The sequence below is a fragment of the Heterodontus francisci genome, chromosome 23, assembly GCF_036365525.1.
Source record: "Heterodontus francisci isolate sHetFra1 chromosome 23, sHetFra1.hap1, whole genome shotgun sequence".
Classification (NCBI taxonomy): domain Eukaryota; kingdom Metazoa; phylum Chordata; class Chondrichthyes; order Heterodontiformes; family Heterodontidae; genus Heterodontus; species Heterodontus francisci.
The window spans coordinates 43,506,932-44,660,364 of record NC_090393.1 but is presented as its reverse complement, the minus strand read 5'-3'; the positions used below and the strand labels follow the sequence as shown (position 1 = coordinate 44,660,364).

The 1,153,433-nt window shown below is 42.8% G+C and overlaps 7 protein-coding genes and 1 pseudogene across 16 annotated transcripts; 2 read left to right on the top strand and 6 right to left on the bottom strand.

Moving 5' to 3' along the window:
- The first annotated feature begins 24,836 nt into the window (after positions 1 to 24,836).
- On the top strand, positions 24,837 to 24,959 carry LOC137383072 (U2 spliceosomal RNA; annotated as a pseudogene).
- A 2,130-nt stretch (positions 24,960 to 27,089) lies between these two features.
- On the bottom strand, positions 27,090 to 32,107 carry pebp1 (phosphatidylethanolamine binding protein 1). The gene is made up of 4 exons (XM_068055183.1): positions 31,932 to 32,107; positions 30,799 to 30,908; positions 29,267 to 29,367; positions 27,090 to 27,487 (listed from the first exon to the last, which is right to left on the bottom strand). The coding sequence occupies exons 1-4, from the start codon at positions 32,076 to 32,078 to the stop codon at positions 27,270 to 27,272; spliced, it is 576 nt and encodes a 191-aa protein (XP_067911284.1). The 5' UTR covers positions 32,079 to 32,107; the 3' UTR covers positions 27,090 to 27,269.
- Positions 32,108 to 34,305: 2,198 nt separating this feature from the next.
- On the bottom strand, positions 34,306 to 179,056 carry nos1 (nitric oxide synthase 1 (neuronal)). 3 transcript variants are annotated; one of them, XM_068055179.1, is made up of 30 exons: positions 178,704 to 179,056; positions 175,703 to 175,767; positions 138,298 to 139,177; positions 121,845 to 121,965; positions 118,820 to 118,963; positions 118,563 to 118,708; positions 113,430 to 113,592; positions 110,384 to 110,475; positions 106,797 to 106,938; positions 106,540 to 106,679; positions 105,732 to 105,906; positions 90,340 to 90,441; positions 90,051 to 90,245; positions 72,985 to 73,070; positions 71,386 to 71,530; positions 69,819 to 69,923; positions 66,783 to 66,841; positions 66,507 to 66,623; positions 65,841 to 66,015; positions 64,601 to 64,739; positions 64,434 to 64,512; positions 60,617 to 60,810; positions 57,134 to 57,303; positions 53,351 to 53,561; positions 51,922 to 52,009; positions 49,821 to 49,942; positions 46,295 to 46,443; positions 43,305 to 43,499; positions 39,961 to 40,079; positions 34,306 to 38,944 (listed from the first exon to the last, which is right to left on the bottom strand). In XM_068055179.1, the coding sequence occupies exons 3-30, from the start codon at positions 138,999 to 139,001 to the stop codon at positions 38,929 to 38,931; spliced, it is 4,293 nt and encodes a 1,430-aa protein (XP_067911280.1). In that variant the 5' UTR covers positions 139,002 to 139,177; positions 175,703 to 175,767; positions 178,704 to 179,056; the 3' UTR covers positions 34,306 to 38,928. The 3 variants fall into 3 exon arrangements, with proteins under 3 accessions (XP_067911280.1, XP_067911281.1, XP_067911282.1); XM_068055180.1 differs by having other exon boundaries at positions 118,826 to 118,963; XM_068055181.1 differs by lacking the exons at positions 118,563 to 118,708; positions 118,820 to 118,963; positions 121,845 to 121,965; positions 178,704 to 179,056 and adding an exon at positions 177,443 to 177,602 and having other exon boundaries at positions 139,141 to 139,177.
- A 73,839-nt stretch (positions 179,057 to 252,895) lies between these two features.
- On the bottom strand, positions 252,896 to 743,531 carry ksr2 (kinase suppressor of ras 2). Of its 2 annotated transcripts, XR_010977280.1 has the most exons (21): positions 743,118 to 743,531; positions 620,746 to 620,886; positions 608,281 to 608,431; positions 566,904 to 567,408; positions 491,360 to 491,541; positions 442,816 to 442,885; positions 436,773 to 436,856; positions 433,639 to 433,706; positions 426,849 to 426,967; positions 414,709 to 414,877; positions 408,657 to 408,737; positions 396,159 to 396,200; positions 395,682 to 395,748; positions 387,957 to 388,008; positions 383,789 to 384,165; positions 324,123 to 324,219; positions 323,734 to 323,867; positions 272,234 to 272,365; positions 266,871 to 267,000; positions 264,735 to 265,039; positions 252,896 to 253,112 (listed from the first exon to the last, which is right to left on the bottom strand). XR_010977280.1 is itself a non-coding variant. In XM_068055178.1 (20 exons), the coding sequence occupies exons 1-20, from the start codon at positions 743,292 to 743,294 to the stop codon at positions 264,878 to 264,880; spliced, it is 2,940 nt and encodes a 979-aa protein (XP_067911279.1). In that variant the 5' UTR covers positions 743,295 to 743,531; the 3' UTR covers positions 263,457 to 264,877. The 2 variants fall into 2 exon arrangements, 1 of the variants encoding a protein (XP_067911279.1); XM_068055178.1 differs by lacking the exon at positions 252,896 to 253,112 and having other exon boundaries at positions 263,457 to 265,039.
- A 58,592-nt stretch (positions 743,532 to 802,123) lies between these two features.
- On the top strand, positions 802,124 to 855,547 carry rfc5 (replication factor C (activator 1) 5). Of its 2 annotated transcripts, none has more exons than XM_068055176.1 (11): positions 802,124 to 802,240; positions 806,123 to 806,187; positions 829,031 to 829,167; positions 832,220 to 832,299; positions 834,491 to 834,564; positions 835,499 to 835,658; positions 844,033 to 844,114; positions 844,208 to 844,337; positions 848,588 to 848,665; positions 853,265 to 853,319; positions 855,383 to 855,547. In XM_068055176.1, the coding sequence occupies exons 1-11, from the start codon at positions 802,200 to 802,202 to the stop codon at positions 855,477 to 855,479; spliced, it is 999 nt and encodes a 332-aa protein (XP_067911277.1). In that variant the 5' UTR covers positions 802,124 to 802,199; the 3' UTR covers positions 855,480 to 855,547. The 2 variants fall into 2 exon arrangements, with proteins under 2 accessions (XP_067911277.1, XP_067911278.1); XM_068055177.1 differs by lacking the exon at positions 802,124 to 802,240 and adding an exon at positions 824,765 to 824,840.
- Positions 855,548 to 864,953: 9,406 nt separating this feature from the next.
- wsb2 (WD repeat and SOCS box containing 2) lies at positions 864,954 to 899,665 on the bottom strand. Of its 3 annotated transcripts, none has more exons than XM_068055173.1 (9): positions 899,368 to 899,665; positions 897,405 to 897,579; positions 888,630 to 888,862; positions 882,272 to 882,403; positions 877,515 to 877,615; positions 874,388 to 874,560; positions 867,876 to 867,986; positions 866,947 to 867,054; positions 864,956 to 866,564 (listed from the first exon to the last, which is right to left on the bottom strand). In XM_068055173.1, the coding sequence occupies exons 1-9, from the start codon at positions 899,402 to 899,404 to the stop codon at positions 866,402 to 866,404; spliced, it is 1,233 nt and encodes a 410-aa protein (XP_067911274.1). In that variant the 5' UTR covers positions 899,405 to 899,665; the 3' UTR covers positions 864,956 to 866,401. The 3 variants fall into 3 exon arrangements, with proteins under 3 accessions (XP_067911276.1, XP_067911274.1, XP_067911275.1); XM_068055174.1 differs by having other exon boundaries at positions 897,405 to 897,576; XM_068055175.1 differs by lacking the exon at positions 897,405 to 897,579 and having other exon boundaries at positions 864,954 to 866,564; positions 899,368 to 899,528.
- Positions 899,666 to 911,502: 11,837 nt separating this feature from the next.
- vsig10 (V-set and immunoglobulin domain containing 10) lies at positions 911,503 to 947,136 on the bottom strand. Of its 3 annotated transcripts, XM_068055171.1 has the most exons (9): positions 947,009 to 947,135; positions 937,315 to 937,599; positions 932,775 to 933,056; positions 930,465 to 930,749; positions 930,173 to 930,280; positions 921,294 to 921,306; positions 918,870 to 919,006; positions 916,408 to 916,483; positions 911,503 to 912,165 (listed from the first exon to the last, which is right to left on the bottom strand). In XM_068055171.1, the coding sequence occupies exons 1-8, from the start codon at positions 947,076 to 947,078 to the stop codon at positions 916,410 to 916,412; spliced, it is 1,254 nt and encodes a 417-aa protein (XP_067911272.1). In that variant the 5' UTR covers positions 947,079 to 947,135; the 3' UTR covers positions 911,503 to 912,165; positions 916,408 to 916,409. The 3 variants fall into 3 exon arrangements, 2 of the variants coding, with proteins under 2 accessions (XP_067911272.1, XP_067911273.1); XR_010977279.1 differs by lacking the exons at positions 911,503 to 912,165; positions 921,294 to 921,306; XM_068055172.1 differs by lacking the exons at positions 911,503 to 912,165; positions 916,408 to 916,483; positions 918,870 to 919,006; positions 921,294 to 921,306 and adding an exon at positions 922,198 to 922,215 and having other exon boundaries at positions 947,009 to 947,136.
- Positions 947,137 to 969,279: 22,143 nt separating this feature from the next.
- On the bottom strand, positions 969,280 to 1,153,213 carry fbxw8 (F-box and WD repeat domain containing 8). Of its 2 annotated transcripts, XM_068055169.1 has the most exons (13): positions 1,152,635 to 1,153,213; positions 1,146,640 to 1,146,744; positions 1,144,612 to 1,144,776; positions 1,142,857 to 1,142,957; positions 1,134,893 to 1,135,052; positions 1,124,655 to 1,124,743; positions 1,088,475 to 1,088,632; positions 1,039,110 to 1,039,306; positions 1,032,115 to 1,032,333; positions 988,700 to 988,827; positions 974,653 to 974,826; positions 973,212 to 973,328; positions 969,280 to 971,762 (listed from the first exon to the last, which is right to left on the bottom strand). In XM_068055169.1, the coding sequence occupies exons 1-13, from the start codon at positions 1,153,106 to 1,153,108 to the stop codon at positions 971,621 to 971,623; spliced, it is 2,229 nt and encodes a 742-aa protein (XP_067911270.1). In that variant the 5' UTR covers positions 1,153,109 to 1,153,213; the 3' UTR covers positions 969,280 to 971,620. The 2 variants fall into 2 exon arrangements, with proteins under 2 accessions (XP_067911270.1, XP_067911269.1); XM_068055168.1 differs by lacking the exons at positions 1,134,893 to 1,135,052; positions 1,142,857 to 1,142,957 and having other exon boundaries at positions 969,283 to 971,762; positions 1,152,635 to 1,153,192.
- Positions 1,153,214 to 1,153,433: the final 220 nt, after the last annotated feature.

Here is a 1,153,433-nt window from a genome sequence, read left to right as displayed (position 1 = left end):
CTTGTACATCTCAGCTAAAGTTATATTTTAAAAGGCCAGGACTAGTGCAATATGGACTGCAGCAGTTCAAGAAGGCAGCTCACCACCACCTTCTCAAGGGCAATTAGGGATGGGCAATAAATGCTGGCATAGCCAGTGACGCCCACATCCCATGAATGAAGAATAAAAAAAAAAATCTATGATTATATTGTGGCTTACTCTGAAAAGTACTTCGATGGCTTTTCCTGAAATAAACCTGCTTAACTTCTGCAGTTTTAGTGGGTGTGACTCAGTCTCAATCTGGTTTCTGCTGGATGTACAGAATTCTTCTAAACTTGGCAAGTCTCACTTTATGATGGTTTTGTGGGGGAAATCAAAGTAGAATTTTTGAAGCTCTTTGGATTGTATTGAATTTATAATACTTAGCTTGGAGGTACTTTCTCCTGTTGAGAAGAGAAACATTATTTCCTAGCACAGTCCTCCTTCACTTTTAATGAGCAGAAATATTTCTCTTCCTTTCCTCCCCAATTCCAATCAAAGGGAACAATATTATTGTAAGTTTGAGTCCACGTTTGGGACCTTCAGTTCTTACTAGTCACTGACCACTCTGGGTGCGAGGCATTTGGTATAAGCAGTGGTAAGTTTATTAAGTGGAAGCACAAGTAGTCACACTCTGTTCTTACGAACACCGGCTCCGGACTCTCCAGTTGATGGGGGTGCTGTCTCCTGCTCTGTTCTCGATGCTGCGGCGTTCTTGTTGACCATAATCTGTTTCCTTTCTCTTGGTTGTTTTTTTTAAGGGTCACAAGACGACTCCTCTTGTACCCTTTTTGAGTTCAGCCTTGTGCTGTTAGGTGACTAATTAGTTTACCCTTGAGTAGGGTGAAAGCTCATCTTAACCAATCTGATTAGTTTGCTATCATTTTATTATTGTCCATTACTATATACATGTCCCTCATGCACGGCATTTTTGTTTACTAAGTAGGAGACCCTTTAGCTGACATAACATAGTTCTTTAACTTTGCTGTTATCGTCTTATAGAGCTCGGCAGACGAAAATGCTTATCCAGGCGTTCAAGCAGCCACAAAGGTCAGAAGACTTCCTGGACTAAGCTTTTATAACAGCTTGATATTTCTTTCCACTATCCTCCATACATCGGAATCTTACATTATTTAAAAATGTTGCCTCACTTGGCATTTTCTGAATTCATACTTCCATATTAACCTACATATTCCCCAGCTTGAGGGTGAAACGAAGCTAATCCCTCAAAATTACTGTATATAATGACAGTACACTCGATTCATGTAATTACATTATTCTACGAACACGTGTGGCAAATATTTATTTTATTTTATTTTTATTTATTTAGAGATACAGCACTGAAACTGGCCCTTCAGCCCACCGAGTCTGTGCTGACCATCAACCACCCATTTTATACTAATCCTACATTAATCCCATATTCCCTACCACATCCCCACAATTCTCCGACCACCTACCTACACTAGGGGCAATTTACAATGGCCAATTTACCTATCAACCTGCAAGTCTTTGGCTGTGGGAGGAAACCGGAGCGCCCAGCGGAAACCCATGCGGTCACAGGGAGAACTTACAAACTCCACACAGGCAGTACCCAGAATCGAACCCGGGTCACTGGAGCTGTGAGGCTGCGGTGCACGCCACTGTGCCGCTTTAAGCTCCGATGTTCGGGCATCTAGTTCCATCTTCCTTGGCTTGTGTTACTCTGGGTTCATCTGTGAAGAACGTATCCTCAGCTTTCGTCCAATTGAAGTGTGTTCCTGCATGATCTCAAAGGAATGCATAGCTCTCTGCTCTGAATATTTGTTGGCCCGAGATTGCGTTTATACAGCATCTTCATGTTCATTCGTACAAGATAAGAGATCACGTTTAGCATTCTTTCTTTCTGGTTTTTAACTGATTTATGTGGAACCATTTCAGCTTTGGTTCCCCTTTTCGTCCATAAGGAATTTGCAGCAAATACACAGCAGGATTTAATTTGTCCAGGATGTTATACAGTCCTGACCATCTGATATCAAATGAATGTTCCTTTGACATGAAATTCTGTAGCATCATCTGATCTCCTACCTCATACACAAATGCGTTGACCCTTTTATCAAAATGTTTCTTAGTTTGGTTTCGGGATTTCCTGATATTTCTGGCCACAAACTTATTAACTTCCATCACATGATCAATTAATTCCTGCAGCCATTTTTGACAACATGGTTGTGGGGGAAGGGGTGTTTTCCCTCCCAAAGTCAAATGTCCTGGTATCCTCATCTGGCTCCTAGTCATTGTGTTGTATGGACTTACCCCTGTGGTCCTGTGGGGTGTTGATCTTATCGCCATTAAACACAGGGGAAGCAAGCTTGCCCACTCGGGCGATCTGTATACAGCTTGGTTAGCATCTTCAAGGTTCGATTACTCTTTTCCGCATCTCCTGACTGTTGTGGGTGATGTGTAATATGTAGTTTGTGTTGAATTTGCAACAATTGTTGTAGGGCAGAGAAAATATCCCCTGTAAATTGTGGTCCTTGGTCAGTATCCACCAGTGCTGGTGTTCCCCACCTACAGCACACCTCACTCAATAGCCAGGAGGTGCCTTATTATCTCTTGTAAGGAATACTTCAATCCATTTTGTAAATTGATGTTGATGTTGAGAGATACAGCACTGAAACAGGCCCTTCGGCCCATCGTGTCTATGCCGACCATCAACCACCCATTTATACTAATCCTACACATGTGAGCCGCATGGAAGATGGCAGGATCCCCAAAGACACATTGTACAGCGAGCTCGCCACTGGTATCAGACCCACCGGCCGTCCATGTCTCCGCTATAAAGACGTCTGCAAACGCGACATGAAATCGTGTGACATTGATCACAAGTCGTGGGAGTCAGTTGCCAGCATTCGCCAGAGCTGGCGGGCAGCCATAAAGACAGGGCTAAATTGTGGCGAGTCGAAGAGACTTAGTAGTTGGCAGGAAAAAAGACAGAGGCGCAAGGGGAGAGCCAACTGTGCAACAGCCCCAACAAACAAATTTCTCTGCAGCACCTGTGGAAGAGCCTGTCACTCCAGAATTGGCCTTTATAGCCACTCCAGGCGCTGCTTCACAAACCACTGACCACCTCCAGGCGCGTATCCATTGTCTCTCGAGATAAGGAGGCCCAAAAGAACACTAATCCCATATTCCTACCACATCCCCTCCTGTCCCTATATTTCCCTACCACGTATCTATACTAGGGGCAATTGCTAATGGCCAATTTACCTATCAACCTGCAAGTCTTTGGCATGTGGGAGAAAACCGGAGCACCCGGAGGAAACCCACGCAAACACAGGGAGAACTTGCAAACTCCACACAGGCAGTACCCAGAATTGAACCCGGGTCACTGGAGCTGTGAGGCTGCGGTGCTAACCACTGCGAAAGACAACCAGTGCATATTCATAGTTGCCCTGTACTTTTGTGAGAGGCCCAATGAAATCAATCTGCAAATGTGTTCAGGGTCTATCTAGCGGGGGTTGAGATTTCAGAAGAGCCTTGTTGTAGTTGGTGGTGGATTGGTCTGTAAACAGAGCAAACACCTGTTCAGGTATTGTTCCACATACTCTTCCATTCCAGGCCACCAACATACTCTAGCTAGTTTCTGCAATGTAGCTGGCACAAAGTAATGACCAGCAGTGGGGTGCAAATGAAATAATGCTAACACATCTTCCCGCAGTACAGAAAGGACGCAAACGATTGGGGTGCATTTCCTGTTTAACTTTATCAATAATGCTTTGTCCTCCATGGCTGATGTATTGTAGTTGAATGGGCCCATGCCCTACAGCAAAAACTCGAGCTGCATCTCTGAAAGGTCTACAGTCTTGATCTTGGTAGTCGCTGCTACGGATTGGGAGGGAGCAGCAAAGATCCGTTCTAGGAGGGGCGGTCCGTCGAGGGTGGTCCTTTTTGCACTGATGTCCGCCAGGGTGTTTCCTTGAGTATGAGGTGAGGAGTCTTGTCTGCGGGCCATTACTTTTCCAATGGGGCAAGGGTCTGTCCTTTTCTTCAGTACATCCCACAACATGGCCAGTAGGGTTGAGTGGGCTAAAGGTTTTCCATCTAATGAGTAGAAACCATTCTTATGGTACAAGGGCAGAGCGAAAATGGCATTACACGCACATCCACTATCGGTCCAAACATTGCTTGGTTCAGCTCTGGTGTGGTAGGCAGCAAGGCTGACTGCTATTAGCTCTGCTTGCTGGGACGAATGCACTGGGTCCTGAAATCCCATTGCCCTTTCCTTATTTTGAGGATTGACGATTACGCACACAGTTTTAGCCACTGCACCCACGTGGTACAAGGAACCATCAACATGGATGTTCTGTGCCTCGGGTAAAGGCTGTGGAGAAGTGGGATTCTGGTCCAACTGCAGGTCGGGGAGGGGACGCTGGTGGGGACTGCCTTCGTAAGCTAACATCAAGGGCAGCAACGTGACTTGTTTGGGAGTGATGGCCAGATCTCATTGCAGAAGTTCCAATGCCCATTTGCTAATTTTCTTGGATGCCACTTTGGTATCACTCGGCTTCATCAAAAAGTTGAGAGGTATGAGGTGAATGCAAGATAATCTTCTGTAGCCCTGTCACATATGTAAAGTGGTTGACTACCCAGAAGCTAGCCAGTATCTGACGCTCACAGGCCGAATACACAGTCTCAGCTCCTCGTAGGATTCTTGATGCGTAAGCGATTGGGCGAACAGATCCCTGTCACTCCTGACTTAAAACGGCAGTGAGACTCAGCGCAGTGGCCCCCGCCTTTAGATGAAAGGGTCGTTCTGGGTCCAGTGGTATCAACATTGTAGCCAGCATAGTCGCCTTCTTCATGTTCTCTGCTGCCTGGGTGCAGGTGTCGTTCCAGGCTGATTGGATATCCTCCTCCTGCTTTTTCTGCTGTAACTCGTGACGGTTTCACCATTTCTGCAAAATGGGGGATAAAGTTCCTTTGGTACCCAACTAAGCCTAAAAATGATCGTAAAGCCATCTTAGAGACTGGCAGTTGAAGCCGCTGCGCATTTACAACCTTATGCCGGTCAGGACTCAATCGCGTGGCGCATATTTCAATGCCTAAAGAGTTAACTCTATCCTTGACCAGCTGTGCCTGCTTCGGGTTGATCAGCAGCCTGCTTCATTGAACAATTTCAAGAGCTCATCCAACGAAGTCAAATGCTCTCCCACTGTGTCTGTGGCGAACAACAGGTCATCTACATACTGTAAAATGGCAGTTGGCTTAGCGAAGGCTTTAATGGCTTGTTTCATATACTGATGGAATATCGATGGGGAGTTATGGAAGCCTTGTGGAAGGCAAGTTCAGGTGTATCCTTGACCTGTACACATGAACGCAAACTTATATTGACCATCTTTGGCTACAGGGATGCACCAAAACCCATTGGCTATGGTGAGGGTCGAGGAGACAGAGGTAGTAGAATTGTAGATAGGAGAGATAGTGCCTTACTCATAGTAGTAGCCTGCTTGGGGGTAACCTTATTCAAAGCTTGGCAATCGATGGTTAACCGCCATGAGCCATCAGGCTTCCTGACTGGCCATATAGGGGAATTGGTAGTGAAAGACCCCTTTCGGAGAACCCCTTGGTCCATCAGGAAGGCAATGACGGTATTCAGACATGGAATGCTTTCTCGCAAAATTGGGTAGTGTTTACAAGGCTTATGGGGAAACCTATTAATCTGAATCTCCATACTCTTACGTCCACAGTCATGTTTAGACCTCCGAATGTTGACGTAGGAGTACCTCAAACGCAGGGAAGGGGAGTTCGGGCATTGTGAGAATTTTGGCCTATTTATTTGTAAAAACGGAATGCGCGTATGACACCTTCAGTTTCCCATAATGCATCCCGATCCAAAAATAATTGTTATAATCGATGCCCGCACCTTCCAAATATAAGGTATCACTGCCAAAAAGCCTTTTTCCATCTGTTATCATTATATATAGGGGTTGTTATACCCAGACCCGGCTGTTCCCTAATTTAAGGTGCATATCAGGCCCTGGGTGCTCAACTGCCTCCGGTCCCGTGACTCCCTTGATAGCTTGTGAGCTATGTCCTGCTCCCAAATATTGTTTCAGATGCAGGGTGTGTATGATGGTGACAGGAGAACCAGTATCGATCAACATAGTTTGTTATTGGCTCCCAGGCAGCAAGGCTGTAATTCCTGGTCTGCCATGCCAGTCACGCCTGAACCCCACTCCAGACCGACCGGATGGGGCCAAGCCCAGTCAGCAATCATGCTGGCCATCCTGGGACCCCACCCCCACCCCACCCCCCCGGGGCGATGAAGTGACTGATGTCCTTGGTCTTACTGAGTTACTGGGCATACAGAATTCAGGCCTGTCCTTGTTGCCAAATTCGGTCCCTGGGTCAAGACCAGGGTCTGAAACATGGCTGTAAGCTTCCCTATATCTTTAGTTAAACCATCCAACTGTCTTTGTATCATATCGGGAGGTGTGGGGCTGTATTGGGGAGGTTCATCCCTAGGTGGAGGAGGCACTGTACGAGCAGGAGGAAGTTGAGGAGGTCTTCTCGGCACACCATTCCTCACACCATCTTCCTGCCTTCACTGGGGCCTGGCACACACTAGCCAGATGCCCTAGTTTTCCACAATTATTGCATTTTAGTGGAGGAGCCAATGGTGAAATTCTCAGTCCTTCCACTGCCTGGACAGGGTATTTGGGGCTAGCCTGGAATTTTCCCTAACTCCTGATGTATTCCTGGGCATTCCTAGCCTCCTTCCATATTATTGCCCATGGGATCCTGTAGTTAGCAGTGTAACCTAGGGCATTCCTAAGATCTGGGTGTAGTCTTTATAGAAACAATTTTTTAAAGGGTTCAGAGATCATACAGGTTATTCCTTCACTAGGTTCAGCCTGCATCATGTTAAATACCGCATATAGCCATTCCGCAAAGACTGTTGAGGTCATGTGTGCAGTTTGTCTGGTGTTGTTTAACACCTCCGTGAGGTCTATGTGGTCCAGCCCCAAGGCATTCTGAATTCCCTGTTTGAAATCTCGCCAAATAGCTCCACTTATTAAGATCTCTAGGGGAAGGTTATCTTGGCAAATCCTTGGTACATACTAACAGCACTATCCGTTTCATATTCTCATCCCCTAACTTAGTTACACTGTCAAAAGGCCATGAGCCTCTAGGCCAACTCCAGAGGGCAGGTTTTGTGACTTACGGGACCTAACTGTTCTAGTGCTTTGAGTTCTGTGAAACTTAAAGGGGTAAATGTTTCTGTCAAACTTTTGATGGTGGTGCTCTCCTGGGTCCCTTTGTCCTTTTCTTTCTCATCCCCAGATGTCCCCTCCTTCTTTTCAAGCTTTGCTGGTGGCTTGGTGTCCTCACAATGATACTCAGTCTCTTTGATCAATTCGCTAGACTCAATCTGTCATGGTTACTGCAGCTACCACTGCTTGCTGCTTTCCCAAATGCAGCCTCAACTGCTGGATCATTCTTTTACATGGTTTATGATCAGTTTCTCGAATGGGTTGCTCGAGAGCTTCTCTCAATGCTCCCTGGGCATCTTCTAACTTTTGTTTCAGCTGTGCATTGTCCTGAATCAAGACAGCAATTTATTTCTCTGCCATCTGCAGCTTATGCTGAGCTGAGCCTGCTGATACAGCATTCAAGGCTTGCTGCTGCAATATGGCTGTAGAAGAGGCCAATTGATTTTGTACTATAGCTAACTGTGCCTGCTGCTGTCGGCACTTTTCGATGCAAATATAAACCTGGTCCTCACTCTTTAGCGCGCAATATATTGTGGCGTGGGCAATTCATTTCAGTGCTTTGTCTGCTTTCCACCTTTTCGCAGCTACCTGGTCCCCTATAAACTTTGCCACATCCTCCAAGGTGACCCGGTCTCCCTCCTGCAGGCACTCAGTCATCAGGACCTGAACCATCTTGGTGTTGCACTTGGCAACCACCCAAGCCTGGAATTCCTACCACAGGGTCCCTCTTTAGAGCTGTCTTTACGGACATCTCGGACATTCAAGAGACACTCCTGGAACAGTAAAAACTGGCCATGGCCAACTCCCAATGTCAATGAGTGGTTTAAGTACAAATGTAAGTTCAAGTCAACGTTTGGGACCGTTAGTTCAGACTATTCTCTGACCACTCTGGGTACAAGGCATTTGGTATAAGCGGTAGTAAGTTTATTAAGTGGAAGCATAAGTGGTATAACAAAATGGTATTCAGCAAGACAGGAGTCATACTGTGTTCTTACAAACACCGGCTCCGGACTTTCCATTTGATTGGGGTGCTGTCTCCTGCTCTGTTCTTGTTGCTGCTGCGCTCTTGTCGACAATAGTCTGTCTCCTTTTCTCTTGGTTGTTCTTTTAGGGTCACAAGACTCATACACTTTTTGAATCCAGCCTTGTGCCATATTAAGTTACTAGTTTACCCTTGAGTTGGGTGAAACCTCATCTTAACCAACCCTATTAGTTTACTATGACTTTATTATTGTCCATTACTGTATTGTAAACTTGCATGTCCCTCATGCATGGTGTTATTGTTTACTAAGCAGGAGACCCTTTAGCTAACATAGTTCTTTATCTTTGTTATTGTCTTATTATAGAATTCGGCAGACAAAAATGCTTATCCAAGCTTCTAAGCAGCCAAAAGTCAGAATACTTCCTGACCTAAGGTTTTATAACAGCTCGACATTTCTTTCCACTGTCCTCCATACATTGGAATTTACATTATTTAAAAATTATGCCTTGCTTTCTGCATTTTGTGAATTAATATTTCCGTACTAACCTACATATAAGTCTTTATTAAAAATGTTCATTTAACTGGGGTTTCTATAGACTTCCAGAAAACTGTAATTATCAAACAAAAGTACATCATGAAAATGTTCGTAATCTGCAAATAAAATGCTCAGTTCCCTGGACTGGAAACTGACGATACAATTTAAAACAAAGTTGGAGAACTGTACCGTACAAGCCACCTTAGTTGTTTCAGCTGGCATCATAAATTAATTCATGCTTTTCTTAACCCATTACTGACATAAAACAGCCCAGATCATGTATAAGCATGGATTAAGTTTAGAATAAATGCCCATTGACTGCATTCTGACATACTTGAACTCCAAACTTTATGGCTGGAGTTATACCAAATTCAGTGCAAACTCAAACTGCTGTAAGGTAGCTTCTTGGGATCTCACACCTCGAGGCATAAACATGTTAGTTTTCTGAGTTATACAGACACTTTGGTGTTCATGCATATCCAGAACCACTTTAGATGTGAAAGTGATTATATGACTGCGCAGTAAGATAACATAACATTGGCTTATAGAACTTTCCACATGAGCCATCCTTGTGACCTCTAACTTGGCACTTATTGCCAAATTGGGAACTACATTGAGATGAGCTATTATCATTTTATTTTGGACCCTTTAGCTAGCAAGGAGAGATCCTATTGGATCAGAGGTGATAAAGGTGTTCTAACTCACTGTACCATTCAGTGCTCAGAAACAGTATCTTTACTGTGAATGCTTTTTGTGGCCTCCACAGTGAGGGTTATACAATTTGGTCCAGAATTTTTATCATTGGTCACACTAAAGACTATTAAAATATTCTTCTCATGAACCAAATTATTTATTTTTATTTCCTTCCCAAGTTCAAGACGATTACTCAAACATAATTCAATTTACCTACCCTGCCTGCCTTCCTATTTCTTTTCTCACTGCCCAAAAGATATATTTTAATTGTCTGCATGATGGGGACCCAGGAACCCATAATTTGATCGGGAGAGTACCTAACTCCAAACTTCTTGGTTGAGAATTACAGTAAGTGCACTGATTCTGTGGCTAACTGGATCATGAACACATTTTTCCTAAACTTCTCTGTTCATTTGGATTTGACTTTATCTTTTCGGGCTGCTTATTTGAATGAGTTTACACTCTCAAACCTTTTGAGTTTTGACTGTTATGATCCCCATAGAGACCACCAACAAACCAAAAAAAAATGTAATCCATCAACTGACCCCAATTTAGGAAACGCAAACTAAACTGACAAGATTTCACTTCTTTAAATTTTACTTTAACACTCAAACCAATAACGACATAAATTAATCATGAACTGACAGTTTAATCACAATCGTTGTATGAATATCTTAAAGGTTACTCATTAACTATCAGATCCTATAAGGATGTATCTCGAGTCCTTTGGCAGGATGATGCCAAACCATCACAAAGTCCTTCAGATTTTCGCAACTTTTTCGGGAGATCTCCCAATTCCTATCTCAAGTTGCAAACACTGGCAGTTTCTCTGCAATCCAAAGTCCACCAAATCTGCACCCATCTAGAACTTCCCAGAAAATGGGTTCAGTTCAGCAGCTCTGGGAAAGTTTTTAAAACACCCAGCTTTGCAACTTTTGCAGTCTCTTTAAATAACGAATCACCAAAGCCATCTTGTGAAACTGAAACCTAAGCTCCAATCAGATGCTTCTGGTTTTCAAAAAAGAACTGCTTGTTTGTTTAACCTGATTCAGACCTCCCAGAACAGTGAAGCCTTTTAGTTTCAGTTTCAAATCAGAGCTTCATTTAAAAAATGATGATGCCTGCCAAAGCAGTCGGCCGGGGAGTCATCAGACAGCGCCAAGCTTGCATATGCGCAAACGGGGAGAGTGTGGGGTGGGGGAGGGGTAGCGGGGAGAGAGCGGGGGGAGGGGGGAGCAAGGAGAGAGCACCCCCGGCCACTGAATGCAGGCCGCTCTTTCCCTGCTTTCCCCCCGCCCAACCGCTTCCCCCCGCCCACGCTCTCCCCGCTTCCCCCGCCCGCTCTCTCCCCGTTTCCCCCCGCCCGCTCTCTCCCCGTTTCCCCCCGCCCGGTCTCTCCCTGCATCCCCCCGCCCGCTTTCTCTCTGCTTTCCCCCGCCCGCTGACTCCCCACTTCCCTTGCCCCTGCTCTCCAGCCATTGTGTGCTGCCATGGATTTACATTGCCTTGCTGTGATTATTTGAGCAGCGCCATCTTTAGTCCAGGCAGCTGCCTGACCGTCGCAGACTTTGACGTTATAGTGGAACAGGCTACATTTGCGCGTGTGCCAGTACAGCGCTACCTAGTGGTTGCGTTGTCAGCAAATGCAGTCAAAAAAAACCCTTGGAATCCAAAGTTAAAGCACCCAACAAGTCAGCACATTGTTACGGACAGGTGAGAGATAATAGGGTTAGTTCCCCATTTCCAGTTCTCGACTGACCAAAGATATAATTTTTTTGTTTGTTTTTGTTTAACCCGAATACTTTAATTATCAAGAACAGGCAAATGGCAGGTTTTCGTGTAAGTTTAAAAGAAAGATAGATGTTTATGATGCAGCACCCAAAATACATGCAACAGGACTCACTTCCTCATTCAGACAAATATATACACACACACATACACACACACACACACACACAAAAGAAAAGATAGCGATTATAAAGATAACATGCATTAGGTTGATGATTTAACAGTTCTCTGTAAAACTTGCTTTTTCCCGGGGTGAAGACTTTAAACAGTGCAAGCCTGTAATCTTTTCCCTTATTCATTAAAGAAAGGCTTGGGAAGTTCAGAAAGACGGATGCGCTGTTGCAGATGGCTCTTGTTATATTCCAGCTAACGGTCAATGACGAAGGCCTGGTACGATTTCTCAGGTAGGAAGTTCAAGGCCAAACTCTAATCGCTGCCTACATGCAGTTCAAATCTTAGGCAGGGTCCTTTCTCTTCGATGGCGTAGATGGATCTCCTTTGCCCAGAATATACCTTTATTAAAGCTCCTCCTCATACATCTAGTTTGTCATGTGACCATAGTTTCTCTTTCCATTTTCCTTATAAATGGTTTCTGATGGTGAGGTTATTACTGAAGACAATGGAGAAACTAGGTGGTGTTCATCCTCATCTCACTTTGATAAAGTAGGGCTTTTCACACCCATTCTTTGGAATTTGAGTTTGGAGTCCAAAGATCTGCAACAGTATTGTCAACCCAATCAGTTGGAGAGAAGCAGCCATTACCACAGAAAGGGCGTTTGCATTTTAATAACTTCTTCAAGACTTGTCCAGACATGAAAAATAGCTCAGGGTTCTTGTAGTTTTGTGTATTGGCAGGAAAGAAAGGGTCACATGACTGCTTACTCCAAGAACTGTTTACAAGAACTGAGCATTTTGGGTTTATTTCATAAATGTGGATTGTGTGGGCATGACACCTCTCTGCAAAAAGGAAAAATTCCTTGATATTTCATTTTTTTGTAAAGAAAGTAAAGTAAAACACAAGATATAAACATTCACATGCATTCGTTCACATGCATTCCTCAGTCACTGTCGCTAGTCTTCCACAGCTTGCTCGTGGCACGCGGTCTGTTTAAATTCTGGCGTGTCCGCAGTGACATTTTTTCCAGCTGTGTGTGATTTTTAAGTTGAACGGCTGTAGGAGTAAACTCCATCTGAACAGCCTGGCGTTGTTGACTTTGAATTTCTCTGAGAAAGTTAGTGAATTGTGGTCAGTGTATATTAATATTTCCCTGTGTCCATTATTGATGTAAACCTCAAAATGTTGAACAGCAAACAGAAACCCCAAACCCTCCTTTTCTATGGTGGAATATTTCTGCTGATGTTTATTTAATTTTTTAGAAAAATAGCCAGTTGGTCTTTTGATACCTGAGTCACCGTCCTGGAATACAACAGCTCCTACTCCCACATCGTTCACGTCAATGGCCACCTTGAATGATTTGTTAAAGTTGGGGCTGCTAACATGGGTTCATTTGTTAGAGTGACCTTCAATTTCTCGAAAGCCATGTGGCACAGTTCTGACCACACGATCTTAACATTTTTCTTCAATAAATCAGCAGCTAGGGTGCTGAAATTAGAGACAGATTTTCTATAGAGATCACACATCCCCAGAAATTGTTTTATCTCTCTCCTGGTCTTGGGAATGAGGAAACCTTAACAGGGCTTGTACTTTTGCTGCCCTTGGCAACACCTGACTTTGACCTACAACAATGTCCCAAGTAGGTCACTTTGGCCTCAGCAAATTCGCTTTTGGCTGAATTTTTCACTGGGTTAGCGCTTTGCAGACCTTCGAATAACACCCTTAAATGATTTAGTTAGTCTTTCCAGGTGTCGTTATAGACCAGCAGATCATCAAGGTATACGACACAATTGCTTAGGCCAGCCACCACTTGATTCATCAGTCTTTGAAAGGTTGCTGGGATGTCCTTTAAGCTGAATAGCATGTCTTTGCATTGGAATAGGCCATTTGGTGTTACAAAAGCAGAGATTTCTATAACTTGGCTGGTCATGGGGACTTGCCAGTAACCTTTCAATAAATCAATTTTGCTGATGCAAGCAGAGTTACCTACCCAATCAATAAAATCTTCAATGCGAGGAATTGGATATGAATTGGTTCAAGTCAATGCACAGTCGCTTTGAACCATCTGGTTTAGGAACCAGTACAATAGGGGAACATCAGCTGCTTTGACTAGCCTCGATTAAGTCATTGGCTTGAATCCCTCCTCAGACTTGAGCCAATTTAATGGGGCTTAGTTGGTATGGGTTCTGTTTAATAGGTGGGGTCTCCCCTAATTCCACATCATGAGTGGTCAAAGAACTGCGACCCGGTTTGTCCCTATAAACATCCCTAAGCTCTCTTAGCAATGTTGCTATGCCTTTCCTCTGTGCGTCATTTAAATAATCAAGTGCTGTGTCTAGCCTCTCTTAAGGATTCTGTGTTAGCTAGTTTCACAATAGGGGGTTCAATCTGACAATTTTCCTGGTTCCCTTCTTCCCCTAGCTGCTCCTCACTATTGCTTCCATCCTCAACTGCCCTTACTACCTGGCAGACATTCACCAATTTGTCTTTCCTGATTATAATAGTTCTTTAACATGTTTATGTGGCACAGTTGTTGTTTCTTTCTCCGGTTGGAGCTGTTGATTAGGTATTTGACCTCACTGATCTTTTTCCACACGCAGTATGGACCACTAAACCCGACTTTCAGGGGTTCACCCGCTAACGGCAACAACACCAGGACCTGATCCCCTGGATTGAATGTCTGAGCCTCAGCATGTCTGTCTGCCTGCCTTTTCATGATTTGCTGGGAGGCTTTAAGGTGTTCCTTAGACACAGCCTTTGCTTTGAAGAGTTGCTTGCGGAAGGCTGATACATTTTTTTTATTCATTCATGGGATGTGGGCGTCGCTGGCCAGGCCAGCATTTATTGCCCATCCCTAATAATGCAGCAACAAGGTTTCCTCCCTTTGATCTAGAAACTTTTCTTTGATCGGGTTAAGGCGGCCTCCTACTTCATGTTCGTAAACCAGTTTGAATGGACTGAAACCCGTCGATTCATTGGGTGAATCCCTAGTGGCGGACAGCAGGAAAGCTAACCCCTTGTCCCAATTGTGGGGTATTAACAGCAGTATATGTCATTGTTTTCAGGGTTTGGTGAAACCGTTCCTGATCCCCCTGTGTCTGTGGGTGGTATGCTGAGGATTGTCGCTGTTCGATGCTGAGGTTATGCATAACCTCTTGGAATACCCGGGATAAAACATTTGATCCTTGATCTGACTGGATCTCTTCAGGCAGTCCGTAGTGGGTGAAAAATTGGGTCAGCCCCTCGACCATGGCTTTTGCTGTGATTTCTTTTAAGGATATGGCCTCTGGGAATCGGGTGGCCAAGTCTACTTTAGTTAAAATATATTGAAAATCCTGTTCTAGGCTCTAGTTCTACCAGAACTCTGCTTAAGGGTTCATCAAAAGCAGGTATAGGTTTTTTTTAATTTCCAAAATATACTTTATTCATAAAAATCTGTGAAAAATACATTACCAAACAGTTTCAAACAGCACCAAGTCAAAAAATACAAACAGTGCAAAGGAGATCAGTTTCCTTCAATACAATCATGAGTTGCCTCACAACCCTTCCATTTCATTTGTCATGCCATATACATTTTTACATTTTACAGCAAACGAAAATTTTCCCGATACAGTTCGAGGATCCACCGTCTCCTTTTCCCGCAGGGCCTTGAGGAGATTCCGTGCAGACCACTGCCTGATGGATCGCTGGTCAAAGGTTTTTTTCCACAGAAACTACATCATGAAGGATAGGTGGTACGGCACAGTCCAACTGGATGGAGCGTTCCGCGGCAATGTGACCAGGCCCATCCTTCGCAACACCGGGGACCGATAGAACCTCAGCACGTAGTGACACTTGGAGTTTGCGTACTGGAGGTCGACACACGGCCTGATGCAGCCGCATATGAAGGTAGTCATCAGGATGAGGGCGACGTTGGGTACATTTTTCCTGCCCTTATCCAGAGGTTTGAACATCGTGTCCCTCCGGACCCGGTCCATTTTGGATCCCCAGATGAAGCGGAAAATGGCTCGGGTGACCGTCACAGCACAGGAGTGGGGTATGGGCCAGACCTCCGCCATGTACAGCAACAACGTGAGCGCCTCGCACCTGATGACCAGGTTCTTACCCATAATGGAGAGAGATCGCTGTCCCACATGCTCAGCTTGTGTTGTACTTTGGCTACTCGCTCCTCCCAGGTTTTGGTGCATGCCCCGGCCCTTCCGAACCATATCCCCAGCACCTTCAGGTAGTCTGACCTGATGGTGAAGGGGACAAAGGATCAGTCAGCCCAGTTCCCAAAGAACATGGCCTCGCTCTTGCCGTGGTTAACTTTGGCTCCCGAGGCCAGTTCGAAATGGTCGCAGATGCTCATCAGTCTGCGCACAGACAGCGGATCCGAGCAGAAGACGGTGACGTCATCCATGTACAGGGAGGTTTTAACCCGAGTGCCTTCACTGCCTAGGATTGTCACCCCTCCTATGCTCGCATCCTTCCTAATAGACACAGCAAAGGGTTCAATACAGCAAACAAACAAGACAGGAGAGAGAGGACAGCCCTGTCTGACTCCAGATTGGATCGGGAAACTATCTGATTCCCACCCATTGATTGAGATGCGCTAGAGCAGTTTGATGCAATTGCAGATTCCCTCCACAAACCCCATTTTGGAAAGCACGTCCATCATGTGGGTGTGCGATATCCTGTCAAAAGCCTTCTCCTGGTCCAGGCTGATGAGGCCTCCTGTCCCGTACATAGGCGATCATATCCCTGAGTAGCGCGAGACTATCAGAGATCTTCCTGCCGGATACAGTACAGGTCTGATCAGGGTGAATCACCAACTCCAGAGCAGACTTGACTGGTTATGACTTTGGACAGAATCTTGTAGTCAACATTAAGCAGTGAGATGGGCCGCCAATTTCTGATTTCTGCCCTCTCCCCCTTCCGTTTGTTAATGAGGGTGCTGATGCCTTTCCTCATGGATTCTGACATGCTGCCGGCCAGAAGCATACTCTCGTATAGTTCCAGCAGGTCCGGGCCGACCCAGTCCCACAGGGCCGAATACAACTCAACCGCTAAGCCATCGCTTCCGGGAGTTTTACTCGTCTCGAAGGACACAACGGCCTTTGTCAGCTCGTCCAGAATTAGCGGCTTGTCCAGTCTCTCCCTCGTGCTGTCATCTAAGATCTCTGTGATAGATGACAGGAAGGACTGGGAGGCTCTGCTGTCTGTGGGCTTCGCATCATACAGCCCAGCATAAAGGGATTTGCTGATTCTTAGTATGTCGGACTGCGAAGACGTTACCGAGCCATCCTCTTCTTCAGGCTGCTGATCAGAGCTCTCTCTGTGTACCTTTTGGAAGAAGTAACGCGAGCACGTCGCATCCTGCTCAATGGAGCGGACTCTGGACCAGAAGATGACCTTGGAGGCCTCCGTGGCAAGTAGCGAGGCCTGCTGGCTCTTCATCTCTTGGAGATCCTCCTTGACCTCGACCCCCATCGACTGCAGCCGGAGCAGATTTTGCATACTTTTCTGGAGTCGGGACATTTCCCTCTGTCTCTCTCTCGCCCTCTGAACACCTTTGAGGATAAAGAACCTCTTGATGTTCTCCTTGATCGCTTCCCACCCGTGAACTGGAGACTCAAAGAGGGGTTTCATGGTCCTCCAACCTTTGTAATCCCTTTTGAGTTCCTCAATGTTCTCTGGGGTTAGCAGTGTAGCACTGAGTTTCCACATCCCCCTGCCAACCCGCTAGTCGTCCTGTAAGTGACAGTCGGACAGTAAGAGGCAGTGGTCGGAGAAGAAGCTTGACGTCGGTGGATCCGACCGTGACAGCACGGGACACAAACAGGAAGTCAATCCTCGAACGGGCAGACCCGTCCGATCTTGACCATGTGTATCTACGCTGTGCTCCGTCTGCAGGTTTGCTGAAGACGTCGTGCAGTTTGGCATCTTTAACTGTTTCTATTAGGAATCTGGACGTAGCGTCCAGTTTGCTGTCGTCTTTGCCGGATCGTCCAGCTGCCTCGTTGATGCAGTTGAAGTCACCGCCTAGGATGACCGGCCTGGACGTTGCCAGCAGCAGTGGGAGCTGCTGGAAGATGGTCAGCCGCTAGCTGCATTGAACCGGGGCGTACACGTTGATCAACCGGAGCGCAGCGTTGTTGTACATTACATCTGCTACGAGGAGACGACCGCCCACCACCTCCTTAACTTTAGAGATGGTGAAGTTACCTCTCCGCAGCAGAATACCCAGGCTGGAGGAACGGCAATCATTACCCCCTGACCAGATCAATGGCCCGTGGGACCACCATCGCAACCCCTGCCTGTAGGTGCTGAGGTGTGGTATTCCACACTTCTGCAGAAACAGTAGGTCGGCTTTGACCTTGGCGAGGTAATCCAAGGTTGAAACACATCGCGTAGTGGATTTAATGCTACGCACGTTAATGGAAGCAATTCTTATACCCATTTTTTAAAAGTTAGTTGTTGCTTCCCATACCATTTGTCCTTGCTAGTCCCAGTCCTTCGGGATGTTCCTGCATACCAGTGTGCGCAAGCTGTTTCACGTTCGTTGGGCTCAGAAACCCCTCCTGGTTTTTCATGCAGGGTTTGTTCCGCTGGGGTGACATCAGGGGGTCTTGTAGGCAGCAAGGATTGGGTTGTCCTCTGCTGTTCCCCTTTGTTCCTCCTCGAAAACATCACTGCTCCCGGCTTCCCGGAGCTGAGGTGCGCCAGACGTGTCTTTGCTCTCGGTGTCCTGGAGCTGGGATGCGCTGGCCGTGTCGTTAAGTGTGGCACTTTGGGATTGGGGCACACCGGGCCCAACACAGCTTCCAATGCCCGGGGGCTGGGGGGCTTTATCTTCCAGCTCCTTGGAGTTCTGCCGCCTCTTTTGAAGGGGCCGTCGTTCCAGCACTTCCTCATCCAGTGAAGAGGAGCTGCTGTAGTCTGTCTCAGACGGCAACCTCCTCTTGCCACTGGTTTGGGTATTGGCCTGTTCCGCTTTTGGAGGTCTTTTCTTTGTGGTTCTCCTTTGTACCACTTGCCACTGAACTGTTTGTCCATCTGCTGCCTCCTCCTCCATTGATTCTGTCTGTGGAGGAGGGGTTTCCGGGCGCAGGGTAGGTGCTGGGTCGCTGGTTTCAGCTGCCTCCCCTTCTCCTTCTCAGGTATACTTTCCTCGCTGCGGAGAAAGTTGCTTGTCTCCTTTCCAGCACCGGACGCCTTCGTCGTACCTTCTCCCGGCCTTTCCTTGGACCTTGCCGCCTGAGCATAACTGATGCAACGTTTGGGGCAGGTTTTGTAGAGATGGCCTGCCGCACCGCACCGCACCGCACAAGTTGCAACACTTAGTCTGCTTACAGTCCTTGGTCTGATGGCCTTCCTCCTTGCAGTTCTTGCAGACAACTGTGCTGCAGTTAGCTGCCACGTGACCAGATTTGCCACAGGTGCGACAAACTCTGGGCTGCCCAGCATAGACCAAGAAGCCTCGACTTCCCCTGATAGCGAAGCTGGAGGCAGGGTGGATAATGGCTCCGCTGGCATCGACCTTCAAGGTCACCTTGACCTGCCGCTTGCTGGTCCAAATCCCAAAGGGGTCCTTGACGTCAGTGCTGCTGCTGGCCACCTCGACGTACCTGGCGAGAAAGGTGAGCACATCCACCACTGGAACATGGGGGTTGTAGAGGTGAATTGTTACCACCCGGTCGCGTGAAGAGCGGCTCCGCTGTGAGAATCGACAGTGGTGCCCGGTCCCCTTTCTCCTTGAACGCCTTCAGGAATTTGATGCATCCCGCCACATTCTTGAACGTCACGTCGAAATATTCACTGCAGAATTTAACCACATCTTGGTGGAGGTGAGGCCAATAAAAGTGTTGGCTTATCCAGGCCTGGGTCTTTCAGATACCCACATGGCCAGCCATTGGGATTTCATGGGCAATCCTCAAAATTTCCCTACACTAGTTAGGGGTAGCTAAAATTTGGTAGATCACTGTCCACTCCTCTGCAGGTGGCTGAGGAAGTCTCCACTTTCTCATCACTACCCTGTTTTTTAAGCAATAGCATTTGGTACCCCTTCTGCCTCTGCCTTTTTAAGTTGGGGTCTGCCTGGTGAGTCTCAATCAAGGAGGATCTGATGAACACCTTCTTTCCTAAATCCCCCAAAAAGCTTCGGCCAGCCCGAACTCTGGGTTATCCGTCCGAGTTACTGGCGCAACTAAGCGGAGTTTGCTTAGCCATGGACCTGGTTACTACACAGTCAGGAAATATTCCAGGGACTTTCTCCTGTAAGTGCTCCGTCTCCCTGACTTCATTTGGCTTGTCTAAAATGACCGGGGAGGCTAACACTCTACCCCAGCCAAATAATTACCAACAGCAAATCTATTCCAGCCACAGGCAAACTAGGGACAATCCCTACCATAACCAGGCCAGAGACTAGGTCACACTGTAAGTGGACCCGATATAGAGGGTACAAGCAGGTACCCGCCTTCAATGCCTTTTACTAGAAACTTTGCATTCATCGAACTCTCTGGTGGGAAGGTCATGCCTTTACCCAGCATTAATGACTGGGTGGATCCTGTATCCCTGAGCAGGACAATTGACATGCCTCATTGAGGGAAGCGAGAGAGGAAATAGCTGAGGCCTTAACAGATATCTTTGCAGCATCCTTAAACACGGGTGAGGTCCCGGAGGACTGGAGAATTGCTAATGTTGTCCCCTTGTTTAAGAAGGGTAGCAGGGATAATCCAGGTAATTATAGACCGGTGAGCCTGACGTCAGTGGTAGGGAAGCTGCTGGAGAAGATACTGAGGGATAGGATCTATTCCCATTTGGAAGAAAATGGGCTTATCAGTGATAGGCAAAATGGTTTTGTGCAGGGAAGGTCATGTCTTACCAACTTAATAGAATTCTTTGAGGAAGTGACAAAGTTGATTGATGAGGGAAGGGCTGTAGATGTCATATACATGGACTTCAGTAAGGCGTTTGATAAGGTTCCCCATGGTAGGCTGATGGAGAAACTGAAGGTGCATGGGGTCCAGGGTGTACTAGCTAGATGGATAAAGAACTGGCTGGGCAACAGGAGACAGAGAGTAGCAGTGGAAGGGAGTTTCTCAAAATGGAGACGTGTGACCAGTGGTGTTCCACAGGGATCCGTGCTGGGACCACTGTTGTTTGTGATATACATAAATGATTTGGAGGAAAGTATAGGTGGTCTGATTAGCAAGTTTGCAGACGACACTAAGATTGGTGGAGTAGCAGATAATGAAGGGGACTGTCAGAGAATACAGCAGAATATAAATAGATTGAAGAGTTGGGCAGAAAAATGGCAGATGGAGTTCAATCAGGGTAAATGCGAGGTGATGCATTTTGGAAGATCCAATTCAAGAGTGAATTATACAATAAATGGAAAAGTCCTGGGGAAAATTGATGTCCAGAGAGATTTGGGTGTTCAGGTCCATTGTTCCCTGAAGGTGGCATCGCAGGTCAATAGAGTGGTCAAGAAGGCATACGGCATGCTTTCCTTCATCGGATGGGGTATTGAGTACAAGAGTTGGCAGGTCATGTTACAGTTGTATAGGACTTTGGTTCGGCCACATTTGGAATACTGCGTGCAGTTCTGGTCGCCACATTACCAAAAGGATGTAGATGCTTTGGAGAGGGTGTAGAGGAGGTTCACCAGGATGTTGCCTGGTATGGAGGGCGCTAGCTATGAAGAGAGGTTGAGCAGATTAGGATTATTTTCATTAGAAAGACGGAGGTTGAGGGGGGACCTGATTGAGGTGTACAGAATCATGAGAGGTATAGACAGGGTGGATAGCAAGAAGCTTTTTCCCAGAGTGGGGGATTCAATTACTAGGGGTCACGAGTTCAAAGTGAGAGGGGAAAAGTTTAGGGGGGATATGCGTGGAAAGTTCTTTACGCAGAGGGTGGTGGGTGCCTAGAACGCGTTGCCAGCGGAGGTGGTAGACGCGGGCACGATAGCGTCTTTTAAGATGTATCTAGACAGATACATGAATGGGCAGGAAGCAAAGAGATACAGACCCTTAGAAAATAGGCGACATGTTTAGATAGAGGATCTGGATCGGCGCAGGCTTGGAGGGCCGAAGGGCCTGTTCCTGTGCTGTAATTTTCTTTGTTCTTTGTTCATTAGAGGGATACCGGGACAACTTTCCCTTGAAGACAAAGCCCTGGTAAGCCTTGGGGATTTTCTCTGTTTTTACCACACACATGGTGATATTCCTAGAGAGGTCACTCACAGTGGTTAGGGCCATGGACTTGTCCGCAGGGCCGCCTGTAATGGCACCCTTTCCTGGACAGGCCTTCTGAACTCCAACAAAAACCACAGGCTTCCTTTTCAATTTTCAGCAGTCGGCTTTCACATGCACAGCTTACTACATTGGGAACACACAGGTCTTCAGGAATCATTACTACCCTCTGCATTGTCCTTCCTGACTTGTAGAGGGCCCCCCTGCCTTCTCACTTCTGTTCTCCCTTTCACTACCACCCCATCGCCTGTCGTTCTCCCACTTTCTGCCCTTCCTGGACCTCTGGGGATTGTTCGGGAAGGGGTTCCCCTGATTCAAGAGTTTGCACATGTGTTCGTAATCATCCACCATTGCAGCAGCATCACCTTTTGGACCCTTTGTTCCTCAATATGGGACTTGCTTTTAATTGGGATACTATTTTTGAATTCCTCTAATAGGATCACTTCTCGTAGATTCTCATACAAGGGTTCTAGCTTCAAAGATCTCATCCAGCGATCAAAAGCCATGTGTTTAACTCGCTCAAATTTAATGAAGGTTTGGGCAGGCCTTTTTAGAGTATTCCTGAATTTTTGTCTCTGTGCTTCAAGGACTAACTCATAGACATTTAAAATAGCAGCTTTGGCTTGCTCATAATCTAAAGAGCTTTCTTCTGTTAGCATGGAGTAAACTTCACGGGCTTATCCCACTAATTCACCTTGTAAAAGGACGGTCCAAGACTCTTTTGGCCACTTTAACCTGTGAGCAATTTTCTCAAAGGAGATAAAGCGTGATTTGACCTCATCCTCATTAAATTTTGGTACTAATCGTGAGTGTCTCAGGAGATCAAAGCTTTACTCCGAATCAGGGTCAGTATTTGGATTGCTGGCAGTACCCTCACTTTGCAATTTCAGTCTTCCCCTAACTCAAACTGCCTTGCCTCTCTCTGCCTTTGCATCTCTCTCTCCTGTTGCTCTTTTTCCCTTTGAATCTCTCTCCTGTTGCTCCTCTTCCCGTTGAAACTCTAATTCCAATTTTCGCATGGCAAGTTCTTTTTCCATTTGAATTCTAGCTAGTGCAATTTTGTCAGTTTCAAGTTCCATGCCTGTTTCTGAGTAAATGTTAAAATAATTAGCTAGAGTTTTAAGGATCTCAAGCGTTCTTGCTTTCAGCCTTAAAGTTACTCCCACTTGGTTAGCTACAGCTTTTAGTTCCTCAACATTCGATGGATTTAATGCACCCCCAGAAAACTCTTCCTGTTCTACAAGTGCTATGGCATCAAACATTGCCATGTCTTAAGTTTATCAGAGTAAAAATACAAGAAACACTGCAGATTTTTTTTTTAACAATTTTAGCAATCAATTTACCTCCCATATTCAATTCAGATATTTAACGTTACAGGTCCCATGTGAGCCCCCAGTCTCACAGACAGGCGAGAGGTGACAGGAATGGTCCCCCACTTTTCAACCTCTTAACTGACCAGAGAGCCTTTTTTTTTAACCCGAGTGCTTTAATTATCAAGAACAGACAAATGACAGGTTTTCTCATAAGTTTAAAAGAAAGATGTGTTTATTATACAACACCCAAAATATACACAACACCAACTCTCACACTCATACAGATACACACATATACAAGAAAAGATAGCGATTATAAAGATCAAGGACAATTAGGGATGGGCAATAAATGCTGGTTTAGCCAGCGACGCCCACATCCCATGAATGAATTTTAAAAAACATGCATTAGGGTTAATGATTTTAAAGAGTTCTCGGTAATCTTAGGCAGGGTCTTTTCTCTTCGCTGGCATAGATGGATCTCCTTTGTCTGCCCAGAAAACACCTTTATTAAATAAAAACAAGAAATGCTGGAACCGCTCAGCAGGTCTGGCAACATCTGTGGAAAGAGAAGCAGTTAACGTTTCGGGTCACCTTTATTAGAGCTCCTTCGCAGAAACCTAGTTTGTCATGTGACCATAGTTTCTCTTTCCATTATCCTCATAAATGCTTTCTAATGGTAAGGCCATTGTTAAAGGCAATGGAGTCTGGCTGTCATTCATCCTCATCTCACCTTGATATTGTACACTTTTCACACCCATTCTTTGGAATTTGAGATTGGAGTCAAAAAGTCTGCGACTGTATTGTCAACCCAGTTGAAGAGAAGCAACCATTGCCACAGAAAGGGTTGGGGTTGGGTTGCATTTTAACGACTTCTCCAAGACTTGTCCAGACATGAAAGTTAGCTCAGGGTTCCTGTAGTTCAATGTGTATTGGCAGGAAAGGTCACCTGACCTGTTACTCCATTTTGTTTACAAAAATAAATGTCCATTTCAGATTTACTTAACTTCGGAAAGCATGGGCATGGTGAGGACTCCATCACAACTGAAAATCCATTAAAATCATACGGCAGTGTGAACATAACCTCAAATATATAAATAGTTGACATTTCAGGCGGGAATTCAACCCTATTGAAATCTTTTAAGAAGATGTAGACGTAATATATTTGGATTTTCAAAAAGGTCTTTAACATACCTGACATTAGACGCATGTAGAGAAGACAATAGAAAGCAAGCGAGCTTCAAAACAGAAAACCAGATTAGAAGTTAATAGTAGTTAATTAGACTGGTAAAATGTGGGAAGTGGTATTCCACAAGGATCAGTGTGTTCATTTATGTAAATGACTTGAACTTGGAATTGCAAGCACAACTCCAAACTTTGCAGATAACACCAAATTGGAGGATATAGATAATATTGAGGAAGAGTGCAAAAGAATACAAGACATTAATAAACTTGTAGAATGGATATGTAGTTGGCAGATAAATTTCAATATAGCTAAGCGTGAAGTGGTGCAATTTGGTAGAAAGAATGAGGAAGCCACATACACCTTGAAAAGTAAAAGTCTGAATAGGGTAGGGGAGCATTGGAATCGAGGAGTACAGTTTTCCGTGGGCGCTACGCTGCCCCCTGTTGGATTGCCCCGCAGTTGCAGGCTGCTCTTTGCTGCCTCGCGCGCGTACGTGTCTTTTTTCCTGCGCAATGCCTCGCGCAGAAGCGCAAGGAATGGCTGCGCGTGGCATGCACGCGTGCTTTCCTTTCTGCTTGCAAGGCCCGGCAACAAAAGGAGCTCTGGCTCAAAGACCGCCCGCCGTCGCATCTTTCGCCCTAGGCTCGCCCACCCGGCGGCTACTTTGACGTAGAGGCCGCACGCCGGGCCTGACGCGCGCAGCAAACGCAGTTTTACGGCCATCGCTTCTCGGCCTTTTGGCTAAGATCAAGTGTAGTATCTGTTCTTATCAGTGTTAAAGACGCCCTTTGGTCTGCCCGAAACTTGCTGGTCTTCCAGCGCAAAGAGTTGTCCACCACCGAATGTTGCAGACTGGCACATTCCAAGGTCCAGGACTACGTGCTGAGGGACGCACTAAAGCTTGGGGCAGCCGCAGCAAAGGCTCAATGGGGAAAGACCACAGTGTAAGGTTCCCCCACCAAGCTGGACTGAGGGGCTGGAACCATGGGAAACCCCTCGAACTGTATCGTTAATATTCTCAATTGCTGTAAATGTAAAACTGTAATTGACATGACAATCGTGAAACAGAAGGGTTGGGAAGAAACTCATGACATTATTGAAAGAAACTGATCTCCTTTGCAATGTTTGTATTTTTTGGTGCTGTTTGGAAACTGTTTGGCAATGTAATTTTTACAGATTTTTATGAATAAAGTATATTTTGGAAATAAAAAAAAAATCGAGGAGTACAGAAGCAAAAATCACAAATGATACAGGTTAATAAGGCCATTTTTTAAAAAAAGCAAAACTAAGCATGGGGGCTTATCTTCAGAGGGATAGAATTGATAAGCAGCAAAGTTATGTTAAACTTGCATGGAGCCGTTGTCAGACTACACAGAATGGTGTGCACAGTTCAGGTCTCTATTATAAATAGGGTATAGAGACAGTGGAAGAAGTGCAAAAAAAAATTTACAAGAATGGGGCCTTATTCTCTGGAAAAGAGAATACTGAGGATTGACCCAAGATTATGAAAGTTTGATAGATAGAGATGTTCCTACTTGTGGGGGAGACGAAAACGCAACCAAAACAAGATAGTGACTAATAAATCCAATGGTGAATGCAGGAGAAACTTCAACCATGAGTAGTAGTTGAGGTGAGAAGCATGATGCATTTAAGGAGAGGCCGGATAAAAACATGCGGTGGAAAGGAATAGGTTATGTTGTTAGATAAAGACAGGTGGGAAGAAGCTCGTGTGGAGCATTAACTGACATGGGCCAGTTGGCTGAATAGCCTGTTTCTGTGCTGTACATTATGCAAGTCAATTAAGTAACTTTCTTAAACTAATGTATGATCTATTTTGAGCTTTGGAGCCCCCTCTATACCAGATATATTGGAGTGCTAAACCATCAACCCAAAACTCTTGAAACTACTACCTTATAGTCATCTAGTCAGACCTTTGCTTTCTTCTAAAACAGGTGTAGGGTTTCTGCTTTGAGTACAACTGGCAATCTGTAAATTGCACTTGAAATTGCATTGGTTTTCTGATTAAGTTATGGTTCAAATTATTGCTGACTCATTTTGTATCATACAAATCCTCCATGAAGCAGCCCAATCAGGCAGTGTAATAGAACAATTTCTTCCCTTACATCAAAAAAAATTCAGCAATGTATTTACAATTGGTAACCTGGTGCAGTTTATTAATGAAGCTGAAAATGGATTCATCACGTCAGAATTTTTAATGAGGGTCTAGACCACCACCTGTGAGTAACACTATCTTAAATCACTGAAAATGACAAAACTGAACCATTTATTGGCTTCATTGGTGTACACTAATCAGTTTTAGCTAGTTAAATATTTTAAAACTTATTGCGTTTGTGCCAACAAGCTTAATTTGAAGAGTCTTACATGGGCACAGTTGTTGGAAACTTGCCACAATTTCAGTCTAGGAATGTGGCTAGTTTTATGGGTGTGACCAGCTTTCAGCACAAGGTTTTTTTGAACCAGTCTTAAAGATCTTGGAAACTTAATTTGCACTGGATGTAAATTCTATTTTAAATTCCACAATCCTTTATGCTGACTTGGCTGCTTTCAGGTGAATTCTGCTGGTAAAACCAATGCAAGCTAGTGGCAACTCCAGGCCTAGATATTTACAGGCATAGTTTTTAGTAGTAGGTGTAAGAATAATCTTCTGGAACAGCTCATTTATTTATTGCACTACTGGATCAAAGAAAAACATTACTAGTTACTATTAAGTACATAATTCAAACAAAATTATCTGGGCCCTGCCCACAAGTCAGGTTTTATGTCTGGTAAATCTGTTTCTTCAAAACAGAATTGTAATTATAAATATCTCATCACTTCCTTTGATTGAATCCAACAGAAATAAGGACACATTTCAGAACCATATTTTCCATGCCTAGGTTAATTTGTTGCAAATTTAAAATCAAATTACCACCTGTACTTTGCACCTGAACTGAAATACAAGGAACACAAAAACTCAACTTTGAAACTGACTTTTATTTAGGGGTACAGAACCAAAAGTCACTGTGCGTCGATAACATTAGTTTAGTATACAGAGCCTGAAACATTGCTGCAGTGAAATTAGCTACAAGAAAATGCACATTTTCTTTGTAAAGAAAAAAAAAAAGTCAAATCATTGTTAGGAATTTGCAATTAATTACTTTCCAGATAACTGCTCATACAGTTTGGGGACGTAGTTATCCCATTCAGCCTGGTAGCACGTCCCAGCCACTGGTGCACCCAAGTGGTACTTTTTGCGGAATGCTGCAGTTTTGAACGTTCCACGCTTATCACCCGAACGGTTGGTCAAGCACTGTTCATCACATTTCAGTGGCTGAGATTGTTCATAAACCAGCCACACATAGCGGTGAAGGCCTGAAGGAGATTTTTTAAAGAGGTATTTAATGCATCACAGAAACCTGTAACAAATGTTTTATTGCACAAAGAGCAACTAGCAGAAAACAAATAGTGGAACCATAATTAACTACAATTATCTGCAAGAATTTTCACTGAACAGTAATGAAACACTAAAAGTCTTGGCTGCCATTAATTATTCTTCTCAACTCTTGTATGCTCTGCAATAGTTAATGTCAGCTCAAAAGTCCCACATACACCTAACCACCTACAACTCCCGATTGTTTGATCAGTGACTTGCCTGCCTAGAAATGCTCTCCTGGCACTGTCAGATACAACAGTAATTCAATCAGCAGCTTGTGCAGCACTTGTGAGTGAAGCTTTTGACTTTATAGGTCAATACAGAGCCTGCCTGCTTAAAGCTTCCTCAAAGAACATTGAATGGAATACCAGGTGTTGCATTTTAAAACACAATGCTCATTGACATAGCACATTTAAACAGGAAACCTTGAATTGATTTGAGTCAATTCGGCGTCCAAAGAACTGCTAGAAGTGAACAGCTACGTTTTGGCTGTCACCTGTTTATTTGGGGGGGGGGGGGGTGGAATTAATGACTGTCCCTGTGGTCTATTGGGGATCTGTTGGCTGGAGTAATGAGTGGGCACATGATGGAAGGGAACATTACAGCAGAAAGGCATGTAAGAGACAGCAACATAATCAAAATTCAAAGTAGTCAGAAGTGGATTTGGGGACTGTCCAATTACCATTAACTCCTCCCCTGGTACAGCAACTTCAAGCAAGGGGGTTAAACGTGATATGCAAGTTGTGCCATTACCTTTGCAAATACTGCAACTCATTCTCTGCCTCACCATTGAAAATGTATTGAATCACATTAAGTAGTTGTATTTGTGCAGTAGATTTATAACAAACATTATAATAACAGGTCTAATTAATTAGCAGATGCCATGCCACTGCCAATTATGATCCATACTGTCTCAATCTAGTTCCAAGAGGGCTGGAGTCTGCACATAAAATCACCTACTGAATAGCAACAAGTTGGTTGAAGGATGCTGGTATAGGAATGACAGTCATACAAGTACAATCAGGATTGCTCAAGGTTTAGAATTCTAACACGTTAATTTAAAGTACAATAGACAGCTTTATCCTGGATCCAACAAGCACTATAACCCAACCTCATTCATTTAGTATATATGATAACCCTTTAAAATCAATCTACACAAATGTAGAGAATGGAACTATGAATTTTGAGACAAAAAACACAGAATTGTTTATGTAGCATTTACATTTCCTTGATTCTGCTGAATATTTTGTACTTATTGAAAGGGTCAATATCAAATACTCTCAGTCAGATAAAGCAGATTCCTCAGTCAGCATAGATAGAATGAATATTCTCCATTAATCCGAGCTGGCTTTAGAGTCAGAGTTACACAGCACAGAAACAGGCCCTTCGACCCACCGTATCTACGCCGGCCGTCAAGCCCATCTATTCTAATCCCATTTTCCAGCACTTGGCCCATTGCCTTGTATGCTCTGGTTCCAAAGCAGTGTGCCAAGGCTCTACCACCAGTCTCCAAATACTATGCGTGTGTTTACTTTGTCACATCTTTCAAACGGTTACAGTGCAATGGACACATTGAAAACATACCCCTAAAAGATTGATAATATCTGGATATTTGCCACAAAACACAAACTTAAAAGGATTGATAGTCAATAACTAAAATTAATCTGGCTCATTAACCATGAGCATATGTAATTTATATTGCTAAATTACCGACTCACCAGTTCCTTTCGGAGGACCTGAGCCAACATAGTCAGACTGAATCGTTCCACTTTTAATGTTATTTCCTTTCATGTTGATTACAATAAAGTGATGCCATTCTCTAATAAGCAAAGAACAAGATCAATAGTTGGGTAAGGTGCTGCAATAGAGAATTTTGGCAATTAACTAAAAACAAGAGATATTTAAAATAGAAATAAAGTTTAAAAACTATGAATGCAACTTTCACTAGTATGGTTCAGAGACTTGGACAGTGAAGGTTAGTGAGCAGAAAGTGAAAAAGTCATGGAATCTAGTGCTCCTTCAAATAACCCTATTCCATTCTTCAAACATTGGGTGTGAAGATGGAGTTAATTGGCCGGGGGGGGGGGGGGGGGGGAAGTCAATGTAAATATGTCTTATTTCACCCATGCAGTATGTAGCAGCAGTAGACTGCATGCATCATTTTCAATGGACAATTCAATGGCAAGATCTATGCCTAGTGTGCAGAATTCACCAATGGAAACAGTCAATTTTCCTATTTCTGAACTATTAGATCACACAGACAGAGCAAATACAGGAAATGGGTGTGGAGAGGAGCACCTAACCCAATAAATGGATCAGGCCAGCTGTTACCCTAATCCAATAACCCCAATACAGGACAGATAACACTGTTCCCTAAAATATCCCACTGCTACTTTTCAAATGTTAAAAACTCTTTGATATCACACTGTAGAAGTCTGCATAATGTGTTTTTAGTAGGTATTTATTTTTATATTTATGTTTCATTTATATATTCAAATCCTTACATGTAAGTACAGCTAACATGACAAGTGGAAAAATTCCCAAGATGAATATGGAGGGATACAAGATATCAGATGGAATAGAAAAAGATTAACCCTGCATATTTTCACCTGTATGAAGAGGGGAAAAAGAACAAAGTGATTAAAAGCAAGGTCAGAACTGATGTCAGCAAGCACATTTTCATACAAAGTGGTAGAATAGTGGAGACTAAAACCCAAATCATTCATGACCAAATTAGATGCTGTGATAAGGGGGCAGTCAGGAGAAAAAGGATTATAGGTTTTAATGGAAGAACGAGCCTGGGTTGAGTAAACGGTAGTCCGCATCAGTATTTATGTTTGTGGTGATGTTAAAGCACATTGTTAGGACAGAGCTTGCGGCGGGCCGAAGTAAATCTAACGAGGAATTTGCCCATTTTCATCATTAAAAAAATTATAAATAACTACCCCACAGGTTTTTAAACCTACGCAGGATTCGACATCAGCGTATATCCATAAAACAATTAACACTTTTTTTGAAAAGTAATTTCCCAAAAGAGTTTGTTAATTTTTAATCTGTGACTGGATAGTTTGCAGCCGGCAGTGAGGGCAGGATCATGTAGAAGGAGCAGACATGGTGGCATTTTAAAATTTGACTTATCTGGGAACTTATTATCCTCTTGTCAGTTAAGAGGTAAATTATGAGAATGTTCCACCCTCAGCCCTTTCACTATAGGCAAAGAATAATGATCAATAGCCTTTTCAACACTTACCTAAACTTTGGTGCTTTCCTGCTTGGAGCATCTGGATCAGTTAGAATCAGAGTGTAGAGCTTGTCTGGATCACATCCAGGCCAATTTATGCTGACTGGACGGTTCTGCACCTGCAAGCACAAATTAAATGCATTTACGATCAGCCTTGAAAGGCAGCATCTAGATGGTAACAGACATATGAGATAGTTAAGGACGTGAAAAAAGTAAATTACTTTAAATTGCAAGAATAGGTTTTGGCCTCAAGCTACTTAAAGGAAAACTTGCAGCTCACATTGAAAAGTCCTTCACATAAAAGTGACAACACATGAAAATGATTCAAATCATTTAAGAAATCGTGGAAAAGTGTAATTTGGGGGGCGGGAGGGGGAGGGGGAACTGTCAGGATGATTGAAGGTGGCCTAAAATTACCATTAATTTGTAGGAAGGCCCGAGCACCACATCTTGTTAGCACTAAATCAGTTTAGTCAGACTTTGTAAACCCTGGTTCCATGGGATTCAATAGACAGACTGCAGAACAACTCTGGTTCACTAGAACCGGGAAACGTCTGAGCTTGCGGCGGGCCGAAGAAAATCTAAAGAGGAATTTGCCCATTTTCATCATTAAAAAAATGATAACTATCCCACAAAGAGCCGCAGGTTTCTAAACCTACACAGGACTCGACATTAGCGGATATCCATAAAGCAATTAACACTTTTTTAAAAAAAAAAGTAATTTCCCAAAGGAGTTTGTTAATTTTTAATCTGTGACTGGATAGTTTGCAGCCCGCAGTGAGTGCAGGATCATGTCGGAGGAGCAGACATGGTGTCAGATGGCAGCCAGCAAAATAAACGCAGCTTGTACTGCAGCCAATTTTACAGAAATATTTATTCAGTTTGCTTTCCAATAATGATAAAAATTGAAATCCAGTTTTAACAGCAGCTGAAAGCAATACAGCAGCCACCCCCAGAGTGTTAAAGTCAGCGTGGCAGTGGTCTCAGTAACTTCCAGAGGCTGCACTGACTGAATCTGTTGTCAAGAGCCCAATGGCCTGTGTGGGAATCATTCTTCAGCCTTTCCTTCTGCCTCTTGCCAGCGGGGGCAGGCTCGGTAACGGTCGCTGTGTGCTGAGCTCTCAGCTGCCCTGAGTCAGTACCTGGGTCGGGGTCAGCACCTTGCCCAGTGCATCTATCTCCACCGCGCCATAATTGACGTGCAGAGGCTGCGCCGGCTTCTCCTCCACCTCGTCCAGGGCCAGAGCCCCCGACCACTCATGCAAATCCACAGGCATCTCACTGCTCATGTAACCGCGCCTGCGTCTTGCTGCCCACCCCGCCCCCTGGAGAAATCGCGGCGCCTCCCCGCCCTCAATTCCTATTGGCTGCACTCAGCCTTGCCGCGTGATTCCGCCACGAGCCAGCACGACTGCGCGGTGCGCATGCGCGCGTATTTTCCTCCTTATTGGAGCGCCTGCGCACCCGATGTTGCGCCCGCGCGCTTGCGCGGAGCCGCACTCTCTATCACGTTTTTTTCCCCTCAAAGCGTAAGCGAAATTCTGCAGTTGCTGGAAATACTCAGCAGGTCAGGTAGCATCAGTGGAGAGAAACAGTGTTGTCGTTTCAGGTCGATGACCTTCGGTCACAACTGTTCCCATTAAAGATCATTGGCCTGAAACCTTAACTGTTTCTCTGCACAGATGCTGCCAGATCTGCTGATTATTTCCAGCACTTTCTGTTTTTATTTCAGGTTCTCTCCCTGTTGCCAGATGCTTTTTGCCTGATGGTCGAAGCAGAGAGAAAGTTCAGGGCTTGGGGACGGAGGAGGGAAACAGGAAGCAAATAGTGGGAAGGGGATAAGAACATGATCCAGGTCTAAAGGTGGGTAGTATCAGAGAAAGAATGTGATCCAGATGGGAAGCCAGATCGTGTTGTCTCCCTCCCCCAGACCTGGATCACACTCTTGATCATGAGCAGCAGTGCACTGATTTCCCGAAAAGTCTGCCACATCTCAAGCAAATGGCATCATTGGACTGGAGGAAATCTGGAAGTCATGACCCTGTCTGTATTCACTTCATAATGTAAAAGGTGATCTATCCTGCCATCGGCCCCACACTTTCTACCCAATAAACCTGTTAATATATAATCCCCACACAATGTCCCATCAGTCACCACAACTCTCACCCAGACTGCTTAGTTTGACAGAGTGATTAGTGATAGATGGCATACTGAAGATTTTGATGGACCCATGATGTTACTCTGAACATGAACCGCACCACTCGATAATGACATTCTCACTGCATACTGAAGATCTGCAACTCAGCTAGTGGTGTCACATGCAATGATATTGTCCTCACTTGTTCTCATTGAATGGAATGCGCCTCACTGAACCAAGCTTGCCACTCAAATTATGTAACATAGTAAATGCTGCTGAATTGTCAAATTCAGCCTCAGAGAAACTGCTACAACACCCAGTAGGAACATAGGAGCAGGAGTAGGCAATCAGCCCATCGAGCCTGCTCCGCCATTCAATACAATCATGGCTGATCATCCACTTCAATGCCCTTTTCCCACACTATCCCCATTTCCCTTTATGTCATTGGTATGTAGAAATCTGTCAATCTCTACTTTAAACATACTCAATGACTGAACTTCCACAGCTCTCTGGGGTAGAGAATTCCAAAGATTTACAACCCTCTGAGTAAAGAAATTTCTTCTCATCTCTGTCCTAAGTGGCTTCCCCCTTATTTTGAAATTGTGTCCCCTGGTTCTAGACTTCCCAACCAGAGGAAACATCTTGCCTACATCTACCCTGTCTATCCCTTTAAGCATTTTGTAGGCTTCAATAAGATCACCTCTCATTCTTCAAAACTCAAATCTCCCTTCATAGGACAGTCCCGCCATCACAGGAACAAATCTGGTGAACCTTCGTTGCATTCCCTCTATGACAATAATATCCTTCCTGACATAAGGGGACCAAAACTGCACACATTACTCTAGGTCTGGTCTAACCAAGGGTCGAAACAATCAAAGCAAGACTTCACTCCTCCTGTACTCAAAACCTCTGGTGATAAAGGCTAACATACCGTTAGCCTTCCTAATTGCTTGCTGCACCTACATGTTAGCTTTCAGTTACTTATTGACAAAGACACCCATGTCCCTTTGTACATCTACACTTTCTAATCTCTTATCATTTAAGAAATACTCTGCACATCTATTCTTCCTATTAAAATGGATAACCTCACATTTTTCCACATTATATTCCATCTGCCACATTCTTGCCCACTCACAGTGGGCGACACAGTGGCGCAGTGGTTAGCACTGCAGCCTCACAGCTCCAGGGACCCGGGTTCAATTCCGGGTACTGCCTGTGTGGAGTTTGTAAGCTCTCCCTGTGTCTGTGTGGGTTTTCTCTGGGTGCTCCGGTTTCCTCCCACAAGCCATCTCCGTTCAGTCTGCAAGCACGACCCCATGCTTCCTGTTGCTTGTCAGTTCAATTCCTGGGAGCTGCTTAAAGAAAGAACCAATCGGGTATAATTTTGCATGAACAATGTTTATTGGTTATATAAAGTATATCATAGACCATGTTTGTGAAGTTATTCACAAAAGTTCCTGCATTGGCGGGTTACAGATCAAACCATGTTCAATCAGAAAACTTACTTTCTCAATGACACAATGTCAATAAAGCATAACTCTATCCTTTACAATGACTTTAGATATCGATTTTTGTTATTTGTTGAGCTGTGTACACTGAGTGTAAATGTCATAGCGTCATACAGTACAGAAACAGGGAACAGGCCCTTCAGTCCATCGTGTCTGTACTGGCCATCAAGCACCTATCTCTTCTAATCCCATTTTCCATCACTTGGCCAGTAGCCTTGTATGCTATGGCTTTTCAAGTGCTCATCTAAATACTTCTTAAATGTTGTGAGGGTTCCTGTTTCTACCACCCCTTGTTTGTTCCAGATTCCAACCACCCTATGGGTGAAATTTTTTTCCCTCAAATCCCCTCTAAACCTCCTGCCCCTTACCTTAAATCTGTGCCCCCTGGTTATTGGCCCCTCCGTTAAGGGAAAAAAAATCTTTCCATCTACCCTATCTATGCCCCTCATAATTTTGTATACCTCAGTCAGGGTCCCCTCAGCCTTCTCTGCTCTAAAGAAAACTACCCTAGCCTATCCAGTCTCTCTTCATAGCTGAAATGCTCCAGCCAGGCAACATGCTAGTGAATCTCCTCTGCACCCTCTCCTCCTTCCCATTGTGTGGCGACCAGAACTGTACACAGTACTCCAGCTGTGACCTAACTCGCGTTTTATACAGCTCCATAATAACCTCCCAGCTCTTATATTCTATGCCTCGGCTAATAAAGGCAAGTATCCCATATGTCTTCCTAACCACCTTATCTGCCTGTGCTGCTGCCTTCAGTGATCTATGGACAAGTACACCAAGGTCCCTCTGACCCTCTGTACTTCCTAGGATCCTACCATCCATTGTATATTCCCTTGCCTTGTTAGTCCTCCCAAAATGCATCATCTCAAACTTCTCAGGATTAAATTCCATTTGCCACTGCTCTGCGCATCTTACCAGCCCATCTATATTGTAATCTAACGCTTTCCACCTCACTATCTACGACACCACCAATTTTCGTGTCATTTCTGAACTGACTGATAATACCTCCTATAGTCACGTCTAAATCATTAATGTACACTATAAACAGCAAGGTACACCACTGGTCACAGGCTTCCAATCGCAAAAACAACCCTCAACCATCACCCTCTGCCTCCTGCCACTAAGCCAACTGTGGATCCATTTTGCCAAATTGCTCTGGATCCCATGGGCTCTTACCTTCTTGACCAATCTCCCATGCAGGACCTTATCAAAAGCCTTACTGAAGTCCAGGTAGACTACATCAACTGCTTTACCCTCATCTACACACCCAGTCACCTCCTCGAAAAATTCAATCAAATTTGTTATAATGTAATATAATATAATGTATTATATATAATGCAAAATTGATTATGCAGAAAAAGGTACATTCACAAAGTGCAGTTTTTGTGATCAGAAACAATACAAGATTCAGAATCACTTTCAAATATTTTAAACTACAAAAAAAAATGAACATCTCGGTCACACTGGCACGACAAAAACATTTCAGAAAGTTACAGAAAAGCAATTTTTAAACATTTTTCTGAAGCACTAATGCCATGAAGCCCATTACAATATCATATTATATAGTTACATTAATGTCATTTAATATAGCTCAACTGAGCACAGTATACACTTTAACATGCAATGCCATTCTTAGTTATAGTTCAATATTCAGCTTAAAGTGCTCTAATTCCCCATTTCTCCTAGAAGTACATTATTTGGTGCTAATTCAGAAAAGTAGCAGTTTTTTCTTGAAAACGGTGCCCTTTTAAAACTACTGCACTACAGAACCTGCCACATTACCCAACAGAAAACAAACTACGAAGGAAGATTAGAGAATGTTAAGCTTTACAGTTTAGAAAGAAAGCAGTTAAGGGAGGGCCTCATCAAAGCATTTTATATTAAATGATACATCAGTAAAGTAGGACCAGAGGGAATTTCCTAAATGGAAATTGATAGAAACTATATTTAAAACAGATATCAGAAGAACTTCTTTGCGAAAAAATGCCAACTTTTGGAACAATCTTCCAGAGAGGGTATCAAAAACAAAAACATTGGGTTCATTCAAAACATAGCTGAGAAATTTAAGGTACGAGAAGATGTATTATAATGGGCTGAATGGCCCTTTTTCAAACCCTGACATTTTTAAAAATGTTTTTCTAGAATTGTTTCTTGTCTTTATTTTCATCACAAAACATCACTGAAAAATCTTTACATCAAACATTACAGATCCCATGACAATGGAAAGGAAACCACCTTAAAGAACAGTCTTTTTCTAGCGCATTACAATTGATAAACCAGTGCCTCAAATGAAATGAAGACAGTTATCAGGTCTCAGGTTTCATATAAAATATTGAGGTCGCTCAAGATACAATTGCATGTGAGGATGGGAGAGGTAATACAGTAGGTTTCAGGTGATTGATTCATTGACCACTTGTGAGTTATGTTCTCACCTGAAACCTTGATTAAGTACCCGGTCTGTGTAATTCCCATAGATTATTCTGTATGTATCTCCATGACAGGTCTGTGTTATGCTGTGCTTTTGGGACATACATTCCCATATCACTCTTTGCAAATGTAATTAGATCACAGGCGATTGCTGTTCATTGTCAGCTGACAAAAGCAGGGACATTGAAATTGCAAATAAATTGTGTCGAAAAATATTGTGGATTGGAGATAATAAACCAATTTTACTTGTGTGGTTTGTGATGTCACCGGGGCCTCTTGATATGTTATTATCTGGCAACATCCTGCAGACTATATGTTATCCGATAAATGGCAGGTTGCTTAAAGCAATCATTTTCAAGTTTCTTGTCAGAAACAATTTCACTACAAGTTATTATCTATTTGCTTCAATTCAACTACTATTGTTTAAATTAAGTCATTTAATACATGCAATCGTGCTTTGTCTAAAGTAAACCTAGCAAAGCAGTCTACAGGTAAATGTAAAATAATGAGAAAAGGACAGAAAGCTTGAATTTGTGCTTACTCTGGCTGGTTATTGATAAAATCATGTCAAACAGAAACCTTAATTTCTTGATGACAGTGTCAATACCCTACTATTTCCTTTTTCACTAAACCCTTTTGGGACAATACTTAATTATGGACTAATTAATCTAAGATAACTCACTTTGATTTGGAAAAAGCTACCACATATTTCTTCAATTTAGCATGCACTTGGTTCTAAGTTTCATTTCTACCCTAAATGTAGGTTTGAAATCATATCCTGTACCCCTTCAAACATCTTATTCCTTTTAGCTTCGCTGTCCCTAGTTTTGTGCCTAGGTAACTGAGAGGAATTGAGAATGAGCGCTATTTGAGTCATCCTCCCATATTTTACATCGCATTCCCCCTAGCTCCTGGCAGTATCTTGCCTTCATTTGCTATATCCGAGCACGTCTGGCTGAGATTGTAATCTCTCTACCAATGGAACTGCTGGTGGAACCCACCATGGCACAGAACATAACACACCATTATGTTGCACCGGCAGTCCCCTTGGTACTTTGCCCTCAGGAATAAGTTATAGCATATTGCTACATTCTTTGAGATCTCATTTAAACATCTTCTGCTTGCCACATAAACGGAGAATAATCACATTTGATATCTTCAAAGCATGCAAACAACAGGACTGCACTTCCACAAACAGGAAACACATAATTGTTTCTGTTATGCCTTTTGCTAATTTGTAAGAGACAAGCAAAGCAATTTAGTGGCCTGCATTTGTCATTCATTCTTCAAAAAATCCAGTAGGTAACTCCTGTATATCTTTAAAATATACATTTACTCAAAGAATGTATTGGTGTGTTACATTGAAACCTGTGTATGCTGAATTCTTAATATTTTATAAAAGAAGTGATAAGGTTATTTATTTTTTTAGAGATACAGCACTGAAACAGGCCCTTCGGCCCACCGAGTCTGTGCCAACCAACAACCACCTATTTATACTAACCCTACAGTAATCCCATATTCCCTATCACCTCCCTACACTAGGGGCAATTTACAACAGCCAATTTACCTATCACCTGCAAGTCTTTGGATGTGGGAGGAAACCGGAGAACCCGGCAAAAACCCACACAGACACAGGGAGAACTTGAAAGTTCTGCACAGGCAGTACCCAGAATCGAACCTGGGTCCCTGGAGCTGTAAGGCTGCGGTGCTAACCACTGCGCCACTGTGTCACCCATACTTTCACTTCATGCAATAACTTTTTTGTCATTGAACAGCTGAAAAAAAGTTTTTCATTTGCTTGTATCAGATGTTGCAATTACTTAAAAGCAGCACGTTGGCAAAAAATTAACACAATATCTATGCTATGTAACAAATTACACTGTCATGTAAAAATATTGAAAGCTATGTTTCAACTATATAAAAGATTAAGTAGGCTTTCTCTGTCACTCTGTCAGCATTTGCACTTGTGTAGACTTTGATTCTCAATGAGGTCTTCCGCATTGAATGAAACTTCTTTCAAAGACCGTAATCAAGGGTTTCATTGTCATGTGAACTTCCCAATCAAGCACAAAATACTCTGCATAATACAAAAGGAACAAAAGGAAATTGTAGCATTAGTAAAACTACATAGAGGGATAACTTTGCAGATTCAATTTAACTACAAGATGTTTAGTGCCTCCTTTAGTGTAAGAGATTGTCATATTACATACTTAACACAGCACTCACTGAACCTTTCAGCATTGACTTTGCTGAATAACAACTCAATTTTCTGTGAGTATCAAGTGACAAACATTATAAAGTAGGAGACACATTTGAGAATATTCTACATCTGATAAGCTACTAGGAATTTAATGTATTACTTTTGGTCTTGGCTTTGAAATGCTATCACAGTCCTCTATGCCCTTTACACAAAGAATGATAAGAGTGAATATGAGGTTGATTATATCTCGCAGGTTTAACACTTTGGAACAGGTTTTTAACTTGCCAACGAGAACACAAAACTGCTACGGTGGATCAGACAGCAGCATGTTACAGAAACCGCCCAATTCAGAATCTACCCCTCGTCTCTCTTCACACACCTCTGCACCTGCAGCCAAGCAATGATTTCATTCCTTGAGCACACAAGTACGAATATGAGGTTTGAAACTAGAAAAAAGCAATTCTGACTTTAGTGCCTGATGGATTTGAAACTGTCTGCAGCATTAGTCCATCTGTTACTAACTTTGAATGCATTGTTTTTTCAAACTCAACCACCATCAATCAGTACTTTGCTTTTGGTCTAAACTTCTACCCCGTACTATACTTTCCTGCCTTAGGAATCTATCAAATTCCTAAATCTTATTCTCACAAGTGTTTTTAACTGATCTAATTCAAATAATTTGCTAGTTCCCACATTGTACATTCTCCATTTCTGTATTTTAATAATCTGGATCTTATTTCCTTTCAAAGGATGATGAATTAAATATTTGATCTAAAACCACTGCCTGGATATTTAAAACTAATATGCCAGATGTTACAAGAGATGCTATGAACAATTCAACTTACTTCTCCTCTAATTTCAGCAATTTCTCATTTTTTTATCCACATACTTACTCGTCTGAGTCTTTCTTACTTTCTTCAATAAAAGCAATGGATTCTGATCGAAGGCGGTTTGTAACTTCATACGTACGGAGAGTAACACCAAATATGTCTTCATGATAACGGTTTTCATCCTGCAGTATTAAAGAAGACATAGGTAAGCTATACAGCCAGCCAGAGGTCTGACTAATGTCAGGGAAAAAATCATCATTGCATTAATACTTTGCATTATTTGAAAATATTTTTCATTGTCAATATGATTTAATTCTGAGGAAACTAGAATATAAAGCAAAAATTGCATTTTGTTAATGAAAACTCTTACATGATTATTTTGTTATTTTGGACTACATTTTGGCCCATGATATCAAAAGAAGGTAGTTATCATGCACTCCATGTTCTAAGTTTTGAATTATACATCTGTCTTAACATGTAAGACCAGATGATGCCTTTTGTGATTATAATGAAGAAAATCTAACAGTCTTCTAAATGTTGAAGCACTAATAATAAGCATTTCTTTTGGGCCTCCTTATCTCGAGAGACAATGGATACGCGCCTGGAGGTGGTCAGTGGTTTGTGAAGCAGCGCCTGGAGTGGCTATAAAGGCCAATTCTGGAGTGACAGGCTCTTCCACAGGTGCTGCAGAGAAATTTGTTTGTTGGGGCTGTTGCACAGTTGGCTCTCCCCTTGCGCCTCTGTCTTTTTTCCTGCCAACTACTAAGTCTCTTCGACTCGCCACAATTTAGCCCTGTCTTTATGGCTGCCCGCCAGCTCTGGCGAATGCTGGCAACTGACTCCCACGACTTGTGATCAATGTCACACGATTTCATGTCGCGTTTGCAGACGTCTTTATAACGAAGACATGGACGGCCGGTGGGTCTGATACCAGTGGCGAGCTCGCTGTACAATGTGTCTTTGGGGATCCTGCCATCTTCCATGCGGCTCACATGGCCAAGCCATCTCAAGCGCCGCTGACTCAGTAGTGTGTATAAGCTGGGGGTGTTGGCCGCTTCAAGGACTTCTGTGTTGGAGATATAGTCCTGCCACCTGATGCCAAGTATTCTCCGAAGGCAGCGAAGATGGAATGAATTGAGACGTTGCTCTTGGCTGGCATACGTTGTCCAGGCCTCGCTGCCGTAGAGCAAGGTACTGAGGACACAGGCCTGATACACTCGGACTTTTGTGTTCCGTGTCAGTGCGCCATTTTCCCACACTCTCTTGGCCAGTCTGGACATAGCAGTGGAAGCCTTACCCATGCGCTTGTTGATTTCTGCATCTAGAGACAGGTTACTGGTGATAGTTGAGCCTAGGTAGGTGAACTCTTGAACCACTTCCAGAGCGTGGTCGCCAATATTGATGGATGGAGCATTTCTGACATCCTGCCCCATGATGTTCGTTTTCTTGAGGCTGATGGTTAGGCCAAATTCATTGCAGGCAGACGCAAACCTGTCGATGAGACTCTGCAGGCATTCTTCAGTGTGAGATGTTAAAGCAGCATCGTCAGCAAAGAGGAGTTCTCTGATGAGGACTTTCCGTACTTTGGACTTCGCTCTTAGACGGGCAAGGTTGAACAACCTGCCCCCTGATCTTGTGTGGAGGAAAATTCCTTCTTCAGAGGATTTGAACGCATGTGAAAGCAGCAGGGAGAAGAAAATCCCAAAAAGTGTGGGTGCGAGAACACAGCCCTGTTTCACACCACTCAGGATAGGAAAGGGCTCTGATGAGGAGCCACCATGTTGAATTGTGCCTTTCATATTGTCATGGAATGAGGTGATGATACTTAGTAGCTTTGGTGGACATCTGATCTTTTCTAGTAGTCTGAAGAGACCACGTCTGCTGACGAGGTCAAAGGCTTTGGTGAGATCAATGAAAGCAATGTAGAGGGGCATCTGTTGTTCACGGCATTTCTCCTGTATCTGACGAAGGGAGAACAGCATGTCAATAGTCGATCTCTCTGCACGAAAGCCACACTGTGCCTCAGGGTAGACGCGCTCGGCCAGCTTCTGGAGCCTGTTCAGAGCGACTCGAGCAAAGACTTTCCCCACTATGCTGAGCATATGGGTAAGAGAATTAATTAGTTTGTATAAATCTATCTAAAATGTCAGGTGTGTCAGTTATAGATTCCTGAGTTGGATTAAGATTCTATGCTATAGTCTTTGTCTACCATTGTTGTTTAAGACTCATTTTGATCAATAGTCAGTTTGGATCAAAAACAGCAGAGTAGATCAGAATGGATGGTATTGTAATTGACAACAGCCCAGACATTGCTGGAAATGTAAAGTTAAAAAAAACTATTTACAATTTACTACCTGTTGGAGTGAGACGCCATAGTTTTAATTCTTTCCTTTCTGGGCTGGAGAGCTTGAGTTTCATGCCTGGACCATAATTTAAGTTATTAACAGAGTCCTAACCACAGGAAATGCCAGCCCTAAATGGGTGTGATGAAATCTATTCATACTTACAGAGTAAATCCAGATATTTCTTGCGACTCATGGGGAGGTTGATGTTGCGATCCCATTTTTACAAAGCTAATCTTCCAGCAATTTGTGGTGATTCACAACTCATGGGCATATCTCTTCCTCACCACAACTTTGTGATTTTTATGCATTAATAATGGCGTACATTTTAAACTCACCACAATTTTCCCAGCAATTTCTGGGCCATTGTACTGAAGGTGGCAGCAACAAGACGATATGTTCTTTTGCATCACTTTTCGAGAGCACCACCCCATTTCTGCCAGGTGGTAGGACTCAAAATTTAGCCCTATATGCCCAAAAGTCAGTCAAATACATCCTACTGAAATATACTTATTGTATGTTCTAAAACATTAGTTTCTCCGGTAAAGTGCTTTGGATTAATTTTGCTTCTCAAGCTTTCCGATCCTGAGTTCTCCATCCCGGCAGTTCTGCATCATTTGTCATGAACCTCATAATGTTGCATCTACACCTGAAACTGGGCTAGAAACACAAACTGGGCTTTATTATAATCTCAAGTAAAAGAAATGCATTTCAGGCCAGTCAACATCAGAAAGAGAAACATGTGATACTGAGGAAGTATTGTACGGTCGGAAGTGCTGTCTTTTGGCAGTTTAAATTGAGGCTCTGTTTGCCCTCAGGTGGATATAAAAGATCCCATGGTGCTATTCAGAGAAGAGCAGGGCATGTCCTGGCCAACATTTATCCTTCACTCAACATGACCAAAAAACAGTCATTTATCTCACTATTGCTTAGGGCAACTCGTATGTAAATTGACTGTTGTGTTTATCTATATAACAAAAGTGACTGCATTTTAAAAGTAATTCATTAGATGTAAAACATTTTAAGCTTTCCTGAGTATGTCAATGGTACTATATAAATGCTTACTCTTAGCTTGCTGATGAAGACCCCGGCATCTTCTAATGATAACTTCCCATGCTGCTTCACGATGTGCTGAATTGTCTTCAGGACATCACCTGCCATAGTAACATCTCCACAAACATATATGTGTCCACTTTGCTCTTGTAGCTGTTTGAATATTTGGTCAGAAAGCTGTTCACGTAAGACGTCTTGCACGTATTTCTGAAACCAGACAGATACTTCAGTGTAATAAAAGCAAAATACTGCGGATGCTGGAAATCTGAAATAAAAACAAGAAATGCTGGAACCACTCCGAAGTGGTTCCGAAGAAGGGTCATTGACCCAAAACGTTAACTCTGCTTCTCTTTCCACATATGCTGCCAGACCTGCTGAGATACTTCAGTGTGTTTACTCCCAATAAATACTAGTTTGAAATTTCTAATTTGGAACAGCATTAAATGGACCTTGAAGTGTTTGGAAAAGCTTGCCAATGCTGGTTGCACACATACAATGGATGGGATTTTATCTGGACAATGGGGGTTTCAATCACTGGCTAAAGCACTAGCAAGAGCCCCACGTCACCTCCTCTGGGGAAGGCCTGCCAAATCAAGTGCCAATTCTGCATTTAAGTGGACAGCGGCAGGCCTTCCCCAGATCAAAGACCCTGGCGACAGAAGTCCTGCCCTCTAAGAGCTGTGGTCGCTTCCTATTAGCAGATGTAATGTACAACAATGCTCCACTCTGGTTAATCAACGTGTACGCCCCGGTCCAATACAGCGAGCAGCTGACCGTTCACCAGCAGCTCCCACTGCTGCTGGCGATGTCCAGGCCGGACATTCAGAGTGGTGACTTCAACTGCATCATTGATGCAGCTGGACGATCCAGCAGTGATGACAGGAACTGGACACTATGTCCAGATTCCTAATGGAAACAGTAAAAGATGCCAGGCTGCACGACATCTTCAGTAACCCTGAAGACGGAGCACAGCGTAGATACACCTGGTCAAGACTGGATGGGTCTGCCCTTTCCAGGATTGACTTCCTGTTTGTGTCGCGTGCATTCACGGTCAGATCCACGAGGTCAAGCCGGTGTTCTTCTCTAACCACTGCCTCCTACTGGCCAACTGTCACCTACAGGACAACCAGCGAGTTGGCAGGGGAACATGGTAGCTGAATGATCAGAGGCCTTTTTTTTCCAAAAATATACTTAATTCATAAAAAATACATTACAACACAATTCAAAACAGCACTAAGTTGACATTCCAGAAAATGCAAAGGAAATCAATTTTCTTCAATACAGGAGTGAGTTGCCTCACAACCCTTCCATTCCATTCCATTTTATATGCCATGTACATTTTACAGCAAACCCATATTTGGTGTATACAGCCTGAGGGGTTTTCCATGGATCCAGCCCCTCAGTTCACTATGGCGGGAGGACCTTACAGTTGTCATTCCCCACTGAGCCCTTGTGGCAGCTGACCCAAGCTTTAGTGCATCTCTCAGCACGTAGTACTGGACCTTGGAATGTGCCAGTCTGCAACACTCGGTTGTGAACAACTCTTTGTGCTGGCAGACCAGCAAGTTTCGGGCAGACCAAAGAGGGTCTTTCACCGAATTCATGGTCCTCCAGCAGCAGTTGATGTTTATCTCGGTGTGCGTCCCTGGGAACAGCCCGTAGATCAGACTCCTGTGTTACAGAGCTGCTCGGGATGAACCGTGACAAAAACCACTGCATCTCTTTCCACACCTGCTTTGCAAAGGCACATTCCAGAAGGAGGTGGTTAACAGTCTCTTCCCCACCACAGCCACCTCGAGGGCAGCATGCGGAGGGGGTGAGACTCTGGGTGTGCAGAATCTGACGGGGAGGGCCCTTCTCACCACCAGCCAAGCCACGTCCTGGTGCTTGTTTGAAAGTTCTGGTGTTGAGGCATTCTGCCAAATAACTTTGGCAGTCTGCTTGGGGATGCACCATCTCCTTTTCCCGTGGAGCCTTAAGGACATTCCATGCAGAGGCTTGCAGCTCTTTAACTGAGCAGCGCCACCACAGAGGTGGTGGTTGCTATTAGTACTGGACTCACTGGAGGTTCTGAACCCAGGCCACAGGTAAGTCAAGGCAGGAGGGGTTTTGCAGGGTGGGGCTGGCAGGGAAGGGGAGTGTAGGGGGTGTCTGCATGCCATGTCCTTCGTTCAGGCACTAAGTGCCTCTTAACAAGGGACCCTACCGCACTCCGGAGCCAGCAAGCAACTTGCATGGGTTTGCTTGGTGTGCTCCCCGTGCTGCAGCAGGCCTACCCGCCGCTGGCTAATTCCGACAGCGGTGGGATGAGGTCCTTAATTGGGCATTAATTGCCCAGTTAAAGTCCTCAATTGGTGGCGGGGTGAGAAGGCTGTTCACAGGCCTCCCCGTCCCGGAATTAATTTGGGTGGAGGCGGGAAGGTGGCTGGGACTTCCCCGCCACCATCCCACCTGATTATATGCTCTTCCCGCCTCCAAAGTCACCACGGAGGAGAGCATAAAATTTCCCCAAATTTCCTTTGCTTGACTGGTTGCATCAGAGTGAAAGAGTATATTTCTAAAGTATATTTCAAATGCCCTAAAATAAACTTCATTGCCCAGCGCTTGTAAAGCAGCAGATATTGCATTTGCTGAATCACAAGCATTCCCAATGGCTAATGTGCACCCACCATGGAGTCTTTGGAGATCCCGTCTGTTCCACAAACTGAACCTACGTACCAGAAATCCCCTGGACATGGTGATACTTCTTTTAAAAAAAAGCTGTATTTTGGAAGACAAATAGACTGGGTATTTTGATTAACAAGGATTTGCTATTTATATGGACCTAAAGTATTAAAAACTCCCAATGTCTCAGAAGCCTATTTACACCCTTTAAATGTCTGATATATATAATTTATTTAAGAAAATTTAAAATAACAAAGCTGCAACTAAATAAAATACAGTCGCCTAAAGAAAATACAGAAAACCTGGCACAAAGACTAAATCATAAACTGTCTAAATACCTTTGGTTTTGCAGGTTCACGGGAATAAGCTGTATAGAGTTCCTGAAAGACACCTTTGCTTTTTACTTGAATAGTCTCCTCTCGATAGATGTGGTCGATTTTTGATTGACGACAGCCAAACACAAGTGTCATGGGACACACTTTTACACCTAAAATATAGAAGTGATATCACAAACTTTCATATTAAAGTGATTATAAGACACAAGGGGGCAGATCTCCTGCAGCACTTGACTTCAATAGAAAATACATTTGGGCGAGGTGTGATTTGCTATCCCTCATTTTGCGCTACGGTTCTTCATCCACAAAGGTGTTCAGAAGGCGAGAGAGAGACAGAGGGAACTGTCCCGACTCCAGAAAATTATGCAAAATCTACTCCGGTTGCAGTCAATGGGGGTTGAGGTCAAGGAGGACCTCCAAGAGGTGAAGAGCCAGCAGGCCTCGCTCTTTGCCAAGGAGGCCTCCAAGATCATCTTCCGGTCCAGAGTCCGCTCCATCGAGCAGGATGAGACGTGCTCGCGTTACTTCTTCCAAAAGGTACACAGAGAGAGCTCTGTTATCAGCAGCCTGAAGGAAGAAGATGGCTCGGTAACGTCTTCGCAGTCCGACATACTAAGGATCAGCAAATCCTTTTATGCTGGGCTGTATGACGCGAAGCCCACAGACAGCAGAGCCTCCCAGTCCTTCCTGTCATCTATCACAGAGGTCTTAGATGACAGCAGGAGGGAGAGACTGGACAAGCCGCTAACTCTGGACGAGCTGACAAAGGCCGTCGAGTCTTTCGAGACGAGTAAAACTCCCGGGAGCGACGGCTTACCGGTCGAGTTGTACTCGGCCCTGTGGGACTGGGTCGGCCCGGACCTGCTGGAAGTATACGAGAGTAGGCTCCTGGCCGGCAGCATGTCAGAATCCATGAGAAAAGGCATCATCACCCTCATTTACAAGCAGAAGGGGGAGAGGGCAGAAATCAGAAATTGGCGGCCCATCTCACTGCTTAATGTTGATTACAAGATTCTGTCCAAAGTCATAGCCAGTCGAGTCAAGTCTGCTCTGGAGTTGGTGATTCACCCCGATCAGACCTGTACTGTACCCGGCAGGAAGATCTCTGATAGTCTCGCGCTACTCAGGGATACGATCGCCTACGTACGGGACAGGAGGGTGGACACCTGCCACATCAGCCTGGACCAGGAGAAGGCTTTTGACAGGATATCGCACACCTACATGATGGACGTGCTTTCCAAAATGGGGTTTGGGGAGGGAATCTGCAATTGGATCCAACTGCTCTACACAAACATCAGTAGCGCAGTCTCAATCAACGGGTGGGAATCTGAAAGTTTCCCGATCAAATATGGAGTCAGACAGGGCTGCCCTCTGTCCCCGGTCTTGTTTGTTTGCTGTATTGAACCCTTTGCTGAGTCTATTAGGAAGGATGCGAGCATAAGAGGGGTGACAATCCCAGGCAGCGGAGGCACTCAGGTCAAAACCTCCCTGTACATGGATGACGTCGCCGTTTTCTGCTCGGATCCGCTGTCCGTGCGCAGACTGATGAGCATCTGCGACCAGTTCGAACTGGCCTCGGGAGCCAAAGTTAACCACGGCAAGAGCGAGGCCATGTTCTTTGGCAACTGGGCTGACCGATACTTTGTCCCCTTCACCATCAGGTCAGACTACCTGAAGGTGCTGGGGATATGGTTCGGAAGGGCCGGGGCGTGCACCAAAACATGGGAGGAGCGAGTAGCCAAGGTACGACAAAAGTTGGGCATGTGGGGGCAGCGATCTCTCTCCATTGTAGGTAAGAACCTGGTCATCAGGTGCGAGGCGCTCACGTTGTTGCTCTACGTGGCGCAGCTCTGGCCCATACCCCACTCCTGCGCCGTGGCAGTCACCCGAGCCATTTTCCGCTTCGTCTGGGGATCTAAAATGGACCGGGTCCGGAGGGACACGATGTTCAAATCTCTGGACAAGGGCGGGAAAAATGTACCCAACGCGGCCCTCATCCTGATGACCACCTTCGTGTGCGGCTGCATCAAGCTGTGTGTAGACCTCCAGTACGCAAACTCCAAGTGTCACTACGTGCTGAAGTTCTATCTGTCCCCGGTGTTGCGAAGGATGGGCCTGGTCACATTGCCACGGAACGCTCCGTGCAGTTGGGCGGTGCCGTACCACCTATCCTTCGTGGAGCAGTTTCTGCGGGAAAACACCTTGCACCACCGGTCCATCAGGCAGTGGTCTGCACGGAATGTCCTCAAGGCCCTGCGGGAAAAGGAAACGGTGGATCATGTCGGATGGTTCCCCGAGCAGACCGTCAAAGTCATTTGGCGGAATGCCTCATCACCAGAACTTTCAAACAAGCACCAAGACGTAGCTTGGCTGGTGGTGAGAAGGGCCCTCCCCGTCAGAACCTTCATGCACACCCGAAGTCTCGCCCCCTCCGCTCAGTGCCCCCGCGTTGGCTGTGGTGGGGAAGAGACGGTCGCACACCTCCTCCTGGAATGTGCCTTTGCAAAGCAGGTGTGGAAAGAGATGCAGTGGTTTTTGTCAAGGTTCATCCCAAGCAGCTCTGTAACACAGGAGTCTGTGCTCTACGGGCTGTTCCCAGGGACGCACACCGAGACAAACATCAACTGCTGCTGGAGGACTATCAATTCGGTGAAAGACGCCCGTTGGTCTGCCCGAAACTTGCTGGTCTTCCAGCGCAACGAGTTGTCCACCACCGAATGTTGCAGACTGGCACATTCCAAGGTCCAGGACTACGTGCTGAGGGACGCACTAAAGCTTGGGGCAGCCGCAGCAAAGGCTCAATGGGGAAAGACCACAGTGTAAGGTTCCCCCACCAAGCTGGACTGAGGGGCTGGATCCATGGAAAACCCCTTGAACTGTGTCGTTAATATTCTCAATTGCTGTAAATGTAAAACTGTAATTGACATGACAATTGTGAAACGGAAGGGTTGGGAAGAAACTCATGACAGTATTGAAGGAAACTGATCTCCCTTGCAATGTTTGTATTTTTTGGTGCTGTTTGGAAACTGTTTGGCAATGTAATTTTTACAGATTTTTATGAATAAAGTATATTTTGGAAAAAAAAAAATCCCTCATTTTGCGCTACTGTCCAATTTCATCCTCTGAGCTTCTGAATAATTGAAAGAAAATATTTTCATTGACATTGAAGTTCATGGAGGTGATTTAGCAACTGCACAGAATGAAGAAAAAGGTTGTGAACACTGAAGACATAGCATCTGAAAGAAGTTGATTAATATCGAGTCAAATTAGCAACAAAGAATGGACTGAATTGAATGATGATTGGAGGAGATAATCGACATGAAGAGGAAAGAAGGATTCCTCAGCCCTCTGTTCTTTCTCATACTCTTTTCCTACCTCATATCAATAACCTCACCAGTTAGGCAGTCCTAAGCAATATACGTCTTTTTAAACAAACGTAACATTCATGCTTAGTCCTATAGGAGGAAATACTTAACAGGTCTGGTATGCTTTAAGCTCCTCTCTTTATTGTCTTATTTTGATGACCTACCTTTGTGCTCAATATCGTGCAGCCGCTGCTGCCAGAAGCTTCTGAAGGGAGCGATTCCAGTTCCTGGTCCAATTAATATGCAAGGAACCATTTGATCTATTGGCAATCTGAAAGAAGGTGCTCTGCATCCAAATACATAAAATATATTAATACAGGCCTCTGTCATTGTTTACTATGATTGCTATTCTATGATAACTGAATGAATCTTTTGATAAATGATTTGAGATTTGTGACTGTATTTCCATATTTTTGGTCATTTCAACATTAGTCCTCTGTAAAGCTAACAGTCCAGATGACAGGCTAGAGCTACATGACTTTCTTTTATAAAACAATTGCTGCTCCCTTCTCATCAAATTCTTGAAGTCTTAGTAATTGAAAAAATGCTCCTGTTGTGTCTCGGACAGTTACAATGAGAGAAAATCAAATTAAGAGCCATAACTGAGTCTCCTAGCAGCCAGCATGGGTAGAGTACTGGGAGTGAGTTGCTTGTTTGCCCTCAGTCCCAAGAGGCACATGGCCCAGTGAGACCAGACTTGGCAAACTGCAGGGGTACAACCAAAATAGGAACATAGGACTGAGGAGCAGGAGTAGGCCATTCGGCTCTTCGAGCCTGCTCCGCCATTCGATAAGATCATGACTGATCTGTTTGTGGTCTCAACTCCACTTTCCTGTCTACACCCCATAATCCTTGACTCCATTGTCGATCAAAAATCTATCCAACTCAACCTTGAACGAATTCAAGTGAGAAATTTTGATTCTCTTAAAGTCTTTGGTGAAAGAATAACCATAAATCTTGCAATTAAAGAAGAGTTGTTGCAATAAAGTTACTAATTTCACCGCAAATGTTTTACAGGTCTCTGCTATGGTACAAATGCAGACAGGTGGGGAATGCGGAGGACTGGAGTGCATGACGCACATGCGGCTGCCAAACTGTTGGTGGTGGCAGTGACGACAAATCTGTGGAAGGTAAGGGTGTGACATGAGATACTTCATAGTATTCTATTATGCAGAATATAATTGGTATCTGGTTGTATTACCTCAGTAAACCAATTTAAAATACTGAAATCAATGCAATCTTGCAGATAGTGCACGGAACCCAAAATGTTTCAATACTGTGAGTCTTACACCACTTTAAATGATTATCACCCTACTTATATAATCAGTGAGAAATCTATAACCATCCATCTTTCACCAGTTTCTCCAGACTTAACCCAGTCTTGGAAGGACAAAATCTGTAATTGTGCCACCAACTTTCACTATTCAAGTCAATAAATGTTTACACATCCATTGTCAGGTTATGTTGGGATCCCAGTGACAACCATTTGTATCATAACAGATCCTCCAAAATGTATAAAACAATAATTTCCTTTAGCATTAAGTGCAGATTCTGTGGAAATGGAAAAAATGGCAGGCTTTGGTGTATGTCTGCATAAAGATGAACTAGCTTCATGATGAAATGAGAGTCTCAGTCATGTCCTCAAGAAGTCATTAAATGGCCATTTTTTGTCTTTATAAAAGCCTCACACAAGCCTTGCAACTGGAGTGGTGCTGTATTATGTTTTAAATTCGTGTGCCTATCTCCTGGATCTGCGTGCTTTACCTCACTTACAGGTTAAACTTTAAAGCTGCTACATGAAATTCTGTTCGGAGTAATAGACGTAAATGATGTGTGAAATATCTGATCTGAGTGTGAGGTTGTAACACCAGTGGCCTCTTCACTCTTTTGTTGCTCCATCCATGATCAGTTTAAGCTCTGACTGTAACATATCCTATGTACATTGAATCCAAAATAGACATAGTTGCAGGCACTAGCATGCACTTTACAATATACACTTTACTTGCACAGTGCTTTGGAGAAAGGGAAATTTATTACTTTTTTCTCCTTATTAACTAGGAATGCTCAGATTGCCTGGGTGCAGTTCACCACGGGGAATTTCAGTGGGAGAATTTCCCATTACACCCTGGCACAGGAAAGTCTGAACTATCTTTCTTAAAAGTGCTTTTAAAATTCAAGGATCTATATTTGTGTAAAGATTTGCAGAATGGATTTATACAGACCAGACTGCTGTTAAACTTCATACTTTCATGAAAAACTGATTACCCTCTGACAAAGCAAGGCACCGTTTCATCTCGGTCTATCCTGTTAAGCCAGGAAGAGCAGACTCCATGGTGCAGTGATCCTTCACCATCTGTAAACATAAAGACATAAGCTCATTATCAAAGATAATCACACTATATTTCACTTAAATTGTTGGTTATTCTCCATTCTCTTTTACTCTCTTCACCCTCGTCATGCAGCATCCCAACACCCAAGCTAAGCTTCGCAGCCTCTGTAACCAGTCACTAGAATGAGACAGGATGTGGTCTTCACTAGTGAAGTTATCCTTTGCAATATCCTATGGAAGTATGCAATGGACCATGTCCTACCATTGTTTAGGATGGTGCATTGCTGCCATTGTATAGAATGGTGCTTTGTTACTAAACCGCAACATGTAACACCTTTTAACAGAACAAAATAAAAATATCTTGCCATCTAAAACTTAACGTAAAACAAATACCAAGCAACAAGTACCAAAATTAGTTGGCAGCCTTTGAGATAAGAATAATAATCTTCCATTTACTCTTGTCTTGTTAAGACCTGACTCCAGTACATGACCAGTAGATTCCAACCAAACCCAAACTTGGCACCATCCAATCCTTAATACTTGATTTACTTTGTCAGCTCTCCTGCTCTTTTCAACATCCATAGTGCCATGCACAATGGATCTCGGACCTGTTTCTGGCGGGGGCAGCTATCACCTTTTCCAAACGGTAGGCACTGCATAGCATTATTAGGGCTTCTTCCAGAGTGATCTTCTGGATTAGTTTGAATTGCCGAAGTGGGCCAGAGAGGAATTTCCCTGACTTTTGTTCCTCCCAAATTGGCCTGGGCTTTTCTCTTTTATCACCTTTCTCAGGAGATCACACGGATTTGGGTGCAGTGCGGATTCTTTATATTGTGATGCACAGGGAGCCACAATTATGTGGGACAGGCCAGACGGACCACAGGGTTTTCTCCTGTTCATCATTGTTCATGGGTTCATCTGTGTTTCATAATGGACAAATGCGTGAGGTGAAGCTCGTGTCACCTAACAGCTGTCATGATATGTTTAGTTTAGTTTAGAGATACAGCACTGAAACAGGCCCTTCGGCCCACCGAGTCTGTGCCGACCATCAACCACCCATTTATACTAATCTGACACTAATTCCATAATCCTACCACATCCCCACCTGTCCCTATATTTCCCTACCACCTACCTATACTAGGGGCAATTTATAATGGCCAATTAACCTATCAACCTATAGGCTTGGACCCGCATGCCAGATATTATCCCAATATCACCATTGTACATATCTTCAATTTTTCATCCTTACACTTGGGGATAACTTTACTGTCGCTACTATATATTGGAAATCCTCCTAAAAAATATCTATTCTAAGCACAACAATATAGCAGCAATGAGCAAATCTCATACTTCTGATGCGTGTACCTCTTGTGCGATATGAAACCACAGCCACTGTAAGGTGAATCTCGTCTGGGTACATGTCAGGAGATGAGCTGATAGAGTAATATCGAGGCTGCAGCAGAGGAAGCTGGGTAAGTAGGAGGGTTGCTGGCACCTGAATGGAAGGAAACTCCTCCAGCACTTCCACCACGGTCGGGTTATTGTACCACTTCCATTCCTCATACTCCTGTAATCCCTAGCAATGGAATGCATGGTCCTTATTAAACCACTGCTGCAGGCATAGCATATTACAGTTAGGATTATTGTATGCATCAAGGGTGAACATCTTTCTCACACTAGAGAGAACTGTTGTAAACCAAAAGTTGCTGGTGTTGGGAGAGAAATATAAGGATGGGTTTAGCTGGATCTGACAAGAATCTGTATTATTTGTATTAGCAAAAGGAGCAATAACACACACTCAGATATTACTGCTTCGGGGTGTACTGATCGCTACTTGGAATCTATGAGCTGAATGTTTAAGCTGATAGCCAAGTTCTGCCTCTGGGGCTGAAACCGGGGGATGACATTGCTCTGGCAGTCGGTGGACTCTGGGGCGACATTTTGCCAGTGGTGGCCAATTAAAAGGTTGTCACCGGTGCCACCGTCCTATTGAGGAGGACAGCCCACCCCCAAGAGCTGCTGGCTAAATCAGAGGGCCAGCAGCTTGGCAACCTCAACAGTGCCAGCACTAGCAGTAGCCATTGCTCAGGCTACATCACCAAGGAGAGGGTGTCTAAATGGAGAAGCACACTCAAAGAGTGGTGAGTTTGGTTGGGGGAAGCTGGGGCTGTAATGAGTTCTTTATGTTGTCTGGTGCAATATAAATGAGATGCGTGGAGTCCAGTTGGTTGAAGATCTCAAACAGGTTTATTTTAGCTAAGCTTTTATATACAGTACAGAGCAAACTATTTACAGAACCTTCCTCTAGGTGTTACAGTTTTAGAGTGACTCTGGCTTTGAGTCACATGACCACATCTTGGTGCTTACCTCATTAGCACACTAAGATCTTCAGGGGATATCACTCTTCAAGGTAATCTAACAACGTGCCAGGCAGGCAGGGCTCAGTGATTGGTGGTGGGGCGAGTTGGGGTGGGGGGGGCGGTGGGTGTCGTGGTGCACTGGCGACGCAGTTGCGTGCGGGCGGCCATTACAGCTGAGAGGCCCCTCTGTGAGACATGAAGCGTCCATAAAAGAGCCCCCCTTGACCCCGTTGGGAGGCCACCAGGGTTTAACTGGTAGTCTCCCCACATGGCAGGCGGCCCTCCAAAAAGGGCAAAATGCCCAAAGGGGAGGAAGTGGCCCTTAATTGCTGACTTAAGTGGTTCAATTGGCTGCCCGTTGGATAGCCACGCCACCAAGGTTTCCACCACTGGCAATATGCCATGGCAGTGGGAAGATGCCAGGCTCCCCACCTGACGCCTTCTCTCGCCTGTTATCCGCCCTCCAGTCTCATCTATATCTGGCTCTTCCTTGACATAGTCTGATTTTACAAGTTGCTGACTAAACTACCACCATCTCATGTAGAGCTGTGGTAAGGACTGGCCCTACAATTTACAGCTCCAGCCCTGATGCTAGTATCTGGGAACTTAAACATAAAAGATCATCCGAAGAAGCTATGGAGAAATCCCACGAACAGTTTCAAACAGCATTTGAGGTCAAGTACTGGGCCAATCAAGGATAGTAGTGGGAAGTTGTGTGTGGAATCGGAGGAGATAGGGGAAGTGTTAAATGAATATTTTTCATCAGTATTTACAGTGGAGAAAGAAAATGTTGTCGAGGAGAATACTGACATACAGACTACTAGGCTAGATGGGATTGAGGTTCACAAGGAGGAGGTGTTAGCAATTTTGGAAAGTGTGAAAATAGATAAGTCCCCTGGGCCAGATGGGATTTATCCTAGGATTCTCTGGGAAGCCAGGGAGGAGATTGCAGAACCTTTGTCCTTGATTTTTATGTCGTCATTGTCGACAGGAATAGTGCCGGAAGACTGGAGGATAGCAAATGTTGTACCCTTGTTCAAGAAGGGGAGTAGAGACAGCCCTGGTAATTATAGACCTGTGAGCCTTACTTCGGTTGTGGGAAAAATGTTGGAAAAGGTTATAAGAGATAGGATTTATAATCATCTTGAAAAGAATAAGTTCATTAGAGATAGTCAGCACGGTTTTGTGAAGGGTAGGTCGTGCCTCACAAACCTTATTGATTTTTTTGACAAGGTGACCAAACAAGTGGATGAGGGTAAAGCCGTGGATGTGGTCTATATGGATTTCAGTAAGGCGTTTGATAAAGTTCCCCACGGTAGGCTATTGCAGAAAATACAGAAGTATGGGATTGAAGGTGAATTAGTGCTTTGGATCAGAAATTGGCTAGCTGAAAGAAGACAGAGGGTGGTGGTTGATGGTAAATGTTCATCCTGGAGTTTAGTTTCTAGTGGTGTACCGCAAGGATCTGTTTTGGGGCCACTGCTGTTTGTCATTTTTATAAATGACCTGGATGAGGGTGTAGAAGGGTGGGTTAGTAAATTTGCGGATGACACGAAGGTCGGTGGAGTTGTGGATAGTGCCGAAGGATGTTGTAGGTTACAGAGGGACATAGATAGGCTGCAGAGCTGGGCTGAGAGATGGCAAATGGAGTTTAATGCGGAAAAGTGTGAGGTGATTCACTTCGGAAGGAGTAACAGGATTGTAGAATACTGGGCTAATGGGAAGATTCTTGGTAGTGTAGATGAGCAGAGAGATCTTGGTGTCCAGGTACATAAATCCCTGAAAGTTGCCACCCAGGTTAATAGAGCTGTTAAGAAGGCATATGGTGTGTTAGCTTTTATTAGTAGGGGGATCGAGTTTAGGAGCCACGAGGTCATGCTGCAGCTGTACAGAACTCTGGTGCGGCCGCACCTGGAGTATTGCGTGCAGTTCTGGTCACCGCATTATAGGAAGGATGTGGAAGCTTTGGAAAAGGTGCAGAGGAGATTTACTAGGATGTTGCCTGGTATGGAGGGAAGGTCTTACGAGGAAAGGCTGAGGGACTTGAGGTTGTTTTCGTTAGAGAGAAGGAGGAGAAGAGGTGACTTAATAGAGACATATAAGATAATCAGAGGGTTAGATAGGGTGGATAGTGAGAGCCTTTTTCCTCGGATGGTGATGGCAAACACGAGGGGACATAGCTTTAAGTTGAGGGTTGATAGATATAGGACAGATGTCAGAGGTAGTTTCTTTACTCAGAGAGTAGTAGGGGCGTGGACCGCCCTGCCTGCAACAGTAGTAGACTCGCCAACTTTAAGGGCATTTAAGCGGTCATTGGATAGACATATGGATGAAAATGGAATAGTGTAGGTCAGATGGTTTCACAGGTCGGCGCAACATCGAGGGCTGAAGGGCCTGTACTGCGCTGTAATGTTCTATGTTCTATGTTCTATATGTGCAGAATTACAGGCAATTCCTTCAATGTATGTTTCAACATGTTCAATAGGTAAGTATTTTGTAAATGTAAAAGGTTTTAACATTGATTCAGTCGTGCAAAATATATATGTTTTCTTGCCTGTGAGAGTTTAAAAGTGTGGTGGGTTGAAGGGAGCCAGCGGTTCATTGGGTTAGAGTTGGTATCAATGTTAGGCGTATTTTGAATGTGGATGCATGGAATGCTTTAAGGGAAGGGGATCTTTGAGTGGATATAGAAGCAGGCAGGAGGCTCACCATCTTGCTTTTCAAAACACAAACCTGGTTAAAATAGTTTCATGAGTTAAAACAAACTATGAAGTAACAAGAGACTTACCTTGCTGAGAACTTCAAGCCTTTTCTTTTGCTGCTCATTTTTTGCCAAGAGAGCAAACTGTTGCAGTAAGAGTGGGCTTGGAGCAGTTGTGATGTCCAGATAGTACTTAAAAACTTGAAAGATGGTGCAAGGCGGAATGCGGTTCTCATCACTCCAGTTGCTAATAACGCCTGTGTGGATAAAAGAGATTGCACTAGCTGCAGCCAAGAACTTTGTGTGATGAATAAAGAACATTTCGGGGCTGATTTGCTTCTTTTTTTATTCCTTTATGGGATATGGACGTCGCTGGCCAGGCCAGCATTTATTGCCCATCCCTAATTGCCCATGAGAAGATGGTGGCAAGCTGCCTTCTTGAGCCGCTGCAGTCCACGTATGTAAGGGGATCTGCCCAGTTTTCCTGGCAGAGCCTAGCATTGGGATTGGAGTGGGGATGGGGAATGGAAAACTGGAGCATAGCTGCATGGCTGAGTGGCTGTGTGCCTGGCTACCAACTTTGAGGCCTTCTGTTTGTCACTGAAGTTCATGCTAATGGAGATGGGGGAAGAATTGATTTTCTAAACTTTCCTATCCTTCATATTTGGGGTTGTCCTGTGACCCCGTTCTGTGGAGTGTTCCAGAGAAAGCCTCACCGTCAGTGTTTTTAGCCTGAGACAAGAGAGCTGAGAATTGTACCTCCCACCTCATCTGCGTTGTTACACTGGGCCTGCATCTACTCCAGGAATTTAGAAACTCCTGCAAATCTCAGGGGTGGAGAACTAATGTAAAGTATTTGCACCGCTGTCTCCTCTTCACTATACATGGAAACTGAGCATTCCTCAGCGGCAACCAAAAGAAAATCTCTTCTTTAATGTTTAAAGTAGACTTTAACTCATTTGTTTTAAATGGCATACAAAGAAACTCGACTAATATCTACAACAATAGTTCCTGGACCTTAGTATTCCTAAAACAGAGCTTCTCCTGCTGAGAGCTCACGTCAGGAGTTTAGACACATGCTCCCACAATTGTCCATCAACTTCTAATCAATATCTACAGAATAGACAGAAAACTCTGCTGTAATTCTCAACGGGAGAATTCCCAAACGAGCAATATGTGCGCTTGGCAACAAAGCTCTGCCCACAGAGTGCTGGAGATGAATATTTACCCCTAAGTGAAGACAGGAGAAGTAATTTTTTTATTTCACAGTCCCAGCAAAGAGCCTTGTCCACTGAGAACATCCATCAGAAATTCCAAAGATAGACTGTGCCCAAATTGTCAACCAGTTAACGTTATTGGAGTGCCTTTGTGCAGTACCATGGACTAGGCTACAGGATTTGATCTCTCACTCACTCTGTTGAATTTCTGGTTTCAACCCCATTGTTGCAAAATGTTGAGCCCATTGAATGGGAGATTGTGCCCTGACCCTTCAGCTTCTAACTTACTACACATATAATGCTGAGTGGAGAGATGATCAGAGGGTTAAGTTTCCCAAACAACCATACGAATTAGGAGCAGAAGTAGGTCATTCAGCCTGTCGAGCCTGCTCTGCCATTTAATAAGATCATGGCTGATCTGTTTCTGTCTCGAATTCCACACTCCCATCTACCCTGATAATCTTTGATTCCCTTACCTAAAAAGAATCTGTCTATCTCCGCCTTCAAAATATTCAATGACCCCGCCTCCACCACCTTCTGAGGCAGAGAATTCCAAAGTCGCACAATCCTCAGAGAAAAAAAATTTCTCCTCATCTCTGTCCTAAAAGGGCGACCCCTAATTTTCAAACAGTGCCCCCTAGTTCTGGACTCACCCACAAGAGGAAATATCCCCTCCACATTCACCCTGTCAAGACCGTTCAGGATCTTATATACTTCAATCAAGTCTCCCCTCACTCTTCTGAACTCCAGTGAAAACAAACCCAGTCTGTCTAACCTTTCCTCCTAAGACAACCTGCTCATTCCAGGTATCAATCTAGTAAACCTCTTCTGAACCACCTCCAATACGTTCACATTCACATCCTTCCTTAAATAAGGAGACCACTATTCAGGACGTGGTCTCCCCAATGCCCTGTAAAACTGAAGCATAACATCCTTACTTTTATTTTCAATTCCTCTCGTAATAAAGGATAGCATTCCATTAACCTTCTTTATTACTTGCTGTACCTTTTGTGACATAAGCACTAGAACACCTAGATCCCTCTGCATCTTGGAATTCTGCAGTAGTTCCCCATTTAAGAAATACTCTGCTTTTTTATTCTTCCTGCCAAAGTGAACAACTTCACATTTTCCCACATTATACTCCATCTGCCAGATTTTTGCCCACTCACACAACCTATCTAAATTGATCTGCAACTTCCTTACATCCTCTTCACAACATACTTTCCTGCCTATCTTTGTGTCATTTGCAAATTTAGCTACCATGCCATCACTCCCCTCATCTAAGTCATTGATATAAATTGTAAATGTTGAGGCCCCAGCATAGACCCCTACAGGACTCCACTCATCACATCCTGCCAATCAGAAAAGGACCCATTTATGCATACTCTGTTTTCTGCCAGCCAGCCAATCTTCTATACATATTAATATGTTACCCCATACACCATGAGCTCCTACTTTGCACAATAACCTTTTATGTGGCACCTTGTCAAATGCCTTCTGGAAATCCAATTACAGTATGTCAACGGGCTCCCCTTTATCCACAGCGTATGTTACTCCTTCAAAGAACTCCAATAAATTGGTTAAACATGATTTCCCTTTCACAAAACCATGCTGACTATTCTTGATTATTTCGAAGTGCCCAGCTATAGCCTCCTTAATGATCAATTCTAATACCTTCCCCATGACAGACATCAAGCTAACTGGCCTATAGTTACCTGTTTTCTGCCTCCCTCCCTTCTTGAATAGAGGGGTGATATTTGCAACTTTCCAGTCTGATGGAACCTTTCCAGAATCTAGTGAATTTTGAAAAATTAACACCAACACATCTACTACCTCATTAACCACCTCTTTTAAGTCCCTAGGATGAAGCCCATCCCAAGTTGATCCTTTGTGCCTACTGGAAGCCTGTTGAGATCAGCATTGATGGGTGTGTTATTTGGATGTGCTCCTCCCTGCTTGACATTTCCTGTATTTGTTGTGCCCAGACAATTCATAGTCACAGGTACAGGAACAGGCTCATCTTCCTCACTACCTCCTAGCTTCTGCCAGTGAAGTCAATGCTTTTGGTTCTTTCAGGGGGGAATGGAGGAGTCAGCTTCTCTCATTCAGCATGGTGATAACAATCAGAGTATTATATTCGTAAAATATAAATCTAAATAGTAGTGGTTATTAAGACAATTAGATGGTATTAGATATCTGCAATCTCTAATTTTGCATTGAATAAATTTCAAATGACTCTATACCCTACATGTGAGTAGAGCAGTATCAGTTTGCCTGATAGCTTCACAAGGTTTTGTGTCCAGGTATGCAGGTATTTATTTTTGAAAATCCCAGGTTTATGTTCTATAGTTACCTAAAGCAGTGCTTCTCTCCTCCAAAAACTCAACTTTTATGATCTGATTTACAGGAGGTGCATCTTCTAACCGGTCAATCAAGGCATTGACCAAATCTTCATGGTTACCAGGAAAGACCCCAAGATGGTCACCAGGCTGGTACTGTAACTCTTCCTGCTTGTCTGTGTGTATCCGTAGTAAAATTGTGGAACGGCTAAATGGAAACACAGAATGATGTTTCAAATAATCAGTTAAAGATGTCACAAAATCTACGTTTCTTTTTGTTCATTGTACTTTGCCCTCAAATCATTTTCCGTTCTCTCCTGATGATTGTGACTCTTGGTGGGACATGATTCCACAGACCCACCCAAGCAATGCCTCTTCATGTATTAACTGCAGAAGGTGATTATCAGTGGGTTATTTGACCACAAAGAGCAACACGGCAGAGTTCAATCTTGCCCTTACTGATATCTGTCTATGTATATTTTCCAACCAGCATCATCCCATAGCGACCAGGAGCTGGAATTCTGATGGATTCCTCCCAGTTTCCTTAGTCTAAGGCCTCTAAACATTGGTACCCCAGATGAGATCAGCTAATTCAGCACAATATAGGGATCAAATCTAGGACTTCCTGATCCATTTGTCTCCGTACCACAGCAGACAGTGCATTCACACATCGAGCCAAGAAAGGAGCTGCAAAACCAAGTAATCCAAGCGAGGACTGTCATTGTATCACAGAATGGTAACAAGGAATAAAGACCTAGTGCGACAACTGGAGAACTTAGCACCAGGTCACATAATGACTTGAGGAAAAAGAAATTAAACTTGCTCTCCTCTATTCTTCTGAACAGACAGAGTCTAATCAGAAAATAGTAGTGATATATGCATATTATTTAAAAAGTGTGATTCATTAAAATAAATTCTTTCCTACCAGTGTATCATTTAATTTCTGACCAGCGGTTCCTTTATTGAAACCTTTGCTCCAAGCAATGAACTTACATCTTAACTTGGCCGTAATTCTAAGACCCCCTGGGAGCGGGCTGGTGGTGGTGAGGAAGGCATAAAATTGAGTGGGAGGCAGGGAGTGCCATTCCCGTCACCCACCTGCTGTCATTTTACCAGCAGCAGGGGAGGTTGAAAACGGCCTGCCCACCTGTCATTTAATTGCCACTTAAGGGTTTCCTCCTGCCTCTGCCGCTCGTACTTTACCCTGTGCCCCACAGAGGGTCACTCCAGCAGCACATGCCGCCCCTGATGGAGTACCTCCTCCCCGCCCTCCTGAACGATCTCCACCCCTCTCGCTGGGGCCCAGCGGATTGTCCCTGGCGAGGCCGAAAGCCCACTCACCTTCATGGAGGCTGACGTCCATAGTCCTTTTCTTGCTGGGTGCAGTCCCAGCAGTGGCTACCACTCCAGGTGGCACTGCTGGGACTGAGGAGCTGCCGGCTACTGACTAGCTGGCAGCACCTGGAAGCAGGAAATCCTGGCTCTGAGGGGGGGAAGTTCCACCTGAGGCTAGTTAAAGGCCTGGGCCATGCAAAATTGCTTTGTGGCTTCCAGGCCCGGCAATGGTGGGCTTGCCCCTGACTTTTAAGCCGGTGGGCGGGACCTTCGCTGCTACATAAAATTCTGGCCCTTGTTATCAAAATTACAACTTTGCCTCCTTTCATAAGGACACAGCATCACAGGAACATAGGATCAGGAGTAGGCCATTCAGCCCATTGAGTGTGTTCTGCCATGGATCATGGCTGTTTAAATAAAAATTCCCACTGAATGGTAGCTGAAGTTCAACCCTGGATATCAGTAAAATGCTCAATTTCAGTTGGTCTTTTCCTCATTTTCTTATTTTGGAATGTAACATAAATCTGACAATATAGTCAAAGGTATACATTCAGAAACTTAAACATAATAGGATAGAACTTCTGCAGGGGATTTTCCCATACCTCTGAATTTATGGTGGATGATCAGGAGATTGCAACACATGTGAATTACTGGGATAGCTTATTTGTTAGAATTGGGAAACTTCCCCATCACATGTTGCGTAAAGGTATTGCAGTTACCTGGAAGTGGACTAATGTGCAACCAATTGGATCACAGTAACCTTAGAAACTGACGATTAACTGATGTTCAAAGGAGAAGCTTACTGGTTGCTGTTTGCTCTGATGTTTTTGTATCAGGCCGATTAGTTATTTATTTTCCAAAAACAGGAGAGACTATAATTGCCTTGTCCAGACTTAAGGACACCAGACCGCCCCCTGACCCAGCCCCTTTTCTCCTTCAATCATGACGCTTTGCTGGGGTAAGGTTCTGTGGGCACCAGCCACCCAAGTGGCCATTCTCCATACATGAGCCTAGACTGTGAGCAAACTATTCAGTCATGGAGGGCATCACAGCTGTGCCAAACCCACCCTCAGCCATTGTTCATGGAAACCCAATTTGCAACAAAGGTTGACGAATTACCAAAGAGAGAGGGAACAGTGGTTGTTCCCTACCATCCAGCTTGGAAAGAGTGAAGAAAAGTGAACCATCTCATATCAGCTAAGTTAAGTTATTTCATCAGAGATTAACCTGGTACATTCTAGGTCTGAATGACAGAGTTCCACACTGGACAGTATGTTAAACAGTGGAACTCTAAATCTACAGAAATGCAATGACTCTTCTAAAGAAACTACCTGACTCTGGTTGTGGACAGATCCCTTCTTCATCTTTGCTTTTGGCATGTCTATGTTAGTCTTGGCTCAATGGTAACACTCTCACCTGAGTCAGAAAGTTGTGGGATACAAGAACACAAGAAATAGGAGCAGGAGTAGACCATATGGCCCACTGAGCCTGCTCCGCCATTCAAAACGATCATGGCTGATCTTAGGATTCAACTCCACTTTCCCGCCCACTTGCCATATCCCTGAATTCCCTGAGAGACCAAAAATCTATCTATCCCAGCCTTAAATGTATTCAGTGATGGAGCATCCACAACCCTCTGGGGTAGAGAATTCCAAAAATTCACAACCGTTTGAGTGAAGTAATTTCTCCTCATCTCAGTCCTAAATGATTGACCTCTTATCCTGAGACTGTGCCCCCGTGTTTTAAATTCCCCAACCAGCAGAAATAATCTCTCAGTGTCTACCCTATCCATCCCTTTAGAATCTTATATGTTTCAATGAGATCAGTTCTCATTCTTCTAAACTCCAGAGAATACAGCCCCTATTTACTAAGCCTCTCATCATAGGACAACCCCCTCATCCCAGGGACCCATCTAGTGAACCTTCACTGTACTACCTCCAATGCAAGTATATCCATTCCAAGGACTTAAGCACATAACTTAGGCTGACACTCCAGTGCAGGACTGAGGAAGCACTGCATTGTCAGAGGTACTGTCTTTTCGATGAGATGTTAAACTAAGACCCGTCTATCCTCTCAGGTGGATGTGGATCCCATGGCACAATTTGAAGGAGAGCTGCAGAGTTTTTCTCAGTGCCTGGCCAATATTTACTTCTCGATCAACACCACAAAATCTGATGGTCTGGCTATTATCTCATTGTTGATTGTGGAACTTTGCTGTGTGCAGATTGGCGACCAAATTTCCTGCATTACAGTGGTGACTACACTTCAAAAGCTGTAAAGCGCTTGGAGAAATCCTGAGGTCATGAAAGGCGCTATACAAATGCCAAGCTCTTTCTTTTTTCATTTTATACTGGTAATTTTGTAGCTAGGTTAAAATCCCATAGGCTCAGTGAGACAACAAGGCAACAATTACTAACATTTTAATGTGAAGTATATGATTCCACTTAAAATTTTCTTCCTTCTAAAGTTATATTAATGATGCAAAAAGTGTTCTACCTGGATTTTGGATTTTGCAGGTTGTGCCGAGATAACAGTCTTGCAGCATAAACTTTCTTTTTGTGAATGCTGTAGAGAGCTTTGCCAGAAGGAAAAATGAAAAAGATTACTTATAATAATCAAAAACTTTTATTCAACAAGCTCAAGTTATTTATAATAACACGCACCTTCCGTGAGGTCAGGTGCCGTAGCATGGTAGCTCAAGCGAAATTTTGCTCTCTTCCAGCTGCGATCATTACTTATTAAGGAGTTGTTGGCTTTTTCAATGTTGACATCATCTCCCACACAGAATACATCACACGCTGCCTAAAAACAATGCAGTTCTATGTTAGGACACTAATATGTGCAACTGATTGGCTCACAGCAACCCTAGGAACTGCTGATTCACTGGTGTTTTAGGGAGGTGTTTGCTGGTTGCTGCTTGCCTTCCTAAACCTCTCCACCTCTCTAGCCCTCTTTCCTCCTTTAAAACGCTCTTTGAAACCTATCTCTTTGACCAAACTTTTGGCACCCCTCCTAATATCTTGTTCTGTGCCTTGGTGTCAAATTTTTACTTGATACTGCGCCTGTGAAGCACCTTTTACTATGCTGAAGACATTATATCAGTGTAAGTTGTGTGTGTTTAGTCTGACATGGAAAGGCTGGCCTGACTTCAGAATTTAATTGGGATAACTCTTACTCTTGGGTTTGTGCCAATCCTTCAGCTCAACTGCAATCCTTTTTTTTTTACAGGTTATTCTATATTTTGACAAGGTTTAAGGGAGTATATGTGTTTTTCTGGATAACTTGCCTTCTGATTTTTCCCTTTCTCACGGTTGATAGCACCTGACACTTAAAAGGCTGAGGGCTGAAACTTATACTCCTGCTGCCGAAATTGGTGGTGTGTTGGAGGAATCACAAAAGGGATCATCTATCCTGCCACACACTGCTGTCACTGGTGTAACTCAAATGTACCTCCACCACTGCTGTGCTTCCCATTCTTTGACAGCGCCTTCTTTGTCACTGCCCATACTTACAACATTTATATATTAATGCTTTCCTCTGCTCTCTTAATACTTTCCAATACTTTTGTTACTTTTATATGTCCCGCTATTAATTTCTGTTTCTGTATCCACTGCTAATACTTCAACATACGTTGGTAACACAGTGATCAATACTTTGACAAAATACCACAACTTCATAAGTATTCCTGAAAAAGAAACAATGAGGCTAATTTTGACTTTGGCTGATAGTTTGAAGTAGGTTCTATCAATTCATTATATCTCTCTCCTGATTTTCATTTCTATTGGAACCTGATGTTGCCCAAAATTGACCGAACAGAAAATTACCTCCAAGGAATCTGAGAGGTTGCAACACAGGTCCTGGTTTATGCTGAAAATTAGAAGTAATTTCCTAAAGGTCAATAACCTTAAAAACTTTCTTAGCCCAAGTCCTGAATGATTCCTCTTGCCCACAGAGTTCATCTCCCTCTCCCATCTTCATAATCCGTTCTCCTCCAAGTTCTTCGAGTAGAGTGTCAACAGCTCGAGCAAAAGCACAGAAATGTGGATAGGCTCGAGAGCCAAGGCCAAAGGCAGAAAATCTGCAAAATAATGTATTCAAACTTAATATTCACAGCGCATCAGTGATCACTTTCATTATACTTATAGTTCACCACTACTTCAGGCAATAACCACTTTAACCAACTTGATGGGATTTCCTTAGGGGGCTATTTTTAAAAATGACATTTCTGGCAGTTTTTATAACCCAGGTTGACATGTGCTATTAAAACACCTTGGGATTTGACTTTCTTTGCTCTATTTCTAGTGTATTGATTAATACAATTGTTAACTGTTATATTTTATGAGCTAACAACCAGGGTCACAGTATAATCCAGTATAATCAGTGGTGGTCATTGTGTTTGCCAGCAGTGGCACACTGTCTCCAATGCCAGGGGATGAGCCATCTTGACATTTGGGCATCTTTGCCACTGGAGTCGCCAGTACTGCTTTACTTATTTTGCAGGGTTGAAACATAAATGCAACTTGAATGAGTCTTCTGCTATTTCAGAAAGACTATTCAGAAAGCACTTACCTAACATTAGCTAAAGGCCCAGTACTCTCAAAGTTATCTTTGTGTTCTGGTTCATCACTTGAAGATTTCTGGGCATCTGAGTATGAGGATACACTGTTAAAGCGAACCTTGTAGCTCCTGGACAGAGAGGAGATACAAGACATTTGTTTTATGTGTAATAAAAACAAGCTCAGTAATGGCACAGGAATTGTGTTTTCTGCTGATAGGCGAGAGATTGTCTCAGCTTGGCATTGTATAAACAGTAATTATTAGCAATGGTGCTTCAATCTCACTCACTTCCTTTCTGCTGAATTTGAATTAGGATGTCTCATTTCCATCAGGGAAGATCCAAATTTCTAGAATAATGAGGTGAGAAAGTTATACTTTTGTTCTGAATAATCATTTGACAAACTTGCATTTATTTACAATGACACAATGCAATAATTGCATCAAAGTGCCTCATTACATCACTTATGCTATTAAGAAGGGAATGATCCCAAGCTCTCCTCCCTTTTAAAAACACAAAAAAACCTTTCATTAAAACAGTGCTGCTTTAAGTAAAAAGGGGTTGTATAAGCAATATTTGTATTATTGGGAAACCTAGTTGAAGAGGAATAGTCTATAATGCAGAACACTTGAAGGAAAAATGCCCTGAGAATTGTTATAAATCTTCAAAATGGAGTCAGTAGTCAGAATGCATGATAGGAAAGAAAAGGGATTATACTAATTAAACCATGAGGCTTATACGAATAAAACATTCCTTACTAATGATATAAGACAAGTTATCAAGACCTCATGCTCAGGAAGAGCTTCTGAAGCAGGATATAAGGGTGTCCTGTCTTATCTACACCTGTGTGTGACCCTGTGTGAGCAAAACCCTAAGGAGCTAGGGAATAAACATGTAGCCTAGCATGTCTAGGTACCAGTGCCTCATGATTTGGAGGTCATTTGGGGCTACCAACATGGCTGCATGAGGCGATTGACACTAAAGAACTGATTTCTCCTAACGCACATGCCCCCTCAGAATGATCAATAGAATTGAGGAGATGTTTTTGGAAATGGAGGTTATATAAGATGGTGGTTTTGACACGAAAGTCCTGAGTTCTCAGTCCTTAGTTATTTTAGTAGTTCTTGTAATAGTCTTTGTCGTTGAAGGTATAGGACTTCAGTGTTGACTGGAAGGGTGTTGCTGTAAAATTGGTAAGTGCATCTCCAACAGAGAGACAGAAAGTTTCAAGAAGTTACGATTGTACAGCTTTACCAGCCAGATACAGGCAGATATAGCTGTACAAGTTTCCCTGAGATCAAGAAAGGTAACATTTAAGACTAGTCCAGATACAGCTGCCAGCACAAACCGTGAATTTACTGAGAAGCAGAGGATTCAGGTGGAACAGATAGCACCTCTACACATGGAGATTCACCACGATGACACCTCAGAGGCTAACACCATCTTCCCAAGCAAGCAAAGCAACTGGTTCACCCACGCTAGCTCTTAATGATGAGCCAAATAAGCTCTGGAAATAATGCACACTGCCTGAAGGGGTGGTAGAGGCAGGAACCCTCACAACATTTAAGAAGTATTTAGATGAGCACTTGAAATGCCATAGCATACAAAGCTATGGGCTAAGTGTTGGAAAATGGGATTAGAACAGATAGGTGATTGATGGCAGGCATGGACACAATGGGCCAAAGGGCCTGTTTCTGTGCTATATAACTATGACTCTAACTGCAAGTCTTAATCTATTCAGCAGACTGGGTATCTAATCCTGTTAATATGTCAGCTATCTAAGGAGTCTAATTTTAGGCCCATAGAATGAGTGCAACGATGTTCATTTTAGACCTCTAAGTCAAATGGGAGTGGTTTGCTTTAAAAAGCCAGCAGAGTATGAGAGGAAATCAGTGCTATGCAGAATAATGGAACTCCATATCTGATATTTAACTCTGAATTTTTAAAACTGTTTTTTCTAGTGATTGCAAATTTAGAAGACTTAAAGCATAACAGGACCCTTTTTATTCTTTATAATTTCACAATAACACCAATTTGCTCTGACATTATTATAAAAAATCTTTTAACATGAACGAATTCTTGATGGGTAAGCTGTGGTACATTTTGGGAAATGGGAAAGAATTTGCACTCTTGGCAACAGAACAGCTATTTTCATTGTTCCTAACTTGGTTCATTGATGCAATGAAAGAGGGGGACAAGGAGCATTTATATGCTTTTGTAAGAAACCTCAATACAAATAAATTAGTACCTAAAGGGAGAAAATCTTCTTTATGCTATTTATTCCTCCATGTGGAAAATGGCTTTATCACCAACAGTGAGCAATCCATCATGCTTGCAGTAAAATTGAGCACAGAGGTTGCACCTATGTGCAGTAACATCCCATTGAGTTGTGCCATGCATAGGTTTTATGCTGTCCCCCGTGGCAGGTTTGGAGGTGGGGAGAATATAAAATCAGCTCGGCCAAAATTTAGTCAGCGACGGGAAGGCCTGTGAACGGCCTTCTCAACCCGCTGCCAATTGAGGCCCTTAACTAGGCAATTAACCCCAAATTTAGGGCCTTTTCCTGCCATAGCCACAATTAGCTGTGCGGCGGGTGGCCCTGGGACCACACGGGAAGCACGGCACAGAAAACTGTGCAGGCTGCTTTCCAGCTCCAGGGGATGGGGGACCCTTCTTTAAAGGCACTTAGTGCCTGAACGAGGGACCCGACATCAGGAAGGGGGGGGGACCTGCTGAGAGCCACCCTGTCCTCTTGCTGCCGACCCCTCTCCCCTCCACCATGACCCCCACCCTGTGAGATCCCTCCCGCCCTGACCTACCTCAGCCCCTAGTAGTTGCTCCACTTGCAGCAGCCACAGCCTACTCGGTGGCATTGCAGCTGCCAACTTCTGATTGGCAAGCAGCTCTCCATGGGCAGGACTTCCAGCGACGGGGTCCTTGATCATATGGAAGGCCCACCACTTAAGTCCATTTAAATGCCTGATTGGCACTAGAGTCGGCAGGCCTTCTGGAGAAGAGGCCACATGGGGATCTCGGCATCGTCTTTTCTGGATGTTGAGACCCCCGCCGCCAGAATAAAATTCCCTCCTAGAAAACCCACATGAAGGCATGACCTGTATGTTGGATATTTTGATACTTATTTACATACAAAATTTTAAAAATGGTGTTATCTGACACAAAGGCAGTATTGGCTGGTACTCAGATAGCATCGGCGTTCAAGAAACTATAACCAGCATCAATTTGCACATTTTGAACTCTTATGATTTAAAATTTTACTGGCTTGTCTTTTGGAAATACTCTCAAGTAACTTTTATTTATTCTCATACTTCTCCATTCTCAGGTGGGTCACCATTGCCGAAAGTGCTTGTAACTACCAGCACCAACGCTTCATGCTCTAGATGCACAATGTCATATTCATCCATGGACATCACCTGCAGAAGAAGTGGAATTCAGGCAGTCACACCAAACTTCAACTCCATCCTTTTTCAGGTTGAACTATATTAACTCATCATTACAACCATAAATCTATACCTCATTTATAAAATGCAATAGCCATTAACAGTCATTTGTCAAAAGTTGAAACTAATTAATAACACTGCAGATTCTCATTGCTACCTCTTCTATTGTGCTTGAAATAAACAATTTGTAAATTAAATATATAGATAGCATCACAGCAATAGACATACGTTATGGATCTTTCATGAAGAAAAGTGCATCTGAATCCAATATAAGATGTGTTATACAACTTAAGGAATTCCTATAATATACGATCGAACATCTAAATTCCTGACAATGCTGGGTGATGTGCATCACTGAGTACTAGCTAGTTTCCGCTAGTTTGTATTTTTATTTTCACCATAGTTAATTATCATATTCTTATGCTAAGGAATTCTCAATAATTAAACATTTACATTACACCCTTTGGGGGTAACTTGGGCTTTGTGTGATAATGTAAAATGTGTGATAGCAAGTTGACAGCCTGTTTTACATCTCTGCTGCTTTTTAGTTCCATTGACTTCAATGAATATTAAAATTGGGAGAGATGTAAAGCAGATTGTTGACTCGCTATCGTTCATTTTACATTATCAGCCAAAGCCAAAATTGTACCCTCACCTCACCCCCTACTCTTTGTGCTTCTGCGAAGTGGTTTCTGCTTCTCAGTAATGTGGGAATGGCAGTGTAACTGCAGCCACACCACTTCAGTATTGAGAACATAGACAGTACTTCCATAGCCCTGTATTGGTCAAAGTATAACAGCATCTGGTGACTTTATACATTAAGCTTAAAAGAGCCCTAGTTATACCCTGTTCCAGGTTTTAATTTGCAATGTGAGGCAAGGGTCAAATGTCCCATGGAGCTTTCTCTGACATTACAAGTGTCACTGGCAATAAGATGTTGGTAAGTAGAGCCCTGTGCACATATTTAAATGAGCAACATTCACCAGACACTGCTTTCCCCTGGGTAGAGAATGGTGCAAGGGGACCAGTTAGAATTTGGTGTTGTCCACTTGTACTACTCAAAAACAAGTACTATTCTTGCATGGTATTTGCATCCTGTGAAGTAAACAGAGGTGTGTGTATATATTTATCATTCTTAGAGGGGAGATGATACTAGGCTCATTGGATTGGATGTTGAGAATAATGGAAAATTGGGCAGTTCGGAGCACAGGCCAGTGAAGGATCCTCCTGATTTTCCTTCCATCCATTTAAATGGAGACAAATCAGGCAGATTCCTTTGTGATTCGGCCAGTCCAATTTTTTGATATTTGCTGCACCGGTGAAACCGAGCATGGAGCCAAGAAAATCTCCCCTATAGCGTGAGTCACACAATTATTGTAACGTAGCATTGTGAAGTAACTTAAAGGAGTACTATTAAAACAAATTTGCTTCTCACCTTTGCATCAAAGGCATGCTTGAAAATTTCACATAATGTTTTTGCATAGACTTGGGACTTCCCAGTTTCTGTAGCATACAAGATAGTGGCTTTTACTCTTTTGGCCATTGCTTGTCCCATCAACTTTGTAGAGAATTTCACTGCCCTTTTCAAATGAAAATGAAAGAGTATTAGGACTGGATATCTTCATGGTGTAGATAATGACAGGATATGACAACAGTTCTTTTGGAGGTGTGTCCTCAGGAGCCTGGACCCACCCATTTCTTTCAGCTATGGATTGAGACTGCATCCTGGAAAGTCCTGTACCACATGAGTTCTATTCTCTGTCAAGTATCATGATGCCAGTTGACATTGCTTAACTATTTCCAACTGTTGCTCTATGTGACTGTGCTTCTGAAAGGACGAGTCTGGTTTAATCTCGTCCAAACATCTGGTGAGCCAGCAATGCCTGGCCTAAGTGGTTTGTTTTCCCAAAAGTGATGGGGTTATTAATGGTGTAACTTGTTTAAAGTAGTGGAGAAAAGCCATACTCAGTAAAGTACAGGCCATATTTTATGAAACTTGAAAGGGTGATGTGCACAAAGAAGCTGGATTATATTTTTTAGGTAGGATTATAACGTTTTCATATTCCCATGCAAAGTATATAAACATACTACGAGAGGTCTTTAAATATGGTAATACCACTTTCTGCATTTTTCACTTTCGATTACTTTGGCTGTCATCTTAGATTACACTCATGGGTCAATCCATTCTCTCCATACCTTCAATTGAGACGATTCTAGTCTTAAGATCTAGGTAAGACTTCGCTAATGCACCAAGGATACAGAAAACCTGTCAGGTAATTATTTCGAGCTACTGAACTTATAGGATCTCTCTCAAAGCTTAATGAATGAATAAAACTTCAGACCTTGTTTTAAGTTTAAAATCACTAAACAAACTTATTTAATAAAAGGCAATCAAGCATGTAACAGTTATAGATTACAACTAGCCCATCAAGTGGAAAAACAATAAAGGGTTGGGAACAAAAAATACTAAACTACCCTTTGTAAACAATTTATCAATGTTTCTTCTTAAATTTCTCACCAGTTGCAAAAGAGTTATCATAAACTCTGTCTTGCACATTTCAAACCAATTCCTTCTTTTTCTGAGAAGTTTCAAAGCGAATGCTTCCTTCTCAGATATGTTCAAATGAACTCTCTGATTCAAAGAGCTCATTAAAATCCCAGAAAGAGTTCCCAGGACTTCCTGGATTTTGAATAATTGCCCACTCAAATTTAAAAAGGAACTGTCAGTCACATAGCGTTATTTAAGTTTGAATTATTCCTCTCTCAAAGCTGTAGCCAATGAAACTTGTAATATTGTAGTGATTCAAGCTTGGGACAAGACTCTGGCTGTCACTGGCCCAAACTGCTTATGACTGGATTTAAAGGAACAACCATCAAACAAAAACTAGACAAAGGTATTTTTGACACAGTCACAAGTAGGTAGTGTGTACTGAAATATACCTGCTGAATCAAACTGAACTGCTGAGCAACATATTTTAACATTTACAGTATATGGCTCCTCTCAACTGTAGTGCGTTGAATATCATAAACTTACTTTGCTAGCTTTTTAAATCCAATGGCTCTCTTTCTGGTGGGAGTTCCATTGTCTCCTTTCCACACATGAGTGAACCAGGGATCGGACTGCATGAGAAAAAGCAGTTAACACAATTAACCTCTGAACATGCAATGATGCATAAGAAATGGGATTTTGATTCTGAGATTCTGAGGCTAGAACTCAGTTTTAAGCAACAAGTTTTAAGTTCTTTTCACTCAGACAGCATTACAAATCTACGAGCATCGCTCATCGGTAACTTCTAGTCCTGGAGTGTTCAGTCAGGTCACTGTGGAAAGGTTACCTTTGAGATGGCAATTATACATCATGTAGGTCTGGAACAACATTTAAGACAGTGCCTTTTGCTCTTTTGTTAGAGTTCTTGCATGATACATAATGCTACCAAACCTACTCAAAACTTCACCAGAACATGTTAGGCATTACTAAGGCATCATATTCAGATGTGGAGTGTTACCTAACTTAATTAATGTTTTAACCAACGTACATTTTTCTAGATCACCATCAATATCTTCAATAATTTGAACCATGTGTGCTTTGTGAGGTGGTGAGTTGGTGGTGATAAAAGAAACCCGACTTACCACAGGGGATAAAGGGCCCTTTGGCAGCATGCGCATAAATTAAAGCACAGAAAGCATTGAATGATGCCAAAATACAGATGTCCTCATGTGGATTCGGTAAATATTTAATAACTTACTGCTAATTTATTAGAAAGTCAGAATTGCTTCTTAAGGGAATACAGTTGGCTGCAAACTGTTGGGGTAACAAATCATCAGGAAAACCAAGTTTAAAGAAACAAGAAACACAAATATTAAGAATCTCTGCTTATCTCTTATGTTATAATGAAATGTTTTCTATAGTTTTTGCATTCTCACTCTTAAACGTAAAGGAATTTTTAATTTAAAATTAAGTTACTATCCATTTTCACATTGTTTCAGATTTTGCTTCTCAGTTTCTTTCATTTGATATGGTCATTCCCTGTCACTTGTTGGCCCAAATCTGGATGTGATCCAAGTTAGGAACATAGGAAATAGGAGCAGGAGTAGGCCATTCAACTAGATCATGGCTGATCTTCTGCCTCAGTGCCTTTTTCCCGCATTATTCCCATATTGCTTGATGCCTTTAATATCTAGAAATCTATTGATCTCTGTCTTGAACATACTCAAAGACTGAGCCTCCACTGCCCTCTGGGGTAGAGAATTCCAAAGATTCACCACCCTCTGAGTGAAAAAATTCTCATTTCAGTCCAATATGGCCTACCCATTATTCTGAGACTGTGTCCCCTGGTTCTAGACTCCTCCCCCCACGCCCACCACCACCAGCTAGGAGAAACATCCCTCTTGCATATACCCTGTCGAGCCCTGTAGGAATTTTGTAAGTTTCAATGAGATCACCTCTCACTCTTCTAAACTTTAGAGAACATAGGCCCAGCCTACTCAATCTCTCCTCATAGGACAATCCCGCCATCCAAGAAATTAGTCTGGTGAACCTTCGCTGCACTCCCTCAGTGGTACGTATATCCTCCCTTAGGTAAGGAGACCAAAACTGTACACAATACTCCAGGTGCGATTTCACCAAGGCACTATGCAACCGCTGGAGAATCTATAGAATTTTGGAAAATGATCACCAATGAATCCACTAAGTCCATAGCTACCTCTTTCAACATTCCGGGATGTAAAATATCAGGGTCTGGGGACATGTCAACCTTCAGCCCCATTAATTTAGAGTCATAGAGAGATACAGCACTGAAGCTGGCCCTTTGGCTCACCGAGTCTGTGCCGATCATCAACCACCCATTTATACTAATCCTACATTAATCCCATATTCCCACCTTCCCTGATTTCTCCTACCACCTAACTACACTGGGGGCAATTTACAATGACCAATTTACCTATCAACCTGCAAGTCTTTGGCTGTGGGAGGAAACCAGAGCACCCGACAGAAACCCATGCAGTCACAGGGAGAACTTGCAAACTCTGCACAGGAAGTACCCAGAACCAAACCCGGGTCGCTGGAGCTGTGAGGCTGCGGTGCTAACCATAGCTCACCAATATAACCTTCTAATATTACTAATTTCCTTCAATTCCTCATTCCCCCTAATCCCTTGGATCTCTAATTCTGGGAGATTTATTGTATCTTCCTCAGTGAAGACAGACACAAAGTAATCATTTAGCTTCTCTACCATTTTTCTAATCCCCATTATAAATTCTCCTGACTCTGCCCACATCTGTCTTAGCCAAACATTTCCTTTTTATGTACCTATAGAAGCTTTTACAGTCCATTTTTATATTTTTTGCTTGCTGACATTCATATTCTATTCTTCCCTTCTTTATCATTGGTCCTCCTTTGCTGTATTCTAAAATCCTCCCAATCCTCAGGTTTCTACTATTTCTGGCAACTTTATGGGCCTTTTCTTTTAATCTTATACAATCCTTAACTTCCTTTGTTATCCATGCTTGACTGCCTTTACTTTTGGGGTTTTTGTGCCTTGAAGGAATGTATAGTTGCTGTAAACTATGTAATATGTCTTTAAAGACTATCCATTGCTTATGTGCTGTCATACCTTTTAATGTATTTTCCCAATCTACCTCAACCAATTTGCCTCTCATACCTTCATAATTTACTTTGTTCAAATTTAACACCCTGGCTTCATATTGAACTACCTCACTTTCAAACATAATGTAAAATTCTATCATATTATGGTCACTCATCCCTAAAGGTTCTTTTACAAGAAGATTATTAATTCGCCCTTTCTCATTACATAATATTAGATCTAAAATAACATGTTCTCTAGTCGGTTCCTCAACATACTGCTGTAGAAAACCATCCCTAACACATTCCAGAAACTCGTCCTTCACAGCATTAGTGCTCATTAGGTTTACCCAGTCTATATGCAGATTGAAGTCACCCAGGATTACTGTATTACCCACGCTACATGCTTCTCGAATCTCCTGATTAATGCCATACTCCACACTACCACTACTGTTTGGTGGCCTATAAACAACTCCTACTAATGTTTGCTGCCCCTTGCTCTTTCCTAGCCCCACCCAAACAGATTCCACATTTTGTTCTTCCGATCTAAGATCCTCCCTTATTAATGTACTGATCCCATCCCTTATTATCAGCGCAACACCACCTCCTTTTCCTTTTTGCCTGTCCTTCCTAAATGTTAAATATCCTTGAATATTCTGTTCCCAGTCTTGGTCACACTGTAATCATGTCGGTTATGGCATTTAGATCATATCCATTTACCTCTATTTGGGCCTTTAAGTCATCTACCTTGTTGCAAATGCTGCGTGCATTCAGGTAGACTGCCCTTAACCTGGTCTTCTTGACATTCTCCATTCTGCATTGGGTGGGACTTCCACCTCCTTGAGGCAGGAATTCCCACCTAATGAAGCTGCTGGCCAATCAGCGGGCCAGCAGCTCTTAGTCCCAGCAATGCCACTGGGTGCGGTGGCCACTGCTGGGAGTACACTCAGCCATCGGAGGCAACAGGAAGGATGGCCCCGGAACTCAGGTAAGTTTTTAGGGCCTTGCCAGGGACAATCGGCTGGGCCCAAGCAAGGCAAGGGGGAGTCGGTCAGTGGCGGGTGGTAGTGTTGTGTGTTGGGGGCGGTTGGGGCTTCGGAGGTGGCCCTCCGTAGGGCACAAGGTGCCCAATCAGGAGGGCTGCCCCCACCCCACCCCCAGTCCGCAGAAGACAGCCTGGTTTTACCAGGCAGGGTTCTTGGGTCTTTGCTGTCCAGCTGCTGAGGGTAACATTCCTGCGGCAGTGGGAGGAGGCCCTTAATTGGCAGTTAATTGGCCACTTAAGAGCCTTTGTTGGCCTGGGGCGCTCACTGGGGCTGTAAAATTCTGGCCTTTGTTTCTGTCCTCAAGGCAGAAGATACAAAAACCTCCCAGAAATACTGGAGAACCAAGAGACTAACGAGAATAGGGACCTGAAAGAAATTAGTATCAAGAAATAAGTAGCACTGGAGAAATTAATGGGACTGAAAGTTGATAAATAACCTGGACCTGATGATCTATGTCCCAGAGTGTTGAAAGAGATGGCTGTAGAGAGAGTGGATGCATTGGTGGTCATCTTCCAAATTCTATAGATTCTGGAACAATTCCTGTAGATTGGAAGGTCGCAAATGTAACCCCACTATTTAACAAAGGAGGGAAAGAGAAAACAGGGATTTACACCTGTCAGTCTTACCTCAGTCATTGGGAAAATGCCAGAATCTATTCTGAAGGATGTGATAAATGGACACTTGGATAATAATGATCTGATTGGGCAGCGTCAACATGGATTAATGAATGGGAAATCATGTTTGACGAATCTGTTGGGAGTTTTTTGAGGATGTTACTAACAGAATTGATAAAGGGGAGTCGGTGGACATGGTATACTTGGATTTTCAAAAGGCCTTTGATAAAGTCCCCCACAGGAAGTTGGTTAGCAAAATTAAAGCACATGGGATAGGAGGTAATATACTGGTATGGATTAAGGATTTTTAAGGCGAGGCCTCCCACCCACGTAAAACTCCAGCCAAAGTATTTTAGTTTCTCTGCCATTTCCTTGTTCCCCATTATAAATTCTCTTGTCTCTGCCTGTAATGGGCCCACATTTGTCTTTGCTAATCTTTTCCTTTTTACATACCTATAGAAAATTTTACAGTTCATTTTTATGTTTCTCACTAGTTTACTTTCATATTTGTGGTCTGATTAGCAAGTTTGCAGACGACACTAAGATTGGTGGAGTAGCAGATAGTGAAGGGGACTATCAGAGAAAACAGCAGAATATAGATAGATTGGAGAGTTGGGCAGAGAAATGGCAGATGGAGTTCAATCCGGGCAAATGCAAGGTGATGCATTTTGGAAGATCCAATTCAAGAGTGAACTGTACAATAAATGGAAAAGTCTTGGGGAAAATTGATGTACAGAGAGATTTGGGTGTTCAAGTCCATTGTTCCCTGAAGGTGGCAACGCAGGTCAATAGAGTGGTCAAGAAGGCATACGGCATGCTTTCCTTCATCGGACGGGGTATTGAGTACAAGAGTTGGCAGGTCATGTTACAGTTGTATAAGACTTTGGTTCGGCCACATTTGGAATACTGCGTGCAGTTCTGGTCGCCACATTACCAAAAGGATGTAGATGCTTTGGAGAGGGTGCAGAGGAGGTTCACCAGGATGTTGCCTGGTATGGAGGGCGCTAGCTATGAAGAGAGGTTGAGTAGATTAGGATTATTTTCATTAGAAAGACGGAGGTTGAGGGGGGACCTGATTGAGGTGTACAAAATCATGAGAGGTATAGACAGGGTGGAGAGCAAGAAGCTTTTTCCCAGAGTGGGGGATTCAATTACTAGGGGTCATGAGTTCAAAGTGAGAGGGGAAAAGTTTAGGGGGGATATGCGTGGAAAGTTCTTTACGCAGAGGGTGGTGGGTGCCTGGAACGCGTTGCCAGCGGAGGTGGTAGACGCGGGCACGATAGCGTCTTTTAAGATGTATCTAGACAGATACATGAATGGGCAGGAAGCAAAGAGATACAGACCCTTAGAAAATAGGCGACATGTTTAGATAGAGGATCTGGATCGGCGCAGGCTTGGAGGGCCGAAGGGCCTGTTCCTGTGCTGTAATTTTCTTTGTTCTTTGTTCTTTATATTCTAGTTTCCCTTTCTTTATCAGTTTCTTGGTTCTCCTTTGCGGAATCCTAAAATGCTCCCAATCCTCAGGCTTACTGTTTTTTGGGCAATTTTATAACCCTCTTCCTTTGATCTGATACAATCTTTAATTTCTCTTGTTAGCCACAGTTGGATCACTTTTCCAGTTGGGCTTTTGTGCTTCAAAGGAATGTATATTTTTTGTAAACCATGTATTAATTCTTTAAATATTAGCCATTGCCTGTCTACCGTCACCCCTTTTTAATGTAGTTTCCCAATCTAGCACAGCCAACTTGCCCTCATATCTTCATAGTTTCCTTTGTTTAGATTTAAGACCCTAGTTTTGGATTGAACTACATCACTTCCAAACTTAATGTAAAATTCTACCATATTATTGTTACGCTTCCCAAAATGTTCCTTTACAACAAAATTATTAATTAACCCTTTCTCATTGCGCAATACTAGATCTAAAGTAGCCTGTTCTCTAGTTGGTTCCTCAACATACTGATCTAGAAAACCATCTCATATACACTGCAGGAATTCGTCCTCCACAGCTTTAGTGATAATTAGGTTTACCCAGTCTATAAGTAGATTGGAATCGCCCACGATTACTGTATTACCCTTGTTACAAGCACCTCTAATTTCTTGATTTATACCGTGCCCTACATTATCACTTCTGTTTGGTGACCTATAAACAACTCCAACCAATGTTTGCTGCCCCTTGCTGTTTCTTAGCTTCACCTAAATTGATTCTACATCCTGATCTTGTGATCTAAGATCCTCTCTCACTAATGTACTGATCTCATCCTTTATTCACAGCACTACCCCAGCTCCTTTTCCTTTTTGCCTATCCTTCCTAATTGCCGAATACACTTGGATATTCAGGTCCCAGCTTTGGTCATCCTGTAGCCACGTCTCCGTAATGGCAATTATATCATATCTGTTTACTTCTATTTGTGCGTCAATTTATCTACCTTGTTGTGAGTGCTGCATGCATTCAGATAGAGTACCATTAATTTTGCCATTTTTACATTTTTCCCTTCTGCTAAAGGTTTGCATAAACTGCTTCATTATCAGGTTATTGGGGATGGGGAGAAGGAACCAGCCATGGTTAAATCTTGATCATTATCTCGTGTCCACCTCCCCATTCATTTTCCTTCTCATCTGCTTATGTTCCTTTTTTGGTGACTCTGGTTCTCTCTCTTATTTATTTCTACTGCTTCTCATTTATTTCTTCATCTATTTCATTTTTGCTTCCCTTAGCCCACCCTCCACACCATAACCTTTACTCTCTTTCATTCTCCAAGGCCCTGGTACCTGAAATAACCACTGAGACTTTCTTCTACAGGCTTACCTTTCATCTAAATCTCCCTCTGTACCTGTTTAAAGTATCTACTTATATTTTAAATTGAAACTGCTATGGTATTCCTTTCGAAACCAATTTTCCTTCCTATCTTTGGAGATGAACTTGGAAGGTGATGAGGCAGGAAAATGCACTGCTTTGTGATTATGATTTGTTTCATTTTGACTCCTAGACGTTGTATTTGAGGTCAAACCCGTATGAAATATCTTACAACAAAGGTAGTACAATAACTGACATCCTTATTTTTTTGAACAGAATTGCTGATTTTAGAGCTAAAAGAAAAATCATCCTTGGTTCATGGTAGCATTTTCAGTCTCACTCCAGAGACTTGAGCACATAATCTGAGCTCAGACTCCAGGACAGTATTGAGGTAGTGCTGCACTGTCGAGGTGCTATCTTTTGGATTAGACGTTAAACCAAGGTCCTGTCTGCTTCTCAAGTGGTTACAAAAGATCCCATGACACACGCTCAATCTCGGCAGCAAGCTTCCAAGATGGTGGTCCGCATGCGTGGGCTTTACTCAGTGAAGCCGCTGCGATATTTAGCGTGGTGGCTCACATACATGGCTGGGGCGGACCGCAACCCCCCCCCCCCCCCTCCACCACCGTGATGACATGGGAGGGGGCGGGCGCTCCGGTAATGGCGTCCGGTGCCACCGCACATGTGCTGGTGCCATTTTTAGTCTGTTTAATTAGTCTGGAACATTTGTTACAATTCAGTTTTGAACTGGCTTTTTTTCGGGAATGCAGGGCTACAGGGATCGAGCAGGGGAGAGGGACTGACAGCATAGCTCCATGGAGAGTGGGCATGGACTCGATGAGCCGAATTACCTCCTTCAGTGCCGCAAATGACTCTCTGACTCTAAATAACTGAATCTTGCACATCTCTGTTACCATACTGTCATGGTCCTGTAGTTTTTTTCGGGAATATGCAGTTTGCCTTTAAGGCTTGCTTTATTGCTTTAAGAACCAGCAAGCCTCAGGAGTTATAGGAAGGTGCATTTTTGTTGCCTTAGATACAGCCATTTGATGACTGTGATTCAAAGAGTGCATTCTCGTTACCATAGATACAGCGACTGCGAGTGAGTCTCATGCGATACATTTGTTACAATTCAGTTTTGAACTGGCTTTTAGTTGAAGACAGTTTGTTCTAACATAGACAGAGGACACAGACAGCTGTGACGATAGCACCTGGAAAAAGAGCTTTCAACCATTTAAACTGAAGAAAGAGAAAATTAGTCTGTTGAATTATTATCTCTCAAAATTCTAAAAAAAAAGTCAAGCCAAAATGGAGATCTCTGATAATTTAAACTGAAGGAAGGGAAGTTAGACTGTGACAATCTTTTATCTCTCAAAAACTCTAAAATCAGATTGATTCTATAGAAAGTGTTCGCAAGTTGTTAATTGTTCAAATTCATCACTGAGGAAGGAAGCATCATCTACTGCTGAAGTTAGGCTACGGACTGTTCTACGTGGAAGAACCTATTCCCCCATCAGACAGCTATGAAGACTTCAAGCAAAATTCTGTGAGGACTTCAAGAAACATTGGACTGTAACTTTGCAAGGACTCTTTTGTTTCTATTTTAAATGTTGTTTATATCTTCATAGTGTTTAAGAATTTTGTTCTTCTAATTAAAGAGTTAATTTGTTGATTTAAAGACACCTGGTTTGGTTCGCCTCATTCGGGGGGTGGGGGGCGGGGTTAACAGATGGTACAGTTTGGCTGGGTCTTTCATTTGGAAAGTTTTAAATGATATGTTAGGTGATCAATGGAGCAATGGGATAGAATTATCAGTGCATTTCTCCCACCACAATCAGAATCATATATTTTGATTGGGGGCTTTGACAGGAGTAGTCGGTCACAACAAATGAAGAGTCGGCATGGACTCGATGAGCCGAATGACCTCCTTCTGTGCCGCAAATGACTCTGACTCTAAATGACTCAGATTCTTGCACATCTCTGTTACCATACTCATTGGAACTGTTGGAGCCCAGCCATGATAGCTTCATATTTCCTTCCATCATTGAGTAGTGCATCTATGGCGTGCCCTTTCTTCTTTTCTAGCAGGTCATTTTGAAAGGTCTCTAGTGGGTTTAGACACAATTACTAGCTCTAAAATCCATTCTGACAATTCAATATCTGCGAAGTCGCATTCTTGAGCTTTGTCCCGGCAGGTTGCAACAAACTGGTCAATGTACTCATCTTGCCTTTGCCGGTGGCTCATAAGCTCAAGCCATACCTTACTAGAGTCCTTCTGATCCTCAGCTACAATCCTAATGTGTTGATCCTTTGCAGGCCCTCATTGCCCAGTGTGATCTTGATTTTCACAGCTTGTTTCTCTGGTTCACTCACTTCTTGATCCAGGAAACACAGTTCTGGTCATTGTTGAAACAATTGCGATGTCAATATCTTCCAATCCATGATTGGATACCTGAAATCCATTTTCTGGATGATCCTGATTTTTTATAGATGTAGGACTTTTTACAGGGTTTCTTTTTCACAGGCACATTACTTTTTCAGGCTTTCTGTCTCACAGGTATAGCTTTCGGTTTTCTTTTTTAGACAGTTTCATTTTTTGCAGGCCTGCCCATTTTAAGAGTGACAGACTAAAGCTGCATTTGTTTCCACAGCTCAGTTTTTTTAAACAAAGAGAACAGTCCTTCATTTACATAGTTGGTTCAATTTTCTTTAAATGCAGACAGCAGTTTTTTTTGCAGACGGATGCAGTTTGCAGTACTGGCAGCTGCCATAGCCAGCCTTTTACTTTGTGCTGGACCTCCAGTGGTGCTGTTGAGCTCGCTCACTCTTTTCAGCTTAGGCCCTGCCCAGGAAGTAAAAAAAATGGGAAAACTAAAGTAGTTAAGGCTGTACTATTTCTTTTCAAATTTTTCAACCCACTGCCAGATGAGTTGAAAACTCCAATCTCCTGGCAATTGCATACTGTACTCAGAGTTTCAACGCCTCCTGGGGTCCTGTCTGCAGGTTAGCATGCTGCACTGTTGTGGTGTCTCCTGCCAACTGCTCTTCACCTGAATCCTCAGCCACTCCAGGTAAGCAATCAGCTGTTCTTTGTTCTCACTTGGTGTGTTCTTCGTAAAAATTCAAACATTGCCACAATCTAATATTTGGTGGTCTTCAGAAAAATATATCCCAAACATTGCCACCATGTAATATTCCTTGTTCCTTTGGTATGTGAACTATTGTAAGATTCACAGGACTTCAAGTAATATCCAAAAAAAATTTGGGTTTTTATTATACTTAACTAGAACATATATTTACATAGCTACTGCAGGAGCCACACCAGCACACATCTTATTCGGTTGGGCAACACCCACAACCCCCTCGTCATGTATGATGTGACCTCATTTCCTCCAGTGACCTACACTTACAGTTTCCTAAGGTGGTCCTCGTAAAGTCATCCCACAAGAGTGTGGAATAAGGCTGATTAATAGAATGACAATAGATAAGGATATATACTAATTCAATTTCACAATGATGCTCCCAGTTTTTCCCATAAGTACCAACCACAACTGCCCAAATTAAAAAGGCAAAATGTAGCATAGGTTTTTTTTGGCAAAATATTCAAGAAATTGCTCTTTTATTATTAAATAGAAATCTTCTTGTTTTCTTTATATTTCTGAGAAGATGTTGTCTCACATGTTGCATGAGAAAGCCATCATTGACTGCCTCAGTGAGACTGTCTGTATACTCATTCTTCCAATCAAGTAATCCCTGATCTTTCCATCCACTTTTGGGATGTGAAGATCCCTATGATCAGTGTATCCCTAAATTCTTCATCTTCCTGTCTGCCTACACACTGAGCTAATGATCTACAGCAGTTGCCAACTGATAGTTTGCCAAGGTTATTACTCATACTGTTTTGTTAAATTGTGCAAGGATAAGATTGTATCATGATTTCATGCTGTAATTTCCCAATTTAGATTATACCTTAGCGTTCTGGAGTTTTTCCAGTCTCTTCAACCAACACTACCAAAACAGATTAACTGGTCATTTAATACATCCATGTTTGTAGGACCTCACGATTCATTATGGTCATTACATTTACCTACAAAATGACGGTGACTACATTTAACAAAAAAAACACCATTGGCATTTTAGCACACCCTGGGTCCATGAATCGTACAATATAAAATCTTATTTGTTTCTCAAATTATCCCATTAAAAAGAAAATCTAACCAATAAATTACTAACAAGTTTTAAAAGAAGTATCATTCAACTATAGGTGCAACTTTGTAATTGTACAATCATGCTTGTTTAGTTCCTGTCTTGGATGAAGTCATCTGGAACATGTAGCCTTGCTGTTAACTGATTTATGCGATTGCAAACCCATCAAACCACTTAAATTCAACGGTAGGAGTTATTGAAGTACATTGTAGCATGTGTCTCTTCAGCATGAATCGCAGTATACAAATTACAAAATGCGCTATCAAGAGGATGCAGCTTTTAAGCAACAATTAACTGTAAACTAGCCCAACAGCTCCACTAACATGAACTCTACCCATTGCACTTCTCCTCCTAATGTGTCAATCTTCCATGTTTTTTCTATGTGATCTAACAATGGTAACTGAAAACCTTCTAGCAAGTTCCACTCACTGTGGTTAGTACTTTCAAGTCCAACAATTTTTGGGTTTTCTCCGGGTGCTCCGGTTTCCTCCCACAAGCCAAAAGACTTGCAGGTTGGTAGGTAAATTGGCCATTATAAATTGTCACTAGTATAGGTAGGTGGTAGGGAAATACAGGGACAGGTGGGGATGTTTGGTAGGAATATGGGATTAGTGTAGGATTAGTATAAATGGGTGGTTGATGGTCGGCACAGACTCGGTGGGCCGAAGGGCCTGTTTCAGTGCTGTATCTCTAATCTAATCTAAAAAATTCTTTGTCAATTCCTTAAACTTATACAGAGCTTATCCCTTGAATCACATCTCCACAACGAAATACCAAATGTCTCCTTAATTCTAATGCACTAGATTTGCATTACTTACCCTGAGAATTGAGGATGGAAAGCAGCTGCATTTAGAACAAAGAACAAAGAACAGTACAGCACAGGAACAGGCCATTCAGCCCTCCAAGCCTGTGCCGATCTTGATGCCTGCCTAAACAAAAACCTTCTGCACTTCCGGGGACCGTATCCCTCTATTCCCATCCTATTCATGTATTTGTCAAGATGCCTCTGAAACATAGCTATCGTACCTGCTTCCACCACCTCCCTGGGCAACATGTTCCAGGCACTCACCATCGTCTGTGTAAAGAACTTGCCTCGCACATCCCCTCTAAACTTTGCCCCTCTCACATTGAACCTATGTCCCCTAGTAACTGACTCTTCCACCCTGGGAAAAAGCTTCTGACTATCCACTCTGTCCATGCCGCTCATAACTTTGTAAACCGCCATCATGTCGCCCCTCCACCTCCATCGTTCCAGTGAAAACAATCCGAGTTTATCCAACCTCTCCTCATAGCTAATGCCCTCCAGACCAGGCAACATCCTCCACGTCCTTCTGGTAGTGTGGCGACCAGAATTGCATGCAATATTCTGTGTGGCCTAACTAAGGTTCTGTACAGCTGCAGCATGACTTGCCAATTTTTATACTCTATGCTCCGACCGATGAAGGTAAGCATGCTGTATGCCTTCTTGACTACCTTATCCAGCTGCGTTGCCACTTTCAGTGACCTGTGGAACCGTACGCCCAGATCTCTCTGCCTGTCAATACTCCTAAGTGTTCTGCCATTTACTGTATACTTCCCACCTGTATTAGACCTTCCAAAATGCATTACCTCACATTTGTCCAGATTAAACTCCATCTGCCATTTCTCCGCCCAAGTCTCCAACCGATCTATATCCTGCTGTATCCTCTGACAATCCTCATCACTATCCGCAACTCCTCCAACCTTTGTGTCGTCCGCAAACTTACTAATCAAACCAGCTACATTTTCCTCCAAATCATTTATATATACTACAAACAGCAAAGGTCCCAGCACTGATCCCTGTGGAACACCACTAGTCACATCCCTCCATTCAGAAAAGCACCCTTCCACTGATACCCTCTGTCTTCTATGACAGAGCCAGTTCTGTATCCATCTTGCCAGCTCACCTCTGATCCTGTGTTACATCACCTTTTTTACCAGTCTGCCATGAGGGACCCTTGTCAAAGGCTTTACTGAAGTCCATATAGATAACATCCACTGCCCTTCCTTCATCAATCATCTTCGTCACTTCCTCAAAAAACTCAAATTAGTGAGACACGACCTCCCCTTCACAAAACCAAGCTGCCTCTTGCTAATAAGTTCGTTTGTTTCCAAATGGGAATAAATCCTGTCCCGAAGAATCCTCTCTAATAATTTCCCTACCACTGATGTAAGGCTCACCGGCCTATAATTTCCTGGATTATCCTTGCTACCCTTCTGAAACAAAAGAACTACATTGGCTATTCTCCAGTCCTCTGGGACCTCACCTGCAGCCAATGAGGATGCAAAGATTTCTGTCAAGGCCCCAGCAATTTCTTCCCTTGCCTCCCTCAGTAATCTGGGGTAGATCCCATCAGGCCCTGGGGACCTATCTACCGTAATGCTTTGCAAGATACCCAACACCTCCTCCTTTTTGATAATGAGATGACTGAGACTATCTACACTGCCTTCCCTAGGCTCATCATCCACCAAGTCCTTCTCTTTGGTGAATACTGATGCAAAGTACTCATTTAGTACCTCGCCCATTTCCTCTGGCTCCACACATAGATTCCCTTCTCTGTCCTTGAGTGGGCTAACCCTTTCCCTAGTTACCCTCTTGCTCTTTATATACGTATAAAAAGCCTTGGGATTTTCCTTAATCCTGTTTGCCAATGACTTTTCATGACCCCTTTTAGCCCTCCTAACTCCTTGCTTAAGTTCCTTCCTACTGTCTTTATATTCCTCAAGGGATTCGTCTGTTCCTAGCCTTCCAGCCCTTACGAATGCTTCCTTTTTCTTTTTGACTAAGCTCACAATATCCCGCGTTATCCAAGGTTCCCGAAACTTGCCAAACTTATTCCTCTTCCTCACAAGAACATGCCGATCCTGGATTCTAATCAACTGACGTTTGAAAGACTCCCACATGTCAGATGTTGATTTACCCTCAAACAGCCGCCCCCAATCTAAATTCTTCAGTTCCTGCCTAATATTGTTATAATTAGCGTTCCCCCAATTTAGCACCTTCACCCGGGGACTACTCTTATCCTTATCCACAAGTACCTTAAAACTTATGGAATTATGGTCACTGTTCCCGAAATGCTCCCCTACTGAAACTTCGACCACCTGGCAGGGCTCATTCCCCAATATCAGGTCCAGTATGGCCCCATCCCTAGTTGGACTATCCACATATTGTTTCAAGAAGCCCTCCTGGATGCTCCTGACAAATTCTGCCCCATCCAAGCCCCTAGCACTAAGTGAGTCCCAGTCAATATAGGGGAAGTTAAAATCACCCACCACTACAACTCTGTTACCTTTACATCTTTCCAAATTCTGTCTACATATCTGCTCCACTACCTCCCGCTGGCTGTTGGGAGGCCTGTAGAAACCCCCCAACTGCACCCTTCCTATTCCTGAGCTCCACCCATATCGCCTCGCTGCATGACCCCTCCGAGGTGTCCTCCCGCAGTACAGCTGTGATATTCTCCTTAACCAGTAATGCAACTCCACCCACCCCTTTTACATCCCCCACTGTCCCGCCTGAAGCTTCTAAATCCTGGAACATTTAGCTGCCAATCCTGTCCTTCCCTCAACCAAGTCTCTGTAATAGCAACAACATCATAGTTCCAAGTACTAATCCAAGCTCTAAGTTCATCTGCGTTACCTGTTATACTTCTCGCATTGAAACAAATGCACTTCAGACCACCAGTCCCGCTGTTCTCAGCAACATCTCCCTGCCTGCTCTTCCTCTTCGTCTTACTGGCCTTATTTACTAGTTCCCCCTCATTTATTTCACTTGCTGTTCTCCTGGTCTGGTTCCCACCCCCCTGCCACATTAGTTTAAACCCTCCCGAGTGATGCTAGCAAACCTCGCAGCCAGGATATTTGTGCCCCTCCAATTTAGATGCAACCTGTCCTTCTTGTATAAGTCTCACCTGTCCCTGAAGAGATCCCAATGGTCCAGATATCTGAAACCCTCCCTTCTACACCAGCTGTTCAGCCACGTGTTTATCTGCACTAACTTCCTATTTCTAGCCTCACTGGCACATGGCACAGGGAGTAATCCCGAGATTACAACCCTCGATGTCCTGTCTTTTAACTTTCTACTTAACTCCCTAAACTCCCCCTGCAGGACCTTGTCACTCTTCCTGCCTATGTCGTTGGTACCGATGTGTACTACAACCTCTGGCTGTTCGCCCTCCCCCTTCAGAATGCCCCCTGTCCGTTCAGAGACATCCTTGACCCTGGCACTGGGGAGGAAACATACCATCCTGGAGTCTTTCACGTCCACAGAAGCACCTATCTGTGCCCCTGACTATAGAGTCCCCTATAACTATTGCTCTTCTGCTCTTTGTCCCTCCCTGCTGAACAACAGTGCCAGCCGTGGTGCCACTGCCCTGGCTGCTGCTGTTTTCCCCTGATAGGCCATCCCCCCAACAGTATCCAAAACGGTATACTTGTTAGAGAGGGGGATAGCCACAGGGGATTCCTGCACTGACTGCCTGTCCCTTCTAGCGGTCACACATCTATCTGCCTGCACCTTGGGTGTAACCACTTCTCTAAAACTCCTGTCTATGACGCTTTCTGCCACCTGCATGCTCCTAAGTGCATCCAGTTGCCGCTCCAACCGATCCATGCAGTCTGTGAGGAGCTGCAATTGGGTACACTTCCTGCAGATGTAGTCATCCAGAATGCTGGAAGCGTCACGGACATCCCACATCTCACAGGTGAAGCACTTCACCCCTCTAACTGACATTTCTAGCACTAATTAATAAATTAATTTAAAATAAATAAATACTTATTAAATCCTTACTAAATTGTTATAATTAACTATATGGTCCCTAGTACTAGATTCCTACTATAAATATTAAATGCTAACTAAATACAGTAATCTCCTCCCTCTGGTTTAGTTACTCTACTTATTAATTAGTTAATTAGGGTTTTAATCAATTTTTATCCATGTTTTATTTTCAAATTCAGTAAAAATTCCCTACCAGCCAATCAGGTCACAGCTTTCCTGTGACGTCACTTTCTGTTTTTTTACCAGAGCTAAGTTTTTTATACTTACCGGTCTGGAACTCCGCCCTCCAAGTCTTCTCCTTGGATGCAGGCCACAAAACCCTGAGGTAAGTTTTTTATACTTACCGGTCCGGAACTCCGCCCTCCGAGGCTTCTCCCAGTCAGCTGTGCTCTTTGGAAGCTCTCGGCTCCCCTCACTCTGAGGACAGGTAGGAAATGAAAGGAGCTCCTCACTCCCTCCTCACCGAACTTCCTCAGTTACCAAACTTCCACTATAGCACTCTAATGCAACCCAAGTCAGCACTCTAGTGCAAACAACGTAAGCACTGTAGGATGGCTCACTTTTATACTGACTGACTCTAGCCCCTGAAAATTGGTTTAAGCCAATTCTCTAATTAACATGGTGCAGCTGCAAGCAGAGCCTGAGTGAACCCTGATAAAAGCTGGTCTAAAACTCACTTTCTCCAACCCTAACAACAACTGTTAAGTTAATCTGCTAAATAAAAGACAGATTAGATTTAAGATAAAATTAACCCTTAATTATCCTCAGTTACCAAACTTCCACTATAGCACTCTAATGCAACCCAAGTCAGCAAAATTTAGTATGAGTATGTTGCACATTTGGGGCTTACCTATCTCAACAGTAGTAAAATGACTCCCCGTTGGCTTCCATGTCTCATCAATATATGTGAGTAATGCAATCTTAAATAATATATATTCTAAAGTATAAAACATCAAGAATTATTGATAAAGAACGAGGATAATAAAAAGTAAGTTTAATCGATTGGTTAGAAACTAAGCTAGAAAAGACAGGCAAAGGAAACTATATTGTTCTCGATGGCTTACCTGATATTCAAACGATGGGCTTAACTGATAGTTCAGCATCTCTTGATGGAACACAGGTGTGATGCTTCCCGACATCGGGGGAACAATCCACACCCAGTCTGCAGGACACCCTCCTCGACATCTATATTCATTTTCCATATGTTTCATGAAGGACTCCGTAGCAGAATGGTGATCCACAATTGTCACTTTATCAGACTAAATAGGGAGAAAACACTTTCAATGAGCACGTAATTTATTGTAAGTTGTATTTATTGAATTTATTGGGAAAATTGGGCAAGTTTGTACTTACCTGAAAGCTGTAGAGGACAGCAATATTTATTTCAACTAATGCTTGATCTTTCCAAAGGGAAGATGTCTTTCTAGTGTCAAGCCCCATTTGCTTTGCTACATTCTACAAGAAGATCACATACAAATAATTTAACAATAATAAAATCTATAAAATAACCCCTTCCTGTTTACATCAAATAAAATACTAGCAATTGGAGGGAAGTGTATGAGGTTTCACTGTCTAATGGATGAGGTAAACATTACTGAGTCAGATGGTCTTTTTTCACCTCTCTGTGAGTTTATAAGCAACCATTCAATGAAATTATTTGAAAGGCTTCGTCCAATATTAGTCCAAAGTAAACCCCCAGCTAACGTGGTTATGATGTTCCACACAAGCAAGTTCAAATCCACATGTGGGCATGATTTCCCATACAGACCACAGATTTTAATCATGGTCAGACTTCCATTATGGGTGCTAAGATTCTCTGAAATTTTCTGAAAATATCTAAGGTAGAATTCTTGAAAAACCTTGGGCATTTGTCGCAAATTGCACAGGATAGAGCTTGGTGTCCAGTCATGGAGAAACACTTGAGTAGTGAGACACGGAGAAACAGAAGAGAAGCAAAACAAAGCAAAGGAAACTCAGACAACAGAGAAATTAAGAGAAATCAGAAGCATCAGTCAAGATGAAGAGCAAAAAGGAGTAAATCTGAGAAACTGAGAGAACAAACAAGGGCTAATAGCAGGAAATAGGTACAGTAAATTATTTCTGATTTATGATAACTGTGGATGAATTTTTCCTGTATATATGAGTGAGAGAGCTTGGAGAACGTTTCAATGTTTCCATTTTCTTCCTTTATTTGTTCACACTGTATACAGAGAAAAAGTGTGTAATTTCCTGATGGCTCAGTTGTTAAGAACACCGGCTGGTGTGAAATTCCACCATATGGACTAGAAAAGTCTCAGTTCAGTCTGTGCGAGGTTCATTGAATTCAAGCAGGACAACAGTAAGAATGCCATAATTAGTCTGTCTCCTGGACCTGGGGGAGGGATAGGAATATAGGAAGATAGGAACGGGAGTAGGCCTGTCCCGCCATTCAATGAGATCATGGCTGATCCACGGCCTAACTCCATATACCTGCCTTTGGCCCATAAAATCTGTCCCAGATTAAAATTAACAACTGTTCTAGCTTCAACTGCTGTTTGTGGGAGAGAGTTCCAAACCTCTACTACCCTTTGCGTGAAGAAGTGCTTCCTAACATCTCTCCTGAACGGTCTGGTCCTAATTTTTAGACTATTCCCCCTAGTTTTAGAATCTCCAACCAGTGGAAATAGTTTATCTTTATCTAGCCTTTCTTTTCCTGTTAATATCTTGAAGACTTCAATCAGATCACCCCTTAACCTTCTAAATTCGAGCGAAAATAGGCCTAATTTGTGTAATCTCTCCTCGTAACTTAACTCCTATCGTCCAGGTATCATTCTTGTAAACCTGCATTGCACTCCCTCCAGGCCAATATATCCTTCCTAAGGTGTGGTGTCCAGAACTGCTCACAGTACTCCAAGTGGGGTCTAACCAGGGTTTTGTACAGCTGCAGCATAACCTCTGTGTCTTTATACTCCAATCCTCTAGATATAAAGGCTAGCATTCCATTAGCCTTTTTGATTATTTTCTGTACTTGCTCATGGCATTTTAAAGATCTATGCACCTGAACCCCCAAGTCTCTTTGGACATCCACTGTACTTAACCTCTTCCCATTTAGAAAGTACCCTGCTCTAGCCTTTCTTGGTCCAAAATGGATAATCTCACACTTGGTTGCCTTGAAATCCGTCTGCCACAGTTTTGCCCACTCGCCTAGTCTGTCAATATCTCTTTGCAATTTTATGCTATCATCTAGACTGTCTACAATGCCGCCTAACTTTGTATCATCAGCAAATTTGGATATATGCCTTACTATGCCATCATCCAAGTCGTTAATGAATAATGTGAATAATTGAGGCCCCAACACAGATCCCTGCAGGACACCACTAGTTACATCCTGCCAATCGGAGTACTTACCCATTATCCCCACTCTCTGTCGCCTACCACTCAACCAACTTCCTAACCATGTCAATAATATGCCCTCAACTCCATGGTCTTCTACCTTAGTTAACAGTCTCTTATGTGGGACTTTATCAAATGCCTTCCGGAAGTCCATATAAATAACATCCGTAGACATTCCCTTGTCCACTACTGTAGTCACCTCTTCAAAAAATTCGATGAGATTTGTCAGGCATGGCCTTCCCGTCATGAATCCATGCTGGCTGTCTCTGATTAACTGAAATTTTTCTAGGTGTTCAGTCACCCTATCCTTGATTATAGACTCCAACAACTTGCCCATCACAGATGTCAGGCTAACTGGTCTGTAATTTCCTTGGTTCCCCCTTTCACCCTTCTTAAAAAGTGGAGTGACATGTGCAACTTTCCAATCCAGAGGGACCACTCCTGAATCTAGGGAACTCTGAAAGACTATAATTAGAGCATCTACAATGCCCTCCCCTACTTCCTTTAATACCCTCGGATGGAAACCATCAGGTCCTGGAGATTTCTCACTCTTTAGTTCCATTAATTTCCTTGGTACTGATGTTTTACGTACGTTAATTGTATTAAGTCCCTGTCCCTTATCACTATTCATTTTTTTGGGACTTGCAGCAAGTTATTCTCCTTTTCAACTGTAAATACTGAGGCAAAGTAATTGTTCAACATGTCTGCCATTTCCCCATTATCAATGACAATATCTCCAGTTTCAGCTTTTAGTGGGCCTGCATTGCTCTTGACCACCCACTTTCCCTTTATTTAGTTTAGTTTAGTTTAGTTTAGAGATACAGCACTGAAACAGGCCCTTCGGCCCACCGAGTCTGTGCCGACCATCAACCACCCATTTATTCTAATCCTACACTAATCCCATATTCCTACCACATCCCCACCTGTCTCTATATTTCCCTACCACCTACCTATACTAGGGGCAATTTATAATGGCCAATTTACCTATCAACCTGCAAGTCTTTTGGCTGTGGGAGGAAACCAGAGCACCTAGCGAAAACCCGCGCAGACACAGGGAGAACTTGCAAACTCCGCACAGGCAGTACCCAGAATTGAACCCGGCTCGCTGGAGCTGTGAGGCTGCGGTGCTAACCACTGCGCCACTTTGCCGCCCTTTATGTAACTATAAAATTTCTTCTTATTGATTTTGATGTCCCTTGCAAGTTTCCTTTCATAATCTCTTTTATAGCTGCTTTGTGACCCTTTGCTGGTCTTTGTACCGATCCCATTCAGCCAGATCTGTGTTGCGTTTTGCATTTTTGTAAGCCCTTTCTTTATGTTTTATGCTATCCCCCAATCTCTTTAGTGGTCCATGGCTGTTTTTTCTGTGAAGTGGAGCTTTTTCCTCTCAGGGGTATATACTCGCTCTGTATTTCGTTAAATGTTTCTTTAAATATTCTCCACTGTTCTTCAGTCGTTTGACCCATTAACAGATCTTCCCAGTTTACTGTGGACAGTCTCTATCTCATCCCGGTCAAGTCAGCCTTACCCAAGTCTAAAATTCTAGTAGCTGATTCGTGCTTTTCACTTTCAAACGCTATCTTGAATTTGATCATGTTGTGATCACTATTTGATAAATGTTCACGCACAGTTAGGCTACTAATTAAATTTGGCTCATTACTGATAACTAAATCTAATATTGCCAGTCCCCTTGTTACATCTAGGACATATTGCTGTAGGAAACTATCCCGGACACATTCCAGAAATTCACTACCTTTCTGACAGGTGCTAGTCAGCCTCTCCCAATCTATGTGTATGTTAAAATCCCCCATTAATACTACTCTGCCTTTGTTACACACTTGCCGAATTTGTGCATTTATACAATCTAACACCTCAGAACTGCTACCAGGGGGTCTATACACAACACTTATTACAGTTTTAGAACCTTTTCTGTTCCTCAATTCCACCCATAAGGTCTCCACTGTATGCTTTCCCCTCATTATATCCTCCCTCACCAATGAGATGATATTATTTCTAATCAGTAAGGCTACTCCACCCCCTCTGCCATTTTCCCCGTCCCTCCTGTAAACTTTATAACCAGGTATACTCAGTTCCCAGTCCTGACCATCCTGCCGCCACATCTCCGCAATGGCCACCACATCATAATCTTCCATTTGAATTTGCGCCTGCAGCTCATCAAGTTTATTCCTTACACTCCATGCATTTGTGTAAAGAACTCTTATTTGGGCTATACCCCCTAACCTGTCCCTCAGCACTGATGCTTTATTCGCCTGTTTATTATTTCTCTCTTCTGGTTTAACCAGTATACCTCTTGCAATTTGGTAACAATCAACCTCACCACTAAGCTGCACTCCTACCTTCTCCTTTAACTTCCTGTTTTTCCATGCAACTGAACCATCCCCCCCACTATTTAGTTTAAAGTCCTATCTACAGCCCTAGTTATGCAATTTGCCAGGACTCTGGTCCCAGCATGATTCAGGTGGAGCCCGTCCCATCGGAACAGCTCCCTCCTTCCCCAGTACTGGTGCCAATGTCCCACGAATTTGAACCCATTTCTCCCACACCAATCTTTGAGCCACGCATTTACCTCTTTAATCTTATTGACCCTTTGCCAATTTGCTCGTGGCTCAGGTAGTAATCCGGAGATTATTACCTTTTTCATTTTGCTTTTTAATTTAGCCCCTAGCTGCTCATATTCCCTCAGCAGAACCTCTAACCTCACTCTACCTATATCATTGGCGCCTACATGGACCAAACAACAACTGGATCTTTCCCCTCCCACTCCAAGTTCCTCTGCAGCCCAGATGAGATATCCCAAACTCTGGCACCAGGTAGGGACTCTCAATCTTGGCCACAGAGAACAGTGTCTATGCCCCTAACTATACTATCCCCGATTACGACTACATTTCTCTTTTCTCCCCCCACTTGAATGGCTCCCTGTACCACGGTGCTGTGGTCAGTTTGCTCATCCTCCCTACAGTCCCTGCTCTCATCCACACAAGGAGCTAGAATCTCGAACCTGTTGGACAATGGCTGAAGCTCCTGCAGCACTACCTCCTGGAACCCTCTACCTGCCTCACTCATAGTCACACCAAAATCAATCTTGATTCTGGTCCCAATTGCCATCTGAAGTTTCTGCTGAGAGTGTGCTTATGCAGACTTTGGGTGAGGACGGGATTGTGTTTGGTTTTGATGCCTCCTCAGCTGAACCAATAACAAGTCTTCACTAACTTGGTTTAGTGATGAAGATTTGCTACTTGAATAAGGAGGATGGTTTATGCCGTAGAGCTAAATGCCAGTATGAGGCAGAACTTCAAGAGAGAAGGGAAGAGAATAAAATTGGAAAAGATCAAAAGATTTTAGTTTTTCGAAGTCTATTCATGATTGGGGCACTGCAATTTCAACAGAATTTTACATCCAGCATAATTTAGTGGCATATCAAGCACTATCCTATAAACAGAATGAAAGCTTCTACAATGCATAATCAGCTATTAGCAAGCCTTATGAACATGCTGTCAGCATTCCAATTTTAACGACACATTTTTGTGAATGCCCATTTCTAATGTTCTCCCGGCCAGTCTTCCCATGTTCCACCCTCCATTCACTTGAGTTCATCCAAAACTCTGCTACCCATATCCTTATCCTAACTCAGCTGAAGGGGAACATTGCAGAATGCAAAAGCAAAATACTGCAGATGCTGGAAATCTGAAGTAAAAACAGAAAATACTGGAAATACTCAACAGATCTGGCAGTATCTGTGGAGAGAGAAACAGAGTTAACCTTTCAGGTCCATGACATATCATCAGAACTGGGAAGAGTTAGCGATCTAACAGGCTTTAAGCAAGTGAAAGGGGAGAGGGTGGGAAAAAGAACAAAAGGCAAGGTCTGTGATAGGGTGGAAGGCAGCAAAGATTAAATGACAAAAGGGTTCATGGTGCAAGGCCAAAGGGAGTGGTAATGGGCTAAACAAACGCTCCGTCTAGAGGAGGACAGAATCATGAACATCTGCCATCTGAAAACAAAACAAGAAAAAATAAGAGAGAAAAACCAAAACCAGCAAAGAAAAAGGAAACGATATAGGGGAGAGGTTATGATCTGAAATTGTTGATCTCAGTGTTGAGTCCAGAAGGCTGTAAAGTGCCTCATTGAAAGATGAGGTGCTGTTCTTCAAGCTTGCATTGAGCTTCATTGAAATACTGCAGGAGGCTGAGGAGAGAGAGTTCAGAGTGGGAGCAAAATGGAAAATTAAAATCACAGGCAACTGGAAGCTCAGGATTCTGCTTGTGGACTGAACAGAGGTGTTTTGCAATGTGATCATCCAATCTGCATTTGATCTGCCCAATGTAAAGGAGACCACATCATGAGCAGCGATTACTATATGCTAACTTGAAAGAAGTACAAGTAAAGGAGTATTTGGGGCCTTGGTCGGTGAGGAGAGAAGAGATATAAGGGCAGGTGCTTTATCTCCTGCATTGTATGGAAAGGTGCCATGGGAAGGGGAGGTGTGAATGGGAAGTGGATCAGAATGTTGTGGAGGGAAGAGTCCTTTCAGAATGCTGAGGGGAGGGAAGGGAAGATGTGTTTGGTGGTGGCATCATGCTGGAGGTGGCAGAAATGGCAGAGGATGATCCATTGTATATGGAGACTGGTGGAGTGGAGGATGAGGACAAGCAGAACCCTATCATGGTTTTGGGAGGGAGGTGAAATAGTTGAGAGCAGAAGTGCATGAAATGGAACGGGCACGCTCGAGAGCCCTGCCAACCATGTTGGGGGTGGGGCAAGAGGGCGGGGGGAATGAGTTTCCCCCCTTCTGAGTGGACTTCTGGCATTTCTACAGTGGAACACACCAGCTAGCCCACCCCTGTTAGTGGCCGTGGGAGACCTAGTTCATTTTGGGGCCTCATTTGTAATAGAACAGCAAGGGGTGGCTGGAGTTTGAGCCCAACCCCTCCCCGGGTCAACCTTCACCAACAAACCCCCACCCCCCAGCTCCCACTTTGAGTCCTACATTCCTAGACCAAAATTACCAGTTGATTAGCATCCTTCCATCTACAAAAGATGATGGATATGCAGCAAACAATGCATTTAAGTGGGGTGTCTTCTCTTGGTGCACCTTTGCTGAAGGCTGTGAAGGCCAATCCTTGAGAGGTAGGTTCTGCCACAAGTGAAGATGATTCACAGCCATGCAGCAAGGTGCTGAGAACACAGGCTTTATAAACCATCAGCTTAGTCCAAAGGGTCAGCTTGGTGTTATCCCATGCGCGTTTCACAAGTCGGCCAAAGGTGGTAGCTGCTTTCCCTATGCGTGTATCAAGCTCTGCATCAAGGGACAGATTGTCATAGTGGACCTAAGATAACAGAATTTGCTAACCACTTCCAGTGGGGGGTTATTTAGTGTGATCAGAGGCAGAGATGCAACACCTTGTTCCATGAACACGATTTTCTTGACGCTTATAGTCAAGGAGAACAAGTTACAGGCATGAGAGACAATCCATGAGTCTTTGTAGCTGAGTTTCCATGTGAGCGACTAGCACAGCATCATCAGTGTAAAGGAGTTCTCTGATCAGGGTGCGATGTGTTTTTGTCTTTGATTTCAGCCCTGATAGATTGTAAGGCTTGCTGTCTGACCTAGTGTGCAGGTAGACTCCTTTCATATCTGTAGGGAAGGTGAAGGTCAGGAGCATGGAGAAGAAGATGCCAAACAGAGTGGGGGCTAGGACACAACCCTGTTCCACTCCATTCTTCACTCTGAAACTGTCGGAAATGGAGCCATCAAACTGTTCAGTGCAGTGCATGTTATCATGGAAGGAGTGGATGAAACTGAGGAGCTTTGGTGGACAGCTAATTTTCCCCAAAATCTTGTAGAGCCCTGCTCTGCTGACGGTGTCGAATGCCTTAGTGAGATCCATGATAGTATGGCAAAGGGGTATATTCTGTTCCCTACACTTCTTTTGTAGCTGGCGTATGGAAAAGATCACATCCACAGTAGATCTGCTAGCATGGAACTGCACAGTGCTTCTGGTTACACTCAATCTGCAAGTAAACAGTCTTTTAAGTATGACCCCAGCAAAGGCCTTCCCCATGATGTTAAGGAGTGCGGTACCTCGGTAGTTGTTGCAGACTCCTCTGTCGCTTTTGTTTTTGTATAGTATGATGATTTTGACATCACACATCTCCTGTGGAACAGAGCCTACTTTCCAGCAGAGAAGGAGAAGGTCATAAAGGTGTGGCAATAGATGGGACTTCCCATGCTTGAGCAGTTCAGCTGGGATTCCGTCCTTTCTGGGTGTCCTTCTGTTCGCTAGATAGTCTATGACCTACTCGAGCTCCAGTAATGAGGGTTCTTCATCTAACTCATCCCCGACAACCAGTATCTCCAATGTTTAATAGTAAAGATGCTGATTCATTTTGGAAATAAATCCAGCACATAGCATTACATTTTATCATTCCATGTCACTTTTAAAGAATCCACAATGGCCACAGGAGGTTGTGCTTCTGTCGTACTAATAGTTTCTCACTACATTCACATGACTCCCATTTGAAATGCAGCATGAAAATCTCCCTATGCAGCTACTAATTCCACATTGTCTCAAGCTGCAACTTCAATCTAGATTTGCTTGAAACGTTTGTGTGGCTGTGGAGCAGCTCTGTGGCAATGTTACTACAACATTGGTGTAAAATGGGCCAAGGCAGAAAACTGGCAGTAGTGGATTGGTCGCAATGGAAAAGAAAATTAGGCAGGATGTATAAACGACAACCAATCTGCTAATACCTGCTTCACCCCAGTCTCTGAAGTGAAAAGCTCTACCCAATTCTCCAGAATCCATTGCCTGCTCCAGTCTGCATTGACTTCATTTGTTTATATTCGCCTAGCAGTGTATATCTGACTGTAGTGTTCTCGTTTACCAAAAGCGTACTACCGGAGGCACATTATCAAGAAACTCTGAGAGCACAATGAGCACTTCTCCATTCATTGGCTTTAATGGACAGGAGTCACAGTTACATCTATGCTGCTTCCTGGTAAGTGCACCCAGTGGGTATGACTCTATCCCACAAGCATTACTGCTACTGACTTCCATCCATCAGCTCAGCAGTGATGCCGGGGCCAAATGAATTGACTTCACTGTTGTTGGTTATGAACAGCCTGGCCTCTTCAGTCGTCTGAATCCCTGACTGTGCCAAGTCACTCTTGAAGCACCCCCCCAAGCCACGCATCATCCTGACTTGGAACTATATCGTCGTTCCTTCACTGTCACTGGGTCAAAATCCTGGAACTCCCTCCCTTACAGCACTGTGGGTATAGCAGCACCACAAGGAATGCAGCGGTTCAAGAAGACAGCTCACCACCACCACCATCTCAAGGGCAATTAGAGATGGGCAATAAATGCCGGCCTGGCCAGCGCCGCTCACATCCCATGAACAAATAAAAAACATTGTCTATCCAGCACTTTCTTGGTCTTCTGCAGCTTCTTGTTCTATGTACCTCTGGCCGTGGGCCATCAAATGTGTTCCAGCTGGTTGTGTCTTGAAATGTGCCCAAACCAACACAGTTTTACTCATGTTCCATTCACACCTTATCAGTTCGTCCCTGCAAATCTGTTTTCAATGTTACTGTAAAGTCAATGTCATCAGCAAATCTGGGATTGTTTAAAATATTGCAACATAAGAAGGTTCCTCCAATATCATCTGTTAGTGCAAGATTCAGTACTATTTACAGTATTAGATTAAATAAATCAGGTGATGATGTGCATTCTTGTCTCACCCCAGTTGGCAATCTGAAGCATTCTGTCTATCTGCTTTAACCGCACTCAAGGACTTGTTGTACAGGTTTTGTATCGGTTGAATAAGATTCTCAGGAATATAATACAACCTCAATAACAAAAATCTGCAAAAAAGGTAGACAAGGGCAATTGCAGCAATTACAGAGAAATCAGCTTACTGAGTATACCGGGTAATGTATCTTAGTTAGACACCACAGAGGAGAATGAAAATATATGTAGAACTGATGCTGCACGTGGAACAGGTTGATTTTGGAGCAGGATGATGTAAGTTAACTCAACTGTTTGTGATGAGACAGATTGTAGAAAGATTAAGAGAATGCAACATCCATTGTTACAACAGCTTCACTGATTTTAAGCAGGCCTTTGGCAGTGAATGGCGAATAGGGATATGGCACTTCAAGCATTCGAGCAGACAATTTGTGTTTGTGGGACAACAGATGATACACAAACTGGTAGGTGTCCCTTCCAGATACACCAGCTCTCTGCGTTTTAAGCTGACAGTCAACATTCCAACTCATATACCAGCTTGTTAGTGTTTTCTAAGAACCATCAGCTATCTTCAGCACGATTGAAGTTTGTCTGTATTGGCTTGTTATATCAGTTGAAAGATGGAACTGTATGCTGTCAGACGCAATCAGATCAGTTGGATGGTGGAACTGGAGCTGTCAGAATCAATTAGACATTGGATTCTCCCACTGTTGCTTTCACACAAACATGAGGAAGTAATGTTTTAAGACGTGAAGATTTTTGAGACTTGCAGTTACAGGCATGCTGATCCAGTGTTTATCCCAAAATAATTTGCATAAAATAAATCAGCTGCTTAAGTGCAGTCTTTAAAGTGATTTCATTTTCAAAAATAAGGAGGATGTATTATGAGTGAATTATCCTGCTTTATTTCAGCATTGCTATCACTGCACTTACAGAATTACCAGTGTTTGGTAATAAAATAAGGAGCAATGTTGGAGCAGTGGTAAGTTTTACTAAATTTTAAAAATTCTGCTAAGATTCCCGTGTTTAGGATCCTGTGCCTTTTATTCCATGACATCTCTATGATTTAATCTCTCCTGCCCTCCGTCCTGTCACACACCTTCCCTTTTGTTCTTCTTCCCCCCCTCCCCCCTTTCACTTGCTCAAAGCCTGTAACATTTCTAACTTTTGCCAGTTCTGATGAAACGTCACAGACCTGAAATGTTAACTGTTTCTCTCTCCACAGATGCTGACAGACCTGCTGAGTATTTCGAGCACTTTCTGCTTTTATTTCTTGCCTTTATATAGCACCTTTCTTGACCTCGGGCAGTCCCAAAACGCTTTATAGCAATGAAGTTGTTTTGAACTGTAATCACTGTAGCAATGTTAGAAAGTCTACAAAGATGATGCACTTATACTTTTTACTTTGTATCATTACGTGAAAATAGGTTGTACTGATTGAACTAAGGGATTTGATAATAGGTGCTCCTCTCTATGCTCACTCACTGGAAAAGAAAATAGTTTAATGGTTTGTAATAAGCCTTGCCTCACCAAGTGTTTAGCGAAGTACACGTGCAAAGGATAGAGTTATCTGCTCAAGGTTACAGAGGTTATTATTCTGACCCCCTTGAGTTATGCTGTTACACAAGCAGACAGAGCAGTGAGGCATCTCCCAGAAAAGTTGTTCAGACCATTTACAAGAATAACTGACACCACTGAACCCAAGAAAATACCTATGGCACATTTGTACCTCTACCCATATGCAATGATTTTTATATTTAATGCCCTACCAAATTCACTGCCGTGAAAAATGCACCACGGACCTTGAGATCTCGGGTCCTTCGTGAAATCGGCCATTTTGCAAACTTTGTGTGTTTTACTGACTGACACAAAGCTCAACTTGGTGATTGGTAGATAAGGGAGAGTTTCTGGTGCAGTTTTGAGAGAAACAGTCTCAAGTGTTAGCAAACAAATGAAAATGCCAGAATGAGCAAATCAAAAACGACCACAACCATGACTGCAGCACATCCACTGAAAGAATTTGGAAGCCAAATTCTGCATGCCAATGGTGGAATACTGTTTTGCACAGGCTGCAATGTTTCTTTGAATCACACACAGCGGGCAATGATTCAGAGCCACTTAGAGTCCGAAAGCCATCGCAGCAGAAAGAGAACATCCGACCCCTCACCGTTGGAAAACAAACACGCAAAAAAAAAGCAACCATTTCATTTCTTTTTGAGAAGTCAACAGAGAGCTCAGAAAATTGTCATTTGGTGACCATGGAACTTGTGGATGCTTTTGCAAGTGCCAACATACCATTGGAAAAACCCAAAGCTTAAGGCATTCATTCAATGTAATGTGCAATATGGTGGTTACTTGCCAAGTGCAAATAAACTGCGACAGGATTACCTGCCAAAGGATTTTGCTACACATTGAGAGGAGATGACCTCTGTGGAATGCAGAATCCCCCAACTTGCAAGGTGCTATCTGACAATTCCAACAAACTCTGTGGACGCGGTGAGAGCTGTGTCTAAACATAGACAGATTTTCGCAGCGCAGAGACAGTGAGTAATTGGCAACTTAAGGGACTCAATTTGCCTGGGGATGGAGGGCCGTCATTGGCTTTCCCCGCCCAGGACAAAATGGCAGGAGCCCCAGGCAATGTCAGGAATGGCACCCCCTGCCATTTTGTTTGCCCTCCTGCCTCTGTGCCCATCTCCAAGGGTAGAACGAAATTCAGCCCTATATCTTTGAGAGGTTCTAAGCAAGCATGATATCCACAAGGAATCAATTAATCTCTGGTTTCTTAAGACAATTAGATGATGGAGTGATGCACATTATAATTACTTGTTCCAGAGTAAGTGAAAGACTTGGCCTAAGATTGTTTTTTATTTGTTCATAGGATACGGGTGTCGCTGGCTAAGCCAGCATTTATTACCCTTCCCTAATTGCTCTTGAGAAGCTGGTGGTGAGCTGCCTTCTCGAACCGCAGCAGTCCTTGGGGTGTTAGGAAGGGAGTTCTAGGGTTTTGACCCAGCGACATATAGTTCCAGTCAGGATTGTGTGTGGCTTGGAGGGGAACTTGCACGTGGTGGTGTTCCCATGCATTTGCTGCCGTTGTCCTTCTAGGTGGCAGAAATTGCAGGTTAGGAAGGTGCTGTAGAAGGAGTCTTGGTGCCCTGCTGCAGTGCATCTTGTAGATGGTACACACTGCTGCCACTGTATGTTGGTGGTGGAGGGAGTGAATGTTTGTGTATGGGGTGCCAATCAAGAGGGCTGCTTTGTCCTGGATGGTGTCGAGCTTCTTGAGTGCTGTTGCAGCTGCACCCATCCAGGCAAGTGGAGAGTATTCCATCACATTCCTGACTTGTGCCTTGTAGATGGTGGACAGGCTTTGGGGAGTCAGGAGGTGAGTTAATCACCGCAGGATTCCTAGCTTCTGACCTGGTGTTGTCGCCTCAGTATGTATGAGGCTACTCCAGTTCTGGTTTTGGACAATGGTGACCCCCAGGATGTTGATAGTCGGGGATTCAGCGATTGTAATGCCACTGAATTTCAAGGGGAGATGGTTAGATTCTCTCTTGTTAGAGATAGCCATCGCCTGGTATCACGCGGATTGAATCAGATTGGCTAAAGACTCGCAACTGTGATGCTGGGGATCTCAGGAGGAGGCCGAGATGGATCATCCACTCGGCACTTCTGGCTGAAGATTGTTGCAAATGCTTCAGCCTTATCTTTTGCACTGATGTGCTGGGCTCCCCCATCATTGAGGATGGGGATAATTGTGGAGCCACCTACTCCAGTTAGTTGTTTAATTGTCCACCAACATTCACAACTGGATGAGGCAGGACTGCAGAGCTTAGATTTAATCCGTTGGTTATGGGATCGCTTAGCTCTGTCTATTACGCTGCTTGGTACGCAAGTAGTCCTGGGTTGTAGCTTCACCAGGTTGACACCTCATTTTGAGGTATGCCTGGTACTGCTCCTGGCATGCCCTCCTGCACTCTTCATTGAACCAGGCTTGATGGTAATGGTAGAGTGGGGTATATGCTGGGCCATGAGGTTACAGATTGTGGTTCAGTACAATTCTGCTGCTGCTACTGGCCCACAGCACCTCATGGATGCCCAGCTTTGCATTGCTAGAACAGTTCGAAATCTATCCCATTTAGCAATGCCACACAACACGATAGAAGGTATCCTCAATGCGAAGGCGGGACTTCGTCTCCACAAGGATTGTGCGGTGGTCACTCCTACCAAAACTGTCATTGGCAGATGCATCTGCGACAGGCAGATTGGTGAGAATGAGGTCAAGTATGTTTCTCCCTCACCACCTGCCACAGACCCAGTCCAGCAGCTATGTCCTTTAAGACACGGCCAGCTCAGTCAATAATGGTGCTACCAAGCCGAGCCACTCTTGGTGATGAACATTGCAGTCCCCCGCCCAGAGTACATTCTGCGTCCTTGCCACCCTCAGTGCTTCCTCCAAGTGGTGTTCAACATGGAGGAGCACTGATTCATCGGCAGGAGGTCTCCTTGCCCATGTTTGAACTGATTCCATGGGACGTCATGGAGTCTGGAGGCGATGTTGAGGATTCCCAGGGCAACTCCCTCCTGATTGTATACCACTGTGCTGCCACCTCTGCAGGGTCTGTCCTGCGAGTGGGACAGGACATACTCAGGGATGATAATGGTGGTGTTTGGGCCATAGCGGTAAGGTATGATTCTGTGATTGTGACTATGACAAATTGCTGCTTGACTAGTCTGGGGGACTGCTCTCCCAACTTTGGCACAAGCCCCCAGATGTTAGTAAGGAGGACTTTGCAAGGTCGACAGGGCTGGGTCTGCCTTGGTCGTTTCCAGTGCCGAGGTTGATGCCGGGTGGTTCATCCGGTTTCATTCCTTATTGACTGTGTAGCAGTTTGATACCACTGAATGGCTTGCTCGGCAATTTCAGAGGACATTTAAGAGTCAACCACATTGCTGTGGGTTTGGAGTCACATGTAGGCCGGACCAGGTAAGAACAGCAGATTTCCTTCCCTAAAGGACATTAGTGAACCAGATGGGTTTTTACGACAATCAACAATGGTTTCATGGTCATCATTAGGTGACAAGCTTTTAATTCCAGATTTATTAATTGAATTCAAATTCCACCCTCTTCCATGGTGGGATTCAAACCCATGTCCCCAGAGCAATACCTTGGATCTCTGGGTTACTAGTCTAGTGGCAATACCACTACACCAACGCCGCCCCGTGTATAAATGATTTATATAGTCTTGAATTAAAATGAATTCTCCTTTCATATTTATAATTATAACTCACTGTAAATAATGCTGCAAAGTGCAATGTTAATGTCGACTACATTTTATAGTGTGTGCAAAGCAATGGCAGGACTGCATTTCCTATTTTTCAGCAGTGACTGCACTTCAAAAGTACTTGATTAGCTGTAAAGTGTTTTGGAATGTCCTGAGGTCATGAAAGGTGCTAGATAAATGCAAGGTCTATCTTCTTTTATCTGTTGTTGTTGTTGTATACTTTATTTTAAAAAGTCATTCATTTTGCCCTATGATAAATGTAAAGATCAATAGAAACATTTCTATGTTATGTTAAAAAGGAAATAGAATTTACCTCGAGTACATCATATCGGGAGGCATCGCAGAAGTCTCGGACTCCAATTTCTGTTCCCATATACCACCCACTGAAAGGACAGGCTGTAAACTCAAGGCCTCCAATATCTAGAAGCATGTTTGAAACAGCTGGCAGGCCATACCACTTCAAGTTCAGCTCTTTAAACCATTCGAACCTAAAGGTAACAGGAATGCGAACATCAACATAAAATGCAAGACTTCTTTTTAAGTGTTGTATTATGATTCCAGTTTATTATTTTATTTGAGTATTTTTGCATGTTTCAACCCCTATCTTCACCCACTGTCTTGATGCTTGTATCAAGGGACAGGAATGTCACTTGCTCTCAGACAGCTACAAATGGCCCTTGTAGCGAGATGCTCGGAGCCACCAGAGACTACTGACTCTACTCATTACTTTTCCCTTCCACTTGCTGGGAGGCACAGCAATCAACACCACATTTTATGCCCCGTTCCACATGGCAACTGCACTTTATTTGGGTTTCCATCCAGTAAAAGTAAGTAGAATGGCGGAAGAGTGAAAAAAATCAATGCAGTCCAGCTAAACGCACAAAAGTAGCTACTTTTGAAAATGAATTGGAGAGAAATCAATATTCCTGGCAAGCAAACTGCATCTAACAGGAATTAACAGTAATATTCATCAAAAATATTCATTTGGAGGATTTACCAAAACATATTTGAAACTCAGATGAATTTTATATCTAATAATGGGAATCAAAACAATATTTAAATTGCAAATGATCAAATGATAACATTTTACAAATAACTGTTCTCAACAAAGCTGTATGTACCTGGGGTGCCTGAGAGGTACTTCCAGGATTAGTTCTGGTGGAATCTCAAATAGTTCAGGGTCATTTCCATTGGCTTGAAGCAAAAGGGGGAGGACATCAAAGTGACCTTTAAGTCCTTTCCAACCTTGTTGCATACAAACCTACATTAATAATAATCCACAAAGAAAATATAACATTCAGATAAACAAATGAAGAAACATCCATAGATAAGACTGAATTCTGCAGGTTGAAACAAGCTGTTATTTGATATACCAGACCTCAGTTAGCTCCACAGAGGCAGGATCTCCAATGATTGAGCCATCAGGCTGTTTGTACCCAGCATATCGTATCAACTGGCTGTTCCAGATTCTGAAATCATGTTTGCCGTCTGTTCGTTGTGGGAATATTGTGATAGCAGACCTGTAAAATCATCAATCTGTTGAATGATGTTACACTGACATCTATTGATGTTAATTTAAAACAATGCTTTTTTTTAAAAGGAAAATTAACTTTTGAGTTCTTAATTGAATCTGTTGATTTTCACTGAAAATAAATTATAACAACAACTTGTACTTAAGTAGCACCTTTAACATCATAAACATCCCAAGGTGTTTCACAGAGGCATTACAAAACAAAATATGACACTGAGCCAAATAAGGAGATATTCAGACAGATGACCAAATGCTCGGTCAAATGGTCAGTTTTAAGGAGTGTCTTACAGGAGGAAAGTGAGGCAAAGAGGTGGAGAGGTTTAGGGAGGGAAGGCCAGAGCTTAGGGCCCAGGCAGCTGAAGGCAGGACCACCAATAATGGAGCAATTAAAACTGAGGATGTTCAAGAGGCCAGAATTGGAGGAGTGCAGATATTTTGGAGGATTATGGGGCTGGAGGAGATTACAGAGATAGGGAGGGGTGAGGCTGCGGGGTGGGGCTGGGGGGGGGGGGGGGGTGGGGGGGTGGGGTGGAGGATTTGCAACCAAGGATGAGAATTTTAAAATCCAGGCACTGCTTAACTGGGAGCCAGTGTAGGTCAGTGAGCACAGGGGCAATGGGTGAACAGAATACAGTGCAAGTTCGGACATGGGCAGCAGAGATTGGGATGACCTCAAGCTCAAGGAGGGTAGAATGTGGGAGGCCAGCCAGGTGTGTATTAGATTAGTCAAGTCGAGAGGTAACTTTGACATGAATGAGAGTTTCAGCAGTAGATGCGCTGAGGTAGGGGTGGAGTTGTACAATGTTATGGAGGTGGAAATAGAGGGTCTTAGTGATAGCTCAGAAGCTCATCTTGGGGTCAAATATGACACCAAGGTTGTGAACAGTTTGATTCAGTCTCAAACAATTGCCAGGGAGTGGGATGGATCTGGTGGCTCAGGAGTGGAGTTTGTGGTGGGGATCAAAGATAATGGCCGGAATTTTACTGGCTCCCGGGTGGCGGGCTAGGAGGTGGACATGGCTGATAAAATGCTGGGATGCGGTATTGGGAAGGCTCCTCAATGCAGTCCCACCCCCGGGCCATTTTCCCCAGCGATGGGAACTGCAGCAGCTCGGCCACCTGCTGACTGGAGGCGGGCAGCCCATTTAAATAATTAAACAGCCAAGTGACTGTCATTTTCCTGGGCTGCCGGCATATTGCCATTGGCGGACTGATTCCCCCACTGCCTGGGGAGGTTACCAGCTGCATGGAAGCAGCCTCCCAGTGGCTTCCAGGGAGAGTGGGGGGGGCGCATGCAGGCCTTCATTTTCAGAGGCTCCGTGGCCCAAGGAGGGTTCCCTGATGGGAATGGCTGACCCGCAACCCCGACACTGCTGCTGGAGGGGTTTTCCCTCCAATCACCAGGGCCTGGATGCCTGGCCCCAGCATAGGAGCAAATTTTTTACCTCCCCTTCAAAAGTGCCTCAAAATGGTCTCTCCTCGGTGGTACAGCAAAGGCTACAGAGTTGCCGACTCTCTGATTATGCCGGCAGTATGGACAGCCAGCCTGCCATCTTCATTGGCAGCCACCAGGAAGGTTGCTGACTCGGTTCCACTGTCCGCTTGCGCCAGCTGGGGACTGGTATATGGCCCTGATGTCAGGACTCACACTCACCCCGTATCGAGAAAATTCCAGCCATTGGTTTAAATCTTCCCAATATTTAATTGGAGGAAATTTCTGCTCATCCAGTGCGGAATGCGTTCAAGTTTCTGACAATTTAGAGACAGTGGAACAGTCCCGAGAGGTGTAATTGAGGTAGAGCTGGGTGTTGTCGGTGTAAATGTGGAATCTGATGTTGTGTTTTCAGATGATGTCACCGAGGGGCAGCATGTAGATGAGAAATAGGAGGGGGCCAAGGATAGATCCTTGAGGGATGCCAGAGGTAACTGTGCAGGAGCAGGAAGAGATACCTTTGCAGCTGATTCTCAGGCTGTGATTAGATAGATAAGACTGGAACCAGGTGAGAGCATTCCCACCCAGCTGGACAACAGTGGAGAGGCATTGGAGGAGGATGGTGTGATTAACTGTGTCAAAGGCTGCAGACAGATCGAGAAGGATGAGGAAGGAAAGTTCAGCTTTGTTACAGTCACAGAGGTTGTCATTTACGACTTTGATAAGAGCTGTTTCAGTACTGTGGCAGGTCTGGAAACCTAGTTGGAGGGATTCAAGCATGCAGATCCAAGAAAGATGGGCACACATTTGGGAATAGACAATATGTTCAAGGACTTTGGAGAGGAAAGAGAGTTTGGCGATGAGGTGGTGGATGGGTGATGAAGGAGTGAAATTTTTTTTTGGGAGATGGGTGATGATAACAGATTTGAAGGCGAGAGGGACAGAACCTAAGGGGAGAGAACCATGAACAATATCAACTAACTTGGGAACCAGGAAGGAAAGTATTATTAAGTAACTATACAAAAATATTTAAAGGTCATGTTCTTGTGTAATATATTTAATGAAAGCTAATGTGTTCTCATAGTTACTAACGTAGGACTGAGGTATGTAAAAAGATTTTTTTTAAATCCAAGCTTAGGGTTTTCTATCAATTTGGATTTCACGAGGAAATTAGCAAAATGTAGATAGATAGATTCTAAAAATGAATATTTGTCTCAATTGAAGAATAAGGTAAAACGTCTGTAAAACTAACAGCTCAGTTGGTTGAGTGCTGGACTAGAAGACACAGGGTCCTGAATGAAAATCACATAAGAATCATTCAGCTTTTGATCATTCTGAGATAGAGAAAATGAATACCATCTTAGGATGTAGGAGAGATTAGGGGTCTGCAAAAACTATACACAGTGCTTGACTGCTATACACACTGTAACTGTTCTTGGACCATCCTTGCCATATGCAATAGGAATGGAGTTCAGAATACTGACATGCTACTAAAATGGCTAAAGTAATGGGGAAATCTAATTATAATGGTACATAATGTATACATGGAAATGCTCAAACAATTCCTATTTTTCCATTTATTGTCTAATTACAAAGCATAGTGTGAAACTGAGTCATGCAGAGCAGGAAGATCTTGAGTTCAATTCCGTGGTCAATGGTCTAGGCTCACACATGAGGTACTACACTGAAGAATGAGATACTGTTCCAAAGCGTGAAATATTCCACTGCAGTATGACTTGATATCTTCAGGAAATCAAGACAGTAAATTGGAGGGTTAAAAAGATCCTCAGCCACAAATAATATTATTTATTTTAAAATGGTGACAGCCTCTGTTAAACTGTCGGCAAAGTAATACTGTATCACACAAACATGTAATATTTGTACTGTGGTATTGTTGACATTATAATTTCTATTCCAATAATTATGATTGTGACTAATTTTCTATTTATGTATGGGCCACCAGAGAAAGTTGATTAATAAAATGAACTTCCCTGCCACCAACCTGAGATTCCCCTTGTTGGTTGCATATTTGATGTGATTACAAATATAGTTGAACATTCCATGAGTACTGGAACAGTCACGTGCATCAAAAACCTGCAAACATTACAGCAATTAACAAACTCTTAAAATGCAATTTATCAGATATTTTTGTTATATTTTTAAGTTTTATGCTCTACGAACCCGAGACCCCCAAAACATGTGTGATCAAATTAGTACCTTTATTGCAACAGAACTTCTTTAAATACAGGATTTCTAGTTATTCTTTCACCAAAGATTTTAACAGAATCAAAACTTCTCAATGTGGGAAAAGCTACATCAGTCTGTCCATGTGTAAAAACAGGCTAGAAATATAAATACTAATTTTGTCTGGCCTTGTGACTTGTTTATAGTCATAGAATATGAAAGTCTAATTGGGAACTGTTTTCTCTTGAGTTGAAAAGGTGGGCTGAATTTTACAAGCCCCCCCAAGGTTGGGGGTCATGGCAGGGGGGACTGGAAAATCCTTCCGGGAGAGCCTGCGCAGTGGCTCCGGACGCTATTGCCGGGGATGGTGTGCCCACCCCCTCTATGTCAGCGGGGGTGGGAGGTCTGCCTCCTCCATGCAAATGAGCCGCCACACGAAATATCGCGGCAGCTCCATGGCGTACGTCTCACGCATGCGCCGCTCACTTTTTCAAGCTTGCCTTTAGCCCAGCAGGTTTACATCTGGTGGGCTCAATATTATTTGAAGAGTGAACACTTTATTTCTTTGAAATCTGTCTGTCATAATTTCAGCATCAATCATTGAAGAAAAGGATTCAAGTTTCATAGCAGCATTATAACTGCTCCTTCCTTGAGTCTAAGTTGGTGTGGTGGTATGCCAATTGGAGTTAGACTATGTTGAAACTTTGGAGGGTATAGACTGTTATCATCTTCTTCGATAACAGGATCCACACTGTTGTCATAAAGTCTTTGGCTGTGGGAGGAAACCGGAGCACCCCGCGGAAACTCACGCGGTCACAGGGAGAACTTACAAACTCCAAACAGGCAGTACCCAGAACTGAACGTGGGTCGCTGGAGCTGTGAGGATGTATTCTTTGAATTCACCTGACAGCTTTTCTAAAACTTTTTCACTAAAATCTAGTGAATCTTCATTTTTAGCGCAAAGAATAACTTCCAAATAATACGTTTCGTCATATAATTATCTGTGCCATTTTCCCACACTTAACCAATTCCATCATTTCATCTACTGCCCCCATGCCACGCCTCTCATGCCATCCCCCTCTCCCATTCCATCGCCATCCCATGCCATTCCATCCTTCCCATGCCATCCCTCCCCTGCCATCCCCTTCCTGCTCTTAAATAGAAACAGAAAGTGCTGGAAATACTCAGCAGATCTGGCAGCATCTGTGGAGAAACAGAGTTAACGTTTCAGGTCTGTGACCTTTCACCCATCCCCATTCCCCATCCCGCTCTTGCCATCCTCATCCCTCCCATCAATCCCATCCCGTTCCTCACAGAAACAACCTCTCCAGCCAGGGTAACTTTGTTGTTCAGCTCCCATTACCTTCCACTGTTTTTGTTCTCCACCAAACCCCAACCCTGCCACTGCCACCACCAACTGTTGGCAACCGCAAGTGTGTCATGCGTTCCATTCCTCTGTGTGCCCCACATGCCTCCGTGTGCAGCAGGCTCTGCCCACCAAATCAATCCACCAACATATGCCCCCTCCTTAAACTGACTAATCAAAACAGTCCGAGCAGACAAAAAAATGACATTATTATTATAGACTGTTTCATAATTAGTCTTTTTTCTTCTATAATATTAGCTCTACGCTACTGCACCAACATAATATCTGGAACACAGCACACAGTACTATAAAAACACATAGCTACAGGATGCTTCTGTATGATGGAGAAATCCCACCAATGACTTCTGGTGCAATTTCAGAATTGTGCTGTAACATCAGTAAAATTCTGCACTGCATGTAAGGACAAGATTATAGGCTCTGGAGTCACCCATTTCTACCTAAGGAATAGATTTCTGAAATAACATCTAATGGATTATTAGCATCAGTCAGAGAAAGTGTGATTAATATCTTTGATGGGGACCTTAACCAGAACTATTAAAGAATTTCACATAAAAATCTTTCTCTTTAAGATGCTGGCCATTCTGCTGTACATTTCCAGCATTGCGTTTTTTAAGTTAAAATTTCTAGCACTCACACATTTTCTCTGCATCTCGACAGGAATTTTATTCTCCCGCTACCAAGAGCGGCAGTGGGCAAAAAAAATGGCAGCCCGTGCATGTGGGCCGCGGGCCACCGCAATCTAGCGCTTGGCAGCTCATTTCCATACGCAGGGAGGGGAGTTGTGCCCCCCCCGCCCCCAATCATATGGCAGGGTCGGGCTCTGCGACACTAAACTATACATAAATGTGTGACTCTTACCCCCCCCCCACCCACCCAATATACGAAAATAAATGGTAGCTCTGTTCCCCCCCACCCACCACACCACCCCCCCCCCCCCCCGCCTGCGGCCATGGATCCCGATGTCAGCAGCTCAACAAAATTCAGCCCATTGTTTTAGTTTTCTTCTTCGTAATTGACATTTACTTATCAGTCAGTGGAAACTTATCAGGACCAATCTTGACTTCATGCGATTATATAAAATGGGTGATCGCAAATATGGCAGCCAGTTCAATGGAAATAATAACCAATAAAGATGTAAAACAGGCTGCTACTTCACTATCATCCATTACATACTGTTAAAAATCTCCTCTGATCATTTTAATCTCTGTTATTACAAACATTCATTCACAGCAATCTATTTGCACTCCAGACCTCATCTCAGGAATAGATGAGTGGATTTCAAGCACCATTTCTATATGTAACCATAAAAACATATCAATACAAATACATTGGAATTGTGATTAATTAGAAAACATTAAAAAGAAAGTCTTAAAATATTTAAGGGGCAGCTGTGTTTGAATCAGGTTAGAGTTGCAGTGATCATATGTGATAGCAGCATTTAAAATACATTTTAACACAATCCCTGGTAAATCCCAACCTGTAACTTAGACCACTGAATCCTCCCAATGCAGCGGGTAGCATTTCTCCAGGCATGTTTGGCCCCATAAATTAACTCGGTGTCTTTAAGTTGGTACATGCCAGTTGTTTCAATCTCCTTTGTCACCTCCTCGATCCTTTGAATGTGGGCCTTGGACACATACCTATAGTCCAAAACAAAGACCTTAATGCTTGTAATAAATAACACCCGATGTAAGTGAATGTTTAGTTGGGAGGCAAAAGTTCCAATTCCAAATACAAATATAACATCTGAAAGCACCTGTGTTAATTCCTGATACTGGAATTTGACAGGTTGTGATTTTGGTATTGAAAGGTGGGATACTAGATGTAGAAACCGTTTGTACCCCAGGAAGTATCACAAAGCAAAATGTCAACACTTGGTTTTATTCTTTGACATTAATTTTGTCAAGGTGAGGCATATCAGTGTTGGAGAATTGAAGGTTTCTCAGCACCAAACAATCTGAAATTAGTTAAGTCAGATAACTCATTATTCAAACTTCAAAAGGCCCCTCACCCATCCCCCTTTAATGAGTAATAAGCTAGATTTAGTTAATACTCTGACAATGTGTGGTCATTTATATAATCTTCTTCTTCTTTGGCCTCCTTGTCTCGAGAGACAATGGGTAAGTGCCTAGAGGTGGTCAGTGGTTTGTGGAGCAGTGCCTGGAGTGGCTATAAAGGCCAATTTTAGAGTGACAGACTCTTCCACAGGCGCTGCAGATAAAATTGGTTGTCGGGGCCATTACACAGTTGGCTCTCTCCTTGCACTTCTGTCTTTTTTCCTGCCAACTGCTAAGTCTCTTCGACTCGCCACTCTTTAGCCCCGCCTTTATGGCTGTCTGCCAGCTCTGGCGATAACTGGCAACTGACTCCCACGACTTGTGATCAATGTCACAGGACTTCTTGTCGCGTTTGCAGACGTCTTTAAAGCGAAGACATGGACAGCCGCTGGGTCTGATACCAGTGACGAGCTCACTGTACAATGTGTCCTTGGGGATCCTGCCATCTTCCATGCGGCTCACATGGCCAAGCCATCTCAAGTGCCGTTGGCTCAGTAGGGTGTATATGCTGGGGATGTTGGCTGCCTCGAGGACTTCTGCGTTGGAGATACGATCCTGCCACCTGATGCCAAGGATTCTCTGGAGGCAGCGAAGATGAAATGAGTTGAGACGTCACTCTTGGCTGACATACGTTGTCCAGGCCTCGCTGCCGTAGAGCAAGGTACTGAGGACACAGGCTTGATACACTCAGACTTTTGTGTTCCGTGTCAGTGCGCCATTTTCCCACACTCTATTGGCCAATCTGGACATAGCAGCAGACGCCTTTCCCATGCGCTTGTTGATTTCTGCATCAAGAGATAGGTTACTGGTGATAGTTGAGCCTAGGTAGGTGAACTCTTGAACCACTTCCAGAGCGTGGTTGCCGATATTGATGGATGGAGCATTTATGACGTCCTGTCCCATGATGTTCGTTTTCTTGAGGCTGGTGGTTAGGCCAAGTTTGTTGCAGGCAGCCACAAACCTGTCGATGAGACTCTGCAGATACTCTTCTCTGTGGCATGCTAATGCAGCATCGTCAGCAAAGAGGAATTCCCTGATGAGGACTTTCCTTACTTTGGTTTTCGCTCTAAGATGGGTAAGGTTGAACAACCTGCCATCTGATCTTGTGTGAAGGAAAATTCCTTCTTCGGAAGACTTGAACACATGTGAGAGCAGCAGTGAGAAGAAGATCTCAAACAGTGTAGCTGCGAGAACACAGTCCTGTTTCCTGATGATATTGGCATCGTGCATGTCCAGTGGTACTGCTCCCTCGTCCCAGCACAGGCAAAGCAGTTCATGGAGTGCTCAGAGTAGAGCAGGCTTGGCACTCTTGATTATTTCAGGGGTAATGCCATCCTTTCCAGGGGCTTTTCCACTGGCTAGAGAATCAATGGCATCACTGAGTTCCGATTTTGTTGGCTGTTCGTCCAACTCATCCATGACTGTCAGAGTCTGGGCTGCATTGAGGGCGGTCTCAGTGACAACATTCTCCCTGGAGTACAGTTCTAGGTAGTGCTCCACCCAGTGGTCCATTTGCTTGCGTTGGTCAGTGATCGTGTCCCCTGATTTAGACTTGAGGGGGGGGCGATCTTCTTGATGGTTGGCCCAAAAGCTCTCTTAATGCCGTCATACATTCCTCTGATGTTTCTGGTGTCAGAGGCCAGCTGAATACGACTGCATAGGTGTTGCCAGTAGTCATTTACACAGCACCTGGCTGTTCTTTGTGCAGTGCTTCTGGCTACTTTAAGTGCTACGGATGTTAACTCGCTGGGGGCTTTCTTGTAGTCCAACAGTGCAGTGCGGTTAGCTGCTATGACAGGTTGCAGCTCTTCAAAGTGAGATTGAAATCAGTCTGCATTCTGCTTCTCACGTTTGCCAAAGGTGGTCATTGCTGATTCATAGATGGTGTCTCTGATGTGGGCCCACTTCGTCTCTGCATCCCCTGTAGGAGTGTTTTGAAGGACTTTTTCAAGTGAATTTAGAAACTTATGTAACAGCTGTGGACAAGAAATTCTGTTATTGTTGATGCGTGGGCGGCCCTTCTGCTTGGATTGATGTAGCTTCTTTGATTTGAGTCTAACTTTGCTACACACCAGGGAATGGTTGGTGTCGCAGTCCGCACTGTGGAAGCTGCGTGTGATTTGGACACTGTTTATAGAGGTTCACCTTGTGATGATGTCCAGCTGGTGCCAACAATGTGATCTTGGGTGCCTCCAGGAAACCTGGTGACAGGGTTTAGTATGAAAGAACGAGTTGGTGATTCAGAGGTTGTGATAGATACGCAACTCAAGCAGTCCCTGTCCATCCTCATTCATCCTTCCAATGCCCTAGCACCCAAGGCAGGAGGGCTATGAGTAATGTTCGGCCCCAACCCTGACATTTATATAATGGCAATCACAATATGATCAAGATCAACATAGTGTTTGAAAGGCAGAATCATGAAATAGCTACTAAGATTCAAGATTCGGGTAAGGCTGACTTCAACGGGATAAGACAGAGACTGTCCACAGTAAACTGGGCAAATCTGTTAATGGGTAAAATGACAGAAGATTAGTAGGAGGTATTCAAAAATGAATTTAATGTGCTGCAGAACCCGAAAGGGAAAGAGCATAACTTGCCATAAAAAAGCCATAGGCAACTAAATAGCTAAGAGACAACATAAAATTAAAAGAAAAAGCATACAAAAATGCAAAGAAAAGCACAGCTCCTAGCAAATGGAAGAGAGACAAAGAATAACAAAGGATGCCAAAACAGATAGTAGGAGGGACATATTGGGCATATGAAAAAAAACTTGCAAGGGATATCAAAATCAACACAAAAAACATTTACAATTATATTCAGAAAAAAAGAGTGGTTAAGTAATTTGGGCCGCTTGAAAACTGATAATGATGATATTGTAAGTGAAAGTAAGGAAATTGTGGCCATGTTAAATAATTACTTTGCATCATTATTTATATGCCGGTCATCCAAAGTCTATCATAAGAGACTGTTAGTTAAAATTAAAGTTGCTCTCATGGAATTGAGGGCAAATTATTGACCTGGTTAGGAAATTAGCTGAGTCGCAGGAGACAGAGAGTAGGGATAATGGGCAGGTACTCTAATGGGCATCCAATAAAGATATGTGCTGGGGACTCAAGTATTCACTATATTCATAACGACTTGGATAAAGGGATAGACAGCCACTATCCAAGTTTGTCAAAGACCATAAGGCTAGGCATCATTGTAAGCAGTGTTGATGGAAGCATAAAATCACAAAGAGGTATTGATAGATTAAGTAAATGGGCAAAAATGCGACAAATGGATTTCAATATAAGCAAGTATGAGGCCATCCATTTTGGACCTAAAAAAAGATAGATCTGAGTACTTTCCAAATGGAAAAGCTAGAAGCACTGGAGGTTCAAAGAGACTTAGGGGTCCATGCACACATTATTAAAATGCCATGGACAATTACCAAAAAAAAACAAAAAGGTGCATGGAATCCTGGCCTTTATATCTGGAGCACTATAATACAAGGGGGTAGAAGTCATGGATCAGCTATGCAAAGCCCTGTTTAGACCACACCTGGAGTAATGCAAGCAGTTCTGGGCATTACAGCTTAGGAACGAAATATTGGCTTTGGAGGGATCGCAATTACACAAACCATGGTGTAGTCCCGGAAATTTAGAAAATTAAGGTCTGATTTGATCAAAGTTTTGAAGATATTGAGGAGAACTGATAGGGTCAATAGAGAAAAACTGTTTCTGCTGGTTGGGGAATCAAGACTAGGCAGCTTACTCTAAATATTAGAGCCAAACCTTTTAGGAGTGAAATTAGGAAATACTTCTACACACAAATGGTGGTAGAAATTTGGAACTCTCTTCCACAAATGGCAATCAATTATTAATTTCAAAACTGAGATTGATAACCAAAGGTATTAAGGGTTATGGGAAAAGGGATATGAAGTTCAGTCGCAGATCAGCCATGATCTCATTGAATGGTAGAACAGGCTTGAGGGGCTACATGGCCTGCTCCTGTTCCGATGTTCCCCCACACACATTCTACACCAGTCTGACATTTCTAGTTCCCGCACAATCTAACCCAGTGGACTATGAGCAAAAGTATGAAAAATCAGCAGTTTTGTGCTGTCGACAGCAAGGAACTGGGTTAATAAAGCGCAAATTCATTTCACTGAGGTCCCTTGCAGTCATTGGGAAGTGAGGAGACGTTCACCTCATCCGTCTGGTTTGGATTCAACCTGGAGTCCCAGATACACAAGAATAATTCTAGCCCACTTCTCTGTCAATCCTCTAAAAGCTTCCTGCAGCATTTTAGTCCAATTTTTTTAATGGCCATTTAATGAGTCAAATTTCTCTTGAAGCTTTGTAGAACAAAATTGCACAGCACAAACCTGCCACAGTGATGTAGTACATGAAGGAGATGCAATAGACTCAACTGAGGAGTTACTCAGAGTTTACCAGCATATGGCTTAGAGCTTCTCAAGAGGATTTTACTTAATAATAATCGAAGTACTGAAAGTTGAATCAGATAAGACATAGCAGCTCCTCATTTTAAATAGGTGTAAATTAAATAATTGCCTTCTGATGGATGTATAATACTGGTTAAGAAAGTCTGCTGCCAGGGGAAGTAGCTTCTCTTTTGTTCGGGCTTCATTTGGTTTTCTTATTTTCTGGCTTGGCATCATAACTGATCCCATACATATCTGCTCTGTACACCCAGCTGCCTGTAAGCACAAAACATGTTGAACATTTTCTAGATTGGAATGAACTGTTTTGCACTAAAATGTTCAAAGATTTCCAGTGAAGACCACAATTTGAAAATCTGAAAAGCTGACCTTTACCCTTCCAGAGTTCAGATGCAATGTATCGTTTAAAACGACGCCTGTTTCCCAGTTCTTTATCTTAATAAAACGGGGACATTTGGATGGGCTGCCGTTTGATAAACTCTTCATAGGTGACACTTCCTCGGATGGGATTTGCTGAAATAAATTAACCATTCAACTTAGTTTAAAAAAACTTGTTGAAATCAGTACAAATAATTGTAAAGCAGAGTTACTAAATAACATGAACATTAAAAAGAAATCATTGTTTTCACAATATGGTACCGATGCAGACACATGGATAAAATTTGGAGGTCTGGATAGCTCAGTAAAATTGGTCAGAACTTTCCACTGTAGGAATGCAGTTCAAATCTGGGTTAGATGGGTGAAATAAAAGTTTTATTTCTGGTGTATGGAAGTGATTAAAGTCCAGGAAATCAATGGATTGAATGTTGTTCAGAAGACGGGGGTCCAAGTAGCGGGCCGGAAGGTAGGGGAAGACCCTGTCTTGGCCCTCTCTCAGACTCCCATTCCAATTCCACGGCGGGCAGCCAATTAACTGCCTGCCGTCAGGCACTCAGTTCCTTTAAGGGACAAGCTGCCGCCGGCAAGAGCTGCTGGCCAATTGGAAGGCTGGCAGCTCTGCAGTACTGTCAGTACCACTGGGAGCAGTGGTGACTGCCAGTACTGCAGGAGATCCTGCAGTACCAAAGAGAAGAGAAGACCCTGGGAGAGGTAAGTGGGGTTGAGGTTGTCAAGACCATTCAAGTAGGCCCCAGCAACAGTTGGGGAGTGCGATTAGTGAGATTAGTTGGGGGTGGGGAGGCGATCGCTGCCATGGGGGACCTCCGGGGACCCTGGATTTCTCCCATAGGAGGGATTACCCCGACCCCACGAGGAGACCATCAGGCCACTCTGCCTTCAAATAAATTGAGGTAGAGGCGGGATGAGGCCATTTAAGGCCCTCAATTGGCCTCATGCGGTCTGGCCGTCCTTGGCCTTTCCCGCTCCAGACTAAATTGGAAGGCGTTGGGAAGGTGACTGGCACTCCACTTCTGTTCCCGTCCCGAGGCAGCCCAACGTTTCAAGCCTTACATGAGTTGTCAAAACTAAAGAATGTTTCTTTTTGTATTTGTACTGCACTTATTATCTGCCAACCTGATTATCTGCTGGAATGTTTCCAGGACAAAACCTTGCATGAGATGTCAAATCTAAATAATGTTTTTTTCTTATTTGTACTATACTTGTCTTTATCTCTGTACCTTCAATTTCTATTATCCACCAGACTTCTCCATAATGGTGGATGATGAGGTCCCACTGTAAATGCTAACTTCAGAAAGAACTCTCCCACACTGTGACTAACCTAAATATTCTTATTAAATTATGAATACTTCTTCCAATTTGCAACACTGTTTTGATCTTATGACTCATGTATGCTTGACACATAATCTTAGCAGATAATTTAAATGTAAATAGGAACTGTACTGTATTTACTTTGTTATGTTACATGTGTATTCAGAACTGGATGAAAATGAAAGCCAAAAGTTCTGAATTAACTCTCTTTAAGCAGGGGTAATGAGCAACACTTTACATTGAAGCTGATTTAAAACTTTGAACTTGTACAATTTTTGCGAAGAATTAGTCGTAATGTGAAACTAAAATTAAGTTAAATAATACAATTTGCTATTTTGAAGAGACTGATTATATTGACAATGGGATATTCAGCTGAAGGGTACTATCCTTGGGTATGTATCGAAGAAACAGCTGGAACAGCACGGCTGTAGCCAATTGTTAATATCAAAGGTTGTCAAAAATGTGTTTGTATATTTTGTCTAGCAGTTTAAGGCACTCAGAAAGACAACTTCTTGTGCATAAGGCCTCTTGCACATCCCCGATTTTCATTGCTCCACCAGTGGTGTCCGTGTTTTCAGCTGCCTAGCCTTTAAGCTCTGGAATTCCCTCCGAGAAACCTCTCTGCCTCTCGACCTCTCTCTCCTCCAATTAAACCTACCTCTTTGTCCAAGCTGGCCACCGATCCTAATAACATTTTATGGGGCTTGGTGTCACATTTTATCTGATAATACGACTGAGAAGTATCTTAGGATTTTTTCATTTGATACTGCCAATCCAACTGAATCTCAGGAATGTTTGTAGAGATAATAGTCTGGTGGAGAAAGGGCAGACAATGACTGCACCACTGACATTACCAGCTGCATAGCACCAATAGCACCAATCTCCATAACATCTTCACAGATCAGATCAGTTCAGATTTTAGAGGGAACCTCATTAACAGCAGCACAACCAACCAATGAGCATTCAAATAAAGCAATCCTCCAAGTTCTCATTACATCCTTACCCAGGATAAAATGCTTCAACTTAGTTTTTCAAAGTTTCTATTTGGGGTTGAGTTGACAATGAGTTAAGATACATGCTTTTTTTTCCAATTTTTACTTTTTCTCCCATCTCCTGAAGACATTGCTGAGATATGGTTCAATCAATGCTGACTACACTTTGCTATCTCATCCGAAAGCCCATTTTAACTTTGTGAGTTGAGTCACCAAATAACAATAAGCTACCCCACCCTGAGACATGTAGGAGCTGAATCCAATCCTAACCTCATGCAATATATGCACATGTGCACTTTCAACCATGGCCATTGGATAGTGATCAGAACCAAGGGCTCTGATTGATCTTATTCTCACCTATGGCCACCAGAAGGAATTATAATAACCTTTGGTTGAGATCAGCTGATTCAGCATGTGTAACTCATTGCACTTAACGACTAAATGAATGGGGAGTTAAAATATTTTTCCTGCATTCATCTTATTTCCATACTGCAAACAATTGGATCAAATACTTTCTAACTGATGTTTCCAATTTTGAAATTACATGTTTTTAAAATGTATCAATAAAATGGTAATTGATAATTAATCAGCGATAATCCAAGCACTTAATTCCATTTATGTTACCAGTCACTTATTTGTTGTTTGATGTTAATGTATCTGTGATGTCAGCCAGTGTTGGCAGTAAGTTCTCTTACCTGTTCTGAATAAGGATTAGGAAGAACTGTCGGCATATATTCCTTTCTCCACAAATCATCAAACACTCTGTCATTCTTGGCTGGAAGATGCAAACTCTGCTGGCTTTTGTCTACCTCACCCCTGGATGTGAATATTATTTTTATTACTACATTGATAATAAAACAGTCTTATACCCCTCTTCTGTTTCATCAATGCTTTATGAGAGAATTCAAATTTAAAATTATACTCCAGTACAGTTTCTTTTAACAAATGTATTTTTTATTATTTATTTATATGTATATATGTATATAAAATATGCCATATATACCATTTATACCATCTCTCTTGGGTTTTTATAGCTCTTGTCCCAAAGAGATCAGGAGAATCCTCATGAAAATTCGATCCCTTTTATTCTCTTTTTCTTTTCAGGCCTCTTGCAGGAGATTGTGTGGTTATTGAATAGTAAATGGTTGATGTGGTTGTACTGTCTCAATGAAGTGTGCTTGATTGCTCTGATGGGTTTTTTCCAATATAGTGACAGAGAGAGAGACTGAGAGAGAGAGACTGAGGGAGAGGGAGGAACTGAGGGAGACAGAGAGAGATAGAGAAAAAGTGACACAATATAAAATAAAGAAGACAAATAAATGTTCGGTCATATGCGGATCCAGATGAAGCGAGATAGCACCCAGAGCACAGTTATATTTACCACATTATTTCAATTTATACAATAGGTATAGTCCCTAACAAGTGATTTATGTCAGTATTTTATACTTCCATGTGATCACTATGTAATGCATTCACACCATGCAATCATGTATGAGACTGCCAAATAAATCACTAGCGATATGATAAATGTTACAAAGTCGAGAGCATATATTTGCCATCCCACCTACCTGAAGGAATAATCCTCTACTGAAAACTCCATTATCACAGAAAAAATCCTTTCTGTTTTCTCTTTAGAATGTGTTTATTAATGAGTGTGGATCTTTAATTAGACTTAAAATCAGTTCTTCCTCACAGCAAGTCGTGCCTCACCCTTTGAGTTGCTGTCAGATGTTGTTGGATTAGACTGAGAAAAGCTGGCTGTGGTAAGTATAAATGTGCATTGAGTGCTGACCTCTTGTTATAAGTGCCATTGGCCATGGGGCTGATCATAAATGATGGGCCAGAATTACTGTGACAATAATGGCTAATTTTCCAGTTAAAGTACAAGGTCACACCTAGGTAGGTAATATGCTAACATCCCTAACAATTTAACTGTCCATTTAATATGCTAATTTTCCTAAATAGGCCTCACATGCAATGTGTCTTGTGATCGGCATTATTTTCTTTGATCAGCTACTTTAGACTGCGCCAGTGATATTTGTGAAAATCATTAACATAAGATGGAAATGTTCATTTGAGAACGAGGAAAATGAAGAATATGCAATGAAGAGTTGGTTCGTGACAGACAGAGATTATCAAGGATTTTCTGCAACTAGTTATAAGGAATGATCTCGTATCAAAGGACTGAGTTATGAAGCAAGACTGTCAGAAAACATGAAAGGAAGCAACAGACATGGGGATCTTATAAAAGAATACAAAACAATAAATAGCATAGTTGAAGTTAATCCAGAGAACTACTTCAAGGTGTTTAGTTTAGTTTAGTTTAGTTTAGAGATACAGCACTGAAACAGGCCCTTCAGCCCACCGAGTTTGTGCCGACCATCAACCACCCATTTATACTAATCCTACACTAATTCCATCTTCCTACCACATCCCCACCTGTCCCTATATTTCCCTACCACCTACCTATACTCGCGGCAATTTATAATGGCCAATTTACCTACCAACCTGCAAGTCTTTGGCATGTGGGAGGAAACCGGAGCACCCGGAGGAAACCCACGCAGACACAGGGAGAACTTGCAAACTCCACACAGGCAGTACCCAGAATTGAACCCGGGTCGCTGGAGCTGTGAGGCTGCAGTGCTAACCACTGCGCCACTGTGCCGCCCCGCCCCTGCCACTCCAGGTGCTGGAGTATTGTGTACAATGCTGGGCACCACACTTTAGGAAGGATGTCAAGGCCCTGGAAAGGATACAGAGGAGGTTTACCAGGATGATACCAGGGATGCAGGAGTTCAGTATATGGAGATACTGGAGAATCTGGGATTGTTCTCCTTTGAGCAGAAAAGGTCAAGGGTAGATCTAATCAAAATAATGAGGAGTTTTGATTAAGCAAGTAGGGAGGAACTGTGTCCTCTGGCATGTGGGTTGGTAACCAGAGGTTATAGATGTAAAACAAGTGGCAAATGAACACAAGGGGAATTTTTTTTATGCGGAGGGTTTTTATGATCTGGAACAAACTACCTGAAAGGGTGGTGGAATCAGATTCCATAGGAACTTTCAAAAGGCAATTGGACATGTACTTGAAGAGGACTAATTTGCAAGGCTAGGGTGAAAAAACCAGGAGATGGGACTCATTTGAACAGCTCGTTTTAAAGGTTTTCACAGACACGATGGTCTGACCAGCCTCTTTCTGTGCTCTAAGATTCTATGATTTTAATAATGTATTTCAGGATACCAGGACAGGGGGCAACAGGTTAAAACTGGTGAAAGGATTATAGATGTTCCTGGAGGGTGTCACTAGATCCCAATGCCTCCAGACCGCGATGTAATTTTTAAAGGGTGGAGTGGGGTGAACAGGGAATCCACTCACCTCCAACGAACGCCCTATTAATCAAGGGACAGGAGGCAATTTTCAAAGTGGGAGTTGCCAAACCCGCACAGTCTGGTGCAGGTTCTGAATCCCGATTTGAAAATCCAGCCTCAAGTCACGAACATTTGAAATGATGACTCGATGGGTGGTGGAATCAAAAACACCACATTCATCCAGGAGTGTGTTTGATGATGTGATTGGAGGTGGTGGTGGGGGATGTGGGAGATTGTGGAGATGAGGGGCTGGTCTTTCATTCTGGACAGCCAAACTAAAATAAACCTCAGCGGTATCTATCTTGTAATCTTGAGAGTAAGCTGTTTGGGTCAGAGGCAAAAGTCTAACTACACACAACAAAAATTGCTGGTAAAATTACTCGCTAAGCCCTAAAGATTACCACAGAATGCTGTAGAATGATTCTATGACATGGTGTGGTTATCTTCTCCAAAATACAATAGTTTTTCAATGTGATAGTTTTCCAATCTGAAGATGAATAAGTCAAACAGAAAAAATACTAACAGGACAAATACTAAAGGATGACATTTCATAAGCAAGACACCAAACAAATAACAGGATGCAGTCCACAGTCAGTAATCTTGCGACAAAAGCTTTGTGCCATGCAATTTGATAAGGCCTGAAAATGGTCACAAGGATCACAATGCACGATTAACCCCGACCCGTTTCTTCTGCTGCAGGCAAATTTTGTGCTGCATGTTCATTACCATGATTGTAATATCCAGCCAGCACGATGCGCGCTGCTGAAAGGCTGCATGCCTCAACATGGGGCACAAAATCATGAGAGGCTAGCACCACTGAAAATTAGCCTACACTACTGAAAGCCAGCCTGCACTTCTGAAAGGGCAAGTGCATTTTGACTGGAGGAGGTGCTGGAATTGGCTGTAGAAGAGTGTTTGAGCAGGAAGAACACTTGAATAATGGCGCAACAGGGCAGACAGCACGCTTCAAGGCTCTCCGACACAGCACTAGAGGGTTTGGTGGAGGAGGTGGACAGGAGGAGAGATGTGCTATATCCACAGGGGGCCAGGAGGCCCTCCAGACACACATTGTGAAGGCAGTGGGAGAAGATAGGCATCGCGATCAATCCCAGCAGTGCCACAAGAAGTTGAAAGACCTCGGGTCGCACTTCCGGGTCTGGCATCCGGGCTTGGGCTGGATCGGACATGCTCTGTCACCACCTCAGTTAAGTGACTCCAATGTTAATTTACTTTTCAGACTTTAAAGATGGTTTTGTTGCAGTTATTTTAAGCTTGTGCAGGTAAAGAACAAAGTAAAAAACAGAAGGTAAGTTAACTGATGGTCAGGTGGGGTCGGGCACGGGAAAAACTGGAAGGACTCGAGCCGTGTCAGGCTTGGGCTCGGATGGGGTTCTGTTGGGCTCGATTTGGGTCTCATTTGCAGACCTGAGCAGGCCTTTAGTCTGGCCTGTATGTGACTCCAGACCCACAGCAATGTGGTTGACTTTTAACTGCACTCTGAAACGGCCTAGCAAGCCATTCAGTTGTCAAGGGTAATTAGGGATAGGCAACAAATGCTGGCCTTGCCAGCGATGCCCACATCCTATGGAATAGAATTTTTAAAAAAACTCTCAGCATCTGCTGGAAATACGCAGCAGGTCAGACAGTATCTGTGGAGAGAAAAACAGAGTTAACATTTCAGGCCAATGACCTTTCATCAGAACTGGCAAAGGTTAGAAAAGTATTAGGTTCTGATCAATTGAAAGGGAAGAGAGAAGAACAAAAGTGAAGTGTGTGTTCGGGTAGAGGGCAGGAGACATTAAATGACAAAAGGTTTCATGATGTAAAGCCAAGTAAAGAAACAAAAGATGTGCCTGGATGAACCTCTGCCCCCATTTTTTTTCTTTTTCTTGTGTTTTATTTTGTTGGAGCCCCCCCTTTTCTTAATCCCTTTACTTTGTGTTTCAACGGCTGCTATGCTGCAGTCTACACCTAATCCAGACACATCTTTTGTCTCACCAAAGCCCTGTACAATTGCAGCAAGACTTTCTTATTCTTGTACTCCAAACCTCTTGCAATAAAGGCCAACATGCCTTCCTAATTGTTCTTTGTACCTAATCAAAGATGGTGTGCTCATATCTAATCCATCTTTGCACATCCCACTTACCCCTCGACCCACAATCTCGACTCACAATTGTACAGGGCTTTGGTGAGACCACACCTGGAGTACTGTGCACAACTTTGGTCTCCATATTTGAGAAAAGATTTACTTGCATTGGAGGCTGTACAGCGAAAGTTTACTAGATTGGTCCCTGGGATGAGAGGGTTGTCCTATGATGAGAGGCTGAGTAAATTGGGTCCATATTCTCTGGAATTTAGAAGAATGAGAGGTGATCTCATTGAAACATACAAGATTCTGAAGGGGCTTGACAGGGTATACATTGAGAGATTGTTTACCCTGGCTGGGGAATCTAGAACACGGGAGCACAGTCTCAGGATAAGGAGCAGATCATATAGGACTGACATGAAGAGAAATTTCTTTTCTCAGAGGATTGTGAATCTTTGGAATTCTCTACCCCAGAGGCTTGAGGATGCTGATTCGTTGAATATATTTAAGGTTGAGATAGACAAATCTTTGTTCTCTCAGGGAATCAAGGTATATGAGGACAGGCAGGAAAGTGGAGTTGAAGCTGAACATCAACCATGATTATATTGACTGGCGGAGCAGGCTCGACGGGCTGTACAGTCTACTCTTGCTCCTATTTCTTATATTCTTATAACTTACAAGCTGCAGATGGTCTAAGCATGCATCTCTTGCTTTCACCCTCCTCATCTCACTGCAACCCTACCCTTGTGCCTTCCTCCTTTAAGAAATTCAGGAATTGCAACCTGGCCAGGCAGTGATGCAGGCGCAAGAAGTGGAAAAGGAAGAAGAGACTGATGATGAAGAAACACCATCACTCACACTCACACTCGCAGCCACCAGCTCAGATACTGACATTGTGTGTGCTTTAGAGGGTAGCTTAGAGACAGAATTTGCAGGTTACGAAAAATGAGGAATGTGTGGTCTGCAGGCAGGGCAGGGGGAAAGGGTAGCACAGGTTCCAGCTTGCAGGGGAAGGTTGCGCACAGGTCCTGCTGCAGAGGATGAGGACTTCAATGGGGCAGCCTACAGGAAATCACTGATGGGTATGCACAATGAAATGCTTGGTGCCTGTCAGAAAGACTGCGATCACAACCAAAGAGCTTGGACCAATCTGGAACCAACTTGGCACAGGGTTTGCGCAGAGCTTGCAGTCCAATCTTTCCGGCATGGAAGTGGTGACTGTAGTGTTCAATGGGTTAATTGATCTGGGTTTGATTATATTAGTCTGTCCACTGATCAGTGATCACTGTGCTTGATTGCTTAACCTAGTTTTAAAACTGAAATTAAAAAGAGGCTGGAAGGATCTATTAACACAAGAGTGTTCTGAAAGACATCATACTGAAATCTTCTAAGTGCTGAGATATTTTAAAGTACAGTAAATAAACCTGTTGTTGATTTAGAACTAGTGTCATATCTGCGTTGTTCTGAGACAAATCAGATATATAAAATATCCAGCAAACCAGTGAAAACATAAGAGTGACCATCTCCATTAGCACAGTAGAGGACCCAACCATGATGCAGCATTTGATGGCCGATGTCTCAACTTCCATTGCAGCACAAGCAGAAACCACCCAACATCTAGATGCTGCAGTGGAAGCTCAGACTGAAGTCAAGCAAGCTCAGTTTGCTGCCACGCCACTCAGACTGCTGCCATCATAGATGCAGATTCCAGTGTTTAAAAGGGCTTGCAGGGTCCTGCAGGAGTTCAGCAATTTGTCCTCCAACACATTGCTAGGATTGGTGAGCCATCGCTCCAGGGGAGTGGCAGTGACTCTGTGGAGCTCGAACCTGCTGTCCACTCTCAGGATGACAGCATTCATTCTCCCAATCTGCCTGTGCCGTTGCTGTTACCTGTCAGCCAGCCAGCCCAGACTGCTGATGACCATGCTGAGGTGATGCAGCCCAAAGCTGGGCTTTCTAGGGTTAGAGTTGCTTGAGTTCATCCTGCAAAGCCATCTGTAGTCTCCCCTACTGGAAGTCAGCAGCCTTCCACCAACCATGCTGGGATAACACTGCGTAGGGGCACTAAGACAGGCAAAGGCACATGTAAGACAGGCACTAAGGGAATGCACAAGGGTGATTAGTTGAATTTTGCATGCATAAATTTATTGATAATGTTTGTTTGGAATCTTTGTTTTGTGGTGGCTTTTATTTCAGCATTGTGCTCAAGAGAATGCTGTGATGGTTAGTAACAGAGGGAAGGTAAGATGTGGGACTGCTATTGAATGGAAAATCAGGATTGTGTCAATGGTACAACAGTAAAATGAGCCGATCATGGACAGCCCGGCTGCAAAGGTGATGTGTTGGCTGCCTCCTCCCTTCCTTCTCCTCCCCCTCCTCTTACTCCTCCTCAGCTGCTCGCTGTATACTTGGTGTCAAGGGATGTTCTCTCAGGCAAGATTGTGAAGGATGCAGCAAACCACATTGAATCGGGACACATTTTATGGAGAGCACAGCAGGGCTTCTCCAGGGCTGTCCAGGCAGCAGAAGCATTGCTAAATCACCCCAACGGTCTGCTTGATGATATTTTGTGTGACAACATGGCTCTTGTTAGATACTTGCTGTCAAAATTTGCATGGGCTGCACACCAGGGTTCTGAGCCAGGTGGTCAGTGGATAGCCCTTGATGCCCGGTAGCTACCTTTGGTTTCTCATGGAGGTTAAAATGCTGATGGTACAGCAGACTGGCACAAGATAAAAGCATCATGACTGCTGTCAAAATGGCAGGCATTGACCTGCCCGTGGCGTTGAGCATGGTTGCACACCAGCTGCACATTGAGAGAGTGGAAGCCTTTGCAGTACATCTCTGAACTTACATGCGGTGACTACAAGGTGATGTGTGCAGCCAATGGCACCCTGCACCATGGAGAAGGCTACTATCCTAGCGAAGGTGCATGCTTACTCCAACTACCTTTCTCTGGAAGAGATAATACAATGTATTTCCTTCTCTTTGCATACGGAGATTCAGTGACCTCCCTTACACAACAGTGGATGGCAAACTGCAAGAAGTTAGAAATGTTGCCTGCTCCAGCCTGGAAGAAGCCTGACATGAAAAAGTTTAAGGCCACGGTCACCTTTACAGCCATTGAAGTTGAGATAAGAGAACTGATCCCTGAAGACCCTACTTGGATACAGCTTCTTGCTGACAGCCCTTCTCTCACCTCTTCATTCTCCTCCCTTTTTGAGTAGCTCGTTCTCCTCTGTGTCTCCTCTGTGTCTCCTCTGCTTATTCTCTCTGTCATGTTGCAAACCAAGGTGCATAGAAATTGCAGCACCCATGACTGGGAGCAAGCAGGCTAAGTAGAACCTTTGAAGTCAAGACAAAGTCCTTCAGCATCACTCCCTGTAGACTTCAGCAACTTTCAGTAGCAGAACAAAACTCCAAACACTTCTACTAACACAGTAAAAACCAATAGAAATCAATCAACAACTAACCTGAAAGTGGTTGATGATCACTTTAAATAGTGCTGGTGTGGGTGTGGGTGTGGGTGAGGGTAGGGGTCCTTGCTGGTGCTGAATGCATGTTGAACTGTGCAAGGTTAAGAGAGGGCATTAGCTGGCGCATCGAGGTCAAAAATGGCACCACTAGAGTCAAATCAACATTACACGTTGACTGACATCACGATCTGCCTATGTACATACTTCTGCTACACGCCCCAACTGCACATGCTAATGATCTACTCAAAATGGAGTCTGGTGCAGCCCCCACCAGAAGTATTTTGGACCCAAAATGGTATCCGTACCACCAAAAAGCAAGCGCTACCCAACCATAACAAAACTTTACCATATCTTAACTGCCTCACCTCTCATATTTTAAGTATTTTCTTTTATTAGCCATGAAGGGAACCAATGTATTCATGAGAGAGAAGATGCAACTTTGTTTATTTCTCCTTGCTTTAGCTGACACCTAAATCATGTACATACAATGGTGTGAGCTGACAGCCTCTTCACAGGCCATTGTCACTGATATCTTTAGTCACTTGAAGCTAATCCAAAGGCTGAATTGGCAAAGGCAAAAGCTTACCGAGTCGTACAAATCAGAATTGATTTCCAGACTTTACTGAGTTATTTTATTTTACCGGGTTAACAGTTGGGAAGAAATAATTGGCTCCTGGACTTGGAAGGAGAAAGTCAGTAAAGGTTCCCTTTTCCTGGTCGCCATCAATATCTCTTACTGGAAAATGTACATGCGCATGGACATTGCAGAGGTCAGTCCTTGACTGTGATGCCTCTATGGTTCAACAGTCTTCCTGCACTAACTGTCGCAGTTCATACAAGAGGAATGATCATTTGGATGAAGAGTAGAAGGACAATCAACCATGTAGCAGTGTACCTCAGCAAGAAGCAAAGCCTACAGCAGCGGGGAGAAAATGACCAACAAAAAAATTGAAGTAATTGTGACAATTAACTGGTTTTCCACTATGAGGGGAAAGGGGCCTCAATATATGAGGAAATGCAAGTGACAACCTGTATCTTACGCTGTCATGATAGGAACATAGGAACATAAGAGCAGGAGTAGGCCATTCAGCCCATTGAGCCTGCCCTGCCATTCAATATGATCATGGCTAATCTTCCACTTCAATGCCTTTTTCTCACACTATCCTCATATCCCCTTATATCATTTGTATTTAAAAATCTGTTAATCTCTGCTCTAAACATCCTCAATGACAGAGCTTCCATAGCCCTCTGAGGTAGAGAATTCCAAAGATTCACAACCCTCTCAGTAAAGAAATTTCTCCTCATCTCTGTCCTAAGTGGCTTCCCCCTTATTTTGAAATTGTGTCTCCTGGTTCTAGACTCCCCAACCAGGGGAAACATCTTAGCTGCATCTACCCTGTCTATCTCTTTAAGTATTTTGTAAGTTTCAATGAGATCACCTCTCATTCTTCGAAAGTCTAGCGAACACAGGCCCAGTTTCCCCAATCCCTCTTCACAGGACATTCCCGCCATCCGGGGAACAAGTCTGGTGACCCTTCATTGCACTCCCTCTATGGCAATAATATCCTTCCTAAGGTAAGGGGAAAAAAACTTCACACAGTATTCCAAGTGCGGTCTAACCAAGGTGCTATACAATTGAAACAAGACTGCACTACTCCTGTACTCAAATCCTCTTGTGATAAAGGCGAACATACCATTAGCCTCCTTAATTGTTTGCTACACCTGCATGTTAGCTTTCAATGACTTACTGACAAGGACACCCAGGTCCCTTTGTACGTCTACATTTTCTAATCTCTTACCATTTAAGAAATATTCTGCACATCTGTTTCTCCTACCAAAGTGGATAACCTCACATTTTTCCACATTATATTCCATCTGCCACATTCTTGCCCACTCACTAAGTCTGTCCAAACCCCCTTGAAGCCACTTTGTATCTTCCTCACAAAACACATTCCCACCTAGTTTTGTGTCATTCGCGAACTTGGAAATAATACATTTGCTCCCCACATCCAAATCATTGATATATATTGTGAACAACTGGGGCCCAAGCACTGATCTCTGTGGTACCGCACTAGTCACAGCCTGCCAACGCGAGAATGACCCATTTATTCCTACGCTCTGCTTTCTGCCTGTTAACCAATCCTTACTCCATGCCAGTATGTAGCATGTGCGAATTATTACCCAATATTTTAGGAATAAAACACACGGTCAAAGTTCCACAAGACAATTCGTGCTTTGTTCTTTTCTCCCCTCCCTGTCAGAAAACTGTCCATCTCTTCTCTTTCAGTTTAGATATTCACTGTATGTACTAACACTTTTTTAATCTGCTCCCAAATTTTCATCCTCACCACTTCATGATGTGACTTAAATGGGGATGAAGTTTATGGGTCCCGTAGGGACAGGAACAGAGGTGAGGGCCCATAAAATTGTGTGGGAAGGCCAGGGCGGGGTTGTGGGGGGGGGTGGTGGGGGGCGGTGGGTGGTGGTGGAGTGTCTTTTTTTTATTCTTTCATGAGATGCGGGCATCACTGGCAAGCCCAGCATTTGTTGCCCATCCCTAATTGCCGTTGAGTATGTGGTGGCCAGCTGCCTTCTTGAACCGTTCCAGTACATCTTTCCGACACCTTCCAATTTAGTCCAGGGTGGGGGAGGCTGAGGATGGCCTTCCTGCCCCAGGCCAATTGAGGCCCTTAAATGGTCAATTAATATCCACTTAATGGCCTCTTCCCACTTCTACCTCAGAGGGGTCTGCTGCCCGGGGAGCCACTGCCAGGTAAATCCAGGCGTCCTCCGAGTGGAGTTGGGGGGGGGGGGTGGTGCCTCCTTTAGGGGAAATCCAGAGACCCAGAGGGCCCCCCACAACAAATGCTGTGCCCCTGGGAAGATGACCAACTCCACCCTCACCAACTACCCCCCTCCACTCCATCGCCTAGGCCTGCCTGAATGGCCCTGGTGGCCCTGACCCGATGTACCCCTCCCGGGGTCTCTTCTCTTCGGCACTGCAAGATCTTGGCCCTTAAAGGAACAATGTCCCTGACAGCGGGCAGCTTATTGCCTGCACGCCGTGAAATTGCAATGGAGGGCCAAGGTGGTATCTCCCCACCACCTTCTGACCCTGGGACCCCATCACCAGAATAAAATTCAGCCCATATTGTGACACTGTTCTGCAAATGTAAATCTCCCTCCATGTATCTCGCCCAAATGGCCATTCTGTACCTATGAGCCCAGCAGTGAATATTAGCAAGCCATTCTACTCGAAGGGTCTCAAAGCCACAACCTTACTTGAACATATCTAATGGGCACATTTTTCAGCAGGACACACTAGACAGTGTTCAGAGCGGGGACGTTGGATGATTTTTTTTCTCTTTTCCTTAACTTTAAGCCCTGGCTGAGATCAGCTACCTCAGCGCAGAACAAGGATCAAACCTGCAATGTTGTTTAAAAGATGTTCACTTATATAGTTGAATCCTGATAGATGGAGAACTAATCAATAAAGACATGCTATGTTTATGTCAGAATTTCTATGACAAATTTACCAGTCATCCTATATAATAATTAATTATGCAATTCAACCTAAGGATGAACTGCTGAGCACACTCTACAAAAAACTACATTTTCGACAAAAATGATTAGAATTTTCAAATATTTGGCTGTTTCTGGTTGAAATTTGCCACTGGATGAGGTATTTGGGGCCACCACATATGTATAGTAAATCTATATGGGTTCCTTAGAATTCTCCAATGAAGCATCCAGGATCTTTCCCCACTGTAGCATTGCTGACAATGCAACAATCTTCAATTCTCCAAAGTAATTAATGGGTTGAATTTATTTGTCTAACTGTATGAATAACTTTCTACTTCCGTAGTGATCTCTAATGTTAAAGTGCCCACAGTTTTCCAGGATCAAAGTTTCCTTTTTTAATCAGACTATCCTAGAATTGTAACAACCTCAGTAAAACTGGGGCCATGTGTAACAATGGTGGCACAAGCTTGGTCATTGTCTTTGAATGCCAAATCCCAGATCTGTTACATCCAAATCAAGGTTACATACTAAGATTCGTGATTCTAAAGCGTCCATCTCTTAGAATTGATTGTTTTTCTTTTTTCCTGGAATTGCACTAGTTAATTAGTCTTTGATCTGTGACTTCAGTCCTCTCTCTCTCTCTTTTGCTTTCTAAAGGTTACAGAACACAAAACAAACACTACAATTGTGTACTCAGAATATTCTCGTTTTCTCTCTCACACAGAAAGAGAACTTCTGATTTAAAAATAAACCATATGAATATGTCTTCAAGCTTTTTTTGAACATAAATTATAAGAAGCTCAAGAGAAAATATTTCTTAGTATAACAGACTGAACAGTACTGATGCATCCTGAAAAATTAGGTACAGTGCACATGTTCAGATATTATAGTTAGAATTCAAAAGACCATTTCACAGCTTTGGCCATAAATATCAAGCCCAAGCCCCAGCTTTTGGGAGATGCTGAGGTCTTGAAGTAAAAACTTTAAAAGACACAAAAGACAATTCAACAATTCAAGATAAATGTAATCATATTATTTGTGAAAATGTGTATTTGATTATTTTTATTTTGTTCAACCCTTATTTTAGACATTAGAAATTTCAATTCCTGAAAAACAGATGATAGTTGATTTTTTTTGTGTTTCAAAAAGCATTTTGATAAATTTATGCAAACCCATTGGCCAGATTGTTCAACCTGGTGTCCAGAGTGTGCAGAGTGATAAGTTTACATATGCATTTTTCATTATTAATATGCACATAGAGATTGATGGAGGAAAAGGTTGACGCAAAAGTGTGACAAAAATATGATAACAGGAAGTCAAATTACACGATAGGAAGTGTATGTTGATATAAGATTTCAGTCCACTCTATACTAGCACCCAAACTCCAGAGATGAAAGGCCAATTGTCCAATTCAATAAATCGGCAACTGAAAGCAACTGAATAAATAACAAATGTGTTACGCTAAAATACCTCAGCTAGTTATTTTTTTTAAAAGATGCATGTTCCTGTATACTACAATCAGAAAACACATAAGCAGAGTGAGGATGTTCCATAGCAAAAGTAAAATTCTTTTTGGATGTATTTCATAATTTTATTCCTTCTCCTAGGTAATTAACAGAGCACATTCAGCAATGAAAGAAAAGGTTGTGATACCATATACTTTATCAACATTTTTGCTGTCTCATGCTCTATTACTAGTTATAATTTCTCATATCGATGGCATGTATCAACAGCTGCAGTAATTTTTTTTTGTATATGATGCATTAGTCAGCTCTTTTCAGTTGCCAGCCATCTTTTTCCAGTGTAAGAAAAACAGCCTGGAAACTATACCTCACCTATTATTGTACAAAGCTTAATAGCTTAGTAGTCAGATGCAAAAAAACTAAAAAGGCTAATGGAATGCTAGCTTTTATAATTCAAGGTCCAGAATATAATAGGGTGGAAGGTTTGCTACAGCTATACAAAGTCCTGGTTAGACCACATCTGGAGTACTGTGTACAGTTCTGGATATCTTAGAAATTGGAAGGAATGCACAGCATGTTCACCAGAATGTTACCAGGGCTCCAGGGTTAGATTATGAGAAGAGATTACATAAACTAGGTTTGTATTCCCTGGAATATCGAAGATTGATTTGATTGATGTTCAACAGATTTTGAAAAGAATTGATTGGTTAGAAAGAGTAACCTCTCCTGGTAGGAGAATCGAGGACATGGTGACATGGAATCATAGAATGGCTGCAGTTCAGAAGGAGACCATTCGGTCTCTCATGTCTGTGCTAGTTCTCAGCAACAGCAATTTAGCTAGTCCCAATCCCCTGCCCATCTCATGTGGTCCTGCAAATTTTGATCTTCAGGTGCTTATCTAATTCCCTTTTGAAAGTCACAACTGAATCTGCCTCCACCACACTCTCAGGCAGTGCATTCCAAATCCTAACCACATTGCATAAAAAGGTTTCTCCTCATGTCGCCGCTGGTTCTTTTGCCAATCACGTTAAATTGGTGACCTCTGATTCGAGACCCTTCCACCAATGTTTGGAACCCTCATGATTTTGAACACCTCTAACAAATCTATTCTCAACATTCTCTTCTTTAAGGAGAACAACCCCAGCTTCTCCAGTCTATCGACATAACTGAAGTCCCTCAACCCTGGAACCATTCTTGTAAATCTCTTCTGCACCCTATCAAAAGCCTTCGCCTCTTTCCTAAAATGTGGTGCCCAGAACTGGACACAGTACTCCAGTTGAGGCCGAACCAGTATTTTATAAAAAATCATTATAACTTCCTTGCTTTTGTACTCTATGCCTCTATTTATAAAGACCAGGATCCCATACGTATGCCTTATTAACCAATTTCTCAACCTGCCTTGTCAACTTCAATGATTTGTGCATATATATCCCCAGGTATCTATGTTGCTGCACCCTTTTTAGAATTGTACCCTTTCCGCTCCTCGTCCTTCCTACCAAAATGTATCACTTCACAGTTATCAAAATTAAATTTAATCTGCCATGTGTCAGCCCATTCCACCATGCTGGTTATTTAGATTTAGATTTAGAGATACAGCACTGAAACAGGCCCTTCGGCCCACCGAGTCTGTGCCGAACATCAACCACCCATTTATACTAATCCTACACTAATCCCATATTCCTACCAAACATTCCCACCTGTCCCTATATTTCCCTACCACCTACCTACACTTTCTTTCTTTCTTTTCTTTCTTTCTTTTGGGCCTCCTTATCTCGAGAGACAATGGATACGCGCCTGGAGGTGGTCAGTGGTTTGTGAAGCAGCGCCTGGAGTGGCTATAAAGGCCAATTCTGGAGTGACAGGCTCTTCCACAGGTGCTGCAGAGAAATTTGTTTGTTGGGGCTGTTGCCTACACTAGTGTTACCTACACTAGTGACAATTTATAATGGCCAATTTACCTATCAACCTGCAAGTCTTTTTGGCTTGTGGGAGGAAACCGGAGCACCCGGAGGAAACCCACGCAGACACAGGGAGAACTTGCAAACTCCACACAGGCAGTACCCGGAATCGAACCCGGGTCCCTGGAGCTGTGAGGCTGCAGTGCTAACCACTGCGCCACTGTGCCGCCCTTATGTCCTCTCACAGTCTATCACTAGCCTCAACCTTTCACAAAACTTCCAAGTTTTGTATTATCTGCAAATTTTGAAATTGTGTCCTGTACACCCAAGTCTCGGTCATTCATATATATCAAAAAAAGCAGTGGTCCTAGTACCGACCCCTGGGAACCCCAGTCTAAAGCTTTGTCCAGTCTGAGAAACAACCATTCACCACTACTCTGTGTTTCCTGTCACTCAGCCAACATCACAGCTGTTCTGCCACTGCCCCTTTTATTCCATGGGCTTCAACTTTGCTGACAAGCCTATTATGTGGCACTTTATCAAATGCCTTTTGGAAGTGCATATACACCACATCAACCATTTTACCCTCGTCAATGCTCTCTGTTACCTCATCAAAAATCTCGACCAAGTTAGTTGAACACAATTTGCCTTTAACAAATCCATGCTGGCTTTCCTTATTTGTCCAAGTTTCTAAAAGCTTTTCCACCACTGAGGACCACCCCTGTATCTAAGGAGGATTGGAAGACTATGACAGTGCCTCAGCAATTTCCACAGAAAATTAAAATCAGAACCAAGTCATTCAAGAGAGAAGTTAGGAAACATTACTTCACAGAAAGTGTGGAAGAAGTATGGAACTCTCTTCCACAAAAATCAATGGATGTTAGCTCAATTAATAATTTTAAATTTGAGTTTGATAGATTTTTGCTAGCCAAGGATACAGAGGGATATGGAGCCAAGATGAGTGGATGGTGTTAGGATACAGATTAGCCTTGATTTCATTGAACAGCAGAACAGGCTTGAGGTGCTGAATGGCCTACTCCTGTTCCTACGTTCTGCAGAAAAACTCTTTCATGGACTTGTTGGGACCGACTTGGAGAAATTTCCTTCACTGCACTAAGTGTAGGAAAATCATAAATATGTTCTTTCTAAAGATGTTTGTGATTGTCACATTCCTACCTCCGCTACATCCCCCCACTGCCACCCCCACCCCCCAGCCCCCCGATCCTCATAAGCATAACGGAACATTGTTTTTACTGTTCCTTCCCATTTTCATACCAGTCCTCCAGAATAAACAAAAAGTGGGAACATAATTGGGCCAAGCTGTGATGCTTGCCTACCTTTTCACTTGGACTTCAACATCACATTTCTCTGTCTTCTGACTGTTCTTCAGTAGATTTAGTACAGGTTCAATTTCTTTAAGAATATCATCGTTCTCAGCTCTTCCATTTATTATCAAGTTGTTTGTGTTGAAAGGACAGGCATCTGATCCTTCCAAAGAGTTTTCATTGATCTGAATTAGGGGATTGGGCTCCTGTGGGATCTCACTGCCCCATATATCTGATGCTGGGTTACAAATGTCCCTCATTCTTTTATCTTCAATTTTGAGTTGGTCTTTGCTTTGAATTCCTTGAATGGGAGAATCACTTGGTTTGGTAACTGGAATCAAAGGCTTGGTAACACGCACTGTTTTTGGTGTCCCATCACCAGTGAAGGTGGTCTCCAGGTGAGTGGAGAATCCTTCCGGACCCCTCAAAATTAATACCACAAAAGCCTCTGGGGTAATGTTCTTCAGCATCTCCAAAGCATGCTCATAAGTAACATCTACCAGAGGCTTGTCATTGGCAGCCACAATGATATCTCCAACCTGCACCAAACCGCTCTCCTCTGCTGTCCCACCACGAATTATATCAGAGATGATCACAGGGGGATTGCACACACGCTGCTTCACTAAAAATCCAAGACCACCCACCTTACGTTTGAATAGTCGGACAGATATGATGTTTGGTTGCAATTGCTGGACATGGAACTCATTCTCCTCCATGATTCAGGGGTTTTTCGGTGGATAAGGCACTATTTGACTTTACTGGATCTGCACGTACCAAGAGCTTTCATCCAACATAATTAACTATGATCACACCAGTCTTCGGAAAGCTTCTCGTTCACTTAAAGAAACACATTACCGTTTTAGTTGAGGGATGCCAGTCGGAATCGTTCTCCCTGTAATAAAAAGAGAAGATTTTCATTCATTAACAGCTGTTTTAAGAAACTGCTTGTTGAACACATCCATAAAATAACTTCAAAAGTAAGATTTTTGCATCCCAGTTATATTTGTGCAAAATTACAATGGTTATCACTAGAGAATAGAACTATTTGTTCACATCCTTGAAGTTTCTTGAGACTGAGAAATGCCTTGGTACTTACTTGGTATCACTTTACAGTTAAATCCACCCAGCCAATAGTATGTTTGCAGACTAAGCAATGCAGTGGAGATTGAAAACTGTGGTATTCATATCAAACTGATCCCCAAACAAAGTCATAGCACTAACAACATGGAATGGGTGGTTGGCCTTTCATTTTGTGGAACTGACACAAAACGTACAAGGTAAAAAGGGATGCTGCAAGTAATTAATGATGAAAAACAAAATTCCTGGCTGTCATGGCCTTCCGACCAAGAAAGTGTTGAATGTAACATTTGTTACTCTTCTGTCTCAGAGCTATTGTGCTGGTCAAAATAAATTTACAATTTTCCTTTTTCAATGATGCAGTCTACAGGATGCGTCTGCCCCTTTAATGACCCCTGCAGCCTTTGCTGGTGTCACAAGTGTTTCAAGTGTACCCCGTCAAGATTCTCCCCTCTTTGCACTGTTACTATTATCGAGTCATAGAGTTATACAGCACAGAAACAGGCCCTTTGGCTCATCGTGTCTTTGCCGGCCATCAAGCACCTAACTATTCGAATCCAATTTTCCAGCATTTGGCACATAGCCTTGTATGCTATGGCGTTACAAGTGCTCATCTAAATACTTCTTAAATGTTGTGAGGGTTCTTGCCTCTACCACCACTTCAGGCAGCGCGTTCCAGATTCCAACCACCCTCTGAGTGAATTTATTTTTTCCTCAAATCCCCTCTAAAGCTCCTGCCCCTTGCCTTAAATCTATGCCCCCAGGTTATTGATCCCTCCGCTAAGGGAAAAAGTTTCTTCCTATCTGACCTATCAATGCCCCTCATAATTTTGTATATCTCAATCATGTCCCCCCTCAGCCTTCTCTGCTTAAAGCAAAAAAACCCTAGCTTTTTCAGTCTCTCTTCATAGCTGAAATGCTCCAGCCCAGGCAACATCCTGGTGAACCTCCTCTGCACCCTCTCCTGTGCAATCACATCCTTCCTATAGTGTGGCAATCAGAACTGTACATAGTTAACTCTATGACTATAACTATTCCCTCTGGATGCTGAGAAGTCCTCTGTGTGCCCAAATGATCTCTAACCCAGGAAGATCATCAGGACCGTGGTGGATTTCGAGTGGTGGAAGGAAGTCTCAACCTGCCAGAACTCTGACCCAAAAGAGCAAAATACTGCCCCCTATGTTCCCAACCATGCTCTGTCACTTAATAACAGTAACCAGCAACTGTAGGTGTCATTACAGTACTCAAATACCCTACTTGCAATTTTACTTCAATTTTATTATGCAATACATTATGCTAAGCCCTTATGATAAGTTTTATAAATTGTTCCCTCCTTTCAGAGAAAATAAAGTCAGTTTAGAAACCCTGTGACACATCAGAGAACAAGGTCATAGTGGATTAAATATGCAAACCATTTGAAGTGTTAAACTTTGCAGGATGGTCCCCATGATTTTGAATTTACTTTGGCACCATTGAACCTAATTCGTATTTATATCTATTAGAATAATCATGAATTACTAACGGGTGCATTCAGGTGGAGAGGTGAATTTGCTTCTTACCCATGCTGCAGTTATAGTATACATATAGCCTAATATCAGAATCAGCCTGATCTGACACCAGAGCCAAGGGAAGTGGACTTTGTTACGACTAGGTGAGCAATGCGTTTAGGGGTCTGTTACTATCTTCACTTGGTCTTAGCACAGGCTTTCTCAGGTTTAAAGAAGATGAAATTTTATTAAAACTTAAACTCTAATACGGTTCATGCCTATGGATATACAATGCACCCACACTAGCATGCACACGCAATATCACATGCAGATAGGGGATACAGAAGATACGTCCAGCTACAGAAGAGGAAAATATAGTAGAGAGGGGTTTTGAGGCAATATTTTGTTACAGTGCATAAAACTCTCTGTTGTCCTTTTGTAAGTAGTCCTGCTTTTCGTTGGAGCCCAGTAGTCCTCTAAAAACTTTGTTCACGTCGGAAACATTTCTCTCTTTGAGTTTCACGTGTTTTCACAAGATTCAGTTCCCTGGGAAGGAGATGGGACAGGCAGACATGAGAGGAGGTAATTCTTGCTTCAGTTCCAGGAGAAATCTTCACTCCATGAGCACCACGGCTTTGTCTCAGGTCAAATCCTGTTTTCTCTAATTTAAAGCTCTCAGTTTAAAACTCAGCAACATGTGACTAAAACTGGTCTGACCACTTCTGTATATTGAGCAAGCAACTGCTGGGTCCCCATTGTCTTGTTCATGTGGCAAAATACTGTGTGCCTCAGGCTTGGCAGGTGGGGGTGGGTGGGGCGGGGGGGGGGGGGGGGGGAGTGGTCGTTGCTGACACGTCCACACCAAGGGGAATGAAATGTGATTTGAAGAAAAACAGAGCATTTCATTACAGAGTTTGAGAGAAATGTAAGATACAGAAAGAAAATCATGCATTTCTCTCACTCATTTCCACTCATTTAGCCATCTTAAATCCGATTAAAAATGGTCTTTCTGGGTGCCAGGGCTGCTTTAATTTTCTCTCTTGTTTTCCTCAGAGAGTTAGTGGGGCGAGGGGGAGGGCGGGCCTAGCCTGAACTCCCTGCTTCATGCAAAGAATTTTGGCTTCAGAGGATGGGTGGTTCCCTTTTCCTCTGACTGTGGGGTAGGAGTCTTTGTTACTCCCACCTTTGTTCTCTGGGACTTTCCTCTCTGCAGGTATTTGTGCAGACTTAACTGCATTCTCCTGTCACACTTCAACTAGGTGAGGCATCACCCTCACGGTTTCTCTGCCCCCTAGAGGTCTCTCTTTGTCTCTGCAGGTTCCTGTAAATGCTGCTAGCAACTATGGTGGGGTGCTACTAGAGTCTGCATTCATATAGGAGGATGTGGGGTCTAACATTTCATATCTGTCAGGGTTGGTTGACCAGACAGTAGGGGTTTTCATCCGGGATTCTTCATGGACTTCCTTTAACCTGCCCTCTTGGTCACTTTTTCCCCTTCTCTTTCTAAACCTTTGCCAACCATGTGCCTATCTGACCCCTTTTGTTCTCAGTGGGGGGTCCCTCACAGTTCACCAGCCCTCTGCTGGAGGGTCCCCCCAACAGGACCTAGGGGTGTAGGTTGGGGTTTCCTCAAAACCTGGCATATGTGGCAACTCCTGCAGTACTCCACCGCATCCTTATGGAGTTTTGGCCAGTCAAACTGCTGTCTTATGCAGGCTTTGGTCTTTCGTATACCGGCATGTACAGCTACTATAGTTTTGTGGGTTCTTCTTAATATTTCTCCCTGGTACCTCTGTGGCACCACTAACTGGTGAACTACTGTCCACTCCTTGCCCCCAGGTCTGTGAGGAGAACTCCATTTCCTCATCAATACCTCACTCTTTAAATAGTAGCAATCAGGGACTCCCTCTGCTTCACTTTCAGTCTGAGCAGCCTTTGCCAACTTCTGCAATACTGGGTCGGCTCGCTGAGCCTCAGCATGGGAAAATTCATTTAATTAATTCCCTGAGTTGCCCAACCTTCCAAAGAATGTCTCAGACAGGCAGACCTCATGGTCATTTGTCTGCAGTGCCAATGCAGTCTCCTCCAGTTTGATCATGGCCTGACCCGCTACACATTTAGTGGAACTGCAGGAGACCATCTCCTGCCTCTCACTGACCTCCTGCGGTCTTTCTTTCACTACTTATCAGCGGGGGGTGGTGCAGGGGGAGGGGGGCTACCACCTTCACCCCTGCCAGATCATTATCTAGGAGCTGGCCAACCCTGTCCACAGGCAAACTAGGGACAATCCCGACAGTCACCGGTCCTGAAACTAGGTCGCACTCCAGGTGCACCCGATGTACAGATACAGACATACACTGCCCTCCAATACCATTCACCACCATCTTGGTGTTCATTGCACTCTGTGGGGGAAAGGTCAGGCCTTTTCCTAGTAAAAGGGATCTGGTGGTCCCTGTGTCCCTCAGAATCACTATTGGATTGCCTGCTCCACCTAAGGGATATGGGGTACTTTCCCTTCAAATAGAAAACCCTGATAATCTTCAGGAATCCTATTAACTTTTCCTGCACTGGCCGTAGTAAGCTTCCTGGATTGCACTCTTACTGCAGTTAAAGCCACAGCTTGCTCTTTGTTTTCCATCAGGGTCCCTTCTGCACTGAGTGGGTGTTCCCCGATTAACCCTACGGGTTTCCCCTTTAGTTTCTAGCAGTCAGCTTTTATTTATTTATTATTTATTTATTTAGAGATACAGCACTGAAACAGGCCCTTTGGCCACCGAGTCTGTGCCAACCAACAACCACCCATTTATACTAATCCTACATTAATCCCATATTCCCTACCACAGCCCCACAATTCTCCTACCACCTACCTACACGAGGGGCAATTTACAATGGCCAATTTACCTATCAACCTGCAAGACTTTGGCTGTGGGAGGAAACCAGAGCACCCGGCAGAAACCCATGCAATCACAGGGAGAACTTGCAAACTTTTAAATGCCCTGCTTTATTACAATGGAAGCACACAGGTCTCCGGGTCTCACTCTTGCTCACAGCACCTTCTTTTTGGCTGGTGGATGGCCCCCTGTGTCTCCTGCTTTCCTCTCTCTTCCAGGACTGCCTGGGCTTCCCATCCTTTGTTCTTTTCTGATTTGTGGGGGTGATTAGGAAAGGTTCTCCCCTGGGAAACCGACTTATAAATTAAAGCAAATTCATCGGCCAGGACTGCTGCTTGCCGGTCTCCCTTGTAGCCGGATGGCTAACAGCTAAGCATCTGCAAAGCATGAAGGGAAAAATAGACAGCTTTAAACAAGGATAAGGACTGTGAAACAGCTGCAGTTGCAGTTTAACGAACCCAGCCTGCTGAATAGGCAGTGTGTGATAAGATGTGTGAGACTGCTGCAGTTGCGAAGGTTGCTAGACAATGATAGATAAGAAGAACAAGGCCAGCAGATGTATTTTGTCTTGCAACTAGTAGCTAAGCAAACAGATGACTCCACATCATGGGTGTACATAACGAAGGATATTCTCGTTCCTGGGAGCAACTGGATAAAAAGGGGAGGCTAGGAGCCTCCGCAGTGAAGACCTGCAGGAACAACCATCGTGGAAGGGAACCCTGAGTCCGGGATGCGGTGACGAGAACCCTCTTCGCAACAGGTAGTATTTAAGTCCAAGCTGTGAGTCTTGTGATTTATTGTAACAAGTAGCAAGTAGTTTAACAAGTGAAATAACGAGTAGCTTAATACGTGATTTAAGTATCAATAAGTTTATGCCACTCTGCCATAAACTTAGTCAATTTGCTCCTCTTGAGTTCCGCTTTTAACCTAACAATTTCCATTTCCTTTTCACACAATTCCCTCATACAACTGACTATTGCTGTAGCCTTACTAAGCTTAGAGGCGCGTTTCGCTTGTTCTTTCCTAGCCTCTTCCCAGTGTTTCTGTCCAATGGGTCCCAGACCCTCAAAAACTTTATCAGTATATTCGACCCACTTGGGACATTTATGCTTTAGGTACTCCCAGAGTATCTCGTGTAGGTGTCTTTTGTCCACCACGTCAGTTGACACTCTAGTTTGGGGGTCAATATTTTGGCATCCTTGGGTGGGCACGGTTAAGTGATCGCCTTAATGACAGACCGTGTCCGACCCATAGATGTGCCAGACAAACAGCAGAATGATCAATACCTGTCCAGATTAGGAGGAGATGCTCTGGGAGTACCTAAAGCATAAATGTCCCAAGTGGGTCGAATATACTGATAAAGTTTTTGAGGGTCTGGGACCCATTGGACAGAAACACTGGGAAGAGGCTAGGAAAGAACAAGCGAAACGCGCCTCTAAGCTTAGTAAGGCTACAGCAATAGTCAGTTGTATGAGGGAATTGTGTGAAAAGGAAATGGAAATTGTTAGGTTAAAAGCGGAACTCAAGGGGAGCAAATTGACTAAGTTTATGGCAGAGTGGCATAAAAAGGCTATGTTTTAGTAAAATTTCAAGTGAGTTAAAACACGTTACTGTGTCTTTTGATTCAAATGTGTGAATGTTGGAAGCTCCCACGAATGAAATGAATGTCCTTGGGATGTGCAGCTTGTGTTCTGTAGAACTGACAGTTGTTAACTCTTTGTTGGCTGGCCTTAATGTTGAAAGCATGAGTCTGTTACTTGTTTCACATGTGTCTATTTTATGGGAACCTTGAGTCATGTTTTGGTTGTGAACTAGTTGAACCTGTGTGTTCCTTTGCATCAGGACAGGGAATTTGACACAGATTTTGGTGCTTAGAATTCATAACCCATTACAGGAATCAATTTTCTAAGTTGTCTGGAATTGAATGAGTGTGAAAAGTAATTGTTAAGTGTATTCATTTCAATTTCAGATTGTGCACCCAGGAATTGAATATAACATTGAATTATATTTAAGGTAAAGTTTTGTTTTTATTTTAAAAGTTGGTTTTGCAACTGTGAAAAGGCAATGAATAATTTTCTAAGAAACAAGCTTCAGCCTTGAAGATCTGAAGATATTTGGCAGAAATCCAATTTGAAATTTAAAACACTGCTTTAATTGGAGTTCCAGTTTAAAATCTGTTCTGTTTTTTGCGGTTTAAATTAAAGACATGTTTTACTGACTGTTTTAGAGTCATAGACATAGAGTCATACAGCACAGAAACAGGCCCTTCGGCCCATCATGTCTGTGCCAGCCATCAAGCACCTACCTATTCTAATTCCATTTTCCAGCACTTGGCCCGTAGCCTTGTATGCTATGGCGTTTCATGTGCTCATCTAAATACTTCTTAAATGTTGTGATAGTTTCTGCCTCTACCATCTCTTCAGGCAGTGCGTTCCAGATTCCAACCACCCTCTGGGTGAAATGTTTTTTCCTCAAATCCCCTCTAAACCTCCTGCCCCTTACCTTAAATCTATGCCCCCTGGTTATTGACTCCTCTGCTAAGGGAAAAAGTTTCTTCCTATCTGATCTATCAATGCCCCTCATAATTTTGTATACCTCAATCATGTCCCCCCTCAGCCTTCTCTACTCCAAGGAAAACAATCCTAGCCTTTTCAGTCTCTCTTCATAGCTGAAACGCTCCAGCCCAGGCAATATCCTGGTGAATGTCCTCTGCACCTTCTCCAGTGCAGTCACATCCTTCCTATAGTGTGGTGCCCAGAACTATACACAGTACTCCGGCTGTGGCCTAACTAGCATTTTATACAGCTCCATCATAACCTCCCTGCTCTAATATTCAATGCCTTGGTTAATAAAGGCAAATATCCCATATGCCTTCCTAACCACCTTATCTGCCTGTGCTGCTGCCTTCAGTGATCTATGGACAAGTACACCAAGATCCCTCTGACCTTCTGTACTTCCTAGGATCCTACCATCCATTGTATATTCCCTTGCCTTGTTAGTCCTCCCAAAATGCATCACCTCACACTTCTCAGGATTAAATTCCGTTTGCCACTGCTCCGCCATCTTACCAGCCCATCTATAGTTTAGTTTAGTTTAGAGATACAGCACTGAAACAGGCCCTTCGGCCCACCGAGTCTGTGCCGACCATCAACCACCCATTTATACTAATCCTACACTAATCCCATATTCCTACCGCATCCCCACCTGTCCCTATATTTCCCTACCACCTACCTATACTAGGGGCAATTTATAATAGCCAATTAACCTATCAACCTGCAAGTCTTTTGGCATGTGGGAGGAAACCGGAGCACCCGGAGGAAACCCACGCAGACACAGGGAGAACTTGCAAACTCCACACAGGCAGTACCCAGAATTGAACCCGGGTCGCTGGAGCTGTGAGGCTGCGGTGCTAACCACTGCGCCACGGTGCCGCCCTGGTAGCGTCCTGTCATCTAAGGCTTTCCTCCTCATTATTTACGACACCACCAATTTTCATGTCAGTCGCAAACTTACTGACCATACCTCCTATATTTACATCTAAATCATTAATGTACGCTACAAACAGCAAGGGTCCCAGCACCAATCCCTGTGGTACACCACTGGTCACAGGCTTCTACTCGCCGAAACAACCCTCAACCATCACCCTCTGCCTCCTGCCACCAAGCCAATTTTGGATTCTATTTGCCAAATTGCCCTGGATCCCATGGACTCTTACCTTTTTAATCAATCTCCCATGCGGGACCTTATCAAAAGCCTTACTGAAGTCCATGTAAACTACATCAACTGCTTTACCCTCATCTACACATCTAGTCACCGCCTTGAAAAATTGAGTAGCAAATGTCAGAAATTGGATATTGGTTTAAGGGAGAGAAGGATAAACAAAGGAAATATGGGAAAGAATCTGTCTGTTTAAAGTTTGTTTAAGAAGCTGGTGTTAAATCTTTTGTTTTAAGAATGTTAAATAACTTTTTTTTTAGTTTTTGGTTTTGTTACAGTCATTTGAAAAGGCGCCTGAAGAAAGAACAAGAAAAATGACGTAATTTACCTATATTTTTTAAAAAGCACATGTTATTCTGTTCTGTATGTAGTTAATAAGTCTGAATTAAGTTTATACTATAAAGGTTAACTGACCAGTTAAGTTGAGAAACTTGGAAATTTCATTTGTGGCCACAATGAACTCCCAAGTTTATTATGTCAAGTTTTGGGGGAGTCTTTAATTCCGGATATAAGACTCGCTCATCTAACATTGGCAGTTTTGATTTTTAAATGTTTATTGCCGTAAATTGGAATTTGGAATCATCTTTGTTGTATTAAAAAAAAATCCCTGGATTAGAAAACTCTTGCAAAAGATGCTAAAAGTTTGGAAACAATTGGAGTTTCATATAAAATGCTGTCTTTTCTGATGGAGATGCTTTCCTTTGAAGTTGATAATGTTACAAATGATATTGTTGATTTTAAACCTTAAGGATACCAAAAGAATTGAAAAAAAAAGTTGAAAATGGAGAGTAGTTCTTTTCGATTGGAAAAAAAAGGTTTTGCAAAGTGACGCAGCTTTAGAATGTTTTGCTCCACTCACTTGGAGACAAGCAAAAATTAACCCCGCTGTAGCTATTGTTTTTCCATTTATTCCACCATACAATTTTTGCATTGCTGAGAGTAAAATTTATATAGATTGGACATAATTAAATCTTAAATTTCTAAATTGACAGATATAATTGGACAAATTTACCCATTGGGCTCAGGGGCAGAGCCTCAATGGATTCTTTCTGTTTTTTTAAGCAGGTGACGGTAGGTTCCAAGGCCACATGAGAATTGATGCCACAGCAAGAGATCCGGCAGCTTTAAGAACTTAAGAACTTAATTGCAGACATCAAATGTCACAGCATCTTTATCCATAAGACAAAGTGCTTGAGAAGGAGAGATAGTTTCAATCATTTCTTTAATGTAAAAAAAAATACAATACCACCAAGTCTGGGCGTAAGAAATTGGAATCGATAAACACGATTTAATTGATATGAGAGGTTATTTAAAGCAATCAAAGGGAAATTTATCTGACATTTAAGAGGACAATCAAAGTTTTAGAAAACAAAAAAAAAACTAAAACAGTCTTAGTGATTTACTGTGTTGGACATTAGCAATGGGTTCTGGTCCATACTGCTGGCACAAGAGTGTCAATATAAATTTGCGCTTACGTTCCAGGGACAACAATACACCTGGACGTGTCTCTCCCAGGGATTTCATAATCGACCGTCGATATTCCACCAGTGGTTAGCACAGAGTAAGGAGGAGCACTTATAGTTCCTTTGACTCCTCTGAAAGGTCAGAGTGAAATTTAACCCTAAAAAGGCACAGATAATGAAAGAAAAGGTCTTCTATTTGGGAATAGTAATAACACAGGGAAAGTACGAGATAGAGCAGATGTGAGAATAGACAATCCTCAAATTCCCCCTACCACAAGATATTAAGGCTCTGAGATCATGTTTGGGCCTCGTTGGGTATGCAGGAACCATATTGATGGATTTGCCTTAAAGGCAGAACCTTTATATGATCTCCTAACAAAAAACTACTACGTGCCTGGCGGACAATTTAATCTACCAGGGCAAACCCCATAAGTGTCAAGGGACCTTTTGTGTCAAAATCATTGGGGGGTGTACAAGGGAAGGAGCCAGCAATCAAAATTTTTTGTTGACTGTTCCTCTACAGTGGAGGATGGGATTAGGCAGACAGGGTGTGGATTGCATGTACAGGAAGATGGAAGTCCCAGACTCAGGGACAAATTGCGATGGATCTTTCTTGCAAACGTTAATATCGGACACGCGATATGTGTCAAATGCCCAAAAAGGACCATCTTCTGGGACCAACAAGGGGGCCCTGAGTTCCCTGTATGGCAGTGCGATGATAAAGACTGTAGAAACCAATCAATATGTGTGAAACCACACAACGATAGGGGCTATTGGTTCTATTGTGTTGGGAAAAATAAAAAAAGGACAGTTCCTATTCCAGGTCGTGAGATTAAATGGGCAAGAAGCACCAACCACCAAGGTTACCCTCACATCCAAATTACCAACGAGTAGGGTTACGACCCAGCAGCCACAAGTGACTGATCGCCCTTGCCCTGCCTTAACTGCAGGACCAGAAAATGGACTTGCGATAATAAAAACGAATAAAATTGTATATGATAATATACAGCATGAGTTGGTACCAGTAACATTGAATATCTCAGATATCCAGCTACCTGACTGGTACCTTGAGAAGACCCGAGAGTTATACAAGGTACTACTACAACAATTGCTGGGACAAGAATTCGGTGTTGAGGGAGTAATAAAGGGAAAGAGACGTAAACGTAGTTTAGTGAATGACGCAGCCACGGTCTTTAATACAGGAACTTCAATTGTCAATATTATAATTTGGAAAATGTGGACCAGAAGGTTAAAACTCTCAGTCAGCTAGTAAAGGATATTTTGAAAAATGAACAAAAGTGGTGTAGCTAAAGTAGGACAGGATTTGACGAACACAGTGACAGGACTGGTGAGAGTACTGGAAGGTCATGCTCATACTATTAATGATATAATAGAAAAGGTAAAGGAGGTCCATGACATTTCAAATAATGAAAGTGTTTGTAGTACATATGGGTCGTGGATGTTAGAACAAACTAGGGAAAATTTAAGGCAAATTGATGCGGGACAGGTGCCAGTTTGGATAAATGACACCCAGTTGGAGGACTTAGCTAGCCACATAAATGATAAAATTACCAGGTGCCAACTCAGAAAACTTGTTACGGTATGGAAAGGTCAGGAGTGTGTAAATACGAGATCTACGAGTATTGGAGTTGTATTGAGAATACCTGTAATTCCAAGAGATAAGTTAGGGATGCAATTATATGAAGTAGAAAATATAGGGGTGATGAGGGGAAGAGATTACATAAAATACTATGATATATTACCCTATGTTGTGGAAATTGGAAAAGAGATAGTTGGAACAACATAGTCTGAGTGTAGTCTGGAAAACCAGGTGGTCATACGTCCTTAGCCTATATGTAAAACAGCAGAGTCAAAATATGGATTTAATGCCACTGTGAATTGCACCATTGAAACTAGGAAAGCATTGTCAGGGCTAACCCATGTGGCCTATATGGGAAAGGGGAGATATTGCTTAACCACCACGGCAAAGGAGTACCAGTATGGACATAACCGGGCTTGTCCAGCGAGCAACAGTACGTTCTGTTTCAACCCACAAATACCAACCACAGTAAGAAAGATGGAGTTGGTAGACATACATAAATGAAGATTGAAACAATTACAGTAACCAACTGATGGGATAATATTTTGAATTGGGATACCAACATCCGTGCATAAGAATTGTTTCACACAGTGTCATTATTGGTATGATTGTGATTTTTATGTATCAAATGTATACTATGATTATGCTTGAAAGTTGGAAATGGACTGGTATGTGCGAAAATCCAAACAAATGATAGATATAACTAAATGTAACACGGCATGGAAATGAATATCTGCTGTCGTGAGGTGGGGTATGATCAGGGTTCCTTTATGATCCAATTCGCTAACGCTTACTGGATCAAAGTGGGGACTGTAGCCGGATTGCTAACAGCTAAGCATCTGCAAAGCATGAAGGGAAAAATAGCCAGCTTTACACAAGGACAAGGACTGTGAAACAGCTGCAGTTGCAGTTTAACGAACTCAGCCTATGGAATAGGCAGTGTGCGATAGGATGTGTGATACTGTCACGGTTGTGAAGGTTGCTAGACAGGGATAGATAAGAAGAGCAAGGCCAGCAGATGTATTTTGTCTTGCAACTAGTAGCTAAGCAAACAGATGACTCCAAGTCATGGGCGTACGTGACTAAGGACATTCTCGATGCTGGGAGCAACTAGATAAAAAGGGGAGGCTAGGAGCCTCCGCAGCGAAGACCTGCAGGAACAACCATCACAGAAGGGAACCGTGAGTCCAGGATTCAGAGAAGACAACCCATTGGGAGGGAGACTGATCACCTCGCCTCGCAACTGGTAGTATTTAAGTCCAAGCTGTGAGTCTTGTGATTTATTGTAACAAGTAGCAAGTAGTTTAACAAGTGAAGTAATGAATAGCTTAATACGTGATTTAAGTATCAATAAAAGTGTTTATACAAAGTATATCGTGCAGGTGTCTTTTGTCTGCCACGTCAGTTGACACCCTAATTTGAGGGTCAACATCCTGAACCCGCTGTTCCTCTACATGGGCTTTTATTGAGAGTGGAAGAGAGTTTTTAAATTCCTCTAACAGGACTACTTCTCTGACAGTCTCAGAGCTGGGCTGTATTTTTAAAGCCCTCAGCCACTGGTCAAAAACCAGCTGCTTGCTTCTTTCAAACTCCAGGTAAGTTTGATTGGCTTGCTTTTTTGAGGGTTCTAAACTTCTGGCGGTAGGCTTCGGGCACTAATTCATATGCCCGAGGATAGCATTTTTGGTCAGTTCATAATTTGATGAACTCTGATCTGGCAACACGGAATAAACTTCATGGGCTTTACCAGTTAGTTTGCTTTGCAGTAAAAGAGACCAGGTCTCAGCTAGCCATTTTAGCTGCCTTGCCAGTTTCTTGAAGGGCACAAAAAACACTTCCACATCTTCTTCAGTGAATTTTGGAATTAGTTGGGCGAGTTTTAGCAATCTTGTACCTAGTCCTGAATTGTGTTCCTCCATATTGGCCATGCTTTCACTAGATTTACTCAGTCGCTCCCTCACTAACTCAAGCCACTTCAACTCTCGTTCTTCACATTCTTTCTGGAATATTCGTTCACTCTCGCTCTCTCCTGCCTTTCATTTTCTTCCTCTTCCTTTTGGAAAGCCCTCTCTTTCTCTTTCCGTTTCTTCTGGAAGGCTCTCTCTTCCTCCCTCTCCCTTTCCTCAAATTCAAGTTTCCTCTGTTCCAATTGTATCTTCGCTAACAATACCCTGTCGGATTCTATTTCTATTACTGCTTCTGCTTCCATGTTTGGCCACTAGCCTTATGAGTTCAGACTTCCTAGCCTTGCCACGTACAATGATTCCACAGTGCTCAGCCATTTTTCTCAACTCCTCCATTGACAGTGCTTTTAACTTATTCCAAGTTACTTCACCCTGGCTTGGAGAGCTACTCACTTCAGTTGCAGACATGTTAGTATTCAATCACACACAACCACAAGAAAACCTGTATAGATTTGATCTTTTTGATTGGGAACAATTTGGCTTCCCACATCCAACTAACACATTCATCTCTGGGTAAAATCCCGGACACCAGCAGCCAATTTCTGTATCGAGCAGGTGAGCAATGTGTCTAGGGGTCTGTTACTATCTTCAACTGGTCTTATTGTAACAGGGTATAATTTTAAACACACTCTGTTTTGAGCTCCCCTTTTTGTGAATCCTTGTTCACAGTTTTCCAATTATAAGACAAAGAAACCAATTCACAGAGGCTTTCTCAGGTTTAAAGAAGAAAGATGAAATTTTATTATAACTTAAAACTCGAACACCAGTACAGTTCACACCTACGGATATATGACGTGCCCATGCGAGCATGCACACGCAATATCACATGCAAATAGGGGCAGAAAAGAGAAGAGAAAAATATAGTAGAAAGGGGTTTTGAGGCAATATTTTGTTGCGGTGCTTCGAACTCACTGTAGTCCTTTTGTTGCGTGTCTTGCTTTTCATTGGGGCCCAGTAGTCTTCTAAAAACCTTGTTCACGTAGGAAACTTTTCTCTATTTGAGTTTCACGTGCTTTCACAGTTTTCAGTTCCCTGGGAAAGAGATGGGACAGGCAGACAGGAGAGGAGGTAATTCTTGCTTCAGCTCCTGGAGAGGTCTTCACTCCATGAGCACAAGGCTTTGTCTCAGTTCAGATCCTGTTTTCTCCAATTTAAAACTCTCAGTTCAAAACTCAGCAACAGCCAGTTAGTCATGTGACTAAAACTGGTCTGACCACTTTATGGTATTGAGGAAACAACTGCTGGGTCCCCATTGTTTCAACTTTGTCTGGTACTACGCAAATGCCCTTCCAGTTAGGGCTTGCAATTTTAAGTTTTTGTTCATGTAGCGAAATAATGTGTGCCTCAGTCTTGGCAGGTGGGGGTTTGTCTGACAAATTATTGAAGAAAGGAGTCTCAGTCTGCTTCACTTCAGAATCAGTTTGGGCCTTGACACTTGACTAATATTCAACAAGCTTAGCATCAGTACCAAACTGAAATCTCTTCACACCAATGCAAAACTTGTAGTGTGAGGTCAGTTACTTCCTATCCCAGCTTTCAATCCACAATGTAGGTCTCTCAATATGGAAAGCACTGATATGCAACTAGTTTCAAGTGTAGCCTGGTTGTCACATTAGTACAAGCTCATCCAACAAAAGTAATGGTGGACCTTTATTTGTTTTGGGTCTTCATGGTTTTATTTTTCTTTGTTTAGAAAGTTTAGCAGAAGGTGAAGTTGCCAGTAAAAGAAGAAATTCTAAAATGTATGATAGGGACAAATAGCTACTTTCCTTCACTATTAAGTAAGCCAAACGCCCTAAAATACCAGCATTGTATTCTGAAATACTCATTGCTCTTTCTACACTTGAGAGTCTCTTATTGCAGAAAGAAGCCTGGAAAACTTGAGAAATCAGGGGTAATCCTTTGAAATTGTTCTATTTTAAATAACAGCATGATTTCAAATAGCTTTCTTAGTGAATTACACCCTCCTTTTTGACTGCGAATTGATTGGACATTTTATCATCTAATTTGCTTTTCAAGCTTATATTATAGAAAGTCACTGCTTTCATTTTACTTTTAGGTTGAACATCATGGCTTGGATTTTGTGAAAAGAACAAGTTAGGCTATCTGAGCTCACCGACATTACAGAATAAATCAGACAGCAATTTCCAGCATCCATCCATGCGCAGTTAAATGTGGAAATCAGGATGTTGCTGTCCAAGTTGCCCCGCTCCTCCACAAGTTTCACTACAATGGTACCTCGTCGAGAGACACAGCATTAAAACGCATTAAGGGCATTAGATATCCACTAAACACACCCAAAAATGTCAGGGTTTGTCCATTCAAGGTAGGTGAATTTTTAACAGTGTGGTAAGTCTTAATTATTGCCAAGCCACTTCTCTGGCACTGAAAATTAACTTTTACAAGTGTGGAGTCTCATGCCTCCAGATTATAATTATTAGAATTAGAATTAGAATTAGAATTAGAATTAGAATTAGAACATTACAGCGCAGTACAGGCCCTTCGGCCCTCGATGTTGTGCCGACCTGTGAAACCATCTGACCTACACTATTCCATTTTCATCCATATGTCTATCCAATGACCACTTAAATGCCCTTAAAGTTGGCGAATCTACTACTGCTGCAGGCAGGGCGTTCCACGCCCCTACTACTCTCTGAGTAAAGAAACTACCTTTCACATCTGTCCTATATCTATCACCCTTCAACTTGAAGCTATGTCCCCTCGTGTTTGCCATCACCATCCGAGGAAAAAGACGCTCACTATCCACCCTATCTAACCCTCTGATTATCTTATATGTCTCTATTAAGTCACCTCTCCTCCTCCTTCTCTCCAACGAAAACAACCTCAAGTCCCTCAGCCTTTCCTCGTAAGACCTTCCCTCCATACCAGGCAACATCCGAGTAAATCTCCTCTGCACCCTTTCCATAGCTTCCACATCCTTCCTATAATGCGGTGACCAGAACTGCACGCAATACTCCAGGTGCGGTCTCACCAGAGTTTTGTACAGCTGCAGCATGACCTTGTGGCTCCGAAACTCGATCCCCCTACTAATAAAAGCTAACACACCATATGCCTTCTTAACAGCCCTATTAACCTGGGTAGCAACCTTCAGGGATTTATGCACCTGGACACCAAGATCTCTCTGTTCATCTACACTACCAAGAATCTTCCCATTAGCCCAGTACTCTGCATTCCTGTTACTCCTTCCAAAGTGAATCACCTCACACTTTTCCGCATTAAACTCCATTTGCCATCTCTCAGCCCAGCTCTGCAGCCTATCTATGTCTCTCTGTACCCTACAACATCCTTCGGCACTATCCACAACTCCATCGACCTTAGTGTCATCTGCAAATTTACTAACCCACCCTTCTACACCCTCTTCCAGGTCATTTATAAAAATGACAAACAGCAGTGGCCCCAAAACAGATCCTTGCGGTACACCACTAGTAACTAAACTCCAGGATGAACATTTGCCATCAACCACCACCCTCTGTCTTCTTTCAGTTAGCCAATTTCTGATCCAAAGCTCTAAATCACCTTCAACCCCATACTTCCGTATTTTCTGCAATAGCCTACCGTGGGGAACCTTATCAAACGCCTTACTGAAATCCATATACACCACATCCACTGCTTTACCCTCATCCACCTGTTTGGTCACCTTCTCGAAAAACTCAATAAGGTTTGTGAGGCACGACCTACCCGTCACAAAACCGTGCTGACTATCTCTAATGAACTTATTCTTTTCAAGATGATTATAAATCCTGTCTCTTATAACCTTTTCCAACATTTTACCCACAACCAAAGTAAGGCTCACAGGTCTATAATTACCAGGGCTGTCTCTACTCCCCTTCTTGAACAAGGAGACAACATTTGCTATCCTCCAGTCTTCCGGCACTATTCCTGTCGACAATGACGACATAAAGATCAAGGTCAAAGGCTCTGCAATCTCCTCCCTAGCTTCCCAGAGAATCCTAGGATAAATCCCATCTGGCCCAGGGGACTTATCTATTTTCACACTTTCCAAAATTGCTAACACCTTCTCCTTGTGAACCTCAATCCCATCTAGCCTAGTAGCCTGAATCTCAGTATTCTCAACAAATTTTTCTTTCTCTACTGTAAATACTGACGCAAAATATTCATTTAACACTTCCCCTATCTCCTCTGATTCCACACACAACTTCCCACTACTATCCTTGATTGGCCCTAATCTAACTCTAGTCATTCTTTTATTCCTGATATACCTATAGAAAGCCTTAGGGTTTTCCCTGATCCTATCCACCAATGACTTCTCGTGTCCTCTCCTTGCTCTTCTTAGCTCTCCCTTTAGATCCTTCCTGGCTAGCTTGCAGCTCTCAAGCGCCCTAACTGAGCCTTCACGTCTCATCCTAACATAAGCCTTCTTCTTCCTCTTGACAAGCGCTTCAACTTCTTTAGTAAACCACGGCTCCCTTGCTCGACAACTTCCTCCCTGCCTCACAGGGACATACTTATCAAGGACACACAGTAGCTGCTCCTTGAATAAGCTCCACATTTCGATTGTTCCCATCCCCTGCAGTTTCCTTCCCCATCCTACGCATCCTAAATCTTGCCTAATCGCATCTTAATTTCCTTTCCCCCAGCTCTAATTCTTGCCCTGCGGTATATACCTGTCCCTGCCCATCGCTAAGGTAAACCTAACCGAATTGTGATCACTATCACCAAAGTGCTCACCTACATCTAAATCTAACACCTGGCCGGGTTCATTTCCCAGTACCAAATCCAATGTGGCATCGCCCCTGATTGGCCTGTCTACATACTGTGTCAGAAAACCCTCCTGCACACACTGGACAAAAACTGACCCATCTAAAGTACTCGAACTATAGTATTTCCAGTCGATATTTGGAAAGTTAAAGTCCCCCATAACAACTACCCTGTTACTCTCGCCCCTGTCGAGAATCATCTTCGCTATCCTTTCCTCTACATCTCTGGAACTATTCGGAGGTCTATAAAAGACTCCCAACAGGATGACCTCACCTCTCCTGTTTCTAACCTCGGCCCATACTACCTCAGTGGACGAGTCCTCAAACGTCCTTTCTGTCGCTGTAATACTCTCCTTGATTAACAATGCCACACCCCCCCCTCTTTTACCATCTTCTCTGTTCTTACTGAAACATCTAAATCCCGGAACCTGCAACATCCATTCCTGCCCCTGCTCTACCCATGTCTCCGAAATGGCCACTACATCGAGATCCCAGGTACCAACCCATGCTGCAAGCTCACCCACCTTATTCCGGATGCTCCTGGCGTTGAAGTAGACACACTTTAAACCAGGTTCTTTCTTGCCAGTGCCCTCTTGCGTCCTTGTAACCATATCCCTGACCTCACTACTCTCAACATCCTGTACACTGGCACTACAATTTAGGTTCCCATTCCCCTGCTGAATTAGTTTAAACCCCCCCGAAGAGCACTAGCAAATCTCCTCCCCAGGATATTGGTACCCCTCTGGTTCAGGTGAAGACCATCCTGTTTGTAGAGGTCCCACCTACCCCAGAAAGAGCCCCAATTATCCAGGAAACCAAAACCCTCCCTCCTGCACCATCCCTGCAGCCACGTGTTCAACTCCTCTCTCTCCCTGTTCCTCGCTTCGCTATCACGTGGCACGGGCAACAACCCAGAGATAACAACTCTGTTTGTTCTCGCTCTAAGCTTCCACCCTAGCTCCCTGAATTTCTGTCTTAAATCCTCATCTCTCTTCCTACCTATGTCGTTGGTGCCTATGTGGACCACGACTTGGGGCTGCTCCCCCTCCCCCTTAAGGATCCCAAAAACACGATCCGAGACATCACGAACCCTGGCACCTGGGAGGCAACATACCAACCGTGAGTCTCTCTCGTTCCCACAGAACCTCCTATCTGTTCCCCTAACTATGGAGTCCCCAATGACTAATGTTCTGCTCCTCTTCCCCCTTCCCTTCTGAGCAACAGGGACAGACTCTGTGCCAGATACCTGTACCCCATTGCTTATCCCTGGTAAGTCGTCCCCCGCAACAGTATCCAAAACGGTATACCTGTTGAGGGAAACAGCCACAGGGGATCCCTGCACTGCCTGCTGGTTCCCTCTCCTTCCCCTGACGGTAACCCATCTACCTACTTCTTTTACCTGAGGTGTGACTACCTCCCCATAACTCCTCTCAATAACCTCCTCCGCCTCCCGAATGATCCGAAGTTCATCCAGCACCAGTTCCCTAACGCGGTTCTCGAGGAGCTGGAGTTGGGTGCACTTCCCACAGATGCAGTCAGCAGGGACACTCTTGGCGACCCTTACCTCCCACATTCTGCAGGAGGAACATACAACTGCCTTAACCTCCATTCCCACTATTCCAAATTCCCAACAAATCTACTGAAAAAACAAAAACAAAAAGTCAAAACTTGTTAGGTTAGCAATCCAACGGACAGAACTTCTTAAATAAAAAGCTTACCTTATCAACACACCTTATCAAATCTGGTGATTTAAAAAAAAAGTAAAATTAAAACAGTTTTATTACTTTTTCTTTCTGTCTTTTTTATAGCTCTCTCTTAATCCCAGCTCACTTTCTCTCTATTTTGCTTTCTGCACATGATTTTACATGGAGTTAAATATTCTAGCTTATACTTCTTGGTTTAGACTCTCAGGGCTGCATTTCTAGTGGGTGTCAAGATCTCGACATCAGGTCCATACGGGCCTCCTGAGCCTGCCCATATCTTCTGCTCACCTGCTGACACAACCTTCCGGGAGGCAGCCTACTAACTGGCTGCCTCCTCGCTCATCATCCCATTACGGATGGCAGGTGGGATCCCAAGGTTCAAGACCTAGCCAGAGGGCCCGAAGTGATGTCAGGCCACAGCCCTCTCCCCTGGGTCAGGTGGGCACTGTCAAGGCAGACAGGCAAGCGCAAGGGCATCTCAATATGCAGGCCTATTCATGGATGGGGCTGAGGCCTTTCATTCCTGTGCCCATCATTGGTGCACAGAGCCTCTGGCTCTGATGGCCCGTTGCCTGCCAAAGGGAATCTTCCTCAATTGAGCTGTCGATCTCTGCACACTGTGGGTGTCCACTCCAAAGTTGGTGAAATACCAGCCCCAGTGCAAAATGACCTCTATGTGGGCCTTAATTGGACTAAAGTAAAAGTAAAATACTGCAGATATTGGAAATCTGAAATAAAAACAGAAAGTGCTGGAAATAATCAGCAGGTCAGGCAGCATCTGTGGAGAGAGTTCATGTTTCAGGTCTGTAACCTTTCATCAGAACTGGCAAAGGTAAGAAAAGTATTAGGTTTTAAGCAAGTGAAGGGGGGTTGCGGTTGGCAGTGGAGGTGAGGAAGGGAACAAAAAGGAAGGTGTGTGATAAGGCAGAGGGTAGGAGAGATTAAATAACAAAGATGTCATGGGACAAAGGCAAAAGAGCATGTCAATGGTGGGTGAAAGACAAAGCATTAGTCCAGAGAGAATGTTAACGGCAGAATAATGAGCAGTTCTGTCCAAAAGCACAACATGAAAAATAGGCACATGGTTAAAAATAAAATAAAATAATTTAAAAAGAAATAAAAACATTTAAAAAATTTTAATATATATATAAAAAAGGCCAGTCATGCTCTGAAATTGTTGAACTCAATGTTGAGTCTGCAAGGCGGCAGAGTACCTAATTGAAAGATCAGATGCTGCTCCTCGAGCTTGCACTGTTGTTCACTGGAACACTGCAGCAGGCCAAGGACAGAAATGTGGACATTAGAACAGGGTGGTGTGTTGAATGGTAAGCAACCGAAAGCTCAGGGTCATGCTTTTGGACTGAGTGGAGGTGTTCCTCAAAGTGGTCACCCAATCTACGTTTGGTCTTCCCAATGTAGAGGCAACAGCATTGTGAGCAGCAAATACAGTCTACTAAATTGAAGGAAGTACAAGTAAATTGCTGCTTCACCCGGAAGGAGTGTTTGGGGCCTTGGATGGTGAGGAGAGAGGAGATAAAAAGGCAGGTATTACACCTCATGCAATTGCATGGGAAGTTGCCGTGGGAACGGGATGAGATGTTGGGGGCATGGAGGAGTGGACCAGGGTGTCGTAGAGTGAACAATCCTTTTGGAATGCTGACAGGGGAAGGGAAGGGAAGATGTGTTTGGTGGTGGCATCACACTGGAGGTGGCGGAAGTGGAGGATGATCCTTTGGATGTGGAGGCTGGTGGGATGGAAAGTGAGGACAAAGGGAACCCTGTCGAGGTTTTGGGAGGGAGGGGAAGGGGTGAGGGCAGAAGTGCAGGAAATGGGTCAGACACGGTTGAGGGCCCTCTCAACCACAATGGGGGGGAGAGGGAATCCTCAATTGAGAAAAAAGGAAGACATGTCAGAAGCGCTGTTGTGGAAGGTTACATCATCAGGGTAGGTACATCAGAGATGGAGAAGCTGGGAGAATGGGATTGAGGCATTACAGGAATCAGAGCATGAGGAAGTGTAATCAAGGTAGCCGTGGGAGTCGGTGGGCTTATCATGAATATTAGTGGACAGCCTATCCCCAGAGATGGAGACAGAGATGTCCAGGAAGGGAAGGGAAGTGTCAGAGGTAGACCATGTAAAGGTGAGAGAAGGGTGGAAATTGGAAGCAAAGTTGATGAGGTTTTCCAGTTTGGGACGAGAGCAGGAACGGCACCAATACAGTCATCAATGGACTGGAAAAAGAGGTAAGGGAGGGGACGGAGTAGGACTGGAACAAGAAATGTTTGACATATCCCGCAAAAGACAGGCATAACTAGGACCCATGCAGGTACCCGTAGCAACATCTTTTATTTGAAGGAAGTGAGTGAAGGTGAAGGGGAAGTTGTTCAATGTGAGAACAAGTTCAGCCAGGCAGAGGAGGGTGGTGATGGATGGGGAGTGGTTGGGCCTCTGTTCAATGCAGAAGCGGAGATCCCTCAGACCATCCCGGCTGGGGATGGAGGAGTAGAGAATTGGACCTCTATAGTGATGAGGAGGCAGTTAGGGCCAGGAAACTGGAAATTGTCACGGATGTAGGTGGGAAGAGACTGAACCAGGGGAGAAAAGATAGAATCAAGTCGAAAGAAATAAGTTCAGTAGGGCAGGAACAGCCTGAAACGATGGGTCTACCAGGACAGTCCTGTTTGTGGATTTTGGGAAGGAAGTACAAGTGGGCTGTCCGGTATTGCAGGACCATAAGTTTGGAAGCTGTAGAGGGATGATCTCGGAGGAGATGAGATCAGTGACAGTCTTGGAGACAGTGGCTTTATGTTCAGTAGTGGGGTCAGGGTCCTGGGAGAGGTAGGAAGAAGTGACTGAGAGTTCGCACTTAGCCTCTGCAAGGTAGAGGTCAGTAGGCCAGACAACAACAGCACCACCCTTGTCAGCAGGTTTGATCACAATGTTGCTGTTAGACCTGAGAGAATGGATTGCAGCAAGTTCAGAGGGAGACAGGTATGAGTGAGAGAAGTGGAGAAATTGAGATGGCCGATGTCATGCTGACAGTTCTCAATGAAAAGAACAAGAGCGGGTAAGAGGCCTGATGGAGGGGTGCAAGTGGAGGGAGAGTACTGGAGGTGGGTGAATGGGTCCGCTGGTTGGGGGGATGACTCCTGGCCAAAGAAGTGTGCCCGGAGGCGAAGACGACAGAAGAAGAGCTCAACGTCATGCCGAGTGCGAAATTCATTGAAAAGTATTATGTTTTGAGCAAGTTGGAGGGGGGGGGGGGTGCGGTTGCTGCTGGTGGTTGGTGGTGGGGAAGAGAACAAAAGGGAAGTTGTGAATACTTTTCTTACCTTTGTCAGTTTTGATTAAAGATAACAGTCCTGAAATGTTAACTCTGCTTCTCTCTCCACAGATGCTGCCAGACCTGCTGAGTATTTCCAGCACTTTCTATTTTTATTTCAGATTTCCAGCATCCATAGTATTTTGCTTTTATTTTAGTCTTTAATTCATTGCCACTTCTCTTCCAGGAATGCCTACTTTGTAGAAGTTCTGCTCTTCTCTCCAACGGGATTTCCGTTTGTCTCTTTTACCTTGTTCACCTTCATTGCTTTCTATTTCGCTCCTTGTGTTTGATGAGGTGTCCACAAAAACCCGTTTTCACAGCCACATCTCCTTCCTCAGCGACTGTCTCTGGCTCTGACATTTTCCATGTGGATTCCAACTAAAATTCCATCCTTCATGTTTTGAATCCACCCAGGATTACAGGTATCTCCGAGACATTCAACATTCCTCAGACTGCTACTCTCGCCGCATCCTGAGATCCACACAGTGCCATGCACTGTCACATGTACACACTTGAACTCTCTCGCCAGAAGCACCAACTCACCTTATCTCAAAGCTGTTCTGCTCCACAGTTTGATTTCATCCTTCATCTTATCTGATGCATTAACAAAAAACTTTTTCTCTTTCTTTCAGGTGTTAAGGAACACAACCTCCAGCAACTCATGGGTACCAACAACCCTCCAGATCCTTCTTCCCCTTCATTTTCCTCTGACCCCATCCCTTCTCCTAATCTGACCCCTTGCCATGTATTCACAATACCCTCTGACCTTCCCATTTCTAACGCTGAATGATCTGTAATTGACAATGGATTCAGTTTTATCCCCTTACGCCCCCATCTCAATGAATTTCATGCTCGGCATGACGTTAAGCTCTTCTTCCATCGTCTTCGCCCCGGGCTCACTTCTTTGACCAGGAGTCCTCCCCACGAACAGCGAACCCATTCACCCACCTCCAGAACTCTCCCTCCACCTGCACCCCTCCCTCTAGCCTGTTAGCCACTCTTGATCTTTTCATTGAGAACTGTCAGCGTGCCATTGACCATCTCAATTTCTCTGTCTCCCACACTCACTCTAACCTGTCTCCCTCTGAACTTGCTGCACTCTGTTCTCTCAGGTCTAACCCCAAAATTGCAATCAAACCTACTGACAAGGGTGGTGCTGTTGTCTGGCGCACCAACCTCTATCTTGCAGAGGCTGAGCGCCAACACTACCTCCTACCTCACCCTGGACCATGACCCCCACCACTGAACATCAAGCTACTGTCCACAGGACTGTCACTGACCTCATCTCCTCTGGAGATCTTCCCTCTACAGCTTCCAGACTCATAGTCCCACAGCCCCAACAGCCCGCTTCTACCTCCTTCCCAAAATCCACAAACAGGACTGTCCTGGTAGACCCATTGTTTCAGGCTGTTCCTGCCTCACTGAACTTATTTCTTCCTATCTTGATTCTATCTTTTCTCCCCTGGTCCAGTCTCTTCCCACCTACATCCGTGACTTTTCTGATGAGCTATGTCATTTTGACAATTTCCAGTTTCCTGACCCAAACCGCCTCCTCTTCACTATGGACGTCCAATCCCTCTACTCCTCCATCCCCCACCAGGATGGTCTGAGGGCTCTCCGCTTCTTCCTTGAACTAAGGCTCAATTAGTCCCCATCCACCACCACCCTCCTCTGCCTGGCTGAACTTGTTCTCACATTGAACAACTTCTCCTTCACCTTCACTCACTTCCTTCAAATAAAAGGTGTTGCTACGGGTACCCGCATGGGTCCTAGTTACGCCTGTCGTTTTGTGGGACATGTCAAACATTTCTTGTTCCAGTTCTACTCAGGTCCCCTCCCACACATCTTTTTCCAGTACATTGATGACTGTATCGGTGCTGCTTCCTGCTCTCGCCCCAAACTTCATCAACTTTGCTTCCAATTTCCATCCTTCTTTCACCTTTACATGGTCTATATTTGACACTTCCTTTCCCTTCCTGGATCTCTCTCTCTCCATCTCTAGGGATAGGTTGTCCACTAATATTCATGATAAGCCCACCGACTCCCATGGCTACCTTGACTACATGTACTCACGCTTTGATTCCTGTAATGCCTCAATCCCAATCTCCCAGCTTCTCCATCTCTGATATACCTATTCTGATGAGGTAACCTTCCACAACAGCGTTTCTGACATGCCTTCCATTTCCTCAAACAAAGATTCGCCCCCAAATGTTGTTGACAGGGCCCTCAACAGTATCCAACCCATTTTCCACACATCTGCCCTCACCCCTTCCCCTCCCTCCCAGAACCCTTGTCATTATTTTCCACCCCACTAGCCTCCACATCCAAAGGATCATGCTCCGCGATTTCCGCCAGCTCGAGTGTGTTGCCACCACCAAACACATCTTCCCTTCCCCTCCCCTGTCAGCATTCTGAAGAGATCATTCCCTCTACAACACCCTGGCCCGCTCCTCCATCACCCCTGACACATCATGGCAATTTTCCATGCAATCGCAGGAGGTGTAATTTTTGCCCTTTTACCTCCTCTCTCCTCACTATCCAATGCCCCAAACACTCCTTCCAGGTGAAGCAGTGATTTACTTGTACTTCCTTCAATTTATTAGACTGTATTCGCTGCTCACAATGCTGTTGCCTCTACATTGGAGAGACCAAACGTAGATTTGGTGACCGCGTTGTGGAACACCTCCACTCAGTCCGAAAACATGACCCCGAGCTTCCGGGTGCTTGCCATTTCAACTCACCCCCCCTGCTCTCATGCCCGCATTTCTGTCCTTGGCCGGTTGCAGTGTTCCAGTGAACATCAACGCGAGCTTGAGAAGCTGCAGCTGATCTTTCGGTTAGGCACACTACAGCCTTGCAGACTCAACATTAAGTTCAACAATTTCAGAGCATGACTGGCCTTTTATTGTATTTATTTATTTACTATTTCTTTTTTATTTCTTTTATTTTATTTTTAACTAACTGCCTGCTTTTCATGTTGTGCTTTTGAACAGAACTGCTCATTATTCTGCCATTAACACTCTCTCTGGACTAATGCTTTGTCTTTCAGTCACTGTTAATACACTCTTTGCCTTTGTCCCATGACATCTTTGTTATTTAATCTCTCTTGCCCTCTGCCTTATCACACACCTTCCCTTTTGTTCTCTTCCTCTACCGCCCCGTCCCCTCCACCACCTGACTAAAACCTAATACTTTTTTTACCTTTGCCAGTTCTGATGAAAGTCACTGACCTGAAACATTAACTCTGCTTCTCTTTCCACAGATGCTGCCAGACCTGCTGAGTATTTCCAGCACTTTCTGTTTTTATTCCTTAATTGGACTAGTTGGCTACCCGCCTCCTGCTCCACATGGCTCTCCCCTATTTTCCTGGCCCCCTCCTCACCTGCCTCCAACCCTGTCTCCATGCGGCTGGGAAAATTCAGCCCTCAATGTCTCTGTAAGGACACCCAAAGATAGATGCAAACCTTTCCAAGGGCTATCCACTCTACAGATGGCTGATGACCTCTGACCTCCACCACTTGATCACATGAGCACATCGAGTATATAATGAAAGCTAACCAGCCAGCAGATACACCCTGGTTCAGCCCATTGGTGTTCTGCAGTAATGGTTCTGCTGCTTGGACCGCTCTGGTTGTAGGGTGGATAGGGGTTTGGGTGGGGGTTTGGGTGGGGGGTAGGTGGCGGGCAGCCCTACAATATTTTCCGGAGCGTGTTTCCAAGTTTGTGGTCGTCTGCTGCCGCCACCACAACCTCACAATCATGAGGCCACTGCCATTGCCACCAGGCATCTGGAGGCTACCTTGGGGGCTGTGGGGGAGAGGAGGAAGATAAGGAGGCAGATAGGATGCAGCCGGAATCCCTCCTGCCAGACGGGCTGTCCAAGATAACCTGCTCAGGCTCCGCTTCCCTTAGATAAACATCACATCACCACCATTACCCACCTTACCATCCATATGGGACACCTTCTCACAGCATCCCCTTGGTCAAGATCCTGCAATACAAGCCACCAATAATAACCTTTCCGTAACATCATTAGCCAAAAGCACATCCACTTATACAAACAAAAAATAAACTATTCACCCTTGTGCATTCCCTTAGTGTCTGTCTTGTGGGTGTCTTTGCCTGTCCTGGTGCTCCTACACAGTGCCACCCCAGTGACTGCAGCATGGCTGGTGGATGGCTGCTTTCACTGGGGGAGACTGCAGCTGACCTTGCAGGACACGCACAAGCACCGCTGGAGCTCGAAGGCCCAGCTTCCCACTGCACTGTCTTGGCATGGACAGCTGCAGTCTGGCAGGCTGGTTGAGAGGCAAAAGGGCACTGTCAGAGGTAGTGGTGGGAGTATAAATGCCGTCATTCTGAGAGAGGACAGCAGGTTCATGCTCAACAGTGTCACTGCTACTCCCACGGATTGGCACTTCACCAATCCAAGTAATCTGTTGCAGGACAGATTCTTGGACTACATGAGAGCCTGCAAGCCCCTTTGAGCTCTGAGATCTGCAGTCATGATGGCAACATTTTGAACCTTCATGGCACCAAGCATAGAACTCATGACTTCCACCTAGGCTTCTACTGCAGCACTGAAACATTGGGTAGCTTCCAACTGTGCTGCGGTGGGAGCTGAGACACCAGACACCAGACGCTGCATCATGTTGGGCCCACAAGTGCTGTCATGAATTTGGCCACCATTTCCATGGTGAAAAATATGGGCTCCAAGCTCTGTGTGATTCCCTGTGCCATGTTGAAGCCAGACTCTTCCATACTCCTCGACAGTGAAGGGGCTGTCTGGTAGGTCTGCCAATACACCAAGTATTTAGCTGTGCAAGTTTATCAGCATTCTCCTCGAGGCTTCCCCATTGAAGTCCTCATTTGAGTCCCTGGCTGCAGAACATGTGTGTGACCTTGCCCTCCGGTGAGCTGGAGCTTCATTTTACCCCTGTCATGCTTACAGCTTGCCAATGCCTGGTGACTCATCGTGTGCACATCTCAACTCTACACTACCCTCCAAAGCTGGCACAAAGCCAGCATCTGAGCTACGAGTGCCAGATCAAGTGACATTGCTTCTTCATCAATGCTGTGGTATTGCTCTCACCCTTCCTCCTATGGTTGCCATGGGTGACCAGACAGCAGTTCCTGGGTATCTGAAAGCAGAAAATCAGGGGAGGGGTGAAGAGGGTTGAAGGTGGTGTGGTGGAAAGCAAGAGGTTCATGGTCACACCATCAGCAGCTTGTGCTTCATGCCAGATAGCAGGAGGAGGGTGAAATTGGATTTGAGAAGAGGCATAAGGTTGGAACACACCATCATCCTCAATGTTCTTGACAACACAGATGCAACAGGCTCTGTTGCCTCCTGTTGCATGATGTGGAGCACCATCTGCTCCATAGGTGACACAGGCGTGCCTGTCCCCTGCTGGTTCTGCTTTGCTCACTTCTATTGTGTGCCACCTTGCCTGCAAGAGAGAGGGAAGAATGTCAGTGAGTGTGTTGCACTGTGTTTGCATCATATATCTGCCATAGCTGAATAGCTGGAGTTATGTGGAGGCTGCAAGAGGTGGGTGTGAGACTGAAATCATCAGAAGGTGTGTCAGGGGGAGCATCTGAATGTTCAGCCTGAGTCCTGATTGCTAGGGACTGCTAATGGGTGAATGATGGGGGTGTGGTGCATTGAGAAGCGTGAGAGGTTGGTTGTGTGGTGGGTCGGAGATGTCATGTAAGAATGCATTCACTGACCTTGACCACCTGGGTGAGGTCATTGCACGTTTTCTGGCACTGCTGCCATGTCCTTGTGGCCAGACTCCTTGCATTGACATGCTGGCCACCTACTCCATCCCTTTCAGTGGATGTTCCTTGAGGGCTTTCTGCCTCCACCCCACTCCCCCTCCTCCCCATGAAAGCATGGCCTCTCTCCTCCCATTGTCCTCCATCACTAAGGCCTCCAGCACCGCATCAGTGAACCTGGGAGCCCTCTCTCTAGCCTGTTGCTCCATTTGCTTTTTTCTTGCAGCCAATTGCAGAACTGACATTCGGCAGCAGCTTCCTTTCAGTCATTGCAGCTCTCCTTTAAGAGGGGCACACTGCCTTTACGAGCTGGAGGCTAGCTGTAGCACATGCTGGCCTCAGATGCTGGTAGCTTCCCTGTAAAGCATGCAGCTGGCTAACAGCATGGATTGCTCTCAACTGCACACTACAATCTACAAATGAGGATGAGCATCAAGTTTGCATGCTGCCTGCCTCAACAGAACCGAGTGCAGGCAGATTTGCAATTGCAATCCTCACGCCCAAAACCATGTCCAGATCAATTTTTAGCTCTATATTTTTTCTCTATTCCTTTTCAAATTTAATCATTTATTGTAGATGTCCTCTCCTTGTTCCTCCTACCAAAAGTTTTCCTGAATGAAAAGATTTCACAGAAATGTTTGGTTACATTTTGCACTATCTGTGGATTGCTCTATGTGGCTGTTCCTTCTGCAATGTTTCTCCTAGCTCCTACAAAATCAGGCACTGAAACATAGAAAAGTCAATCAAGTATCCAACATTTGCCAGGATTACTTTCCTACCTGAGAGAAATGCACTTAAAACATTATTTCCTGTCATGTCTATTTAAGAAATAATTGTTATGTATACTACTTTAGAACAAATACAGAGAACGAATTAGAGCAAATAGAAAGAATCACATGAGCATTTCGGAAATACAAAACAACGGTTTTTTAAAGACAGGATTTTCTATAAAATTACATAAGAAAGACAACATGCAGTGTATTTTCAAGTAGTGTCAAGACTCTGTTAGTCCTCCAAATCTCACAGCAGTGTAATAAATGATTTGCTGAACCTTTATTATCCCACTCCTCTCCTCTCCCACATAGCCTGTTGTCTTTGATATTCTTTCCTGCACCTCATAGTTTGAATCAATCTAGTTTACCTCTGTGATTTTATACCTTTTCAAAATAATTTAAAAAGACTTCTTGCTGTCAAGAAGGAAATTGGCCTCCCCCAAAAAATCTTTGTTTGGTTGTCATTATATTAATCATTAAATACCACAGAGACTTTTTGAATGTTTGTGTTTGTAACTTTATGGCATGGCAGCACTCACGTACTCATCTCGAAAAGGTCATTCAGGTAATCTGAAAGACATACTTTCCGGATGATCATCTGCCTTTATAGCAAGTTGTACACTTGCCTGACAATCTAACAATGACACAAAATCAAAAGACCACAGATGCTGGAAATCTGAAATAAAAGGGGGAAATGGTCAGGCAGCATCTGTGGAAAGAGAAGCACAGTTAATGCTTTAGGTCAGTGATCTTTCTTTGTCAGAACATCTGACAATTAACTTGTTTTCTGGTTTTTATTCTCCTCTTCCGCTCTTATTCACAACAGTTGAGATCAGTGTTACATTTTTTATTAACGTATCCCAATTAGAATTAGAACATTACAGCGCAGTACAGGCCCTTCGGCCCTCGATGTTGCGCCGACCTGTGAAACCATCTGACCTACACTATTCCATTTTCATCCATATGTCTATCCAATGACCACTTAAATTCCCTTAAAGTTGGCGAGTCTACTACTGTTGCAGGCAGGGCGTTCCACGCCCCTACTACTCTCTGAGTAAAGAAACTACCTCTGACATCTGTCCTATATCTATCACCCCTCAACTTAAAGCTATGTCCCCTCGTGTTTGCCATCACCATCCGAGGAAAAAGACTCTCACTATCCACCCTATCTAACCCTCTGATTATCTTATATGTCTCTATTAAGTCACCTCTCCTCCTTCTCTCTAACGAAAAGTCCCTCAGCCTTTCCTCGTAAGACCTTCCCTCCATACCAGGCAACATCCTAGTAAATCTCCTCTGCACCCTTCCCATAGCTTCCACATCCTTCCTATAATGTGGTGACCAGAACTGCACGCAATACTCCAGGTGCAGTCTCACCAGAGTTTTGTACAGCTGCAGCATGTCCTCGTGGCTCCGAAACTCGATCCCCCTACTAATAAAGGCTAACACACCATATGCTTTCTTAACAGCCCTATTAACCTGGGTAGCAACTTTCAGGGATTTATGCACCTGGACACCAAGATCTCGCTGTTCATCTACACTACCAAGAATCTTCCCATTAGCCCAGAACTCTGCATTCCTGCTACTCCTTCCAAAGTGAATCACCTCGCACTTTTCCGCATTAAACTCCATTTGCCATCTCTCAGCCCAGCTCTGCAGCCTATCCATGTCCCTCTGAACCCGACAACATCCTTCGGAACTATCCACAACTCCACCGACCTTAGTGTCATCCGCAAATTTACTAACCCACCCTTCTACACCCTCTTCCAGGTCATTTATAAAAATGACAAACAGCAGTGGCCCCAAAACAGATCCTTGCGGTACACCACTAGTAACTAAACTCCAGGATGAACATTTACCATCAACCACCACCCTCTGTCTTCTTTCAGCTAGCCAATTTCTGATCCAAAGCTCTAAATCACCTTCAACCCCATACTTCCGTATTTTCTGCAATAGCCTACCATGGGGAACCTTATCAAACGCCTTACTGAAATCCATATACACCACATCCACTGCTTTACCCTCATCCACCTGTTTGGTCACCTTCTCGAAAAACTCAATAAGGTTTGTGAGGCACGACCTACCCGTCACAAAACCATGCTGACTATCGATAATGAACTTATTCTTTTCAAGATGATTATAAATCCTGTCTCTTATAACCTTTTCCAACATTTTACCCACAACAGAAGTAAGGCTCACAGGTCTATAATTACCAGGGCTGTCTCTACTCCCCTTCTTGAACAAGGGGACAACATTTGCTATCCTCCAGTCTTCCGGCACTATTCCTGTCGACAATGACGACATGAAGATCAAGGACAAAGGCTCTGCAATCTCCTCCCTCGCTTCCCAGAGAATCCTAGGATAAATCCCATCTGGCCCAGGGGACTTATCTATTTTCACACTTTCCAAAGTTGATAACACCTCCTCCTTGTGAACCTCAATCCCATCTAGCCTAGTAGCCTGAATCTCAGTATTCTCCTCGACAACATTTTCTTTCTCTACTGTAAATACTGACGCAAAATATTCATTTAACACTTCCCCTACCTCCTCTGATTCCACACACAACTTCCCACTACTATCCTTGATTGGCCCTAATCTAACTCGAGTCATTCTTTTATTCCTGATATACCTATAGAAAGCCTTAGGGTTTTCCCTGATCCTATCCGCCAATGACTTCTCGTGTCCTCTCCTTGCTCTTCTTAGCTCTCCCTTTAGATCCTTCCTGGTTAGCTTGTAACTCTCAAGCGCCCTAACTGAGCCTTCACGTCTCATCCTAACATAAGCCTTCTTCTTTCTCTTGACAAGCGCTTCAACTTCTTTAGTAAACCACGGCTCCCTCGCTCGACAACTTCCTCCCTGCCTCACAGGTACATACTTATCAAGGACATGCAGTAGCTGCTCCTTGAATAAGCTTCACATTTCGATTGTTCCCATCCCCTGCAGTTTCCTTCCCCATCCTACGCATCCTAAATCTTGCCTAATCGCATCATAATTTCCTTTCCCCCAGCTATAATTTTTGCCCTGCGGTATATACCTGTCCCTGCCCATCGCTAAGGTAAACCTAACCGAATTGTGATCACTATCACCAAAGTGCTCACCTACATCTAAATCTAACACCTGGCCGGGTTCATTACCCAGTACCAAATCCAATGTGGCATCGCCCCTGATTGGCCTGTCTACATACTGTGTCAGAAAACCCTCCTGCACACACTGGACAAAAACTGACCCATCTAAAGTACTCGAACTATAGTATTTCCAGTCGATATTTGGAAAGTTAAAGTCCCCCATAACAACTACCCTGTTACTCTCGCCCCTGTCGAGAATCATCTTCGCTATCCTTTCCTCTACATCTCTGGAACTATTTGGAGGTCTATAAAAGACTCCCAACAGGATGACCTCACCTCTCCTGTTTCTAACCTCGGCCCATACTACCTCAGTAGACGAGTCCTCAAACGTCCTTTCTGTCGCTGTAATACTCTCCTTGATTAACAATGCCACACCCCCCCCTCTTTTACCATCTTCTCTGTTCTTACTGAAACATCTAAATCCCGGAACCTGCAACATCCATTCCTGCCCCTGCTCTACCCATGTCTCCGAAATGGCCACTACATCGAGATCCCAGGTACCAACCCATGCTGCAAGCTCACCCACCTTATTCCGGATGCTCCTGGCGTTGAAGTAGACACACTTTAAACCAGGTTCTTGCTTGCCAGTGCCCTCTTGCGTCCTTGTAACCTTATCCCTGACCTCACTACTCTCAACATCCTGTACACTGGCACTACATTTTAGGTTCCCATTCCCCTGCTGAATTAGTTTAAACCCCCCCGAAGAGCACTAGCAAATCTCCCCCCCAGGATATTGGTACCCCTCTGGTTCAGGTGAAGACCATCCTGTTTGTAGAGGTCTCACCTACCCCAGAAAGAGCCCCAATTATCCAGGAAACCAAAACCCTCCCTCCTGCACCATCCCTGCAGCCACGTGTTCAACTCCTCTCTCTCCCTATTCCTCGCTTCGCTATCACGTGGCACGGGCAACAACCCAGAGATAACAACTCTGTTTGTTCTCGCTCTAAGCTTCCACCCTAGCTCCCTGAATTTCTGTCTTAAATCCCCATCTCTCTTCCTACCTATGTCGTTGGTGCCTATGTGGACCACGACTTGGGGCTGCTCCCCCTCCCCCTTAAGGATCCCAAAAACACGATCCGAGACATCACGAACCCTGGCACCTGGGAGGCAACATACCAACCGTGAGTCTCTCTCGTTCCCACAGAACCTCCTATCTGTTCCCTTAACTATTGAGTCCCCAATGACTAATGCTCTGCTCCTCTTCCCCCTTCCCTGCTGAGCAACAGGGACAGACTCTGTACCAGATACCTGTACCCTATTGCTTACCCCTGGAAAGTCGTCCCCCGCAACAGTATCCAAAACGGTATACCTGTTGTTGAGGGAAACGGCCACAGGGGATCCCTGCACTGCCTGCTGGTTCCCTCTCCTTCCCCTGACGGTAACCCATCTACCTACTTCTTTTACCTGAGGTGTGACTACCTCCCCATAACTCCTCTCAATAACCCCCTCCGCCTCCCGAATGATCCGAAAAAAAACAACTGTTACAAGAATAGCCTGAATCTTTTTTTTAAGCAGACCAACATTGAAGTGCTTAGGACAGCAATTTCTATGGGATGTAATTTATATTACTGGTTAAACATGTTGACTTTCATGTTAGTTTCCAATAGATTTCACACAGCTCTTTTCAGAGAAGTATATAACCGAGTCATGCAAATCAATTAACGAACACTGCAAAAGTTAGCTTGTTGCAAAGAATAAATACAAATTGTCTTCAATAAAAATCTGTTACTCTGATTTGTGGCCTAAGAATTGTTTACCACATCTATTGTGGTACTGCACAGGAGTGTAGCATAGGTGGCCCACAGCTTAACCAATTAACACCTAGCCACCCCTTCTTCACCCAAGTCTGAGCATGTGAGAATGCAGCAGCAGAGAAACATGGGATAGATTGCCCTAAGTTATCAGTTGGACACAAGTACAGCAGTGAAGCCCATCTTCAACACAAATCCTCGGAGGAAGATTGGCCACCAGAAGTGGCCAGTGAAAGATAAATAACATGAGCAGATATGGGATTAACATCTGAAAGTATTGACTTCGTAACTGTCTCCAAAATCTTTCAACATTGCTTCTGTTACGGTGAGTGTGAGGGAGCAGCGCTTAAACTAAAGAAGTGACGACTTCAATGCAGTACTGAGAAATTGTTGCACTGTCAGAGGGGCTGTCTTTCAGATGAGAAGTTAAATCGAGGCCTGGTCTTCCCTCTCAAGTGGACATAAAATATTTCATGACACAATTCAAAGAAGAGCAGGCAATTACCAACCCATGACGACAGTCATGTCAAAGTATCTGGAGGGGGGAAAAATTCAGTGCTACTTAGATATACAAGGATGAAATTGGACATAGGTGGTGACGCAAAACAGCCAGAATTGCTTTGGATGCCAGGTACAGCCCTGTGCGATATTCAGTTCCATTGACTTCAACAGTACCCGAACATCAGGCATGTTGTATATCAGTCGATAAATGCAATTCCTCCCACTTGACGCTCCCGCTCTTGTCCAATTTTACTCCCACAGCGTATGTCAGCTCCTTACTCCATGTTTTCCAGCCAAAATTTCTTTCTGGAGGTTTCATATTAACTGACTGCTCAAGGGGATGTTTCACTATTAGTTTTCCCTTGAAAGATTAAACTGTAGTTACATCCAATTTATGTCATGGAAACAAGCCATTCGTCCCAACAGGACAATGCTGGTGTTTGTGCTATGAGTCCCCTTCTATCTTATTTCATCTAATTCTATTAACATATCATTTTATTCCTTTCTCCCTCGTGCTTATCTGACGTCTCCTTAAAAACACCTATGCTATTCATCTCAACCACTCCATGTGATAGTGAGTTCCACATTACAGAATCACGGAGTCTTACAGCACAGAAGGAGGCCAACTGGCCCATCGTGCCTCTGCCATCTCTTTGAAAGAGCTATCCAATTAGTCCCACTCCCTTGCTCTTTCCCTATAGCCCTGTAACTTTGTCGCCTTGATTCCATTCCCTTTTGTAAGGTGCTATTGAATCTTCTTCCACAACCCTTTCAGGCATTAGCCTCGATCATAATAACACGCTGCCTAACATAATCTCCTCATGTCAGCTTTGGCTTTTTAGCCAATTACCTTATATTTGTGTCCTCTAGTTACAGACCATCCTGCCAGTGGAAACACTTTATCCTTAATTACTCTATCAAAACCCTTCATGATTTTGAATGCTTCTATTAAATCTCCCCTTCATCTTTCAGTTGAACAATGCCAGTTTCTCTAGTCTCTCCACATAACTCGAAAGAAGGTTCTCTTGGTTTTCTTATTGGATTTATTAGTGGCTATTTTATATTTATGGCCCATAGTTATGTAGTCCTCCACTAGTGGAAAAATATTCTCTATGTCTACCCTATCCAGCCCCTTCATAATTTTAAAGACCTCTACCAGGTCACCACTCAGTCTCACTCTTCCAGAAATAAAACCTAGCCTGTTAAGTGTTTCTTCTTAATCCCTTTGTTTCAAGTGATTTTTACCATGAGTGAATTATATCACTGTGGAAGCACCTACACTGATATTAAGTCAAATCTTTCCCCACTCCTGGTCTCATCAATTATTCCCTCATGTTCCCATCACGCACTATCCAGGCAGTTTTACTTTGCATCAACTTATTGCAAACTTTAAACTGGAGTAAAAGACTGCAAATAAACATACCCTAAAAGGAGGAACACTAACATTAATTCCAACTTTGCAACTCTGTTAAAGGGGACGGACCGAGAGACAGCTTTGAAAATGTTAAGAATGTTCACTTACCACATGACAGCAATGACAGTAAATTTAAAATACGCTCCTTTCCATCTAACAGCATCGGTTGCAACCTTTAGCACACAAATGAAAATAGTTGCACAATTTTTAAAACTTTCGAAAGCAAGACGCCTCGGTTTACCAAACATCCTACATCCTGTTGATAGCTCTCCATCCCTCTCACTCTCGAAGTAGCTTGTGAAATAGCCCTGCGGATTTCCTGATCTTTCTCTCGCCACAAGGGCGCGCTATTATAGAAGAGATAACTTTTGCATAGGATGTAGTAACATTACATAAACTGTGTATTTCTTAACTTTGGAAAAACATCTATAATTTGTTCTTTACGCGACATGGAATGTAATCAAATAAAGGTGAAGAATGCAGAATCTTTAACTTGACCGGCGGTTTGTTGTTGAACATTAAACCTTACTTGGTAAATAATGCATCGCCGGAATTCGCTGGGGGGACAGATTGAAATCTTTTGTTGCTCTTCTAACTACTGTTGCAATGCGGGTACAGGCAAGAAGGAACCCCGCTCTCTCACCTGTAAATGCCAACAATTTTGACCAGTTTGATGCAAACTTTATACGGTGATATAGCACCAATATTAACTCGACCAAGCTGTGCAACAGGTATAAACATTTTCACCGGTTGCTCCTGGAACCTCGTGGGTTTCTTGCAAGAGCAACAATTCGGTCTACCATTCGAGCTATATATCACATTGAATTACAATTTTATTCAGTATTGGAGTATTCAGAAATCGGCTTGTATTTTTAACCGCTGACCTTCAAAAATAATATGCAAACCTTTACATTTACTAAGGGAAATTCTCATGTTTCTTCCCGAATGCCAACCACGTGCAGTTGCATTTGACATTAAACATGGTACAGGTTTGGTAGTGTCTGTGGACGAGTAAAATGTGACACAAAAAAATTGCAAATGCTAGAAAATCTGAACGCAATTAGAGTGAATATTGGAAATAGACAGCAATTCGGGTTAATTTATCAGAATAAGCGAAGTCTCTGTCCCGAACATTAATTGGTCTTTTCTCTTCAGAAGTGCAGGTGACTTATTTCTACTGACATGTTGAGCGAGTGTCTGATGAGCTCTGTGTTCTTCAGTCTTTATTCAGCCTTTGAGTTGCAGAACTGCGAATTTGCACCTTGCATTTGGAACTTAAATTAGGTGTGCCTAAACCAACTTTCCTCGCTTCACGCAACAACCTAACACGATCCGACTATAAATGTATCCACACACTGACATTCAGTCCATACCCCGTCACTACAGAGACACAATTAGCCTCTGGGTAAAAACCAGTCCAGTGTAGGGATTTGTTTTTTGCAGGATAATCAATGGTACCAGGAATAAATGATTAAAAATCACTTGCAGGGAAGGGGAAGATGATCCAATAAATCACACCAAGTCCCGTTCGCATATCACCCCTGTGTTCGCTGGCCTATCTTGCCTCACCGACTTGAATTTAAAATTTTCATCCTCATTCCGATCCCTTCATTCCCCACCCCCCCCTCACGCCTCCCTATCTCTGTAACCTCCAGCAGCTCCACAACCTTCGGAGATCTCCGTAAATCTGCCTCCCTTTCAGTCTAGTCTCTATGTATTCCCCACTCCCTTCTCCTCAACACTAGCGGTGCCTTCTGCTGTCTGGAAACTTTGAATTTGCTCTTTAAGCCTTCTCCATAAATTCTCCTCCCAATTCTTTCCTCATTTAAAACACTCCTTAAAGCCTACCTCATTGACCAGGCTTTTGCTGACCTGTCCTGATGTCTCCTTATTTGGCTTGGTGTCCAGTTTGTCTGATAATGCTCCTGTGAAACTCCTTTGGACGTTTCATCTTAAGGGGGCTACATAAATGCAACTTTTTGACAACTAGAAAGTGATCTCTTCTGGGGTTACGTTGAAACGGGTTCCGCATATTCACTAAACACTATGCAAAATAAATATTACGGTCGTCATTTTAGACCCGCAACCAGGAAGTACCGGCAGTTTCAGAAAGTTTGGACTATATATAACAAATTGATCTAATTAAGACTCGTGTCATTTCCAAACTGTCATTGGTTGTAAAGTAGCCGGAGACACTAAGAATGACGCTGCTAGCAAATCAGCTTCACGTTTCTCCTTGATACAAGATTCATCTGTTTATGAAGATGAATCCCCCCAGGCAGTGAAAGTCATCTTCACTCACCCAGTGGTATCTGAAGGGACAAATTAGCTGACATCCCATAGGAAGGAGAATTCCCAGCTACTGATGCCAATAGGAGAGGCAACATCTCACTGCAGGTTCAAATTAAACCCTCAGTCTATATGTAGCATCTCCTCAAGATTAGGTGCCGGAGCAGAATAGGCATTTACTAAAGATAATCAGGTTCCCTTGTTTCAAGAGCTATTAGGTGAAAGTCTAATATTACAGAATACAGCGGACAAACATGGATAAAATGCTTCCACAACCTTTCAATACATAGGTTCAACACCCAGAGTATTCTACTTTACTCTTTGAAAATGTAACTTTTCACAAGGAGCCTCTAAAATCTCCGCGTCACATTCCCCTACACTATAACCACTTTAAATAAGAGCAAAAAAAAAAAATCCTTTTAGGTTCTGGGGCATTCAGCTGCAAAGACAACGCTGTGGCTGTGTAATGTAACAGTGCTTACCGCTTCCTTCCTGGTGATTTAAATAGGACTAACTGAACAGGGTAACTAATGCACCAACTTTATCCCGTCCCTTAAACAGAACAACTGATCCCGTTTCTAATTCGCTCAAATGATTGGAGTCCGAATTTGCCAAACCTTCCATTGCCCAATTAAACCACACATTGACCACAGAAACCGCCGTGGTTTATTGCGGTGAAACCTGGCTTTTCGGTATCGCCCTCTGCACATTCTCCTCGCCGTCTAGTGCGGGGTCTAAATGCTGGGAATAAAACACAATACTGTCGTTGCCTGTCTTTTTTAAAAAAAAACACAGTTGCAGATGTGCAATAGCTTCCTACCTGGTTGCACGATTAGATTCTCTGATGTCCAGCTGACTCTTTCGTCTTCCTTGTCCAGTCAGTGTCCTCTGTCTGCTCCAGTCTGGAGCAGATGGACTGTGTCTGTCCTTTTGCTCTGATCCACTCTGTTGACACTCACCAAGCTCTCTCCCTCTCTGTTTCTCTCTATCTACTCTGAGATCTTGGAAGCAGCATAAATATGCAGCAATTCTATCCTCTGCCGAGGGTCGTGAGGAAGCATCAGTGCCTCTCTACCTCTGTCATCACTCAACGAATTAACTTTGACGTCCAACCAGTTTCTTTTATGGGCTGATGTGGAATAATATAACCCTCATTAAGAAAGCAGCGCGGTCAGAAAGTCACGGATCGTTGACAACGAAGGACGTTATAAATAATACAGCATTACATCAACACGTTGCCTTTTCGCTATAGAAAAAAACAATTGGCTGAAAACGAGAGAATATGCTCGTATAGAACAGGATGCTTTGTGTCGGACACACATCAGGTTCTAAGACAGAGGCAAAACCCAATGGTGCCTTTAAATTTCAGATTGCCAAACGCCATAACCTTCGGGATTCAGTATTTGCTGCCCAGTCATAACATGACTTCGCCGTGTTTTAAAAAGAAATGTGAGGATTATTGCTCCTTATTACAACAATAGACTACTAAAAAGTCTTTGAGTAAGTTCCAACTAGTTGAAACACCCTATTTCCATAATGAATATTGTCTTTTCATCCTTTCTTTTACTACCTGGTGTAGATATCAAACCTGCAGCTGCAGATCTGCCTCTACTGACTTTGCCATCCAGCTGTAGCTATAAGGATGCCAGGCATCTGCAAGGGAATATAGACAGGTTAAGCAAATGAGCAAGAAAGTGACCACTGGATTATAATGTGAGGAAGTGCGAGATTATTCACTTCGGTGGGAATAATAGGAAATCAGAAGTTTTTAAAAGGGTGACAAACTTTTAAATATTGGTGTTCAGAAGGATTTAGCTGTCCTTGTACACAAAAAACTGAAAGTTAACATGCCGGTACAGCAAGAAATTAAGGAAGGCAAATGGTATGTTGACCTTTATTGCAAGGCGGTTGGAGTACAAGAGTAAGGAAACCTTGCTGGGCTTTGGTGAGACTGCACTTGGAATACTGTACACAGTTTTGGGCTCTGTACCTAAAGAAGGGGTGCAATGAAGGTTCACTAGATTGATTCCTGGGTTGAGAGCGTTGTCCAATGAGAAGAGACTGTGTAGAATGTGTCTATGCTCTCTGGGATTTAGAAGAATGAGAGGTGCCCTCATTGAAACAAAGGATTCTGAAAGGGCTTGACAGGGTAGATGCTGAGTGATTGTTTTCCGTAGCTGGTGAGTCTAGAACAAGGAGGCAGAGTCTCAGCATAAGGGGTCAGCTATATAGGGATGAGATGAGGAGACATTTCACTCAGATGGTTGTGAAGCTTTGGAATTCTCTACGGCACAGGATTGTGGATGCTCAGTTGTTGAGTATATTCAAGACTGAGATCAATAGATTCTTGGAATCTAAAGGCATCAAAGGTTATGGGGATTGGGCGGGAAAATGGAGTTGAGATCGAAGATCAACCATGATCTCATTGAGTGGCAGAGCGGGCTCCAGCGCGCATTTGGTCTACTGCTTCTACTTCTCATGTTCTTACGAAACAATAAACTTGGCGCTCATCGGATCAGCTGTTCGTCACAAGTAACGTTACAAGTTTACCTTAAAACATGCAACATCCCATCACACTCCGAGTATAAATCTTGCAAAGCGTCAGTTTGGACAGGACAACGTCAGCATCGGCCCAGCTCCTGAGAATTCTCTGGGCAAGCTTGAGTTGTGAAATAGACAAGCAAGTCAGTTTCAAAGAGATATGACTACTTTGGCATTTTCAAGAGACTTGGTGTTGAAAAGGGCGGTGCAGTGGCGCAGTGGTTAGCACCGCAGCCTCACAGCTCCAGGGACCTGGGTTCGATTCCGGGTACTGCCTGTGTGGAGTTTGCAAGTTCTCCCTGTGTCTGCGTGGGTTTCCTCCGGGTGCTCCGGTTTCCTCCCACAAGCCAAAAGACTTGCAGGTTGATAGGTAAATTGGCCATTATAAATTGTCACTAATATAGGTAGGTGGTAGGGAAATATAGGGACAGGTGGGGATGTGTGGTAGGAATATGGGATTAGTGTAGGATTGGTATAAATGGGTGGTTGATGTTCGGCACAGACTCGGTGGGCCGAAGGGCCTGTTTCAGTGCTGTATCTCTAATCTAAAAACAAAACAAAACGATGCAATTGTGAATGGAAGTCACTCTCAGTCCGGACTCGATCAAACCTAGACAGCAAATGGGCTGTCAAGTGCAGTTTTGCAGTGGAAAAATTTAATGTGACACTATAGACAGCAACTATATTGTTAGATTTGAAAAAGAGACTACGATCTAACAATACATACATCGCTTATGTGTGAAGTGCTCATTGATCAACTGTCAAACGTAGCAAGCAGCGTCCAGAGTTAGTGCTGAAGTTGCCCTAACAAATCACGCTTGATTATTTTAATTTTGTCCTCAGGGTATGAAGAGGTAACGGTTTAGCTGATGTGTCACATTATCGCAGAGAGACTCCACTTTCATTACTTATGTATCGATTACTAGTTGATCTATGAAGTAGATCTGCTATTGTTATGCCAATATCATTCTACAGGACTCTGTTTTTTGGAAGCCGGCGGTTCATCAAGTTTCGTTTCCATACAATTTGTGATGTACTTTTACAAAGTGAGCAATCGTTAGAATTTCATTATTTAATGAGAAGTTCATACCTATTAAAAGAGTAACGCGTGGTTTCGTGATTCATGTTGTTGGGTTAACTTACTGCGTAAACATAGAAAATTCACGGCACAGAAGGAGGCCATTCAGCCCATTGTGGTTGTGCCAACCGAAAAATAGATCCAGCCTAATCCAACTTTCCAGTTCACATCAACAGAAACTGATCATAACAATATGTTCTGTTTTAAACATCACCTACATAAACTGATAGAGGTCTAATAAATATGAAGGGATTTGAAAGGGTAGAGGTGTTTGTGGAGTTTGCAAGTTCTCCCTGTGTCTGCGTGGGTTTCCGCCAGGTGCTCCGGTTTCCTCCCACCTCCAAAAGACTTGCAGGTTGATAGGTAAATTGGCCATTGTAAATTGCCCCTAGTGTAGGTAAATGGTAGGAGAATGGTGGGGATGTGGTAGAGAATATGGGATTAATGTAGGATTAGTATAAATGGGTGGTTGTTGGTCGGCACAGACTCGGTGGGCCGAAGGGCCTGTTTCAGTGCTGTATCTCCAAATAAAAAGGAAGGAAAACGTTTCCACTTGTGGTGGAGTCCAAAACTAGGGGCCATAAATGTAAGATAGTCACTAATAAATCTTCCTCTTACTCAGGTTGCACATACAAATTCTGAAGTTTTTTAAGCGGTGGGGGTGGGGGGTGGATCTCTCATAGACATTTCGCAAATGTTAGTGCCTTGGATCATGACTGGAGAATAACCCAACGTGTACTACTTTCCAAACTCGACGGGTAGCTTGAAGCCAAACCAGTAGGAAGTACAGGAATATGACAGAATCCTTCAGTTACAATAGATTAGGTTACTGAATGCTAAGATGTTTCTGTTTATAGAACAGACACAGACCAGTTGGGTTTCAAGAAAGCATTGACCTTCATTATGAAATCTATACGAGAAGATCCAGTTTTTCCCCCCTGACATTACGCAATAAGGAAGGCTAGACAGGAAAGCAGGACCAAAACCATGGCTGACACAACAACATTCGACTGCGCATATAGGGACAGACACCCAGGGGCACAGGGGAATATCAACACTAGCTCAGTGCCATTTTAAGTTTAAGTTGTGATGGGCAAGGCGAAACCGTGTGCGAATAAAGCCTGTACATGTAGAAATAAGAAGGAAATGCGTTGGAGTATTAAAATAGAAACAGGAAGGCGAATGAGTAGTTATAGTACTAAGTTGGAAAGGTGAATCATTAGACTTACACGCATATAAACTAAGAATAATGACTGGTGAAAAATAAGGCAGCAGGGCATATAAGAGACACACGATAACCGAAGGGAAAGTAACACAAACAAAACACAGACAGATGGTGGAACTCGGGGAATATGGTGAACAAAGTGCAATATTCCCTTTTCTTTTTGCGACACATTTTCTGGAATCAGTTAGATAGGGTTCATCGTGTTAATTCTTCACCACTGCAGTGATTGCTTACAGTAAACGCGCGATATGTTGGAGGAGTCCCCGTAACGCCCGAAACACTGCCTGAACCTGTAAATGTTCAGTTCCCTTAACAGAACATCGGCTCCACAAAGTTCCACTTGTCAGGCAGGTCAACGGCGATGGAAATGCTGAGAGTGTTGTAAGTAGTGTGTGTGTGTGCAAACACTAACAGAGGCAAACATATATCTCGTTCGGTGCTGAATACAGAATGTGTCCCACATGAGGGATACTGAAGAGCTTTGAGCCTCTTACAATGGTGGTTGCTGTGCGTTGTCTGTAGTAACCAGAGAACAGTTGTTTGGGAAAGAGTTTGTCGATTGAATTTAAGAATCACTGCATGTTTATCGAGGAATTGTGGAGTTTCTTTTTTGTGGAAATGGACAGTGTTGCGCAGCGAATGAAACTGCAAGGGGCTTCTGATGAAGCTTTTGAAGTTGCAGGGACGTGTAGGTAAAGGAGACCCTCCCCCACCGTCTGTACCTGTGATTCTCTGCAAAATATTAACCCTTTCCGGCGCAGAGACGATCTCTTTCTGTGCGTAAACTTTCTATGATTCTGTGAGAGATGAGACCTCAAAGAGTCTGGGAACTTGTTTTGATGCGATTGTTTTGCATAGTGTGGAGGGACTGTTGCAACGTGAAGGATTTTCCTGGTGCAGATATTCTGGACTTATTTGAAACGTGTGCACGAAAGACGGCTAAATTAAAAGCAACACATTGAAAGGTATATCACACACGATGGAAGTACATTCATCGTAGAATTGGAAATCCCATTCAAGACATCTAAAAAAAAACAAACGGTCAATTTATTCGGTCTTCAAATAACAGAAAAACGTCATTCTATAAACGGCAGGACAGAGCCTGAGTGATTTCAAACTAAAGGATCTCAACAATACATAACTATTCTATTCATCTGATCCTAGACTCTGGCGTTTAGTAAAGGCGTTTATTTAGGGTGGGACGTTTAATAAAGTCACTGTAATACTTAGTCAAAATACTTATTTTGTCAGCCTGAGTTCAGGTCTCTTGCCTCTCAGGTAGAAGGTTGTGGGTAGGTCGGCTCCAGGGAGTTGACCAATAATGACATTTCCTTGCAGTACTGAGCAAGTGCTGAGATGTTAAACCAAAGTCCAATATGTCCTCTTCGGTGGATATAATAGCTCTCGTGACACTATATTAAAAGCAACAGAGTTCTCCCGGCATCTTGGTCACTTTTTATCCCTCACCCAACACAATCAAAACAGATTACCCAGTAGTTTATCACATTGCTGTTTGTGGGACCTTGTTATGTGAAAATTGGCTGATGTGTTCCCTACATTACAACACTGACTACACATCAAAAGTACTTCATCGGCTGTGAAGTGCTTTGGGATATCCTGACGTTCGGAGAAAGGTGCTATATTTATACTATCATATGTACAGATATGAGTCTTACACTAAGATGTTGTACAGATGCCATTGATTACTGAAATAATAAAAAAGTGCTGGAAATACTCAGCAGGTCTGGCAGCATCTGTGGAGAGAGAAACTGAGTTAATAGTTCTGGTCTGTGACCTATTATCAGAACTGCACAATGCCTGGACAAGTTCCTTTTGCCTGCAGAGGGCAAGTCCCTGCATATGAATATGCTAGAAGCTTCATATATTCATACGCAGGGACCTGTCCTCTGCGGGCAAAGGGAACATGTCCAGGCATTGTGCCTTTTTAAATTAAACAAAAGCCTGGGGGAATAATAGTTCCCTGGTGAATTCTCCAAGGCAACACCTCAACCAATCAGGGTCGACTTGCCAACCAATCAGACCCTTTTCTCATGCAGTATAAATCGTTGCTCCCTTTGAAATTTGGAATTCTCGCATCTGTCCTGATGAGTGAAAGATGAAAAGTTTCAACTGCATGTTTCTTTATTCAGCAATGCTGAAGGAAAGAACTTACTTTGACCAGAATAGCTATTAACCCAAAAACTACCAGCAGGTCCAAGAGAATTTCAATCTCCTGAGTTAGCCTTAAAAAAGTCACTTCACACAATATGATACGCAAAGAGCTGCCGATGACCGAGTATTGCAGACTGGTACATTTCAAGGTCTAAAACTATGTGCTGAGGGATGCATTAAAGCTTGGGGCAGCCACCTCAAAGGCTCAATGGGGAAAGGCCACAGTCTAAGGCCCTCCTGCCATAGTATACTGATGAGCTGGAACCCATGTAATACCCCCTGGGCTGTATGTACCAGAGAATGTTTGATATGATATGTAAATGTACCATGTAAATATAACCTGTAATAGCAAGTGTAGTGAGGTAGAGGTCTGCTACCTGACCCGAACCTGACGGGACCCAACGACATGTGTCGGGTTCAGGTCAGGTTGGGCCGAGTTCAGGTCGAGTTGGGTCGGGTTGGGCCGGACACACACAGTAAGTGCTCTGCTGGTAAGTATTGAAATTTTAAAAACTTACCTGAGCTGTGAGTCCGCGATGAAACTGAGTCTGCGCAGTGAGTGACTGACGTCACTATGACATCATTGCACATGCACTGCAGCTTCATGGAGCTTCCCAGTCGGAAGGTAAGTAAAGGGTGGTTGGGTCGGGCTCAGGTTGCGTCGACTGGGGTCATGTTCAGGTCGGGTCAGGCTCAGGGCAAAATCGGAGGGACTCGGGCCGGGTCGGGCGTGGGTCCACGGTGGTTCGGTTGGGTCCGGGTCAGGTTCTTTTTTCCCATCCTGAGCAGGCCTCTATTGTGAGGCACCTCACATACTGTAGTGAAAGAAAGTGATCTGTATTGCACTTTATGTAATGTCAAATGTGAACTGTTATGTAATGTATTTTTACCAATTTTATGAATAAAGTATATTTTTGGGAAAAAATTATGATGTCAAAACAACTCTCAATGTTGCAATAATATTGCGATCAAATATCAGAAGTAGATTTATTACTTTAATACTAACTGTATGCACTGAAAGAAATATTTAAAACTGTGTTGACTAAAAAGTAAATACTTTGTCTCTCTTTTCTTCATTCTCTTTCTTCAGTTTTTTATTTATTTTCTCTAACAAAAATTAACCAGTCTTATCTTTTCAATATTATCCATACTACCTTTCTTACAAAATAAGCTTCTTTTAGCATTTCTTCTAAAGCCTCCCTCTTTTCATTGTCTAATTGTGAGAAGTAAAGAAAGAATCAGCTTACATTCATATAGCACCATGTCATGTCTTCAAAAGGTCATGAGGTGCTGTCACTGTTATTATGTGGAAAAATCTAGGAGAATAAAACCAAACAGATTTGTTGGAATCTAGATCAAGGTATAGCCAACTGAGGTCTAAAACTGAAAATTAACAAGTACATTTTTGATATAATTTTATACATTTAGTAGGAGTTCATAGCAGCTGGATCAGTTAAGTTGTCCAGAGTATTAGAAAGCTAACTATGTTTGAATATGATCATTCTTTGACTGGGCTGTGAGGATTTATATTTCCACAATGGAAGCGAACACCTCTGGTGACAATGTTATTTCCCTTGCATATGTATATGTGTATATGTATGTGTAATACTACTACACGCATACATACTAAAGCTTCACATTTAATCAGTGTCCAATTTAGAATGAGTACCAAGAACATTCAAGTCACCCTCACACCCAGCCCTCCCATTAAAACACAAATGTGTCATGAAATGCATGGCAAATAGCTCCCTTAGAATGTTTACACACTGCATTAATAATAAAGCAAATCATATCACAACATACTGCACTTAAATGATAGTATTCCCTTTGGCATGGGCCCCATTGGTCTGTGCATTAAACCGTCCCTGGACCTAATCATGGCTGTTTACCTAACTCTAACCTGCACACCTTAGTGTGAAGGTAAAAGCTGAGATATAACATTTAGTTATCAAACATATAATGAAAGAACAGTGACAGTCCCACAATTCGTTATTTGTATAGTCTCGCCACTCCATGCATCCTTCGCAGCGAAGAAAGAAATTTGTCGGTTGGTTTCACAACAAAGTACAATATATTACAGTGCTGAGTCATGATGCTTCAGTTTATTTATCTGATTATAAAGTCAAAATAATTATATTAATTTTAAACTCAGATTTTAATAGTTATACAGAATAAAAACATGTTACAACAATTTTAATTCCATAAATTAACCAAACTGTGAGAGTAGCATGAATCATTGTAAAATGTTTGATAAGTCAGAACTTGACTGCAGTATGAGCATATCAGCATTCTCCTAAAATGAAGAAAGGAGCAAGGGTATCATGACACTTTACTCCACGAAATAGGGCTGAATTTTACCAGCCTCTCGACGTTGGGGTCGTTAAGGGGGCGGGGGGGCCCACAAAATTCTGCTGGGAGAGGCCCACCTCGACCCCTGACGTCAAGAAGGCCCCGCCGCATATTACTGACGGCAGGGGCACCTCAGTGCGGCCCCCCGCTGCTTGGCGGCAGGACCCCAATTACCATATGTAAAGCGCTACTTACCTCTGATTATGCATCCCGCCGCCTGCCGCACCACACTTCCGCATTTTACGTTGAATGAGCAGCTGTCACGTGCCATCCTGTTCATCAACATAAAAGCTGACGGGACATCAGAAGCAGGAGTACTCGACAGTGATGGTAAGTCCAGATATACAGAGGTCTGAACTCTGCATACATAAAGGGAGGAGGGAAGAGGTCTGGATTACATGAAGGAAAGCTCTGCAGGCATGAAGGGAGCTACTGTGTACTCTCCCTCCGTAAATAGTGTATGCTCTGCGTTTGTTTGTAGTGTGTGAAGGCACAATGGCACTCTAGTCACCCTGTGTGTGCAGAGGGTAGCAGAAAGGGTAGGAGAGTTAAAGTAATATGAATGGTGGTTGCAATTGATGCAGCTGGTAGGATCTTTATGTGGTCATGCTGTGCCACTCTGAGTGTAAGCCAAAATGGGCAATGCCACATAATTGATCCATGAAAAACCTGATGTATCCGTCACCGCCAATCCGTGCCCTGTTAGGTACCTTTGAATAAATGGAGGATACAAAGTTATTTATCAGATAGAAATGGGTATGGCCCATCCTAGATCGTGTGATCTGCTTCTCCTGAGGATCCATATGCACTGGAGGCAAAATCAACAGGCAGGTACGGTCCATGTAGAGGCCTCGGTCATGAGCATCAGCCCCCAAGGGGAGCTCGCCATTACAGTCGCCGCATATCAACAGGCCCCACATGACATGACATCGGATGTCAGAGCACCAGTGTCAGAGGTGATTGCGCATGTAGACAGGGTGGTGACACGTCTCTGTGTCCTGCTGAACGATGGCCTGCAGCCCATGGGCTTCGACGGACATCCTATGCCTGTGGTCCTCATCGTGGCAGCAGCTTGTAAGCTTGATGCCTATGCAGCATTTCAGGGACCCACCGGAGACCTTTGTGGGGTCACACAGTCAGCAGTGCACCGTTGCATCAGGGAGGTCACTGTGGATTTCTGTATTTTAACATATTTTGTATTTTAACATATCGCAATAGATTAACGAACTCTTAAAAGTGCTGGTCATGCTTTTTAAGGAACTAATATAGACTAATATATATATAACAAGAAAAAGAAGCTTGCCTGTCTAGAATGATGAGATAATGCTTAACTAGAACAGTCTGAGGTTAAAGCTGCATCCTGTTATCATGTAAAGAGCAATGGTACTTCTGTTAAAACGTGCTTATGCGACATAAAGAAAGAAACTATGTATTAACCTCGAGTTGTATACATGCAGATTTAAAAAAAGATTACAGACCAACTGATGTCTTAGAATTAAGCAACTACCTCTTTTCTATGTATAAAAGATGTACTAAAATTCTGTTCGGGGAGTCAGTCTGGCCAGGAACCAAGTGTGGTATCCTGAGCAGCCTACTCCCAAGCATGCTTGAATAAAATACTGTTTTGCTTCTAACAATCAGTGTATTTGAGTTATTGATAACGTCGTTAGATTCGACATCACCGGTGCCCTGCACTGGAGGGCCAGTGAGTATGTTCGCTTCAGGACGGACCCTCACATCCAGGCCCAGGGGGTCATCAGTTTCAACACCATTGCCAGATAATCAAAGGTTCATAGGGTTCATACTGCACCCATGTGGCCATCAGGCCTCCCGCCAGGCTATCACCTGCAGACGTCACAATTAACAGAATCCTCTGAATCTAGATGCAGCTAGCATGTGATCACTGGAGATGCTTCATGCAAATTTGTGCCACTTCTCAAGCAGCTGCCATGGCACCTGGGTCCAGCGCCAGTCCCAGCTGCCACTGCTGTTCACTGAACTGGCTCAGATGGAGGGGTGGTTTCTTGGAAACATGGGCTATCCCTTGCAAACATGGCTCCTGACACCAGTGAGAGACGCCACCACTGCTGCAGAGGAGAGATACAATGCCAGCCACTGAGCTACAAGAGCCATCATTGAGCAGGCGGTCAGCCTGCTGAAAACCTGCTTCCAATGCCTGGATAGATAGGGTGATGCCCTGTACCATGGGCTGAAAAGGCCAGTCCTTTCTTCGCTGCTCGCTGTGATCTGCACAATTACGAACCCAATAGGGGCCAGGCCTGGCATGATGAGAAGAGACGTCAACAGGATTACTCCTCAGACTATAAGGATGCTGAGGTCCTACAACAGGAAAGGCGCATGGGAGGTCAAATGGCACCCAAGTTCCGTATGCAGGGCTAGCAGTGAGCTAGAGATGTATGGCAGTGGCTCATCAAACAAAGGCTCTCTACTCCAGAGGAACCGACATGAGCTCTGACAGCCACACATCACCCTCGCTCACCTGCTGTGCACCAGTCCACATCTACAGCATCTCTGTGCAAACTATTAGAGGCAGCAATGTCCATGTCACTGCATCCATGGAGACATGCATGGCAATGATGTTATTGCATACGTTGGCTCTCCTGAAGGGCCAACAGTGCAAAGGGATGTGACATTGGTGCTACATACTGACACACATCATCCACACAGAGAAAAGGACACACACATTGGTGAAGAACATTTAATGAAAGACATATTTACAGTGCTGTGACACCCGTGCATTCCCCTTTGTGTCAGTGTGTTCTCTTTAAACGCTTGTGGGTGCCCCTTCTCGGCGCAACCTCTGCGCTGGCAGACTGACTGGAGGAAGGCTGCTGATCTGATCGCCCTTTGGCTGTGGACGACTTTGGTGGTCGTCTTCTGCGCATTCAAGGCCTGGAGGGCCCCAGCTGGCTGGGGGAGTGCTCGTTCATCCCCATCCTGTATTGGGCCCTTTGATGTCTGATGGCCCCACGGCTACTCACCTCCCCTGCCACCTCCAGCCAGGCTGCCTTGGTCAAGCGGGAGGGCGTCTTCTTACCATCACTGGGGAAAGGGACGTTCCGCCTTGCCTGCACAGCCTGGAGGAGAGTGACCAGAGAAGCATCGCTGGACTGTGGGGCCAGCCTAGAGCACCCCTCTGTCATACTTGGATTTTGGTGTGGTCCTTTAAGTGCAAAGGTAACTCCACAAAAAACTGCTCTAACTTCTGGCTGCAAGGTTTTTATTGCAAATGTTTGAAAACCAACACAGGACTAAAGAGGAAATCTATGTTGTTGTCATGATTGTTCATCTATTACACATCAACATATGTTCACGTACACTTTGCTTTTGCAGCAGTTCATCATAATTATTGATTTAATATTTCTAATTGGCAATGCAGCTTGAATATGAACATATTTTCATGCTTCTTTACAAAGATCATTTAATTGCATTACATGTATTTTCACATAACAGTTAGCAGAGAAATGAATACAGATTCCAAATGCATATTAGTCTGCGGCTTTTCATGGTCAGATGATTAGAAGCCTTTTGTATGTAGATATTCATCAATAATGGTTTTATTTCTTTTGTGTATTTGCCTTTTATGGTACATTTAAGTCTCACGTCCTGGTATGTGCAAAATTAAGATTATTCAACCAGGTGCAGCATGGCTACAAGAAGCAATTTAACACTTGAGTGGAAGAAGAGGATCACAACTTCACAGGACACTGGGACACAGCAGGGTAAGCATGTGGCAGCAAAGTAGAAACTGCTGGGGACCTGAAAGTTAACTCTGCTTCTCTCTCCACAGATGCCCCCTGACCTGCTGAGTTTCTCCAGCACTTTCTGCTTTGCTGCCAGATTGACAGCAGCCCCACTCTTCAACAGTGAGGTAAGTATTTCTTTGGCAGCTGTCAGGAAGCAGGTGCTGGGGCGCTCAAAATAGGGCCCCAGCACCTGCTAACAAAAGGTCCCGCATTGCGCCACATGGGTGCAGTCTATGAACCCTAAAACCTTTGGTTATCTGGCAGTGGTGCCGAAATCGATGGCCCTCTGGGAGGACATACTCGCTGGCCTGAAGCGGACATACTCACTGGCTCTCCAGTGCAGGGCATTGGTGACCTCCCTGATGCAGCGGTGCACTGTTGACTGTGTGATCCCACAAAGGTCTCTGGTGGACCCCTGAAAAGCTGCATTGGCGTTAAGCTTGAGAATCACTGCCACTATGAGGACCGCAGGCATCGGATGCCCATCGAAGTCCATGGGCTGCAGGTCATCTTTGAGCAGGGCACAGCGATGTGTCACCACCTTCTCTACATGCACAATCACCTCTGACACTGGTGCTCTGACATCCGATGTCATGTCATGTGGGGCCTGCAGATGCACAGTGATGGTAATGGTGAGCTCCCCTTGGGGGCTGCTGCTCATGAACGGGGGCCTCTATGTGGATCTCCCCTGCTTGTTGATTTTGGCTCCAGCTCATACAGATCCTCAGGAGCAGAGGATCACACAATGTAGGATAAGCCATACCTATTTCCATGTGATAAATAAAGTTTAACCCTTCATTTATTTGAAGGGTCCTAACAGGGCACTGATTGTTGTTGACGGGTACATCAGGTGCTTTCATGGATCCACTATGTGGCGTGGCATGGTATTGCCCATCTTGGCTAACACTCAGAGTGGCATAGCATGATCACATCAAGATCCTATCAGCTGCATTGATTGCCCCCACTATCCATATAACCTTAACACTCCTGCCCTTTCTGGCACCCTCCCACACACAGGGTGACTAGAGTTCCATTGCTCCTTCACAAACACAAACAAATGCAGAGCGTACACTGTTTACAGAGGGAGGGTACACCATACCTCCCTTCATGCCTGCAGTAATCCCAGACTCCCTCCCTCCTCTCTTTAAGAATGCAGAGCTGAGACTCCTGTGACCCACCCCCACTCCCTTCCAGTATGTAGAGTGAGACCCCTGTAATCCCCCTCCCTCCTCCCTTTAAGAATGCAGAGTGAGACCCCTGAATATCAGAATTTACCTTCCCTAACGAAACCTTCTGCCCCTGATGACCCGCTGGCTTTTCTATTCAGGAACGGGACGACATGTGACGGCCGCCCAGAATCCAGAAGTATGCATCGAGAGGTGGAGGGCTGCATAATCAGCAGAGGTAAGTACCGTTTTGAAAATGGTAATTGGGATGCCACTGCTGAGCAGTGGTGGGGCTGCATCGAGGTCCCCCTGCCACCGGTAATATGCGGTGGGCCAAGGCAGACCTCTACTAGCAGAATTTTACCGTCCCCCATGCCATAACCCGCAGCGTTGAGGGGCCAGTAAAATTCAACCCAGTATCTCCCCTTGGTTCAAAAGCTGCTCTGAAGAAAGGTCAAACCCCTGTTGTTTCCTCAAAACTGCTGGCTTTCCTGTCCTTTTACAAGTTCAACTTCCTTTCAAAATACCCATAAAGTTCAACTCTTGTTCTGAACTTCCTTTCAAAACATTGCAGGAATTCCAATTATTTACAGGTGTCTTCCACCGAGCAAAAAAATCCTTTTCTCAGTTTTTAAAAAATACACAGAATTCTAAGTTTTCTTTTTAAAAACAAAACACTTGTAAAACAGCCAACAATGGAAACCAAAATCAGGCAGTTTCTATAACAGGTAGGCCATCCAAAACAACTGTATTATATTTGGGCAGCAAGTTGAAAATCCATACCTGTTGGTCGTAGCATATGGAAGCTTTGTTACAGTTCTAATGATTGTATTTTAAGTCATTTAGTCCGTTTCAGAAAAAAATCTTTGCCAATGTTGAGTTAATAAAGCATTCAATATTCACGTGTGTGATGTCTCCTAATAAGATAAGCTTCAATAATACTGTGATGCGCTTGAAAATTACATTAATACTTAGTCTGCAGAGTCATTATCCTGTTCGTAATAGTGCCTAGTTCATTGAACTGGTGAATAATGTTAACCTATCGACAGCTGCTTGACCTGTCTGAGCTTCACTGGAAGTCATTGGTTTCATGATGATTCAACCTTCTAAAAGGAAAGGATTTAGAGTTTTGGAAAAGTTTCTGAAAGTGTAACAATTAAGCATCAGAATCAGATCTGTTCAACAAACACATATCGAACCAACAGAATAGTTGGTTGAGCTTTCTTTTATTGGACCTCCTTCAGGTGCATAGCTCATCTCTTGTGCTGCAGTTGCATTGCAGGTTTACTGGTGACAGTTTATACTGCCATCACTGGACCAATCTGTGCTCAGGCAAAGTGGCGTTGTGCATGTGTGTACTTAAATTTATGCCATCTCTACCCATTGGCACCCAAATGCCATAAAATTACTTAAAACCTTTAAAGAGCCAACTGTCTGCCAGCTGCTTACTAACATTGAAAACTTAAAGGTGGGCCAAAGGATGTTCTGGGCCCTTTTGAAAACTTACTTTTAATTTGGCACACATTCTACAGCACAACTGGCTCACCATGCATTCTACTGAATGGCGCTTATTCTATTGAAGAATCTGAGCCAGATGGTGCAGTAGAGGGTGGGATGAAAATGTCCTCTCTACCAGCTGTAAGGATCTGACGTGACATAAGTCAGACACAGGCTCAATGCGGTTCCTAATGGATATAAAATCACAGCACAAAGCCGCCCATAAATTGGCATCAACTGCAACTAAATTGGCAGTATCTCCGAGAAGCCACTAACATGCCTGATGTGGGGTTGACAGAGTATGTTAAGACCTATTTTGGGGGAGCAGATGAGAGTGCCGATCTGTGGTATGCCCATGTATTTCCTGATGCTGTCAGTAGATGGCAGCAGATTTGATTCAGCAGGATAACCTGTCACTGCTTTCCTTTGGCAAAGCACAATCGTAGTCAGATTCAATGGGCTGTTATTTTAAAAAATTACACCATTTATTGTATGAGTCTACTTTGATGGGAGGATGATTTTGATTAATTGCAGCAATACAAAATGTGATTGTGAAAGTGAAGTTGAATCAAGACTGTCCCATGAAGGCTGATGCGATCTTCTTGGAGATTCAAGGATAATGGGTCAATGTAGGTTGGCCTTGGTTCTGCCCAACAAGTCAAGCCTTCTATGGCAGTGTTTTATGACATGTCCATGTGAATACAATATTTACATTTAGATAACGCTTATCATATCAAAGACTCACAGAGTTTTGCACAATTAATTTTCTATTTTTAATTACAATGAATGTTATATAGATAAATAGAGCAGTCATTCTCCATCAGCAATGTCTCACAAACAGCAGCAATAAGATAGGTGAATGATCAGTTCATTTATTTATTGGGGGTTTTAATCGAGAAGAGAATTCTGGCCAGGACTTTTCTGAAAACTCAAGGGATCTTTAACATCTATGTTATGACCAGGTGAGCAAGGGGGTCTCAGGCTCCCCTTTCGCCCCTTCTCGGATTTGATCGCAACAGGTTTGTCTTTTTTGACACAGTGATTTAGCGTACCATGGTCCTCTAATATAATTGCAAATGAACCAATCAGACAGGTTTTCTTGAGTTTAAACAAGAAAACTGCAAGTTTATTAACCTTATCACTCTAACCTGGTTAAAATTCTAAAATACGTGACACATGCATGCTCACATTCACACGAGAGGCACACACACACATAAAAAGAGATTACAGAGGGGAAAAATACAGAGTTTGGAGGTTGAAGTAGATTCCTCAATAAAAATGAAATTTAAATACTGAAGTTTAGTCCTAGAGTCGTTAGTTGAAGTTGTACTCCTGAAGTCCTCGCTGGGCCACACATGGTTCGTGCTTACTTCTCAGATTCCGGAAGGCAGAAGAGGGGTTTTATCCGTGTCCTCAAGTTGCTGGTTGTGCTGGGTTGTAGGTTGGCAGCTGAGGCTTCGCTGGAACTTTGCTGGAGAGAGAGAGAGAGATGCTTTCTTGCTGGGTCTCAGTTACTCACTGCCTTCTGAGGCACAATTCACAAACTCCCAGAGTTACACAAGCAGTCATGTGATATGACCACCTCTTTGTTTGAAACAGAAACTTCCAGAAAAAGATCTTTGAAATTCAAAGCTTTCCTCTCAAGCTGTTCAAACATACTTGGTCGGGGTGTTGGCTCTTTTACAGTCAATGGGTGTCGATAGCTTTTGACGACTGTGTTGATAAACTATTTTAGGTAATTTAATAATTGTTCTGGCTAGACTGGGTAATCACCTTTGTCTCCAGCCGGCCTTTGGCTTCTCATGTGAAAATTGTGTGTGGCCATCTTGGCTGCTCACTGTTCTGTTTTTTTAAAGTTATTTGTAACAATCTCAGTAAAGGTTTCAGGCAAAGTTCCACATGACAAAATTAATATTTTCATTTGGCATGTGGGGTTTCTGTCATATCTACCTGAACTGCCAGATAGGCAGCTGGGACTCAGTTAGATATCCTAACTAGTAAATGCAAGCTCAATAAAATGCCACCCCTTCAACAGTGTACTGGTGTATAAAGCTGGATTATGAGTTCAGAACTTGGCATGGGTTTCAAAACCACAACCATAGGCAAGAGTGATACAAACTGAGCCAAGCTAGCAGAATATTGTATGTGTAGCAGCTAATCTTAATGATGCTATTGCCTGAGATAGGTGTTCGCTATATATGTGCCCAGTGAACAGACTCTTCGCAAGATAACACAGTGGCGCAGTGGTTAGCACCGCAGCCTCACAGCTCCAGCGACCCGGGTTCAATTCTGGGTACTGTCTGTGTGGAGTTTGCAAGTTCTCCCTGTGTCTGCGTGGGTTTCCTCCGGGTGCTCTGGTTTCCTCCCACAAGCCAAAGACTTGCAGGTCGATAGGTAAATTGGCCATTAGCAATTGCCCCTAGTATAGGTAGGTGGTAGGGAAATATAGGGACAGGTGGGGATGTGGTAGGAATATGGAATTAGTGTAGGATTAGTATAAATGGGTGGTTGATGGTCGGCACAGACTCGGAGGGCCGAAGGGCCTGTTTCAGTGCTGTATCTCTAAAACTAAAATAACAGATATTTCAGGCCAGATGACAGATCAAAGTCATTGTATCCACATGCCAATTTGCATCTTTTCTTTGAGGCTTTGTCTTCCAGCCAATCAAAAAAAGTCAATTTGTTCAGCAGCCAAATGGAGGATTCAGTATTTTACTGCATCATGTCCCTGAGCATATTTGTTTACCATTGAGATTTAACAAAGCAAATATCATGGCTCGCACTTCATAGCTTTGAATATTCATATTGAAACATCTGTATTTACATCTACTTTCCTTATGTTTTAGCTAATATTGTCCAAATAGTAATACTAAAATTTGTTCAACTGAATCATTAACAATTAAGTACTCAAGGACTTTTGGGTACAAACTATCTTTTTTTTTTAATAAAGCCCTCCCTTGCAATTACAGTTCCACCTCTTCTTGATCAAAGCCTGCTAATCTGACTTCTACCAGGTCAGCACCACCTGAGACTATCCTGGTCAAATCCAGCAGTCTGATGTAACTGCAACTATCACTTTCCATCCCTCCTCATACTCCTCAACATCTCCTTTGCCTTCAGTGCCATGGACGACTCCACCCTCCTCAAACATCTCTCCTGCACAGTCCTCCTCCGTGGCACTGCTGTCTCATGGCTCCATTTGTACCCAGCGCATCATAAACACTTGGGGTAGATTTTCAACTTGCCACACTGCAGATCAGCTATCTATCTGTAATAGAAACTGCTTGATAAGCATTGGCACAAAAACCAATGGAAATGAAAATCAGTGGTTTCTATAATGGGCCCTGAGCCACATCATCAGTTTTATGCTTTGGCAGCAAGATGAAATCTACCTCTTCATATCCTCCATTATATGCACTTCAATCATCTGTGGCAGCCACCCACACCCACCCCCCCTCCCCCCGTGGGTTCAATCCTAGTCATGTCTTCTGTCATTTACATGCTGCCCCTTGACTGGAAGCATGGACATTGATGACACTCAGCTGCTTCCTCCATCCATCCCAAGGCTGTTGCCACTCTCTGCAACTACCAATCCAGAATTAAGATATAGATCAGTCAAAACATCTTCTAGCTAAATGTTGGCAAAATTCAGGCAATCCTCTTTGGTTTCCACAAACACTTGCACTACTGAGCTTGACTGCAACTGTTTCCCCAGGTTGCCACCTTATGCTAAGCACAGAGGTGTGGAACCTCAGTGCTCTGCTTGTCTCTAACTTCAGCTTCGTTCACATCTAATCCATCACCAAGACCATTTTCACCTCTATAAAATGGCTTTCTTCTGCCTCTACTTGCTATTGAAATCCTAATCTATGCTTTTACCTTGCAGCTGGATTTCTCTGCAGCTTGGCCACCCCATTTCCACCTCCATAAATTACAAATCATCCAGAATGTACAGAAGTAGGGTAGTCTTGCTACAACTGTAGAGGGCATTGGTGAGACCACACTTAGAGTACTGCATGTAGGTTTGGTCTCCTTACTTAAGGAAGGGTATATTTGCATTGGACATAGTTCAGAGAAGGTTCACTAGGCTGACTCTTGGGATGAAGGGGTTGTTTTATGAGGAAAGGTTGAGCAGATGGGCCTACACTCAGAATGAGAGGTGATCTTAGTGAAGCATATAAGATTCTGAGGGGGCTTGTCAGGGTAGATGCTGAGAGGATGTTTCCTCTTGTGGGGGAACCTAAAACTGGGGCACAGTTTCAAAAAACGATGTCTCCCTTTTAAGACGGAGATGAGGAGCAATTTCTTCTCTCAGCAGTTCGTTAATCTTTAGAATTCTCAAAGAACAAAGAACAAAGAACAAAGAAAATTACAACACAGGAACAGGCCCTTCGGCCCTCCAAGCCTGCGCCGATCCAGATCCTCTATCTAAACATGTCGCCTATTTTCTAAGGGTCTGTATCTCTTTGCTTCCTGCCCATTCATGTATCTGTCTAGATACATCTTAAAAGACGCCATCGTGCCCGCATCTACCACCTCCGCTGGCAACGCGTTCCAGGCACCCACCACCCTCTGCGTAAAGAACTTTCCACGCATATCCCCCCTAAACTTTTCCCCTTTCACTTTGAACTCGTGTCCTCTAGTAATTGAATCCCCCACTCTGGGAAAAAGCCTCTTGCTATCCACCCTGTCTATACCTCTCATGATTTTGTACACCTCAATCAGGTCCCCCCTCAACCTCCGTCTTTCTAATGAAAATAATCCTAATCTACTCAACCTCTCTTCATAGCTAGCGCCCTCCATACCAGGCAACATCCTGGTGAACCTTGTCCCCAGAAAGCCGTGCAGGCGGGGTCATTGAATATATTCAAGGCTGAGTTAAACAGATTTTTGATATACAAGGGAGTCTAGGGTTATGGGGGACAGGCAAGAAAAGTAGAGTTAAGGCCACAATCAGATTAGCCATGATCTTGTTCAATAGTGGAGCAGGCTTGAAGGGCAGAATGGCCTATTCCTCCTATTTCTTATGATTTTATTAATGCAGTGTCAACCTCAGGGTTGGGGCTGACGATGACTCATGGCCCTCCTGCCTTGAGCGATATGGCATTGGAAGGATGAATGAGAATGAACAGAGACTGCTTGAGTTGTGTACCTATCACAAACTCTGAATCACCAACTCGTTCTTTCATACTAAACCCTGTCACCAGGTTTCCTGGAGGCACCCAAGATCACGTCATTGACACCAGCTGGACCTCATCGTCACAAGGCGAGCCCCTTTAAACAGCGTTCAAATCACTCGCAGCTTCCACAGTGCAGACTGCGACACCGACCACTCCCTGGTGTGCAGCAAGGTTAGACTCAAACCAAAGAAGCAGCATCACTCCAAGCAGAAGGGCCACCCGCGCATCAACACTAGCAGAATTTCTTATCCACAGCTGTTACATAAGTTTCGAAATTCACTTGAAACAGCCCTTCAAAACACTCAGAGACCAAGTGGGCCCACATCAGAGGCACCATCTATGACTCAGCAATGACCACCTATGGCAAACGTGTGAAGCAGAATGCAGACTGGTTTCAATCTCACTTTGAAGAGCTGGAACCTGTCATAGCCACTAAGCGCATTGCACTGCTGAACTACAAGAAAGCCCCCAGTGAGTTAACATCCGTAGCACTTAAAGCAGCCAGATGCGCTGCACAAAGAACAGCCAGGTGCTGCGCAAATGACTACTGGCAACACCTATGCAGTCATATTCAGCTGGCCTCTGACACCGGAAAGATCGGAGGAATGTATGATGGCATTAAGAGAGCTTTTGGGCCAACCATCAAGAAGATCGCCCCCATCAAATCTAAATCAGGGGACACAATCACTGACCAACGCAAGCAAATGGACCGCTGGGTGGAGCACTACCTAGAACCGTACTCCAGGGAAAATGTTGTCACTGAGACTGCCTTCAATGCAGCCCAGTCTCTGCCAGTCATGGATGAGCTGGACGTACAGACAACAAAATCGGAACTCAGTGATACCATTGATTCTCTAGGCAGCGGAAAAGCCCCTGGGAAGGATGGCATTACCCCTGAAATAATCAAGAGTGCCAAGCCTGCTATACTCTCAGCACTCTACAAACTGCTTTGCCTGTGCTGGGACAGCGAGCAGTACCACAGGACATGCGCGATGCCAATATCATCACCCTCTATAAGAACAAGGGTGACCGTGGTGACTGCAACAACTACCGTGGAATCTCCCTGCTCAGCATAGTGGGGAAAGTCTTCACTCGAGTCGCTTTAAACAGGCTTCAGAAGCTGGCTGAGCGTGTCTACCCTGAGGCACAGTGTGGCTTTCGAGCTGAGAGATCGACCATTGACATGCTGTTCTCCCTTCGCCAGCTACAGGAGAAATGCCGCGAACAACAGATGCCCCTCTACGTTGCTTTCATTGATCTCACCAAAGCCTTTGGCCTCCTCAGCAGACGTGGTCTCTTCAGACTACTAGAAAAGATCGGATGTCCACCAAAGCTACTAAGTATCATTACCTCATTCCATGACAATATGAAAGGCACAAGTCAGCATAGCGGCGCTTCATCAGACCCCTTTCCTATCCTGAGTGGCGTGAAACAGGGCTCTGTTCTCACACCTACACTGTTTGGGATCTTCTTTTTCCTGTTGCTCTCACATGCGTTCAAGTCTTCAGAAGAAGGAATTTTCCTCCACACAAGATTAGGTGGCAGATTGTTCAACCTTGCCCGTCTAAGAGCGAAGACCAAAGTATGGAAAGTCCTCATCAGGGAAGTCCTCTTTGCTGACAATGCTGCATTAACATCTCACACTGAAGAGTGTCTGCAGAGATTCATCGACAGGAATGCGGCTGCCTGCAACAAATTTGGCCTAACCATCAGCCTCAATAAAACGAACATCATGGGACAGGACGTCAGAAATGCTCCATCCATCAATATCGGCGACCACGCTCTGGAAGTGGTTCAAGAGTTCACCTACCTAGGCTCAACTATCAAGAGTACCTGTTTCTAGATTCAGAAATCAACAAGCGCATGGGAAAGGCTTCCACTGCTAGGTCCAGACTGGCCAAGATAGTGTGGGAAAATGGCGCACTGACACGGAACACAAAAGTCCGAATACATCAAGCCTGTGTCCAGAGTACCTTGCTCAATGGCAGCAAGGCCTGGACAACGTATGTCAGCCAAGAGTGACGTCTCAATTCATTCCATCTTCGCTGGCTCCGGAGAATCCTTGGCATCAGGTGGCAGGACCGTATCTCCAACACAGAAGTCCTCGAGGCAGCCAACATCCCCAGTATATACACCCTACTGAGTCAGTGGCGCTTGAGGTGGCTTGGCCATGTGAGCCGCATGGAAGATGGCAGGATCCCAAGGACACATTGTACAGCGAGCTTGTCACTGGTATCAGACCCACCGGCCGTCCATGTCTCCGCTTTAAAGATGTCTGCAAATGCGAGATGAAGTCCTGTGACATTGATCACAAGTCGTGGGAGTCAGTTGCCAGTGATCACCAGAGCTGGCAGGCAGCCATAAAGGTGGGGCTAAAGTGTGGCGAGTCAAAGAGACTTAGCAGTTGGCAGGAAAAAAGACAGAAGCGCAAGGGGAGAGCCAACTGTGTAACAACCCCGACAACCAATTTTATCTGCAGCATCTGTGGAAGAGTCTGTCACTCTAGAATTGGCCTTTATAGCCACTCCAGGCACTGCTTCACAAACCACTGACCACCTCCCGGCGCTTACCCATTGTCTCTTGAGACAAGGAGGCCAAAGAAGAAGAAGAAGAAGGCCTGCATTCTCATCTGCTCTAAAATCCGCATCGCCAAGCTCCATTGAATCCCCATGCCCCTGAGAATCATCTTCAAGATTTTCATCTTCACTTTCAAATTAATCTATAGCTTCACCCTTTGCTTCCTCTGTCATCTGCTTCAGTTGCCCAAGCTCTCCACTCCTCTAATTTCAGCCTATTTCTCATTGCCCAGTATGATGGGATGTGTGGCAATGGTCATGGGAAGTTGTACAATCCAGAGCCTAATTGCCTCTACATCCGTGTAAACATGCTGTCCTTGCTTCACTAATCAAAGAGATAAGAATGCGACTGCAGAAGGCACAGGGTGACATAAACTAAGAGAAATACCAAACCTCAAGGATGGGGAGGAGATGGCAGGGGAATGATTAGTGGGGCAATACAATCCAGTTTATTGATCAAGTTGCAGCTTTAGAATGTGTCGGGGGTAGTGTGGACAAATGAGTAATGGTGATTGTATCCTATATATGTGAGTTTTAAACTCTATTTCGTTGAGAAGCTGTTTGGCTGACCAGAGAGCTTCTCCCTTGCACCGTGCTTGAAATAAACCTTTATATACTTTAATCCTGAGGACTCGAGACAATTTATTTTCTCCACAACAATTTGGCACTGTCGGCAGGATTCTCGAGGCTTGGTCGCCAGTGCCCAGTCGTATGTCAGCATCAGGGAGTGGACGGGTATGTTTGCTTTACCGCCCATTAGATAGGGAGGTCGGTGTTCGGGATGGGAAGCTGGTGAGCCAAGTTGAGGATCTAAACCAAAGGACAGACTAATGGGTGGAGTAACTAAAGGCAGCGCAGCGCCAGAATCATGGTTCCTTGGGTAAACAAGGAGATAATATCGTTCTCGGGGTTAACCAGGTGAAGTAAGAATGATCGGAGAGGAAATGAGAGGTCCATTTCCCATGTAGGAGCGATCGTAGGATAGTGAGAGGCCTGTACCCACACAAATAGTAACAATAGTTAGACTATAAAACATCTACCATGGCAAATAAAGATCCGGAGGGTCACTCATCAAATTTTTGGCAGCCAAAAACTTGAAGAACTTTAGATAAAATGATCAGGAAGGTTGGGATCCCTCAAGAACCCTGGATAAGTATAAAGAATGGTGGAAAGAACAGACAAAAGGGAATAACTGTATTATACAAGTGCTATCTTATCATGTGTTAGTCTGGAAAGTCTGAATTAGCTATGCCAACTCGGGAAAAGACACAGGTGTTCGAAGGGCGAGAGCCGGAGTGGGAAAGTGAGAGATAGCAGGTTGAGATAAGAGGGACAATTTAAACAAGATGCTTTAGTGAAATTTAAAAGTGAGTAAAAACAAGTTACTGTGTCTTTGTTCGAGTCTGTATGAATGTTGGAATCTTCCATGACTCATGTCCTTGTCTATGTAGCTTGTGTGCTATAGAGCTGACAGTCGTTAACCCTTTGTTGTCTGGCTTTAATGTTGAAATTATGAGTCTGTTACATGTTCTCTTGCTCTATTCTTGCATATGTATATTTCTGTGGGACCCTTGAGTCATGTTTTGCGTGTGAACTAGTTGAACTTGTGTATGTTCCTTGGGTTTGGGACTGGGAAATTAATGCAGATTTTTGGTACTTTGAATTCATAAGCCATTACAGGAATCAATATTTCTAAGTTTTATGGAATTAAGGAAGTGTGAATGTGATTGCGGAGCGTGTTCATTTCAATTTAAGATTGTGCACCCAGAAATGAGATATAAAAGCTGAATTATATTTCAAATTAAAAATGGGGGTACAGTGTTTTATTTTTATTTTAAAAGTCGGTTTTGAAACTGTGAAAAGGCAATGCACAATTTTGTAAGAGATACGCTTCAGCCTTGAAGGCTTGGAAATGCCTGGCAGAAATCCAAGTTGACATTTTTAAATGCTTTGCTGTAATTGGACCAAAGTTTAAAATCTACTATTGCTTTTTTTGCAGTTTAAAGACATATCTTTTAAAATTAGTTTAAGAGGCTGGTGTTAAGTCTTTGTTGCAAGAATGTTAAATAACTTTTTCTTTAGTTTTTGGTTTATTACAGTTGTATGAAAAGGGGCAGGAAGAAAGAACATGAAAATGGTATAATTTACCTTTTCTTTTAAAGAGCACGTGCTATTCTGTTCTATGTGTAGTTAATAAGCATTGGTTTGAATTAAATTTAAATTATTAAGGTTAACTGATGTGTTAAGTTGGGAAGACTGGAATTTCATTAGTGACCTTCCAGATATATGTCTCACTCGTATATAACATTGACAGTTTTGACTTTTAAATGTTTAGTGCTGTGAATTGGAATCTTTGTTGTATTAAAAAATCCTTGAGTTAGGAACGTCTTACAAAATGTCAAAAGTTTGGAAAAAATTGGAGTTTAATCTAAAATTCTGTCTTCCCTGACAGAAATGTTTTGAAATTTAAGGGGGACATTTAAATTTAGACAAACTAAAAACAAGCATTCTAGGCGGTTTCTATGAATATAGAGAAATGTTTCTTTTGGGAAGAACTCAATGGAACATTAACAAAACATGTCACCCCTGCAGCACTGTTCTTTGAATTTGGAATAACTTTGAGATGCAAAAAGTCCAGTGTAATTTAGCAAGTTATCTTTCAGAAACTAAAATGTCATCTAAAATAAAGAACAAACAAATAAATGGAGGATAAAACAGAAAAGGGAATTGTAGCTCTGTGTCATGGGCACATAAGCCAAGAGAGTGGGTGCGTGGCGTACAGCAGTCATGAGGAAAGATAAATGACCTAAGAAGGTTGCAGTAAATAATTTTTTTATATCATTTTAGGGAACTGTCCTGAACAGACATAGGAGTCAGAGAAGGGTAAGGAGGGATTAAATTGGAAGCACCACAGTAAATTAAGATGCTGTTGGAAAATATAAAAAAGGAAGAAAACTTGTGTGTGCATAACTTTCTGTTTGTGTATTATATTAGTGTACTGTGATTTCCTTGTCTGTCTGTGTGTGTTAGCTCTGTCCGTGTCACCGAACTAATGGCTTATTAACCTTGAGTGGCCTGGTCCTGCATGATGTTCTAAAGTTTTGATAGCTGTATAAAATGGATGAGAAGCTGTTAAAGTACACACTTTGTTTTGGCAAAAGAGAGAAGGGTTCCTTTAAGGGGGATTTGAGACCATTTATTTTCTCCACAACAGTCCCTTTAAAAATTTCAGACTGAATTAGAGGAAAGGAGGACAGACTGGGTTTATCAAAACATTCTGAAAGGAAGCTGGGAGAAGATAGAATAGGTGCTGGAAAACGTGTGCCAGCAGAAATAAAAAGACAGCAGCCCTGGGATGAAAAAGAAACTGGTGAAACGGTTGTTCGAGCATGTAGCTCACTTCTGTGCGCAGAGTAGTGAGGCCAAAGTGGGCGATCCAATGAGGGAGGAAGAACAGTCTGAGGTGTTCATGAGTCTGATGCAGAAACAGAGATGAAAGCAATGGGATCAGCTTACTCGGAAGCACTTGAAATTTCTGTAGGAATGGGCCATCTCAAAACTGGCAAGACGTTGAATGAAAAGCAAAAATGTGCACCTTGTAAGGATGGTCAAAAAGGATGCGTAATCAGAGTTGGAATGTTGAATCTAAAAGTGAGAGAAGCAATCATATCGGTTCCAAAGTGTGAACAGAGAAAATGACTGGGACTCTCGACCAAATCCTCAGTATTCACTTCCCCCTTTACTCTATACCATTACACCCCTTCCACATTCCAACAGACAAGAGTGATAAGAATTGTAGAGGAGGCAACAGGCTTGGGTGAGGGCACGGACTGTATTGTTCTTGAGACTTTGAATCAGTACAGAATGGGGTTAAGTAGCAAACATCAGAAATTGAATATTGGTTTCAGTGAAAAGGATAAATTAGTCTATGATGAAATATTGAAGGAGAAAGGGGAAGATCCTGTCCCTTTTCTACTGTTTTACAGAAGTTCATTTGCTTTCAGCACACTTTCTCTTTAAAAAGCCTGTGTGAATGTTTCTGTGCCACTGGCTGTGGCTCCACCCTTGTTTTCAAGACGAAGAATGTTACAAATATTTTGTGAAGCTGTGAAGGTTAATTTGTTCATCAGTCATATTCAGTGTTTTATAGTCATGGTAATGTAATTTTCTGGTTATTTGCTGTTCTGTGTTAAGTTTAAGATAGTGCTGAATTACTTTAATTACTGAGGTTAACTAACCTATTAAATTGTACCAACATCTATTGTGGCTATGGTAAAATTCTGGTTATTGTAAATTATGTGGAAAATCTCTAATTCTAGACATGAGATTATAATAAAGAAAATTGAATGTTAAGTCTAATTGTGATTAGAGAACAATGTTTTGTTATCAAAGGTTAATTCAGTACATCTTGTGGATACTGGAATGTGATAGCTGATATCAAACTGACAGCCCCTTTTAACTTGTGATTGACACTGGTCAGATAAAAGTGGGAGTGAATTCTGAGGATCTACCTTATCTCTATGACAACAATATGGAGACACCATGTAGTTGGATTAACCATCTAAGATTTAATAACATTTTGGACACCTCTTAAATAAATGTTAAATGCTTTAACAACATTTGGAGGCTAATCTGAAACATTTGTAGGTAAAACACCAGACACAATCTACATTTTTAAAAATGTAATGAACGAACTAAAATGCTGCCTTCCCCAGCAGGATTGTTTCGCAGGATGATTATTTTCCAGAATGCAGGAAGTTTGAACAGCACAGAGACTTAAAAAAAAGTCATTTTTGCATTGTTGAATGTAAACATATATAGGGCATTATTAAATTTTAAGTTCCCTAATTTGAGTGGATATTTCTCTACAGTGGGAGAAGGAATCTGGAATTGACAACTGTATGTTATTCAATTAACCTATTGGACTTTCAACAAGGGCCACAATGGATTTTCTGTTTTCCTTTCTTTTAAACAGGTCATCATGGTTTTTGGGATCGCATGAGTGTTAATGGTGCAGGATTACCGGGAGTGGCTCTTTGACATAAAAGTGGCTTCACAGATTTACGGAGCAACCTTTGCTGGAAAAGTGTTGGTGCAGGATATGAACCAGTGGTATTAAGAATTTAAGATTTTATCTGCAGACATCAGCAGATAGCAAAAGGCACAGTGTAGTGACAAATCTGACCAAGAGTTTGCCTCTCAAAGGCTTGGCTTTAACATTCAGGGTCATTTGCTATCTTCTGAGACAGATTGTTCAGGAGCGGCATGGAAGATATATGAGAGTTACATGCAAAAGTAATTGCAAGCACTTCTATCTACTTTGTGAAACTACCAAGCCTAGGCATAATTTGTTGTGAAATTGAAATTGGTGAGATAAATTGATCTGAATTGCTGTCCAAGCATTTAAGAAGGGAAGATTTATCTGAAGATTATGGGGATAATAACATCTTATTGTTTAAGAATGAGTCCAGTCTAAGTGGTTTCTGCCCAATACGTGTGTATCAAGGAAGAAAGTTATTTTTGGAAATAAAATTGAACATTGACAAGTCCTGTCAGTTCAACAATACCAGGCCACTTTGAACCTATTCCTAGTGATGAGGAGCTGGGGCAGGGTGGGGTGGGGAGTGGGGAGTTGTTGTGTTCAAGGTAATCCCTCATCTTGGAAAATGGGTGACTCTGGAATTGGGATAATTTTGAAACAACAGAATAGACTTTGAAACCAGTCCAAGATGAAGTTAAGTAAAATAAACAAAAATGTGTTGATAATTTGGACTAAGTTGGGAATTTTCTAGGTGCACCTATAAGGTGTTAAGGTCATAAATTCCTGTTATGTGGAAAAATTGGGATGTTCTCCTTAGAGCAGGGAAGGTTAGGAGATTTGTTAGAGGTGTTCAAAATCATGAATGCTTTTGATAGGGTAAATAAGGAGAAACTGTTTTCAGTGGTAGAAGGGGTGGTAACTAGAGGACAGCAATTTAAGGTGATTGACAAAAGAACCTTTGGTGACATGAGGAAATTTTTTGCGTAGTGAGATTGTGATCTGGAACGCACTGCCTGGAAGAGTGGTGAAAGCAGTGAATTGCATAAATACTTGAAGGAACAAAATTACAGGGCTATAGGGAACAAGCGGGTCAGTGGGATTAATTTGATAGCTCTACCAAAGAGCCGCCACAAGCACGATGGGATGAATGGCCTATTTCTGTGCTGTATCATTCTATGATTTTATGAAAAATTCTCATTTGGTGGTGTGGTTTTTCTGTTTCTGTCACTTCATCCAATTTTATACATCCCATTATATTCCCATTTAATCTCATTCATGAACCCTGAAGGAACTGTACTGTCCAACACCGAACTGAACTCGCTTTCCCTCAAAGAAAGAAATTATCGGAGAATATTACCATCTTTCAGATAGCCTATTTCTAATAAGTGATAGCTAGGTCATAAATGTCCCAGATATTATAAAGGTCTGGGAGACGCTCTTCAATAAATTTCTCCCATTTAAGGAGATACAGAGAGGGGTTTCTCGTAGTTGTACACGGAATTCTACATGAGACAATTTACTAACTGATTTATAAATTTATTAAAGAATTGAACATACAGTACACTTTAATTGGCTAAGTATATCACAACATTAAAGATTACTGAAAGATGGGAAACATAATCTTATTTCTAAAGTAGAATCCAAAAGTTCAACCTTGACAATGTTACAGCAAAATATCTTAGAATATCCATCAACTGTTACCTTAAATTCCCTGAGTATGCCGCCTGCTTAACAAGCCAAAGAACTCTCGGTTAAGAGTAGCATTCTCTTGTCATGCAGTCAGCCTCCTTTACCATGGGTTGAGAAGCATTGTTGAGGAATTCAATACTTCTAATTTTTCAATTCAAAACTCTCACATTTATACTGTTTCTAATCAATTAGCTCATCCTTTGTAAATGTGGTTGCTACCTTTCTGTGAATGTTCCTGTAACTTTCACTATTATTCTCAATTATTTAATTGCTGAGAATTCCCTTATCATGAAGTTGTGAGCTTTTATCTGGTCAACATATTTGTAGTGTATAGTAACACTATGGTCGGAATTTTTTGTTGGGCAGGAGGCCCCACTCGCCAGCCGAAAAGTCGGTGGCAAGCCTGCCTTCGCTGGGCCTGGGGAGCCAGACCAGGATTTTTCACTTCTTGGTCTTGGGCAGGACTTACACCTCCTTGAGGCAGGAAGTCCTGCCTAATCAGCAGGCCGGCAGCTCTTAGCCCCAGCAGCTCCACTGGGAGCGGTGGCCACTGCTGGGATTACACCCAATTTCAGCAGGAAGAGGAAGGATGATCTGGGAAAGGAGGTAAGGCTTTAGTGCCTCACTGGGCACAATCGGTCGGGTCCCAGCAAGGCATGGAGGGTTGGTTAAGGGAGCAGGCGAGTGTTGTGAGTTGGGGCAGTTGGGGCTTCAGGGGTGGCCCTCCGTGGGGCAGAGGGTTTCACCAGGCGGGGTTTTTGAGGCCTTAGTCTCTTGCCAGCCAAGTGGAAAATACCCACAGCGTCGGGTGGAGGCCCTTAAATGCCAGTTAATTGGCCACTTAAGGGCCTTGATTGGCCTGGGGCGGGCGGACTGTTTCCTGCTACCGCCGCCCCGCGTAAAATTGCCATAGGGGCGGGAGAAGATCGGGAACGGCTCCCCCGCCTCCCGCTCAATTTTGCGCCCCCATCCGCCCCCACCAGCACACTCGTTGGGGGGGCATAAAATTTCGGCCTATGACTTTGGTTTATTGATTGTTCAACTTCATAAGCGTGTTTTATTCTGAAAAGCTTTTTAAATGAACATTGTACAGTAACTTTTTTTTCTTTTTGGGTTAACTTAAGGTTACATGGCATCTGTTTTCTGCATGTAATACTCCATTTTATGATTGATCATTCATAATGGTTATATTTTTATATTTTATATTTAGAGATACAGCACTGAAACAGGCCCTTCGGCCCACCGAGTCTGTGCTGACCATCAACCACCCATTTATACTAATCCTACACTAATCCCATATTCCTACCACATCCCCACCTGTCCCTATATTTCCCTACCACCTACCTATACTAGGGGCAATTTATAATAGTCAATTTACTGACCAACCTGCAAGTCTTTCGGCTGTGGGAGGAAACCGGAGCTCCCAGAGAAAACCCACGCAGACACAGGGAGAACTTGCAAACTCCACATAGGCAGTACCCAGAATTGAACCCAGGTCGCTGGAGCTGTGAGGCTGCAGTGCTAACCACTGCGCCACTGTGCCGCCCAGTGCTACCTTGCACCATCTTCTTCAGACAGACCGTCTATATCATTATCAATTAATTAGGATTATAGTTATCAGTGTGTATGATGTACAGTATGTCTCATTTTCTAATTAGTTTATAAATTCCAATGTAGCAGAGACATTAGGATGGATTTTTTAATTTAAAAGGTATTTTTGTTACACATTACAATGTAGCAGAGACGTTGAGACGGAGTTTTTAATTAAAATAGAATCATGAATTTGTAACTCTGCTCTTGAAGGGGAATCTTGAAAACTGACAATTTATTCAATTTTGAATTGTATTAAATGAACCTTTATTTCATCAGTTTACTCAATCGTTAATTATATTAAATGAATCTCGATTCCTAATGTGTAATGTATTATTTATATCTGCATTCTACCTAATTAAGTGTATCCATTAATTATCTATATTCTTTCCTAATTATCCCTATTATACCTATATTTCATCACAACAGAAGTCTCTCATGCCTGGCACCATTCTAGTAAATCTCTTCCGCACTATCTCCAAGGTCTTGACATTCTTCCTAAAGTGTGGTGCCCAGAATTAAACACAGTATTTCAGCTGAGAACCACATGCCCAGCTTTTATTGCCATTGACTGATGACAGCACCAAGTTTGACTGTGCAGACGCACCATTTTACATTCATTTTTATAAAGGTTTAGTATAACGTGCTTTATTCCCCTATTAATAAAGCCAAGGATTCCATATGCTTTTTTAACAGCTTTCTCAACTTGTCCTGCCACCTTCAAAGCTGTACCCACCTAGGGTATTCAAGACACTTCTATCTACATGTCAGCCAGCAGCAGTGTCTGAGGTGGCTCAGATTCACCAAAGAGGTGGTCACTGAACTGTGCCACCTCCTCCTCCAGAACCTGCGGCCACAGAGCAGGGCAAGGATGGCACCCCCAGTGAATGTGTGAACCTCACGTTTTAAAATTTGTTCAAGGGCTTTGAGCATCGCTGGCAAGGCAAGCATTTATTGCACATCCCTAATTGCCCTTGAGAAGATGATGGTGAACTGCCTTCTTGAACTGCTGCCGTATGTGTGGTGTAGGAACAGTGCTGTTAGAGAGGGAGTTCCGGGACTTTGACCCAGCGCTAGTGAAGGGACAATCATATTTTTCAAGTCATGTCAGTGAATGCTCACTATCCTACCACAATGCTTTCATTCTGTGCCAGTTAGCCATTCTCACCATAATTGAGTCACCACGACAAATCAAAGACTAGCTGCTTGGTAACAAAATCTATCGGCTGAATGAATTTTAAAAAATGAGGTTTGGTGCATGGTTGCACATCAACTGCATGCTGAAAAACTGATATAGGAGTTGTGGTACATTTCCCCATAAATATGTGTCGCCCGCGAAGCCACTTTCATGCAGTCAATGGCTCCCTGAACCATTGGAATCCCGCTACACTGGCAAAGCCACATGTCCACTCCTCCTGCTTCTCTCTGGTGAACTGTGATATATTGGCAATGTCATCAGCTCCCACCTGGAAGGATCTACTGGTTTAGAAAATTAGGGCACTGGTGATCTTCAAGGCCACTGGGATCGCCATCCTTGCCCTGCTCTGTGGCTGCAGGTCCTGATCAAGGAAGTGGGACAGTCCAATGATCACCTCCTTGTTGAATCTTAGCCACCACAAACACTGCTGCTGGCTGAGGTGTAGGTAGGAGGAATGCTCCTGAATTCCCTCGGTGGGTATGACCTTCTATTGAGAGCCCTCCTCCTCCCTATGCACACAGCTTCCCTGTAGTATATGGAGTGAGCTGATCATATTGTAATACTGCCCTCTGTTGGGAGGAGTGATGAATGAAAAGGAAGGAGACAACATAGCTGATTAAGTAAAGTCTCTGTGCGAATTATTTCCAGTACAAACACCACATTCCCCCTCTCTGCAGTATTTCAGTGGTAGATCAAGTTAGTGTTGGGGTAGAATATGATGATGCTTTTATTATATGCCATTGGTCATATTAAGGGGAACAAAGTCTCCCTGATGTAAAGGAATTGGCCTAAGAAGATACAGTTAAACTGGGCTGAGTTATTTACAGTAGAGACCAGTACAAGTATGTCTGACAATGAGAAAGTGCTAAAGGAGCACAAAGTTGTTTTTGAGCAAGGAGAACCAAATGATAAAACTATGCATCACAAGGCTGAAGTCAAGATAAAGGACAATGTACAGCTGACATTTTGCAAGGCTAGGCAAATGCCTTAGGCCCAGTTAGAAGCAGTAAGTGAAAAGTTAGATAGATTAGAAAGATCCAGGGCAATTAAGAAGGTGAAGAGCAGTGAATGAGCAGCACCCATTGTGATAGTTAAAAAAGCAGATGCGTCCATTCGGACTTGTGGAGATTACAAACAAATAGTAAAGAAGGTGATTGAAAATGATACTTACCCATGGCCTACCAGTGAAGATTTGTTTGCTCATTTAGCCAATGGGAAAGTGTTCAGTAAGATAGATCTGTCAAATGCATACCTGCAATTAGAATTCACTGACAAGAACAAGGAACTGCTTACCATTCATACACATAAAGGGTTGTATCAGTACAAAAGGTTACCATTTGGGATGTCCACTGCTCCCGTAGTTTTCCAGAGCATCATGGATCAGGTACTAAGTTGAATGAAGAGAGTGTGATGCTTCTTATTCGCATTCTAATTTGTAGTAAGACAGGAAGAGCACATTGTAAGGTTTAATGAAGTCCTGGATCAACTTCAAGAGTATAGCATCAAAGCAAAAAAGCAGAAGTGTTGCATCATGGTGTCAAGAGTAATATACCTGGGTCACCAAATAGATCACAGCATAGAATTACAGTATCACCGCACCGTTACAGTGCAGGAGGCCATTTGACCCATCATGTCTGCACTGGTTCTCTGAAAGAGCAATTGCCTCAGTTCCATTCCCCTGCCTTCCCCTGCATAGCCCTGCAAATTCTTCCTTTTCATATAACTGTCTAGTTCCCTTCTGAATGCCTCAATTGAACCTGCCTCCACCACATTCTCAGGCAGCGCATTCCAAACATTAACCACTCGCTGCGTGAAAAAGCTTTTCCTCATGTCACCTTTGCTTCTCTTGCCAAATACTTTAAATCTGTGCCCTCTCATTCTCGATCCTTTCACGAGTGGGAACAGTTTCTGTCTATCTACTCTGTCCAGACCCCTCATGATGGTGAAGGTATCCACCTAATGCAGAAGAAGGTTGAGGGGATTTTGGAAGCAAAGAGACCAGAGAACAAAAAAGAACTTAGAACATACATAGGGATTACTGTGTATTATTCGAAGTTGATCCCCAACTTAGCTAACACATTCTGTATGAACTGCTCAAAAATGAAATCGCTTTGGGGTGGTCTGTAGAGTGCCAGAAAGCATTTGAAGAAATGAAGAAAGTACTAACTAGTGTTGCTGTTTTGGCCCACTATGATTCCAATAAACAACTGGTTTTAGTGTATGATGTCTCACCACAAGGGTTAGGTGTGATGTAATCTCACATAATGGAAGATGGTGTGAAGAGACCTGTAGCATACGCTTCATGTACATTAATGAAGTCACAGCAAAATTACTCATGTTGAGAAAGAAGTGTTAGCCATCATATATGGTGTTACAAAGTTCCACAAGCACCTGTACAGGAGGAGATTCACTTTGTTAACTCACCACCAAGCCATTATGATCATATTTGGTTCAAAGAAGGGGGTACCATTCCTAGCGGCAGCACTCCTTTAGAGGTGGGTGTTGATTTTGATGGCCCATCATTACGATATTAAATATCTTAAGTCAGCAAATCATGCAAATGTAGAAGTTCTTCCAAGTTTTCCCCTTGAAGACTGATTCATTTTAAGCCACTGAGTTACTTGTGAATTACTTTACATACACAAATGACATGCCAGTGTCTGCCAAAGAAGTTAGTGAAGAAACTCGCAGGGGGATGTGGCGCTCAGTAAAGTGATAGATTATGTCATAAAACAGTGTGGTGATGAGAAATTACCGGCGTATAGCACACGTAGAAATGAACAAAGTGTAGATCAAGGCTGTCTCCTTTGGGGTTTAATAGTCACTATGTCATCAAGATTCAGGGAAAGATTGTTAAAGTACATCAAGAGCGCACAGGGATAGTCTGTATGAAAGCAATACCGAGAAGCTATTTTTCTTATCCAAAGGTAGACAGAGATATTGAAGAATTGGTGAAAAGTTGTGAAGTGAATCTCTGTTATGAAAGTGCTTCTGTTTTTGTTAAATATATTTTTTGAAGAATTCAAAGTCAAAGTGAAGAAATGTTGGACCAGTTTTTTTCAAGAGGGTCATCAAGAGAACATTGAAAGGCCTTGCTTGACAATAACAGTTACTGGTTGTCACATGACACAAGTTAAAAATAGATCAGAAACCCTGGTAACTGGGGAAAATGTGTCCAGAGAAGTGGCAGGTCAAAAGGTGGACTTTCTGTTTCTGGTTGCCCTTTTGAATTGTTTGAAGTTGAGAATCATCTGTTTAAAAGGGGTTGGAGTTTTTAAAAAATAAAACTGAAGGACATAACCTCAGCTCAGCCCAGCTTGTTCCATCTCTTTAGAAAGACTGCAGAAGAAGGACAGAATTCTCAAGAAATGAGAGAAGAGAATTCCCAAGGAAGGAGAGAAGACCACAACCCAGCTCAGCTTTCCAGCATCTCTCTAAAAGACTCTCAGAAGTCAACTGTGTCAACTCATCTCATCCCCTGTCTTTGAAGAAAAGCCTGCGAAATTAATTCTGAACGCCACCTGAAAAGAACTGTTCTAAAAGATCCCAGTGACTTGTCTACATGTACTCGGAGGCCAGAGGCCAGGCTGTATGCCAGTTGGACACAACATATCTCATCTGTTTTTTTCTTCAAGAATGAGTAAGTATTCAGCCTAAATTTTTTTTTGTCTTTTGTTTTGTTACAGAGCTCTAAACAACAATCCCTTTTATTTTTCCGGTTAACCGGTGCATGTGTGTGTGAGTGTGTTACCTCGGGGATTCTCGGAGCAGACTCGGAGGGCGGAGTTCTAGAGCGGTAAGTATAAAAAACTTACCTCAGGGATTCTTGGAGCAGACTCGAAGGGCAGTGTTCCAGAGCGGTAAGTATAAAAAACTTACCTCGGGGATTCTCGGAGCAGACTCGGAGGGCGGAGTTCCAGAGTGGTAAGTTACCTTGGGTGGGAAAAAAAACCTGAAAAAGTGACGTCACAGGAAAGCTGTGACGTGATTGGCTGATAGGGAATCTGTACCGAATTTGAAAATAAAACTGATAAAAATTGATTAAAACACTAATTAACTAATTAATAAGTAGAGTAACTAAACCAGAGGGAGGAGATCACTGTATTTAGTTAGCATTTAATATTGATAGTAGAAATCTAGCACTAGGGACCATATAGTTAATTATAACAATTTAGTAAGGATTTAATAAGTATTTATTTATTTTATATTAATTAACTAATTAGTGCTAGAAATGACAGTTAGAGGGGTGAAGTGCTTCACCTGTGAGATGTGGGAAGTCCGTGACGATTCCAGTGTTCCGGATGACTACATCTGCAGGAAGTGTACCCAGTTGCAGCTCCTCACAGACCGCATGGATCGGTTGGAGCGGCAACTGGATGCAATTAGGAGCATGCAGGTGGCAGAAAGCGTCATAGACAGGAGTTTTAGAGACGTGGTTACACCCAAGGTGCAGGCAGATAGATGGGTGGCCGCTAGAAGGGGCAGGCAGTCAGTGCAGGAATCCCCTGTGGCTATTCCCCTCTCTAACAAGTATACCGTTTTGGATACTGTTGGGGGCGATGGCCTATCAGGGGAAAACAGCAGCAGCCAGAGCAGTGGCACCACGGCTGGCACTGTTTTTCAGCAGGGAGGGACAAAGCGCAGAAGAGCAATAGTTATAGGGGACTCTATAGTCAGGGGCACAGATAGGCGCTTCTGTGGACGTGAAAGAGACTCCCGGATGGTATGTTGCCGCCCTGGTGCCAGGGTCAAGGATGTCTCTGAACAGATAGGGGGCATTCTGAAGGGGGAGGGTGAACAGCCAGAGGTTGTGGTACACATCGGTACCAACGACATAGGCAGGAAGAGTGATGAGGTCCTGCAGGGGGAGTTTAGGGAGTTAGGTAGAAAGTTAAAAAACAGGACATCTAGGGTTGTAATCTCGGGATTACTCCCTGTGCCACGTGCCAGTGAGGCTAGAAATAGGAAGATAGTGCAGATAAACACGTGGCTGAACAGCTGGTGTAGAAGGGAGGGTTTCAGATATCTGGACCATTGGGATCTGTTCAGGGACAGGTGGGACCTGTACAAGAAGGATGGGTTGCATCTAAACTGGAGGGGCACAAATATCCTGGCTGCAAGGTTTGCTAGCGTCACTCGGGAGGGTTTAAACTAGTGTGGCAGGGGGGTGGGAACCAGAGCAGTAGGACAGCAAGTGAAATAAATGAAGGGGAACTAGTAAATAAGGCCAGTAAGACTAAGAGGAAGAGCAGGCAGGGAGATGTTGCGGAGAATAGCGGGACTGGTGGTCTGACGTGCATTTGTTTCAATGCAAGAAGTATAACAGGTAAGGCAGATGAACTTAGAGCTTGGATTAGTACTTGGAACTATGATGTTGTTGCTATTACAGAGACTTGGTTGAGGGAAGGACAGGATTGGCAGCTAAATGTTCCAGGATTTAGAAGCTTCAGGCGGGATAGAGGGGGATGTAAAAGGGGTGGGGGAGCTGCATTCCTGGTGAAGGAGAATATCACAGCTGTACTGCGGGAGGACACCTCGGAGGGGTCATGCAGTGAGGCAATATGGGTGGAGCTCAGGAATAGGAACAGTGCAGTCACGATGTTGGGGGTTTACTACAGGCCTCCCAACAGCCAGCGGGAGGTAGAGGAGCAGATATATAGACAAATTTTGGAAAGATGTAAAGGTAACAGGGTTGCATTGGTGGGTGATTTTAACTTCCCCTATATTGACTGGGACTCACTTAGTGCTAGGGGCTTGGATGGGGCAGAATTTGTAGAAGCATTCAGGAGGGCTTCTTGAAACAGTACGTAGATAGGCCAACTAGGGATGGGGCCGTACTGGACCTGGTATTGGGGAATGAGCCCAGCCAGGTGGTCGAAGTTTCAGTAGGGGAACATTTCGGGAACAGTGACCATAATTCCATAAGTTTTAAGGAACTTTATTTTTTTTTATTTATTTAGAGATACAGCACTGAAACAGACCCTTCGGCCCACTGAGTCTGTGCCGACCAAGAACCACCCATTTATACTAACCCTACAGTAATCCCATATTCCCTACCACCTACCTACACTAGGGGCAATTTACAATGGCCAATTTACCTATCAACCTGCAAGTCTTTGGCGGTGGGAGGAAACCGGAGCACCTGGCGAAAACCCACGCGGTCACAGGGAGAACTTGCAAACTCCACACAGGCAGTACCCAGAATTGAACCCGGGTCCCTGGAGCTGTGAGGCTGCAATGCTAACCACTGCGCCACTGTGCCGCCCACACATTTGTGGATAAGGATAAGAGTAGTCCTCGGGTGAAGGTGCTAAATTGGGGGAAGGCTAATTATAACAATATTAGGCAGGAACTGAAGAATTTAGATTGGGAGCAGCTGTTTAAGGGTAAATCAACATCTGACATGTGGGAGTCTTTCAAATGTCAGTTGATTAGCATCCAGGACCAGCATGTTCCTGTGAGGAAGAAGGATAAGTTTGGCAAGTTTCGGGAACCTTGGATAACGCGGGATATTGTGAGCCTCGTCAAAAAGAAAAAGGAAGCATTCGTAAGAACAGACGAATCCCTTGAGGAATATAAAGACAGTAGGAGGGAACTTAAGCAAGGAGTCAGGAGGGCTAAAAGGGGTTATGAGAAGTCATTGGCAAACAGGATTAAGGAAAATCCCAAGGCTTTTTATACGTATATAAAGAGCAAGAGGGTAACCAGGGAAAGGGTTGGCCCACTCAAGGACAGAGAAGGGAATCTATGTGTGGAGCCAGACGAAATGGGTGAGGTACTAAATGAGTATTTTGCATCAGTATTCACCAAGGAGAAAGACTTGGTGGATGATGAGTATAGGGAAGGGAGTGTCGATAGTCTCAGTCATCTCATTATCAAAAAGGAGGAGGTGTTGGGAGTCTTGCAAAGCATTAAGGTAGATAAGTCCCCAGGGCCTGATGGGATCTACCCCAGAATACTAAGGGAGGCAAGGGAAGAAATTGCTGGGGCCTTGACAGAAATCTTTGCATCCTCATTGGCTACAGGTGAGGTCCCAGAGGACTGGAGAATAGCCAATGTTGTTCCTTTGTTTAAGAAGGGTAGCAAGGATAATCCAGGAAATTATAGGCCAGTGAGCCTTACGTCAGTGGTAGGGAAATTATTAGAGAGGATTCTTCGGGACAGGATTTACTCCCATTTGGAAACAAATGGACTTATTAGCGAGAGGCAGCATGGTTTTGTGAAGGGGAGGTCGTGTCTCACTAATTTGATTGAGCTTTTTGAGGAAGTGACTAAGATGATTGATGAAGGAAGGGCAGTGGATGTTATCTATATGGACTTCAGTAAAGCCTTTGACAAGGTCTCTCATGGCAGACTGGTACAAAAGGTGAAGTCACACGGGATCAGAGGTGAGCTGGCAAGATGGATACAGAACTGGCTCGGTCATAGAAGACAGAGGGTAACAGTGGAAGGGTGCATTTCTGAATGGAGGGATGTGACTAGTGGTGTTCCACAGGGATCAGTGCTGGGACCTTTGCTGTTTGTAGTATATATAAATGATTTGGAGGAAAATGTAGCTGGTCTGATTAGTAAGTTTGCGGACGACACAAAGGTTGGTGGAGTTGTGGATAGTGATGAGGATTGTCAGAGGATACAGCAGGATATAGATCGGTTGGAGACTTGGGCGGAGAAATGGCAGATGGAGTTTAATTCGGACAAATGTGAGGTAATGCATTTTGGAAGGTCTAATGCAGGTGGGAAGTATACAGTAAATGGCAGAACCCCTAGGAGTATTGACAGGCAGAGAGATCTGGGCGTACAGGTCCACAGGTCACTGATAGTGGCAACGCAGGTAGATAAGGTAGTCAAGAAGGCATACGGCATGCTTTCCTTCAGCGGTCAGGGCATAGAGTATAAAAATTGGCAAGTCATGCTGCAGCTTAACAGAACTTTAATTAGGCCACACTTAGAATATTGCGCGCAATTCTGGTCGCCACACTACCAGAAGGAGGTGGAGGCTTTGGATAGGCTACAGAAGAGGTTTACCAGGATGTTGCCTGGTCTGGAGGGCATTAGCTATGAGGAGAGGTTGGATAAACTCGGATTGTTTTCACTGGAACGACAGAGGTGGAGGGGCGACATGATAGAGGTTTACAAAGTTATAAGCGGCATGGACAGAGTGGATCGTCAGAAGCTTTTTCCCAGGGTGGAAGAGTCAGTTACTGGGGGACATAGGTTTAAGGTGAGAGGGGCAAAGTTTAGAGGGGATGTGCAAGGCAAGTTCTTTACACAGAGGGTGGTGAGTGCCTGGAACTTGTTGCCGGGGGAGGTGGTGGAAGCAGGTACCATAGAGATGTTTAAGAGACATCTTGACAAATACATGAATAGGATGGGAATAGAGGGATACGGACCCCAGAAGTGCAGAAGGTTTTAGTTTAGGCAGGCATCAAGATCGGCGCAGGCTTGGAGGGCCGAATGGCCTGTTCCTGGGCTGTACTGTTCTTTGTTCTTTGTTCTTTGAATGTGAGGGGCTAAGGTAAAAATGGAACTTTAATATTTTAATCTGTGTGTTTATGCTTTACTTTATTTCTGGTTATGACTTGTTTTATAATAAACTGATAATTTTATTGTTTATTAAAGAAACCTGGTTGGTGTGTTTTATTCTGGGAAAAATAGAGTATATGATCGTATTGGCAAGTGGGAAAAATTAAATATATGTGGAGACCTGTGGAGAAGTGGGACTAGAATAAACAGTGCACCCCTCCCGCCTTGGTTCTAACAGTCTCAGAATGAGAAACGACCCACCAAAGTTCCTTTCATTTCATGGTCAAATGCTTGGGAACCATAGGAACAAGTAAATGTTGATTTCTTTGAAGTGGAAGGGAAAGAGTGGGCTGAATTTTATCAGCGTGACGTGTTTTGTGGTGACATGCTGTGAGAGCAGCAGCCTTCCGACATTGAAGTGCCACCGCACAGCCCCCTGCGATATTACGCACAGGGGCTGATTTAAATAGAGGAGGGAGAGTGGCTGCCCCCAAAGGCGTGGAGGCAGTGGCAACCACGTCCCCAGCAATGGCATCTGGTGCCATCATGCAGGCTCCAGCGCCATTTTAAAGTGCTTTAAGCTCTTAGCTGAAATTTAAATTTTTAAAGATGTATTATACTTAATTTGTTTTGAATAAATAATTAGGAGATGGAGGCCCTTTCCCAACAACCACCGCACCCCCCCACCACCCCACCAATGGTCTTTCTATTGCCCTATATTCACAGAACTTATTTTATTTCCGACCCAAACCGTCCCCCCCAACCTTCTAACATTTGCCCTTCAACCCCTTCCCACCATCCCCTTAGCCAATAACAAGTGTTTTCCCTGCAACCCCACCCCTCCCGCCGTGAAAATTTTATTCCTCCCCCCTCCCCACCAGTTTCCCGTCTCAGAGGTGAAGGCAACAGAAGAAAAGCTCAACATCATGCTGAGCACGGAATTCATTGAGGTGGGGACATAAGGGTATAAAACTGTGTCCTTTGCTAAGTGCAGATTGTTTATTGTCAGAGATGGGAAGGTCAGAAGCTATAGTGAATCAAAGTGATCCCTGACAACGCTGGCCCCCACTGACGTCATCAGGCTGCGCCGTGGTGTGCACATGCGCAGATGGTCTCCTGCTCTCTGCACATGCGCTGCTCTCCGGCTTGCCAGGACTGGTTAGCGCATGCGCCAATTACGTCATTGCGTGACGTCTGTATCTTCGGGCAACAAGCCTGGTCGGCCTCTGCGCATGCGCTTTATGCAATGCCAACAGGTATTCACACATGCATCAACCTTCGGATATTCACGCATGCTCCAGCGCAAGTTTCTGAAAGTGGAAGGAGGAGAGGTTTTGTCGGGCATTTTATCGCAATTATTTAGTCGTTTTGAAGATTTCAGTCTGCTTCATTTTTATCAGAAAGAGGAGATTGCTCCAAGGTAAGTTGCTCTGAAAACATTTCCATTGTCTGGGGCACTGCATGTGCTCCAGTCCACTGCACTGCACTAAAATCCTTTCCATTGTCTGGGACTGTGTGCAGGCAGTACATGCGCTCCAGTCCCTGTTGTAAGTTGCTCTGTTCCTGCACCCATCAAAGCCGTGCACATGGACATACAGCCACATGTTTCCCCATCCGCCCTTGAAACAACCATGCAGAGCCTTGTGAGACTCCGCAATTGCCAGCTGCTGCCTGTCAAGCAGAGAGGGCATCCAAAGCGGTCAAGTACTTGGGGAACATTCAGCAAGAAGAGACTGAGCACCAAAAGAAACAAGCATGCTGTGTCCAGTGGTAGCACAAATGTGAATGCTCTTGCTGTGTACACAACTGGTGAGGTGGGAGTGCAGCCACACCATTCTCCATCCTTAATGTTGCTTTAAGGCAAAGGTAGATAAGAGCGAAAGAAATGGAAGGTGATGCTGAAAGTAGTAGGCAGGATTAAATGGGAGCGGATGGGAAGGCGCAGGAGTAGCATAGCCACTAGCAGGAAACAGCTGGGCTAAATGGTCTGCTTTATGTTCATAGTCCAAAAGAAATGTGCTTCTTTTTCCAGCACCCTCACATCATTCATGTTTTCCCTGAAAGCAGCGTTGAACCATCACGAGATAGGGGCAGTCACATCATCCTGACTCCTACAGCTGAGGTGGGTACTAAGTGATTCATTGGCAGTGTTATCAGTACATGCCTTTACTGCAGAACATAAAGCATGCGCAACAGTAATTTCATTGGAGGGGGGAAGCTCTGACACTGATGTTCTTTGCTTATTTCTTTTCATGTAAAACATGCCGTCGAGAAAACAATCCTTGAGACTTAAGGTCAGCATTCAGGAGAGGGTGTGTGGGGGTGTCGTGGGAGGGAGTTAAATTCAGAAGTTCCTGAAGAGGGGGATGCAGGGACCAGACAGCTGCAATGCCTGAAGTACAGTTGAGGAGTAGGGGAAAAAGTGACTGGATGGGGATCTGCAGCTGGAGAGAACAGCTGGATGGAGAGGGCCAGAGGGCCGGAAGCGAGAGGCCGTAGAGAGCCGCGGGGAGCGAGCAGCCGAAGACCTTGGTGTCGCCGGGTGTGGATAAGTCCGGTAAGTCTTTTGCCGTTGCAAATTTATGGCGCATGCGCAGAAAAATGTACCCCTCCCCCACGCTGCTGTCTCCGGCTGTTCCGCTCCCCTCCGTCACTGGGCCATTCGCTCACTCACTCACCGGCCGCTCTGCTCCCACCAGCCCCCCGGCCCGTTCCCTCCCCGGCCCACTCCCTCCCCACTCCCCGCTCCGCTCCCCCCCCCCACCTCCCCGGCCCGCTCCCCCTCCACTCCCCGGCCCGCTACCACCCCCCTCCCCGGCCCGCTCCCCGGCCCGCTCCCCCCGCCTCCCCGGCCCGCTCCCTCCCCCCCCCACTCCCTGGCCCGCTCCCTCCCCTCTCCCCATCCCGCTCCCCGGCCCCAGCCCACTCGTTCGCTCTCTCACTCCATCATTGTGTGCTGACATGTGTTTGTTAGGTTGCTTCCGTGTGATTATTTGAGCAGCGCCATCTTTAGTCCTGGCAGCTGCCTAAAGTCGCAGTCTGTGAAGTTTTAGTGGCACAGGCTGCATTTGCGCATGTAGCGTTGTCAGCAAATGCAGCCATAGTGAATACACGGCAATGGGTGAGATTAATAGAAGGGATGGGGTCAGAGGGAAGTGAAGGGGAAGAAACATCTGGAGGGGCATTGGTACCCATGAGTTGCTGAAGCTTATGTTCCTTAACACCTGAAAGGAAGAGAATGATCTGTACTTAGTAAAGGACACAGTTTTACACACCCGCCTCAATGAATTTTGCACTCGGCATGATGTTGAGCTTTTCTTCCATCACCTTCGTCTCTGTATGGAGTTCCTTCGTCTTATCCAAGACATTAACAAAAGGCACGCGAGTTGCGTTCAGTGACTGTAAAATCAGCATGGGACAGCTGCCGCCAGCAGGTAAGTTCATTTGCATCTAATCTTTGCTAATTTAAATATGTAGATGAAGGGGCGGTGGGGGCGGTGGGGCTGCCCCGAGGAGCATGCTGCTTCTCAAGGTAAAGCCCCCTGTGCTGTGACTCCTTGGGCTTTGCAACTCCGCCCTGCGCCAGTTGTCCATCCTCTGAGGGGGACTGGCCACAACTGATTCTGCCTCCCCCGAATCCTCCAACTCTGATGTGAGGCACACTTCACCCTGTGCCACCCTCTCTAATAATACCCAAGAACCAATCAAGGTACATGGGTGCGCAGGAGAGATGTGACATTGCAGGATCCAAGGTGTCGTCCTCCTCTGATTCGTTGAGAATTTGTTGTCTTTGTGTGGCTTCCTGCTGGAAGGCACAAGAGACGATGGTTATGAGAGATCAGGACAATCAACAGACACTCACACTGCTAAAAACAATGAAATGACAGCTTATGTATTGACAGCTCGTTGCACGGGCAGAATTGCCATGCATCCCCTGAACCTGGAGACGTTGAGATGTTTTCACCATGTCTATGGCAGCCCCCCATTTCTCCATCATCAACGCTGTGGCTCGACGCTCTGGCCAATTCAAGGGCAGCTGCCCCAAGTCAGTGACGCTAGCTGTTGCACCATGCCGTCCAAGCGTGCCCTCACAGTCTCCCTGGCTTTCAACTCCTATTTGGCCTGCAAGGTGAAGAAAGATGCAATTTGGACAATGCCTCTCTCAGTCACCACTCGCACCTTTTCATTCGTATAGGCTGCCGCAGTCTGCACTCCAGCCTCATGTCCAATAGCACCAGGGTTCTGACTTTTGCTTATGGGTCATTAAGGCTGCTGGGCACACATCTCCCCTATGGTCAGGAGACCTCTATGCATCCTCAGGATGCCCCTCAATTTTGCACTCTGGTGACTGGTGACCAGGAGGCATACCATCTGGCTCTACCTTTGGCCTCACCTTTCCAGACTTGAGATGGTCACTGAAATGTTTCCTGCACTGAATCCAGTTCCCCCTCACCACTCCTCTACTGCTGACCTTGTGAGCCACCTCCAGCCATGCCTTCTTGGTGAGCCTTGCAAGCATTCTGTTGCCACTGGCAAGGAACAGGATGTTTCTGCACCCAGTCACTGCCTCCAGCAGCACCTCCAGTGAGGTATCTGAAAAATGGGAGGCTGCCTTGGCATGGGGCCCTTCCTTCTCACTGCCCTCTGCTCCGCACTTTCCTCTATCCCATGGGTGAAGGTCAATCACAGTAATGGCTGCCACCTGCCCTGCCCTTTAAATGTGGCTGCCATTCCTTACGTCTCACCTCCTTCATGCGTCTGCTGTCACTAACTGGGCAGCGAACACAAGTCTAGGCTAATTAGTTGCTTTATATGCTAAAATTGCAAAGTGTTGCCGTCGCAGGCCGAGGTTGGGACCTGTAAGTGACCGTGACATTGGGGTCCCAACCCCAGAAAAGAAATCCTCCCCAACGGTTTGGCAAATTGTATTGGAGAAGCGGACAGGTTTTTGCCCAATTTGGTACTAATTTATCTGATGTTAACAATTAGTACAATAATGGAATTAACAGTGTACAGCTCTAGCATAATTAAACATTATGGGGGAAACTGTAAACCCCTCGCCTCAACAACCCACCCCAAGGATTGTGGTTAAAATTTTAAAAATCTGAAACCTGACCCCAAGCCGCCTCAAAGTGCCTACTCCACCCTGTCACTACTCCCTCCCTACCTCTTCCTTAAATATCGGAGCATATGTGCCTCTTAGTCTAGCTTTGTGTGAAAGTGTTTTTCTGCAAATAGCCTTCTTTCTTCTTTGGCCTCCTTGTCTCGGGAGACAATGGGTAAGTGCCTGGAGGTGGTCAGTGGTTTGTGGAGCAGCGCCTGGAGTTCCGATTTTGTTGGCTGTACGTCCTGCTCATCCATGACTGGCATAGGCTGGGCTGCATTGAGGGCAGTCTCAGTGACAACATTCTCCCTGGAGTACAGTTCTAGGTAGTGCTCAACCCAGCGGTCCATTTGCTTGCGTTAGTCGGTGATTGTGTCCCCCGATTTAGATTTGACAGGGGCAATCTTCTTGATGGCATTAAGAGAGCTTTTGGGCCAACCATCATACATTCCTCTGATGTTTCCGGTGTCTGAGGCCAGCTGAATGTGACTGCATAGGTATTGCCAGTAGTCATTTGCGCAGTGCCTGGCTGTTCTTTGTGCATCGCTTCTGGCTGTTCTAAGTGCTACGGATGTTAACTCGCTGGGGGCTTTCTTGTAGTTCAGTAGTGCAATGCGCTTAGCGGCTATGACAGGTTCCAGCTCTTCAAAGTGAGATTGAAACCAGTCTGCATTCTGCTTCACCCGTTTGCCATGGGTGGTCATAGCTGACTCATAGATGGCTTCTCTGATGTAGGCCCACTTGGTCTCTGCATCCCCTGTAGGAGTGTTTTGAAGGGCTTTTTCAAGTGAATTTAGACATTTTTGTAACAGCTGTGGATAAGAAATTCTGCTCGTGTTGATGCGCGGGTGGCCCTTCTGTTTGGAGTGATGCAGCTTCTTTGGTTTGAGTCTAACCTTGCTGCACACCAGGGAGTGGTCGGTGTCGCAGTCCGCACTGTGGAAGCTGCGTGTGGTTTGAACGCTGTTTAAAGAGGCTCACCTTGTGACGATGAGATCCAGCTGGTGCCAACGACATGATCTTGGGTGCCTCCAAGAAACCTGGTGACAGGGTTTAGTATGAAAGAACGAGTTGGTGATGCAGAGGTTATGATAGGTACACAACTCAAGCAGTCTCTGTCCATTCTCATTCATCCAGCTAGTGAGAGGAAAACCCTGCAACCTGAAAATTTGGAAAGCTGCTTTTTACTCCTTCCACACAACCTTTGGTGCAATATCCCTAGGCTATTGAAAAAATATTTATATCTATCATCTGAGACTATCTAACATCAGTTTCAGAGCTTTGTGGAGATTTTCACATCAATTTTAAAATTGCATTCTTAAGGTGGCCCTAAACTCCCAAAGCTACAAAGTAAAAACAAAACAACTGCCAATAATATTTAGAAACACACAATCATTTTTTTGCCAAGAGTAAAATAGCAATATGAAAACTGGGATCAATAAAATCTGGACAAAAAAAAATATTTTGGGATGAATTGTGTTGCTTGTGTGTATTTAACTGCTGATTTGTTAAGTACAGCATTCTCTGTATTGCTTTGTGATGTTTTACCAGTATTGGTACATTCAGATAACAAGATCGTAGGTAATTTCAATCATTATTTGCACTAGTTTAACAAACTGGAATTCACACCCCTAACTTCAAGAAGTTGTTGTGGGGTCAACATTTAACAATTGCAGAAAATGGTTACTCCACTGAAAAGGAGGAAGTTACAATTTTTTACAGAACACCAGAACGATCTTCCTGTGGGTGAAGAGACCTTAAAGAAAATGCCAGCCTTGTTGACAATGGTGTCAACCCCCTTCTCCCTCAAACACCAAGGCATGTCAATGAGTTAGTGGATGGAATCAGCCCCAAAAGAGAAACCTGAGTTTCAAATGATTCAATGATAAATGATAAAGATAATCAAGGCTGATGCGGGGAGAAACTCCCAACCTCAAATAAACTGACAACTACAGAGGAGGGATTGGAGGCGTTGGGGCAATGATGTTAAATGGAGCGCTGATTGGCAGGTATGACTTACACAGAGTACTATCGAGCAGGCTGTAGGACTAGGTAGGTCCAATCTACGATCCCAGGGACAGGAGGGTTCTGTTCCTGGCATGGGGGGAGGGGGTCTGATCCTCAACCTGGGAAGCGGGGTCTGACCCTGATGATGGTCCAGTTCCCTTGCCGGGGTTGGGTGGAGGGGTCGATCCACCTGACCCACAAGCACTGCTGTGAAGGCACATACCTTCACCCCAAATATGTTCTCACCTCACTTCAGCTGTCAGGTTTTCCGAGGCCTGGGAAACCCTGCAGCTTGGATAAAACCTGTATGCCAATTGAGCTGGACTTATAACCGTAACTGCTGCCTTCCGTGTTGTTTTGGTCGCTGTGAGGCGACTATGGAGTGACCTCTCCATGGCGCATGCCTGGGCGAATGTATGGGGGTTGCTAGTTGCCCAAGCGTCAAAACCCCCCTCTCGGCCTTTCTGGTGGGGTCCAAAGGACTGGCTCACATGCGTTCAAGTCTTCAGAAGAAGGAATTTTCCTCCACGCAAGATAAGTTGGCAGGTTGTTCAACCTTGTCCGTCGAAGAACGAAGACCAAAGTACGGAAAGTCTTCATCAGAGAACTTCTCTTTGCTGACGATGCTGCATTAACATCTCACACTGAAGAGTGTCTGCAGAATCTCATCAACAGGTTTGCGGCTGCCTGCAATGAATTTGGCCTAACCATCAGCCTCAAGAAAACGAACATCATGGGACAGGACGTCAGAAATGCTCCATCCATCAATATCGGCAACCACGCTCTGGAAGTGGTTCAAGAGTTCACCTAACTAGGCTCAACTATCACCAGTAACCTGTCTCTCAATGCAGAAATCAACAAGCGCATGGGAAAGGCTTCCACTGCTATGTCCAGACTGGCCAAGAGAGTGTGGGAAAATGGCGCACTGACACGGAACACAAAAGTCCAAGTGTATCAAGCCTGTGTCCTCAGTACCTTGCTCTATGGCAGTGAGGCCTGGACAACGTATGTCAGCCAAGAACGACGTCTCAATTCATTCCATCTTCGCTGCCTCCGGAGAATCCTTGGCATCAGGTGGCAGGACCGTATCTCCAACACAGAAGTCCTCGAGGCGGCCAACATCCCCAGCTTATACACCCTACTGAGCCAGCGGTGCTTGAGATGGCTTGGCCATGTGAGCCGCATGGAAGATGGCAGGATCCCCAAGGACACATTGTACAGCGAGCTTGTCACTGGTATCAGACACACGGGCCATCCATGTCTCCGCTTTAAAGACGTCTGTAAACGCGACATGAAGTCCTGTGACATTGATCACAAGTTGTGGGAGTCAATTGCCAGTGATCGCCAGGGCTGGCAGGCAGCCATAAAGGTGGGGCTAAAGTGTGGCGAGTCAAAGAGACCTATAGACCTGTAGGAAAAAAGACAGAAGCGCAAGGGGAGAGCCAACTGTTTAACAGTCCCGACAACCAATTTTATCTGCAGCACCTGTGGAAGAGTCTGTCACTCTAGTATTGGCCTTTATAGCCACTCCAGGCGCTCTCCACAAACCACTAACCACCTGCAGGCGCTTACCCATTGTGTCCCGAGACAGGGAGGCCAAAGAAGAAGAAGAAGAAGAAGGATAAAACCTGCAAAGCAGGTTACATCGGAGGTTGACCGGCTCATGAAAATAACTAAATTGCCAACTCACCTGCTGGGAGCAGTCTGGCTGCACCCTCCTTGTCCTGCCTCCATAAAACCAAGAAGTGGGTGGGTTAAGGTCAGGGGTCAGATTTTTAACATTTTTAGCCCCACCCCCACCACACCCATTCCCAATCCACCCATTTTCGTGCCCTCCCCGTCAGATCCTTCCTGCATGCCCGAAGCCTCGCCTCCTCCGCGCAATGCCCGCACAGTGGCTGTGGTGGGGAAGAGATGGTTGCCCACCTCCTCCTGGAATGTGTCTTTGCAAAGCAGGTGTGGAAAGAGATGCAGTGGTTTTTGTCGAGGTTCATCCCAAGCAGCTCTGTAACACAGGATTCTGTGCTCTACGGGCTGTTCCCAGGGACGCACACTGAGATAAACATCAACTGCTGCTGGAGGACTATCAATTCGGTGAAAGACGCCCTTTGGTCTGCCCGAAACTTGCTGGTCTTCCAGCGCAAAGAGTTGTCCACGACCAAATGTTGCAGACTGGCACATTCCAAGATCCAGGACTACGTGCTGAGGGACGCACTAAAGCTTGGGGCAGCCGCAGCAAAGGCTCAATGGGGAAAGACCACTGTGTAAGGTCCCCCCACCAAGCTGAACCGAGGGGCTGGATCCATGGGAAACCCCTCGAACTGTATCGGGAAATTTTTCATTTGCTGTAAAATGTAAAAATGTAATTGGCATGACAAATGTGAAATGGAAGGTTTGTGAGGCAACTCATGATTGTAATGAAGCAAACGGACCTCCTTTGCACTGTTTGTATTTTTTGACTTGGTGCTGTTTGAAACTGGTAATGTAATTTTTACAGATTTTTATGAATAAAGTATATTTTGGAAATTTGAAAAAAAGTGTGCTAAAATACCCCCACTGATTTCACAGGAACAGCATTTTAAAAAAAGGATTCATTTTGAATTGAGTGCATTGTATCTTTCCCTCAGGGAATTTAAATAAAGTTCTTTCTTTTTAATGATTTTTCTGACATACTTAATCCAACCCAACTGTTGTTGTCTTCCTCGAAACCAGCCTGAGTGATAGATATTAAAAGCAAAACAAAATATTGCAGATGCTGGAAATCTGAAATAAGAACAGAAAGTACAGGAACACTCAGCAGGTCAGGCAGCGTCTGTCGAGAGAGAGAAACAGAGTTAATACTTCAGATCGATGATCTTTGATCAGGACATTATGACTGATGGACATGATTTCATTGCTGTACTTGTATGGGGCATGGGATGGAAACACTCAACCACAATCCCATCCACATCAGATGCAAAGATGCTCTAAATTAATTAAGAAAATTAAAGTACATTTTAATTGTATATTTTTAATAGGCAGATGGTGGATGATGGAATTCCAATTCTGGTGATCATACTTCAAAAAATATCAGTCAGCCAAACTACTGGACGCTGGTCAGGTGGTACCACTAAACCAGCGGCTCAATTTAAAGCAACATTAATGGCAACCACAGAAATATCCCCGAACTGGATCACCCCATCTGACAACTGAGGAGCACAGAATGGACATTGGGAAAATGACAATATATATTTAAAGAATCCCAAATCAGTCAAATGTATAATCAAAATTGCCTTCCTTTTTGTATAAAGATGCAGATGTGGAGAACCATTTGGTGATGATTTACCGCTTGCAAAGATGATAAATGATGATGGAGGTTTCATATTCAAACCAATTATTTATATTGAGATGCCCAAGTGACAAGCCAAGGCCCATAGTAATAGAGGCCATCACGGTTGAAAAGAGTATCAGGGAAGACAATAGAAATCAAGAAGTAATGTTCAGGTGATGCTCAGCTTGGGTTTTTAAAGCTCAGAGACTGTAAAGAGAGAAGAAAACTGACGGAAGCAAAATAATGGGCTGAATTTTCATCACAGAGCTGGGAAACAGGAGCCGGGTTTGTTTTTTGGTCAGAAACTTGACTCTGGAGGAGGGGATAACTGATTAAAGTTCAGATTTACATGGGGGTGAGCCCTTAATTGATATGGAGATGTGTTTCTTGTCTACTTAGAGCCAGTGGGGGTGGGAATGGAGGTGGGTCAGATGAAGTTGGGGACTCATTTAGACTCCCCATGGCAGCCATCACTGAGGCTGCTGATTGTCCTGAGGGAGAGATCGGCGGTTTATGTCAAAGGCTTCCACTTCAGAGGGAAACGAGATATTACGGGGAAGTCAGAGGCCTGGCACCCAGAGGCAGGGCAGACTCTCGCTTCATCGACGCTGACCTGGATCTAATCCTGGAGGCTGTAAGGGAGAGGAAAGAGGTCATAGAGTCATAGACAGATACAGCACTGAAACAGGCCCTTCGGCCCACGGAGTCCACGCCAACCACCCATTTATACTAATCCTACATTAATCCCATTTTTCCCTCCCACATCCCCACCTTCTCTCAATTCTCCTACCACATACCTACACTAAGGGCAATTTTTTACAATGGCCAATTTACCTATCAACCCGCAAGTCTTTGGCATGTGGGAGGAAGTCGGAGCACCTGGAGGGAACCCAAGCGGTCACAGGGAGAACTTGCAAACTCTGCACAGGCAGTACCCAGAACCGAACCCGGGTCGCTGGAGCTGTGAGGCTGTGGTGCTAACCACTGCGCCACTGTGCCGCCCCTCTTCTCGGAGTGTGGCAGGAGGAGGCCACCTCGTCGTGCAGCAGGGGCATCTCTCTGTCAGTGTCATCTCCTTCCACCTCCTCTTCTTCTTCCTTTCTCATCTCCTCCTCCTGCTCCTTCCTCGATGAGTTGTCTCCTTCCAGGCCCTCACCGTCCTCAAGGTCTACACCTCTCTGGAGGGCCATGATATGGAGAGCGCAGCAGACCACCACAATGACCGAGACTCTTGCAGGAGGGTATTGGAGGGCAGTACCTGACTGGTCCAAGTACTCAAATCGCATTTTCAACAGGTGGAATTGGTTGTATTGCCTCTGAGCCACTGTCTGGGGCTCCGGCAGAGGCCTCAGTAGCCACCTCTTCAAGGGATTTCCCTTCTCCCCTAAGATCCATCCATGTGATTTGGGGGTTGGAGTGAAGATCTGAGGCAGGCAGGACTGGAAGAGGACGAAAGAGTTACGGCAGCTGCCAGGAAAGTGAGCGCACAAATGGAGTAAGCTCTTATTGTGATCTCAGATCGATTGGACATTGAGAAGTGGAAGCCTTTCCTGTTGATGGATCTCACTGATCGGTCGCTGGGTGCCTCGCTGGCCACATGGATGCAACTGATAATGCCCTACACCTGGGGAAATCCAACAACAGAGGTGAAACTCAATGCTCTCTGTCCCTGTGAGGCCATGTCTGTTGTGAAATGAATGTGCTGTCCAGCTCTGGCAAACAGGACATCAGTGACCAGTGAGATGCAGTGGTGTGCAGCAGCCATTTGTGAAATGCCACTAAGGTCTGCAGCTGATCCTTGGAAAGAGCCAGAAGCAAAGAAGTTCAAGGCTATAGTGACTTTGACGGCCACTGGTAGGGCATAGCAACCAGTGCTGTGAGGTACAAGATCTTCGGCGATGAGGGCACAGATATCTGTGACCATTTGCCTGGAGAGTTATAGTCGCCTGCGGCACTGGGTCTTGGTCATCTCCGGGTAGCTCCATCTTTGGTGGTAGATCCTATGTTGAGGGTTTGGCCTCCGTTCCTTCCTGCCCTTCTTTCATCTCCCGTGCCCTTCTGCTGCTTGGTGTTCCACCTTTTTGAAGAGGGTGTTGCACCTCGCCACTGGGCCCAAAATCTAACCATGCCCCCATTGCCAACTAGAGCCTTCCTTATGGGCAAGTGGCCGCCCAATTGTCCTTGACAGCCTTGCCTCCTGCTCTTCTGCCCCTGCAATGCCAGGGGTGGTGCCAACCCCATTCAAATCCCAGGCGCTGAGTACCCACTGTCTCTGCCATCTGTGCATTCCCTTACCAAGTGCCCAGTTTCCCTTTGCCCTATTGACCCTCTTATGCGGCTGGGGTGAAACCCAGGGCAGCCATGATCGGTTCCTGACGCTGTACCCGCCTCCCTTCAGATGACCTGTTTCTGAAGATGCAGTAACCTATCAGACCCTTTAAAAATTATAACTTCAACCCCTTACAAGCTCTTAGTGAGCTTTTAAACTGTCTTAATTGGCTTCAATTGGGAGGAGAGCAGGCTTCCTGTTCCACCCTCTCTCCACATTGGTTATTGTTGCCCTTAAAACTGACATGCCCCCTCCGGTGCTGCTATTTTCGAGGATCCCCCTCCTCCGTTCCTGACTTCGGGGAGCCCCCGAAAATTCAACCCAATATGTTAGTTTTATATAAGGATATTTCTGTCAATGATTTCAATGAGAGAACAAGCAATAAAAAAAACACAATCTACCACAGAACCTTGTGATGCAATGATTTTTAAAATTCTTTATTGGCATAAATAATTTGAACATGATAACCTCACCAAACTTTGCACAAAACACAAATTGATATTTGCAGTTCAAAGAGCTGATATCGAATAGAACAGCTGAAATTATAAATACTTTCGGAAAGTGTAGAAAACTTTATAAACGTTACTGTACAAATGTACACAAGAGACCGACTGTGTCTTTGCACCAGAAACAATTGCTCTTTCAGATGAAGTAGCAAAAAAAATCATTCACGCCCGTTTTGCGACAGGCAACGTCACTAACACTGAAATTACACGGTATTCATTAATTCTGCTTCATACTATACTTGCTCAAGAGTTTAAAAAGGAGAGAGAGAAAAAAAACTAGCTTTGTTTACCAAAGTAGGCTTTTGCATTTTTTATGACAAAGCTGTCGAGGTCACTATTCACAAAAGAACATGCTAAGTACTAACACTCCTGACTTTAAACAGTGACTTGCAAGCAAATTGGAGCTAATAGAACATTTTAGCAATTCCTAACAGACACAGGACAGTTGGCCATGCAGAGTCATGGTTATTGTACAATGTGTCTTATTTGTGATAGTCTCAGAAGAGAATGACCTCTCACTGACCACTGGCGATCATGCTCCGTGCTCTCCTGCTGCTGACTGCTAATTGCCCTCAACTCTTTTTCTTGGACTTTTTAAACATTTTCTTTAAAAAAACAAAAATATTGATTGCTACCATACAGGTGTCGTGTCCTGACAGTAATTTTATACCCTAATGAAAATTATATGTTTCACAGGGAGAGACTGGCAAATGGAATTCCAAAAAGTTCCATTGAGTGTTTGCAGACAATTCTGCTCGGCCTTTACTTTTGATCGAAGTACATTATAAACCCAGACACCACAGCCACCGTCTCCCGAACTCTTAGTCACTGCACAGTGGGAAACAAATAAAATCTCCTGTTTCATTGTTTTCAATTTTCCCCAAGAACATTCTCACTGTCATAGTGTTAAAGGTTAAAAATTGATGTCTGAAGACTTGATTGTAACCATTTCAATTATAATTGACTCTGGTTTTATCGATATTTTTCTGCAGAATGGCAGTGGTACAGTAAATTACTGCATTGTCATTTCACTTGAGCCTGTGTTCAAATTCAGTCCTGACTGATGGGATAAAGGTATTCTGTTGACTTGTACGGATCACTGATTTGTAAGAATCCTACATAAAATTAGTTTGACCAGTCACAATCTAGACTAAACTGCTTATAATTCAGCACTAATTTCTAAGAGGATGTAAGGATGATTGGTGAGTGATGTATTACCTGCGACACGGGTAACAAGATGCTTCCACAAGATTGGAGCTAAGGCACATTGTTAGCATTGAGTAAGAACAGTTTTACTCTGTGTCTAACCAGCAACTAGCTGATCTGAAAGTGGTTGATAGTGACAATGAATACCTCATTTGGAAATGGGTTCCTCACCTCAGAACACCAACATCCTTCAACTTTAAGTGGATAAAAATTCAGCAAAAAATATGAACTGTAGAAATAATCACAGAGGAAAATATGATGAAATACTTGCAGAACACATCAACTGAAGGAAACTAATTCCTATACTACTTGCACTACACAGTAGATGTGTCATTTACTGTCAACCCCTGAAGATTCAACACATGCACACTGTAAGCTATAAACTAGTAACGGCAATGGAGCCTGTATTTCAGAACTGTGCTGGTGGTGCTGAGCATGTGTTTGAGAGTGGGACAGACTGTGCTGGTGATGGGAAAGCCTGTGTTTGAGAGTGGGACAGGCTGTGTTGGTCATGGCAAAGCCTGTGTTTGAGAGTGAGACAGACTGTGCTGGTGGTGGCTGAGCCAGTGTTTGAGAGTGGGACAGACTGTGTTGGTCATGGCAGAGACTATGTTTGAGAGTGGGACAGACCGTGTTGGTGGTGGCAGAGCCTGTGTTTGAGAGTGGGACAGACCGTGTTGGTGGTGGCAGAGCCTGTGTTTGAGAGTGGGACAGACTGTGCTGGTGGTGGCAGAGCCTGTGTTTGAGAGTGGGACAGACTGTGCTGGTGGTGGCAGAGCCTGTGTTTGAGAGTGGGACAGACTGTGTTGGTGGTGGCAGAGCCTGTGTTTGAGTGGGACAGACTGTGTTGGTCATGGCAGAGACTATGTTTGAGAGTGGGACAGACCGTGTTGGTGGTGGCAGAGCCTGTGTTTGAGAGTGGGACAGACTGTGCTGGTGGTGGCAGAGCCTGTGTTTGAGAGTGGGACAGACTGTGCTGGTGGTGGCAGAGCCTGTGTTTGAGAGTGGGACAGACTGTGTTGGTGGTGGCAGAGCCTGTGTTTGAGAGTGGGACAGACTGTGCTGGTGGTGGCAGAGCCTATGTTTGAGAGTGGGACAGACTGTGTTGGTGGTGGCAGAGCCTGTGTTTGAGAGTGGGACAGACTGTGCTGGTGGTGGCTCAGACTGTGTTTGAGAGTGGGACAGACTGTATTGGTGATGGCAGAGCCTGTGTTTGAGAGTGGGACGGACTGTGTTGGAGATTGGGACAGACTGTATTGGTGATGGCAGAGCCTGTGTTTGAAAGTGGGACAGATTGTGTCATAGAGTAATTGATTTCTTAAGGAAATATTGCTCTATAAGTAATAGAGATGTCCAAGTATATTTGTTTAATGTCTCCAGTCATATTTGGAAGGGTGCCATTGTTACCTGTCAAATGCTGAGCTGTGTTATTAGTTCTATGATAAACCTGCTAGGTGCAGAAGGTTCCTCCCAATGAGCTTGTATTTAACTCCTTTGTTCTATTTAAAGGAAGCAGATTTACACACATGGGGCTGAATTTTATGGCGCCCCAGCAGATCAGTAGGTGGCGTGGCGGCGGCATAAAATTGAGCAGCAAGCTCCGGGAGGCCTACCCGCCCCGCTTCCACCTTCGGACAGATTTACGGCTTCAGGAGGGGGGTGGGAAACGACCTGTCCGCCAGAGGCCTATCAAGGCCCTTGTGGCCAATTAACGGCCACTTATGGGTCCTCGCCCGCATCCACGGGTATTTTACCCGTGGCAAGTGGGTGTGCTGGGGACGTGAAAGGCCGCCCAGCGATAGCTGCCGGCTTTTCCGCGCCCCGGGGGGGACATGGCAGACGGGCATGGGGTGCCGGATCGAGGGCCGCCCCCGCCTCCCAACCCTCTCCCGGGACCCAAGACACCCACCCCTCCCCCCAGACTACCACTCCAGCCTCAGCAGGGAAGGACCGATCCCCCTGGTGAGGCAACCCCTACTTACCTTCCCTCCTTGATCCATGGCGTCGGCTGGGCTGCAGTCCTAGCAGTGGCCACCGCTCTTAGAGGCGCTGCTGGGACTAAGAGCTGCCGACCCGCTGATTGGCCGGCAGCTCACTGAGGTGGGACCTCCTCCCTCAAGTGGGTGGAAGTCCTGCCTTGGGACAATTAAAGCCCGGGGACCCGTAAAATGCGGGACGGATCCCCGGGCTAGACGGAAGCGGGTTCATCACCAACTTTCACGTCAGAGTCCGGCTCCTGTCCATCCACCGTAAAATTCCGGCCATACTCAAAACAGTAAAATATTATATTCTGAATCATTCCACGCGTAATCAGTGCTACTAATAGGTTTTCCCATGGGGTTTTATAACCCACTTCTAATTACCATTTCATTAGTCTAAATGGGTGGTTGATGTTCGGCACAGACTTGGTGGGCCGAAGGGCCTGTTTCAGTGCTGTATCTCTAATCTAATCTAATCTAATCATTACATCCATTACACAAGATCTGATGGTGCTGTATGAATAAGCACATTTACAATGAAGTATTCTAACTGCAAGCAAAATTTTATTTATTTTTTTTTATTTAGAGATACAGCACTGAAACAGGCCCTTCGGCCCACCGAGTCTGTGCCGACCATCAACCACCCATTTATACTAATCCCATATTCCTACCACATCCCCACCTGTCCCCATATTCCCCTACCATCTACCTATACTAGGGGCAATTTATAATGGCCAATTTACCTATCAACCTGCAAGTCTTTTGGTGGTGGGAGGAAACCGGAGTACCCGGCGAAAACTCACGCAGACACAGGGAGAACTTGCAAACTCCACACAGGCAGCACCCAGAATTGAACCCGGGTCGCTGGAGCTGTGAGGCTGCGGTGCTAACCACTGCGCCACTGTGCCGCCCATAAATTAAATATTTATAAATTAAATATTAAAATCTGGGTATGTTATGATGTGGTAAGTTCAAAGCTACTAACAAATCTCCATTATAAATGTTAGAGGTAAAGATGAACAAGAGAATTGTATTTTGTATTTATAAATTTCAGTGCCAGTGTGACTGGCAGATCATATCATTCCTTTAGCTCTTCACAATAGGCAGAGTACTGACTGCATGCAACCAGCCTGTATTTGAAAACTCAGAACACATTGTCTAACGTTAGATGTGATTCCACGACTGGACAGCACTTGCCGAACAATCCAGAGTGTGCTTAGAATTACACTAACAACAAACTTAAGATTTTTTGGGGGGCTCGCAATGTGGCTCACTTATACTTGCCAGAAGCTACATATATTCATATGCAGGGACCTGTCCTCTGCAGGCAAAAGGAACATGTACAGGCTTTGTGCCTTTTTTTGAATTAAACAAAATGTGGGGGACAATAGTTCCCTGGTGCATTCTCCATGGCAATGCCTCGACCAGAGTCTACTTGTCAAACAATCAGCACACTTTTCTCATGCAGTATAAATTGTTGCTCCCTTTGAAATTTGGCATTCTTGTGTCTGTCTTGATGAATGCAAGATGAAAAGCTTCGATAGCCTGTCACTTTTTCAGCAATACTCAAGTTCTATACTACCAAGCAACTACTTGTATTTTTATTAGTTTCTAATTACTAATTATTGTAACATTGTAAAGAGTCAGTTTTTATTAAGACACAATGGGACAGTCTTTGACTTTGTGTGATAGTGCAAAATGGTTGCTAGTGAGTAGGCAGCCCCTTTTTAAATTTCTCCTGATTTTTATTTCAACTGAGATTTCTATTTAAATCTACTCCAGTAAGCCATAATTGCAAGTTGTCCAATTGGTCATCTGAAAAAAACCCCCAAGGTTTTCATATTTACTGATAAAGTACACACCTCAAAATATGATGATTTTGCATCTTGTTAGTTTGTGAAATAGAGAATTTCTGAATGCCAGTCTGATATTTTAATGATAAATGAATATAGAGCTACCATTAGACTGGTAGTGTAAATATATTAACAGCTTACACGAAACTGGCACAGATAAAAATAATTGTAATATTAAAAAAATTCTGAGTCCACCACTATAAATAAGATACATTCCACACAGCAGACTGACAAGACACATTATTATTCATCCCTCCTACACAGAAAACTGCATTGCAGCTGCCACAACTTATTTCACTTAGGACACTTTAAGGTCCATCAGAGACAGAAGAGGCTTTTATCCCATCTGCTTTGGAATTGAACCCAAGTTGCAGTGATGAAAACCAATTGCCACCCAGTATCCCCTTTGGCATTTATCAATACATAAATCTAATTATTGCGGAAAATAAAAGCTCAGGGTGTAGGGGGTAACATATTGACATGGATAGAAGATTGGCTAGCTAACAGGAAACAGAGAGTAGGCATAAATGGGTCATTTTCTGGTTGGCAAGATGTAACGAGTGATGTGCTGCAAGGATCTGTGCTGGGGCTTCAACTTTTTACAATTTAAATAAATGACTTGGATGAAGGGACTGAAGGTATGGTTGCTAAATTTGCTGATGACACAAAGATAGGTAGGAAAGTAAGTTGTGAAGAGGACATAAGGACGCTACAGTGTGATATAGATAGGTTAAGTGAGTGGGCAAAGATCTGGCAAATGGACGATAATGTGGGAAAATGTGAAATTGTCCATTTTGATAGGAAGAATAAAGGAGAAGCATATTATCTAAATGGTGAGAGATTGCAGAGCTCTGAGATGCAGAGGGATCTGGGTGTCCCAGTGCATGAATCACAAAAGGTTAGTCATAGTCATAGAGTTATACAGCATAGAAACAGGCCCTTCGGCCCATTGTGTCTGTGCCGGCCATACAGCACCCAAGTATTCTAATCCCATATTCCTGCACTTGGTTAGTATGCAGGTTCAGCAAGTAATTAGGAAAGTGAATAGAATGTTATCGTTTATTGTGAGGGGAATTGAATATAAAAGTAGGAAGATTATGCTTCAGTTATACAGGGCATTGGCAAGATCGCATCAGGAGTACTGTGTACTGTATTGGTCTCCTTATTTAAAGAATGATGTAAATGCATTGGAAGCAGTACAGAGAAGATTTACTAGACTAATACCTGGAATGAGTGGCGCAGTGGTTAGCACCACAGCCTCACAGCTCCAGTGACCCGGGTTCAATTCCGGGTACTGCCTGTGTGGAGTTTGCAAGTTCTCCCTGTGTCTGCGTGGGTTTCCTCCGGGTGCTCCGGTTTCCTCCCACATGCCAAAGACTTGCAGGTTGATAGGTAAATTGGCCATTATAAATTACCCCTAGGATAGGTAGGTGGTAGGGAAATATAGGGACTGGTGGGGATGTGGTAGGAATATCGAATTAGGATAGGATTAGTATAAATGGGTGGTTGATGGTCGGCACAGACTCGGTGGGCCAAAGGGCCTGTTTCAGTGCTGTATCTCGAAAAAAAAAGAAAGGTTGGACAGGCTCGGCTTGTATCCGCTGGAGTTTAGAAGAGTAAGAGGCAACTTGATTGAAACATATAAGATCCTGAGGGGTCTTGACAGGGTGAATGCAGAAAGGATGTTACCCCTTGTGGGAGAATCTAGGACTACAGGCTGCATTTTATCGGCGAGCTTCAAAGATAGCGGCACGCATGTACGGGATTTACTCCGTGGAGCCACTGCGATATTAAACACAGCGGCTCATTTACATGGCCGGGGCGGACTGCCCCTCCCCAATGACATGGAGGGGCCGGATGCTTCATCCCCGGCAACGGTGTCTGATGACATTGTGCAGGTGCCAACGCCATTTTTAAAGGTCTCCAAGCCCTTGCGTGTAATTTGAATTTTTAAAGGAATAGAGAAGTATACTTTATTTGAAAAAAAAAATTAATATAAGTTTCAAGCCCCTCTCCCACCTCCCCCCAGTGGCCAAACAATTCATTCCTTGCCCTCTCCCTCCGCAAATACTTACCTTTTGCACCTGAACTTCTCCCCTTGCAAAGGTCACAAACTTTAATCTTTACCCCTTCCCACCACACTCTAGACCAATTAAAATAGTTTGACTGCGCTCCCCCACCCCCTCCCACAATGAGGAACTTATCTGCTGCCCCCTCCGTACCAATGTTCTACCTTACAACACTGGTGGGAGATTCGATGCCTCAGGATTGCCAGCCACCAACCCAATATTGGAGCGGGATTGCCAGCAGGACCAGATAATTCCTTAATTCGTTTATTTACATTGATTAACGTATGTAAATGGTGGTCCCGTCACCACGCGGTGGTGGGGCTGCCACCAATCCTCGCCGCTGCTAGCAATATGGGGCTGGGCCTTCCCAGCATCGAGGCCCGTGGTGGGCCTCTCCCAGAGGCAATTTCCAGTCCCTGCCGCCACGACCCCCGATGACAGAGGGACGGCTGGGTAGAATTCAGCCCTAGGGGTCACTGTTTGAATGCAAGGGATCGCCCATTTAAGACAGAGATGAGGAGAATTTTTTTCTCAGAGGGTCGTGAGTCTTTGGAACTCTCTTCCTCAAAAGGTAGTGGAAGCAGTGTCTAAATATTTTTAAGGCAGCGGTAGATAGATTCTTGATAAGCAAGGGGGTAAAAGGTTATCAGGGGTAGGCGGGAATATGGAGTCGAGGTTACAATAGATCAGCCATGATCTTATTGAATGGTGGAGCAGGCTCAAGGGGCTGAATGGCCTACTCCTGCTCCTAATTCATATGTTCATGATAAAAACTCAAGCAACACCAGCATCTTTGATGTTTGATTAGTTAATATTCAAGCAATTGTAATTATTTATAATATTTTCTAATTTTGCGCTTTTCTGTAGCAGTGTGTGATGCCACTAACTAAAGGAATGAGATTCGTCATACATCTGTTGCTGAGGCTTGTTCTGCGATTACCCTTAGCAACATTACGCAGCTAAATGCCTAAAATAGCAGACAGCTAACAATTCTATTTTTGCTTATTAATGATGGCATGCTCCACATAATTGCAGATGGGAAGCTCGGGGGCAAGAAAGGAGGGGAAAAGTAGCAAATGATTATTGAATTATAATCTCGTTGCAGTAATCAGGACACAATACTGAACAAAAAACATTGAAGAGGACAGGTGGGTAGTAAATAAATATTTAAATATTAGTATGCTATACAAAACTATTTCAACAAAATGTAACCAGCAAAGACAAAGGCATAACATAAATAACACTGCAGGAATGGGACCACACACCACTGAAACTTTCCTGCACCCTCTTCAATAAACCTTTTAGCTTTAAAGAGGAGGGGAAGTGTACAAAATTAGTATTTTTCCATGCAAATGGACCCTTTTTGTTCATCACGGTGTCTTTAAATCATGAGGGATTTGGGAGAAACCTTTTATTCAGAGAGTATTGAGAATGTCCCCTTATGGGCGGCACAGTGGCGCAGTGGTTAGCACCGCAGCCTCACAGCTCCAGTGACCCGGGTTCAATTCTGGGTACTGCCTGTGCGGAGTTTGCAAGTTCTCCCTGTGTCTGCATGGGTTTCCGCCGGGTGCTCCGGTTTTCTCCCACCACCAACGACTTGCAGGTTGATAGGTAAATTGGCCATTATAAATTGCCCCCTGTATAGGTAGGGGAATATAGGGACAGGTGGGGATATGGTAGGAATATGGGATTAGTGTAGGATTAGTATAAATGGGTGGTTGATGGTCGGCACAGACTCGGTGGGCCGAAGGGCCTGTTTCAGTGCTGTACATCTAAATAAAAAAATGTGGAACTCACAACCACAAGGAGTTGTTGAAGTGACTAGCACAGATGCATTTAAAAGGAGGCTAGATAAGTACATGATACAGGGCATACTAGTAATGGGATTAGAATAGTTAGGTGCTTGATGGCCAGTACAGACACGATGGGCCGAAGGGCCTGTTTCTGTGCTGTATGACTCTATAATGATGGAGAAAGCAATAGAAGGGTATGCTGACAGGGTTAGATGAAGAGAGGTGGGAGGAGACTTGTCTGGAGCATAAATGCAGGCATCGACTTGTTGGGCTGAAAGATTTGCTTTTGTGCTGCACATTCTATGTTATTCTTTAATAAAAGTGCTAAATATTAATAATATATATTAATAAATATCTTGTGTATCAGAAACAGGTCCCTGTGGTGCTGCCACTTCATTTAGTGATGACAAGAAGCCACAGTGATGCTGATGTCTGTTACATTGTGAAGCTTTTGGACAATGTGGGAAAATCGTGTTAACAATCAGCTTTGTTGCTTGTTTTTAAATGGTTCAACAGCCCAATGTCAGTGTGGTTTTATTGTGATAGTTGGCAATGTTTTGCATTCACCATGGTGTCACCAAATCAAATGGCAGCATAGGAGGCCTACACTGACATCAAAAAACTAATTTTTATTGAAGGCAAATATTTATAGCTGTTTCTGTTAAAGTTCAGAGATTTCACAATAAGAATAAATAATAACAGAAAATACTAGAAACACTCAGCAGGCCAGGCAACATCAGTGGATGGAGAAAATCAGGTTTAATGTTTTGGGTCAATGATCTTGTATCAGAACTGCACTCTTCCATCTGCTCTGAATCCAGTGGAGACCTTATGGGTGGAATTGAGGAACAGAAAAGGATCTAAAACTGTAATAGGTGTTGTGTATAGACCCCCTGGTAGCAGTTCTGAGGTGTTAGATTGTATAAATGCACACATTAGGCAAGTGTGTAACAAAGGCAGAGTAGTATTAATGGGGGATTCTAACTTACACATAGATTGGGAGAGGCAAACTAGCAAGGTAGTGAATTTCTGGAATGTGTCCAGGATAGTTTCCTACAGCAATATGTCCTAGATGTAACAAGGGAACAGGCAATATTAGATTTAGTTATGAGTAATGAGCCAAATTTAATTAGTAGCCTAACTGTGCATGAACATTTATCAAATAGTGATCACAACATGATCAAATTCAAGGTAGCGTTTGAAAGTGAAAAGCACGAACCAGCTACTAGAATTTTAGACTTGGATAAGGCTGACTTGACCGGGATGAAACAGAGACTGTCCACCGTAAACTGGGTAGATCTGTTAAGGTCTGAAGAACAGTAGATAATATTTAAAGACACATTTAACGAAATACAGAGCGAGTATATACCCCCGAGATGAAAAAGCTCCACTTCACAGAAAAAACAGCCATGGACAACTAAAGGAATTAGGGATAGCATAAAACAAAAAGAAAGGGCTTACAAAAATGCAAAACGCAGCACAGATCGGCCGAATGGGATCGATACAAAGACCAGCAAAGGGTCACAAAGCAGCTTATAAGAGCTACTAAAAGAGATTATGAAAGGAAACTTGCAAGAGACATCAAAATCAATAAGAAGAAATGTTCTAGTTACATAAAGGGAAAACGAGTGGTCAAGAGCAATGCAGGCCCACTAAAAGCTGAAAATGGAGATATTGTCATTGATAATGGGGAAATGGCAGACATGTTGAACAATTACTTTGCCTCAGTATTTACAGTTAAAAAGGAGGATAACTTGCTGCAAGTTCCGAAAAAATTAATAGCCGATAGGGGATAGGGACTTAATACAATTAACTCAGCAAAACATCAGTAACAAGGAAATTAATGGAACTAAAGAGTGAGAAATCCCCAGGACCTGACGGTTTCCATCCGAGGGTGTTAAAGGAAGTAGGGGAGGGCATTGTAGGTGCCCTAACTGTAGTCTTTCAGAGTTCCCTGGATTCAGGAGTGTCCCTCTGGATTGGAAAGTTGCACATGTCACTCCACTTTTTAAGTAGGGTGAAAGGGGAAACCAAGGAAATTACAGGCCGGTTAGCCTGATATCTGTGGTGGGCACGTTTTTAGTTTTAGAGTTACAGCACTGAAACAGGCCCTTCGGCCCACCGAGTCTGTGCCAACCATCAACCACCCATTTATACTAATCCTACACTATTCCCATATTCCTATCACATCCCCACCTGTCCCTATATATTTCCCTACCACCTACCTATACTAGGGGCAATTTATAATGGCCAATTAACCTATCAACCTGCAAGTCTTTGGCATGTGGGAGGAAACCGGAGCACCCGGAGGAAACCCACGCAGACACAGGGAGAACTTGCAAACTCCGCACAGGCAGTACCCAGAATCGAACCCGGGTCCCTGGAGCTGTGAGGCTGCGGTGCTAACCACTGCGCCACTGTGCCGCCCTGTTGCTGGAGTCTGTAATCAAGGATAGGGTGACTGAACACCTAGAAAAATTTCAGTTAATCAGGGAGAGGCAGCATGGATTCATGATGGGTTGGTCAAGCCTGACAAATCTCACTGAATTTTTTGAAGAGGTGATGAAGGTAGAGGACAGGGGAATGTCTATGGATGTTATTTATATGGACTCCCAGAAGGCATTTGATAACTAAGGTAGAAGCCCATGGAGTTGAGGGCAAATTATTGACATGGTTAGGAAGTTGGTTGAGTGGTAGGCGACAGAGAGTGGGGATAATGGGTAAGTACTCCGATTGGCAGGATGTGACTAGTGGTGTCCCGCAGGGATCTGTGTTGGGGCCTCAATTATTCACATTATTCATTAACGACTTGGATGATGGCATAGTAAGTCATACATCCAAATTTGCTGATGATACAATGTTAGGCAGCATTGTAGACAGACAGTCTAGATGATAGCATAAAATTGCAAAGAGATATTGACAGACTAGGTGAGTGGGCAAAACTGTGGCAGATGGATTTCGATGCGGGCAAGTGTGAGATTATCCATTTTGGACCAAAAAAGGATAGAGCAGGGTACTTTCTAAATGGGAAGAGGTTAAGTACAGTGGATGTCCAAAGAGACTTGGGGGTTCAGGTGCATAGATCTTTAAAATGCCACGAGCAAGTGCAGAAAATAATCAAAAAGGCTAATGGAATGCTAGTCTTTATATCTAGAGGATTGGAGTATAAAGACACAGAGGTTATGCTGCAGCTGTACAAAACCCTGGTTAGACCCCACTTGGAGTACTGTGAGCAGTTCTGGACACCACACCTTAGGAAGGATATATTGGCCTGGAGGGAGTGCAACGTAGGTTTACAAGAATGATACCTGGACTACAGGGGTTAGGTTACGAGGAGAGATTACACAAATTAGGCCTGTTTTCGCTAGAATTTAGAAGGTTAAGGGGTGATCTGATCGAAGTCTTCAAGATATTAACAGGAAAAGACAGGCTAGATAAAGATAAACTATATCCACTGGTTGGAGATTCTCTAACTGGGGGGCATAGTCTAAAAATTAGGACCAGACCATTCAGGAGAGATGTTAGGAAGCACTTCTTCCCAGGGTGGAAGAGTCAGTTACTAGGGGACATAGGTTTAATTTGTGAGGGGCAAAGTTTAGAGGGGATGTGCGAGGCAAGCTCTTTACACAGAGGGTGGTGAGTGCCTGGAACTTGCTGCCGGGGGAGGTGGTGGAAGCAGGTACAATAGCGAAGTTTAAGAGGCATCTTGACAAATACATGAATAGGATGGGAATAGAGGCCGGAAGCACAGAAGGTTTTAGTTTAAGCAGGCATCAAGATCGGTGCAGGCTTGGAGGGCCGAATGGCCTGTTCCTGTGCTGTACTGTTCTTTGTCCTTCACGCAAAAGATGTTAGAGGTTTGGAACTCTCTCCCACAAACAGCAGTTGAAGCTAGAACAGTTGTTAATTTTAAATCTGAGACAGATAGATTTTTGTTAAGCAAAGATATGAAGGGATATGGGCCAAAGGCAGGTATATGGAGTTAGGCCGCGGATCAGCTATGATCTCACTGGATGGCGGGACGAACTCGTGGGGCTGAATGGCCTACTCCTGTTCCTATCTTCCTATGTTCCTATAAATGGTGGAACAGTGTTCAACCCTCAACCAGGCACTCACACATGGGGCATTCAGAAAAGGAAAAGGAGTTTACAAATTTTGGTGGTGGCGGGGGAGGGGGTGTGAGGGGAAGAGGGGGAGGAAGGAACAAGGGTATGCCAATTATGGAAAATCAAACAAAAATGTGTATTTCATGGAATAAGAACCCCAAAGGATCAGATACATTCCAGGCAAGCAAAGTGCTAACCCCCAAATGCTAATGACAGCACCCGCTGTCTACTTCTAGATACTGGATTCCAGTCAGTGGTCTGGAAGGGGTAGGGCTTCATGCAAGAAAGGCACAGTCCTCTCACTCCATCTGTTACATCCTGGAAGAATTTAGAAACAAATACACAGGGAATCAACTAGCATTAAGAACAGGAATAATATAATGGTGAGCTGTATTAACTTCACCATCAAAAATTGTCAGTTGAAATTTATGAGCAAAAATTATGAGTTTGTAATTAGTGAGCCAGTGAGCTCACATATCATTTGACCTGATACATTTTAGACATCAGCAGGCCAGCCAGTCATTTTTATCACATACAAGTGATCAGTGTAGCAAATGTTTTACTCATCTTCGCACTGTTAAACCCAAGAGAAGATGGATTAAGCTGCCTTGTTTTTGACCTGTTAACATCCGTCCACAAGTTTTTAACAATGGTAAAAGTAAACTTCTACCATTGATGAGTTATCTTTCACTGCATGCTAGTCCTACTTACGTGAAACTGATAATGCTGATTTCTTCGTCAGCCAGTTTGAGTCCATTTGACAAAATAAGTCACTCTTTCAGCAGCAGAGGCCTGTTCAGTCCTTACCTCTGGTCCCTCTGCCAATGCTATACCTGATTACTGCCCTGAGATGGAGCAGTAATTCTAGGCTATTATTTATTCAACAAAAGCACCTCATCAAGTAACAGACAGCAACAAAGTCATAGTAAAGACAACTAGCTAGTGAGATCCCTGTCATGATTAATTCAGCCAAAGACAAACATGAGAATAAAGCTGTGTTCTTGACTTGATAAATGCATTTCCTTTTTCACCAGAATAATAGAGGACAAGAATTACATCCCACCGAGCTGATAAATAATACCTTGCAAAGTTTTCTCTCTCAGGCTTTTAAACTATGATCAGTTGGAAGTGATGTTTTTGCTTATGTTCCTGAATGGGGCTGAGGGTGGAAGAAGTCCTGTGGTGTTCAGATCACAGGACAGCCGGGTGTTCTGTATACTAACGTACTATTGCCATAATACCAGTGTAAAAGGTGGTCTGCTTGACTTATGGACACTTTATATATGTGGACAGGACTTTTATTTAATGTTTTAGTAAAAGCAGACACCCTGCTTGTGCTATTGAAACTTTCAAAATTTAGCAGCCATAGCCACAGGAGTGTGATTCGCAGGCTACAGTTTAGCATGAGTGCTGCTGACTGTGAGCAGCTCATAGCTTTTATTTGCCTTAAAGCAGCTGTGCCTTATAATACAGATCAGGTCTTAAGGTCCATGTATAAATACAGATTAAAATAGTGATGCCAAAAATCATATTCAATGGCAAGTATGAAGACCTGAACAATGGAATCAATTGCTATACATGAGTGAGCCGTTGGTGAACATTATTAATAGTACACATTTCCATCTACTACATTAAACATTCAAGTACCGAATGTCCTTTGTACAATACATACGAGGGCCTATTATCAGAGTAGGTACTGCTGGCGAGTGTCCAGAATGTGTTCTCATGACTTGGTGGAGTTGCGGATAGTGATGATGGAGGTTGGTGGAGTTGCGGATAGTGATGAGGATTGTTAGAGGATACAGCAGGATATCGATCGGTTGGAGACTTGGGTGGAGAAATGGCAGATGGAGTTTAATCCGGACAAATGTGAGGTAATGCATTTTGGAAGGTCTAATGTAGGTGGGAAGTATACAGTAAATGGCAGAATCCTTGGGAGTATTGACGGGCAGAGAGATCTGGGCGTACAGGTCCATAGGTCACTGAAAGTGGCAACGCAGGTGGATAAGGTAGTCAAGAAGGCATACGGCATGCTTGCCTTCATTGGTCGGGGCATAGAGTATAAAAATTGGCAAGTCATGCTGCAGCTGTACATAACTTTAGTTAGGCCACACTTAGAATATTGCGTACAATTCTGGTCGCCACACTACCAGAAGGACGTGGAGGCTTTGGAGAGGGTACAGAAGAGGTTTTCCAGGATGTCGCCTGGTCTGGAGGGCATTAGCTATGAGGAGAGGTTGGATAAACTCGGATTGTTTTCACTGGAACGACGGAGGTGGAGGGGCGACATGATAGAGGTTTACAAAGTTATGAGCGGCATGGACAGAGTGGATAGTCAGAAGCTTTTTCCCAGGGTGGAGCAGTCGGTTACTAGGGGACATAGGTTTAAGGTGAGAGGAGCAAAGTTTAGAGGAGATGTGTGAGGCAAGTACTTTACACAGAGGGTGGTGAGTACCTGGAACCTGCTGCCGGAGGTGGTGGTGGAAGCAGGTACAATAGCGAAGTATTTGTCAAGATGCCTCTTAAACATGAATAGGATGGGAATAGAGGGATACGGACCCCAGAAAAGCAGAAGGTTTTAGTTTAGACAGGCATCAAGATCGGCGCAGGCTTGGAGGGCCGAATGGCCTGTTCCTGTGCTGTACTGTTCTTTGTTCTTTGACTTTCTGATTTGCGCACCTGTGGTTCCTCAATGCTAATGCTGATACAGAAAATTACCCTCACTCTAGAATCTATGATGATTTTCTATCAGTTAGTAACGTTAATATTTTTTGAGAAGAATTAACATCTGTTATGAACCAAATGAAACACCTTGGCTAACTGGATAATTTGAATAGACTCTCAGAACTTTAATCCTGTTTATGTATTAATTTATTTGTTTTAGAAACAGAAGTTGTGAAGTTGACTGGGGCCCATCATTCCTCCTTTTGCTCGTCTAAGGTATAAAGAGACTTACCAGAAGACTACCAGAGATGAGGGACTTTGGTTCTGTAGAAAGACTAAAGAAGCTGGGATTGATCTCCATACAGCAGAGAAAGTTAAGGGGAGATTTAATTAGAGGTGTTCAAAATTATCAAGAGTGTTAATAGAAGTAAATAAGGAGAAACTTTCTACTGGCAGGAGAGTTAGTAAACAGAAGACACAATTGTCAAAAGAACCAGGGATTAAATGAGGAGAATTTTATTTTAATGCAGCGAGGTGTTACAATTTGGAATGTACCACCTGGTTTAACAGTAACTTTCAAAGGGAAACTGAATATACACTTGAAAAGAAAAGATTTCCAGGGCTATGGGGAAAGAGCATGGAAGTCCAGACTAACTGGATGGCTCTTTCTAAGAGCTAGCACAGGCATGATGGGCTGAATGCCCTCCTTAAGTGCTGAATATGATTCTTAGAAAAGACGTATAGGCATAAATAAAAAGTGCTGTGATTTTGGGAGTAAGTGCCAATGTGTGATTTGATCTGATGGTGTGGCATTGCTAGATCTAGTTACAAGTAATGGCATAGATCAGCTAGATGAATTAAATGTGAACAAACACCTTGGGGGTAGTGACCAGAATATGATAAGTTTTAAGGTCTAAATAGAAAGGCAAAAACAAGGGCATGTAGTTGGAGTAGACAGATTTTAGAAAGATGAGCAGTGAGCTAGCTGAGGTGAGGTGGAAAGAAAGAATGTTACGCAGGACTCTAGAAATTGCCAGGAATATGTAAGGTCTTCACTTGACTGTTTGTAAAAGAAGATAAGTGGGGAGGAGATAAAGCTTGAGTTGGGTAAAGCGAGATGTGATATAACAAATAAAAGGAATTAGAGAAGTTAGTTAAACCAAAGGAAGTCAAAGGACTGAATTTTATGAACGTGCCGCAAATCGCGGTGGCACGCTTTGATCTCGGAGGTCTGCCCAGGAAGATCCGCTGTCGCTGAGCCCCCGCAATATTTCGGGTGGGGGCTCATTTAAATGCAGGGGTCCGAGAGGCCCCCCCCCCCACCCCGATGACATCTTGCAGGCGCCATTTTTAAAGGGTTGCAAGTCCTTACTGGAAATTCTAATTTTTAAAGGGAGCATTACCTTTAATTTAAATTAAAACAGTAAAGTACACATCAAAGCCCCTCTTCCACCCCAATCAACACCCAATAAATTTATTTCGCTCTCCCCCCCGAAAAACCATTTTTGCCGGTACCAACCTTTCACCCCCAAACTTTATCTTTGCCCTTGAACCCCTTCCCACCATTCCCAGCCAAAGGAATAGGTTTCCTCCATTCCCCCACCCCCCACCTGAAAACTAAACTCCTTCCCACTCCCTACCAGTGTCTCGCCTTGAATCCCCAAATGGGGATCAGAAGGCGCGGGACTTCCGGCTGCAGGTAAGTTAATTAACATGTATTTGCATAAATTTCATTAGGCAAATGATAGCCACACCGAGGCCTCGCTGCCACCAGTTAAATGCGGCGAGGCTCTCTCGGCATTGGGAGTTGTGGCAGATCTCCCCCGGAGAAATTTTCCGGGCCCCCACGCCATTACCCCTGAAGCCGGAGGGCTAGTAAAATTCAGCCCAAAGTGTTGTGGACCTGATGAGATACATCCAAAATCATGAGAGAAGAAATAGCAAAAGCCCTAGGAGTGATCTATTGGGAATGGATGTGTGCTGGAAGAGTGGCCAATGTAGTAACCATTTTTAGAAAGGGAGACAGGGCTAACTTGGGTAATTGCCACCAAGTTGGTTTGTCATCTACAGTAGGCAAAATGTTGGAATTATTAATTAAAGATCAAATCATTAAATATCCAGATAAAGAGAAAATAATTAGAGTCATCCAATAATAGGGGATCAAAGGATGCTACATGGGGATAGCAATGAGGTGATGGGATGAGCAAAAAAGTGGCAGATGGAATTCAATGTTAGTAAGGTGGTATATCTTGGCTATGAAAAGAAAAAAATATATTTTGAATGGGGGAATGTAGTGTGACATAAAGAGTGGAGGGATTTGGGGTTCAGGTTCACAAGGCATTAAAAGCAGCCCCTCAAGTGAATAAGGCCACAAAACGCTAATGGAATGCTGAGTTTTATGGCAATAAACATGGAATATAAAAGTCAAGATGCAATGGTGAATCTATATAAAGCTTATGGTAATATCACAGTTGGAGTACTTTGTGCAATTTTGGGTTCAACACCAAGAGAAAAACGTTGAAGCAATAGAAAGCATACAACACTGGTTCATTGGGATGCTGCCTGGTATAAGGATATGCAAACACCGAGAAAGACGTTAAATATTGGAGCTGTTGTCATTAGAACAGTAAAGATTATAGGCTGATATGATAGAGCTGTTTAAAATTCTGAAGGGATGGAACAGAGTGGATTAGAACAGACTAATAGAAAGATAATGAGAGGAAATAGAATTAAGATTAAATGTAAGAGATTTAGAATCAAGAGCAGGGGAACGTTTTTAAACACAGAGGGCAATGACTCATAACTTGTGAGGCTGTGGAATGCACTAGCAGAATTTATGATGAAGGTAATGGCAACCAACAAAACTGCTCAGCAGGGAGGGGGGAGGGGCGTGGTAGGTAGGATCACAACAGAAGGAAGGAGAATGGGGTATTGATTACTGGCATCAGCTTGATGGCAGACTGCAGTTACTCCCAGATATTGCTCCTGTGTGTATGTCAGTGTTGGTGACTGTGGGTCCTTAGCTATGTAATGTTCTTTGGGTGCACCTGGAAGCCCACTGGGATGTACTTGCTCTGCGAAGGGAGCAGATTGTACATTATGGGGGCAATTTTAACCTAACTCATCTGTTGGGAAACTGATTAGATGGATTGCAATGCTGATTTTACTCACCATTGAAGTCAACCGGCGTTCCAGCGTATCCTGTGGATTTCCCACCTGGTGATTTAGGTTAAAATTGCCCCGTGAGTTTGCATGTATGGGCATGTTAATGCAATAAATGCAAATCATCCGATAGATGATTAATATTGTACATGTTTGTACATCTGCACTGCCCTTCAAGCTCTCTCCAAAACAAAATAGACATTTTTATCTTAATTGAGTGCTGTTAATAGTAGTCGCACAGTTCACAAGCTGTTGACAATATCAACTTCCCATAAGCCAACATCAGTGTTCCCCACTTTTTCACAGGTCTAGCAATATTGATCAGTTAGTTGTCTCCTCTTCCATCTTGTTAAATGCATGGAGTCGTTTCTGTGAAATTGTTCACTACTGCCATGACTAAAGGTGTCATAACAGCAATGCTCAGATACACATAAACATTTCAGCATCAATTCCCAGGTCACATGTGTCATGACAAAAAAAAATGTATCAGGATGTGTGGACGGTACACTCTGTGTATTGAAGAACCAATCTCTGAAAGCCCGGTGAGGAAAATGTATTAAGTATCTTTATCTTTGGCCTCCTTATCTCGAGAGACAATGGGTAAGCGCCTGGAGGTGGTCAGTGGTGTATAGAGGCAGAAAATTGACATAGGTAGGTTATTTTGGTATCCTTTCCTGCAATATGTTCATTCTCTCATTATAACCTTCATTAGGGATGTTATGGGGAACAGCACCATTACTGGGAGTGGGAATATGGGATCTACCTCTTCTGAGGTACCAAACATCCCACTATATGGCTGATCAGTGTGCAGGGCAATGAGAAACTGTGGGCAAAGTTCACTTAGGTGATAACAGCAAAACTTGCAAACCAAGAGCATTAACAGAGGGCCTTCTCATAATGTGACTTGCAGGTAAGTCATTCAGATCTTGGGCCGTTCCCTAATAATGGACTATGCTTCATTAGAAGAACAGTTTTTATTCATCCATCAGCAGTCCCATTCATTAAGGGCCATAAGTCACCAGGGATCATAAAGGGGAAAATAATGTAACGTTGAGGCAGCCAGCAACCTTTTGCCTCTGCTGCCCAATGTACTGTTCACATGCACTGTGGCATTCTCACTGTGTGTCATGCACTATGTGCTGGGTAGTGGTAGTCAGTAAGTTGACCCTGCATTCCATGAAGTTGGTTCCATCCTATGCAGGTGCATAGAGTCGAGGCTTTGGCAGTGCTGTGCCAAGTATATATTATTGATCCAATAATGCAAGTTATATAACCCCAGCTATTTTCACTGTTAAACCATTCCTTGCTACATCCTGATGTATAATTTTCAGCATATTACATTTCACAAACAATTTTAATGACAACACTCCTTCATGTCCACAATTGCTCTGTGCTGCTATTTCAGTCAATATACACTTCTTACCTTTGGACCCTTCTTTAAGTAATACAGCTTCTTCTCGATTTCTTGCTGTGCCCCTTATGTCACTGAGACAGAGTTCATTCTGTCAGTGAAGATAAAAAGAAAAAGAAAACTGGCAATGCTGGAGATCTGAAATATAAACAGAAAATGTTGGAGGCACACACAAGGTCGATTAGCAACTAGAAGGGGAAGAGACAGGCTAACAATTTAGGTGTAGGGCCTTCATTCATCTGGAAGCTGGGAGATAAATCAGGCCCTTTGTAGGACTGAGAGAAACAAACAAGGTAGGGGCAAACAACAAAGCTGAATGATGTTTTCATTAGCTGCTCTTAACAGGAGTGACAGTAGCTACAACGGTGACGATTTGTTTTACCTGTAGTTCATTCCTTCTAGCTTATTGCCCACTCTCCAGTTTTGACCAATAATTAGCCTATTAAAACATTGATGGGCCTCTTGCATTTTTCCAATATTTTCTGTTTTTATTTCACTCTGTCAGTGACACATTGGTACATTTGGTATCTTCTTTGCGTATTGGACGCTGCCTTTCCTCATCAAAACAAAAAAACAGCCCTCTCATTGCTTCATTACAGTGGCTTCCAGCATTGGCAGGACTCAATGTTTAATTGTGTCTTTATGTAAGTCTTTCAAATACTGCGCACTGTACAAATGGATGAAGGAATTTGGACATTGGGTTGAGGGTTTGCTAGTTGCTTGAACAGCATTAAAGGATTTAATGCAAGAGCATTGTAGCTGACTGTTATTTACTTTTTGTTGCTCCTAAAAATAATTGCATTCACAGAAACCAGTGTTTGAAAGCCGAATGTTCCCACAATTTCACTGGGGACTTCTGCTTCATGTAAAAGCAGCGCACTGATCAGAACATTGTGTTTATATGGAAGTAGAATCAGTTTTACCAATTGAAGTAAAATGAAATTCGCTGATAGCCCCAAGAGCAAAGCTGTGTGTGCAGAATCCTTACTGTTAAATTTAGGCTTAAGAAATTGGGTCACTGTTGTGTATAGAGCCATGCCACCTAGTGATTGTAAAGCAGAATAAATATATATATATATATATATATATATATATATATATACAGTAACAGGATGTTCATAGAAAGAGGTAAATCAAATGTCTGTACTTCATCTTTTTGAGCTTTGATCAGTGGAGATGAATTGCAACTCTACTGATGTTCATGATTTTTTTTCTATTTCATCTTAATAAATGCTTTTTATACTAAAAGATCAACAATGTCTTAACTTTTATAACTTGCCATTTTTTTCCAACTGCCCATTACAAAATCTTCTTCCCTGTGCTGTTTTCTTTGTATCTCATGTAAAAACTTAAAGGGAAAACAGAAAGCCAACCCATTTAATCTGTAAGATCCACACAGTCCGTAGAGCAATTTTAATGCTAAATATTTTTTTTAACTGCAAGCCAGAACAATAGGATAATTCATAGAAAATGCACAATTAATAGCCACCTTCCTGATCCTAAAAGACAGCAATAATGAACGCTGACATTAGAAAAGCAGAACCTCTGTCAATTAATTGTGTTTGAATAACATTATCAGCCATTCAAAATAGCAGCCAGCTTTTGCTGTTCTTAACAACATGGTAGAGTGAAAAAAATGTATGAAATAAACTTGGACTGGAATGAAAAGTATTTAAAATAACATCGCAGGAAAAGCAGGAATTCACACACTGGTGTTTAATACGGTTTAACGGACTCTTATGATGCTGTAATAATCACTGATTATCATTTTTAAGTTGATACTGCATCTTTTGTCTGTGCACTCTATTCAGCACAGTCTGTTAGTATGTTGACATTTTTTGGATTTTTACTAACAGGTTCAACTGAGGAGTATGGGATACAATAACCAGCCAGAAATACACTCATCGCCTTTTCAGTGCGGTGGTAGCACAATCTCCCTAAATAATAAAGGCAGGCATAGAATACCAGGAATAAAGTCATGCCCTGTGAATCTGTTGATCTCTATTTTATAATATTCATTTTGAAAGTAATTGGCACTGAACCCAACAGGTTCCAAGCAACAGTAGCTAGGATGTATCGAAGATGGTTAATCAAGAGGCATCTTGAATATCTTGTACAAATTAGGCGAGAGACACAGTATCAACTGGGTAATTACATCTGCATGTTTCTATGGATACTGCACACAAGTATGTTTTTCAAGATGGATCATTAGCTGCATAAGAGGTTACGTGGAGCACCTATGGGCTACCAGCTGCAGAGGATAGTGATAAAGATCGGGATAGGAGAGGCTGAACATTGGGATGACTAAAGCCATTGCCTTTGGCACCCACCACAAATTCCGTTCCCTTGCCATTGATTCCTTACCGCTCTAGTCACTGTCTTCAGGTTGAACCAGACTGTTTGCATCCTCGATCTTCTATCTGATCCTGAGCTGCACTTCTGACCCCATACCCTCTCCATCAGAAAAACTGCCTACTTCTGTAACATTGCCCAACTCTGCCCTTGCTTCAGCTTATCTGCTGCTCAAACACTCATCTATGCTTTTGTTACTACCAGATTTGACTATTTCAATATTCTCCTGGCCAGCCTCCTATTTTTCACTCTCCATAAACTTTAGCTCATCTGAAACCCTGCTGAACATATCCTAATCAATACCAAGTCCCACTCACCTATCACCCCTGTGCTCACTGACTTACAGTGACACACAGATCATCATTGTGTGACTTTTAAAATTTTGGCCACTCCCTTTGCCCCACCATTGGTAACTGTGCCTTAAGACACTTAGCACCTAAGCTCAGGAATTCCCCTCTCTGCCTCACTCTTCTCCTTGAAGACCCTCCTTAAAACCTACTTCTTTAACCAAGGCTTTATTCACCCATCCTAATATCTCCTTCTTCGGTTCAATGGAAGTTTTGTCTGACTATGCTTCTTTGAAATGTCTTAGGACGTTTCCTACATTAAAGACATTACTTCATTGGTATTTCAATACCATTTCATTGGTACTTCAATAATTTTGAATCCAGCCATGGAAATTATAATAGGTATTTTTCAGTAAAACTTTGTTTTTAAAAATAAAAGACTTCAACTGAAACTCAAAATATATAATTCCCATCACATTATTAATAGTAAAGGCTTGAATCACTGCAATCAAAGTATGGAACAGATAATCCACATAATGTCTGGTATAATTAATCTTAGTAACAGGTACTATATGAATGCAAGTTGCTGATGTTGACTAATGAGTCTGACCTAACAGCACTCCAGAGGAAGTCTTGTCTCTGTGATCCTCATCTTCCTTGTGATCTCCCAGTTCTTCTTCCACCTCCTGGTTTTGTTCCCATAAGCTTTAGACCCTGAATCAGTTCACTAACAAATTTCCACTGCTGACACAGTATATTATATATATTTTAATATTTACTCCTAAATTGTAGCATACTAACAGTTATTGATAACCAAGAAAATTTACAAGTATCTGTGCTGAGGTAACTTTTCAAGACAATTTTTGACTCACAACACATAACCCCTGAAAGTATTGCAGCCACAGAAAATGATAAAGATGGACACATGCAACTGAGCTGTAAATCTTTTATGTTCCAACTAAAAAAGAACATCTGATAATACTAACTTACTTATCAAAGGGTAGAAATTCCCGTCAGCGAAGTTCACTTATGAATACTTAATATCCAGAACTACATTCATGTGTGCACTATTTTTCACTGGTGTTAACCCATTTAAAAGATAAAAGGGGGAAAAATTCCTCAAGGCCTGTTTTCAAACAGGGGGGTGATGATGCACAAACACCCTGCGCCTGGTCACGTTGAGGTAAGCGGAGTGCAAATTTCAGTGTGCAACCCAGTACAAAACACACTGCTGACTGGCTGCACACTCAATAGGGGGCCCAGCAGCACACGTGGCTAGCATGTGTTTCATCTAGCCTGTACGCCTTAAAGGTAGCCAACCCCTCTTAAAGGGGAGAGGCACACATTGTACATAAGCTACTGCAGACTGTCTGAGGAAGACTTGGCTAGCGGGAGAAGCACAGCAAATGGAGCAACAGGCAAAAGAGAGAGCTCCCAGGTTTTCTGATGCACCGCTGAAGGCATTAGCCCAGGAGGCAGAAAGGAGGAGAGATGCAATGTTCCTGCAGAGGGCTGGGAGGCCCTCAAGGCACATCCTGAGAACGGAATGGGAGAAGGTGGCCAGGGAGGTCAATTCCCCGAGTCCGGCCCCGAGTACCTGGCAGCAGTGCTGTAAGAAGTTCAATTACCTCACGCAGGTTATCAGTGAATGCATCTTCAAATGGCATCCCCTGCCCACGGCATCACCAACCTCTCATGCTGCTCAATGCACCACATCCCCATCACTCATCCATTAACAATCTCTAGCAATCAGGACACATGCCTAATATTCCACCTTACCCTCACGCTCCTACAATGCTGCAAACCTCACACCTACCTTTACTGCTTCCATATATCTCCAGTTATTCATCTTTGGCAGGCCAAACATCACCCAAACACATTGCACCACACTCACTTCTGTCTCTTTTGCAGGACAAGTTGACCCATAACAGAACAGAGCAGACCAGAGCAGAAGCATGCCTGTACCACCCGAGTCCTCTGGAGGAGACGGGGCTCTGCAACATGGGACCAGCTGTGCCTGAGGCTGTTGTATCCAGCATCGCTAAGAACGTTCAGGATGATAGTATATTCCTGCCTTGTGGTCCTTTTCAAATCCCACCTTGCTCTCATCCTGCTATCTGGCATTAAGTGCAAGCTGTAGATGGTGTGACCATGCGCCTCTTGCTTTCCATCACAACTCTTTTACTTCCCCCCCTCCTAGCCCTCCTGTTCTGCATTTCTGCTTTCAGATACCCAAGAACTGCAGGCTGGCCAGTAACTGCACCTCATGAGGAAGGGCAGCAGTTACACCTGACCTCTGATGAAAAAGCACCATCACTTGCTCAGACAGTCGCAACAACCAACTCAGGTACTGGCACTGTGCGTACCTTAGAGGGTAGTATAGAGTCAGAATCTGCACGTATTGAGTCATTGGGCATGAGTGGTTTGCAGCCAGGCCAGGGAGAAAGGTTGGTTTGTGTGCCAGCTTATCTGAGGGCGAAGTCGCTGACAAGTCCTGCTGCAGAGGACTCAGATGAAGCCTTTGATGGGGCAGCATACAGGAGAACGCTGATGAGCATGTACATCAAGATGCTTGGTACATTGGCAGGCATGTCAGACAGCCCGTTGCCACTGTCAAGGAGCATGGAGGATTCTGGCTCCAACTTTGTGCAGTGATTGAAACCCGTCCTTTTCAGTGTGGAAATGCTGGCCACCTCCAAGACAGCAATTGCAGACCCAGCTATGATGCAGCATCTGGTGGCTGATGTCTCAGTTTCCATTGCAACACAGGCAAAAACTCCCCAAAGTCTCAGTGCTGCAGTGGAAGCTCAGACTGAGGTAATGAGTTTCATGCTTGGTGCCATAAAAACTCAGATTGCTTTCAGCATGACTGTGATTCCAGTGCTCATAGGGGCTTGCAGGGTGTCACATCAGTTCAGCAATTTGTCCTCCAACAGATTACGAGCAGTGCCAGTGGATCCATGGTGCACAAACCTTCTGTCCTCTCCCAGGATGACAGCATTTTTGCTTCCACAACTGCCACTCTGCCAGTGCTCTTGCTGTTGCCTCTCAGCCTGCCAACCCAGACTGCTCCTGCCCATGCCAAGGTGGTGCAGTCCAAAGCTGGGTTGTCAAGGCCCAGAGATGCTGGAGGTCGCCCTGCAAGACCATCTGTAGTCTCTTCCACTGAAAGGGAGCAGCCTTCCACCAGCCATGCTGCAGCCACTGGGGTAGCACTGCGTAGGAATACAAGGTCAGCCAAAGACACCCATTTGAAAGGCACTAAGGGACTGCACAAGGATGAATAGTTCATTTTTGTATGGATTATTGGAAGTGTTGTTAAATAAAGTTGTTATGGAATGATTTTTGCTGGGGGCTTTTATTTCAGGATTTTGGCCAAGAGGATGCTATGATGGTCCGTAGCAGATGAATTGAAAAGTGGGGAATTTTTGAGCCACTGTGATTTGGGGATGACATCCTGGGGAAATCGGTGTCTCAGTATCCTCTCACAGACGGCCCATCCAGAGCGATGGGGTCTCGGATGCCTCCTCTCTGTTTCCTCCTCCTTTTCCTGCTCCTCTCGAGGTGACCTCCGAAAGCCTGGTGGCAAGGGCTGTGCCCTCAAGATAACTAGGTTGTAGAGAATGCAACATACTACAATGAACTTGGACACCTGCTCTGGGGAATACTGGAGAGCGCCACCCTGATCAGTCCAGAGAGCAGAACTGTTGCTTCAGGACAATGATGATTTTCTCCAGGACATTGTTGGTTGCTGCATGCCTCTCATTATAGGCGCACTGCCCTCACACGGTCAGGTGGCAGCGGGGGGAGGGGGGGGTGGGGGTTGGTGGTGTGCTCAAGGGTCAGGTGTAGAGTCTGGCGTTGTCACCCAGCAGCCAGCCTCTGGTTCTTCCTGGTGGCACAAAGATGGCAGGTTTGGCTGACTGCAGCAGCATGAATGTGCTGAGGCTGCTGCCAGGATAGCAGGCATTCAGCAACAGGATCTTCTGGTTATGGTCGCACACCAACTGGACGTTGATAGAGTGATAGGCAGCCCTTCCAGTTACGGAATATCTCCCCATTAACATCTGGGGCCTGTAGAGCCAAATGCATGCAATGGATTGCACCCTGCACCACGGCGATTCCTGTCAGCTTGGCAAAATCAGGTGCTGCCTCCTCCTGCTTCTTGCTGGTCAGCGAGAAGACAATGAGGTCCCCTTGCTCTCTATACAGGGGCTCTGTCACTTTCCTGATGCAGTGAAGGACAGCAAGCTCTGAGACGTTGCTGAAGTCACCTGCTCCTGCCCGGAAGGATCCATTGTCATAGAAATTTAGGACAACAGTGACATTGATAGCCACTGGCAGTGCAGTCCTCACTCTGCTGTGAGGCTGTCGGTCGGGTTGGAGGAGGTGACACAGTTCAGTGACCAACTCCTTGTTGAAATGCAGGCATCTCAGACACTGCTTCTGGCTCAGGTGAAGGTAGAAGTGTTCCTTGGTGATTAAGGCCTTCTATTGAGAGCCCTCCTCCTCCTCCCTCTAAGCTGCCTGTGCTCCATTTCCTAGTCATGCTGCATCCCAAGAGGAATTGCAACTATAGCCCCATTACTGACAGGGCAAACAACTCCTCTCCCCTCCTTGTCAAAATCTAGAACCACTAACTTAAAAAATCCCAAAAGGATAGCACAACTCCTCCAATAACACAACACAGTACTTCTACTAATTCTGCACCAGCAAAGTTAAAGCAAAAGCAGCTCACTGGAAAGTTGAATGATTGGCCCTTTAAATAATGGTAGTGGGAAGTCCCTCGTGCAACTGAGTTCATGTTCAGCTGGGAGCGATTCTGAGAGGGTGCTAATAGGACCTGCGCAGGCCAAAATGGCAGATCAGGCATCAAATCAATGTTAGAGGCTGTTTGACGTCACGATCTGCCCACTCTGGACACTTCCAGTGCATGTATGACACACCCATGCTAGTGCCCTGTTAGTAAGGGTGCATTGCGCACTCAGCACCGGAAGTGGCTTGGAGCATTCCAGCCGAATTTTTTCTGATCAGGGCTTCTATAGTGTCGGCACCAGCAGCGTCACAGAGCCAATTTCATAGCCAAATAGGTAATGCCTGCTTAACAATAGCAGATGCATAAATGCAGTACAAGTGATTGAAGATACAGTGATAAGGGCTTTTGTGAATGCAATCTTTAATAAGATATGTGTTATTAGAGCATGTAAATTCTGCTCTCTCAGTTTTAATCTGCATCAACTCATCAGTCCTTTTTCAACATGGTGAAACCTCCTTTTGCTCTGGCTTATGTATAATAATATAGAATTATAACGTAATATACAAAGACATTACACACTTGTCTTGGCCTTCAATGCATTGTGAATAAACTTACTCATCTGGGCATACTATTCTGGGGGCTGCTGATGAGAATAATTAGTTTCGGCAGTTCTCACCTACTTTGACATGAAAAAATGCATCAATGATTGATTTGATCAAATATACCCAAGCCAATTATTGGATCCTGGACATACAACTCACTGAGGGAAAACCTGAGGATTTAACCAGTGAGAAGGCAGTGTTATTTTTAATCAAAGTTGTTGCTGCTCCTGAAATGGATAGTGGAGGCTGGAGAAACAGTAGGCCAGTTACTTTAAACTTGAAAGAAAGAAAATCAGATTATTGGTATTGATTATATTAGGAAAAATGACAATTAAAATTAAAATGTATAGAGAGGTTGCAAGAAGGGACCACAGAGCAAGTGGGACAACAGATTAAGTGTTTAAGTTTATTTAAGATTATGTTTTTAGTTGGTTATGGTGAATATTGCAGCAGTAAAGATACCTCCAAAGTTTCAGCAATATTAGTGTAATATTAGTTTTTTTTTCAGCATCAAACTGTGTGAGCTGAAACACACAAATCCAGTTGGTCCTAGGAGACAGACATGTTCCTGGACCTGTTGACAGTCTAAAACTTGAAAGTGTACAAACCCATAATGTATTTTTGCTACAAAACATGAAATGTTGAACGAAAATTCAGAAATTTAAATATATTACTTTAAATTATATTCAGAAAAATTCTAATTTAACACCTGAAAATGAATTGCTGTAGCTAATTATTTTTAAATAAATCATGGGATTTGTAGATTTAAACTGAAACTATAATGCTGATGGGTCCATTTCTGACTTTGTTCAATTTCTCCTTAGATATTTCACTTTTTACTATGGACATTTTTACACGGGATGTGTTGTTTTCCTTTAACATAAGTATCTCATGCTAAACGATTGTGTTAGTTACTCCAGATAGCTGCCCTCCATATTTAATATTAAAATATATTAAATATTTAACATCCCTGATGTTCCTATATGTGCCTTAATATAACACTACTTCCAACATTTGAAATGCTTAGCTTATTTAGTTTGGATTGCTTACTTAAACCCTGAAACTAAACCAGATTGAAATTATTACTAATTTCTTGAACACAATATTAGAAAATGTAAAAAGCAAGTTATGAAAGGGGACAAATTAGTTTCATTTGGGTCTTGCGATTGTGTTAAGACTTAAAGCCTTGAAAACCTTTGAATGATTCAAAAACCAAGGCATCAAAACCACCAGGGGTTGAAATGTGATTAAAAATGGAGCCTTGTACCTGTGCTTCAAATTTCTAGCAGATCAGAATAGTCACAACCTACAGCTGCTCCGTTATGTCCTCCATTTGCCAGCTTGTTAAGAATAGTCATTGTTGCAGCTATTGGAAATATGTCAGCATTACACTAAATGACTAAGTGGTATGTTGTTAGGGATGCTTAGCATTTGACTTATATCCCATGAGTCAGCTGAAGATAACTCACTGCTGTGAATAAATTATGATCAATGCTATCAATGGCACAAAAATCATATCCTGCATAACCTCTTAATATGTTTTTATTCCATATATTAAAAATTAAACTTGTAAACAAGTAAAAAGAATATGTTGAATGTGGCACTATATTCCTTTGTACCTAGTTCTAGTGCAATTTAACCGACTATTATGGATGTAGAATATTCAGGCTTTGAACGGTCTCGTCGCAACAAACTTTCAAAGTAAAAAAAAAGATCAGGTACTTAGAATGTGATGATCTAATCTCCATGAACTATGGGAAATACTTCATGGAAACAACATCATCACATGCATGGAATGATTTTCTAAATGCGTGCTGTCAGCTTGGCTCAGTGGTAGCACTCCTGCCTCTCAGTCAAATGGTATTGGGTTCATGCCCACTACAGATTAGAGAACATAATCTAGGCTGACTCTTGAGAGCAGCATTCAGAGAGTGCTGCAATGCTGGAGGGGTTGTCTTTCAGCTGAGATGTTTAACTAAGGTACTATCTGCCTGCACCAATGATTCAACTGGACGTAAAAGATCTCACAGCACCATTCAAAGAAGAGCAGGAAGTGCTCCTGGTGTCCTTGCCGACATCCCTCCCTCAACTAACACCAATGGCCATTCACTGAATTTGCTGTGTTAGTTTGGAACTTGCTGTGTGCTACATTTGTCTACACGACAACTGCGACTCCACTTCAAAAGTAATCCACTGATTATAAAGCACTTTGGGATGTGCTGAGGACATGGCAAGTGCTATATAAATGCAAGGTTTCTCTATCCACAGAAGCTTCATAGTTAGTGTGCATTCAGAAGTTCAACCCTATTGTGGAAAAGAATTGATAAAATTGCAGTGCTTGATAATAACACTTTTTTAGGGAACTATAACTTCATCCATGTGACCATGTTTCACAATACTGGTATCAATCACTTGCAAAGTTAAACTTCAATGATCAAAAGAAAAAATCCATTAAACTACAAAAAAAATCCAAATGCTAAGACGTTTTAATAAAGTTAAACATGTAGGAAAAGTACATAAAAATACCTCAGAAATAATGAAAAACTAGTACTTCTGAAATGCCACGCAGTACAAGAATGTGACTTTGCTGGTATATTGAATGAATTATCACAAGGAACTACCGAACCAAAGTATCTATGGCAGAGATTTATAATTAAAGTACTGACTGAGTATTAGGAATGGGTTGTGTTCTTCATTATGTTTGCATGAAAATAAATGCTGACATTAAAAGACTGCTTATTTCAGGGCAGCAGTTGACACAATCAGGTGGCAGTGAGGGCATGCAGTGCCAGGTAGGACAATAGTTGCTAGGGGGAGCAGCAGGAGATGGGGCATGAACCTGTAGTTAATAGGGCAGTAACAGAATGTGGAGGAAGATATTACTGACTAAGATTAGCTGTTCTTTTGTGGTTTATCTTCCAGAGATTGGCGAAATAAAGATTCAGTACAGCAGATTCCGATTACAGGTGGTAGATCAGAATGGAAACAAAAGTTACTGATAAAAACATAAGTTCATTGAAGGGGTAGGAATGAGAATAGTCCATACAGCCCATCTAGTTTACCTCATCTTTGGATCCATGATCAAGACCTGTAGTGACCTTTTGTAACTCCTGAAGCCCATGTATAACAGGATTGAATATACATACCATCATAGACTAATCAAGGAGCACAATGTGCAATTTGTGGCTGTTCTCTATTATTAGCATGTACCATCAAAATCTGATAAGATTTACACTGTTGATATAAATCACTTTATATCACAACTTACAGGTCCACAGTCACTGTGATATAATAGAGGACAATAATCATAATGGATCACATGTTTGTCTGGGTCACAACAGCACCCTGTTCCAGTGATGTGGTCTTATCAGGTTTCCACAGCCTGTGAATTAGACCACTTTTTCTAATTACTACCCATTTAAGGGACCATCTGAGCAGTTAGAACTTTCCTCATTTGCAGATAGACACAAAGCAGGCACAGGATCATGCAAGTCTTAGTTTTTGGCAACCATGTCACTCAATTTATTCATGAGAATTTTTGTTCTGAACTCAATTGGCCTTTTCTCCAAGAGCGTTTCCTGTGCCTGCCTAGGTACAGAGCTCAAAGTTAGAAGAATCCCATCAACCAAACCAAGTGATATTTCCATGTTCTGCACTCTTCATCCCTGGCACTTGGAGCTGTAGCTACCAAAGGAGCGTGCTAAATTGTGCCTGCTACTGTTGTGGATTTTATTCGGCTAAGACTGAGGTTTAAAACACTCACTTGGAGTTTCAGATTCTGATTCCCAACTTCTGCATCCTTGGAGGATTGATCTGATATGTCCAGCAATCGTTTGAAACACTAAAGCAATGCAATGCATGAAACGCAAGACTGCATCCGAAATCCAACAATATGCATCTGGACTTTCACACGTTGGAGCTAAGGGAAACGTACTCAGCTGACTTCCAGAAATGTCCAGGGTGGGAAAGACGGCGGTTTCGCTTCGGTAGTTTCTCAAGCAGCTCCACGATCTTCGAGAAACTGGGACGCTCTTCCTGCTCATAGGCCCAGCAAAAAAGCAGGATATCCTGGAATCAATCAGAAACAGATAACAGATGCACTGAGGCTAAAAAAAAAATCAATTACAGTACCATGCATTTATTTATTTTCACCAGCTCACAGATCAAAAGCTAACACATCCCTTAACAGGTTTTAAAAATGGAATATAGCTAAATTGGCCACACAAGACAAACTCAAAAGATTTATACTAGGGATCTGTAGTGTGAGACACAGGTGACCTAACATCAATACAAAAATGGTATTGTTGGAAATTCAGCATTATATAATCAACTGGATTTATAAACAACACTATGAAAACAAAATTATATTGTCAAATGGTACAAATGTAATAAAGTCATTATTAGCCATTGGAATCAGCGATATTTAACTATATTTACCAAGTTGTAGAAAACTGAAACTGCATAAAGGGAGATAAAGGCAGTTTGATGTTACCATATCCCTTCCCTGAGAAGGGCCTTTATTGCTGAAAAAGGTAGGTAATGGTTAGCCTTACCAAAAGAATTAAAGGTGCAAAAGTTCATCAATACTGTTCTCAAGGATACAGACTTAGCAAGACAGCCATGCAGATCAAAAGAAATTGTGCATTTCAAGTAAATGTGGTTGTAACCTTTGAACCTCCTGACAGACCCAAGTCATATATGAGCATGTAAACGAGGAGTGAGATAGAAGGGAGGGGTGGGCAGGTGGAGAAAGAGTAAACCTAAGGTCAAGCAGCATCACTTTTACTGCATGCAAGTTCAACTTAAGCACTGACTATTAATCAACCACAAAAAAGGATGTTAGGGATAAAATGTGACCTTTAACCTGATATAGGAATATAATCAGCAAATGCAGAGGAAGAACTGTACTAATACAAAAGTGTGCACTGACTCTTCAGATATACCTGGCTTAGTAACTGTTCGTATTATTCTACAACACCTTTTTATAACATCAATTAGGTCAATCAAAAAAATATAGTATAAAGACTTGCAGACATTTCAAAGGCTTTACAGTCAATGAAGTACTATGTCACTGTTGTAACGTAGGAAACACGGCAGCCAATTTGCACCTAGCAAACTCCCCCAAACAGCAAAGTGATAATGACCAAATAATCTGTTTTTGTGATGTTGATTGAGGGATAAATATTGGCCAGGACACCAGGGATAACTCCCATGCTCTTCTTCAAAATAGTGCCTTGGAATCTTTTACGTCCACCTTAGAGAGCAGACATGGCCTTGGTTTAACATTTCTTCTGAAAGATGGCACCTCCAACAGTGCAGCACTCCCTTAGTACTGCACTGGAGTCTCAGCATGATTTATGCGCTCAAGCCCTGGAGTGGGACTTGAACTCAGAGCCTTATGACTCAGAGGTAAGAGTGCTGCCCACTGAGCCATGCTAATGTGTTAGCAATATTTTCAAATATGAATTACAAGAAGTAATAGTCATTAAATAGAAAAATGTACTGCAGATTGTTTTGCACCCTTGCCCAAATATTTTTAATCTATTTTTGGCTCTCTTGCCATAACCCAAGTAGTAAGGTAGGTGATATATTTCAAAGCTTTGTTGTTGCTGCTTCAAATAAATCACGAGGAGACTGGGATAGTAGAGATACAATTTTGCTTAGCTCCACTCAGCACCTCTCCATGATAGCTTGGCTGCGATTAGAAACTCAGCACGTGGAGAAAATGGAGAGGAAAATCCCATATCTTACCATTGGTGGCATAGTGTATTAATGTATTGGTGCCAGTTTATAAAGGAAAATAGTCTAATTACAAGTAAATTGGAAATATGTTGTAAAATTGCTTTGTAGTACTTTAAGTTTACTGAATAATATTAGCTAACCAATGGCTTCTACATACCGAAATCTCTTTTCCCACGCCAATTTGACTTAGACTAGGCTTCATGCCTCGCCCAGCTTGCCAAATTATCGCATCTGTTGGTTGATTCTTGAAAGGCCACTCACGTGCATGCAACTCGTACCATATGGTTCTGTCATAAAATTTAATAAATGCATTATCAATATGGTGTTTTCAAAACATTTATACACATGTAGGGCTGGATTTAATGGGCTCCCGAAGACGGGCTGGGAGGCGGGGGCCCATAGAATTGCGAAAGGGGGCTGGAGGGGAAGGGCACATTGCCTTCTCGTTGCACTGCCATAAAGTTGGGGGGGAAAGGCCGAAGACGGTCTTCCTGCCCAGAGGCCAATTACTGACCACTTAAGGGCCTCTTCCTGCTGCCACTGGAATTAAGCCATGTGGGGAGGTTGTACAGTGAAACGAAGCAACCTCCCTGTAGATTGGTTGGGGCGGGGGCCTACTCCGTGGACAATCTGTGGCTTATGGAGGGCCCCCTCCGGCAAACATCCCACCTCCTGTTATACTCTGCACCCCCAGCACTTCAATGCCCACCCTGCACACCGCACCGCCCCCCCCCCCCCCCCCCCCAACATCACTGGGGACTGCTGGACTGGCCCTGGCTACCCGGCCTCACTTACTTTTGGTCCCGGACTCCAGCACTGGGTCTGGTCCCAGGCTTCCTGTAGTACCGGCAGTGGCCTCCACTCCTGGTGGTGGTGCCGATAGTACTGAGCTGCCGTCTTTAAAGGGATGGGGATCCCAGCAGCGGGCACTTAAGTGCATGAGCGCCGTTGAATTGAGCTGCGGGTACTCCGAGAGGCTGAGGCGGAGTTCCTACCGCCTTTTCGGCCCAGTGCCGGGGGCCCCATCAGTGCAACTAAATCCAGCCCCTAGAATTGCAACAGGTTTTATTGCATGTCACTCATTCCCACTAGGTAGGAAAAGAAACCCCCAAAATCTCTATTTGAATCTTTGTAATAGGCTACAGCAGGAGAAAGACTAAATTAAAACCCTGTTGCACTTGCAACATCTAAAACTGCTCTGACTATGCAATGTATGGTTTATATATTTGGGATAGTTGCTAATAAAATGCATTCTATGATTTAAATGTGTTGAAAATGTTATGAAGGTGCTCCGCTCTTGAGATGTTTTGAGGACTTACGATAAAGATTGTGGACATTGGCTCATTTGGGAAACTGAAAAGATTCCATGGATGTATTTTTTTTCTACAAGGGTAACTGGGAAGACACGATGTTTTGTTTGAAAACAAACCTTTACTGGATGTCACATGCCTTAAGTTAAATAAACAACAGAAGCCTTGGTGACTTGAGGGAGATGTTTACCGAGAAGGGACATGTCAAGATTTATTGGTGGTCAGGAGGTTTTGACTTTCTGGATGAGGTGTAGACTGTTTTGAATGTCAGTTGAGTTTGTAGCCTGCTTAAAGAAACACCCAGCTCATCTTTCTGCAGCTCTTTGAGAAACACTGCAAAAATTCCAGTGCATGATAGCTAAAACCCCTGATACTGTATTTCTCCTGAGAAGCTACTAGAAAGCCTGCCAGATTAATTCTCGATGCTGGCTGAAAAAAGCTGCTCCAGAAAAGATCCCAGTGACCCACGTACATGTACTCAGACGCCAGACTGTACATCATTTGGGACACAACATATATTATGCTTTTTCTTCAAGAGTTAACAAATATTTGGCCAAAGTATTCTTTTTTGTCTTTTTTTGTAAAAGACCTCTGCAGAGAAATTTTTTTTTATCTAACCGGTTTGTGCGTGCAAGTGTGTTGGGTATCTAGAAGGCAATATCTATTTACATTCATATTTCAAACTGTGCGTTAATGCTTTGCATCTTTACTGGATAAGTCTTGTTTTATAATAAACTGATAATTTTGTTGTTTATTGAAGAAACCTGGTTGGTGTATTTTATTCTGGGATAAAGAGTAGAGTATATAATCGACCATATCGGTAACTGGGTAAACATTTAAATATATGTTGTAACCTGTGGAGAAGTGGAACTAGAGAAAGACTGCACACTGCTCCCCCTTGGTCGTAACAGAAATTAAAAGGAAAACAAGAGGGATCTACAATTCAAATCTTTTCATTTCTATTGCAACTTCCAGCATTTTAATACATTTCACATTATACTGATAAATGTTTCTGTGCTGGTTTCTATTGACCATTTCATTGGTACTTAAATAATTTGGAATTCTGCCATGGAAACTACAATAGGAAATTTTCAGTATTATTTTATATAAAAATAAGAGACTTTAACTGAAACTCAAAATATAAAATTCCCATCACATTATTCATAGAAAATCAACATGAAGACTTGAATCAATAAAGCCAAAGCACAGAATAGACAACCCATATAATATCTGGTTCAATTAACCTTATTAAAATGTACTGATATACTCTTTGTATTTTTTATGGATTAATCACTTGTCATACAAAAGATTTTTTTTTAAAGAGTACAAAATTCACTCTAGTTTCTTACCTGCGCCTTGCATTGAACACTATCTTCAGCCATACGAACATACATAAGAACATATGAATTAGGAGTAGGCCACTCAGCCCCTTGAGCCTGCTCCACTATTCAACAAGATCATGGCTGATCCGATTGTAACCTCAACTCCTCATTCCCGCCTACCCCCGATAACCTTTCACCCCCTTATCATGAATCTATCGACCTCTACCTCTGTCAAAGATTCTGCTTCCACTGCCTTTTGAGGAAGAGAATTCCAAAGACTCATGAACATCTGAGAAAAAAATTCTCCTCATCTTTGTCTTAAATGGGCATTCCCTTATTTTTAAAAAGTGACCCCTAGTTCTAGATTCTCCCACAAGAGGAAACATCCTTTCCACATCCACCCTGCCAAGACCCCTTAGGATCTTTTATAGTTCAATCAAGTCGCCTCTTACTCTTCTAAACACCAGTGGATATAAGCCTAGCCTGTCCAACCTTTCTTCATAAGACAACCCGCCCAGGTATTAGTCTAGTCAACCTTTGAACTGCTTCCAACACATTTACATCCTTCCTTAAATAAGGAGACCAACACTGTACACAGTGCTCCAGATGTGGTCTCATCAATGCCCTGCATAACTGTAGCATAACTCCCTACTTTTGTATTCAATTCCCCTCACAATAAACGATAACAGTCTATATGCTTTTATAATTACTTTCTGTACCTGCATACGAATCTTTTGCGATTCGTGCACTAGGACACCCAGATCTCTCTATATCTCTGAGCTCTGCAATCTCTCACCATTTAGATAATATGCTTTTTTATTCTTCCTGCCAAAATGGACAATTTCACATTTTCACACATTATAGTCCATTTGTTAGATCTTTGCCCACTCACTTAACCTATCTGTACTCCTTTGTAGCCTCCTTATGTCCTCTTCACAACTTACTTTCCTACCTATTTGTGTGTCACCAGCAAATTTAGCAACCGTACCTTCGGTCCCTTCATCTATGTCATTTATATAAATTGTAAAAAGTTGAGGTGCCAGCACTGATCCCTGCGACACACCATTCGTTACATCTTGCCAACCAGAAAATGACCCATTTATGCCTACTCTGTTTTCTGTTAGCTAGCCAATCTTCTATCCATGCCAATATATTATCCCCTGCACCATGAGCTTTTATTTTTCGCATTAACCTTTGAAGTGGCACCTTATCAAGTGCTTTCTGGAAATCTAAGTACAGTACGTCCACTGGTTCCCCTTTATCCACAGCACATGTTACTTCTTCAAAGAACTCCAATAAATTGGTTAAACATGATTTCCCTTTCACAAAACCATGTTGACTCTACCTGATTACCTTGAATTTTTCTAAGTGTCCTGCTATAGCATCTTTAATAATAGCTTCCAACATTTTCCCTATGACATAGGCTAAGCTAATTGGCCTGTATTTTCCTGCTTTCTGTCTCCCTCCCTTTTTGAATAAAGGAGTTATATTCACTATTTTCACATTTACACAATATATGCTTTTGGAAGAAATCACTTGGTAATGTAATATCTTTTACATTTATTTTCAGGGAGATAATACCTGGATTTACACACATCTCTACAGCAGTAATATCTAAAGTGACGAATGCAGTAGTGCCTGACATGGGCTGGTAACATGTGTAACATACTGCAATTCCTTTCGTGTTGTATATATTCATTAAAGTTTTTGTGCTGGATTGTTTGGGTAGGAGGAAAATACTTTCAGCTGTTTTCACAAACTCTAAAGGGTAATTATTGGATAGGCAGTGAACAAAGGTTTCATTTTAATGTATCGAATTCAACCTCATCAAAATAGGTATCAAATTGCTTAAATTGCTCCTGCTATCCAATTGCTTAAAATAACATTTTATAAAAATAATATACTCTGCATTCAGTACTAGGTTCTCATTGCACCTGACTTATTTTATAACAATGCGAATAGTTACATAATTTGCAAAGGTGATGTCACAAAATTTAAGAGAAATTTTATAGGTTGCTGAAGAGCAGCACTTGCATCTGTTGCTGGGATACCTGGGCAGCCAATGCTGGCAGAAAATCTTGTAGATGAACAAATACAAAGGGTTTTAGATAAATTTATCTTCCATGGAACAAGAGATCCATTATGCTTCACAAAAATTCGAACTGATATCTTTCCTGATTTATGTTACTTTTTAAAAACAGACTTCAAGAACTTTGGACAATTATCATTGAAAGGAAACTATGGGGTTAATTTTTATCTTCCCTGCCCATTATAGAATATTATAATAATGGGAATGAAAATTGTATGGTTTCTATAATGTGGGGTTGATCCACAATGCCAGTTTTGAACGGGTTAACCTCCCACCATCAAACCAGTCAATGGGATGGGATCTATGCTAGTGGTTCTCAAACTGGGGTCCACGCACCATTGGAAGTTTGTGGAAACTTTCCAGGAGTCCATGGAATAATGTAAAAGTGCTTATGGGTCCTGAGTGGCTATGTAGTGGCAAAGTGAGAACCAAGCCCTGACAACAGTATCCTTGGCAGTTGCCCACCTTGCCCAACCTTAAAGGCAGCCCTGATCAGTAAATACTTTCACGTTACTTCACAGATCCCCTGGAAAGTCTCTATGGACCCCCAGTGAGACCCCATTTGAGAAACAGTGGCATAGACCATCCCATTGATGAATCTGATGGTGAGAGGTTAATTGGCAATACAGCATGTGTCACATGCAACTGACAAGCTCACAGCATCAACACACAGTTCTGAAGTTAAGGCACGTTCAGAATCTATCCCTATTCCTCTAGTATTGTTTTGTTCAATTTATTAAAATAATGTTTTTAAACCAGCCACCACAGTGCTTGTTTTATGATACAGCAGTGAACTAACCCAAATGCAAATACATCTGATTGCTTGGAGAACGGGAGTTTGTCTTCATCCGTGGAGGGAGAAAGTTGTTGAATAATTTCAGGAGCCAAATGACACAGCCAACCATTAGGGATCCTCATTTCATTCTCTCTCCTACAGAATAAACACATGAAAAATTCATACAATTAGTGGTGCGGGAAAAGAATCATCAGATTTGGCTTTTGTCCTACTGTTTGCATTTGCTAACTGATCACAAATTGTCAGCAAAAAATAGCTGCGCAATTAGGAAGAAGCACGGAAGTAATGATTTTGACAGTTAAGACATAAACTGAGTGGTCGGTAAGTAGATCTGTATTGCAACTTAATATGTTGCTGTAACACACAGGTGCACATGGATCTTATTATTGCTCAATATATTGAAACCGCATCTAGAAATCAAATTAACAAAACCTGTAGACCGACATTTCTGGGAATTATTTTGAAACATTTGTAGATGCAAGAAATTTTGATTTGAGCTGAAAATAGAGACATGTTGTCGAAGCTTTTCACCTTGCACTCATCAGGACAATCGCAAGAATACCAATGTAAGGGAAAACAACTTATACTGCATGAGAAGAGAGTACTGATTGGTTGGCAAGTGAACTTTGATTGGTAGAGGTGTTGCCATGGCGAATGCACTAGTTTACGGTGACTGACAGTTAATTGCCAAGCTTTGTTTAAAATCTAAACCAGGCAGCTTGACTCTTCATTCCCTGAGGAATGAAACAGCGAATGGCTATCACTTATTTGGTTCAGCTGAAACAGGAGCAATGTTTGTACATATTCTTTCTGTCTGCAAAGAACAGGGCCCTGTGTATTAATATATGTAGCTTCCAGTACACGCAAATGTGCCACACTGCGAGCCCGACTGACAATCTTAAACTTTGATTTACTGCTAAATGTTGAATTATGCCCCCATGTTACTGTATCATATAATGGGCACTGATTACCTTGGCACAGAATTTCATGGCATAGACCATCCATTGACTAGTTTGATGGTGGAAGGTTAACTGGCAATACAGCATTTGTTATATGCAGTTGACTAACATCAACGCATTAAAATGCAGTCCTGATGTTCAGGTAACATATCGGCAGAAAGGTTTTTTTTTCCGTGGTTGATATCGATTTGCTTACATCTAATGAATATTGCTATGATTAGGAGTAGATATAAAGGTATCAACATGGAAAGAATCTGCACGAACCAAGACGTTACTTTTCAAGGCAGCGCACACTGTACATTTAAGATGCTCCTTAAACTCTACCTCTTTGGCCAAGCTTTTGGTCACCTATCCTAATATCTCCTCATGTGGCTTCATGTTAAATCTTGTTTGATAATGCTCCCGTGAAGTGTCCTTAGTAATTTTTACTGATTTAAAGACACAATTTAAGGACAAATTGTTGCGGTTGTTTGATTGTGTAACAGAACTATGCTTGTTCATCGCTATGCTAATGCACAGGAGTCTCATCAGCCCGAAAGCTGAAGTTTCTTGGGTGTGACAGAAGTACAATCATCATCAATGTACAATGGGCTACAGATTATATCCATGCAATGGTCAGGGTGATGTTGGCCATGTGCCCACACATTGTATGGTGAGGTGCACCATTTGCCATGCTGCTCGTGAAGAGATCCTAATACATTCTATCTGCTGAGGGCTCAAACTGACACTTGTCAGTTGTCTAATAACCAAGCAATGGCCATTCTGAGGAGATAAGCAGGGCTCCTTTGGGATTGAGATTGATCCAAGACAACACAGCTGGCAATGGAATATCAGAACCAAATCAATCAACAGTGGCGTAGTTGGTAATACAACACCTCAGCTAGCTGGCCTGCAATACTCTAGGACACTTATGATAATTGGCCAGCAAGCCTGACTTATTTATTTTTGGAGGGGTAGACCTCGGATTCTTCCCATTCAGTTCCAGATAAAACTGCAAACAAATACCCTAAGTGGTAGGGGGGCCCAACCAGACAAACAGCAGGAAACTTACCTTTGCTCTGTGGAGGTAGGGTGAATGGTTTTGGTGATCAGGCCATACTTGTCTGTATTTCTCAATACCTTGGTTTGGAGATTATTATACATAATGCTGGGTTTCCATATGCTAGACACCCAGCTGACCAAAAAAGAACACATCATGTTGTTTATTAGATGACACAGCTTAGTGGGAGAAGCTGTGCTACACCCAAATGAATTGTGAAGAAACAGAGTCAACAAGTAGAAGCAATTCATTAGGGCTTGGGGTAGCCTTAGTTTCCTGAGGATTTTTCATCCTGAAATTGTTTTATGCTGTTGTTTCATTTTGTAATGTTGAATAATATTATGCAAATAAAGATATTATTGCTGTTAATAGCTATTAAGTGTCCAAAACATATAGGGTAATAATTTGCTGTGGCAGGGCATCTAATTAATTAAATTAAACTTGCAAGGGCAAGTTTAGGTTTTTAAATTTCTTGCACAGCAAGTTGCTGAAAGTGTGAGCTGATAACATCACAGCGAGGGCAACAGGACATCTGGGACTTGAGCAAAAAGGGATAGCCACTGTACTTCTCCTCAACCAATTAGACTGTGAATGAACAGCTTAAGGACTGAGGCGGAGGTGCAAATTAGAGTGGGTGAATTCAATGCCAAATCAGGTACAGAAAGAAAAATAAGAGAACAGAAAGATTTATACACTTGTTCATTGTCACAAGTGATTACAAAAGTTGAATGGACTAAGACCTATGCTGTCCAAACTAATGGTTGATTAGGTCTGGCTGGGTTTATACATGCATTTTACAATAGTACATGCCTGTGAAAAAATATTAATTTTGAATGATGGAAATACACAGCAGGTCAGTTTGCATTCAAACACTATTATTAATTAAAACCCATTAAAGTGTTATGAAAAAGAAAACAGGTTAACATCTTGGCTAAAAGCAAAATACTGCGGATGCTGGAAATCTGAAACAAAAACAAGAAATGCTGGATTCACTCAGCAGTTCTGGCAGCATCTGTTTTTGTTTAACATCTTGGCTGGGCACTTCATCAAATTGTCTGACGTGCACCTCAATAAAGACAAAATACTGTTAGTGTTATGGTAATGACATTATTGCTAACTACCATCTGACACCCATCAAAGCAATGATCAGTGATGAAATACTATTCAGACAAATGGGTAAAATGATTTTCACGCTATGTCCATCTTTATTCTACTTTTAGTGTTTGAGATAATAAGGGACTCTCAGTTCATACCTTAAAGAGCTATTTCAAAAAACTAAATGGTCCAACTGAAAACTCTTTGATTCTGATGTTCAAAGAACAAATCACTTATCTGTGACAAGCAGCCTGTATAACCCCAAGTTTATACTTTACCCTAAACATAACTATACAATCCTTAAAAATAATTTGGATTTCTCATTCCTTAAGAAAAACCATTGGACAGAAGTTCACTGAATTTGTTTTTTCTTCCATGCTGGAAATCAGCATTGCTACTGGTAAGATACGAACATAGAATTAGGAGCAGAAGTAGGCCACTTGACCCCTCGAGTCTGCTCCGCCATTCAATAGGTTCATGGCTGAACTGATTGCTCCACATTTCCACCTACCCCTGATAACCTTCCACCCCCTTGCTTATCAAGAATTTATCTACCTCTGCCTTAAAAATATTCAAAGACTCTGCTTCCACTGCCTTTTGAGGAAGAAAATTCCAAAGACTCACGACCCTCAGAGAAAAAACTTCTCCTCATCTCTGTCTTCAATGGGCAACACCTTATTTTTAAACAGTGACCCCCAGTCCTAGATTCTCCCACAAGGGGAAACATCCTTTCCACATCCATCCTGTCAAGACCCCTCAGGATCTTATATGTTTCAATCAAGTCGCCTCTTACTCTTCTAAATTCCAGCGGATAGAAGCCTAGCCTGTCCAATCTTTCCTCGTAAGACAGGCCACCCATTCCAGGTATTAGTCTAGTAAACCTTCTCTGTACTGCCTCCAACACATTTACATCCTTCCTTAAATAAGGAGACCAGTACTGTACACTGTACTCCAGATGTGGTCTCACCAATGCCCTGTGTAGCTGAAGCATAACCTCCCTACCTTTGTATTCAATTCCCCTCATGATAAATGATAATATTCTATTAATTTTCCTAATTATATACTGTACCTGCATACTAACCTTTTGCGATTCATGCACCAGGGATAGGCGGTGGCGTAGTGGTATTATCACTGGACTAGTAACCCAGAGACCCAGAGTATTGCTCTGGGGACATGGGTTCGAATCCCACCACAGCAGAAGGTGGAATTTGAATTTAATTAATATATCTGGAACTAAAAGCTAGTCTAATGAAGGCCATGAAACCATTGTCGATTGTTGTAAAAACCCATCTGGTTCACTAATGTCCTTTAGGGAAGGAAATCTGCTGTCCTTACCTGGTCTGGCCTACATGTGACTCCAGACCCACAGCAATATGGTTAACTCTTACATGCCCTCTGAAATGGCCTAGCAAGCCACTCAGTTGTATCTAACCACTACAAAGTCAATAACAAGGAATGAAACAGGACAGACCACCCGGCATCGACCGAGGCACCGGAAACGACAATGGCAAACCCAGCCCGGTCGACCCTGCAAGGTCCTCCTTACTAATATCTGGGGGCTTGTGCCAAAGTTGGGAGAGCTGTCCCACAGACTAGTCAAGCTACAGCCTGACATAGTCATACTCACGGAATCATACCTTACAGACAATGTCCCAGACACTGCCATCACGATCCCCGGGTATATCCTGTCCCACCGGAAGGACAGACCCACCAGAGGTGGTGGCACAGTGGTATACAGTGGGGAGGGAGTTGCCCTGGGAGTCTTCAACATCGAATCCGGACCCCATGAAGTCTCATGTCATCAGGTTAAACATGGACAAGGTAGCCTCCTACTGATTACCACCCTCTCTCAGCTGATGACTCAGTACTCCTCCATGTTGAACACCACTTGGAGGAAGCACTGACGGTGGCAAGGGCACAAAATGTACTCTGGGTGGGGGACTTCAATGTCCATCACTAAGAGTGGCTCGGTAGCACCACTACTGACAGAGCTGGCCGAGTCCTAAAGGACATAACTGCTAGACTGGGTCTGCGGCAGGTGGTGGGGGAACCAACACGGGGGAAAAACATACTTGACCTCGTCCTCACCAATTTGCCTGCCGCAGATGCTTCTGTCCATGACAGCATTGGTAGGAGTGACCATCACACAGTCCTTGTGGAGACGAAGTCCCGCCTTCACATTGAAGATACCATCCATCGTGTTGCGTGGCACTATCACCGCGCTAGATGGGATAGATTTCGAACAGATCTAGCAATGCAAAACTGGGCATCCATGAGGCGCTGTGGGCCATCAGCAGCAGCAGAATTGTACTCAACCACAATCTGTAACACATGGCCCGTCATATCCCCCACTCTACCATTACCATCAAGCCAGGAGACCAACCCTGGTTCAATGAAGAGTGCAGGAGGGCATGCCAGGAGCAGCACCAGGCATACCTCAAAATGAGGTGTCAACCTGGTGAAGCTACAACCCAGGACTACTTGCATGCCAAACTGCATAAGCAGCATGCGATAGACAGAGCTAAGCGATCCCATAACCAACGGATCAGATCTAAGCTCTGCAGACCTGCCACACCCAGCCGTGAATGGTGGTGGACAATTAAACAACTAACTAGAGGAGGTGGCTCCACAAATAACTCCATCCTCAATGATGGGGGAGCCCAGCAAATCAGTGTGAAAAATAAGGCTGAAGCATTTGCAACAATCTTCAGCCAGAAGTGCCGAGTTGCTGATCCATCTCGGCCTCCTCCTGAAGCCGCCAGCATCACAGATGCCAGACTTCAGCCAATTCGATTCACTCCGCATGATATCAAGAAACGACTGAAGGCACTAGATACTGCAAAAGCTATGGGCCCTGACAATGTTCCGGCAATAGTATTGAAGACCTGTGCTCCAGAACTTGCCACGCCCTAGCCAAGCTGTTCCAGTACAGCTACAACACTGGCATCTACCCTGCAATGTGGAAAAAGTGCCCAGGTATGTCCTGTACACAAAAATCAGGACAAGTCCAACCCGGCCAATTACCGCCCCATCAGTCTACTCTCAATCATCAGTAAAGTGATAGAAGGTGTCATCAATAGTGCCATCAAGCAGCACTTGCTTAGCAATAACCTGCTCAGTGACGCTCAGTTTGGGTTCCGCCAGGGCCACTCAGCTCCTGACCTCATTACAGCCTTGGTTCAAATATGGACAAAAGAACTGAACTCAAGAGGTGAGGTGAGAGTGACTGCTCTTGACATCAAGGCCACATTTGACCAAGTATGGCATCAAGGAGCCCTAGCAAAACTGAGGTCAATGGGAATCAGGTGGAAAACCCTCCGCTGGCTAGAGTCATACCTAGCGCAAAGAAGATGGTTGTGGTTGTTGGAAGTCAATCATTTGAGCTCCAGGACATCACTGCAGGAGTTCCTCAGGGTAGTGTCCTAGGCCCAACCATCTTCAGCTGCTTCATCATTGACCTTCCTTCAAACATAAGGTCCGAAGTGGGGATGTTCGCTGATGATTGCACAATGTTCAGCACCATTCGTGACTCCTCAAATACTGAAGCAGTCCGTGTAAAAATGCAGCAAGACCTGGACAATATCCAGGCTTGGGCTGATAAGTGGCAAGTAACATTCGTGCCACACGAGTGCCAGGCAATGACCATCTCCAACAAGAGAGAATCTAACCATCTCCCCTTGACATTCAACAGCATTACCATCGCTGAATCCCCCTCTATCAACATCCTAGGGGCTACCATTGACCAGAAACTGAACTGGAGTAACCATATAAATACCGTGGCTACAAGAGCAGGTCAGAGGCTAGGAATCCTGAGGCGAGTAACTCACTTCCTGACTCCCCAAAGCCTGTCCACCATCTACAAGGCAGAAGTCTGGAGTGTGATGGAATACTCTCCACTTGCCTGGATGGGTGCAGCTCCAACAACACTCAAGAAGCTCGACACCATCCAGGACAAAGCAGCCCGCTTGATTGGCATCCCATCTACAAACATTCACTCCCTCCACCACCGACGCACAGTGGCAGCAGTGTGTACCATCTACAAGATGCACTGCAGCAATGCACCAAGGCTCCTTCGACAGCACCTTGCCAACCCGCGACCTCTCCCAACTAGAAGGACAAGGGCAGCAAATACATGGGAACAACACCACCTGCAAGTTCCCCTCCAAGTCACACACCATCCTGACTTGGAACTATATCACTGTTCCTTCACTGTCGCTGGGTCAAAATCCTGGAAGTCCCTTCCTCACAGCACTGTGGGTATACCTACCCCAAATGGACTGCAGCTGTTCAAGAAGGCAGCTCACCACCACCTTCTCAAGGACAATTAGGGATGGGCAATAAATGCTGGCCTGGCCAGTGACGCCCACATCCCATGAATGAATTTTTTAAAAACTAGCACATCCAGATCCCTCTGCATCTCAGAGCTCTGCAATCTCTCACCATTTAGATAATATGCTTCTTTTTTATTCTTCCTGCCAAAGTGGACAATTTCTCACATTATACTCCATTTGCCAGGTCTTTGCCCACTCACTTACCTATCTATATCCCTTTGTAGCCCTCTTCACAAGTTACCTTCCTACCTATCTTTGTGTCATCCGCAAATTTAGCAACCTTACCTTTGGTCCCTTCATCTAAGTCATTTATACAAATTGTAAAAAGTTGAGGTGCCAGCACAGATCCCTGTGGCACACCACTCGTTACATCTTGCCAACCAGAAAATCACCCATTTATGCCTATTCTCTGTTTCCTGTTAGCTAACCAATCTTCTCTCCATGCCAATATGTTACCCCCTGTACCATGAGCTTTTATTTTCTAAAATAACCTTTGATGTGGCACCTTATCAAATACCTTCTAGAAATCTAAGTACGATGCTGACTTTTTCTCTCTTGCTCCACTTCCAGGTCAAGTTATATATCAAATTCAATAAGAATAGAGTAATAGAGTCATTTAAGGCACAGAAGGAGGTCATTCAGCCTATTGAGTCAATGCTGGCTCTCCACAGAGCTATGCAGTCAGTCCCACTCCCCAGCTCCATCCCCGTAGCCCTGCAAGTCTATTTCTCTCAGGTGTTATCCAACTTCCTCTTGAAGTCATTGATCATCTCTGCTTCCACCAGCCTTGTGGGCAGAGTGTTCCAGGTCATTACCACACACTGCTGCTTCATATTCCCCCTGCATCTCTTGCCCAAAACCTTCAACCTGTGTCTCTAATCCTTGTACTATTTGTTAATGGGAACAGTTTTTCCTCGTCTAACTTACCTAAGCCTGTCATAATCTTGTACACCTCTATTAAATCTCCCCTCAATCGCCCCTGTTCTAAGGAGAACAAACTCAGCTTTTCCAATCTAACCTCGTAACTAAAATCCCCCACCCCTGGAACCATTCTGGTAAATCTCCTCTGCACCCTCTCAAGGACCCTCATATACTTCCTGAAGTGTGGTGATCAGAACTGGAGGCAATACTCCAGTTGGGACCTAATCAGAGCTTTGTAAAGGTTCAGCATAACTTCACTGCTTTTGTACTCAATATCTCTATTTATGAAGCCCAAGATCCCATATACTTTACTAACCACTCTCTCAATATGTCCTGCCATCTTCAAAGTTAATGCACATGCACTCCCTCTATTCCTGCACACTCTTTAGAATATTAAGAATATATTGCCTCTCCTTATTCCTTCTGCCAAAATGTATCACCTCACACTTGTCAGTATTAAAATACAACTGCCACCCCTCTGCCTATTCTGTGAGCCTATCTATGGCCTGTTGCAGGCGGTTCATATCATTCTCACTGTTTGCCACACCTCCAAATTTGATGTCATTGGCAAATTTTGAGGTTCTACTCTGTATTCCAAGATCCAAGTCATTTATATATAGCAAAAAAGCAGTGGTCCCAGCACTGACCCATGGGGAACACCACTGTCTGCCATCCTTCAGTCTGAAAAGCAACCATTTACTACGACTCACTGTTTTCTGTCCTTAAGCAAATTTTTTAGCCAGTTGGACACTGACCCTCCTTATCAAATGCTTTCTTAAAATCCATAGAACCAATATCCGCCACATTCCCTTCATCAACCTTCTCTGTTACTTCATTAAAAAATTCAATTAGATTAGTCAACCATGATCTGCCTTTTACAAATCTATGCTGGGGCTCCTTAATTAACTGGAACATCTCTAAGTGTCAGTTGATATTTTCCCTGATTATTGTTTCTAAAACTTTACCCACCACTGAAGTTAAACTAACTGGCCTGTAGTTGCTAGAACTGTCCTTACGTCCTATCTTGAATAAGGGTGTCACATTTGCCACTCTCCAATCCTTTGGAACCTCCCCCGTATCCAGGGAAGATTGGAAGATTATGGTAAGCCCTTCTGCTATCTCCATCCCCACTTCCTTTAGCATCCTGGGATGCAAGCAATCTGAAGCAGGTGAGTTCTCTACTCTAAGCATAGCCAGCCTTATTAGTACCTCCCCCCTCTCTATTTTTATACTATCCATTGCCTGTACTCATTCTGCTTCTACTGATATTTTGTTAGCCTCCATTTCCTTAGTAAACACTAATACAAAGTACTCATTAAATATATTAGCCTTGCCCTGCGCCTCTAAGCATATATTACCCTCTTTGTCCCTAACAGGCCCCACTCGTCCTCTTTTTACTCACTTATTATTTACAAGGCTGTAGAAGGTCTTTGGGTTCCCTTTTATGTTGACTGCCATTCTATTTTCATATTCTTTCTTTGCCAGTTTTATTTTCCTCTTCACCACCCCTCTGAACTTATTGTACATGGCCTGGTTCTCACTTGAAAAATTCACCTGGCCCCCTTTTCTTGTTTCATCATAATCTCTATCTCCCTCATAAACCAAGGAGCCCTGTTCCTGGCTCCCCTACCTTTCACCCTTGTTGGAATGTTCCTAGCCTGAACCTGAAGTATCTCTTCCTTAAAGATAACGCATTGTTCCGATGCAGCTCATCCTGCCAGTCTTTGGTTCCATTCTACCCTGGCTAGATCCCTTCTCATTGCATTGAAATTAGCCCTCTTACAATCTAGAATTTCGACCTTATTTTGTTCCTTGCTTTTCTGCATTACTAGTCTAAACCTTATGATACGAAAATCAGTCTTACCCAAGTGTTTCCCTATAGACACTTGGTCCACTTGATTCAAACCTCTAATAACGCAGCCCAACTGTCCCATGCTTGGACAATGAAGCTAATGTTGCTGTTCTATCATTTGCCCAAGTACAATTTGTGGACAGTAGCTTCTAGGAAAAAAGCATTTAATGACAGTCCTTTCAAAATTTCCTCAATTAACACCCACAGCCAGCTGGTCCTAGCTTCATTTACAAAGTTCTAACAGGTAATACAACAGGAATTCTCTAAAACCATATTTGATTCTCTTTGCCATTGGTTGATTTCTGATATTTCAAACTTTCTGTTGTTTAATATATAAATTTCTGTACACCCGTTGGGAATAACCATCTTTCAACTGTTAAATTAGTAGAAGTTGTAATTGCAATAGAGGCTTCTAAAGTTCAAAGTAGTTGCTGTCTGAGGTAATCTCATTATCGTTCAATTAAGTATTTTTTTCTGGAACTAAATCTGTTGGCAATTTAACTTCTATTTTAATTTCAATTGCTAACCAAGTGGTGTGATTTGCAAATTTATAAAAGGAGAAACTGCTCAATTTATATTGGTTCAAAAGATTGTCAGTAGAAACATCAAAACTCCAAGGGCTCTCTGAGCTATTATCACCATTCACCCTACCTAGGTGTCAGAGTGGTACCACTCTTGCCTCTGAGTCAGAAGGTTATGGACTCAATTCCCACTCTAGACCTATAAGCATTCCAATGCAGTACTGAGGGAGTGTAGCACTGGCATAGGTGCTGTGTTTTGATGAAATGTTAAACTCAGGCTCCTCCTACCCTCTCAGGTGGATGTAAATGATGCCATGATACGATTCGAAGAAGCGCAAAGCGTTCTCCCCAGTATCCTCACCAATATTTACCTCAAAACCAACACAAGCACTAAAATAGATTATCTGGGCATTTATCTGTATGCAAAATTGGCAACCACGTTTCTTACATTACAATGGCAACTACACTTCAAAAGTACCTAATTGGCTGGAAAGCACTTTGAGACTGGAGATCATGAAAGGCACCATATAAATGCAAGTCTTTCTTTGGTTATGAAGTTTCGGTAACATTTCTGAACCGTAAACTCTGGAATTTCCTCTTGACCTCTCTGCCTCTCCACTGCTCTGTTCTCCTTTAAGAGCCTCTGTAAAACCTGCCTTGTTGACCAAGTTTTAGGTCATCTGTCCTAATATCTCCTTATGTACCTAGGTATCAATTCTTAGCTGACTAACTCTTCTCCTGTGAAGAGTCCTGGGATGTTTTATTATATTAAAGGTACTTTGTAACTGCAAATTGTTACTTCAATGCTACTGGTTAAAGAGAGGTACATTACAGCTATTGCAAAGCATTAAAGACACTGATTAAAATTCAAGCAGGAGCCACTGCCTAATGTATCTGACTTAGCAATCACAACTCAAAAAGCAAAAAATTTGCAGTTATAAACTCTCCAACTCAGATGATTTCATCTATGACAAGGAAAATTTAAAAGAAAGATCAAATTCCACATTTTAATTTTAATATCAGGACTACAGGCTTAGATTTGGATCATAGGACAAAAATTTCAAATTATCTTAAATCTAAATTAGCTTGGATTACCGCGTCTTATTGCATAGGTTTGTATTCCTTTGAATATAGAAGATTAAGTGATGTTCTAATTGAGGCATTTAAGATAATTAAGGGATTTGATAGGGTTGACAGAGAGAAACTATTTCCTCTGGTGGGGGGAGCCCAGAACAAGGGGACATAACCTTAATAAAAGCAAAATACTGTGGATGCTGGAAATCTGAAATAAAAACAAGAAATGCTGGAAATACTCAGCAGGTCTGGCAGCATCTGTGGAGAGAGAAGCAGAGTTAACATTTCAGGTCAGTGACCCTTCTTCAGAGCTGAAGGGTCACTGACCTGAAACGTTAACTCTGCTTCTCTTTCCACAGATGCTGCCAGACCTGCTGAGTATTTCCAGCATTTCTTGTTTTTATTGGGGCAAAACCTTAAAATTGGAGCTAGGCCATTCGCAGGTGGTGTCAGGAAGCATTTCTTCACACAGAGGATGCTGTAAATCTGGAACTCTCTCCCTCAAAAAGCCACTGAGGTTTGGGGTCAGTTGAAAATTTCAAAACTGAGATTGATAGCTTTCTGTTAGGGTATTCAGCGTTATGCAAGCAAGGCAGGTAAATTGAGTTAAGATACAGATTGCCATAATCTAAAAGATGGAACAGGCTCGAGGAGCTAAACAGCCTCTTCTTGTTCCTATGTTCCTAGTGACTTCTGCTTATAATCTCTAGCAGCTATTGATTACAAGTTACAGTAAATGCTCATTCCCAGTTAAGAGATTCAGATCCTAAGTAAGCTCCAGGCAAACTGAATTCAGTGAAATGTCTCTTACATCACTAAAATTGTTTTAATTTAAATCGCTGAATTGCTACTATTATCCAAATAAATGTCACGTTATGTATGTGAATTGGATAATTTATTGCAATTAAAATATCTAACTGTGAAAATAATCCAGTGCCAAGCAATATTTAAAGGTGTTATCATCTCATGTTTTAAGCACTTAATACAATATAGTATAAACTGTATAGCTTAACAAGTGCTAGCTGAAATTATATTGTTCTCGTAGAAGCATGAAATTTATAATTTATAATAATATAATCAAATGGTTCCGTGAGACATTAAGGAACCTATGAACTTAGGAGTGAAATTTAAAAGTGATTCAAAAATGATGTAACAGTAGGTTAAAAAAAATACTCAACGAAATCCAAGTATATCAGCAACCAATACTGCCCAATTCTGATTTAGTACCACTGATTTTTCACATTGTTACCGAGTCCCACTTGACACCAACCTATTGCAGTGAGCATGATGTCACTCTACATATTTAATTGACTAGTGTGTACCGATTAAGCTTCTCATTAGCATTCAAGTAAATTGAATTTCTGGTCACAATGACTCATTTTCTGCAAGATATATATCAATATAAGAAAAAAGCTAATGTTATTCCAGAAACCAGAGGTAGGGGACTGATTGAATAAATTTTAATCAGAAGATCAAGTGTGCAAACTTCTGACAATTGCTAAGTTGATTGGGCACAAAGGAAATCATTCTGGAGGGGAATTCTGCTTTTTTTTCCTTTTCTAGCAAACACAATTTCAGTGAAGCACATGCTTGGTCTATCAAAGAGCCAATAAAAGCACAGAATTTTGATGCATTTTATCACATTCTATTCACTTCGATTTCCTGATCTAGGCAATAAAACTCGTGCTTGGAATCCAAGCGTTTAAAGTTATTTTTGTTTATAGTATTCATCATGGTATGTGTCTTCAGTTCATTGCTTCATTTCACATACAAAATGCTATGTTTCATACAGCAAAAACAAAGCGGGGAATTTTAACTCCCCAAAACAGGTCGTTTGGGTCAGGTGGCATGCAAAAGCATAAAAAATCTGAAACACGCCCTCTTCCAATTTCAATAGAGGCAACCAACCCGCTCACAGGAGGCAGGTCAGTCATTTAAATACTATAATGAGGCTGTGTGCCTCAGAATTAACCACCATTTTAATCCTGGCTGGATGGGATTTCCCAGGCCTTGGGAATCATGCCGGCTAAAGGGAGGAGATGGATCGAGGAGATAAGTAACTTTCCATTTACCTGCTGGATCCAGTTTACCTGGTTGACCCAACTCCTGAGATTGGACTCCACTCCCCCCACCTGACCCTTCCAATCTCTCCCCAATCCTCCACCACTTCTGATTTTCCCAAAGCCTCTACCAACCCTTTCAAACTCCAAACCCCCCTACTGCGAGGCCCTTCTGATCTCCCTTGGAGACTGTCGATCCCACCCTCTCTCTCCTTCATTGCCTGGCTGCGGAATGGTGCCTAAGGCAGACCCACCAGCCTGCCTCTTAATCTGGTTGGCTGTGGCTGGTAAACAGAGTCAAAAAATGTTAAATCAAAACAAAAAATGCTGGAAATATTCAGCAGGTCAGGCAGCATCTGTGGAGACAGAAAAAGAGTTAACTTTTCAGGTCAATGACCTTTCATCAGAAAATTCAAAAAATCTTAATCAGGTCCTGCTGTTAGGTTCGCCAGGCCCTGTGGGTCGACTTTCCTGACCTCAAAACAGATACTCCCGCTTGCTCCCTGCCTCAGGCTAATAGTCCAAAGTTGTCAGATACAGTGCTGAAATGCATTGAAGTAACAAAAATTACAAGAGCATGCATTTATACTGCATCTTTCACCATCTCAGGCTGTCCCAAAGTACTTTAGAAACAATGAAGTACTTTTGAAGTGTAGTCACTGTTGTTATGTAGGAAATGCAGCAGTCAATTTGCACACAATGAGATCCCACAAACAGCAATTAAATAAATGACCAGATAATCTGTTTAAAGTTTAGTTTGAGGGATAAATGCTGGCCAGTCCATTTGGAGAACATACCTACTCTTTGAAATTGTGCCATGGGATCAATTACGTTAACCTGACAGGGCAGTTGGGACCCTCAGTTTAACATCTTATCCAAAAGACAGCACTTCCAGCATTGCAACACTCCCTCAGTGCTGCACAGAAGTGCCAAACTAGATTATGCATTCAAGTTTCTGGAGCAGATCTTGAACCAACAAATTTCTGACTCAGAAATGATGGTGCTACCACTGAGCCGAGGCTGGCACAAGATGATTATGGATCAAGAAGACCATTTGACCAAAATAGTTCATTCAACCAGCATAACTCTAAAGTTGCATCATTGCATTGACTTTTAAATAATTCCAGGGATAACTACTTAGGAGTCCATTCCATGTGTTGATCACTCTTTGAGCGAAGAAAAACTTCCTCACATCAGTCCTAAATTTAACCACTTTAAACCTGTGATCCTTTTTTTTACCATTGCCATTTAACTTAATTTTACAGATTTATCATTTACAATCTTATCTGCCTCTGTAAGATCACCTAAGTTGTTTCTTTTCAAAGCTGAAATTCCCAATTGCTTCAGTTTTTCCTCATAACTAAGACATGTTGCTGTATACTACTGAATAAAAATAACTTCTGCAATGAACGTTGCTAGGTTCCTGAATGAGTCAATTTATGTAGGAGGTCTTGCACAGAAAAGTTTGATAACCATTGGTGCTAGCCAGAAATTGTAGATTCAAATTTTGAATAAAAGATTCATTATTTTTATATTCAGCATCTTCATCTGCAACTAAATTGTCGAAAAAGGTGTGGTATATCATAAAGAATAACTGTTAGTTGCTCCAGGACTGACAATAATCACAGAAGATATGCAGCAGTTGTTTTCTTTGGAAATAGCTGGTTCATACCATTCAGAACAAAATATTACCAGACCGCTAACAACAATAACTTGCACTTATACAGTGACTTCAATGTAGGAAAATGTCCCAAGGTGCTTCACAGGAGTGCAATCAAAGACTGATACCGAGCCAAAAAATGAGATAATAGGAGGGATGACTAAAAGCTTGGTCAAGGAATAGGTTTTAAGGGGAGACTTAAAGGAGGGGAGACAAGTGGGAAGGTGGAAATATTTAAGGAAGGAATTATAGAGTTTATGGCCTAGGCAGCTTAAGGCACTGCCGCCAATGGTGAGTGGCAGGAACTGGAGGTGTGTAAGAGGCCAGAGTTGGAAGAACACAAAGTTCTCCAAGGGTTATAGGGCTGGAGAAGGTTACAGAGATAGGGAGGGGTGAGACTATGGCAAGATTCAGCACCGAGATGAGAGTTTTAAGTTTGAGAAGTTGGTGGACCTGGAACCAATGTAAGTCAGTGAGCACAGTGTTGAGGGGTGAGTAGGATTTGGTGCAAGTTAGCAAACAGGAAGCAGAGCTTTGGATGAGCTTGAGTTCATGGAGAGTGGAAGATGGGAAGCTGGATAGGAAAGCATTGGAACAGTCGAGTTGGAGGAGACAAAACCATTGATGAGGGTTTCAGCAGCAGATGGCTTGTTAGCAAAACTGAAGCCCATGGGATAAAAGGGGCTGTGGAAGCATGGATACAAACGTTGCTAATGGATATAAAACAGAGTTGTGACAAATAGTTGTTTTTCAGACTGGAGAGAGGGACACCAGTCACATTCCCCAAGGTTCAATAATAGGATCACTTCTGTTTTTGATATACGTTACTTGGACATGGGGGTACAGGACACAATTTTGAAATTTGCAGATGGCACAAACTTGGAAGTGTAGCAAACTGTGAAGAAGATGGTAACAGACTTCAAGAGGACATAGACAGACTGGTGGTATGGGTAGACTAATGGCAGATGAAACACAATGCAGAAAAGTGTGAAGTGCTACATTTGGGTAGGGGGAATGAGGAGAGAAAATACATGCTGAATGATACAATACTAAAGGGATCTAAGACACCTGGGATTGTTTGTGCGCAAATCTTTGAAGGTGGCAGGACAGGTTAGAAAGAGCAGTTAATATAGCATATAGGATCCTGGGCTTTGGAAATAGAGGCATACCGTAAAAATGATATGAAGTACAAAAGGCATAAGGTTATGTGCAACCTATATAAAGCAATACTCCAGTTGGTGTTGCATTAGTATGTCCAATTCTGGACACAACTCTTTAGAAAGGACATGGAAGGCCTTGGAGAGGGCATAGAAGAGATTTACTCAATGGTTCCAGAGATAAGGGTTTATAGTTATGTGGATTGACTGGAGAAACTGATGTTGTTCTCCTTAGTGCAGAGAAGGCTAAAAGGAGATTTGATGGAGGTGTTTAAAATTATGAAGGAGTAAATAGAGGGAAACTATTTCCAATTGCTGAAGGGTCGATAAGGGTTGAAGGGGTGGCACAGTGGCGCACTGGTTAGCACCGCAGCCTCACAGCTCCAGCAACCTGGGTTCAGTTCTGGGTACTGCCTGTGTGGAGTTTGCAAGTTCTCCCTGTGACCATGTGGGTTTTCGCCGGGTGCTCCGGTTTCCTCCCACAGCCAAAGACTTGCAGGTTGATAGGTAAATTGGCCATTGTAAATTGCCCCTAGCGTAGGTAGGTGGTAGGAGAATGGTAGGGAATATAGGATTAATGTAGGCTTAGTATAAATGGGTGGTTGTTGGTCAGCAAAGCCTCAGTGGGCTGAAGGGCCTGTTTCAGTGCTGTATCTCTAAATAAAAAAAAAAATAAAATAACCAGAGGGCACATATAAGGTGATTGGCAAAAGAATCAAAGGCGACACGAGGAAAACCTTTTTATGCAGCGAGTGGCTAGGATTTAAAATGCACTGCCTGATAGGGTGGTAGAAACTGATTCAATTGAAGCTTTCAAAAGGCAATTGGATAAATATATGAAATAGAAAAAATTGCAGGGATATGGGAAAGAGTTGGCGAGTGGGATTAACTGGATTGCCCTTCGAAAGAGTCCATGCAAACACAATGGGCCAAATGCCCTCCTTCTGTGCTGTATTATTCTATGGGCTGAAGCAGGGTTGAAGACTGATAGTAACACACAGATGGTCTTTGTAATGGAGAGGATATGGGTACGAAGCTCAGCTCAGGGCCAAATAGGATACTGAGACTGAAACAGTCTGGTGTCAGCCTGAGTCAGTGCCTGGTAAGGGGGTTGGAATTGCTGGTGATAGAACAGAATTTGGGGCAGACACAGAAGACAATGGCTTTAGTTTTTCTAACACCTGATAAATCAACAGAAACAATGGATTCAATTTATCATGTGACAGTGCCAAATGAAATAAATTACTGCCCTTTGGGTTTCTCTTAAAACACACTGTATTTTATATTTTCAATATAACTTATTAGCAATTTTGTGCTTTCTATTTTTCAGAGATAGAATTCCCTCAGACTGAAGTGAACTTGCAGTATCTTTAAATCACTTTATAGTTTAGATGATACTTTGCATTAATCGTAAATATACATATAGTTGAATTGTAGAAATAAACATAGATCAACTACAGGCAATCCCTGCTGTAGCAGTGTATATTTGCAAACAAGCAGCATTGAGCTATTAGGAATTGCTTTTGTGAGGAATTCATCATTTCACTGCTGAATTTGTATGCGACGCATAGGAATAAAATATCTCAGGATGGCAGGCTGTTACTAGTGGGGAATTGCAAGGATCAGTGCTTGGGCCACAGCTGTTCACAATCTATATAAATGATTTAGATGTGGGGACCAAATGTAATATTTCCAAATTTGCTCATGACACAAAACTAGGTGCTAATGTAAGTTGTGAGGAGGACGCATGGAGGCTCCAAGGGGACTTCGACAGGCTAAGTGAATGGGCAAGAACAGGATAGTCCAACATACAGCCCACGGGCCAGGATCTGGCCCGCCAAACGTTTCCATCCGGCCCGTTAATATAAACAGTACCAGGCCATTTCTCATCCTCACAAGGGATCAATGACAGGAGAGGAGATATTTCCCTTTATCGTCTGCTTGCAGACTGGCTTTTTTAAAAAAAAACAGTTTCACAGCTGACAGCTGCTGACATCAGGAACAGCCGTTTCCCAACTTCGGACAGATTCGGGGTTTAGAGAGGTTACGGCATTTCCATATATTTTTGTTAAAACTTGGAATCTATATTTTTAAACTAAAGAGGCTGACCTTTGGGTGTTTTTTTGAAAGGAAGTCCAGCAAATGTTTAACCAGTAAACAAGTTTTTACTGGAAAGCAGGTGATTTCAAGTAAACACCACAGGGGGTTTGACTGAAGAGAACTTCTTTGTTGTGACAAAAGAGAATTTATGACTAGCATGAGACTTGCCTGGAAAAGTTTACTTTCATTTTGAACTGTTAAAACCCAGTGGGTTTGGACTAAGCAGACAATTGGAATTTGATATGGACCTGCCAGGAGTTCAGAAGAAAACTGTTACCTCTCTTTGAAGAATCCCTGCTCTTGAAAAGCAAAAGCTTGCATGAAGTTGTACTGTTGCCTCCTTTATTTTTGAAGACATCTTGAATGCTTGCAGAAACCTTGCATCTTTAAAAAAAACTTTGCATCGAAAATGTGTTAGAACTGACACCTCTGTTGTTACACACTGATGGAAGACCTATGTGAAGTCTTCTGCAGGTGAATTTCTTTGAACGCCTACCCAAAACAGACTGTTCATCAACTTCACCTTGAAAGACTCTCAATGGCTGCCAACTATGTTACTTTGGGACACCTCTCTAAACTAAATGATTTTCTTCCATATCTTTTCAGATGGTTTTTTTTTAATTCCTTTTATTTCTTTGTAACAGCTGTAAACAAAAATCCCTTTTTTCCAGTTAACCAGTTTTTGGATGTATGTGAGTGGGTGTGAGGGCTAGGTTATAAAAAATACAGGGTTTAATATTTCAATTCGAGTATATATTTACTTCATTATTGGTCAAGAACTGGTTTTATAATAAACGGATAATTTTGTTGGTTATTAACAAAACCTGGTTGTTGTGCTTTATTCTGGGGACAGAGTATCTAATTGGCTGGTTCAGTAAGTGGGAAAATTTATTGATATGTTGTGACCTGTGGAGAAGTGGGACTGAATTAACAGTGCACTCCTCCCACCTCAGTCGTAACACAGCGGGTTCTGACTTTTTAAAAAAAAAACTCATTAGAAAACCCCGAATCTGTCCGAAGTTGGGAAATGGCTATTCCCAAGGTCAGCAGCTTTCAGCTGTGAAATTGAATTGCAATTTAAACAAAAACTGACCAACTATCTGCTAAGCATTCCCGCTCTCTGCAACTGTCAGAGAGAGAGAAATGGAGACAGGGAGAGAAAGGGAGACAGAGAGAGAGAGAAAGGGAAAGGGGGACAGAGAGAGAGACAGAAAGGGGGACAAAGAGAGAGAGGGACAGAGAGAGGGGGGGACAGAGAGGGAGGGGGGACAGAGAGATAGAGGGGAACAGAGAGAGGGGGAGACAGAGAGAGAGAGGGGAGGAACAGAGAGAGAGGGGAACAGAGAGAGAGACGGGGGACACAGAGTGTGGAGGACGGGGGGCAGAGAGAGAGGAAGGGACAGAGAAAGAGAGAGTGGGGAAGAGAGAGAGAGAGGGGAGAACAGAGGGAGAGATGAGGGGACAGAGAGGGGGGGACAGAGAAAGAGAGAGGAAGGGACAGAGGGGACACAGAGAGCCAGGACAACACAATGGGGTGGAACAACAAGGGGGGGGGGGGGCGGGGGAACAATACAGAGAGGGGGGACACAGAGAGAGAAAGAGAGAGAGAAAGGAAGAGAAGGAAGAGAGCGTGATCAAGATCACTCCTGACAGATGGACATCTATCCGGAATACTCTGCATTGCTACAAGTATGTGGGCAAACATTGACTACTTGTGCAAACAATAAAATGCCAGGTATTTCACTAAATTAGTGTCCAACATAGTGAAGAGAAAGTATGTCAATACATTAGTCTTCTTATTTAACGTTTCTTCACAAAAATGCACAACTTGTTATTTTGATTAATAGTAAGATAAATTTTAATGCCTTTATCTTTCCGAAATTCTCTCACCGGCCTCCTATGTAAGACAAAAATTGTAATATGGCCCTCCACGTGAAAAGGCTGGACAACCCTGGGCAAGAAAATGGCAGATGGAATATAATGTGACTAATTGTGAAGTGATCCACTTTAGTAGAAAAAACAGAAAGGCAGAGTATTTCTTAAATGGTGAGAAGCTGAGACATGTTGATGTTCAAAGGGACCTGGGTGTCCTTGTGCATGAGTCACTAAAAGCTAGTATGCAGGTGCAGCAAGCAATTAGGAAGGCAAATGGTATGTTGGCCTTCATTGCAAGGGGATTTGAGTATAGGAATAAAGATATCTTGCTGCAATGTATAAAGCCTTGATGAGACTGCATCTGGAGCATTGGGTACAGTTTTGGTCTCCTTATCAATGGAAGGATATATTTGCCATAGAGGGAGTGCAACGGAGGTTCACCAGACTAATCCCTGGGATGGTGGGATTGTTTTATGAGGAGAGATTGCAGAAACTAGGCCTGTATTCTCTAGAGTTTCAAAGAATGAGAGGTAATCTTATTGAAACTTACAAAATTCTTACAGGGCGTGACAGGGTAGATGTGGATAGGATGTTTCCTCTGGCTGGTGAGTCTAGAGCCAGGGGAACACAGTCTCAGAATAAGGGGTAGGCTATTTAAGACTGAGATGAGGAGGAATTTCTTCACACAGAGGGTGGTGAATCTGTGGAATTCTCTACCCCAGAGGGCTGTGGAAGCTCAATCATTGAGCATATTCAAGATAGAAATCGCTAGATTTCTGGATACTAATGACATCAAGGGATATGGGGGTAGATGATCAGACATGATCTGATTGAATGGCGGAGTAGGCTCGATGTGCTGAATGGCCTACTCCTGCTCTTATTTCCTACGATTCCTATGATCTCTAAACCAAATAGTTTGGAGAAAACAGTTTGTATCCACTGCATGAACTGGCTGTTTCATTTAGGAGTCTTCCATACCTAGTTGGGATTAGTGCTACTGTTGTACGGAATTAATAGTATCAGCTGTCCTTTTAAGGTGTAGTGAGTAGGAACCACTGCCCATTCACACTTTTAGGATGACATAATTCTTAGCTTTATGTGCAGAGCACAGATTACCAAACCGTGGCTGCTATATCAGTAATAATAGAGGAAGGTAATGAGCTGGTTAAATCTTCAGTAAAATCTGCCACATTTTATTTTTAATGTTAAAACTGCAACTTATTTTGCAGAGCTTTGTGTTGGCTGCTTTAATGCACTGGCTGATGTACAACCTTCTCAGAATAAGCCCACCTTTTCTAGGTGGTCTCATTAACTGTGCACCATGGTAACATTTGGGTCAGTTTAGCTGCTCACTAGAAGTTAGTGACAACAAAAACAATACAAAGCATATTACTGCAGAGCTTTGGGAATATTCATTTTAACCTAGCCATACTGTTTCTCAGTGAATCCCTAATATGGCTCACTTTAATGAACAAAAATAGTAACTCTCCCCAAAACATTCTAGTTTAAACATATTGGGGGTAATTTTGAATTTAGATAATAGTGTAAAACAGGCAAACTTGGATCAGTTGCCTGTAATTTTTATTCATCGGATGTGACGTCACTGGCAAGGCAAACATTTATTGTCCATCCCTTACTGCCCTTGAGAAGGTGTTGCTGAGTGGCCTTCTTGAACCCCTGCAGTCCATGTGGTGGAGGGAGGGAGTTCCAGGATTTTGACCCAGCGACATTGAAGGAACAGGGATATATTACAAAGTCAGGATGGTGCATGACTTGGAGAGGAACTTGCAGGTGGCGGTGTTACATGCAGCTGCTGCCCTTGTTCTTCTGGGTGGTAGAGGTTAAAGGTTTGGAAGGTGTTGTTGAAAGGAGCCTTGGCGATTTGCTGCAGTACATCTCGTTGCCACTGAGCACTGGTGGTGGAGGAAATTAATGTTTAAGGTGGTGCATGGGGTGCAAATCAAGCTTTGTCTTTGATGGTGTCAAGATCCTTGAGTGTTGTTTGAGCTGCACTCATCCAGGCAAGTGGGGAGTATTCCATAAGACACCTGACTTGTGCCTTGTAGATGGTGGACGGGGCTTTGGGGAGTCAGGAGGGGAGTTACTTGCTGCAGAATTCCCAATCTCTACCTGCTCTTGTAGTCATGTGGTTGCTCAGTTATGTTTCTGGTCAATGGTAACTCCAGGTTGTTGATGGTGGGGGATTCGGTGATGGTAATACCATTGAATGTCAAGGGGAGATGGTTAGATACGGTCTTGTTGAGAGATGGTCATTACCTGGCACTTGTGTGGCATGAATGTTACTTACCACTCATTAGCCCTAGCTTGAATGTTGGCCAGGTCCTGCTGCATGCAGGCACACACTGCTCCAGCGTCTGAGGAGTTGCGAATGGAACTGAACACTTTGCAATCATCAGTGAACATTCCCACTTCTGACCTCATGATGGAAGGAAGGTCATTGATGAAGCAGTTGAGGATGGTTGGGCCTAGGACACGACCCTGGCTGAAGATGGTTGCAAATGTTTCAGCCTTGCCTTTTGCACTGATGTGTTGGGCTCAGCCATCATTCTGGATGGGGATATTTTTGGAGCTTCCTCTTCTAGTTAAGTTATTTAATTACCCACCATCATTCATGACTGGAAATGACAGGGCTGCAGAGTGTTGATCTGATACGTTGGTTGTGGGATTGCTTAGCTCTGTCTACAGCATGCTACTTCCACTGTTTAGATTGCATGTAGTCTTGTGTTGAAACTTCACTAGGCTAGTCCCTCATTTTAAGGAATGTCTGGTGCTGCTCCTGGCATGCTCTCCTACACTCTTCATTGAACCAGGGTTATCAAACAAAAATTGACACCCAGCCTCAGAATAAGATATTAGGGCTGGTGCCCAAAAGCTTGGTCAAAGAGGTAGGTTTAAAGGATTGAAAGAGATGAGAGAGAGAGTTGCAAAGAGGTTTAGGGAGGGAATTCCAGAGTTTGGGTCCCAGGCAGTTGAAGGTACAGTCGCTGTCATGCTAGGGCCCCACCTGCCAAGAATGAGGCACATAAATTTTGTCATGAACATTGATTTTAAACTGTTACTGGAGTGAAGAAAGGACTTGTTAAACAGATCAGCCGTGGCTGGAAAAGACATTTGCATATTAACAGATGGTGATTGGAAGGACAAAGGACCATTCCCTGACACAGTCAACCCACAATGGACCTTGATCACCAGGTATTATGTGTAAGAGGAGTATTCCAGAGACTGCTAAGGTGATACAATCCAAGATGTGGTCAGACCAGTTAGTCACATGACTAACCTGCTTGGCAACCTGGATTCTTTCTGAATTGTACAGAGTTTGAACTGAGAATGTCTGTTTGCCCCTGGACTGAAGATCTCTCCTGTCTGCTCCCATCCCTTTCTCACAAGCCTCTGAATCCACTGAAGACACAGGAACCCCAAGAGAGAAAAGTCTCCTACAGTGAACAGGTTTAAGAAGAATACTGGGCCCAACGAAAAGCAAGATCTACCTACAATCATGGCCTCTACAGTGAGCTCGAAGAACAGTAATAAAAACTTTTCCATTTAATTTTTTTTCTGCTCTTTTCTGCTTCTATTTGCATGTGTATGCATGCTAGCATGGGCGTGTCGTGTATCCGTAGGCATCAACCGAATTAGTGTTTAAGTTTAATAAGTTTAAACTTATCTTCTTTAAACCTAAGAATGCCTGTTTGTGCTAGTTTCTTTGACTTATAATTGGAAAGCAGTGAACAAGGATTCACCAAGGGGGAGCTAAAAACATGGTGTGTTTAAAATTAAACCCTGTTACGGTAAGACCAGGTGAAGGCCGAGAGGGACCCCTAGACACCTTTCTCACCTGGTCATAACAGTCGCCAATGGTGGGCCAATGGAAATTGGGGTAAGAGGCCAGAATTGGAGGAACACAGAGATCTCGGAGGGTTGTACGGCTGGCAGCGGTTGGTGGGGGGAGGTCTGGTTTACAGAGATAGCGAGGGGCAAGATCATGAAGTGATTTGAAAACAAGGATGAGAATTTCAAACACAAGGCTTTAACATCTGCACCATCACCAAGACTGCCAATTTCCACTTCCGTAACATTGCCCAACTCTACCTCTGCCTCTGCTCTTCTGCTGCTGAAATCCGCATTCATGCCTTTGTGACCTCCAGACTTGACTACACTAATGCATTCTGGGTTGGCCTCCCACATTCTACCCTCTGTAAACTTGAGGGCATCTCAAACTTTGCTGCCTGTGTCCTAACTCTCACCTAATCCCGTTCACCGATCACCCCTGTGGTCACTGACCTACAAGCTGTTGTTGTGATGCAAAATCAGAGAGCACAGCTGTGATCGCTTTTCTAACTGATTGATTTGATATCGTCCATTTTATGCTCCTCTTACATGAGCAATTTATGTGGCAGACACCTTCCAACTTACCTCTTTACTCAAAGCCGAAATGGAACATAAAACACTGAACAAATCATGTTCAATTCCACTCTCTTTATCCTTTACTTCCTGACTGTATTGAGTCTCCAATGTAAACAGGTTACATTATCCATATCACTGCCCACTGAAATCACTCAATTCCACTGAACTAGGCAAACCTGACTAATCTGACATTCAATAACACTATAAGGGTGGTAGGTCAGTGATCCATAATGAAATCATTCATTAATCATACTTCAAAATTATCTTATGTAGTAATGTACAAAATAATTATACATACCAATTTGAATTTGAAAAATTTAAAATTCGCCTTGGTTGGCACGTTCCATATGTTTCAAGAAACACACAGCAAATCACAATGTCAGAGGTTCACAGCCCACATCCAATAACAGAGGAAGCGTGCATCCATATTCATACATGGTATCAGTAAAAGAGTTAAGCACTGGTTCAATAACGGATGTTAAGTAATGATGCATTAACATTTCTAAAGTTCATTTGGCCTCTTAGTCATGGTTACCTTTGAGAGAACTGATTGTTGATTTTACTTGGATAATTATTGTGCATTCTCTTTTCACCTGCTGTTTTCTCACATATTTTAAACTGGCTTTGACAATTATTCCAACATACCTAACATCACAGACTTGTGCCAAGGAAAGCAAATATGTTTTTTGGTCCTTAATTTTTTTTCAGCTAAACTATCAAATTATTATAAATTAAATTTGGTAAATTGAGAAAGAGTTTCGCTTAAAACTTTCCAGATAACTGTCTCTCTTGACAAACCTATAATAATTCCTGTAATACCAGTTACAACTGCAGGTGACACAGTGATGGAAGTTTTCAATATCAAATGTCTCAACTCTTGCCTATCACAGACTCATCCAGTGAGACTGCAATCAGTAATACGACCGTTAACCCTTTCTATTCCCCACCCCCGCACTGCAAATTGAATCAGTGAAGTGATTCTGAAAACAAACTCCTCTACCCATCTAGGTAAAGAACACTGAACGGTCAAGGCATTGTGCAATTGGGGCATTGCCCTAACTAAGTATAATTGGAATTGAAGTCTCATGTCATCAGGTTAAGGAAATCTCCTGCTGATTACCACCTACTGCCCTCCCTCAACTGATGAATCAGTAATCCTCCATGTTCAACACCACTTAGAAGAGGCACTGAGGGTAGCAAGAGCACAGAATGTGCTCTGGGTATGGGACTTCAATGTCCATCACCAAAAGTGGCTTGATAGCATGGGTATTGACCAAGCTGGCCGAGTCCTGGAGGCGACAGACTGAATGCACTGAGGTGAGTCTTTATTGAGTTCACGCTGACAGGCCATTATGGTGGCTGGAAGCAGTTAAGTATGAGATTGTCTCTTGCCTCCCTGGCCATCACTCAATGTATCTGGCCTCCGGTGCAAGAGGTTCAAGATTCAGTGCTGCTTTCTCGTTAGCCTCCTCCACATCCTTCCCGTTGGTTGAGGACTGGCTATCAATCATGTCTTCTTCGTACAAGGCCTCCCCCCTCTGCAGTGCTAGATTATGCAGAGTACAACAGACAACCACGATACACAACACCCTCGCTGGGACATACTGCAGGGGCTCCACTGGATTGACTCAGACAACGGAATCTCATCTTCAGCAGCCCAATGGCCTGCTCGATGGTCGCTCAAGTGGAGCCACAGCAAGTGTTGTACCTCTCCTCTGCTGCACTGCAAGGGTTCCTCACAGGCGTCAGTAACCATGTCTTCAATGGGTAGCCCTTGTCCCTGGGAATCCATCCCTGAAGGCGTGTGGGGGGCCTGAAAAGCTGTGACACCTGAAAAGCTGTAGAATATATAAATGATTTGGAAGAAAATGTAGCTGGTCTGATTAGTAAGTAAGCGGACGACACAAAGGTTGGTGGAGTTGCGGACAGTGATGAGGATTGTCAGAGGATACAGCAGGATATAGATCGGTTGGAGACTTGGGCGGAGAAATGGCAGATGGAGTTTAATCCAGACAAATGTGAGGTAATGCATTTTGGAAGATCTAATACAGGTGGGAAGTATACAGTAAATGGCAGAACCCTTAGGAGTATTGACAGGCAGAGAGATCTGGGCGTACAGGTCCACAGGTCACTGAAAGTGGCAACACAGGTGGATAAGGTAGTCAAGAAGGCATACAGCATGCATGCCTTCATCGGTCGGGGCATAGAGTATAAAAATTGGCAAGTCATGCTGCAGCTGTACAGAACCACACTTAGGCCACACTTAGAATATTGTGTGCAATTCTGGTCGCCGCACTACCAGAAGGACATGGAGGCTTTGGAGAGGGTACAGAAGAGGTTTACCAGGATGTTGCCTGGTCTGGAGGGCATTAGCTATGAGGAGAGGTTGTATAAACTCGGATTGTTTTCACTGGAACGACGGAGGTGGAGGGACGACATGATAGAGGTTTACAAAGTTATGAGTGGCATGGACAGAGTGGATAGTCAGAAGCTTTTTCCCAGGGTGGAAGAGTCAGTTACTAAGGGACATAGGTTTAAGGTGCGAGGGGCAAAGTTTAGAGGGGATGTGCGAGGCAAGTTCTTTACACAGAGGGTGGTGAGTGCCTGGAACTTGCTGCCGGGGGAGGTGGTGGAAGCAGGTACGATAGCGACGTTTAAGAGGCATCTTGACAAATACATGAATAGGATGGGAATAGAGGGATACGGTTCCCGGAAGTGCAGAAGGTTTTAGTTTAGAAAGGCATCAAGATCGGCGCAGGCTCGGAGGGTTGAATGGCCTGTTCCTGTGCTGTACTGTTCTTTGTTCTATTGGGACTGTCGAAGTATGTAGGCATCATGACTGCTTCCTGGGAAGCGGACACACATATGCAGGAAATGTTTTCAGTGGTCGCAGACTAGTTAAATGTTAATGGAATGAAAGCCCTTCCTATTGATGAAGGCGGCTGGCCACATGCGTGCAATCTATTACACTTTTCACATGGGGGAATCCAGCGATGGTGCCAAATCCAATGGCCCTCTCTGCCTGACTCAGGGTTGGTCTAGTAGCGGCACAGTGGCGCAGTGGTTAGCACCACAGCCTCACAGCTCCAGCGAGCCGGGTTCAATTCTGGGTACTGCCTGTGTGGAGTTTGCAAGTTCTCCCTGTGTCTGCGTGGGTTTTCTCCGGGTGCTCCGGTTTCCTCCCACAAGCCAAAAGACTTGCAGGTTGGTAGGTAAATTGGCCATTATAAATTGCCCCTAGTATAGGTAGGTGGTAGGGAAATATAGGGACAGGTGGGGATGTGGTAGGAATATGGGATTAGTGTAGGATTAGTATAAATGGGTGGTTGATGGTCGGCACAGACTCGGTGGGCCGAAGGGCCTGTTTCAGTGCTGTATCTCTAAACTAAACTAAACTGAACAGGGCACTGGCCATCTCCTTGATGCAGCGGTGCGTTGCGGCCTGGGAGACCCCACACATGTCCCCACTGGATCCCTGGAAAGATCCAGATGCATAAAAGCTAAGTGCCACTGTGATCTTCAGGACCACGAAATCCATGCCAGACTATCAATAGGTCACCAGAGTGCTATCCTTGCAGAGACAAAATTGTCTTGGCACCTTTGCCTTTGCTACTCCTCTTGGCTTACGCATTAATGGCCCTCAGTGCAAAACCTTGCCAACAGCCAACCATCTCACCTGATAATATGGTCACCTGTGCAGATCACCCAGCAGTTTGGCCACCCGTGCAGATCAAAGAAGACCAAGCCCATCGGTACTGCCTCCCAAGACCAAGCCCACCTGTGCAGCATTTACAGCACTGCAGGCCGATAATGTACTCCGCTTCACCCCCCTTCCCCTATCCAGTGCTCGTCATGGCTGCCTGCACATCATAGAACTGAGGCCTCGACTCGGTGCAGCCACCTTTCAATGGCCGAGATCCGAAGGCACGTGCGGGCTGCCCATTGTCCACTTAATTCCAAACCCTCCACTGAATCACTTTCAGTTGTATGCTAATGTATTATAACTATATGTTCAGCAATTTAAATTGTACTCCTGTCCTGTTAGGGTGGCAACGCCACCTTGGTGCTTTCCTGCCACTGACTATTTGCGGAACTGATGTCACTATGTTGGATTTCCGGGCGGACACATCTGACGCTGTTCTCCAGTCTCCAACCCCTTGATTCTCGCTCCGAACGGTCTCACTAAATCCAGTCCTTAGTGTGCAATGCCACTGAAAATTGACTAATATCAAGAACAGGGCGGCACAGTGGCGCAGTGGTTAGCAGCCTCACAGCACCAGCGAGCCGGGTTCAATTCTGGGTTCTGTCTGTGTGGAGTTTGCAAGTTCTCCCTGTGTTTGCGTGGGTTTCCTCCGGGTGCTCCAGTTTCCTCCCACCACCAAAAGACTTGCAGGTGATAGGTAAATTGGCTGTTATAAATTGCTCCTAGTGTAGGTAGGTGGTAGGGCATATGGGATTACTGTAGGGTTAGTATAAATGGGTGGTTGTTGGTCGGCACAGACACGGTGGGCCGAAGGGCCTGCTTCAGTGCTGTATCTTAAAATAAAATAAAAATATTTCAGCACCTCTGTCCATCATCTTCATGCGCTATTTTTAATGTCACACTTACATCTGATTGGCTCAAATTTTGATTTCATGAAGCAGCAACAAATCACAATGAGCAAAGTAGGGAATGTACAAATTTAATGCAAAGAAGGCAAATACGCCCAGTGGGAGGAGAGGGACATGTGGAATGTGGAAGAAAAACAGAGGAGATGAAGGGGAGAGGAGAACATAGAATGTAGTAACAGGAGTGGATCAATCAGCAAGCCTATTTTGCTGGTGAATGAGATCAAGGCCAATCTGTGTCCTAACGCCATTCACTTGCCTCGGCACAATATCCCTGTATACCCTTGGTTAGCAAAAATTTATCAACCTCAGATTTAAAATTATTAATTAATAAATTTTACACCGAGCCACATAAAGAGATATGAGGGCAGGTGACCAAAACTTGGTGAAAGAGGTAGGTTTTATAGAGCATCTTAAAGGAGAGAGGTAGAGAATCAGAGAGGTTTAAGGAAGGAATTCCAGAGTTTAGATCCTGGGCAGCTGAATGCACGGCCGCAACAGTAGAGCAATTAAAATTGGGGATGTGCAAGAGGCCAGATTTGGAGGAACACCAAGTTCTCGGAAGGTTGTAAGGCTGGAAGAAGTTATAGACATGGGAGGGGCGTGGCCATGGATGGATTTTTACTCATCAACTACAAATTACATTTATAGTGACACAGAACCAAAAGTAAGCCATTCACTCACTCAAGCCTGTTCTGCCATAAATGAGACCATGGCTTATCTGTATCTTAACTCCATTAACCTTTAATGACTTCATATCCTTTCAGACCATTGGCTAGCAAAAATCTATTGATCTCAAATTTAAAATTATTAATTGAGCTAGCATCTACTGGCTTTGTGGAGAGAGATCCACACCTCTGGCACCCTTTGCATGAAGAAGTGTTTCCTAACTTCTCTCCTGAATGGCCTGGCTCTGATTTTAAGGTTATATCACCTTGTCCCAGACTCCCCACCAGCAGAAAAAAAGTTTCTCTCCAGCTACCCTATCAATTCCTTTTAAAATCCTAAAAACAAAACAGTGGCGCAGTGGTTACCACCGCAGCCTCACAGCTCCAGCGACCTGGGTTCAATTCTGGGTACTGCCTGTGTGGAGTTTGCAAGTTCTCCCTGTGTCTGCGTGGGTTTCCTCCGGGTGCTCTGGTTTCCTCCCACAGCCAAAAGACTTGCAGGTTGATAGGTAAATTGGCCATTATAAAATTGCCCCTAGTATAGGTAGGTGGTAGGGAATATAGAAACAGGTGAGGATGTGGTAGGAATATGGGATTAGTGTAGGATTAGTATAAATGGGTGGTTAATGGTCGGCACAGACTCGGTGGGTCGAAGGGCCTGTTTCAGTGCTGTATCTCTAAATCTAAAAAAGAGGTGGAAAGAGGAAAAGGATGGAGATGACAGAGTTGCATAGGGAACAAGCGGGGGGAGGGTTAGAGGGGAGGAGGTAAGAGGAGGAAGGGAGGGGTAGAGGAGAAAGGGGGAAACATTTTCATGATCAGTGATGGAGGGACATCAATTGAAGCTCGCTGGAGGGAGAGATTGTGCTCTAGCGACAATTTCACAGCTCTGCAGATAAGGGGCAAAGTGAGAAATGGAGTGGGAGGGTGGAATTCAGATGAATGGGGATGCTAGCAAGACTCATAACTGCTATTTGGGCAACTTATGAAAAGGATATTGTTAAGTTTAAGAAATGAATTAAAAAAGTGGCAGATGGAATTCAATGACAGCAATTATGAGGTGGTAAATTTTAACTTGTGCACAGAATCTAGGCTGACACTTCAGTGCAATGCTGAGGGGGCGCTGTCTTTCAGATAATTCATAAAACCAAGGCCCCATCTGTCCTCTCAGCTGAACATAAAAGATCCCACTGCACTTTTCAAAAAAGATCAGGGAAATTCTCCCTTGCCCTGGCCACTATTTATCCTCAACCAACACCTAAAACAGATTATCTGGTCATTAAGTTCATTGCTGTTTGTAGGAGCTTGCTGTGTGTAAATTTGCTATATTTGCTACATTACAAAAGTGATTACACTTCAAAAGTACTTCATTGGCTGTAAAGTGCTTTGGGACATCCTAAGGTTGTGAAAGGTGTTATATAAAAATTGACATGAATGGAAGAAAGTTGGGTAATGTGGAAAAGCAGAGTGCATTAGGGGTTCAGGCTGAAAAGACATAGAAAAGCAGCAGCTGAAATGGATAAGCCTAATGGAACATTGAGCTTTATGGCAAGAGATTTAGAATATAAAGGTTGAGATGTAATGGTATATCTATATAAATCCTTTGTAAAGAAAGAACTTGCATTTAGATAGTGTTCTTCACCATTTCAGGATGTCCCAAAGCCAATGAAGCACTTCTGAAGTGGGATCAATGCTGTAATGTGGGGCGATGTAGTAAGACCACAGTTGGAGTACTGAGTGCAGGTTTGGACTCCACGCTGTATGAAGGATTTTGAGACAATAGACAGGTACACGGATTTACAAGGATGTTGCCTGGTATGAGGAAATATAGATACAACGAAAGATGGAGGAGATTACGGTGTGATTTTATAGAGATGTCTAAAATTATGAAGGGATGGGTCAAAGTTAATAGAAACAGACTGTTTTCAGTCGTTGAGGGGGTTTAGAAAAAAAGGACATAGAAATAACTAAAATGTAAGGGATTTAGGACAGAGGGTTGTGAGGCTGTAGAATGGACTGTTGCAAGTAGTAATTGAAGCACTGAACATGTCAATATAGGGTTGGATAGATGACTGAAGAGAAATAGAATAAAAGGCATATAGTAACAGGGCAGACACATGGGATACAGACTATTGCTTGTCTGGAGGATAAACAACACTGGCAGGTTGGGTCAAATGGGCTATTTTCATATTGCACTTCAATAGAGATGAAAGACGATCAGTGGGAAAGGGATGTGGTCAATTGGGGTGGGACATGGACCGAATGCTGCTCAGTGGGAGAGGGGCTGATATGGTGCATGGCAGCTGGTAACAATGATTAAGATGGTGGGGGTATTAATGGTTCTCAGTGACTGGTGGAATGAAAAAGACAAGAGAGTTGACGAGTGAGGATGAGGGACGGTGCAAGAGGAATCTATAATTAAAAGTGAAGGAAATGGAAATTAAGAAATTTCGGTTTTGGGGGTGGGGGGAGTGGTCCACAACTGCAGGAAGGAAGAGACACTGGTAACTGGTATTGGATACTCCATGTCTAGAAAGGGCAAAAGGAGGTAAAGGATGAAAGTGGGAGGTTGAATGGTTAGTGAGGAAATTGGGTAAGCTAGAGGGGCCAGGCAGCCAGCAAGGTGGAAAACCAGGGCAGTTACATTACTGTGTTGTCAGCAAAGGCCAAAAGTGGATGTGGAGTGAGTTTGTACGTGGCCTTTCAATCTGGCAATCCAGGCCTGCAGAAACACTGACCTTGAAAGGCAAGGGATGAAGCTGAGGCTTGAGGGGTCAGTAGTTCCAGCAGGACAATTGCTTTAGTGACTGTTTCTTGCAATGGAGAACAATCAATCAGTTAGTAAGGTAACAAGACGGGAAGTCTGGGAGAGCTTATATAGGTACAATTTTTTTTTAAGGAATTAGGATATAATTATAAAGTAAATTGCTCACCTCCTTTACTTATCAATACTGAAATGGTTGCTGCTTGAGAGACCAGTAGTTCAGAGAAACAGGCTGCACTTTCGTGACACTAGGTGCTAAGAGCCTGCAACTTTATGCATTTAAAAAAAAACAATTAACTCTTCCTATTGACTTCAATGGAAAAGAAAATTAGGCAGGGTATATAATAGACAGTCAATCAGCTACTCCTGTTAAAGCCCTAGATGAAGCTGCAAGTTCGGCCCACTGTTCTAGCAGCTAACATTATGTGATATTTAGCATTTAAACCCCTATCACAGTGCCATCTAAATAAAGGCATGCAGCATTGCCGACAGTGCGCTGCAGATGCTCTCCGAGCCATCTCCCGCGGGCGCTTTGAAGTTGCGGCAGGGGGGGCCGCTCGTGGATGTTTTGGGTGTTCGGGGCACCTTTTCACAGGACTTCTCTCGGGTCCCGCAGCTCCTTCTTCACCTCAATGGACTTACCGCATGCCGTGGCTGCAGACACTCTGGACTGTGAAGACAGCAGGATCGGAGATTAAAGTATCGGCAGCTGTTCTCGTCAGTTTCATCCGGATCAATTTCATTGAGAAAACAAAGAGCAGGTGTGGCTGGGGGAGGGCAGTGGGCCCAGGTAACATACACTAAACTAACTGTTAGACTTTAGATAGGGCTAAAATGAACTGATTTAAAGAGCCAGGGGAATTTAAACAGTTTAAGAGGGCAGATTGGGGGAGAAAACGTTAGGGATGGGAGCAGATGGCCATGGATAGAGTTGAACAGCAAGGGAGCTTCCAGCCCAGGAGCCATCTTGAAAGATGGCTACTACTGCACTGTCGGCAATGCTGCATGCCTTTATTTAAACCACTGCAAAAAAAAAAACCCTTAGCAAATGTAATCACCTCTAAGTCTGCCAAATGATGCTTCACCTCCCGAAGGACGTAGATGAGCTTTCCGGACGTCGATGGTGGGCACTGAGGAAATGGCTTATTACCTGCACCAGATTCCTCCCCCCCCCCCCTTTACCCCCCTTCCACCCCCCCCCCACCCTGCTCCACCCTCTCAGCTCACCCCCTCACAACCCCGTCCCAGCCCGCCCCCCCCCCCCGCACCATCTTCACCCCGCACCCCCTTCCCCTCCTCCCACCGGCACCATCCTACACCTGTGTAGGGGCCCCAACAACCCCACTGCCTTGTGGGCGTCTCGGGAGAGACCAAGGCTAAGGGAGTAAACCCTAACAGAAAATCCGGAGTGGAACCCCGTAGGCGGTCATGTGTCACCTTTGGCATGTTTCCGGCAGTTCCTGCAGCCATACTGGTGCCAAACGTCGTGTCCTGCACTCCTTTGGACCCCACCAGAAAGGCCGAGAGGGGGGTTTTGACAACTGGGCAACTCTCAACCTCCATAAATTTGCCCAGGCATGCGCCATGGAGAGGTCACTCCATAGTTGCCTCACAGCGACTGAAAGAACACGGAAGGCAGCAGTTACGGGTTATAAGTCCAGATAAATTGGCGTAGAAACTGGGCGCCACGGGTTGCCTTTGTCAGTGGGAGAGGTCATTGCACCTCACTGGACAGCTACCGCCCGCCTCAAACCGGGCAGCCCCCGGTCAATAAGGTTCTGTCCCGCCACAGTCTGCCTGCTTCAATGGGTGCTTGGAGCTCAGGGTCATTGCCCGAAAGGTGGACTGATACACCGCACCAAACAACATGAAAAAAGGAAAGAAGGTACCAGCCCTTCGCTTTGCAAGCTGGAACGTCAGAACTATGTGTCCTGGCCTGTCGGAAGACCTTACACAAATCAACGATTCTCGGAAGACCGCCATCATTAACAACGAGCTCAGTAGACTCAATGTGGACATTGCAGCACTTCAGGAGACTCGCCTCCCCGCGAGTGGCTCTCTAGCAGAGCAAGACTACACCTTCTTCTGGCAGGGCAGGGATCCTGAAGAACCAAGACAGCATGGAGTGGGCTTCGCCATCAGAAACTCCTTGCTCAGCATGATAGAGCCTCCCTCAAATGGCTCGGAACGCATACTGTCCATCCGACTGCTCACCACCTCTGGTCCAGTACACCTACTCAGCATCTATGCTCCAACACTCTGTTCCGCACCTGAAGCTAAAGACCAGTTCTATGAACAACTCCATAACATCATTAGCAGCATCCCCAACACCGAACACCTATTCCTGCTGGGGGACTTTAATGCCAGGGTTGGGGCCGACCATGACTCATGGCCCTCCTGCCTTGGGCGCTATGGCGTTGGAAGGATGAATGAGAACGGGCAGAGACTGCTTGAGTTGTGTACCTATCATAACCTCTGCATCACCAACTCGTTCTTTCACACTAAACCCTGTCACCAGGTTTCATGGAGGCACCCAAGATCACGTCGTTGGCACCAGCTAGACCTCATTGTCACAAGGCGAGCCGCCTTAAACAGTGTTCAAATCACACGCAGCTTCCACAGTGCGGACTGCGACACCGACCACTCCCTGGTGTGCAGCAAGGTTAGACTCAGACCAAAGAAGTTGCATCATTCCAAGCAGAAGGGCCACCCGCGCATCAACACGAGCAGAATTTCTCACCCACAGCTGTTACAAAAATTTCTAAATTCACTTGTAACAGCCCTTCAAAACACTCCCACAGGGGATGCTGAGACCAAGTGGGCCCACATCAGAGACGCCATCTATGAGTCAGCTTTGACCACCTACGGCAAAAGTGCGAAGAGAAATGCAGACTGGTTTCAATCTCATAATGAAGAGCTGGAACCTGTCATAGCCGCTAAGCGCATTGCACTTTTGAACTACAAGAAAGCCCCCAGCGATTTAACATCCGCAGCACTTAAAGCAGCCAGAAGTACTGCACAAAGAACAGCTAGGCGTTGCGCAAACGACTACTGGCAACACCTATGCAGCCATATTCAGCTGGCCTCAGACACCGGAAACATCAGAGGAATGTATGATGGCATGAAGAGAGCTCTTGGGCCAACCATCAAGAAGATCACCCCCCTCAAATCTAAATCGGGGGACATAATCACTGACCAACGCAAACAGATGGACCGCTGGGTTGAGCACTACCTAGAACTGTACTCCAGGGAGAATGCTGTCACTGAGACTGCCCTCAATGCAGCCCAGCCTCTACCAGTCATGGATGAGCTGGACATACAGCCAACCAAATCGGAACTCAGTGATGCCATTGATTCCCTAGCCAGCGGAAAAGCCCCTGGGAAGGACAGCATTACCCCTGAAATAATCAAGAGTGCCAAGCCTGCTATACTCTCAGCACTACATGAACTGCTATGCCTGTGCTGGGACGAGGGAGCAGTACCCCAGGACATGCGCGATGCCAACATCATCACCCTCTATAAAAACAAAGGTGACCGCGGTGACTGCAACAACTACCGTGGAATCTCCCTGCTCAGCATAGTGGGGAAAGTCTTTGCTCGAGTCGCTCTGAACAGGCTCCAGAAGCTGGCCGAGCGCGTCTACCCTGAGGCACAGTGTGGCTTTCGTGCAGAGAGATCGACTATTGACATGCTGTTCTCCCTTCGTCAGATACAGGAGAAATGCCGTGAACAACAGATGCCCCTCTACATTGCTTTCATTGATCTCACCAAAGCCTTTGACCTCGTCAGCAGACGTGGTCTCTTCAGACTACTAGAAAAGATCGGATGTCCACCAAAGCTACTAAGTATCATCACCTCATTCCATGACAATATGAAAGGCACAATTCAACATGGTGGCTCCTCATCAGAGCCCTTTCCTATCCTGAGTGGTGTGAAACAGGGCTGTGTTCTCGCACCCACACTTTTTGGGATTTTCTTCTCCCTGCTGCTTTCACATGCGTTCAAATCCTCTGAAGAAGGAATTTTCCTCCACACAAGATCAGGGGGCAGGTTGTTCAACCTTGCCCGTCTAAGAGCGAAGTCCAAAGTACGGAAAGTCCTCATCAGAGAACTCCTCTTTGCTGACGATGCTGCTTTAACATCTCACACTGAAGAATGCCTGCAGAGTCTCATCGACAGGTTTGCGTCTGCCTGCAATGAATTTGGCCTAACCATCAGCCTCAAGAAAACGAACATCATGGGGCAGGATGTCAGAAATGCTCCATCCATCAATATTGGCGACCACGCTCTGGAAGTGGTTCAAGAGTTCACCTACCTAGGCTCAACTATCACCAGTAACCTGTCTCTAGATGCAGAAATCAACAAGCGCATGGGTAAGGCTTCCACTGCTATGTTCAGACTGGCCAAGAGAGTGTGGGAAAATGGCGCACTGACACGGAACACAAAAGTCCGAGTGTATCAGGCCTGTGTCCTCAGTACCTTGCTCTACGGCAGCGAGGCCTGGACAACGTATGCCAGCCAAGAGCGACGTCTCAATTCATTCCATCTTCGCTGCCTTCGGAGAATACTTGGCATCAGGTGGCAGGACTATATCTCCAACACAGAAGTCCTTGAAGCGGCCAACATCCCCAGCTTATACACACTACTGAGTCAGCGGCGCTTGAGATGGCTTGGCCATGTGAGCCGCATGGAAGATGGCAGGATCCCCAAAGACACATTGTACAGCGAGCTCGCCACTGGTATCAGACCCACCGGCCGTCCATGTCTCCGTTATAAAGACGTCTGCAAACGCGACAGGAAATCGTGTGACATTGATCACAAGTCGTGGGAGTCAGTTGCCAGCATTCGCCAGAGCTGGCGGGCAGCCATAAAGACAGGGCTAAATTGTGGCGAGTCGAAGAGACTTAGTAGTTGGCAGGAAAAAAGACAGAGGCGCAAGGGGAGAGCCAACTGTGCAACAGCCCCAACAAACAAATTTCTCTGCAGCACCTGTGGAAGAGCCTGTCACTCCAGAATTGGCCTTTATAGCCACTCCAGGCGCTGCTTCACAAACCACTGACCACCTCCAGGCGCGTATCCATTGTCTCTCGAGATAAGGAGGCCCAAAAGAACAGTGCCATCTACAAATATAACTGATAGTGCATTTTCCCATCAACATAGTATGACATAGGACATTCCAATGTATTGTCAAATGGAACATTGGGACTCACTTATCGATTTTAATATATGATAGATATTTAAAATAAATATCTGTAAAATCTTTGAGCCTCTAGTGCTTAGGATGTTATCCTTTTCTGAAACAATAACAACTTGTATTTATATAATACCTTTAATGCAGTAAAAAGACCCAAGATGCTTCACAGGAGCATTATCAAGCAAAATTTGGTACCTAGCCACATTAAGGAGATGTTTGGACAGATGACCACAAGCTTGATCAAAGAAATAGGTTTTAAAGAGCATCTTAAAGGAGGAAAGCAAGGTAGGGAGGTGAAGAGGTTTACAGAGGGTATTCCAGAACTAAGGGCCTTAGCAGCAGAAGGCATTGTGGCCAATGATGGAATAATTAAAATTGGAAATGTTCAAGAGTTCAATTGGAAAATTGTGTCCTAGCCCACACCATGGTGGGAGTTTTATGGAGGCGATGGGGGTCTCAGCTGCTGGCTGGAGAGCTGGCGAGAGACCCACGGAGAATTGTAGGGCTGGAGGAGAATACAGAGTTCATAGAGATAGGGAGGGCTGAGGCTATGGAGGGATTTGAAAACCAGGATGAGAAGTTTAAAATAACAGTGTTGCTTAACCAGAAGTCAAGGTAGGTCAGCAAGCACAGGGGTGATGGATGAATGGAACATGGGGAGGTATTTTATACTCTCCCCTGTGGCGAGTTTGGAGGCGGCGAGGGTATTTAATTGGGCGGGATGGTGGTGGGTGGGGACCCCACCACCATCCCACCTCCACCCCAATTAAATCCGTGGTGGGAAGACCAGTGGACGGCCTTCCCACCCTGCCCCTAATTGAGGCCCTGATGGAGCAATTAATGCCCAATTAAGGGCCTCTTGCTGCCACGGCTGGTATTAATACAACGGCAGGAGGGCTTGTCGCCATGTGGGCAGTACGACATGTAAACCTGTGCAAGTTGTCTGTGGTCTCCCAGGGTGGGGGCGGGGTGAGGGTGGTCCCCTTGTTCAATGACACAGTGCCGGATTGAGGGACCCGGTCTCAGGAAGGGGAGGGCACATGGAGAGCAACCCCCCCTTGCCCTCGCTACTGACCCCCATACACCCCCTTCCCTGTGACCCCCACCCCGTGAAACCCCTCCAGCCATCACTTACCTCTGGCCTGGTTTGCTGCACAATCCTAGGCCTCCAGTGGGTGTTATTCCGGCAGCAGTAACCGTCTCCCCAGTGGTGATGCTGTGCAAAAGAGCTGCCAGTGCAGGACTTCCCACCCCCAGGGTCCTGATCCTGGGAAAGGCCCCTAACTGGTCTGTTAATTCCATGATTGGCTTGTTAAATGGAGGGTCATCCTCAAAGGAGGCAACGTGGGTCTCTCGCAAGCTCTCCAGCCAGCAGCTGAGACCCCCGTCGCCTCCATAAACCACCCACCTCTCCCACCCCCCCCCCCCCCCCATGGTGTGGGCTAGGACATGGACAGCAGAGTTTTGAATGACCTGAAGCTTACAGAGGGTCGAATGTGGGAGGTTTCCCAGAGGTGCGTTGGAACAGTCATGAGATAATAAAGTATGGATGAGGGTTTCAGCAGCAGATAAGCTGAGGTAGGGGTGGAGCTGGGCGACATTACTGAAGAGGAATTAGATGGCCTTAATGGCTCAGCTATCTGGTGGGAAGCTCATCACGGGGTCAAATATGACACCAACGTTGGTTCAGCCTCAGACAGTTGCCAGGGAGAGGGATGGAGTCAGTGACTAGGGAATGGAGTTTGTGGCGGATACTGAAGACAATGATTTTGGTCTTCCCAATATTTATTTGTAGGAAATTTCTGACCATTCAGTACAAGCCATCTAACAATTCACAGATGAGAGATGGTGGTGAGGGAGAGCTGGGTGCAAAAGGTGCAAAAAAATCTTAAATAAGCGAAAGAAATTTTCAGTCATTTCTTGCTGCTACAAAATAAATCCCTCTCACTGACCTAAGAATGTGCAGTTATACATTTTTAAACCTTGTGGTTTTATAGGAAAAGTCAGTTATACACATAGCTTCAAATTAGCTGCAGAATAAATCAATATGCATGAGATGATATAATGGGGGGAATATTCCAAGGACCGTGGAGACTGGTTTAGAGGTGGAGAGGTGGGGAAAATTTGAAAAAAATGCTGGCAACAGTTACCCCAACGTGTTCCCGTGACCTCTCGCTTTTCCCAGGGACGGGTTGGGTGCACGGTGGGCACTTGCACCGCGGTGGCGGGAAGCCAATTGAACCTGTTAAGGAGCCAATTAGGAGGGATTTCCCCAGTGGAATCCCTATTTCCAGAGGAGCAGTCTCACACTGTGTCCACAACCCGGCAGGCTGGAGAAGCGAGAGCACATTGGAAGGAGCTGCCTCAGTGAAACTGACAAGTCATGAAGGCTTGTATAAGTTGTAGCACTGACTACAGAAAAGGAAAGGCTCAGGAGGCTGCCTTGCACAGCACTGATTCTGCCAGCAAGTGCTATCACTGCTTGGCAAGTAAGTGCCAACTGCCTGGAAGGCACTTAACCTGACCAACAGTTCACCCACCTTCAGATGCACTTCCTGCTGCCAGCCTTCAGAGTGGCACAGGAGCAAGCTTATGCATCTACACAATCCCCAATCCCTGAGGGTCTAGGACAGTGGGCTTTCTACTGCAACATGCTGCATCTGGAACAGTACCAACAGCCTTCTCCGCAACTACACACCCCTCCATAGGGTAAAGGAAATAGGCACCGAGATGCAGGTGGAAGGAGGCCAGCTTCTAACAGAGGGTCTAAAGCCAATGGAGTAGCTACCCAACATGTGTGAGCACCAGTACCTCAGGAGGCTCAAGCTCTGACAGCACGTTGCTACTGCCATCTGCATCCTCATGATTCCAGACCACCTTCTCAGTGGATCAGGTGGGTATGCATTGCCAGTGCCCGATAAAGTGTCTTTCACTGGAGGCCCAGCCCTCTGCCTCCCACAATCCTGCATCCATAAATCTCGCCAAATTGTGTGCTCTCTTCTCCTGTAAGGAGAGAAAGCAGCGAGGTGGTAGTGTTAGGAATGGCTTGTGTTCAGAGGAGTGAAGGACAACATTTGTGTATAGTGACTGTGAGGCATGGGTGTGAGAGTGGAATAGGATGAGGGTGAGTGAGAGTGTTGGCTGCTCGAATGGGGATGTGAGGTGTCAGCAGAGAGGAACCACAGGAGCTGCAAGGTGTATTGGCCTGAGGCATGCTGTGCAGGTGACCAATATGCAAGTCAGGGAGTGGGGATTGGCACTTTACAATGTTATACCACTCACATGTCATGCCCCCCGAATTTCTAGATCTTCATGGTCCACAGTCTCCAGGTTAGAGTGGCCACACTGCTGCTGCTCACTTCCTCGGCCACTTCCATCTATGCCTGCTTGGTTGAAGAGGTTGTCTTCTTTCTCCTGCCCTTAGGATAGCTCACTTCACTGCAGCACCTCTGATCCCTCAGCTGGACCTCCAGAAAAGACTGGGAGACCTGGAGGCCAACCTTTCCAGGTCTCCCACCATTCCAGTGCGAATTGCAGCCAAAAAAATCTAAATCCTGCTGAGCTTCTTTGAAACAGGCTATGGTCCCTTTAGTTAGATCCATAGTGTCATTTATGGCACAGAAGGAGGCCACTCGGCCCATCGAGTCCATGCTGGCTCTCCACAGAGATATCCATTTAGTCCCACACCCCGCTCGATTTCCATAGTCCTACAAATTTATTTCCTTCAAGTGGCCATCCAATTTCCTTTTGAAGTCATGATTGTCTCCGCTTCCAGCACCCTTATGAGCAGCGAGTTCCAGTTCATTACCACCCGCTGTGTAAAAAATTCTTCCTCATATTCCCCCTGCATCTCTTGCCCAAAATGTTTAACCTGTGTCCCTTAGTCCTTGCACCACTAGTTAATGGAACAGTTTTTCCTTGTCCAACTTATCTAAGCCTGTTATAATCTTGTACACCTCTATTAAATCTCCCCTCAATCTCCTTTGCTCTGAGGAGAACAACAGTGGCGCAGTGGTTAGCACCGCAGCCTCACAGCTCCAGCGAGCCGGGTTCAATTCTGGGTACTGCCTGTGTGGAGTTTGCAAGTTCTCCCTGTGTCTGCGTGGGTTTTCTCCGGGTGCTCCGGTTTCCTCCCACAAGCCAAAAGACTTGCAGGTTGATAGGTAAATTGGCCATTATAAATTGTCACTAGTATAGGTAGGTGGTAGGGAAATATAGGGACAGGTGGGGATGTTTGGTAGGAATATGGGATTAGTGTAGGATTAGTATAAATGGGTGGTTGATGTTCGGCACAGACTCGGTGGGTCGAAGGGCCTGTTTCAGTGCTGTATCTCTAATCTAATCTAATCTAATCTAACCCCAGCTTCTCCGATCTAATATTGTAACCAAAATTCCCCATCCCTAGAACCATTCTGGTCAATCTCATCTGCACTCTCTCAAGCATCCTCACATCCTTCCTAAAGTGTGGTGACCAGAACATAACAACAGGTTGACAGGTAAATTGGCCATTATAAATTGTCACCAGTATAGGTAGGTGGTAGGGAAGTATAGGGACAGGTGGGGATGTTTGTTGGGAATGTAGGATTAGTATAAATGGGTGGTTGATGTTCGGCACAGACTCGGTGGGCTGAAGGGCCTGTTTCAGTGCTGTATCTCTAATCTAATCTAATAAGAACTAGGAGCAGGAATAGGCAATTCAGCCCCTCGAGCCTGCTCCGCCATTTAATACGATCATGGCTGATCTCATCTCGGCCTCAACTCCACTTTCCTGCCTGTCCTCCATAACCCTTCAACCCATTACTAATTAAAAATCTGTCTATCCCCTCTTAAATTTACTCAATGTCCCGGCATCCACCGCACTCTGGGGTAGTGAATTCCACAGACTCATGACCCTTTGAGAGAAGTAATTTCTCCTCATCTGTTTTAAATCTGCTATGCCTTATCCTAAAACTATGACCTCTCATTCTAGATTTCCCCACCAGAGGAAACATCCTCTCTAAGTCTACTTTGTCAATCCCCTTAATCATCTAATATACCTCAATTACTCTCTAGAATTTAGAAGAATGAGAGGAGATCTAAAGGCCTAAACTGCTCAACCTCTCTTCATAAGATAAACCCCTTACCTCTGGTAACTCACCTCCTGACTCCCCAAAGCCTGTCCACCATCTACAAGGCACAAGTCAGGAGTGTGATGGAATACTATCCACTTGCCTGGATGGGTGCAGCTCCAACAACACTCAAGAAGCTCAACACCATCCAGGACAAAGCAGCCCGCTTGATTGGCATACCATCCACAAACATTCACTCCCTCCACCACTGAAGCACAGTGGCAGCAGTGTGTACCATCTACAAGATGCACTGCAGCAATGCACCAAGGCTCCTTAGACAGCACCTTCCAAAGCCGCGACCTCTACCACCTCGAAGGTCAAGAGCAGCAGATGCATGGGAATATCACCATCTGCAAGTTCCCGTCCAATTCGTCTTCTTCCAATCCAGACGTTTTACCTTATTTTGTTCCTTGCTTTTCTGCATTACTAGTCTAAACCTTATGATATGATGATCACTCTCACCCAAGTGCTCCCTGACAAGACACTTAGTCTACTTGGTCCACCTCATTTCCCTGCACCAGATCCAACAATGCCTTCTTTCTAGTTGGGCTGAGAACATACTGGTCAAGGAAGTTCTCCTCAACACATTTCAGAAATTCCTCCCCCTCCTTCCCTTTACTCTAAAATTAACCCAATCAGATATTTGAGCAATTAAAGTCCCCCAATATCGTCACTCTATAGTTTGTTACAAAAGTGCCTCTGTGCTTTGTTAAATATATTTTTTGAGGGCGGCACAGTGGCGCAGTGGTTCGCACCGCAGCCTCACAGCTCCAGCGACCCGGGTTCAGTTCTGGCTACTGCCTGTGCGGAGTTTGCAAGTTCTCCCTGTGACCGCGTGGGTTTCTGACGGGTGCTCCGGTTTCCTCCCACAGCCAAAGACTTGCAGGTTGATAGGCAAATTGGCGATTGTAAATTGCCCCTAGTGTAGGTAGGTGGTAGGAGAATGGTGGGGATGTGGTAGAGAATATGGGATTAATGTAAGATTAGTATAAATGGGTGGTTGTTGGTCAGCACAGACTCGGTGGGCCGAAGGGCCTGTTTCAGTGCTGTATCTCAAAACTAAACTAAAATTAATTTTTGAAAAATTGAAGAAATGTTAAACTTTGGTGTTTTCAAAGGGGGTCATGTAAAGGCCACTTGACTTTGAAAAACATTTCCTGGAAATTCTTTTTAAAAAGGGGCACGGAGAGGTCTTGTGAGTAAAACAAGCCTTTCCAGGAAACCACCTGACTTCCAGCAACAACAACACGCCTCTCCGGGCAACCACCTGACTTCCAGCTCAATAAACAACAGAGAACTTTGGACACCTGGAGAAGTTGTTTACAAAGAAGTGAAAGGTCAAGACTGATGGAGGTCAAAAGGTTGATCTCCTGTTGTCGGTCTCACTTTTGAATTGTTTTGAGTTGGGGTTGAACTGTATAAAAATGGAGAAAACTTCCAAGGAGAGAAGAGAACTTCCAAGGAGAGAGGACCACAACCAAGCTCAGCTTTCCAGCATCTCTCCAAAAAACCCTGAGAAGTCCACTGTGTCAACTCATCTCATCCCCTATCTGAAGAAAAGCCTGCTAAATTAATTCTCAATGCTGCCTGAAAAGAGCTGTTCTAAAAGATCCCAGTGACCCGTCTACGTGTACTCGGGGGCCAGAATATATGCCAGTTTTGGAACACAACATACCTCATTTGCTGTTTCTTTAAGAATGAGCAAGTATTTAGCCCAAGTGTTTTTTTTTGTCTGTAATAGAGCTCAAAAACAAAAATCCCTTTATTTTTCTGGTTAACCGGTGTATGTTTGTGAGTGTCAGGGACTAAGGTAAAAAGGGAACTTTAATATTTCAATCTGAGTGTTTGTGCTTTACTTCATTACTGACTTGTTTTATGATAAACTGATAATTTTGTTGTTTATTAAAGAAATCTGGTTGGCGTGTTTTATTCTGGGATAAAACTAGAGTCTATGATTGATCATATCGGTAAGTGGGGAAAAAATGTAAATATACACGGTGGCGCAGTGGTTAGCACCGCAGCCTCACAGCTCCAGCGACCCGGGTTCAGTTCTGGCTACTGCCTGTGTGGAGTTTGCAAGTTCTCCCTGTGTCTGTGTGGGCTTGCGCCGGGTGCTCCGGTTTCCTCCCACCTCCAAAGACTTGCAGGTTGATAGGTAAATTGGCCATTGTAAATTGCCCCTAGTGTAGGTAGGTGGTAGGAGAATGGTGGGGATGTGGTAGAGAATATGGGATTAACATAGGATTAGTATAAATGGGTGGTTGTTGGTCGGCACAGACTCGGTGGGCCGAAGGGCCTGTTTCAGTGCTGTATCTCTAAATAAAGATAAAATAAAATACATTGTGACTCGTGGAGAAGTTCAACTAGAATAAACAGTGCACTCCTCCCACCTCGGTCATAACAAGTTCTTGCACATCTCTGTGATTTCCCTGCTGATTTGCTCTGCTATCTCTCTCTCTATTTGGAGGCCTATAGAATACCCCTAGTAGTGTGACCATACCCTTTTTGCTCCTCAACTCTAACCAAATGGATTCTGTTCTTGCCCCTTCAAGGACATCCTCCCTTTCCAGCACTGCAATGTCTTCCCTAATCAGTACTGCCATCGCACCTCCCCTTTTCTCCTTCTCTATATTTTCTGAACACTTTGTATCCTTGTATATTAAGCGCCCAGTCCTTGCCATTTTTAAGCCACATTTCCATTATTGCTACTACATTATATTCCCACACTGCTATTTGTGCTTGTAGCTCACTAACCTTACTCATCACACTTTCTGCATTTACACACATGCACTGTAAGCTTTCCTTCAACAAATTGGCTGTGACATCCCGCCTGCCCTCCCTAATTGGTCGGGGAGCCTGAAGGCAGGCTTTTAATTGGTTTGCTCTGGGAAAGAGCAACTGGGAGGTCTGCTGCGGGTTTGTGATCCAAAAATAGTCCAATGACCAGAAAAAAAATACAAGATGGAACATTCAGCAGAAGATCCTGTTCCATGTGGAATCCACAGAACACAATGTAATCCCTTTCTCTCCTCAAAGTGCTGAATCCTGCTGGGTTCAGTTTCACTTGCACTGGCCACTCACTGTAACTAGTCTGCTGTGATATTCTTCATATGCCAGCCTAAACTGTAAATCTTGACAAGCTATTAAATCATGGGTTTAAGCGGGGCATATAACTGTTAAGACAATGCTCCGCAAGTAAAAAGATTGGGGTCGTTTCTCAGGAAACTCTTTCATAAGGTTTGCTGTGCTAATTTTCCTTTATATGTTCGAGGCACACAGATTCTTTTAATTATATAAATGCTATAAAAATGAAACCCAGATACAAAATTGCTTCAGAATAGCAACAATTTGTGAAAGCTTCTGTAAACCACTAAATACAGTGTTTGGCTCAGAGGTCCAGATAAAAGTAGTGCATTTCTCTCATCTCATGAGAAATTGTTACATTTTAAAGTCACAATTACCTTAATGTTCAGTCTTTCAGCACAAGTAATTTGTCGTCATTATGTCCCTATGTAAATGTATGCTTTACATTGTACAGGAATAAATAATACATTATATGACACTGAATTATCTAATGAGCACAATTTAATTAAATATGAAGAAGAAAGCAATGCTTTGTTTGACATTTCAGTAGGCTGTAATTTTTAAATTGCATGCTCTATCAAATATCATGGGATATATTTTTCTCCTTTAGAAATAGTAAAGTTCACAGGTTTGAGGTGGAGGCCCTTGTTTTTTTGTCTAATAAGATGTGCACATCTGTTGCTGAAACCCTCATCCATGCATCTGTTGCCTCTAGACTTGACTATTCCAATGCTCCCCTGACTGGCTTCCAACCTCGCACCTTCTGTAAACTTGGTCTCATCCAAAACTCTGCTGCCTGTATCCTAATATGTTCACCCATCACCCCTGTGGTCGCTGATCTACATTGGCTCCCTATCTGGCAGCAGCTTGATTTTAAAATTCTTATAATTGTTTTCAAATCCCTCCATGGCCTCGCCTCTCCCTATCTCTGTAAACACCTCCAGCCCTACAGTCCTCCAAGATCTCTGCATTCCTCCAATTCTGGCCTCCTGCGTATCCCTGATTTTAATTGCTCCACGATTGCCACCGTGCCTTCTGGTGCCTAGGTCCTATGCTCTTGATTTCCCTCTCTAAACCTCTCTGCCTCTTTTCTTGTCTTCCTTTAAGATGCTCCTTTAAACCAACCCCCCTTTGATTTACCCTTTGGTCACCTGTCCAAATATCTCCTAGCTCAGTGGTCAGATTTTGTTTGATAATGGTCCTATAAAGCACCTTGGGATGCTTTACAATGTTAATAGTGTTATATAAATAAAAACTGTTGTTCCTGTGCTTCATAATCTTGCCCAGCAGAAACTGGCCAATATCCCTGCACTAATGGTCACTTTCAGACTTCTCAAACAGCTAATGACTGCTTAATCACCATTTTGCTTTGGCAACTGGCCCATAAATACAGCTGAGCAGGGAGAAAATTCTGCATTGTTTGAAAACAGATTTCTGACTGGTATGTAATTTTCATTTTCACAGGTGACATGAAATGCAGAATTATATTTTTAGGTCTATTTTATGTTGCCTCAATGTTAATAGCTTATTGAATCAACACTAGCTCAAAAACCCCAAAATCACCAGGGGTGGTGGGAGGCGGGGTGGGGGGGAGCAAAGAGGGGAAAGATTAGAAAAAAGATCCACAACTTTACCAAGGTAAAATAAAAGTGGACCATGAAATGCAGTATGTTTTAATATGGATTGTAGTTCCCTACTTGAATCTACCGCCTTAAAGAATTCCAAACATATGCATCAAAAGGCGTTGTTCTTCAATCCTTAATGACACAGGAGTTTGTCTAAAAAAGGGAAGTATCATCATTGTGGATGCCATCACAGTACAGGAAAGCTAATGCAGATTTACACAATCTTTATTTAACTGGCCCTGTCCTATTGATGTTCATCGATATTACTTTTCCAGAAAGTCGGTATTCAATTCAAGTTTCACTGCCAGGACCCCAAGGTAGACTTTGAGCCGTGGCTGAGGGGTTCCTTGATTCAAAGGAACCCCAATATTGAGCATTATGTGATATTGTTTTATCTTTGCAATCTTGCAAAGTCATTAGATAATTCTTCAGGAAAATAAGAACAGAATGTGAAATGGACAGACGAGTGGCAGATGCAATGGATTGTGGGGGGAAAGTACAAGAAATTATAGCCTGATGGAAAGAGACTGAAGAGTTTGGATTAACAGAGAAATTTAGGCAACTGCAGGCAGATAAAGCCATAAAAAGCCACTGCAATTTTGCATTCTATAAATGGGGGCACATAGTGCGAGAGTAATGAAATACTGATGAATTTATAGAAAACTTTAGTTAGGACACAGTTAAGAGTTCTGTCGGAGTTTTGGACTATCTATTATAGAAGGGACATTAAAGCCAAAGAAAGTGTGCACTGTAAATTCATTCGAATGATGCCAGGGGTAGGAAATTATAGTTGTAAAAGACAGGAGATATTGGAACTAATTGCATTGAAATACTAAGAGGAGATTCAATAGAGGTTTGTAAAAATTATTAAGTGTTAATACAGTTATTAAGGAAAGGCTATTTCTTCTGGTTCATGAATCAGTGGCAAGGGATCGTCACCTTAAAATTCTTACGAAGAGGTGAGAGATGTTAGGGGAAATCTATGTATGCAAAGAGTTGTTGGTGCATGACATGCTTTGCCATGTTGAGGCAGAAACCACAAAATCGTTAAAGGGAAAACTCGATAAATATTTGAAGTGGAGGAAAATACAGAGCTACTGGGAGAGCATGGGCTGTTGGGATTAGTTTTGAATTACTCTAGCAAAAAGCCAGCACAGATATGATGGCTCCTTCTGTGTTTTAAACTTTTATGGTTCTAATTCTAATTCCTGCTGATTGAACTTAGATACCTGCACTTGGACACACATCTCCTGACTCCAGGCCTCAGAACTGAAATAAAAAAGTACAGCATGCTCCTCCGGGAAGAGTTGCAAGGGAGCACAGGTGACTTTTTTGGGGGAATAAGAAATGGACACTGAAGGGATCAATATGGCATATGGTGCACATTTGCTCATTCAGTGCCATAAGTGCAACACATGTCAAACTGGCAAAGTAGTCATCATGATGCATTCCTGAAACCAGCACCAGGCCCATTATCTATGCAATTCCAGAACCTAAATCCAATTTTCAGCCTTTTTCCATATCAGATTGTGCTGTGCATGCTGCAGATAGTTTTTCAGGTTTAAAGCAGTCAAACCACTGGTCTTTAAGGCAGCCTTGATCTTCTCATCACATGTAGTCTCAACACACCCAGGGAGATAAGGACATGGTTGAGGAGAGCCTGGTTAGCGATAAGACTTCCTGATTTGCACTGTCCTAAACATCCCACTGCTGTCTCTAAGACCATCAACTGTCACGTCCTACTACTGGAAAAAAGCGACCTCCAAGCTGTCTCTCTAGCACTCTCCTGAACTCTGACATCCTCTGCCTCTGGCTGACCACCTGTTATGACATTCATTTCTCTGTCAAATCCCACCTCCAATTCAATCTTTCTCACATCCTGTAAGGTCTCCTATCTGTTTCAGTCGTTCAGTATAACAGTTACCTCTGCATTCTCAAATCAACAGGCTGAAGCTTGAATGATCCATCTAGCATAGTCAAGCCATCCACTGGCAGCTCCAGCTAGATCACTTCAAGTTTTATAGTTGTCCCCTCCCCCTGGCCAAAGCTATTTACTACTCCAAGATTATCCTGGAAAGTAGAAACAACTCCACTTACCTTTTTCTATTACTAACAGTCTACTGTGACTTCCCTCCACTGCACCTCATACTCTAAATGCAAAGAACTTATGGAGTTTCTTGTGCCCAAAATCTGAGGCACCCATACTGTTACAGATGTATCCTCTGACTGCCTAATCCCTGCAATTCCCACAAGCTCCTAGCTCCAACATCTGCCCTCCAGATAACCGTGCCTTCACCTTCCCCATCCCTTGCAGTTTCTTCCCCATGTCTTCCTCAAATCTAGGCTCACTCATCTTGCCAATGAAGTCCATCAACTACTCCCTCAATTCCTCTCCTGCTGCCTAAACCTTAGTCCACGCCATCGTCACTGATGTATTGACTCCTCTCAAGTCCTTCAACTGGCTTTTTCAGATCAACTTTACAAGCTTGAACAAATTTCTATTGCTGTAGCCTGCATCCTCACCCACACCAAGTCCCACATTCCTATCAACCCATCCTCTCCAAGCCCCTATATCCCAGCGTGTCAATTTCAAAACTTTTGCCTTTGTTTTCAAATCTCTTAAGGTCTTGTGTCATCTGAACTTGCCATTTCCTCTTGCCTTGTAAGGACCCTTCACTGCTCCAACACTGGATTTCTCTTTGCCTCTCACTCTGCTATGATCCTGTTGTCTGGAATTTTCCACCCAGGAATGCCTTGTCTATCTACTCTCTGTTAGAGATGGGTACTTTGTGCAAATGAAGCTCAAGCAAAGAAAACAAATGAAAATATATCTGCTAAAATATATTTTAGAAGATTACACTTCTCCTAAGTTAAAGTGGATGTACTGTTGCTTTCAACTCAGCAGTGGGTTAGTGCACAGTTGCCAAGGTTGAATAAGTACTTCCAAAAGGTAAGCTATACAATCATTTCAATTAGTTCACTGTAACTGCCACATTGCTATTCAATAACTTTAATGAAAAAGCTAAAACAAAGTAAGTTCACTTTGCCACTTGCTTTATCATTTGCCTTACCTAAGTAAGGTTCCTAAACTGTCTCAACAAAAATCTTCCTTGCTTCTTTAAAGCATTAACTACTTGTGAAGTAATAACTGAAACACATTTAAATTTGTACTTTTAACTGAGATAATAAATGTCCATTCAGTCCACAATTCCAATATATTTTCAAGAAAAAGGGCTGCTATTCATAGCATAAAATGGAAAACCATCTTTTGTATTTTGTAGAGAAAATACAAGGAAAACTTATATAAAAGAACTATTAATATATATTACTTAAATTGATTAACTTTTGAAAAGCAATGACTTATATGCACTGCAGTACTGTACCTGCCCTCTTGTAAAGCTCCGGAGATGCTGAAGAGGCCAAAATCAGTAATAATTATCTTTCCATTGTCATAGAATATATTCTTTGACTTCAAATCTTTGTGAAGAATTCCTTTAGCATGTAGGTAGCCCATTCCCTTGAAAATAAAAATTACAAGAATGTTTTAAGCAAGTGCCTCAAAGTAATTACACAGAATGCCACACAACAAGAACATATATTACATTTTCCCAAGGTGAAAGTCTTATGCAAATTAGTCAGTGAAAAAAATGTAAAGTTCTGTTGCACATTTTATTAACACCAGTGGACTGGTGTTAAATGACAGATTTTTTAAAAATAAAAATGCTATATTTTGGTGCATTTATTTTATTTATTTTTGCGTCCCGTTGCACACCTTCACAATCTCCTGAGCAATTTGTCTGGTCTTGTTCACGTCCAGCACCATTTTAGCATCTCTTACGACAGAGTACAGCGTTCTTCCCTTGCAGAGGCTGCAAAAAATAATCAAGCAAATACTAAATGGCTGCAAGCTTAACTGCAAACAGTGGGGAACTGAAATAATTAGCAATACTTATTAACATATATAACCAATTAAAATATACTAAATTCTTGTCTTTTTTACATTAACATGGAAACAAAATATTTTAATAGGTATTGCAATATATTAAAGATTTAAAAATCTGTTAATAGTGAAAATGTAAAATTAGATCAGTAAGCATTTCAAAAAATATGATTATCATGGTTGGGACCTTTCATTATGTTTTCCGATAAAGACTCCTCTTGAAGTACTGTGTATATGGAACAATTTATTAATAAAAATGCAGTTGCTTAGCAAGAAGTAGAAGTGTGACAACAGAGTGATGCAATTCCCTCAAGTACTTCAAAAGATGCCTGTATAAAGTATCTCATCTTTCGCTTTCTCAAGGGCTCAAATGTAGGATCTTTGAAGATTTCCATGTATGATCCCTTTGGACATTGTAGATCTCAATGTGTTTGGCTTCAAACTGTGCCCATCTGTTGTATGTAATGGTACTCGAGGTGTTTACTATCATATCAACAGCAAACTCTTTGAACTTGTTCCTTATTACCTGTGTCTGAAGAGACTCTAGTCTCCCATATACAACTCAGGCAACAGGTTTCAAGTGAATGTTTTGCATTCATTTTGACACTTGAAGAGTCATTGTTAATTTGAGTAATGATTGATTACTTAAAGGATTTTGATTCCTTGAGCATATCACAGCAATGGGCTCGATATACTTAATCTATACCATACAATGTGGTTGTTTTGAATAACAGAATACTTAAACAGCTAAGATAATCTCCACTGTACAGCAAGATTAAATGAGTCCTTAGAATCCATAAAACAAGTGAAGTAAGCTAAGCTATAAATCCCACTTCGAGTTCAGCTTCTAAGTGATCACATTAAGCTTAAGTCAGAGTGGGGTTTCTCACCTATGATCTCACCTTTTCTGCTTTTGAAAAAGACTCGCATTTATACAGTGCTTTTCATGACCACCGGACATCTTTTTTTTTAAAGAGATACAGCACTGAAACAGGCCCTTCGGCCCACCGAGTCTGTGCCGACCAACAACCACCCATTTATACTAACCCTTTCTTTTGGGCCTCCTTATCTCGAGAGACAATGGATACGCGCCTGGAGGTGGTCAGTGGTTTGTGAAGCAGCGCCTGGAGTGGCTATAAAGGCCAATTCTGGAGTGACAGGCTCTTCCACAGGTGCTGCAGAGAAATTTGTTTGTCGGGGCTGTTGCACAGTTGGCTCTCCCCTTGCGCCTCTGTCTTTTTTCCTGCCAACTACTAAGTCTCTTCGACTCGCCACAATTTAGCCCTGTCTTTATGGCTGCCCGCCAGCTCTGGCGAATGCTGGCAACTGACTCCCACGACTTGTGATCAATGTCACACGATTTCATGTCGCGTTTGCAGACGTCTTACAGTAATCCTATATTCCCTATCACCTCCCTACACTAGGGGCAATTTACAACGGCCAATTTACCTATCACCTGCAAGTCTTTGGATGTGGGAGGAAACCGGAGCACCCGGCGAAAACCCACGCAGACACAGGGAGAACTTGCAAACTCCACACAGGCAGTAGACAGAATCGAACCCGGGTCCCTGGAGCTGCGAGGCTGCGGTGCTAACCACTGCGCCGCCCGCATCTCAAAGAGCTTTACAGCCAATGAATTACTTTTGAAGTGTAGTCACTTCTGTAATGTAGGAAATTAAAATTTGAATTTTGGAAAGGTAGAAGAGGATTTGAATCTGACTATTCATCTGTTACCTTCAATCAAGGATTAAAATGACCAACTAACTTTTGTACTGAGTTTTGATGAACTTATGAACTTATGTAGTTTATAGGAAATTGCCATTGGCTAATAATGCCATTCTGATGTGAATCTCCATTGGAGTGCTAGTTGAACTAGCCTTAAGGCGATATGGTTGCCTGCAGGTCAAATTCTCATTTCTTGCCTTGAAAATAATTATACCATATGGTTCTGAATCACAGTGACTACAATATTGCTGTGAAAACTGCAACTGCTACAAGAGTATGATATTGCCAAAATCCCAATATTTCCACTTGAGAAAATCAAAATTTATTTTCTAAAACAGTTATAATGCATGAGAGCATCTCCCATGGATTTGCCAACAGAAAGTTCAATAATTTGTTATTTTACAGGAACAAGCATACTATATCACGTAATGCAGAATTTATTCTCCTGCTATGAGGAGCTGTCCCTGAAGGTTAAAAAGTCTAATTGCAGTAAACAGGCAAGCTGTCCTTTCCCGAGCTACCAACTCCATCCCTATCCCTGGCAACTGTCTGAGGCAGAACCTGACTTTCCTGATAAAAACAGAAAGTTCTGGAAATACTCTGCAGGTCTAGCAGCATCTGTGGAGACAGAAACAGAGTTAACGCTTCAGGTCTGTGACCTTTCATCAGAACCTGTTGCCTGCAGGAAGAATCAATAGGCTGGTCAGGTGGGCAGAAAAGTAGCAAATGGAATACAATCAGGAGCAGGGTGAGGTAATGAAGTTCTGATGAAAGGTCACAGACATGCAAGGTCAACATTGTTTCTCTCTCCACAGATGCTGCCAGACCCGCTGAGTAGTTCCAGAACTTTGTTTTTATTTCCAGCATCTGCAGTATTTTGCTTTTACCTGACATCGTAACCTTGGTGTCATATTTGACACCAAAATGATTTTCTGACCACATATCCGCACCATCACTAATACCACCTATTTCCACCTCGGTCTCACCCACCTCTGCCCCTGCCTCAGCTCATCTGCTGCTAAAACCCTCATCCATGCCTTTATTACCTCTAGACCTGACTATTCCAGCGCACTCCTGGCCAATATCCCACATTCTACCCCTCTGTAAACTTGAGGTCATCCAAAACATTGCCGCCCATGTCTTTATTTGCATCAAGTCCTGTTCACCCATCACCCCTCTGCTCACTGACCTACATTGACTCCCAGTCAAGCAACGTATTGATTTTAAAATTCTCATCCTTGTTTTCAAATCCTTCCGTGGCCTTAGCCCTCCCCATCTCTGTAATCTCCTCCAATCCTACAACCCACTGAGATGGAAACAAAGTGCTGGAAATAGTCAGCAGGTCTGGCAGCATCTATGGAGAGAGAAACAGAGTTAACATTGAGTCAGATATGACTTCTTCAGAACCTTCTGAGATATCTGCACTTATCTAATTCTGTCCTCTTGAACATCCCCGATTTTAATTGGTGACTGTACCTTCAACACTCTAAATCTCTTCGCCTTTCCACCTTGCTTTCTTCCTTTAAGATGTTCTTAAAACATGCCTCTTTGACCGAGCTTTTGACCATCTGTCCTAATGTTGCCTTATGTGACTCAGTATCAAATTTGCTTTATAATGCTCCACTGAAGCGCCTTAGGATGTTTTATAATGTTAAAGGTGCTATTTAAATACAAGTTGTTGTTGAGGTTAAGTATGTGTTAACTGCCATTGCCAGGAGACAGCTGCTCCCCTGGGAAAAGTCCATGTTTTGAAGATCAGAAGAAACCACCACAAAAATGACTGGTGTTCCTTTTTAAAAATACTTTTTGTTAAGTTACTTACTCATTGATAGATTCCCTTTCTGTTTGGCTGTGATTTGTTGCTGTTTTATGAATATGAGTTTATTATATGTAAGTATGACAAATGCACTAGACGCAGGACAGAGTGAGAGAGAACAGGGAGAGAATAAGGGTGGGCGGGGGGGAGAGAGAGAGATAGCTAAATGTTAAGAATCAGCTTAGACTGCTGTTCCTTTTGCGCCCATTGTTATCTTCCACCAGTGTAGGTGCTCAGTAGGTGTCTAAGCATTTTATTTCAGCATAATCAAATGAATCATTCACCTCGTCTGTATTTCAGATGATTCATTAACTTAAATTATACTACAAAACGCTACAAAAAAACAAGCAAAGATAAGATTATCGCTCTTACAGAAAAAATCAACAATTCCTTGATTTTCTTTACTTTCTTTACCAAGGGGGGATATCTTGCTTCATCTAGTGTGGGAACTGTGCAGGGGAAAATCAGGGATAAGTTTTGAATACGCATGAATACCTAATCTAACCCTTTGCTCAATAGCATTCCCCAATTACAAACTTTAATCTTGGTCACAAGCAGTTCACTATGAAATTTTCACTGTGGCAACCGTTAGCATTTACATACTAATGCTTCCATCTAATGGCTGTCACTCTTTACTGTGGTCTTTTTTCAATTTTGAATCAGTTAGCATCTAAAAAAAATGCCGCTCCTGCCTTCCATAAAAAAGTTGGCCTGTTTAAGATAATTAACTTACCCTTGTTATGTTTCAGAGTTGCCCCCTCCCCACCACAGCCAAAGGCTGTGAATATTAGGGCTTCAGGTTCTATTATTTTTCAAGTTACGGTTCTGATCATCAACTAATTGAAAGATCCAATGCCATTTCAGAGTTTCTGTTTTGCAAACAAGAAGAAATAAATAGTAGGTACCTAGAGTGAAATGCGATGTCACTGTGATGTGTTTGTACATTGTCTTAGCCTCTACCTTTACCCCTGAAAAACTCTGATTTTGCTCATTTATGTGACCAAATAGAGTGTGACTATGGGCAAGGATCACTTAGGCTCAATCTTCGACCGTAATACACATGATGCACAATTCTGGTGGGCATTATGACAGACTGGTGCAGGAAGCTCATACTAGAGGCACCAGCTTCCTTCCAACAATGCACGTACATGACACCATTTGGTTGTCTACACTATTTCCCAGCATTTAGCCAAGATATACATTCAATCATCAATCTTCTTCTTCTTTGGCCTCCTTGTCTCGAGAGACAATGGGTAAGCGCCTGGAGGTGGTCAGTGGTTTGTGGAGCAGAGCCTGGAGTGGCTATAAAGACCAATTCTAGAGTGACAGACTCTTCCACAGGTGCTGCAGATAAAATTGGTTGTCAGGGCTGTTACGCAGTTGGTTCTCCTCTTGCGCTTCTGTCTTTTTTTCTGCCAACTGCTAAGTCTCTTCGACTCACCACACTTTAGCCCCGCCTTTATGGCTGCCCGCCAGCTCTGGCGATCACTGGCAACTGAGTCCCACGACTTGTGATCAATGCCACAGGGCTTCATGTCGCGTCTGCAGACGTCTTTAAAGACATCAATCATCAATATGTCATAGTAAAACCTACCTCCACGATTTCCAGGCAGATGCTGGATGCAAAATTGATGATATACAGGTTAGTGTTTTTGCAAGATGCTTTACAAGTGTGTTAAAGCTGGATTTTTTTTGTAATTTTATTATTGCTCACCTTAGTTGGTGAGAAGGACTGATGTGATGAGTATTGGCACTGCCACTGCCATGCCTCAGAAATCAGAAATATGTGCTTCCTTATGTGAATCCTGCTATATTTAACTTCTCTTGCAGAAGAAGAGGGATCCAGGGATGCCAAGCAGGTGATGTAGGAGGACTGTGCACACCTGCCATTTTCCTCCCACCCACGAACATATGCAGGGGTAAATTTACCTGCAACTCTTCCAAGGAACTGTGTGTGTGTATGAATTCTAGTTGCCAAGGAGATGATGACAGAATTGTGCCACTTGTTGCAATCTGATCTGGAACCAAACGCCATCACATGTACAGCACGCCACAGGCTGTGAAGGTCACTTTAGCCCTTATCTTTTAGGCCTCAGGCTCATTCCAGCATACTGGAACAGGATTGCCAGCCCTCTAGGATTGACCTGGAGTCTCCAGGAATTAAAGACTAATCTCCAAGACATTGCAGCGAGCAACCCTGGGGAAAAATCATGGGGACGATAAAAAATTGTGGTTTAAAAAAATTCTTTGAACACTTTTGTTTACTAGTTATTAAAATATTGGACATGGAGAAAAAGGCTGTTTGAATGACAGTCAGGAATCATCCAATCGGTGAATGGAAAATGCAGGAATGCCTACCTTGAAGAAGTTCTGCTCTTCTCTCCGACGGGATTTTTGTTTGTCTCTTTTACCTTGTTCACCTTCATTGCTTTCCAGTTCCCTCCTAGTGTTTAATAAAGTGTCTACCAAAACCTGTTTTCACATCCACATCTCTTTCCTCAGTGACTGTCTCCGGCTCTGACTTATTCCACGTGGATTCCAACTGAAGTTTCATTCTTCATGTTTTGAATCCACCCAGGATTACACCTATCTCCGAGAAATGCAACGTTCCTCGGACTGCTGTTCTTGCCGCATCCTGAGATCCACACTCAGTGTCATGCGTCGCCACATGTATACACTGGACCTCTCTCTCCAGAAGCACCGCCTCATCTCAAAGCTGTTCTACTCTGCAGTTTCATTTCATCCTTTGTCTTATCCGATGCATTACCAAAAAACTTTTCTTCTTCCTTTCAGGTGTTAGGAACACAAGCTCCAAAAGCTGATGGGGACGAATGCCCGTCCAGATCCTTCGTTCACTTCACTTCCCTCTGACCCCACCCCTTCTGATCTGACCTCTTGCCGTGTATTCACTATACCCTCTGGCCTTCCCATCTCTGACGCTGAATATTCTGTACTCAGCAAAGGACTTAGTTTTATCCCTTTACGCCCCCACCTCAATGGATTTCGCGCTCAGCATGACGTTGAGCTCTTCTTCCATCGCCTTTGCCTCCGGGCTTACTTCTTTGAGCAGGAGTCCTCCCCCCAACTTGCAGACCCCTTCACCCGGCTCCAGCATTTTCCCTCCACCTGGACACCTCCCTCTGGCCTCTTACCCGCTCTTGATTTTACATTGAAAACTGTCGGCGAGACATTGGCCATCACAATTTCTCTGCTCCCACCCCTCCTCCCCACTCACTTTAACCTGTTCCCCTCTGAACTTGCTACACTTCGTTCTCTCAGGTCTAACCCCGATATTGTCATCAAGCCTGCAGACAACGGTAATGCTGCTGTTGTCTGGCACACCGACCTCTACTTTGCAGAGGTTCAGCGCCAACTCTCAGACACTTCTTCCTACTTCCCCCGAACCATGACCTCACCACCGAAAGTCAAGCTACTGTCCACAGGACTGTCACTGACCTCATCCCCTTTGGAGATCTTCCCTCTACAGCTTCCAACCTTATAGTCCCACATCCCCAGACAGCCCACTTCTACCTCCTTCCTAAAATCCACAAATAGGAATGTCCTGGCAGCCCTATTGTTTCAGACTGCTCCAGCCCCACTGAACTTATTTCTTCCTATCTTGACTCTATCTTTTCTCCCCTGGTCCAGTCTCTTCCCACCTACATCCGTGACTGTTCTGACGCCTTACATCATTGACAATTTCCAGTTTTCTGGCCCCAACCGCCTCCTCTTCACTATGGATGTCCAATATCTCTACACCTCCATCCCCCACCAGGACGGTTTGAGGGCTCTCCGCTTCTTCCACCCCACCAGCCTCCACATCCAAAGGATCATCCTCCACTATTTCCGCATCGTCCAGCGTGATGCCACTACCAAATGTATCTCTCCTTCCCCTCCCCTGTCAGCATTCCGAAGGGACCATTCCCTCTGCGATACCCTGGTCCACTCCTCCATTACCACCAACACCTTGTCCTCTTCCCATGGCACCTTCCCATGCAATCGCAGGAGTTGTAACACCTGCCCTTTTACCTCCTCTCGCCTCACTATCCAAGGCCCCAAACGCTCCTTTCAGGTGAAGCAGTGATTTACTTGTACTTCTTTCAATTTAATATACTGTATTCACTGCTCACAATGTGGTCTCCTCTACATTAGAGAGACCAAACGCAGATTGGGTGACCACTTTGCGGAACACCTCCGCTCAGTCCAAAAGCATGACTCTGAGCTTTCGGTTGCTTGCCATTTCAACACACCCCCCTGCTCTCATGCCTACATATCTGTCCTAGGATTTCTGCAGTGTTCCACTGAACATCAAAGCAAGCTCGAGGAACAGCATCTCATTTACCGATTAGGCCTGACGGACTGAACATTGAGTTCGATAATCTCAGAACATGACGGGCCCCCTTTTTTATTTTTAGTTATTTTTTCCTTTTATATTATTTATGTTTTTTTTTGTTTATTTTATTTTAGTTTGTTTCATCATTCATTTTTTTTTTAAACCATGTGCCTACCTGCTTTTTTCATGTTTGTGCTTTGGGCCAGGGCTGTTCATTTTTCTGTCAATTAACACCCTCTCTGCACTAACGCTTTGTCTTTCAGCACACCATTAACATACTGTTTGCCTTTGCTCCATGACCTTCTGGTCAGTTATTCTCTGTGACTCTCTGTCCTATCAACACCTTGCCTTTTGTTATCTCTTGCCCCAACCCCGCTTTATTTGCTTAAAACCTATTACATTTCTAACATTTGCCAGTTCTCATGAAGGGTCACTGACCTGAAACATAACTCTGCTTCTCTCTCCACAGATGCTGCCAGACTTGCTGAGTATTTCCAGCATTTCTTGATTTCAGACTTCCAGCATCTGCGGTATTTGGCTTTTATTATAATGGAGAATGCAGTTGCTTTCCAATTGGCATGGGAAAGAGGTACACTGCGAGGGTAGACCTGTTGGGACAGATTTTATTCTGGCAATAGGGGTCTCAGCGGCAGGCTGGAAAGCAGGGGGGTGGGGTGGGGCAGAGACGTGCCTCTGCCCTCCATCGGATCCCAGCTGCTATCTCACAGCAGGCAGCCAATTAACTGCCCGTCATCCAGGATGCCGACCCTTTAAGGGACAAGCTCCCACTTCTACAGCTGCCAGCCTCTCTGCTGTACCGGCAGTGCCACTGAAGAGTGGTGGCCACTGCCGGTACTGCAGGAGGCCCTGCAGTAGAAGGCTGCAGGAGACCCCGAGAGGTGAGTGGGGTTGGGTCGCCAGGTCCATCCAGTGATGGATTGGGGGGAGGGCATGGGGGGGGAGACTGCCACTGGGAGCAGGGGGGGAGGGGGTCCCTCCAGGAGCCCTGGATTGCTCCCAAAGGAGAGACACCCTTAGAGGGCAGCACAGTGGCGCAGTGGTTAGCACCGCAGCCTCACAACTCCAGTGACCCGGGTTCAGTTCTGGGTACTGGCTGTGTGGAGTTTGCAAGTTCTCCCTGTGACTGCGTGGGTTTCCACTGGGTGCTCCGATTTCCTCCCACAGCCAAAGACTTGCAGGTTGATCGATAAATTGGCCATTGTAAATTGCCCCTAGTGTAGGTAGATGGTGGGGATGTGGTAGGGAATATGGGATTAATGTAGGATTAGTATAAATAGCTGGTTATTAGTCAGCACAGACTCGGTGGGCCGAAGGGCATGTTTCAGTGTTGTATCACTCTCTGACCCCTAACCTTGCTAGGAGGCCACCAGGCTTGACCTGGCAGTGGGCCCCTCTGCCTTCAATAAAATTGAAGTGGAGGTGGGAAGAAACCATTAAGTGGGCATTAATTGGCCTGGGGAAGGAAGGCCATCCTCAGCCTTCCCTACCCTGGTTAAAATGGCAGAGGGTCAAGCAATGTCAGGAATGGTGCCCCCTGCCATTTAGTTTGCTCCCCCTCCTCTGTGCCCATCTCCAAGGGCAGCACAAAATCCTGCCTGTTGGGTGATCAATGGCAATTGGATGGGGGTTGGTGGTTGTGAGCAAGAGTTCATGCGATGATATATCCTGGAATATGTCCAACCCGAGTTGGCAACCCTGCACTGCAGTCCTTTGGCTATAGTATCCTCAGGACCAACCAGGGCAACTCTTTTTCCACCCATCTTATGTATCATATAATTATATTTTCCAGCCATGGAACAGGGGCTGCTCCATCACCTACCAGCAGACTCTACTTCATGGCTCCACATTTCATGCCTTTTCACTTGATTTCTGCCTGGCACTTATTTCTCCTCATCCACTTTAGTCTTCTCAAAGGGGACTAATGGGTTGAAATGCCTTCTGAACAGTTCCAAAGAATTTTTGCTCCCATGCATCCACTTATTTTTAACTGATCGCATCTCTTCATTTAATTCAGTCCATCAATTAGGTCACAAGGCCAATGCTACACAAGGAACTATGAAAAATTATGCAATAGAAAATGATGTGCAATCAGTTCACAACACCTCTGGCAAACTTTTCACTAGCATGTAGCCATGCTTGACTTGAATATCTATACTCTCCTGTGTTCCTCAGCTCAGCATCAATCAGGGCATTGATCAGTGCAGAAAGCAGCATAGAGATGGTATCATTAAAGAAACAGCCATGGGCTGTACCAGAGATGGTACAACCACTTCAAATCATCAGCATGATGATGAAGGGCCTTTCATGTCCCTATATTGCCCATGCTGATGACTCAAAGGAACTCGAGCCTGGGAATTACTGTCTTTGGTATTATTATAGAAACAGAAAACACATTTTAATCAAATTCCTGTGTTCACTATTTTAACAAAGGAATTCCTTTTATTTACGTTTATTTTAATCAGATTTAACACCTCCATTAAAATGGCAGAAAAAAAGAATTTGATATGAACACGTCAGATTGTATGATAATATCAGAGAGAGTAATTTCTAGGTTTCTACAAGGCATAATGAAAACTACAATACATGAACAATAAATGGCTTTGCCACATTTTCGGCTGATTTTTACTGGCCCCTCGATGCCGTGGGTCGTGGCGCAGGGGCTGGTAAAACTCTGCAGGGAGAAGTCCGCCTCGACCCGCGAGGTCGAGACGGGTCCACCATATATTACCTGAGTGCAGTGCCCTCCTGCCCCCGGCCACCTGGCGGCAAGCCCTTCATCTCCATATGCAGATTGCCAATAAATGTATGCAAAATAACTTACCTGCTGTCCCACGCCAATTTTAAGGCCTCCGTTCAGCCTTCGCGCACCTTTGGAACTCCGTGTGGCGTTCCGAGGCGAGAACCTGGTTGGGGGGAGAAATACAATTTTCAGGGCGGGAGGGGCGGAGGAGTGGGGAAATCAATTTTTATTGGATGTGGGGATGGTGGGAAGGGGTTGAAGGGCAAAAGATAGAAGGGTGCAGAGGGGCGGGGGGGTGGGGGGAGTGGGTAGTGCGGGTACTTGAAAAATCAATTGATGGTCATTTCAGGCAATGAAATGACATTGAGGGGGTTGGAGAAGGACCTCCAACACTTATTTTTATATTTAATTAAAATCAATTATATTTCCACTTTAAAAATTATAATTATTTGTTACAGCTTAAAGCCCTTTAAAAACGGAGCCAGCGCCTATGCGGTGGCACCGGATGGCGTTGCTGGGGATGCGGCGGCGGCGGCCACACATCATCGCAGACGTGTGCTCCGCCCCACGCTATTTAAATGAGCAAAACATCACTGAGGCTCCTCGGCGGACGCTGAATGCGGGCACGTCGCTGAGTTTAAAGGGCGCCGCCGCGCTGCGCGGTGCCCAAATAAAATTCAGCCCTTCATGAGTAACAAAGACTCAATCGGTTGCTTTATTCGGAGCCACATGATAAAATTGTCTCTCTGCAGAAGCGATGGATGATTTTTCTTCAAAATAAAGCACTCTTGAGGCTTTTCACCACATATTAAAAATATTAACAACAACCCTTAATGAAACAACTACTGAGTTAGAAGATCATGGCAATCACTCAAAAAATTAGTCCAACCGAATATAAAATCAAAGAAATTTACAGCACGAAAGGAGGCCATTCAGCCCATCATGTCCATGCCAGCTGACCAGTCGCCATCCAGCCTAAAGCAATTTTCCAGATCTTGATCGTAGCCTTGTAGGTTATGGCACTTCAAGTGCATATTCAAGTACTTTTTAAATGTTATGAGGGTTTCTGCCTCTACCACCTTTTCAGGGGTTAACTTCCAGATCCCCACCAGCCTCTTGTTGAAAAAATTTCCCCTCGAATTCCATCTAAACCTCGTACCTCTTAGCCTAAATCAATGCCCCCTGGTTATGGAAACCTCAACTAAGGAATGGGGCCTTCCTATCCACTCTATCCAGACCCCTCATAATTTTATGGACTTCAATTAGGTCTCCCCTCAACCTCCTCTGTTCCAAAGAAAACAGCCCTAGCCTGTACAATCTTTCCTCATAACTGGAATTCTCCAGTCCAGGCAGCATCCTCATAAATCTCCTTTGTACCCTCTCTAATGCAATCATATCTTTCCTATAGTTGCGTTGACCAGAACTGCATGCAGTACTCCAAACCTAGGGTTTTATAGAGTTCCAGCATACCCTCCCGGCTTATATTCAATGCCTTGGCTAATAAAGGCAAGTATCCCATATGCCTTCTTAATCACCTTATCTACCTGTCCAGCCACCTTCAGGGATCTGTGGACAGGCACTCCAAGGTCAAAGAACAAAGAGAACAAAGAACAGTACAGCACAGGAACAGGCCATTCGGCCCTCCAAGCCTGTGCCGATCTTGATGCCTGTCTAAACTAAAACCTTCTGCACTTCTGGGGACCGTATCCCTCTATTCCCATCCTATTCATGTATTTGTCAAGATGCCTCTTAAACGTCGCTATCGTACCTGCTTCCACCACCTCCCCCGGCAGCAAGTTCCAGGCACTCACCACCCTCTGTGTAAAGAACTTGCCTCGCACATCCCCTCGAAACATTGCCCCTCGCACCTTAAACCTATGTCCCTTAGTAACTGACTCTTCCACCCTGGGAAAAAGCTTCTGACTATCCACTCTGTCCATGCCACTCATAACTTTGTAAACCTCTATCATGTCGCCCCTCCACCTCCATCGTTCCGGTGAAAACAATCCGGGTTTATCTAACCTCTCCTCATAGCTAATGCCCTCCAGACCAGGCAACATCCTGGTAAACCTCTTCTGTACCCTCTCCAAAGTCTCCACGGCCTTCTGGTAGCGTGGCGACCAGAATTGCGCGCAATATTCTAAGTGTGGCCTAACTAAGGTCCTGTACAGTTGCAGCATGACTTGCCAATTTTTATACTCTATGCTCCGACTGATGAAGGCAAACATGCCGCATGCCTTCTTGACTACCTTATCCACCTGCGTTGCCACTTTCAGTGACCTGTGGAACTGTACGCCCAGATCTCTCTGCCTGTCAATACTCCTAAGGGTTCTGCTATTTACTGTATACTTCCCACCTGTATTAGATCTTCCAAAATGCATTACCTCACATTTGTCCGGATTAAACTCCATCTGCCATTTCTCCGCCCAAGTCTCCAACCGATCTATATCCTGCTGTATCCTCTGACAATCCTCATCACTATCCGCAATTCAACTAAACATTGTGTCGTCCACAAACTTACTAATCAGACCAGCTACATTTTCCTCCAAATCATTTATATATAATACAAACAGCAAAGGTCCCAGCACTGATCCCTGTGGAACACCACTAGTCACAATCCTCCATTCAGAAAAGCACCCTTCCACTGATACCCTCTGTCTTCTATGACCGAGCCAGTTCTGTATCCATCTTGCCAGCTCACCTCTGATCCCGTGTGACTTCACCTTTTGTACCAGTCTGCCATGAGGGACCTTGTCAAAGGCTTTACTGAAGTCCATATAGACAACATCCACTGCCCTTCCTTCATCAATCATCTTCGTCACTTCCTCAAAAAACTCGATCAAGTTAGTGAGACACGATCTCCCCTTCACAAACCATGTTGCCCCTCGCTAATAAGTTCATTTGTTTCCAAATGGGAGTAAATCCTGTCCCGAAGAATCCTCTCTAATAATTTCCCTACCACTGACATAAGGCTCACTGGCCTATAATTTCCTGGATTATCCTTGCTACCCTTCTTAAACAAAGGAACAACATTGGCTATTCTCCAGTCCTCTGGGACCTCACCTGTAGCCAATGAGGATACAAAGATTTCTGGCAAGGCCCAGCAATTTCTTCCCTTGCCTCCCTCAGTATTCTAGGGTAGATTCCATAAGGCCCTGGGGACTTATCTACCTTAATGCTTTGCAAGACGCCCAACACCTCCTCCTTTTTGATGATGACATGACCCAGACTATCTACACTCCCTTCCCTGGACTCATCATCCACCAAGTCCTTCTCTTTGGTGAATACTGATGCAAAGTACTCATTTAGTACCTCGCCCATTTCCTCTGGCTCCACACATAGATTCCCTCCTCTGTTTTCGAGAGGGCCAACCCTTTCCCTGGTGACCCTCTTGCCCTTTATATACGTATAAAAAGCCTTGGGATTCTCCTTAATCCTGTTTGCCAATGACCTTTCATGACCCCTTTAAGCCCTTCTGACTCCTTGCTTAAGTTCCTTCCTACTTTCTTTATATTCAAGGGCTTTGTCTGTTTCCAGCCTTCTAGCCCTTATGAATGCTTCCTTTTTCTTTTTGACTAGGCTCACAATATCCCGCGTTATCCAAGGTTCCCGAAACTTGCCAAACTTATCCTTCTTCCTCACAGCAACAGGCCGGTCCTGGATTCTAATCAACTGACGTTTGAAAGACTCCCTCATGTCAGATGTTGACTTACCCTCAAACAGCCACCCCCAATCTAAATTCTCCAGTTCCTGCCTAATATTGTTATAATTAGCCTTCCCCCAATTTTGCACCTTCACCCGAGGACTACTCTTATCCTTATTCACAAGTACCTTAAAATGTATGAATTATGGTCGCTGTTCCCGAAATGCACCCCGACTGTGACTTTGACCACTTGGCCGGGTTCATTCCCCAATACCAGGTCCAGTACGGCCCCTTCCCTAGTTGGACTATCTACATATTGTTTTAAGAAGCTCTCCTGGATGCTCCTTACAAATTCTGCCCCATCCAAGCCCCTAGCACTTTGAGTCCCAGTCAATATAGGGGAAGTTAAAATCACCCACCACTACAACCCTGTTCCTTTACATCTTTCCAAAATATGACTACATATCTGCTCCTCTACCTCCCGCTGGCTGTTGGGAGGCCTGTAGTAAACCCCCAACATCGTGACTGCACCCTTCCTATTCCTGAGCTGCACCCATATCGCCTCGCTGCATGACCCCTTCGAGGTGTCCTCCCGCAGTACAGCTGTGATATTCTCCTCAACAAGTAATGCAACTCCCCCACCCCTTTTACATCCCCCTCTATCCTGCCTGAAGCTTCTAAATCCTGGAACATTTAGCTGCCAATCCCGTCCTTCCCTCAACCAAGTCTCTGTAATAGCAACAACATCATAGTTCCAAGTACTAATCCAAGCTCTAAGTTCATCTGCCTTACCTGTTATACTTCTTGCATTGAAACAAATGCACTTCAGACCACCAGTCCCGCTGTGCTCAGCAACATCTCCCTGCCTGCTCTTCCTCTTAGTATTACTGGCCTTATTTACTCGTTCCCCCTCATTTATTTCACCTGCTGTCCTACTGCCCTGGTTCCCACTCCCCTGCCACATTAGTTTAAACCCTCCCGAGTGAAACAAGCAAACCTCGCAGCCAGAATAAATGTGCCCCCCCCCCCCCAGTTTAGATGCAACCCGTCCTTCTTGTAAAGGTCCCACCTGTCCCTGAAGAGATCCCAATGATCCAGATATCTGAAACCCTCCCTTCTACACCAGCTGTTCAGCCACGTGTTTAGCTGCACTATCTTCCTATTTCTAGCCTCACCGGCACGTGGCACAGGGAGTAAGCCCGAGATTACAACCCTAGATGTCCTGTATTTTAACTTTCTACCTAACTCCCTAAACTCCCCCTGCAGGAGCTCGTCACTCTTCCTGCCTATGTCGTTGGTACCGATGTGTACCACAACCTCTGGCTGTTCACCCTCCCCCTTCAGAATGCCCCCAGTCCATTCAGAGACATCCTTGACTCTGTCACCAGGGAGGCAACATACCATCCTGGAGTCTCTTTCACGTCCACGGAAGCGCCTATCTGTGCCCCTGACTATAGAGTCCCCTATAACTATTGCTCTTCTGCGCTTTGTCCCTCCCTGCTGAACAACAGAGCCAGCCGTGGTGCCATTGCTCTGGCTGCTGCTGTTGTTTTCCCCTGATAGGCCATCCCCCCCAACAGTATCCAAAACAGTATACTTGTTAGAGAGGGGGATAGCCACAGGGGATTCCTGCACTGACTGCCTGCCCCTTCTAGCGGTCACCCATCTACCTGCCTGCACCTTGGCTGTAACCACTTCTCAAACTCCTGTCGATGACACTTTCTGCCACCTGCATGCTCCTAAGTGCATCCAATTGTTGCTCAAACCGATCCATGCGATCTGTGAGGAGCTGCAACTGGGTACACTTCCTGCAGATGTAGTCGTCCGGGACACTGGAAGCGTCACGGACCTCCCACATCTCACAGGTGCAGCACTTTATCCCTCTAACTAACATTTCTGGCACTAATTAATAAATTAATTTAAAATAAATAAATACTTATTGAATCCTTACAGAATTATGTTACAATTAACTATATGGTCCCTCGTGCTAGATTTCTACTATAAATATTAAATGCTAACTAAATACAATAATCTCCTCCCTCCGGTTTAGTTACTCTACTTATTAATTAATTAGTTAATTAAGGTTTTAATCAATTTTTATCAATGTTTTATTTTCAAATTCAGTACAAATTCCCTAGCCAATCAAGTCACAGCTTTCCTGTGATGTCACTTTTTCAGTTTTTTTTTAAAGTTTTTTTTTTAACCAGAGGTAAGGTTTTTATACTTACCGGTCCGGAACTCCACCCTCCGAGTCTTCTCCCTGGATGTCCCTCTGTTCCTCTGCACTTCTCAGTATCCTACCATTTATTGTGTATTCCCTTGCCTTGTTTACCTTCCCCAAATGCATTACCTCACAATTCTCTGGATTGAGTCATAGAGTCATTTACGGCACAGAAGGAGGCCATTCGGCCCATCAAGTCCAACTGTCCACAGAGTTATGCTGTCAGTCCCACTCCCCGGCTTGATCCCCGTAGCCCTGAAATTCTATTTCTCCTTTGCTGTGTCACTCCATTTGCCATTGTTCTGCCCATCTGACAAGTCCATTGATATCTTCCTGCAGTTTACAGCTTTCTTCATATCAACCACATGGCCAATTTTTGTATCGTCTGCAAACTTCTTAATCATAACCCCTACCTTCAAGTCCAAATCATTGATTATATACCACAAAAAGCAAGGGACCTAGTACTTAGCCCTGTGGAATGCCACTGGAAACAGCCTTCCAGAAACAAAAACACCCTTTGCTTCCTGCCATGAGCCAATTTTGGATCCAACTTGTCACTTTGCCTGGGATCCCATGGGCTTTTACATCTACTTAACGAGCAGCGTTCCTGAGATATGCAAGGAGCACAATATCCTGAAATTGTGGGCTCTGTTCATGCTTTTAATGGTCAGAAAACCACAGGCTGGGGGCATGGCATTTTAACGTGTGCTTTCAGCATGCACAAGCAGGACTGAAGTGGAAACCCCAGTCAGATAGTCCAGAATGTTAAGAATCACTAGAAGTGGACCAGATGGATTTCAGATGAGATGTGAAACCAAGAACCCAATTCCCCTCTCAGGTGGACATTAAAGATCCTATGGCACTATTTTGAAGAAGAGCAGAGGGGTTCTCCCTGGTGTCCTGAGCAATATTTATCTCTCAACCAATAATATTAAAACAGATTATCTGGTTGCTGTTTGTGGGACCTTGCTGTGTGCAAATTGGCTGCTGCATTTCCTACATTACAGCAGTGACTTCAAAAAGTACTTAATTAGCTGTAAAGTGTTTTAAGACAGCCTGAGGTCATGAAAGGTGCTATATAAATGCAATTTTTTTTCTTTCTTTCTGTGTGCTGTGGATGATTATTCAACTTTTACTTTAATGTGCACCTGAACTTCTGAGCACTGCTTCTGGTGGGTGAGGATTCCTTTTGGGTGAACACAAAATGCAGGACAAATCCAACCTGGCCATCTAGAAGGACAAGGGCAGCAAATGCATGGGAACACCACCACCTGCAAGTTCCCCTCCAAGCCACACACCAAGAACTATATTGCTGTTCCTTCACTGTCGCTGGGTCAAAATCCTGGAACTCCCTTCCTAACAGCACTGTTGGTGTACCTACCCCACATAGAGTCATAGAAAGATACAGCACCGAGACAGGCCCTTCGGCCCACCGAGTCCATGCCAACCATCAACCACCCATTTATACTTATCCTATATAAATCCCATTTTCTCTCTCACATCCCCACCTTCCCTCAATTCTCCTACCACCTACCTACACTAGGGGCAATTTTTTACAATGGCCAATTTACCTATCAACCTGCAAGTCTTTGGCATGTGGGAGGAAACCGGAGCACCCGGAGGAAACCCACGCGGTCACAGGGAGAACTTGCAAACTCCGTAAAGGCAGTACCCAAAACCGAAACCGGGTCGCTGGAGCTGTGAGGCTGCGGTGCTAGCCACTGTGCATGGACTGTAGCAGTTCACGAAGGTGGCTTACCACCAGCTTCTCAAGGGCAATTAGGGATGGGCAATAAATGCTGTCCTAGCCAGCGACGCCCACATCCCATGAACGAATAAAAAAAGTCAGAAAATTACTCATCAGGAATCAATCTGCATCCACTTAACTCCAAAGTCTTGATTTTAGGAGTCCAGCAAAATTTGGGCTGTGCACACCTGTGCCTCTAAACCGGGAGCAGGGAGCGATGGCCTTGCTGAAATTTGCAAGGCGAGCACTTCACCTTCAAATGTAAAATGTGTGCAGGGAGGCAGGACAGGAAAACAACTAGTTGGAGGTCTTTCAAAGTTAGGGCAGGCAGTGCATCTCAAAGGGGAAACCATTGTTTGAAAAGGTGAAAAACAGAGAATGTCACGAGAAAGAAATGTGGGCAAAGTTGACTCCTCACTAACCATGCCCTGGAAATCCTATTGCAATTCTTTTTGGCAAGGAATGCTACCCTGCTGTAAAGATGGAGGTCCAAGTTGCATGGTAGGAGATGGAGGCAAAGTGAATGCAACATCCCAGGTATACTAGACCTGGAAAAGGTTCCCATTGATCTGGAGGGGTGGCACAGCAAGTAAACCACAATTACTTGTTCTTCTACCATGTAAAATGTGGTCCCAAAGAATGTGTTTGTGTTCTGCCTCCCTTAGGGAAAGAGCATGATGAGAACATTTTAGCTACTTCACAACACTCTTTCATACTATAGGAGGTGGAGATTTCAATTGCAGTGAGCCACACAGATACCTGGTGCACAGCATTTGAAAGTTCTGTTTGTAATCAGTACTGCTGTCAGAAACACCATGCTAATTAATTTGCAATGTCCTAGCCACAAAAAGGGTGGTGTTTGGGTTTCTAAGAAGGTTCCTATTTAATTTTCTTTCCTGCATTATGATTCAAGCTTGAGTCAGTGCACTGCAGCAGGGGCAGGTGGGCGACTGGTCATCTTGAAACAGCTGACCACACACTGGTAGAGATGCAGTGAGGGTAAATTTGGAGATGTACTATCCTACCTAGTACACATTATAATAATCCTTCATACCCGAACTCCCTTTCTTCATCCTCAGAATAAAGACAGCACAAGGTTAATAGCTGCATAATACATTAAATATGTTATGATACTACATCTCTTTGCAGTGTCTCATCTGTAGGGTCTTCCAAAATGATCTGACAGGACCAAGTGGCAGCATGATTTCCAACACACGAAACCAGCTGGTGACCACCGATTCTAGCAACCACAATAATGTAGTTAGTCAGTTTGAGGAAGACAAAGCTGGTTATTCAGAATTCACATGGCAAGAAGAGCAAGTGAAGGTGGGAGAAGAGAAAGAAGAAAGAACTGGACGAGCTTGTGATGCCACACCACATGTGTCAAGCATATAGACAAGGGCTAGAATTTAATGTCGAGGTGGTGACCCACCCACTGGCTGGAAAGCCAGGGGTGAGCTCGCCTCCGCTGGCCCTGAAAGCCACATTGCTATTTTGCGTAGCTCAGGCCTTTAACTGGCTTCAGTTGGGGCTTTCGCCCCTCTGAGGCAGGGAGTCCTGCCTCCAAGAGTTGTTGGCCAATCAGAGGGCCGGCAGCTCTTCAGTCCCAGCAGCTCCATCGGGAGCAGTGACCACTGCTGGGACTGCACCCAGCAAGAAGAGGAACATGGATATTGGTCTCCGAAAAGGTAAGTGAGGGTCTGACCTCACCAGGGACAATCGGCTAGGCCCCATTCAGGGTTGGTGGGGGGAGGGGGGGTGGGACGTAGTGTAAGGCAGGGAATGTTGTTTTAGCAGGGGTGGCCCATGCTGCTGGGGGTCGCTCCAGGGGGCATTGGGTGCCCGATCAAGAGGGCCCCTCCACAGCTGACAAGGAAGCCACCATGTATTACTAGGTGGCCTCCTCAGCTGCTGAAGTGCCTATCAAAAAGAAAAAGGAAGCATTTGTAAGGGCTGGAAGGCTAGGAACAGATGAAGCACTTGAGGAATATGAAGACAGTAGGAAGGAACTTAAGCAAGGACTTAAGAGGGCTAAAAGGGGTCATGAAAAGTCATTGGCAAACAGGATTAAGGAAAATCCCAAGGCTTTTTATACGTATATAAAGAGCAAGAGGGTAACCAGGGAAAGGGTTGGCCCACTCAAGGACAGAGAAGGGAATCTATGTGTGGAGCCAGAGGAAATGGGCGAGGTGCTAAATGAGTACTTTGCAGCAGTATTCACCAAAGAGAAGGACTTGGTGGATGATGAGCCTAGGGAAGGGAGTGTAGATAGTCTCAGTCATCTCATTATCAAAAAGGAGGAGATGTTGGGTGTCGTGCAAAGCATTAAGATAGATAAGTCCCCAGGGCCTGATGGGATCTACCCCAGAATACTGAGGGAGGCAAGGGAAGAAATTGCTGGGGCCTTGACAGAAATCTTTGCATCCTCATTGGCTACAGGTGAGGTCCCAGAGGACTGGAGAATAGCCGAAGTTGTTCCTTTGTTTAAGAAGGGTGGCAAGGATAATCCAGGAAATTATAGGCCAGTGAGCCTTACGTCAGTGGTAGGGAAATTATTAGAGAGGATTCTTCGGGACAGGATTTATTCCCATTTGGAAACAAACGAACTTATTAGCAAGAGGCAGCTTGGTTTTGTGAAGGGGAGGTCGTGTCTCACTAATTTGAGTTTTTTGAGAAAGTGACGAAGATGATTGATGAAGGAAGGGCAGTGGATGTTATCTATATGGACTTTAGTAAAGCCTTTGACAAGGTCCTGCGTGGCAGACTGGTACAAAAGGTGAAGTCACACGGGATCAGAGGTGAGCTGGCAAGATGGATACAGAACTGGCTCGGTCATAGAAGACAGAGGGTATCAGTGGATGGGTGTTTTTCTGAATGGAGGAATGTGACTAGTGGTGTTCCGCAGGGATCAGTGCTGGGACCTTTGCTGTTTGTAGTATATATAAATGATTTGGAGGAAAATGTAGCTGGTCTGATTAGTAAGTTTGCGGACGACACAAAGGTTGGTGGAGTTGCGGATAATGATGAGGATTGTCAGAGGATACAGCAGGATATAGATCGGTTGGAGACTTGGGCGGAGAAATGACAGATGGAGTTTAATCCAGATAAATGTGAGGTAATGCATTTTGGAAGGTCTGATGCAGGTGGGAGGTATACAGTAAATGGCAGTACCATTCGGAGTATTGGCAGGCAGAGAGATCTGGACGTACAGGTCCACAGGTCACTAAAGTGGCAACGCAGGTGGAGAAGGTAGTCAAGAAGGCAATCGGCATGCTTGCCTTCATCGGTCGGGGCATAGAGTATAAAAATTGGCAAGTCATGTTGCAGCTGTACAGAACCTTAGTTAGGCCACACTTAGAATATTGCGCACAGTGGCGCAGTGGTTAGCACCGCAGCCTCACAGCGCCAGCGACCCGGGTTCAATTCTGGGTACTGCCTGTGTGGAGTTTGCAAGTTCTCCCTGTGTCTGCGTGGGTTTTCTCCGGGTGCTCCGGTTTCCTCCCACAAGCCAAAAGACTTGCAGGTTGGTAGGTAAATTGGCCATTATAAATTGCCACTAGTATAGGTAGGTGGTAGGGAAATATAGGGATAGGTGGGGATGTGGTAGGAATATGGGATTAGTATAAAAAAATGGGTGGTTGATGGTCGGCACAGACTCGGTGGGCCGAAGGGCCTGTTTCAGTGCTGTATCTCTAAAAAAAAAAGGAAGGACGTGGAGGCTTTGGAGAGGGTACAGAGGAGGTTTACCAGGATGTTGCCTGGTCTGGAGGGCATTAGCTATGAGGAGAGGTTGGAAAAACTCTGATTGTTTTCACTGGAACGACGGAGGTGGAGGGGCGACATGATAGAGGTTTACAAAGTTATGAGCGGCATGGACAGAGTGGATAGTCAGAAGCTTTTTCCCAGGGTGGAAGAGTCAGTTACAAGGGGACGTAGGTTTAAGGTGCGAGGGGAAAAGTTTAGAGGGGATGTGCGAGGCAAGTTTTTTTGCACAGAAGGTGGTGAGTGCTTGGAACTTGCTGCCAAGGAGGTGATGGAAGGAGATACGATAGCGACGTTTAAGAGACATCTTGACAAATACATGAATAGGAAGGGAATAGAGGGATATGGGCCCCGGAAGTGCAGAAGGTGTTAGTTTAGGCAGGCATCAAGATCGGCGCAGGCCTGGAGGGCTGAATGGCCTGTTCCTGTGCTGTAGTATTCTTTGTTCTTTTTGTTCTTTGACTGCTTGTAAAATACCAGCAATTAAACGGCCACTTAAGAGCCTCAATTGGCCTAAGGACAGGCGTGCCATTTTCCACCTGGTAAATGGCAGTGGGGGTAGGTAGGTTACAGGCACAGCAACTCCACCACCAGCCCCCCCCCCCCACCTCCCACATGATTTTATGCCACCCCCTGCCTCCTAGCCAGCTCCTGGGGGGGGAAGGGGGGTTAAATTCTGGCCAAGGAATCGATATTTTATCGGGCTTCCTTCAGACAGGAGTTCACGCAGCAGAGAAAGCCTTTTGTAAGATCCTTTGAGTCTGCCATGAGCAGCCTGCCAGAACTCTCTGAGAATGGGCAGCAGTGCACCTCCAACATCACTGCAGAACTACTCGAGGATTTTAGAGCAATTCAGGGTACCATGGATTGAGAGGTATCTTCCTGAATTTCTGCAGGCAAATTTCAAACCAGTGCGGGAACCAACTCAGAACAAATGTCATCAGAACTTTGACTGATGCCATTGAGACAACCCCTGCAGCAGTCTGTCACTGGTGGATCTACCAGAGTCGAATGACCTGTTCCTGTATTGTAAACTCTATGTAAAATACTCTCAGCTGAAAAAGCAACTCTCAACAGCAGGCTAGTTTAACAGTCATGTACCCATTTTATAGGCAAGGTGAATACTGGTGGCACAACCTTGTCCAAAGTTTTGAAATTCTGCATGGGAGCTGATTTAAATAATTGCACCAGTTAGATGAGGTCTGCACAAACCAGTACTGCAGCTTCATCTGGCTCCCTAATTCACAGCTAGAGGAATGTGGTGTGCAACACATCGAATGCTCCCCACCAGTGAGGTTCTGGGCATCACAAAATTCACCCTCAATCATTTTTTTCCTTTACCATAGAGATGAAAACTAAAAAGAAACACCCAGGATTCAGCAGAGCAAAAGATCTGACAAGTAGGTTGACATATAAGAATAACTTATTCTTAAATTACTTAACAATTACTTTGTAATGCATTAACTAGTAGCCCTCCTGTTTGACATTATAATGCCCAGCACAAGTTCTGTTAAGTCATTCTTTTCAAATCTTTTCTTATCTGTTGTTATCCACTTCATCTTTCATATCCACTGTTGAACTAGTTTCCTTGAGGAATTCAACTGAGGTCAATTCACTCTCAGAATCCAGTAGTCTGCTTCATAACATCTCTTATAGGCTTGTAACCAGATTAAGCAGCTCAAGGCTTTCTGTTTTGTAACTAATCTGTTTTATGCTATTGACAATATCATTTCTTACAAACATTTAAAGCCTGTTTTAAACAACTGTTTACTTCCTCACTAATAATGATTCATAGAGGGACATACCATTGATTTGAAGATTCTGGTTTTTGTTTAACTCTTTCACTGTCCCAGATTTCAGATTCTGAAAAACCACTTAGAAAGGCATTGCAGTCTAACTGCAATATTATATCTGCAACTTATAATGGTTTGCTAATTGGCAATAATTATTCAATCTTGCTAAATTTCTTATTAAATTCTGCTCATTTCATAAGGGTTTCATTCACATAAATTCACAAGCGAGTAATACATGATTTAACCAAATCAAGGTTAGCACTGTGTTGAATGCTGTTTGCTCACATTTGCACTTAACTCAGAAAAATGTGATTCAGTAAGAACAGCAGTCAAATGATTAAAGAAGTTTAAAAAAAATTAGGAATTGTTGATTGTTAATGGCAAGTAATTGAACAATTGTCACTTTTGAGTTAAGCACTGTAAAGGTGCCTCCATTCACTCCCATCAATGCATTTTAGACCCAGCCCCAAAAGATGGCTCTTTACTGTACCGGACATCTGTTTGATCACTCTGACTGAGACTATCAATTTAATGACAAATAAGGCAATAAATTAAGTACAGATCCCCAGGATCGATTTCTGCAGCAACCCCAACAAATTGGGCACAATAGGAATGCAGGTTTGGCAGCAAATTTGGTCCAGGGTTTGGGGGCATCTCAATATATTATTTTTTGTTCCATTGCTCATCAAGCTGAAGGAAATTGGGAAATTGAGGACTTTTCAGCTCAGTCATTCAGAAGGCAATTTTAAGCTAACCTGCTCATCAGGAAACTGATGAGATCGGGTGCAATGCTGGTTTTACACCCCGTATGACTTCGATTAAAAAAAAGACTTGCATTTATATAGCGCTTTTCACTACCACCTGACACCTCAAAGTGCTTTACGGCCAATGAAGTACTTTTGAAGCATAATCACTGTTGTAATTTTGGTAAACGCAGCAGCCAATTTGCACAAAGTGAGCTCCCACAAACAGCAATGTGATAATGAGAAGATAATCTGTTTCTGTGTTGCTGATTGAGGGTTAAATATTGGTACAGCACGAGGGAAACCTCCCCTGCTCTTCTCTGAAATAGTGCCATGGGATCTTTTACATCCACCTGAGCAGGCAGATGGGACCTCAGTTTGATATCTCATCCGAAAGATGGCACCTTTGAAAATGCAGCACTCCCTTACTGGAGTGCCAGCCTTGATTGGAGAGAAATATTAAGTGGGTTGTAAAAAGAGTGTTCCATCTGGTCAATGGGTTTCCCTTCTGGCAAGTTAGATTAGTTAAATCAGTGTCAGGATCAAGCAGTTCCAGTTTAGATTTGGCATAATAATATGCCTCAGCCCACTCTTAGAGTAATACTCTCCTCCCCACTGCCCTACATCATAGGAACATACGAATTAGCAGCAGGAGTAGGCCACTCAGCCCTTCAAGCCTGCTCCACCATTCAATAAGATCATGGCCCATTACACCACATTCCCACCTACCCCCGATAACCTTCCCCTCCTTTTCTTATCAAGAATCTATCTACCTCTGCCTTAAAAATATTCAAAGACTCTGCTTCCACCATCTTTTGAGGAAGAGAATTCCAAAAACTCACGACACTCGGAGAAAAAAATTCTCCTCATCTCTGTCTTAAATGGGCGACCCCTTATTTTTAAACAGTGACCCCTAGTTCTAGATTGTCCCACAAGGGGAAACGTCCTTTCCACAACCACCCTGTCAAGACCCCTCAGGATTTTATATGTTTCAATCAAGTTGCCTCTTACTCTGCTAAATTCCAGCAGATACAATCCTTGTCTGTCCAATCTTTCCCCGGAAGACAGCCCACCCTTTCCAGGTATTAGTCTAGTAAACCTTCTCTGTACTGCCTCCAACACATTTACATCCTTCCTTAAAGAAGGAGACCACTACTGTCCACAATAGTCCAGATGTGGTCTCACCAGTGCCCTGTATAGCTGAAGCATAACCTTCCTACTTTTGTATAATAAAAGTAAAATACTGCAGATGCTGGAAATCTGAAATAAAAATAAGAAATGCTGGAAATACTCAGCAGGTCTGGCAGCATCTGTGCAGAGAGAAGCAGAGTTAACGTTTCAGGTCAGAGACCCTTCTTCAGAACTGGAGAACTGAAGAAGGGTCTCTGACCTGAAACATTAACCCTGCTTCTCTCTGCACAAATGCTGCCAGACCTGCTGAGTATTTCCAGCATTCCTTGTTCCTACTTTTGTATTCAATTCCCCTCGTGATAAACGATAACATTCTATTAGCTTTCTTAATTACGTGCTGTACCTGCATACTAACCTTTTGCGATTCATGCACTAGGACACCCAGATCCCTCTGCATCTCAGAGCTCTGCAATCTCTCACCATTTAGATAATATGCTTCTTTTTTATTCTTCCTATCAAAGTGGACAATTTCACACTTTCCTACATTATACTCCATTTGCCAGGTCTTTGCCCACTCACTTAACCTATCTAGATCTCTTTGTAGCCCTCTTATGTCCTCTTCACAGCTTATTTTCCTACCTATCTTTGTGTCATCAACAAATTTAGCATCTTCATCTAAGTCATTTATATAAATTGTAAAAAGTTGAGGCCCCAGCACAGATCCCTGTGGCACACCACTCGTTACATTTTGCCAATCAGAAAATGACCGATTTATGCCTAGTGTCTGTTTCCTTTTAGCTAGCCAATCATCTATCCATGCCAATATGTTACCCCCTACACCATGAGCTTTTATTTTCTAAAATAATCTTTGATGTGGCACCTTATCAAATGCTTTCTGGAAATCTGGGTACAATACATCCACTGGTTCCCCTTTATCCACAGTACATGTAACTCCCTCAAAGAACGCCAATAAATTAGTTAAACACGATTTCCCTTTCAAAAAACCATGTTGACTCTGCCTGATTACCTTGAATTTTTCTAAATGCCCTCCTATACATCTTGAATAATAGCTTCTAACATTTTCCCGAAGACAGATGTTAAGCTAACTGGCCTGTAGTTTCCTGCTTTGTGTCTCCCTCCCGTTTTGAATAAAGGAGTTATATTCGCTATTTTTCAATCTAACAGAACCTTACCCAAATCTAGGGAAGTTTGGAAAATTAAAACTAACACATCAACTATCTCACTAGCCACTTCTTTTAACACCCAACAATTTGTTCAGTACCACTTCCCTGGTGATTGTAATTTTCTTGAGTTCCTCCCTCCCTTCCATTTCCTGACTTACAGCTAATACTGGGATGTTACTTGATCCTCAATAGTGAAGACCGATGCAAAATATCTGTTCAATTCATCTGCCATCTCCTTATTATCCATTATTAATTCCTCAGAGCCACTTTCTATAGGACCATCGTTCACTTTGTTAACTCTTTTCTTTTTTAAATATCTATAGAAACTCTTACTATCTGTCTTTATATTTCTAGATAGCTTTCTCTCGTACTCTAATTTTACCTTCCTTATCAATATTTTAATCATTCTTTACTGTTTTTTATATTCTGTCCAATCTTCTGACCTCCCTCCCATCTTTGCACAATTCTCAGTTTTTTCTTTAAGTTTGATACTATCTTTAACTGTTATTTAACCACAAATGGCGGGTCCCACCCTTGGCATTTTTCTTTCTTGGTTGAAATGTATCTATTCTGTGTATTCTGAAATATCCCCTTAAATACTTGCCACTGCATCTCTATTGACCTATCCCTTAACCTGATTTGCCAGTTCACTTTAGCTAGCTCTGCTTTCATGCCCTCATAATTGCCCTTATTTATGTTTAAAATACTAGTCTTGGACCCACTCTTCTCTCCCTCAAACTGAATGTAAAATTCAATCATATTATGATCTCCGATACCTAGGGCACCTTAACTATGAGGTCATTAATTAATCCTATTTCATTGCACAATACCAGGTCTAGTATAGACTGCTCTCTGGTTGGTTCCAGAACGTTGCGTTCCAAGAAATTATCCCAAAAACATTCTATGTACTCCTCATCTGGCTACCTCTGCCCATCTGATTTTTCCAGTCTATACGTAGGTTAAAATCCCCCATAATTTTCGCTGTACCTTTCTGACAAGCTCCCATTATTTCTTCCTTTATACCCCGTCCTACAGTGTGGTTAATGTTAGCTGGTCTGTACACCACTCCCACAAGTGACTTCTTGCCTTTCTGATTTCTCATCTCTACCCAAACTGCTTTTACATCCTGGCCTTCTGAACTTAGGTCATCCCTCTCTATTGCGCTAATACCATCATTAATTAACAAAGCTACCCCTCCACATTTTCCTAGCTTCCTGTCCTTCCTAAATGCCATATACCCTTCAATATTCAGATCCCAATCTATGTCATTCTACAGCCACGTCTCTGTAATGGTTATCAGATCGTACTTATTTATTTCTATTTGCGCTCTCAGTTCATCTGTTTTGTTTCGAGTGCTACGTGCATTCAGATACAGAGCCTTTAGTTTTGTCCTTTTATTATTTTTGTAACCTCCAGCCTTATCTGTTGATTTACTCTTGATTTGTACGCTCCATCCCTCCTGTCATAATCTGTTTATCATTTCCCATATTAATACCTTTCTCTCTTGCCTTGTCTCTACTCCTTGATTTACCACATGGTACCTACATGGACCACGACAACTGGATCCTCCCCCTCCCACAGTAAGTTCCTCTCCAGCCCTGAGCAGATGTCCTGAACCCTGGCACCGGGCAGGCAACACATCTGTCTGGATTCTCGCTCTTTGCTGGAGAGAACAGTGTCAATCACCCTAATTATACTGTCCCCTACTACCACTACATTCTTTTTTTCTCCATCCACTTGAATGGCTTCCTGTACCATGGTGCCATGGTCAGGTTGCTCATCCACCCTGCAGCCCCCACTTTCATCCAAACAAGCTGAAAGAACCACAAACCTGTTGGACAATCGCAAAGGTTGAGGCTCCTGAACACCTGCCCTCTGGGTCCCCTAACCTGCCTCAGTTGCAGCCACACTCTCCTGTCCCTGACCACTGACCAAATCAGAAGACCCTATCCTAAGGGGTGTGTCCACCTCCTGGTACAAAATGTCCAAGTAACTTTCCTCCTCCCTGATGTGTCTGCACCTCAGACTCTTGTTCAATGACTCTGACCCGAAGTTCTTCAAGCTGCAAACACTTACTGCAGACATGTTTGTCCAGGATCACACTGGCATCCAGGAGCTCCCACATGCTGCAGCCATGACACATCATCTGTCCTGCCATCCTTAATGTGTTTTAATTAACTACTTAATTATTTTATTCAATTTTTAAAAAATATATATTTTATTAAGCTTAGCACTAGTTCCTTTACTATTTTAAATGTTATTTTCAGGTGGGCCGGCGACTATGTGCGCTTCCGCACGGATCTCAACTCACAAGCCGAGAGGGCCATTGGGTTCGGGGCTGTCCCTAGATTGCCCCGGGTGCGGGGTGTCATCAACTGCACACATGTGGCCGTCAAGGCTCCTGAACACCAGCCAGCGACCTTCATCAACAGGAAGGACTTCCACCCCCTCAATGTACAATTGGTCTGCGATCACCATACATGGATCCAGCAGGTCTGTGCATGCTTCCCAGGGAGTTGCCAAGTTGCCTACATTTTGAGGCATTCCCAGGTGCCAGAATTTTTCTGGCCTTCCTCCTACCTTCATGGATCCTTGGAGACAAGGGCTACCCACTGAGGACATGGCTACTGATGCCTCTGAGGAATCCACACACAGATGCAGAGGAGAGTTGCAACGCCTGCCACGGGACAACGTGAGCAACTTCAGAGCAGGCCATTGGTTTGCTCAAGATGAGCTTCAGGTGTTTAGATCAGTCCAGTGGAGCCCTTCAGTATACCACAGCAAGGGCCTCACATATTGTGGTGGTCTGCTTTGTGCAGCGCAACTTGGCACTGCAGAGTGGGGAGCCAATGAGCAACGAGGAAAGTGAGCAGTGGACTGCCTCCTCGGATGATGAGGAAGCAGAGGAGAAGATGGCAAGCCAGGCCAGATGAAGAACCCCAGGGACAACAGAAGAGTGGCCATGTGATATGTGCAAGGGAGGCTCATGATGTCCTTATACATTCGCATTTCCTTCGATCCTTACTTTCAATTGTAGCTTGAACAATAAAGACAGAGCTTGATGCAGTTATGTTGTTGCCTAGCTTCCTTCCTTCAGGATGCACTCGCTCACTGAACATTCACACAACGAAAAGTTGGCCAGGCTCCAGAGTTAACCTCTCGCAGCTTGTTGTTTCACCTCCAGCCTCTTCACAGAGGCTTGGTTGCAGCGAAGGGCCAAAGGCCTGATGGAAGAGAGAGCGAGGTCATCTATTCACATTTATGACAGACCCTGCCCTGTGCATATAAGACACAATCAACCATCAGAACCCCATGATTCTATGTGCACTTCTTTATTTTCTTTCATGAACTCCTACAAGGTGCTCTCCCTGCGCAGTCAGCAAGCTGCTGACCTTGCTGCCCCTTGGCTCGGGATGACCTTGGCGGTCATCCTCTGGATGCCTTAGGCCTGGGGGGCCCCGGCATGCTGAGGGCCTCCTGTAGTACAACCCTCTGTTCGCAGGGATGAAGGAGAATTTGGCGACACTGGCAGAAGGGCACAGGAGCAGTTTCCCACACCAGAAGCACCCCGCGAGGAGTCCCCAGCTGCAGGAAGCAGCCACTTCTCCTTAGCAAGGCAGACTTCTGCCTCCCTGCTGACCTGAGAGTGCAGAGGGCCTGGTGGTGACTCCAGGTCTCCTGTCCCCCTCTCGCCTCGTCACTGCTGCCTTGCGCCCATGGTCAAGTCGAGGGTATGCAGGTCTGCACGAATGTCTTGCAGACACTGAATGCTTTGCTGGATGTAGCTCTACAACAGTGCCACCAATCTCTCAATGGAGGATGCCACTTGTGCACCAGTCAGAGACAATGCCAAGTTCAATGCCTGGATGGCCACTCCATTGTCCTAGCTTGGGCACTCATAGCTTCTGGCATCTCTGCCAGATGTTGCCAGACCTCGCTGCAGCTGCGGCATTTCCTGTGATGCTGCTGACACCACAGGCACATCATGAATCTGAAGCTGAGCCTGAGCCTGGCCTCCTGGCCTCCCACAGTCCTCCGACTGTCAGTGGCCTGGGCTGTCACAGTCTCGGTTAGCTGCTCTGGCTTATCAATGCTGTGCTCACTAGCTTGTGTGCCCAGATATAAACTCGAGTGCAAACCCACTGATGTGCGAGTTACTGCGCTGGTGGAGCGTGCAGGAGTATAAGGTAAGGATGGCTCCTCTGAGGCTCCTTCTCCCGCTCAGAGGTGGCAGGCTCCCCTACAGTCTCGGAGGCTGTCCGAGTGGACACCATTTGACCTGCGTAGGAGAACAGAGACATGTAAGGGTAAAAAGCCTCCCCTCCCGACATGACCCACACCCCCACCTTGCAGACCCCTGTGGGCACTGCAAGCCTGATGATCAGCATGATTCCATCGCTGCAGATGCAGCCTTGTGCCCCCGGGTGACCTTACTCATTGTTTTGGGGAGTTCCCCCTGTCTCTCTGTCTGCAACACTCCAGCCGTCCTGTGGTCTAGCCAACTCCATGGCCTCCTCCTCTATTGGGGTTAGTACACAGAGATTGGGCAGCCAACCACCAGTCTTGTGCTGCTCTCTCCGATTGTGTGCTATCTTCTCCTGCAGACAGTGGGAAGGAAGCTGTTGGTCACCCAGCGAGAACAATCCCAAGACATAAGCTGGTGGTAGTCCAGCTGCCACTGATGGGGGCACACAGATGCCTCCTGCATGCATTCCTTTTCCAGGGACCTCGTGAGGTTCTGCTATGACAAGGGGCCTCCTTTCAGGGCCACCGCCAGGCCGCAGTCAGTTTGCATGCATCTCCTGATCCTTTGCCCATGTATGGGGGGGGTTAATCCCTCTCCTCCCAATTCACCCGCCTACTTCGCCAGACGCAAAGCCCAAAAGATACTCACTTTTGAAGCCTCGATCAGGTCACTGAGCCGCTTATGGCACTGGATCCATGTCCGTGGCATTACAATATGGCTGCTGACTTGCTGTGCTATCTGGAGTCAGGCCTGTTTGGTTAGGCTCCTCGGTCTCCTCCTCCTGTTCCTCTGGAATAGAATGTGCCTCCTCTCCCATGCTGCCTGCAAGAAGCACCTGAAGAGAGACATCAGGGAAGCGTGGGGACACCCGGACTCCACTTTCAGCCATCGCTATGTTTATTCTATCACCTCCTCCTCTCCCAGGGCTACAGAATGCAGAGTTCACTGCAGGGCTGGCAGCCCTTTAAAAATGGTGTCCGCACCTGCCGAGGCATTAGCTGACGCCACATTCCGCGCCTCTGGGTCCGACTCCGACCACGCAAATCGTCAGGTGTCATTGCACCTAATTAGCTTGCTGCCGCTGGCCCCTGCCCCCGAGGTGCCTCACACCTGTTTCCGGATGGCGGGACTGGCAACTTGCCAATAAAATTCGGCCCATTAAATGATTATAAATAAACTCAGAAGGAAAAGAGACTAGGTCTCTATCTCTCTGTCCCGGAGTTAAGTCAAAACCAAATAAATTCCCAGACAAATCTTGTTACTGGCTTGGGCAATATATATAAAATATCCCAGATGGGTTAGTTATACCCAAAAGGTAACTGCATAACAGGACTAAATTCCAGGGCAACATTTACAGCACACTCCGGGTTTTGATTGTGCAAGGTTTTGTCCTGTTGGCACTAGAAACTGTGTTGCGTCTTACCTGGTTCATCTCACATAGGACTTCCAAAATAATAGGAAACTTTATGTCCTGTCAGTGCGCACTTGACTCAAAACTTAACTGTCAAGTAGGATAGAGTGTTGACTCACCAATTTACCCAGCACCCATCCCAAGCAGTTTATTAATTTATCTTAACTTTAAGATTAAGTGGGAAATAGAAATGGGCACGAACACAAGAGAAGACTACTTTACAAATTCTGGACCAAAATGACTGGATATGTAAATCTGAGCATACCCTTCATTTGTTAAGACTGATGTGAAGAATCAGACAGTACCATAGACTGTCTCTCACAAGACCAGAAACCTTCAGATGCATTAAGGACAAAGTAGGTACTTGGGGAAAAAAAATCAAACACATCAGCATATCTGAGAGGAGGTTAGTGAAACAAGCCACAAGTTCAGTAGGGTTCTGTCGCTAGTTTGCACTGCATGAGAATTCCCACCCTCAAGCGGAGTTTGTTACACCTCCCACCACATCCTATCACCTTTAACATTAAGGCACTTTATCAATAGTAGAAATAATCTTGCAGCTTTAAAAGCTCATATTGAAACATCAAAAGTGTTCTACATTTATGACTCTCATGACCTCAGGATGTTCCAAAGTGCTTCACAGTCAATGAAGTACTTTTGAAGTGCAGTCACCTCATCTCATCGTTTAACAATGCCAATTACTTCATGTAAAATGATGTATATTTTCAGATCCATTTGTTCACTTTGCCAATAATTGGAGGAAATAAATGAAAGCCTAAAGAATTAATAAGCAGTCTTTTCAATTTAATGCTGCTTTGCATTTCAGTGTGTGACTGAAAACTAGTTAGTTCCCGACAGTCAGATCACACTACAAATTGGTACAGAGTGATTTTAGTCTCTTAGAACAATTTGGGCCCTAACACCATCCTTTACAATTGGCAACTGTCCTTTGTAGAATAATTAATCATAGTCAATGCTTTTGGCACAGCTTTCCACGTTAAATAGGCTCACAAAATCCCAGGCGCATTTTGTCTTTTCTATTCTGTAATTTATCTTATTGCTGAAAACACAATAGGCCAGATTTTGCAGCCGGAATAATAGTGAGGTTAATGGCACTCACCATTATTTACATGGAAATCAGACAACAAAGTACAGCGACTGCAGACGCACAGTTAAACACGTAAATCAGGAAGTTGCTGTCCAAGATGTTTTGCTCCTCCTAAAGCTTCGCAATATCAAGCGAATTCACAGTTGAAATACATTGAACAGCACGAAGTTGCTGTACTTACCTGATACATACAAACTAAGCATGCTGGAAAAAGTTAGGGTTGGCCCATTCATCTACTAAAAAGCGTTATAAGTCTTAATTAGTGCCAAACAACCTCTCTGGTACTGAAAATTAACTTCTGCAACTATAGAGTCTCATTCCTTCAGGTTTTAATTATTGGAAATTTTAAAAACTTCAATAAATTTACTCTTTTTTGTTCAGTCACTTTTATCACTCTCTTTTAGTCCCATCTTTCTTCCCTCCCTTTATTTCTCTTTCTGCACCTGATTTGACATTGAATTCAAAATTCTGCTACTTCTTGGTTCAGATTGCATTTCTCATTAATGATTCATCAATCTGATTCATTAAGGTGATACACAGTTGCTTGCCTTGTTCACATCGGTCTCAGACTGGACAGAGCGATACACTTTTTTAATATAAGATATAACAATATAAAAGCAAAATACTGCAGATACTGGAAATCTGAAATAAAGACAAAAAGTGCTGGAAATACTCAGCAGGTCCGGCAGCATCTGTGGAGAGAGAAGCAGAGTTAACATTTCAGGTCAGTGACCCTTCATCAGAACTGGCAAATATTAGAAATGTATGAGGTTTTGAGTAAGTAAAGTGGGGCTGGAGCAAGAGACAACCAAAGAGAAGGTATTGATAGGGCAAAGTCACAAAGAATAACTGACTAGTGGATCATACAGCAAAGGCAAACGGTTTGTTAATGGTGTGCTGAAAGACAAAGCGTTAGTGCAGAGAGGGTGTTAATTGACAGAAAAATGAACAGCCTGGCCCCAAGCACAAACATGAAAAAAACAGTGGGTAGGCACTGTCCAAACAAACTAAACAAACTCAAATCAAATAAACAAATAAAAAAGAAAAAATAACTAAAAATAAAAATAAAAAGGGGGGCCCGTCACACACTGAAATGACTGAACTCAGTGTTCAGTCTGGCAGGCTGTAGCATGCCTAATCGGTAAATGAGGTGCTGTTCCTCGAGCTTGCGTTGATGTTCACTGGAACACCGCAGCAATCCCAGGACAGAGATGTGGGCATGAGAGCCGGGGTGTGTGTTGAAATGGCCAGCAACCAGAAGCTTGGGGTCATGCTTTCAGACTGAGTGCAGGTGTTCCATAAAGTAGTCACCCAATCTGCATTTGGTCTCCCTAATGTAGAGGAGACCCCATTGTGAGCAGCAAATGCAGTATACTAAATTGAAAGAAGTACAAGTAAATCGTTGCTTCACTTGAAAGGAGTGTTTGGGGCCTTGGCTAGTGACCCAAGAGGAGGTAAATGGGCAGGCATTACAGCTCCTGCGATTGCAGGGGAAGGTGCCGTGGGAAGGGGACGAGGTGGTGGGGGTAATGGAGGAGTGGACCAGGGTGTCGCGGAGGGAATGATCCCTTCGGAATGCTGACAGAGGAAGGGAGGGGAAGATGCGTTTGGTAGTGGCATCACGCTGGATGTGGCAGAAATGGCAGAGGATGATCCTTTGGATGTGGAGGCTGATGGGGTGGAAAGTGAGGAAAAGGGGAACCTTGTCGCGGTTCTGGAAGGGAGGGGAAGGGGTAAGGGTAGAGGTGCGGGAAATTGCTGGACATGGTTGAGGGCCCTGTCAACCGCAGTGCAGGGAAATCCTCAGTTGAGGAAAAAGGAAGACATATCAGAAGTGCTGTTGTGGAAGGTTGCATCATCAGAGTAGATGCATCAGAGACGGAGAAACTGGGAGAATGGAATGGAGTCCTTACAAGGAGGCAGGGTGTGAAGAAGTGTAGTCGAGGTAGCTGTGGGAATCAGTGGGCTTATAATGAATATTAGTAGACAGCCTATCCCCAGAGATGGAGACAGAGAAGTTGAGGAAGGGAAGGGAAGGGAAGTGTTGTAGATGGACCATGTAAAGGTGAGAGAAGGGTGGAAATTAAAAGCAAAGTTGATAAAGTTTTCCAGTTCTGGGCGGGAGCAGGAAACTGTACTGATACAGTCATCAATGTACCGGAAAAACAGTTGGGGGAGGGGGCCTGTGTAGGACTGGAACCAGGAATGTTCGACATATCCCACAAAAAGACAGGCATAACTAGGGCCAATGTGGATACCATGTGGCTAACAGGAACCTCCACGGCAATGACCCACAAAAAGTCTGTGGGCAAGTTTAAGTGTAACAAATGGGACCACTGACTGCAAAATCTGGCCCAATGCCTTTGACTTAGCTTACAGGTCAAAAATAAAGACACTGTCCTCTCATCTAAAAATACTGCCAATCATAGAATGACAAGTAGATAAGGTGGTTAGGAAGGCATACAGGATACTTGCCTTTATTAGCCGAGGCATAGAATATAAGAGCAGGGAAGTTATGTTAGAGCTGTATAAAATGCTGGTTAGGCCACAGCTGGAGTACTGTGTACAGTTCTAGTCACCACACTATAGGAAGTTTGTGATTAAACTGGAGAGGGTGCAGAGGAGATTCACCAGGATGGTGCCTGGGCTGGAGCATTTCAGTTATGAAGAGAGACTAGATAGGCTGGGGTTGTTTTCCTTGGAGCAGAGAAGGCTGAGGGGGGACCTGGTTGAGGTATACAAAATTATGAGGAGCACGGATAGGATAGGAAGAAACTTTTTCCCTTAGCGGAGGGGTCAATAACCAGGGGCCATAGATTTAAGGTAAGGGGCAGAAGGTTTAGAAGGGAGTTGAGGAAAAAAATTTTCACCCAGAGGGTGGTTGGAATCTGGAACACACTACCTGAAGGGATGGTTGAGGCAGGAACCCTCACAACATTTAAGAAGTATTTAGATGAGGACTTGAAACGCCATAGCATACAAGGCTGTGGGACAGGTGTGGGAAAATGGGATTAGATTGAATGGGTGCTTGATGATCGGTGCAGGCGCATTGGGCCAAAGGGCCTATTTCTGTGCTGTAAAACTCTGACTCTATAGAATAGTATACGACAGAAGGAGACCATTCAACCCATCCAGTCTGTGCTGACTCTTTTGAAGAGCAATCCAATTAGTCCCACACCCCAGTCTCCCCCATATTCCTGCATTTCTTTTCTCCTTCAAGTATTTATCCAATTCCCTTTTGAAAACTACTATTGAATCTGTATCCACCACTCTATCAGGCAGCACATTCCAAATACACTCTGCATTAAAAAGCTTTTCCTTAAACCGTCGCTGGTTCTTTTGCCAATCACTTTAAACCTGGACACTCTAGTTATCGACCAATAGTAATGTTTAAAACTTTACAATACATGAAGTTTTGTAATTTGCCAAATTTAGTAGCCACTCTTTTTCAAATTATTGGAGTTCATATGAATATTGTAGCTATAAAAACAGAAACAAAATTGGTTTTTGATTTTATTCCAGGAACAATATGAAGACAGAAATTCCCTATGGTCTAACAGGGATTAAATTCAACTTGGGTAGGTACATAAAACAGGCTGAACAGCACTGACTGCCTGTTTTCCACCCAATATTCAGTTCCATTGATTTCATGGGTGCATAACAGACGGTTCATGTGATACGGCCCATTTTGTCGTCCTGCCCGAGTTCACTCCGAATATGTTCTGTTCCCAATGTACAATATACAGGGCTGAACTTTATTCGGGCACCGCGCTGTGCCCTTTCAACTCAGCGCGGCACCCGCATTTAGCAGACGCCGCAGAGTCCCCACGATATTACGAGCAGGGGTTCATAAGCATCACTGCGCCACGCCGCACCCCCTGATATTACGTGAGGAGAGGCGGGACATTCGGCGCAGTGAGGAACCCTTTGACAGCTGTGCAGCAGGAGCTGGGGCCCTATTTTAAGCGCCCCAGCACCTGCTTCCCGACAGCTGTCAAAGAATACTTACTTGACTACTGAAGAGTGGGACTGCTGTCAATCTGGCAGCAAAGCTAAGTCCTGCAGAAATCCAGCAGGTCAAGCAGCATCTGTGGAGAGAGAAGCAGAGTTAACTTGTCCAAGTTCACAGACCTGAAAGTTAACTCTGCTTCTCTCTCCACAGATGTTGCCTGACCTGCTGATTGACCCCAACACTTTCCGCTTTGCTGCCACATACATACCCTGCTGTGTCCCAGTGTCCTGTGAAGTTGTGATCCTCTTCTTCCACTCAAGGGTAACATTCCATCTTGTAGGTGTGCTGCACCTGGGTGAATAATCTTAAATTTGCACATTCCAGGACATGAGACTTAAATAGACCATAAAAGGTGTTACAGAGAACACACTGACACAAATGGGAATGCATGGGTGTCACAGCAATGTAAATACGTCTTTCACTAAATGTTCTTCACCAACATGTCTGTCTTTTTCTCCGTAGGAATAATGTGTGCCAGCATGTAGCACCAATGTCACATCCCTTTGCACCGCTGGCCCTTCAGAAGAGCCAACGTATGCAATAACATCATCGCCATGACATCATTACTCACGAGGGTCTCCAGGGATGCAGTGACATGGACATTGGCTCAGTCAGCTGCTGCCTCTAATGGTTTACACAGGGATGCTGCAGATGTGGACTGGTGCACAGCAGATGAGCGAGGGTGATGGGTGAGCTCATGTCGGTTCCTGAGGAGCAGACAGCCTTTCTCTGATAAGTCGCTTCCGTACATCCCTACCTCACTGCTCGCCCTGCGTGCAGAGCCTGGGTGCCCTCTGCCCTCCCTTGCGGCTTTCCTGTTGTAGATCCTCAGCGTCCTCATAGTCTGAGGAGGAATCCTGTTGACGTCTCTCCTCATGCCAGGCCTATTGGGTGCATAGTTGTGGAGAGCAGCAAAGAAAGGAGCTGGCCTTTTCGGCCCATAGTACAGGGCATCACCCTTTCCATACAGGCATTGGAGGTGCTCTTTCAGCATGCTGATGGTGGCTCATGTAGCTCAGTGGCTGGCGTTTTATCTCTCCTCTGCAGCAGTGGTGGAGTCTCTCACCGATTTCGGGAGCCATGTTTGCAAAGGATAGCCCTTATCTCCAAGAAGCCACCCCTCCATCTAAGCAAGCTCAGTGAACAGCAGTGGCAGACGGGACTGGTGTAATAACTAGGTGTCATAGCAGCTGCCTGAGAATCGGTCATGCATTCACTGCAAGCATCTGCTGTGTTCACATACCAGATCCCTCTAGATTGAGAGGGATCCTTTAATGGTGACTTCTGCAGGTGGTAGCCTGGCAGTAGGCCTGGTGACCACATGAGTGCAGTCTATGAACGTTACAACTCATGGTTCTCAGACAATGGTGCCAGAATCAATGGTCCTCTGGGCCTGGCTGTGAGAGTCCGTCCTGAAGCGGACATCCTCACTGGCCCTCCGATGCAGGGCATTGGTGACCTCCCTGATGCAGCGGTGCATTGCTGTCTGTGTGACCCCACAAAGGTCTCTGGTGGGCCCCTAAAAGGCTGCAGAGGCATCAGGCTTGAGAACCGCTGCCACTATGAGGAACAAAGGCATGGGATGTCCACCAGAACCCATGGGCTGCAGGTCATCCTTAAGCAGGGCACAGAGATGTATTACCACCCTCTCTACATGAGCAATCTCCTCTGACACTGGTGATCTGACATCCAATGGCATGTCATGTGGGGCCTGTAGATGCACGGCAACCGTAATGGCAGGCTCTCCTTGGGGGCTGCTGCTCACAACCGGGCGCTTCTACGTGGATCGCAGCTGCCTGTTGGTATTGCCTCTGGCGCATATGGATCCTCACGTGCAGAGGATCACACAATGTAGGATGAGCCATACCTATTTCCATGTGATAAATAAAGTTGAACCCTGCATATATTTGAAGGTTCCTAACAGCATGGAATGGTGTTGACCGGTACATCAGCTGCTTTCCTGGATCAACTATGTGGTGTGACTTGGCATTGCCCATCTTGGCCAACACTCAGAGTGACACAACATGTCCACATCAAGATCCTACTAGCTGAATCAATTGCCCCCACCATCCATAACATCTTAATGCTCCTGCCCTTTCTGGCTCCCTCCCCACACACAGGGTGCCTAGTGTGCCACTACCCCCTCACAAACACCAAGCATACACTTAACGGAGGGATGGGTCACAGCACCTCCCTTCATGCCAGCACAGCTTTCCCTCCAGTAATCCCAGACCCCTTCCCTTCCAGAATGCAGAGTTAGGCCCCTGCATATTCCACCACCCCCCCACCACACTTTCCGTAATGCAGAGTGAGGACCCGCTGGCTTTTCAGATCGTGAATGGGACGGCACGTGACGACCGCCTGTTCAACGAACAATCCGGCAGTGTCGGTGGAGAGGCGGCGGGCTCAATCAAAATCAAAACACAAAAATTAAAATTTTATATCTAACCCTTCAGCTGAATTGGTAAGTTTAAGGTGATGGACTATGAAGTCAACTTTCAGAAAGCAACTCTCCAGCCTGATCGAGCTAGTTCCGATGAAGGATCACATCAGAATTATTCACCTATCTTTCTTTCCAGCTTGTTGTGTATCCTAGTCAGAACTGGGAAGTTAAAAGGCTGGGCTTTCAATTACTTGACTGTTATTTTCTGAATCCAATGAGGGGAACAATTAATGCACCCCAGCTGACTGATTTTGATTGGCTGCTTCTTGAATTGTAGAAGTGTTTGGTGGTTTCCAGAGTTGTTTAAAGTTGGTGATGTCTACAAGGATTGGTGTAGCACGTGCTGGGGGACTTTGTCCTGACTTTAAAGATTCTGCCCAAATCACTTGCTCCCAGACATGGATGCTGTTGTATGCATACCCCTTGGACTATTGCATGACAGGGAGAATGAACAGAGGAAACACAGAACAGGACAAGCGGCTAGAAGAGGGAGAAAGATGAGGGGGAAGAAGGGCTCTCAGCAGGAGACCATGTCCACTCAAGGTGATCAGGGAGCAATTCTCTTACCTGAAGCAAGAAACAATGTGTCAGACAACTCTGCACCATTAAGGACGTACTCACTGAAATCTGCCACCTGCTGCAGCCATAACTGCAACCTGTAAGGTGAGGCATTGACAGTGGCTGTGAAGTTGATTATGACCATGAACTTTTATATACTTTTATATACTTCTAGGCTGCAGCAGACAATATTTACAACATCTCCCAGTCTACAGCCCACTGTTGCACTGAGGCTCTGTATGCTGAGCGAGAAAACGAGGATTGCAGACTTTCCCATCGTGCAGGGTGCCATGGCTGCATGCACATTGCCTTGCCAGCACTGTATGCCAATTCTGAGATGTACCACAACCAAAAGCGATTCCACTCCGTTGGCAAGCAGCTGGTATGCGACCATATGCAGAATTTTTAGCAAGTCAATGTCTGGTATCATGGCAGCAGTTCTGATGCTTTCATTCTGTGGCAGTCGTTGTCCTATCTGAATTTGAGCCACCAGAGCAATCCAAAGGCTGGCTACTGGGTGACAAGGGCTATCCTTGATGTCATGGTTCATGACTCCAGTAAACAACCCACACACATGTGGGCAGCGTGCACATAATGAAAGCCATACTGCCATATGAAATGTGTTAGAGCAGACTACTGAGGTGTTTAAACAACACTTCCACTGCCTGGACCACTCTGGAGGAGCCCTGCAGTACTTGGAAGAGCGTGTGCCAAGACTTGTGAGGTCCTGCTGCATGCTGCACAACCTTGCCATCGTTACGGCACAGGCCTTGTCACTGGCTATACAGTGACCAGCTGAAGAGGAGGAGGACACAACCAAAAAAGCCCCATTCTGGCTGGATTGTCCATGACTCGTTCAACTGCAATATCAGTAAATGTAACCCTAATTCCCCATTCAAAGCATACCTTATTGCCACTCTGTTACTGATCATCACAGTGTCACTTGGTCACAAAACAAAAATAAAAGCCAACATAAAATAAATATTTTAAATCAAATCTATAAATGAAATCATGCCATTTTGCATACAAAAGTCAATACTCACTGTGCATTCCCTTCGTGCCGGTCTTCCATTTACCTTTCTCTGTCCTATTGCTCCTACCCAGTGCTACCCAGCAGCTACAGCAGGGTTGGTAGAAGGCTGCTGACGTTGAGTGGGAGAGACTGCAGATGGCCTTTCAGGGCAACCTTGAACTCTGGACCTTGAAGGCCTGGCTTTAGACTGCCCCATCTCAGTATGGGCAGCAGCTGTCTGGCGTGGATGGCTAACCAGGAACATCAAGGGCACTGGTGGAGTGGCAGGGGTGGGAGGACGAATGATGTCATCCTGAGGGAAGACAGCAGGCTCGTGTGCCACAGTGTCACTGCCACTACCCTGGGGCAGTGCCTCAGTATTCCTGGTAATGTATTGGTGGACAGATTGCTGTGACACCCTGCAAGCCATTTTGAGCACTGGTATCTGTAGCTATGATGGCAGCAGTCTGAACTTGCATTGCAGCATCCAGACATTGGGTGACTTCTGCTTGTGCTGCAATGGAAGCTGAGACTTTGGTTATCAGACGCTGCTTCATGATTGGGTCCACAAGTGTGCTAATGGAGCTGGCCATCACTTCAATGCTGTGAAGGATGGGCTTCAAGCTCTGCGCAAAGCCCTGTGCCACTTTGGTGGCAAACTCCTCCATGCTCCTTGACAGTGGCAGCAAGCTTTCTTGCAGGATTGCTAAGACACCAAGCATTTCACTGTGCTGCCCCATCGAAGTCCTCAACTGAGTCCTCTGCAGCAGAACTTGTGCGTGCCTTCATCCTCCTGTGTGGGGGCACCTATGCTACCTTTGTCCCCTGTTTTCTGCAGGACATTTGCACCTGGTCTCTTGCCACATGCAGGTGCTGCCTTTGAACTGTCCTCCAAAGTACGTGGAGTGCCAGTATTTAAGTTGGAGGCTGTGCGTGTCAGAGTGAGTGATGATGTTTCCACTTCATCCATCTCTTCCTGCTTTTCCACCACTGCCTGTCCAGGTTGCAGTGTTAGGGTATCTGAAAGGAGAAAGGTACAAGGCTAGGAAAACAGTGAAGGGAGAGGGGGGAATGCAAGAGGTGCATGCTTACACATCTGCCGCTTGTAAATCAAAGAGAATGTGGAATGAGGGAGAAGTGGGATATGAGAAGGAGGATTAGGTACGAGGGTGCAGTCATCCTCGATGGTTTCAGCCCCATTGCTAGCCACAGCTCAGCCATGGCCGTTCCAATGATGGCGACCACCATCTCTTCCACTGGGGTAAAGACATACAGCCGTGCCTATCCCGACAGTTAGGTGCTGCTGCCTGCGGTTATGTACCACCTTGTCCTACAAGAGAGAGGGAAGTGTGTCAGTGAGTGCGGTGCAGTGTGTTTGGGTGATGTGGCTGTCATGGTTGAAGTGCTGGCAGTGTGTGAAAGCTGTTAGATGTAGATGTAAGGCTTGCAGCAGTGCTAAGTGTGTGAGGGTGCGGTGAAGCATATGAATATTACGTACATGTCGTGATTGATAGAGATTGTTGGTAGGTGAGTGATGGGAGTGTGGTGCATTGAGCAGTGTGTGAGACTAGTGGTACAATTTGCAGGGTATGGCATTTGAAGATGCATTTATTGACCTTGACCACGCATGTGAGGTCTCTGAATTTCCTGCAACGCTTCATCCATGTCCTTGGGGCTAGATTCCTGGTATTGACAACTGCAGTTAACTGGACCCACTGCCTTTGCAAAGATTTTCTGGAGGGTCTCCTGGCCCCCTGTGCATAGATGTCATCCCTCCTCCTTTCCATCTCCTGCACCAAGGCCTAGTGCAGTGTCGGAATATCTTGGATCCCACTCTCTGCCACGTTGCGCCATTATTGAGTGTTCCCTATGCCAAAATCAGTTTTAGAACAATTTCCAGCACTTGCTCCAGCCACAATGCACTTCCCCTTTAAGAGGTGTTTGCTAGCTTTAAATAGTGCAGGCTAGTTTGAACTCCTGCAAGCCTCGCAAGATTTTGTGCCCCCTATCAGGTGTGCAGCCATTCAACAGCGTGCTTTGCAATGGCCGCATGCTACAGTTATTTAAACTTGCAAGCACTTTCATTGGAAGCAACATGCATGGGATAATCCTGCAGTGCAAGCTTTTCTCGGGCCCTCTTCAATTTCATGGTCTAAATCTCAAGGGAATGGAATTATTGCGCAACTGCAATGCTCTAAGCACTCTGACATTTTCTGCATATTATGTTTGTGGCATCAGACTGTGACAACCTGTTGCCCACTGGTATCCCGTGCAATTATCAGGCTCAATCTCAGCCGTCATCTTTCCAGTTCTGACTAATGATTGCCATCCAAAAATGGGGCGGCACAGTGGCGCAGTGGTTAGCACCGCAGCCTCACAGCTCCAGCGACCCGGGTTCAATTCTGGGTACTGCCTGTGCGGAGTTTGCAAGTTCTCCCTGTGTCTGCGTGGGTTTCCTCCGGGTGCTCCGGTTTCCTCCCACATGCCAAAAGACTTGCAGGTTGATAGGTAAATTGGCCATTATAAATTGTCACTAGTGTAGGTAGGTGGTAGGGAAATATAGGGACAGTTGGGGATGTGGTGGGAATATGGAATTAGTGTTGGATTAGTATAAATGGGTGGTTGTTGGTCGGCACAGACTCGGTGGGCCGAAGGGCCTGTTTCAGTGTTGTATCTCTAAAAAAAAACAAAAAAAAACAAAAAACAAAACGGTCCTATCTCTTCTCCTTCCAGAGAAGGATCTACTAAAAGATGAGCATTTTTGTATTTCTTTTATTTCAGATTTACAACGTTTGCAGATTTTTCCTTTCATCATAGAGTATCTATCTGCTACAGTTGTCTCCCACTGCAGGCTCTGGGTGTGCAATCTATCGTTAACAGAGTTTGAATCCGTATTTAATGCATTTGTGAAGAAGGGGCACAAAGGAACAAAGAACAAATACATATAAATGCTAAATGTAAACACAGGTCCCCTGGTATAAAATAACAATTACTGTGAGGAACAAAAAAAAACTGTCTGAAGTTGTAGTCTGAGAGATAAACATCTATAACTGCCAGAAATACTTAGATGAAGCTCATAGCTCGTATAAACGTGAATACTATACGCGCACACACACACATGTACATATTTGTTAGAAACAGCTGCAGAACCAGTGATTATATCTGTGATAATACTGCTAGAGCTAAGTTCAACAGCATTTTAGAAGAAGAAAGGCAGAGATGTGATTGCCTGACAAATATCATTATCTGCACGTGATGCCGGCATTCAAATTATAAGTTACTAATATGTCTCCTTGCTACTTAACTGAATAGCACAAAAATAGCACATTAGCTGCATACAAGCAGTGTTTTCCAGCTGTAGTTTCACTCAACGATCAAGTTCTATGGTCAGTAGCTGCTGCTTACATTCAGTAGGGGTCATGCAAGCCGCTTTAAAACCATAGGTAAATTGTGAGAGGGAAAACAAATAATTACCCTTCCTAGAAGATTGCAGTTACTGGGAGATGCTAGTATTACCATTCAGCCCACTCAACCAGATTAGCGATGCTAGGCTGGTCCACATAAATGACTATGACAATTGGTGATCTATGCTAAAAGGGAGAGGCAATGTAATTGATAATCTGGATTGTCCTCAGGCAATAACTTGTGGCCACATCTCCCACTTCTATTGTGGAGGTGGGAATTTCAGTTAAGACCAATATGTTGCCTACATCAGTCTTTGCGCCCAAAGACTGCAGTACAATTTTAGGTAAACCTTGACCCTTCCTATCCCTTTGACTGAGTGAATATTTAAATAGAGTAGGGTTCTAAAACAGATAGCTGCAGAGATAGTGGATGCACTGGCTCTGATCTCTCAAACTGTAAAATCCCAGTCGGCCTCCTTTAATTGCCCTTAATGAGCAGTGTTGGCTATCTGCCGCGTGCAGGCAGGTAGCCCTGCTGCCCATGCCCCCCAGTCCTGCCTCTGCTAAAATGGCCTGGAGACAGGATGGAGCCAGGGAACTGCACACCGGCTGTCGGGGCTATTTATAGCTCCCACCCACCTCCGTTCCTGGTCCCAGCGGGAGCTCAAAATCCTGCCCAAGGAGACTGCAAAGGGATATAGACCTGTTAAAAGAGTGAGCAAGATCGTAGTAGTGGAGTATAATGTGGAAAAATGTGAGGTTATTCACATTCGTAGGAAGAATAGAAAAACAGAACACAGAAATGATTAAATGTTGGTGTTCAGAGGAATTTGGGTGTCCTTCTATATAAAAAACAGAAAGTTAATATTCAAGTACAATAAGCAATGAGGAAGGCATGTTGGCCTTTAGTGCTAGGGGGCTGGAGTACAAGAGTAAGGAGTTTTGCTGCAATTGCACAGGGCTCTGATGAAACCACACATGGAGTACTGTGTGCAGTTTTGATCTCTGTACCTAAAGAAGGATATACTTTGAGGGAGGTGCAATGAAGGTTCACTGGATTGATTCTTGGATGAAAGAGTTGTCCGTTGAAGAGGGATTGAGTAAAATGTGTCTATACTCTCTGGATCTCATTGAAACACTTAAGATACCAAGAGGGCTTGACAGGGTGGATGCTGAGAGGCTGTTTCCCCTGGCTAGAGAGTATAGAACAAGGGGACATAGTCTCAGGATAAGGGGTTGTGAATCTTTGTAATTCTCTTCCCAAAGGGGTGTGGATGCTCAGTCATAGAGTACATTCAAGGCTGAGATTGATCAATTTTTGGACAAGGGAATTAAAGGATATGGAGATACTGCGGGCAAGTGGAGCTCAGGTCGAAGATCATTCATGATCTTATGATGGTGGAGCAGGCTCCTATTTCTTCTGTCAGGTCCAATATGTGGAGCAGCCCCTCTCCTATTACCTGGTGACACTGGCAAGCTATTAAGCTAACAGCACTCACTGCAGTCTTTGACTGCCTTTGGGTATGCTAATCCAATGTTTGAAACACAATAATTCCTTTGTTATAGAGCAGACACCAAGACAAGTTGAATGACACATCAAATTATCTTCACAGTTCCACCCAAAAGGCACATTCAGCAAAATGGATCAGTCTTCTTGTGCTAACAGGGGTAAAGTTGTATGAAAACATAGAAGTATACATTCAAACACTTACTTCTACAGATAATAATGCTTCAACAGTTAATGGCTGTGAATAGAGGCAATTCCACCAGATGCTGGCTAGGATTTTGCGGTCAGCGGCGAAGCAACAGTGCTCGCCGTTGACCTTGTAAAAAGATTTAGCAATCTCTGTGGTGTGGTTTTCCCCTTTTCCAATGCAGTTTAAATCTGGCACCAAGTCAAGGGGGTGTCCAGGTGTGTAGCAGCAGTGATGGCAGCAATCAGGGCAAACATCCAATCACACTGAAGTATTCTCACAGATACCAGGTTAAAAGCACTTCAATTTAAATTTTCAGACAGCAAAATAAATGATGATTGGATTTAGATCAAAGCCAAAATTTCAATATAAAGAAACTTTAAAAAATTATTTAAAATGTCAAATGTTTTATCATAATGGAGAAATTTGACATTCCACAAATATAAATTAAGCTTCTCAGGGCCAGTGAGGCCGTTCAGCAGTAATTATCAACTCAGTATGCCATTAAAAACCATGTTAAACCTCATTCAAACAGGGTATAACTTTTACCAGGGTTTTTAGAGTGAGATAAACAGAGTAAAAGTGGAAGTTTTCATGATTGTTTAGGGGTTACATTCTGGGGGACTTCAATAGCACACCCTCTGGAGCAGCATTGAATTACTGACAGCAATCTCTGGATGTCCGCGTTATTCTGCACATGTGCAAACTCCCGAAGTTGCTGTCAGTTTCAGTGGAGTGATTACAGTGAATGCTGACAGTTTCGCTATCATCACCACTGGAAAATCCCGGCCATTATGTCCGTTGCATTATTTTTATGCCACATAATGGATAGGGACTATGGCCTCCAGTCACAGGCCTAATTTTAACTCTGTGTAAGTGAATGGGTTTTGAGTGGATTAAAATCAGGCCCTAAAGGCTGAATATAGTGGAGCTGGATGCCAGGCCAAAAAAGCAAAGAGAAACCCCCTTGGCACTTCAGAACCCCCCTGCGCAATTCAACGTTGCTCGGGCACCTAATTGGCTGGCACCTGTCCCTTTAAGGATGGGGATCCCGCCTCCAAGAGCTGCCGGCTAATCGGCAGCATCATTGGGAGCGGTGGCCCCTGCTGGTACTACAACAGGCCTAGAACCAGTTCCAGCGCTGGAGCCCTGGACCCAAGGTAAGTATGTGGGGGGGGGGTGGCGGGGCGGGGGTTCCTGAGGCCAGTCCAGCAGGGCTAGGCAAGGTGTGGGGTGGGCACTGAGGGTGGGGTGGAAGTAGGCAGAGGGGCAGCCTTTGCTACCAGGGTCCCTCCGTGGGCCACAGATTACCCATGGAGGAGGCTCCTACCCCCAAGCCCGCAGGGAGGCCGCCTTGTTTACTAGGCGACATCCCCACATGACAGAGGCCCCTCCCCCCCGCCACTGGTTTAAGGCCTCTGGGTGGGAAGACCATTTTCTCCCCCATCTTAATTGCAGGGTGACAGGAAGGTGACGAGCCCTCCGTCCCCCGCCTTCCATTGCTATTCTATGGGCCCCCCTGCCTCGCACCCCGTCTCCCGGGGCCCATTAAATTCTGTCCACAGTGTGTGATTGTGCAGAATGAGAGTTCTCACAGTAAATGCCTGTGGGAAAAAAATAATTTTTGGCTTGGTAATTTGTCTTCCCTCCTTACCTGAAGGTATTGACTCCTTCTTGTAGTATGGTTCCATTGACCTCTTACACCATCCAGCACCTCACCCAAGTGGCTATTATCCACATGTAGGTCTTGATAATGCAGAGTATTCCAGCTTGGGGAACATTGCAGCCTATCTTCACCTAACATGCCACATAAGTACATTTGGCAGGAGTCACTGGATAACAATACATGAGGGAACAATGGCTGATTTCCTCTCCCTAATTCAGGGGTCCTGAGCTATTTGTAGCATTTCAACCGTTGCCTGATCAGCTAGCACTGCACAGACCAGGAATCAAACCTGCAGATTTCCTGTTCTGTGCAACTCAGTTACTCACTCACTCAGCATTCTCTGTCCACTCTATTCAGCGGCACAATATTCAACTTTTTTTTTGCAACCAGAAAACTCTTAGATCTGATTTGCTTCATCTTCAAAATTGTCTGAAGCCACAAGACTCATTTCATTTTCTCACAAGAAAATCAAATGCTTTTTCCCTCACTAATTAGACCTTCTGTAGCCAATTCTGGTGAGATTTGAACAGATTTTTCTTATAATTAGGACAATAATATAACAGAACTCACAATGTTTTTCTAACTTATTTTCACCATTTTTCTCTGAAGATCCCTAATAAATTCTTTATTCAAAAAGCCTCCACAATTCTTTGAACATAAAGCAAAAGACCATCAAGTGAAAGGCGTCACAACTGCAATTATGAACTCTAAGTTTGGTTTGGTTGATTGACTTACCCGAGACTTCTAGTATGACTAGAATAAACAAAAGAATTTGGTGCACCACCTTTCACAATGCATGGAATTCACTGCCTTTAAGAGATACATTTCCTTTTCTGTTTATCTGAATGAATTTTCTACTTTAACAAAGTACTTAACATCCTCACTGGCTCTGGAAACTTTTTATTGTCTTTTGTCACTTGTGCTTGCGCAATTGAAGAAGAGAAACTGCCAAAGCTTAAAATGTATGAGCTGTTACATGTATTTACAGTTTATGTGCATATGTTTGAAGGCTAAAGTACTCATGATACTAAGTGGTGATTTTTAAACACTGATAGGCTTCTAAAATGGCACATGTAGGTAGATGAAAAACACACAAAGATTACCTCAATCACTATGTAATGGTGTCATTGCAAATCAAACAGGAAAATTCCTTCAGATTGCTATTTCTCAGGGGAGAAAAGTGGAATATGTTTAAGATTTACTAGAATAGCAAACAGAGGAAATCTTTCCCCATGTTTCATATCAGTAACACACAGCGACCAGATGTAACTGCCAACAGACACCAACTAGGTGCTTATTTTCTCCCTAAATTTATGATATCGCTAACATATAGGAATCACAGGAAATCCTCCCAGAACATTTATAACATTGCCAGCACATACTGAACATAGACAGCTCTTCCACTGGGTTTATGCTATCACTAGCAAATAGCAACCAGCAGAAATATTCCCACATGGTGAGTAAACAATCGTGTGAAGCACATGGCACAACATATGTCAAGTGGGCACACCATAGGACAGAGCATGAGCTAGCACCTAATAGGAAATTAAAGATGTGGTAGGTTGTTATTACAGTTCAATCTGGCCAGAATTAGTTAATTTTTCCCAAGTCCTCTTGTTGGGTTACATACTCAGAAATGAGGCTAGAAATATTCAATTTTCTCAACTTCACTCTATTCTCTTGTAAGACTACCAGAATCAAATTCTCAGTTAATTTTAATATTGTGTTTAATGGGACATTATGGGCTGGATTTTGTTGTCCCATGCAGAAAATGGCAGCTGCCCCGCACGAGGCCCATGTCACCGTGATGATGGCTGGCAGCCACTTAACATATTGACGGCAGCACCCCCCCACCAAATCATGTGGCGGGGCGGCATTGGCGATGCCGTTCATGACGACACCTGATGCAAGAGCAGGTGCTGGTGTCATTTTTAAAAGGCTGCCAACCTTGCAAACAGTTCAACATAATGCAGAGTTGACCCTTTTCCCCCTTCCCCATACAAATCATGCAGAGTTCACCCCTTCCTCACATTGGTGGCACCAGCTTCTCCTGGGCGGGAAAGTGAAGGCATGTCAGTGCCGCACGATGAGCTCAAGATTGGAACTGAAGGTAAGATTGCGGCAAATTAAATTTAAATTTATGCAGAGAGGTATTTTAAATATTTAAAGTAAGGTCCCATCGCAGAGCGGCGGAGGTGCTGCTACAGAACCTCGCCGCCACTGGGAAGATCGGGCCCAGCAATCCTGGCACAGGCTCCGTGGTGGTCAGACTGAGAACAATATCCAGCCCTATGGGTGTTATCTATAACACATGCTTCTTTCAAACACATGAAAGCCTGGGCACCAAAGAAGCTGGAATGCACTAATAAATTTCTTTGTTGGCCTTTCATGCACTATTAATTTTCCTAAATGTTTAGAATGATGCAAAGCACCATTCTCACATAGAATTACATCACACTTACAGGACAGAAACAGGTCATTTGGCCCAACCGGTCTATTCTGGTGTCTATGTTTCACACGAGCCTCCTCCGACTCTATTTACTTCATCTCAACCTATCAACATATCTTTCTTTTATATTTTTCTGTACACCAGCCACTGTATTTGCCACTGCCACGTGGCATAAAGTCAGTGTTGGAAACAGTTAATGCATAATGTAAAAACAACTTATATTTATATAGTGCTTTCACATTCTGAGGACATCCTAAAGCACTTCACAGCCAATGAATTACATATAACATGCAGTCACCGTTGTTCTATAAATAAAAATGGCAACTGACTTGCACATAGCAAAATACCACAAACAGCAATGAGATAAATGATTGGTTGACCAATTTTTGATGGTGTTGATTGAGGGATGAATGTTGAACAAGAGACTAATAGAAATCCCTGTAATCCTTTGTAAAAGTGCAATGGGATCTTTTTCCCCCAAAACAGGGCCTTGTTTAAAGACAATGCAGCACTCCCTCTGTGTGCTGAAGTGTTGGCCCAGATTCAGATGTTTTTATAATTGTAATGCTCCTCCTGGTTCCACAAAAATATTAAAATATTCAAATGCAACACAGGCCTCAAAGTTTGTGGCAGCCTCCATTGTTTGGCTGCACCAAAAATTTAAGTCTACTCAGTGGACTATAAAGGACATCTATAATCCTTACTTTGAGTATTTTACCAGCTGTCATATGAATATGAACAGCAGAACCATACAAAGTGCTACTGTGAGACAAAGCATTTTACAGCAATCTTTCGCTCAACTCTAAACTATTTAATTCAATTTTTTTTTAAGCTAACAACTGATTATTCAATATAATGATAATTTTCTACAATATTAATATATGCCAGGAATTTCCTTGAAGCTTCTCTTAATCAGTCATTGTAAATTGTGCAGAAGATCAGTGGAAACCCAGTTTATGTGTGTATTTGTGTCGATGTTATGTTGAAGTAATGGTGGGGAGAAGACCTGATGAGGTCCCTGTGATAACGTTTTAGTAGCAAAGAGTACTTTGCACTTTGTGGAGCATTTGCAAATAGCATAACACAATTTTGTCAAAATGTATACTTATAAAGGTAATTGGACCATGTACTCAACAAAGTGGAACTTGTTTTATGGTTCGCATACAAGGGGTAATATCTGCTCATCACTTGATATGCAAAAGATATATTTCTTTATAAATGACATTTATTCAGGAAATTGTGGAACATGATTTATCAAACAATTCACTGAACATGCACTTGGCTGCTGCAGGCCTCACTAGTCAGGGCCCTAGCCCCTGCATCAGATGTTCTAGAATGGTAATTAAAATAAAAATGTGTGCCGCCTTGTGAAGCCGACTCAAAATCTTTATCAAATAGTGATAATGAGTAGCTCGTTTGGTCCTGCAGCTTCTCATCAAGGAATATGAGTCACCATCAAACAACTGTTAACAAAAGCCAAGAGAAAATAATGATCAGGGCTGTCAAATTTAATGCAAATTTTTCATTTATGTAAGTTGGCTCATGATGTATGACAACGCTCAAACTGCTAAGAGGATAATTATATTCCTCTGCATTGAAGGTTGGCAGTGATCTGTAATGAAACCTAATATCAATTCATCTTTTGCTTGCATTAAATATATATAATATATATGTGCTGTGCAAAAATTTACTGTCTTTTTTGCCGACATAACAACAATAACTACACTTCTAAAGCTGTAAGTGCTTTGTGATGTCCTCAGGATATGAAAGGCATTAGATAAATGCAAGATCTTTCTTTCTTTTATAAATGGATAAATGAAGAAAGGAAACAACACTACAGATTTTCAGTAGCTACAGGCTGAACTATCATTCCCAAGAAGAAAATAGATAACATAAGAATTCATGTCTGTTGCATTAAACGACAATATAAACCTATACAAGGACATGCGATGCTCACTGTGTGAGAAGTCTACCTGGTCTGTCAAAATCTTTCTCATGGCTTCAGTTGGGCAACTCAGTTGGAACAAGACAGGTTCACAAATACTTTTCAAAATTTTGTAAGGACAAAGAAAAATTAAATGTGTGTCTATTGGGGCATCACAGTGGCGCAGTGGTTAGCACCGCAGCCTCACAGCTCCAACGACCCGGGTTCAATTCTGGGTACTGCCTGTGTGGAGTTTGCAAGTTCTCCCTGTGACTACGTGGGTTTTCGCTGGGTGCTCCGGTTTCCTCCCACAGCCAAAGACTTGCAGGTTGATAGGTAAATTTGCCATTATAAATTGCCCCTAGTATAGGTAGGTGGTAGGGGAATTGAGGGAAGGTGGAGATGTGGGATTAATGTAGGATTAGAATAATGGTTGGCACAGACTCGGTGGGCCAAAGGGCCTGTTTCAGTGCTGTATCTCTAAAATAAAAAAATTAAACTTAAATTTATCACTGAATTGAGTGGTTCGGTCCATCCTTCAGAAAGCTGACCAGACACACTGGGCCTCAAGCTCTGGGTGGTCTGCTCCACCAGACGAATCGTGGCCAACTAGAGCTCCTAGCCACCCATGGTCCCTGCTGTAGACCCTATCCTGAACTGCAGAGACAGTTGGGGCCAGGAGTGGAGGTGGGTAGGAGCTAAAAATAGCCCCACAGGCTGGCGCACTGGTTCCCCAGCTCCATCCTGTCTCTGGGCCATATCTGCTGAGGTGGTATCTGGGGAGCAGCAGCAAGCCTACCCTCCCGCACTTGGCAGGTAGCAGGTTAGATTCATTAAGAGCCATTTGAGGTCAATTAAAGGTGGCGGACTGGAATTTTCCAGTCAGCTCCAGGCTCCCGCATGCAGTGGAGGGCCAGTGTAACTGCTTGGAGACGGCCTCCTGGCAGCAGACCAGGAATCCAGGCCTAAAGGCCCTTCCTGCCTGGGTGCAGGAGCAGCCAAATGGCCACCCTGTAGAGGGGTACCCATTTGCGCCCTCCACCAGTGGCTGCAAAAGCCATTTTTAATATAAGATTTAAAAAAGTTGGAGGGTGTCTCCATTTAGAAACAACCTCTCTCTTTCTTGCCTTTTATTGCACCCTGCTGCTCCTTTCAAGCTGGAAGGCCTCTGATTGGCCCTCCAGTTTCAAGAACACACCTGGCATCCTTAATTGGATGGCGAATCTGTCTCCAGGCCAATAAAGGGGGTGAACCCCACCCACCTAAAAGCACAATAAGTGGCTGTGTCCCTGTCACTTCCAGGGGTGGGTTCAGCACCCAGAAACAGTCCCAACCTCTGTTTCCTGCCTCCAGAAGGAAAATTCAGCCCAGGGTCACTAAACACTTGAGGTGGGCTACTGGCACCTGTAAAGGTGCATCAGCAGCATTTGTTTCAACTGAGGCCCAATTCTGCAGCTGCTAAAAAAATAGTCAATTCCCTCTGTGATTGATTCTTTTCTGTCTTCTGTATTTGTAGCGCCTTTACCATGCCCATAATTGGGGTAGGTTCCATTGAGACTATCAGAAAGCAGACTAGGCAGGAATGTGGTTGATTTAAGTAGTTGAGATGCACATTTTCCCTGCTGCACCTTTCTGCCTTTTGGATATGGATTTGCCAAGTGGACCTGTAACTTCTTACAATTCACTGGCAGCAGAATCAGTTCCACCATCCTACCTGATACTCTTGGGGCCCGATTTCAACTCTGATTAAGTGGATGGGTTTTGAATGAGTTAAAATCTCACTGCTTGGTGTTTGGCATTGCACTCACACCAGTTTTCCAGGTGGTTATGTCCATGTTCTTGAATATCCTGTGCATTCTTGGTGAAGCTCAATTTCAGTATAGTCCTGTCCTTATCAGTGATCTCTTCCCTGACCATGCCTCTCTGGTTACTGTCCATCAAACAATTCAAATGCTGACCATCCTGTTCTTGGAGTACTTCCCTGTAGATTCTTGGAGTCCCTTTCTATAAACAATCAATAAATATGGCAATGCTTCATCCCAGCCCTCAAGGTGCTGCTGCTCAGTGTATGTGCATAGCATAATATAAAAGCAAAATACTGCAAATGCTGGAAATCTGAAATAAAAACAAGAAATGCTGGAAATACTCAGCAGGTCTAGCAGCATCTGTGGAGACAGAAGCAGAGTTAACGTTTCAGGTCAGTGACCCTTCTTCAGAACATGTGCATAGCATGTTAGTGCACCATTAAACGTGTCTAGTTGGCTACTCATCTGAAAATGATACAGGATAAATCAAAGTTGTTTTATTTGGCTCTTCTGGGACCCAGATTAATGCTTCGAACAATGCAACAGCCATATCGTTGTTAATCGATTGCTGCTTGCGAGATATCCTGCACGGAGCCCTCAGCCCCCTTTCATTGGTGTCACATCAGAAGTAGAAGACTTCTCAACACATGGCCTGGCCACTGCCTCTGGAGCTGTGTGGGCTGAGCTTGACACAGCAGTCAATGCTTCCAGTACTCTCGTCTATGCTGGAGATTTAAACAATAATGGAATGATTGCATGGCAGTAATCTTATTGGTGGAGTTCCCTACATTTATGACTGTCGCCTGAAGATTACCATAAATTCATTGCTATATTTTGTTGATGCTCAGCCATACAGCATAAAAAAAACTCCATGCCAACTCAATGTTTTGTCTTTAGGTTAGTTTTAATGTTAAGCCCTTACCTCCAGCATATAGTGGAAGCTGGCACAACATTTCACAGGGTTGCTTTCTTTGTTTTAAAAACAAAATTATCTGACAAAGTTTTCCTTGAATAAGTTGAAGATCCTTCTATCATCTTCATCATAATAGCACAATCTGATGATGAATTTGATGCAATCTAAGCCACTGTGTCAGTTTTGTTTACATGAAGCCAGTGACTCTCTAACATTAACATTGCACTGAACACAAAAAAAATTTGACAAAAGTGCCACGTGCAATAGGCAAATAAGATGCAGTAACATGGACCATTTTTGAAAACTGTTTTTAGTGGGTTTTGTCTAATAAATGCAAACTCACTCATTGTCAATAACAACATATTGTACATAATTCATGAACACATCTGAAAATCTGACAGCTGATAGCGCAGTTGGCCCAAAAACGTGGCCATGCTCCATATGCACCCATGCTAGTACAGTGGCGGCCTGACTATGCCAGAATTCACATGCAGCTGTTGGGGAGTTGGTAGGGGGTCCGGGGGAATGTGGAAACTGGGAGAGCAACTGCTTCCAAAGTCCTGTTACATCCTTAAAAGGAAGGCAGTTTTTCTTTGAACACTGACATATTGTACAGCATGGCTGGAGGAGCTCCCAGAATACCTTCTTCAATTAAGAGAGTCCGGACTTTTCATTGGCGGAGCTGTCTCCGAGGAAAGCAGTAGTTTTTGAGGAAGAGGTAAATCACCCAGTAGAGACACTGTACAAGAAATGTGGCAGAAAGTACCCAGTCATGTCAATAATGCCTCCTCAGTAATATAAAAGCAAAATACTGCGGATGCTGGAAATCTGAAACAAAAACAAGAAATGCTGGATTCACTCAGCAGGTCTGGCAGCATCTGTGGAAAGAGAAGCAGAGTTAACGTTTCGGGTCAGTGACCGAAGAAGGGTCACTGACCCGAAACGTTAACTCTGCTTCTCTTTCCACAGATGCTGCCAGACCTGCTGAGTGAATCCAGCATTTCTTGTTTATGCCTCCTCAGTATATTGGTCATGAAAGCATATTAGATTAAAAAAAAGTCTTTGGATTCAGGAAGAGTAACAACAGTATTGGGTACCAAGTCAAAATAAGCAGATAGCTGTATTATGCTCATGCCAAGCACTCAGTTCCCAGATGCTGCCACATTTTCAGGGCAACCATCAATGCACTAGGCCCACCTCCCACTCCTTCAACCTCCTAAATATCTGAAGCTGCACCTCCATCATAATAGCTTTTAATGTATTAGGCTTCCTTTAACTCATATAATTCTATTTTTTATTTTCCCAGCAAACATACTGTACATTTCTTAGAACTATCAGAGCTTTCTGCTCATCCTGACATATTAGGTGGAAGCTTCAGATTGGAATGCTGCTCTTGTTACTTCCTAATATTCAAAGGGTTCTTTTTTCAAAGAAGGCTGCACATAACTATCAGCACAGAACGGTACTAGTGGCTTGTAATGAGTCAGTAACATAAACGTTCAATGTGGTGGTAAATTTAACCACATCAGGCAAGGTTGTTCCTGTGCTGGATGTCACCCAGAGGTCTGGCTCAGTAAATGACACAATTCGGTGACTGCCTTGTTATTTAAGAATTTTCATTCATTAAAATGAGTGAAAAATCTGCCTCGCTAAACCAGTCACCCACGCCCAAAAAGATAGGCAGACTCCTCAATCAAAGCTATAGTTCCCCATGAACATTAAACAGATAGAAAGTCTCTTGTGCCATCTTGTTGTGGCTTATTCCTTCGGCTTTGTACTTTGCAAAATTAATAGCCAGATTAGCAACTAACACTGAATCAAAACTAATATTTGGAAAGATTTGTTGGAGCAGTGTCATGCCATCTATGAGCCACTCAGCCTAAACTGGGATCAAATCTGTCAAAAGCAGATGACTTGCGCTGCTGCTGCTGAAGGACTGGCCATGGCCAGTAGTGTGATGTGCAGGTAGCAGTTCTGAGTTATATTGCTAGCTGTGGGTCACGCTGAGCACAGCATCAAACAAGGTCTGCATGTCCATACATGCTGCACGTGCAGATGTTCGCTCCTCAGCTGGCAAAATTTAATGTTAAGAGATAACGGGCTGGATTTTACCAGCCTTGTAGAGACGGTTTGGGAGGCAGGGGGTGGCATAAAATGGCGAGGGAAGGAAGGGCATGGTGAGCCTGTTGCCTTCCTGATGCTATGAAATTATACCAGGGCAGGGAAGGTCGAAAATAGCCTTCCTGCCCAGAGGCCAACTGATGCCCTTAAGTCATCAGTTAAGGGCCACTTCAGGGCCTTTTCCCACGCCGCTAGTATTTTACCAATGGCGGGAGGGGGACCCTCCTGATCAGGCACCCTGGAGCCCACAGAGGGCCTTCCGGCAGCATGGGTGGCCTCCGCTGAAAGACTCCAGCTCCACCTTCACTAACGACCACCCCCATCCCTCGCTGAGAGTGCGCGACCCCACTTATCTTAATTCCTGGTCCTCCTCCAAGGCTGCTGCTCCAGGCTTGCTGTAGCATCAGCAGTGGCCACTGCTCCTCGGATTGCTGAGCTCCCGGCCCTCTGATTGGCCAGCAGCCCTTGGGGCGGGACCTTGTCCCTTAAAGGGGACAACACCCCGATGGCGGGCAGTTAATTGCCTGCCCACCGTTGAATTCAGCCGGGCATCCAACAAATAGCTGAGGTGGGAGTCCCCTGTTTTCCGGTCCATTGCCAAGACCCCTGCTGCCGAAATCAAATTCAACCCAACTTGTGGGAGGATGCTTCTCTCAACATTAAATATATCACACCAATTTTTAATGTTCCCAGGAGGTCCAATGCAGTTTTGTTTCAGGTTAGAATTATACACGGCTTATTGAGACCCCCGAGTAGTGCGGACCATCTACCTCCTGGTTTCATGGCACTTAGCAGTCAGATTGCCTCCAGAATCATGTTTAGTACTGCTTCTCTCACAGTGAATACGACACAAAAACTTTAAGAGGCCTTAAAATCAAAATTCCCACAGATTTAGGGCGGCACAGTGGCACAGTGGTTAGCACCGCAGCCTCACAGCTCCAGGGACCCGGGTTCGATTCTGGGTACTGCCTGTGTGGAGTTTGCAAGTTCTCCCTGTGACCGCGTGGGTTTTCGCCGGGTGCTCCGGTTTCCTCCCACAGCCAAAGACTTGCAGGTGATAGGTAAATTGGCCATTGTAAATTGCCCCTAGTGTAGGTAGGTGATAGGGAATATGGGGTTACTGTAGGGTTAGTATAAATGGGTGGCTGTTGGTCAGCACAGACTCGGTGGGCCGAAGGGCCTGTTTCAGTACTGTATCTCTAAATAAATACCCTTAGAGAGTTGCAACTATTAACCACGTTAAGTTTCTATTTATTCAGCAAGTATCATATATGAAATGAGGTCTGGCTGGCTGATTGACGATAACCTGTTCAGAATGACTCCCATTTTTCAGAAGTCATGGTTTGAATGTGGTATGAGGAAGTTATTCCAAGGTCTATGGTACCTATATTGATCTTTAGCCTGAACTTTGACTCTTACAATGTAAACGACAGACTGTTTACATACTTGTGTGACCTCATCTTAATTTTCATTATAGTTGAATGAAATGAAAAGGAAAAAGTTAACCTTTGTTACTTGTCCATCATTCTCATTGAGTCTCATGCTCGACATTGAGACTATGGTAAGGCAAGGCAGAACATAGGATAAACAACACCATAAATTAGTCTGTGAAGCCTCAAACAAGTGAAAGGCAACTTCCAAGTGGAGATATTTATCACATCAAATAGCACTCCATGATATATTTATTAAAACTTCTGTTTCAACCGAAAAGAAAATTGAGACGAGTGCTTTTGAACCCCCAAAAATTAACTGAAGCTGTTTTGTGATTGTATTTTGTTATTGCAATATCACACGTATGGGAACAGGATTTTTAAAAAATCTTGTCTCTTCCTTATCTAAACGACAAAATAAGTTATATTAAACCATCACTTACCTGGTGATAATAGCTAAGTGAGGGGGACTCATACAGGCTCCCATAAACAGTACCACATTCTCATGTCGGGTTTGTCTATATGCCATCACTTCCCTTTTGAAAAGTTTTAGATGGTCCTCATTGTCCCTTTCAATATCAATCAAACGGATTGCCACCTCTCCATGCCAACGACCATGATAGACTTTACCAAAGCGTCCTTTGCCTATGAGTTCTCCAATTTCTAGTTGCTCAAATGGGATGTCCCATTCCTGCAGGAAAATGCTGGTTTGACTTGCTTTTCGTGGAAAATTACGAGCTGACAACAGTGAAAGATTCATCTCCTCAAAATCATCTTCAGAACCATCTGACTTATAAGCCTCATCATTTGCATCTTCATTCTAAGAAAACAAAATGAGTTTCAATCAATTAACTTGCAATGTGTATCTAGCTTCTAACGGTAACATGTAACAACAGAGCTAAGAAGTTTCCAAGTGTGCTTGCTACATTGTACACATGATTACCATTAAAACCAAGTAGTTTCCACATGTATTTTTAATAAGTAAATCCAAAATGTTCCACATAATGACAGCTAGTTCTTCAATTCAAATTGATAAAAGCTTTTGCCTTTTATTACCGTATTTATCAATCCATTTCAGTCTTCGTCTCACTCATGCTTTTTTGAATATCCATAATGAAAATGTGAGTCTAATTTTAAGCAATCAGATGATGTCTTGAAATATAAAAGTAAGGCTTTGGCATTCATTGGAACCTTAATTATGAACAGACATTCATCCTTGTACATATTATTTTATATCATTTTGGTTGTTTCAATGTAGTGGGTTTAATTCTCAGGCATTTTCTGTGCCAACAGCAGCTGTCAGCACAGATGCTGAGCCTTAGTGAATCTCAAGTCCTTGCTGTGAAAGGGTAATGATGTGATAATCACATAAGGACATTACCGACTAGTCCTCTATCTGTTTATTGAGAAATGTTCCACAGTTGATTGTCAAGCTACAAAAGGGGTGGGTAGGTGCACAATTCGACACCATATGTAGTAGTAGAGAAATGTTCATTCTCATAACATGGATACTTCAGGCCAATTTCAGGAATCTTCCTCTTTTGTATTAATCTCCATCTGTAGCCAACACTCAAGAGCATAAAAGATTTGGTGATATCTGTTTTCCTGATAAATATACACCTGAACGATGGAAACTAGAATTCCTATCTCTAACATCTTATTCTTTTTTTCTTTTAGGCTCTGCTTTTGTGCAAATATGACCTTTTGACCACCTCTTTTATGTTCATTTCACTTTTCATTTTGAATTGTGTTGTGTAATGTTAGTAAGGAATACATTAACATGTTAATATGAAATTCCTTTGCTGTTTCAACGAAGATGTTAACTTGTTTATGTTAAAGCAAAATGTGTTTTAAATGGATTAACAACTAGACTTAAAGATCAGATAGAAGAATTTCATCGAAACACGTTAACCTTCCCAGTGTGTATTTACCAACTATGAAAACCAGCACATTCCAAAGCCATCACAAACATATTATATGTGGTCTTTACCTGTTGATTTCTCATCTATTGCGCTTTGCTGCAAATAAGCTCAATTTGGGGATTGTAGCAGTTCTTGTGAAGTTCGTATTGTTTCTGCAGAGAGGACACTGTGTGCTGGCTTGAGTCATCAGCAACTAGTACAATCAATCTGTTAACACGGTGCTGCCTTATTTTACATGCTTGAAAACAGACTTCCTGCACCAATGCTGTGTGCTCATTTTCTTACTGTCACAATCAAGCAGCCATTTTTGGTAATAGGAGATGCCTGATTTTTACAGTATAAAATGATGAACCAGCACATTAATGGAGTTATTCCCATGTTCTAAGCTATTGATTCTCAGGGTGCCTGAAGGCAGGGAGCCAACAATTGTAGCAATTTAATTTAAAACACACTAAGTAGTTTTCTGATATGGCTACAGTTGATTATATAAATAAAAGCAATTTTGTAAATACAAAGCAAGATTTAGATTTGCTGTAAAGCTTCAAAGAAACTAGCAGATGTCCTGTGGTGTTGCTCATTGATAGTCTTGGACCTGGGGCACGGTTGTGATGTTTCGCTGCTCTAATAGGCAAATCCAGGTAATTGTAACCATTTACAATCTGTTAAGGTTAGTAATAGCACCATAGCAACTCCTTGTAAATTTCAGGATACAGCCAATAAATAGCTTTCCGTTTTTAAGATTATTTTACATCTTAACAATATGTTGCACTGCAGATATCACATGTTGGATTTAACAGGCAAGCACAAGACCTTGAAAAATATACTGCAGATGTTCCAAGGCATCGCTGATAGAAAACAGCTGGACCTAAAATTCACTGTCAATAAGTGTGTTCTCAATGAACTGCAATGGGGTAGGTATGACAGAGAGAGTACGACAGGAAATAAGCGTCAACTATAATCAAAATTTTACTCACACATCTAAGGGAGGCCCTGCAGTATTGCTCACAGTGGGTTGTATGATGTTTTATAAGGACAGGAGTGTTTAAAATGATGTGATGCTCAATAAGGCTATAAAAATGAATAGAATTCTAGCTTTTACCTCACCAGGATGCTGCCTGGTATGAGGAAATAAAAATATGAAGAAACACTTGGGAAACTGGGTCCTTTTTTTGTTTGAGCAATGCAGAATATGGAGTGATATAATAGATGGTTCTTAAATTATGAAAGGTTGGGATAGGGCCAATCAAAGAAGAAAGTATCCAGTCACTGAGAGGTTAAAACTGTGGAGCTGTGGGTAAAAGATTATCTGCAAGACATTTAAAAAAGAGGGCAGATGAATTTTTTTCATTCTAAGAGTTGAAAGGCTGTGGAATTCATTTCCAGACTTACTAGTTAAGGCAGTAACTATGTCAATGCTCAAGGTTATTTGGGGAGGTGGATAAAGGAAGAAGGGCTGGAAGAAATGTGTGTCTGAGCCAAAAAAACAGCAAAAAATTTGCCTGGAATAAATTTTTGCTATACTTAATTGTGAAGTGAGACAGGAAATGATGCACATGCTTAATGATGCCAATTAATTTTCCATTTCTTTCTGATAGTGTTGACTTATGCTGAAGTATGCTTCCACAGTGATGGCAGCCCTCCAGTACCTCATTCAGGTGTAATTTTTCATGTGTGAGCACCATAAGTATGAGACAGTGAGTACTAGCAGGGGGTGGGAAGACAGCATTATAGTCAAGCCTGATGGTATTCTCATCCAGTATCAGCACTTTCCAGCAAGATTCAGGGATTTCTGATTTTTGTTTTCCACTGAACTGAATAAAAACTCAGAACATGTAGTTCAGAATAGTTCAAATATATTGCTTTCATCAGAACAATCTGCAATTTGACTTTACGCGCCTATACTTGTGAGTGGCCTACTTAGGCAATCATTCCTTTTCCTAGCCTATCATTGTCAAACTGTTAGTTCTAGCTACAAAACTTGCAATGGTTCAATGCAAATCACCTTACACAGAGGTTAGAACTGGGGTAGAAATTATTCTTTCTTGGTAATACAAAATGTGTGTTATTGCATAGTCTTTAATGGAACTGAATAATCGTGGGTGGGGGGGGGCGGGGGTGGTGGGGGAATAACAGGTGGCCGGTGCATACTGCCTGTTTTGTGCTAAGCCCCAAGGTGGCTTTCTCCCCCACTGAGACTAACTGTAGTTCTCTCATTTTCCATCACAGTTCAGATGAGCTAATGAGCTAACGCAACACAGTCCAAGGATTGAAACTGGGACCTTCCTAGTGAAGTGTATTTTAGTTCCACACTTGATTCATTTATTAGTTAAACCATAGAGGAAGAAGCACAGCTTATATTAACTTAATTTAACAGAGCCACGCGTATTTATACAAGAGCAAAATTTAATTTCTTCTCTATCAACATTCAAACAGTTGAACCTAGATTCTCGACTTGTTTATTTTCAATCATCAGTGTTAAAATAAATAAATTAACATTGAGGTTACAATACTGCCGATCAGAAAATCTCAACTTAGTTTCCTAAATTTATTAATTTTATTGATACTTATTCTCAAATGAAATCTCTGAATACATTGATTATTCTTTAGTTGTCCTGCTGCTTAAATTTCATGGATCAGGACATTAGCTTCAAGAGGTCAGTTAATCTTTTTTTAATCACTTCCAACTTACCTCTGAAATGGGCTCATTCACTTCCACTCTAAGTGGGGGAGGTCCTTCACTTCTGAAAAAACAATTATGTTTTAGTACAGTCTGGTAGTTCGAATAAAGTGCATGCAAACAAAAAAAAATCAAAGTGCAAAACCAATTCTGCACAATAGACACAAATTATGCAGGGGTGGGTTTGACAAATTAGTACTCCTGTAAGAGCTTTACATGCCTCATACAATTTCAATCATTAATTTTAATGAATGGAAAGCTGCCTGGGGCTTCCTATATGAATGCTCAAATTTCTATTATACACTGTCAGTGCATGAAACTCTGTACAAGGATGTCTAATTGATAGTCTACCCCAGTTAATTCCAATACATTTTCATGCAGGAGAGCGGCTGATGTGCAACATATTGACTTAAATGTGCTGTCCCCAAATAAATGAGTTTCCTCTATTGGGCTGAGTTTCCCCAACTAAGTTGTTGTGAAGCAGTGGTGAAGGGGTGGGTGGGGGTGCGTATCTGCTCAATGGTGAGCTGTTAACCCAGAGAGAGAAAGCTAGAGGTGACTTATTCTCTTGCAAACAGAATAAATCTGGCTAATACCCTGTGATTCTGCTATCACACTGCAGAGATTTAATGAATGTACAATGAACATGATATATTGCGAGAAGTTAATATAAATGTTCAATAGGATGGCTGGGCATTTCCAGTTAGAACCCGAGGAATATTTGGAAAGTAAAAAAAAAAAAATCTGTATTGCCATTATAAGAAGGGATATAATGAGCCATTGTAATAGACTTAGCTTGAGTACTATTTAGGCAGCCTACCTCCCACCCCTCACAACACCATTAAGGAGAAAGTAACATATTCTGCAAATTTTGTAGACTGGGTGAAGTGACTCTTGAGAAAATGGTTAACTGAAATGATTAAAATCTGGCAGAACTGTGGAGAATATGATTCCAATTCTGACCTCTTTGGTACCATACAGTACTGCTGCCTGTTGTTTGGTCTGTCCCACTTACTATTGTGGCTCGTGGCTGGCTAATGTTAGATTATCACTGCAAGTACGGCAACATAATTGACTTTCTCAGCTCTCACAACTGGCGACAATAGCTTTAGGCTGAGGAGATCACTGATTCAGTATGCAAACACAACAGTTGTGAAACTCAGCATACAGATACAACAACTGAGTCTCATGGTTGACTATGCTGTCTGCCTGCCTCAGTGATCCCCCTAACCTATTGGCATTTCACTCAACTAGGGTTGTCAACCCTCCAGGATTGTCCTGGAGTCTCCTGGAATTAAAGATTCATTTCCTGGACGCTCCTTCCAGTCACCATGGAGAAAAATCATGAGGGCACTAAAGAAAATGTGTTTTCCCCCATTTCCTTTGAGCACTTTATTCTTCTTTTTTCTTTTCTTTTGGGCCTCCTTATCTCGAGAGACAATGGATATGCGCCTGGAGGTGGTCAGTGGTTTGTGAAGCAGCGCCTGGAGTGGCTATAAAGGCCAATTCTGGAGTGACAGGCTCTTCCACAAGTGCTGCAGAGAAATTTGTTTGTCGGGGCTGTTGCACAGTTGGCTCTCCCCTTGCGCCTCTGTCTTTTTTCCTGCCAACTACTAAGTCTCTTCGACTCGCCACAATTTAGCCCTGTCTTTATGGCTGCCCGCCAGCTCTGGCGAATGCTGGCAACTGACTCCCACGACTTGTGATCAATGTCACACGATTTCATGTCGCGTTTGCAGACGTCTTTATAGCGGAGACATGGACGGCTGGTGGGTCTGATACCAGTGGCGAGCTCACTGTACAATGTGTCTTTGGGGATCCTGCCATCTTCCATGCGGCTCACATGGCCAAGCCATCTCAAGTGCCGCTGACTCAGTAGTGTGTATAAGCTGGGGGTGTTGGCCGCTTCAAGGACTTCTGTGTTGGAGATATAGTCCTGCCACCTGATGCCAAGTATTCTCCGAAGGCAGCGAAGATGGAATGAATTGAGACGTCGCTCTTGGCTGGCATACGTTGTCCAGGCCTCGCTGCCGTAGAGCAAGGTACTGAGGACACAGGCCTGATACACTCGGACTTTTGTGTTCCGTGTCAGTGCGCCATTTTCCCACACTCTCTTGGCCAGTCTGGACATAGCAGTGGAAGCCTTACCCATGTGCTTGTTGATTTCTGCATCTAGAGACAGGTTACTGGTGATAGTTGAGCCTAGGCAGGTGAACTCCTGAACCACTTCCAGAGCGTGGTCGCCAATATTGATGGATGGAGCATTTCTGACGTCCTGCCCCATGATGTTCGTTTTCTTGAGGCTGATGGTTAGGCCAAATTCATTGCAGGCAGACGCAAACCTGTCGATGAGACTCTGCAGGCACTCTTCAGTGTGAGATGTTAAAGCAGCATCATCAGCAAAGAGGAGTTCTCTGATGAGGACTTTCCGTACTTTGGACTTCGCTCTTAGACGGGCAAGGTTGAACAACCTGCCCCCTGATCTTGTGTGGAGGAAACTTCCTTCTTCAGAGGATTTGAACGCATGTGAAAGCAGCAGGGAGAAGAAAATCCCAAAAAGTGTGGGTGCGAGAACACAGCCCTGTTTCACACCACTCAGGATAGGAAAGGGCTCTGATGAGGAGCCACCATGTTGAATTGTGCCTTTCATATTGTCATGGAATGAGGTGATGATACTTAGTAGCTTTGGTGGACATCCGATCTTTTCTAGTAATCTGAAGAGACCACGTCTGCTGACGAGGTCAAAGGCTTTGGTGAGATCAATGAAAGCAATGTAGAGGGGCATCTGTTGTTCACGGCATTTCTCCTGTATCTGACGAAGGGAGAACAGCATGTCAATGGTCGATCTCTCTGCACGAAAGCCACACTGTGCCTCAGGGTAGACGCGCTCGGCCAGCTTCTGGAGCCTGTTCAGAGCGACTCGAGCAAAGACTTTCCCCACTATGCTGAGCAGGGAGATTCCACGGTAGTTGTTGCAGTCACCGCGGTCACCTTTGTTTTTATAGAGGGTGACTTTATTAGTTATAACAATATTAGAGATGCGAGGAAAAAGACTGATTTCTGACAGTAAAGAATTACCCAATTGAGTACTGGAGAGACGGGTCGCTTTCCAATTGGAAGGTGATGTGGATATTTAATTAGAATTACCTAGAGTTCTACAACACAAAAATAGGCATGTGGCATAACAGGTCCATGCCAGTGTTTATCCTCCATACAATACCTCCTCCCACCCCTTACTTTTAGACTCTTCCCAAGTGGAAATATCTTCTCTACATCTACCCTATTAAACCCTTCATGATTTTAATGACCTCTATCAGGTCACCTCTCAGTCTTCTCCTTTCTAGAGAAAAGAATCACAACCTGTTCAGTCTTTCCTAATATGTATAACCTCTTAATTCTGGTATCATCCTTGTAAAGAAATTCAGCCTAGAAAAAACTCTCAGAAGTTCAGAAAAAAATTGCATTCGTCCAAAAAAGCTAAATTTAAGACTAAGGAAATTGCTGATTTTTTTTTTTAAAGCTTTCATGGAATGTGAGCGTTGCCGGCAAGGCCAGCATTTGTTGCCCATCCCTAGTCCTTCTTGAGAAGATGGTGGTGAGCCACCTTCTTAAATCATTGCAGCACATGTGGTGTAGGTACACCCACAGTGCAGTTAGGAAGGAAGTTCCAGGCTTTTGACCCAGTGACAATGAAGGAATGGCGATACATTTCCAGTCAGGATCGTGCATGGCTTGCAGGGGAATTTGCAGGTGGTGGTGTTCTCATGCGTCTGCTGCCCTTGTCCTTCTGGGTGGTAGAAATTGTGAGTTGTGAAGGTGCTGTCGAAGGAGGCTTGGCAGGTTGCTGCAGTGTATCTCGTAGATGGTACACATTGTTGCCACTGTGCGCTGGTGGTGGAGACAGTGAATCTTTAATTTTGTGTACACGGAGCCAATCAAGCGGGCTGCTTTGTCCTGGATTGTGTCAAACTTCTTGAGTGTTGTTGGAGCTGCACTCATCCAGGCAAGTGGAGAGTATTCCATCACACCCCTCACTTGTGCCTTGTAAAGGTCAGACTTTGAAGAGTCAGGAGATGAGTTACTTGCCACAGAATTCCCAGCCTCTGACCTGCTCTTGTGGCCACAGTATTTACATGGCTGGTCCAGTTAAGTTTTTGGTTAATGGTGACCCCCAGGATGTTGATGGTGGGGGAATTCAGCGATGGTAATGCTATTGAATGTCAAAGGGAGATGGTTAGATTTTCTCTTGCTGGAGGTGGTCATTGCTTGGCACATGTGTGGCACGAATGTTACTTCTAGATCTAGTGTAGAATGCGAAGGTATTTGGTATGAACACTGGACTTTGTAACATGATTATGTTTTAGAAACTGTGATTTTCAGAAGTTTAAGATGGAGTCTGACATCCACTCTGCTCAAGGACAAGACAGAAATCTTGGTTACCAGGACAGCAGAGAACACAGATCAAAGACCTTTTTTTGAAAAAAACAAAGACTGCAGGGGTAACACCTAAAGGACAATTGGTTTCATCCTCCCAGACATTCGGATCATAAATAAGAAGGCAGTGACTCTGAGAATGCAAATGTACCAGGCAGCTGTTAACACCTGGAAACCAAGGAAGGCCCAGGTGACTCTGCGAAACCAGACTTCTGGACTTTGCATATTGGAAAAAGACATTTGATTCCAGATAAATTTAACAGATTTTCTGAGGGCAGAGAAGCTGTTAGAAAGGAAACCAGCAGTGGCAGCCTCAGAGCAGGCTGTAATAAAAGAAGACAACCAGTGGTGGCAGGCTAAAGGGAGAGAAAGGGAACACCTGCTCTCAGAGAAGACTGATACGGCAAAAGGCTGCAAAAACCAGAACCTGTTTGGAAAGTTGAAGTTGAAGTAAAAGCCCAACAGGGTCACCAGGAATCACCTTATTCATGGACATCCAGGTTGGAAGTGCTCGGAGAAGTGAGCGAAGAGGACATTTACTTTGAGTAAGGTCTGGGAGATCCAACCCATTGCAACTGGGAGGAGTTTGGGACTTTTAACCGCAATGGATTTCGCCACCAAAAAGGACTGTGTAACGTACAAGTGTGGTGTGAGGTTTTCAAGTATTTGAATAATTAAAGAAAACGCTTTCTCTGTAATTTGGGGTAAAAGCTACTTACGAAGTACTATTTAGTTAACGCGAATTTCTTTTAGTTTAGTTGTTATAATAAACGTCTTAAAACATGAAGTCTTGTCGTGTAATACTTAAAATTGATTTGGGGGTTCATATCTCATATTTTTAACGTTAACAGTCTCCCTGAGGTCGTAGCAGTATTGAAGGCTGTTTTAAAGAATAATGGATGTGAATACTGAAAATCCAAAGACTTGAGAGTCGACTTCCAACAATTCAGTCATTTTCTTTGTGCTAGCGATTGCCTCTTGTTGTATTCTTTATCTTTATATGTGGATGTTATTTTTAATATATGGAGGTCTTCTTCGTAGACAGTCCCTCGGGTTCAAGGATGACTTGCTTCCACTCTGGTTTAATGGGTTCTGAGATGATTGATAAGTCCAATGCGTGATCTGCAGATTCTGCCACGAGGGGCAGGCAGTGTTTGAAGGGTCAGGTAGCTTAGTCCGCCTCACCTTCACACACATTCCAATGATGCCAGCCTCGCATCTAGCTCCCGTTGCTTCCACATACCTCCAACTATTCAGCTGTGCAGGCACATCACCCAAAAATAGTGCTACATAATCACTGGCATTCTGCCCTCTCAAATCCACTGTCACTGAGAACACTGAGGATCATGGGCTTTCTCAACTTCCTGCCCTCATCTTGCTAGCTGGCATGATGAGAAAGCTGTATATGGTGTTACCATAGACCTCCTGCTTTCCTCCTCACCCACCTTCATTCACCCCAAGCTTCCACTTTCCAATTTCCCAGTTTCAGACACTCAGGAACTGTCACCTGTTCAGCCACAGCATAACCAGGAGGAAGTGAGACAGCAATAGCACAGCACTTATGAAGAGGCCCTGTCACTTCATCTGACACTGGCAGCCAGTAGCTCAGATACTGGCACTGCACGTACCTTAGAAGAAACTGTAGTGTCAGGATCTGCATGTAGTGAGTGGGCTGCAGGCAGGCCGGGGGAAAGGATAGTTTATGTGCCAGTTCACCAGAGAATGAGGCTGCAGACAAGTTCTGCTACAGGAAACTGAGATGGTGACCTAGATAGGCAGCATACAGTAGAACGCTGATGAGGATGTACATTGAGATTCTGGGTGCATTGGTTTTCCTACCAGACAGCCTCCTGTCACTGTCAAGGAGCATGGAAGGGTCTAGCTCCAACTTGGCAGAGGGCATCGCACAAAGCTTGCCCACTCTGCAGCTTCTGCTCCATCTCCCTGTCATGTTGTAGACCCAGAGGCACTGCAACTGCAGCCCCACACCTGTTGCAGTTTTTTTGTGGACAGGCCACCAAATCCTCTGCAGCAACACCCTCTGCCAAATCCAGGAACTCACCACAGCACCTCCGAGAACACTCCACAGTACTTCCAGAGACTTTGCAAGAGAAGTTATTCTAAATTATCTCACCTGCAAGTTGGGTGCCTAGCACTTTAAATAAGACTAGTTCTGGAGCCCCCTTGCAGCTGAATGCGTGGCAGAACTTCAAATCAGCTGGTAGGGGTCAGTAACACTGTGACAGCACTAATTCAAGACCAAGACAAGCCTCATTCCAAATCCAGACCCATCTTAGAAAGCACCCAGTTTGCACGAGGACTCTTGACTATGGTGGCAAAGTAGCAACAAGAATGCATTGGCTGGAATTTTGTGGGCCCCCGAGGTGAGGTCGGAGGCAGAGGGGCACATGGAGTATTGTGACGGGTGGCAGAGGGCCCGTCGTTAAGCAATCTTCCCGGGGGTGGGATAGGCCGATGAGAGCCTTTATGCCCAGAGGCCAATTGAGGCCTTAAGTGGCCCATTAATGGCCAACTAAGGGTCTCTTCCTGCCACTGCTGGGATCTTACCAGTGGCAGGGGGTCTCTGCCATGCGGGAAGGTTGCCTTGTAACAGGTGGCGCACTCCCTGCGGGCTTGGGGTAGGGTGAGGGGGGGGGGTCCCTCCTCCAAGGGGAATCTGTGACCAGGGAGGATGCCGCTGGGGACCACTTCAGCCCCCGGGACACCCCTCTCCCTGGACTGCATGACCACCCCCTCGCGCTCCCCTCGCCGGGCCTTCCGTACTGGCCTCTGTGACCCTGCCTTACCTACCTTTGGTCCAGGGTTCCAGCATTGGGCACAGGTCCGAGGCCTCTGCAGTACCGGCAGTGGCCACTGTTCCCGGTGGCGCTGCTCATACTGCTGAGCTGCTGGCCCTCTGATTGGCCCACAGCTCACAGAGGCGGGATCCCAGTCTTTAAAGGGACAGAGATCCCTGCTCATGAAACTTTGATGTAAAAAGACTGGAGGATTGCTCCGGGGTGGGGAAGGGGGCAGGAAAAGGCCGAGATGGGGCTCCCCCCGCCTGTTCAGCCCTGTGCCTTGAGCCCTGCCTCCTACACAAAATCCAGCCCATTGTGTGAGAAATCACTTGTGTTAGTACACCTTCTCTCATTCTGTAGTGCAATAATTCATCGTGGCAAAAGTCACCATAACCATTCTACATGTTGTAATCATTCAATATTCTTGCAGACTGTATACAATGCTTAGTCATAAGGTTTACTGTAATTTTTTTTCAAATTAGCCAGTATTGAAACCTCTTACGTGGGATCAGAGTTGACAGGATGGAGAATAACTTGTGGAGTTCGGCTTTGTATCTCAGGTGTGACGTCTAGGAACAAGACATTGGGTTATAAGACAGGAGAAATTACCACTTGACAATTAGAAAAGTAATCACAAATTCTACATCAAATAAAAAATACCAACTCTCTGAAGGGCCTCAAAGCTAAGACATGGCACATATTAAAAGGAAATACCTTAATCTTGGGGAAATCAAATAGAAACTGTATGAATTTATTCATGCACCCTAGTCAAATATTTATCAAAGGACCTTGCCAGACACGGCAATAACAGACACACGATTTAATTCATTACAGCGTCCCGAATGTCAATAATTAAAGGGAAAAAATGAACCTTAAGAAAATGCAAGTGCTATGACTGTAGTTGAATGATACTCATCAAAAAGTGCTAACTGTGTGGTGCACTACAGAAAGGAATAATGGTCAACTAAAGATTACTTACCTGGAAAAATGAACTGCTGCTTGTACTTGAAATAATGAGAAGCTTGCAACAGAGAAAAGGCAGAACTGTAAGCAAAGCAATCGAGCCCAAGTAAAACACAGGCACAGAGGCATTCTCTTATCTTTATAATAATTATTACATTTGTCAACTTGATTGCTAACAAGGCTATGTTACAAGCAACACTATATATCAGACTATCAGTTTTATAAGCTAAAACAACTGATAACATGAAATACTAAATACTAGAGACATTAACATTTCAGATTAAATTATGCCCATTCTATGAATTTTGCAGAGCTTTGTGTTATTCGGTTTTACAAAAAGGGATTAAGTACATTTTTCCTCCCTCAATTAACAATGTGCTAAGAAAATTATGGGACTATGCAGTTTTCAAACATGCGATTGCTTTGGATGCAAATTTGTTAGCAGGATTGACAAAGCAAAACCAATCATGGTGCATGTGCAACAATGGTTTTTTAAGCACTTCTTAAGCAACTAATGTGCTATTTAATTTACAGTCTAATTGTGTGCACAAAGCTTCTCAAAAATGATCGCATGGCAATTTTTCAAGGCCCATCAGGCCCTACAGCTACTGGTGAACCGTGCAATCGAAAAATCCCACAATCTAGTGTGGGAGGGAGTGCCTTGAAGTACATTACTGGGTCTACAGACATGGATAATGTCAGCTTCATGTTATTAGTGCAAGCACCCGGAAGGGGAGACAGATGGCACGCCACTTAAAGAAGAAACCAACGGTAAGGCAATTATATTGTTGTAACGTTGCAATGGTATTACCACCTGTGCTTAGCAGCTCGCTAGTGCAGTGGCACAGTGGGGGAAGGATGGTAAATGCCTGCTGTTGTGGAATTGCACTGTCAATGCATCATTGCCACATTGGACACACTGAGCTAACTCCAACCTTCTTCTCTGCAGGAGCTGCTCTTACTGATTTAGTCCTATCTCCTCCCTGCAACTCAATGTTGGTGTCAATCCTGATCCCTCAGTAAATAATATCAAAGCCATGACCAAGGGATACATCCTCACTACTTAGCATCCTGTTAGCCTGTCACAGAACAGCAGGGGAAGTGCAGAAGACTTCTGACGTGGAGTAATCTGCTATCTTAGCTGAAGGAGGTTATAAGAGAAACCTTTTCAGATGTGTGATGAGAAAGGAAAAATGGCAGACATTTTAAAAAATATTGCATCATCCCCTTTATTGAGTTGACCCCTTTGTACTAAAGGCTGAAGGGAGCATGCCCGTGTTCTCAATAGGGAGGGTTTGGCCATTTCCACCCCCAAAATGATGGACAGATGAGTGAACAGTCCCACAACCCTCAAAGATGTCTGCGCTCCTCTAATTCTAACCTCTTGAGCATCCCTAATTTTAATCACTCCACCATTGATGGCGGTGCATTCAGCTGCCTAGGCCCTACGCTCTGGAATTCCCTCCCCAAACTTCTCCACCTCTCTGTCTCCCTTTCCTCCTTTAAGACACTCCTCAAAACCTATTGCTTTGACCAAGCTTTTGGCCATCTGCCTTAATATCTCCTTATGTGGCTTGATGTCATATTTTGTTTTATAATGTCCCTGTAACGTGCCTTGGGTCTTTTATTACGTTAAAGGTGCTATGTAAATACAAGTGATTGTTGTTGCTAATTTTCCAGCTGCATGGAACAGGGAGGCGTTGGAGATGTCCCTCTGCAGTGATATGAGCATCTGCTAGCCCCATGCTAATGAGATGTCCTAATGTTTGGGGTCCACGTTGAAGGGCACTGGCTGGTGTAACCACCAGAATTGTTGGTCCATAGGCTTCTGGTGTCCATGTATATGGAATGATGCCCATAATCACTGTCCCCAATCAGAACAACGCTGGGATTGAGATTCCTGGAGTTACTGCAGGGAAGCTCCTGCACAGAATATAAAACAGTGCACGAAAGGGAATTCAATGTCAAAGCTCTAACAAGTATTAATGTCAGTACAGAATGACAGAATATGTTTTGTGGAACCTGCAACTATAATTTTCAGGTGGGGTGGGGAGTGTATATATTTTGATACACAAGGCACTCCAGTTGTGTGAGACAAGCTGGATGAACCAGGGAGTCTTTTTGTATAACATTAACACATGCTAACAGACCTGCTGTGCATTTCCAATATTTTCTGTTACTGCTTTTCTGATGTGTTTTATTGGTGTTATGTCTTGAAAGTGGTTATGCGAGTAAGCCAAGTATTTATTCTTCCCCATTTTGGCCATGATAGGCTGATGATATTTCAGTCATTTGAGGTTTATCTGTTCTTCAAACCAATGGAGCTTATTTTTCTTTGATTTATGGGCCCTTTAACCTCTGTGAAGGTTTTCCTTCGCAGGCTGCAGCCAGGCAATCCTTAAAGCCCATGTGCAATAAGGGTCTGCGCTAGTATTTTTTTATTTGTTCACGGGATACGGGCATCACTGGCTAGGCCAGCATTTATTGCCCATCCCTAATTGCCCTTGAGAAGGTGATGGTGAGCTGCCTTCTTGAACTGCTGCAGTCCTTGGGGTGTAGGTACACCCACAGTGCTCTTCGGAAGGGAGTTTCAGGATTTTGACCCAGCGACAATGAAGGAATGGCAATATAGTTCCAAGTCAGAATGTTCAGTGGCTTGGAGGGGAACTTGCAGGTGGTGGTGTTCCCATGCATCTGCTGCCCTTGTCCTTCTAGGTGGTAGAGGCCATGGGTTTGGAAGGTGCTGTCTAAGGAACCTTGGTGTGTTGCTGCAGTGCAGCTTGTAGATGGTACACACTGCTGCCACTGTGCGTCGGTGATGGAGGAGAGAATGTTTGCGAATGGGGTGCCAATCAAGTGGGCTGCTTTGTCCTGGATGGTGTCAAGCTTCTTGAGTGGTGTTGGAGCTGCACCCATCCAGGCAAGTGTAGAGTATTCCATCACACTCCTGACTTGTGCCTTGTAGATGGTGGACAGGCTTTGGGGAGTCAGGAGGTGAGTTACTTGCCGCAGGATTCCTAGCCTTTGACCTGCTCTTGTAGCCACAGTACTTATATGGCTACTCCAGTTCAGTTTTTGGTCAATGGGAATCCCTGGGAAGTTGATAGTGGGGTATTCAGCAATTGTAATGCCATTGAATGGCAAAGGGAGATGGTTAGATTCTGTCTTGTTTGAGATAGTCATTGCCTGGCACTTGTGTGGCGCGAATGTTACTTGCCACTTATCAGCCTAAGCCTGGAGATTGTCCAGGCCTTATGCATTTCTGCATGGAATGCTTGGGAACAGCAACGCATTGCAACGAATACAACTGATGTGTGTGAAGACTGTAAAAAATGAAGTTGGACCGCAAGGTGCATTAGTGCTTTTGGTATGAAGGGTATACAAGATGGAAGATGAAAATTTCTTCAAAGGAACAACAGTTAGTAATTTTTCCAATTGAATCATGTAATTATGGTCTATAGAGGACATCGAATAACTTGAAGACAGAAAACACTCATTGTATAGTCAGTGTCATCTGCAGCCCTGTGGTCTCTTTTGGGACCTAAGGTCCAATTCCATAATCTCAAACCCTATATTGCTGCCGCTGTCTATCTAGCTGTTGTTCTCCATGATACTGTCCCTAGTTCCTGCCACTATTCTAATGCTCTTACTGATTTAGTCCTATCTCCGCCCTGCAACTCAACGTTAGTCTCTATTCTGACCCCTCAGTAAATAATATGAAAACCATGATCAAGGGATATCTCCTCACTACTCAGCATCTCGCCAAGGCTCTGAAGTGGAACTCTTTCCGAATGAAATGCAATGGGAGTAGGAGTAAATTCTAAAATAATGATAATAAAAATAGAATCTGCTAATCTGTCAGCATCTAGTAACAAAAAAAAAGGTTAATGTTTTGGATGTAGACCCTTAATCATCAAATGTATCCTGTTAGCCTGTCACAGAACAGCAGTGGAAGTGCAGAAGACTTCTGACTTCAAGTAATCTGCTATTCTAGCTGAAGGAGGTTATAACAGAAACTTTGTCAGATGTGAGAGGCAAAGGAAAAATAGCACACTTCGTATTGAGTAAATATTTAACTACAGTTAAAATACTTTTCGGATCCACGTAAGCCCACAGGCCATGAACTATTTTGTTCAAGATTTGAAAGTGTGTTCTATGGTTTCTTTGAATGTTATGATACCTTTTTTATGTCACTGACACGCACTTCTCAGTATGTTAATATACAGAATATTTATTGTTTACAGCTTGTTGAAGGTCTTACATTAGAATTGCAGAATCTTACAGCAGAGAAGGAGGCCATTCAGCCCATTGTGCTTGTGCCGACTCTTTAAAGGAGCCACCCAAATAGAAGCATAGCAACGTAGGAACAGGAGTAGGCCATTTAACCTCTCGAGCCTGTTCCGCCATTCAATGAGATCATGGCTATCTGCAACCTAATTCCTTTGTTTCACATTCCTTAATACCTTTGGCAAATAAAAATCTTTCAATCTAAGTTTTAAATTAACAATTGATCTAGAATCAATTGCCATTTGCAGAAGAGAGTTCCAAACTTCTACCACCCTTTGTGTGAAGAAGTGTTTCCTAATTTCACTCCTGAAAGGTCTTGCTCTAATTTTTAGACTATGTTCCCTGGTCCTAGACTCCCTAACTCACCAATTAGTCCCAATCCCCTGCTTTTTCCCCGTAGCCTTGTACATTTTTGGCTTCAAGTGTTCAGCAAATTCCTTTTTGAAAGTTACGGTTGAATCTCTTCTACCACCCTTTCAGGCAGCGTATTTCCGATCACAACAACTTACCGCGTAAAAAAACAAATTCCTCAGGTCGCCTCTAGCCATTTTGCCTATCCCCTTAAGCCTGTTTCCTCTGGTTACTGATCCCTCTGTCACTGGAAACAGTTTCTCCTTATTTACTCTATTACTTAGATACCCTTCATGATTTTGAATACTATCAAATCTCCACTTTAACCTCTGCTCCAAGGAAAACAACCCCAGCTTTTTCAATCTTTCCATGTAACTGAAGTCCTTCATCCCTGTTACCACTCTAGTAAATCTCTTCTCCATTCTCTCTAAGAGCTTGACATTGTTCCTAAGCTGTGGCACCCAGAATTGAACATAATACTTGAGCTGAGGCCTAACCAGTGTTTTCGAAAGGTTTAGCATACATTCCTGGCTTTTGTACTCTATCCCTGTATTAATAAAACAAAGGCATATAATATGCTTCTTTAACAGCCTTCTCAACTTGCCCTGCCATCTGCTAAAATTTATGTACATACACCCCCAGATCTCTCTGTTCCTGCACCTGCTTTGAAATTGTACCATTTAGTTTATATTGCCTCTCCTCATTCCTCCTGTCAAAATGTACATCTTCACACTTCTTTACGTTAAATTTTATCTGCAATGTGTCTGCCCATTTCTTTATTCTGTTTATGTACTCCTGAAGTCTGTTATTACCCATCTTATTGTTTACTACATTTCTGAGTTTCATCTCATGAGCAAACTTTAAAATTATGCCCAGTATACCCAAGGCCAGGTCAATAATATAAATCTAAAAGAACAAAGATCTCCCTGGGTAACATCACTGTGTACTTCCCTCTGGTCTGAAAAACAATCCTTCGTCATTACTCTCTGTTTTCTGTCTCTTAGTCAATTTCATATCCATGTTGCCTCTGTCCATTTAATCCCATCGGCTTTAGTTTTGCTAACAAGCCTATCATGTGATACATTTTTAAATGGATTTTGGAAGTCCATATACACAACACCAACTGCACCACACTCAAACCTCTCCATTACTTCAACAATGGACTCAATCAAGTTGGTCAAATCCAAATTGTGTTGACTTTCATTTATTAGTCCATCATTTTCAAACATTTTTTCTGGATTATTGCCACTAAAAGTTTCCCAACCACTGCCATTTGGCTGACTAGTCTGTAATTGCTGGGTTTATTCCTCTTCCCGTCTTTAAATAGGGGTGTAATATTTGCACTCCTCCAGTCATCTTGTACCACCCCCATATCTAAGGAGGACTGGAAGATTGTGACCAGAGCCTCTGTAATTTCCACCCTTACATCCCTCAGTAGCCTAGAATGCATTCCCTCTGGGCTGGGTGATCTTTCTACTTTGAGCACTGCCACATTTTAAGTACCTCCCTTCTATATATTTTTATCCTTTCCAATATCACTACCACATCCTCCTTTATTGCTACATTGGCAGCATCCTCTTCTCTAGTGAAAACAGATACAAAGTGCTCATATACTCGCTGTTATGCCCTCTGCCTCCACAAGAATATCTCCTTTTTGGTTCCTAATTGGCTCCTCACTTCCTTTAACTACCTTTTTACTATTTACGTGTTTATAAAAGACTTTAGGGTTCCCTTTTCTGTTAGCCACTAATTTATTTCCATAGTCTTTCTTTGCCCATCTTATTCCCTTTTTTTTTAGCTCTATTCTCTACTTTCTAAATTCAGCAGTATATTACCAACCTTACCTTTGTCAAAATGCTTCTTGTTCTGTTTCAATTTAATCTCTGGGGACTAAAACATTAGCAATTCGTGAGCTGCCCATGCTCATTCAGATCGAACTAGGCAACACACAAACTTGATGCACTCACTTTATCTGCATGATATTAACGTCTGGTCGAGCGGGTGTGGCGTTGCTTCCTTTCTCTTAACATTGCCGGCTTCCTCTGCACTCAGGAGAGCCAAGTAGCATTGTTCACAAACCATGTGCTGCAGACAGCCTGATCTTTTTAAATGCTCACTCCCTATTAAAGGGAGGGTGCACATCTGAGCTAACGGTTGCTGGAAAATCATTTGGGAAGACTGAAGGTAATGGAGAATGGCACACCAGACAAGTGAGAGAGCTCCCAGATTTAGTAGCACTGTCTTGGAGGCTCTGGTGGCCCAGGTAGAGTCCAGGAAGGAGGCAATGTCTCCCGAGGAAGCCTTCACACACCAGCCTCAGAAGGGAGTGGGAGCATTTGCCTGGGAGGTCAATGCCAGAGTCTGACCCCAGGGACATGGCAGCAGTGCTGCAATAAATACAATGAGCTCACACCTGTGGTCAAGGTCAGTGAATACATCCTCATATGACATCTCATACCCACCCATGCCACCATACTCTCATACTGCTCAATGCACCATGTCCTCATAACTCACCCAGCAGCATTCTCTGGCATTTGGGACTCATGCTTAACATTCAGGCATTGCACCTCACGCACACACACTTTCCAATGCTGCCAGCATCACACCCACCTATTGTTCCTCCACAGACCTCCAGCTATCCAGATACAGCAGGCACAACACCCAACCACAGTGCCACACAATCACTAAAAATCTTTCCACTCTCTTGCAGGAGAAAGTCACACACAACACCATGGAGACCCAGTAAACCGAAGATGGAGGCCTCCATGATTGCATCCCCTGGGCCCCCTTGAGGAGATTGTGCTCAAATCATGGGTCAGGAAGCAGCATAGCCCGTAGCATCCACTGCTGCCGAGACTGTCCGGGATGACAGTAAGTGACTGCACTAGGCCCCTTCTCAGCTCACCTCTCACCCTGAGATCTGGCATCAAGTGGAAACTGCAGATGGTGTGACAATGGACCTCCTACTTTCCTCCCCACCTCCCTTCCCTCACTCCAACCCTCCCCTTCTGCTTTTATGCTTTCAGATATCCAAGAACTGCTGCCTGGACATCATCAACACACAGCAGGAAGACAAAAAACAACCCCATGACAGTGATGGAGGCATCGTCACTTGATCTTACAATCCCAGCCAGCAGCTCAGATAGAGACATGCCACAAACTTTAGAGGCTAGTATAGAATGAGGAGTCACCGGGCATGAGTGGTTGCAGCCAGACCAGGAGAAAAGGGTGGCTCGTGTGCTAGCTCCATGGAGAGCAAGGTTGCAAATAAATTCCACTCCAGGAGACTCAGATGTGGACTTTAATGGGACAGCCTGCAGGAGAATGCTGATGACTATACACAATGAAATGCTTGGTGCATTGACAGGCCTGCCAGACAGCCTCCTCTCATGTCAAACAGCATGGAGGAGTCCGGCTCCAACTTGACAGAGGGCTTTGTGCAGAGCATGGAGCCCATCCTTTCCACCATGGAAGTGGTGGCCAACTCCTTGACAGCACTGGTGGCTCGACCCCTGATGTAGTCTTTGGTGTCTGCTGTTTCAGCTTCCATTACAGCGCAGGTGGAATCCTCCCAATATCTCAGTGCTGCTGTGGAAGCTCAGATGGAGGTCATGAAATCCATGGTTGCTACCAGGCAGGCTCAGGCTGCTACTATTGTGGGTGTGGATCTCAATGCTCAAAAGGGGCTTGCAGGTTCTCACAGCAATCTGTGCTCCAGCAGATCACTAGGATTGCTGAGGTGCTGCCCCGTGGCAGTGGCAATGGCACTGTGGAGGACAAATCGGTTGTCCTCTCTCAGGATGACAGCATTCGTACTCCCATCACTGCCACTCTGCCCTTGCTGTTGCCTCTCAGTCAGCCAGCCCAGACTGCTTCCGCCCATGCTTATGTGGTGCATCCCAAAGCTGGGCCCTCAAGGCCCAGAACTGCTGGAGGGGTTCCTGCAAGGCCATCTGCAGTCTCCCCTAGTGAAAGTCAGCAGTCTTCCATCATCAATACTGGGGCAACACTGAGTAGTAACACTAGGACTGACAAGGGCACACAAAAGACATGCACCAAGGGAATGCACAAGGGTGAATAGTTCATTGCTGTTTGTATAGTTGGATGTATTATTGGATAAAAATGTTTTAAGAAAGTTTTTGTTGGTGGTCTTTATTGATTGATATTGACCAAGGGGACATTGTGGTGGGTAGTCTAAAATGGATGTGATGATGGGGAATGGTGGGTCCATGTTGGGTCATAAGCCAGAGAGGTAGTCCTTCTCCCCCAGCAGCTAACCTCTGGTTCTTCTAGGAGGACTGTAGACAGTGGGAAGGAAAGGCAGGCACAGGATGAAGGCACCATGGCTGCTGCCAGGATAGTGGGCATTCACTGAGATGAACTTCTTGGCATGGTTGCGCACCAATTGCACATTTATGGAGTGGTAACCCTTTCACTTTCTGTATCTCTCCCCGTTGACATGAGGGGCTCTCAGAGCCACGTGACTGCAGTCGACAACGCTCTGCACCATCGGGAATTCAGCAATCCTGGTAAAGCCACGTGTCCTGCACTTGACTCCTTCTCCTCTCAGAGCTTTACTTTGCCTCCTCCATTCCATTCCTCCCCTCCCCTGAAGCACCAACCTTCCTATGAGGACATTGGCCCCAGCTCTGTAGAGGTGCAACCCATCCACTTCCTGTCCCAGAACTGATCCCGATGCTCCAAGAATCTGTAGCACTCTTTCCTGCGCCATTTCTCCAGCCACATGTCAACCTGTTTTATCTCACTATTCCTCTGCTCACTAGCATGGAGCACTGGGAGTAATCCAGAGATTCCTACCTTTTGAGGTCCTTTTAACTTCCTCCCTAGCTTCTGAAACTCTAATGGCAGAACCTCAACTCTTTTCCTTCCTATGTCATTGCTTCCGCATAGACCACGACGTCTGGCAGTTTCCTTTCCTCCTGCAAAATGTTCTGTACCCTGGCTGCTCAGTTTACTATTGTGACACTGAGATTCCTAATGAATCATTAAGTTCAGAAATCCTACAACAATAAAAATTCTGTATGTCATCTGTAGAGCACAGCCAAATCACATCAGCTAAAAATAAATAAAACTCTGCACAAATTCACTGCTTTCAATGAAGCAGATTGTACTTGGAACAGAGCCCACCATGTAGCAGTAAGATGTCCTTTCAGGACTTCTCAACCTATCACTACATTCTGCTGTAACAAATGGCCTTGTTAGTAGAGTTAATGAGAAGTCTTTGCTATTCTTTTGATCACCAATGATTATTGAGCAAGTGTAACTACCCCATCCCATATCTGGTCAAGAGACAGAGAACTGGAGTTTCTGCTTAGAGCACAATCAGGGATCCAGGTGCAAATCGTCGTGCTAGTTTCGAGAAATGACTTTTTTGAGTCGGGTTTCCACTCGAATTCATTTGCATATCACTGAATCGAAAATCTTCCATGAATCAGCACAATTGTGCAGCGTTTTAGAAGGTAAATAATTTTTTTTAAATTTGCATTTAAAATATTCCTTGAAATATTTTATTGGTAACTTGATGCAGCTTTATTAATGCAGCTGAAAATGGAATATTCAAAAAAAGCATTTTTAATCAGTCTAATCTACCACCTGTGAGTAACCAGACTTTAACTGAAAATGACATTAAAAACAGAACCATTTACTTTACATTGGTGTACATTAGTCAGTTTTTTTAACAAATTAAAAAAATACATATTTTGAAAGTTTTTTTTAAAAGATATCTATTCAATCCCCCTTTTCAGTTATTTAACAAAAAAGTGGGAGGTGGTGGCGTAGTGGTAATGTCACTGGACTAGTAATCCAGAGGCCCAGGCCAGTGCTCTGAGGACATGAGTTCATATCCCACCATGGCAGATGGTGAAATTTGACTTCAATTAAGAAATCTGGAATTAAAAAAGCTAGTCTAATGATGATGACTGTGAAACCATTGTCAATTGTTGTAAAACCCCATCTGGTTCACTAATGTCCTTTAGGGAAAGAAATCTGCTGTCCTTACCTGGTCTGGCCTACATTTGACTCCAGACCCACAGCAATGTGATTGACTCTTAACTGCCACTCAGTTCAAGGGCAATAAATGCTGGTCTAGCCAGCAACACCCACACCCCATGAACAAATAAAAAGTTTAATTTTAAGAGCCTTCTCGAGCCTTTAAGAGCACGCAAACAAGCACAATTAGCGGAAACTAGTGAAAAAGATCACAGAAACTCAATTTGTACTTATTATGATCTTTTGCGCTGGTTTTGCTGCTTTCAGCCGAATTGCGTTGAAAGAAAAACACAAAACTTAGTGAAAACTCCAGGCCCTAAAGATATTAGATTGAAAAGGAAGGAAAATGCATCCCATTCTTATTAAAAGTTAACTTCCATTGCGGCACAGCAGTACACGCCCTGAACCAAACCTGACATGTAGACAGATTGTAGTGTAGATTTTATGAATTCACCTTCCCAGCCCTGAATACCACTTGCCGGAAATGCTTATCGAGAATTCAGGTGCAGAAGTTAGCAGTCCTTCAGAGTTTTCCATTCATTAAATTCCCAGTACAAAACTCCAAGCCAAGAGTATAAATGCCCAAATATGCAATCAACCAGAGCAACATACAGCAGTACAATCAGCTATAAGATTTCATCAACATATTTTGATTCTTCTGGTTAATTTTCCTTCCTCAACATTTTTGAGATCGTGGGCTGAATTTTACCAGTCCCTCGACGTTGGGGGTTGTGGCGGGGGTGCCCCGTGAAAGACTTGCAGGGAGCGGCCCACCACGACCCACAATGCCGAGAAGGCACCGCCGCATTTTACCAGTGACGACGTGGCGCCCCCACCCCGGCTCGTCAGCGGGGCCTTCATTTACATATTTAAATTAATGAAAACAAATTGCTAATTAACTTACCTGGTCCTGGTGGCCGTCCCATGCCGTTTTACAGATGCCAGCAGAACTCACGTGCCTTCTGAACTCTGTTCGGAGTTTCGAGGCGAGACACTAGTGGGAAGGGGGAGGACTGAAATTATCAGGGCGGGGGGAGCAGGAAAAACAATTCTTATTGGTTGTGGGGATGCTGGGAAGGGGTTGAAGAGCAAATGTGAAAAGGTTGGGGGAAAGTCCAGGTTGGGACTGCACTAGATTTTATTCATATCAGCCAATATAAAAAGCGTTGTGGTGGTTGGGAAAGGGCCTCCAGCTTTTAATATATTTTTTAAAATAAAATGACCAGTGTTAAACCTTTAAAAATTCAAATCTATGATAAAGGCTTGAAGCCCTTTAAAAATGGCACTAGCACCTGCGTGATGTCACCCGACGCCATTGCCGGGCACGGAGTGGCCGCCCACGCTACATCATCAGGGCCAGCTGCTCCGCGCCCTCCATTTAAATGCGCCCCCGTGCAAAATATTGCGGGGGCTCAGCAGCGGCGCTTCTGCGCCTGAAGGCCGCAGAGTTCAAAGCACGCTGTCGCAATGGACGGCGTGCCAATAAAATTCAGCCCCATTTTTCTCACTTTCACTAAATTCTACCGAGTATGTTTCATAGTGATACCATATTAATTAGGATACATTCAAATACAGCACCAAGGATACATTCCACCCTTTTGCTCCTTCTCACGGTGCAAGGGCATATGTTTCCAGCTTCACAGTCACTGCATTTTCCAATTATGATTGTTACAAAGAATAGTTTGTAACACACCAGGCTATCACATAGTTTTCACATAAACACTTAAAACTTTCAGCCTTCAGATTAAGCAATACTTCACATTATGGGATCATCAAGTACCTCAGTGATACAACAGAAAATTGGGCTATAAAATATTTACTAAGTATGTAAATATAGACCAGATGGTATTGTTAAAAATGGAGTTACCTTGTGGTGGGCTTGTGTGACTGTGGCCCTCAAGCAAGTCACTGCTTGTGATTGCCCTCAATCGAATGTTAGTGAGTATACCTGATTTAGAAGAAAAACAAAATTCTAAAACCCATTTAAGATGGATATTGACTGTACTTAAAAGTTGACTACCCTATCCCAAAGGATCAAATTGAAAATTACTATTATTTCAAGTAGAGATTTTTGTGCAGATAAAGAATTTGCTGTCAAATTAACATCACTTTTGTACAATCTCTGATGTTGCTGATATCCTATTCCCCGTTACCATAGAAACTATTTGTGTCCCATCTAATCGCAGGCATTTGTTTGGCAGTTATAGTAACAGCAGCTTCTGGTAGGTTACTCAGAAAAACTACAATGGATACCAACTGAAATGCAATTATGAGCAGAGCTGGGTCTTGTTACGTATTTTCTTTCAAAAGCGACACTTAAAATAAAAATCGGTGAATTTGTAGCCATTATTCCAATTGGATGGCCATCAAAAATAACAACGTCTAACTGAAGAAAGAGCTTTGAAGAAAATGACCAGTTTGAAATTGGAGGGTTTTGATTTTTTTTTTAATCAAAATCTTCCAGAAAGAACCTATTTTACTTTTCCACATTGATTAGAGCTTCTTCAGTCAAACCTTAACTCATCCACTGATATAAATGGAAAGTCCAACTGCGGGCGTGTACCCGGACACCAAAGATACATCAGCTGCTTTAAAAGCCTAACAGCATGACTTTGAAGCTATTATGCATACAGATAAAAAATGTTCAATTAGTAGAATGAGTGAAGTGCCAAAGGAAATTGATCAGCAGCTGATGGCTTAAAGTAATGATTGAAAAATCAAGACAAGCATGTTTTGTCATAAGCTGACTCTGTTAGCGTAGAAGCTCGATCAAGATAAAATTACACTTTACATAGAGTTGTGGAGGTCGGTATTGCATTTAGGAAAACGCAAGCTGTAAGGCGAGCTTCTCAGCAATAATTTACTGTAGAAGAGAGCAAATCACAAGACAGGCAGGGAGACTATTACCAGGAGAGAGCATTAACATTTATTTGAAGATTAGGTCCTTACTGAGACGTCTAGGCTGAATTAGACCATCAGGAACAAACTTCAATGGAGAGCTTCACTGGACCAGAGATCAGATAAAAGTTTAAAACTAGGCTTCTAATGAACATGGACATAACCCTCAATGAACTGCCAGTGATTAGATACATGCCACTCATTTGGTAGTGGCACATGAACAATGGTATAACCCTTAATCTATTTCCCCTTTGCTGGATTTTCAAGGATCTAACATATTCATCATTAATTTAGCACCACCAGACATTGCCCATCTTTACAGGATCACACTAAAATATATCAACAATAAAATGAACTCCAGCACAGATACAATATATTCACCACAGTAACAGTGGGAAACTCAAGGAGCAATACTGAAAAGAGCAATGCACCTGCATGGAGACATTTTCTTCCCCCATGCATTCAATCACTGCCACTTCCCTCCACAGAGCATGCCATTTTGTTGTGGCTTCCTCCCATGGACACCCAGCAGAATCTGCTCCATTCTATCCATTTTTAGGTTATCTCACTGAAACATTATGCTCCTCTTGCATCTGTCAGTTCCCTCCATTTGCCACCATGCATTAACGCTGCCACAAAAACACACACAATCCATCTACTTGGCAGTTATCTTAGTCTGGCAAAGTATCCATTATTTACCGTATGCTGAAATCTGCAGCCATATTAGGCTCTTTCAAGGCCTTGAGCCTGAATTCATCTTCAGCCAGTGCAGTACTCCCATGTTACACAGGATCTGCGCTCAGCCAACAACATTGCCTTTTCAGATGAGCTGACCCCAGTAATTTACGCTGTGCAGGACGAACATGCAACCTGCAGGCTGCAACACTGGCATGAATAGCTCTGTGGATTGCTGGGGCTTGCATATTTGTGAATACAGGGATGGACAGCACTGTAAGAAACTTCAGCAGTCCATCGGAGTCATCACAATGCTCGAAAGATATAGCACATTATTCTCAAACCTCAAAACATAATATAATTTCAAGATGTAAGGAACAAAACACTGGCTTATACTGTCAATTTGCATGTTTCCATTCCTTCATGAATTTCAGGTAGACCATTATGTCGCCAGAGCTGGCGGGCAGCCATAAAGACAGGGCTAAATTGTGGCGAGTCGAAGAGACTTAGTAGTTGGCAGGAAAAAAGACAGAGGCGCAAGGGGAGAGCCAACTGTGCAACAGCCCCAACAAACAAATTTCTCTGCAGCACCTGTGGAAGAGCCTGTCACTCCAGAATTGGCCTTTATAGCCACTCCAGGCGCTGCTTCACAAACCACTGACCACCTCCAGGCGCGTATCCATTGTCTCTCGAGATAAGGAGGCCCAAAAGAATTATGTTTATCTTCTAACGGTACTTGTGTAAACATTTGTGGCTAGAATTTGTTGCTGGTGAGTCAAACTTCCATCTAAAAGTGGGGACACTTTTAGAAATAATTATATGTGGATTTTATAATGGGAAAAAGCCAACATCCAAGCATAAGCTCCCTTTGAGAAATCCGTTGCTAATTACTCTACGAGGGATGAGTGTGATGGGAATTGATGCCACCGCACCTTCTGAGAAGTAACTGAAGTGAATAAGGAATGGTCTGTGTGATGGAAATCCCACATGCCAAATGGAAAATATTAATTTTGTCGTATGGAACGAGCCAGAGACTTTTCACTGGACAAAATTACAAATAACTTTTAAAAAACAGAACATAGCAGTAAAGATGGCCACGCACAATTTGCATATGAGAAGCCAAAGGCCGGCTGAGAGACAGAGGTGTTTACCCAGTCTAGCCAGAACAATGGGGGTGCTCCCTGATTCAATTACCTAGAATGGTTTTGTCGATGTTGGTCATCAAAAGCCATCAACACCCATTGACTTTGAAAGAGCCAAACCCTCCTACCAAGCATGTTTGGACAGCTTGAAAGAAGAACTTTAAATTCAAAAAACTTTCTGGAAACTTCTGTTTCAAACAAAGAGGTGGTCACGTCATGACTACCTGTGTAACTCTGAGAGTGTGAATTGTACCTGAGAAAGCAGACAGTAACTGAAATCCTGGGAAGAAAGCACCTCTCTCTCTCCAGCAAAGTCCCAGGGGAGCCTCAGCTACAGATGAACCTCAAATCTACAGATCTTCAGAGTCAGCAAAAGAGGATGGATAAAGCCTCTCTTCAGCCTTCTGGAACCACAGAAGCAAGCCCGAATTGTGCATGTGGCCCAGCAAGGACTTCAAGACTTCAATTTCAACTAAGGACACTGGGATTACACTTCCATACTTAAACTTCATTTTTAGTAAGGACTCTACTTCAACCTCCCAACTCTGTTTTTTCCCCTCTGTATCTATTTGTGTGTGTGTGCATCTTGTATGAATGTGAGCTTGGATGCGTCGCGTATTTTAGTAATTTTAACCAATTTAGAGTGATAAAGTTAATAAACTTACATCTTTCTTGTTTAAACTCAAGAAAACCTGTCTGATTGTTTCATTTGTAACCACATTAGGGTAAGTGCTCACTGCGGTGGTAGGTTAAATCACTGTGTTAAAAAATTAAACCCTGTTGCAGTCATGCCAGCGAAGGGGCAAAAGGGGAGCCTGAGACCCCTTCCTCACCTGGTTGTAACAGTCCGACATCAAAGCACGTGTCTGTGGTAAAGCAACTTCCAGGTGTGCTCCTGGCTGTGCTTTTGTCCTTCCAATACTCGTGCCTCTGGAGTAGACTTTATGCAACAAGGCCACAGACAAAAGTGGCACCTGAGTCCAAAAAGAGCTAGGATGGGAACTAGGGGAGGGAAGAACCTGAAAAATGTTATTGCTGGAGGAATGAGGACAGAGCTCTTTTATTTTGTTGGGTGAGTCAGGCTGTCCTATTCAACATCTTCACAGTAAATTGTTTTACGATTGTTTTATGATTATTTTATCTTGATTATATCATAAGAAGCACAGCCAAATGGTTATCATGGTAGAGAAAAGAGGGGTTTGTTTCCTCCATGCAGCAAGCAAAAGGAAATTGTAACCATGTATATAAGGAAGAGTTTTGTGGTTTTGCTATATCTTGTGCGCAGAGGAAGTTTCCACCTTTTGTTAGTAAACTCAATCTCAGCAGACCAGCGGAGTGATGTACAGAAACTATGAAACGACACATGCTATGGGGAAAACATTTACACATTATGCGAAAGAAAAATTGGGTTTTAGTGTATCACGGACTTCCAATTTATTGTCACTATTTTGCTTTTCTGCCAAAGACCAATTTCACCCACTTTTTCTTTAACTTTACAGCTAGAGGTAAATATAAATATATATACAGATATAGGGCTGGATTTTTAAAAGGCTGCCTCCTGCAGACACTCGGTGCCATAATTGGGTGCTGAGGTCGCCTTCTGCCCAACTAGGTCATTAACATTTGAAGATTATGTCACATTCGCACGCAGCTCAGGCTTAGGGTCAGGACCGGAACTGTCTGGGCTTTGGGTTCCCGACCCCGCTTTGAAAATTCAGCCCATGCAATCTGCTTTACCATATTGAGTGCAAAGCCGGAATTACTACCTTAAGTTTTAAAACATTCTGTACGCTTTACATGGGCACATTCAATAGATGTCAATCAACTGCAAAGTTAAAATCCAAAATATGTGTGTGAACATTCACATATTATTTATTAATTGAAATATATTTGTTCTATCAAATGATGATTAGTGACACTGTCAGAGCAGAACATATTTGGTAATATTTACATAAAGTCATCATCAGACTGTGTTAATTATTGATTTTCTTTGAGCAGCTAAGTATTGAGAAATTAATCTTTTGATGGGGAAACTCTTATTCCCTCTTTCAGTCATTCCTATAGTCAGTCGCTCTCATTGAACATTAGGGTAAGATAGAACATTACAGAATGGGCACTTTCATGACAGAGAAACGATCATAGCAAAAACTTGTTATAGTCATTAAATTATAACCTGAAACCCCAGTTTTTTTTTGACAGGCGAACAGACACAAAAACAAAAACTGTAGAATGTTAATATTAAACATTTTATGATTTCTATAGTTTTTAGAGATGTGATTATATTATGATGTATACATGCACATTGACAGAAAGAAAAACACATGAAGTTGGTCTGTCTCCTTTGGAATATTTAGAATTATAAAATGTTGAGCGAAAACCTGTCAGGATTCAAACTCAGGAACTTGAGTCTGGTGCTCAACAAACCTGACATTCCAGATGTGCAGAGAAAGCCTGCTCAATGAATGTTTTTAATTTTTCCGATGTCATTTCTTTTCTGTATTAATGTATATAATCAGAATTTTCGTTACTAGTCGCATAAACAAAGTATATTTGTAAATAAACCATGCTCTTGAAATATTTACCCAAATAGTTTGCTCTCGTATATTGTGGACAATCATTAATTGTTTACTGACCTGTTAGAATTTTATTTTGTGGCAATTACCAATCTCAGTTGACAAGTTCTTGATCATTTGACATGAGGGTTAATTGTGTGATACTGCACTTGCAATGGAAAGCTGCACTCCCATGGAATAGGAGAATTGGGAATAAAATGTTCTATCATTAATTTGATCTATCATTAATTCTGAACTATGCTTCCTGAGAGCTTGGCTCGCCCATTGGGTGCGGGAGATTGCAACAATAACCCCTATGATGCAAATAAGAAGAAAACTGACAAATGTTGCAGGACTGAAACAGTACATTTTTTAAACCTGTGGCAAAAACACAAAGAGAAGTTGGCATTCCTGGTGAAGGCCCCTTACTTGAACTAGGCGATACAACACGTTGGGGCTGATTTTCCGCATATGTGCTGCCAGGTGGGGAGCCTTGTCCCGTCAGGATATTGTTGGGGGTGGGGAGAATGGGACACATTGTTGTTGATTCTTCATTTGTAATGGCTTCCCAACAGCAGAACAAACTCGGAAAAAGGACCCCATTACTTTCAACATGTTTCGGCTGAACATATGGAACACTGAGGTGGTGTACCTGACAGGTTGAATTGTTTCTGCTGCCGGGTGCACTGCGGTGAAGGATGAAGGGGTGAAGGAGGTGTCGCGCTGGGAGGTAGAGGCGGTGCTGGAGAGGACGGTGTTGAAGACGTAGTTGATGAAGGATTACTGCTGGAGTCCGGCTGGTAGGGAACAGGTATGTGATCCTGCAGATAAAGACAAAAACGCTTGCATTTATATAAGGCTGCATTTAGTGACACCGCAAGTCCTGGCCAGAATGGAGATGATTGGATAGTTGCCCCATCAATCACATCTGGAGATCCTCCAATTACCGCATTCTGCTGGAGAAGTAATCCTGCTGTACTTAGGAGACGCTGTTTGCTGTAGTTTTTGCTTATGGGTTCACAGACTGTAAATTAAAACCACAAGTCTCTCCCCACCTCCACTCCTTGGCTTACACAGTGGTGTCAATATTCATTCCATTTATAGAATGAAAATATTACATTTATATGACCTTGAGCTTCCGGTTGCTTGCCATTTCAAACCCCTGCCCCTGCCTTCTCTCATGCCCACATTTCTGTCCCTGGCCTGCTGTAGTGTTCCAGTGAACATCAACACAAGCTTGAGGAGCAGCACCTGATCTTTCGATTAGGCACTCTACAGCCTCGTGGACTCAACCTTGAGTGCAACAATTTCAGAGCATGACTGACCCTTTTTTATATTTCTATATGTTTTATTATTTTATTGTTTAACCATGTGCCTGCTCTTTAATGTGGACAGAGTTGCTCATTACTCTGCCATAAACACGCTCTCTGGACTAATGTTTTGTCTGACACCACAAGCATTAATACGCTCTTTGACTTTGTTGCATGACAGCTTTGTTATTTAATCTCTCCAGGCCTCTGCCCTATCTCACACCTTCCCTTTTGTTCTCTTCTCCACCAAACCACCGCCCCCCTCCCCCACCACCTTTCACTTGATTAAAACTTAATTATTTTCGAACCTTTGCCAGTTCTGATGTCAGGTCACAGACCTGAAACATTAACTCTGCTTCTCCCTCCACAGATGCTACTTGACCTGCTGAGTATTTCCAGCACTTCCTATTTTTATTTCAGATTTCCAGCATCTGCAGTATTTTGTTTTTATTACATTTATATAGCACCTTTTCACAACCTCAGGATGCTCCAAAATGCTTCACAGCCAATTAAGTATTTTTGAAGTTAGTCACTGATGTAATTATAGAAATGCAGCATCAAATGCAAGCTTCCATAAACAGCAATGTAATGATGACCCGATCATTTTTTTAAATTATGTTGGTTAATGGATACATATTGGCCAGACCACCAGACAGAACTCCGCTGCTCTTCTTCGAATAGTGCCGTGAGATGTTTAATGTCCAACGGAAAGGGCCAGTGGGGAGCTTGGTTTAACGTCTCATCCAAAGGTCAGATACAATGCCTTTCACAGCCCCGAGGCATCCCAAAATGCTTCACTGACAATTAAGTATTTTTGTAAAATGTTAAAATTTCAATAATTATTCTTTGAAAAACATTAATTTACTTGTGCAATAGGCAGGGTGTGTTATTTTGGGGAAATCTAGTTATAAAAGACAATGGGGCAGATTTTCCTGTTTCTAACTTGGGTTATTATGTTGTCAAACTACAGCAGCAGAGGGAAACTGTGCAGTAAAGGCCTACTAACTGACCCCAACCCGACAGGACCCAATGACATGTGTCGGGTTCGGGTCGGGTTGGGCCCCTCTTTCGGGTCCGGCTTTTGTGCTCTGGTCGGGTTGGGCCGGGCCGGGCACACACGGTAAGTGCTCTGCTGCTAAGTACAGAAATTTAAAAACAAACTTACCTGAGCTGGAAGTCCGGGACGAAACTGAGTCTGCGCAGTGAGTAAGTGACGTCACTATGATGTCATCACACATGCGCTGCAGCTTCCTGCAGGTTCAATGTCAGGAAGGTAAGTAAAGAGATGGTCGGGTTGGGTCGAGTCGGGGTCGGGTTGGGACAAAATCTGAGGGACTCGGGCTGGGTCGGGCTCGGGTCTGCTGTGGTTCGGTCGGGTTCTTTTTCCTGACCTGAGCAGGCCTTTAATGTGCAGGAGGAGCACCTGCCTGTTAGGGAGACTGCCAGATGTTCTATCCAATTCAATGAATGGATTTGAAAAGCAGGCAAATACCCTGAGGTGTCAGTTTTCCTGCCCATTGGATTTTCCTGTAGTGGCTGCATCCAGACAATCCAATTGATGCAGGAACAGGAACATCTGCCCCATTGATATTTTTACCTTTTACAGAAGCAACTGCTGTTGCTCTCATTAGTTTACTTTAATAAATTAATTCAAAAATTAAACTGTAGTATTAATATACCACTCCACTCCATTAGCATAGCTTATGTCGGCCATACAGCCATTGTGCAATCTCTTATATTCTCATTCAGCACACAGGAGATCAGTCTGTCCCAATAATAAATATTGTTAGTCCCAAATATTTTTTGAAAGGTATTTCTCAGCCTGCCTTGTTCAAAATTAATTGTCTGCCTAAATAAATCAGAAGTAGAGAAAGGCCAGAGGGACTTCATGGATTGCCAGCAACAAATTTCTATACTCAGGTTAATAGTCAAGGGGTTTATGTCTGATCTACTTTACACTATGGTCGAATGCAGCAAACATGACTGTTACCATTCTGGCTTCCATGGAAGGAAACTGTAGCTTCTGTAAATCTACAAGTTTTAATAACTTTCATGTTAGCTTTCCAAATTCTAAAGTAGTTCTCTGAAGTATAAAGTTATTATAAATGTTGCGGGGGAATTTTACAAGATGCCAGTACTTAGCCCCCACACTTTGGGACTCTCATCACAAACTTCTTTAACTCGCTTCATCACTCATTGCTTTCAGAAACCTCTTTAAAACATTTGGTCACTTGCCTTAATTCTCTTAGTCCTACTCGGGTCAAAATCAGAACTATGGTAAGCCTTAGGAGGTTTTGTTATTTTAAATGTGCAATATAAATGTAATTTCTCATTCCATTTCAGATACATCCTTGTAGCTTGATGACTTCCAGCTCAGTCTACAAACTCTTAATTTAAAAAAAACAGGTTACATTCCTGATTTTTGTTTTACAACAATATGCTATTGCTGAAAAATATTTGCTATCATTTTGGGAAGATAACTGTTCTAGACTATAACCCCACTCAATAGACAAGTTAAATTTAAGTGTTCCAATTTTTGAAATAAAGCTCTGGAACAAGTTTCTGCTTCCACTACTAGTATCAGCATAATTCAGACAAAATTGGCCGAACCAGTACGAAATTTTAAACATTAGTGAGTTATGCTCAAATATACTCGCACTCGTATTTTCCACAATCTTTTATGTTGGTTCAAATTTCAATTCACCTGAATCAGGCCCTTCCACCAATATAGCCATGCCCCCAGGCCAAAATTGCAAGGTTCTGATGAATACACTAGTTAGGCAAGGCTTCTCAAATTGCTAACTTCTTTAGGCACACAGAAACCAGTAGGCATGTTTTCGAAGTGTTTCCATATCAAAAATATTTAACTTACTAAGAGACTGGCTAATGTACACCTATAAAACTACAAAATGATTCAGTGCAGTCTTTAAAATCATTTTCAGTGATTTTAAATGAGGTTACTCATAGTTGGTGGACTGGATACCCTTATTAAAAATGCTTCTTTTTGTTCATTGTATTACTAAAACTGCAACAGGTTACCACTCTCAAATACATCAAGGAATCTTATGCTGCCCTATTCTGCTGGTTCATGGAAGATTTTACATTTATGTTTCTACAGATGTATTTCAGCAGACTCTTGAACTATAACCTAACCAGTGCATTTTGGGGGCAATTTCCCGATTGTGCCCAAAGCGGAAACTCTACCCCATACATTTTTTTTCTCAGCTTGCATTTGTTGTTATGCTTTTCCAACACTTTAAATGGTGTGAAACTCAAATCTTTTGCATCCTTAAAGATAGGAGGATTGGTGTACTTTAATACAAATTTGTGAACTGTGCTGTAATGAAGCTCTCTCCCTGATAGTACACTAGGCAAGTTTTACAAGGATCCATATTTGATAACAAGCAGGTCATGCCCCTGTATGTTACATTGCTCAAAGGTGAGCATTCAATTGTCAAGGATAGACTCTTTGAATGGATCCACTAACCTATCACCAAATAGTACACAGCAGGCTAGAAAAATAAAGGGTATTGAATTAGGGGAAAGGTAACAATTAGGTTAGAACCATAGAAAAATTATGGCACAGAAGGAGACCATTCAGCCCATCATGTCTGTGCTAGCCGAAAAAACTAGCTGCCCAATCTAATCCCATTTTTCAGCATGTGGTCCATAGCCTTGCAGGTTACAGCACTTCACATGCATGTTCAGGTACCTTTTAAATGAGTTGAGGTTAAACATTGGCTAGGAGGGAGAAAATACAGAACAGGAATTAAGGCAGTTTGTCAGCATAGTTGGAAGCTGGATCCTGCAGGGTTCAGTTTGGGCACCACTTCTGTTCTGTGTTACCAATGAAATAGATATAAAGCTAGAGGCAATGGTTTTCAAGTTTGCAGATGATACTAAAATAAGAGGTTTCATCCATACATTCAGAGGACCAAACAAAGTTACAAGGGGATACTGATGAGAAAGAATGAGAAAAACAGCGACAATGGAATTCAATGGTGGTAAATGCGAGGTGATACATTTTGTCTAAGAAAAAAAAAGTAAATTTTATTTTGAAGGGGGAAAGCTACGTAATGTGGTGGAGCAGAGGTATCTGTGGGTTCAGGTTCAAAAGACATTAAAAACAATACTTCAAGTGGGTAAGGCCATAAAATAAACTAATGGAATACTATGGTTTATGCATATAAAAGTTGAGATGCAATGGTGAATCTATATAGAGCCTCAGTAAGACCACAGTTGGAGCTCTATGTGCTGTATGGGCTCCACACAATTGGAAGGATGTTGAGGCAATAAAGAGAGTGCAGCACAGATTCACTAGGATGCTACCTGCCTCAACGAAATACAGGCTACTTTCAATATAGCAGAAAATATTATGGGATATTGATATAGAGGTCTTTAAAATTATGAAAGGATGGGACAGAATAGACCGTTTCAAGTAGTTGAGGGGGGGTCTAGAACACTAGGAGATACATATTAGACTAAATGAAAGAAATTTAGGATAGAGAGCAAGGGAAATATTTATAAACAGGGGCTGCAAGGTTGCTAATTGAAGCAAAGACGTGTCAATATTTAAGAATAGGTTAGCTAGGTGGCTGATGGAAAAGGGGGATAGAGAGATATGAGGCTGGATTTTAAAGGCTCTCTGACGTCGGGAACGGTGGCAGGGGTGGAATTAAGATAGCAACAGAGGAGGCCCGCCAACGACCCTGACAGGCCCTGTACCGATCTCGGCGGTGGAGGCGAGGCCTTGTAGCGGCCATCCTGCCACTCGGCGACGGGATCACGATTTCCATATTTAAATTAAGTTACCTACCTGATTTAATGAAGGTCGCGTCGCCTCCTTATTTGCCGCACCGATCTTCATTCGGGTGGCCGGCAATGCCATGCCTTCGAATCCCTGTTCAGGGAAATGAGGCGCGACTCCTGTGGGGAGGGGGAGGAGTTACTTTTTTCAGTGTGGGGGGTGGGGGTGTGGTGGTAGCGAGGTCAAACTGCTCAGATTGGTTGGGGGGGGGATGGTGGGAAGGGGTTGAGGGTTAAAGATAACGAACTTTGGGGAGGGGTTGAAGGTCACCTCGTCAAGGTAAGTATTTTGGGGGGTGAGCGGGTAATGAATTTAATGTAATGCTATTGGGGGGGTGGTGTGAGATGGGATGGAAAAAAATTTTCATTAACTTTTATTGAAGTGTAATGTAATGTTGCTTTAAAAATTTAAATGGTAGTTAGGGCTCTAAGCCCTTTGAAAATGGCGCTGGTGCCTGCACATTGGCACCGGGACCCGTTGTCGGGGACGGTTCGCCCGCCCCCTCCACATCATGGGAGTGGGGGAGGGGGGTGGTGGGGCTGTTTCTCTGGACATGGTAATGAGCCACTGCATTTGGAATCGCGGCGGCCCCGTGATATGGGCCCCATGCGGGCCGCAAATCTTTACGCCTGCCTCCTACTTCGGTGGGCTTTTAAAATGCAGCCTATGGAAACAGAGCAGGTACATGGGATTAGACTACAGCTGATGTGGATAATAAACCCAACAGCTTGTTTCTGTGTTGTAATTTAGATGTAATTCTATGTAATCGGCAGGAGTGATTATCTCCAATTACAGGCCAACACTGTGAGACGACCAGGTTACGACCACACACAAGCACTATTTTGCAGCTCCTAGGCAGTCCCTCAAAATATGCAGCCCTTGCTGTCAACATAAATTATATTTCAATCTCTAAGTCATATTTGGAGCCTTTTGGCATTTTCTAAACTCACTGATTGCTTACACTGTTGTGTTCATTTACAAGAATAATGGGTTCCTTTTAAGATCATCACTGAAAAGATTACTTTTCCACTTAAGTTAATTAATTGATCTGTGGTTCCAACAAATACTTTATATTATTGTGGTGACTGAACAGTAATCAGTATTTTACATATCAGGTACTCATAAGTTAAAACAGGAATCAGTCCTAATGAGGCAAGGTTTAAAATAATGATATATTGGGAATGTTTTTATATTCTAATCGTTTCATACCAGTGCTAATACTACATTATTATTTTGCTAAAATTATGCGACAATGACTGCAATTTAAACTAGCCTTCACTTTTCCCCTAATATTCTGAAGATACACACTACTGTAGGGGTATAATTCTAAAGGTGTCAACAACTCTCCTGTACTTAATACAAGTGAATATTTTTCATATGCTTGCATGGACAGTGAGCAAGGAGGAAATTACTGAAACAAGCCTGATGCTGCCTCTCATCTGATTTTCATGCATGTGCACTTTTAGCAGAGGTCAGAAGTGAGATCCCATCCTTAATCCTCAGATCTAAATAGAGTTAGCAGGAAAGTCTTGCTGCAAAGTACATGTGTGCAGAGATCATAGAATCATACAACACAGGAGAAGGCTGTATGGCCCATCGTTTCTGTGCCAGATCTCTGAAAGAGCTATCCAATTAGTCTCATTTCGCTGCTCTTAACCCATAACCCTGCAAATCTTTCTTTTTTAGTATATATCAAATTCCCTGCTGAAAGTTACTATTGAATCTACTTCTGCCATCCTTTCAGGCAGTGCATTGCAGATCATAACAATTCTTTTTATTAATTCATATCCTCACCTCCCATCTGGATTTTTTGCCAATTATTTAAAACTTCTATCCTCTGGTTACTGACCCAGTTGCCAGTAGAGACAGTTCTTCCCCATCTACCCTATCAAAACACCTTATAAACCTGAATAACTCCATTAAATCTCCCCTTAACTGCCTTTGGTCTCAGAAGAACAATCCTAGCTTCTCTAGTGTCTCCACATAACTGAATTTCATAAACCCTGGTATCCTTCTGGTACATGTCCTCTGCACTCTCTCCAAGGCCTTGGGATGAGGACATTATTGGCTAAGCTATGAGATCCCCATGGTTATCCTATCAACAATCACATTTTTAACCCATGCACCAAAAATGATGATTGAGGCAAATGACTGCACCCGAATACAAGATAGTAACTTCAGAGAGAGTGGGAGGACATTTTGTTGGTGGGTGTGGGGCAAGGCAGCTGAAAGATACCATTGAATTGCATGCTAACTGCTAATTATAACACGTTTGACAGATTTCTCTTTTATTCACAAGTTTCCATTGATAAAAAAGATACCAGTGCCTAATTTGCATTAAGCTAACACATTTTTTTTTAGCAATAAAGATGTACAGACTATAAACTGGTACTACCATCTGTGAATTTTATCTTTCACAGATGGTTAAACGGATTAGTGTATGACTGAGGAGCAGCTTCCTGCAAAATATCACCTTTGTAAATTATTCATGTTTCATTACACAGCTTAACCAATTCAGAGTACTAACTAAACATTATCCAAGCTGCAAAGCAAAATAAGCTTTAAGTATGTCTGACAATTTAAATTACACTTGCTATCATGATTCGGTGCTATTCAGTGCGTTGTATAGAAAATTAAACACTGCTAAAATGTTATCATTTCTTCATGCTATCCAGGCTAGTCAACAGTAAAAGCAAAATACTGTGGATGCTGGAAATCTGAAATAAAAACAAGAAATGCTGGAACCACTCAGCAGGTCTGGCAACATCTGTGGAAAGAGAAGCAGAGTCAACATTTCGGGTCAGTGACCCTTCTTCAGAACTGAAGATGACCCTTCCGAAGAAGGGTCACTGACCCGAAACGTTAACTCTGCTTCTCTTTCCACAGATGCTGCCAGACCTGCTGAGTGGTTCCAGCATTTCTTGTTTTTATTAGTCAAAAGTAAGATGAGTTGTGCCAATCTGGATCCAATTTTCAGCAAGAAATAGCTCTAAATTCAGCAATAAATGACAATGTTAAGTGTTTGCCCACTAATATGGCCAACAACAATTTTTGGGCTCATGTAACACAATACAGAAAAACTGAAGTTTTGCTTTTTAAAATGTTGCTCGAGTACAAAGTAATGTTACAGAAATACTGTTAAGTACAATGATGTTTGTGAACAACAGGCTGAGTTTTATACTGTAAAAAATGTAATAATGCTCCAGGATACTAAGCAGATCGTAATAGGGCTCATAAAGTGACCAAGTAGCAAGACAGTTGTCCGATTTTATGAAATGCATGAGTGTAGAATGCCTTACAGCCAAATTATTTGAAAATGTTAAAAAGTTATAAGGTTGTCTTAAGTATTCAACAGTCCTTAGAACAGAGGAAATTCTACTATTTCTCAAATAAACAATGGAATAGCAAACAGCAGATATGATAACAAAAGTAATGATTCATGAGGTACATTAGATATATAAACATATTAGATATCATTACACAGGGCTGGATTTTGTCAGCCCTATGGAGGCATGCTGAGAGATGGAACAGCTGGTAAGATGTTGGGGAGACACGTCAGGCAGGGAGCCAGACATCATCCCGACACCATGGCACATTATCAGTGGCGGGAACCTCAGTGGCGCGGCTGCCCGCCAGGTTGCCAATTGTGGCAATTAAGTGCCTAATTAATGGCCACCTCCCGCTCACCCTGGCATTTTAAAGGCATTGAGAGGATCTTCCGCCATGTCGGGAGAATGCCAGGTAAACCCTGGCGGCCTCCCAGTGGGTGCCCGGGAGGGGGAGGGGGCCTTCCTTTATGGCCGCTCCGTGGCCCATGGAGGGGCTCCCTGGCAGCAATGGCTGTCCCCATGGCTACGGTGCACCACTGGAATGTGCCGCCCCACATCACCTAATCAATAGGGCCTGCCTGCCTGACCCCAGCACAGAACTTACATAAACTTACCTTCTCTTCGATGGTACCTCAACATTGAGGCACCTTCTCCTTCATTCTGCAGCCCCAGCAGTGGCCACCTCTAACAGTGGTGTTGCCGAGCTGGCAGCCCGCTGACTGGACTGGCAGCTCTGCCGTCCTCAATTGGATGGCGGTCCCAAGGTGGCCTCTGAATTGGCCACTGCTGGTAAAATGTCACCCCAGGATCCCGCTGTCTACTGGCACATGGTCGATTCCTGCTTTCAGTCTCAGCAGTGGGCCTTTTACCTGCTCATAAAATTCAGCCCATGAATTCCCTTGAGCATGGGACCTGTCTAACATTCGGAACAACATATCTATTATTAATGCTTTTTAGCATTTTACCATTCTAAACATCACAACAGAGTTAAACAAATCAGTGAAGTTGCAGAGACACAGGCTGGGAATTTGTCCACTTCGGTGTTTGTCAGTGTGATTTTCCTAGTCACTAAAGAAAGCAAATTAAAAGATCCATATAATTTTAGGGTCTTGCCAGAAAGCAGCAGCAGATCATGGGAAACCATTGTCCCTTTGGACTTGACAGTGTTTGACTTATACTGATGGTAGAGACAGCAGTGCAGTGGCACCAAGTTTATGAGATTCTGCCATCGTTTCAGCAGGAAGCCATAGTTTGATCAATAGCCTATGCTTAACAACCCACTCACTTCTAGAAAGCAGGAAGCCAACTTGAACAAGGCCTTATATAATGTTTCCTCTTGTTCATAAGCTAATTGGCATGGCATCAGCAGTTAGTTATAATAGCAGGCACACTGTGATAATGTGTCGCCAGTTTAATGGGCATCAACAAATATTGCATCTATCTTTCCAGTGCATGTAAACTGTAATTTATCCATTAAAAAGGAATGCTGGATAATTGCAAGGACAGAGCAGATTATCAGAATTTATAAAGAAGATACTTGAATGAGTTATGAGCTGACATAGCTTAATGCCCCTTTCAATTCATTTTTGGCAGTTCTTGTTACAAACCTGTTGCAGCCCCTCTCGCCAACATGAGATGTCAGCGCCCAAATAGGTTAACCTAGCATCAGGTGACATCAGGGATGAAGATACCTAGTTTCTCATTGGAAAATGTGTGCGCCTGCTTCCTGAACTCAACAACAGTAGTCACTTTGTGGATTTCAGCAAGGCCAAAGTGCCAAGGGACATAAAATACCATTCAAAAGTTATCACTGTGCCGATGATAACCACATCACTAACTACCCATCTATGTACAATTGCAAGCTTGCTGTACTTTCTGCAAACATTTGATGGGTAATAAAGTGTGGTCATTTTCATGCCACAAATTTTCCATGCTCCCAAAACTGAATCTGTGGAACCATTTCAGGAAAAAGGCATTTCTTACTGAATTGAGCATGAGGTCATTTCACAGGTTAGTTCCACATATAAAATGGTTGGCTCTGGTCAAGCAGCCTTGAATATCAGGCTTGAATATCACATTATTGGATTTTTCTGAACAGACAACTCCTTACAGCATAAATGGGAATGGAAAACGGCAGAGTTAAATTTTATTAGAAAAAGGAAGCACGTAAGTAATCTTATAATAGTTATGTGGAAGGACGTCTACAGTAAATGTACAACTCCTTGAATAGAGAAGGATAAAGAAAAAGATTACAAGTCCAAAAATTAAGCTCATCCTTTGTAAATAACCTGTGAATTTTATTTTCCCGAGAATTTCTTATCACTGTGCAAGCCTAATTAATCTAAACTGTTTCTTGGAAATTCAAACAAAATTTTCTCTTTCAGGAGTTTCAAATCAACAGCTTCTTGGATTTTATAAACATCAGATTTTATATAGAGAACAAGCTGAAATAAAACAGAACATTTAACAGGACTTCCTGAATTTCAAATTTCCCACCACTGAAATTTAATAAGGAATTATCAGTTACATACAAAATTAACCAGTACGGTTAATTATTTTGCTCTTGCAAACAGCTAGCATGGACACGACAGGCCTAATGGCCTCCTTCTATGATCCTACTCTCCCCACATAACCAATCAACTTTCAACACTGTATCAAAATAAATTAATTTATGGTTGGTTTTTAAACTACAATTGCACTATGACTCAGTGTAAATCAAAACTGACCAAAAAGACCCAATTTTTGTCACAAGAAGTTTGGGAGAAGGAAATGGAACTGAAATTCTCATCTTTATTTTTAAATCACACCATGGCGTCACCCCCTTCCTATCTCTGTAATCCCCTTCAGCCCTACAACCCTCTGAGATCTACGTGCTCCTCCAATTCTGGTGGCTGTGCCTTCAGCTTCCTAGGTTGTAAGCTCTGGAATTCCCACCCTAAACCTCTCTGTCTCTCTATCTCTCTCTGCTCCTTTAAGATATATTCCTTAAGACCTATCTCTTTGGCCAAGCTTTTGGTTACCTGTCCTAATAGCTCCTTTGGGGTTGGGTGTCATATTCTGTTTAACACATCTTGGGATGCTTTACTACATTAAGGCTGATACATAAATGCAAGTTGTTGTTCTTGAACAGATAGCACAAATAAAGTTCATTCACCTCTAGGATATCTGCGCATGAACACTCAAGTAGATTTTAAGACTGGGTGCCTGGGCTTAAAACTGGCATCGCTGATCGCCCAAATGATTTTCACTTCCAAAAATATCATGGTTAATGTGTAACATCACAGCAACACCTTCAGGGACATATCTGTCTGTTTTATGTGAGCTGTAAGCAAGTACAATGACTTACCTTATTAATTTTGTTGGTTTTAGGCAGTGTTTGGCTAGAATGCAGATCAGAATACCTGGGTGGCTTCTTAAGTGGATTGTTGATGTCGCATGGCACAGATTCTGTTCGCACAAGTCTTGCTGAAAATCAGAGATGGCTACAAGTGAGGAAAAAGCTATACATATTACCATTATTATGCATGACTTTGTGATTTATTCCATAATTAGTCACTTAGCTGACTAGTAATGACTGTTCTCCATATCAGCACCATCAAATAAAGAACAAGATAGCATTGATTAGAAAATTCATCTCATTATATTTGCGTATCTTAATCCTTTGGGTTATATGCAGTATGATCCTGTGTTCAAAACAGAAATTTCTGGCACAGGGAAAAATATCAATTTCTATATATTCAGAGCCTGGGGCAAGAGGGATTTTTCAAAAATGCTCCCTGAATTAAAAGACAATTTGTCTTTTCAATGTGACTTTTTCTACAAATTGAAAGTGCATTAGTTTCATCATGCCAGTGAAATCTATTAAAATGAACAGGCTAATATTTTAAAGGCTGTCTGTTTCTACTCTGGTTTTTTAAGTAATTTTTAATTAGGAGGCATTAGTGCAATGGTCAAAATTTTCCAACAGCAGGGTCCATTTTTTTTTTAAACTACTAAACAAATTACCTGTTTTTGAAAATAAAAATATAGGTCACTGTTGCAGGTCTAATTGCATGAGAGGATAGTCTTACTGGTTGGAGTCCAAAACGGCAGCTCTTTCATTGTTCAGGAGAGAGTAGGCCCACAAAATTGATTTTTAAATGCATTTTTTATAGCTAGAAGACAATTATAATTTTAGCACAGATTGATCAGGCAATCTTGATCACTTCAGCAGAAGTTTTGTAATTTTGATTAGAGCTGTTAGTTTCCCTGGAGGAGTTCCCTATCATTAATTTCATCAAATAGCATACACTACCCTAGTCAGTGAGAGACTTATAGACATTGGACTGTAATTTATGTTGCCGTAAACAATGGCAGCCAACGCTTGCAGGCTGTACTTCATGGAACCGCCATGATATTAAACGCAGTGGCTCATTTAAATGGCTGGGGCGGACCAGCTCCACCACCAAACCCCCCACCACCAATGATGCGGAGGGGGTGGGCAGTCCATCCCTGGCAACAGCGTCAGGCGCCACTGCGCAGGCACTGTGCCATTTTTAAAGAGCTTCCAGCCCTATCTTACAATTTAAAGTTTTAAAGAGATATTGCATTAAAATGTATGAATAAAATTAAATAAATGCTTCCAGCCCCTCTCCCACTCCCCCCAATCATCATACTGCTCATTTCTTGCCCTCTCCCCCTCCTGAAATACTTAACCTTCGGCTCCCGACCATCCCACCCCCCCCAAAGTTCACCAACTTTCAACTTTACCCCTTCCCACCACTCCCCAGACCAATCAGATACGTTTGACCCCGCTCTCCCCCACCACACAGAATACATACCTGCTCCCCCCTCCCCACCAGTGTTCCGCCTTGGATCCCTGGATGGGGATCCAAAAGCGTGGGAGTGCCAGCCGCCTGCACGAATATCACATCGGGACCGGGTAAGTAATTAATTCATTACTTTTAATAAATTTACATATTTAAATATTGACCCTGCTGCCGAGCGGCAGGGGGGCCACCACGAGGCCTCACTGTTGCCGGCAATATGGGGCTGGGACTTCCCGGCATCGAGGCCCATAGCGGGCCTCCTCCAGCGACATTTTCCGGGCCCCCCTGCCACGAACCCCGACATCGGGGGTGGGGGGGGGGGTCTGTAAAATTCGCCTCATTGGGCTGGATTTTAAGAGCCCATTGCTCTTAGTGGGCGAAAAAATGGCAGCCTGCACACGTGGGCCGCACAACGCAGAGTGGCCGCGATCTCCCACACGGCAGCTCATTTAAGTAGCTGGGGCAGTTCACCCTCCCCTAATCACATGGAGGGGGCAGGCTGTCCAACGCCGGCAATGGCATCAGTTGCCTGTGCATAGGCGTTGGCGCCATTTTTAAAGGGTAGGCAGCCCTGCTGGCAAATTTAAATTTTTACAGATACACCCCCCCCCCCCCCCCCCAACATGTATCAAATAAAATCCTAACGCCCCTTCGCCACCCAATAAAAGTTACATTAAGAATTTGCCATTCCCCCCCCACCCCCGGCAAATCATTTACCTTTGAAATCTGACCTTCCCCAAGACTGTACAAAGTTTAAAGTTCACCCCATCCCACCATCCCTTTCACTCATTACATTTATTTGATCCCGACCCACACCCCCCGCACTAAAAATCTTAATTCTTCCCCCAGCTTTCCCCAGACAGGGAAGCGAAGCCGCGGGAGTGCCATCTGCTTACCTGAAGATCGCGGCAGGCCTGGAAGTTCAAGGTGTGTGTATTTAATTTTATTGATTTACATATTGAAATTCAGGTCCCGTCGCTCAGTGGCGGGAGAGCCGCCAAGGAGCCTCGCTGCCGCTGGAAGGATCAGGCTGAGCCCTCCTGGAATCGAGCTCCGGGGTGGGCCTCTGCCGGAATAATCTTCTGGCCCTCCCCCGCCATGGAGCCCGGTATCAGGAGCCCAGTAAAATCCAACCCATTAAGTGAGATCATCAGTTCTCTCCCAATAGTCCAAGTAACAGAAAGAGTTTGTAATTGGAACACACCTGTGCCATCCCTTAGAATAGGTGAAAAGTATTTTAAAGTAGGGATGCCAAAATTTAATCTTCGTGGACCTTCATTGTACATGCCTTAGTGTTGAGCCAGAAATATATTATAAATCTCCATATATCTCAGGTTGCTCAAACTAATAGCTAATGGTGTTCTAATTTAGGACGATTTACCAAGGAGTCAACAATTCTTTGAGCTGCACTTTCCTAACCTCCATGCCCACAGTGGCGCAGTGGTTAGCACCGCAGCCTCACAGCTCCAGCGACCCGGGTTCAATTCTGGGTACTACCTGTGTGCAAGTTTGCAAGTTCTCCCTGTGTCTGCATGGGTTTCCTCTGGGTGCTCCGGTTTCCTCCCACAAGCCAAAGACTTGCAGGTTGATAGGTAGATTGGCCATTAGCATTGGCCCTAGTATAGGTAGGTGGTAGGGAAATATAGACAGGTGGGGACGTGGTAGGAATAAGTGTAGGATTAGTATAAATGGGTGGTTGATGGTCGGCACAGACTCGGTGGGCCGAAGGGCCTGTTTCAGTGCTGTATATCTAATCTAATCTAAAACTCTAATGGAACAAGAAATAAGACACAAGCACAAACAGTTGCTTGAGTCTCAAGGCAAGATTGCGAGAGCTCAGGGCTGCTTTTACCCAATGGACTGCCGTTTGATCACTGCTACGATAAAGGATTTGTTGCAATTACTGCCTTAGAGAGGTAACAAGTATAAAGAGCATCAGGACTCACTGCAAACTTGCATTTATGGCTTTCAAAATAGATGATGAAAGTCACAGAAGCCAATTTGTAGTACATTTGCCCAAATGGCTTTGTGACAAAGTAGCTCTATTTTTCTTTTTTAACATTTGGTCCTGAGATAAAACAAAATAGAGCCACTTTTATATCGCCATTGTATTAGCCCAGATTCTGGGAGATGGGCATTATACTACATCTGGTTCATTTATGCTGGTAGAATTGTAAATTCAGTATTCTGAGAGTCTACGTATCAATTCCTGGGATAACGAAGCACGACCCTGCTCATGGATGATCCCTGGGAGTCTAATGGCTCAATAGTCACAGTGGCTTGGATTTCATAGTCAGCAGCGAAGTGACAGCACTTGCCGCTTACCTTGAAAAAAAGCTGCCCACAAAGATTTAGCCATCTCTGTGATGTGGATTTCCCCTTTCCCGGCATTAGTTTGAATTTGGCGCCAAGCCAAGGGGATCTCCAGGCATCCTGCAACAGCAATGTCATCAAGCAGGATAAGCAGCCAATCACATTGAAGTATTCTCACAGACAACAAATGAGGAAGTAAAATGCACTGATTACCCTTCACTTTTAATTCAATTTTAGAGATTGCAAAATTAATGATTGGGGCAGATATACACATGGTATTAAGGTAGAAGCTAGCATTTCACAAACAAACTTCAAAAAAATTATTATAAAAATGTGCATTTTATTACCATAATGGATATATTTGACAATCCACAAACATAAAATTAGTTTTTCAAGGCCTTAAAAAGTCTTTCGGCAGTAATTAGTACACATTAAAAACCCAGTTACACCTCATTCAACAAGGTGCAACTTTTACAAAGGTTTTTACAGCGAGACCAATAGTATAAGAGGGCAAGTTCTCAGTAGTTCAGTAATTTAAATGTGACTGTAGTCTGAGGGTCTTCAACAGCATTCCATATGGGGAAGCACAGAATTATTGACAGCAACTTCTGGATTTCTGCACACGAGTGGTCTCTGGAAGTTGTTGTCAGTTTTAGAAGAGTAGTGATAGTGAACACTGACAGTTTCACTGTCATTACTACCGCCGAATCTGGATAAGTTTAACATCGACTATCTCTTTAAAGATGGGAATCCCACATCCCAGAGCTGCCAGCCAATCAGAGGGCCGGCAGCTCAGTAGTATCAGCAGTACCACCAGGTGCTGGAAACCCAGACTAGAGGTAAGCGAGGTGGGGCCATTCCAGCAGGCCCCACGATGGGGGTGGAGGGTGAGCGATGAGCGCGGGTGGGAGCTATTACGGGAGGTGGGTTGTTTGCCACCAGGGGCCCTCCACGGGCTACAGATTGTCCACGGAGGAGACCCCCAAACAAGCCCGCAGGGAGGGCGCTTTGTGTCACTGGGCGATCTCCCTGCATGGCAGAGGTCCACTCTGCCGCTGGCATAATGCTAGTGGCAGTGGGAAGAGGCCCTTTACTGGCTAATAATAGGCTACTTAAGGACCTCAACTGGCCTCAGAGTGGGAAGGCCACCTTCAGCCTTTCCCACCCCCGACTTAATTGTGTTATGTTGGGAAGGCGACGGGCCTGCCAAATGCCGCCTCCTGTCACAATTCTACGGGCCCCTCCCAGTCTCCTAGCCCCTCTATGAGGGGGGGGGGCTCATTAAATTCAGCCCAAAGTATGCATACATCAAAAGCTACCTGAATTGTGCTTAAAGATTTCAAAGCCACTTCTAATATACTCATAGTTATTATTGTTTCATCAACACTGAGGCTCAAAGTATAAGCGCTAGTAAAGCGCTTTACTTTGAGTGCAATTTTATATGCAAGGAATAAGAAATCCTTCTACAGAGGATGATGAAAATAGAGGCTCCCAGTAAATTACAGTGGAAACAAGATTATTACTGAAAAACAGTATTAAAATCTGTAAGACAAATTCCATTAATAATGGCCAGAATTTTGTGTGGCCCTCTAAGTCAGAGTCTGAGGCGGGGGGCCACAGAATATCACAACAGGTGGGGTGGGGGCGGGGCGGGCAGAGGGCCGGTTGCCTCCTTGTCGCAAAACGATCTTCCCATTGGCAGGCTAGGCCGACAGCCTTCCCACCCAGAGGCCAATTAAGACCCTTAAATTGGCCTATTAACAGCCAATTAGGGGTCTCCTCGCCGCCACTGGGATCTTACCAGCAGTGGGGCAGTGGGGGGAGGGCCACCACTGTGTGTGAAGGTCGCCTCGTAAAACAAGGTGCACTCCCTGCGGGCTTGTGGGGGGTGAGGGCTCCTCCTTCGTGGGCAATTTGTGGCCCACAGAGGACTCCCACCAGGAACCACTTTACCGCCCGGGAACCCCTCCCCCCACAGACTGCACGACCACCCCAGCACCCCCTCGCCCCGACCTATCCGGCCTGACCCCGGCAACCCCGCCTCAGTTAACCGAGGTCTGAGCTTCCAGCGCTAGGCCTGGGTCCAATGCCTCTGCAATACCGGCAGTGGCCACCACTCCAGGTGGTGCTGCTGATACTGCCAAGCTGCCAGCACTCTGATTGGCCGGCAGCTCTTGGAGGCATCCCATTCTTTAAAGGGATGGAGATGCTGGTGTTGGAAACTCAGAAGTTAAAAGACCGGAAGATTGCTCCGGCGGGGGAGGCACAAAAAGGCCGAGGTGGGGTTTCCCCTGCCTTTTCGGCCTGGCGCCAGCAACCCGGCTCCAGCACAAAATCCAAACCAATGTCTCAATCTATGGCTCATGGAATCATATTGCAATATTATAATATGAAAGCATATAATATCTATTGAAATAAAAACAAAATACTGTGAATACTAGAAATCTGAAAGATAAACAGAAAATGCTGGAAATGCAGGTCTGGCAGCAGTGTTCTGTCAAAAGACCTGAAACATTAACTCTGTTTTTCTCTCCACAGATGCTGTCTTACCTGTTGAGTATTTCCAGAATTTCCTATCTTATTTCAAAATCTATTGTGAATGCTGTGCCTTGCTAAGTAAAATGTATGCATTTAATATCAGAAAAAATGTACTTACATGTTCACAAAAGTGAAAGAAAGAATAGTCACTTGTTCCAATAAATTTGCTGAAAGACTTAAATGCGAAAGGATCTTTCAATCTAAACAAGAGGTGTCACAAGGTAGTTGCACATGAGCCATGTTATAAAAGGATGCAAGGAAAAGGAACTGGAAAGTGGCCAATGACTCATTGAGAGAGAAGTGGGAAAATACAAAAAAAAACAGCAATCCTTTTTAAACTTGATTGATAAGAATTAAAAGTGGTTTAATCACTTTCTTATTGATCTCCAGCATTGAAAAACAAAGGTACTGAAGGGCAGAACATTTCAGAGTCAAAATACAGATAAGAATTTCAAAATACAAATATTTGAACCTCACCTCCACGATGAATGATGAGTAAATGGCAAGGTGGGGCTTCTTTGGTGCATTTGTTATGGCACTTTAACCTAGTGAATAAAGGAACATTGAAATATTAATACAGAAAAATGCCCTGATATGAGATCAGTATCTATGGCATTTTAAAAATAGGTTTCTCTGTGCCTATTTTCTAAATGTTACTGCTTTTTTTTTTAAGGCTACTTTGGTTTCTTGTGATCTTCGGTAATGCTCAAATAAAGTACCAATCCCCTTGCTGATGGGGCAGGCTGATTGGCCTTTTAGGTCTTTGCCAATGACTCATTTGATTTGATATACAATGGGCTGGGAAGGTAATCAATCCAAAGAATACCAGCCCATGTCTCCTCAAAACCATGCAAAATGTCAGGATGGAAACGAGTGGGCAGATTACCAGGGTAGTCGGGCTCCATCCAGATTTCTGGCTTCTGAATCTGAAATAGGGATTGCTGGGATTCTATTTTAGAACTTAGGGGCAAATGCTTTTATGGGATCTTGTCAAAATATAATTGTGAGTCTGGTTATTATCAGATTCATTCAAGTAAAGGCAGCTGGAAAAGCATATTAGGGGCAATTACTTAACCTGCCTGGTGGGAAACTGAAACCAATGGAAAGTAAATTGGGTGGGATGTTAAACAGGTGATCTCTCCAATCCTGTCACCTTCCAGCCAGCATATTCAACCTGTCAGTTTTTCAAACCACCAAAAAAACCTCAAAGTTTATTTGTTAACTTTGCACTGTGAGTGCTCAGCCATGCCTGCAAGGAATGGTTATCAGAAATTTGGACACATACAACACACACTTTAGTTCAACAAACGTGCCAATGGCCACAGATGGTCCCCTTCGTCCACATGGTAAAATCTTTGTGTACAGTGAAGCTGCTGTGCAACATGCAATGCACTATAATCTTTGACATTTTGGCAGGTGTATACTGCAAAACAACTCCATTGAGCTGAACAAGTATCTGAACCATTGTTTTAACGTGCTGACGGTATGTTCCACAATGAACCTACTGGCTACATGTACCTCATTATATTGCTGTTTGCTGCTTAAACATTAAATAATGAACTAGTACTACAATGGGGTTGGTGTAAGAGCCTGGATAGTCACATACACACTATTTCTAATGCCCTGCACTGTGACAAAATGGAGAACATGCTTTTATACTTTCCACGGAATAAGTGAGGAAACAGATTGCCGAGGTGACAATGCCTCTGTCCCCCTTTGTATGGATTAGTACATTGTTCTTTGATTGATTTGACATATAGCTCCTGAGGTGGCTTGGATTGAGTTTATGGCTGTGGTCACTGTTCATGAAACAGGCTGGAAAGTAATCCACATCATACCATTCACATAGGAATAGGAGTAGGCCATTCAGCCCCTCGAATCTGTTCCACCGTTGAATTAGATCATGGCTGATTTCTATCTTAACTCCATCCACCTGCCTTGGTTCTGTAACTCTTAATATACCTGCATAACAAAAATCTATCTTGTTGAGCACAAGTATAACAAAAAACTGCAGATAAAGAGATAAGATGCTGCATGTAAATTTAGCAGATGTAAAAAAAATATTTGTCACCTGCAGTATGCCTGCAAACTATAAGGCTGATCACCCTTTGGCATCAGCCACTGTGCAGGTATAAACGTCTCCCTCCATTACTGGGAAATGTTGGTGTCATCAGTTGGCATCTAAGCAAAATGGGTGTACCTATAAGGAGTTTTCCCTCAGATATCTATGGGAAAATTGTAAGCATGTGAACAAATGATTTCAGCACAAATTCTTCCCCTCTGCTATATGTTCTGACCTATGTCTAATGCTAGATTGAAACTGTTGCGTCTAAATTGACTTGTGGTCCTTAGTTGTCACAACGTGCTCCCAAAGTTTGAACTTGCAAGGCAAGTTCTGCTACCCATTGATGCGCTGCTGTTGATCCTACCTCCAGCTATCAGCAGATTGGTTTGACATCATTAGGAGATGTATCGCAGTTAGTTATCTAACCAGCAAATGAAAATGTCAAGCCATCAGATCCAACATCTGATAAGCCTACTAATTTCTCACTGAGAGCCAGGGTTTGAAGCACCTGGAGCACAATGACATACATTCCCAGTATAATTTACCAAGACACAAAGGGAAATATTTCACTTTGTAAAATTTTGAGTTAATTTTCTGGGGATATTTTTTGGCTTGACTTCATTTCTAGTTCCTTCCTCGATGTGTCCATTCATCTTTAGCTCAGCTTAGAGTAGGCAATAGGCAAACTACTTGTAGGCCCAGTTAATCCCACACTTGAACCAACCACTAACAGCTGCACAAAAATGATCCAGGGTGAATGACCCTCTGATTTCCCTTCCTCACACCCTATGGAGAAAGATCTTGCTCCTCTTTGGTGCCTCCTCTTGATACAACTAAAACTTGTAATTCATCATTTGGAAAAGCATAGGCATAAATCTGCATTCCACTACTTCCTGAGCTTCAATGTGTCTAATAAAAATTCTTTGCAGTTAGTCAGACACAGGTTAATGCTACTTTTAATCTTGATATGGATTTAGCCAAGAATAGAAGGCTTTTTTAAAAACTTTGCTTCCTAATTTTAGTGAGGTGGTTACTATCCATATGCAAAAGCAGTTTCCACATGCCAGCTGTGGCTCAATGGGTAGCATTCTTGCCTCTAAGGCAGAAGGTTGGGGGTTCTAGTCCCACTCCAAAGAACTGAGCACAACAATCTAGGCTGATGCATCAGTGCAGTACAGAAGGAGTGCAACACTGGGAGGTGCTTTTTTTTGGAATGAGGAGATAATAACCCTGTTTCTCCTCTCAGATGGACGTAAAAGATCCAGTGGCTTTATTTCAAAGGTCAGGGGAGTAATCCCGGATGTTCTGGCCAATACTTATCCCTCAACCCAACATCACTTAAAAAAACCCGATTACAATCACATTGCCATTTGTGGGAGCTTGCTGTGTGCAAATTGGCTGCTGTGTTCCCCACACTAGAACAGTGACCACACATAAAATTACTTCACTGGCTGAAAAGCACAGGTCATTCTTTTTCTTTTACATTTTCACTAAAATTAGTGAACAGAGTTAAATATACTCCAAAGTGTTTTATTTGGTTACATACTTGCAGTTTTTACATTTCAAGCCAAAAAGCATCCCTTTCCCACATACTGTGCAGGTCTGAGACATCCAATACTTGGTGGAAAATCTACAAGAAAAAAAGAGTTAAGATCGATCAATATTATTAATTAGATTTAACCAAAATTATCAAGACCAGAAAGAAGGGGAAAGTAAAATGCACATGATCAAATATTACTTAATTTAATGTAAAGTGTAATACATTATCAACTTATAGTATGGTAACCAAGATACATTTCTTCAGAAGTAACGTGAGCCAGAAAGCATGTTTGTAAATGTTACATTTATTGTAATATGTATTGAAGAAAAAAAGTAAACAGAATATTGTCATGGTTATGCTGAAGCTGGCACAATCCAGCACATCTTTTGCACTTTTCAAAACACACCTCGACTGGCATAGTATGCTACAGGGATGAATTAAAGAAAATACCCAGCTTACCACTGAGATGGAATGAGAACAGCCTTTTTAGGATTCCCCACAAAGACGTCCAAAAATCTCATTCTCCTAACTTCAGTCTGATGCTGCATCCTGTTGTGTTTACGCCTGGTTGTTGGATATATTATGTATATCTGATTTATCTCAGAGCAATGCAGATATTACCTTGTATTAAATCACCAACTGGTTTTATTTACAGCACTTTAAAATATCAGTTCTTACAAGATCTCAGTACAATGAGCGGACTTTTTCCCTCGATGGATGGAAGCTGTCCACCGACTGAAATGTTGGTGGCGAACCCGCCTCCGCCTGGCCTGGGGATCCGGACCGCATTTTATGGTCCCCAGGCATTTAATTGGTCTGAGGTGGAACTTCCACCTCATTGAGGCAGCAAGTCCTGCCGACTGGAGCTGCTGGCCAATCAGAGTCCCGGCAGCTCTCTGTCCCAGCAGCGCCATTGGGAGCGGTGGCCACTTCTGGGACTGCAACCCAGCTGAAGATGGAAGATGTCAGGGAGCCCGGAGAATGGGTAAGTTTTGGGGCCTCGCCAGGGGCAATCAGTCGGACCCCTGTGAGGCAAGGGTGGTCGATTGGGGGGACGGAGGGCATGTTGGGCGTTGGGGATGGTTGGGCATCGAGAGCAGCCCTCCGTCGGGCACAGGGTGCCTGATCAGGAGGAGCCCCCCCCCCTCCCCACCCCAGGCCGTCAGAAAGCCGCCTGCTTTTGTCAGGCAGCTTTTCTTGGGTCTGGAATGCCCACCAGCCAAGGTTAAAATCCCCGTTAACTGGCCACTTAAGGACCGCGATTGGCCAGGGGCAGGTGGGCCGTTTATCGCCACCGCCGCTCTGCATGAAGTGGCGGCGGAGGCGAGAGTGAGTCGGGAAGGGCCCCCCAAGCCTCCTGCTCCATTTTACGCCTCCCCCACCCTGCCACCATCCCGCTCTTTGTGGGGTGGGTGGGGGGGCGGGGGACGTGTAAAATTCTGGCCAATGTCTTCTCAGAGCAATCAGTGTGTTTTCTGTAGAAGATTCTAGTTCTGTCTTTTTGTTTCAGTTTTAACCCTTAAGCTCCACCCATAGGCTTAAGCAATCAAACACAGTGAACACACATCAATGGACAGACTAATACAATCAAACCAAGATCAATCAAACACTACATATCCCACTCAATTGGCCATGGCAGATAGAAACCCTGTGGAAAATGGCTCAATTCCGAATAAATTAGAAAAGCAAAGGATAGAATAGGATGACAATAGGTCCATATGGCCCACCAAGTCCACAAAGCATTTAATGGCTCTCATCAAGGATAAAATTAGGAGATTTTTTTCAAAATATAGTTTCTGTTACATGCTCACCACCAACTGCATCAAGAACAGGCCCACAGCGGAAAATGGTGAGCCTACTGGACCACAGCAACTGACTCTCTGAATAGAGATAACAAGGACTTCACAAGCAGGTGCTTAGTAACTTGTACAATGATAGCTAACACAAGCTGTTTGTGTCCATAGGTCTCATTCATAACTTACCCTCTCTTGGCGGAAACTAAGTAATTGGATGGTTAAAATGGAGTGGGGGACTAACCCATTCCTGATTTGGCTGACTCCAATTTTAAAATGCAGGCGGCAAGAACACCTTTCCCAAGCCAAAATAAAAGAAAAATACTGCAGATGCTGGAAACCTGAAATAAAAACAGAAAGTGCTGGAAATACTCAGCAGGTCCTGATGAAAGGTCACAGACCTGAAACGTTAACTCTGCTTCTCCCTCCACAGATGCTGCCTGACCTGCTGAGTATTTCCAGCATTTTCTGTCTTTATTTCACCTTTCCCAAGCCAGCAGAGTTCTCTTTAACATCATTGTTATGACATCATTAAGGCCCGATTGGCCACTTTAACCCAAGGCCTGAGTGTGGGAGTAGTAGTAGTTTCACTGTCAGACCAAACCTGCTGGGAACAGTAGTTAGGGCGAGAAGAGGCCCTGTGAGGTAAGCTTTTTAGGTTTCTTATGGATCAGAAGGAGCAGGAATGCAGAAGGAAACCCTGGGCTACCCATGCCCCAGCTTCCACCACCTACTGCCCCTACCCCTCTGATGGGGACTTAGCATGCAGAGCCCCCCAATGCCACAAGTCTTGTGCCAGGGACCATTCCTGTGAAACCCTGTTGGCAGTCGCCCAAACTCCCATTCCCAGGGACTCATGCCAAGTTTGGGCGGAGGTCTGATCTTCTGTATGCAAATGAGGAATGGGAGCTAAAATGTCTCTTGGCCTCAGCTTGTGAGCTTGTCGCTAATCCTGCCCACCCATGCACTCATTGCGAGTCAAATTAAAATTGAAATATATACATATATATCTCATCAAAAGAAATATGTGACATGTATGAACAAAGTAAAAGGTCCCCGAGGCTCAGGGGTGCTGTGACATATAGGCCAGGAAGATCCATGCATTAATCCCTGTTCTGTCCTGTGTTAATGTCTCAGCATTTTATTGAGGAGTGGCAGTAAGGTGCTTCAATTCCGGAGTAAGTAAAGGAATAAATTGACCGAGTATGGCATCAAGGAGCCTTAGCAAACTGGAGTCAATGGAAATCAGGTGGAAAATTCTCCGCTGGTTGGAGTCAAACATAGCACAAAGGAAGATGGTTGTGGTTATTGGCAGTAGATTATCTCAGTCCCAGCATATCGCTGCAGGAGTTCCTCAGGCTAGTGTCCTAGGCCCAACCATCTTCAGCTGCTTCATCAAACTTTCCCTACATCATAAGGTCAGAAGTAGGATATTCACTGAGATTGCACAATGTGCAGCACCATTCACAACTTCTCTGATCCTGAAGCAGCCTGTATCCAGATTCAGCAACATCTGGACAACATTCAGGCTTGGGCTGATTTGTGGCAAGTAACATTCATGCCACACAAGTGCGGGCAATGACCATCTCCGACAAGAGAGAATCAATGGCAATGATGTTCAATGATGTTCAATGGCATTACCATCGCTGAATACCCCACTATCAACATCCTGGGGGTTACCGTTGACCAGAAACTGAACTGGACCAGCCACATAAATACTGTGGCTACAAGAGCAGGTCAGAGGCTGGGGGTTCTGTGGTGAGTAATGCCTGTCCACCGTCTACAAGGCACAAGTCAGAAGTGTGATGGAATATTCTCCACTTGCCTGGATGGGTGCAGCTCCAATAACACTCAAGAAGCTCGACACCATCCAGGACAAAGCAGCCCACTTGATTGGCACCCTATCCACCACCTTCAACATTCACGTGCTTCACCACCGATGCACAGTGGCTGCAGCAACTCACCAAGGCTCCTTCGACAGCACCTTCCAAATCCACGACCTCTACCACCTAGAAGGACAAGGGCAGCAGATGCATGGGAACACCACCACTTGCAAGTTCCCCTCGAAGCCTCACACTAGCCTGACGGTAATATATCGCTGTTCCTTTACTGTTGCTGGGTCAAAATCCTGGATCTCTCTTCCTAACAGCACTGTTGGTGTACCTACACCCCAAGGACTACAGCAGTTCAAGAAGACAGCTCACCAACATCTTCTCAAGGGCAATTAGGGATGGGCAATAAATGCTGGCCCAGCCAGCAACACCCACATTCCTGAACAAATAATTAAAAAAAAGACCAAGACTGCATCTCAGGATTATTATCCGTGGACATAGTTTATGTTTATGGGCTTGTGTGGGTTTCCACAGTTAAACAGTCCAACAACACTCACAATCAAGACTCGCACATGAAGAATCACCAAAATACACAGGTATTAGAGGGCCAGTGCTGGCTGTGGAAGTATATCTCAGCAAACATCACGGAGATAATCGGCAATATTAGGAAAACAAACATAAAATGATTTAACACAATGCTCATACAACATGTACTGCATCTCATGCATTGCTGTAAAAATGTAGAAAGCAAAAATAAAAAGAGAAACAAATAAATCAATATAATAACTCAAACTTTTGAAAATGATCTGGATATTCTCATAAAATGAAGCTCAACATATTTACTAAGTCAGTGTGAAACCTTTATTACAGATCTTATCGGTAGTCAGAAGTTAACAGAATGCGATTAATGTTGTCTGGCAGAACTGACTTAACATTAAGACTTTCCACTTATCGTATCGCTAGAATAATGACTTGTTAGTTTAGCATGTTACAACAAATTGCAGTTAAACAACAAATTTACTGACCCATTACGAACCTATAAAGGAGGAGGGTCTGTTTTATTGAAGAAAATAGCTTTTTTTCCAAACAATTTATGAGAAAAAAATTGAAAATTAAGTTTTTTCCAAACAGCGTGGGCAACCTAATCATTTTTATGGCTGATGTTGCACAAGGTCAGCAAAGTCTGGAATAGCTTTATTGAATAAAATGAGAGTATCAAACTTCAGAGGATTGTCATCTGCCCTGGTAAGTGTGCAATAAATGTCAAGGTACATTTCTAGAAAATAAAATTCTGAACTTGAAGTATGTTTCAAAACCCAAACCTTACTTTTCTCCTCGTCAAAGAAGATGAGTCACTAGCTCTAACATCCTGACTATGTTTGAGGTGGATTGATTTGGCAATGGTTGAAGAAGTTCTGAAACATTATGAGACATTTGTTCTTACAAAGGTTTTACTGTCCCTGGTGAGAGAACAGCTTGATCCTGGCTTGCTGGTAAAATCCTTATCACTTCTGCCCCATACTGCAGTAACAACTCATCATATTATTTTGTACTGTAATCTAATTGCTACAGAATTCAAATTAAAAAAATCACATTTTCTCTTAGAGAACTTAGTTCGGTGAATATTTCCATTAGGTTAGGTGAAGAGGCACTAGTTAGAAACATCTCTGAGATATCATAAAGATTGCTGGGGTGTGGGACACAGACATGTCTCAAGAGTGGAATAGGAGGTGTTCTTCTAAGATTGGAGTTAATGTCCATCAAAAAGAGCAGGCACAATGGTCTGTGTTTTGAAATGGAGAGTGAAAGAAAAAAAAAGTCAAGTTGAACATCAAACACTGAAAGAGACAAAGGAAAGTAAAAGCAATGGAGAGGGAGCAAAGCTGAAATGAAGAGAATGGAATCAGAGATACAGGAAGTTCAAAGAAGACAGAATGAGCTTAGCAGAGAGAAATAGAGATCAAAACAAACATGGTGACAGAAAGCGTGAGGTAGAAATAGAGGAAGAAAACTAGACAGAAATTAAGAGGGAGAGAGATAGAAAAGGACTTGCATATTTTTGCTGTCTTTAAATCAAACATAATCTGGTGAGTTTAAAATGCTCCTTTGCTCATGTACAGCTCCTTCATAACTTAACCATGTGTACACAGTTTTATTTTCTCATTTATGAAAGTCCAGCAAATTGGCATCGTCAGTGGGATCTGTCTGGTGCACCAAGTTTTGGTGCCATTCAAAGATTTCTTGAGATTCACAGTCCATTTTCTTTTTGCTGTTAAAAAACTAAGGAACAATTTAAAGCTGCAATGCTTAGTTTTACTAGTTTGCTACTGCAACTATTGCTGCTATGCTTGTGGTTAAGTCTTGTTGATGAGGCTAGCTACTTGGAGTGAATTTTTTATCATATCATTCACTATACCAGTGTACCTGTGTTTTATTGAATTCCCCAGATCTCTGCGAGGAATCTGTGGGGACCATCGAGGCACTGACAACGTATCTAAGGGAGAAGAAGACAAAGACAAATGAGATAATTGGCCAGTGGCTCTAAACTTCTACACAAAACATAGTATCAGTAATATTACAGTTATATTTATTTCAGAATTATATAAATGAAGCATGTGAAGAAGTAGATTTTTAAATTTAATTTGCTTAACAATCTTATATGATAATTAGCACAGAAAATAGTTGTTTAAATCTATATTCTTGATAACATTGCGTAAACCTTCGGATACTCCGTATTAGTGTTTAAATTCCACTTTTGTCAATTATTTTTGTGTTTAAAATAGTTCAAAAATACTACTGACAGTCCACGAGTAGCATTTAAAAAACTCGACCTGCAATACTTATACTGCTGAGTGTCAGCTCAGACGTAACGTACTCTAGTGTGGGTCGAAGAGGTTTTAGTTCTAAAAAGTAGTAATATGAACGTGGTGATACTTCCATCTGTTTTATTAGGGGCAATTACAATATATAATTGGAGCTATTTTCAACCTGACAATAAAAGTCTCACCAAACTTTCAAACATTACTAATATATATTATTTATATGAGAATATGAAGAGGATGATGCTCACTGGGATGTATTTGAAATTCTTCAAGTGAAGTGTTTTGCTGCCTGTAGCACATGTACTTAAGTTTATTATCCTCCAAGTGGAACAAGTACTTCAGTTTTGCTTTTTACATAATTGCTAACAAACCCAAAGCTCAAAGGCTGGAGGAATAAAATTAGCTTCAAGAACCAACTTTGATGATGAAGCAGTGAACAGTAAGAAAGCTTAAAGGGGATAAAAATGTCTTACAACTAAAACTGTTCATAAGTCTAATCAAAATAATTGGATATTCAATGTTCTTCCCCACCACCATCATCATGCTTGACATGGGCTTCACTTCCCTGGTCTGCTGTATCTTGTCAAGGCCTCATTAGCATTCTTTCAAGCAATATCACTGAAAGCATTATACATTATGACTGGAATGCTTCTGATGAACCATCCAACATTAGCTTTGATCAGGTACTCGTGTAGCTTAGTGGTGCCATCTGGACTGCTGTCCAGCTTGCTTTGGGAATAGGAGTTTCCTCATGCAGTAATCCTTTGCTAAAGCAAGTATCTGTCTGTAGATGTGTTTGTGAGGGTACCAATGGTTGGACACAGAATGACTCTAGATCAGCCTGTTCGGCTTGGCATCTCTCCATTGATTAATATTTTCTTCCTCCAAAAAGCTCAAATAAAGGGGATTCCTTTTAAAAAAACATAATGGTGACAAAACAAAATTGCATGAATACCTGAAAGGTATGCCAGGGGTTTAGTGGATAAGTACAACTGCAGCAACATCCAGTAAACACAACGCCAGCCAGAACAATATAGTTCACTTGATCGCTAGCCCATCCACCACCTTAAACATCCATTCCCTCCAACACCACCAGAGCAGGCTCAAAGGGCTGAGCGGCCTACTCCTGCTCCTAATTTGTCTGCTCGCCGCACACCGAGACTGCAGTGTGTCCCATCTACAGCAGGGTTGTCCGACATATGGCCCACGGGCCAGGATATGGCCTGCCAAACGTTTCCATCTGACCCGCGACTATGAAGTGTTCCCAGGGCCGTTCCTCATCCTCACCCTGACTGGAGATGAGAAATTTCCCACTGTCGTCTTCTTACAGAGCAACCTTTATAAAAAGATCGCTGTCAGTTTTACAGCTGATAGCTGCTGACATCGGAAACAGTGGATTCCCAACAGACTTGGGGTTTTCTGCCAGGTTTTGACTTTTTTTTTCAAAAAGCCTGCCGAGAAACCCCGCGTCTGTTGGGAATCTGCTGTTTCCGATGTCAGCAGCTGTTGGCTGTGAAACCGACAGCAATGTTTTTAAAACAACTGGCCAACCATCCACTGAGTGTCTGGGGGTGGGGGGAGGGGGGGGGGGTAGAGAGAGAGAGAGAGAGAGAGGGGCAGAGAGAGAGAGAGGGAGCAGAGAGAGAGGGGGCAGAGTGAAAGAGAAAAAGGGGGCAGACAGAAAGAGAAAAAGGACAGACAGAGAGCAAAAGGGGGAGAGAGGGGGAACAGAGAGAGAAGGGGGACAGCGAGAGAGAACGAGACACACACACACAGAGCATGGGGAGAGAGATCAAGGTCTCTCCTGAAAAGTGACAAACCTGATCTACAGGATGTATTATAGCAACAACTTACCAAACCTTCTTTGACAGTATCTCCCAAACCCGGGACCTCTACCACCGCGAAGGACACGCTGCATGGACAGGAACACCACCACCTCCAAGCTGCACTTGGACTTGGACTACATTGTCAATGGGTCAAAATCCTGGAACTCCCCACCTAACAGTACTGTGGGAGTACCTTCGCCACACAGACTGCAATGATTCAAAAAGAAGTTTCACCATCGCCTTCTCAAGGGCAACTAGGAATAAGACCTAAATGCTGGCCTTGCCAGAGATGCCCATTGCCCAAGAATGAATTTAAAAAAGTAGAAAAAGAGGAAATAAAAAATTGAGCTAATTGGTCAAAAATGTCTTATGAACTCTTAACTGAGATTTATTGCATCCTTTAAATAAACTTGCAGAAATTTACCATTCCCTAATGTTGACAGTGCATGCAGGACACGCAGTCGGGAAGTTTTATTATTCAAAGGGAGTTCCCTCCTGGTTGAGGCAAGCACTTTTCGCATGAGAATTCTCTGCCTCTACAAATGTGCATGTAATGCAAAGCGGGCAGACATCCAGAGTAATGATCTCTTCCTTATCTTTCCAAACTGGTTCACCTGATTTATGTCCCAAAACAGAGCAAATCTGATCAAAACATTTACTCCAATGTCTCATCTTCTCAGGAGAATACTGCCAAACTTGAGTTTGATATTAAATCTATTTATCTATTTATCATAAGGACAACCATAGCATTTTTTTTATCGCATTCAAACTTTAAATTATAATGAATATCATCACTGAGACTGTGATAGAAACTAATATTTTTGCCAAGTACCCAATGCAATTAAGCCTTCATAAAGAATGAGTCACATTAATTTCGCCACATGAATCTTGATTTTTAAACTGCTACTGGAGTAAAGAAACACTTGTTTTTTTTAAAAAAAAAACAGACCCTTGACTGGAAAGACATTTTGCATAGTAACAGACAGTACTTGGAAAGGACAAGGCGGCCACTCCCTGCTCCAATTTAATCCACAGTGGACTTTTGATTACGAGACGTTGAAGGTGGAAAGGCGAGCATTCCAGGTTAACTGCTAAGATGGCCGAATACACAAACAGACGTGGTCAGACCAGTTTAGTCACATGACTAACTGGCTGTTGGAGATTTTGAATTTGAACTTGCCACAGAGAATTTGAACTCAAAGCTCTTTGCTCCTGGACTGAGAACATCTCTCTCCTGTCTGCTCCCATCTCTCTCACGGAACTGAAGACCCATTGAAGACACATGAACCCCAAGAGAGAAACGTCTACTACAGTGAACAAGGTTTAAGAAGAATACTGGGCCCCAACGAAAAGCACGACTACCTACAAAAGGACTACAGTGAGCTCGAAGTACAGTAACAATAAACTCTTCTGATATTGCCTCAAACCTCTCCACTATTTTTCTTCTGCTCTATACTGTCTCTATTTGCATGTGTGTATCGCGTATGCATGCTAGCGTGGGGCGTGGAGTGAATCCGTAGGCTTTAGCCAAATTAGAATTTAGTTTAATACATTTCACATTTCTTCTTTAAACCTAAGAAAGTCTGTTTATGCTCATTTCTTTGCCTTATAATTGGAAAGCAGTGAACAAGGATTCACCAAGGGACAACTCAAAACATAGTGTGTTTAAAAATTAAATCCTGTTACAATAAGACCAGATGAAGACTGAGAAAGACCCTTAGACACCTTTCTCACCTGGTCGTAACATCACACAGACTGTGACAGAAACTAATATTTTTGCCAAGTACCCAGTAGAATAAAGTTAATCTAGTACATTTTTGAAACTTTATACTCCTTGTAGTTTTATGAACTAAACAACAACTAAATCAAGCAGCACCCCACTAAACTGCTTCCTCAGATCATTAGCTTCAATAAAATATTTAATAATTGTCATATGGTGCTACTTTGAATCCGAATAAATATAAGTTCCAGTGCAGTAACTTGTATCTCTCCATTACACAGAAAATTAATGACAGCATCCTGCCAATGTTTAATATGTCTGTGTGCTTGACGATCCTAACAAGGTTCAAAAGTATATATTATTCAAAAAGGAGCTTCAGATTTTGCCTCTGCATTAAAATAAGATGCTAATCATAATCCAATGTTTATATGAGCCAATCAATGTGGTCAAACCCAGAAAACATCTTAACGTAATATGATGAAGCAATCTTCATCACTGAGGATTGTTGTATCATTTCCAATATTCTGGATAATACAAAATAAAAATAAAAAGTCCTTCCTCCCATCCTATGAAAGTACTATTGCTGAAGAGCTCCAAGATTTACACTAGCATGTTTTCTGCTGACAAGAAATGTTGATTCAATCACTAAAAATCTGTCACAGGTGCATCCAAACGTGCAGTGTGATAAAGAAACACTGGGTGTAGTTTTTAACCTCCTGACCTGCAGGGGTGTGGGTGGGGAGATCCAGTAGCAGGCAGGAAACCTGGATTTCTGATTCTGGGTTTTCCCACATGCAGTGGAGTTTTAACATTTGGGCATGACAGGTTTCCTACTTCGGAGGCCATAGGACCTGGTTAGGTCGAATCCCCAACCGTGGGAGGAGGTCATTCTGATCCCTGAAGGCATCCGATCCCCAATCCGGGAGGGTGGGGGCGAGGGGGAGGTGTGTTGGTCCAATTCCAAGAGTAGTCCGATCCCTCACATGGGGGTATGGAGGTCCTATAGCAGGATAGGATCCGATCCCAGACCCGATGGAAGGGGGGGGTCCGATCCAGAAGGAGGGTCCGATTCCTGACTCTGGGGTAGGCAGGCCAATGCTGGGAAGGAGGGGTGGGGGGTGGGGGGATCTGTTCCCCAACCCCAGTGGATGCCCGATCCAGAAAGAGGGTCTGGTTCCCAACGCCAAGGGATTTCCAATCTTGACGAAGCTTCCAATCCCAAGGGGGTCCAATCCCTGAGCCTGGGGGTTCAATCCCGGGGGTAGCTCTGATGGTTCTGGCTTCTTTAATACATTTAAGATTAAATTCTGCATTCTGAGAGTGAATTTACTCCCCCAGCCTTTGTCCTACCTCAGTAAAACTTGGCAGTCAGTGGGTTGGAGCCAGCTTCCCAATATGCTTGGAATTTTTGCCCATTTAACTCCCCACCTGCAATCAATCCCACTCTCTCACCCAGTTAAAATTCCTCTATTGTTTCCGTAAAGCTGCCCTTCTTCTAAGGAATAACGTGGGCAGAATATTGAGCCGGAACCCTCTGATTTAACCAGCTTTGCAGGTTTAACTGTGGCCGGCTGGGCCTCAGGAAACCCAGCAGCTGCAGCGCAGCAAGGGCAGCTTCGGGGAGAAGACAAGTGCTTGCACAACACTCCAGGAGGAGCAGGAGTACTTTTTGCTGGCCTCCCAAGTTCCTTCACCATCAGAGCTACCCCCGGGATTGAACCCCCCTCGAGATCAGATCCCTACAGGCTCAGGGATTGGACCCCCTTGGGATCAGAAGCTACATCAAGATCGGACATCCCTTGGTGTCGGGAACCAGACCCTCCTGGTCTGGTCATAATAAAAACAAGAAATGCTGGAAATTCTCAGCAGGTCTGGCAGCATGTGTGGAGAGAGAAGCAGAGTTAACGTTTCCGGTCAGAGACCCTTCATCAGAACTGATGGTCTAGTCAGATGGGCAGAAAAGTGGAAAATGGAATTCAACCCGGAGAAGTGTGAGGTGATGCATTTGGGGCAGTCAAACATTGCAAAGGAATACACGATTAATGGGAAAATACTGAAAAGTGTAGAGGAAGTGAGGGATCTAGCAGTGAATGTCCACAGATCCCTGAAGGTGGCAAGACAGGTCGATAAGGTGATTAAGAAGGCATATGGAATCCTTTCCTTTATTAGCCAAGGTATAGAATATAAGAGCAGGGAGGTTATGCTGGAACTGTATAACTCATTGGTTAGGACACAACTTGAGTACTGCTAGCAGTTCTGGTCACCTCATTACAGAAAGGATGTAATTGCACTAGAGAGGGTACAGAGGAGATTTACAAGGATGTTGCCAGGACTGGAAAAATGCAGCTTTGAGGAAAGACTGGATAGTCTGGGGTTGTTCTCCTTGGAACAGAGAAGGCTGAGGGGAGATCTGATTGAAAGGTACGAAAGTTTGAGGGGCCTGGATAGAGTGGAGGTGAAGGGCCTCTTCATCTTAGCAGAGAGGTCAGTGACTAGGGGGAGTAGATTTAAAGTGATTGGTGGAAAGATTAGAGGGGAGATGAGGAAAACCTTGTTTACCCAGAGGGTGGTGGGAGTCTGAAACTCACTGCCTGAAAGGGTAGTTGAGGCAGAAATCCTCACCTCATTCGAAAGCAGTCATATGCACCTCATGTGCCGTAATCTGCAGGGCTATGGACCCTCTGACCCAGGTTACTGGTAGCTTGGCATGGAAGGGAGTCTGAGATACTTGTGCTAACACATGCATGGAAAACACAGGCTGGAAGATCTAATCACTTACTGCCAATGAAGGAAGGACATCTGCCCAGAGGCTTTGCCCTCACTGTGGAGGATCCTGTTGCCTCTTTCATCACTTCATATCACTTGTGCTGTCATGGCAGCAATAAAAGGAAGCCCAGACATGTGACTTAAAGTGTCATCATTTATACAGTGTAAAGAGAGGAAAACAGTGGACAGAGACAGTAGGAAGACACACCATGCAACACGGTAGCCTCTGTGCTCAGCCACTGCTACATTTTGTTCCCCTTGTGGTCTCGGAGGAGGCGCAGCCAGCCTGCTCACTCGCCCCTTTTTGCAGCTGAGACGCATGTGGCAATCGTCTTTGTCATGGAGGTGCCCATGGGGACATCTCCAGAGGCTGCTACACCTGCATCATTGCAGAGGCAGCCTCTGTCACTTGGCCTTGCTGCACAGATAGTCCCTCAGTCAGAAAGGAAGGAGCCTGAGGATGATGAGGGTGTCCTGTAAACAGCGGCAACCTCACCCTCCTCCGTGACGTCCTCAGCCCTTGCCGGGGGCTCCGGATACCTGGCGAAGGACATCTGCAGGGCATAGCTGGCATCCCCTCTAAAGAGCTCTGTGCCACCTGTGCCACTGACCGGTCCACACTACCCAGTGTCTCATGGATCCTGTGGCCTTCAGTGCGCAGTTCCTGCTTGCACTCCAAGTGATGCCACATATGGCTCTTCAAGAGGTTGACCACTATCTCAATGGAGGAGCTCATGTGCTCATAGCCCTGAGTTATTGTGGCACACATGAATTGAATGGACTCCTCCATCCTCTGCCCATGACCCCGCAGTGCTTCAGGGAACTATGACATTTGGGAGCACATCTCCTGCTGCTGTTCAAAGTATAGCCTTCTTTCCAGTGACTCCTGAGGCCCTGTATCTGTTCCCAGCTGAGCAAGGCTGTGTCTGTCCTCCCTCCTCTGAGGGGACCTGACCACAGCTCCCTTTGCTTCTGGCACCCCCTCCTGCCCACTAGTGCTGTGATCATCACCCTGTGTCACCTTATCTACAAGCACGCGAGGACCCACCGAGGTGAGAGTATCTGCGCTGGTGGACAGTGCGTTTGTTAGGTGCGACAGTGCCTTTTCTTCTCCTTCGTGCTGCTCTGGGCCCGCAGAGGGAGAGGGAGAGGGTGCTGGTGCCCTGGGTTAGACATTTGCACCTGTAGGAAACAGAAGGAGATATGATGTGAGCTAGCCAAGGAGAGTAAAAACCTCTGAGTGATGCAGAACAATAGGTGGGGCTGATTTTAATATTGTACTATTCCTGAGGCTACCCAATGTTATTCAGTTTGCGACATGCTATTGGACAAGGTAGAGGGCACTGCATCCCCTTAATGACCACTTTGTTCTCTGGAATCACCAAGACCATGAGCTCCCGTTTCACTACGCCCGACTGCCTCCTCTTCTACTTTCCTGGCTATCTCCATTACTGTCTGCTCCATTGGAAGAAGGGCCCCCTTCCTCCCGTCCGGGCCCACTCCTTCGCACTGTGTGCCTGTTTATCCTGTAAGGACAAAAGAGTGAGAAAATGCAATGCTGTCCTCTGTGTCTAACGTCATCTTCCCTTATGCATTAGGAGCTGTGTGTCTCTGCGGTGACAGGTCCTCAGCAGCTCTTTGACTGAGCCATTCTGAGGGTTCAGTAAATACCCTGGGCAGTCACCCTTCCCATGTTCTGCAGCAGCATTCAGGTGGTGTGTCTTCTGGAGGGTGCAAGCTCTGAGACCTTTCTGGAGTGTTGGGGTTGCTCTCACCTTGCCAGAACGAATGAGATTGTTGAACCTTTTAAAGCACTGAATCCGGGTTCTTCTCATTTCTCTTCTGCCACTGATGATGGCAGCTATCTGCACCCAGGCCTCTTTGGTTTCAGCTGGTACATTTTCCTGCCACCCTCCAGGAAGAGGACCTCCCTCCTCTCCCTCACGGTCTCCAACATTAGATCCAGGTGGGCATCAATGAACCGATGGGCAGCCCTGCCCTGGGTGCCAGGCCTCCGGCTCTCCTGACTGATCTTGCTTCCCTCTGGTAGTGGCAGACTTTGGCACAAACCACAGATCTCTCCCTTAGGGCAGCCAGTAGCATCAGTGATGGCTGCTGTGGGGAGTCTAAATCAGTTCCCCACTTCATCTGAACCAGCTTCATTTCCGCCCCCACTGTTTCTATTTGGACAAGGAACCCATCTCAAAATCAATTAAGTGCTCAAACACGTGAAAATCATGAGTTTAATCAGTTTCCCACCTGAGGCAGGCTTCTGCCCCAAAAACAAACCCAGCTCCTATTTCCTGCCTCCATGGTGAAAATTCAACCCTAAGTGTCTGTATGTAAAAATATTTTACTCCCTTGTTAAAACACTTTGTTTAAAATAGGTGGATTTTAATAATTCAATTAACAATTCAACCGTTTGTAATATTACTCTTAATAACAATGGTCCAGTGCAAAAGAAATAACTGCCTGTGAAGCTCACTCTGGCTTCATTATATCCAGAGAATAACAACAACTTCTATTTATAGAGCGCCTTTAACATAATAAAACATCCCAAGCTGCTTTACAGGAGCATTATTAAAGAAAATTTGACACTGAGCCACAAAGGCGATACTAGGGCAGATAGCCAAAAGCTTGGTCAAAGAAGTAGGTTTTAAGGTGCATCTTAGAGGAAAGTGAGGTAGCGAGGTGGAGATGTTTATGAACAGAATTCCAGAGCTTGGGCCTTAGTAGCAGAAGGCACAGTCACCAATGGGGGAGCTATTAAAATCAGAGACATTCAAAAGGCCAGAAGGGGCAGGAGGATATTAGAGATAGGGAGGGATGAGGTCAGGGAGGGATTTGAAATCTAGGATGGGAATTTTAAAATCAAGGTGTTGCTTTAACCGAGAATCAGCGAGCACAGGGGTGATGGGCGAATGAGACTTAGTGTGAGTAAGGACATGGGCAGTAGAGTTTTAGATGACCTCATGTTTACGAGGGTAGAATGTAGGAGGCTGGCCAGGAGTAAGTTGGAATAGTCAAGGCTAGAGGTAACAACAGGCATGGATAAGGGTTTCAGCAACAGAGGAGCTGGGGCAGGGGTAATGTTGGGTGATGTTACAGAGGTGGAAGAAGTAGGTGGTCTTAGTAATGGCACAAATATGTGGTCAGAAGCTCACCTGGAGGTTAAATACGACACCAAGGTTGCGAACAGTTTTGTTCTGCTGGGATAGTTGATAGGTAGAAGGATGGAATCAGTGGCTGGGACTGAAGACAATTTCTGCTCCTCCGGTACTGGATGCTGGACAAGTCTGACAATTTAAAGTGTAGAGGTCAAGGGTGGGGGTCAAGAGAGGTGATGGTGAAGTAGGGCTATGTGTCGTCAGGGTACATGTGGAAACTGATGTGATTTCAGAAGATGAGGCTAAAAGTCTTTCTGCCTTTCTTTTCACAGAGCTGTCAAAGCCTTTCAGCTGTTTGCTGTCTTCAAGTATTTATTTTCTAAAACCATTTATCTTTCCTTACTCTCCCATCATATTTGTTGCTTATACTTGAAATGATCTGATTGCAATACCAGAGAATTTTGAACATCAGAAATAGTCAACACATTCCTGCAAAACAAGTTAGATTTAACAGAATGCCTTCAGTACTGGGAAATTAAATTCAACTACTAGATCTCCCATGGCATAACTAATGGGTAGTTTGGGGCAGGGAGCTCCATTTATGTTACTTGTAATGAATTGACATGCTTGCTTTGTTTCTTATCAAGCTCTCACTTTTGGCTCTCGAGGGCTTTGATTAAGTGGTGGGCAAGGGTGAGGATTGGGAGCATTTGTGGGCAGACCTAAGAGACTAAAGGTAGACTGCTTCTGCTGATAAAGGCCTCTATAAAAATTGTGTTTCCTAGAGGATTGATGTTTAGTGGCTTGTGGAGATCTTGCCATCACTGCAGCGCGGTTTCCTATCTTAGAGGTGCTCAATATGCAAGGCCAGATAAAGACACTTGGTTGTTCATTTATGGCTCCTCCGGGGGTGAAATTGGTATTGGAGAGGGGCACAAAGTGGGCTCTGGTAAATTGGCAGCTCATTTTACACCCTGTCCAATTTTCTTATGCATTGCAGTCAATGGAAAAGAAAATCAAGTAGACTATAAAATGGCCTGCCAACTCACTATCACTCGTCTGCACTACTCCCTTAGACTAATTTCACTCCTCTTTGTTTGTTACTATTACTTTTTCTCTGTATTATTTTGCCTCCCTGAAAACTCTCAAAATTGTGTTTTTTTCTATTTCTTTGTTTTGGTTTCTCTAGCCACCCCTCCCCACCTTTTCTTTTAATCTTGTATTTTCTTATTTTGTGTCTGTGTTACTCCCTTCTCATGTTTCTGTTACTCTCCCTTCATTTCTGCTGCTCTTAATATCTTACATTGGCCAATGTGCAGCACCAAGCAGAGCCACGGGAGGGCACAAGAGGGAAAGTGGGTTGCTCAATGAACCAGCACTAAGCACAGAGCCAATGGATAGACAAACAGGAAAATGCAGAGAGATAGAGTTGTCACCATGCCTATGCCTTGGCCTGCTATGTAAATATATGTATTCTCCAATTTGGACTTGAATTGGGCAGTCCCTGGAGTTGTGGTATGGCTGGATATGGTACTAGTTGCTATCAACAGTCAAGGGTCAAGGCTGTTGATTTTGTGTGGACAGAGGAAATACATCTGGCCAACTGGAAAATGGAAGAGAAAATGTTACCAGTGAATGGCAAGGTGAGTGAAGAGCTTTAATGGTAGCTGTATGCTACAGAAATGTTTTTGGTAAAATATGACTGAGTCAATCATTAAAATGACCAATTAGAAATTACACCATCGAGAGAACTCTAGGATCTGACAAGTGCCTTAAGAGATGATTCTAGGATCTAATTTGTTCCTGGTTTTGGAATCCTATCTGGATGAACAGACAGGTTGAAGGATAGTGGTCTCTGAGATCTGATTTGTTCAAATTACCAGATGTTATTGGCGAAACCAACAGCAGCCTCTGCTTCTGCAATCTGGTTGGTTGAAGGGAGTCTACAATGTTACAGTTCGAAATACAGACATGTATTCGCACAGACATAAGCTTTATAATAATAGATAATAAAAAGTCAATCACAGTGCCATTATACTAGGCTTTCACTTTAATGTGAAGAGATTTCCAATGCACACTGACAGCAGAGCAGTGCTGTAACTTATTAGTCAGAAAGCTATCTGACTCCCACTTACATCTGTACTCTGTGACAAAAACAAATATTTTTGTCTTTGGTTTGCTTGGTAATTTTTTTAAAATTCAGTCATGATATAAAAGAAATAAAAACCCAGCTGCATTCTAAATCATATCTCCATTCATTATTTTCCTCGTCCGAGAAGATTCGCATTTTCTAACATTTACTGGAAATATATACATAATATTGTTGTTATTTAGTTTCTTAGTTCATCTATTGTTTAATACTTTCATTTGACAGTTAGACCTAAAATATCCTCTACTCAGTCCAAATTCATGACCCCGAGCTTCCGGTTGCATGTCTTTTCAACACACCCCCTTGCTCTCATGCCCACATTTCTGTCTTTGGCCTGCTGCAGTGTTCCAGGGAACATCAACACAAGCTCGAGGAGCAGCACCTGATCTTTTGATTAGGCACTCGTGGACTCAACCTTGAGTCCAACAATTTCAGAGCATTACTGACCTTTGTGTCCCTGGGAACAGCCCGTAGAGCACAGACTCCTGTGTTACAGAGCTGCTTGGGATGAACCTCGACAAAAATCACTGCATCTCTTTCCACACCTGCTTTGCAGACACATTCCAGAAGGAGGTGGGCAACCGTCTCTTCCCTACCACAGCCACCGCGAGGGCATTGTGCGGAGGGGGTGAGACTTCGGGCATGCAGGAAGGATCTGATGGGGAGGGCTCTTCTCACCACCAGCCAAGCTACATCTTGGTGCTTGTTTGAAAGTTCTGGTGATGAGGCATTCCGCCAAATGACTTTGGCGGTTTGCTCAGGGAACCATCCGACAGGATCCACCGTCTCCTTTTCTCGTAGGGCCTTGAGGACATTCCGTGCAGACCAGGCCAAATCGACTGGGATAAATTTAACATGACACACTAGGTTTGGAAATGGGTGGGTTCAGATCCGCCACCCATTTTAGTGAGAGTGAAATCAAGCAGAGTGTCAAATGGGCATCTGACCTCAGCTCATTAGGCAGCTTTAAAAAAAAGAAAGATTTGCATTTATGTAGCACCTATCGCGATTTCAGGATAAAGTGCTTTTGAAGTGTGGTCACAGTTGTAATGTAAGAAATGCAGCAGCCAATTTGCACAAAGCAAGATTCCACAAACAGCAATGGGAAATTGACTGGTTGAGGGATAAATATTGGTAGAACTCTACTTGTTTTCTTTAAATAGTGCCTTGGGGTCTTTTACATCCATCTGAGAGGGCAACATCTCATCCACACGATGACACCTTTGTAACTGCAGCATTCCCTCAGTACTGCACTGCAGTGTCAGTCTTGATTTTGTACTCAAGTCTCTGGAGTGGGGCTTCAAACTACAATGTTCCGACTCAGAGACAAAAGCGCCAAAAGCGAACACCTAGATCATAAGGTTAAGTTAAAATTACCACCCATAACACTGTAAGATACATACATGATAAAGGTCTGTTGGCAACCATGGCCTCAGATGAATGTGATAACAGTCAAGGAAAAATGTTGTGTTCAGTGTATTTAAAGTCTATGCTATTACACATCAAATTATATTAAATAAACATTAGTTGCACATATAAGATTTACAGGATGTGACATTACAATAAATTCAATGACCGACAGTGTGCATTAAGAATGCTGTGTAGAAAACGCTGGGGATGAATTTTCAAGGGGAGTTTTCACTCTTGATTATTTGTTGTTACTTTGACAGACGATGAACACCTGGTCTTCCACCAATATTATATTTGACAATTGGAGAACCCCCCAACCCCCACAGAAATTCACCCTTGGTCAATAAAGGATTTTTTTTTCTTTTGCTACTAAGCTGAATGATTAATGTTCAGGGAGTTTTATGCTGCTTTTCTTTTTTAATATTCCTTATAATTCTCGTCATACATTGCATCTATTGTGCTTGTGACAGTTAATGAACTAAACTAAACATATCCCAGATCCCCATCTTTTTCCGTCTATACATCCCATTCATCAAATAGCTAATCATCATGATAACTTATTTGCAAATGTTGTGGGACTCCCAGTGGAATAACAAAATGAGCTTTGAAATTTAAGTAGTTTAGCATTCTAATTATCTTATTGCTGCACACAGTTATTATAGATCATTCTTATCTATTCTCAATGCTTTTATAATTCTATATATTTATATTGTTAGGTAATATCATACATGTTTTCAAGCTACTTTTCTTTAAACTTTGCAAATATGTACACTGTAGTTCTCAGATACAGTTGGTAAGTAGTACAAATGAATTCCAAATTTTCTCAAGGATATCAAATCAAAGATGACAATGAAATGACAGACTTGGCAACAAAGTGAGCTTGGACCTGCCAGATAACATATGAACAACACGTGTTAAATGTATAGCATGAGTGTATGATGGGCATTTGAATCTCAATGGTTTGATTATGATGACCCATAATGGACATAGAGATAGATATGTCAATAAACATGTATTTGTATATGTATATGTATGTGACGTATTAAACTGATTGTAAGAAACATGTAAGGAAAGTGTAAGTCTCTATTACCATTTGAATTTCTCACTTTTCTATGAATCTTAATAACAGTAAAACAATTTGCAAAAAATTTCCCCATCCTCTACTTCATGTTTTAAATTGATCTGATCATTACTAATCCCAGCTCTATTACTGCCAGGAGCTAATTAGTACTTTAACGGCTTTAGAATAAACTAATATAACACAAGGTGACAATCAAGCATGAATATTTTGTATTTTTTTTTAATTAGGTGATGTATTAGTCAAAAGGATGAGGGCAACAAGGGTTTTGAAATCAACACATGAAGGGCTAGATTTTCCCATTTGGCAAAGTAGTCTGGAGTACAACCCAGGATTCTTCTTTTCTTCCTCTCCTTTCCTGACCTCATAGCTGCACTGGAAAGCTAAAACTAATGTATTGGCTGACTGACTGAAGGACTAGTTGTCATCTGTTGTGCTGGATGCCTCTGGTCTTCCCTCCAACAAATAGACCAGATTGTGTGCCAGGCCTTAGTGCTGAGAGGAAAAGTTATAACATCATGTGGCCTGAAAAATAGCTTTAATGTTGTAAAGTCCATAAGAAACTATCCTCCCTCTGAAAAATAAGAAGGGGCAATTTTAAAACTGCTGGTCACCCATTTCTTGGCTGAAACACAGGCGGCCACTAATTGAAACATGGGAAGGACACCACTGCCACCAACTTAATGCCCAAAGCCCACCTGATGCAGTTTTCAGGCAGGTCTGTAAATGAGTGAGCAGCCACTCCCTGAAACAGGCAGGTGCCTAGATATGATAATGGGGGTCCTAGACCAGTTGTAGGAGTCTGATTACAATTTTCAGGTACAATTGGACAGGTTGTGCTAGACATTGAATGACTTAATCAGTAGCCCTTAAAGAGATCGCTGCAGACCACTAAAAATATAGCACCCCAAAAAAACTCTGTCTCACTGCCTACCACTAGGATGGCCTGCCCTCACTCCCAGAACTAGTGAGGTATAGCGGGGTACCTGCTTAGCACCTGTGGCCTGCTGCTGGCATCGTAATGAGTCCAGGACCTTAAAATGGCTAGGGTCTGAGGCCGGCACCAATGGGTGGGTGGCATTTTTTACTCTGCTAATTTTGTGCTTGTTTTGAATTGTAATTGAAAATCGCCCATGGTGTACCTCATGCTAAGTGTTTTGAAAGGCTTTTGAACACATCAAGGAGATGAATGTAATGCTGGAGAATAGAACACTTTTCCAATGGAAGCACATGGTATTGCCACTTTCGAGTGAAAACTGCAGTATAATTTGTGCTGAACAGTATGCCCACATCCATTAAAAATAGGTTGCAACTATCCTAGCTCCTTTACCCTAAGTTGCTCACAGTCAGCAGAAAGGAACTTTAACCTTATTCAATGTGGACCAGATTCAAATGCAGAGGCAACAGGTAGTGTTTAAGTAACAGAGATTGCTTTCAATAACATGAGGTCTGTGTACTCATGCAGCTGACTTCTTCTGTTTACCGTTGAATTCTGATTCGATCAGTATCAGCAACCCTGGAATGAACAGCAGAGGTCACCAGTGTGAGTAGTCAAACCACACTCCATATTAAAGTGAGTCTCTAATACTAAAACCTAAAGGCAAGTGGCATGAGGCCCACAACTTTTTCAATGGTTGGTAAATTCAGATTCAATGTGCAGCAGGACGAAGGCTCTGCAGCTTTAGAAAACCACAATGCACTACTGTTCAGAGATGTAGTCATACACTCAGGTTAGTGTTGATGTGAAGCAATTGTATTCACACCAATGCTAAGCTGGAGAGTTTATGTATGGATTCAGGGCCCACCCTGAAATTATATTTGGGCGGCTTAACTTCTGTATTGCATTCATACAGTAGGTACTTTTGAGCCATACTAACAAAAAAACCGACCAAAAGCATAAAGCTGCCACTTTATGTCTACATTGTCAATCACATTACCATAAAATAACAATGGTTGTTAGAAATGGCAGGGCAAAATAAAGATTTCTGCTATTTTCCTTTATGCATTAAATGAATCCAAAGGTGCCTTGTTTGTACATGAGCTTACAGATTCATTAAGACTAATATACAGAGGAAAATATTGGAGCCTGTTCCTCAAGACAAATCCAGTACCTTACAAGGCAAGGATAGTGACTTTCATTAGTGCCTTTTCACCCTGAATTTTAACATTTGTATTCAAAAGGCAAATCTGATTTGAAATGTAGAATTATGATGTGAAGTAACAGACGCCATCTGGTGATATCAGCTCTCTAGTAACCCTCAACTAATCTGGTGAACTCCTGACAGGATATGGGAACATCTGAAGCCTCCAGGGGAATGGTCTCCTATCTACCAGGTGCCTCCCCATGACATTGTAGCTGACAAGGTGCTGAGCAGAGTGGATGAACTGAGCCCGTGTCTCACCACTCACCACAAGTGTGCTGTTGCACAAATGTGCTGTCCCATCAAGGCAATTATAGTAAATATACTATTTCCTTAAGTAGTAAATTTGGCAGCATTCTTGATAACCTACAGCGCTGAACACTGTTGCACATGACAACTTGCAACTGAACATCGGGGCTCGTGACACCAACAGCTGTTCATGACTAAGAATTAAATGACCGAAGACTAAATGTAACAGAAATAAAATATGAAGCTGCACTTATTAAAAAAAAGTAACGTATAGCGGGTAGTTCAGCTAGCTGCTATATACTGCTCAAGCTTTGCTCCTGTGGCTTGTGATGTCATTTAAGCCCTTTGATCAGATCACTACTAATTAATAATTCCCAGGTCTTTATTATTCTGCATTTTGATCTTATATTGAAAGCGTCTGCCATAAGCATGCTTCAAACCCATTCCTCCCACAATACCTGTTCACAGGCGCCCTTCAGTAGAAGTCACATGAGACCACTAGGAGCTGAATCGGGGCTAACATGAAGAGCAGATCAACAGCTTTTTTCACGAAAGAAAAACAGGCAGAGAAAAACAAAAGGTGGAGAGTAAAGGAATTACTGGTTGGAATGGAATGTTCAAATTAATTCTGGCATACATTTTAAACACTGAAGGATTGAATATTCCATTCACCACCACTCACCTAAAGGTGGCTCCTTAGAGTGACCCTACAGTATCCACCGTGCACTGGAGGCCTTCCACCACTGCTAGGCACTGCAGAATATAGAATGTACTTTGGAGACCCATATTAATATTATAATTTAATTATTTTGATTTCAGTTTTCTATTGGGCATGTTATTTATCTGAATCTATTTTCTTATTATGTTAATGGTGCCCCTTTTGCCAACTGATTTTATCTTTCCATTTGGCGCTTGCGTTTCACCCTGACAAGTCAATCAAAAAAAAGGCCTAAAGGTGATTCTACTGATTGCCATATAGTCACAGGCTCCCAGTTGGTCTGCAGAGAGAGCAACTGGAGTGCAATTGAATTGCAAGTGGCAGTAGATGTAGAAATAGATTAGATCATTAAATACAAACAGAAATTTTCTCATCGTCTCCAGTTGCAGAGAATACAAAAGGAAGGAGCAAATGTAGAAGACCTTGTTGGACCATAATTGACGCACCAAGTCGTTTTTGGCACACCATTATTAGGATATAAAGTGTTGGAAAAAGATTGACGAGAATGTCACCAGGAATGAAGGCTTATGACTTTAACGAGTCTTGATCAGCAAGAGGAGACCTGAGTAGCAAGAGATGAATAGAATGCAAAAGGCTAGGAGTATGGATCTTAGTCTCAGTGGCTATGATGAGGTCAAAACTACTGACATTTTTACAAATTTATTTTATTATATTCTGATGCAAATTTACTTCATTTTCGCTATTCAACACCAGCAGCTGCTTCATTTGGTCTGTTTGGTGCCTTGCCTCTGGGCTGGTTTAATCAGGTATTAGGCTAATTAATCAATTACATATGTGGTATAAGTAGCTGTTCTGTAATTGGTTGTTTTTTTCCTTCCCCCAGTGGCAATTGGACTAATGTGCAAATTGAGACAGTTCAGATTTGAATTTACTATTGAGAGATTAGTGTTAAACAGCAAGAGAGGAATGGAAAGTGTGGAGTTTAGCTTCAGCAGGAGTGAAGCTTCAGAGGTAATTAAGCCCTGTGGTACATTTGACCTAAAGTCGAAAATTTGTCGTATTTTAATTTTCTTAAACTTTTAAGAGTAAACTATCATATATACTCAAGTAAAAATCAATCTTGTGTAAAAGTTGACCCATGACTTATGGCCAAAAAATCTTTAATTTTTCATATATCTCTTGTAAAAGTCAACCTTCATTTCTCAGGGATAGTAGTCCTACACTTTCAGAACATTCTAATCACGCACTAGGATAAATATCCAAACATTCAGCTTGGACCCTCCCCAATATTTCGTCACTATGGCGTCAAGGAAGAACAACAAATCCACAGTGCAGTTTAAGCTGAAAGTCATTGCGTTTGCAGAGAAGACGAATAATTGTACGGCAGCAAGAGAATTCAAAGTATCAGAGAAGAATGTCAGAGATTGCAGAAAGATTTCCACACAGCTTATGAAGATACCAAGGAATAAGTGTCCAAACAGAAAAAACCTAGCAAGTGGCCACAATTAGATAATAAAGTTGCAGAATGGGTTAATGAACATCACCAGAATGGATACATAGTTTCTCACGCATCCATCCTATTCCACACCCTGAAAGAAGCAAAGAAAGATGGTATAGCAAATTTCAAGGCCAGCGCTGTATGGTGTACCAGGTTCATGACGAAATATGATTTTGTACTTCAGCAAAATGAGCATGGATTTCAACCCCTTGAAAAATACCACTCGTGTAAAATTCAACTCCCCAAATTTTAGCCGAAAAATTGGTTTCAAAAATTTGACTTTTACACATGTATACATGGAATTTTTAGTTTGGTATATGGAGCAGCTGAAGTCCATAAAGTGTAGCATCTATGCAGTGCAGGAGGTCCTGGTTGCTTCATGTGCCTGGGTTAATCACATCTGTAGGAAGTGTTTCTGACTGCTTGCATTTGAGCACAAAACTTAAGTTGTGCAACAGCTGCTGACTCTCCACCACATGTGGGGCCCTTCAGTGACCAGTGAGCATTGCAGGGACTGGAATGCACAGTCAACACACAAAGTACAATTATTATTTAATTTGACCAGTTTCCTTTGTTTTTATGATTTTAGTTTTCTATTAGTTGTGCCCACTTTAAAGAGGCGGGAGCTTCTGATTTTGTTTGATGATTCAAGGGTGACCCACTGTCTCCTTATTGTTTTAATTAAAAGAGGTATACAAGATAGTGACGCCACATTCCAGGAGATGGTCAGCCTAGAATCTCAATCTCATGTGGCTACACGCCACCTGTCCCTCTAAGAAGTTGGACACGGTCCTGCAGGCAGAGAGAGTTACAGAAGAGAAGTGTGTGATCATCCATTGGTGTAGGAAGAGGTGTTAGGAGGCAGTGCAGGAATTGCCTAAGACAACTGAATTGATAAAAATTCGGTGCTGAATACTTGGGACAGTAACAACTCAGAAGAAGGTAAATATGCGCAAAACTATAGTATGGTGGAAGCAGTGGTCGACAAAGACAGAGAAGTTAGTTGCAGAATTGTGAATTCGCTAATCAGGAGAACAGAAAAGTATGTTTAGCTACAACTCAGTTCCCAGTGGTGCCAGGGCAAGGGATATTAGGGAGCCAGTGTAAAAGATTTTAGAGGAGGAAGGGGTACAGCCAGAGAACGTGTTTCATGTTGGAACAAGTGATATAGGGAAGCACAAAACTGAGGTTCTGTTGAGGCAGTTGTGCAAATTAGAAGATAGACTGATGAGCGCGACCTGAAGGACAATATTCTTAGGATTATTCCCAGTGCCCATGAACTAGTCAGTATAGGAATAATAAGATAGAGAGGTAAATGTATAATTGAAGAGATGGTGTAGCAGAGATGGGTTCGGATTCCTGGAACATTGAGAATAGTAATGCTTTACACGCGATGAGGAGAGACGGTGGCGTTGTGGTAATGTCAGTGGACTAGTAATCTAGATGCCCAGGCTAATACCCTAGGGACATGGGTTCACATCCCACCACAGCAGCTGGTGGAATTTAAATTCAATTAATCAATAAGAATCTGGGATTGAAAGCTAGTCTCTGTAATCATGCCATGAAACTATCAATTGTCATAAAAACTCACCTGTTTCATAATGTCCTTTAGGGAAGGAAATCTGATGTCCTTATCTGGTCTGGCTACATGTGACTCCAGACCTACAGCAATGTGGTTGACTCTTAACTGCCCTCTGAAATGGCCTAGCAAGACACTCAGTTGTCAAGGGCAGTTAGGGATGGGCAACAAATGCTGGCCTTGCCAGCGATGCCCACACCCCATGAAGGAAGAGGGGAAAAAAAGGATGGATGAACAGGGCTGGGACCTCTGTTCTCATTGGGAGAGCAACTCGTATTCCAAGGATGGGTTCAAATTCATATGGCATGGAGATGGTTAGTCAGGAAAGCAAAAGTGGCAACAGGTATAGGAAAGAACAAAAAGAGAAAAACGGGAACATACTAAAGAACTGATAAGAAGGAGGAGGAATTAAAAAGTGAGATTGCTGAAAAAGTGGATTGAATGGTATTTATATAAATGCACAAAGTACTCAAAATAAAATTGTAGATTTAGAAGGGTATGATAGAATACTAAAGGGATGGAAATTTTTCCCAGTCAATTCAGTGCAGAATTGCACCCTTCCTGAGCAACAGTCTACCCCTTTGCAACAAACTGTATGCATATTATGATTGGAGTTTTATTGCACTCACGCAAGTATCAAAATTTCAAACTCTTGGCTGACAAAAGTATTAATAAGCTCATCTATCACTAAAAGAGCTAGATGTTTAAATATACAGCAAAACCTTTCCAAAGTGTCTCATATCAAATATGTGTTTCCATTTTCTATTTCTCAATTGGTTAAAAAGTACAAGATGCTGCTGTATTCACATGAATGGACAATCAAAATACTCCTCCTTCCCTCAGTTTTGAATAATCATTCAGTGAGCTGGAAGAATATGAGTATACTCCTAAACGTGAAACAGCACGTCACTAAGTAGAAAGCAAGAAACAACCTCAAGCTGTTGCAACGTCATAGAGTGAAGTGGGATGAAAAATGAACCTCCGGCATTTAGAATCAACTTTGTCAATTGTTTCTATACTGCCTAAATAGCTTCATATCCATGTGTGCCTGTTGTCACTTTCTGTGACATTTTCATGACAGAAACCAGATTGTTAAGTTTTGGCTATGTACCAAACTTTTGTGGTTTGCAATAAATGATAATGCACTCAGTATCAGAATACGCAAGCATTTTGAAACAGCTCAGCTACAGATTTGTAAACTCTCCTGACGCTCTCTGTTTTCAATCACTTGGCACAGAGGAATGTTTTCCTGCTTGTACGTTTAGGAAAAATTCTTTCACTGAATTCTTATCAGTTTATAATGACTGATTAGTAGCTTTATGAGAGAAAACTATATCCATTTTTTCAACCAACATTTTTATACAGTTCCACATCCAGGTAATCATTATTATCCAATTTAAACTGCATACAAGACAGACCTATATAATTTAACCAAAGAAAATTGGGAAATTCAACCATTTTTATTAGGTAGAGACTTTTCCATTACAAGACATTTTACTAGGTTTTGTAAAATTATAAGTACTCACCTTATGATCTGCAGGCACTGCAACAACGTTTAGTTGAATTAAAAACTAAAGAATAAAAAACCTACCACAGGTTTATAGTACAGCAAATGTACCTCAATATTTTCCACTCTGCATTACTTGCGACAAATCAGTAAATGCATTGGCCCTGAAGTTCCGCAGGGGTTCTCCCGGAAGATTGATAGAACCCTCGGAGAAATGGTGTGAACAGATGTTCTTAGACATTGATGTCATTTCTCCAGGGATTCTGGTCATCTCCTGTCAAAGGTATGGTGGGAAATCAGGAGAACACCTACAGAATTGGCTGCACATAGTCATGCTGCCAAGTCCCAGCTTAAATGGAGATGATTGGTAATTCCCCCATCAATCATGCCTGGAGACTGTACTGCTGTAAGTCACTGTGATTGATTTTACACACACAATTTGCATTATGTAATTATCCTCCACTTGCTGCATTTTGTAGGAAAAATAATCCTGCTTTTATTGGGAGACTTTGTGGTGTAAGTGGTCATGCATTATGTTTGCTGTAGTTCAGAGAGATTCTGTTTAAATAGACCCTGTTTGCTGAGTAAATAGGCTTTGTTTCCTGTGAAATAGAATGTAAGTCCTGCCGTAAGTTCTGCCCTTTCTCCAACTCATTGCTGACACAGCAGTGCCAATACTTACTTTATACTGAATTTCCAGGTTTACAGATTCTTTAAAATTGAAGCACTGAAGAAAAACATCAGCAAAAGAATTGGCTACAGTGTACTTACCCCAATAACCAATACAGTATAATTTCTATTCAGTTTCAGAATAGACTGCTCCCATATTGTAGCTGTCCGAAACAAAAGCTCCAGTACAACTACACCTCCTTAAATACCTTTGCCTGGTATTCATTGAAAAGCACTTATAACCAACTGTTTTTCAGTGAATAATTGAGAACTTTTATATTTCATTTTTCTTAGCAAAAAAACTCTAGTGCCTCTATTACAGCCAATGCTGCAATAAATACTTGAGTTGTGGCAAGAACTATGATTTCTGAATCAAGGACAGTCTTGCCCACCCAGGGAGTCCTTCAGCAATAAGCAAAAGTGCTCAAGGAATGAAACATGCTGGAAGAAGAGGGTAAAAAATCTTCTCGATACTTCAGTAGGTAGCTGGAATGATAGAAATCAAGTAGACAGTAACCTGAAAACATGTGAACACAAATTAAATAAGAACCCTAAAAAGGGTTTGCAATCAACAGGTTCTCTTCAAGGTTCAATGTTTGCTTTAATGCCTTCCCCTTATAGTAAAATTTTAAATGCAATACAGTTTTTGCAAGTTTATGATCTAGTTTATGATCTAGTTTAAATTAGTATGTTATTTTCTTAGAGGCATTACCTAATTTTAGACTATGATTTTCCTTGATGATCTTGGTGCACATTAGACTAAGCTTTTAACCTGCTCTGAAGAGCACAATAGGATACACAAATAGAAAAATTGGAATAACTGTCTATTGTGTTTCAACATTTGTTTGACCATTTATCCATAGCAAAGGGTTGGGAATGAAAGAAAGACTTGCATTTATATAGTGCCTTTCATGAGTTCAGAATGTCTCAAAGTACTTTAGAGTCAATTAAGTACTTTTGAAGTGTAGTCACAGTTATAGTAAAGGCAATGAGTTGTTTGCTGTAATCGTGTTTATTTTTTTTTACTTCAAAAATATACTTTATTCATAAAAATCTGTAATTGTTTAAAGTAAGCTGATTTCACAAAGGATTAACACCCAGTTTACAACTAAACTTACAACAGAGGCACTTGAAATTAGGATATGGCTTTTTGGTTACTACGGCTACAGGCTAGCCAGAAAGAAAGAAGAACTCGAAACGAAGCTTCCATTTGAGGTAACACAGCTCATTTTTGTTGTTTTCTATGTTATGAGAAATAAGATAGATGAAATTTAAAAAGTCGAAAGCGCTGTCCTGCTCAGTCATGGGTATTATGGGAAACAAACCAGCTTCTCTTCATAGTGTTCATCAGTTTCACCTGCCAATAAGAATGAAGAGGGTAAGAGTGCTGGACACCATATCCAGTTCAGATCACAAGGGTCCTATTCTTACACCCCTGGGATAGGCTTTCATAGAATTAGATATTGGGCAGTAAGGGCAAATTTCTGAATGTACGATACAGGTTAATTATCAGCTGCCAGTTGACCATTTCTTGTGTGATAAACAGGATGCTGGCAGTTGAAAACTGGAGGTGGATAGTGTGTATATGTTGCGGGGGAGGGCACTTCATTGATTCCCAAGGCCCTGATACAACTGTCATCTAAGCCAATAAACAGACGAGTACATCTATCATTTGCAGGCGGGAGGCTGCTTAAATATGCAAATCAGGTTCTGACATTGGGTGCAGGAACCTGTTCACATTTTTCAGGTGCAAATGGGCAAAGCATGCAGTGTCCAAACCACTGGTCCTTAAAGGGACTGCTGGTAGCCAAGAAAAGGCCCCTTTTTTAAATTATAGGTTTATGGGGCCAGGAGGAGCAGGAGTGCTTCTTCCAGGTTCTGCAAAAATACCACCGGCCACTGCCAGCCCGCGCTCAACCCCTCTGGGATTGGCTTTCTCCCTCCTTGTGCCTGATCTGCCAGTCGCAATGGAGTAGAAGTTGGCCAATTACCTGCCCTCCCACCAACTGTGGGGGTTGGAGTGGGGACTCCACGATTCACCAGCAACAATCAGGTTAAGGCCCAAACAGGAAAGTGGATCGGGTCTCCCAACTCTGGCTTTGGCCGGATGGTGTAGTCACTCCACCACTATTGCATCAGTTCTGGGAAGATATTTAAAATCGTTCCCACAGGATACATCTACTGGAGAGACCAGAGCCACGGAAACCCAGGGAATATCAGAGTCAGGCTGGAAATTTGTAACACAGCCTAGAGCAATGAATACCCATCCAGTCATTCGGACCCTCTGTGAACACTTACCTTTGTTAGCTTCATTTTGAAAAATTCCACTATATTTATATTTCAGATCAAAGCTGGTGGGAAATAGTGTTTCCAATGTAACTGGAAATCCTCTGTTAGGTTATGGTTTTTCATTACAATTTCTTCACATAACCTTTAGCCCAACAACACAGTTAAATAAATGAAGTTCTTTCAACCAGATTTACCCTCCACTGGATACAATATTTGAGGATCTTTACTCTTAACAATATCAACGGCTTTTTCTGTAATGTAATCGGAAAGTAACTCTACAAAACCATTTTACTGCAATCCTTGATGATGCTAATTTGTTTTTACTAATTTTCCATGTCTTTAAAACTTGCTTTCATCAAATCAGTGCTGTTGTAATGTTGTATGTTTTGTTGCTTGACTCCATGTCAGTCCTCCCTTCTCCCAATGCCCCAGCACCTTCCATAAAATACAAAAAAACTTAATAAAAGCTATTTTCAGTTCCTGTGGAATGGCTAATCATACTTTATCATTGCCAGTGTTAAATGACACAGGTCTATAATTTCAGTCTACAAATTTTTTTTTTTGATACTCAAATCCATCTGTGAAAACATGCTACCTTTTCCAGTTTCCATTCTTCCATTTCACAGGCATTAGAGTATAAAATTAAGACTTAGATTATAGTGCCTTATAATGTCTCAGAAATATCACAAAGCATTTCCCATACAATGAATTACTCTGAATTGCAGTGATTATTATGTAGGCAAAGGTAGCTGCTAGATACCACAAACAAAAACAAAAATGAGAAGAATGAGTAGTTAATGCACATTTTGATTGTGCTGTCTGAGTGAGGAATGTTGACCACGACACCAGGAGAACTCCCTATTCATCTTTGGATGTGCCAAAGGAACTTTAACATTCACCTGACCATGTAAGTGTGACCTCGATTTAACATCTCATTCAAAGGATAAAGCTCCAACAATACGGTTTGTCGTCATTAGGAGTATGGTCCTAAGATTGAAGGAACACGTTTCCGAAAGCTCAACCAGTATGTCAGAATGCTACAGTAAGAGAAAACTCATCTATATTTAAATTACTCCTGCTTTTCCAAATAAATTTATCTGAAAGTATTATCTGGAATAATATTTGCTTGTTGGAAGATATTAAATAAAGCATGGTGACCTTTTAGCAAACCTTTGAATGATTGAGATTCAACTGGACTGTTTGTCCATAGGCTAGCCCAAGAATTACCTGAAAGCAAGGTCTGGTTCTTCAGTTTTAAACAATTCGTTATGACAGTGAGGGAGCACTCTATTAAACATTTAAGTGTGCCAAAGGGTCTTCCTACTAGCTTTCTCGAGGCTATTTTTTGCATCGAAATGATTAGAAATGTTGAAGTTAACAAACTGAGGTACATTTGACTGATGTACATTTGCTGCAGAAGGAACATTCATGTAGTTTTATTGATGGAGATGCCTTCACTTTTGAAAAAGTTGCTTTGTTGAAGGTTTGAAGTAGACTATTCGTCAGGTGGCACAGTGGTACAGTGTGCCGGACCTGGACAGAATGACTGGATGTGTATTTTTCTCCACAACCCTCCACACACTCAGCTCCTGATCTGAATGGTGCTGCTGAAGGAGGACTGGTGTCTGCTTATAGAGAGTGAGACAGTATCAGAGGGAGACTTGCAGGGCCACTCGAGCATCTCTTGGTGGCTGGTTCCGCAGCAGCATTTGCAAAGGCCTGGAAGTAATTCATCTATCTTCCCTCTTGACTATGAAAGGTACACAGGAAGAACCAGGGAAGAGAAAAGGGAATAAATCTGTGTCATGAGGGGGAATCTGGCCCTCAACAACAAAACAATACATTTTCCAGAAAACAGTCAGCCGTGTCAGGCTAGTCTACACATTAAAAACTTAGACCTTTATTATTTCATATAAGAGGTCAGTGAGGTTTCCTATAATTGCTGAACTGTAAACCTGATTTAATTAAAAGGTAGCAAAAACATAAACCCAAAGATGCTAAGTCATTCCTTTTGTCAATAAAATCCTGCTTTAAGCATAATGCCACAATTCCTTGGATAATATGGGCTGGATTTTTGTTCTGAGGTCAGGACCCCAACATCAGGCACATTTCTGGCTTCCGACCCCGCATTATGTCGGCGCCTGACGCCCGACACAATTTTTAACAAGCAGACCAATTAGTGGCCAGGGAGCGCACTCACTGTCCAATTAAGGATGGAGGGCGGGCTCCTGAGGCTGGGGGGGTCAATAGGAGGCCCTTCAGCATTAACAGATCGGCAGTCCCACCTTCAGAGGTGGGACCTGCCTTTATATGTAGAAGAGACAGGGCTCCTCAAGATGGAGGCGCCCTCTGAAGACTTTTGCAAAAGGTTAGATTAAAACTGGCTACAGCTGCCAGACCACTATGGTGGAGGAGGAATCTCTGCACAAGGCAGCCTGCAGCTGCAGCTGTGGCCATCTCGGTATGTCTGCCACAGGGGCAGGTTAAATCAATGCTGGAGCGCTGCCCCCCACCCACCCTCCCCTGTCTGCCAGCAGGAGGCCGCCTCCAGGCATTGGCCGGGCTTCAGCTGTTGCAGAGGCAACTGGCCCACTAGAAAATTACACTTGGTGAGGCAGTGAGCAGGAATGAGGGGGAAGCAGTGGAATTGTAGGAGGTGCAACCTACTGCCTGGGGGTTTGCTTGAGTCCTCCTTCAGCAGGAATTTGGAACTCAAAATGGCCTGCCTGCATATGTTCTTTGATAGCTCAACACCAGCTCTTCAAGGAGTCATTTGAGAGAGTGTCGAGCAGCCAGCACTGCCCACCCACCTAGTTTCAACTCCACTGTTTCAAGATGCCAAAGATATGTTCCACTATGACTCAGGTAGATGTATAGGCTGTACTGTACCTCTTCCAGCTCCTGATTCTATTGTCACAAGCCCAAAAGCCATCCTGGTATCTTTGTTGCTCTTCAAATAAGTCTGGTTCTATTGACTGCGGCAGGATGAACAAATCGTGGGTGCTGCTAGTGAAATAGTTAACATGCATGATCCTATCCATGGTCACAAGCTACTCAGATATTGATGGAATCAAAACCCTTCATACTCATGAATGGTGCTGTGCTCATGCTGATGGGATGATAACCAATGATGCCTTGCACTTCAGGAGTTCTGCCACATAGGGTTCTTTCTTGCTACTGGCTGCCTTCTACGTGAAATTTGATGAAAATCCTGGCTCTTGAAAACAATGCATCTGTTAATTTGCTTGATGCAGTTGTTCACAGAAGATTGGAAGATATGACAGAGTTTTCCTGCATTTGCCTAGAAGGAACCTGCCATGTAACAATTCAAAGCAGCTGTAACCTGACAGGCGCTGACAGAGTTGTCCCTGTGCTGGAACTGGTCCCTTAGTTCCGCTGCAGGAGCTGATATGCTCTGGAAATCCAAGTTGGTGCTGCAAGACCTCTTCAGACAGGTTCTGGTTACAGATCTTGGTTCTGTACACATGACTGTCAGCATAAGGCTGTGTCTGAATGGAGCATCTAAGGTGCAGTATCACAGTCTTTCATGTCTCCTCTGATTGTCCTCCTTCTCCAGAACCAGAAAATACAGAGGTATGCCTCCAGGAATATTCTTAACTAGAAAATCGTGAGCTCTCTAACAACTACAGCTGTACAAACAGCCACAAAAAAGTACAGTTTTAAGTAGCTATCAAGAAGGCATCAGTATTTTTGAATTTTATTTGTCTAACAAGACCAAAACAATGCAGAAATAATCAATTGCTAAGAGATATAGCAATAACAGCAATTTTTCTTTACCAAGAAGGAGACAATTGAAGAAAGGGACGACCCTTGCAGCACAGCTGTAGATGCTCAGCCAGGCATGTTGCACCACACACATTTGACAAAATTATTGACTCAGCCACGGACATGGGTGCGATTAATCTGCATATAAAATATATATCCAATCTATTGCCATCAAAACACATTCCAATTTAAAACACATTTCTCCCTATACATAAAGTAGTTAAGTATACAAATATCAATAGAGAGCAGCACATCTGTCTTAGCTAGCTAGCAAGCAAAATAGTATGTAATGCCAATGCAAATTACTTTTGCAATTACTTTTGCTGATAGGTTATTTTGAAACACAAGGTTAAAAGCTTGAAGCAGGGGTTCCAACATTTTCACATGGGGGGGGGCCACATTACAATTTTTGTCTTACACAGGGGGCCGATGAGACAATTTCAGAAAGATGAAGGCATTAAAAATTTATCTTACTATTAATCAAAACAACAACAAAGGTGCATTTTTATGAAGAAGCTTATGAAGACTAATTTATTGACTTACTTTTTGGTCACTATGTTGGACACTGATTTAATGAGATACCTGGCATTTGTTTGCTTCCACATGTAGTCAATGTTTGCCTGCACACTTGTTGTAGTGATGTGGAGTATTCTGGTTAGATGTCCATTGTCAGGAGTGATCTTGATCGCTCCCTCTCCCACTTCTCTCTCCCTCTGTCTGTCTGTCTCTCTGTCACTCTCTCACCCTCCCTCTCTGTGTTGTCCCTCTCTCTCTCTGTCATTCTCCCTCCGTGTTGTCCCTTCTTGCTCTCTGCCCCTCTTTCTCCCTTCCTCCCTCCCTCTCTCTGTCTCTCTCCCTCTCTCTGTCTCTCTCCCTCTCTGATAGTTGTAATGAGCAGGAACTCTCAGCTTTGTGATTGGTCCGTTTAAAAAAAAAATCACAGCTGTCAGTTTCACAGTTGACATTTGTTTAGAGCGGGACCAGCACTTCCAATTCAGACAAGTTTGGGGTTTTCCGGCGGTTTCCAATTTTTTTTTAAAAAAGCCCGCCACTTTGGTGCACTGTGCTCTTCCATCGCCTAGGAGGTCTCAGGCCTTTGTGTCCGATAACATAGGGAACAAGCACTCAGTTTACGGCCATGTTAGAGGCCTGCCATTGAATTATTCTTTGGTTGGTGCCCTGGTGAAACCTTACTTAGGTCTGCTGGCCCTAAAAATCAGCAGGGGTGTGATCCCAGCTGTTAGGAAAGGTTGCTAGCCTCTGCTAGAGTTATTACAGGAGCCTGCCAGAACAGCCGAATAAGTTCAGAGCCATTTTATTTCACCTCTCTGACTCAGAAATGATACGTGGATAGATTATTGCTCAGTGTGTACCCTAGTGTGATTGGAAGCAATGTCCAAGTTCAACCTGTTATGGTCAAGTGAGGAGGGGTTGAAGGGCTTCCCTCTTTTCCCTCTCCTTGGCAGACCACAACAGGTTTAATTCTTTCTTAAAGTGGATGTACTGGCCAATTCAGTAGGTGTTTGATTACTTACTTGCTATGATCATAACAAGAACCAATTGGACAGGTTTTCTTGAGATAACAAAGAAAGAGGTTAACTTTATTGTACCTAAACTGAACTAATAAAATAATAAACAACCCACCAATTTTCACTCTCACAATCACACTAGAGGTTTACACACACACATATGTTACAGAGTGGGAAAAGGTAGACTGGTTGAGTTAGAGTCCATATAAAAGGGTATACAATCTGTGGGATTTGGTGATTTGGCTTCTAGCTGAATTCAGTGGTCCTGAGGCTTTTAGTTTGAAGAGGTAGATAACTGGTTCAGTGACTCTCTTGGAGATAGCGATGCAGATGATTTCTTCCAATGGAGTTTCTGATTGTAGCAGAGTATGCAAAGGTGGTCAGTCAACAGGCAGGATTTGAAAGCTTTCAAGCTGGAATGGTGTGTGAGAGAGAGAGAGAGAGGGACCCCTCACTTAAGGTCCGCTCATGTCAGAGTCCAGTTGCTTCTTCTTTGCTGCAGAGAAAACACCAGCTTAAAACCACAGCTGGGGAGGAGCTTGTCACATAACAGTCACTCAATCATTCAAACATAGCAGTTAGCAGTATTTCTTCTTCTTGCTAAAAGAAAGAGAACAACTAGTTCCCTTAAACTTCCTGGGTCTTGGTTCTTGCTGGGGAATTAGCAGACATTTCACTTCCCTCCTCAAAGTTATTTGCAATGTAGGATACAGTGTAGCAAACTAGGTGATCATCTTAAGCTGCCAGCAGTCAACCTGTTTTAAATGTTATTTTTAAATTTCTTCAAAAAAAAATTAAGATCTCCAGGCAGTGGACCAAAGAAAATTAACATTCAACAAAACATATTGGTGTTCACTCCAAAAATTCACCCTACTGATTCCATTGTTATTATTTCTCTTTAAAAGTATTAGGGACTAAAAATATGCAGCCTTGAATTTACATTGATGCCACATTTTCTAGTTAGGCTAGGGCCTGAACTATAAAAAGAAAGCATTCTGTCAATGGGAAGTTTCTGAGTTTCTCTTTAATCACAGGAGATAAATCTGTTATGTGAAAAAATCAAGCAACCAGAAAAAGTATGAGTGCTCCAAATAACGCTGGCATTATGCAGATAATGGGATAAAGTTACATCTGTTTTGCATTAAGGGACCAAAACAACATGGAGGAAACATGTTGAAATAACAGACGAGTCTGAGTGTGATAGACTGGTGGTGATTCAATATATTTAAAATGTAATCCAGGGCTCCCAACTCCCTACTGTCCTTTTACAGAAACATTCCTATGTAGCTTTGCACATTTTTTCATCCACATTTCATGTATACTGTTAAACACCAAAAACAGCCACCAAGAAAAAACATCAATGGCAACATTCAAATGGATAAACTGTCTGCAGTCATGTTAATTTACCACCAAAATCTAAAGTATAGAGCCTGTCGGTACTTGAAGAAGCAAAACCTTGACATTTGGAAAATGTGAAATTGATATAGCCCAAAGCGTGATTTGCTGGTTTCATTCTCTCTAACTTTGCATTATTTATACCAGCAAACATTAGTCAAATTGTTCCCCAAATTGGCTCCTCTTTTTCACTTTAATCAAGGTGTTAGTCCATAAACTGCTCAGACTCCCAAGTTGAAACAGTTTCCCTGGTTCCAACTCCTTTCAGATGAATATACATTGCCCATCAAGCACCGTGCTGTTATTGCTTTTTTGGAAAAGTTTTATGAGATCTCAGCTAAAGAAAGCTAGTTTCATTCAGTGGCACTATTCACCACAACAGCACCCAAGGTGAATATTTAGAGAATTATGAATATTCTTCACGGAGCAGGATGTTGCTGCTCGCACTGCTTCCACACAGACACATTAGACATACACGTCAAATGTCATGCTGATATTTCTCATGTAAAATGAAAAACAGAAAAGCATGGAAAAGCACAGCAGATCAGTCAGGAAATGATGGAGAAATGCTTCCAGTTCTGGAGGAAATCTCCACAGAAACAGTAATCTTTCTGCTCTTTACCGTATTTACATCATTTTATATTTCATTGAAACAAAGGACTTAGGAGGAGTAGGCCATTCGGCTCTTCGAGCCCGCTCTGCCATTCGTTAAGATCATGGCTGATCCGGTTGTAGTCTCAACTCCACTTTCCTGTCTACCTCCTATAACCATTGACTCCCTTGTCTATCAAAAATCTATCTAACTCAGCCTTGAATAAATTCAATAACCTGGACTCCACTGCTTTCATCTCTAATTCTAATACAAATAGCCCTAATCAGAATGAGAGAAGAGAAGATGTTGTGCCATGCAGCCTAAAATATGCATTGTCGTTAAGGGAAATTAGGAAGGAAAAAATAACCCAACAGGGATTCAAATTTAAGAGATAACTAAAGATCTGATTAAAATTATACAACACTAGGCCTGAAATAATACAACATGCATGAATAAACACATCTGGTAAATAATGGCTTAAACTGAATCAAGACTGCTGAGAGAGTCCAGCAGTTAGATGATGTTGTCAGGGGCTGTTAATCCAATGAAACCATTTTGTTCCTGCCAGCCAGAGCAGTTGTTTAAATTAGTCTTCATTAACATCTTATAAACAGGATAAACAACAGAAAAACATTTATTTGATTGGTAGTTTATGTGATTTTACTGACAGGGTAAAATGGAACCCAAAAAAAACATATTTAAAGTGTGAGCCGTGCAGTATATTTGTGCACTGCTATCATCATAGCTTTGTCTCTGAAAACAACTAGTGAATCTCCAATGACATTGCTCAACATAAGTCAGAAAACAGCAGCAATATATTGGGCTGAATTTTACTCCCCCCCAGCGGTTTAAATTCCTGTCCGCCAAAGGTAAAATACAGCCCATATTGTGTACATCGTCGTGAATTACTCCTGCTATTGAAGTGGAACTGTATGCAAGTTGTTCTGTCCCTTTAAGGCCACCAAGTCTAATATGAAACCTTCTAAAGTGAATTAGAGGCTTGCTCCTCCTAGATACATGGCTCTTCCCCAAGATTAAAAAAAAAGCAGGACTTTTGTTTAGAAAAATGAGTTTTGCACCTATAATAAATGTAATGTCAGATGTGTGAAATGTGAAGTATGACAGACATGAGCTCAAAAAGATGTTCCAAATCTTGCTGGGGTGGGGGGCATGAGAAGAATGGTTTGGATCACTGTTTGCTTTCAGTGACTTTAGCTTCAAATTTGCTTTGCTTGTGTGATTTTATTCAGAGCTTGTTCTCTCTGGTATGGGATTCCACAGCTCTCCTTGCCGACCTGGCCAATATTGTTCCCTCAACCAAAATGGCTAAAACAGATTATCTAGTCATTACCACATTACTGTTTGTTGGGCCTTGCTGTGTCAAAATTGGTTGGCGCACTTCCTACATGAGTCACTACCTTTCAAAAGTAGTCCAATGGCTGTACAGTACTTAGGGATGTTCTGAGGTTGTGAAAGGCACTATATAAATGCACGTCTTTCTTTTCTTTATCCCCAGTGTGAGTTGCTATCATTAGGATGTAAGGGAAGAAAATTGAAATCGGTAGGGGTGACTTGAAAAATCTGTCATTGCTGCCTTAAGTTTGTATGGCTGTAGTTTTTATGTGGCTAAGGTTTACTCTATAATTGTGGATCTACAAAAATTGTTGTAACAAATATGTACAATAAAAGAACCTGATAGTGTCACAAGGCTTTTTTTGTAGTAAGATCTTGGACTTCTGTGTTTCAAAATTACTGAAAGACACCAGCAAAAATAATTGGAATTCCAGCAATGTTTTGAAAGGAAGTTCAGAAAAAAGAGTTGAACTTTATGGGTGTTTTGAAAGGAAGTTAAACTTGTAAAAGGACAGAAAGGTTAGCAGTTTCAAGGAAATCACTGGGGTTTGACTTTTCTTCAGAGCAACTTTTGAACCGGGGGAGACACTGTGTCTGGACATGTGACCACGTTCAGGAAGGTTCTTTTTTCACTTTGGACCCTTTGAAAACCTGTGAATTGGACAAAGAATGGGCATTTGAAATCTTTGCTTGACCTCCCTGGAGCCAGAAAGTTAAGACCCAAAAAGGTGTTACCTCTCTCTGTAAAGGAGACTCGCATCTCTTGAAAAGGAATCCTGCATTTGAAAGGTAGCAGATTCCTGTTGCCTCCTGTGTTCTAAGAAAATCCTGAAATCTGAAGAATTCATCTACTGCTAGACTGCTGCTTCAAAGCCCAAGCAGACCTGTTGCTACACCCCTGATGGAAGACCTATATGATGCCTGCTGCAGTTAAATTGCCGTGAACACCTACCCATCACAGACTGTTTATCAACCTCGCCTGGAGAGACTTGGAGTGGCATCTGACTATTCGACTCTGGGACACCTCGCCATACTGAAAACATCCTACCAGAATATGAACCTCAATTTCTTTTTATTATTCCTCGAGTCGAAGAGACTTAGTAGTTGGCAGGAAAAAAGACAGAGGCGCAAGGGGAGAGCCAACTGTGCAACAGCCCCAACAAACAAATTTCTCTGCAGCACCTGTGGAAGAGCCTGTCACTCCAGAATTGGCCTTTATAGCCACTCCAGGCGCTGCTTCACAAACCACTGACCACCTCCAGGCGCGTATCCATTGTCTCTCGAGATAAGGAGGCCCAAAAGAATTCCTCTATTCCTAAGTAACAGTTATAATCTAAAACTCCCTTTTGAAACCAGTTAACCGTTTCTTTTTGAAATGTGCGTGCATGAGGGTTAAGGGAATAAGGGTTTTTTCATGTGTAGATTTATTTTCTTAGTAGTAACACCTATTATTTCTTTTCTGATAAATAGTTAATGTTGTTGCTGTTTAAAGAAATCTGGTTTGGTGTGCTTTATTCTGGGGGAAAATACAGTGTTTTATTTGGCTAGTCTTGACCAGGTGGGAAACTTTATTTGATATGCTATGACCTGTGGAGTAGCGGACTGAATTAACAGTATATTATTTCCTCCTTGGTCGTAACAATAGTAAATTACAGCATAGAAGGAGGCCATTTGGCCTGTTGTGCCTGTGACAGGGCTCTTTGAAAGAGCTGTTCAATATAGCTCCACGTCCCAGCTTTTTCCCCATAACCCTGAAAATCAGTCCTCTTCAAGTACATGTCCAATTGCCTTTTGAAATGTTCTATGGAATCTAATTCCATCACCCTTTAAAGTGGTGCATTCCAAATCTTAATAACCCTCTGGGTGAAGAAATTTCTCCTCATTTCCTCTCTAGTTCTTTTACCAATTATTTTAAATCTATGATCGCTGATTACCAACCCACTTGCCAGAGGAAACAGTTTCTCCCGACTTGCTCTATCAAAACCATTCATAATTTTGAATACCTCTATTAAGTCTTCCCTTAGCCTTCTCTGCTATAAGGTGAACAATCCCAGCTTCTCCAATCTCTCCACATTACTGAAGTCCTGTATCCCTGGTATCGTCCTGGTAACCCTCCTTTATACACTCTCCAAGGCCTTCACATTTTTCCTGTAATGTAGTGCCCAGAATTCCACACAATACTCCAAGTGAGGCCTAAGCAGAGATTTATAAAGATTTAGCATGATTTCCTCATTTTTGAATTCAATGCCCCTATTTACAAAGCCAAGTATCCTATTTGTTTTCTTAACTGCCTTATCAGCCTGTCCTGCTACGTTCAAAGATTTGTGAAAATGCACCCTCAAGTCCTTCTGTTCTTGCACCCACCTCAGCATAGTACCATTTAGTTATACAGCCTCTGCATGTTGTTTCTCTCGAACTGCATCACTTTATACTTATCCACAATAAATTGCATCTACCGTGTGTCTGCTCATTTCACCAGTCTATGTCCTCTGAAGTCTGCTACTATCCTATGTAAGAAAAGCAATGGTCCTAATACTGACAGATAAAGGACCCCACTACATACTTCTCTCCAGTTAGAAAACATCCATTCACCACAACTCTCTACCTCTTATGCCTTAGTCACTTATGCACCCAGGTTACCACTGTCCCTTAAATACTATATGCTTCGATATTGTGATTAAGACTGTTATGTGGTACTTTATTAATTGCCTTTTGAAAGTCCATAGATGCATCTGCTGCACCATCCTCATCAACACTCTTTGTTATTTCATCAAAAAACTTGTTAGAATGCATTATTGGGAGAGCTTTTGGTAACCATTCCCTGAGGGCAGCTGAGTTTTTAGTAACTGTTCCCCATGGGGATCTCAGTGACAGATAATTTAACTTCTTCTTCTTCTTTGGCCTCCTTGTCTCGGGAGACAATGGGTAAGTGCCTGGAGGTGGTCAGTGGTTTGTGGAGCAGCGCCTGGAGTGGCTATAAAGGCCAATACTAGAGAGACAGACTCTTTCACAGGTGCTGCAGATAAAATAAAGTTGGCTGTCCCCTTGCGCTTCTGTCTTTTTTCCTGCCAACTGCTAAGTCTCTTCGACTCGCCACACTTTAGCCCCGCCTTTATGGCTGCCCGCCAGCTCTGGCGATTGCTGGCAACTGACTCCCACGACTTGTGATCAATGTCACAGGACTTCATGTCACGTTTGCAGACGTCTTTAAAGCGGAGACATGGACGACCGGTGGGTCTGATACCAGTGCCGAGCTCGCTGTACAATGTGTCCTTGGGGATCCTGCCATCTTCTATGCAGCTCACATGGCCAAGCCATCTCAAGCGCCGCTGACTCAGTAGGGTGTATAAGCTGGGGATGTTGGCCGCCTCGAGGACGTCTGTGTTGGAGATGCGGTCCTGCCACCTGATGCCAAGGATTCTCCGGAGGCAGCGAAGATGGAATGAATTGAGACGTTGCTCTTGGCTGACATACGTTGTCCAGGCCTTGCTGCCATAGAGCAAGGTACTGAGGACACAGGCTTGATACACTCGGACTTTTGTGTTCCGTGTCAGTGCGCCATTTTCCCACACTCTCTTGATTTCTGCATCGAGTGACAGGTTACTGGTGATAGTTGAGCCTAGGTAGGTGAACTCTTGAACCACTTCCAGAGCGTGGTCGCCGATATTGATGGATGGAGCATTTCTGACATCCTGTCCCATGATGTTCGTTTTCTTGAGGCTGATGGTGAGGCCAGATTCGTTGCAGGCAGCCGCAAACCTGTTGATGAGACTCTGCAGACACTCTTCAGTGTGAGATGTTAATGCAGCATCGTCAGCAAAGAGGAGTTCCCTGATGAGGACTTTTCGTACTTTGGTCTTCGTTCTTAGATGGGCAAGGTTGAACAACCTGCCACCTGATCTTGTGTGGAGGAAAATTCCTTCTCCTGAAGACTTGAACGCATGTGAGAGCAGCAGGGAGAAGAAAATCCCAAACAGTGTGGGTGCGAGAACACAGCCCTGTTTCACGTCACTCAGGATAGGAAAGGGGTCTGATGAGGCTGAATTATGCCTTTCATATTATCATGGAATGAGGTGATGATAGTTAGTAGTTTTGGTGGACATCCGATCTTTTAAAGTTGTCTGAAGAGACCACGTCTGCTGACGAGGTCAAAGGCTTTGGTGAGATCAATGAAAGCAACGTAAAGGGGCATCTGTTGTTCGCGGCATTTCTCCTGTAGCTGACGAAGGGAGAACAGCATGTCAATGGTCAATCTCTCTGCTCAAAAGCCACACTGTGCCTCAGGGTGGACACGCTCGGCCAGCTTCTGGAGCCTGTTTAAAGTGACTCGAGCGAAGACTTTCCCCACTATGAGATTCCACGGTAGTTGTTGCAGTCACTGCGGTCACCTTTGTTTTTATAGAGGGTGATGATATTGGCATCGCACATGTCCTGAGGTACTGCTCCCTCGTCCCAGCACAGGCAAAGCAGTTTGTAGAGTGCTGAGAGTATAGCAGGCTTAGCACTCTTGATTACTTCAGGGGTAATGCTGTCCTTCCCAGGGGCTTTTCCGCTGGCTAGAGAATCATTGGCATTACTGAGTTCCGATTTAGTTGGCTGTACGTCCAGCCCATCCATGACTGGCAGAGGCTGAGCTGCATTGAGGGCGGTCTCAGTGACAACATTCTCCCTGGAGTACAGTTCTAGGTAGTGCACCACCCAGCAGTCCATTTGCTAGCGTTGGTCAGTGATTGTGTCCCCTGATTTAGATTTGAGGGGGGTGATCTTCTTGATGGTTGGCCCAAAAGCTCTCTTAATGCCATCATACATTCCTCTGATGTTTCCGGTGTCTGAGGCCAGCTGAATATGACTGCATAGGTGTTGCCAGTAGTCATTTGTGCAGCGCTTCTGGCTGTTTTAAGTGAGGAAAACGTTGCATACAAGTTTTTGGGTCATTTCACTTTGTGTAGTGATGATTCAGTTTGCTTTCAGACCTGTGGAAAGACATGGTCCTACATAATCATGCAGCCATCTCCTCTCTAGATTGCAATTAATATATTGCCACTGGAAATTAACTGAAATAAAATGAACTAAATTAGCAAGATGACCCTATGTTTAGCACTGATGAATGAAACATTTTTGTGCTATAACACCCTTAGCTGAGAGTGCAGTGCCCTGATAAGAGCCACTGCAGTTTTTATGAGTATAGTTTTTTTTTGTCAAAGGGTTTCGGGAAGATGAGACATCTTAAGCAACATCTTAGCTGAGAAAATAAAATCTTGTTCTACGCAAAAAAAATGCTTCTTGGAAAGGGGCATGGGTCATGCATCTCCAAACAGAGGTATCATCATAAAAAGGTTTGGAAACCACTTAACTAGAAGATGCAAGGGATTTTAGCAAATGTCCAGTGGCATTGCTCATGGTGAGTCAGAGTTACGCTTTTTTCTGTGATGGAACACCAATGGCATTCAGAAATGGCATATTTCACTTAAGAACCTATCACCGATTGATGTTCAAAAGTCTGTTTATGGCCCCTGTGCTGGCAATGCATTAATTTTTTAAATTCTCATCCTTGTCTTCAAATCCCTCCATGCCCTCTCCCCTCCCTATCTTTGTAACCAACTCCAGCTCTACACCCTTCAAGGTCTCTGCACTCCTCCTATTCTGGCCTCTTGCTCATCCCCAATTTTAATTGCTCCACCCTTGGCAGTTGTGCCTTTAGTTGCCTAGACCCTAACCTCTGGAATACCCTCCCTAAATCTATCCACATCTCTCCTCCTTTAAGACAACACTTAAAACCTACCTCTTTACCCAAACTTTAGGTCATCTGTCTGAATATCTCATGTGGCTGGTGTCAAATTTTGTTTCATAATGTTCCAGTGAGGCATGTTGGGACATTTTACTATATTAAAGGCACTATATAAATGCATGTTGTTGTGGTTGATATTGTTAACTGTACCTGCCTGTCAGGTGCTGTCCCTCTCCACTTCAAATCCGCCTCAAAAAACCCAGCCTTGATCCCTCTGTCCTTGCAATCTGATGCCCATCTCTAACTTGCAATTCCTCTCCAGAGTCCATGAATGTGTTGTCACCTCCCAAATCCATGTCCATCTTTCCCACAACTCCATGTTTGAACCTTTCCAATCAGGTTCCCACTGAAATGGCGCTTATCAAAGTCACAAATGACATCCTATATGACTGTGATCACAGTAAACTATCCTTCCTTATCTTTCTCGAATTGTCTGCAGCCTTTGACAGAGTTGACTACACCATCCTCCTCCAACACCTCCCCTCCACTGCCAAGCTGGGTGGGACTGCCTTTGCCTGGTTCCATTTCTATCCATGTGGCTGGAGTCACAGAATCACTTGCAATGACTTCTCTTCCCACTCCCATATAATTATCTCTAGAGTTTCCCAACAATCTATCCTTGGCTCCCTTCTATTTCTCATCTACATGCTACCCGTCAACGACATCACCCGAAAACACAACAGATTCCATATGTACGCTGACGACACCTTACCACCACCTATCTCGACACAGCACTACCTTGGATTTGGCATGTTGCTTGTCTGGCATCCAGTACTGGATAAGCAGAAGTTTTCTCCAGTTGAATATTGGAAGACCAAAGTCACTGGGCCCAATTTTAATTCTGTGCAAGTGGGTGCGTTTTGAATGGGTTAAAATCAATCCCATTGCTTTGGTCCCCACCACAAACTGTATATGAACACAGGAACAGGGATAGACCATTCTATTAGAGTCATAGAGTCATTTACAGCACAGAAGGAAGCTCTTCAGACCATCGGGTCCATGCCACTAAGTTGTGGTCAGGTCCTAGCAAGACCCTCAAGCCTGTTTCACCATTCAATGAGATCATGGCTGATCGACAACCTAACTCCACATATCCACCGTTGTCCCATATCGTTCAATATATTTTGCTAACAAAGATTTATCAATCTCAGATTTGAAATTTACAACTGACAATTAACAATTGATCTTGTATCCCTAATTTTCTTCACTCCACCCTTGGCAATCATGCCTTCAGGTGCCAGGGCCCAAAGCTCTGGAATTCCCTCCCTAAGCAGGAGGTGGTGGCGTAGTGGTAATGTCACTGGATTACTAAACCAGAGGCCTCGGCTAATGCTCTGGGGACATGGATTCCAAACCCACCATGGCAGATAGTGAAATTTGAATTCAATTTAAAAATCCAGAATTAAAAGCTAATCTAATGTGACCAGTAAACCACTGTCAATTGTTGTAAAAGCCCATCTGGTTCATTCATGTCCTTTAGGGAAGGAAATCTGCTGGCCTTACCTGGTCTGGCCTACATGTGCCTCCAGTCCCACAGCAATGTGGTTGACTCTTAAATGTCCTCTGAAATGGCCTAGCGAACCACTCAGTTGTGACACCCCAGCATCGACCTAGGCACTGACAAGGGCAAACCCAGCCCTCTTGAACCTGCAAAGTCATCCTTACTAACATCTGAGGGCTTGTGCCAAAATTGAGAGAGCTGTCCCACAGACTAGCCAAGCAACAGCCTGACATAGCCATACTCACGGAATCAGACCTTCCAGACAATGTTCCAGACTCCTCCATCACCATCCCTGGGTATATCCTGTCCCAGCGGCAGAGGTGGCGGCACAGTGGTATACAGTCGAGGTTGCCCTGGGAGTCAACATTGACTCTGGATTCCATGAAGTCTCATGGCATCAGGTCAAACATGGGCAAGGAAACCTCCTGTTGATTACCACCTACCGCCCCCTCATCAGCTGATGAATCAGTGCTTCTCCACGTTGAACACCAATTGGAAGAAACATTAATGGTAGCAATAGCACAGAATTTACTCTGGGTGGGGGACTTCAAAGTCCATCACCAAGAATGGCTTGGGAGCACCACTACTGACTGAAGTGTGTGAGTCTTAAAGAACATATCTAACATATGCTAGGCTGGGTCTGCAGCAGGTGGTAAGGGAAAAGCATACTTGACCTCATCCTCACAAATCTACCTGTCGCAGATGCATCTGTCCATGACAGTGTTGGTAGGAGTGACCACCGCACACTCCTTGTGGAGACAAAGTCCCGTCTTCACATTGAGGATACCCACCATCGTGTTGTGTAGCACTACCACCGTGCTAAATGGGATAGATTTTGAACAGATCTAGCAATTCAAAACCGGGCATCCGTGAGTGCTGTGGGCCATCAGCAGCAGCAGAATTGTATTCAACCACAAACTGTAACCTCATGGCCTGGCATATCCCCCACTCTACCATTACTATCAAGCCAGGGGACCAATCCTGGTTCAATGAAAAGTGCAAGAGGGCATGCCAGAAGCAGCACCAGGCATACCTAAAAATGAGTGCAAAAGTGCAAAAGACAAGGCTGAAGCATTTGCATCCATCTTCAACCAGAACTGCCGAGTGGATGATCCATCTCGACCCCTCCTGAAGTCCCCAGCATCACAGATGCCAGTCTTTAGCCAATCCGATTCAGTCCATATGATATCAAGAAATGACTGACGGCACTGCATACTGCAAAGACTATGGGCCCTGACAACATTCCGGCAATAGTACTGAAGACTCGTGCTCCAGATCTAGTTGCGCCCCTAGCCAAGCTGTTCCAGTACAGCTACAACACTGGCATCTACACGGCAATGTGGAGAATTGCCCAAGTATGTCCTGAATACAAAAAGCAGGACAAATTCAACCCAGCCAATTACCGCCCTACAGTCTACTCTCAATCATCAGCAAAGTGATGGAACGGATCATCCGCAGTGCTATCAAGCGACACTTGCACAGCAATAACCTGCTCAGTGATGCTCAGTTCAGGTTCCGCCAGGGCCACTCAGCTCCTGACCTCACTACAGCCTTGGTTCAAACATGGATAACAGAGCTGAACTCCAGAGGTGAGTGAGAGTGCCTGCCCTTGGCATCAAGGCAGCATTTGACCGAGTGTGGCATCAAGGAGCCCTAGCAAAACTTGAGTCAATAGGAATCAGGGGGAAAACTCTCCACTGGCTGGAGTCAAACCTAGCACAAAGGAAGATGTCTGTGGTTGTTGGAGGTCAATCATCTCAGTCCCAGGATGTTACTGCAGGAGTTCCTCAGGGTAGTGCCCTCGGTCCAACCATCTTCAGCTGCTTCCTCAATGACCTTCCCTCCATTATAATGTCAGGTATGGGGATGTTCGCTGATGTTGGCACCATGTTCAGCACCATGTGCGACTCCTCAGATACTGAAGCAGCCCATGTCCAGATGCAGCAAGACCTGGACAACTTTTCATCATGAAAGGTCACTGACCTGAAATGTTAACTTTGCTTCTCTCTCCACAGATGCTGCCAGACTTGCTGAGTATTTTCCAGCACTTTTTGTTTTTATTTTATTATTAAAAAAAAAGCCTCTCTGCTTTTCTATCTCTCTTACTTCCTTTAAGACACTCCCTAAAACCTAGCTATTTGACCAACCTTTCCTAATATTTCTTTATGTGGCTTGGTGTCAAATTTTGTTTGATAATCGCTCCTGTGATGTACTTTTGGATGATTTGCCATTTTAAAAGTGCTATTTAAATGCAAGTTGTTGTTGTAATCCATAAAGTTAAAAATGTGACTAGGTTTCCCTGTGTTAATCAACAGTTTTCTTCCCAATTTCAGACAGGCCTTTAAACATTAATTTTTTGCCTTACATTACCTGCTATGCTTCCTTGTACAAGTTTGTGCTGGTAATTTGTAGAAAACAGGTATGTGCCCATGTCACTTATCATACTCTATGGGCATCCATGATCTTCTGCTTACTCTACAGTAATTGATCTGTCTGAGATCAATTGCCAAAGGGAAACAACATTGTGGACTCCACTTATGGCAATTATATGGCACAATTTCTTCCACACTGGATAGAACTGGCAGAATTTCCGCAGAGATCCTAACCGGCCAACTTCCATATGTGACATCAAGATGGGAGGGAGGGAAGAATGGAAGTGATGTTTGCTGTCCATTGTCAGAGTTTTGGAACCTGCCCAGAAAGGGGCAGTTTTATTTAGAGATACAGCACTGAAACATGCCCTTCGGCCCACCGAGTCTGTGCCGACCATCAACCACCCATTTTTTATACTAATCCTACACTAATCCCATATTCCTACCACATCCCCACCTGTCCCTATATTCCCCTACCACCTACCTATACTACGGGCAATTTATAATGGCCAATTTACCTATCAACCTGCAAGTCTTTTGGTGGTGGTAGGAAACCGGAGTACCTGGCGAAAACCCATGCAGACACAGGGAGAACTTGCAAACTCCACACAGGCAGTACCCAGAATTGAACCCAGGTCGGTGGAGCTGTGCTAACCACTGCGCCGCCCCAACAACTGGCAGAAACAGATGTTGCCCAAACTCCATGCCCTCCCTATCCAGATTGCACCATTTTTGCACCCAAAGTAGGCTGCAATTTCTAGGTCAACATCTGTGAAACAAATTAAGGATGGATATTAAAATGTCAAAATTGTGTATTAGAGCATTCACTCAACTAACTTTCGCGATCAGAGAGCATTTTTAGAGTTTTCTCTCCTTGGATATTTGTGATTACTCACATCCCCTAAGTAAATCAGGGAAAACCTATGGCAGTGTAAAAGTACATAAGCTGCAGCAAGAAGCAGGCACAACGGGCTGGATGGCTTTCTCTCGTTTCATACAGGAGGTCTGGTGGTAGGATTATCTCAGCAGCATCTTTGCTATCTACACGGGTTAAACAGAAACTCTGCATGGCTGTGTTCAAATGGGCCTGCTTTACTATTAATGACCTTAATAACTGTTATCCTTTGCAGTGTTAATGCCACTCACATGTTAGAAACAGAAAGTAGAAAGAGAAAGCACAAAGCATATTGATACATTTTACTCAAAGACCTTGACATTACACCATGGGATTATAATTTACGAATGTTTCAATGACTTGTCTGAAATTCCACGATTTGAGTAGAGGTTTTTACACATTTATTTTACAAGAGAGGAATTTCAGATGGATGTGTTAAATGCTTTTCCTTCATTATCAAATAGTGTCATGTCAACGGAGATTAATGAATCACTGTGTAGAAGACATGAAAAAATAGGGAGAAATAAAAATCATTAAAACAATAAAATAGACATCTAGATAAAAATGATTGCTGGTTTTATTCATCAAGTATGCAACTTTTCACAGAAAATGCATTCTAATGCCCAGCAGTTCATTCCATCCATAAGAAGCAGAAAACAGCCTTCATCTGGTAAAAGATTAATTGCTCAGCCCTCCACCTGACAGGAATCTTATGCAGCACCACAGGATGAATCATGTTGCAGGATAAGTAGCAACAGATGAATTAGAACATATTGGTCTGGCTTTGAGTCTATGATGTGTCATGTTCCATCTGGAACAATAACAGTTTAATTTGCGCTACTTTTTACCATTTGCAGTCTCCTCACACGGTCACTTCAGGCTCCTATTTGTAGATTAACATATTTCAACACAATGCTTGCTGAAACACTGCAGCAACATGAAACATTGACACAGGTAACATGTACGCTATAGCATGCTCATACCTAGAAATAATTAGAAACAAAAATTCTGCTCACACCTTACTTTTTCCTGAGGACAATATGCTGTATAAACCACATACATATTTGTCACAGTGGTAGTCTATATTGCATACAACTGAAATTCTTGGATTCTTGATTCAGCAGTGTGTAAATACTTAAAATTGAAAATTCAACAACTCTAGGCTGTCCACACAGATATGAGGGCCAGTAACTTATCCCCTTAACTCAGACCTCCAAGACAATCTTTTACATCTTCTCCGACAACTTGATATGAAACATTCAATGAATTTAACTTTGGGAATGTACAAGAAGGAATGTACAATGCTAGCTGATTTATGCAGTTATATTGCTATTATGAAAATTTGGTGGTGCATCTTGCCCTTTTACCACATACTCTTGGGGTGAAAGTCTCTTTAATAAATGCAAGCAACCTAAATAAAGTGAACTTGATCGTGTGAACCCAGTTCATTGTAAATCTTGGGGTTAGGGCTATTTGTGTGCTCAGGGAGGCTGCTTGTACCATTCATGGTGCTACAGGGGTACCTTCCCCATAGGTGCAGAAAGATATTAGAGTGACACATTTCTGCTCCATCGAGGAGAGGCAGGGGCAATAAATGCTGTCGTAGTCAGCAAATGCCCACATCCCATGAATGAATTATAAAAAAAAAAGCTGGTTTGGCTTGAGCGTCATAGCAAAAAACAAAATCAATGTTGCGACTGTTCTAATGTTACCGTACCGACTCTCAAATGGTAACTGATCTCTCTGAGATGGATTACTGTTGAGATATGACATTGTGGAGCCCATTTACAACACTTTCTGTATATACCTACTGTTGGCCTTTTGCCAGGCAGGAGTGGCAGGATTAGGGTTTAACCCAGCAGTCCTAAACCCTGAATGTAACTTCATGCAGGTGGAAGCATGTGGGGTCCCTCCATTGGAATTTCTCAGTGAAACAAGGAAGATCGAAAATTCGTCACCCACCTCACGCTTGATTAAACTAATTGAGCCCCCAAAACAGACCAGGATTTCTAGTCTCATATTTGTTCAGATTTGCAATAGTCCTACTGCACCAAATTAAAAACAGCTGGAATGCATTTCCAAGTATATCAAGATACAAGATGAATTTTGAACAGGAAAATTCTCAAGTCAAAGCTCCACATTTTATTGATGATTTTATGAAGATCTGTCTCATGAAATGAATGCTGCTTGAACAAATATAATTTCAAATTTCATGTATTCTCTGTATATCTGAAAAGAATTAGTAATGCTTTCAAGTATACGTGCTATAATTACTAATGTACCTAGATTGAATACATATATAATAATATTACAGTTAATTTTGAGATTTTTAATAATGCCAGTTTGGTAATTGGATCTCAAAACTTTATTTTTCTCCTACCTTGGTCTGATATGTGGAAACCTGTCACAATGTTGAAGTGTTTCGAAAGTACTGAGAAATCCAAAAGGCGGAACACCTGTTAACCCAATATGGAAAGCACACTACTTTCACATAGGGAGACACTACACTTAATCTCGTCCAGATATCTTGGCTATGTTTATTTGCGCCACAAATGAGTTAGGGCAGATTTCTTGTATGGTCCCAAAATGATCTTTGGACTCGTTCCCATATGGTCTGGTTCCACCTCAATACATGTGCATAGATGCAAAACGACTCAAACGTCTTTATTGCCAGAAATCACTCCCAGATATAGAACAGAATGGTGACAGCACAGGAGGCCATTCAGCCTGTCATGTCTGCACCGGCTCTCTGCAAGAGCAACTCACCTAGACCCACTGCCCCACCTTTACCCGTAGACCTGCAAATCTTTTCTCTTCAGATATTTATCCAATTCCCTTTTGAAAGCCACAATTAAATCTGCCTCCATCACACTCTCAGGCAGTGCATTCCTCCAGATTGTCACCACTCGCTGCATAAAAAAGTTTTTCCTCATGTCGCCGTTGCTTCGTTTGCCAATCACCTTAAATCTGTGTCCTCTGGTTCTCGATTCTCCCACCAATGGGACTGTGTTGTCATACCCAGCTTCCAGATAACGCCTTCCAGCAGCCGTTAACCCAACTTTTAAAATTGTCTCATGAGATATATGATGGTCATCTGCCATCAACATGGCGGAAGGACCTAACACATGTCAGCTTATGACATGCCAGTCACCGTGATGCTCTAAAGGTCCAGATTCAGTGCCACATACCAGATTAATCAGCCTGGATCTTACACATGGGCAAAATGAAGCCCCACTGTAGCATACCTGGAAGCTCTGAACCATGAAGGAGAACTGTTTTGACATGTCATATATATATATGACCAGCCCTGGAGCTTCGCTGTCATTTAAGACAGACAAGAAACACCAATGTGCCCTATGCTAATTCTCAGCAAAGGACTGTGTCCACACTGAAACTGCTATCCACTATTGCCCCAGGTACCAATATGAATCAACAACCAAGACAAGTGCCCCTTGTCTCTTCTAGTCAATATCATTGTGTATATTCCGAGTACATTTTTCGACTCTTACCAATATGTACAATTATTATCTCTACTCCAAAAAATTATTTGCAAAAGATCCTGCTGTTACACAAGCGTGGCTGACTTTCACCATAATTACCAGAACTAACTGCTCCATAGGTTTAGACGGGGTGAAACTCCAAAATACTTTAAAAACTTTAAACAAATCCGAATGCTCCCATTTTAATTACTGTACTTCCTGGAACACTAGTGATTTTCTTTTGAGAAGATGATAAAATGTTATTGTAGCTAAGCCCATTATTGACAAAATCGCCATGAAATCAAGCACTAGAGCAATCAAAAAACCTCAAGATGCTTCAAACCAAGCTCTGCTCTTTAATATACAATATACATCATTAGCTTATTCAATTAATTTCTTGCTAGATCATGAACTGCACGTTACTCTGCTGTGATTCTCAGTGCATGCTATAGCCTGAAATAAGTGATGTAATATCACTGATTCAGATATAATACCTTTGATTACCAATAGCTGGTATAGCTTTAGCAGGTTACCTCCTAAATGCTCCATTACTGAATCAACAACTGCTCTTTTACAAACTTACCAAACTACATGTGAGTTTTTTTTTGATGTAAAACAAATAAGTAAATCAACACAATATTTAAGGGGCAATAGGATTAAAAATAAAGTGGCTTTAAGATTCAAAAATAGATGGCCGCTGTTATTTCAAAATGAAGTGGCTGAATTTTGACCTGTAATATACCCCTTGTTCATCCAATCAGCAATTCACAATGACTTGCGGTTACTTACTTGATGAGAAATTGGCTTCAGTGTGAACAGGAGGAGTAGAAGGAAGAAAAGACGGGTATCCCACAAAGAAGGAACGCAAAGAACGTTCGGAGAGAAGAGGGGAACGCTGAGCAGGGATGTTTTCGCAGCTACCAACACTATTGTGAATCTTCAGGTTTAGAGGTTTGTTCTTTTTCTTTGCTCTGGCAGAATGATACAAAAGGTAACAAATCAGTAAATACCTATTCACATGTAAAAGGCTAGCCCCCAAATATAATGAAAGATACACTGCTTATAAACAAAAATGACTTCAGAAACAACCAGAACAGGACACTCAAAAAAGTGCAAAATCTTTCTACCACTGTTCAGCTTTGATCAGTTCTTGAATAACTTTTTGGGGTTTTACTGTAACCTTGATTAAATTTCAAGTTCCAGCACCGATTGCAAATACTTCAACTAACTGAACAATAGAAATATCTTATAAAATACTGGATAGGCATATTTCAAATACAACACAGTTCTTCATTTTCCTCAGATATAACTGTTTGGTCAGTGAGAAGTATCAAGGAATACATAGGAAAATTAGAATTTGCCTGCAAGTATTACAGTAAAGCTTCCTGTTTTGCATGAAGGATTAACAACAAAGACTGGTTGCTTCCATCCCAACATTCAAAAGTCTATACAAAATCTACCTTTTTAGCAATGTCTTCAGTCACCTCCCTTAACTGTTCTTCAGCTTTTGCTTAGCTCGATGAAGAATAATGGGATGTTCCACTTGGATAAAGGTGACATTTAAGTGCAAGTTATTGCTGTTCTTGAAGTCAAATCAGTTTGAAGAGTATAGGTCAACCCAGACTAAAATGCCAGTGCTGACTGTGCATGATAACCATCTTCCCTCATTATTTTATTCCCATACTATCTGTACACTTGGAAGGCATACAAATTAACAGACAGGTTTAGAGGACCTTTATTTTTGCTGCTTAGATTTATGTAAATAATGGCCCCAGTATTTACTTGGAACCTGGAAGAGAATTGGGGGGTGCGGGGTGTTGGTGTTGCAGTTGGGAAACCCAGAGGTATTTCATGATAAGACCTGTTTTTAAATTGAACAGAAGGTTTCCCACTTGACAACCTGCTTGATTGACAGGCTGGTTGCTTGTCCGGCAGAGAGACGGCTGGGGAGTAGATGATAGGTGAGTCGGAGATCGTGGCGGGGGGGTGCAGTTAATGGGTGAACATGGCAAGTGGGAAGGGGCAGTTGGCAATCGTGATGAACATCCAGAGAATGCGGTGGGGTACAGGATGGGGGCAATCAGAGATGACGGCGGTGGGGGAGGATGAAGTAGCAAATTGCTTGGGATGGAGTCAGACATCGCGAGGTCTGATCATCGGGTATGTAAACACATATGCTTGAAGAGCTGGAGGAACTAATCCTGCCTCTCCTGGCCCACATGCAGTACACTTACCTCATGGCTTTTGCTCCCTTTACCTGCTGGGATTCTCACCAACTGGCATCCATTGGTTAAAAATAAAAATGTAGGTAAAATGGAGGCATGCAGCCTCATTAAAATATTTTACTGATGGATCTGCCTCCTGAGTGCAGATCAGGTTTCTATCCTCTGACCCACCTCTGTTAAAAACAAAACTGGGTGGATTGCAAATGGGTTGGGGTTGGGTTCAGAAATTTAACATTTTTAGCTCCTACCGACCCTCAACCCATATGTCCTTGTAGGGGGGGAAAGGGGGTGGGGGAGGTGGTGGTTAAAGCTCTCCCCATTCTCAACACTCATGAGGGAGTTTATAAAGAGGCATAATCTTTTAAAGGGGAGAACGGAGTACAATTCACTAGCTTTACACAATATACTCAAACTGAAAATTACATTAAATATAAAGTTTTTAAAATGTCATTGATATAATTTAGCACAGGCTGCTAATTTCAATTATAGTCACAGGCTGGAATTTTACAGTGGGCGGAGGGGAGCCGTCCACCAACTGAAAAATCTGTGGCGATCCTGCCTCCGCTGGGCAGGATCCATACTGGATTTTACGGTCCACAGGCCCTAAAATGGTCCTAGCTGGGACTTCCATCTTATTGAGGCAGAAAGTCCTGCCTAATAGAGCTGCCAGCCAATCAGTAGTCCCAGCAGGGCCACCGGGAGCGGTGGCCACTGCTGGGACTGCAACCCAGCTGAAGAAGGAAGCTGTCGGGGAGCAACAGAAAACGGGTACATTTATGGGGCGTCGCCAGGGGCAATCGGTCAGGCCCTGGAGAGGCAAGGGTGGGGGGGGGCGGGGTGCGTGTTGGGCGTTGGTGGTGGTAGGGGCATTGGGGGCGGCCCTCCGTCGGGCACAGGGCACCCGATCAGGAGGGCCCCCCAGACAGTCAGAAGGCCGCCTTGTCAGGTGGCTTTTCTGAGGTCTTGGCTGCCCGCCAGCCACGAGTAAAATACCCGTGGCGGCGGGCGGAAGCTCTTAAGTAACCATTAATTGGCTACTTAAGGGTCTTGATTGGTTTAGGGCAGGTGGGTTGTTTTCGCCGCCGTGTGTAAGTTGGCAGCAGAGGCGTGAGTAGGTTGGGAAGGGCCCCCCCCCCCCCCGAGGCCTCCCACTCAATTTTATGTCCCCGCCCACTCCCCACCGCCACCAGCTTGCTCTTTACCCGGCTTTTACCCGTGGCAAGCGGGCGGCTGGTAGACATGGAAGGCCACCCAGTGATACCTGGCGGCCTCTCAGCGCACTGGGATGGGGCCCTGACAATCGGCCACTTAAGACCTTGACTGCCACAGGATATAGATAGGCTAACAGAATGGGTAGACAAGTGGCAGATGGAATTTAAGACTGACAAGTGTGAGGTGATACATTTTGGCAGAAGGGATAGGGTGAGGCAATATATACTTAATGGCACAGTTCTAAAGAGTGGGACCTGCGGGTGCATGTGCATTGATCTTTGAAGGTGGCAGGACATTTGAGAGAGTGGTCAGCAAAGCATATGGGATCTTGAGCTTCATAAATAGAGGCATTGAGTACAAAAGCTGGGAAGTTATGCTGAACCTGTATAAAGCTTTGGTTAGACCACAACTAAAGTATGTGTCCAGTACTGTTTATGGTTACGCGGCCCACAGAAAGTGGGGTGGAGGCGGCAGCGGGCCAGGAAGGCCTCCCGGAGCCTCCTGCTCAATTTTACGCCACGCCCCCGCCACCATCCAGCTTGCTGGGGTGGCGTAAAATTCCGGCCACAGAGTAGAAATTCAAAATTTGCTGATGATACCAAACATGGAGGAGTGGCACACAGTGAGGATGATACAAATTGACTGCCACAGGGTGCCCAGGACCCGAGACGCCCCCCATTTCCCTCCAAATGACCACCCTTGGCTCGCTGGGCTGTGACCGATTCTCATGGCGAAGCAACCCCTACTTATCTTTATATAAATAAAAGCAAAATACTGCGGATGCTGGAAATCTGAAATAAAAACAAGAAATGCTGGAAATACTCAGCAGGTCTGGCAGCATCTGTGGAGAGAGAAGCAGAGTTAATGTTTCGGGTCAGTGACCCTTCTTCGGAACTGCTCTGAAGAAGGGTCACTGACCCAAAATGTTAACTCTGCTTCTCTCTCCACAGATGCTGCCAGACCTACTTACCTTTAGTCTTGGCTCCATGTTCTCGGCTGGGCTGCAGTCCCAGCAGTGGCCACCGCTCCTGGTGGCGCTGCTGGGACTAAGAGCTGCCTTCCTCACGTGGGTGGCAGTCCCGCCTTTGAACAGTTAAAGCCTGGGGACCCGTAAAATGCGTGTCGGATCCCTGGGCTGGGTGGATGCGGATTTGCCACCAACTTTTATGTAAAATCCAGTCCTGTGTTTCAAGATCCAAGTCATTTATATATAGCAAAAAGTGCAATGGTCCTAGCACTGAATCTTAGGAAACACCACTGTCTACCATCCTCCACTCTGAATAACAACCATTTACCAAAAATCGCTGTTTTCTGTCTTTAAGCCAATTTTTAAATTCAAATTGACACAACCCTCCTATTCCATGAGCCTCAATTTTGTTAACCAGCCTTTTATGTGGTACTTTATCAAAAGCTTTTTCAAAATCCATATGGACAAAATACACTGCATTCCCTTCATCAACCTTCTCTGTTACTTCATCAAAAAATTCACTTAGATTAGTCGAGCATGGTCTGCCTTTTATAAATCCACGCTGGCTATCCTTAATTAACTCAAACCTCTCCAAGTGCCTGTTGATTTTTTCCCTTGATTATTGTTTCTAAAACCTTACCCACCACTGACGTTAAACTAACTGGCCTGTAGTTGCTAGGACTGTCCTTATACCCTTTCTTGAATAAGGGTGTCACATTTGCCACTCTCTAATCCTCTGGCACCTCACCCATATCTAGGGCAGATTGGAAAATTATGGCAAGCCCTTCTGCTATCTCTATCCCCACTTCCTTTAGCAACCTGGCATGCAAGCCATTGGGACCAGGTGACTTATCTACCCTAAGCGTAGCCAGCCTTTTCAATACCTCCTCCCGCTCAATTTTTATACTATCCATTGCCTCTACTCTCTCCACTTCGACCAATATTGCCAGATTCCTCTTCCTTAGTAAACACCAATACAAAGTACTCATTAAGTATTCTAGCCTTGCCCTGTGCCTCTAAGCATATATTACCTTCTTTGTCCCTAATAGGCTCCACTCTACCTCTTACTACCCGCTTACTATTTACATGTCAGTACAAGATTTTTGGGTTCCCTTTTATGTTGATTGTCATTCTAGTCTCATATTCTCCCTTTGCTAGTCTTATTTTTCTCTTCACCTCCCCTTTCAACTTACTGTATTTGGCCTGGTTCTCACTTGAAGAATTCACCTGGCATGCATTATACACCTTTTTTTGTTTCATTATAATTTCTATCTCCCTCTTCATCCAAGGAGCCCTGTTTTTGGTTCCCCTACCTTGCACTCTTGTCAGAATGTATCTCGCCTGTATCTGAAGCATCTCTTCCTTTAAGATAACCCATTGTTCCATTACAGTTTTGCCTGTCAGTCTTTGGTTCCACTTTATCCTGGCTAGATCTGTTCTCATCACAGTGAAATTATCCCTCTTCTAATCTAGATATTCTACCTTATTTCATTCATTGCTTTTCTGCATTATGAGTCTAAACCCTATGATACGAAGATCACTGTTACCCAAGTGCTCCACTACAGACACTTGGTCCACTTGGCCATCTCATTTCCCAGCACCAGTTCCAGCAATGCATCTTTTCTAGTTGGGCAGAAAACATACTGATCAAGGAAGTTCTCCTGAATGCAGTCCAGAAATTCCTCCTCCACCTTTCCCTTTACTCTAAAATTGTCTGAATCAATATTTGGGTAATTAAAGTCCCCCAAAATCACCACGCTATAGTTCTTGCACATCTCTGATTTCCCTGCAGATTTGCTCCTCTATTTCTCTCACTATTTGGAGGCCTATAGAATACCCCTAGTAGTGTGATCATACCCTTTTTGCTCCTCAACTCTAACCAAATGGATTCTGTCCTTGCCCCTCAAGGACATCCCCTCTTTCCAACACTACAATGTCTTCCCTAATCAGTTAGACCACCCACCTCCCTTTTTCCTTCTCTATCTTTTCTGAGCACTCTATATCTTTGTATATTAAGCGTGCAGTCCTCACCATTTTTAAACTACGTTTCTGTTATTGCCACTACATCATATTTCCATACTGCTATTTGTCCTTTTAGCTCACCAACCTTATTCACTACACTTTGTGTGTTTACATACATGCATTGTAAACCTGTCTTTGCATTCCTCGTAGCCCTTCTCAATCTGCTTCTATCAAATATGGAATTATTTACTTCACTAGTACTGTCCAACACTCTCACATTATGCACATTATTCCTCTTTTCTACTTCTATATGCTGGTGCCCATCCCCTTGTCAATTTAGTTAAAACCCTCCCAAAATACACTAGTGAACCTCCCCGTCCCACCATGTGGGACTCACAATAATCATTACAGAAAGCCTCTCTCCCTGACTATGGAAACTCCTATAAGAACTACATTTCTACATTTTGCTCCTTCCTCCTGTACAGTCCCTTGCCCATTGATGCCATGGTCTGGACTGCACTCCTTCTGGGTACCGTCAATCCCAGCAGTTTCCAATGCTGAGTACCTGTTTGAGAGTGGCACACATCCCGAAGATTCCTGCACCTCCTGCCTCTTCCTAGTCTTCCAGATGGGTACCCACCTAGTATCCTGAACTCTTACTGCCTGTGGGGTGACCATCTCCAGGAAACTCTCCTGCTCCCTGATGCTCCAGTGATTCCAGCTGCCCGTCAAGCTCGGAAAACCTGAGCTCGAGCTGAAGCAACTGGAAACACTTCTTTACACGGGATAGCGTGAAGTGTCCTGGAGTTCCCACATGACACAGGAATTGCAAGCAGAGGGTCGCAGCTGCCCATCCGTGCGCTAAAAAGAAAACTAAAAAGTGGCGCAGTGGTTAGCACCGCAGCCTCACAGCTCCAGGGACCCGGGTTCGATTCCGGGTACTGCCTGTGTGGAGTTTGCAAGTTCTCCCTGTGTCTGCATGGGTTTCCTCCGGGTGCTCCGGTTTCCTCCCACAAGCCAAAAGACTTGCAGGTTGATAGGTAAATTGGCCATTATAAATTGTCACTAGTATAGGTAGGTGGTAGGGAAATATAGGGACAGGTGGGGATGTTTGGTAGGAATATGGGATTAGTGTAGGATTAGTATAAATGGGTGGTTGATGTTCGGCACAGACTTGGTGGGCCGAAGGGCCTGTTTCAGTGCTGTATCTCTAATCTAATCTAATCTAATCTTTTAGAATCTAGACCTGCTCTGTGCTACTACTCTAATTAATTTACTCACTATTATACATACCCTGATTGAGGTTTTTTATTTTATTCATTCATGGGATGTGGGCATCACTGGCTATGCCAGCATTTATTGCCCATCCCTAATTGCCCTTGAGAAGGGGGCGGTGAGCTGCCTTCTTGAACCGCTGAAGTCCATGTGGGGTAGGAACACCCACACTGCTGTTTGGAAGGGAGTTCCAGGATTTTGACCCAGCGACAGTGAAGGAATGACTATATAGTTCCAAGTCAGGATGGTGTGTGACTTGGATGGGAACTTGCAGGTGGTGATGTTCCCATGCATCTGCTGCTCTTGTCCTTTGAGGTGGTAGAGGTCGCGGGTTTGGAAGGTGCTGTCTAAGGAGCCTTGGTGCGTTGCTGCAGTGCATCTTGTAGATGGTACACACTGCTGCCACTGTGCGTCAGTGGTGGAGGGAGTGAATGTTTGTAGATGGTGTGCCAGTCAAACAGGCTGCTTTGTTCTGGATGGTGTCGAGCTTCTTGAGTGTTGTTGGAGCTGTATTAATTTGTCAGCTCCTAATTTGAAATAATGCCCTAGTTTAGGGAGAGAAAAAGAGGAATACTCATCAACCAATCACTTACCTTCTTTCCTGTGATGTTACTTCTTGATTTTTTTTTTCTTGGTTTCCTCTCGGAGTTCTCCCTCTCTTCCTTCTGCACTGTTCTTGCAGTGCTCTCTCTCACAGTTTCCTGACTCAATTATGTTATTTGTGACTGACTTTTAAGAAAGAGGCTACTCTGGATGCAAATGGCCTGAAAGGTTGTCGCTGTAATATGTGCTCAGTTAATACTGCCTGACATATAAAGTTACCCAGTAAAAATCCAGCTTCTGTTTGACACCATCTTTATTTTTTTCAAATTCCTTCTTTATCACATAACTCAAAGATATTTCACCAAAGTGTTTATGGATTTGCTTTTGTGTGTGTGCTTTATTTGCAACCCTCCAGACACATGTGAGATATAAACTTACAAAACAACTACAGTCGAGACATAAGTATAAGTTTGTACAAGTCAGGAGTGTGATGGAATACGCTCCACTTGCCTGGATGACTGTAGCGCTAACAACACTCAAGAAGTTTGACACCATCCAAGACAAAGCAGCCCACTTGACCGGCACCCTGCCCACCATCTTAAATATTCACTCCCTCAACCACTGGTACAAGGTGGCAGCAGTGTGTACCGTGTACAAAATGCACTGCAGCAACTCGCCAAGGCTCTTTCAACAGCAACTTCCAAATCCGTGACTTCTACCACCTAGAAGGACAAGGGCAGCAGATGCATGGAAACACCACCACCTGCAAGTTCCCCTGCAAGCCACAAACCATCCTGACTTGGAACTACATCATCGTTCCTTCACTGTCACTAGGTCTAAACCTGGAACTCCCTCTCTAACAGTACTGTGGGTGTACCTACACCACATGGACTGTAGTGGTTCAAGAAGGCAGCTCACCATCTCTTTCTCAATGGCAGTCAGGGATGGGCAACAAAAGCTGGCCTTGGCAGCGGTGCTCACAATCCCTGAAAGAATAAACAAAAGTAAGCTCACCGCAAACTTTCAGGGGTTGAAATTCGACTTGATCGATAGCTCAAGACAAAGGGTGGCTATCCGCTGCCGTTTATACTCCCCTCCCATATCCAGTTCTGTTGAGTCAGCTGGTTGGCTGGCAACAGTGAAGTACAGTGAGGTAGGGTGTACCAGATTTTAGAGGCCCAGGGGAATTATTGGCACTGTTTGCGAAGGAGGGGGAAAGGTACTAGAGGAAGAGTTTGTCAGTAAGGCTATGATTTCTTTTTCAAAATTTTTTTTTAATATAGCTTTTGTGTGACAACTTTTTCTTTTTACAAGTTCACTGTGGTATGGTTGAAGAACTATTATGGCGTTTGCTTCTCAAAATTTTGGGGAGATTGGGGAGGAAAGTGAAACTGGGGAGAAAGGCTTTGCATTCTATGATTAGTGAATAATAAAAATAGAATGCAATGAAGGTGAAAAATATAGAGGAGTACATATTTATTAAATGAGAAAAGGAGAATATTGACTAGTTACTGAACAGTGACATGATATAGGAGAGATTCAACAGCTGTTGTATGGATGATAGACACAAGATATTTTAAGATAAAAGAGCCAAATGTATTGTGAAGGCACCTTTACTGTCTCTGTATTCTTTTCTTCCATTGAAACTATGCAGATGATCGGAATATTTCATTGTTCCCCTTTTATCTTGAGGACATGAGGTAGTGTTTCCTGCATTATTACCATACAATAGGATTTCCTTCTACAGCAATTACATTTTGTGCTCATGAAATTAGCTCATCTTGAATAATAATTAAATTATAAAGCCATCATACCTTTCTGACAGATCCATTATTTCTAACCGAACAAATAAATGGCTTTTTGAAATTGAAGTATTCATTTTGCAAAATAATGCGGAAAAATAATTTTAAAAGTAGCAAGACATTTATTGGCACTTGAACGTGATAAAAGCAACAATACAAATACTGTATGACAGGACAAGGCACACAGCTGCATCAGATCAGATAGCTATAATCGAGAGTAGCATGTGGTACTTGTCAAGACAAGGAATATATCATCCAAAATGGGGGCTAAAGGCAGTTTCTCACAGGCCCACAAGTATATCTGTAGCTATAAAATAGAATCATAGCAATGATGATGTTAATGAGGTAACACCATGTTGAGCTTTTCATTTAAAACTATAATATATTGTAGTAAAACAGTGTGATAGTTTTAACGTTAATTTGCAACAGGACTTTAATAATCTCCATTTTATGAACATGTAATGCAGGGAATACTATCGGGAAATATTATTGGTTTTTATTTGGGTTCACAATGGGGTATCATATCATTAACTGTGGATAAATTAATTTATCACTATAATGTAGCCCCCTACATGTTGTGTAAATTTCCACAAAATAGTTTATGAAGTGTATAGATTGTGACAATTCCTCCTTCAACTAAGACAGAGGCTAACACATTCCACTCACTGACTGACCTGCTGCAATTTACTTCTGAACTGGGCTGATGCCTGTTTATACTTTCTGGCTGGAACAGCCATTCTGCAGTCCAGAAGGAGTTTCTCACCAGTGTCAGGTCAGCCAGCAGTCTGGATTTATACTGCAACTTTAGCATCACTACAAAGCAGACGCCACTAAAGTTGCTGTACAAACATACCCAAACCAAGTCAATGGGGGTGGAGTTTGACTTGGGCCGGGATGCAGAATGGGCATATTGCATCTGCTGCCAGTTGTACACCCCACTCGATATTTAGTTCCACTGATGTCAATGGAACTGAATACCAGATGGAATGTATAACAGGGGTGGGTGCGATACAGCCTGTTTTGAATCCCTGCCCCCAAGTTCAGTTCACCCCCAGGGTGTTTACCTCATTATCTCCTTCAGTTTGGTTTTGCCTTAGTCCCTAATTATTCAGCTGTTTAGCCTACAATTGCTCATATTTTGGGGTATTTAACTTTCCACCTCCAATCCTTTTGTGGAGGTGGGGTGGAGGAGGGGGGTGTTGATCAATCTGTTGCGGCAGGTAACCTTGCCTTTCCATTCTTTTGGGACACCTACTGTCACCAGTCCTTCAGGGACTCTAGTGCTCGCCTTTTATCTCTGTTTCCTTGGAGCACTTACTCTGCCATCTCCAGCCTGCATGTCTTATTTTGCTGCTTCCTTGCTGCATCTGTTACATTTTGGGCTGCTGCAATTTTTGCCCTTAACCCGATGGCTGGCTCCTGCTTTATAATAAAAGTGACATTTTACTTCAGAATTCACTTCCTCTGATTAAAAACAAAATAATAGTTAATGTGAGGAGCGAAAGCACAGTTGGGCTGAGGTTTAAAAAAAAGTCATCCTTGCTGTTGTAGTTTATAATGGAATCATTATTCCTGAATTGGATGTTACGGCACCTACATTTAGTTAGGGAATTTTCAAAAAATGTATAATTAACTACATATTTTTGTTAATAGTTTAATTAGCTTGCTGCTGTGCTTAGACAAAGTTTCAGTCTATTCCTGCAGATCATAGCTCCTTACCAATACCATCCAACTAATTCAAACTCTTTGGGCAGGATTTTCCCACGGGCTTCAGGACCCCGATATAGGGACCAAATGGTGGTCTGGGACCCACACTTGCCAGGAGCCAGACTGGGGGAGTAATTTACCAAGAGGCGGCCTCCTAATTGGCTGCCTCTGTGCTCGCTGTCCTATTATGGACGGCAGGTGGGCTACCGATGCTGCCAGCCCAATCAGAGGGCCGACAGCTCCAGAACTTCAGCAGCGCCACTGAAACAGGTGGACACTGCTAGGCCAGAAAGGAGAACGTGAGAGTGCTTCAAAATGGAGGCACCCTCGGTCGAGACTGGCGAACACTCTAAATGGCCCCTAATTGGGGCCTTAAATATGCAAATTGGTTGCCTGCCACCTTGCAGTGTGCAGCCGATCCACATTCCTGCCCATCCCTGAAAAACATCCCCGGTGGCAGGAATGCATCTGGTGACTTCCCACTATTTTCCTGGGCCCCTGCCTTCAAGCCCAGCACCCTGGGGCAGGAAACTTCTGCTCCCTGACACAGCTCCCTTAACAACACAAAAAATCCACATTAACATTACGTGATAACCATTACTATTAACAAAAGCCCTCTCATCCCAGAGTCAGAAATTTGTGGGTTCAGATCCCACACCAGATGCTTGAGCACCTCGTCTTACAGAAGGAGATGCTGCCTTTTGGATGGGACTTGAAAATGAGGCCCATCTGCCCTTTCAGGTGCATGTAAAAGATCCTATTGCACTATTCAAAGAAAAACGGAGGAGTTCTCCCCGATGTTCCAATCAATATTTATCCTTCAATCAATGTCACTAAAAAGCGGGGCTCCCAGCACCGGGCTGAAATGGCGTGGGGAGGCCCACCTCGGCCTTTTCGTGGACCGAGCAATCTTATGGTGTTTTGAAAGTTAAGTGCCCCACGCCAGGATCCCTGTCCCTTCAAAGACAGAGATCCCATCTCCAAGAGCTGCCAACCAATCACAGGGCCGGCAGCTCAGCAGTATTGGCAGCGCCACTGGGAGTGGAGGCCAATGTTGGTATTACAGAGGCCTTGGACCCAGGCCCAGAGCTGGAACACCGCACCTCAGGTAAGTGAGGCAGGGTCACCGGGGTCAGTTCAGAAGGCCCCGACAAGGGGATTGGGGGGGGGGTTGGGGTTGGTCATAAAGTCCAGGGGGAGGGGGCCCTGGGAAGTGCATTGTTTCTGGCCAGGGCCCTCCTTGAGCCACATGAGAGTTGGTAGGCAATCTGCTCCCAGGCTTCTGCCAAATGCTGCTTTTGAAACAGTCAAGAATCACAATGGAACATTTATTCCTCCAGCCAGATAAAAAGTGAAGAATCCACAGGGCCATGAAGAAACCAGGTGGAAGCGCAAATGACAGAAAAATTAAAGTGCTCTGGGTTATCAAATAATTACTTTATTATTATTGATGCATTATTTGACTTGTGGGAGACCTTTAGAATGTTTTCAAGAAGCTTTTGCCCTAAAATTGGGCTGTTGAATATTAGCATACAAGGAAATAATGGGATTGCGTGAAATTACATTGCTATTTTAATTCAGGTGCTAACTCTTTTTAAAAAATAATTTCAGTCAATTGTCTTTAGCTTTGGTCTGATAAGATTCAAACAGCATGATTCCAACGCAGTTCACTCAGAGTTTTTCATGTCTCCTTCACATATGGAATAAATTGAGTATGTTACTAATAAAATGCAAAATGCTACAAATACTGGAAATCTGAAGCAGCAGGAAAAAAATGCTGGAAACACACATCAGCTTAGTCAGAAGATCAGCTAAGTACTGATTAAGGGTTATACCCCAACTTTAACTGGCTGTTCTAGTTACAGGTGCTCACTAACTTGTGTGTTATCAGCAATTCTGTTTTTGTTTGAGCACCTTACTGTTATTCATCATGCATCCTCTATTTACACATTGAAGGCAGGTTCATGTCAAGTATTCCTCTTATTCACTGATGAAATTAATTGTTTTGCAATGCTGCAGACTTCAAAGTACTCTAGCACCGTTCAGTCTGATGCATGTTTAAAAGAAATACACCAAGAATGTGATTTCCAACATATATTTGTCACTCATCTGATTTGACAGTCCATAAATCTTAAAGTTCAAAATGATATTACATTATACAGGCCTTTGCTCAGGCCAAATAAGAGGTTTTGTAAGCAGAGCAGCTTTTTCCTTTTTATCTCAAAGATGCCCGATGCTTCTCAATTTAGTCAGATGAAATCTTCTGTAATACTCTGTTGAAAAACTCAGTCCATTCAATTTTATTTGTCCACTGATTGTACAGTACCAACTTGTTCACTGATATTACAGTCTCTATTTGCTTAGTGCAGTATTGGTACACTGAAAGTATAATGTCCACTTGTATACTAATAGTATGTTATTAGAACACTGAGGACAGTATCTACTTTTATTCTGAGAGTACAGTAGAACACGAGAAAGAAAGACTTGCATTTATATAATGCCTTTCATAACCTCAGGACATCCCAAAGCACTTTACAGCCAATGAAGTACTTTTGAAGTGTAATCACTGTTGTAATGTTGGAAACACGGCAGGCAATTTGTGCACAGGAAACTCCCACAAAAAGCAATGTGATAATGACCAGTTTTTTTTCTGATGTTGATTGAGGGATAAATATTGACAAGGACACTGATGATAATGGTTAATTTATATTATACATTAATTGTGTTTAATTGTGTGCAGGTGGTGGGCATTAACTGGGCCCCTATAAATAGACACAGACTAAAATTATGGTTATTGGGTACTTGGTGATATCTTTTCCAGAGGAGTATAATGAATGGAGGAATGCAATAATCATGGGACATTCAGAAAAAGCTACTGGCAAGTTTACATATTGGTTGCCTATTCAGGATGATGGCCAAGAAGCAAGGTCCATGGACTGGCAGAATGAAATAAAAGAGTGGTGAGTAAGAAAGTGCAGTGTAAGTACTGAAATGACTCCTGCATCAGAAAATGATCACCTATTGGAGAAAGAGACTTTGATAGTGCAAGAGGGTGATCTCATTGTAGTAGTTCTGACTGACATAAAAGTGTAAGTAGAGGCCATAGTTTGAATAGATTACACAGAAATAAAGGCCATAGACAGTCTTGGAACAGAACTAGAAGCAGAATTCATGATAGTAAAATTTTTGTGGCTGCCAATAAACTTGAGGACAAACTAATGAGAGGCAAAAAAAAAAAGGAATTAGATAGTTGGATACAGTTTGGAGTTTATTCTGAGGTACCAGATAAAGGACAATAGGCTTTGTGACATTGGTGGATTTATACTGATAAAGACCTTGCAGATAGGACTTAAGGCTAAAGTGAGGCTAGTTGCTAGGGGTTTTGAAGAGTGATTGGGTGATATAGATGTTAGTGAACTCTCCCACAGCTGGAAAAGTATTCTTGAAAATCTTTTTAGCTCTTTTGCCAACATATTCATGGGACTGTAGATTGATCAACATATAAGTCTTTTATTTCTGCAGGGTGATATTATTCAGAGAAGTGTTTCTGAAACTGCTCAAAGGCAGCTGATGCAGAAGGAAAACTAAACAAATGCACTTATGGCCTGAATGATGCCTCCAGGGTGTGGTATTTTTTTGAGATCAGTTTTGCTGAAAATAGGTTGTGTTCAGCTAAAATCACATCCTTGAAGCGCTTCTTTTGTCCTCTGGTATGTCTGCCCTGACTGAGCTGGGAGAAGATGACCTGAAGACCTGCTTTGGGAGCCTGGTATCTGGCATGTGAACTATATTACCAACCCAATGAAGCTGATGGCGGATAATCATAGCCTCAATGCTTGTGGTGCCTGCTTGAGAGAAGATGCTGATGTTGGTGTGCCTGTCCTCCCACATATCAAGTGGGAGATCTTCCACAGGTCACGTTGATTCTAGTGCTCTGTCCATGTTTCAGCCCCCTACTGTAAGGTAGGGGACATGACCACATGGTAGACCATGAGCTTGGTTTCAGTTTTGATGTTGCCATCTTCAAACACTTGTTTCCACAGGTGGCCAAAGGCTACACAAGTAGATTTCAGATTTCTTCAATGTCAGCCTTCTGTGAAAGATAACTTCCAAGATACTAGAAGTGTTCCACATTTTCCAAGCACTCACCATGAATCCTAATCAATGGGGCTGTGGCATATGCATTTGGAGCTTGCTGATGGAGGGCTTTGGTCTTAATGTTGAGTGCAAGTCCCATCTTCTCATGTGCATCAGTAAATATGTCACGGATTCTCTAAAGATCCGTTTCCGACAGCACTTACTGCAGCAGCATCAGTGTATTGGAACTCAATGACTGAAGTCAGGGTGGTCTTAATTTTTTTTTTTGAAGTCGTCTGATTAAATAATTTACCGTTCGCGAAATAAGCTGCACTCCAGCAGGGAGCTTGTCTCTAGTCAGATGGAGCATGACAGCTAGGCAGATTGAAAAAAGAGTTGGGACGATGACACAATCTTGTTTAACTCCTGTCTTAACCTCAAAGGGATCTGTAATGAATCCGTTGCTAAGGATCACTGCTCACATCATCATGAAGCAGGCGAAGTATGGTGATAAATTTTGCAGGAGATCCATACTTCAACAGAATCTTCCAGAGTGTCTTACAATTTACGGAATTGAAGGCCTTTGCCAAGTCAAAAAATGCTATGTAGAGAGGTTGATGTTGTTCGTGACATTTTTCTTGTAGTTGGCAAGCTGTGAAAATCATGTCAGTAGTGCCTCTTGATAGCCTAGACCCACTTGGAGATTCAGGGAGTAGCTCTTCAAGTATAATGAGTCAGTTCAGATGGGTTCTTGTAATGAGCTTCCCTGCAATGGAGAACAGGGAGATGCCTCTGTAATTTCCACAGTTGGATTTGTCTCCTTTTATTGAAGATTGTCACAATCATGGCATCCTTGATCATTTGGGACTTCCTTTTCATTCCAGATCTGGAGGATGAGGGTGTGGAGCTGTAATGTTAGTTCTTCTCTGTGCTTAAAGATTTCAGTGGGGATTCCATCGTCTGCTGCTTTGTTTCTCATTTGTGTGATGGCTTTCATCACCTCCATAGACATTGGTGGAGTTCTGAGCTCATTACTAACTGGATGTTGTGGGATGGAGTTGAAAACTTTCTCGTCAATGAATTCTTGATTGAAAAGGTCTTCAAAATGCTCCCTCCAACAGGCATTGACAGCAATCCTTTCCTTGATCAGATCTCCTCCAACAGGCCTCAAAAGACCTGGTCCTTGAGTATTTGGGCCATAAATGGTCTTTGTGGCAGTGAAGAAGCTGCTGATATCAATCATGTTAGCGAGATGTTGAATTTCCTTTGCCTTGTCTGCCCACCACCTGTTGCAGGCGCTCCTTTGTACCTCTGCCTTTGCTTGTTGGTAAGCCAGTTTCTTTTGCTTTGAACTTGGGTGATTGCACCAAGCACAAAGTCTGTGCTTGTGATCTATCAATTCTTTGATATCCTGATCATTTTCATCAACCCAGTCCTGATATTTCCTGACTGAAAATCCAGGCATTGATGATATTGGACTTGAGGACATCCCAAGTGCTGTGGACACTCTTCTTCTGTTCTTTATTGAAGTTTGAAAGCATTGTTGGAATTGGTCTCTTGATTGGATCCTTCAGAGCTTTGACGTTGATCTTTCATGGACATGTCTTCAGTTGCATCCGTCGTTTGGAGCCAGTTTGATCGACCTGATTGCTGGACCAATCACTGACTTATTTGTTCAATCAGCAGCTCTGGTCATTGCTCTGGTGGTGTGAACATCTTTGTGATACCAGGCATGGATGATGACATAATTGATCAGGTGCCAGTGTTTGGACCGTGGGTGTTGCCATGACATTTTGTACTTGTCTGTCTGGCAAAACAGGGTTATTGGTGATGAGCTCATGTTTTTGCATCTGTTGAGGAGAATGCCATTGGAGTTGATATTTCCAATTCCTTCCCTGCCAATGGTTCCATTCCAGAGATTGGAATCTCTTCCAACTCTGATGTCTCGGAGAAGAATAAGCCTGTTCTCCTTCGGAATCCCACAGAGCTTGGTCAAGTTTGGCATAGAAATCTTCCTTGGTTTCATTATCGGTGCCTAGAGTTGGGGCATAAGCACTGACCACGGTGGCGTATTGGCTCCTTGCTAGTTTAAGATGAAGAGTCACGAGGCGCTCACTGCTTTCAAGAGCGAACTCATGAAGCTGTTCATTGACAATTCATTCTTGATGGAAAATCCAACTCTGAATTCTGTGTTCTTCTGGAAGGATAATCAGAAGAAAGTATAACCACCTTGGTGTTCCTTGAGCTGCCCCGCTCCAGCTCGCCAGGTCTCACACAGCGACGACATCGATGTCATGTTGCCAGAGTTCTCGGGCGACAAACAGTGCGATACTGACATTCACTCGTGGGTGTATCCATAAGGGTCCTGATGTTCCAGGTCCCAAACTTTACTAGTGTCTTTTGTGTGTTTCTACAGATCCCTCTGGATGCAGCTGTCAGTCAGGAGAGGTGAAGCAAACTGTTTAGGGCACCTTTTCTAGCCCCCTCCCCAATAAGGGATGAGCAGAGTGGATCCTAAAGAAGGCTGCTCAGTTACAGCTGCTGAAAGGCACTCCTGCCTCATTTAAGTGCTAAATGTCTATCTTATAACTGCCACCTCTGTGCCAGATCATGACTAGAAGCTTCCCGACAACACAATCCTGCTCCCATCGCCTTTTGCTGGTCGTGAAGGGCTTGGAGGATGTGCTCGGAAAGGAAGACGCCTTTTGTGTGACCTCTTAACATGGAGAAATTGTTGCACGCCAGGTTCCACACCTATCTTGGCAGAATGGCATCTTGAGCCAATGGCAAAAAAACCAAGATGATTGGGGGTTTTGTTCTGCTGTAGCCTTCGTCCACGAGAACAGCCATTGAGATATTTCAGATGGCACATCTTCCTCCGCCTGTTCTACTGTTTAGGACTTGTTTGCCAGAGCCCCATCTGCTGAGTATTTCTCTGGTTCCTAACAACAGACCTTTGTGGTAACCAAAGCGGCCCAGGACGTAAAGAGTCCCACCACACTTCACCCTGTTTTGTCTGACCCTTTCTTACTCATTGCCCAGATTCTGCATCGAGGACAAGGGATGGACTTTGGAACTCCAGTAATGAGTACACTTAAAGGGACACAGCCAATTCAAGGCAAGTGGCTGTGTATAGGAAAAAATATGTTGGTAGCAATTGCAAAAGATTTATACACCGCAATTGTGATTGGCCTTCCGTGGAGCTGTTGGAAATAGAGTTGTTTGAGAGCATGCATATAATGCAGCCAACACCTTGCCTCAAGACAGAGCAGTAGTTAGTTACAGGATGGCGCAGTGATTAGCACTGCAGCCTCACAGCTCCAGCGACCCGGGTTCAATTCTGGGTACTGCCTGTGTGGAGTTTGCAAGTTCTCCGTGTCTGTGGGTTTCCTCCCACATGCCAAAGACTTGCAGGTTGATGGGTAAGTTGGCCGTTATAAATTTCCCCTAGTATAAGTAGGTGATAGGGAAATATAGGGACAAGTGGGGATGTGGTAGGAATATGGAATTAGTGTAGGATTAGTATAAATGGGTGGTTGATGGTCAGCACAGACTCTGTGGGCCAAAGGGCCTGTTTCAGTGCTGTATCTCTAAACTAAACTAATGGGGGCAGGTCAAACTATTATACCCAATGTGCAATTACATTTTTGTGGCTAAACCACTTTGAAGCTTTTCATTTTTATTGTGGGTTTGTTGTTTATCTGGACTGATATATCTATCAAAATAGATATAGGTTTCCCACACTAAGACTACACAGACACTACCCACAATTCTCCAACAAATTTGGACAATTAACGTCCATTGTATAATCTATTTGTGACTGAAGACCAAATCGGAACCTTTTTTCCGTTTCATAAGCTATCATGAAAACTCTGTACTCCATACACTTTTTTTAACAATAGTAGAAAGGGAAATAATTCTTTGTCCTGTACGAATGCTTTAAATGTACACTTTTAGCTCTCAGGTTCACTTGATGTAATATCTGAGGCTCTATATTTTGGTCTGAAACTCGATGCAGCAATCAGTCAATAACCACCCATTAAAAGTTCTTGCCTCTCTAAATGTAGCATACCGGAAAAGAACAATTCACTGAAGGCATTTCAGTCTTTATTCTGAATTAAATTCTCCTCTGCATACTATGAGCAATCAATAGGATCTAGCATAACCCATGGGGAAGACCTCTGGATTCCTAAATCAGTCAAAAACAACTGTCATTCCAGCACATGAGGTGCTGGAGGAAAAGGGAACGTCCTTATCTTTTGAAAGGATGGAACACACATTAATATATTTGACAAATATCTTTTTAAATCCTTTTTCCAGCTCAAACATCTATTTAATTCAAAATTTTGATTTAGTTTATGCAAATGTGTAATACAATCTAATATGACTGAGTCGCACACAACTGTCAGAAAATCCTCCTCAAACCATAGAAAAAAAGAGCAGGAAAATTGATATGTGGAAGACCAGCTCTTTGAAAAATGAAGAGTAATAAGTCCTGAGTGGGTAATTCCAGGCTAGTTATTACCTTTCTTTATTCCTTACAATTATTTTACAACTCTAAGGAAGTGTGATGTCTGCTGTATGACAAATGCACATTGTACATAGTCCAAGAGATACAGCACTGAAACAGGCCCTTCAGCCCACCGAGTCTGTGCTGACCATCAACCACCCATTTATACTAATCCTACATTAATCCCATATTCCCTACAACATCCCCACCTTCCCTCAATTCTCCTACCACCTAGCTACACTAGGAGCAATTTACAATGGCCAGTTTACCTATCAACCTGCAAGTCTTTGGCTGTGGGAGGAAACCGGAGCACCCAGCAGAAACCCACGCAGTCACAGGAAGAACTTGCAAACTCTGCACAGGCAGTACCCAGAACCGAACCTGGGTCTCTGGAGCTGAGAGGCTGCAGTGCTAACCATCGCACCACTTTTGCTGTGGCTACAACTCTTATTGAAAGATTTGTAATTTTCCTGGAAGCTTTATTCCTGCCAGTTGGTTAGTCTGTGGTGCCTTCCAAATAGTTCCATTCTTCATTTTTCAAAAGATTTGAGCAATGCTTTGTTTCCAAATAATTAATTGGATTTGCTGAAATTCTCAGTTGCATTTTGATAGTAGTGGGCCAAAGAGAAATAACTGCAGACATTTCTGGCTTGAGCCATGTCAGACAATGTTGTATCAGTCACCGTGGATTTAAGTAATGAGTCCAGATTATGTCACTGAATCTTAGTATAAAGATCCAAAACCAGTAAGCAAAATGCTCCCTTTTCCATTTGATCAAGTTAAGTAAACATGATAGAATGTACATTTAGTAATCCCAATGGGTGGGCAAGAACAGGATATGTTGAAGAACCAAAGTGATTAACACATCTCCTCCAAAAGTTGGTCTAAATTAGAATAGAAGATAGAGTAAAACTGGCCCACTGTGTTCTTCAGCGGTGGATAGCAACAGCAGCAAATCATTCAAATTCTATTCCAATCACACCAGCTCCAATCAGACTGCTACTCAGCAGGATTATATATTTCTTTTAAAGCAATTATTTTTGTGACTGTGGCTCCAAATCCACCCAGCAGCTACTTGTTGGGGAGATTAATGGCCGTTTGTTTTTTAAAACCAAAAATTGATCCAACTTTTGAAAAGTTTGGAAAATTTTAAGTAAACTTGAAACTTTTTGCCTCACTTCCAACTCCAACATGTTTTGGAACTAGCTGACCCTAAGTGTATCCGCAGTAATGATCTGTACTGAAGATCTTTTATAATGGAAGCTGTTGTGGTTGTACCAGTCACAAATAAGGGGTACTCATGGCTGCCACAATCCTTCAGACTAACTCTTAAGGCTTGAGCTTCAGGGTACCGCTGAGATGTGGAGCCAAGAAACATGACGGGTACACTCCCAACAAGGAAAAATAGAAACCACATAACTCAACTCAAGAAAAGCACCGAGGAACTTTGGAACAAGACTTTATCCACTTTGTAGTTGTGCACAGAGCTGAAATGTATCTATTTGTAATTTCATAACTTTATCTGAAAATTCAGCAGTTCTAATCATCATAACCAGCATATTTTCACTCTTTGGTGTTTATTGCCAATTATCTCTTTTTTTTTTTCCTCAATTATATTGGGGTATCAAGTTGCAGGCACAATTGCATCTAACGTTTCACAGTATGTAAATCCAGACAGCAAATGTTAAGCAGAATAAACAAGAAGCAACAATAAAAATCATGGATGGCTAGAAATCTGAAAGAAATACAGAAAATGCCGACATCTGTATGGAGAAAAAATTAATATTTCAGATGTAGACCTTTTTCATCAAAACTTCTAAAGAAGGGCCGCCACCTGAAATGTGAGCTTGTCTGTTCTGTTCACAAATACTAACAACTAGTTGAGTGTTTCGACCGTTTTCTGCTTTTATGTCCATTGGCTTTTGACAAGATTCTCACACATGCCCTTTCAACAACAATAACCTGCATTTATATAGCATCTTTAACATAGTAAAATGTGCCAAGGAGCATCATCAGACAGAATTTCACAGTGATTCAAGGAGATAGAGACAGGAAACCAAAATCTTAGTCAGAGGTAGGTTTTAAGGAGCATCTTGAAGGAGGAGAGGCTTTAGTAGGGAATTCCAGAGCTTGGGGTCTAGGCAGCTAAAGGCATAGCTGCCAATGGCGGAATGATTAAAAAATCAGGGATGACCAACAGGCCAGAACTGGGGAGCGCAGATTCTTGGACAGCTCTGGGGCTGGAGGAGATTACAGAAATCGGAAGGGGCAGGGCCATGGAAGAATTTGAAAACAAGGATGAGAATTTTTAAATTGACAGTTCCAGATCAGGAGCCAATGTAGGTTAGTGAGCACAGGGGTGAACGGGACTTGGTGAGAGTTAGAATTCAGGCAGCAGAGTGTTGTATGAACTCAAATTCATGTAGGGTGGAAGATGGGAAGCTGCTAGGAGATCATTGAAATAGTCAAGTCCAGAGGTAACAAAAGCATGGATGATAGTTTCAGCAGCAGATCAGCTGAGATACAGAAGAGTTGACAATGTTAGAGGTGGAAGTAGGTTGTCTTGATGGAGTGGATACTTGGTTGGCAGCTCATCTCCGGGTCTGATATGACAACAAGGTTGTGAACAGTCTGGTTTAGCCTCCGTTATCAGGCAGAGGGATGATTATGGTGGCTAGGGAACAGTGTTTGTGGCGGGGACAGGAAACAATAGCTTTGATCTTGCCAATATTGATTTGAAGGAAGTTTCTGCTAGTCCAGTACTAGATGTCAGACAAGCTGTCTAATAAATCAGACCGTGGAGGGGACAGGATTCTAAACCGAATCACTGACTTCTTTTCCCCTCTCTAGCACATATATGCTGAGGCAAGTTGTACCTCAAACAGAGCTCCACCTCAGCGTACAGCAGGTATGTATCACTCTAAGATGCATATAGCCACTAAATCCTCGTAGGGGGTTATTTTTGTCAGTGACATATGTATCATCTGTTGCACAAAGCAACACAGTTACTGGGAATTTACATAAAAACTTTCATCTTCAAGAAGCATGAAATTTCAAATAAATACTGCTTTTGCTTAAAAGACAGAGGTGGCTTTTCATCTCCAGCACCTGGGCAATAAAGAATGCCTACGCCTGAGCGGAATATAGACAGGATATCAAGGAGAATTGCACACCCATAGGAATTGCCCTGAAATTCCTTCCATTTAAATTCACTGAAGAATAATGGAGCCTGTCCAATTTAAGACATGAAGGGCTGAACTTTTGCTTGGATGAAGAAGTGGCACTGGAGGCAGGAATGCCACTCCACAATAGCAGGCTGGCAGCTGTGGCCAGTTTTTATATGTTCATTTTGAAAAGTGTAGATAGGGCGCCTCTAGCTCGAGGTGCCATCTCTCTCTTTTCTCTTACCTGCATCGGCAGAACCCACCCCTGATGGTGGGACTGTCGATCTCTCAGGGCTAGAGGGCCCTCCAGCCTCAGGAGCCCAGATACTGTCTTATTTGGATAGTGAGCCACTAATTGGCCATCTCATTAAAAATCACGTTGGGTGTGAGCCGCCAATGTGACGCGGGATCGGGACCTGGAAATGCAGCTGACATTGGAATCCTGATCCCAGAACTAAAATCCAGCCTGAAATCTCCCTGGCCAGATTCTTCTCTCTGCACTCTGTACAATTTTTATTTAGTTATTCATTCTTGGGATGTGCATGTTATTGGCTTATTGCCCATCCCTAGTTGCCCTTGAGAAGACAACAGTGGGCCTTCTTCTTAAATTGCTGCAGACCATGCAGAGAAGATACTCCTGTAACATTGTTAGGTGGGCAGTTCCAGGATGCGATGTATGACCAAGCCAGGATCATGTGTGACTTAGAGGGAAAGTTTGAGGTAACGGTGTTCCCCATGCTTCTGCCGTACTTGTCCTTCGAGGTGGTGGAAGCCATGCGTTTGGAAGGTGGTAAAGATGTATTGGTAAATTGCTGCCATGCATCCAGTGGATAGTACACACTGCAGACACAATACACTGGTTGTGGAGGGAGTGGATCTCTAAATTGGCAGATGGGGTGCCAATCAAGCAGACTGCTTTGTCCTGGATGGTGTTATTCAAACTACAACTCGCTGACATCCAGCCAGTAAAGATCTTAATCTGAAAACTTTGTGGGGGGAAAAAAGAAGAATGGATGCTCTCTAAAACCACTAAGTTATTTTCATTCTGTTACCAGTCGGAATGAATACGTATTACTCGTCGTGAAAGCTATGGTGTAGATGAGTGACGAGTAAATTTTGTGCTACTACATTGATTTTACAAGTCACAGGTTTTTTTAAAATTTAAAAAACAATAAAAAATGTATTTGTCCTTTTTAAAGTTCCAATAGTCATAAAGAACACAGAAGCCCATATCCCCAATTGCACATCCTGCACTCTCACTGATATGATGCCACTTGAATCTGTCAGCCTGCATGTTTAATGATGACTGTGTTATTACCACAAACATCTAGGCTTAATAAATCAAATATGCATGGTCACCAAGAGAATTCCAGGCATCAACACTGGATGCACGTAAATACTCATATAAATTCATAATCATGCCTTCAATTTCTTGTTTGAAGATGCAATGCTTTTCATTAAAATAAATGGATGATACAAAGAATTAGTTCATCCGTGCCACGCTTCAACACTCTGCTCTCCCTCCTGTCCTCACTGAAGACTGCACGTTATGGTGGTAATCAACATTGCTAGTAACAGCCACAAATTCCAGCTTGCTTCACGTTGATTGTTATGCGGTAACACAGCCTGCTGTATCTTCCATCCAATCATGCCATTTGGGCAAACAATGGCTGAATTTGAGGCTTCTGGCATTGGGGGTCATGGTGGAGGAGCCCAGAATATCCTTCCAGGAGAGGCCCGTCATGACCCCCGATGCTGAGAACGCCTCGCCAAATTGTACCAGCAGCGGCGAGGCCTCCGTGTGGCACCCCCGCACCCCTTCTTCCCCCCCCCCCCCCCCACCCCCAACTACTCAGGGGCGGGGCCTTAATTTTAATATTAAAATGATGTTAAAAGCATTCAAATAAACCAACTTTGTCCCCAGCGGCCGTCCCACACCAATTTTCTGGTGGCCGGCTGGAGTTCCGAGGTGTGACACTAGTGGGGAGGGGGGAGCAGTGAAATCTTCAAGTTGGGTGGGGTGTGGGAGCGGGGAAAACCGCTCTGATTGCTTGTGGGAAGGGGTTGAGGGTCAAATGTTCTGAAGGTGGGCGGGTTAAAGTTAGTCATTTAAAAAATTGGTTTTCTAAGGGTAATTTTATTTATTGAGAACTCATGGGGGTGGGGGGGAGAAGGGATGCAAAGTTTGAATAAAATTTTATTACTAATAGTGAAGCGGGACCTTTAAACATTTAAATTCACCTGAAGGGCTTGACGCCCTTTAAAATTGTGGTGGCATGGGACGCCGTTGCCATGGACGGAGCGGTCACCTCCTCTACATCATCGGGGGCAACTGTTCTGCCCCCTCTATTTAAATTAGCCCCCAGCGAAATATTGCAGGGGATCAGTGATGGCGCATCCGCACGGGAAGACTACCGACATCAGAGCTTACCACCGCGATTTGCGACATGCTCGTAAATTTCAGTCCACGACTTTTGGTAAATCTATATTCTATTTATAACCGAGCAGCATTACACTCACTACTTCGGAGACAAAGGGTGGTATTTTACCGGTCCCCAAGTTGCAGGATGGGAAAGGCGGAGGGGTCAGTAAAATGCCAGGCAGCCACGTCACAACAGCTCCCCAGCTCAATCTCCCCACCAGGGAAGTTTCCCAGTGGCAAGAACAGCAGCGGCTTGGCTACCCACCTCCATATGGCGGGCAGCCAATTTGAATGATGGCCCAATTAAGGGTGATTTTCCTAGATCACTGGCATTTTGCCAGTACTTAAGTGGCCTCCCGCCACGTGGGGATGCCACCAGCTGCATGGAGGCAGCTTCCCAGTGGCTTGCCGGGGCACATTGGAGCCAGAGGCTCCACGGTGCAGGGAGGGGGCCGCTGACAGAAAATGACACTCACATGGCCCCAACGCTGTGACTGGAGGAGTTTCCATTCCGTTATCTGGGTCCTGCATGCTTGGCCCACATTAAAATGTATTTATTGCTCACCCTTCTGAGGGTGCCTCAAAATGGAGACACCCTCACGTTCTCCTTGCTACTTCAGAAGCGACCACTTCTCTCAGTGGTGCTACCGAGGCTGCAGAGCTGCTGCCCCTCTGATTGGACTGGCAACTTGGAAGGCCCGCCCACTATCCTTAATTGCTGGCTTCCGCTTGTCCGTTCTTAATTGCCTCCTCCTGGCAATATCACAGAGGATGTCTCTCCTCCCACCCCAGTGTCCTAGCCAATGTAAACTACCCTGACGACAGGACCTCCACCACTTCAGCAAAATCTTGCCCAAAGTGTGTTTAGGTCATTTAAATTCAAGTCTCATTATTTAACAGCTAACACAGTAAAGGTTTTTCTATGTCACAACCAATATGTGTAACCTACATTATTAAAAATGGAAGTATGTTACCTCATTCAGTAAATTATAACTATAAGATTATACAATTAAATCCCAAATTGTACAGAAATTAAGATTCCTCTAGTCACATTGTTTTCACAGGTAGTTTTTCTCAGTGATCGCATTACTGTTTCTTATTGAGAATCCAACATTTGTGGCACTACCGAATAAACTCTTCTAACAGAACTGATCTTCAGCTTACATCATTCTCAGTGCAAGCCTACCATGAAAGAAACCTTATTTATCAATTTACTGCTTATGCAAGCACCTTGAAATCAAAATGTAACATGACTTCAAAAAATATACACGCAAGAATATAAATAAAATATAGAACACTTAAAAAAATTAATAGAACTGAACAGATTCTCAGAGAATGGACTTTAAGTTTTAAATAGGGGTTACCCTATTATTGGCAGGGCTGTGGAACCTCTACCAACAAGACAGAAAAAAGCAGAATTGTGCACTTTTCCTCAGCACTGGCAACTTTAATGTTTCATGAATTTGGTCCCTTGCAGCCAAATTCACAGTTCACACTGTTTACAAGGGACTAGATTTACATTAAATATAAGGACAATTTCTGTGCTCAAACCACTGAGGACCACTAGATGACAGCACTAATGAGAGAATCAGGGCTGTAGAGTTGTCGCCCCATCTGCAACCTGTTCTATCTAGTAAGACTTAATGGGAGAACAGGATCATTGAATGCACCTGAAAATGAACTTGATGCTAAGATCCAAGTGCATGTAAATGGGAAATTAAGTCAGTAAGGGGGTTTACAATAAAAGAGAAAATGAAATGGGTCGGGGCAGCCTGTGATGGGGCATCTGAGGAAAATCTTTTTTACACAGCAAGTGGTTAGGATCTGGAATGCACTGCCTGAGAGTGTGGCGGCAGCAGATTCAATCATGACTTTCAAAAAGAAATTGGATATTTATCAGAAGAGAAAAAAATTACAGGGTGACGGGGAATAGGCAAGGGAGTGGAACTAGCTGAGTTGTTGTTCCAGAGAGTAGACACAGACGTGACAGGCCAAATGGCCTCTTTCTGTGCTGTACCCGTTCTATGATTCTAAGCAGCCAGTGGGAGCGTAAATGGGGAAGGGGTTGACGGTAATGGCTGGGCTGGAAATGGAAATGCAGCCAGTATGAAAGGAGGAAAGTTCAAAATCTTGGGACCCAGTGAGGCAAAAAGCTTGCTTATTGCTTTTCCTGACAAAACTTTGAAAGTAATTAATTGGTTGTAAAGCACATTGTGATGTCCATTGGTTATGAAGGGTGTTATATAAACACAAGTTTGTTGTTCCTTTCCCCTTTAGTGGAGAGAGTTTGGGGGAAAGGAAGAGGTTTAGGGATGATGTGCTTATGATGAGTTGATGAATGTCATTTAGCTTGCTGGGATGTGGTGATTGCTGAAATCTTGCTGAATTGAGGGGTGCACAGGGCAACATTAGGTTCAGTATCAGGGTTGAGAGATGGTTGGGGTGGGTAGTGTTGAAGGGTTGAGGCCATAAATCTTGCTCAGTGTAGAATGTGATTCTTACCCAAGGGATTAAAAGTTGTTATTCCTGTTGTGTTTCATATGTGTTTAATTGGCAGGTGTGAGGTTACTTCAATCTGCCCCAATGCCCTTATTAATCACTTCACATTATGCATTTGTTAACTTCAGGTGTAAGCCTATTACAATCTACACTGAATGCAGCATAGATAGATGAACACAAGAATAAATAACAGTAATATTATGCACATGTTTACAAAGGTATTCCAGTATGGCTATCTCTTCAAAGAAGGAAAATAATGGTTTGTAATCTGTATACTAGAGTTATCTCAGAATTAACTTTTATCTATGCAGTTATCATATATTCGTACCAACTGCATGACTTAATTGGGCTAACTTGACCTCTAAGAAAATTCCAGATGCACTCAAAGGTTGTTGAGCAGCTCCACCTCTTAGCAACTCACGAAACAGTTATCTGGGCTAATGCACTTGAATGACTGTTAGCTAAAATAAATAAAGTAGCTGCCAGTCATGAACTGAACTGAACAAATCACATAGCATTTTTGTTTGAATAAATGGCTTGACTCCACCCTCAAGGCAGTAGCCTCAGACAGAATCAAATGCTAAAACAACTGTATCGTGTTGGGTTAGAATCAAAGAATGATTACTGCACAGAAGAAGGCCATTCAGCCTCTCATCCCCCAGCTGGCTCTCTGCAAGAGCAACTCAGTTAGTCCCATTCCCCTGCCTTTTCCCTGTACCCTGCAATGTTTTTCTCTTCAGGTACTTATCCAATTCTCTTGAAAGCCCCAATTGTATCTGCTTCTACTGCATTGTTAGGCAGTGCATTCCAGATCCTAACCACTCGCTGTGTAAAAAAGGTTTTTCTTCATATCACTGTCGGTTCTTTTACCAATCAGCTTATATCAGTGTCCTCTGGTTCTCAACCCTTCCGCCAATGGGAACAGTTTCTCTCTATCTAATCTGTCTAGACCCCTCATGATTTTCAACACTTCTATCAATTTTCCTTTCAACCTTTTCTCTGAGAATAACCCCAGCTTCTCCAAAATAACCACATAACTGAAGTCCTTCATCCCTCAAACCATTCTTGTAAATCTTTTCTGCACCCTCTCTAAAGCTTTCACATTCTTCCCAAAGTGCAGTGCCCAGAATTGTACACAATACTCCAGATGAGGCCAAAAGGTTCATCATAACTTCCTTTCTTTTGTACTCTCTGCCTCCATTTTTAAAGCCCAGAATCCTGTATGCCTTTTTAACCACATTTCCAACCTGCCCTGCCACCTTCAATGATTTGTGCACATATACCTCCAGGTCTCTCTTTTCTTGCACGCCCTTTAGAATTGTGCCTTTTATTTATATTGCCTCTCCTCATTCTTCATACCAAAATGTATCACTTCACATTTCTCTGCATTAAATTTCATCTGTCACATGCCCACCCATTCCATCAGCCTGTCTACATCCTCTTGAAGTCAATCACTATCCCCCTCACAGACACAGTTTTGTGTCATCTGCAAATTTTGGAATTGAGCCCTGTGCACCCAAATATAGGTCAATAATATATATCAAGTAAAGCAATCGTCCTGGTACCAACCCCTATGGAACCACGCTGCATACCTTCCTCCAGTCCGAAAACAACCGTTCACCACTACTCTCCATTTCCTATCACTCAGCCAACTTCGAATTCATGATGCCGCTTTCCCTTTTATTCCATGGGCTTCAACTTTGCTGGGAAGTCTATTATGTGGTATTTTTATCAAATGCAAATTTGGAAGTCCATGTACACCACATCAACTGCATTATTCTCATCAACCATCTTGTTACCTAATATAAAAACTCAATGAAGTTAGTTAAAAACGATTTGCCTTTAACAAATCCGTGCTGGCTTTCCTGAATTACTTTACACTTGTCCAAGTGACAGTTAATTTTGTCCCAGATTATCCTCCCTAAAAGCTTTCCCACCATTGAGGATAAACTGATTGGCCTGTAGTTGCTAGGTTTATCCTTACACCCTTGTTCAAAAAAGTATGTAACATTTGCAATTGTCCAGTCCTCTGGCACTATCCCTGTATCTAAAGAGGTTTGGAAGCTTACGTTCAGTGCTTCTGCAATTTTCACCCTTACTTTCCTCAGCATTCTAGGATGCATCCCATTTCGGTCCTGGTAATTCATCAACTTAAGTACAACCAGCCTTTCGAATACTTCCTCTTTTCCTCTTTATCAATTTTTAGTTCATCCAATGTCTCAACTACCTCCTCTTTCACTATGACTTGGGCAGCATCTTCCTTGGTAAAGCCACATGCAAAATACTTACTTATTTAGAATCTCAGTCAAGCCTGTTATCTCCATGTAGGAATCCCCATTTTGGTCCCTAATTGTCCCCACGCCTCCTGCTACTACCTTTTTACTCTTTATATGCTTATAGAAGACTTTTGGCTTCCCTCTCATGTTAGCTATCAGTCTCTTCTCATGCTCCCTCTTTGCCGGTCTGATTTTCTTCACTTCCCCTCTGAACTTTTAATATTCAGCCTGGTTCTCACTTGTATTATCAACATAATTCTGAATGTAGCTGTTTTTTAAACCCTCAACTACTCAATGCAGCAGTAGCAAGCTAAAATTAGACTGTGGAACTCGCAATCACAACAACAACAACTTGTATTTATACAGTGTCCTTAACATAGTAAGGTATTCCAAGGCGCTTCACAACAGTGTTATGAAACAAAATTTGAAACCGAGCCACATAAGGAGAAAATAGGGCAGATGAAAGGGATAGGTTTTAAGGAGTCTCTTAAAGGAGAAAAGAGAGATCAAGATCAAAGAGGTTTATGGAGGGAATTCCTGAACTTAGGCACCTGGCAGCTGAAGGCACGGCCACCAATCAAGGATGTTCAAGAGGCCAGAATTAGATGAGTGCAGATATCTTGGAGAGTTGTACAACTGGAAGAGATTACAAAAACAAGTAGGTGGCGCAGCCATAGAGCAATTTGAAAATATGGATGAGAATTTTAAAATTGAAGCTTTTCTTAACCAGATGCCAATGTAGGTCAGCAAGCACAGAGGTGATGGGTGAACAGGACTTGGTGCATGTTAGGACATTTGCAGCAGAGTTTTGGATGACCTCAAGTTTACGGAGGGTAGAGTGTGGGAGGTCAGCCAGGAGTACGTTGGAATATTCACATCTAGAGGTAACGAAGGCATGAATGAGGATTTCGGCAGCAGATCAGCTGAGGCAGGAATGAAGTCTGGTGATGTTACAGAGATGGAAATAAGCAGTCTTAGTGATGGTGCCAAATTGTGGTCAGAAGCTTATCTTGGGGTCATCAAATATGACACCTAGTCGGGATTGATTGAGGCGGATAACGTAGATGCAATTAAGGTCGAAACATTCTATGTAATAATGCTTCAATTTCATTATTTTGTCCTTATGAGATACAAAAGGATAATTCTTTATTTCTTTACAAGAATAAACACAAACAAATTCCTGGGAGATGGGGTGGCAGTGAGTGGGAGGGGTGGTTTGGTTGCCGGCCACAACCCAGTAGCCATAGAATCCATCCCATATCTAAGCATGGAGTCACTAATATGTTCAGGATGTGCCCATCAGTGGAACCCAGCCCAATAGAGGCTCGAGAGGTTGAAGTGCTGCTATTTATTTATTTAGACATACAGCACTGAAACAGGCCCTTCGGCCCACCTAGTATGTGCCGACCAACAACCGGCATTTATACTAATCTTACATTAACCCCATATTCCCTACCACATCCCCACCATTCTCCCACCACCTACCTACACTAGGGGCAATTTACAATGGCCAATTTACCTATCAACCTGCAAGTCTTTGGCTATGCTACTCTAATGTACCACTAGAGGCCTAGAAAGGGGCTCACCAGATACAGATTGGCATGGTTCTGCAGCTTCCAAAAGCTTCCGGTGTACTGCCTCTCCAGGGATTAAATACTTCCTCTCTTCAGCATTTTGAAGCCTTCACGTGGTGAATAATAGAACCTACACCTCCTCTCAGCAGCTGTGGGATACACCGGGCCTCTGAGGAGGCACACTTGGCAGAATTTGCCAGCAAGGCCCAAGAGCTCTCCCAGCTGTGCCCCCCGCCCCGCTCCCCTTGATGTGAGGGAAAACCAACATTGCACCAATACAACCCCACCACCACCATTGGAATCCAAACAGGGTGAAATCCTGGTGTAACCAGGTCCAATTCCAAATTCGTGCCCTCCTGCCTCACTGGGTGGAACTCAGGCTATTTGCCCTCTCCAGTCCCAGGAATTCAAGAATAAAATTAATTTTATATTGATCTTACTCTAACTTACTCTTTGCATTATTCAAAAAATAAGCAAACATTATGCAGATATATTGCAGCATGCAGATTTTTAACATTCTGTCTTTTACAATGCTAAGTGGAACAACGTGCTATGCTCTGTTGAAATTATCAAGACTGAGAGCGCTAGATTGTTGTTAGGTAAGGGTATCGAGGGATATGGAGGAGGGTAAATGGAATTGAGATACTGATCTAACAGAATGGTACAATAGGCTCGAGGTGCTGAATGGCTGACTCCTATTCCTATATTGAAATCTCAAACTACAGCTAAAACACAAACAGGCAGTCTTGTAGGCTGTCAAGGCATCACAGACATTCGACCACTGCCACACCCACTTCAGCAGACAAGAAAAACCTGCATGAAATCAAACCAGTTTTTGAAGGCAGCTGCATGAGTCATAAACTATTGTCATTTGCAATTTAGGAGATCTTCCACACTACTGAGATCAATGTATTCCAACTCAAAGTCCTCTGTACTAAATACACACAGCCATAACCAACTGAAAAATCAAACAAACAATCAGTATTACTTCTGTTACCTTTTATCAATTTGCTATCAAATGATGTACAACCCAAACTGACAGATTATTCTCTTTTGTTTAGTCAAGCCTCATCACAGGGTATTTAAGATTATTTATAGGTAAATGAAATGACAGCAGCTTTGCAGAGGTTAAATTTAGACACCCACAAAATGAATTTAAAACGTACAGACGGAACTTTTAGGTGTATAAATGTTTTCAAAACACTGAAGCCTTTAAGATGGTAAATGCATAATTTTAGGTAGAGACAGCCTTATATCAGGGACAGGAACTACAGGAAGCACAAACCTGCCACTTGTCATCCAATGGAAGTGACAGTCATTCATTTTCAGTTGGAATATGTAACCTATTTTGACATGTCACTTTGAAATGTTAGCTGTGCATCTCATTCCTAACATTTTCCAGATGTTAACACTCTTGGAATAGAATCGCAGTAAGAGAATGGAACATGCTCTTTAAGATGGTCACCACTTTAATCATTCAAACCATTGCACTGAATTTTGGCTACCTTTTGAGACAGGATATAAATTTATTGAACCTTTCTCACTCCACCTTCAGTTTACAGAAAAAAAAACAGCCTGCACAAATTATGCAGACAATCTGAAATGAAAGAATGCATGATCAAGATTGAAACTTTTAAAAACTCTGTCTTCTGAAATGTGTTGACACCAATCTTGTTTTTATACACATCATATGCTGTCATAGTACACCATCATACGTCATAAGAAATGTGCCACTGAAAATAAATTACGCTGCCATCTTCAGTTATCCACTGATTATCATCAAATTGACAGCGTTATGTGAATTTTATTTTTTGATAAAAGCTGCTGTGTAGAATTGCATGTGCAACAATGAGGTCCATCATGCATTACCATAAAATTAATGAATTGGCCCAGATTGAAAAATCATGCCATTGAATCATAAAGTGAAAATGAAAATATTGAACTCATGAATAACATTTACAATTGAAAGTGTGGCAGGAGGGCCTACCTTTTTAGTCTATTTTCCAATTAAATTTGGATGTATATTTGCTCTTCTTTATCTACCGGAACCATAAAACATTTAGCAGCAATACTTTTATGACTGTAAAATTAAATGCATCTCCTAGATGTGACCACCTATGGTGAAAACTTATTAACGATACACATCAGTTCAGACCAGATTGTCACTGAAGAGCTGCATTTATCTCAAATAAAGGCATTGAGTACAAAAGCAGGGAAGTTATACTGAATTTTTATCTAGCTCTGCTTAGGCCACAACTGGAGTATTACATCCAGTTCAGGTCACCACACGTTAGGAAGGATGTGAAGATCCTTCAGAGCGTGCAGAGGAGATTTACCAGAATGGTTCCAGGGATGGAGGTTTTTAGTTGCAAGGTTAGGTTGGAAAGCTGTGGTTATTTTCTTTAGAACAAAGGAGATTGAGGGGAAATTTAACAGAAGTGTACAAGATTATGACAGGGTAAAACTGATCATTTTTAATTAATGGTACAAAGACTAGGACACAGATTGAAGGTTTTGGGCACGAGATGGAGGGGGAATATTATGAAAATCTTTTTATGCAGCGAGTGGTAATGATCTGGAACTCGCTGCCCACAATGTCTCCGCTTCCACCACCAATCAATGACTTCAAAAGGAAATTGGATGGCCGCTTGAAGGAAATAGACTTGCATGGCTAAGGGGATCAAGTGTGGTAGTGGGACTGACTGGATAGCTCCATGGACAGCCGGCATGAAGTTGAAGGGCCAAGTGGCCTCCTTCTGTGCCGTAAATGACTCTCTGACTCTCTATGACTATAATTTACTCTAGCTCTCTATAGTTTTTTTTAAAAACTTTAGACAGGTAAATTATGGAACTTGGTAATCACATAAATTAATGTAATCTATTCACAAAGTGCAATGTCATTGAAGTTGAGATGAGTAAAAGGGACAGCTTAATAAGTTAAGGAGCTGTCTCAAGTTTTCCTGCATCCTAAAGGCAGCATTTTGTTTAGATCAAAGCTCCAGCGCAATGTTGTTTAAGCTCAGGAACTGTGACATATCTACACCGACCTGTATAGCAATGTTTTCCAAAACCCCACACCATTATAGAACAAAATATCGTACAAATCCTTGTCTGATAGGATACTATGGAATAGAACACTACACATTTCTCTCGCTCACCGCAACCTCTTTAAGGGCAATTACGGATGGGCAACAAATGCTGGCCTTGCCAGTAACGTCCACATCCCATGAAAAAATAAAAACAATTCCTGTGTTATTTTAGCAGGGATGTTATTTCTAGGTTGCAGTGTTCTATTTCATGTATATGATTCGTAACAAGATCAGTTTGATTTTTAAAAATTTATTAAAAGGATTAATGCTGCGCTACCTGATGTGGTGAATTTTCAATCTGGCTGATGTTTCTCTAGAAACATAGAAAATAGGAGCAGGAGTAGGTCATTTGGCCCTTCAAGCCTGCACCGCCATTCAATATGATCATGGCTGATCGTCCAAACTCGGTACCCTCTATAAGGGAAGGGAAGAATTTTTTAAAAAATCATTATGGTTACAATTCTCTTTTTTTGGAGGTTGGGGAATGGGAAAGGAGGAAGCCAGAAGTCTTCATTGCAACTATAGTCTAGAGATATGATCCCCATGCACCATAAATGAGGGAAGAGAGGAGAATTCGGCTCAAATGCATGGGGGAGCAACAGCACCTTTTGAAAGTATGTCATAATGGAACACAGTTTCTAACTGGCATTTTAACAGCATTTCATCTTTTGTTATTTCATGAAATTTTAACTTAGGGCAGCAGTTGTGTGGGCGTGAACCAAGGTGGATGGCAAATCATTCAGAATCCAGCAGTTTTAGGCTTTATGGAATAGGCAGTAAGCGACAGCTGGCTAGCAAGTGGAGGTGGGATGTTGGATAGCTTGAGGCTGTCCCCAGCACCCAAAGAACAGTCCCCGCACTCAGGTAGGTGGCTGGCAAGGCTCCTGGAAGGCCTCACTGTCATGGAAGGCAGGAGGCCTGGGATAAGGGAGGCTTAAACTTTCTTGGCGTGTCTGGTGGAGCACTCTTGTTTCTCCCAGCCCCATGATGAAAGTAAAAAAAAAAAGAGAAACATTTTGGGCCTACTCCACCTGCAACTCCTCTTGCCACCAGCTTGGACTGCCAGAAGGCTATAAAGGCTTCCATGTGCAGGTCTCTAGTTAAAACTGCAGCTGGGCTCTGTTGACACCACTGGAGCCTAAACTGCATATTCAAATGAGGACTTCATTGGTTTCCAGTGGGTGCTCCTCTTGCCTATTTAGAACAGCAGGTTAAAATTGGAATCCACAGTTGGATAGCCTCAGTAAGTCCCATTGGCGTTTAACTGCCTGCCCAGTTTCCCCAGACAGGCAGGGTTAAAATTGGCCCTCTAGAAAGAGGCACATAACACACATTTTACTACTTTCTAACACTGTCAATTTAAAGCTTTAGTGTTAATTACTCCTGAATTGATGACATTAATGATGAACAGCCAGTTGTAACTACAGGAAAACATGCTGCCACATGTCACTGACTTGATTGTTATTTGCCTCATTTCTCTTTCACTAAAATGTTCACCTTATTAACAGAATGCCACATAGGTGTAAAATTTTACTGTATAAAGATGACAGAGATGCAAACAGGCACATAGGTGGGGCACTTTGTCCAAATAGGTGGATATTTGAGGAGGAACTTGACAAGGTTTCTAGAAACAGAAATGCAACAAATTTTATGCCATACATGATCAAGGTCCACTTAAATTGCAGGATAATTTATCTGTTCCCACTCTTGTATTCTATATTTTGAATGCAAGTTTGCAAAATACTTACATTATAAACAAAATGCTCACTGCTGCTGATGCACTTCACCTGTTGGTGATTTGGGAAACTGTTTTGTTGCTGCCATCATTTTATTTTATGTTCAAGATGACATGCTCAGCATCTTGATACTTCAATTATCTAAAATTAAATTCAAAATCTCCTTTAGGAAGCTTGTTAAGTTCCTCCTGTGGCTTTGCCGGGCAGGTGTGCGGATGGCTGAACAGCCAGGACCATGAAGAGATTTGAAAAGCCTTGAGCCATAACTTGTAATAAACTGAAAGACAACAACATAAAATATTTTTTGTTCTCCATTAAGTAAGAGACACATGCCATGAACAAAATCCAATGCTTACCCATCAATTTTATTTTATTGATCCTGTGATCCTTTAATATTCCTACTCACAATTACATTAAAGCCAAGGGTTTGGAGTTTCTACTCTAATGTGCAATAATATAGTATAAGCAGGACTGTAAATAATTATTCCCGCCATCACAACTGAAAGAAAAAGCATTCTCTCCAGATACTCAGCACAGCCAATCAATCCTGTCTTTATAAGGGAAGGTTCTTTGTTTCACAAAATCGGCTGCGGTGATCTGTCCCATTATCAATCTACTCCCTGGAGAGAATAACATTTCCTTTATATTCCTAAATTTGTCATTCTTAATGTCAAGAAAAAGAGCCCCCGACATCGGGGGTCATGGGGGTGGGGGGGGGGCAGGGGCCAGAAAATGCCTCCAGGAGAGGCCCGCCACAGGCCTGGACGCTGGGAAGGCCCGGCCCAATATTGCTGGTGGTGAGGCCTCGTGACAGCACACCCCCTGCCCCGCCGCTCGGCAATGGGAGCCAAATTTAAATATGTTAATTCATTTATTTTAATAAATTAAGTACTTACCCACTCCCGCCACCTGTTCCACAGCAATATTGCAGCTGGTGGCCGGCACTCCCGCGCCTTCGGATACCCGTTCAGAGATCCGATACGGGACACTGGTGGGGAGGGGGAGCAGCTAAGTATTTTAGCGGGGGAGTGGGGTTAAACTGATCTGATTGGTGTAGGGGATGGTGGGAAGGGGTGGAGTTAAAAGTTTATGAACTTTGGAGGGGAAGGTCAGGTTTACAAGGTAAATATTTTGGCAGGGGGCGGAAAGAGGGCAAGGAATGAATTGTATGGTTATTGAGGGGTGGGAGAGGGGCTGGAAACATTTATTTGAATTAAAATTTATTAGAAAAAAATTAATGTCTCTTTAGAAAGTTGAATTGTAATGTAGGGATTTGAAACCCTTTCAAAATGGCATCGGTGCCTGCACAGTGGCGTCTGACGCCGCTGCCGACCGCCCGCCCCCTCCACATCATTGGGGGGACCAGTCAACCCTGGCCATTTAAATGAGCCGCCATGTTGAATAGCGTGGCGGCTCCGCAACATGCAGTCTGCGTGGGCAGACTGCCATTTTTTGAAGCTCGTCGCCAAGATCGGCGGCAAGCTTATAAAATCCAGTCCAGTGACTGCTATTCCAGAGAATCTGCTAAAGTAAACATTCTTGCTATCAAGGACAGATTAAAGAATCTCATTCATGCCAACTAGACAAGGTCACATTCTCAACCATATCCAAATGGAATAGCTGGCAGTAAGGTAGGTTTAACAATTTAAAACCTCAAAAGTCTGAAAACCAATCAGTTACCATGACACAATTTTTTTGCTGTAAATTTAAAAGTCCCTTTTTTTTTAAATCAACAACCAGCAGGGAGCAAAACAATCAAATATTGGTTCGGGTCAGTGTCAAAGAATGCCACAATGTAGAAACAAGCCTTTTGACCTATCAAATCTGCACTAGTGCTTATCTCTGTCAGCAATCTAGTCTAATCCCTCACTCCTGCTCCTTCTCCATACCATTTAATACTCTTCCTTTTCATGCAACAAATTTGGTCATGCCTAACAAATTTGATTGAATTTTTTGAGCATGTGACCAGGTGTGTAGATGAGGGTAGTGCAGTTGATGTAGTTTACATGGATTTCAGCAAAGCCTTTGACAAAGTCCCACATGGGAGACTTATCAAGAAAGCAAATGCACATGGGATACAAGGTAACTTGATAAGGTGGATTCAAAATTGGCTTATCTGTCGGAGACAGAGAGTGATGACAGACGGCTGTTTTAGTGACTGGAAGCCAGTGTCCAGTGGTGTACCACGGATCTGTGCTGGGTCCCCTATTGTTTGTCATTTATATAAACGACATAGATGACTAAGTGGGGGGTAGGATCAGTAAGTTCGCGGATGTCACAAAGACTGGCCGAGTGGTTAACAGTGAGGTGGAGTGTCTTAGGTTACAGGAAGATATAGATGTGATGGTCAAATGGGCAGACGGAATTTAACGCTGAAAAGTGTGAGGTGATACACTTTGGAAGGAGTAATGTGACGTGGAAGTATTCAATGAATGGCCTGACACTGGAAAGTTCCGAGGAACAAAGGGACCTTGGCGTGTTTGCCAATAGATCTCTGAAGGCAGAATGGCAGGTTAATAGGGTGGTGAGAAAGGCATATGGGACACTTGCCTTTATCAATCAAGGCATAGATTACAAAAGCAGGGAGGTCATGTTGGAGTTGTACAGAACTTTGGTAAGGCCACAGCTGGAGTACTGTGTGCAATTCTGGTCACCACATTATAGGAAGGATGTGATTGCATTGGAGGAGGTGCAGAGGCGATTCACCAGGATGTTGCCTGGGATGGAACATTTAAGCTATGAAGAGAGGTTGGATAGGCTTGGGTTGTTTTCGCTGGAGCAGAGAAGACTGAGGGGTGACCTGATCAAGGTATACAAGTTTATGAGGGGCATGGACAGGGAGCAGCTGTTCCCCTTAGTTGAAGGGTCAGTTACGAGGGGTCACAAATTTAAGGTGAGGGGCAGGAGGTTTAAGGGGGATTTGAGGAAGAACTTTTTACCCAGAGGGTGGTGACGGTCTGGAATTCCCTGCCTGGGAGGGTGGTAGAGGCAGGTTGCCTCACATCCTTTAAAAAGTACCTGAATGAGCACTTGGCACATGTCATAACATTCAAGGCTATGGGCCAAGTGCTGGCAAATGGGATTAGGTAGACAGGTCAGGTGTTTTAATGCATCGGTGCAGACTCGATGGGTTGAAGGGCCTCTTCTGCACTGTATTATTCTGTGATTCTGTGAACTAATGGACTCTATTCAATGACAGTTTAAGGTAAAGAATTCCATGTTATAATCATCAACCATGCAAAGGAAATTTTTTTGGGGGCTTAGTGGCCTATGAATTAGCATACTCCGAAACTTGGGGCGGGATTTTTACCGATATAGAGGTGGGAACCGAGGCGGGCGGACGAGTAATTTTACACCGCTAGCGAGCATGCCAGCCCACCCCCAAGCCATTTTCCTGGAGGCCGGATTGGACGTGGAACGACTACCCACCCTCAAGTGGCGGGTAGTTAATTAAGATCGTTAAGAGGCCAGTTAAGGGTATCAATCAGAGGACAACTGGAATTTTCCAGTTGGCCTGCGGGGTCCCCACGGTGCCGGGAGCACGGCAGCTGTCTGATGACAGCCTCCCGGTGGCACACTAAGGGGGCCAGCGCTCCAGGAAGTCTTTGGTGCCCCCTCAACCACCCAACCAACCAACCAACCACACCTAGCTGGCCTTAGCTCCAGCCACAGGCTGCCCTTTGGAGGGGTTCCTCCCACAAAAGTGGGAATCTGGCAGCTGTGACCACATTTTACTCAAACATTTTAAAAGTGCTGAGAGGGTGCCTCAAGATGCAAGCGCCCTCTCTCTCCCTTACTTGCAACAGGCTGCAACTCCATCTGTGCTGGAGGGCCTCCTATTGGCCCTCCAGCTTCGAGAGCCCACTGTCCTTAATTGGACACCGAACGCATATTCTGGTTACTAATTGGCCAATCCAGCCAACATCGATGTTGGGTGACTGCTCCTGACGTAGTGCGGGGTCAGGGCCTGCATTTGACTTCAAAGTTGGGGTCCTGACCCAAAATGCAAAACCCTGCCCTTGGTTTCAAATAGTGAGATTAAAATCTCAGGAGAGAAATTATCCTTAATTTGCCGTTTTTCAGGCAAAAAATACCAATTTTTGGGGACATTCTCCTGTTCCCCAAGAAGGCCTGAAAGCTGTCTGACCCCATATTGGTCCCATAACCAGCAAGTGAATGGATAACCAGAGAATTTTTGGGGGTTATTGTTGGATGAAGGAGAAATTTTGGCCGAAACACCTTGCTTTTCTTCAATTAGTCCGATGAGATCTTTTATATCACCTGAGCTGCCAGACAGAGCCTGACTCTATTCTCATTTCCAGAAATACCTCCACAATGCAGCACTCTCTCTTTATATGGCACAGAAGTAGCAGCCTAAATTATGTACTCAAGTTTATAGCTGGTAGCTAAGAGAGCTTGCTGAGTTGTTGAGCACAAAAAAGGTATATTTGTGGAGAAAAGGGGAGAAAATGCACAGAGGACTATTAATGTTTCAACCAGAGATGTTAGTCACGAGAAGATCTTGAATGAGTGTTGCCTTAATGTCTCTTGCAAATGGCAACAGATCCTTTTCCACATCCTCTTCAGGCTGATACCACTAATCTTGCTAATCCTCTAGCTACCTGTGGGGAACTTTCCTCCTTTGAGGCCTCCAGCCACAGGCCTCTTAGTAAATCAAAGTCATGCAGCATGCAACACACAGTCATGTTCCTTGAGATCCTAGCAAGACTACACAGCAAGATTGGTGCTCAACACATTTTCTGGGAAATCACACAGGAGGCATTGGCTGCATAGGATAGCCTTGATCTCCCTGATACTTGCCTTTTAGTGTCAAAGATTGCTGCATGGTGGACAGCCTTAAATTGAAGGCATCTTGGAAACTTTCAGAATGATGAATGCAATATATGACGACTTAAACTTTTGAGAATCCCACCACTCCTGCAGGGCCCTGCATCTCTGCATGCCTGATTAGCCAACATTACTGATCTCCCAGGGAATTACCCAAAGGTTAAGGACATTGTGGCTCTTACAGACAATGGCAGTGCACTATATGTGGTGTTGGTGGGTTTTAGGTTGGGTTGCTAGATGTGATATAACTAAGTGATGGCCTCATTTATAACTTATTACAACTGTGGATAGGAGCACCTCTGCCTGTATATTCTGGTGTGACCATACTGGCTAGTGAATGGCATGCACATCTTGTGCTGCCTCACTAGTTTGGCACCCTTTCTTCGTTGTTGGTGTTCTACTTCCAAAAAGCAAAAATACATCGGAATTTCAAAAACAATAAGAGGAATAATAGCAGCCGCAAAGCCAGGTAGAAAATTGTTGGCAATAATGAAAAATCAGGGGGGGAAAAAAACACAAAAAAGAACTAGAAGTAAGTTCTCTGAAATTTTTTACGATTCATTCTTGGGATCTGGATGTTCTGAGAAAGGCTGAAATCTATGCCCAAATTGCTCTTTGAATTTGTTTTTCTACAATGCCTAATGCAGCTTCATTTGCATGTGCTCACATAAAAATGAGAAGACGTCTCTCCCGGCCACCTGAAATGATGGAGGACAATGAAATGAGTGAAGTAGAAGACACTGTTCGTTATACTCAGATAGTGGGTATTAACTGGGGCCTCACCTGTGCTTATGTATATATAGGAGCAGGCTGAAAGAGAGTTTTTGTTGAAGGCATATGGTATGCAATGTGTGTCACTGTAAATAAAGCTTGAAGTGAATGAAAAACTAGGCTCCAGTATTCTATCCTTCACCACTTGGCTATCTGAGTTTTGACAGCCACCTTGACCAAACAGAACCCAGGCCACGCTCTGACCTGAGCTATCCGATTTACATCAGTAAAATGGGCGCTGCTGTTTAAAAATCTATGGCCGTGTATAAAAGGAGAAAGAAAATTCCAGTGCCAACTCTGACAAACCTCACTTTACTGAGAAAATTTCATGAAAAAAACACATTCTGCTTTCAAAGAAAAATGGGCTCCAGCATTCATTTTATTTTCAAATTTTATGTATACTTATATAATCAGAGATGGCTGAAATTTATTCTTCCTGTGCAAGGCAACGTAATGTTACATAAAATCAGATTTGTTTTGTCTGGCTGCAGCAATATAATTTATGATACTTGAGTGTTTAAACAATTATGGCATCATATTTCCTGTTGTCTTGGTGGTCTGCCACCAGTCACACTGGATCAAGGCTGACAATTGAGAAATAACTTCACAGGATTATGGCATTTTACAGAATACATCCTTCCAGAATCATGCAATGGCAGGCTAGAAGAACCCCCTGTTACTGTTTTAAATGACTGCGAAACCCATAATGTAGGAGCCCATCAATCACCTGGTGGTTGCTTGATATTTGGCTTGGGTTTTAAAGGCCTGCAGATTGTAGAAGGAACAGAAGAGGAGGAGGAAAGAAAGCATTTGAGGTTTGGGAAAGAATGAGGCAAGTAAGAATCTAAACGTGGTAGAGAAGCAAAGGTATTTTGGAGTACAAATACACACATCATTAGAAGTAGCGACATATGTTTAATAAGGCCATGAAGAAAGCAAACTAAGCACGCAGGTTTATTTCCAGAGGGATAGATTTGAAAAGTTGAGTTAAGTTAAAGTTGTATTGAACCTTGGTTAGACCACACTTGGAATACTGTGTACAGTTCTGGTTGCCATATTAGAAAAAGAATATATACAGGCACTGGAAAGGATGTCAAACAGATTCACAGATACCAGAACTGCAAGGATAGATATATATATATATATACCAGGAAAGAATGACTGGGTCTCTTTTCTCATGAAAAGAGAAGGCTGAGGGGTGACATAACAGGTCTTTAAAATTATGAAAGGTTTTGACAGACACATAAGGCAGAATTTTCGCTCCCAAGTCCCTATACCGCCATCGGGATGAAATGCAGGTTGGGAACCCGGAAATGCGGGCAGCAGGAGCCCGAGGGAGATTTTGCCAATTAAAAGGCCGCCTGCGGGAGCCCGGTCCCATTAAAGATGGCGGGCGAGCTCCCAAATCTGGAGGGCCAATAGGAGCACCCGAGGCTCGAGGCAGCTGGAAGTCATACCGGGAGAGGTAAGCACTGCCACTGTAGTGGGAGGCACCCTCTGAAGACTTTTGAATGTGTGAAAATAAAATGTGGTCACAGCTGCCAAGCGGTCATTGTGGAGGGGATGCCCATCCTAAGGATGGGCTGCAGCCATCTGTAGCCCAATGGCAATCACAGCTGCGGGTGGGGGGTGGGGGAGGTGCGGAATCACATGATGCATCGCTAGCCACCCCCCCCCCCACCTGCTGCCAAGAGGCCACCTCTTCATGGACGTAGAAGTGATGCCTGTGTTCCCTTTGAGTCCCCTCCAAAATTGCTTTCTGCCCTTCAACAACCTCTCAGTTGGCTCATTTGCATGCACCACTTTCAGTCGAGTTGCCGGTACACATACCCGACACCTCCACCAATATCGCTGGGATGTGGGACCATATAGGGAAGCCAGCACAATACTCGAGGATACAAAATTGCCGGTATGCGCGCCTCCAGTCACGTCTCCTCAGCCCAATGAAAATTCAGCCCAGAGAGAGTGTTTCCTCTTTTGGGGAAGAGCAAATCTAGGAGCCATCAATACAAGATAGCCACCAAGAAATCAAATGGGGAATTCAGGAGAAACTTCTTTACTCAGAGTGGAGAGAATACAGAACAGGCTATGACAGGTATTATTGAGGTGAATAGTAAAGGTGTATTTAAGGGGAAGCTAGATAAGCACATGAAGGAGAAGGGAGTTGAGGGTTAAGCCAATAGTGCTAAGAACATACAAAACAGGCACAGGAATAAACCATACTCGAGCCTTTTGCACCATTCAATACAATCACAAGGAACGACGGGAGGAAGCTTAGTGGGACATAAACAGTGGTATAGACTGTTTGGGCTTAATGGCCTATTTCTCTGCTGCATATTCTATGTAACTCTATATAAGAAAGCTTTGATTTTAATACATTGAGAATGCAAGGTGAAGAACAGCATGTACGGCAGCATATTTATAGCTTAAAAGAATGAACAGAAAAAGGTTCAGAGAAGCATAGTAGTACCAGTTAAATAGCAAAAGACAAATTGATAGCAATGGAGCATGGTTAGATACTGGAAATAAGATGAATATCAATCAGATGGAAAGCTGTATTTTTACCTGGAGAGGTGCTATGAGATTCCCCCCAGTTATGTCATTTGTATTATATTACATCTTCTCCAAAGTCAATTGTGAACTATAGTATGACTCTAATTCTCCAATACTTCAGTTGTGTTTCAGAATTATAACTTTACAAACACATTCAAGAGCCAAAATTTCATAATTCAGGCTAAATTTAGTCGAGCCACCAGGTGTCCTGATGATGGGCCGAAAGGCAAGCAGAACCCTGCCTTGGCCCTTCGGAACCTGCCCCACCACCCCCCTCCCAGCGCGAATCAACGGCACTCAGGCAATTAGCTGCGCGGCACCGAGGTCCCCGTCCCTTTAAGGTGGTGGGGGTCTGGAACTCATTGCCTGAAAGGGTAGTAGAGGCAGAAACCCTCAACTTAATTAAAAGATGTCTGGATATGCACCTCAAGTGCCGTAACCTGCAGGGCTACGGACCAAATGCTGGAAGGTGGGATTAGACCAGGTGGCTCGTTTTTCGGCCAGTGCAGACACAATCGACCAAGTGGCCGCTTTCTGTGCTGTAAACTTTCTATGATCCTACGAAATTAGTGTGAGTTGCATTCGTAACATTGTCTAGAATTTTCAGACACTGAGCAGTCATTTCCCAAAGCTCGAAGTAACTTCAGAGAAACAAAATAATCAGGAAAAGAATTACAGGAAGACAAAGAAAAATCTAGAAGACAGACCTATGAAGAAAAAAAGAGAATAAAACAAAAATGAAACAAAGTAAAAACAAAATAAAATTGACCATGAAAAACAGACAGTGATAATTAAGGATATAAGCAAAGAATTCGGTAAAATAATGTTAAATATTCAGAAGCGTGTGTATGCAAATATGTGATTGACCAGTTTACCATTCAAATAACTAGGAAACAAAGACAAAGAGCAAGAAAAAAAGAATGAGACAAATACTTCATGTCCGTTTTCTGAGCACTTTATTTACTTTTTTTTTCCAGTTTCTTGTTAATTTTACTTTCAGTTCTATCCACTCATCCATCATTAGTGGATGGGAAAGTGGAAGATGGGGAGGCCAAGGGACAGAAAGAGGAAGAGAGAGAGTCAAGTTAAAGGAGAATAGGGAAGAAACTCCAGTTACATTGTCAAAATAAATGTTCAATTCAAAGTACTAACCCACACAAAGTCTACCTGAGTGCTCTGAACCCATGCCCTATTTTCAGCATATTATAGGTAGAAAAACGTGAAGCTGGTCAGAGCTCATGAAGGAGAAAAGTAAGGAACCTCAACAGAATACCACCATCATGTGGGTCAAAAACCCAAGGAAGTTGCCTGGAAGGGGCAGGTTTTTTTTAAAAAATTCTTTCATGGGATGTGGGCATCACTGGCATAGCCAGCACTTATTGCCCACCTCTAAATGCCCTTGAACTGAGTGGTTTGCTAGGCCATTTCAGAGGGCAGTTAAGAGTCAATCTCATTGCTGTGAGTCTGGAGTCACATGTAGGCCAGACCAGGTAAGGACAGCAGATTTCCTTCCCTAAAGTGAACCATATAGGTTTTTACAACAATGATAGTTTCATGGCATCAGTACTGAGACTAACTTTCAATTTCAGATTTTATTAATTAATTGAATTTATTAATTTTAAATTCCACCAGCTGCCATGGTAGGATTTAAATTGGAGACCCTAGGATATTAGCCTGGGCTTCTGGATTACTCATTCAATGGAATTACGACTACAACAGTGTCTCTGTTGTTACAACAGCAATCAGGAGTTTATTTAACATTGGTGTTCACATAATTTACTAATGGGTGCGTCATCAGTTCTTTGTTGACAATGGCGCATGAATTTTAGATGACAGTAAATTGTTCGAGTGGACATAAGAGGGATCTCTGATACAAGAAGATAGACTTCCAGACCACACATGATCTTTTTCTCTCTCCTTGTAGTCCACCAATATACAGGACAATCTATTACAGGGATGGGAACTTGTACCACCCAATGTTATTTTTAGCTGTTATTATTACTTGTGAAATCTTCAAGTTGCATAACTTCTCATATCTATATCTTCTGTTTGATTACAAGTAGCCCAAGCCTGCTTCAAGTGTAACAAACATAAAAATTTAAGGAGCAGGAATTCTTCTTGCAATGTAGTGGTGACCTAATCTTTAAGTAACCTTACCCTTAAGAGACCGGGCCACTGATGTAACTTATGATGTCACCACATACATATAAATATATATGCAGGAGACTGCATCTCATAAAGAGACACCGAGCACATGGCCTGCAGACAGACAGCTGCATGGAAAAGACCTGGACCCGAGTAATGTGTAGAGCTCATATAATGTAAATAGTAACGGTAATAAACAGTGTTATGTTGAACCAGAATATCAAGTCTGCATCTATCCTTCAGAAGATTCACTTAGCTGCTTAGCAGCTCTACATGAAAGAAAACACAGCACAACACTACACTTCTCTCAGTATTTGTGATGCTTGTCACAGCTACAAAGTGAAAAAAGGTAGCAAGCTGAATATTTACTCTAAATAGATTTCTCTAAAGCGAAATAAAGCCAGCTACTTTTACCATTTACAATACGTCACAAAATGTAAGCAATCCACTGTAAAATTTGGTGGTGTTTTGAGGTTTGTTCACCATACAGGCATTATGCTGTAAACAAGTCATTTGCTATGGTAATTTATTTTTCAGAAAATTTACCCCTGCAAACACTGAATAGTTCATAAAATGATACAGCAAAGAAGGTCATTCAGCCCATTAAGCCTGTACTAGCTCTTTGAAAGAGCTATCCAATTAGTCCCACTTCCCTGCTCATTCCCCTTAATCCTGCAAATGTTTACTTTTCAAGTTTCTATCCAATTCCTTTTTTTTAATACCCTTACTTGATACTTTCAACAAAAATGGCTACTTTTCTTGTCCTAAAATTGATTTTCCTGGGGGTTTTCATTCCCAGCAGTTTTCTATTAGAAGATGGATCACTGCATTAACACTTGTGCAAACCAATGAACTAGTCCACACAGTGAAGTTTAACTTGAGGCAGTAATGATCCATATCCCTCCCTCTTGCTAGTTAATGGTATTAGACACCAGGTTACTCTATTATTCGGCAAATTTCAGTTACATGTTGCTCAGCAAATAACATCAAAATTTCCTGAAAAGTTTTGTCATAACTGTGGATTAAGGGCATTGATGTGACATTATTTTATGATAAAATTGAAGTGTTTTTGATTTCACATTGGTTTTATGCTGAAGCGCTTCTACGCAAGAATTCACTCGACATTAGCACCACTTTGGAAATACGTCTGCAGAAACGCTTTGCCACTTATTTACCTGCACAAAAGATCAGCTCACGCAGGTTTATTGGATTTATGCAAATAATGTGCTGATGTAGATTTATATCAATGAAGAACATTTTGCACGCAGTGGCCCATGGCACTGCCTGTCCCCTCGGGAAACACGATAGGTCAGCGAGCATATTTCTCCCACCCCCGGAATTAATATGATTATATCTACACCATTTTTAGGTCACAGACCTGAAACATTAACTCTGTTTTTCTCTCTCCAGAGATGCTGCCAGACTGGCTGTGTATTTCCAGCATCGGCAGTATTTTGCTTTTATCCATGCATGATATAAATAGGTAAATGCAATGTTTCTTACCAATTGTAAGCTCTTTATAATCAATTATTTTGTGCCTGTCACATCAAAAAAGTTATGGGCAAGAAATGCTGGAAATACTCAGCAGGTCTGGTAGCGTCTGTGGAGAGAGAAGCAGAGTTAACGTTTCAGGTCAGTGACCCTTCTTCAGAACTAGCAGATATTAGAAATGTGAAAGGTTTTAAGCAAGTAAAGCGGGGGTGGGGCAAGAGATAACAAAGGAGAAGGTGTAGATAGGACAAGGTCACAGAGAATAACCGACCAGAAGGTCATGGAGCAAAGGCAAACAATATGTTAATGGTGTGTTGAAAGACAAAGCATTAGTACAGCTAGGGTGTTAATGGACTGAAAACTGTACAGCCACAAGCACGAACATGAAAAAAAGTGGGTAGGCAAACTGAACAAACTAAGATAAAATAAAATAAACACAAAAAAAAAAGAAAAAAGAACTAAAAATAAAAGTAAAATGGGGGGGGGGAGGCCGTCATGCTCTGAAATTATTGAACTCAATGTTCAGTCCAGCAGACTGTAGTGTGCCTAATCAGTAAATGAGTTGCTGCTCCCGAAGCTTGTGTTGATGTTCACTGGAACACTGCAGCAATCCCAGGACAGAGACGTGAGCATGAGAGCAGGGGAGAGTGTTGAAATGGCAAGCAACCGGAAGCTCAGGGTCATGCTTTCGGACTGAGCGGAGGTGTTCCGCAAAGCGGTCACCCAGTCTGCGTTTGGTCTCCCCAATGTAGAGGAGACCACACTGTGAGCAGCGAATACACAATACTACATTAAAAGAAGTACACGTAAATCGCTGCTTCACCTGAAAGGAGTGTTTGGGGCCTGGGATAGTGAGGAGAGGGGAGGTAAATGGGCAGGTATTACACCTCCTGCGATTGCAGGGGAAGGTGCCGCGGGAAGGGGACAAGGTGGTGGGGGTAATGGCGGAGTGGACCAGAGTGTCACAGAGGGAACGATCCCTTGCCATTTCAACACTCCCCCCTGCTCTCATGCTCACATCTCTGTCCTGGGATTGCTGCAGTGTTCCAGTGAACAACAACACAAGCTTGAAGAACAGCATCTCATTTACCGATTAGGCACACTACAGCCTGCCGTTGAGTTCAATCATTTCAGAGCATGACGGGGGCCCCCCATTTTTCTTTTATTTTTATTTATTTATTTTTTTTTTATTTGTTTTATTTTATCTTAGTTTGTTCAGTTTGCCTACTCTCTGTTTTGTTTCATGTTCGTGCTTGTGGCTGTTCAGTCCATTAACACCCTAGCTGCACCAATGCTTTGTCTTTCAACACACCATTAACATATTGTTTGCCTTTGCTCCATGACCTTCTGGTCGGTTATTCTCTGTGACCTTGTCCTATCTACACCTTCTCCTTTGTTATCTCTTGCCCCACCCCCACTTTACTTACTTAAAACCTTTCACATTTCTAATATCTGCTAGTTCTGAAGAAGGGTCACTGACCTGAAACGTTAACTCTGCTTCTCTCTCCACAGATGCTGCCAGACCTGCTGAGTATTTCCAGCATCCGCAGTATTTTGCTTTTATTAAAAAAGTTATGGATTCATTCTGTTCAGTTTCTGATTTGCTGTTATCCTATGTCCTTTAAACACAGAAAACGACATGTCGACATGGATTATGCTGCAAGCTACTAACTAAGCCTTTTTACTGAGAAACCTCTGAACACTAATTGGGTAAAAAGGCACATGGAACTAACAGCCATTCTGCGATGATTAGCAGCCCCTGCTGTAAATTAACCTTTCTACTTCCTCTTAGTTGTGCTCCAACATTGGCATCTGTATTCTCTCGTACGAATACATTTCATACATCTGGTTTGATGCCTTAAGCATAAGTGCTGTTTACAATTTTTCCCCGAAAAGTGATAATACTCTTGGGAGAGAGTACTCATTATTGACTTTGTGTTTCAAGACACAGAAGCTCTTTCGCTAATGGAACGTCTAATCACCCAGCTCATGTCTCAGTAAAACACAAATATGAACACACGCCACCTCTCAGGCACAGATACCATGAAAAGTAATTTTGTGTAGAAGAGCAAGATTGGAATTCTATGGCATTCCCTGATTAATGAGCTATTAAAATTTAATTCATTCTCCACAACTTCTGCAAGAAACATGCAAACACAATAAGGTGGGAAGCAATAAGTAAATCTGAAAGGGGAAACATCTGTTTGTCATTTCAATCACCCTTGATTTAAAGAGACCAGTACATTCAAGAAAAAAAACAAGTATTTAATTTTTACAGATGACATTCATGAGATAAATCATTTCAGACTGAATTAACAGCTGACGAGAGTAACAGTAATTGTTTGAAGGTGAGGAACATATGGTTAAGGAAATCAAGGAGAATATTATCCCAATTTTAAACAAACTGTAATGCTGGAACCCAATTCATTGTAATGGTGGATGTGATATGTTAACGGCCCAGGAACGTGGTAACTAATCACATCGATGGTGAACTCAGGTAAAAACTGTACTGCACTCCTACAATGATCTCACATCCTGGTCATTCTTATGGTTGGTTACATTTATATATTTGATTGGGTCAAAATTTTGTTTTTCCTTATTTTTAGACCAAATCCAAACAAATTAATTTATTGATCTTTATATCTGATGAAAGTAAATGGTGCAACATCTGAAATGACAACACTGATAGCATACTTTATATTCCCACTCTGATAACAGATGTGCTACAGGGTGTTAACTGTTCACCTTAAAGCTGTGGTTTCAGGCCATCGCCAACATAATTGTACCTCTGGCAATTTTGCCCTGTAGACTTGTTTTTTTTTACTGTAACTAAGGTTGAACATTTTGAACTCTTTTTAGCATATTAAGATTTAATAACTCAAACATCAATTGCTGTCACTGCAAATGATGAAGGAGGCTTAACATTTTAAAAATCGAAAGTATACAATAAATGGAAAGGTCCTGGGGAAAATTGATGTACAGAGAGATTTGGGTGTTCAGGTCCATTGTTCCCTGAAGGTGGCAACGCAGGTTAATAGAGTGGTCAAGAAGGCATACGGCATGCTTTCCTTCATCGGACGGGGTATTGAGTACAAGAGTTGGCAGGTCATGTTACAGTTGTATAAGACTTTGTTCGGCCACATTTGGAATACTGCGTGCAGTTCTGGTCGCCACATTACCAAAAGGATGTGGATGCTTTGGAGAGGGTGCAGAGGAGGTTCACCAGGATGTTGCCTGGTATGGAGGGCGCTAGCTATGAAGAGAGGTTGAGTAGATTAGGATTATTTTCATTAGAAAGACAGAGGTTGAGGGGGGACCTGATTGAGGTGTACAAAATCATGAGAGGGATAGACAGGGTGGATAGCAAGAGGCTTTTTCCCCAGAGTGGGGGATTCAATTACTAGAGGACACGAGTTCAAAGTGAAAGGGGAAAAGTTTAGGGGGGATATGCGTGGAAAGTTCTTTACGCAGAGGGTGGTGGGTGCCTGGAACGCGTTGCCAGCGGAGGTGGTAGATGCGGGCACGATGGCGTCTTTTAAGATGTATCTAGACAGATACATGAATGGGCAGGAAGTAAAGAGATACAGACCCTTAAAAAATAGGCGACATGTTTAGATAGAGGATCTGGATCGGCGCAGGCTTGGAGGGCCGAAGGGCCTGTTCCTGTGCTGTAATTTTCTTTGTTCTTTGTTTATATGAAGGTGCATAAATGCATTTAAAGAAATAATTAAATGTGGTGTATTACAGCTCTGTGTAAATGGAAAAAACTCAAAATGTTGACTTCCAACATGGCAAAACTCTGTAATTTTGAAGACTACTCTATCTGCTGCCATTAGCATTCAGGAGTACAAGCACAACTTCCTCTTTTAACTATTGTAATGCTTTGTTTTCTCAATGAAATTGATCCGGATGAAACTGACGAGCACAGCTGCCGATACTTCAATCTCCGATCCTGCTGTCTTCACAGTCCAGAGTGTCTGCAGCCACGGCATGCGGTAAGTCCATTGAGGTGAAGAAGGAGCTGCGGGACCCGAGAGAAGTCCTGTGAAAAGGTGCCCCGAACACCCAAAACATCCACGAACGGCCCCCCCGGCCGCAACTTCAAAGCGCCCGCGGGAGATGGCTCGGAGAGCATCTGCAGCGCACTGTCGGCAATGCTGCATGCCTTTATTTAAACCACTGCAAAAAAAAAAAACCCTTAGCAAATGTAATCACCTCGAAGTCTGCCAAATGATGCTTCACCTCCCGAAGGACGTGGATGAGCTTTCCGGACGTCGATGGTGGGCACTGAGGAAATGGCTTATTACCTGCACCAGATTCCACCCCCCCCTCCCCCCCCCCCCCTTTACCCCCCTCCACCCCCGTCCCCTTCCCTGCTCCACCCTCTCAGCTCACCCCCTCACAACCCCGTCCCAGCCCGCCCCCCCCCTCGCACCATCTTCACCCCGCACCCCCTTCCCCTGCACCCCCCCCCACCCCCTCCCTCTACCCCTCCCCCTTGCATCCCCTCCTCCCACCGGCACCATCCTACACCTGTGTAGGGGCCCCAACAACCCCACTGCCTTGTGGGCGTCTCGGGAGAGACCAAGGCTAAGGGAGTAAACCCTAACAAAAAATCCGGAGCGGAACCCCGTAGGCGGTCATGTGTCACCTTTGGCATGTTTCCGGCAGTTCCTGCAGCCATACTGGTGCCAAACGTCGTGTCCTGCACTCCTTTGGACCCCACCAGAAAGGCCGGGAGGGGGGTTTTGACGACTGGGCAACTCTCAACCTCCATAAATTTGCCCAGGCATGCGCCATGGAGAGGTCACTCCATAGTTGCCTCACAGCGACTAAAACAACACGGAAGGCAGCAGTTACGGGTTATAAGTCCAGATAAATTGGCGTAGAAACTGGGCGCCACGGGTTGCCTTTGTCGGTGGGAGAGGTCATTGCACCTCACTGGACAGCTACCGCCCGCCTCAAACCGGGCAGCCCCCGGTCAATAAGGTTCTGTCCCGCCACAGTCTGCCTGCTTCAATGGGTGCTTGGAGCTCAGGGTCATTGCCCGAAAGATGGACTGATACACCGCACCAAACAACATGAAAAAAGGAAAGAAGGTACCAGCCCTTCGCTTTGCAAGCTGGAACGTCAGAACTATGTGTCCTGGCCTGTCGGAAGACCTTACACAAATCAACGATTCTCGGAAGACCGCCATCATTAACAACGAGCTCAGTAGATTCAATGTGGACATTGCAGCACTTCAGGAGACTCGCCTCCCCGCGAGTGGCTCTCTAGCAGAGCAAGACTACACCTTCTTCTGGCAGGGCAGGGATCCTGAAGAACCAAGACAGCATGGAGTGGGCTTCGCCATCAGAAACTCCTTGCTCAGCATGATAGAGCCTCCCTCAAATGGCTCGGAACGCATACTGTCCATCCGACTGCTCACCACCTCTGGTCCAGTACACCTACTCAGCATCTATGCTCCAACACTCTGCTCCGCACCTGAAGCTAAAGACCAGTTCGATGAACAACTCCATAACATCATTAGCAGCATCCCCAACACCGAACACCTATTCCTGCTGGGGGACTTTAATGCCAGGGTTGGGGCCGACCATGACTCATGGCCCTCCTGCCTTGGGCGCTATGGCGTTGGAAGGATGAATGAGAACGGGCAGAGACTGCTTGAGTTGTGTACCTATCATAACCTCTGCATCACCAACTCGTTCTTTCACACTAAACCCTGTCACCAGGTTTCATGGAGGCACCCAAGATCACGTCGTTGGCACCAGCTAGACCTCATTGTCACAAGGCGAGCCGCCTTAAACAGTGTTCAAATCACACGCAGCTTCCACAGTGCGGACTGCGACACCGACCACTCCCTGGTGTGCAGCAAGGTTAGACTCAGACCAAAGAAGTTGCATCGTTCCAAGCAGAAGGGCCACCCGCGCATCAACACGAGCAGAATTTCTCACCCACAGCTGTTACAAAAATTTCTAAATTCACTTGTAACAGCCCTTCAAAACACTCCCACAGGGGATGCTGAGACCAAGTGGGCCCACATCAGAGACGCCATCTATGAGTCAGCTTTGACCACCTACGGCAAAAGTGCGAAGAGAAATGCAGACTGGTTTCAATCTCATAATGAAGAGCTGGAACCTGTCATAGCCGCTAAGCGCATTGCACTTTTGAACTACAAGAAAGCCCCCAGCGATTTAACATCCGCAGCACTTAAAGCAGCCAGAAGTACTGAACAAAGAACAGCTAGGCGTTGCGCAAACGACTACTGGCAACACCTATGCAGTCATATTCAGCTGGCCTCAGACACCGGAAACATCAGAGGAATGTATGATGGCATGAAGAGAGCTCTTGGGCCAACCATCAAGAAGATCACCCCCCTCAAATCTAAATCGGGGGACATAATCACTGACCAACGCAAACAGATGGACCGCTGGGTTGAGCACTACCTAGAACTGTACTCCAGGGAGAATGCTGTCACTGAGACTGCCCTCAATGCAGCCCAGCCTCTACCAGTCATGGATGAGCTGGACATACAGCCAACCAAATCGGAACTCAGTGATGCCATTGATTCCCTAGCCAGCGGAAAAGCCCCTGGGAAGGACAGCATTACCCCTGAAATAATCAAGAGTGCCAAGCCTGCTATACTCTCAGCACTACATGAACTGCTATGCCTGTGCTGGGACGAGGGAGCAGTACCCCAGGACATGCGCGATGCCAACATCATCACCCTCTATAAAAACAAAGGTGACCGCGGTGACTGCAACAACTACCGTGGAATCTCCCTGCTCAGCATAGTGGGGAAAGTCTTTGCTCGAGTCGCTCTGAACAGGCTCCAGAAGCTGGCCGAGCGCGTCTACCCTGAGGCACAGTGTGGCTTTCGTGCAGAGAGATCGACTATTGACATGCTGTTCTCCCTTCGTCAGATACAGGAGAAATGCCGTGAACAACAGATGCCCCCTCTACATTGCTTTCATTGATCTCACCAAAGCCTTTGACCTCGTCAGCAGACGTGGTCTCTTCAGACTACTAGAAAAGATCGGATGTCCACCAAAGCTACTAAGTATCATCACCTCATTCCATGACAATATGAAAGGCACAATTCAACATGGTGGCTCCTCATCAGAGCCCTTTCCTATCCTGAGTGGTGTGAAACAGGGCTGTGTTCTCGCACCCACACTTTTTGGGATTTTCTTCTCCCTGCTGCTTTCACATGCGTTCAAATCCTCTGAAGAAGGAATTTTCCTCCACACAAGATCAGGGGGCAGGTTGTTCAACCTTGCCCGTCTAAGAGCTAAGTCCAAAGTACGGAAAGTCCTCATCAGAGAACTCCTCTTTGCTGACGATGCTGCTTTAACATCTCACACTGAAGAATGCCTGCAGAGTCTCATCGACAGGTTTGCGTCTGCCTGCAATGAATTTGGCCTAACCATCAGCCTCAAGAAAACGAACATCATGGGGCAGGATGTCAGAAATGCTCCATCCATCAATATTGGCGACCACGCTCTGGAAGTGGTTCAAGAGTTCACCTACCTAGGCTCAACTATCACCGGTAACCTGTCTCTAGATGCAGAAATCAACAAGCGCATGGGTAAGGCTTCCACTGCTATGTCCAGACTGGCCAAGAGAGTGTGGAAAAATGGCGCACTGACACGGAACACAAAAGTCCGAGTGTATCAGGCCTGTGTCCTCAGTACCTTGCTCTACGGCAGCGAGGCCTGGACAACGTATGCCAGCCAAGAGCGACGTCTCAATTCATTCCATCTTCGCTGCCTTCGGAGAATACTTGGCATCAGGTGGCAGGACTATATCTCCAACACAGAAGTCCTTGAAGCGGCCAACACCCCCAGCTTATACACACTACTGAGTCAGCGGCGCTTGAGATGGCTTGGCCATGTGAGCCGCATGGAAGATGGCAGGATCCCCAAAGACACATTGTACAGCGAGCTCGCCACTGGTATCAGACCCACCGGCCGTCCATGTCTCCGTTATAAAGACGTCTGCAAACGCGACATGAAATCGTGTGACATTGATCACAAGTCGTGGGAGTCAGTTGCCAGCATTCGCCAGAGCTGGCGGGCAGCCATAAAGACAGGGCTAAATTGTGGCGAGTCGAAGAGACTTAGTAGTTGGCAGGAAAAAAGACAGAGGCGCAAGGGGAGAGCCAACTGTGCAACAGCCCCAACAAACAAATTTCTCTGCAGCACCTGTGGAAGAGCCTGTCACTCCAGAATTGGCCTTTATAGCCACTCCAGGCGCTGCTTCACAAACCACTGACCACCTCCAGGCGCGTATCCATTGTCTCTCGAGATAAGGAGGCCCAAAAGAAAAAAGAAATGCTTTACAGTTGATTTGGGGTGTTCAACGACTCACTGGAAGAGTGCAGGTTACAGTTGAAGCAAAGTGGTAGTGACCTTGTGCCATGACCTCGTTAACAACAGGGTGTCGAATGAGTGTCCCAATGCAGTCAGCCAGATTGAGGCTTAATAATATTGGGCTGCCCTGACTGGCAGAAAAGTAAGTGCTGGGGGAGTTGGGGAGGTGATGTCCAGAATATATTTTGGAGGTCCAGGGCAGTACTCCTGCTCCTTCTGCCACCCCCTGCCCAAACCTATCTTGGCTGCACCTCTAGCGTTAGTGGAAATTATTGGAATGTGGATCATTTTCAAACTAAAATGGCAATCTGGGTCCCAGGACCTTGACTTCCAGATCAAAATGGGGCCTACCGCCTGAAACAGGAAGGTGCTTAGGATGCCCAGAGTTAGGCCCATTGTACAGGTTAATTGAAGTGGTAAGGCTACCAACCTCACTTTGAGGCCAAAACAGCACATTAACTCCAGAGAATAGTTAAAACTGACCCCTTTCTTTCCGGAACTCACAAAGATGTAACAAGTAGCACAAATATCATTTCTGGTTAGTAGCTAATCATTTAGTTGCCCTTCACCTTCAGTCAGTTGCACCAATCATTAAGAAAGTCTATAGATAAAATGCAGTGAAGCGGTAAGAATATGTAATACTTCATGTACTGGTTGGTGCTAATGATGACGACTAAGGAACTAATGTAGTAAGAGACAGCAGATTCTCTTGATGAGTTAGTTTACACTTCGGGTGCTACATTGATTAACCCCTGAAAACAGGCATAGGATTCGCAATGCATGATTAAACCACGCCCGTTGAGTGGAATGAAGGCAGCATGCCAATGTCATGCTGCCTGTGAATAATAATGATTTCTGTGTGCAGCCATCCCTACCCACACTGTTCATTGGCTGCACGCACCATCAGGGAGCCCATTGTCATTAATAACTTGCACTACTTAAAGTAGCCTGCACCTTTTAAAGGGGAGATGCATTGTGGTTGGATTAGGTGCTAGGAATCGTTCTACATGCAAATTTGATCTGGGAAAGGTGAAGAATGGCTGATCATGGGAGAGAGAGAGCACCCACGTTTTTGGATGCTGCACTGGAGATCTTGGTGGAGGAGGTGAAAAGGAAAAGAGAGAGGGTAGGAGGCCTTCCAGACACATGATGAGAAGGTGACAGGTAGCCTCAAGGACCTGAATGCAGTGCCAGAAGAAGTTTAATGATTTCACACGTGATCAAGGTCAGTGAATACATCTTCAAATGCCATAACTGCACCACTAGCCTCAGCCACTGCTCAATTCAGCATAGCCCCATCACTCACCTACCAACAATTTCTATCAATTGGGACTCATAATTAATACTCATATGCTTCACCTCATTTTCACACGCTTAGCACTGTTGCAAGCCTCAAACCCACATCTCACAGCCTGCACACACTGGGTGTTATCCAACCATGGCAGCCACATTGTCCAAATAACTTGCATAACACTCACTGACACATTTCCCTCTCTCTTGCAGGAGAAGATGGCACACAACGGGAGGCAGAACTATCTGGAGCAGGAGAGATGCGCCTGTATGTTTTAACACTCATGGAGGAGATGGTGTTGGTCATTATGAGAAGGTCCATTGCTGAGACCATGGTCACTGGTGGGGCTGAAGCCACTAAAGATGAGAGTATCTGCATACCTAATCACCTTTCTCTCATCCCACTTATCCCTCATCCCACAGTCTCTCTGACTGAAAAGCAGCTGATGGTGCAAGCATACACTTCTTACTTTCTCCTCTCCCTCAACATAACCCTAGTCTTGGCATTTTCAAGCTGCCCAGGTAGCAAAGGAAGAGCAAGAAGATAGTGAAGATGAAGACACACCGTCACTCAACTTCACTGTCACAGCCACCAGCTCAGATACCGACACTGCGCATAAATTAGAGGATAGCATAGAGGTGGGATCAGCAAATTGTAAGACACTGCGCTCAAGTGCACTGCAGCCAGGGTAGGGGGAAGTATAGCACAGGTTCAAGTTTTCAGAGAACAAGCTCACACATTAATTCTGTTGCAGAAGATTCAGGTGATGATTCTGATGGACCAGGCTACAGGGCATACAAACCCAAATGTTTGGTGCACTGTAAAGGATGCAAGAAAACCTGCAATCAAAGTCAATGAGCATGGATGAGTCCAAATTGGCACAGGGCTTTGCACGGAGCTTACAGCATATCCTTTCCCAACATGGAATGGATGGCCACCTCCATGAACATACCTGTGGAACCAACCATGATGCAGCGCCTGATGACTGACGTCTCAGATAACATTGCAACACAAGAAAGAGCCACACAATGTCTGAGTGCTGCTGTGAAAGCTCAGGATGCTGTCATGCAATCTCAGTTTGCTGCCAAGGAATCTCAGACTCCTGCCATCATGGGTTTGGATGTCATTGTGCAGAGGGGTTTACAGGATGTCATAGCACTACTGCAAACTGCTCTCCAACTGATCTTCCCCTAAAGACACTCTGCAGATATTGCATCCTGCTGAAAGCCTGTCTCTCTCTCCTCCTCGCTTTCTTAGCAGCTTGTCCTGCTCTGCGTGGCCTCTGCTCAATGCCAAGAGGAAGCCCTACTAGGTCACCTATGTCTGGAAGCAACTGGATTTTGCACAAGCCTTTAAGTCACCAAAAAAGTACTTAAGTATCAGCTCAACCACTCCCTGTAGACTACTGGAACCTGAAACAAACATGGGATAAGCATCTAAACTGTGTAAAACTGCAGCAACAGACAGAAGAAATAATCCAGCAACCAACCTGTAAGCATGAAGATTCGTCTATATAGTATTAATGGGCAGGTGGGAGGGGGGGGTTCCTTCGTGCCATTGAATATGTGTTGAGCTGTGCGAGGTTAAGAGAGGACGTAGTCTGAGTGTGAAGTTCCAAAATGGCAATGCTGTTATCAAATCAGCATTGCTCTTTGACTGGTGTCATGATCTGCCTGCTCTGCATGTTGCTGCCGGACATTAGTTACCTATGTGCTGACTCCTTTTACTAATATAGTGGATGCCATTTTGCAACCTTAAGGAGTATTGTAGAGTCCAAAAAACAAAGGTTATCAAGCTCAATTTTGGCCCCTATTTAGCTTCCATGTTTAGTTTCATGTGACTACTCTTTCTAATTTATATCATACTCAACATTCCCAATTGTGTCATTATTGCAGTAAACACCAGTATTCTCTCAATAATAACGCAAGGTGGCTAGAACTACTTTTCCTATGGCCGCCTCACAAACTGTGACAATATCGTGTTGTGCAAATTAAGTCCACAGCAGAGAATTGATCCTATAAAGCCCTCAGTGAGTTTCAACCCACAGAAGTTACAAATTCATTAGGTATGGATTTTGATTTCCAAAGTAAAAATTATCCCTTTAGAGATAATGCTCCAATCTCCAATTTTCCAACCTCTAAGGAAGCATAATTCTGCACAATAGAGGGAGTGCAACAAATGTTCACCAAACTAATTCCTGGGATGGAGGGATTGTCCTATAAGGAAAGATTAAATAGAATGGGCCTTTATTCTCTGCATTTAGAAGAATGAGAGGTAATTTCATTCAAACATACAAAATTCTTACAGGGCTCAACAGGGCAGATGCAGGAAGGATGTCTCACCTGGCTGGGGAGTCTCGAACCAGGGGACACAGTCTCAGAATAAAGGGCAGGTCATTTAGGACTGAGATGAGGAGGAATTTCTTCACTCGGAAGGTGGTGAATCTTTGGAATTCTCTGCCCCAGAGGGCTGTGGAGGCCCGGTTGTTGAGCAAGTTCAAGACTGAGATCGATAGATTTTTACATATTAAAAACATGAAGGGAATACGCGACAGTGCAGGAAAATGCTGTTGAGGTAGAAGATCAGCTATGCTATCATTGAATGGCAGAGTGGGCTCGAAGTGCTGAATGGCCTACTCCTGCTCTTATTTCTTATGGTCTTATGTTCTTATGATCTAAAAGCACACACAAAGCACATCATAATTTACAATATGCGCTCTCAGTGGTTGAGGGGCCACATTTGTAGCATGAAATCGGAAAATCACTCCTTCGATTTAAAAATCAAGGTTTATTTTCCAAACTCTGAAAGAATATATAGCTGCATAAATGTTTGAGATTCAGTGTTTCCTTTGGGGTAAGGGATAGACATCCCTTCACAGAATACTTCAACTTTGGTATTTTTACATCACTTACCCTTTTTTTCTTTTCCTATCTTTTCTTACAAGTTTTTAGTTTAGTTTGATATAGTTCTTCGATCACCCCCTGTACTTACTAATCTACATTGGCTCCTGGTCTGCCAATGTCTCAATTCTAAATTCCCTTCTTCATGTTCAAATCCTTCGATGGCCTCTCTCCTCTGTAACCTCCTCCAGTCCTACAATCCTGCGAGAACTCTGCATTCCTCCAACTCGAGCCTCTTATGCACTCCCTGCTTCCACCAGTAGTGGGTCCTGTTGTTTGAGGTCACTATTTATGTGTGTATCATTACAATCAAGATTTGCATAAGACCATCAGGTCCATCACTGCTCAAATTATCTATTAGACAATGCAACTTTGTTGCTTGCTTATTTTTCCCTTACATATTCATTTGCGTTCTCCTGCTGGGAGATGGATTGGTGTTTGGACAAGTATAGGGAAAGAAAGGGATGGCATGATGGGCTGAATGAAATTCCAAGAGTGAGCCCAGACTAACCAATATTCTCCCAGTTCCAATTGAAGACTCAAAATGTTCAATTCTTTTAAATTGGAACATGTCTAATTAGTGTTCCAGCCATTGGTTGTGGTTAGAGCTACGCAATGCGGGAGAATGTATCAATTTGCAGCTCTTGCTATCTTTCTGTCATTGTGTTTGATACTTTATTCAGTTTTGTCCTATATACGTTTCCTTTTTGTGTTTTATTTCATTTTCCTTACTCTGTCCATTTTACTGTCTTATTTCCGGAATTCCGGGCTCTTCTGCATTTTTAACTTCAATCTCATTCATTACTGCTTTAACTCAACTTTCCAAGTGACTTCTTCTCCTCAGGCATTGATTCTCTCTAAAGTGGCTATTTCCTGCACTGTAATATCCCACTTGCAGTTCCTGAAGATCAACATGTCACTTCCATTTATGCTCTGATATCGTGGATACAGCATGTCTGCAGCTATCAAATCTGAGCCATTACAATCACCACAGTCTGCAATGAAGAATATGTCACTTGTTGCAAATATTTTCATTGTATTTTAAGATGATGCATGGAAACGGCAAGATGAAAAATAGACTTTGCAAACTATTATGTCAAAAATCCACATTTACATGATAATTACCCCAAATACAAGAACCACAGTCATACTGCTGCCCCAATGTCAAAAATGTAACATGATTATAACTTTAAACTTTATTATCATTAAACACTTCCCCCAATTAGAAAAATAGCTCTGAGCATTTCTCAAATCTTGCTTTGAACATTAGGTATGTACAGAACGTCAGTTTTGTTGAGAATGAATGGCAAAAAGGTGAGATGCTTCTGCAGTTAAAAGGGATCACAACATAGGAGCCATGCATTCTTCGAATGTGATGTGCACAGCAGATGCATTCTTCATTACATAAATAGCAAGCCAATTAAATAAAAATACATCTCTGAATGTAAATGCAGATTTCTGAAGCCATAGACTGGGTTGAAATCCAGTAATGCTGTGCTTCCATTATAATTGTTGATTCAGTCATTACATTAAATTCCACAAGGACTGTTATTTACCTCTCAATATGATTTTGCTCAGTAAAAATTCCAGAAAGTGACAAAGTAAAGAGAAATAAACCCTAATTTTTCAAGTCTTTTCTGCCATCGTGGAAAACCATGGGAAGCTGGCCTGCGATTTTCTGACATGTGCTTTTGGCAGACAAGGCACCTTGCCACAGGTAAAGGCTGGGAAATTTCGCCCTATTAGATAAAATACACTGATGGCAAAAAGTCTGTTGTGAAAGGTCGTAATGTTTAATCAAAGAGAAAATGTAACAACAGAATTGTTAATTTAAAGACTGAAAGGTAAATAAAAGTGAGTTTCACTCCATGTAAAGAACCAGGGATGAGCATCCAAATCAACATTTACATTTATATTGTCCTCTTAATTAACAGCATTGAATTCCAGGACCTGTGTGAAGAGTATTCAAATACAAGCTCATTGTGACAGACACAATCATGAAATCAGCCATAGGCATGAGCTCCTGCAATAACAATTGCACTTCTGAACACACGTGGTTCAATTTTGCTTTATTATAAGAAGCATTTGCTAAATATTCTCTTAACAGATTTGCTAACACTAGCATAATGGACATTTGACATTCTGTAATTTGGTTAAAGTAACCTCCATATGAATGGAGAAAAAATGTTCCTCTACAAGTATAAAGTGATTATGATTCAAATAACTACTGATAACCATAAATTATGAAGACAGGTTACATAAATTTGGTTCGTATTCCCTTGAGGTTAGAGAGCTGATCTAATCAAGATCACTAATATGATAAAGGAATATGATACGGTAGATACGAAGAAACTATTTCCTCCAATGGGGGAAATCCAGAGCAAGGGAGTGGATTTTGTTCCCGGTTCCCAGCCCAACGTCTGGTTCCGTGGTGTGGGGGGTGGGTAGGCTGGAGAATTGGAGTGGCAGTGGCCGCCACGGAACCCAACGACGGGATTGCCAGACCCGATTCTCCCAGGGGCAGGATAGGCCAATGTCTGCCTTCCCGCCTACAGGCCATTAAGTGGCTTATTGACAGCCAATTGAGGGCCTCTTCCTGTCGCTGCTGGGCTCTTACCAGCAGAGGAGGTGGGGGCGAAGGGGGTCTCCGCTGCACGGGGACAACACCTTGGAAAATGAGACGCCCTCCCTGTGGGCTTGGGGGGCCCTCCTACATGGAAAATTCCTGGCTCACGGAGGAACCTCCTCCCCCCCCCCCCCCCCCCCAATCCCGGGAACCACCGTGCCCCACGGGACCCCTTACCCTGGATCGAATGCATTCCCCCCCACCCCCCACTTGCCAAGGCCTTCCGGACCGGCCCCAGCGACCCCAACCACACTTACCTGCGTTCCGGGATCTCCACCACTGTTGGTCTCCTGCAGTACCAGCAGTGGCCACCGCTCCTGGTGGCGCTGCCGATACTGTTGAGCTGCCGGCCCTGTGATTGGCCGGCAGCTCTTGGGAACAGGATCCCCATCCCTATTAAGTGTTTAAAGGGACGGGCATCCCGCCTCCTTCAATTTTGAACCCAAAAGACCGGAGGATCGCTCTGGGGGTCAGAAAAAATGCAGAGGTGAGGTTCCCCCCGCTTCTTTGACCAGGAGCCCTGCCTACTGCATAAAATCCAGCCCAAGGAAACTCAATCTTAAAATTAAAACTAAGTCATTTAGGCCAAGAGGAGTGGAATCGGGAAGCACTTTTTCACACAAAGGGTACTGAAAGTCTGGAACTCGCCACCTCAAAAATTCTGTGGAGGCTGGGACAATTGAAATTTTCAAGACTGACTTTTGTTGGTAAGGGCATCGAATGATATGAAGCAAAGGCAGGAAAATGGAGTTCAGGTACTGATCAGCCATGATCTACACCTCTACTCAATAATCTACCTGTACCTATATTTCCAATATCTCTGATTTTTTTGCCTTGTGGACCCCAGATTTTATTTCCTACAGTATCAATGAAAACAGTAAAAATATAGGTTCTAACAGCAGCTTGGTTCAGTATTTTTGGTCATTAATCAAAAATTAATTTGCAACTCTTCATGGCCTTTTTGAACAGCGGTAGCAGTGAGAGTGCGAGCCAGGAGGCAGCTGGGAAGGTAAGTTTCACTACAAAGTACTTACCTTGTGATTCGGCAGCTTCTTTTTGAACAGCGGTAGCAGTGAGAGTGCGAGCCAGGGGGCAGCTGAGAAGGTAAATTTCACTATAAAGTACTTACCTCGTGATTCGGCGGACGCAGACACGGGGACTGCTGGGTAAGTGAACTTATATACTCGGGCAGTGGCTAAACCTGAAACACTACACCTGTAGTGTCTCCCACCCATCCTCTTCCTGTAACCAAAAAAAAAGGACTCTTGTGTGGAAGGTTTGGTAAGGTAAGGTTTTCCTTTATTTTTACTTAATCTCTGTCAATTTAGAGCAGAGGGGATGGAAGCTAAGGCAGTTGCATGCTCCTCTTGCAGGATGTGGGAGGTAAGGGTCACCACTAACCACTGGGCGGCACAGTGGCGCAGTGGTTAGCACCGCAGCCTCACAGCTCCAGGGACCCGGGTTCGATTCCGGGTACTGCCTGTGTGGAGTTTGCAAGTTCTCCCTGTGTCTGCGTGGGTTTTCTCCGGGTGCTCCGGTTTCCTCCCACAAGCCAAAAGACTTGCAGGTTGATAGGTAAATTGGCCATTATAAATTGTCACTAGTATAAGTAGGTGGTAGGGAAATATAGGGACAGGTGGGGATGTTTGGTAGAAATATGGGATTAGTGTAGGATTAGTATAAATGGGTGGTTGATGTTCGGCACAGACTCAGTGGGCCGAAGGGCCTGTTTCAGTGCTGTATCTCTAATCACTTGTGTCCCTGCTGACTTCACCTGTGAGAAGTGCACCCAACTCCAGCTCCTCACAGATCGCATTAGGGAACTGGAGCTGGAGCTGGATGAACTTCGGATCATTCAGGCGGCTGAGGGGGTGATAGAGAGCAGTTATAAGGAAGTAGTGACACCTAAGTTACAGGATAAAGGTAGCTGGGTGACCATCAAGGGAGGGAAAGGGAATAGGCGCACAGTGCAGGGATCCCGTGGCCGTTCCCCTCAATAATAAGTATACCGTTTTGGATACGGTTGGGGGGGGGGGGGGGGGGGGGGGGCGACCTACCAGGGGAAAGCCACAGCGGCCAGGTCTCTGGCACTGAGCCTGGCTCTGTGGCTCAGAAGGGAAGGGGGAGAATAGGAGAGCAATAGTGATAGGAGATTCAATGGTTAGAGGAACAGACAGGTGATTCTGTGGTCGCGAACGAGACTCCCAGATGGTATATTGCCTCCCGGGTGCCAGGGTCAGGGATGTCTCAGATTGAGTCTACGGGATTCTTAAGGGGGAGGGGAAGCAGCCAGAAGTCGTGGTACACATCGGTACCAATGACATAGCTAGGAAAAGGGATGAGGACCTGAAAAGTAACTATAGGGAGTTAGGTTGGAAGCTAAAAGGCAGGATGAGCAGGATAGTAATCTCAGGATTGATACCGGTGCCACGTGCTAGTGAGGCTAGAAACAGAGAGCGAGTGCAGCTAAACACGTGGCTACAGAGCTGGTGTAGGAGGGAGGGCTTCAGATATGTGGATCATTGGGATACCTTCTGGGGAAGGTGGGACCTGTACAAGAAGGACGGGTTGTATCTGAACTGGAGGGGCACCAATATCGTGGGCGGGAGGTTTGCTAGCGCTCTTCGGGAGGGTTTAAACTAGTTTGGCAGGGGGATGGGAACCGGAGCTACGGATCAGTGGATGGGGTAGCTGTTGAACAGGCAGATACAGAGTGCAGAGAGTCTGTGAGGAAGGTTAGACAGTTGACAGGCCAAAGTTGCAGCCAGTATGATGGGTTGAAGTGTGTCTATTTTAATGCAAGAAGTGTCAGGAATAAGGGTGATGAACTTAGAGCATGGATCAGTACTTGGAGCTACGATGTTGTGGCCATTACGGAGACTTGGATATCACAGGGGCAGGAATGGATGTTGGATGTTCCGGGGTTTAGATGTTTCAAAAGGAATAGGGAGGGAGGTAAAAGAGGTAGGGGAGTGGCATTGCTAATCAGGGATAGTATCACAGCTGCAGAAAGGGAGGTCGTCGAGGAGGGTTTGTCTACTGAGTCATTATGGGTGGAAGTCAGAAACAGGAAAGGAGTCACTTTATTGGGAGTTTTCTATAGACCCCCCAATAGCAACAGAGACACGGAGGAACAGATTGGGAGGCAGATTTTGGAAAGGTGCAGAAGTAACAGGGTTGTTGTCATGGGAACTTCAACTTCCCTAATATTGATTGGAACCTCCTTAGTGCAAATAGTTTGGATGGAGCAGTTTTTGTCAGGTGTGTCCAGGAAGGTTTCCTGACTCAATATGTAGATAGGCCGACTAGAGGGGAGGCTATGTTGGATTTGATGCTTGGCAACGAGCCAGGACAGGTGGCAGATCTCTCGGTGGGAGAGCATTTCGGTGATAGTGATCACAACTCCCTGACCTTTACTATAGTCATGGAGAGGGACAGGAGCAGACGGGATGGGAAAATATTTAATTGGGGGAGGGGAAATTACAATGCTATTAGGCAGGAACTGGGGAGCATAAATTGGGAACGGATGTTCTCAGGGAAATGCACGACAGAAATGTGGAGGTTGTTTAGGGAGCACTTGCTGCAACTGCTGGATAGGTTTGTCCCGATGAGGCAAGGAAGGGATGGTAGGGTGAAGGAACCTTGGATGACAAGAGATGTGGAACAGCTAGCCAAGAGGAAGAAGGAAGCTTACTTAAGGTTGAGGAAGCAAGGATCAGACAGGGCTCTAGAGGGTTACAAGATAGCCAGGAAGGAACTGAAGAATGGACTTAGGAGAGCTAGAAGGGGACATGAAAAAGTCTTGGCGGGTAGGATTAAGGAAAATCCCAAGGCGTTCTACACTTGTGAGGAACAAGAGGATGGCCAGAGTGAGGGTAGGGCCGATCAGAGATAGTGGAGGGAACTTGTGCCTGGAGTCGGAGGAGGTAGAGGAGTTCCTAAATGAATACTTTGTTTCAGTATTCACTAGTGAGAGGGACCTGGTCGTTTGTGAGGACAGCGTGAAACAGGCTGATATGCTTGAACAGGTTGATGTTCAGAGGGAGGATGTGCTGGAAATTTTGAAAGACATGAGGACAGATAAATCCCCGGGGCCAGATGGGATATACCCAAGGATATTACGGGAAGCGAGAAAAGAGATTGCCACGCCTTTGGCGATGATCTTTGCGTCCTCACTGTCCACTGGAGTAGTACCAGATGATTGGAGGGTGGCAAATGTTATTCCCTTGTTCAAGAAAGGGAATAGGGATAACCCTGGGAATTATAGACCAGTCAGTCTTACGTCGGTAGTGGGCAAATTGTTGGAGAGGATTCTGAGAGACAGGATTTATGATTATTTGGAAAAGCATAGTTTGATTAGAGACAGTCAGCATGGCTTTGTGAGGGGCAGGTCATGCCTCACAAGCCTTATTGAATTCTTTGAAGATGTGACAAAACATGCTGATGAAGGAAGAGCAGTGGATGTGGTGTATATGGATTTTAGCAAGGCGTTTGATAAGGTTCCCCATGGTAGGCTCATTCAGAAAGTAAGGAGGCATGGGATACAGGGAAATTTGGCTGTTTGGATACATAATTGGCTGGCCCATAGAAGACAGAGGGTGGTAGTAGATGGAAAGTATTCAGCCTGGAGCTCGGTGACCAGTGGTGTTCAGCAGGGATCTGTTCTGGGACCTCTGCTCTTTGTGATTTTTATAAATAACTTGGATGAGGAAGTGGAAGGCTGGGTTAGCAAGTTTGCCGATAACACGAAGGTTGCTGGAGTTGTGGATAGTGTGGAAGGCTGTTGTAGGTTGCAACGGGACATTGACAGGATGCAGAGCTGGGCTGAGAAGTGGCAGATGGAGTTCAACCTGGAAAAGTGTGAAGTGATTCATTTTGGAAGGTCGAATTTGAATGCACAATACAGGCTTAAAGACAGGATTCTTGGTAGCGTGGAGGAACAGAGGGATTTTAGTTTCGAGATACAGCACTGAAACAGGCCCTTCGGCCCACCGAGTCTGTGCCGAACATCAACCACCCATTTATACTAATCCTACACTAATCCCATATTCCTACCACATCCCCACCTATCCCTATATTTCCCTACCACCTACCTATACTAGGGACAATTTATAATGGCCAATTTACCTACCAACCTGCAAGTCTTTTGGCTTGTGGGAGGAAACCGGAGCACCCGGAGAAAACCCACGCAGACGCATGGAGAACTTGCAAACTCCACACAGGCAGTACCCAGAATTGAACCCGGGTCGCTGGAGCTGTGAGGCTGCGGTGCTAACCACTGCGCCACTGTGCCGCCCATGGGGTCCATGTCCATAGATCGCTCAAAGTTGCCCTCCAAGTTGATAGGGTTGTTAAGAAAGCGTATGGTGTGTTGGCTTTCATTAACAGGGGGATTGAGTTTAAGAGCCGCGAGGTTATGCTGCAGCTCTATAAAGCCCTGGTTAGACCACACTTGGAATATTGTGTTCAGTTCTGGTTGCCTCATTATAGGAAGGATGTGGAAGCTTTAGAGAGGGTGCAGAGGGGATTTACCAGGATGCTGCCTGGACTGGACGGCATGTCTTACGAAGACAGGTTGAGGGAGCTAGGGCTTTTCTCATTGGAACGAAGAAGGATGAGAGGTGACTTGATAGAGGGGTACAAGATGATGAGAGGCATAGATAGAGTGGATAGCCAGAGACTTTTTCCCAGGGTGGAAAGGGCCATCACCAGGGGGAATAATTTTAATAATTTTAAGGAGGAATGTTTCGGGGAGATATCAGAGGTAGGTTCTTTACACAGAGAGTGGTGGGTGCGTGGAATGCACTGCCAGCAGTGGTAGCAGAAGCAGATACATTAGGGACATTTAAGCGACTCTTGGATAGGTACATGGATGATAGTAGTATGAAGGGTATGTAGGTAGTTTGATCCTAGAGTAGGTTAAAGGTTCGGCACAACATCGTGGGCCGAAGGGCCTGTACTGTGCTGTACTGTTCTATGTTCTACGAAAACATATTAGTCAGTTCAATGAGTGACAATTTAATTTGGTAAATAATTGGTAAAAGCATGATTAGTTGTGCATTTTTAGTCATAAAAGTCTGGAACTTATGCTGAGCAATATTTTAATTCAGACTCTTATCACCATTGTATCAAGTTCAGTTTTTAATATTTTAGTGCATTAAAACTATTCAAAACAAAATCCCATGGTTTAATTTCATTTAAAATTATTTTGTCTCTGCTTTTCTAAGATGAAAGTACAAAGAAAACAAGGCATAGAAACATAGAAAAATAGGGACAGGAGTAGGCCATTCAGCCCTTCAAGCCTACTCCGCCACTCAATACTATAGCTGATCATCCAAACTTGGTAACCTGTTCCTGCTTTCTCCCCTTATCCCTTGATCCCATTAGCCCGAAGAACTATATCTAACTCGTTCTTGAATATATTTAATGATTTGGCCTCAACTGCTTTCCGTGGTAGAGAATTCCACAGGTTCACCACTCTCTGGGTGAAGAAATCTCTCCTCATCTCAGTCCTAAATGGCTTACCCCTTATCCTTAGACTGTGACCCCTGGTCCCGGACTCCCCCGCCATCGGGAACATCCTTCCTGTATCTAGTCTGTCCAGTCCTGTTCGAATTTTGTAGGTTTTATGAGATCCCCTCTCATTCATCTAAACTCTAGCGAATACAAGCCTAATCAACCCAATCTCTCTTCACACGTCAGTCCCGCCATCCCAGAAATTAGTCTGGTGAACCTTCGCTGCACTCCGTTCATAGCAAGAACAACCTTCCTCAGGTAAGGAGACCAAAACTGCACATAATACTCCAGATTTGGTCTCAACAAGGCTTTGTATAATTGCAGCAAGACATCCTTGCTCCTGTACTCGAATCCTGTCGCTATGAAGGCCAACATACCATTTGACTTCTTAACTGCCTGTTGCACCTGCATGCTTACGTTCAGTGACTGGTGCCCAAGGATACCCAGGTCTCGCTGCACCTCCCCTTTTCCCTATCTATCACCGTTCAGATAATCTGCCTTTCTTTTATCCACATTATACTGCATCTGCCATGTATTTGCCTACTCACTCAACCTGTCCAAATCACACTGGAGCTTCTCTGCACCCTCCTCACAGCTCACACTCCCACCCAGCTTTGTGTTGTCTGGAAACTTGGATATATTACACTTAATTCCCTCATCTATATCATTAATATATATTGTGAATAGCTGGGGTCCTCGCACTGATCCCTGCAGTACCCCACTCATCACTGCCTGCCACTTGGAAAAAGACCCGTTGATTCCCACTCTATGTTTCCTGTCTGCCAACCAGTTCTCTTCCATGTCAGTACCTTACCCCCAATCCCATGTGCTTTAATTTTGCACGCTAATCTCTTATGTGGGACCTTATCGAAAGCCTTCTGAAAGTCCAAATACACCACATCCATTGGTTCTCCCTTATCTATTCTACCAGTTACACCCTCAAAAAATTCCAGTAGATTTGTCAAGCATGATTTCCCTTTCGTAAATCCATGTTGACTTTGTCCGATCCTGTCATTGTTTTCCAAGTCCTCTGCTATTACATATTTCATAATGGACTCTAGCATTTTCCCCACTACTGATGTCAGGCTAACCGGTCTATAATTCCCTGTTTTCTCTCTACCTCCTTTTTTAAATAGTGGGGTTACATTAGCTACCCTCCAATCCGTTTGAACTGTTCCAGAGTCTATAGAATTTTGAAAAATGACCAGCAATGCATCTACTATTTCTAGGACCACTTCCTTAAGTACTCTGGGATGTAGATTATCAAGCCCTCGGAATTTATCGGCCTTCAATCCCATCAATTTCCCAACACCATTTCCCTGCAAATACTGATTTCATACATTTCCTCCTTCTCTCTAGACCCTATGTTCCCCAACATTTCTGGGAAATAATTTGTGTCCTCCTTTGTGAGGACAGAACCAAAGTATGCATTTAGTTGGTCAGTCATTTCTTTGTTCCCCATTATAAATTCCCCCGTTTCTGACTGTAGGGGACCCACATTTGTCTTCACTAATCTTTTTCCTCTTCACATATCTATAGAGGCTTTTACAGTCAGTTTTTATGTTCTCTGCAAGCTTACTTTCATATTCTATTTTCCCCTTCTTAATCAATCCCTTTGTCCTCCTTTGCTGAACTCTAAACTGCTCCCAATCCTCAGGTTGCTGCTTGTTCTGGCCATTTTATATTTCTCCTCCTTGGATCTAATACCATACCTAATTTATTTTGTAAGCCACAGTTGAGCCACCCTTCCTGTTTTATTTTTGTGCCAGACAGGAATGAACAATCCTGTTCATTTCATTTCATCTTAGTTTGTTCAGTTTGCTTACCCACTGTTTTTTTTTTCAGGCTTGCACTTGCTGCTGTTCAATATTCAGTCCGTTAACACCTAATTTGTACTAATGCTTTGTCTTTCAACACACCATTAACATATTGTTTGCCTTTGCTCCATGACATTTTGGTCAGCTATGTGGCCTTGTCCAATCTACACCTTCTCCTTTGTTATCTCTTGCCCCACCCCCGCTTTACTTGCTTATAACCTGTGACTTTTCTAATATTTATCAGTTCCGAAGAAGGGTCACTGACCCGAAACGTTAACTCTGCTTCTCTTTTCACAGATGCTGCCAGACCTGCTGAGTGGTTCCAGCATTTCTTGTTTTTATTTCAGATTTCCAGCATCCGCAGTATTTTGCTTTTATTATAGGAATGAACAATCGTTGTAATTCATCCATGTGCTCTTTAAATGCTAGCCATTGCCTATCCACTGTCAACCCTTTCAGTAGCCCAATCTATCATAACCAACTCACGCCTCATACCTTCATAGTTTCCTTTATTTAGATTGAGGACCCTAGTCTCGGAATCAATTCTCTCACTCTCTATCTTAAATGAAGAATTCTATCATGTTATGGTCGCTCTTCCCCAAGGGACCCTGCACAACAAGATTGTTAACTAATCCTTTCTCATTACACAATAACCAGTTTAGGATGGCCTGTTCTCCAGTTGGTTCCTCAACATATTGGTCCAAAAAACCATCATATACGCACTCCAGGAATTCCTCCTCTACAGTATTGTTGCTAATTTGGTTTGCTCAATCTAGATGTAAATTAAAGTCACCCATAATTACAGTTGCACTCTTATTGTATGCATCTCTAATTTCCTATTTAATGCCATCCTCAACATCACCACTGCTGTTTGGGGGTCTATATACAACCCCCACCAACGTTTTCTGCCTCCTGGTGTTTCTTAGCTCCACCCATACAGATGGCATAAGACGCAAATACTTAACACATTCGGCCTTTTACCTTCCAAAAGACTGTGCCGGATTTCTCTGATCTGGGCTGTGCCCAACTTATTTATTTTTCTGAAGTAAATAACAGAATCCAAAATTTTGAAGAAAATTTATGTTGTAAAGTTTCTCACCAACCCCCAAAGGTATCCTGGATCCAGCAAAGTTTGAAGACATCAATGTAACATCACAATCTACCTTATTGATTCATGACAGCTGACATTCTACTCATCATTGTCTCAATAGCACAGAATCCAAGTATTCCTTACAGTATTTGAAAACCTGACTGACATGCATAGACACACGTAAATATATATGGCAGCCTATCTGCGTGCCACTGAACTTTATTTTTCTTCCCTCTCATTCTGTATTTTTTATTACTTTTTGAATGTGCTTGTCGTCTTTTTCTTTTCTGATCCTCATTGTCCCTATGTCTCTCTATTGTTTTCTTGTAAATCTACTTCTAAATAAATTTATTATTTATGTTTAACTTATGCTCCTTCGAGCGAAAATTTGATAGAGATGTTTAAAATCATGAAGGATTTAGATTGTGTAAATAAAGAAAAACTGTTTCCAGTGGTCAAAGGGTGGATAACCAAAGGGCACCAATTTAAGGTAATTGGCAAAAGAACCAAAGGCGATATGAGGAAGAACTTTTTTACACAACGAGTGATTATGATTTGGAAGGCACTGCCTGATAGGGCAGTGGATATAGATTCAAAAGTACCTTCAAAAGGGAATTTGATAAATACTTAAACGAAAACAAATTGTACATACGAACATACAAATTAGGAGCAGGATTGGCCACTCGGCCCTTCGAGCCTGCCCTGCCATTCAGTAAGTTCATGGTTGAACTGATTACCCCACATTTCCACCTACCCCCGATAACCTTACACCCCTTGCTTAGGGAAATGGGGAAAGAGCAGGGGAGTAGGACCAACTAGATTGTTCTTTGAAAGAACCGATGTAGACTCAATAAACGAAATAGCCTCTTTCTGTGCTGTACTATTCTATGATCCGATGAGGTGTGTGTGCCCAGCCATAGTGCTGTTGAGGACTTCCCAGCACTGATACCTGTAGCTTCTAATGAATTGGAGCAGCTGGCATTGGCAATAGAGGCCAGCATTGTCTTATCACTCTCTCTTTTGTCCTTGCAGAGGGGTGCCCTACCTTCAAGGGGGGCACAGCCATAAAGGAGGGAGCCATGGAAATAGCCAGGATCGGGAACCATGAGGAAGTCGGCCATGGCGGGTATTCAGGGTAGAGATGGTGATTAGAAAGGGCAATACGCTCATTAGGGGGAACTTTGCACTCCACCCCATCCGACAGTATACCGAACACTGAGTTGCATTGGGAAGCGTCAGCACTCTAGAGGCTTCTGCTCTCCAAGGCTAGTTCTCATGATCTCTTGTGTCTCCCACAGGTGCAGACATCGAGCCAAGGAGACCATCTCCCTCACTATCAACAGGCCAAAAGCAGCAGCAGCCAAGCTCCGAAGAAGCACCGTCACACCTTACAAGCGCATTGTCGACCAACGCAGATACAGTCACCTTGGCAGGTCCTTCAGTGTGGTTAGATAGGGTGGCAATGAGTGCGAAGCATGGCACTAGTATGCAGGAGGAGGTGCCAGAGGTAGAGGCAGTTGTGGGAAGTCCCCCTCAGGAGGAGGGAGGACAGACACAGCCCTGCTCAGCTGGGTACAGATGCAGGGCCTCAGGAATCACTGGAAAGGAGGCTCTACCTAAACCAGCAGCAGCAGATCTGCTCCCGCATGTCAGAGTTCCTTGAGGCATTGCAGGGTCATGGGCAAAGAATGGAGAAGTCCATCCAGCTCACGGGCTCATGACTTTGAACACATTAGCTCCTCTATCGAGAGAGTGGCCAACCTTATGAGAAGCCATATATGACAGCACAGGGAATGCATGCTGGAACTATGCACTGACATACACAGGATGCATGCCAGACTATTTAGTATGGACCAGTCAGTGGCACTGATGGCGCAGGATGTCTGGTTGGAATGCCAATTGCACCCCAGTTGTTGCTTCCCTCCAGCCATTCGGAGTGCCAGCCAAGGGCTGAGGATGCCACCAAGGAGGATGAGGGAACCACACCTCATGGGTGCCGACATCATCTTCGGCCTCCCTTTCCCCTCTGACAGAGTTCTTATGAAAGGTCACAGACCTGAAATGTTAACTCTGTTTCTCTCTCCACAGATGCTGCCAGACTTGCTGTATATTCTCAGCACTTTCTGATTTTATTCACAAACTAATGGCACCTGTCTCCTAATGGCCGAGCCCCCACTGCGCCATTTACCCTTTCATGGGGTCCAGCTAATTCGCTGGGGCAGCCATGATTGCTCCCCACTGTGCTCCTGCCTCCATTCAGCTAGTCTGCCTCAGACTGTGCGCCCCCGTGAAAATTGCAACATGCCCTTTAACAAGCTCTCAATCAGCTCTTCAACAATATTAACTGATGTTCCTAATGGACTGGGCGGGCTCTCGTGGCCATCCTTCACCCACCCTGATGAAACTGGCTGGTGCCGACTACGGCGTCAAGAAATCAGTACGTCGGCTGGCACTGGTATTTTTGACCCCTGGCCCACCTCCGTTCCTGCCCCCAACAGGACATGAAAATTTAGCCCCTGGTTTCCCTCAAAAAATTTAAAAACCTAAACAAGCATGGGAAAGTTTAACTAATGTCAGACATCATTAGAGACCCACCACTGCAAACTTTGGCCCAATATGTTACACAATCGTTAGCAATTTACATTAACAGTGTGGAATGGAAGGTGTTATTTCACCTGAAGTTTATTTAGAAGAAATAAACTTTCATACGTTCAGCTTGATTTTCACTATGCTATTGTCTTCAAAGTCTACGTAGCTATTGGGAGATTTAGATTACATTAATTTCACCTTAAAATTGTTGAGATAACACAGTTGATGGGTCAAGATATAAAGTTCAGAGAGAAAGAATAACGCATTAAGAGTGCTTAACTTACTTTGGGGTTTGTGTTTCTTCCACCCGGTTTCCTAACTGGAACTCGTGTGATTTACTTCGATGTAGTGCAGTGAAGCCAGGGATGAGGTGAATCAGTTTGCGAGAAGTTGGTGGAGGAGTTCCAGGTGGTTTCAATTTGTTCCTTCTCCTCACTGGTGGTGTTCCTGGAGGTGTCATTGTCGTCACTATAGGAGGGGTTCGTGGAGGTGTATGAATAGCATGCCGTTGTCTTGGTGATGGTGGCAGAGAACTTGGTCCACTCTCTAATGTAGGATAAAGTCCAATTGGATCTCCAATGGTCAGTCTATCTGCATATGTACAAGTGGGTCCTAGCACAGGCACTGAATGGAAATCTTGCTGTATGAACTTTGATGGGAACTTGGGACTGTGGGCAGTATGGCATCCAGGCCACTGGACAGGTTCTGCTTGGCTGACAGGAGTATTCTCTTTCCCAGTTTCTGTTGTAGGCCACTGGATAGCCCAGTCCTGGCTGGAATGGCTACTCCCTGCATTTCAAAAAAACAAGATACTCGTTAAATCTACCAAATACAAAAACAATGAGAAAATGATATATTAATTAGTAGTCTTGACTACAATACCATTTCCCCCTCCCAAAAAAAGTAGCTGTGTTACTTTAGTTGAATCAGGCATGCATGGAGTTGGCAATTTAGGCAAATGCTCAGCTTACTTCTTGCCAGCAGCTTAGCTCTGGGTTCAGACTTCGTAAGTGCCCAAAGGAGTATGGGACCAGTTTAGCTGTATTCATGATAACACTTCAAAAGTACTTTGTTGGGTGTAAAGTGCTTTGTGCCGTTCTGAGGTTGTAAAAGCCAGTATATAAATATAATTCTTTCTTATTCTTCTTGAAATAAGCTGTCCCTTCAACCCACGTTATTATTAAAGATAGTGACATTATAAGCTCATTCTAATTTGACTGTTAATTTTGATGAAGTGCTATGTGAAGTTATACCTTTCAGTAAGGGAAGTGAGAAACGGGAAGTTTTTCTGCTCCATTCCGTTTAACCAACATCTTTTTTTCCATCAATATGAGATATTTTTGTCATGTGACTGTCAGCATCAAGGTCACCTAGGTCAGGTACATCATCATATGATTAAAAAGTAAAGCCCCATCTACTTGCTCGAACAATGTGTGTTTAACCTTTGCCTGCATAATAGACCCGCCACTTCAAAACATAAATCATACATGAAACTGTTTGAGATGTTTTGATGTGATAGACACTTTATTATGGCTATAAACGCAACCTCAGAAAAGCACCCATACTCCATTAATATAACATTTCCATTTTCTACACCATCCATTCATGTGGCCTGCCCAAAGTCAACCCCACATTTAGTACCAATTAATCCCAGATATAAGTAAGTTTTGTGCTGTAGACCTTTCAGATCCTGAATCCAGTCTGCCAAGACTCATTTTGTTTGGAACCTTTGTCACCATCAAATAATTCACACTTTCATTCCAACAATCTAGGCTGAATTCAAACTCAAGTCCTAGAGGTGAAAGCGCAGTATTCCAATTCATTGCACTGCCAGTGCCTAGCTTCATAACCCTCTATCAGACTTCAGAAACCACTAGTCCATAGAGATTGGAGCAGAAGGCAACTTTACAAAACCGAATTCGCTGCAACTTCTTGTTGTTCTGATCACAGGCAGTATATTTGCAAATGAAGCAGCTTCATTGCTTGGCTGTTACTTTATGACATTGATCTTATCCGAATAATCTCAACAAGAATTATAGTGTAAGCAGGGTTCCAGATATATCCCTTTGGTTATTGTTATCAAGTATCTGAAGGGATCTACTCAAAACCCTGTTTATATTACAGTATAGTAGTTGATGTACGATTGCAGTGTACAAAGCGTGATTAAAAATTGATTCCTGATCATAGCTTTCCCAAATGGAGTTTCTGATCTCAGCTAACCTGTCAGGAGCCGCTGAACAGTTGGAACACATTTCCCCAAACAGTAAATATAATACAATACAATTAACTAAATATCCACATTCACCTCTCAGAAACTTAACAGTGTTATAAGAGGAGTCCTGGAAGTAGAGTCCTTTCTCAGTAAGGGATTGGAACCAATTCATGGTGATGGGGAGGTATTTGCAACAAGAAATAATATGAAGAAACAACGATTAGATAGTTTTCATATTGATGTGAAGCATCAAGTTAACAATTTAAAGTTAATTCAAATTTTAGCTTCACTGGAAAAACCTTCTTTCTGTACAAAAGCAAAAAAGTTATGCTAAACCTTTACAAATCACTGGTTAAATCTCAGCAGGTCCAAATCCAGGCACCACACTTTAGAATGGATGTCAAGGCTTTGGAGAGGATGCAAAAGGAGATTTTAAAGAATGATACCAGAAATAAGAGCTGTTGAAATTGTTCTCCTTATAGCAGAGAAGGTTAAGGAGAAGTTTAATAGAGATGTTAAAAATTATGAGTGGCTTTGGCAGTGTAAGTAAGGAAAATATGTTTCCACCGGCATGAGGGTCAATAGCCAGAGGACACAAATTTAAGATAATTGACAAAAGAACCAGAGGGGAGGAAAGCAATTTTTTTACACGATGATTTGTTATGATCTGGAATACAATCCCTGAAAGGGTGGTAGAAGCAATTGTAGGCTTTAGGGAAAGAGCAAGAGAGTGGGATTAATTGGATAGCTTTTTACAAAAAGTTGGCACAGGCATGATGGGATAAATGGCCTTTTTCTGTGCTGTATGATTCTGTAATTTCATCCATTTTTCTGTTAACATCTTGAGTATGTTTACTAAATTAATAGTCTTTCAGTCTACTCCGGCCAATATGGAGAGGCTAACTTCCGGTTAGAGATGTCATTATGCCTATCCTCTGCATGCATAATCTATTGGAAAGAATAGGCTCACCGCTCAAACAGACTTTTCACTTGCCTGACTAATGAGGAGACGGGCCATGAGGTTAAAGACAGACAAGCACTTAAAGAAAAGAAAGTACTGGCATTTGTGTAGCATCAACCATGACCTCAGCATATCTCATAGTGCTTTACAGCCAATTAAGTATGATTGAATTGTAGGATAAGTGACCACGGGCTGGATTTTCCCTCCAGGGGCGGGAAATAGGAGTCTGGACTGTTTCTGGGTGCTGAACCCGCCCTCGGGGAGAAGCAGTCACTCTTTGGGATTTTCACAGAGGCGCCCCCTTAATTAGCATGGAAACAGGTTCCCTGTCCTAGTAAGGGCGGTGGGCGGGCTCTCAAAGCTGGAGGCCAATCAGAGGCCTTCCAGGTTGAGAGGAGCAGCAGCCTGCAATGGGTGGTAAGTAACTGAGAGGGCACTTCAAAAGGAGGTGCCTTCCAACTTTTTAAATGTTTGAATAAAAAACAGATGCAGCAGCCAGGCCACCACTGTGGTGGGGTGGGGTGGGGGGGGGGAGCCCCTCTACAGGGCAGCCTTTGGCTGCATCCGCACCCAGGTAGGCAGGGAGGGCCTCTATGCCTGCCTGGAGCGCTCATCCCTCTGACTCTGGGCTTTTAAACTGCCCCATTGTGTCAGGAAACAGGAGGCCAACTGGAAAATCCCAGTTGGCCTCCTTCAAGTGTGCTTAAGGCTCTTAACGAGCCTAATTGACTGCCCACCACATGGGGGCAGGTAGCCCTGCTGGGCCCCAAACCCATCTCAGCAAAAATGGCCAGTGCTGGGAACTGGGTCGGGAGACTGGCGTGCTGGCCAGTGCCAGTATTTTCGGCCCCTGTCCACCTCTCTTCTGCTCTCGGTGGAGCCCGAAATTTCAGCCCCACGTTTTTAAAAAAAACTGCTCTAGTTGCAAGAACCTTGAAATAATTTTCAGCCTTGCAAAGGTTCTATAGAGCAATGAAGACTGGCAAAATCTGATGGATAACAAAACTAATATAGAGTAAGGAAACGGAACCTGATAGCAAGTGATGGAGCAGTCCTGCACTCAAACCTCCCTGTTTAATGGTGGTGCAGTGGAGGCGTTGCTGCATGAGTGGGTACATGGAGAAGAGCCCTGCTTAGCACACGAGGGTGCCCTTCCCAGAGGACAGCAGTGGAATATGCTTCACGGGAGAAGGTGATAGAAAGTCTCATCGCTGTGTATACTACCTGCAAGATAAAGAAACAGATGCAGAAGCTGTCTACCTTAGACTGCTCAACAGACCAGGTAGACATCCCAAGTATGCATGGCACAAAGTTCTACACTGGCACCATTTCTCCGACTGATTCTAGCAGAAGATCTGGAGAACTCCTGTAGAACTTCAGAGTTTCTTGGAACAATTTTAATCTGTTGGAAAACTGACGGGGTCGGATGCAACACATGATTTTTGAAGTCAATAATGAGTTATATTGGACAGGGTGTAAAACCAGTATACTACCCGATCCTGTTTCCTAGCTGGTGAGTTAGGTTAAAATTATCCCAACGTCTTTGTATGCTCTTTCTTTCCATTACTTGATGCTATTCAGTCATGTGGGTTTACGTAGTAGTTTTGTCATTAACAGAACTCAAATGAAAAAACATAAAAGTGGCAAATACAGGCTAATAGGAAATATTTGTTGGCAAGAGAAGATGTAAAAATAGAAGTGAATAGAACATTTATGCAGTATTATTAATAAAAATATCAGTATCATTAACAGTTGTCAAAAAGCACAACTCTGAATTCACATGGCTTTGTATATTGCTTAAACTTTGTTCTTGCTGTTTATGATGCTAATTGAGCCAGAAACACATTTTTGCTCATTAATTGTTCTATTTATTTAGCACTTATGTAGAAATAAACAATGAATAAAAAATACAAGACCCTTTAATTATACATCTGGGAATTCCCATTAAGCTAATTAGATGGAACTGCATCTACACCATTAATGGCAGAACAAACAATGATTAATAATCTCACTTGCCCAGAATTGAGAGGAGACGCTAAGTGAACATTTAAAAGGATAGTTATTTCAGCAGGGTTCAGTTTTTAGCACTTGTTTTCAGTTGTCATGATCCTCATTTGCACAGAAATAGCAATTCAAAACAAATTTGAAATCTTGTTCAATTTAAAGTCCAATCCCAGGGGAAGGCAACAAGATTGTGGGGACAAGTCACTGCCTTATTTTTACTGCCCTTGCCTGTATTCCATTGGGATGAAGGAGGTTTAAATTCCACCCCCCCCCCCCCCGCCCCAGTGTCTGTGACTGTCCATCTGTAATGGAGCCTGCAAACAGCTATACAAAGGTACATTTTACGAACTCACACATCAGTTTTAATGGACAGAAAATCCTGCAAAGACTATTAACCTCTGTAGCCAAATTTCCGCTGTACATTTCCAGTGGGAAAAGTTTCATAGTGGAAGAGTGACTTCATAAAATTTAGCCTAAGATCTGTCACCACAAACAAAACATTGTTACGATGTTGATTTCCAGACAACAGTAATAGTGGACATAAACCTTTCAATGTTTGATCAGTGAGTAGTACATTTTGCTGCATTAGAAGTCTAACAGTCTCACAGCAAGTCTTTGGAATCATTAGCAACCGTGGCATTTAAATAACTTTAGCAATTACTTTGGCACTCAACCAATTTATGCTCAGTCAGGCAGATGTTTATTTCCTGCGACATGGATTTTGACCCCCAACTGTCAATCATTATCACAAGTTCTATTCACCCTCATTTAAGATATGGAACTGTTCAGTTTGAATGGTAGATTTTAAAATCCACACTGCGGTATACAAGAGCTCTAACACTGTGTGTGGTTCCTTCAGCAATTGTATGGCATAAGTATTCCCAGTAATGTCCATGTTTAGAGGTCTTCAAAATGTGATAACATTACTTGACAATCTATATTAAACAAACAGGATATGTTTTGTTATGTCAGTCCCCAAAAGATATGGTTGATGTGAGTGCAATGCCAGGCACACAAAGCCCTTCAGCACATTGGATACCCACTCCCCATATGATCAGGTGCAGAGGTCTGAAGCCTGCAACACCCCTGAGGCATAAAGTGTGCCCTGGTACAGCCAGTAAACATGAATGATGCTGGCAGCCTATGCACAAGGCTCATTAAACTCAAAGAAAAATTTGTTTTGGGGATTCCCTCATTATTCGACTGGAGCTCATGAGCATTTGGAATGGGTATAGTAGTGGAGACATTAATATATTTTTAACATTTCCCTTGACTGACCTTCCTATGCTCAGCCTGTGCAATCTATGCTCCCATGCCACCCCCTCACCCAAGTGCCCACACAAGAAAATGTATCAGTGTTCAACGGGCAGTTGGCACTTCTTGCCTGCCTGTAGGTGCCTGAAATACCTGCACCACATCCCCCTCCCACCATCGCACCACACTTTCAACCTTACAATGAAATGTGTGAAGAATGCTAGCAGGAATGATTTTATTAAAGAATCCATTTTATGTTCGGGACTGCATTTTGAAGTTAAATGACCAATTTTGAAGAATCTGTCAATAAGACATCCAAATCTGCAAAGCTGGTTCTGAATGTCACCATAAAAGATAGCTTTACGAAGCTATAACTTTCTAGTGGATGCATCTATTTGTTTGACAACTGGATATTTACCCTTTTTGTACAAGTCAGGGCAGTTTTTGTTATTAGGCCCACTCTCTGGAATGCTGATTTGGAAGGAGCCATGGTGAGTTGCTGCAATGCATCTTGTAGATGGTACACACTGCTGCCACTTTGCATCGGTGGTGAAGGCAGTGAATGTTGAAGGAGGTGGATGGGGTGCCAATCAAGCAGGCTGCTTTGTCCTGGATGGTTCGAGCTTCTGGAGTGTTGTTGGAGCTGCACCCATCCAGGCAAAATGAAAGTATTCCATCACACTCCTGACGTGCCTTGTAGATGGTGGACAGGCATTAGGGAGACAGGAGGGGAGTTACTCAGTCACAGAATTCCCAACCTCTGACCTGCTCTTGTAGCCACAGCATTTATGTGGCTGGTCCAGTTCAGTTTCTGGTCAATGGTGACCCCGCAGAATATTGATAGTGGGAGATTCAGTGATGGTAATGCCATTGAACGCCAAAGGGAGATGTTAGATTCTCTCTTGCCTTATGTGGCGCAAATGTAATTGATGATTGTCCTGCCCATCTTGCCCATACATCTGAATTTACAAGATCTGTACTGGCATCCTCTGGTAAGCAAATTTACCACAATAAAGATTAATTGCCAGACTGAGGTTATGCTAATTCACTGCAGCAGAGAATAAAAATTGCAAGTTTATGTTCATAAAGTGACAGTTTGCTTATAGAAATTGTCAAGTAATTTGTATGAGAAAAATGTACTGGAAAGAGCCTGAACCATAAAATGAACGTTTTCCATTTGCCAGATTTACAATTTGTGGCACAGTAAAAGGTCAGTTAAATCAAAGTAAACATTTTCTTTGCCTTCTGAAAGTGGACCAATATTTAAATGTGCTGCTAGCTTTATCCCCTGTGCTGGAAAACTGTACAGTTATGCAGAGCTCTCACTGGTCCTGGTGTTCCAGGTTCGGCATACCTCTGCTACTTCAGGGTACCTGGAAACTATTACAATGAGCTGAAGGAAGGCTTCCTTCCATGCTTTCACTGCCCCCAACCCCAATGCTTGTACTTAAGGAATATCCAGATTGAATGTTCTCCTGGGCTCCACACATAACTCAACCTTTGAAGCAATAGTGATTGGAGCACAGCAGTAATGAAGAATATCAAGGGGTGGGGGTTTGTTTTTTTATTCGTTCCTGGGATGTGGGCATCGCTGGCTAGGTCAGCATTTATTACCCATCCCTAATCGCCCTTGTGTAGGTGGTGGTGAGCCGTCTTCTTGAACCGCTGCTGTCTATGTGGGGTAGGTACACCCACAGTTCTGTTAGGAAGGGAGTTCCAAGATTTTGACCCAGCGATGGTGAAGGAACAGCAATATAGTTCCAATTAGGATGGTGTGTGGCTTGGAGGGGAACTTGCAAATGGTGGTGTTCCCATGCATCTGCTGCCCTTGTCCTTATAGGTTGTAGAGGTCACGGGTTTGGAAGGTGCTGTCTCAGGAGCCTTGGTGCATTGCTGTAGTGCATCTTGTAGATGGTACATACTGCTGCCACTGTGCATCGGTGTGGAGGGAGTGAATGGACTGCTTCATTATCTGAGGAGTCGCAAATGGTGCTGAACTTTGTGCAATCATTAGCAAACATCCCCAGTTCTGATCTTATGATTGAAGGAAGGTCATTGAAGAATAACCTGAAGATGGTTGAGCCTATGACACTATCCTGAGGAACCCCAGCCGTGATGTCCTGGAGCTCAGATGATTGACGTCCAACAACCACAACCATCTTCCTTTGTGCTAGGTATGACTCCAACCAATGGAGGGTTTTCCCCGACTTCAGTTTTGCTAGGGCTCCTTGATGCCACATTTGGTCAAATGCTGCCTTGATGTCAAGGGCAGTAGTTTTCACTTCACCTCTTGAGTTCAGCTCTTTTGTCCATGTTTGAACCAAGGCTGTAATGAGGTCAGGAGCTGATTGGCCCTGGCGGAACCCAAACTGAGCGTCACTGAACAGCTTATTGCTAAGCAAGTGCCACTTGATAGCACTATCGACAACACCTTCCATCACTTTACTGATGATTGAGAGTAGACTAATGCGGCGGTAATTGGCCGGGTTGTTTTTGTCCTGATTTTTGTGTACAGGACATATCTGGGCAATTTTCCACATTGCCGGGTAGATAACAGTGTTGTATCTGTACTGGAACAGCTTGGCTATGGGCATGGCAAGTTCTGGAGAACAGGTCTTCAGTACTAGTGCCGGAATGTTGTCAGAGCCCATAGCTTTTCAGTATCCAGTGCCTTCAGTCATTTCTTGTTATCAAGTGGAGTGAATCGATTGGCTGAAGACTGGCATCTGTGATGCTGGGGACTTCAGGAGGAGATAGAGATGGATCATCCACTCAGCACTTCTGGCTGAAGATTGTTGCAAATGCTTCAGCCTTATCTTTTGCACTGTTGTCCTGGGCTCCCCCATTATTGAGGATGGGGATATTTGTTGAGCCTCCTCCTCCAGTTAGTTATTTAATTGTCCACCACCATTCACGACTGGATGCGGCAGGACTGCAGAGCTTAGATCTGATCTGTTGGTTGTGGGATTGCTTAGCTCTGTCTATCGCATGCTGCTTATGCTGTTTGTCACGCAAGCAGTCATTGGTTGCAGCTTCACCAGGTTGACACCTCATTTTGAGGTATGCCTGGTGCTGCCCCTGGCATGCCCTCCTGCATTCTTTATTGAAATATTGCATTCAGTCCAGCGGGAGGAGGGGTCCTGTGAGATTCAGTGGTTTCTGGGGAGGGGGGCGGGGTGTCCTCTGTGAACCACGAATTGCCCAGGAAGGAGGGACCCCCGCCAAGCCCACAGGGAGGGCGCTTCATTTTCCAAGACATCCTTCCCGCATGGCAGAGGCCCCCCCTCTGCCGCTGGTAAGATCCCAGCATGGTGGGATGAAGCCCTTAATTGCCTGGCAATAGGCCACTCAACGGCTTGAATTGGCCTCTGGGCGGGAAGGCCAACATCGGCCTATCCCCCCACCACCCCAGGGAAGATTGGGCCCAGCAATCCCAACGTCGGGTTCCGTGGCGGAACTGCCACTCCAATTCTCCAGCCTCCTCCCCCGCCTCCCCCAAAACGGAACCCTAGGCTGAGCTGGGAACAAAATCCAGCACTAAGAATCTAAATTAAGGCTTTCTCAGTGTAGAATCTACCGGGACATGAACTTTAGGCTGTCAAACTCACATTTCGCCGCTAGGTGGGTTTTGTCAGTTCTCCCTTAAGAGCATGGTATAGTAGCTCAGGGGAGCAGGGTACATTTATCTATTTGAGTATGTCGACTCAGCGTATAATTCCAGCCACTTTAAAGCAATCTCATCACCATCATGCAATGAGTATAGGCCACCAGATAGTTTAGTTAGTAGGCATGATTGATGTAGTCTGATAGCGTGACAGTTTGAACCATATCTCTTGGTTTCCCTGGTGACTCAGCTGGTTGAACCAGTGAGTAGCTCAGCCACACAGACTAGAAAACTCCCATATTCAATCTTTAGTCTTTGCTAAGTTTATTGATCACAGCCGGAGCTGCAATAGAGGTACAGCAATTGGACTTATTACATAGAAAGAAGGAAACCAGCTCGGGTTCCTACTTGATTGTTATCCAGTGACTCCCATTAGAAGGTGTGTATGTCCAGTTGGTCAGATATTGACTATGATGATCTATATGGCCAAACAACCAGTCACATTCAGCATCTCAGTAATATTTAATTTCAAAAACAAGTTTTCATACAGAAGGGTTAAGATCAGTTTTCTGTGTATTAGATGGCGATATTGCAATTAGATTAAAACAAATAGAAAATAAAGAGGACCCTTAAATCTTCTTCTAATTTCAGCAGTGTGCCATTATGACCTCTCCACAACAATCAGCATCTTCCTTCACAAAGTGGAATATATGTACTTTGAAGCTTGTTTTTTGAACAGTGAAGTGATAAAAAATGAATACATTCTAAGAATTAGATATTGGAGAAGTGTACTATAATGTAAAAAGTTTTAGATCTTCCCGAGGTTCTAATACTCCAATATCATAGAACACTCCTCCTGACAGTATAATAGAGAATTCTGCTGCTATATTCTACTTGATGATGGAACAAGAATCAACGGAAGTTCAGTCTATAAATTTCCTTATTATAAGAGTGAAATACTTCCACTTCCCACTCCAGAGATCCTTGTAACCTTGCTCAATTAAATTGCAATTTTATTAACATATTAAGGGCTGTGCTGTGCCCTGAGCCTGCATCAATTAGATCTAGACAAAGCTATCCAATGTGATTTAGATCACATCAGCTCAGTTGCATTCAAACCCAAATCTCAAAGGACTGCATGCAAAAAAACTACACTTTATATCCATAAGAAAAATAAATTCACTGTGCTCCTTTAGTCACCCTAAAAATAATGCAATTACAGTATCGGGAAATGAACAAAATATCCAAACAAAATCCACTCAATGGATCTGAAAGGAAACAGTTGCAACTTAAGTTAAAAGGCTATGATATACAACTCCACCTTCTTTACCACAAACAATAACAGAAAGCCTTTGGTAGAGAAGGCAGCAGCAGGATTGGGAAATTCTGCACTGTCAAGTCAAAAGTATCAGTTTTGCTTTGCAACATGTAATGTCACTTGTCACATTTGCTAATGACAGCTTATCTGTCACAATTCAGTCATGTGCATTTTTAAGACCAGTCAGTGAGGTGACATCCATGACCTCTCATGATGCTAAATGTCACAGCTCTCTTGAAGCCTTACGCAAATAGAAAATATAACACCAGGTTGCAGTGCCCAGCTGGAGTCATGGTATGTATCACTCTTCCTGAAGCAGTCCAATCAAAATGAACTTGCTGGTCAATCTTTCGGAAGACGACATTTTATTATGAAGTAGTGTTATGCCTAAGCAAGTGCCATTGGGATATAAGATTCACAAGCTATAAATGGAAATGACATTCCTTAGGGACAATGCTTTCGGCATTCCAAAATTTTTTGTGTAGCTTTGTACTTTAAGATATTCCAAGAAAAACTGCCCATACTTTGCAATGAGGTTTGTCGTAATATAAGAGGGCACTCCTAAATCTATTCTTGGTGAGTCACTTTTTTTTAATTAATTGTCATGCAGACGCCCCCCCCCCCCCCCCACCTGCCAAGAATGAGGCATTTTAATTTTGTCATATGAATATTGATTTTAAACTGTTGCTGGAGCGAGGAAATGATTTGTTAAACAGATCAACCGTGGATGGAAAAAAACATTTTTGCATACTAATAGACAGTGCTTGGAGGGACAAAGGGGCTATTCCCTGCTCCAATTTAACCCACAATGGACTTTGTGTAAGAAGAGACATTCCAGGGTCAGCTAAGACAAGAGAATCCACAAACAGACATGGTCAGACCAGCTAGTCACATGACTAACCTGCTTAGCAACCTGGGTTTTTCCGAATTGTACAAAGAGTTTGGACTCAGAAAGACTGTTTGTTCTTGGAGTAAGAAGACCTCTCCTGTCTGCTCCTATCGCTTTCTCACAAGCCTCTGGACCCACTGAGGACACTCAAACTTCAAAATAAAAAAGTCCACGAAAAGCAAGACCTACCTACAATCAAGGGCTTTAAAGCGAGCTCGAAGAACAGTAACCAAAACCATCTTCAGATATTGCCTCAAACTTTTCCAGGTATATGTGCAGACTCTACTGCACTCGCCTGTGGCACTTCGACTAGGTGACGCATCACCCTCACAGTTTCTCTGACCCCTAGAGATCTTTATTTGTCTCTGCAGGTTCCTGTAAATGCCGTTGGCAACTCTGGTGGGGTGCTTCTAGTGTCTGCATTTACATAGGAGGATGTCGGATCTAACTTTTCACATTTCTCGGGGTTGGCTGACCGGACAGTAGGGGTTTTCATCTGGGATTCCTCCCGGACTTCTTTTAACCTGCCCTCCTGGTCACTTTTTCCCCTTCCCTTTCTAACTTTTTTCCAGCCTTGTGCTTTCCTGTCCTCTTTTGTACTCGGCTAGGGTCCCTCACAGTTCACCAGCCCTCTGCTGGAGGGTACTCCTAACACCACTACAGGACTTAGGGGTGCAGGTTTCACTGTAGGTTGGGGTTTCCCCTCAATCTGGCACATATGGCAACTCCTGCAGTACTCCACCACATCTTTGTGGAGTTTTGGCCAGTCAAACTGCTGTCTTATGCAGCCTTTGGTCTTTCGTATACTGGCATGTACAGCTACTGTAGTCTCATGGGCCCTTCTTAATATTTCTCCCCGGTACCTCTGTGGCACCACTAACTGGTGAACTACTGTCCACTCCGTGCCCTCAGGTCTGTGAGGAGAACTCCATTTCCTCATCAGTACCTCATTCTTTAAATAGAAGCAAGCAGGGACTCCTTCTGTTTCACTTTCAGACTGGGCAGCCTGTGCTAACTCTCGCAATACTGGGTCGGCTCGCTGAGCCTTGCCTGGGGAAAATCCATTTGACTCATTCCCTTTGTTTTCTAACTTTCCAAAGAAAGTCTCGGACAGACAGACCTCATGGTCATCTGCCTGCAGTTCCAATGCAGTCTCCTCTGGGGGAGCTGGTTTGATCATGGCCTGATTCATTACACATTCAGGGGAACTGCAGGGGACCGTCTCCTGCCACTGCCCGGTCTCTCTGACCTCCTGCGGTCATTCTTTCACTACTTGGGGGAGCTACCTCCTTCACCCCCGCCAGATCATTACCTAGAAGCAGGTCAACCCCGTCCACAGGCAAACTAGGGACAATCCCCACGGTCACTGGTCCCGAAACTAGGTCGCACTCCAGTTGCACCAGTACAGGTACAGGCATACACTGCCCTCCAATACCATTCACCACCATTCTGGTGTTCACTGCACGTTCTGGTGGAAAAGGTCAGACCTTTCCCCAGTAAAAGGGGTCTAGTGGCCCATGTGTCGCTGAAAATTACTATGGCTTGCTTGCACCATTCGAGGGGTATGGGGTTACTTTCCCTTCAAACACAAAACCCTGACAGCCTTCAGGAATCCTATTAACTTTTCCTGCACTAGCAGTAGTAAACTTCCTGCGTTGCACTCTTACTGCAGTTAAAGCCACAGCTTGTTCTGTTGTGCTCTCCTTCAGGATTCCTTCTTCACTGAGCAGATGTGCCCTGATTAACCCTACAGGATTTCCCTTTAGTTTCTAGCAGTCAGCTTTTAGATGACCTGCCTTATTGCAATGGAAGCACACAGGTCTCCCGGTCTTACTCCTGCTCACAGCACCTTTCTTTTTGGTTAGAGGAGTGTCTCCTGCTTTTCTTTCTCTCCCAGGACTGCTTGGGCTCCTATCACCTTCCCACCCTTTATCCTTTTCGGATTTGTGGGGGTGACTAGGAAAGGTTTTCCCCTGGGAAACCGACTTATAAATTAAAGCAAACTCATCAGCCAGAACGGCTGCTTGCCGGGCTCTCTGAACCTGCTACTCCTCTACATGGGTCTTTATGGAGCGTGGGAGTGAGTTTTTAATTCTTCTAACAGAATTACTTATCTGAGATTCTCATAGCTGAGCTGTACTTTAAGAGCCCTCAGTCACAGGTCAAAAGCCAGCTGCTTACTTCTTTCAAACTCCAGATAAGTTTGATTAGCTTGCTTCTTGAAGGTTCTAAACTTTTGGCGATAGGCTTCGGGTACTAATTCATATGCCCCGAGAATAGCATTTTTTGTCAGTTCATAATTTGATGAACTCTCATTTGGCAACAGGGAATAAAGCTCATGGGCATTTCTGGTTAGCTTGCTTTGTAATAAAAGAGGCCAGGTCTCAGCTGGCCATTTTAGCTGCCTTGCCAGTTTCTTTAAAGACACAAAACGCTTCTACATTGAATTTTGGGGTTAGTTGAGCTAGTTTTAACAATTCTGTACCTAGCCCTGAATTACGCTCCTCCATACTGGCCATGCTTTACTCTGTCGCCCCCTAGTTAACTCAAGCCGCTTCAGCTCTAGGCCAATGCAAACATTTTTGTTTCCAAATCTTACAAAGTGTCTCTTTTTGATTTGCAGAAACATAAACACAATTTCGAGACAGACTGCATAGGATAACATGAGTGGGAATGAGCTACAGGGCGATAATTCAATTGAGATCTGTGGGATCATAAATCATAAGACTGAAACTTATGTATTGTCACAGTGCTGCAGTATGTTCCTGTACCAATGCCATTGCACAGCACGGGGCAAGATTCATTTTAAACTAGTACATGCAATAAGATTTTTGTGAGAAAGAAACAAAGACTTGGATTTATACAGCGTCTTTTATGACCTCAGGATGTCCCAAAGAGCTTTACAGTCAATGAAGTTCTTTTGAAGTGTAGTCAATGTTGTCAGATTCACAGCAGCCAATTTGTGTACAGCAAATGAGACAGTGACCATATAATCAGTGATCATGGTTGAGAGATAAATATTGGTGAGGAAATCAGGGAGAGCTCCTCTGCTGTTCTTTGAAATAGTACCAAGGGACATTTTACGTTTTCCTGAGAGGGCAGATGAGGCCTCGGTTTAATGTCTCCAGGGAACGATGGCATCTCCGAAAGTGCAGCACTTCCTCAACACTACACTGAAGAGTCAGTTTAGATTTTGCAGCAGCAACAACTAACCACTTTTTGGCTGGTTATCTTGATTTGTCGGTCCAAAACCTGCTTTCACCTGTTGATTTTTCAATATGTTCAAAGATGACAGCTGAAAAATGGAACACCTTTCTATCCAGTAACAGTGCTTCAATAGGCTGAAATTTCAGTTGCACCCACTACAACTGAGAAACATCACTGTTTGACTTCTCGACAGCAGTAATATCCTTTAATGATATCACAACATGCAGAATATATTCAGATGGCATTCCAAACTTTGAGAAGGAACCTCCAGAAGTTTATAGAATTGCAAGTTCTCCTTTTCACTTGAATTGGAACTTTGCAATGTACAGTGGCCACAGAATTTCCTGGAAATCAATTGCAAGTTGTTTCTGTACGATTCTAACGGGAACAGGGTTGCTTTAATGAGCACCATGACCTCCACGAGTTTCAGCAGTGTTATGTCAGCTCCACTTGTTGAAACCGAGTTCCAGTACTCCAGCTATGGACTAATTTCAAACTAGCTAATTGAACTTTTACTTTATTACTGTCCATATTTGGTGATGTTCCAAATATTGATAACACTGACTGTTATGATCAGGTGAGAAAGGTGTGTTGGGTTCCCTTTCAGCCTTCACCTGGTCTTACTGTAACAGGGTTTAATTTTAAACACATTGTGTTTTGAGCTCCCCCTTGGTGAATCCTTGTTCACCACTTTCCAACTATAAGGCAAAGAAATGAGCACAAACAGGCTTTCTTAGGTTTAAAGAAGAAAGATGAAATTTATTAAACTTAAACTACAAACTCTAATTCAGTTAATGCCTATGGATACACGCCGTGCCCCATACCGACATGCATATGCAATACGCACATGCAAATAGAGAAAGAAAACAGTAGAAGAAAAGATAAAGTGGAACAGTTTGAGGCAATCACTGAGGAGGGTTTTTTGTTACTGTGCTTCAAGCTCACTGTAGAGTCCTTTTGTAGGTTGATCTTGCTTTTTGTTGGGGCCCAGTATTCCTCTTAAACCTTGTCCACTGTAGGAGACTTTTCTCTCTTGGGGTTCATGTGTCTTCAGTGGGTTTCAGTTCCATGAGAAAGAGGTGGAAGCAGACAGGAGAGGCTGTGGCGAGCCAACCATGAGAAGTCCTTTCAGTCCAGAAGCAAACAGCTTTCTAAGTTCAAAACTCTGTGGTAAATTCAAATTCAAAAAACTCAGGTGGCCCAGCAGGTTAGCTGTGTGTGACCATGTCTGTGTGTGTATTCAGCCATCTTCGCAGTCAACCTGGAATGCTATCTCCTCCACCTTCAATGTCTGATAATCAAAAGTTCACTGTGGACTGAATGTGTCAGGGAATGGCCTTTTGTCCCTTTTAAGCACTGTCTGTAAATATGCAAATGTCTTTCCAGTCAAGGGTCTGTTTTTTTTTAAAGCAAGTTCGTTCTTTATTCCAGTAAAATCAATGTTCATGTGGTGCAATTAATATGCCTCATTCTTGGCAGGTGGGGCCCTGCATTACACTGATCCACTTGTACACCACAAAAGATGTAGCAATATACTTCAATGTGGACAAACTTTGCATATTTGAATCAGATAACATTAGCTATCACAATGGTATGCTCATAAATCAAGATGTGAAGGGGAGTTGAACTGTTAATTCAATTGTCTCAGCAAGAAAAGCATAATTTCAAGGTCCATTGAAACAATATTCTGACCAATTTTTGACAACTCAGCTTCCCTTCCTGGACCTCATGTTATCTGATATTGTTAGTGTTTCCCTCTCGTTAGGTACTGACCCCTCCACCTTCAAATCTGCTGTCATCACCCCGCTTCTCAAAAAGCCTGCTCTTCACCCCTCCGTCCTTGCAAATTATTGCCACATCTCTAACCTCCCTTTCCTCTGCAAAGTTCTTGAATGGATTGTTGCCTCCCAAACCTGTGCCCATTTTTCCTGCAATTCTACGTTTGAATCCCTTCAATCAGGTTTCAAGCCCCACCTCTGTAGTGAAAAGGCCATTATCAGAGTCACAAATGCTATTCATTGCGACTGTGACCATGATAAGCTATCCCTCCTCATCCTTAATTTATCTGCAGCCTTTGACACAGTTCACTACACCATCATCTCTAACACCTCTCCTCCATTGTCCAGCTGGGTGGTACTGCCCTTGCTTGGCTTCATTTTTATCTATTGAATCATAGCTTCTCTTCCCACTCCCACACCATTACCTCTGGATTCCCCTAAGGATCTATCCTTGGTTCCCCTTCTATTTCTCAACTACATGCTGCCCCTTGATAATATCATCTGAAAATACAACATCAAGTTCCAGAACCACAGATTCGCTACACCGCAGAAGGAGGCCATTCACCCCATCGTGTCTGCACTGGCTCTCTGAAAGACCAATTCACTCAGTTCTATTCCCCTGCATTCTCCCCATAACCCTGCATATTTTTTCTTTTCATATAACTGTCTAACTCCCTTTTGAATGCTTCAATTGAACCTGCCTCCACCACATTCTCAGGTAGCACGTTCCGGACCTTAACCACTTGCTGCATGAAAAAGTTTTTCCTCATGTCATTTTTGCTTCTTTTACCAAATACTTTAAATCTGTGCCCTCTCATTCTCGATCTTTGCACAATTGGTTACAGTTTCTCTCTATCTACTCTGTCCTGACCCCTCATGATTTTGAATACCTCTATCAAATCACCCCTCAGCCTTCTCTTCTCCAAGGAAAACAGTCCTAACTTCTCCAATCTATTTTCATAACTGAAGTTCTTCAATCCTAGAACCATTCTCGTGAATCTTTTCTGTATTCTCTCCAATGTCCTCACGTCTTTCCCAATGTGCAGCACCCAGAACTGGATGCAATACTCCAGCTGAGGCCGAACTAGCGTCATACAGAAGTTCAACATAACTTCCTTGCTCTTGTACTCTATACCCCGATTAATAAAGCCCAGGACACTGTATGCTTTATTAACCACACTTTCAACCTGTCCTGCCACCTTCAATGACTTATGCACATATACACCTAGGTCCCTCTGCTGCTGCACCCCCTTTAGAATTGTACCCTTTATTCTATATTGTCTCTCCATGTTCTTCCTACCAAAATGAATCACTTCACATTTCTCTGCATTGAACTTCATCTGCCACTTCTAGACCTTCTATATTCAGCCTGGTTCTCGATAGTATTTTGCCATCTGTCATAAGCACACTTTTTCTTCTTTATTTTAATCTCTACCTCTTTTGTCATCTAGGGAGCTCTGGATTTGTTTGCCCTACTTTTCCCCTTCAAGGGAACATACCTTGATTGTGCCTGAACGATCTCTTCTTAGAAAGTAGCCCATTGTTCATCTCCCGGTTTTCCTGCCAGCTTTTGACTCCAATTTATTCGCCCCAGCTCCATTCTTACCCCATTGAAGTTAGCCTTCTCCCACTTAATTATTCTTACTCGGGATTGCTCTTTGTCTTTTTCTATAGTCAGCCTAAACCTTATGATACAATGATCACTATCCCCTAAATGCTCTCCTACTGATACTTGATGCACTTGGCCCACCTCATTCCCAAGAACCAGGTCTAACAGTGTTTCCTTTCTCGTTGGACTAGCAACATATTATTGTAGAAAATGTTCCTGAACACATCTAGGAACTCTTGCCCCTCACTGCCCTTTACACTACTACTATCTCAGTTTATGTTTGGATAATTAAAGTCCCCCATTATAACTACCCTATAATTTTTGCAACTCTCTAATTTCCTTGCACATTTGTTCCTCCACATCCTTCCCACTAGCTGATGGCCTCTAGACAACACCGAGTAATGTAACCGCACCTTTTTTGTTCCATAGCTCTAGCCAAATTGTCTCTGTCGACGACCCCTCTCGGACATCCTTTTTCTCCAGCACTGCAATGCCCTCCTTAATCAATATCACCACTCCTCCCCCTTTTTTCCCTTTCCTATCTTTCATGAACATCTTGTATCCAGGAATATTTAACACCCAGTCTAGTCCTTCTTTGAGCCAGGTCACATCATCATATTTCCACATGGCAATCTGCACCTGTACCTCACCATCCTTATTAACCACACTCCGTGCATTCACATACATGCACATTAACCTTGATTCAGACTTTATTACTTTCTCCCTTACTCTGACCCCACCCAATAACTTACTATTCCCTACTCTCCTGCTATCTATCTCCCCAGTATTCTGTGCTCCTTGGTATTCCTCTCTGATGCTTGCTCCTGGTTCCCACACCCCTTACAAGTTACCAGTTTTGCTCCCCTCCAATCTGAGCTCCATCTCAGGTTCCTAACCCCCTGACAATTTAGAATATATTTTTTTCCCCACCAGCCTGTCGCCAGGAGGCCGTTACCATTCCATCTATGGGCCTGTTCACCTATCCTAATTTTCAAAATAGGCATTGTCCATACAGCAAACCAGTTGAGCCAAAATATCCTAAGATTGGCTGTATGTCATGCAGTATTTCTTCTTGTTTCACCCTCACCTGGGATCGTGCCTAATTTGGAATCCCTGTGAGTTCAGTTCATTTTATGTTTATTGGGTTTCCTAGTTCATTGACACCCTGGGGTCCTTTACCATTACGGGAGATATATCCTGATCCTGTGATCTGTTACATTGGCAGCCTGCACTGGGTAAGTTGGCTGCTGTAGGGCCGGATTGGGAGGGAGTGGTTATTAATATCCTGCAGACCTTTGTCCAGGACACCATCCCTTCGTGTGCTTCAGCTACTAATTTTTGGAGTGCTGCAGAGATGGGTTAGGGGCTGTTAGCAGCTCATCAGTACCCAATGCACTGGTGGAGTGAGATGTCTAGAATTGCTAATTCAGGTTGGAGGCATTCCTGCAGGCTTGATTACCTGATGTCCTGATCACATCTGACTGTGACATATAATCATGTGACACCTGATCACAAGCCCCCATTCCCCATCTCTCCCTGAGCCACCATTTCACAATCTCTCCATCTCTCCCCAGTCCTCAATTCCTGGTCCCCCTCTCCTCCAGCTCAGCCTCCATTCCCTAGTCTCCATCTCTTCTACCAAGCCCTATGCCCCCAGTCTCCTTCTCTCCCCAAATCCGGACTCCTGAGAGTTCCCCCGATTGCCTACTCCCGAGGCCCCTTGATTCCCCAGGTCCCCCGACCCTGGATGGTTCCTGTCACCTGGGCTCATGTAGTTCATTATTCCCCAGAGTTCCAAACAGCTGATCCCAGCTCTCTGCAGCAGTGTGATTGACGTCACTGAAATGGTGGTGGGAAATTGCACAATGGGCAATTGAAGGCGAGGTCAAATGAAGAATTCTATACTTAATGTCCATAGCAGTGACAACTTCGCCCCACCAATCACTGGAAGAGAGCCCTGCAAGCATTCAATCCTAGAGACAGACAGTTTCTCTGCTGCTATGGATGCTGGATAAAGAGATCTCTATTCCATAAAAGCCATTTCTTTCACCTGCTGCCACCTCACACTTAACTGCGTGACCAGTGTTTTAAGTTGTAAATGGACATGGTGCATTGAAGGTTGTCTGTAGTTCATATTTTCTGTATGATATGATTTCAAGGGGCTATTACAATGTAAGCTATTTAGGATGCTCAATAAGCGTCCATTTTTTGCAGATGCTCATTTTTTGTAGGTGTCCATTTATACAAGTGTATGCTACAACAGCACATTATAATGCTTTAGTTAGACCACATTAAGATGATTTGGGGAGAAACTGCTTTGTTTCACCAAATGTAATCACACTGTAAAAAATTTAATGAAGTCTTCCTCTGGTTGACATTCCTAGCTAAATTGTTAATGTCTTCAAATGGCCTTCGGGACTTATTTTTAAATGCTAGGATTCTGGGTCTCTAAGAGACTAATGTAGGTGAAGGAAATGCATGTTTTTTTCGTGGAGGGCACTTAGCAATTTTTTTTTTAACATGTATCCATCTTCCTCTTCTGTTTTGTCATGTTAAAAAAATGGAGCTTTTATTGTTTTCTCCCTTTACTCAACACAATATTCACCATCCCTCCTTGAGAGTGGTATCAGAGAATGTGTTCCAAGGCTGTAATCAGTTCCTAATTGATGCCTATTGATTGTTGACATGCATAGCATCCAGCATTCCTGAAGCAATAATGGTTTTTTTTTTATTATTCATTCATGGGATGTGGGCATCGCTAGCTAGGCCAGCATTTATTGCCCATTCCTAATTGCCCTTGAGAAGGTGATGGTGAGCTGCCTTCTTGAACCGCTGCCTTCTTGAACCGCTGCAGTCCATGTGAGGTAGGTACACCCACAGTGCTGTTAGGAAGGGAGTTCCAGGATTTTGACCCAGCGACAGTGAAGGAACGGCGATACAGTTCCAAGTCAGGATGGTGTGTGGCTTGGAGGGGAAATTGCAGGTGGTGGTGTCCCCATGCATCTGCTGCCCTTGTCCACCTAGTTGGTAGAGGTCGTAGGTTTGGAAGGTGCTGTCTAAGGAGCCTTGGCGCGTTGCAAAATGTAAATTGTGGTTTATGGTGTTGCTTGTCATTATCAACTCGCTTAAAGGTGCTCATCCTTATTTGAATGGATGCTTCTGGCACCAGAAAATACATCAGGCACAGAAATGGACAGGAATCTGGTGGAACAAGTTCTTGACCCATTTTCTACAACTGCCCATCCCAGTACCATCTCAATACCAGCATTAAGGCACAGTTGCGTGCGATACAGCTAAGCGATCCCACAACCAATAGTCATAGAGTTATACAGCACAGAAACAGGCCCTTCGGCCCACCGTGTCCGCACAAGCCATCAAGCCTATCTATTCTAATCCCATTTTCCAGCACTTGGTCCGTAGCCTTGTATGCTCTGGCATTTCAAGTGCCCTTCTAAATACTTCTTAAATGTTGTGAGGGTTCCTGCCTCTACCACCCCTTCAGGCAGTGTGTTCCAGATTCGAACCACCCTCTGGGTGAAAAAATGTTTCCTCAAATCCCCTCGAAACCTCCTGCCCCTTACCTTAAATCTATGCCCCCTGGTTATTGACACCTCTGCTAAGGGAAAAAGTTTCTTCCTATCTACCCTATCTATGCCCCTCATAATTTTGTATACCTCAATCAGGACCCCCTCAGCCAGCTTTGCTCTAAGGAAAACAACCCTAGCCTATCCTGTATTTATTCATAGCTGAAATGCTCCAGCCCAGGCAACATCCTGGTGAATCTCCTCTGCACTCTTTCCAGTGCAATCACATCCTTCCTATAGTGTGGCGACCAGAACTGTACACAGTACTCCAGCTGTGCCCTAACTAGCGTTTTATACAGCTCCATCAGAACCTCCCTGCTCTTATATTCTATGCCTCGGCTAATAAAGGCAAGTATCCCATATTCCTTCCTAACCACCTTATCTACCTGTGCTACTGCCTTCAGTGATTCATGGACAAGTACACCAAGGTCCCTCTGACCCTCTGTGCTTCCTATGGTCCTACCATCCATTGTATATTCCCTTGCCTTGTTAGTCCTCCCAAAATGCATCACTTCACACTTCTCAGGATTAAATTCCATTTGCCACTGCTCTGCCCATCTTACCAACCCATCTATATCATTCTGTAATCTAAGGCTTTGTTCCTCACTATTTACGACACCACCAATTTTCGTGTCATCTGCGAACTTACTGATATACCTCCTATATTCACGTCTACATCATTAATGTACACTACAAACAGCAAGGGTGTCAGCTCTGATCCCTGTGGTACACCACTGGTCACTGGCTTCCAATCGCAAAAATAACCCTCGACCATCACCCTCTGCCTCCTGCCACTAAGCCAATTTTGGATCCAATTTGCCAAATTGCCCTGGATCCCATGGGCTCTTACCTTCTTGACCAATCTCCCATGTGGGACCTTATCAAAAGCCTTACTGAGGTCCATGTAGATTACATCAACTGCTTAACCCTCATCTACACACCTAATCACCTCCTCGAAAAATTCAATCAAATTTGTTAGACATGATCTCCCCCTGACAAAGCCATGCTGACTATCTTTGATTAAACCCTGCCTCTCCAAGTGGAGATTAATCCTGTCTCAGAATTTTTTCCAGTAGTTTCCCTACCACTGATGTTAGACTCACTGGTCTGTAATTACCTGGTTTATCCCTACTACCCTTCTTGAATAATAACATACTCACTGTCTTCCAGTCCTCTGGCACTTCTCCTGTGGCCAGAGAGGATTTGACATTTTGTGTCAGAGCCCCTGCAATCTCCACCCTTGCCTCACATAGCAGCCTGGGATACATCTCATCTGGGACTGGGGATTTATCCACTTTTAAGCCCGCTAAAACCGCTAATACCTCCTCCCTTTCAATGCTAATTTGTTCAAATATATCACAATTCCCCTGCCTGATCTCTACACCTACATCATTGTTCTCTATAGTGAACACAGATGAAAAGTAATCATTTAAAACCTCACCTATGTCTGCCGGCTCCATACACAGATTACCACTTTGGTCCTAAATGGGCCCTACTCTTTCCCTGGTTATCCTCTTGCCCTTAATACTTATGAAATGCCTTGGGATTTTCCTTTATCTTGCCTGCCAGTGTTTTTTCATGCCCCCTCTTCACTCTCCTAATTACTTAAAGTACCCCCCCCCCCACACTTTTCTATACTCCTCTAGGGCCTCCGCTGTTTTCAGCCCTCTGAATCTGCCATAAGCCTCCTTTTTTTCCCTTATCCAATCCTCTATATCTCTTGACATCCAGGGTTCCTTGGACTTATTGGTCCTACCCTTCACCTTTACGGGAACATGTTGGCCCTGAACTCTCACTATTTCCATTTTGAATGACTCCCACTGGTCTGATGTAGACTTTCCTACAAGTAGCTGCTCCCAGTCCACTTTGGCCAGATTCTGTTTTATGATATCAAAATCGGCCTTCCCCAAATTCAGTATCTTTATTTCCGGTCCATCTTTGTCCTTTTCCATAACTACTTTAAATCTTAGAGTTATCGTCACTATCCCCGAAATGCTTCCCCACTGACACTTCTACACTTCTTCGGCTTCATTTCCTAAGATTAGGTCCAGTACCACCCCTTCTCTTGTAGGACTTTCTACTGCTGGCTCAAAAAGCTCTCCTGGATGCACTTTAAGAATTCCGCCCCCTTTAAGCCTTTTGCACTAAGTTAATATTGGGGAAGTTCAGATCCCCAACTATTATGATCCTATTATTTTTACACTTCTCAGAAGGGACGGTGGCGAGAGCAGGGACAGGCGCGAGGAGCCAGGATATTAAGAGCGGAGACCCGAGGCCTGAGACCAGAAGCAGCAGCGGCGAGAGCGGAAACAGGTAAGAGGAGCCGGGATATAAACAGCAGCGACCCGAGACCAGAAGCAGTGGCGGAGAGAGCGGAAACAGGCAAGAGGAGCCGGGATATAAAGAGCGGAGACCCGACTCCCGAGACCAGAAGCGGCGGTGGCGAGAGCGGAAACAGGCGAGAGGAGCCAGGGCGGCACAGTGGCGCAGTGGTTAGCACCGCAGCCTCACAGCTCTAGCGACCCGGGTTCAATTCCGGGTACTGCCTGTGTGGAGTTTGCAAGTTCTCCCTGTGTCTGCGTGGGTTTCCTCCGGGTGCTCCAGTTTCCTCCCACAAGCCAAAGACTTATAGAACATAGAACATTACAGCGCAGTACAGGCCCTTCAGCCCTCGATGTTGCGCCGACCTGTGAAACCATCTGACCTACACTATTCCATTTTCATCCATATGTCTATCCAATGACCACTTAAATGCCCTTAAAGTTGGCGAGTCTACTACTGTTGCAGGCAGGGCGTTCCACGCCCCTACTACTCTCTGTGGAAAGAAACTACCTCTGACATCTGTCCTATATCTATCACCCCTCAACTTAAAGCTATGTCCCCTCGTGTTTGCCATCACCATCCGAGGAAAAAGGCTCTCACTATCCACCCTGTCCAACCCTCTGATTATCTTATATGTCTCCATTAAGCCACCTCTCCTCCTCCTTCTCTCCAACGAAAACAACCTCAAGTCCCTCAGCCTTTCCTCGTAAGACCTTCCCTCCATACCAGGCAACATCCTAGTAAATCTCCTCTGCACCTTTTCCAAAGCTTCCACATCCTTCCTATAATGCGGTGACCAGAACTGCACGCAATACTCCAGGTGCGGCCGCACCAGAGTTCTGTACAGCTGCAGCATGACCTCGTGGCTCCTAAACTCGATCCCCCTACTAATAAAAGCTAACACACCATATGCCTTCTTAACAGCTCTATTAACCTGGGTGGCAACTTTCAGGGATTTATGTACCTGGACACCAAGATCTCTCTGCTCATCTACACTACCAAGAATCTTCCCATTAGCCCAGTATTCTGCAATCCTGTTACTCCTTCCGAAGTGAATCACCTCACACTTTTCCGCATTAAACTCCATTTGCCATCTCTCAGCCCAGCTCTGCAGCCTATCTATGTCCCTCTGTAACCTACAACATCCTTCGGCACTATCCACAACTCCACCGACCTTAGTGTCATCCGCAAATTTACTAACCCACCCTTCTACACCCTCATCCAGGTCATTTATAAAAATGACAAACAGCAGTGGCCCCAAAACAGATCCTTGCGGTGCACCACTAGAAACTATACTCCAGGATGAACATTTACCATCAACCACCACCCTCTGTCTTCTTTCAGCTAGCCAATTTCTGATCCAAAGCACTAATTCACCTTCAATCCCATACTTCTGTATTTTCTGCAATAGCCTACCGTGGGGAACTTTATCAAACGCCTTACTGAAATCCATATAGACCACATCCACGGCTTTACCCTCATCCACCTGTTTGGTCACCTTGTCAAAAAACTCAATAAGGTTTGTGAGGCACGACCTACCCTTCACAAAACCGTGCTGACTATCTCTAATGAACTTATTCTTTTCAAGATGATTATAAATCCTATCTCTTATAACCTTTTCCAACATTTTACCCACAACCGAAGTAAGGCTCACAGGTCTATAATTACCAGGGCTGTCTCTACTCCCCTTCTTGAACAAGGGGACAACATTTGCTATCCTCCAGTCTTCTGGCACTATTCCTGTCGACAATGACGACATAAAAATCAAGGACAAAGGCTCTGCAATCTCCTCCCTGGCTTCCCAGAGAATCCTAGGATAAATCCCATCTGGCCCAGGGGACTTATCTATTTTCACACTTTCCAAAATTGCTAACACCTCCTCCTTGTGAACCTCAATCCCATCTAGCCTAGTAGTCTGTATCTCAGTATTCTCCTCGACAACATTTTCTTTCTCCACTGTAAATACTGACGAAAAATATTCATTTAACACTTCCCCTATCTCCTCCGATTCCACACACAACTTCCCACTACTATCCTTGATTGGCCCTAACCTATCTCTAGTCATTCTTTTATTCCTGATATACCTATAGAAAGCCTTAGGGTTTTCTTTGATCCTATCCGCCAATGACTTTTCGTGTCCTCTCCTTGCTCTTCTTATCTCTCCCTTTAGATTCTTCCTGGCCAGCTTGTAACTCTCAAGCGCCCTAACTGAGCCTTCACGTCTCATCCTAACATAAGCCTTCTTCTTCCTCTTGACAAGCTCTTCAACTTCTTTAGTAAACCACGGCTCCCTCGCTCGACAACTTCCTCCCTGCCTGACAGGTACATACTTATCAAGGACACGCAGTAGCTGCTCCTTGAATGAGCTCCACATTTCGATTGTGCCCATCCCCTGCAGTTTCCTTCCCCATCCTACGCATCCTAAATCTTGCCTAATCGCATCATAATTTCCTTTCCCCCAGCTATAATTCTTGCCCTGCTGTATATGCCTGTCCCTGCCCATCGCTAAGGTAAACCTAACCGAATTGTGATCACTATCACCAACGTGCTCACCAACTTCTAAATCTAACACCTGGCCGGGTTCATTACCCAGTACCAAATCCAATGTGGCATCGCCCCTGGTTGGCCTGTCTACATACTGTGTCAGAAAACCCTCCTGCACACACTGGACAAAAACAGACCCATCTAAAGTACTCGAACTATAGTATTTCCAGTCAATATTTGGAAAGTTAAAGTCCCCCATAACCACTACCCTGTTACTCTCGCTCCTGTCAAGAATCATCTTTGCTATCCTTTCCTCTACATCTCTGGAACTATTTGGAGGTCTATAGAAAACTCCCAACAGGGTGACCTCTCCTCTCCTGTTTCTAACCTCGGCCCAGACTACCTCAGTAGACGAGTCCTCAAACGTCCTTTCTGCCTCTTGCAGGTTGATAGGTAAATTGGCCATTATAAAATGCCCCTAGTATAGGTAGGTGGTAGGGGAATATAGGGACAGGTGGGGATATGTGGTAGGAATATGGAATTCGTGTGGGATTAGTATAGATGGGTGGTTGATGGTCGGCACAGACTCGGTGGGCCGAAGGGCCTGTTTCAGTGCTGTATCTCTAAACTAAACTAAACTAAAACATAAAGAGTGGAGACCCGAGACCCGAGGCCCGAGATCAGAAGCGGCGGTGGCAACAGCGCTCTGTTCAGTGGACCTACTTCACCAACAAAATCGAAGTGTGATTGGTGGGTATTTCTTCCGTTTCTCTTTTTTGTTTGGCCAAGTCATTACAGGTTAAGAGTACACCTAAATAATTCATTTATTTTTAAATACTGAGATCCAAATTAATTAATTAAATAGAATAGAGATGGCTGGGCAGGCGATGTGTTGCAGCTTTAGTATGTGGGAGTTGGTGGACGCCAGTGTGATCCACTGTGGCCACATCTGCAGCAGGTGTTGGCTGTTCGAGGACCTTCAGCTCAGAGTTGATGAGATGCAGTTCAAGCTGCGGACACTGCGACACATCAGTGAGGGAGAAGAGTTACTTGGACACTGTGTTTCAGGAGACAATCACACCCCTTAGATTAGCTACAACAAATTTGAACTGTGGTCAGGGACAGGAGGGTGTGACTGCGAGTGAGGCAGGTATGGGCTAAGAAATTAGCTTTGGAGGAGCCTCAGCCAAAGACCTTATCCAATAGGTACGAGGTTCTTGCTCCCAGTGTGTGTGAGGGCACAGACTGCAGGGAGGATGAGCGAACTGCCCACAGCACCGTGGTTCAGAGCGCCATTCAAGTGGGGAGAGAAAAGAGAAATGTAGTAGTAATAGGGGATAGCATAGTTAGGGGAATTGATATTGTTCTCTGCAGCAAAGATAGAGAGTCCCGAAGGCTGTGTTGCTTACCTGGTGCCAAGGTTAAAGACATCTCGTTTGGGCTGGAGAGGAACTTGGAGTGGGAGGGGAAGGATCCAGTTGTCGTGATCCACGTAGGCACCAACGACATAGGTAGGACTAGGAAACAGGTTCTGCTGAGGGACTATGAGTAGTTCAGGGCTAAATTAAAAAGCAGAACCACAAAGGTAATAATCTCTGGATTACTACCTGACCCACATGCAAATTGGCATAGGGTAAATAAGATTAGAGAGGTTAATGCATGGCTCAAAGATTAGTGTGGGAGAAATGGGTTCCAATTCATGGGACACTGGCACCAGTACTGGGGAAAGAGCTGTTCCGTTGGGATGGGCTTCACTTGAACCATTCTGGGACCAGTGTCCTGGTGAATCGTACAACTAGGGTTGTAGATAAAGCTTTAAACTCAATAGTAGGGGTGGAGGGTTCAACTGAAGGGAAGTATAAAAAGTCGAAAAGTAACGAGAGAGCAGAGGTGCAGGGTAGTGAAGGGGCCTACATTAAACAGAGTGTGACAGGAAGGGACAGAGCATAAAAAAGAGGACAGCAGAAATTAGAACCAGAGCAGGTAAAAATGGTAAAAAGTCAAAGCTTAAGGCTCTTTATCTGAATGCACGTAGCACTTGTAACAAGATAGATGAGCTGACGTCACAAATAGAAATAAATGAATATGATTTGATCGCTATCACAGAGATGTGGTTATAGGGCGGCACAGTGGCGCAGTGGTTAGCACCACGGCCTCACAGCTCCAGGGACCCGGGTTCAATTCTGGGTACTGCCTGTGTGGAGTTTGCAAGTTCTCCCTGTGTCTGCGTGGGTTTCCTCCCACATGCCAAAGACTTGCAGGTTGATAGGTAAATTGGCCATTATAAATTGCCCCTAGTATAGGTAGGTGGTAGGGAAATATAGGGACAGATGGGGATGTGATAGGAATATGGAATTAGAGTAGGATTAGCATAAATGGGTGGTTGATGGTCGGCACAGACTCGGTGGGCCGAAGGGCCTGTTTCAGTGCTGTACCTCTAAATAAATAAAAAAAATAAAAAAGATGACCAGGACTGGAAACTCAATGTTCAAGGGTATTCGATGTTCCGGAAGAATAGGCAGAAAGGAAAAGGAGGTGGGGTAGCTTTGTTATTAAAGGAAGGGATTGGTGCAGTTGTGAGTAATGATATAGGTGTAACAGATCATGATGTAGAATCAGTTTGGGTGGAAATAAGGAATAGCAAGGGAAAGAAACCATGGCTGGGAGTGGTCTATCGGCCCCTGAGGAGTTGCCTCTCTGTAGGACAAAGTATTAATCAGGAAATAATGGAGGGCACTACAATTATCATGGGTGATTTTAATCTGCATATGGACAGGAAAAATCAAATTGGCAAGGGTAACATGGAAGATGAATTTGTAGAGTGCATCAGGGATTGTTTCTTAGAACAATCGTTGCAGAACCTACCCGGGAACAGGCTATTTTAGATTTGGTAATGTGTAATGAGGTAGGATTAGTAAGAGATCTCGTAGTTAAGGATCCTCTAGGGGGAAGTGATTATAACATGGTAGAATTTCAAATTCAGTTTGAGGGTGAGCAACTCTGGTCTCAAACCAGTGTCTTCAACTTAATCAAGGGCAATTACAGAGGTATGAAGAAAGAGTTGTCTAAAGCGGGCTGGGAAAATGAGACTAAAGGGAAAGTCAGTAAATGAGCAGCGGAAGACTTTTAAGCAGATATTTCATAATACTCAGCAAACATTTATTCCAGTCAGAAGGAAGGACTCGATGAGAACGATGTGGATAACAAAGGAAGTTAAGGAGAGTATCAAATCAAAAACAAAGGCGTACAAAGCGGCGAAAGCTAGTGGGAGGCCAGAGGATTGGGAATGTTTTAGAAACCAGCAACAGACGACTAAAAAGCTATTAAAGAGGGAGAAAATTGATTGTGAGAATAAATTGGCAAGAAATATAAAACAAACAGTAAGAGCTTGCACGGGAATATAAAAAGGAAGAGAGTAGCTAAAGTAAGTGTGGGACCCTTAAAGAACAAGACTGGGGAATTAATAACAGGGAAAGAGCAGATAATTTAAACCAATATTTTGCATTCATGGTCTTCATGGTGGAAGACACTATAAACATCCCAACCATAATAGATGAGCAAGGTGTAAATGGGAGGGAGGAACTTGTAACAATCTCTATCACAAGGGAAAAGGTGCTTGATAAACTAATGGGATTAAAGGCAGACAAGTCGCCAGGACCTGATGGCCTGCATCCAAGGATTTTAAAGGAAGTGGCTGCAGAGATAGTGGAGGCATTGGTCGTAATATACCAAAACTCACTGGATTCTGGTAGGGTACCAGCAGATTGGAAAACCGTTAATGTGACGCCCCAATTCAAGAAAGGAAGAAGACAGAAAGCAGGAAACTATAGACCAGTTAGCTTAACATCTGTCATTGGGAAAATGCTGGAGTCCAGTATTAAGAAAGAAATAGCAGGACATTTAGAAAAACATAATGCAATCAAACAGAGTCAACATGGTTTTACGAAAGGGAAATCATGTTTGACAAATTTGTTAGAGTTCTTTGATGATATAACAAGCAGAGTAGATAAAGGGGAACCGGTAGATGTTGTGTATTTGGATTTTCAGAAGGCTTTTGATAAGGAGCCACATAAAAGGTTATTGCACAAAATAAGAGCTCAGGGTATTGAGGGTAATGTGTTGGCATGGATTGAGGATTGGCTAACACACAGAAGACAGAGAGTTGGGATTAATGGGTCTTTTTCAGGTTGGAGAACCGTAACTAGTTGGGTGCCACAAGGATCGGTCCTAGGGCCTCAACCATTTACTATCTATATTAATGACTTGGAGGAGGGGGCAGAGTGTAGTGTATCCAAATTTGCTGATGATACAAAAATAGGTGGAAATGCATGTTGTGATGAGGATGCAAAGAATCTGCAAAGGGATATAGATAGGTTATGTGAGTGGGCAAAAACTTGGCAGATGGAGTTCAATGTGGGAAGTCATCCACTTTGGTAGGAAGAATGAAAAGGCAGATTATTATTTAGATGGAGAAAGACTACAAAATACTGTAGTACAGAGGGATCTGGGTGTTCTTGTACATGAAACACAAAACATGCAGGTGCAGCAAGTAATTAGGAAGGCAAATGGAATGTTGGCCTTTATTGCTAGGGGGGTAGAGTTTAAAAATAGGGAAGTCTTGTTACAACTGTACAGGGTGTTGGTGAGGCCACACCTGGAGTACTGTGTACAGTTTGGGTCCCCGTATTTAAGGAAGGATATACTAGCATTGGAGGCAGTTCAGAAAAGGTTCACGAGGCTGATTCCTGGGATAAAGAGGTTATCTTATCAAGAACGGCTAAACAGGTTAGGCCTTTATTAATTGGAATTTAGAAGAATGAGAGGTGATCTTATTGAAACATATAAGATTCAAAGGGGGCTCGACAGGGTAGATGTTGAGAATATGTTTCCACTGGTGGGGGAATCTCGAACTAGGGGACATAGTTACAGAATAAGGGGTCACACATTTAAAACAGAGATGTGAAGGAATTTCTTTTCTCAGTGAGTGGTGAATCTCTGGAATTCTCTACCTCAGAATTGTGGAGGCTAGGTCACTAAATGTATTTAAGGAGGAGATAGACAGATTTTTGAAATATCGGGGAGTCGAGGATTGTGCGGATCAGACCCGAAAGAGGAGTTGAGGCCTGGGACAGATCAGCCATATTCTTATTGAATGGTGGGGCAGGCTTGAGGGGCTGAATGGCCTACTCCTGCTCCTATTTCTTATGTTCTTATGTTCTCTCTGAGATTTGCCTACATATCTGCTCCTCTATCTCTCCCTGACTGTTTGCCCCTTTTTTGTTTTTAAGTTCTACCCATATGGCCTCATTTGAGGAACCTTCTAAGATATCATCCCTCCTTACTGCAGTAATTGACTCCTTGAGCAATAGAGCAATGCCACCTCCTCTTTTACACCACCCCCACCCCCCCCACCCCATCCCCAACATCACGCCTGAAGATTCTATACCCTGGAATATTAAGCTGATGGTCCTGCCCTTCCCTCAACCATGTCTCTGTGATAGCAATCATATCATATTCCCATGTGTTAATCAACATCCTCAATTCTTCTGCCTTACTTGTAAGACTCCTTGCGTTAAAATAGATGCAATCCAGCCTTGCATTATTCAATTGTGCCTTAACAGGTCTATATTTGCTCTGCCTTCCAGACTGACTAATGGATCAGACAAAAGCTCTGCAGTCCTGTCACATCCAGTCTAGAATGGTGGTGGACAATTGAACAACTAACAGGAGAAGGAGGCTCCACAAACATCCTCATCGTTAATGATGGGGGAGCCCAGCACATCAGTGCAAAAGAAAAGGCTGAATCATTTGTAACAATCATCAGCCAGAGTGGACAATCCATTCCGGCCTCCTCCTGAGGTTCCCAGCATCATAGATGCCAGTCTTCAGTCAATTCAATTTACTCTGTGACATCAAGAAACAGCGGAAGGCACTGGATACAGGCTATGGGCCCTGACAACATACCTGGTAGTAGTACTGAAGACTTATGCTCCAGAACCACCCGTGCCCCTTGTCAAGCTGTTCCAGTACAGCTACAACACTGGCATCTACCCGACAATGTGAAAAGTGCCCAGGTACGCCCTGTCCACAAAAAGCAGGACAAATGCAATCTGGGCAATTACTGCTCCATCAATCTACTCTCAATCATCAGCAAAGTGATGGAAGGTGTCGTTGACAGCGTTATCAAGCGGCACTTACTCAGCAACAATCTATTCACCGATGCTCAGTTTGGGTTCTGCCAGGGCCACTTAACTCCAGACCTCGTTACAACCTTGGTCCAAACATGGACAAAAGAGCTGACTGCAAGAGGTGAGGTGAGAGTGACTGCCCTTGACATCAAGGCAGCATTTGACCAAATGTGGCATCAAGGAGCGAAATGAAGTCAATGGGAATCAGGCAAAAAACTCTCCACTGGTTGGAGTTCTGCCTAGCACAAGGGAGGATGGTTGTGGTTGTTGGAGGCCAAACGTCTAAGCCCAGGACATTTCTGCAGGAGTTACTCAGGGTAGTGTCCTAGGTTCAATCATCTTCAGCTGCTTCAATGACCTTCTCTCCATCATAAACGGGGATGTTCGCTGGTGATTGCAGAGTGTTCAGTACCATTCGCGACTTCTCAGATACTGAAGCAGTTCATGTCCCTATGTAGCAAGACCTGGACAACATTCAGGCTTGGACTGACAAGTGGTAAGTAACATTCGCATCACACAATTGTCAGGCAATGGCCATCTCCAACAAGAGGGAATATAACCATCTCCCTTTGACATTCAACTTCATTACCATCGCTGAATTCCTCACTATCAACATCCAGGGGGTTACCATTAACCAGACACTTAACTGGATCAGCCGTATAAATAATGTGGCTACAAGAACAGGTTAGCGGCTGGGAATTCAGTGGTGAGTAACTCACCTCCTGACTCCCCAAAGCCTGTCCACTATCTACACGGCACAAGTCAGGAGTGTCATGGCAACTCTCCATTTGCCTGGATGAGTGCAGCTCCAACACTCAAGAAGCTCGACACCATCTAGAACAAAGCAGCCCGTTTGATCAGCACCCGATCCACCATCTTAAACTTTCACTCTCTCCACCATCAGCGCGCAGTGGCAGCAGTGTGTACCATATACAGGATGCACTGCAGCAACTCCTTCGGCAGTATCTTCCAAACCCACTATCTCTATCACTTAGAAGGACAAGGGCAGCAGACGCATCAGAACACCACCACCTGCAAGTTCCCCTCCAAGCCACACACCATCCCGACCTGGAACTGAACGTTGTTCCTTTCTTGTCGTTGGGTCAAAATCCTGGAACTCCCTTCCTAACAGCACTGTGGGTGTACCTACACCAATGGACTGCAGCAGTTCAAGAAGACAGCTCACCACCACCTTCTCAAGGGAAATTATGGATGGGTAACAAATGCTGGTCTTGCCAGCGATGCTCACTTCCCATGAAAGAATTTTTAAAAACCTGCCTTTAGAGTCACTTCTCATTCAAGCTGTAACAGCGATCAGCAATGCAATATTAAATTCAGAAATTAGATATATATTTAAATAATTGAACACAATATCTAACCCGTTGACCATTGGTGCACCGTGGATGAGGTATATATTATCTACAGAATGTACTGCTGTATCTCACGAAGCTTGCTTTATAACATCTCCCAGCCACAACATCTCCTGTCAAGAAAGACAGCAGCAGTGTTATGGTAACACGACCACCCACAAACTTTCCTTCAAGTCACACACCAATCTAACTGGAACATACACCACCATTCCTTCATTGTCACTGGGTCAAAACCCTGGAATTTGCTACCTAACACCATTGTGGGGATTACCATCACAAGAACTGCAGTAGTTCAAGTAGAAGGTTGACTATCACCTTTGCAGGGAAACCAGGGGTGGGTAATGAATGTGGTCTTGCTAACAGCAGCCATGTCCCAAGAACAAATAATGAAAAGTATAGTTGGAAGTATAAACGGATCATGAGGGAGGTGGATAAACAGGGATGGTGTGTATAAAACAAGTCAGCCCAGATGGTGGGAGAGAGATGACACAACCTGTCCAACCATCATAAATCATGTGTTTCACAATCGCCATCAGTAACTCTGAGTCCCTTTTTATTTCTGCATGTGTCTCTCTATTGCTCTCTGATTTTCTCTCTTTACACACATCATAAAATAATTATATATTCTGCAGCTCATATGTCTGGAACCCCCTAGAAAAAAATATGCATAACTTACAGTATATCCAGTTCTAAAATTGCTACTACACCAGTGTTAATTTTAGAATAGAAAAAAAGCAATATGAGAACTTAGAGAGACAAAGGAACATGGATCAGAAAGCAGTAAGTCAGGTGGCCTGATTGGCCTTTTTATGGGCCATGTTTTTTTTTCTGTTCTCTACTTTTTTGCTGAAATTACTGAAGGGATGAAGATATACTCTTGCTTCTTATGTTCTCAGCCACAACATATTGGAGCACAGCATTTTCTCTGATTGCTAATGTAAGGGTATAAAACTGGAACTGACTTCACAGTTGCAAACAGAGGAAAATATATACCCATTTGATCTCTAGCACAGAGTTTGTTCTCATCTGTCAACTGTGGAAAACCCATCAATAAAACAAGATTCATTGTGCACACAACTAACTATTCATCATATTCTAATTTGAGAAAATATAGCATTAAGAGAACTTGTCTACAGCCACAGTGAAAAATTGGATGTGAATGCACAGAGGAAATTAAAAACATTGTAATTGAGGGAGAATGCTAATGTGTACGCATTAAACACTAACATGCTAGGACAGGGACAAGTAGGTCTCAGATGCTTGATATGTACAGTTTGTTCCAACCACTTGCATCATCCCCTGACATATAAAGAAAAGTCCTTTTCAACTGCATCTTGATCCCCTGCTGCTCCCAGTAATCATTCCTTGGTGAAATGGTGAACATGTGGACTGCCTTTGTTAATGTTTCCCTGTTAACCACCTGATATAGGATGCACCAACAGCTCCTCGGTGAGTTTTATTCAGATAGTCCTTCCTTTTATAAATTGCCTGGGCTCCTCTCAACATCTCTTCCTCTTGTTGTGTGGAGAAATCACAAGTATAAACCACCATCAGTCCTCGAATCAGTGTATAGGAGAACCCATAATCAATGCCTGTGTTTAAAACTGCATGTTCCTTCTCGTTTTTATTAAAACTTTTAGCCATTTCAACTGAGGGAGTAAGTGTGATAAGGTGAATTATAGCTTTGTGTGCCCATCTTTGCTATACCGCTTTGAACTAAGCCAGACTTGAGACCAAACTCTGCTCCCTTGAGTGTATAAGTGGTTCTAAGTAAAATGAGACAGCTTTTGTCCCAGCTCTTAATAATTTCTAATGACCTCTCAAGGTGCGATTGCCAATTTATTGCCCATTTGTGGTGAATCAAGACATAGTTTTGTGCTGTGGATCAGTGTCCAAACGAACTGAGCTGAGATTTATTCAGTCTCATTTTGCTTAGCAGCTTACTGTTAACAGTGTGAGAAGCTATAATCTCATCATTCTAGCTATGTACACATCATGCATTAATAAGAAAAATAATTACAGATAAATAACAAAGTACAGGTAGCATGACAAGTGGCTATTCTGGTGCATATAATTTGCCTGAAATTTCTCTCAACAGTTCTTGGGAAAAAATATTAGTATTCAACAATCCAGAGTAACTCTCTAAATGTGTGATGTAAGTTCTTTTAATGCAAAGTACACATTTTGGACAAGACTTTTTGATCATGTAAACTAGGAGGTCTGTCTATAATAGAATTGATCAGTACTGTCAACAAATTGTCCTGAGATAACTTCTAATAAGCTGGAGTCAAAAATGGCCAACTTATGAAATATGTATTTCTGACATTTGTTTTCATGGTCTCTGTGCTTTCTACCAAATCTCAGATATCATAGGAAATATCAATCAACAATGGGTTTTATTTTAAACAGCTAGCTAGTTTCAAATTCTCACCCACCCATGGCAATTTTCAACCTCCACCCCCAACAAAAATAAATTGAATCCAAGAGAAAAGGACACAAAAGGCTTTCTGTGACAGAACTCTGCAGAGCTCTTTACATTTTCACATTCCAAACCATGCCAAATTTTGCTTCTGCAGTTTGGAATTTGCTAAAAGGGCAGAGAAAGGTTCCAGTTGGAAAGCTACCACCAGCACAGATGCAAACAGTCCAAATGTCTTCCTTCTGTGCCATAGCATTTTATAATTTCCGGACTATTTTAAATCAATACCATTTAAAATGCAATGTCAATGTTAATTCATAAGATATTTGTTCAGATATTTAACAACAATACTAAAGGTGTAGATGTTCCAGGGATTTCGGCTTGCAGCTGTCAATTCAATCACACCAAAACAATCCCTGCATGGTAGTGACCTCAATATAGGTACTTGTCTCTTCATTATTACCCAAGAAACTGATTTTTTTTTTACTATTTAAATGAACAGCGTCACAGTACTAGGCAGTTTTCAAGTTGGTTCAGTTTCTCAGATGCCAAAAGCAGCTAACATTAAATTCTCAGCAGCAAAACCACCATCCTATCTATTATTTTTGCTGAGTGGCAAGTGCTAAACTGCTGGGGCATTGAATGAAGTGGGTGGACTGATGTCAGTGATTTCCCTGAACTGTGAGGCTCCTGATTGCTGCCAAGCATTTCCCCAAAGGGAAGAATGGAGAAAATAAATTAGAGAGTCACTGTCAGTCACTCCAATGTACCTTTTTGGAACCAGTTTCAGAGTAAAAGAAAAAGACTTACATTTATATAGCACCTTTCACAGGACCACAGGATGTCCCAAAGCACTTTATAGGTGTCCTTTTGAAGTGTAGTCACTGTGTAATGTAGGAAATGTCGCAATCAATTTGCTCACAGCAAGCTCCCACAAACAGCAATGTGATAATGACCTGATAATCTATTTCTGTGGTGTTAATTGAATGGTAATTATTGGCTAGGACACCAAGGATAACTCTCTTGCTCTTCTTCGAAAGAGTGCCATAGGATCTTTGATGTCCACCTGAAAGGGCAGGTGGGGCCTCAGTTACCTGTCTCATCCAAAAGACGGCACCTCCAACCGTGCAGCACTCCCTCAGACTGGAGTATCAGTCTAGATTTTTGTGTTCAAGTCCTGGAGTGGGACTAAAAACAACAATCTTGTGTCGCAGAGATAAGAGTGCTACCACTTAACTGTCTGCTGAGATGGAAAAACTGAAGGAAAGGGAGGTGCTCAAAAAATCTGGCATGCAACTCTTACCATGTCTCGACAGCAACAAATTGTCAAGACTTTGATTTTTGACAATAGCTTTACGTTATTGAGTTTACAGGATAGCTGATTAAAATCTAACACCTCACAATATGTTAATGCCCCTGTCTTGGATAAACCTCAAAAGCTACACAATATGAGACACAGGGGGTGTATTTTGAAGATACTCTCCCTCGCCTGCCGTTTTGCTTGTTTTGTTGAATACACAAGAGATAATCCAATCAGTAAAGGAACTGCTGCCCTCCGCTGGTGAAAAAAACACCTTAAAATAAACAAAATTACACTTTAAAGGTGGTTCAATACAATGGGGTAGTTTTTGACTGTGTGCTAGTGTAAACTGGGTGTTAGTGAATTGGGAGAGATGTAAAATGGGCTGTTTTACACAATTGCTCCAAGTCAAAATCTACCCCGATATGTTGGTCATGATTTATTCTTAAATTCAAAATGTGAAACTATTTTCTCTTCATGTGTAAATATTCCAGCCCCCTTATGTAATAATACATCTTACTTCATATGAGCACATTAGATCCCTTTTAACAAATCTGAGATTACACCAGCTAAGATTCGGTAAGAAAAGTGCGGCAATTCCAAACAGTACGTGAATTTTGTAGCAAACGTACCTACTGAGGAAGTATAAATGGAGGATGGATGCTTATTTTGATTGCATTTCAGAGTTATGTTGACACAGATGTCCCAGAAAAGATTCTGGGTTAATCTTCCGTCTGTGCTGCGTTAGTGAAATCAGGTGGAGTGGCAGTAAAGGGAGTACAATTGGCCTAATTGCTCCAAGTCAGGGAGGGGGGGAAGATCGATAAGGCTTCCCATTCCTGAGCAATACCCAGCAAAACCTGATGGGGTTCAGCTAGCTGACACTGTCTGGAATACATTACACATTAGGAATATTGGGCAAGGCACCCAACGTCTGTGAAACTGTACTCAGCAACATGCCTTCGAGAGCAGAGGCTGAAAAAATTGGTGTAAAATGAGATCTAAAAATAATATCAACCTAAGGATTTAAATTGAAAACTAAAGGTCAGTGCACCCTAAGGGCAGATTTTTTAAAAATATCTTCGTGAACAAGGTAGCGCTTTCTGGAAAGAAATCTTAGGATCTCTTTCTACCCCCTAGTGGTAATATAGCACTTCTGATCCTGCTATCCCTGGCACTGTGGCAGTGGCTGCCCGATATCTGCCACATCTTCTGTCCTTTGAGGGGAAGGGAGAGAGCTTCGTTGGGATGGACGTGGCTGCGCCCTAAAATGCTGAGGCTTCATCAGTGTCTTCTGCAGCCACAGCCATATTACTAGAACTCCTTCAGCATGTCCACTGATACGAATGGAGGCAAACTTTAGCCAGCTATAGGGGCAGCAAAGTCCTTTGCAAAGGCTCTCTGCATCTGATGTCCCAGCATGTTGCAGTCAGGCGTGAAAGAAGTCTAAAACTGCTATAGCAACAGTCTCAGCATCCGCTCGAGACAATCAGACTGGTCTTAAGACGTCCGAAAGCACAGCATTATTTTCACATGTATGCTGATGACACCCAGCTCTACACCACCAACTCTCTCGACTCCTCCACTGTTGCTAAATTATCAGACTGCTTATCTGACATCTAGTACAGGATGAGCAGAAATTTCCTCCAATTAAATATAGGGAAGACTGAAGCCATTGCTTTTGGACCTCGTTCCGAACTCCATTCCCTAGCTGACTCCATTCCTCTCTCTGGCAACAGTCTGAAATTAAGCCAGTCTGTTCGCAATCTTGGAGTCACATTCGACCCTGAGATGAGCTTCCAACCTCATATTCATGCCATCAGTAAGACTGCCTAAAATCTCCTTTACATTGCCCGACTTTGCCCCTGTCTCAGCTCATCTGCTGCTGAAACCCTCATTCACTCCTTTGTTACCTCGAGACTTGACTATTCCAATGCACTCCTGGCTGTCTCCCACATTTTACTCTCTGTAAACCTGAGGTCATCTAAAACTCTGCTGCCCGTGTCTTAACATGCACCAAGTCTTGTTCCCCTATCACTCCTGTGCTCACTGACCTACATTGGCTCTCAGTCAAGTAACGTCTTGATTTTTAAATTCTCATCTTTGTTTGCAAATCCCTCCATGGCCTTCCCTCTGCCTATCTCTGTCATCTCCTCCATCCCCACAACCCTCCAAGATACTGTGCTCCTCTAATTCTGGCCTCTTGTGCATCCCTGCTTTTAATCGCTCCACCATGGGCACACCTTAAATTGCCTAGGCCCTAAGCTCTGGAATACCCTCCCTACACCTCTCCGCCTCTACCTCACTTTCTTCCTTTAAGACACTGCTTAAAACCTACCTCTTTGACTAAGCTTTTGGTCATCTGACCCAATATCTCTTTATGTGGCTTGGTGTCATACTTTATTTTATAATGCTCCTGTGAAGCGCGTTGGGGTGTTTTATGATAAAGGTGCTATTTAAATATAAGTTGTTTTTGTAGGACATCAGTCACTGCAGGATTTATTACAGTCGACCCTAGTGAGTCAGAACACGTCCTTCCTGAGCTGCCCGACGCAGGAATTCAGACCTCAATGGGATCTTGAAAAGAAAGATGCCAGTTCAACATCAATGAGGGTGAAATCCACCTTCAACAGTTACACACCCCAGCCACACCAACCCCCCCAACAGCTACCTTTCCATGGGCTTCAATGCCGGTAGTCCCCAGTACTTTTCCCAAGTGGGCATTCATCTTAAATGAATTTGGACAGTGAATATCAGCAGGCTATTCAACCATGGAGGGCATGGGAACCAAGCCCAAGCCAGTCCCCACCCAAAATCTATCCACATACACTTTCAAGCAGGTGTCACTGAATAGCATTGAGAAGCATTTCCCCTTCCTAGCCCAGGAACACTGATGTCAACTGTAGCAACCCAACCATTGCCCCTGTAAAGATGAGCTAACTTAGGTCAGTATAGCTCAGTGATGCAAGAGACACAGCCTTTACTCATTGTACCATCAGAGAGCTGAGTTAACCATGTCTTAAATCCCCTGCACAATTTTCATATTTATTAAACAAAAAAGTTTTCAGAGCATGTATCTCCCTCTTCCATAAAGTCCAGCCATCTTCAGTGCGCTCACCCTGGCTGCATTGAAGAGTTGCACTACACAGTTTGCTCACCTGATTTATGAACACTTCTTAGGCAGGATAGTGAGGCATTTAATCTGGCACATTCTTCACTATTTGTTCCGTATTTCTTCACCGTTTCGCATACTTCCTCATCGGTCATCTCTAACAGGGCTTCCAGAGTCAGTTGGTCAGGGGTTATGTCCTAAGGGTTTTAACAGAAAGCTTAAATCATAAAGTGTATTGTATGCTTATGATGTTTTAATGCTGTTGTGTTCAACTTTACCTGCCTCAGTTACATAGAATTAAATAGAAATTACAAAATGGAAACAGTTCATACAGGCTAACTAGTCCATGTTGGTGTTTATTGTCCACAGGAACAGTAGTCCTAATCCAATGTACTCACCCTCTTTTCACATTCTTTTATTATCCTTTCCCTCACTCACTGGTGTTATCTATAACGTTAACTACTATTTAACATGTTAACTTCTGGGTAATTGGGAACCCAGCTGTGGCTAATTGAACTTTTAATTAGTAAAAAGAAAGCGAATCCCAGACACAGTTGCTGGGTAAGTGATCACAACACTCAGGCATACACTGTATGGATGTATACTTTAACCTTTTTGTGCACATTTTGGTCAAATGGCAAGATGTGAAGAGTGTGAGTGCTCTATGATCATTATGTATGCTTTACTTCCATGGTTATTGATTATCATGGGGGAAAATGTTGGACTTCAGCACCATGGAAACACCAGCAACGCTGAATGGAGAGGGACCGATGCCATTGTAGTCAGCTCACCCAATCAGAATCAGAATGAAGCAAACAGTAAATGGAAAAGTCCTGGGGAAAATTGATGTCCAGAGAGATTTGGGTGTTCAGGTCCACTGTTCCCTGAAGGTGGCAACGCAGGTAAATAGAGTGGTCAAGAAGGCATACGGCATGCTTTCCTTCATCGGACGGGGCATTGAGTACAAGAGTTGGCAGGTCATGTTACAGTTGTATAGGACTTTGGTTCGGCCACATTTGGAATACTGCGTACAGTTCTGGTCGCCACATTATCAAAAGGATGTGGATGCTTTGGAGAGGGTGCAGAGGAGGTTCACCAGGATGTTGCCTGGTATGGAGGGCACTAGCTATGAAGAGAGGTTGAGCAGATTAGGATTATTTTCATTAGAAAGACGGAGGTTGAGGGGGGACCTGATTGAGGTGTACAAAATCATGAGAGGTATAGACAGGGTGGATAGCAAGAGGCTTTTTCCCAGAGTGGGGGTTTCAATTACTAGAGGACACGAGTTCAAAGTGAAAGGGGAAAAGTTTAGGGGGGATATGCGTGGAAAGTTCTTTACGCAGAGGGTGGTGGGCAGCTGGAACGCATTGCCAGCGGAGGTGGTAGATGCGGGCACGATGGAGTCTTTTAAGATGTATCTAGACAGATACATGAATGGGCAGGAAGAAAAGAGATACAGAACCTTAGAAAATAGGCGACATGTTTAGAGAGAGGATCTGGATCGGCGCAGGCTTGGAGGGCCGAAGGGCCTGTTCCTGTGCTGTAATTATCTTTGTTCTTTGTTCTTTGTTCAAACGATGATGAGAGGCTCCAACAGGGCATGTTATGGCAAAGGACAAGCAGCATCCAATCACATTCTGGATGGAGAGCGTGGATGGGGTTTGGATGGAGGGTGGGTCTGGATAGAGGGTGGGATCTAGATGGCGGGCAGGGGTGGGGTCTGGATGGAAGGTGGGGTCTAGATGGAATGCAGGGGTGGGGTCTAGATTATTTTTATTTTTAAGTGCTGACATGGGAGTAGTTTTTCAACTTGTTGCCTGGGCATAAAACTAGTGTTTTGAATTGACTGGTCATGAGAGAAACTGTCTGATTATCAGCTCCACTGAAATCAATGGAAATAAAAATGAAGGACTTTATTTGATGGTCTCTGCTTCAGTCACTGACTTCAGTAGTGCATCCACTGCCTCACAACCCTTTGTGGAAAACTTTTTTTTGCCTGCTCACTGTCCTAAATCTCTTACATTTAATCTTATATCTGCATTCCTTTCATACTGGACCCCTCAACCACTGGAAACAGACTGTTTCCATTTCCCCTGTCAAGTCCCTGTGCTATTGTCCACACACAAATGGCCAATTCCAGCCTCCTAGAGAGCACAGATCAATACTGCACAGGTACAGGTAATGTATATTCTGCGACATGCAGCTATTTCTGGGCTTGCAAAACAGTGCTCCAAGTTTCTGAGGAAGCCCAGCATGTGTTCACATATACTGTATATCTAATAGTAACATAAGATCATAGAAACAGGAGTAGGACAGTCAGTCCCTTGAGCCTGTTCTGCCATTCAATTAGATCACAGCTGATTTGTATATTGACTCCATCTATCTGCCTTGGTTTTGTAACCCTCAATAACCTCACCTAACAAATTCTATCTGACTTAGTTTTCAAATTTTCAATTGACCCCCAGCCTCCACAGATTTTGGAGGTGGGGGGGGCGGGGGGAGTTTTCCAGATTTCCACTTTGTATGAAGAAATGCTTCCTGACATCACCCCTGAATGGGCTAGCTCTAATTTTGAGGCTATGCCCCCTTCTTCTGGACTCTCCCACCAGAGGAAATAGGTTCTCACTATCCATTCTATCAATTCCTTTAATCATCTTAAACACCTCAATTAGGTCACCCTTTATCTTTGACAATCAAGGAATGTAAGCCTAGTTCAGGCAACTTGGCCTCATAATTTAACCCTTTTAGCCCCAAGATCATTCTGATGAGTCTGCGCTACACCCTTTTCAAGGCCAATATATCCTTCTGGAGGTGCGGCATCCAGAACTGAATGCTTAACTGAACAGTGTCTGAACCGAGAGGTTAAATTTGAATCATGCCAGTCCATAAGGGTAAAAAGTGATTCAAATTCATATTATGACACTGGCAGGAATGTAAATTTGACAGATAATGGGGTTTTTCATCCAATTTTATTTTAAAAGAAAATTTGCTATATTTTCCTATCTCAGATTGAACCAGACTCTTTGCGACCTTGGTGTTCTATGTGACCCGAAGATGAGCTTCTGACCCATATCAGTTCTATCAGAAAGATCACCTACTTCCACAGTCATAATACTGTCTGCCTCCACCAGTGCCTCAGCCCATGTGTTGCTGAAACTCTCATTCATGCCTTAGTCACCTGAGAGTTAACTGTTCAAATGCCCTCCTGTATGGTATCTCATCCACCACACTCTAAACTTCAGCTCATCGCAAAACTCTGTTGCCTGTATCTTATCCCATGTCATCTCCTATTCACTGGTCACTCCAGTTCTTGCTGACCTGCATTGACCTGAACTGACTCTGGACACTTGGGCAGCCCCCTCCCTTTGTTCCAACAGTGGTGAGGGTGGGGTGGGGGGGGGGGGGGGATTTGTGCCATCAGCTAGGCCCTACACTTTGCTCCAACTCTCCAGCTTCCTCTCTTCCTTTAAGATCCTTCATAAAGCCCATTTCTTCAATCGAGCTTTTATTCAACCCTCCTTATATTTCTTTCTGCAGTTCGGTGTCCATTTCTGCCCATTTACAGCTCTGTGAAGCATCTTGTCACTTTTTCTATGTCAAAGGTGCTAAATAAATGCAAGTTGTTGCTGTTTTTTTAAGCTCTAGGCTTAAGCTCTCATTGCTGACAAGATTTGAATGCTAACAGAATTGCATTATCCTGTTTTATCCTATAGGATAAAAGAGTGAGGGTGATCTGATCGAGATATTTAAAATGTTAAAATGATTTGACAGGGTAGATACAGAGATACTATTTCTTCAGACAAGGGAATCAAGAACAAAGGGATATAATCTTAAAAATTAGAGCCAGGTCATTTAGGAGGGAAATCAGGAAGTGTTTTTCACATAAAGGATCAAAGAAATATGGAATTCTCTCAACAACAACAACTTGTATTTATATAGCACTTCTAACATAGTAAAACATCCCAAAACACTTCACAGGAGCGTTATCAAACAAAAGCCTGTGACCAGTGGTGTAATCTCCAGCCAAGTGCTGGAAAATGGGATTAGAATAGTTAGGTGCTTGATGGCCGGCGTGGACATGATGGGCCAAAGGGTCTGTTTCTGTGCTGTATAACTCTATGACTCTAAAATTTGACAACAAGCTAAGTAAGGAGACATTATGGCAGATGACCAAAAGCTTGGTCAAAGAGGTAAGTTTTAAGGAGCATCTTAAAGGAGGAAAGAGAGGTGGTGAGATTTATGGAGGGAATTCTAGAAATTAGGGCCTTGGCAGCTGAAAGCATAGCTACCAATGGTGGAGCGATTCAAATCGGAGATGCTCAAGAGCAAGAATTGGAGGAGTGCAGATATTTCAGAGGGTTGTGGAGCTGGAGGAGATTATAGAGATAGGGAGGGGCAAAGCCAGGGAGGGATTTGTAAACAAGTATGAGAATTTTAAAATCAGGTTGTCGCTTAACCGAGAACTAATGTAGGGCAGCAAGCACAGGGGTGAGGAGACACTGAAGGGTAGAATGTGGGAGACCAGCCAGGAATGCGTTGGAATAGTTAAATTTAGCAGTAACAGAGGCAAGGATGAGGGTTTCAACAACAGATGAGCTGAGGCAGGGCAGAGTCGGCCAACATTACAGAGCTAGAAGTAGGTGGTCTTAGTGACGTGCAGATATGTGGTCGGAAGTAAAGCCTGGTTACCCGACTCGAACTCGACCAACCCAACTACATGTGTTGGTTCAGGTCAGGTCGGGTCTGTATTCGGTGTCCAGCATTCGGGTTCTAGTCGGGTCGGGCTGGACTGTACTGTTTTGCTTTGCATTGTTTTTGTTTTAGTCTATGATCTTTTTCTGTTTCAAAAATATGTTTGTTATTTTGGGGTCGGGTTGGGTATTTAAAAAAAATTAAAGGACTGAGTCCCGGGTCGGGTTCGGGTTGGCTGTTGTTGGGTCGGGTTTTAATTTTATGCCCGAGCCAGGCTTTAGTTGGAAGCTTATTTTGGGGTCAAATATTACGCCAAGGTTGCAAACAGTGGTTCAGACTCAAATAGTTGCCAGGGAGAGGGCTGGAGTGGATGACTAGGGAAGAGAGTTTATGGTGGGGACCGAACACAGTGGCAGGGCTGAGAGAGATGGTGAGGTAGAGCTCAGCATCATCAGCATACATGTGGAAACTGATGCTGTTCTCGGATGATGTCACCAAGAGGCAGCATGTGGATGAGAAATTTCCTCAAAAGAATGTGGATGCTGGGACAATCGGAGTTTTCACGACTGAGATCACTAGATTTTTGTTAGGTAAGGGTATCAAAGAATACAGAGCTAAAGTGGGTAAATGGAGTTGAGGTACAGATCAGCTATAGTCTAAATGAACGGTGGAGCAGACTCAAGAGGCTGAATAGCCTACTCCTGTTCCTATGTTTCTACAGGAATGCTGACATCAGATAGACAGGAGTGTTGGAAATAGAGCAATGCAAAAATCAGTGCTACTTATTTTTTGCAGTAGAATTGTGACATTACTGACTCTGAACCAACAGTGCTCCTTCAAGCAAAAATGAAATTCCGAAAGGGTTTGTACTCATTGTGGTTATATTATAGAGAAACAATGGATCAGCTATTGAGCAGAACTTTTTGATGTTGTGAAACAATAAGAAACAAACTAACAGATCTCTATCCAGGTCAGGCACACATTCAGTTTTCAGATTAATACTGCCCTCTGCTGGATAAAGTAATATTTATAAAATTCAAACAAGGCATGTACATCTGAATTATACAAAAAAATCAAATGTTCTGAGTAATTACAGATAATAAGCTAAATGTTCCAGTGCTAAGAACTGTACCTCTATTAATCTGTCACCAATTTGAAATTCATTAGATTAAAGATTGGTGTGGATTGCAAAAAATAAAGATATCATCAGGATATAAAAGAGCTGAGACCCGAGGCCCAAGAGCAGCAACAACTATGACAGTGGGACCACAAGCAAGAGGCAGGGATATGAAGAGAGGAGACCCGAGTCCTGAGAGCAGCAGCAGCGGGGAGTGTGGGACCAGAGACAAGAGACCGAGATATAATGAGCAGAGACCGGAGGCCTGAGAGCAGCAGCAGCAGCGAGAGGCTGGACCAGAGTTGAGGAGGAAGAAAAAAAAAATCAGGGAATGAGGTCACAAGACAGCAGGTAGGTGATTAGTTGGTAAGTAATACAGCATTTTTATTTGTCACTCAGAGCTTTGGCAGTTGTATAAAATAGCAGCTGGGGAACTATATCTATTATTTTGTTGAATCAGAGAGCACAGAGATAAGGAGCATGGCCCTGAAGGAGTTCGGGGTGGAACAGAAGAGTGGCTGGAACCCATAGGGAGCACAAGCATGAAGGGGTGAGGTAAAATAAACTAAGTGACGTTAGCACAAGTAAAGGTACTTATTGGCGAGCTGCTGGTGAGTTTTTAAAAAAATAAGTCTTGAATAAGTCTGTATTTCTGTAAAGTTTAGTTAGCCTAATAAATCAAGACATGGCAGGGCACCACAGCCCAGTGGAGTGCACATCCTGTTCCATGTAGAACTCCAGGACAGTTCTCATGTCCTGGACAACCACGTGTGCAGGAAGTGTTGTCAGCTGGAGGAGCTCAAGCTCTGGGTTTCAGAGATTGAGGATTGAGCAGTAGCTGGCATCACTGCAGTGCTTCTGTGAGGCTAAGAGCTACATGGATAGCACGTTTCTGGATGTGGTCGCAGCACAGCTGAAGGATGTGTAGACAGAGAGGGAATGGGTGACCACCAGACTGTCAAGCAGAACCAGCCAGGAGATGCAGGGGCCCCATGAGTGCATCTCACTCTCCAACTGGTATTCAGTTCTGAATACTGCTGAGGACGATGGTTCCTATGGGAATGGCTGGCTCAGCTGTATAAGGGGGGAGGAGGGAGGTCAGGAAAACAATAGTGATGCTACTACTGCTGCTAGTAACTACTCCTACCAGGAGATCTGCTGTCATGGTATGTCACTCTCATCTATCTTGCGCCATCTTCACACATCCACTGTCGCTCATTTTCAACCGCTCTGTGACATCCATCATCCTACTACCCCCAGGTTGACCCCTCTTTCTGCTGCCCTCCAAGTTGCCCTCTGAAGAGATCTCTGTAGCTTTTCAGCTCTGATCAAATGGTCGAAATACTGACATTTTCTTTTCTGAATCTCACTTTTTAGAGTTCCTTTTGCTCTTACAATTTCAAGCACCTCTTCATTTGCCTTATGATCTGCATAAGGAATTTTAAGCATATGTCTTAGCATCCACATTTCAAAGACCTCTGTTTTCTTCCAAAGATCTTTACATTTGTTGTCCAGGTTTCTGATGCATACAGGAAAGTGGATAGGATGTAGCATCTTATGAGTTTTTCCTTGTTAAAAACTTGAGCTTTCTTGTTGTTAACACATCCTTCGTCTTCACAAAATTACTTCTGGCTATCTCTGTCTTTCTTCTAACTTCAGCATCGTATCTACCATCTCCTGTTATCATTTGTCCTAAATAGACAAACTTATCTACTTGTTCCAGTGTGACACCATGCACTTCAATCTTCACACTGGTCTCTTCTAACGTATTCCTTCTAACTTTCATTGTTTTTGTCTTTTTGGTGTTCATACTCAATCCATATTCTAAACTTCTAGATGTTACTTGATCAATAGTGTTACAGTCAAGTGAGGAGAGGTCGAAGGGTGTCCCTCTTTTCCCTCTCTTTGTTTGACCACAACAGGTTTAATTCTTTCTTAAAGTGGATGTACCAGCCAATTAAGTCAGTGTTTGATAACTTACTTGCTACGATCATAACAAGAACCAATCAGACAGGTTTTCTTGAGTTAACAAAGAGAGAGGTTAACTTTATTGTACCTAAACTGAACTAATAAAAATGATAAACAATGTGCCAACTTTCACTCACACACACCCTCTGGAGGTTTACACACACACACGCAAATAGGTTACAGAGTGGGGAAAGGTAGATTGGTTGAGTTAGAGTCCATAGAAAAAAAAGGTATACATTCTGTGGCGTTTGGTGATTTGGCTGGCTTCTAGCTGAATTCGGTGGTCCTGAGGCTTTTAGTTTGAAGGGTAGATGATTGGTTCGGTGGGTCTCTTGGAGACAGCCATACGGATGATTTCCTCCAATGGGGTTTCTGATTGTAGCTAGAGTATACAAAGCTGGTCAGTCAACAGGCAGGATTTGAAAGCTTTCAAGCTGGAATGGAGACAGAGAGAGAGAGGAAGAGAACCCCATTTGGGTCTTCACATTTCAGAGTCCAGTTGCTTCTCCTCTCTCTGCTGCAGAAAGACTAGCTTAAAACCACAGATGGGGAGGTGATTGTCACATGACAGTCACCAAACATAGCAGTTAGCAGTATTTCTCTCTTGCTAAAAAGAACAGGTAGTTCCTTTAAACTTCCTGGGTCTTGATTCTTGCTGGGACAGGAGCAGACATTTCGTCTCCCTCCTCACAAGCATTGCAGTGTAGGATACAGTGTTGCAAATTAGGTAACCAACTTAAGCTACCAGCAAAATCATCCTTTTAGCTGGTCGTTTTAAAATGTCTTTTAAAAAAATAAATTCAGATCTCTGGTTAGTGGATTAAAGAAAATTATCATGCAACAAAGCACATTGGCCTAACAATAGTGGTAGCGGATTCTATAGCTAGAGGAGCAGACAGGTGTTTCTGTGGCCACATATATGACTCCAGGATGATATGTTGCCTCCCTGGTGCCAGAGCCCAGGACGTCACTGAGTCGTTGCTGTAGAGCATTCTGTTGGGGCGGGGGGGGGGGGGGGGGTGGTGGGGGGGGGGGAGCGGGTGATCAGTCAGAGATCATGATTCATATTGTTACCAATGACATAGGTGGAAAGAGGGATGAGGTCCTGCAGGCAGATTTCAGGAAACTAGGAAAGGAATTAAAAAATAGCACCTGAATAGTGGTAACCTCTGGACTACTTCTGGTGTCACATGCAGATGAATACGGAAATAGGAGGAAACAGCAGTTGAATGTGTGGCTGGAGAGATGGTGCAAGAGGGAGAGCTTTAGATTTCTGGAGTATTGGGACCGGCTTTAGGGGAGGTAGGACCTGTACAATCCGGCAGGTTACACCTCATGGGGGCCGAGACCAATATCTTGGCGGAGAGGTTTGCTAGTGTTTTTGGACATGGTTTAAACTAGCTTGGCAAGGGGATGGGAACCTGAGCATAGATTTAGAAGGAAGAGAAGCAAAGCTGGAAATAGAAGGCAGAAAATTAGTAAGAGAGGGCGGAAGGTCAAGGAAACAAAGAAGAAAGTAGATAACAAAGGAATTGTTCAGTGATTCATGCTATATATGTGAATGCAAGGAGTCTAGTGAATACGGCAGAGGAGCTGAGGGCACAGATAGACATTTGGAAGTATATCTGCAAGATATTAATATTAGTAAAAAAAAGTACTCGAGTATTGCTGAAGATAGAGACATGTTGTCGAAGCTTTTCATCTTGCACTCTTCAGGACACCTGCAAGAATACCAATGTAAGGGAAAACAACAACTTTATACCGTATGAGAAGAGAGTGCTGATTGGTTGGCAAGTGAACTCTGAGTAGTAAAAGCGTTGCCATGGAGAATGCACCCATTTATGGTGACTGACAGTTAACTGCCAAGCTTGGACCCCAGCTATTCACAATCTATAATGATTTGGATGTGGGGATTCAAAGTAATATTTTCAAGTTTGCAGGTAACACAAAACTAGGTGGAAGTGGAAGTTGTGAGGAGGATGCAAAGACACTTCAAGGAGATTTGGAGAGGCTAAGTGAGTGGGCAAAATTTTGCCAGGTGAAATACAATGTGTAGAAATGGGAGGTAGGAAAAACTCCACTTTGGTAGGAAAAACATAAATACAGAATATTTCTTAAATGGTAAGAGGTTGGGAAGTGTTGAACTTCAAAGGGACTTGGGTGTCCTTGTTCATGAGTCACTAAAAGCTAACATGCAGGTACAACAGGCAATTAAGAAGGCAAATGATATGTTGGCCTTTATTACAAGAGGATTTGAGTATAGGAATAAAGATGACTTACTGAAATTATATAGACCCTGAGTGAGTCCGCACCTGGAGTATTGTGTGCAGTTTTGGTCTCCTTACCTAAGGAAAGATATACTTGCCATAGAGGGGATGCAATGAAGGTTGACCAAACATGTTGCTGTGCTAAACTTTACACCCTTTTTTAAACAAGGGTATAACATTTGCAATTCTCCCATCCTCTGACAGCACCCCTGAATCTAGGAAAGACTGAAAAGCTATGGCCAGTGCCTCTACGATTTCCACTCTCACTTCCCTCAGTATCCTTGTATAAATCTCATCCTGTCCTGGTGCCTTATCAATACTAAGTACAGCTAGCCTATCCAATACCTTCTCCATATCAATTTTAAACCCTTCAAGTGTCTGAATTTCCTCCTCTTTCACCATGACCTGCACAGCATCTTCTTGTTTGATAAAGACAGATGCAAAGTATTCATTTAATACTTCAGCCATGAGCCCTGCCTCCATGTAAAATCCCCTTTTTGGGCCCTAATCGGCCCCACTCCTCCTTTCACTACCCTTTTACTATTTGTATGTGCAAAGAAGACTTTTGGATTCCTTTTTATATTAGCTGCCAGTATCTTTTCATACTTTTTCTTTGCTCCTCTTATTCACTTTCTCACTTCCTCTCTGAACCTTCTATATACCGCCTGGTTCTTGGTTGTATTATTCACCTGACATCTGTCATAAGCACAATTTTTCTTCTTCATCTTTATCTCTATCTCTTTCATCGTCCAGGGAGCTCTGGATTTGTTTGCCCTACCTTTCCCCTTCATGGGGATATACCTTGACTGTGCCCAAACTTTCTCTTCTTTAAAGATAGTCCATTCTGTTACCGTTTTGCCTGCTAACCTTTGATTCCAATTTATCTGGATCAGATCCATTCTTACCCCACTGAAGTTGGCTTTCCCTCAGTTCATTATTCTTACTTACTCTGGATTGTTCCTTGTCCTTTTCCATAGCTAACCTAAACCTTATGATACAATGATCACTGTCCCCTCAATGTTCTCCTACTGACACTTGATCCACTTGGCCCACCTCATTCCCAAGAACCAGATCCAGCAATGCCTCCTTCCTCATTGGACTGGAAACATACTGTTGTAGAAAATTCTCCTGAACACACTCTAGAAACTCTTGCCCCTCTCTGCCCTTTACATTACTATGATCCCAGTCTATATGCTAGAAAGAACATCAAATGAAGCCATGTGGCTTGAACTGAGGAACAAAAACGGGGTAATCAAAACTGCTGGGAGTATACTATAGACCCCAAAACAGTCAGAGGGAGATAGAAGAGCAAATATGTAGGCAAATTGCTGAGAAGTGGGGAAACAAAAGAGGAATAAGAGTAGAAGATTTCAACTACCCTAATATTAACTGAGATAAATTCAGTGCAAAAGATATTGAGGGTGCAGAATTCTTAAAATTCAGGGGAACTATTTTTAGCCAGTACATAGCAAGCCCAACAAGAGAAGGTGCAGTCCTGGACTTAGTTTTAGGGAATAAATCTGGACAGGTGGTAGGGGTATCAGTGGGAGAGCATTTTAGTGGTAGTGATCATAATGCAGTTAGATTTAGAGTGGTTATTGAAAAAGATAAAAATAGACCAAGAGTAAATGTTTTAAATCAGGGGAGAGCCAATTTTACTAAGCCGAGATGTGATTTGGCAAAAGTGAACAGGAAACAGCTACTTGAAGGTAAATCAATGTCAGAGCAGTTGGAGGCACTCAAGTAGCAGCTAAGGAGGGTTTGGAGGAAATACGTTTCCACAAAAAAGACAGGACTCATAATTCTAGACCCCGCTGGATGTCAAAGAGCATACAGAGTAGGATAAGGCAAAAAAAAAGCAGGGGTGAAATTAAAAAAGAAATTAGGAAAGCAAAGAGAGGGCACGAAAAAATATTGGCTTTTGTAAATTGCCTTGGGATGTTTTCCTATATTCAAGTACAGACATTTAAACGTATATAAATGTAAGTTGTTGCTGCCGTTGATCAGGAACAGAAACCCTGGCTGTTGTTTCCCTAGCCTAGGGGTGCTAAGGCCACCTGTTGCACCTGACCACCACCCAGGATGAGATCGGCGAACTCAACACAGACCAATTCATTGGGTCTGTGACCTTCCCAGTCTGCTACTGTGAGCAAATCATTCAAAGGCGCTGTTGCAGCAACATTTTTAATTTTACAAAATCTGCGTCTTATAATTGCTTCAGTAACGTGCTTCATATTCATCCAGGTTAAGCGGGGACTCACTTAGCAAATGATATTGAAAAAAACATGTGGAATCAAAAATGCAGAGCAATCTCTCCAAATTCAATCTAAATGACATAAAGGAATGCTGATTAATAAATCCAGTTTGTAGTACATTCAATCCACTAATATCTTAAACAATGCGTCATTCCAAAACTGTTATGAGTTTCTCGGAAAAGATGGTTTTAACTGCTTTGTGCCGGATTTACCTCTATCACTTCTTTGCGGATATTTACAATCCGGAACCAATGCACGAGGTGCGGGAACCCCTCTAGCTCAGCATTCCGCTCCTGCAGAGAAACTTTGCGTTTGCAGGAAAGCTGGCGGCTGAAGTACTTCACAAGTTTACCCTAAAAAAGAAAAAAGCTGTTAGAAAACACCAGTAAGTTAATCTTCTGAAAGAAGGTTATACACAAATCCTTATCAAACACAAAGACAGCAGGTTGGGATCTATTTTTAATCAATAGTGATTGAAACAAAATTATTGGCGTTTGTCACCGCTTTAAAATTTGCTCCCTTTTACGAGTCTGGACAATGAGGTTCAGAAGGCTATTAAAGCATTGTAAGGAAAGGGTTAATCAAACTGTCCTGAAGTCTACTAATATTATACTTCTATTGATTTCTCTATTATATTGTAATAACATTAACCTTTAGCCTTTGCCTGTCAAGCAGAGAAGTTTAAGTCACTTTTATGTACCACTGGGCTATTGAACCAGGGCTGACCCTGTCACAATGGTGAGCTTCAGGATGAAGTAGTAAGAGGTTTTATTAAAGACTGCCAATGAATCATCTGGTAATATTGTGGTAAAGCAGTTAGTTCTGCAAAGGAAAACGTCTGAGTATACGTCATCTTTTTAATGAGAGTTTCTGTAGAAGCACAACATTAACTGGTATGGAATAGTATGAATCAAAGAGAGACTTAGAATTCAAAGTTTCTTTTGGTGGAATTGCAATTATATGCAAAAAGAGTGAAACTATTGATAAAATAATAATAAAGGAGTTGTATATGGAAAAAGAACATGTTAAGTAAAGAAAACTAAAGGTATTGATAAGAGATAAGTTAATGTTAAATCTGAGATAGATAGATTTTTGTTCAGCAAAGATATTAAGGGATATGGGCCAAAGGCAGGTATATGGAGTTAGGCCGCGGATCAGCTATGATCTCATTGAATGGCGGGACAGGCTCGAGGGGCTGAATGGCCCACTCCTGTTCCTATCTTCCTATGTTCCGAATTCATTTTTGTTTATATGGCGTTGTATTTAACTTCCATATGATTACAGAACGTAGAATTGTGTGGATTGTCATGTAAAATGAGTAAGGAAAATGTATAAACAGTGGCTGTATGTAATGTGTATTTGGATTCGTAAAGGCCTAAGTACAGCTCAGAACTCTAACACATTTAAATCCCTAACAAACCATCATTTGGTCTGGTTGTAAAAGCTACTTTTTAAGTGTAGGTTTAAATACTATTGCATGTGCTTCATGCTTAATAAAGCGATGACACCTGATTCTCAATATCTAGACCCTTTGTGAATTTATTGAGCATTAAAACAGGAATTACTGAAAATATAAGCCAGGTGTAGGCACTTCTAAAAGGAGAAAAGAGAGGTTAGTATTTGGGGCACAGAACCTTGTTTTAGATTTCCAGAATTTACGTTTCCCTATCTTGGAAACATAGCTAGGAGATTTCATGAGAAATGAATTGGGAAGTTTAACTGTGGCAAAAAAGTATGAGAGAAAAGTATGACAAAAATATTCAGTGATAGAAATAGTTACAGGATGTAATTACAAATCCTATTGAAACATAGAAGATTCGAAGGGGGCTTGGCAGGGTAGATACTGAGAAGATGTTTCCCCTTGTGGGGAAATCTAGAACTACGGGCACTGTTTCAAAATAAGGGGTCTCCCAGTTCAGACAGAGATCAGGAGGAATTTCCTCTCTCAGAGGACAGTTAATCTTTGGAATTAGCTACCCCAGAGAGCAGTGGAGGCTGGGCCATGGAATATATTCAAGGCTGAGCTAGACAGAGTTCAGATCTACAAGGGAGTAAAGGGTTATGGGAGTTAGCCAGGAAAATGGAGCTAAGGTCACAATCATATCAGCCATGATCTTATTGAATGGCGGAGCAGGCTCGAGGGGCCAAATGGCCTACTCCTGCTCCTATTTCTTAAGTTCTTATGTGTGGCCTGACAGTAAGTATCTGCAAATGTAAGACTGATATAGTAAATCGCAATTTACGGTTTATTAGCCATCTATGAAAAAGTTAGGTAACTAATAATGGGGGAAGTTTGGAAAGGCAGGTCCTAAGATCCAGCAGGACTGAAAAAGAGGTTTTAGAGCTTTGGGAAGATGAGAGTCTTGCAATATTCAGAGTTTCTGCAAATCTGTCAGCTTTAGGGAACAGTAGGACCTAATGGCTTTTTTGGGGAGAGAACCCAGGAGAATAGAATCCAAATGGCTTTAGTCCCTTTTGGATCACCTAGGCCAAAACCACCCCACCATGTGGCCAGCTGCCTCTCAGCCTCCAGACCTATCCTTAGTTCCCTTTTTGCCCTCAGGTACCCATTCCACCACTCTCCCCATAGTCGGCCAGTTTCAGTCTTTATCTGCCTCGTATAAAATTTTTAAGTGTAAATTTTATGCTTTTAAAAATGAATGAGACGGAAAATCACAGGCTGGAGGGGGACTGCGCAATTTTCGAATATGCATCCCCCAGATGCACCACATAGGCAGAAGCAGGATATTTACTACACTATTAGTAGGTTTGCTAATGTACAATCTTTACTAAACAAACCAAAATTACCTCATAAAACATTCATTGTTTATGTAGATTTCAAGTCCTTAGATCTATAAAAATCCTTGAGAGATTTGAATTGAATTAAATAAACTAAATAAAATGAAATATTCTGAATTGAACTGAATAAACAGCAACAAACAGAAGAAATTCATTCTCTATTAAGTGTTTGTTTTCAGAAGGTCATAGTTCAAGCACCACTCCGGAGACAATGCAGCAGAATTTGCTGATAAAATAGCAGAGTTAAGGTTGCATGCCGTTATTAGTGTATAAAAAAAATACAGCAATTTATGCTGAGGAAGAGATATAGTGCGAGTTGGAATGGCCACAAAATGCTAGACGATTTTTACCTCTCTGCTGTTAGCTTTGAGAAAATGGGAACTTGCCGCCAATTTCACCAGTTGTTTCAAGAAATTTCTAAATTTGAAACGTAAGTACAAACTAAATTTGCTGCAGGAGGTTAGGGCTAGTATTTCATGACGTAAGGACTCTTTTGATGTCAAAATGTATGTTTCTGCAATGGCTCTCAACCTCAGAGGCCCAGAAAGGGAACAATTGAAACTTTGGAGTCTCACCCCCTGAGGATAGGAAATGGTTTTGTTAAATGTTAAATTTATTTTTTACTTTTCCATTCTGTCTTTTTTTCTCTTTCTATCCAATCTTTTTTTCCCTGACTTCATTTTTCTTCCGATATCTAATTTGATTTTAATTCACCCGATTTCCTTTTCCACCATTTGCTGTAATCCTTTCTCTATCCTAAAATTCCATTGGTTAAGGAGGTACATAGGTTGCTGGTTCTGTCATTCCTCAAGATCCCAGATGTCCTGGTGATGTCGCTGCAGCGTTATCAGCCCGCATTTCCAAAAATTGATTGTAGCTGAAGGGTGAGGGAAAAAATTCAACTCACAGTGCTCACCATGAGATGCCCCGCTTCAGCAAGTTATTGAAAGATACAAGATTCTGAAGGGCACTAATAGAAAAGCAAAATACTGCAGATGCTGGAAATCTGAAACGAAAACAGATAATGCTGGAAATACTCAGCAGATCAGGCAGCATCTATGGAGAGAAAAACAGAGTTAGTGTTTCAGGTCAATGAAACGTTACCTCTGCTTTTCTCTCCACAGTTGCTGCCTGATATGCTGAGTATTTCCACGATTCTGAAAGGGCTTGACAGGGTAGACACTGAGCTGGGGAATCCAAAACACCCAGGCACTGTCTCAGGATAAGGGGCCGATCAGTTCGGACTGAGATGAGGAGAAATTTCTTCATTCAGAGGATTGTGAATCTTCCATCGTTGAATATATTTAAGGTTGACATAGACAGATTTTTGGTCTCTCAGGGAATTAAGGAACATAGGGAGTGGGTGGAAAAGTGGAGTTGAAGCCAAAGATTAGACATGAATGGCAGAGCAGGCTCAACGGGCCATATGATCTACTCTTGCTCCGATTTTTTAAGTTCTCGACCATAATTTAAGTTGACATTTTGGTGTAATACTGAGGGAGTGCTGCACTGTCAGAAGTGTCATCTTTCAGATGAGACGTTAAATTGAGGGTCATCGGCCCTTTCAGTAATAGATCTTATGGCACTATTTGAAGAACAGCGGGGAAGCTCTTCTGGTGTCCTGAGCAACATGTATCCCTCAATATAACCTAATTATATCAGATACAGTGAGAAATTTTTATTTTGCGAAACTCTGCAATTTACAGAATTGCATACTTACGAAATATGCAATTCAGTGGACATTTGGCCTAGAATTTCCTTGCAGCTGCTTTGTCACCTTAACTTTATTAGAAGCATGTAAACAGGGTTTCTGTTCTACCACCAGCTAAGTTATAGCAGAAAAGCAGGAGCAGCTCTGAGGAAATCCTGAGCCGTGATATTTATGATAAAACTTAACATCAATTGCTCTGAATACTCTGATTTTCTTTTGAATATAAAAATTTTAAAATGCATAGAAGTTACAACAAGGAACCACTCCAACTGATCCAACTAGATTATGTTGGTGTTTAACATCCATGCAAGCAAATAGTTCTAATTAACTCAACCTAATCAAATTGAATTTAAATTGGCTGTGCAAATGGAAGGTTCCATTAAGTTCCACTGGGTGGCAGCATATTAGCTCTACACATCTGCCAAGTTGGATCAAATACTGCACAGCATGCAGAATGTGAACTTAACACTTTGTAGAATCATAGAATGATACAGCACTGAAGGAGCCCATCGTGCCTGTGCCAGATCTTTGAAACAGTCATCCAATTAGTCCCACTCCACTGTTCTTTCCCCATAGTCCTGCAAAGTTTTCCTTTTCAAGTATTTATCCAACTTCCTTTTGAAAGTTATTATTGAATCTGTTTCCACCACTCTTTCAGGCAGTGCATCCAAGATCATAGCAGTTGGCTGCTTATGTCTTTTTTTGTTCATGTTGCCTCTAGTTCTTTTGCCAATTACCTTAAACCCGTGTCCTGTGGTTACCGGCCTTTTTACCACTGGAAAGTTTTTCCTTATTTACTCTATCAAAACGTTTCAGGATTTTGAACACCCCTATCAAATCTCGGCTTAACCGTTTCTGCTCTGAGGAGATCAATGACAGTTTCTTTAGTCTCCTCACCAAATTGAAGTCTTTCATCTCTGCTACCTTTCCAATAAACCTCTTCTGCATCCTCTCTGAGGCCTCAACATCCTTCCTAAAGTGTGGTGTCTCTCTGTTCCTGCACTTGCTTCAAAGTTATTCAGGATGCTTATATTGCCTCTCATCATTCTTCCAATCAAAATGAATCACTTCACACTTCTCTGCATTAAATTGCATTTGCGCATGTGTCTATCCATTTCACCACTCTACCTATATCCTCCTGAAGTCTGTTAGTTACGACCCTCCTCACAGTTTACTACATTTCTGAGTTTTGTGTCATCTGCAATCTTTGAAATTATGCCCTGTAAACCCACATCCAGGTAGTTAATTTAGATCAAAAATAGCATTGGTTCCATCACTGACCACAACATCACTGCATACTTCCCTCTGTCATGCAGGCCTCCACCTGCCAAGAATGAGGCACATTAATTTCACCACATGGACATTAAATCTTCAAATTGTTGCTGGGAAGAAGGAAAAAACTATGACAAGGGCTGCCAGACTGGCTGGAAAGACATTTTTGTATATTGACAGATGGTACTTGAAAGGTCAAAGGGGTTATTCCCTGCTCCAATTTAACCCACAATAGACCTTTGATCACTAGGTATTGTGTGTACAGGAGACATTCCAAGGTCTGCTAGGACTGGTTAGGTGAGCTGGTCATATGACTAACTGGCTGTTGCAGGTTTTTTTGAACTCGCCACAGAGAATTTGAACTCAGAAGGCAGTTTTGCTCCTGGAAGAAGAACATCTCTCTCCTGTTGGCTCCCATCTCTTTCTCACCAGTTTCGGAATCCATTGAAGACAATATGAACCTCAAGAGAGAAAAGTCTCCTACAGTGAACAAGGTTTAAGAAGAATACTGGGCCCTAATGAAAAGTAAGAATTACCTACAAGCAAGGACTCTACAATGAGCTCGAAGCACCGTAACAATTCTTCAGATATTGCCTCAAACCTTTCCACTTTATTTTTCTTCTATTCTTTTCTGTCTCTATTTGCATGTGCATATCGCGTATGCATGCTAGCGTGGGGCGCGGCGTGTATCCATAGACCTTAACCGAATTTGAATTTTTAGTTTAAGTTTTAACAAGTTTCACCTTTCACCTTTAAACCTAAGAAGGCCTGTTTGTGCTAATTTCTTTACCTTATAATTGGAAAGCGGTGAACAAGGATTCACCAAGGGGGAGCTCAAAACACAGTGTGTTTAAAAATAAAACCTTGTTACAGTAAGACCAGGTGAAGGCTGAGAGGGAACCCTAGACCTCTTTCACCCCTGGTCATAACAACTCAGTTAAGAAAAATAACTGTTCATCACAAGACTCTGCTTTCTGTCCCTCAGCCAATTTTGTATCAATGTAGCCACTGCCCCATTAATCCCACTGGATACAATTTTGCTAACAGCTCTAATCTGTGGTACTTTATCAAACATCGTTGCAAGTCCATATACACAACATCAACAGCACGAACTTCATCCACTCTCTTTGTTACTTCATCAAGATATGTAGCCATGCTGGCTTTCATTTATTAAGGCATATTTTTCAAAGTGCCAATGAATTTTGTCCCGAATTAATATCTCCAAATGTTTCCCCCCATCAACATTAGGCTGACTGGCCTGCAATTGTCAAGTTTATCACTCTCCCCTTTTGAACGGGGTAACATTTGCAACCTTCCAGTCTTTTGGCACCACCCCCATAGCCATGGAGCATTGGAAGATTGTGGCCAGATGCTCCACAATTTCCAGCCTTGCTTCCCTCAGTAATCTAGTATGGATCCCGTATGGACTGGGTGAATTTTCTACTTAGAGGAATGTCAACCTTTTAAATACCTCCTCTTTATCTCTTCTATCCTATCCAATTTCTCTACTACCTGTTGCTTTTGAGTGTGACATTGGCAGCATCCTCTTCTTTAGTGAATACTCATTTAGTACCTCAGCAATATTCTCTGCCTCAACAGAAAGATCTCCTTTTGGTTCATAATCAGCCCCACCCTTACTCTGACCAACCTTTAACTTTTTTTAATAAAATAATTTTGGGTTACTTTTTACATTATCTGCTGATCTATTCTAATACAGTCAGGAGACAGTAGCATAGTGGTAATGTTATTGGACTAGTAATCCAGAGGCCTGGACTAATGCTCTTGAGACATGAGTTCAAATCCCACCATGGCAGCTGGAGGAATTTCAATTAATTAATTAATACATCTGGGATAAAATGCTGTCTCATGACTTCATGATCATAAAACCACCAGGCTGTTGTAAAAACCCATCTGGTTCACTAATATCATTCAGGGAGGAAATCTACCACCATTACCTGTACTGGCCTATATGTTACTCCAGACCCACAGAAATGTGGCTGACTCTTAACTGCCCTCTGAAAAGGCCTTGCAGCCCACACAGTCGTAGGCAGCTCTCTATCACCTGTTCAAGGGCAATTAGGAATGAGCAATAAATTCCTTGCCAGCAATGCTCACATCCATGAAAAAAAACTCTCTTTTCTCCTCATTTCCTTTTTCAGTTCGCTCTGTACTTTTTGTATTCAGCTTGGTGCTCCACTGAATAATGACAGGCTTTGGGGAGTCAGGAGGTAAATTAATCACTGCAGGATTCCTAGCCTTTAACCTGCTCTTGTTGCCATGGTATTTATATGGCTACTCCAGTTAAGTTTCTGGTCAATGGTAACCCCCAGGATGTTGATAGTGGGGGATTCAGCGATCGTAATGCCATTGAATATCAAGAGGAGATGGATAGATTCTCTCTTGTTTGAGATAGTCATTGCCTGGCACTTGTGTGGCGTGAATGCTACTTGCCACTTATCAGCCCAAGCCTGGATATTGTCCAGGTCATGCTGCATATGAACACGGACTGCTTCAGTATGTGAGGAGTCACGAATGGTGCTGAACATTGTGCAATCATCAGCGAACATCCCCACTTCTGATCTTATGATTGAAGGAAGATCATTGATGAAGCACCTGTGACCTCTAGACTTGACTATTCCAATGCTTTTCTGGTTGACCTCCCATCTTCCTCTCTACATAAACTTGATCTCAGCCAAAACTCTGCTGACCATATCCTAACTCACAACAAGTCTCATTCACCAATTAGCCCCTGTGCTCATTGACCTACGTTGGCTCCTGATCCAGCAGTGCCTCAATTTTGAAATTCACTTCCTTGTTTTCAAATCTCTCGATGATCGCACACCCTCCCTGTCTCAGTAACCTTCTCCAGTCCTACAACCCTCTGAAATCTTTACTCCCCTCCAATTCTAGCCTCTTGCCTGTTGATGATTTTCATCACTCCACCATTGGCAAGGTACCTTCAGCTACCTAGACCCTAAGTTCTGAAATTACCTCCTTAAACCTTTCCACCTCTCTCCCTCTCTCTCCTCTTTTAAGATGCTCCTTAAAACCTACCTCTTTGACCAACTTCTGGTCATCTGTCCCGATACCTCTTTATGTGGCTCAGTGTCAAATTTTGTTTGATAATGTTCCTGTGAAATGCCTTGGAACATTTTACTATGTTAAAGGCACTATATAAATACAAATTGTTAATTTGCTCTTTTATCTGACAATCGTTGATTCCAAACCACCATGGCCAGATAACTTTTCAAATTACTGAAATTTGTTCTCCAGTTAACTATTTTTACATTAATGCTAGCGGCAGCGGGATGAGGCCCTGAAGTGGCTGATAATCGGCCTCTTAATGGCCTCAACTGGCCTCGGGGTGGGAAGGTCGTGGTCAGCCTATCCCACCCCGGACTTCACTGCAGTGCAACAGGAAAGCAGCAGGCCCTCTTGCTCCCCACCCCACCCCACCCCCCCACCGCCGCAATTCTATGGGCAGCCCCCGCCTCCTAGCCCATCTCCAGGAGGACCATTAAATCCAGCCATGATTATACAAGACACATAAAGCATTCTGGTGTTCCTACATGGCACAGGAATTGCAGACAACAGGGGCAGGATATTTGTTCCAGGTCGGGACTCTGACGTCTGGTGCATTTCCAGATCCCAACCCCAAGTCGTGCCAGCGTCAGATGCCCAAAACAATGTTTGACCAGCTGGGCAATTAGTGGCCAGGGAGCGCTCTCGCTGTACAATTAATGACGCTGGCTGGGCTTCCAAGGCTGGAGGCCCTCCAGCCCTGCAAGATTGGCAGCCTCATCTTAAGAGGTGGGAGCTGCTGGGGTAGATAGGAGAGTATGCCTCAAGATGGAGGTGCCCTCTGAAGACATTTACACAAGGTGAAATGAAAACAGATGTGGCCATCTCAGGACTGTGGCCACTGGGGAGCCGGTGGTGTTGCGGGGGTTGGGTCAAAAATAGTTGATGGAGCGCTGGCCCCCAGATCTGCTGCCAGATCCACCACCATCCCTGGTGCCCAGCTCTGCCTCAGCAGGAGGGAGCCGATTGTCGAATGCAAAATTCCAGTCGGCGCTTACACTGTGCCCTAAATAGGCCCTTTAAGAGCCTTAATTGGCTACCCGCCACTTGTGGGTGGGTAGCCATCACCCCCACCTCCCCAAGCCCCCCCACCCCCAAACCATCCACTTTTAAATTGGCCCAGAGGTGGAAATATACCAGCAAGCTGGCACGCCAGCTATAGCAGGCAAATTGCGGACCTGCCCGCTTCCGGTCCTGTCTGCTCCAGTGATCAAAAATTCTGCCCCAAGTCTCAACTGGCCTATGATTTTGTTTAAAAGACAATGTACTTTTTATGAAATGCTATCTGGATTCCTTTAATATTGGTGTCCTTTACCTGGTTAATTTTCATTTTATATCCTTAGGTTTAATTAATTAATTATTCTGATTATTTATATATTTACTTCTTCACTGTTAACCCTTGGCTTAAGTTACTTAGCACCTTGTCCCTGCTCTGCACCAAATTCTTACTCTCACCAAATTCCCATCCTCACTCTGTTTCATCCAACTCTCACCCAGCTCTGTGTGTACAGCTCGCAGTGAGTTCTCATTTGTGAGGCTGCAGCTTTACGTTTGTCTGATGTTAATTCAAAGGCAACATTCCAAATTGAAAATTCCCATTTTGGAAAAAAAAAAGGGAAAAATGTCCTTTTTATTGCAATCTGCAAACCATCAATAAAATAGTGACAATGTGCAGTTTTCAAAAGTACATTAAAAATCCCATTTTGTTAGCTGTGACAAAAAAGCAAATAATTATAACACACCCGCAACAACAATCATTAAAGTTTCTCCAGCATCTGCGAAGAAGAAGCCATTAAGTCACTATTAACCATGAAAATACAATATGAGAGCCAGTGAAACCTGCTGCAACAAGGGGACACTATACTGGAGAATAACTTTTTAAAACATGGACCATTTTCTATTGTTGCTGTTCTCTCAGCCCAGCTCACCTTGCTACGTATTGCACATATTGGTCAAAATTTTGCCTATGCAGTCCGTCCTCTCCTGGTAAAATATGACACAGTAAATTTGCTGGGAGGTTTTGCCATTAGAGTGGGGTGGGGGTGTGGAGGAGAGAGTGAGTTGTTGATCCACTTTGCCATGCAACTCAGCACTAACCTTTAAGAGTTCCCATGTTTTGTCTGGATTGCATTGGTGTTTGTGCACAGATGCCAGAGAGAATTCTGCTATACACAAATCAGTCATTAATATCTCGCGCTTGGTCACTACATTCCATCATCGGGAAATGTGGAGAGAGAAATCTCAGCTTTGAAAGTTGGTTGTTCAGTGGAATGCAGCTCTGTCAGCCAAGCGAAATGTAGAGAAAAATGGCAGTGATAGTGACCTGTTACATCAGTTATTTTTCTTGTCCAAGATGTACTGTACTACACTGTCCTTAAAGATCGCATCATCTATGATGGGAGCCTCATTTCAGGCTGACCATCTACTTTGTACGAAGAAAACTAAAGCGCTTGGGGAAAACACAACTGTGTCCTGATCAGCAAAGTCTGTACTATATTTATAGTGAATATCATCATGATACAGGACATTTTTATTGAATATCATCAGGATACATTGAATGGCAGGTTGTTCAACCTTGCCCGTCTAAAAGCGAAGACCAAAGTACGGAAAGTCCTCATCAGGGAACTTCTCTTTGCTGACGATGCTGCATTAACATGTCACACTGAAGAGTGTCTGCAGAGACTCATCAACAGGTTTGCGGCTGCCTGCACCAAATTTGGCCTAACCATCAGCCTCAAGAAAACAAACATCATGGGACAGGACATCAGAAATGCCCCATCCATAAATATCAGCGACCACGCTCTGGAAGTGGTTCAAGAGTTCACCTACCTAGGCTCAACTATCACCAGTAACCTGTCTCTCGATGCAGAATTAAACAAGCGCATGGGAAAGGCTTCCTCTGCTATGCCCAGACTGGCCAAGAGAGTGTGGGAAAATGGCGCACTGACACAGAACACAAAAGTCCGAGTGTATCAAGCCTGTGTCCTCAGTACCTTGCTCTACGGCAGCGAGGCCTGGACAACGTACGTCAGCCAAGAGCGACATCTCAATTCATTTCATCTTCGCTGCCTCCAGAGAATCCTTGGCATCAGGTGGCAGGACCGTATCTCCAACACAGAAGTCCTCGAGGCGGCCAACATCCCCAGCATATACACCCTACTGAGCCAGCGGTGCCTGAGATGGCTTGGCCATGTGAGCCGCATGGAAGATGGCAGGATCCCCAAGGACACATTGTACAGCGAGCTCGTCACTGGTATCAGACCTACCAGCCGTCCATGTCTCCGCTTTAAAGACGTCTGCAAACGCGACATGAAGTCCTGTGACATTCATCACAAGTCGTGGGAGTCAGTTGCCAGCGATCGCCAGAGCTGGCGGGCAGCCATAAAGGCGGGGCTAAAGCGTGGCGAGTCGACGAGACTTAGCAGTTGGCAGGAAAAAAGACAGAAGTGCAAGGAGAGAGCCAACTGTGTAATAGCCCTGACAACCAATTTTATCTGCAGCACCTGTGGAAGAGTCTGTCACTCTGGAATTGGCCTTTATAGCCACTCCAGGCGCTGCTTCACAAACCACTGACCACCTCCAGGCGCTTACCCATTGTTTCTCGAGACAAGGAGGCCAAAGATAGCCAGTGTCATGCAACCCCCTCTCGCCACCCCACCTCAAACCTGCCAAGACTACGACACACATGATTTTGCCACATGAACATTAAAACTTAAAATTGCAAGCCCCTGACTGGAAAGACATTTGTATAGTAACCGACAGTGTTGGAACAGTGGGGACCCAGTCATTGTTTCTCCAATACACAGAAGTGGTCAGACCAGTTTTAGTCACATGACTAACTGGCTGTTGCAGAGGTTGGAACTGAGAGAGTTTTAAATTGGAGAAAACAGTGTTTGAAATCAGAAAGCCGTGTGCTCCCGGTTGGAACAGAACCTCCTCTCCAGTCCTGCCTGCCTCCATATCTTTCCCATGGAGCTGAATCTTGTGAAAACACATGAACGTCAAAGAGAGAAAAGTCTCCAGCGTAAACAAGGTTTAAGAAAAGCACTGAGCCCCGATGAACAGCAAGACTACCTACAATCAAGTGAGCTCGAAGCACAGTAAACAAGAAACTCTTCTGATATTGCCTCAAACCCCTCTCTACTATATTTTCCTCTCTCTTCTGTCTCTGTTTGCATGTGTGTATCGTGTGTGCATTCTAGCGTGGGCACGTCGTATATCCCTAGGTGTTAACCGTATTACGGTTTAAGTTTTAATAACATTTCATCTTTCTTCTTTAAACCTCAGAAAACCTGTGTGAATTGGTTTCTTTTTCTTATAATTGGAAAGCTGTGAACACGGATTCACAAAAGGGCGAGCTCAAATCACAGTGTGTTTAAAATTAAACCCTATTACAATAAGACCAGGTGAAGAAAGTAACAGACCCTTAGACACCTTGCGCACCTGGTCATTACACCAGCGATACTCTTCATGCTACTGTTATGATTGAGGCTGCAGGAGTGCACTGTCTATCTATCTATCTGTTCCACACAGTTTCCAAAATGGCGAATTATATATTTTTATTTTAGTTTCAGAATAAAATGAACCAACAAGTTTCTTTAACAAACAACAAAATTATTAATTTATTATAAAAAAAAGATGTATTCAATAAAGATGCAAAGCTTATTAACACACAGGTTGAACATTCCAAAGAACAAAGAAAATTACAGAACAGGAACAGGCCCATCGGCCTTCCAAGCCTGCGCCGATCCATATCCTCTATCTAAACATGTTCCCTTCTAAATTAACCCAATATACACGCGCGCGTACACACACACACACACACACACACACAGACCAGTTAAAGAAAAAAATAAAGAAGTTTTCTCTGCAGAGATTGCTTTACAAAAAAGACAAAAAAAAATGCTTTGGCCAAATACTTGTTAATTCATGAAGGAAAAGTATAAGATATGGTATGTTCCCAGCTGGCCCTTTATTCTGGCATCCAAGTACGCTTAAACGGCTATCACTGGGATCTTTCTGAAGCAGTTCTTTTCAGGCAACATTGAGGATTAGTCTGGCAGACTTTCCAGGAGAATCACTGCATCAGGGGTTTCAGCTTTCACACTGGATTCTCAGGGTTTCTCAAAGAGGTGGAAAAAGGATGAGCTAGTAGCTTCTGTCTTAGCAGGCTTACCCACAACTGACTCAAAACAATATCCAAAAATGAAACCAACTCTTGACCAGCATAAATCTTGATATGTCACTTCTCTGTAAACAACTCCCATTGTCATCAAGGCTCCTGCTGTTTATTGAACTTAAGACATGTGACTTCCAGTAACGGTTTGTTCGTAAACAAAGTCCAAAGTCCTTCCAATGACCTTTTTTAAAAATAAAACAAAGTCCAGCATCTACGGAATCTCTTCAGTCTTTCAAGTGAATCAAATTCCACAATTTTTAGACACGAGGCCTCAAAAAAATATTTAAAAATGGAAGCACCTCATAACACCTCCATTCTTGGAGTAATGAGACACCATTTTTAGATTTGTTTCATTACGAGCGGAAAAAAATAGTGGAAAAAAAACACTTTTACACACTCATTCTCATTCACTCTTTACTTAGAACAAACACAATTATGCCCTCTACCATCTTTGTACTCAGATAAATCAAAGCAAAGTTAAATTCTCGACAAAGCATCAGCAATTACATTGTTTTTCCCCCGCAATATGGATAATATTTAAGTGATAGGGCTGCAATAGTAAACTCCATCCAAATAGTTTGGCATTCTGGTTTTTGCATTTTTCCGCAAAGAATAGGGGGTTCTGATCAGTATATACCAGTGTCTTTCTGTAGTTGTGGCGGATATATACTGCAAAATGTTTAAGAGCTAGTAGTAAGCCCAGGGTTTCTTTTCCACTATACAGTATCTGTTTTGATGCCAACTTTGCTTTTTGGAAAAGTATCCCACTGGCTTTTCTATGCCCGATTCATTTTCTTGTAACAGGACTGCACCGACCCCCAGGTCACTAGCATTAATTGCTACCTTGAAGGGCTTAGTGAAATCTGGGGCAGCCAACGTGGGTTCATTGATCAAAATGGCTTTCAAACTCTCAAAAAATGCTTGGCACTCTTCTGACCACACTACCTTGGCTTTCTTTTTTGTAGCAAATCCGTCAGTGGAGCAGCTATAGTGCTGAAATTTGGTACAAACTTGCAGTAGAAACTGCACATCCCCAAAAACCTCATAATTTCTCATTTAGTCTTATGGACAGGGAACTCCATCAATGCTTGCACTTTTTCTATTCTTGGCAACGCTTGTCCTTGCCCTACTATATGCCCGAAGTAGGTTACCTGCGCTTTTGCAAATTCACTTTTGGCAAGGTTTATCACCAAATCAGCCGACTGTAATTTCCTAAACAGAGCATCTAATTGTTCCAAGTGATCCAACCAAGTGTCATTGTATATCAGCACATCATCAAGGTAAATCACACCGTTAGGAACACTGACGATCACTTAGTTCATTAGTCTTTGTAAAGTTGCTGGGGCATTTTTTAGCCTGAATGGCATCACTCAGCGTTGGAAAAGATCATCTGGTGTGACAAAGGCTGATATTTCTTTAGCTCGGGGTGTTAAAGGAATCTGCCAGTATCCCTTTAAGAAATCTATTTTTGTAAGAAACATGGCACTGCCCACTCTGTCAATACAGTCTGCCAAGCAAGGAATTGAGTAGGAGTCTGCCTTTGTTACTGCATTAACCATTCTGTATTCTATGCAGAATCAAGTTGAACTGTCAGGTTTAGGCTCTAACACCACAGGGGAACTCCAGCTGCTTTGACTGGATTCAATTAGGTGGTCTTTCAACATGTATTAGAATTCTGCTTTCACCTGGGCCTGTTTCTCTGGACTTAAGTGATAAGGATGCTGTTTTATAGGAGAGGATTCATCTACATCCACATCATGTATGGCTAAGGTTGTACATCCTGGTTTGTCCCCACAGACTCCTTTAAATGCCGTGAGCAGCCTTGTTAGGTCTTCTCATTGTTCTACATCTAAATATGAAAGCATAGTGTCTAATCTCCCTAACAATTCAGTTTTAGCTAACCGGATAGTAGGGGTGCAATTTGAGAATTGTCTCGGCCTCCTTTTGCCTCATCCTCACTATCCCTTTCATCCTTCACTGTCCCTACTACCTGACATACCTGTTCTTGCTTATCCTCCTCTCGGGAGTGATATTGTTTCAAAATACTGATGTGACTCAGCCGATTCTTTTTCCAGGGATCTGGGGTGTCAATCAAATAATTTAATTTCCCAAACCTTTTGACTACTGTACATGGTTCACTGAACCGTACTTCCAGCGGTACACCCTGAAAAGGCAGTAATACTAACGCTTCATCCCTTAGTGGAAATGTTCAGGTCTTGGCATGCTTGTTTGCCCATTTCTTTATGGTTGTTTGGGAAGCATTAAGGTGTTCCTGAGCCACTTTACAGGCTCTCGTGAGCCGCTCCCGGAACATGGATACATAATCTAACACACAATATCTGTCCCTCTGTTCTAAAAACTTTTCTTTGATTAGTTTTAGAGGACCTCTTACCTTATGTCCATAAACTAATTCAAAAGGACTAAAACCAGGAGACTCATTAGGTGAATCCCTAATGGCAAACAAAAGAAATTCTAGCCCATTGTCACAATCATGGGGATATCCATGACAATAAGCCCTGATCATCATTTTGAGGGTCTGATGGAACCGTTCTAAAGCCCCTTATGTCTGTGGGCTGTAACCTGAGGACTTCAACTGTGTTATACCCATTTTACTCATAACTTCCTGAAAAATGTTAGACATAAAATTGGAAGCTTGATCTGACTGGATCTCAGTCGGTAATCCATAATTGAGTGAAAAAATCTTCTCTCCCACTACATTAGCAGAAATTGTTCTCAAGGGAATGGCCTCTAGGAACTGAGTAGCCATATCCATGATGGTGAGTATTTATTGATGTCCCACTTCTGTTTTTGGTAAAGGTCCCACACAGCCTACCAACAAGCAACTAAATGGTTCCCCAAAAACTGGTATGGGAATTAGAAGTGCCAGTTTTATGGCAGGTTGCAGATTTCCCACAATCTGGCACGCATGGCACATTTTACTAAACTACACCACGTCCTTGTAAAGACCTGGCCAACAAAACATCGACTTATACGTGATTGGGTCTTCCAGATCCTCATGTTCTGCCATAGGAATTTCATGGGCTATCCTTAATATTTCACGGTGATACTTGGGCGGTACCACTATCTGATGAACAACCATCCATTCTTCCTCCACAGGTCTATGAGGAGGTCTCCACTTCCCCATCAGAATCCCATTTTTAATATAGTATCTTCTGGAACTCACTTTGCTTCAGCGTCAGTTAGAGCCGATTGTGCCACTTTACATAACTCTGGATCAGCTTGCCGAGACTTGATCAGAGAAGACTCATTGAACATTTCCTTTGGATTATCCAAAGCCCCAAAGAAAGTTTCAGACATTCAGCTATCTATCTGTGGTGCCAATTTGACCTCTGAAAATGGAACTTGTTTTGCCATTGCTTGGATCACTACACATGAAGGAAAAATTCCTGGAACCTTTTCCTGCAACTGCTCTGTCTCCTTGACTTCACTTGGTCTTTCCGTGACTACTGGAGAAAGTACTACCTTTGTTCCAGCCAAATCCGTCTTCAGGCAAACTATGGACACTCCTAAGGTTACCGTTCCAGACATTAGGTCATACTCCAGGTGCACCCAATACAAAGGTAACGGTATATACTCCCCGCCGATACCATTCACTAAAACCTTGGCATTCAATGCGCTCTTTGGTGGAAAAATTATACCTTTCCCCAGCAAAAGAGTTTGGGTGGCTCCTGTATTCCGAAGTATAACTATAAGCTTACCTGCCTCACTTGAGGGATAAGGAGTTATTTTTCCTTTTGACAAGAATTCCCTATAACTCTCAGGAATCTTGTTCACATCCCCCGCACTCATAGCAGTTTTTGTACTTGGACTTACAGCTGCAGTCAGAGCTACAGTCTGATCTGTCGTACTCTTGGTCAGAGACCCTTTTTTTACATTGGCCTTGTGTACCCCAATAAGTCCCATGGGTTTACCCTGCAACTTTCAGCATTCTGCACAAAGGTATCCCATCTGTGGCAATGGAAGCACTTAGGCTTTCGGTCCTCACTTCCATCCTCAGTATCTTCCTTTCTGGCCTGGGGAATAGATCCCGGGGCATTCCCAGCTGTCCCATCTTGTCCCTGGCTACTTGCCTTCCTTTCACCCTCCCACTTTCTCAGGTTTGTGGGGGTGATGGAAAAACGGTTTGGGCTTGTGAACAAGCTCATAATCATCAGCAATCTCAGCTGCCTGTCTGGCTTTTGAAACCCTCTGGTTCTCTATGTGCGTTCTTGCCAATGGAGGGAATGTATTTTTAAATTCTTCCAGGTGAATTATTTCCCTAAAAGTCCTTTAGTGCTCCCATCCAACGATCAAAGTTAATTTGCTTTACCCTCGCAAATTCTATATAATTCTGCCAGGCTGTTTCCTGAGGTTCCACAATTTCTGCCTGTAAGCTTCAGAGACCAACTCAAAAGTAGCAAGAATAATTTTTTTTGCCATCTCATAATCTGCAGAAGCCTCCTCAGAAAGCATGGCATAAACTTCATGAGTTCATGAGCTCTGCCAATCAACTTGCTTTGCATAAGCAGTGTACAGTTTTCTTTCAGCCACCTTATCTATTTAGCTAGCTTTTCAAAAGAAATGAAAAATGCCTCAACGTCCCTTTCCTCAAACTTCGGGAGGGCTTACACAAATTTAAACAATGCGCCCCCCCCACCCCGCCCACTGGATCCTGGGTTGGAGTCAGATTCTTCCTCCTCAGAACTTTCACTGGAGTCAAGGCCACTCTTTTGTTTTAGTTCCAACTTTTTTAATTGGAATATCCTTTCTTGCTCCCTTTCTCTCTCCTGCCTCTTCATTTTCCTTCTGCAATTCTAGTTCCAGCTTATGAAATACTCTTTCCTTTTCTCTCTCCTGCTGCTCTGCTTGCTCCCTTTGAAATGCCCTTTCTTTTTTGTTTTCCTCTCTTTCTTCCTTTTTTCTTTTTCTCTTTCAAGTTCAAGTTTTCTCATTTCTTTTTCCTGTTCAAGCTGCTTCATCTGCAACTGAATTCTAGCGAATTCAGCTGAATTACGATCTGGATTGCCTTTTCCTTCTTCCAATTTCAAATGCTGTGCTATTACCTCAATTATGTCTGTTTTCTTAGCTCCTGGTTTTAACTCTAACTCCAACTTTTCCACCAATGCTTTTAGCCTAGCCTTGGTTAAGATTTGCAAATCATGCAGGGATAAATTCCCTCTCCAAAAATGTCACAGCAACTGACAAAGCCATTCCAGTAGTGCAAACTTTACTCTAACGCACAAGAAACCTGATGTTTTCCTTTTCCCCTATTCAATTATTATTACCCCACTTACATTTTCACTTCGGCTTTGGGTTATCCCACACCGAGCCCCCAATTATATGTTATGACCGAGGCTGGAGGTGTGTACCTTCTTTCCGTAGTTCCACTTCTCCATGGGTAACAACATATATTTAAATATTTTACCCAGTTACCGATACAGTTAATTACATACTTCATCTATTTTAACTTCAGAATAAAAACCACCAACTAGATCTCTTTAATAAACAACAAAATTATTAATTCATTATAAAACAGGGCTTATTCAATAAAGATGCAAAGCTTATTAACATACAGGTTGAAATATGAATGTTCCCTTCTAAATTAACCCAACATACACGCACGCACACACACCGGTTAAAGGAAAAATAAAGAAGTTTTCTCTGCAGAGATCTTTTTACAAAAAAGACAAAAAAACTTTGACAAATACTTTTTAAGTATTGAAGGAAAAGGATAAGATATGGTATGTTTACATAAACGCATAGACGGCTGTCACTGGGATCTTTCTGGAGCAGTTCTTTTCAGGCATCGTCGAGGATTAGTCTGGCAGGCTTTCCAGGAGAATCACTGCATCAGGGGTTTCAGCCATCACACTGGATCCTCAGGGTTTCTCAAAGAGTTGGAAAAAGGATGAGCTAGTAGCTTCTGTCTTAGCAGGCTTACCCACAACTGACTCAAAAACAATATCCAAAAATGAAACCAACTCTTGACCAGCATAAATCTTGACATGCCACTTCTCTGTAAACAACTCCCATTGTCATCAAGGCTCCTGCTGTTTACTGAGCTTAAGATATGTGACTTTCAGTAAGGGTTTGTTTCTAAGCAAAGTCCCAAGTCCTTCCAGTGACCTTTTTTTTTTATCTCTTCAATCTTTCAAATGAATCAAATTCTACAATTTTTAAACATGAGTCCTCAAAAATATTAAAAAATAGAAGCACTTTCAGAACACTGTTAATGTCTTAAAATACATTCAGATTGTAGTATATATTTTATCTTCACTGTAACTGCAAAGGAATTAAATGTTCATTATTTAATAAATGAATTTAAACATGATGTTCAAGAGAAAAATTATAAGAAAGCAAAAGAACATCTCTAGACATGAAATTGAAAACCTGATAAGCAATTTGAACAAGATTTGTGGAATACTGATACTGAGCACATTGACAAATATATCTTTATTAGTATCTGAACAATTATTTAATAAAGACGAATGCACAGCGAGATCTAAACTGCATCGTCAACCACTTCCAAAACTGAACAGACCATAATAGGTACATAGGAAATAGGAGCAGAAGTAGGCCATTTGGCCCCTTGAGCCTGCTCTGCCATTCAGCTACATCATGGCTGATTTTCTACTGCCATGTCATTTTCCCGCACTATCCCCATATCCCTTAATGTCTTTAACATCTAGAAATCTATCAATATCTGTCTCAAATATACTCAATGACTGAGCCTCCACAGCCCCTGGGGTAGAGAATTCCAAAGATTCACCACAATCTGAGAGAAGAAATTGCACCTCAACTTAGTCCTAAATGGCCTGCCTCTTATTCTGAGACTGTGTCCCCTGCTTCTAGACACCCCCCAGCCAGGGGAAACATCCTTGCTGCATCTACCTTGTTGAGCCCTGTAAGAATTTTGTATGCTGCAATGAGATCACCTCTCATTCTTCTAAGCTCGAGAGAATATAGGCCCAGTATCCTCAATCTCTCCTCATAGGACAATCCTACCATCCCAGGGATCAGACTGGTGAACCTTTATTGTACTCCTGCTATGGCAAGTATATCGTTCCTTAGAAAAGGAGACCAAAACTGTACACAACACTCCAGGTGCAGTCTCACCAAGGTGCTATACAATTGCAGCAAGACTTATTTACTTCTGTACTCAAATCCTCTTGCAATAAAGGCCAACATACCATGTGCCTTCCTAATTGCTTGCTGCACCTGCATGCTAGCTTTCAGGGAAAGTTTATAGAAAGTGTAGGACTAAGTTTCATTTTCCAATTTATATATTATCCAGACTATACGTCATTTGTGTCTTCTGTTTTTGGCAAGTACAATGCGGACCTAAAATTGTTCTGATTTTGACCGCACTTCATGTAGATATAGTGACTCAAAATACTAGAATCTTGAGAGTCACCTGCAATGACAAACTACTATACTTATGAACCCCTTTCACCTTTTGGCAAAGTCATGACTGCATATTTCATGACCAATTTGTAATTGCTGCTGTTCAATATTCAGTGCATTAACACCTATTCTGTACTAATGCTTTGTCTTTCAACACACCATTAACATATTGTTTGCCTTTGCTCCATGACCTTTTGGTCAGCTATGTGGCCTGGTCCAATCTACACCTTCTCCTTTGTTATCTCTTGCCCCACCCCCACCTCACTTGCTTATAACCTGTGACTTTTCTAATATTTGTCAGTTCCGAAGAAGGGTCACTGACCCGAAACGTTAACTCTGCTTCTCTTTTCACAGATGCTGCCAGATCTGCTGAATGGTTCCAGCATTTCTTGTTTTTATTTGTAATTGTATGGTATGTGTGTCACTGTTACGACCAGGTGAGAAAGAGGTCTAGGGGTCCCTTTCAGCCTTCACCTGGTCTTAGTAACAGTATTTTATTTTTAAACACACTGTTTTTAGCTCCCCTCGGTGAATCCTTGTTCACCGCTTTCCAATTATAAGGCAAAAAACCCAGCACAAATGGGTTTTCTTAGGTTTAAATAAGAAAAATTGGAATTTATTAAACTTAAACTCTAATTCGGTTGATGCCTACGGATACACAATGCACCCACTCTAGCATGCATAGGCGATACATACATACAAATAGAGACAGAAAAGAGCAGAAGAAAAATAAAGTGGAGAAATCTGAGGCAATATCTGAAGGGTTTTTGTTACGGTTCTTTGAGCTGACTGTAGAGTCCTTGATTGTAGGTAGATCTTGCTTTTCATTGGGGTCCAGTAGTCTTCTTAAACCTTATTTGCAGTAGGAGACTTTTCTCTCTTGGGGTTCATGTGTCTTCAGTGGATTCAGAGACTTGTGAGAAAGAGATGGGAGCAGACAGAAGAGACCTTCTCAGTCCAGGAGCAATCAGACACTCTCAGTTCAAACTGTTTGTACAATTCAGAAAAAAACCCAGGTTGCCAAGCAGGTTAGTCATGTGACTAACTGGTCTGATCATGTCTTGGATTGTATCACCTTACCAGTCTCTGGTATGCTCCTCTTAAACACAATCCCTGGTGATCAAGGTCCAGTATGGGTTGAATGTGTCAAGGAATGGTCCTTTGTCCTTCTAATCACCATCTGTTAACATGCAAATATCTTTTCCAGCCACGGCTGATCTGTTTAACAAGTCCTATCTTCACTCCAGTAACAGTTTAATATCAATGTTCATGACAAAATTAATGTGCCTTATTCTTGGCAGGTGGGGGCCTAGCATGACAGCCACACTCATGAGAAGTGCAGTGATAAAAATGCAGAACCAAACTGAAGGGCTATAAAAAATTGATTTTTCCTTTAAAAAGTGGACAATGTGCTACAAAATGGCCGTTGAAGGTCAAGTGACTTGACTTGTATATTCAAACTGTCTCATTGTCTGTTAAGGATAAAAAGGATACATTCCAGGCTAAAAGGTGTCGATTACACCCATCCTGAAACAACCAAGAGACATTTCTGAATTTAATGATTCCTCTGAAACAAAGGAGATGTGAGGTAACCACTTCCTGGTCCATTGTGTGGTCACAGCAGGGGAGGAGGCCATGCATCTCCTAACTGAGGCTAATGTGAGAGATTTTTACCTTAAAAGATAGCTTTCTGGAGCGAGGGAAAGAGATCACAAGAACATCACAGAAAAACAGACCAACCAAGAGTTGTGAAAAGAAGTCCAGCAAAAACAAGGAAGATGCCCTGCTACAAATTCTACATGTCAACTTGGTGCAGCAGAGAACTAAATGTGACCACTGCCTCCAGTCTGATGTCTTAACCATCAGAAAACTACAAATACCCAGGCCTATAACATTAAAAGCAACTGTCCTCTGAAAAGATTCCACAGGTTTACCATAAACCACGAACACTTACCGCACCTTTACCCATTACCTTCTATCTACCTTCTTGTGAGAGTGAATTTGAGAGTGAATGTGTGCGTGAGTGGTGTTGTGAACTTCGGGGAATGAATATTGTTCAATAGTTAATCTTCTGTTTTAAACCTACAAGAAAACTTGTCACTGTCTGTTTATTTGGCAAGTAAAACACTCAAGAGCTAACTTAACATTTTAAACAAAACACAATTGCAGTCATTTGGAGGTTAACAGTGGGACCCACCAACACCCCTTACCACCTGTCCATAACATACAGATTTATGAGTAGGGGCCTAGGTTTATGGCACGTGTTACCAAATTACACATTGGATTCTAGCAAAAATATAAAAACAATGTACAAAGCATTAAGCAGCATGTGATGGCAGCACAGTTAGATGTTTTGGATTATCCTAAAATTAATACATAAAAACTAAGTTGCTACTAATAGCTGCTGGAACCCAAACTGTTTCCATCTGGCCTCCGCCTGCCTTCAGCTTCCCCACTGTACTATTCACTCCGAGCTTACACTTCTCACGTCTGTCACTGTAAAATGTTCTGATTGTTAATGTCAATAATCTTGAGTGACTCTGCAGCTGAGAAGAGCTGCAATCTTTTTAATAACCTCAGTGAGATCTGAACAAACAAAAGTTGACTCTCTTTTCCTGATTCAGTCCTCTGATATGGGGGAAATTTTAACCCCACAAGATGAGCAGGTTTGGATCGGGTGGGAAGTAAAGGTTTGAACCAAACCTGTCTTGAACGCGCCTATCTCTGGTTTTAATGGAGGTGGGACTGTGGATTGGTGACCAACCTGCTCTCAGCGGTGGTTCACTCATTTAAATATTCTGGGAGTCTGTGAATTGTGCCTCAGAGAGAGACTGTAACTATAAGCCAGCAAGAAAACACCTCTCTCTCTCCCTCTCTCCAGCAAAGATCCAGTGAAGCCTCAGCTGCAAACCTACAGCTCAGCATAGCCAGCAACCAGGAGCCTCAGATAAAGCCCCTCTTCTGCCTTAATTGTGCATGTGGCCCAGCGACGACTTCAGGAGTACAACTTCAACTAAGGACTCTGGGACTAAACTTCAGTATTTAAATTGCATTTTTATTAAGGACTCTACTCTAACCTCCAACTTTGGTTTTTCCCTCTGGAATCTATTTGTGTGTGTGTGTGCCTCTCGTGTGGATGCGTCGTGTATGTTATTAATTTTAACCGGTTTAGAGTGATAAGGTTAATAAACTTACATCTTTCTTATTTAAACTCAAGAAAACTTGTCAGATTGGTTCACTTGCAATTATATTCGAGGAACAGGAGCAAGTGCTCACTGAGGTGGTAAGTTAAATCACTGTGTTAAAAGGATATACCCTGTTGTGGTCAAACCAGAGAAGGGGCGAAAAGGGAACCTGAAATCCCTTCCTCACCTGGTCGTAACAGAAGAAACAGTGAACTTTTCAATGACTACAGTTACTGTGTTGAAATCAAGACTCAGCACACCATCCCCTGACTCTAAAAACAGAAAGTGCTGGAAAAACGCAGCAGGTCTGGCAGCATCCGTGGACAGGGAAGCAGAGTTATCAGCTGGAATTTTACCCCCCCCAGAGTGGAAAGGTGGAGGGGGGTCATGAAAATTGAGCGGGAGGCGAGGGGGGCCCTTTCCGACCTGCTCCCGCCTCCATCGCCACTATATGCAGGGCGGCGGCTGCAATAAATGGCCCACTTAACGGCCACTTAAGGGCCTCCACCCGCCACCACCAGGATTTTACCCATTGCTGGGATGGCAGCCCAGGCCCGAGAGAAGCCACCTGACAAAAGCAGATGGCTCTCTGACGGCCTGGGAGGGGGACCCTCATCATCAGGTACCCTGTGCCTGATGAAGGGCCGGCCCTGCTGCCCCAACCACCCCCAACACCCAACATGCCCCCCCATCCCCCCAATCAATCACCCTTGCCTCACTGGTGCTCGACCGATCACCCCTGGTGAGGCACCAAAAACCTACTTTCATTCTGGGCTCCCCGACATCTTTTTTGCGGTGGCTGGGTTGTTCCCGGTGGCACTGCTGGGACTAAGAACTGCCGGTCCAATGATCGGCCAGCAGCACCATGAGTCGGGACTTCCTTCCTCAAGTGGGTGGAACTCCCGCCTCAGCCCAATTAAAGGCCTGAGAACCACAAAATGCTGATTGGAACCCCAGGCCAGGCGGAGGCGGGTTTGCCACCGAACTTTCTCTCTACACAGCTGTTGTCAGACCTGCTGAGTTTTTCCAGCACTTTCTGTTTTATTTCAGATTTCCAGCATTTTGCTTTTATCCCCTGATTCTAATTCATTTGTTCCCAGGCCTCGAAATTAGACAACACCTTATCTCCTTTCCTCCTGTAATTTACAGGTTCTTAAAATTTAATATTGGCAAGACCTCACCATTTCTTCCTGATATAACTTTGCTTCTCTTCTACTCTTTGAGATGGCTCACCAGGGGAAGGCAGCAGTAGCCAGGTCCATGGCACCGTGGCTGGCTCTGCTGTTCGGAAGGGCAGGAAAAAGAGTGGAAGGGCTATAGTCATCGGGGATTCGATTGTAACGGGAGTAGATAGGCGGTTCTGTGGTCGAAAACGAGACTCCCGAATGGTATGTTGCCTCCCAGGTGCACAGGTCAGGGATGTCTCAGATCGGTTGCAGAACATTCTGAAGGGGGAGGGTGAACAGCCAGTTGTCGTTGTGCACATAGGCACCAATGATATAGGTAAAAAATGGGATGAGGTCCTACAAGCAGAATTTAGGGAGTTAGGAGCCAAGTTAAAAAGTAGGACCTCAGAGGTAGTAATCTCAGGATTGCTACCAGTGCCACGTGATAGTCAGAGTAGAAATGAAAGAATAGTCAGGATGAATGCGTGGCGTGAGAGATGGTGCAGGAGGGAGGGGTTCAGATTTTTGGGACATTGGTTCGGTTCTGGGGGAGGTGGGACTATTACAAATTGGACGGCTTACACCTGGGCCAGACTGGAACCAATGTCCTTGGGGGTGCTTTTGCTAACGCAGTTGGGGAGAGTTTAAACTAATGTGGCAGGGGGATGGGAACCAAATGAGGAGGTCAGTGGACAGTAAGGAGGTAGTAACTAAAGCCTGTAAGGAACTAGATAATGAAGTCAGCGTGCCTAAGGGAAAGAGTAGGCAGGGAGCAGATGATGTACGCAAAGGGACTGGTGGTCTGAGGTGCATTTGTTTTAATGCAAGGAGTGTAGTAGGTAAGGCAGATGAACTTAGGGCTTGGATTAGTACCTGGGAGTTTGATGTTATTGCTCTTCCTGAGACTTGGTTGAGGGAAGGGCACGATTGGCAACTAAATATCCCAGGATATCGATGCTTCAGGCGGGATAGAGAGAGAGGTAAAAGGGGTGGAGGAGTTGCATTACTTGTCAAAGAGGATATCACAGCTGTGCTGAAGGAGGGTACTATGGAGGACTCGAGCAGTGAGGCAATATGGGCAGAACTCAGAAATAGGAAGGGTGCGGTAACAATGTTGGGGCTGTACTACAGGCCTCCCAACAGCGAGCGTGAGATAGAGGTACAAATATGTAAACAGATTATGGAAAGATGTAGGAGCAACAGGTATGTGGTGATAGGAGATTTTAATTTTCCCAACATTGACTGGGATTCACTTAGTGTTAGAGGTCTAGATGGAGCAGAATTTGTAAGGAGCATCCAGGAGGGTTTTCTACAGCAGTATGTAAATAGTCCAACTCGGGAAGGGGCCATACTGGACCTGGTGTTGGGGAATGAGCCCGGCCAGGTGGTTGAAGTTTCAGTAGGGGACTACTTTGGGAATAGTGATCACAATTCCGTAGGTTTTAGAATACTCATGGACAAAGACGAGAGTGGTCCGAAAGGAAGAGTGCTAAATTGGGGGAAGGCCAACTATACCAAAATTCAGCAGGAGCTGGGGAATGTAGATTGGGAGCAGCTGTTTGAAGATAAATCCACATTTGATATGTGGGAGGCTTTTAAAGAGAGGTTGATTAGCGTGCAGGAGAGACATGTTCCTGTGAAAATGAGGGATAGAAATGGCAAGATTAGGATGACAGGTGAAATTGTGAGCCTAGCTAAGAGGAAAAAGGAAGCATACATAAGGTCTAGGAGGCTGAAGAAAGACGAAGCTTTGAAAGAATATCGGGAATGTAGGACCAATCTAAAACGAGGAATCAAGAGGGCTAAAAGGGGTCATGAAATATCTTTAGCAAACAGGGTTAAGGAAAATCCCAAAGCCTTTTATTCATATATAAGGAGCAAGAGGGTAACTAGAGAAAGGATTTGCCCACTCAAGGACAAAGGAGGAAAATTATGCGTGGAGTCAGAGAAAATGGGTGAGATTCTAAACAAGTACTTTGCATCGGTATTCACCGAGGAGAGGGACATGACGGATGTTGAGGTTAGGGACAGATGTTTGATTACTCTAGGTCAAGTCGGCAGAAGGAGGGAGGAAGTGTTGGGTATTCTAAAAGGCATTAAGGTGGACAAGTCCCCAGGTCCGGATGGGATCTATCCCAGGTAACTGAGGGAAGCGAGAGAGGAAATAGCTGGGGCCTTAACAGATATCTTTGCAGCATCCTTAAAAACGGGTGAGGTCCCGGAGGACTGGAGAATTGCTAATGTTGTCCCCCTGTTTAAGAAGGTTCGCAGGGAAAATCCAGGTAATTATAGACCGGTGAGCCTGACGTCAGTGGTCGGGAAGCTGCTGGAGAAAAGACTGAGGGATAGGATCTATTCCCATTTGGAAGAAAATGGGCTTATCAGTGATAGGCAACATGGTTTTGTGCAGGGAAGGTCATGTCTTACCAACTTAATAGAATTCTTTGAGGAAGTGACAAAGTTGATTGATGAGGGAAGGGCTGCAGATGTCATATACATGGACTTCAGTAAGGCGTTTGATAAGGTTCCCCATGGTAGGCTGGTGGAGAAAGTGAAGTCGCATGGGGTCCAGGGTGTACTAGCTAGATGGATAAAGAACTGGCTGGGCAACAGGAGACAGAGAGTAGTAGTGGAAGGGAGTTTCTCAAAATGGAGACGTGTGACCAGTGGTGTTCCACAGGGATCCGTGCTGGGACCACTGTTGTTTGTGATATACATAAATGATTTGGAGGAAAGTATAGGTGGTCTGATCAGCAAGTTTGCAGACGACACTAAGATTGGTGGAGTAGCAGATAGTGAAGGGGACTGTCAGAGAATACAGCAGAATATAGATAGATTGGAGAGTTGGGCAGAGAAATGGCAGATGGAGTTCAATCAGGGCATGTAGATGCTTTGGAGAGGGTGCAGAGGAGGTTCACCAGGATGTTGCCTGGTATGGAGGGCGCTAGCTATGAAGAGAGGTTGAGTAGATTAGGATTATTTTCATTAGAAAGACGGAGGTTGAGGGGGGACCTGATTGAGGTGTACAAAATCATGAGAGGTATAGACAGGGTGGATAGCAGGAAGCTTTTTCCCAGAGTGGGGGATTCAATTACTAGGGGTCACGAGTTCAAAGTGAGAGGGGAAAAGTTTAGGGGGGATATGCGTGGAAAGTTCTTTACGCAGAGGGTGGTGGGTGCCTGGAACGCGTTGCCAGCGGAGGTGGTTGACGTGGGCACGATAGCATCTTTTAAGATGTAGCTAGACAGATACATGAATGGGCAGGAAGCAAAGAGATACAGACCCTTAGAAAATAGGTGACATGCTTAGATAGAGGATCTGGATCGGCGCAGGCTTGGAGGGCCGAAGGGCCTGTTCCTGTGCTGTAATTTTCTTTGTTCTTTGTCTAATACTGATACCTAGCACATTTAGGTTTCTCAATTTAAAAAAAAATTATAAAGACAATTCTATATTGTAAACTACTTCTTGACAATTATTTCAAACAGCTCTTTGACTATACCACATAAAATTGTATATTTTGATTCTGACATAGAATCAAATATTGAAACATTTGCGGTGAAGATTTGTTACTGTTCCAGAAGCAAATAAAGCTGCTGTAAACGTGTGGAAAAACTCTGAAGGTCTCCTAATTATCTTGTAAAATGATGACCCTACTGAATCACCATTAACTGTAATGGCAATAGGCTGGCACCATGCAGAAGAGAGATAGCCATGAATGAGAAAAGCTGGCGACCTGAATGTGAGTGGTATGTTACAGGTCAGCAGGTACTACAATGTGGATCAACTTGTTATGTGTGTGCTTTCCTCTAATTAAAATTGTTCTGTTTCACAGCAGTAGTTTTGATGTTCAATGTTTCTCAGACTGACTGAAACTGAGGACCCAATGTGGCTTTTACAATGGTCTTCAACTGAACTCAAGAGAGCCCTCTTGTTAGGATTAACCAAACTCTATCATTATTTTTAGCTTCACTGCAGTAAGTCAAATGAAAGTAAGAGTGACCACAGCACATGCTGTGCTGATGTTCACACTGATACTAAAATGATAGGGCTGGATTTTACCGTAGGCGAACGGGAGCTGGCCACTGACGTAAAGGTCAGTGGCGAACCCGCTTCCACCCAGCCCGGGAATCCGTCCTGCATTTTACGGGTCCCCGGGCTTTAACTGTCCTGAGGCGGGACTTCCACCCGCTTGAGGGAGGAGGTCCCGCCTCAGTGAGCTGCCAGCCAATCAACGGACTGGCAACTCTTAGTCCCAGCAGCGCCACTGGGAGTGGTGGCCACTGCTGGGACTGCAGCCCAGCCAATGCCATGGAGCCAGGACTTCAGGTAAGTTGGGCTTAGCTCGCCAGGGGTGGGGGAGGGGGGTGATTGGTCATGGCAGTGAGGCAAGGATAGTTGTTTGGGGGGAGGGGCCATCTTGGGTCCCGGGGTTGGGTTGCCTGACTGCCACTTCACCCCCACTGTGCGCGGAAAGCCGGCAGCTATCGCTGGGCTGCCTTTCACGTCCCCAGCACACCTGCTTGCCTCAGGTAAAATTCCCATGGAGGCGGGCGAGGGCTCTTAAGTGGCTGTTAAGTGGCCATTTAAGGGTCTTTACTGGCCTCAGGTGGGTGGGCCATTACCACATCCCCAACCCCCCCACCCCGCGGTAAAGTTGGCCAGAGGCGGAAGCGGAGCAGGAAGGCCTCCCGGAGCCTCCCGCTCAATTTTATGCCGCCCCCATGCCACCATCCAACCCGCTGGATCGGCGTAAAATTCAGCCCATAGTGTTCACAAGACCCCAACTCCTGATTGCATATGCAGTGATGTTGCAGCCACACATTTCATGCTGAATCCAAAGTTCCACTCTCATACTGTACAGACAGCAAATTAACCAAGAGCAATATTGATACTGGATTAGAGACAGACAAATCTGGCTCTTAGTCAGAGTAGGGAAATTCCAGATTATTCAAATATCTCTTTAGGTAGATGCAAATTTCTTTCGAACACAATGCTGACAATGAAACTATGGAGGAGGTTTTTAATTGTGCTGTACCTGGTCTACTCATAATTATAGTTTTAATGGTGCTTTTGGATAATTAACAGTCATCATATATTTTAAAATATTTTATTGCTCCTTAGTCCTTTCCATGCTCTGAGATAGTCTTTTTTCCCTCACAAGCCCAATTATTTCAATTATTACACAAGTTATATCACACATTTCACATTGATACAAAGCAGTCTCCCAACAGCAAATGTACCTTGAGTGTGAAGTCACCTAAATCCAATCCAGGACACAGTTTCTTGCTGCAGTAGATCCACACAAGCTGCAGTACAATGAAGCAAAGCCTTGAATCTTCAAAGCAGTCTATATTGCTCTTTAATCCTTTTCATATTATAAGCAGCAAATTGTCACACTGGCTCTTTGTTAATAATAACTTTAGCAATCAGTTGGACAGTTGGACATCAGTGAACAGAGCTCAGTCCATGTACCTTTGTATATATGTGCTGAGTTCCACTATCTCTGGTCAAAAACAATGCAGAGTCAGAAGTATAACTCAAATCTATTGGTCCCACATTGCTCTAAATCGGTACTCATCTCACATCAACAATGAGCTTATTACAAATTTGGGTCTATTGGAAATGCTCTAACATTTCTTTCTGGCAAAGGTAAACTGAAAGCTTTGAACCTAAATAATTTTTAAAACTTGTGTCAAATCATTATTTCTGATTTCATGATTCGGTGACATTGTATATTCTATACCTCATCACATGTGAAATTTTCCAGCTCAGCATCTCTGATGAAACAAGCTGTTGAGTGATTCCCAAACAGTGTGAAGAGCAACCTCAGGATGGCTGCCAGTATATATTCCTTCACACAAAAGTGAAAAAAACCACTGGAATAGGTTGTCAAGGGAAGATAGTTGAGATGACCGCACTGGACTCATTTAAATATAAAACTCATAATCCACTCGGAAGACACCAGAGCTGACATTGAACAAAAAGATCAAACAGGCTGACAAACCTTCTTCATCCTATCTTGGAGGCCCCCACCTGCCAAGAATGAGGCACACATTATTTTGCCACATGAACATTAAAACTTAAAATTGTTGCTGGGAAAAAAGAGGGTCTATCACAGGGAATTGCCAGGCCCCTCGCCGGAAAGACCTTTTTTGCATACTAGCAGACAGTGTTGAAACAAAGGAACCAGTCTCTGCTTCCCCAATACACAGAAGAACTGGTCAGACCAGTTTAGTCACATGACTAACTGGTGGTTGGAGTTTTTTGAATTTGAACTTGCCACAGAGTTTTAAAACTCAGAAAGCTCTTTGTTCCTGGACTGAGAACATCTCTCTCCCATCTCTTTCTCACAACTGAAGACCCATTGAAGGCACATGAACCCCAAGAGAGAAAAGTTTCTTACGGTGAACAAGGTTTGAGAAGAATACTGGGCTCCAATGAAAAGCAAGACTACCTACAAAAAGACTACAATAAGCTCAAAGCACAGTAACAAGAAACTCTTCTGATATTGCCTCGAACCTCTGTATTTTTTCTTCTGCTCTTTTCTGTCTCTATTTGCATGTGCATATCGCATATGCATGCTCGCGTGGAACGTGGCGTGTATCCGTAGGCGTTAATCGAATTAGAGTTTAAGTTTAATAAATTTCACTTTTCTTCTTTAAACCTAAGAAAACCTCTTTATGCTCATTTCTTTGCCTTATATTTTGAAAGTGGTGAAAAAGGATTCACCAAGGGGGAGCTCAAAACATGGTGTGTTTAAAAATCTAGACCCTGTTACAATAAGACCAGGTGAAGGCTGAAAGAGACCCCTAGACACCTTTCACACCTGGTTGTAACAATCCAAATATGTTTTTGAGCCTGAATACTTTTTATTTTTTTAATTCTGTAATAGTTTTCTTCTAATGTAACATGCTGAACCAAATATAAACCTAGACACATTCATATTTAGAAAATTGTTGCACCCAACAACAACCTGTTTTCATAAAAACTTCTAATTTCTTATTCCATATCACATAATTTAATATAACTGAGTAATGAAATAACTCTAGATCAGTTTAGGGCAGTGTAAAGCTGATTTCTGCAAGTTTATAGATATTTTGGAGCACGCACAAAGTCATAAGACTAAGACTAAAAAAAAAAAATCACAAGCTAACAGAGCAACACCTAAAGATACCATGGAGATTTCAGGGAGCAAAAACTCACCGACACATTATGAATTCCACTGAACAAGCATTAATTTCATTTCTGCATACAGAAGTATCAGGAACTTGTCCAAATATGTTCTTTGCAAGAGGCCTCCAAAAATCATTCTTAGCAGTCCTGATTAACATCATTAATACTTAAGTAATCTTGTAACTCTCAACCTGTTTAATCCAGGCATCCCAACATTAAATCGCCCCACCTAGAACAGAAACAGCAGCACGCACGACTCCCAAGCCAGCAATATTTGGCAACTCAACAGAAAAGCACACTTCTGCCGCAAGATCCTTCCTGAATTCCACCCCTGAAAGCATTTTCCCAAAAGAAAATCAGTTTAAACCATTCAAACAGCAGTCCCAACTTTGGCTCTGCCTCACCAGATTTCTCATCATCCCCATCCATAGTCATATTAATTTTTTCTTTAAATTTTTTTTATCGTAAATCACATCTTATACTCAGCTCAATGAAAGGAATATAACTCCCAGCTCCTCTAACAGTTATTCTTTAGGCTAGCAATAGTCTTTCCTGTTTCTAATTTACATGAAAACTTTGGTTAAAAATATTCACATAACTTCGAACAAAGTATTCATGACAACAACAGCCCTCTCATAAGTTGCATGCCGGGCATCTGGAGTGCACTGCAAACCAGGTGAACAGGATAACAACAATGCGTATTTATATAATGTATTTATTGTACCAAACATGACTAGATACTTTACAAAATAGCAGTAAAAGGAACAGCACATTGAGCCAAGCTTAGGAGCAGAGAGAGGTAAAAAAGTGGATGATTTCACAGAAGGACTTCCATAGATTGGGGCCTAGATGCACGAAAGCTCTGCCACCAATGGGGAGGAGCACAAGAAGCTAGAGTCAGAAGAACAAGGCATGTAGAAGGAAAGTAAATCGAGACAGGGGTGCAACAGTAGGTGGAATGAGGACATGCAGGGATTTGAAGACAAGCACAGGGATTTTAAACCTAATGCACTGGGAAACATGCCCAACAGGACTGGAGGACTGGAGCATCAGGCAAGCAGGACTTTGTGTGAGAGTGGATACAGGAAGCTGCATTCAGGGCGAACTGGAGTTTATGGAGCATTGACAAAGGAAGGCCAGTAAGGGGGCAATGGTATAATCAAAAAGTGATTTCAGGGTTTCAGCAGCAGAGTGGCTTAGATAAGGACAGAAATAGGCAATGTGGCAGAGATGAACATAAGTAGTCTTGATGATAGACAGGATGTGAGGTTGGTAGCATAGTTCAGACCAAAGAGGGCACCAAAGCTTTGCACACTCTTGTTCAAGCTGAATGCGAAAATATGGAAGGGAATGGAATTAGTGTTGAGGGAGCAATGTTTATGCCAGGCACCAAGAACAATGTCTTCCCAATAACTCTCAAAATCCTGGTGGCACAAACACTTGCACTGAACATAGCAAAATGCATTGGCAGCATTGCCACTACCCACAATCAGTTCCCAATGTCACTCATAAACCCTGTCACTCAGTAAGTTCACTCTTACCACATCTGTCATGTATGTTATACATTGTACACTACATATTGTGAACATAATGTATGTCAGTGTTTTAATAAATGAAATAAAGGTTCAATTTTTAAAATCTTAAAACAAAATGTAGTCTGATAAAATTATAATGTGGCTTAGTGATCTCAACAACAAATGCATCTTGTCACAGGCCACAAAGTTAACATACAAACTACCATTGAGTCCACAGCAGAGAGGAGTTTTAGTACATGCAGGACTTCAAAAAAAAAACTTTCAGTACCATACAAAATAATTTCTGCAAGTTTCTATCACATGAGTGATAAAACAATTGTAAAGATTTTTGCGTTTGTGCCTAAAATAGTACTGTAATACTATTGCTCAAAATGGTCTCTGCAAACAGCCTTTGTAAGAGTAGTGTTTCAAGAAAAAAAGTGCCCAGTAGAATATGAATTATTAACAGGGAGCATGAAAATAAACCTGTCAGCAGCAGCTCCAAATGAAAAATAAATTATCTCAAGTGTGCATGTTCGTGAAAGAAGCACCTAAGTGCAAAAATTCAATTACAATATAAGCACGATGCTTTGAAAATTTTGAAAGGAACCTGATAACATTGCTCAACTTCATGTCTCAGTAAAAATATCCCTTGGCAACTCTCTTATAAACACATAAGCTTGCCCAGTAGAATAAACCGGTTTGATCATCCATCATTTGGCCAGACAAATGCTCATTCAGACAAGGGCCCATAATGTTTTTAATAGCCTCAACAAAGTGCATTTAATTGGAAAGTTATGTTCATAGATTTTCAACTGGCTTATGGGAATTGTACGTTACATCACTCTGGGGAGTCTCAGTGAACCACAGCTCTACTGTCTACATATTACTGATACTCGGATCGTTCATTTTATTGGAAATTTAATTAACCTTTTCAGTAGTTAATTTCTTTTACAGCTTCTAATACACATAGAATTGTCTCAAGTGGAACATGTATTATGCACTATTTCCTCACAAAAAGCAAAAGAAAGCACTGCTTACTTCATTTTCTTTTAGTAAGGGGTGAATTTCATGCCCACCAGATGAGTGTCCGTGAGGGGAATGGAAGATTTTTCCACTTTTTCTGTCTACTATCAGTATCAAGTTACCTCAAGCTGAGATGTAATACAAGTCAAGTGCAGAGTAATGTCCTGCTCCAAAACCCCAGTAACATGTTTATTAAAAAGTTAGGTCTGCTGTAGATGCCCTCTCAGGTTCAATGGTGTCAGTCACTCCAGTAATCGGTCTAACCATCTTACTTTTATGGAACAAAAGCAAAATACTGTAGCTGATGGAAATCTGAAATAAAAAACAAAAATGCTGGAAAACAGTCAACAGGCTAGACATCGTCTGTGCACAGAGAAACAGAGTTAATGTTTCAGGCTGATGGGATGGGGTGAAGTTTGATGGGTGGGTTGGGGTGGGGTGTTAAAATTTTAAATATCTCAAACCCAACCCAACCCTGCTTCAAACCACTCATTTCTGGGTTTAATGGAGGTGGGATGGTTGTTGGGGGGGAGGGGAGGGGCGGGGAGGGGGTGCAGATTGGTCATTTAAATATTTTAATGAGGCTAGCAGCCTCAGATTTAACCATGACCAGCCAAGATTCCCAGGCCTTGGGAAACCCAGCAGCTAAAGGGAGACAAGGACAGCTTCAGGAAGAAGCTAAGTACCTTTACAACATTACCTGTTGGGCAAGGAGGCGGAGGAGTATCTTCCCCAGTCCCCAAGTTTACCTGCTTCCATGGCATACTCTTCCCACCCATTAGATCCCCCCAAATTGGGAATAGGACTCCCCCCCACCCCCTCCACCCTGGGATCAGATCCCCTCCCCACCTCAAGGGTTGGGATCAAACATCCACCACCTCAGCCAACATTCGCTCCCATTGTTTTCGAAGTGCATGGATGGTTTATTTAAGTGCGCGGTTCCTTTAAATTTTTTTGCTTGGACGCACATGCGTGGTGACTTAAATTGGTGACTTGTGCGCAGGTACATTCAGGTTGCTGCATGGCCATATAGCTTTTAAAGGAACACTGCCCCCCACCATGCTCCAGTAGCACCTGCAGCCTACTCTGGAGTTCTCCTGCTCAACAGAAAGCCAAGCCTCTCTATCAGGTTAATTTCCAGGTAGAGATCCTGTCAAAGAAAAGAGTCACACGCTGCGGAGTTAAAACTCCACAGGATACAGGGAACCCCAAATTTCTAGGTGTTCCATTTGAAACTCCGCTCCTGCACCCCCACCACCAGCCTATGCTACCCACCCTGTCAATATCAGGGCCATTAACTCTCCCTCTACAGATGCTGTCTGAGCTGCTGAGTGTTTGCCAGCAGTGTCTTTTTTATTGCTTTTATTGAAGTTGACTCACAGTGGCCTGTATCTACTTGTATGAAAGCGGGACCCAGAGGTGTGACAATAAAATCCCCTTGTGACTTGCACCGGATATCAATACCTTTCACATGTGCATAACTTTAATCTCGCTAAAGGTAGTCCAAGCCAACAGTGGATGAGATGAGGCTTGGTTCAAATTGTTAATGTGTTTTATTGTACTTAGCTCATTCAAAACTGCTTATCTTCGCATGATCACATCAAAAACATTGGGCTGGATTTTAAGAGCCTGCCGCCGCGAGAAAATGGCAATCCGCATGTGCGGGCTGCATGCCGCAGAGCTGCTGTGACCTCCCGGCCCTGTCAAACAGCCATTTTTCCCATCTCCAATATTTTTATAACCAGTAAGTTAAAGTGTTCATAGAAATTTTAAAAGCATTTTTTTACTTCCCCTAGGATTTTAATCCTGGGTTGTTTTTTTACTTCCTAGGACTCCAGAACAACGTTAGCAGGTTGGCAACCCTACTGAAATCAAAAGGTGGGCAAGAGATGTTTTTCCAATTATCCAGCCAAGCTAAAAAATGGTTTATTGGGAGAAAACACTTTTGTATAACATCTTACCCACCTATTCATCTGGTTCCCTTTTTATGCATGGGAATGCACATCGCTTTTAAATACCTATCATAAAAGTAAGTTTTTTAGCAGCAACAAAAACTTGCATTTATGTAGACCTGGATTTTAACTTAACTGACCCATTGGGAGCAGGGGCATCGGTAAGTCATGGGGAACCCAAAGTCGAGCTTTCCCTGCATGCTGTGGAGCTTTAACTCCACAGCATGCATGTGACATTACCAATCAGTTCCCTGCCAGGAAGCCAGTGTGATTGACAGGCTTGACTACACCAGCCATATAAATACTGTGGCTATTAGAGCAGGTCAGAGGCTGGTAATTCTGCAGTGAGAAACTCACCTCCCGAAAACCAAAGCCTGTCCACATCTTCATGGCACCCATAAGTCGGGAGTGTGATGGAATACTTTCCACTTGCCTGGATGAATCCAGCTCCAACAACACTTAAGAAGCTCGATATCATCCAAGACAAAGCAGCCTGCTTGATGAGCACCCCATCCTCCACCTTAAACTTTCACTCCCTCCACCACCAGCACACAGTGGCAGCAGTGTGTACCATCTACAAGATGCATTGCAGCAACTCACCAAGGATCCTTCAACAGCACCTTCCAAACCTGCGACCTCTACCACCTAGAAGGACAAGGGCAGCAGACGCATGGGAATACCACCATCTGCAAGTTCCCCTCCAAGTCACTCACCATCCCAACTTGGAACTATATCGCCATTCCTTCACTGTTGCTGGGTCAAAAACCTGGAACTCTCTCCCTAACAGCACTGTGGGTGTACCTACACCACATGGACTGCAGCGGTTCAGGAAGACAGCTCACCACTACCCTCTCAAGGGAAATTTGGGATAGGCAATAAATGCTGGCCTTGCCAGCAATGCTCACGTCCCAAGAAAGAATTTAAAAAATGAGGAATAGGTCAGTGGAGAATCCCAAAGCGGGTGGATCGGGTAAGCGGGAAGATACCAGGGAGGGAAGTGGGGTCGATCTAAGCAGAGGGACAATCAGGGAGGGGGAAGGGGAGTCAATCCCAAAGCATCAATTGGGAACAGGGAAAGGGAGATCAATTTGGGGAGGGGATTGATCAATCAGGTCGGGTGGGAGGAAGAGAGGGTTGATCATGGGAGAGGGAGTGGTGTAGATCAGGGAGCTCAGGAAGGCCAGCCATCCATAGCTAAGCCTCATTATAATATTTAAAGTGCCAGCCTGCCTCCTTTGAGCAAATTGGTTGATTGCCCATCTTTCCGCCTCAGTTAAAGCCAGAAGTGAACAGGTTGGAGGCAGGTTTTGGGTGGGATTATGATTTTTAAGGCTTTAACCACCCTGACTTAACCGAATCCCGCTTGTGTTTTTTTTGTTAAAATTTCTCCCATTGTGTCTTTAACATTGTAAGACATTCCAAGGTGCTTCACATAAGGAGGTATTAGGACATGAGACCAAATACTTGGTCAAACAAATAGATTTTAAGGAATGTCTTAATGGAAGAGAGAGAGGTAGGGTGGCAGAGAGGTAGGGTGGCAAAGAGGTAAAGAGGAGGCGAGATTTAGGGAAGGAATCCAGAGCCTAGGGCCCAGTCAGCTGAAGGGATAGCCGCCAATGGTGGAGTGATGAAAATCGGGGTGCACAAGAGGCCAAAATTGGAGGAGCAAAAAGATCTCAGAGGGTTGTACAGATGGAGGAAGTTACAGAGATAGGGAGGATAAAGCAATAAGTGATTTGAAAATAAGGATGAAAATTTTAAAATCAAGGCATTGTTGGACTAATGCAGGTCAGTGAGCACAGGGTGATGGTAAGACAGGACTTGGTGCAAGCTAGGATATGAGCAGCAGAGTTTAGGACAATCTCAAGTTTACAAAGAGTGCAAGGTGGGAGGCTGTTTAGGAAAGCATTGAAATAGTCAAGTTAAGAGATAATAAATTCATATATTAATGCTTCAGCAGCAAATGAGCTGAGGCAGGGGCAGCGAAAGGCGATGTTACAGAGGTGGAAGTAAGCGGTTTTTGTGATGGAGCAGATGTGGGGTCAGAAGCTCATCTTGGGGTCCAATAGGACACCAAGGTTGCAAATGGTCTGGTTCAGCCTCAGACAGTGACGAAGGCGAATGATGGTGTCAGTGGCTGGGAAATAGAGTTTGTTGCAGGAACTAAAGTCAATGGCTTTGGTCTTCCTAATATTTAATGGGAGGGAATTTCTGCTCTTACATCACAAGCACTGTGACAAATCAGAGGGAGTACAGGGGTTGAAAGAGGTGGTGGTGAGGTAGAGTTGGATGTACCTGATGATGTGCTTTCCTACGATGTTGCCGAGGGGCATCATGTAGATGAGAAATAGGAGGAGGCCAAGGATAGATCCTTATGGGACTCCTGAAGTAATGGGTGCAAGAAGGAAGAGAAATGATTAGAGGTGATTCTCTGGCGACGACTGGATAAATAAGAATGGAACCTACCAGCTGGACAATGGATGAGGATGATGTAGTCAACTGTGTCAAAGGCTGGAGACAGGTTGAGAAGAATGAGGAGGGATAGTTTGTCATGGTTACAGTCACAAAGGACAGATTTGTGACTTTATTAAGGGTTGTTTCAATGTTGCGGCAGGGGCAGAAACCTGATTAGAGGAGTTCAAACATGGACTTGTGGGAAAATTGGGCATGGATTTGGGAGGTGACAACACATTCAAGGGCTTCAGAAAGGAGAGGAAGGTTGGAGATGGTGTGGTTGTTTGCAAGGACAGAGAATCAAGGATGGGTTTTTTTGAGAAGGGATGATGACTGCAAATTTGAAAGGGAGGGATTAGTACTTGAGGAGAGGAAACCATTAACAATATCAGCTAACATGCAGGCCAGGAAGGGAAGTTGAGTGGTTGAGAGTTTGGAGGTAATAGAGGGAGCAGGAGGTGGGTCTAATGGACAAGATGCATAAGAAGACTTGCATTTGTATAGCATCTTTCATGACCTCAGGACATCCCAAGGTGCTTTACAGCCAATAAAGTACTTTTTGAAGTGTAGTCATTCTTGTAATGTAGGAAACATGGCAGCTAATTTGTGCACAGCAAGGTCCCAAAAACTGCAATGTGATGAGGCCAGATAATCCATTTTACTGACGTTGATTGAGCTCGGAGAGGGCATGAGGGAAGATAGAAAAGCAACTAGAGAAAGATACAAGTTCAGGGCTAGGACGGGGGGAGCCTGAGGCAATGTTTGGCTTGGTAGGCTAGGGGAAGGGAAGGCAGCGACAGAAGGAGTCAAACTGATAGTCTCTGTCTTAATGTTAAAGAAGTCCATGAGCTCCTCGCACTTGTTGGAGGCAGAGGCAGGGATGGGAAATGAGTTTAGGAACACCATTTGTAGTGAAGAGAAGCTGATGTTATCTTTGCATTCTAGGGTGATCCTGGAATAGTGAGCAGTTTTGGCAGAGGACAGCAGGACTCAATAATGTTTTATGTGATCCAGCCATATCTGGCAATGAATGGCTGAACCACTTGTCCACCAGAAATGTTCAAGTTTGCATCCCTTGGACGAAAGGGGAAACAACCTGGGTGCGGAAGAGTAATGATTTTAATTGGGACTGGGGCATCAAAGGTGGAGGTGAGCATGTGATTGAGCAAATTGGTAGCTGCTGAAAAGTCATGGTGAATGGACAGCCAAAGACTAGACAGTTGGGAAGTGCCCTTGTTTGTGACTTGAAAAATGGTCGAAAATAATCAAAGTTAACTGGAAATGTGATGGTACCTTAGGTAGTGAAGCTCAAAAGGGGACCCTACACAGCCAAACCCATGTTTCCATTTTTTATATCCAACCTTGCTTGTTGCTTTTCAGTTTACACAGAACCGTAAATTTCCCAAGGTAGCGCTGAATTGATGATTTGCAGTAGGCCCAGTTACTGACACTGCTCTTGACCTTGGCAAATTTATTAGGTTCATCCTTGGTGGTGCTTTCCTATCGGAGACCTGTCAGTAGTTGGGCAGATTTGTTTGTGGGTGCAGAAACGCAGGGTTTGCTATTGGATTAAAAGTCCTGTATCAGTCTAAAGGGGAACAGGCATCCAATACAGCATAGAAGAGGAGGCAAAAAGTCACTGCAGCCAGAAGACCTGGAGAAAAGAAAGCATCAAATTTTGCCAGCGCTGAGATGGAGCTGCACTTGGAAGCAGTAAGGTGGAATGTGTCCCATATCAGAAAACATATGATATTTCTTGGGCCAGCCTTTTGATCATCTTCATACCTCATCAATACCTCCAGCCTTGTCCTCCTGCCTTTCCTGCAATAGTTCCTCCTCTTTCTTTAACTGGACACCTCTGTCCAGTGCAAAATTCTGAAGGGTGCAGTATGCAATGAACATTCTTGATATTTGAGCTCATGGATATTGTTGAGATGAGCTGGGAAAGGGCATGATATGGGACAGGAGAGAAACTAGAGAAAGATGCTAGTTTACGTTTGGGGCAGGGCAAAGGGGAGTCTGGAGAGAGGTTTCCTTTGATGGACAAGTGGAAGGAGGGGGCAAAAACTGCTGAACGAGTAGTCTCAATATTAGTGACAAGTCCATGAACTCCTTACCCTTTTTATATTTAGAGTGGAAGGGGTAGGGGAGAGGAGATTAGGTAGATGGTTGATAGTTTAGAAAAGAGATCAAGTGTATGTAACATTGCCGTCCAGGGTGATGCTGGAGTCAGGGAAGGTTTTGGCAGAGGACAGTGAGCACTTGATGTAGTCCAGCCAGATCTGGTGATGGATGACAAAGAGTGTCACTGGGGATGACAGTGCTATGGTGCTATGGACAGGGAAAACCAGATTGGAGGGATTCAAAGATAGAGTACATACTGAGATGGCAACAACATGCTCAAGGACTTCAGAGGAGAGTGGGGTTGTAAGTGGGGCAACACTTGAACAAGATAGAAGCATCAAGGAAGAATTTATTTAAGAGGAATGATGACAGTACTTGCCAGAGGGGAAACGAATAAGAGGGAGAGCCACCATCATCAGTTTCAAGTTAGTATCATAATTTTGGAATCTGCCAGACATTTCTGCGCATGCGCTATTCAAACCGTAATGTCAGTTGTGAAATAATAGGTCAGATTTTTCTGTTTTAAAAAAAGTGAGGCATAATTATTCATGTGTAAATGCTACAGCAAAATCAAATAAGGAGCTGATGCATGTTTAAATGCCACTATCCAAAACCTGCAGTCCGGGTTGTGCTGCTCTGCCATTAGCTTCGCAAAAACATCTTACTGCGTGCCTCACCATTGAAATGCACTGAATGGTGTAGAGATGTTGTATTTGTGCGGTAGATAAAAATTAAACTCGTCACAAAGTTAAGTCTTGTTATTTTAAGTGTAAATATCCTATTAATGATATGCTAAGGGCTAATTACTGCCAATCAACCTCTCTGGCACTTGAAAATTAACTATTACAAATATGGAGTCTCATTCCTTTTAAATGTTTACTTTTTTTTACTTTTCCTTTCATGTCTACTTTTTCTCTCTGTTTCTCTTTCTGTACTTGATTTTATATTGAATTCATCCACTCTAATTTACACTTTCTTCTCAGTCCCTGCACTGTTAATTTCACCATCAATCTGATTAGTTAAGGAGATACACAGTTGCTTGTCCTGTTCACTCAGGTCCCAGATGCCCGGTTTGCTTTGCTGTCCCGTTATCAATTCACAGTTTCAGCAACTTGCCACACAAAAAAAATTAAAATCCTTAATGTGCAAGGGTGATTCTAACAAATGGAAAATGCCATCAGATGCTCTGCCACAGAAAATTATAGCCCAATATTAATTCAAATGCAGCCTGCTAAAGACACAGAAAGTGGGATGCTGCAATTTGAGCTATATCCCCAGCAAAACTGACTTGATGCTGAGTCTTTCCAAATTAACTGAGGTTGGCTTTGTAAATGGAACAAATAACATTAAAAAAGAGACATACTGTCGAAGCTTTTGTCTTGCACTCATCAGGACAAGAATGCCATATTTCAACAATTTATACTACATGAGAAAAGGGTGCTGATTGGTTGGCAAGTCGACTCTGATTGGTAGAGGCGTTGCCATGGGGAATGCATCAGGGAAGACTTGCCAACTTGCCAACCAATCAGCACCCTTTTCTCATGCAGTATAAATTGTTGCTCCATTTGAAATTTGACATTCTTGCATCTGTTTTGATGAATGCAAGATGAAAATCTTCGACAGCATGCCTCTTTATACAGCAATACTCAAGTTCTGTACTGCCAAGCGACTAAATTGCACCAAGCAATCTTGTGTATCTTTGAGACAACAGGTTGTTGAAATTATGCAAGGATCTTTTGGTCTCCTTCAGCTAAGTCCAGCAAGTGGTCACCAGAACCCCCCACAACCCCCCAGAAAGCAGCAGAGACCCAGATGCGCCAGATCCCCACTGTTTCCAAAAGTTATATTGCAAAAGGCAAAAGCTCTCTTCACCCCTTACAAGGCAAATTGCATCATGGGGAGGAGCAGGAGGGATTTCGGGTGGAGACAGAGGAAGATTCACTTAAACCTACTGCATTTGCACAGTTGAAATGCAGTGTATCTGTGGGGGCCAGTGTGAAGAGTAAGATGAGGTCTCACGAAGGGTAGAAGTGGAGCCTACTGGAAGGGTCTCCTGTAGAATGCAGAATTTTTTTTTAAAAGTTAAAGGTCTCCTTTTGTCCCCTTAAATTAGACAAAGGATTAGTGATCAGGGTCTTTGTGTGAGTGAAGATGGGGGGGAAAGGGTGGGTTCTGACAGCTCTGTTCCACTGTGATGGAATCCCCGGTTGCAAACTGCTATCTGAACAAATGGCCTGTTGAATGTACTGTTAGGTGCACTGACTTTGGATTCAAAGCTTGTTTTTTTTTTCTGAGACAGTCCTTTACTGGAAAAGGAAACTGAAAACTTCAGTGTTCTGGGGAAATCAGAACTGGAAGGAAGCAGGTAAATAGTCATGTGATCAGAGGTGTGACCAGAGACATGCGACTGGACTCAGGTTTCAGCTTACAAGATTACAGGCTGCAGTGTTGAAGCAAGCAGCAAGCTGTCATTTTTAAAACAAAGTGATTCCTGACGACGCACAGGCCCCTGACGTCATCAGAGTGTGCCAAGCTGCGCACATGTGCATCTACAGCTTGCCAGGCCTAAGTGGCGCATGCGTGGGATGAAGTCATCGCGCAGCCCCAACGTCATCGCATATCCGCGTGCAGTCCACCTTCGCGCATGCGCGATAAAGCGTCATCGGGTATTCACGCCCCCCACTCGGCTGAAGGAAGCAGCTGAATGGGAGACTTTGAGGCTAGAGCTCGATCCCCGTCACTCGTTCCTACCCCTCTCCTGGCTCCGCAACTCGATCCAGGCCTCGACGCTTCCTCCACTCAACTGCTCGCTCCAGGCCTCGCTGCTCCCCCCCCACTCCACTGGCTGATTGTTCCTTGCTTCGCGCCACCCTACTCTCCGGCCGCTTGCACTCCACTAGCTCTAGGCTGCGCCACTTCCCTCCTCTCGGCCACTCGCTCCTACGTCGCCCCGTCACCCCTTGCGGCCCGCCTTGCTTCTTCGGGCGGCGTGTGGAGACTGATCAAACGTAGGAGCGAGTGGCCAAGAGGAGGGAAGTGGCGCCGCCTACAACTAGCGGCTGGATGGGTGGGGGGAAGCAGGGAGTGAGCGGCCGACCGGAGAGCGGGGTGGCGCAAGCGGGAACAATCGGCCGGGGAAGTGAGGGGTGAGCAGTGAGGTCTGGAGCGAGCGGCTCGGGGGGGGGGAAGTGGCCGGTAGGGAGGAGGGGGAGCAACCAGTGGGGCGGGTGCTAGTAGCTGCATTGGGGTGAAATCAGTCCTGGTCAGTAATACAAACAAATCACATTAACGAATTGGCAGCACATTTTATACTCTGCCTGATTTTCGATTGGGATGACAATTCACTATCTTCCAATGGAAATTCAATCATAAAATTCGTTTTGTATTTAATAGGATTACTGGAATATTAAATGGATCTGAGCATTACAGTTAGTATCCGAAAACTACATAGCAGATTACTGGCCTTCCATCCAACTTAATGTAAGGTTAGCTTGCTAGAACGATCTAGCCATAAGCAATTCCTGTGATAAATTGAGCAGTGCCATCTTTAATCCCGACAGCTGCCTGAACATCACAGACACTGACAGTCCAGTTGAAGAGCCTGCATTTGCGCATGTGCAAGTACTGCGCTACCTAGTGGTTGCGTTGTCAGCAAATGCAGCCTTCATAAAAAGACAAGTGGCTGTGATTGGAACCTGTTTTCTGGCGGCTGGCCATTGGCAAATATGAGTTACCACAGATGTTTTCGGTGCCTTAAAGAGTTACTCGTGGAACCATGCCACCAAGACTGTCGTGAGCAGGGCCAAAGAGGTTGAGAGGCGACCAGACCGAAACGTTGAAGGGAAGGCTGCAACACTCACTATCGACGAGAAGGCATCACATCTGTGTCTGCATCTTGGAAAACAGGATCTGGAGATCTATCTGAAACATTCAAAGATCTGAAGGACTTTAACTGGCTGTAACTGGTGCTATCTTAGCAGAGAGGACTGCCCAGAAGATTTGTGAAATCTATTTTTGTTGCATCTGATAATTAACATGTAATCTTTAAGCTCTCTCCCACTGACCATGATTTAACTGTTAGTTCATGTTTAATTTATGTTGGTTTTGGTTTGAGTACTAAAGTAAAATTTATAAAAGTGAAATCTTGTCCGTTTGTTTTTTTCCCAATTTGGTGGATTGGATTCTTTTGGTTTGTGATCTCTATGGGGATCATAACATCCACCATCAGATTTTCTGGATGCAAGAGGCAGGCAGGTGCCAGAGATGCACTCCTAGTAGTGCTTGTACCTACCCGCCTCATGCAAATTAGGTACCCTCTCATTGACCCTGCAAACCCCAGCCATGGAGGCACCAGCAGAGATCACACACTGAAGAATTTCGATCCCTAGAAGCCCATTTCCACCACTGGCACCAGCATTTAGTTTTGCTTCTGTCGCTGTATAGAGATGAAAAAGCCAGACAAAAAAAAAGAAAAACGGTTCTATTTTTAAGACAGTATCATAATAAAATAGATGTTTACTGCCTAAGGCATAGAAATTATGAAATAACTGGCTCTGCCACATAGCCACCTGCTGATAACACCAATTCTACTTGAACTGCAGACTGCAATGACTAAAATATGAGGATTGAAGTGCTTGCTCAGCAGTATGTGGTGTACAGCCTCGGAATTGAAATGACTAAAATAAAATGTGGAGGTGGATGGCTGACTCACTGAAAATGACTTTCTACAAAAGTGGTATTATTTTTCCATAGCCAAGAGACAGTACTGTTTATGGCAATGTTGCTTTTACTTCCGACACCATTTTTGTCATTTAAGCAATCTGACGCATGAAAAGGCCCATATACAGGTTGCCACTAAGTTGAAAGAGAGTAGAAAAGGAGGTATGGTTAAGTTAGGAAGTAGTAATTAGGTGATCCCACACTTTGATTTTAAAAGGGTGAAGGAAAGGTTAAGGAAAATAAGCTCTCTAATTATATGCATCTGCAAAACAATGAGCTAAAGTAGATGGGTCCACTTTAGAAATGCATGTCCTTGTTCCATCTTTTGTTATTCCTTGACTTCAATGTTTATCAAATGAGAAACGCAAAATCTGTTTCGCTAAATCCAAAAAATCTAAAACATAGTTATAGTCTAACAGGTATAAAAGATTGTTGATTCTATTTTTCACTCATAACATGGTAGAAACATCCAACATTTTTGGAGCATTTGTTCAGCAATACTCTTTTTATATCAAGAACAAAAAAAAAAGCAAAATTGCCAAGTTTAGATTAACCACAGGGCAGATTTTCCTGTTCCTGCACCTATTGAATTACATGGGCTTAGGCTATTACAGGAAAATCGGGAGGGTTTTGTTAGGTCCGTGCAGTTCGCCAATCCACTTACCCAGTATTAGTTGTACCCAGGTGATTCAATGGCTCCAGGTGTGAGAACAAAAAAATCTGCCTCCATATTTTACATGTCCTTTGATGATCTTGGAGGGGTACAGCACAAATTCAACAGAATGATGTCAGGGCTTAAAGGGTTAAATTGTGAGGGCAGGTTGGTTTGAGTTTAGAAAGTTGAGGAAAGATCTAATGAAGGTTTTTAATATGATAAAGGAATCTGATAGGATAGATACCAATGATCTATTTCTCCTGGTAGAGAAATCCAGAACTAGGAGGCATAATATTAAAATTAGAGCTTAGGCATTTAGGAGGGTAATCAGGAAGCACATCATAAAAACATGAGTGGAAATATGGAACTCTCTCCCCAAAAGGATGTTAATGCTGGGTCAACTGAAATTTTTAAGACTGAGTTTGCTAGATTTTTGTTATATAAGGGTATCAAGTGACATAGAGCAAAGGTACATAAATGGAGTTGAGATACAGAGCAGCTGTGATCTAATTAGAATGGGAGAACAGGTTTGAGGGGCTGAATGACCTACTCCTTTTTCCAGTTTCCTATCTTCTTCCTCTGCCTATCTTACACTGTATCCCATAAATGATCTGGGACCTTGCTTTCGGATAGTTGACCAAATTGTCAAGTGAAAAGCTGCATTTTGGTCAGTAATGTGCATATTTGGGATTGAAATTTGCATCAGTATTTACAGTAGAGAAAGAAAATGTTGCCGAGGAGAATACTGAGATTCAGGCTACTAGGCTAGATGGGATTGAGGTTCACAAGGAGGAGGTGTTATCAATTTTGGAAAGTGTGAAAATAGATAAGTCCCCTGGGCCAGATGGGATTTATCCTAGGATTCTCTGGGAAGCTAGGGAGGAGATTGCAGAGCCTTTGTCCTTGATCTTTATGTCACCATTGTCGACAGGAATAGTGCCGGAAGACTGGAGGATAGCAAATGTTGTCCCCTTGTTCAAGAAGGGGAGTAGAGACAGCCCTGGTAATTATAGACCTGTGAGCCTTACTTCGGTTGTGGGTAAAATGTTGGAAAAGGTTATAAGAGACAGGATTTATAATCATCTAGAAAAGAATAAGTTCATTAGCGATAGACAGCACAGTTTTGTGACGGGTAGGTCATGCCTCACAAACCTTATTGAGTTTTTCGAGAAGGTGACCAAACAGGTGGATGAGGGTAAAGCAGTGGATGTGGTGTATATGGATTTCAGTAAGGCATTTGATAAGGTTCCCCATGGTAGGCTATTGCAGAAAATACGGAAGTATGGGGTTGAAGGTGATTTAGAGCTTTGGATCAGAAATTGGCGAGCTGAAAGAAGACAGAGGGTGGTGGTTGATGGCAAATGTTCATCCTGGAGTTTAGTTACTAGTGGTGTACTGCAAGGATCTGTTTTGGGGCCACTGCTGTTTGTCATTTTTATAAATGACCTGGAAGAGGGTGTAGAAGGGTGGGTTAGTAAATTTGCGGATGACACTAAGGTCGGTGGAGTTGTGGATAGTTCCGAAGGATGTTGTAGGGTTCAGAGGGACATGGATAGGCTGCAGAGCTGGGCTGAGAGATGGCAAATGGAGTTTAATGCGGAAAAGTGCGAGGTGATTCACTTTGGAAGGAGTAACAGGAATGCAGAGTACTGGGCTAATGGGAAGATTCTTGGTAGTGTAGATGAACAGAGAGATCTTGGTGTCCAGGTGCATAAATCCCTGAAGGTTGCTACCCAGGTTAATAGGGCTGTTAAGAAGGCATATGGTGTGTTAGCTTTTATTAGTAGGGGGATCGAGTTTCGGAGCCACGAGCTCATGCTGCAGCTGTACAAAACTCTGGTGAGACCGCACCTGGAGCATTGCGTGCAGTTCTGGTCACTTAGGAAGGATGTGGAAGCTATGGAAAGGGTGCAGAGGAGATTTACTAGGATGTAGCCTGGTATGGAGGGAAGGTCTTACGAGGAAAGGCTGAGGGACTTGAGGGTGTTTTCGTTGGAGAGAAGGAGGAGGAGAGGTGACTTAATAGAGACATATAAGATAATCAGAGGGTTAGATAGGGTGAATAGTGAGAGTCTTTTTCCTCGGATGGTGATGGCAAACACGAGGGGACACAGCTTTAAGTTGAGGGGTGATAGATATAGGACAGATGTTAGAGGTAGTTTCTTTACTCAGAGAGTAGTAGGGGCGTGGAACGCCCTGCCTGCAACAGTAGTAGACTCGCCAACTTTAAGGGCATTTAAGTGGTCATTGGATAGACATATGGATGAAAATGGAATAGTGTAGGTCAGATGGTTTCACAGGTCAGCGCAACATCGAGGGCCAAAGGGCCTGGACTGCGCTGTAATGTTCTAAAAAAAAAAATACGGTACTACATTTTCTGATATCGTTTTAACACAAGGTCAAATGTTTACCACTGGAGCTCCATTAATCTGACCAACAAAGTCTTTCCTCTTGGATCCTTTCTTCTTTGTACTTGTATCCAAAGCCAACTTAGAACATAGAACATAGAACAGTACAGGCCCTTCGGCCCACGATGTTGTGCCGAACCTTTAACCTATTCTAAGATCAAACTACCTACATACCCTTCATTCTACTATCATCCATGTACCTATCCAAGAGTCGCTTAAATGTCCCTAATGTATCTGCTTCTACTACCACCGCTGGCAGTGCATTCCACGCATCCACCAATCTCTGTGTAAAGAACCTACCTCTGACATCTCCCCGAAACCTTCCTCCAATCACCTTAAAATTATGCCCCCCGGTGATAGCCCTTTCTGCCTTGGGAAAAAGTCTCTGACTATCTATTCTATCTATGCCTCTCATCATCTTGTACCCCTCTATCAAGTCACCTCTCATCCTTCTTCGTTCCAATGAGAAAAGCCCTAGCACCCTCAACCTTTCTTCGTAAGACATGCCCTCCAGTCCAGGCAGCATCCTGGTAAATCTCCTCTGCACCCTCTCTAAAGCTTCCACATCCTTTCCTATAATGAGGCAACCAGAACTGAACACAATATTCCATGTGGTCGAACCAGGGCTTTATAGAGCTGCAGCATAACCTCGCGGCTCAAACTCAATCCCCCTGTTAATGAAAGCCAACACACCATATGTCTTCTTAACAACCCTATCAACTTGGGTGGCAACTTTGAGCGATCTATGGACATGGACCCCAAGATCCCTCTGTTCCTCCACACTACCAAGAATCCTGTCTTTAAGCCTGTATTCTGCATTCAAATTCGACCTTCCAAAATGAATCACTTCACACTTTTCCAGGTTGAACTCCATCTGCCACTTCTCAGCCCAGCTCTGCATCCTGTCAATGTCCCGTTGCAACCTACAACAGCCTTCCACACTATCCACAACTCCAGCAACCTTCGTGTCATCGGCAAACTTGCTAACCCAGCCTTCCACTTCCTCATCCAAGTCATTTATAAAAATCACAAAGAGCAGAGGTCCCAGAACAGATCCCTGCGGAACACCACTGGTCACCGAGCTCCAGGCTGAATACTTTCCATCTACTACCACCCTCTGTCTTCTATGGGCCAGCCAATTCTGTATCCAAACAGCCAAATTTCCCTGTATCCCATGCCTTCTTACTTTCTGAATGAGCCTACCATGGGGAACCTTATCAAACGCCTTGCTAAAATCCATATACACCACATCCACTGCTCTTCCTTCATCAATGTGTTTTGTCACATCTTCAAAGAATTTAATAAGGCTTGTGAGGCATGACCTGCCCCTCACAAAGCCATGCTGACTGTCTCTAATCAAACTATGCTTTTCCAAATAATCATAAATCTTGTCTCTCAGAATCCTCTCCAATAATTTGCCCACCACCGACGTAAGACTGACTGGTCTATAATTCCCAGGGTTATCCCTATTCCCTTTCTTGAACAAGGGAATAACATTTGCCACCCTCCAATCATCTGGTACTACTCCAGTGGACAGTGAGGATGCAAAGATCATCGCCAAAGGCATGGCAATCTCTTCCCTCGCTTCCCTTAACATCCTTGGGTATATCCTGTCTGGCCCCGTGGACTTATCTGTCCTCATGTCTTTCAAAATTTCCAGCACATCCTCCCGCTTAACATCAACCTGTTCGAGCATATCAGTCTGTTTCACGCTGTCCTCACAAATGACTAGGTCCCTCTCACTAGTGAATACTGAAGCAAAGTATTCATTTAGGACCTCCTCTACCTCCTCCGACGCCAGGCACAAGTTCCCTCCACTAGCCCTACCCTCACTCTGGCCATCCTCTTGTTCCTCACATAAGTGTAGAACGCCTTGGGATTTTCCTTAATCCTACCTGCCAAGACTTTTTCATGTCCCCTTCTAGCTCTCCTAAGTCCATTCTTCAGTTCCTTCCTGGCTACCTTGTAACCCTCTAGAGCCCTGTCTGATCCTTGCTTCCTCAACCTTAAGTAAGCTTCCTTCTTCCTCTTAACTAGTTGTTCCACATCTCTTGTCATCCAAGGTTCCTTCACCCTACCATCCCTTCCTTGCCTCATCGGGACAAACGTATCCAGCAGTCGCAGCAAGTGATCCCTGAACAACCTCCACATTTCTGTCGTGCATTTCCCTGAGAACATCTGTTCCCAATTTATGCTTCCCAGTTCCTGCCTAATAGCATTGTAATTTCCCCTCCCCCAATTAAATATTTTCCCATCCCGTCTGCTCCTGTCCCTCTCCATGACTATAGTAAAGGTCAGGGAGTTGTGATCACTATCACCGAAATGCTCTCCCACCGAGAGATCTGCCACCTGGCCTGTTTCATTGCCAAGCACCAAATCCAACATAGCCTCCCCTCTAGTCGGCCTATCTACATATTGAGTCAGGAAACCTTCCTGGACACACCTGACAAAAACTGCTCCATCCAAACTATTTGCACTAAGGAGGTTCCAATCAATATTAGGGAACTTCTTCCACCATTGGGCTTCAGGCCTAGATTTGCCAATTGTCAGTACTTTAACGTCCTATTGGATGTCTTAACTTCCTACCGGCAGCAAGATAATGCTCAGTCGGGTAGAGACTTGGGTCATTTGCGGTTGCAGAGATGCAAAATGGTTGCAGGGAACCAGAAGATTGGGGAAGTAGGCCTCAGGTATTACATTACAACAGTGACTACACCTCTAAGGTACTTAACTGGTTGTAAAGCACTTTGGGACGTCCTGAGATCATGAAAAACGCTACATAAATGCAAGTCTTTCTTTTTCCATCTTTTGCACCCAATTCTTTCTGTTGTGATCATCTGTCCAGCTGCATTTTATGTGCCACAGTGCCTACAGAGATTTCAGAAAAGCAAGTTTTTGCTTTTAGCATTTCTCGTACGATTACTGACTCAGACTTATCGCAGAAATGCTGCACTTCTGTCCTATGGGGAGAGTACCACAGAGCCAAAGAAAACCAGTCTTTTCACATTGGCCTCATGGAGCATAATCTCCACTTTACCAGCCATGAAATTGGGGCCGGAAATTTACCCTCGTTGGATGGGAGCCGTCCACCAACCGAAAAGTTGGTGGTGATCCCGCCTCCACCTGGCCTGGGGATCCAGTCTGGATTTTACCGTCCCCAGGCCCTTAACTGGTCTGAGGTGAGACTTCCACCTCATTGAGGCAGGAAGTCCCACCTAATGCAGCTGCCTGCCAATTAGCGGGCCAGCAGCTCTTAGTCCCATCAGCGTCACCAGGAGATATAGCCCACTGGACCATTGCACCCGAGATGTAGCTCACCGAACCCTTGCACCCGATACTGTGCCCACTGGACCCTTTCACCTTACAATGTGCCCACCGAACCCGTGCACCCAAGCTATAGCCCACCAAACCCTTGCACCTGAGATATAGCCTACTGGACCCTTGCACCCGAGATGTAGCTCACCGAACCTTTGCACCCGATACTGTGCCCACTGGACCCTTGCACCCGAGATGTAGCTCACCAAACCCTTGCACCCGATACTGTGCCCACTGGACCCTTGCACCTGAGATGGAGCCCAGCAGACCATTACACCCTACAATGAGCCCACCGGACTCTTGCACCCTACAATACGTCCACTCGTGCAGAGTACCCAGCACTGCAGGCCAACAATAGCCTCCTCTCCCCGCTCTTCCTTTATCCACTGCTCCCCATGGCTGCCTTCCCACAGCATCACTGAAGCTTCACCTCAGTGCTTCCACCTTTAAACGGCCAGGGATCAGAAGGTACATGATCCCCGTGCACCTTTGACTAAATTTAAAACCCCACATAAAATTGTGATCACTTCAATGCAAATGTATTATAACTAACTCTTCGGCAATTTAAATTACAGTGCTGCCGCATCAGGGTGGCAACGCCACCGTGGCCCTGTCCCATTGCTGACAAAAAATCATCACAGGATGTGATGTCACGTGTCTGTACCTCATGCTGCTCAGTGTTCATCTGGATACCCTAGTAAGACGATCCCTGTGAATAAACTCCTGTTACTTTGACCCAGAGTCTACTTTCCTCATTCAATACAAATCGCACACTGACAAGTTAGTACATTAGGTAGGGTCATTTTTCATTGGCATTGATGTTTTTCTGTCTCTTTCTGTTCAGAATGTGGCTTTTTAAAACTCCTTATCAGAAACCTAGTTTCTGTCATGTGACCAGAATATCTCTTTCCATTGTTCTCATAAATAGTTTCTGATATTTAGGCCATTGTCAGAAAATGGAGTTCAGGTATCACTTGTCCACATACCATCTTGATAAAATAGAGCTTTTCACACACATTTTCTGGATTTCAAGTTTGGCATCGAAGAGTCTGCAACAGTATTGTGAAACCAGTTTTTTTTAATTATTGGGGAAATGCAGCCATTCCCACAGGAAAGGTCATTTGCATTTTAATTACTTCACTAAGACTTGTCCAAGCATGAAAATTAGCTCGGGGTTCTTGCAGATCCATGTGTATTGGCAGGGGAAAAAGGTCACCTGACCTCTTAACTCCATTTTATTTTACAGGAAAGTGTCCATTTTAGGTTTATACTTGACATACGTTCATTTTATAGTTCATAAGTTCGTATTGCATGCGCGTGACTCTAGGAATAGCTTACTATGAAAAGTTCCCTGTTATTTTTCATTCTGGCAACACAGGAGTTTTTTACTGCAGGTGACATTATTGATAAAGCCACCGAGCCCCACCTTCCCAGGAGAGGACAGAGGGATCAGAGATAGGGCTGTAGCACTGTCGTGTCAATTTACCAGTCCACGCTCCCTTCCAGCACGGGACTGATGAAAACTTGCAGGAACAGTCAAACATCAACACAGTATGACTAGGAGGTGTATTGCAGCATTATACTTGTTGATGAAAATACTGGATCAGGATTGCACCTGTCAGCCGTCTAAAAAGGCTTTTGGAGCTTCCCAAAAATGGAATTCAAAGTGATTTTTCCTCAGCGGATGGAGAAACTTTGCTAATTGAATAAATGAGAAAGAATTGTGCTTGTGTTTTATAAGTTCAAAAATCTGAAATAAACTTAATGATTTGAGTATTTCTTCAGCATTCTGCTATAGTCTTTCTCACTGCCTCATTTTAAAAACACTATCAACAAGGTGCACTACCTTAATCAACCACAACTGTAGTCCTCAGCAAAGTACCTGTTCAAAAAATTACTGGAGCTCATCTAGTTGTCAACTGACGATGGAATCACAGAATTCATTTGGCACTGAATTGGAGAGGGAGACGGATCAACACTTCTCCCTCTTGTAAACATTTATGACAACATTTGTTTACCTTCCTGCATTGAGTATTTAAAAAGGGATGTCTTAATTAAAACTGCTTTATCTCCTATACAATTGAACATAAGTATTTTCATCTTTAGATTTGTTTCTGTCTTTAGCAGACGTTCGTCCAACACTTTAGTTTTATGCAAATAGGTACCAGCAATACCAAAGTTTTAATCCAGCGTACAGCAGAAGTAACACAGGCTGACTTAAAATGTCTCTGCGTTCACATTTGTGACAGGGAACCTTGCCTGCTATCCATGTGTATAAGAAAATCATCAAGTTTCCAACATGCACAGGAGGCAGGCAAGGGCCTCAACCACTCACTGGCACTCACTCAGAAAATAACTCTCAAATAGCCTTCTATTTATGTCCAACTTTGAATGCCAGAATTCCAATTTTACCTGTAATTCCAAATTATGGTCATGGGTCATCAACTAAAATGTTCACCTGTCTTCCCTTTCAGATGGGACATTGGGACTGGTTCTGGGGGAGATGGGACCTGTACAGGCTGGATGGGTTGTACCTAAATAGAGCCAGTACTGAGTTCCTTGCAGGGCGATTTACTAGTGCTATTGGGGAGGGTTTAAATTAACTTGGCAGTGGTGTGGGAACCAGGAGGAAATATCAAAGAGGAATACTAAGGTGAACAGAATACTGGGAGAGATGGTTAATACTAGACTAGGGAATAGTAAGTTATTAGGTGGGGTCAGATTAAGGGAGAAATAAAGTTTAAATCAGGGTTAATGTGTATGTATGTGAATTCATGGAGTTAAGATTGGTGAATTACAGGCCCAAACTGTCATGTGAAAATATGATATTGTGGCTATAACAGCGAAGGGCAGGACTGGGTGCTAAATATTTTTGGATACAAGGTGTTCAGGAAAGATAGTAAAGGAAGAAAAGGGGTAAGAGTGAAAGTATTGATTAAGGATAGCATTGCAGTGCTGGAGAGAGAGGATATCCTAGAAGGGTCGAGGACAGAATCAATTTGGCTAGAGCTAACGAACAAAAAAAGTGCAATTACAATGCTTGGTGTAGCCTATAGGCCACCAACTAGTGGAAAGGATGTAGAGGAACAAATTTACAAGGAAATTACAGAGAGGTACAAGAATTATAGAGTAGATATAATGGGGAACTTTAATTATTTGAATTTAGACTGGAACAGTAGCAGTGCAAAGGGCAAAGAGGGGAAAGAGTTCCTAGTGTGTGCTCAGGGAAATTTTCTACAGCAGTATGTTTCCAGTCCAACGAGAGGGGAGGTACTGCTGGATCTGGTTCTTGGGAATGAGGTGGGCCAAATGGATCAAATATCAGCAGAACATTAAGGGGACAGTGATCAGTGCATCATAAGTTTTAGGTTGGCTATGGAAAAGGACAAAGAACAATCTAGAGTAAGAATAATTAACTGAAGGAAAGCCAACTTCAATGAGATAAGAATGAATCTGGGCAGAATAAATTGGAGTCAAAGATTGGCAGGAAAAACGGTAACTGAACAATGGGCTACCTTTAAAGAAGAGATAGTTGGGGCACAGTCAAGCTATATTCCTTCAAAGGGGAAAGGTAAAGCCAACAAATCCAGAGCTCTCTGGATGACAAGAGATAGAGATTAAGATGAAGAAGAAAAAGTGTGCTTGTGACAAATGACAGATGTCAGGTGGATAATGCAGCCAAGAATCAGGTGGAATAAAGAAGGTTCAGAGGGGCAATGGAAAAGCAAATAAGAGAAGCAAAGAGAGAGTATGAAAAGAGACTGGCATCTAACATAAAAGGGAATCCCAAAGACTTCTACAGGCCTATAAATAGTAAAACGGTAATATAAGGTGGAGTAGGGTCAATTAGGGAACAAAAGAGGGATGTATGCATGGAGCCAGGGGGAATAACTAAGGTATTAAATGAATACTTTGCATCTGTCTTTACCAAGGAAGAAGATGCTACCCAGACCATAATGTAAGAGGAGGTAAATCAGACACTAGATTGATAAGGAGGAGGTATTAGAAGACTGTCTATACTTAAAGTTGATAAAGCACCAGAGCTGAATGAGATGCATCCAAGGATACTGAGGGAAGTGAGAGTGGAAATTGCGGGGGCACTGGCCATAACTTTCCAGTTTTCCTTATATTCAGGGGTGGTCCCAGAGGACTGAAGAATTGCAAATGTTACATCCTTGTTCAAAAAAGGATGCAAAATAAGGCCAGCAATTACAGGCCAGTCAGTTTAACTTTGGTGGTGGGGAAACTTCTAGAAAGAATAATTCAGGATAAGATGAATAGTTGCATGGACAAATGCTGGTCAATTAAGAAAAGCCAGCACAGATTTGTTAAGGGAAAACCATGTTTAACTAACTTGCTGGAGTTTTTTGAAGAGGTAACAGAGAGGGTTGATGAGGGCAATGCAGTTGATGTGGTGTACATGGACTTGCAAAAAGCATTTGATACAGTGCCACACAACCGACTTGTGAGCAAAGTTATAGATCATGGAATAGATAGCAACATGGATACGGAATTGGATGAGTGACAGGAAACAAAGAGTAGTGGTGAGTGGATGTTTTTCAGGCTGGAAAAAGGTTTGTAGTGGAGGTCCTCAGGAGTTAGTGTTGGGGCCCTTGCTCTACCTGATATATATTAACGACCTAGACGTTGGTGTACAGGGCAAAATTTCAAAGTTCGCAGATGATTCAAAACTTGGAAGCATTGTAAACTGTGAGGAGGATGGTATAGAACTGCAAAAGGACACAGACAAGTTGGTCGAATGGGCAGACAAGTGGCAGATGAAGTTCAATGCAGAGAAATGTGAAGTGATTCATTTTGGTAGGAAGAATACGGAGAGATAATATAAAATAAAGGGTAAAATTGTAAAAGGGGTGCAGGAGCAGAGGGACCTGGGTGTATATGTTCATAAGTCATTGAAGGTGGCAGGACAGGTTGAGAGAGTGGTTAATAAAGCATACCGTATCCTAGGCTTTATTAATAGAGGCATAGAATACAAGAGCAAAGAAATTATGTTGACCTTATATAAGACCCTAGTTCAGCCTCAGCTGGAGTATTGCGCCCAGTTCTGGGCACCGCACTTTAGGAAAAATGTGAGGGCATTGGAGAGAGTGCAGTAAAGATTCACAAGAATGGTTCCAGGGATGAAGAACTTCAGTTATGAAGATAGATTGGAGAAGTTGGGACTGTTTTCCTTGGAGAAGAGAAGGCTGAAAGGTGATTTGATAGAGGTATTCAAAATCATGAAGAGTCTGAACAGAGTAGATAGGGAGAAACTGTTCCCACTCATGAAACGGTCGAGAACGAGAGGGCACAGATTTAAAGTAATGGGTAGGAGAAGCAAAAGCGACATGAGGAAAAACTTTTTCACACAGTGAATGGTTAAGGTCTGGAATGCAGTGCTTGAGAATACAGTGGAGGCAGGGTCAAATGAAGCATTCGAAAGAGAATTAGACTGTTATGTGAAAAGGAAGAATGTGCAGGGTTATGGGGAGAAAGCGGGGGAATGGCACCAAGTGAATTGCTTGTTCGGAGGGCCAGTGCAGACACATTGGGCCAAATGGCCTTCTTCTGCACGGTGACAATTTTATGAATCTGTGATACTGTGATTCTGTAACACTTCCCCCCCAGGAAAAATGAAAATGCAACATGCTACATATTTAAACAGCTACCTTATCACATGCAATACACGTAATAGTCTCCCCACCATTGTCCACCAGATAGTCCATCTTGACAGCATTACTTTGCTGTACCCGTAGCCGTAAACCATGATCCAGTTAAGACCTAATGTTTCTTTTTGCGGTGTTTTCTGAAAGTTGCTTTCTTCTGCATATGAAAATCTAAATTTTTACCATGTCCCTGGATAAATGACAATTCTGATAGAGCCTCTGGTTTTTGCATATCAGTAGATGTGAATATTAATCCATTTGATGCTTCTGAGATTTCACATGGTTATCCACGTGTCAAATTTTCAAACTCAGTCTTTGAATTAGTCTGTTCAGATTTCACCTTCATATTTCCAGGTTCTTCATTGTTTAAGTTTGAAAAGAATGTCCCAATTAATTCCACAGTTAAACAATCTTCCTTCTGCTTAACTTTATCTTTACTTTGAAGTCCATTCCCAGACTCAAACATTTTGGATTTTCGTTTTGAGATAGCAAGTTTAAAATTGCTTCTTTCAGTGGTACAACTCAATCATTTGTTGGTCAAAATTTTCTTTCGCCACTTTAAGAGGGTTGTTTAAATGTTCAATTAGAAATGTTTGATATTCTTGTTTAGTCTGGTCTTTAAGCAGTTTGTAATCTTTTAGTTTTCCTTGATCCAGTCCTAACGAGCCTTGTTTAAAACTCGTCAAGTGTGGTCAATAGCTTTTTCATTTTGGATTTCCACTTTCTGTTCTAACATTTTGAGTCTTTCATGCAACTTATGAATAACATCATCCCAGTCACTTTGGGGTTTCAAACCTGTCCATTTGCTTGCATTCCTGCTGCTGTACCCTGTGTTGTATCAGCATTGGCAGGCATCTTTCATTTGGTGTCAGGTTTCATTAACCCTTCAAGGTTAGTCTGAAGTTTCAGTACTTCCTGGGGAGAACTTTTAATTTGAAATTCTTCAGTCTTTCCTGGGGAGAACTTTTAATTTGAAATTCTTCAGGCACCTTTGCTGCCTCTGTTAAGCCCACTAATGGAGTATATACATCAGTGCCTTTATTTAATTTACTCTCTGGCCCAACAGGATTACAAATAGGTGAGGGGTCTTTACCCACAGGAACAGTTCTCATACTCTTGCCCACCGTTCCATAAAACGGCAAACTCATTTTCCCCACGAGATCATTTCCTAATGTAAAATCAAACTGATTAACAGGTAGTTCAGAAACAACAGCAACAATAACATAACCTTTTACTAAATCACAGTTTAAATTCACTCTATACGATGGGATGGGCGCACAATCCCCATCAATACCCCATATCAATACATTTTTATTGAGCAAACTCTTTGAAGAACTCCTAGCTGAGCTAGTTTCTTTCAGGATAACAGTCTTTCTGGGTCTTTCCTTAGACAAAAATGAAGTGACTACCCCTTCAACTATAAAACCCTCAGAATCTTTCACGTTCCTATTTACACCCACAGTAAATACATTAGAGAGTACCAGTCTTTCACCAGCCTCAGTCCTTGGTGCAGTATTCTTTGGAGAAGCATTACCCAGCCTCACTAAAGCTACGTCTTTCAGTTTTAACTTCCAACACTCTGCACTTACATGTCCGGCCTTATGACAATGAAAATATGTTGGTCTTTTTGACTCGCTCCTATCATCTATACTGTCTGTTTTAACACTTTGAGGCATATCTGTCTTTTCAGTTCTGCTATCTCCTGCTTTGTAATCAAAAACTATTCACTATCATTTTGCCTACCTTTCCGACTCCTGTGTGGATTTACAAACGAAGATCTACTGCCTCCTAGATGCTGATGGGATAAGTCATAACTATCAGTTAAAACGTCAGTTTCTCATATTAGAAAGTTTACGGTCTTCTAGGTGTGCCCTAATAGCTATTGGAATGAACTACAGCTGTACAGGACTGATATCACATCTGGAGTACTGTGACACAAACAAGAAATGCTGGAAATACTCAGCAGGTCTGGCAGCATCTGTGGAGAGAGAAGCAGAGTTAACATTTCAGGTCAGTGACCCTTCATCAGAACACTGCTTCTCTCCCCACAGATGCTGCCAGACTTGCTGAGTATTTCCAGCATTTTTTGTTTGTGTTTCAGATTTCCAGAATCTGCTGTATTTTGCTTTTATTCTGCAGTACTTTTAGTTTTAGTCTCCGTATTTGAAAAAGGATATAATTGCATAAGAAGCAGTTCAAAGAAGGTTCACGACTAATTCCTGGGATGAAGGGCTTATCTTATGAAGAAAGGTTGAGCAGGTTGGGCCTATACCCATTCAAGTTTAGAAGAATGAGATGTGATCTTATTGAAACATGTAAGATCCTGAGGGGACTTAATAGAGTGGATACAGGATGTTTCCTCTTGTGGGGAAGACTATAATGAGGCACACAGTTTAAGAATAAGAGGTCTCCCTTTTAAGACAGAGATGAGAAATTTTTTCTCTCAAAGGGTCGTTGGTCTGTGGAATTCTCTTCCTCAGAAAGCAGTGGAGGCAGGATCATTAAATTTATTCAAGGTTTGAGTTAGATTTTTGATAGAAAAGGGATTCAATGGTTATGGTGGGCAGACAGGAAATTGAAGTTGAGAACACAACCTGATCAGCCATGATCTTATCGAATGGCGGAGCAGGCGCAAAGGGCCGAATGGCCTAATCCTGCTCCTAAGTCCTATGTTCCTAATTCTTCCATGATCATTACTTCTCTCAAATTTGCAAAAGTCTCCTCTAACTTCAATGAACGAAACCGATGGTCCCACAATGTTTCCTTTTCCCTAGCAAATTCTACAAATGTTTAATTTGGTCTTTTCCTTAAAGTCTGAAATTTTAATTGATATTCTTCAGGGACATGTTCGTATGCATTAAGCACCACAGTTTTAACTGTCTCATAATCTGAAGAATATTCCTCTGAAAGACTTGAATAAACATCCATTACTTTTCCTATTAAAACACTTTGCAAAAGAATGGTCCATGTTTCTCGTGGCCAAGCTAACCTTGTAGCAATTTTCTCAAATGAGACAAAATACCTTTCAATACCTTCCTCACTGAATTTAGGCACTAGGCGACTATTCCTTGTCAAATCAAAACCCAGAGTTGAACTCGAATCATCATCCATACTACCAGTTATTCCCTGTCCACGCCAACGAAGCCGTTCTCTTTCCAATTTAAATTGTCTGGCTTCCCTTTCCCTTTGAACCTCTAACTCCAGTTCAAGCTTTTTCATTTCCATTTCATTTGCTCTTTCTTTTTCCTCTCTTTCAAGTTCAATCTTTTTCATTTCCATTTCTTTTGCTCTTTCGAGTTCATGTTTTTGCTTTGCTCTATCTCTTTCCAATTTGAGTTGCTTCATTTCTTTTTCCAATTCAAGTTGCTTCATCTGCAACTGAATCCGAGATAATTCAGTCTGTATTTTATCTGGGTCAGCCTTTTCCCCTTCAAATTCTAAATGCTGTGCTAAGGTCTCCACTATATCTGCTTTTTTAGCCCCTGCTTTTAACTCTACCTTCAACTCTTCTTCTAATGCCATCAATTTAACCTTTGTTGATTGTTGCAAAACACTCAGGGATAGATCTTCCTATTGCAGAAAACTCTTAGCAATTGACAAAGCCATTCTGCTTTTTGATAAATACAGTAATATTCACCGTGAAATCTTGTTCACTTGAATTTTAGCAAAACTCAGCGTATCCATCTCAGTTTGTGGCTTTGAATTCCCGCAATAAGCCCCCAATTTTGTTACGATCATGTTAAACTTTCTACTTTTCAAGCAGAAATTCGAACTCCCAGTTATTACAGAAAGAATTACGCCACAAGACTCCACATTTTAAACAAAAAAAACCTTACTGTGCAAGAGTTAAACAAAGCAAAACACTACTAACAATACTACAATTTGAAATCACTTATACTTTGAACTTAATATCTTAACAAAACACCCCAATTTGAATTTTACTTCCACCTCAAGAGTTCCCCTATACTTTACAGGATCTTGGCAGTTTGTTTACTTCTCCTGGGACCAATCCAAAGTGTACCACACCTCTTAGGAATTCACTTTAATTTTCCTTAGTTTCTCAGCTATCTTCTGAGGTATGAGATCTCCTGGGGATTCTCCCTCTAGAATTCAGCTAGGCAACTCTCCAGCTCTCATGCAACACCTCACAAATCTGAATTTCCCAGCTTGAGCCTGGGCCTTACTCAAAACAGAAACATCCCTGTTTCCTGCTGTCTTTTTTGCTCCTGAGTCCAGCTGCTTTCAAAGCCAACTACTTGACTGTGAGCAGGCACAGGGAAAGAAAACCTGATGAAAAAAAAATACCTGACCAACAGGCATCTCCCTGCATCATCTATTGCCATAACATTGTGATACATATGGGATGTCCCAGAAAGCAATTTAGGGTAATTACCTCCAACTCCAAAACATCTCTTTGATTTTGACTACTCATATGAATAATTGATATTGCTAACAATAACAGGACAACTCCTTCCAGACTTTATAGTTCCAGTTCCTCAACTGAATGAGACCACCTACTGTTTTATGGCTGTCACCTCTCTAACTCGGTCTCTGTAAGTATATATAGAAAGATCTTTGAAATGAAATCTCTTGGCTAGTCCTGCAACCTTTTTAAATTCTGTAATTTCAATTATCTTACAGCTACACATTTAATTTTCCCAAAACTAAAAGTGACTTCTAAAATTTTAATACAAACCATGAACTAGATGATCGTAACATAACAGCCTTCTCAACTTGTCCTGCCATCTTCAAAGACTTGTGCATACACACACCCAGGCCTCTCTGTTCCTGTACTCCATTTAAAATTGCATTGTTTGATTTATATTGCCTCCCCTCATTCTTCCTACCAAAATGAATCACTTCTCATTTTCTACGTTAAATTTCATCTGCCATGGTCTGGCTATTTTGGCAATCTATGTCCTCCTGAAGCGATACATGTTTATGTATCAAGGACAAGGAAAGGCCATAAAGCCCGTACATATCCACCTCATCCATACCAATTTCATGAGATTCATCAATCCTTTTCTGTTCGCCAACACATTCCAGGAAGGGCAAACATACAGAAACCTATAGGCAAGTCAGCAGTCCTCTGTCAAAAATTCCTCTCCACCCTTCATGGGTAAGCCCCTGGAATGCCCAAGCCCATTAGTTGTTATCCAGAATAATTTATTCCATATCTTTACTTTCCATATGCTGTGATCCCCTCTTTTTCCAAAAGTTCATCAGCGTTTTCTTGAAGGAATGTAAAAAATTATTCTTCAGTACATCTACTAAACTTATTCTCAGAAAAAGTAAAACCTTTGGTCATTAAACCATGTTTGCTCATTTTATATGGGAAGCCTCTCTGACCCTATCAACTTGAACACAGCACCTATTTTTTATAAAAACAAAATACTGCAGATGCTGGAAATCTGAAATAAAAACAGAAAGTGCTGGAATTACTTAGCAGGTCAGGCAGTGTCTGTGGACAGAGAAACAGAGTTAACGTTTCAGGTCTGTGACCTTTCATCAGAACAGGCAAAGGTTAGAAAATAATTCGGTTTTAAGCAAGTGGCGGGAGGGTGTGGGAAAGAGAACAAAGGGTGAGGAGTTTGATATAGCAGAGGACAGGAGAGGTTTAAAAACAAAGCGGTCCTGGGACAAAGGCAAAGAATGTGTTCATGCTCGTGGTGAAAGACAAAGCATCAATCCAGAGAGAGTGTTAATAGCAGAATAATGAGCAGCTCTGACTACATGAAAAACAGGCGCATGGTTAAAAAATAAAATATTAAAAAAAGGCCAGTCATGCTCTGAAGTTATTGAACTCAACGTTCAGTCCGCAAGGTTGTAGAGTGCCTAATCGATAGACCAGGTGCTGCTCCTCAAGCTTGCGTTGCTGTTCACTGAGCAGGCCAAAGACAGAAATGTTGTCATCAGAGCGGGGGGTGGTGTTGAAATGACAAGCAACCGGAAGCTCGGGGTCATGCTTTTGGACTGACCGGAGGTATTCCGCAAAGCGGTCACCCAATCTGCGTTTGGTCTCCCCAATGTAGAGAAGACCACATTGTGAGCAGCAAATACAGTCTACTAAATTGAAGGAAGCACACAAGTAAATCGCTGCTTCACCTGGAAGGAATGTTTGGGGCCTTGGATGGTGAGGAGAGAGGAGGTAAAAGGGTAGGTATTACACCTGCTGCGATTGCATGGAAAGGTGCTGTAGAAGGGGACGAGGTGTCGGGGGTGATGGAGGAGTGGACCAAGGTATCGCAGAGGGAATGATCCCTTTGGAATGCTGACAGGGAGGGGACGGTGAGATGTGTTTGGTAGTGGCATCACACTGGAGGTGGCGGAAATGGCGGAGGATGATCCTTTGGATGTCGAGGCTAGTGGGGTAGAAAGTGAGGACAAGGGGAACCCCGTTGTGGTTCTGGGAGTGAAGGGAAGGGGTGAGGGCAGAAGTGCGGGAAATGGGTCAGACACGGTTGAGGGCCCTGTCAACTACAGTGGGGGGGAATCCTCAGTTGAGGAAAAAGGAAGACATGTCAGAAGCGCTGTTGTGGAAGGTTGCATTATCAGAACAGATCTATCGGAGACAGAGAAACTGGGTGAATGGGATGGAGTCCTTAAAGGACACAGAGTGTGAGGAGGTGTAGTCAAGGTAGCCGTGGGAGTTGGTGGGCTTATAATGAATATTAGTAGACAGCGTATCCCCAGAGATGGAGACAAAGAAGTCGAGGAATGGAAGGGAAGTGTCAGAAATAGACCATGTAATGGTAAGAGAAGGGTGGAAATTGGAAGCAAAGTTGATGAAGGTTTGCAATTCGGGACAAGAGCAGGAAGTGGCACCAATACAGTCATCAATATACCAGAAAAAGATGTGAGGGAGGGGGTCTGAGTAGGACTGGAAGAAGAAATGTTTGACATATCTCACAAAAAGATAGGCATAATGAGGACCCATGAGGGTACCCATAGCAATACCTTTTATTTGAAGGAAGTGAGTGAAGTTGAAGGAGAAGTTGTTCAATGTGAGAAAAGTTCAGCCAGGTGAAGGAGAGTGGTGGTGGATGGGAACTGGTTGGGCCTCTGTTCAAGGAAGAAGCGGAGAGCCCTCAAACCATTCTGGTGGGGGATAGAGGTGTAGAGAGACTGGACGTCCATGATCAAGAGGAGGCGGTTAGGACCAGGAAACTGGAAATTGCCAAAATGACGTAGGGCGTCCGAAGAGTCATGGATGTAGGTGGGAAGGGACTGGACCAGGGGAGAAAAGATAGAGTCAAGATAGGAATAAATAAGTTAAGTGGGGCAGGAACAGGCTGAAATGATGGGTCTACCAGGATAGTCCTGTTTGTGAATTTCAGGAAGAAGATAGAAGCGGGCTGTCCGGCTTGTGGGACTATGAGGTTGGAAGTTGTAGAGGGAAGATCTCCGGAGGAGATGAGGTCAGTGGCAGTCCTGGAGACAGCTACTTTTATGTCATCCTTGCCTCTAATAATCTCAAATATGTGGATCAACCTTCCTTTAGGTTTCCAACTCTCCATATACATTTAAGTAAAACACACTAACCAGAGTTTTTCTACCATGCACCCAATTACAACAGTACCGCATGTACTTTGTACCAGATAAACAGACTCACTGGGAGGCTTCCATGGACGCCATCTTTATTCACATTTGTTCCCAGGTCTTACAGATAATGCATGTAGACTGGTCACTGCCTCCAGTATACTGTCCTCTGAGGGAGGTGCCCTTGAGTGGCAAACAGAGCAATCCTCCTCATGTAGCATATACATCACTTTCAATTAAAAAGGCATTTTGAGTGCTTGCTCACTAACTCAAAGACTCTGTTTCCTTCCTCCACTGTAATTGTGTCAGCCACTACATTTTGCCTGTGACCTTTTGCCCCGGACAGTCTTCAAAAAGGTTTAAACATGCATTTATGATATATACGACCTTTTTAAAGGTTTACAAAATTTCTGGCCCCAACGTGGCAAATTTATTTTAAGCTGCTGCATCCTTTAAAACTTCCCATCAGCACTTGCTATCAGTCTTTTAAGGACTGTTGAGACACAACATTGTGCTTACCACCCTCAATACTAGCTTACAATGCTGCACTCAGCATAGGCTGCAAACTAGCACTCCTTATTAAAAATTAAAATAACCCATGAAGTTTCTGTAGGGTCAACATTTATCAAATCAGATGTGTTCTAATCCTGCTGCCAGGTCCACACTCAGACTCAAAAAGTGGCGCTATTTGCTAGTAACAAAAACTGAAACCAAATTCTTTGTGTATAGGGTTATATAGAACTTTTCAACAACACAAATTTATAAAAAGGGTGTGAAATTCCACTTGACAATCAGTCAGACCAATGTTTTTTTAAATGTCTGGTCAATGAGATGGCACTGTAGAACACTTAAGGAGCAAAAGCAAATTTTTACATGCTGCAGGATTAAGGAAGTCTTTTAAAAAAGCTTGCAAACACATTATTTAATGACTAGACAGTGACAGTGACAAGCTTAATAAAATTGATGGCTCAGTAATAATTGGAGAATATCTCCTTGAAACAAGGGAAAGAAATTTGTTTACTGTAGAATACAGTAAGGATGCCTGAAACTAAGGTCATCCTCACAGTGTTCAAAATGGAATACTCATGCAGTGATAAAATATTTTGTGATGAAACCTTTACTTACAGTACAGAACATCATTAAGGTTGTAAAATTAGGAGAGAAACTGAAGCAAATCAGATGGCAGAAAGCTTGTGTTTTTAAAAGCCTGTAGGCTGTAGGCGGGAATTTTCTAATGGAAGCAAGACGTTCCAGTTTCTGAGAATCTTGCAACATTGTTCTCAAAATTGCTTACCATAATTGTGTTTTTGTGATGCAAAATGAATATCTGTGACATTATTCCACTGATGACCCAGAAGACCTAAGCAACATGAAATGCTGCAATTTGGATCATAAGGACCCCAACACGATTCAGCTTCACAATGTTTGCACTTGGCAGTCTTAAATCAATCCATGTCCTGGTAGGCAGCAAATAGTAACTGAACAGAAATGGTAACCATTCCTTTCTTTTATAATTTTTTTGTGTTTATCTAGTTGAACGATATTAGTCCTAGTCAAAAACAGCACAATTATATGTAGAGTAAGGCTTTCTTTGCTCGCATCAAAAGAGCACTGTTAACTGCATTGGTATGACATTTTATGTTTCCCACATCAACTGCTCTTTGGTTATGGTGAGTGTGCCAATTTAGTACTAATTAGTACTGAACTAAGATCAGTTTTGTGCTGTGGGACTATGCCTAATATGATCTGGGTTAAAGGTGCACCCACGGTGCCAACTGTTGAATTGGTGCAAATTCCTTTCACTTCACGTCTGTGCTGCAACACAGATCACAACCCAACCGCAGAATGAAGCAGCGTGGGACATCATGGGCGAGGGAGTCACACTCTACTTCATTCAAGAGCCAATGTGAGCTTTAACACCCAATTTATGTGCACAAGATAAGTGTAAATGCAGCCTAAGGCTGTCCAAACTGAATTCACAAAGGACCTTTACTACTCCTTTCACTGATCTACTCATTAATCTTTCTGTCCAAAACTTGAGCCATTTTCATTTTTCATCAGAATGCCCTACTCATTGTAAGCATTAGCTCTAGCACAGTGGTAATACTCTTGCTTCTGACTTAGAAGATCATTGGTTAAAGTCTTATTCCCGCACCTGAGCACATAATCTAGGCTGGCGTTTCATGATTGGGGTGTTGTCTTTCAGACAGGATCACAGCTGCCCTTTCTGCTTGACTTAAAAGATTCGATGGGACTGTTCAAAGAACAGTAAGGAATTCTCCTGCTGTTCTGACCAACATTCATCCAACACAACTGACCATTTATCTCATTTTCTGCTTGTAGGGCCTTGCTAAATGCAAATTGGTTGTCATATTTCCCTATAAAACAACATTTACTACATTCCAAGAACAATTTGTTGTTTGTAAAGTATTTTGGAACATCCTTGTGCATATGAAAGGTGCTAAATAAGAACAAACTTTTTTAAATGTAAGCCTATTGTAAAATATTACAGTGGAGCAGATCTTTACAGCTGTCATAAACCATGCTGTTGGCATACTACATATGCTGTGGAAAATTAACAAAACAAAATACCGTATATTTCTGGGGTGGCTCTTTTTGTATATCATAGAGAGAGCTACAGAGGAATCAAATACACAGTTTCAGCATCAAGAAGTACTAGATCAGGTATGCACAGGCTTTATTAAGATATAATGCACTCACTTTTATTAAGCTATGATACTTTTGTATATTCATGTGTTCTATCTGTATTAAACCATGAAAGGAGATCTCTGATCAGGGGGATAAATGTCTCACGAGATCCAGTAGAACTTAGCTTAGTGCAATAATCATGCCTCGTGACTCAATACATTGCAGGAACATCCCATTGCAGAATTACAGACAACTGCACTCAAATTCAACTTTTTTTAACTTCCAGGTATTCTCCCTTCCTTTCCTAGATATGCTACCTCCACTGCCATGTGGTTCCATAGGTTCTAGCTGCTTTCTGGTGCCAAACGATCATTATTCAAGTATAATCCTGGACAGTGTGTTCTGGCAGTTCTGTCCATTTACTCCTTTCATCATTCAGAGCAGTGGTGAATGTACACACTGTGACAGTGAAGACGACTGGATTATTCAACTGCAGCGGGCATTATGACTGAGTGTGAGCCTTTGTTCACCTGATGCCATCTACACAAACCTTCTAGCTGGGGGATACCAATGAGCAGTCAGCACTGACAAACGTAGCTAAATTTCCCCTCCCTAATCCCGGGGTACTGAGACCATTTGTAGTTATCCTCCTACACCACTACCGAGATCAACTAACTCATCTTAGACTGGGAGCTGAACTGGAACCTTTGTGGTCTGTATGACTCACAATGAGCAGTGCATTTCCCAAATGAACCATCAGTGAATGTTCAATCAAAATGTAAACAAAATCATTTTTAGATAGAAAAAACTGACATTTCTTAATGTGTATTCATTGCAAATAGTGTAGCTAAAGTGTACCAGTAAAATGCTTTTCTTCGGAGTTAGTGACTTAACCAGTATAACAGATTCTTGATTGCTTCATTTGTGGGTTATGTGGTTAGGCTACCATATGTGTTAAACTGTCACACAAGCTGGCCTCTGCATAGCCCTTAGAATTTTGTAGAAAAAAATAAATAGATCAAATACACCAGGAAATCCCACATTAGCCAACGGAAAGAAAATATAGCAACAAGCATAAATTTCACATCGTACACCAACAGTGCAGCATTTGTTCATAAGTAACAACAAAACTACTCGCCCATGTCACAGCAGCCGAGCTGTTACTTGCCTTGGTGAATGTTTAAATAGTACACGTTTTTGTTCGATAGTTAATGCAATAATTGATATAGAGTATTTCATAATAACGGTATGGTACAACCCTTTCTCTTACAGGTGTCTCTCACATACTAAGACCTCTGATTCAACATATGGTTTATACACCCATTCCTACAGAGTCCATCAAGGAAACCTATTACAAAACCCTTCTTTTTGCATTACTGCTAGTATTAATGTCATAGAGGGAGTTATTGCATTTCAATTTTATTTTTTCTCGGTTTCTACCTTGTAAGTTCCTCACATTGGGCAACTGTGCAATTCCTAAGGGCTTGCTAAAACTAGATTGTAACCTGCCACAAGACAGCAGACTGCAGAGTGGTATTTGACATTCCCTCTCTAAAAGAGTCACCTTGTGACAGTCCCTGAACAAGATTGGGAACTCACTGATTTGGCAATTGTGTGTTGTGTGTTTGTCTATCTGAAGGACCAGTGGTAGAATCTACATCATAACACTTCACAGGAGAGCATAATAGGGTCACAAAAAAAGGATATAATTTGGGGCATTATTCTATTTTCTTCAATTTATCCAATGGTACACATTAACTGGGTCTATTTTGAGTTTCATAGTTGGTTTAGAATCAGCCATAATTGCTTCTAGCAGCCAACTCAGGAGCAGAATAGGTATTAGCCTAGGAATGTATCAGTGCCTATCCTTGTAAAATAGTTCAACTCATACAAACAGACCTAAAGAGAAAAAGAAATAGCCCCATAAAACAGAAGGATGATATAAAAAATGCAATAATTAAAACTGCAGTAAATTAAAAAAGAAAAGAAATTCAGTAACACATTATAATTAGTGATAAACTTAGTGTGATTCGTAGTTTATTATACTATCAATTTGTCAATTTTGAACATCTGACATGTTGAGATTTTTCTGGCAATTCTCAGTGTGTAATGATAAACCGTAGAACTCAACATTTATTTTGGGCATGAAATTCAATTAGCTCAGAAATTAAAATGGAATATCAGGCTGTGAAATTATATAACCCTGAAAACGGACCCAGGTATTGTGATGCACGATTAACTCACGCCCATTGCTTCCAAAGCAGGCAACATGCAACCTTTGTGCTGCCTATTAATTTAAATGACTTGTACATGCAGCCAGCACTGACAGCGCTGTTGAGTGGCTGCACGCCTGAGCAGAGGTTGCATAATCTTCAGAGGCTAGCATGAGTTCAAGCTAGCTTGTGCTACTTGAAGCCAACCTGCACCTTTTAAAGGGGAAGTGCATTTTGACTGCATTCTAAGAGTGATTTTGACCTGGGAGAGACACAAGAAAGACGCAAGAATGATACAGCATGGCAGAGAATGGGCTCCAAGATATTCCACTATATTGGAGGCCTTGGTGGAAGAGGAGGAGAGATGCCATCTATCCATAGGGGGCCAGGACAAACTTTGTGAAGGAAATGGGACCAGATAACCATTAGAGTCAATGCCAGGAGTCTATCTCCAAGGATCTGGATGCAGTGCTGCAAGAAATTCAATGACCTAACACGAGTGATCAAGGTCAGTAAATGTATCTTCAAGTGCCATAATCCTCCTTCTCACATCCCACTTCCCCCTCATCCCACAATCTCTTCTGATTTACAAGCCACAGATGATGCAAGCGTGCACCTCTCACTTTCACCCTGCTTCCTCCCTGGACCCTAACCTTGTGTCTTCTCCTTTTCGATCCCCAACAACTGCAACCTGGCCAGGCAGAGACGACAAGAGGTGGAAGAGCAGGAAGCCAATGATGAAGAAGAAACATCACTTGCTCTCACACTGGCAGCCACCAGCTCAGATATTGACAGTGCACTTACTTTAAGAGATAGTTTAGAGGTGGGTCTGTAAGTGATGAGACACTGGGCAGGAGTGGCCTGCAGCCAGGGAAGGGGACAAGAGTAGCACAGGTGCCAGCCCGTCAGAGGATGTGGTCAGACATGAGTTCTGCTGTAGAGGTCTCAGATGAGGACTTCAATGGAGCAGCCTATAGAATAAGGTCGATGGGTATGCACAATGAAATGTTTTGTACATTGGCAGGTCTTCCAGAAAGCCTGCAGTTAGTGTCAAGGAGCATGGAGAAGTCCCACGCCAACTTGGCAGAGGGCTTTGCGCAGAGCTTGGATTGCATCCTTTCCAGCAGAAGTGGTAGCTGATTCTATTAGCATACTTACGAACTTAATCATGATGCAGCGCCTGATGGCCAGTCATAGAGCCATTGCGGCACAGAACGAGGCCATTTGACCCATCGACCATGCCAGCTCTCTGTAGAGCTATCCAGTCAGTCCCATTCACCCGCTCAATCCCAATAACACAGCAAGTTTATTTCCCCCAAGCGCCCATCCAGTTTCCTTCTGAACTTATTAATCGTCTCTGTTTCCACCACCCTCGTAGGGAGCGAGTTCTAGGTCATTACCACTCATTCAGTAAAGAAGTTCTTCCTCAAATCCGCCCTACATTTCTTGTCCAAAACCTTTAATCTGTGTCCCTAGTGTTACGACTTAGGTGAGAGGAGTGCACAGTCTTTTCTAGTTCCACTTCTCCACAGGTCACAACATATATTTAAATGTTTACCCTGTTACTGATACGGTCAATCACAGACTTTACTCTTTATCCCAAAATTTAAGCTATGAAGAGAGGTTGGATAGGCTTGGGTTGTTTTCACTGGAGCAGAGAAGACTGAGGGGTGACCTGATCGAGGTGTACAAGATTTTGAGGGGCATGGACAGGGTGGATAGGGAGCAGCTGTTCCCCTTAGTTGAAGGGTCAGTTGCAAGGGGTCACAAGTTTAAGGTGAGGGGCGGGAGGTTTAAGGAGGATTTGAGGAAGAACTTTTTTACCCAGAGGGTGGTGATGGTCTGGAATGCCCAGCCTGGGAGGGTGGAGAGGCAGGTTGCCTCACATCCTTTAAAAAGTACCTGGATGAGCACTTGGCACGTCATAACATTCAAGGTTATGGGCCAAGTGCTGGCAAATGGGATTAGGTAGACAGGTCAGGTGTTTTATTGTATCGGTGCAGACTCGATGGGCCGAAGGGCCTCTTCTGCACTGTATTATTCTGTGATTCTGTGAAAATAAAATATACCAACCAGACTTCTGTAATAAACAACAAAATGATCAGTTTATTATAAAACAAGACAGTAACAAAGCAAAGCATTAACACACAGAGCGAAATATGGAGGTTCTCTTTTACCTTAGCCCCACACACACACACATCGGTTAATTGAAAATGAAATTTTATTTTTAGAGCTTTTTACAAAAAGAATAGTTGGGCCAAATACTTGCTCCAGCAGATTTTTCCAGCATCTCAGGAGAAATGCAGCAATTGGGGTTTCAAGCAGGACTTACAGGACAAATGTAGCATCAATTTCTCTATTTCTTACACTCGCTTCTAAGAGCTTCTCAAAGTGATGGAAAAGCTGGCAGGCTTTTCAAAGAGATGGAAAAGGCTGAGCTGGGGTGACTGCTTTCCTGGCTGTTTTTTTTTAAAATCTCCAACATACTGTCCAAAGCAAAGCCAAAAACAATATCTCAAGAGTCAAGCCTCCTGACCCCTATAAATCTTGACCTGTCACTTGTCTGTAAACATCTTCTCCAAGTCAAAAAGCCCCTGCTGGGTATTTATCTGAAGACAGGTGACTTCCAGTACATGTTGTTTGCAAACAAGACCTCTCAGTCCTTTCAATGACCCCAGTGAAAAAAACATCCATTGAATCCTTTTCAGTTGTCCCAAATAAAACAATGGCCATAATTTTTAAGAAAAAATATAAGTACTTTCGTAACACCTCCACCCTTGTTGGAATGAAACACCATTTTAAAATGCGTCGCATTACCAAGTGTGGAAAAATCGATGAAAAAATATTAAAACGCATTTACACACTCATTCTCATTCACTCTTTACTCTAGCTAATGCAGTTCTGCTTTGTACCATCTTTGCACTTAGGTAACCTAAAGCAAAGTTAAATCCTAGACAAAGCACCCGCAACTACATTATTTTTTCCCGCAATGTGAAAAATCTTTAAGTGATAAGGTTGCAATATTAAACTCCATCGGAATAGTCTGGCATTCTGGTTTTTGAATTTCTCCATAAATACTCGGGGGTTATGATCAGTATATACCAGTGTTTCTCTGTAGTTGTGGTGGACATGGACCTCAAACTGCTTAAGAGCTAGTAATTAGCCTAGGGTTTCTTTTTCCACTGTTGAATATCATTTTTGGTGTTGATTTAGCTTTTTGGAAACATATCCCACTGGCCTTTCTATGCCTGATTCATCATCTTGTAATAGGACTGCACAACCCCCAGGTGACTAGCATCAATTGCTACCTTAAAGGGCTTAGTAAAATTTGGAGCAACCAACACCGGTTCATGAATTAAAATGGCTTTCAGCCTCTCAAAACATGATTGGCACTCCCCTGATCACACTACCTTGGTTTTCTTCTTTTGTAGCAAAACTGTCATTGGAGCAGCTATAGCACTAAAATTTGGTACAAACTTGTGGTGGAAACAACACATCCCCAAGAATCTCATAGTTTCTCGCTTAGTCCTAGTGGTGGGGAACTCCATCAATGCTTGTACTTTCGCTGTTCTTGGCAACACTTGTTTTTTCAACTCTTTTTCCTGTTCAAGCTTAAGCTGCTTCATCTGTAACTGAATTTTAGCTAATTCAACTGAACTACCATCTGGTTTGCCTTTTGCTTCTTCCAATTGCAAATGCTGTGCTATTACTTCAATTATATCTGTTTTCTTAGCTCCTGATTTTAACTCTAATGCCAACAGGTCTGCCAAATTTTTTAGTCTAAACTTGGTTAAGTTTCTCAAATCACTCAGGGATACATTCCCTAGAAAGGTCGTAGCAACTAACAAAGCCATTCCAGAGGTGTAGACTTTACTCTATTGCACAAGAAACTGTGTTTTTGTACTTTTCCTCTTTTCAATTATTATTACCCCACGTCATCAGTGTTGAGTTATCCTGCACAGAGCCCCCAATTATATGTTAAAGCTGAGGTGGGAGGAGTGCACTGTCTTTTCTAGTTCCACTTCTCCACAGGTCACAACATATATTTAAATGTTTACCCAGTTACCGATCCGGTCAATCATAGGCTCTACTCTTTATCCCAGAATAAAATACACCAACCAGGTTTCTGTAATAAACAACAAAATTATCTGTTTATTATGAAATAAGACATAACCAGTAAAGAAGCAAAGCATTAACACACAGAGTAAAATATGAAAGTTTCCTTTTACCTTAAGCACAAACAAACAAACACACACACACATCCCAGTTAACTGGAAAAAAGTGAGGTTTTCTTTTTCAAGCTCTGCTACTAAAAGAATACTTTGGCCAAATACTTACTAATTCTTGAAGGAAAAAAAGAAGATATGGAAAGATGTCAGTTGTCCCTTTTTTGGTTTGATGTCCCAAATACGCGTAGACAGCTGTCACTAGGATCTTTCTCTGGAACAATTCATTCGGGCGTCATCAAGGATTTATCCAGCAGGGTTTTCCAGCGTCTCAGGAGAAATGTGGCAATTGGGGTTTCAAGCAGGCCTTTCAGCACAAATGCAGCATCAATTTCTCTATTTCTCACACTCGCTTCTAAGAGCTTCTCAAAGAGATGGAAAAGCTGGCAGGCTTTTCAAAGAGATGGAAAAGGCTGAGCTGGGATGACTGCTCTCGTGGCTGGTTTTTCAAACTCCAATACATTGTCCAAAGCAAAACCAAAAACAATATCTCAAGAGTCAAGCCTCCTGACCCCTATAAATCTTGACCTGTCACTTCTCTGTAAACATTTTCTCCAAGTCAAAAAGCCCCTACTGGGTATTTATCTGAAGACAGGTGACTTCCAGTACATGTTGTTTGCAAACAAGACCTCTCAGTTCTTTCAATGACCCCAGTGAAAAAAACATCCATTGAATCCTTTTCAGTTTTCCCAAATAAAACAATGTTCCTAATTCTTAACAAAAAATTTAATGATGCACGAGTCCTTGTACCATCAGCTAATGGAAACAGCTTTTCCTTGCCTACATTATCCAAACCTGTCATTCTGCAACTCTACCAAATCTCCCCTCAATCTCATTTGCTCCAAGTAGAACAACCCCAGCTTCTCTAATCTAACCTTGTAACTAAAATCCTTCATCCTAGGAACCATTCTGGTAAAGCTCCTCTGCACCCTCTCAAAGACCCTCACATCCTTCCTGAAGTTGGTGACCAGAACTGGACACAATACTCTAACTGTGGCCTAATCAGAGCTTCATAAAGGTTCAGCATACCTTCCCTGCTTTTGTACTCAATACCTCTATTTATGAAGGCCAAATCTCATGTGCTTTGCTAACTACTCTCAATGTGTCCTGCCACCTTCAAGGATCTGTGCACATACACCCCAAGGGACCCCACTCTTTAGAACTGTGCCATTAAGTCAATATTGCCTCTCCATATCCCTTCTGCCAAAATGCATCACCTCACATTTCCCTCTATGAAGTTCCATCTTCCACTTGTCTGCCCATTCTTCTAGGCTATCTATGTCCTGTTGCAGTCAATTTGTATCATCCTCACTGTTTACCACACCTCCAAGTTTGGTATCATCAGCAAATTTTGAAATGTTACTCTGTATTCCAAGATCCAAGTCATTTATATATATAATCAAAAAATGCAGTGATCCTAGCACTGACTTTGGGAAACACTGCTGTCTACCATCCTCATTCTGAAAAACATCCATTTACCATGACTTGCTGTTTTCTGTCCTTAAGCCAATTTTTTATCCAAGCCAACCCTGACACTCCTATTCTATGAGCCTCAATTTTGTTAACCAGCTTCTTATGTGGTACTTCGTCAAGCACTTTCCTAAAATTCATATCGTCAACATCCATTGCATTCCCTTCATCAACCTTCTCTGTTACTCCATCAAAAAATTCTAATAGTCAAGCACAATCTGCCTTCTACAAATCTGTGCTGTCTCTCCTTAATTAACCCAAACCTCTCCAAGTGTCGGTTGAATTTTTCCCTGATTACTGTTTCTAATTCCTTACCCATCACAGATGTTAAACTGACTGGTTTGTAGTTACTAGGAATGTCCTTTCACCCTTTCTTGAATAAGGGTGTCACATTTGCCACTCTGCAATCCTCTGGCACCTCCCCCATATATAGGAAAAATTGCAAGATTATGGCCAACCCCACCGTTATCTCCACTCCCATTTCCTTTTGCAACCTCGGATGCAAGCCATCCAGACCAGGCAACTTATCCACTCGAAGCATAGCCAGCCTTTCCAGTACATCCTACCTATCAATTTTTACCCCATCAATTACCTCTACATCTCCGCCATCTCCACTTCTACCGATATTTTATCAGCATTGTTTTCCTTAGTAAAAACCAATACAAAGTACTCATTAAGTATTCTAGCCTTTTCCTGTGCCTCCAAGCATATAATACCCGCTTTGTCCTTAATAGGTCCCACCCCACCTCTTACTAGTGTTACGACCGAGGCCGGAGTAATGCACTGTCAATTCAGTCCCACTACTCCACAGGGTCACAGCTTTTATTAAAATTTCCCACCTACTGGAAAATTAGCCAAATTAATCACTTTATTAAACCCCAGAATAAAACGCACCAAACCAGGTATCTTTAAACAACAACAAATTAACTATTTATTAATAAACTAAATCTTAAATAATATTGAGATAAATCTATGTCTGAAAAGACTTTATAATTTCTTATTCCTCCTAACCCTCATGCATACACACATACATTCAAAAACCAATGGTTAACAGCTTCTAAAATTATGTTTTAAAAAGTTTCTTAGGCATAATAAAACAACTGGGTTGTAAGTGCTGGTTGGTTACTTCCCCGGATCAGTGAGATGGCCCAGAGATGAATCGTCAGATGCCACTCGAAGTCTTCAGACGAGTTGATGAAGTGTCTGTAATGGATAGGCGTTCAAGGCAAATCGGCTACAGTAGGCGTCTCACAGATCTTTCAACAAGGAGTATAACAACAGGTCTATTTAGATTTTAAATTAGCAGTCTATCAGTAGAAAGTTTATTGAGTTTCCAGAACTCCCAGAAACACAAGAGACAACAGAGAGTCACTCCTGAGGCAAAGACTTCTTAGAGATGAAACTAAAAAGGAATTTGCTACCTCCAACAATGCAAAGATTCCTTTCCAGGGGTCTTTTCCTCTTTAGGTGAAACACAGCCTGTAGACCAATATAGATTTTCTGCTGAGAGAGAGACAAATCCTTCCTTCAAGGAGAGCATGCTTTACTGGTCTGCCAGATCAAACCGGTTCTAGCCAGTCTTTACACACAGTCAAACTGATACAATACTGCATGTGACCTCAAGCTGTTGGCTAGGAAACAGGCTTCCACACACTGTTCCCAGAGAATATTAAAACTGCTCTCAGTCTTAAAGGCACACAGCCACCCTTAGTTTTTAAACAGAGAAAAAAAAAACACTTCCATGACACTAGCCACTTACAATTTACACGTCGGTAAAAGATTTTTGGTTTCCCTTTTATGTTATCTGCTAGTCTATTCTCATATTCTCTCTTTTACAATTTTATTTTCCTCTTCACTTGCCCTCTCAACTTACTGTCTTTGGTGTGGTTCTCATTAAAGAATTCACCTGACACATATCATACACCCTCTTTTGTCATTTCATCATATTCTCTACCTCACTCGTCACCCTGTCTTTGGTTCCCCTACCTTTTGCCCTTGTTGGAATGTACCCAGCCTGTACCTGAAAATCTCCTTAAAGGTCACCCATTGTTTAATTACCATTTTTCCTGTCAGTATTTGGTTCCATTTTAACCTGGCTGCATCGCCTCTCATCCCTTTGAAGTTAACCCTCTTGCAATTTATACGTTCCACTTTGGATTGTTCCTTGCTCTTCTCCATTACTAATCTAAACCTTATGACACAATGATCATTCTTATCCAAGAGTTCCCCCACAGACATTTGGTCTACTTGCCCCCGCACCCCATCATTTCCCAGCACCTGATCCAGCAATGCCTCCTTCCTAGTTGGATCGAGAACATACTGATCAAGGAACATAAGAACGTAAGAAATAGGAGCAGGAGTAGGCCAATCGGCCCCTCAAGCCTGCCCCGCCATTCAATAAGATCATGGCTGATCTGCCCCAGACTTCAACTCCTCTTTCGTGCCAGCTCCTCATAGCCCTCAACTCCTGATATTTCAAAAATCTATCTACCCCCCATTCTTCTAAACTCTAACGAATAAAAGCCTAACCTGTTTATCCATTCTTGATAAGTCAACCCCTTCATCCCAGGAATCAGCCTAGTGAATCTCTTCTGAACTGCCTCCAATGCCAGTACATCCTTTCTTAAATACGGGGACCAAAACTGTACACAGTACTCCAGGTCTCACCAACACCCTGTACAGCTGTAACAAGACGTCCCTATTTTTAAACTCCAACCCCCTAGCAATAAAGGCCAAAATTCCATTTGTTTTCTTAATTACTTGTTGCACCTGCATGTTAACATTTTGTGTTTCATGCACAGGATCACCCAGATCCCTCTGTGCTGCACTTTTTTTCAAGTCTCTCTCCATTAAAATAATAGTCTGCCTTTTGATTATTCCTACCAAAGCGCATGACCTCACACTTTCCTACATTAAACTCCATCTGCCAAGCTTTTGCCCACTCACTCAACGTATCTATATCCCCTTGCAGATTCCTTATGTCTTCATCACAACATTTTTGTATCGCCAGCAAATTTGGATATATTACACTCCGCCCCCTCCTCCAAGTCATGAATACAGATAGTAAATAATTGAGGCCCTAGGACTGATCCCTGTGGCACTCCACTAGTTGCGTCGTTCCAACCTGAAAAAGACCCATTAATCCTGACTCACTGTCTTCTGTGAGTTAACCAATCCTCAATCCATGCTAATAGATTACCACCAATACCGTGAGCTCCTTCTTGTGCAATAATCTTTTATGTAGCACCTTATCGAATGCCCTCTGGCAATCCAAATACACTGCATCTACCGGTTCCCCTTTATCAACTCTGCTTGTTATATCCTCAAAGAACTCTAGAAAATTTATCAAACATGATATCCCTTTCACAAAACCATGTTGACTCTGTTTGATTGTGTTAAGCTTTTCTAAATGTCCCGTTATTTCTTCCTTAATAATGGACTGTAGCATTTTCCCAACAACCGATGTTAGGCTGACTGGCGTATAGTTTCCTGCTTTCTTTCTCCCTCCCTTCTTGAACAGGGGCGACACATTAGTGGTTTTCCAATCCCTTGGGACCCTCCCGGAATCCAGTGAGTTCTAGAATATTTCGACCAATACCTCCACTATCTCTGCAGCCACTTCCTTTAAAACCCTTGGATGCAGGCCATCAGGTCCTGGCGACTTGTCTGCCTTCAGTTCCATTAGTTTGTCAAATACTTTGTCCCTCATGATAGAGACTGTTACAAGATCTTTCCTCCATTAGCTCCTTGCTTATCTGATATCTGTGCGATGTTTATAGTGTCCTCCTCCATGAAGACCGATGCAAAATATTGGTTTAAATTATCTGCCATTTCCCTGTTCCGTTATTAATTCTCCAGTCACATCCTCCAAGGGTCCCATGCTCACTTTAGCTACTCTCTTTCTGTTTATATACCTGCAGAAGCTCTTGCTGTTTGTTTTTATATTTCTTGCCAATGTACTTTCATAATCAATTTTCTCCCTCTTTATTAGCTTTTTAGTCATCCGCTGCCAGTTCCTAAAAAATTCCCAAACCTCTGGCCTATCACTAGTTTTCGCACTTTGTATGCCTTAGTTTTTGATTGGATACTCACTCTCCTTGACTGACTTTGTTAACCACAGGTGGTTCTTCCCTCTCGTTGAGTCCTTCTTTTTGACCAGGATAAATTTTTGCTGAGCATTATTAAATATCTGCTTAAGTGTCTGCCACTGCTCATTCACTGCCCTTCCTCTTAGTCTATTTTCCCAGCCCGCTTTAGACAACTCTTTCTTCATACCTCTGTAATTGCCCTTGCTTAAGTTGAGGACACTGGTTAGACACCCGAGTTGCTCGCCCTCAAACTGAATTTGAAATTCTACCATGTCGTGATCGCTACCCCCTAGAGGATCCTTAACTACATTATCTCTTATTAATCCCACCTCATTACACATTACTAGATCTAAAATAGCCTGTTCCTGGGTAGGTTCTGCAACGTATTGGTTTAAGTAATAATCCCTGATGCACTCTACAAATTCGTCTTCTACGTTACCTCTGCCAATCCTATAGTCTAGTCAATATGCAGATTAAAATCACCCATGACAATTGTAGCGCCCTTCTTACACGCCTCCATTATTTCCCGATTTATACTTTGTCCTAAAGTGAGGCAACTCTTCGGGGGCCTATCGAGGACTCCTGAACACATTTCAGAAATTCCTTCCCCTCCTTATCCTTATCCTTTATTCTAACATAATCCCATCTAATATTTGGGTAATTGAAGTCCCCCAATATCACCACTCTATAGTTCTTGCATATCTCTGTGACTTTGTTGTAGATTTGCTCCTTTATCTCTTCCTCACTATAGAACACCCCCAGTAGTGCAATCATTCCCTTTTTGCTTCTCAACTCTAACCAAATGAATTCTGTCCGTGCCCCTTCAAGGCCATCCTCTGTTTCCAACATTACAATGTCTTCGCTAATCAGCACGGCCATCCCATCTTCCTTTTTCTCTTCCCTATCTTTCCTGAACACTATGTATCCCTGAAAATTCAGTACCCAGTCCTCACCATTTTTAAGCTATGTCTCCATTACTGCCACTACATCATATACCCACATGGCTATTTGTGCTTGTAGCTCACCAATCTTAATCATCACACTCTGTGCATTTATACACATGCATCCTAAACCTGTCCTTGTATTCCTCGTAGCCCTTCTTTGTCCATTCCAATCTAATATGGAACTACTTCCTTCTCTTGTACTATCTAACCCCTCACTCCTTTATGCAATTTATTCTTTTCTATTTCTATATGCTGGTGCCCATCCAATTTAGTTTAAACCCTCCCCAACCACATTAATGAATCTCCCCGCGAGGACATTGGTCCCAGTCCTGTTGAGGTGCAACCCGTCTCTTTTGAATAGGTGCCTTCTGTCCCAGAACTGGTCCCAATGTCCCAAGAATCTGAAGCCCTCCCTCCCACATCATGTCTCAAGCCACACATTGATCTTCCCTATCTTCCTATTTCTACTCTTGCTCGCACGTGGCCTTGGGCGTAATCCAGAGATTATTACCTTTGAGGGCCTACTTTTCAACTTTCCTCCCTAGCTCCTGAAAGTCTGACCATAAGACCTCAATATCTGCCCTCCCTATGTCATTGGTGCCAATGTGTATCACAACTTCTGGCTCACTTCCTTCCCCCTGCAGAATATTCTGCACCTTCTCGATTATGTCCTTTATCCTGGCATCAGAGAGGCAACACACCATGTGAGACTCATGATGACGGTTACAAGAGTGTCTGTCTGTCCCCCTAACTATGGAATCTCCTCTAACGACTGCATTTCTACTAGCTGCCCAATCTAATCCCACCTTCCAGCACTTCAAGTGCATATCCAGGTACCTTTTAAAAGAACTGAGGGTTTCTGCCTTCACCACCGTTCCTGGCAGTGAATTCCAGACACCCACCACCCTCTGGGTGAAAAAGTCTTTCCTCATGTCCCGCTAATCCTTCTACCAATCACTTTATATCTGTTCCCTCGGTAATTGACCTCTCCGCTAAGAGAAACAGGTCCTTCCTGCCTACTCTATCTAGGCCCCTCATAATTTTGTACACCTCTATTAAGTCACCCCTCAGCCTCCTCTGCTCTAAGGAAAACAACCCAAGCCTATCCAATCTTTCCTCATAACTGCAACTTTTGAGCCCTGGCAACATTCTTGTAAATCTCCTCTGTACTCTGTCCTTTCTGTAATGTGGTGACCAGAACTGTACGCAATTCTCCAACTGTGGCCTAACCAGTGTTTTATACAGTCTCTGCTTTTGAACTCGATACCTTGGCACATAAAGGAAAGCATTCCATATGGCTTCTTCACCACTCTATCTACCTGTCCTGCCACCTTCAGGGACCTGTGGACAAGCACTCCAAGGTCTCTCACTTCTTCTACTCCTCTCAATATCCTCCCATTTATTTATTTTTTTATTTTTATTTATTTATTTAGAGATACAGCACTGAAACAGGCTGTGCCGACCAACAACCACCTATTTATACTAACCCTACTGTAATCCCATATTGACTACCACCTACCTGCACTAGGGGCAATTTACAATGGCCAAATTACCTATCACCTGCAAGTCTTTGGCTGTGGGAGGAAACCGAAGCACCCGGCGAAAAGCCACGCAGTCACAGGGAGAACTTGCAAACTCCACACAGGCAGTACCCAGAATTGAACCCGGGTCCCTGGAGCTGTGAGGCTGCAGTGCTAACCACTGCGCCACTGTGCCGCCCATTGTGTATTCCCTCGCTTCATTTGCCCTTCCCAATTGAATTCCATTTGCCACTTTTTCGCCCACTCAACCAAACCATTGATATCTTTCTGGAGTCTATGCCTAACCTTTTCACAATTAAGTACACGGCCAATTTTTGTGTCATCAGCAAATTTCCAAATCATGCCTCCCACATTTAAGTCCAAATCATTAATATATACCACAAACAGCAAGGGACCCAACACTGAGCCCTGTGGAACACCACTGGAAACAGCTTTTCATTCACTAAAATACCTGTCGAATACTACCCTTTGTTTCTTGGCCCTGAGCCAATTCTGGATCCAACCTGCCACATTCTCCTGTGTCCCATGGGCTTTCATTTTACTGACCAGTCGGCCATGCGGGACCTTGTCAAATGCCTTACTAAAATCCATGTTGACCACATCCGCTGCATTTCCCTCATCAATCCTTCTTGTTACTTCCTCAAAAGTAAGACATGACCTTCCCTTAACAAATCCATGCTGACTATCCCTGATTAATCCGTGCCTTTCTAAGTGGCAGTTTATCCTGTCCCTCAGAATACATTCTAACAATTTACTCGTCACCGAGGTCAGACTGACTGGCCTATAATTATTTGGCCTATCCCTCGCACCCTTTTTAAACAATAGTACAACGTTCAAAGACCTCCAATCGTCTGGTACCTCGCCCGTATCTAGTGAGGATTTGAAGATGATCCTCAGCACATCCGCTATTTCCTCCCTGGTTTTCTTTAACAACCTGGGATGCAATCCATCCGGCCCTGGCGATTTATCCACTTTCAAGGATGTCAGACCCTCTAGTACTTTCTCTCTCATTATGCTTATCGTATCTAATATTTCACACTCCTCCTCTTTAACTACAATGTCTACATCAACCCTCTCCTTTGTGAAGACAGACAAAAAACTCATTAAGAACCCTGCCCACATCTTCTGCATCCACACATACATCTCTGATGGGCCCTAACCTTTCCTTAGTTATCCTCTTGCTCTTAATGTACTGATAAAACATCTTTGAGTTTTCCTTGATTTTACCTGTCAATAATTTTTCATGTCCTCTCTTTGCTTTTCTAATTTCCTTTTTTACTTCACCCCTGCACTTTCTATACTCCTCTAGGTTTTCTAAAGTACTAAGATATTTGTGATCGTCATAAGCTTTCTTTTTCTGCTTTAACGTACCCTGTAAGCTTCTAGATAAGTCAGCGGCTCTAGATTTGGCAGTACCACTCTTTATCTTTGTGGGGACATGTCTACACTGTGCCTGTAGAATCTTGCTTTTGAATGCCTCCCACTGGTTTGCCACTGATTTTCCTCCAAGTAGCTGTACCCAGTCCACTTTTGCCAGGTCACCTCTCAGCTTCTTAAAATTCGCCTTCCCCCAATTTTAAAAATTCTTACTCCTGTTTTATCTTTGTCCTTTTCCATGATTATGCTAAAACTTACTGTATTATGGTCACTATCTACAAAATGGTCACCCACTCTAACTTCCTCCATTTGCCCAGCTTCATTACTAAGGACTAAATCTAGAATTGTGCCCCCTCTCGTTGGGCTTGTTACGTGCTAGCTAAAAAAGTTCTCTCGAACACAGTTCAAGAATTTTGATCCCTCTGTGCCCTTCAGACTGTTTGTATCACAGTTTATATTGGGGTAGTTGAAATCCCTAACTATTATTGGCCTATAGTTTTTGGACTCATAAATGTGCCTACATATTTGTCCTTCTACCTCCCTCCCACTATTTGGGCGTCTATAGTACACTCCTAGTAGTGTGGCTGCCCCTTTTTTATTTCTGAGCTCCACCCATATGGCCTCATTTGATGATTCATTTGGCATATCATCCCTCCCCAAAGCTGTTACTGATTCCCTAATAATGCTACACTCCCTCCTTTGTTTATCTCCCTCTCTATCCTGCCTGAAAACTCTATATCCAGGGATGTTGAGTTGCCGTTCCTGCCCCTCCTTTAGCCAGGTTTCCATGATAGCAACTTTTTTTTTATTTCCAAAATATACTTTATTCATAAAAATCTGTTAAAAATACGTTACCAAACAGTTCCAAACAGCACCAAGTCAAAAAATACAAACAGTGCAAAGGAGGTCAGTTTCCTTCAATACAGGAGTGAGTTGCCTCACGACTCTTCCATTTCAATTCTCATGCCATATACATTTTACAGCAAACAAAGATTTTCTGGATACAGTTCAAGGGGTTTCCCACGGATCCAGCCCCTCAGTTCAGCTTGGTGGGGGGACCTTACACAGTGGTCTTTCCCCATTGAACCTTTGCTGCGGCTGCCCCAGGCTTTAGTGCGTCCCTCAGCACGTAGTCCTGGACCTTGGAATGTGCCAGTCTGCAACATTTGGTCGTGGACAACTCTTTGCGCTGGAAGACCAGCAAGTTTCAGGCAGACCAAAGGGCGTCTTTCACCGAATTGATAGTCCTCCAGCAGCAGTTGATGTTTATCTCGGTGTGCGTCCCTGGGAACAGCCCGTAGAGCACAGACCCCTGTGTTACAGAGCTGCTTGGGATGAACCTCGACAAAAACCACTGCATCTCTTTCCACACCTGCTTTGCAAAGACACATTCCAGAAGGAGGTGGGCAACCGTCTCTTCCCCACCATAGCCACCTCGAGGGAATTGTGCGGAGGGGGTGAGACTTCGGGCGTGCAGGAAGGATCTGACGAAGAGGGCTCTTCTCACCACCAGCCAAGCTACATCTTGGTGCTTGTTTGAAAGTTCTGGTGATGAGGCATTCCGCCAAATGACTTTGGCAGTCTGCTCGGGGAACCATCCGACAGGATCCACCATCTCCTTTTCCCGTAGGGCCTTGAGGACATTCCGTGCAGACCACTGCCTGATGGATCGGTGGTCAAAGGTGTTTCACCGCAGAAACTGTTCCACGAAGAATAGGTAGTACAGCACAGTCCAACTGGATGGAGCATTCTGCGGCAATATGACCAGGCCCATCCTTCGCAACACCGGGGGCAGATAGAACCTCAGCACGTAGTGACACTTGGAGTTTGTGTACTGGAGGTCTACACACAGCTTGATGCAGCCGCACACAAAGGTAGTCATCAGGATGAGGGCGACGTTGGGTACATTTTTGCTGCCCTTATCCAGAGGTTTGAACATCATGTCCCTCCGGACCTGGTCCATTTTGGATCCCCAGATGAAGCGGAAAATGGCTCGGGTGACCGCCACAGCACAGGAGTGGGGGATGGACCAGTCCTGCGCCACGTACAGCAACAACGTGAGCGCCTCGCACCTGATGACCAGGTTCTTACCCATAATGGAGAGAGGTCGCTGCTCCCACATGCTCAACTTGTGTTGCACCCTGGCTACTCTCTCCTCCCAGGTTTTGGTGCATGCCCCGGCCCTTCCGAACCATATCCCCAGCACCTTCAGGTAGTCTGACCTGACGGTGAAGGGGACAAAGGATCGATCAGCCCAGTTCCCAAACAACATGGCCTCGCTCTTGCCGTGGTTAACTTTGGCTCCCGAGGCTAGTTCAAACTGGTCGCAGATGCTCATCAGCCTGCGCACAGACAGCGGGTCTGAGCAGACGATGGCGACGTCATCCATGTACAGGGAGGTTTTAACCTGAGTGCCTCCACTGCCTGGGATTGGCACCCCTCTTATGCTCGCATCCTTCCTAATAGACTCAGCAAAGGGTTCAATACAGCAAACAAACAAGACAGGCGAGAGAGGGCAGCCCTGTCTGACTCCAGATTGGATCAGGAAACTTTCTGATTCCCACCTATTGATTGAGACTGCGCTACTGATGTTTGTGTAGAGCAGTTTGATCCATTGCAGATTCCCTCCCCAAACCCCATTTTGGAAAGCACGTCCATCATGTAGGTGTGTGATATCCTGTCAAAAGCCTTCTCCTGGTCCAGGCTGATGAGGCAGGTGTCCACCCCCTGCCCTGTACACAGGTGATCGTATCCCTGAGTAGCACGAGACTATCAGAGATCTTCCTGCCGGGTATAGTACAGGTCTGATCGGGGTAGATCACCAACTCCAGAGCAGACTTGACTCGACTGGCTATGACTTTGGACAGAATCTTGTCGTCAGCATTAAGCAGTGAGATGGGCCGCCAATTTCTGATTTCTGCCCTCTCCCACTTCCGCTTGTCGATGAGGGCGATGATGCCTTTCCTCATGGATTCTGACATGCTGCCGGCCAGGAGCATACTCTCGTATACTTCCAGCAGGTCCAGGCCGACCCAGTCCCACAGGGCCGAATACAACTCAACCGGTATGCCATCGCTTCTGGGAGTTTTACCCATCTCGAAGGACTTGACGGTCTTTGTCAGCTCGTCCAGAGTTAGCGGATTGTCCAGTCTCTCCCTCCTGCTGTCATCCAAGACCTCTGTGACAGATGACAGGAAGGACTGGGAGGCTCTGCTGTCTGTGGGCTTCGCGTCATACAGCCCAACATAAAAGGATTTGCTGATCCTTGGTATGTCGGACTGCGAAGACGTTACCGAGCCTTCCTCTTCCTTCAGGCTGCTGATAACAGAGCTCTCTCTGTGTACCTTTTGGAAGAAGTAATGTGAGCACGTCTCATCCTGCTCAATGGAGTGGACTCTGGACCGGATGATCTTGCAGGTCTCCTTGGCAAAGAGCGAGGCCTGCTGGCTCTTCACCTCATGGAGGTCCTCCTTGACCTCGACCCCCATCGTCTGCAGCCAGAGCAGATTTTGCATACTTCTCTGGAGTCGGGACATTTCTCTTTGTCTCTCTCTCGCCCTCTGAACACCTTTGAAGATAAAGAACCTCTTGATGTTCTCCTTGATCGCCTCCCACCAGTGAACTGGAGACTCAAAGAGGAGTTTCACGGTCCTCCAACCTTTGTAATCCCTTTTGAGTTCCTCAACGTTCTCTGGGGTTAGCTGTGTAGCATTGAGCTTCCATATCCCCCTGCCAACCTACTGGCCATCCTGTAAGTGACAGTCAGCCAGTAAGAGGCAATGGTCGGAGAAGAACACCAGCTTGACGTCGGTGGATCTGACCGTGACAGCACGAGACAAAAACAGCAAGTCAATCCATTCTTGACCATGTGTATCTACGCTGCACTCCGTCTGCAGGTTTGCTGCAGACGTCGTGCAGTTTGGCATCTTTTACTGTTTCTATCAGGAATCTAGACGTAGCATCCAGTTTGCTGTCGTCTCTGCCGGATCGTCCAGCTGCATTGATGATGCAGTTGAAGTCACCACCGAGGATGACCGGCCTGGATGTCGCCAGTAGCAGTGGGAGCTGCTGGAAGATGGTCAGCTGCTCGCTGCATTGAACCGGGGCGTACACGTTGATCAACCGGAGCGGAGCGTTGTTGTACATTACATCTACTACGAGATGGCAACCGCCCACCACCTCCTTAACTTCGGAGATGGTGAAGTTACCTCCCTGCAGCAGAATACCCAGGCCGGAGGAATGGGAATCATGACCCCCTGACCAGATCGATGGCCCGTGGGACCACCATCGCAACCATTGCCTGTAGGTGCTGAGGTGTGGTATTCCACACTCCTGCAGAAATAGTAGGTCGGCTTTGACCTTGGCAAGGTAATCCAAGGTTGAAACACATCGCGTAGTGGATTTAATGCTACGCACATTAATTGAAGCAATCCTTATACCCTTTTTTTTTAAGTTAGTTGTTGCTTCCCATACCATTTGTCCTTGCTAGTCCCAGTCCTTCAGGATGTTCCAGCATACCCATAGTGTACGCAAGCTGTTTCACATTCGTTATAGCAACGATATCATGTTGCCATGTGTCTATCTGTGCCCTCAGCTCATCGGCTTTATTTACTATACTCCTTGCATTTAAATTAATACCCTTCAAGGTGTTGTCACTTCCAGCAGTCTCCAATGCTGAGCACAGATTTGAATGTGGCACATATCCTGCACTTCCTGCCTCTTCCTACTCTTCCAATGGCCACCCATCTACTATCCTGAACTCTCAGAGCCTGTGGGGTTTCCAGGAACATCCAATCCAGGAAACACGCATCTTCCCTGATGCTCCACAGTGACTCCAGCTGCCCCTCAAGCTTGGAAATCCTGAGCTCGAGCTCAAGAAGCTGGAGACACTTCCTACACACCTGATTTTCCCCAGTATACATGAAAAGTCCTGAAGTTCCCACATGGCGCAGGAATTGCAAGCAACAGGTCTCAACTGCCCATCCATGGTCTAAAAAACTTCTCTATTCCCTCTTTCAGAATCTAGTTTGCACCTTGTTTAAACTATTAATTTGAATTAATGTCTCTAGACCTGCTCTAAGCTAATAATTTTATTAATTCACTTACTGTTATACTTACCCCGATTGAAAGTTTGAATGTTCTAGTTCCCATTTTAAATGAATGCCCTAGTTTAGAGAGAGAAAAAGAGAAATACTCACCAACCAATTACTTAGCTGCTTTGCTGTGACATTACACTTTGATTTCTTCTTTCTCTTTTTTGAAATGTGCTCACTCTGACTCCCACTAACTCCTCCCCACTGTCCCCTCCCACCACCATTTTTATCTGCGGATCTCCAGCACTGTTCTCCCTCAGGCTCACTCTCTTGCTTTGTCTCAGGTTTTATTACAGCACAAGCAGAAACTACCCAACGTCTGGGTGCTGCAGTGGAAGCTCAGACTGCTTTCATATGCAACCCTCTGGTGAGCTGCCACGCAAGCCCAGACTGCTCTCATGAAAGCTCAGCTTGCTGCCACACAAGCTCAGTCTGCTGCCAACATAGGCATAGATACCAGTGCTCAAAGTGGCTTGAAGGGTGTCACAGCAATCCACCAATCTGTCATCTAACAGAGTACTAGGATTGCTGAAGCGTCATGCCAGGGGAGCGGCAGTGGCATCGAGGAGCTGTTAACTCTTGGGATGACAGCATTCGTCCTCCCACAACTGCCACTGTGCCAGTGCCTATGCTGCTGCCTCTTAAACAGCCAGCCTAGACTCCTGCTGCTCATGCCAAGAGGGTGCAGTATGCAGTCAGGCCTTTCAGACCCAGAGCTGCTCAAAGTTGACCTACAAGGCCATCTGCAGTCTCCCCCACTAAAAGTCAGCAGCCTTCCATCAACCATGTTGCAACGATAGGATAGCACTGCATAGGAGTGGAAGAACAGACAAAGGAGCATGGAAAACAGGGACTAAAGAAATGTATAAAGGTAATTCGTTGACTTTTATATGCAATACAACATAGTTTCCTTATAGATATGGTTTGGCATGTTTATTTATTGATGGGTTTTGTTTCTGCATTGTGGCCAAGCGGACACTGTGATGGTCAGTAACAGAGGGAAAGTATGAGGTGGGACTGTTAGAGAATGGGGAATTGGGGTTACGTTTACTGGTATCGCAGTCGGATGAGTCGATTACGGACAGCCCAGCCAGAAAGGGGCTGTGAAGAAGGGTCACTGACCCGAAACGTTAACTCTGCTTCTCTTTCCACAGATGCTGCCAGACCTGCTGAGTGAATCCAGCATTTCTTGTTTTTGTTTCAGAAAGGGGCTGTGTTGGTTACCTCTTCCCTTCCTCCTCCTCTTCAGCTGGTCATCATTTAGCTCATGGCAAGCTTATGATGGCAAGGTTGTGCAGCTTGCAGCAGAGCACCATGATTCTTGACACACGCTCTGCTAAGTACTACAGGGCTCCTCCAGAGTGGTTCAGTCAGGTGAAGTATTGTTTAAGCAACAACAACAACAATTTATATTTATATAGCACCTTTAACGTAATAAAATGTGTCAAGGTACTTCACAGGAGCATTATAAAACAAAATATGGCACTGAGACACATAAGAAGATATTAGGTAGGATGACAAAATGCTTGGTCAAAGAGATAGGTTTTAAGGAGTGTCTTAAAGGTGGAAGCAAGTTAGCGAGGCGGAGAAGTTTAGGGAGGGAATTTCAGAGCTTAGAGCCTAGACAGCTGAAGGCGCGGCCACCAGTGGTGAAGCAATTAAATTCTGGGTGTTGAAGAGGCCAGATTAGAGGAGCGCAGATATCTTGGAGGGTTGTGGGGCTGGAGGAGATTACAGAGATAGGAAGCAGCGAGGCTATGAAGGGATTTGAAAACAAGGACGGGAATTTTAAAATCAAGACGCTGCTTGACTGGGAGCCAATGTAGGTCAGCAAACAGAGGAGTGATAGGGGAATGGGACTTGGTGCGAGTTAAGACACAGGCAGCTGAATTTTGGATGACCAGAAGTTTAACGAGGGTAGAATGTAGCAGACCAGCCAGGAGTGCTTTGGAATAGTCAAGTCTAAAGGTAACATGAATGAGCAGCAGATGAGCTGAGACAGGACGATGTCGGGCGATGTTACGGAGGTGGTCTTAGTGATCACGCGAATATATGGTCGGAAGCTCATCTCGGGGTCAAAACAGACCATTTAGTCTCAAACTGTTGCCAGGGAGAGGGATGGAATCAGTAGCTAGGGAACAGAGTCTGCAGCAGGGACCGAAAACAATAGCTTAGGTCTTCCCAATATTTAATTGGAGGAAATTGCTGCTCACCTAGTACTGGATGTTGGAAAAGCAGTTTGATAATTTAGCAATCGTGAAGGAGTCAAGAGAGATGGTGGTGAGGTAGATTTAGGTGTCGTCAGCATACATGTGAAAACTAACACTGTGCTTTTGGATATTGTCGCCCAGGGGCAGCACGTAGATGAGAAATAGGAGGGGGCCAAAAATAGATCCTTGGGAGACACCTGAGGTAGTGATGCAGGAGCAGGAAAAGAATCCATTGCAAATGATACTATGGTTCCGATTAGATAGAAAAGAAAGGAACCAGGTGAGGGCAGTTCCACAGAGCTAGACAAAAGTGGAGAGGCGTTGGAGGAGGATGGTGTGGTCTGACAATATTGAAAATGCTGGTCCCTTTAATTAAACAGGTCTCATTTCAGTGTTAATAGAGAGCAGATGATGCTCATTATAGTTTTGCATTTAAGGGCTGGGTTTTTGCCCAATTGGGGAGTTGTCTCTGGACAACTTAGTCCAGAAGGCAAGAGTGGGAACTGATATTTGGACTGAATTGACAATAAAACAGTTGTGTATTGGAGGCTGTCATCGGCTTCCTCGTTTTGGTGAATGGATATCTGCCTGTTTAACATGGTCATTGAGTCAAAGGTTGCAGACAGGTTGAGAAGGATGAGGAGGTATAGTTTAACTTTGTCACAGTCACGTAGGACATCATTTGTGACTTTGATAATAGCTGTTTCAGTACTGCGGCGTAGGCGGAAATCTGATTGGAGGGATTCAAACATGGAGTTCCAGGAAAGATGGGAACAGATTTGGAAGATGACAACACATTCAAGGACTTTGGCGAGGAAAGGCAGGTTGGAGATAGGGTGGTAGTTTGCAAGGACAGTGGGGTCAAGGGTTGGTTTTTGAGGAGAGAAGTGATGACGGCAGATTTAAAAGAGAGAGGAAGAACACCTGAAGAGAGAGAACCGTTAACAATGTTGGTTAACATAGGGGCCATGAGGGGAAGTTGGGTGCTCAATGGTTTATTAGGAATAGGGTCAAGGGAGCAGGAAGTCGGTCTCGTGGATAAGATGAGCTCAGAGAGGGCATGAGGAGAGATAGGAGAGAAACTAGAGAAATTTTTCAGACCTAGAATGCAAAGGTAACCCATGGCTTCTTTTCTCTAGTGCAAACCATCTCCTTAAATCCCTCTCCCATGTCCCCTTCCCCCTCACCTCTGACAATAAGCGTGAGAAGCTCATAGACTTCTTTATCACATAGACCCTTGCTGTTTGTAGTGTATATTAATGATTTAGACGTGAATATAGGAGACATGATCAGTAAGTTCGCAGATGACATGAAAATTGGTGGTGCCGTAAATAGTGAGGAGGAAAGCCTTAGAATACAGAATGATATAGATGGGCTGGTAAGATGGACAGAGCAGTGGCAAATGGAATTTAATCCTGAGAAGTGTAAGGTGATGCATTTGGGAGGACTAACAAGGCAAGGGAATATACAATGGATGGTAAGACCCTAGGAAGTACAGAGGGTCAGAGGGACCTGGTATACTTGTCCATAGATCACTGAAGGCAGCAGCACAGGTAGATAAGGTGGATAGGAAGGCATATGGGATACTTGCCTTTATTAGCTGAGGCATAGAATATAAGAGCAGGAAGGTTATGATGGAGCTGTATAAAACGCTAGTTAGGCCACAGCTGGAGTACTACAGTTCTGGTCGCCACACTGTAGGAAGGATGTGATGGCCCTGGAGAGGGTGCAGAGGAGATTCACCAGGATGTAGACTGGGCTGGAGCATTTCAGCTATGAAGTGAGACTGGATAGGCTCGGGTTGTTTTCCAGAAGGCTGAGGCGGGGGACCTAATTAAGGTATACAAAATTGAGGGACATTGATAGGGTAGATGGGAAGAAACTTTTTCCCTTAGCGGAGGTGTCAGTAACCAGGGAGCATAGATTTAAGGCAAGGGGCAGGAGGTTTAGAGGGGATTTGAGGAAAAATGTTTTCACCCAGAGATTGGTTCTTTTTTTTTAAAGATACAGCACTGAAACAGGCCCTTCGGCCCACCGAGTCTGTGCCGACCATCAACCACCCATTTATACTAATCCTATACTAATTCCATATTCCTACCACATCCCCACCAGTCCCTATATTTCCCTACCACCTACCTATCCTAGGGGTAATTTATAATGGCCAATTTACCTATCAACCAGCAAGTCTTTGGCATGTGGGAGGAAACCGGAGCACCCGGAGGAAACCCACGCAGACACAGGGAGAACTTGCAAACTCCACACAGGCAGTACCCGGAATTGAACCCGGGTCACTGGAGCTGTGAGACTCCGGTGCTAACCACTGCGCCACTGTGCCGAATCTGGAACACACTGCCTGAAGGGGTAGTAGAGGCAGGAACCCTCAAAACATTTAAGAAGTATTTAGATGAGCACTTGAAACGCCATAGCAGACAAGGCTACGGGCTAAGTGCTGGAAAATGGGATTAGAATAGATAGGTGCTTGATTTTTGGCACGGACGTAATGGGCCAAAGGGCCTGTTTCTGTGCTTTATAACTCTATGACTCTGAGATCAAGACCGTCTGATCAGCTGCCTCTGCTGCACCACTCCCTTTCACTACCCCACTGGGCCAAACTTCCTCTATAGCTCCCTGGCCTGGAATACACAGCAGTTTTAGCAGACAAGAGCAGGAACCAAGAGTGTGGTCCAGCCAGATCTGGCAGTGGATGGTTAAACTAGTTGTCCACCATATCCTTTCAACTCTGCGTCCCTTGGATGTAAGGGAGTGGGAATGAGGGCTGTACCAGTGTGAATGGCCGGGGTGAGGGTGAGTAATGGTTTAATTGGGGACGAGGGCATCCAAGGGAAGGTGAGGGTACAGCTGAGCAAATAGTAGCTGCAGAAATGTTGTGGCGAATGGAGGGCCAAAGGCTAGACAGTTGGGATTTTGAATGTGCAGTTTTAAGTGAATTGAGGGTAGTTTTTTCCAGGGGAGGATATAGAAGCAGGTAGGGTTGGGGCATGGAATGAGGATGTGGGTGGAGAATGATATAAGGATGTGATCGGAGATGGCCTTATCTGTGTTTGCTATAATGAGACTAGAAGCACCACATGAGTGGTCAAGAGGGTGGCCATGAATATGGGTTGGGGAGCTTACATGGAGGGAGAGAATTAGGGAGGATAAGAGGGCAGTGAACTCAGAGGAGAGACAGCGTAATGAGTTGAGAGGGAGGTTGAAATTACCGAGGATGAGAAGTCGGTCAGTGCAGCAGCTGAGTGAGGAAAGCAGTGAAGATATCTCAATAAGAACATTTTATCGTCTCTGGAAGGGCGGTAGAGGACAAGGATTTTAAATGAGAGGTGCGAGGGGTGGGACAAGGTGAACAAACAGCCTAATTGTCTGCTCTATCACATATCATGTGGCAGCATGGCTTTCATTATATGCATGCTCCCACTAGTGTGTGGGTTGTGCACTGTGATCACAAGCCATGTTGTCAAAGGACAGTCGCCAGCTTCAGGGTTGTCATGGTGACTCAAATACAGATGGCACATAGAATGGAGCCATCATGACTGCTGTTAGGATACCAGGCATCATATCTGTATGATATGCAGTGTATGGTTGCACACCAGCTGGATAGTGAGTGAGCAGAATCTCTTTTTGTTGTGGTACATCTCAGAATTAACATGCAGCTCCCACTATGTGACATGCATGCAGTCAGTGGCACCCTGCACCATGGAGAAGTTTGCAATCCTACAAAGCTGCATGCTCACTCTGCCTGGCAAGACAGAATGAAATATATTCAGCTCTCTTGGAATACAGAGCGTCAGTAACCTCCTTTATGCAACAGTGGACGGCAAACTGGTAGATATTGCAAATATCGCCTGCTCCAGCTTGGAAGGAGCCCAGTGCATAAAAGTTCATGGCCACAGTTACCTTCACAGCCACTGCCAATGCTGTCCCCACCCTGTTCTGTGGCTGCAATTGGGACTACAGCAGATGGCAGATTTCAGTTAGGCATTCTTATTGAAGCGGAGACATCTAACACAGTTTCTTTCTGAGGTTCAGGTAGGAGAATTGCTCCCTCAACAACCATCTGAACGGGCAGATATGGCCTCCTGTTGAGAGCCCTTCCTCACCACCACAACCCCACCCCCCACTCCCCCCCACCCCTTCCAGCAGCTTGTTTTTCTTTGCGTCGCTTCTGCTCAATCTTCCTGTCATATTGTAGTCCAAGAGAGATGCAAAGGACTTCATCCATGTCTTGCAGCAAGTGGTTTCTGCAAAATCCTTGAAGTCAAGATAAATTCCTTCCCGATGTGCTACAGCATTAAAGGTTTCAGCATCTTTAACAAAATCTAGAAACCACCAAACACTTCTACAATTGTAGGAACAGCCAGTAGAAATCAATCAGCAAGTAATTACCCTGAAAGTAGTTGATGATCCCTTGAAATAGCTGGTGAGCTATTTAACAGATGACGTTAACTGGAGCGTTGAGTTCCAAAATGGCAGCACTTGCGTTAAATCGCTTTTACACACTGATGTCAAGACTGCCTATTCTGCATGCTTCCAACAGACGCACCCTGTGCAAGTGTCAACGCCCTCTTCAAAATGGTGTCCGTGCATTTTCAAGGCAAAACGGCACACACAGCGTAAAAAAACCTGGGCACTATGGAGCCAAAATTCACATCTCAATGCCTTGACACTGTGCAGAAACACACTGATCAAACCATTGAACTACATGATATAAATTCTTACACAAATTCTAAGTCCACTGGTAAAATGACTACGCCATCAGGTTAGAGAATACAGTGATGACAAAATCCATACAAATTGTTCAATTCCCCGAAGGTAACAAAATAAACAATCCACTTTATATATATTATTACAGAGGAGGTATCAGAGATACTGGCCGGAATTTTACGCACGTTGGACGGGAGCTGTCCACCGACTGAAATGTCTGTGGCGATCCCGCCCCTGCTGGGCCTGGGGATCCAGTCTGGATTTTACGGTTCCCAGGCCCTTAATTGTTCTTAGGCAGGACTTCCACCTCATTGAGGCAGGAAGTCCTGCCTAATGGAGCTGCCGACCAATCAGCGGGCCAGCAGCCCTTAGTCCCAGCAGCACCACCGGGAGCAGTGGCTACTGCTGGGACTGCAACCCAGCTTCAAGAAGAAGAGGAAGGACACGCCCAGGAAAAGGTAAGTTTTGGGGCCTCACCAGGGGTGATCGGTCAGGCCCCAGCGAGGCAAGGGTGGTCAATTGGGGGGACGGGGGGGCATGTTGGGTGTTGGGGGTGGATGGGGCATTGTGGGGGGCCCTCTGTCGGGCACAGGGTGTCTGATTAGGAGGGCCCCCCTTAGGTCATCAGAAAGCTACCTACTTTAACAGGCGGCTATTCTTGGGCCTGGCCGCCCGCCTGCCAAAGGTAAAATCCCATGGCGGCAGGCAGAGGCCCTCAAGTGGCTGTTAACCAGCCACTTAAGAGCCTTGATTGGCTTGGGGCTGGCAGGCCATTTCCCGGCGCTGCCACCCCATGTAAAATGGTGGCAGAGGCGGGGAACAGCGGCCCGCCCGAGCCTCCCACTCCATTTTACGCCCCCCACTCCCCTGCCACCATCCCGCTCTTTGGGGGGGGGCATAAAATTCCAGCAACTATTTTCCTGAGGAAGATACAGAGATAAATAACCAACAACAACAACTTGCATTTATCAAGTGCCTATAACATAGTAAAACTGTCCCAAGGAGCTTCAGAGAAGTGCCATCGGAAAACATTTCATACTGAGCCAATAAGAGGATATTCGGACAGAAGACCAAAAGCTTGGCCAAAGAAGTAGGTTTTAAGGAATGTCTTAAAGGAGAAGAAAGGCAGAGAGGTTTAGGGAGGGAATTGCAGAGCTTAGGATCTAAATAGCTGAAGGCACGGCCACTACTAAGGAAATCAGGGATGCACAAAAGGTTAGAATTGGAGGAAGACAGAGTACACAGAGGGTTGTAGAGCTGGAGGGGGATACACAGATAGAAGGGACGAAACCAAACGTCTTTTTCTACTTCTAACAGTTCCTTAGTTTGAGGAGATTGCGTGGTGCAGGGGTGAAGTTCTGGCCTTTCACCTCTGAATCCAGCCCAAACTGATAAACTTGCAGCAGAGTGGAAGAAAGTTTAGTCTACATGTAACTGCTGTGCCTGATCTGGGAGTGCTTAATATTTACTTTAGGGAGTAAAATTTTGATCTTTGGTGCTCCTGGTATAGAGTTCTGTGCACTGGGAGCATATATCTAGAATTAATTTTAATGGACAGAAGATTCTAAGCCTGCAACGTAAGTGCATGCTAAAATTCCCAAATTCTCAGTCCGCAAAGTTCTCCGCCAAGAATGTTAAAGACAATAATTTATCCCTGGGTGCCTGAAATGGGAAGTGTTTCATTCCCCAGCAATAGCACTAATATCCTGATGATCAGAAAAATAACAAGAAATTATGTTCAATAGTGCTTAAATGTTCAATGGTTATAGGAATATAACCATTTTCTGTCAACATTTAACTAGATGCAGTTAAAAAAAATGCTTTTATTCAACTAAAGCAAAATTCTGTTGGGTCAACTGTTCAGCATTTAGGGTTTTAATGTTGAATTGAGACATTACCAAGCTAGACCAAATAATTGGTTGAGACAAGATGCAAGTGTAAATAAATTATTATAAATCACTCGACTGCATCTGAATTTCTTACAATCCCAAATTGTACAAAGTATTTGGTGCCTGCATTAAAGGGGGAAAACACACCTAAAATAATGCACAGTGTGGGAACGAGAATTCACACTATCTGCGTACTTCAATGTCCTGCGCTATCTGTGGGACCAGCACATGATGAGTTGAAACAGCTTTCTGCTGAGCATTGATGCATTGTGTAAGCTGGCCTAAGGCAAAGGCATTTTCCCAGATAAAACAGGGTGATGGAAAGTATGAAATTCACTCATCCATTTCTATGATAGTCTGGAATATGTTAGATTTGCCACCTACATTTTTTGTAATAAAATGAAAATGATCACAAGAGTGTGTGAGGGCAATATAACCATGGTGCATAAGAGGGTAACATAACCATGGTAACAGGATGGTTAGTTGAGCTTGAGAAGAGTTAAGTGCATGTTTGTTGGGTTTATGTTGTTATTCTGATGTCACTTTTATGTATCTTTGATGTACTATAATTTAGTGGTAATATGCATGGAATTTAGAGATCAAAAGTAGAATTTGTATGAGTTGCAAGTGAACTACTGTATGCTGTACTCATACTGGAATTGAGTAATGTGATGTCTCATTAAAAACCTGACTCTCCATTGTTATAACTACATGTGTCTATATTCCTGTGTTTAAAGTAACAAAATGAATTAGAACAAGAAAGCAGTCCAACAGTGTTCCAATGAAGCTCAATGCAAGCTCAAGAAGCAGCACCTCGGCTGGAATTTTACATCCCCCCAAAGAGCGGAAAGGTGGCTGGGGGGGCGTAAAATGGAGCAGGAGGCTCGGAGGGTCCTTCCCACTTTACACAGGGCAGCAGTGGCGGAAAACGACCCACCTACCCCAGGCCAGTCAAGGCCCTTTAGTAGCCACTTAACGGCCACTTAAGGGCCTCCGCCCGCTGCCATGGGGATTTTACCCATTGCTGTTCGGGTGGCCAAGACCGGAGAGAAGCCGCCTGACTAAAGCAGGTGGCTCTGACAGCCTGGGGTGAGGGTTCTCATGATCAGACATCCTGTGCCCAACGGCGGGCTGCCCCCGCTGCCCCAATCATCCCCAGCACCCAACCTGCCCCCGTCCCCCCAACTGACTACCCTTGCCTTGCCGGGGCCTGACTGATCACCCCCAAAACTTATTTTGGTTCTGGGGATCCCCGACATCTTCTTTGCAACGGCTGGGTTGCAGACCTAGCAATGGCCACCACTCCTGGTGGCACTGCTGAGACAGAGAGCTTCCGGCCCTCTGATTGGCCAGCAGCTCCATTAGGCAGGACATCCTGCCTCAATGAGGTGGAAGTCCCGCCTCAGACCAATTAAAGGCTTGGGGACCGCAAAATGCAGATCGGATCCCCAGGCCAGGCGGAGGCGGGTTCGCCACTGACTTTTCAGTTGGTGGATGGCTCCCGTCCGCCAAGAGTAAAATTCCAGCCCTCATCTTTTGATAAGGCATTTTACAGCCTTCTGGTCTCAACACTAAGTTCTACAATGTTAAATCGTAACCTCTGTCCCCATTTTGTTTCCTTTTCCTGTGTTGATTTTTCTCTTTTTTTTTACTTTCAGACAGCAGCTATTCATGATCCTGCCATGCACACCTCCTCTAGACACATCCTTTGTTTCTTTACTGGTCCCATTACCACTCCCTTTGGCATTTAATCCTTTGTCATTTAATCTGTCCTGCCCTCCACCCTATCACAGACTTCCCCTTTGTTCTTTTTCCAACCTTCCCACATCTCATTGCTCAAAACCTATTATATTTCTAACTTTTCCCAGTTCTGATGAAAGGCCATGGACCTGAAACATTAATTCTGTTTCTTTCTCCAAAGGTGCTACCAGGCCTGCTGAGTATTTCCAGCATTTTCTGCTTTTATTGCAGATTTCCAGCATCCACTGTACTTTGCTTCTGTAAGCTGTATTTATAGTCACCTAATTCAATGAACAAGTTTCCTAATTGTTTTTTTACAACACTGTGCGCATCAAAAGTAATTCATTGGCTATGAAGCATTTTGGGACATCCTGAGGTCAGGAAAGGCACTACAAAAGCTCTTTCTTTCTTTATAAAGTAAACATTTTTGGATAGTGAACCACTTAAGTGTATACAATGGGCCACATGAGAAGTTTGAGAGCATGCTTCCATTAATTTGCATACATCTCTTGTTGCCAATATTAGCAGACGTTGGTGTTGTGATTAAAGATGTTCCCTCCAATAAGGAAGCAGCACAGAGAAGAAACATGTCTAAACCTCCAGAACCATGAAATTCAAACAGGAGAAACCAGCAAAGTGAGAAGTATAAGTGCAAATTGAGTTACCTTGGCTTCAAAGGCCAGATAAACATGTGCCCATGGGATATGGAAATGTGAAATACTATGGATGCTGGAAACCTAAGCTAAAAACAGAAAATGCTGGAAATACTCAGCAGGTCTGGCAGCATCTGTGGAGAGAGAAACAGAGTTAACAGGCTGTATTTTGCCGGCCCCCGAGTGGTGGGAACATAGATGGCGCAGGCCGGTAAAATAGCAGGTAGCTGCTTCTGCACAGCCCCCCGACACAGTCCCGCCGCTGGAAACATTTCCCGGTGGTGGGCTGTGAGGCAAATCCGCTGCCTGCTCCATAGAGGGGGCCAGACAATTTGCATAGGGGCCCAATTAGAGGCCTTTTTACGGGGCTGCTGGCATTTTGCCAACAGTGGGGCGGCCCTTCCCCCCGCCACCTAGGGAGGCTTCCAGCTTCATGGAAGCAGCCTCGCTGCAGCAGCCAGGGGAGCCATCAGAGCCAGAGGCTCCATGGCTCAAAGAAGGGGCCATGGGCGTGAAAAGCAGCACTCACGGCCCAAACAATCCCCCTGGAGTAGTTTCCCCTCCATCCCCCCTAAGCTCCCAAAATTTTAATTTTTACTTATCTGTCCGAAGGTATCTCCTTTTTGAAGCGTCCCCAAAGTCTCCTACCAGTCTTAGTAGCGCCACCTCTTTTGGTGTTGCTGCTGAGACTTCAGAGCTTCTGGCCCACTGATTGGGCTGGCAGCATCAGGAGCCCTCTTGCCACCTTTAATTGGATGGCGGATCCACAGATGGCCAATTAGGAGGCAAACTGCGGTAAAATCGCCAAACCAGTCCCGCTGCCAACAAGTGCTGGCTTGCAACTGGCTTCTCGGCCCAACACTGGTGTCCTGAAGATTGCAGTAATATTCACCCAACGTTTCAGATCTGTGACCTTTCATCAGAACTAGGAAATGTTAGAAATGTAATAGGTTTTGAGCAAGTGAAAGGGGGGAGGTTGGGAAGAAGAACAAAAGGAAAACTCTGTGATAGGGTGGAGGGCAGGCGAGATTAAATGACAAAACGTTTCATGGTGCAAGCCCAAAGGAAATGATAATGGGACAAGTAAAGCAACAAAAGATGTATCTAAAGGAGGTGTGAATGGCAGGATCTTGAACAGCTGCTGTCAGAAAGCAAAGAAAAGGAAATGAGAGAAACAAGAGAAAGAAAACAAACCAGCAGAGAAAAACTAAACAAATGAGGGCAGAGGTTAATGTTGAGACCCAAAGATTGTAAAGTGCCCAGTCAAAAAATGGGGTTTTCCTCGAACGTGTGTTGAGCTTCACTGCAATAGGCTAAAGAGAGAAAGGTCAGAGTGGGAGTAAGGTGGAAAATTAAAATGATAGGTGACTGGAAGCTCGGGGTCACACTTGTGGACTGAACAGAGGTGTTCCGCAAAGCGTTCACCCAGTTCTGTGTTTGGTCTTCAAACTGTAGAGGAGTCCACATTGTGAGCAGTGAATACAGTACAGTAAATTGAATCTTGGGATATGGCTTAGATTCTCTAACGTATAAGAAAGGTTATTAAAAACAAGAAATGCTGGAAATACTCAGCAGGTCTGCCAGCATCTGTGCAGAGGGAAGCAGAGTTAACTTTTCAGGTCAGAGACCCTTCTTCAGAACTGACAAATATTAGAAATGTAAAAGGTTTTAAGCAAGTAAAGCGGGGGTGGGGCAAGAGATAACAAAGGTGAAGGTGTTGATAGGACCAGGGTCACAGAGAATAGCTGACCAGAAGGTCATGGAACAAAGGCGAACGGTATGTTAATGGTGTGCTGAAAGACAAAGCGTTAGTACAGAGAGGGTGTGAATGATTGTAAAGCACAGAGCACTCCAAGCACAAACATGAAAAAACACATTAAAAAAAACAAACAGTGGGTAAGCACAGTGGAAACAAACTGAAAAACCTAAAATAAAATAACCAAATAAAAAAGGGAAAAGAAAAAAAGAAGAAATAACTAAGCATAAAAAGGGGGACCTGTCATGCTCTGAAATTATTGAACTCAATGTTCAGTCCTGCTGGTTGTAGTGTGCCTAATCGGTAAATGAGGTGCTGTTCCTCGAGCTTGCATAGATGTTCATCCCCCACCAAGACTGTTTGAGGGCTCTCCGCTTCTTCCTTGAACAGAGGCCCAACCAGTCCCCATCCACCACCACCCTCCTCCGCCTGGCTGAACTTGTTCTCACATTGAACAACTTGTCCTTCAACTCCACTCACTTCCTCCAAGTAAAAGGTATTGCTATGGGTACCCGCATAGGTCCCAGTTATGCCTGACTTTTTGTGGGATATGCCGAACATTCCTTGTTCCAGTCCAACTCAGGCCCCCTCCCCCAACTCTTTTTCCGGGACATTGATGACTGTATCGGTGCCATTTCCTGCTCCCACCTAGAACTAGAAAACTTTATTAACTTTGCTTCTCATTTCCACCCTTCTCTCACCTTCACATGGTCCATTTCTGACACTTCCCTTCCATTCCTCGACTTCTCTGTCTCCATCTCTGGGGATAGGCTGTCTACGAATATTCATTATAAGCCCACCGACTCCTACAGCTATCTCGACCACAGTTCTTCACACCCTGCCTCCTGTAAGGACTCCATTCCATTTTCCCAGTTTCTCCATCTCCAACGCATCTGCTCTGATGATGCTACCTTCCACGACAATGCTTCCGATCTGTCTTCCTTTTTCCGCAACCGAGTATTCCCCCCCCACTGTGATTGACAGCGTCCTCAACCGTCCAGCCCATTTCCCGCACCTCTACCCACACCCCTTCCCCTCCCTCCCAGAACCGCGACAGGGTTCCCCCTGTCCTCACTTTCCACCCACCATCCTCCAGATCCAAAGGATCATCCTCCGCCACTTCCGCCACATCCAGCGTGATGCCACTACCAAACGCATCTTCCCCTCCCTTCCCGTCTGCATTCCAAAGGGATCGTTCCCTCCGCGAAACCCTTGTCTACTCCTCCATTACCCCCACCACCTTGTCCCCTTCCCACAGTACCTACCCCTGCAATCGCAGGAGGTGTAATACCTGCCCATTTACCAGCTCTCTCCTCACTATCCAAGGCCCCAAACACTCCTTTCAGGTGAAGCAGCGATTTACTTGTACTTCTTTCAATTTAGTATACTGTATTCGCTGCTCACAATGTGGTCTCCTCTACACTGGGGAAACCAAACACAGATTGGGTGACCGCTTTGCGGAACACCTTCACTCAGTCCGTAAGCAGGACCCCGAGCTTCCGGTTGTTGGCCATTTCAACACACCCCACTGCTCTCACGCTCACATCTCTGTCCTGGGATTGCTGCAGTGTTCCAATGAGCATCAACGCAAGCTCTAGGAACGGCACACTCCAGCCTGCCGGACTGAACATTGAGTTCAATAATTTCAGAGCATGACAGGTCCCCCTTTTTATGCTTAGTTATTTTTTCTTTTTTTCTTTTCCCTTTTTTATTTGGTTATTTTAATTTAGGTTTTTCAGTTTGTTTAGTTTGTTTCCAATGTGCTTACCCATTGTTTGTTTTTTTTAATGTGTTTTTTTATGTTTGTGCTTGGAGTGCTCTATGCTTTACAGTCATTCACACCCTCTCTGAACCAACACTTTGTCTTTCAGCACACCATTAACATACCGTTCGCCTTTGTTCCATGACCTTCTGGTCAGTTATTCTCTGTGACCCTGTCCTATCAATACCTTCACCTTTGTTATCTCTTGCCCCACCCCCGCTTTACTTGCTTAAAACCTTTTACATTTCTAATATTTGTCAGTTCTGAAGAAGGGTCTCTGACCTGAAAAGTTAACTCTGCTTCTCTCTGCACCAATGCTGGCAGACCTGCTGAGTATTTCCAGCATTTCTTGTTTTTATTTCAGATTTCCAGCATCTGCAGCATCTAACATGAAAACAGTTCATTAATACTTAATTCTGTTGGTTTAATGAACAACTGTTTTCTGTGCATTAACAGTTTAACATACATTTGTGAAGCTCTTAATGAAAGTGTGGTAGTAAGGATGCAAATTTTAGCCCACTTGCCTGAAGCGATTGATATGCATTTTAGTAATTACATATAGAATGTTGACTGCTTGACAGCCAGATACACTCAGCTATCACAAAAAGATGAAAATGTAGGTCTGCACCTTCAGAACATTTGTTTGAAAAGTGCAATATGCCGGAGAACTGAGAGATACAACGCATAACTTTTAGACATCTTTGCACTTTGAAATAGCCAGTTACTGAAATAAATTGCTAAGCTGCCTACAATTCAATCAACTACATATCTGATATCAAAGAAAAGACTTGCATTTATATAGAGCCTTTTACAACCTCAGGCAATCGAAAGCACTCTTACAGCCAAAGAAATACTTTTTGAAGTGCAGTCACTGTTGTAGTATAGGAAGCGCGGCACCCAGATTGCATTCAGAAAGCTCCCACAAACAGCAATGTAATAATGATCAGATTATCTGTTTTCGTAATGTTAGCTGAAGAATAACTATTGGTCAGGACACCAGAGAACCCCAGCTCTTTTTTAAAATGGTGCCACGGGATCTTTTACTTCCACCTGAAAGGTTAGATGGGGCCTCGGTTTAATAACTCTGTTTCTTTTTCTGCAGATGCTGCCAGATCTGCTGAGTATTTTGCATTTCCAGCATTTTCTATTTTTATTTCAGGGGTCCGGCATCTGCAGTATTTTGCTCTTCCTTTAATTTCATTTTTGACTGGCACCTCCTCTTCCCCTACACCACCATTCTCCCACTCCCCTCCCTACCTCCCACAAACAGCCTTGGAAAAGGCTGACAAATATTTAAAATAACATTTTCTGTCACATGTGGCCACTTCCTTTAAGTGCACATATCCTTTAAATTTGAGCTGCTGGCCAGATTTTGTTCATTCCGTTAGGCTAAATGCCACTGCAACACCAAAGCTGTGATGGGAGCCTTTGCTAATTATTTACAAAAAATGACTGAATAAAATTGGTTTCCAGATAGCTAACTATTTGGCAAAGATATCTTAAGATCAAAACTTGCTATCAGGAAATAGCAGTCAGTGTCAACCTTGAAATAGACAGGGAAAATGTGCACCTTAAGAAAGGCACCAAGATAAGCTTGTCCATTGGCATCATTTACCAGTATGCATGCCACAAACAGTTGTCAGGTAACCTGCTGAATGTTTATTGCCAGCTTATTGCCAACTGTTTACACAACCTTACAGCTCTTTCACTGCTCACCAATCATACCCATTGGTCATGCATTACAATAATAATTTACAATTAAAGTCTTGGCACATTCATACATAAAAGCACTGTTACACAACCTGAGTTACTCGACTTAAACTTATGTGGCTAAAATATATCATTATGCATTAAATGTTTTAAATTGACCAGTCGCATTAGGAAGATGATATTCTGCTTTTTAAAAATTGATACGGGGAAACAGCATTGTTTATTTTTCTCATGAAGTCAGCAGGTCAGATGTCTCTTGATAGATGCCCAACTGTATTATATATATTTTAGCATCAGATGGTTTCATTTTTGTCCAAACTCCAAAATGGCTTCTTAGAGAACAATATAGCTGTAGGCTCCCCTAGTTTTCCTGAAGGCTCCGCCTCAGCTCCAGCTGGAGTCCAGAGAAACCTACTGGAAAAAAGCAGGGGCCTGGTTATGCCAGATCTAACCACCAACTGTTGGAGATCCCAGCAGGCCTTGTCAGGAGCAGAATCTCTACCAGCCCTCAAAGCTGGTACACCAAGAGAGAATTGTCACATACTATCAAAAGATAATTTCTACTCTCCTCAATCTTCACTTTATAGCTGATGGGTTGGACCTAAGAGTGAGTATTTATACCCAAGTGCCCCAAAAGCTATATTTGTTATTCAAATCATACAGAGTAACAATCAAATTAATTTAACCAACCCATAGTGGCCAGCAAACAATGTAGAATTCCAAGTGTTTTTTTTTGCCATTACAATATTTCAGTCAAAAAACAAATTTGTTGCCTCTTGGAATCTGAAAAACATATTAAGGTTAATTTTCTCCAGGGATTTGACAAATCATCCACCATGAGTTTGACGAAAAGTCACAATAACCTTATAGAGCTGTAGGCTCCCCTAGTTTTCCTGAAGGCTCCACCTCAGCTCCAGCTGGAGTCCAGAGAAACCTACTGGTAAAAAGCAGGGGCCTGGTTTCCTTCTATACAATCATGAGTTGCCTCACAACCCTTCCATTTCATTGTCATGCCATATACATTTTTACGTTTACAACACACAAAATTTTCCCGATACAGTACGAGGGGTTTCCCATGGATCCAGCCCCTCAGTTCAGCTTGGTGGGGGGACCTTACACAGTGGTCTTTCCCCATTGAGCCTTTGCTGCGGCTGCCCCAAGCTTTAGTGTGTCCCTCAGCACGTTGTCCTGGACCTTGGAATGTGCCAGTCTGCAACATTCGGTGGTGGACAACTCTTTGCGCTGGAAGACCAGCAAGTTACGGGCAGACCAAAGGGCGTCTTTCACCGAATTGATAGTCCTCCAGCAGCAGTTGATGTTTGTCCCGGTGTGCGTCCCTGGGAACAGCCCGTAGAGCACAGACTCCTGTGTTACAGAGCTGCTTGGGATGAACCTCGACAAAAACAACTGCATCTCTTTCCACACCTGCTTTGCAAAGACACATTCCAGGAGGAGGTGGGCAACCGTCTCTTCCCCACCACAGCCACCGCGGGGGCATTGCGCGGAGGGGGCGAGACTTCGGGCGTGCAGGAAGCATCTGACAGGGAGGGCCCTTCTCACCACCAGCCAAGCTACATCTTGGTGCTTGTTTGAAAGTTCTGGTGATGAGGCATTCCGCCAAATGACTTTGGCGGTCTGCTCGGAGAACCATCCAACAGGATCCCCCGTCTCCTTTTCCCGTAGTGCCTTGAGGACATTCCGTGCAGACCACTGCCTGATGGACCAGTGGTCAAAGGTGTTTTCCCGCAGAAACTGCTCCACGAAGGATAGGTGGTACGGCACGGTCCAACTGCATGGAGCGTTCCGCGGCAATGTGACCAGGCCCATCCTTCGCAACACCGGGGACAGATAGAACCTCAGCACGTAGTGCCACTTGGAGTTTGTGTACTGGAGGTCTACACACAGCTTGATGCAGCCGCACACGAAGATGGTCATCAGGATGAGGGCCACATTGGTACATTTTTCCCGCCCTTATCCAGAGATTTGAACATCGTGTCCCTCCGGACCTAGTCCATTTTAGATCCCCAGATGAAGTGGAAAATGGCTCGGGTGACTGCCACAGCGCAGGAGTGGGGTATGGGCCAGACCTGCGCCACGTACAGCAACAACGTGAGCGCCTCGCACCTGATGACCAGGTTCTTACCCATAATGCAGAGAGATCGCTGCCCCCACATGCTCAACTTTTGTTGTACCTTGGCTACTCGCTCCTCCAAGGTTTTGGTGCATGCCCCGGCCCTTCCGAACCATATCCCCAGCACCTTCAGGTAGTCTGACCTGACGGTGAAGGGGACAAAGGATCGGTCAGCCCAGTTCCCAAAGAACATGGCCTCGCTCTTGCCATGGTTAACCTTGGCTCCCGAGGCCAGTTCGAACTGGTCGCAGATGTTCATCAGTCTGCGCACAGACTGCGGATCCGAACAGAAGATGGCGACGTCATCCATGTACAGGGAGGTTTTAACCTGAGTGCCTCCGCTGCCTGGGATTGTCACCCCTCTTATGCTCGCATCCTTCCTAATAGACTCAGCAAAGGGTTCAATACAGCAAACAAACAAGACAGGCGAGAGAGGGCAGCCCTGACTCCAGATTGGATCGGGAAACTTTCTGATTCCCACCTATTGATTGAGACTGCGCTACTGATGTTTGTGTAGAGCAGTTTGATCCAATTGCAGATTCTCTCCCCAAACCCCATTTTGGAAAGCACGTCCATCATGTAGGTGTGCGATATCCTGTCAAAAGTCTTCTCCTGGTCCAGGCTGATGAGGCAGGTGTCCACCCTCCTGTCCCGCACGTAGGCGATCGTATCCCTGAGTAGCGCGAGACTATCAGAGATCTTCCTGCCGGGTACAGTACAGGTCTGATCGGGGTGGATCACCAACTCCAGAGCAGACTTGACTCGACTGGCTATGACTTTGGACAGAATCTTGTAGTCAGCATTAAGCAGTGAGATGGGCCGCCAATTTCTGATTTCTGCCCTCTCCCCCTTCCGCTTGTAAATGAGGGTGATGATGCCTTTCCTCATGGATTCTGACATGCTGCCGGCCAGGAGCATACTCTCGTATACTTCCAGCAGGTCGGGGCCGACCCAGTCCCACAGGGCCGAGTACAACTCAACCGGTAAGCCGTCGATTCCGGGAGTTGTACTCATCACGAAGGACTCGATGGCCTTTGTCAGCTCGTCCAGAGTTAGCGGCTTGTCCAGTCTCTCCCTCCTGCTGTCATATAAGACCTCTGTGACAGATGACAGGAAGGACTGGGAGGCTCTGCTGTCTGTCGGCTTCGCGTCATACAGCCCAACATAAAAGGATTTGCTGATCCTTAGTATGTCGGACTGCGAAGACGTTACCGAGCCATCTTCTTCCTTCAGGCTGCTGATAGCAGAGCTCTCTCTGTGTACCTTTTGGAAGAAGTAACGCGAGCACGTCTCATCCTGCTCGGTGGAGCGGACTCTGGACCGGAAGATGATCTTGGAGGCCTCCTTGGCAAAGAGCGAGGCCTGCTGGCTCTTCACCTCTTGGAGGTCCTCCTTGACCTCGACCCCCATTGACTGCAACCGGAGTAGATTTTGCATACTTTTCTGGAGTCGGGACATTTCCCTCTGTCTCTCTCTCGTCCTCTGAACACCTTTGTGGATGAAGAACCTCTTGATGTTCTCCTTAATCGCTTCCCACCAGTGAACTGGAGACTCAAAGCGGGGTTTCATGGTCCTCCAACCTTTGTAATCCCTTTTGAGTTCCTCAACGTTCTCTGGGGTCAGCAGTGTAGCATTGAGCTTCCACGTCCCTCTGCCAACCCGCTGGTCGTCCTGTAAGTGACAGTCGGCCAGTAAGAGGCAGTGGTCGGAGAAGAACACCGGCTTGACGTCGGTGGATCCGACCATGACAGCACGGGACATAAACAGGAAGTCAATCCTGGAACGGGCAGACCCGTCCGATCTTGACTATGTGTATCTGCGCTGCGCTCCGTCTGCAGGTTTGCTGAAGGCGTCGTGCAGTTTGGCATCTTTAACTGTTTCTATTAGGAATCTGTACGTAGCGTCCAGTTTGCTGTCGTCACTGCCGGATCGTCCAGCCGCATCGATGATGCAGTTGAAGTCACCGCTTAGGATGACCGGCCTGGACGTCGCCAGCAGCAGTGCGAGCGGCTGGAAGACGGTCAGCCGCTCGCTGCGTTGTACCGGGGCGTACACGTTGATCAACCGGAGCGGAGCGTTGTTGTACATCACGTCTGCTACGAGGAGGCAACCGCCCACCACCTCCTTAACTTCGGAGATGGTGAAGTTACCTCCCCGCAGCAGAATACCCATGGAAACTGATCTCCTTTGCACTGTTTGTATTTTTTGACTTGACGCTGTTTTAAACTGTTTGGGAATGTAATTTTTACAGATTTTTATGAATAAAGTATATTTTGGGGAAAAAAACCTGTTCTTATCAGGAATGCCTCATCACCAGAACTTTCAAACAAGCACCAAGATGTAGCTTGGCTGCTGGTGAGAAGGGCCCTCCCCGTCAGATCCTTCCTGCATGCCCGAAGTCTCGCCCCCTCCGCACAATGCCCCCGCGGTGGCTGTGGTGGGGAAGAGACGGCTGCCCACCTCCTCCTGGAATGTGTCTTTGCAAAGCAGGTGTGGAAAGAGATGCAGTTGTTTTTGTCGAGGTTCATCCCAAGCAGCTCTGTAACACAGGAGTCTGTGCTCTACGGGTTGTTCCCAGGGACGCACACCGAGACAAACATCAACTGCTGCTGGAGGACTATCAACTCGGTGAAAGACGCCCTTTGGTCTGCCCAAAACTTGCTGGTCTTCCAGCGCAAAGAGTTGTCCACCACCGAATGTTGCAGACTGGCACATTCCAATGTCCAGGACAACACGCTGAGGGACGCACTAAAGTTTGGGGCAGCCGCAGCAAAGGCTCAATGGGGAAAGACCACAGTGTAAGGTCCCCCCACCAAGCTGAACTGAGGGGCTGGATCCATGGGAAACCCCTCGAACTGTATCGGGAAAATTTCTGTCTCCTGTATAATGTAAAAATGTATCTGACACGACATGTGTGAAATGGAAGGGTTGTGAGGCAACTCATGATTGTATAGAAGGAAACTGATCACCTTTGCACTGTTTGTATTTTTTGACTTGATGCTGTTTTAAACTGTTTAGGAATGTATTTTTTACAGATTTTTATGAATAAAGTATATTTTGGAAATAAAAAAAGGGGCCTGGTTATGCCAGATCTAACCCCCAACTGTTGGAGATCCCAGCAGGCCATGTCTGGAGCAGAATCCTGACAAGGATGTAAATGGCATTTATGCAGGGCAGTTCTCCCCAGTGTACTGGCCAACTTTTATCCTTCAATCAACATCAAAAACAGATGATCTGGTCTTTAACTCATCGCTCTGTGCAAATTGGCTGCCGCTTTCCCTGCATTACAACAATGACTAGACTTCATATGTACTTTACTGTGAAACATTTTAGCAAAGTAGTTGTGAAAGGCACTATATAAATGCAAGTTTCTTTTTTTGTTCTTTCTTCTCCAGGGTTTCTGTGGATCTTCCACTGAAGTTATGGCAATCAAGAAAATCCTAAGTAAATTTGAAGCACATCCTTTTCTAGCATGCCCAAAAGATTATTAAACTTTTATCATTCAACCACATTTATTTCATGGTTAATCTTCGATTATGATAGAGGTATTGTCCAACTCTTTTTAGTAGCACATTCATGTTATGTTCAGTGCACTCTTACCAACATTGTATTAATGTCCCTCTTGTCACCATGCTTCACTGACTGAAAACCTGATGACATTTCACCAGGTAATACATTGCACAAAATACTTCCAATTCTGCACTTTTGATACCAATTTGCAAGAAAGAAATGCCAAAATCTATCCAATCTAGCAATCAATTAGGAGAGTTATTCAATTCCTTTCCCATAATCTAAGGTAAAATATGAAATTAAAAATTTGGTTGTATGATAAAAGTCTAATAAATATTTGGCCAAGCTAGTAAAGGATGAAGTTCAAATTTCTGTGGAGGTTCTCCTGATTGCCCTTCGTGACTTTGATGGAAGAACTGTGATGAAGGTTTACAAATGAATCATTCACCTCTTTCCTTTTGAAATGCTGACTGATCTACAGCAATGCATCTCTGTATTTGTTGTTTTTCCTTTAATCTTAGCACTCTTGATGTGCTGAATAACTGACCACCATGCATGAATCTGTGATCACAAATGAGCAATTTTATAATCACACTGCACAACTTAATAGTGGGTATAGACTGCTTCAGAATCTGAGAAGTTGCAATTGGTACTGAACCATGGCAAATTGAAGCAGAAATATTTTTTGGGCTTCATAAAAATTTGTTTACATCAGATTTGAATACAAAGATTATGGACCAACCCTGGCTTAATAAGAAGGTTTTTTTATTACTAGTTCATAAGATGTGAGCGTCACTGGCAAGGCCAGCATTTGTTGCCCATCCCTAATTACCTTTGAGAAAGTGGTGGTGAGCCATCTTCTTAAAACCCTGCAATCCATCAGGTGTAGGTACAACCTCAGTGCTATCAGGGAGGGAGTTTGAGACTTTTAATCCAGCAGTGTTGAAGGAACAGCGATATATTGCCAGGTCAGGATGGTCTGTGACTTGGAGAGGAACATTCATGTGATGGGTGTTTCCATGTGTCTGCTGCCCTTGTTCTTCTAGATGGTAGAGGTTGCAGGTTTGGAAGGTGCTGTTGAAGGAGCCTTGGCGAGTTAGTGCAGTGCATCATGTAGATGGTACACACTGTCTGTTGGTGGTGGAGGCAGTGAATGTTTAAGGTGGTGGACTGGATGACAATCTAGCAGGCTGTTTTGACTTGGATGGTGTCGAACTTCTTGAGCGTTGTTTGAGTTGCACTCATCCAGGCAAGTGGAGAGTATTCCATTACATTCCTGACTTCTGCCTCGTAATGGTGGACAGGCTTTGGGGAGTCAAGAGGTGAGTTACTCACTGCAGAATTCCCAGCCTCTGACCTGCTCTTGTAGCCACAGTATTTATATGGCTAGTCCAGTTAAGTTTCCCGTCAATGGTTACCCCAAGATGTTGATGATGGGGGATTCAGCAACGGTAATGCCGTTGAACATCGGGGCAGATGGTTAGATTCTCTCTTGTTGAAAATGATCATTGCCTGGCACTTGTGTGGCACAAATGTTACTTGCCACCTATAAGCCCAAGCCTGAGTGTTGTTCAGGTCTTGCTGCATGTGGGCATAGACTGCTTCAGAATCTGAGAAGTTGCAATTGGTACTGAACGTTGTGCAATCATCAGCAAACATCCCCACTTCTGACCTTACGATGGAAGGCAGACCGTTGTTGAAGCAGCTGAAGATGGTTGAGCCTAGGACACTACCCTGGGGAATTCCAGCAGCGATGTCCTGGGACTGAAATGATTGACTTCCAACAACCACAACCGTTTTCCTTTGTGCTAGATATGACTCCAACAGTGGAAAGTTTTCCCCTGATTCCCATTGACTTCAATTTTACTCGGGCTCTATGATGCCAGACTCTGTCAGATGCTGCCTTGATATCAACGGCAGTCACTCTCACCTCATCTCGGGAATTCAGCTCTTTTGTCCACATTGCACCAAGGCTGTAATAAGATCTGGAGCCAAGTGACCCTGATGGAACCCAAACTGAGCATCGGTGAGCAGATTGTTGCTGAGTAAGTGCTGCTAGATAGCACTGTCGACACACCTTCCATCATCTTGCTTAAGATTGAGAGTAGAACGATAGGGGCCACATTGGCCACATTGGATTTGTCCTGCTTTTTGTGGACAGGACATACCTGGGAAATTGTCCACATTGTCACTTAGATATCAGTGTTGGAGCTATACTGGAACAGCTTGGCTAGGGGTGCAGCTAGTTCTGGAGTACAAGTCTTCAGTACTACAGCCAGGATGTTATCAGGGCCCATTGCCTTTACTGTATCCAGTGTGCTCAGCTGTTTCTTAATATCACATGGAATGAATCGCATTGACTGAAGACTGGCATCGGTGATGCTGACAACCTCAGGAGCAGGCAGAGATGAATCATCCACTTGGCACTTCTGGCTGACGATGGTTTCAAATTGTTTCAGCCTCGTCATTTGCCCAGACATTCTGGGCTCCCCCATCATTGAAGATGGGGTTGTTTGTAGAGCCTCCTCCTCCGGTTAGTTGTTTAATTGTCCACCACCATTCATGACTGAATGTGGAAGATCTGTTGGTCTGGGGTCACTGTCTATAGCATCCTGCTTCCACTCTTTAGTATGCATGCAGTCCTGTGTTGTAGCTTCACCAGGTTGGCATCACATTTTTAGGTATGTCTGGTGCTGCTTCTGGCATGCTCTCATACACTCCTCATTGAACCAGGGTTTAATTCCTGGCTTGATGGTAATGTAGAGTGAGGGTTATGGCGGGGTATGAAGCTACAGATTGTGGTTGAATACAATTCTGCTGCTGATGGCCCACAGCATTCACAGATGCCTAGTTTTGAGCTGCTAGATCTGTTCTGAATCTATCCCATTTAGCACAGTGGTTGTGCCACCCAACACAATGAAGGATGTCCTCAGTGTGAAGACAGAATTTCATCTCCACTATGCAGTGGTCACTCCTACCAAAACTGTCGTGGACAGATGCATTTGCAATGGGTAGATTGGTAAGGATGAGGTCAAATAGATTTTTTTCTCATTGACTTTCTCACCACCTGTCACAGGCCCAGTCTGGCAAATATGTCCTTCAGGACTCAGCCAACTCGGTCAGTAGTGGTGCTACCAAGCCCCTCTTGGTGATGCACTTTTAAGGTCCCCCACCCAGAGTACATTCTGAGCCTTTAATACCCTCAGTGTTTCTTCCAAGTAGTATTCAACATGGAAGGGTACTGATACATAAGTTGAGGGAACAGGTAGATGGAAATCAGCAGGGGGTTTCCTTGACCATGTTTGAACTGATGCCTTGAGAATTCAGGTGGGTTCGCAGTTAATGTTGAGGACTCCCAGGGCCATTCCCTCCTGACTGTATACCACCATCTCTGATGAGTTTGTCCTGTCGGTGGGACAGGACATACCTAGGGATAGTGATGAAGAGTCTGGGAATGTAGAATGGAGCAGTGTAGAAGAGGATGCTGACAGAAGCAGCAAACATACTGCAAATGAGGTGGCAATGTAATAAAATTACAACACAGGAATAGATGTTTGCCAAACAGCAAACGCACCATGCCATAGACTGATCTGAGCAATCCCATGACCAAGAGATCAGGTCAAAACTCTGCAACCCTGCCACATCCAGTTGTGAGATTGACTGCCCTTGATATCAAGGCAGTATTTGGTCGAGTGTGGTACCTAGTAAATCTAATAAAACTCAATGGGGATCGGGGAAAAATTCTCCAGTGGCTGGAGTCATATCTGGCACCATAGAAGATGGTTGTGGTTGTTAGAGGCCAATCATCTCAATCAGAGGATGTCGCCACAGAAGTTACTTGGGGCATGTTATAGACCCAACTATTTTCAGTTGCTTCATCAGTGACCTTCAATCCATCAAAAGAGCCTGCTCACCGATGGTTGCAATATTCAGCTCCATTCACAATGCTAACAATAACAAAGCAGCTGTTGTCCACATGTAGCTGCACATACTGCAGCAATGGTGTGTAGAGGGAGTGAATGTTTGAGATGGTGGATGGGGTGCTTTGTCCTGCATGGTGTCAAGTTTCTTGAGTGCTGTTGGAGCTGCACTCATTCAAGCAAGTGGAGAGTATTCCATCACATGCCTGACATGTGCCTTGTAGATGATGCGGAGTAAGGAGGTGTGTTACTCACTGCAGAGTTCCCAGCCTCTGACTTGCTCTTGTAGCCACAGTATTTATGTGGCTGATCTAGATAAGTTTATTTTTCTTAGGGTTTGTATATGCATGAGTAGTGGCTAAACCAACCGATCTTTCTGATCTTCTATAACATACTACTTTAACTTTATAGAAAGTAAATTCTGCTTTAAAACTGACAAGCAACCTAATATAAACCCAACTGAGAATCAATTAAATACAATCTCAAATGTTAAATGGTGTGCTTTCTATGAAAAAAATTTGATTTTCTTGTGAATTAAATTCTTTCTATTAAAGTAAATATAAGACCCACGATGATGAAAGAAAAAGGCTACTTCTGATAGGTTTAACTTTTGTCTTCTTCAAAATGAGGAGGGCATGTTAGAACTGGGGATTGGAATATATATCCCAATATCAAAAGACATGCCCTACTGCACCAGTGTGATTTCCATAAACATGTGCCATATTTGTAGCCGGATTAAAGCAACACAGCACAAAGAAAACTGAGAGCAAATCAAAGTTCACTGTGGCTCTGGAGAGCCAGGTTAACTACTTCAGCGAGAAGAAGAAGAGAATGCTGAAATGATATCCCTGCACTCTGAACAACAATGAGAAAGATGATGGGTAGAGCGCCAGTAGAAATAAAAGAATACTCTGTGCGGTACAGAGTTTGCAAACTATTATACTGCAGTATAGATTAACATTCATCGGACACTGATACATGGAGAGCTGGAGCTGGATTTTTATTTAATCATTTTCAATATTGTGTCGATGTTGTTCTAATTATAATCTGTGTTTAAGTTTACTTATGTAATAAACAGTTGTGTGAAATGAAGGCCATGACATTTAATTCGTTTTTTAATTCTAAGATAGTATGTTCCAGTGACAATTTCTTTCAGTCACAGTTATTTTAGTTAAAATTAAGTGGATTTCTGGGTATTGGAGAGCACCCCTTGATAGGAGTGATATGTAAAGAACCATTTAGTACAAGAAACTTAAACATATTTCACAGGGTTGCAAACGACAAACCGCCCGTGAAAAGTAGAACGCGATGTGCAGAACGCTGACATCTCCCCTAAAAAAGGAGTCTTGGGTCTGACTGTCTGCCTGCCTTTCCCTACCTCACTAGCACTGGAAGCTATCCTCAACGTTTTATATCATGACCTCACAATACTGCCGTCAGCAAAAAAAAAAGCTGAAACTGGAAAACTCAAACTACCGAAGACTTTGGACGACGGTAAGGAATTTGTGCTTCAGGTGTGAAACCGCCAGCTGCGAGGGGTTTTCAGTTTTAGTTTCAAAGTTGCTGACCTGAATCCATATTGACAGTCCAATTTTAGCACATCATAAACAACTTTTCTGCAATGTTAAAGTTGAAGTGCAAATGACACCTTGAGTGAAATTAGCAACATCAGTTCCAAAATACGGAAAGTTTTGTGGTATGGGTTCTTAGGGCAGAATTTTATGAGACTATAATACACGCAGGGCCTTGCATGCAGCAGGCAGTTTATTGAAAAATCATGGTGACAAATGCTCCAATGTTATGCCTGTTAACTCAATGGACAAAAAAAAAATCGCAGAAGATGGGAAGCTCTGTTGGTGGCATAGTCACAAAATACCCTGCCCATATGCTCTAGGAATTAGACTGAAATTGGCCAAATTCAATACAGACCAGTAAAGCAGCTTTTAAAAGCATATCTCAACCCATCAGTCTGGGCTGAATTGAAACTGCGATCCAAGAAACCAACCAACGGTGTTCTAATCCATCGGACTATACTATTTCTCAAACAATTATCATTATGAAATTTGTCTACGGTAGTATGTTATCATTTCTATTAAATTACACTCCCAAAGCAAATCAGTAGAATGTCATTGGTCTTATCCTCTGAGTCTGGTGAATCTAAGAATTCTGTTAAAAATCTACATAATTTAACATATTTTTATTAGGAAATGAGACCATTAATAGGACTAAATTATGTAAATCAGTGATAAGTATGATTCAGACACTTTGAAAACAACGTCATTTAGATAATTAAATCAGGAGAGAGATTTTCTCAAAGATGGACATAGCTCAGATTTATTGTGTTGTTGGATAATGTTTGTGTGAGACTTAATGGCTTATTTCTCAGAACTCACTGGCACACCATGTGGTGAGGGGGAGGGAAGACCAACACTTGGGCAGTTCTGCATCAGATCTGGATCTGATTCAAGCACCAAGTTAACTAATTTTGGACTATTTTGCACTGTATTATAAATCCAGTGATCATCTGTCTAAGTGGTTTATCTTGGCAAAGTTTAAATATTTAACTGGAGACTTTTATATTCTTAAATACAATATAAATCATGAAGGGTTTTGATGGAGGAAATAAGGAAGAAATTGTTTCCATTGGAAAAAAGGTCAGTAACCAGAGGACACAGATTTCAAGTAATTAACGAATGAGCCAGAGGTGAGATGAGGAGAATGTTCCTTTCACAGCAAGTTGTCATGATCTGGAATGCACTGCCTGAAAGCATTGTGAAAGCAGATGCAATAGTAATGTTCAAAAGGAATTAGATAAATACATGAAGGGGAGAAAATTGTAAGGCTATAGGGAAAGAGCAGGGGAGTGGTACTAATTGGATAGCTCTTTCAAATTGCCAGCACAGGCATGATGGTCTCCTTGTGTGCTGTAACATTCTATGATTCTGTAATTAAAATTTCAATGTCTACTTTTTGTTGGAAAAAACATATTTGAAAAGTATTTGTTTGCAACAATATTTACCTACTGTGTTAATGATATGAAAAATGTTTATATAATAAAATGTAGGTAAAATCCAAGAAGTTAAGATGTTCATAACTTTACTGCTAAATATTTACAGCTACAACGCCACCAATAGAAAAAACTTTTGCATTCATATAATTCCTTTCATTTGCTCAAGGTATTCCCACTGCTTCAAAACCAATTAATTATTTATTAAATTGTAATCAGTCTTGTTACATTAGCACACAGCAAGATACCACAAACAGCAAGTTAAAAAATGGCCAGTTCATGTGTTTTGGTGGTGTTGGTTAAGGGTTGAATGTTGGCGAGGACATTGGCAGAACTCCCTGCTCATTCTTTGAACAGTGCCATGGAATGTTACATGTCCATGTGGTTTAACATTTCATCTGAAAGACAGTACCTCAAGCAACACAGAATTCTTTCAATACTGCGCTGAAGCATCCCACTATTAGATCCTAAAAATAAACCCCTCTTTGGAAGAGTACCAGAATGGTATATGGTGACATATCTCAACCAGAAAGCCTCACACTGTATTGGGCTTACCTAAAGAAGGAAATCACTATATTGTTAAGTCACAAATCTGTACCAAATTCTTAGTGTCATCTGAATTGCTTTTTGTTTAGTTATTCATTCCATTGCTTTTTTGGTATTACTCGCCACACCAAGGGGATGGACAGGCAATCTGTTCCCCAGTTTGCCAATAAGGCTCTAAGTCTACCCTTTAAGAGATGTAATAGAATGATCCAGGCCGACCAGGTGGATTCTCTTCTCCTTCCCTATAGGGAAACGTTTTTCACCCTACTCTGACTATGGTGACACCAGGAGTGCAAAGTAATTGCAAGGGAACTCACATTCTATTATGTATTGGTACCCTAATGTGCCATTCCAATGAGTCACCATACCATATTAAATAAGAGGAATATATTCAGTATAATCTTGAATTAAACATCTACAGATCCATACAAATTATGAGATTGTATTCATGTTAATTCTATGTAGCCATATAAGTCGTGAAAATAGTCATTTAGCTTCCACTTTTACTCCATGGTAACTGGAAATCTGCACTCATTTTAGAAAGACTGTTCTTAGCACATTTGACAATATTTAGAACTCTGTGGTCAGACTGCTCTGCTAATGTAAATTTGAGTAATGTTCTTTAAGTGCACTCAATAGTGCTGCACCTTGTCATTCTGTAAATGTTGTATGTCAGTAGGAGCATGACACGACCTGGCCTCATTGCAGCATTTTGACTTCACTTTGCGTGCATATCTGCCCGATATGATGTCAGGAACTTTTAAGTCTACAAAGTGAAGCGTGGGCACCAGAGCCTGCTTCTAACCACAATTTATTGCACATCCAACCCTTCAGTGAGGGCTCTCGCAGTCGGGGCTCGAAGAAACCAGCAACAAGTGTTTCAACTAATTTGCATATGGAAAATTGCAACACACTCCCCATTTTAGGTCAACTGTCATCAATTCCTGCACTTTCCCACTGCTTCTGCTACTTGTAAATGAAAATGGAAAGAAAATGTTCATTTGCTGTTTAGCAAAATATAGCATAATCCAGACTCAAAGCTGCCCCAAGTTTTATCAGATCCTTAACAATACTTCAAAAAAGTATCTTTCATCTGCGACAGTTTGTTCTATATGTTCTTTCTTTTTTCTTTTGGGCCTCCTTATCTCGAGAGACAATGGATACGCGCCTGGAGGTGGTCAGTGGTTTGTGAAGCAGCGCCTGGAGTGGCTATAAAGGCCAATTCTGGAGTGACAGGCTCTTCCACAGGTGCTGCAGAGAAATTTGTTTGTTGGGGCGGTTGCACAGTTGGCTCTCCCCTTGCGCCTCTGTCTTTTTTCCTGCCAACTACTAAGTCTCTTCGACTCGCCACAATTTAGCCCTGTCTTTATGGCTGCCCGCCAGCTCTGGCGAATGCTGGCAACTGACTCCCACGACTATATGTATATCACAAAATACAACGAAGGTACCTTTAAACGTCTTTGTGTTGTTGCAGTACTATAATTATTCAAGGTTCATGACAAGTCCAACACATGATTTTGTAAGTTTATTTTTAAAATTACATCGGACTGTATTTTTTGAAATAAATCAAGTTACAACATTTTTCTACGAAATCTAACACGGCAAAACTGATTTTCCGTTTTCTTTGAAATGTAATTAATTAATTAATTTACTAGCGAAATAGTTCATTAGCTTCTAAGTTACAAAAAACTCGTTAATACTTCAGGTCAACTAATGTCTTTCACCTTCTGCAAATTAGTTCAGAGTTAGTACATTTGCAGACGACTGCAATAAAAGCAGGTTCAAATCATGGTGCGCGGTCCGGGATTTCACTTCGAAGATTTTGACCAGAAGCTGTGTGTTTTTGGAGTTTCTTCAAGGCTACAACGGTGAACAGTAGATGTCGCCAGCTACACGAGGAGCCCAGCGCCGTGCTAACCTCTGCATACCTTGAGAACTTCAACATCTGGACAGTATATTGATGCATATTTCTGGAATTGCGTTACTTTTGTCTGTCTCTCCCGTGCAGTTCAAACAGACATTGCTCGTTGTCTATCTCTAAGGGATGGCAGAGCGCCCAAGGATACTGTCTATGGGATCATACAGCGCCCAGAAATATAGCACTGCTAGAAATATTGCAAAACAATCCGCATCCAACATTGATGCAGCCTTCGGAAACGTGTAATCTGCAATATTACATGTAGTCCCCAGTACAATACAGGAGCAATTCAGTGAGAACATCAATATGCTGCTTTGAAAATAAATGCTAATTTCCATTCCAGATATCGGTGGCGAAAGAAGCTCCCCGAGTCAAAAGTTAAATCTAAGCGCACGTTCTTTAGAATGGAAAGTATACATTTTTAATCTGAGAATTTTGCGACATTTCAGTTCAGAACTTAAAACAACTCTAAAGCTGAACCGACCACAATGATTCAGAACTACAGAAATAAGTCACGCTTCAATAGCGCAGTCATTTAAATCCCTGTGAAGTTAAGACCCGAAAAATTCCCCACCTACGAACGCACCATCAGTGTGACTGGTCCCAGCCACGATGTGCTGTACATTAAAAGACATCAGGCAGCTAACATCTCTATCAGTTCACGGCAGGACCATAAAAAGACAAGTGGTCCCACAAATATATTATTAATTATGGTCATGCAACGTATTACAATTCATCTTGAGCTGTACGTAGATAGAAGTACGCTCTCTTTAATTTCTTTAATTACCGCTTTTATTGTTTAGCTTGTATCACATCCTTATCAAGTCTCATCGATGCAAAACGTAGAATTCAGGATTTCTTGAAATGACATGTATTCATTTTTAAATTAGTCTAAATAAATAAATAAAACTAACAATTATAACAGAGCCCACCACCTTTCCACCACCTGCAGAATGCGCAGACTCACTTCATTCTGCTGCAGCTCCTTAATTTATAACACTGCACACACCATTGTATATAAACAAAATACAGCAGACACCTAGCCCTCAGCCAGCCCCCTTTATATGTTAAGCTTACATCATTTATTTAAAATTCAATGCAGAGATACAAAAATATTTGGGGGTGGGGGAAACAAACATTTAATTCATTTTTCATTATTATTTTCCTTACCTCCAGTGTTCTTATTTCTTTTTGCGTGAGGTCATTTGATGTGGCACATTTAGTCCTTAACCCTTCCAGACTGGAGATGCTGATGTCTATCATATTTTGGACCAATTCACATTGCTGCAATGCTTTTTGCAAAGTTAGATGCTGTTCTTCGCTCTTTGTCGTATTATCTTCATCCATGACTGGAAATTATTTATATTAAAAATACACAGCAGCAAGATTGAATAATAAATCTGAGGGAATTTTATATATATATATAATTCAAATTGACTCCATGCGGTTAGGGAGAGTTTGATTGGAGATAATGGCCTTGTTCAGTAGAACAGCTTGTGCTGCTGATGCTATGGCGAGCTGCGCGCTTCTGCTGCAGGTGCTTGTTGTCGCCGTTCCCTGCAGCTTGCACCGGGGAGCTCTTTCTCCACCGACATCTTGGTTGTCAATCAAAGAGGGGAGGGCAGTGCGCCAGCTCTCGCGAGATAAATTCGCGGATTGAAATTGTTGCAAAGACCACAAACAGCGAAAGAAAGTTCACTTGGTTGCTCCTAATTCGACTTCAATCTTTCATATTTTTCTATTGATTTCTCCAATGCAACAATATTGGTGTCTTTCACCCATTATGTCTTGTTACGTCGTTAATGTGCCACTTTGGAGGAGCTGTCGGCTATTTTCATGTATGACATCGCAATAAAACCCATTGAAAATGGAAATATCTGACTTTATTTTGTGGTTTAATCGTACATTTTGCAAATTTTCTAAAATAAAAACATATTCATAATCCTCATCAATGACAACTGAGAAGGAACTGGCAAAGGCTGAACTTGTTTTCATTGCAAAAATAAACAGGGGTGATTCGATCCAAGCCCTTTTGGGCACATTTATATTTCATTTGTAGAGATGCTGCAAGACCATTTAATTTCCCATCGATGCTAGTTATAATCTAATTGCAAGCTCAGAGCAGAGGGCTCTTTCATTACAAGTGTTCTGCCTGTAGCTGGAGGGAAGGGAAGTGAAACGCCCTGCTACACAGGGTCTCACTTCGTTTCACTTCTGAGTCATGCTGGGCCCTCACTTTTCATTTATACCGCGCAGGTTTAGCAGCAGTGCAAGATGAAAACTGCTTTACACCAATACATATAGTGTAAATGCAAACTAAAATGCTGAGAAACACAAATGATGTGAGTGTATTCGACTTAGGTTGTAAGCACAAAACTATTGCGTTCAGGTTCAAAGTTAACAAACTTAATGTGAGATTGAAAATCCCCCCCCCCCCCTGTATTGTAATGGATACAAGTATCAGTAAATGATGTTGTGTTCACTAACTGCTGTATAAAAGAGCTAAATAGATACCCAGATGGAAATACGATTAAAGGTTATGAGAATAATTAAAGATTGTAATAAAACAACTTCAAAAAGTCAATTGTTCAAACAGTAATTTCACAATAAAGTTCAAATATAAGTATTATTATTTCCATTAATCTAATAATCAAAATAAAGCAAATTAACAAATAACTAGTGTTGGACACTGAAAAACTCTAAAGCACTAAGTCCTACCACTAGTTTTGTGTTGTTTGCCATCAGAAATGCAATGATACAACATTCACGGACTACCTCTGAAGAGTTATGAAAAAATTAACTTTTCCTTTAAAAAAATGAACCTTTATTTTAAAAAGTGAACAATGGTCCAAAATGGGCACCAAAGAAAAGGGGACTTAGCCTTTTGTGTATTCAAACAGTCTGACAAAGACAAAGGACTAATCTTCAAAGCCAAAGTGTGCTAATGAAACCCATCTCACACCTATCCTAAAAACATTCCAGAATTGAATGTCTGCTTCTAAAACAAAGGAGATGTGAAGTAGCCACGTCCTGGGCCATTGTGCAATCACCATGGGTGGAGAAACCAGCGTGTCTCCTAACGGAGGTGAGAGGTGACACAGTTTTACCTTAAAACAAAGACAGCCAGAGGGAAAGAGAGAGGCTGACCCAGAGGTGAAGCTACTTGTAACAGCTGGCATTCCAGCAAGCCAGAAAACCCATGCCCTGCTGACAAAATCTGACATCTACATTATACAGCAGAGAGAGCTAGAAGTTACCCACCATCTTCAACAGAACCTTCAATAAAGAGAGAAATCTACAATCATCTCAGGCTTCCAACTATCTGGAACTTGAGTCTCAAGAGAATTCAACAAGTTTATAATAACCCTTCTCCCCCCACTACCTCTTTCCCTTCTCTATCTGTTTCTTGTGTGTGTGTATGCGAGCAAATGCATGAGTAAATGAGGTTGCGACAATTTCGAGATAAGGTGCTTTGATAAATGAACAATTGACTTTTTGTTTTTAAAATCTATAAGAAAAAACTGTCGCTGTCTGTTTATTTGAAAAATAAAACGCCAAGGGGCTAAAACCCTGAATACAAATACAGTTGCTGCGGTCAGCTGGGCAGTTGAACAGTGGGAACCACCCACATCACACCACATAGCCGTAACAAATTGGGGGCTCGAAGCCAGGATCTGAACTGCCAGACAAACGAGAGATTTGGAAAATGGGAGGAAAATTAACCTTGAAAATTGTGGAAAGCTAAACTTTTCTTGTATTCTTCTGTTTTTTCTCTATGGTACTAGAAAACAAAAGATTTGGCCAAATTTACTAAGGAGTTTGTAGAGCAGGGAGATATATCCCACGATCAGTTAAACAAATTAAGTCTTGATGATTTAAAAAACTTAGCTACAGAGGTGAGAATCACTTTCAGACAAAAAGCAAAGAACCCTGAACTGGTGAAAAGTCTAGCCAACCATTTTGAACTTACAGGAAGTCCTGGAAATACTCAGCAAGTCAGGCAGCATCTGTGGAGAGAGAAGCAGAGTTAACGTTTCAGGTCTGTGACCGTTCATCAGAACTTCAGCAGCAAGGAGGTTTGAGTTACAGAGACTGCAAACACAAAATGAAAATGCTGCTAATCACTCAAACCTTATCCCCAATTCAGAGAAAAACCTTGGTGTGCTGAGACATTTAAGACTAGTGTCAAAATTTAATGAGGAGGAGTTTGAGTCATATTTTATTTCATTTGTGAAAACAGCTACCAGGCTAAACTGGCCAAAAGAATTTTAGTCTCTACTGTTACAAGGCAAGTTCGTTGGTGGGGCTCGTGAAGCTTTTTCCCTGTTATCAGAAGAAAGTTTCTCTGATTATGAACAAACTAAAACTGTAATTCTAAATGCATATGAGCTAGTAAGAGAAGCATATTGACAGAGATTCTGACACACCGGACAAGACCACTGGATACGATCTCTCAAGCTAGAAAGCTCATATGAAAATTTGAGAGAATTGATGTTGCTGGAAGAGTTTAAAAATAGCATCCCAAGTATTATAAGAACCCACATCGAAGAACAAAGAGTCACAAGAGTAAGGGAAGCTGCAAAAATAACGACTCTGAATTAATACATAAATCCCTAACTCTGAATAGATTTGAGTCTAGTAGCTCCTATAAGCTAAGGAGAGATAGCAGGGATGCAGAGGAAGCAGAAATGGGCTTGAGAGACAAGGATAGCAGGGAAGGAAAACCCTACCAGTCTCCACCTTTTAGAAGAAGGAACCCAGGGGATATACCAGTAACGATCTGCCCAATGTGTTTCCAGTGTGGAAAATCTGGGCATGTCCAGGCCAATTGTTGGTATGCCAAAAATCAGCAGCAGGCACTGCATTCAAGCCTGTGTTTTAAGTTAACACAAGAGCAGAGTACATATCAGATCTCTATGCACCAAGGAAAAATGACTCCTTTTGTGTCCCAGGCACAAGACAAGGAGATAACCATCCTCAGGGATGCCAGTTGTTTTCAAACACTACTAGCAGCCAAACTGACAGAAATGCCACCAGAAAGCAGAACAAAATACTACTGTATTAGTAAAAGGGCTTACGGGCAAATGCTTGAAGGTTCCCTTAATTAAAATTTACCTACAGAGTAAGTTTGTCACTGGGGTAGTGACAGTCGAACTCATTCTGAGCTTACCCATGCAAGAAGTAGACCTATTGCTGGGCAATGACTTAGCAGGAAGCACAGTATTTTACCCAGAGGGTCCAGAGCAGTCCACGGAGACTGGAGAAACTGAGGGGAGAGAACAAAACTCCATACAACTGCAGCGGACTGAGGAAGTCCCAAAAATCCCAGAGTAGGTGACAGAGCCAGAAGAATTTAAAAGGGCCCAAACAGAACCAAAAAGATTTAAAGAAGCTACGATAAAAGCCGGAAAAAACTGAAAGAAAAGCAACTGAGATATGATTAGTTGAAACCTTTTATAAAGATTTAAAATAGGGACAAGGGAAGTTTCCAAACAGGAAAGCCAAGAGTAGTTGAAGTGCCACAGGGGAGTGCAGTGGAAGCTGGCCAAGCATCTGCGAGAAGTAGTGTCCCAGAAGACATGGGGCAGATTCGGTAAACACCTATCTCTGAAGTAAAAGGAAAAGGGAAGATAACAGACCCTAAAGTGAACCACACTTGTGAAAATCACAAGAGAACTAAAGTTTAGTTTAGTTTAGTGATACAGCACTGAAACAGGCCCTTCGGCCCACCGAGTCTGTGCCGACCATCAACCACCCCTTTATACTAATCCCATATTCCTACCACATCCCCACCTGTCCCTATATTTCCCTACCACCTACCTATACTAGGGGCAATTTATAATGGCCAATTAACCTATCAACCTGCAAATCTTTGGCATGTGGGAGGAAACCGGAGCACCCGGAGGAAACCCACGCAGACACAGGGAGAACTTGCAAACTCCACACAGGCAGTACCCAGAATCGAACCCGGGTCGCTGGAGCTGTGAGGCTGCGGTGCTAACCACTGCGCCACTGTGCCGCTCAAAGAGTGAGGTCTGCATGGATCTACCCACTGAAGAATCACACACTCAGGTTCCAAATTTAAAACTAATCAAACCCAACAATTTAGAGTCAGAACCCAGCAAGAACAAGGGGCAGGAAGAAATCCCAGACACCTCGCAGGGACTAAAAATTAATGTATCACTCACTACCACCCTAGAAATAAGAACTATCAATGTGCCAGAACCTGAATGGTTAATGCCATGTATTGTGGAAGCGGTAGTCATGGGGTTAAAGCTTGTGCAAACCGAGAACCTTGCCACAAGCAGTAACACAAATTTGCACACTACAAGCTTCACCAACAATCACATGGTCCTGGAGATTAACATTCCTAAAGTAGTACAAACTGGTGCGAGAGAAATTACAACCCCATTTGACAACATAAAAAAAAAACAAAGAAAATTACAGCACAGGAACAGGCCCTTTGGCCCTCCAAGCCTGTGCCGATCCAGATCCTCTATCTAAACATGTCGCCTATTTTCTAAGGGTCTGTATCTCTTTGCTTCCTGCCCATTCATGTATCTGTCCAGATACATCTTAGAAGACGCTATCGTGCCCGCGACTACCACCTCCGCTGGCAACGCGTTCCAGGCACCCACCACCCTCTGTGTAAAGAACTTTCCACTCATATCCACCCTAAACTTTTCCCCTCTCACTTTGAACTCGTGACCCCTAGTAATTGAATCCCACACTCTGGGAAAAAGCTTCTTGCTATCCACCCTGTCTATACCTCTCATGATTTTGTACACCTCAATCAGGTCCCCCCTCAACCTCCGTCTTTCTAATGAAAATAATCCTAATCTACTCAACCTCTCTTCATAGCTAGCGCCCTCCATACCAGGCAACATCCTGGTGAACCTCCTCTGCACCCTCTCCAAAGCATCTACATCCTTTTGGTAATGTGGTGACCAGAACTGCACGCAGTATTCCAAATGTGGCCGAACCAAAGTCTTATACAACTGTAACATGACCTGCCAACTCTTGTACTCAATACCCCGTCCGATGAAGGAAAGCATGCCGTATGCCTTCTTGACCACTCTATTGATCTGCATTGCCACCTTCAGGGAACAATGGACCTGAACACCCAAATCTCTCTGTACATCAATTTTCCCCAGGACTTTTCCATTTACTGTATAGTTCACTCTTGAATTGGATCTTCCAAAATGCATCACCTCGCATTTGCCCGGATTGAACTCCATCTGCCATTTCTCTGCCCAACTCTCCAATCTATCTATATTCTGCTGTATTCTCTGACAGTCCCCTTCACTATCTGCTACTCCACCAATCTTAGTGTCGTCTGCAAACTTGCTAATCAGACCACCTATACTTTCCTCCAAATCATTTATGTATATCACAAACAACAGTGGTCCCAGCACGGATCCCTGTGGAACACCACTGGTCACACGTCTCCATTTTGAGAAACTCCCTTCCACTGCTACTCTCTGTCCCCTGTTGCCCAGCCAGTTCTTTATCCATCTAGCTAGTGCACCCTGGACCCCATGCGACTTCACTTTCTCCATCAGCCTACCATGGGGAACCTTATCAAACGCCTTACTGAAGTCCATGTATATGACATCTACAGCCCTTCCCTCATCAATCAACTTTGTCACTTCCTCAAAGAATTCTATTAAGTTGGTAAGACATGACCTTCCCTGCACAAAACCATGTTGCCTATCACTGATAAGCCCATTTTCTTCCAAATGGAAATAGATCCTATCCCTCAGTATCTTCTCCAGCAGCTTCCCTACCACTGACGTCAGGCTCACCGGTCTATAATTACCTGGATTATCCCTGCTACCCTTCTTAAACAAGGGGACAACATTAGCAATTCTCCAGTCCTCCGGGACCTCACCCGTGTTTAAGGATGCTGCAAAGATATCTGTTAAGGCCCCAGCTATTTCCTCTCTCGCTTCCCTCAGTTACCTGGGATAGATCCCATCCGGACCTGGGGACTTGTCCACCTTAATGCCTTTTAGAATACCCAACACTTCCTCCCTCCTTATGCCGACTTGACCTAGAGTAATCAAACATCTGTCCCTAACCTCAACATCCGTCATGTCCCTCTCCTCGGTGAATACCGATGCAAAGTACTCGTTTAGAATCTCACCCATTTCCTCTGACTCCACGCATAACTTTCCTCCTTTGTCCTTGAGTGGGCCAATCCTTTTTCTCGTTACCCTCTTGCTCCTTATATATGAATAAAAGGCTTTGGGATTTTCCTTAACCCTGTTTGCTAAAGATATTTCATGACCCCTTTTAGCCCTCTTAATTCCTCGTTTCAGATTGGTCCTACATTCCCAATATTCTTTCAAAGCTTCGTCTTTCTTCAGCCTCCTAGACCTTATGTATGCTTCCTTTTTCCTCTTAGCTAGTCTCACAATTTCACCTGTCATCCATGGTTCCCTAATCTTGCCATTTCTATCCCTCATTTTCACAGGAACATGTCTCTCCTGCACGCTAATCAACCTCTCTTTAAAAGCCTCCCACATATCAAATGTGGATTTACCTTCAGACAGCTGCTCCCAATCTACATTTCCCAGCTCCTGCCGAATTTTGGTATAGTTGGCCTTCCCCCAATTTAGCACTCTTCCTTTAGGACCACTCTCGTCTTTGTCCATGAGTATTCTAAAACGTACGGAATTGTGATCACTATTCCCAAAGTAGTCCCCTACTGAAACTTCAACCACCTGGCCGGGCTCATTCCCCAACACCAGGTCCAGTATGGCCCCTTCCCGAGTTGGACTATTTACATACTGCTCTAGAAAACCCTCCTGGATGCTCCTTACAAATTCTGCTCCATCTAGACCTCTAACACTAAGTGAATCCCAGTCAATGTTGGAAAAATTAAAATCTCCTATCACCACCACCCTGTTGCTCCTACATCTTTCCATAATCTGTTTACATAGTTGTACCTCTGTCTCACGCTCGCTGTTGGGAGGCCTGTAGTACAGCCCCAGCATTGTTACCGCACCCTTCCTATTTCTGAGTTCTGCCCATATTGCCTCACTGCTCGAGTCCTCCATAGTGCCCTCCTTCATCACAGCTGTGGTATCCTCTTTGACCAGTAATGCAACTCCTCCACCCCTTTTACCTCTCTCTCTATCCCGCCTGAAGCATCGATATCCTGGAATATTTAGTTGCCAATCATGCCCTTCCCTCAACCAAGTCTCAGTAATAGCAATAACATCATACTCCCAGGTACTAATCCAAGCCCTAAGTTCATCTGCCTTACCTACTACACTCCTTGCATTAAAACAAATGCACCTCAGACCACCAGTCCCTTTGCATTCATCATCTGCTCCCTGTCTACTCTTGCCCTTAGTCACGCTGACTTCATTATCTAGTTCCTTACAGGCTTTAGTTACTACCTCCTTACTGTCCACTGACCTCCTCATTTGGTTTCCATCCCCCTGCCACATTAGTTTAAACCCTCCCCAAAAGCGTTAGCAAAAGCACCCCCAAGGACATTGGTTCCAGTCTGGCCCAGGTGTAGACCATCCAATTTGTAATAATCCCACCTCCCCCAGAACCGGTCCCAATGTCCCAAAAATCTGAACCCCTCCCTCCTGCACCCTCTCTCAAGCCACGCATTCATCCTGACTATTCTTTCATTTCTACTCTGACTATCATGTGGCACTGGTAGCAATCCTGAGATTACTACCTCTGAGGTCCTACTTTTTAACTTGGCTCCTAACTCCCTAAATTATGCTTGTAGGACCTCATCCCGTTTTTTACCTATATCATTGGTGCCTATGTGCACAACGACAACTGGCTGTTCACCCTCCCCCTTCAGAATGTTCTGCAGCCGATCTGAGACATCCCTGACCCGTGCACCTGGGAGGCAACATACCATTCGGGAGTCTCGTTTTCGAAGACAGAACCGCCTATCTACTCCCCAAAAGAAATGAAATTTTTTCATGGTACTTCAATCCAAAGAAAGGATGAAAAACGTAGGCTGGAAGCCTGAAGAGTGAATGAAATGAATGTGTAAAGTGGTGGGACCCTAAACTATCTTACTGCTTCTTTTTTCCTTTTTCTAAACCCCAAATACAACATAAAAATGAAATCAAAGGAATTTGATTTTTTTCCTTTTGGGGAAGGTGTCACGCACATCGGAAGTGCAATGATACAACATTCACGGACTGTGTTCCTATGTTCATATGACTACCACTGAAGAGTTATAAAAAACTAACTTTGCTAACTTTTTCTTTAAAAAGAACCTTTATTTTAAAAGGTGAATAATGGTCCAAAATGGCCACCAAAGAAAAAGGGGATTAACCTTTTGTGTATTCAGTCTGACAAAGACACAGAACAAATCTTCAAAGCCAAAAGGTGTCAATGAAACCCATCTCACACCTATCCCAGAAACATTTCAGAATTGAATGTCTTCTTCTCAAACAAAGGTGTGAAGTAGCCAGGTCCTGGGCCATTGTGTGATCACCATGGGTAAGAAACCAGAATGTTTCCAAACAGGAGGTGAGAGGTGACACAATTTTACCTTAAAACCAAGACAGCCAGAGAGAGAATGACCCAGAAGGTGAAGCTACTTGTAACAGCTGGCATTCCAGCAAGCCAGAAAGCACATGCCCTGCCGAAAAAGTCCAACATCTACATTATACAGCAGAAAGAGCTGGAAATGATTCACTATCTTCAACAGAACCTTCAATCAAGAGAGAAATCTGCAATCATCTCAGTGGGAACCACCCATGTCACACCATGTGGCCGTAACACTATCAATAACCTTTCTACTATTCACTGCAATATCCCAGTGAACAAGCACAAGCCCAACTAATCAGTTTCCAATGATCAAATTTCAAAACTGATGAGTTCTGGAAGAACATCCATTGTTTCTGTGTCTTATCAAGTTATCTAAGGTATATTCTTTGAAAAGAAGGAATCAGAAATTTGTTTTGGGGTGTTTGTTGGTGGCGTTCAGTCACCTCCCTAGCTATGTCATCGGTGTGTAGATGGATGGGTATTCTAGATTTGTGTGTTATCACCTTTGAGAATGAGGCAGTATTTATAAAGTGATTAAATAGTGTATTACCCGTCCATATTAACGATGCAACAAATAGTCTTCTCCCATTCCATGGCTTTCTTATGTTCTTAATCAGCAGTTCACTTTATCACAAAAAGGGGTTAATTCTTCTGTTTTCACTGTTTGTAGTTGTATTTCTCCTCTGTTTGTAAATTAAGTACTGTGTAGTTGTGAATTTCTGTAATGTGATTCACGTTCATCTACGATGATATACCAAACCTCCTATTGGTACCGCATTGTAAGCTTAAACATTTAATACCTGACCTTGTATGACAGTCTTCAAAGACAACATAAATGTGGCCTTTAGAACACACCAGTGAAGCTTGCGTAACATTACTCATAATAGCAGAAATTATGCTGTTACACAACATGGGTGCTGAGATGTGTATGATGGATATGCATGACCGCTTAAATGATTTGGAAATATACATATAGGATGTGCTCAGGTACAGAGAATTAAAAAAATAATAATTTTTGGAATGTAGGTATCACTGGCAGAGTTCGCATTTATTACCCATTCTTTGTTACCCTGAGAACTGAGTGGTTTGTTCAGAAAGCAGTTAAGAGTCAACCACATTGTTGTGGGATTACAGGCACATATAGGCATAGAGTATAGGCGGCAGGTTTTCTTCCATAAAGGACATCAGTGAACTCGGATTTTTTGAACAATCCGACAGCTTCATGATCACTTTTGCTGAGTCCAGCTTTTTATTTCCAGATATTTTAAGCTGCATTCAAAATGTAAATTCAATTAATTTAAGTGTGTTTGATTGGTTTCTGGAGAATAAATAGCACTTTCCTTAGCAACTGCTAATAAGTCAGTAAATATGATCCTCACACATACTCGTTACATGAATAGATATATCTGTGCATGTGTCACAGAGGGGGAAGAAAGAGAAGCTAATTTCACTTTTCACTATGAAATTAGGCATGAAGCTTTACTTGCAGTATTCTGAGTAGTGTGCCTATAGCTCTTTTATTAGCTTTCTTAGTGCTTTTTTTCGCTCTCAATTAGGCATAAGAGTCATCTGGATTGGTTAAAGCAACTAATTTTAAACAGCTACAACAACTTGCATTTCTATAGCACCATTAGCATAGTAAAGATTCCCATACAATTCACAACAAGTGTTAACAAACAAAATTTGACACCGAGCCACAAGAGGAGACTTTAGGGCAGGTGACCAAAATTTTGGTCAAAGAGGTAAATTTAAGGTGCATCTTAAAGAAAGAAAGAGTGGTAGAGAGACTGAGAGGTCTTGGGAGGAAATTCAAGAGCTTAGGACTTGGGAAACTGAAGGAAGGCTGCCAATGATGAAGTGATGTGGATCAGATATGCATAAGAGACCAGAACTGCAACAGCAGAAACCTTGGAGGGCTGGAGGAGGTTACAGAGATTCAGAAGGGTGAGGCCGTGGATCGATTTGAAAATAAGGAAGAAAATTTAAAATTAAAGCATTGTCAGACGGGAGCTAATGCAGGTCATCAAGCACAGGGGTGATGGGTGAATGGGACTTGATACAAGTTAGGATGGTGGCAGCAGAATTTTTGATGAGCTCATGTAACGGAGGGTGCAAGGTGGGAAGCCGGCCAGGATGGGATTGCAACAGTCAAGTCTAAAGACATGGATTAGACAGAGCTTTAACCTTTAATATTTTGCATTACAGTTCCTTCTGTGCCCTTCATATTGTGGGGTATAAACTAAAATATTTTGAACAAAAATGATAAAAATTATGTTTTCTTTCAAAAACAGCTAGTTACGCAAATAATCAAGTAAGCAGACTTCCCCATCTGCTTAAGGTGTGCATTTTAATAGAAAAACTGAGGCAGGTAATCACAATTGTCATGGGTGCAGAAACTTGTCTCGTGGCCATGGTAAATTTCCAGTGTGTGAGGGTTTCTTAAATGCTTCAGCCTGAAAGCCTGGAGAACCGAAAGGTAAAGTGAGTGTTAGAAGGCTGTAATAAAGATTAAAGTTGTGTCAAAGGATAAATAAATGGAAAGAATTATGCAAAAAATAGCAAAACAAAAAAGATAGAAGAAACATTTGTTTGGCAAAGGTGCAGTCCCCAAATTATAGTTCTAAAAACTTCCTAAATTGAAAGTATCTAAAAAAGAAATCATTATTTAGACACTATTTATGACGTAGAGCATTTGTCCTTCTAGTTTGGCTGTGCCCTCATACATGACCCCAATTTTAGCCAAGGATATGGCTTCCTCTTGGGAGACATGGGCACAAAGCTGGGAGGCGACAACACAATTAAGGACCTTAAGGGAAGAAAGGGAGGTTGGAGATGGCCCAATAATTGGCAAGAACAGAAGGGTCAGGTGGGTTTTTGAGGAGGAAAATGAAGGGAAAACTAACAATGCCTGACAAGAGGGAAGTATTGACAATGTTTCAGTGGGGCCAGGGATAGAAGTTGGGTACCTCGTAGTTAAGAGGGAAGGGGAATGAAACACTAAAATGTGGGTCTCATAGATAAGATAAACTTGCTGCTGAGGGATGGGACTCAGGGTTAGTGAAGGTATGAGACTGGAGTGTAGCTGGGGCCTAGAGACACACTTGATATTTGAAGAGAGGGTGGAGGGTGTCAATGAGAAAAGTTTAACGAGACAATTCGTAGTAGAAAAATGATCCTGGAGTTATCCTTGCCCCTAGAATAATCCTGGATCACTTTGGCGAAACAAGCAATGCACATGTTTGATGTGGTGAAGCCAGATCTGTCCAAGGATAGGTAGGTTAGTTGTCCTCTAGGTACATTGGACTTTATGTTCTGCAGCCTCGAGGGAGTGAAGATTGGGGTTACATCAGGTCAAACAGCAAGGGTAGGAGACAGTAATAGTTTTGTTGGGAACAAAGGCATCAAAGACAGAGAGTGCAATTAAGCAAATTGGCAGTTTGGAAGGGTCATGGTCAGTGATGGGCAGAGGTGGAACTTTTGGGAATTTGGTGAGATTGAAGTAGTGAGAGACCTGGGAAAGAGTTTTTTCATGGATGGATAGTGAAAGTAATAGGATTATAGGAGGTTACATGATCCTGCGCTGCTGGTCCCTGGCCACATGGACATTGAAGGAGTAGTCGCACAGAGTGAGAGAGTGGTTGGACAGATGGGCCGTAAAAGAAGTGCATCATATAAAGAATGCAAAGGTGGAGAATTTGGTGAGAATGGAAATTCTCTGGTAAGTACTGGTGAGTACATCTTAAACTGAAATTTAGATTAACATTTTGAATTTAACATACAGTTAAAAACTGTAAAAGAAACTGCAAGCTAGTTAATAGAAATTGCCTGCCAGTGGCAGTTAATTGTCAATCAGCTGCAAGTGATTGCCTGAACAGGGGCTAATTACCGTGAGCAGGAAGCTGAGCCAGCACGTGTAACTTGGTGTTGCTTAAAAAGGTCTATATTTCCATCCAAGTAAACAGTACCTGCTGACGGACAGAGTGGTCATATAAAGAGTGCATCATAAATAGAGCGCAAACGTTGGGAATTTGGTGAGTGAGCATTCAGTACAGATGGGAAGGAGGTGTTGCTTTTTGCCTCCAATACATGTAGTGGTTCATTTAAGCTTGAGACAGTAAGCATTTAAAATTTTTGACAAGTGTTCTCGTGCTTAGTGCAAGTTAATGTGTAGGAAAAAAAAACTTACAACAAACTAAAATGTAAATACAAGTGATATAAATAATCTAGATAATAATAAACAAATAATAATTAATATATAAGATACAACAGAGCAGGTTGTATGTCTGGGCTGCAATATGTGGGAGTTTGGAGAGTGTCCCGAACAAACACAATCGGAGTAGAGGTCTCCGTCTCAAATCTCTTCGGCTCAGAGTAATTGAGCTGCAATGTAAGTTGGAGACACTCCAACGCATAAGGGAGGGCAAGCAATAACTGGACAGTTTACTCCAGATTTCGGTCACACCTCATAGGGAGGTGCAGGTTCAAAATGGAGTTGATGTGACTAATAGGGCTGGATTTAACAGGACCCTGGGAGACAGGTTAGGAGGCAGGTGGGCCCATAGAATTGCAGTGGGAGGTGGGGGCAGAGGGCCTGTTGCCTTCCTGTCTCACTGCAATTATGTTAGGGGTAGGAAAGGCTGACGATGGCCTTCCTGCCCAGAGGCCAATTGAGGCCCTTAACAGGCCTATTATCAGCCACTTAAGGGCCTCTTCTCGCTGCAGTTGGCATTAAGCCAGTGGCGGGAGGTGGCCTCTGCCACATAGGCTGGTCGCCCAGTAAAACGAGGTGGCCTGCCTGTGGGCTTGAGGGAGGAGGGGGCCCCGGAGGGTCCCTGGCTAAAAATAACCCACCTCCCTGAATACCCCCCCATGCACTCATAGCCCACTCTCCCTTCCGCCCATCGCCGTGGTCTGCCAGATTGGCCCCAGCAACCCCATCTTACTTACCTGAGGTCTGGGTCTCCAGCGATGGGCCTGGTTCCAAAGCCTCCTGTAACACTGGCAGTGACCACTCCAGATCCATTAAATCCAGCCCATAGTATGTAGAGTAAGGGGAACCCTAGTGAGATAGTGAAAAAGGAACCACAGAAACTGATCCTATCCAACAGGTACAATATGCAGGCTATCTGTGAGGGTAAGGATAAAGACTAAAAGAAAAAGAAAGCCTTGTACCGTTGAGTCGGGCTCCACTTAAATTGGGTTGGGACCAGGGTCCTAGATGAAAGGATAAATAGACTGGTCACAAGAACATTAAACTAGTAAGTGGGGAATGGAGAGTGGGGAGGAATCAGGTGGAAAAGGTAGCATTAATAGTTCAAAAACAAACAAAAGAGAAGAGAGTAGAGTAAGTCAGAAATGGTGCTTTAGGCACTAAAGACAAAGCTAAAAGATATAAAGTAATTAAAGCAGGAGAGTGAAATAAGGAATGTGTGAGTAAAACACTAGAGCAGAAGGAAAGGGTAGGATGTGGGGCCCAAATATCACTCGTTATACAAACGCACCATCTGTAAGGAACAAATTGAATGAATTGCATGTGTAAATTCAACTTGGAGCGCATGACATGGTAGCCATTACTGAAACATGGCTGCAAAATGGTCAAGACTGGGAACCAAATATGCCATGTTATAAGGTCTACAGATATGATAGAAAAATGGTAGAGGGGGAGGAATAGCCTGAATGATTAAGGATGAAATCACTTCAATGATAAAGGAGGATATAACAAGGGGTAAGCAGGCAGTGGAGACTTTATGGGTATAATTAAGAAATAGAAAATAATTTAAGACTGTAGTGGCAGTTGTGTATAGGCCCCTTAGTATCAGCTGTGAAGTGGTAGATTGTTTAAATGCAGAGATCAGACAAGCATGTAGCAAAGGTTGAGTGGTTTTTATGGGGGATTTTAACTTTCATATAGGTTGAGATAAGCAAAAAAGCACATGTCAAAAAGGTAGTGAATTTCTTGAGTGTGTCTGGGATAATTTTCTGCAGCAATATAACCTAGAATGAACAAGGGGGCATGGCATATTAAATTTAGTAATGAGTAGATTTAGTTAACAACCTAATTTATTTTTATTTTATTTAGAGATACAGCACTGAAACAGGCCCTTCGGCCCACCGAGTCTGTGCCGACCAACAACCACCCATTTATACTAATCCTACATTAATCCCATATTCCCTACCACATCCCCACCATTCTCCTACCACCTACCTACACTGGGGGCAATTTACAATGGTCAATTTACCTATCAACCTGCAAGTCTTTGGCTGTGGGAGGAAACTGGAGCACCCGGCGGAAACCCACGCAGTCACAGGGAGAACTTGCAAACTCTGCACAGGCAGTACCCAGAACTGAACCCGGGTCGCTGGAGCTGTGAGGCTGCAGTGCTAACCACTGCGCCACCCAAATGGTGCATGAATATTTATCCATTCAGTGGTTATTCATTCTATAGTATGGCATATTTATAGATGGGACTTATTTCAAATGCCTTATTCTACCCATTCTCCAAACCACTTATTTCCATCTCCACAACAATGCCCACCACCATCCCTACCTTGCCTCACTGTTACTGAAACTCTTAACCATACTTCCGTCACCTTTAGACTCAATTCCTTTGATGCCTTCCCAACCTACAGCTCCATAAACTCCAAATTGTCTGAAACTCTACCACCTGCATCCTGTCTTACAGTAAGCTCTATTCACCCATCCCTTTGTCATCACTAACCTACACTGACTCACTATAGCCCCAGCTGGTCAAATTCAGAATCCTGATGAAGGGTCACTGACCTGAAACATTAACTCTGCTTCTCTCTCCACAGATGCTGCCAGACCGGCTATTACCAGCATTTCTTGTTTTTATTTCAGAATCCTGGTCCTGGTCTGCAAATCCTTCCATGGCATTTACCCCACTCCATCTCTGAAATCTTCTGCAGGTTTACATCCCCTCTGATTGATCCTCTAACTCCAATCTGTGCACCTCACCCTCTCCACCCGCTCCCTCTACTCTCTGCTTCCCCTTCAACCGTCTGGCCCTACCATCTGATACCCCCTCTTAATTCTTTCTGCCTTTCTAAGTGAGCCACCTCAAAACAAATCTCATCAACCAAGCTTGCGGATACTTCTCTAAGTCCTCCTGCAGGTCAGTGCCTGCTCCTTTTTTCCTCTATGAGGCACTCTGCAAATTGTTCTACAGTAAAGGTGCTATATAAATGCAAGATGCAGTTGTTACTGTAAGATGGTGTGAAATCTATTGTGTCCAGTTTACAGGGTCCTGACTCGATGAGTTCCCCCACCAACACGCCCCATACTTGTTAATTTCAAGATACGCTGCATAAGATGTCATTATAGTGCCACACTGCTAAGCCACAAGTAATGTAGAAACAGCAACCAACAATAATACAGAAAAGCTGCATTAGTGGAAAAAAAATTAAATCTACAAAATATTAAACCAATGGTAACCTTAATTACATCACAGTTCTGTTCTCTGAAGCCATGATTTGAACATGTTGAATGCAATTTCTTTCATTGGGTTGCCAGCATTCTAAATTTAGAAGAGCTACTGTGACTCCCATTTAAAACAACTCAGTCAAAACCAGCTTCCCACACACAATCACATTCTTTCACAAATAAATTCAGTTTAGAAAAATTACAAAGCACATATTAGACACAGTAGGGCTGATTCTGTGCTCCCATTGAGGAGCAGCACTCATGGGGAGTGTTGGTCGGGAAGTTGCGAGCTAGCAGTATCTGATATTCTATCTTTTATTTTAAATGGATGGATAATTAAGCACTGCAGGACCAAGATTTCCTGTCTTGATTCCCTGCAAGCACCATTTTGTGTCAACTATAGAATTAACTCTAGTATTTTTAAACTGTTAACCTATTTTTCTTCAACCCTAGTGGAATTATAATTCCCAACTCCAAACAATGTAACCAAGTGGTGCCTTATGTGATGTGAAACTTTGAATTTGAAGTTTTGCATTGTTTGTTTATGTTATAATATGTTCTGAGTGGTTGGCTCAGTTTAATTCTTTTATTGATCTGTATCTGAGGGAGAACACAATAACAGCTGAGAAAGGGCTAAATTAAAGCTGTACCATCATCGAGTGAAAAGAAGATCTATACTAATAGTCCTCCACTTCGACAATGGTATACAAACAGAAGCTCCTTAGGAACAGTTAATCATTATGCAGCGGCATTGCATATGCTAACTTGAAGAATAGGGTGTCTATTGTACCTGTCTCTGTTGTCTTTGTATTGTTGTTTGCTTTTCTCTCTCCTTTTCTACTTCTGTCTCTCTCTTCACTTCAGCTTCTCTCCTTCACTCTTGCTTTTGCTTCACCCTCTGTCCTCTTCTGCTTCTCTCTTATCTTTTCCTTTCATATGAGAGGGGATGGCTGGCATGGTGTAGCAAGCAAAGGAGTCACTAATGAATACAGTCCACTTTTCAGGTGGGACTGCCGGGAAAATCTGGCGCAAAACTATTCATTTCACATTCTCTCCTCCAATCACTTGTGCTTCCCCCACCGTCTCACTTCCTTTGTGTCCCCCACCTCTTCACCTTGCCACTACTTTCACCATTACCCCAACTTGTATTGAACATGTACCCTCCAATTCCCACTCATTAGGCTGTCACTCACCTCACCCTTCGCTCTCTATCCACTCATCCCACTCCCATTTTTTCCTGCCTCCCCCCTCATCCTGTTCCCTCTTCCTCTCCCTCCTCCCTCCCACTCTGTCCAATTGCCTCAAAGAGGCTTTTTTTGCTTTCAATAATCAACTGACTTGTTACTTTTTCTAAAAAAATATTACAGAGAGGAAAGACACTCTGTGTACTTTTCTGGCTTTTTTTACTTTCTCACAGGTATTAACAATTAAAAGTACTAGGGTAGATTTTGATCTTTACTAACTGGGTGGTGATCTTGTGGAGCCGATAACCTGGCCTTTATAAGACCTATGTGATTTTTATTCTATTGAAGACAATTTAATTGATAAATTTAATAACGTTATTGTGAAATATGAATTTTTAAAAAATTAATACATTATTTTGCACATTAGAAATTTCATTTACTCAGGAAAGAACAGCAGAAAGAAAAAAGTTGGAAAGCATCTTAGGTGATCTGTAGGAACTCAGTGGCCTAATGTGCAATTACAGAGAGATGGGTTTGCATTGACACATTGGGCAATAATTTGCTGTGTCAGCATCTAACAGCATTTGCCTTTAATTACAATTGCACATTAAGGAATTTACAATTTTTTGCAAGTTGTTGAAAGTGCAAAGTGATAATGGGACAGCAAGGGAAACCAGGCATCTGGGGTCGACCTGAGTGAGCAGGGGAAGCAGCTGTGTAATTCCTTAACCAAACAAACTGAAAGATTGTGAAATTAAAAGTGCAAAGGCTGAGAAGGATGTGTAAATTAGAGTGGGTGAATTTACTGTCAAATCAGGTATAGAAAGAGAAATCAAGAGAGGGAAAGGAAGATTGGATTAAGAGAGCAAGAAAAAAGAGAAAGTGAGGACAGGTAAACTTTTTTTACATTTTACATTTTTAAAATATCCAACATCAATTAAAACTTGAAGGAATGAGACTCCACATTTGTAATAGTTCGCTGACAGTGCCAGAAACATTATTTGGGAGAAATTAACACTAACCTCATTAAAAGGGTATTTAGACTCAAATGGACAAGACTTAACTTTCTATGGTAAGTTTAGTTCACATCTGTTGCCGAAATACAGCAACCTCACGCCATTCAATGCATTTCATTGATGAGGCAGGCAGCAAGAAGCTATTATCATGTAGGTAATGATGGAGTAGCACAACTTGGACAGCAACTTTTCGATATTTAAGTTTAACCTCATATCTGCCCCTCACCTGAAGTTGCTTGACCATTTTGCGTATAAGTAACAGTGAGCACCAACCCCCCCGCTCCCCCCCATTAGACTCTCCGTTATTTTGACAGCAAATTCTGGCCCTCCAAGCCTGCGCCGATCCAGATCCTCTATCTAAACCTGTCGCCTATTTTCTAAGGGTCTGTATCTCTTTGCTTCCTGCCCATTCATGTATCTGTCTAGATACATCTTAAAAGACGCTATCGTGCCCGCGTCTACCACCTCCGCTGGCAACGCGTTCCAGGCACCCACCACCCTCTGTGTAAAGAACTTTCCACGCATATCCCCCCTAAACTTTTCCCCTCTCACTTTGAACTCGTGACCCCTAGTAATTGAATCCCCCACTCTGGGAAAAAGCTTCTTGCTATCCACCCTGTCTATACCTCTCATGATTTTGTACACCTCAATCAGGTCGCCCCTCAACCTCCGTTTTTCTAATGAAAATAATCCTAATCTACTCAACCTCTCTTCATAGCTAGCGCCCTCCATACCAGGCAACATCCTGGTGAACCTCCTCCGCACCCTCTCCAAAACATCTACATCCTTTTGGTAATGTGGTGACCAGAACTGCACGCAGTATTCCAAATGTGGCCGAACCAAAGTCTTATATAACTGCAACATGACCTGCCAACTCTTGTACTCAATACCCCGTCCGATGAAGGAAAGCATGCCGTATGCCTTCTTGACCACTCTATTGACCTGTGTTGCCACCTTCAGGGAACAATGGACCTGAACACCCAAATCTCTCTGTGCATCAATTTTCCCCAGGACTTTTCCATTTACTGTATAGTTCACTCTTGAATTGGATCTTCCAAAATGCATCACCTCGCATTTGCCCGGATTGAACTCCATCTGCCATTTCTCTGCCCAACTCTCCAATCTATCTATATTCTGCTGTATTCTCTGACAGTCCCCTTCACTATCTGCTACTCCACCAATCTTAGTGTCGTCTGCAAACTTGCTAATCAGACCACCTATACTTTCCTCCAAATCATTTATGTATATCACAAACAACAGTGGTCCCAGCACGGATCCCTGTGGAACACAACTGGTCACACGTCTCCATTTTGAGAAACTCCCTTCCACTGCTACTCTCTGTCTCCTGTTGCCCAGACAGTTCTTTATCCATCTAGCTAGTACACCCTGGACCCCATGCGACTTCACTTTCTCCATCAAATGCCTTACTGAAGTCCATGTATATGACATCTACAGCCCTTCCCTCATCAATCAACTTTGTCACTTCCTCAAAGAATTCTATTAAGTTGGTAAGACATGACCTTCCCTGCACAAAACCATGTTGCCTATCACTGATAAGCCCATTTTCTCCCAAATGGAAATAGATCCTATCCCTCAGTATCTTCTCCAGCAGCTTCCCTACCACTGACGTCAGGCTCACCGGTCTATAATTACCTTGATTATCACTGCTACCCTTCTTAAACAAGTGGACAACATTAGCAATTCTCCAGTCCTCCGGGACCTCACCCGTGTTTAAGGATGCTGCAAAGATATCTGTTAAGGCCCCAGCTATTTCCTCTCTCGCTCCCCTCAGTAACCTGGGATAGATCCCATCCGGGACCTGGGGACTTGTCCACCTTAATGCCTTTTAGAATACCCAACACTTCCTCCCTCCTTATGCCGACTTGACCTAGAGTAATCAAACATCTGTCCCTAACCTCAACATCCGTCATGTCCCTCTCCTCGGTGAATACCGATGCAAAGTACTCGTTTAGAATCTCACCCATTTTCTCTGACTCCACGCATAATTTTCCCCCTTTGTCCTTGAGTGGGCCAATCCTTTCTCTAGTTACCCTCTTGCTCCTTATATATGAATAAAAGGCTTTGGGATTTTCCTTAACCCTGTTTGCTAAAGATATTTCATGACCCCTTTTAGCCCTCTTAATTCCTCGTTTCAGATTGGTCCTACATTCCCGATATTCTTCCAAAGCTTCGTCTTTCTTCAGCCGCCTAGATCTTATGTATGCTTCCTGAGCATTGAGACAAAATGTGAGAAAAAGAATGGCAACAAGAAGTAAAATTTGTAGACAGGAAGTGCATGCAGATGTAAGATTTTTATAAGATATAGATAGGTCCTATGGCAAAAATGTTTGGTGAATAAGAAAAACTGTAAATTAGTTTAAATGATTTCTTAAGTTATTGGGGCAATTTTAGCTCCCAAGAATGGGTGGTTTGGGACAGGAGGGTAGTTAAAATAATAGTTATTTGGATCGCTACTGCAAGCCGGTTCCAACACATCCACTTCCGGGTTTAATGGAGGCATTTGAATGCCTGAAAATAACCTACTCGCTGAAACGGGCATTACTTAGTACAGGCAGGCAGTACTTATTAACGTCTTAGGATATGTTAATGGGGTGTTTTTAAATTTCCAACATTACGCTGACCTGCATGACATGCACAGCTTTTTCCAGGCCACCAAGACCATCTATGGACCAAAAACAAATGGTCCCTCGCCCCTCCAGGCTGAAGTCGGCATTACTCTTCTCAAAGGTGACACAGCTATCAGAGACTGTTGGAAGGAGCACTACCAGAACCTTGTCAATCAGGAATCAACAGTATCAGAAAAAAAAATCATCAAAACAATTCCTCAGCAGCCTGAGAGATCATATTGGGTATGCTGCCAACACTTAGTGAGATACAAAAGGCTATCCAACAGTTGAAGAATAACAAGGTGTGTGGTCCGGACAACATTCCTGCAGAGATCTAGAAAGCTGGTGGACATGAACTCTTGCTCAAGCTCTTAGATCTTTTTACACAAATCTGGGAAGAAGAGGTAATACCTCCTGACTTCCACAATGTCATCATTGTTTCACTTTTTAAGAAGAGTGATAAATCTATTTGTGGGAACTATAGAGACATATCCCTTCTGTCCACAGTGGGGAAGTGTTACGACTGAGGTGGGAGCAATGCACTGTCAATTCATTCCCAGTACTCCACAGGTCGTAGCACATTATTAAAGTTTTCCAACCTAACCGGAAATCACTCAAACGCTTTATTAACCCCCAGAATAACCCCCCAAACCAGGTACCTTTAGACAACAACAAATTAACTATTTATTAATAAACTAAATCTTAACACGATTAAGATAAACCTATGTCTAAAGACCTTATAACTTCTTATTTAACCTAACCCCAATGCATACACACATACATTCAAAAATCAACGGTTAACCAGTTTTAAAAATAGTATTTCTTAGGAATAAAATAAGTAGCTAGGTTGTAAGTCCTGGTGAGTTATGTTCCTGGGTGGTGGGGTGTCCCAGATTAGAACAATCAGATGCCACTCGAAATCTCCAGGTGAATTTGATGAAACAGTCTTTTAATAGACAGGCATTCAAAGTACTTCGGTTGCAGCAGGCGTCACACAGTTCTTTTAACAAGGAGTATAGACACAGGTCTATTTGGATTCTAAAATTGGTAGTTTTTCAGTTTACTGAATTGAAAATTCCAGCAAACTACAGAGCCTGAAGATACATGTAGATTTTCCTGCTGAGAGAAATAGACAGCTTCTTCCTCAGAGTGTGCTTCGCTGGACTCTAGTTGAGACCGGTTGAAGTCAGTCTTTATCCACAGTTAAAAGTTACAGTACACCATGTGAACTTCTCTCTCTCCTGCTGTGAACTAGGAAACAGGTGCTGCTGCTGGCATTGTGCTCAGTCTTAAAGCCACACTGTTTTAAACAGAGGAGAAAAAAACAGTTCCAACACAGGAAGATTCTCACACAAATCCTCCTGAATTGCATCCTACCTGTCAGCGAAGACAGTCTTCTTCAAACCCAATGTGATTTCTGGCCATCCAGGGGAAGCAATGACATGATCTTTGTCGCTCGACAAATCCAAGAAAAGTGCCTGGAACAACACAAAGAGCCCTACATGTCCTTTATTGATATGTCAAAGGCCTTTGATTCCATCAACCTCAAAGCTCTTTGGAAAGTTCTCCAGAGACTTGGATGTCCAGCAAAACGTTATTATCCTGTGCCTCTTGCATGATGGTATGACAGCAACTGTCCTTTGCAATGGATTGGAGACTGAGCCCTTTCGTATCCAAATGGGCATCAAGCAAGGCTGTATGATTGCGCCAACTTTCTTGACTATTTACCTCAGCCTGGTCATGGAACTCATTCGTGACCAACTTCCACAATGGGTCATGACTGAGTTTTGACTCAACAGAAAGCTTTTCAACTTTAACAGGCTGAGAGACAAGACTAAAGTGACTCTCCAGCACATTCACGACTTACAATATGCCACAACTGTGCAGTTGTGGCTCACACTGCAAGTGACATTCACACCATCATCAACCTCTTCAACTCCCTATCACCAAAGAGTTGGTCCTTCACTCAACATCAGCAAGACCAAAATCCTCCACCAGCCCTCCCCCAGGAAAGCACCTACATCTCCAGCAATTGTTATTGATGGAGAGACTTTAGAAGTCATTGAACACTTCCCATATCTCGGCAGTTACCTTTCTCAAAAGGTCACCATCAAAGTGGAGATCCAGCACAGAATCAGCTGTTCCAGTGCAGCCTTTCAAAAATTGTGTAAGCGTGTCTTCAACAACAGAGATCTCCATAAGAGGACAAAGGCTTTAGTCTACAATGTTTTTGTTGTCACCCATCTTCTATGTGGCAGTGAGAGTTGGGTCACCTATCAAAGGCACCTCCGGTGGCAGTGTCTCCACAGGATACTCAAAGTCAAGTGGGAAGACAGGCAAACAATCTTCAGCATCCTCACCGAAGCCAATTCCTCCAGCATCGCAACCATGGTCATGTGAAATCAGCTCCACTGGTCTAGACATTGCAACCACATACCAAGTAATTGGCTTCTGAAGCAGATCCTCTTTTCACAACTTACAGATGGCACCTGATCTTAAAAAGAACAGAGAAAATGCTTTAAGGCCATTCTGGAGGCCTCACTGAACAGGGGACAAATTGACATCGGGGCCTGGAAGGAACTTGCCATTAACTGTCCCATGTGGTGACGCCTCATCCAACAAGTCACAAAACAGTCGGGAACTGACTGCATAAACTCTGCTGCGGAGAAGCGCAAAAGCAGAAGGAGAGACAGCAGGACCCTGGCTCGAGAAACTCCATTCGCTCAGGGCAACACATGTCCTCTCTGCACAAAGACCTGTGGTTCCAGGATTGGCCTCCTGGGTCACCAGGGGACACACAAATCATGAACCCTGGCAGATATCATCCTTGTTTTGAGGGACTGATGGTGACAACGATGTTTTTAAATTGAATTCTACATAGGTTTACATTTAACCCATCCAGCACAGATTTCCCAGAGCTCTGGAAATTGGCCAGTGACATGGAGGTGAGATTGAAGTGGGTACTTAAACTTGTGATTATCCCATTTGAATAAAAGCGCACTTATTACAGCTGGTGTCTCAGTTCCCTCTGATATAGTTCGGATATAGCTTTTTCTAAACTTTGCAGTCCGTCAAACAAACAAGACCAGGATGGGAGGCATATTGGATTTGTTCATAGGTACATCAGAAGAGAAATACCATCACCATCCATGGCAATTACAAAGTGCTGTGCTGGGATCAGCAGGTGCACAAGAGGGAGGGGCACAGAAGAAGAGCGAAGGTCACAGTACGCACTACCCACGTCACAGGGTTTACAGACAGCGGGTCAATTTCCTTGACTTCTCAGAAAAGCAGTGCTTCCGTAGGCTGAAGTTGTCACATCAAGTGCTGGCAGATATCTGCAGCCTCTTAGAGGAAGACCTGTTACCTGCTAGACCTGGTGGCCATGCATTAGTAGTGTCTGTGATGGGTACCACTGCCCTCAATTTATTTGTCTCTGGTTGCTGCCTTCCAGGGTGCTACCAAAGACATTTCAAGGGTCTCACAGTCCACTGCACTTGAATGGATAAGACAGGTGATGGATGGATTTATGACCAGGGTGGGAGTTATGTAACCTTCCACTGTGAAGAAGATAGCCAGAATGACCGGACACTCGGATTTCCCTTTCTGGCTGGATTCTCACAGGTACAGGGAGCCATCAATTTCACCCACGTGACAATCTATGAACCAACACATCAACCAAGAGTTTTTATAAACTGCAAGCAATATTTGTCTATCAATAAGCAGCAGATGTACAACCACTACAAGAGGTTCATGCAGGTCTGCACCAGATTCCCTGGAAGCTGTCAAGATGCATCATACTGCAGCAGTCCAAGATTCCAGACCTTTTAATTTGAGGAAGCAGGCTTTAGGACTGGTTCTTAGGATGCAAGGGATATCTCCTTCAAACTTGGCTCATGACACCAGTGAGGAACCACCCTAACGATGTACAGGAACACTACAACGAGAGCCACATGAACACCAGGTATACATCTGAGCAAACCATCAGAATGCGGAAGGTGAGCTTCAGGTGCTTAGATAGGTCTAGAGGCATCCTTCAGTATCCCCCCAGCCAGGGTCCCCAGAAGATTGTGGTGCACTGCATCTTACAGAATATTGCGCAGCAGAGATGATTACAAGTGGAGGAGGACAAAGACGCTCATTACTCATTTTTGGATAAGGAGAAAACTGAAGAACAGGAAGAGGAGGATGAAGGGGCTCATCACTCGTCTTCAAATGAGGATAACACAGAGGAGGAAATTGAATATGGGGCATCTATCACCAGACAAGCTGCTTACATTGCTGTCTGGGATGCCAGGGATGCCCTAATATTGTGAATGTTCACCTAGCGTTGACTCACACAGCACAACATAATAAATTAAATCCTGCGGTTCGGTTCCACCACCAGGACCACCACTCCCAAACCCCCTCCCCAACTTTACACTAAATAGTCCTTCAAACATTCAGCCACCCATTGCACAACCGCCCAATGAATCCAATTGTGTATTGACATTCACATGAAAAAGTGAAAGGGCGAGTTAACACTCAGGATGCTATTGTGTGTAAGACATGGAAGTGGTGCGAAGCAATAAATTATATCTGGGATTATAAAAAAAGGAAACCTAGCATAACATGTTGTCAAACATCCATGTGTACACCCTTAAAGAATTACAATTCCTTTAACTTACTCTTCTATGTGGTGCATTCTGTGAGGTTTCAGCAGAGGGAGAGGCAGGCTGCTCAGATTCCTGCCCTGACTGCTGAGTTGCTTTGGGCCAATACCCTCTGGAGCTCCTGAGGGCCCCGCCAAAGACTGTTCCAGCTCCACATGTGCAGGGATAGACTTGACCATTGAGACATGGGACAGCATGGTTACTGGCTGGCTGTGGGGCAAGTGGGGTGGTGTCAATGGGTGAGAACTGGGAGCACTTTGAGCGGAGCTCCCACTTCCGTGTGCTGAAACTTAACTCCCAAAAACAGGTGGTTTGGGGTCGTGCCAGAGGTTAAAATACAAAAAATCTGGAGGAACTGAACGTACCTCGAACGCACGCGCTTACAGTCTTAACAGTCTCAGGACAAAGGGCAGGCAACAAACCCACTTGCAGGAGTGGGTTGGTCATTTAAACATTATAATGAGACTGCTTGCCTTTATTTCAACTGTCATTCTATTTTTAATGAGAGGCGGCCATGTTTCCCAGATCTCAGAAAACTTGTCAATCCAGCAAGAAGGGCTGGATCCATCAGGTAAGTGCCTTTACAGAACTGCTTTTGGGCCAGGAGGAGCAGGAGTGCTTCCAAGGAATCCAGGGTTAAAAAAGCTCTTAATTGCCTTTTTAATTGGCTCAATTGCTTTCCCGCCAGACCCAATGCAGTTCCCCACTAGACTTGGAACCCACCTTAGGGAAAGCCAGAAGTGGGGAGTGTAGTGTTGTGCTGTGTTCTTAAGTCTTCATTAAATAATAACCGCAGGCTTTATATTCAGATTCAACACAAACACTATTCATCGTCTTACTTATCTACATTGTATGATCTCAGGTCCAAGTCTTTTCCTCACTGGTGTGTGTATGCTCCCTGAAAGCCATGTGCTGAGTGTGCCTCTCAAAATGGTGTCTCCTCCTTATATATGTATGATGATGTCATCAGTTGTATTAGTGGCCTGGTCTCTTAAAGATACGGTTTCTCAAAGGTGAAGTCACCACTACACTACATTACAGACGGGATGATGTCAGGATTCTTAACCGATGTCAATTTCAGGGGATTTAACTCTCCCCAAGCACTGAAACCCACCTCCACTTGGCTTGGAAAATTCTACCCAAGTTTTTCTTTAAATGTTTTCATATCTTCACACTCTTCCCTTGGAGAATAATGTGAAGTGGTAGAAAGATTCATAGGCAGACAGGCCATATCATGAGCTCAGCTTCCGTAGCCATAACCAGTTTATACCAGGCAATAGGGTGGGAGGGTTTTATGGGTTTCCACAACCCATACAATGAATGTGGTCCCCCACACCCCGTTGATGCAAGTATCCCACTGGATGTCAACACAGTTTTTAAAAAATTCATTCTTAGGATGTGAGCATTGCTCACAATACCAACATTTATTGCCCAACCCTAATTATGCTTCAGAAGATGATAGTGAGACACCTCCTTAACTGTTGCAGTCCGTGTGGTGTAGGTAAACCCTCTCTCAGGTCAACATCCCCAGTATCCAGACACTTGTCATGGCTAGTCAGTTGGGTGGGCCACATTGTCCGCATGCCTGACACAAGACTCCTAAAACAAGCTTTCTACTCCGAGCTCCGTCACAGCAAGAGGCTACCAGAAGGGCAGAGGAAACACTACAAGGATGTCCTTAAAGCCTCCCTGAAAAAATGTGACATCTCCACTGATTCATGGGACTGTCTTGCCCTAGACTGCCCAAAATGGAGAACAGCATCCCCAAAGGTGCCAGCTAATTCGAACAACGTCGACATGCCCAGGCAGTGACCAAGTATAAACAGCGGAAGGAGCGTTCGGAAATTCGAGCATCCCATTCACTCTGTGGCTGAGTGTGCAGATCCAGAATTGGACTATTCAGTCACCTCAGGACCCACAACCCTGGAGTGGAAGAATGTCATTCTCGTTTCTGAGGGACTGCCTAAGAAGAAGGCGGTATACCCACAGTGCTTTAGTCTGCAATGATTTGATACAACTGAGTGGCATGCGAAGCCATTTCACAGAGCAATTAAGAGTCAAGCACATTGCTGTGGATGTGGAGTCATGTGCTGGCCAGACCAGGTAAGGGTGGCAGATTTCCTCCCATGAAGGTCATTAATGAACCAGATGGATTTTTAACAACAATCCAGCAGTTTTATGATCATTATTAATGAGACTAGCATTTTATTCCAGATTTATTAATTAATTAAATTTAAATTCCCGCAGCTACTGTGGGATTTGAATCATGTCTCCAGAGCATTACTCCTGGCCTCTGGCTTACTAGTCCAGTAACATTACCACAATGCTACCGTCTCTCACAATTATGAGCCATAGCTCTGCTCTCCACTCAGCAGGACTGGCTGGAGCAAATGGGATTCGAAACCTGAACCTTCTGGCTCAGGCAAGAATTCTAGCACTAAGCCAAAAGTTTGCTCCAACCTGAATGGTAATAAGAACGGTGCTATCCAATGCCATTGAGTCCAGCAGGGATTTTATTACGTCTACAATGTTGATGTATAATACATACAATAAGAACAAGAAATACTGGAAATACTCAGCAGGTCAGGCAGCATCCCGTGGAGAGAGAAACAGAGTTAGTCTTTCAGGAAGATGACGTTTCATCAGAACAGGTGCTAGAATAAAGTGCTGTGTTCTATGTGCTGAAAATCCAGCTTTGCATAAGTAGTTTGTACTGAATGGGACTAACACTATCAGTGCTGCTGAAGAAGCAGTGCTGAAAATAGTAATTAATATTGCTGTTGCCAATACAATCCCAATTTTTCCTGGAGTGGAAAAGTCATTGCTGGTAATTATAAAAATCAGGAAAAAAGAGAGAGAAAGAGGGAATGAGAGTGACAAGATTTGATAGAGTTAAAAAGGGAATAAGAGAAAGACAAAACAGGGAGCAAAAGACAGAATGAGAGGCAAGGAAAGATGGAGAGAAAGAATGATTTAAAGGAGGAAGGACGGAACAGAAAAGATGAAAAGTGAAATGATTTATAATAGAATTTCACTGTAAAAATGTGTGAGGTAGTTTAGCAGCAACCACAATATGATTAAAATTTACATCCAGTTTGAAAGAGAGAAGAGTGGGTCTAAGACTAGTATTTTAAACTTAAATAAGGGCAACTATGTGGGCATGAAAGCCGAGCTAGCTGAAGTGAACAGGGTTACTAGGCTTGGAGATAGATCAATAGGGAAGCAGTGGCAGACATTTAAGGGGATATTTCAGAATACTCAGAAAAAGTATATTCCTACTATAAAGAAAAAATCTAAGGGGAGGACCCATTATCCGTGGTTAACTAAAGAAGTTAAGGAAAGCATCAAACTTAAGGAGAAGCATATACTTGCTTAAAGATGAGTGGCAGTTCAGATGATTGGTCAGAATGTAAGGAATGGCAGAGAATGACTAAAAGGTTAATCAGGAGAAAAAAATTAAAAGTATGGGAGGAAGCTAGCTAGAAATGTAAAAATGGATAGCAAGAGTTTCTACAGGTATTTAAAAAGGAAAAGAGTAAGTAAAGTGAGTGTTGGTCCTCTAGAAAATAAGAATGGGGAGCTAATAGTAGATAATAAGCAAATGGCAGATGCAATGAATAAATATTTTGCTTCTGTCTTCACTATAGAGGATACAAAAACATTCTGGCAATAGCTGTAAATCAGGAGGTGGAAGGAAGAGAGAAACTTGGTGAAATTACAATCACCACGAAAGCGGTACTGACCAAACTGATGGAGCTGTGGGCTGACAAGTCACCAGGTCCTGATGGGCTTCATCCTAGGGTCTTAAAAAAGGTGGCTAATGAGGTAGTAGATATGTTGGTGTTAATTTTTCAAAATTCACTAGATTCCTGTAAGGTTCCATCAGATTGCAAAGTAGCAAATATAACCCCTCTATTCAAGAAGCAGGGGAGGCAGAAAACAGGTAACCATAGGCCAGTTAGCTTGATGTCTGTTGTGGGGAAGGTGTTAGAATCGATCATTAAGGAGGTTGTAGCTGGACAGAAAAACTCAAGGTAGTTGGGAACAGTCAACATGGTTTTGTGAAAGGGAAATCATATTTAACCAATTTGGTGGAGTTCTCTGAAGGAGTGAAATACACAGTAGATAAAGTGGAGCCTGTTGACGTACTGTACTTGGATTTCCAGAAGGCATTTGACAAGGTGCCACATAAAAGGTTATTGCACAAAGTAGGAGCTCAGTGGTGTAGGGGGTAACATATTAGCATGGACAGAAGATTAGCTGGCTAGCAGAAAGCAGAGAGTATGCATAAATGGGTCCTTTTCTGATTGGCAGGATGTGACAAGTGGAGTCCCACTGGGGCTGGGGCCTCAACTTTTTACAATTTATATCAATGACTTAGATGAGTGGAGCAATGGCATGATAGTTAAATCTGCAGATAACACAAAGATAGATAGGAAAGTATGTTGTGAAGAGGACATAAGGAGGCTGCAGACCGATATAGATAGGTTGAGTGAGTGGGCAAAAATCTGGCACATGGAGTATAATGTGGGAAAATGTGAAGTTGTTCACTTTGGCAGGGAGAATAAAAAAGCAGAGTATTACTTAAACGGAGAACGACTACAGAATTCCGAAGTGCAGAGGGATCTAGGTGTTCTAGTGCAGGAGTCACAAAAAGTTAGTATGCAGGTACAGCAGGTAATAAAGAAGTCTAATGGAATGCTATCCTTTGTTATGAGAGGAATTGAAAATAAAAGTAAGGATGTTATCCTTCAGTTATACAGGGCATTGGTGAGACCACATCGCGAATACTGTGTGCAGTTTTTGTGATGGAATATAGGTATAATAGGCTTAATTAGGTATAATTTAAATATAGTTAATATATTATACCTTTTAGAATTACAGATTGAATAAATGGGCAGTTTTCAAGACTCACTGAAATTCCCCTTGAAGACGGTAGAGTTAAAAAGTCCAAGGTCTTTCAAGGGTCCTGTTACTATAGAATGCGAACCAGAAACACCTTTGAAGTTGGGAAATCCATTTCAGCCAGGGACTTGGAGGACAAACACATATTGAAATATCCTGTGTGATATCAGTAAGAGAGAGCAATAAACTTAATTGATTCTGTTGGTGATGTAGACAGATCGACTCAAAAGGTTATTACAAGGTACCATAAAAAACACAATTATAGATAATACAACAATAAACGGAATTGTACTTACAGGAACAAGAATTATAAACATTTTGACCAGATAAAGGCTCACAACTTCAAGAGCAGGGGAATTCCAGCAAAACATTAGTGGAGATGTTAGTTAATGATACTACCAAATATGGATTATAAAAGCAGGAAAAACACACAGAAAGGTAACACCTATATGCTAAAAGGTCAGATGATACCTTAGAAACAGTATAAACATGAGAGTTTCTGAAGCAAAAAATAGAAGTGTTGAACTCCTCAACAATACTTCTCACCCTATGGCTTACTCGGGGAATTTAAGGTAAAAGTTTACTTTAAATGTTGATGGATATTCTAAGATATTTTGCTGTAACATCAGCAAGGTTAAACTTTTGGATTCTATGTTAGAAATAAGATTATGTGTTACATCTCTTAGTAATATTCAATATTGTGATGTACTTATCCACTTAAAAGTGTATTGCATGTTCAATTCTTTAATAAATATATAAAAGTTAATAAATTGTCTCATGTAGTATTCTGTATACAACTACAAGAAACCCCTCTCTGTGTCTCTAAGTGGAGAGATACGTACTGAAGAGAGTTTCCCAGATGCTTATAATATCGGGGATATTTATGACTTAGCCATAATTATTTTTTAAAATAGGCTATCCGAAAGGTGGTATTATTCTCTGTTCGTTTTCTTTCTTTGAGGGAAAACTAGTTCAATTCCTTGGATCCAAATAAGTGTCTATAAGAATTTGTCTGGTTTGAACTTAATTAAAGGAGATTCATAGGGATGTACTCCTGATTTGGTTTAGTCCCTATAAGGGGTTAAAGTCATAAACACTTCAATTGGCACCAAAAAACGTGTGTTGTGGTTAACAGAATCCTGTACTTATATGTTAGGCTTTAATGTTTATTTTAGATTTGTAAGTATGGAAGGATTGGGTTAAAGTCATAAATCACTTAATTTTCGTCTCCTTATTTAAGGAAGGATATAAATGCATTGGAGGCGGTTTAGAGGAGATTGAAGTTTATAAGATCCTGAACGATCTAGACAAGGTGGATGTGGAGAGATATTTCCTCTTGTGAGTCCAGAATCAGGAGGAACTGTTTTAAAATTAGGGGTTGCCCTTTTAGGACAGAGACGAGGAGAATTTTTTCTCTGAGGGTTGTGCAACTTTGGAACTCTCTGCCTCAGAAGGCGGTGGAGGCAGGATCATTGAATATTTTTAAGGCGGCGGTAGATAGATTCTTGTTAGGCAAGGGAATCAAGGGTTATCGGGAGTAGATGGGAGTGTGGAATTCAAAACACAAACAGATCAGCCGTGATCTTATTGAATGGCAGAACATTGGTCTACTTCTGCTCCTAATTCATATGTTCGTATGTTCAAATGTCTTGAGGAGACACATGTTAAAACTTATGGGGGAGGGAATGGTTAACCTACATGTCAGCTTTTTTTAATTAGTTATCTGGAATGGGGTTTGAGTTCATAAAAAAGGCCAATGCTCATAATAGAGAAGGGAGGATAAGTGGAGGGAGAAAGAAACACTCTTGTCCAGAAGCTAATAAGCTTTTACATAACTGTAGATGACAGGAGCACAAGATTTTTTGAAACATTTATGACATAACACATCCATCACTGACAAGTTCAAACAAACTAACAATTAATTGCAGTATTGAGGGAGCACTGCATTTCAGAGGTGCTGTCTTTTGGACAAGCTATCAAAACAAATTCTCAACTGATTATTTCAATAGTTCCAATGAACATAAAATAATTCTCTTCTTGTTCTGACCATCATTCCTCCCTCAACAAACATAATGAAAAACAGATGAATAAGTCACTCATCCAATTGCTGTTTGTGGGATCTTGCTATACATGAAATCACTGGCACATTTGCCTGCATAACAACAGAGATCTCAAAAGTAATTCAATGGATGTGAAATTTTTGATATGTTCTGAGGAAGTGATCAGATACGGTAGAAATGCAAATTCTTGATTTAAAAAAGTCTTTAAATATGGGCATAACAACAGTCTTGCCAAAATCAGAGCCTAAAACGTGACTGTTTTGAGGAAAAAAGAATGACAGATTGTAAAGATAAAAAGAAAAAAAAGGAATGGTAAAATTCTAAAATACAAATATTATATTGGAAGTGTAGAGCAGGTTTGTCAGCATCTGGAAGAGAAAGTTGTGTTACTGTTTACCATGGATTCTCAGCTGACTGAAATGGATTATAAATGATACAAAATGTGGATTATTCTTTCTTTTCCAGTTACACACATGGATAAAGGTTCCTTTTATTCATAAATTCTTCTTAGGCAGTCCCTTGGGATCAAGGATGACTTGCTTCCACTCCGGTTCGATGGGTTCTGAGATGGCTGGTAAGTACAATGTGTAATCTGCAGACTCTGCCATATGAGGGGAAAAACAGGTTTTCACATCACGTCTCAGACATCACAAGTGATCAAGAGCAGGCGGTGGAGACAAGGAAAGCAGTGGAGAGTCCCTGTCAGAGGGGGCAGGATGCTCCAAGCTCTGCTCAGCTGGACAGATGCTGAGCTTCAGGGCCTTCGATGAAGAGAATAATTCTGGAGCAGCAGCAAAACATGTATTTTTTTTACTCTTTCATGGGATGTGGATGTTGCTGGTAAGGCCAACATTTGTTGCCCATCCCTAATTGCCCTTGAGAAGGTGGTGGTGAGCTGCAGTCCACCTGGTGCAGGTACACCAACAGTGCTGTTAGAAAGGGCGTTCCAGGATTTTGATCCTGCGACGGTGAAGGAAGGGGGATATAGTTCCAAGTCAGGATGGTGTTTAGCTTGGACAGAAACTTGCAGGTGGTAGTATTCCCATGCGTCTGATGCCCTCGTCCTTCTAGGTGGTAGATAGAGCGGGTTTGGAGGGTGTTGTCGAAGGAGGTTCTGGCAACATTTCCAGCCGCACTGTGCACGCTTGGAGAGAGATTGGAGGAGTCCATCTCAAGCAAGAACACGACGATGACACCTTGTCCATGGAAAAAATGGCCACCTGGATGTAGCATCAAACGCAACAGTCAAACAAATGCATGCTGGTCCTCACCAATGGCTGGCATATTCTGAAAGCCATCTTAAACAGATCGATGAAAACCTATCCTTAGCCCTTCAGCACCCTACTGATGTATAGCAAAGTGCTCTCCAGCTTATTGCTAGCAGGGAAGTGGGGGAGGGCAATGAAGGGGAAGATGGAGAAAGGGGGCATGGAAGTGGGAACTCTGCTCAAAGCACTTCCATGTCTCACCTGTTGCCCCTCACCTCAGTCAATACCTCACATGTCTCCTCCTGTCCCGGTGACTGAGTCGACCCCAGCATGTATAGGTGGGCCAGTCTTTGGTAGGGCCCTTGTGGGCTCCAATACCCAGAGAACATCAGCAAAGAGCATCTCAGCAGTCAAAGGAGGAAGCCACGTGGGTTACATCACACAGGAGTAACATAAAAACAAAAAGTAAAGATTTGTAGTTGCACAAGGGCATGCATATGGGTGTTTAACACAAAGTTAGATTATTAATTTCCTGTTTAATTTTTCAATACAATTTTCCTGCATTGCCCATTTTTACCCGCTGCCTGGCAAGTGGCCTTCTCACTTGTGATGAATGGCAAGACAAGACTTAAAGACAAGCAATGGGTGTCTGTGACGGGGATGCTTTGTTGATTATAGGACGGTTTTGTGTTTTGGGATGGGGGGGCCAAGTGAGTTCAGAATGCCGCCAGCAAGTGGGTGCACTGAAATAAAAACAAGAAATGCTGGAAATACTCAGCAGAACTTCTGATGAAGGGTCACTGAAACGTTAACTCTGCTTCTCTTTCCACAGATGCCGCCAGACCTGCTAAGTATTTGCAGCATTTCTTGTTTTTATTTCAAATTTCCAGCATCTGTAGTATTTTGCTTTTATTTAAGTGGGTGCACTGGTTCAATCTAACTAAACCCTGCCAGAATTAGGCCATCCCAGGCAGCAATGTCCACTGCCACATCACATTCCTCCTCCTCCTTTTCCTCACATTGTTCTTCCTCCTCCTCCGCTGAAGCACATTCTTCCTGCTGCAGCTTCAAGCCTCACTGCTACATTATATTGTACAGAGCGCAGCACACCACTGTCATTCTTGAGACCCAAGCTGGTGCACCTTGAGGGGTGACCCCAGTTCTGTCCAGGCACCTACAGCATATCTTCAGCATTCCAACAGCTTGCTCAATGACAGTTGTCGTGGTCATGTGACTTTGATTGCATTGCTCCTGGGCTTCATTGTTCGGGCTTCTAATGGGCATCATCAACCACATCTTCAGTGGGTAGCCCTTGTCTCCAAGAAGTCAGCCGCTAACTCTGCTTGAAGGTCAAAAGAGCTCAGGGAGGATGCACTGGCACAGGACCAAAGCATCATGGCAGCTCCTTGGAAATCATGCACACACATGTATGAAGATCGTTTTATGATTGCATATGAGTTGCATGTTGATGGAGTGGAAGCCCTTATAGTTGATGAAGACTCCAATGTGATCCAAGGGTGCCTTGATTGCCACATATGTGCAGGCGATGACTCCCTGGACCTGTGGGAAGCCAGCCAGAGCCGTAAAGCCAAGAGATCTCTCATTCTGACTGAACTGATAGGTGACAAAGTATGCACAATTGCCAGCCCTGGCAAACATTGCATTGATCACTGTGTGATGTATTTTGGGGCAACTGTCATGCGTACAAGACATGCAACAATGAAAAATTATGGGCAAAAACTGAAGAGTTATAAAAACTGACTTTGTCTTTTAAAAAATGGACCTTTCTTTTAAAAAGTGAACAATGATCCAAAATGGCCACGGAAGGACAAGGAATTGGCTTTTTTATATTCCAACTGTTTGACAGGGACAAAGGAAAATCTTCAAAGCGAAGAGGTGTCATTTGTGCCCGTCCTACACCCCTCCTGAACTAGTCCCAAATTGAATGGGTTCTTCTGAAACAAAGAAGGTGTGAAGTGGAACTATCATAACCAGATTATTCTCATCCTGAACCCATCAAGAGGCCCTTTCAAATTGAATGGCTTCTTCTGAAACAAGGAAGGTGTGAAGTAGCCACGTCCTAAGCCATTGTGTGATCACCATGGGGGGGGGGGAGACCAAAGCATCTGCAATCAGGAGGCGAGATGTAACACATCTTTACCTTAAAAGGCAGCCTAGAGAGAGAGTGAGAGAGAAAGCCAGAAAGCAGCATCCAAGACGTTTGTTTCCAGCAAACCAGAAGGAGCGCATCCTGCTGTAGAATTCTACATATACACTTTTTACAGCAGTGAACTAGAAGTGATCCACTGTCTTCAACTGAACTTTCAACCAAGAGAGAAACCTATGAACACCTCAGGCCTGAAACCAACGAGAACTTGACTTCCAAGAGAATTCAACAGGTTTACCGTGAGTCTCCCCAAAACCTACCGCACCCCCCACCTCCCCACACTTATAATCACTTACCCTTTTTTCCCTCTCTGTCTATTCTCGTGTGTGTGTGTGTGTGTGTGTGTGGGAGCGAATGCGTGAATGGATGTGGTTGCGACAATTTTGGGATAAGGCGCATTGATCAATAACAATTGATCTTCTGTTTTAAACCTACAAAAAAATCTGTTGCTCTCTGTTTATTTGACAAATAAAACACAAAGGGGTTAAACCCCAATAACAAAACACACTTGCTGCAGCCAGGCAGGATGTGAAAAGTGGGAACAACCCACATCTGACCACGTGGCCTTGATAGCAAAAGATTGTGAAATTCTGCAATATCTCCTGCAGATCCCTGTTAGGAGCCAGAGGTGAAGTTGAGGGCGGTGGTCACTTGGACAGCCACTGGTAAAGCGTGACCATTAGGTCCATTTGGCAGCTGGTCTTCTTCCAGCAGGCTGCAAATATCTGCAACCTCCTGACACAATATCCTGAGCCTCCTGAGGTACTGTTTTCAGACATGTGCAGGAAGCTGATCCTGTGTTGGGGGTATCACCTCCTGCCAGTTGCACTGCTGTGCTTATTCCCTCTCTACTGTGAATGGCAGATCAGTGAGGAGAAAGCTGGTGCTGCTCCTGCTGCTGGTGCTGTTGCTGCTCATCTTGGCCCTTATCTGAGGTCCAAGTTAAATCTGCATAAGTGACGCTGATACTGAACTGATGTTTGACAAATGGAAAGTGTAGATTAGATGCACAAAATTCCAAAGAGGTAGAACACAGCTGAATGCATTGCAGTTAAAAGCGGAGGTCGCTGGGTTTGAGTGATTTCCTGATGCAATTGTCAATTTCATCGCTTTTAACTGCCTGCCCATTCCCAAACCCACTCACTCTGATAGGTTAAAATTCCCCCATAATGTTACATTTGGGAGGCTCAAGAATTCTAAGAATGCACATTCCAGGAAGTCGTCAGTCAGCAGGCAGAGTGAGTTAATGAAGAAAAGTGGGGAACCACCCATCAAGTTCATAACAGTAAACAGAAGGCAGTGTAGGGATCTCCTAAAAGTGGTGAATTTACAAACATGTAAAACAATAGTGAATATCTGTGACAATGACAATGACAACTCAGAGGAGGGCAACCACAAGCAAAGCCAAAGTATCTTGGGACAAATGGTTGCCAGAGATCAAAATGAAGTGCAGAATTGCAGTAGTAATAGAGGATTCCACAGTCACGGGACAGGTGCTTTTGAAGTTGCAATACAGGGTGCCGACTGGTAGGTTTTCTCCTAGGCGCCAGGGTAAAGGATATCAGGGAGCAGGTGCAGAAGATTTTGGTGAGGGAAATGCCATGCTAGGTCCCCACCTGCCAAGAATGAAGCACTTGAATTTTGTCATGAACATTGATTTTAACCTGTTACTGGAGTGAGGAAGACTTGTTAAATAGATCAGCCGTGGCTGGAAAAAAAACTTGCATATTAACAGACAGTGTTTGGAAGGACATCTCATTCCCTGACATTCAACCCACAATGGACTTTTGATCACCAGACATTGAAGGTGGGGGAGCTCACATTCCAGGTCAACTGCTAAGATGGTCAAATACACAAATGGACATGGTCAAACAAGCTAGTCACATGACTAACCTGCTGGGCAACTTGAATTTTTTGGATTTGTGAAAACAGTTTAGGCAGAAAGCTGTTTGCTCCTGGACTGAGAAGAACTCTCCTGTCTGCTCCCATCTCTTTCTCAAAAGCCTCTGAATCCACTGAAGACACATGAACCCCAAGAGAGAAAAGTCTCATACAGCGAACAAAGTTTAAGAAGAATACTGGGCCCCAACGAAAAGCAAGATCTACCTACAATCAAGGACTCTACAGTGACCTCGAAGAACCATAACAACAACTCTTCAGATATTGCCTCAACCCTTTCCACTTTATTTTTCTTCTGCTCTTTTCTGTCTCTATTTGCATGTGTGTATAGCGTATGCATGCTAGAGTGGGTGCATCATGTATCCATAGGCGTTAACCGAATTAGTGTTTAAGTTTAAGTTTAATAAATTTCAACTTTTCTTCTTTAAACCTAAGAAAGCCTGTTTCTGCTGGTTTCTTTGCCTTATAACTGGAAAGCAGTGAACAAGGATTCACCAAGGGGGAGCTAAAAACAATGTGTTTAAGATTGAACCCTGTTATAGTAAGACCAGGTGAAGGCTGAAAGGGAACCCAAGACCTCTTTCTCACCTGGTTGTAACAGAAGGGTAACATCCGGAAATCATTGTTCATGTTGGAATTAATGTCATCGGAAGAAATGGAATTGAAATCCTGCAAAGGGGGTTTCATCAATTAGGAAATTGATTAGAGAGCTGGACCTTGAAGATAATAACCACAGGACTGCTCTTAGTGCCACATGATTAGTTTACAAATTGTAAAACATGAGTTAAAAATTTGCCTGGAAAGATGTTGTATGTGGGAAGGATTCAGATTCCTGAGACACTGGAACCAGTTCTAGCGCAGGAGTGGCCAGTACAAAATGGGTGGTCTTCATCTGAATTAGACTGAGCCCAATCTCCTTGTGGAAGATGTTACATCTTCTGGTTCCCATAAGTCAGGAATAATCACACTTTACACTTAGAAATGCTGGAGTTCTTTGTGCATTTCACACAGCTCTCCATGCTGCTTAATAAAACTGGTTTTAGACCGGTGCTGTGTTATGTGTTACCTCCTCTTTCCTCAACATCCAAAGCCCCAAACACTCCTTCCAGGTGAAGCAGTGATTTACCTTGTACTTCCTTCAATTTCAGCAAGTGATCCAGGGATGGTCTGATGATGCAGCAAATACAGCCAGCATTACAGCAGTACAGGTCTATCAGGAACATAGGAACATTGGAACAGGAGTAGGCCATTCAGCCCATTGAGCTTGCCCCACCATTCAATATGATCATGGCTGATCATCCACTTCAGTGCCTTTTTCCCACACCATCCCCATATCCCCTTATGTCATTTGTATTTAGAAATCTGTCAATCTCTGCTTTAAACATACTCAATGACTGAGCTTCCACAGCTGTCTGGCGTAGAGAATTCCAAAGATTCACAACCCTCTGAATAAAGAAAATTCTCCTCTTCTCTATCCTAAATGGCTTCCACCCTTATTTTGAAATTGTAAACCCTGGTTCTAGACTCCCCAACCAGGGGGAACATCTTAGCTGCATCTACCCTGTCTATCCCTTTAAGTATTTTGTAGGTTTCAATTAGGTCACCTCTCATTCTTCGAAACTCTGGAGAATACAGGCCCAGTTTCCCCAATCTCTCTTCATAGGACAGTCCCGCCATCCCGGGAACAAGTCTGGTGAACCTTCGTTGCACTCCCTCTATGGCAATTATATCCTTCCTAATGTAAGGGGACCAAAACTGCACACAATACTCCAAGTGTGGTCTAACCAAGATTCCATACAATTGAAGCAAGACTTCACTACTCCTGTACTCAAATCCTCTTGTGATAAGGCTAATATACCATTAGCCTTCCTAATTGCTTGCTGCACCTGCATGTTAGCTTTCAGTGACTTATTGACAAGGACACCCAGGTCCCTTTGTACATCTACACTTTCTAATCTCTTACCATTTAAGAAATACTCTACACATCTATTCCTCCTACCAAAGTGGATAACCTCACATTTTTCCACATTATATTCCATCTGCCACGTTCTTGCCCACTCACTAAGTCTGTCCAAATCCCCTTGAAGTTGCTTTGCATCTTTCTCACAACACACATTCCCACCTAGTTTTGTGTCATCTGCAAACTTGGAAAAACTACATTTGGTCCCCACATCCAAATCATTTACATATGTTGTGAACAGCTGGGGCCCAAGCACTGATCCCTGCGGTACCCCACTAGTCACAGCCTGCCAACGTGAGAATAACCCATTTATTCCTACTCTCTGCTTTCTGCCTGTTAACCAATCCTCAATCCATGCCAGTATATTACGTCCTATCCCATGTGCTTTAATTTTGCTAACCAATCTCCTGTGATGAACTTTATCAAAAGCCTTCTGAAAATTCAAGTATACCACGTCCACTGACTCCCCATTATCAATTCTGTTAGTAACATCCTCAAAAAACTCCAACAGGTTTGTCAAACATGATTTCCCATTCATAAATCCATGTTGACTATGCCCAATCAGATCATTATTATTTAAGTGTCCATTTATCACATCCTTTCTAATGGATTCTAGCATTTTCCCAACAACTGATGTAAGGCTAACAGGTCTGTAATTCCCTGTTTTCTCACTCTCTCCCTTGTTAAACAGTGGGGTGACATTTGTGACCTTCTAATCTGCAGGAATTGCTTCAGAATCTATAGAATTTTGGAAGATGATAACCAATGCATCCACTATCTCCATAGCTATCTCTTTCAACACTCTTGGATGTGGAATATCAGGTCCTGGGGACTTATCAACCTTCAGCCCCATTAATTTCTCTAATACAACCTTCTTACTAATTCTAATTTCCTTCAATTCCTCATTCTCCCTAATCCCTTGGATCTCTAATTCTGGGAGATTTCCTGTATCTTCCTCAGTGAAGACGGACACAAAATAATCATTTGGCTTCTCTTCCATTTCTCTATTCCCCATCATAAATTCTCCCAACTCTGCCTGTAATGGACCCACATTTATCTTAGCCAAACCTTTCCTTTTTACGTACCTGTAGAAGCTTTTACCGACCGTTTTTATATTTTGCTAGCTTACATTCATATTCTATTCTCCCTTTCTTTATCAGTTTCTTGGTTCTCCTTTGCTGTATTCTAAAATCCTCCCAATCCTCAGGTTTACTACTATTTCTGGCAACTTTATAGGCCTTTTCTTTTAATCTTATACAATTCTTAACTTCTTTTGTTATCCACAGTTGATTGCCTTTACTTTTGCCTTTTTTTTGTGCCTTGAAGAAATGTATAGTTGCTGTAAGCTATGTAATATTTCTTTAAAGGCTATCTGGTGTTCCCAATTTCCAGTCCTTCCTTGAGATAGTAGTCATGCAGCTCAGAGTGCTGGCCAAGTAAGTGTAGGATTGAGTTTATTTTATTATAAAACTGTTAGAACTTAGTTGTAAGTAGATCAGTTAAAATTGTATTCTGTATGTAACATAACCACAAAGCATGATGTTAGCTAAAGTTCTGTACAAGTCATGACATGTCGTGAAGCAATGGAAAGGATTAATTCAGACTAAGTAAAGACCCTTTATTTAAAAGTCATTAGACTGTGGATTACCCCAAAGAAGCTGTTAGCCTTTTAACCAGTAAACATGTCTAGCCAAATAGCTGTGAAACAGGACAAGCACATATCAATCTCGTTAAGTGGTCATTGTTGATGAATATACAGCAAGGAAGCATGGATCTAGAGCCTCCCTGAATGACAATGACCTAAACCAGGCTCAAGGTACCATCATGGAAGGGAAGTTTGGTAATGAGTGACCAATCAGATGGACAGAAAAAGGGTTTTACTTAATATGGTACAGAGCCAAGCTAGGAACAGTGTATAAAATAAGGATTTGTAAGATACTAAATGTGCATCATCATCAGGAAGAAGAGAACACAGAAGATAGACTCCAATTAAGAAACAAGGCAACCATTTGACCGGAAGTTCAGGACCGGTGTTCCATCGTGAATACAACTGCTGACCACAGCCGTTTGCTAAGTATCATGATTTTGTGCTTATTGTGGAAAACTTAAAAAAGTCTGTGAAGCTTATGAAAACACCCTCGTACCCGTGTGGTTTTGTCTGAGCTGGAAGTCCCTTTTAGATCTGCTCTCCCAACTTCGTCTGTAATTGTAATTGACCTATGTTTTACAATTAAATTAAAGCAAACCCCAGATCTTGCATAAGCTTGGTGTGCATCCTATAGATTGCTTTTCATCATTTATATTGTTATGAAAGTGCTATTTTTTAATATTTTTGAGGTCTCGTATTTTAGAATTGTGGAGATGGCTTCATTGGAGGACTGAAGTGATTCCATAGATACTGGACTTTGTTTTTTCAAAGGATCACTGGAAGGACTCTGCTTAAAAACATTTACTGGATGTCACATGTCTTCAGCTAAGTAAACAGGCACCTCCTGACTATGGGAGTTGTTTACAAGAGAAGTGACCTGTTAAGATTTATGTTGCTCAAGAGTGAGTTTCATTTTTGAAAACTGTTTTGAGTCAGTTTGGAGGTCAGCCTGCTAAAAGAGACCAGTTCATCTTTTCTCCACCTCTTTGAGAAACCCTGAGACTCAAGTGTAAGAAATAGAAAAACCAAAGCAGCATTTCTCCTGAGAAGCTTCTGGAAGACTTCTTCTCGACATCTCCTGAACAAACTGCTTCTGAAAAGATCCCAGTGACCCATCTATATGTACTCAGACGCCAGACTGTATGCCATCTGGAACATAACCTATCTTATCCTTTTTCTTCAAGAATTATCAAGTACTTTGGCCAAAGCATCTTTATTTTTCCTTTAACTGGTATGTGTGTGTTGGGTATTTAGAAGGGAAATATATATATATATATATATTTACTGTGATATTTCAAATTGTGTGTTAAAGCTTTGCATCTTTATTGACTAAGTCTTGATTTATAATAAATTAATACTTTTGTTGTTTATTAAAGAAACCTGGTTGGTGGATTTTATTCTGAAACTAAAATAGCTAAAGTATATAATTGGCTGTATCAGTAACTGGGTAAAACATTTAAATATATATTGTGACCCGTGGAGAATTGGAACTAGAGGAAGACAGTGCACACCTCCCACCTTGGTCGTAACAATATTGATGATCTAGAATAACAGACTATAATAAAGGGTGATTTTATGTATTCAAAGATCGACTGGGGAAAAAGTAATGCAATTGGCAAAGATTGTGTGTGTTTTTTCCTCTAATATGAGTAAAGAATATATGTACAACTTTTAAGGTGCAAGCCCATGTAACTAGTTGTATATTCACATATATAATCAGAGCTGTTCCTGTGTTTTCAACTATTTTGATGTTGGTTAGTTTTTGTTGGTTTTCTAGCTTTGCAAGTATGCTAACCCAGCTAAAGACAGAGAAAGAAGAAACAGACATAGCCTGTCCTTGTGAATATACTTGAGGTCACCAACTAATTACAGATCAGGATTAATACAACAACAACAACTTGTATTTATATAGCACCTTTAATGCAATAAAACTTCTCAAGGCACTTCACAGGAGCATTATAAAACTAAATTTGACTCCAAGCCACTTAAAGTGCTATTAGGGCAGGTGGTCAAATGCTTAGTCAAAGAAGTAGTTTTCAAGAAACATCTTAAAGGAGGAAAGAGAGGTAGAGAGGCAGTGAGGTTTAGGGAGGGAATTCCAGAGCTTAGGGCTTAGGCAGCTGAAGGCACATTCACCAATGGTGCAGCAAGTAAAACCAGGGATGCTCAAGAAGCCAGAATTAGATGAGCGCAGCTATCTCAGAGGGTTGTGGGGCTAGAAGAGATTACAGAGATAGAGAGGGGTGAGGCCTTGGATGGACTTGGAAACAAGGATGAGAATTTTAAAATCGAGACATTGTTTGACTGGGAGGTAATTTAAGACAGCAAGCACAGGGGTGAACGGGAGTTGGCATGAGTAAGGACATAGCAAAAGAGTTTTAGATGACCTCAAGGTTATGGTTGGTAGAATATGGGCGGCCAGTAGGAATGTGTTGGAATAGTCAGGTCTACAGGTAACAAAGGCATGGATGAGGATTTCAGCAGGAGATGAGCTGAGGCAGGGAGGAGTCAGAGGCAGAGTGGAAATAGGCAGTCTTTGCGATGGAGCACATATGTGGTCAGAATCTTATCTCAACATCAAATATGAACCAGGGTTGTGAACAGTCTGGTTCAGCCTGACAGTTGTCAGGGAGAGGGTTGGAGGCAATAGCTGGGGAACGCAGTTTGTGGCACAGATCAAAGGCAATGCTTTAGGTCTCCTGATATTTAATTGGAGGAAATTTCTGCTCAAGCTTACTGGATGTCGGACAAGCAATCTGATAATTTAGCAACAGTAGAGGAGTTGAGAGAGGTGGTGGTGAGAGCTGGGTGTTATCAGCATATGTGTGAAAACTAATGCTGTGTTGTTGGATGATTTTGCCAAGGGTCAGCACGCAGATGAGAATAGGAGGGGGCCAAGGATAGATCCTTGAGGGACACCAGTGATAATGGTGTGGGAGCAGGAAGAGAAGCCATTACAATTGATAACCAGGATATGATTTAAGTAGATAAGAATAGAACTAGGTGAGTGGAATCCCACCCACCTGGACGACGATGAAGACACGTTGGAGGAGGATGTTATGGTCAACTGTGGCAAAGGTTTCAGGCAGGCTGAGAAGGACAAGGAGGGATAGTTTAACTTTTCTCAGTCGCATAGGATGCCATTTGTGACTTTGATAAGAGCATCCAGAAAGATGTGAACACCACTCTCCCAAACTCAATTCCAGCATCTAAATGTTTCTTAATTGATTCTAGGGTTGTGCCTCCACTTGTCTGGACTCTAGGGTGGACTGGGGGGGGAAAAGGGAGGGCTGCGCTTGTGGGAGGGGGGGGGTCACTCTGGCTGCCTGCCTCTCTTTTGTGTCCTTGTCTGTGCCTGAATGGTCCTGGGGAGGGAGCAGGTGGTGTCCACTAGTAGGCTTCATGGCTTACATGACCAGTAGGCACCACAGGGTAGAGAATGTCTTGTAGACATCAATAATAAAATCCTGATTTAGTTGATAAAGAATCCCTTCATTCTGGTGGCAGTTGATGCTTATTTTTGCATCTTTTCAGTTTGATTGAATTGTTCCATATTAACGTGATGATTTTTGTTTGGTGACCCTGGGGTAACCATTTGAGACCCTTATTGGTTTATTAAAAAAGGCCCACTTGTCTGGATGTTTATTCCATCCAGTTGATCATTCTTTGTGTCCCCTTCTAACATTTTTCTCAGCAGCCTCTAGTGCAGGGATTGGCAAACTATGGCCCATAGGAGCTTTTTATCCGGCCCTCCAGCTGCATTGTATTATAACAATCATTTAGTCCTTGGTTAGTGAAAATAGTGAAATATAAAATCCCATTAAACCGATCTATGTCAATGGTTGATGCAGTTTGAAATAACATCTATTGCCCTAAACCTTTTCGTTGCCTACCAATTTACTAGGCATAAAGCTTGTGTTGCCAAAACAAAGTGCTTTCCAACGCCCCACGTGGGGTGCTGCGTGATGTTATTATGTCTATGCATGAAGTGCGAGAAATCATGGACAACAACAATTTGAAAAAAGGCCTTCAGCTAGATTTTTCTTTTGTCACATAACTGTATTTATTTTCTCTTCGGATTACAACAATGTGCCTTTAAGACTCTGTTTAAAAACAGTGTGCCTTTAAAAACTACGAGGCACAGTGTGCCAGCTGCACCTGTTCCTAGGCCACAGCAAGAGAGAGAGGACACATGGTGTAATGTTTCAATTTAACTGTGTGTAAAAACAGGCTGAAACCAGTTTTGAGAGACACCAGTGAAGTATGCTTACTGGAGAAAACAGCTGTCTATTTCTCTCAGCAGAAATTCTACAATGAGCTACAGGCCTTGTTAATTGCCTAAGGAGGAAAAAACCCTTTGAAGAGACCATTTGTATCGCTGGAGTAAAGTTTCGACTGAGAGACTGTTGGTTTTAAAATGTAGGTAGACCTACAGCTGTGCTCATTGTTGAAAGAACTGTGTGACGCCTGCTGCAGCCAATTGCCTATCTACTATGAGACTGTTTCATCAAATCCGCGTGGAGACTTCAAGTGGCATTTGATTATTTTGTTACACTAGGATACCTCACCCATCAGGAACGTAACCCACAAGAATAAATAAATAACTGGGTTTTAAGTCTTTAAGAAACAGCTAATTTTTAAAACAGCATTTTTTTTTTAAATGGTCATCCGGTGCTTTTTGAGTATATGTGTGTGAATGGGGGAGTTAGGTTAAAATAAGTTATAAGGTCTTTAGACTTAGGTTTATCTTAATAGTGTTTAAGATTTCGTTTTTAATAAGTAATTTGTTGTTGTCTAAAGATACCTGTTTGGTCTGTTTATTTTGGGGGGTTACTAGAGTGTTTAATTTGGCTGTTTTTTCAGTTGGGTGGGAAAACTTTAATAATATGCTGCGACCTGTGGAGTGATGGGACTGAACTGACAGTGCCTTGCTCCCGCCTCCGTCGTAACATATTAATTGGGCGTCTCGTCCGGGATCAGATTAATTGTGGGGCTCACGTTTGGAATCATATTAATTACTCGTCTCTGGGATAACAGATAAATTGGGGTCTTGCGTCTTGCATCATATTAATTGCTCTCGCATCTGGATCATATTAATTGGGGTGCTCAATTGTTGGGAGCCAAATCTAACGCCAATTATGAAAATAATAATAGGAACCAGGTTTCTTGTCTAATAAGGTACAGTCTAGACAATTAGAATGGCATCAGCAATTGCAGCAGTTTTTTCTGGGAAATGAGAATGTGTCCCTCACTGACTTGATAACTTTAACTAAGAATAAACTAAAAGATCTGACAGCATAATTGGGGTCAAAATTGAAATCAGGTGCCAAAAAAGCAGAGATAATTGACATAATGGCCCAACATTTTAAATTAGAAGACGACGAGGAACAAGAAGGTAGTAAGTCAGAGAGTGATGCAGTGATATTGGCTAGGATTCAGTTAGGAACAAAAAAACTTGAGGCTGAAAAAGAATTAAGAAAACTCAAACTTGAAAAAGAGGACAGGGAGAAAGAGAGAGCATATCAGAGAGAAAGTGAAAGAGAAGAGAGGGAATTTAGTCTAAAAGAGATGGAACTAAGACAAAGTGGCAGTTTTGACACCAGGGAAAATTCAGGTCAGGAAGAATCTGAATTCAGCCCAGGACCCAGCGAAAAGCTGTTTAAATTTATACAAGCTCTTCCGACGTTTGAGGAAAGGGACATAGAGGCATTTTTCATATCTTTTGAAAAAATAGCCAAACAGATGAAATGGCCGATGGAAGGCTGGACACTGCTTATGCAAAGCAGGTTGATATGCAGAGCTCATGAAGCTTTTGCCATGATTCCTGAAGAGGCTTCTGCAGATTATGAGATGGCAAAAAATGCTATTCTCGTTGCGTATGGGTTAGTCCCTGAAGCTTACAGTCAGCAGCTTCGGAACTTATGGAGATTGGCTGGACAGATGTATGTAGAATTTGAGAGGGTGAAGCAAATTAATCTTGACCATTGAATATGGGCATTAAAGATGGAAACCACGTATCAGAACCTTCGAGAATCGATTCTCTTGGAAGAGTTCAAAAATTCCATTCCTTCAGTAGTGAGAACTCATGTAGATAACCTGAAAGCTTTGAAAGCTAGGCAAGCAGCAGAGATTGCTGATGATTTTGAGCTTGTGAATAAGCCAAAACCTTTTGTCCGTCACCCCCATAAACCAGAGAAGGATAGAAAGTGGGAGAGTGAAAGGAAGACAAGTAGTGGGCGGCACAGTGGCGTAGTGGTTAGCACCGCAGCCTCACAGCTCCAGGGACCCGGGTTCGATTCCGGGTACTGCCTGTGTGGAGTTTGCAAGTTCTCCCTGTGTCTGCATGGGTTTTCTCCGGGTGCTCCGGTTTCCTCCCACAAGCCAAAAGACTTGCAGGTTGATAGGTAAATTGGCCATTATAAATTGTCACTAGTATAGGTAGGTGGTAGGGAAATATAGGGACAGGTGGGGATGTTTGGTAGGAATATGGGATTAGTGTAGGATTAGTATAAATGGGTGGTTGATATTCGGCACAGACTCGGTGGGCCGACGGGCCTGTTTCAGTGCTGTATCTCTAATCTAATCTAATCTAGCCGGGGACAAGAAGGAACAGCTGGGAATGCCCCAGGATCACTTCCTCAGGCCAGAAAGGAAGGTGCTGAGGGTAGAAGTGAGGCTCGCAAGCCGAAGTGTTATCATTGCCACAAAACAGGTCATCTTCATTCAAAATGCGAGAAATTGCGAGGTAAAGCCATAGGACTTGTTAGGGTATGCAAAGCTAATGCAGAGGAAAAGACTCTGACTGAGAGTTTAGCAGACCAGGCTACAGCTTTAATGACAGCTGTGAAATCACATACAAAAACTAAAGTGAGTGTAGAGGTAACGAATAAGATACCCGAAAGTTATAATGAATTTTTGTCAAAGGGGAAAGTAACTCCATATCCTTTAAGTGAGGCAGGAAAACCTATCATTATACTCAGGGATAGAGGAGCAATTTAAACACGTCTGCTGGGGAAAGATATAACGTTTCCACCAGAGAGTGCCTTGTATGCTAAAGGTTTAGTTAATGGAGTTGGCAGTGAGTATATACCCATCTTCTTCTTCTTTGGCCTCCTTGTCTCGAGAGACAATGGGTAAGCACCTGGAGGTGGTCAGTGGTTTGTGAAGCAGTGCCTGGAATGACTATAAAGGCCAATTCTAGAGTGACAGACTCTTCCACAGGTGCTGCAGATAAAATTGGTTGTCGGGGCTGTTACACATTTGGCTCTCCCCTTATGCTTCTGTCTTTTTTCCTGCCAACTGCTAAGTCTCTTTGACTCGCCACACTTTAGCCCCGCCTTTATGGCTGCCCGCAAGCTCTGGCGATCACTGGCAACTGACTCCCATGACTTGTGATCAATGTCACAGAACTTCATGTCGCGTTTGCAGACATCTTTAAAGCGGAGTCATGGACAGCCGGTGGGTCTGATACCAGTGACGAGCTCGCTGTACAATGTGTCCTTGGGGATCCTGCCATCTTCCATGCGGCTCACATGGCCAAGCCATCTCAAGCGCCGCTGGCTCAGTAGGGTGTATATGCTGGGGATGTTGGCCGCCTCGAGGACTTCTATGTTGGAGGTCCTGCCACCTGATGCCAAGGATTCTCCAAAGGCAGCGAAGATGCAATGAATTGAGACGTCGCTCTTGGCTGACATATGTTGTCCAGGCCTCGCTGTCGTAGAGCAAGGTACTGAGGACACAAGCTTGATACACTCAGACTTTTGTGTTCTGTGTCAGTGCGCCATTTTCCCACACTCTCTTGGCCAGTCTGGACATAGCAGAGGAAACCTTTCCCATGCGCTTGTTGATTTCTGCATTGAGAGACAGGTTACTGGTGCTAGTGGAGCCTAGGTACTTGAACTCTTGAACCACTTCCAGAGCGTGGTCGCCGATATTGATGGATGGAGCATTTCTGACGTCCTGTCCCATGATGTTCGTTTTCTTGAGGCTGATGGTTAGGCCAAATTCGTTGCAGGCAGCCGCAAACCTGTCGATGAGACTCTGCAGGCACTCTTCAGTGTGAGATGTTAATGCAGCATCGTCAGCAAAGAGGAGTTCCCTGATGAGGACTTTCCGTACTTTGGTCTTCGCTCTTAGACGGGCAAGGTTGAACAATCTGCCCCCTGATCTTGTGTGGAGGAAAATTCCTTCTTCTGAAGACTTGAACGCATGTGAGAGCAGCAGGGAGAAGAAGATCCCAAACAGTGTAGATGCGAGAACACAGCCCTGTTTCACGCCACTCAGGATAGGAAAGGGGTCTGATGAGGTGCCGCTATGCTGAATTGTGCCTTTCATATTGTCATGGAATGAGGTGATGATACTTAGTCGCTTTGGTGGACATCCAATCTTTTCTAGTAGTCTGAACAGACCACGTCTGCTGAGGAGGCCAAAGGCTTTGGTGAGATAAATGAAAGCAATGTAGAGGGGCATCTGTTGTTCGCGGCATTTCTCCTGTAGCTGGCGAAGGGAGAACAGCATGTCAATGGTGGATCTCTCTGCTCGAAAGCCACACTGTGCCTCAGGGTAGACATGCTCAGCCAGCTTCAGGAGCCTGTTTAAAGCGACTCGAGCGAAGACTTTTCCCACTATGCTGAGCAGGGAGATTCCACGGTAGTTGTTGCAGTCACCGTGGTCACCCTTGTTCTTATAGAGGGTGATGATATTGGCGTCACACATGACCTGTGGTACTGCTCCCTTGTCCCAGCACAGGCAAAGCTGTTCATAAAGTGTTGGAAGTATAGCAGTCTTGGCACTCTTGATTATTTCAGGGGCAATGCCGTCCTTCCCAGGGGCTTTTCTGCTGGCTAGAGAATCACTGGCATCACTGAGTTCCGATTTTGTTGGCTGTTCGTCCAGCTCATCCATGACTGGCAGAAACTGGGCTGCATTGAGGGTGGTCTCTGTGATAACATTTTCCCTGGAGTACAGTTCCAGGTAGTGCTCCACCCAGCGGTCCATTTGCTTGTGTTGGTCAGTGATTGTGTCCCCTGATTTAGATTTGAGGGGGGTGGGGGGGGGGGGGCGATCTCCTTGATGGTTGGCCCAAGAGCTCTCTTAATGCCATCATTCATCCCTCTGATGTTTCTGGTGTCAGAGGCCAGCTGAATACGACTGCACAGGTGTTGCCAGTAGCCTGGCTGTTCTTTGTGCAGCGCTTCTGGCTGCTTTAAGTGCTACGGATGTTAACTCGCTGTCATAGCCGCTATACCCATACCTTTATATAAAGTACGCTTGAGAGTGACTTAATATCTGGGATGGTAACTGTAGGTGTTGTCCACAGTTTGCCAGTAGAGAGAATTGATCTACTCCTAGGAAATGATTTGGCCAGATCAAAAGTATCAATTTCTCCTATAATTACAGAGGAATCTAGTGAAGTTAGGGAAACAGAACAATTACAGGAACAAGTTCCAGGAATATTTCCTGCATGTGTAATCATCCAAGCAATGGCTAAACAGGATCCATTGTCGGAGGTTAAAGTGGCACCAAAAAAAGATAGCCGAGTATCCAAAATCTTATTTGGGGATTTAGATAATCCAAATGAGATGTTTAACATGTCTTCTATAATTGCAGCACCGAAGCTGATCCAGAGTTATACCAAATAGCACAGACGGCTCTCACAGAAGCTGAGGCGAAAGGAGTTCCAGAAGGCTATTATATGGCAAATGCGATTTTGAGGAGAAAATGGAGACTGCCTATAGACCTGCGGACGATGACTGGACAGTTGTTGAACAGATAGTTGTACCACCTAAATATCGCCAGGGATTACTGAGGTTAGCACATGACATTCCTTTTGCAGGACATGGGGGAATTCGAAAGACCAAATCATGTATAAGCCAACATTATTACTGACCAGGACTTACAAAGGACATAAAGTAGTTTTGTAGGGCTCAGGTACACCTTAAAGGATCCCAAGCCAATATGAAAAAATGGGCAGACAAGAATGCAAAAACCCGTAACTTTTCAACCAGGGGATGAAGTATTGGTGTTGTTACCGTTATGGGGGAACCATTAAAAGCATGGTTCAGTGGCCCATATAGAGTGATCAAAAGAGTGGGTAAGGTAGATTACTTGATTGACACCCCTGATCACCGGAAGAAGAACCAGTTGTGTCACATCAATATGTTAAAGCAATATTATCGCAGGGAGGAGGATAAGCCAGTACAGGTATGTCAGGTAATTGGAACTGTTGAAAAGGAAAAGGATAGTGAGGACAAGGCAGAAGGAGGACCAGACAATTCTCAGATTAAATCATCAACTATCAGGTTAACGAATACAGAATGGCTAGGAAAATTGGACAACATGCTTTTGCACTTAGAGGCGAAACAACGCGAAGACCTAACCAGGCTTTTCACAACATTTAAAAGAGTCTGTAGGGGTAAGACGGGATGTATAACCCTAACCACACATGTTGTGGATATAGGGGGAACCGTTCCTTTAAAACAATATCCTGACCGCTTAAGTCCAGAAAAACAGGCCCAAGTAAAAGCAGAAATCCATTACATGCTGGAAAACAACTTGATTGAACCTAGTCAAAGCAGCTGGAGTTCACCAATAGCTCTAGTACCTAAACCTGACAGGTCAACTCGATTTTGTATAGACTACAGAAAAGTCAATGTGGTAACGAAAGCAGACTCCTACCCAATTCCATGTTTAGAAGACTGTATCGACAGAGTGCGCAGTACTAGGTTTCTTACCAAGATCGACTTGTGAAAGGGATACTGGCAAGTTCCTTTGACTCCTCGAGCCTGACGGTCTTTATCAGTCCCAGGTGATGCCATTTGGGCTATAAAATGCCCCAGCCACTTTTCAAAGATTAATGAATAAGGTGGTAGCCAGTGTTCCCAACTGTGTAGTGTATCTCGATGATGTACTAATATACAGTAACATTTGGCAAGAACACTTAAACCAGCTAAAAATTCTGTTTAAAAAGTTACAAGCAGTGGATGTAGTGATAAATCTGGAAAAAAGCGAATACGGAAAAGCAAAAGTAACTTACCCCGGACACATAGTGGGGCAAAGACAAGTATTGCCAAAAACGGCAAAGGTACAAGCCTTAGTAGAGTTCCCTATTCCTAAATCTAAATGGGAAATAATGATGTTTTTAGCGATGTGCAGTTTTTACAGGAAAATTGTACGGAATTTTAGTACTGTGGCTGCTCCATTAACCAATTGGCTACAAAAAAAGAAAAACAAAGTAGCATGGTCAGATGAATGCCAGGCAGTTTTTGAAAAGTTAAAGGCAATCTTAACTAATGAACCAGTGTTAGCTGGTCCAAATTTTGCTAAACCCTTTAAAATAGTGATCGATACTAGCGACCTGGGGGGGGGTTGGTGCAGGATGACGAATCGGGCATAGAGAAGACAGTAGGGTACATTTCAAGAAAACTAAATTGCCATCAAAAAAGTATTCCACTGTGGAAAAAGAAACATTAGGACTTTTGCAGGCTCTCAAACATTTTGAAGTATATGTCCGCCAAGACTATAAAGAAACACTAAACACTAATATACACTGATCATACCTCATTAACATTTGTGGAAAATTTTAAAAACTGAAATGCTAGAATATTTAGATGGAGTTTGTTGTTCCAGCCTTATCATTTGTAAATTGTACATATTTCGGGGAAAAACAATGTTATCGCCAAAGCTTTGTCACGGATTTAACCATGTTAAGTTATATGGATGGCGATGGTGCAAAGAAAATGCTGTAAATTATCAGATGGGTGAATGGGTGCATAAATGTGGAAAATGTTAGTGTTTTTTTCCCCCAGTTTCTATTTTTTTTCTGCATTGTAATGAAACACGTTTTAAGAATGGTGTTTCATTTCGCCAAGGGTGGAGGTGTCACAGAGCTGTATTTATTTTCTCTTCAGATTAAAACAGTGTGCCTTTAAGACTCTGTTTGAAAACAATGTGCCTTTAAAAACTACGAGGCACAGTGTGCCAGCTGCACCTGCTCCTAGGCCACAGCAAGAGAGAGAGGTCACATGGCGTAATGTTTCAATTTAACTGTGTGTAAAAACTAGCTGAAGCCAGTTTTGAGAGACACCAGCTACGCATACTTACTGGAGAAAACAGCTGTCTATTTCTCTCACAGAAATTCTACAATGTTAATTGCCTAAGGAGGAAAAAACCCTTTGAAGAGACCATTTGTATTGCTGGAGTAAAGTTTCGACTGTCAGTTTTAAAATTCAAGTAGACCTATTGCTGTGCTCATCGTTGAAAGAACTGTGTGACGCCTGCTGCAGCCAAATGCCTATCTACTAAGAAATTGTTTCATCAAATCTGCGTGGTGACTTCAAGTGGCATTTGATTTTTTTTACACTAGGATACCTCACCCATCAGGAACGCAACCCACAAAGGCTTAAGACCCAGTTATTTATTTATTCTTAAGAAACAGCTAATTTTTAAAACAGCATTTTTAAAAAACGGTTAACCATTGCTTTTTGAGTATATGTGTGTGAATGGGGGAGTTAGGTTAAAATAAGAAGTTATAAGATCTTTAGACATGGGTTTATCTTAATAGTGTTTAAGATTTAGTCTTTAATAAAGTTAATTTGTTGTGGTCTAAAGATACTGGTTTGGTCTGTTTATTCTGGGTGGGAGGAGGGGGGTTACTAGAGTGTTTAATTTGGCTGTTTTTCCAGTTGGGTGGGAAATAATAATAATATGCTGCGACCTGTGGAGTGATGGGACTGAATTGGCAGTGCCTTGCTCCCGCCTCCGTTGTAACACTTTCCCCTTTCAAAAATGAGCACTGCAAAAAAAAAGTGGATTGTGTGTGTTTGGACTTCAACAAAGAATGGAATACAAAATATTTTTTCACATAGACTCGAAGGTTGTATGCCTGATTTGTCAGGAGAGCATTGCAGCGCTCAAGTACAACTTGAATCACCATTTTTCAACAAAACATCCTAATAATGGCAGCAATGTAACAACTGAGGAAAGGGCAAGAAAAGCTGAGAAAATTGTTAAAAACTTAAAAGCTCAGCGAAAGAATTTTGTGCGACAAGCCACGACAAAGGAAAGTTATGTTCTGCCGTTTAAAATCGCTAAACGTAATAAACCTTTTGGTGAAGGGAAGTTTTTGAAACAATGCATGGTTGATGTTGCTGGCATGCTGTGCTCTGAATACCAATAAATTTGAGAACATTAGTTTGTCATGAAGAACTATTACTGACTGTGTAGAAGTGACTGATGAAGACTTGGCTTCTGAGTTGAACAAGAAGCAGAGTGCTTCGTGTGGTTTTCGTTAGCTCTCAATGACGGCACTGTTTTCAAGGACAGCGGAGCTCTTGATTTTTGTCAGAGGAATTAACAAAAAAATTGAAATCACAGAGGAATTTTTATCAATGGAATCAGTGATGGGCACAAAAAAGAGATCGATTGGTGTAAGAGGGTGTGTGGCTGCTTGGAACATCTGAAGCTCCCCTGGAGTAAACTGGCAAACATAACCGCAAATGAATTGCCAAATTTAACTGGGAAAAACGTAGGACTTTTCAAAAGAATTGAGGGCAAAGTAAAAGCAGACCCTGAGAAAGAGGTAATTTTTCTGTATTGTGTTATACATCAGGATCCTCTGCAAAAATGTCCTGGTGTTACTACCGACTGCTCCAGTCAAAGCCCCCAATCAAAATATACGATTCTGATTGTCGTGGGAGAAACGCACTGTTAATTCAATCCCGTCCCCCCACAGATCACTTAACATATCATTTTAAACTTTCCAAATTAAAGAAAGACCCAGACAAATTGCACCATCTATTAACCCACAAATGAGGCTAACCAAACCAGGTGCCTTTAAATCAACAAATTAACTGTTTAATTAGAAAAACTAAATTCTTAAGATCTAAATAACAATTAAAATAGAAAGATTTAGAGTCCTTGCAGATTTATGTTCCTACCAGATGAGACAGTCCAAGGTTGCTTGAAGTCCTCACAGCCATCCGATGGGGAAAAAAAGGTTCTTCAACAGTAGAACAGCCCGTAGTCTAATTAAGAAGTTGAAATTGATGCTTTCCTTCTCCAGCGATGAATTTCAACAATTAATAACTTGCAAATACTTTTTAATGAATCAATTTGGCTTTAGAATTTTGAGGGATAAAAGATTGGCACAGTCTAACTTCCGTTGTTTCAGTGGCACAGTGGTTAGCACTGCAGCCTCACAACTCCAGGGACCTGGGTTCAATTCTGGGTACTGCCTGTGCGGAGTTTGCAAGTTCTTCCTGTGACCGTGTCTTTTGCCGGGTGCTCCGGTTTCCTCCCACAGCCAAAGACTTGCAGGTGATAGGTAAATTGGCCATTCTAAATTGCCCCTAGTGTAGGTAGGTGGTAGGGAATATGGGATTACTGTAGGATTAGTATAAATGGGCGGTTGTTGGCCGGCACAGACTCGGTGGGCCGAAGGGCCTGTTTCAGTGCTGTATCTCTAAATAAAAAATAAATAAGATCTCTGTTTTGGCTTGACTTTTTAGAATTTTGAGAGAGAATAATGAATAAACAGACTAAATTCTCTTCCTTCAGTTTAAATGGTCTGAGAGCTCTCCTTGCAGGTGCTAACACACAGCTGTCTGTCTGTTTCTCTGCGTTAGAACAGTCTGTTTCCACTATAAGCCAGTTCAAAATTAAATTGTAACAATGTATCTCTCGATCTCTGGTCCTGAATGGCTGTATCCCGGGCAACGAGAATGCACTCTTTGACTCAGACTTTGGCGCTTGCTGTCTTAAAGCAGTATGGCTCCTTTTTCCAGCCGTAAAGGCACACCGCATTCTTCCCGGAAAAAAACTACACTGGACATTGATCATGTTGGTCGCACAGTTGTGAAAATAGTGAATTACATAAGAGCGAGGGGACTTGATCATTGGCAATTCAGTCCCTTTATTGAAGACACTGATGCTGAACACATGGGCTTACTTTATCATACAAATGTTTGCTGGCTTAGCCTAGAAAAAATATTGCAGCAAGTGTGGGAGCACTTTTCTGGAGATGCAGTGGAAAGAAAATGATTTCCCTAAATTAAATAATTCCAACTGGGTGTGCGACCTTGCTTTTGGTGTGGATATCTTGGCAAATTTAAATGAACTTAACATGAAGCTGCAAGGCAAGAACACGTTTGTACACAGCCAACACTGCAAAAGTTGGAAGTGTTGCCAGAGCAGACAGGGAAGCACAGCAAAATTTTGTGTCTTGCTTGCAGAACTTCTTGTCGATTCTCTGAATTTGAGAAGATGGGGAAGATACTGGAGCTCGTGTCATGCCCACTGTCATTTGACTATGAGAAAGCCCTGCAAGAATTACAACTTGAGCTCATTGTTTTCCAGTGTGATTTCACCTTCAAGGAAAAATACAGTTCAGAAAAACTGGACAGGTTTTATATCTCCTTCAGTGAAAGTAAGTTCCCAAATATCAGCAAGGTAGCATAGAAAATCCTTGTTTTGTTCAACTCCACCTATGTAGGAACATAGGAACAGGAGTAGTCCATTCAATATGATCATGGCTGATCATCCGCTTCAATGCCTTTTTCCTACACTATCCCCATACCCCTTTATGGCATTGGTATTTAGATATCTGTCAATCTTTGCTTTAAACATACTCAATGACTGAGCTTCCACAGCCCTCTGGGGTAGAGAATTCCAAAGATTCACAACCCCCTGAGTAAAGAAATTTCTCTTCATCTCGGACCTAAGTGGCTTCCCCCTTATTTTGAAATTGTGTCCCCTGGTTCTAGACTGCCCAGCCAGGGGAAACATCTTACCTACATCTACCCTGTCTATCCCTTTAAGTATTTGTAGGTTTCAATGAGATCACCTCTCATTTTTCGAAACTCTAGAGAATACAGGCCCAGTTTCCCCAATCTCTCTTCATAGGACATTCCCGCTATGCTGGGAACAAGTCTGGTGAACCTTCGTTGTACTCCCTCTATGCCAGTAATATCCTAACATGTGTGCGAACAAACATTTTCCTGCTGAAATGCAACAAATCACACTACAGATCCCAGTTAACTAACCAGCATCTCAGCTCCTTATTGCGGATTTTCACAACAAGAATGATACCAGACTTCGATGCCGTTGTAAAGAGGGTTCGCAAAATGCATTGTTCACATTAAGCAAAGGGGGTGTGAAAGAGGGGGTAAGTTTGGTTTCATTATTGTAATGCATCATTATGATGGTATAGTTATAAGTAAGGTTTTATGTTTATTTCTAGCAAAATGTGTCTTTATTTTAATATTTCTTCTTCAGAGTTAAATTGGTTACAAAGAAGTTACTGCATAATTTCTGGTTAATTTTGAAGTTAAAATAGTTTGAATATATTTTGGTTATTGCCATAGTCAAAAGGAGAATTAATGATGATTCAACAAAGCTAATTACAGATTTAAACGTGAAGAAATCATCGATAAACAGGAAAACTACAAACTTTTACGGAGTGCAGTGCACTGAAAAGTTTTACATATAATAAAATTTGCGTTTTGACAGGAGCAACACAGTTGTGTGATAAAATCAAACAACTCAATGCTGCAATTTTCTAACAGTGCATTGTTCAATAGTATTTTAACACAATGTTAATTTTTAAAAACAAAGTTTTGCTGTCCCTGTTTGAACATGAATAGTTCCTTTCTAGAGCATTTATAGCCCGCCATACAATGTCCATAGCCAGATGTGGCCCTGAGACCAAAGAGTTTGCCCACCTCTGCTCTATTGCATCTCTAACCTTTCTTCCAAGCTTATATCCTTTATGTTTTTTCTCCTACCACCTCTTCAGCGGAAGCAGGTAAGTTGTGGTGCAGACTGACAGTGCTATAGCTGCCCCCTGATGGGCGCTAACTTTACACCATCGCTGCCGCTGAGCGGTTCAAACTCGCGAGAGCTGTGGTCCCGCGCTGCCAGTTGGCGGCAAATCGAGCTTTGGAGCTGTCACTATGGCGACCGGGAAGGAGCTGAGGAGCAGAAACCTTCCCTGGTAAGAGCAGCGGGAAGAAGGAGAGCGAACGAGGCCTTCACGGTAGACGGAGGCGAGGGACTTTTTTGTTGTTGCATTGCACGGGAGTTCCGTAAGCCGCTGTGTCCCGTTCCCCCACTGGCTGTTGGGCCCGGCGCGAGCGAACTGCAGATTTGAAATAAAACGGAAAGTCCGCGCGCCCGCTGCACAGCTCTCTGACTGACTGATTGATGGACGGCAGTGGAGCTGGGTCAGCGAGGGTGAGCGTTGCAGCTGCCCGGCAGCAATGTGCATGCGGCCTGGGGGCAGCGCCTCTAGCAGCTTGCTGCCAGCCACGGGGCCTGCTGCTCTGTAAGATTTGCAGACTTCAGATAGCCGCGGCTGACTGGGGTCTTTGTAGCTGGTCATTGCAATCCCTTGATACACACAGCACATTCAGGTTGCCTATTTGGTTCATCTGCCAAACTTGTTCACCTGGCAAGTTTTTGATGTTTTGGTGCTGCTCATTCTGAAGTCCACCTCCAAACGCGATTTGTGGCGGGTCACGATCTGAAACGTTAACTCTGTTTCTCTCTCCACAGATGCTGCCTAACCTGCTGAGTATTTCTAGCATTCTCTGTTTTTGTTTCCGATTTCCAGCATCTGCAGTATTTTGCTTTTGGCCAAACACAGTTTGCCCAGCTGACTAGGGTGGCACTTTTTGCCCAATAATGGGAGGTAGGTGGTGGGGGTTGTAGGTGGACACTGAGGACTCATATCCAGTGCTGGCTGCTGGTACTCCACCGTGGGATACACGCACCGTTACACTTCAACAAAAGTCCAGTTGTCAACTCTACTAAGATATGGGCTGGATTTTCAAATGCCGGCGGGGTTGGGACTGGGTGCGATTGCGAATTGAAAATCGCGGTCGCATTGGTCGTTTCTGGAACTCTCACCTCAAAGACAATGTAATTTTCAGTGTGAGGGTTGGGAGAGGGAATGAGGAAGCTGCCCACCTCTAATTAAGGGCCCATTAGGCTCATGGAGGAGCTCCTTAAGGCGCTGGGGGATTTTCAATTTTCAATTTGGGTTGTGGCAAACCTGACTAGTTTGGTGCATGATAGTACACGGCTGTTGGACTCTCAGTGGGCAGAGAGAAAACTTTATTGTTGGAAGATGAAATGTTTTGGGCCCACTGGGCCAAGCGCAGGACTTTTTTTTATTTTGGAAGCTCTGTCTCACCTCCTTATTCTGCCTACTCTCTTTGGCAATGGTCTAATCGTGCTCCTATTTCCTATTTTCCTATGTTTGGCAAGGCAGTGACAGGCCCCATCCTGGCTGCCGCCTGCCTTTGTCACTCACGCTCTGCAGGCAGCTCCCACCTCCTACAGACACCGCGAATTGGGCACCAAGCTTAGCTTCTGCCCAATTGGGGTATTAGCAGTTAAAGGTTGTGTCGCATTAGCAACGCAGCTGAGATCCGGGGTCGGGCCCCGGAAATCATTTGGGCATCAAGTTCTTGACCATGTTTTGAAAATTCAGCCCGATATATCTGAAAGCCACTGTGAGATAAAACTAAACTGCAGCACAAAGGAGGAGGCATTCGGCCCAGTGGGCTTGTGCTGATGCCAACTTTTTCCTTTTTTTTTCTAAAAAAAGTTACCGTGTGGAAAGATTTCCTCATATTGCACTTTTGTTCTTATAGATATTATCCTGAGTTTATCACGCCGTGGAACCAACATTTCACTAGTTACACTCTCAAAACCTTTCAGAATTTTGAAAATCTCCATTTTGTCCCACTTAACTTCTCTGTTCCAATGAAAAAAGCTCCAAATTGTTTTGGGTCTTGCTTTAAAATGACAAGCTCTGAGTCATGACATTATTTGAGTAAATCTTCACTGCACCCTTTTCAGTGGCTTGAATGTTCTTCATTTAATGGAGTGCCCAGAACTGCAGGCAATACTCCAGCTATAGCCCAGCCAATGTTTTGTATAAAATTAACATCACATCCCGTACTTGCAGTCAATGACCTTGTATATAAAACAGAATCCCATTTAGCTTTTTCAGTAAGCCTCCAAGAGGAAAACAAGATAAAATGTCTGGCCTGGCTGTTGTAAATGTTCTCAAAACATTTTTACTCGGCACAGCTCATGTATGAAATATATTTGATGTATTTTGTTTTAGGATTTCTGTTTTATATGGGTTATATTTATAGTATGTTACAACTCGGTGAGAAAGGTGTCTGGGGTCTTTTACTGTCTTCACCTGGTCTTATTGTGACCAGGTTTGATTTTTAAACAGTGTTTTGAGCTCCCCCATGGTGAATCCTTGTTCACTATTTTCCAATTATAAGGCAAAGAAATGAGCACAACCAGGTTTTCTCAGGTTTAAAGAAGAAAAGTGATATTTATCAAACTTAGTTAAACTCTAATTCAGTTAACGCCTACGGATGGACGACGTGCCCACGCTACCGTGCACATGCGATGCACACATGAAAATAGGGACAGAAAAGAACAAAAGAAAAATAGAGAGGTTTGAGGCAGTCTCTGAAGGGGGTTTCTTATTACTTTTTCTGTGTTTCCAGCTCGCCATAGAATCTTTGATTGTAGACAGCTCTTACTTTTCGTTGGGGCCCAGTATTCTTAAACCTTGTTCATGCAGGAGACTTTTCACTCTTTGAGTTCACCTGTCTGCAATTGATCTTCCGTTCTGTGAGTAAGAGATGGGAGCGACAGGAGAGAGATATTCTCAGTCCAGGAGCAAATAGCTTTCTGAGTTTCTTTCTCTCAGCATTCAAATTCAAACAGCTAGTTAATCATGTTACTGAACTGACCTGACCAGGTCCTCTGTGCATTGGAGAAGCAGGGACTGGATCCTATGTCCCAACATTGTCTGCTAGCATGCAATGTCTTTCCAGTCAGGGACTTGGCAGTTCTTTGTGATAGGCCCTCTTAGCCACAGTTTTAAGTTTTAATGTTCATGTGGCGAAACAATGTATACCTTAGTCTTGGCAGGTGGGGGCCTGCATGGCAAGTAATAACACCACACTTAACCCACTCGTAGAGTTGTATTTATGGATCAAAAAAGGAACTGCTGTAGGAGGCATTTTTAACCCACTAGTGGACTTGTGTTTGTGGATGAAGGGTATGATATGTTTGTAGTGGGCTTTTTTAATTCACTAGTGGCATTGTCCTTATGAATCAAGTGTTTGAAGTAGTTTAGGAGTTGACATCTGCACCATGTTGGGAATAGTCACTCAACATGATTTTTGGCGTGTTGGCCAGTTAGTGGCCAGAGAGCACACGCTGTCCAAGTAAGGTTGGCAGGCGGGCTCCAGAGGCTGGAGGGCCAATAGGAGGCTGTCCGGTGATGACACATCGGCAGCCCTACCACCTGAGGTGGGAGCTGCCGATACCTGCAGAGAGAGAGAGTGGACGCCTCAGAATGGAGACATCCTCTGAAGACCAGGTTAAAAAATTTGATTTAAAAACAGCCACTGCTGTCAGGCCATGATCGTGGAGCATCAACCCCTCCTCTAGACAGCCAGCAACAACAGCTGTGGCTCGACGCCCATGGGTTGGGGTGGGGAGGGTGATGGGATGGTGCCAGCAAATCAGCCAAGCGGTCAGCACTGCAAAATTCCAGGCCTGCCCGCTTCTGGTCTGGTCCCGTCCCATCGGCCTCCAAAAACCAGTCATTAATTTCTATCTTGAAATGTCTTTTAAACTGTTCTAATGTCATGGAACCTTGCATATAATGTACTTATGTGTATATCACATGCAAATAAGTGGTGGCTTTTGGATACTATACATGCCTACATCCTTGAGCCTTCAAGTCTGTCCTGATAATTTAGAATCATGTATGCCTAAAATTGATTTTATCTACTATAAAAAAAATAAAAATTTCCTTTAATCTCTGTTCTAGGGTGGAAAAGTACCGGCCCCAGACCCTGGATGATCTTATTTCCCATCAGGACATCCTTAATACAAGTGAGTTGGCGTCATCAACATAAGATAGAAGCTTCCTTTAAACTAAAGATTGAAATTGCCCATTATGTTTCTGTCAAAGGCAGAAAGAAGAAAATTTCCTGCAACAGTACATATTTATTTGATTGGGGTATTACATGACTGTAGGTCTGTGTAAGGCTCAAAATAAAATGGCAGTTGGCAATGATGATTTTGTAGGTTTATATTTAAGAAGTTGATGTAAAGATCAATTTGATCATCTGAAGCCAAAAATCTTGCCTGTAACAAAACTTTTGTTTCCATTCATTAGGCAGCATTTAGCTGCAGCTGGGCAAGTGATGAGGCTTCTAGTGTACTATAAACTTTAACGATAACTATGGCGTTGCTTATGGAAGCATTGTTTATAATCACAAGAATGCTAACTGTAAAGTGGAGCTGTGTTTAACTTTGCCCATCACTTTTCAAGACCACAAAGTCTGAAAAGTCTACCTCAGCTTACCCTGGAAGGGTAATGTATCCCAAAAATTTGAGCAACAATAGCAATAGGCGTGGTGTTCGCCACTAACAAGATGCTGCCATCAAGCCAAAAAGATGTTCTGCCTATCGCACAAATGAGTAATATGATATATGAATTTCAATACCAGTGTGATGCATTTGCACATACTGGAAGCTACATATATTAATACACAGGGCCTTGTTGTTTGCAGTCAGAAAGAACATGTACACACATTGTGCCTGTTTCAGCTAAACAAAATAAGTGACAGCCATTCAGTGGTTCATTTCTCAGGGCAAGCTGCCTGGTTTAACTTTCAAACAAAGCTTGGCAGTTAACTGTCAGTCACCATAAACCGGTGCATTCTCCATGGCAACGCCTCCACTGATCAGAGTCCACTTGCCAACCAATTAGCACTCTCTTCTCATATAGTGTAAATTTGTTGCTTTCCCTTACATTGGTATTCTTGCGATTTATCCTGATGGGTGCAAGGTGAAAAGCTTCGACAAAATGTCACTGTTTTCAGCAATAACATTTAAGTAACAATTTGAATATTGTGGCAAAGTCTAATTTAATTGTACTTCTGTATTGGGGGTAATCTTAAATGTATTACAGTATGTTACCTGCAGACTTTTTCTTGTTAATTTAGCCCTTAATAGTTACTCTAAAATGTGTATATTTTCCCTGCAGAGAGTTCAGGTAGTGTAGCAATTCTACATAGTGCTTAATTAAATGTGTTGAAGATACTGCAGGTATTTATGATGCATGACTGTGCTTTACAATAACCTGGTGGCATGTGAATTCTTCTTTATAACTTCCTTACCTCAGTGAGAGACTAAAGAGGGTTATAGGGTCCGTTTTCTATAAGCTCCAATATGAAATGTAGTGCAAAATATATTGACTGCATTTGGTGTGTTTCTTGGCCACATTTGTATCTAAACAGACATTTCCTGAACATCTTTTTGCACTACTTTTAGCTGTCTGTTTACTATGGAAACCTCCAAGGAATTAAGTGTCCCCAAAAAAAAATCAACAATAAATTTTGCCTCTGATTCCATTACTCTCCTTACCACTGAAGATTGATGAGCTTCCTAGAGATAGTAATGCAATGAACTTTAAAAAAAAAAAAATCTTGCCTTGAGCTTTTGGGCATAGAATCACAGATAAAATCATTAAGACTAATAGACTTCATAATTAAACGAAAAAATTGGCCATGTAGTTGATAGTGGGTGGCGCAGTGGTTAGCACCGCAGCCTCACAGCTCCAGGGACCCGGGTTCGATTCCGGGTACTGCCTGTGTGGAGTTTGCAAGTTCTCCCTGTGTCTGCGTGGGTTTTCTCCGGGTGCTCCGGTTTCCTCCCACAAGCCAAAAGACTTGCAGGTTGATAGGTAAATTGGCCATTATAAATTGTCACTAGTATAGGTAGGTGGTAGGGAAATATAGGGACAGGTGGGGATGTTTGGTAGGAATATGGGATTAGTGTAGGATTAGTATAAATGGGTGGTTGATGTTCGGCGCAGACTCGGTGGGCCGAAGGGCCTGTTTCAGTGCTGTATCTCTAATCTAATCTAATCTAATCTGAAGAGAATAGCTGTGGACTCCAGAATGATATCAATGGTTTGGTTAAGTGGGCAGAAAAGTGGCAAATGGAATTCAATCCAGAGAAGTGTGAGGTAATGTATTTGGGGAGGACATACTAAGGGAGGGACTACACAATAAACGGGAAGATATTGAGAGGGGTAGAAGAAGTGAGAGACCTTGGAGTGCATGTCCACAGGTTTCTGAAGGTAGCAGGACAGGTAGATAGAGTGGTGAAGAAGGCGTATGGAATGCTTTTCTTTATTGGCCGATGTATAGAATACAAAAGCAGGGATGTAATGCTGGAACTGTACAAAAAGCTGGTTAGACCACAGCTAGAGTAGTTGCAGCTATGAGGAAAGATTGAATAGGCTAGGGTTGTTTTCCTTAGAATATAGGAGGCTAAGGGGTGACTTAATAGAGGAGTACAAAATTATGAGGGGCCTAGATGGAGTAGACAGGAAGGACCTGTTTCCCCTAGCAAAGAGATCAATTATCATGGGGCACAGATTTAAGGTGGTTGGTAGAAGGATTAGAGGGAACATGAGGAAAAGCTTTTTCACCCAGAAGGTGGTGGGTGTCTGGAATTCCCTGCCAGGAATGGTGGCAGAGGCAGAAACCCTCAACTCATTTAAAAGGTACCTGGACATGCACCTGAAGTGCTGTAACCTGCGAGGCTATGGACCAGGTGCTGGAAGGTGGGATTAGATGGGGAGGCTAGTTTTTTCAGCTGGCGTGGACACAATGAGCTGAATGGCCTCCTTCTGTGTCGTAATTTTTCTATGGTTCTAATATATAGCAAGGAATTGTTTCAAGACTTTGATTAGATACCATCATTGGTGACACCTCCTGGTTTTCATTGTTTTGTGTAATGTATAGGCTCGCTATTTTGAAGTTCTACTTGTACCAAAAATCACCATGTCTTTTGACACTGATCTTTGGTTTTAGGTATGAGTAGGACAATCTGATGGGATGTGAACTTGTAATTAGGGGCACAGGACTGGGTTGAGGAATAAGCCAACAGTTAGTGTGTGAATGAAAAGTCAGTGAACGTAATGTACTGCAGTCCAGTAATATATTTTAGGAAGCTGTAAAACTTGTCTGGAAAATCATTTTCATTACTACTTTTAAGGTACATATGAAGTAAAAGCAAATTTACATGGTACTCTTTGTAAAAGAATTTGCAGTATTAGAGACACACAAAACAGCTCTGGGAACATACAAACTAGGAGCAGGAGTAGGCTATTCGGCCCCTGGAGCCTGCTCCACCATTCGATAAGATCACGGCTGATCTGTTTGTGGACTCAACTCAGCTTTCCTGCCTACCCCCAATACCCTTTAACACCCTTGTTTGCCAAGAATCTGCCTTAAAAACATTCAATGACCCTGCCTCCACCACTCTCGGTGGAAGAGAGTTCCACAGACTGACAACCCTCTGAGAAAAAATTTCTCCTCGTCTCGGTCTTAAATGGGAGACCCCTTATTTTTAAACTGTGTCCCCTAGTTTTAGTCTCTCCCACAAGGGGAAACATCCTTTCAGCATCCACCCTGTCAAATCTCCTCACGACCTTGTATGTTTCAATAAGATCATCTCTCGTTCGTCTAAACCCCAATGAATACAGACTGAACCTGTCCTCATAAGGTAACCCTCTCATCCCAGCCACAGTAATGAGAATTGCAAGGCTCTAAAGATCTGTGAGGGGGGAAATATGTTCACAAGTTCATAATGAAAATCTGGAAACGAATGATTCTAGTTATGCAAGGGATAGGATTCTGTTTTTTTTTCCTGTGCTGTTTCCTACCTACCGTCTGTCCACTACAGTGACCCACTGCTGCACAAACAAAATGTCAGTTTGAAATTTGAGCTCTTTTTGACTTCCGTACTGGGCCACAAATTATCAACTTTAAAAGCCCCTGCATCAATGTGAGAACTTTCTGAAAGGTCATTAATGACATAAAGCTTAACTCTGTTGTTGGTGTCAAATCTGTTGTTGGGTGATGGTCATGTTAAACTGCTTTTCTTCTATTAGCTATCTATTTCAATCTTTTAAAAGAAATTAAAAGTCTTTAGTTCTTAAATAATAGGTCAGAAAGTAACTCATAGTATGCACATTGGATTCAGTTCAATGAGTCATTATTTCTAAAAGTATATTTTTTCCCCTTAAATGAGATGAAAAAGTGATCTATTCCAGATTAGAACACATGATTATTAGTTTCATAATTTGTGATAAAAAAAATCCTTGATCTTCAATGCATTCTACAGTTAACAGTAGCTTTATTTGTCCAAGTATGTGTGGGTTTTTTTTGCACTACACTGCACAAAATGCTTTGGAATGAATTGTTTGTGAACTCGCAGTGGTGCTGGAGAATTGATTTATAATGTTTTGAAGGACCCAACACAGCCCTGAATCTAAGCTAATGAATTAAAAGCCATCGGAATTGCTAAAGCACTTTGGACACCTAATGAGACAGCTGATAGTAGATCTTGCAGTGAAAAGGATAGCAGTAGCTTAATTTATTTTGTGCAGGTGGATTATTCTGTAAATATTGAGAGGTGGTTTTTAAGTCACAAAATCTGTAAAGAACGATTTAGGAGGTGCAATTATACCTTTTGGTGAGAAAGGTAACTATCGACCTGTGTAATAAAAGTGTACAGGAGAGGAAATTGGAGTTGGCAACCCAAACTAGCTGAGAACTTGTTTATACTGAGGGGAGTGTTTTATGCCTTGGGGATTCATTTTAAGATCCTGACTGTGGTGAGAATTCTCATTGTTGATCCAACTCTTGTTCTTGGTGAAAAAGGAGGTAGTTGAGACACTGGATGAGCTAAAAATTGATGGAGGTGGTATTGGATAGGCTAGCTGTACTTAAAGTTGATAAGTTACCAGGACTGGATCAGATGCTTCTAAGGATACCTAGGGAAGTAAGGGTGAAAATTGCTGCGCTACTGGCCATAATCTTCCAATCCTCCTTAGATACAGGTGTGGTGCCAGAAGACCGAAGAATTGCAAATGTTACACCCTTGTTCAGAAAAGGGTGTAAGGACAAGCCCAGCAACTACAGGGCAGTCAGTTTTACCTCAGTGGTGCGAAAGCTTTTAGAAACGATAATTCGGGACAAAACTAAGTCACTTGGACAAATGTGGATTAAATAAGGAAAGCCAGTACAGATTTGTGAAGGGCAGATCATGTTTAACTTAACTTGAGTTTTTGATGAGGTAACAGAGAGGGTTGATGAGGGTAATGCGGTTGATGTGGTATACATGGACTTCCAAAAGGCATTTGATAAAGTGCCACATAACAAGGCCTGTCATCAAAGTCAGAACCCATGGAATAAATGGGACAGCAGCATGAATATGAAATTGGTTGAGTGACAGGAAACAGAGAGTAGTTGTGAACAGTTGTTTATCGGACTAGAGGAAGATATGTGGTGGGGTTCCCCAGAGGGTGGTTTTGGGACCCTGCTTTTCTTGATATTGTTATGAGGATTTCCATTTATTTTGTTTTAAAACTTGAGATTCTATATTTTTAAAAACTGAAAAGGATTTCAGTGGATCTTGAGACATCTGGAAATAACTGAACTTTATGGATGTTTTGAAAGGAAGTTCAACAAAAGTTGAACTGGTAAACAAGGACTGGAAAACAGGTAATTTCAAGGAAACCAGCAATGGGTTTGACCCCAGAGCTACCCTTTGTGTGCCAAGAGGGAATTTATGACTTGGCATGTGACTTGTGTTGGGAAGGTTTTGGTTTCATTTTTGAACTGTTAAAAAGCCTTTGGACTAAAACAGGCAATTGGAATTTGATTTGGACCTGCCTGGACATCAGAGGAACCAGAAATGTATTACCTCTCTGGAAAGAATCCTTGCTGTTGAAAAGCAAAAGCTTGTATGAAGTGGTACTGTTGCCTCCTGCACTTTGGAAGAAACCCTGAATTTGCAAAAATCTTGCATCTTTAAAAAAGGACTTTTGCATCGAATGTGAGAACAGACACCTGTTGCTACACCCTGATGGAAGACCTTCGTGAAGCCTTCTACAATTGAATTTCTTTGAACGCCTACTTATCATAAACTATTCATCAACCTCGCCTGGAAAGACTCCAGCTATTTGCCAGACTAAAGAACTTACTTCCAGATTATGGCAGTCTTAACGTTTTTTTTTCTCGGTCAACTGGTTTTTGGATGTATGTGCTGTATATGAGAGCTAGGGCAAAATAAGGAGCTTTACTATCTCAATTCGTATATAGATTTATTTCATTATCAATTAAGATTTGGTTTTATAATAAATGGTTAATTTTGTTGTTGATTAAAGAAATCTGTTTGTGCTTTATTCTTGGGACAAATAGAGTATCTAATTTGGCTGTTTTGGTAAGTGGGAAAATGTATTGATATGCTGTGATCTGTGGAGAAGTGGGACTGAATTAACAGTGTACTCCTCCAGTCTTGGTCATAACAATATGTATTAATGACCTAGACTTGAGTGTACAAGGCAGAATTCAAAAATTGTGGGTGACAAAACCTGGAAGTATAGTGAACTTTGAAGGGGATAGGGATAATATCTTCAAGAGGACATAGGCAGGCTGGTGGAATGGGCAGACAAGTGGCAGATGAAATTTAATGCAGAAAAGTGTGAAGTGATTCATTTTGGTAGGAAGAAAGAGCAGAGACAATATAAATTAAAGGGTACAATTCTAAAAGGGGCGCAGGAGCAGAGTGACCTGGGAGTATATGTGCTCAAATCATTGAAGGTTGCAAAGTAGGTTGAGAAACAGATTAATAAAGCTTATGAGATCCTGGGCTTTATAAACGGAGGCATAGAGTACAATAACAAAATTATAAATATAAAACATTGTATAAAACATTGGTTTGGCCTCAACTGGAGTATTGTGTCCAGTTCTAGGCACTACACTTTCGGAAGGATGTGAAGGCATTTCTCCTTGCGCTGTTTTCCTTGGAAAAGAGAAGATTAAGAGGAGATTTAATAGAGGTGTTCAAAACCATGAGGGGTCTGGATAGAGTAGATAGAGAGAAACTGTTCCATTGGTGGATCCAGAACCAGAGGACACTGATTTAAGGTGATTGGCAAAAGAAGGAACAGCGACATGAAGAAAATCATTTTTTACGCAGCGAGTGGTTAGAATCTGCACTGCATTGCCTGAGTGTGTGTTGGAGGCATATTCAATGAAGGCCTTCAAAAGAGAACAGAATAATTATCTGAAGAGAAAAAATTTGCAGGGCTATGGGGAAAAGGTGGGGGAGTAGGACTAGGTGAGTCGCTCTTGCAGAAAGCTGGCACAGACACGATGGGCCAAATGGCCTCCTTCTGTGCTATAACCATTCTATGATTCTATAATACAGCAATCACGTCGCTGCACTGCTCAAGTTGGTGAGTCCCTTTGTAGCGCTAGTTATCTTTTTGGCAATATTTCTCCATATAAAAACGGGGTTTTTTTTTGATCTGTGTACAAGTCTTGAAAAGCTGCAAAGAGATACTATATGATGGGTCCAGCTCAGTTGGTTGTAATTTGTGTGTGTAAATTGAGAAAGTATTTTTTTTAAATGGGATTTAAGTCAAAAATCTATTTCATGTGTCAGGTAGTCACTGCCAAGGCTGGGTACAGATATAGTGGGATAGTGGGCGGAATCTTAACAAAACTGACCCGTGCTTTGGGGAGGCCAGTAGCAGTTCGGGAACCTGTTTGCAATTGAAGTGGGCTTTGCCATGGCTCTTGAACTCAGCTATGGCATTAGCATCCTGCTTCTGTGTTTCCTGCCCAATCAGAGAAGGTGGGTGGGATGACTTGCCAAATCTGTCAAAGGAAGATTTCTAGCTAAAGTGAGCCTGGTAGGAGTCAGAATGCTGAACTGTACCTTAATTCCCATGACTTCAGCAACCACAGGAATGGAAAGGAAGGCTGCCCCCTTCCCAGGTCTCTTACTCTTACATGGAGGTCTTGCTATGGCATCTGGGAGACTGAGGGTGAGATTTTGTTTGCCAAGGACGGGAAGAAGAGGCCAATCTTTCCAACCAAACAGGAAATGACCAGGGAAATGAGCAGCAGGAGGTGTGGTCCCTCGAACCTGGAGACAGTGCCCAAGATGTTCAAGGACCTCAGGAGGGCAGGAAAGGTAAGTGATATAACAGTTCCAGATGCCAAGCCCACACTCTGACTTTCCCAGCATTCTCCTGCACAACACTCCTCAGACCAACGCACCTTGCAGCTCTACTCATCCCTCTTTCTCCAAGCACCTCCTCACATCCCCATCTGAGCTGTCGATACTCACACTCACTCTCATCCATGCCATCTTGCACCCATGCCTCATTGTCACCCTCCGCAAATGTTATTCTCTCCTCTCCATGGAAGCCACTTTTCACACTCGCAACTTGCACTTTCTCTCCTTGCAGGCGAAGACAGCGCAGAACTCCAGGGAGAGGCAGGGGTGGGAGTGCTTCCAGTGACTGCCACCTTGATGCCCTGGTCCTCTGGGAAGAAGGCCTTGGTCCAGGAGGCTGCAAATGTCAGCTGTGAAAGTCTGAGCCTTCTGAGGCACTGGTGCTCACACGTCAAGAGCTGATCCTCCGCCTGCAGACCCTGTGTTGGAGGCCTCCCCTCTTCTGAGCTGGATCTCTGTCTATCCCTTCTGTCCTGTGAAGTGGCATGTGGCTGAGGAGATGGCTGTTGGTGTTGTTCGTCAGCAGAGGTCAAGGTAGTGCTGCATATGCTGCAGTGAAAGCTGACAGGGAAGTGCAGCTCAAGGTGAGTGAAATATAAAACAGGTGTACTGACTTCCAAGAAGTTGGAAATTACCTGTCAAGCGATAAGAGCTCACTCTCAGAAGAAGTGCTGGAGCAGCAGCCTCTCCCCTACAGCTCTTCAAATTCACAGTTTGAAGGTTTCTTAGCCTGTCACTTTCACTGAGGAAGCTGTTACAGACAGGTGGTCAGGGGGTGGTTCCCACTGTTCACCTCCCAACTGACCATAGTCATGTTTTATTCAAAATAATGAGTTAATCCTGGAGGGTCAAATAAACAGAAAAATGACCTGTTTTAAACCTACAAGAAAACCTAAGATTAAATATTTACTGAACAATATTAATTCCTTAAAATGTTTGCAACACCATACACACCTGCATGCATTCACTCTCACATGCACTCTCAAAGATAAATAGAAGGTGAAGGGTAAGAGTTCAAGGTATGGTAGATATTTGGGGTTTGCGGTAAACCTGTTGAATCTTCTAAGTAGGACAGTCTCTTTTAAAGATGCAGTTGAACTTGTTGAAGTGATGTAGATTTCTGTTGGTTAAGATTTCAGACTGGAGATGGTGGTCACTTTCAGTTTTCTGCTGCACCAAGTAGAATTAGCAGCAGGGCTTCTTGTTTAGGCTGGTTCTTTCCACAGCCCCAGGCTGGACTGTCTTCTGTGAGGTATCTGACTCAGATACTGAAACAGCCCGGGTCCAGATGTAGCAAGACCTGAACATCCAGGCTTAGGCTGTAAGTGGCAAGTAACATTTGTGCCACACAAGCGCCAGGCAATGACCATCTCAAAGAAGAGACTATCTAACCATCTCCCCTTGACGTTCAATTACATTACTATCAACATCCTGGGGATTACCATTGAGCAGAAACTGAACTGCACCAGCCACATAAATACTGTGGCTACAAGAACAAGTCAGAGGCTAGGAATTCTGTGGTGACTAATTCACCACCTGTCTCCCAAATACCTGCCCACCATCTACAAGGCACAAGTCAGGAGTGTGATGGAATACTCTCCACTTGCCTGGATAGATGCAGCTCAAACTGCACTCAAGAAGCTCGACATCATCCAGGACAAAGCAGCCTGTTTGGCACTCCATCCACTACCTTCACCTTGGCAGCAGTGTGTACTATCTACAAGATGCGCTGCAGCAACTCACCAAGGCTCCTTAGGCAGCACTTTCCAAACCCGTAACCTCTACCATTTCGAAGGACAAGGGCAGCAGATGCATGGGAACACCACCACCTTCAAGTTCCCCTCCAAGCCACACGCCATCCTGGCTTGGAACCGTATCGCCGTCCCTTCATCATCGCTGGGTGAAAATCCTGGAACTCTCTTCCCAACAATACTGTTGGTGTACCTACACCCCAAGAACTGCAGTAGTTCAAGAAGGCAGTTCACCACCACCTTCTCAAGGGCAATTAATGATGGGCAATAAATGCTTGCCTTGCCTGCAACGCCCACGTCCCATGAAACAATTTTTTTTTAAGTTGCTGTGATCTCCCCATCTCTCTCCAGTGGGTTACCTTTTTATTCATATTGGCATTTCTGTTATCTGACACATGGCCTTTACCCTTGGTGTGACCGCATAATGGACCAGGATGTAGAATCCATGTCTACCTATTGATGTCTGGATGAGTATCATTCTGTTAAGATGTGACTACTTCACACCACCTTTGTTTCAGAAGAAAACCATTCAAGTCAGGAACGTCTCTTGATGATTTCAGGATGGGTGTAATCGACACCTATTAGTCTGGAATGTATCCTTTTGAGACAGCGAGACATATTTTGAATACACAGGCCAAGTTATCTGACTTTCGGTGGCCATCTTTTGCAGCACATTGACTTTTCCTTTTTTAAAAAAGACAATTTCAAAGAATCCACATTGAATAAAGTTTGTATCTTAAGTAGGAATATGATATGTCTTTACTGGGCATGACAAAGCACTCTGCTCATTGACTGTGGCGAGTTGCAGAGATCTTGGGAGACCTGTGTGCTGGCCAGAATGCAGGGTTAATCTCGGAGTAAATTACGTGTTTGCTTATTTTAATGACTGTCCCAACAGCTGCACAGGAGTTGCCCACTTGCCTGTAAACATGCCCGGGTCAAAGCTAGAAGTGGGTGAGATTGTCTGGATCCCTACCCAATGCCTTGATAGTTACAATTCTGCCCATTGTGTTTCAGTTGTCAGTCCCAGAATGGTGTATAGGTAACAGGCATGGCAGCCCTCTCCAATTTTTCAAAACTTCCTGCTGGGTGATACCACCACCCCTTCTCAGCATGTGTGATGGAAACCACACCTACCAAATGGAAACATATTAATTTCGTTATATGGGACACTACTGAAACTTTTTTTTTACTGGACATTGCACATAACATGTTTTAAAAATACCACCGAGTTGAACAGCTGAAAACATGGCTGCACATTTACATTCTGAGAGACAGTTGAATAGACAGACAATGGGAGTGCTCGCTGATTTAATTAATAAGATTGGTCTGGGCAATCATGATAATTATTCTTTGTCTAAGAGCCGGAACTCCACACGCCACCGAGTGTGACTGGAGAGCTTTGAGAATCAACAACCCTTCCAGAAGATGCTGTCTCAGATAAAGAGATGGTCACATGACTTACCTGCTGGTCAGACTGGGGACTGTTTGAATTGTGCCACACAGAAAGGTTTTTGAGACTGCAACTGAACTCAAAGGAGAAAGCACCTCTCCCATTGTCTCTTTCTCCAGCAAAGTCCCAGGAAAGCCATGATGGCAGTGCAAGCCTCAAAACCAAGCACCTCTTCTGCCTTCTGGTACCAGAGAAGCAAGTGTCGGAAATTGTGCACTGGGCCACAGCGAGAACTCCGAGACCCCAACTCCAACCAGGAACATTACAGCAAAAACAAAAGGCAGTAACTGAATTCCATTTATTGCCAACCCTACTTCAACCCCCCTGCCCCCCAATTCTTTCTCCCCCTCTGTATCTATTTGTGTATATGTTTATCTCATATGCATGCTAGCGTGGTTGTGTTGCGTATTTTAGTAATTTTAAATGAGTTAGAGTGATAAGGCTAATAAACTCACATCCTTGTTTAAACCTGAAAAAACCTGTCTGATTGGTTCATTTGCAATTACAACTAGATAGCAGTGAGCAAGCTGACGTGGTAAGCTAAAAAACACTTTTTTTAAAAAGATGACCCTTGTTATGGCCAAACCAGGAAAGGGGCAAGAGGGGAGCCTGAGACCCTTTCTTCACCCGGTCGTAACAATGTCCTCTCTTAACCTCACTCAAATTGGACATAGAAGAGTGGATTTTAGTTTAGTTTAGAGATACAGCACTGAAACAGGCCCTTCGGCCCACCGAGTCTGTGCCGACCATCAACCACGCATTTATACTAATCCTACACTAATCCCATATTCCTACCACATCCCCACCTGTCCCTATATTTCCCTACCACCTACCTATACTAGGGGCAATTTATAATGGCCAATTAACCTATCAACCTGCAAGTCTTTGGCATGTGGGAGGAAACCGGAGCACCCGAAGGAAACCCACGCAGACACAGGGAGAACTTGCAAACTCCACACAGGCAGTACCCAGAATTGAACCCGGGTCGCTGGAGCTGTGAGGCTGCGGTGCTAACCACTGCGCCACTGTGCTGCCCCATGGGATTTCAAACCATGGGATTCATGCTCTTGTCGTCACCCTGCTGCTAAGACTGTATTAGTTCTTGTAGTTGAGCATTTCTTTCTGTAAACTAAGTTAACCAGAATCTAAACAATTGCACAGCCCACACATTTATTATGAGTCATTTCATTATACGAGTGGATCTCCCCTTGTGCTGCTCTTGATAAGTCTGTGATGTCACAGTCTCAGTATTACAGAATTGGTGCGCAGTTAAAATCACTTCATTAGCAGTAATTGTCAAAATGGCATTAGTTAAGATTAATGCACTTAAAATTGATGGTGCTGCAGGACCAATTTACTCCAGAGTACCCAATGAAAGGAGGAAGGTTGTATGTAAACCACTAGCTGACGTATTCAGTACATTTTGAGACCAGGATTGCCTCCCATGGATTGGTGGGTGAATTATGTAGCCCCATTATTTAAGAAAATGATATGCTCATTAGCTAGATTTTGATAACGAAGCTGTTAGAAAGCATTGGAAAGAATGTGCTTTATGTTCACTTGGAGACTTTTGGCAGTTAATACTTTATGGCATTAGAAAACGTTAATGTCCTGACTCAGTAACATTATTAAGTTCTTTGAGCGAGTGACCAGAATTTTGATTGATTTGACCTTAACTTCCAAAAACTTTAATAAAATACCACACAGACGGGTGGAAAATAGATCTTATAGCATTTTAATTTTAGAACATTTATTGAAACTATGTAATCAGAAAAGATCTGTTAACAAGCAGTGTTCAGCAGGGCTCTATATTGGAACTTTATTAATGATTAGAGGGCAGGAGGTTTAAATGCAATAATTCTTAGATTTGTGGAAAATGCAAGGGTTAGCAATTCTGACCAAATCAATAGATTGCAGGCTGAATTAGATAAATCAGGTGAATGGAGCCCACGTGTGGCGGATGCCATTTAATACAGACAGATGCAGTGTCATGCATTTGGTTTAGGAACTTCTGGGAATGGTTTATTATTTAAGAGTACCTGTCAAAGGTTGCTCATCAAGAAAGTTATCTGAGGGTAATAGATCACTCATTTAAAAGTGCACAAGCAGTCTGAGAGGCTGTAGCAAAACCTCATGGGATTTAAAGTTGTATTAATAAGACTGTTTAGTATACATAAAGAGTACTATACTTGGGCTATATAGGCTCTGGTATGCTTGTATTTGGAGTATTTCTGTCCAGTTTTATTCCCTGCATATGCTAAAGGGTGCAGACGAGGGCAGTTAGGATCATAACAAATTGTAGCGCTGTTAGTGATGTGAAAGAACCTCCAAGGATTATGGTTATTACTTTGGAGGAAGGTAGCCTTAACAGGGGTTAAAATGATGAAATAACTGGATACAGTCCAGTTAGATGTTGTTTGAAATGAATAGGGACTGGATGAGGGGTCGTGCCTTTAAAATCAGTAGGCAAAGAGTTGGGATAGAAGTTGTGTATTATAAACAGGGAGTCATCACCTGCTGAAACAAACTGTGGTGAGCATGGAGTTTCCACAATTCTTTCAAAGGAAACATGGCAAATTTCTGAGGGAAGAGGGCATTTCCAGTTATAATGGTTAATTAGTTGTGATTTATGATGAATCATGACAGCCATAGTCTAGAAACTTGCTTGAAATCAAAGGGAGTATAAGAGAAATTTCTCTTTTTTTTGTGAAGTGGCTCTTTTCTCTTTTGTTGCTCTCCAGGAAACATTGAAATAAAGGAGTGGCGTGGTGGGGAAAAAAAAAGACTTGCATTTATATGGTGCCTTTCACAACCACCAGACATCTCAAAGTGCTTTACAGCCAATGAAGTACTTTTTGAAGTGTAGTCACTGTTGTGATGCAGGAAATGCAACAGCCAGAATGTGCACAGTAAACTACCACAAACAGCAATGTGATAATGAGCAGGTAATCTGTTCTTGTGATGTTGTTTGAGGGATAAATATTGGCCAGGACACCAGGGATAACACCCCTGCTCTTCTTCGAAATAGTGCCATGGAATCTTTTACTTCCACCCAAGCACACGTTTGGGGCCTCGGTTTAACGTCTTGTCTGAAAGACGGCACCTCTGACAGTGTGGTGCTCCCTCACTACTGAAGTGTCTGTCTTGATTTCTGTGCTCAAGCCCTGGAGTGGAACCTTGTGATTCAGAGGTGAGAGTGCTACCAACTGAGCCATGGTTAACCCTGCTAATGACTTGCTGAATTAATTGTATATGAGACTGCTCTGCTGACCGAATGGGCTGAGCTTATTGGTGTTTGTTCACCCTTCTTATGAATCTAGGAGCTTGAGAGGATCAAGGCTCTGTCTGGTCTGGTATCAAGGGGAGGAGGTTGTTGCAGTATACCAGAGTGGGGTAGGGGAAGACTGCCAGTTCTTTGGGAGGATGGTTGTGACCTAGAAGCAGGTGGAGAAGTTGGAACTGAGGCCTGGAAGCATTTGAATGGCATAGTCGATCTGTTAGCACTAGGGCAAGGCTTGGGGCCACTATGACCCCTCATTCTCCAGTTCCTATTCATTTCAAACAACGTCTAACTGGCCTGTATCCGATCACTTTGGACGGCACAGTGGTTAGCACCGCAGCCTCACAGCTCCAGTGACCCAGGTTCAATTCTGGGTACTGCCTGTGTGGAGTTTGCAAGTTCTCCCTGTGTCTATGTGGGTTTCCTCCCACATGCCAAAGACTTGCAGGTTGATAGGTAAATTGGCCATTAGCAATTGCCCCTAGTATAGGTAGGTGGTAGGGAAATATAGGGACAGGTGGGGATGTGGTAGGAATATGGAATTAGTGTAGGATTAGTATAAATGGGTGGTTGATGGTCGGCACAGACACGGTGGGCCGAAGGGCCTGTTTAAGTGCTGTATCTCTAAACTAAACTTTGTTTTAAACATTTCAGTAATAAGCTCTGTTAATCCTACCTTTCTCCAAAGTAAATAACTAATTGTTGGAGCCGATGTCACATAACTTGGAGCTCTACAATTTGGTATTATCCTAGCTGCCCAACTCTGCACCCTGTCCAGTGCCTTAATATCCTTTACCATTTGCAGTGAATAAAACTCAGGGCTTTGGTGTTAAGCATCTGACTGTGAATGGTTGGAGCCAAGTCACCCCTCTGTGATCTGAGCCAAATAGGTCCACAGAATTCCAGACAACTACTAATGATTGACCCATCAGCCTGGAATGTTAATTGCAACTGATGGGTTAGATTCATCACTGACTGCTGAAATATTTCCAACTATGCTCCAGATAACCCCTGCAAGGTAAAAGATTAATGAAAACACCGATGAGAAACTTGCTAGCTGTTAGTGTCTAATAAGTTCTGTTAATGGATGTTAAATACCTAGTAGTTGAAGGTAATACGGTGAACAGGTGTTGGGTATTGATTAGTTAATTGTACTCAGATGTACATATAAAGAAGAGCCAGCCAGCACTGGCTGGGTGTTAGGAGTGGAGAAGTAAGTTCTGTGGCAAGCAATGAACAGTCTCCACCAATACATCCGAGTCTCAGTGTCTTCTTCACAAACAGGCTTGGAAGTTTTTCTCACATTGATAGCAGAGGATGGTTGCCTGAAAGTGATGATTGGAGACTAAGATTTGTTTTCAGACGGGAGGTTAGAATTGGAATTTTTTTTTTGAGAAGATTTTGTTGAAGAAAGATGATTGAAACCGAGTAAGGTGTCGGGATATGATTTTCCACTGCTGTTTTGTGATGCCGAATCTTACGATCAATGGAGGAATGAAGTTGATCTATGGACATGAGGTATGTCTTTACCAAAAAGAAAGCAAGGAATAGCCCTTGCACTTTCACTTCCCACCAAAAGCAAGATCGGGGTAAAGTGTTCTCTGTTCTAGAGGCTCATCATTTGGACAATCTCGTAAAATTTATCTGAAAAATGAATGCCTATGAGGTGTGGTCAGACTTTGATAAATTTAGAAAAATGGATGGTTCTTCTATAGAAGAATATATAATGGAGTTTAACCGACTATGTGCAAGGTTGCAGCTATTCTACTTGGAAATTCCTAAATCACAACTTGCCTCCAAATTGTTTGATTGTGCTAGGATATCAGACAGGGATAGGTTCTTGGTATTGTTATGAAAGTAAAAAAAAAAATTTTTTTTTAAAGGAATTTGTAGTTAAACTGAATAAATGTTGGACCAGTTTTTTTTAAAGAGAGCCATGAAGGGGGCACTGAAAGAACTGGACTGGCAACAATGTTATTGATTGTCACATGACTCAAGTTAAAGATAGAACAGAAGCCTTGGTAACAGGAGCAGAGAAGTGACCAACGTCCTTTGATTGGACAAGCCCAGTAGCAGCAAAGCGCACCTGGGATTGGCAGAAAACTCAAAAGTTGGTTGTGAGTCAGTGTGTTTTACCTTCTGGAGTGAGTGGCTGATAAAGTGAAGTCTGCTGAAATGTAAAAAGGAGAGAAGACCACAACCCAGCTCTTTTTCCAGAAAATCTCTGAAGGACCCTGAAGTCCACTGTGTCAATTCATCTTGTTTCCTGTGTTTGAAGAAAACCTGCTAAATTACTTTTCAACGCCGCCCGAAAAGAACTGTTCTAAAAGATCTCAGTGACCTGTTTGTGTACTCAGAAGTTAGACCTTATGCCAGTTTTGCAACAACATATCTCATCTGTTCTCTTCAAGAATGAGGAAGTACTGTGCCCAAGTTTTTTATTGTCTATAAAAGCTGTGAATTTAAAAAAAAAAATCCTTTTTTTTTTTATTTTTTCGGTTAACCAGTGTATATGTATGTGTGTGAATATGAATGGGCTAAGGCAAAAAGGGAGATTTAAAATTTAATGTTGGGACTTTTAAGATTTTAATCTGTGATTATGCTTTACTTCGTTACTAGTTAAGACTTGATTTATAATAATTTTGTTAATTAAAGAAACCTGGTTAGTGTTCTGTTCTGGGGAAAAAATAGAATATATGATTGGCCATATCCATAAGTGGGCAAATTTAAAATAATATGCTGTGACCTGTAGACAAGTGGGACTAGAATAAACAGTTCACTCCTCCCACTTCAGTCATAACAGTATTAACCGGAGTTAGATTCAAAGAAAGAGATGGGCTTTTTGATCAGATGTCTGACTCCCTGAAAAAATTTTGGAGAAACGTTCCTTTCCGGCCGCTTTCATGGCAGAAATAAGCTCTTCAGCAGTGACAAAGGTGGAGGATACAATGCTAGCAGCATTTCGAGGCCGTTAAAATATAGAGCCCAAATGTCAGTACAAAAGGAGAATCACAAACCAAACAAGTGAAGATGGAGACCCTTTTGGCAGCTATAACAGATGGAAGGAATTGGGCAATTATAGCAGAAGGATGAGCCCCAGGAGTAACCATGGAGTGATCATTAGGTGTTTCTGATATGACTCAAAGTATCATTGTATTGCATTGTCCAAAAACGAATAACCGGGTTTTTGAGGTGACACATGCCGTGGAAGATTCAGAAGGCAGGGATGACGCTACTGATCAATCAGAAGGAATTGTACTGGTCACTAGAAGCTTCAGTCCAATAATGAGTGTCCTAGTCGCAGATTCGTTCAATTGCACAGTGAGTGTCCATCCACGGTATATGAAGTGGACTGATTAAGGTGTTGCGTGGATTCTTTAAGTAAGAAAGACCATAGTAAGAGAGAATATGACAGTTTTATCTGTTTCAGGTTTGGGAATGACAACAGTTGAAATCACTAAAAAGAGTGGTAATTGCATGTAAAATAGCAGGGGTAAACCATTTTATTAGTACGGATATCGTATCCAGTGAAATACCTTTGCTGTTAAGTAAACTGTCTATGAAAAAGGCTCCGGTGAAATTGGATATGGAACATGATAAGGCAATTGTCTTTGGGAAATCTGTAACTTTGCAGTTTACTCAGTTGGGACAATATTGTACTGCTTTACTGAGCCCTAACATCTCTAAGCAGGATGCTAAAGAGATATTAATGGCATCGGGGGTTAGGGATTTAAAGGAGAAAGGGCACATCCATCTTGTCATAGGTTGAAGATTCTGTTAAAAGATGCATCGGTAATAGATGATGACTACACTAAACTTATTGAGGATATCAGTGAAAAATGTGATATCTGTTTTTAAAAAAAAAAAATACAGGAGGACACCATCGCGACCCATAGTGATTCTCCCATTGGCAAGGGACTTCAATGAAACCGTAGCGATGGACTTGAAGGTATAGGATAAAGACAAAAACATTTTTCTTCTACACTTTATAGACATAGCAACTAGATTCAGTTTGTCAACGGTAATTTATAGTAAAGACAAAAAAGTAATAGTGGACAAGATAATGGAAAGGTGGATAGGAACGGGACTGGGAGCACCTGCTAGATTTCCAACTGACAATGGAAGAGAATTTGCCAATGATGAGTTCAGGAGTATGTGTGAAAATATGAACATTGTAGCAATGCACATGACAGCAGAAAGTCCTTTTTAGTAATTGAGAGAAATCACGCCATAATTGATGAAATGCTCCGACAAATTTTAGCTAACCAGCCAAATTGTAAATTGACGATTGCTCTGGCATGGGCAGCACGCGTGGAAAAGCACGTTTCAAATGGTTGGGGTCCACAGTAAAGACCTGCTACCTGACCCGAATCCGACGGGACCCGACGACGTGTCTGGGTCGGGTCGCACTTCCGGGTGCAGCATTCGGGCTTGGGTCGGATCGGACACGCTCTATCGCCACCTCAGGTAAGTGACTCTAATGTTAATTTACTTTTTGGACTTTAAAGGTGGTTTTGTTATTTTAAGCTTGTGCAAGTAAGGAACAAAGTAAAAAAACGGAAGGTAGGTTAACTGATGGTCGGGCGTGGGGAAAAAATGAAAGGGCTCGGGTCGGGTCTCATTTGCAGACCTGAGCAGGCCTTTAGGCTACAGCCCTTATCAATTAGTTTATGACAGGAATCCGAAAATGCCTTTGGTAATGTGGGATCATCCCTCAGCTTTAGAGAGGACTACAATTAGTTCAATTTTTGCAGAACATTTGAATGCAGGGAGGAGAGCATTTATTAAAGCGGAGGTTTCAGAAAAAATCAAGAGAGCTTTGACATTTCAGAGCAGGCCATCTGAAAAGAATTTTAATACCGGGGATATGGTGTATTACAAAAGTGAAGGACAGAAAGAATAGAGAGGCCCAGGAAAAGTTATAGGCACTGATGGCAAAACAGTAATTTTGCAGCATTGCAACCAAACCTCGTGGCTTATTGGCACTGATTATACATTGACCGAATCTGAACAAATGATGGACACTGATGATACAGGTTAAGGTTAGAACTCCATTCGGAGTTCCAAGGCATGACAGTGGTGGGGAGGGGAGGAAACTGTTTCCATTGGCTAAGGGGTTGATGGGCATAGTTTATAAAGTTTGGAGTGAAAGCTCGGTACTGGCGAAAATGTTTTTTTGGTGGTGGGGGAGGGGATGGAGGAGAGAGGGAAATAAATATCTTAATCGTAGGGGCGTGGAAGAGAGGCTTTGATGTTTAATTGACTGTTTTTAAAATTAAAAGTGCTGTTCTCAAAAATTTAAATTGCCGGTAAGTGCTTGAAGCCATTTAAAAATGGCGCTGGCACCAGACACCATTGTCGGGGACGGAGCAGCCGTCCCTTCTATGTCATCGGGGATGGCTGTTCTGCCCCTTCCATTTAAATGAGCCCCCCCGTGCAAAATATTGAGGAGGCTCGGCGGCACATAAGTCATGCGTGCGCCACGCCTTCTTTCCAGCTCGCCGGCGAAAACAGTGGCAAGCCAATAAAATGCAGCCCATAGAGTTGAATATTAGGCAGACTAGGCTGGGGGTAACCCTAAATCAACAGTCTTATCTAGTGAATGTTAATAGGATCCCACTAAATCGGGCCAGATCCCCTCAAAAAGGAAGACTCTGTAACCAAGGAAGAAGCAGACCAGTTGAGGCGCTTAATCAAGCAATTAAATTGGTTGTGCACATAAATTAGGCTGGATGTTTGCTATGATGTATCAGAATTGAGCACCATGCTGAAACCTGCTACTGTTGCAGAAGTACTGAAAGCAAATAAGATATTGAAGAAATTGAGTTTAGACAAATGTGTACACTCAAGTTTCCACCATTGGGTGACCCAGAAGAAATGACATTAGTCATTTTTAGTGATGCCTCACATGCTAATTTTCCAGATGGTTATTCGAGCGCAGCAGGATTCATTATATTTTTGTTGGGAAGAAATGATAAATATTGTCCATGAGCCTGGCAATCAAAGAAAACAGAGGATACTTAAAAGCACCTTAGCTGCTAAGACACTTGCAGTGATAGAAGCAATTGATATGGGTATGTATTTATCGAGTATTTTTTTAAAGGTACACTCATAAGGGGCAATTGAAGAAACATTGTCCTATAGAATGCTACAGAGATAAGCATTCTCTTTGGTACCGTGTCCATTCGTTAAAAGGTGTCATGGGAAAAGATGTTGAGGATTGATCTCGTGAGTAAAAGAAATGTTGGAAAGAAAAGAAATTTCCAAAATAAAAGGGGTTTGACGCAAGTCATCAGTTGTCAGATTGTTTTATGAAGAGAGGTCCTTGTTCAAAGAAATTGTTGGATGTCCTCGAAGAGAGCCATCTTGTGTTGTGATTAGTTAGGAAAACGTGGAAATTTTTAAAGATGGTTTTGTAATTCTTTAAACAAGGTTTTTTGTTTTTTTTTAAAAAAGGAATATACAGTATGTTAATTGCTGCTGTTGAAGGTTGATGGTATAATGTAATATGAAGAAAAATGTATCATTATTTTGTCTTTTTGTTTTTTATATATGCCTTTAAAGAAAAGAGGGAATCTGTTAGTGTCTTAAGTTCTGTGAATGGATGTTAAATACATAGTAGTTGAAGGTAATAGGGTAAACAGGTGTTGGGTGTTGTTTAGTTAACTGTATTCAGATGTACATATAAAGAAGAGCTAGCTGGGTGTTAGGAGTGGAGAAGTAAGCTCTGTGGCAAGCAATAAACAGTCTCCACCAACACATCCTAGTCTCAGTATCTTCTTCACAAACAGGCTTGGAAGTTTCTCTCACATTAGTGCTTTTGTGCTAGTAAGCTGCACGGTTGAACTCTAGCATTAATCCTCTGCAGATTTGTAGGTTGTAAGCCTTGTCTGATAATTTGTGCCTGAATTCTTTAGGCTTGGCTAATTAGGATGTGTCTCTATGGCATTCTATATTAGGCAAATGGCAACTTCCTGTATGAAATTACTCAGGAGCTTGCTTGGAGATGAGTATGGTAATGGGTTTCAGGGTGTGTCAAACAACTGGCTGACAAAAACAAAATGTAATAACATGGAGTGGCTGGAGCGGTGTTCATTGTGCCCCCACCCACTGCCCATTTTGAATGGAATAAATTATCTGGGTTTTGTGCAGCCTAACTTTCATTATTTCTGAAATCTCCTCTGCTGAAAAAAGTAACTCAAATCTGTTGCACAACCTCCTGACCTTTATTGGAACAGTGGAATGTTTCTAATTGCCAAATGCTGCAAATTTTAGGTCTACCGTATTCCGAGCTCAGGAAATATCATCAGTTGGAAGCTAAAGGCTGCTAATTCTGGAGATAGAGTAGAGCTTAAGCCCAGCCTCCGGTTGATTGTGGAGTAAAGTTGTTGCAGTTCTAACGTAAAACAGATAAATTTGTGGCTAAGATTTATTTGGGAATTACTTAACCTTTTAGATGTTAATTTACATTTGTTAGTGTTAAGAGGGCTGCTAAAACCCACTTTCAAAGAATGTATTGAGCTATTTAATTTGTTGGCTTGATGTTACTTGTTGGTTGTTGTAGGTTTCTTACTAGTCAGCATTGCTCCGCTAACAGAAAATGTAGCGAATACTCAGCCGTGTTAATGTTTCAACCCTTCATCAGAACTGCCTGAACTGCTGAGTGTTGACATCATTTCTTGCTTTTATTTGAGATTTACAGCATTTCGCTATTTTGCTTTATATTTAGTGATGACGTGATTTTTTTTAATTGATGTGATTAAGTATGATACTTAAGATAGACCAGATTTTGAGTGCAGCACTTGACAGATGTGACGTGACATGTTCCCATGCCCTTTAGGCGCATGCTATTTGCAAGACATCTACTTAAAATGCTGTCCTTAAAGTCTTTCAGATGGAGTGAATTTTGGCACCATGTTTTTTTTACCCCCTTTGAAACTCTAGTCTAATCATTTCTTCTTCCACCTTCCAAGAAAATCTACAAATGGCTTGCTTTAAAGGACTGTATATTTGTAAATGATGACTAGTAGTGTTTCAGGAATTTTTGCTAACATTTAACATAGATAAACCATACATTTAACAACGAAAGCTGGGGCTACACAACCAAAATGACATCCTTTTGGATTTGCTTCATTTCAGTTCAGCAGTTTATCAGTGAAGACCGGTTTCCTCACCTGCTGTTCTATGGGCCGCCAGGAACTGGGAAAACATCAACTATTTTGGCCAGTGCCAAACGGCTTTATAAGGACAAAGAGCTAAACTCAATGGTTTTAGAGGTAACAACTGAAGTTTTTTGAATCCTAAAATATTGTGTGGCATTGCGCCATAACCATGAGATGCAGTTTTAATTATCCCATCAGAAGCAATTAGGAAAGCAGAGACCCATTTAATTACATTCCATTTAGGGAGAGCAGTGCAAAGAACTAAGTTGTCTAAGGGCCACTATCCTGGGCTTTTGGTGCCCAGTTTACAGCAGCATTGGTGAGGCCAGGGAGCAAATTGCTTGCAAGCCCCTTTGATTACATGTCACCCAGGAGAACTGGGGCAGTCAGAAGGGTTAGCAGTCCTTTTAACAAAAAAGAAAACCATAAAAACTGCCTGTTTTAATCATAACTGATGTTGGACTAAACTAAAATTGTATATATGGTGTAGTTTATAACTTTGGCTTTACTTTCAGATTAAATGTTCTTCCTTAAAAAGATTATACTCCAATGCAGATTTAGTTGACCTTTTAAATATAGGGCCAAGTTTACACGAACTGTTTACAAAATATGGCTTTTAAAATTAAAGTGTGAAAATAAAGCTAATATGAAATGGGTAAAGTAATTAATCTGGGAAGCATTGGGGATATTACGATTGTCTTAAGCTTGTGTAGTGAGTGGAGGTTAGGGTAATAGTCAGCCAGAATTTATTTCTTGTCTGAGAATCGGGTGGAAAACTTGTTTGAGCTTGCTATGATGATCCTATAGCTTGCCAACATATGCCAGCTGAACTCGCATGTGAAAACTGGCCACTTTGGCAAGATATTGGAGGAGTGCCAAGTACTTATAAAGCACTGCATGAGCCAGTACCTTCAAGAGGAGAGAAATATACCTGATTTATATTTATATTCAAATAGGTTTGTTAAAGTATTTTTAGTGCAGAATTTTTTTTTAAAAAGACAAGTAGATAGGATTTTAATAATTGAAGTAGGACCTAGGTTAAAAGGAATACTGGATTTTCAGCTATACCTTGTTTAACATCATGGATTGTCTTATCAGTTTAAAAAAAAAAAAAATCCTATTCATGGTTTTCAACCCTTTGGGCTGAATTTTACCGGCCCCTTGAAGTCGTGGCGTGGGGGTCAGTAAAATGCTGCGCATCGACCCGCGACGTCAAGAAGGGTCCGCTGCATATTACCAGCGGCGGGGGACCTCGGTGCGGCCCCTCCGCTGCCGAGCAGCGGGCCCTACATCTCCATATGTGGATTGCCACTAAATAGATTCAAAGTAACTCACGGAGTTCCGAGATGAGGACCTGGTTGTATGGGGGAGGAATAATAATTTCAGGGTGGGAGGGGTGGAAGAGTGGGGAAAACAAATTTAACTGGTTGTGTGAATAGTGAGAAGGGGTTAGAGGACAGATGTTAGATTTGGGGGGAAAGTTCGGGAATTTGTGAAATCAATTAATGGCATTTCAGGCAATGAAATGACAGGGGGTTGGGGAAGGGCCTCCATTACTTTTTATATTTAATGAAAATCGATTATGTTTCGCCTTTAAAAATTACAATTAATTGTAAAGGCTTAAAGCCCTTTTAAAAATGGCACCTGCACAGTGGCACCGGACGCCGTTGCTGGGGACGCGGAGGCCGTCCCCACACATCATTGGGGGCGGGCGCTCTGCCCCCACTCTTTTAAATGAGCCCCTGTGCGAAATATCACTGGGGCTCCTCGGCAGCCGCTGAATGCGGGCACCCCGCCAAGTTCAAAGGGTGGCTGCCTCGAAGCACGGTGCCCGGATAACATTCAGCCCCTTGTGTGTGAAATTTTCATTATCTCTTAGTGTAAGAGTAGTTAATATAATTAACCACAGATCCTAGTTCTATTCCAACCTCTTGAATTCAAATACATTTGGAGCTCTTTCAAGGCTAATTATTTTGTGCAGATCCAAAACCTGAGTACAAAGTAATTACTGGCAGTACAAAATCTCTACTGTTTAAAATTACCACTTTCATTTTTCATTCACATGTTTAATTTTGGAGTGAAAAAAATGTCCTGAATAAATCCATGTTGAGAGCTGTATGATGCAGCTCGCAAGCCAGTATAGCCAAAAAGCAAGATGATGAAAATACCTGACTCCATAAACCACAAAAATAAGCACCTACATATGGATTAAGCATTATGATTAATCTAGGGTAATGTGTATATAGTTGGTGCAAGTGCTGTCCATTACACCATCATTTGTGGGGCAGCACCAAAGAATTCTGCAGTAGAAATGTGTAATGCTTCCTTCAATTGAATATAAATCATGGTGGCAATATGGTAACACTAAGTATATCTGACACACTGGTATATTGTTATGGGAAAAATTGTACTTTATTTATTTGGAGGTACAGCACTGAAACAGGCCCTTCGGCCCACCGAGTCTGTGCCGACCAACAACCACCCATTTATACTAACCCTACAGTAATCCCATATTCCCTATCACCTACCTACACTAGGGGCAATTTACAACGGCCAATTTACCTATCACCTGCAAGTCTTTGGATGTGGGAGGAAACCGGAGAACCTGGCGAAAACCCACGCAGATACAGGGAGAACTTGCAAACTCCGCACAGGTAGTACCCAGAATTGAACCCGGGTCCCTGGAGCTGTGAGGCTGCGGTGCTAGCCACTGTGCCGCCCAATAATTTTAATATGCTCATATGCTGCTTGTGTGCTGATGAAATTGTTCCCAGTGACAAGTCACAAATGCTTCATTGTGTCTACAGAGAAATTTTTGAGCTATACAATCAGTGGGTGTTTTTCACAGTTCAGAAGTTTCATATTCTACTTCACGGCTGTTTCGGTGATAACACTGGCCCAGATGCCATGATTTAAAGTTGAGTTGCAACAGTAATAATGGAAATTGGGAGAATTCTTTGATAATGAAATAATCTTAAAAATGGCACTTATATTTTTGGGGGGTACACTTAATTTATCAACAAAATTTATTGAGTGCTATCAACATCAGGGTTGCTTAAGAAGTAGTGTATATTTTAGTAAATATCTGCATGCCAATTAGAAGGGATACCATTTATTTATCATAGGGCGACTTTAAGACTGTTCCATTATTTATTTTTCTCTGTAGCTGAATGCCTCTGATGACCGAGGTATTGATGTAGTGCGAGGACCTATACTGAACTTCGCCAGTACCAGAACCATTTTCAAGTAAGCACTATGTTGATTTCAGTTCATAAAGAAAAGCCTATTTACACACAGCATTGCATCAGATATGAAGTGCTGTACAGGCATGATGTTGAGCGGTATACCTGCAGGAACAGCAAGTAACTTTGGCTAGTTTTGTAACACAGCTCCTTATCTCTTCTCCTGAAGGCTGTGACTTGCTGGGGTATGGTGTCAGTGGCCCAGTGGTATATGCTTCAGTGGACATTCTTTGTGTAAGCCTGGTCACTGAGTGTTAGTTATGGCTTCTTATTCACTTTGGGGGGTCCTCATAATTACAGAATTCTGCCCTTACCCAACATTATCTTGCATGTTTTCAGGAGAGGCCACTGACCAAGTATGAGATGCAGGAACCTTCATAAATTTACCTATCCCTTGATGGTAGTTAAAAAGCCACATACCACAGTCCTATCTGAATTTGGTAGATCAACACAGTTCAAGGATCAAAATCTGGAACCTTACTGTTCTGAATGAATACATCAGTGTGATACTGAGCCATTCGCTAAGCAGCTGAGGGATCTCCACCATGAGTTGTATTCGTGCAAAGTGGGCATTGATGCCTGGTTTGCTTTTCCCAATAATGACTGCAGCATCACTTAGACATGGGTAGAGTTTTAGCTAGTTACATAACAGCTCAAGTTTATGATCAAATTAATTTACGCAATCACAATCTTAAAAGTGGTCCATGAATGGTGCAACCAGGCAGCATTATGGAATGTAATTTTTTTTTCTTTCCGTTAAAAGTATCCATTGATGTAATCGAGGATGGTAACCTGGTGCAGTTTTATTCTTACAGCTGAAAATGGGTTTATCGCCAAAATAAGCATTTTTAATGTGTGCAGTCCTCCACCTGTGGGGGTAACTTGATTTTAAAATCACTGAAAATGACGTATTTAAACACCATACTGAGCCTTCTACCAGTTTCATTGGTGTACACTAGTCATTTTCTTATTAAACTAAATATTTGTTGATTGAAAATAACTTTTAAAACCTGCCTGTGAATGAGTGCAATTTGAAGAGCCTTCTCGAACCAGCAGAATCTTGCTATGTTGACCTAGGGTGTGGTCAGTTTTTTGGGCAGGGCTTGAACTGGCTGATATAAATCTTAAACCTGCAGAAAACTTTGGTTTTAGGTGTAACTCATGACATTTAAAATTTCCCATTCTTCTGCACTAGTTTGGCCGATTTTATTCGGATGCTGTTGCTATTACTAGCGGAAACTCTACCCCAGGATGTCTTTGTCACATCTGTAGTTTTATAACATGGACCGAATGGCGAGAAGTGTTTTCAATAGGTGTCAGGAAATGCTACTAACAGTAACTAATAGTAATGGGTCTGCCGTGGAACACTTAGTAATTTTTCCCTAGCCTATAACTGGTGTAGTAATTATGCAGTTAATTTGTATTGAAATCGTTATTACTTGTCTTTGCCGTATCAATTATCGAGTTCTGACCTTGTTTTACCTCACTTCAGGCTGTCTTATGAATTTATTAGAATAAATAGACTACACCTTATTTTGGAGGGGCAGGGAGACTTGGAGACTAGGGCTTCCGGGCTCCTCATACTTTTAGATTTCTCCTTTTTCTTAATTTGTGAATATTTTAATTGTTTCAAGTTATATATTCCCTGGTTGATATCAGTTCACTGCTGTGAATCAAACCTGTGACTTACCTGGTCTGGTAAGGCTCCGTATAATGCCAGGCAGAGATAGATATAACATGGTCCCATAGTTTGATCTTCTGCTGTGAACTGATATCGATCAGGGTAGCAATAGAAATGCTCCAGTTGTACTTAATTTTCCTGGACTTGGAAAGGGGAGGAAAATGGGTTAAGTTTCTCAATCCTGATTGACTGCTTTTGATAAGTGCACATGTAGGGATGTGGCGCAAGCGGCTGCTCCGATTTAAACAGAATGCTGACACACTCTGTCTAGGTTCACATGAAGAATGACCACCTTTGCTGATTAAGATTAGTTACATCTTCATTTTTGTAATCCAGCAACAATTTATCAGTTCATTATTGTAAGATATCTTTCTGTAGTTCCAGCAATTTCTTCTTGCGTGATTGAATGCTGAATAACAGTTTAGAGCTTTATTCGCACTCACTGACCAGTGCATGTTATCACCCTTGAATCTTTCACAAGAAAAGGTTCAATGATTTTTATTTATTTTTTCAGAAAAGGTTTTAAGCTTGTTATCCTGGATGAGGCAGATGCCATGACTCAAGATGCTCAGAATGCACTCAGAAGGGGTAAGAGCTGGAAGTATTAAATTTTAATGGAAAGATTGGCCTGTATGTTTTCTTTTATCTTGCGTATGTGACGAGCACTATTGATACTATGATGTATGTTTATATTTTCACCTGTTTGCCATAGTGGCTGATATGCAAAGCAGTACTTTAGTAATCTCAAAATAAACTAGCCAGAAGTGTGATTTGCAGTATTGGGGTAGGGGACTGGGGCAATTACTGAACAGGTGGATTGCAGCACATATTCCCCTTTCTTTCTTTGATACTTATTCCTTTTTATTACCTCATCTCAATGTGCGCCTCCCTCCCCCCCCCCCCCCCCCCCAAAATAAAAAGATATCGCACACTAATCTACTGCATGGCGGTAACCTGTTCTCAGGTCTCTACCTCTGCAGCTCATGAACTGGCGTTTGAATACAAAAAAATTCTCCAATGACTTTTTTTTTAAATTCCACTTTGGTTTCCCCTCCCTGTTGGGTAGTCCTAGCTTTGCTTGTTTTCTTCCCTGGCAGCAGCGATTGCTGTGTTCACTCTGACACACTGCCCGCAAGCTGCTTATTTTTAGCTAGAAGTCTGGATGTTTAAAATGCAGAGGTAGTCTTGGATGCTTTCCATTATAGAGCATCCCTTCATGGCCTACTCAAATAGAACTGAAATTATTGAGAATGCACACAATGCTGTTATTTATCATGCACTGAGTTTCTCTCAACTTTAATTAGCAATGTATTTGCATTTAATCTTTTGAAAATTGATTCTTCAAAAGAACTATGATTGGGTGTTATATTAGTTGCATTTAAAATAGCAATTTATTTTTAGAAGCTGTTACAGAATATTTTCTTTCAAACATTTAAATCCAGTCAAAAAGCTTGTCTTGCCCACTACATGTGCTGTTTTCCTACATTCCAAACTCTTAAATAATTTATTGTTTGTGATACAGTTATTGAGAAATTTACAGAAAACACCAGATTTTGCCTGATCTGTAACTACCTGTCAAAGATCATCCCTGCTTTACAGTCTCGATGTACCAGGTTCCGTTTTGGACCGCTGTCACCAGAACAGATGATTCCAAGATTGGAATTTGTCATCCAGGAAGAAAAGTGAGTCTCTTAGTAGTCCTACCCCATATAACTGTAGAAAATTAAGGCAGAAATTATACTGTCTGATGTACTTTTAATATAGTTTCCATCCTTTTCTGCAGTCCGTTAGTTAAATCTGCAGAGACATGCAAAAAACATTTTAGCAGAGATTATTTTTTAAATCTGTTCACTTTTTTTGGTTTCCTCTTGATCTTCATCTAATTGTATTCAGTAGTAACCTAAGTCGACTCTAATCTTATGCAAAGTAGCATTTTTATAACTTCCCAGTTTATACCATATGTAAGCTGCAGATCTTTTGTATCCACTGCTTTGCTAGAATAAAAATGTTACCACCATTTCAGAAAGATCAATTTACCATCATTATTGTTTACATAAAATGTTTTTTTCTAACTTTTCATGGATAAAATGTCTTCTGAAATTTAGCTACTTGGCAATTTTGCTTATTGGATAGAATTCACTTCCAAATAATTTGCTGGAATTCCATCCAAAAGATATTGGCCGTATTTTTCGTTGTGCTGGGGAGACCCTGTCCACTGGCCAAAAAGTCAGAGGCGAGCCGGCCTCTACTGGGCCTGAGGAGTCAGACCAGATTTTACACTCCCCAGGCCCTTAATTGGTCTTGGGCAGGACTTCCACCTCCTTGAGGCGGGAAGTCCTGCCTAATGGAGCTGCTGGCCAATCGGTGGGCCAGCAGCGCTTAGTCCCAGAAGCGCTACCGGGAATGGTGGCTGCTGCTGGGACTGCACCCAGCCGTCGGAAGATGATGAAGGATGGCCCCGGAAAAAAAGTAAATTTTTTTTTTTTTTTTTTTTAAGAGCCTCTCCGGGGACAATCCGGGCCCCGGCGAGGCAAGGGGGGGTTAGGGCCCCCCCCAGCCTGCAAGCAGGTTGCCTGCTTTCATTAGGCAGGCATTTTGTGGTCTCAGCCACCTGCCAGCCAAGGGTCAAATATCCGTGGCGGCAGTTGGTGGCCCTTAAGTGTTAGATAATTGGCCACTTAAGGGCCTTGATTGGCTTGGGGCGGGCAGGCCATTTCTCCCCACTGCCGCATGTAAATTGGTTACGGGAGTGAGAGTGGGTCAGGATGTCCCCTGCCTCCTGCTCAATTTTACTTTCACCCCCCCCCCCCCCCCCCCACACAACCAGCCTGCTCGTTTGAGGTGGCAGGTGAGGGCTGGCATAAAATTCCATCCATTGATTATGCCTCGTCTTTAGACAACGGAATCACAGCATAGCATCTTACAGCGGGAGACCATTCAGCTTGTCACACCTATGTCAGCTCATTGAGCTGTCCAATTTAATCCCATGGCCCAGCTCTTTCCCCATAACTCTGCAAATCAGTCCTCTTCAAGTACATTTCCAGTTAATTTAAAAAAAAATTTCTATGGAATCTGATTCCACCACCCTTTCAGGTAGTGCATTGTGTATTTTAACAGACCTTTATTTGAAGACATTTTTCCTCATTTCCCTGCTAGTTTTATTGCCAATTATTTTATATGTATGAACTCTGGGTACTGATCCATGCCAGGTGAAACAGTTTCTCCCCACTTGTTCTATGAAAACTCCTCATAATTTATAATAATCTTTGTCTGGACTTTTTTGATTGGTCAATTTAAGGGTGCGTCTGTTGGTGGGTTTATTTGGGTGGTGTGCTTGTGTACACTCAGTGCTGGAATGTTACACAAAAATTTTTAAATCACAGCAATCAACTGTCACCCCACAGATGCAGAACAGAGTTTTACAGAACAACCTCACCGAACATAAAGCCTCCTACAGGGGTGGGGGTGGTGTAATGGGGATGGCATGGGAGGAGTGATGGAATGGGATGGGAAGAGGTACTGTTGCAATAAAGATAATTTCATCACAAATGTTTTATGGGTCAGAATGCAAGGGAAACCCAGGCTGGAGGGATTTGTGGTGGCGTGGCATAAGAGGGAGGGAGACAGCATGGGAGGTAAAGAATGGGTGGTGGGGGTGACATGGGAGGGATGCAACTGGGGTTGGGATGGGGGATGGCATAGTAAGAAGAGGTGACATGGGGAATAGGATGGTGATGGGTATGGCATGGGATGGGGATTTAAATAAATACTGTTGTAACAGGCTGGATTCGTCGGTGAGCTTTAAATGGCCGGGCTGTCTGCACCGCCCCCCACCCCCAGATGACGTGGAGGGAGCAGGCAATCCATCCCCGGCAACAGCATCAGGTGCCGTGCCATTTTTAAAGGGCTTCAAGCCCTATATTACAAATTTAAATTTTTAAAGAGATATTTAATTTTTTTTAAAAAAATTTTAATTCAATAAGTCCCTCTTCACCCCCCCCCCCTCAATAAACATACTATTCATTTCTTCCCCTGCCTTCACCCATCCACCCCCCCACCCCCCAAAAATACTTACCTAGTGTACCTGACCTTCCCCTCTTTTCCCCCCCCCCCCCCCGAAGTTCATAAACTTTTAACTTCACCCTTTCCCACCATCCCCTACACCAATCTGATTAGTTTGACCCTGCTCCCCCCTCCCCTTAACAATCTCTGCTATAAGGCAAACAATCCCAGTTTTTCTCCATATAAACTAAACTGAATTCTGGTATATCTCTTCTCTACCCTTTCCAGACCTTGACATCTTCCTAAAGTGTGGCGACCAGAATTGTGCAAAGTACTCCAGGTGAAATCTAGCCAGAGATTTGTACAAGTTCAGCATGACTTCCTTGCTTTTGTATTCAATGCCCCTATTTCCAAAGCCAAGTATCCCATATGTTTACAATAAAAGCAAAATACTGTGGATGCTTGAAATCTTAAATAAAAACAGGAAGTGCTGGAAATACTCAGTAGGTCTAGCAGCATCTGTGGAGAGAGAAGCAGAGTTAATGTTTCAGGTCAATGACCTTTCATCAGAACTGGCAAAAGTTAGAAATGTAACAGATTTTAAACAAGTGAAGCGTTTGGGGTTTGGTGGTGGTGGGGAAAGAGAACAAAAGGCTAGGTGTCTGACAGGGCAGAGGGCAGGAGAGATTAAATGACAAAGATGTCATGGGACAAAGGCAAACGGAATGCTAATGATGTGGTGAAAGGAAAAGCATTAATCCAGACAGCATGTTAATGACGACAGAATATTCTTGAATGTCGTCTTGAATGTTCTATCTTTTTGATGCTCTGGTTTCAACTCTGGGGATGCCTGAAGTGAGTTAACACCTTCACTTAGCTTTAGCTAACCATGCACATAATTTACAACAGCAAAATACTGCGGATACTGGAAATCTGAAACAAAAACAGAAAATGCTGGAAATACTCAGGTTAGGCAGAATTAAAATGGCAAGCAATACTAGCGCTTCCAATATTGCTTCCCTTTTCCTCAACCGAGGATTCCCCCTGCCCCACCACCATTATTGGCAAGGACCTCAACTGTGTTTGATCTATTTCATGCAATTCTGCTGTCACCTCTTCCCCTCCCTCTCAAAACCATAATAGAGTTCCTCCTGTCCTCACCGTCCACCCCACCAGCCTCCATATTCAACGGATCAGCCTCCCCCATTTCCACCACGTCCAACATGATGCCACCGCAAAACTCATCTTCCCCTCCCCTCCCCTATCAGCATTCCGAAAGGACTGTTCGCTCTGCAAGACTCTGGTCCACTCCTCAGTCACCTGCTTTCCTACGGGATCTTTCCATGCAAGTGCAGGAGATGCAGCTCCTGCCCTTTTACCGCCTCCCTTCTCAACATCCAGGAGTACCGCGTGCAGTTCTGGGCACTACACTATAGGAAGGATGTGATTGTACTGGGGAGGGTGGAGAGGAGATTCATCAGGATGCTGCCTGGGCTGGAGCATTTCAGCTATGAAGAGAGACTAAAAAGGCTAGGGTTGTTTTCCTTCAAACAGAGAAGGCTGAAGGGGGTACATGATTGAAGTATGCAAAATTATATGGTGCATTGATAGTCTAGATAGGAAGAAACTTTTTCCCTTAGAGGGGTTAATAACCAGGGGGCATAAATTTAAGGTAAGGGGCAGGAGGTTTAGAGGGGATTTGAGGGAAAGCTTTTTCACCCAGAGGGTGGTTCGAATCTGGAACAAACTGCCTGAAGGGGTGGTAGAGGCAGGAACCCTCAAAACATTTAAGTAGTATTTAGATAAGCACTTGAAACGCCATAGCATACAAGACTACGGGCCAAGTGCTGGAAAATGGGCTTGGAATAGTTAGGTGCTTGATGGCCAGCACAGACGCGATGGGCCGAAGGGCCTGTTTCTGTGCTGTATAACTCTATGACCCGAAACACTCCTTCCAAGTGAAACAATGATTTACTTGTAGTTCTTTCAATTTAGTATATTGTATTCGCTGCTCACAATGTGGTCTCCTCTGCATTGGGAATACCAAACGCATACTGGGTGACCGTTTTGTGGAACATCTTTATTCAGTCTGTAAGTGTAACCCCAAGCTTCCTGTCGCTTTGTAGTTTAAATTCCCCACCTTGCTCCCACTCCAACTTTCTGTCCTTGGCCTGCTGCAGTGTTCTAGTGAACCTCAATGCAAGCTCGAGGAACAGCACCTCATCTTTCAACTGGGCACATTGCAGCCTTCCGGACTCAGCATTGAATTCAATAATTTTAAATCGTAACCTCTTCCCTTTTTTCCTTTTGCATGTTTGTTGCTGGGTTTTTTTTGTGTTTCCCCTCCCCAGCCTGTTTCTTTTTATTCCCTTTACTTTGTGTTCAGACAGCTGCTCTGCTGCCATTTAGAGTCAGAGTTATACAGCACAGAAACAGGCCCTTCAGCCCATTGTGTCCGTGCTGGTCATCAAACATCTATCTATTCTAATCCCATTTTCCAGCACTTGGCCCGTAGTCTTGTATGCTATAGTGTTTCAAGTGCTCATCTAAATACTACTAAAATGTTTTGAGGGTTCCTGCCTCTACCACCCCTTCAGGCAGTTTGTTCCAGATTCGAACCACCCTCTGGGTGAAAAAGCTTTCCCTCAAATCCCCTCTAAACCTCCTGCCCCTTACCTTAAATTTATGCCCCCTGGTTATTGACCCCTCCGCTAAGGGAAGAAGTTTCTTCCTATCTACCCTATCTATGCCCTGCATAATTTTGTATACCTCAGTCAGGTCCCCCTTCAGTTTTCTCTGCTCTAAGGAAAACAACCCTAGCCTATCCTGTCTCTCTTCATAGCTGAAATGCTCCAGCCTAGGCAACATCCTGGTGAATCTCCTCTGCACCCTCTCCAGTGCAGTCACATCCTTCCTACAGTGTGGCAACCAGAACTGTACACAGTACTCCAGCTGTGCCCTAACTAGCGTTTTATACAGATCCATCATAACCTCCCTGCTCTTATCTGCCTGTGCTGCTGCCTTCAGTGATCTATGGACAAGCATACCAAGGTCCCTCTGACCCTCTACTTCCTTGGGTCCTACCATCCATTGTATATTCCCTTGCCTTGTTAGTCCTCCCAAAATGCATCACTTCACACTTCTCAGGATTAAATTCCATTTGCCACTGCTCTGCCCATCTTACCAGCCCATCTATATCATCCTTCAATCTAAGGCTTTGCTCCTCACTATTTACACCACCAATTTTCGTGTCATCTGCGAGCTTGCTGATCATGCCTCCTATATTCACGTCTAAATCATGTACACGACAAACAGCAAGGGTCCCAGCACCGATCCCTGTAGTACGCCACTGGTCATAGGCTTCCAATTGCAAAAACAACCCTTGACCATCACCCTCTGCCTCCTGCCACTAAGCCAATTTTGGATCCAATTTGCCAAATTGCCCTGGATCCCATGGACTCTTGCCCTCTTAACCAATCTCCCATGTAGGACCTTACCAAAAGCCTTACTGAAGTTCATGTAGACTACATCAACTGCTTTACCCTCATCACATCTAGTCACCTCCTCGAAAAATTCAATCTCGTTTGTTAGACATGATCTCCCCATGACCAAGCCATGCTGTCTATCCTTGATTCATCCCTGCCTCTCCAAGTGGAGATTAATTCTGTCCCTCAGAATTTTTTTTAATAGTTTCCCTACCACTGATGTTAGACTCACTGACCTGTAATTACCTGGTTTATCCCTACTACCCTTCTTGAATAATGATACCACATTTGCTGTCCTCCAGTCCTCTGGCACCTCTCCCGTGGCCAGAGAGGATTTGAAAATTTACACCTCATCCAGACACATCTTTTGTTTCTTTGCTTAGTTCTGTACCATGAAACGTTTTGTCATTTTAATCTCTCCTTCCCTTTTGTTGTTCTTACCCACTGCGCCCCCTCCCATTTGCTCAAAATTTAGTACATTTCTAACCTTTGCCAGTTCTGATGAAAGGCTATTGACCAGAAACATTAACTGTTTTTCTCTGCACAGATGCTGCCAGAGCTGCTGAGTAGTTCCAGCATTTTCTGTTTTTATTCGCACACATTTCTCTGGTTCTTTTGCTGTACTTGTCTCTGCAAAGAAACAAGTTATAAAATTGACTGTTGCAATATACTTCAAAGTCTTTATTTCTTGGCTCTAAATACTTTTCCCAACCCCTCTAACTTTTATGCTTTCAACCTTCTTTCAACTTTCAAAGACATTCTTTTAGTTTCTAACATTCTAATTGTCTTCATAGGCTAATTTACCAAATCTTCCTGATTTTATGTGAAAATGTATGACCTTAAATATCTTTAAAATTTCACAAAAAATCCTCCTACTAAAAGGAACACAACCAACTCAACCAGATGAATTGCCATTTAAGGCATCATTCAATTGAATAGGAGCTTGTCAAGTTATAGGCTGTCAATGATTCCTTTATAAGTCCTTCATTCCCAATGTTTAAATTAAAATAGAGATTTAGTTTCTGACGTCTGTTCTCTTTCAACATACACAAAATCATAGAAAAGTACAGCACCGAAGGAAGCCACTCAGCGCATTGAGCCTGCACCAGCTCTTTCGAAGAACCATCCTACCAGCAACAGCCACCACCTCCACGGTGCACTGCTCAGTGAAAGAGCTGCCAGCCTGATTTGCCAGCAGCTTCTGGTAGCACATTCAGAAACAATATTGGTCACAACCATAAAACCTGTTCCTCAAAGCAAAGGCATTATCTATAACTATGGTGTAGCTATACCACTCTAACAGGTGTACTTAGAGCATGATTTTCTTTTAAAATAATCATTTGAAACCATTAAGTGCAGCTTAATGATTTAGCCTTTTATCCCCACAATAAAAACACAGCTCTTGGCTTTTTTTAGGCCTTTTCCATGTTAATGTGATCCAGCTGGAAAAGATTGGGAGTGGCAAATGAGATGTTAGAGAGCCGCATGCAGTTCTGGAGCCACAGATTGCAGACCCGTGCGTTAGCCAATTTTATATCCATACTGTTGCTGCCCCCTTTTATCCATTGGGCTTCAATTTTTCTAACCAGCCTAATATGTGATACTTTTGAAAGTCCACATATACAACATCAATCGCACTGCCCTCATACACCCTCTCTGTTACCTCAAAAACGCAAGTGATCCAATCAAGATTAGCTCTCAACAAATCCATGGTGGCTCTCCTTTTATTAGTCCGTGCTTGTCCAAGTAGCTATTGTTTCTAAAAAGCTTCTGCAGCACTGACATCAAACTGACTGACCTATAATTGCAAGGTTTATCCTTTTTTTTTTGAACAAAGATATAACATTTGCAATCCTCTGGCACCACCCCTGTATCTAAGGAGCATTGGAAGATTATGACTAGCACCTCTAATTTCTACACTAACTTCTCACAACAACCTAGGATGAATACTGAAATATAAGCAAAATACTGCAGATGCTGGAAATCTGAAATAAAAACCAGAAATGCTGGAAATACTCAGCAGGTCTGGTAGCATCTGTGGCGAGACAAGCAGAGTTAATGTTTCAGGTCAGTAACCTTTCATCAGACCTTCTGCAGTCCTGCTGAGGGTTATTTGCCCAAAGAACATAGCACTTTATTCTAGCACCAGTTCTGACGAAAGATCATCGATCTGAAATGTTTATTTCAGATATGAAATCTGTTTATTTCTTCATAGATGCTGTCTAACCTACTGAGTATTTCCAGCATTTTTTTTGCAATTTTGCTTTTATTTTAGCACTTTATCCTATCATTGTTCTTCACTTTAGCCAGCCTAATCCAAGATGTTACAAGGATACTAGTTAGGAATATCTGACTGTAGCAGAATGTGTGAATATCTCTTATATCTTACCAGGATCCCAGAATGTAAAAATTAACTTTTTAAACCAAGAATATCCCAAACTAAGTGTCTTGCCCCAGTGAGAGTCTTTATATCATTGGCAATCTGCATTATACATTTTGGCATAATGAACAGCTCCGAGAACTTTTACTGATGAGTTAATAAAAAGTTATTGTGAACATGTCATTACAGTGTCAACATAACACCAGATGGACTGAAAGCCATTGTGACACTTTCCAATGGTGACATGCGTCGATCTTTGAATATCTTGCAGGTCAGTTATTTGTTTGTGTTGTACAGGAGTTAGAACTGTTGACTTTTCCTTGATTGCCCAGAAACTAATCCAATTGTGTACTGAATCAAACAGAGCACAAATATGGCATATGCTGAAGTGAGCGAGAATGCAGTGTACACCTGCACTGGTCATCCACTAAAATCAGACATCGCAAACATCCTTGACTGGATGCTAAACAAAGACTTCACCACTGCATACAGGCGTATCCTTTGGCATTGAAACCAGAACAGATTGCATGTACTATTGATATTTTTACTACTGTAACATTTGTATTTTGTTTGTTTAAACCTAATTCATTGAATTACATAGAAATTAAAACATGGAAACCAATAACTCAGCCCAACCAGTCTACATCAGCGTTTATCCTCCAAATGAGCGCAGTCCAGTAAGCCCAACCCATACCGATATCACCCTTTCCTTCAGCCACATATCTAACCTATTCGTAAATGTTGACATAATCTTTGCTTGAATCACCAACTCTAGTAGTGGCCACAACCTCGTAATCCTGTGTATTTAAAAAAAAAAGTAAGGTTTTCCCCCGCTCTCTGTCCTACATCTTTGATCTTGTATCTGTTTCCCCTCATTCTAGGCCTCACAATCACTGAAAACAAGCTGTTTCTATCTACCCTGTCTCATTCCTTCCATAAAACACCTCTATCAAATCACTCTTCAATCTCTTCTAACGAAAACAGCTCCAATTTATCATCTTCATGTTGTACTTCATCGTACCAGGCAGCATTCCAACTAATTTGTCTTGTATCTTTTCTATTGCCCCAACGTCCTTCCTTTTGTGTTGAGCCCAAAACTGCACATACTGCTCCAATTGTGGCTAACTAAAGCTTTGTATAGGTTCACCATTATATCTCCACTTTAATTCATGATGAATATTTGAACAGTATTTAAAATAAATCCCAAGATGACTAGAACTTGTGGCCTATTAATATATGTGGAAAGCCCTACAGAGGCAAAATAGAAGATTTTTGATAGTCCAAGATGTGATTTAATTGACTGTCAACAGCATTGATGGAGATGTGGAGAAACTTGATCATTTTTTGACTTCCTGATTGGAGTAGAATGAACAACCAAGTGACAAAGGAAGAAAAATGAAACGTACATTTAAAATGTAACCAAATTGTCTTGAGCTTTAATGACACATTGTTCCCAGCAAAAGCACAGCCATTGATGCAAAATCAAGATGCCAATGTATGGAAATTATTCCCTCACTGTATTCTTTATCACCAATACTGAGACCATCCAATCAGCTGCCTCAGTCACTTCCCTCCCTTCCCCCAGTGCACCGAACTAAACATCCTCTAAGGCTGCCCGAGCCCTGAACTTGTTTCCTTCTCCAGTTTCTCTCCTATCTTCCCTAATGCCCCTTCTGAGATCATCTTGTTCATGAGACCCACCTCCATCTCTCTCATCCCTATTACCACTAAACTGCTAACCACCCAACTGCCCTTCTTGGTTTCCATGTTAGGTGACATTAACGGTTTTCTCTCCTTGGTTTCTGTCGCTCTCCCATTAAATTGGCTGTCATCAACCCCCTCAAAAAAAAAAACGCTTGACCCCTCTGTCCTTGCAAACTACTGCCTCATCTCCAACCTCCCTTCCCTCTCCAAAGTCCTTGAACATGTTGTCACTTCCCAAATTTGTTCCCATCTTTCTCAGAACTCCTTGTTTGAATCCCTACAATCAGGTTGCTGCCCCTGCCACAGTACCAAAGTGATAAAGGCAGACTATCCCTCCTGATCCTCCTCAACTTGCAGCTTTGGCACAGTTGATCACACTACCCTCACTCGCCTAGTTCCTTTCATATCTATCTAATTGTGGCCAGGCAGTCACCATAAGTGGCTTCTCTTCCACTCCCGCACTGTTACCATTAATGCCCTGCAAGTCTTGACCCCTTCCTGTTTCTCAATTACATGTCGCCTCTTGGCGACATCATCTGAAAACACGACATCAGTTTCCACATGTAAGCTGACGACACCCAGCTCCACCTCACAACCACCCTTCATAATATATGAAACAGGAGCACATGTACTGCTCTTTGAGCCTGCTCCGGCTAAATATGATCATGTTTGATCTTCTGCCTCAACTCCATTATCCTTCCCAATCCCGATATCCCTTGATTCCCTGGGAGACTAAACATTTGTCTCTCAACCTTAAATATACTCAATGATGGAACACCCACAACTATTGAGGTAGACCATTCCAAAGATTCACAGCCCTTTGAGTGAAGAAATTTCACCTAATCTCAGTCCTAAATGGTCGACCCCTTATCCTGAGGCTGTGCCTCCGTGTTCTAGATTCTCCAGCCAGGTTAAACAATGTCTCCGTATCTACCCTGTCAAGCCCCTTCATAATCTTCTATGTTTCAATGAGATCATCTCTCATTCTTCTAAACTCCAGAGTATAGGCCCAGTTTAATCAGCTTCTCGTCATAGGACAGTCCTCTCATCCCAGAAACCAATCTAGTGAACCTTTTGTTGTACTGCCTCCAATCCAACTATATCCTTCCTTTAAATATGGAGACCAAAACTGCACACAGTACTCCAGGTGTGGTCTCATAAAAGCCCTGTACAATTGTCAGTAGACTTCCTTATTCTTGAACTTCAATTCCCTTGCAATAAAGGCCAACATGTCATTTGCCTTTTGGAGTTTTGATGGAAGGTCACAGACCTGAAACGTTAACTCTGCTTCTCTTTCCACAGATGCTGCCTGACCTGCTGAGTATTTCTAGCACTTTCTGTTTTTATGCTATTTGCCTTCATTGCTTCCTGTTAACTTTCTGTGTTCATTGTACAAGTACACCCTAGTCTTGCTGAGCATTAACATTTAGAAGTTTCATACCTTTTTAAACAATGTTCTGCTTTTCTTACTACCAAAGTGAATAACCTCACACTTCTCCACATTATACTCCATCTGCCATCTTGTTGTCCATTCACTTAACCTGTCTATATTTCTTTGCAGGCTACTTGTGTCTTCACAGCTTACATTACCACCTAGCTTTCATCATCAGCAAACGTAGCTACATTACTCTCGGTCTCTTGATATAGATTGTAAATAGCTGTGGCCCCAGCACTGATCCTAGCAGCCTGCCAACTGAAAATGCCCCATTTATCCTTAATCTCTGCTTCCTGTCCATTAACCAATCCTCTATTCATGCTAATATATTACCCCCAATTCCATCTTGCGTTTTAACTTTGTGTGGCATCTTGTCAAATGCCTTTTGGAAATCCAATTGGTCTACATCATCTAGTTCCCATTTATTTACCCTACTGGTTACATGCTCAAAAATATCTAATAAATTTGTCAAACATGATTTCCCTTTCATAAAACCATGTTGACTCCCCACACTATCTCTAAATTGTCACACAGCTTATCTGACATCCAGTACTGGATGAGCATAAATTTCCTCCAATTAAATATTGGGAAGACCTGAAGCCACTGTCTTCGGTTGCCGCCACAGATTCTGCACCCTTGTCACCGATTCCTACTTCCGACTGTGTTCAACCTTGGTGTCATATTTGACCCTGAGATGAGCTTTCAACCACATATCCATGCTGTCACTAAGACTGCCTAATTCCACATCTGTAACATCCCATGTCTCCTCCCTTCCCTCAGCTCTTCTTTAAAAAAAAAACTCACCCATGCCTTTGTGACTGCTAGACTTGACTATTCTAATACATTCCTGCCTAGCTGCCTGCATTTCACCTTCTGTAAACTTGAGGTCATCCAAAAGCCATGTCCGAACTTGCACCAAATGCCGTTCACCAATCATCCCTTTGCTCGCTGATCTGCACTGGCTGCCAGTTAAACTGCTGCAATTTTAAAATTCTCATCCTTGTTTTCAAATCCCTCCATGGCCTGGTCCCTCCCTATCTCTAATCTCCTGCAGCCACACAACCTTCCGAGATATCTGTGCTGCTCTAATTCCGACCTCTTGAGCATCCCTGATTTTTAATGGCTCTACCATTGGTGACTATACCTTCAGCTGCCTAGGCCCTAAGCTCTGGAATACCCTCACTAAACCTCTCCGCCTCTCTACCTCTTTCCTCCTTTTAAGACATTCCTTAAAACCTACCTCTGACCTCGCTTTTGGTCATCTGCCCTAATACCTCCTGATGTGGCTTGGTGTCATGTTTTGTTTTATAATGCCTTTGTGAAATGCCATGGGACATTTTATTATGTTAAAGTTGCTATATAAATACAAGTTGTTGTATTGTGCGATGTGTTCTCAAAATGCAATACTTTGGGCAGTTATGAAAATTTGACTAGAAAGTTTCAGTGCATATAATGGACTAATGAAGATCTTGAGCGATTAGATTTATTTATACAGCAAGCGGAAGTTTCCCAGGCTAATGTGCTGCAGTTTTTTTTTATAGGTGAGATGGTAGTATGTTTTTAAGTAAAGACCGTGTTTTTAAAATCCCTTAACTTTCTCTTCAGATATCATGGAATTAAAGACATTAAAAGGTTTAGCCCTGCATGACATTCTGACTGAGATTCATACTTTTGTGCATAGAGGTAAGAGGTCTGAATCTAATGAAATGGAACTATTTGCTTTGTGGCATGTTGCAGTTTTTTTTTCTTTCAAAATATCAATAGTAAATATTTAAAGTACACCACCATTGTCAAGAATTTGTTTATTACGTTGCCTTTATGAGAGAGATAGTTTAGTATTTTCAGAAGTTGGAGAACAGCTCCTAAATACTCTAATCTTGCAAAAATGAAAGACATTAGAATACCAGATGTTGTTAAAATGGGGATTAGTATCATTTCTACATATTATGCCATCTAAGCAAAGGTTAGAGTAAAGTCCTGATGAGGGCAGTGTGACATTTTGAGTTGTTTCCATTCTGTTTTACTCTTGTACAACTGTAAAATGAGACAAATGTTTTACTCGCTATAATAGAGAAGTTAACTTATTTGGTGAATTCATAGAAAAGCTATAATGTATCTCCGAGGATAACAAATAAAATCAATAAAAAAAATTTCTTAAGCAAGTTCCTGGGAAAATCTGAACTACTTCCAGTCCAAGTGTTTTGTGATGCTGCATAGTGGTATGGTGTATATTGCTAGCTTGGCTCAGCTGGTAGCCCTCTTACCATATGAGTTAGAAGGTCACACTGGAAGAATTGAGCAGATAATATAGATTGTGATAACAGTCCAGTAGTTTGGACACGCATCTCATCTTTTGGCTAAGATGTTAAACTAAGGCCTCATCTGCCTTTTCAGATGGACACTTTTTATAAAAAAAAATAAAAAAAACTCCTATGGCACTATTCAGAGTAGTGCAGGAAGTTCGCCTGGTGGCCTTTTTATTTCATGCTCGGGATACTGGTGTTGCTGGCATCTATTACCCAGATCACTTGAGAATGTAGGTAAAGGCTACATACAGGCCAGACCAAGTAAGGATGGCAGTTTCCTTCCGGAAAAGAACATTACTGAGCCAGTTGCATTTTTGAGAAACCAACCAATTCATGGTCAGGTTTTAATTTAATTTCCAAATTTTTAAAAAAGCTAAATTCAAATTCTCAAACTGCCATGGTGGGATTTGAACTCCCGTTCTCAACCACTAAACTACTGTACTAATTCTGACCAACATTTCTGTCTCGACAAACATTGATAAAACAGATTAATTATCATTTATCTCATTTGCCCTCTGGCACAAATCAGTTCTCACAATTCATAGCAGTGGTGACAATTTCAACAAGTAGTTTGTCGATTGTGAATTTCTTTTGAAGGTATGGAAGGTGTTTTGTAAATGCAAGTTCTTACTGTAAGAGTGGAACTGCTTATAGATTGTTGACCCTAAACTGTAAATTTGCTACCAAGTTAATTTCCTACACATCCTGCTTCTAATCTTATGTGGAAATGCAACTTCAAATTAAATTAATACCATATGATGTGAAGTTTTTAGAGATTTTATGTAAACTATAAAACCAAAAAAATCAGCCTTGCTTTGCCGATAACTCCATTGAAATTGCATCCTATACTAGTTACATTTTTCCAGTTCCTCCTCTCCTGAGATTTACTTTCCAGCAAGTTTGCTGTAAAACAACCTGGACTTGAGAACCTACAATGATTTATTTGCTTTTTCCTAGCCAATGGGTTTTCCCGTTCCTACTGTTGGTATGGCTGACATCAATTAACTTAGCACATACTCCTTTTTTGTTTAAATTGCACACCAGATGCATTTACCCAATGCGCTAATGAATTGTAACATCTAAAACCCGATTGGACAGAATTTCCTGTTCTGCAGCTGGGGTTGTTGGATTGTCTGAATGCAGGAAAAGCAGGTGGGGAGAAGCGCACATCAATAAGAGAGCATATCTCATTTCCCATTAATTTTAAATGGATGGAAAGTCAGGTGCGTTCCCTTATTTGGTGCATGCTCGTCCCAGCCTGATTTCCCTATACATACCGAATGCAGGAAATCTAATAGCACAGAACAGGGAAATCCTCCCCACTGTGCCCATGTGTTAGCTGCAGAATACAAGTAACTCCATGATCTAATCTCAGTGTTTGTTGTGATGTGTATATATTTAAGTCAGAGTGCTGGAGATTCCTGTAACAACATAATTTTAAACAAGGGCAAAAATAAGCTGATGTTTATGTTGAGTTCATATTACAAATGAGCCCTAACTACTTCAATTATGTAGTTCAAATATACATTTTTCTTAATGTCATGTAAACTTTGTCATTTTATAAATATTCTTGGCACCAATGATAAACACCCCATCTTAGTTCTGCAGTTAAGTGCATGACTTAATTTTCCTGGGGGGCACGCATTTTTCTATTTCCATAGGAAATTCAAAATTGTCTTATGCTCTGTTCCACAAGTGCTTCTGCAATAATCACAGTAAGGATATTTTTTCAGGCTCTCTTTCTGCAATTCTATGAAGTATTTAATTCTGTAGTATGCAAGCAATGTCAGTGCTTGGCAATGAGCTGATTTATAAGAGTCAAAATGCTTTTGGTCGTATTTTCTTCATGTTCTGTTTAAGGTGACCAACCTTAACTTGGACTTGGTTTCCCCCCACTCACCCCTAGTTTTGAAATAAATATAAATTACATTTTTTGGAGTATCCTTAACAAGGCAAGGACCTGAGCAGCCCAATATAGAGGATTTTGAACGGTGCGGTTAATCTCTTCAAAAATTATATCCAACTTTTTATAACTAGATAATTTATAATACACAACTCAAAATGAATGCAAGCACCTCATTAAGATGCAGAACACTGCTTGAATTATGCCAAAAGCAATGATATACTTTTTGAAGATAATTTGATCTTGAAAATTAGATCTTTAAGCAGAATTTTTGTATAAAGTGAAGTTTGGTTGACTTTATTGAGGATTCATTGCTATAGATTAGTAAAGAGATGTTTGGGGAAATCTCAAGGGTATATTCAGCAAACATTGTAGTTGATAGCATTGTTACAGCTGTGTGCCTTCAAATACTCAGCGGAGACCAGGTCCTGAAACCAACACCATCTGCTGGGTGATGCTGGATGTTTTCTTGCTCTTGTCTCCATGGAGACCATCGCTGTTTCCATAACAACAAGATGTTCTCTTCTAGGAGGAGCCACTTGGTGGCTTTTGAGAGTATGATCTAATAAGTTATTAAAGTGTGCCTCGTGTAAATAAACATTAAGATTTGACTTTAGTAGATTTTAATTTCAGTTTTGATCGGTGGCCCTCTTGTCAGGTTACTGCTGTTGTCAATTTGCTTCAGGAATATACTGTTTTACCTCAAGCCATTGTGTACAACAAATTAACTTTCACACAATAGAAACTCCATAATTGGATTCAGTTCTAAAACTGAAACTGGACACATTTTAAAAACTTTATAGTAACTTGACTTCTCCTCCCCCACCCCAGTTTTGTGTATTAGCATTTGTCAATTTCAATTGCGTTTCACTTAAAGTAGAACTTTCAACTTAGAACTTTTGGTTGTAATAGAAAAATGCAGCATTTCCAAATCCTAAATGTTGGTACTATTCCATTTGTGAAACTAAGGCATCATGATCTCTTAACAGAAACCCCGCCCCCACCCGCCCAAATCTCTCTCCCCGCTGCTGTGTCTTTTCTCCTTTCCAAATCGATGGCTGTCCTGTCAGCTGCCTGCTTTCCACACTCTGCAGATTTGTCCTCTGCCCCTCCACCTCCTTAAGACACTCCTTAACTCACCTTTGACCAAGCCTTTGGTTACCACTCCTAATTTCTGCTCCAGCTTTGTGACATGCTGGATGATTTTTCTACATTTAAATGTAAGCCTTTTTATTTACTCATGGGATATGGGCTGGCAAGGCTAGAATTTGATGCCTATCCCGAATTGCCTTAACTGAGTAGCTTACTAAGCCATTTCAGAGGGCAGTTAAGAGTCAACCATATCGCTGTGGGTCTAGCATCATACATAGGCAGATCGCGTAAGGATGGAAGATTTCCTTCCCTAAAGGATATTAGCAAACCAGATGGATTTTTACAACAATCTGGTAGTTACTTGATCACCATTACTGATACTCACTTTCTAATTCCAGATTTATTTAATTAACTAACTTTAAATTCCTCAGCTGCCGTGGTGGGATTTGACATTGTGTCTCTAGATCATTAGATCAGGTCTCTTGATTACTAATCCAGGACATAACCACTATGCTACCACTCCCTAAATGTGCACTAATGCCATTGCTTTTGCCTTAGCCTAAGGAAAATCTAAATTTTCAGTTGCAGAATCCTACTAAGTGGATTTGCATAACATAATTTTAATATGTACTGAATTTCCTCTTAGTTATCTCTTCTATTTGATTTAAAAACCTTCCTTGTTCATATACTTGAGTTCCTGCTGTGATAAAACTAACAGAAGTTTTTACACACGTCCGGTAGGAACTTGCGGACTAAGTAAAGTTGTCAACCTGTGTCTTGCCGTTGAGCATTTTTGTTTCGAAAACTAGTTGATCCTGCTACTCAGCATATAAAACTGGCCATTAGGAGGTGCTTGTCAATGGGACTTGCTGTCTCCACCACCCTGCTATTTTTCCTTCTGTTTTGTTCCTCCATGTTGATTTGATTTTTTAAAAAAAATTATTACGTACTGTTGTGATGTATGGTACTCCTGTTTTTCAGTTGATTTACCACCTTTGGTTCGTATTCATTTGTTGATCAAGATGGCTGATATTGAGTAAGTGTTGCATTTTTTTGCTTAAGTGGATATGATTTGCATATGAAAATGTAAAAGTACAGCTGCTTTAGGCATCGAATAAAGTGTGAAATGGGCAAGTTGGTACCATTTAAAGGGTTTTTTGTATAGCTAAATTTTTGCTGAACTTATTTGAAATGAGTTTATTCAACTTTTACTAGGATTAGGTTACAATTTTAAAAAGTTTTTGTATCTTTGGTGATAAAATATGAATTGCCTTTCCTTCATGGAAAGAACAAGATTACATCAGTATTGCTACCTTTTATTATGGGAACTTCTCCAGATAGCACTGTGGGGAAGTGACTTCAGCATCCTTAGACTTGGGATAGATGTAAAAACAACTGAGGTGATCTGATACTATTCAGTAGTTCCTATTAGAAAATGCACAGGAGGATCACAGGAAATAAGATTGGGGGACTTTAAAAATATTTTGCAAGTACTGAGCAGTACACTAGCTTTTATAATTATAAACGAACAGTATTTATAAAAGCTGCTGGCTAGTTCTAAATGGACTCCTAACAAAACAAAATGGTGCCAAACATAAAATCAGCAATGTAATTAACATTCTAAAAATTAAACAATTGTATGACTTTTAATATACAAAGGCAAATTAACCAAGCAAGACCCACTACCTGAACCCTGGACTAGATTAAGCTAATGCTATGTAACTCCATCTCTCCCACCCCTCCCTCACCGGCTGATCATGTTCCCATATAATGAAGAATAACTGGGTACAGTAACAAAGGATTACACTGCTTGCACAACCAAACCTACTACTAATAGGCATTTACATGGAAAATGAGGGAATGGAAATGAGGGAAATGTGAAAAATTAACCACAAATAAAGTGGCTTAATTGCATTTGTTCATAGAGCAGTTCTTCTGAATTGTTTTGTTACTAATCGGAGATCAGAAATTGAGATTTGACTATAAAATGACACTGTTGTAGCAGGTGCTATAAAAAGGCCAATGTTATACTTTTTGTGAAACTTGACAAGTTACTAAAATGTTAATCATTTTAATACCCATCTTCTGAATGGAAAATGTTGCCACTAGAAATCTAATTTTCAGCCAGTCTTGCAATGAGGATGCGTATTTCTTAGTTCGCACAGAAAATTAGCTGTCCTTTTACATTATTCTGTGTAGTAAAGTGTGTTGATTACTTCTAAAAACAAAATAATGCGGATGCTGGAAATATTCAGTTTAGGCAATGTTTGTGGAGAGAGAAACAAAGTTCAAATTTCTAGTCAATGACCTTTCATTAGAACCGGAAAAAGTTAAAAATGTAATAGATTTTAAGCAAGTACTGAGCCAGGGAAGGGATATGGGAGGAAGGAACAAAAGAGGTCATAATCTCCATCCCAGGATATTAAACAAAGTAGGTGAGAACATTGCAGATGCCTTCAGTGTAATCTTCCAACGTTCTCTCAATTCAGGAACTGTTAATTGCGTATGTCACTTTGCTATCAGATGTTCTGATAAAAGGTCACAGACCTGAAACAGCAACTCTCTCTTTCTCCCCACAGCATGACCCGCTGAGTAGTTCCAGCATCTGCAGTATTTTGCTTTTGGCTTATAGTGGATATTGGTCCACAGGCTCCCGTGTTGATTACTTTATATCATTGCAAATAAAGTTCTGTCAAACAGACAGGGCAGTTAATAACAACTACTTGTAGCAATGAGGTTGCTATGGTTAAACTAATTTGGACTGTTTACCAGCAAGCACAAGAACTGAACACGTGCCATAAGTGCAATGTTAGTGAATATTACTGCACCTATATGAATAATTGGGGCTTATTTTTCCTGTCCTTGTTTCATTGAATGAATGGCTAACACTTCAAACTGCTCCTGAGAATCTGAGTAATGTAGACCAGAGCAATTGATTTATGTATTACTGAGCTGCTGAATATCTTAAAAGTAGCCAAACAACATTAAAGAAACTTACCCTGAGACAGTTTTTTTTCAAATTACACAGTTAATTTGTGAATTAAAAATTTAAAAGCTGGGATTGTGGAAATAGCTGACTTCTTACTTTTCTGTTCACAGGTACAGGCTGGCTTCAGGAACAAGTGAGAAAATTCAACTGAGCTCACTTATTGCTGCATTTCAAGTTGCCCGTGATATGGTTGTTGCTGAAGTCTAGTCCATTTATATTTTGGATAATGACAAATGATTTTGATACAATTAAATAAAATCCTTTGATCAAAGTAACATTTTTTTCTGTTTGGAAACAGGTTTTGTCTGGTGTTTTGTGCAACATTCTTAAATGAAATTTTAAAAACATAGAGCAACAAATTGCAACGAAGGTGGATACAGCTATTAAGATAGGAATTCAGAAACGGAACTGAGCTTGCATGCTTATAGGGAACCAAGGGAATGTAGGGCTGTGCACAAGTCACATTCAATGGGCATTATTTACTAGTTTGAAAATTAACCCAGATTTTAATTACATTTTAAGCTGCTTTCCCAAAACAGTCCTGTAATAGATATCAAATAATTGGAAAGTTTGTATTGACCCTGCGGGTTCTAGTCATGAAAGAAGAAATATCTCTTGTACTTCAGCTATGGGTTTTTTCAGTAGGTCTCACTTCAATTGGGTCTGCGCCAAGACTTAAAATCAAAATATTCTAAGCCAGCATTTTGGTGTATTATCAATATTTTAAAAATGATTCGGTTTCCACACTGGACTTTGCATATTAAACAAGTGCCACCTACTGGACAGTTTAGAAATGTTATTTTGAGGATTTGAGTCAGGAGATATGATCAGATCATGTGACAGCCAATTTAATACAAGGTAGTAACTGACATTGAAAACCAAGTAATAAATCAGTACAAATCTTAAATCTTGTATATTCAATTTTATTTCATTACTTGGTTACAATGTGACGCATTTGTCTTATTTTCATGGTATACTGAGTGGGGTTTGTGATTTGTCTTATTGAGTAAAATAGTTAAACTGAAGTTATAATTATGCCATTTGTGTTCAGGTGTCATTTACTGTGGTAGTAGTAATAATTTGTATTTATATAGCAGTGTTAATGTAGTAAAAACATCCCAAGGCATTTCAAGGAGTGTTAAACAAGCTTTGACAGAGAAACATGTGATATTAGGGTAGATGACCAAAAGCTTGGTCAAGGAGGTAGGTTTTAAGAGGCAATTGGAGCTTAGGGCCTAGTCAGCTGAAGGCACAGCTGGCAGTGGATCGGCAAATAAAATTGGGGGTGCTCAAGAATTGGAGTGCAGGTATGAGGGTTTAGATTTAGGAAAGGCAAAGTCATGGAGGGATTTGAAAACCAGGATGAGAATTTCGAATTCAAGGTGTTACTTAATTGGAGGCCATTGTAAGTCAGTGAGCAGGGGTGATGGGTGAACAGAACTTGGTGAGCTGAGCTTTGGATGACTGATTTTACAGAGGATAGAACATGAGAGGCTGACCAGGAGCGAATTGAAACAGTCAAATGTAGAGATAAAAGGCACGGAGAGTTTCAGCAGCTGAACTGGGGCGGAGTCAGTCGCTGTTTAAGGAGATATAAAATTGGGAAGTCTTCATGGCGCAGATGTAATATTTTCAAGTTTGGAAACAAAGTTTCATTTAATAGTAATCCTACTTTTATAGCACAGAGGCATTTTTGATTTTTTTTTTTCAATCTGCAGTTATGAAATGGTTTAAGGTGTAGTTAAAATCAAATTTTAGTACCTTTAATCACACCAAATCTAAGTGTTTGATAAAGAAATTATTTCTGTAGCCACATGTTGCTGATAAACACAGATTAAATTACTAAAGTTGATGCTCAGTAGATTATTTGTATTGCAACAATAAAATTTAGTGTACAAATAGTGCATAAATCATTCAAGAGTTTATCCTTTTGTACATAGTCTATTAGAGCAAAATCATTTGCATTGAAACTTTAAGATTCTAAGTGTGGTGCAGGCAGAACCCTAATTAGGGTATGACCACAGACACCATGAAATCTCTAATGCAAACCCAAGCAGTGATTTGTTTAGCAGCCTGGTTTTGAGTATTTGTGTTTAAACAATAAGCACATTGGACTAACAAATGAGGATTTAAGGCAAATTATTGAAAATTACTATTGTAAGTAATATATTCAAATTGGAACAACCTGCTAGCACATATTTGTTCCCCATTGTCAGTGTTTTGATCCTGGGAAGAATGCAGTGTGCCTTTAAGGCTGGAAAAAAAGCTGTACTGCTTTAAGGCAGCAAGCTCTAAAGACGGAGTCAAAGAGTGCATTATTGTTGCCTTGGATACAGCCATTCGGACTGAGCAGCGAGAGATACATTTGTTACAATTCAATTTTGAACTGACTTGTGGGGCAAACAGACGGTTCTAACAGGGGACACAGACAGCTGTATGTTAGCAGCCGAAAGAAGAGCTCTCCGACCATTTCATCTGAAGGAAGAGAATTGTCTGTTTTATTATCTCAAAATTCTAAAAAAAAAAGTCAAGCCAAAACACAGATCTCTGATAATTTAAACTGAAGGAAGGGAAGTTAGACTGTGACCATCTTTTATCCCTCAAAAATGCTAAAGCCAAATTGATTCATTTTAAAAAGTGTTTGAGTCGTTAATTGTTAAAATTCATCGCTGGAGAAGGAAAGCATCACTTACTGCTGGAATTAGACTACGGACTGTTCTACTGTTGAAGAACCTTTCTTCCCCATCGGATGGCTGTGAGGACTTCAAGCAACAATGGACTGTAAATTTGCAAGGACTCATAATTATGTCTTAGTGTTTAAGAATTTAGTTTTTCTAATTACACAGTTAATTTGTTGATTTAAAGACACCTGGTTTGGTTAGTCTCCTTCAGGGATTAATAGATGGTACAACTTGGCTGGGTCTTTAATTTGGAAAATTTTAAATGATATGTTGGGTGAGCTGTGGAAGGACGGGATTGAATTAACTGCGTTTCTCCCACCACAATCAATCGTATATTTTGATTGGAGGCTTTGACTGGAGTGGTCGATTGTAACCTATATTAATTGAGGGCTGGTTCAAGATTTGAATCAAATCCAGAAATCCAATTAATATATCTTAATTGGGGGCTTGCTCACATCTGGGAATCAGAATCAGACTAATTTGGAGGGCTTGCATTTGGAATCATAGTAGTTACTCGTCTCTGGGATAACATTTAAATTGGGGTCCTGCGATTGGCATATTAATTGCTTTCAAGTCTGGGATCATACCAATTGGAAACTCGATTGTTAGAATCTAAATCTAACACCAATTAAAAAGAAATTAAAAGAACCAGGTCTCTTGTACAATAAGATACAGTGTATACCATTGTTATGGCATTAGTGGTTGGAGCAGAGTTTTTGGGAAAGCATAATGTTTCCCTGAGTAACTTGATAACTAAGAACAAATTAAAAGAATTGGCAGCAAAACTGGGGTTGGAATTGAAATCAGGTTCCAAAAAAGAGATAATTGACAATAGCAGTACATCTGGACTTAGATGATACAGAGGAAAGGGAATATGAGAGACAAGTAGTATTGGTTAGGATTCAGTTAGAAATGAAAAAACTTGAGGCAAAAAAAATTAAGAAAACTTGCACTGCAAAGTGAAAGAGAAAAGAGGGAATTTAAATTAAACAAGATGAAACTAAGACAAAAGGTAGTCTTGAATCCAGGGAAAATTCAGGTCAGTAAGTATGAGTTTAGATCAGGACCCAGTGAGATGTTGTTTAAATTTATACAGGCTCTTCCTAAGTTTGAGGAAGGGACGCAGAGGCATTTTTCATATCTTTTGAAAAAATAGCCAAACAGATGAAATGGCTAAAAGAAAGCTGGACATTGCTTATCTGGGCAGGCTGGTAGGCAGAGCTCAGGAAACTTATGCTTTCTGAAGAGGCTTCTGCAGATTGAGATGGCAAAAAAGGATGCGTATGAGTTAGTCCCTGAAACTTACCGTCAGACATTTAGGAACTTGCAGAGATTGGCTGGGCAGACATATTTAGAATTTGACAGGGTGAAGCAAATTAATTTTGACTATTGGATACGGCATTAAAGATAGAAACTACATAAGAGAATCTTTGAGAATTGATTCTCTTAGAGTTTAAAAACTCCATTCCTTCAGTAGTGAGAACTCATATAGATAACCTGAAAACTAGGCAAGCAGCAGAGATTGCTGATGATTTTAAGCTTGTGAATAAGCCAACCTATTTTGTCCATCACCCCCATAAACCCGAGAAGGATAGCGAGTAAAAGGAAGGTAAGTAGCTGGGGACAAGAAGGAACAGCTGGGAATGCCCCAGGGTCACCACCTCAGGTCAGAAAGGAAGGTGTTGAGGGTAGAAGTGACGTTCGTAAGCTTAAGTGTTATCATTGCAACAAAACTGGTCATCTTCGTTCAGAGTGCTGGAAATTGCTCGGTAAACCCATAGGACCTTTTGGGGTATGCAAAGTTAATGCAGAGGAAAAGACTGACTGACAGTATAGCAAACCAGGCTATAGCTTTAATGACAGCTGTGAATGTGAAGCCAGACCCTAAAAGGAGTGTAGAGGTTAACAGAGTTATAATGAATTCTTGTCAAAGGGGAGAGTGACTCCATATCCTATAAGTGAGGCAAGAAAACCTATTATACTCAGGGACACAGGAGCAACCCAAATTCTCTTGCTGGGGAAAGATATGAGGTTTCCACCAGAGAGCACCTTGAACACTAACGTTTTAGTTAATGGAATTGGCTGGGTGTGTATACCCATACCTTTGTATAAAGTATGCCTTGAGAGCGACTTAATTTCTGGGATAGTAACTGTAGGTGTTCACAGTTTTCCAGTAAAGGGAATTGATCTACTCCTAGAAAATGATTTTACTGGGTCAAAAGTATCAGAGGAATCAAGTGAAATTGAGGAAGCGGAGCAATTACAGGAGCAAGTTCCTGGAATATTTCCTGCGCGTGTAGTTACCCAAGCAATGGCTAAACAGGATCCATTGTCAGAGGTAAAAGGGGCACCACAAATAGATAGCCAAATATCTGAAACCTTGTTTGGGATTTAGATCAGCCAAATGAGATGTTTAACAGATTGTCTATCATTGCAGCACAGCAAGCTGATCCCGAGATATACCGAATAGCACAGACGCCTCTGTCAAGCTGAGGCATTAAAGAGAAAAGGGAGACCACCTCATAAACCTGCAGACGAAGCCTGAACAGTTGTTGAATGGATACCACCTAAATATCGATAAGGATTATTAAGATTAGCACACATTACTTTTGTAGGACATAGGGGAATTCGGAAGACCAAATCACACATAAGCAAACATTATTACTGGCCAGCTCTTACAAAGGATGTGAAACTATTTTGTACGGGGTGCCATACCTGTCAAATGGTGGGAAAGCCATAACCTACCCTAAAACCAGGGGATGAAGTATTAGTGTTGTTCCCTTCACAGGGCAAACCATTAAAAGCATGGTTTAGTGGTCCATATAGATTGATCAAAAGAGTGGGTAAGATAGATTAGTTGATTGACACTTCTGATCGCCAGAAGAATCATCGGTTGTGTCACATTATTATGCTTAAACCATATAACCGCAGGGAGGATAAGCCAGTGCAGGTATGTCAGGTAATCAGGACTGTTGAGAAGGAAAAGGATAGCGAGATGAGGCAGAAGTAGGCCTAGGAAATTCAGATTGAACCTCCAACTATCCAATTAGCAAATACCGAATGGCTAGGAAAATTAAACCATTGGCTTTTACACTTAGAGGCAAAACAGCATGGAGACCTAACCAGGGTTTTTACAATGTTTCAAAAATTTTGTAAGGATAAGCCAAACCTTAGCCACGCATGACATGGGTATGGGGGGGGGGGGGGGGGGGGGGGGAGAACCATTCCTTTAAGACAACATCCTTGTCGCTTAGGTCCAGACAGACAGGCCCAAGTGGAAGCAGAGGTACAATGCATGCTGAAGGGCAGCTTAGATGAACCTAGTCAGGACAGCTGGAATTTGCAGATGGTCTTGATGTCTAAACCTGGTGGGTCAGCTCAAACTTGCATAGACTCTAGCAAAGTCACTGTGGTAAAAAAAAAAGGCAGACTCTGACCCAAATTCTCATTTAAAGGACTGTATGGACAGAGTGGACAACACAATGTGTCTTAAAGAGACATGTGTTGGCAGGATACTTTAAAATTCCTTTGCCACCCCAGGGTAAGAAAAAAAAAAATCAGCTTCTGTTCCAGCGGATAGGGTTTTCCAGTGACAAGTGATGCCACATAGGTTAAGGGGTATTCAAGAAACTTCTCAGAGAATAGTGAACCTGGTAGTGGTCAGTGCTCCTAGCTGTGCAGCTCACTTGCCTGAGGTGATGGAAAATGGGGACACTTGGAGGGAAAACATGAAACAATTGGAAGACTATGCTTGGAAATTTTAAAATGGGTTAATTTGGACAACCTTTTGAAAATTTAAAGCTGAAAAGTTCTGGTGGAACTTGTTGCTGTAGGCTTAACATTTTTTTTTAAGAATAGTGTATGCCTGCAAATGTGGGGGGAAAAAAAAGTGTGTGTTAGCGTTTTTCTACCCATTGTAATAAAACACATTCTAGGAATGGAGAATCATTCCACCAGGGGCAGTGGTATGATCCTGTAGTTTTTTATTTCCAGGAAGAATGTGGTGTGCCTTTAAGGCAGGAAAAAGTGCCATATAACTCAATTTTGAACTGGCTTATAGTGCAAACAGACGGGTCTAACAGGGGACACAGACAGCTGTGTGTCAGCACCTGAAAGAAGTGCTTTCAGACCATTTCAACTGAAGGAAGAGTATTTAGTCTGTTTACTGATGATCTCAAAATTCTAAAAAAAAAATAGTCAAGCCAAAACAGAGATCTCTGATAATTTAAACAAGGAAGAGGTTAGACTGAATCTTTTATCCCTCAAAAACTCAGACGGCAGTGAGGATTTCAAGCAACATTGGACTGTAAATTTGCAAGGACTCTTTTTTTCTATTTTAAATGTTGTTTATGTCTTAATAGTGTTTAAAAATTTAGTTTTTCTAATTAAACAGTTAATTTATTGATTTAAAGAGACCTGGTTTGGTTAGCCTCATTAATGAATGGTACAATTTAGCTGCGTCTTTAACGTGGAAAGTTTAAAATGATATGTTAGGCGATCTGTGGAGGGATGGGATTGAATTAACAGCGTTTCTCCCACCACAATCAGAATTGTATATTTTGATTGGGGGCTTTGACTGGAGCGATTGGTCCTAACAATAGGAATTTGCTTTTTCATGAATGGACAAAAAAAAAAAATTAACACCAAGCAAAAGAGCAGAGGGGTCAAAGCAGTCAAAGTGTAGAAGATGGCAACAAGGCTGGTGTTGAGGGCCAGGCCAAAGTAGCTGAAGAATTAGCATCAACTAGGAGACTTGCAACGATTTGCAGTCACAGTTTTGTTATTGCAGCAGTACTTTAAACACAGGATCAAAATTTCTCACTCTGGAAAAAGCTACATAAAGCTTTCCATGTGTAAAAACAAGTCTAGGAATATACCATTTTGACTTGTTTATAGTCATATGATGAAAGTTTAATTGGGAACTGTTTTCTGAAAAGTTAAAAAGGCAGTTTTATATCTGATGGGCTCAATATTATGAGTCTCTTTCCTTGAAATCTGCCTTTCAGCATACAAAGAACACAGCTTCCTAACTACCAATCTTGTTCCACGACAAAGTCCTTGTTTAGGTTTCAAGTTTCGTAGCAACATTATAATTGCTCCTCCCTTGAATCTACGTTTTTACATGCCCATTGGAGTTAGACTGTGTTGAAACTGGAGTATATAGACAGTTATCTTTGTCTATAAAACCAGTGATGTGTTCTTTTAATTCAACTTTTACATTCAAATCTAGTGAATCTTCAAAAGCTATTCTTTATGCTAAAAACAAATAAGTTATATCAAATCATTGTCCTTGCCATACTTAACCAATTCCATAATTTCATCCATCTCTCCCATCCCTCATGCAAACAATCTCTCCAGTCAGGGTAACTGTTGGACTCATCTTCCACTTTTTTTTTTCTCCAACCCCCTCCCAGCCAGTCGCTGCTGCTGCCACCAACCATTGGCAGCTACATATGTCATGTACTCCAGTCATCCATGTGCCAGGCACCACCCATCAAATAAACCCACCAGATACACCCATTAAACAGACCAAAACAATCCAGATAGAAAAAATCTCGAGTATTATTATAGATTGGAGTGGTGTGCACCCAGGATGAACAGGGATTGTGACAAAAACCACACCTACCAAAAATGGGACATATTAATTTCATCATATGAAACATTTTGAACTGTTACTGGATTTGAAATAACTTATTTAAAGAGACCACAGCAGTGGCTGAAAACATGGCTGGCATTTGCAATCAATAAGACAGTTGAATAAGAGACAATGGAACTGCTCCCTGATTCAATGAACCAGATGGATTTTGATCAAGACATTGAATGTGTAGAAGGGCAGCATTCCACCTCCTGCAACCACGCCCCCCCCCCCCCCCCCCGCCCCCGCCCGCACAACCCATTGAGTGTGTCTGCCAAGCCAGGCAGGATGTTCCAAATAAGGAGCTAATCACATGACTAAGCTGCTGACCAACTTGGAGTTTTTTTGAATTGTGCCACAGAAAGAACAGACTGCAACTGAACTTGAAGCAAGCACCTCTCTCTCTCTCTTTTGCGAAGTTCCAGGACCCAGGGAAGTAACTCCAGCCTCAAGAGAGAAGACTCATGCAGCCTTCTAGTACTAGCTAAATAAATGAAAGTGTGCACTGGACCCCGAGAACTGCAAGACTTAACTGCAATCAAAGGCTTTACATCAAATCCCAAAACGAGTAACTGAACTCCATATTTCTTCAAACCTTTCCTCTTTGATCCATTCTCCTCCTCTGTCTCTATTTGCATGCGTGTTTATCGTGTATGGTCGCGTCTTGTACTTTTAGTAGTTTTAACAGAATTAAGAGTTTTAAAGTTAATAGAATTAAACAAGAAAGGTGCAAGTTTAAGAGAACCTGATGGTTGATTTCTTCGCCATTACAATTAGAGGGCAGTGAACCAGGATTCACTGAGGGGAAGCTAAAAAGTGTTTTAAAAATTAAACCCTGTTACAGCCAAACCAGGAATAGGCTGAGAGGAGAACCCTAGACCCCATCCTCACCTGGTCCTAACAGGATGGATGAGGTAACCATGGTAGAGTACAGCAAGGCTATGGAGGGACTTGAAGCCAAGGACAATGAACAAGTTGCTCTGCAGGGGTATGGGAAATCGGTTGGAAAGGATAAATAAAATCCTTTGCGTGCTTGAGGATGCAAACCATAGTCTTTTTGCAGAGTTGCAGTTTGTGGAGAGCAATATCTGGAAGACAGCCAGGGAGATTATTCAATTTAATAAAGGCATAGACTATAGTTTCCTTACGGGAGGAAGAGATGGCAGTGTTTTGGAGGTAGAAAGCAGTGATATTTGTAACTGTTCAGATCTGGGGAAGAAAATGGATTGAGTAAAGATTCCACACCTTTGCTTAGTCTACACTGGCAACTGGAGAATTTGGCAGAGCCTTAAAATGTGCAAACATGCATTAAAAGACAATTTTTTTTTAAATTGTTTTATTTCTAAAAGTCAGACAAGATGAATAAGTACTGAAAATGTATACAAAATATCCATCTATTCTTTTAAATAATGAAAAACAGATTTGTACATAAATATTTCATAACAAACCTTCTCCAGTGGAGACATTTTGCATTTGTTAAATCAGATTGGAGGTATAAAACTTTTGGTGCAGTGACAAGACCGTAATTGTGTGCAGTCAAATAATTGCAAGTGATTTTAACCCAAAATGCACAACACCATGTTAAAAGAAATTCCATTCCATGAAAAGTCTATAATTGACTATAGCCACACCTGCAAATGTATTGATACAAAAAAAAATGCAATGCCTAATGTTGCTTAATACCACTGATAGAATGTAGTTTCAGAATTTTGCTTGCATCTCCAATTTTTCCTGTTTACATTTGTTTCTTTTCTACATCTCTTATAAAAATTTGTTACTTGCAATTCCACACTTCAGCATAAATTATAGCCAATGCATGTGGAAAACAATACAAGTACCAAGCTGGAAGATAGACTAGCTCAGAGGTGGCACAGGTGCTATTGGCCAAAAAGTCTGCTTCTGTAATGTAAAATTCTGACTCTAGGGCAACAAAACTACTAATTCAGAGAGAAAAGGTGAAAAATTACAAAAGGGACAGTGAGAAAATACAAACAGAAAGGAAGGAACATTGACCAGATACAAGAAACACTTTAAAAATAAATGTGGTTACAGCCAGCAGTTGTCAAGATATTCCAACCAGAGAAGAATTAAAAAGATAAATTTAGAACATTCCTTCAAACTGCAGGCAGGATAAAGTATAAACTAGTAAAAGATAAATTTAGGACTCAGAAGTTTTTCCAGAGTAATCAACACATTTAAATCCATAAATGAATGAGGGTAATAAATTATTTAACAATTAGATACTGCACAGAGGGACTGTGGTGTCTTTCTAGATGGATGGATAAATGAATAACGGGCCTTCCTTGGGCGATTATCATGAGCCACACAACTGTTCTTATGGATGCAAAACATTTGTTTTCCAAATAAACTGGAGACAAGAGAATGGTAGCATATTTGTGGTTTTTGTTTCTCTAAGTAAATGGAAGATTCATAATTAAATGACAAAATATTTTAACCTACAGCCTGGTCTTCCACACACAATAGAAATCCATATATAGTAGTGTCAAAGATCATATGATACTTTTGATCAGTCACATGACTGTTCACAATGTGGAAAGTTCCAGTAGTGTGCAAAAGATTGATTCTTGCATAATGCTCTCACCTTTTAATAGAACATAAGCCAAGTAAGTTTTAGAAAAGTAAAAGGTTCTTTTTGGTAACCCAACCCTTACTGTAGCATAGTGGTAGGTGCTTTTAATCACAACAAATCAAATACTCATTCAAATAAATCTTGGTAAAAATACTATTCATTGTCTGATATTTTGAGATAAGATTTTCCTCCCATCCTGTTACTTTACCCCTGCTAGTGCAAACTAGAATGTCTTATAAACCAAAAACTGTTTTATCTTCTTTGGAACTGGTAACAGCATAACTTGGCGAGTTGACATCACACGGCGCAGAGCGTTGCGACAAATGTGCTGCAGAGTTGGCAGTGCCCTAGATACTGTCCAGAACTTAACATGACCATCTCGTGTCCTGGAATAGTAGGGAGGGAAGTAAGCAAGTGTAAGTTGCAAATTAGTTTGCATACATACATAATTAATATGCAGAGGGAATATTAATTTTATAAATATTTTCTCAGCCATTTTTCTCTAGAATTCAGTGCCATAATGGACAGGTAATCATTTTCTGTGGTTGTTCTAATCAGCTCCTATAAGGTAGGAAGAAGTCCCAAATCTGTGCCTCCCACCAGGATAGTTAAGATCTGGGTCTCACCAGTGGAAATCACCAATCCCCTATTAAAACTAATTATATGACCAAAATGGTGTAATCAATTTACTTGCCAAACATATTCACTAAAATCATACAGAGCAACAGTTAAACCCTTGCACAATACTGAACCACAAAGCATCCTTACCCTGTCGCCAATACACTGCCATGTGGAGAGAATGTACAACAGAGCCCATTGGCCAGAGGAGTAACATATATCGGCCTTTGTAAATCCAAGCACCAAATTCTCAGCAATCTAGACACAAAAATACTTATTACAAATTATGATCTGCAGATTTTATATTGAAAAAAGACTGACCTTTAACCCAAGTAGCACTAAAAATAGCAAGCCAGGAAGACATCAAAAGTATCTTGACATAGGAAATCTTATTTAATATACACTAACTGCAAATTACAAATTGAAATCAAATTTAATTACAGCAACCTGAATAGCAGTAACTGAAAATGTAACGATTTTAAGACCGAACACTTCAAATTAAATTTATGTACATGTTTAATATTAACTTCTAAAGCAGCCAATTTAAGGTGAATGACAAAAAGAACCAAAAGCAATACGGGGAAATCAATTTTATTTTTACACAGCATGTGGTTAGGATCTGGAATACACTGCCTGAGAACGTGGTGGAGGCTGATTCAATTGTGGCTTTCAAAAGGGTATTGAATAATTAACTGAAGAGAGAAGATTTTAGGGCTACTGGAAAAAGTTGGGTAAGTGGGACTAGCTGAGTTGCTCTTGCAGACAGCCAGCATGAACACGAACGGCTGAATGGCTTCCTGATGTGCTATAACCATTCGATAATTCTATGTGTAACCAAGACCTCGTAGAAAACAATGTTCAGATTGAGTCACAAATATTATGATACACACTTAAAAAACTGATTTCACCCACTCTCCCTCTAAGCTGCGCAGCAATCCGAACACATCTGTGCAGACTATGCAAAAGTCAGCCCCTTTAAGATACCACGCGTGCTCAGCCACACAAAAAGATTTAAAGGGCCCATGCACTTAAACAAATCGGCTGGTCACTATAAAAGTTAAAGGGTAGGTTAATCTCACCCATCATCTGCTACTGAGGTAACATTTAGCCCCTCCTGGGAGAAGGAGATTGCTCGGACAAATCCAGTACTGAAGCCATCAACATCCGGAGCAGCAAATGGGGAACAATGCCTGCAATAGAAGAGCTTTACATTAACAGTTTGTTCTGGTTTATAATGAAGGACCTTTAAAATCAATTTTACTGTTAAGGCAGTAATACTAACACCTCATCCCCTGGTTGAAATGTTCGGGTCTTGGCGTGTTTGTCTGCCCATTTCTTCATGGTTGTTTGGGAAGCTTTCACATGTTCCTGAGCCACTCCTGGAACACGGATACATATCCTAGCACAGAAGACTCATCCCTCTGTTATAAAAACTTTTCTTTAATTAATTTTTAGAGGACCTCTCATCTCAAGTCCGTAAACTAATTCAAAAGGACTAAAACCGGTAGACTCATTAGGTGAATTCCTAATGGCAAACAAAAGAAATTCTAGCCCTTTATCCCAATCATGGGGATATTCATGACAGTATGCCCTGATCATCGTTTTGAGAGTTCAATGGTAACGTTCCAAAGTATCTGTGGATGGTAGGTTGAAGGCTTTAACTCTGTTATACCCAAATTATTCAGAACTTCCTGGAATATTTTGTACATTAAATTGGAACCTTGATCAGACTGAATCGCAAATTGGTAATCCATATCTAGTGAAGAACTGGGTTAATTTCTTCCTTAGCAGAAATTGTTCAAGGGAATGGCCTCTGGGAACCGAGTAGCCGTATGCATGATTGAGAGTATATATTGGTGTCCCACTTTTGTTTTTGGTAAAGGTCCTACACAGTCTACCAACACCCTACTAAATGGTTCCCCAAAATTTGGTATGGGAATTAGAGGTGTCAGTTTTATCGCAGGTTGCGGTTTTCCCACAATTTGACATATGGCATGTTTTACAAAACTGCACCATATCCTTGGAAAGATCTAACCAGCAAAAGTGTCGACTTATACGTGATTTGGTCTTTCAGCTACCCACATGTCCGGCTATACGAATTTCATGCACGATCCTTAATAGTTCCCAGTGATACTTTGGCAGTACACTATCTGATGAACTACCATCCATTCTTCGTCTGCAGGTCTGCGAGGAGGTCTCCACTTCATCAGAATCCCATTTTTAATGTAGTAGCCTCCCGGAACTCCCTTTGCTTCAGCTAGAGCCGATTGTGCCACTTTATTTAACTCTGGATCAGCTTGCTAAGTCTTGATCAGAAACGACTTACTGAACATTTCCTTCGAATTATTCAAATCCCCAAAGAACGTTTCAGATATTCGGCTATCTGTCTATGGTGCCAATTTGACCTCTGGCAATGGAATTTGTTTAGCCATTGCTTGGGTCACCTTTTCCTGCAACTGTTCTGTCTCTGACTTCACTTGGTTTTTCCGTGACTACTGGAGAAGCTACTAGCTTTGCTCCGGCCAAATCATTCCCCTGAAGTAGGTCAGCTCCATCTACAGGCAACTATGGGCAACACCTACAGTTACCGTTCCAGACATTAGGTCACACTCCAGGTGCACCCGATACAAAGGTATGGGTATATACTCCCCGCTGATACCATTCACTGAAACCTTGGCATTCAATGCGCTCTCTGGTGGAAAAGTTATGCCTTTCCCCAGCAAAAAAGAGTCTGGGTGGCTCCTGTATCCCCAAGTATAATTATAGGTTTACCTGCCTCACTTGATGTATAAGGAGTTACTTTTCCTTTTGACAAGAATTCCCTATAACCCTCAGGTATCTTGTTCACGTCCCCTGCACTCAGTGGTTTTTGTACTTGGCATTACAGCTGCAGCTAGAGCTACAGCCTGATCTGTCGTACTCCCGGTCAGGGCCCCTCTTTCTGCATTGGCCTTGTGCACCCCAATAAGTCCCACCTCTTGCCCTGCAACTTCCAGCATTCTTCACAAAGGTGTCCCACCTTGTGACAATGGTAACACTTAGGTTTTCGGACCTCACTTCCACCCTCAACACCTTTCTTTCTGGCCTGAGATGATCCCGGGCGTTCCCAGCTGTCTTTTCTTGTCCGTGGCTACTTGCCTTCCCTTCACCCTCCCACCTTCTATCCTTCTTGAGTTTGTGGGGGTGACTAACAAAGGGTTTGGACTTTTACACAAGCTTGTAATCATCAGCGATTTCAGCTGCCTGTCTGGCTGTTAAAACCTTCTAGTTCTCTCTATGGGTTCTTACTAATAGAGAGAGTGAATTTTTAAATTCTTCCAGGAGAATTATTTCCCTAAGGGTCTCATATGTGGCCTCTACATTTAGTACATAAGTAATGAGAATAGTCTTTTTTACCATCTCAACCTGCAGAAGCTTCCTAAGAAAGCATGGCATAAACTTCATGAGCTCTGCCCATCAACCTGCTTTGCATAGCAGTATCCAGCTTTCGTTCAGCCACTTCATCTGTTTAGCTAGCTTTTCAAAAGAAATGAAAAATGCCTCTATGTCCTTTTCCTCTAACCTCAGGAGGGCTTGTACAAATTTTTTTTAATTTGAATTTTCTTTCTTCTTTAGCTTTGAAATGCTCGCTCTTCTGCCCTTTCCTCTGTCAAGTTCAGATTTTTTCATTGTCAATTTTCTTTACTGTTCAAGCTTAAATTTTTCCAACTGCAACTGAATCCTAGCTAATTCAACTGCACTACCATCTGGTTTGCCTTTCTCTTCTTCCAATTTCAAATGGTGTTCCATTACCGCAATTATATCTGCTTTCTTAGCTCCTGGTTTTAACTCTAACTCCAACTTTTCTGCCAATTCCTTTAATCTAACCTTGGTTAAGTTTCTCAAATCATTCAGGGATATATCCTCCTTCCTCAGAAAGATCGTAACAACTGACAAAGACATTCAGGTAGTGTACTTTACTCTAATGCATAAGAAACCTTTTTTTTCCCCACTTTTCCTCTTTTCAATTAGTATTACTCCACTTACAATTGCACGTCATTGGCTTTGGGTATCCCGGACAATGAGCCGTAATTATATAGGTTACGACTGAGGCGGGAGAAGTGCACTTTCTTTTCTAGTTCCACTTCTCCACAGGTCACAACATATATTTAAATGTTTACCTGGTTACCGATACAGCCAATCATATACACAATTTTTTAATTCCAGAATAAAATACACCAACCAGATTTCATAAATAAACAAAATCAGATTATAAAACAAGACTTACCCAGTAATGAAGCAAAGCATTAACAGACTGAAATATGAATGTTCCCTTTATAAATTCCCCAATTACACACACACACACACACACACCGGAAAAATCCAGGAATTCTCTCTGCAAATGTCTGCTACAAAAAAAAGACAAAAAAACTACTTTGGCCAAATACTTGCTAATTCTTGATGAAAAAAAGATATGAAAGGACGTCAGTTGTCCTTTTCTTCAGTCTGGCATCCAGGTATATGGAGACAAGTCAATGGGATCGTTTCAGAAGCAGTTCATTCTGGAGATGTTGAGAATTATTCTAGTAGGCTTTCTAGGGGAAATGTGACATCAGGGTTTTCCGCCAGCACACACTTGAATCTCAGGATTTTTTTTCCAGCTTCTCAGGAGAGATGCAGCACCAGGGATTTTAACTCTCCCACACTAGATCTTTGCAGGATTTCTTCAAAGAGGTAGAGAATGAGGTGAGCTGGGTGGTTTTTTTTTCCTTGGCAGGAAAACACCAACTGTCTTCAAACAGTTCACACTCAACTAAACTGAAAACTATGTCCAAACCCCAAACAGAGAGTCAACCTCCTGACCCCCATAAACCTTGACATGTGGTTTCTCTGTAACCATTTTTCCCCAGGATTCTGCAGTTTACTGAGCCCAAAGCACATGACTTCCAGCACAGGTGGTTTTTCAAACATCTCAAGTGTCCTCTCGGTGAACTTAATAAAAAAAAACACATCCATGGAATCTTTTCAGTATTAACACAAGTCCCAAAAATAGATTAATAAAAAGGAAGCACTTTCGTAACAGCAGACAAGTGGCAGATGAAATTTAATGCAGACACATGTGAGGTGATTCATTTTGGTGGCAAGAATGAGGAGAGGCAATATAAAATAAAGGGTACAATACTAAAAGGGGTGCAGGAGCAGAGGTACCTGGGGGTATGTGTACAAATCATTGAAGGTAGCAGGGCAGGTTGAGAAGGCCTTAATAAAGCATATGGGATCCTGGGCTTTATAAACAGGGCCACAGAGTACAACAGAAAGTAATGATAAACCTTTATAAAGCACTGGTTCAGTCCAGTTTTAGGAACACACATCAGGAAGGATGTGAAGCATTAGATGGCGGAGAGAATATTTACGAGAATGGTTCCAGGGATGAAGAACTGCAGTTACTTGGATAGATTGGAGAAGCTGGGGCTGTTCTTACATAGAAAATTGGAGCACAAATAGGCCATTCAACCCTTCAAACCTGCTCTGCTATTCAACTAGATCATGGTTTATCTTCTACCTCAATGTCATTTTCCTGCACTATCCCCATATCCTTTGATATCTTTAATATCTAGAAATCTATCAATCTCTGACTCGAATATACTCAATGACTGAGCCTCCACAGTCTTCTGAGGTAGAGAAGTCCAAAGATTCACCATCCTCTGAATGAAGAAATTCCATCTCATCTCAGTCCTAAACTGCCGACATTTTATTCAGAGACTGTGTCCCCTGGTTCTAGACACCCCAGCCAGGGGAAACATCCTTCCTGCATCAACCTTATCGAGTCCTGTAAGAATTTTGTACGCTTCAATGAGATCACCTCTGAACTCAAGAGAATAATCGGCCAAGTCTCAATCTCTCCTGATAGGACAATCCTGCCATCACAGGGATCAGTCTGGTGAATCTTCGTTGCACTCCCTCTATGGCAGGTATATCCTTCCTTAGGTAAGGAGACCAAAATTGTACACAATACTCCAAGTGTAGTCTCACGAAGGCTCTATACAATTGCAGCAAGACTTCTTTACACCTGTATTCAAATGCTCTTGCAATAAAGGCCAACATATCATTTACTTTCCCAATTGCTTGCTGCACCTGCATATTAGCTTTCAGTGACTTATAAACAAGGGCACCCAGGCCCCTTTGGACATCAACACTTCTCAATCTCTCACTATTTAAGAAATACTCTGCATTTCTGTTTTCCTGCCAAAATGGATAACTTCACATTTTCCACATTATATTCCATGCGCCATGTTCTTGCCCGCTCATTTAACCTGTCTAAATCCCCTGAAGCGTCTTTGCATCCTCTTCATAACTCACATTCCCAGCTAGCTTTGTGTCGTCAGCAAACTTGGAAATACTACATTTGTCGCCACATCCAAATCATAGATAATGAGTAGCTGTGGCCCTAGCACTGTTCCTTGTGGTACCCCACTAGTCACAGCCTGCCAACCTTCGAATGACCCATTTATCCCTGCTCTGTTTTCTGTCCATTAAACAATTCTCAATCCTTGCCAGTATATTACCCCCAATCCCATGTGTTCTAATTTTGCTTACTGACGTCCTGTGTGGGCCCTTATCGAAAACCTTCTGAAAATCCAAATACACCACATCCACTGGTTCCCCCTTATCTATTCTGCTAGTCACACCATCAAAAAACTCCAACAGGTTTGCCAAACATCATTTCCCTTTCATAAATCCATGTTGACTTTGCCCAATCCTACCATTACTTTCCAAGTGTCCAGTTATAACATCCTTTATAATAGATTCTGGCATTTTACCTACTACTGATGTCTTTGAGAAAAGATCAAGGAGAGATTTGATAGAGGTGTTCAAAATCAGGACAAAGTAAAAGGATCAAGAACCAGAGGACACCAATTTATGGTGATTGGGAAGAAAATAGCAACGATGACATGAGGAAAAACTTTTTCACAGTGAGTGGTTAGGATCTGGAATGCACTGTCTGAGTGTGTGGTGGAGGCAGGTTCAACCGAATACTTCATATAATTACCCAATTCTCTTTGAAGAGAAAAAATTTGCAGGGCTACAGGGAAAAGGCAGGGGAGTGGGACTAGGCGAGTTGCTCTTGTAGAAAGCTGGCACAGACTCGACGGCCCAAATGGCCTCCTTCTGTGCTGTAACCATTCTATGAATGTTAGATTATCCATTTTTCCTTGGACATTTTGTAAGCATTTACATCTTGCCTAGACCCACCTGTTGTTTCCATGTTTGTCCCATTATCAGCTCCTTTTGCCTTGAACAATCAACCCTCATTCATTAAACCACTCCTGCCCTCCAACTCTCACAGACCTTTCCTTTTTCTGATGAAAGGTCATCAACCTGAAGCATTAACATTGAAATGCTAATTCTGTTTCTCTCTTCATAGATGCTGTCAGACCTGAGAATTTCCAGCATTTTGTATTTTTAAAAAACACCAAACTTATATCTGGAGAGTCTCAAAGATCAAACTCACTTATTGGACAACTAAACCAAGACATTAGGGTTGGAAAACACTTGCCACATAAAGCAAAAATAAACTTGGCCATTATAATTCATGTGAATACTCCTTTACCTCAGCTTCATCAGGCTTTCTCCTGTGTGTGGGTCCCACACAATTACATATGTGTCATACGATGCAGTAGCTAGCAATGCTCCATCAGGGGAAAATTCACACGATACCACATCGCCGCCATGTCCTTCTAATTTCCGAATCAGTGCGTATGAAAGCATGTTCCACAGCAGCACCTGCAATCACAATACAGCTGAATATTTGCTTAATTTCTTAGCAATGCCATACAAAAGTCAAGTATCAGATTTATACAGGATTAGCTAGCAGGTACACAGTTTAAAAGTTCATACCAAAAGTCTAATTAAGCTAGACTTCCCAAGTCCTTGCATGTAGTTGAGTGCCTCTGCAAGCACACATCAAAAACTCATGGACCTACTGCCCTTGCCAAAATTATTGTTGCTACCAGTGAGACTGACTTTTTTGATATTGGAAGAAACACAGCTTCTAAGATTCGTCTCCCTTCTCACACAAACTGGCCAAATTTTGTGCTGTAAATACATTCAGACATGAAAGAATACTTCCAGAGTATTGATGCGGGAACTATTTGAGCCAAGGCAACATTTCAAGTCAGTTTCCAAGATGTCTTCGCATTGATAAAGTCTGCCCAAGACATGCAATGTCACTGTAATGGACAGTTTACATTTATAGAACATCTTTCACATAGAAAAACATCCCAAGATGCTTCACAGAGGAATAAATCAGACAAAAAAAAGTTAGTAGGAGGGGTAAAACCAGAAGCTTGGTCAAAGAGATATATTTTACAGATGGTCTTAAAAGGAGGGGAGGGAGGGAGGTGGATACACATACAGAAGAGTAACATGTGAATACATCATAGAATAAAACTAGACTCATGAAAACATCCCACACAGGTCTAGCAATGGCGGCGCAGTGGTTAGCGCCGCAGCCTCACAGCTCCAGCGACCCGGGTTCAATTCTGGGTACTGCCTGTGTGGAGTTTGCAAGTTCTCCCAGTGTCTGTGTGGGTTTCCTCCGGGTGCTCCGGTTTCCTCCCACAAACCAAAAGACTTGCAGGTTAGTAGGTAAATTGGCCATTATAAATTGCCCCTAGTATAGGTAGGTGGTAGGGAAACAAACATAGGGACAGGTGGGGATGTGGTAGGAATATGGGATTAGTGTAAGATTAGTATAAATGGGTGGTTGATGGTCGGCACAGACTCGGTGGGCCGAAGGGCCTGTTTCAGTGCTGTATCTCTAAAACTAAAACTAAAAAAGACATAGAACCACTGAATGTCATATCTCAGGCCGAAATGAATCACACTTGAAATCGCAGATTTAACTTTAATAAAACACTCTGTTAAATCTTGTTAAAGACTTCTGTAGAGTTCTTTTTACTGTTCTCACTACAGCAGCTCATCTGACCTTACAACAATCCCCAGATCAGGTGTTTCCCCAAAACACCGAATTCCTTTCATTTTCATTTCCAAGTACCATGGATACTCAAGCCCACACATAGGGCTGAACTCTATGCTGGTCCGGCGGACTGGATGGTGGCGTGGGGGCAGCGTAAAATGGAGTGGAGGGCCTTCCCACCCTGCTCCCGCCTCCAGCCGACTTTACAGCGGTCGTTGGGGGGGGGGGGGGGGGGGGGGGGGAAAGTTTACTCGGCCCGCCTGCCCTAAGCCAATCGAGGCCCTTAATGGCCACTTAAGGGCCTTCGCCCGCCTCAACGGGTATTTTTACCCATGGCAAGCAGGCATGCTGGGGACGTGAAAGGCCACCCAGCGATAGCTGCCGGCCTTTCCGTGCTCCGGTGGGTGCCATGGCAGTCAGGCACAGGGTGTCTGATTGAGGGCTGCCCTTGCCTCCCAACCCACCCCCGGGGCCCAAGACGCACCCCTACCTCCCCCCAAACTACCCTTGCCTCACCGGCACAACTGATCACTCGCCCCCAACAAGGCAACCCTAACTTACCTGCAAGCCCGACTCCATGGCATCCTTCTCTGTCCGCTGGGCTGCAGTCCCAGCAGTGGCCACCGCTCCCGGTGGTGCTGCTGGGCCCAAGAGCTGCCAGCCTGATGATTGGCCAGCAGCTCACTGAGGCGGGACTTCCTCCCTCAAGCGGGTGGAAGTCCCAGGTTAGGGACAATTAAAGCCCGGGGACCCGTAAAATGCGGGTTGGATCCCTAGGCGAGGCAGAAGCGGGTTCGCCACCAACTTTTAGGCAGACGGGACTTCACCACTGACGTAAAGTAAAATTCAGCCCATACAATCATGATACTGAAATCACTGAAAAATTAAAACAAAACCAAGGGAAGGTGTAAACAAGGATATTGGTTCAGAAGTCTAATCTGCAATATGAGGGATTGCAATGCTTTCCCATTAAGAGAACACAATGCTGGTAGGTCATTAAAGTCATTATTCACAATTCTAACTGAAGGCCTTCTTCACAGCTACAGACATTTCAGCTATTTCAGAAATGTCTAGGCCCAGAAGAGTGTATGGAAAGAAAGGCAAGGAACCGAAAGAAAGGGCAACTAATAGAAAGAAGTAAAGAGCAGATGCAAAAGTAAAATTTAAATAAATCAGGTACACTGCCCCAAACACCCAAGATAGCCATAAAAAAATGGGTTAATAATCTCTGAACTTCAGACCAGAATGTTCCCTTTGGTTGAAAACTGATGCAAACATAGTGGATGATCTAATAGGTGCAGCAAGGAAATATCAATGGCTTCTAGATGAAGAATCCCAAATGACAGGTTTATTTGTCCTTACTCACATGTTATAGATTACAACCTTCATTTACTAATTGCAGCTGCACCTAAAGTTGGGCAATACGTTTTGATCATAAGGGTGTGAATTTTCCAAACATCCCACAAGTATTAGCAATGGTTATTTATGGCCTTAAACTGGGTGTGTAAGAGGAGATTGTGAACATTAAATAGTGGGAGTTAACATCCTGAATTCCTTTTTAATAAATCAATAGAACAACCAACAATTCTTTCATAAGGAATTTTAATAGTTATTTTTAAAGCGTCATTAACATATAAAATTCAGTAGCATCTTAGTTTTTTTTAAAAACTATCTACAAGCCACGTCAAATGTAAAAGAAATGTTTCTTGTCCAAAAGGCTCATACTGATTGACCTTTACTGTTAAGATTGGAGACTTACAGTCTTTCCTCCTCCCACAGAACAAAGCATGCTCGAGTCAGGAGAGACAGCACAACAATAAACCCAATGGTTGTGGCCATTTAATATCTGTAGTAGTTTACCTGGAGGAGGATGAAGGGAGAAAAAAGTAGCAATGTATCATATTAAATCAATCCTCTGCCTATAAAAGTACATCACAATTGTGACAATGAATTATGTAGCACACTCAGAAGTGGCAAACTGAGGAGCATCCAACTATGAGAAATATTTGCCATGACTGAAAGAATTCCAATTGACAGATTCAACAAGTACAATTTCAGATTCTTATTGCATGCCAGTTATTAAATATGATGCACATATTACTGAAGACAGCAAAATTCTTTAGTTGACATAGTTCATTAAAATATTGAACGGGTCGAAAGAGAGCACCTTTCTTTGATAATCAGAATATCAAGAAAATGACAAGACTCCTCAATCCATTGTTAACTGATTACTAGCATCAGATAACATCCTGAAGATAGACAAATTGTGTTGCTACATTAATATTTCACAACTACAAATTAATGTTGAGTGAACGATTGTTCTTTTAATTTAAATTTGCTTCTTGCACCATTTTGAATGTGTCTATCTCTCCTCTATAATGCCCGTTGCTTATGTTACTCATGAGCCAATTGCTAATAGGTGGGCAAAAATGTGCCAATATGATTTTTTCTTTCATTTCCTCACCCACTCTGTGCAGAAGCACTTTCTTGTCACTGTCTAGCCACAATCAGGATATTTATGGCACTAATATTTGCTTCTATCCAGTCTGTAGCATAAAATATTGGATGACCAATATTCTGTGCAACAAACCAATATAAAGTATGAACAAGAAGGGCAATAAGGGATTCCAAAAGTCTTTTAAAAACAAAAACAGTAAAAAAGGTAGTCAAAAGAGTGGGGCCAATTTAGGACAAAAAAGATCTTCTTGAGGAGACAAAGGGCATGGCCGAGGTACTGAATTAATACTTTGCATCTGTTTTCACTAGAGAAGAGGATGCTTCCAATGTAGCAGCATATGAGGAGATAGTAGCAACAAGGTATAGGATAAAATAGAGAGGAAGTACTTAAAAATTGGCAGTTAGAAAAGTCACCTGGTCTAGGTGGGATGCATCCTAGGTAACAGAGATGCAAGGGTGGAAACTGCAGAGGATCTGGCCACAATCTTCCAACCCTCTTTAGATATGGGAGTGTTGCCAGACAATTAGAGGATTGAAAATTTTACACCTCTTTTCAAAAAAAGGGGAGAGGAATAAATCTGGCATTTACAGGACAGTCAGCCAAATGTTAGTGGTCGAGAAAATTTAAAGACAATAATCCAGGAAAAAAAAAATTGACATTTGGAAAATTATGGAATAAATGAAGGTGATTAAGGATTTGTTGAAGATTGTGTTATTTGATAATGTAATGGAGAGGGTTGGTGTTGTGTAAATGGATTTTATTTTATTTAGAGATACAGCACTGAAACTGGCCCTTTGACCCACCGAGTCTGTGCTGACCAACAACCACCCATTTATACTAACCCTACAGTAATCCCATATTCCTACCACATTCACACCTTCCCTCAATCCCCCTACCAATACTAGGGGCAATTTATAATGGCCAATTTACCTATCAACCTGCAAGTCTTTGGCTGTGGGAGGAAACTGGAGCACCCAGCGAAAACCCACTTTAAAAAGGCATTTAGCAAAGTACCTATTAGACTTGTAGGCAAAAATAAAGCCCATGGGGTTAAAGGGACAGTGACAGCATGGATACAAAATTGGCTAAGGAATGGTTGTTTCTCCGACTGGAGGCAAGTATGCAGGGTGTTCCAAGGGTCAGTATTGAGACGATTGTTCTCCTTTATGTGTATTAATGATCTGTACATGGGTATACAGCACATAACTTCCAAATCTGCACATGACACAAAACTTTAAGGAGGTCTAATCAGGAATGTAGGAAAGCATGCCAGAAACAGCATCAGACATACCTAAAAAGGAGATACCAACCTGGTGAAGCTACAACACAGGACTACATGCATGCTAAACAGCAGAAGCACCATGCAATAGACGGAGCTAAGTGATCCCATAACCAACAGATCAGATCAGATCAATGCTCTGCAGTGCTGCCACATCAGGTCATGGATGGTGGACAATTAAACACATAACGGGAGGGGGAAACTCCAGAAACATCCCCATCCTCAATGATGCCCAGCACGTCTGCCAGACTTCAGCCAATTTGATTCACTCACTTCGATCATGATATGGTCATCGATAGCGCTATCAGGCAGCAACTACTCAGGTGATGCTCAGTTTGGGTTCCGCCAGGACCACTCAGCTCCAGACTTCATTGGCCCAAACGTGAACAAAAAAGCTGAATTCCAGAGGTCAGGTGAGAGGAGAGTGACTGCCCTTGACATCAAAGCAGCATTTGACTCAGCGTGGCATCAAGGACCCTTAGTAAAATTGAAGTCAATGGGAATAATGTGGGAGTGTTCAGTACCATTCACAATTTGTTAGACACTGAAGCAGTCTGTACTTGCATACAAGTCCTGGACAACATTCAGGCTTGGGCTGATAAGTGGCAAGTAACATTCACGCCACACAAGTGCCGGGCAATAACCATCTCCAACAAAGAGAGAGTCTAACCATCTCCTCTTGATATTCACTGGGATTACCATTGCTGAATCCACCACCAACATCATCTTGTGGGTCACACTGAACGGAAACTTAAATGGACCAGCCACAAATATTGTGCCTACAAAAGCAAGTCAGTGGGATGGGTATTCTGTAGCATGTGATTCGCCTCCTGACTCCCCAAAGCCTTTCCATCATCTACTAGTCAAGAATGATATGGAATAATCTCCACTTGGCTGGATAAATGCAGCTTCAACAACGCTCAAAACCCTCCAGAACTAAAGCAACCCGCTTGATCAGCACCCTTTCCACCACATTAAGTGTTCACTCCCTCCACTACCAGCGCACTAATGCTCAATCTGCACCATCTACAAGATGCATTGCGGCAATTCACCTAGGCTTCTTTGGCAGCAACTCCCAAAACCATGCCCTCTACCATCTAGAAAGGACAAGGGCAGCAGGCATAAGGAAACACCACCACCTCCAAGTTAACACCATTCCGACTTGGAAATAAATCACCATTCCTCATCTCTGGGTCAAAATCCTGGAACTCCCTCCCTAACACCACTGTGGGTGTACTTTCACTACAAGGACTGCAGCGGTTTAAGGCGGCAGCATCACTACCTTCTAGAGTGCAATTAGAAGTGCGAAATAAATGCTGAGCTTGCCAGTGATGCTCATGTCCCATGAACAAACAAAAACAGGATAGTAACAGACTTCAGGAGGACAAAGACAGGCTGGTGAAAGGGATAGATGCATAGACGATAACATTTAACGTAGAAAAAAGTGTTCCTACCAAAATGTGTCACCTCACAATCAGAAGAGACAATATGGACTAGAGCGTATAATTTTAAAGAGGGTTCCAGAACAGAGACCTGAGGGTGTATGTACACAAATCTTTGAAGACGGCAGGACAAATTGAGGCCCATTTTTTAAAAAAAAAGGATCCTTGGCTTTATTAGTAGAGGCATAGAGTACAAAAGCAAGGAAGTTATGCTAAATCTTTATAAAACACTGGTTAGGTCTCAGTTGGAGTATTAAGCTCAATTCTGAACACCACACTTTAGGAAGGATGTGCGTAGACTTTAGAGAGGGTGCTAGAATGATACCACAGATGAGGGACTTCAGTTATGTGGAGAGACTGGGGAAGCTGGGGTTGTTCTCCTTAGAGAAGAGAAGGAAAAGAGAAGATTTGATAGAGGTTTCCAAAATCATGAATGGTTTTAGTAAGAGTAAATAAAGTTTCTAGTGGCAAAAGGATTGGTAACCAGAGGGCACAGATTTAATGCATTAGGCAAAAAAAAAAATAAAGGCAGCATGAGGAAAAAATTTATGCAAGTTGTTATAAGCCAGAATGCACTGCCTGAAAGGGTGGTGGAAGCAGATTCAAAAGTAACTTTTAAAAAAAGGAATTGGATAAAACTTGAAAGGAACAAAGTTACAGGGCTTTGGGGGAAAGAGTAGGGGTGTGGAACTAATTGGGTAGTTATTTCAAAGAGCAAGCACAGGCGCAATAGGCCAATTGAATGATACAGCACAGAAAGAAAATTTTCCATATGGTCCATTAAGCCTGGTCCTTCTACTGAGCATATATAGATATCATGGATTTTACCTCGCCCAGTTAATTTGCATAGAGTGCTGTATTCGTGCTTCCCGATATTTTAAAGGCATCAATGAAAACTTCTGAATTCCCATCCACTGTTCTCACCACACTCAGTTTCGTTAAGCATTTACTGTATTTACCCTGCTGTGCCAATGAGTGAAATTCAGAGTGCAGGGGGAGTTCTTTCTCTTCTTTCCATCCTCATGAATCACACATTACAATAATACTGGATCATCAAGCTAATAAAATTGAGTTAGAAATGCTGTTCATCCATCTTCACAAATCTATGATTCAACCCTGAATTGTTGCCCTTCACATACAACTTCTGAAGGCATTACTCCTCAATCTGATGTGGTCTTGTTGGAAGTTTCTTCCACATATTCACTGCTTTGTGTAAGGGAAAAACGTTTCTTCTAATCTATAGCTTCACGGGAGGCAGTGTGTGCTCACAATACAAGTTAAATAGCCTGCTTTTATTTTTAAGGATTTAGATGGAAAATTGTGTTCTTTTCACTTACCATCCTGTTTTAGGTCCCATACACGCAGAGTTTTGTCTCGTGATGCAGAGACCAGTATGAAGTTTTCATTAGAGATAAAAGCAAAACATCTCACTACAGATTGATGTCCTTTTAAATTGGAGAGAAGATGAGCTGCAACAGAAACATGATAGTTTAAACTACATGCTGTGAAAAATGGTGCTTTCAATTAGGTATTGGCACATCAAATGTTCATCAGTTCAGACTCTGGACAATGCTTCCTGGAATGTCAGCTTCCCATTATCTCACCCCAGTGACCATTCTTCCTGCAAGACCAAACCTTGAATGCTGGCAAAAATATTCAACCACAGCAGGCATTACAGCTAAGCCCAAACCTGCTCTAACGCGCAGTGACTAGCACCGCAGCCTCACAGCTCCAGGGACCCGGGTTCGATTCTGGGTACTGCCTGTGTGGAGTTTGCAAGTTCTCCCTGTGTCCGCGTGGGTTTTCGCCGGGTGCTCCGGTTTCCTCCCACATCCAAAAGACTTGCAGGTGATAAAAAAATTGGCCGTTGTAAATTGCCCCTAGTGTAGTTAGGTGATAGGGAATATGGGATTACTGTAGGGTTAGTATAAATGGGTGGTTGTTGGTCGGCACAGACTCGGTGGGCCGAAGGGCCTGTTTCAGTGCTGCATCTCTAAAAAAAAAATACATGCACCTGTCATGAGGAGTCACTAAGATAGCAACAATGAGGAACCCTGGCTGATTTCTGTCCCTCAGGCCCAAAGGGTGTGTTGTGGTTATCTTTAGTACCCAAATTGATACCAGAAGTCAGTTAACTCAGCAGAAATTGGGGATCAAACTTGTGACCTTCCTGCTCTGAAGGAGTCACTTCCATTCTTTCAAAAAAAAGATATAAAATGGAAGTTTTGTAATAGGGTTGAAATACTCTTCAGTTCACTCTCTTGGCATTTGTCTAACTATAAAATTATCTAAATAGTTTAATTTGGTACTGGCCCAACACTGCCTCCAACTGCCACCAACCACATAGTTGGATCCCACATTCCTCAGTTACAGTTCAGTCCGAACAGAAACGTATTCCTACATGCTTCACTTTTTAAACGATTGAGGTAAGCTTAGGTACTTAAAAGCACTTTAACATTATAGATCAATGATGGGGAACCACTACTAGTTGTTTGTGAAAGTCATAAAAGCAGAAGCAGCTAATATTGAAACAATCTGATTGTTAGCATGAAAACCATTAAAACCTGTACCTGGTTGTCAAACGTGACTATCAGCACTCTCTTTGAAAGATTAAAAAGTTAAAAAAAGAATTTGTATCTTGTGGTTTTGATGTCTGAATGCATTGGCATTTTCCCCTTTATTTCTGTTTAAACATTAAAAGCGAATGACAATGGTTTGTCGGAGTAACTGGACCGAACAGTAGGAAGGAGCTGAATTAGCACATACTATCATTAATACTCCAGTTATACTATGAAACTACTGGTTCCTTGCTGCCAAATTACCCAATTTATACGACAAATAAACATACAACAATGCGCAGTTAGTACAGCCTACCTTTATGACTGTAATCACCCCAGGGCCTTCCCCCATGTCACAGAATTGTTACACTGCAGAAGGAGGCCATTCAGCCCCTCGTATCTGTACCGGCTCTCCGAAAGATCAACTCCCTCAGTTCCATTCCCCTGCCTTCTTCCCATAACCCTCCACATTCTTCCTTTTCATGTAACTGTCTAATTCCCTTTTGACTGCTTCAATTGAACCTGCCTCCACCACATTCAGGAAGCACATTCTAGACCTTAACCATTTTCTGCATACAAAAGTTTTTTCCTCATGTCACTTTTGCTTCTCTTACCAAATACTTTTACTCTGTGCCCTCTCATTCTCGATCCTTTCAAGAGTGGGAACAGTTTCTCTCTCTCTGCTCTGTCCAGACCCTTCATTATTTTGAATACCTCTACCAAATCACCTCTCAACCTTCTCTTCTTCAAGGAAAACAGTCTGAACTTCTCCAATCTATCTTCATAACTGAAATTCCTCATCCCTGGAACCATTCTCGTGAATCTTTTCTGTACTCTCTCCAATGCCCTCATCTTTCCTGAAGTGTGGCACCTAGAACTGGATGCAATACTCCAGCTGAGGCCAAACTAGTGTCTTGTACAAGTTCAACATAATTTGCTTGCTCTTGTATTATATGCACCTATTAATAAAGCCCAGGATACTGTATGCTTTATTAACCACTCTCTCAACCTGTCCTGCCACCTTCAATGATTTATGCACATATATACCAGGTACCTCTGCTCCTGCATCCCCTTTAGAATCGTAGCCTTTATTCTATATTGTCTCTCCATGTCAGAGGAAATGACCCTACACACCAGCAATGGTGGACTGAAAGCAAGTACCCCACCGTCAGCAGGCGGAGAAGCCAGCAAAATGGCCCAGGATTTTAAGTTTTTCACAGAACTAGCGGTGGCTTGTGTTACATGGTCCCCTCTGATGACACTGCTGCCTCCCGAAGCAGTGCCATGAACTAAAAGGCTGCAAATTGCAAGCTCACAGAAACAAACCATGAACCAAAGTTAAGTTAGCAACCTCACACTGTTGATGGCACTCTTTTCAACTAGCATTCATCTGTAAACAAAAAAGACACTAATCATAATTCTTTGAATGTTTTAATAAAATACACAAGTTCTGCATTTAATTGGATACCTTGCACCAGTTTCAGACATGAATCCATGACCTCATGCCCTATGCTGCAGTACACTGAATTACAATCAACTTAGCTGCCCTCCACTACTTTATTACCGATTCCATATTTGAAAAGATCTTTATATACAAATTATTTTCTCAAAAAGGTATTACAAATTATGTCATGGAGTCAATTTATTGTCCATAGGCTAGAATATAAAACAGCAATCAGGAAACAGACCAGTACAGAAGAACAACAGAGATTGTTTGAGACTGTAGGCATCCATAAAAGGGTCTGTCGTGTTGTACCAAGCTAGAGGAAATGTTTTAATCAGCAGACATTTTGAAAACAGCAAAAGGCTCTTTGTTCCAACAAACGCCACCTTTCAATCTGATCTCAATCTTATCACACCATCTATTCACTCAACCCAGAAATACTGCTACAAAAGGTATAATATTAATGCAAGTCTTTTTAGTGAAATAATACAATGGGCGTTTTTTCCCCCCACAGAAGTACAATCAACATCAGAATTATTACACAGTACAGACAACTTTACATACGAGTTCACACAATCTCTTGCAGAAAAAATTCTGAACACAAGTACCTATGTATGCCAAATATAATAAAATTAAAATACTGCAGATGCCGGAAATCTGAAATAAAAACAGAAAGTGCTGGAAATACTCAACAGGTCAGGCAGCATTTGTGGAGAGAGAAGCAAAGGTAAGGTTTCAGGTCGGTGACCTATCATCAGTATCTATGGATGCCCTTGCTTACAACCAAAATTCAGCATGCAAATCTTCTACGAGTTTGCAAAACATTGCAACTCTTCATGAAAACTATACTCAGCAAAAAAAAATTGTAACGCCAATCAAAGCAGATCATAAATAGATACAATAAACATTTATCCGTTAGCAAAAGCTTAAAATATAACAGGCAAATTTACAAATTTAGACATAATCCAGAAGTCCTAAGAGTCTTTTAACGAAAATCTTACACATTGGGCTCAAGTTTCCACGTTTCCAGTGATATCAAAGCAATCCGACTGAAACAGCCAAACCAATATGAAAAAAAAAAATGGGGAATTTTAAGCGTAAGTGAGTAACACCCAAAACCCCATTCATTTGTGTTTTCCGCAATCTTTTACATTGGTTTAAGATTTAAATCGCCCGAATCAGGCCCCATCCACAAAACTGGCCACACCCCAGATCAAAGCTGCACTATTGCACCAATGTGGAAAGGCTCTTCAAATTGTGCTTATTTTCTTAGGCATACAGACACTGTAAAAAAAATTTTTACGTAGCAAAAATATAATTAATTTACTAAGAAACTGACTAATCTACGCCAATTAAATTCTTAAATGGTTCAGTAGTTTTTTTTTTTAAAATCGGTGATTTAAAATCAGATGGATTAAAACCAGGTGGAGGACTGGACACTTATTAAAAATGGTAATTTTTGATGAACCCATTTTCAGGTGTAAGAATACTATTGCACCAGGTTACCATTCAAATATATCAAGGAACACTTTCTAAATGGAAAAAAAAAACATTTTATTGCACTGGTTCATAGCACATCTTAAGTTTGTGGTTATGCAAATGAATTTTAGCCAAAACCTGAAGCCTAACCAATGCAATTTGAAGTGCATTTTGGAGGAAAGTATAGGTGGTCTGATTAGCAAGTTTGCAGATGACACTATGATTGGTGGAGTAGCAGATAGTGAAGGGGACGGTCAGAGAATACAGCAGAATATAGATAGATTGGAGAGTTGGGCAGAGAAATGGCAGATGGAGTTCAATCAGGGCAAATGCGAGGTGATGCATTTTGGAAGATCCAATTCAAGAGTGAACTATACAGTAAATGGAAAAGTCCTGGGGAAAATTGATGTACAGAGAGATTTGGGTGTTCAGGTCCATTGTTCCCTGAAGGTGGCAACGCAGGTCAATAGAGTGGTCAAGAAGGCATACGGCATGCTTCCCTTCATCGGACGGGGTATTGAGTACAAGAGTTGGCAGGTCATGTTACAGTTGTATAGGACTTTGGTTCGGCCACATTTGGAATACTGCGTGCAGTTCTGGTCACCACATTACCAAAAGGATGTAGATGCTTTGGAGAGGGTGCAGAGGAGGTTCACCAGGGTGTTGCCTGGTATGGAGGGCGCTAGCTATGAAGAGAGGTTGAGTAGATTAGGATTATTTTCATTCGAAAGACGGAGGTTGAGGGGGGACTTGATTGAGGTGTACAAAATCATGAGAGGTATAGACAAGGTGGATAGCAAGAAGCTTTTTCCCCCCCCCAGAGTGGGGGATTCAATTACTAGGGGTCACGAGTTCAAAGTGAGAGGGGAAAAGTTTAGGGGGGATATGCGTGGAAAGTTCTTTACGCAGAGGGTGGTGGGTGCCTGGAACGCGTTGCCAGCAGAGGTGGTAGACGCATGCACGATAGCGTCTTTTAAGATGTATCTAGACAGATACATGAATGGGCAGGAAGCAAAGAGATACAGACCCTTAGAAAATAGGCGACATGTTTAAATAGAGGATCTGGATCGGTGCAGGCTTGGAGGGCCGAAGGGCCTGTTCCTGTGCTGTAATTTTCTTTGTTCTTTGTTTTGATATAATTTCCCAATCACACCCAAAGTAGAAACTCTATCCCACTGTCTCTCTAAACAGACAGGAGTACTTTCAATAATGGATAACAATTTTTCACCCCCTATAAGTATGGGTTCAAAGCATTTCTTTAAAAATAAAAACAGCATCAGCACTGTACAATCTTTGAATTTTCACATTTTTCCTCCAGCATGAGGAACACAACTCAGAGTGCCCAATTTGCATAGGGAGCTAAAGGCATAAGCTGAGGAGACCATCAGTAAGTAGCTCCACAGGAAATTGCACCAATCAGCATCTTTTCCTGTCCTGCATCCCTCCTGTTCTGGTATCCAAAGCAGAACCTTGAGGGACCAGCCCAAGTACTGCTGGGAACCCCCCTCAAATTAAATCCTCACCTTAATTCATTGCTTTTTAAAAAAAAATTCTAATCTAAACAAAGGAATGGCAAAGCTTTCAGGGTGGAAGGCTTCGACAATAAACAAAACTCATTGTTTGCTATAAAGAAGTTATTCAAATTTGCTGTTTCTTGTGTAAATAGAATGATAAAAATGAAACAGTACAGATATACAAAAGGCATTCCCAGCTTCCCCAGTAGTTGAACAAGTTCATCTATTGAGCAACTGAGCCAGACAAGAAAATCACAGCTTCTACCAAGTTAGCTGATCTCGACCAGGACAGTAATTGGAGCACTACAATTAGCCTTGGTACCCTTGGGTTAGCAAGGGGGAAAAAAAAAGTCAGGATTTCCACACATGATCACTACACACAAATCCCTGTTAGATAGATGTGAGAGAATGGTAGGTAAAGACAGGATCACGCTTAGCTGTGATATACCCTTTAATTGTATTCACTGCCAACAGTCCATGAAATGGCTCAAACACATATAATGGACAACTGGACAAAGCATTGGAGGCATTGCACCCTGAATCACTACCTTGAGGGGAGAAGGAAAAAAAAAACTGAAGATGCAAGATGTGTTTTGAATGAAAGTTGTTTAAATGCTACAGTATCGCCAAGTGACAATTATGTTCTTTCAGCGCAACGACAGCCTTAACCCGTGTAAAGGGATACCGCAAGATATTTTACCAGTCGGCACTTTCCACAACTTGATTTCTCCATTGGCAAGACCTGTGGCAAGGATGGTCCCAGAGAACCAAAGCGTGCATTTGTGTTGATTCTCTAATGACTGACTTCCATCCCCAGATGAAGACGCTCCAAATGCTAACCCCCAGACCGTTTGACCACAATCGATTGTTCTTTCGCCATACTGGCCCTTTGCCCTTCCAGCTGCTTTAAAATGATGAGTATTTTTATAACTTCTGCAAAAGAAAAATAACACAAGGCATTAACAGAGGAAGAATTCACTGTAGATATACTAACCGTTAGGTTCAATCTGTAACCTCATGGCCCTTTATATCCCCCACTCTACCATTACCATCAAGCCAAGGAACCAACCCTGGTTCAATGAAGAGTGCAGAAAGGCATGCCTGGAGCAGCACCAGATGTACCTAAAAATGAGATGTCAGCCTGGTGAAAGTATAACATGGGACTACTTGCATGCCAAATAGCAGAAGCATGCAATAGACAGGGCTAAGCGATCCCACAACCAATGGATCAGCTCTAAGCTCTGCAGTCCTGCCACATCCAGTCATGAATAGTGGTGGACAAATAAACAGGAGGAGGCAGCTCCACAAATATCCCCATCCTCAATGATGGGGGAACCCAGCACATCAATGCAAAAGGGCTGAAGCATTTGCATCCATCTTCAGTCAGAGGTGCAGAGTGGATAATCCATCTCTGCCTCCTCCTGAAGTCCCCAGCATCACAGATGCCAGCCTTCAGCCAAGCCGATTCATCCCTTGTGATATCAAGAAATGGCTAAAGGCACTGGATACTGCAAAGGCTATGGGCCCTGACAACATTCCAGCAATAGTACTGAAAACTCGTACTCCAGAATTAGCCGCACCCCTAGCCAAGCTGTTCCAGTACAGCTACAACACTGGCATCTACCTGGCAAAGTGAAAAATTGCCCAAGTAGGTTTAGTTTAGTTTAGAGATACAGCACTGAAACAGGCCCTTCGGCCCACCGAGTCTGTGCTGACCATCAACCACCCATTTATACTAATCCTACACTAATCCCATATTCCTACCACATCCCCACCTGTCCCTATATTTCCCTACCACCTACCTATACTAGGGGCAATTTATAATGGCCAATTAACCTATCAACCTGCAAGTCTTTGGCATGTGGGAGGAAACCGGAGCACCCGGAGGAAACCCACGCAGACACAGGGAGAACTTGCAAACTCCACACAGGCAGTACCCAGAATTGAACCCAGGTCTCTGGAGCTGTGAGGCTGCGGTGCTAACCACTGCGCCACTGTGCACAGTCTGTGCACAAAAAGCAGGACAAATCTAATCTGGCCAGTTACTGCCCCAGTCTACTCTCGATCAGCAAAGTGATGGAAGGGGTTGTTGATAGTGCTATCAAGCGGCACTTGCTCAGCAATAACCTGCTCAATAACACTCAGTTTGGGTTCCGCCAGGGCCACTCAGCTCCTAACCTCATTATAGCCTTGGTCCAAACACGGACAAAAGAGCTGAACTCAAGAGGTGAGGCAAGTGCGACTGCTCTTGACATCAGGGCAGCGTTTGATCAAGTATGGCATCAAGGAGCCTGAGCAAAACTGGAGTCAATGGGAATCAGGGGGAAAACTCTCCTCCGGTTGGAGTCATACCTAGCGCAAAGGAAGATGATTGTAGTTGTTGGAGGTCAATCATCTCAGCTCCAGGACATCACTGTAGGAGTTCCGCAGGGTAGTGTCCTAAGCCCTACCACCTTCAGCTGCTTCATCAATTACCTTCCCTCCGTAAGGTCAGAAGTGGAGATGTTCGGGGAGGTGGTGGCATAGTGGTATTGTCACTGGACTAGTAACTCAGAGACAGGGTATTGCTCTGGGGACATGGGTTCGAACCCCACCACAGCAGAAGGTGGAATTTGAATTCAATTAATAAATCTGTAATTAAAAAGCGAGTCTAATGATGGCCATGAAACCATTGTCGATTGTTGTAAAAACCCATCTGGTTCACTAATGTCCTTTAGGGAAGGAAATCTGCTGTCCTTACGTGGACTGGTCTACGTGACTCCAGACCCACAGCAATGTGGTTAACTCTTACATGCCCTTTGAAATGGCCTAGCAAGCCACAGTTGTATCTAACCACTACAAAGTCAATAAAAAGGAATGAAACCAGACAGAACACCCGGCATCGACCTAGGCACCCGGAAACGACAATGGCAAACCCAGCCCTGTCGACCCTGCAAAGTCTTCCTTACTAACATCTGGGGGCTTGTACCAAAGTTGGGAAGTCTGTCCCACAGACTAGTCAAGCAATAGCCCGACAGTCATACTCACGGAATCATACCTTACAATGTCCCAGACATTGCCATCACCATCCCCAGGTATGTCCTGTCCCACCAGGACAGACCCACCAGAGGTGGGGGGACAGTGGTATACAGTAGGGAGGGAGTTGTCATGGGAGTCCTCAACATCGGCTCTGGACCCCATGAAGTCTCATGACAGCAGGTCAAACATGGACAAGGAAAGCTCCTGCTAATTACCACCTACCGCCCTCCCTCAGCTGATGAATCAGTACGCCTCCATGTTGAACAGCACTTGGAGGAAGCACTGAGGGTGGCAAGGGAACAGAATGTACTCTGGGTGGGGGACTTCAATGTCCATCATCAAGTGTGGCTTGGTAGCACCACTACTGACTGAGCTGGCTGAGTCCTAAAGGACATATCTACTAGACTGGGTATGTGACAGGTGGTGAGGGAATCAACAAGAGTGGAAAACATACTTGACCTCGTCCTCACCAATTTGCCTGCCGCACATGCATCTGTCTATGACAGCATTGGTAGGAGTGACCACCGCACAGTTGCTGTGGAGACGAAGTCACGTCTTCAATTTCAGGAAACCCTCCTTCATGTTGTGTGGCACTACCACCATACTACATGGGACAGATTTCGAACAGATCTAGCAATGCAAAACTGGGCATCCATGAGGCGCTGTGGGCCATCAGCAGCAGAATTGTACTCAACCACAATCTAAAACCTCATGGCCTGGCATATTCCCCACTCTAACATTACCATAAAACCAGGAGACCAACCCTGGTTCAAAGAAGAGTGCAGGAGAGCATGCCAGGGGCAGCACCAGGCATACCTCAAAATGAGGTGTCAACCTGGTGAAGCGACAACACAGGACTATCTGCGTGCCAAACTGGGTAAACAGCATGCGATAAACAGAGCTAAGCGATCCCATAACCAACGGATCAGATCTAAGCTCTGCAGTCCTGTCACATCCAACCGTGAATGGTGGTGGACAAATAAACAACTAACTGGAGGAGGTGGCTCCACAAATATCCCCATCCTCAATGATGGGGGAACCCAGCACATCAGTGCAAAAGGGCTGAAGCATTTGCATCCATCTTCAGCCAGAAGTGCAGAGTGGATAATCCATCTCTGCCTCCTCCTGAAATCCCCAGCATCACAGATGCCAGACTTCAGACAAGCCGATTCATCCCTTGTGACATCAAGAAATGGCTGAAGGCACTGGATACTGCAAAGGCTATGGGCCCTGACAATATTCCGGCAATAGTACTGAAGACCTGTGCTCCAGAATTTGCCGTGCCCCTAGCCAAGTTGTTCCAGTACAGCTACAACACTGGCATCTACCCTGCAATGTGGAAATTTTTTTCTTTAATTTCCAAAATATACTTTATTCATAAAAATCTGTAAAAAATATATGACAAAACAGTTCCAAACAGCACCAACTCAAAAAATACAAACAGTGCAAAGGAGGTCAGTTTCCTTCAATGTAGGAGTGAGTTGCCTCACAACCCTTCCATTTCATTTTTCATGCCATATACATTTTACAGCAAATGAAAATTTTCCCGATACAGTTCGAGGGGTTTCCCATGGATCCAGCCCCTTAGTTCAGCATGGTGGTGGGACCTTACACTGTGGTCTTTCCCCATTGAGCCTTTGCTGCGGCTGCCCCAAGCTTTAGTGCGTCCCTCAGCACGTAGTCCTGGACCTTGGAATGTGCCAGTCTGCAACATTCAGTCGTCGACAACTCTTTGCGCTGGAAGACCAAAGGGCTTCTTCCACCGAATTGATAGTCCTCCAGCAGCAGTTGATGTTTATCTCGGTGTGCGTCCCTGGGAATAGCCCATAGAGCACAGACTCCTGTGTTACAGAGCTGCTTGGGATGAACCTTGACAAAAACCACTGCATCTCTTTCCACACCTGCGTTGCAAGGACACATTCCAGAAGGAGGTGGGCAACCGTCTCTTCCCCACCACAGCCACCATGAGGGCATTGTGCAGAGGGGGTGAGACCGGGCGTGCAAGAAGGATCTGACGGGGAGGGCTCTTCTCACCACCAGCCAAGCTACATCTTGGTGCTTGTTTGAACGTTCTGGTGATGAGGCATTCCGCCAAATGACTTTGGCGGTCTGCTCGGGGAACCATCCGACAGGATCCACCATCTCCTTTTCCCGTAGGGCCTTGAGCACATGCCGTGCAGACCACTGCCTGAAGGATCGGTGGTCAAAGGTGTTTTTCTGCAGAAACTGTTCCACAAAGGATAGGTGATACAGCACAGTCCAACCGGATGGAGTGTTCCGCGGCAATGTGACCAGGCCCATCCTTCGCAACACCGGGGACCGATAGAACCTCAGCACATAGTGACACTTGGTGTTTGCATACTGGAGGTCTTGATGCAGCCGCACACAAAGGTAGGCATCAGGACGAGGGTGATGTTGGTTACATTTTTCCCGCCCTTATCCAGAGGTTTGAACATCGTGTCCCTCAGGACCCGGCCCATTTTGGATCCCCAGATGAAGCGGAAAATGGCTCGGGTGACCGCCACAGCGCAGGTGTGGGGTATGGGCCAGGCCTGCGCCACGTACAGCAACGTGAGCGCCTCGCACCTGATGACCAGGTTCTTACCCATAATGGAGAGAGATCGCTGCTCCCACATGCTCAGCTTGTGTTGTACCTTGGCTACTCGCTCCTCCCAGGTTTTGGTGCACGCCCCGGCCTTTCTGTAACCCCATGGCCTGGCATATCCCCCACTCTACCATTACCATCAAGCCAGGAGACCAACCCTGGTTCAATGAAGAGTGCAGGAGGGCATGCCAGGAGCAGCACCAGGCATACCTCAAAATGAGGTGTCAACCTGGCGAAGCCACAACACAGGACTATCTGCATGCCAAACTGGGTAAACACCATGCAATAAACAGAGCTAAGCGATCCCATAACCAACGGATCAGATCTAAGCTCTGCAGTCCTGTCACATCCAACCGTGAATGGTGGTGGACAAATAAACAACTAACTGGAGGAGGTGGCTCCACAAATATCCCCATCCTCAATGATGGGGGAACCCAGCACATCAGTGTGAAAGATTAGGCTGAAGCATTTGCAACAATCTTCAGCCAGAAGTGCCGAGTTGATGATCCACCTCGGACTCCTCCTGAATTCCCCAGCACCACAGATGCCAGACTTCAGACAATTCAATTCACACTGCGTGATATCAAGAAACAACTGAAGGCACTGGATACTGCAAAGGCTATAGGCCCTGACAATATTCCGGCAATAGTACTGAAGACCTGTGCTCCAGAATTTGCCGCGCCCCTAGCCAAGTTGTTCCAGTACAGCTACAACATTGGCATCTACCCTGCAAAGTGGAAAATTGCCCAGGTATGTCCTGTACACAAAAAGCAGGACAAGTCCAACCCGGCCAATTACCGCCACATCAGCCTACTCTCAATCATCAGTAAAATGATGGAAGGTGTTATCAGCAGTGCCATCAAGCGGCACTTGCTTAGCAATAACCTGCTCAGTGACGCTCAGTTTGGGTTCCGCCAGGGCCACTCCTGACCTCATTTCAGCCTTGGTTCAAACATGGACAAAAGAGCTGAACACAAGAGGTGAGGTGAGAGTGACTGCTCTTGACATTAAGGCAGCATTTGACCGAGTGTGGCATCAAGGAGCCCTAGCAAAACTGAGGTCAATGGGAATCAGGGGGAAAACCCTCCGCTGGCTGAAGTCATACCTAGCACAAAGGAAGATGGCTGTCGTTGCTGGAGGTCAATCATCTGAGCTCCAGGACATCACTGCAGGAGTTCCTCAGGGTAGTGTCCTGGGCCCAACCATCTTCAGCTGCTTCGTCAATGACCTTCCTTCAATCACAAGGTCAGAAGTGGGGATGTTCGCTGATGATTGCACAATGTTCAGCACCATTCGTGACCTTCCAGATACTGAAGCTATCTGTGTAGAAATGCAGCAAGACCTGGACAATATCCAGGCTTGGGCTGATAAGTGGCTTAAGGGCAGCACAGTGGCGCAGTGGTTAGCACTGCAGCCTCACAGCTCCAGCGACCCGGGTTCAATTCTGGGTACTGCCTGTGTGGAGTTTGCAAGTTCTCCCTGTGTCTGCGTGGGTTTCCTCCGGGTGCTCCGGTTTCCTCCCACAGCCAAAGACTTGCAGGTTGATAGGTAAATTGGCCATTATAAACTGCCCCTAGTATAGGTAGGTGGTAGGAGAATATAGGAACAGGTGAGGATGTGGTAGGAATATGGGATTAGTGTAGGATTAGTATAAATGGGTGGTTAATGGTCGGCACAGACTTGGTGGGCTGAAGGGCCTGTTTCAGTGCTGTATCTCTAAATCAAATCAAATATTCGCGCCACACAAGTGCCAGGCAATGACCATCTCCAACAAGAGAGAATCTGAGAATCTAACCATCTCCTCATGACATTCAGTGGCATTACCATCGCTGAATCCCCCACTATCAACATTCTAGGGGCTACCATTGACCAGAAACTGAACTGGAGTAGCCAGATAAATACTGTGGCTACAAGAGCAGCTCAGAGGTTAGGAACCCTGAGGCGAGTAACTCACCTCCTGACTCCCCAAAGCCTGTCCACCATCTACAAGGCACAAGTCAGGAGTGTGATGGGATATTCTCCACTTGTCTGGATGGGTGCAGCTCCAACACCACTCAGGACAAAGCAGCCCGCTTGATTGGCACCCCATCTACAAACATTCACTCCCTACACCACCAACGCACAGTGGCAGCAGTGTGTACCATCTACAAGATGCACTGCAGCAATGCACCAAGGCTGCTTCGACAGCACCTTCCAAACCCGCGACCTCTACCAACTAGAAGGACAAGGGCAGCAAATGCATGGGAACACCATCACCTACAAGTTCCCCTCCAAGTCACACACCATCCTGATTTGGAACTATATCGCCGTTCCTTCACCGTCGCTGGGTCAAAATCCTGGAACTCCCTTCCTAACAGCACTGTGGGTGTACCTACCCCACATGGACTGCAGCGGTTCAAGAAAGCAGCTCACCACCACCTTCTCAAGGGCAATTAGGGATGAGCAATAAATGCTGGCCTGGCCAGCGACGCCCACATCCCATGAATGAATAATAAAAATGTTCACTGTTGATTGCACAATGTTCAGCACCATTCACGACTCCTTGGATACTGAAGCACCCCGTGTCCATATGCAGCAAGAACTCGACAGCATCCAGGCTTAGGCTGATAAATGGCAAGTAACATTCATACCACACAAGTGCCAGGCAATATCCATCTCAAACGTCAGAATCTAACTATCTTCCCTTGACATTCAATGGCATTACGATCACTGAATCCCCCACTGTCAACATCTTGGTGGTTATCATTGACCAGAAACTGAACTGGACCAGCCATATAAATACTGTGGCTACAAGAGCAGGTCAGAGGCTGGGAATTCTGTAGAGAGTAACTCACCTCCTGTCTCCCCAGTGCCGGTCCACCTTCTACAAGACACAAATCAGGAGTGTGATGGAATACTCTCCACTTGCCTGGATGGGTGCAGTTCCAACAATACTCAAGAAGCTCAACCCCATCCAGGACAGCCTGCATGATTGGCACCCTATCCACCATCTTCAACACTCACTCCTTCCATCACTGACGCACAGTGACACCAGTGTGCACCATGTACAAGATGCATTGCAGCAACACACCAAGGCTCCTCCGGCAGCACCTTCAAAACCTATGAACTCTACCACCTCGAAGGACAAGGGCAGCAAGTGCATGGGACCACCACCAGCTGCAAGTTCCCCTCCAAGCCACACACTATCCGGACTTGGAACGATATTGGCATTCCTTCACTGTTGCTTGTTCAAAATCCTTGAACTCCCTTCCTAACAGCACTGTGGATGTACCTACACCCCGAGGACTGCAGTGGTTCAAGAAGGCAGCTCACCATCACCTTCTCAAGGGAAATTAGGGATGAGTAATAAATGCTGGTCTAGCCAGAGATGCCCACATTCCAAGCAAATAAAAAAAAACCTGGAACTCAATGCTTGAAAGGGTGGTAGAGGTAGAAACTCTCACCACATTTTGAAAATACTCAGATGTCTACTTGAAGAGCCGTGACCTGCAGGGCTAAGGGCCAAATGCGGGAAGGTGGGATTCGGCTGGGTAGCTCTCCATCGACCTCACGGATGCAATGGCCTGAATGGCCTCCCTCCCTGTCATACATTTTCTATGCTTATTTTTAATTCCCATGGCTGTTTTATTGGTGGACCAGCATATGAGACACCAAATTTTCTACTTCAATTATCTGAATATTTCTAACAACTATGGCAGAGACTCCATCATGGAGATTTCAGTGCAACAATTCTGCATACTTTCATTGAATGAAAAATATAGCACAGAGAAAAGCTCAAGAATAAACATTTCTAATAAAAATTGATCACCAAAGCCCTGCTGGAATCCTTAAAGAATAAATTTACAAACTTACATTTTGTGATCTTCAAGTGGCCATGGAACCAATTTCACAATATTGTGTCCCTGTGACCATGCAAAGTATGAGCCATCAGGAGAAAATGCCACACCCCAAGTCTCACAGCCAGATTTACAATCTAATTCACGAGATCTGTTTGGTATGAGCTTTGCCACCAAAAGAGACTCAGCTGCTGTAAAGAAAAAGCATTATGTCGCATATAATACAAGTACATAACACTATCCCTCATTAAAATATCCCCTATATCCAGCATAATATTGTCTCTTCACCCACATGCACAGATATTTACACTTTTCAAAAGTTTTACTTTTATATGGTTAGCCTCAAGAAAAATCATTCTGAAAACCCACAGTTCAAACATATTGTCCTTGTAATTTCACCAGATGTTTCAATTTTTTATTGAAGAACTGTTAAAATATACAAAAAATGCACAAGTCATTATTTCCCCATCTCCAAGTTAAATTATTTTAAGTGGGAAGTGAAAGTCATCTCTTGTTCTTGTAGGAGCAATTTTAGTTTAAAATTAAAATCACATTTTCCAGTCAACTGATTTGGTCATGCTTCCTTAAATGGTCACAATCCAAAATTAAACATCAGTGTCAGTCCCTTGTGACTCAATGAGGCACCACTCAGATCCTGTGTCCCACACACCTTCTAAAACATTATTTAGCTAGTTGTCAGAGGTTGGCTGAGGCCTCTTTAAATGGGTACCCTTAGAAACAGTGCAAGAATTGGGATCTGTTTTTGGTGAAAACATATCAAGCGGAGGGATTTTAGTGCTGGGGAATGAAACACTTCCCATCTCGCTCATCCAGTGTCAGTATAGAGCATGCCCACAGGAGTATGGTGAGATACAAGAGTAAAGCTCGCTTGACTCTGTCCAACAAGGTGCCTTATCTTACAAGAGCAATCCTACTGCCCACTGTAACATTAAAAATAAAATTCCAAACTCATTTCACCCTTACAGGCAGAACCATATTTAAAAAAAAGTCATGTGCACTAAGAAAGTTTGCCCCCTCTCCATCCATTAGAATACAAATATTCAACCTAACCTTGAAGAGTTGCTAATTATACTGTCAGCCATGGCTGTGATAGCACTGCTGTAAGAAATGTAAGAATCAGAAGGTTGTAGTCCACTTCAGAGACTTGAGCATATGATGAAGGCTGACACTGGTGCAGAAGCGAGGGAGTGCTGCAGTGTCAAAGCTGCAACTATTCAATCTATTTAAGAAAATCTTGAAAGAATTACATTCATATAGTATCTTTCATGATCACAGGCCAGCTCAAGAACACTTTACAGCCAATAAAGTGCTTTTGAAGTGAAGTGGTCACTGTTGTAAGAATTGCAGCAGCCAATTTGCACACAGCAAGCGCCCGCAAACAACAATGTGCTAACGATCAGAAATCTGTTTTACAGATGTTGATTGAAGGCTAAATATTGGCCAGGACACCAGGAATAACTCACCTACTCTTCTTCAAAAAACTACCATGGGATTTTTTACACCCACCTGAGAGAGTAGACAAAGCCTCAGTGTAGCATCTTATCCGAAAGTTGGTACCTCTGACAGTGTAGCACTCCCTCAGTACTAGATTTTGTGCTCAAGTCTTTGGAGTGGGGCTTGAACCCAAAACCTGCCTCGGAGATAAGAGTGTTACCAACTGAGCCATAGTTAACACCCAATTGATGTCATTATCTCGTGTGTCGCAAATACTTTTTAAAACAAGGGCAGTGCCCCTTTAAGTTGAAACACCTGCAGTAATTTAACCTCTTTCCGGAACACAACTGGATATTTCGCCAACCGAGTCACACGCTACTCCAATGACGCGACAACTTAGCAATAAAAGCCTGAATGTGTATTAAACTTTAATTGAGATTTCTGTATAGGATTACAATGTAAACAAGTGATTCGGACTTGTACAGAGTGATTCCCAGAAATTTGTCCTTCCAGTGTTCACTGACCTGCACTCCGGGGGCTGCAACCTGTCGATCCGTCCATCAATACAGAGACAGCTGTCGGGCTGCGTTCTCATGGAGATACCAAACGGTGAATTCACGTGTTGTTTTGCTTTCAACGCAGCTTTAAATCGTCTCCCGTTCGCCAATCCATTCGGGATTCTTTTTTATTTTTAAAAGTGCACAGTATCATCATCAGTGAAAATCTGCTGGTTACCTGTGTGTTTGGAAGCTCTAAGCGCAACTTACATTTCACCAGCTGCTACAACCCGGACCATCCCTGTAACCAGCTGAGCTGCAACACGTGACCCCACTCTCTACTGCCCCCTGCAGTAAGGAGGACCACATAAACAACACTCGCCCCGTTTATTAATCCCAATTACCCTTCTGAATTACTTTTTGAAATGTAATAGCTGTTGCTGGTGTCGGCCTTAGCTCAGTGGTAGCACTCCCACCCAGGCAGCCATGGGTTCAAGTCCCACTCCAGAAACTTGGCGCACAAAATCTAGGCAGACACCCCAGTGCAGTATGAGGGAGTGCTACACTGTCAGAGGTGCTATTGTTTAGGTGAGATGCTGAACTGAAGCCCCAACTGCCCTCTCAGGTGGTCACAAATGATCCCATTGTAGCATTTGAAGAAGAGCAGGGGTGTTGTCCCCAATGTTCCAGCTAATATTTATCCATCAACCAAAATTACTTTTAAAAATCTGCTCGTTATCATTTTGCCATTTGTGGATCTTTGCTCTGCACAAAGTGGAAGCTGCGGTTTCTCCACTACAACTTTTCTTTAAATAATGAAATAGCATTTTTATACCGACCTAACCATGGGGTCTTGGTTCACTTCCAAAGACTATCTTCCATGGACAATCCTAAATACTAGATGCAATCTGCCCATTTCATCTATCTCTGTGTCTTGCATCTAGCCTCCACCCATCTTAGACCCATAGAATGATAGAATACAGTACAGAAGGAGGTTATTCAGCCCGTCATCTCCATTTTGGTTCTCTGTAAGAGCAATTTAGCTACTGCCGCTCCCTCGCCCTTTCCCCGTAGCCCTGCAGATTTTTTCTCTTCAGGTGCTTATCCAATTTCCTTTCGAAAGCCATGATTGAACACTCTCAGGCAGTGCATTCCAGATCCTAACCACTCACTGTGTAAAAAAAAAGTTTTTCCTCGTTTCACCATTGGTTTCTTTTGCCAATCACCTTGAATCGGAGTCCTCTGGTTCTCGACCCTTCCTCCAATGGAAACAGTTTCTTTCTATCCACTCTGTCTAGACCCTCATGATTTTGAACACCTCTATCAAATCTCCTCTCAATCTTCCCTTCTGTAAGGAGAACACCCCAGCTTCTCCAATGTATTCACATAAATGAAGCCCCCTCCCCCCCAACCCTGGAACCATTCTTCAAATCTTTCCTACACCCTCTCTAAAGCCTTCACATCTTTGCTAAAGTGCAGTGGCCAGAATTGGACACAATACTCCAGTTGAGGCTGCACAAATATTTTATAAAGGTTCATCATAACTTCTTTGCTTTTGTACTCCATCCTCTATTTATAAAGCCCAGGATCCCGTATGCCTTTTTAACCCCTTTCTCAACCTGCCCTGCCATCTTCAACGATTTGTGCACATATACCGCCAGGTCTCTCTGTTCCTGCACCCTTTTTAAAACTGCATCCTTTAATTTATATTGCCTCTCCCTGTTCTTCCTACCAAAATGTATCACTTCACACATCTCTGCATTAAATTTCATCTGCCACGTGTCTGCCCATTTCACCTGTCTGCCTATGTCCTCTTGAAGTCTAGCATTATCATCCTCACAGTTCATTATACTTTCAAGTTTTGTGTCAACTGCAAATTTTGAAATTATGCCCTGCACACCCTATCTAGGTCAATAATATAGATCAAGAAAAACAGCGGCTTAGTACCAATCCCAGGGGAATCCCCTGTATACTTACCTCCAGTCCAAAAACCGAGTGTTCACCACTACTTTCTGTTTCCTGTCACTCAGATAACTTTGTATTCATGCTGCCACTATCCCTTTTAATTCATGGGCTTCAACTTTGCTAGCAAGCCTATTATATGGCACTTTATCATATGCCTTTGAAAGTCCCTGTGCACCACATCACTGCATTACCCTCATCAACCCTTTCTGTTATTTCATCTTACTGCAAAGCCTCACACTTGATGTCACACATGCACTTATTAGCTAAAATATAATTTTCATGAAATACCAAATCATAACTGAACAGATATCCGAAGTATTAATCAACAGGTTGTTCTATTCATATCCTCACACTTTTCTTGGAGGATCCAGTGATATTATGGAAGGACTTGCAGGCTGATTAACAGACCGACAGACACAGTGTGAAGGTTTCTTCCACGACTGAAACCATCTTTAAACCATCCAATAGGATGGTTAGTCCTATACAATAGATGAGTTTTATGGGCTACTGTAACCCATGCAATGAGTGGTACGGGGGAGGTCAGGGAGTGATGGAGACACCCCACTGGACCCAAGTATCCTGTTGGATGTCAACCCAGAATTCCGAGCCAGAGCTCCGGTCTCACTAGGACTGTATGGAGCAGAGTTCATTTCCAAACAAGAATCAGCAGTCCGTAAATAGCTATTAATTGAAAAAGATGCATGGTTACCAATGAAAGAGTTAATAAAAAAATTGGAAATAGCTCAAGATGGGTGCAGAAAAAATAAGGTTCCTAATCTAAGGAAAACTTATTTGAAAATTGAATAGATCACAATAATATTTTGAAAAGCACCTTTACAATTGATTTTGTGTGTTTAGAAGACTGGGACTTGTGTTTTGCTACTTCCTCAGGTCACGGAACGAAGAGGAGTGAACCAAGTAGCAGACAGTTAGAATGTATCAGTATCACTCTTTGTCATTTCAGTGGACTACAATTCCCAGAATGCTGCTTTACATAGCCTCTTTCCTTGACCTGTGCAAGACTTACAACAGGAAGTAATGGTTTGCTATTCAAGTGGCCAATGTTGATGTCAATCATAAAACTGTGGCAGATGGAGCTCAATATGGCAAAATGTGAGGGCATTCACTCCGGACTGAAGATAGATAGATCAGAATATTTTCTAAATGGTGACAAGCTAGGAACTGTGGAGAAACAGAGAGATTTAGGGATCGAAGTACAGAAATCACTGAAAGCCAATGACAGATATAGTTGCATAGCCTTGTACTTTCTGCAGTATAGAACAGGGGTTCTCAATTGGAGGTCCGTGAGAAGTTTTCAAGGGGTCGCCAAATCAGCATCTTTCAAGAATAAACTCTTTTTAAAAATCCATTCTGCAAGCACAGTCAACAAAAAAAAACAGCTAGACTGATCATGACCAACATCAGTGGTGTCCTGTTTATTACGGAGAGTGAGGCCTCTAAACCAGTTACATTTTTTTTTACTCCCCTCCAAAGTAAAAAGTTTAATTTAATGCAGTGATGCAAGGTTGGGCCAAAAATGCCGACAATAAATCCTTAATGGACAATTAGCAATGGGTTCTTTACCCATCAGGCTGTGCAACGTGCACTCTCTTGCCATTGTGTCTAAATCTGGTAAGCAGAATGACAGGTCAGTGGAATTTGATGTGCATTTTGTGGAGTGAATGGGTCGAGTTTTAATCAAAGTGTATTCGGCTGACTTCACCTTTCGCTCTCTATTTGCTGACCGCTGCCTGTTTGTAACAGCTGTTACAGAGTCGAGCACGGCAATGGCAGCTGATCAGACTGCCACTGATGTCGGGAGCTCACGGTCCCGGGTCCAAGTCATGCGCGGTGCGGACAGCCATGAAAGTTGACCTTTTATATCGGAGAATGAGCCTGGGGCTTAGGTACACATCATATATAGCAATCCATCTAATTTACTGTTGTGGGATCTTGCTGTGTGAAAATTTGCTGTTGGTATTTACCACGTAACAAGAGCGACTCTTTAAAAATAGTTTTGTTGTATTACAGGGGCTCTGTGGAATTGTTATAACTCGGCTGGAGGTCCTCAGAGTGAAAATGGTTGAGAACCCCTGCTATAGAAAATTAAAGGGAGATCTAATTGAGGTATCTAAGATAATTAAAGAGTTGATAGAGTAGATAGAGGGAAACTATATGCTCTCGTGCAGGACTCTAGAACAAGAGAGAATGACCTTAAAATTAGAGTTAGGCCATTCAGGAGTGATGTCAGGAAGCACTTCTTTGCACAAAGGACAGTGGAAATTAGGAACTCCTCCCCCAAAAAGCTGCTGAAGCTTAGGGTCAACTGAAATTTCAAAAACTGTCAGATTTTTCTAAGCCAACATTATTAAAGTTTATGGAATCAGGCAAATAGAGAGTTAACATACAGATCAGCCATGATCAAATTGAATAATAGAACAGGCTCGAGGGGCTGAATGTCCTACTTCTGTTCTGATGTTAAAAAACGTGCTTTAAAGAGACGTCCCAATTTTTTGAATGGACAACAAAGTATTCTCTGAACACCCATCATCAAGGGAAGGGAGCAGATAATCAAAAGGAGAGGTGAGAGAGCAGTTGAGCAAATTAACAGCAGCAAAGGTATTGTGATGGATAGAGGACCAAACAAGGAATTGAGCATTGAAATGTAAATTTGACAAGAAGCTTTGGAGGTGTGTTGCAGTAAGAAAGTGTCTTTTCTCCCCAGGGTAGCAGGCGAGAATTGTGGATTTGGAGGAAGTAAGTGAAATGTGGCTGATTAGGAAGGTGGGAAAGTGATCAGATAAAGTGCAAATAGCTTTATCGATGAGTAAAATTTTTGAGATGGAATCTGGAACTAGGGGTGACTTTCAAAGTAAGGGGTTTCCCATTTAAGATGGAGATGAGGAAGAATTTCTTCTGAGGGTCATTAATCTTTGGAATTCTCTACCCTAGACAGCAAGGCTGAGCTAGACAGATTTTTGATCCAGAAGAGAGTGAAGGGTTTGGGGGGCAGGCAGGAAAGTGGAGTTAAGGCCACAATCAGATCAATCATGATAATATTGAATGGCGGAGCAGGCTCAAGGGGCCAAATGGCCTACTCCTGCTCCAATTCCTTATGTTCTTATGTGACTAGGAGAGTTTATGCAAGTGGTGAAGTTGACTGACAGCAGAGAAGTTAGAGACAAAGGTATAGGGAAATTTAGGTGTAGGTTCAAATCAGCAAGGATAGGGAATTGCTCAGTGCAAAGGCTAACATAGGACGAGGAGTAGGCCATTCAGCACCCCAAACCTCTTCTGTCATTCAATGAGACCATGCGTGATCTGGATCTTAAATCCACCGACCCGCCTTGGCTCCATATTTTTTTAAATCCTTGCCCAGCAAAAATCTATTGATCTCAGATTTAAAATTATTAATTGAGCTTGTATCTATTGTTTTTTGTGGGAGAGTTCCACACGTCTACCACCCTTTGCACGAAACTTCTGTCCTGAATGGCCTGTGTCTGATTTTAAGGTTATGTTCCCTTGACTTAGACTACCCCATCAGCAGAAAATGTTTCTCTCTATTATGAAAGTGATTGTTTTGTAAAAATAATTTTTTTTAAAGGAATTTGTAGTTCAGCTAAATAAATGTTGGATCAGTTTTTTAATCAAGAGGACTGAGGGAGCAGGATTGGAACAGTGTTGCTGTTTGTCACATGGCTCAAGCTAGGCTTAGAGCAGAAGCCCTGGCAACAGGGGCAGAAGAGTGAAAAGCACTCCTTTATTTAGAGATACAGCACTGAAACAGGCCCTTCAGCCCACCAAGTCTGTGCCAACCAACAATCACCCATTTATACTAATCCTACATTAATCCCATATTCCCTACCACATTCCCACCATTCCCCTACCATCTATCTACACTAGGGGCAATTTACAATGGCCAATTTACCTATCAACTGCAAGTTTTTGGCTGTGGGAGGAAACCGGAGCACCCGACAGAAACCCACGCGGTCACGGGGAGAACTTGCAAACTCCGCACAGGCAGTCCTTTGATTGGACAAGCCCAGTAGCAACAGAACACCTGGGATAGGCAGAAAAAAACTCCTAAGTTTTCTGCATGTCAGTCAGTCTGAGTGTTACCTTCTGGAGTAAGAGACCAGATTCTTGCTGAATGTTTTTAAAAAGTCACGTGCTGCTGAAGTGTCAAAAAAGGACAGAAGGAAGAGAGAATTCCAAGGAAGAACAGAACACTACAACCCAGCTCACTTTCTCGCAATTCCCTAAAAGACTCTGTGAAGTTCACTGTGAATTCGTCTTGTTTCTTGTATTTCAAGAAGGCCTGCTAAATTACTTTTCAACGCCACCTGAACTGTGTGCCAGTTTGGTGTAGCATGTCTTCATCTGTTATTTTTCAGGGGTGGGCAAGTGATCTGCCCGGGTGCGTGTTTTTTTTGTCTGTAATAGAACTCTGATCTAAAAATCCTTTTTTAAAAAATTCTATCAGTTAACCGTTGTGTGTGTGAAGGGACTAAGGTAGAAAAGGGGACTTTCTTAAATTTAATCTTGGATTTTTAAAAAATTTTGATCTATGTGATATTGTTTTACCTCATTACTAGTTAAGACTTCTTTTATAATAAACTGTTAATTTTGTTGTTCAGTAAAGAAAGCTGGTTAATGTGTTCTATTCTGGGAAAAATAGTGTATCTCATTGGCTGTTTTCAGTAAGTGGGAAAATTTAAAATATATGTTGTGACCTGTGGAGAAGTGGGACTGAATTAACAGTGCACTCCTCCTGCCTCGGTCGTAACACATCTACCCTGTCAATTCTTTTCAAAACCCTAAAAAGCTCAATCAATCACCCAATAACCTTCTATACTTGAGGAAATACAAGCCTAGTTTATGTAATCTCTTCTCATAATCTAATCCTCAGAGACTGATGACATTCTAATGAATCTGTGGTGCACCTCTTTCAAGGCACTATACCCTTTCCAATGTGTGGTGCCAGACTGTACCCAGTACTCCAGATGTGGTCTAATTGCGACTTTGTACAGTTGTAGCAAAACCTCCTCCCCTTTATATTCTAGCCCTCTATTCATAAAGGGCATCATTCCATTAGTCTTTTGATTTTTTTTACACCTGGCTACTACATTTTAGTGATCTGTGTACATGGATCCCTAAATCCCTTTGGACCTCCACTATTCCTAGCTTTTCATTATTTAAACAATACTCGGGTCTCTCCTTTTTTACTCCAAAATGGAAGACCTCACACTTGACTGCATTGAAATCCATCTGCCACTGTTTCACCCACTCACGTAATCTAACAGAGAAGTGAAGAGAGATTTCTATGAAGAAATGAGATGGTAGTAGATGATGGTGAGTTTAAGTGATATGTTCATGGGATGGGACATGGTGAGGTGCTGGAAGGAGGTTAAGTTGATTGTGAAGTAAGGTTAAAGTGGGACTCAGCAATAAGAGCTAATCCATCAGAACAGTTTGGTTAGGGTAAGCGTAGGAATGTCTAACTAGGTCACTTTGGTGAGAACTTGGCTCCCATTAAGCCAGGTTTCTGCCAAACCCTGGTCATCATGATTCCTTCACCATGGCCTCAATTTTGAGTGAGCAAACATTCCAAGATGTGGAGCGAGATTTTAGTTCATGGTCCACTGCTGAAGTCAGTTGGGGCTGCGGGTGGTCAGTGCAGAAAGGAAAGCGGTAAGTGAAATGGGAAGAGATTAACAATCACCAAGAACACGGCTGGGCAGATGGTCACTGAAAACAGTGGAAAAAAACTGTTGGGGGTGTTGAAATGTATTATCCAATACCTGTGGCAGGGAATATTAAGAGATGCGGAGAGAGACCACAAGTACAAGATGGTTGCAGGAAAGAGGGAAGGTTGTGTATTAATATTGAGGGGATATCATGCTGGAGAAGGGGCAGCATGATTAAGGATGAAAAGGTGGAGAGAGAAGAGCATGAACAGGAATGGTCAAAAAACTAAAGTAGGATGGGATCAGAGTTGGAGCAGCAGCCAATATTCGCACGAGTAGACACAAAGATTGTATGGACCAATGACAGTTAAATTTGGCAAGGGAGAATCTTACAGGAGGGTCCTGTTACCTAGTTCAAGAGTTTATCTTAACAGCCAAGTTGAACTTTACACAAAAAAATAATGACACCTGCTCTTGATTGCTATCCTTTGATCCTTCAGAAAACTGGTTGTGTAGATATCAGATCATAAGATGCGACTTGGCTGCAAAGCTAATCCTTCAGTATGTCAAATAGACACTGTCTAAACTCACTTAGAGTACGTTGTTGCAGCGTGCAAACAAAGGTAGATCTATATCCAACATGAGTCACTACCTTTACATTGGAAGGAACAGAGAAAACTTTCCTTTGTTACGACCGAGGTGGGAGGAGTGTACTGTCTTTTCTAGTTCCACTTCTCCACAGGTCACAACATATATTTCAATGTTTACCCAGCTACCGATACTGTCAATCATATACTCCATTCTTTATCCCAGAATAAAAGAACACCAACCAGGTTTCTTTAATAAGCAACAAAATTATTAGTTTATATTAAAACAAGTCTTATCGAGGTAATGAAGCAAAGCATTAACACACAGATTGAAATATGAAAGTTCCCATTTTTCCTTAGCCCCTCACACACACACCAGTTAACCGAAAAATAGAGATTTTCTCCACAGAACGTTTTTACAAAAAAAAACAAAAACAAAAGAATACTTTGGCCAAACACTTGTTAACTATTGAAGAAAATGGATGAGATATGTTGTGTCCCAAAATACAGTCTGGCATTCAACTACACAGATGGGTCACTGGGATCTTTTCTGGAGCCATTCTTTTTTTTTTCTTTTTTTAAATTCATTCATGGGATGTGGGCATCACTGGCTATGCCAGCATTTATTGCCCATCCCTAATTGCCCTTGAGAAGGTGGTGGTGAGCTGCCTTCTTGAACCGCTGCAGTCCATGTGAGGTAGGTACACCCACAGTGCTGTTAGGAAGGGAGTTCCAGGATTTTGACCCAGCGACAGTGAAGGAAAGGCGATATAGTTCCAAGTCAGTATATTAAAAGCAAAATACTGCGGATGCTGGAAATCTGAAATAAAAACAAGAAATGCTGGAATCACTCAGCAGGTCTGGCAGCAGGTCAGGATGGTGTGTGACTTGGAGGGGAACTTGCAGGTGGTGATGTTCCCATGCATCTGCTGCTCTTGTCCTTCGAGGTGGTAGAAGTCGCGGGTTTGGAAGGTGCTGTCTAAGGAGCCTTGGTGCGTTGCTGCAGTGCATCTTGTAGATGGTACATACTGCTGCTACTGTGCGTCGGTGGTGGAGGGAGTGAATGTTTGTGGATGGTGTGCCAATCAAGCGGGCTGCTTTGTCCTGGATGGTGTCGAGGTTCTTGAGTGTTGTTGAAGCTGCACCCATTCAGGCAAGTGGAGAATATTCCATTACACTCCTGACTTGTGCCTTGTAGATGGTGGACAGGCTCTGGGGAGTCAGGAGGTGAGTTACCCGCCGCAGGATTCCTAGCCTCTGAGCTGCTCTTGTAGCCACAGTATTTATATGGCTACTCCAGTTCAGTTTCTGGTCAATGGTAGTCCCTAGGATGTTGATAGTGGGGGATTCAGCAATGGTAATGCCATTGAATGTCAAGGGGAGATGGTTAGATTCTCTCTTGTTGGAGATGGTCATTGCCTGGCACTTGTGTGGCGTGAATGTTTTTTGCCACTTATCAGCCCAAGCCTGGATATTGTCCAGGTCTTGCTGCATTTCTGCACGGACTGCTTCAGTATTTGAGGAGTCGCAAATGGTGCTGAACATTGTGCAATCATCAGCGAACATCCCCACTTCTGACCTTATGATTGAAGGAAGGTCATTGATGAAGCAGCTGAAGATGGTTGGACCTAGGACACTACCCTGAGGAACTCCTGCAGTGATGGCCTGGAGCTCAGATGATTGACCTCCAACAACCACAGCCATCTTCCTTTAGGTGGCATCAAGAATTAATCTGGCAAGCTTTCCCGGAATTCCTAGGGAGAAACACAGCATTTCACAGAGACAAGAGGAAGGAGGCAAGCTGGGTGTTTCTCTCTTGGCAGGTTGATCTCCAACTGCTTTCAAACACAGTCCACACCCCAACTGAACCAAAACAATATCCCAGAAGCGAAACCAAACAGCAAGTCAGAAGCTCCTGACCCTTATAAATCGTGACATGTCACATCTCTAAGTATCTCCCCTAAGTTACCAAGGTTTCTGTTGTTTATTAAGCTTAAAGCATGTGACTTCCAGTAAAGGTTGTTTTCAAACATGACCTCAAGTGTCCTTCCAGAGACCTCTTGCAAAAAACAAAATCCAACATCTATGGAATTACTTCAATTCTCCAAAGAATCCAACTCCACAATGCTAACACACGAATCCTCAAAAAAATTTTTTAAATAGAAACATCTTCATAACACCTTACAAAATAATGTGTGACAATTTTGACAATTTGTTTCTGTATTTGCATATTGCTGTTGTGCAATTCAGTTGCTTTGTCAGGAGAAGTTTCTGGTTGTCAATATTTTTGCCAACTGTACCCAGAAAAATCGGTGCAGCAGTCACTTGATAATGAATGAAGCTTGCCAGTTTCCAACACAAGATTTAAAACATTGGGAGTGATTGATTTAATAATTATTATTGGGTTCTGTCACTCTAGAATTGGCCTTTATAGCCACTCCAGGCACTGCTTCACAAACCACTGACCACCTCCAGGTGCTTACCCATTGTCTCTCGAGACAAGGAGGTCAAAGAAGAAGAAGAAGAAGATGATCGGGTTCTGAGTATTGAAATGACTGCTGAAATCAATTACAAGTTGACTTCAGCATCGTCATTAACAGCCAAATAATTCAGGTTACAGGAGGAATGGAAAATCTGGCTGAAACCCATTTCAGTTAAGGTACAAACCTGCATATAGTCAAACAATCTGGCTGATACGTGATCATACAGGCCTCACTCACCAGCTTTCTATCTCGGTTACACATTTACCTAATGATTGCAGAATAAGTTACTTACCTGCCAGAAGCCAGCTGATCTTTGTTCTTTTGCTAGGATACAAGCCTATAACCTCAATCAACTCTAAGTAAGGGGGAATCTAAAACAGAATTTTCAGTGTTCCTATTTTATTGGCATTGGTATAGTATTTATGTATTTTTTCTCATAACTCATTTGCAGATTTTGCAATTCCACTTTTCTGCATTGGGAGTTTACTTTTCTTCCCTTCCAAAGACATTGACTTAGTCACACATGTGATGAACGCTCTCGGACACCTTGCACAAATATTATTCATGTGTCAACCTTAACACTGAGCATCAGCAAGCTATTTAGCTGAGGTGGGACATCACAATTGAACCAGATCCTGTCCTCAGAATTCACATTTCTAGTAGCCAAGGACAGCGATAGGTGGTAGGTGGGACGAGTTGGGAACCATGGCCAATTTTTGGCTTCCAAACCAAAGGCACCAAGACCTATTGCCACTCAAGGTAGGATATAAGAAATTAAGGTGTGTACCTAAGACCTTCACGGCTTGTACGGCTCAGGTATTCAGTGAGTAAACTTGCTGAACTGTTCGAGGGAACTGGAAATTCCAGTTTATAAATAGCAGCAGGAACATATTCATTTGTAGATATAAAGATGAGGGAAATTTGATTAGCACCTATGCTTCACCATCAGAGGCATTTCTTTTGGCCACCTGCCCATAGAATTCTCTTCAAAGTCCTGTCCTCCCCAATGCCTTAAATTTAAATTCTCATTCTTGTGTTTCAATCCCATTATGGCCTCTAACCTCCTCCAGCATTAAAACCCACCCCAAACAATCTTTCCTTATTCTGGCCTCTTGTGTATTCCCTCTCATTTTATCCCACCATTAGCAGGTCCCCGCTTTCAGGTCCCATACTCTGGATCTCCTTTCCTAAACCCTTCCACCTTGCGACCTACTTAATGATCTCCATAAAATCTGCTTTGTCCAAGGTTTGGGTCACCCTTCCAAATATCTCCGTCTTTGGCTTGATGTCAATTTTTGTTCTGATTACACCTCCGAAGCTCCTTGGGATGTTTTTCTATGTTAAATTTATTATATAAATGCGAGTTGTTGTTGCTGTTTTCCATGAAAGGTTGTACAGATCCAAGTTGTTGTAGAAATGATTCTTTATTTTGCATGAACTTAAAACATGAAATACATTTAGTTTAATTAAAAAAAGAACAGACTTATTGGCTATGTTACACAAATAGAAAAAAACTATAAAAATAAACACATTATGCATTAGTTTGTCATCATGCATTCATACAATCTGGAATCCTATTTTCATAGTCAATTTCTAACAAAACCCAAATACACTATCAATTTAACAAATTAATTGCTCAGTATAGTTTTACAAAAGGGTTTCTCTTACAAAAAATGTTTTAGCATTTTTGCAATGCTTGCAAATAACCATTTTCAGATAGAATGCAAAACATCTATTTTTACAGGAGAACAAAGTAGTACAGAGCATACTCACTTAGGTTTTTAAACTAAATTAGCTGCAAGCCAACAGGTTAGATACAAAACAGATACAGCAAAGACTTTAAACATACACAGTATAATCTCGAGTACAAACTGCAGTCCATTTTCAGCTAGCCTATATTCTGGTGTTTAAAAGCAGTTCAGAATGTTGTTTTGTCATTTGTTCCAATGTGCTCAAAAATAGGCTACACTTTACAGTAACGTTAGTATAATTGTTTCAAACCAGTACATTAGCTCAACCAGAGCTCGCTGGAAAGTACTTTCACAGTAGACTTCTCATTCAGGTAGAAAATATTGCACAGAAGTAATCATATTTCTTCTGGTCCTAAAAGAATGAATCAATTAAAAAGTTAAAAAGTGACACTGCACTAATGCCTGTTACAAGACTACTTTGGTAAGTGAGGAAGTCTCAAATCACAAGCATAACATAACTAATGTTAATCCAGGTAGGGTCATAAGCTAAAGTGGCTTTTGCACAAGGTGATTTCTTCTTTCTTAATCCTTCATGCCACAAACACGATACAAGATATACAACATACTTCCAGGCCTCTGCCAATGTCACTTTAATTGGTCATTCAGAAAATGACCTAGAACAACTGTCTCCATTTCCCCACTCACATGAAAAGCACATAGCCTCTCCTCCTCTTCCAAACAGCACAGTTCAGGTCACTAGACGAGGAAACTATGGGCTGTGAACAAATGTGAACACATCAACACAAATGATCTATGATACAAACATTCTAAATGAATGCCATCAGAATCAAAGTTCTGATGAAAGGTCATTGAGCTGAAACATACTCTCTTTCTCTCTCCACAGATGCTGCCAGATCTGCTAAGCATTTTCTATTTTTATATAAGGGATACTATAACCACATTATATTTCTAATTTTCTCTCTGTCTTTACTATGACCACAATCTTATTAACACCTGCATAACAAACTAGTGTATAGGCATCAGTACATTTTAATGTAAACTAGTGGAATAGAAATTGCTTTTTCAGTTTGTGAATTATTCCATCCAAGGCACATGGTTACCAGAAAACTGTAGCCAACCATTCAAGATTTAAAAACCCTCATACAATTAGTTCTACACTTACACCTCCAGTGAGAATCCTGTACCAAGGCAAGAATGCAAGAGGATATATGGAAAATAATTAAGTTGTGAATAGCAGAGTTACGTAATATTTGACTTATCAGAAATTAATCGACCAAATGTTACCAATATAGTGCTGCTGAACAATCAATAGCTGTAAATTGGGATTATTCAAGCTAGAGAGCGTTAAACCAGTCATTTGCCAGCTAATGGAGTGTTTTGGATTGTAAAACATTATCCATCAGACATGACTTTGTCAAATCCATACTGATATTTTCTTGCTGTTTGTACTCTGGGTGACGTGCCAGTGCTTTATGGTTCAGGTGAATGGAACATCAATTGGAACTAATAAAAGTATTTTGCCCTAATGTGGAAACATTTTTTCAGTCATGGCAGTATAAGGAAACGGTTAATTCTTTATATTAACTTAACTTCTCAGTGACTTTCTGTTCACAATGTTCAATTAGTAAAAGGGATTGCAGTCATATAGTGTTTTGGTTGATAAGGACAGACCACAAACTCTGTATTCACTCAGCCTTGAGAACTACCATACAGATCTCAGCACAGATATCTATGGACATGTTTTGACCACAAGGTTGAGAAGTTTAGCTTTATATAGTGACTCTTCTGAGGACAGCTGTGTAATGTCATTGAAGAGGACCTTTGTTCTCTGGAACTGTCTCCAGTTGAATGACTTGATTAACAGTTCAGTCAAGGTGAGGACTTGGGGAGTGATTCATGTTAAAACACTATTGCAGCTAACTGGATGAAGTAATGTGGATTCTCATTAAGCCAGAGTGAAAGATGGGTATAAAAAGAGGCGTGTTAGAATAGATACTTCAGAACTCAACATGGCCTGGTCAGCTGCTCCCCCTGAGCTTGAAACTTGTGACATAATGAATTAATTTTTACTTCAAGTGTCTCAAGTATATGTGTAATTATTAATAGTAATAATTATTATGTGTAGTTATCAATTTACGCTTAATTTCTATGAAAGCCAATAGGTGTCTTTGAACTTTATTATTGAATCATAGAATGGTTACAGCACAGAAGGAGGCCATTCAGCCCATCATGTCTGTGCCAGCTCTCCACGAGCAATATACCCAGTCCCACTCCTCCACCTTTTCCCCATAGCCTTGCAAATTTTTTCTCTTCAGATAATTAACTGGATAATTTGAAGGCCTCGATTGAATCAGCCTCCATTACACTCTCGGGCAGTGCATTCCAGATCCTAACCACTCACCGTATAAAAAAGTTTTTCCTCATTTCGCTGTTGCTTCTTTTACCAATCACTTTAAATCGATGTCCTCTAGTTTTTGATCTTTCTGCCAATGGGAACAGTTTCTCTCTATCTACTCTATCCAGACTCCTCATGATTCTGAACACCTCTATCAAATCTTCTCTTAATCTTCTCCTCAAGGAGAACAGCCCAAGTTTCTCCAACCTATCCACGTAACTGAAGTTCCTCATCCCTGGAATCATTCTCCTGAATCTTTTCTGCACCCCCTCTAATGCTTGAACATCCTTCCTGAAGCATGGTGCCCAGAACTGGACACAACACTCCAGTTGAAGCTGAACCAGTGTTTTACACAGGTTTATCATACCGTCCTTATTTTTGTACTCTATGCCCCTATTTATAGAGCCAGGATCCTGTATGCTTTATTAACTGTTTTTTCAACCTGCCCTGCAGCCTTCAATGATTTCTGCATATATACCCCAAGTTCCTGCACCCCTTTAGATTGTACCCTTTAATATATATTGCCTCTCCTCGTTCTTCCTACTAAAATAAATCACTTCACACTTTTCTGCATTAAATTTCACCTGCCATTCCACCAGCCTGTCTATCCTCTTGAAGTTAATCACTATCCTCCTCACAGTTCACAATACTTCCGAGTTACATGCCATCTGCAAATTTTGAAATTTGCCCCAAACACCCAAGTTTAGGTTATTAATATATATCAGAAAAAGCAGGGGTCCTAACACCTTCCTCTGAGAAACCCCACTATATACCTTCCTCCAGCTCAAAAAACAACCATTCACAACTACTCTCTGTTTCCTGTCACTCAGACAATTTCATACCCATGCTGCCACTGTCCCTCTTGTTCTATGGGCTCTAACTTTGCTGACAAGCATGTTACATGGATTTTATCAAATACCTTTTGGAAGTCAACGTTCACCACATCATCTGCATTACCCTCATCAACCCTCTCTATTATCTTGTGGACTAACTTACAACCTCATAAGTAAGAACATTCATTCCCTAACAGTGGAACAATACATGAATGCAAAGCCATGTGTTCTTAAAAATACATGAATGAATGGTCACCCGGATTTTCAAATTCATTTAGGCAAGGATGCTAACACATACAAACCATCAATCTCACTTCCTTTTTCTGACCATGGAATCACAAAAGTTTAGAGAAAGATTAGTTCTGCATTACACTTTTTTCCGTATCATGGACAATATGGATTTACAAATGGTTTGCACCAAATACCTGAACTTTTTCAATCGGTGCCATTACTTTAAAGTCCTTTTCCCTCTACCATCCAATTAGCTGCAATAACATTAGTTTAACAAGAATCACTCCCAAGACTTCTCGACTGAACTGTTAATCAAGTCATTCAACTAGAGATGGCCCCAGAGAATACCTCCTTCAGGAATATTACACCCTCCTTCATCAGCAATTATTGTTTTGAGAAATTCAAGAGAATCAGCTCCCATGTATTTCTACTTGGGTGACAACAGTTTTACATCAACACTTATTCTAAATCGAGTGAATGAGTCTTTATACTTGAATACCTGTTATTAACACAAAATGACACCATATTCATATCGGTGAAAAGAGTCTTGTGTTTAACAGTTGCAAAGGTGACAATGAACCCATTTATTGTATGGACTGTACGTATAACTGTAAAAGTAATCTCAATTGCATTTAGGGTAACACTCACCTGAACATTGTTCTAGAGAAGATTTAAAATACTTTACACTTGGGGGCTCCTCTGGTGCCTCAGAATGCAAAAGCACCCGTGTTGTGGCATCAATTATACAGATCCCAGACTTAATCTCAACAACAGTAGTAGTAGTCCTCCTCAGGAAAGGCTGGAAAACCACTGCCCCCCCCTCCCTCCAAAAAATCTACTTGAGTTGAACCTTCAAATGGAGGAAAATCAGAGGGAAAAAACTTTACATTTAAGTGGGACCTTTAAATCAAACATATAACTCAAGTCAACTTTACAGGCTTGCATATTTAATCCAACTTTATCACCAAAAAAAAAACTACTACTGCATGATTATTTATTTCCCATTGTATGGCACAATAAAATCTCTTAATCTTGCTGATGTCCTACCCTATGGACCTTGGCTCATCACCTAGGTTTTTCATGACAATAAAATAACACCGCCATAGTCATCAACAGAAACAAAATGAACAATTCAGTATTAATTAACACTGTCCAACAGAAATGAATGGCCTACCTTTAAACATCTGTTACATTTCTTTCCTCATTTGGGAGCTGGTCATTAGAAGCTGTTTGTGGGCCATCAGAAGCAACTGCAAGAGGAAATCAGACAACATAAACCAAGGTTGTGTTGAGCACAAGTCACAGCATGCACCACACAATATTTCAATTTGTGGTATTACAATAAAAAATAGTAATTATATAATAAAATATTGCTAGTTTGTGCTCATGCCCGCAGCATAATGAATTCCAAAGCACTGAATATAATCCATGACTAATGCATGATTCATGTATCTTCATGCTTTTGCAGTTACAGTGCCATGGATGACTACATCAGAAGTGTACATCAATACAAACAGCAGAACCTACAGTCTTTCAAAAAGTAAATCTAAAATGACAATGGCTGTTGGTAAGAGATGAATGTAGTTTCTTCAGAAACCCTGTTACATTTGCCACAAGAATGGAAACCAAATCAGATCACCATTGCACAAGTCCACAACTTACTCCAAAATATCATTAAATAGATAGTAGTGAACATGATACTCAATCTTGAAGGTGCTCCAGATATCAATTCACTTGTCCTCTATGTTTAAAAGATCAGAAATCCTTGATGAATTTACAGATTTATGAATTAATTCCCAAGCAGAGATTTTAGGCCTTTATTTAAAACATCTGACATGTCTGTATAACCGTGCATGCAGCAGATACACAAATGAAAATGAAAACACCAAAAGGATCACAATTTAAGTAAAATAGATAGAAATATGCAGACAAATGTTCCGTTCCTTTTGATAGCTGTACAAATCTAGTGTTGTAATATTGTATTGAAATCATTGACCATTCAAAATAAAATGATTCAAAATAGAGATAATGCCATCCTCTTGCAGCTTATCAGTAATTAGTGCGATAATATTTGATATTTATTATTGTGGCAGGTAGCCTACAATACATGTGTGGGGAAAGACATTTTTGACCGCCCTGATCAGATAATTATGCAACACCCAAATGTTAAGAGTCTAGAAATTTACATTGCATCCAAGGGTCAGTTAGAAACAATATTAACTCCCTTACACAAACAGGAATGACCAAACATCAATTCTCTAACCAGTTAGCCTTTAGAAATACTGATCTTAGCAGTAGATTATGCTTACCAGTTTGACTATTCATGGTACATAAAAGCAAATAGGAGCAGAAGATTTTCTGTTGGACAATACTTACTGGATACAACTCAACAAGTAATCCTTCAGGGAAACATGTCAAAACAATTCAAACCAGAAGAAAGATTCATCACTAACTTGAGCCTTTGAGCTAAATTCATTCAGTCTCTCTGCTGCATCTATGGTATAGCACAAATTTATACGGCAATGCACTCTGCTTCATAGTTCATGGCTTGAAACATTTTTTTTTTAACAATAGCTGCCCGTCATGGATGTGAGATACTGTTATGGGTAATAGCATTTAGAGAGAGATTCTCCATATTGAAACAGATTGTTTCAAGATTTCACATGGACTATTATCCAACTACAGGTAATTTGACAGAACAATTACAAAGGAAACCAAGTACATTCCAGCTCAGTCCTTCTACAAGGAAGGAATGCATTACATGACAATGTTTTACTATCAGCCAGGGTGATAATTCTTATGCATATTGATCCATCTCTCGGTCACTTTAGATTAATGGCGTTTGTTTACTATTACCACTATCACAACAACTTGCACTTATATAGCACCTTCAAAGTACAAAGACATCCCAAAGCTTTTTACAGATGCAAGGAAGCAAGATGCTGAGTCAAAGAAGGAATGATTAGCAGAAGTGATCAAAAGCTTAAAAAGGTTGGTTTTAAAAATGGGTCTTAAAAAGAAGTCAGTGGGGTGACGAGCTTAAGGAATAGAATTCCAGAGCATCTCGTTGTAGAGCAAGTGGAGGTGGGTTTATATTGTATAGTGTTTGTGAAGGAAAGAATAAAATGGTGCATTGTAGGCATTGTTGCATATACATTTTAACATTTAGAAAGCAGGTATTTGTAATAGACCATGAAAGGTTCGATAACTTAGTTGTCATTTATGCACAGGAAATGTACATTCTTCATTTACATATACCATGTAGAGTTCCTGGATTTAGTCAGATCGCAAACAGGGAACACCATGTACAGGCAGGAATTTCTCTCAGACTGCTCGAATAGTCTGTTCCAATATTGAATTAGTGGAGAATATGGAAATAATACTCCCTCCCCGTTTCACGAAGCCCCAAGGCCTAGAAGGTGCCTGGTACAGAAAGACTGATTTGAGGCACATCACAAAAATATTGAAAAGAGGAAAATCACTCAGAACCAAAAATATATATTTGAGGATTAGTTGTTCTAATTGCAATATATAATGTGAACCGAACAAAAATAGCAGAACTTTGTTTTAGCTATGTCACTCGCACAGAGGTTAATTGAATGTGTTTCCCCATCATTCAGCTCAAAGATTATTTACCTTCTGCAAAAGCACGACCATTCATTGTCTGGGCAGTTTGATGATTAACAACAGAGGTTATTCCTGTTGAACTTTCATCCATGAAGTCATTCTCTTCCTCAGAGTCCACCAGCGTAAAAACGTTAGAATCTGTTTGCCTACAAATCAGGAAACATTGTAATCAAAGCAAGTTATTGAGAAGAGAAAACATCTAGTGTTAAGAAAATCAGTGTGACAATCTTGTATACAACAATATTTGTTCAAAATTATGATCTGCAATCTTCTCTTTTTTAGATTTAGTTTTGGAGACAACATGCTATCAGTGATATAGGTTGCTGGCTTTAATGCCACTGAATGTGGAAAAAAGGAAAAACAATCTTCCAACATTATCAATCCCACAAAACAAAAGTTTCAACCACAGACATCCCCACAATTACAAATACTCTTTTGTGCCCAAAGAGTAGAGGAAGGCAAAAATATGTCTTCAGCCTACCTTTTGAATCTATTTCACTTCTTTTTGACCCAGTTCACAATTTTAAAAATTATGCTGTTCTTGAAGCTAACATAAAACTACCTTCATCCCAAGATTGTAATTGTTAATGCTTCAGTAATGAGAACTTGAAGAAACAACCTCAGGCATGCTTTTAGGATAAAACTGGGAGCTGTCAATTGCTGTAATAATAGGAAACAAAGATTTGCAATGCCACTGGTCTTCAGGTTTCACAGAATAGATGCCTCAAAACACCAATGAAAATAATGGAATACCATGTTATTAAGAACAAAATTTGACTTATTTAGCCATTATAAACAAATAACCCAATTATAGGTAATATATATCAGTTTTCTTTTTTTTTAAAAAAGAAAATTTAGAACACAGGAGGGAAACATTCAGCCCACCACATCTCTGTGGGAACTTTGCTAGAGGAATCCGAAACTAATTCCATTGCCCCGCTCTTTCCTTACAGCCCTGTTTTCTTCATCTGCTTCAAATGTTTGTTTACTCTTCCCCTGGTAGATGCAGTGCTTTTTGCCTCAACTATTCCCTACGGCAAAACATTTCATGCTCCAACTCTTTGCATTAAGATGTTTCCCCTAATCTTTCTTCTGACTCTCTTGGTTGAATAGTTTGCCTTTAAAATTTGTAATGGTCTTTGCCTCACCAGTATGAAACTACTGTTTCATATTCCTGTTCATCCTCGTGAATCCGTGCTGTAGCTTTAACAGCTACATAATGGAGTATCGAAAACTACACATTTGTGGCCTAACCATTGTACAAATTACCTACTTTGCCTTGTACAAATTTATTACCTACTTACCTTTGTACCTCATGTCTTCATTTATATAAATATTTTTTATTTTTTTATTTATTTAGAGATACAGCACTGAAACAGGCCCTTTGGCCCACCGGGTCTGTGCCGGCCATCAACCACCCATTTATACTAATCCTGCATTAATCCCATATTCCTACCACCTACCCATACTAGGGGCAATTTATAATGGCCAATTTACCTATCAACCTGCAAGTCTTTGGCTGTAGGAGGAAACAGGCGCACCCAGCGAAAACCCATGCAGTCACAGGGAGAAACTGCAAACTTCGCACAGGCAGTCCCCAGAATTGAACCTGGGTCGCTGGAGCTGTGAGGCTGTGGTGCTAACCACAGTGCCACTGTGCTGCCCCAAATAAAACAGTGCTACTGGCCTTATGGCTTTATTTAGCTGTACTTGCACTTTCAAAGAATTATGTAATTCCTCCCTTGGGTTCTCTGTTCCTCCAGACCCTTCAGCATCTTTCCATCAAGTGCATATTCCCATTCCAGGCTGCTCCTCCCAAAATGCATTACTTCAGCATTTAACTGCATCTACCACCTGGTTGCCCATTTAGCTAACTATTTTTCCTCCTTAAGTTATTTACTGTCTACCTCAGTGTTCATCAAACATCCACTAGTATCAGCAAATTTAAAAATGAAACTTCCTATTCCCGAATCCAAATCATATACACTCTACTCTTGACAATGTGAAGCTCTGTTTTTGCTCTAACTTTTTTTTTTGAGTTAGAGTAATTTGAATTAAGCAACATAAACAAATGGGAATTTAATGCTCCCACAACTTTCATACTAGAGAGAGCTACCACTGAGCTAAGGCCAGCGTCCTGATATGTTCATGTGGTGGAGCTGGGATAAACTTATGTCTAATGGCATTTTCATGTTTTCATTCAGCATTTCTTCTCTAAATTATCCTCCCCATTTCAAACCACTATGGACTTATAAATCAGCACGAAGTAGCTGCAGAACTCCCTTGAATATATATCAAATCAAAATAGAAAAGCACTTTTTCTTAGGTTTGAAAAGGTAGTTTCTATTACATTAAATGATTTAACAGATAGGAAAGATTTCAATCCTGATCAGTTTGCAGTTTTTAAAAAAATATTATTCTAAAAATACTTACCAAAAATGTCTTCCTGAAAAAAAGGAAAGTAAAACTCATAAGTTTAGCAGTGGTGGTGTCCAAATATTAAACAAAATATCAAAACTCCACAGTATGGTTCAAAGTATGTCAGAGAAATCTATCAGCTTATAAAAGGTTAAATAAAGAACTTTTTCAAAGAAAACTAATTTCATCCAGGCTTCATTTACATTTATCAGACAAAATGAAGTGATGCAATAATCTGGTGAGATGGACTGTGCTCATCCCTACAACTTAAATGCTTGTTCTCGTAGCTGGGCCAAAAACTGACAAAGTTTGATTTGTGCAAACATTACATGAACAGTTTTCCATACAAAGTGGACAAGCCCCAGTAATCCAGTATTAAATGACAGATTACTTACTCGAAGGATAACAACAAAGAATGACTAACAGAATCCTAGAATAGGTTATCAAACCAAAATGAATACTTTCAATGGGTACTTTGATGGTACAAGCAGTAGAAAGGCTGTTCTTGTCCCTGACTAGCTGGTTATAGGGACTGTTGCTAAAGCTAGCTGTCACTGTTAAAGTTCTGTCATCCTTGACTGATTCACAAGAGTGCCTCACTAAAACTAAACACATCACTTTGGAAGGGGGAAAATTACCAAGTTAATCTATTTCAACAGACCTCTTGCCCAGATGAAACATTAATAGCAGTTGCAAAACAGAATGTGACATAAACTCTCAAAGAAAACCTCTCCAGGAGGTGGTCATCCCACTGGCTGAGAGAGTTCAGGATAGTAGATGGGTGACCATCGGGAAGGTTAAAAAGAGGTAGGAAGTGCAGGAGTCTTCAGGGTGTGTGCCACTCAGCTTTGGAGACTGCTGGGAATGACAGCACTTTGAAGGAGAGACGACACCTTGAAGGGATGCAATCCAGACCATGGCACCAATCAGATAGGGGCTGCACAGGAGGGAACAGCAAAGATTAGCAATGCAGTCATTTATAGGAAATTATATAGTTAGGGGGATAGACAGGCGTTTCTGTAACCGTCATCGTGAGTGCCATACGGTGTGTTGCCTTCCTGGTGCCGGGGTAAAGGACATCATCGATAGAGTACAAAATATTCTGCAGGGGGAAGGGAATGATCCAGAAGTTATGGAGCGCATTGGTACTGATGACATGAGAGAGAGCAGGTATTGAGGTCCTATGGTCAGATTTTCAGGAGTTCGGGAGGAGGTTAAAAAGTAGGACCTCGAAGGTAGTACTTTCTGGATCACTCCCTATGCCATGTGCTAGCAAGTAGAAATAGTAAGATGAGGATCAATGCGTGGCTTGAGGCATGGTGCAGAGGGAGGGCCTCAGATTCTTGGGTCATTGGGACCAGTTCTAGGGCAGGAGGCACCTATTCATAAAGGGATGGGTTGCACTTTTAACAGGACTGAGACCAATGCCCTCGTGGGGAGGTTCACTAGTGTGGTTGGGGAAGGTTTAAATTAAATTAGCAGGGGGGTGGGCATCAGCATATAGAAGTACAAAAGAGGAATAAGGTGCATATAGGAGTGAGTGTGTTGGATAGTGCTGGGGAAGGGAGTAGTACCATATTAGACAGGAGCAAACTAAGAACGAGTACGAGGAATACAAAGACAGGTTTAGAATGCACATATACAAACATGTGGTGGATAAGGCTGGTGAGCTACAAGCGCAAATAGCCATGAGGGAATATGATATAGTGGCAATAACGGAAATGTGGCTTAAAAATGGTGGGGACTGGGTGCTTAATATATAAGTATACAAAGTGTTAAGAAAAGATAACGAAGGAAAAAAGGGAGGTGGGGTGGCAGTGCTGATTAGGGAAGAAATTGTAGTGTTGGAAAAAGAGGATATACTTGAGTGGGGCAAAGACAGAATCTATTTGGTAAGAGTTGAGAAGCAATAAGGAAATGGTCACACTTCTGGAAGTATTCTATAGCCTTCAAATAGAGAGAGAGAGAGAGAGAGATAGAGGAGCAAATCTGCAGGGAAATGACAGACGTGCAAGAACTATAGAGTTGTGTTATTGAGGGACTTTAAATATCTAAATATCAATTAGAATAATGTTAGAGGAAAGGAGGGGGAGGAATTTTTGAAATGTCTTCAGGAGAACTTCCTTGACCAGTATGCTCTCAGTCCAACAAGGAAGGAGGCATTGCTAGATCTACTGCTGGGGAGTGAGACAGGTCAAGCGTACCAAGTGTCTGTGATGGAACACTTGGGTAAGAATGTTCATTGTATCATCACAGAATCATTACAGCGCAGGAGGCCTTTCAGTCCATCATTTCCACACTGACTCTCTAAAAGAGCAACTCCCTCAGTTTCATTCCCTTGCCTTCTCCCCATAACCCTTCCCATTCTTCCTTTTCATATACCTGTCTAATTCCCTTTTGAATGCTTCAATTGAACCTGCCTCCACCATGTTCTCAGGCAGCGCATTCCAGACCTTAACCACTCGCTGCATGAAAAAGTTTTTCCTCATGTCACTTTTGCTTCTCTTACCAAATACTTTAAATCTGCGCCCTCTCATTCTCGATCCTTTCACGAGTGGGAACAATTTCTCTCGATCTACTCTGTCCAGACCCCTCATGATTTTGAATACCTCTATCAAATCACCTCTCTGTCTTCTTTTCTCCAAGGAAAACAGTCCTAACTTCTCCAATCTATCTTCATAACTGAAATTCCTCATCCCTGGAACCATTCTCGTGAATCTTTTCTGTACTCTCTCCAATGCCCTCATGTCTTTCCTCAAGTACGGTGCCCAGAATTGGATGCAATACTCCAGCTGAGGTTGAACTAATGTCTTATACAAGTTCAACATAACTTCCTTGCTCTTGTACTCTATGCCCCTATTAATAAAGCCCAGGATACTATATGTTTTATTAACCGTTCTCTCAACCTGTTCTGCCACCTTCAATGACTTATGCACAGATACACCCAGGTCCCTCTTCTCCTGCACCCCCTTTAGAATTGTACCCTTTATTCTATACTGTCTCTCCATGTTCTTCCTACCAAAATAAATCACTTCACATTTCTCTGCATTGAACGTCATCTGCCACCTGTCTGTCCAACTTGTCTATGTCCTTTTGAAGTTCTACACCATCCTCCTCACAGTTCACAATGCTTCCAAGTTTCACATCTGCAAACTTTGAAATTGTGCCTTGTACACCAAGGTCTAGGTCATTAATATACATCATGAATAGCAAGGGTTCCAACACCGATCCTTGGGGAATTCCACTACAAACCTTCCTCCAGCCTGAAAAACATTCATTAACCACTACTCTTTGTTTCCTATCATTCAGCCAATTCCATATCTATGTTGCTACCGTCCCTTTTATTCCATGAGCTACAAGTTTACTCACAGGTCTGTTCTGTGGCACTGTATCAAACACCTTTTGAAAGTCCATGTACACCACATCAACAGCATTGCCCTCATCAACCCTTTCTGTTACCCTCAAAAAACTCCAGCACGTTAGTTAAACATGATTTTCCCTTAAGAAATCCATGTTGGCTTTCCTTAATTAACTCACATTTGTCCATGTGACTACTGATTTCGTCCTGAATTAATTTTTCTAGAAGTTTTCCCACCATCAAAGTTGAACTGACTGGCCTGTAGTTGCTGGGCCTATCTTTACACCCTTTTTTGAATAAGGGTGTAATGTTTGCAATTCTCCAGTCTTCTGGCACCACCCCCGAGTCGAAGGAAGACTGAAAAATTATGGCCAGTGCCTCTGCGCTTTCCACCCTCACTTCTCTCAGTATCCTTGGATGCATCTCATCTGGCCCTGGAGCTTTATCCACTTTAAGTGTAGACAGTCTATCTAATACTTCCTCTATCAATTTTAAACCCCTCTCGTGTCTGGCTTACTTCCTCTTTCAACATTGCCTGGGTTGCATCTTCTTCCTTGGTAAAGACAGATACAAAGTACTCATTTAATACTTCAGTTATGCCCTCTGCCTCCATGTGCAAATTTCGTTTCTGGCCCCTAATCGGTCCCACTCATAAGGTTTAGATTAGCAGTGGAGAAGAGCAGGGAACAATCTAAAGTAGAACTTCTAATTTGGAAGAGGGCCAACTTCAATGGGATGAAAGGGGAACTAGCCAGGTTAAAATGGAACCAAAGATTGAAAGGAAACACTGTAATGGAGCAATTTTTTTTATTCATTCAGGGGATGTGGGCGTCGTTGGCTAGGCCAGCATTTATTGCCCATCCCTAATTGCCCTTGAGAAGGCGGTGGTGAGCTGCCTTCTTGAACTACTGCAGTCCTTGGGGGTAAATGGTAATCTTTAAGGCAGAGATGTTTCAGGTTCGGGCTAGGTACATTCCAACAAGGGAAAAAGGTAAGGGAACCAAAGACGACGCAGGAGATAGAGAATATGATGAAACCAAAAAAGATGGTGTATGATGCATTTCAGATAAATTCTTCGAGAGAGAATCAGGCCAAATACAATAAGTTGAGAAGGGAGGTGAACAGGAAAATATGACTGGCAAGAGAGAATATGAGAATGGCAGTTAACATAAAAGGGAACTCAAAAATCTTCTACTGGCACGTAAATAATAAGCAGGTATTAAGAGGTGGGGGGTGGGGGGGGGGGGGGGGTGAGGGGTGCAAAATATGCTTAGAGGCACAGTGCAAGGCTAGAATATTTGATGAGTACTGAGTATTCGTGTTTACCAAGGAAGAGGATGCTGACAAAATGTCGGTCGAAGTGGAGATGGTAGAAGTGATGGATGGGGAGAAAACTGATAAGCTAGCTGGCTATGACCAGAGTGGAAGTCACCTGGTCCAGATGGCTTGCATCCCAGGTTACTAAAGGAAATGGAAGCGGAGATAGAAGAAGGGTTTGCCATAGTCTTCCAATCTACCATAGATATAGGGAAAGTGCCAGAGGATTGGAAAGTGACAAATGTGACACCCTTATTCAAGAAAGGGTGTCAGGACATTCCTAGTAACTACAGGCCGACCATACGAACATACGAATTAGGAACAGGAGTAGGCCACTCTGCCCTTCGAGCCTGCTCCACCATTCAATAAGTTCATGGCTGAACTGATTATTCCACATTTCCACTTACGTCCGATAACCTTCCAACCCTTGCTTATCAAGAATCTATCTACCTCTGCCATAAAAATATTCAAAGACTCTGCCTCCACTGCCTTTTGAGGAAGGAATTCCAAAGACTCATGACCCTCAGAGAAAAAGTTTCTCCTCATCTCGGTCTTAAATGGGTGACCCCTTATTTTTAAACAGTGACCTTAGTTCTAGATTCTCCTACGAGAGGAAACATCCTTTCCACATCCACCCTGTCAAGACCCCTCAGGATCTTATATGTTTCAATCAAGTTATCCCTTACTTTTCTAAATTCCAGCGGATACAAGCCTAGCCTGTCCAATCTTTCCTCATAAGACAGCCCACCCATTCCAGGTATTAGCCTAGTAAACCTTCTCCGCACTGCCTCCAACACATTCACATCTTTCCTTAAATAAGGAGACCAGTACTGTACACAGTACTCCAGATGTGGTCTCACCAATGCCCTGTATAACTGAAGCATAACCTCCCTACATTTGTATTCAATTCCCTTTGCGATAAATGATAACATTCATTAGCTTTCCTAATTATGTGCTGTATCTGCATACTAACCTTTTGCAGATCCCTCTGCATCTCAGAGCTCTGCAATCTCTCACCATTTAGATAACATGCTTCTTTTTTATTCTTCCTGCCAAAGTGGACAATATCATACTTTCCCACATTATACGCCATTTGCCAGGTCTTTTCCCACTCACTTAACCTATCTATATCCCTTTGTAGCCCCCTTATGTCCTCTTCACAACTTACTTTCCTACTTATCTTTGTGTCATCAGCAAATTTAGCAACCATACCTTCGGTCCCTTCATCTAAGTCATTTATATAAATTGTAAAAAGTTGAGGCCCCAGCACAGATCCCTGTGGCACGCCACTCGTTACATCTTGCCAACCAGAAAATGACCCATTTATACCTACTCTCTGTTTCCTGTTAGCTAGCCAATCTTCTATCCATGCCAATATGTTACCCCACCGGCCCCCGCCACACCATGAGTTTTTATTTTCTGCAATAACTTTTGATATGGTACCTTATCCAATCCCCTTTATCCACAGCACATGTAACTCCCTCAAAGAACTCCAATAAATTGGTTAAACATGATTTCCCTTTCACAAAACCATGTTGACTCTGCATTATTAGATGGAATTTTTCTAAATGCCCTGCTATACCATCTTTAATAACAGCTTATAACATTTTCCCTAAGACAGATGTTAAGCTAACTGGCCTGTAGTTTCCTGCTTTCTGTCTCCCTCCCTTTTTGAATAAAGGAGTTACATTCACTATTTTCCAATCTAACGGAACCTTCCCCAAATCTAGGGGATTTTGGAAAATTAAAACTAACGCATCAACTATCTCACTAGCCACTTCTTTTAACATCCTAGGATGAAGTCCATTAGGACCTGGTGACTTGTCAGGCCGCAGCTCCAACAATTTGTTCAGTACCACTTTCCTGGTGATTGTAATTTTCTTGAGTTCCTCCCTCCCTTCCACTTCCTGACTTACAGCTAATACTGGGATGTTACTTATACCCTCAACAGTGAAGACCGAGGCAAAATATCTGTTCAATTCATCTGCCATCTCCTTATTATCCATTATTAATTCCCCAGACTCACTTTCTGTAGGACCAACGCTCACTTTGTTAACTCTTTTCTTTAAATATCTATAGAAACTCTTATTATCTGTCTTTATATTTCTAGCCAGCTTTCTCTCATACTCTAATTTTACCTTCCTTATCAATGTTTCAGTCAGTCATTCTTTGCTGTTTTTTATATTCTGTCCAATCTTCTGACCCGCCTCCCACCTTTGTGCAATTATAGGCTTTTTCTCTAAGTTTGATACTACCTTTAACTGTTTTAGTTAACCACGGATGGTGGGTCCCCCCTTGGCATTTTTCTTTCTTGTTGAAATGTATCTATTCTGTATATTCTGAAATATCCCCTTAAATGTCTGCCACTGCATCTCTATTGACCTATCCCTTAACCTGATTTGCGAGTTCACTTTAGCTAGCTCTGCTTTCATGCCCTCATAATTGCCCTTATTTAAGTTTAAAATACTAGTCTTGGACCCACTCTTCTCTCCCTCAAACCGAATGTAAAATTCAATATATTATGATCACTGCTACCTAGGGGCGCCTTAACTATGAGGCCATTAATTAATCCTATCTCGTTGCACAATACCAGGTCTTGTACAGCCTGCTCTCTGGTTGGCTTCAGAATGTATTGTTCCAAGAAATTATCCCAAAAACATTCTACGTACTCCTCATCTGGGCTACCTCTGCCCATTTGATTTTTTCAGTCTATATGTAGGTTTAAATCCCCCATAATTATCGCTGTACCTTTCTGACAAGCTGCCATTATTTCTTCCTTTATACCCCATCCTACAGTGTGGTTAATGTTAGGTGGCTTGTACACCACTCCCACAAGTGACTTCTTGCCTTTATGATTTCTCTACCCAGTTTAACATCTGTGGTGGGTAAGGTTTTAGAAGCAATAATCAGGGAAAAATAATCAACATGCACTTCAAGAGATTTGAATTAATTAGGGAGAGCTGGCATGGATTTGTAGATCATGCTTGATTAATCTAATTGATTTTTTTTGATGAAGTTTTTGAAGGTTGATGAAGGAAATGCAATGGATGTTGTCTGTATGGATTTTAAGAAAAAATTTGACAAAGTACCACATAAAAGGCTGTTACCAAAATGGAGGCTTATGGAATAGGAGGGTCAGTGTCAGCTTGGACAAAAGATTGGCTTAAGGATAGAAAGCAACATGTCGTGGTAAATGTTGTTTCTCAGACTGGAGAATGGTGTTTCCCTAGGTTCAGTGCTAGGACCACTTTTTTTTTATATCTATTTCACTTGGATATTAGAATACAGAGTCAAATTTCAAAATTTGCCAATGATACCAAACTTGGAGGTGTGACAGACAGTGAGGATGATACGAATCAACTGCAATAGGATATAGATAGGCCAGCAGATGGAATTTAATACAGAGAAATGTGATGCATTTTGGCAAAAGGGATAGGGAAGGGCAATATAGACTAAATTGTACAGTTCTAGAATGTACAGGGACAGAGGAACCTGGGGGGTTCATGTGCATAGATCTTTAAAAGGTGGCAAGGCATATTGAGAGTAGTTAGCAAAGCATATGGAATGTTGGGCTTCATAAATAGAAGTATTGAGTACAAAAGCAGGGCGGTTATGCTGAGCCTTTATAAAGCTCTTGTTCGGCCACAACTAGAGTATTGCGTCCAGTTCTGGTCACCACACTTTAGGAAGGATATGAGGTTGCTTGAGAGGGTGCAGAGGAAATTCATAAAAACGGTTCCAGGGATGAGAGATTTTAGCTACAAAGTTAGGTTGGAGAAGCTGGAGATGTTCTCCTTGGAGCAAAGGAGATTGAGGGGAGATTTGATAAAGGAGTACAAGATTCTGACAGGTTTGGATAGGGTAGACAAAGAAAAGCTATTTCAATTAGCTGATGGTACAAAGACTAGGGGACAAAAATTTAAGGTTTTGGACAGAAGATGCAGAGGGGATGTGAAGAACTTTTTTTAACACAGTAATGACGGAATTCACTGCCTATGAGGCTGGTGGAAGCAGAGACAATGAATGATTTCAAAATGAAATTAGTTAGGCACATGAGGGAAATAAACTTGCAGGGCTATAGGGACAGGGACTGATTGGATTGCTCTGCAGAGAGCCAGTAATGGGCCGAATGACCTCCTTCTGTGCCATTATGACCCTGACTCCATGCAATACTGCTGAAGAATTGCTGTTGAATATAAAAGCTGCATTCAATACTTACTAGTAATAAACTTGCTCCAGTTCCTATACAGAAGAAATCCAAAAATTGCTGCAGCACTTAGAAGTAAAAAGACTGTAATTCCTCCAACTAATCCAGAAATGATTTTAGCTGTTTGTATAGAGGAAGAACACACACAAGAAATCAATGACAGGAACCAATGGCTACAAAATGAAATTTTTTTTAAAGATGTGCAAGCTTTTGAAAAATAATTCTATTCTATGAATCATGTAACATAAACTTATAGCGGAAACTTTAAGTGTTTCTTTTCAGACTAACAGTTGAATTAACTCACTGTTAAACGAGACCCATATTTCTACTTCTTTAATCCCCAGAGGATTCTCACTCTTGCAAATGTATCTTCCTTCATCCTGCTCCTTTGAAGACATCAATATTGTTAAGCTTGAAACAACACCCTCTTCTGAGATTATGTATTTGCTGCCGGAGAAAATTTCAGTCTCATCGCTTCTCCACCAGGTCAATTTGGGAGGTGGATTTCCTTCCTTAATGTGGCATGCCAAAGTTGTATTTTTCCCTACATATCCAGTTACAAGAGGTCGTGACTCAGGAAGCGGAGCCTCTGAAATGAAACAAGAGTTATGTTCCATGCAACACTCAATACTTAGTGTAATCTTTCTCTTACTAAAATAGTAAGCTAGTTTAACATTTTAATTGACTAAACTCAGAATTAGTAGAACTTTTTTTTGGGAGGGAAGGGGAAAAAATTTATGTAATCTCAAGTTTAATATTTTTGACTCTTCAATTTCAATTGTGAAAATCAACTGCTGAAAGTATCAGTGAAATTGATACATGAAGACATGCATGTTTTCTTCAAAAAGAAATTTCAAGTAGCATTTGCCAAAATTCAGCTTGTTTAAATTTTAGGATGAATAATTTTTTACATTTGCTTAAAGAAAAATTCAAGTGATTTCCAAAAGCTTTTCTTTGTTCAGAGTTGAGTATTTTTAAAATTTAATTTACCATCTCCTGTACATGCAGTCCCCGCCATTTATAGCGGGCATATTTGCGCAAGTGCAATCTGCCCGCTATACACGTTGGCTGCTGTATCTGATGAGATAAATTTCAAGCATCGTTTTGATAAATTCAGAAGTTAAAATCTAATCTGATTGTTTAAGTACCGTCAGCTCTGGGTGAGTTCGGAATTTCACCCCCTCCCTCTCTCATGGAGGTGATTCTCCGAAAAAGAGGTTGGGAAGTGGCTTCAGTCTCTCCGCTTTTGTCCTGCTCCCTTTTCATGTTCCCAGAATTTTCCACCGGTGATCTGAAGAGATTTTCTGCACTTCTATACTGTTAATATTTCATATAATTATAGTAGCAGAAAATAGTGCTGGATACAAAGAAGCTATGCAAGGTGGATACTGTAGGCATTGTAAATGCAGCTTGAGTTTCAGCAGGCTTTGTCACTTGTTTGCTGTTTGGGACTGCCTGAAAGTTAATGGCATGTAATCACACTCGAACAACTGCTCGAAATGCCTGAAATAGCCAGTGGCTGAATACGCTTCAAGTTGAACCTTTGTAATCAATGCTTATGGTAATAACAAATGCTAAGTGCCGTTTGCCTGATACACGTGAATGTATAGGATAAGCAGAGCAGTGTAAGTGATGTGGACTGTAAAGAGGTCACATTAATAAACTGCAATTTAAGATTTATTTTGAAATGTATTTTTCAAATTCAGGAACTACACCAAATAAGATTATATTGATTAACATTAAGCAATATTTTTTATATTTATATTTTTTATATAAAAATCAGCAAGGATTCTAATTTTGGCATCACATGGTATTGCAAGAATTAATGTCATGATAAATTTCAGCTGCCTCCGTATCACTGAAAACTGAATAAAAATGGGTTTTAAAAAGGTTTTTGTTGGTTACAGCATGATGAAAGTAGAGCTTCCAAATACACCAAATGGGAGTAAATTTCGGTTCATTTTTAAATATATGACTTCAGCTAACAAGAAAAATTAATTTTAGAAATATGATTTGCCTTTGAAAGATTTGCCTTTGTTTTGCCAGTGCTTCAGAACACATATGTAAAAGAATATTCAGTTATTGCGTCAATCACGCTGTCTGCATAAAAGCAAACAGGTTGTTTGATATACAGATTAGGTAAGAGTAGCATGACATCTCGGTGAATGGGTATGTTATTGGTACTTTAAATTATTCTTAACAACTACCTGTTACAGCTCAACTTGCTTTGACATGGGACATTAGATGGCGAGCAACATACTGGTCACATCTTAAGGGCTAGAAATGGTCAATAGCTTCACATGACCATTCAAAAGAATCCAGTCTTCAAAAGGAGCCTGCTTTAACCATCAAAGCAAAAAGATGTATCTGGGCAGCAGCCCTGCGGTTCTCAGTTCTCTACTTCACTCTTCTCATTCCAGGTGAGAAGCACTGTTGAGATATCAGCTACATAATATTCTATTAGGGATTTAATCAAAATCTAGTTTTAAAAAACTCTTGCCTTGAAATGTTACAAAATTAATTAACTTTTGTCAAAGTGCTAAAGCATTGTACTACCAACTTCTCATTGCATTTTTCTGCTTCTAATGGCATATTGAATAAATATTTTACTTACTCAATGTCAATAAGCATGATTGTTCCATCCTTTGTTCATATGCAATGTGATGACCCACACATTTAAATATTTGACCATCGTGTATCTTTGACCCTTTAACTTGTAGTACCACAGTATCATTTGACCCTGGTAGCCCATGTGGATGATCATCGGGTTCATAATTCTGAATATCACTTGACCAAGCAAATGTGGGATGGGGATATCCCTTGGTCCAAGAACAATACAGCTGCACGTAATCATCATAAAATGCTGCATGGCACACTGGAGGCCCCTCAGGTGGATCTGGAAAATGAACATTAAATGTCAAAATATTCTAACAACTGGCCATGCTTCATAATATCTAAATTAATGTATATGTAGCTTGTTGAATGAAAAATGGTATATGCTTCCAAGAACAGTACTGCATCTTTTCCTGGAAATTTTCAGCCCTGTGATGTGATCAATGACTTCAATAGCTTCAGACCTAAATTGCTTCCTGTTTTTCCTGTTGAATTTTTTCCAACAGGTGAAATTCACATTCTGATGCATTCCCTTCGATCTTGGAACCACAACTTTCTAATGATCTTTTAAATACCTGAGCTGATGTCTGTATAGCATTCAACAGTATAAAAAGCATCAGCTGTCTCTTTATGAAAGTAGTTGACATTGTTGAATTCTACATCTATATCTTCAGTTTGTCCCTCTGTATTGTTGGTCCTTAAAAAAATACTTAATTACACTGGTAACATTTTTATTGCCATTTATATTGCCTATTGCCAAAACTTAAAATTACTTTTTTGCCATTTATTAGCTAACAGCATAAGGATACATCAGTGTTCAAGATGTCAAAATGGTTATAGTTAAGTCAACATGGTTATTATGGGATTTCATTTTAAAAAATAACTTCTCTATTTTTCAGGTCTCCCATTATCCATTGACCAGAGAAGACAATAGATCGGTTCTCAGGCTACAAATAAAACAACTTGCATTTATAGTTTAGAGATACAGCACTGAAACAGGCCCTTCGGCCCACCGAGTCTGTGCCGACCATCAACCACCCATTTATACTAATCCTACACTAATCCCATATTCCTATCACATCCCCACCTGTCCCTATATATTTCCTTACCACCTACCTATACTAGGGGCAATTTATGATGGCCAATTAACCTATCAACCTGCAAGTCTTTGGCATGTGGGAGGAAACCGGAGCACCCGGAGGAAACCCACGCAGACACAGGGAGAACTTGCAAACTCCGCACAGGCAGTACCCAGAATTGAACCCGGGTCCCTGGAGCTGTGAGGCTGCGGTGCTAACCACTGCGCCAGTTACCTTTAATGTAGTAAAATGTCCCAAAGTGCTTCACAGGAGAATAAACAAACAAAATTTCAGAGCCACATAAGGAGATATTAGGACAGATGACTAAAGCTTTGTTAAAGACATAACTTATAAGGAGCGTCTTAAAGGAGAAGGGAGACAGAGAGGTTTCAGGAGGGAATTCCACCTTTGATCCATATCCCTTGATCAACGCACCCTCTTTTGTTTTGAGTGCGCGGGCGATTTGTTTCAGTGCATGACCCCTCTTTTTTTTTTTAAACACGATCATGGATGGGCTCGCGTAGTAGCTTAAAGGGGGCCGACTTGTGCGCAGCAGCTTTCGGTTTCCTCCGCGGCCATGCAGATTAGATGGAACATTGCCCTCGATACCCTTACCCAACAAAGGTTTATTGATTTATTTTTTGAAAATTTCTCTTGATGCAACACCACAGCATTTTGGGGGCAAAGAGTTCCACATTTGCACTCCCCTTTGTGTGAAAAAGTTTTTTCTGATTTCACTCCTAAATGATCAAGTTCTACTTTTAGGATTATGCTCTCTTGTTTTGGATTTCCACTTGTAGTCATTAAATATAAAAGGGCTGGATTTTTATTACAGAGCTGGGAAACAGGAGCCTGGTCTTGTTTTGGGTCAGAAACTCATCTCCAGTGGGAAACTGATTCAGAATTTCAAATGGGTAAGCCCTTAACTGGTATGGAGATGGGTTTCCTGTCCACTTAGAGCTAGTGGGGCCGGGAATGGAGGTGGGTCGGATCAAGTGCGAGGCTCATGTAGACACCCCACGGCAGCCATCACTGAGACCGCTGGTTGTCCTGAGGGAGAGATTTGTGCCAAAACCTTCCACTGCACAGATTAGCTGGAACATTAACCTCACCTAACAAAAGTCTATCGATTTCAGTTTTGAAAATTTCTCTTGACGCAACAACAGGGAAGCGAGATGTCACAGGGAGTTGGAGGTTTGGCACTAGGGGCTGAGCAGATCCTCACTTGATCAATGCTGACCTGGATCTAATGTTGGAGGCTGTGAGGGAAATGAGGAGGTCCTCTCCCCAGAGCTGGCAGAAGGCCACCTCATCGTGCAGCATGGGCACCTCTCTTGTTCAGTGTTATTCCCCTCCATCTCCTCCCCCCGTGATGAGCTGTCTCCTTCCAGGGCCTCAATGTTCTCAAGGTCTACACCTCTCTAGAGGGCCATGTTTATGGAGCAGACCACCACAGAGACTCTTGCAGGAGGGTATTGGAGGGTGCCACTTAACAAGTCCGGGCATGGAATCACTTCTTCAGAAGCCCGATGGCCTGCTCAGTGGTTGGCATGCTGAGCAAGTGGCATTGGTATCATCGGCTCTGTGTCTCTGTCTAGGGCTCCCATAGAGGGGTCTCTGGACTATTTTCAAGGGATACCCCTTGTCCCCTTGGAACCATCCATGCATTTTGATGATGGAGTGAAGATTTGGGGCAGCCTGGACTAGAGGAAAAAGAAGGAGTCATGGCAGCTGCTAGGAAAGTGAGCGCAAATACGAAGGAAGCTGTTGTTGTGGTCGCAAACCAGTTGGAGGTGAGGGAGTGGATGCCCCCTGCAGATGGATCTCACTGGCCAGTTGCTGGATGCCTTGATGGCCTCATGGGCACAATCAATGATGCCCTGTACCTGGGGGAATCCAGCAATGGAGGCGAAACCCAAAGCCCTCTGTTCCTGCACTAGTCCATCTGTGTCAAAGATGCAATCTGCCACCCTCCTGAATATGGCTCCATTACCTGCCTGATAGCATGACGAGTTGCTCTAGGTTCATGGCCAATCTTTGGAACGACCTGGTTGCACAGAAATTCAGGAGGATGGTGACCTTGATGGCTGCAGGTAAGGGACTGCCATGGGGGTCGCGAGGCCTCAGGTCATTGTGGATCAGAGCACACAGGTCCGAGACCATCTGCCTAGATAGACATAGCTTCCTGTGGCACGGGTGCTGTTATGTGTAGGTAGCTGACTCTTAGGCGATAGACCCGATGCCTAGGGTAGCACTTTCTTCCCCTTGCAGCACCCACCCCCCCCACCCCCAATGCTACTCTGGCTTCCTGCTGTCCAGGAGGCTGCATGTACTGAAGCTCATCCTGGCTGCTTTGTCCAACGTCAAAATAGTCTATTCCCATCTGAACTCCCACAGCTGGGGTTTATGCATTCACCAGGCCATCCCCAGCCAACCTCAGCTGCCCAAGTGATGCCAGCAGCCTCATGTCCCTCTTTGGATTCCTGCCACTCACCACTGAGAAAACCGTCTTACAGCTCCAGCAATGGCTACTCTGTGGCACTTTTGGAGAAGCTGAGCTTTATTTAGGGCCTCTGCATCATGTTGATCAGTCTTCCTCATGGTCTCCTACACAGTTTGTGACTTGTATGTCATGTTGTGTTCCAGACATGGCATTTTCCCCATTCCTTTCCTTGGAAAATTTTAAGCTGTTGCTGACAAGGCTGTTAATAAACTCCACAGTAAACTTAACAAGCACTTAATTGGAGGCATGTGGGGTTGCCATTCCCTCCCTCCAGGTGTCCCTTTAAAATTAGTTTCAAGTTCCAGAGGCGGTGCTGACCTCTGACAATGCGATCTTCAAATCTTGCATGCACTCACTCTCACCCCCAGCGTACTTTAAAAATCCAACCCATAGTGCTAATTTTATGTATTTGAGTAGGGGTCTTCCCTCCCCATTTTCTATTAATTTATTCCCTTATTTATCCACCTAGCCCAATGCCTCCGCAGCCACACAGCTCCAAGGTCATCCAAGCCCAAAGTACTTGGGGAGAGAAAAAAGGCGCTAGGGACCTCCAGACATAACTCTCTGCTGACTTCAGACTCACACACACCTTTGTTGAGAGTTACAGCAGGTTTAACTCAGTGATTTACGCCAAGGATTTCTGCGATTCTGTTAATGCAGGAACTGATTCAAATCTTAATAAACATCAGTGGCACTGCATGGCATACATGGGAGTTGAATTCCAAGCAAAGTCAAAATTACATAATTTTTTTTTTTTGATCTTTTCTTACATGAATGAAATACTTACTGATAAGGAAAGTTACAGCCTGAAATGTCAAAAACAAATTTAAAATACAAATACACTTGCTTTTAACTAGTGCTAATTTCCAACACTTTCTGGAAAATTATATTTTATTTTTTAATTAATAAAACATTTATCTTAGGAGAGATATTACAAAGTAAATGTAAAAGTAACTTACAGTAGACAAGGACTTCCTTGGTATCATTAATGTTTTTTAAGCAGGTATAGTTCCCTTGGTTGTCGTAACCCATATTGAAAAGTGTAAATTCTGTATGGTTCCCCTCAACATTTGTAAAAACTTCCAGATTTGAATCTGGACGAACAAAGATCCAAGATATGTTCGACTTTTGATGTAAAGTGCTTGAGCAGCTGAATGAAACATTTTTGTGTTTGATTACATAGGTTGTCCCGTTTGGCAACTGTTCTCCAGGACTAATGGCAATGATAAATTCCTCAGCCTCATCTGCAAGTGCAAAAATCACATTTTAGCCAGAAGGACAGCAACACAGCATTTAGTGCTATTGCCAATGTTAACTGAGACTGTAGATAGATATAAATTTTAATTCTTTCATAAATAGAGTCGTATCACGTGTCACTCCCCCTCCCCGAAGTGGAAAACTTGCTTGGTGTTGTGGACTTTCCACAATTGTCATTAATTCCACTGCACAACTGGAAGTGTGTTTGCTGTAGTTCAAAGTAACTATATCTGTTACTCCCAAGATTAATGGAATAGAAGAAGCAATATCAGTTAAAGCTTAAATACTAAAGTAGAATTATCTTTGTAAATGCCTACATTCTGTTACAAGTGCAACGTGGATGTTGACCGAAAACATACTTAGACCATTTTAAAAAGCCTAACATATCATACCTTTAATAGTTAAATGCTTTACTACACCTGTGATAATAGAATGAGTGCACAGTACAATGACCACTTATTTCTAGGATTCCAAAATTAGTTTGTTAAAAATCAACTTATAACATTTAACACTCTCCCTACCCCATCAATAGTTTATTTTTGATGCTTCACTTTAAAGAAAGAAGAACTGAGTAGTTTCCTACCAAGATTACCAATCCTATCATTGGTTGGTTTGATCAAAGCCAGCTGTGTAATGACCAAAGGAATGTCATCTTCACAATACAAGATGTCAAGGTCAGCAATATAGTCTTTTTTTTTTATTCTTTCATGGGATGAGAGTTTCGCTGGCAAGGCTAACATTTGTTGCCCATCCCTAACTTCCCTTGAGAAGGTGGTAGTGATGTCTTCTTGAACCGCTGCAGTCCATTAAAATTAGATTTTGGAATCTTCAGTTGATTTGCAGCAGGTTTAAGTGCAAAATTGCAGTTCGATGCTTCTGTGTATATTCAAACACAGAGGATATTGAAATTTGGGAAACGTTCACGAATAGTGCAAACTCCATATGGTTTATTAGAAGGTATAGGCATTGGGGCTAAAATTAAGACCTCCCTCATGTTGGTTCATAAATTTGTGTGTTTAAATGGGGTTGTGTTGAACCTCTTAGATTTATAACTCTTAACATTTGCTAATGGCAACATCACTGCCTTTTCTCATTCCCCACTTTCTTGTAAACCAAATTTTATCTTTTCTTAAAAAAGATAAAGAAATCATACTGAAGTGAGCAGCAACATAGCTAACATTTTTTTAGCTGATGCAAGACTATGTAGGGTAGGCGGTGGCGTAGTGGTATTATCACTGGACTAGTAACCCAGAGACCCAGGGTATTTCTCTGGGGACATGGGTTCGAATCCCACCACAGCAAAAGGTGGAATTTGAATTTAATTAATAAATCTGGAATTAAAAGCTAGTGTAATGATGGCCATGAAACCATTGTCGATTGTTGTAAAAACCCATCTGGTTTCACTAATATCCTTTAGGGAAGGAAATCTGCTCTCCTTACCTGGTCTGGCCTACATGTGACTCCAGACCCACAGCAATGTGGTTAACTCTTACATGCCCTTTGAAATGGCCTAGCAAGCCACAGTTGTATCTAACCGCTACAAAGTCAATAAAAAGTAATGAAACCGGATGGACCACCCGGCATCGACCTAGGCACTGAAACGACAACGGCAAACCCAGCCCTGTCGACCCTGCAAAGTCCTCCTTATTAATATCTGGGGGCTTGTGCCAAAGTTGGGAGAGCTGTCCCACAGACTAGTCAAGCAATAGCCCGACATAGTCATACTCACGGAGTCATACCTTATAGACAATGTCCCAGACACTGCCATCACCATCCCCGGGTATGTCCTGTCCCACCGGCAAGACAGACCCACCAGAGGTGGCGGGACAGTGGTATACAGTAGGGAGGGAGTTGCGCTGTGAGTCCTCAACATTGACTCCGGACCCCATGAAATCTCATGGCATCAGGTCAAACATGGGCAAGGTAACGTCCTACTGATTACCACCTACCGCCCTCCCTCAGCTGATGACTCAGTACTCCACCATGTTGCAGACCACTTGGAGGAAGCACTGAGGGTGGCAAGGGCACAAAATGTACTCTGGGTGGGGGACTTCAATGTCCATCAAGAGTGGCTCGGTAGCATCACTACTGACCGAGCTGGCCGAGTCCTAAAGGACATAGCTGCTAGACTGGGTCTGCGGCAGGTGGTAGGGGAACCAACACGAGGGAAAAACATACTTTACCTCGTCCTCACCAATCTGCCTGCTGCAGATGCTTTCTGTCCATGACTGTATTGATAGGAGTGACCACTGCACAGTCCTTGTGGAGACGAAGTCCTGCCTTCACATTGAGGATACCGTCCATCGTGTTGTGTGGCACTATCACCGTGCTAAATGGGATAGATTTTGAACAGATCTAGCAATGCAAAACTGGGTATCCATGAGGCGCTGTGGGCCATCAGCAGCAGCAGAATTGTACTCAACAACAATCTGTAACCTCATGGCCCGGCATATCCCCCACTCTACCATTACCATCAAGCCAGGAGACCAACCCTGGTTCAATGAAGAGTGCAGGAGGGCATGCCAGGAGCAGCACCAGGCATACCTCAAAATGAGGTGTCAACCTGGTGAAGCCACAACACAGGACTATCTGCATGCCAAACTGCGTAAGCAGCATGCGATAGACAGAGCTAAGTGATCCCATAACCAACGGATCAGATCTAAGCTCTGCAGTCCTGCCACATCCAGCCGTGAATGGTGGTGGACAATTAAACAACTAACTGGAGGAGGTGGCTCCACAAATATCCCCATCCTCAATGATGGGGGAGCCCAGCACATCAGTGCAAAAGATAAGGCTGAAGCATTTGCAACAATCTTCAGCCAGAAGTGCCGAGTTGATGATCCATCTTGGCCTCCTCCTGACGTCCCCAGCATCACAGATGCCAGACTTCAGACAATTCGATTCACTCTGCGTGATATCAAGAAACAACTGAAGGCACTGAATACTGCAAAGGCTATGGGCCCTGACAATATTCTGGCAATAGTACTGAAGACCTGTGCTCCAGAATTTGCCGCGCCCCTAGCCAAGCTGTTCCAGTACAGCTACAACACTGGCATCTACCCTGCAATGTGGAAAATTGCCCAGGTATGTCCTGTACACAAAAAGCAGGACAAGTCCAACCCGGCCAATTACCGCCACATCAGCCTACTCTCAATCATCAGTAAAGTGATGGAAGGTGTCATCAACAGTGCCATCAAGCAGCACTTGCTTAGCAATACCCTGCTCAGTGACGCTCAGTTTGGGTTCCGCCAGGGCCACTCAGCTCCTAACCTCATTGCAGCCTTGGTTCAAACATGGACAAAAGAGCTGAACTCAAGAGGTGAGGTGAGTGACTGCTCTTGACATCAAGGCAGCATTTGACCGAGTATGGCATCAAGGAGCCCTAGCAAAACGGAGTACAATGGGAATCAGGGGGAAAACCCTATGCTGGCTGGAGTCATACCTAGCACAAAGGAAGATGGTTGTGGTTGTTGGAGGTCAATCATCTGAGCTCCAGAACATCACTGCAGGAGTTCCTCAGGGTAATGTCCTGGGCCCAACCATCTTCAGCTGCTTCATCAATGACCTACCTTCAATCATAAGGTCAGAAGTGGGGATGTTTGCTGATGATTGCACAATGTTCAGAACCATTCGTGAGTCCTCAGATACTGAAGCAGTCCGTGTAGAAATGCAGCAAGACCTGGACAACATCCAGGCTTGGGCTGATAACTGGCAAGTAACATTTGCGCCACACAAGTGCCAGGCAATGACTATCTCCCCTGGACATTCAACAGCATTACCATCGCTGGATCCCCCACTATCAACATCCAAGGGACTACCATTGACCAGACACTGAACTGGAGTAGCCATATAAATACCATAGCTGCAAGAGCAGGTCAGAGGCTAGGAATCCTGTGGCGAGTAAGTCACCTCCTGACTCCCCAAAGCCTGTCCACCATCTACAAGGCACAAGTCAGGAGTGTGATGGAATACTCTCCACTTGCCTGGATGGATGCAGCTCCAACAACACTCAAGAAGCTCGACACCATCCGGAACAAAGCAGCCCGCTTGATTGGCACCCCATCTACAAACATTCACTCCCTCCACCACCGACGCACAGTGGCAGCAGTGTGTACCATCTACAAGATGCACTGCAGCAATGCACCAAGGCTCCTCAGACAGCACCTTCCAAACCCGCGACCTCTACCAACTAAAAGGACAAGGGCAGCAAATACATGGGAACACCACCACCTGCAAGTTCCCCTCCAATCACACACCATCCTGACTTGGAACTATATCGCCATTCCTTCACTGTTGCTGGGTTAAAATCCTGGAACTCCCTTCCTAACAGCACTGTGGGTGTACCTACCCCAAATGGACTGCAGCGGTTCAAGAAGGCAGCTCACCACCACCTTCTCGAGGGCAATTAGGGATGGGCAATAAATGCTGGCCTGGCCAGCGACGCCCACATCCCATGAATGAATTTTTAAAAAATCTGTGTGATCAGGAGTTCATTAAGAGCTAAGAGCCCAACAGAAGTTTCAAGGGGTCTGCTAAAAAAATAACTGGAGGATGTGTCGAAAAGAAGATTGACCTGATGATAGACAAATCAGAATTTGACTCCAGACAAGTGATGGGTGAGATGCCTTGTCAATTAATGGATGCCATTCAATGGGTGTGAATCAGAGGCAGTGTCTCTCTGTGTTCACACAGGTTTTGGTTGAAGAGTGGGGGTGGGGTGGGGATGAAAGAGAAGACAAAGAGAGAGAGAGAGAGAGAAAGAAAACCAGTCCACACACGAGACAAAGACAAAGATGGCAGCTGCCATTTGGTTGCAGCGTGCAGAAAGAGACCCGGCCAATGGAGGTGGTGTTGCAAGGCAAGAAGATAAGACACTGAGTCTTTGCCCGAAGAAATGGCAGTGAGAATCAGTGCCAAAGAGAAAGGGAGGCCATGACTTAAACCTTCAGTCGTCACTTCCCCAGTAACATGATTGTGTGTCAAATCAGTTGGCAAAACTCTCCATGCGTCCATGTTTTCTTCTGATTTCTACTTGGTTCCATCCTGAATGACATTTCACTCTTTCTCCATCTCCCACCACCCCACCAGCAATTGAGTTGTCTGCTGTATGATTGGGAATTAGATAGTGTCCAATACCATATTTATACAGTATATGCATTAAGGTACAAAGAACTAGAAAACTGGATGGATAATTATTTGAGATGTTTCTGGTTAGTCGGAGTGTACAGAAAAGAGAGAATCTCAGCCCAAGAAGGACTGGAGGATTGCGGTCAAGTTGTAAGTAAAACAAAAATAATAAATGTGTTTAATTGCATAAGTAATTTTGGTACAAAGAAAACTTGTGTTACAGGGAATCTGGGGAATTTTTATAACATGAAATGGGGGTCTCAGAAGCTAAAATGTTGAGAACCCCTGACGTACATAAAAGGAATGAATACTCACTAATATTAAGCCTGAGTGACTTACAACAAGTAATTTTAATAAAGGCAGCATACTGCACATGTTGGAAATTAAACAAAAACAGAAAAAGCTGGAAATACACAAGTCAGTCAGAACCTGTGTCAAGACCAGTCAACAATTTAGTCTGGTCCCTCTTCAGAACTGAGAAAGGAAGATGCGAGCAAGCATATTAATAGAATGAGGAAAAAGGGGAAAGTTAAAAATGTCAAAAGTACAGAAGTGTCAGTGGGATGATCTCATCATCTCAGTCAAGCAATGGAAATAAGTGTTAAAGATATTTAAGAAATAAAGAAACAAAGAATAAGTGAATAGGTAAGATAGTGAAGGCCTATCCAAGAACATGGTGAGAGATTGGGAGAGATGAAAAATAAAGTCTATTATTCAGATTTGAAATTAAAACAGAAACTGCTGGCAAGGAATAGTTAAGTCCATAAGCTCTGAAAAGAAAAAAAAATCAACAATGAGGGTACAGACCCTGCCCTTTCCCACCTGCCACCCCTCCTAACCCCACCTTCCACAAATGCTGTTGCCATAAATACAACCCATTGCCCTTCACATTATACACCAACAGACCCACCTTATATCACCCCACAGTAACCCCTACTGTATAGTGATGTTAATGTTTGGATCAGAGGGCTACAGGAAAAACATGAGCCATTGTTCTAGAAGCTTCCATTAGGAATCTGTTGAAATGGTGTGAGAGGCCAAAGATAGAGAGGTCAGAGTGAGTGGGAGGGGATGTTAAAGTGGCAAGCCACAGGGAACTGAAGGACACACATGTTATAGAATTGAGGTGGTCAGCAAAACAGCCATATAATAGATTATTTTCAATGTAGCTGTTTTATTCAACTTTGGCTAGTTTTTCTAATGCATTCTGTCCTGATCTAGTAACTGGCTGGCACAGACACGCGGGTGGGGGAATCCAGCCACCTTTTGTTCCCCAAAGCAGAGATGATGCAATCAATTACTGTATTGTTCCTTTGTCACTGCCATAGCCAAGGTCAACAGCTTCGCACAGATCAGTATTTGAATCTGGCCATTTCTGATCTATTCAGAGCAAATCCTGGGAATGGATTAGGAATTGGCTGAAGAGTAGAAGACAAGCAATACTCAGTAGAAAGTAATATCATAAGTAGGAAGATACAGAGTCTGGTGCCTCTACGTTCATTGCTGGAACCACTACAGTTTCTAATTTACACGTGACCTTGATTCAGAAGCTCAGGCAGTGGTTAAGTTTGCAAATACCGAACTAGGAGGGGCAGTGCAATCAGAAATACCACCTCAGAAACTAAAGAATGAGTTGGTCAAATTATGTATGTGGGTGGAACAACAGCTGATGAAATTTAGTGCAGACAAAATGTAAAGTGCTACAGTTAGAAAGATAAAAATGATGAGCATACTTCAAAAATGATGTTGAAATAGTTAAGGATGAAGTTGACAGAGAGCCAAAAGTCTTAGTGGACTCAATGTTAAACACGCCCAACCAATGCAAAGAAGTAATCTACAAAACTAATGGGCTCTTGTGTTCATAGAGCATAAGCGAGTTCTGGTGAGACCTGAAATGTTAACTCTGTTTCTCTCGCCACGGATGTTGCCTGACCTAAAGCGTGACTACCTGATCCGAATCCAACCAAACCAGATGACATGCGTTGGGTTCGGGTTTGGGTCCAGTCGGGTCTCTCTTCAGGGTCCAGCATTCGGACTCGGGCTGGTTCGGGCTGGACGTGGACAGTGCTGTCTTGCTCTGGGAAGTAATCTTCAAATGAACATTCAGGACGTCAAGGCAGGAAACGTGCAGTCCGGACTCCGCTCTCTGCAGTAAAGCCTGGCTACCCGACCAAACCCGCCTACATGTGTTGGGTTCAGGTTGGGTCAGGCATTTTAAAAAATTAAAGGACTCGGGCCCGGGTCGGGTTCAGGTTGGCTGTTGTCGGGTGAGGTCTGGGTCGGGTTTTAATTTTATACCTGAGCCAGGCTTTAGCCTGACCGAAGTGTTTCCAGTGTAGGGAGATGAGTACAAATGAGAGCAGACAATGCAACCACTAGGTGGCTCAGTACTTGAACATGCACAAATGCAGCCTCGTGCACTGAAATGTCACTAACTGCGATGTTTTTGGCAGCTGTCAGTAGTAAAGATGGCGCTGCTCAATTTATCACAAAAACAAATGAAATCCAAGTCCCCACAGTGGCGGTGATCACTGCCTCCATCCCACCTCCAATAGTACCCAGCTCCCTTCTGCCATTGCGCTTCTCTTCACCACTGCCTCCCGCACACGTCTGCTCGCCACTCGCTCCCTGCATCACCACTTCACCCCCTGCATCACCACTTTGGCGAGTCGCTCCCGGCTTCACCACCACCCCCACCCGTCGGCCACTTGTTCCCGGCCATGCTGCTTCCTCCCCTCTGCTCTGCCTTGAGCAGGCTCGAGGGGCCGAGTGACCTGCTCTTGCTCCTAATTCGTATGTTCGTATACTCTGCTCCCCACTCCCACCCCTCCCCTGCCTATCTTGTTACTCACTCTCTCTCTCTCTCTCCCCCACCCACCCCCTACTTCCCCCCCTTGCGGGATAGAGAGGTGGCAACCGCAGGAAGGAGCGGGCAGCAGAAATGGGAGGGAGCGGGCAGCAGAAGCGGAGCAGTGGGCTGGAAGCGGCCAGGCCAGGAGCGAGTGGCTGACAGGTGGGGGTGTAAAGCGGGGAGCGAGGGTTTGAGGGGGAAGAAGTGGCGAGGCAGGGAACGAATGGCGAACAGACATTGCAAGACGCGATGACATTTTTGCGCACATGCGTGAATTAGTCCTGGTCAGTGCAGCAAGAATCCATTCTGTGTATATGTGAAGCTGGGAGCGCTCTGATGATGTCGGCGTTAGGCTGTGTTGTCAGGAGTCATTTTGTAATCAAAATTTATAGTGTTCTACTCAAGCCCACACTTTCAATACTGCATCCAATTCTGGTCAACAGGAGACATTCGAGGACTGGAAGTAGTGGAGAGAAGATCCAAAAGGCTGGTCTAAGTGGAGAAGCTTGGGCTGATCATTTGGAGCAGAAAGTGATTTTTTAGGAATATCTAAAAATATTACAGGTATTAAAAAAAGATTGCTTTAAATGAAACGGTGTGAACATAAACTGGGGACACAGATCTAAACTTAACAGGGTCACTGACCCGAAACGTTAACTCTGCTTCTCTTTCCACAGATGCTGCCAGACCTGCTGAGTGAATCCAGCATTTCTTGTTTTTGTTTCTAAACTTAACAGGCTATTTTTAGAACAGATATCAGGAAGTTCTTCTTCCTACACTTGAGCGATCAGCATATGAAATAAACTTCCAGATGGAATGGTGGAGGCAAAAACCCTGGAAATAGTTGAATGATACAATGGGTGACAAGGATCTTCCTGAATAGGTGAATCTATGTTGAGTGATCAGGGAAACCGAAATCACTACTTCAAACACGAAAAAAAAGCTGTCGAACATCCTTTGTCTGTAATCCTGCCTAATACACCTCCACATGGAGCAGTGTCAGAGCAGCATTAAATTAGAATGGCCGGCACAGCAGCATGTGTTATCAAACCTTGAAAAGAGGTGGGGGACCTCTTCCGGCAGTTACATTTACCAATGCGAGATAGTTATATTCGAACAATAAGAAGTAATATCCACCTTAGCTCGAAAATAAAAGTCACGTGCTGTTAGTAGAAACATAAATATAACTGGCCCCTTATCAGTAAAACATTCGTTATCAATGGTGTTTTAACGAAACTAAAACCCAAAGAAAATAATGTCTAGGAGTAGGGAAACTAAGATATGCAAAACAGCATATACAAATATGTCAAGACAAAACTCGGAAATAGGAAGAAACACACACACACAAAAACAATTCTTGAAAAACTCACCGAGTGCTCAATTGGTTAAAATTGTAAAATGAGCTATAAAAAGCCTACCTGCTCCGACCAAAGAACACAAGGTTAGGCCGAGAACAACAACGAACTGCAAACAATTGGTGCAGCCCATTTTGCTGGGAAACTGAGCGACTTACAGCGGAGGACAATAACCTTCAGCACTTCCTGATCGAGCGTGTGCGCACGCGCGGCACACCTCCACCCAGCTCACCTGTCGGCACAGGTAAACTCACCGCCAGAGCACTGATCCTCAGTAAACAAGCTCAGTGCAGCTCTGCCACCACACCCTGCGAGGTTTGGCTGTCCCCGAAATGCCGATTAGTGCCGGGGGAGGAAAATCAAAGCATATGCAACTATTTCCAAGTGATAACGAAGTGAAACAGATGCTTCCTCTGTTCTCCTGACTCTGACACTAACATCTCAGTTTGTGACCTGCCACAGTATTCCAATGAAGCTCAACACAAGCTTGAGGAACAGCCGCTCATCTTTTAACCAGGCATTTTACAGCCTTCTGGACTTAACACTGAATTGAATACTTTCAGACTGTAATTTCTGCCCACTCCCCCACCCCCATGTCATCTCCTTTACTTTGCACGTTTCCGTCTTCGGCATATTTTCTCTTGTTTTGCTTTCGGACAGCAACAGTTCATTATTCTGCCATTCACACCTGCTCTGGACACATCTTTTGTCTCTTTTTTACTTATCCCATTATTACTCCCTTTGGCTTTGCTGCAGCAACTCTAGTCATTTAATGTCTCCCGCCTGATTGAAAACCTTCCCTTTTGTTCTTTTTTCACTCTACCCTGTTAACTTGAAACCTATTACACTTCTAACTTTTCCCAGTTCTGACCTGAAACATTAACTGTTTCTTTCTCCACAGATGCTGTGTATTTCCAGCATTTTCTGTTTCCATTACAGATTTCCAGCATCTGCAGTATTTTGCTTTTTTTTTATTTCCAAAATATACTTTATTCATAAAAATCTGTAAAAATTACATTACCAGTTTCAAACAGCACCAAGTCAAAAAATACACAGTGCAAAGGAGGTCTGTTTGCTTCATTCCAATCATGAGTTGCCTCACAACCCTTCCATTTCACATTTTTACATTTTACAACAAATGAAAATTTTCCCGATACAGTTCTAGGGGTTTTCCATGGATCCAGCCCCTCAGTTCAGCTTGGTGGGGGGACCTTACACTGTGGTCTTTCCCCATTGAGCCTTTGCTGCGGCTGCCCCAAGCTTTAGTGCGTCCCTCAGCACGTAGTCCTGGACCTTGGAATGTGCCAGTCTGCAACATTCGGTCGTGGACAACTCTTTGCGCTGGAAGACCAGCAAGTTTCGGGAAGACCAAAGGGCGTCTTTCACCGTAGTCCTCCAGCAGCAGTTGATGCTTATCTCGGTGTGTGTCCCTGGGAACAGCCCGTAGAACACAGACTCCTGTGTTACAGAGCTGCTTGGGATGAACCTCGACAAAAACCACTGCATCTCTTTCCACAACTGTGGGTGGCACAGTGGTGCAGTGGTTAGCACCGCAGCCTCACAGCTCCAGGGACCCGGGTTCGATTCTGGGTACTGCCTGTGCGGAGTTTGCAAGTTCTCCCTGTGTCTGCGTGGGTTTTCGCTGGGTGCTCCGGTTTCCTCCCACATCCAAAGACTTGCAGGTTGATAGGTAAATTGGCTGTTGTAAATTGCCCCTAGTGTAGGGAGATGATAGGAGAATATGGGATTACTGTAGGGTTAGTATAAATGGGTGGTTGTTGGTCGGCACAGACTCGGTGGGCCGAAGGGCCTGTTTCAGTGCTGTATCTCTAAATAAAATAAACTGCTTTGCAAAGACACATTCCAGGAGGAGGTGGGCAACCGTCTCTTCCCCACCACAGCCACCGTGGGGGCATTACGTGGAGGGGGCGAGACTTCGGGCGTGCAGGAAGGATCTGACGGGGAGGGCTCTTCTCACCACCAGCCAAGCTACATCTTGGTGCTTGTTTGAAAGTTCTGGTGATGAGGCATTCCGCCAGATGACTTTGGTGGTCTGCTCGGGGAACCATCCGACAGGATCCACCATCTCCTTTTCCCGTAGGGCCTTGAGGACATTCCGTACAGACCACTGCCTGATGGATCGGTGGTCAAAGGTGTTTTCCCGCAGAAACTGCTCCACGAAGGATAGGTGGTACGGCACAGTCCAACTGCATGGAGCGTTCCGCGGCAATGTGACCAGGCCCATCCTTCGCAACACCGGGGACAGATAGAACCTCAGCACGTAGTGACAATTGGAATTTGCGTACTGGGGGTCTACACACAGCTTGATGCAGCCGCACACGAAGGTGGTCATCAGGATGAGAGCCACGTTGGGTACATTTTTCCCGCCCTTATCCAGAGGTTTGAACATCATGTCCCTCCAGACTCGGTCCATTTTGGATCCCCAGGTGAAGCAGAAAATGGCTTGGGTGACCGTCACAGCGCAGGAGTGGGATATGGGCCAGACCTGCGCCATCTACAGCAAGAACGTGAGCGCCTCGCACCTGATGACCAGGTTCTTACCCACAATGGAGAGAGATCGCTGCCCCCACATGCTCAGCTTGTGTTGTACCCTGGCTACTCACTACTCCCAGGTTTTGGTGCACGCCCCGGCCCTTCCGAACCATATCCCCAGCACCTTCAGGTAGTCTGACCTGACGGTGAAGGGGACAAAGGATCGGTCAGCCCAGTTCCCAAAGAACATGGCCTCGCTCTTGCCGTGGTTAACTTTGGCTCCCGAGGCCAGTTTGAACTGGTCGCAGATGCTCATCAGTCTGCGCACAGACAGCGGATCCGAGCAGAAGACGGCGATGTCATCCATGTACAGGGAGGTTTTCACCTGAGTGCCTCCATTGCCTGGGATTGTCACCCCTCTTATTCCCGCATCCTTCCTAATAGACTCAGCAAAGGGTTCAATACAGCAAACAAACAAGACCGGGGAGAGAGGACAGCCCTGTCTGACTCCAGATTGGATCGGGAAACTTTCCGATTCCCACCCATTGATTGAGACTGCGCTACTGATGTTTGTGTAGCGCAGTTTGATTCAATTGCAGATTCCCTCCCAAAACCCCATTTTGGAAAGCACGTCCATCATGTAGGTGTGCGATATCCTGTCAAAAGCTTTCTCCTGGTCCAGGCTGATGAGGCAGGTGTCCATCCTCCTGTCCCGCACATAGGCGATCGTATCCCTGAGTAGCGCGAGGCTATCAGAGATCTTCCTGCCAGGTACAGTACAGGTCTGATCAGGGTGGATCACTGACTCCAGAGCAGATTTGACTCGACTGGCTATGACTTTGGACAGAATCTTGTAGTCAACATTAAGCAGTGAGATGGGCCGCCAATTTCTGATTTTTGCCCTCTCCCCCTTCCGCTTGTTGATGAGGGTGATGATGCCTTTCCTCATGGATTCTGCCATGTTGCCAGCCAGGAGCATACTCTCGTATACTTCCAGCAGGTCCGGGCACACTCAGCCCCACAGTGCCGAGTGCAACCCGACCGGTAAGCTTTTGAAACAGAAACTAGTATAGCAGAAATCTAAATCCAACCAGACCTCACTCTTGCCTAATGCACTTCATACTTCACTGGCTGTGAAACACAGGCATCATGAGGTTATAAAAGGTTCTATATAAATGCAAGTTATTTATTTTGCTATCTTAATTATTCCACTGCAACTTAAAATCTGTTATCTAGCTTTCAGAATTAATTATTTTTTGAACAAGTACTAATCTACATATCTCCTAATATTTAAATAACATCTAAATGATACCACAGGTAAATTGTTCCATTAGCTAAAATTAAAACCATTCCTTGATGTCCACTTGTATAGTGGAGTAACAATTTATGCCCCATTGTTAATGTAAGCTCAGTAATGCAAAAAAGTGTCACTAGCAGCGAGCGGAGAGGTGTGGAGTGAAAAGTTTAAGTTAATAAATGGTCTAAGGGTTTGTAACAGAAGGAATTTTTAAAATTCAACATAATATTTTTTTTAAAGAAATATTTTTCAATCTCCCCACCACAGCAATTAATTGAGATTATTTTTCAGACTCGAGGAAGGTATATAGCAGGGTTCCCCAAGGGTCAGTTTTGGGTGTACAGGGCACAATTTCAAAATTTGCAAATGACACATAACTTGGAAGTATTATGATCTGTGAGGAGGATAGTGCTAAACTTCAAGAGGACATAATGAGGCTGGTGGAATGTGCGGACAAGTGGCAGATGAAATTTAATGCAGAGAAGTGTGAGGTGATTCATTTTGATCGGAAGAACGAAGAGAGGCAATATAAATTAAAGGGTACAATTCTAAAGGGGTGCAGGAGCACAGGGACCTGGGGGAATATGTGCACAGATTATTGAAGGTTGCAAGACATGTTGAGAAAGCGGTTAATAAAGCATATGGGATCCTGGGCGTTATAAATAGGGGCATAGAGTACAAAAATAAGGAAGTTATGATAAACTTGTATAAAACACTGGTTCGGGCCTCAACTGGAGTATTGTGTCCGGTTCTGGGCATGACATTTTAGGAAGGATATTAAAGCATCAGAGGAGTGCAGAAAAGATTCATGAGAATGGTAAATGAAATGTTAGAGGCTATTATTAAAGACGTTATAGCAGGGCACTTAGAAAAATTCAAGGTAATTAGGCAGAGTTAACATGGTTTTGTGAAAGGGAAATCATGTTTAACCAATTTATTGGAGTTCTTTGAAGAAGTAACATGTGCTGTGGATAAAGGGAAATTGGTGGATGTACTGTACTTAGATTTCCAGAAGGCATTTGATGGTGCCATATCAAAGGTTATTGCAGAAAATAAAAGCTCATGGTGTAGGGGGTAACATTTTGGCGTGGATAGAAGATTGGCTAGCTAACAGGAAATAGAGAGTAGGCATAAATGGGTCATTTTCTGGTTAGAGTCATAGAGTGGGAGCAGCTACTTGTAGCCGGGAGCATCTACTTGTAGGAAAGTCTACATCACATCAGTGGGAGTCATTCAAAGAGGAAATTGTGAGAGTTCAGAGCCAACATGTACCCGTTAAGGTGAAGGGTAGGACCAACAGGCCCAGGGAACCCTGGCTGTCAAGGGATATAGAGGATTGGATCAGGAAAAAAAAAGGAGGCTTACGGCAGATCCCAAGCACTGAAAACAGCGGAGGTACTACAGGAGTATAGAAAGTGTAGGGTGGCACTTAAAAAAGTAATTAGGAGAGCGAAGAGTGGACATGAAAAAACACTGGCGGGCAAGATAAAGGAAAATCCTAAGGCGTTTTATAAGTTTATTAAGGGTAAGATGATAACCAGGGAAAGAGTAGGGCCCATTAGGAACCAACGTAGTGATCTTTGTGTGGAGCCGGAGGAAATAGGTGAGGTTTTAAATGATTACTTTACATCGGTGTTTATGATGGAGAAGGATGATGTAGGTGTAGAGATCAGTGAGGGAGATTGTGATATACTTGAACATATTAACATTGAAAGGGAGGAAATATAAGCTGTTTTAGTGGCTTTAACATGTGGATAAATCCCCAGGCCCAGATGAAATGTATCCCAGGCTGTTATGTGAGGCAAGGGAGGAGATAGCAGGGGCTTTGATACAAATTTTCAAATCCTCTCTGGCCACAGGAGAGGTACCAGAGGACTGGAGGACAGCGAATGTGGTACCATTATTCAAGAAGGGTAGCAGGGATAAACCAGGTAATTACAGGCCAGTGAGTCTAACATCAGTGGTTGGGAAAATATTGGAAAAAATTCTGAGGGACAGGATTAATCTCCACTTGGAGAGGCAGGGATTAATCAGGGATAGTCAGCATGGCTTTGTCAGAGGGAGATCATGTCTAACTAACTTGATTGAATTTTTCGAGGTGGTGACTAGACGTCTAGATGAGGGTAAAGCACTAGACGTAGTATACATGGATTTCAGTAATTCCTTTGATAAGGTCCCGTAAGGGAGATTGGTTAAGAAGTTAAGAGTCCATGGGATCTAGGGCAATTTGGCAAATTAAATCCAAAATTGGCTTAGTGGCAGGAGGCAGAGGGTGATGGTTGAACGTTGTTTTTGCGATTGGAAGCCTGTGACCAGTTGTGTACCACAGGGATCGGTGCTGGGACCCTTGCTGTTTGTAGTGTACATTAATGATTTAGATGTGAATATAGGAGGTATGATCAGTAAGTTCGCAGATGACACAAAAATTGGTGGTGTTGTAAATAGTGAGGAGGAAATCCTTAGATTTCAGGGAGATATAGATGGGTGGGTAAGATGGGCGGAGCAGTGGCAAATGGAATTTAATCCTGAAAAGTGTGAGGTAATGCATTTAGGAGGACTAACAAGGCAAGGGAATATACAATGGATGGTAGGACCCAAGGAAGTACAGAGGTCAGAGAGACCTTGGTGTAGTTGTCCATAGATCACTGAAGGCAGCAGCACAGGTAGATCAGGTGTTTAGGAAGGCAAATGGGATACTTGCCTTTATTAGCCATGGCATAGAATATAAGAGCAGGGAGGTTATGATGGAGCTGTATAAAACACTAGTTAGGCCATAGCTGGAGTACTGTGGACAGTTCTGCGCACCACACTATAGGAAGGATGTGATTGCACTGGAGAGGGTGCAGAGGAGATTCACCAGGATGTTGCCTGGGCTGGAGCATTTAAGCTATGAAGAGACACTGAAAAGGCTAGGTTTGTTTTCCTTGGAGCAGAGATGGCTGAGGGGGAACATGATTGAGGTGTACAAGATTATGAGGGGCATTGATAGGTTAGATGGGAAGAAACTTTTTCTCTTAGCAGAGAGGTTTCTGTGCTGTATAACTCTATGACTCTATGAGTTATATAGCACAGAAACAGGCCCTTCAGCACATCATGTCTGTGCCGGCCATCAAGCACCTATCTATTCTAATCCCATTTTCCAGCACTTGGCCCAGAGCCTTGTATGCTATGGCATTTCAAGTGCTCATCTAAATACTCCTTAAATGTTGTGAGGGATCCTGCCTCTACCATCCCTTCAGGTAGTGTGTTCCAGATCCGAAATTCTTTTTCCTCAAATCCCCTCTGAGCCTCCTGCCCCTTACCTTACATCTATGCCCCCTGGTTATTGATCCCTCCGCTAAGGGAAAAAGTTTCTTCCTATCAATGCCCCATATAATTTGTATACCTCAATCAGGTCCCCCCTCAGCCATCTCTGCTCTGAGGAAAACAACCCTAGCCTATCCAGTCTCTCTTCATAGCTGAAATGCTCCAGCCCAGGCAACATCCTGGTGAAATAAAAACAAGAAATGCTGGAACCATTCAGCAGCTCTGGCAGCATCTGACCCGAAACGTTAACTCTGCTTCTCTTTTCACAGATGCTGCCAGACCTGCTGAGTGGTTCCAGCATTTCTTGTTTTTATTTCAGATTTCCAGCATCTGCAGTATTTTGCTTTTATTTTAACATCCTGGTGAATCTCCTCTGCACCCTCTCCAGTGCAATCACATCCTTCCTATAGTGTGGTGCCCAGAACTGTACACAGTACTCTAGCTATGGGCGAACTAGCGTTTTATACAGCTCCATCATAACCTCCCTGCTCAAGTATCCCATATGCCTTCCTAAACACCTTATCTACCTGTGCTGCTGCCTTCAGTGATGTATGGACAAGTACCCCAAGGTGCCTCAGACCCTCTGTACTTCCTAGGGTCCTACCATCCATTGTATATTCCCTTGCCTTGTTAGTCCTCCAAAAATGCATCACCTCACACTTCTCAGGATTAAATTCCATTTGCCACTGCTCCGCCCATCTTACCAGCCCATCTATATCGTCCTGTAATCTAAGGCTTTCCTCCTCACTATGTACAACAGCACCAATTCCCATGTCATCTGCGAACTTACTGATCATACCTCCTATATTCACGTCTAACTCATTAATGTACACTACAAACAGCACCGATCCCTGCGGTACACCACTGGTCACAGGCTTCCACTCACAAAAACAACCCTCGACCATCACCCTCTGCCTCCTGCCACTAAGCCAATTTTGGATCCTATTTGCCAAATTGCTCTAGATCCCATGGGCTCTTACTTTCTTAACCAATCTCTCTTGCGGGACCTTATCAAAGGCCTTACTGAAATCCATGTAGACTACATCACCTGCCTTACCCTCATCTACAGATATAGTCACCTCCTCAAAAAATTCAATCAAGTTAGTTAGACACGATCTTCCCCTGACAAAGCCTTGCTGACTATCCCTGATTAATCCCTACCTCTCCAAGTGGAGATTAATCCTGTCCCTCAGAACTTTTTTCCTATAGTTTCCCTACCACTGATGTTAGACTCACTGGCCTGTAATTACCTGGTTTATCCCTGCTACCCTTCTTGAATAATGGTACCACATTCACTGTCCTCCAGTCCTCTGGTACCTCTCCTGTGGCCAGAGAGGATTTGAAAATTTGTGTCAGAGCCCCTGCTATCTCCTCCCTTGCCTCACATAACAGCTTGGGATACATCTCTTCTGGGCCTGGGGATTTATCCACTTTTAAGCCCGCCGAAACAGCTAATACCTCCTCCCTTTCAATGCTAATATGTTCAAGTATATCACAATTCCCCTCCCTGATCTCTACACCTACATCGTCGTTCTCCATAGTGAACACTGATGAAAAGTAATCATTTAAAACCGCACCTATGTCCTTCGGCTGCACACACAGATTGCCACGTTGGTCCCTAATGGGCCCTACTCTTTCCCTGGTTATCTTCTTGCCCTTAATATACTTATAAATTGCCTTGGAATTTTCCTTTTGCCTGCCAGTGTTTTTTCATGTCCCCTCTTCGCTCTCCTAATTACCTTTTTAAGTATCCCCCTACACTTTCTATACTCCTCCACGGCCTACGCTGTTTTCAGCACTTTGAATCTGCCATAAACCTTTTTTTTTGTTATCCAATCCTCTATATCCCTTGACATCCAGGGTTCCCTGGGCCTGTTGGTTCTACCCTTCACCTTTACGGGAACATGTTGGTCCTGAACTCTCACTATTTCCTTTTTGAATGACTCCCACTGGTCTGATGTAAACTTTCCGACAAGTAGCTGCTCCCAGTCCACTTTGGCCAGATCCTGTTTTATCAAATTGAAATCGGCCTTCCCCCAATTCAGTACCTTTATTTTCAGTCTCTCTTTGTCCTTTTCCATAACTACCTTAAATCTTACAGCGTTATGGTCTCTATCCCCGAAATGTTCCCCCATTGACACTTTTGCCACTTGTCCGGCTTCATTCCCTAGAATTAGATCCAGCACCACCCCTTCTCTTGTAGGACTTTCTATGTGCTGGCTCAAAAAGCTCTCCTGTATGCACTTAAAGAATTCCACCCCTTTAAGCCTTTTGCACTCAGACTATCCCAGTTGATATAGGGGAAGTTGAAATCCTCTACTATTATTACCCTATTATTTCTACACCTGTCTGAGATTTGCCTACATATCCGCTCCTCTATCTCTCCCTGACTATTTGGAGGCTGATAGTACACTCACAGCCGAGTGATTGCCCCTTTTTTAAAGTTCTACCCATATGGCCTCTTTTGAGGAACCTTCTAAGATATCATCCCTCCTTACTGCAATAATTGACTCTTTGATCAACAGTGCAATGCCACCTCCTCTTTTACACACTCCCCTGTCACCCCTGAAGATTCTATACCCTGGAATATTCAGCTGCCAGTCCTGCCCTTCCCTCAACCATGTCTCTGTGATAGCAATAATATCATATTCCTATGTGTAATCAATGCCCTCAATTCATCTGCCTTACTAGTAAGACTCCTTGCGTTAAAATAGATGCAATCCAGCCTTGCATTGTTCGCTTGTGCCTTAACAGGTTTATATTTGCTCTGCCTTCCAGACTGACTCAGTTTCTCTTTTATATTTGACTGTGCATCACCCCTTACTGCACCTCCACTCTGTATCCCATCCCCCCGCCAAAAGCACTAGCAAACTCCCAGCAAGGATGGTTGGCAAGATGTAACAAATGATGTGCCACAGGGATCAGTGCTGGGGCCTCAACTTTTAACAATATATATAAATGACTTGGATGAAGGGACCGAAGGTATGGTTACTAAATTTGCTGATGACACAAAGATAGGTAGGAAAGTAAGTTGTGAAGAGGACATAAGGAAGCTACAAAGGGATATAGATAGGTTAAGTGAGTGAGTAAAGATGTGGCAAATGGAGTATAATGTGGCAGGAAGAAGAAATAAGAAGTATATTATTTAAATGGTGAGAGATTGCAGAGCTCTGAGATGCAGAGGGATCTGGGTGTCCTAATGTATGAATCACAAAAGGTTAGTATGCAGGTACAGAAAGTAATTAGGAAAGCTAATAGAATGCTATCATTTATTGCAAGGGGAACTGAATACAAAAGTAGGGAGGTTATGCTTCAGTTATACAGGGCATTGGTGAGACCACTTCTGGAATACTGTGTATAGTATTGGTCTCCTTATTTAAGGTGGGATGTAAATGCGTTAGAAGCAGTTCAGAGAAGATTTACTAGACTAATACCTTGAATGGGCGGGTTGTCTTATGAGGAAAGGTTGGACAGGCTAAGCTTGTATCCGCTGGAGTTTAGAAGAGTAAGAGGCAACTTGATTGAAATATATAAGATTCTGAGGGGTCTTGACAGGGTGGATGTGGAAAGGATGTTTCCTCTTGTGGGAGGATCTAGAACTAGGGGGTCACTGTTTAAAAATAAGGGGTCTCCCATTTAAAACAGAGATGAGGAGAATTTCTTTCTCTCATAGGTCGCGAGTCTTTGGAATTCCCTTCCTGAAAAGGTGGTGGAAGCAGAGTCTTTGAATATTTTTAAGGCAGAGGGAGATAGATTCTTGATAAGCAAGGGGGTGAAAGGTTATTGGGGGTAGGCAGGAATGTGGAGTTGAGGTTACAATCAGATCAGCCATGATGTTATTGAATGGCGGAGCTGGCTCAAGGGGCCGAGTGGCCTACTCCTGCTCCTAATTTGTATGTTGGTATGTTTGTATGGTTCCATAGATGAGGAACATCAGTTACGTGGATATGTTGGAGAAGCTGCGTCTGTTCTCCTTGAAGAAGAGAAGATTAAGAAGAGATTTGATAGAGGTCTTCAAAATCATGAGCGGTCTGGTCAGAGTAGTTAGGGAGAAACTGTTCCCATTGGCCAAAGGATCCAGAACCAGAGGACACCGATTTAAGCTGATTGGCAAAAGAAGCAACAGTGATATGAGGAAAATCTTTTTATGCAGCAAGTGTTTAAGATCTGGAATGCACTGCCTGAGAGTATGGTGGAGGCAGACTCAATTGAGGCCTTCAAAAGAGAACTGGATAATTATCTGAAGAGAAAAAAAAATTGCAGGGCTACGGGTAAAAGGCAAAGGAATGGAACTAGATGAATTGCTCTTGCAGAGAACCGGCATGAACGTGACAGGCTGAAAGGCCTTCTTCTGTGTTGTAACCATTCTATGATTACAACAACTTATATTTATATAGCGCTTTTAACATAATAAAATGTCCCAAGGCACTTCACAGGAGCATTATAAATCACAATATGGCACCGAGTCAGATATGGAGATATAAGGTCAGATGACCAAAAGCTTGGTCAAAGAGGTAGATTTTAAGGAGTGTTATAAAGGACGAAAGTGAGGTCGAGAGATGAAGAGGTGTAGGGAGGGTATTCCAGAGCTTAGGGCCTAGGCAACTGAAGGCGCAGCCATCAATGGTGGAGCGATTAAAATTGGGGATGCTCAAGAGGCCAGATTAGAGGAGTGCAAATATCTCGGAGGGTTGTGGAGCTGGAGGAGAGAACAGTGATAGGGAGGGGTGAGGCCATGGAGGGATTTGAAAACAAGGTGGAGAGTTTTAAAATCAAGATGTTGTTTGACCGGGAGCCAATGTAGGTCAGCAAGCACAGGGGTGATAGTTGAAAGGGATGGTGCGAGTTAAGACAGTGCAGTAGTTTTGGATGACCTCAGGTTTACAGAGGGTAAAATGTGGGAGACCAGCCAAGAGTATGTCAGAATAGTTAGTTCTAGAGGTACTGAAGGCACAAATGAAGGTTTCAGTAGCAGATGAGCAGAGACAGGGTGAAGTTGTGATGTTACGGAGGTGGAAATAGGCAGTCTTAGTGATGGCGCAAATATGAGATCAGGAGCTCATTTTTTTTTATTCGCTCATGGGATGTGGGCATCGCTGGCTGGGCCAGCATTTATTGCCCATCCCTAATTGCTCTTGAGAAGGTGGTGGTGAGCCACCTTCTTGAACCGCTGCAGTCCATGTGGGGTAGGTATACTCACAGTGCTGTTAGGAAGGGAGTTTCGGGATTTTGACCCAGTGACAGTGAAGGAATGGCGATATAGTTCCAGGTCTGGATATTGTGTGGCTTGGAGAGGAAATTCCAGGTGGTGGTGTTCTCATGCATATGCCTCCCTTGTTCTTCTAGGTGGTAGAGGTCACGGGTTTGGAAGGTGCTGTCTAAGGAATCTTGGCGAGTTGCTGCAGTGCATCTTGTAGATGGTACACACTGCTGCCACTGTGCGTCGACGGTGGAAGGAGTGAATGTTTGCGGATGGAGTGCCAATCACAAGGGCTGGTTTGTCCTGGATGGTGTCGAGCTTCTTGAGTGTTGTTGGAGCTGCACCCATCCAGGCAAGTGAAGAGTATTCCGTCACCCTCCTGACTTGTGCCTTGTAGATGGTGGACAGGCTTTGGGGAGTCATCTCAGGATCAAATGTGACAAGAAGGTTGTGAACAAACTAGTTTAATCTCAAACTGTGGCCATGGATAGGAATAAAGTCGGTAGCTAGGGAATGGAGTTTGGAGCAGGGACCAAAGACAACAACATCAGTCTTCCAAACACTTAATTGGAGGAAATTTCAGCTTATCCAGGACTGGATGCCAAACAAGCAGCATGACCAATCAAAGGCAATAGAGAGGGTTAGAGAGGAATTGGTGATGTAGAATTGGGTATCATTAGCATACATGAAGAACCTGATATGTTTTTGTTTGTTGTCGCCAAGGGGCAGCATGTAGATGAGAAATAGAAAGGGCCCAAGGATAGATCCCTGGGGCACTTCAGAGGTAATGGTGTGGGAGTGGGAAAACAAGGTATTGCAGGAGGTTCTCTGGTTATGACTGGGTAGATAAGAAGGCAAGGGTTGTCCCACCTAGCTGGACAATGGAAGAGAGGCATTGGAGGAGGATGGTGTGGTCAACTATGTTGAAGGCTGCAGACTTGTCAAGAAGAATGAGGAGGGATAGGCTGTACTTTGTGACTTTAATTTTGCCCGTTTCAGTGCTACAGCAGGGAAGGAAACCTGAATGGAAGGGTTCAAACATGGAGTTGTGGGAAAGATGGTCGTGGATTTGGGAGGCAACAACACATTTAAAGACTTTGGAGAGGAAAGGGAGGAAAAAATTATAGAAGACTGGGATTATTAAGTGGCTGAGGGTGCACAACCTTCTTAGCAAATTTGCTTTGATTACTGGGACCAATTATAATATAGCAACAATTTAGAACCTTGCCTTACCTGCACATAGTTTAAGCCCCAACTCCAAATTTCTAGCACCAAATTTTTATTTTACACAAGGCACAGAATCACTGTCCATTTTGAGACATAGTGCATATCTGCACAAAGCAATACACTATGAGGACATACAGCATAATCTTTGATATGGGGGTGATAATGTTTAATAAATAACTAACAGAGTTAAGAAAGACTTGCTCTGAGGAAGAGTTCATACCTAAAAAAAGTCTCTTCTCTCAACAGATGCTGCCTGACTTGAGTGTTTCCAGCATTTTCTGTTTTTGTTTCAAATTTGCAGCACCTGCAGTATTTTCCTTTTTCCGAATAAAGACATAATAGGATGTGAGGAAATTGGAGCTAATTTCATTATCTGCACCAGAGTTTAGGAAAAGCTCATGTGTTTCACATTTTGTAGCTATATTCCTGCAATTATATGTGAACTTCTTTGAGTACCTCAACTTGTTCCACGCTGCTTGCGTCTTTAAAATCCTTTACTGCCTCATTCAAGCTTCTACCCAAGATATTCTGCCTCCTTTCCCCTTCAGCCTCTGCACTGTGATTCATCATGCTCTGTGATTTCAAACTCCATCTCAAATCATCGTGTACTCTCTCTTATTTCACAGTCCTCTTTCAACCTCTCCCTCTATTATTCTCTCCTACTCATATCGATACTCACTCCCTCAACCATAGCCTCTCTACCTCTCCATTCTCATGGTCTTGAACACAAGACCATCTGTGATCACTCCCATTCAAAACTGCCATCCGTCCCTTCCTCAAAAAATCCTTCTGCATCCCCTCTACCTTTTTTCTACCACCCCATCTACAACCCCCCTTTCCTCTGCAAAGTCCTTGAATGCGCTCTGCCTCCCAAATCTATACCCATTTTACCTGCAGATATTTAAATCTCTGTCTTCAGATTTCCACTCGTCCCACAGCACTGAACTGTCCCTGATCAAAGGACATCCTTTGTGACCGTAATGCATTTCAACTTGTCCTCTCTGCAACCTTTAACGTGGTTTGTCACACCATTGTCCTCTAATACCTCTCTGTTGTCCAGCTAAATGGCACTGCAATCCCTTGGTACCACCCTCACTATCCAATTGTAACTGCAGCATCTCCAGGTTTCTTTGCCTATTGTTACCTCTGAAATCTTCGAAGGACCTATGCTTCACCCCACCTTCTTCATCTACATTGCCTCTTGGTGACATCATCCGAAGAAATGGTGTCAGGTTCCACATATACACTGTTAACACCCAGTCTATCTCTCCACCACGTCCCTCATGCCCTTCGTTATCTCTGCACTGTCAGACTGCATGTCCAAAATCCTGTCTTGGATCAGCTGCAATTTCCTCCAATGAAAGACTGGGAAGACAAAAAACGGCAGTCATTCCATACCACTACAAACAGTACCATTGCCACTAATTCCATCTCTTCCTGGCCACTACCTCAGTTTGAATTGGACTGTTTGCAATCTTAGCTCTTATTCAATCCTGACGTAACCTTTCAATGCTTATCCGCTCCGTCACGAAGACTGTCTATTTCCATCTTTGCCTCTGCATTTGCATCAGCTCATCTACTGCTAAAACTCTGTTCCTCTGATTCTGGCCTCTTCTGTATTCTCTGGAGTGCAGTTGTGATGTTAAGCATGGTTCTATTCCAAGCCAGGAAGTAGGTTACCAGGGAAGGGAATAGGATACATAATTTTAAAATTTAAATCATTGGACCTCAATAGAACTAGGTGCTTGTTAAGCTTTTCATTCAGATAACCAATACATTTAAAACAAAGTCAGAAAATTCATCAGAATAATTTTTAAAGATTGTGTTACGACCAGGTAAGAAAGGTGTCTAGGGGTCCCTTTTAGCCTTCACCTGGTCTTATTGTTGCAGGGTTTATGTTTTAAACACACTGTGTTTTGATCTCCCCCTTTGGTAAATCCTTGTTCACCTCTTTCCAATTATAAGGCAAAGAAATGAACACAACAGGCTTTCTTAGGTTTAAAGAAGAAAAGTGAAATTTATTAAACTTACTTAAACTCTAATTTGGTTAATACCTACGGATATACAACACACCCACGCATACACGATACACACATGCAAATAGGGACAGAAAAGAGAAGAAAAATAAAGTGGAGAGGTTTGAGGCAATATCAGAAGGGTTTCTGGTTTAATGTGCTTTGAGCTCGCTGTAGTCCTTTTGTTAAGTAGTCTTGCTTTTCATTGGGGCCCAGTATTCTGCTTAAACCTTGTTCACTGTAGGAGACTAGTCTCTCTTGGGGTTCATGTGGCTCCAATGGTTTCCAAAACTGGTGAAAGCAAGATGAGAGCAGACAGGACAGAGGTATTCTCAATCCAGCAGCAAACAGCTTTCTGAGTTTCTTTCTCTCAGCAAGTTCAAATGTAAACAGCCAGTTAGTCATGTGACTAAACTGACCTGACCAGGTCTTGTGTGTACTGGAGAAGCAGGGACTGGGTCCTTTGTTCCAACACTGTCTGCCAGCATGCAAATGTCTTTCTAGTCAGGGGCTTGGCAATTCCTTGTGATAGGCCCTCTTTTCTTCTCAGCCATAATTTTAAGTTTTAATGTTCATGTGGTGAAATAATGTGTGCCTCAGTCTTGGCAGGTGGAGGCCTGCATGACACCTCCACAACCAGGGGAATGAAATGCGATTTGAAAAAAAAAGGCACACTTCATTACAAGGTTTAAGAGAAATATAAGATACAGAAAGAAAAGCCATGCATTTCTCTCATTCATTTCCATTCATTCATCAATCTTAAAGTCTATTAAAATGGTCTTTTCTAGGTGCCACGCTGCTTTGATTTCCCCATTTTTTCTCAGGAGAGTTAGTAGTGCGCAGGTCTGTCCTGAGTTTTGACTTCAGGGGATGGGTAGTTCCCTTTTCCACTGACTGTGGGGGTGGATTCTTTGTTAATCTCCCCTTTGTTCTCTGGGACACTCCTACCTGCAGGTATTTGTGCAGACTTGACTGCACTCTACTGTGACACTTCGATTAGGTGAGGCATCACCCTCACCGTTTCTGTGCCCCCTAGAGATCTCTCTTTGTCTCTGCAGGTTCCTGTCAGTGCTCTGAGCAACTCTGGTGGGGTGCTTCTAGAGTCTGCATTTACATAGCAGGATATGGGGTCTAACTTTTCACATTTTTTCAGGTTGGCTGACTGGACAGTAGGGGGTTTTCATCTGGGATTCCTCCCGGACTTCCTTTAACCTGCCCTCTTGGTCACTTTTTCCCCTTCTATCTGAACTTTTGCCAGCCATGTGCCTGCCAGTCCCCTTTTGTTCTCGGCAGGGGTTCCTTACAGTTCACCAGCCCTCTGCTGGAGGATCCTCCAAACATCGGTACAGAACTTAGGGGTGCAGATTTCACTGTAGGTTGGGGGTTTCCCCTCAAACTGGCATATGTGGCAACTCCTGCAGTACTCCATCACATCTTTGTGGAGTTTTGGCCAGTCAAACTGATATCTTATGCAGGCTTTGGTCTTTCGTATACCGGCATGTACAGCCACTGTAGTCTTGTGGGCCCTTCTTAATATTTCCCCCGGTACCTCTGTGGGACCACTAACTGGTGAACTACTGTCCACTCCTTGCCCTCAGGTCTAGGAAGAGAACTCCATTTCCGCATCAGCACCTCATTCTTTAAAAAGTAGCAGTCAGGGACTCACAGAATCACAGAATAATACAGCGCAGAAGTGGCCCTTCGGTCCATCGAGTCTGCACAGATGCAGACTCCCTCTGCTTCACTTTCAGATTGGGCAGCCTCTGCTAACTCTCGCAATACTGGGTCAGCTCGCTGAGCCTCAGGTAGGGAAAATCCATTTAATTCATTCCCTGGGTCTCCTAATTTTCCAAAGAAAGTCTTGGACAGGCAGACCTCATGGTCATCTGCCTGCAGTGCCAATGCAGTCTCCTCTGGGGGAGCTGGTTTGATCATGGCTTGATCCAGTACACATTAAGGGACACTGCAGGAGACTGTCTCCTGCCACTGCCCTGTCTCTCTGACCTCCTGCGGTCTTTCTTTCACTACTAGGAGGGGCTACCTCCTTCACCCCCGCCAGATCATTACATAGGAGCAGGTCAACCCCGTCAAAGGCAAACTAGGGACAATCCCTATGGTCACCAGTCCCGAAACTAGGCTGCACTCCAGGTGCACCCGGTGTGCAGGTACAGGCATACACTGCCCTCCAATACCATTCACCACCATTTTGGTGTTCACTGCACTCTCTGGGAGCAAGGTCAGGCCTTTTCCCAGTAAAAGGGATCTAGTCACTCCTGTGTCCCTGAGAATCACTATGGGCTTGCTTGCCCCACTTGAGGGGTATGGGGTTACTTTCCCTTCAGATACAAAACCCAGATAACCTTCAGGAATTCTGTTGACTTTTCCTACACTGGTTGTAGCAAGCTTCCTGGGTTGCACTCTTACTGCAGTTAAAGCCACAGCTTGTTCTGCTGTGCTTTGCATCAGGTCCCCATCTTCACTGAGCGGGTGTGCCCTGATTAATCCTACCGGTTTTCCCTTTAGTTTCCAGCAGTCAGCTTTTAAATGCCCTGCCTTATTACAATGGAAGCACACAGGTCTCCAGGTCTCACTCTTGTTCACAGCACCTTCCCTTTTGGCTGGAGGAGGGCCCCCTGCTTTCCTTTCTCTTCCAGTACTGCCTGGGCTTCTATCATCTTCCCACCCTTTGTCCTTTTTGAATTTGTGGGGGTGATTAGGAAAGGTTCTCCCCTGGGAAACTGACTTATAAATTAAAGCAAACTCATCGGCCAGAACGGCTGCTTGCCGGGCTTCCTGAACCCGCTGCTCCTCCACACGCGTCTTTATTGAGAGTGGGAGAGAGTTTTTAAATTCCTCTAAAAGGACTACTTCTGACAGTCTCATAGCTGAGCCCTCCACTGGTCAAAAGCTAGCTGCTTACTTTTTTCAAACTCCAGATAAGTTTGATTAGCTTGCTTTTTGAGGGTTCTAAACTTTTGGTGGTAGGTTTCGGGCACTAATTCGTATGCACCGAGGATAGCATTTTTGGTCAGTTCATAATTTGATAACCTCTCAACTGGCAGCAAGGAATAATCCTCATGGGCTGTTACGGTTAGTTTGCTTTGCAAGAGAGACCAGGTCTCAGCTGGCCATCTTAGCTGCCTTGCCATTTTCTCAAAAGACACAAAAAACACTTCCCCATCTTCCTCATTGAATTTTGGAATTAATTGAGCAAGTTTTAGCAATTTTGTACCCAGCCTGGAGTTTTGCTTCTCCATATTGGCTATGCTTTCACTGGGGTTACTCTGTCGCCCCCTAGTTAACTGAAACCGCTTCAGCTCTCTTTCTTTGCATACTTTCTGGAATATTCTTTCTCTCTCTCTCTCGTTCTTTTGCCTGGCTTTCTCTTTCTTCACTTTCCTGTTGGAAGGTTCTCTCTTTCTCTTCCCGTTCCTTCTGAAAGGCTCTCTCTTTCCGCAAATTCAAGTTTCCTCTGTTCCAATTGTATCTTTGCTAATAATACCCTGTTGGATTCTGTTTCTAACGCTGCTTCTGCTTCTTCAGATTCAAGGGAAAATTGGTGGGCCACTAGCCTTAGGAGTTCAGACTTCCTAGCCTTGCCACGTACTACATCCCACACTGCTGAGCCATTTTCCTCAACTCATCCATAGATAGTGTTTTTAACTTATCCCAAGTTGGAGAGCTACTCGCTTCAGTTGCAGACATGTTAGTTTTCAATCTCGCACAACCACATGAAAACCACATGTATTAATCTTGCTCTTTTGTTTTTGATTGATTGGGAACAATTTGGCTTCCCACTTCCAATTTCTCTCGTTTGTCTGTGGGTAAAATTCCGGATGCTAGCACCCAAATTTCTGTTACGACCAGGTGAGAAAGGTGTCTAGGGGTCCCTTTTAGCCTTCACCTGGTCTTATTGTAACAAGGTTTATGTTTTTAAACACATTGTTTTGAGCTCCCCCTTTGGTGAATCCTTGTTCACCTCTTTCCAATTATAAGGCTAAGAAATGAGCACAACAGGCTTTCTTAGGTTTAAAGAAGAAAAGTGAAATTTATTAAACTTACTTAAACTCTAATTTGGTTAATGCCTACGGATATATGATGCACCCATGCTAGCATGCACACGCGATACACACACAATACACATATGCAAACAGGGACAGAAAAGAGCAGAAGAAAAATAATGGAGAGGTTCAAGGCAATCTCTGAAGACGGGTTTTTGTTACTGTGCTTTGAGCTCGCTGTAGTCCTTGCTTGTAGGTGGATCTTGTTTTTCATTGGGACCCAGTCTTCTTCTTAAACCTTGTTCACTGAAGAACACTTTTCTCTCTTGGGGTTCATATGTCTTCAATGGATTCTGAAGCTGGTGAGGAGGAGATGAGAGCAAACAGGAAACAGGTCTTTTCCAGTCCAGGAGCAAACAGATTTCTGAGTTCCAACACTGTTTCTCCAATTTAAAACTCCCCTAGTTGGGCAGCAGGTGGACATATGACCGACTGGTTTGACCAGGTCTCTTTTGTGTATTGGGGAGCAGGGACTGGTTCCTTTGTTCCAACACTGTCTGCTAGTATGCAAAAAATGTCTTTCCAGTCAGGGGCTTGGCAACCCCTTGTAATAGGCCTTCCTTTCTTCCCAGCAACAATTTTAAAATTTAATGTCCATGTGGCAAAACTAATGTGCCTCATTCTTGGCGGGTGGGGGCCTGCATGACACAGGTAATGACCTGGAACTCACTGCCCATGTGGTTGGTGGAAGCGGAGACAATCAATGATTACAAAAGGAAATTGGATGATCAATTGAAGGAAATAAACGTGCTGGGCTACAGGGATCAAGTGGGGGTATGGGACTGACTGGATTGCTCCGCGGAGAGCCGGCATGGACTCAATAGGCCAAATGGCCTCCATCTATGTCGTATATGATTCTATGACACTTGAAGTGGATTTGAAATAGCACCTCAGGTGAATTTGGAACAGGGAATTGCTTTAAATTGGCAGATTAAAAATGCAATCCCATTATGAGCAAATGCTAACAAATGTGAAGCAATAGTTGGCAATCACTGATGGTGGGGCTTGTTCCTTATGGAAAATGCTTGTTTGTGACTGGCATAAACTTCAGCACCACAACCATATCATTAGTTTTTTTGGTGTAGAGACCCAAGTGTTTACTGGAATTCCTAACCTAACCATTGCATTAATGTGAAAGTTGTAATAGAACTGCTCCCAAGATGCTCTTTAAATTTAATATGTAGCCTTTCCCTTATTTCCCTTCCCCACACATTACCAAAATAATGCCTTCTGATGTAGTACGCACTATACGAACATACGAATTAGGAGCAGGAGTAGGCCACTCGGCCCCTCGAACCTGCTCCGCCATTCAATAAGTTCATGGCTGAACTGATTTCTCCATATTACCACTTACCCCCGATAACCTTCCACCCCCTTGCTTATCAAGAATCTATCTACCTCTGCCTGAAACATATTCAAAGACTTTGCTTCCACCGCCTTTTGAGGAAGAGAGTTCCAAAGACTCACGACCCTCAGAGAAAACATTTCTCCTCATCTCTGTCTTAAATGGACAGCCCCTTATTTTTAAACAGTGACCCCTGGTTCTAGATTCTCCTATTCTAGATTCTAGAGACTATAAATGTACTGTTGCTGTACACATTTCCTGCCACTGTGTGGTGCTTTGGTATTAGGCATGATATATTATCTTTATAAAATGTATTACTGTACTGTCATCTAGTGGCTGAAACTAATTACTTCAATAGTACCAAGCTATCATTCAGTAATTTTACATACCATTTTCTGCAGTAGACAGAAAGCCATGTAGCAATTATTTCCTTAAATACAACGAAACAAATAAAAGTTATGCCAACGTGTATTAACAAAGCAATACAAGCAAAACATTTAAATACACCTTCTGGCTGCTACATATATGAAAGATTGTGGTGAACTTAAACCAGCCACTGTATCCCACTGGACATAAAAGCTCACTATAATGCATAGATCACAGACACAGTGGAGCTATTTGAAGGCAGTAATATGATCAAGGGATTTAAATGATGTCATAAACAATAAGAGTGAACCTTGGGATACTTGAATTCACTATTTGAAGTGCAAGATTAGATTACAGATTAGATCACTTTGTATTTTGTTCAGTTTATCTATTTGGTTTTCATTTTAGATTGGGTCAGCTTTTGTGCTACTTTTGGCAATCAGCACTCACTCTGACATACATTTTCCTGGATGTTGATGCGTAACAACCTTCACATGAATTAATGTGCACAGCATCATTACTACAGTGCTAACAAGAAATAGTCTGCAGCTAATTACAGTCTACTGCTGATTACTCATATAGTTGTATTTGTGCTAATGAAGATTAGAATTCATTAATTTGAATCATGCAATGTAAACAAGCGAAATGGGAATCTTGTCTATAAAAATGTGAATTATTAAATAATGTGAATTAAGCAATTTTGAATTAAGAGTAAACCATATTAGGAAATTCTGCATCCAGTATAGCTTATATAATGTTACCTTTCAGTTGTTCCACAAATAGGCTTTGCGTGAAACTGAACATAAACATTAGCTCATAGGGTTTCCTTTGAATGTTTGCCAAACATTTAGATTAGTCTCTTTTTTATGACATAGCTGCACAAAAAGAATGGCTTCCATACTTGGTAAAATTGCAATGGTGGCCTCCAATTCTACTGAATATATGGTGACTCTTTTAAAATGAGTCAAGCGTAATAGTATTTTGAGACACATCAAAATAAACCTTGGTAATTTAGCAATTTCCAAGACAAGGGGAGATGATTATAATTTATCATTTACACCTGGAGTAATTTCAAATGGTTACTGGTATAAATCTATTTGGCTTAACTGCATGTTTTAAAAAGCCACAAGATCATGAGTAATCGTTTCATAGTTGTGCAACACAAATATTAGATTTGATACTGTTTTATTGACTAAAGTAAAATGAACAGAGTCTAGTTTGATTTTATGGGAATCATAGAAAACATCCACAGAAATGACAGCGGAGAAAGATTAATGATTAATTGACGATAGATTGCAGCAATATTTAAATAAGGATAAATCATAATGCATTAGACAACCAATACAGATTCTTCAAAGTTTTTTGATATATAATATAGAAAATAGTTAATGCCAAATTTATCTGGTTTTGCCTTTACTTATCAGATCTAAGACTTGATTATTCAATAGTGTTTCTGCAACTCCTCTCAATCTTATTACGTTTTATATCAACTGCATACACAATTCAGCTGGCTGCACAATGTTTAAAAATACTGTATTCTTATTTGAAAATAGAATATTTGTACAAGATTTTATGGTGATCAAAATGTAGGCTTTTCCCAAATTGGGAGAGAGATGGGAAAGCATTGACTGGTTCGGCAATATTTAGTTCCACTATCTCTTTGGTATAACCATAATAGCCTAAAGACAAGGATATCACTGGATAAACCAACAATCTCATTTATGATTTATATTTTACTCAAACATAATGCTGAGTGCTAACTGCTGAGGGGGGGGGGGGGGGGGGAGGGACAACAGGGCTGATAATGTGATGGTGCATGTCCAATTCCCATATTGGGTGCAGAGGCCTGCAGCCTTCTAAGCTTCTGATAAGCACAGTGCAGATGGCCAGTGTAAAAGACCATGGGCATACACTGCACATGGCTCATTTGGGTTGTGAAAGCTATTGAGCTAGGGGCCTCCCATAATGCAATCACACCACCTCAGCAATTCCCATTCAGAATGGTGGCTGAAGGGGAAGGCCAATTTTTTAAAAAATCCTGTTTCTTGATGTTAAACCTATTTTTTCCATCGTTCCCCCTATGTCTCCACTCTCCCTCCGTACATATCACCACCTCCCCTTCCCGTGAAAACCTGTGCCCTTACAGGCAGCCAGTAATCCTACATAGACTGCTGGCACCTGATCCCTGACAGATGAATGATATGCTAGCAACACCACACAAGTATTCAAAGGCCCTGACCTCGTGTTAATTGAGTGAGATCAGTTCATTTGTGCACGTACAGTACCTGAGGGATAGTGGTCCCAGCAGCACTGCACAGAGATGTATTATCAAACCCAAAATGTCCTCCCACTGCCGAACCTAGTTATAAAAAAAAAAACGCAGCTCTACCAAAGGCTCAGTGTACAGTTGCACCATGTAGTATGGTGCTGAGCCAGTAAGACTAGGAAGGTCCCAATTTTGATCCTTAGGCTGTGCCGAGTTAGCTTGTCCTAGGTATGACAGGGGATGCTAAAATTGTCATTAATATTCCCAGGTCTGGGGTAGTGAGAAATTAATCAGCCATGATACCGACATCCCATTACAGTCCAAGGACTCCTTCTGGAAAGTGAACAATGGTGGCTATCAGTTTGTGGCAGCATGAGGCTTCACTCAAACAGCCTGTCAACACTCACAGCCTTTGCTCACATAATAGTCACTTGTGCAAGTTACTGGAGGGCAGCCAACGCCTTTGAAACTGTATTCCCGAATAAGTTACCACCTTCAGGATCTGAGAGACGGCAGTGAATTAAGCAAAAAGAAAAGCACCAGCCACAATATGGGGAATTTATTAAAAACTAAACTTAAAACAGAATACTATTGGTTGAAAACAGTCTTATCTTATGCTTTTTTTACATTATGTTTAATTCACAAAACATACCATCCCGTGCATTATGCAACTGGAGCTGAATCCAAATTTTTTGTCCTCATATTACCATACATGAAAACAGCTGCTCCAAAATCCAAATTACTGTGAGAAACAAATTATAAAAGTAATAGAAAGCAAAAGATATAGAATCATTTAAAACACAAAATGAGGACTCCCACTATAAGTTTGGTGGAAAACTGCTGGAACTCCTGGTGTAACATGGCTAAAAACGGCCATTTATGCCATTTTCTTTAAAGTTCAGTGGTAAACCCTTGGGGAATTTCAGGGCCAAAGGTTGTTTCCAGTTCAGTCATCTCTCCAACGTCCTTGATGCCTCCTTAGCGTCTTCCTGAGAAATACTATTTCCTTACATATTGAAATGTAAGTTAATTACAAGCATACTTTCAGAATTACTATATGACTGTAATGGAACCAATATATCCATGAGATGACAGATATTCACTTGATTTGGTCATAGGGCATTGAAAGTGCTATGTTGTAGCTGTAGCCAACATCTTCATCATATGATGAACAACAGATTGGTAAGACAGGAGCTGATTTATCGATTGAAAAGTCGTAAACATAAATAATTCCTCTATGCCTGTAAAACAATAATTGAAAGTTAATAATTTTAAAACAATTAAAAAATCTTATTGAGCAAATTCATCATTTAATCTATCATAAAAGATAATCAACATGTAACTTGTAGGTGCAAAATATAGTAATCAAACACATAGTTAAAGAACTAGTGCAGTAAAGTTTGCTTTTAAAACTAGACTTCTCCATAACTGTCATCGTTGTTCTTTGAGGATGGGTGGATTTGAAAGAGAGAGAGAGAGAGAGAAAGAACGAATATGAATGTGTGTTTGTTTCATTTTTTTTACACCCATTGTCATCACGGACTATACCCAAGGTCAGATATAATTAAAAATCAGGCTGAAGCTTGCACCAATTGGGGTCTATTTTGGGTGCCCTCATCTGATGTGAACTGGGCAGTAACAGTTTCAAAAATGGTATTGGGTAGCCTCATCATCTCATCAACACCAACAATGTGGCTGGCTCCATTTTGAAACAAGTCTACTGCTGGATATCCAGGCCATGAGCCCCTTTTAATGTGAAAATCAGGGTCCGAGGTTGGAACTGGCCGGATAGTTCCATGGGCAATGGAACTGAAGGGACCTTTCAAATGTTAACTGTTGAATTGTTTGTGTGCGCCCTGGAGGAGTATAAGTAATAATTTAAGCTGCTGCTGCTGCCCCGGCCCCACCCCGTGATCGCAATCACCTGCTGCACACAAATTGTTCTGATGAAAGGTCATAGACCTGAAACGTTAACTCTGCTTCTCTCTCCACAGATGCTGCCAGATCTGCTGAGTATTTCCAGCACTTTCTGTTTTTATTCCACACAATTTGTACTTTGATAGCGCTGCCTGGCCTGATTCTGAGGCCTCAATATGATAAGTCGCATTGGGACTCCTATGTGGTGTCTCACAGCTCACCTGCCAAATTTAAATGAGACTGGAATCTCAAATCACGAGGTTCTCTTTGTTGCCCGAATGAGCGCTCCATCGACTAGGCAGCCAAAAGTCTGAATTGTCCATCTACTTTAACAATGTGCCTCAGCCTTAACCTCAGAAAAATGCCACATCCTGTACTGGTATAGTGCATCTATTTCACACAGCAGCCATCCCTGTGGTTGCTGAGTGACATCACTAACTTAATATCAGTTTACTGCCAAATTAGAAGTTTCATGGTGCCAATATGCATAAACTAGGAGATGGATTGAGACTTCACAAACTTACCAAGGTCAATTACAGCAGTCAGAAAAAGCAGACATTCGCCCAATCTATTTATGCCTAATACAAACTGATTCCAGACTCTCATACTTACCTGCAATTTTGATTGACACAAACAGGTAAATTTTAATCATTATTTTTACATTAAGATAACATAGACCATTCTATTTTGGATGGAATGCATAATGCTGCTTCACTTCTTAGGTTGTCATATACACATAATAATTACACGATTGTGCTGTAGATCTGTCTTACCTACGATGAGCTGTTAAATCATCATCCATGATACTTGCTCCTCTTGGACATTTCTCATCAGGTATATTTGCTGTGACCAGTGTTTGTGCTGCAAAACGTAGGTGTCGTACAGGGTGCCTGGAACAATAATTACAAGATTAATCTGGATTCTTTTATATGTAGCTGCAATTGTTCTTTTCCATCAATGAGTCAGAAAGAAACTGGAAATACACAGCACAGTCAGCCAGCATCTGGAAGCACACCAGTTCTGATGAAGCACCCTATTGAAAATGTTCATCTATCTTTTTCTCTCAAATCTTCAGTGGATTTTTAACATTTTCTGTTTTATTTCAGATTTACAGCATTTGCATTTTTTCTTTTAATTTCTTGCTCAGTTTGATTTTCTTGATTCTAAATGCTGCCTCATAAACAAATTTGTAATTTTGGCTATTGATTTAAAAATATCATAGCTCCCCTAGTGGCTCAGCAAATTTATCCAATGAACAATGAAGACGACCTGGAAGGTGTTAGATTCAATTCAATCCATGATCTGTACTGAAATGACCTTAGTCAACAGGTGGTGCCAGTCCAATTGTCCTTTGAGCCCCTGGGTTAAGAATTGAAAATCAGATTTCTATCCAACGATTCCTGCTGTAAGTATGTGTTGTATGAAAGAACTCATTATCATATGCACCTCTGTTGAAGATATGATTGGGCTCAGATGTGGTGACCACACATGGTTGACTGACCTACACTCACTGACAAAATTCACATTAAAAATGGCCACTCAGGCAAGGTATCACAGGGGGTCCCAGTGGTTGTGGAACCATACCACAGCAAGGGGTCAATGTTACCAGGAGGGGCGGGCAGAAAATTCAGAAGATTGTTGGTTGCAGTTCCACTTTAGAGCTTGAGCACATTATCTAGGCTGGCACTCTGATTAAATATCATCAGTAGAACAGTACTGAGGAAGTAGTGGAGGTGCTATCCTTTGGGTAGGATGCCTTACGTGTGTATTGAAGAATTAATCTGGCATTACTCAAAAAGGACCAGGGAATTTCCTGGTGTCCTGGTCAATATTCCATCGAAGTAGCAAAAACATTAACTGCTAATTAATCTCATTACTGTTTGTTGATTGTGCTGTATGCAAACTGCTTACCAGTCACTGTGCCTTAAAAACAACTACTGTATGTGATGCACTTTGAGACATATTTGGGAGATGTGACAAGGTGCATGAAAATGTAAGTCTTCAAAATTGGGAAGTGAGAAAAGGAACGTGGGCAGATTTCAGAAAATCACGTTCAATACTTGTCTTTGCAATTGTCCTAATCAAAGCTACATTTGAGTAAACAAATTGTTACAACTGAAATTTCTTTCTAGTGTGATCAATCCACAGAAATAACTGATGAGCATTTACCTTTATTTAAAAAAAGAATAAATTCGAAATTCAATAAATTCATACCTGGAATGCATTTCCCAGAGTTTGGTTCCCATTCGCTGTTCCCACACACAAACCAACCCCTCTTCACCACCACTGACAATCTTCCAGTCATCCATCTGCACTGATGACACACCTAGTTGATGGCCATAGAGTGATATCACTTCTTTACTCGTCCGAAGGTCATATACTCTCACCCTAAAACAGAAATGTTGATACACACTAAAACAGTGCCAAAGTAGAACACTGTAGATGGATCCACTGCAACAGCTATTAATAATTTTACCATTTAAAAATATTTATCCTTCTATAATCCCTACTTTGTGCATGTGTTTTGGAGCTTTTTATTACCAATTCCCAGGATTAATTTTGCTCAACGCAAGAAATACTGATTCATTAGTTTAAACACTGGGTGACATATTTTAAAGTGATGTTTAACTGGGGTATATCAAAATCTTGCTTCTTCAAAAATGAGTCTTCTGGTACTACTCATTTCTTTGTCGCATTTTCCATAAAAATTCAGTTGATTTGCTTCTTGGATTCTTATAAAACAGCTGCACATATTACTTGTGCAGTGAAAGCAGCAATATAATGCCTGCATCAATAGCTCGTTAATTACAGAAATCTTCCCATCAATGACTTCTAAAAACATTGGGGATAAAATCTTAATTCTGATGCTTTTTACAAGTTTATTTTCAATAAATTTCTCATTTTAGTTAGCTTTATTTTTCTTTCTATGGGTTTCCTAAATCAGCAGTAGGGATGAAGAAAAAGGGAAATGCCCATGAGGGTTCTGAGTCTGACAGAAACTTAAGTGGCACTTTTAACTCCAGTGGACAGTCTCAATGTAAGGAAACCTGATCCTTATTACAACACAGCACCAGCAGTTATGTTCCAGCTGGACAAAGATCAGAAAAGAACACTTCTACAGTAACAGATTCCTGGAATTATGACAAATTCACCCTCCAGAGTGGGGAGGTGGGGGGGGGGGGGGGGGGGGAAGAGAAAGAGAGACTGGAATAAAAACAAGCTGAAACACAATTATTATGAAAAATGTCTTTTTAAAAAAAAAACAAAGCTGAAATAGTAATAAAAACAAGAAATGCTGGAAATACTCAGCAGATCTGGCAGCATCTGTGAAGAGAGAAGCAGAGTTAACGTTTCAGGTCAGTGACCCTTCATCAGAATTGGCAAATATTAGAAATGTAAAAGGGTTTTAAGCAAGTAAAGCAGGGGTGAGGCAAGAGATAACAAGAGAGAAGGTGTTGATAGGACAAGGTCACAGAAAATAGCTGACCAGAAAGTCATGGAGCAAAGGTAAGTGGTGTGCTGAAAGACAAAGCGTTCATACAGAGAGGCTGTTAATGGACAGGAACCTAAACAGCCTGGCCCAAGCACAAACATGAAAAAAAAAGTGGGTAAGCACAGTAGAAACAAACTAAAATAAAATAAACACATAAAAAATAAAAAAATAAAACTAAAAATAAAAAGGGGGGCCGGTCATGCTCTGAAATTATTGAACTCAATGTTCAGTCCGGCAGGCTGCAGTGTGCCTAATCGGTAAATGAGGTACTGTTCCTCAAACTTGCGCTGATGTTCACTGGAACACTGCAGCAATCCCAGGACAGAGATGTGGGCACGAGAGCAGTGGGGAGTGCTGAAATGGCCAGCAACCGGAAGCTCGGGGTCATGCTTTCAGACTGAGCGGAGGTGTTCTGCAAAGTGGTCACCCAGTCTGCGTTTGGTCTCCCCAATGTAGAGGAGACCACATTGTGAGCAGCGAATACAGTATACTAAACTGAAAGAAGTACAAGTAAATCGCTGCTTCACCTGAAAGGAGTGTTTGGGACCTTGGATAGTGAGAAGAGGTAAATGGGCAGGTATTACACCTCCTGCAATTGCAGGGGAAGGTGCTGTGGGAAGGGGATGAGGTGGTGGGGGCAATGGAGGAGTGGACCAGGGTGTCGCAGAGGGAACGATCCCTTCGGAATGCTGACAAGGGAGGGGAGGGGAAGATGCATTTGGTAGTGGCATCACGTTGGAGGTGGCGGAAATGGCAGAGGGTGATCCTTTGGATGTGGAGACCGGTGGGGTGGAAAGTGAGGACAAAGGGAACCCTGTCGCGGTTCTGGGAGAGAGGGGAAGGAGCGAGGGTAGAGGTGCGGGAAATGGGCCGGACTTGGTTGAGCGCCCTGTCAACCACAGTGGGAGGGAATCCTCGGTTGAGGAAAAAGGAAGAGACATCAGAAGCGCTGTCATGGAAGGTAGCATCATCATAGCAGATGTGTCGGAGACGGAGAAACTGGGAGAACGGAATGGAATCCTTACAGGAGACAGGGTGTGAAGAAGTGTAGTCGAGGTAGCTGTGGGAGTCGGTGGGCTTATAATGAATATTAGCAGACAGCCTATCCCCAGAGATGGAGACAGAGAGGTCAAGGAAGGGATGGGAAATGACGGAGATGGACCACATAAAGATGAGAGAAGTGTGGAAATTAGAAGCAAAGTTGATAAATTTTTCCAGTTCCGAGCAGGAGCGGGAAACGGCAGAGATACAGTCATCAATGTACTGGAAAGAGTTGGGGGAGGGGGCCCGAGTAGGACTGGAACAAGGAATGTTCGACATATCCCACAAAAAGACAGGCATAACTAGGACCCATGCTGGTACCCACAGCAACACCTTTTACTTGAAGGAAGTGAGTGGAGTTGAAGAGAAGTTTTTCAACGTGAGAACAAGTTCAGCCAGGTGGAGGAGGGTGGTGGTGGATGGGGACTGGTTGGGCCTCTGTTCAAGGAAGAAGCGGAGAGCCCTCAAACCGTCCTGGTGGGGGATGGAGGTGTCGAGAGATTGGATGTCCATCGTGAAGAGGCGGCGGGGGGGCCAGGAAACTGGAAATTGTCAAAATGACGTAGAGCGTCAGAAGAGTCACGGATGTAGGTGGGAAGAGACTGGACCAGGGGAGAAAAGATCGAGTCAAGATAAGAAGAAATAAGTTCAGTGGGGCAGGAACAGGCTGAAACAATGGGTCTGCCAGGACAGTCCTGTTTGTGGATTTTGGGAAGGTAGAAGCGGGCTGTCTGGGGTTGCGGGACTATGAGGTTGGAAGCTGAAATAGTTCTGGTTAATCCTTTGCCTGTTTGGTCTAGGTTTAATGTTTTGTAATAGGATGAACCACTCACAAGCACCTTCCAGCAACAGGCAGAGAGCAGATTTTGGTAATGTGCTAGTAGAAGGCTAACCAACTTGTCCTCTCAGGCACATGATCCAGAAGGGATCAGTAAGGGAGAAAAATCAGGGAATTAGGAGCGCTACGTGCCCAAAGAAAAATGCAAATGCAAATTAAGGGGTGAATTTGGTCTTCACCAGTAATGAGCTCAAGGCATCAACAGCCCCTTTTACACCACAGACTATTTTCTTTTTGACTGACTTCAGGTTATTTGAAGTTAAAAAAAAAATTATTCCACAAGATAGAATTTTGCAGTTATCAGTGGTAATTTGATAAACTGGGTTAAGAACTAGCTACAAATCTGCAAACAGAAGTTGTAGATCAGTATTAGGCCTATTACTGTTCAGTTTTCATTAATGACCTGGACACTGATGTTGGGATGGTCAGCAGTTTGAAGATTATACAAGAATTTGTTTCAGTGTTAAAAGTGGAGAGGAGTATAATTTTCTGCAAAAAAGATTTAGATGTGCTTGGGGAATCGGCCAAACAATGGCAAATGGCATGGAACCTAAACAAATGCAGAGTGGTGCATGTAGGCAGGATCAACACAGAATATATTTATAATTTACAGGGAGCAATACTGAAATTCATTGAGAGAGAAAAAAAATCTAGTGTTATTGTGCCAAATCACTCACGGTTCATGGCCAATGCAGGGACGCTGTAGCCAAAGCCAAAGCAAACAGTGCATTCGATTGTGTTAATAGAACTATACAAGTAAAAAACACTTCTGTCCTCATAGGATCTTGAGTAGACTGCATCTGGACTACTAAGTCTCGTTTTGGTCCCCCACATGATGGGTCATTTAGTAGCCACAAGAATTATACCAGCTTAAAGAACCTTATTTACTCCTTAAACCTTAAAGAGCTGGGTCTATTTACTTTAGAATGTGTAGACTATGAGGTGACCTGATGGATGTAAATAAAATCATGAAAGAGTTGGGTTGCATTTCCCTTGATTTGAAGCACACAAGAGTAGGAATAGGTTAAACGTTAGGCAGTTCTTCTTTTCCAAGAGAGTATCTCTGGAATGCGTTGCTGCATTGTGCGGTGTGTGCTGAAGTTGTCAAAAGGAACCTGGGCTGATTCTTTGCCAAGCAGCGATTGCATCATATAAAAGGTAGGTGATTTACTAGTTTACATAAGCATGCTCAACATGGTCTCCAAGATTAGTTTCAGTTGCCTGAGGGGGTCGGGGAGGAATTTTCCAGATTCTGTTTCCCTTTTGGCCCTGGGTGTCTTTTTCCATCTTTTTGCCTCTCCTGGGAGATTACATGGCTGTTAGAGGATAAGATGTATCTACTCATGATGCTCCAGGCATCAAGACTGTGGGGCAGGTTAGATGGACCAGCTGGTCTTTTCCTGGCCATCAGTTTCTTAAGTTTGTAACAGAAAATAAAATTGGCTGTGGTGTAAAAAGGGGGGTGAGCCTCCCATTAGATGTTTGGAGCTACTGAAGACCAATTTCACCCCATCCTCCATCTCTTTTATTTGCACCATTACATCCTCTACAGTGGAATAATAGGGCTCTTTCAAATCTTTTGGTATTTGGAGAAAGCTAAAGAAATAATTTCTCTATGCTATTCAGGTCCAGTGGGGTTGGACTTGGAGGGACAACTAGACCAAGGTAGGGAATAGAAAGAGGAGGGGAAGGGATGAGGGCACAGAGGAGAACAGAGATAGAGGATGGGAAAAGGCAAGAGGGAAGATGGAAATGAACAAGATGAAGGACTGAGGAGAGGGAGGCTTGTGAGTGCAGATTTGCAGGACAGTCTTTAATTTTAAAGCAGAGCTTTATATTGCCAAACAGTTATGATTGGAATACCAATTGCATCGACCAAATGCTACCCATTTATTCAGGAATCATTCCAACACCATGGACAAAATGTGCTCACATCCACAAAGACTTCAGTGTATGGGAAAGAGGTTGGGGCTGAAATGCAGGATGGCAGTTTAGTGTTGGAGTAAACTCAGGTAAAATGTTTGGTAAAGTATTGGGGCAGAAGGTCCTTCAGGCTCAAAATATAGGGTTGGGAAGACAGTACAGATTCTAAAATTGTTTCAGGTAACGTTTTTAAAATTAAGGTATTTCAGTTAAAAACTTCATTACATTCTTTCCTATCACTGTGCTTTAAATCATACTTTTGTTCTAACTGCATACTCTGACGATAGAAGCACAAATATAGTTGCAGAGCCAACCAGTGGCCAGGATGTGAAACCACATACATACTTACAACAACCATATTACTTCAGCTGTTGTTTCAGAGTGACATTACACTAGATCAGTAGTTCTCGGACTATTTCATTCGCGGACCACTTCAGCGAGACAAAAGACCCCTCGGACCACCTACCAGTCCTACTCCACCAACTTTCGCTTGGCACAAAAAAAACTCATCATTACAATTAATGGGAAGAATGGCTATAGTGTACATGCTTATGGAAACTATAAATATTTCACTGTTTTTTGGCTACGAAATGTCAAATTTATGTGCATTAATTTTATCATAAGTAAATTAATTCATGCCAGAAACACAAGTACAGAATTTTTCATTTTTTTTATTCATTCATGGGATTTGGGCGTCGCTGGCCAGGCCAGCATTTATTGCCCATCCCTAATTGCCCTCGAGAAGGTGGTGGTGAGCTGCTTTCTTGAACCGCTGCTGTCCATTTGGGGTAAATACACCCACAGTTAGGAAGGGAGTTCCAGGATTTTGGCCCAGGGAAAGTGAAGGAATGGCGATATAGTTCCAAGTCAGGATGGTGTGTGACTTGGACGGGAACTTGCAGGTGGTGGTGTCCCCATGCATTTGCTGCCCTTGTCCTTCTAGTTGGTAGAGGTCGCGGGTTTGCAAGGTGCTGTCTAAGGAGCCTTGGTGCATTGCTGCAGTGCATCTTGTAGATGGTACACACTGCTGCCACTGTGCGTCGGTGGTGGAGGGAATGAATGTTTGTAGATGGGGTGCCAATCAAGCGGGCTGCTTTGTCCTGGATGGTGTCGAGCTTCTTGAGTGTTGTTGGAGCTGCACCCATCCAGGCAAGTGGAGAGTATTCCACCACACTCCTGACTTGTGCCTTGCAGATGGTGGACAGGCTTTGGGGAGTCAGGAGGGGAGTTACTCGCCTCAGGATTCCTAGCCTCTGACCTGTTCTTGTAGCCATGGTATTTATATGGCTACTCCAGTTCAGTTTCTGGTCAATGGTAGCCCCTGGGATGTTGATAGTGGGGGATTCAGCGATGGTAATGCTGTTGAATGTCAAGGGGAGATGATTAGATTCTTTCTTGTTGGAGATGGTCATTGCCTGGCACTTGTGTGGCGTGAATGTTATGTGCCACTATCAGCCCAAGCCTGGATATTGTCCAGGTCTTGCTGCATTTCTACACAGACTGCTTCAGTATCTGAGGATTCATGAATGGTGCTGAACATTGTGCAATCATCAGCGAACATCCTCACTTCTGACCTTATGTTTGAAGGAAGGTCATTGATGAAGCAGCAGAAGATGGTTGGGCCTAGGACACTACCCTGAGGAACTCCTGCAGTGATATCCTGGAGCTCAGATGATTGGCCTCCAACAACCATAACCATCTTCCTTTGCGCTAGGTAAGACTCCAGCCAGTGCAGTGTTTTCCCCCTGATTCCCATTGACCTCAGTTTTGCTAGGGCTCCTTGATGCCATATTCAGTCAAATGCTGCCTTGATGTCAAGGGCAGTCATTCTCACCTCACCTCTTGAGTTCAGCTCTTTTGTCCATGTTTGAACCAAGGCTGTAATGAGGTCAGAAGCTGAGTGGCCCTGGCGGAACCCAAACTGAGCATTAGTGAGCAGGTTATTGCTAAGCAAGTGCCGCTTGATGGCACTGTTGATGATACCTTCCATCACTTTGATGATGATTGACAGTAGGCTGATGGGGTGGTAATTGGCCAGGTTGGGCAACTTTCCACATTGCCGGGTAGATGCCAGTGTTGTAGCTGTACTGGAACAGCTTGGCTATGGGCGCAGCAAATTCTGGAGCTCAGGTCTTCAATATTGCTGGAATATTGTCAGGGCCCATAGCCTTTGCAGTATCCAGTGCCTTCAGTCGTTTCTTGATATCACGCAGAGTAAATCGAATTGGCTGAAGTCTGGCATCTGTGGTGCTGGGGACTTCAGGAGGAGGCCGAGATGGATCATCAACTCGGCACTTCTGGCTGAAGATTGTTGCAAATGCTTCAGCCTTATCTTTCACACTGATGTGCTGGGGATCATTGAGGATGGGGATATTTGTGGAGCCACCTCCTCCAGTTAGTTGTTTAATTGTCCACCATCATTCACGGCTGGATGTGACAGGACTGCAGACCTTAGATCTGATCCGTTGGTTATGGGATCACTTAGCTCTGTCTATTGCCTGCTGCTTACGCAATTTGGCACGCAGATAGTCCTGTGTTGTAGCTTCACCAGGTTGACACCTCATTTTGAGGTATGCCTAGTGCTGCTCCTGGCATGCCCTTCTGCACTCTTCAATGAACCAGGGTTGGTCTCCTGGTTTGATGGTAATGGTAGAGTGGGGGATATGCCGGGCCATGAGGTTACAGATTGTGGTTGAGTACAATTCTGCTGCTGCTGATGGCCCACAGAGCCTCAAGGATGCCCAGTTTTGCATTGCTAGATCTGTTCGAAATCTATCCCATTTAGCACGGTGGTAGTGCCACACAACACGATGGAGGGTATCCTCAATGTGGAGGCGGGACTTCGTCTCCACAAGGACTGTGCGGTGGTCACTCCTACCAATACGGTCATGGACAGATGCATCTGCGGCAGGTAGATTGGTGAGGACAAGGTCAAGTATGTTTTCCCCTCTTATAAACAATGTATTATGAACAATACAAGAGAACATGTTTATTTGAAATTTTCTAATATGTGTAATAAGATCATCACAACAATCGTCTTCTGAGAAACTAATCTTACATCTATATTAATCAAACAAAATCAACAGTAACATAAATCTTGCTTATAAAACTACATTGTTGCTGCTCATGCTTATGACAACTTGTGCTACGCATGCAGGAGTCGGTCTGGTTGAGTGGTGGGGATGAGGGTTTTGGCCTGTTCTCTTGTATGCTCTTAGCACTGGTGTTGTGCATCAGTGACTTGCATTTTGGACCAGCCCATGGACCACATGGAGGACCCTCACAGACCCGCAGACCACACTTTGGGAACCACTGCACTAGATTAGAATTAGAATGGATACCACAGCACCGACTACAGGCCTAACAGGCACTGCATGGAATGCTGTGAATCACCTCACATTTTTGATATATAATAGATTACAATATCAGTTCTATTCTTTTTATCCCAGCAACAATTTCTACTTGCTAATGAATGCATTACAAGCAGATCCAAAGAAAACCACTCTTCTGCTGGAGTGTTGAAGTTATGCGCATGGTTGGTAAGTAGCCAGTTACTCACTCTCTTTTTGTGTACTTGTATAATAGAACTCATAACACTCCCTGTAACAGTGTTCAGAGATTACAAATTCCCAATCCATCACTGCATTCCAGTTACCTTCTAGCATGGGTTTTTGGCCTGCAACATGACAACAACCCTCACATCCCAAAGCTTTTTTTTTCCAAAACTACTTACAAAATCAAATCTCATTCCCTACAGGACAATCATCATGGGAAAAAGACAACAAGCCTTCATCACAGTGCTAGTGCTTTTACAGACATTCGCATCTGCTAATGCAGAAGCAGTATCAATTTAAATACAAAGACAAACAAGAGCTTTTATTATTCATTTGTAAGAATTTGCCAGGCAAAGTGCTCTAGAATTAATCAATCTAAAGTTCATAAAGTAATTTGAAAATTAATCAATTATTCTGCAAGCTGCTCCTCAGACACAAGTGTCCTTTTCTTGGCAAGCAAACTATACCCTACAATCTGACACCTACCGTGGGACTGGGCTGCCAACTGCACCCACAATTTACAGCTAAAAGTCTGCTCCTCAGAAGCAAAGAAAAAATCCATTAGACTTTGGCCTTGTGCCACAACTCTACAATATTTGTCCTTCTATTACCATTTCCCCACAGTTTATGGATTATCATTTTGAGCAGCTTAGCCAAAGGACTGTCTGAGGAAATCTCTAAAGCACCTGAAACAAGGACCTTTTGGTGCCTTTAATCAACTAAATGGAATCTGAAATCTGCTCATTGGAGCTTTTGTCACAGGAGGGCTACCGTAGCCCTCTGCACCCACAGGCCCCCTCACTCTCATCACACAGACATGTTGGTTTTTATATGATAGTGTTCAGTCTTTAATTTTAAAGCAAGTCTTTTCTTGCCAAATAAATTTTATGGGCAAAACAACAAAAGTTAACAGTTCTCATTGGAATACCAACTGCATCAACCAAATGCTAACCATTTATTTAAAGAACAAGCCAAATCTAGGGACAAAACAGACTCGCATCCATCAAGACTTTATGTGCTATTTTTTTCAAAAAAGGAAACGCGTACTCAGGTATTTCTTTTAAAATAAAGCAATCTGATTTTTCCTATCAAAGTATAATTAATGACCACGTAGCAGACAACCTCCATTTTCACTGCTGCATAGATATAATTTGTATTCTTCACCTGTGGCAAATGACAGTCATGACACCACCATTTTGCACTTGACATGAGTCTGTCATAACATGGCCTCAAATGTTAAGTTTCAATTCATTTGTATTCATATATTATATGTAAGCAAATAGCTTCATAAATGAAAACGGTCTGAAAAAATGTCACTGTTTTTGTTGCAACAAAAAGTCTGTTTTATAAAAGAAAAAAAATTGATTGATATAGCATCTGTCACAACCTTAGGACATCCCAAAATGCTTTACAGCCAAAGTACTTTATGAAGTTCCGTCACTGTTGTAATACAGGAAACATGGCAGAAAAATGTGTGCGTGGCAAGCTCCTGCAAACAGCAATGTGATAATGACCAGATAACCTGTTTTTAGTGATGTTTAGTGAGAGATAAATATTGGCAAGGACACTGGGGATAATTCCCCTATTCTTCTTCAAAATAGTGCCATAGCATCTTTTATGTCCACCTGAAAAGGTATATGGGGCCTCAGTTCAACGTCTCATCCAAAAGACGGTGCGGCATTCCCTCAGTACTGCACTGGAGGTCAGTCTAGATTTTCTGCTGAAGTCTCTGGAGTGGGACTCAAACCCACTAACTTCTGACTCAGAGAAGGGAGTGTTGAAGGGAGCCAAGGTGGACACTAAACATAATATTCAGCAGACACTGATGCAGCCAAAAAACAGCAGTATTCTATGACCCAGATCCCTTTCCCATGCACTTGCAATTCCTTTTGAGCATATTGCTTGCTGTGCTCCTTGCTCAATAGAATAGAATTAGTTTATTAAATAAGTACACACTGCTATTATGAAGCAAGGCATTTTCGTTCATACCCAATTTTGGCAAGGCCAGCATTTATTGCTCATTCCTAATTGCCCTTGAGAAGGTGGTGATGAGCTGCCTTCTTGAACTTCTGCTGTACATGTGGTGAAGGTACTCCCACAGTGCTGTTGGGTAGGGAGTTCAGGATTTTGACCTAGCAATGAAAAAGTACAGTGATTTATTTCCAAGTCAGGATGGTGTGTGGCTTGGAGGGGAACTGAAAGTGGTGGTGTTCCCAATCGTCTGCTGTCCTTGTTCCTCCAGGTGGCGTAGGTTGCGGGTTTGGGAGGTGCTGTCGAAAATGACTTGGCGAATTGCTGCAGCGCTCCAACTGTCTGTCCAACATTAAAATCCAGAAGAAATAATATTCCTTCCAGCTTAATGTCAGCAAAACCTCTGCAATCGCCCACCACCATCTGATGCCGTCAACCTCCCTGGTCTCACGCTAAGTCTGGAAGTGTGAATACTTGGTGTATTCTTCAACTTCAAACTGGACCTTCTTCCCTATATCTATGATTCTATGATATCTGTTTTGTTAACAAGAGCGCTGTTTTTCTTAGTCTGCCACTACCCCAACTCTCCTCCAGCTCTCCCTCATCACTACTGACATTCCAGCTCAAAGCACAACTTCTCTAATGCTCTCACAGCTGGTTTCCTTGCCTCCACCTTCAAAATAAATTAAATACATTCAATTTCTCACATGCACTCATCCATTAGCCCCATCCTTTCCCACCTTCATTGGTTCCCAATGCCTCAGAACTGATTTCAACATCCTTAACCTTACTTTGAAATATCTCATTGCTGAGACTAGGGTATGATGAGGCAATCTCCTGGAACCATACACCACTGCATACGCCCTCTGTTCCTTTGACAGTGGGCTGCATCTTGTTCCCCATCATAGGTGTAACACCAGTGTATCTTGCTTCCTTCCCCTCAACTTTTCATTAGCCTCAGTATTGGCCAGGTATGCATTATAAATGGACAAATATTGCAGTTTCATTCAAAGCATGGTTGCCTCCACGTCAAAATTAATTTTTTGGTTGTCTGACACACAGACCCGACTAGGTCCACTGTACCGGTTATGGCACTGGTTTTCATGGTTATATGGAGCTCAAATGAATGGGAAAAAATCCTAGCCCCAACCAATTGTTACCTCTTTTTGCCACAAATCCACCAGGTTGGTGATAGATCTTAGACACAGACTGAAGGGAATTTTGTAGTGAATGCCAAGGAGTACCAAACCATAAGGTAGAACTATTTAGGCACACGTCTTATACAGCACAAGTCTAAACCGGTATTAGGACTTTGTTGACGCACAGCATTCCTGCTCACCTACTCTCCATGAGTATAAACACCACCAGGAGCAGTTAGAAAGGTCTGGGAGAACAAATCACAAAATCTTGAGCAGCCAAGCCAGCACCTATGTCATCTTCAAAAGCAATTCTCATATTGAACAAAAAGGGATATGTGGAGGACTATGGAAAGAGGAAGCCCTAATTACTGCAGTCAGAAGAAAGGGGTTCCAGGCCCTTTTACATGGGAAGAGTTTTCCCACCTCTTTAAAAATAATTATTTTGTTTTATGGGTTCTATTTTTAAAATTTTGATGGTGTGAGGTTAAAACACCTGCATTTATTTTCTTCAGTTGGTTGTAATGGAAGCACCCTTTACCCACACTCCTCTGCAACTGTGAAATAGCCCTATTCTTTCACAACAACGTGAACATTTCTTTCGAATTCAGGAAGCAAGCTAGCCAATATCAGATACTGGCTCCACAGCTTAGGGCTTACTGATGTTCAAGTGCTGGATGAAACAATCCCGACCACCCTGGTTGTTGTTTCCCACTTCCTCCACCTCCACTAGAAATTGATGTCAAGCATCAATGCCCTGCCTCATGAATCACCCTCTCAAATTGCTCCATCTTGCCACCTCTCCTCCTACTTTCAAAAGCTTCATATCAGCTCTTCTTTGCCCAATCTTTCCATTATTCCTTCTGTCCTCCTGTTCAGTGTCTGCTACTTATTTTCTGTCCAGTAAAGTGTGCCAACACATCTTTCAATACAATGGGAGACACTGTTGTGATGTATATTGCTCCTCTGACTTTCTGAATTATATATGTCAAACAGGGAGCTTCTTGCTCAAGCCTGGTTAATTCCCACAGCACAATGTGACAAAAAACATAAAATTAAATAGCACATGTAGTATTTAGTAATGTTATATCTCCGTAAGAACAATACAAGACCATGTTTTTTAAAATTACAATGCTTCTGCTAGTAGTCCCACTTGAGGCTGTTTTGATGAACTGGATTCAGAAATGTAACGTAATTCTACAATGTCAGTAAAGCTGATGCAAGCAGATTAATTCTAACTGCACCAATTATTTCTCTGACTAAAGAACACAACAGTGAAGCCAAAAATGTCACAATTACATTACTGTTAACAGGAAAAATAATTTCTTTGACTTATTTCCACAACGGTTGAGACAGACGTGCTTAAAATTTTGAACATGAGGATATTTTAAAAGAAAATCGCCTTGTTTGCTAGGTTGTACCACACTTTTCAATCTAAGATCAGTTTGTGTTTGTGTGCACAGGAGTTAGACAGACCACTCAGATTTCTTGATCTTCAAAAACTCCAAAGTTGGTTCTTCTTTGCAGGATGTGTGTATAAAATGGATATCAGCATTACACAGGTACGTTTGTGTATAACAGTGCACATCACATTGAAAGCAAGCATTGAAGGTGAAGGTGAAAGTGGAAACTAAAGGAAGAAACTGTTGCTGAACATAGTAAGACACAGGTAGAGCACAAAAAAACAGCATGTGGCTGAGTTGATATACTGGAGTTCAGCCAATGTCCTGATTTATACCAGAAGTTATACTGCCACCTGTGAACTAGAAATAAATTACAAACTCCCAACTGCTGGAGTTTTGTTCCTCCTATTTTAATATGCTACGAAGTAATATCTATGTGAAAGTGGCAGTATATGTAGAACTCTAGAAAAAGATTGTACGTGCAATGAGATACAGGCTTGCAAATTAAGCTGCAGGCACATCCAGCATTAGTCAACTCATATTGGAGGAAATAAACTATGGATACATGAACGACATTATATAAATAAAAGATCTTCATTTCTTTCAGGTCTGGTGTCAACACTAATTTTGAAAGGAACCTAGGAACTGATGAGAGAAAGTTACTTACTGAGTTCGTAAATATCCAAGTGTGCTTCTGTTAACTAGGCCATACAGTGGTGTTTACAAATACAATGATGCTCATTTTCAAGAAGACCTCAATGTTTGATAATAACATTTATATGGTTTGACAAAATCTAACAGGACAGTTTTATTAAAATGCTGAAGCCAAATTAGAAGACATTAAACCAATGTAAACAATCAAGCATGAAGATGCAGGCTTTATATTAATATTTTCCACATACTTCCTGTCTTTGTTTCCAGTAACAGCTAGGTGAGGAGGACTATCCTTTAGGTTCACACAGGTGAAGTCTCCTGCAGAGTTCCCCAGTGTTGCCAAAGGTTGAGCTGTTTGTAGGCAATAAACTTGGACCTAGGAGATAATAAAATTTCTGTAATGATAAAGTACACCAAAGTAAAATGACCAGCAACCAGAACAGGTATTTTAAAAGCAGCTGACCTTATTTTGTTATAAATATTAGTATTCATTGCAACGTCAGCAATACGAGCAGTCAATACCTACTTTGGGCTACATTTTCCAGCTATTATTTGGGGGAAAAATATAGCCTCATGATTAACTCAAATCTGCCCCTGCAAATGTCTGTATTGTACTCACATATTAAATGTAAGTACTCTTTCGGTATTGGATGACTGTGCAATAGAAATTTTTCAAAACAAGTAAAACAATGTCAGAGGATTGACCTAATATCAACTTTAATAGATGGATCATAATATAAATTATTAATCATTATTAAAATCAACCAAAAGAAAGACTTTTTAAAAAAAACTTGAACTTGCTGTGTCTTTGAATTTATATTTAGCAAATTTTTTTCTGCCGTTTATGCCATTTTACACAGGTCACTGGATTAGCCCTGAGAATCCATTACAGACTTGGTTAATTGATTATTTTCTTTGTTACCAAATGTATTGATTATTGCTGTACTTGGTCAACTCGTCAAAATTTTAAAAAAAGGTCAACAAAAAGAGTTAAGTAATGTTCCCAGGAGCACAGCATGGCTTTTGAAACAGTAATGGACTGACTGCAAGAAACCACTAAGTGAGTAATTCAATTTTCAATATTGCAGACTGGAACAATGAGTAACACTATCAGGAGCTGATGCAGAATACAGAGGAGAATTATGCATAATTACTGTGATATTTTACCAAAAAAGGGTCAAAATGCATCTGATTAATGCACTTAAAATCAATAGATTTCTGAAACAAATCATCTGTTTTAGATGTAATCAAAGCATCAGTTTAGTAGATGCACAAATGTATACTCTCAGGATTGGGCTACTTTTTGGTGTGCAGGTCTTATTTCTGAATAGATTGCTGGGGCATTAAACATTCTGGGAGGTTTCATTCTTCTTTGATACATAAAATCCTTAACCTTTGTGTAAAGAACCATAACTGTCAAAGAATGGACTTTTTAAAAGTATTTTCAAATTATTCCATTATAATTCAACAAATATTTAAATTATAATAAATCATTTGCTAATGAACGAGAAAAGCTGTAAGGAAGTGGTAGTGAAATGTTAAATGGTTAAGGGCAGAACTTTCAACTTGAGTGTTCCAGGATGAAAGCACTATGTAACCTCAATTAACATTAAGCATGATTGCATGTCACAAATGGTAACAATCAGCAACCTCAGTGCTTCTCAAATCATAAATTTGGGGCTGCAAGTTCTGAATCCTGAATTTGCATACACTTTGATCTGGACAAGGTCACAGATTGCTCAGCCAGAATTTCATTATGATCCTTATTTTATTTTTATCTAGGCCCTAAAATTATGTGAAGTACTGTTCTACAAATACTTTATCAAAGATTCCTCTCGTCACAGCTGTAATATTAGCCAATTAAAAATAAATAGGTAAACCCTTCTGCTAAAATAAGAGAGGACTTTCAGATGAAATCAAAAAGTTTTCTATTGTTAGTATTCCATGGCATAATTTCAGAGCCTCAGTATGTAAACATGCAGTTCTAAAAGTCTAGGCAAAATGCCTACTGTGCAGTTTTAACAACAGCAACTTTCACTTACATAGTGCCTATAATGCAACACAACATTCTCAAATGTGCAAGAATAGGGGAAGGTTAATGGAGGTGTGATCAAAGAGGCAGGTATTCAGGAGTTTTTTTTAAAAGGGTGCAGCAAGACAGATGTATGTGGGAACACTATTGACATCTCATCCAACTAGCATTCATTATTGGTGCTCCCGTGACACTGAAAGCTCTACCAAAAATTACTGACTGTAGGCAGGGGTGGGTGCATATAGTAGCCTGAAAACAAATGAGCAGAGGGTGCTGGCTGAGACAGAGGGGTGATAGAGGCAGCAGAGATAGGGTAGGGAAAGAATTTACAAATGAGGACAGAAATTTTGAAATTACAGATCATAACCACTGCTCCTATTTTTTTCAAACAGCATCTGTTGCTAACGATTCTGTTATTGCCATATAAACCTCCTTTAGACCCATGTCTTGTTTTTTTACTTGACCCATTGGCCGGAATTTTTTATAAAAGCAAAATGCTGCGGATGCTGGAAATCTGAAATAAAAACAAGAAATGCTGGAACCACTCAGCAGGTCTGGCAGCATCTGCGAAAAGAGAAGCAGAGATGCTGCCAGACCTGCTGAGTGGGTCCAGCATTTCTTGTTTTTATTAGGCCGGAATTTTTTGTTGGGCGGTGGGGGGGGCTCCCTCCACTGGCCGAAAAGTCAGTAGCGAGCCCACCTCCGCCGGGCCTGGGGAACCAGACCAGGATTTTACGCTCCCCAGACCCTTAATTGGTCTTGGCAGGCCTTCCACCCACTTGTGGCTGGAAGTCCCGCCTAATGAAGCTGCTGGCCAATCAGCGGGCCGGGAGCTCTTAGTCCGAGCAGCGTCACTGGGAGTGGTGGCCGCCGCTGGGACTACACCCAGCCATCAGAAGATGAAGGACGGCCCTGGAACAAAGATACGTTTTTAGGGCCTCGCCGGGGACAATCTGTCGGGGCCCCAGTGAGGCAAGGGGGTCGGTTAGCAGGGCGGGGGTAGTGTTGTGCGTTGGGATGGTTGGGGCTTTGGGTGCCCAATCAAGAGGGCCCCCACCAGTCCGCAAGAAGGCCGCCTGGTTTCACCAGGCGGGCTTTTTAAGGCCTCAGCCACTTGCCAGTCAAAGGTAAAATACCCGTGGTGGTGGGCGGAGGCCCTTAAATGCCAGTTAACTGACCAATTATGGGCCTTGGTGAGCCTGGGGTGGGTGGGCCGTTTCTGTCCGCCACCGCACCGTGTAAATTTGCAACGGCCGGGGGAGGGGAGGGAACTGCTCCCCCCACCCCCCCACTCAATTTTATGCCACCCCCTGGCCACCTGGCATAAAATTCTAGCCATTATCATTCCCTTTTGCCTTGGACTATCATCCCTTTTGTTGTTTAATCTCTCCTGCCTTCCACCCTATCATAGACCTCACCTTTTGTTCTCTCCTCCCCTTCCCCGCCTCTGTACTTGCTTATAACTTGTTATGTCTCTATTTCCAGTTCTAACGAAAGGCCATCAAACTGAAACATTAGGCAGAATTTTACCGGCCCTGGGGTGGCAGGCTGGGCGTGGGGGGATGGTGGGTGGTAAAATAGCAGGGAGCTGTGTCGGGACAGCTCCCTGGCATATTCCTGCTGCCAAGGTTTCCCAGCAAAGGGTTGGGAGATGAATTGACTGCCCACCACACACAGAGGCGGGCAGCCAATTTAAGTACTTAAGTCCCCATTAGTTGCAACTCTTTGGGGCCACCGGCATTTTGCCAGTGGCGGGGCAGCCATACCCTTCCCCCCCCCACCCCCCCCACCACTGTGGATGCTGCCAATTTTGTGAAGTTGCCCTCCCTGTGCCAGCCCGGGGGGTTATTGGAGCTGGAGGCTCCATGCCTCAAAGAGGGGGGCCGTGGGGAGGAAAGACATCCTTCATGGCCCCAATGCTCCAACCAGAGGGGTTTCTCCTCCTTTTCATGGGACCTTCCCCCTCAGCCTTCCTGAATGTTAAATTAAAATTTCCCCTCCGAGGTGCCTCCATGTTGAAGCGCCCTCTCGATCCCCGACCTGCCTTAGCAGCGCTCACCTCTCTCGGTGGGGCTAGCGTGGCTTCGGAGTTGCCGGCCCTCTGATTGGACCAACAGTATGTACATCCGACCTGCCATCCTTAACTGATGAGCTCGGAGGTGGCTGACTAGGAGGCTGCCTCAGAGAATATTTCTGAGTTTGTCCCAATGCCGGCAAGTGCGGGTTTGGGGCCACTATTTGGTCCTGACATCGGGGTCCTGAAGCACGTGGTAAAATCCAGCCTGTTAACTCTGTTTCTTTCTCCAAAGTATTCCCTGACCTGCTGAGTATTTCTAACATTTTCTGTTTTTAATTTTTAAATTAATGCATTGGAAAATGAGGTCCATGGGAGGGCAGCAAAAACTCAGATGGCTTTATCGGGTTAGGATTTGAGTACTGAAGTTCTGGATAAGCTGTTGGTTACATTGAAAAAGCCACATTTTGAGATGATAAAGATGTGGATGAAGCCTGGATGGAGATGGTAACATCTTGGAAATGGTAACAGATGGTTTTGGTGATGAAGTAGACATATAGTGTTATGTGTTAATCATAATATACTACATGACCATTCATTTACCAGAAGACACATCAATTCCACATTTCAATAAAGGGCATTTTAGAATGTGCAGGTGGACTGCAAGTCCCCCAGCATTTTTCTATATTGAAAATACATCAATTTGACGGGTTTAAACTTGCGACAGAGAGTAGATCTGTAGTCAGATTTTAAATGAATGAAAACGGGAATCGTGCTTTGATAACAAAATTCTATAATATTTTTTCTTTTGCTTTTTGGAAGTACATGTTTCTAAACTTGGTTCAATATAACAAGATATATTTCACACATTTCTTTATTTTTCTTCCCCAGACAATTTCTGTGAGTCTAGACTGTGAGTGTCAGGAGACCATTCTTTCCATAGGATGGGAGGATATTACCGCTGAAGTTGGTACTATTAGCCTGGCAAATCCAGCCAGGCATGTTCCAGTATGTCACTAGATAAAGATGAGGAGTGGGAACTAGATTATTATTTCCCCTATCTAGCTCAATGATGCTGAGGCCAAGTATAGATTCTCCCCAATTCAGCTACAAACAGTTAATTTAGAGGGGATCAAAACTAGGATCTTCCTAGTCTGTAAGGCTCAGTTCACACACTGGGCACAGCATTTATCAATTGAGTTGTTAGCGCCACCATACTTAATTTTCATATATTCTGCTTTGCGAAAAAATTACATTAATTATGTACAATAGTTATCTTCTCAGAAGCTATGACAGAAAACAAACTTTTTTTTTAGCATTGTGCACTAATAACCCTGGTGGTCCACTGATGAATATCTACATCTGTTTTTCTTGCTAGTTCAACAATAATTGTACCCTAAACTACATGGTAGGGTGTTGCATGATTCCTGAACCTGGTAGTAGATAGCTATGGTATTGTATTGACTATGACCTGACCTGTCCTATGCTGAAGCAACCAGACACCACTTACTTTGTTCCTTGTTGAGCAATTGTACAATCCCTCTAAGAAAGTACAGTATAATGAAATATAAAACTGCCTTCTGGTGTCTTTGTTCTCTCCCCCAAACCTCCTACTGATTTTAATAGTGCATTACAGCAAATTATTTGGATTTTGGATTAAGAATCTGAAGTCCATTCAAACATTAATGCTCCTTCCCTAATATCATTTGCAGCTAGATAAGCCAATTGTTACCAGTTGTTGGTATATATGTGAAATTATAGACATGTGGAACTTATAGTCGAAATAGAAGAGCTGATTATTGGAAACAGGATACTGTAGCTTTCAAGGTGTTAGTAACACTTTATCGCTCTCTGTTAATGTATTAATAAAATTAAAAACATAGGGTATTGATCTAAGAGGCATTAGCAAAGTGGTTCAGTACTATATATTGTAAGTGAACCAAGAAGCTTCACTGATTGTACGAGGCTCTCTGTAGCTGCAGTCAGTCACTCTGTTCCATAGATTACATATGATGGCATGAATGTGGAGGTGACGGACTGAGTCAAGCAACAAGCAAACCATCTACAAATTTTAAGTGCAAAAACTGAACAGTAACACACAAACTGAGTTGTTAACTATATCCACTCTTCTATTCACAATGATTGTGAATTGAAAAAATCATAATAGTTGCAATGGAGAAGTCCACAAGATCATAAGGCATTCTCCATCATTAAATTAGTAACACAGTGTAACTTTTTAGAATAAATGCAGCAAGTAGGAGAATACTAGGACCTCTAATTACATGTTTATTTTCATCCAGACCCAAATTCATGAATTCCTGTAACACATTTCGGATGCAAAATAGAATCAAAAGTAATTATAAATCAGTGCAATTAGATCACAGCACTCCTGACCATCTAGTAATACATATGAAAGCAGTTGAAAATTAAATACTCATGTGATTAAAATACTTTTTTATAAATCATCTTTTGAGTGCCCGAGATGATTTATTGTACAGTTTTTACACCTTCTCCCTGGAGAGAACATGGGTAAGATTCAGGGTTCCACTGTGAAGTGGAATCACTTGGCCTGTGGCCTTGCAGTCCTGCACCACAGTAGAATGACTGTCCATTATTAGTCTTCAAGGAGAAAGTTAGGAAAGTATTTTAGAAACACACAAAACTGAGCACTGCATTTAAATATAATCATACTTCAAAATAAAAGTGATGTAATGGTCACTTACCAATCGCCAAAAAGTAACTGCGCCAGGAATTTTATCAGCAATAAAAATCTGTACTGCATTTTAGAATCTACAACATGCATTATTAATCAATAGTGTAATGCCACTTGGGAAATTTGTTTAAATAAAGTAACTAGGGGTGTAGGGGGAAGCATAGTGCTTAGCCTGAATCAAATACACGTAGACAGAAGACAGATGGGATAAAGATCTTTTACCTTGATGGCTGTGAAGGATCTTAAGTGTAAGATTCAGGTCATTTCAAATCATGTTTAGTGGACAGGAGCCCATAGTACAAAACTGGCCACATGCTGAGTGAGAATATATGAAATAAATGATGCAATTGTGTTCAAGAGCAATCAGGGAGAAATTAACTATGAGCACCTTTTTGTTTAGCTTATGAATGCAAATGATTTTATGGGGGAGGTGGTGGCATACTGGTAATGTCACTTGGCTAGTAATCCAGAGCCCAGGCTGGGGACATGGGTTTGAAGCCCGCCATGACCAATAGTGAAATTTGAATTCAATTAATAAATTTGGAATTAAAAAGCCAGTCTGATGGTGACCATGAAATCATTGTCAATTGTTGTAAAAACCCATCTGGTTCACTCATGTCCTCCAGGGAAGGAAATTTGCTGTCCTTACCTGGTCTGGCCTACATGTGACTAAAGGCCTGCTCAGGTCTGCAAATGAAACCCGACCCGAGCCCGACAGAACCACATCCAACCCGAGTCCGACCTGGCCCGAGCCCTTTCATTTTTTTCCCACGCCCAACACGACCCGACCTGACCACCGGAATAAAGTTGGTTATATCAAAGAGGTTGTGGTCTACCTTTGATGGAATCGCTCACTGCAGACTAGTGCAGAGTGTTTCTCGCCTTGACATCCTGACTGTCACTGTGTCCGACTCGGCCCGTTGGACCTAGAAGAGCGACCCGACCTGACACATGTCTTTGGGTCCCGTTGGGTTTGGGTCAGGTAGCCATGCTCTACATGTGACTCCAGACCCACAACAATGTGGTTGACTCTTAAATGCCCTCTAAAATGGCCTAGTCTCAGTTGTCAAGGACAATGAGGGCTGGGCAACAAGTGCTGGCCTATTCAGCGATGCCCACATCCCATGAACGAATAAAAAAAAAAATTGTTCTGAAGAATTTTTAAATTATATTCCTTTACAGGATGCTGTATACAGACTGCAGAATACATACTGATTTGTAGGAAACATAGTCATCGCAGACACATTGAAAGTCCGATAAATCGATACAGTTCTTCACATTAGGTCAGGGACAGAAACTGGCAGGAGCAGGGTCAATCCATGTCAGGGGATTCAAGTTGCATGAGGGGGAAGAGACAGTTAGCATTGAGTACTGGCATGGGGTAGTGTTTGGAGCTTGTTCGGGTGAGGGCAAAGAGGGTCGGGTTTTATCCCTTAAGGGTAAGCTTAAAGGTATCTTTTGTTTCGTGGGTAGGCAGGGGATGAGCATGGATATCTCCAAGCATTTCCTAATTTTAGGTGTAATTAGTGCATCATTTGTTCTGCTTTGCAGATGACTCTCAGCTTTTATGCTTGCGAGGGTTGCTAAATCGCCCCAGGGTTGAGAGGTGCACCTTCTTGCCGCCTCGAGTGAAACCTTCGTAAACTTACAAGCTGCGATTCCTTGTCTAGCTGCCAGTGGGCCAAGCAGTCAAGGTGTTGGGTCTAGTGGAACATTCCATGGTTTGATTAGTCTTCAGAACTTCAGTTAAAATCTCCTAACTACTCTAGGATCAACTTGGAGGGCAAGGACAAGGCATAGTTCTTTTCTCCACAACAATCTGCCTTCACAAACTCCTTGCCCCACCTCTCAACCCTCACCATCAATACCAAGTTCAAAGTTCATGCGTTTCATTACCTTCAAGATTGAGATTATTTGTTTAGCTGCTTTTGCCGCTACCTATCCCCCTCCCCCACTGCTCACGACATCCACTCAGTCTCCCACCTGCCTTAACTCCAATCTTCTGTTACTAGAGTTTGTCTCTTCCTCTCCAAATTTATCTGAGACCCACTTCCTGTTTCCTAAAGTGCTTCTCCACTCAACTGGCCCCTCCTTTCCCCATGCTTTTCAGGACTGTAAATGGTTCTCCTTTCAAAATCACAGTTATGATCCTCCTCCTCAAAAAGCATTCTGTTGTCCCAAATATCCTCTCCAACTGCTGCTCCATCCCTCACTTCCTTTTCTTCTCCAAGAACTTTGAACATTTCGTTGCTTCCCAGCTCCATTTCATTGCTCCCAAAGCTTCATGTGAATTCCTTCAATTAGGGTTCTAACTTGTTCACAGCAATGAGACAACTGTGGTTACAGCCACAAATGATATCCTATCCTCATTGATTTTGAATATATCATCCCTCCTTGCTTGCTTCATGATGCTTAATATGGGAGGCTGCCCAATTCTAATCCTCCCTAATTTGTCCATCTCAACAGACTCCCCTCATGTGATGGCACTCTGTCGTGCCTGAGTGTAGCAGTATATTTCCAGCAATTACTTTAATTCCTACTCCACAATGGTTCTGTGGTCTTCTAAAGATCCATCTGTGGCTCTCTGCTTTTGTTGCCCCTCGGTGACCTGCAAACACTTTTCCTATGTAGCTACTGGCATCCAGCTCTATCTTTCCATCACTTTCCTTAATGTCAAAATCACCACTTGGATGTTAGACTACTTGCCTGACACCTGCTAAATCTGCACCAGACTGTACAAAACTATAGCATTCTGGTTAATCTTTTATACAGCGCCTTTTAACATAATAAAACACCCCAAAGCGCTTCACAGGAGCATTATGAAACAAAATATGACACCAAGCCACATAAGGAGATATTAGGTCAAATGACAAAATGCTTGGCTAAAGAGATAAGGTTTAAGGAATGACATCAAGGAGAGAGAGGTAGAGAGGCAGAGAAGTATAGGAAGGGTATTCCATAGCTTAGGATCATGCAACTGAAGGCATGGCCACCAATGGTTAAATCAGGGATGCGCAACAGGCCACAATTAGAGGAGCACAGATATCTCGGATGATTGTGGGGCATGGAGGAATTTGAAAACAAGGATGAGCCAATGTAGGTCAGAAAGCACTGGAGTGATAGGTGAATGGGACTTGGTGCGAGTTAAGACACGGGCAGCAGAGCTTTGGAATGACTCCAGTTTATGCAGGGTCGAATTTGGGAGATCAGTCAGGAGTGTGTTGGAATAGTCAAGTCTAGAGGTAACAAAGCCAAGAATGAGGGTTTCAGCAGCAGATGAGCTGAGACGGGCCAAAGTTGGGTCGATGTTACAGAGGTGGAAATAGGCTGCCTTACGGAGCGAATATGAGGTCAGAAGCTCAAATTTGGTCAAATGTAACACCAAGATTATAAACAGACAGGCTTAATTTCAGACTCTTGCCAGGGAGAAAGATGGAGTTAGGGAATGGAGTTTAGAGCAGGGATCAAAAACGACAGCTTCAGTCTTCCCAATATTTAATTGGATGAAATTTCTGTCCATTCCGTTGTTACGGCCAAGTGAGGAGGGGGCCACAGTTGCCCCTCTTGCCCTTCCTCTTAGCTAACCGCAACAGGATTTATTCCCTTTTTTTTTGAAAACAGTGGTTGTGCTTACCACCCCAGTGAGTGTTTTACTTTTTTCCTTTAATGTGATCATGAAAGAACCAATCGGGCAGGTTTTCTTGAGTTTAAACAAGTGGCAAGTTTATTACACTTAATACTCTAAACCTGATCTAAAAATAATTTTTAAAATACGCTACACATTCACATGAGAATCACACATGAGAAATAAATTAGAGTGGAAAGTAGGTTTTGTGGTTGGATTAGAGTCCAGAATAAATGTAACTTAAATACACAGTCTGTGAGATTGATTGATTTGATGGTCTTCCGGCTGAAGCTGTATTCTTGAAGTCTTTGGCTGGTCAAAGTGCACTTTGTGGCTGGCCCACTTAGCTCAGGATTTTCTTGGGGGCAGACTTGTAGGTGGCTCTCTTCTCCTGGTCTCTGTTGCAATCTGTAGGCTTGAAGGGTCCACAGTTGCAGATGGTTTTCAAACTTGATGTTTTCTGGAGAGAGAGAGAGAAAGAAGGAGGCACAGAGCCTTTCTTCTGCTGCAGTCTCAGTTACCGTTTGTCTCTTTGTTCCAGGAAACTCCCAGTTTTTTCAGAGATGGACAGATCATCACATGACTGCCTCAGTGCATTCTCTGGAACCTTCTAATGAGATACAAGGTTCAGAATTGGCTCCACAGGCCCCAGGATGTCAATATTTACACTTGGAGGGGTTTTCTCTTTCAAAGTCAATGTGTCATGATTGCCTTGAATGCCGTGCTAATGAAGCAATACAAACCATTGTTCTGGGCCCAGGCTTCTCAGACTTCTGTCTCCTGTTGGAGGCCTTGGAATGTAAAAAGATGTTTCATATGCAAATTATGATGGCCATCTTGGCTGCCATTTTTTTGTTTAAGAAGTTAACTGTAGGATTTTTTCCAGTAAAAGTTTAACGTAAGTTTCCAACCGATCAATTAATATTTCTCATTTGGAATATCATGTTTTCTTGACTCATTATTGGATGTCTGGATAAGCAGTCTGATAGTTTAGCAAAAGTGAGGAGTCGAGAGAGATGGCAGTGAGGTAGAACTGGATGTCGCCAGTGTACCTGTGAAAACTAAAACTGTGCTTTTATATGATGTCACCGATGGCAGTATGTAGATGAGAAATAGGAGGAGGCCAAGAATAGTATCCAAGGGGATACCGGAGGTAATGGTATGGGAGTAAGAAGAGAAGCCTTCGCAAGTGATTCTCTGACTACAATTAGATAGATAATAATGGAACCAGGTGAGCGTAGTCCCACCAACTGGACAACAGTGGAGAGATGTTGGAGGGGGATGGTGTGATCAACCGTATCAAAGGCTGCAGACAGGCCGAGAAGGGAAAGCTTACATTTGTCACAGTCACACAGGATGCCATTTGTGACTTTGATAAGAGCAGATTTGGTACCGTGGCAGGGACAGAAACCTAATTGAAGGGAATCAAACATGGAGTTCTGGGTAAGATGGGAACGGATTTCGGAGGCGACAATATGTTCAAGGACTTTGGAGAGGAAAGAGAGTTTGGGGATGGGATGGTAGTTTGCAAGGACAATTGGGTCAAGGATTGTTTTTTTTGAGGAGATGCATGATAACAGCAGATTTAAAGGAGAAAAAGACAACACCTAAAGAGAGAGAACCGTTAATAATATCGGCAAACATGGGGACCAGGAGGGGAAGTTGTGTGGTCAGCAGTTTAATGGGAATAGGATTGAGGGGACAGGAAGTGGGACTCATGGACAAGGGAGACAGGGAGATAGGAAAGTATAGAAAGATGCGAGTTCAGGGCTAGGGCTGGAGGAGCATTGGAGGAAGTTTAGCCAGGTGGGCTAGTGGAAGGGAAGGACAGGGCAAAGGCAGCTGATCAAATGGTCTCGATCTTAGTGACAAAGTGGTCCATGAGCTCCTCGAACTTACTGTTGGAGGTGAGGGCGCAGAGGTCAGGGGAGAGGGGTTTAAGAAGACAGTTTTCAGTCAAGAAGCCGGGGGTTATCTTTGCATTCCAGGATGATCCTGGAATAGTCAGTAGTTTTAGCAGATGAGAGCAGGACCCGATAGTGTTTTAAGTGGTCCAGCCAGATCTGGCAGCGGATGGGCTAGACTAGTTGCCCGACATACCCGTTCAAGTCTGGACTTAAGGGAGCGGAGATGATGGCCATACCAGGGAGAATGGCCAGGGTGAGAGAGAGCAATAGTTTTATTGGGGACTAAGGCATCAAAGGTGGAAATGAGTGTGTGGTTGAGCAAATCAGTAACTGCAGACATGCTGTGGCAAAAGGAGGCCCAAAGGCTAGACAGTTGGGATTTTGAATGTGCAGTTGTAAGAGAATAGTTTTTTTCCAGGGACGGATGCAGAAGGAGGTAGGGTTGGGGCGTGGAAGGGGGATTTGGGCAGTGAGTGATACAAGGAGTTGATCAGAAATGGCCTTATCTGTAATTGATATGATGGGACTAGCAAGACCACATGAGATGGCAAGGTCAAGGGGGTGGTGTCAATATGGCTTACCTGAAGGGAGAGATTTAGGGAAGATAGAGGGCAGTGGGCTCAGAGGAGAGAGAACATGAGTTGAGATGTTGGTTGAATTGACCGAGGATGAGAAGTCATTCGGTACAGAAGCTGAGGGAGGAAAGCAGTGAAGATATCTTAATGAGAAAATTTTTATCATACTTGGGAGGGCAGTTGAGAACGATGATTTTGAGAGAGAGGTGAGAGGGGTGGAACAAGGTGAGATGCTCAAAGGAGGAGGAACTGCCAGATGAGTAGGGGGTTAGGCCAAGGTGTGATCTGGTGATAAGTGCCAGACTGCCACCCCGACAGTCTTGGTGGGGCAAGTGGTGAAAGATGTAGCCAGGCGGGAGGCTTCATTTAGTGGCAAGGTGTTGTCACCCCTCAGCCAGGTTTCCTTTAAGGTTATGATGTTGATGCAATCATCCACAATAAGGTCATGAATGGCAAGGGCCTTCTTTACAAGTGAATGGACATTCTGGAAGGAGATGTGTAGAGGGGTGGGGAGAACTGATCTGCTGGCAAAGTCCATAGGGTCAGCAGTGGGAAGGATGAGCTGGGCAGGAAGAAAATTATTTCTCTTTTTTTATGTCTAAACAGTAGCCTTTCACAACCAAAGTGACATCAGTGAATGAAATGGGCTGCAATTCAGGATGCTTTAGCAGCATAAAAATTACAAATAATTTCCAGACAAAAGCAAGCTTTGAAGATAACTTCACAACAATTAGAACCTACATATTGGAAATAGCTCCACAATCACAGCAAGATTAAAAGTTACTTAAGAAAAGGTATGACTAAACTACAAATCCCAAATGAGCTTCAGCATTAGATTCAGTTATAATCACAAAGAGAAATATAAAAATATTTGCCATCTCAGTGCAGATGATTGATTTGAGAAAAATGCTTTAAGTAGCAGAGCCCACTTCGCCCTCCCAATGCTGGTCAAACAAGACATTAATTTTACTTGCCCTGTCTGATATCAATTATTCATGCATATATGGCACTTAGAAAAGTGTATCAAGACCATAAAATGTTACACTATGCAACCCCTTTATTGAACTATTGTTTTTATATACTAGCATATACACAAAGGAATATGTTAGAAGCTATAATTCATGTTATTTGAGTGACAACTTACTTTAGACACTTTACCTTGACCACAACAGTGAATCTGTGCCAACATTTACTTGCATTAGACAGTCCCAATCTACAGCAGCCAATAGTCAGCCAAATGACTTAAAGATAAAACTATTTTGCAATTGTTATGCTGTACTTTCAAATCCCAATAACCACGACACACTAGCAACACTAAGGATACTGGGTTTTAATGCATCATTGGTGTGCTGCTTGCCACAGCTAAGTCGACCTCACTGAGACTACCCTCCCTCCAAAAGGCCACTGGATAAACCTGCTTTGCAATTGTGTCCCATGCTTCTAATTAGTGGTAAGCAGCTGTGATACGGAGACATGTTATCCAATGGACGTTTTGAGGGTAAGAAATCAGACAAGCCAGATGATGGCGGATGTGATCTGCATGTGATGTACCTCAGAAAATCTTTTATATTTTACAACAAAACTTTTATCACTGAATTTTTATGTGACACCTAATAGTTTTACTGTACGTGTGTACTGTATGTGATACCACCAAACTTGGAAGCATTGTGAACTGTGACGAGGATCATGATATACTTCAAGAGGACATAGAGAGGCTGGTAGTATGGGCAGACACGTAGCAGATGAAATTTGAAGTGATACATTTTGGTAGAAAAAATGAACAGAGGCAATATAAAATAAAGGGTACAATTTTAAACTGGGCACAGGAGCAAAGGGACCTGGTGATATGTGTGCACAAATTGCTAAAGGTAGCTGGGCAGGTTGAGAAAGTGGTTAATAAGATGTAAGGAATACTGGGCTTTATAAATAGAGGCACAGAGTACAAGAGCAAGGATGTTATGGCGAACCTCTATGAAACACAGATTCTGCCCCAACTGGAGTGTGTCCCCAATTCTGGGCACCACACTTTAGGAATGATGTGAATGTTTTGAAGAGGGTGTAGAATTGTTCCGGGGATGGAGGACTTCAGTTACATGGATAGAGTGGAGGAGCTGGGGCGATTCTCTTTAGAGAAGAGAAGGCTGAGAGGAGATTTGATAGAAATGTTCAAAATCATGAGAGGTCTGGACAGAGTTCTTTTTTCTTTTGGGCCTCCTTATCTCGAGAGACAATGGATACGCGCCTGGAGGTGGTCAGTGGTTTGTGAAGCAGCGCCTGGAGTGGCTATAAAGGCCAATTCTGGAGTGACAGGCTCTTCCACAGGTGCTGGACAGAGTAGATAGGGAGAAACTGCTCCCATTGAAGGAATGGTCGAGAACCAGAGGACACTGATTTAAGGTGAATGGCAAGAACCAAAGGCGACATGAGGAAAAACTTTTACGCAGTGAGTGGTTAGGGTCTAGAATATGTAGACTGAGTGTGCAGTGGAGGCAGATTCAAATGTAGCTTTCAAAAGGGAATCAAATAATTAACTGAAGAGAAAAAATTTGCAGGGCTACTGAGAAAGAGTGGGGGAGTGGGACTAGCTGAATTGCTGTTGCAAAGAGCTGGCATGGACATGAAAGGATGAATGGCCTGCTTCTGTGCTGTAATCATTCTATGATTTAGGTGAGACTTGTGTTCCAGACTTTAAATGCGGGCAATTTGTAGATTTATTGTACTACTGCTAACTCACATTTATTGAATCTAAAAATACAGCCTGAATATTCTTTTTGGGGTTTTTCTTTGGTTACAAGTTGCAAACTGTTTTAACGCTTAAATAGATCTTTTTTCAATAATAACTGAACTGCACCGTATGATTCATGTCAACAAGGCAACAGAAATATATAAAATACACACTGTTTCTATGATTTAATAGGTACATGATATAATAGTCAGTCAATTAATTTATGGATAGATTTAACTAATCAATGGATATTGATGAAATATATAACAAATGTTATGACTCAATTGAAATGTGGGGACTGTTGCAGCATCATGATGTAATTGTCAACAAAAGGAAACAAAGATAAAGCTCTCAAAATAGAAAATTCCATGAGTGCTCAGCTGGGGAAAAAAATCTTACTCTTATTGTTTTAAAATAGCATTACAATCATTAATAAAAGTGTTGAAAGTTCTCTGTATGTTGAAGCTCATAGGAGGTCAATGTTAGATGATTTTATTTGGCAAAATAGGTTGGCACTGGAAAGAAAACAAAGCACACTTATGCTGCTGCTGGTGGCAGTGCTGACTTCAGTGGCTATACGACTGCTACTGGCGGCATCAATACCAACTGTAACAATATTGGAGGCATCAACACCTACCGTAAAAATGTTAGAGAATTCCTTAGCACTATTGGAGGCACCAATACCTACCTTAACAACAACAATTTATTGTTTGGTATATACAAATAATAAATAATAAAAACAAAAGGTACAAATTAATCTGAAATCGAGCTAAATATATCTATTAAATATGATCCAGAACTCAAGTAATTGCATCATATTTGGAACTAAATTAATACTCTTCAATAAATAAATAAAAACTAGAAATGTAAGTGTAGGCAATGTGTTGGGACTGTAATATGTGGGGCTGCATGGACAGTGATACTTCCCTGGATTGCCATATCTGCAGTAACTATCTTTGGCTTAAGTGACTTCGGCTCAGAGTCCGAGCTGGAATGTAAGTTGTAGACAGTTCATCACATGCAAGGGGAAGAATTTTTGGATCGTTTTCTCCAGAGAAAAACACAGGTGATGGAAAGGGAGAATGAGACTGTTCGACAGTAGGGTAAGGAGAACCAAGGGGAGATAGAGAAGGAGGTCCTGCAGATACTGATACTGACCAACAGGTACAATGTACTTGCTACTCCTCAGGATAAGGATATAGGCTGCAGGGTGGACAGCCAGAGTGCTAACCATGGTACCGTGGAGCAGGAAGCAGTCTGCATGGTGGTGGTGGTGGTGGGGGCTGGGGTGGTGGGTTTGGGGGGGGGGTTAGAGCAGTATAGAAAGGTTGTAGTCATAGAGGACTCAATAATTAGGGGGAGAGATAGTGTCCTCTGTAGTCGTGACTGAGTATCTAAAAGGGTAGTGTTGCCCACCTAGTGCAAAGGTAAAGGATATCTTGGAGCAACAGGAAAGGAATTTGGAAAGGGAGGGGAATGATCCAGTTATCATGGTCCATTTTGGGACAAATGATGAGGAAGAAACGGGAGGAGATCCTGCTAAGAGAATATTAGATGCCAAGAACTAAATTATATAAAAAGACTTCATGAGTGGTACTCTCAGGATTATTAACCAAGCCACATGCTAATTGGCATAGAGATAGGCAGATCAGAAAGGTGAATGTATGGCCAAAAGACTGGTGTGGGAAGGAGAGCTTCCAGTTCATGGGATGCTGGCACCAATACTGGGACAGGAAGGAGTTGTACTGCTGGGACAGGCTCCATCTGAACCGGAGTGAGACCAGTACCCTAGCAGAAAAGACAAATAGGGCTGTTGATAGGGCTTTTAACTAGTAGGATGGGGGGTGGGGGGGGGATGGGTGGGAGGGATCTGGTGAAATTAATGTAAGTCTGAAGATAAAAGAAGTAGTAGATGAGAGTAAAGGTCCAGCCAAGGTAAGGACAAGGGTAACAAACGGTCAGGGAACAAACAGCAGTTATAAAACAGAAGCATAAAAGGATTGTTTATAATTAAGTAAAAGGAACAACTACTAAAGATGAATTAAACTGCCTATAATGTACAAAGCATCCAAAATAAAATGGGAGAACTGGAGGCAATAATATATAATGAGAAACCAGATGTAGTAGAAATAACTGAAACATGGCTACATAAAGAATTGGATTGGCAACTAAATATTGGAACTTACAACATCATCAGAAAGGATAGGGAAAGAAAAAGCGGGTGGGGTAGCTGTACTAATTAGAGATAACATAATGGCAATAGAAAAAAGGGACACAACTAATAGATGGATAGAAACAGAAACATATACATTGAAATTAAAGATTAGAAGGGCTTGATCACACAAATAGGGATTATACTGCAAACCATCTAATGGTGGAAAGGAAGTAGAGGAAGAAATATGTAAGAAAATATGTGAAATGGGTAAAGGTCATAGAATAGTAATCATGGGTAATTCTAACTACCCCCAAATAAACTAGCAAGAGGTAGTGAAAAGGTTTTTTTTCTTTCATGGGATGTGGGTGTGGCTGGCAAGGCCAGCATTTATTGTCCATCCCATATTGCCCTCAAGAAGGTGGTAGTGCTTCAGTCCACGTAATGTAGGTACATCCACAGTGCTGTTAGGGAGTGAGTTCCAGGATTTTGACCCAGTGACAATGAAGGAACAGCCATATAGTTCCATGTCAGGATGACGTGTGACTTGGAGGGGAACTTGCAGATGGTGGTGTTCCCATGCATCTACTGCCCTTGTTCTTTTAGGTGGTAGAGACTGCAAGTTTGGAAGATGCCGCTGAAGGAGCGTTGGCGAGTTGCTGCACTGCATCTTGTAGATGGTACATACCGCTGACAAAATGTGCTGCTGGTGAGGGGAGTGAATGTTTAGGTGGGGCATGGGGTACCAATCAAGGGGGCTGCTTTGTCCTGAATGGTGTCGAGCTTCTTGAGCATTGTTGGAGCTGCACTCATCCAGGCAAGTGGAGAGTATTCCATCACATTCCTGACTTTGCCTTGTAGATTGCGGACAGGCTTTGGGGAGTCAGGAGGTGAGTTACAAAGTAGACAAAGAAAACCTGTTCCCATCAGCTGATGGTCAACGACCAGGGGACACAAATTTAAGGTTTTGGGTAAGAGATGTAAGGGAATGTCAGGAAGAACTTCTTTAAGCAGCCAGTGGTAATAACCTGGAACTTGCTGCCGACAAGGATGGTGGAAGCTGAAACGATGAATGATTTTAAAAGGAGATTGGATGGGCACTTGAGGGAAACAAACTTGGAGGGCTATGGTGATACAGCACAGGAATGGGACTGATTGGAATGCTCTACGGAGAGTTGTCATGGACTCAATGGGCCAAATGGCCTCCTTCCTGGCTGCTATGACTATATAAATAGGGAAATTAAACTGGAAACATTTACTGACAGACATAGAATAGCAGTGGGAAACATTTAAAACAGTGATCAATACAGTCCAGTAGAAATTTATCCCACTAAAACCAGGAACATACTTGTGAGTAATGATAGATCATAGATGAATAAAGAAGGGTAACGTTGAAACTAAAGAAAAAAGGCATACACTAAGTACATAGGCAACAAAGGAGAGTATGACAAAATGGAATACAAAGAGGTTAGGAAAGAAATTTAAAAAACAATTTGGAAGGCAAAAATAAACTACAAAATTAATTAGGAAAGGAATATAAAAAGAAATAGTAAAGCATTTTACAGACTGTCATGCTCATCGGAGGTGTGATGATACAACATTCACGGAGTAACTTTGAAGAGTTATGAAAATTGGGCTTTGTCTTTAAAAAATGAACCTTTATTTTTAAAAAGCAAACAATGGTCCAATATGGCCGCCGAAGGAAAGGGGATTGTCACAAAAGCGTGACATGTCAAATGATGATTTTTTAATCCACCGGCTGGAAACCTGAATTCAATTTTAAAAAGGAAAAAAAGGAACAGATAAAAGGTGACTGCTGGCAGCTAAGATGGCCACCACAATTTGGATCACTATACCCTACATTCCAACGCATCGGGGTGGAAACGAGTTGTCTGCCGCGTCCCCTCCAGAACAATGACCTGGGAATTTTGAGTGAACTACATGTCCTGTTCCCATTAAGGCAATCATTTGGGAGATTAAACTGGTGGAGACCACCCACTCAAACCTAATCACTTGAACATTGGGACTCTGGTTGAGAGAAGGGAATTCCTAGACATGAACTGATTAAGTCCTAAGAGGGAATACACACTTAGCCAGCATGCTGAATCACTGGGCGACAGTCATGAGACAAGCCGACATCTGTGTGTTTAAACTCGTGTTTTCTCTGCAGTAACAAGACAAGCAACTAGACACCGACAAGAGAAGACCCAAGTGTGGTCTTTCCTCCATCTCTGTCTCCAGTCCACCTTTAAAGCTTCGAACCCTGCCTGCTGGCGGTAACCACCTAGGCCTATCACTGCTGCAGACAGAGACCCCGTGAAGCAAATGATCTACATCGCTGTCTCCCGGGAGAACCATTGAATCCGCCAGCCATATCTGCAAACTGGAAACCTCAGGATCACCGAATTCAGCTGGAAGCCAGCCGAGTTAACAAATTCCACAGACCATATACCCTTTTTATCGCTCCAGACTCTAATCCGACCAATCTATCTTTACCCACTCTATATTTGTGTGCATGTGTGAACCTCGAGTGTGCTTGTGTGTGTGTCTGTGCTTGTGTGTCTGTGCTTGTGTGTCTGTGCTTGTGTGTCTGTGCTTGTGTGTCTGTGTAGTTGAAAAGAAGTTTATTTTACCTGGATCGGTTTAAGTACAATAAAGCTAATCTCTTTCTTTGTTAAACTCAAGGAAACCTGTCCGATTGGTTCTTTTATGATAGAACATAAATAGTTAAACACTTACTGAACTGGAAAGCATAAGACTTAAACAAAAATAAAAACCTGTTGTGGTCAAAACGTGAGAGGGACAAGGGGGGGAACCCTTCGACCCCCTCCTCACCTGATTGTAACATGGATTAACCTTTTGTATATTCAAATAGTCAGACAAAGACAAAGGACAAATCTTCAAAAACAAAAGGTGTTAATGAAACCCATCTCACAACTTTCATAGAAGTATTCCAGAATTGAATGTCTTCTTGGAAAAGAAGTAGGTGTGAAGTAGCCAAATCCTGGGCCATTGTGCGATTACCATGTGAGAGAAACCAAAGGGATGAATTTTACCAACCCCTTGACGCCTTGGGTCGTGGCGGGTTTTTTGTTGGAGTCATAACGAGCACAAAGGAAGGCTGTTGTGTAGTTTGGAGGCCTATTATGCCCACGACATAATTGCAGGAGTTCCTCAGGATACAATCCTAGACCCAACCATCTTCAGCTGCTTCATCAATGACCTTCCCTGCAACTTAAGGTCAGAAATGGGGTCGTTAGCTGATGATTGCACAGTGTTCAGCTCCATTTGCAACTCCTCAGGTACTGAAGCAGTCCGTGCCCGCATGCAGCAAGACCTGGACAACATTCAGGCTTGGGCTGAAAGTGGCAATGACCATCTCCAACAAGAGATAATCCAATCATCTCCCCATGCTGAATCCTTCACCAACAACATCCTGGGGGATGTATAAATACTGTGGCTACAAGAGCAGGTTAGAGGCTGGGAATTCTGACGTGAGTAACTCACCTCCTGATTCCCCAAAGTCTGTCCACCATTTACAAGGCACAAGTTAGGACTGTGATGGAATACTCCCCACTTGCCTAGATGAATGCAGCTCCAACAATGCTCAAGAAGCTCGACACCATCCAGGACAAAGCAGCCCACTTGATCGGCACCCATCCACCACGCTAAACATTCACTCCCTCCATCAGCGACACACAATGGCAGCAGTGTGTACCATTTGGAAGATGCACTGCAGCAACTCGCGAAACCTCCTTCGACAGCACCTTCCAAACCCGTGACCTCTACCATAGGAGGACAGTGGCAGCAGATGCATGGGAACACCACCACCTGCAATTTTCCCTTCAAGCCATACACGATCCTGACTTGGAACTTCATCGCCATTTCTTCACTTCCTAACAGTACTGTGGGTGCATCTACACCAAATGGACTGCAGTGGTTCAAGAAGGAGGCTCACTGCCGCCTTCTCAAGAGCAATTAGAGATGGGCAATAAATGCTGACTTTGTCGGCCACATGTCCCCTGAAAAAAAAAGCAGCAATATAGTTGTGGCTGCCTGTTTTTTCTGGCTATAGTTCAGCCCATATCTCATTTAAATAGGCCAGTACTACAGTTTTCTGCTTGCTGGCCTGTATGAACTTTGTCCTTTGTGAATCTTTACAATGTCTCCTTGCCCACTTTCAGTCAGTAACAGAGTTAATGAAATTTAAATTGAGATAACCTGTTGCTCTTACAACATCCTGGCCACCAAAACTGCTAGTACCTAGCAAAAAAAATTCTCCTTGATAGTGGAGAAGCCCAACAGAACAATGACATTCCTCCATTTGCAGTGAAAAAATAACAACAACAGACTGGAAGGACTGCTTCAAGACAGATTTACAAATCTAATAGAATACAACTGTTTTCAAGTGAAAAAGATGACCAAGACTGATTAATCTATAGCAACCAGACAGGCTTCTGTGGCAAGATTTGAAAGGTGAAAAGTGAAAAGACAGAGTTCAAAAATAAGTAGATTTTCTGTTTTGTTACATTCCACTTTAAAAAATTTATTTTAGTTTTATATCTATGTTTTAAGCTGCTAATTATGTCACTTTATTTGCAATTGTGTAAAATAGTTACCCTTCTGAATCAACAGAACAAAAGTTCACTATTTTCACAATTCCTAATACAGACGTTTTAATTCCATGCAAAATAATACTCTAATCCTAGCTGTGCAAGCAATATCACAGTAGAAGTGATAAATGAGGTAATGTGCACATATTGTACGGTTGATTGAATTGTTTATTTGTTTCAGACATCGGAGGCTTGTTTTTTTGGCAACTAAGAGGATAAGAAAAAGGAGAAGCAAACAAGAAGGAATTATAATGGATTTTTACTTTTTTACCTCCTTTATGCAGCAGACACATTTGATCATGCTGTACTAGTGCCAAACAGAATATTCATTTTAAGACTGACTCTTACTTCAATTTGAGTCTTGATTTTGATCTAAAATGTCAACTTGAAACTAACAAAAATAAAGCAAATTTACTGATTCCAGTCACTTGGATAAATTAGTACCTTTTTAGTGGTGTTAATTCATGTAAATTTGCTTTTTTTTTGGTCAAAGGCAAAGATATTTCAATTTTGATCAAAATATCTTACATGATCAACACTGAAGCCCCAAATTCACAGCTGAATAACTGAATTATCTCAGGGAAGTGTTAAGTCGAGATCGGGCATTAGCAGGGCAAGTATCTTTTTACAAAGCAACGCTGACTGAGTACTGGTAACAAGTTGTCTGCCTACCCTCTTAGGCAAAGACTGTTCCTTCTTTTAACATCTATCCCACTCCATGGGCGGCACAGTGGCGCAGTGGTTAGCACCGCAGCCTCACAGCTCCAGGGACCCCGGTTCGATTCTGGGTACTGCCTGTGCGGAGTTTGCAAGTTCTCCCTGTGACCGTGTGGGTTTTCGCCGGGTGCTCCGGTTTCCTCCCACAGCCAAAGACTTGCAAGTGATAGGTAAATTGGCCATTGTAAATTGCCCCTAGTGTAGGTAGGTGATAGGGAATATGGGATTACTGTAGGGTTAGTATAAATGGGTGGTTGTTGGTCGGCACAGACTCGGTGGGCCGAAGGGCCTGTTTCAGTGCTGTATCTCTAAATAAAATTAAAAAAATAAATAAAAAAAATAAAAATAAGAAAGCTCTAAGTTTGCAGCAGTTTTAATCAGTTTCTTCTTTTCTAAAGTTGTTTGTATACATATTTGATTTAAATATCAAATGGAGAAATGGACTCATTTATTTTTGTTGTAGGTATCATCTATCACGTGGATAAATAATAAGTTTAAAAAATACTAATTGTAGAAAAACATAATCAAATGACAACTTGGAATGGTGCTGCAGCTGAATCATGATAAACTATACCACCTTAAAATGCTTAGCTGAGATTAATATTTCAGATCACCACAAAAAATAGTCCACAAATATTTATGCCACTTGACATTTATCCATCACTTATGTGCTCAGGAAAACAACAAATAGAACATTTACTTTACATAGAACCAATCTAACTTCCACTGCTGCCTTTGGATGAATTGCACCACTCTATAGAAGCTGTATCAACTGGAGAGCATTGCAAGTTTGAATTAGGATTTTGTAGTTAAATATCCTGCTTGAAAAATAAATTCTGCTCAATTGGAGTTGAATGGGACATAGTACATATGCCTGAACTCCATTCTTAGCACTATATATTTGCCTGCCTCTCACTTTATAGATAAAACCAGTAGTGTCAACCCAATCAGATGCTGTTGGTTGCTTATACCAATAGCAAAGAACAGTATATTCTAAAATAAGTGAGTTTTAAAATTGTTTAAAGGGCTATCATTATAAACTTGCCACATAATTTTAGTGAAGCCATTGATAGAAGTACAGTTATGCAATTAGTGCAAAAATAGCATTGTCTCATAAATTGAATTTGGCATTACAAACTGATCATTCGGCAGAGTAGTCATGGAAAGTAGATACAAAATAAAGATCATGCTGTGGTAGACAGCGTGTCTGCTGTAGTTAGAACATTCTCTGATAGGCATGGCATAGCGTGGAGCTGGCTGGTCCTGAAATAAAGTCTGCCCAAAAACTCCCAGATGACACACTGATGTACCTTTAATTGTCTCCAATCATTAATGTTCTCTATCATGACTTTGAATTTATAATTCCTGAATATCAAACAGCTGAGGTCTTAAAAAGGCCAACTACTGCACCATGACAGCTGCTTTAAAAACAAAGTTTATCTTGGGACACAGAACTGCTTCATCAAATTTAGAAAAAATAGCAATTGTGATTGCCATTGTTGATAGACAGGAGGCTGATTATAGACCCACTACTTAAGTGCAGTTGATGGGTCTGCAGTGACTCTCTGAAGTATGGTCCAGGGAGGAAAAATTATGAAATAATTCATACAGTAAATGGTGAGGAAGAATAACAAAGCAACTTGTGTGTATGAATAATGCATGTCAAATCGAAGAGCAGTTTTACTCTTATTTTAAATGATGTAATCTTTGAACGGAAGCCAAATCATCTATCTGCTAAGTTTGCAGCAGACACATTTGATCATGCTAGTGCCAAACAGAATATTCATTTTAAGACTGACTCTTACTTCAATTTGAGTCTTGATTTTGATCTAAAATGTCAACTTGAAACTAACAAAAATAAAGCAAATTTACTGATTTCAGTCACCTGGATAAATTAGTACCTTTTTAGTGGTGTTAGTCATTTCATGTAAATTTGTCTTTTTTTGGTCAAAGGCCAATTTTGATCAAAATATCTTATTTGACAAACACTGAAGCCCAAACTCACAGCTGAATAACTGAATTATCTCTGGGAAGTGTTAAGTCGAGATCAGGCATTAGCAGGGTAAGTATCTTTTTACAAAGCAACGCTGACTGAGTACTGGTAACAAGTTGTCTGCCTACCCTCTTAGGCAAAGACTGGTGTGGTATATAGGGAAACCTATAGAGGTAAATTAACAAATAATGAAAAAATAAGATTAAATAGAAGAAAAACTTTGGGACACTACTTTGCAACTAAATTGCATCAGATTTAAATGCAAGGACAACAGAATTTCATCAACAGTATTAGATATATATCACCTTTGCATAAAAATGAGAGCTACTTTCTTTCTCGCCAATACTTTTATATTTCACTTAGACCATTTATAACAGAAAATTAATTATTCTACATTTGAATCAGTCCTAAGTTCTTTTATTATGAAGATGGCATTCGGTTTTAGAAAATAAACACAACCATGTGCTAAACAGAGTTAGTAAATATTGTGCTGCCTGATAATCAAAGTGATGTCAGTGATTCCCTAATTTTTCCCTGTAGGATGATCCAGGCACCTGCACCAACTTCACCTAGCAGCAGCTATGTGGAAATAGAGTCATTTGATTGGATATGCAAATCTAAATGATCCAATCAAATACTTAGAATCAAAATTCTCAGTCCAGTTAAATGGAGCTATTCTGAACCAGCCATTAACACAACATCCTCACAAGATATGGAACAAATGATCCAATGTTTACCTACGGGTTTTTATTGTGTAAAAAAACAGAACTTACTCAGGTTAAAGAAAGAAAGTGATATGCTATGCAATTAGATTAAGGCTCAAAATCCATTTTTGAAATAATCTGAATTGTAAAATTATAGTTTATCCCATTATAACCTACAAGCTTGCACTGCTGGATAAAGTTGGTCATAAATCTGTACAAAAGTATTTAACAAGCATACACTGTAGAACTGTGTTTAACAATATTTTCATACTTTTCAGGGAGCACTGAGCTAGGAAAATGTACCTCTGCAACTGGGGCAACAAACTGGAACTGCAAATCTAAACTTCCCACAAAAGTCCCACGGTGCTGGCAAGCCTCTTAATATCTTGTCCCAAAAGGCTAATTGAGTGTAACCTTAATGTCATCCCACCAGAAATTGCCCGAATCCAATTATACAGCTAAAGTTAAGTAAAATTGTAGTAATTGACATAATTAATGAAATCCTAGTAAATGGGACTTCAATTGGATGTCTGATTTCATTGTCCCAATATTCCAACTCTGCCTATTTTACACCAGCTACCTATCTTTCATTTTGTGACAATGTTGTGTTTCATTTAGCAGTCATGCTTATCACATTACCAACCTTATATACAGATTTTCTGCACTTGCATTTCTTCTTTTTCTCCTCAAATTTCACAATGTATCTGCTTTATAATGCTTAAAGACACGGGTTAATTCACAACTGACAGATTGGGCAGGTACCAATGCCATTCCCCAAGTGGCTGTTTGGAAGTGAATGACCGAACGTTAGGAATACTCAAATGCTGAATCTATCCTCTGTTCCTTGTAGAACTGCCAAGCCTGAGACTGGATAATACCCGGCAACGCACAGCAACCCTTGGAGCTCACTGCTTGCTATGAATTTCTGTGCAATTGTACCAATAGGCAGTATTTTAAGAGAACCACCCATGATTTTTCACCATCAAGGGAACGTACAGAACTAAAGATAATGGGGTCCATTTAGCCGGTCCCATCTTTTTCATTTGTTTCTATGTTTTCAGGGAGTTTTTAAAAAAAAAATCCAGCACATATGCACAAATTAGAGTGATGAGTACATTCAAAGTGCAGTAAATTAAGTTATTGAATTATTGACAAAAAGTTAAAATAGACTGTTTTATTGTATTTATACCTAATTCCCTGGTAGCTTTTGGCTTCCCACTAAAACAGTTTCAATAACATGCTCAGTTAAACAGCTGAATGACTACAGCAGTGTTGGATTAATGCACGGGCCTGCAGGGGGCAAGGCCAACATCCCAAGCCAAATATGGGGCTCCAGCCACGTCCCCATGCACTAAAATACTCTCCTAGATTTTCCTTCTCCATTAAAATGTATTGGCACCAAATACTCTCTTATAACAAGGCAAATATGGCAAATTGAGAAACAATATCATCATCATGGTGCTAAATTAGATTTTATATCAATGACATATACTGACAAAGGTAAATGTTTTATTTAAAGCAGGCTCTTTGCAAGAAACCCACATTCTAAGCCAGACTTTGGTTTTAATTTGGAAAATTGTGTGTGTAATATTTTGGTGGTCCTATAAAGCTTCATATTTGTAAATCAACAAGCAATTTGTTTTAAGTTGTAGCAGCTCAATAATTATACTATCATGAACACGTGCTATGCTGAATGATGATTTTTTTTAATCCATTGGTTGGAAACCTGAATTGAACTTTTAAAAAAAGGAAACAAAGAACTGATAAAAGATGACTGCTAACAGCTAAAATGGCCACTGCAATTTGCATCTGAATACCCTACATTCGAATGTATCAAGGTGGAAACATAGGTCTGGTAAATCTCCAATCAGAACAGTAGCCTGAGAATTTTGAATGGGCAACCTGCCCTGCCTTCACTAACAAAACATTAAAGACAATCTTAGAACATTAACACTGGTGGAGACAAAACACTCAAAGGGTAATCACTGAAACAATGGGACTCTGAGAGACATTGTATTCTGTGACCTGATCTAGTTAAGTTGCAAAAGAGAGAATACACTGGGCCATCATGTGACAGACTTTCCATCTGTGTGAAACTAGCTGCTCCTTCTCTCTACAGACTGGCAAGCACCTGGGATTGACCAGTGAAGGACCCAAATGGAGTGTCTCTCCAGGCCTACAAGTTCGAACCCTGCCTGCTGGCTGCAACCATCCAAGCCGATCATTTCTGCAGATAGAGACCCCGGGAAGGAAACAATCTGCATCACTGTCCTAAGAAAACCCTGAACCAGGTGGCCACATCTAGCAGCCAGAAACTTCAGGACCACTGTTCAGCTGGAAGACAACTGAATTATCAGACTCCACAGACCCTTTTTTATTGTTCCATACTCTAATCCAACCAATCTATTCTTCCTCACTCTGCAACCTATTTGTGTGTGTATGTGATTCTCGTGCGTGTGTAAATTGGAGCATAGCTTATTATTTTACTTAGATTGGGTTTTGTTTTTAAGGAAAATAAAACTAACCTCTTGTTTAAACTCAAGAAAACCTGTCCAGTTGGTTATTTTATGATCATAGCACATAAAGGATTAAACACTCACTGAATTGGTAAGATATTGTCACAAAAGGTTTTATTTTTGAACTAAAATCTTGGACTTCTATGTGTTTCAAAAAAAAATGAAAGAAGGATCTGGCTTGGTGAAACACATGTGCAAAAATAATTGGAATTCCAGCAATGTTTTGAAAGGAAGTTCAGAACTTTATGGGTGTTTTGAAAGGAAGTTAAACTTATAAAAGGACAGGAACGTCAGCAGTTTCAAGGAAATCACAGGGATTTGACCTTTCTTCAGAGCAGCTTGAGTGACCAGGGGGAGATACTGTGTCTGGACATGTGACCATGTTCAAGAAGGTGCTTTTTTCACTTTGGATTCTTTATGTCTGAGATGGTAACTGTCGGGGTTGTCCATAGTTTGCCAGTAGAGGGAATTGACCTACTCCTAGGGAATGACTTGGCCGGAACAAGTGTATCAGTTTCTCCTGTAGTCACAGAGAAACCAAGTGAAACGGAACAATTACAGGAACAAGTTCCAGGAATATTTCCTGCATGTGTAGTCACCCTAGCAATGGCTGAACTAGTTCCATTGTTGGAGGTAAAATTGGCACCACAAACAGGTATCCGAGTATGTGAAACTTTCCTTGGGGATTTAGATAACCCAAATAAGATGTTGAACAAGTCTTCTTTAATCGCAGAACAACAAGCTGATCCAGAGTTACAAAGAATAGCACAGTCAACTCTGACAGAAGCTGAGGTGAAAGGAGTCCAAGGCTATTATGTTGAAGTCGTGGTTCTGAAGAGGAAATGGAGACTGCCTCATAGACTTGCGGATGAAAACTGGACATTTGTTCGACAGATAGTGGTACACCTAAATATAGCCAGGAATTATTAAGGTTAGCACATGACAGTCCTCTATCAGGACAGATGGGGATCCGGAAGACCAAATCACATATAAGTCAACATTATTACTGGCCAGGCCTTACAAAGGATGTGAGGCAGTTTTGTAGGACATGCCAAATGGTGGGAAAACTGCAACCTACCATAAAACCAGCACCTCTAATTTCCATACCAGTTATTGAGGAACCATTTAGTAGGGTATTGGTAGACTGTATAGGACCCTTGCCAAAAACAAAAGCAGAACACCAATATATACTCACTATCATGGATATGGCTATTCGATTTCCAGAAGCTATTCCTTTGAAGACATTTACTGCTAAAGTAGTAGCAGAGAGGCCCAATTCTTTACAAGATATGGATTCCCATTTGACGTTCAATTGGATCAAGGTTCTAATTTCATGTCTAAAATATTTCAAGAAGTTGTGGATAATTTGGGTATCAAACAGTTAAAATCTTCAGCATATCACCCACAGACACAGGCAGCTTTAGAGAGGTACCATTAAACTCTCAAAACAATGATTTGAGCAGACTGTCACGAATATCCCCATGACTGGGATAAAGGGCTAGAATTTCTTTTATTTGCCACTGCAGATTCACCAAATGAGTCTACAGGTTTCAGTCCTTTCAAATTGGTTTACGGACATGAAGTAAGAAGTCCTCTGAAACTCATCAAAGCCAGGTTCTGAGAACAAAGGAATGAATCTTTGATACTAGACTATGTATCCGTGCTCCGGGAAAGGCTCATGAAAACTTGCAATGTGGCTCAGGAACATCTTAATGCATCGCAAGCCAATATGAAAAAATGGGCAGACATGAACGCAAAGACCCGAAACTTTAAACCAGGGGATGGAATATTAGTATTATTACTGTTACAGAGTGAACCATGAAAAGCATGGTTCACTGCCCGTATAAAGTGATCAAAAGAGTGGGTATGGTAAATTACTTGATTGATACCCCTGATCTCCGGAAAAAGAATCGACTGTGTCATATCAATATGTTAAAGCAATATTATCGCAGGGAGGAGGATAAGCCAGTACAGGTATGTCAGATAATGGGGACTGTTGAGAAGGAAAAGGATAGTGAGGATGAGGCAGAAGGAGGCCGAGATAATTCCTACTATTCGATTAGCTAATACAGAATGGCTAGAAAAATTGGACAACATGCTTTTGTACTTAGATGCAGAACAACGTGAAGACCTAACAAGGCTACTCACAGCATTTAAAAGAGTCTGTAGGGATAAGCCAGGATGTACTACCTTAGCTACACATGATGTGGATGTAGGAGAATCCGTTCCTTTCAAATGGTATCCTTACCATTTAAATTCAGACAAACAGGCCCAAGTAAAAGCAGAAATCCAATACATGCTGGAAAACAATTTAATTGAACCTAATCAAAGCAGCTGGAATTCACCAATAACATTAGTGCCTAAACCGGATGGGTCAACCCGACTTTGCATAGCCTACAGAAATGTCAATGCAGTAACAAAGGCAATAACCTGCTCACTAACGCTCAGTTTGGATTCCGCCAGGGCCACTCAGCTCCTGATCTCATTACAGCCTTGGTTCAAACATGGACAAAAGAGCTGAACTCAAGAGGTGAGGTGAGAGTGACTGCCCTTGACATCAAGGCAGCATTTGACTGAGTATGGCATCAAGGAGCCCGAGCAAAACTGGAATCAATGGGAATCAGGGGGAAAACTCTCCACTGGTTGGAGTCATACCAAGTGCAAAGGAAGACGGTTGTGGTTGTTGGAGGTCAATCATCTCAGCTCCAGGACAACACTGCAGGAGTTCCTCAGGGTAGTGTCCTAGGCCCAACCATCTTCAGCTGCTACATCAATGACCTCCTTTCAATCATAAGTTCAGAAGTGGGGATGTTCGCTGATGATTGCACAATGTTCAGCACCATTCGCGACTCCTCAGATACTGAAGCAGTCCATGTAGGAATGCAGCAAGGCCTGGATAAGTGGCAAGTAACATTCGCGCCACACAGGCAATGACCATCTCCAACAAGAGAGAATCTAACCATCTTCCCTTGACATTAAATGGCATTACAATCACTGCATCCCCCACTATCAACATCCTGGGGGTTACCATTGAGCAGAAACTGAACTGCAGTAGTCATATGAATACCGTGGCTACAAGAGCAGGTCAGAGGCCAGTAATCCTGCAGTAAGTAACTCACTTCCTGACTCCCCAAAGCCTGTCCACCATCTACAAGGCACAAGTCAGAAGTGTGATGAAATACTCTCCATTTGCCTGGATAGGTGCAGCTCCAGCAACACTCAAGAGGCTCGACACCATTCAGGACAAAGCAACGCGCTTGATTGGCAACCCATCCACAAACATTTACTCCCTCCACCACTGACGCACAATGGCAGCAGTGTGTACCATCTACAAGATGCACTGCAGCAACGCACCAAGGCTCCTTTGACAGCACCTTCCGAACCCGCGACCTCGACCGCCTAGAAGGACAAGAGCAGCAAATGCATGGGAACACCACCACCTGCAAATTCCCACTCCAAGCCACACACCATCCTGACCTGGAACTATATCGCTGTTCCTAAAGCTTGGAACTCCCTTCCTAACAGCACTGTGGGTGTACCTACCCCACATGGACTGCAGCGGTTCAAGACAGCAGCTCACCACTACCTTTGCAAGGGCACCTGACCTGGCCAGCAATGCCCACATCCCATGAATGATTAAAACAAAACTCCTACCCAATTCCTCACTTAGAAGACTGTATTGACAGAGTGGGCAGTGCCAGGTTTTTTACAAAGATAGATTTGTTGATGGGATACAGGCAAGTTCCTTTGACACCTTGAGCTAAAGAAATATCAGTTTTTGTCACAATGGACGGTCTTTATTAGTGCTTAGTGATGCCATTTGGGCTGAAAAATGCCCCAGCAACTTTCCAGAGATTAATGAATCAAGTGGTAGCCACTGTTCCCAACTGTGTCATGTATCTTAATGATGTACTAATATACAGTAACACTTGGAAGGAATACTTAAAACAACTAGAAACTGTGTTTAAAAAATTAAAAGCCGCTGATTTAGTGGTAAATCTGGCAAAAAGCGAATTTGCAAAAGTAAGAGTAACCTACCTCGGACATATAGTGGGGCAAGGACAAGTGTTGGCAAGAATGGCAAAAGTACAAGCCTTAGTGGAGTTTCCTATCCCTAAAATTAAGTGGGAAATCATGAGGATTTTGGGGATGTGTGCATTCTACAGAAAGTTGGTACCGAATTTTAGTGCTGTAGCTGCTCCACTGACGAATTTGCTACAGAAAAAGAAAACCAGGTCAGGTGAATGCCAGGCAGATTTTGAAAAGCTCAATGCAATCTTAACTAATAAACCAGTGTTGGCTGCTCCAAATATTGCTAAACCCTTCAAGATAGCGATTGATTCTAGTGACTTGGGGGTTGGTGCAGTCCTATTGCAGAATGATGATTCGGGCATAGAAAAACCAGTAGGGTACTTTTCAAGAAAACTGAATCGCCACCAAAAAAAAGTATTCCACTGTGGAAAAAGAAACGTTAGGACTATTGCTAGTTCTTAAACATTTTGTAGTATATGTCCACCACGACTGCAAAGCAACACTGATATACACCGATCATGTGGAAAAATTTAAAAAGCAAACTGCCAGAATATTCAGATGGAGTTTATTGTTACAGCCTTAACACTTGAAAATTGTAGACATTTAGGGAAAAAACAATGTTATCGCAGATGCTTTATCACAAATTTAACTTAATTGAGTTACATGAGTAACCATGGGTACAAAGAAAAATTGTGTTAACTACCAGCAGAGTGAATCAGGGGCATGAGTGTGAAAATTTTAAAATGTTTTCAATTTCTGATTTACATTGTAATGAAATGCATTCAAGAATGGCGTTTCATTTCGCCAAGGGCGAAGGTGTCACAAAATGTTTTATTTTTGTACTAAAATCTTGGACTTCTATGTGTTTCAAAAAAAAATGAAAGAGGGATTTTACTCAGTGAAGGACACGTGCAAAAATAATTGGAATTCCAGCAATGTTTTGAAAGGAAGTTCCGAACAAAGTTGAACTTTATGGGTGTTTTGAAAGGAAGTTAAACTTGTAAAAAGACACGAAGTTCAGCAGTTTCAAGGAAATCAAGGAAAGAATTTGACCTTTCTTCAAAGCAGCTTGAGTGACAAGGGGGAGACACTGGGCTGGATTTTTACCTTAGGCAGATGGGAATCCGCCACCGATGTAAAAGTCAGTGGCAAACCCGTTTCCGCCTAGCCCCGGGATCTGTCCCGCATTTTATGGGTCCCCTGGCTTTAATTGTTCCGAGGCGGGACTTCCACCCACTTGAGGGAGGAGGTCTCGCCTCAGTGAGCGGCCAGCCAATCAGCGGCAGGAGCGGTGGCTATTGCTGGGACTGCAGCCCAGCTGACGCCATGGAGCCTAGAGATGAGGTAAGTTGGGCTTGGCTCACCAGGGGGATCGGTCCTTCCCTGGTGTGGCTGGGGTGGTCGTTTGGAGGGAGGGAGGGGGGGGGGGGGGTGGCGTCTTGGGTCCCGGAGATGGTTTGGGAGGTGGGAGCAGCCCTCAATCGGGCACCCTATGCCCGACTGCCATGGCCACCACCCCCCGCCCCGGGGCACGGAGAGACCGTTAAGTGGCCATTTAAGGGCCTTGATTGGCCTCGGGTGGCTGGCCCCCCCACCCGACCGCTGTAAAGTTGACCGGAGGTGGGAATGGGGCGGGTAGGGCTCCCACTCAATTTTACGCCACCCCCACGCCACCAACGGACCCGCTGGGTCAGCAATAATCAAGCTTACTTATGTGTTTGCACATAGCAGTCCTTAAATTGTTGTACATTGCTGCAAATACTACAGCACATTGCACTAATTTAAACACCAAGTGGACGTTGTGGAAAAAAAAGTTAAAAGTTAGAAAGAGTTAAAAACTGTACCAGGTTGATTTTTCTTGTTCCAAATCTTGAATGAAAATACCTAATGACACTCTACAGCACAATCAATAGAGAAGGAAGGGGAATTAAGATTCACAAATTGGGAATTAATTATATTTTTTAAAAAGACAGATAAAAGATTAAGGTTGGTGAAATTGGATAGCACCAGCCTACTGGCATGATCTGGATACAGCGAATGATTCTTGAACTGGAAGTCAGCCCGAGCCCTAATTGAAAATATTAGGTTATTGACATGATCTTACAGCAGATAGTTTGCACTGTGTCTGGTGGTAACCCTGAAGTTACAAACTGAGCTAACATTTCAAAAGATTTCTAGACTTGATGGAGCAAGACTCAATGTTACTAACAGCAGCAATCTGCATTTATATATTCATCTTCATTTAAAAAAAACACACCTCAGAGCATTTTACAAAGGGAAAGAGTGGATACTGAGAAGGCAGCAAAGGAATTTAGGGACAGGAAACACAGAGGTAAGTGTTTAGGAGGCTTTTAAAGAGGTAGGAAATTAGACCGAGAGGTGAAATAATTAAGGTGTAATGGCTGAAAGATTGACCTGGATAGTGGACTGAGGGGGCAGGGAACAAGATGTAACCCAGGCTGCGAGCTAGGGCATATGGCTGGAGAAAATTTCCCAAGTGGCTTTGTAAAGCTGTGGAAAATGAGAAGGAGGATGTTCAAACCAATTTGCTAGGTTTTAAGGAGCCAGTGAAGCTGGGAATGGTCAGGGTACTAGACATTCAAGGGGGAGGAATTTGAACCTCAGAGTTCTGGATTATTTATGCAGGGTGAAGGCTAGTCAAAGCAATCATTTGAGAAATCTATCCTGAAGGAGTGATGGCCTGCATGAAAGATTCCAGCAGCAGGGACTGGTGAAGTGGTGGTATAAGTGGCTAATGCTCTGGAAGTGGAAGGTGGTGATCTTGGGTACATAGAGCTATAACACTGGCATCTATCCAACAATGTGGAAAACTACCCAGGTATGTCCTTTTCACAAAAAGCAGGACAAATCCAATCCGACCAATTATCGCATCACCCCATTAGTCCACTCTCCATCATCAGCAAAGCGATAGAAGGTGTTGTCAACAGTGCTATCAAGTGGCACTTACACAGCAATAATCTGCTCACCAATGCTCAGTTTGGGTTCCACCAGGGCCACTCATCTCCATATCTTCCTCAGTCTTGGTCCAAAGACAAAAGAGCTGAGTTCAAGAGTGGTCAGAGTGACTGCCCTTGACATCAAGGCAGCATTTGACTGAGTAGGGCAACAAGGAGCATTAGCAAAATTGAAGTCAATGGGAATCAGGTGGAAAACGCTCCACTGGTTGGAGTCAAAAGAAGATGGTTATGGTTGTTGGTGGCCAAACATCCAAGCCCCAGGATATTGCTGTAGGAGTTCTTCAGGGTAGTGTCCCAAGTCCAACCATCTTCTGCTGCTTCATCAATGACCTTCCCTCCATCTTTCTTTTTATTTGTTCGTGGGATGTGGGAGTCACTGGCTATGCCAGCATTTATTGCCCATCTCTAATTGCCCTTGAGAAGGTGGTGGTGAGCTGCCTTTTTTTTTATAAAGAGATACTGCACTGAAACAGGCCCTTCGGCCCACCGAGTCTGTGCCGACCAACAACCACCCATTTATACTAACCCTACAGTAATCTCATATTCCCTACCACCTACCTACACTAGGGGCAATTTACAATGGCAAATTTACCTATCACCTGCAAGTATTTGGCTGTGGGAGGAAACCGGAGCACCCGGTGAAAACCCACGCGGTCACAGGGAGAACTTGCAAACTCCACACAGGCAGCACCCAGAATCAAACCCGGGTCCCTGGAGCTGTGAGGCTGCGGTGCTAACCAATGCATTCTTGCCTTCTTGAACTACTACAGTCCTTGGAGTGTAGATACAGCAACAGTGCTGATAGAAAGGGAGTTTCAGGACTTTGACCCAGTGACAGTGAAGGCACAGCGACATAGTTCCAAGTCAGGATGATGAATGGCTTGGAGGGGAACTTGCAGGTGGTGGTGTTCCCATGCATCTGCTGCCCTTGTCCTTCTAGGTGAAAGAGGTCGTGGGTTTGGAAGGTGCTATCGAAGGAGCCTTGGTGAGTTGCTGCAGTGCATTTTGTAATGGTACACACTGCTGCCACTGTGCACTGCTGGTGGATGGGGTGCCAATCAAGCAGGCTGCTTTGTCCTGTATGGTGTCGAGCTTCTCGAGTGTTGTTGGAGCTGCACCCATCCAGGCAAGTGGATAGTATTCCATCACACGCCTGACTTGTGTCTTGTAGATGGTGGACAGGCATTGCGGAGACAGGAGGCGAGCTACTCGCATAATGTCAGAAGTGAGGATGTTTGCTGGTGATAGCAGTATTCAGTGCCAATTTTGACTCCTCAGATACTGAAGCAGTCCATGTTCACATGCAGCAGACCCGGACAACATTTGAGTTTGGGATGATAAGTGGCAAGTAACATTCATGCTGCACAGTACCAGGCATTGACCATCTCCAACGAGAGAATCTAACCACCTCCCCTTGACATTCAAGAACACAAGATGCATTACCATCACTGAATACCCCCACCATCAGCATGCTGGGGGTTATCATTGACCAGAAACTTAACGGGACCAGCCATATAAATACTGTGGCAACAAGAGAAGGTCAGAGGCTGGGAATTCAATGAATAACTCACCTCCTGACTCCCCAAAGCCTGTCCACCATCTACAAGGCACAAGTCAGGAGTCTGATGGAATACTCTCCATTTGCCTGGATCAGTGCAGCGCCAATAAAACTCAAGAAACTCGACACCATTCAATGCAAATGCTGGCTTTGCCAGTGATGCTCAAATCCCATTAAAGAATAAAAGAAAGGGTAGTGGTGGGGGTGGGGGGTGGGGGCGGAGAAGCAAAATCAGCTCAAGGTCAAAAAGAACGTATGTTACATTTTGGTTTAGATGTTTTATACGTCTATAAGTGGTTTAGTGTGTTGAATACATTTATACAAATACTTTGAGTTCATGAGTCTCAACATCAGAATCACTATCAGCAAACCTCAGGCAGACTTCAAGCTTTCAATGATGCAGAAACAACAAAGAAAAAGTTAGAAATAAAAACAAAATGCTGGAAATACCCAGCAGGTCTGGCAGCATCTGTGGAGAGAGAAATAGAGTTAACATTTCAGGGCTATGGCCTTTCATCAGAACTGGGAAAAGTTAGAAATGTTATAGGTTTTGAGCAAGTGAATGGTGAGGGTGGGATGAAGAAGAAAAGGGAAGGTTTGTAACAGGATGGATGGCAGGAGAGATTAAATGACAAAACTTTTATGGCTAAAGGCACTAGTAAAGGCATTGGTAATGGGACAAGTAAAGAAACAAAAGATATGTCTAGATGAGGTGTGAACAGCAGGATTCTGAATAGCTGCCTTCCAAAAGCAAAGTAAAAGAAATGAGAGAGAAAAGAGAGAGAATAACCAAACCAGCAAAGAAAAGCAAAACAAAATAGGGGCAGAGATTACAATCTAAAATTGTTGAATTCAATCTAGAGTCCAGAAGGCTGTAAAGTGCCCAGTTGAATGATTAGGTGCTGTTCTTCGAGCTTGTGTTCAGCTTCATTGGAACACTGCAGCAGGCCAAGGACAGAAAGGTCAGAGTGAGAGCAGGGTGAATTAAAGTGACAGGTGACTAGAAGCTCGGGGTCAGACTTGTGGACTGAATGGAAGTGTTCCGCAAAATGGTCACCCAGTCTGCATTTGGTCTCCCCAATGTAGGAGACTGCATTTTGAGTAGAGAATACAGTACACTAAATTGAACTAAGTACAAGTAAACCACTGCTTCACCTTGAAGGAGTGTTTGGACCCTGGAACAGTGAGAAGGGAGGAGGTAAAAATGCAGGTGTGCATTACCTGTGCTTGCATGGAAAATGCAGCAGGAAAAGAATGGGGTGTTGGGGGTAACTAAGGAGTGGACCAGGGTATTGCAGGCGGAACAGTCCATTTGGAATGCTGAAAGGAGAGGGGATGGGAAGATGTGTTTGATGGTGGTATCACGCTGGAGATGGTGGAAATGATGGAGGGTGATCCATTGAATACGGAGGCTGGTGGGGTGGAAGCTGAGGACAAGGGGAACCCCATTGTGGTTTTGGAAGGGAGATGGGGAAAGAGAGAGAGAGCAGAAGTGTGGGAAAATGGATGGACATCGTGAGGGCCCCGTCAATCACAGTGGGGGGAATCTTCAATTGAGCAAAAAAGACATATTCGAAGGTTGCAACATCCAAACAAATGGAGATGGAGAAACTGGGAGAATGGAATACAGTCCTTATAGGAAGCAGGATGTGACGAAGTGTAGTCAAGGTAGCTATGGAAGTCAGTGGGTTTATAGTGAATACCAGTTGATTGTTTCCATTTCTGGGGATAAGCTAAGAAGTCAAGGAAGGGAAGGAAAGAATCGTAGATAGACCATGTGAAGGCAAGAGAAGGGTGGAAATTGGACGTAAAGTCGATGAAATTTTCCAGTTCAGGGTGAGATCAGAAAATGGCACCGATACAGCCATCAATGTACCAGAAAAATAAAAAGTCAGTACTTTTTTTTTACCCACTTTTGTGAGGAAATGTATGTAGGATTGTAGTATTTTGCTAAGTAGAAAATAGAACAGCAGGCAGGAGGAGATTTGTGTGTATAATTCTGATAACATTTATAAACAATTTAAAAATGTCTAAAATGTAAGCTGGAATCTTTGTGCACCAAACTCTTTTGACCACTTGCACATTTAACACCTGGGTTTGAATCCAGCTTACCACTGGTGGAATGAAAGTACCCTATCTCTGATGGGGAAGCAAAATGATTTTGCAGCTTCAATCCAATCCCTTCTACACATTAGCCCACAGCACAATTTCATAAGTTGCCCTCAAGCAAGCGTGCACTGCTCAAGCAGAATAGACATTGTTACAGCAGAGTAGATGGAGGCGAACTTTGTATCTGGCTCAGTTTAACTGACACAGAAGTGCTAGATGCTAATAACTAATGACCAAAGTAGAAGTGTGTCCTATACCCCACTAATGGCATTTTCACCTTGAAAAATGGTATTTTTCACCTTGAATAAAATGTTAGTGCACTTGCTTATATGCAAAACCTATCAGCAACATTTGAAAGATTCTGTGTCCTACAGGTGATTTTCATTAAATAAAAACTCTTTGTAGTCGTGTAAGATTAAACGGTTTTGAGATGTTAGGAATAAACCATCACAGGCTGCCAAAAACAGGTGTCGAAGAAGACACAAAAGAAGACAATTTATCTAATACGACCTTCCATGACACACATCTCGACAGCTTATTTCGAAATCAAAAACATACAGTTTAATCTTATACTACTGCTTATAATGAAAGTCATACTCGTCCTGATGAGATCTTTTTACCAGGTCCTACTGTTTATTAAACTTACCAGTAAGTGTAATTAAAATTCTGACAGGTGGCAAACATAAGCAAAATGCAGAATTACTTCCCACCACTTACGAAATTTGATTGAGTCACTTGCCGTTAAGTCAACCCTTCTGTTAACCATAGAATAAAATTATACAGTGCAGTCGGTGGCCATTCAGCCCATCACTCACATAAAGTGAATGGACAGAGAAAATCCAAAACCCTTTTCTATGCATACACACTGTATTTACTCTTCGAGATTTAGTTATGTGTTGCATGATGTTTTCACTGCAATCTACCAAATTACAATCATTTAAAACTGTTCGAAATATTTACATTTTTTAAAATCTTCCACTACAATTAAAACAAAAGCAGAAAATTATTCCTATTTTTCAGCAAATTTTCTGCTAAAGAAATTTTCCTGAATTAATCCTATCATTGCATAGTAGATTCCTGTTACAGTAATATGTAGGTTGTTGGAGGGAAAGTGTTATTAGCCTGGAAGTAATAACAACATTGGTTCATATCAATAGGATAAACACCTCCTCAGCCACAATACAATTTGCTTACTGACTAAGAGATTGTGTTTGGCATTACCCATTTAGTGGGAACTTCTAGTGATGAATATAATGGGAAAAAAAATCAATAAAATGTATATATGCACCTAATAATTTTGTATAACAAATCCTAGCTGCTGGATGTATACTGCTAGAAAGGGAAGTTAAAGAGTTACATGAACTGATTGGGAAGAACATGCTGAAAATAAGGTGCAAAAAATTTTTAAAGCTATAAGTCTAAAATATCAATAAAAGGGACAGTAATTAGTGCAACTTACTGAATTTTTAGACAACCACTAGGCAACATGCTGCTAGGAAAGTTTTACAACGCATATTAGGTACCAGCACTCAGCTGGAAGTAATTTCATTATAAATCTGCAACAATGTCACATTCATTAATCTCCTTGTGTGAATGCCAACATGCATCAAATGGCAGCCTGACAGTGGCAACAGAAAGTGACTAAGATAATAACCTTCCTCAGAACATAAAACTGAGACAGTAGGTTTACCAGGAACAATTATAGATACCAGGGACTGATCCCAAGACTGAATTGCCATCTGAGAAATCCAGAGCAGTTACTTAACTGCTCAAAGCTTATTTTTGTAGTTTTTGACTTTATCTGACTGTTCCATTTTGATTGCTGATTTCTAATCACTGCCAGATATCCATTATGATTTACATATGGGGTGTGCAATGGCAAACTACTGTATACATAATTTATCCTATTAGTGAGTTGAGTAGGTCCTACGAGTGTGATAGATTCAGCATTCAACTGCTTGCCATTCAGTATTGTTTATGCAATAAATAAGGTATAAAATATAACAATAAAATTTTATTTAATTACTGGATTAATGTATTTTAGCCTGGGCTATTGTAGCATGGAATATACTTTAGAGGTATCTCGGTTGAGGAAAAAAGTGACACCTTTAAAACTACAATGCAGAATAGACAAACAAGTTAAGTATAGTCACAATTAAGGCCTCCCCCAGCACTCTTAGTGTATGCTAAAGCAACAAGGCAGTTTTCAGCAAACTCACATGTATCTGCAATTGTAGTTTTACAAATTTATGAATAGAGTGAACTGTTTAGCAAGTTACAACATTAACAATTACCCTTCTTCAGAGATATTTTGCACTGAAAAGTGCATGGAGAGCCCACTTCAAAAGTCAGAAAAATACCATCCTGTCAAACTATCTAGTTCAGGCAAAAACTGAAAATCAATTTATTTCAAGAAATAAATTCATATCAAAACAAAATGAGCAAAGCCAGAACAACATACAACTCTTACTTGTTAAACTGGAAATAACACTCTCCAGAATCTAAAGTTATCTATTTCAGACATTTAATGACATAGGTGCATTCTTTTGCACCCATAAATCCTCTCTCAATGCTCAGGACATGGAAATATGATTGAATTGAATTAACTAAAAATGTCACAGGTGTTAATTTTGAGACAATAATCATCTTCCATTCATAAAGCATTCTGATGAGTTGCTGCTACATCAGTTGGTCAACTAGTATACATATAGTATTTCAACAGCTTGAGTATTAACCAAACAACCAATGCAATCAACATGCTAATGTGTTATCTCCAGGGCTAGGAATGTGTTACTGCTTGGACAGTGTTCATGTACTCACTTAAACCCAGGTCCAATACAAAGACAAAGGGAAAACAACTGATAGAACTCCATTTTAAAATCGTAGGATATTGTCCTCGCTACAATTCCACATGAACAAGATACAATATAGAAATATTTTATGATTATGACACAGTTGGGACCATGCAAGAACAAGTATATATCCCAGAAAAAGAAATGTAAGGAATTGTGAGAGTGAAAGAGCAGTTAATGAGGTCTAAAGTCAGATTATGGGGAGAAGTGCTGCATGGGCCATTGTTCGGGCCCTTACTGTTCTTAAACTACACAAGTGAGGCAGATGCTTAAACCAAATATTAAGCATGCCAAATTGGTGGAAAATACAAAAAAAAGGTTGCAGCCAACAATTTGCAGAATTGCAAAGAAAGGCCAATGAGACTTAACATTCAAATATAAAATATTGCATATTAAATCATAAAATGTGCATAAGTATACAACAAATGGACATTAATTAGCTCAAAGATATTTAGAAAGGTACTCGGGGATAATTTTAACTTTGGCAGATAGTGTAAAATGGGAGATATATGATCGGCTGCCCATTATACATCACACCCGATTTTCCTTTGGAAAATGGGGAGAGGTGTATATGGGTTACTGTTTCTACATCTGCTATTTTACACCTTCACCCCAAGTTAAAATTACTCCTATAGTCTCTTCCTTTTCAAAACTGAACTGTCCTTTGGAACATCCTGCAGACATGATATAAATGCCAACTTTCCTTTTCTTCCTATGCAATGTACCACAACAATTTAAAAGACACAGAATAGCAATGGGAACAGCCACAACTGTACAACTTAGAAAGATTATAACCAAACTTTACAATGGATTGTTCAGACCACATTTGCAATGCTACGTTCTATTCCAGTCACATGACAAAAATGATATATATGCTTTTGAAAGGATGCAGAAGAGGATTAAGACTGATCTCAAACACAAAGTCAGTAAGCTACAAGCAAAGGTTGGAGAAATTCAAGTTCTGTCAAATGGGCTTTTCTTCTCCTTAACATTTTCTTTAATGTCCTTGTGTGAAATGTTATTTATTTCCATCTAGAAAATGTTGTTTCATCATTAAGATTAGAAGTTATAGGAATGTAATTTTTTTTCACCAGCATTTATTGTAACATAATGTCATGAAACTAGTCTAGATTTCCAGGCTTTTGGCACTCTAAATATTACAAGAGTATAGTACCTAGCCTTCAGCTCCTTTCTAAAATGATTTTGTGGTATAATTTTATTTGCAATAGCACTGTGTCCCAGCTCTAGAACCTTGGATGAGTATTAAGACAAATATTGTTACAAAGATAACTTTAAAATTTTCAGAGCACTAGGTAGATATGAAATTAGTCCTAGTTTCTGCATTGAAAAACAAAACTTTAAAAAATCAACTATCTTTGACAAAGGGTATAAATATAAGTAACAAATCTGTTTTCTGCCTTATTTTTAGTTTTAGCATTTCATGAGAGAACTAACACCTAATTTGGAGATAGTAAACACTGATCAATCCTGAAACTGCAAAAAGAATTTCGCTTAACTTCTTACCAATAAACCATAACATTCTAAGTTGAACAGGATTTCAAGGAAACTAAAATAATTCTACATCTCGCAGGAATACCATTAAGGAGTGCAGATACTACAGAATATTGCCAGTTAAATCCAACAGAAAGCTCAAGATGATTCAAGACATGGGTTGGAACATAAATACAGCAAAGAACACAAGCTTAAAGTGGAACGCAATTCATTATGTGTAATAGTCTGTATTCTAACCAATGCTTTCAACAAATTTTTAAATTCAGTAAATATTGTCATAATTGCTGCCACATTTTTAACATTACTATTTATCGAAGAATTAGGAAAAAAAATTACCTTATTGCCATGACTCATTATCCAACCAAAACTTTTGACACCACAGGCAACCCGATTAATGGATACATCCAGGCAGGTCACTGTATTTCCATATATGGAGTGAAGTACCTTTGGCTCTGTATAAGGGTTGAGTAAGTAAACAGTATCTTCAGCTGCTGCTACTAGTGGTTGGTTTTCATCTGTATTTAGAGCACCTGGAATAAGCTGAAGATAGCTAACCTATAAAATAATGGGAAAAAAATAGGTTGTAGCAGTTTTATGGATTACATGTCACAACATAGAAAAATAAAAATAATCATTGAAGTATCAATTAAGCATGTTTGACATACATGGTGGTTTCACTTTTTAGGAAGTGAATTAAACCCTCGCTTTTCACACAATGTAACCTCAATTATTCACGCTCTCAATTATCTGCAAGAATAAAGGAATAATGAGAGACTGGCAGGAGGTGGTTTTATTTCTACTCCACTCACCTCTCTGTTCTGCTCCCAGCAGTAAGATCAGCTGGCATTGGAAAAGCTTATGCCAGCTCAAAACAAACCACATAACCCCACCTCAACAGACTCGAGGAAGCTGGCCTAAAACAAGGAAACATCCCACCAACTACAGAGGTGGACACTAAAGGATACATGTGGTCACCTCCAGCTATCCTATTGGCAGTCTCTGTTAAACTCAGCATTGCAGAGCTGTCGAGTTAAAAATCAATATCGAGCCTGCCTGTTCAAACAGCTTCCAGTGCCACCAAGTGCAGCCTGTGTTGAATATAACTATATTGACTTTGGCTAGCTCATTTGGGCTTATGACGGGTCCAGCAGCTGCAGTCATGAACGGGTACATGGGGGAGTTGTGAGCTAGCAGATCAGCTATCCAGTGCCAGTGTATCTTGCCAGCAGAAACACAGTAAAGGATGGGAGTACTGCAACAGAGGACTGAGGCAGGCTGCAACACATTCAACATTTAGAGTACCAATCTGTAGTGTAATTTAGGGCTATTGATTATCTACCAATATCCACTCTCTTTCTGAGGTAATCTTGGTTATGGCAGATAATTAAAGGTTGACTGTATTACTTTTGTTGCTTTTCAACTGCAGTGAATATTTCTTATATCTTATCAAAACACTTTAATTTATAATACATGAGTGAATGGTGTTACTATAGATTCAGTCTGGTGCAAAGCCAGCATTACATTCTTCTCATTAGGTAATGAAACCAATATAGTTCTTGGCAAGAAAATGATGTCATGGCAACCCAGCAGGTTTAAATGAGTGACCATGGTTAAATGATTCGAGGAATAATTAACACCTGTGATATTCACGGTAATTGGCAAGATGCATGAGTGACTTATATAATTAAATGAAAAACTTCACCACTGGAGTGTTGTTCTCTTGAAAAACTTCAGTGCATATACCACAGGGCTCACATTAATACATGTTTCACACAGTTTTCTTTAAAAATACACTGGTTGTTTAGTTTTATGTCTCTGCTTTCTCAATATATAATCAAATGCTAGTTTTGGTAAATACTTAAAGGAAAATAACTAATGTAGCTTGATATTAGCCAGTCTGCTGCCTTCACCAACTTGAAAAGATAAATTAACAACTTTAATGGTGTCTTTGCTGTACAGTCACTGTTAAGAGTTCAGATTTTCTCAACACCAGTTCGCAGTGCTTTAAGCAAAATGACAGCTTCAAGAACAGACCATTTTCCCACAAACTAAAACATGCAATCTTACACTAGCCATAAATTGGATAGTGTGCCATGAAAGAAAGGGAAACTGGCATTTACACTGCACCCTCCACATCCTCAGCATGTCCCAGAGCACTTCATAGCCAAAGTACTCAAAGTTTTGACACTGTTGTAATGTAGGAAATCAATTAACCCTAATTATAGTGAAATACAGTAGTCATTAGATAGAACACCCACCATGTTCACCTGTCTACATTGAAAGCCAGTAAATAACATTGTCAGTACGTTACATTTAGGCTAAAAGTAACAAATATTTTTGCAAATTAAGTTGCACAGAAGCAGAAAAACACAGTAAGAAATAAATAGCACAAAGCTTGACTCATAAACTGTTTCAAAGCAAAGAAAAAATCCAAAAAATGCTCAATACTTTTCAGCGGCATCACAAGGGAAAATAACCCATATACGGCCCATGTTAGCTCCATTTTATGGCTCAGTAAGTTTGAAGCAGGCAAATGGGGTTACAGGGTTGCTCCTCAATTACCAGTATTTTGATCTTACGGTCGGCTCACTTGATGACCAAACAGATGCTTTTCTATGGTGAGTCAGTTAAGATATTAATCATTTCTAAAACATCAGCAGATAAGATGTAAAGAGTAATTTCCTGGCCACCTGTTAGTTCTTTTGCTTCTCATTCCCGATGGCACAGAAAGCACATCTCTTGCGGTTCTTGTGTACATATGAATGATTTTAAACAACGTACAGCCCAGCCTGGTCAGAAAAAAAGCTCCCTTCGTGGTTCAGCAATTTATTTTGCAATGCATTTATTTATATGCTTCAACAACAACTGGGCCAGGGTCTTTGTCACAACCTGACTTGTTATTGCAAAACAAGGAACATAACTTCTCCCTATTTCATACATAACAAAAACTCAACATCGCACTCACTATGGTATGTGTAATATTCTTAGTGTTTACAGCTTTAATTAGAGCCCCCATACCTGGCCATGACACATACTGTACTGAGGAAGGGTTAGCAGAGCATGAAGGGTTGGTAGAGGCAGGAACCCTTACAACATTTAAGAAGTATTTAGATGAGCACTTGAAATGCCATAGCCTACAAGGCAAAACGCCTTGTGCTGGAAAGTGGGATTAGATTAGATAGGTGCTTGATGGTCGGCACAGGCACAACGGCCGAAGGGCCTGTTTCTGTGCTGTATAACTCTATGACTTAAAGACTCAAACAGAAAACTGAAATAAAAGTTGTGTGGGTTGAAACATTAGTTAAAATTGGCAAGAGTGAGGTTCACTTTATGCTGATACATCATTTTGATTGGGACAGTAAGAAGCACTATTTCATAGGCATGGGCTAGCAGCAGCAAGTCTAAAAGTGACCCTAGTAGTTGGGAGGCAGTTGTGCTGTGAGGAAAAGGGCAGATATCCATTTTTTCAAAGATGCTCAAAGAAGACAGACATGCTTGGTCAGTGATAAGACTAGAACTTTTTTAAAAAGAATTTTCATACAATATTTAGTGGGTCTTGTCATCTTTGCATTCAAAAATTAGATGCCAACATTATCATGGATTTTTCCATATTGTGGCCGAGTGATACATGTCCCATCACTCTTTTAATACATTTCCCATTAACGTGGCAGACTATGACACAGTGATACAAACTTTGGCCACTGGGTGCCACCATGCAGCACTTTGTTCCCGGCTACCTTTGCTCCTGAGTCTTGGAGCAGCTTCCAGTTTGGGTCTTCTGCTGTGCACTGTCGCCTCCCTCCTTCCTCAGAAGAAATGGTGTCTGCAATGGTGCTTTTGCCCCGCTTAGATAATAACTTTAACCTACACTTCATGCAAGTCCCCTGGAGTTCTATCCCTAGTGCCCCTTCAGCCTATTGTCAGTTGCTTACCAACATTTGGTTGGTACTGCCCTCCACTCCTGTTTCCTGCTGGAAGCCCCAGCCAATGTAAACCCAACCTCCACTAGAACTTAATCTCCTTACCCCTTATTGATGTTATGTATTGCTTTATGTCCATGTTCATTACTGCAATATATGGCTTCTCTCCTAAACTCTTCCCAAAATTATTTATTGCCACTCACTGCCAAATATCACTTTGTTCCCTTTGAGGCTAAATTATTTACTCCGGTTCATAGCCACTCTCCCAACCCTGAATTGAAATTATGTAATCCAGTAAGTATCCATTACTCTGTAGTGATCTCTTTTTGCATCCTCATTCAAAATGCCATTTCTATCAATAATCAATTTCGTCCTTCACTAAAACATCAGAAACGCTTTTCTTACAGAATCACAGAATGGTTACGGCACAGGAGGCCTTTCAGCTTGTTGTGTTTGTGCCAGCTGTCTGCAAGAGCAACTCAGCTAGTCCCACTCCCCTGCCTTTTCTTTGTAGCCCTGCATTTTTATCTTCAGACTCCAATTCCCTTTTAACAGCCGCTATTGAATCTGCCTCCACAGACTTTCAGGCAATGCATTCCTAACCACTTGCTGCATAAAAATTTGTTCCTCATGTTGCTTTTGATTCTTTTGCCATTCACCTTATATCGGTGTCCTCTGGTTCTCACCCCTTCTGCCAATGGTAACAATTTGTCCCTAATTAATCTGTCCAGACCCATGATGATTTTGAACACCTCTTTCAAATCTCCTCTCAACCTTCCCATCTCTAAAGGAGAACAGCCCCAGTTTCTCCAATATATCCATGGAACTAAGCCCTTCATCCCTGGAACCATTCTCATAAATGGTTCACCATACCTTTCTTGCTTTATGCCTCTATGTATAAAGCCCCAAATCCATATGCCTTATTAACCACTTTCTCACTCTGCTCCTGCACCCTCTTTAGAACTGTATCCTTTATTTTATATTGCCTTGCCTCGTGCTTCCTACTAAAATGTATCACACTTCTCTACATTAAATTTCATCGGTCAGTATCCACCCATTCCACCAGCCTGTCTATGCCCTCTTGAAGTTTATCACCATCCTCCTCACAGTTTAAAATACTTCCAAGCTTTGTGTGATATTCAAGTTTTGAAATTGTGCCCTGCACACCCAAGTCAAGGTTATCGACATAGATCAGGAAAAGCAGTGGTCCTAATACTGACCCCTGGGGAACCCCATTATACACTTTGCTCCAGTCCAAAACACTAACAATAAAAATTACTTTTCTTTTATTTCTCCCACCTGACTTTAACATCAGTCTTCTCTCCCCACCAATCCAACACCTCTTCAACTACTACTCTCTTCACATCCCTCCAACTACTTCTAAGCTCCACCCAAATACTTCCCTTTAATATTACAGCTGCCCTAACAACCTACCACCCTCACCTCTCAAGTTTTCCTACTCTCTATCCTATACAACCACCACCAAATCCTCAAGTCTCCTCCCACACATCATTCACTTCAATTCAAACTCTCTTCAAATTCTCCAAAAACTACTAACCAATACAAAATATGATCACTTACTTTGAATGCACACTCCCCATTTCCACTTAAATATCACAATTACGCCACCTTTCCAGATTGCAATACTACTTGCACATGTGCAAGCACAATCACTAAGCCATACTTTTCTCACTTGAAAAAAAAGAGGTGGTCACTTGGAATGTACAAACTCTCTTGCAACAGAAGATACCAGAGCAGCAGAAATGACAAGCACCACAACATCTGAAGTTTTTTAGCAGACCATAGAGTGTTTACTTAACATCCTTAAACAAACCTATATCTTCACTTTAGCAGCAGAGCATCACATTATTTCTGGATATAAACAAGAATGTTTTTTCTCCATGGTATTATGAACTCCTGGCAAAAGCAGTCAATACTGTGTCAATTAAATCTTTGAAAAGCAAACTGATAAATATTTGTTTGAGAAAGTGAGTGAAGATTTTAAGGATAAGTTATAATGATCACAATGATTTCTGTGCTGCTGGGAACATGGAATGCAGCAACCCAGAGAGGTAAATCTGTATGAATATTTTGGAGCTTTGCATGACTATGTCTGAGGGATTAAGGAGATGTTTTACAGTGTTATCTTCTTGAAGATTCACTGTTAGATGGTTGCCACCTTTAGGAAACTGAATGGATTGAACAAATTGTACATGAGCTGTGATGGACGAAAATGACCTTTGCTCATAACAGTCACTACATTCCAAAAATAATTAATTGAAGATTTTTGAAATCTTTCAATATAATAAGGGTATCTATAAATGTAAGTATTACTTTATTAATATTGATCTTTCTCCTAAATACATTTGATTGATTGACCTTTGTTCTTGCTTTGGATTGCTTAACCCCATGAAATATGTTAAACATTCTAAGGGACATTTCTTTTGGGCCTCCTTATCTCGAGAGACAATGGATACGCGCCTGGAGGTGGTCAGTGGTTTGTGAAGCAGCGCCTGGAGTGGCTATAGAGGCCAATTCTGGAGTGACAGGCTCTTCCACAGGTGCTGCAGAGAAATTTGTTTGTTGGGGCTGTTGCACAGTTGGCTCTCCCCTTGCACCTCTGTCTTTTTTCCTGCCAACTACTAAGTCTCTTCGACTCGCCACAATTTAGCCCTGTCTTTATGGCTGCCCGCCAGCTCTGGCGAATGCTGGCAACTGACTCCCACGACTTGTGATCAATGTCACACGATTTCATGTCGCGTTTGCAGACGTCTTTATAACGGAGACATGGACGGCCGGTGGGTCTGATACCAGTGGCGAGCTCGCTGTACAATGTGTCTTTGGGGATCCTGCCATCTTCCATGCGGCTCACATGGCCAAGCCATCTCAAGCGCCGCTGACTCAGTAGTGTGTATAAGCTGGGGGTGTTGGCCGCTTCAAGGACTTCTGTGTTGGAGATATAGTCCTGCCACCTGATGCCAAGTATTCTCCGAAGGCAGCGAAGATGGAATGAATTGAGACGTCGCTCTTGGCTGGCATACGTTGTCCAGGCCTCGCTGCCGTAGAGCAAGGTACTGAGGACACAGGCCTGATACACTCGGACTTTTGTGTTCCGTGTCAGTGCGCCATTTTCCCACACTCTCTTGGCCAGTCTGGACATAGCAGTGGAAGCCTTACCCATGCGCTTGTTGATTTCTGCATCTAGAGACAGGTTACTGGTGATAGTTGAGCCTAGGTAGGTGAACTCTTGAACCACTTCCAGAGCGTGGTCGCCAATATTGATGGATGGAGCATTTCTGACATTAGTGACAGACAAACTTGATGAATCTGTGATAATGAATGGGCTCACAAAAGGCAATGAGCAGTGACTAGTAAATGAACTATACAGATACAATGCAAACACAAACCCACCAGTTTCTGGAGTTCAAACTGGTATGCTTTTCGCCAATATCCTCTCTCATCGCTGGATTCTAATCTTACTTGACAACCTGAGGAAGTTGCTACTGCAGCGTTGTCTGATCCGATAGCTATAGCATGTATCTCCTGGCTATGCTGATAATGATGTACTGGTTCCTGTGCAAGAACTGTGCTCCATACATCAACAGCACCTGCAGGTGAGCATATGAGGAAAGCAGTAGTATGATTATACAACATAGGCTCAGAAAATATATGCAAATAATATGAGTTCTAAAAATACTCATCTACAATTCCATTTAAAGCTCTTTTAGCTCCATGCATTCAGATAGCCCAGTAATTGTTTTTCATTTAAAAAATGTGTATCACTTCACATATCACATGGGAAATTTAATAAATGAAACTTCACAATGCAGTGTTTGCACAGTGCACATTAATCTGCCTTGGACATTATGTTTAAATCAGACAAATGTAGAAATAGTGACGCAAGAGTCAATAACTTTTAATTCCTCTGTAAGATGCTTTGTATTATGTACTTCCAATAGTTTAATACAGGCCAATGCTAAAAATCAATTCTCAATAGGTAAAGAAATTGCAGGATTAAAACATGCTTTTTTGAAATCAAATAGGTAAAGATCAGTACACATACCACATTACAATTAGTATTACAGCTGGTTCCCCAAACCTTAAAGTACTGCAATCCAGTGGTTAATTTTTATGGACTCTTATTCCCAACTGTTCCACATGTTGAGGGAATCATGTATTTTGGGGAGAAATTCATCTGGGTTCCTTGTCTGGGCCAAGAATCACAACTAATGAGGCTGTCTGTAATTGGACCATGGGCCTTGTTTCAATAATGTAGGCAAGTTGCTAGTGCCTGTCGTGCCTTCATAGGCAGCTTGCCTATTTGAAGACATGGATATCGGGCTGCTTGTCTTGTTGGCAGTAGCCCAAAGGTGAGTTCACTGAGGGGTGGCGCAGGGCGGAGCAGCAGTGGGTTAGGGTGGGGGCGCAGCTGGTCACAAGTGCAGTGGGTCGGGGAGTCCTCCGGCTCATTATACTTCCCACACTTAAATAGATTCAAAGGCTCAAAATGTATTAAGAGCAGTGACTGGGCTGGATTCAAACCAAAGTTCCACCAATGAAAATACAGGGCCAGTAACCATGTTATCCAGAATTCTCCACTTTCAGAGTCCATTACTGCTTACATAATTGCAAGAACAACAGAACATAAGAATTAGGATCAGGACCGGCCAGACAACCCCACGAACCTACTCCGTCAAGCAATAAGATCATGGGTGATCTTTGACCTCAACTCCTCTTTCCTGCCCTATCCCTATATTCCTCCACTCCCTTAGTCCAAAAATCTATCAATCTCGGTCTTGAACAGCTGAACATCCACTGCCATCTGCGTTTTTCTTTCTTCATTCATGGGATGTGGGCATCACTGGCTATGCCAGCATTTATTGCCCATCCCTAATTGCCCTTGAGAAGGTGGTGGTGAGCTGCCTTCTTGAACCGCTGCTGTCCATGTGAGGTAGGTACACCCACAGTGCTGTTAGGAAGGGAGTTCCAGGATTTTGACCCAGCGACAGTGAAGGAACGGCGATCTAGTTACAAGTCAGGATGGTGTGTGACTTGGACGGGAACTTGCGGGTGGTGATGTCCCCATGCATCTGCTGCTCTTGTCCTTTGAGGTGGTAGAGGTCGCGGGTTTGGAAGGTGCTGTCTAAGGAGCTTTGGTGCGTTGCTGCAGTGCATCTTGTAGATGGTACACACTGCTGCCACTGTGCGTCGGTGATGGAGGGAGTGAATGTTGTGCAAGGTGTGCCAATCAAATGGGCTGCTTTGTTCCGGATGGTGTCGAGCTTCTTGAGTGTTGTTGGAGCTGCACCCATCCAGGCAAGTGGAGAGTATTCCATCACACTCCTGACTTGTGCCTTGTAGATGGTGGACAGGCTTTGGGGAGTCAGGAGGTGAGTTACTCGCCACAGGATTCCTAGCCTCTGACTTGCTCTTGCAGCTATGGTATTTATATGGCTACTCCAGTTCAGTGTCTGGTCAATGGTAGCCCCTAGGATGTTGATAATGGGGGATTCAGCGATGGTAATGCCATTGAATGTCAAGGGGAGATAGAGAATTCCAAAGATTCACAACCTTCTTAGTGAAGAAATTTCTTCTAATTTCAGACCTAAATGGCCAACCCCTTATGCTGAGACTATGCCCCCTAGTTCCAGACTCTCTAAACCAACGGAAACAATCTCTCAGCATCTACTCTGTCTAGCCCTCTCAGAATCTTATATGTTTCAATGAGATCACCTCTCATTCTTCTAAACTTCCATTCTACTCAATGTCTCTTCAAAGGACAATCTTCTCAGTTTCTCTTTTATATTTGACTGTGCATCACCCCTTACTGCACCTGGGTGGCACAGTGGCGCAGTGGTTAGCACCGCAGCCTCACAGCTCCAGGGACCCGGGTTCGATTCCGGGTACTGCCTGTGTGGAGTTTGCAAGTTCTCCCTGTGTCTGCGTGGGTTTTCTCCGGGTGCTCCGGTTTCCTCCCACAAGCCAAAAGACTTGCAGGTTGATAGGTAAATTGGCCATTATAAATTGTCACTAGTATATGTAGGTGGTAGGGAAATATGGGATTAGTGTAGGATTAGTATAAATGGGTGGTTGATGTTCGGCACAGACTCGGTGGGCCGAAGGACCTGTTTCAGTGCTGTATCTCTAATCTAAAAAAAAAACATCCTTACCTTCATTTTCAATTCCTCTCATAGTAAAGAATAGCAATCCATTAGCCTTCTTTATTACTTGCTGTACCTGCATACTAACTTTTTGTGACTCATGCACTAGAACACCTAGATCCCTCTGCACCTAGAAATTCTGCAGTTGTTCTCCATTTAAGTAATACTCTGCTTTTTCATTCTTCCTGCTCAAGTGAACAACTTCACATTTTTCCACATTATACTCCATCTGCCAGATTTTGCCAACTCACTCAACCTATCCATATCGGTCTGCAACCTCCTTATGTCCTCTTCACAACATACTTTCCTACCTATCTTTATGTCATTTGCAAAACTTAGCTACCATGACATCGCTCCCCTCATCTAAGTCATTGATATAAATTGTAAAAGGTTGAGGCCCCAGCACAAACCCCTACAGGACTCCACTCATCACATTCTGCTAATCAGAAAAGGACCCACTTATGCATATTCTCCATTTTCTACCAGTCAGCCAATCTTCTATGTGTACCCCTACACCATGAACTCCTACTTTGCACAATAACCTTTGTGTGGCACCTTGTCAAACGCCTTCTGGAAATCCACATATAGTACGTCAACAGGCTCCCCTTTATCCACAGTGCATGTTACTCTTTCAAAGAACTCCAATAAATTGATTAAACATGATTTCCGTTTCGAAAAACCATGCTGACTATTCCCGATTACCTTGAGTTTTTCGAAGTGTCCAGCTATAGCCTCCTTAATGAACAATTCTAACACCTTCCCCATGACAGACATCAAGCTAACTAGCCTATAGTTACCTGTTTTCTGCCTCCCCCCTTCTTGAATAGAGGGGTTATATTTGCTACTTTCCAGTCTGATGTAACCATTCCAGAATCTCACGAATTTTGAAAAATTAACAAGAAACTCTTGCTATCTGTTTTTACATTTCTAGCTAGCTCGCTCTCATACTCTAATTTATTTCTCCTGATTAACCTTTTAGTCACTCTCTGCTGTTCTTTATATTCTGACCAATCATCTGACCTGCCACTCATCTTTGCGCAATTATATGCTTTTTCCTCAAGTTTGATGCTTTCTTTAACTTCTTTAGTTAACCACGGATGGTGGGTCCTCCCCTTAGAATTTTTCTTTACTGTAGGAATATACTTATCTGAGTGTTCCGAAATAGCCCCTTAAATGTCTGCCACTGCTTCTCTATTGATCTATCTCCTAGCCTAGTAATCCAGTTCACTTCAGCTAGCTCAGCTTTCATGCCCACATAGTTGTCCTTATTTACATTTAAAATACTAGTTTTAGACCCACTCTTCTCTCTTTCAAACTGGATGTAAAATTCAATCATATTGTGGTCACTGCTACCTAGAGGTGCCTTTACTCTGGGGTCATTAATTAATCCTGTCACATTACACAATACCAAGACTAATATAACCTGCTCTCTGGTTGGTTCCAGAACGTGCTACTCTAAGTAACCATCTCGAAAACATTCTATGAACTCCCCATCCAGATTACTATTGCCAATCTGATTTTTCCAGTGTATATGTAGTTTAAAATCACCCATGATTATTGCTGTCCCTTTATCACAAGCACCCAATATTTCTTCTTATACACTTCGTCCTACATTGTGATTACTGTTTGGGGGCCTGTACACCACTCCCACTGGTGACTTCTTTCCCCTACTATTCCTCATCTCCATCCTGTTCTCCTGAACCAAGGTCATATCTAACTATTGCACCAATGCCGTCCTTGATTAACAGTGCTACCCCGCCACCTTTACCTAGCTTCCTATTCTTCTGAATATCATATACCCCTCAATATTCAGGATCCAATCCTTGTTCTCCTGCAGCCACGTCTTTGTAATGGCTATCAGATCATATTTATTTACTTCAATGTAAAGGCCTGCTACCCGACCCACACCCGACGACATGTGTCGGGTCGAGTCGCACTTCTGGGTCCGGCATTCGGGCTCAGGTTGGGCCGGGTCGGACATGCTCTATCACAGATAAGTGGTTACAATGTTAATTTAATTTTTGGACTAGAAAGGTGGTTTTGTTACAGTTTTTTTAAGCTTGTGCAGATCAACAACAAAGTGAAAAACATAAGATCAGTTAACTGGTGGTTGGGTCGGGCGCGGGAAAAAATGGAAGGACTTGGGCTGGGTCGGGCTCGGGTCGGATGTGGTTCTGCAGGGCTCGGGTCGGGGTTTTTTTTTTGCAGACCCAAGCAGGCCTTTACTTCAATGTGCGCTATCAGTTCATCTACTTTGTTATGAATGCTACATGCATTCAGATACAGAGCCTTTAGTTCTATCTTTTTGTTATCTTTGTAACATCTAGTCTTGACTGTTGGTGTGGTCTTAGGTTTTTTCTCTGTCCCTTCCTGCCATTCTCTGATCTTCATTTCCCATATTACTATTCTGCTCTCCTGCCTGGACTCTGCCCCTTGATTTGCTATATCTATCCAAGCTAGATCCCTCTCCCCCTTTGTTTAGTTTAAAGCCCTCTCTACTTCCCTAGTTATGCGATTTGCTAGAACACTGGTTCCAGCGTGGTTCAGGTGCAGACCATCCCAATTGTACAGCTCCCACTTTCCCCAGTACTGATGCCAGTGCCTGACGAACCAAAACCCACTCCTCCCACGTTTGTTACCCATTCCCTAATTCACCTTGACAACTGAGTGGCTTTCTAGGCCATTTCAGAGGGCAGGTAAGAAACAGCCACATTGCTGTGGGTCTGGAGTCATATGCAGGCCAGACCAGGTAAGGAGAGCAGATTTCTTTCCCTAAAGGACATTAGCGGACCAGATGGGTTTTTACGAAACTCGGATAGTTTCATGGCACTGTTACTGAGACTAGCTTTCAATTCCAGATTTTTATTAATTAATTGAATTTAAATGCCACCAGCTGCCATGGTGGGATTTGAACTCACGTCCCCAGAGCATTAGCCTGGGCCTCTGGATTGCTAGTCCAGTGACATTACCATGATGCCGCTGTCTCCCCCTGTAAGGCAAGTATAACCGTACTAGGTACGAAGACTCCAACTGTGGTGTCACCAAAGCCCTGTACAATTACAGCAAGACTTCCTTAATTTTATATTTCAACCCCCTTGCAATAAAAGCTAACATAAAATTTGCCTTCCCAACTGCATGCTGTACCTGCAAGTTAAATTTGTGTTTTGTTTACAAGGACACCCAAATCCCTCTGAACACCAATATTTAATAGTTTCTCACCATTTAAAAATATTTTGTCTTGCTATTCTTCCTAACAAAGTAAATAACCTCACTGTTCCCCACATTAAATACTGCATCTGTCATGTTCTTGTGTACTCACTTAATCTATCTACATCCCTTTGCGGACTCGCTGGGGAGAATTTTCCCAGGCCGTTGGAGGTGGATTTAGAGGTGGGGGGGCCAGGAGAATTGCAAAAATATTCCAGTAAACAGGTGTGTTCCTGCCCCCTTTCATATTGCCAAGGGTGGGTTGGTGGAGAACTCATGACCTCTGTGGCAGAGGCAGGAAGGCAATTAAACTCATTAAGGAGGCAACTAAGAGGGATTTTCTGAGTGGAATCCCTTTTTCCCAACAGCAGAGCAGTCCCATACTGTCTTTCCAATTTGGCAGGTTGGAGAAGGCGACAGCACAGCAGGAAGTGCAGCCTCAGTGAAACTGACAAGCCGGAGAGGCTATAATCAGTTGTCCTGAAGAGCTGCAGACCTGGCCAAGCTGACAGGCTGCTTTGCAAAGCACTCCTTCTGCCAGAGAATGCTATCATTTCAACCTGAAAATGGCTTGTTTATTCCTACTCTTTGTTTCCTATCTTTTAATCTTTCCTATCAATCCTCTATCCATGCTAATATATTAACCCATGAACCCTTATCTTGTGTCTTTTGCATTACACCATATTGAATGTCTTTTGAAATTTCAGATATACTACATCCACTGATCCCCCTTTATCTACCCTGCTAGTTACATCCTCAAAAAACTCAACAGGAAAATCATGTTTGACAAATATTTCAGAAAACCATGTTGACTCAGCCTAATCATATTAAGATTATCTAAGTGCTCTGTTACCATGTCCTGAATAATCGATCTCAGCATTTTCCTAATGACTAACGTCAAGCTAACTGGTCTGTAGTTCAATATTTTCTCTCTCCCTCCTTTCTTGAATAGTAATATTACATTTGCTACCTTCCAATCCTCAAGAACTGTTCAGGAATCTAGGGAATTTTGGAAGACTATCCACTATTGCTGCAGCCGCCTCTTTTAGAAACTTGGGATATAGGCCATCAGGTCCAGAGGATTAGTCAGCTTTTAATTCCATTAATTTCTCCAGTAGTTTTTCTCCACTACTATTAATTTCTTTAAGTTCCTAACTCTTATTCAGCTCTTGGTTCCCCACTGCTTCTGGTATACTTTTCTGCCTTACTACTCTGAATACAGAAACAAAATATTTGCTTAGCGTCTCTTCCATGTCTTTATTCCCCGTTATAATTTCTCTGGGCTCTGCCTCAAAGGGATCCATGTTCACTTTTGCTACTCTCTTCCTTTTTACATACTTGTAGAAGCTATCTGTTTTTATATTTCTTGTTGGTTTACTTTTCATATTTTATTTTCTCCCAATGTTTTGGTCATCCTTTGCTGGTTTCTAAAACTCTCCCAATCCTCAGGCTTCTTGGCAATATCATAAACTTCTTTTAATCTAATACTATCTACAGATGGATCACTTTTCCCATGGAATTTTTATTTCTCAATGGAATATATATTTGTTGAGAATTATGAAATATTTCTTTAAATGTGCGCCATTGCTTATCCAATGTCATACCTTTAATCTAATTTCCCAATCTACCTTAGCCAACACACCCTCATACCTATGTAATTGACTTTATTTCAGTTTAATACTCTAGTTGCAAACTTATGCACATCACTCCTAAACTCAATGTGATAGTCTATCATATTATGATAGGGCGGTACAGTGGCGCAGTGGTTAGCACCACAGCCTCACAGCTCCAGTGACCCGGGTTCGGTTCTGGATACTGCCTGCGTGGAGTTTGCAAGTTCTCCTTGTAACCGTGTGGGTTTCCTCCTGGTGCTCCAGTTTCCTCCCACATGCCAAAGACTTGCAGGTTGATAGGTAAATTGGCCATTGTAAAAAAATCGACCCTAGTGTAGGTAGGTGGTAGGAGAATTGAGGGAAGGTGAGGATGTGAGAGGGAAAATGGGATTAATGTAGGATTAGTACAAATGGGTGGTTGATGGTTGGTGTGGACTTAGTGGGCCAAAGGGCCTGTTTCGGTGCTGTATCTCTCTATGACTATGATCACCCTTCCCGAGAGGTTCCCTTACAATGAGATTACTAACTAACCCCATCTCATCACACAATCCAAGACCCAAAATAACCTCTTCCCTGGTTGTTTTCAGTATGTATTGTTCTAGGAAACTGTCTCAAATGCATTCCATGAACTCATCTTCCTTACTCTTGCCGATTTGATTTGTCTAGTCTGTATGAAGATTAAAGTTCCTGACAATTATTGCACTGCCTTTCTTGCAAGCAGCTTTCAGTTCTTAATTAATACTCTGTCCTTGATTAATACTCTGTCAACAGATGGCTATTCTTAGGGGGCCTCTAGGCTAATTTCGTAAGTGTTTTCTGCCCCTTGTTATTTCACATCTCCAACCATACTGATTCTACTTCTTGCAATTCCAGCCAAGATCCTTCCTCATTACTGTCCTTATGCCATCCTTTATTATCAGGGCATCACCCACTCATTTTCCATTTTGTCTGTCTTTTCAAAACAACAAATACCCTGGAATATTTAGTTCCAGACCTTGGTCACTATGCAACCATATCTCTGTAATGGCTACTAGATCAAAGCGATTTATCCTTTTTTTAAAAAAAATTTGTTCCTGGGATGTCAGCATTGTTGACAAGGGCAGCATTTGTTGCCCATTCCTAGTTACCCTTGCAAAGGTGTTGGTGAGCCATCTTATTGAACCAATGCAGTCCATCTGGTGTAGGTACACCCAACATTACTGTTCTGAAGGGTGTGCCAGGTTTTTGACCAGCGACAGTGAAGGAATGGCGATATAGTTCCAAGTCCGGATGGTGTGTGGCTTAGAGGGAAACTTGCAGGTGATGGTGTTCCCATGTGTCTGCTGCTCTTGTCCTTCTAGGTGGAAGAGGTCACGGGTTTGGAAGGTGCTGTCAAAGGAGCCTTGGCAAGTTGCTGCAGTGCATCTTGCATATGGTGTTGGAGGGAGTGAATGTTTAAGATGGTGGATGGGGTGCCGATCAAGTGGGCTGGATGGTGTTGAGCTTCTTGAGTGTTACTGGAGCTGCACCCATCCAGGCAAATAGAGAGTATTCCATCACACTCCTGACTTGTGCCTTGTAAATAATGGTCAGTCTTTGGGGAGGCAGCAGGTGAGTTACTTGCCGCAGAATTCCCAGCCTTTGACCTGCCCTTGTAGCCACAGAATTTATATGGTTGGTCCAGTTTACTCTCTGATCAATGCTAACACTCAGGATGCTAATGCAGGGAATTCAGCGATGGCAATGCCATTGAAAGTCATGGGGATATGGTTATAATCTCTCCTGTTGGAGATGGCCATTACCTGGCACTTGTGTAGCACAAATGTTATTTGCCACTTATCAGCCCAAGCCTGAATGTTGTCCAGGTCTTGCTGCAGGTGGGCAAAGACTGCTTCAGTATCTGAGGAGTTGCGAGCGGCACTGAACACTGTACAATTATCAGCAAACATTCCCTCTTCTGACCTTATGATGGAGAGAAGGTCATTGATGAAGCAGCTGAAGATAGTTGGACCCAGAGCATCTATTTTTACTATTAATTCATCGATCTTGTTATGAGTGCTTTGGATAAAGTGCCTTTAATTTTAACTTTATACCATTTTCCCCTGATTTGACCTTATTCATTGATGCACTACTACCATTAAAGTCTTTGGGCTGAATTTTACAGCCCCCACCACCAACAAAGAGCAGGAAAGTGGCGGGGTTTGGGGGGATAAAATGTAACAGGAGGCTTCTGGGGGCTCTTTCCGACCCGCTCCTGCTGCCACTTAATGCAGGGCGGCGGTGGCGAAAAATGGTCTGGATGCCCCAAGCTAATCAAGGCCCTTAAGTGGCCAATTAACAGTCACTTAAGGGCCTCTGCCCACCGCCATGGGGATTTGACAAAAGCAGGCAGCTTTCTGAAGGCCTGGGGGGCCCTCATGATCAGGCACCCTGTGCCCGACGGAGGGCCACCCCCGATGTCCCAACCACCCCCAATACGCACCCCCCACCCCACGACCAGTCCCCACAATCTACCACCCTTGCCTCGCTGGGGCGCGACCGATCACCCCCGGTGAGGCCCCAAAAACATCTTTCCCCGGGGCCGTCCTTCACCTTCCTTTCGATGGCCGGTTTGCAGTTCACCGTTCCCGGTGGCGCTGCTGGGATACAGAGCTGCCAAACCGCTGATTGGCTGGCAGCTCCATTAGGCAGGATCTTCTGCCTCAATGAAATGGAAGTCCCGCTTCAGACCAATTAAAGGCTTGGGGACAGTAAAATGTGGGCTGGTCCCTAAGCCAGGAGGAGGCGGGTTCGCCACCGAAATTTCAGTTGGTAGACGGCTCCTGTCCGCCGAGGGTAAAATTCAGCCCTTTGTCTCTCCTGGTCATACTTTGCTTACCTAAATTGCTACAATGCTCTAGGACCTTGACATTTCCTTTTCGATTTATAAGCAACCCCTCAACTGAACCCTCCCTCACCCCACCCCATCCAAACTCTTTAGTTTAACGCCCTATCTACTGCCCTTGTTATCTATTTCATGAGGACACCAATCCCAGCTCGGTTTAAGCAGTCTTCCCAAAGGAACAGCTCCCTCTTTCTACGTTTTTGGTGCTAGTGCCCCATGAATTGAAACCTCTGACTCCCACACCACTCTCTGAGCCACGTATTCAACTCTCTGATCTGTTTGACCTGATGCCAAATTGTGCATGACTCAGATTGTCATCCAAAGATTATTACTTTTAGGTTCTGCTTATTAATTTGGACCCTAGCTCCTCAATCACTCTCAGCAGAGCATTCCTCGATCTCCTTATGTCATTGGTTCCTATGTGGACCATTACAACTGAATCCTGCCCCTCCCGCTCCAAGTTCTTTTCCAGCCGCAAGGATGTCTTCAACCCTGGCACCGCGTAGGCAGCACAGCCTTTAGGAACTCCCAGTCAGGGTGCAGAGAACAGTGTCTATTCCCTTGACTATACTATCCTCCCACCACAATCACATTCCTTTTCACTTTCCCCACTTGAATGGCCCTCTGTACCATGGTACTGTGGTCAATTTGATTATCCTCCCTGCAGACTTTGCTTCATCCTCACAGGCAGCAAGAACTTGTTGGATAAGGGCAAAGGCCGAGGCTCCTCCAGCACGGCACCTGGGGTAACTTTACCTGCCTGACTCACAGTCTCACCCTCTGCTCCCTGACCACTAGCCAGACCTGTATCACTTGCTAATCCAAGGGATGTGACTGCCTCCTAGATCAAAGTGTCCAGATAACTCTCTCCTTTCCTGATGCCCCACAATATATGCAACTCAGACTCCAGCTCAATAACTTCAAACTGAAGTTCCCTGAGATGCAGACAATTATTGCAAAGGTGGTTTTCCAGGATCATGATACACTCCAGAAACTCCAATGTGCTGCAACTGCAGCACACCTTCTGCACTGCCACTGTTACATAAACTTTAATTAATTAATTAAAACAAGGTTATGTATTTAATCAACTTACCTTACTTTTTTCAGGTGTTTTAAATAACTACTTGATCAAGTTTAATTTATAGGTGGATTAACTTAAATACCTGTAACTTAACCCTCTGCCCCTTCTTGTGCTATGACATCACTTTGCGATTTTTCTACCACTCCGAGCTCATCTTCGTCCTTTCCTTTGATCTAGGGTCTATTTAGTTACCTAAAGGATAGTCTCCTGTTTATATTTAGACAAATGACACATTAAACACTTGGCTCAGATTCCTCAGCTCCTGCCACTCACTCTGCTGACTATGACATCACTGAGTTTTTCCCCTCAGTTTGTCTGGTATCAGCTCGGGCTCTCTGCTCCCATTCCTTTTCAATCCCTGGTGCTCGGGAAACCGACTCTTTTTAGTCAGCTCAAGGAAAATCACAGGCTAAGACTGCAGAAAAATTAATTTAGTGGGAACAATGCACACTGTTATAAATGGGAAAAATCAGCCAGCACCTTATGGAGAGGAAGCGATTACTCATGAATTGTGAATTGACAAAAGTTACAGGATGATTACAGCACCTTTCATGACTACCAGATGTCTCATAGCACTTTTCAGCTAAGGTAAGTTTTTTAAAAAAGTATAGTCATTGTTGTAAAGTAGGAATGTGGCAGCCAATCTACGCACAGCAAGCTCCCACAAACAGCAATGTGGTAATGACCAGATAATCTATTTTCTGTGATTTTGATTGAGGGATAAATATTAGCCAGATCACAAGGGATAACTCACCTGCTCTTCTTCAAAACAGTGCCACGGGATCTTTTACGTTCACCTGAGGGGGCAGACAGGGCCTTGGTTTAAAATCTCATCTGAAAGGCGATGCCTCCAACAGTGCAGCACTCCCTCAGTACTGCAATGGAGTGTGTTATGACTGAGGCGAGAGGACTGCACTGTTTATTCTTGACCCACATCTCCCCAGGTCACAACATATTTTAAATTTGCCACTTATCGATAAGGTCGATCATATACTCTATTTTCCCCAGAATAGAACACACTAACCAGATTTCTTTAATGAATAACAAAATTAACAGTTTATTATAGAATAATTCTTAACTAGTAATGATGCAAAGCATACACACAGATTAAAATTTTAAAGTTCCCTTTTCTAACCTTAGCCCCTCACCCTCACACACATACACCGGTTAACTAAAAAAAGGGATTTATTTTTAAATTCAGAGCTCTGTTATGGACAAAAAGCACTTGGCTGATTATTTGTTCATTTTTGAAGAAAATAGCAGATGAGATATGTTGTTCCAAAACTGGCATACTCCGAGTACACATAGACAGGTCACTAGGATTTTCCAGAACGGTTCCTTTCAGGCGGTGTTGAGAAATATTTTTAGCAGGCTACCTTCAAAGACAGGAGACAAAATGAATTGACACAGTGGACTTCTCAGGGTCTTCAGAGTTTTGCTGGGAAATGAAGCTGGGTTGTGGTCTTCTCTCTTTCCTTCACTTCCTTAACAGCAGGCTAACTTTTTCAGCCACTCACTCCAGAAGGTAAAACACGACACTAACCCACAACCAAAAGGTTTGTGAGTTTTCTGCCCTTCCCAGGTGCGCTTTGCTGCTACTTGGCTTGTCCAATCAAGGGACATTTGTCACTTCTCTGCCTCTGTTACCAGGGTTTCTGTTCTATCTTTAATTTGAGTTATGTGGCAACTAGTAACATTGTTGCCAATTCACTTCCTTTGGTGCCCCCTTGATGGCTCTCTTTTTAAAAAAACATTTTATTCCATTTAACTATAAATGCCTTTAAAAAAATATTTTTTTTTAACCAAAAACAGAATCACTTTCATAACAAATGTCAGCCTTGATTTTTGAGCTCGAGTCCTGGAGTAAGACTTGAACCCACAGCTTTCTGGCTGAGAGGTGAGACTGCTGCCAAATGAACCATAGCTGATATTCTGAGCTTTAGAAAATAGCATCTCACCCTTAAATTCCTCATGATTTTCACATTAATTACTCATAAAACAAGCTACAGAAAGTCAGGTCCAGTCATTAATAGTATAAGTACCCTTTTAACAATGCAATAATTGTTAATGACTGCCAATCAACCTCTCTGGTCCAGAAAGTGAACAATTAAAAGTGTGGAGTCTCAATCCTTCAGATTGTGAATTGTTGTTGGAGATTTTAAAAATGCCAAATTTTAAATTCTTACATTTCCGTTGTCTCTTTTTATCCAATATTTCTTTTCCTCTCTTTTTGTACCTGATTTGACATTGAATTCACCCACTCCAATTCACCCTTCTTCTGTTCATTTCTTCATTCTTTAACCTCATTGTTGGTCTCGTTGCTCACCAAGGTCCCAGATGTTACTTTTAGGTCCAAATGAATTTGCATTCCATGTTGACATCAACAAGTTGTTGTTTCCTTTACACTTTATGCATAGAATTCTGAGTTTGTGCGAAACAAGTATGTTTGGCAATTATTATTTTAGTTGTTCAAAAATGGAATGCTGAGCTTTTCAGAAAAAGCAAGAAATTCTATGAGGCAGTAATGTTATTGTTAATTTGATTAAAGGTAGGAAACTTTGATTCCATATTTAATTTGGATCATATGCAATAGAGTGAAACACTTGGACAGTTTCTAACAACACAACAGACGTTTTCAGATTGTATCCTCCAGAAATTCTATGTAAAATTGAAGGAGTGGAAGAACTCTGTAGTATGCATTGTGCATCCTTCCTTGTAATCTGCACCATTCCAGCAGTGTCATGACATCATTCCTAGAGCACTGAAAAGGCAAACTTACAGCAGCTCAGTTACTCCCTATTTCATCTTACCAACAGAGCCTTTTTTCAAATTGCATGCCCAAATAAACTCAGCACTTTAACCTCAATCTTTCAAATGTCTATCCATAGAGAATTTGTGAGTAGGCCAAGAAATAAATGTTAAATTAACACAAGGTAATTTTTAGAACTAGATTAGCATATAACCACAGGTTTACTCTCTTAGATTGATCTATCTAGCTAAAATACTTGGGAATTAATAGTGATCTGTCCAAAAATGACAGCGTGTGAACTATTTGAAGTCAACTCCAAACTGGCCTTTTTATTTTAAGAATCCGTCCAAAGATTTTAACATAAAATGCCAACACATCACAGCTTTGTCTGATATGAGAGCTTCTATTTTTTTAAACTGTAGTGATGTTTTATGTTGCTTTAGGGTATTATCTGCAAATACAAAATTAGCTCAGATTAGCCAGGGTGTTTAAAAAGATTTATCACTTGGAAGACTGGCAAATACTTGTTTCAGCACAAAACGTGATTTGTATCATGGATTCCCCACAGTAACATTAGCTTATTGCAGACCAGTATTTGGAAGCGAATTTTCTTCAAACATTGATCAGCCGAGCAATCAGTTTTATCACTTCAGACAGTATTTTCTACAATCCTGCACCAGTCTCAGTTCCAATTTGATCCTCACAGCTAATGCGTCTGATAATCTGACGTTTCACTGATGGCCAGACATAATCAACCCTAGCCGAGTCTCGGCTTACAACTTACCAATCAATAATTAATGTCTGTTTCATGCCATGCCACAGTTGTTGAAATAAATCACCTCATTCCCTCCCTTGACTGTCGCAGAAAATCTCTAAACTCAAAGACTTGGAATCAATACAAAGTGTATTAATGTAGCAGGGGCAGGTGAAATCCCAGTGATTGCAAAAGCAAATCACAGGAATGAACAAAATAATTTTGACTGAAAATGTGATGGCTGCTGATTAAAGCATTGCATTGTGTCTGTATAAAAAGGTGCGCTAAAAATTATCCAAGTAACCTCAACATATGGGATGATGGATACTTTTATTTATGGCGAAAATAATATTGCTCTCAGACAACTTCTATCCTACTCTGTAGTGATTTTTGTTTCCAGCAAATTTCTCAAAATTGCATCCACTTTTGCATCACAGAAAGTTTCCATCCTTATAGTTTTACTTAAATCAGGTCCTTGGAAAGCAGATTTTCTATATACAGACCATTGTGCTGGATTCCACCAATGCTAACATCACGGTATGAATCATTAAGAACCATTCCTAACATTTCTTGGGGGCAAGTTAGAATTAAAAGCAAGTTTGCGGTGCTTCAATTACTTTTCCATGTCGTAGGAACATAGGAGCAGGAGTAGGCCCCTTCAGCCCATTGAGTCTGCTCCACCATTCAATATGATCATGGCTGATCATCCACTTCACTGCCTTTTCCCCAAACTATCCTCATATCCCCTTATGTCATTTGTATTTAGAAATCTATCAATCTCTGCTTTAAACATACTCAATGACTGAGCTTCCACAGCCTTCTTGGATAGAGAATTCCAAAGATTCACAACCCTCTGAGTAAAGAAATTTCTCCTCATCTCTGTCCTAAGTGGCTTCCCCCTTATTCTGAAATTGTGTCTCCTGGTTCTAGACTCCCCAACCAGGGGAAAACATCTTCCCTGCATCAACACTGTCTATCCCTTTAAGTATTTTGTAGGTTTCAATGAGGCCACCTCTCATTCTTCGAAACTCCAGAGAATACAGGCCCAATTTGCCCAATCTCTCTTCATAGGACAGTACTGCCATCCTGGGAACAAGTCTGGTGAACCTTCATTGCACTCCCTCTATGGCAATAATATTCTTCCCAAGGTAAGGGGTCCAAAACAGCACACAATACTCCAACTGCGGTCTAACCAAGGTTCCATACAATTGAAGCAAGACTTCACTACTCCTGTACTCAAATCCTCTTGTGATAAAGGATAAAGTGCAAATAGTTTGGATGGAGCAGTTTTTGTCAGGTGTGTCCAGGAAGGTTTCCTGACTCAATATGTAGATAGGCCGACTAGAGGGGAGGCTATGTTGGATTTGGTGCTTGGCAACGAACCAGGCCAGGTGGCAGATCTCTCGGTGGGAGAGCATTTCGGTGATAGTGATCACAACTCCCTGACCTTTACTATAGTCATGGAGAGGGACAGGAGCAGACGGGATGGGAAAATATTTAATTGGGGGAGGGGAAATTACAATGCTATTAGGCAGGAACTGGGGAGCATAAATTGGAAACAGATGTTCTCAGGGAAATGCACGACAGAAATGTGGAGGTTGTTTAGGGAGCACTTGCTGCGACTGCTGGATACGTTTGTCCCGATGAGGCAAGGAAGGGATGGTAGGTTGAAGGAACCTTGGATGACAAGAGATGTGGAACAGCTAGACAAGAGGAAGAAGGAAGCTTACTTAAGGTTGAGGAAGCAAGGATCAGACAGGGCTCTAGAGGGTTACAAGGTAGCCAGGAAGGAACTGAAGAACGGACTTAGGAGAGCTAGAAGGGGACATGAAAAAGTTTTGGCAGGTAGGATTAAGGAAAATCCCAAGGCGTTCTACACTTATGTGAGGAACAAGAGGATGGCCAGAGTGAGGGTAGGGCCGATCAGGGATAGTGGAGGGAACTTGTGCCTGGAGTCAGAGGAGGTAGGGGAGGTCCTAAATGAATACTTTGCTTCAGTATTCACTAGTGAGAGGGACCTGGTCGTTTGTGAGGACAGCGTGAAACAGGCTGATATGCTCGAACAGGTTGATGTTCAGAGGGAGGATGTGCTGGAAATTTTGAAAGATATGAGGACAGATAAGTCCCTGGGGCCAGACGGGATATACCCAAGGTTATTACGGGAAGCGAGGGAAGAGATTGCCGCGCCTTTGGCGATGATCTTTGCGTCCTCACTGTCCACTGGAGTAGTACCAGATGATTGGAGGGTGGCAAATGTTATTCCCTTGTTCAAGAAAGGGAATAGGGGTAACCCTGGGAATTATAGACCAGTCAGTCTTACGTCGGCAGTGGGCAAATTGTTGGAGAGGATTCTGAGAGACAGGATTTATGATTATTTGGAAAAGCATAGTTTGATTAGAGACAGTCAGCATGGCTTTGTGAGGGGCAGGTCATGCCTCACAAGCCTTATTGAATTCTGTGAAGATGTGACAAAACACGTTGATGAAGGAAGAGCAGTGGATGTGGTGTATATGGATTTTAGCAAGGCGTTTGATAAGGTTCCCCATGGTAGGCTCATTCAGAAAGTAAGGAGGCATGGGATACAGGGAAAGTTGGCTGTCTGGATACAAAATTGGCTGGCCCATAGAAGACAGAGGGTGGTAGTAGATGGAAAGTATTCAGCCTGGAGCTCGGTGACCAGTGGTGTTCCGCAGGGATCTGTTCTGGGACCTCTGCTCTTTGTGATTTTTATAAATGACTTGGATGAGGAAGTGGAAGGCTGGGTTAGCAAGTTTGCTGATGACACGAAGGTTACTGGAGTTGTGGATAGTGTGGAAGACTGTTGTAGGTTGCAACGGGACATTGACAGGATGCAGAGCTGGGCTGAGAAGTGGCAGATGGAGTTCAACCTGGAAAAGTGTGAAGTGATTCATTTTGGAAGGTCGAATTTGAATGCAGAATACAGGCTTAAAGACAGGATTCTTGGTAGTGTGGAGGAACAGAGGGGTCATGGGGTCCATGTCCATAGATCGCTCAAAGTTGCCCTCCAAGTTGATAGGGTTGTTAAGAAAGCGTATGGTGTGTTGGCTTTCATTAACAGGGGGATTGAGTTTAAGAGCCGCGAGGTTATGCTGCAGCTCTATAAAGCCCTGGTTAGACCACACTTGGAATATTGTGTTCAGTTCTGGTCGCCTCATTATAGGAAGGATGTGGAAGCTTTAGAGAGGGTGCAGAGGAGATTTACCAGGATGCTGCCTGGACTGGAGGGCATGTCTTATGAAGAAAGGTTGAGGGAGTTAGGGCTTTTCTCATTGGAGCGAAGAAGGATGAGAGGTGACTTGATAGAGGGGTACAAGATGATGAGAGGCATAGATAGAGTGGATAGCCAGAGACTTTTTCCCAGGGTGGAAAGGGCTATCACCAGGGGGCATAATTTTAAGGTGATTGGAGGAAGGTTTCAGGGAGATGTCAGAGGTAGGTTCTTTACACAGAGAGTGGTGGGTGCGTGGAATGCACTGCCAGCGGTGGTAGTAGAAGCAGATACATTAGGGACATTTAAGCGACTCTTGGATAGGTACATGGATGATAGTAGTATGAAGGATATGTAGGTAGTTTGATCCTAGAGTAGGTTAAAGGTTCGGCACAACATCGTGGGCCGAAGGGCCTGTACTGTGCTGTAATGTTCTAACATACCATTAGCCTTCCTAATTGCTTGCTGCACCTACATGTTAGCTTTCAGTGACTTATTGACAAGGACACCCAGGTTCCTTTGTACATCTACACTTTCTAATCTTTTTAATCTCTCTAATCTCTTAGTCATTGGCTTCTCAAATGCAACTAAATAATTTTGCATTTCCCTTAATTGTTTAAATGCAAGATATTCTACACACACTAGCTCTTATTTCATGCTACGCCAATGATGGTTTCAACTGGCATTTCATTTCAGGATGCATGCCTTTTTAGCAAATGCAATTGTGGTCATTTTCACTTCATGAGAAGTCTGCAAAGCAATTAGATCTTAAAGGACAAACACTCTTGCCAGACAGGTGCCTGCTGGTACAATCCTATGCCAAGTAAAAAATAACATGAGTTCTACTACACATTCCAGCTTCCAAGCATCTTCAGTTGCACAAGAACAAAATACTGGGCTGTGTCTTGCTGTAAAATAATTAACAGCGTGTTAACAATGCACGCCATTATTAATGTGCAAGTTGGCCAGGCAGTCCAGGGAATTGAGAGAATTGCTAATCTCGAGAAATAGGTGTATACTGTTCCACTATTTGCTTCGCACAAGACTAGAACTCAACAGTACAAGTACTTTTTTAACAATATAATAGTTGTTAAAGCAATGCCAATTAACCTTTCTGGCCCAGAAAGGGAACAATTTAAACTGTTCAATTTCATTATATGCAGTAAATTGTTGTTGAAATTTTTTTAGATGTCAATTTAAAAAAAAACTTTTCTGTCTCTCTAATCCAATCTTTCTTTCCCTCTCTTGATTGCTCTATGTATCTAATTTGACTCTAATTCACCTTCCTCTTCATTGTTACTCCGCTTCTTTTTCAATCCTTAATTCACATTTGTTAAGGAGATGCACGATTTGTCCCGCCATTCACTAAGGTCCCAGATTCAAGGCGGCACAGTGGCGCAATGGTTAGCACCGCAGCCTTACAGCTCCAGCGACCCGGGTTCAGTTCTGGGTACTGCCTGTGCAGAGTTTGCAAGTTCTCCCTGTGACCGCGTGGGTTTCTGCCGGGTGCTCCGGTTTCCTCCCAAAGCCAAAGACTCGCAGGTTGATAGGTAAATTGGCCATTGTAAATTGCCCCTAGTGTAGGTAGGAGAATGGTGGAGATGTGGTAGGGAATATGGGATTAATGTAGGATTAGTATAAATGGGTGGTTGTTGGTCAGCACAGACTCGGTGGGCTGAAGGGCCTGTTTCAGTGCTGTATCTCTAAATAAAATAAATGCTCCATTGCCCTAGTCACACTATTATAAGCTCACACTTCTGGCAAAAGTTTCGAGCTGAAGGGTGCTGGAAAAGTCTATCTCGCGGCATTTGCTGCGAGATGTGACCCATGCTCTCTCACAATGACAGGATGCACTTTAATGGCTGGTAGTAATGGATTATGGTTATATGCTTAGATTAAAGGCTCATCTGTGCGAGAAAGCAGTATTTTTAATATAACGTGATGCGAAACCAGAAGGCTAAACTCCTTGAGTGATGATTGATTTCACTTACACAGACCGTAACCTTCAAAAAAAATGAAAATGTCGTAGAGAGCCACACACATTTAATACTACAGCTTTTTCAAAAAATAAAAGATTAGAGCCAGAATAACACAGATAATGTTCCAAATACAAGAGATAGTGGACTGGATTTTCTCATGGACTTCGGGACCTTGACATCAGGACCAAAGGGGGGTCCTGAGCCCACACTTACTGGCAGTGCACCCAACGGTGTAATCTTCCTGGAGGTGGCCTCCTAATTGACTACCTCCGTGTTCACTGTCCAATTAAGGACAGCAGTCAGGCTCCCAATGCTGCTGGGCCCAATCAGAGGGCCGGCAACTCTAGAGCTTTAGCAGCGTCAATATGGAGGCACCCTCGGAGGCGTGCATTTAAAGGTTGAATGTTTTGGGGCCGAAGCCATTAGGCACATTGAGGCGGTGGGGACATCCCTCCAGGTGGATCGATTGGGCCACAGGTGCTGCCATTCCTGGCTGTAGCCCGTTCTTTGGGGCATGGAGCCTCCAGCTCTGATAGCCCTCCAACCTGCCGCAGGGTGGCTGCCTCCATTGCAATGGTGGCGAAATGCCAGTGCAGCTGCTAAATCGGCCCTAATTTGGTCTGTAATTGGTTCAATTGGTTGCCCGCCTCCATGGTGCTGGCAGCCGATCTGGCTCCATGGAAATCTTCTCCAGCAGCAGAAATGCGTCGGGGAGCTGTCCTGATGTGGCTCCCCCCCCACCCCGCCCCCCATTTATCAGCCCCACTCCTGCCTCCAAGCCCGCCATCATGGGGCCGGGAAATTCAGCCCAGTTTCTATAAACAAAGTTTAGTAGATAAGTGTAAAGTCAGAAATTAGTAAATTCAGTCCCAGAAGTAACGGTGGCCCCTACTGAACATGGGAATGAAATACTCCTTGAACCAAAGTAATGTCTTCCTCATTACTTTGCTTATTTAATTTATGATGTAATTTAACATTTAACGTCACCATTATTATATATTTAGCACAATTAAAATTAGGTGCATGGAAAGGTCAGGTAGCAATATTAAATGCCATCTCAACCACTGACCAGCGAACGACCTCTTAAAAAAATGTTGCTCCAAAAGGGAGTACAAAAAAATATCCCTTATAAATAATATTGAGACAGTTAAGTATGTACAATTTCTCAGAGTTCTGACATATTCCAAGCTTTATAACTACATTGCATTTTATTTAAAAAATAAATGCAGATATTTGTAATATAATTTCTTTTCTACATTTTTTGCTTTGCCTTTTTATTCTTGCAGGTCTCATACCCAGAACTATTAATAAGATGATAGACAAGTAACTACAAGCATCTACATAAAAAAACCCACAATAACCTTTGTGCCACAATTCTTCAAAATCATCAACTATAATTGATAACAGATATTAATCAGAAAGACATGCTTTTAAAAAAAGCTTTTCAATATGCCGAATAATTTATCTTAAGGGTATTGCAATGGTAACATGTGCAGTTGGTGCACATAAGTTTCTAAGTTTGCAGATCACCTACGATGTTATTCATGGATAAATATGGGCAGTGGTTTCTAAGGTTTAACATGGTCCCACCACAGCCCAAACAAGGCAGCATCTGATAAGTCAGAAACTTACCTAACTTCTCATTTAAAAATTATTATAGATTCTCTTTCCACTATGATGACTGATCGTGTATTCCATGCCCTCTAGCTACTCACTCACTGATCAGTGAAAAGAGGCTTTCCTAATTTAGATTACTGAAACCTCTCATCATTTTGAGCACCTGAATCAGATGTCCTGTTAAGTGTTAGCTTGACTCAGTGATAGAAAACTTGCCTCTGAGTCAGAAGTTTGTGGTTTCAAGTTCCACGATGAATTTGCACACATTGCTGACACTTTGGTGCAGGACTAAGGGGATGCTACATTCGCAGGCCATGTCTGTCTACAGAATAACATAAGAAATAGGAGCTGAAGTAGGCCATTTGGTAATTTGAGCCTGCTCCGCCATTCAGCAAGATCATGGCTGATCTTTTTCCTTAACTCCACCTTCCGTACTATTCCCATATCCCTCAATTTCCTTAGTACCCAGACGGATATAAAAGATTACATAGCACTATTTGAAGAAGAGCAGGCAACCTCTAATTTGTAGTATCTGGCCTACTCCTGCTCCTAATCTGTATGCTCGTACGTACATTTTGTTATTATGATGAATATACTTGTCCAGAAAATGTGTGTAAATATAGAGCAAAGTAATGATCCCAACACTGACCCTCAGGGATTCCACAGTTCACATCCCTCCAGTCCAATCAACATTCATTAAACACTACATTTTAGTTTCTCTCCTTTAGCCAACTTTCTATCCATGCTGTTACATTTCCTTCAATGCTGTATACATGATTTTATCAACAGGTTTTATCAATGCCTTTTGAAAATCCACATATATAACATTTCCTTTATTAAAATGCAGTTAATTCCTCAAAGGATTCTATTAAATTTGAGAGACATGACTCACTATTTAAAAATTCATCTTCTTAATTAACTCATGTCTTTCTAATTGAGTATTAATTTTATCGCATCTTTCAAGAAAGGGTGCTGTTCAAGAAAGGGTGTAAGGATAAGCCCAGCAACTACAGTAAAAGCAAAACACTCCGGATGCCGTAAATCTGAAGTAAAAACAGAAAGTGCTGGAAATACTCAACAGGTCAGGCAGATTCTGTGGAGAGAGAAGCAGAGTTAATGTTTCAGGTCAGTGACCTTTCATCAGAACACACTTTTGTAGCTCATTCTTACATGGAAACCTGTGTTTCCCCTATCACAGCATCAAATTGCTTCCTGAATAATTCCAGAGTTTTTGCTTCCACTACCTGACTTGCAAGACAATTCCAGGTATTGATCACTCTTCACATGAAGAGGTGTTTGCTGATATTAATCCTAAACTTGACTTTTAACGGTTTGTACCTCAAACATCTTGTCCTGCAGATGTAATTAAATATTCTACAGTGTCAACCTTTCTTCAATGATACTATTTAATTGGTAATTTAACAGATAGGTTATTATTTAAGGGAATTAGGGCTTTTCAACCAATGGACGTTCAATGCTTACGTTGCCAGATCTCAGAGATAAAATTTTCAGGTGTGATGCCTCTGACAGGTCTCACACGACAGACAATGCACCATCATCTAGACTTTTTCATTATACAGATGCTGTTTAATGAAGCTGAAGTATTGTAAAAGGTTAAAAAAATCTATTTTCAGAACTATACTGTAATACAAAATATAGATTCAGAAAACAATTACCTAATTCTTTTGGGCCCAACATGCAACTAAATAGATTGCAAAGATCGAATAAATAACCATTTTTACTAGGCACAAGATGAGTTGGCATCTGGTACAGACAGAAAATGCAAGACAATTAAGATACTTTCAAGACCCCTTCAATCTAATGGTATCCCCTTAAATATAATCTTTCCAGATGATTGTTTGCAACTAGCATGTTGGAATACTTCATAGAAGACATTTGCTTTTTCAATCACTGCATATGCATATTTGAACTAAACTGCTGTTTGCTTAAAGCATCAAGGATATGCAGATAAACATCAAAGTGCAATTTCAATCTCATTAATTCAGGGTTGTAAACAAAATTACCCTTCAGAGTACAGTTGAGAATACCAATATCGTTACTTACAAGATCAAAGAACATCTTAATGGAGAATGATGATTATAGTTATTTATATTAACTGTTTAAACCAGAAATGAAGTTATCACTTTGGAGATGTTTATAAAGTATATTATATTAGTATAGCCATGAACTACCTTTGTGGTTAGCTCTTTTTCCGTTCCAATTTAATGCTTTGTTGAGAATAAAGTAAGAGCAAGAATATAAACTTGTGTGTGCTATTGACAACCAAGACCTAGCCAAAATCAACAAAGGCATGCCATTGTAAGGATCGTCACAGTGATTATGCCATTAATGATTGGTGATATTTTTCTGTGGTTTGTGATCCAGAAAACCTTTTGTTTCCTTTTCTTTTGGGTGTATCACCCTCTAAATTTTCTTCAATTTTTCTCATCTGCCAGGTATAAGAGGGCTTACAACTTTGGTAGAACTCCACTAGTGCCACTCTGACCACCTTCCATGAGGTATTTGCCCTCTGCTCATCATCTCCCCACAGTGAGGCAGCAGATTGGGGGCTAGATCTGCATTATATCACTGTGATCTGTGAAGCCATTCTCAAGTTATGGTATCTATAATGCTCAAAGCAATGGGAGGATATTTAATGATAAAAGGTTAAAATAAGAAAATACATGGCAGGTTCAATTTTTTATTTGCGTACTTGAATTAAGTTTATTCAGAATGCATTAGTTAAAAGCATGAATGAAAAGATTATTTGATGCAAAGAAATGATTTCACACAGTAACAAAGGAACTGAAACCTAGTTACACCTGAGGATAGCTTCCAGCAGCAGCAGAAAACCCCAATTTTCACACATGTAGAAAATTCAAAGAGATCCTTGGTTTATTCTACAATCCATACAAGCCACTTGTAATTGTTTCGAGATCACATTTCATTCCTTGTTGGAACCAGAGTTCCTCTATTTCTACAGTACGAAACCAGCTGAAGTGCATTTAGCACAAGAATGCTCTTCTAAAAGCTCTCTTCAAATGTAAGTAGCTCTTAGTCACTGAGCTATGACATTGTCAAACTGCTTCCCCATAAATTATTAAGTTTAGCCCTATTAACTTAAAAATTATAGAGTAAATTAAAAGGACTGATTCAACTCTGTAAATTGAAAAAAAAGATTTTAAACACAGAATATATTAGTTTTACACTGCTCTCATCAGTTCAAAAAATGTTGATAGTTTGCTTCAGTTCCTGTATTTATAAAATGGTTTACTGTGATCACAGATTCATAAAATGTTGCAATATTGAGACAGGCCATTTGACCCATTGAAATCAAGACAAACTTTTTTAATCTACTCCCCTTTTCCTGGTCCCTCCCCAGTGAAATATTGGGGGTAATTTAACCCTCAAAAACAGGTGGGATGATGAAAGTTTAAAAATCTCAAACCAGAACCCAACCTGCCTCGAACTTGCCCATTTTCAGTTTTAACAGAGGCAGGAAGGGGACTGGCAACCAACCCGCTCCCAGGAGGCAGTTGGTTCATTTATATATTTGAATGCTGGTCAGCCGTGTTTCTATTTTTTTTATTATTTTATTTTTTAACTATGTGCCTGTTTTTCATCTAGACAGAGCTGCTCATTATTCTGCCATTAACAATCTCTCTGGACTAATGCTTTTCACCACAAGTATTAACACACTCTTTGCCTTTGTCCCATGACAGCTTTGTTATTTAATCTCTCCTGCCCTCTGCCCTATCACACACCTTCCCATTTGTTTTCTACCCCACCAACCCCCACCCCTCCCCCCACTTTACTTGCTTAAAACCTAATTATTTTCTAACTTATGCCAGTTCTGATGAAAGGTCACAGATCCATAACATTAACTCTGCTTCTCTCTCCACAGATGCTGCCTGACCTGCTGAATATTTCCAGCACCTTGTTTTTATTTGGTCCCCTGGCTAAATGGTAATGGCAGAATGAGGGATATTCTGGTTAGACATTGTGGTGTAATACAATTCTGCTGCTGCTCCTGATGGCCCACAGTGATTCATGGATGCCCAGTTTTGAGCTGCTAGATCTGTTCTGAATCTATCCCATTTAGCATGGTGGTAGTGCTACAGAATACAATGGAGGGTGTCCTCAGTGTGAAGACAGGTCTTGGTCTTCGCAAGGACTGTGTGGTGGTCATGCCTACCAATACTGTCATGGACAGATATATCTGCAACAGATAGATTGGTGAGCATGAGGTTAAGTAGGTTTTTCCCTCATGTTGATTCTCTCACCACCTGCTGCAGGCCATGTCTGGCAGATATGTCCTTCAAAGCTTAGCCAGCTTTGTTGATAGTGATGCTACCAAGCCACTCTTGGCAATTGACATTGAATACCCTACCCAGAGTACATGTACTGATTTATCAGCTGAGTGAGAGCAGTAGGTGGTAATCAGCAGGAGGTTTCCTTGCCTGTGTTTAGATTGATACCATAGGACTTCATGGTGTCCGGAGTTCAGGACTCCCAGGGCCACTCCCTTCTGACTGTACACCACTGTGCCACCACCTCTGGCAGGTCTGTCCTGTCAGTGGGGCAGGGATGGTGATGGAGGAGTCTGGGACGCTGGCTGAAAGAATGATTATCTGAAGATGACTATGTTGCTTGACGTGTGGAATAATTTTGGTGTAAATATTTGGGTCTGGAGTCAGATATAGGTCAGACCAGGCAAGATTTCCTCCCTTAAAGGACATTTGTGAACCAGATGGGTTTTTATGACAATCTGTTAATTACACAACTACAACTAATATGACTATGTTACTTGATTTGGCTGTGGGATAATTTTAGTACAAGTCCTCAGATGTTAATGAGGAGGACTTTGCAGGATTGTGCCTTTTTCGTGCCTGAATCCGATACCTAGGTTGATGTCAGTTGGTCTGTCCGCTTTTATTCTTATTATGCTATTCTGTAGTAGTTTGATACAACTGAGTGGCTCGCTAGGCCATTTCAGGAAGTAGTTAAGAGTCAACTATATTGCTCTGGGTCTGGAGTCACATAGAGGCCAGACTGGGCAAGATCTCCTTCCTCAAAGGAAGGATATTAATGAGCCAGATGGGTTTTTATGACAATCCGTTAGTTACATTAATACTATGAGCTTTTCACTCGAGATTTGTTTAGTTAACTGCATTTACGTTCACCAGCTGCCATGTTGGGATTTGAACTCATGTCTCTGATAGTTCGCCCAGGCATCTGGATTGCTAACATAACCACCATGCTTCCATTCCTGGTAGCTAGATAAATGTGAAGCTACACAAAGATAATGGCACAATTAAAGTTGGAGGAAACGAATCTTCCAATGGATGCCATCACAGAATCATTTGTAAAAATTGCAAAATTGTAAAAATTATAAAAGGTTTTAAGTGCTGAACTACAAGGTCAATGGGAACCACTCTTCAACGATACAAAAGGTGGCCACAAAATACATAATGATGTGACGTTAAAACACTTTGATTATAACATTGTTAGTTCCAGCTGTAAGCCTCAATTAACACCAATTTTCTCTTACACATCTTGTTAGGTATCTTGTTAGATACCTAACACACATGAATACGCACAACTATGCTTGAGTTTTCATGTGTGAAAGTCCATTTAAGTAGTTCCCCTTTGCCTGTAGAGGCTACAGCATTACCAGTAAGGAAACACTCCAGAAAACAGGTCTAAATTTGAAAGAGTTGCCAATTGTGTCCAAAGCAGTTTTAGTTAATCAACTGAAATTGCACCACTTACCACAGAGAACTGGTAAGCTTCCTGCTTCTTGTTTTTTTTAAAAATGTATATCATGTAATATACATATATTTCAAATATTGTGAGCTAATACAAAGCTAATACCACCTGAATGGTTAAAGTATTGACCTGCAAGGTTATCTGAAGACTAAATCCACTGTTGGAATTCATCTTAGATGAATCTCACTACATCCTGGAATTTATAACATTACAAGCATAAGTGTGATGCAAAATTTCTTGCATATTATGGACATAATAATGTTCTACGTTAATGTCATAATGTGGAGTCTACCACTTTTTAACCAACCAGCAGTGAAAGATTTTCCAAGCATGAAACATTAGGAAAACAAACCAAATAGTCAATTTGTAAAGAACATAAAAGTAGCATTAAAAATTACAGTAGCAAAAAATAAATTGGCATCCATTTTGATGCAATAGTGCTAAGTTTAGGTATTCTGCCCTGTTCATGTATTGCAATTCATTTTATTTTTCAGTATTGAGTGAGGAGGGGTTGAAAACCGATTTTATGAAATGTCACTAAAATGCATTCTTTTAAAAACAGTCCAGTGGTCAGAATTAAGGTGACAATTATTGAAAGCACCTCAAAAAGTATTTTTTATGTGCAAGTTACTTCATCTATCATCATGCATTAAGTATCTTTCTTTGCTTTCTTTGTTAGAATATTAAAAAAATCTTTGGAAGGAAATAGCTACAGGAAGTGTGTTATATCGGCAAGGCCATTCCAATTTTACACACTGCTAATGCAAAATTATTGATGTGATGAATATTTATTTGGTAGAAGAAAGCGCCAAACTGCACTGATGAATAAACTACCTCAACAAAATATCTGAAATAATTCCTTAAGGTCCTGTGGGGCATTGGTACTTTGTCACAAGAGTCCTTTTTTTTTTAAAGCTCAGAATTCTGCGTGCTTTTAAAAGACTGAGAAAAAAGGATTTTTTGTGAACACTGAATGCTGAAGCTTGGTGTTTGAATTGAGTGGAACAGACTGCAAGACACCTGTTCCAAACAACTGCAAGGGAAATGACAGGTCACATGACTTGATTGTTAGAGTTTCAGTTTTTGTTTCTGCATTGTGGAGACCAATGCTGGACAGGCAGGAGGTAGAATAAACTGGCTGGGACCTGTTTTTGGTAAACCAGAAAAAAAAGACCTATTCCTGAAAAAGGTGACTTGCCTCTCTTGTAAAAAGAAATTCTACATTTGAGGTGGTGGCTGTAGTCTGCCTGGAGAGAAAAAAAAAACCCTGGAGAGGAAAAGACCCAGGAAAAGAGGAGTTACTGCTCTCTGTGGAGAAAGGCTCCTTTGCCGAGAGGAAGCCCTGCATTTTTAAAGGTAGCAGATTCCTATTGCCTCCAGTCTATGAAAAATCTCTGCCTCAGGAGTGATTCCTGTTGTCTCTTATGTTTTGGTAGATCCTGAAAGCTCAAGAAAACTTCTATTGCTAGACTGCAATTTCAAAACCCAAGTAGACTTGTTGCTACACCCATTGTTGAAAGATCCATGTGATGCCTACCGCAGACTAAGTGCAGTGAACATCTACCCATCACAGACTGTTCATCAACCTCACCTAGAGAGACTTCGAGTGGCATCTGACTATTCGACTCTGCGACACCTCACCGACCTGCAAATATCCTACAAGAACGTAACAATCTAATCATTTTGTTATTTCTAAGAAACAGTTGTAATCCAAAACATTCTTTCAAAAAATGGTTAATCGGTTTTAAATGTGTGTGTGTTTACATGAAGGTTAGGAAGAAGTAGTTTTAAAATAATCTTTTCACATATAGAGTTATCTCATTATTAATAAACTAAGTCTTAAAAAATAAATAATTAATTTTCTTGTTGTTTAAAGAAACCTGGTTTGGTGTGCTTTATTCTGGGGGACAAATATAATTTGGCTATTTTCCACTAGGTGGGCAACTTAACTAATATGCTATGACCTGTGGAGTAGTGGGACTGAATTAACAATGCATTACTCCCACCTTGGGTAACAACTTGTAGAATAAGAGCAATTCAGCTTGTTCCGATGCATCTTTCTCTCTTGATCCTCACTGTTTTTCTCCATTTTCTTGTATTTTTAATCCTTTTTGGTATACCAGTTCTTTTCTACGACTCCCTCTCCCACCTCCTCATCTACACCAGGAGCACTAAAACAGTGGTCCACAGCGTCAAGGTATCTGTCATTGTGTAGGCAACTGTAATACTTTTCTTGCCCGAACGAAATATAACGGTACCCATTCTCAAATCGGTTAAGCCTCACACCGTGCATGCGGTATGATCAGGTCACTGGAAGGTGGATGGTGATTGGAAGACATCAGTAACAACACTACATTTGAAAAAGGCACATTGTTATAAAGCAATGCGCCAAGGTGAAGGACGCACTTGGAGAAAGAGAGTGGTCCATGGGGATAGTCCTAGCAACTCACATGGAGCCAATGAGGCTGTTAATTCTAATTAAGTCCCAGTTCTCCTTGGGGCGACGTTGACAGTTAATCAGACAAGCTGAACCTTGGCCCTTTCCCCCACCACCCACAGATGACTGCTGCTCCAATAACCTACGAGACAGGAGGTCGGGCCCAACAACTTATTGCACAACATCTTCCTGGAAGTGGGAGCTATTGTGGTGCAAGTTCACAATATGACTTATCAAATCCTCCCCTTTATATGGAGGTAAAAAGCAAATTACTGCAACAGTACACATACAGGAAAACAGCAGATCTGTTAACATCAACAGGAAGATGGGCAGCACAGTGGTGCAGTGGTTAGCACCACAGCCTTACAGCTCCAGCAACCCAGGTTCAGTTCTGGGTACTGCCTGTGTGGAGTTTGAAAGTTCTCCCTGTGACTGCGTGGGTTTCCGCCGGGTGCTCCGGTTTCCTCCCAAAGCCAAAGACTTGCAGGTTGATAGGTAAATTGGCCATTGTAAATTGCCCCTAGTGTAGGTAGGAGAATGGTGGGGATGTGGTAGGGAATATGGGGTTAATGTAGGATTAGTATAAAATGGGTGGCTGTTGGTCAGCACAGACCCGGTGGGCTGAAGGGCCTGTTTCAGTGCTGTATCTCTGAATAAATAAATAAATAAACAGCAGGCAACATTGCCAAAGAAAGGGTTGGGGTATGCGTTCCTTTGTTCACCCACCTTGGGTACCTGACGATATGTTCACCCATTTGAGGTTGGAGTAGAATGCTTTACTCACCGTTCGGGTGACGGTTGGGATATTTTTAATAAATATTTTGATTCTTGGGATATGGGCAAGGCTGGCATATATGCCCATCCCTAGATGGCGTGTGTTTATTATATTCTGAAAGCACAGAAATTAGCATGGTCTCAGGTTACATAATATATTCCTTCTTTACACAAAGTGTAATGGAGCTATTTCAATGGGAGCATGATAAATTACAAAGAACTGGATAACTACACACAATAAATACCAGGATATGGACGCAAATTTAATTCAACAATCTGCTTCAAAACAACAAAACCCACAGAGTGATGATACAGAACTAGCTTCATCAGGTTCAACTGTAAAGGCTGAATAACACCGAGGAGGTGGAGGTGTGAGTTCAAAACAGAAAGCTGACATTAATTCTGCAAAATTAAGAAATTAAGTTAATTGCTAGAATTTCAGTTTTATTTATACTGGAAGTGGAGATATTCCTCAACTGCAGTGTGTAATTTGTGCACAAGTACTGTCCAGTGAATCTTCAAAACCCTCCAAATTACAGAGACATTAAAACACCCGCATGAAACGTAAAAGAACAATGTTCGTTCTTTATAATTGAATAACTAATTTTTATATAGTAAAAATACCTGTGTTGTGATACAGGGGGTTTGTGAAATTTTTATAACATGAGGGGGAGCCTCAGAAGCAAAACGGTTGAGAACCGCAGAGGCAGGTTTTTACTATTTTAGACTAATTTGCTTTGATGAATTAATTAATAGTTTAGAGAGTCTTTAACATAAAAACCTGCCCAGAAAGGGACAGCAACATTTATAAATGTTCTTCCAGCATTATCCTACAAGTATACCTAAGCACTATGTTATGAGACTGTTGAATTCAATACTACGTGTATGGTTACAGTGGAAGAATACAATAAATTATTGAGTAAGCATAAAAATTGCAACTCAAGGAACATCCCCTCCATCAAGACTTCCCCTGCCACCATCCCCAGCAAATAAAACAATATTTTCCCCCGGTATCCTGAAATTTGAAAGTTAGCTTTGACCCTGATTATTCAGGTACTCCCATAAAAAAATTCAATTAATTTACAACTCTGATCATCTCATCACATTCTTTCAGCTGTCTGTTACCTAAGTATAGTGCAATTTCATCATCGCCTCATTTACACAAAAAAACTATGTTCACTTACACTAAATGGCTTTTCTTTTCTCAAACTGATAATGGTTCTGCAAGCAGTCTCGTTACCAGAGACAAATGATGTGACTGTGAGAAAGTTATGTCTGTCTGCTGAGCAGTGGCTCACCGCCAAATTCAGGCAGGCATATAGCAGATGGGACTTGAAAATGGCCAAATCTCCATGCATTAGCTACATCTGCTCATTATCAAAACAACTCTGCCATTTTATCTAATGGTTCAACTAAAGCATTTTATTTGATTCATTTCAGTTACATTTTCACAATGCAATTAGTGATAAAATCAGGATGGTATAATGCCAAAGTGTAGGAAAACAAATTTAATATGCAAGGGCACTAAAGTCACACATCAAACACTAACGAACAAAATCAGTGCAGAAACATGCACCAAGTATGCAAGAATCCTTATCTATTCAGAATGTTGATGTTATATTTACCATCATTTGGAAAACAGCGATGCTGTATTTCAGTTCATTAATTTTTCCAAATGTAACTTGTTATTCTATGGATGCATCCCTAATCAGTAACGTCCTAAGCATGTACTGTAGATATAATTATACAATTTATATATTAACAGTATTGTTTCGTAGTAATCAATTGTTTATCATCACAGCAATCTTCCCAAAATTAGTAACCTTTCAATGTGGATTGTCATCAGACATCAGCTGCACAGAGTAAAAGGATTGCCACCTGCACCATCACACTCGATTTAAAAAAATATATAAAAAGTGAATAAAAATACCAAGAAATAAATATGCACTGTGAAATTCAGACTGTAAATCATACATTTCAGATTTTTTATTCACCTTGGTGTTTAGAAGACGATAATAGACTGCTCAAGTTTTACTCTCATGCTTTATGAGGTTATTTAAAATCCCACAGAGAGATTATAACTGTTTAATCTCTCCCAGATGATTTATGATGTCTACTTGATATGTACATACAATTTTCCAGAAATCAACTTCAGATTACTTCTGGATATAAATTGGCAGGATTGCTGTACCAGGTATTAAGGCACTTGCCTGAACATCACCACATCATGGTCATTAAATTCTGACATATGAAACACACAAAAACTAAATCTGCACAACTTCACCCTACCCAAATGATTAGTAACTGGCATTAAAATTAACCATTACTGGAGGTGAACCTCTTAGCATTGCTCAAAGTTGGAGGATATGCTGTTTTACACAATGTATTATTTACAATGTATTATTCTGCTGCTAAAATAGTTATGGGTAATCTGGTGTGCCCTTTTAATAATTATTTGTCTTCCTGAGATTTGTTGCTCATTACCAAGTCAGAAGAAACCAATAGGAAACAACTGGCTTTCCTTCTCTTCAAAACATTGTTAACCAAGACACTTTTTTTGAAAATGGGGTGACAAAGTAGAACACTGTGCTACTAAGTTACCCATATTGTTGCCTACAATCAGTTGATGAATATAATTTTTTTTAGAACGTACAAGATAGCAATGGATTTTGGAAAGACTTCAGAAACTTGTTTCCTACATGACAACAGTGACTACATTTCTAAAAGTACTTCACTGACTGTAAAGTGCTTTGGAATGTCCCAAGGTTTTGAAAGGCGCTATATATACATGCAAGTCTTTCTTTCATAGAGCCACTGTGTCACTATCACTATACTGCATCAGCATTGTGACAGTTAGCATATCAAAAGTGAATGGCAAATGTTAGCATAACAATTTACTATGATAATTGTTGATAGAAAAGAACGATAAAAAATTGTGACAGTAGGAAGTGATATGTAATCAAAAAGGGATGGTCTATGCATGATTTTTGATAATATATCCAGAAGTTACTTATGAACAATACAAAATAATATGGATTGTTTTAAAGGTTGCAATCTTATTCCCTGTTTCAGATGATGGTATAAATTTCAGTTCTGTTCCAATGTTTCGGGTATCATAATTGCCCCACCAATTAAGTTATTGGCTGGTAATTAATCTCATCTATTATCCAGATATCCATTACTTTCTATTTAATGTTACAACAGAATTAATAAGTGTTAGCATTTGGATGGGGCACCTAAATATAAATATTAAATGACAAAACCAGCACTGATAATTGTATTATTTCACAAGACACTGTTCTGACAAAACATTGTAGACCAATTTTGCAATGTAGATATGTCATGATCTGCATCATCATACAGATATTAGTCACTGATTTATAGCAGATCTCTTCACAATTATTCACTTTGTGCAACTCCCAGAAACCTCAGAATCTAAGGTTTATTCATAAGCTTGGCACAGAGCACTTTAAAAGCAACCACAGTGTTACAATTATAGTGCATGTTGGTGGTAGTTTGGATGGGGCAGTTTCTTTCACTGCAGCTACAATATCTGCTATTAGGGATAACAAGTATGTTTCACACTAAGGCATGTCATTCTATTTTAACTGCATCATGTCAAAGATGTATTTACTTTGCATTTTGTAGCAAACATATACAATCCACATACTGGATCATTTTCTCTGCCCCATCTCCTTTTTCTGCAACACATCAAGTTTTGGATACGATGTTATGATGGGAGGAGAAGAACTATTAATGCACCTGATGCCAAGACAATCACTGTGTTGAATTTTAGATGGGGCATCTGCTGTGTCCACAGAGAAGCTGCCAATCTAGAGAAAGTTATAAAAATGACTTATCTTATAAAATATTTCGACCTGTTCCCCAAAGGGTGTACCTGAGCGGTAGCCTTGAAGGGATGGCCCAGGTTGGCACTCAACCATTTCAAACAAATGCAAACATGCGCCTGCTCCCAAATGACCCTTGAGCAATACCACAGATGATCAGCGAGCTATTTCTTTTTTAATGTCTTACATTTGGCATGGCTGTAGAACATGAACATTTTTGATGTGGGATGCAAAGAATTCTGAATGGACAAAAAATTTCTTCATTCCCTAGCATCTCAGTGTCACCAGTAAAATTTACAACATAATAAACATGTAAAGAAATTTCAGGCATTCCATCTTTCCAAATTCTCTTGAAATTGCCTCTCTCATCCCAGTGCTTCAATCCTTTAAGTATGCCACGAGTCCCATTATTTTCCGAGCCTCTGTGCAAGCACCATGAGGTTTGTTTTCACTGAACTTGTTCCTCTATTACCTGAGTACATGCCCTTTCATGCCTCCTTGTCCCATCACCGATAGTGCTTCCATCGAGAATTTTAACTTCACTTAAAATATACATTCAATTATGGTCCTAATGCCATTTGATAGCTGGAAACATTTTTGTTCTGGATCTACAGATGCTTTCTGCTTATGAAAATTATTGTTCTTTCCTCTACAAATCTTCCACTCTGTTACTTACATCAATATTATATAAAATATTTTTAGTGGATTTACATTATCCATTTATTCTTCCTCCCTGAATCATTCCACATCTTTCTCAAGTGTGTGCATTGTGACATTTTATATGGAAGATCGGTAGTTCTTGTTGAAGCTATACTGGCATAATGCTGCACCAGGAAGGTTATTCCCATCAGCAAAACATTAGCAACTTGCTCCAGTAATAGATGGTCTTTCACCATGACCTATTTTTTGGATTCAACATCTGCGCTTAATTTTGAAGCTCATCGTAAGCATTTATCCTCTTGTCCCTTTCATTTGACCTCTGTGAAGTGCCTTGGGATGTCTTTCTATGTTAAAGGCAATGCATAACTGTAAGTTGCTACTTTTGTTGTCCAATGCAAATATGAACCCTCCCCAGCAACAAATGTCATTACTAGTAAAACCTTTAGCTGTTTTTCTTCTTTTAAACTTTAATGGCTTAAACTGTGTAAAAGGCTGAAAACCTAAAACTCTTATTCCTCCCGGCACTACTACTTGCACTTCAGTTATTTTTAAACCTTCTGGCTACATTTTCATGGTGCACACTGGCTAATCTCCTTCTACAGGGGAGTTGAAAATTCCAACTTTAATGATGCATCTCTCTACATAGCAACATATCCATGTTTTGGACAACAGAAGAGTATTGGTCCGTCTAGTCAATCCTTTCAAAGTGCCCAACAGGTTCATCACTGCAATTCTAGAACTAAAAGCCCTAAAACAAATTTACAATCTATTTCTTCTTATTTAGAGTCACTTAATTCAAATTACTGGAATTCATTCCATCGTTTTTTTGTTCCATCACTTTGTTGGTAATCTGTTCCACTTAGTGAAAAAACGTTGCCCGGGCTTCTTATTTCCTTTTGATACCCTTAATTTTAAACTGTGTCACCCTAGGCCTTGAATCTCATGCCTGACAGAACTATCCTGGATCCAATTTTTCCATACTCATGAAAACTTCTCTTTTAAGGGATCTGCAGCAGGAAAAATCTGGCTGATGTAATAGCTCATAAATTAATCTGCTGGTAGCAAGAGTATACTTTTCTGCCCATTTGCCTACGTTTTCAAAGAGGCAAAAGATAACTTGCAGCCATTCTAAATGCAAAGGAAGAACTATAGTTTCCTGTTGTGTTGCTGGGTGAGGGTTCTTGTTTTCTCCTGTTAAATTATTAAGACCACAGATTAATTCAAAAAGGTGAATATATACCAGCACATCAATTCTAATATGAATGTAGTACCCAAATTAAAACTTATCCAGTGGCCTGGATTTTCCAGTTGTAATAACAGCAAAACTGTCAATCTTTGCCGTCAATGCAACTGTGAAACTGACAGCAACATTTGGAGTCCATACATGTGCAGTTAAACGCAGAAATCCAGATGTTGCTGCCAGCGATTCCATGCTCCTCCACAGAGTGCACTGTTGAAGTCCTTGCAGAAGGAAATCTTAGAAATCACTTAAATTGATGTGAACTTCCACTCTTACACGATACGAACATATGAATTGGGAGCAGGAGTAGGCCACTCGGCCCCTCGAGCCTGCTCCGCCATTCAATCAGATCTTAGCTGATCTGACTGTACCCTCAACACCACACTCTCGCCTATCCCCAATACTCTTTCGCTCCCTTGCTTATCAAGAATCTATCTACTTTTACCTTAAGAATATTCAAAGACTCTGCTTCCACATCTTTTTGAGGAAGAGCGTTCCAAAGACTCACGACCCTCAGAGAAAAAATTTCTCCTCATGGGCATGGGCAACCCTTTATTTTTAAACAGTGACCCCTAGTTCTAGATTCTCGCACAAGAGGAAACATCCTTTCCACATCCACCTTGTCGCGACCCCTCAGAATTTTATGTTTCAATCAAGTCGCCTCTTACTCTTCTAAACTCCAGCAGATACAAGCCTAGCCTGGCCAACCTTTCCTCATAAGACAACCCACCCATCCCAGGTATTAGTCTAGTAAACCTTCTCTGAACTGCTTCCAATGCACTTACATTCTTCCTTAAATAAGGAGACCAATATGGTCCACAGTACTCCAGATGTGGTCTCACCAATGCCCTGTATAGCTGAAGCATAACCTCCCTACTTTTGTATTCAATTCCCCTCATGGTAAATGATAACATTCTAACATTCTATTGGCTTTCCTAATTACTTGCTGTACCTGCATACTAACATTTTGCGAATCATGCACTAGGACACCCAGATCCTTCTGCATCTCAGAGCTCTGCAATTGCTCACCATTTAGATAACATGCTTCTTTTTATTCTTCCAGTGAAAATGGACAATTTCACATTTTTCCACATTATACACCATTTGCCAAATCATTGTCCACTCACTTAACCTATCTATATCCCTTTGTAGCCTCCTTACGTCCTCTTCACAACTTACGTTCCGACCTATCTTTGTGTCATCAGCAAATTTAGCAACCATACCATTGGTACCTTCATCCTAGTCATTTATATAACTTGTAAAAAGTTGAGGCCCCAGCACTGATCCCTGTGGCACGTGTTACAACCAAGGCGGAGGAGTGCATTGTTAATTCAGACCCACGTCTCCACGGGTCACAACATATCAATAAATGTTCCCACTTACCAAAACAGCCAATTAGATACTCTATTTGTCCCCAGAAGCACACTATCCACGTTTGTTTATTAAACAAAATTATCCGATTATAAAACCAAGTCTTAACCAATAATGAAGTAAAAGATATATGCGGATTGAAATATTAAAGCCCCGTATTATCCTAGCCCTCACGCACACAGATATATCCAAAAACCAGTTAACCAGGAAAAAAGGAATTTTTGTTTATAGCTGTTCAAAGGAATAAAAGGAATAAAATAAAACTTATACTGAAGTGAAGAGATGGAAGTCTTTTGGTTTGGTGACGTGTCCCAAAGTCGAATAGTTGGATGCCGCTCAGAGTCTTTCCAGGTGAGATTGAAGAACAATCTGTTTTGGGTTGGCGTTCGAAGAAATTCAACAGCAGAAGCTTCACATAGGACTTCCATCAGGTGTGCAGGAACAGGTGTCAGTTCTCACACACATTCAATGCAAAAGTCCTTCTTAAAGATGCAAGGTTTCTGCAAGCATTCAGGATTTCTTACGAACATACGAATTCGGAGCAGAAGCAGGCCATTGGGCCCTTCAAGCCTGCTCTGCCATTCAATAAGATCATGGCTGATCGTAGGTGTCTGAAATTCCACACTCCCATCTACTCTTGATAACCTTTGATTCCCTTGCCTATAAAATGCAGGAGGCAAGAGTACCACTTCATACAGGCCTTTGCTTTTTACTAGCAGGGATTCTTCTAAGAGAGGTAATAGTTATCAATATGTTCTTCTGATCTCCTGGCAGGTCCATATGCAGATTCCAACTAAAGTCCAGATCAGGTCTGCAAACGAAACCCGACCCGAGCCCGATAGAACCACATCCGACCCCGAGCCTGACCTGGCCAGAAGTCCTTCCATTTTTTTCCCGTGCCTGACCGGATCATCAGTTCACCCACCTTCCGTTTTTCACTTTGTTGCTGATCTGCACAAGCTTAAAGTAACTAACAAAACCACCTTTCTAGTCCAAAAATTACATTAACAGTGGAGCCACTTACCTGAGGTTGTGATAGAGCGTGTCCGACCCGGCCCAGCCCGACCCCAAATGCCGGACCCGGAGGTGCGATTCGAACCCGATCCTGACACATGCCGTCGGGTCCAGTCAGGTTTGGGTCGGGTAGCCGGCCTTTAATTCCAACTGCCTGCTAAAAGCCAGCATCTTTTAACAGTTTAAAGTGAAACTAACTTTTCCAAGCAAGTCTCATGCGAAGTCATAAATTCTCTCTTGTCACAACAAAGGGTAGCTCTTAGGTCAAAACCCCCTGCTATGTTTACTGGAAATCACATGCTTTCCAGAAATACTTGTTTACAGGTCAACCTTCTTTAAAAAAAAACACCCAAAGGTCAGCTTCTTCAGTTTTAAAAATATAGATTTAACAAAAAAAAAAATGGAAATTCTGTAAAACACACCACTCCTTACATCTTGCCAACCAGAAAATGACCCACTTATGCCTACTCTCTGTTTCCTGTTAGGTAGCCAGTCTTCTCTCCATGCCAAAATGTTAACCCCTACACTATGAGCTTTTATTTTCTACAATAACCTTTGATGCGGCACCTTATCAAATGCCTTCTGGAAATCTAAGAACAGTACATCCAACGGTTCCCCTTTATCCACAGCACATGTTACTTCTTCAAAGAACTCCAATTAATTGGTTAAACATGATTTCCCTTTCACAAACCATGTTGATTCTACCTGACTACCTTGAAATTTTCTAAGTGCCCTGCTATAACGTCTTTAGTAATAGCTTCTAACATTTTCCCTATGACAGATGTTAAACTAACTGGCCTGTAGTTTCCTGTTTTCTGTCTCCCTTCTTTTTTGTATAAAGGAGTTACATTGGCTATTTTCCAATCTCATGGAACCTTTCCCGAATCTAGGCAATTTTAGAAAATCAAAACCAAAGCATCAATTATCTCATTAGCCTAGGATGAAGTCCATCAGGACCCAGGGACTTGTCAGCCCGCAGCCTCAAAAATTTGTTCAGTACCACTTTCCTGGTGATTGTAATTTTTGTGAGTTCCCCTCTCCCTTCCATTTTCTGATTTACAGCCATTTCTGGGATGTTACTTGTATCCTCTATGGTGAAGACCGATGTAAAATATCTGTTCAATTCATCTGCCATCTCCTTATTTTCCCTAATTAATTAGGGCGGCACAGTGGCGCAGTGGTTAGCACCGCAGCCTCACAGCTCCAGCGACCTGGGTTCAATTCTGGGTACTGCCTGTGTGGAGTTTGCAAGTTCTCCCTGTGTCTGCGTGGGTTTCCTCCGGGTGCTCCGGTTTCCTCCCACAGCCAAAAAGACTTGCAGGTTGATAGGTAAATTGGCCATTAAAAATTGCCCCTAGTATAGGTAGGTGGTAGGGGAATATAGGGACAGGTGAGGATGTGGTAGGGATATGGGATTAGTGTAGGATTAGTATAAATGGGTGCTTATTGGTCGGCACAGACTCGGTGGGCCAAAGGGCCTGTTTCAGTGCTATATCTCTAAATCTAAATCTAATTCCCCAGACTAATTTTCTATAGAACTTATGCTCACTTTGTTAACTTTTCTTTTTTAAATATCTATAGAAACTCCTACTATCTGTCTTTATATTTCTAGACAGCTTTCTCTCATACTCTAATTTTTTCCCTCCTTATCAATATTTTAATTGTTCTTTGCTACTTTTAATCTTCTGACCTACCACCCATCTTTGTGCAATTATATGCTTTTTCTTTAAGTGATACTATCTTTAACTTTTTTAGTTAACCACGGATGGTGGGTCCTCCCCTTGGAATTTTTCTTTCTCATTGCAATGTATCTATTCTGTGCATTCTGAAATAGCCCCTTAAATGTCTGCCACTGCATCTCTATTGACCTATCCCTTAACCTGATATGCCAGTTTACTTTTGCTAGCTCTGCTTTCATGCACTTATTATTGCCCTTATTTAAGTTTAGAATACTAGTTTTACATCCACTCTTCTCTCACTCAAATTGAATATAAAATTCAATCATATTATGATCACTGCTGCTTAGGGGTGCCTTCACTATGAGGTCATTAATTAATCCCATCTTGTTACATAGTAAATTAATCCCATCTCGTTGCACAATATTAGTCTCACTGTAAAAATTTTTGAAAAAAGTTGCAACTAGTTGAATGAGGTGTAACTGGGTTTTTAAATGGTGTGCTAAGCTCATAATTACTGATGAGAAACCTCTCTGGCCCTGAAAAACTAATTTTATATATGTGGAATGTCAAAGTTCTACTTTATGATTAAAAAAATCAGATTTTTGTGCAATAAATATTTTTAAAGTTTGTGATATTTCAGCTTCTAACTGAATCCATGTGCATGCCCCAATCTTCATTTCTCTCTCTTTAAAATGATTAAAAAGTGAAAGATAATCACTGCTTTTTACTTCCTGGTTTGTTATCTGTGAGAATTCCTCAATGTGAATGGCTTTGCCTGATTGATGACATTGTTGTTGCTGGACATCGGTGATCCCCTCGAGCTGACACCGGAATGAAATTATCAGGAAAGATAAAAATCCATGCCACGGAGATCACTAAATCTTTCTGGGCAATTTTCTTCAAGGTCAGCAGTGAATGCCATCACTTTGCCATTGATCACAAAATCTGGGCCAATGTCATTATCAAGTCTTGCTGTACTGTATAATTTTATTAAATAATTTACCCAATATCCATGAATTCCATGATTATTTGCTAGTCAGAAACTTTTTGGTGACCAGAAAGATTGTGCCAAAGCCCTGGAAATGTCTCTACAACAGCAACTAAGTTTTAAAAATGCGACTGACTCACATCTACCTTTGAGGGCCAATTGTTCCAATCTGCAACAAATTGCTTTTTCAAAAACAAAAACTGCTCTATTTGGGGAGAAAATGGGCTTTTTTATTTATTTACTGTGAAAGGCCCCCAAGGGCTTTCAGCATTCAGATGTGAAAACACAGAAAATATTACAAAATATTAATATTTATGCACTGGGGAAAATTGCACTTCAAAAATTAATTATTTTAGCATGTTGCATTAGAATGGGCCAGATTTTACTGAAAAAATGGTGTCTGAACAACAAAGTATTTTTAATGAAAAAAAGAAATCGGCCAATGACTTGTAAATGAGGAAGAGAATTGCAAATTGCCACATTACTGGCCAATTTATTCATTATCAGTCACTTCCAGCAACTGCGTCAGCAAAATATTTTAAAACAAACATCCATAACTAATGGGGAATGCTAGGAGATGCTCCACTTCAGTGAAATCTGGCCCAATGCGTATAGCCCATGGATGTCAATGTCACGTGGATACCAAAGCAATAGAACTGAAACCAAATTAAAACAAAATATACATTCCCGTTAATGTATCTTTGGACAGCAAAGTACAATTCATCAATAATTTCCAAATTCAGAGGCTGCCTATTATCCTGTCAGGTAAATGCCTGCTCCATTGCACTGATATTTTAAGATTCTTACCCCCACTTCCCTAAAATAGGCTCTCTTTTCTCTATAACATTAGATTCACTGTTTATAACTGTAGCAGGTGTGCAATATTACACAGTACACAATGGCTGCAGTATGCATGATCTATAGATGTACTGTGGCAACTCACCAGGGTTATTTTGACAACACCTCCCTCTCTTATGGCCTCTGCCACCAAGAAAGTCAGAAGCAACTATGTTATGCAAATAAACACCATCATCGCCAAGAACCCCTGAAAGTCACACACCATCCTGACTAGGACATACAATGTACAATACTTCATTGCTATTTGGCTAATAATCTGGAAGTCTCTACCCAATACCACTGTGGGAGCACTTTTGCCACAAAGATTGTAGCAATTCAAGAAGGCAACTCATTACCACTTTCTACAGGAAATAAGGATGGCCAATAAATGACGCCTGGCTAGCATCGCCCACATCCCAAAACATTTTTTTATAAAAGAAAGTATGCACAATACCTAGTATGTGATCAGCTTTAAGTAGCTTAGTTGGTAGCACTGACTTCTGAATCAAAAGGTTGTGGATTTAAACTGCACTCAAGGCACAAAACTGCACATTAGGCACAAAACCCCACAGAAAAAAGTGGTCCAATCATGACTAACAACGGGGATTAAAGCTAGCATTAGATCAAGGAAAGAGGCTCATAGTATTGCCAAAAAGAGTAAACCCGAAGATTGAAAGGATTTTAGAATTCAGTAAAGGAGGACCAAAAAATAGTAAAGGAAAGAGGAAAGGGAATATGAGAGTAGACTAGCAAGAGACATAAAAACAAATTGTAAAAGTTTCTATCAGTATGTGAATAGGAAGGGATGAATGAAAGGAAACATGAGCCCAGTAGGGGCAGAGACAGGTGAAATTATAAAGAGGAACAAGGAAATGGCAGAGACATTGAACAAATGTTTTGTATCTGTTTTCACAGTAAAAGACACAAAAAACATTCCGGAAATAATGGGGAACCAAGGGTATAGCAAAGATGTGGAACTTAAATAAGTGAATAGGACTGGAGAAATTGATGGGACTAAGCGGTGACAAATCCCCTGGACCTGATGACCTGCATCCTAGGGTTTTAAAAGAGGTAGCTGCAGATTTAGTGGATTCATTGTTTTTGATCTTCCAGAATTCTGTACGCTCTAGAACAATTCCCAAGGATTGTAAGGTAGCAAACATGACCCCGCTATTTAAGAAAGGAGGAAGAGAGAAAACGGGGAACTATAGGTCAGTTAGTCTAACATCAGTAGTCGGAATAATGCTAGAATCTATTATTAGTGATGTGGTAACAGGGCACTTAGAAAACCATATGATTAAGCAGAGTCAACGTGGATTATTGAAAGGGGAATTGCGTTTGACAAATCTGTTAAAGAGTTTTCTTAGGATGCAACTAGTAGGATGGATAAAGGGGCAACCAGTGGATGTGGCGTATTTAGATTTTCAAAAAGCATTCAATAAGGTTCCACATAAGAGGTTATTACACAAAATTAGTACTCATGGGATTGGGGGTAATATAGTAGCAAGGATGGAGGATTGGTAATGGACAGAAAGCAGAGTAGGAATAAATGGTATGTTTTTGGATTGGCAAGCTGTAACTAGACAGGTAGCAATAGGATCAATACTTGGGCCTCAGCTATTTACAATCTATATTCATGACTTAGATGAGGGGATTGAGTGTAACGTATCCAAGTTTGCTGATGATACAAAGTTAGGTAGGAAAGTAAGCGCAAAGAGCTTGCAGAGGAATATTGCCAGCTTTGTTGAGTGGGCAAGAACGTGGCAGATGGAATACAATTTGGTGAAATGTGAAGTTATTCACTTTGTCAGGAAAAATTAAAAAAGAAATTTTGAATGGTGAGAGTCTGGGAAATGTGTGCAGAGATACCTGGGTGTCCTTATACATGAATCACAGAAAGTTAACATGCAGGTACAGGAAGCAATTAGGAACACAAATGGTATGTTAGCTTTTGTTACAAAGGGAGTACAAGAGTAGTGCAATTGTACAGGGCATTTGTGAGGCTATACCTGGAGAACTGTGTGCGTTTTGGTCTCCTTACCTAAGGAACAACTTATTTGCACAAGAGGGTGTGCAACTAAGGTTCAACAGACTTGTTTCTGGAATGAGGATTTTTAAAAATTCATTCCTGGGATGTGGGCATCGCTGGCTAGGCCAGCATTTATTGCCCATCCCTAATTGCCCTGGAGAAGGTGGTGGTGAGCTGCCTTCTTGAACCACTGCAGTCCTTGTGAGGTAGGTACACCCACAGTGCTGTTAGGAAGGGAGTTCCAGGATTTTTACCCAGCGACAGTGAAGGAACAGCGATATAGTTCCAAGTCAGGATGGTGTGTGACTTGGAGGGGAACTTGCAGACGGTGGTGTTCCTATGCATTTGCTACCCCTGTCCTTCTAGTTGGTAGAGGTCGTAGGTTTGGAAGGAGCTGTCTAAGGAGCCTTGGTGCATTGCTGCAGTGCATCTTGTAGATGGTACACACTGTGCGTCGGTGGTGGAGGGAGTGAATGTAAATGGGGTTCCAATCAAGCAGGCTGCTTTGTCCTGGATGGTGTTGAGCTTCTTGAGTGTTGTTGGGGCTGCACCCATCCAGGCAAATGGAGAGTATTCCATTACACTCCTGACTTGTGCCTTGTAGATGGTGGACAGGCTTTGGGAGTCAGGAGATGAGTTACTTGCCGCAGGATTCCTAGCCTCTGACCTGCTCTTGTAGCCACGGTATTTATATGGCTACTCCAGTTTCTGGTCAATGGTAGCCCCCAGGATGTTGATACTGGGGGATTCAGCGATGGTAATGCCACTGAATATCAAGGGGAGATGGTTAGATTCTCTCTTGTTGGAGATGGTCATTGCCTATTGTCTTATGAGAAGAGATTGAGTAGACTAGGCTTATATTCCCTGGAGTTTAGAGGAATGAGAGGTGATCTCATTGAAAGATATAAAATTCTTAAGGGGCTTACCAGAGTAGATGCTGGGAGGATATTTCTCCTGGCTGGGGAATCTGAAACATGGGGTCAGAGTCTCAGGATAAAGGGTTGGCCATTTAGGACTGAGATGACGAGAAATTTCTTCATTTCAAAGGGTTGTGAATCTTTGAAGTTCTCTACCCCCAGAGAGCTGTGTGTGTTCAGTCATTGAATATATTCAAGACAGAGGTCAACAGAATTTTGGGTACTAAGGGAATTAAGCGATAAGGGATAGTACTGGAAGGTGGGGTTGAGGTAAATGATCAGTCTCGAAGGTCCTAGCAGCCTACTCCAGTGCCTATTTCTTATGTTCTTATTCCAGGACTCAATTCCAAAATTTAGGCTGATGCGCAGTCCTGAGTGAGTGCTGCATTAGCAGAGGTAGCGCTTTCTGGTAAGATGTCAAACCAGGGCCCTGCATTCCTGTACAGCGGGATTTAAAAGATCTCATGACACTTTTCTTGAACAAAAGCGATGAATTCTTCCAATGCTCTGGCCAGTATGCATCCCTTAGTCAAAGTCACAGAAACAGATTAACTGGTCAAACATCTCATTGTTGTCTGTCGGCACTTTCTGTGCATAATTTGGCTGCTGTATTTGTCACCATGCATATTAAAAGGAGTTAGGGAAACTATAGTTGATGCACTATTACATGTATATAAATATTCATTAGAAAAGTGAATAGTGCATAGTGCTAGAGGGCTAGTGGACAGATAATGTGATTCCTATCTTTAGAATGGGAGATAGAAAAAGCCCAGGGAACTATAGGCCAATTAGTTTATCAGTGGTAGGAAGGATAATGGAATCCTTACTCAAAGAAGGGCTAAAGTGTGGCGAGTCGAAGAGACTTAGCAGTTGGCAGGAAAAAAGACAGAAGCGCAAAGGGAGAGCCAACTGTGTAACAGCCCCGACAAACAAATTTTTCTGCAGCACCTGTGGAAGAGCCTGTCACTCTAGAATTGGCTTTTATAGCCACTCCAGGCGCTGCTCCACACACCACTGACCACCTCCAGGCGCTTACCCATTGTCTCTTGAGATAAGGAGGCCAAAGAAGAAGACTCAAAGAATTAATACAAAAGTGTCTAGAAACTGAAAACATAACAAATAGTCAGCTCAGATTTCAAAAGGGGTCATGCTTGACCAACTTTACTGAATTCTTCAAAAAGTAACAGAAAGGGTAGACAAGGGGAATGCAGTAGCTGTAATGTATTTGGATCATCAAAAGGCTTCAGATAATCTACCGCATAATAGACTCATGACTAAGATTACATCATGTAGAGTAGCAGAATGGATAACAAGCTGGCTAAAAAACAGAAAACAGTGTAGGGGTTAAAGGTAGTTACTCAGACGGGAAGTAGCATTGCACGAGTATCACTGCTAGGACCACTGTTGTTCACAGTTTCCTGTAGCAGTTCAAGAGGGCGCCTCACCACCACCTTCTAAAGAGCAATTAGGGATGAGCAAAAAATGCTGGCCTTGACAGCGATGTTCACATCCCATGAATGAATAAACAAAAACAAATGATTTGAACTTAGTAATTGCATGTACAATTTCAAATTTTGCAGGTGCAGTTATTACTGTGGACAATAACAAAATATAGGAAAACATTAATAAAGTTGCCAAGTGGGCATGTAATTTTTCAAATTAACTTCAACATAGATAACTGTGAGGTGGTACATTTTTGTAGGAAGAATAAGGAGGAAATAAGGATCTAAGTGGGATAGAGGGCAAAGGGATCTGCAGGTACAGATACACAAATGACTTCATGCATCAATGTAGGAGAATGAGACAATAAAAAAGCAAAGAAAGCACTGAGGTTCATTTATAAGGGTTAGAAATGAAATGTAAAATAATTGTTAAACTTGTACAGAACCTTGGTTAAACCACACTTACAATCCAGTGAACAGTTCTGTTCTCTTTAGCATAAAAATAGAGATAGAAACAGTGGAGAAAGTGCAAAATAGATTTACCAGAATGATACCAGAATTAAGAGCTTATATCAAGAAAGACTGAACAGGCTGGGGCTCTATTCTCTAGAAAAGAGATGGGTGAGGAGTGACCTGATAGAGGTCTTTAAGATTATGAAAGGGTTTGATAGGGTAGACATCGTGATGTTTCCATTTGCAGGAGAGACCAGAACTTGGGCCATAAGATACAAGATAATCACTAATTAATCCAATAGGATATTCAAGAGAAACTTCTTTAACCCAGATAGTAGTTAGAATATGGAATTTGCTATCATGGGTAGTTGAGGCAACCATAATAGATGCGATAAGGGAAAGCTAGATGATCACAAGGGAGAAGGGAATAGCAGGGCATAGTGATGGGCTTAAATGAAGAAGGGGGGAAAAGAGGCTCTTGCATACCATAAATTCCTGCAGCTGTTTCTGTGCTGTAAATAGAATGTAATACGAAATAAAAACAACAGTGGCTTTACTTCAAAAGTAATTCATTGGTTCTGCTGTGCTTTGGGTGATCCTGGGGATGTAAAAGGCTCTATACAAATGCAAATTATTTCTTTCTTTACTGATTATGGTACCAGTTGTATTAAATCAGAGACCCAAGTACATTAAGCAAAATCTATTGCCTACCTCAATTTAATGGGTTAATTGCGAAGGAGTGGAGTTGTTGTGAAATACTGTGAGTTAAATAATTATGGCTAGCTATTCCAGCTGCATTTGTAACACTGAGAAAATATAACAAAGCAGGTTTTCAAAAGGTAGCTTCTTCAAATAAATCTCTGACTTCAGTTTGTGTACATTTATTTTGAGAGTTCTACCAGGTGGCTGATACACATTTAGGGATAAGCAATAAATGCTGCCCCTTGCCAGCAACATTCATATCCCATGAATGAATAAAAAATTTCCATTTTATTTAGAAAGAATGTGCTTAACAACAAAAAAGTTGACTATTTGTCAGAAATGAATGTAGTTGCAGCAAAGTATTAAACTAATTAGAAATGAGATAATTTTCACAATGGCTGCTGTTATTATAATTGAATTAAAAGGTTTAGGTTCAAACCTTCACCCCGGGGGTTATTTCTCAGCTTATTTTGTGTCATTCTACAGTCTTCAATATTCTATCAAATTGTTCCAATTGATTATTTCCTGCATTTGTGAATGTACAAGGTATCTATAAGTTACTGGTGACAGTTCTGCAGCAAAACAATACCATCTGTTGATGACATCAAATTCGCCAACTGGAGTTCTCCTCCCGGTCAGTTTTCTATCTTTTTCCATTTCTCCTGAAGGTTGTATGGTACCACTGAAATTTTTGAAGTTGCTGCGAAAATTGTGCAAAATAATGATGCAATAAAAGGGGTTGATGATTTAATCAGTGTTCGTGGTTGAGTCTGAGGGGTCATGAAACCTTCTCTATGCTCTTCTTCAAATGGTTTTGACCACTCCCAAATGTTCACACATTTTATACATAGTAAATTATTGAAACAAAACAGTCCAATGAAAGCTGGATGCAAGTTTCACTTTCCAAACTTTATATTGTACCTTATTTACATTATTTAACATTCAACATTCAAAATATAATGATGCAGATTACATTATACATCACAATATAATGGTCAAATATTAAAAACTGTGCTGCGCCACTAAAAATGTTTTCATTTCCCTGTAGCATTTTGCTGTTCAAATTTGTGTTTTTAGATGCACCAATTTGCTCATTTTTGAAAGGCATCATGAACTAGATTCACATCCTCGAGGAGCAGCCAAAATGCTCCTTTCCCCATTACAATATTCTGGAACTGAAATACTGGCATTACACTTTTAGGACGACATAATAGCAACATTAATGGTAATGTGTTTGTGCTGCCCACTAATGCATTTAGATTATTGGCCAGAAGTGTTCCTTTCTAAACCTCACAGTAAATGTCTGCAGCAGCTGCTGCTGTTAATTGTTGAACAGCCCTGTGTTGGTGTTTTTGGTACTCACCGCCCTTGTAAGCCGCCACTGCTATGGTGCTATTTATCCTCACAAAAGAGACGTGTGGCCGTGGTCCAAGTTCTGCAGAGCTGTGTGACGTTTCCAGATACAAGGCACTGCTGTCCCAGGTGCTTATGTCCCACATTCTCACGTCTCCTGATGTGTATCTGAAAGAACCAGTTCAATTATCTGCTTGTTTATTCCAAATACTGGCCACCTACTGAAGATACTAATTGGAAATAATATCAGCAGCTATGTTTATGACTCACAAGCTGCAAATGTGGTCACTGAGCATAATTTAAACCACAGAAGACAGTGATCTCAACAAAAAGAAAATGTATCCAGTTTACAGTCTAGATAAACAGCAGTGATAATTCCCAACATCAATCATCACAAAAAACCATACATAATCTCTATTATGTAAAGGTGCTCAGATAGATAGTCATTTTAAATGATACAATTTTTACACAACAAGTTGGCTATAGATTATGGCTAGGGTTCTCAGCTTCTCTGCTCACCAGCTCACAATTTTCCCAGTTATTAAATGAGCAGAAAAATCGCAGGTTGGGGAGTGCACAAGTGGAAACCCTAGCCTACATCACATATATAAAGAGTTGATTCTTGAAAAACATAATTTTTAGATAGCAAGTGTTTATAATGTGGGACAGATTGTACACTTTGAATTTTTAAGCAATGGAACATTTTATTACAGATGATTACACACTAGGTCAGATGGCAAGCTCTGCAATCTATCAAGGCTGAAAGCAAAGACAAAAACACATCACATCCTCATCAGAGAACTCCTCTATGCTGATGATGTTGCGCTAGTCGCTCACATAGAAACTCTGCTACAAAGACTCATGGAGTGTCTCTCCCATGCTTGTATCTAGTTCTCCTTGACTATAGCATCAAGAAAACGGTGGTCATGGGGCAAGATGTTGCATTCCCCACCCCTGATCACACTAAATAACACGCCACTGGAAGTGGTTAGCAAATTCTGCGACCTTGGGTCCACGGTGACAGAAAATCTGTCCCTAGATGCAGAGCTTGATACATGCATAGGGAAAGCAGCTAACACCTTTGGCCGACTGGCAAAACGTGCATGGGATAACAACAAGTTGACCCTTAGGACCAAACTGATGGTTTTTAAGGCCTGTGTTCTCAGCACCTTGTTGTATGGCTGTGAAATATGGGCAACTTTAAGCTACCAGGAAAAGAAGCTCAATAATTTCCATTTTCACTGTCTGCGGCGCATTATAGGTACATCTGGCAGGACAAAATCACAAATGTGGCAGTTGTCTCAAAGGCAGAGCTCCCAAGTATATTGGCACTAATCAAATATGCAAGAGGGGCAGTCTTGGTGGATCGGCTACGTCCACAGGATGGAAGACGATCGCAAACCCAAAGACCTTCCGTATGGTGAAGTAGCCAGGGCTAGATGACAAGTGGAGCGCCCAAAGCTCCACTTCAAGGAGGCTTGCAAGTGTGACATGAAGGCCTGAAATGTCAACAATCACACCTGGGAATCACAAGCTGGCGAAAGAGGGAAATGGCAACACCATCCTGTGGACTGGTGTGCACTACCACAACAACCAGTAGCTACAGCAGCTTGGCATCAGGCGCTAATGTCAAAAAAACAACTCTCAGTGTCACTTGGCAGCTTCACGTGCAGCATTCGTGACAGAACCTGCCTCTCAAGGATTGGCCTCTACAGCCATCAGCAAAGGTCAACCAAGAGAAGACACCCCACCGAAATTGATAGATGATGTACATGCAGCAAACTTTCATGGATGGAAGGATGCCAACCCACATTTACCTAGTGATACTTGAAAGGTAACCATTTTAATCAACTGCATTGCAGAAATACAAATGAGACACTCAAATTACCTCAAACATATGTACTTAAATAGCAGCATTAAATGCGTCGCATCGGTAAAAATAAAATATTTCGTTCAAGTTAGATCCATTGAACAGTTAGCAAACAGTGATTCAACAATTACCTCACAAGGTTAACTGAACAATTAAAGAGCCAAAATAAACTGCCTATTACCAAACTTTAACAAATTTGATTTCTACTAAGTTAAACAATATTCTGTCCCCTTTATTCTGTAAATCAACATATTTTATTGCATTGAGGAGTATTTTCCAAAGTATTTTTTTTTAAATAATGTTATTAACTTGGTAATCCCAAAAGCAGGCACAGACTTTTCCTCCCATTGTATTTTTTTAAATCTTAAGTTCAATAAAGGGAAGCCACTTTGTGTTTTGGTTTCAGTTTTGGAGACCCTAGAATTAAATATTCATGAAACTGAAGATGGATCTTGACAGCATGTTCAAGTATCCCTAAAAATACAGGAATATGGGCATGTTTCCTGAATGGCCGGTGGAGAATATGAATGCGTACCTAAAATAATTAATCTTCCGACTCTACTGAGGAACACAGAAGCAAGTCATCAAATCAAGGAAAGTAAATGCACAATCACCAACAGACTGCTAGGAAACACAGCTGCATACCAACTACTTGCCAAGGACAAAGACCTCCCCACCCCCACGCCACTATAGATTTAAATAAAGAGCTATTAGGCACATAATTCATCACTAGACTGCCAATAATTGAACACCATCTCAGAATTACTGGTATAAAATTTTTTTAATGATTTTATTATTGCATTAAATTACAATGTTTACCTTTGCTACTGTGGGTCTCACCACAGGCACTGTTTGGAGGAAATATTTGGGGGCACAAGACCTGCTACATATTCAGAGAGAGAATATTAGTAGGTGTGCAAAGGCATTCTAGGTTGATTCAGTCTCATTTCTTCATTTCCTCTCTGCCCTCTGCAAACCCCTCCCCCAATGAATTTAATGATCCATCCAAGTTTAAAGTCATGCTGTGTATGAAGGATTTGTACAAATTTTGTCCCACCTCTCTACTCAGGAGGTATCTAAGAATTGGTGCTGTTGGTTAAGGACTTGCAACTCAATATGCAAATGAAAATCAAGAGAAAGACCAATAAGTACTTTGATGCTGAAACTGCCACATTCTTCTCATGCCAAAGTCGGCAGGTTTATTGACCGTTGAAAGCTCCTTCACAATTTGAATGTCCATTGCCACAAAGTCAGAACATTATTCAATATTTAAGTTATCATGAAGAAAAAGACTTTTTTTTTTGCAGAGATGGAAGAGCCACTTTCATTATCATGATAAAATGTCTTTCAACACAATTTACATTACAATAACAATGATGATAACATTACGGGCTGAAATTTATGGCTGATTTCGGCGGCGGGCACAAACAATGGTGGCCCGCATGTGCGGGACGCACTTCAAAGCCACCGCAATATTAAGCACGGAAGCTCATTTAAATAGCCGGGGCGGACCACCCACCTCGATGATGTGGAGGGGGCAGACTGTCCATCCCCGGCAATGGCGTCAGGGCAGAAAATATTACTGGCAGAAAATATTAATTTACAACTGTAGACTTAAAAATGTATGTATTTTATAAACTTTTGCATATTTCATAGATGACTGAACAAATACTAAAAACATTATATAGCTGCAGAACTGCACCAGAATTTCCTGTTCAAATTGTACATTTATGGAGTCACAGACTTGAATTATTACAGTACATTAATATAAAATATCTAGGATTGGGGAGAGAGTGGATAGGATACTGAAAATATGATGCGAATTTTCTGGGTGCAGTTGTTCAAACATCAAATTTTTAAAAAGCAAACAAAAAGATGCATATAATGGCTAATCCGGCAAATCATGTTATAATCAATTTGGGAGATTTTTCTGAAGGATCAGAGGCTATGCTAACCTTCAAACTAAACAACCTGACTCCAAGGCTATGCACTGAACTGGGGTCTAATTTGGCTCCAAAAAATCCTGTAAGATATAAGCCAGGATTCTTCTATTGCTGATAATGATGTGACACTGACCCAAGACTTTTCTGCTCCCCCAATATGTGGTATGACAGGCTTTACTGATGATTGCCACCTGCATAATTTTCTCCTTCTTTGGTCTGGCAGCAGTTACTGAATGTCATGTGCTTACTGTGGGTAGTGGGCACCATGCCTGGTTGATGAGAACACAACTGTATTTGCTGGCTACATACCCCTCTGCTAATGTATCTTTTTCCCCAAAGTCCCATGTGTACTTTCATGCTTTTCATTTTACGATCCAGTTTTTGTGCTATTGTCTTTGAAACATGGCAAAAAAACACATTTTTAAAAACAAGCACTTCAGCTTTACTAATTAACAGCTTGAGTGAACTAAAATATAGTTACCAGCAACAGCATCTTTGCTGAGTCAGTAACAAATACATGCAACTGTAAACAGAATTGTACTTCAAACAAAACTGAACTTTGAGACATTAGTGTTGCAGTGAATTAGATTTTGGCCTTTCAATAACAACTTTTATTTATATACCACCTTTACATTGTAAAAGGTCCTTATTTATATAGCACCTTTAATATAGTAAAGCATCCTAAGATGCTTCATAGGAGTATTATGAAACAAAATTTGACACCGAAGGAGATACTAATGCAGATGGCCAAAGGATTGGTCGAAGAGCTAGGTTTTAAGGAGTGTCTTAAAGGAGGAAAGAGAGGCAGAGAGGTTTAGGGAGGGAATTCCAGAGCTTAGGCCTTTGGCAGCTGAAGGCACAGTCACCAATAGCACAGCAAATACGATCTGGTATGCTCAAGAGGCCAGAATTGAAAGAGCGCAAGCAATTCAGAGGACTCTCGGACTTGAGGAGGCTCCAAAGCGAGAGAGAGGCGAGGCCATGGTGGGATTTGAAAATGAAGATGAGAATTTTAAAATCATGGCATTACTTCACCAGGAGCTAATGCAGGTTTGCGAGCACGGACGTGATGGGTGAATGGGACTTGATGCGAGTTAGGGCACAGCCAGCAGTTTTGGATAAACTCAAGTCTACGGAGGGTAAAACATGGGAGGCCAGCCAGCAGTGTGTTGGAATAGTCAAGCCTACAAGTAACAAAGGAATAGATAAGGGTTTCAGAGTGGAAATTTGTTGCAATGGAGGAAGGAGGTACAAAGTGCTTTAAACCAAGAGGCACCAGTAAATTAATAAAAATCAGAGCAATTAATTGGATCTAGAATTTTTTTTAAGTAGCTCAGACCCATTGCCTACAATTCCTGTGCCATGCAGGAGCACCAGGGCGCTTCACAAGTCCTGGGAACCCATGTGTGCAGGAAGCTCTAGCGGCTCGAACCCAAGCTCAGGTTTTCTGAGCTGAGAGCAGTTGGAGTCATTGGAGGGTATATGGAAGGCTGAAATTTCCTACAGCACATGTTCCAGAAGGTGCAGGAGGGAGGGGCTTCAGAATCCTGGAGCATTGGGACCAGTTCTGGGCCAGAGGAAGAACCTGTTCAAAGTGGACAGGTTGCACCTCAACAGAGCTGGGACCAATGACCACACAAGAAGGGCAACTAGTATTGTGAGGGAGGTTTCAAATAGTTTGGTAGGGGATGGGCAACAGGATGAAACATTCAAGAGGAAAAACAAGATGCACAGAGGACTGAGCGGGGCAAATAGTATTAAAGTAAAGGGTAGTTCAGAAATAGGAGTGATCAGCCAGGGGAAAACGCAAAGTCATCGAAGATGGGGTTGAAGTGCACATACGTAAATGCACGGAGCGTGGTAAATAAGGTTGGTGGCCTGCTGGCGCAAGTCGCTACATGAGTAAATGATATAGTGTATTAACACAGATCTGGCTCAAAGGTGGTGAGAATTGGAAACTTTAATATTCCTGGATAAAGGTATTCATGAAAACTAAAATAAGGAAGAAAAAAAGGGGATTGGCAGTGTTGATCAAAGAAACTATTATAACAGAAGAGAGGGATTATGTAGAGATGATGACAGAGTCTATTTGGTTAGAATTAAGTAACAATGGAGGTGCTATTACGCTACTGGGTATATACTATAGGCCAAATAGTGGGAAGGAGATAGAGGAGCATATTTGCAGGAAAATTACAGAAAGTTGTAAGAACTACAGATGGGATCTTCAATTATCCTACTATAGACTGGGACAGTTAAAGGGTAAAGGACAAAGTGAGGGAGGAAATCCTGAAATGTGTGCAAGAACTTTCTTGATCAGTGTTTCCAGCCCAATGAGAAAGGAAGCAGGAATGGATCTATTTCTGGGAAATGAAACAGGGCAAGTGGAGGGTATTTCAGTGGTAAAGCAATGGGAGAACAGTGATCATTATACCATCAGGTTTACAATAGTTATGGAATAAGACAAGATACAATGTGGTGTAAAAATCCTTAACTGGAGGAGGGCTAACTTCAATGAGTTGAAAAGGGATTTGGCACAGATGGATTGGAATAAAAAATTGGAAGACAAAACAGTAATTGAACAATGGGAGGCCTTCAAAGAAGTGATAGTTTGGGTACAGAGTAGACACATTCCTATGAGAGGGGTAAGGAAAAGTACCCAAAGCTACGGCTCCTTGCATGATTAAAGATATAGAGATTAAAATGCAACAGAAAAAGGCTTATGACAATTGTATTGTTGATAATATTCAAGAGAACCAAGCTGAATAAAGAAAATACAGAGGAAATCTAAAAAAGGGAATAAGAGGGGAAAATAAAGCGTATGAAAATAGATGAAGGCTAACATAAAAGGGAACCCAAAAGTCTTTTATAAACACATAAACAGCAAAAGAGGAGTCAAAGGAAAGGTGGGATCAATTAGAACCAAAAAGGAGATCTTCTTGTGGAAGCAGAAGGCATGGCTGAGGTACCAAATGAGTACTTTGCATCTGTCTTCACTAGAGAAGGGGATGCTGATAATGTAGCAGCAAAAGAGAAGGTAGCGATATTGGATAGGACAAAAATAGATTAAAAGGAGGTACTTAAAAGGTTGGTAGTACTCAAATGAGAAAAGTCATCTGGTCCAGATGGGATGCATCCTTGGTTACTGAGGGAAGTAAGGGTGGAAATTGTGGAGGCTCTGGCCGTAAACTTCCAATCCCTCTTTGGCTTTGGTGCTGGAGGACTGGAGGATTGCAAATATTACACTCCTGTTCATAAAAGGGGAGACGGATAAATCCGGCAACTACAGGTCAATCAGCCTAACACAGTGGTGAGGAAACTTTGAGACAATAACCTGGGAGAAAATTAATTAGCATTTGGAAAAATATGGGCTAATACATGAAAGTCAACACAGATTAAAGGCAAATCATATTTGACTAACTTGACTAAGTTCTTTGATGAAGTAACGGAGAGAGTTGATGAAGTTAGTGTGGTTGATAATAGACTTTCGAAAGGCCTTTGACAAAGTACTACAGAGTAAAGTTATTAGTAAAATTACAGGCCATGGGATTAAAGGGATCGCAGCAGCATCTATGGAAATTGGCTACTGGACAGAGAGCAGAGCAAAATGGTGAACTGTTATTTTTCAGCTGAAAGGAAATATACAGTGCTGTTCTCCAGGGGTCAGTCTTAGGACCACTGCTCTTTTTGATATATATTAATAACCTGGACTTGGTTATATAGGACATAATTGCAGATGATACAAAACTCAGAAATGTAGTAAGCAATGAGGGAGGCTAATATTGGACTTCAGGAAGGACATAGGCAGAGTGGTGAAATGGCTAGATACATGGCAGATGACAATTTAACAGAGAGAGAAGTGTGAAGTGATACATTTTTGTAGGAAGAATGAGGAGTGGCAATATAAACTAAGTGGTACAATTTTAAAGGGGACCAGGAACTGAGAGACCTGGATGGTGTATATAAACAAATCTTTGAAGGTGGCTGGACAAGTAGAGAATGCTGCCAAAAAGGCATTTGGGATCTTTGGCTTTATAAATGGAGACAGAGTACAAAAGCAAGGAAGTTATGCTAAACCCCTATGAAATACTGGCGAGGTTTCAGCTGGAGTAATGTGTTCAACTCTGGGCATCACACTTTAGGAAAGATGTCAAGGGCTTGGAGAGGGTGCAGAAGAGATTTACTAGAATCGTACGAGTGATGAGGGATTGCAGATATGTGGAAGGACTGAAGAAGCTGTGATTGTTCTCCTTACAGCAGAGAAGGTTAATGGGAGATTTGATAGGTGTTGAATAATTTTGATACAGTAAATAAGGAGCAATTGTTTCCAGCTGCAGAACTGTTGGTGACCAGAGGACACAGATTTAAGGTGACTGGCAAATGAACCAGAGCAGATATTGGGAAACAGTTGTGATGTGGAATGCACTGCTTGAAAGAGTGGTGAAAGCAGATTCAATAGAAGCACACAAAAACACTCAATAAATACTCGAAGAGAAAAAAGAAAATTAGAGCAGGAGAGTGGGATTAATTGGATAGCTCTACCAAAGAGTAGGCAAGGGCACGATGGGCCAAATGGCCTCTTCTGTGTGGATCATTCTATTCTTTCATGAAAAAGATCCCAAGGTGCTTCACAATATAAAACAGCTCCTAAATGCCATTAAATTGGTAATCTCACTCAAAAGGCTACAGGATGAAAAAGTATACATTAGGGTAGGTATGCTCTTCTGAATGAGGCACATTTGTTAGGCAGTCTAGATCAAGCTTTATGCTGCATTTAACTGCACTATACCTCACTGTGAATGCTTAAAGCCTGCAATGGGTGCCTGAAATGAGAAAAACTTTCATTTTATTACAAATTTATTAGAAATACTATACCATTAATATGAAATTTATCACCCTCTGTGTAAAACCTATTCCCTCACTTTCATCAAAGCTATATTATCAAGGAGAAATATTACAGCCGAGGGTGGAGGAATGCACTGTCTTTCTCTAGTTCCACTACTCCACTGGTCACAACATATATTTAAATGTTTAACCCAGTTACCGATACGACCAATTATATACTTTATTAGTTTCAGAATAAAAATCCACCAACCAGGTTTCTTTAATAAAGAACAAAACTGTTGATTTATTATAAAACAAGATTTCCTCAATAAAGATGAAAAGCTTATTAACACACAGTTTGAAATATGAAAGTATAAATATCTACCGTTCAAAAATAACCTAATATACATGTACATACACACATGCACACACCGGTTAAAGAAAAGACAAAATGAAAAATGAAAAAAAGGACTCTGCAGAGATCAACTTTTAAAAATATACTTCGGTCAAGTTATTGTTAATTCTTGAAGAAAAAGGATAAGATATAGAAGGTTCCAGATGGCCGTTGCTCTGGTGTCCAGGTCACGTAGATGGCTGTCACTGGGATCTTTCTGGAGCAGTTCCGTTCAGGAACATTGGGAAGTAGTCTTGCAAGCTTTTCTGGAGAATTACTAATCAGTGGTTTCAGCTAGCACACTGGATTCTCAGAGGATTTTTCAAAACAGGTGGAAAAGGATGAGTTAGGTGGCTTCTCTCTTAGCAGGCTACACACCAACTGAGCATTCAAACAGTCTACGCTCAAATCAGAATGCCAAAACTCCTGATAACTGTAAACCTAGACGTGTACCTCTCTGTAAACATCTCCAACAGCCAGCAAGTCTCCTTATGTTTATTTAGAACTTCATTGTCTCTTCCAGTGTTTTTTTAAAAAATCCAAAGTGGCCTTCCAGTATCCTTTTTAAAAAAATAAATCCAGGCATCTCCTCAGTCTTTCAAATGAACCAATTTTCACAATCTTTTAAACACGAGTCCTCAAAAAATATTAATAATGGAAGCATCTTCATGACACCTCCACCCTTGGAGCTATGAAACACCATTTTAAAATGTGTTTCATTATAAAGTGGCCAAAAAACAACAAATATAAAAACAAAATTAAAACACATTTACACACATTCTCATTCACTCTTTAGCTGTAACTAATACAGTTATGCCCTGTACCATCTTTGTACTCAGATAACTAAAAGCAAAGTTAAATTCTAGACAAAGCATCAGCAATTACATTGTTTTTCCTTGCAATGTGAATAATCTTTAAGTGACAGGGCTGCAATAGTAAACTCCATTGAAATAGTCTGGCATTTTGGTTTTTGAATTTTCCCACAGAAGCTAGGGGGTTATGATCAGTATAGACCAGTGTCTCCCTGTAGCCATGGCAGACGTATACTTCAAAATGTTTAAGAACTAGTTGTAAGCCCAGGGTTTCTTTTACCACTGTCGAGTATCTCTATTGGGGTTGATTTAGCTTTTTGGAAAAGTATCCCACTGACTTTTCTGTGTCCGATTCATCTTGTAACAGGACTCCACCAGGTCACTAGCATCAATTGCTACCTTGAAGGGCTTAGTGAAATTTGGGGCAGTCAACACTGGTTCATTGATCAAAATTGATTTCAGTCTTTCAAAAGTTGCTTGGCACTCCCCTGACTACACTACCTTGGCCTTCTTTTGTAGCAAATCCGTCACTGGAGCAGCTATAGGGCGGCACAGCGGCTAGCGCCACAGCCTCACAGCTCCAACGATCTGGGTTCGGTTCTGGGTACTGCCTGTGCGGAATTTGCAAGTTCTCCTTGTGACTGCGTGGGTTTCCTCCGGGTGCTTCGGTTTTCTCCCACATGCCAAAGACTTGCGGGTCGATAGGTAAATTGGCCATTGTAAAAGATTGCCCCTAGTGTAGGTAGGTGGTAGGAGAATTGAGGGAAGGTGGGGATGTGAGAGGGAAAAATGGGATTAATATAGGATTAGTATAAATGGGTGGTTGATGGTCGGCACGGACTCGGTGGGCCGAAGGGCCTGTTTCGGCGCTGTATCTCTCTATGACTCTATAGTGCTGCAATTTGGTATAAACTTGCAATAGATACCACACATCCCCAAAAACCTCATGATTTCTCATTTCGTCTTAGAGGCATGGAACTCCACCAATGCTTGTACTTTTGCTGTTCTTGGCAAAACTTGTCCTTGCTCTACTATATGCCTCAGGTAGGCTACCCGTGCTTTTGCAAATTCATTTTTGGAAAGGTTTATCACCAAATCAGCCGATTGTAATTTTCTAAACAGAGTTTCTAGTTGTTCCAAATGGTCCTTCCAAGTGTCATTGTATACCAGTACATCATCAAGGTAAACCACACAGATAGGAACAATGGATACCACTTGATTCATTAGTTTCTGAAAAAGCGCTGGGGCATTTTTTGTCCGAATGATATCATTTGGCATTAGAAAAAAATGTCTGGTGTGACAAAGGTCAATATTTCTCTAGCTCAGGGTGTTAAAGGAACCTGCCAGTATCTCCTTAACAAATCTATTTTGGGAATAAACGTGGCACTGCTAACTGTCAATACAGTCTTCCAAGCGAGGAATTGGGCAGGAGTCTGCCTTTGTTACTGCATTAACCTTTCTGTAGCCTATGCAAAATCTAGTTGAAACACCAGGTTTTGGCACTAACATGACTGGGGAACTCCAGCTGCTTTGACTGGGGTCAATTAGGTGGTTTTCCAGCATGTACTGGATTTTCTGATTTCACCTGGGTCTGTTTCTCTGGACCTAAGTGATAAGGATGCTGTTTTATAGAAGATTCTCCTACATTCACATCATGTATGGTTAAGGTTGTACATCCTGGTTTGCCCCTACAGGCACAGTGGCGCAGTGGTTAGCACTGCAGCCTCACAGCTCCAGGGACCCGGGTTCGATTCTGGGTACTGCCTGTGTGGAGTTTGCAAGTTCTCCCTGTGTCTGCGTGGGTTTTCTCCGGGTGCTCCGGTTTCCTCCCACAAGCCAAAAGACTTGCAGGTTGATAGGTAAATTGGCCATTATAAATTGTCACTAGTATAGGTAGGTGGTAGGGAAATATAGGGACAGGTGGGGATGTTTGGTAGGAATATGGGATTAGTGTAGGATTAGTATAAATGGGTGGTTGATGTTCGGCACAGACTCGGTGGGCCGAAGGGCCTGTTTCAGTGCTGTATCTCTAATCTAATCTAATCTAAAAAATCTAAATGCTGTGAGTAGCCTTGTTAGGTCTCCTCATTGTTCTGCATCAAAATATGACAGCACAGTGTCTAATCTCCCTAATAATTCAATGTTAGCTAACTGGATATTAGGAGGTTCAATTTGGGAATTGTCTAGGCCTCCTTCTGCCTCATCCTCACTATCCTTTTCCCTTTTCACTGTCCTTACTACCTGATATACCTGCGCTTGTTTATCCTCCTCCCAGCGGTGATATTGTTTCAACATATTGATGTGACAAAGCCGATTCTTTTTCCAGCAATCTGGGGTGTCAATCAAATAATTTACTTTACCAATCCTTTTGACTACTCTATATAGACCACTGAACCATGCTTTAGCGGTTCACCCTGTAAAGGCAGTAATACATTATCCCCTGGTTGAAATGTTCGGGTCTTGGCAAGCTTGGCTGACCATTTCTTCGTGGTTGTTTGGGAAGCTTTGAGGTGATCCGAAGCCATTTTGCAGGCTCTTGTGAGCCGCTCCTGGAAAATGGATACATAATCTAACATGGAAGGTTCTTCCCCCTGTTCTAAAAACCTTTGATTAGTTTCAAAGGACCTCTTACTTCATGTCCATAAACTAATTCAAAAGGACTAAAAACGGTAGACTCATTAGGTGAATCCCTGGTGGAAAACAAAAGAAATTCCAGCCCTTTGACCCAATCATGGGGATATTCATGACAATATGCCCTGACCATCATTTTGAGGGTCTGATGGTACCATTCTAAAGCCCTTTGTGTCTGTGGGCAGTAGGCTGAAGACTTTAGCTGTTACGGTTCCAGACACTAGATCACACGCCGGGTGCACCCAATACAACGGTACGAGTATATACGCCCCGCCGATACCGTTCACTAAAGCCTTGGAATTCAATGTGCTCTCTGGTGGAAAAGTCAAACTCATGCCTTTCCTCAACAAAAGAGTTTGGATTGCTCCTGTATCCCCAAGTAAAACTATAGGTTTACCTGCCTCAATTGAGGAATAAGGAGTTACTTTTCCTTTTGACAATAATTCCCAATAGCTCTCAGGTATCTTGTTCACATCCCCTGCACTCTCAGCAGTTTTTGTGCTTGGCCTTACAGCTGCAGTCAGAGCAACAGCTTGCAGAGTTGAGGCCGAGATGAGATCAGCCATGATCGTATTGAATGGCGGAGCAGGCTCGAAGGGCTGAATTGCCTACTCCTGCTCCTAGTTCTTATGTTCTTATGTTCTTGATCTATCGTACTCTTGGTCAGGACCCCTTTCTCTGCATTGGCCTTTGTTATTGAGGACTCGTGTTTAAAAATTGTGGAAATTGATTCATTTGAAAGACTGAAGAAATTGCATAAATGCTGGACTTTATTTTTAAAAAAGGTCACTGGAAGGACTTGGGGCTTGGGAAAAACAAACCCTTTCTGCAAGTCACATGTCTTGAGCTAAGTAAAGAGCAGGAGCCTTGATGACTATGTGAGTTGTTTAGAGAAGTGACGTGTCAAGATTTATGGTGGTCAAGAGTTGGTTTTGTTTTTGGATATGGTTTTGAGTCACCAGCACATCCTTTCCCACCTCTTTTAGAAACCCTGAGAATCTAGTGTGAGAAATAGAGAAACTGATGCCGTATTTCTCCTGAAAAGCCTACCAGACTAATCCTCGACGTCTTCTGAAGAGAACTGCTCCAAAAAGATCCCAGTGATAGCTGTCTATGAGTATCTGGATGCCAGACCAAAGGGCCAGCGGCGAACATCCCATATCTTATACTTTTTTCTTCAAGAATTAACAAATATTTGTCCAAAGTATTTTTTTGTGTTTTTTGTAAAGAGATCTCTGCAGAGAAAACGTCTTTGGTTTTTCTTTAACCAGTAGAGAGAGAGAGAGAGGGTGTGTGTGTGTGTGTGTCTGTGTCTGTGTGTGTGTGTGTGTGTGCGTGTGTGTTGGGTTAATTTAGAAGGGAACTTTCATATTTCAATGTGTATGTTAATAAGCATTGAACATGTCTTGTTTTAAAATAAATTAATATTTTTGTTGTTTATTAAAGAAACCTGGTTGGTGGATTTTATTCTGAAACTAAAATAGATAAAGTGTATAATTGGCCATATCAGTAACTGGTAAATCAATAAACCATTTAAATGTATGTTGTGACCCGTGGAGAAGTGAAACTAGAGAAAGACAGTGCACTCCTCCAGCATCGATCATAACACTTTGTGTACCCCAATATGTCCCATGGGTTTACCCCGTAACTTGCATCAATCCACACGAAGGTGTCCCACCTTGTGGCAATGGAAACACTGAGGCCTCCGGACCTCACTTCCACCCTCAGCACTTTCCTTTCTGGCCTGAGGAGGATATCTCACTAAGTTCCCAGCTGTCCCTTCTTGTCCCTGCCTACTTGTCTTCCTTTCACCCTCCCACCTTCTATCCTTCTCAGGTTTGTGGGGGTGACAGAAAAAGGGTTTGGAATTGTGGACAAACTTGTAATCGTCAGCCATCTCTGCTGCCTGTCTGGCTGTTGAAACCTTCTGGTTCTCTACATGGTTTATTCCTAATGGAGGGAATGAATTCTTAAATTGCTCCAGGAGAATTATTTCCCTAAGGGTCTCATACGTGGCCTCTACCTTAGTGCCCATATCCAATGATCAAAGTTAATTTGCTTTACCCTTTCAAATACAATACAAGTCTGCCCAGGCTGTTTCCAGAGGTTCTGCAATTTCTGCCTGTAAGCTTCACAGACCAACTCATAAGCAGCAACAAGAGCCTTTTTTTGCCTTCTCAAAATATGCAGAAGCCTCCTCAGAAATCATAGCATAAACTTCAAGAGTTCTGCCTATCAACTTGTTTTGCAAGAGCAGTGTCCAGTTTTCTTTTTTGGCCACCTCACCTGTTTAGCTAGCTTTTCAAAAGAAATGAAAAATGTCTCTACATCCCTTTCCTCAAACTTCAGGAGGGCTTGCACAGATTTTAACAGCTCCCCACTGGGTGCTGGGTAAGAGTCAGATTCTTGCTCACCAGAATTTTCCTTGGAGTCAAGGCCACCTTTTTTTTTTAGTTTTGGCCTTTTAAGCTGGTATTGTCTTTTTCTTCTTTCTTTTTCTCCTTCCCTTGCCCTTTCTCTCTCCTGCAGCTCTGCTTGCTCCCTTTCAAATGCCCTTTTTTTCCTTCTCTTTCTCTCTCCTACCACACTGCTTGCACCCTTCGAAATACCCTTTCCTTTTCCTCTCTCCGAATTCTCGCTCCAACTTCTTCCTGTCCAACTGAATCTGTGTCAGTGTTACCTTGTCTTCTTCCGATTCTACTTTGTTCCTCTGGCTCTTTCACTTCAACCTTCAGCTGTCTGGCCACTAGTCTCTGAATTTCAGGTTTCCGAGCTTTTAATCTAATATCTACCTTCAAGTGCTCTGCCACACTTAACATGTCGTCAACAGACAATGCCTTTAAAGACTCAATTTATTCCAGACTGTGACACAAATGCACTTGCATCAAAAGTAGCCATTCTGATAGTGTAAACTTTACTCTAATGCTCAGGAAACCTGGCTTTTTCCTTTTCCCCTTTTCAATTATTATTACCTCACTTACAATTGCACTTTGTCAACTTTGGATTACTCGGGACGAGCCCCCAATTATGTTAGGACTGAGGTTGGAGGAATGCTCTATCTTTCTTCAGTTCCACTACTCCACTGGTCACAACATATATCTAAGTGTTTTACCCAGTGACCGATATGGCCAATTATATACTTTATCTCTATTAGTTTCAGAATACAAATCAACCAACCAAGTTTATTTAATAAACAAAACTGTTGATTTATTATAAAACAAGTCTTTTTCAATAATGACGCAAAGCTTATTAACACACAGTTTGAAATAAAAAAGTATCAATTTCTACCCTTCTAAAATAACTTAACACATGCACACACACAGAGGTTAAAGACAAAATAAAAAACTGAATCTGCAGAGATCAACTTTAAAAAAATACACTGGCCAAGTTGTCAATTCTTGAAGAAAAAGATATGGAAGGTTTCAAATGGCCATTGGCCTGGTGTACGGGTACATGTAGACAGCTGTCACTGGGATCTTTCTGGAGCAGTTCTGTTCAGGACATGTTGAGGAGTAGTCTTGCAGGCTTTTTGGGAGAATTACTATTCAGTGGTTTCAGCTATCCCACTGGATTCTCAGAAGATTTTCCAAAACAGGTGGAAAGGGATGAGTTGGGTGGCTTCTCTATTTGCAGACTACACCAACTAAGCATTCAAACAGTCAACGCCCAAATCAGAAAGCCAAAACTCCTGACAGCCATAAACCTAGACTTGTGACTTCTCTGCAAACAACTCCAATAGCAAGCAAGGCTCCTTATGTTTATTTAGTACTTCATTGTCTCCTGCAGTAAGCGTTTTTCTTTAATCCAAAGTGTCCTTACAGTAACTTTTTTTTTAAAAAACAAATCCAGGTATCTCCTCGGTCTTTCAAATGAACCAATTTTCACAATCTTTTAAACATGAGTCCTCAAAAAAAATTAATAATGCAAGCACCTTCATGACAGAAAAAATATATAAAATTTGAATTTAATCAAGTTTGAGAGAAAATTAGTAAGTATTTTGAAGTGCATGGATTAAATCAAGAATAGTCAACATGAATAAGGTGTCTCACAAAAAAACCTTAGATAATTTCAGACACAGGACAAAATGTAGCACAATTGATAGAAATTTGCTTGTTGATCAGAAAATAGCATTTCTCAGAAAGGAGGAGATTTGGAAGTGGTGCACCCCATAGACGAGTACTGTCCACTTTTCTTCATTGCAATATTTTTTATTCATTTATGGGATGGGGCATTGCTGGCAATGTGGTGGTGAGCTGCTTTCTTGAACCACTGTAGGACATGTGGTGAAGATACTCCCACAATGTTGTTAGGTAGGGAGTTCCAGGATTTCAACCAAGCGATGATGAAGGCATGGCAATATATTTCTAAGTCAGGATGGTATGCGACTTGGAAAAGAATGTAGAGGTGGTTCCCATGCAGTTTCTACACTTGTCCTTTTAGGTTGTACAGGTCAGGGGTTTTGGGAGGTGCTGTCAAAGAAGGCTTCATGAGGTGCTGCAGTTCACCTTGTAGATGGTACACACTGCAACCAAGGTGCGTTGGTGGGAGAGGTAATGAATGTTTATGGTGGTTCCCTCCATCATAAGGTCAAAAAGTGAGGATGTTCGCTGAAGATTGCACAGTGTTCAGTACCATTCACAACTCCGCAGATACTGCAAGCAGTCCGTGCCTGCATGCATTAAGACCTGGACAACATTCAGACTTGGGTTGATAAGTGGCAAGTAACATTCACACCACACAAGTGCCAGGTAATGACCACCTCCAACAAGAGAGATTATAACCATCTCCCCTTGACGTTCAATGGCATTACCATTGCTGAATCCCCTACATCAGCATCCTACAGGTTACCATTGACCAGAAACTTCATTGGATCACCCATCTAAATACAGTAGCTATAAGGGCAGGTCAGAAGTGGGAATTCTGTGACAAGTAACTCATCTGGTCATTCCCTAAAGCCTGTCCACCATCTATAAGGCATAAGTCAGGAGTGTGATGGAATACTCTCCATTTGCCCAGATGACTGCAGCTCCAACAACACTCAAGAAACCCACTTGATTAGCACCCCAACCGCCACCTTAAACATTCACTCCCTCCACACTGGTGCACAGTGGCAGCAGTGTGTACCATCTACAAGATGCACTGCAGCAACTTGCCAAGGCTCCTTTGACAGCACCTTCCAAACTCGTGAACTCTACCACCTAGAAGAACAAGGGCAGCAGACACATGGGAGTACCACCACCTGCAAGGCCCCCTCCAAGTCACACACCAATCTGACTTGGAACTGTAATTGTATTGACTCAAACAAACTTACATTCCTTCGAAATTGCATGCAAGTAAGTGTGCTTTAGTATAACATAGATGTTGTTTCTGTAATAGTAACTTTTTTCAGACATTTAATGTGACAAAATGCTTAGACTGGATATTTTAACTCAATAATCGTTTTCTAATTTTTAAAGGACATCACCATTGTATGAAAGCAATACTAATCATGTTCCATGCTACTGCTTATTCACGCTACAGCAGAAAAAAAATTCCAAAACAATTCTTAAAATTATTAAAAATTAAGATAAACTGTAGAATCTCAAGTGATTGGTGAAGCAAAGACATCCTTGTCATCATATCTCACATTCTGTGTAAGCATGGTGCAGTATCTTATGAAACCTAGCATCATGACAATACTATCACTTTAGGGTTATATGGCTATTTTGGATGAGAAAACCAAGCATAAGTCAACATTGACACTTTCCTAACAATAGTAATTTATAATCTTTAATAAGAAATTAAGTTGTCAGGTGAACAATTTTTCCAATGGGAGTGCAAATTGACCTCTGACCCTTGAGAAAGAAAATCTTAAACTGAGTTTATTTGTGAAGAAAACAAATATGCATATCTTTTCCTCTTGGAATGGTAGTCATTATATAATCACATTTTAAAATGTCTAATTTCTGCTCTAGCTTCAAATATGTAATGAAGATGCTCCCTGCTGGTGTGAATCTTTATTATGTTAACAATATTATGGCACATGAGGTCAACCAGCATGGCAAAGGGTCATACAAAGTCCTAACAGGGCACATTCTGTTTACTATCTCATCTGTCTACTATATTTAAGCGAACTTATCCTGACAAACTTAAATGGCCTATTAACTACTTGGAACAAGGCCATACGTTCAATGTACAAAAGGATAAGAAAATTGAAAAACCTAGAGTAGTATACTGTATGCAACTTAATCAACTTTCGTCAATCTATTTTTTTTCCATACGCTGATTTATCACACACACATACACAGGATTTTTACTTCGCTATTTTTGCTATATGTCTATTTCATAAAGAGTCAAGAAATATTTCCTGACATCAGCATTACTCCTCCCTCTGTACAAGTGTCTAGTCTCCAGTTTGCACATTCCAAGCTTCAAGAATACAAACTAAATATTTTGATTCACAAACAGAAATGCATTCCTTGTGTTACTTTATTTTAAAGCTAAACATTTGCTCTATTTAACAGACAACTAGGGTAATTGAAGAGATTAAAATGGGCTACAGATAGAAAATCAATTCTCAGGAAACAAATTAATCTAAAAAAAAGTTAATTCATCAAACATGTTAAAAGTGCACAATATAAAATCTATTGTGTATTATGAAGACTTTTCTTAAAAGTGTGTGAGAGACAGCTTGCATGATGAAACAAATCAATTAGCAAGTTGCAGAGCAAGAACTGTATGGTGGACAACAATGGTTGATATTTACAAAGTACTTTATAAATGGGTTTAAATGACAGCAAGTCTATGATGAAGCAAAAGAAAACCTGGAATGTACAACATTGATTGAGAATGAGGTAACCACAGTCAACAGTCTCAAATGGCAAGGATCAAGGGTTGACCAAGCATACAGCCACTTCTACCACTTGATAAATTTTTAATGATATACACAAGATGGTCTGAACATAGGCTGTATTAAATTGGCTTATGTCAGACTATAAACATGAGGTTCTATTATCATGAGAAAAAGTCGCAGGACCGTACTGCCGCACAGTTTATATTTCATCAAATCAATAAATGAAATTCTGCTCAGTTCCTCTTCGTTGCACTCAGTAAATTAGCAGGGGGAGAAAAAGGGAAAGTCTCAAGGGAGCAGAAAGACCTGTAAGTTGCACTACTGAAATGTTCTAATTTGAGGCAAATTAAATAAGAGATGGAGGCAATTGAATCAAATTGTTGACAGATTCTTATGGTATTATCATAAAACTAGATTTAGTCCCATTAATGTGGCAGCTTTTAAAAGCATTTACATTGCATGCCTGTAATGAAACTATCAGGTAAGTAAAACCACACAATGATGTGCTGTTATTAGAACAGGTATACCACACCCAGTAGAACTAAAGCAATTGTCTACCAAAAATTTTTAATCAAATAAATATCATGTTTGCGATTTGTCTTACTTTGAGAATCTTCCCCCCAATTTTAATCTTTCCTCTCTCTGAAGAAGATACTGGGGCTGAATACAGAGAGCCTACTAGTACCTTACTCCATTAACCATTCTTTATGTGAGAGCAAAGATAATGAATGCCAGCAGAAGACTTAACCATGGAATGCATAACATGTACATCCAATTTGTTATCACCTGACATCTATACACATACACTATGCCAGCAGGGGTCACTGGATAGTAATCAGGAAAGGGCACCCCAGCTGAATTTTCCTCTCCAGATAGGAAAAGTAGCAGCCCAAGTGCAACTCAGCTGAGGTCAGCTATACTAGCACAGGCCAGGCATTGACAGCTTACTGAAAACCAGATAGTTCTTTATTCATGAGGCGACTTAGGGTGATAAAGTTAATTACCCAATTTTCCAACACCTCTCTAAGTTGGTACTGGACATGTTTGGATGTGCTGCAAGGGAGCCAAGCCGAGCTGTACTGAATTTTGATGAGCTCTCCAGTAGGGTCTTGCGTCAGGAAACTGGGGCAGGGAAGAAGAGCTGGTCTTCTCACTAGCTTGGAGACTTTTGGCTGCTGTTGGAGAACAGCAGCCAGATGGCCTCTGTGTCCAAGTATCAACCAGAAGGCTTTTTAGTTGCCGGATGAGCCCAAAATGCAGCCAGGGGTCCTGGAAACAGCTGAGGTGGGGTCACCCCCGGCTTTCAGGCCCGTCATCGGGGCCCCCACCACTGCGACAAAATTCAGTCTTGAGCGTGCACACTTCCAATTTCCTAAATCAATCAGCAACACTTGTACCATGAAGATGGAAGCACGATGCTCCTTTCAGCTGGCAGAATATATCTTTTGAAATTGTTGTGTTCATTAAGGTGACGAGTGTTAGTGCTGCGGAGTTGAACTTTTCCCATTTCAACGGCTTGTGTAAGCAACAAGTATTCATTGACAAATGCAGAGTAAGGCTCCTTCTACGTGCCTTGCCCAACTTCAGAAAAGCATCCCCTATTTTATCAGTATGACTTCCCCACATCCCACCCCACAATCTCCTATGCCAGCTACCTATGGCCTACTAGAAATGGAATGGAGATTGCCCAACTCATTTCACATAGTATCCTTATAGCAAGCAGACAATAGAGACTTTCATGCCATCAGTCTGGGCTGGATTTGAATCAAGTTGCCAGACATGAAAGACCAGTGCCTATCTTCTGTACCAGCCAGTTCCAGCTGGCAGAACTTGTAAAATACAATAGCAATGATGGAGCACAGAGAGATTAAGAGAAAAATAATAGACTACACAAAGTGCTGGTCGCTAAGTTCAGTTTGATTGAGGAACAGTAGTTAATGGATTGTGAAAGATGCTGTCTGCTCTTTTCCGTGAATAAATCTAAGACCTAAAGAAATTCATATAGCTGTTGAAGACATTTAGACTTTTTTCCTTTTCCTCATAACTACAACCACAACAGAATCTGAAGAAGCACTACAGGAAATGGTGAACAAAGTGAAAGCAAGGAGTGTGGAACATGGATTAACAATGAATGTGAAGACAACCAAGACAATGGTGATAAGCAGAGACCTAATCCCAGAAGTGAAAATTGAAGTAAATGGACAAGTCCTGGAAGAGGTGAAAGGGCAGGTTATCACAGATGATAGGAGATGTGATTGTGAAATCCGAAGGAGAATTGAGATAGCCAAGACCAGCTTTGTCAGAATGAAGGATGTGACAACATCAAGGAAACTGAACCTAAGTCTTAGGGAAAGAATGCCGAGAAGCTACATTTTGTCATCTATGTTATATGCCTCGGAGATATGGACAACAAACAAAAAGACTATTGATGAGTTGAATGCATTCGGGATGTGGACATATAGGAGGATGTTCAGCATATCTGACACAGACAGAAAGACTAATGAGGATGTGCTGGAAATGGCTGGAGAAAACAGGAAATTAGTGCATCACATCCAAGAAAGATATGTATTTCGGTCACATCTTTAAAGCAGAAGGTAGACAGAGACACTTATTGGAAGGAAAGAATGACAGAAAATGTGGGAGAAAGAGGCAGAGGAGAAAATGGATGATGGATATAATGGACTGGATGCAGTTGACCTCTACGGATTGTGGAGATCAGTGGCAGTCAACCTTCTGGGAAGAAGATTGCATCAATGAGCAAACGAACGTAACTACAGGTATTATTTGAGACTGCACTAATTTTCTCACAAATTCCTATGGGTTTTTTTCTGGGTGTGTAATATCCACATAAACAAGCATATTATATTCAATTTCACTGTTCAGTTTTGAAAAGACCCATCAGAGATGGGGGAATTATGTCATTTAGGTTAGGTAGAAACAGCAACAACAATGGTTTGAACTCGATACTCCCTGTTTACACCCCTTAATTTTTCATTAAGCTGTTGCCCAGGCCACAAAGATCAGTTTTCAGTATAATGAATGATGTTTAGCACATGCTACATTTGAAGAACAAAAAATGAAAATAGCATGCCTTTAAGCACCTTTAAACTCGATCTCGCACACATGATGTTCAGACATACATGGTGGTTTCGATCTTGCACACATGGCATTCTCTTTCACTTGCTCAAAAACACCACGTGAGTTCTCACTTACACATACATGGCACTCTTTCTCTCACACATACTGTGCACTATTAGCACTCGTGCACATGTTCCATCATTTGTTCTTACACATGCATGGCATTCTCACACATGCACAGCACTTTCATAAAATATATTTACAGTTCCCATGCTGAGGGCTTTCATTCACTCTCATCTGAGATCATAAGCATCACATAAGCAAAGGGAGAGGATCGGGTCTTTAGCTCATGATGCCAACTTAAGACATAGTGAAATATTGGTTGGGAAATTCCCAGCTGTCCCAGGCGGTGATTGCACCTGTGCCATTTAGAAACAATGCCAATTTATGGCTCTACAAAAATAGGAAGTTGAAGTAGTTGGCCCAGATTTTGCTGTCAGCGGCAAAAGAACAGCACTCGTCATTCATCTCGCTGACAGCTACCCACAAAGTTTTCTCGGGTTTCTCAGTGGAGACTTGCTCTAATCCGGTTTCTGGTCCAGCATGGCACCCAAAATTGGGGATCTGTGGCACGTAAGCAGAGCAAGAAACAGTGAGGTTCTTCAACCAATCAGACTAATGAATCCTCACAGACATGCAGAGTTTGTGGCCATGGGGATCGTGATGCCCATGCATCTTATTAAGGTGATGTAGGCAGCACACAAACTTGGTACTGACTGCTCATCTCCATAATTGCAGTATGCAACCCATTGCCAAGCAGGCTGCCGACTGCCTTCACGTTCAGCTGCATGCAAGGCTAGCAAAAGATAAAGTTAGTATTCTGGATGCAGCAGGTGATGTAAGTGTCTCAAAAAGTGTTTATTGGATGGAATAAGGAGGAGCAATGGAGCAGCAGGCCAGAGACAGGGTTCCCAGTTCTCCAGTGCAGTGCTGGAGGCCTTAGCCCAGGAGGTGGAAAGGAGGAGAAAGGTCATGTTTCCACAGTTGCCCAGAAGACCCTCAAGACATACAAGGAACAGAAGCAGGTAGCCACAGAGGTCAGTGCAGGAGTGTGGCACCAAGGGCCTGGCTGCAGTGCCATAAAAAGTTCAATGACCTCACATGAGTGGTCAAGATTAGTGAGTGCATCTTCTAATGCCATCTCATACCCACTGTACAACCAATCTCACACTCCCATCTCCAGCAATCAAGATTTATGTCGAACATTCATATGCTCCACTTCACTTTCACACACTTACCTCTGCTGCAAGCCTCACACCCACATCCTTCCAGCTATTCAGTTATAACTGGCATCATCCAAACATATTGCAAAACACTTCCCTCTCTCATGCAGGACAAGATGGCACATAACAGGAGGGAACAACAGAGAACTAGCAGGGGACAGACACGCAGAGTTTGTGACCATGGGGATCGTGATGCCCATGCATCTTATTAAGGTGATGCAGGCAGCACACACATGCAGGAGAGCACCATCTCCTGAGCCCTTTGGAGGAGATGGTGCTCTGAATTATTGGAGCTGCAGTGACAGAGGCCATTACAACCATCGTTGCCAAAACCATCCAGGATGACAGTAAGCTCCGGCCTTATGCATCGTCTCAAATCCGACTTCACCCTTGTCTGCAATCTGGTATGAGGTACAAGCTGCAATTGGTGTGACCATGCACCTCCTGCTTTCCATCCACCCATCTCCCCTTCTCTCACCCCAACCTCCCCACTTCTGCATTTATGCTTTCAGATGTCCAAGAACTGCCCCCGGCCAGCCTGAGCAGCATGACGATAAAGGGAGCAAACAACAGCAGGCGTCCGATGAAGAAGCACAGTCAATCGAGCTGACACTCTCAGTCACCAGCTCAGATACTGATACTGCACATTCTTTAGAGGTAGTATAGAGGCAGCATCAGCATGTGGTGAGTTACCAGACACGAGTGGGCTGCAGCCAGGGCAGAGGGAAAGGACAGCATATGTGCCAGCGTAGGAGCACTAGGTCAGACAAAGGCACCTGTACTACAAGCACTGGGGGAAAGCACAGGTATAAATAGTTCAGTTTTGGTATTATTGGAAGTGTTGCTGGATAAAGTTGGGAAGGAATTTTTTTTTAAATTTCAGGACTTTGGCCAAGACGACACGGTGAATGGTCGATATTGGGGGAATTATGAAGCAACATTGACATGGGGATGTTTTCAGGGGAACCAGAGTCTGATAAGCCAGTCAGAGACAGCCTATCTGGAGCAGTGATGTCCCGGATGCCTCTGCTCCCTCCAACTCCTGAGGTACTTGCCAAAGGCCTGTTGGTAAGGGCTATGCCCTCATGGGAGTCACATGGTGTCAAACGCAGATCACCACAAATTTAGAGACATGTTCCAGCGAGTACTGTAGGGCTCCCCTACAAGCGTCCAGGCAGCAGAACTGTTTGAGATCACGGATGGTTTGTTGCACGATGTTTCTGGTCGCAACATAGCTCCCATTGTATGAGCACTGTCCACATGTGGTCAGGTGGTGTCATGATCTGCACGTAGAGCGGATAGCCCTCGTCACCAAGCAGCCACCCTCTACTTCATCATGGTGGCTTAATAATGGTGGGAACGGCTGACTGGTGCAGGAGAAAAGCATTGAGGCTGGTGCCAGTATAGCAGGCATTCACCATATGACGCTTTGTGCATGGTCTCTCACCAAGTGCACATTAAGGGAGTGGAACCCTTTGCGGAACCGATACATCTCTCTGTTGAGATATGATGCCTGCAGAGCCATGTGTATGCAGTCGATGGCTCCCTGTTACCATAGAGAATCCTGCTACCCTGGCAAAGTCATATGCCCTCTTCACCTGCTTCTCTCGGTTTAGAAAGAAGACAACGTAATCTCCTCTTCTGACTGTGATTTCAGGCTGAGTCAACTGGCAAGGACAGATATAGTGTACCCTGTGGAGGAGTAGGCTATCTCTGACAGCAGCATTTGCAGATTTCGGTATTTACACGCGCATGTACAAACTGCAGAAGTTGCTATCAGATTTCCTCTGTTATAACAGTGAGTGCTGTTAGCCTCGCCATTATCATCATCGCAGAATCTGAGCCATTAATTGCCCTTCAAAGTGCAACAGGGTATCTCAAACAGCCGTGAAGAGACAAAACTCAGCACTCATAATAATAACCAGGCCTGTGAAATCAGTCCAGCAGCGGCTGTTTTACGTTTAATTTATCAAGTGTGGTAACAACTTTGAAATCATCGTTCCAAGTGATTATGGAACATCAATAGAACATCTATAAACAAAACAAGCACTACAATTCTCAAATCAGTCTTTACTTAAGGATCAATAAAACAAATACACATCAATTTTTTTTTTACATCAGCTTAATGATACTAAACAAAGGATAACCAAAGATTTATCACCATTTGATTTTTGCAAGCTATGAAACTTCTGTTGGTGAAAATGCAATTTGTTGAAAGTCCACACAAATAGAACATATTCTCAGATGTTCTTTTCTGATCCACATTTAAAGTTTTAATTAGAAGGTCTATTTATGCAATATCATTGGTTCAATGGAAATACAGGAATACAGGAATAGGCCATTTAGCTCCCTGAACCTGTTCTGCCATTCAATTAGATAATGGTGAATCTGCACTCCATCTACTCTCCTTTGTTCTGTAACCTTTAATACTCTTGCCTAACAAAACCTATAACCTCAGTTTTTAAAATTTCAATTGCCCTACCTGAAGCAGCTTTTTGGGAGACAGCGCTCCAGATTTCCACTACCCTTTCTGTGAAGGAGGGCTTCCTGGCGTCACCCTTGAACTGTCTAACTCTCACTTGAAGATTATGCCCTTCATTTTGAACACCACCACCAGAGGAAATGGTAGATATTTTCTACCATTTTAATCTGGTTTTAGCCCTGTTATCATTTTGGCAAATCTGTGCTGCACCGCCACCCACCCCGCCCAAGGCCAATATATTCTTCGTGAAGTGCAGTACTAGAGGCAAGGTCAAACCAGTTTTGTACAAAAACAGAAAGTGCTGGAAATACTCAGCAGGTCAGGCAGCATCTGTGGAGAGAGAAGCAGAGTTAACGTTTCAGGTCTGTGGGACCTGGGTATTTTAAAGTTTTGTATATCTGCAAGACTAAGAATAGAAGAAATAGGGGCAGGAGCAGGCCATATGGCCTCTCAAGCCTGCTCCACCTTTCAATATCATAGCTGATCTAACACCTCAACTCAACTATCCTGCTCTATCCCTTGTTGCCCAAATATCTATCCATCTCGGTTTTGAATATCATCAACTGAGCATTCACAGCCCTCCGTGGTAGAGAACTCCAAAGATTCACAACCCTCTGAATGATGAAATTTCTCTTCATCTCAGTCCTAAATGGCCGACCCCCTATCCTGAGATCATGATGGCAGTTTCTAGACATTCTAATCAAGGGAAACAGCCTCTGAGAATCTGAGCTAAGCTGTCAAGCCCTCATAGAATGTTGTACATTTTGTTGCGGTCAGCCTCAGACAGCTGCCAGGGAGAGTGATGGAGTCGGTGGTGAGGGAGCAGAGTTTGCGGTGAATGCTATATTGAGACTATGATCTCTAGTTCAACAACTTCTCAGCACCTACCCTGTTAAGTCCTCTAAGACTTTTATAAGTTTCAATGAGATCACCTCTCATTATTCTAAACTCTAGAGAATACAGCCCAATTCTGCTCGATCTCTTCTCATAGGAGAGCCCTCGCATCCGAGGAATCAATTTAGCAATCCTTCATTGCACCCATTCTAAAGCAAGTATATCCGTCCTTGGGTAAGGAGACCAAAATTGAACACAGTACTCCAGTCTCACCAAAGGCCCATCTAATTGCAGCAAGACTTCCTTACTGTTATGTTCATCTCTCTTGCAAAAAAAGCTAACATACCTGTTACGGCCACATAGTGTGACATGGGTGGTTCCCAATGTTCAACTCCCCACCTGACTGCAGCAAGTGTATTTGTATTAAGAGGTTTATTTTTCAAATAGACAGTGACATGTTTTCTTCTAGGTTTAAAAAAGTCAATTGTTTATTGATAAATATGCCTCATCCTGAAATCGTCACAACCTCCTTCACTCACGCATTCGCTTGCTCGCACGCAAACATGAAGAGGAGGGAAAGAGGTAGGTGGGTTTTTGTGAGGGAGAAGTGTTACAATAAACCTGTTGAATTATCTTGAGACTCAAGTTCCAGAGTGTTGTAGGCCTGAAATGATTGTAGATTTCTCTCTTGATTGAAGGTTCTGTTGAAGATGATGGGTCACTTACAGCTCTCTCTCGGCTGTATTATGTTGATGCTGGATTTTTTTCAGCAGGGCAGGTGCTTTCTGGCTTACTGGAATGCCAGCTGTTACAAGTAGCTTCACCTTCTGGGTCAGTCTCTCTCTCTCTGGCTGTCTTTGTTTTAAGGTAAAACTGTGTCACCTCTCACCTCCTGTTAGGGGACACTCTGGCTTCTACCCATGGTGATCACACAATGGCCCAGGACGTGGCTATTTCACACCTCTTTTGTTTAAGAAGACATTCAATTCTGGAATGTTTTTAGGATAGGTGTGATAGGTGCGAGATGAATTTCATTAACACTTTTTGGCTTTGACAAAGTCAAAGGACAAATCTTCAAACTGTTTGAATACACAAAAGGCTAATCCTCTTTTTCTTTGGTGACCATTTTGGACCATTGTTCATTTTTTAAAATAAAGGTAAATTTTTTCGAAAGACAAACTTCACTGCTTCATAACTCTTCAGATTTAGTCCGTGACTGTTGCATCATTGCACTTCCGATGTGCGTGACATACCATTTCCTTCCTACTTGCCTGCTGTGCGTGCATGTTACCTTTGTGATTCATGTACAAGAACAACCAAAGCCTTCTGAACAATATGAACTAGTCTCTCACCTTTCAAAAAAAAAATCTACTTTTCTATTCTTCCTGCCAAAGTGGATAATTTCACACTTCCCCACATTATATTCCATCTGCCACTTTGTTGCCTGATCACTTAACCTCATATATGAACATACGAATTAGAAGCAGGAGTAGGCTACTTGGCCCCTCGAGCCTGGTGTGCCATTCAACAAGATCATGGCTGATCTGACTGTAACCTTGACTCCACATTCCCACCTACCCCCGATAACCTTTCAACCCCTTGCTTATCAAGAATCTATCTACCTCTGCCTTAAAAATAATTAAAGACTTTGCTTCCACTGCCTTTTGAGGAAGAGGGGTCCAAAGACTCATGACCCTCAGAAAAAAAAATTCTCCTCAGCGCTGTCTTAAATATGCGACCCCTTATTTTTAAACACTGACCTCTAGTTCTAGGTTCTCCACAAGAGGAAATATCTTTTCCACATCCACCCTGTCAAGTCCCCTCAGGATCTTATATGTTTCAATCAAGTCGCCTCTTACTCTTCTAAATTCCAGCGGATACAAGCCTAGCCTGGCCAACTTTTCCTCATAAGACAACCCACCCTGTCCAGCTAATAGCCTAGTAAACTTTCTCTGAACTGCTTCCAACACAGTTACATCCTTCCTTAAATAAGGAGACCAATACTGTACACAGTACTCCAGATGTGGTCTCACCAATACCCTGTATAACTGAAGTATAACCTCCCTACTTTTGTATTCTATTCCCCTCACAATAAAACGATAACATTCTTATTAGCTTTCTTAATTACTTGACAAACCTGCATACTAACCTTCTGCAATTCATGCACTAGGACACCCAGATCCCTCTGCATCTCAAAGCTCTGCAATCTCGCACCATTTAGATAGTATGCTTCTTTTTTTATTCTTCCTGCCAAAATGGACAATTTCACATTTTTCCACATTATACTCCATTTGCCAAATCATTGCCCACTCACTTAACCTATCTATATCCCTTTGTAGCCTCCTTGTGTCCTCTTCACAAGTTACTGTCCTACCTATCTTTGTCTCATCAGCAAATTTAGCAACCATACCTTTGGTCCCTTCATCCAAGACATATGTATAAAAGATTGAGGCCTCAGCACTGAACCCTGCAGCACAGCACTTGTTACATCTTGCAAACAAGAAATGACCCATTTATGCCTACTCTCTGTTTCCTGTTAGCTAGCCAAATCCTCTATCCATGCCAGTATGTTACACCTTGCACCTTGAGCCTTTAATTTTCCACAATACCTATTGAGGTGGCACCTTATCAAATGCCTTCTGGAAATCTAAGTACAGTACATCCACTGGTTCCCCTTTATCCACAGCACATGTTACTTCTTTAAAGAACTCCAATCAATTGGTTAAACATGATTTCCCTTTCACAAAACCATGTTGACTCTGCCCAATTACCTTGAATTTTTCTAAGTGCCCTGAGATAACGTCTTTCACAATAGCTTCCAACATTTTCCCTATGACAGATGTTAAGCTAACTGGCCTGTAGTTTCCCGCTTTCTCTCCCTCCCTTTTTGAATAAAGGAATTACATTTGCTATTTTCCAATCTAATGGAACCTTCCCTGAATCTAGGGAATTTTGGAAAATTAAAATCAATGCATCAACTATCTCACCAGCCACTTCTTTTCGGGCCCTAGGATCGAGTCCATCAGGACCCAGGGACTTGTCAGCCTGCAGCTCCAACAATTTGCTCAGTACCACTTCTCTGATGATTGTAAGTTTCTTGAGTTCCTCCCTCCCTTCCATTTCCTGATTTACAGCTACTTCTGGGATGTTACTTGTATCCTCTATAGTGAAGACCAATGCAAAATACCTCTTCAATTCATCTGCCATTTCCTTATTTTCCCCGATTAATTCCCCAGACTCACTTTCTATAGAACCACTGCTCCATACTGCATGCACTCACCTCGGCCATGAGTTCAGCGCAGCAGTGGCAAGGCGAGAGGCAGACGAGGTGCCCAGTGTTTTCTCCAGGCCGATGGTCAGCAGATTCAAGTGAACCTTGAAAGGAAGGAGGAAAGGCTGACCTCCACATCTGGGGGTTCCCCTCAGGGCACTCTGAGTATGGGCAGTGACTCCTCATCCCCTCCGCCAGTGACCCCAGCTCCTGTTGCTGCGACAACTGAGAAGGCTCTTGCACCTATGCAAGAATCCCTCAGCCAGCCGGGGCCCTCCAAGCCACAGGCAACCAGAGAATGCCAGTCAAAGTCATCCCAGGCAGGGGGCAGCACGTTCAGCAGCCTGCCTTCACCTCAGCTGCCAGTGCAGGAGGAGCGCTTCGTAGAAGCACAATGACGTGTGTGAGGAATAGCACCTAGACGCACTTGGGGTTTCATGGGTGTGTGTAACTTGGTCTTGTTATTGGGCATTGTGAAAGTTTAAATAAATGGAGGTCACCTTCATTGCTAAGAATCTCATGTTTTCCCACCTGTCCTCTTCACGCTTGCTTCCTCAAAACAATGCAGGGGCAGGCTGCGTATGGGCACCTCCTAGGCTTTGTGCATGTGCCTGGTGAGCCTGGGCGCAAGGCGCGGGATTGCAATTGGAAAGAGGGGACTTGCAGAATACAGTGAGGTCAGTCTTTATTGAATTTCTTGGAACGGGCATCATTGTGGCAGAAACGGGATATGTATGAGATTGTCCTGAGCCTCCTTTGCGCATCTCTCAATGGCCCTCATCTCCAGTATAAGAGTTTCAACATCCTGTACTGCCTGCCTGGCATCCTCCTCATTGGATGAAGAATGGCGTTCAATCATGTCCTCTTGATGCAAAGCCTCCACCCTCCCCTGCAGTGCTAGACTCTGCAGACCACAGCAGACCACCAGGATACGCAAGACCCTCGCTGGGCTGCAGGACTCCACCAGACCAATCTAGGCACCGGAATTTCATCTACAGCAGCCCAATGGCCTGCTTGATGGTCACTCGGGTGGACCCGTGCCAGGTGTTGTACCTCTCCTCTGTTGCAGTGCGAGGGTTCCTCACAGGTGTGAGTAGCCACGTCTTCAACGAGAAGCCCTTGACTTGGAGAATGCATCCTGAAGGTGAGCAGGGGGCCTGAAAAGCTCTGGCACCTGGGATTGCTGAAGTATGTAGGTGTCATGGCTGTTTCCTGGGAAGCAGCCACACACCTGCAGAAAACACTTTCGGTGGTCGCCGACAAGGAGGATGTGGTGGAGGATGCTGGGCAGGTGGTGCATTGATGGAATGGAAACCTTTCCTGTTGATGAAGGCCACTGGTTTCTCCGTGAGAGCCTTGATGGCCACATGCATGCAATTGATGACACCTTGCACCTGGGGAAATCCAGCGACAGTCGAATCTGATGGCCCTCTCCGCCTGACTGTCAGACTTGGTCTGGTAGTGCACATGGTCACTGGCCCTCTTGAACAGGGTATTGATCACCTTCTTGATGCAATGGTAGGCTGCTGCCTGGGAGACCCCACATCTCCCCTGTGGATCCCTGGAAAGATCCACAGGCGTAAAAGTTGAGTGCCACGGTGATTTTCAGGCCCATGGGCATTGGATGTCCACCAAAGCCCATGGGTCGCAGCTCATCCACTGCATAGTGCATACAGCAGTGACGGCCTCCCTGGAGAGCCGCAGTCTTCACTGACAATGGCACTCAGACATCTGGAGGTAACTGAGGCAAGTCCAGTACACACACTGCCACGGATAAGTCTTTTTTTGGGAAGCTGGCTGCTATGGCTCCCCCAGTTGATCTGCACTAACTTGCCCAGCCACCGCCTGGGCCATCTCCCTCTGAGTTTCTGCTGCACAGCACGGAGTTCCACAAAGACTGGGTGTATGAGACCCATTCCAGCTGGTTGCCTCCCCCTCCTGTGCACTATCCCTGGAGAGATGAGCTTGCCTTTGGAGCCTTCCCCTTGCCACTCCCCTATCATCAAGGACCAATGCCCTTCTATGCCCACCCTTGCCTCAAGGGCTGCGCTGCTGGGCAATGGCCGCTGCAAAACCGCCCCCCCCCCCACCCTTCCCCACCCCCATCTTCCTGGAGTTATTCAACACTCCCCATGCTTGCCTTCCTGTGGCGGCACTGAAACCTCACCTCTGTGTCACCACCTTTAAACAGCCAGGGATCTAAAGGCGATCCTTGTGAGCATTTTACTAAATAGGAAACCCTCCCCCACTATTAAATCCAAGTCAGGCCAATGCAGAGATATGCTAAATATCTTTTCAGCAATTTTAATTGCAGTCTTGCCATGTCATGGTAGCAATGCCGCCTTGGAGTTTCCCCGCCGCTGACAAAATCCATAACTGATGCTACGATGTTGGGTTTCCAGGTGAGCACCTCCCCTCCCGATCTTTTCAGACCCCCACACCTCCACTCCCGCTCCTGCTGGCCAGATAAAATCCAGCCCATAGTAGCCAGAGTATCCCTTTTTAGGTCATTGGAACTGACCCCCTTACTCCACTGGCACTTATAAGAGCAACATTTTCAGTTCCCTGAGCATGGGGCATTTATGTTTTACAGTGCAGTCAAAATATGAACTTGAGCCAATCCAATCAGCAGCACTGCTAGAATATAAAACTGTGTCATGAATTTACCAGTCCTGTTTCACAGTTGCAGAAATGTCTAACATTCAACTTGTAACAAAACTCCTGAAACATTCTAACCCAATTTATTAATACAATAAAGTGCTGTTTTGTTACTGTATAATAAATAACTTGCACATAAGGGTCAACACAAAAATCAGCAACAGATGAAGAAAAAAGGAAATTGTCAACATCATCATTGTAGAAACAGGTGTTTACAAAATATTGGTTGCAGCATGGGTTCTGTCATTTCCTGCTCAGCAAACATTTACATCCATTAATAAAAGATGAAAGGTAGTACAAGCTCAGATGTAATATTGCAAGGCAATACCTTTACTACAGTCATGAACTCTAAATAGGGCATCCACATCACTAAGAGGTCAGCTTTCAAAAATTTATGGTTGCATATTGGTGCAACTGGTGGGCAAGCACAATCACTTCACCGAAATATGTGAGAATCATCTAATATATTCATCAGTCTCAAGTGCTCGGTTTAGCAACACATCTGGGTTCACAAAGAAGTTCATACATCATTAAAATGTTGAGGTAAGGATCCATTTTCTTGGGTCTTTGGAAGCCTGTATTCAAAACTGGAGAAATTCCTTTGCCTTCCCTGCTGGAGTTTGTCTACTGAATGGTTTGAAACTTAATTTAGTCTCTCACTAATCTCCTTACTGATAGTTGCACAAGAGCAAATCAGCCCAAATTCACAGAAGCAAAATTAAAAACTAAATTACTATAATCACTTTTTAATAATCAATTGGAATGAATTAACAACTTTAATTCATTTGTTTAAATGTTTTTGTTGCGAATTAAAATATATTATTTAATATTCTGGAGAAATATGCATTATTGTTGCTTTAAACTCTGTTTTCCTTCAGCTACTGCAGTTTTCATCCAGATATAACTTTTAATACGGTTCAAAAAAGTCTTAAATAGCCAATTACAATTATGTGTCAATTATGTGAGATGATCTGCCTTTAAGCCTGAGGTAAAACTTTGTTATTAAACAAATCCCTGATTTAAATATGAGATTAGCCTGTTTAAAGCAGGGCTGATGAGGAAATAATTGACACTAACACAAAAAGTTGTGCATTTTTGTATCCTAAATCAGTTTACTCTTTAGGGACTGTCCATGCATCATGACACACATCTCTACCCAAATGAAAGCAGACAGCTATGTGCTCCCAAACTTCTGCCTAGACATACTGTAACTCACTGCCAACTGGTACATAAGAGCAATCTAGGGTGATCAGTTAATTTCCCTCCTTCTCTGCATAAGTATCTTTTATCTGTACTTGGCAGCTTCCCAGCACCCTGGTGAAATACGAAGAGGCATTTTTTTAAACTTGCCATATAGCTAATCAGAGACAAACTCATATGCTGCATTCCACAGTACTTCAAAATATGTACAGGATCAAAATTTCAATGTGTCAGTCATAGCTCAGTAGTAATACTCTTGCCTCTGAGTGAGAAGGCTGTGGGTTCAAGTGCCACGCCAGAGACTTGAGTCCATAATCCAGGCTAATACTTGAGCGCAGTTCTGGGGGAATGCTGCACTTTTGGAGGGGTCATCTTTCATATGAGACATTAAACTGAGGTACAGTCTGCCCTCTCAGGTAGGTGTAAAAGATCCCACAGCACTATTTTGAAGAAGAGCAGAGGAGTTCTCCTGTGTGCTGGGCAATATTTATCCTCAACCAATATCACGAAGAACAGATTATCTGGTCATTATCACATTACTGTTTGGAGGACCTTGCTGTGCACAAATTGGCTGCTGTGTTTCCTGCATTGCAACAGTGACTATACTTCAAAAGTACTTCACTGGCTGCAAAGTGTTTTGGGATGTTACTGAGTGTTACAATTCAGATAGCCAGGCGATGAAGGATAGAATTAGAGCTGAATCTTAATACACATATAGGTTTTTATTTGTAGAGACACACATTACAAACATGCACCTCCAAACCGAACCCATACAATTTCAGTCTGCTACTATATGTATAGGAGCAGAAGTGAATCCCCAGTTAATGCCCACCACCCGAACACAATTAAAATGCAATTAACACGGAGGTCGTTAAATGCACAATATAAATGCAAGTTTTTTTCTTTCTAGTTTCCATCAAGTAAAACAAAACAATTTGATTAAATAAGAGGAATTATATACATTCACCTAGTTTTGATTGAAAACCTTTCGCAATATTTACAGTATGTTTTCCACAATTCCAACTCTACTATAGTATCCCACTAAATTGACAAAAGCATCCTGATTTGGGAGTGCATGATAGTCTTCCCAAAGGGATATCCAGAAATGTACTCAATGGCACTCCTTAGCTGGGCGCCAAGAGGTGTGTTTGGATAGTGTGGAAAGATATGTCTGTACATCAGTGGAATGGCATACCCATTGCACTCACTCAAAACACAGCAGCTCCTCACGTTAACCTATCAGCATATCAATGCATTTCCTCCTTACTCATAATACAGAAGTCTACCAATATATCAGACTACCAATAAATTGGATTTCCAACACCAAGACACTAACTAACTATGAAGATAAAATTCTTTTCTAGAATATGAAAAACAAGAATGTCTGCTTTTTAATACCTCACCAATTAAATCGCAAGGAACAGGGTTTTGAACAGGCAGTTTCAAAGAGTCCAATGTTAATCGAAGACAAAACGCTAATATTCTCCTGTTTTTCATTAAAAGAGGAATTTCACTTGTGTGAGCAGACTGAATAGGGTACATCAAAACCTAATTCTGCACATTTATTTGTTTACATTTAGAAATTAAATTTGATTTGTTTTATCATACACTTTCAATAATAACCATTATGTGCTGTTATAATACTGGTATAGATATTAAACATAAAACTAAAGCTTGTCAACAAACAGCACAACAATAAAGAAGAAACTGCAACTTTTTTCTAATTACACCGTTTAAAAAACAAAACATTTTAAAAGTTACACAACACTTTTAAAATAGGCAATTTATAAAGGAGCACACTTTGCAGTAGCATCCACTGGCAAGCATAATCCACACTGAAAATGCAATATAATTACATGCATTAAGCTCTGCTTAGATCATATAAAAAGTCTTTAAAAACATCTCAGAATTCAGGAGACAGTTATAACTTCATGAGATTAGCCGATAGTTCCCACCCTTCCCTGAGATTACTGCCTTCTAGCTACTATTAGGTATACATTATTCTTTATGTAGCAATTCTTAATTGTTCTGCAACATTGTTATAAGCTCTAAATATTCAAATGTTTCAGATATTTTCTTACCCAGCAACTACCATTCCATTGCATGAGTGTGCATCGCATAATATTCCTCCCACATCATATTGCAACTGGCTTGCAGCTCCAATACGGTTCTGTTGGAAATAAAAGATCTTATAGAATATCAGATAAAACATTCTGAATGAGAAACACTTAAGTGTCATGTTCACAACAAATTCCTGACATAATGCTCATTAAAAATAGTCAACACAAAACTGGATTTCTATCGGTGATGTGCAAATGTATTCCACAGAAGACCATTGTGGCCTTTTATAGCTAACATAAAAAATGCAGTTTGTGTGTGCTAATGAATAATACCAGCCAAATGAAAAAATGAGCACCGTCTTATCTTTGATTCTGATGCCAACATTTATGTTACATTTATAGGTACCCTTAACACTGAAGACTGCCTCAGTTACAGGGGAGAGAGAATGGGCCACTGAACAGAATGTGCAACTTCCCCTCCAAGCCACACACCATCCTGACTTGGAACTATATCACCGTTCCTTCACAGTCGCTGGGTCAAAATCCTGGAACTCCCTTCTTCCAACACTGTTGGTGTACCTACACCCAAAGGACTGCAACGGTTCAAGAAGACAGCTCACCACAGCCTTCTCAAGGGCAACTATGGATGGGCAATAAATGTTGGCCTAGCCAGTGACGCCCACGTCCCACAAACAAATAAAAAAAAGAAACCTAGGGCAGGGAGAAAGACAAAACAGAGTTATAGAAATCTTTTTAAGAGGCTTTTGAAGGCAGGGAAAGAGGCTGCAAGACAAGTTTTTGAAAATAACATCAGCAGTTAGGGGAATAGCGACTGAAAAATCAGCCTCTGATGGTGGCAAGGAAGGAACAAAAGATATATGCAGTAATCCTGTATCAAAGTCCGGTGTGGTCTTAGACATATAGCTGGAAATTTCCCAGATGAAGGGGAGTGAGAACTTGGAGAGATTTGAAGTTAAGGATGAGGCTCTTAAAATTAATTTATTTAGCAAACTAAATCAATAATTCAGGTTATAAAATAGTGGGTGAAAATTTTCTGCAGGTGAATCAGCTAGGCACAAATAGAATACCAAATAGAATGACTTCACCTTTGCCAATGTTGAGTTGTGGAAAACTTTAACTCACCATGAACAGACGCAGTACAAGTTGTCAGAGAATACAACAACAATGCCAGAATGGCAGAGATGAAGAGTTGGGTATCACCAGTGTACAAGGAGATACTGAACTAAGTTTGCAGATGACACTTCAGAAGGAACTGCACAAAGACGATGAATAGAGTGCGTCTAAGTATAGAATCCTGGAGGGGTTATCATTGTCAGCATAAGCTAAGCTATTTGAGATGATGCAATAAGTACAATGGGGCAGGAGGGAGTGAAACCATGAGAGAACAATACTGCAGAGGTGGACAGCAGAGGAGAGGCAATGGGGAAGAATGGAGTGGTCAACAATGTGGAAGGCAATAAAAGTTTAAGGAGGATGACGTCAGCCACACAAGGAAGTCATAGGTAAGTATGTAGTTGAACGCAACAATGCAATCAAAAGGGACCATGAAGAGACAATGTAGGTTACAGTTACAGTTAGATGGGTGAGCTTTTTAAGAAGTAGGAAGATGATGGTAGTTGTGAAAAAGTTGGGAATGGAGAAGACGGTGAAAAACTTTAAACAAGAGGCCAAGAACAGGAGGTTAAGTAGCGAGAGCTGCTTGTATTCTCTTTAGCATTTCAAATATTTAATTTGCAAGTTTCTGATGCCAGATCATATCATCAGCGCACAGCGCGATCAGAAAGCAGGAATTCCCTGCAGTTAGTAGAACCCTGGCAAAAACACACGCATACAAATGTGTGAGTTATTCAAGCCACTTCGAGACACAGAATACCTGGCTCAAGAATGGGGTTGGGTAAGGACTGGGAGCAAATTGCTTGCCTTTCTTCTCGGCCAGGAATTGTTATGTGATTGAATTAAAAAGGATGGGAACCAGTGAAGGGTGAAAATAAATGTTAGAAGTAAAGCAGAACATTTAACAGTTAACTAAATGATACAAAATCCCTGCCTACTCCTTCTGACAAAGAAATTCAGAACCCAATGGGTTTCTGTTCAAAAATGTCTATCTAGTTGGAAGAGCTACAAACACTCATTTTTTCTAGCTGTATCAACCATATACTTCAATATATAGAACCGTGGAACAATGGGTTAACCACATTGTTTTATTCCAAGTCATTATTGCTATTTTAACCCCTACTACTGAGACCCACTGCTGTGAGAAAATACTTATTCACCATTCATACCATGCATTACAGACTCCAATTAATTGAAACAGATGGCACATTCAAATGTTCTTACAACTTGTATCAAATTTTTCTCATCACAAAAAACAAAACCTTTCAATGCTGCAGTGACTTTGAAAGAAATAATTGTACACCTACAATTTTACATAGCTGCTCCAACTGAAGAGACTTTCTACTCCAACAGAAAATAGTCAACTCCACCCACTCCACTTTATTTTAAAATGGAGTATCTCTGCGTATGTTGATATCAAAGCACAAACTAACTGCAGGATCGATCCTGAAGTCTCATTAATGTGGGAACCAGCACCATTTCTGTTACCTTGATATTAGTGGAAGTGTTCTATTGTCTTCCACGAACATGACTTCCTTCAAATAGTATAACGCTCGCAACAAATAAATGGAAATAATGAATCCAGTAGACATGAGCTGGTATGGAGGAGTTATTGCACCCTTCCATTCAAAAAGCTAATATATCTTCAGGAAATACAACCATTAATCCATGATGTTCCAGGAAGCAGAACACTTCAAACTATATACTTATTCCTCTCCTTTTCATTGCCTATATTAGTGAGTCTTCCAAGGCAGTCTAAAACGGGCAACTGGCACTTTCTGAGCAAAGATATTTAACTAAGAAAAAAATTAGAAAGAAAATATTTAAACTAATTAATATGGTAAAAAATCACTATGTAATTCACTTTCAGTGCAGCAGCTTTTTCGGGAGCAGCGTGTGAGCAAGTGAGCAGCTGGGAAAGTCAGTTTGAAAGTAAATTTAATTTCCTTTTGTTTTTCGGCGGAGGCCAGGGGGCTGCTGGGTAAGTAAAACACTATATATTTGGGCGGTTTCTGAACCCGAGACACCACACTTGTAGTGTCTCCCACCCGCCCTCCTCCTCTAACCAAAAAAAAAAGGACTCAGTGGGGTGTTTATAAGGTAAGGCTTTTTCGATTTCTCTGGTTTTATTGTGATTGGTAAAAACTTTTCGTTCCTTTTTCATTTAACTAAGTTTAAACTTAAGATTAAAAATGGCAGGAGATCTCAGACCCGTATCATGCTCCTCTTGCTCAATGTGGGAGCTCAGGGACATGGCTGATGACCCTGTCTCCTTCACGTGCAGGAAGTGTGTCCAGCTGCAGCTCTTGTTAGACCGCATGACGGCTCTCGAGCTGCGGATGGACTCACTTTGGAGCATGCGCGATGCTGAGGAGGTCGTGGATAGCACGTTTAGTGAATTGGTCACACCGCAGATTAGGATTGCTGAGGGAGAAAGGGAATGGGTGACCAAAAGGCAGAGAAAGAGCAGGAAGGCAGCGCAGGAGTCCCCTGCGGTCATCTCCCTCCAAAACAAGTATACCGTTTTGGATACTGTTGAGGGAGATGGCTCACCAGGGGAAGGCAGCAGTAGCCAGGTCCATGGCACCGTGGCTGGCTCTGCTGCTCAGAAGGGCGGGAAAAAGAGCGGAAGGGCTATAGTCGTAGGGGATTCGATTGTAAGGGGAGTAGACAGGCGGTTCTGTGGTCGAAAACGAGGCTCCCGAATGGTATGTTGCCTCCCAGGTGCACGGGTCAGGGATGTCTCAGATCGGCTGCAGAACATTCTAAAGGGGGAGGGTGAACAGCCAGTTGTCATTGTGCACATAGGCACTAATGATATAGGTAAAAAACGGGATGAGGTCCTACAAGCAGAGTTTAGGGAGTTAGGAGCCAAGTTAAAAAGTAGGACCTCAGAGGTAGTAATCTCAGGATTACTACCAGTGCCACGTGATAGTCAGAGTAAAAATGAAAGAATAGTCAGGATGAATGCGTGGCTTGAGAGATGGTGCAGGAAGGAGGGGTTCAGATTTTTGGGACATTGGGACCGGTTCTGGGGGAGGTGGGACTATTACAAATTGGACGGTCTACACCTGGGCCGGACTGGAACCAATGTCCTTGGAGGTGCTTTTGCTAACGCTGTTGGGGAGGGTTTAAACTAATGTGGCAGGGGGATGGGAACCAATTGAGGTCAGTTGACAGTGAGGAGGTAGTAACAAAAGCCTGTAAGAAACTAGATCATGAAGTCAGTGTGACTAAGGGGAAGAGCAGGCAGGGAGCAGATGATGAATATAAAGGGACTGGTGGTCTGAGGTGCATTTGTTTTAATGCAAGAAGTGTAGTTGGTAAGGCAGATGAACTTAGGGCTTGGATTAGTACCTGGGAGTATGATGTTATTGCTATTACTGAGACTTGGTTGAGGGAAGGGCATGATTGGCAACTAAATATCCCAGGATATCGATGCTTCAGGCGGGATAGAGAGGGAGGTAAAAGGGGTGGAGGAGTTGCATTACTGGTCAAAGAGGATATCACAGCTGTGCTGAAGGAGGGCACTATGGAGGACTCGAGCAGTGAGGCAATATGGACAGAACTCAGAAATAGGAAGGGTGCGGTAACAATGTTGGGGCTGTACTACAGGCCTCCCAACAGCGAGCGTGAGATAGAGGTACAAATATGTAAACAGGTTATGGAAAGATGTAGGAGCAACAGGGTGGTGGTGATAGGAGATTTTAATTTTCCCAACATTGACTGGGATTCGCTTAATGTTAGAGGTCCAGATGGAGCAGAATTTGTAAGGAGCATCCAGGAGGGTTTTCTAGAGCAGTATGTAAATAGTCCAACTCGGGAAGGGGCCATACTGGACCTGGTGTTGGGGAATGAGCCCGGCCAGGTTGTTGAAGTTTCAGTAGGGGACTACTTTGGGAATAGTGATCACAATTCCGTAAGCTTTAAAATACTCATGGACAAAGACGAGAGTGGTCCTAAAGGAAGAGTGCTAAATTGGGGGAAGGCCAACTATACCAAAATTCGGCAGGAGCTGGGAAATGTAGATTGGGAGCAGCAGTTTGAAGGTAAATCCACATGTGATATGTGGGAGGCTTTTAAAGAGAGGTTGATTAGCGTTCAGGAGAGACATGTTCCTGTGAAAATGAGGGATAGAAATGGCAAGATTAGGGAACCATGGATGACAGGTGAAATTGTGAGACTAGCTAAGAGGAAAAAGGAAGCATACATAAGGTCTAGGCGGCTGATGAAAGACGAAGCTTTGAAAGAATATCGGGAATGTAGGACCAATCTGAAACGAGGACTTAAGAGGGCTAAAAGGGGTCATGAAATATCTTTAGCAAACAGGGTTAAGGAAAATCCCAAAGCCTTTTATTCATATATAAGGAGAAAGAGGGTAACTAGAGAAAGGATTGGCCCACTAAAGGACAAAGGAGGAATGTTATGCTTGGACTCAGAGAAAATGGGTGAGATTCTAAACGAGTACTTTGCATCGGTATTCACCGAGGAGAGGGACATGACGGATGTTGAGGTTCGGAACAGATGTTTGATTACTCTAGGTCAAGTCGGCATAAGGAGGGAGGAAGTGTTGGGTATTCTAAAGGGCATTAAGGTGGACAAGTCCCCAGGTCCAGATGGGATCTATCCCAGGTAACTGAGGGAAGCGAGAGAGGAAATAGCTGGGGCCTTAACAGATATCTTTGCAGCATCCTTAAACATGGGTGAGGTCCCGGAGGACTGGAGAATTGCTAATGTTGTCCCCTTGTTTAAGAAGGGTATCAGGGATAATCCAGGAAATTATAGACCGGTGAGTCTGACGTCAGTGGTAGGGAAGCTGCTGGAGAAGATACTGAGGGATAGGATCTATTCCCATTTGGAAGAAAATGGGCTCATCAGTGATAGGCAACATGGTTTTGTGCAGGGAAGGTCATGTCTAACCAACTTAATAGAATTCTTTGAGGAAGTGACAAAGTTGATTGATGACGGAAGGGCTGTCGATGTCATATACATGGACTTCAGTAAGGCGTTTGATAAGGTTCCCCATGGCAGGCTGATGGAGAAAGTGAAGGCGCTTGGGGTCCAAGGTGTACTAGCTAGATGGATAAAGAACTGGCTGGGCAACAGGAGACAGAGAGTAGCAGTAGAAGGGAGTTTCTCAAAATGGAGACGTGTGACCAGTGGTGTTCCACAGGGATCCGTGCTGGGACCACTGTTGTTTGTGATATACATTAATGATTTGGAGGAAAGTATAGGTGGACTGATTAGCAAATTTGCAGACGACACTAAGATTGGTGGAGTAGCAGATAGTGAAGGGGACTGTCAGAGAATACAGCAGAATATAGATAGATTGGAGAGTTGGGCAGAGAAATGGCAGATGGAGTTCAATCAGGGCAAATGCGAGGTGATGCATTTTGGAAGATCCAATTCAAGAGTGAACTATACAGTAAATGGAAAAGTCCTGGGGAAAATTGATGTCCAGAGAGATTTGGGTGTTCAGGTCCACTGTTCCCTGAAGGTGGCAACGCAGGTAAATAGAGTGGTCAAGAAGGCATACGGCATGCTTTCCTTCATCGGACGGGGCATTGAGTACAAGAGTTGGCAGGTCATGTTACAGTTGTATAGGACTTTGGTTCGGCCACATTTGGAATACTGCATACAGTTCTGGTCGCCACATTATCAAAAGGATGTGGATGCTTTGGAAAGGGTGCAGAGGAGGTTCACCAGGATGTTGCCTGGTATGGAGGGCGCTAGCTATGAAGAGAGGTTGAGTAGATTAGGATTATTTTCATTAGAAAGACGGAGGTTGAGGGGGGACCTGATTGAGGTGTACAAAATCATGAGAGGTATAGACAGGGTGGATAGCAAGAAGCTTTTTCCCAGAGTGGGGGTTTCAATTACTAGAGGACACGAGTTCAAAGTGAAAGGGGAAAAGTTTAGGGGGGATATGCGTGGAAAGTTCTTTACGCAGAGGGTGGTGGGCACCTGGAACGCATTGCCAGCGGAGGTGGTAGATGCGGGCACGATGGAGTCTTTTAAGATGTATCTAGACAGATACATGAATGGGCAGGAAGAAAAGAGATACAGAAGCTTAGAAAATAGGCGACATGTTTAGAGAGAGGATCTGGATCGGCGCAGGCTTGGAGGGCCGAAGGGCCTGTTCCTGTGCTGTAATTATCTTTGTTCTTTGTTCTTTGTTTAATCAGCTTTTAGTGGTTTTACTTTGAGAAGATAAAGAGTGATACCCCAAAAATTAAACTGCCAAGTTGGATAAATTGCTTGTAGTCTGTTCACAATACATTATGTTCTCAGACCATCACTACAGAAAGGTGGAAGCATATGCACAAGAATGCTAAATTGCAATCTTACTTCAAAATCAATAAACTTCGCTGGCAACAATTATGGCAATGATAACATTAACACAAAATTATCAATGGATACAAGCGTGATTAGTAGGTTACACATTAATTATTTTAGAGGAGTCAATCTGCCTTCAAGGATTAATTATACAGAAGGTGAACTATCAGCAGTCTGGTCTGTTTTTCCACAATACAGCACATTATTTTACCTTCCTTATATGGTTCAATCAACCTTATTACTGGATACTGTATTATTTTGATTCAGAAACCCAAAGTGGATAAATGCAATACACCAGCAAGGCCAAAAAGAGAAGACAACATAAATCAAGAAATTAGAATTAAGGGTATATGATATGATGCAGGTCCACGTGTCTTGAAACAAGTGGTTAAATATTAACCACCATTCTAATTGGTAATTTTTGAATCTCATTTAGAATAAATTACAATATATTGCCCAGAAATACAAGTCAAATTTTATATAATTGCTTTAAATTGTTTAACAAAGGAAGTTATACTTAAGTTCTATAATTATAGGTAATTCTTAAAGGAATAATCAAGACATAAGTTGGGGATAAGCTCCATTACCCATAAGAAGTGTAAAATTGGATGAAATAATCAATAAACCTGCTGTCAGTTAGAACTGTGATAATATAATCACTCCACTGCTTCTGCTATTTATGTCATTTCAAAATGAATGCTTAAAAAAAGAATCTCATGATTTATGAGAATGCTTCAAAAAAAAAAAAAGGTCCTGCACTAGGATGTAACGTGTAGTTAATCAGCTACTTTACGGCTTTTGATTTTCTCGACACTGGCAGTTGGTCTCACTTTATTGCATGAACAAATAGTGTAGAATGTCTAGAGTTAGTTGCATTGGTAATTTACTAATCGCTTAGACAAGTTATTATAAAAAAAAGTAAGTTATTATAAAAAAGTTATCAGCACAAAATAAACATTTCAAAGACTTTGATTCACACAAACTGGCAGGTGTTAAACTCCAGAAAACTTGTTATGGAAGGATAATGCTGGAGCCTATCTTTACTCAGTTTCACATTTATTGCACAGAGTAAAAAGATTACAAATATGTAGCTCCTCACTCAAACCCTCCAACAGTCTCAGTAAGTGTCTGCTTATAAGTGCTCAAGTAAGACCCCAATTAACACCCTCCGCCTGCATATAATCAAACAATTGATACACAATTAACAAATTCCCTTCTTTCTTTTATAATACAACATGGATTAACATGCTCAAACAACATTTCAAAATAAATTCCATGTTTTGTACAAATTATGAACATGCTCAAAAAACATTTCAAAATAAATTTCATATGGAGTACGAAGTATTACATTGTGAGACGCCCCTCATCTCGCATTCCTAACAATTTCTTAGTCTAGCATTTCTTTTTGTGAAATTATCAGATAGCTGATGACTTGCATCTACCCATTTAAGTTTGGACATTTCCTTTCTCTCTAGCATTTGTTTCAATCCAGCAATGTTATTACGTAATCTTTTCTCACTCACTTTTTTGTAGACTGTACATTGTCCCACGAAGAATGATTATCCACATAACATTCAATGGGTATCCTATCAGTATGTTCAGAATTTCACCCAAAATATTTGACAAATAGAACCCCATATCCACTGCCTCCACAAGACCCTGTGTTTCTGCAGGTAAAGTGCTTTTAATGATCCGTTATATTTTCTTAGCCTCCCAAGTTAAAGGACAACATTTCTCATTTTCACCCATCAGAAATATTATGAAACCAGGTGCACTCAAATATTTATCAGCAAGATTAGCACGTGAAACATCACTAAAAATTATTAGCTTCATGTTCTTTGGGTCACCTAAGGATGGGAATTTCAGTACACATTTCTCCAAATTTCGTTTTTTATTGTTTTATTTGCCCTTAAAACATTCTCAACTTTTGGGTGTTTCATCATCGTGTTTAACTCCAGCACATCGTGTTTAACTCCAGCACATCGTGTTTAACTCCAGCACATCGTGTTTAACTCCAGCACACTTACTGACTGGTGAAGGGCAGCGCAGTGGTTAGCACTGCAGCCTCACAGCTCCAGTGACTGGGTACTGTCTGTGTGGAGTTTGCAATTTCTCCCTGTGTCTGCGTGGGTTTTCGCCAGGTGCTCCGGTTTCCTCCCACAGCCAAAGACTTGCAGGTTGATAGGTAAATTGGCCATTATAAATTGCCCCTAGTATAGGTAGGTGGTAGGGGAATATAGGGATAGGTGGGGATGTGGTAGGAATATGGGATTAGTGTAGGATTAGTATAAATGGGTGGTTGATGGTCGGCACAGACTCAGTGGGCCGAAGGGCCTGTTTCAGTGCTGTATCTCTAAATAAATAAACATCAAAACTAGCATCAGGCCTAGTCTGAGAACACAACCAGTTTAATTGACCAATCAAACTTCGCAATTGCACAGTCTCTGCTTTAGATAGATCACCACCATCTTTCTGTGATGACCTAACACAACTAACTGAGATGGGAGTAACACTCTCTAAATAGGATTGTTGATTTAAAGTTATTCTAGACTTAGACTGCTTAATATCTAAACCAATGTATTTAAAAGACCCACAAGCCTGACTCCCAGTCATAAATTCTGCCCTCATCTTATTAACACATTCCTCAAATTCTGTAGTACCACCCCATAAGAAATCATCAACCCGTGCATCATGAAGATGCCTGAAAGTTTCCCTTTATGATACCAATAAAACATTGCAGTTTCTGCTTTTAATTGAATACAACCAATTTTCAATAAAACAGATCTCACCGAGAAATATCCCACCCTGGAAGCTGCATTAAGGCCACACACGCATTTGTTCAGTTTCCATAGTTTTCCTTCTGCATCGGTTTCCTCTTTAGGTGGTTTCAGAAACACTTCTCTCTGAACAGTATCACCCTGCAGAAATGCCGCTTTTATGTCAATGGATCTACAGTCCCAAGAATATGTGGGCAAAAGAGTTAAAAAGATGTTCAAGATTATTTTTCCAGCTGTAGGAGAGTCCACTCGAACATCGGTCACCCAGTCGCACTTCAAAACCCCAAGCAACCAGCCTCGCTTTAGCCTTATAAGTTCCATCAGGAAGGTCTTTTTCAGTACAAATACACCTATGTGACATGGCTGGCTGTCCTGTCTGGTACCTCAGAATAAACTCCAAAACTCTCTCCAACTCTAATTCCCTATGTTTTGCTTCTCTTATTAGTTTATCCTCAAGTTTATTGGCAGCCACCCCTTCACGGTCATGAGGACTTCTGCTTCGAGTTCTATTGCGAGACTGCTCTCTAGCCTTTGTTTCATCGTGGAATCTGCTCAAACTGCAGCCTCTATTAGCACTTTCGGGACTACTGCTAGAAGATCTCCCTCACACATTATAGGTGGCTCTTTCGTACGTGATCACTTTCTTATGCAAGAGTCACTTCCAGACCCACTGTTAGACCTTGCACTGCACTTTCTTACCCCTCCACTCCTTCACTCCATTCTGCCAGTCCATAGACCTTGCTTCTTGGCCATCATTTGGAACATTTAACCAATATTTAAACTTGCCTGTAGATTTTCCTGCACATCCCACAATTGTTGCATCCCTCCATCTATTAGACCCCCCTGGAATATATGTTACCTGAGTACCTACTCAGGGCAATTGTCCTTTGGATGCGATAGCCCTTTCTTGTGCGTCATGATTCCTCACATTACTATCTAACCCTTGATCTATCTCATTCTGTTCATCAGGACCTTCATCACAAAACACGAGTATTTGAGGCACAAGGTGCATCGTTTCCCTCTATCAACTGCTCAGATTCTGAAATTTTGCAATCAACCTCAATCAATCGCGAGGAATGAACCTTAACAGCTTGATTTCTATGCTTGATAACTACCATCTTACCATCACGACCTTAACAGGGCCCTTCCATTCCCTATAACCCTCTTTTTTATAATACACCAAATCTCCTGAATTAAATTCTGCCTCAGGTGGCCTTATACGATGCCTCAGAGGTCTACGAATTTTCTCAGAGACTTCAGCCTTGATGAAAGCCCATCTCCCTGCATGTAATGCATTCAAATGTGCAGAAAAAATTGAGCTAATTGTAGTACCTTCTAGAACAGGAGGACTGTCACACAGTACAGAAGGAAATTTAGGATTTCACCCATAGACCAATTGATCGGGACTATATCCTCCAACCATCTGAAGCGAATTGTTCGCATGAATCGCCCATGCCAGGGCAGTTGTCAACTAGCAGTTTGGCTGGTCAGCTAAGATTTTATGCAGCATTTCATCAATCACTGCGCGATTCCTTTCACAGAGCCCACTGCAGAAAGGACTTTCAGCTGCAGTATTCATAACCATAATGTTCATGTTTTCACACGACTCTGAACTCGTCATCGGCAAACCCCCCTCCATTATCAGTCAGAAACTTAGCTGGTGCCCCGAATCCAGTCCCTATCCATTTCTCCATAATTTTGTCTATAATCACCATTAAAAGCATGGTTCAGTGGCCCATATAAGGTGATTAATAGGGTGGGTAACGTAGATTACTTGATTGACACCCCTGATCGCCGGAAGAACTGGTTGTGTCACATCAATATGTTAAAGCAATATTATCGCAAGGAGGATAAGCCAGTACAGGTATGTCAGGTAATGGGGACTGTTGAGAAGGAAAAGGATCGTGAGGATGAGGCAGAAAGAGGCCTCGACAATTCTCAGATTGAACCTCCGACTATCCAATTAGTGAATACAGAATGGCGAGGAAAATTGGATAACATGCTTTTGCACTTAGAGGCAAAACATGATGTACAACATGATGTGGATATAGGTTAATATGTTCCTTTTAAACAACATCCTTACCGCTTAGGTCCGGACAAACAGGCGCAAATAAAAGCAGAAATCCAATACATGCTGGAAAACAACTTAAATCGAACTTAGTCAAAGCAGCTGGAGTTCATCAATAGTTCGAGTGCCTAAACCTGATGGGTCAACCCGACTTTGTATAGACTACTGAAAAGTCAATGCAGTTGCAAAGACAGACCCAATTCCGCATTTAAAAGACTGTATTGACAGGGTGGGCAATGCTAGGTTTCTTACCAAGATCGACTTGTTAAAAGGATACTTGCAAGTTCCTTTGACTCCTCAAGCCAAAGAGATATCAGCTTTTGTAACACCTGACGGTCTTTATCAGTCCGAGGTGATGCCATTTGGGCTAAAAATGCCCCAGCCACTTTTTGAAAATTAATGAATAAGGTGGTAGCCAGTGTTCCCAACTGTGTAGTGTATCTTGATGATGTACTAATATACAGTAACAATTGGTAAGAATACTTAAACCAGCTAAAAATTATGTTTAAAAAATTGCAAGCAGTGGACGTAGTGATAAATCTGGAAAAAAGCGAATTTGGAAAAGCAAGAGTAACTTACCTCGGACACATAGCTGGGCAAGGACAAGAATTGCCAAAAACGGAAAAGGTACAAGCCTTAGTAGAGTTCCCTATCCCTAAATCTAAATGGGAAATAATGAGGTTTTTAGGGATGTTCCGTTTTTACAGGAAATTTGTATGGAATTTTAGTACCGTGGCTGCTCCATTACCCGAATTTCTACAAAAAATGAAAAGCGTCGTCTGGTCAGATGAACGCCAGGCAGCTTTTGAAAAGCTAAAGGCAATCTTAACTCATGAACCAGTGTTGGCTGCTCCAAATTTTGCGAAACCCCTCAAAATAGCGATTGATGTTAGCGACCTGGGGGTTGGTGCAATCGTATTGCAGGATGACGAATTGGGCATAGAAAAGCCAGTAGAGTACTTTTCAAGAAAACAAAATTGCCATCAAAAAAGTTTTCCACTGTGGAAAAAACATTAGGACTTTTGCTGGCTCTCAAACATTGAGCCAAGACTACAAAGAAACACTAAATATACACTGACCATAACCCATTAACATTTGTGGAAAAGTTTAAAAATCGAAATGCAAGAATATTTAGATGGAGTTTATTATTATAGCTTTATCATTTGAAAGTTGTACATATTTCAGGGAAGGACAATGTTATCGCTGACGCTTTGTCATGAATTTAACTTTAAGTTACATAAATGGCGATGGTACAAAGAAAAGTTCTGTTAACTATCAGTAGAGTGAATGGGGGCATGAATGTGAAAAATTGTTTAGAGTGTTTTTTTCCAGTTTCTATTTTTTGCATTGTAATGAAATGCATTTTTAAGATTGGCGTTTCATTTCGCCAAGGGCAGAGGTGTCACAGAATTATTTTTTTTCCTCCTCTATTTAAAAGTATGCCTTTAAGACTGTCTAAAAACAGTGCACCTTTAAGACAGAGAGAAGATTTTTAGATTGAGAACAGTGCCACAGCAGCCTGTTCCCTAGGCAACAGCAGGAGGCGTACTGTAATGTTTCAATTTTACTGTGCAGGGACTGGCTGAAACCAGTCTGATCCGGAGCCCAACAAAGCGTGCTTACTAAAAAAGATGCTATCGATATCTCAGCAGAGAAAACCTACATTGAGCTCAGACTGTGTTTGCCTGAGGAAAAAAAACCCTGGAAAGAACATTTTCATTGTTGCAGGTAGTAAATTCTGTTTTACATCAAAACTCCAAGCAGTTGCTGCTACGGAAGTAACTCTCTCTATTGCCTGTTTGTGTTTGCTGGAATTCTCAGTGCCGAAGGACTGAGAGTTTGAAAATCCAAATAGACCTGTTGCTGTGCTCCTCATTGAAAGAGCTGTGTGACACCTGCTGCAGCTGAAATACTTTAAATGCCTATCTATTAAAGACTGTTTCGTTAAATTCACCTGGAGACTTCGAGTGGCATCTGAATATTCTACTCTGGGACAACCTACCGACCGGGAATGTAACCCACAAGGACTTACAACCCAGCTATTTATTTTTATTCCTAAGAAACCCCATTGTTTTAAAAACCAGTTAACTGATAGTTTTTGCATGTATGTGTGTGTGCATGGGAGTTGGCTAAATGAGAAGTCATAAGGCATTTAGACATAAATTTATCTTAATAGTGTTTAAGATTTAGTTTAATAAATAAATAGTTAATTTGTTGTTGTTTAAAGATACCTGGTTTGGTGTATTTCATTCTAGGGTTAAAAAAGTGTTTAAAAAAGTGTTTGATTTTCCAGTTAGGTGGGAAAACTTGAATAATATGTAGTGACCTGCGGGGTGATGGGTCTGAATTGACAGTGCATTGTTCCCGACTTGGTCCTAACAACTGTTATATTGAATGCCCCATTTCTTCAGTGATTCTTTTCTTTGCCAGGCAGCTAAGAAGTTGAGACTAGTGAATACCTCTGTGACTACGAGTATACACTTTGTATCATGGACACTGGTCCAAAATAAAAACATAATACTGTAGAAAAATATTATTTTGAAATAGCTAAATAAAGTTCCATAATCTGGCAAAATCTGCTGTGTGCTCTTACTTCTGTTTACTTAGTTTCCTAGTACACCTGACGATGTGTTGCTTGAGATTTATGATCTGCCAGAGTGTTACTTATGTATTAATTGGAAAATAAAGAGCTTCCAGTAGTAATTCAGTACGTACCTCAGGGCAAAGGGATTTGTTAATATGGTCATATTTCAATTCATAGGGAGGAAGCATTGTCTTGCCTGTGCAAAAGGCCCTTGACTGCTGGACCCAAGAGCAAGTATTGGTCTGTGCCCAAATCCCAACAGCACTGCCTTAATTAAAGTGGTAGATGCTGCAACATTTATTCTGGGGTGTTATAACACTGTATTTTGAAGTCTGGAAATGATAAATACACACAAGACTGTACTTAGAACACAGTATATAATATCAACAGATTGACAGAAAAAAGATGATGATTTGATTGTCAGAGTGAAAAGAAACAAGTTACATTTATACAGTGCCTTTCATGTCCTTAAGTCACTCTGAAGTGCTTCACGGCCAATGAACTACTTTAAATTATAATCACTTTTGTTACGTTTGCATATATAAGCAAATGTGGTTGCTAATTTGCACACTAAAATGTCCTGCAAAATAAGATGCAAATTATAATACAGTAAAAACCCACACAGAAAAAACCCATGCAGACAAATTTCTGACAGGTGCTGCATTCTAAAAATAACTTTGAAACTGTCCCGTCTAGCACTTACATTGAAAATTCGATGGGTTCTTTGCTCGAACAGAAAAGCATCTTTTATGCCAAATTAGAAATGCGATAAATTAAATTTATAGCTGTTTCGGCAACAGAAAGAGGAGGAGCCAACCAGCTTAGATTTTTCTACCTCTCCCCACCCACCCACCCAATATAAAACTATTCAAGGTTTCACAGCAGGAAGTCCATTTTAAGACTACACTGCTGGTGTGTTCAGGATGCTGATCTTTCTTTATTCTAGGAGCTTTTGATGATCACAAAGCTCTAAGTTGGGACAAAGTACAAATGTCAGTTTTGCACAAACTGCATACTCCTGGAACTGGAGAATATCAATAACCTCTGAAAAAGCTGGATTATAAACAGAATGCAAAATTCTGAGTTAAACATAAAATGAGCCCAAATCCTCTTGCTCACTTTAACTGTGCAGAAGAGGTTATACATTTTTGAGAGAGTACAAAGAATATTGTTTTCCTTACTTCTCCCAAACGTAAACTAATCAGGGCTTACAACTAAGTACTTTTGGAATATTTTTTTCACAGATATTTCTTTTATTGAAAGCATTTTACATATGTATATGTACAACAGATGTACAAGATGAAAATTGCTAATTTTAAATACACTTTCAAGAGAGCATATAGGGAATTAGCTGTGCCTTCTAAAAACAACTGTGAAATTTATGGACACTTGGAGTAGCCCCAAATTAATAAAGTCAGCTGAAATTCAAACCAATGACATTATATTGTACTGTAATTGATTTATTGAACATCCAGCATTATTCAGTATGTTTTTTTTCTCTAACTTGTATTATATCTACCACTGTATGCAAATATACACTGCAGTACAGACTTACTGAAAGTGCCTGGGGGGGGGAACTATTCTCCGTAAATATGATGTATGTGCTATTTTATGCAGGAGTTCAATTCACTCAGTGTTAAAAGCTGTTTTTGTTTTTTTGCATGAATGAACAGCCATTATGAAACCTCCTCACATGTATTGATGTCAGTGAGGTCATCTTCCAAACATATTTTCCAAACGGCTGGCAGGTCATTAATTTATAGGGTCAAGGAGATGCAAGTTTCAGAAAAAAAAAACAGGCAGTACAGACTGCTTGGACACACAAGCTATCACCCATTATTTCAAGTACTACAAATTTCTTAATACAGGCCTATCACCATGCAGAGGTGCCAGAGGCTGGATGTTTCCTGGGTGGGGGGTGGGTGGGGGAAAAGAGAAAATTGGAGGAACAGTCATCTCAGGGTACATTAATATTCTAGCCATCAAAAAAGTGCCATTCATAATAATCTGGAAACAGATCTACAACTTGCCCTCTGAATTAGCAAGACAAACAAAATAAGTACTCAAAATTTACATTCAACAGCAAAAATTCTGAAAAATATGCATAAATGGAAGTTGACAAAAGTCAGCTTCATCATGGTGAAACTAGAAATCTTGTGTACAAAGTTCAAAAAGGGAAAACATTCTTCTCCTAATCACTCAACAACAAATATCTACACTGTATGGTGTTCAAACAAGGCCTACAGGCCAGGTGCTGCCTGTTCATTTTCCAGTGTGTGCAAAGTTCACTTGTCTCAGATGGGATTCTACAACTGTCCAGAGCGAAGGAGGGGAAAATTCAGGTAGAATTTCCATTTCTGATAGTTAGCCTGTGCTCCCTGCTGGAAAATATGTATGGACATGAGGTGAAATGGCCATTTGGGTGAGGTGCTGAAGGATGGCTGCCATTCAAGGAATTGTATCGCAATAAGAGTTAGTGCCTTCAGAAAAGGAAGATAAAATAATTTAAAAAGACATATCACCCTTTCAAAAACATATTATTGCTGATAATTAATATCAGCGTCTTTGAGTTTTGTTACTAATAGCAGACTTTTTGAATATTTTACTTAAAACATTGCTAATGACATCCTGAGTAAACTAGTTGGCGAAGGCAGTTATGAATCAGATAGTCTGAAGGAGATAAATGATTGTACACAGTAGAAGATAATAGATTACTGAAATACTCTGATGAATTATCTACTTAATCTAATTTGGCTCCCCCATACTGAGAATACAGAAAACTCCTCCCAGGGAGATCTCAGATGATGGCAGTCAATGTTTATTGTTAGGCCAATGCAGTCTTTTTGAAAATAAAAGTAACAGAAACATGACTTACAATAGCCAGAAAGGAGAAAAACTATAATTTTCCAATTCTATCATTATATTTTTAAAGAGAGGAATTGAAAAGGAGTGGAAGATTCCATTTTCGTACAATGCCCTGATATAATGCTTACAAAGAGAGTAACATTCATTTCGCCAGTAATTAAAACAGCTCTCACGATAGCTCAGCACACTCATCAAGGGAGTGGTTGAGACATACAGACCACAAAAATTCCAAGTTTGATTCCTGGTTTTCTGATTTCAGTCAAGCAACAGTGAAGTCACCACAATTAGCATCACGCTGCTTATTAGGGATTGGGGATTTTGTCAGGGCTCCTGTTCGATTGCAACCCAATAACCATTGCTGAAAGCACACCTCTGAACAACCCAGGAAGACAGAATTTAGCAGAGCTGTGATAGTCCTGCAACTGAATAGCTTTTCAAGTCACCATCAAGACTACTCACATGAACAGAGAGGTCATTTGAGCCAGGTAGAGCTGGGTCGTCGGTTCTGTGGAACCACACCGCAGCGAGATGTCAACACTAGGGGGAGGAGAGTGGGAAAACTGGTGAGAGAAAAAGTGAAACAAATGAAACAACTGTGGTTTGGGTCCACTTTTTAAACAGATACACAAAATAAACAATGGGAAAAACAACCATTTCTACTCTCAATTTTGTATATGCCACTTTTTGCCTCTTTACTCATCGATTTCTTTCCCTCCTCAGCAATGTCATCAGATTACTGGATACTTCATCCGAGTAGCAAATCTTCAAGTGTGTTGTCAAGAAAACCCCATATACCAAATGAGAAATATTAATTTCATCAGTTGGAAACATACATTAGACTTTTAATGGGAAAATCCTACAGTTAACATTTAAAAAACTAGCAGCCAAGTTGGCCACTGCAATTTGCATCTGAAATACCAGGAGACTGAACTGGAGACGAAAGTCTAACAAAAAGCCCAGCCAGAACAATGCTTTGACTAACTGAGTAGATTATGCAGATCATCCTCATTAGCAAGACAGTCAAAGCTATCTTGAGGCATTCATAAGTGGAGATGTCCCTCCCCATCGGAGAGGTTTTGGGTTTTAGACTTTAGACCTCATTAAAAACAAAGGGGAATGAGAGAACCGTGTGATCATCTGTTTATCTCTGAAAAATTGGCAATTTTGTTACACTCACAGAAGATAATAGCATGCAAGGCTACGGGCCAAGTGCTGGAAAATGGGATCAGAATAGTTAGGTGCTTGATGGCCGGCACAGACACGGTGGGCCGAAGGGCCTGTTTCTGTGCTGTATAACTCTATGACAAGCAGTAACTGAGACTGCAGCAGCAGAGAAAGCTGTGCGCCTCCCTTTCTTTTTCTTTCTCTTTCACTCTTTCCAGAAAACAAAGTTTGAAAACCGTCGGTGGACCCTCCAAGCCTACAGACTGCTACAACCCGAGACCAGGGGAAGAGAGCCAACTACAATTCTACCTTCAAGGAAACCCTGAGAAAAGCAGGCCAGCCACAAAGTGCACTTTGACCAACCGAGGGCTTCAAGAGTACAACTCAGGCTGGACAATCACCGAATCATCCAATCTCAAACTGTGTACTTATCTTTTATTTATTCTGAACTTTAATCCAACCAAAAATCTACTTTGCACTTTGTAATCTAGTTGTATGTGTGATTCTCCGGTGAATATGTGCATGAATGTGTAGTGTATTTTTTATTATTTTTAAATTGGGGCTCTTTCTTGTTTGAACTCAAGAAAAGCTGGCCAATTGGTTCTTTCATGATCACAGTAAAGGTAAAAAGGTACAACACTCACAGAGGTGGTAAGCACAACCACTGTTTGAAAGGAATAAGCCCGGTTATGATCAAATAAGAGGAAGGACGAGAGGGGAGCCTAAGACTCTCACCTCACCTGGCCATAACAATGTGCACGAGTAACGAATGTCAGCAGGCTGCTCTACCCATCATTCACACACATGCATTTTCACTCCAGGTGCCCAGATAGTAATCAAGAACCAGAACCTGGTAAATCTACACCCACCTTCCCATCACCAACACCACCACACAGAGAATACTGAGGCTAACTAATTTGTAAGTGTGACAAATGAAGTATGACAGGTTTATTTCAATACTTTTACAGACAGATCAGTTTAGCTGCTAATGTCCATATTCAGCTACAGTATAACATAATTAATAATGCTTTAAGCAATTATCAGATTTACCTTCCAGTTGGCTTGCAACGTTTGTTCCTTCTTCATGGAATCTCGCAAAACAGCCTTCCAGCATATCAAGTCACCAATGTTTGCCTTAGTCTGGTAACCTTCCTTCAAGCAGTGCTTGTACCAAAGCACCTCATCCTCTGCAATAACCTTCCAGGCTTTACTCACCTGAGAAACAAAAGGATCTCTTATTGTTATGAAGATCAAATATCCCCTGTGCAGCATTTGATAAAGTACCGCATAAAAAGGCTGGTTAATAAAATTGAAGTGCATGGAATAGGAGGTTCAGTGTCCAACTGGATTTTAAAAATTGACTTAAGGACAGAAAACAGCGAGACGTGACAAGTGGCTGTTTTTCAGACTGGAGGATGGTAGACAGTGGACTTCCCCAAGGGTCAGTGCTAAGACCACTGCTTTTTTTGCTATATATAAAAGACTTGGATCTTGGAATACAGAGTAGAATTTTAAAATTTGTCGATGATACCAAACTTGGAGGAGTGATAAACAGTGAGGATGATACAAACCACCTGCAACAGGTCATAGATATGCTAGCAGAATGGGCAGACAAGTGGAAAATGGAATTTAATACAGACAAGTGTGAGGTAACGCATTTGGGCAGAAGGGATAGGGTGAGGCAATATAGACTTAATGGCGCAGTCCTAAAAAGCGTGCAGGAACAGAGGGACCTGGGGGTGCAAGTGCATTGATCTTTGAAGGTGGCAGGATATATTAAGAGAATGGTTAGCAAAGCACATGAGATCTTGAACTTCATAAATAGAGGCAGAGTACAAAATAGGGAAGCTATGCTGAACCTTTATAAAGCTCTGGATAGGCCCCAACTAAAGTTTTGCTGGTAGCCACATTTTAACAAGGATGTGACGGTCCTTGAGAGGGTGCAGGGGAGATTTACCAGAATCATTCCAGGGATGAGGGATTTTAGTTACAAGGTTAGGTTGGAAAAGTTGGGTTTGTTCTCCTTAGAGCAAAGGAGATTGAGGAGAGATTTGATAGAGGTGTACAACGTTATGACAGGCTTAGATAAGTTTGAAAGGAAAGGCTATTCCCATTAACTGATGTTATAAGGACTAGGGGGCACAGATTGAAGGTTTTGGGCAATAGATGCAGGGGAATGTGGGGCAGAACTTTTAAATGCAATAAGTGCTAATGACCTAGAACTCGCTGCCCACAAAGGTGGTGGAAGTGGAGATGAATGAATTAAAAAAGAAATTGGATAGGCACTTGAAGGAAATAAACTTGCAGGGCAATGAGGATCAAGCGGAGGAGTAAACCTGACTGGACTGCTCTGTGGAGAATCAGCATGGACTCAAATGAGCCGAATGGCCTCCTTCTCTGTCATAAAAGACTCTGTGTGGTACATGGATGTGCCAACAAATTGTAGCTTTCAGTAACAATGCATTTATCTACAAAATGTGCAAGGACCCAGATTTCGGTTTACTACTTTTCATATCAGGGAATGCAAACAAAACCAAAAAGTCAATTGGTCTAAATTATTTCTTCATTTCCTAGAGGTCATTTTTTTTTTTAAAAAAGCCTTCTTAACAGAGGCCTACATGGCTGGTAATGTGCACCTTGTGGGAATGGGAACGGAGGAGAAAATTACTTTATTTTAAGAAAGGCTAGGCCCGACAACCCCAAAAGATAACTCCTTGCTTAGGTCTTTTTTTTTTAAACAACAGCACAGCATACTTGAACTTTATTTGAACATTTGTTGAATTGCAAAGTTTCACATTAAGTTCCAATTAAATGGAACTGGACAGGTTTAGATGCTTGTGCTGATTTCAGTTTTCAAATCATTTCTGCACCATTACCTGCTCAAAACCTCCCTTGATTCCCTGATATTCAAATTCAAGCCACATAATAAAATCTCCCACTGAAAGATCTTCCACAATTTTAAATTCAATATTAAAGGTTGATCACAACAGAAAAGTGTACTTTCACAAATTATAATTAAGTCTACTAGAAAAAAATTACTAATTGCCTTTATAGATTTGATTAAACTGTTATATTTACCTGAGCACACCTTCCAAGTTCGGTTTTGCCAAGATATGCAAATATTTTCAGTGCTAGCTCATATGGCAGGTCAATATCAAAAAAGGGGATTTCATTCATTTCATTCTGCAACAGAACAGCAAGTACATGTTTTCTTATACAGTTCGAAGTAACAGGTTACAATAGATATTTAAACAAAACACAATTACCTGCCTGCGCCTGAATGAATTATGCTAGAGATGGTCGGAGTACTTTTTCGTCTGTGCCTCTTTGTTCCTAAATCTGTAAACCTATCCTATTGAATGCATAACTAAAATCCCAATGTTGGAGCTTATGACTGTGATCCTACTCGCACATTTTTGTGAAGCCAGAAGGCTCACAGAACTGGTAATTCAAGATGGAAAACACTTAAAGCTTAACAGATAATTTTTGCCTATCCTTTTACCAGACAACTTTTTCAAGAGAATCAGTTTTTAAATGGCACAATCTTAAAAGCGTTGCAGGGAAACAGTGACCTGGGGGTTCACATACAAAATTCTTGGAAGGTGCAGAATAAGTTGATAAAGCGGTTTTTAAAAAAAGCATCTGGGATCCTTGGCATTATAAACAGTGGCATAGAGTACGAAAACAAGGGAGTTACATTAAACCTTTATAAATCACTGCTAAGGCAGCAGCTAGAGTATTGCCCTTACTTCTGAGCATCATACTTTACGAAGGATGTCAAGGACTTGAAGAGGGTTCAGAGGAAATTCATCAGAATTATACCAGGGATGAGACACTTCAGTTCTGTTGAGAAACTGGAGAAGCTTGGACTGATCTTGTTATAGAGCTCAATTGTTAGTATTCAAAGTTATAAGTGCTTTAGATAAAGTTAACAAGGAGAAACTGTTTCCACTGGTGGGAGGGAAGTAACCAGAATTAATTTAGGACTATTACTTTCCAAAGCTATGTTAAATGCAGTTATGTTCTAAATTATCAGACAGGTTTAAGATAATTGGCAAAAGAACCAGAGGACTGATGAGGAGCAATTTTTAACGCAGTGAATTATTATCTAGAATGCACTGCCTGAAAGAGTGGTGAAAGCAGATTCAATAGTAGCGGTCAAAAGTGCACTGGATATATTTTTGAAGGGGAAAAGCTTGCAGGATTCAAGGAAAGATCAGGGTAGTGGGATTAATTGGATAGCTCTTTCAAAGAGCGATGGGCCTTCTGTGCTGCAAGATTATTTGATGCTACTAAGTTTTTTCTTTCCATTGAGCATTGTCAAATATGCTATAAGAAATGTTTATTCAATTAATCCTAACTTCAAGATGTATAAATCTACTACTTGTTTGAGTAATTTATTTTAATCTTAGATTTGCAGCCGCTCATAATTTTGTCTGGATATTGGGTACTACATTATTCATTGGACTGGAGGTGGAAAATAGCTTCAGGCCTAAAGAGAGTACTTCAGATCTTTGGCAGTGAAAGCAATTCTGGTTTTGTACATAATTGCTGACCTCAATATTTAATCTCCCTATCTGATAATTTAGAACATAGCTTAGGAAAGTAATATTCCTAAATTAATAGTGATTGATTACCGCTTTTAAGTAATATTTCATTGCTTCTGTTTGATTCAATGAAATAAGTTCAAGATGTTGGAACTCTTAAGTAAGGGAACAGGATGTTTTACTTATCACAGGTCAAATCTGTTGCAAGAAGTAAGCAGGAAACTGATGGAGAGTCTGCAAGGCTGTAGCTGAGAAAATATTCATATAATGCATTGCCAAGGCATGCCAAAGCATTTCCCATCCAATAATTTCCCTTTGAAGTATATTCATTGTTGTTGTGTAGGAAAATGCAACAGCCGATTTGCACACAGCAAGATCCAACAAACAGCAAATGAGATGAATAGTCTGCCAATCTATTTAGGTTGTACCAGGTGAAGGAGGAATGAGTACATAAGTGTGCTTTCAGTGGAGAACAAGATGCAATGAGTCAACAATCTGGATGAATAGAAAAGGTCTGGACTATATAGGATGGAGCAATATCTGGTACTCGCATGGTACAATGACAATGGAGTTGTTGACTAATCATAGCTATCAACCTTTATCAATTAGTCTACAATAGGCCCAGATTGGATGTGAAGACAACCCAAGTGGTGGAGAGCTTTGGGAACCATAGGTCAAAGTCACCTGTTTCCCACAATAATGCAACACTTACCACGTCATGTTTAAAACTGCTCATACTGTATACCAAAATGTTATTTTCTGAAATAAATCTAATTTGAATGAATCAATACTAGCTGCTTCTGCTGTCTACTGTTATGGATTATAGCATAAAAATAGGGAATTTCTGGCAGTAAGTTTGAGGCAGAAAATCAATCCAGCAGGTCTTAGAATATAAGCAGTTTTGATACACAGAATGCTTAAGATTGAATTACCACTCACTATCAGACAGCCATCCATTATCCTATAATTACACATTGTACATGACTCATAAATTTCCTGTATGAACCCAAGTTATCCCAAATATATGGGATTGAGAATTCACTTCATGTCAATAACTTCGAGACTGGAACTACTTAAGCACAAGACACTAACCATTTAAAAATAATCTGAACCAACTGCACAGTCAGTCTACATAAACACTGCAGTTGTCCACCACAAAAAGAGCTGATGTGCGCATAAATGCTGGGTAACTTGGTCATTACAGTAATACTCTGACGTGCTGATAAAATTTGCAACAAAAATAAACACAGAAACACAGTTACAATCATGTAAAGCTAACAAAAGATAGATTGTCAAGTAAAACAGAAAAACATGCTTTTCTTCACAAAGGCACCTCAAAATATTATCAGCATTTCCCCACACCATTTAATGAGCCTTGACAACTGCAGTCTTTTAGTTTATTATACCACAGACAATGTTTGAGTTATAATGATGGCGCCATGTAGTTCTCTGGCCAGCCAAAACAGGTCTTGATGAGCACAACCTTAGGACTTTGTTCACCAGCAACCAAATGCAGGCTACATTTTAAATGAAGGAAGGTAAAGAACTTTCAGGACATTCTAAAGCACTTCACAGGCAGGGGATCATTTTGGTATATAGTCATTTTAGTTATGTAGAGAGCCAACCATCTCATCATCTCTCTGTCAGTATTAAAAAAAAGATTAAAATCAAACTTTAAGAATCTCCGAGGTAGCCAACTTTTTAAATTTGGTTTACACTGAAGACAGTCTCACAATATTCATCCAAATTTGATCTCAGATACTTCTTGCCCGAACTACAGTACAAAATATGCACAAATATAAAGGTGCGACCACTTTGCAACACAAACTGTAGGACTTATAATAATTTATTTACATCAGTTAAATTACTGCTGCAGCGCCATCAGGACAAGTGTAACAAAATAAGTTTGAATACCAAGGTACAAAGATGCTGCAGAATGGTATGAGAAATAATCATTTTTTTATCATTCATGGGATGTGGGCGTCACTGGCAAGGCCAGCATTTGTTGCCCAATTACCTAATTTCAGTTATACCATTGCATAACATCTGACAACATAACTCCTGTGCACTCCAATATATATTTTAAGATTGTAAGATACAATCTTTCCTTCAATTTTCTTCTAATTTTCCCATTTCACTACCTGAAAGCATTAACTCTTTGCTAGGTTCCGGTTCCAGAAGTGCCAGACCCATTCCAGTACCTTTATTATTGTGAGCTGAGAGAGTGAGTGCTAGCATGGAATTGGATTTCTGGGAACATAGTAACATAGGAGCAGAAGCAGGTCATTCAGCCCATCGAGCCTGCTCCACTATTCAATACAATCATGGTTGATCATCCACTTCAATGTCTTTTTCCCCCCACACTATCCCCATATTCCTTTATGTCATCGGTATTTAGAAATCTGTCAATATCTGCATTAAATATACTCAATGACTGAACTTCCAAAGCCCTCTGGAGTAGAGAATTACAAAGATTCACAACCCTCTGAGTAAAGAAATTTCTCCTCATCTCAGTCCTAAGCGGCTTCTCCCTTATTTTGAAATTGTGTCCCCAGCCATGGGAAACATCCTACCTGCATCTACTTTGTCTATTCCTTTAAGTATTTTGTAGGTTTCAATGAGATCACCTATCATTCTTCGAAACTCTAGAGAATGCAGGCCCAGTTTCTCCAATCTCTTTTCATAGGACAGTCCCACCATCCTGGGAACATCCCAGACAAGCCCAATCCTGTCCTCACCCAACATCCCCTGCTGGCTTGCTGGATAGTAATAGAAGTGGAAATACTGCAGGGTTTCCTCTCCCTCGACCAGGGTTGCAGAGAACAAATGAAGTACCCCTACTACCTACCAGCATACACCAATGATCTGACCCAAAGCCTTCCTGATTTATACAACTCAGCTACTTGCTGCCTGAACCAATGAAGCTATTGGGGAAAGCAAATGACTGAACGATCTTTGATGCTCTTTAGCAGTCTGTGATAGAATTGTCTTTATTTTGACTTCCTTTTCCTAATCCTTATCATTCCTAATTTCTGTATTAACCCAGACAGGTGATACATAAAGACATGATTATACCTACAGAAATCCTGAATATTAAGGCCTGAAATCAGACAGCCATGAAATTGTGTTACTGCCATCTTATCAGAAGTCAATGTTCCCATCTGTATCAGGTCACTATTCTGAAGTTATAAAAGCTTAAGGAGCACTAAACAAACTACAGACCAAAGAGTTCCAACTGCTATTAATGGAAAACGCTATGGAAAATATTTTTAAAGTTATGCATTTTGGCACACCAGAAATTAGTAATGCAGTCCAAAGTTATATCATTTTGCTGAAAGTTTTGCAAGGAGACTTAATGAATGATGGAAAGGAACTAGAGACTGAGATAGAGAGAAAGGAGAGATATAAAATACATTGAGAATGAGAGATGCAGTTACAGGAGCAAACGTTTTATTTTATATTTGTCTGTGAGTAGCATCTTGAGAGATCAACTAGTCTTATCAAAATCACACAATCAACTCTGACCCTCTTCCTGCCGATTTTGAGGGTAACCAAAACTTAAGCCTCAACAATGTTCTTCCTCTCCTTCCCTACCTAATGAACATTAGTATCACGTTTTCTTGTATTTTAGAGATACACGTTGAGTTTTTAATTTGTAATTGAAATAAAAGACAGTCGAGGAGTCTACTGTTGCCATGTCTGAAAGCTTAATTCTCTTACGTGCGCACTCTGTTATCTTGGTATGAGTAAACAAATGAACGTGGTCCTGAAACAACTTAAAATGATTCATAATGCCCGCTAGTAACTCCAATACCTTGGGTGATCTCACAAATAACAATCTGCAATTAGCTTTATGGCTTGCCAGTGCCACGGAGCTTTCGCACATGTAATGAAGAGGCAGTAACTGTGCCCTTGGGATCTCTTGGTGGTTAGTGCCTAAATGCTTTTCACTCCCACACACAGCTCAGTTTCTAAACATAAAAGTTAACTTCCCGCTAGTAATATTTATAGGGGACAGAACAATTTCCATTAAGTCGAAAATTACAGCTTCTGAAATCGTTGGATTTCGACTGTCAGTTGCATCCGTGACCTTAACTAATCAGTGACCAAACAGTTTGACTTATAATACAATACAACCGCAAGTAACCAGATTGCAGTGTTATCGACCACTGAGCACCTCCCCAGGGAATTCCGCATCTCAAGGCTTTACCAGCTCCCTTATTTGCCAATGACATAGACATCTAACAGTACACCCAAAATATTGTGTGTATTGACTGTTCATAAACTAAAGCCTACCAAAATGTTAACACTACAACGGTAGACCGTCTGGAAACAAAAAAAACTCGAAATCCAGGAACAAACTCGCGTCTAAAATATTGATGAACTGATTGCAGATTGTGGTGGCTCGGTTATTTTTCGTCCACAAAACGCCAGCCAATTGCCAGGAAATCCACAATGATTCGTTAAATGAAGGTTGGCAGTCGAGGTGAAACTAGGTGCAGAGAATAAGAAGCCGTAGTGATTACCAAATCATTGATGAGTTGATCCAGCAGGTTCTCCCTCTTACTGCTGCTGCAGCTCGGGGGCTGTGCGGCTCGGCCCGGGGAGCTGTCACAAGCCCCGGCCGCTTTCCCCGTCCCTTTGCGGCCGACAACAGCGACCCCGCTCCCGCCGCATCGCCCACTTTCGATGCGGTCCCTCAGCGGGCTGGTTCGGCCCTCGAGCAAACTCTCGGCCAGGTAGAAGTAATCGCCTGCTGGCATCGGCTGCCGCTCGCCCTTTGAACCATCACCGTCCTCGCGCCCGGGCCTCGGGGCTCGCGGCTCGCCGCCTGCCTCACTGTCGCCATGGTAACCGGGGCCCCGGCCCCACTTGCGTTGCTTTTTGCTGCTCCTTTCGCCGCAGGTGAAACCCGTAGCGTTTCCCCCGTTGGTGTGGTTGCAGTCTGTAATCTCTTTTCTCCACTGTTGCCGGAATTTCTCCAGATCCTCATCGCCCATAACTATAAACTTTATCCCAAATAACGACTGTAAACTCCGGTTAAAGAGCTCTGCTGCCCGGAAAAGTTCTCTGGTTACACCATTTCCTCTAGTCTCTAAACACGGTCCATCTTCAAACTACACCGTGTGGAGTTCTATGACCTTAGCATTTAGTTCCGTAGTACGAATGTTCCGCTCAAACACTGACTTCAAAGTAGGGTTGCCAACTCTGTTTGGAGACATTCCTGGAGGTTTGGTCACATAACAATTGCTGTCATTTGTGAATGTTATTGCATCCACTTAATAAAAGCGCTTTCAGTTCCTTTGTTCGTATTTCTTCTTAAAC

Bases quoted from the DNA above. Each gene is read 5' to 3' on its own strand.
- rfc5 (XM_068055176.1), top strand. From the start codon at position 802,200: ATGGCGACCGGGAAGGAGCTGAGGAGCAGAAACCTTCCCTG. The intron at 835,659-844,032 runs GTGAGTCTCTTA...ATGTCATTACAG, and splicing joins TTTGTCATCCAGGAAGAAAA to TGTCAACATAACACCAGATG. The intron at 848,666-853,264 runs GTAAGAGGTCTG...CCTGTTTTTCAG, and splicing joins TCATACTTTTGTGCATAGAG to TTGATTTACCACCTTTGGTT.
- vsig10 (XM_068055171.1), bottom strand. From the start codon at position 947,078: ATGGGCTGCACCAATTGTTTGCAGTTCGTTGTTGTTCTCGGCCTAACC. The intron at 933,057-937,314 runs GTAAGTTACTTT...TTCATTTTCCAG, and splicing joins CAAGGAAGTCCTTGTCTACT to ATCCACCTGAGGGGCCTCCA. The intron at 930,281-930,464 runs GTGAGTTAATTC...CTATACAAACAG, and splicing joins AATATGGGTCTCGTTTAACA to CTAAAATCATTTCTGGATTA.
- ksr2 (XM_068055178.1), bottom strand. From the start codon at position 743,294: ATGGATGAAGATAATACGACAAAGAGCGAAGAACAGCATCTAACTTTG. The intron at 608,432-620,745 runs GTAAATCCGGCA...TAAAACCCTTAG, and splicing joins TCCGCAAAGAAGTGATAGAG to GACATAACCCCTGACCAACT. The intron at 324,220-383,788 runs GTAAGTGATGGT...TATTTTTTGCAG, and splicing joins CACTTAGCTATTATCACCAG to CCTCTGCAAGGGAAGAACGC.
- nos1 (XM_068055179.1), bottom strand. From the start codon at position 139,001: ATGGAGGAGAATGAGTTCCATGTCCAGCAATTGCAACCAAACATCATA. The intron at 113,593-118,562 runs GCAATTATTTAA...TTTGGACTATAG, and splicing joins TATTATACATCCATCAGAAG to GTATGTGTCCAAGGCCCACA. The intron at 66,624-66,782 runs GTGAGTGAGATT...CTCTCTGTCCAG, and splicing joins TCAAATTCAGCAGAAAGGAA to GAGCTACAAGGTTCGCTTTA.
- fbxw8 (XM_068055169.1), bottom strand. From the start codon at position 1,153,108: ATGGGCGATGAGGATCTGGAGAAATTCCGGCAACAGTGGAGAAAAGAG. The intron at 1,142,958-1,144,611 runs GTAAATCTGATA...TTCTCTCACCAG, and splicing joins CGTTGCAAGCCAACTGGAAG to TTTTCCCACTCTCCTCCCCC. The intron at 988,828-1,032,114 runs GTAATTTTTTTT...ATTATCTCCTAG, and splicing joins TAATGAGTCATGGCAATAAG to GTCCAAGTTTATTGCCTACA.
- pebp1 (XM_068055183.1), bottom strand. From the start codon at position 32,078: ATGAGCAGTGAGATGCCTGTGGATTTGCATGAGTGGTCGGGGGCTCTG. The intron at 30,909-31,931 runs GTACTGACTCAG...TTGTGCTTGCAG, and splicing joins AGGTGCTGACCCCGACCCAG to GTGCAGAACCGTCCAGTCAG. The intron at 27,488-29,266 runs GTGAGTCGGTAA...AATCTCCTTCAG, and splicing joins AGGTCCTCCGAAAGGAACTG to GCCTTCACCGCTATGTGTGG.
- wsb2 (XM_068055173.1), bottom strand. From the start codon at position 899,404: ATGGACGGATCGACAGGTTGCAGCCCCCGGAGTGCAG. The intron at 897,580-899,367 runs GTCAGTGAACAC...TTTTCTTTACAG, and splicing joins TTGCAGCCCCCGGAGTGCAG to CAGCTGAGTCTCTTTTGGTG. The intron at 866,565-866,946 runs GTAAGGATGCTT...CTACTATTCCAG, and splicing joins GGCAGTGTATTGGCGACAGG to GACACGAGATGGTCATGTTA.